This window comes from Pleurodeles waltl, chromosome 4_1 (assembly GCF_031143425.1).
Source record: "Pleurodeles waltl isolate 20211129_DDA chromosome 4_1, aPleWal1.hap1.20221129, whole genome shotgun sequence".
Classification (NCBI taxonomy): domain Eukaryota; kingdom Metazoa; phylum Chordata; class Amphibia; order Caudata; family Salamandridae; genus Pleurodeles; species Pleurodeles waltl.
In genome coordinates, this window is record NC_090442.1 from 547892155 (window position 1) to 549045587 (window position 1153433).

Below are 1153433 nucleotides of genomic sequence, written 5' to 3' on the forward strand. Positions count from 1 at the left end.
GGTAGTGGTGTTGCTGGCATTGACCATGTGTGTTCTCTGTCTTTCCCCCGTCTTGTTTTGTCACCCTGGTCTTGTGTGCGTTAGCATCATCTGGTGGAGGAGCAGAGGCACCGCATAGACAGAGGGAGCTGTATCCCACATGGCCAAGGAGGGTGAATCCACAGAGGGTGAAGGCACCAGTGGGACGGAGGTCAAGGGGTGCTCCATGACAGGGGCAAGAGGGGATACCAGTGACAGCATCTACTCCTCTGATGGAAGCTCCCTGGCGGTGGCGGACACCTCTGTGCCCAACCCAACAACAGGTACAGCCGCCACTCCACATACCAGCACCGCCCTCCCAGCAGCCCCTCAGCATGTTTCCCGTGCCCGCTCACCCAGGAGGGTGGGCATCTCCTTCGCCCCAGGCACCTCAGGCCCTGCCCCAGTCAGCCCTGCTGCCCTCAGTGAGGAGGCTATTAAACTCCTGAGATCCCTCACTGTTGGGCAGTCAACCATTCTGAATGCCATCCAGGGTGTCGAGAGGCATTTGCAACAAACAAATGCATACCTGCAGGGCATTCATTCTGGCGTGGCGGCCCAACAGAGAGCATTTCAGGCTCTGGCCTCTGCACTCATGGTAGCCATTGTCCCTGTGTCCAGCCTATCACAAGCACACCATCAGACCAGCATGCACACACATCAACACACAAAAGTGGCTCAGGAAAGCATAAGCACCACACATCCCACAGGCACACACACAAGCACCATACCCATGCACACATACCAACATCCACTTCCTCCACTGTGTCCCCCTCCTCCACGTCCTTCACCTCCCTCCCTGTCTCATATTCACTTACACCTGCATGCACTACATCATCTGCCACTGCCTCCATCACCAGCACGCCCATCACTACACACGCTCATGTGCAATCACCACCCCACTACCATTCACACGTCCCCTGTGTCCTCTCCCAGTGTGTCTGTGAGTCCTCTTCCCAAAGTACATAAACGCAGGCACACACCCACTTAACAGTCATCCACCTCACACCAGCCTCCAGCCCATGCACCTTCACCCAAACTCAGCAGACGTACACCTCCTACAACCACTACTACCTCTTCATCCACTCCCACACCCCCTCCATCTTCCCGTCCCAGTGTGTCTAAGAAACTTTTCCTAGCTAACATTAAATTGTTCTCTACACCCCCATCCTTCCCCTAGGGCCAGGATGTCTAGATCCCAGCCCAGCACCTCAGCCACTAAATCTGCATCCGCTGTGGTCCCTGCTAGTCCGGTACGATCGAAGGGGGCACCCTTCAGAGCTGCCAGTGTGCCACTGACATATAAGTGACCACCTGCAAAGGTCAAAAAGGTGCCGGCTGCCAGTAGGGCAAAGTCACACCACCCACCCAGCAAGGCCTCGCCCAAACACAGAGAGGACAGTGCCAAGGTCCCTGCAGCGACTGTCAAGATGGGGAAGGGCCACAAGCCAAAGGGCACGTTACCTCAGGGCATGATGTCTCCTGGTGAGGGGCTGGTGACCACCATATCATGAGGGATGGCAGCCACCTGCACCACAGTCACTACAGTCACCACCGCTGCTCTGACCGCCACCTGTATGCCACCTGCACCGCCGCTGCCACAACGTCAGGCTGCAGCATCCGCCCCAAGGATCAGCCATCCGAGGCTGCCAGAGGCGGTATGGTGTCTCCATCCACCACAACAGACACTTGCACCACGGCCAGCACTTGCAGCACCTCCGCCGCAGTCACCGCCACCTGCACCATCATCAGCACCGCCACGGGCACAGCGGATGCCACTCTGTCGGATGTCAGCCCCATCCCCAGTGGGCAGCCGTGAGAGTCTGCAGGTGACGTCCTGGACCCTGGACACACCACTTGAGACACCACCTCCAGCACTGACACGAACCAGCAATTGGCAGCCTGAGTTGCCACAGGATGGAGTGTGGCTCTCCCTCTATGGAGTATCATGCTACCTGTTCTAGGTACATCACGTGGCTAAGACACCAAGGTGAAAGGATGTCAACTGCCACACCCCAGGTGCAGCATCACTGGGCACAAAGCACCCTCCAGAACCAGTGGAGAAATGCATCCACTCGCCCAATCTTTGGGAGGATGAAGCACTCTAGGCACAAAGGGGGTCATTCTGACCCTGGCGGCCGGTGACCGCCAGGGTCACCGACCACGGGAGCACCGCCAACAGGCTGGTGGTGTTCCCGAGGGCATTCTGACCGCGGCGGTTCAGCCGTGGTCAGAAAGGGTAAACCGGCGGTCTCCCGCCGGTTTACCACTGCCCTACAGAATCCTCCATGGCTGCGGAGCGCGCTCCGCAGCCATGGGGATTCTGACACCCCCTACCGCCATCCTGTTCCTGGCGGGTCTCCCGCCAGGAACAGGATGGCGGTAGGGGGTGCTGCGGGGCCCCTGGGGGCCCCTGCAGTGCCCATGCCCATGGCATGGGCACTGCCGGGGCCCCCGTAAGAGAACTCCCCGCAAAGTATTTCAGTGTCTGCAAAGCAGACACTGAAATACGCGACGGGTGCAACTGCACCCGTCGCACCCCTGCAACTACGCCGGCTCAATTCTGAGCCGGCGTCCTCGTTGCAGGGGCATTTCCTCTGGGCCGGCGGGCGCTCTTTTGGAGAGCGCCCGCCGGCCCAGAGGAAATGTCTGAATGGCGGTGCGGTCATTTGGCGGCGGTACCTTGGCGGACGGCCTCCGCCGTCCGCCAATGTCATAATCAGGGCCAAAGCCTCCTCCAGAACCAGTGGAGAAATGCATCCACTCACCCAGTCCTTGGCAGGATGAAGCACTCTGGGCACAAAGCCACCTCCAGAGCTTGTGGGCAAACCACCCACTTGAAAGACTGTGGCTTTGCACTCCCCAGGACCAAGCAGTGGGCAACCCACACACTTGAGAGACTTGAGAGACTGTGGCTTTGCACTCCCCAGGACCAAGCAGTGGGCAGTGCACCCACTTGGGAGACTTGAGAGACTGTGGCTTTGCACTCCCCAGGACCAAGCAGTGGGCATGGAGCCCCCTCGAGGAGCAGCGGCATCGTACCATTATCCGGCTGAGGTGCCCGCCTCCCCTTCCCCCTGAGGTGCCTGTTTTTTTTCGACCTGATGCCCCTGCAGTGTTCTCTCCATTTTGAGGCAGGTGTCATGTGTGGGCTTCGCCCTTGCTTTTTGGGACCACTGGTCCACGGACATTTCATGGGACAGTTTACGGACTTGTTTACTTGATGTAAATATTTGTGTATACTGATTATTTGCTCTTCTCTTTATCTATCTGATTGTTCCAATATAACACTAGTTAAACTCATTTCGTTTTGTCCTTGGGTTCTTCCAGGGGGTGGAGGGGTGAATCTGTGATGTTGTTGGATATGTGTGTGTGTATGTTTTTATGGGTGGGGGTGTGGCATGTCGCGGGTTTGTATCCCTCTCTTTGCCCTCCTCCCCTCCTCTGTGTGCTAGGTGCAGTACTCACCATCGTCGCCGCCGCCTTCTTTCCACTTCATGGTGTATTAGTCGATACAGCAAGATGGATAGGATCTGCAGTTCGGGCTCCATGGCGTCCTAGTTCTTCCTTGGGTGTCGAAAGGTGAATGGTTTCCATTCAAAGTACTGTTTCTGCCATGCTTTTGATGGCGTTGATACCGCCCCGGAAAATCTGGTGGATTGGTGCCTTGTAATAGTGTGGGCGGTACATTGTCTTCCGCCTGTCTCTTGCCGGTGTTTGTTGCTGTCGCCATAGCGGTCAGAGTGTTAAAGTGGCTGTCTGTGATGGCGGTTTCCGCCATGGTCGTGATTCAATTTTTTTTAACACCGTCCTGTTGGCGGTATTACCGCTGCTTTAACACAGACCACCAGGGTTGTAATGAGGGCCTATGTTTGTCCCCCATTGAATTGAAAGGTATCTGTTTGAGAACTAAAAGTGCATCTGTTTTTAAATAGTCTAAAAATCCTCAAGTCAGGTTGTATGCAAGGTACAAAGTTTGTTTTAGTGCCTAAATTAAGGTCAAAATCTGCTTTAGTTTTCGGAATTGGTGTTGGGTTTCTTTCTAGTCGTCTCAATTACTTATCGTCCATGTTGGGGTTGTGAAATACTTTGCATATGTTCCTCTAAGTAGCTTGACTGCTCTTTGCCAGTCTACCAGGACTGAGCTAAGGTTTACTGGTGTGATCCTGAGATCCACTTCTGGGTGACGTGTTAGTATTACATGCTAAGATGCCCCTAGCCATACCACATAAAGCTGTCATCTTGCTACTTTGATGTTTCAGCAGTGCGGATCTGGAACTTGTGTTTCACTTTACCACTTAGACATAAGTATATTTTTGGGTGCACAAAAAATCCTCAATTGTCTTTAGACCCAAAAAGCATTGTTCTTTTAAATAAACAAGTTTATTTGGAATTGGTAGGATCCTGTGCTACATCTCCATTCCAATAGGTTCAAAAACATCTAAAAGTTTAAAAGTATCCAGGTAGTTAGATAAAAGTATTTTGAAACACTTTTTTATAAAAGTACCCAACTCCACAGATAAACAGTTCACAATGGAGAATATCCGGAGCCTCGATCAGCCTATTCTTTCCATCTTCCAGAACAATGATCTTAGGGCCTTGTGTAAGATTAGAGGATTAGCTTTTGAGCTACTGCTAAAAGAGAGGCCATTGTAGAGGCCCTCACCTCATTAGAGGAAAACAAGCTTAGAGAAGAGGCTTCCTCCTCAGAAGGAGAACCTGTAGAGGTGGAAGGAGAAGCCCAAAACCCAGTAAGTGAAGGGGAAGGAGGTGAGGGCCATGATTCTCCACCCTTCTACAGACTACCTTCACCAGTGGCAAATGACCAGAGTCATTCTAATAGACCCACCCACTGGAAGGATGGGTAGGACTCTGGAGACCAGGCTTCAGCAGCTCTCCCAGGAAGAGAGGAGGCTTGAAATTGAAGAGAGGAGTCTAGTCCTGAAGGAGAGAAGGGTTCTACTGGGACAAGATTCAAAGGATGGTACCAGCAATAAATAGGGAAAGTGAGGGTTCCTTTGACCCTAAAGTCCCAAAGGGGATTGTCCCCATGTACAGTGCAGAAGATGACATTAACAAATGGTTTTCAGCTTTTGAGAGGTGCTGCAGGATGAGGAAGTTAAGTCTGCAGCACTGGGGCTCTCCACTCTACTGGGAGTTATTCTCAGCTAAGGGCAGAGGTAAACATCTGACCCTTCCTGATGAAGTGGCTGAGTCCCATGCCCACATAAAAGAGACCCTCATAGAAGGGTTTGGACTCACCAGAGACAAGTACAGAGTCAAATTTAGGGATTCCTAAAAAGGTCAAGACCAGACTTGGGCAGGCTTTATTGACTCCTCTGTCAAAGCACTAAAAGGCTAGTTAAAGGGCAATAATGAAGACAACTATGAAGGGCTAAATAATATATTGAAGAAAGACCACATCTTGACCAATTGCTATACAGAGGCATTGTGACAACATGTAATGAATTCTGAGTTGTCTTCTCCCAGAGAGCTAAAGAAGATAGCTGACAAATGGGTCAGGTCCAGGGTTCCCCAGAACAAGATCAATAGTGAAGGTAACTCCAAGATGGGTGCTCAGACTTCCCAACAGGGGAAGGTGGGTAACGCTGACAAGGACAAAAAGAAAGAGTCCTCACTAGGCCTCCAAAATAACTCTAATTAAGGTGGCCCAGGACTCTTACCAGTCTAAAGGAAAGGGGTATCAGGGTAAGAACTGTGATCTCAAGACTGCAGGGACGTGCTTTGACTGTCATCAGGCAGGGGTCATGAAAGGTGATGAACTTTGGACCAAAAGTACAACACAAAGGGATAGTCTAAGGGTGATTTTAGTATTGGAATGGGATTAGAAGTATACTCTGGAGAGGCCAGAGGTCACATTGAGGATACTTTGGTTTTCCTGGGAGAGGTGGACATTGAACCCTTGGCAGTCTTACCTCCAAATATGGAGAAGTATAGACAAAGGGCAAGAATCAATGAGACTGGAGTAGAGGCTCTGAGGGATACAGGTGCCAGTGTCAGCACGGTGAGACCCAAACTGGTTTCCCCAGACTAAATGATCCCTGGGGCCAGTCACCTGATCACCAATGCTGACAACGCAACTACACTTCATCAAATGGCTTTGGTGAACTTAAAGTGGGGAAGAGTTACTGGCCCAAAGAAGGTGGTTGTGTCTCCTACCATACCAGTAGAGTGTCTGTTGGGCAATGATCTACAGACATCTGCATGGGCATAAGTAGAAAAAAGGGCTCATGCAGAGATGCAGGGTCTCCCTCGGTTGGTGGGTGTGACATCTAGGGCGCAGGCTGCACAACAGGGTAAAGGTAAGGAGCTGGAGCATGAAACTATGGCCCAGCACTTTAAGAGCTAGAGGAAGGGCAAGATGACTGCTGACCCAGCTTATAAGTCCAAAAAGGGTTAGGGGAGAACTCACCCCAGGGTGAGGCTGTCGTAGTTGGACTCTCATTCCAAGGCGAGACTGCTGGTTTAGGGATGACAGCACTTTTGTTTGTAGGTGACTAAGCCAATCCTAAAACAAATCACAACTATCGGCCCAACCCTCCTGGTCCACAAGCAGTACCTCATCAAAAACACAAACAGTAAAAGTTGATTGCTGGTCCCCTTACGCATGGACTCTAGAACGTGATATCTCAGGGGAGTCATGGTGGAATGGAGATTACCCTTTTCTCACGTCAGTAATAAGTCTCAGTCACACAAGGCAATAAAGTAGATGCAAAAAGGTTTTCAATAGGTGTATTAAAAAGGTAGCAATGTACTGTAAAATTCATGAGCTGCAATGATTAAGATAATAAATGATGCAAGAATCATAACTGTGAAGATGAGTTGTGACTACAAAGACCAACACCATCTGCAATAAACATGACATGTAAAATATCCCTAAAACACTAGCATGGAGAACCTAATCTCTAACCTAATGAGAGCTAGGTATGATAAGCCTCATCTGCCAGTACCAGGTCCATGAAATGAGCCCCCCAACCCTTGTTACCTTGGAATGAGGTCTCTAGATCAAACTCTGGGGTGACACAAAGGTTTGGGTCTGCGTCAAGGTGACGTGCAGCATAGATGGCGTTGATAGCATCTGATATGAATCCCTTTGATAATCTTGTCTGCATGAGATGCATTTATACAGATCTTGTAGGACCCCTGATGCAGGTATGTTCCCAAACAATAGATAAGGAGGCTTGCTTGAGGTGGCATTTATATAAACAATTCCCTCCAAAAGTACATTATGTTCCTGTCACACGTAAGTGGGAAAGGGACATGATGTGAATACCTACGTATCTCACTTAACTTTGACTCTGATAGCGAAGCCTTCATAGAGTGGCCCTGACAACGTTAAATTAAACATTTCACTAACCATAAACATAGCAACCATTTTGAAAGAAATAATTAAATAAATAGGCTAAGGCAGAGCAAGCTAAGTAGGTTAAATGTCACTAGGTGACGGGGGCACAGGTCTTCAAGCCTGAAGGTTAGGTTAAACTCCTGTTTCCCATTAAAACTAAATAGGATCCACTACAAGGCCCTGATGCCTGAGGAAGGAACTACAACGAAGGAGGCCTGGCTTGACCTAGCAGAACTTCTCAGTGCAGGGGAACCCTCCTGAGAAAAGCTTTGCCAAGATCAAAGAAAATGCCTAACTCTTGAGGGCTTTAGGCAGCAAGCTGCCAGGCAAGAAGACGGAGAAGTCAGTGGCACTCACAAGATTTATTGGGGGATGGCTTACTGTATACTGAGGCCAGGGACCCCAAACCAGGGGTAGCCAAGATAGTGGTAATCCCCCATCCTAACTTTCCTCTTGCTGAGCATCTGGATAGGTCAAAGCCCTGGGACCGGTTGGTGGCCCATTCCTACTTGCCCCAGATGTCTGAGAAAGTCAAGGAGTTTTGTTGTTCCTGTGTACCTGTCAGGCCAGTGGCAAGACAGGTGCACAACCAAAGGTTCCCTTAATTCTACTACCTGTGGTCGGGGCTTCCTTTGAGAGGGTAGGGGTCAACATAGTTGGTCCCCTTGACCCACCTACTGCATCTGGGAATGGATTCATCCTAGTGGTAGTGGACCATGCTGATAGATACCCAGAGGCAATCCCTCTTAGGACTACAACTGTGCCTGCAGTTGCAAAGCCCCTCCTTGGTATCTTTGCCAGAGTGGTGCTTCCTAAGGAAGTGGTTGCTGATGGAGAGACACATTTCCTGTCTGCATACCTGAAGACAATGTGGGGTGAATGTGGTGTAACGTACAAGTTTGTCACCCCCTATCACCCACAGACTAATGGCTTGGTGAAGAGTTTCAACAAGACTATTAATGGCATGATCATCGCACTCCTAGATAAACTCAGAAGGAGATGGGATGCCCTACTGCCATACCTCCTGTGTAGGGAGGTTCCGCAGAAGGGGGTTGTATTCAGCCCCTTTGAACTTCTGTTTTGGACACCCTGTAAGGGGTCCTCTTAATCTAGTGTGGGAAGAATGGAAGAAGTCTCTCAAACAACCCAAACAGGACATAGTGGACTATGTGCTTGGCCTTTGCTCATGCATGGCTGTGTATATTAAGAAAGCAAACAAGAATTTGCAGGCCAGCCAGGTGCTTGTCAAGCACTGGTATGACCAAAAGGCAGCCCTGGTTGAGCATCAATCTGGTCAGTTGGTGTGGACTGGGCCCTACCCCTTGTGGAAAGGAAAGGGGAAGTCACCTGTGTGGTAAATCTAGTCATCCCCAGGAATCCTCACAGAGTGATTCATGTAAATTGCCTAAGGTCACACCAGGACAGGGCTGATATGACCATGCTCATGGCCTTTGATGGAGGGCAGGAGGAAGAGAGTGAACCTCTCCCTGATCTCCTGTCAACCAATTCCAAAGACGATAAGTAGAGTGTGTTCAACTTTCTGACACACTCACTACACAACAGCAGGCTGACTGCAGACAGGTTTTCAGTAAGTTTGCAGAGCTCTTTTCTTTGTCCCCTAGTCAGACAACTTGGTGTACACATGATGTGGACACCAGCGACAGCCTCCCTGTCATGAATAAACTATACAGACTGTATGATCAAGTCAAAGAATACATCAAGACTGAGGTCAAGTTGATGCTAGAGATAGGGGCAATGGAAACCTCTGACAGTTCCTGGGATAGCCCAGTGGTTCTGGTCCCCAAACCTCGCTCAAAGGATGGAAACATTGAGATGAGATTTTGTGTGAATTACAGAGGGTTGAATGCAGTCACTAGGATAGATGCACACTCTACACCAAGGGTAGGTGAGTTTATTGATAAGCTTGAGGCAGCCAAGTTTCTCAGTACTTTTGATTAGACATCAGGGTACTGGCACGCTGGTCTGACAAAGGAAGCCAAGGAGAGATCTATATTTTTCACCCCAGAGGGCCACTTTCAGTTTAAGGTGATGCCCTTTGGATTAAGGAATACACCTGTCACTTTTCAAAGGTTGGTGAATAGAGTTCTGTCAGGTTTGGAAGGCTTTAGTGCAGCATATCTGGATGATATAACTGTATTTATTTCCACCTGGCAGGATCATCTGGTTCACCTAAGAGACGTTTTGCAGTCCCTGTAAAAGGCAAGCCTCACTATCAAAGCCAGTAAGTGCCAGATAGTACAGAGTTATGTGGTCTACTTGGGCTAATTGGTAGGTGGAGCACAAGTCAGACCTCAAAAACCCAAAATCCAGATTATTCTATCATTCTTCATTGGGAGCCTCCCAAGACACAGAACCAAGTCAGAGCCTTTCTAGGCCTGATAGATACTAAGGAGGTTTGTGAAAGGGCATTGTACCATTGTGGCCCCCTCACTGAGTTAATCTCAAGGAAAAAGTCAAAAAAGTTCCTTTGAACTACAGTTTGACAAAATGCCTTTGACACCTTGAAAGCACCAGACTATGGGAAACAGTTTATTGTCCAGAGAGACAGTTCTGATCATAGGATTGGACCAGTATTGTCACAAAGCAATGATGAGGGTCTGGGCCATTAGCTTATATTAGCAGGCAACTTCTACCTAGAAAAAGCATTGGAGCTCCATTGAGAGGGAAGCATTTGCTGTGGTTTGGTCCCTGAAGAAGCTGAGACCCTACCTGTCTGGGACTCACTTCAAAGTTCACAATGGCCACAGGCATCTCAGGTGGTTAATGCAGATGAGAGGAAAGAACCCCAAATTGTTGGGGTGGTCCTCTTCCCTAGAGGGGGTGGACTCTGTTGTGGAATACAGACCAGGGACTGACCATGCCAATATGGATGGCCTTTCCAGGTTCTTCTACTTAGAAGGTGAGGACCCCTCCACCCCCAGAAGGGAAGTTAGTGCTCATCCTCTTTCGTCTGGAGATGAGGGGAGGTCATGTTGTAAAGTCCCCTTTTTGGATGGCCAACACCCCTTCCTTTTTGCTGCTTGATGCTGTTGTTTTTGATGTGAAAGTGCACTAAGGCCTGCTAATCAAACCTCAGCGCCAGTGCTCTTCTCCTTAATTTGCACTATGATTTTGTAAATCCGATTGGCAAGGACTTTACCACCCCTAGTAATCCCTACTAGAAAATGGTACTAGTTGTACCCAGGGCAGGGATGGTAAAGGGGTCACAATGGCTGCAGCACTGATTGTGCCACCCTGTGTGACCCATGTAAAAGCAAAGCCTGCCAAGCTGTTATCTCAGCCTCCACAAGAAGCTTGTCTACTTGAGTTCAACTCCGCCCACACTAAGTGTATGCACAGTACCTTCACTGCCCATAGTACATGTCAGCCACCCCTAAGGCAGGCTTCCTATAGTCCAGGAAGGAGGCTGCACTGTGTTGTAAGTGTGGGCATTTTGCTCGAGCATATATGACTCAGTGATAGTATTTAAAACTAAATGTTACCACAAGTGACAGGCGGTCCAGAAGATAACATGGACTGGCACCCCGGCAAACGCCAGGTGTCCAGCTCCACGATGACCTGGTCAATTTCCCCCTTGTTTGATATCAAACACTGTGCTTTTTAACTCTCAGCACAATTCCTGTGCCTAAGACTAGCCAGAATATATCCTGGTGGCATATTTAGAGAATGCCCACCAAGTTGCCACTTTCTCTTGCCTTGGTGGTTTCCCCCGAAGCATTCGTCGCCCAGACAAGAGTCTGCCCTCCTGCTTATTGTTCTAGCACTTCCCCAGGATGGAGACAAAGGACATGGGCAGGAAGGACGTCAAACCTCCTCCCTCTCAGGATGGCTAGTGTTTACAGTAATCAAGGTGGTGAGTCTCAAAGCCTCTTGCCACCCTTGTTATGTAATCTCCTGTCACTCACTTCAGAAAAAAGACCTTCCATCCCTGTCCAGGCTGACAGGCCGGAATTTTAGCTATGCAGGAGGCGTCCACCTCCAATAGGCTAGCCACACATTTAGTGTGGGCTCAGAAGTCTGTACAACAGGGGAAGGTTCTGCTACGTTGGCAAATATTGAAATTAGAGGGATCTGGGTAGAAAAGTGATGTACTCCCACAGGAAGTCATCACCTCAAGGGCGGACTAGCCCTAGGGACCAGTAATGCCCACTAAGCTAGGATTTAACGGGCTCCCCTAGCACCGGAACCTCAATTCTGACTTTGAATCCAAGAAGAGGCACAGAGAAGATGCCGTCACTGACAACAGGACTTTGTACTCTGCCGCAGCACAAAAAGAGGACACTTAGGGCCAGATGTAGGAAGACGGCAAATTGCGACTTGCAATTTGCGAGTCCGAGCGACTCGCAAATTGCAACTCGCAATTTGCTATGCAGAACGGTGTCTCAGACACCGTCTGCGAGTCGCTATGGGGTCGCAAAGACCCACCTCATTGATATTAATGAGGTGGGTTGCAATTTGCGCCCCCATAGCGACTATGGGCACTCACGGGGATGGAGGCCTGCTGGGAACAGCAGACCTCCATGTCCGTGACTGCTTTTAAATAAAGCAGTTTTTTTTTTTCCAAGTGTAGCCCGTTTTCCTTAAAGGAAAACGAGCTGCACTTAGAAAAAAAAAAGCGAAACCTTTAGTTTCAGATTTTTTCAGGGCAGGTAGTGGTCCCTTGGACCACTGCCTGCTCTGAAAAAATATTTTTGGGTCCACTCACAAAGGGGAAGGAGTCCCATGGGGACCCCTTCCAGTTTGCGAGTGAGTTACCATCCACTTCAAGTGGATGGTAACTGCGACTCCATTTGCGACCGCGTACGCGAACACAAATGGAATTGCATACCACTGCGAGTCGCAAATAGGAAGGGAACACCCCTTCCTATTTGCGAGTCGGAAATGCATTTTGCGAGTCGGTTCCGACTCGCAAAATGCATTTCTGCATAGCAAACATATGTTTGCGACTCGCAAACGGCGATTTTCGGCGTTTGCGACTCGCAAACTGTTTGCTACATCTGGCCCTAAATTGCCCAAGGAGACCATATACTGGAATTGTGTGTTTGACGTGTGCCCATGACAAAAGCTCATTTCTCCCAGCAGGAGGGACTCCAGAAACTGAAACAGGGTTCCCTGACAGGTGGAACCAGTCACCTGCAACTTAATGCTGCATCACAAGAAGTGCAACCCGTTGGTGTTTTTTCAGATGCATCAAACCTCTTTGCGTCAATAAGATACAGAGTAGGCGTTTCTTGTCCAAAAAATGACTCAAACATCCTAGCGCCATATTTAACCACCCGGGCAAAAAAGACGCACGGGTGGGAGGCGGACCCAAAAAATGACATTAACACTGATTTGCATCAAAATTTAACGCCTGGGTCAGGGCAGGCGCTAAAATGAGGCCTCACAAGGAAAACACAAAGAAGCAACATTACAAATCCACAGGAGAAGATGGAGGTGATACTGATACATCTTGCGAAAGACAGCGCAGAGGACAGCAACAACTCCAGCAATCTCCAGCATGACAACGACAACCACAAAGGCAATGCAGAAGGCAGGAGAGGGTCTTCAGAACCAGGACAACCCTCCTTTGCCTCAGGGACCTGGACATAATTCGAACTTTTAGACTCAACCCGCAAGCCATACTACACCTGCTGCACCACATTGAGCCATAAATTGCACCCAGCCTGCAGACCCCACACAACATACCACCTATTACAAAGCTGCTCACTGTCCTGCACATGCTGGCAAGTGGCTCATTCCAAATAACGGGTGCACTGGTTGGTGGTGTCTCACAGCCATCGTTCCCTGCATTCCTGCCAAAGGTTTTAGACGCCATCATCCCCCTGGCACCCCACCACATCAGATTCCCCAACAACCAACAAAAGAAGCAGGAGAACAAACAGGGGTTCCATCAAATCCATGGCTTCCAGCATATGCTAGGTGCAATTGGCTACACATCCGCTCGTACAACCTGCAGCAACAGAGCACCTATACCGGAATCGCAAGCAGATGCATTCCATTAATGTGCAGGCCATAGTGGACCACCGCGGATTATTCATAAACATTTTGGCCAAGTATCCTGGGAGTGTCCATGACGCCAACATATGCTGGCACAGTACGATCAATGAATAATTCCAGGAGGGACAATTTGGAAATGGCCTACCTGTGGGTAAGTCTACAAATCGAGTAATGTACACACAATACCCCAACCCTGTCGGACACACAAAACATACACCACTACAGTAACATATGGCCAGGGTTACACACATGTGCAGGTGATAACACATATGCACCATGCTGCAGTACTGCACAATCAGTGCACAACACTAATACATACACCCACATGTATGTAACACACCCACAACTTGACAGGCACCCCACAGGAAGGACAGGTACAGACATGTACCCTTGAAAAACAGCAGAACTGCACAGACCACCACAAGTGCCCTCAGGTTGCCCACTACATACACATCACACACACTACACCAAACAAACAATAGCACAGACATGTCAAAGGCATAGACCATGCCCATGTAACTTAAAAATGGCACAGATGTCTCAAGTCATGCCGTGCAAATCATTCCCAGAACAAATATCACACACCACACAACTTACGCCTATATCAACTGCATCTCATCAACATACACCTAACTTACCTGTAGTGTACTGTAGACATCTTCCTGACGCATTGGCTCACACACATAGGAATACAAGATCAATACACATCACATACCATGTGCCAGATGTATGAGAAGTGGAACCATAGTTACTGTAGTGAAGCCTCACATGCAACACTCATTGACTCACAACACCATCATGTATGTACCAGATACAATAAATTGCCTAACAGGGGGCAGAGACACAGTGCAGATCATGGATGTCATAGTGGGACCCAGTAGGAGACAACAGAACATCACTGACCTCACATGCACTGTGCCAAGGGACACATTTGCTAAGTAGCTGAGCTACATCCCATAGCCTGCATTGTGCTTGTGTCAACAGTAGAAATGCACATTAATGTTTTGGAAGATATGAGAGACACTACTAGTGATGTTGATCATCCTGTCACAATGGGATGCACAACCTTGGACACCTCATGGCTGACACAAACATTAGCTGCCACTCAGGAACAGCAAGGGAACAATGTAATAGCCCACAGTTCCATAGTCATGGCCAGCAATGTATGTTAATCTTGGCAGATCACCATTTTATCATTACTTGAAGCCACATTGTAAATTGGCCACCCTCCCATGCTGTATGTAGTGTGGAAGGGGTGTGCAATGTTTCTCGCTGCAGGTCTGTCACCACAAGATACATCGCATAATGGTGCAGACTCACATGTAGCTGTCCCCTACAACCTAAGGAAGTGGGAACCACAAATACCACCCCAGGGGTGCAGTATTCAGGTTGCAAAAGGAAGTAGACTGTGCTATGAACTTGGATGAATGTGGAACAAACGGATGCTGCACACGGCTACACACACAGAAAGAGCCAACTGGTCATCAAAAAAGCATATGTCCATGGCCTGGTACCGTCCTGCACAGATACATCCACCTCCACAAGACAGATAGCCAAGTACCCTGGTGTAGTGTAGGTAGCGTTGGTGCACAGCTACACATGAGCAACTGGCGCAGGGGACAACAAGGGGTTGCCAAGTAACATGTCACACATGGGGCATTTTTGCATAGTTGAAATTGCAGGACCCTGCAGCCAATTTAGGAGCCATGTAGGGCATCCTCACTAACCAATTTCATAGGCCCTAAGCGTCACATCTCATCTGTAATGACACATGTCAAAAGGGATGGGATGTCCAGGCACTCTAGTGCTACCATGTTGCCATCACATCTGACCCCATTGTGTTGTGAGGATGTGTCATGTCCCCTCTAGTGATAGCACACTGATACAAAGGTGCAGTACACAACGCATGGTACATACATAATGACTCTCACTGTGGAATCCAAATCAAATGTTCCAGGTCCTTGACCCAAACACAAGATTGTCATGCCCAACAACCTAGTGGTGAGAAACCGTCACACAAGGATAGGAACTCACACCAAAACACAAATACATATGAGCCACAACCACTCCTAATATCAACTGCGATGCTACATGACTTACCTGTTGCAAGCCCTAACAACAAATTACTCCTGTAATCTTTTGCAATGTATCTGGGTTATGGCATACAGCCATTTCACAACCCAAGCACAGCAGCAGAGTGTGCATATAATGAGGGACATTCGAAAAGCACGGACCATTGTGGAGAGGACATTTAGCATCCTGAAGTCCAGATTCAGGTGTCTGGATATCACAGGAGGCAGTCTCCTATATGCCCCACAAATGGTCTGTAAAATCATATTGACTTGTGCTATCCTGCACAGCATACGTATACGGATGAACGTACCATTATATGAGCAGGTTGATGACCTGCCTGGTGAGGAGGAAGAGGATGTGGAGAAGAAAATGAGGGGGAAGACCACAACACAGATCCTGGGATACGGCGTAGACTGCACATTGTACAGACCCTCTTCACATAATCATCACATAACTCACCTTGTGCATTTTGTCATCAGCCCTCATCAACAATGCCTAAGCTGTGAAGGTTGTATGAAATGTGATGCTCTGTAAGACATCTACACACAGCACATAAGTGAACACAATTCACAATCTCATACCATGACTCTTGCATAGTACTGACTGCCATACATATGTAGATACACTGTTGTCACACATACAGACACATGCATGATGTGTATTCATTTGCATGCTGTTGATTCTGTAACACACACATTGGTGGAACACATTAATCACACACAAATCACATTGTACAATGGACTACCACATGTGACCATACACAAAATGTCATACTGCAGCCCAGCACATACAATGTGTATGTTGATACAGGGAGCAAACATTAACAAATGTCAAAAACACGCAATCAGGAATAGAGTAAAAAAATGACGCAAATGGCTAGAAAATATTCGCAAACACAAAGTACATGACCAATAGGACCTTAGCGTATTTTCCACCTTCGCACTCATCGCAATGCTGATTTACTGTAAATTGGACGCATAAGGGTAATGCGTCAATATAAATAGACACACGTAAATAAGGCATCTGAAATAGTCACGCAAATATCAGATCGGTCAAAAAAATACACGCATAACAGAAAATGTGACGCAAAGGCACGGGAAGTGATGTAATAGGAAATCCTGTTTCCAGCCATGGTACAGTGGGTGTACTTCTTTCTCTTTACAGTCTGTGACACTTTTGACTGTGTGGTTGTAGTTTGGAGTTGGTGGTGTCTTCTTGCTCATTATTGTATCTTGTGGTGTCCCTCCTGTTGTGTTTTCTGTTGTGTTTGATTGTTATTAGTCCCTGTGTCTGTGAATTTGTGTGTCTAGTGGATTCTACCTTGTACCTGTGCTGTGGGATGTCTGTCTGGGTTAGTTCTATAGGTGGGTTAGTTGGGTTAGTGAATATTTGGGTGTTAAGTTTCCTTTCATTATTTCTGTTTCTTAATACGACATTTTACATTTTTTTAACCTGTACCCCAGTGCAATGTCTGGCAGGGGGAGGCAGACCAGAATGGGGGAGGAGGAGCTGGGAGACTTTATTTGGCTGGTAGCCCACTACCTCCCATTTATGCTAGAATCGGGTGGCCATGTGATCCAGGGCTACCGTATGGAGGCGAGGTAGCTGCAGTGGGGAAAGGTTCTCCAACACCTCAAGAGTGTGTACCACAGCAGTCGCAACGACCATCAGCTGAAGCAATGCTGGTCTGATCTTGTGGCCAGGTAGCAGGCTCTTCTGGAGCATCTTGGTGTGGTGATTGGTGGCCCTGTTGGTGAGTACCCCATTGACCAACTAATTACTGTTCACTGCACTTGAATGGCAGGAGCAGATGGGTTGGCGTGCTGCATGCAAAGCTTGTGGACAGGTTGCATGCAACCAGAATGAAGTGTCACTGTGCCATTATAGACATGAGCTTCACATATCCTACCATTTTACCAATGCAAGTCAGATGTTAGAAGAGTCATGCACATCCATCACTAAGTCACACATTTCAGAGGCCATGGCAACATCTGTGCCCCAGCATTGTGTCATGTATGATAAGCCAAGACACAGCTAGCATGCCATTTTTAAGTGGATTGTGATAACAAAGTGCGACAATCCATGTATGGTGCAATAATGTCAGATTTGCACATACATCATCCGTGCCATTATGTTTACAAAGGGGGCATACCTGCCTTAGGGGGCACTGGCAATGGGCCATTTGATGCCATCACCCAACTGTGAAACATCAGTCATGGATTACTCAATGCATGGAAATTGCAGACTAACTATCTAGCCGCTTGTCCTCCACAAAGTGCCTCTGTGTGCCTTGCTGGACAAGCCAGAATACCTGAATCAGTTGTCTTGCAGAGCACAAGGGTCATGTCATTTATCTGTCACCCAACTCCCCCTCATTCCATGGAGTTCCATCTTCTACAGATTGGCCACACATGGTTGTTGCAGGGTGTAGCACTACATGAGTCTCAGGTGCAGTGTAAGAGTGCAGATTTATGGCTATCATTCACCAGTGTCAGTCTCATTGTGAGTTTGCAGTGGTGTGTCTGTTGCACTGTCCACAACCTGGATAATTACCTTATTCTTCTGAAATAGTACATACTGCCATATATTGTCCACTAGTAGTGACAATGATGTGATACTAACCATGGTTTTCTATCCATATATTTCAGGTGGACCTTACCCCTACACCATAGGCGAAGTGGCAAGATTTGAGGACCCAGATGTATCCAGTAAGTGTGATTTTGTCTGTCCTCTGTAGTGTTGAAGTGTTTTGTGTGAGTGAGTCATGAGTTTTGCACCCAATGCTAGAAGTGATGAGCTGTAAAATGATCAGAAATCAAAGTAGGCTGGATGGTGACACTGTGTCACATTTAAGTGGTTCCTCATGCACGTTCAGAGGGTCAAATCTTGTGAGGCTTCTGGTGCTCAATGACCAGCACTGTGTAAACAAGGTGATGACAAGCCACACGCAGCTCCATATGTGACTTGGATGGGCACCGTTGTGTATATAATGGCACTGGAACACAACGTCATTCCCACAACACAGTGATGCACCATTTTGTAGACTAATTGGTTTGTCCCTGTCTTGTAATGCACATGTAGGATTGTGTGGGCATTTGTGCCCCAGCATGGTACCACTAATTTAGTAGTCCACTTACGTAATAGGCGTGGATGCAGGTCAAGTCCAATTGTGTGCTGGCATGGTTATGGGTGTGAGGAATGGTATTGGCTGATCAGGTATTGATGGGTGTCTACACCTAGACACATGAATGTAGAAGTGATAGACCTATCGATACCAGCTTCATTTTTGTCATCACCTAACTTATGGTCCACTCCCTGATTCCATGTATGAGTGTGCATGCATTGGTGGATGATCTGGACCAGTGGTTCCCTACCTGTGGTCCGGGGACACCTGGGGGTCCGTGAAGCCTCCTCAGGGGGTACGAGACTGCTTAGAAAACTAAATAACATCAACAGATTAGGCCCTCATCTTTCAGTAATGACTCAGTAGGGGGTCCCCAGAGTCCTATAAAGATTCAGTGGGGGTCCCTAGGCTCCAGTAATGGTAAAGTGGGGGTCCACAGAAGTCAAAAGGTTGGGAACCATTGATCTGGACAGTTGAGATGTTGATCTGCATGGCCATACCCCCTGAGGCACAGGGGGTGGGAACAACAAATTTGTAAGTAGATGTGATGCTCACAGTGTAGGTGACAGTCATATTAATCAGGCTTGCATGTGTACCTATCAACACTGAACCCTTATGGTTAACAACAGCATCCCATACTCCCAATAACAGAACAAGTTTTAGGTGATGTATGTTTGAAACTTTGACACATATGAAGAGGAATAGTGATCGTGATCAATGTGAAATTGTCGCTGCCTTAGCATTGTCACACATGGTACAAAGTTTAAGCAGATCTAATTTTTATTGTTACCTAATCTTGTTGTGGGTGGCTATAGTGTAAATGAAATGGTGCTAAGCAGCATTGTCGTTTCATACATCAGGGCCAGTGTATCATCTGGATTGTGAGTAGGAGTGTATGTGTAATTCGACGTAGAGAGTAAGCCAATTCACTGTATATACTTGATACAATGCTGACACTGATGGTTGCCTGTCTCATGTCACCATGAATAACGACCAACTCCGTGCCTTTCAGAAGAGGGCAGTGTGCTATAGGCTACATATTGGCAGTGGAATCTGGGTTCAGGAGGGTGGCACGTCACTATCACTTGGAACGATCCACTGGTGAGTGGTGGGCATTCAGACAAGGGGGGGGGCACACTGCCCACACAGGCTGGACCAAGCACCACAGCTGTGCAGGGGGCCACAGCTACCAACATAAACATTGCTCCAGCTCCTGCCCCCTCTAATACCATCACACAACCAACCACATCTGCTGCCATGGACACGAGTGCCATTACAGATATACAGAGGGATGTAGAACAGGTCCTCCAAAAAGTTGGTCTCCATTGAAAAGGAGGTGGCCAAGAATACCAAGGCAAACAAGAACATTAGGAAAAGACTGAAAATGACCAATCTCTGAATGGCATTATGTCACTCTTCCCAAGTTAGCTTCCCTCCCTCCTCTTTTTTCTAGTTTTTATGTAGGTATTAGGGGGTTAGTTGTAGGTTAGAATACATTAGTGGGTTAGTAAGGATAAGTAGGTCTGGGGGTGGGTTTTCTACTTCTAATGTTTTACTTTGTGGGTGGGTTGGGGTTGATGTTGGGGCTATTATATGTTTATAAAAAAATAAAAATACAAAAAATATAAAAAAATAAAATACCCCCAAAATATATATTTGTTTAGTCATAGTTAGTAGATGTGTAGTTTAGTGTATGTTGTCCTGCATGTGTCCTGTGATATAGGGAATGCAGGGGGGAACGTTTATAGTGTGTCATTAAATGTGTTAGGTAAGTGTAGCATAGAGTAGTTAGGGTCTATTGTGGATTATGTATAGTTAGGATAGGTTAGATTAGGATAGGTTTTAATAACATTTTTTTTTCTATTTATTTCATTATCATAATGAATATTATTGGGTACTCCCTTATTTTATGTGTCATATGCTTGGGTCTCAGGGTCTTCCCACAGGTGTACAGTGCAAATTGTGTGTTATCCTGGGGACTCCGTCCTGCATCCAAATCCCTCTCTTGACATGTGCAATACATCCTTATGACTGAGCTGTCACAGTGGCAGCTACAACACATCTACTTACCTGTGCACACTCCATCGAGTGTTCCCACCACTCAAGCTGACTCTGTTGACCATGTATAGGACAGAATAGGTGTGGGAATTCAGCTGACATTGTATGGGTTTTGTTTTGGAATTTGGGCATTGTGGGACATTTTACAACAGCCTACATATCATTCCTATCCTGCTAAACTGACCAGTGGCAATAATGGATGAGTTTGAGTCCCTCTGTTTCACACCAATGTGTTCTACTGGCACTGCCAGCTGATGATATCTCACGATTACTGTTTCACACCGATTTCTTGCAGTATGTAGTGGGTGTAGCATACACGTGTTCAACATATATCACATATTCAGTGAATTGCTTGTAGTGAATGAGGACACCATCGACGTACAACACGTAGGTACCATGTGCATAGATATGTGCCCATATATTCATGCACTCTTGTACTGACTCTCTGTGACTTGAGACATGTTACACACATCACAAACACTAGGCATAAGAGAACTGTTACAACACACATAAACATGCTGGTTGTGTAGGTGGTGTTTATTTACAAGTGTAACAGTATATACAATGTCCAGGTCTGTGACCCCATTCGTGGAATCCATCCAATTGGAACACACACAAGTCCAGGGTTGAGGGACATGTCATGGGACATGTTTGGGTAAAGTGTCTTTCAGTGCAGGAGGACATAAATTGTCAAATGGAAAGCTAAAGACAATAGCAGTTCATAGCAGAAAGGTCAACAGTGTGTTGAGGAGGAGTGCATATCTGTCAGAGTGCTAACACTGGCATGATGTCAAGCACAGGACAAAGGAAAACACTGCCCATGTGGCATGGGCTGGTGCTACCTTGAACTACTACGTGTGAAGATGATCTGTCCCACATCTTCATCCTCCAATGTGTGTGGGGCTTCCTCTACCCTTGATGGTGGTAGTGGGAAGGCAGAGGGGGTCATTCACACCTCAGTGGTCGCAGATGTGGACTCCCAATTCCTGGCAGCTGCCATCTTTGGCACTACATATGGCATTACTGCAGCAAGAAGGAGCAGCTGGTTTTAAGTATAGGTGCAACATCACTGTGGTAGGCAGCCAAGTCTGTCCTGAGGGAGACCATTTCCAGGTGCATGGAGTCCTTAATGTCCTCAGGCACACTGATGCCAGTTTGGGAGGGCAGTTGTTGTGGCCTCTCCCTCATTGCAGCAGCTATGTCCCTCAGACACTCCTGGACTCCATGCATTGGAGAGTGTGTGCGTCTTTCGGCTGCAGTCTCTTCTGTTGCCGTGACCATGCACATCTGCATCCCCTCCGCACCTTCTTGGCCAGCTCACACTGGACTCCTACCACTGTCCTCTCAAAGCTGGTGCCTGGGTCCTCGGAGTCCTCTGCTGTGTCAGTGCTGGCAGGTTGTACTATTGGGGTGATAAGTGGGGCCTGTGGGTTGTCTGCTACTTCAATACTCCTCCTTGCAACTGGAGATGGTTTCTGCAGGTTCACAAGGACTTCTTGGAGAGTCTCTTGGCTGATACTTGCCAGCTGGTCATCAAGGTCATCAGGGTACTCCAGGGCAGGCAGATCCACAGGAGAGCCATCACCCTCTGCAATGAGATGGTGTGAAATCATTCTATCTGTGTTGTGGCAGTTGACAAGTCACGTCACTGACTTGATATTTGAGGCTCATTGTCATAATAGGCCCATGTTGATGTAAATGTGGAGCAGCACGGTGCTGTGCAAAAATAATCAGCGCCGCACTGCTTCACTTTGGTGACACAAGGATGCACCATATGTAAGTGAATACGGGCCACCCCTGTGTTGTCCCTTATGCTATGCTGGTGCAAGATTCAGCTACCAGCGTTATCGCAGGCATCCTTGCACCATTGTGCAAGGATGTATGCGCTGAGGGGTGTGACTGTTTATATGCGTGAAGGTGTCCCTTCCTGCACATTAAGAAGCACCAATGGTACTTTGGCACTTCTGTATGAGCTGTAGAATGCAGCACTCTCAGAAGAGCTAAATCGACATTTACATATGATTGATTATGTGCATGAAGGAACACCTTCATAAACAATAATTTCTGGCAGTTTGCTCTTCCTATGCATGCTGCAGAATGCAGCACACATTGGAAAAGCAGAAATGAAGGAGGTATTAATATGGTCCTGCTCGTTGCACCCTGCTAATGCCACCCATGGAGCTGGCGTCATAGGTTTGGCCCTACCTCAAGTTTACAATATTCCATTTATCTGATGCAGCATCTAAATTTAATGTGTGTTGCTGTGGCACGCCCACAGCAACACCAATTGTGCCACCTTCCATGCACAGTCACGATCAGGAGGCTACGTATTTACAAAGTGACATAATGCCACAAAACGTGGAGTAACGCAACATTATCAATACAGCGCAGTGCTTAGTACCACAGGAGCATTACTGAAAGTGACCCTCTAGTGTCTCTAGAGGCCTATGATGTGCCTATTAGTTCCAAAGGATTATTCCAGTACTTCATAGCTGCAGCTTACAGCCCTATGCCCCACCTGCATGTCACATGAATGGAAGCCCAGTTGCCAGTATTGGCTGTGTCATATCTTCTAAGTGTGTTGTCTATCGTTATTGTGTCATGACGCCCTCTTATCTTGGTCTACCCTCCCTTTGCATCAATTTGCATGGTCAGACCTTGCAATGGTTTTACTGTGCCCATCCCACAGCACCACACATGGCAATTTTCACCTGTCCCAGTCTTACATGTTTCACATACACCCATGCTGTGCTGAGACCTTGCACCACCCGAGGGATGGCATAGTCAGGACACTGTGCTCTTGTTGCCATTGATGTCTCCTCATGTTGTCATTAGTGTTTGTGTGCTACTTTGCATAGCACTCATGGACCTCGCAGAGTACTGTTTCAACTCCTGTCTGTGTAGGTTGTTAACTTTACTATGGTACATGAGTGCAGCATGGTGACAGTACAGCTCATGGGACAAAAGCACAGGGTTAAACCCAGGGATGGGCAATATGTGTATGTAATTTCTGCTGTGTACATCATTCTGTATGTGACAGTGTCTGATGGCAAATGTGTCTATGGACATTGCCAATCACAGGAGTTGTACTTAGGTCAGGGCCTGAGGCAAGTTCATATTTCATGTGCATCAGTCCAAGGGGCACCTGACTGCCACTGTGTAATTGTTCACCCCCTACAGCATAGGTGGTAGTGGCAACTGTTGTCAATGTGTAATGCCCCTTGGGCAAATGGCCAGGACATGGCAGGTTACCAGCAGCTTACAGACTGCCTCTGGCATCTGTCCTGTGACACCAGACCAATGATACGTTCAACACTACCCTCCAGGTATGTTCCCACATTTCCTCCAGCCTTTGTATGGCAGTTACCCCCCTTGAAATGGTTGTTGGTGGAGTGGTGTGGTGTACCTCTAGGGGCCCCTGCACTTGGCATGGACAGTGCAAGGTGTCCCATACCTTGGCCCTTTGCCCTCTCCACTGCCTGATTTGCAGGGCTGAATGCAGCATGTCCTGTTACACCCAATGCAGACCAAAACTGGCACTGACTCTATTTGATCCATCTATAATGTCTAGTAAGTGCCCCACAGAGCTACCATGTGCAAACATATTACCAGCCGCCATCCCAACGTGAGACTCATACTGCCAAGTGCAACGGGTACACTGCACTGACAGTCTTACCAACACCAGGCTTTCCCATGCACCATCCCCCACCCGTTGATGTGGAATTAACCACCAATATGTGACAGCCATACCCCATGTGTTGAAAGTGTGTGTTTATTTCCCCATTTCCACGTGTCTGATATGGTTGTGTGCAAATAGTTGCTGGCTCAGCCTGTGACTGTTGTGACCTACTGTTTGCTATCTGTCGTACATATTTTCTGTCGTGGCACATTTCAGTGCAGCATCAATATGTGTGGTTAAACACAACTTCAGTTTAGTTGGTCTGGGAAGTGGCATGTTACCAATTATACCAGTCCAACCTGCTATTCCCCCAGCACCTGTTGAGTTAATTGTTTCATGCACCCAGGGGACACCCTGACTGCGTGGTGTGGGGATGGCTGCCTCATGTGGGTGTGATGTCTAAGTGTGGTGTGGTAGTGCTACCAGCACATGCCTGGGTAGTGTTAGGACAGTTGCAATGACCAGTGTGCTGTGAGATGCAGCACACGTGAGTTCTGGGCAATGAGGCAAGGCTGTTGCAAAATGTTACATCAAGGGACACCACTATGTAGTAACCCCAGGAAATGTGTTGACTGACTACCTGGTCTCTGAGGTCATGGTCGTGTTAGTGGTGTCGATGTGACTACATGCAAAGGATATTGTGATGTCACAATCAGTGGCACAGTGATTATACATGCCATCAATCCCATGTGCTGCATTTGTACATGTACATATTTAGGACTGGTATTCTTAATATGTCCAGGTTGTGTATGTGTCAATCGTGCATGGCACTCCCAAGGCGTAGGTACATGGGTATGCCTACGATGGCATGATGCAACTTGCTTAATCTGTATTGTATCCCTCTGCGCTCCTTTGACATACATTGTGTGAGACATATGTGCCTCTCCCTTCTTGCACTTGACATTTAAGCATATATTCCCCCATGTAACTTACCCTGCATTTGTGGTGTTTCCTGGTATTCTGCACTGTCCTGTCATTGTATCTCTGTGACGATTTCCTCTGGGATGACTGCTGCAACCATCTCCCCCATCTCATCCATGTCCTCTTGCAGTGCTGGACTTCCACCTTCTGTTTGCAGTGCTGCCTTCCTGTTCAGTGCCATTTTGTACTTGGTCCTTCTCTTGCGGTCATGCCAGTGTTTCTTGCACTCAGTCACAATCAATCAATCTATCAATCAATAGACTTCTAGAGCATGACTAGTCACCAACTAGGGTCTCAAGGCACTGAGGGGGCAGCAAGTGAACAGTCATTGATGATCAGTGGGGATCAGTCGAAGAGACAGGTTTTGAGGTCTTTTCTGAATTGCAATAGAGTGGGAGATCTTCTGAGGTGGATGGGAAGAGAGTTCCAGGTCTTGGTGGCGAGGTGTGAGAAGGATCTTCCTCTGGCTATGGTCTTCTGGATGCATGGGATGGCGGCAAGGGCGAGGTTGGTGGAGTGGAGCTGTCTGGTGAGCGTGCAGAAGTTGAGTCTGCGGTTGAGGTATTCTCCTCCGGTGTTGTGAAGGGCTTTGTAGGCGTGTGTGAGAAGCTTGAATGTTATTCTCTTGTCTATTGGGAGCCAGTACAGGTCCCTCAATAGGGCAGAGGTGTGGCTGTGTCTCAGTGCATTCTTGATGAGACAGGCAAAGGCGTTCTGGATGCGTTGCAGTCTTTTCTGTACTTTGGTGGTGGTTCCGGCATAGAGTGCGTTGCTGTAAACTAGGCGACTGCTTCTGAGGGCCTAGGTGACTGTTCTTCTGGATTCGGATGGGATCCATTTGAATATCTTCCAGAGCATGCGCATGGTGTTGAAGCACGTGGAGGAGGCTGCGCTGACTTGATGGTTCATTGAGAGTGCTGAGTCCAGGATGAAGCCGAGGTTGCAGGCATGGTCGGTAGGGGCCGGAGTGCTTTCAAGGGCAGTGGCCAACCATGAGTCATCCCAGGCAGAGGGGTTGTTTCCGATGATGAGGACATCTGTTTTGTCAGGATTCAGCTTCAGGCAGGTCTCATTCATCCAGGAGGCAACTGCCTTCATTCCGTTGTGGAGGTTGGCTTTGGTTGTGCGTGGGTCATTAGTGAGAGAGATGATTAGCTGTGTAGTGTCAGGCCTTGTAGAGGTGGAAGAGAGTGGGGCTCAGAGAAGGGCCTTGCAGGATGCTGCAGTTGATATTGGTGGCCTCTGAGTAGTACTGGAGAGTCGGACCTTTTGGGTCCTGTCGGTGAGTAAGGAGGTGATCCATTCTAGTGCCCTATCGCGGAATGCCAGCGTCATGGAGGTGAACCGTAGAGTGTGGTGGGAGATGGTGTTGAAGGCAGCAGACAGGTCGAGGAAGAGGAGAGCTGCGGTCCCACCCCTGTCTAGGAGGATGCGAATGTCATCTGTGGCGGTGAGGAGGGCGGTCTCTGTGCTGTGGTTGCTCCTGAAGCCTGACTATGAAGGGTCCAGGATGTTGTTGTCTACGATGTTCTTGGTGAGTTGTCTGTTGACAGCGTTTTTGATGACCTTCGCTGGGAAGGGGAGCAGAGAGATGGGCTGGAAGTTCTAGAGGTCATCTGGGTTTGCGGTGGGTTTCTTCAGTAGGGGCTTGATTTCAGCATGTTTCCAGATTTCTGGGACGGTGGCGGTTTCGAAGGAGTGGTTGATGATGTGCCAGAGTTTGGGTGCAATGGTGCTGCCTGCTTTGTTGAAGATGTGGTGGGGGCAGGGGCTGGAGGGTGAGCCGGAGTGGATGGAGTTCATGATGTTGAGGGTTTCTTCAATGGAGATGTTGGCCCAACAGAGTAGGTGGTGGGGGTTTGAAAGAGCTTCGGTTGTGGGTATGATGGTGGTGGGAGTGGGGTGGGAGTGGGATGGTCCTGAGCCGGGAAGCTGTCGTAGATGTCTAATATCTTGCGGTGGAAGTAGATGGAGAGGTTGTTGCAGAGTTTATGGGAGGGGGGATGTCCGTGGAGTTCGCTCTGGGGTTGGTCAGTTCACTGATGATTGCGAAGAGCTCTTTGCTGTTGTGTGCATTGTTGTTGATGCGTTCCTGGTAGGCATTGCTCTTGGTGGTCCTGATGAGTTGGTGGTGTGTGTTTATGGCTTTTTTTAAGGCTTCGTGGTTGGTGGGGGTCTTGTCGGTGTGCCATTTTCTTCCGAGGCACCTGCAGTTTTGTTTGGATTCCTTGAGGGTGGGGGTAAACCAATTGGCTTTCGTTGCTGTGCCACTGTTGGAGGGTTTGTTGATGGGGGCTAAGGTGTTGGCACAGTCTGAGATAAGTTGTTGAGGTCCAGGGCAGCTGTGTTTGTGTCGAGGTCGTCTGAATTATTGAGGCTGGTGAGGAGCTGGTCACTGGTAATCTTGTTTCAGTTCCTGTGGGGGGGTCGGTGAGCGAGGTGTCGGTCGGGTGGTTTGCTGAAGGTAAAGTGGATACAGCCGTTGTTGGTCCATTGGAGTTCGGCGGTGTGGCTGACGGAAATTAGGTTGCTGGCGGTTAAGATGGGGTTGAGTCTGTGTTCCGTGGAGTGGGTGGGTGAAGTGATGAGTTGCTTGAGTCCAAGGTTGGTGAGGTTTTTGAGCAGTGTCATCGATTTTTTGTAGTTGGGGTTCTCTACGTGGAAGTTGAGGTCCCCCAGGATGATGTAGTCCTTGGAAGCGAGCGTGTGGGTGGTGGCGAGGTCGGCAATGGTGTCGCAGAACAGAGGGTGGGGGCCAGAAGGCCTGTAGATGAGGTTGCCCCGCAGTGTGTTGTTTGGGTTTGTTCCAATCTGGTAGTTGGTTTTTATTCTTATATGCCGATACCACGTAACTCCGCGCGAGGATTTGAATGCGGGTTACGTTTTACAAATTTTCTATCTGATAGGTTACTTGTATAATACTTCACTATACGTTATGGTATGATACTCTGGATACAACGAGATACTTATTTTAATACAAAGATTGGACTTACCGGCTACATAATTATTTTGAATAAGCCCTGATGAAGTCTTTAAGATTATTATCTTATTGGACGAAACACGTGTTGGCGTTTGGCTGTTGTTGATTCATGAATATTGAATCAATGAACGTTTTCATTTTCTGAAATGATCTGCTCTTCTGAAAGAATAAATTGAGTTCTATTCACTCACGTATTCCTGTCCGACAGAGAAATTCATCATATTGCTTTGGCACCAAATATTTAATATGGACCATGAAACATTTACTTTAATATTGAGAATTGATACACGAGTGCCGTGACATTTTGTTCTTACTGGTAGTGGAGGAGTTCCATGTTGGTCGTGGTGTCTTCGGTATTGGTGGAAAGGCAGGGACTCTTTGTGGATGATGGCCATGCCGCCGCCGGGGCGGTTCATGCAGTCTTTGTGGCTGATCTTGTAGCCGTCTGGGATGGTGATGTCCAGAGCTGAGGAGGGGTTTAGCCAGGTTTTTGTGAGGAAGGCAGCATCCGGAGATGTTGTGTCAATGAGGTTTCAGAGTTCGATAGAGTGCCTGTGGATGGAGCGTGTGTTGATCAGGATGCATCTGAGGTTGTATTCTGCTTTGTGGGTCCTCGGGTGGATTAGGGTTCTGGAGGCTGGTGAATCTACAGTGGCGACAGGTGAAGGGTCCCTTAGTGTCTCTTGGTGATGCCTGTGCGATGAGTGCTGCTGGCGTGTAGAGGTGGCGGGCGGGAGGTCCAGGTGTCTTGGCTCTAGTCGTGGTTGGGTCGCGGACGGGCGCAGAAGGGCTTGCCTTTGGCCCATCAGCTGGACAGCCTCCCATCTGCAGGACAGCTGGGAGGCAGGAGCAGGAAAACCCCTTGAAAAAGGGGGGTGGGACCACGGGGGCAGCAGTAGCGGGAAGGGGGAAGCGGGAAGCACGAAAAAGTGAAAAACCAGAAAAACAAGGGTGAATTGAGAATAAGGGGAGAAAAGAGGAAAAACACAGAATGGAAAAAAGAAAAGAATGCAAAAAACCGGCAGCCTCGTCGAAGAGCAAAGCTCTCCCACTCTGCACCAGGGATGATGCGCAGGCAGGAGCCTGCAGGTGGTGGAGGGCCTCAAACCGGGGTCGGAGTTCAAAACACATATGGGCTGCACTTGCTGGTGGAGCTGCACAGAGGTAGAGCAGATCACTGACCAGGTCAATGGGGTTGCTCTTCCTACCACGCAGTGTCCACCATTAAGTAGGGAGAGGGGGAGGAGATGACAGCTGGAAGGCGGGAGTGGGATAACAGCACGAAAAAGAGGGGCAGGCCGCGGGGCAACAGCGGCGGTGAGTGGGAAGCATGGAAAATGTAAAAAAACTGAAAAACGAGGGTGAAGTGAGAATAAGCGGAAAAAAGAGGAAAAGCAAAGAATGGAAAAAAGAAAAGAAGGCCAAAAAGCGGCAGCCTAGTCGAAGAGCAGAGCTCTCCCACTAGGCACCAGGGATTAGGCACACGCAGGAGCCTGTGGGTGGCGGAGGGCCTCGAACTCCTGACCGGGGTCAGAGTTCAAGACACAGATGGGCTGCACTTGCTGGTGGAGCTGCACGTAGGCAGAGGAGCTCACTGACCGGGTCAGTGGGGTTGCTTTTCCTACCGCACAGTGGCCACCATTAACAAGGGAGAGGGGGCAGGAGAGGACAGCTGGGAGGCGGCACAGAGGTGGAAGCGGGAAGCACGGAAAAAGTGAAAAAACAGAAAAACTAGGGTGAAGTGAGAATAAGCGGAATAAAGAGGAAAAACACGGAATGGAAAAAAGAAAAGAAGGCAAAAAAGCGTCAGCCTTGTCAAAGAGCAGAGCTCTCCCACTAGACACCAGGAATGAGGCACAGGCAGGAGCCTGCGGGTGGCGGAGGGCCTCGAACTCCTCACTGGGGTCAGAGTTCAAGACACAGATGGGCTGCACAGTCTGGTGAAGCTGCACGGAAGTAGAGCAGTTCACAGACCAGGTCAGTGAGGCTGCTCTTCCTACCGCGCAGCGATCGCCATTCAGTAGGGAGAGGGGGGAGGAGAGGACAGCTGGGAGGCAGGAGCGGGAAAATGGCGTGAAAAAGAAGGTGGGGTGGCGGGGACAACAGCGGTGGGAAGGGGGAAGCGGGACGTGCGGAAAAAGTGAAAAAACTGAAAAATGAGGGTGAAGTGAGACTGAGCGGAACAAAGGAAAAGCACAGAATGGAAAAAAGAAAAGAAGGCAAAAAAGCGGCAGCCTAGTCGAAGAGCAGAGCTCTCCCACTAGACACCAGGGATGAGGCGCAGGCAGTAGCCTGCAGATGGAAGAGGGCAGAATTTTTACATGTCATAAACTGGATTAGAGTAATTTTTCCTCCATTAATGTCATTTTGCCTTATGACAAGGAGCAATGGTTATGTGACCGGGTCAGCCCGATCGTAAGCGAGGCACCAGCAGGACAAGAGTTGTTTTCGCGTTCCCATGTTGCCATGGGAACGTTTTCACAGCGAGGCCGGCATTTCGAGGTTGCCTCGACAACCTCCGATGACGTGGGCACAGCGGATTGGCCAGCGGGAGGCCAAAGGCCAGGGATTCCCCAGAAGGCGGGGAGAGCGGCGAAGGAGGACGGAGGAGCGGCGAGCGAGGACGGGAGAGCGGCGAAGGAGGACGGAGGAGCGGCGAGCGAGGATGGGAGAGCGGCGAAGGAGGACGGAGGAGCGGCGAGCGAGGACGGAGGAGCGGCGAGCGAGGACGGAGGAGCGACGAGCGAGGACGAAGGAACGGCGAGTGAGGAGAAGGGCGGCGGCGGCGGTCGGAGAGGACAGCCACACAATCCGGAAGGCAACCCCGAGGACGGAGGGCAGTCCCACTGGCCGGGAACTTGTGGAGACGACGCCAGAGTGGTGCCGGAGCCCACGGGGACCAGACCAGACGACAGCGGGACCGGAGACCAACGAGAGGACCTCCACAGAGCCAGCCACGGCCCCGGAGGGTCGTGGCTCTGGAAGGTACGGTCCTTGTGGACAACCAGAGGGGCACCTTAAAGAGAGACAAGCTGGGGAAGGGAGGGAGGCGGGGTGAGGGGAGGACAGGGAGGGAGTCAGAGGGCACCAAAAAGGGGGGGGCACATAACGAGCACCAAAAATAAGTACGGTTAGGAGATAAGGCAATAGAGTCACAGCCCACAGTCCTCACTGGCACTCCCCTTCCTGAACCCATTCCCCAGTATTGCAGCTAAGTAAAAGGACGTATGTAACGGCCTTCATTCCACTCACCATCGGTATTTATACTTTTTTTTCCCCTGTATGCTACCCGGGATCATGAGGAAGATCCAAATCGCCACCTAAAAGGAAAAGAGGAAGAGAAGCACGCTAGGAAGACGAAGCTCACCACCCAAAGAAGCAATAGTCTCTAAACCACTTTACCTAATCCTATACATCCTTTATTTGAAATAACAAATAAATACTTACCTTAATAACCCAAGCTGCCTCTACCGAGTGTCTGTACTGTTGGGACTACTACAGTGGTGTCAGAAGTGGGATTTTAAACCCCTCCTCTTGGCAGTCCAAACAGTATACACAATGAGTGAAAGCCCGTCCTTAGAGACCATGGTCAAGCAGCTAGCGGAGGGGCAAAGACACTTACAGCTGGTATGGGAAGCCCAACAGCGAGAAGCTAAAGAGGATCGGGAGGCTCTACAATCTGCTCTGAAGAGTCAGGCGACCATACTGGCTAATAATCAGCTAGTCCATGAAAGCGCGATGAAAAAACTAACTGAGACTATTGCCGCGAGTAAGGTACATCCGAACGTACCTAGTTCGGTACTACAGAAATATCAGGAGGGAGAGGATCCAGAGTCCTTTTTTACCAATTTTGAAAGAGTGGCTTCCTCCGCCCTGTGGCCGGAAGATAAGTGGGGACAGTACGTTGCTCCCTTGCTCACAGGTATCCTACAATCAGCGTATCAAGCCGCCAACCCGGGTGGTGATACCCCTTATCAAGACATAAAAACTAGTATACTGGAAAGGGTGGGCCACGATGCAGAATATTACCGAGTTAAATTTCGTAAAATCAAATGGGGAGTCAATGAAGATCCTAGAACCTTTTATTTTCGAGTAAAGGATTTGGCATTGAAGTGGTTAGGCCACGTAGGAAATAGTCGGGAGGAGGTTCTCAAGACCATCATACTAGAACAATACCTAGACGGTCTGCCACCGTCTACAAAACACTGGATCAGGCAACACCCAAAAGTGGACACTGAGACGGCCATTGATCTCGCCTGTGCTTTTCATCGGTCTACCTATGTTAGGAACCCTCCGACACGAAACATCCTTAAACCGGTCCTTCCGAACCCAAAGACCTTGTTAAAAAGTCCACCCGACCACCTAGTACCACGAAGATTTCCGGAAGGCCCACCTACAATGGGACCCCAATGTTATAATTGTGGCGAATGGGGACACATCGCACGTATGTGTCCGCAAAAACAGGATACCGGGGAACCAATGGAGATAGGAATGACAAGACGGAGGGTACTATGTACAGGAAAGGGTGCTCTCAAATTTAAACTAATGATAACCGTTAATGGGAAAAGGGTGTATGCCCTGGTTGATTCTGGCTGTAGCCAATCGGTAATCAGAAAAGACGTGACGCATGACGACGCAGAAGAGAAACAATGGGTAACGATATGTTGTATACACGGAGACAAGGCCCAGTATCCTATAAAGATGCTTCCAATCGTGTGGGGACCCTATCAGGATTTTCTACCCGTAGGAATAATGCCCCAATTAATTGAGGAGTGTATCATTGGGACAGACTATATCCACTTCCAAGAGTTGTTGGACCACGTCAGAGATAACAAGGTAGTCAAAGATTGGTGGAGAGAGGCTCCTTTTGCAGAGAGTTGTATAGAGTGTCCAGCTGATCGTAGAAAATTGTCACGAAAGGAAAAACAACATGAGAGGGAGGAATATCGGAAGACTGCAGGTGAAAAATCTTGCGGAGAAATAGTGGCAGAACTTCAAGAAGCCCCTAGTAGTTTTAGTCAACAACAGAGAGAGGACCCCTCCCTTACCCACGCTTGGAGGTCAGCCGTACCAGAAGAGACTGAGGAGGTGGGTCCCTACTTTGTAGTACAAAAAAACTTATTGTATCGAGTAACTACCACACGGTTGGGTATACGTAAACACCAACTTCTAGTACCTACCGACTATCGGGATCATGTTCTTGCACTAGCACATAATCACCCAGGGGGAGGACACTTGGGGAGAGAAAAAACCGAAGAATATTTGCTCAGGAAATTTTACTGGCCTGGGGTATACGCCCACATACGAAGGTATTGCGCCCAATGTCCCCGATGTCAGTTAACCGAACCTGGTAGGCCTAGGAAGGCACCTCTTTTACCCCTTCCCATTATAGATATTCCCTTTAAAAGAATAGGGATGGACTTGGTCGGGCCCTTAACTCCTTCATCAAAAGGACACACCTACATCCTGGTCATTGTGGACTATGCCACACGATACCCAGAGGCTATTCCCCTGACGAGTATGACGACCAAGACAGTCGCCCAAGCCATGATTAATGTCTTTGCTCGACTTGGGTTTCCCCATGACATTCTTACAGACCAGGGTACCCCTTTTATGTCCACCCTAATGAAACAAGTGTGCAAAACATTGGGGGTAAGTCAGATCAGAACATCCGTTTACCATCCTCAAACAGACGGACTGGTAGAACGATATAACCGAACCATTAAAACGCTACTTAGAAAGACTATCAATGAGACAGGGAAAGATTGGGATCAAAAGTTGCCACTAGTTCTGTACGCCCTACGAACCCACGAACAAGCATCCACGGGGCATAGCCCATTTGAGTTGGTGTTTGGACGCCAACCTCGCTCCCTACTAGACATGGCGGTAGAAGCCTGGGAGGCTGAGGCGGAGGAAGGGGGGACTCCGTTATTAGAATATGCAAAAAAATTGAGAAAACACCTACACAGCTTATGGGCTGACGTGCATGCAAACATGGAAGAGGCCCAACGAACTCAGAAACTCCAATATGACAAAGGAAGCAAACTACGGGTTTTCCAACCCGAAGACCAGGTCCTAATAATGAGGCCCACCTCCGAACACAAACTCCTCGCCAAATGGCAAGGACCATATCGTATTATCAAGGCAGTTTCCCCCGTCACCTACCTTATTGAAATATCCTCCCATCCGAGAAAAACACAAATATACCATGTAAACTTGCTAAAAAAATGGGAAACACCCGAACAGCCTAACCAAACCATAGAAATGGGTCACTTCATGTGCCCCAACAAGACACTAGATATCGAGTTCTACCCCACCACCCCATCCACGGAGGTTATTTTACCCTTGGTGAACGATACTTTATCTGAGGGGCAAAAACAACAAGCACGTACAATATTGAAACAGTGGAAACCGCTGTTTTCAGAGAAGCCAGGAAAAACTTCCCTAATCCACCACAACATACGAACAAATCCCGATACAATCACTAGAGAGCGTCCATATCGCATTCCAGAAGCTAGAAAACAAATAATTGAGGAAGAAATCAAAAAGATGTTATCCTTAGGAGTCATCGAACCCTCCAATAGTCCCTGGTGTTCACCGGTGGTCCTAGTACCGAAACCTGACGGTAGTGTCAGGTTTTGTATCGATTTCCGCAAACTTAACGCAAGCTCCCTCTTTGACACTTACCCCATCCCGAGAGTAGACGACGTTCTCGAAAAACTAGGAAGAGCAAAATACATGTCCACTATCGACTTAACAAAAGGATACTGGCAGATTCCCCTAGCCGCTCAGGATAAGGAGAAAACAGCCTTTTCCACCCAGTCAGGGTTGTATCAGTTCACCGTACTACCTTTTGGGCTTCACGGGGCACCCGCAACCTTTCAGAGGTTGATGGATAGGATTTTAAAACCCTTTCCTACATTCTCTGCCGCATACCTAGACGATGTAGTCGTTTTTAGCGAATCATGGGAAGAACATTTGGTACACATACAGAAGATATTCCACGCCCTCAAATCAGCCGGCTTAACAGCCAATCCCAAGAAGTGTATCATAGGTAAGACAGACATCTCCTACCTGGGTTATCGGATTAATCAGAGTACCCTACAACCTCAAAACCCAAAAGTGGAGGCTATCTTGCATGCCCCTCTTCCACACACTAAAAAGGATTTACGTTCATTTTTAGGATTAGTGGGCTTTTATCGACGTTTCATTCCGCATTATTCCTCCATAGCAGCCCCCCTTACGGACCTCCTCGCTAAACACCATCCCAATCGGCTTTTGCCTTTTTCGGAGACGCAAAATGCGAGTTTTGAACGACTAAGGGACTCCTTAACCTCCAACCCCATCCTGCGCTGTCCGGATTTTACAAAACCCTTCCACCTTTACACCGATGCCTCGGATGTTGGGCTTGGAGGGGTTCTAACGCAACCTGATGCAGAAGGGCTTGACCACCCCGTAGTCTACATCAGCAGGAAGTTATTTCCTCGGGAGCGCAATGACCCAATTATTGAGAGGGAATGTTTGGCTATCAAATGGGCCATAGACTGTCTACAATACTACCTCCTGGGCCGACCTTTTATATTATTCACGGATCACGCTCCCCTTACGTGGTTAGCTGCACATAAGGACTCGAACTCCAGGATACTCCGCTGGTTCCTTGAACTCCAACCCTTCTCTTTTCAGGTACGCCACGTGCCCGGATCTCGCCAGGCCCCCGCGGATTATCTGTCTCGGTTTCCCCTATCTGCCACTGTCCTAGAGCAGGACAGCTCTTGGGGAAGGGTGTGTGACCGGGTCAGCCCGATCGTAAGCGAGGCACCAGCAGGACAAGAGTTGTTTTCGCGTTCCCATGTTGACATGGGAACGTTTTCACGGCGAGGCCGGCATTTCGAGGTTGCCTCGACAACCTCCGATGACGTGGGCACAGCGGATTGGCCAGCGGGAGGCCAAAGGCCAGGGATTCCCCAGAAGGCGGGGAGAGCGGCGAAGGAGGACGGAGGAGCGGCGAGCGAGGACGGGAGAGCGGCGAAGGAGGACGGAGGAGCGGCGAGCGAGGACGGGAGAGCGGCGAAGGAGGACGGAGGAGCGGCGAGCGAGGACGGAGGAGCGGCGAGCGTGGACGGAGGAGCGACGAGCGAGGACGAAGGAACGGCGAGTGAGGAGAAGGGCGGCGGCGGCGGTCGGAGAGGACAGCCACACAATCCGGAAGGCAACCCCGAGGACGGAGGGCAGTCCCACTGGCCGGGAACTTGTGGAGACGACGCCAGAGTGGTGCCGGAGCCCACGGGGACCAGACCAGACGACAGCAGGACCGGAAACCAACGAGAGGACCTCCACAGAGCCAGCCACGGCCCCGGAGGGTCGTGGCTCTGGAAGGTACGGTCCTTGTGGACAACCAGAGGGGCACCTTAAAGAGAGACAAGCTGGGGAAGGGAGGGAGGCGGGGTGAGGGGAGGACAGGGAGGGAGTCAGAGGGCACCAAAAAGGGGGGGGCACATAACGAGCACCAAAAATAAGTACGGTTAGGAGATAAGGCAATAGAGTCACAGCCCACAGTCCTCACTGGCACTCCCCTTCCTGAACCCATTCCCCAGTATTGCAGCTAAGTAAAAGGACGTATGTAACGGCCTTCATTCCACTCACCATCGGTATTTATACTTTTTTTTCCCCTGTATGCTACCCGGGATCATGAGGAAGATCCAAATCGCCACCTAAAAGGAAAAGAGGAAGAGAAGCACGCTAGGAAGACGAAGCTCACCACCCAAAGAAGCAATAGTCTCTAAACCACTTTACCTAATCCTATACATCCTTTATTTGAAATAACAAATAAATACTTACCTTAATAACCCAAGCTGCCTCTACCGAGTGTCTGTACTGTTGGGACTACTACAGGTTAATATGGGAAAAAATGACTCTAAACATTTTTAGCGTCACCCAGCGTCAAAATATAAATTTGACGCCTGAGTGGAGTGAAAAAATGGCGCTAGTCAGCGCTAACCATTTTGACACAAAACTGTGATACTGCAGTTTTTCGTCAAAAAGTATAAATCAGGGCCATATTTTGTATGTTTGCACCGCTTTTGCGTCAAACAATTACGCAAAGCGGTGCTAACTTTTCTTAAATCAGACCCTGTGTTTTTTCCCACATTGACTTCAATGGTATCTGTTTAAGAACTAAAGGTGCATCTATTTTTAAATGCTTTAAAAATCCACAACACTGGTTGTATGCATGGTACAAAGTTCCTTTTGATGTATAAACTAAGAGAAAATCTGCTTTATTTTTCTGAATTGGTGTTGGATTTCTTTCGCGTCATGTTAATTACTTATCATCCATGAGGGTGAAATGTTTTACACATGTTTCTCTAAGTAGCCTGATTGCTCTTTGCCACTCTACCAGGAGTGAACTAAGGTTAACTTGCGTGACCCCGTGGTCCACTTCTGGGCAACATGTCAGTATTACAAGGTAAGCCCCTCCCCGAGTCAGACCACACAATACTGCCACCGTGCTACACATTGCATCCACCCTTCACAGTTTTCTGCTCGGATACATTGGCCATTCTTCTTACCCTAGGTGGTATCGTCACCTCATATGAGCCAGTCTATCACCCTTCCATATTTGTTCCTGTCTCTGCATCCCACCAAAGATGATGAACATTTCCATAGGCTGGCCCCTAGTTATGCGGTCATGCTACACTGACTAGACATGACAGGGAAGAGTTAATGAATGGCTCTTTGCGTGCTTTGCTGGAGCTAAGTAGGGCAGGGTGGTGATCAAATGTACAATTTAGTATTGGGTTGTCCTTTCTATCAAGATCTTGGCCCTCATTACAACATTGGCGGTAAAAGCCGCTTACCGCCGTGCAGAAGACCGCCACCACACCGCCGCGGCCGTGGAATTCCACCACAGCTATTATGACCCACAGCTCGGAATCTGCCAAAATTCAGACACCCACACAAGTACGCCATACCAAAGGTCAGTGATAAGCTGGCGAAAACAAAACCTCCACTGTCACGCCAACAGAAATACGCCCACACTATCACGACCCACGAATCCACGTGGCGGTCTTTCAACCGCGGTATTCCATTGGCGGTACACACACCGCGCTCAAAATACACACACATCTCCAAAACACAGCCACATTAGACAATTCGAAATACACACACCTAATACACATACACACACCACTCCCTCACACTCAATACAATATAAAACACACACCCACATCACCCACAAATCAACAACACTAGCATCCACAGGCACACAACACCATCACCCACATAACTTCCACACACCTCACACAACACCCCACTACCTATCAGCACACTTATTACCCCACACACCACCCCACACATCACCTACACCACCCCATGGCACGGCAAAGACACCCCAGGTTCTCGGAGGAGGAGCTCAGGGTCATGGTGGAAGAAATCGTCCGGGTAGAGCCACAGCTATTCGGATCACAGATGCAGCACACCTCAATTGCAAGGAAGATGGAGCTATGGCGAAGAATACTGGACAGGGTCAATGCAGTGGGACAGCACCCAAGAAATCGGGAGGACATCAGGAAGAGGTGGAACGACCTACGGGGGAAGGTGCGTTCTGTGGTCTCCAGACACCACCTGGCGGTTCAGCGGACTGGTGGCGGACCCCCGCCTCCTCCCCCACAACTAACAACATGGGAGGAGCAGGTCTTGGGGATTCTGTATCCTGAGGGCCTTGCAGGAGTAGCTGGAGGAATGGACTCTGGTAAGTCAAAGCTTTACTATTACATCCCCCACCCTACCTGCATGCCATCACATACCCCCACCCTCACCCCTATCACTCCTACTCCTCACAAATGCACTGCTATCACAAACCACACATCCTAACACCAAGCCCTGCATGCAACAACAAAGCATGGACACCCATCACTATAGCATGCCCACTGCACATACCCATACACCCCCCTAAACTATCATCACACAAGGTCCCAGACAGGAATGCTAGCACTGGGGTACACGGTCACCCACCCATTGCACACCTTGACACACACAGATGCAATAATCATGCTTTTATACCCCTGCAGGACCCCTACCCAACGTCACCAGACAGGAGGGTCCACACATGTCCACACCACCAACAGAAGAGGCCAACAGTGATGAGCACCTCTGTCCAACTGGATCTAGATGACCAGCCCGGCCCATCGGGGACCTCTGGACAGTCGGTTCCCCACACCCAGTCACAGGCCACTACAGAGCTTCCCCCCTCTGGAAACACCAGCACAGCACCCACCCAGCGGGCCCATACCTCCGTCCCCAGGACACGTCAATCAGCAGTGTGTTCAGCACTACAGGGAACCCAGGCTAACCCATCACCCCAACAACAACAGGGACCTGGGGGCAGTGGTAGTGGGCACACGGTCCAGGGGACGGAGGACCACGAACACAGGGGAACTGGGAGGGCTGCTGTGTGAAAGGGGGTGGACAGGCCCAGGGAACCCACTCTCCACGAGGCCCTCTCCTCCATCATGGGAGCCTACCACCACTCCCAGGAGACAATGGCAACGGTACTGGCCAAGTTTCAGGAGACCCAGCGCCTGCAGAAGGAACAGTATATGGGCTTCAGGGAGGAACTCAGAACCATCAATTTCACCCTGGGCACCATCGTAGGGGTGGTGAAGGAAGTACTCAACACCAGGAGGGACACTGTGGTACTACAAGGGGCCCCTGACACTAGCCTGGACGATGAACTGCCCACCACCTCTGCCGGCGCTAGTGGACAGGAGGCACCGCGACAGGACCCCCACACCAGCACCCCACCCCCTGCAGATGGAGAACCACCTCGCAAACAGTCCCTGAGATCCAGGACAAAGACAGAGAACGATGCCAAGACCCCCGCCAAGAAATGAGACCACCATGTTTGTCATCCTACAGTCCCACTTTGTCACCCTGTCCATCCTTAAACTGCCCCAGCTCCACTTCCTATGCCCATTTGGGCAATGCACCTGTGAGACTAATAGACTGGACTCTGCCATGGACATTCCTCCGCAATCACCCCCTCCAATATTGAGCACTTAAATAAACACCCTTAAAGCACAAAACAATCTGGAGTATGTCTGTGATTTACGAATACTGTATTAGCAATAACTGTGGCAAAAAGCTTTTTCATTGGTAATGGCAACATACCTATGTCACATAGCTCTAGTCCATGAGGAATCAAAGCAGATGTCACACAGTGGGGCCCACATCTGTGAAATCGTAAGGGAAAGTGACAACTTAGTGACCATACACTGGGTGAAAACGACAGACAGTAGAGAGGTAGTAGTGTTTAAGTACATGTAGTAGGCAGGTTTGTATTCTTACCTGTGTCTCACTGGAAATATTGCTGGATCACTGAGTCCCTAATGTCCATGTCTTTTTCCTCTGCTTCCTCCTCTTCAGTGTCCACAGGCTCCACAGCTGCAACAACACCGCCATCTGGACCATCCTCCTGCAGAAAGGGCACCTGTCGTCGCAAAGCCAAGTTGTGAAGCATACAGGAGGCCCCGATGATCTGGCACACCTTCTTTGGTGAGTAGAATAGAGAACCACCTGTCATATGGAGGCACCTGAACCTGGCGTTCAGAAGGCATAAGGTCCGCTCGATCACCCTCCTAGTTCGCCCATGGGCCTCATTGTAGCATTCCTCTGCCCTTGTCCTGGGATTCCTCACTGGGGTTAGTAGCCATAACAGGTTGGGGGTAACCAGAGTTACCTGCAAATGGTGAGGGACAACTGTTAGACACACACTAACCTGGAGGGATATCCCCAGACCCAGACAACCATTCCCACTGACTAGCTTCCCTTTGCTCACCTAATAGCCACACACGGTGCCTCTGGAGTTGACCCATCACATAAGGGATGCTGCTATTCCGCAGGATGTAAGCGTCATGCACTGAGCCAGGGAACATGGCATTCACATGGGAGATGTACTGGTCTGCCAAACATACCATCTGTACATTCATCAAATGATAACTCTACCAGTTTCTGTACACCTGTTCACTCCTGTGGGGGGGGTACCAAAGCCACATGGGTCCCATAAATGGCACCTATGATGTTGGGGATATGTCCCAGGGCATAGAAATCACCTTTCACTCTAGGCAAATCCTCCACCTGAGGGAAAATGATGTAGCTATGCGTGTGTTTCAGCAGGGCAGACAACACTCTGGACAACACGTTGGAAAACATAGGCTGGGACATCCCTGATGCTATGGCCACTGTTGTTTGAAGTGACCCACTTGCAAGGAAATGGAGCACTGACAGCACCTGCACTTGAGAGGGGATTCCTGTGGGATGGCGGATAGCTGACATCAGATCTGGCTCCAACTGGGTACACAGTTCCTGGATTGTGGCACGGTCAAGCCTGTATGTGATTATCACATGTCTTTCCTCTATTGTCGACAGGTCCACCAACGGTCGGTACACCGGAGGATGCCGCCATCTCCTCACATGTCCCAGTGGACGGTGCCTATGAAGGACAACAGCGAGTACAGAGTCAAACAACTCAGAGGTACATACCCACAGCTTACACAGAACACCATTCATAATCAAAAAGTGGCCTGTATGTGTGTTGAGTCTAGGCCTAGGTATGTGGACACAGTTGAAAATGAAGCCATGTGGGCCCCTGAAATGGCGGCTGCCTGACCTCTAAAGTGGGACAATGGGATGTGATGTAACTGCGCTGGCGCTGTGCACCGTCACGGTAGGCAGTCGAAGACCGCGGCGCAATGCTGCATTGGTTAACATTGGACCCTATGGGTCCCAGTAGCCAATGACGATGTACGCCGGTGGTGACGGTACGCAAAGCCGTGGACATGACCGCCATTTTCTATCTGTATAATCACTCAATACCTGATCTTCGACAGGAGAGGACCTACACTGCAAGTGCTGCTGTGACCTCGGTCTGGAAGAGACAATGGCTCGAGTGTCTGGGGAAAGGGCCCTTGCCTTCACATCAGAGGAGTTGGAGAAACTTGTGGACGGGGTCCTCCCCCAGTACACGCTACTCTACGGTCCTTCAGACTAACAGGTAAGTACACTGGGAGCATGATGTATGGGCTATGCCTGTGTGGAGAGGGGTGGATGTAAGAAGGAAGGGGGGAGAGTACGGTATGCATGAAACAACGGTGAGTGCATGTGCCACATGGCAAGGGTAGGGATGGGGGCCAATCACTTTGACGGTGCAGTTGGTAATAACTTTCTCTTCCCCCTGTACAAATCATGTAGGTCAGCGCCCACCAGAAAAAACATATTTGGCGTGCCATCGTCAAGGACGTCCGGATTCTGGGGGTCTACCACAGACGGAGCACCCACTGCCGGAAAAGATGGGAGGACATTCGCCGCTGGAGCAAGAAGATGGCGGAGGCTCAGCTGGGGATGGCCTCCCAGCGTGGGAGGGGTGCCCGTTGTACCATGACCCCCCTGATGTTCAGAATCCTGGCGGTGGCGTACCCGGAGTTGGATGGGCGCTTTAGGGCATCACAGCCGCAAGAAGGGGGAGTACACTCGCATTCTGCTGACTTTGCACTCAGTGGAGGGGTCTGGGTGGGGGAGGTGTGCTGTGGGTTTCCCTAGGCCAGGGCGAGTTCCGTGGGCAAGGTCCCTCCGTAAGGCAGGCCATGTGGCACCCCAGCCCACCTCTGTAGAGTGCCAAGTACACCTAGTCATGCCCCTGTGTCATCTATGTGTGCAGATGTCGTCCATAGCCTTGTAGGCCATTTCCCAGGAATTGAACAGTGGAGCCCAAGAGCGCGGTGTAGTGCAGCGGGCTTCTGTGTCTGTCGTGTCCGCCAACGGTAGCGGTAATGCATGCACTCAACATGTCTTTCTTCTGTCATTCCCCTCCCTTTTTGTGGTCTCCCTGTTCTTGTGTGCATTAGCATCATCAGGTGGAGGAGCAGTGGCACCGGAGCACGAGGGGGCTGCATCCCACATGGCCATGGAGGGCCACACTACGGAATCAGACTTCACCAGTGGGACGGAGGGCAAGGGGAGTTCCACGGTGGGAACAGGAGCTGAGACCAGTGACACGGACTCGTCCTCTGATGGGAGCTCCCTTGTCGTGGCGGCAACATCTGTGCCCCCAATCTACAGGTACAGCCGCCACCCCCCCTTCCAGCACCGCCCTCCCAGCAGCCCCTCAGCCTTCAACCCGTGCCCGCTCACCCGGGAGGGTTGGCATCACCTTCGCCCAAGGCACCTCAGCCCCTGCCCCAGTCACCCCTGCTGCCCTCAGTGAGGAGGCCATTGACCTCCTCAGGTCCCTCACTGTTGGGCAGTCTACCATTTTGAATGCCATCCAGGTTGTAGAAAGGCAGTTGCAACAATCAAATGCATTCCTGGAGGGTATTCATTCTGGTCAGGCGGCCCTTCAGCGAGCTTTTCAGACTCTGGCCTCAGCATTGATGGCAGCCATTGTCCCTGTGTCTAGCCTCCCCCCTCCAACTTCCTCCACCCGACCCAATCCCCTGTACCTCAGCCTATCCCAAGCACACCTACAGACCAACATGCACACACGTCAACACACAAGGGAAGCTCAGGCAAACATAAGCACCACACATCCCCCAGGCACTCACGCAAGCATCACACACATGCAGACATAGCAACATCCACTGCCTCCACTGTGTCCCCCTCCTCCTCGTCTCCCTCCTCCCTCCCTGTCTCATCTACACTCACACCTGCATGCACTACCTCTACAGCCACTACGTCCCTCTCCAGCACACCCACCACCACACCCCGCTCACGTGCAGTCACCACCCCCACTACCATTCACACGTCCCCTGTGTCCTCTCCCAGTGTGTCTGTGACGCCCCCTCCGAGGATACACAAACGCAGGCACACACCCACCCAACAGCCATCCACCTCACGACAGCCTCCAGCGCATGCACCTTCACCCAAAGTCAGCAAACGAACACCTCCTACAACCACAACCTCTTCCTCCACTCCCAAACCCCCTCCAGCTACCCGTCCCAGTGTGTCCAAAAAACTTTTCCTGTCCAACCTTGACCTCTTTCCCACACCTCTCCCACCCAGTCAGTCTCATAGGTCCCAAACTAGCACCTCAGCCACAACATCTCCGGGGCCAGTGGTGCCTGTAGTCACCGGAATATGGAGTGCACCGGCCACCAGGGCAGCCAGTGTGGCATGGAGCCACAGCACAGACAGTCCCCCACCTGTGAAGCATCAGAAGTTGGCCAGTGCCCGGCGGGAGAGTGGGAAGACTCCAGCCACCAAAGCCGCTCCCAGGGGTACAGGTGGGAGTGTGGAGTCAGCTGCAACACCTTCCAAGGTGGAGAAGGGACACAAGAAGGTCAGCAAGTCTGGGAAGAGCAGCACGGCGGAGAAGACCGCCATCATCCCAGCTGCCCAGGAGGACACCACCAGCACCAGCCCAGCTACCCAGGAGGCCACCGCCAGCACCAGCCCAGCTGCCTAGGAGGCCACCGCCAGCACAAGCCCAGATGCCCAGGAGGCCACCGCCAGCACCAGCCCAGCTGCCCAGGAGGCCACCGCCAGCACCAGCCCAGCTGCCCAGGAGGCCACCGCCAGCACAAGCCCAGCTGCCCAGGAGGCCACCTCCAGCACTAGCCCAGCTGTCCAGGAGGCCACCGCCAGTACAAGCCCAGCTGCCCAGGAGGCCACCGCCAGCACCAGCCAAGCTGCCAAGGAGGCCACCGCCAGCACAAGCCCCGCTGGGCCATGAAGGACCGCCAGCAAAAGCCCCGCTGGGCCATGAAGGACTGCCAGCAAAAGCCCCGTTGGGCCATGAAGGACCGCCAGCAAAAGCCCCGCTGGGCCATGAAGGAACGCCACCAAGGACCGCCAGCAAAAGCCCTGCTGGGCCATGAAGGACCGCCAGCAAAAGCCCCGCTGGGCCACGAAGGTCCGCCAGCAGCTGAGTCACTGCAATGGAGACCGCCATCTCAAGCACCGCTGAACAGGGCACCGCCGCCTCAAGCACCGCTGAACAGGGCACCGCCGTCTCATGCACCACTGAACAGGGCACCGCCGTCTCATGCACTGCTGAACAGGGCACCGGCGTCTCAAGCACCGATGAACAGGGCACCGGCGTCTCAAGCACCTCTGAACAGGGCACCACCGTATCAAGCACCGCTGGCCCATGAGCGCCAAGGGCACTGACGCAACTGAGTCCGTCACGGGCAGAATGAAGCACTCTGGGCACCATGCCCCCTCCAGAACCAGTGGAGAGATCCATCCACTACCTCTGTCCTTAGCAGGATGAAGCACTCTGGGCACCATGCCCCTTTCAGAACCAGTGGAGAGATCCATCCACTACCTCTGTCCTTAGCAGGATGAAGCACTCTGGGCACCATGCCCCCTCCAGAACCAGTGGAGAGATCCATCCACTACCTCTGTCCTTAGCAGGATGAAGCACTCTGGGCACCATGCCCCCCCCAGAACCAGTGGAGACTGTTATCCACTTGAGAGACAGTGGCTTTGCACTCCCCAGGATGGAACAGTGGGAAAACCACCCACTGTATAGACTTGAGAGTCTGTGGCTTTGCACTCCCCAGGATGGAACAGTGGGCAAACCACCCACTGTATAGACTTGAGAGACTGTGGCTTTGCACTCCCCAGGATGGAACAGTGGGCAACCCACCCACTGTAGAGACCTGAAAGACTGTGGCTTTGCACTCCCCAGTATGGAACAGTGGGCACCCCACCCACTGTAGAGACTTGAGAGACTGTGGCTTTGCACTCCCCAGGTTGGAACAGTGGGCAAACGACTACCGTAGGGACTTGAGAGACTGTGGCTTTGCACTCCCCAGGATTGTACAGTGGGCATGTGGCCCCCTCGTGGATTTGGCATTGTGCACTCAACCGGCTGAGCTGCCCCCCTTTCCCTCCCCCTGAGGTGCCTGTTTTGTTGCTCTCTGATGCCCCTGCAGTGTTCTCTCTGTCATGGTCGGGGATCTTGTGTGGGCCTCACCCATACCGTGTGGGCCCAGTGTTCCACGGACTTAATTGGAGCACTACCTGGACTACTATGCTTGGTATACATTTTGTAAATGGTGTATTTATATATTTTTTGCCTACTTGATTTTAACATATTACAATGGTTACACTCATTTTCTATTGTCTTTGCATTCTTCCGTGGGGGTGTAACTGTTATGTATCAATATGCATTAGTGTGTGTGTTGTAGTGGGTTAGGGTGGGGGTGGGGCTGTTGCGTGTGTGTGTCCCTGTTTTTTCCCTCCCCCCTCTCCTGTGTCGTAGGTGCAGTACTCACCGTGGTCTTCGCCGCCGGCGTTTGTGCTCCTGGTAGAGGAGCAGGAAGACTATCGCAGGTAGAATTTGGAGTTCCGGGTCCATGGTGTCCTCGTGGGGTGTGTAGAGGTGAGCGTTTTCCCTTTGGAATTCCTGTTTCCGCCATGTTTTTATCCGTGGTGAATCCGCCTCGGAAAAGGTAGCAGATTGGTGGGTTATAATAGTGTGGGCGGTACATTGTCTCCCGCCTGTCTGGTGGCGGTGACCGCCGCGCTGTTTGTTTGTACCGCCGTGGCAGTCGGAGTGTTAAAGTGGCTGTCTTTGTTGGGGGTTTCCGCCACAGTCGATAGTGCAAATCTTTTACCGCCGGCCTGTTGGCGGTCTTACCGCCGCTTTAACACCATCCGCCAAGGTTGTAATGACCACCTTAGTGTGATTAGGCCAAAAAACACCTTTCTCCACTGCAGAACATCTGCTAGTCAACTACATAGTTGTAATTCCACACTTTTGACAAGCATTATCGCCGTGTTGCATGGACACAATGATGGGTACTTTTCCCAAGCTGGTTGGCATAATTTCCTTGGTTAACCAGCACTACCCAGTAACACCTCTCAGGAAGGTATACTATGTTGAGACTTATTCATAAGGTGGGTAATCTGCAGGAAGGGTTATACATTGGAAGGAAAAGTTACTTGTCTTTTGTAATTATGTTTTTAGTAGATACATAATCTTCCTGTTACCTATCTCTGTCAAGAACTAGATATTGGGTATTCCATGTGCCCTTCTACAGTGTCCAAGGAAAGTGTGACACTTCCCAGTAGACACCTTGCTGGTGTGCGGAAAATATTAGATATAAATGGCGATATGTGTCACCTTTAGAGAGTCCAAGGACATATTGTTTGAGGTCAAGGACAAGCGTTCAGGTTTATTTTTTCTTTGTGGAAAGTAGACCCAAACCCCTCCAACACAAACCATTTGGTTGCCAGTTTATAGAGAAGAAAACTGTCTGCAGTTGAGGTAATATATGTGTTTATGCATTAAGGCTGTTCAAACTTGTATTTATGGTTCCTTAATAAAAAGCCTTCATTATTATGGTGCGTGCTGTAACTAAACATTTTAAGGTCACACTGCACTACTGATAATGGTTCCAGGAAGAAAAAAAGTGTATACACATGTTTGAAAAGTTTAACAATATGAGGTTAAGTATAATACTCCCAGAATGCTCTCTGATTAGATGCAAATATTTGCAGAAGCTTGTAAGCAAGAGTGATGATTCTTTGCTTTCAAAATAAAATGTTGAGAAAAAAATGAAAGTAGGAAAAAATAACGTTTTGCTGCTATGAAATTTTAGATGCTGTTTCTTTGAAGCATCATTCAGTAAAATGTGTTGATACATGCTAATATTTACAAAAACATGTTCCTAATGGAAAATCAGTGTAACGATTTTCAACAAGGTTATGGGAAGCATGAAAATAAATAAGAACTGGCAAAGCCAACTGATCCAACATTTTTTGTGAGTCTTTTGGTTTCATCAATGCATGTCTTGTTTTGACATGGCTTTTGTAACACTTTATAGTTGTGGGAACTGCAAGGCCCTCACTATTATAACAAACACTGGCAAAAAGAAAAAAAAAAGGTTTTTGGTCTCAAAAAGCACACATTGCCACCAGTGGTGTAACTAGGTGCAGCAACCCCCCTCCATGGGGACTCCTCAGCATAGCACCTAGCCTGAGTGAATCTGGAGGGGGGCTCTCGTTGTTCTTTGCAGGGGGGCCCTCCAATTTCATTATGGCACAGATTGCCACAGTATTTCCTGGCACTGAACAAAACTAATTTGTGTGCCAATATACTCCTTGTGGAAGAGCGTGAATGTGATCAAGCGCAGTAAAGCCAGCTGATAGATGGAGAAAAAAATAGATGTTAAATAAAAACAAAAACTTGGTTAACGCCAGACCTAATTCACAAAAGTCCACCCATGGTATATGTCTTTGAATTAGTGGCTGTCATGAATTCACAAGAACTTACAGAAGTAGACCAGAAAATCATACTCCTAGAAAACATTTGTGAAATGTATTTGAGCATGAGCAAATATCCATGTGTAGATTTGCTCATGTGAAAATCTATTGAGCAGTTACAAATTAATTTTCCCTCCAACCACTTTTTCCCAACCCTGGAAGAACTTCTACTTCTGCCATTGTCAGGAGTAAATTTCAAACCTTTCTAATTATGGGAAAAGATTAGCGAAGAGCTGGTGAAAATCCTTAAAACATGCAAGTTAGTATGTTTGCAGACTCAAAGGCATTACAGCTGTTAACGCGTCGGTCCTTAATAAGTAAACTTACAAGGAGACACGCATAGGTCGATTAACCTTTTGACTCGTTTAGGATGTTCTTACCATAGTTCCAGAGCAGAAACAATAATCAATACACAATAATCAATAATCATCAGTCAAATCAAGAATCAAGAATCAATGGAGTCTGTAATCGTCACACACGATGACCTTTCAGCCATGAATAACCACACCTTTAGTAACCATTTAGCAATTTTATTTCCCTTATATTAACAATGCTAAAGTCATCTAGATTAATCTCAAAATCAGATGGAACACATATAAAAACAATACTGGTTGACTAAAGCGATGAAAGAACAGCAATCTAATCAAGGCTTGAATCACAATACATTCTAAAGCAACGGTGCAAATCAATAGCAAAGTCAGTTGTGATGAAGTAATCACATACATCGAATTCAGCAAGATAGCTCATCAAACATTTGTCCCTGCAATAAGTCAGTCGTCATGTGAATAACCTCAACTAACTCAGATTAGCATCAGCATGTGGGGCTTCATGCAAAACAATTTAGAACACAAATTTAGAAAACATCTAACTAAAGAAAGATATTAAGACAGCGCAGTTGGTACCTAGAAAGAAAAGGCACAAAAATGAAATTCAGTCACATTGTCATATCTACCTATCCATGGTATGGGTCATCAAGCAGAATCAGTCTTCGACCTCAGGTCATCAATCAATCAGCAAAACATCAGGCTCCAGGTCAGAGAGTATGAGCCCAATGACAGAATCTTAAATCTCTTCTAAGTCTCTTCTTCTCGACAGCGGTCTGCCTAAAAATCTCTTCAAATCTGAATCTGGTCTCTTCTGTCACGTTGTTATATCAAAGTCACCCAAACTATCTCCTAATTCCCAATTGGTCAATTAATCATACGCTATTACTCCGTCCAGTGAGAGTTCTATACCAAATCTATGAATTCTAATATTTCACACTTCACACGTCGTTGATTGGTCTGGTTTACTATGTTCTCACCATCCGGCTTGTCAGGTATCCAATTTGTTGCATCTTCGCCTCCAGTCAGTGTCGTCATTGTTCGCGCCCTGGGAAAGAACCTTTTGCACATATTACACACATTTTGATACATTACGAGAGACCTCATCTCCTGTCCATCGGTTCCCATAAAATGCTTCGGTTAAGCATTTTAATAAAACATTGAGCATTTCACAGTTAGTTCACTCTGTGAGCATTTTATATTAAACGCTAAGAAATACAGCTTCTGCATGAGACCTGGCAAAACTAGGCCAAGACACCCGCTAAGTTAAGCCCTACAATTAATAAGCAAGACCATAATTCATAACCCTTAATATGACATATTACTACATTAATCTAATACATTTTAAATATTTCGTGAGTATTAATCATAAATTAGTACATTTCATGAACACTGGTGGCCATTCTTCGAGGTCACATTTTCAAACGTGCACATTATTTTTTTCTACGTTATTCATTTTCTACAAAATTCACTATTCAAAACACATAAACACTCATTAATACTTTCTAATTAAGACATCTGCTTCAGCACAGTCCTGGAACTATTGCTTACTACTTTCTCCAGCTCCAGTATGTAGGTCTGCAGAAACGTGGCAAAATAAGGAAATTGCTATAGTAGGGATTGAAATTGCAAGGATTCAAGCCCTCTTATGGTAGTAACCCTGGCATAAGAAAGATTATTGTCAGAGCTCTTACATAATGACATTGCTGCCCTAATTTGTTGCAACACTACATGGCACCAAAGGGCAAGTAGATTTTCTTTTACAGGACAAGTAGATTTTTTAAGAAGCAACCTGTCCCATGGACAAGTTGATATTTTATTAAATTCCACTCCCCGGTAGTTCTTGATTTTGGATGTACATTGCATTGGGGACATACTCTCCTAGCATCAGGAAAGATTAGAGAGTAAGGCAAAACAACAGGCCCAAGGGTAGATGGTCTACTAAAAAGAAAATTCAAATTGCCTAATAAAATGTTATGAGCATTAAACAACAAGCAAAAGACAATGGTCAATGATAATTCATATTGTGATGCATAATGATTTTTCAAGCCCTGCCTACTACATGCTTGGTACAGTAACTGACCTCAGAGAAATAAACTCTGTCTCATCCTGGATTACGATATTCCCATGACTTTCAGTAGACCACCTTGGATAGGGTGTCTTGTAAGGGCAAACTCCACCCTTAATTGAGAATTTGTGACACTCATGCTTAAATGGAGAAAAAGCCCATGTTTGACATTCTGTGTTGCAGAGCACCATAGGGTATCTTGGATGCCTACCACTGTTGTCTGTGCTCCATGCCCTCCGCAACCCATAAAAGACCCTTCAGAGTCCCTGTGCATAATTAAGCTCTGGAGTGGCTCCAGCAGCCCAATAGCCACTCAATGGACATGGTGTGGAATGCAGCAGGGCTCTGTAATATAGTGCATAAGAAACCAATAATGAGTTAATCTAACAAATAAATGCTGCTTCCTCCCACCATATCATACAGTATGTTGCATGCAGTCAGCCCACTTCATTCATTGTTTCCCTTCACGTTAAGTGGCTGCCTGGGGACAATGTTCACATCTGAATAACAGTAATTTATTTTTCTTTAGTGACAAAGCTGGAGCAAATTATGCTTTCTTTCTTTTTTTTTCTTGTTTTAAAATTAAATATTGGCTCCTTATTTTCCTGCACTTCGGCTGCCCAGTTAGATAAAGGGTTATTTATTGTTTTCTTTGTTTAAACTACTGTAATAAAGCACTTAAGTGGCATAAAATTACGTCTATCTGCCATTCAAGTGCTTGGTTTGATTGTGGTTTATTCTTGTTTCTGGCACAATCAATAATAGTAAAAAGATACATGTAGCGGAGAAAAGGCTTACTATTTAAAAACATCACTACCTAAGCAGGCACATCACTGAATGCTTTTTCATATAAAAAGTATTGAAAACATATGGTGGCCGTTTTAGGTGACAGAAATTGTTTTTTTTTATTTTTGTGGATATATTCTTGCAATAAAAAAATTATAATCATCACATCAGCCTGCCAAAGCCAGATCTATCAACTTTGACAAGTGTTCATGCAATGAAGAACTACTTGAGAAATTACGGTGCTGCATGGTGCAAAGGTAGAAAAATGTCAATGTCCAGGGCCGGCTATATCGCTGATGGCACCCACTGCAACAACCCTTTTTGACACTCCCACTACCCCATGAGCCCCTCCTCGGATTCCCTCACTTCCACCCCGCAGAAGTGCCCCTCATCTTTCCAAAGCCCCTCTCTCACATACATTTCATTTGTTTTAAGGAGCTGGCAAAGGCTGGCTTTATTAATCCACTCAGCTAGTCACATAAAATACAGAGCTCTTCTTTGCAGCAGGCATATTAACCCTCTGCACTACTTTATGACCAGTCAAAGCTGCCTCTAGACAAAGCTCTGATCTCTCTCTCTAGCAGGAAAACCAGTCACAAGAGTTGTAGTGATATTTCTATTGCTTCTTGAAAGCAGGACCACTCTGCAGCAGGTGCTTTCAAATAGCAAGTTACTGCTCAACACAGAGGGCATCCACCCTGCCCCTCAGGTCAGCGCCCCACTCCAGATCAGCGCCAAATGGCTGCACGGGTCGCACTGTCCTAAAGCCAGCCTGTGGTTGTCAAATCTACAAAGATTAGTGCACAAATGGAGTCATTAATCGAACTCCTGCTAAAAATACGGGTTTAGTGCTGTGTTAATTCTTCAGCTGCAGTGCAAGAAAGGCAGCGGTTTCTTCATATAGGTTGGTCCTGCCTAAAGCAATACATTTAACACTGCAATTTCTTAAGTATAAAATCAGGCCCTCTAATTCATTTGGGAAATTGCAATTAAATCCTAAATTGCTGCAAATGACAACACGCCATCGAGCTAGTTTGCATTGTTAAAATCGTCCCATATCCTCAAATATCCTGTTATTTGTATTTGTGCCCAGTGTTGCTTACTGCAGCAAAGGACTGATAATACTCCTGTCACTGCTGTAAAATGCTGTTAAAGCAACGCTTATCTAAACCGTTCTTCCTCAGGCAGCGCCCGTATCATACATCGCAACATTACAGTTCTGTGGTGAGCTGTCTTTCTCCTTTTGAAGGGAACACAGCAAGGCATTAATATTCCACATTTTACTGTTCAATAAACTAAAGAAATTGCGCTAATCACAACATGGCACAATGTGCCTTATATGTGACGCTGTCACAAGAGAAGGGTTCCTAAAAACGGGCAATAATATTAAACATAATACTGCGCTTAATTAATTTCTGCAGTGGCGCTCATTCATAATTCACTGCGATTGCCGGAACTGATAGCCATAAATTACTTTATTTAGAAGGTCTCCACTATAAATCTAAAAGTGACTAGTAACATACATTGCACATTTTTTTCTGTGATGATTGAGTCTAAGGGCCAGATGTAGGAAGCCCGCCTCGCAAACTGCTAAAAACACAGTTTGTGAGGCGCAAATGGCTGAACGCGATGCAGAATCACATTTTGCGAGTCGGTGCCGACTCGCAAAATGTGATTCCGACTCGCAAATAGGAAGGGGTGTTCCCTTCCTATTTGCGACCGCATCGCGAAAGCGGTCCCAAACCAACTTGCAGTTTCCATCCACTTGAAGTGGATGGTAACTCATTCGCAAAAGAGAAGGGGTCCCCGTGGGACCCCTTCCCCTTTGTAAATGCTCACAAAAATATTTTTTCAGAGCAGGCAATGGTGCTATGGACCACTGCCTGCTCTGAAAAAAACGAAACAAAAAGGTTTCGGTATTTTTTCTTTTTGCAGCTCGTTTTCCTTTAAGGAAAACGGGCTGCACAGAGAAAAAAAAAAACTGCTTTATTTAAAAGCAGTCACGGACATGGTGGTCTGCTGTCTCCAGCAGGCCACCATCCCCGTGAGTGCCTAGACTCCCTATGGGGTCGCAAACTGTGACCCACCTCATAAATATTCATGAGGTGGGTCTTTGCGAGCCCATAGCGAGTCACAGAAGGTGTCTGAGACACCTTTCTGCATACCAGTTTGCGAGTTGCAATTTGCGAGTCGGAAGGACTCGCAATTTGCAAGTCACAAATTGGTTTGTACCTACATCTTACCTTAAGTGAGGGCACCTCGCCCCTTTGAAAGAGATGCATGCACGATCACTACTAAAAATTGTTATAATATGTTGTTCATATCCTGAAAGTTTTAGGTTAAATCCATTTCTACGTCTCTTCTTATATTTATATAGCTAAAGTGATGGCTAAGGGTTTATTGATTGTATGTGGAAACCCCCAACTGCTCCTCCACCTCTTTCCACCTCTTTTGTTAGAGTTAGTACCTGAGAACTGAGTCCATGTGCATGACAGCCTGAGGTGTATTTGACACACTCCCTCTTTCAAAAAGTTTTTTTTACAGAGTAGCAGACATAGGCCCTCATTCCAACCCAGGCGGTTGGTGATAAAGTGACGATAATACCGCCAACAAGCCGGCAGTAAAAAAAATGGAATTATGACCACAGCGGAAACCGCCCACACAGACAGCTACTTTAGCACACCGATCGCCACGGCGGTAGCAACAAGCACTGCAGAGGTAACTGCCAACAGGCAGGGGGAAAACAATGTACCGCCCACTGTATTACAAGAGGCCTATGCGCCACCTTTTCTGGGGCGGTACCAACGACATCAAAAGCACAGCAGAAACAGATCTCAGAAGTCAAAGGACTCACCTCTGGAGACTCAGGGAAGAACCACGCCGCCATGGAGCCTGAACTGCAGGTGTTCCCCATGCTGGTCTACCTCCTCCTACACCAGGAATACCAACGCCGGCAACGATGACCACTGTGAGTACTGCCGCCTATCACACAGGGGAGGGGGGAGGAAAAAGAGAGTGACACACACACGCAACACCCCCAACCCTACCCCCAACAGCATACACACAAACAGATGCAACAACATTACACATCCACCCGTACCCCTCAGAAATAATACAAGGACAAAAGGAAGTGATTGAAGTGAGTGTAATAAGGTAAAATACTAGAAATACGTCCTCAAAAATCAAATCAGTATTTACATATATACAAATGGAGGGACACTGCCCAGTCCATAATGTCCGTGGGCCACAGGGCCACATCACATACGTCAAGGCCCCACCTTACTCCTGCATCAACATGGAGAGAAAACTGCTGGAGCATCAGGTTGAAAATACACAGGCACCTCAGGGGGACGGGAATGGGGGGGCACCTCAGCTGGAAGATGGTACAACACCACTTGTCCTGGAGGGGGCAACATGCCCTGTGCTCGGTCCTGGGGAGTGCAAAGCCACAGTCTCTCAAATGGGTGGTTTGCCCACTGCTTGGTCCTGAGGAGTGCAAAGCCACAGTCTCTCTAGTGGGTGGTTTTCCCACTGCTTGCTCCTGGGGAGAGAAAAGCCACAGTCTCTAGTGGGTGGTTTGCCCACTGCTTGGTCCTGGGAAGTGCAAAGCCACAGTCTCTCTAGTGGGTGGTTTGCCCACTGGTTCTGGAGGGGGCTTTGTGCCCAGTGTTCTTCATCCTGGCAAGGAGGGGGTGAGTGGATGCCTTCTTCCACTGGTTCTGGAGGGGGCTTTGTGCCCAGTGTTCTTCATCCTGGCAAGGAGGGGGTGAGTAGATGCCTTCTTCCACTGGTTCTGGAGGGGGCTATGTGCCCTGTGATGCAGCCCTTGGGGAATGCAATGTCACAGTCACTCACCTGGGTGTCAGACCCACACTATTTGCAGTGGTATGGATTCATTACAGTCCATGGAGGCAGGACTACACACTGCCCGCTGTTGGTGATGGCTGCTCAGTGGTGGCAGTGCCGATGCTGGTGTCAGTGCTGCCAGTGGCGGGGGGAGGCTCCAGCCTTTCACCTGCAGCCTTGGATGGCTGCCCACTGGGGCTACTGCTTCTGGCAGTGGTGCTAGTGGCAGTGCAGGTGGCAGTGCTGGTAGCTGTGCTGGTTGTTGGTGCAGCCAGTGGTGGGAGGAGGCTCCAGCCCTTCCCCTGCAGCCTCGAACGGCTGCCCACTGGGGCTGCTGCTGCTGGCAGTGGTGCTGGCAGGGGTGCTGGTGGTGGTGCAGGTGGCGGTGCAGGTGGCGGTGCTGGTGGTGATGTCGGTGCTGCCAGTGGTGGGGGGGAGGCTCCAGACCCTCCCCTGCAGTCTCAGATGGCTGCCCACTGGGGCTGTTACTGAGGGCAATGATGCTGGTGGCGGTGCACGCAGTGGTGGGGGGAGGCTCCAGCCCTTCCCCTGCAGCCCTGAATGGCTGAAGCGCCATGGTTGGTGTTGGGGGCTCAGATTCAGTCCCAGCACCAGGCCTCCTGTCCTTCCTTCCTGCAGGGGCAAGCCCTTTGCCCTTGCCGTCTGGTGGTGCCTCTTTGCCCTTTCCATTGCCATCTGGTGGTGCCTCCTTGCCATCTGGTGGTGCCTCCTTGCCCTTGCCAGCTGGTGGTGCCTCCTTGCCCTTGACCTTGCCAGCTGGTGGTGCCTCCTTGTCCTTCCCCTTGTAAGCTGGTGGTGCCTCCTTGCCCTTGCCAGCTGGTGGCACATCCTTGCCCTTCACCTTGGCAGCTGGTGGTACATACTTGGCCTTCACCTTGGAAGCCGTTGCAGGCAACAGTTGTTGGAGGTGTCTGCTGTGTTTGGGTGCAGGTGCATGGGCTGGATGCTGTTGTGAGGTGGATGGCTGTTGGGTGTCTCAGTGCTTGTGTTTGTGTACTTTGGGAGGAGGGGGCACAGACACAGTGGAGAGGACACAGGGGACGTGTGCATGGATGTGGGGTTGGTGACTGCAAGTGAGGGGTGTGGACTGATAGGCATGATGGTGATGGAGGCAGTGGGTGTGGATGTAGTGCATGCAGGCATGAGCGGAGACGCTACTGGGAGTGAGGTGGACAACGAGGAAGAGGGAGACACAGTGGAGGCAGTGGATGTTAGTGTGTCTGCATCTGGATGGTGTTTGTGTGAGTGCCTGTGGGATGATGTGTGGTGCTTGTATTTACATGAGCATGGGAATGGGCAGAGGAAGCTGAAGGGGGAGGCTAGAGACAGGAACAATGGCTGCCATCAGGGAGGAGGCCAGAGCCTGGAATGATCTCTGTTGGGCCGCCATGCCAGAGTGAATGCCCTCCAGGAATGCATTTGTTTGTTGCAAATGACCTGCTAGCCCCTGGATGGCATTCACTATGGTTGACTGCCCAACAGAGATGGATCACAGGAGGTTAATAGCCTCCTCACTCAGGACGGCAGGGCTAACTGGGGCAGGGCCTGAGGTGCCTGGGGTGAAGGAGATGCCCACCCTCCTGGGTGAGTGAGCACATGAAACTCGCTAGGTGCTGCTGGGAGGGTGGTGCTGGTACGGGGAGTGGTGGCTGTACCTGTAGTTGTGGTGGCCACAGAGCTGTCCGCCACCACTAGTGAGCTTCCATTGGAGGAGGTATCACTTTCAGAACTATCCCCTCCTGTCTCCGCCGTGGTGCTAACCTCGCCCTCCGTCCCACTGGTGCCCTCACCTTCGGTGGATTCGGCCTCATGGGCCCTGTGGGATGGAGCTCCCTCCATCGCTGGTGCCTCTGCTTCTCCGCCAGATGATGCTAATGCACATAAGGACAGGATGACAAAACAAAAAGGGGGGGAAGATACAGAGCATACACTTGGTCAATGGCAGCAACAACACCACCGTTGGCGTACACAACACCCAGGGAACAGCGCTACGCACCAGGCAATGCACTACCAGTCACAATTCTGGTCACCATGCCATGGGCAGTAATACCTAACGCCAATTGCAACATACCTGAGACCCACAGAGCCCTGCCCAGTAGTGGATGCTCACTAGCTTGGTTGGAGGTAGAGTTCATCAGCCCCTGCTCAACATGGAACCTACCCTGCAATGTCCGGCCTGACCGAGGGGCACCAACAGGCCCACATCCCCCACCCGGAGACCAACCCACCACGCACAGGTAGTATGTTGGGAAACTGTACTCACCCCCTTGTGGCTGCTGTGATGCCCTCAACCGCCCATCCAGCTCCGGATAGACCACCGCCAGTATGCAGAAAATCAGGGGGGTCAAGGTTCGACAGGCACCCCCTTCCTCGTTGGTAGGCCATCCCCAGCAGGGCCTCCGCCGTCTTCCTTGCCCAGCGTCTCAGGTCCTCGCACCGTTTGTGACAGTGGGTGCTCCACCTGCCATAGACCCCCAGAATCCACACCTCCTTGGCGATGGCACACCATATTTCCTTCTTTTGATGGGCACTGACATGCAGAGGCAATACAGATAGGAGAACACCATTAGACAAACAGTCCAGACTGTCACACAAATGGCCCACCATGCAGGTTTGCATCACCATTGGCACACACATAGCCCAGCGCACAACATGCACACTGTCAAGAGGACATCCACCCACCCCCTTCACACACAACTCCATGCATTCATGCCACATGCATCGTGCCCACAGTGTACTCACCTGTTGGTCTGGAGGCCCATACAGCAGTCCGTACTGGGGTAGGACCCCATCCACCAGTTGCTCCAACTCCTCAGAAGTAAAGGCTGGGGCCCTTTCCCCGGTCACATGGGCCATGGTAGGTTCCAGACATAGGTCACAACAGCACATGCAGTGTAGGCCCTCACATATGGAAGGTCAGGAAATAAGCGAGGAATGTGAAATAAAAGGGCGGTCCCATCCGCAGCAGTGCATACCGGTGCCAGCATAGATCCCCATTGGTCACTGTACCCCATAGGTCCAATATTAACCAATGAGTAATGGCACGGCGGTTTACGACCGCCTACCACCACGGCGCACAACATCGGCAGCATTACCTCACTTCCACCTGTCCCTCCACACAGGACAGGCAGTTGCCATTTCGGGGGGGTGAACAGACCTATCGATAATTGCTATGTCACAGGATAAGTAGGCACATACTTTTAAATTCCACTGTCCCAAAACATGATTGCACAATGTGAACTGCTGTTGTGGTATAGTTGTTCAAATTATGACAGCCTACTAACTCTTGTGTCCCTTAGATACCTACCGCTGCGGATGAATAGGAGATGGAGACCTACCCCCATGTACAGATCCCTGGTGGACTTGGCATCGTGGAGGACAGGCCCATTATACTCACCTATAGACTTGACAGGGCCACAATCATAGAGCTGTGTGTCCTTCCAGTTTCCATGTTGGCCTGAGCCTCTGTCCCCTGAACGGTATGCCCACTGCCACTGACCCCAGGTCCCTGATTGTCTTGTGGGCAAGGTGTGACCTGGGGTCCCTGTACAGGTGGGCACACTGCTGATTGACGTGTCCTGGGGACAGAGGTGTGGGTACGCTGGGTGGGTGCTGTGGTGTTGGTTCCTGATGGGGGAGGCTCTGTGGTGGTCTGTGAGTGGGCTTGGGTGACTGGCTGTCCATTGGTCCCTGATGGGCCAGGTAGACTGTCCAGATCCAGAAGTCCAGAGTTACTGTCACCACTGTGGGCCTCTTCTGTTGGGGGACTGGATAGTGGTGGCACCTCCTCTTCACTGACATTGGCTGGGGTACCTGTGGGTATGTAAATGATGTATTATGCTTCAAGTGTATGACATTTGTACTTCTGTATCTTGCCCTCTGTGGTTGTTGTTCCCCTGCCAGCTTTTGCTTGTGTATGTTGGTGTATTGGGGCATTGTTAGGTTCCCCATGCTGTGCATGCTTTAGTGATGAGTCTCCGTGAAGGGCTGGGAGGGGTGTCCATGCATTGTTACAGCATGCAGGGCCTGGCATTGGGATTAGTGAGATGTGATGGTGGAGTGTGTGGGATGTGGTGGAGTGATCGGAGTGAGGGTGAGGGTGTGGGAGAGGAGGTGGGGGTCCACCACCAGTCCTCTGTATGGTGAGCTGGTGTCTTGCTGTTATGGGACATACCTTCCCCTGTAGGTCATTCCACCTCTTCCTTATATTGTCCCTTATTCTTGGGTGCTGTCCCACGATGATCACCCTGTCCACGATTCTCTGCCATAGCCCCATTTTCCTTGCAATAGATATTTGCTGCACCTGTGCTCCAAAGAGCTGTGGCTCTCTCCTGACGGTTTCCTCCACCATGACCCTTAACTCCTCCTCAGTGAAAGGGTGCCTTTGTGGTGCCATGGGTGTTGTCTGGTGTGTGTTGGTGAGGGTGTGTTGCGTAATGTGGTGGGGCATGTGATGTGGAGTGCTTGAGGGGTGTATGTGGTGGGGGTCTAGTTGTCTCTGTGCTTTTCTTCTCAGTCATCTGGTGGCAATAGTTGTTCGTAAAGGGTTGTGGGTAATGTGGGTGTGTGTTTTATACTGGTGTGGGTGTATGGGTGTGGTGTGTGTATGGTTGTCAGGTGTGTGTTTTTGGTATAGGCCAATGTAGTGTAATTTTGTATGTGAGTGTCCATTCTGAGCACAGCGGTATGTACCGCTAATGCTTTACTGCTGTTTATAGAGAATCCAAACTCAAAACGTTATGCAACAGAGACAATAAATGTTGCCCACTCTGGGGCTTTTCTATGTAGAAAATAAGAAGATCTTTTATTACACACCAGAACATAATGCTACACAAAATAATTTTAGTCAAACACGTGGGTCCAATATGGGTGCTAATAGCTTATAATCATACAGAATGTGACCAGATGAAATTATGGCACTGGTCCTGATTCTGTACTGTGTAAGTCAATTGAATTGTGTTCAACTACTGTGAGGGTCTTCCAGGGCTTCGGACCTCAGTTTAGGTACAGAAACACAGTCAATATTTGAGTTCACATGGTTGGTTAATTTGAAGTATCCTGCACTCCAGAAACATGAGTGGTAGTCTTGAAGACAACAAATGTGCTTGCTGTCCTGCTCACGGTTCACAGCAGTGGTGCAGGTGAGCAGTACTTCCTTATGTTGCCAGTTGCGAAACATGGTGGCTATGGCAAGGCAGAAGAACAAACTCAAGTGATCCTAAAGTCCAAACAACAAGGAGTCCTGTCACTGTTACTGGTCGCAGGTCCTACGAAGGTTGTGTGAGCTCCCTGCAGAGAGTCAGCACAAGACAATCTGTTGTTGCTGACGGGTTGCAACATTATTGCTGCTGATGGTCAGGATCTCAGCTATTGACTGTCCAGACATACAAAACTCAGCCATTAAGCTAACCGGGGGTAAGGACACCAATTCTTGGAACCAGGTCTCTGTGGCTTAAAATCCATAATTCAGTCTGCTCCTATTAGCTGTTGCACGCTCCAGTCACTGTAGCACAGATTATCCTCATGAGGTTGGTGTGTCCCTGCAAGGTCAGATACGTCTTACCCCTCACAGGAGATCAGGCAGGCTCCCATGCATCAGACAGTCCTACAGCTCTTCCAGCATGATGGTGCAATTTTCAGCTGATGTCCCCTCACTGCTAAAAAACATGTGATCAAGAGCACCAACAATGAATCTTAGTAGGTCCCCGGGCCATGGAGAAATCTGAACTGAAACCATGTCAGATACTTCATTTCCCATTCTTATAGTCATTTTCCAGACAGGGGATGATGATCTCACTGTAAGGGTTCTAGAGTCAGTTTCAAGTGGTTTTCTTTCAAAAGCATGTGTTTAGTATTAAAAATGACTTTCACATTCATCAAAATAAACAGTCCTTGTTGAAGGTGACAGCTCTCACAGCAGGTTAGCTATAGGAGATGATGCTGTCTCGAATTTGGAGCACCCAAAACATAGGGACAATGAAGTTTGACTCTGCCTCTATATATCATCAGACCTTTAGAGTAGCAATTTAGAGAGGCACAAAGGGTGAAGCCCTCTCTATAAAAGTCAGTATTCACAACAATAGATAGCTGTGTTCTCACCGATACACCCACAATCAACCTGATGGCCGTTCCTTAAAAGGATGATCACTAGGCCCTTGCTAATAAAGGTCATTGCTGCATTTCTTAATGTTAGACATGTCAGCCTTATGATGGTTTTCCCCCAATAATTTTGCCTGCTTGTCTAATATTTTTGCTGATTCTTTTTGTTGGCCTTAGGACACTGAACACTTTACCAATGCTGCCTAGCTCTACAGTGCCTGTGCTTATCCCATAAACAAGGTAACATTGGTGCATACACACTTGGCATATTTAGTTTAATTGTAAGTCCCTTGTAAAGTGCTATGCCATATGCTACACCATTTACCTGGGGTCTGTAACCTAAATGCTAATAGTGGGTCTTCAGCTGTGATTGTGCCACCCACACAAGTAGCCTTTCAAACCTACCCCACTGCAGAGCCTGTGTGTGCAGATTTTCAGCCACTTTGATGTGGCATTTAAAACCCCTTTCCAAGCCTTAAACTCACCTTTTATGACATGTATGTCATCCTTAAGGTAGGCCCTAGATAGCCCATTGGGCAGGGTGCTATTTAAGTAAAAGGGATGACATATATGTTTAAGTTTTATATGTCATGCACAAAGTCATTTTTTACTACTGTGAAGCCTACCCTTCTCATAAGCCAGCACTGGACATCTCATGATAAACTTTTAAGCTTTAATTCCTGATCAGAAAGAAGTAGCTGCATCATGTTACATATCCTTGGAATGGCAAAGATAAATCCTCTTTAGTGGTAAGCGTGGATAAGTTGACGTTTCTATGCTCTTACAGTTCTGTGTGCCTGCAACCTGCATTCAATACACATCTGGAGGGGTGACAGCCATACTTTGTGCATTCCCTTTGGACAGCTACAAATACAGGAAGGTTAGGTGTGTCAGAGCACGCATTGCATTCGTATGCATTCTGATGGCCCTTCCTGGGAAGGAAGGAGATTTACACTTGAATAGGCAGTGCCTGTCCCCACACAAAGGGCTGATTATGCCCTTCTGATAGTTTGGTGCAAGCCAGGGCTAGGAAAAAAGGACCTCTGTGTACTTCAAAGGCCATTCTTTGAAGTCACCCCCAATTGAAAGGCACAATTGGGAAAAAGTACTGGGGCTTTGGCCCTATCAAATAAGTACACTACTCTACTGGACATATGAAGAACTCTGCCAGAAGTAACGACTGCTGTGGTAGAAGGAGTGCCACTCTGCTGGACTGCTGCCCAAGAAGGTCTGCTTTCTGCTTTGACTAGTTACCCTGCTGCCTGCTGACCTCTGCCTTGCAGAGGATAAGGACTGAATACTTCACATCTGAACCCAGAGTGACACTAAGGGCTTGTTGGCTTGCCCCCTGTTCTTCTGCAGTCTCAGAGATACCAAAGACTGCCTGCAACCAGCACCTAGACTCTGTCTACTGTGAGTCCTGCTCTGCCAAGTGGTGGCAATTCAGTCTGGGGCCCTTGGAAGTGAGAATGTGTGTTGCAATCAAAGAAAACCAAAGTATTGACGATGTTGCGCCAATCGGAACAGGTGCATTTTCATTCAACACAATACATCCCCACTGCTGGGCCACAGACACTGGCCACAGACACTGCATTGCAGAGTGCGCAATGCATCATCCTCGGACTCCGACACATCTTCGACTTGGCACGGCCCGACACCAATGCATCGCTTCATGCTTGACGATGTATTGCCTCGTGCCCATCACTGTGTAATCTTCGATGATTCCTCGATGCTGCACAGCTCAGAACTGACGCATCACCTACATCTTTTTGATCAACCGCAACACATCTCCTCCTCTGCTCCACGCATCGAGTCCTCAATGTTGACATTTCTTTGATCCAAGGTACTTTTTCAGTGGGCTCTGTATAGCCAGTCAGCCCTTCATCGCGTGTGGCCTGAACTTTGGATTTACCTCAGTCTAGCGCGACCTCAAGTAACCTTTAGCTCTATTGACTTCTAAGCACTACTTTTGGTTTATTCTTTGAAAATACATAACTCGACTTCTACTTATTGGATTTTTGTCATTTTGTCTTGTTTTACACATAAAAGTATAACCTATTTTTATAACTCTGTGTGGAGTACTTTCTTTGGTGGTTTCATTGTGTTACTGTGTGTGTGTGTTGCACAAAACCTGTACACATTACCTCTTTAGATAAGCCTGACTGCTCTGTAGCAAGCGACCAGAGAGTGTGTATACTTTATCTCTAAGTGTGTATCTAGCTTACCCAGACTAAAGTGGTGGCTCCTGCTAGTACAAGGCGCATACTCTGACAAACAGAAACTCAGGTCTAAAATTGGTGATCGATGATAGAACTTGTGTTTGTGCAACATCATATAGTAACTCAGTGTTCACTACAGCTCTACACTGAGACCATTTCATTTTTTTCTTAAATTTTCCCTGATTGGCTTTTTACTTTTCTGCTAAATCATGTCTCACTCTGGAGAAGCAACACCTTCAGGAAAGGTCTAGGCCTCAGCTGAAAGATTTCTGTAACGATTTTCAGGTAGCTGAAAAGGGCTTTACCGGGAAGGTGGAGCTGCAGAAAGCCTTGAGAACCTAGGTAGAGGCCAAAGTTGCAGGGGATGACATCCCAGAAGAGGAGCAAGAAATTCCTGGGAAGGAAGGTGACCTGAATTTGGAGTCTGATGTGGCTCTGGAACTACCTGTGGAGAGGGTGACCTACTTGCCAGTTATGTGGTGGGGGAAGACAGAGGCAAATAAGTTGCAGCCTATGAAGTGGCCCTAAGAGTGTGAAAGGTCCCAGAAGAATTCTATGAGTGTAGTTTATGGAGGTGTACTCCCACAATGGGTGGGAATACACACCTTACACTACAGGTAGAGGACCAGGCATGCTATACTGCTATTAGGACCATCTTAGTCATTAGGTTTGGGCTGAAACCTGAAAGGTATGGGATCAGATTCAGGGGCAGCTACAAGATCTCATCACAAACATGCTGGGACTTCCTGGAATATGCCTACAAGGCACTGAAGGCCTGGGTGAGAGACAGCAAAGTTGGTAGTTTAGGACTGTACAACTTAATTTTAAAGGAGCACATGCTTGATATTTGTTTTCCAGAGCTGAACCAACACCTAGTTGATAGCAAGTTTGTAAGCTCACAGACCCCAGAAAGTTGGCTGAGGAGGCAGACATCTGGGCCACCACCAGAGTGTCCATGAAGGCTTCTTGGGGGGGGGCTCTCAAAAGGGTGGTCAGGGTTCCCACCAGAAGAAGGCGGGGGGCTTAAAAAGACAGAGTTCTCTAAAGGCCCCTAAGACTACTCATAGGGGAAAGGGTCTAGTTTGCATTCCCAATCTAGCCACCAGAAGAAAAACTCCAGGGATGGCTAGTGTAGTGTTGGGGGTGCAGTGTGACCCAGTTAATGGGGAGATGGTGTAGTGGGGTTACCCTAGTGTCCATGGGTGACAGTGAGATAATTCCTAAGATCTATGGGGGTGATTCCGAGACTGGCGGGCGGCGGAGGCCGCCCGCCAGTCTACCCCCGACAAAATACCGCTCCGCGGTCGCAAGACCGCGGAGGGTATTTTGAGATTTGCCCTGGGCTGGCGGGCGGCCGCCAAAAGGCCGCCCGCCAGCCCAGGGCAAATCTACCTTCCCACGAAGACGCCGGCTCCGAATGGAGCCGGCGTAGTGGGAAGGTGCGACGGGTGCTGTTGCACCCGTCGCGTATTTCAGTGTCTGCTTTGCAGACACTGAAATACTTTGTGGGGCCCCCAGGGGCCCCGCCGCACCCCCTACCGCCATCCTGTTCCTGGCGGGAGACCCGCCAGGAACAGGATAGCGGTAGGGGGTGTCAGAATCCCCATGGCTGCGGAGCACGCTCCGCAGCCATGGAGGATTCTCCCGAGCAGCGGAAAGTCGGCGGGAGACCGCCGACTTTCCGTTTCTGACCGCGGCTGAACCGCCGCGGTCAGAATGCTCGACGGGGCACCGCCAGCCTGTTGGCGGTGCCCCCGTGGTCGGTGACCCTGGCGGTCACCGGCCGCCAGGGTCAGAATGACCCCCTATGTGCCCTCAAATAAAAAAAGATACAGGCAATGGGTCACAATCAATGGGCATGGTGTTGAGTCTCTATGGGATATAGGTACCAGCATGAATATGGTAAGGAGTAAGCTGGTGTTCCCTGAGCAAGTGATTCCCAATGCATTTTACCAGGTTGTGGTGGCTGACAACAAAGAGGGTCATTATCCTTTTGGGTGAGGGGGTGGATTCATGACTTCTGAAGGTTGCTGTGAGCCTTACCATGCCTGTGGACTGTTTGCTTGGTAATGCCCTTGGGCATACTATCAGGAAGGATGTAGAGCTGAAAGCTCATGTGGAGATGTTTGGGTTATCTGATTGGATTTGTGCCATGACAAAGGCAATAGCTGCTTAGGATGGGAGCCAGAAAGGGTTGGAGCCTGGAACAATGGCCTGGACAGCCACAGAAAAGGAGGGAAAGGCAGATGATGTGGAAAGGCAGTCCCTGAATGTGCTACCAGTCAGATGGATGAGGCACTTGTGGTGGCCGTCCCAGTGTCCACTGAGGAGGACATTGCTTTTCTTGGTGACCTGCCTGCAATTGCTGGGTAGCATGTAGAAGGGGGCCCCACCAAAGAAGAGTTCTGTAGGGCTCAAAGGTAGTGACAATCCTTGAGGGCAACTCAACTTTTTGTTGTTTTGGTTTTGTTTTACTCATACAAATATCATCTATTTTTCTAACCCTCTGTGGAGTTTTCATTGTGTTACTGTGTGTGTTACTGTGTGTGTGTGTTGCACATGTACGTTACTCATTGCCTCTTTAGACAAGCCTTAACTGCACTATGCCAAGCTACCAGAGGGGGAGCACAGATTATCAGTAAATGTGTATCCAGATTACCTTGACTGGAGTAATGGTTCCAGCTTGTAAAGTGTGCATACTCTGACAACCAGAAAACCCAGGTCTAATACTAAAGCATCCCTGTCTCCAGCATCTTACACTTCAATCTCTTAACTACATTCTGAGGCTACACCTTTCCAGTCTGTGGGCATGTGGGCAATATACTATCGCTGTCTGGTGAAGCTAAACCACAAACACTATCTTGTGATTTAGTTTATCCATAATGGATTTCAAATGACTTCTGCAACTGAGCACTCACATGCTATCAGTCCTGCTATCAGTCACCATACAGAATATCACACACACTACATAGGGTCTTGGCAACATTGAAGTGGATCTTTACTTGAGCAAGGCGTTATGTACCACACTCATGCCTAACAGTTAAAAAGATCGATTTAGTATTATCAATCGGAAAAAGGTATACTGCTACCATAGCTTAATGTTTGTAGCCCCAGGCAGAAATGGTAGTACCATGTGTATTAGAGAGTGTGCTTGGTGGGCCACTCCAGAACTTAGGCCCTCATTATAAGTCTGGTGGTCTTGACATGGCATGGCAGTCTGACTGCCACGTTTTGACCATGGTTAAGCTGCCACAGTCCGACCGCCGACACCACCAGGTTGCTGCCAGCCGGCAGCCTTGTGGTCCCAGTGGTTGTAATGCACTAGGGCAGCACTGCAAGAAGCACTGCCCTCCGGATTACAAGTCCCCATACCGCCAGACTTTTCATTGCAGTTCCACCGCCATGGAAAGGCTGGTGGAATGGGAGTATTGGGGGTCTGGGGGCCCCTGCACTGCCCATGCACTTGGCATGGGCAGTGCAAGGGCCCCCATGCACAGCCACGTCACGCATTCCACTGCCCAAATTATGCCCAGTGGAATGCGCGAGGGGTGCTGCTGCACCCGCGGCACCGCCGCACAGCTGCATTGCTGCTGGCTCGATTTTAAACCAGCTGCAATGTTAAAGCCCTTTTCACCGCAGCACCAGCATGCAGAAATGCTATTTCCGCCTGCCGACCCTGCGGTGAACTCCAAATAGGGCTGGCGGTGTTTGGACCACACAGGCGGTGGATTGTTTAGATCATAAGTGCTAATTCTTATGTCAGATTTGTTTGTGATAATCAACCTTTTGGCTAAATCTGACAGGAGCAATGAAATTCATCCTCACCCTCCAGTACAGACAGTTGTCAAGTGGTAAAAACACTGATGAAATAGTGCACTCGGAGGGAATAAGGAAATCGGATGAAAAAGAAGAAACTGTGTATGGCACAGCAGCCATTTTGGCTTAGCCTTTCAACTTATGAATCAGTCTTGCATATGTGATGTATATTGCAAGTTTAACATACAGAGCAAAAGGGGGAGCAAAAGGGCTAACAGGTGACTGAACAAACCTCCATAACTTCCCCTAACTCCTATACAATTGGTAAGTATCTTATAGAATATATCATTTAACATGTTCTCTCTTTTACACATTTCTGTAGCTCCTAAACTAAAACTAACAATATTGGTTTATGTGGTATCAAGATTCTACTGAACATAAAAGTTAATTGTTAGAAATTGGGTCTCTACAGGGAGTGCAGAATTATTAGGCAAGTTGTATTTTTGAGGATTAATTTTATTATTGAACAACAACCATGTTCTCAATGAACCCAAAAAACTCAATAATATCAAAGCTGAATATTTTTGGAAGTAGTTTTTAGTTTGTTTTTAGTTTTAGCTATGTTAGGGGGATATCTGTGTGTGCAGGTGACTATTACTGTGCATAATTATTAGGCAACTTAACAAAAAACAAATATATACCCATTTCAATTATTTATTATTACCAGTGAAACCAATATAACATCTCAACATTCACAAATATACATTTCTGACATTCATAAACAAAACAAAAACAAATCAGTGACCAATATAGCCACCTTTCTTTGCAAGGACACTCAAAAGCCTGCCATCCATGGATTCTGTCAGTGTTTTGATCTGTTCACCATCAACATTGCGTGCAGCAGCAACCACAGCCTCCCAGACACTGTTCAGAGAGGTGTACTGTTTTCCCTCCTTGTAAATCTCACATTTGATGATGGACCACAGGTTCTCAATGGGGTTCAGATCAGGTGAACAAGGAGGCCATGTCATTAGATTTCCTTCTTTTATACCCTTTCTTGCCAGCCACGCTGTGGAGTACTTGGACGCGTGTGATGGAGTATTGTCCTGCATGATAATCATGTTTTTCTTGAAGGATGCAGACTTCTTCCTGTACCACTGCTTGAAGAAGGTGTCTTCCAGGAACTGGCAGTAGGACTGGGAGTTGAGCTTGACTCCATCCTCAACCCGAAAAGGCCCCACAAGCTCATCTTTGATGATACCAGCCCAAACCAGTACTCCACCTCCACCTTGCTGGCGTCTGAGTCGGACTGGAGCTCTCTGCCCTTTACCAATCCAGCCACGGGCCCATCCATCTGGCCCATCAAGACTCACTCTCATTTCATCAGTCCATAAAACCTTAGAAAAATCAGTCTTGAGATATTTCTTGGCCCAGTCTTGACGTTTCAGCTTGTGTGTCTTGTTCAGTGGTGGTCGTCTTTCAGCCTTTCTTACCTTGGCCATGTCTATGAGTATTGCACACCTTGTGCTTTTGGGCACTCCAGTGATGTTGCAGCTCTGAAATATGGCCAAACTGGTGGCAAGTGGCATCGTGGCAGCTGCACGCTTGACTTTTCTCAGTTCATGGGCAGTTATTTTGCACCTTGGTTTTTCCACACGCTTCTTGCGACCCTGTTGACTATTTTGTATGAAACGCTTGATTGTTCGATGATCACGCTTCAGAAGCTTTGCAATTTTAAGAGTGCTGCATCCCTCTGCAAGATATCTCACTCTTTTTGATTTTTCTGAGCCTGTCAAGTCCTTCTTTTGACCCATTTTGCCAAAGGAAAGGAAGTTGCCTAACAATTATGCACACCTGACATAGGGTGTTGATGTCATTAGACCACACCCCTTCTCATTACAGAGATGCACATCACCTAATATGCTTAATTGGTAGTAGGCTTTCGAGCCTATACAGCTTGGAGTAAGACAACATGCATAAAGAGGATGATGTGGTCAAAATACTCATTTGCCTAATAATTCTGCACTCCCTGTAGTTGGCAGAGGTATGCACCCTTTCCAAGTAAGGACCACAATCCTAATCAGGGTAAGTTACAAAACAACCTAAATTATCCTCTGATCACACTGTGGTCGCTTGGCACAGATCAGTCAGGCTTAACTTAGAAGGCAATGTGTAAAGTATTTGTGCAATAGCTCATACAGTAACACAGTAAAAACACCACAAAAAGTACTCCACACCAGTTTAGGAAAACAGATCCAATATGTACAATTCAAGAAATCACTTTTTTAGAGTTTTAAGTAAGTCTTAATCAAAGGGAATCAATTTCTGTAGTACAAAGTACCTGGGATGCAGCAAAAATAATGACACAGAGGGCTGCAGAGGAGTGTCACGGTTTTCACTGGGCTTACCGTCGAAGTTGATGAGGGTTGGGGAACGACCCCGGTTCCGGCAGGTTCTGCTCTGGCCGAGGTAGGGGCGACCCCTTCCGGTAGCCACGGTGCTGTTTGACAATAGCAAGCCACTACAGTCCGTGCCCTCCAGAAGGAGTCCCAGAGGAAAAACCCCAATAGGGTAAAAAACCTCCAACAGGAACTCCCTGAAACAGAAGGAGGACTCCAAGGCGTTAGAGCTGAAGATCCGAGGAAGACTGGAGACGAAGACAGGTCAGGAAATACTGGATTCACAAGAAGAAACGAGCCGGAGTGTGACTACCACCAAAGGAGTGTTGCAACGCAATGAACAAGCAGCTGAATTCCCCTTACATACCCCTAGACAGGAAGTAGGAAACCGGAAGTAGAAACACCACCATCTTGGATTGGGAAAAATAATATAATAGTGAATAAAGCACATGCATCCAAACAGAGAGAAACAATGCATGCTGGGAAGAGAGGAAGTGGGCAGCATGCTGGGAAAGGGAAAAGGCAGGCATAAAAACACCACCATGTGCAGGTATTCGGCTTTTGCCTGTAGATACTGGTAAGTGGTGAAGCAGAAGTTTATGTAAAATAGCCTGAATGTAAAGCGCACTAAATGCGCTATGCGCGGCAGGTCTGAAACCCACTCGGGGTCTCAAGTCCTGCTGCGTCTACCCTTGCGGCAGGAACGAAAGAAGGGGGCGCGGCGAGTGCCGCGACCCCTGATCAGGCTCGCGGCTTCTCCCGCGGTCTGTCTGCAAGCCGCGGCTAAACAAATGCCGCGCCACGGCGACCTGAGCCTGCGGCTGCGGCGTGACCATAGGTCCCCCCCGAGGCCCCAGGTTTGTGAGGGAAGAGTCGAAAAAAGCGACAGACCAAAAGAGGGGCATGAACTGAAGGGGCATCCTCCCAGGAGCACTCACTCATAGGGTATCCTTTCCAATGAATAAGATATTGGAGGTGCCCATGGAAAAAACGAGAGTCACAGATTTCCTGGACCTCGTACTCGGGCACATTATCAACCAACAGAGGGGGAGGACAGGAAAATTGTCTGTGAAAAGGATCAGGAAGGTAAGGTGTAAGTTGAGAGACATGGAATACAGGGTGAATCTTCCAAGTCCGGGGCAGGCGAAGACGCACAGACACTGGGTTAATCTTTTGGAGAATCAGGAAGAGACCATAAAAACGGGGTTTGAATTTGTTCTGAGTGAGTCGGAGAGGTAGGAATCTAGAGGAGAGCCAAACTTTATCATGGACCTGATATTGAGGGGCCGCACAACGTCTCCTATCTGCTATCCTTTTCATGCGGGACTTAGTGGCCACAAGGTTGGAATGGATAACATGTTGGACACCCCGTAGCTGTCGAACATAGGAGGATATGGCAGGAAGATTGGAAGTATCTTTCAGGGGAGTTGGAAAGGCCTTGGGATGGAAACCGTAGGAGCCATAAAAAGGGGAGACCTTCGAGGCGCTGTGTATGGAGTTGTTATAGGAGAATTCTGCAAGCGGTAAATAGGTAGCCCAATTACTCTGCGTAGCATTGCAGAAGCTACGTAAATATTGTTCGAGGCCTTGATTGAGTCATTCCGTCTGTCCGTTAGTTTGAGGATGGAACCCTTATGATAAGGCCACCTTGATTCCCAAGGTCTTACAGAATTGATTCCAGAATCGGGAGATGTATTGAGGACCCCTATCCGATATAATGACCTGAGGTAATCCATGAAGTCGAAAGATTTCTTGTGTAAAGATTTGACCTAAATCTTTTGCCGTTGGCAACTTTCTTAAGGCCGTAAAGTGAGCCATTTTAGTGAATTAGTCCACGGTTACCATTATTACGTGATTTCCCATGGAAGAGGGTAAGGAGCACATGAAATCTGTGGAGATGGTGTGCCATGGACCTGGGGGAACTGGTAGTGGGCGAAGTAATTCACGTTCTAGCACGGAATAGTTCTGTTCTGAGTCGGATAGGATATGGGAAAGGTAGAATACCGGGTGTTCTAAATCATCATCGTCTTGTCTTTGCAGTAAGGCAGCCCCAATGGCTCTTTCGGATGCGTCTGCGACCACAATTAATTGTTTGCTGGTGTCTGGGTGTCGTAGAATAGGGGCTTGAATAAAGTCTTTCTTTAAGTCTTGAAAGCCTAACTCTGCATCTTGTGTCCAATAAAAGCCCTTTCTTAGATGGTCTTTTTTGAGGGTTTGAGTAATATAGCTGGTTCTCTGTGCAAAGTCTGCTATAAATTGTCGATAAAAATTGGCTAATCCCAAAAAAACACTGAGGCGGTCATTCCAACCTCGGCGGTAAAAGCCGCTTACCGCCAGTCAGAAGACCTCCATAACACCGCCGCGGCCGCGGTAAACCGCCACGGTCATTCTGACCCACAACAGGCAAACCGCCAAACTTCCGACATCCACAAAAGTCCGCCACACCAAAGGTCAGCGATAAACTGGCGATGACCAAACCTCCACCGTCACGCCAACAGAAATACGCCCATGCCATTCCGACCCACAAATCCACGTGGCGGTCTTTCAACCGTGGTATTCTATTGGCGGTACACACCGCCGCAGTCGAAATACACATACTCGTACAAAACACAACCACATTGGACTATTCGAAATACACACACCTGATACACATACACACACCACTCCCACACTAAAACACACACCCACATCACCCACAAACCCCTACGACCAGAAATTCAGAGAGAAGGCGAGAGAGAGACACCACAGTCAACTACCAAGCATCCACAGGCACACAATACCAATACCCACAGAACTTCCACGCACCTCACACAACACACCACTAAATAGCACCCCACCTATCACTACACACTCCACCCCACACATCATCCACACCACCCCATGGCACCTCAAAGACACCCCAGGTTCTCAGATGCTGAACTCAGGGTCATGGTGGAGGAAATCCTACGAGTAGAGCCCCAGCTGTTCGGGACACAGGTGCAGCACACCACCATTGCCAGGAAGATGGAGCTATGGAGCAGAATAGTGGACAGGGTCAACGCTGTGGGACAGCACGCGAGAAATAGGGACGACATCAGGAAGCGGTGGAACGACCTACGGGGAAGGTGTGTTCCATGGTATCAAGGCACAACATTGCGGTACAGCGGACTGGCGGCGGACCCCCACCTCCTCCCCCAGAGTTTACAACATGGGAGGAGCAAGTCTTGAACATCCTGCATCCTGAGGGCCTCGCAGGAGTCGGTGGAGGAATGGACTCTGGTAAGTCTCATCTTCACTACTTCATCCCCCCCACCCCACCTGCATGCCAACTCATACCCCCACCCTGACCCTTACCCCCATCACAACTACCCCTTGCAAATGTCTCACCATCACAACCCACCCATCCCAACACTTAGCCCTGCATGCGGCCCCAAAGCATGGACACCCATCACCAAGGCATGCCCAATGCACATACCCATCACCCCCCCCCAAAATACCATCACAACAGCCCCCACAAAGGAATGCCAGCACTGGGGTACACGGGCACCCACCCATTGCACGCCATTGGCACACACAGAAGCAATAACCATACTTTTATACCCCTGCAGGACCCGAACGCCAGGTCACCGCGCAGGAGGGTCCACAAATGTCCCCTCCACCCCCAGAAGAGGCCCACAGTGATGACAGCAGCTCTGTCTCCCTGGATCTAGATGACCAGCCCGTTCCATTGGGGACCTTGGGACAGTTGGTTCCCCTCAGACAGGCACAGGCCACAGCAGACCTTCCCCCCTCTGGGAACACCAGCACAGCACCCACCCAGCGGGCCCATACCTCTGTCCCCAGGACACGTCAATCAGCGGTGTGTCCATCACTACAGGGAACCCAGGGTAACCCACCACCCCAACAACAACAGGGACCTGGGGGCAGTGGTAGTGGGCACACGGTCCAGGGGACGGAGGCCCAAGGAAACAGGGGAACTGGGAGGGCAGCTGTGCGACAGGGGGGAACAGGCCAAGGGAACCCACTCTCCACGAGGCCCTCTCCTCCATCATGGGAGCATACCACCACTCCCAGGAGACGATGGCGACGGTCCTGGCCAGGTTTCAGGAAATCCAGCTTCTGCAGGAACAACAGTATATGGGGTTCAGGGAGGAACTGAGAAACATCAGTACCGCCATGGGTACCATCGTAGTGGCCCTGAATGAGTTAATCTCCACATTGCGGACCACTGTGGCACCTCAAAGGGCCCCTGACACTAGCATGGACCAAGAACAGGCTACCACCTCCGCCGGCGCTAGTGGACAGGAGGCCCCGACAGAAGACCAACAGGCCACCATAACCCCAACCCCTGCAGAAGGAGAACCACCCCGCAAGTGGGCCCTGAGATCCAGGAAGAAGACAGAGTAACATGTCAAGACCCCCGCCAGCAAAGGATACCGCCCTGATTGTCATCCCACTGTCCCACATTGTCACCCTGTCCAACCTTAAACTGCCCCTGCTCCACTTCCCACAGGCATTTGGACAATGCACCTGTGAACCTGATAGTCTGGACTCTGCCATGGACAATCCTCCACCATCACCCCTCACCGATTTGCAACCACCCATCCAAATTAGAGCACTTGAATAAACACACTTATTGCACATAAACAATCTGGAGTCTGTCTGTGATTTTAACAAATGTATTAGACATGATAGTGCCAAAATTGTTATTCACATTGTGATGCCAACAAACCGCTGTCACACAGCTGTAGTCCATGGGGTAACAAAGCAGATGTCACGCAGTGGGGCCCACAGCTCTGAAAACGGAAGGGAAAGTCACAACACAGTTACCATACACTGGGGGAAAAAGTCAGACAGTAGAGAGGTAGGATTCTTTAAGCAAATGTAATATGCCGGTGTGTACTCATACCTGTGTGTCACTGAAAATATTGCTCTATTACTGTGTTCCTGTTGTCTATGTCGTCCTCTCTGGCTTCCTCTTCTTCACTCTCCACAGGCTCCACAGCTGCTACAACACCACCATCTGGACCATCCTCCTGCAGAAAAGGCACCTGGCGGCGCAAAGCCAGGTTGTGAAGCATACAGCAGGCCACGATGATCTGGCACACCTTCTTTGGTGAGTACATTAGGGATCCACCTGTCATATGGAGGCACCTGAACCTGGCCTTCAGGAGGCCAAAGGTTCGCTCGATCACCCTCCTAGTCCGCCCATGGGCCTCATTGTAGCGTTCCTCTGCCCTGGTCCTGGGATTCCTCACTGGGGTCAGTAGCCAGGACAGGTTGGGGTAACCAGAGTCCCCTAATAGCCACACCCGGTGCCTCTGGAGTTGACCCATCACAAACGGGATGCTGCTATTCCGCAGGATGTAGGCATCATGCACTGACCCAGGGAACTTGGCATTAACATGGGAGATGTACTGGTCAGCCAAACACACCATCTGTACATTCATCGAATGATAACTTTTCCTGTTCCCGTACACCTGTTCACTCCTGCTGGGGGGTACCAAAGCCACATGTGTCCCATCAATGGCACCTATGATGTTGGGGATATGTCCAAGGGCATAGAAATCACCCTTCACTGTAGGCAAAACCCCCACCTCAGGGAAAATGATGTAGCTCCTCATGTGTTTCAGCAGGGCAGACAACACTCTGGACAACACCTTGGAAAACATAGGTGGAGACATCCCTGATGATATGGCCACTGTTGTTTGAAATGACCCACTTGCTAAGAAATGGAGCACTGACAGCACCTGCACTAGAGGGGGGATCCCTGTGGGTTGGCGGATGGGTGACATCAGGTCTGCCTCCAGCTGGGCACACAGTTCCTGTATAGTGGCTCGGTCAAGCCTGTATGTCAGTATGACATGTCTTTCCTCCATTGTCGACAGGTCCACCAGCGGTCTGTACACAGGAAGATTCCTCCATCTCCTCGCATTGCCCAGCGGACGGTGCCTAGGAAGGACAACAGCGAGCAGAGAGTCAATCAACCCACAGGTACGTTCCCACAGCCTGCACACAACACGATTCACTATGCATTGAATGGTGTGTATGAGTGTTGAGGAAAGGCCTAGGTATGTGTGACGCAGTAGAAAATAAGCCATGTGGGCCCTTGAAATGGCGGCTGCCTGACCTGTGAAGTGTGACAATGGGATGTGAGGTCAATGCGCTGGCGTGGCACACCGTGGCGGTAGGCGGTCGAAGACCGCGGCGCAAAGCTGCATTGTTTAACATAGAATCCTATGGGTTACACGAGCCAATGACGATGTGCGCCGGCGGTCGCGGTACGCACCGCCGCGGTACGCACCGCCGGGGGCATGACTGCCATTTTCTATCTACTTATTCACTCGATACCTGATCTTCCACAGGAGAGGACCTACACTGCAAGTGCTGCTGTGACCTCGGTCTGGAAGAGACAATGGCTGCTGCGACTGGGGAAAGGGCACCTGCCTTCACTTCTGAATAATTGGAGAAACTCGTGGATGGGGTCCTCCCCCAGTATGCGCTACTCTACGGTCCTCCAGACCAACAGGTAAGTACACTTGGAGCATGCTTTGTGGGCAATGCCTGGGTTGAGTCGGGTGGATGAAAGATGGTGGGAAGGGGAGCAATTGAGGCATGCATCAGACGACAGATGAGAGCATGTGCCACATGGCAAGGGTGGGGATGGGGGCCACTCACATCAAGCATGCAGAAGGTGATGATTTTTTTTCTCCCCCTGTACATGTCACATAGGTCAGCGCCCACCAGAAAATCGCTATTTGGCGTGCCATCGCCAAGGACGTCCGGACCCTGGGGGTCCACAACAGACGGGGCACCCACTGCCGGAAGAGGTGGGAGGACATCCGACGCAGGAGCAGGAAGACGGCGGAGGCTCTGCTGGGGATGGCCTCCCAACGTAGGCGGGGTGCCAGTCGTCAATTGACCCCCCTGATGTCCCGGATCCTGGCGGTGGCCTACCCCGATTTGGATGGGCGCGTGAGGACATCACAGCAGACACAAGGGGGTGAGTACACTCTCATTCTGGTGACTTTGTGCGCAGTGGAGGTGTCTGGGTGGGGGAGGTGGGCTGTGGGTATCTCTAGGCCAGGGCGATTTCTGTAGGCTAGGCCCCTCCTTAAGGCATGGCCCTGTGCCCCCGCCCCCCACCTCTGTAGGGTGCCAAGTACAGCTATTCATGGCCCTGTGTCATCTATGTGTGCAGTCGTCGTCCATAGGCTTGTAGGCCATGTCCCACGGATTGCATAGTGGACCCCAAGTGCGCAGTGTAGTGCAGGGGGCTTCTGTGTCTATCCTCTCCGCCAACGGTAGCAGTAATCCATGCACTCAACATGTCTTTCTTTCTCCCCCCTCCCTTTTTTGTGGTCTTCCTGTTCATGTGTGCATTAGCATCATCAGGCGGAGGAGAAGTGGCATCGGAGCACGAGGGAGCTGCATCTCACATGGCCATGGCGGGCCATGCAACTGACTCGGATTTCACCAGTGAGACGGAGGGCGAGGGGAGCTCCACAGCGGGGACTCGTGCTGATGTCAGTGGCAGCGACTCGTCCTCTGAAGGGAGCTCCCTTGTGGTGGCGGCAACATCCGTGCCCCCCGCAACAACAGGTACAGCCGCCACCCAGCGCACCAGCACCACCCTCCCAGCAGCCCCTCAGCGTTTGCCCCGTGCCCGCTCACCCAGGAAGGTGGGCATCTCCTTCGCCCCAAGCACCTCAGGCCCTGCCCCTGTCACCCCTGCTGCCCTCAGTGAGGAGGTCATTGACCTCCTGAGGACCATCATTGTTGGGCAGTCTACCCTTTTGAATGCCATCCAGGGTGTAGAAAGGGAGGTGCACAGGAGTAATGCATACCTGGAGGGCATTCATTCGGGTCAGGCTGCCCATCAGCGATCTTTCAACGCTCTGGCCTCAGCACTGATGGCAGCAATTGTCCCTGTCTCTAGCCTCCCCACTCCAAATTCCTCCACCCAGACCCAATCCCCTGTACCTCTGCCTATCCCAGACACACCTACAGACCAGCCTACACACACCTCAACACCCAAGGGAAGCTCATCCAGACATAAGCACCACACTTCACACAAGCATTCACACAAGCAACATCCACATGCAGACACACCAACACCCACTGCCTCCACTGTGTCCCCCTCCTCCTCGTCTCCCTCCTCCCTCCCTGTGACGTCTCCACTCACACTTGCATTCACAACATCTTCAGCCACTACGTCCATCACCAGCACACCCACCAGAACACTCCGTACACGTGCAGTCACCACCCCCACTACCATTTACACGTCCCCTGTGTCCTCTCCCAGAGTGTCTGTCACCCCCTCTTCCAAACCACACAAACGCAGGCAGCCACCCACCCAACAGCCATCCACCTCACAACAGCCTCCAGCCCAAGCACCTGCACCCAAAGACACCAGACTTCACACTCCTACAACCACATCCTCTTCCTCCACTCCCATACCCACTACACCTAGCCATCCCTCTCTTTCCAAATTGATTTTCCTTTCCAAACTTGACCTCTTTCAAACAACTCCCCCACCCCGTCCATCGAATAAGACTGCAATCAGCACCTCAGCCACCACCAAACCAGGACTTATCAGGACTGTTGTCCAGGGACTGTGGAGTCCCCCACCCTCAAGGGCAACTAGTTCTGGTAGGAGCCAAGGCACGGCCAGCCCACCCCCGGAAAAACACCCAAAGATCACCAGTGCCCGGCGCGAGAGGCCAAGGACACCAGGGACCAAAATCCCTACCCTGGCTCCGCCTGGAAGTGGGGTGCCACCTGGCACACCGCCAAAGGTGCGAAAGGGCCACAGACGACCAGGGAAGGGTGGGAATGGCAGCACGCCCGACATGTCCAGCAGCAGGCCAGCTGCCCAGGAGGGCCCCACCAGCCCCATCCCAGCTGCCCAGGAGGGCCCCGCCAGCCACAGCCCAGCTGCCCAAGAGGGCCCCGCCAGCCACAGCCCAGCTGGGCAATGCAGGAGCGCCAGCCACAGCCCAGCTGGGCAATGAAGGAGCGCCAACTCAAGCAACGCTGAACAGGGCAAGGACCGCTGAACAGGGCAAGGACCGCCAAGGCAAGCACTGCTGAACTGGGCAAGCACCGCCAAGGCAAGGACCGCTGAACAGGGCAAGGACCGCCAAGGCAAGCACCGCTGAACTGGGCAAGCACCGCCAAGGCAAGCACCGCTGAACAGGGCAAGGACCGCTGAACAGGGCAAGGACCGCCAAGGCAAGCACCGCTGAACAGGGCAAGGACCGCTGAACAGGGCAAGGACTGCCAAACTGGGCAAGCACCGCCAAGACAAGCACCGCTGAACAGGGCAAGGACCGCCAAGGCAAGCACCGCTGAACTGGGCAAGCACCGCCAAGGCAAGCACCGCTGAACAGGGCAAGGACCGCCAAGGCAAGCACCGCTGAACAGGGCAAGGACCGCTGAACAGGGCAAGGACCGCCAAACTGGGCAAGCACCGCCAAGGCAAGCACCGCTGAACAGGGCAAGGACCGCTGAACAGGGCAAGGACCGCCAAGGCAAGCACCGCTGAACTGGGCAAGCACCGCCAAGGCAAGCACCGCTGAACTGGGCCCTTCATCTCAAGCACCGCTGCACTGGGCCCTTCATCTCAAGCACGGCTCCGCTGGGCCCTTCATCTCAAGCACCGCTGAACTGGGCTCTTAATCTCAAGCACCGCTCCGCTGGGCCCTTCATCTCAAGCACCGCTGCGCTGGGCCCTTCATCTCAAGCACCGCTCCGCTGGGCCCTTCATCTCAAGCACCGCTCCGCTGGGCACCGCCGTCTCAAGCACCGCTGCACTGGGCCCTTCATCTCAAGCACCGCTGCGCTGGGCCCTTCATCTCAAGCACTGCTGCACTGGGCCCTTCATCTCAAGCACCACTCCGCTGGGCCCTTCATCTCAAGCACCGCTCCGCTGGGCACCGCCGTCTCAAGCACAGCTCCGCTGGGCACCACCGTCTCAAGCACTGCTGCACTGGGCCCTTCATCTCAAGCACCGCTGCGCTGGGCCCTTCATCTCAAGCACCGCTCCGCTGGGCCCTTCATCTCAAGCACCACTCCGCTGGCACCGCCGTCTCAAGCACCGCTCCGCTGGGCACCGCCGTCTCAAGCACCGCTGCACTGGGCCCTTCATCTCAAGCACCGCTGCGCTGGGCCCTTCATCTCAAGCACCGCTGCACTGGGCCCTTCATCTCAAGCACCGCTCCGCTGGGCCCTTCATCTCAAGCACCGCTCTGCTGGGCACCGCTGTCTCAAGCACCGCTCCGCAGGGCACCGCCGTCTCTAGCACCGCTGCACTGGGCCCTTCATCTCAAGCACCTCTGCGCTGGGCCCTTCAGCTCAAGCACCGCTGCACTGGGCCCTTCATCTCAAGCACCGCTGGCCCATTGGCGGAAGGGGCAGTGCCGCATCTGTGTCGGGCAGGGCTGCACGAAGCACTCTGGGCACCAGCCCCCCTCCAGAACCAGTGGACACTGTCATCCACTTGAGAGACTGTGGCTTTGCACTCCCCAGGATGTAACAGTGGGCAAACCACCCACTGTAGAAACTTGAGAGACTGTGGCTTTGCACTCCCCAGGATGGTACAGTGGGCAAACCACCCACTGTAGAGACTTGAGAGACTGTGGCTTTGCACTCCCCAGGATGGAACAGTGGCCATGGAGGCCCCTCGTGGATCTGGCGTTGTGTACTCATGTAGCTGAGGTGCCCCCCTTCCCTTCCCCCTGAGGTGCCTGTAGTTTTTCTATCTGATACCCCTGCAGTGTTCTCTCCGTTGGTGTCAGGTATCCTGTGTGGGCCTTGCCCATGTGATTTGGGCCCAGTGGTCCACGGACAATGACAGCTAAAATTATCGGACTTTTAATATTTATGTATACATTAGTTTTAAATGTGTGATATTTTTATATGCCGATAATACAATATATTTGACTGTTTATGATCATTTCATTTTGTCTTTGCATTCTTCCGGGGGGTTTGGGGGTTGTAACAGTGATGTTGCTATGCATTGATGTGTGTGTTGTAGTGGGTGAGGGTGGTGGTGGGTGTGTAGCGTATGTGTGCCCGTAATATTTTCTCCTCCCCCCTCACCTGTGTCGTAGGTGCAGTACTCACCGTAGTCTTCTGCGCCGGCGTTCGTGCTCCTGGTAGAGGAGCAGGAAGACAATGGCTGGTAGGATGTGTAGTTCGGGTTCCATGCTGTCCAGATTCCTCGTGGGGTGTATGGAGGTGAGCGTTTTCCGTTTGAAATGTCTGTTTCCGCCATGTTTTTATCGGCGGGGCTACCGCCCCGGAAAAGGTGGCGGATTGGTGGGTTGTGATAGGGTGGGCGGTACATTGTCTCCCGCCTGTCTGTTGGCGGTGACCGCTGCGCTGTTTGTTTGTCCCGCCGTGGCGGTCGGAGTGTTAAAGCGGCGTTCTCTGTTCGCGGTTTCCGCCAGTGTCAGAATTCAATTTTTTACACCGCCAGCCTGTTGGCGGGTTAGCGGCCGCTTTAACACCGACTTCCAGGGTTGGAATGACCCCCTAAGTCTCCTTGATGGAAGAAGGAGATGGCCAATTCAATATAGCTTGCACCTTGTCTGAATCCATGGCGACTCGGGTTTGGTTAATGCAATACCCCAAGTATTTTACTTCCGTCTGATCAAACTCGCACTTTTCCGGTTTTCAGAAGAGATGGTGTTGTCTGAGTCGCTCTAGAACTTGGCGAACATGCTTAGAGTGTTCCTCTGGGTGAACAGAAAAAATTAAAATATCATCGAGATAAACCACCACTGTTTGTTGCAAAAGATCGGAAAAGATAGAATCCATGAACCTTTGAAAAATGGAAGGAGCATTGGTGAGTCCGAATGGCATTACTCGATATTCGTAGTGACCAAAAGGTGTTTTAAAAGCGGTCTTCCACTCATCACCTTCTTTAATTCTTAAAAGATGGTAGGCTCCTCTGAGATCCAGCTTGGTGAATCTTTTTGCCCCTCTGACTGCTTCTAGGATGTCGTTAATGAGGGGTAACGGGTACCGATCCTTAATAGTGATTCTGTTTAATCCTCTAAAATCAATACAGGGACGCAAATCTTTGGTCTTCTTAGGAACGAAGAAGAGAGGGGCCCCTGCAGGTGAAGAGGAGGTAACAATCAATCCGCTCTGTAGGTTCTCATCAAGGTATTCCTTAAGAATCTGCTTCTCAGGTTCTGTGAGAGAGTACATTCGCCCGAAAGGAACCACTGTATTTGGTTCTAAAGGAATGGCACAATCGTATTCTCTATGGGGTGTCAGTTCAGGCTTTTCTGGCCCCTGGAATACGTCGGCATATTCCTGGTATTGCCTGGGAACTCCCTGTAGGACGTTAATAGAGCATCCCACCTTCGGGGGTGCGTTTAGAAGACCTTTTGGGGACCAATAATCTCCTGCTAGGTAGCAGTGGTGCTGGCAAAAGTGAAAGGATAAAGAAATAGTTCTTGTTTCCCAGTTGATGTAAGGGTTGTGTCGTGTGAGCCATGGAATTCCCAGGATCATGACGTGGTGTGGTGATGAAATTAAATCAAACGAAAGGTTTTCTTGGTGTTTCCCAAACTGTAGGCAGAAAGTAGGGGTGTATATTGTACGGGTCCTGAGGCCAAGAGTGACCCATCCACCGTGTGTACTTGTTCTGGTACTTCCTTAGGTAGTTGTGCTATCTGTCGTTCTTTGGCCCATGCTTCATCTAAATAGATGCCACTGGCTCCGCAGTCTAATAAAGCCAGGGTTCTTTCTTCTCGGCCATCAGTCAAGTGAAGGATAACTGGTAAAAGAAAAAGAGCAGTTCCTTCCTCCCTGGAAGAACAAATGGAAGGTATTTCACGATATCCCGTCCTCACCCTTCTCACTGAGGACGGGAGTTGGCGTTTCCCAAAGGCTTGGTTGGACGAATGGGACAGGTGCGAATTAGGTGACCAGCTGCACCACAATATAGACAAAGTCCCTTTCTTCGTCTGTTTTCTCTTTCACTAGCTGATAAAGGTCCTTGGGCCGTATCAATTTGCATTGGCTCTTCGTCGGTGGCTCCCTTGGGTTCAGGACGAACTTCCTCGGTGCGATGAGAGAAGGTTCGAGACGTCACTGAGTGTGATGGCAAACGACTCTTCCTTTTCTCCATTCTCCGTTCATTCAAGCGATATTCTATAGTCAGAGTCTGATCCATCAATCCTTTAAGATTCTCTATCCTAGCAGAGTGCACCAGTTCGTCCTTAATGTCCTCTCTGAGACCTCTGCGGAACAGTGTCACCAAGGTACGTTCCACCCAGGATGTTTCTGCTGCTAATTGTCTGAAGCGGGTGATGTATTGTAATACATCTATATTCCCTTGTTGGATATCGCAAAGAGCTTCTTCTGCTGAAGCCTCGAGTCCAGGGCGCTCAAACATCTGTTTAAAGGTAGTGACAAAGGTGGAATAAATAGACAGGCAGGGATCATTTCTTGTCACTAAAGGAGTGGCCCAAGCCAAGGCTGGCCCTATAAGGCGCTAATCAAATACCCCACCTTGGTCTTGTCTTGCACAAATTGCGAGGGGCGAAAGGCAAAGTAAACCGTCAAGGCATCCAGGAATTCTCCGAATTTGTTAGGCTCCCCGGAGAAACGAGGTGTAGTAGCAGATACTGAGGGGACATCAGTGGTCCTGGATGCAAAGGCTTGTCGATAGACGGTATTTTCAGTACGTAGCTGTTGGATTTCTTGAGCCTGTTGTTGTATTGTCATGAGCAAGGTCTGGCTGGTTGGTTCCGGATTTGCCACTGGATTATCCATGGTTCTGGACTGCAACTGGATTTTTTGGCGTTGCAATCTGTCACGGTTTTCACTGGGCTTACCGTCGAAGTTGATGAGGGTTGGGGAACGACCCCGGTTCCGGCAGGTTCTGCTCTGGCCGAGGTAGGGGCAACCCCTTCCGGTAGCCACAGTGCTGTTTGACAATAGCAAGCCACTACAGTCCGTGCCCTCCAGAAGGAGTCCCAGAGAAAAAACCCCAATAGGGTAAAAAACCTCTAACAGGAACTCCCTGAAAAAGAAGGAGGACTCCAAGGCGTTAGAGCTGAAGATCCGAGGGTACAGGAAGACTGGAGACGAAGACAGGTCAGGAAATACTGGATTCACAAGAAGAAACGAGCCGGAGCGTGACTACCACCAAAGGAGTGTTGCAACGCAATGAACAAGCAGCTGAATTCCCCTTATATACCCCTAGACAGGAAGTAGGAAACAGGAAGTAGAAACACCACCATCTTGGATTGGGAAAAAGAGTACAATAGTGAATAAAGCACATGCGTCCAAACAGAGAGAAACAATGCATGCTGGGAAAAGAGGAAGTGGGCAGCATGCTGGGAAAGGGAAAAGGCAGGCATAAAAACACCACCATGTGCAGGTATTCAGCTTTTGCCTGTAGATACTGGTAAGTGGTGAAGCAGAAGTTTATGTAAAATAGCCTGAATGTAAAGCGCACTAAATGCGCTATGCGCGGCAGGTCTGAAACCCACTAGGGGTCTCAAGTCCTGCCGCGTCTGCCCTTGCGGCAGGAACGAAAGAAGGGGGCGCAGTGAGTGCCGCAACCCCTGATCAGGCTCGCGGCTTCTCCCACGGTCTGTCTGCAAGCCGTGGCTTCTCCCGCGGCCTGCACACAGACCGTGGTATTAAACAAATGCCGTGCCACGGCAACCTGAGCCTGCGGCCGACGCGGGAGCCGCGGCGTGACGAGGAGTTGATGTGTTGAAAAGTAACGTGATGTGCGGATTTTCCTAGGTCATGCATTGATTCTTTCCTCGCGGGCAAGGTGATGTGTTGGTTTCCGGTTGCCCAGCCTTGGTTCCTTCCTGCAGTGCAGAGATATTTTGATGCCGAGGGATGGTGATGTGTTGAAAATCCAAAATGCACTGTGAAGGATTAAATAGGTACTGTGTTGATCCGGTAGGTGCTATGGTGATTTTCCAGTCTCAGATAGGTACTGCGTCAATTCTGCAGGTGGTACGTTAATTTTTGCAGGTGTTTTCATGTATCAATTTTCTGATGCAGTGGATTTTTTCTCTCTCTGGTGAAGTCTTTGATGGCCCTGAGACTTCTTAACAGGAAGGAAGCTCAGTCCAAGCACTTGGAGATCACTTGTGGGGGAAGGCAAAGTCCTTCCAGCAGAGTCAGGGAGCAGCTGACAGCAGGGCAACAAACAGGAGAGCATTCCTTCCAGACAAGCAGTCCAGATGAGTCCTTTGGGTAGCAAAGCAATCTTTCTGACAGAATCCAGTTGTAGGCCCATAAGTGTCTGATTTGAGGGGGTCTCACACCCAGTATATACAACCAAATGTGCCTTTGAAGTGGAGGAGACTTCAAAGAGTGGTTTTGAAGTGCACCAGTTCAACTTTAAACCCAGTTCTCTCCGCGGAGGGTTATCAGTCCTTTGTGTGAGGTGAGGCCACTAGCCTTTGAAGTGTAAGTGAGAGCCACGCCACCCTTCCTCCCAGGAAGACCAATCAGTATGCAGATGCAACTGAGTGTTCTGTGTTTATGGTTGTCTGGGTGGAATGCCCAAGGGCAGCTGTCAACCAGCACAAATCAGACATCAATTGGAGACAGGCTGTAAGGCACGGAGTGCAGCAAGTGCAGAGAAATGCCTACTTTCTAAAAGTGGCATTTATAAAGTAATAATGTTAAATCCAACTTTAAAAAGGAAATCTCACTACCATTCCAACCATACCAAACATGACAATGCCACTTGTTTCGGATCAGAAATTACCATTACAAAATATATAAGGGAATTTCCAATGCTGCCCATGAGGGGAACAGGCTTCACTATAGTGAAAAATGGCTTTGGGAGTTTTTCAATACCAGGACATAGAAAGCTCACAGGAATACATCCTTCCTTTTCTTTAAATTTCACCCTGCCCTCGGCTGTGTGAAGCTTCCTAGGGTCTACCTTAGGGATGACTTATATGTAATAAAAGGGGAGTTTTAGGCTTGGCAAGTAGTTTTAAATGCCAAGTTGAAGTGGCAGTGAAACTGCACAAACAGGCCTTGCAATAGCAGGCCTGAGGCATTGTTAAGGGGCTACTTATGTGGGTGGCACAATCAGTGCTGCAGATCCACTAATAGCATTTAATTTACAGGCCCTGTCAAGACCTATATAGCGTATTTTACCAGGGACTTATAGGTAAATTAAATATGCCAAGTGGGTAGAAGCCAATGTTACCATGTTTAAGGGAGAAAGCACAAACACTTTAGCACTGGTGAACAGTAGTAGTAAAGTGTGCAGGGACCTAAAACCAGCAAAAACAAGATCAGAAACTTGGAGGGAGGCAGGCAGGAAGGCAAAGAGTTGTGGGGGAGACCACCCTAAGCCTGTCAGGTCTAACATTTATGTTTGATCTTAACACTTTATCAAAGTGATCCTAATTATTTCTTCCCAGGTCATCTTATCATTTGATGCTTGCAGTTACTAAAACGTCATTTGCAATATACCACTAGTAATTTTAGCATTACGTCTTTTGTTTGACTTTTAATGCTATATATTCTTATTGAAAACTGATCACACTAAGGCGGTCATTCTGACCCTGGCGGTTGAAAACCGCCAGGGCATAGTGCCGTGGAAGCACCGCCAACAGGCTGGCGGTGCTTCTGGGGCAATTCTGACTGCGGCGGTAAGGCCGCGGTCAGAAAAGGTTCCCGCTGCCCCAGGGAATCCTCCACGGTGGCGCTGCAAGCAGCGCCGCCATGGGGATTCCGACCCCCTTCCCGCCATCCTGTTTCTGACGGTTTTCACCGCCAGAAACAGGATGGCGGGAACGGGTGTCGTGGGGCCCCTGGGGGCCCCTGCAGTGCCCATGCCACTGGCATGGGCACTGCAGGGGCTCCCTAACAGGGCCCCATTGAGATTTTCAGTGTCTGCTTGGCAGACACTGAAAATCGCGCCGGGTGCAACTGCACCCGTCGCACACCAGCAACTCCGCCGGCTCCATTCGGAGCCGGCTTCCTCGTTGCTGGTGCTTTCCCGCTGGGCGGGCGGCCTTTTGGCGGTCACCCGCCAGCCCAGCGGGAAAGTCAGAATGACCGCCGCGGTCTTTTGACCGCGGTACGGTCTTCTGGCGGTTCCCGCCAGGCCGCCGGCTTCCGCCGCCGGCGGGGGTCAGAATGACCCCCTAAGTTTGGAGTCCATACTTTTGCTTCACAGTGCTTTTCTTTTAACATGAATGGGGACAGATTTATTCAAAATAATTAATTTACTTTAGTGAGTTAGCTTAGAGATCTCTAGCTTTAAGCTTATTGTGCTCAGTGCGCTTGCTTGAATAATAGTCGTAGTAGCCAATTACTTGTGAAGCTTCTTCATTAAATGTTTGTTTCTTTCCCAATCCTCTATGTGCTGGTTGAAATGCTAGTTACCTGTCAGCATTACTGATTAATTCCAAACTTCTCCTAGAGGTAAATATATGTTGACGTTTTCAAGTCCTGTCCTACCCTAATGCAATATAATTGTTTTGGTCTGGCCACTGTAAGTGATGCTCTGGCAAGACTTTATAATTGCTGAACTTCATGGGACAACCATTTCCCAATTTATTGCTGTCTGAGGAATATAGTTTACAGATTACGAATAGACCATGAAGGCCAAATTGGTCAGTCACTGGCCTCAAACCTGTACCGTTGAACACCAGACCTTTGATTGTCTTCTTAGGAACATCACAACTAAAGTTGTGGGGTTTCTCTGCTTAGTCATACTAACTAGAGTCTGCTTGTAATGTATTCAGTCTATGCCAACATGCTGATTAAAATTAAGGCTTGTAGTACCATTTATATCACACAAAAAATAGTAACTGAAGCTTTTAACTCAATATTGTTTTTCGGCTACAGTCTTAAAACTTGCCCTCACTTTCAGTGTATTTGCCATGTTCAGCAATTCTTAAGAGAAAGCATCAGAAGCATATTTCATTGGTTCTACGGTGTTTGCTATGTGTCTATATATGTTTGTGGCATCAATGCACTTTGTGTGTACAGCGTTGACACTCATTTTATCTAGTGGTAAAGCATTTTGGGCATGCTTTAAGCAAGGCTGGCAGGTCTTTTCACCCTAGCAAAGGGGTAGAAGACAAGAAACCATCTCACAGATCAAACAACATTTAAATTTACGGTATGACCAATTTGGCCACACAAGGAACACACAAGTCTGAAATAAAGTTAAAGGGTTTATTGCAAGGTCAAACTCAGGTTAATGTAAACAACTCTCAATACCAGACTATAAAGATACAATACTACCATTGGATATCCTAAGCATTGGAACAATCGAAGCTTGATAAACAAAATACATACTAAGCACTCAATTAAGGCTATCCAGAACAATGCGAGAAAAATCTGATGCTCAGTAAACTAACGCTTCCTAAGCATGAAGACAATCTAAAATCACCTAAGTTAGCTCATTAAGCTAAGGAAATCCATAAAAAGCCTCATGTCACTAAATGACATATGCTGGGCTACAACACATGGACAAAAAGTAAAAACAAAATGAACTACAAAAAGCATTTGAAAAAGTGACATCTGAGGCAGGCGGAAGCTAACTAAATTTGGTAAAAAGTAAGTAAAAATGGAAAGTGTCAGTATTTCAGAAGCTCGGTTAAGAACCTTCACATTGGGTAGGGGAAAAATCTAAGTCTTCTCTCAGCAGACATTAGGGAAGTGCAGGCAAAGAGGTCTGAACCTCTCACAGTCGAAGGAGAGTTCCTTATCAAAGTCCAGGTGGTGTCTGTTGAATTCCAATTGGGAACAGTAAATTAATGTCCCAAGTGTTTTGCATAATTTGGCCATTAATGGCACCATGTGAATCAAAAGATCTCCAATGTCCAATCATAGCACATCATGTGCCATGTATCTGTAACATAAGGATAAGTTCCCAAGTCCATCAATGGAAAAGGCATCCATCTTTGCTCTGCTGTACGTTTTTGCAACAAATTATAATGTCCATGTTCTCAGTTTCTTAGTGTACCAACTTCAAGATTACTTTCTCAGGCTCTCCATGAATAGCACATCTATGTACAAACTAATATGGGAATGGCACCTGAAAAGAAATGACATGTTAGCAAAAGAAAACAGCTTTCTCACATTCTGAAAGTCTGAGACCTAGCAAATCAGTTTGGCTAACTAAAGCAGAATAGAACTAAAATGTCACATTTTATTCTTGTGAAGTAAAACACATATAAACATCAAAATTGTGAATTATTCATTATTAAGTCTTGTCAATATTCATGTTGCAGTAAGTTTCAAAAGTAAAATATCTTGTTAATACACTTCCATAAGTATAATGGATAACTACGATTTTAGACTTGAGCATATGACATTTAAGACACTTCCATAAGGAAATTCACTATTGTTTCAATTAAAGCTATTTCTTAACATCACAAGGAAGCATGTGAAATCAAAATGAATGGTTATACTTAGATTAAAATATCTCTACCGCATCACATTAGATCTCAAGCCTACAGTGAATGTACCTTAATATAAGCTTTCAGTGCACCACTTTACAGTTAAAATGTTAGCATTTCACACACAACACCACATTGGACAATTTAAATTACACACACCTGACACACATACACACACAACACTCCACCCACACACACACACCAATATAAAACACACACCCACATTACCCACAACCCTTTACTAATACAAACAAGTGCCACAAGAGAGATAGCAGGACCACAGACAAGACCACAGACACACACCACCATCACCTATACACCATCCATGCACCCTACATCACACACCCCAACACAGCACCCCACACACCCTCACCCATACCACTCACAATACACCCATGGCACCTCAACAACACCCCAGGTTCTCTGAGGAGGAGCTAAGGGTGATGGTGGAGGAAATCATCAGAATAGAGCCGCAGCTATTTGGATCACAGGTGCAGCAGACGTCCATTGCTAGGAAGATGGAGATATGGCGGAGAATCGTGGACAGGGTTAACGCTGTGGGACAGCACCCCAGAACAAGGGATGACATCAGGAAGAGGTGGAACGACCTACGGGGAAGGTACGTTCCACATCAGCAAGACACCAAATAGCTGTACAGAGGACTGGTGGTGGACCCCCACCTCCTCCCCACAACTAACAAGATGGGCGGAGCAAGTCTTGGCAATCATGCATCTTGAGGACCTGGCAGGAGAAGGAGGAGGACTGGACTCTGGTAAGTCAAATCTCTATTACTATAACCCCCCTCCCTGCATGACATCAAAAACCCCCACCATTACCATCACTTCACCACCTCCCACATATCCCACCATCACAACCAGCTCATCCCAATACCAAGCCCTGCATGCAACACCAATGCTTAGACACCCCTCGCAGACCTGCATGGACACCCATCACTAAAGCATGCACATTAGAGAGAATCACCTAGCCCACAAAATCACTACCCCCACCCAAGGTCCATGGAAAGGAGGTGCCTGCAACTTCCAGTCCACCCCCAGAAGAGGCCCACAGTGATGAGAGCAGCTCTGGACGCCTGGATCTGGATGACCAACCTGGCCCATCAGGGATCTCCGGGCAGTCAGTAACCCAGCACAGTCCCATACCACTACAGAGCCTCCCCCTCAGGAAACACAGCACAGTACCCACCCAGCGGGCCCATACCTCTGTCCCCAGGACACATCAATCAGCAGTGTGTCCACCACTACAGGGACCACAGGCCACCCACAAACACAGGATGATCAGGGACCTGGGGTCAGTGGCAGTGGGCACGCAGTTCAGGGGACAGAGGCACAGGACAACAGGGAAGCTGGGAGCACTCCTGTGCGACAGGGGGAGGACAGGCCCAGGGAACCGACTCTCCAGGAGGCACTCACCAACATCCTGGGAGCATACCGCGATTCCAAGGAGAAGATGGGCCAGATACTGGACAAGTTGCAGGAGACCCAGCGGCTGCAGGAGGGACAGTACCTAGGGATCAGGGAGGACTTAAAGGACATCAACACCACTCTGGTCTCCATTGCAGGGGTGCTGGCAGACATGGCCAACACCATGAGGGAGGCAGTGGCACACCACCAGGCCCCTGACAATAGCCAAACTGATGAACAGCCTTCCACCTCCACTGCCGCTAGAGGACAGGAGGCCCCACCGCAGGAACAACAGGCCACCAGCACCCCACCCCCGGCAGAAGGAGAACCACCCTGCAAACGGTCCCTGTGACCCAGGCAAAAGCCAGAGAACATTGCCAAGACCCCCACCAGGAAATAAGACTCTCCTGAATGTCACCCGTGTGTCGCACTCTGTCACTCTGTCCACCTTGAACTGCCATTGCTCCCCTTCCTATGACCCCCTTGGACAATACACCTGTGATACAAATAGACTGAACTCTGTCCTGGACTTTCCTCCATCATCACCCTAGCCCATTGCACATCCCCCTCTAATCATTAGCACTTAAATAAACACCATTTGAATAAATACAAGTATGGAGTCTGTCAAATCAGTTTAACAAGCTTTAAACACTGCAATATAACCGTACAGTAATGTAAACATAGGAATGGCCTGTAGTTGGCTGCAGTCATTACACCAGGAGTGATAATGGGGCACAAATATCTGAAATAGAGATGCCAAAGGATACAGTAAGTGGCCATAGAAGTGGAAAACCAGCCTACCAGTGACAATGTCAAATACAAAACTGTCAATGTAAAGTGTAATTACAGTGTCTTACCTGTGTATCATTGGAAGTACTGTTGTATTATTGCACTTCTGTTGTCCTCATCCTCTGCCTCCTCATCTTCACTGTCCACGTAAGGCAAGGTTGTGCAACATACAGCATGCCACGATGATCTGGCACACCTTCTTAGGTGAGTAGTACAGAGACCCACCTGTTAGATGGAGGCAACGAAACCTGGCCTTCAGGAGGCCTATTGGCCTTTCTATTATTCTTCTTGTTTGCCCGTGTGCCTCATTGGAACGTTTCTCTGCCCTTGTATTGGGATTCCTCACAGGGGTTAGTAGCCATGAGAGGTTAGGGTAACCAGAGTCTCCTCAAAATATTGAGGGACAACTGTTAGACACACACTAACACTTAGGGTTGCGTTGGCTCTCATTATCCTAAATGAAACTACTGGATTTCTAGGTAGCAGAGTCGTTCTTGGTGTGGGGACTAAGTCTGCCCCACTAAGAAGGACCCCTGTCACCGTCAATCTGGTTTTGCTCCGGCTAACTAGCAGTGCCTCATCTCTCCCAAGGGGAAGGGATGATCAGGCAGCCGAGCGCATGACATCTTTAGAACTTCTCAGGGAAGTCGTGCTCGCTCAGATCCCAACCAGCTCTCTCATATACAGTATGATCTCATATACAAATGACAAAGGCAGAGTAAGTTTTATAGATTGATTTAATAAAACGACTGCATTTTAGATAATAAGGCACGAGCCGCAATAACCAGAAGCATACAACACAGTAGGATTGAAATAGTCACGAGGAGAGTGAGACATAAGAATAACGCTATCATAGTGTTAATAGATTACGTTCTCTCTAAGTAAGTTCTATTTCGAGCACAGCATGTTAAGCTCTAAGCTTGCCTTTCAGATTCCCTGGGAAGACATCAACCCTCCTACCTGAGCAAAGGCCTGTGATCTGGGTCAGCATCTGCAACAGGGCAGTCAGCGTCTAGTTGTGGTTCCCTGGTCGGAATCTCCATCTGCCACTATTAGGACTAGGAAGTGTTTTTATAACTAACATGTTGATGTGCTAACAAAACGTCCCTACGTAAGAATGTGTATTGTCTACAAACCAAAGACTAAACCCCTACCACGTCTATCAGCAATGTACCAGACTGTATCCTTGACTGAAGCACAGAGTGAACAAGAATGTATTATTTGAACTCCAGTGCTGAAGTAGGCTAAACAGTGTGATATCAAAAAATAAAACAGGACCGTGGAACTGGCTATTGAAAAATAACAGTACGAGGCTGAATAAAATGCATCTAGAACAAAGTGCACAGAGGCCCAATGCTTTAAGCAAACGAATAAAATGCATCTAGGGCAAAGTGCACAAAGGCCTACCGCCTGAAGCAAACGCGCAAAAGCTACATAAAAATGGCTACACTACAACACCATACCCATACACCAACAACCCCTGGGTGGGAACCAGGGCTCACCAATTAGCCACACCGGGTGCCTCTGGAGTTGAGCCATCACATATGGGATGCTGCTATTCCTCAGGATAAAGGCATCATGCACAGACCTAGGATATTTTGCATTGACATGGGAGATGTACTGGTCCGCCAGGCACACTATCTGCACATTCATGAGTGAAAGCTCTTTCGATTTCTGAACACCTGTTCTTTTCTCCGGGGGGGGTGGCAAATGCAATATGTGTACCATCAATAGCCCCAATAATGTTGGGGATATGTCCCATGACATAGAAATCAGCTTTCACTGTGGCCAAATCCTCCACCTAGGGGAAAATGATGTAGCTGAGAATGTGTTTAATCAGGACAGACAATACTACGGTCAGCACTATTGAGAACATTGGCTGAGACATTCCTGCTCCCAAGCCCACTGTCACTTGGAAGGAGCCACTTGCCAGGAAATGGAGCACATACAGGACTTGCACAATAGGGGGGATCCTGGTGGGCTGACAGCGGATATCAGGTCAGGTTCCAATTGGGCACACAGCTCTGTGATTGTGGCCCTGTCCAGTCTATAGGTGAGGATAATGTAACTGTCCTTCATTGTTGCCAAGTCCACCAGGGGCCTGTACATGGGGGATGTCTCCATCTCCTATTCATCCGCAGTGTTTCCAATCTAGGGGGCAAACGGTGAGTAGCTCGTCAGTATTCCATATTTCCAAACACTACACTGCATTGCATGTTGTGACTGCAACACAATGTTGTTGTATAGGCCCAAAGGGTGCCTATGTGTACTGTTATGCAGTTAGGTGCCATGGCCTGCCCCCCCTGAAATGGCGTCCGCCTGTCCTGTATGGAGGGACAGGTGGAAATGAGCTAATTCTGCTGACGTTGTGCGCCGTTGCGGGAGGCGGTAGAAAACTGCCGTGCAAATCCTCATTGGATTCCATTGGGCCCTATGGGTTAGAGTGGCCAATTGTGATGTACGCCGGTGGTGATGGTACGCACCGCCGTGGACGTGACCACCATTTTCTATCTGTTCACCCACTTGCTACCTGACCATCAACAGGAGAGGACCTACACTGCAAGTCCTGCTGTGACCTGTGTCTGGAACCAGCCATGGCTTGTGTCACTGGGGAAAGGGCCCTTGCTTTCACCGCTGCAGAGTTGGAGAGACTAGTGAATGGGGTCCTACCCCAGTACCGAAAGCTGTATGGGCCTCCAGACCAACAGGTGAGTACACTGTGAGCACAATGAATAGGACATGAATGCATGGAGTGCTGTGTGCGAGGGCCTTGTGTGGGGGGGCTTGGGGTAAGGGCCCTGGGCAGCATGCTGCATATATGGTAGGCAATATCTGTGCGTAAGGGGATGTGAGGGCTATGGTGGACCATGAGTGTAACAGGCAGGACGTTCTGACTGATAACTTTTCCTATGTGTATTTCTCTGCAGGTCAGCGCGTCTATCAAAAAAAGGGTAAATGGCGTGCCATCACCAAGGATGTGCAGACCCTGGGGGTCTACGGCAGGCAGAGCACCCACTGTTGCAAACGGTGGGAGGACCTGAGACGCTGGGCACAGAAGATGGTGGAGGCCCAGCTGGCAGCATACTGGTGGTGGCCGATCTGGAGCTGGCTGGGCGCTTGGGGGCATTACAGCAGCCACAAGGGGATGAGTACAGTTTCCCAATATACTACTTGCGCGTGGTAGGGTGGCATCCGGGTAGGGGATGTGGGCCTGTGGGTGCCCCAAGGCCAGGCCGGCCAGTGCAGGGTAGTGCCCATGTTTAGCAGGGTCTGATGTCAACCTTCTCCAAACAAGCTAGTAGGGCTCCACTACTGGGCAGGGGTCTGTGGGTCTCAGGTATGCTGCAATTGGCGTTAGGTATCCTTGTCCATGGGCTAGTGACTACCATTGTGACCGGTAGTGCATTGCCTAGTGTGCAGGGCTGTTCCCTGTGTGTGAGTGTGTTGTGTATGTCAACTGTGGTGTTGTTGACAAAATTGACCAAAGGTATCCTTTGTCTCGAACCCCCCTTTTTGTTTTGTCACCCTGTCCATATGTGCATTTGCACCATCTGGCGGAGGAGCAGAGGCACCAGCGACGGGGAGAGCTGCATCCCACAGGGCCCAGGAGGCCGAATTTACTGACGGTGAGTGCACCATTGGGACGAAGGGCAAGGGGAGCACCACGGCGGAGACTGGAGGGGACAGTTCTGACAGTGATACCTCCTCCGATGGAAGCTCCCTGGTGGTGGCGGACAACTCTGTGCCCACCCCAAACTACAGGTACAGCTGCCAGGCCCCATTCCAGCACTGCCCTCCCAGCAGCCCCTCAGCGTGTTTCCCGTGCCTGCTCACCCAGGAGGGTGGGCATCTCCTTCGCCCGAGGCACCTCAGGCCCTGCCCCAGTTAGCCCTGCTGCCCTGAGTGAGGGGGCTATTGACCTCCTGCGATTCATCTCTGTTGGGCAGTCAACCATTGTGAGTGCCATCCAGGGGCTGGCAGGGCATTTGCAACAAACAAATGCATTCCTGGAGGGCATTCACACTGGCATGGTGGCCCAACAGAAATCAATCCAGGCTCTGGCCTCCTCCCTGATGGCAGCTATTGTCCCTGTTTCTAGGCTCCCCCCTCCAACCTCCTCTGCCCAATCCCATTCCCCTCAACCCCAACCTATCCCAAGCACGCAGGCAGACCAGCACGCACCCAGGACAACACACAGGAGTGGTTCAGGCAAACACAGGCACCACACATCATCACACAGGCACTCACACAAACACCTTCCAGATCCAGACATACCAACATCCACTGCCTTCACTGTGTCCCCCTCCTCCTCGTTGTTCACCTCCCTCCCAGTAGCATCTACACTCACACCTGCATGCACTACATCCTCATCCACTACCACCATCACGCCTATCACTACACGGCCCTTACTGGCAGTCACCACCCCCACTTCCATGCACACGTCCTGTGTCCTTTCCCACTGTGTCTGTGCCCCCTCCTCCCAAGGTACCCAAACGCAAGCACTCAGACACCCAACAGCCACCCACCTCACAACAGCATCGTGCCCATGCAGCTGCACTCAAACACAGCACTCAGACACCTCCTACAACCACTTCCTCTTCCTCCACTCTCAAACTTTCACCCGCTTCCCATCCCAGTGTCCCTAAGAAGCTTTTCCTGTCCACCTGACCTCTTCCCTCCCCCCCCCCATACTTCACGTCAGGCCAGGGTGAAGAAAACCCAGGCAGGCACCTCAGCCACCCAGTTCAGGGGCACAGTAGTGTTGACAGCTACTGCAGGTGGGAGAGGATCCCGGGAACCAGTCAGCAACACTGACATCAAGTAAGGGCAAGAAGGCACCACCAGCTGCGACTAGGAAGGGCAAGGAGGCACCACCAGCTGCAGGTGTGAAGGGCAAGGGGCAATCACCGGCTGCTGACAGGAAGGGCAAGGGGCCTGCACCAGCAGGCAGGAAGGACAGGAGGCCTGGTGCTGGGACTCATTTGGAGCCCCCACCACCAACCATGGTGGTTCAGCTATCCAAAGCTGTAGAGGATGTGCTTAAGCCTCAACCCACCACTGCCAGCACCGCCACCAGCACCACTGCCACCAGCACTAGCTCCAGTGGGCAGCCATCCCAGGCTGCAGGGGATGGGCTGGAGCCTTCCTCCACCACTGCCAGCACCGACACCAGCCTCACCACTACCACCACTGAGCGGCCGTCACCCCCGATAGACAGTGTGTAGTCCTGCCTCCATGGACTGTTGTTCATCCTGGCCCCTGCAAATCCAGTGGGTCTGACACCCATGTGAGAGACTGTGACCTTGCACTCCCCATATCTGCATCACAGGGCACAATGCCCCCCCAGAACCAGTGGAAGAAGACATCCACTCACCCCATTCTTCCCAGGATGAACCACAAGGGGCACAATGCCCACTCCAGAACCAGTGGAGAAGCCATCCACTCACCCCATCCTTCCCAGGATGAAGCACACTGGGCATAATGCCTCCTCCAGAACCACTGGGGAAGCCACCCACTAGAGAGACTGTGGCTTTTCACTCCCCAGGACCAAGCAGTGGGCAAACCACCCACTTGAGAGACTGTGGCCTTGCACTCCCCAGGACCAAGCAGTGGACAAACCACCCACTAGAGAGACTGTGGCTTTGCACTCCCCAGGACCGTGCAGTGGGTAAATCACCCACTTGAGAGACTGTGGCTTTGCACTCCCCAGGACCAAGCAGTGGGCAAACCACCCAGTTGAGAGACTGAAGCCTTGCACTCCCCAGGACCAAACAGTGGGCAAACCACCCACTTGAGAGACTGTGGCCTTGCACTCACCAGGACCAAGCAGTGGGCAAACACCGACTTGAGAGACTGTGGCCTTGCACTCCCCAGGACCAAGCAGTGGGCAAACCACCCATTTGAGAGTCTGGCTTTGTACTCCCCAGGACCATGCAGCGGGCAAATCACCCACTTGAGAGACTGTGGCTTTGCACTCCCTAGGACCAAGCAGTGGGCAAACCACCCACTTGAGAGACTGAAGCCTTGCACTCCCCAGGACCAAACAGTGGGCAAACCACCCACTTGGGAGACTGTGGCCTTGCACTCACCAAGACCAAGCAGTGGGCAAACACTGACTTGAGAGACTGTGGTCTTGCACTCCCCAGGACCAAGCAGTGGGCAAACCACCCATTTGAAAGACTGTGGCCTTGCACTCCCCAGGACACCGCACAGGGCAGGTAGCACCCTCCAGGACCAGTGGTGTTGTATCATCTTTTGGCTGAGGTGCCCCCCCATTCCCCATCCCCCTGAGGTGCCTGTGTATTTTCTACCTGATGCCCCTGCAGTGTTCTCTCCGTGTTGTTGCAGGAGTGAGGTGGGGCCTTGGCCAATGTTTTGTGGCCCTGTGGCCCACGGACATTGAGGACTGGGCAGTGTCCCTCCATTTGTAAATATGTATATACGTTTGTAATTTAATACACTTATTCATGTTCTTTAATCGTATTACACTCACTTTCTTCCAATCATTTTGTCCTTGCATTATTCCTGAGGGGTACGGGGCCGATATGTAATGTTACTGCATCTGGTTGTGTGTATGGTGTTGGGGGTGGGACTGTTGCGTGTTGCGTGTGTGCATCACTCTCTTTTTCCTCCCCCCCTTGTGTGCTATGTGGCAGTACTCACCGTGGTTGTCTTCGCCAGCGTTGGTGTTCGTAATGCAGGAAAAGGTAGGCGAGCATGGGAAATATGTGCAACTCGGGATCCATGGCATTGTGGTTGTTCTCTGTGTCTCCAAGGTGAGTCCTTTGACTTCTGTGTTCTGTTTCCGCCGTGCTTTTGATGTCGGTGGTGCCACCCAGGAAAAGCTGGCGGATAGGTTGGTCATAATGCAGTGGGCGGTACATTGTCTTCCACCTGGCTGTTGGTGGTTACCGCCGTGGTGCTTGTTGCTACAGCCGTGGTGGTCGGTGTGTAAAAGTGGCTGTCTGTCCAAGCAGTTTTTGCCGTGGTCATAATTCCATTTTTGTTCCTGCCGGCCAGTTGGCAGTATTACCGCAGATATGTCGCTGACTGTCAGGGTTGTAATGAGGGCCATAATTTGCTACCAACAGATATCAAATTGGGCCTGGTAAACATATTTTTAGCTGTGAGAAACTAATAGTTCCAATTTAACAATCTAAATAGAGTGTTCAGTGCATTCGTAGTCTTTCAGATCCCATGGGTCTACTCAAATGATCTCTGAATAAGTTATATTTGTAGACAGACTAAGTGCATCCATGACGATCACATCCATGTTATTCTTAGCTTGGATACTATTTGATAGCCAAGAAATCAGGTCAACATTGTCTGGATAAAGTACATTAAAAAAAAATCATTATCCCCGCTGGATACGTTCTTGGCAGAGTCCATCAAACCCACTTTTACACATTAACATAAAAGGAGAAAAAAATTGTGTCCATTAACCACCTTGTCTAACTCCTCACTTGCTCTCAAGGCAGTAAATCAATCATGCACCTCCTGTAATACAAACCACTTATTATTCAATCCTGTACACCAGTGGTTCTCAACCTGTGGTCCGGGGACCCCTGGGGGTCTACGAAGCCTTCTCAGGGGGTCCGTGACTGCTTAGAAAATAAAAAATATTAACAAATATTGACAAATTAGGTCCCCAGCTTCCAGTAATGACTCAGGCGTGGTCCCCGGATTCCAATGACGATTCAGTGGGGGTCCCTGGGTTCCATTAATGTTAAAATGGGGGTCCACATAAATCAAAAGGTTGGGAACCACTGCTATACACCTTTGCTTCTGTCAATTGGCTCGTTGAAAAACTGTACTGAGGTCCATGAATCTCAGGTATATTATGTTTCACAATACTGCAGTACAGGTTAGCTATAGACCGGGCGAAAGGGGAAGGGATAGGAGAGAGCAGAAGAGACAATGAACATCTGATACCACATGGTTGCACAGGTTGATTTAGTCTGTACTGCAGGAGTGTTGATATTTAAAAACAAAGGGAATCTGTAGTATGATTATAGTGTAAATCTTAGTGTTTAGATTCATCTATAGCAGGCGATATAGGTGCTGATGTTCTTTGTATTTTTCACTCTCTATAATGAATAGAAATTTGATATTTCATGAGCTAAGAATAAGGTTGTTATTTTAACTGTAAATCACAGTCTGTGTAGGAGGCTGGCCCTCTATGTTGTGTTGAAAGCTAGGCGCACTGTGCGGGGAGCCTGGTAGCCACATGTTGGTTTACAGAGGTTAAAACTGGATCATCTAATGCTCTAATTTTTTAAGGTAGCCTGGTCGAGCGGTTAGGCCAATCTTGGAAAAGTGCAAAGCATTTGTTGTACTCACAATATCAATCTTGCCACTCACACACTTAAAGGAATACTATGAGACTAATTTATAAAAATACTTCAAGTTTTTATGTAATTTGTAAGACCAACATTATCAAAATTGGTAAAGTACTTTTTGAGATTTGGATTTTTGAAGTTTAATAAAATAGTCTTTTGTGTGTAATTACACACCACATAAATCAAAGGAAAGTCACCTTTAAAAATACATATAAAATCACACAGTTGCTTTATCAAGTTCTTCTTTTGCAGGTTGGTCGAGGTCATCGGTAGGCACACTGTGCCAGCTGGAAAATCTCGGGCAGCTCCCGGTTCTGGCAGGAGCAGCTGAGAAAGGTCTCTGGAGCTGGTGCCACTGATGGGGGCCAGTTGGAAAAGGTCTGTGCAGGGAAGTTTAGAGATGGTGCCTTGGGATCCCCTTGGAGCTTCAAGGTCACAAGGGGTGAGGGACCCTTAGGGCACAGCAGGTTCTTCAGTGCAGGGCACATGGTGGCCGGGTGCAGAATGAATCAGTGAGCTAGGAGCTGTGCGCAAAGATGCCCTTTGTCAGTGAAATGACCCTCATTAGGTTGCTAATTTCTTCTTTGTTGCAGAGTTGTACCTCCACTCTGGAGGGAGTAATTGGGCGATTGGCAAAGCATGGAGGTAGTCTGGTGTTCTTGAGGTCAGGCCAGTTGCCCAGCAGCTCTGCAGCGGCAATTGTCGAGTCTAGGGTGCAGCAGGCAGGGTTTTGCACCTTTTCTTTGTGCAGCATGTTCACAGTTCTCATGCCTTGGATCTTCTTGGTACTGGTCTTCTTTGTGTCCTTTTAATCTGATTTCTTGGTCTCGGGATGCCCACTAAATACTGAATTGAGTGGACATTTTAGGGGGAATCAGGTAGTGTCCAATAGGACACATACCTTCAGGTGGCTACACCCTCTACAGTGACCACTTCCTGTGGGAAGGGTCACTTCATGTAGGAAGTTGGCTCTGTATATACTGTTTCAAAGTAAGAAATAGTGTGCACAGAGTCCAAGGGTTCCCCTTAGAGGAAAGATAGTGGCAAAAAGAGACAATTCTAATGCTCTATTTTGTGGTAGTGTGGTCGAGCAGTAGGCTTATCAGAGGGTAGTGTTAAGCATTTGTTGTACACACACAGACAATAAATGAGGAACACACACTCAAAGACTTACTCCAGGCCAATAGGTTTTTATATAGAAAAATATATTTTCTTAGTTTATTTTAAGAACCACTGGTTCAAGATTTACAAGTAATACTTAAAATGAACGGTATTTCACTCAGGTATTCTAGGAACTTTGAATAATCACAATAGCATGTACAGTTTTGAAAAAAATGGCAATAAGTGGTCACAGTGCAAAAATCAACAGTTCCTGGGGGAGGTAAGTCATTGTTAAGTTCACAGGTAAGTAAAACACTTACAGGGTTCAAAGTTGGGTCCAAGGTAGCCCACTTTTGGGGGTTCGAGGCAACCCCAAAGTTACCACACCAGCTGCTCAGGGCGGTCAGGAGCAGAGGTCAAAGAGGTGCCCAAAACACATAGGCTTCAATAGACACAGTGGTGGCCCGGTTCCAGTCTGCCAGCAGGTACGTACCGGCGTCCTCGGAGGGTAGACCAGGGTGATTTTGTAGGACACCGGGGGGGACACAAGCAGGCGCAGAAAGTACACCCTCAGCCGCACAGGGGCGGCCGGGTGCAGAGTGTAAACAGGTGTCAGGTTTTGTGTAGAAAGCAATGGGGAGACCCGGGGTCTCTTCAACGATGCAGGCAGGCACAGGGTGGGCTCCTCGGGGTAGCCACCATGTGGGTTAGGTAGAGGGTCGCCTGGGGGTCGCTCCTGCACTGGAGTTCGGTTCCTTCCGGTTCTGGGGGCTGCCGGTGCAGTGTTGGTTCCAGGCGTCGGGTCCCTTGTTACAGGCAGTCGCGGTCAGGGGGAGCCTCTGGATTTCCTCTGCAGGTGTCGCTGTAGGGGCTCAGCAGGGTCAACTCTGGCTACTCATGGGCTCGCAGTCGCTGGGGAGTCCTCCCTGTAGTGTTAGTTTTCCGCAGGTCAAGCCGGGGGCGTTGGGTGCAGAGTAGAAAGTCTCACGCTTCCGGCGGGAAACGTAGGGTCATTAAAGTTGTTTCTTTGTTGCAGAAAGTTGCAGTTTGTTGAACAGGGCCACTGTTCTCAGGAGTTTCTTGGTCCTTTAGATGCAGGGCATTCCTCTGAGGCTTCAGAGGTCGCTGGTCCCTGTTGGATGCGTCGCTGTTGCAGTTTTCGTCGAAGTAGGGAGACAGGCCTGTGGGGCTGTGGCCAAATCATTTGTCGTCTCTGTCTTCACTGCAGGGCTTCAGGTCAGCAGTCCTTCTTCTTCTTTAGGTTGGAGGAATCTCTCTTCTTTGGATCTGGGGGCCCCTAAATACTGGATTTAGGGGTGTGTTTAGGTCTGGAAGGGCAGTAGCCAATTGCTGCTGTCCTTGAGGGTGGCTACACCCTCTTTGTGCCTCCTACCTGTGGGGAGGGGGGCACATCCCTAATCCTATTGGGGGAATCCTCCTTCTACAAGATGTAGGATTTCTAAAAGTAAGAGTCACCTCAGCTCAGGACACCTTAGGGGGCTGTCCTGACTGGTGGGTGACTTCTCCTTGTTTTTCTCATTATCTCCTCCAGCCTTGCTGCCGAAAGTGGGGGCAGTGGCCAGAGGTGCGGGCATCTCCACTAGCTGGGATGCCCTTTGGTGCTATAACAAAGGGGGAGAGCCTTTGAGGCTCACCGCCAGGTTTTACAGTTCCTGCAGGGGGAGGTGAGAAACACCTCCACCCAGTACAGGCTTTGTTCCTGGCCACAGAGTGACAAAGGCACTCTCCCCATGTGGCCAGCAACATGTTTGGTGTGTGGCAGGCTGGCAGAAACTAGTCAGCCCACACTGGAAGTTGGGTATGTTTTCAGGGGCATCTCTAAGATGCCCTCTGGGTGTATTTTACAATAAAGTGCACACTGGCATCAGTGTGAATTTATTGTGCTGAGAGGTTTGATAACAAACCTCCCAGTTTTCAGTGTAGCCATTATGGTGCTGTGGAGTTTGTGTTTGACAGACTCCCAGACCATATACTCTTATGGCTACCCTGCACTTACAATGTCTAAGGTTTTGCTTAGACACTGTAGGGGCATAGTGCGCATGCACATATGCCCTCACCTGTGGTATAGTGCACCATGCCTTAGAGCTGTAAGGCCTGCTAGAGGGGTGACTTACCTATGCCACAGGCAGTGTCAGGTTGGCATGGCACTCTCAGGGGAGTGCCATGTCGACTTAGTCATTTTCTCCCCACCAGCACACACAAGCTGGCAAGCAGTGTGTATGTGCTGAGCGAGGGGTCCCTAGGGTGGCATAAGACATGCTGCATCCCTTACAGACTTTCCCTGGCATCAGGGACCTTGGTTCCAGGGGTACCAGTTACAAGGGACTTACCTGAGTGCCAGGGTTGTGCCAATTGTGGAGACAAAGGTACAGTTTAGGGAAAAAACACTGGTGCTGGGGCCTGGTTAGCAGGGTCCCAGCACACTTTCAAATCATAACTTAGCATCAGCAAAGGCAAAAGGTCAGGAGGTAACCATGCCAAAGAGGCATTTCCTTACACCTCCCTATCCCTGACTGGCTATTTTCCTCCTATCTAAGATTGAGGAAAACGTAAGTGAGTGTCCACCTCGCAGGCAACACCTTAGGGGTGGTGCATGTTAGGTGGGACCACTCTTCCTATCCTTTATGTAGTTTCCCGCCTTTGCTCCCGCCAAAAGTGGGGGTTTGCAAAGGGGTTGTGGGTTGAGTTTTAAAGGTGGTAAGCCCTTTGAATCTCGCCACCATAGCAGTGCACATTCCTGAGGGATGGGGTGTTAGCACCTCCACCCAGGAAGGGCATTGTTCTACAAACCAGAGAGACACACCTCTCCCCCAGGGTTTGTAGATTGGGTGCCTGGAGGTAGCAGGCTGAATAAAACCAGTCAGCAACCATGGCAAGGAAGTTAGCTTTTGCAGGGGGTATCTCTAAAGTGACACACTTTGGTGTATTTAGGGAAAAATCCAATACTGGTACCAATTGAGATTTATTATTCTGAGTTGTTTGATACCAAACAAGCCAGGGTTCAGAGTGGCCATCAAGTAGCTGGGAAACTCACTTGTTGACAAGTGCCCAGCACATGTATTTAAATGGCTTCCCTGTTCACCCACTATGTCCCAGGTTTGGCAAGGATATAATGGGGGCATATTGCTCATACATCTATGCCCTAACATGCAATATGGTGCACTCTGCCTTAGGGCTGGAAAGCCTGCCAGAAGGGTGTTTTACTTCTACTGTAGTATATACAGTGTATGGTGTACAGGGCACACAGGCAGTGTGCCATGTCCAGTTTGTGTTTTAGGTTTTCACCAGTACACCCATCCTGCAATGGCAGTGCTGGGGGCATCTGGATGCATGGCCCTAGAAGGTAGCACAACCAGAGCTGCTGCCCTCAGGGGCTTACATATAGTACCCCATTCCCTGGGTCCCTGGGTACCTAAGTACATTTTACTAGGGACTTATAGTGGTAGCTAAAGGTGTATCCAATTGAGCCAATGCATCAGAACATTTTAAGTGCTCTGTCCCAGGGAACCTGGTTAGTAGGAGCCCTAGCCCCTACAATTTCTAGGCTACATCATAGATCAGGCAAAATGTTGGGGCTAACCATGTCACAAAAAGGCCTTTTTCACACTTTAGTTATATGTTGTTTGCTAAGAATAGTGCCTTCAAAATTAAGGAATGGGTTACCATAATATAACAAGCTAATAAGTAGAACATGAAGGGTATTCATTAGAATTGCATTTTATGTCTCTACCCCTGGTCATTAATATAACCATACTAGACAACAATAAGTCTATGCCAGTATGATTGCACTAAAGTTAACACCATTGATTAGTTTGTAACCTACATGGGTAACCCTTTCTGGAATAAACAAGCTCAACAGGGTTCATAATCTCAAGGGATTAGTTGATCTGAAATGATCAAGTGCAAAGAGTTCATGATCCTAATGGCTGCCTCTCTGTAACAACAAACAAGTGTTTGAGATTTTGTAATCTTAATTGATCACTCCTTGTGGAAACAAACACATACTATAGAGTTTGTCACCCTAAAGAATGATTCGTAGTGGCAACAAGCAGGTAAAATTCTACATCCTTGCGAGTGTGACACAAGTCACATCTCTGGTTCTAAAATATCTTTTAACATCTTCTCAGTAGAGCAGATATTGAGAATTCCAACAGCAAACCCTGGCTCCAGAAACTATATATCATGATTGTCTAGCAAGAATGCTATGGGCCACAAAGAACTTATACTTTAGGCATCCAAGATAGCCACCACCATTGACAGGTCTCATGCCAGTCTTGTGGACATATGAAACATGTTAGTCCTTCTTGTCTTTACTCAGATATTTCACAGGGTGTGTGCGTCTGGGAAATAAGACTTTTGTCCAAACAGTGGCCACACTCTATGCACTCTTCCATTCTCTTCTGCTCTTGAAGCATACCCACCTAAGAGACTCAGACTAGCAGACCATGTGGGACTGGGCCTTAAATAAAGGTAAGCATGCCCAGTGCCACCAGCTGACATTTTTTAAGCAGATAAAGATTAAGGCATTGGTAGATGATAAAAATGTTTTGTCTAAAGCCATACTAGATATCTGCTTGTTTTCTCTCCCCAACCTTGCACCCCATTCAGAAATACCGATCTAACCCCTTATAGGCAGAAGTCCACAACGATTCTCTGTTGCTAGATTACAGCAACTTTCATGTCAGATTTCCTGTATATGAAACAATAATCAATTTGGACCAAGAGTGTTCTGGGGCTGGGATTTCAATTGTACTGTTGAAACCTATAGTGAGCAGTGGGCCCAAAGCTGCCATATGGCTTCATAAATGCCCAGCTGGCTGCAGTCAGGTCAAAGAGATAATTTTCCTGGATTCAGTTATGGCAGTGATATCGTCTTCCATAGAGAGAGCAAAACAGGAAAATGCATGACCAGTTTAATTAATAACGGAGGCACATCGAACGCTTTGTCTGCATGTCTTACATCTGCATTCAAAATATAGACAACATCTGGGCAAATACTTCATCAAAAACTAAATTGATACATAACATAAAATCCCAATTATCTTTAATGTTATGAGAAACTGATGTAGCCTTTTTTTCAAACTCAATCCTTGCCCCAAGGGTAGGTCGCTCCCCCTGCCGCTGCAGCTCCTCCAGGTTCCTGAGTTCCTGAGACCCACCTCACAGTAAGTACCCCCCCCCCCAGCCCCTCGGTCTGCCCTGCGCTACTCACCCTCTCTCCTGCTCCTGCTTCTTTTCTTCTTTTCTTCTTCTCTGTTCTTCTGTTCTTCCTCCTCGCTCCTCGTCTGTAATCTTCTTCTGTACTCTTCTTTCCCCCGTCTTCACTCTTCTTCTCTTCTTCCTCATCTTCTTCTGTGGTCTTCTGCCCTCTGTTCTTCGTTTTCTGTATCTTCTTCTGTGTTCTTCTGTGTTCTTCCGTGTTCTTCCGGTCTTCCTTTCTTCTCTCCTTCCGGTCTTCTGATCTTCCTTTCTTCTCTCCTTCCGGTCTTCTGTTCTTCTGTTCTTCTGTTCTTCTTGTCTTCTGTTCTTCTTGTCTTCTGCCTTCGGCTCTTCTGCCTCCTCCGTCCTCTTCTCCCCGCGCCTGCCCTCCTGCCTCATCCCCCTCCCCCACTCGCATCCCCCTCTCTATCTCCCCTATCTAACCCGTTCACTATCTACCTCCCTCACTCCTCCTATCTACCTATCTCTCTATCTCTCTATCCCACTATCTAACTCCCTCACTCTCCACCTCCTCCTATCTTCCTATCTCTCTATCTATTTCCCTATCTATCGATTTCCCTATCTATCCATTTTCTCTATCTATTTCTCTATCTCTCCCCCCTCCCTCACCCCCTCTATTACCTATCTTCCTATCCTCTCACTCTACCTCTCACCCTCACCCACCTCTACAACCCCCCCCTATCTTCTCAACCCTACTCCTATCTTTCTCCCTTATCTCCTAAACCTCCTAACACTCACCCCCCTCCACCCTTAAACCCCCCTCCCCCAGCTCTTCTCACTCTACCTGTCCCCCCCTCCCTCGCGCTTTCCCGCCGAGACCTCCTGCACGCCCCCGCCCCCCAGCTCCCATTCGCCCCCACCTGACCCCTCCCCCCCTCCTACCTCATATGGCGGCCGCTGCGCGACTGCGCAGCGGGCGCGCCGCTGGCGCGCCAGAGGCAAGCCCGTCTGCGCCCATCTGCACCTGTCCCGCGCCCAGTGCCACGACCCCTGGTCCCCAGCTCTCCCAAGCCCCGCTGACCCACTACGACCCCACCACCCTCCACGCCCTCAACCCAGGACGCTCCAACACCTGCTTCCAAGCTCACCCCAAACGCACCCATGGACCCTTCGCCTGCAACTCCTGCAAACGCACCTTCCACCACGCAACAACCACGACCACAAGCCCACGCGCCATCAACTACCTCAAGTGCATCCTAGTCAACGCTCGCTCCGTCCACAAACACGCCGTTGAACTCTGGGAGCTCCTGGACTCCATAGCACCGGACGTCGCCTTCATCACGGAGACCTGGATGAAGGCCTCCTCGGCCCCTGACATCGCCACTGCCATCCCCGAAGGCTACAAGATCTCCAGAAAAGACCGCACCAACCAGGTAGGAGGAGGTATCGCCATCGTCTTCAAAGACTCCATCAGCGTCACCACCTCCACCGAAGACACCCCTCTCGCCGCTGAACACCTGCATTTTCAGATTCGCACCGATCCGAGGACCACCCTCAGAGGATCCCTCATCTACCGTCCTCCCGGGCCACGCGCCCCTTTCAGCGACGCCATCGCCGACTTCATCTCCCCGCACGCCCTCGCCTCACCGGACTACATCCTCCTAGGTGACCTCAACTTCCATCTGGAACAAAACAACGACCCCAACACCACCACCCTGCTCGACAACCTCGCCAATCTCGGCCTCAAACAACTGGTAAACACCGCCACCCACATCGCCGGACACACGCTTGACCCCATCTTCTCCGCCAGCAAACACGTCTTCTTCAGCCACGCCTCCGCCCTACACTGGACCGACCACAGCTGCGTCCACTTCACATTCCGACGCGAGACCCGCCACCTCCTCACCCAACCCATCCCTCGTCGACAGTGGAACAAGATCCCCGAAGAGCAACTCTTCTCCGCACTCGCCGCCAACCAACCCACCCTCACCACCGACCCCAACGATGCAGCCCTCAACCTCACAAACTGGATCTCCAACTGCACAGACATCCTTGCTCCCCTCAAACGCACGCATTGACAGACCAACACCAAAAAACCTCTCTGGTTCTCTGACACCCTCAAAGAATCTAAGAAAACTTGTCGCGCCCTTGAGAAATCCTGGCGCAAGGACCGCATCGCTGACAACATGACCGCCCTCAAGAACGCTACCCACGAACTCCACCACCTGATCCGCGCTGCCAAAAGGAACTTCTTCACCGACAGACTGGACAAAAACAGACACAACAGCAGAGAACTCTTCAGCATCGTCAAGGAGTTCTCCAACCCCAGCGCCAATGCCAACGCCGTCACGCCCTCACAGGATCTGTGCGAATCCCTCGCCACTTTCTTCCATCGCAAGATTAGCGACCTCCACGACAGCTTCGGACACCAGACCCAACCAAACACCACCGAACCGGCATCCACGGCCATCACCCTCAACAACTGGTCCCACATCAACACGGAAGAAACCAAATCCATCATGAACTCTATCCACTCCGGCGCCCCTTCGAACCCCTGCCCGCACTTCATCTTTAACAAAGCCGACGACATCATCGCCCCGCACCTCCAGACCGTCATCAACTCTTCTTTTTCTTCTGCTACCTTCCCCGAATGCTGGAAACACGCCGAAGTCAACGCCCTACTAAAGAAACCTACGGCTGACCCGAGCGACCTGAAAAACTTCTGCCCCATCTCTCTTCTGCCTTTCCCAGCCAAAGTACAGCTGACCACCTTCCTGGAAGACAACAACCTGCTCGACCCCTCACAAACCGGATTCCGAACCAACCACAGCACTGAAACCGCCATCATCTCAGTCACTGACGACATCAGAACCCTGATGGACAACGGTGAAACAGTCGCCCTCATTCTGCTCGACCTCTCGGCTGCCTTTGACACCGTCTGTCACCGCACCCTAATCACCCGCCTCCGCTCCACCGGAATCCAAGGCCAGGCCCTGGACTGGATCGCCTCCTTCCTCTCAAACCGTTCCCAAAGAGTTTACCTCCCTCCCTTTCGCTCAGAACCCACCGAGATCATCTGCGGCGTACCCCAAGGCTCATCACTCAGCCCGACACTCTTCAATGTCTACATGAGCCCCCTCCCCAACATCGTACGCAAGCATGACATCATCATCACCGACGACACCCAACTTATACTCTCCCTCACCAAGGACCCCGCCAGCGCCAAGACCAACCTACAAGAGGGTATGAAGGACGTCGCAGATTGGATGAGGCTCAGCCGCCTAAAGCTGAACTCTGAAAAAACTGAAGTCCTCATCCTCGGCAACACCCCGTCCGCCTGGGACGACTCCTGGTGGCCCACGGCCCTCGGCACCGCACCGACCCCCACAGACCACGCCCGCAACCTCGGCTTCATCTTGGACCCTCTTCTCACCATGACCAAGCAAGTCAACGCCGTGTCCTCCGGCTGCTTCCTCACCCTCCGCATGCTCCGCAAGATCTTCCGCTGGATCCCCGCCGACACCAGTAAAACCGTGACCCACGCCCTCGTCACGAGCCGCCTGGACTACGGCAACACCCTCTACGCCGGGACCACAGCCAAATTCCAAAATCGCCTGCAACGCATTCAAAACGCCTCGGCCCGCCTCATCCTCGACATACCCCGCAGCAGCCACATCTCCGCACACCTGAGACACCTGCATTGGCTCCCAGTCAGCAAAAGGATCACCTTCCGACTTCTCACCCACGCACACAAAGCCCTCCACGACAAGGGACCGGAATACCTCAACAAACGCCTCAGCTTCTACGTCCCCACCCGCCTCCTCCGCTCCTCTGGCCTCGCACTCGCTGCTGTCCCTCGCATCCGCCGCTCCACGGCGGGTGGGAGATCTTTCTCCTTCCTGGCGGCCAAGACCTGGAACTCCCTCCCCACCAGCCTCAGGACCACCCAGGACCACTCCGCTTTCCGGAGACTCCTAAAGACCTGGCTGTTCGAGCAGCGATAACCCCCCTTTTTCCCCTAGCGCCTTGAGACCCGCACGGGTGAGTAGCGCGCTTTATAAATGTTAATGATTTGATTTGATTTGCTGACGTAAATAGCAATGTGTACAACTCACTATCCACACACTACTAATTAAAATGACAAATAAATTGGTCTCACCAATTTCAAATAGGGAGAATAGACTTTCTGATTTTCCAAATGGAGGCTTCTAGAGAAAAATGACACACATCTCTGAACACATCACAGCACCTCAAACTTTGTCATACCATGAAGGAACCATTTTGCACCTTTCATGCTGCTGTCCAGTAGTGAATATGGAAAGTTGTGCCTTTTCAGACCAATGTTTCTACAAAATGGTAAATCCAGTTGTCAAGAAACCTTAAACATTATATGGTGAATGTGTGTGAGATTTAATGGACCACAGCATTTCTAAACATGGTTTTCAAAAAACTATAAAACTGTTCACTATATAGAATATAATGTGAACACCTCTTAAATATGCAAAAGCAGTTTTAGCATTCCTAGTTTTAAGTATTCCTTATGACTACACTCAGTTAATTTTAACTAAGTGTTTTATTATTTACCTTTTGTAATGTGTCTGCATTGCATCAGTTTTAAGTAAAATATTGCTGGAGGTGTATTTGTAACGATTTTAAACAATAATAACTACAATAAAAATGTATCATCATTAATGACTGATACCGAATTGTATATGAGACTTGTATAAACGGTTTGAACTTGTTACACCTAGTCCCTAAAGGAAAAAGCTGGGTGTTGCTATCTAAGTAAGTAGCACCTGAAGACACTTTACATCTTCCACCGCCTTCCAAAATGTTGCTGAATCATTTTGCAGGCTTGCAGTCGATATTTCTGTGAAATCTGCGAAAATCTTTCTCTGCCTTCTAAGTGCCTGTATTGTAGTGGGTGATTTAGAGCAACTTTCTAGGGCATTTCATGTTCCATAGTTTATTGATGTGTAGAGGTTAATCTACTTTATCCGAAATTTCTCTTTATACTAAGGATTTCTGTTACACATACAATCACTGGATTTCTTGGATATCAACAGAGAAACCTCAACAAATTTACCAATCTTATCAGATGACAGGACAATAGGCTCACCTGATGAGAGGTGCATGAGGCAGATCAAACATTCTCATTGGAAGAAGAAATGTCTGACTTCCCAATGATGGCAGCATTTACATTTTTCACTTTAGAAGTATTTAAATTCATCTTACAATCCCCTTGCATAGTCTACATGTAGGAAGAAAAAGACGACTCTAAATATCGACTAGCTCCATGACCAGGGAAACTGGATCATGGCCACTTTTCCTCGTTCTGTATTCCTAAAATACCTGACTCTTTTACAAAGCACAAGGAGGGACTAAGAGGTAATAAACAATAAAACATGCCACTTGGGCCTCATAAAAAGGACTCGCTGGAGCATCACTCGACAAGCCACAATTGAAGTTCACTAAGTGAAGACAGACCACGTAAAGTAAATAACATTTGTCATTGCTTGTCAGAGCAACAATCTTCTAGGATGCTTGGTTTAATAGTTCCCACTGCCACTCTATTGGTATTGAGTCCTAGGAATCAATCACAAATACTGCTTTTGGAAATGAATTCGCCAGCATGCAGCAGCAAAAAGTTAGATACCCAGTGCTGAGCAACTTATGTATAAATCAATCACCTCCTTGAACAGTGAGACAGAAAAATGTATCACAGCCACAATGTTTCTGATTCCATTGCCCTCTTCATTGTCTTCAATAATATATTAGAGTATGTCAGTGCAGTATTTATTCAAAAAGATCAAACTTCACCCCTTTGGCCTTCTCATTAAAAGTGCAAGGACACATACAGAGAATGATTTATGCTATCATGAAAAGGAGGGTTAATTGCACAAGTTTCCTGGAATAATACCAGGAAACTTTCATTAAATTAATCCAATGCTGAGCTTCAAGCAGTGACCCAAAAGGATTCTGGCTGGTAGACAAACTAGGTAATGGTTCTTCCACAGTGGCACAGAAACAGTTTTTGCCTGATACACTGAATCTGGAAAGGAAGCCTTGCAAATGAATAAGTCTGTCTCTTTGCCCCACAGAATTAAGGATTTAATGGCACTTTTGGCCAACCTAATGGCTGAGGACTTCAGCAGAGAAATATCCAAGGAAGCACATGCTTGATACTGTGTCATTAGCAATACAATAACATCTTGTAACATCTTTCTTAGATTGTGTACAGTTTTTAAAAAAAGGATAGCTAACCAAGCATATTTTGTGAGGTATAGAATTTGTCCAAAAGGAATTCATCTTGTTGAGGGTATATGTTATTCAGTGATAGAGCCACCAATGAATGTCTGTAGATCAGGACCCACGAAAGATGAATGTCTCACCATTAAAAGATACGTGAATGACAAATGTGTTTACTCAATCTTTTTATTGTAAGGAATAATGAGTTTTAGTTTTAAAAAATACCCGATATTCTCATTGCCACGCCTGTAAAACAGGCACATTAACAAGGATAATAACCAGAGGAGTGGCATTGGATTGCAAGTGCGAAAAGTACTCTTGATGGATATGCTTGAAAGATGATGATCCGGTGCCGTGATTGTGCCTGAAGATGGTCAGATATGAGGTGTGAGAGTGAGAGGTTAGGCTTAAATTACTATCAGATGTAAGATACAAGCTGGATTTCAGTGAAAAAAGTGTTTTTTCCTGGTCCTCTCAATAAACAGATCAGATTACAATTCATAGTGGGAATAGAATTTTGGTGAAATGTAATTTTTCAACTCCATACTGTCTGAACATCCTATTATGTATTATAAGCTCAATTGGTGACAATCTTTTCTGGCCTGTTTGTTCTGGAGGCAGTTGGGGAGTACCCTTGCTGTTGAGCCTTCTCCATCCCATTATCATAGTGGGTATGCAATGTGACTGAAGTGCTGCAAGCACTTCAAAAATAATTATATCTGTCAAGACATACAAATGGATTTGAAATCCTTTCCCTTATATCAAAGACAAAACTATTGGTCAAACGATACAGTACATAAAATCTAGGATTTCTCCTGAAGGCTCTGAAGAGTTGATTCATTTTGAACAGTCTAATTGTTAATGACTCTGATAGCATTTTTAAGGAAGGCTTTGATAAAGGCCATGCTCTGCTTCTTTTCATGCATGAAGAGTTGGCGGGTGGAGTAATACCTTTGGTGTTTCTCTTTTGCCAGGAAAACACTTAAACATAAAGCAACTGAGAAAATAAAACCTCCACTTACTGACCAGTTCTGCCCCCTCTCAGGCTTGGTGTTTTCTCATCCAATTCTGGGTCCTGACTGAGCCTGCACTGCAAACATAAGAAATAGGCTTTCTGTGTTTTCCTCACTCCAAGATGGAATCATGGTAGAATGTCCCATCATAGTACCAAGTGGGACCTAGTAGTTAAAGTGCAGGCTGCAAGTTTGGATGTTGTCTCCTGTAGATTTTGCTGCTCTGCTCAGCTCCTCCAGGAGCCTGAGATCTGATGAGGGGTAAATCAGTGAGGGAAAGCAGCTTGCAGAAATGAAGGACAGCATACTGGTGAAAATAGAGATAGCCCCCAGCTGCTCAGAATCCAGTGTGGGAATTATGACCCTTGCACTCTCCATAGCTGGGGTCTCTGTGTGGACCTATGTCTGTTACCAGAAGTTGTGTACTGGAAGTTGAAGTGCAGACTTGATCTCAGATACTGCCTGCAGTTCAATTCACTATTCTTTCCAGCTACCACAGCACCCCTAGAACTGAAATAAGGGTTCAACTGGTAAGGGGATATGCTCACATAACACAAGGGTAACAGATATGAGAGGATAGACATAGCACACATGTGCACAGCCAGTCTTGTGACATATAGCCCATGCACTTCCCAAGGTAGATTCAAGAGTGTGTGATTTTAGAAACAGAACCAAGCACATTCCTGAGAGCTGAAGTGATGGCTGCAGACCACAAGATGTCCCTAGCACAATTCATTGCTCTGCCCCGCTCCTGCAGTAGCCCAAAAGCTGATGATGAGATAAACATGGAGGAGGAGCGGGTCACAAAACCCAACAGATGGCCGCCGCTATGTCAAGGGGAGACTGGGGAAAGGGTAGGGGAAACAGAAAAAAAAAGAAAACCCAAGTACCAGTTCTCCGTGTCATGACCACCTCCCGCCGCACATTGCTGCCTTGCTCGTAACTCCTCTTTGTCTGGTGTCCTAGCATTCACTGAGACACCAGCACAGACTCCCCAGCAATCCTGCCACTGTTTTCATGCTAAACATATCATGAAAGCAGCATCAGGATTGGTCAGAGTGGCTTGGACTGCCCCTTACACACAAGCCTGAGGTCTATGCTGTTTCTGTTGCCCGGATGTGTACACAGCTGGGCTGGAGAAACCTAAGTGCACATGTGTGTTTGGCCAGCCTGAGATCGCTGGCTAAACACATATGCGCACTTAGTGCACTCTCCCCTCCTCCCCCCTCCCACCTCCTGTGGCCCAGCCCACTCTTCCCTGTACACGATGCTGGCTGAGCCAGAAGATTAAAAATTATGAAAAATAAAATAATGGCAAACTATCATTTTATTTTTCATCTATTGGCTCAGCCGGGGGTTTGACGCCCCTCCACCAATGCGGAGGAGCTGCCCCTGGCTAATAGACAGGTGAGAACCAGTGTAGCTCACCAAAAACATCTTCAAATTCATCAATGGTCCCTAATATGTGCAATACACTGTATGGTTCTCTGGGGTTTTTAGAACACCTAAATGAGCTTTTTTACAGACTAAACCACATTTTTCCAAGGCCTGGGTGGAGTTGATAGAGTCCGACTCTGCGGAATTTAGCGGAATTGATTAAAAACTCTGTGGAATTCTGTGGAGGTGGAGTTCTGTGACCCACAGAGTCCTGAATGCACCAGATCATGGAAGCGCTAAGCAGGGTCAGACCTGGTTAGCCAGGCCTGACCCAGCTTAGCACTTAAAAGAGGGCCGTAGGCAGTGAAAGCTGCCATTTCAGGCCTCTTGTGCACCCACCTGTCCTGTGTGCAGTGCACACAGCACAGGCCAGTGCACAAGAGGCTTGAAACAGCAGCTTTCTTCTCTGCCTACAGCAAGGCTAGGGCCTTAGGCAGCAAAAGCTGCCAGGCCTGTTGTGCACCGGCTTGCCCCATGTGCAGCTCTGCCTTTTCAATTCTTGTTTGTGTATCAGTGTACACAAACAACAAAAAAGAGACAAGGACTTACCTGAGTATTCCAGGGGGTCCTCCTATCATCTCCTCGTCAACAAGTCCAAACTCCACAGCGGCTGACTCCCTCCGGGTCCTCTGCTCCCTGTTCCGGTAAACCACTGCAGCCCAGACTGCAGACTGTCTGTGCTTGCGCTGTGCAGCCCATAACTGTGCTGCAGTGTGCACCGGGTGAGCTCTGCTCTGCTAGCGAGGCTAGAAGAGTTTTGGACTAACTCCACACTCCAAGCAGAGCGCGGAGCTCCAAAAACTCCGTTAGCTCCGCCAGCGGAGCAGAGCTCCCAGCACACCCCTAATTTTCACCTAGTTTTGAACATAAAACCCAGCTTAGCTGCTTCACTCCATTTAAAAGTCACAACAATTCCATCAGAACTTGCAATTTCCAAAATTTTGCGGAGATAATTGCTCTACTCATTGTGCACTTAGGGCTAAACTTACCTTATGGACAGTTTCTTGGACCTTGAAGAACTAATGTCTACCTTAAGTCACAAAAAACCCACACATGCACGTCTGTTTTTCCATTGGCTATCCTAACTTATTGAAATACTGTACTTCGACTTTTAAAAATATCAACAAAATTCTCCAATACCTGTGATGCCTACTAGTTTTTATAGTAGCTCAGACATATCACTAACCTCTGTGCTGGCCAATGTTGTAAAACATGCTGATGAGAACTTGAAGTCCTTTGTCATATTTTCCCTTTTGGATCTGCCTCTAGACCACAGAACAACAGATCTGTTCTTAGACTACAAAGCAATCCCCCATTAAATCTCTTCTTAAAGAATCCACTTAATCAGTGTGTGGTCTTGCCCAACACTGTTTTAAGCACTTTTGCCAGTAACACAGAGCAGAGGCTGAAAGAAAGTGAAATGTTTATAATTGACCCGCAGTAGGCTCCTCCAGCACTTTCCAAAGTTCCATCTTGCTGCTGGCTTTTAACATCTGCATATTGCCACTTATGAGCATGTTCATAGTGTCCTTTCTACGTTTGTGTTGAAGACACTATGGGGCATATTTATACTCCGTCTGCGCGTCAAAAAGTTTGACGCACATTCGGCGCAAACCTTGCCCCATAATTAAAGTTTGATGCCGAGCCAGCGGATGTCAAAATCCCGCCGTGTGCATCATTTTCTGGATGCGGGAAACCGCCTTGCATTAATGATATGCAAGGTAGGTGTTCCCGTCAAAAAAATGACACAAACACCCGTGCGTCATATTTATGCTACTGCGCAAAAATCCTGCACGGCTGGGAGGCTGAGTCGGAAAATGACGCACAGCCCGATTTGCGTAAAAAATTAAAGACAGGCGTTAAAATGGGGCAAACATCCTTGTATTTAATCAAAACACACAGAAGCAACAGCAGAGTAGCAAAAGGAAGACATGGAGGTGCTTCTCATCCAGCGTGCACGCAGACTCAGAATACAGCAACAACAACAGCAGCTTCCACAACACCAGCAGGGACCCCAAAGCCAACGCAGAAGACAGGAGATGATATTCTGCACCAGGGCAACCCTTCATGGCCTCAGGCAACATGACATCATCCAGAGGTACAGGTTGAACTGGCAAGCCATTCAGCAGCTGCTGCGCAACGTTGAGCCACAGTTGGCACCCAGCTTGCAGACACCCCGCACCATCCCACCAGAAACCAAGCTGTACTACACATGTTGGCAAGTGGCTCCTTTCAAACAACTGGCACCCTGGTTGCTGGGATCTCACAGCCATCATTCTCCGCCTTCCTGCCCAAGGTACTGGATGCCATCATCACACTCACACCCCGCCACATTTGCTTCCCAAACACACAGCAGAGGCAGCAGGAGACCAAACAGGAGTTTTACCTCATTAATGGATTCCCACACATCCTTGGTGCCATTGACTGCACACATGTACGCCTTGTGCAACCTGCTGCAACTGAACATCTATACCTCAACAGGAAGCACACACACTCTATCAATGTGCAGGCCATTGTGGATCACCAGGGATTGATCACCAACATCATGGCAAAGTATCCTGGGAGTGTACATGATTCATTCCTCTTCCGTCACTGTACCATCAATCAACACTTCCAGAATGGACGATATGGCAATGGACTACTTGTTGGTAAGTACAGAAACCTACTCATAAACATACTGCACAGCAACCCTCTAGGACAAACAACACATACACCACGACAGCGACGTGAACAGGAACACACTGAGGTTGTGACACCGCTAGGCATGTTTGATAGGTCTGCAGTGAACCTGTCACACATGTGAAATTAGTGTACCGTCAAATGTTAAGACGTCAATGATCACAACGTATGGCGAGGTTTGGCTTATTGTCACCTTGCAAAATGTAAGCGCCTCACTGATGTTTAAATTAATCCATTGCATATGTCTAAAGGTATGGGATGTCCAGGGTACATAGATGCAAACGTGTTACCACCACTGTCAAATTGAATCTGTGTATGGAACTATCATCTCACCCCCAGTGAAGACACAGGAACACCTGTATCACAAGTCACAATGCTAGGGAGTACACACTGTACTGCAACTCCCAAAACATACTGCTGACAACCGGTCAGCAGGCAAACACTCGTTCAGCCAAGGAAACAGCCCAATGCTGATGGTACATCCTAGAAGCCTAGGAATCAATACAATAACACAAAAGAGTCACATACAACACAAGACAACTACTGCCATGCAAGGTGATATTAATGGGGCAAGCTACAACAACATGATCTCAATCCTTTTCTCTTTCAGCTGATCAGGGGTATGGGATCCAGCCATGTATTATGACACGATTTGGCAACCCAAGCACTGCAGCAGAGCGTGCCTACAATGAGGCACATAGGAGGACACGCACCATAGTCGAAAGGACCTTTGGCATCCTGAAGTCGAGATTTAGGTGCCTCAACATCACTGGTGGCAGCCTCCTATACTCACCAGAAATGGTCTGCAAGATCATTTTAACATGTGCCATCCTGCACAACATTTGTGTATGAAGGAACATTCCCCTATTAGAACCAGAGCCACAAATGCCTGAAGAGGAGGAAGAGGAGGATGCTGGCCTGCAGCATGAGGGGGACCAACAAAACACACCTGCGGGATTACGTAGGCGCCAACATATTGTCAACAATTTCTTTTGAAACAACTCACCATCACCACTGTATCAACATATGTAAATAAACACCTATAATAATCACCATATCATGGTCTAGGTAATCATTTTTGCTCTCCATTATCTCTAACTATCAGAATAAGAGTGTAGCCTCATGGAGCATTGCTGATATACTGAACAGGACACAGAAATTTCCAAAGCAATTGTGATGCGTATTATACAACAGTCACATTCACACACACACTGTAAATGACATATATCCTGTACATTTCACCTTTGAAGGGCAATAGCAGAGGACCACACCTATTTCACACATTCATGTTGGCAACATGGTTCATCGCAGCATATAGCACACAACTAAGACACCATCAGTCAATAAGGGAAAAAAATGCCTCATACATGAGGCAGTGGATGTGCTATTGCATTGGTAACAGGAATGCATGACCAGACCCTTGACAGCAGTAAGTCGTACAGCACCTATCTTTGCAAGGACTATCTGTGACTAGAATTCCATATAAGCAGAACATAGAGAGCACGAGTGCCACACCTATGACAAGCATTGCGCACATAACATTCCATGTACATGTCAGATCATGTCCTAAGTTCTGCCACACCCATGTTCCTGGTCTCACCCCACCTGTCTTAAGAGGTCCCTGGAATGGTAATATGTGTACCCAGATATTCCCTCCTCTACACACACAAAGATTAACAATATTAACCCAGTGTACTTCACTCTTTAGTATGGTATGCATTGGTCGTTGTACATCTGTCTGCATGGACGTCAGGTTAAATAATGCACTGGCTTGTAGTCTCTAAGCCCTGTTCTAACCTGTAGTTTGCTTCCCATGTGAAAGGTACTGTTGGCCATGTGATCTCAAATCATACCTACAGGACTTGTGAGAAACTGATGCAGCACACACCTGTGAGCACCTCCATGCAGACCAGCCATTTGAACATGCACTGCCCTTGCAGATGCTTGGAACAGCATAGAAGCTGCCATTTTGCTGATTACACTGTTATGCATTGCTAGAAAAATAAGCTGTGTAACACAGCCCTTGGGTTTATGTGTCACCTTCCAAAACACAGGACAAGCACAGTTTTCCATGTCAACTGTCTTGTTCTTCATCCGACCAGTCTTAGTCAGACCACTGAGTATGTACCTCATGAAATTTCTGGATCCTGATTGACCCTGCATCCTGTCAGCCTGCCTGGCACCTGTCTGTGCGTTACCCTAAAGGTTCCTTGGGGCTACATATGTATCATACTTGCTTTCCCAACCCTCAGATTCCTCCGGGGGTATTTTGTCAGGTGGTTCTTCAATGCATACTCAAATAAGTTACTTAGCATAATCTGCTTATTTACCGTACCATAATTGTGAACTTGTCTCCAAATACTCAAATCATGGCTTATCCCTTGTCTGGGTCTCATGTATGCATGAGCGACAAAGTGTGACAGTGTACCATGGCCGTATGCAGGGTTTGAGTATGGTGCCTCCAGCAGAACCATCAACGTCAGATAATGTGCATGAAAAGTCCACACATGTTAGGACCATGACAGTTCACACGCTGAATAACATTGCTCACAACATATTGATGGGCTGTGCATGGTGAATAGCTGCAAGATGAATCAACACAGAGGCTATGATGTTCCCAGATGCAGTGGGAACTTTACAGGCCAACCTGTGTACAAATGTTGTAATGACACCTGCCAGTACAAGACTCCTGAGATATGATCTCACTCAGCACATCAATGTTGCCCTGTTGACAGTCTCATAACACGTCTGCAGTGACAGGGTGGGGCCATCCCCATGTAGGTTCTTATATCCTCATTGGCTTTACTTCCATTGATCTCCGAAAGATACAGGAATAGCCACCACTGACTCATGATGAGACCTGGACGTAACTGTGACAACATAGACCCATACAAATATACAGGATCAACATTGGACCACACACATGAACCAGACACCTCTGTGCAATTGATCACTGGAAATATGTGGCCACGTGCTGCTTGGTCTGCTGGTCCACCTCTGCTACAGGAGAGTTGTGGCTCAGTCATATGACCACAACTGTGGCATGATATTACAATTGTGGTTCACCTTTGGCTTTCTGTGTCAATAACATGGTACCCACTTAGTCTGTACATGTGCCTGACTCATGATGGGTTCACCAACAAGTGCCTAGGAAGCAGTATCCAAATTTCCAGGACATGTGATGGACCATAGACATGAACAAGCGTCTGCTATCTATCCGGTGCATGCTTTGTCATTTTTGGTGTTTACGTTACCCAAAAACTAGGAAGTGCACACAACAGATGTTGCTACATGTGTGACTAACACATGTCCTCTCTCATTTCCACACTGACTTGCATCTGAGGGTTGGACACATTGACTCCACATGCATACAAGCATATTTGCAATAATGCATCTTGTGATGCTAACACAGTGGGTCAACAACTATATCAGTAGCCAATGCACACACATTGAGCCATAGGCATTGAGGTATTGTACTTATGTGTGTCACCTTGATATCCTCTCCTGACGCCAAACATGCCCAATTTGTGCAATACAGATATGTAGGCCACACGTTTGGCCATCTAGTGCATCAGTCAAGAGTGAAAATCCTGTACATGAAGTGGCGGATCATGGTCCGCAGTAGTATGATGTGTCACATGTGCCCATACACCATCATGACCCAAGTGGGTGCAATCTGCCTATCTCACTATTGTCACAAGTGTAATATAACATTAAAATCGAAAAATTACCCAAACCCAGTTACTGCCTGAAATTTTGACGCATATGCGTAAAAAAAATGACGCACAAGCCTCCAAAAATTACACTTATGGCCGAAAAACGATGCATAATGCCCTGAAACAAACATTGCCCCTGAGCTGTATCTTCCACACTGTAACTCAGAAAATTGGTTAAGTGTAAAACTATTTTCAAACATATGGATACAGGCTCAGTTCTACTCCTGTGCGTCGGAAAAAATTACGCGCAGACTGTATGCGTCAATGTTTTGACGCATAACAATAAAAACGCCTGCCATTTTAGGCAGGAAGTGATGTAATAGGATATCCTGTTCACAGATTATGTACAGTGGGTGTACTTTCATTTTCACTTTGCAGTCTGTGATATTTCCTGACTGTGTGGCTGTGTTCAGAGTTTTGTCTGTTCAAATTGTGGTTTTGTCTCCTGTGTGGTCTATTTTTGTCTTTTTGTGAATAAAAACTTGTTGTAGTATCCTGTCTGAGTGTTTTTTGTGTACATTTGTGTTGTAAAGTATTGTCTTTGTTTTGTGCGGAGTCTGTTGTGGGTAGTGTTAGTTTGGGTATAGTTGGGCTGTGTTAGTTGTTTAGTTTAAGTTTTTCCTGTTCTACTTTCCCCCTCTTCTCCTTTGTTCCCCTTTATCCCCTATTTCTCTGTTGCTGCAAAGATGTTGGGTAGGCCTTGTCTTGGCAAGATGGGTAAGGAGGAGCTGGGTGGATTTATATGGCTGGTGTGCCATTTCCTCCCCCTAATGATTGAGGCAGGTGGGCGTGTGATCCAAGGGTATCACACTGAGGCACGGAGGCTCAGGCGGGCAAAGGTGTTGCATCATCTGCAACGGATTTATAGGACACCAAGAAACGACCAACAGATGAAGCATCGCTTTGCTGACCTTATCTCCAGGGAGCAAGATCTGCTGGACCACCTGGGGATTGTGATTGGTGGCCCTGTTGATGAGTACAAATCATGTAAATGTGTACATTTAAATGATCTGTAGTGACATCAGCTGATTTTTACAATATCTGGCTGCAATGTTGTTGAGTGTGTGGAATGCTACTGAAACATACAGGGTCATATATCTACTTTGTTAAGGACCACAATTGCTAGCTGTTAGGAAGCATGAGCTCCGCAAACTTACTGAATACATTTGCATTATGTAAGTTAGTGCCGCCTTTGTGTCAAACAGCAACACAAATCAGGAGCCAATTATGTATAGATATAGGCCACAGTTGCCTGTGAGGTATAGAAATTTCCAAATAATTACCATCATTTGTTGACGCAACAGCTAGACTGACTTTTGGAACACTATGGGGGTCATTCTAACCCTGGCGGTCCAAGACCGCCAGGGCTAAAATGACGGGGGCACCGCCAACAGGCTGGCGGTGTGAGGTACTGGGTTTTTCAGAACCGGTACTGATCCGGTAACCCAGCGGTGCCAGGGTACACCCAAAGACCTCGGGTACTTTCCTGATTCAGACTACAGAAACTCAGAGTCTTCTAGGTGAAGTCAAAGATCGAATTTATTGGCTGCAACCAATTGACAAGTGTCCTAGAAGTACAACAGCACGATTTGTATGTTCTCAGGAGACTGTGTGTCAATGCAAAATCAGGTTTCCTTATATGCAGTTTTTTAAGCTTCAGGCAAACATTCTTGACATTTTGGTTGGTCATTCACATGTTTTCACTACAAAGGAAAAACCAGTGTCATGATGAAACCTCATATTTCATGTCATCCAGCCCATAATAAATTACCCGGCAAGGCCTAGAATTTCACATCAGATAAGTGTGGACCCCCAATAAAAATGGGCACCTCCCCCTCGTAAAGTAAGAAGAAGAAAAGAGCAGGTGCAGGTGTGAGCAAGTTAGGCAGGGTGTGTGAGCGATAATAAGGGTTTTATGGCCTGGTGTGCCTTGATGCTATCTGATTCGGCCACTGGGAGAGGGACTGACCAAACAGGTTTGGCCTGAGGCAATGGTTCCAGCTTGCCCAGGTCAGAGAAAAGTCAATCAAGGTGTACGTGTCCTTGGAATCAAATCTGACTGTATTATAAGCCTATGTGAGGGCAACTTTTAAAATGGCTGTTGTGTATAAAATGGGAGCCACGAGTGCAGGACGAAAATGGGGATTTCGAGGTGAAAACGCTGCTGGAATTGAGCGAAAATGATCATGCTTAGTGTACTAGTCATTATCGGTCTTTTGATACTAAAATCGTACTGCTGTGGCAAAGTAAATTACATGGGTCCAGAATTTTTAGAACCACAAACCCTCCTTTTGCCCTTACATAGGCAATAAACCTATTCTCATGCTAATCTGAGTCCAGGTCTATGTTTCTAAAGTCGTTGAGATGTTGCTGTAACATCATCCTAGTTTTAGCTCGTCTCTTGGTGCAGGTTTCCTTGAACATGAAGTAGCACAAAAAGGCCACATATGGCAGGACAAAATAAGGAATACCTCTATCTGCAGTAGGTGGCATAAGATCACACACCCAACAATTAGTGATGTTCACTACTAACTAGTGTTGATGCAGAAGCTGTACAAAAGAATTGCTTACGAATTCTGATCTTCTAACCTGCTCATGTTCAGGAAAAGGGTGAAAAGAGTGCAAAGAAACAATAGTAGGAAAAGACATAGGTTGGGAAGTGGGTGCAGAAGTCAATTGAGTAGAGAAAAACAATCCTACCCATAAATGACAACGTCATGTTTAAAAGACACTAGAAAACACGTTATTAAGAACATATAGACAACAGGAGAAAGTAGTGACCACTATGAAATAATAATTTTTCACAACCCTAACCAAAAAGCAAATCCTAAAATTATCTAGTAACATTTTTAGGGCTCCTCTGCATTTCAGTAATTTTTGTATGTTCAGGTGGAACAGTGGTGACTCTCATCAATGCTCTAAGGTGAAAAGGGGGTACTCTTTCCACAGAAAATGGACTTTATTCTGCTTTTACTAAACAGAATAGTACTTTAAAACAATGGCAGCAAAACAATCAGTCTCCTAACACCTAGTCTATACAATCACACGGAAACCTCTTGTGAAACCAACTATGCCCAGAGTCCGTTCAAAAAGCCTCTCTGGCAGGCTTCTATTGTCCATCAAATTTTCTTTTGTTGTTTTCTTTCGCATGGGCCTCTCAATTCAGGCCTCTTCGTGAGAAAATACTGCTTAGTTGGAGTGCCCTCCTGGCAAACACCCACAGCTCACTCGAAAGTCTCAATGTCTTAAAGCAATGCACCAGTGTCTCTCCTCTGTGGCAGATACTACAAACAATGTGCTCTTCATTGATCAAGGGCACAAATCATCTCGTGCAGAGGCAAGCACCATTAATTGGGAAATAGCTCAAGCTCAGCAGCACTTTCAGACTCCAACACTCATTATTTAGTGTCAGAGGACGCTCAAACTGCTCTTTCATGGGCACCACAATATAGTGCCTTTTTCCAAACTTGAAATCTCCGGTGCACTGCCCTTCTTCCGTTGGAGCAAAGAAAAGGGGGTGTGTGGCCAAAACTCAGGCCAAGGGGCTCAAGGGATTGCACACTGTCAGAGGTTACCAGCACATGACAGGTAGAGAAATGAAACCTCAAAACAGCTCTGCCATCAACAACAGGAATCCTTCTCTTTAGCTCTTTTACACTGAAACCTTGGTTTTGTGATGTCCAACGCCGTCTGATGGAGCAAGTACGATACCATGCGCTGGCGATCGCTGTCCAGCTTTGCTACTTTCTGGGTGCTGAGACTGTAGGGCCTAGACGTCCGTCTTTCATCTGTAGCTGTCACTGATGGGAGTTAGGCTTAAATCAATGTCCTGCAGGTTATTATGACTTGATACCCGCAGAATCTAGTGACGTAGGAAATGTGCCACAGTTGTTAGTTTCCTTCAATTTAGTAAAAAAAAAAACAGTTCATGGTTTTTAACAAGGGGACTGCAAGCAGGTGGTCTGCAATCTTCAAAGGAGTAGCCATACACCATGGGCATAAAATACAAAGACAAAGGCAGAAGGGCAAAACATGGTCTCTAGCATCTTTAATTGGGTTATCTCCATTATTCTCTGCCATCTATAGCTACATGAGAATTCTATCTGAATGGATTTCCTCACACAGTGGCATTGTCTAATGGGGTAAACACATATTTGCCTCAATGATTAAGTCTAGGTGTTCCTCCTTACCTTAGAACATCTCAATAGAGAAATCACATGATACCGATTATCAGGGACATGTAGAAACCTTCCTTTAAAAACTGTGCATCAGGTGCACTATGCAATACACAGGCTAATAGTCAAATGTGCAAACAAAAAGACAAGAACTAGAGGGTCCTGATATTTGCATGATTAGGACACATCTGATCCCACCAAAAATTAAAGTAGCAGGAACAGAAGGGAACCGAAAACCAAATTAAAATAGACATTGAAAATTCGTCATGTTCAAAAAGGTAAACTTAAGATATCTCCTATTGAGATGGAAAACTTGTCTTACTATAATATTGAGTCAGTTAACCAGTCTATCGCTACCCTGACAGTCAGGCTGGAAAACATTGAAGCAGGCCTAAGGCAAATTCTTGAAAACCAGTCTGGTCATACCAAAGGGAATTATACATAACATGGGGGTCCCTGGTATATCACTGCAGTCTGGAAATGTGAACCTGAACAATACATCAATAATAATAAAAGGGCTGACTGGTGAAAGGAATTCGAAAAAGAGAAATGGGACTAGGACATAGCTAAAATCTCAATAACTAAGCATGATGCGACATTGGTCAGGGGAAGTAACAAAAGAAAAAAAATCTATAGGAAGAACAAAAAAAAATTATTTGGGTGATAGTCAGGCATGTGACACAACATCGAGAGTACGGGTGGTACACAAAGGCCAAAGTTACACAAATTTTAACTCTACCGTTGGCGACTACAACATATACGGTACTCCTAGCTAATGTTTCAGTTCCTTCTTCAGGAAAAAATGAAAACCTGGTTTTCTTTTAAGGAACGAAAGCCATATGCTGCTTAGGAAACACAACATCGTTAACTAATGTAATATAGAAATTAGGCCACCTTGAGTCACAGATCTATAATTTCATCCTTAGGTCCAATCAAGGATACATGAATGTAGGGCTGCCTGTTCCTTTAAGGGAAGGGGCAGTAACGTGACTAACTGCAGGTGACACACTTTGATCCTGTATATCTCTTTTTATTTTCCTTCAATACCATTATAGCCAAATAGACATTCACTGGTGAAGTGTTGTCTTTTATGTTCACAGCATGAAATATCATTATCTGTGGAATTTAGTAACCAGAACAAGTTCAACCAACTGTTGCGTAGCGATGGGCATCGTCATGACCATCCCCTCACAACACAGGGGAGCTTGTAATAGTATCAAAAGCAGCAACAAACATGCAAAAAACAAAAAATAATAAAAACGCACAAAACGTCAAGCCATCAGATATACTTGCTGTGTATCAAGCACAAAAAGCATAGACAAAACAATAGCATGTGTGAATAAGCGGTGGCACACAACACCATGTCATGTACTTTATGCACTGTAAACCTGCAGCCCAAAACCCAATATTTGGGCCTGTTTAATTTGTCAGGTTTAAAATCCTTACCCTCCTTTTGACAGTAGATCACCAGGCAATGGAAATCTGCTGTCAAATATAACTTTACTGTTTCTCTTCTAACATACAGGACCAGCAAGAACAATTCATGATAGGACCAAATACATGAAAATAAATTTCCATTACTTAACTGTTACCCTCTTGTCAGTTACTTCGCAACATCAAGCCACCTTAGTTTTACCTTTCTAAAAGTAAAAATTGTTACACTGACACTCCATATTAATTTGGCACCTACAATTTCCACTGTAAAAAAAAATCATCTCTATTTCCAGATTATTAAACTACATTTACTGTGAATAATTCACACACCTTAATAACACACATACCAGTTGTTAGAATAAATGCTTGTTGCAATCCCATGCAATGGTACATATTTCATCAACCTCGAATGAATGAACGTCTCAGTAGGCCCAGCTGAAGTTAGAACCTTCAACCTTGATATTAAAACAAGCCTTTGTACTGGCACATTGACTCATTGAATCATAAGAAGGCACAACCTGCAAATATATATCAAACCTAAATGTATGCATTTACTGAAGCCTGAGACACTTTAAAAAGTACTCTGAATGAAAGAAAATGCAGTTTAAACAGTGCTTTTGCCCAAAATCGACTTTGATATTTTAGGCATTAAAAAATCAATATCCTACAATTTTCTTGCATAATATGCATTACCAGAATGTCTATTACACAATCCATGAGTCAGCCATTGAAAATATGAACTTATACTTTATAGAAATGAGCTTGTTTGCTCCTGCGCCAAGGGAAAATTGCACATACAAATGTCATTTTAGTGGTGCAACATAACTTGAATTAAATTTTAATGTTAGGAGGTCATAGTATAGGTATTAAGCTTTATAAATATTAAAAAACGTTTTTGAAAGGCACTTATTTTTTTAAATAATTTTTCCATAATTAATCATTTTCTTTGAAAAAAAATAAAAACCCAATTATTTTTTTTGTTGTGGTGATAATTCCACATATAAAAGCAAGCTGCATCCCTTGCCTATTATTTGGGATACATTAACTCACAAGCCTAAGCGCATAAGCCTAACTTGAAATGCGTCACATTTTTGCGCCACTTTCATTTAAAAGGAAGTTTATGCAAAATTCCACCCATGTTTAACTGGGAAAGTGCTGGCTGAATTGAAAATAGATAATTTCGTTTTTTTTTTTGGGGGGGGGCCCTATTTATATCTATTGAATGTGTTTTCTAATTTATTAAGCATTTAACGGCAGTTTTGTATATGTGCACAATTGCTCATTCTATAAATTAAAGAGCAACATATAGCTATGTTAGCACATCACATGGTTCATTTCTGGATTTTTTCTAAGTTTCTACTTAATATTAATTAACCAACATTTTACTTAACAAACTGTAAACATCAAGAAGACCCACAAACACACATTGAGCTCATTTCAGATATAAACAGAAAACATTCAGTACACATAATACCGCGCGCTTTAGCCATTTTTCATAAATAGCGCCGTCGCAATTTACTTACAGAACCGTTTGCAGATCCTAGTTGTAAGTCATATTTACAAGAAAAAAAAAAGAAAACTTTTCTCAATTATTTCCAAGAATAGCGGACCCATACTTTATTAAACGTGATGGGGCCCACTCCGTGCTTCACATATAGTTCATAGGTTGGAGTTCCAATCGGAGGAACCGGACATGAGTCCTCCAACCGGGAGTCCCTTTTACAACCAAGACAAAACAAATTTCCAAGTCTGCTAAGACCAGGCATCTTCGCTCACTAGTCTAGCTTCAAACTTCAAAGGATTATCGTTTACGATAGTCTCGTGAATACACGAGTCCTTCGGCTTTGGTACTTGCAAGTTCCAAATCAAAGTGATCCCAAAGGGATACCAAACCAAATGTTCAACTAAGGACCAAACCAAGTGTCCAACTAAGGACCAAACCAAGTGTCCAACTAAGGACTGGGAGACGCTCCACTTATACTTAACTGAAAATATCAAAGACGTCACCAGAAGACTCGTCTTATCGTTTCGCTCTACCAAAAATCAAGGGTCCAAATCAGGGCGATAGCCAGGGCAGCAGTCCTTCATAGCCGTCGGGAAGCGGGGAACCTCGCAACAAAGACTTTCGGACCACGTCGACATGCAGGGGTCGATGAAGTGGCGGCCTTCCTCCAGAATTTTCACACGAAGCTCCCCACGGATCTCAGGCTTGGACCGGTACCGCTGGTATCGCCCCACGTTTGGGCGCCAACTGAGGTACTGGGTTTTTCAGAACCGGTACTGATCCGGTAACCCAGCGGTGCCAGGGTACACCCAAAGACCTCGGGAACTTTCCTGATTCAGACTACAGAAACTCAGAGTCTTCTAGGTGAAGTCAAAGATCGAATTTATTGGCTGCAACTAATTGACAAGTGTCCTAGAAGTACAACAGCACGATTTGTATGTTCTCAGGAGACTGTGTGTCAATGCAAAATCAGGTTTCCTTATATACAGTTTTTTAAGCTTCAGGCAAACATTCTTGACATTTTGGTTGGTCATTCACATGTTTTCACTACAAAGGAAAAACCAGTGTCATGATGAAACCTCATATTTCATGTCATCCAGCCCATAATAAATTACCCGGCAAGGCCTAGAATTTCACATCAGATAAGTGTGGACCCCCAATAAAAACGGGCACCTCCCCCTCGTAAAGTAAGAAGAAGAAAAGAGCAGGTGCAGGTGTGAGCAAGTTAGGCAGGGTGTGTGAGCGATAATAAGGGTTTTATGGCCTGGTGTGCCTTGATGCTATCTGATTCGGCCACTGGGAGAGGGACTGACCAAACAGGTTTGGCCTGAGGCAATGGTTCCAGCTTGCCCAGGTCAGAGAAAAGTCAATCAAGGTGTACGTGTCCTTGGAATCAAATCTGACTGTATTATAAGCCTATGTGAGGGCAACTTTTAAAATGGCTGTCGTGTATAAAATGGGAGCCACGAGTGCAGGACGAAAATGGCGATTTCGAGGTGAAAACGCTGCTGGAATTGAGCGAAAATGCTCATGCTTAGTGTACTAGTCATTATCGGTCTTTTGATACTAAAATCGTACTGCTGTGGCAAAGTAAATTACATGGGTCCAGAATTTTTAGAACCACAGGTGCCCCGCTGGGCATTCTGACCGTGGCGGTTTGACCGCGGTCAGAAGTGGAAAACCGGCGGACTCCCGCCGGTTTTCCGCTGCCCATTTGAATCCCCCATGGCGGCGCAGCTCGCTGCGCCGCCATGGGGGATTCTGACAGCCCATACCGCCATCCTGTTCCTGGCGGTTCGCACGCCAGGAACAGGATGGCGGTATGGGTTGTCGTGGGGCCCCCGTAAGAGGGCCCCACAAAGAATTTCACTGTCTGCATTGCAGACAGTGAAATTCGCGACGGGTGCCACTGCACCCGTCGCACCTTCCCACTCCGCCGGCTCCATTCGGAGCCGGCGTCCTCGTGGGAAGGTTGTTTTACACTGGGCTGGGGGATTCTGACAGCCCATACCGCCATCCTGTTCCTGGCGGTTCGCCCGCCAGGAACAGGATGGCGGTATGGGTAGTCGTGGGGCCCCCATAAGAGGGCCCCACAAAGAATTTCACTGTCTGCACTGCAGACAGTGAAATTTGCGACGGGTGCCACTGCACCCATCGCACCTTCCCACTCCGCCGGCTCCATTCGGATCCGGCGTCCTCGTGGGAAGGTTGTTTTACACCGGGCTGGCGGGCGGCCTTTTGGCGGTCGCCCGCCAGCCCAGTGTAAAACCCAGAATACCCGCAGCGGTCTAATGACCGCGGTGCGGTATTCTGGAGGGGGGAACTCTGGCGGGTGGCCTCTGCCGCCCACCAGGGTGAAAATCACCCCCTATATGAGGCTGAAAATGAGTGCAGGCTTCACGTCAATTGATGATAGCAATGTGGCCCGAACATATGCCTCATGTGTGTCTGGTGAGTGTGTAAGGAAACCGATCATGGAAAATCCAAAACTTTTAAGGGATTATTGTGTCCCTCCTTCATTTCGGATACATGTCTGATCTGGATTTGAAAACATAGGGAACAAGTTCTAGCTGCGCTCAGCTAACATTTTAGACTGGTATTTGGAGTTTGTAGTGCCACATTTCGATTAGGGATGGCTGGCCAAAAGTATGCACATGGGTTCATATCTCTATGGTTGGTGCAACTCATCATAGCTGGGCCACATCACATGAAGAAACTGTAATTGTAACAACATGAGGGCTAACAACTGTCCCTGCCCCTCCGTACATTGTACCTGTGTGTCATAAATTTGTCATGGGCACAATGGCAGGTTGACTGGTAATGCAGTCCTCAAGGAAAGTGGCTTTGGATGTCTCTCTTGGATACACATTGTAAAGAAATGGCTCCCTGTTGCAGTTACCCCCCACTTTTTGCCTGATACTGATGCTGACTTGACTAAGAAGAGTGCTGGGACCCTGCTAACCAGGCCCCAGCACCAGTGTTCCTTCACCTAAAATGTACCATTGTATCCACAATTGGCACACCCTGGCATTCAGATAAGTCCCTTGTAACTGGTACTTCTAGTACCAAGGGCCCTGATGCCAAGGAAGGTCTCTAAGGGCTGCAGCATGTCTTATGCCACCCTGGAGACCTCTCACTCAGCACAGACACACTGCTTGCCAGCTTGTGTGTGCTAGTGAGGACAAAACGAGTAAGTCGACATGGCACTCCCCTCAGGGTGCCCTGCCAGCCTCTCACTGCCTATGCAGTATAGGTAAGACACCCCTCTAGCAGGCCTTACAGCCCTAAGGCAGGGTGCACTATACCATAGGTGAGGGTACCAGTGCATGAGCATGGTACCCCTACAGTGTCTAAACAAAACCTTAGACATTGTAAGTGCAGGGTAGCCATAAGAGTATATGGTCTGGGAGTTTGTCAAACACGAACTCCACAGCACCATAATGGCTACACTGAAAACTGGGAAGTTTGGTATCAAACTTCTCAGCACAATAAATGCACACTGATGCCAGTGTACATTTTATTGTAAAATACACCCCAGAGGGCACCTTAGAGGTGCCCCCTGAAACTTAACCGACTATCTGTGTAGGCTGACTAGTTTTAGCAGCCTGCCACAAACCGAGACATGTTGCTGGCCCCATGGGGAGAGTGCCTTTGTCACTCTGAGGCCAGTAACAAAGCCTGCACTGGGTGGAGATGCTAACACCTCTCCCAGGCAGGAATTGTCACAGCTGGCGGTGAGCCTCAAAGGCTCACCTCCTTTGTGCCAACCCAGCAGGACACTCCAGCTAGTGGAGTTGCCCGCCCCCTCCGGCCAGGCCCCACTTTTGGCGGCAAGGCCGGAGAAAATAATGAGAAAAACAAGGAGGAGTCACTGGCCAGTCAGGACAGCCCCTAAGGTGTCCTGAGCTGAGGTGACTCTAACTTTTAGAAATCCTCCATCTTGCAGATGGAGGATTCCCCCAATAGGGTTAGGATTGTGTCCCCCTCCCCTTGGGAGGAGGCACAAAGAGGGTGTACCCACCCTCAGGGCTAGTAGCCATTGGCTACTAACCCCCCAGACCTAAACACGCCCTTAAATTTAGTATTTAAGGGCTACCCTGAACCCTAGAAAATTAGATTCCTGCAACTACAAGAAGAAGGACTGCCTAGCTGAAAAACCCCTGCAGAGGAAGACCAGAAGACGACAACTGCCTTGGCTCCAGAAACTCACCGGCCTGTCTCCTGCCTTCCAAAGATCCTGCTCCAGCGACGCCTTCCAAAGGGACCAGCGACCTCGACATCCTCTGAGGACTGCCCCTGCTTCGAAAAGACAAGAAACTCCCGAGGACAGCGGACCTGCTCCAAGAAAGGCTGCAACTTTGTTTCCAGCAGCCTTGAAAGAACCCTGCAAGCTCCCCGCAAGAAGCGTGAGACTTGCAACACTGCACCCGGCGACCCCGACTCGGCTGGTGGAGATCCGACACCTCAGGAGGGACCCCAGGACTACTCTGATACTGTGAGTACCAAAACCTGTCCCCCCTGAGCCCCCACAGCGCCGCCTGCAGAGGGAATCCCGAGGCTTCCCCTGACCGCGACTCTTTGAACCTAAAGTCCCGACGCCTGGGAGAGACCCTGCACCCGCAGCCCCCAGGACCTGAAGGACCGGACTTTCACTGGAGAAGTGACCCCCAGGAGTCCCTCTCCCTTGTCCAAGTGGAGGTTTCCCCGAGGAATCCCCCCCTTGCCTGCCTGCAGCGCTGAAGAGATCCCGAGATCTCTCATAGACTAACATTGAAAACCCGACGCTTGTTTCTACCCTGCACCCGGCCGCCCCCGCGCTGCTGAGGGTGAAATTTCTGTGTGGACTTGTGTCCCCCCCGGTGCCCTACAAAACCCCCCTGGTCTGCCCTCCGAAGACGCGGGTACTTACCTGCAAGCAGACCGGAACCGGGGCACCCCCTTCTCTCCATTCTAGCCTATGTGTTTTGGGCACCACTTTGAACTCTGCACCTGACCGGCCCTGAGCTGCTGGTGTGGTGACTTTGGGGTTGCTCTGAACCCCCAACGGTGGGCTACCTTGGACCAAGAACTAAGCCCTGTAAGTGTCTTACTTACCTGGTTAACCTAACAAATACTTACCTCCCCTAGGAACTGTGAAAATTGCACTGTGTCCACTTTTAAAACAGCTATTTGTGGATAACTTGAAAAGTATACATGCAATTTTGATGATTTGAAGTTCCTAAAGTACTTACCTGCAATACCTTTCGAATGAGATATTACATGTAGAATTTGAACCTGTGGTTCTTAAAATAAACTAAGAAAAGATATTTTTCTATATGAAAACCTATTGGCTGGATTTGTCTCTGAGTGTGTGTACCTCATTTATTGTCTATGTGTATGTACAACAAATGCTTAACACTACTCCTTGGATAAGCCTACTGCTCGACCACACTACCACAAAATAGAGCATTAGTATTATCTCTTTTTACCACTATTTTACCTCTAAGGGGAACCCTTGGACTCTGTGCATGCTATTCCTTACTTTGAAATAGCACATACAGAGCCAACTTCCTACATTGGTGGATCAGCGGTGGGGTACAAGACTTTGCATTTGCTGGACTACTCAGCCAATACCTGATCACACGACAAATTCCAAAATTGTCATTAGAAATTGATTTTTGCAATTTGAAAAGTTTTCTAAATTCTTAAAAGTCCTGCTAGGGCCTTGTGTGTTAAGTCCCTGTTTAGCATTTCTTTTAGAGTTTAAAAGTTTGTAAAAGTTTGAATTAGATTCTAGAACCAGTTGTAGATTCTTAAAAAGTATTCCAACTTTTAGAAGCAAAATGTCTAGCACAGATGTGACTGTGGTGGAACTCGACACCACACCTTACCTCCATCTTAAGATGAGGGAGCTAAGGTCACTCTGTAAAATAAAGAAAATAACAATGGGCCCCAAACCTACCAAAATACAGCTCCAGGAGCTTTTGGCAGAGTTTGAAAAGGCCAACCCCTCTGAGGGTGGCAACTCAGAGGAAGAGGATAGTGACTTGGAGGACAATTCCCCCCTACCAGTCCTATCTAGGGAGAACAGGGTCCCTCAAACCCTGACTCCAAAAATAATAGTCAGAGATGCTGGTTCCCTCACAGGAGAGACCAACACCTCTGAAATCACTGAGGATAACCCCAGTGAAGAGGACATCCAGTTAGCCAGGATGGCCAAAAGATTGGCTTTGGAAAGACAGATCCTAGCCATAGAGAGGGAAAGACAAGAGATGGGCCTAGGACCCATCGATGGTGGCAGCAACTTAAATAGGGTCAGAGATTCTCCTGACATCCTAAAAATCCCCAAAGGGATTGTAACAAAATATGAAGATGGTGATGACATCACCAAATGGTTCACAGCTTTTGAGAGGGCTTGTGTAACCAGAAAAGTAAACAGATCTCACTGGGGTGCTCTCCTTTGGGAAATGTTCACTGGAAAGTGTAGGGATAGACTCCTCACACTCTCTGGAAAAGATGCAGAATCTTATGACCTCATGAAGGGTACCCTGATTGAGGGCTTTGGATTCTCCACTGAGGAGTATAGAATTAGATTCAGGGGGGCTCAAAAATCCTCGAGCCAGACCTGGGTTGATTTTGTAGACTACTCAGTAAAAAGACTAGATGGTTGGTTAACTGGAAATGAAGTGTGTGACTATGTTGGGCTTTATAATTTGTTTATGAAAGAACACATTTTAAGTAACTGCTTCAATGAAAAGTTGCATCAGTATCTGGTAGACCTAGGTCCAATTTCTCCCCAAGAATTGGGAAAGAAGGCAGACCACTGGGTCAAGACTAGGGTAACCAAAACTTCCACTGGGGGTGACCAAAAGAAAGGGGTTACAAAAACTCCCCAGGAGAAAGTGGGTAACACTAGAAACAAAGAAAAAGAGTCCTCTGTAGGCCCCCAAAAACCAGAACAGGTGGGTGGGCCCCAAGACACAACCCAAAACAAAGGTGGGTACCAGGGTAAGAACTGGGATGCCACTAAGGCATGGTGCCACAACTGTAAACAGTCTGGGCACCACACCAAGGACACTTCTTGTCCCAAAAACAAACCCCAGAATAAAATTCCAGGGGTAACCAGTGTAGCCATGGGAGATGACTCCTCAGATGAGGAGGTCTTCCTAGCCTTCAACTGGAAACAGGGCCCAACAGGTGAGTTGGAGATTCCAGAGGGAAGTAGACACTTCCACCACCTACTGGTGAATGGAATCCCAACCACTGCCCTGAGAGACACTTGTGCCAGTCACACTATTGTGCATGACAGGCTGGTGCTCTCAAACCAGTACATCCCAGGTGAGACTGCCCGGGTAAGAGTTAGCCTAGACAGGGTCACTAAGAGGCCTGTGGCTTTAGTGCCCATAGAAGTGGGTGGCACTCTTAGCTGGAGAAGGGTAGTAGTCAGTACAGACCTCCCCCTTGATTGTCTCCTTGGAAATGACTACCCAGAGGTTAGTCAGAGCCCAAGAGAGGAACTGGTCCAGTGCCAGTCCTCTCCCAAGGATTCTGGAAGTCCTGCCTCTGCAGTAAATGCAAGCAGGCCCCAGAAGAAGAAGAAAAGAAAACAGAGTAGGAAGGGTGGACAACCTTTAGCCAAGGTTACAGCAAGCCAAGGAGATTCTGCTCCAGTAGGGGAGAACTCCAAAAATGGCTCTGATAAAGTCCAACCTGACCCACAAGAAGTCCTGGCTAGTCAGGCAACTGTTAAGCCTGAGTGGGTGGCTCCTCAGCTAACAGAAGAAAGAGTGGAAGAAGGGTGTTTACTACAAGATGTGGTAACCCCCCACTCCAATACAGCAGACAGGCAACCTGAACCCAAAGAAGCCTGTAACTTAGCCCCTTCCCTTTTAGGTGAAGAGCTAAAGGTGTGGTTCTGGGCACTGACAGCTGTCAGTGGCCTCTGCTGGGTGTTAGCCTTTATGGCTGCACTATCCTTAGCATGGTGGTCTGACCCCATGCCAAATAGCAAGTTAGGCCCCCTGACCCTATTGGTCATGGTGGGGTTACTCCAGCTCTGGGTAACCTCTATGGGTAAGCTAGGGGTAACCCTGGCCAAGATAAGATTAGCAGAGGTGGATACCTCTAAACCCAAAATAAAAAGAATGGGTGGAGACATTGAAGAGGCAGACAAGAGGCAATTCAGACTAGGTCCTATCACTGTGGAAGTGGGTCAGTTCCCCAAAGGGAATGACCTGAACAGAAGGATGTAAGGCAGAGTAGGCCCTGCAACTAACCAGCCTATTTCTCCTACTCTTCCTCGCCTGACAGACTAGGAAGACTCTCCCAGCTTGGGCTGAGTCTCCTGGCCTGTAGGCTGGGGGGGGCTTGTGTAAAGAAATGGCTCCCTGTTGCAGTTACCCCCCACTTTTTGCCTGATACTGATGCTGACTTGACTAAGAAGAGTGCTGGGACCCTGCTAACCAGGCCCCAGCACCAGTGTTCCTTCACCTAAAATGTACCATTGTATCCACAATTGGCACACCCTGGCATTCAGATAAGTCCCTTGTAACTGGTACTTCTAGTACCAAGGGCCCTGATGCCAAGGAAGGTCTCTAAGGGCTGCAGCATGTCTTATGCCACCCTGGAGACCTCTCACTCAGCACAGACACACTGCTTGCCAGCTTGTGTGTGCTAGTGAGGACAAAACGAGTAAGTCGACATGGCACTCCCCTCAGGGTGCCCTGCCAGCCTCTCACTGCCTATGCAGTATAGGTAAGACACCCCTCTAGCAGGCCTTACAGCCCTAAGGCAGGGTGCACTATACCATAGGTGAGGGTACCAGTGCATGAGCATGGTACCCCTACAGTGTCTAAACAAAACCTTAGACATTGTAAGTGCAGGGTAGCCATAAGAGTATATGGTCTGGGAGTTTGTCAAACACGAACTCCACAGCACCATAATGGCTACACTGAAAACTGGGAAGTTTGGTATCAAACTTCTCAGCACAATAAATGCACACTGATGCCAGTGTACATTTTATTGTAAAATACACCCCAGAGGGCACCTTAGAGGTGCCCCCTGAAACTTAACCGACTATCTGTGTAGGCTGACTAGTTTTAGCAGCCTGCCACAAACCGAGACATGTTGCTGGCCCCATGGGGAGAGTGCCTTTGTCACTCTGAGGCCAGTAACAAAGCCTGCACTGGGTGGAGATGCTAACACCTCTCCCAGGCAGGAATTGTCACAGCTGGCGGTGAGCCTCAAAGGCTCACCTCCTTTGTGCCAACCCAGCAGGACACTCCAGCTAGTGGAGTTGCCCGCCCCCTCCGGCCAGGCCCCACTTTTGGCGGCAAGGCCGGAGAAAATAATGAGAAAAACAAGGAGGAGTCACTGGCCAGTCAGGACAGCCCCTAAGGTGTCCTGAGCTGAGGTGACTCTAACTTTTAGAAATCCTCCATCTTGCAGATGGAGGATTCCCCCAATAGGGTTAGGATTGTGTCCCCCTCCCCTTGGGAGGAGGCACAAAGAGGGTGTACCCACCCTCAGGGCTAGTAGCCATTGGCTACTAACCCCCCAGACCTAAACACGCCCTTAAATTTAGTATTTAAGGGCTACCCTGAACCCTAGAAAATTAGATTCCTGCAACTACAAGAAGAAGGACTGCCTAGCTGAAAAACCCCTGCAGAGGAAGACCAGAAGACGACAACTGCCTTGGCTCCAGAAACTCACCGGCCTGTCTCCTGCCTTCCAAAGATCCTGCTCCAGCGACGCCTTCCAAAGGGACCAGCGACCTCGACATCCTCTGAGGACTGCCCCTGCTTCGAAAAGACAAGAAACTCCCGAGGACAGCGGACCTGCTCCAAGAAAGGCTGCAACTTTGTTTCCAGCAGCCTTGAAAGAACCCTGCAAGCTCCCCGCAAGAAGCGTGAGACTTGCAACACTGCACCCGGCGACCCCGACTCGGCTGGTGGAGATCCGACACCTCAGGAGGGACCCCAGGACTACTCTGATACTGTGAGTACCAAAACCTGTCCCCCCTGAGCCCCCACAGCGCCGCCTGCAGAGGGAATCCCGAGGCTTCCCCTGACCGCGACTCTTTGAACCTAAAGTCCCGACGCCTGGGAGAGACCCTGCACCCGCAGCCCCCAGGACCTGAAGGACCGGACTTTCACTGGAGAAGTGACCCCCAGGAGTCCCTCTCCCTTGTCCAAGTGGAGGTTTCCCCGAGGAATCCCCCCCTTGCCTGCCTGCAGCGCTGAAGAGATCCCGAGATCTCTCATAGACTAACATTGAAAACCCGACGCTTGTTTCTACCCTGCACCCGGCCGCCCCCGCGCTGCTGAGGGTGAAATTTCTGTGTGGACTTGTGTCCCCCCCGGTGCCCTACAAAACCCCCCTGGTCTGCCCTCCGAAGACGCGGGTACTTACCTGCAAGCAGACCGGAACCGGGGCACCCCCTTCTCTCCATTCTAGCCTATGTGTTTTGGGCACCACTTTGAACTCTGCACCTGACCGGCCCTGAGCTGCTGGTGTGGTGACTTTGGGGTTGCTCTGAACCCCCAACGGTGGGCTACCTTGGACCAAGAACTAAGCCCTGTAAGTGTCTTACTTACCTGGTTAACCTAACAAATACTTACCTCCCCTAGGAACTGTGAAAATTGCACTGTGTCCACTTTTAAAACAGCTATTTGTGAATAACTTGAAAAGTATACATGCAATTTTGATGATTTGAAGTTCCTAAAGTACTTACCTGCAATACCTTTCGAATGAGATATTACATGTAGAATTTGAACCTGTGGTTCTTAAAATAAACTAAGAAAAGATATTTTTCTATATAAAAACCTATTGGCTGGATTTGTCTCTGAGTGTGTGTACCTCATTTATTGTCTATGTGTATGTACAACAAATGCTTAACACTACTCCTTGGATAAGCCTACTGCTCGACCACACTACCACAAAATAGAGCATTAGTATTATCTCTTTTTACCACTATTTTACCTCTAAGGGGAACCCTTGGACTCTGTGCATGCTATTCCTTACTTTGAAATAGCACATACAGAGCCAACTTCCTACACACATGATGAGACGAATACATTCCATTAATATGTCTGCTCAAAAATGAAGGAGCATGTTTGCCACCACATGATAGTTAGGGCCACTGCATGTGTGCAGATATGTGTGTATCACTCACTGGAGACCCATGGTATGTGCATGTTAGCCGTGCTATATAGGATGCAGTGTCATCATGTCTGAGAGGCTTTACTTTCTGATGTAATCTTACACATAGTATTTGTCTTTGGAATTGTTGTACAGTGCACAGACATTGAGCACATTTCTCCCTTCCATGCCTTACAGGTGGACCGGCACCCTACACTGTTGGCGAGGTGGCTCGATTCGAGGACCCAGACAACTCCAGTAAGTGTTGATATGTCTGTGATGTGTTGTGTTTGCTGGTGATGTGTGATGGACTCCTGTGTGTTGGACACATAGCAAGGTGTGATGCGCTGGCCAATCTTTTGTTTTGTTCCATGAGTGGAATATCATTTTATCACCCTCTTTGAGTTGGTCAATCCTTATCCTATTGTCTTATTTAGGTATTCTAGGTCAGTCCTGTAGGCACCGCAATGTGAATAGGGATGAGTCAAGTGGATAAAACTTGAATCAGAAAGAGTCGCACTGGACCAAATTTGTGATTTAGTCAGCCAGTCAGACCCAAATTCTCACAGAATGGGGATGCCAAATGCTTACCCACAGACTTCTGCTTCCCAGTTCACTCATGTACTTATTAAACTGTAGGTTGAACTTCCTAGCAGCATGTAGCTCCACATGTAGTGCTACGAGTCTGTGGCACTTGAGTGCAATGGCCTAGGTGTCCATGCAACTCATGGCCAGGGGGGTTCTTGCATCTCTGTGTTTGTTGTAAGTCATGGCTTACTGGTAGTAAATGATGTTGACAAAGGTCTGCATTTCCAAACATAAGTGGCGCTGGGATTGGTCAAGGGTTTGCTGTCTCCTATTTGGAGATCCTCCTTACCTGTGGTGTGTGTGCTGAGCCAAACACATGTCCAGCTTTCCTTAGCTTCCTGGGTGTCCTTGTTGTTATAAATTATTAGTTCTTAGTCCACCCATCCACCCTCAAACACAGGCATGGGTTTGTGAATAGTGTACCTAGGACTCATGATACAGGTTTGGTACACAGACATGTAAATCAGTGAATCTTTTGTCTGAACCTAGTATACACACTCATGTTTCGCACATGCGTACTATACTAGCAAGTCCATTTACAACTTGCAGATCATGTGGCCCTAGATTTCCATCCCATACAATGACATTTGTAGCCCTGGCAGGGGGGGAGGATGTGCAGCATGATTGTTAGCTGACAACTGGCAGAACATAGATGCAAAAATCATGGCTGTTGTTACCCATTGTGTAGGGTTTGGATGTGCTATGTGTGATAGGACCTTTGCAGGCTGGCTTGCCATGTACTTCCTCAGGGACAATCAATGATCTGTATGATGATATGAGCTGTTACAAGTACAATAAATGTATTGTCTGATTTTCTTCTTGTGCCATTTCACACAATGCAGTACCTAATGTTAGATTTTCTATTTTTCGTCACAGCTGCAAATATGACACCCATCCAGGTCAGGGAGTTTCAACGGCGGGCAATGAGGTACCAACACATACTTCAAATCAAGTCTGGGTACCGAAAAATGGCCAGAAGATATCAGCATGAACGAGCCTCCGGAGTCTGGAGGGCATTTCCACAAGGCGGACCTTCTTTGCTCACAACCTCCACCAGCACCACCACCACTACCACCCAGGTGGCAACACCAGCAGCTGGGACCGTTGCCGGAAAGTCCACATCAACTGTTCCAGGCTCAAGCACAGCACCACCTGCAGGGCAGCCCACAGCCATGGACACTACACGGCCCCATACTTCCTCGGCTGGCACCCAGACCACCCCAGCTGCAGCCATTGACCCTGCTGCTTTTGGACAAATGCATCGAAAAATTGGACCGTGTCCTTCGGAAGATGAGTCGACTGCGGCAAGAGGTGCGACAGGTGAACTGCGGGTGCGTTCAATCAAGAGGACCCTCCGGATGGCCAACCTGTAGATGAATATACAGACATGATTCCCTTCCCTCCCTCCCCTTTCCTGGTTCTTATACTTTGTGGGTTTAGAGGGCTTAGTGTTAGATTAGTGTAGGATGTTAGTTTAGTTAGTGTTGGTGGGTGGGGGTTCCTGAATATTTCTACTGTTTATTTTTAAGTGTGTGGGTGGGTGGGTGTAGGGCAATGTTGGGGTTCTTGTGTGTTTTAAAAAAAACATTAAAACAAAAAAAACAAAATATATATATATATATATATATATATATATATATATATTTGTTCAGTATAGGATAGCATGTGTTTAGGTTAGTATCTGTTGTCCTCCATATGTCCCGTCTCATAAGGGGGGCAGGGGCGGGGGGGTTGATGTTTAAAACGTTTCATTAAATGTGATAAGTAAGTTTAGCTTAGGTTAGTTAGGGACAGTTGTGGGTAATGAGTAGTTAGAGTAGATTAGGATAGGTAAGGCTTTTCCCCGAGTTTTCACTTCTGTTTTTACTGTTTAATAAATATGTAGGTAAACCTTTATAGTATGTGTGACATGCTTGTAGATCAGGGCCTTGGCATGAGTGTACAGTGTTTCTTTTGTATTACATTATGTGTCCTATGCTGCTAACAATTCACAACTGAGCTGTAACATTGGCAGCTACCTCAAAGCTACCTTGCAAAGATTCAGCCATTCATTCCAACCACCAATCACAGTTACTATGGATCCCAAAGTGTGTTATTTTCATAATGTATGCTTTCAATGTCACATACAGTGCTTCCAGATTTAGGATTGGGGACACCGTGTTATATCTGACTGCAGTCTCATGTCCAAAGAAACCCTTATAAGGTGAGTGGTAGTAAACTCTCTTGTAGTATAGTGTACATAACTCACATAGATCATTTGTTACACTGTTCAGCATGATTACTTATTTGGATGCAAACTCATACACCTCCATTGATGCAGTTTGGTGACTGTTCGCTTATATTTGTCGGCAATGTTACATATGTTAGTTTTGCATTGAAGCAACATTTTGAAGGCACTATTTTATGGTTTAGATATCCCTTGCAGAAGTGTTGATCTGTCCAACACAGCATTATGGTGTATAGTTTCTCTTTTCCTCAGATATTACCCTCAGGAAGGGCAGAGTATGGTACAATCCAGGCCACTGTGCATAGTTATCAGCCCACATTATTTCAGGACAGTTGTATTGACAAGCTATGATATTTGACAGGAGGCAAAATTCAGTGATCTACTGCATGGTTGATGTGTCACATTACACAGAGACAAAGTGGTTGTGTAAGTGGTATTTATTGAAAAGTGCTGTAGTGCTATATGTACATTGTCCATGATTGTGAGTGCATTGTAGTGACATCTTCCATTGTGATCCTACACAAGTGCAAAAGGACATTTCAATGGACATGCTGGGGTGAAGTGTCAGACAGTGCAGAGGGACAGGACTTGCCAATGAGTTAGTGAGAGACAATCACTGGGCAGGCTGACAAGATAAACAGTGGTTTGCAGGACAGTGCTTGAGTACAGTTGTTGCAAGACTGGCATGTTACAAAGCGCAGGACCTTGGTAATAGGTGGCCATGTGGCAGGGACTAGTGCTTCTGGGTACTTTTACGTGTGAAGGGGATCTGTTCCTGGTCTTCATCTTCTGATGTGTGTGTTGCCTCCTCAGCCCTTGTTGGTGGTGCTTGTGAAGGGGCAACACACACCTCAGTGTGTGTAGACGTGGAGTCAGACATCCCGGTAGCTGCTACCTGTGGGGGTCTTAAGGGCAGTACTGCAGCAAGGAGGATCTGCTGGTTCTTCAGAATAGCAGCCACATCACGATGGTAGGCAGCCAGGTCAGCCCTGAGGGGTTCAATGTTGCATTTGTGCACGCGTTGACAGGATTGCTGTTGTAGGTGTTGGGTCAACTGTATTACAGCTGTGCTGATTTCCTTCAGCCTTTTTTCTACTTCCTGCAAGATAGTTGTTCGCCCTTGCATAGCTGCTGCCTGTTCTTCAGTTGACATCATGCACAAACGCACCCCCTCTAGGCTGGCTGCCATAGTTTGCATCCACACCAGCAACTCCTTGGCCAGCTTCCGCTGTACTCCGACTACAGTTCTCTCAAAGCTGGTGCCAGTGTCGTCAGAGTCCTCAGCTGTATTGGAGCTGGCAGGTCGTAAAATTGGGGTGGTGGGTGGATCCTCTGTGATGGCTGCTTGTTCTGTGCTTCTCCTTGTGACTAAAGGTGGGGTCTGGAGGGTTCCAAGGACCTCTTGGAGGGTCTGGTGGCTGATGTTTCTCAGCTCGTCATCCATGTCATCAGGGTAGGCCTGGACAGGCATATTCACAGGAGATCCATCGTCCTCTGCAATGAAATACGGTACAATTAGTGTGTCTGTGTTGTGGCATTTGTGATGTGACATGCCTGACTTGTGATGATTTTCACATTGTGATCTTGGTTCCTGTTCATTGTTCCTGTCTTTCAGATGGGCATTCTCCCAGGCCTATGCCGCACCTGCATGTCACATGTATTGTGGTCAGTTAGTGGACTTGTCAGCATCATCTCCTCTAGGTGTTGGTTTTGGGCAAATAGTGAATTGCCACCTTCTTGTCCTACTCAACCCTCTGTCTACTTCCATTCTCATGGTGAGACATTTCACTGGCTGTGGGTGCTCTGATGGCACTAGCAGCGCACTTAACAATCTGGACCTGCCCCAGTCTCAGATCTTTCACATCCACCTATATGTAGTTGAAATGTAGCGTATAATATGCATAGCATTGTTATGGCACGATATGGATGTCAGCATTGGTAATGTGTACAGCTGATGTTGGGGAATGTGTGGTACATTGGATTGCCCTGATAGTCGTAGCAGTGTCCTATTTCCTCCTCTGACTGTGCAGGTGTATTTCGGTGACCAGTTACATGTGTCCTCCCCCTCAATGCTGTTGTCTGAGCAGTATGACATTTGGGATGTTGCATGGTGTCATTGGAGCTATTGTGACCCAGGCACAGGGTGGACCCTGACATATGCAGCATGGCTAGGGCATTAGTGCTGTGTACCTCCTAATGTTAATGACAATGGCTGATGTTTGTATCAACTTTGGACAATCACATTTGACTGGATTGGAACATTTGTCTTGATTTCAGGGGATTGATAACGTTGTCATCCTAAACCCTCTAATTTGGGTGTGTTTGATCCATGGGAACGTTACTGCCATTGGCTACTTGACTAGCACACACAGCGGAGGTGGTAGTGGCAACTGTGTCAATGTTACATTCCAGTTCACTGTATGGCCAGAGGTTGCTAATTGGGCCCTAGTTAATGTAGAGAGTATAGTGGCTGACATGTGACGGGATGTCAGATTGATGTTGTGCCCTTCCCTCTGGCATGGGTTTACCTTTGCAACATCATTGGCATGGCAGCATACCCCCATGAAAAAGGTTGTTGGTGTTGTGTAATGATGTGCCCCAGGTTTCCTCTGAACGGGCCATGCCCCGTGCCGTGCCCCTTTACATGCATTGTGTAGTAGGTATTCCCCCCCCGGTTGCAGTTAACATTAGTGCATTTTAATTCCCCATGCGACTTACCCTGCATGTGCTTTGTCTCCTGGTAGTCTGCGCTGTCCTGTCCTTGAATCCCTGTGACGATCTCCTCAGGGATGACGGCTGCGACCATCTCCTCCATGTGGTCCAGGGCCTCCTGGTGTGCTGGACTCCCACCTCCAGTCTGCAGTGCTGCCTTCCTGTTCCTGGCCATCTTGTCCTTGGTCCTGCGCTTGCAGTCATGCCAGCGTTTCTTGCACTCGATGACTGTTCTGTGTTCTTCTGCCACACTGTTAATCTTGTCAACAATTTGTTGCCATATTGCCTCTCTCCTACTGATTGGCAACTTAGAGGTGACAATCAGTTGGTGCTGGTGTTCCATCACCTCCTTAACCAGAATTTCCTGCTCCTCTGCACTGAAGCAACACTTTTTTTTCTTCTTCAAACTGTCCTGGGTCTTGTGTGGGTCCTCCTGGCTGGTTCCTGGTCTGTTGTCATCTTCCTGGGGTCTGTACAGGCATCTGGGATCCATTTTGGCTCTCCTCTGCTGAAATGGCTGTGTTTGCGGCGAGTTTTGACGCTAATGTGTCAAAAAACACCGCATATCCGGTTTGCGGTGTTGTAAATCGGCTCACAGTCATTTCTGCTGCGTTAACGTTGTTTTCCTTTACGAGGTGACGCTGCGGTGTGCGTCAAAGAAAATTACTCACACCTGTGGTTTGCGCCGCCGTGAGTCAAAGTATAAATTTGACGCCTGCACGGCGCACAGAAATGGCGTTAGCCGGCGGTAATTTTTTTGATGCAAAACTGCATCGGCGCAGTTTTGCGTCAAAATGTATAAATATGGCCCTATGTTCATCATCATCATCAATGGCAGTAGGATTTCTGCAATGTCTCATGGTTTTACAACACCAAAAGACCAGACAGATGAATCGAACCAGTCTCCAGCTCAGAGCTACTAAAAATTAACAATTACTTTTTAGTCCCTAACACTGAACGTGACTTAGCCAAAACACCAACTTTTCATTCAACACGAAGTCTTCTATGTCAATCAAATAAATTAAAGGTTGTATAAGCGAATGAAGTTGGCCTGACTTCCACGGCACTACTGTAATGCAAACATATCCTCATGTTCAGTCCCTCGGCACCTCCAATAAATACTTTAAAACACTTTCTAAACAAACTGGCATGATTTACAAACGTCTGACACAATAGCCAAACATTTAGTTATTTCAGTGGAAGAGAAAGTGACTTCTAGAAATAAGTCCCTAAACTGCGGAACATCTTTCCATTCAGATCCTGCATCATTGTTCTTTCACACAAGGTAATCTCTAAAGAACAGTCTTTCAGCCCAACGCTAGTGACTAATGAGAAATGCACGGCACATTCAAAACAGCAAGCAATACACATACATAAAACCTACAGCTTATTAAACCAATTAATAGTGCACACAATAAAGCACTTAAGCCCTTAGTTAGAGCTGGGCAGCAGATTATTCCATCAATGCCAAGGAGTATCCTGTTTGCCAGAGCCTCAATCCATGGACTTTATGTAGAGATGGTCAGAACATAATCTATTATAGACCGAGCCCCCATCCTTCAATGGGTGGACAGAGTAGGGGATATTGGAGGCGCTGTTGGAGGAAGAAGTTAAACCACCTGCGCTATAGAGGGTGGATGGTGCAATGCCTTTTTTCTGTCCCACACATCCTAGTAAAAATTGACAGTGAGGAGTAATAAAAACATAATGATCCCCCTGCATCCTCCTCCAAGACATGCACTCCTGGGAAAAAAACTTCCTGGGTTTATGGATCATTAGTTTTTTGTTTTTAAAAAACAAACTCAGTTTGGGAGTTTATTTTTCCGTCAAAAACGATGGTGGCTGTCCATCAAACGTTTTGTACTATGAGGGAAGCCATTGTGATGGCTGTTTCTTTCAATGTACAGAGTTGACTTGGACAGTCGGTTATCTCTAAATTTGGCAGACGACACTATGTCAAACTATGAATAATGCCCTTAGTTTAAAAACTGTTTGTAGAACTTGGAGATATACTGTAGAGACTCTTGTCTAAGTACAACGAGTCACTGTCTTAGGCAAAAAGGAATGAGGTCTTCCAAAAATACAGCATGATGTTTGATTATACACGTACATGTAAACATTTTAATATCATTTTTATAATATATGTATTTTAAGATATTCTCATATACTACAATTATAGAGCATATAAATACAAAGCAAACTATAAAATAAAAATAAGAATGATGCAAAAATTGTAATTATGGGAAGAGCAGTTTGTTCAAATGGAAGATAATGCAAGAGTCATGGTGTATTTGTTAGGGCAAGATTTTAATGTTCATTGCCAGGCAGCAATAACGGAAATGTGGATGATTTAGTTTCAAAGGAAACAGTCTGGGTGTTGCACAAAGAATAGAAGTAACAGTCATAAAAGCAAATGATCTTATCAATAAATGGTGGGTTGCTCATTAAGGATAAAGCGGGAAATATAGAGGAGCAGGAGAGTCAAAAAACTTGGCCCCAGCTACAAGTTGCACATACGTGGGTGAATTTACCGCACAAAAAATCCTTGGGTACATTTAGAGGGAGGGGAATCTGCCCATTTCCCGCAATTACGAGTTATACCCCTTGGAATGCAGAATTACAATGCGGAGATGTTTTTCCAGTTGTAAAATGACACAGAATTCGCCATTCCATGTGACATTTCTGCATACACTTATAAAGTGCTCTGAACAGGAGGTAAATGTGTGTGGGGGCAGTGATTGGGGTGAGTGGTGATGGACGGGGTGTGGGAAATAGGGGAGAGAAATAAAGTTTTTTCTGGCAGGGGAAGCATGGTTGTAGCAAACGCTCGCGATTTTTCCAACGCACTTTACCGATCGAAAAACATTTAATCAGGCTCTTCAGTACCCAGAAAGAAGAACCTAACAACTAATAAACATGCGGAACAAACTTAATGCACGATATAATTATTTTTGTGCCCGAATTGTAATAGGGTCTTGACAGATTAGAAAAAGACATTGAAGTTGAAAGCAAAAAGGAGAAATGAGGCAATGGAGCCTAAGATAAGAATAGACAAATACTATGTGGAGTACTGGGGGGCATAGCTTCAGGGGGGTGTTAGGAGTGTAACATCCCCCTAATAAATGAATTTTCTGAGAAGTAGTTGGTTACAGATGTTTTCAGTCAGTAATAGTGAGATGTCTGATTTCACCAGGAATTTTTACATACATTCAGACGAAAATGCACATACACTCTCTCTTTTTCTCAGTTTTTAAAGTGGTCATTATACAAAATATTGTGTTTTACCTCACTTAGGGCCTGATGTAGGCAGCTAAAATTTTGCGAATCGGAAATAGCAACTCCATGCGAATCGCTATTTCCGACTCGCAAAATCAAATTCAAGAAATATTTGCGATACCAATTTGCGAGTTGCATAGGTGTCGCACCGCAATTTGCGACCTTCGCTTTTAGAGAGGTCGCAATTTGCGACCTCGCTGAAAGCGAGATCGCAATTTGCGAGACGGGTGTCGCAAATTGCGACTGACTCGCAAATTGCCTGCAGGTGCAGCACAACAGTTTGGAAACCCACTTCCTGGCTCTTGGTAATGACATTAGAACCAGGAAGTCATCAAATACACCTGGGAGGAGGGAGGACCACACCCATTCCAAACTGCTGTGCCACACCCAGGAGAGTGGAGCTGCAGCAACAATGGAGGAGACAGGCAGTGCTGGCAGGAGGAGGAAAGTGAAGTTTTCCAACAAAGAGCTGGAGGTGCTGACTGAAGAATGCTGCCTGCACCTCGATGAACTTTTTGGGAAGGCAGCAATGAACGTCCCAGACACTCAAAAGAAAAGGATATGGCAGCAGATCCAAGCCAAGATAAATGCCATAGGGGTGAGCCACCGCACCCTTGAGGAAATTCGGAAACGGTGGTACGACCTGCGCTCCAGGACGAAGGAAAGGGTTGCGGAGCACATGAGTGAGATGAGGGGCACCGGAGGAGGCCCATCCATCATCCCACCACCCACAGCCCTGGAAAGCATGGTTGAGGAGACCCTGGAGCCAGAGGCCGTCATTGGCATGGGAGAAGTGGACAGCTCGGCGCCAGGGACATCCAAAAGTGAGTACCATGAGATATGCTTTGACACCCACAAATGCAGTATACACACTATCCCAGTACACAGCAGCAGGCACCACCAGACTAGCTCCATTCCAGTCTAACAACCTCTAGAATAGTGCATTATGGGCAATGTAGTACAGTAGTCAGAATATAGGCAAATGTTTATTATGAAGCATAAAACAGATGTGAGAGACTGACAGTGTATCCCCTATGTCCCACAGGTCTCCCACAAGACACCCCAGCAGCGACATCAGGCAGGGAGGAGAACATGGGCCAGAGACACTGCAGGAGGCTGCTGGTGAAATTGCTGGGCCCAGCAGGACACCACCAGGGTCCATAGAGGAACAACCACAGGACATGGGGGCAGCTGAAACAACCCCAGGGCCCAGCCCCACAGAGAGGCAATGAGAGCCAGCAGCTGGACGAATACGCAGATGCCGGCACAGAGTTCAGTCGATGCCCCAGGAGGAGGTAGGGGAAGCAGTCTTCACAGGCTTGGAGGCATCCTCATCCATGGTCAGCGCCTGAAAAACAGACAATTAAGGACCATCACCAGAACCCTCAATAGAATGCAGAGCAGCATGACACATGGGCTGGCGAATGTGAACAGTCAGTTCAACACAATGAATGAACATTTGGGGGATTTAACACAGGTCATCCGACATCTGGTGACTGAACTAGTGGCAGACCGAGGACATGCAAGACGCAGGGAGCGACCACACAGCGGCACGTTTTGACCGCCTGGCTACATCAATTGGGCGTCTTGCCACCAATGCTACAGGCCTGTCAAGACGGACAGTCAGCCTACAGGTGGAACTTGGGCACTTTGCTGGCGATGTGGTGAAAGGACTTGGTCGCATCAGCCATGCGGTGGATGTTATGGAAAGTAGGCAGGCTGCAAGGGGCACAGGGGAGACCCCTCAGGACAGCGAGGAGGGGTCAACCATCAGTAGCGTGTCTGCCAGTGACTCCCATATGCTACGGAGTGGTAGTGCACGGCAGGGGTCAGGGGACCCACCAGGAATGAGCCATGGTGGCCACTCTAGAAGGAGGGTGTGAGACACCAAACAGCACTGTACATGAGGCACATGAATTATAATGTGTCTTCATTGCAATTGGACAATTACAGACTGTGACATACAGCACTATTCTCTTTCCATATAGTTTAGTAATACAAATATTTTGTTTGTTTTACTACACAACTGGGCTATGTGTGTCTGACATTAGTGAGTGTGGTCACGGTTGCCACGTACCTGCCAAAGTATTGGGTTTCAATGTGGTTCCATCTCTGTCTGCCTTCATTTGCTGTGCTTCTATACCCAGGCTGTCGGTGTGGTAGCTCTTGCTCCTCATCCTCTGTGTCTGTGTCTTCAGGGGTGAGATGTAGCCCATGTCTGGTGGCAATGTTGTGTAGGATGGCACAGGCGGCAACTATCTTGCATGCTGTTTCTGGGACATACTGGAGTGCACCTCCACTTTTGTGGAGGCACCTGAATCTTGCCTTCAACAAGCCAAAGGTCCTCTCAATGACAGTTCTGGTCCGTGAATGTGCACTGTTATATCGCCTCTTGTTCTAATTGGCAGGTGTTAGGTACGGGGTAAGTATCCATGGTCTCAGGGCATATGCACTGTCACCTGTTTGACAAAAATAAGAAATTTTAGCAGAGCATGAATGGTTTTCACAGTGACCTGTATATAAGGCTTCAGGGTGTAGTCAGCAATACCTAATAGTTATCTGTCTCCAAACTCCCCAAGTTCTAGGCGTTGGTGTATCCCACTGTGCCTGAATATGTATGAGTCATGTGTTCTCCCTGGAAATTTAGCTACAATGTCAGTAATGACATTATGTGCATCACAGACCACCTGGATGTTGAGAGAGTGAGTACATTTCCTATTACGGAACACATATTCCAAATTTGCAGGAGGGCAGATTTATACCTGTGTCCCGTCCACACACCCTATAACATGGGGGAAGTTGGCAATTCTGTAGAAGTCCAACTTGGTGCTGTTAATTTCTGCCTAATTCCTGGGTAGGTATATATATCTGGACATGTGTGTGAGTATGGCATCTAGGAATGATCTGAAGAATCATGAGAGTGAACTTTGGATACCCCACCTGCCACAGCAATCACCCCCTGATAGCTACCCAAGGCCAAGAGGTGCAGTGAGCATAGCACTTGCACATGTGTAGGGATGGTGCTGCCACGCATTGTCTGTCGTTCAAGCTGAGGATTAAGTAGTTCAATTAATTCTAAAATTGCTGCACTGCTCAGTGTATATTTGTCATAAATCTCCTCCTTAGTTTGTTGAAATAGTGTCTGCCTGGTTCGGTATATCCTCTCCTGTCTCTGCCTCCTCCTCCTCCTCTGCTGGGCAGCCTGGACTCTCCTCCTCCTTGCTATCACATACAGTTCAGCCATTTTGAGTCACCCAGATGCCTTCTGGGTCTCCTTTTAAACTTTGGTTCTGGTTACCACCTGCTCTGAATCAGTGGTAATCTGGATGTGCAAAATGGGCTTTTTGCGACTAGTTGCAATTTGCGACTGGCTTTTGCATATGGTTTGTGACTCACAATTTGAGACTTCCTATTTGCGGGTCGCAAAATCAGGTCGCAAATTTTGCGAGTCGGTAATGGCTTGCATCGCTATTTGCATTTCGGAAATGGGATTTTTGCATCCCATTTCGGATTTTGCGAGGTTGCAAATAGCGATTCGGGCCATTTGCGACTCGCAAATGTTTGCTACATCTGGCCCCTAGTACCCCTATCAATCCGCAATCCTCTCCCTTTCCACTGCCCCTTAAGCCCCTCCCACACACCCTGCTTGTTGAATAATGCATTTAAAAATGATATGCCAGCCTGATTGTTGGAAGGTCTGAAGCTCACAACCCTCCAATGTTAATGACCAAGATACGCCCTTAAACAAATTATTCAATGGAAAGACTGGTGTAGAAATGATTAGAAAGGAGCAGGTGTGGTGTTGGAAAGCGCTGCATAGCAAGACAATCAATAAATAGGACAAGCAAAAACAAGAGTTTGATGATGCAGTTTTAATGAGGTAACAGGGCTATGCTTGGCATTTGAGAGCTGGAAATAACAGGAAGAGTCTGAAGTCCAGATTCATGCATGATCATCTAAGATTTGCAAACTTGAGAAACCACTTGAGAAACCAGATTATGGATAGCACCTAAAGTTGAGATAAAGGGGCAGAGAAACTAAAATACAAGTAGTGCAATGGGATTGTTGTGGAAGGATCAAAGCGGGGGTCATAAGAACCGCTCCAAGCCTTAAAATCCATTAATGAGCACAACAGATGCATTAAAATGTGTTTGGAATGGGAAGAAATTATGAACAGTGTGCCGGTTTTACAGAATAGATTGTTCCCTATCCTACGATTCCATACAGTTTTTTTGTTTAGTGTTTGTAATTCAGTGCCTTCGGGTTATTCAATAATGCATGAATGTGCTAATGACATGCACTAATGTAGCTACATAGTGAACATTGGTAGAATATTACAGTTCTGGGCAGAGGTGTAAGTGACTGCCATCCACTTCTAACATAAATGAAAGAAGTAGATAGCTTATACATATCAGAATCTCGGACCTGTTATTATTGGAGCAGCCCACCAGCACTTTTTCTAGACATCCTGAATAAAAATTACCATTTTCAGTTTCCAAAATGGAACATGGTCTTGGCCTTAATGCACAGGCTCTTTGTCATAATCTCACGAACATAACATGAATCTAGATAAGAAAATATGAAAAATAGCTATCTTTTCATAATGCTCTAAGCTAAGTAGGGGTACAACACAGGGCTCAGCATCCGCCGCGAAGCATGGGTGGCCCTGGTGTTCTTGACTTTAAGTTTGGGGGGGACCATCACAAGGAAGCCTTCTTGTGAGGTGGGGGTGAGACCTCCATGACTATGAAAGGGGACACTCAAGGTCTGTTATGCACATCAAGCTTTGATAATAATAGCAAATGCTAACCGTTATTTAAAAGACAAAAAGAGTAAACCATGCAAAGCAGCTACAGGCAGAGCTGCAGCCGAGGATGAGGGCAGCAAAGTCTTTTTTCCCTTGATGGAGCCAGGGACCTTGGTCTATCCTGTTTTAACCTCACTATGTGCGATAGTACTGCTGGCTTTCATGATGGTGTTTTGCTATATATAAGAGGATAGTCCATGCTGTCTCTGGTAAAGGGAACTGGCAAGGCTGAAACTACTCTCTGCTTCTCTCCTACAGATGTAAGTTCCACACCCCGCTATGTCTTATAACTGTAAGAGTGATTTCAACGGTGTATCAATTCTGTGCAGCTGCGACAGAGATTTCGATGATCACCGAGTTCCGATTTTTTTTTGGTGACATTATTTCGGGAAAATTGTCCTATGCAAAGACAACAAATAAAAGCAAAATAAAGGTAAATAGATTCTTAACATACTATGTTATATCCATGGACCTTATTTAGTGACTGCAGCTTCACCCGTTGGATTGGCACTTACACCCCCTGGTACTGCCTTTGTGACCCCTGGCATGGAACATGGCAAAATCAGAGCCAAGAAAAAGGGGCAGCTTCAGTCATTTTCTGTCCCTTTTCACTATATTAAAAGTGAATGATATTCTATTATTCACTATTAATATAGTAACAAATGGTGCACACTTAACTCGAACCGGGCCTTTAGTTGTAGGCATCATAACTAAAATGGTTTCATATGTATGTTGTGTGCATGTTTGAGGGTGAGAGTGTCTTTAAGTGTGTGAGAGCATGCATGTGTGTGAGAAAGTGCATGTGTAACCGTGTGTGTGTGTGTGTGTATTTGACTGAAAGAGAGTGAGAGTCAGAAATAGGTGAGTGAGATTGTGTGCGATTGAGGCACAAGTTTACTATTCTTTGACGCAAAGCAATGCTGCACCAAAATTGCTGTGCTGCCTTGCAGCAAAAGGAAAAAGAAAAATGTGCCATATGTATTAAGATGTGATGCATTTTTGTCACCCCATGTGCTAGCACACTTTTGGTAGCCATGCAACAATGTGCAAACCTTTGTACCATAGTGCAAGGGGCATGTGTGTTCTGCACTGGAAGTGGTCTCTTCCAGTACAAAAACTACGCTTAAGGCTTTTTCCACTTTTTATATGTGCTGTACACTGCAGCACACAAGCACAGTTGGAAACACAGAGAGAAATTAAAATATTTCTCCTCTTTATGCATGTCTCAAGGAGACATAGGCCCTCATTACAAACCTGGCGGTCGGTGATAAAGCGGCGGTAACACCGCCAACAGGCCAGCGGTAAAAAACTGGAATCATGACCACGGCGGAAACCGGCAACACATACAGCCACTTTAACACTCAAACCGCCATGGCGGCAGCAACAAACACCGTGGCGGTAACTGCCAACAGCCAGGCGGAAGACAATGTACCACTCACTGCATTACAACACGCCCATCCGCCAGCTTTTCCGGGGCGGTACCAACGTCATCAAAAGCACAGCAGAAACACTACTCTGAAGGAAAACGACTCACCTCCCGACACTCAAGGAAGAACCAGGACGCCATGGAGCCCGAGCTGCAGGTTTTCCCCATGCTGGTATATCTTCTCATACACCAGGAACACCAACGCCGGCGACGATGACCACGGTGAGTACTGCATGTAGCACACAAGGGAGAGGGGAGGAAAAAGAGAGTGACACACACGCAACACCCCCACCCTCACTCACAACACTATACACACAAACACGTACAAGAACATTAAATATACACCCTGTAACCCTCTGGAATAATGCAAGGACAAAAGGAATGGAGTTAAATGAGTGTAATATTAGTAGTACTTAGAAATACGCTCAGAAAGCAAAAACAGTATGTACAATATATACCAAAGACGGGACAATGTCCACACAAAAATTGTCCGTGGCCCACTGGGCCAAAACACATAGGCCAAGCCCACACTTGACTCCTGCCTCAATATGAAGAGAACACTGCAGGGCATCAGGTCGAAAACACACAGGCACCTCAGGGGGACGGGAAATGGGGGGGCACCTCAGCCAGAAGATGGTACTACGTCACGGCTCCTGGAGGGGGCACCATGCCCACTGCTTGGTCCTGGGGAGTGCAACGCCACAGTCTCTCTAGTGGGTAGTTTGCCCACTGCTTGGTCCTAGGGAGTGCAAGGCCACAGTCTCTCAAGTGGGTGGTTTGCCCACTGCTTGGTCCTGGGGAGTGCAAAACCACAGTCTCTCAAGTGGATGCCTTCTTCCACTGGTTCTGGAGGGGGCTTTGTGCCCAGTGTGCTTCATCCGGGCAAGGAGGGGCTGAGTGGATGCCTTCTTCCACTGGTTCTGGAGGGGACTTTATGCCCAGTGTGCTTCATCCTGGATGGGGCAAGGTCAAAGTCTCTCACCTGGTGTCACACCAACAGGTGTTGCAGAGGCCAGGACACACTGCAGCCCATGTACTCACCACTACACACAGCTCACTGGCGGTGACAGCTGCTCAGTGAATCGCAGTTCCACTGCAGGTGGCGGTGCTGGCGGTTGTGGTGGTAGCCTCCAGGCCTTCACCAGCAGCCTCAGACGGCTGCCCACTGGGGCTGCTGCCAGAGGTGCTGCTTGTGGCAGAGCAGGTAGCGATGCTGCCCACGGTGCAGGTGGCGGTGCTGGCCACGGTGAAGGGGGCAATGCTGGCGGTTGAGGTGGTAGCCTCCTGGCCTTCACCAGAAGCTTCGGACAGCTGAAGTGCCATGGCTGGTGTTCTGTGCCCCTTCCTGCCCTTAGCAGATGGTGGTCCCTCCTTGCTTCTGACAGCTGGAGTCTTTGACTTGGCCTTGCTGGCTGTTTGTGACTCCTTCCCCTTGCTGGATGCTGTCCCCTTCTTGCCCTTGCCAGGTGGTGGAACCTTCTTGACCTTGGCAGGTGTTGGTGGCACACTGGCTGGGCTGACGGGTGCCTGCTTGGAGCCTCTCACAGCTGCAGAAACCACAGCGGATGTGGATTGGGTGGCTGAGGTGCTGGGCTGGGTTCTGGCCACCCTGGCCCGAGGTGAAGGACGGGGTGGGGGAGAAGTAGGGAAGAGGTCAATGTTGGTGAGGAAAAGCTTCTTAGGGACACTGGGGCGAGAAGAGGGTGAAGGTTTGGGAGTGGAGGAAGTGGGAGTGGTTGTAGGAGGTGTCAGTCTGCTGTGTTTGGGTGCAGGTGCATGAGCTGGATGCTGTTGTGAGGTGGATGGCTGTTGGGTGAGTGTGTGCCTGGGTTTGTATACTTTGGGAGGAGGGGTCAGAGGCACAGTAGGAGAGGACACAGGGGACGTGTGCATGGATGTGGGGGTGGTGAGTGCCAATGAGGGGCGTGTAATGATAGGCAAGATGGTGATGGAGGTAGTGGATGAGAATGTAGTGCATGCAGGTGTGAGTGGAGATGGAGGTAGATGACGAGGAGGAGGGGGACACAGTGGAGGCAGTGGATGTTGGTATGTCTGCATGGGGATGGTGCTTGTGTGAGTGCCTGTGAGATGAAGTGTGGTGCTTGTGTTTGCCTGAGCCACTTCCATGTGTTGATTTGGGTGATTGCTTGCCTGAAGGTGTGCATGGGATAGGCTGGGGTTGAGGGGATTGGGACTGGGTAGAGAAAGTTGGAGGGGGGAGGCTGGAGGCCGGGGCAATGGGTCCCATCAGTGCGGAGGCCAGAGCCTGAAATGCTCTCTGTTGGGCCACCACGCCAGAGTGAATGCCCTCCAGGTACGCATTTGTTTGTTGCAAATGCCTTTCGACACCCTGGATGGCATTCAGTATGGTTGACTGCCCAACAGTGAGGGACCTCAGGAAGTCAATAGCCTCCTCACTGAGGGTAGCAGGGCTGACTGGGGCAAGGCCTGAGGTGCCTGGGGCGAAAGAGATGCCCACCCTCCTGGGTGAGCGGGCACGGGAAACACACTGAGGGGCTGCTGGGAGGGCGGTGCTGGTACGGGGGTGCCGGCTGTACCTGCTGTTGGGGTGTGCACAGAGGTGTCCGCCAATGCCAGGGAGCTTCCATCGGAGGAGGAGTCGCTGTCGGTACTGTCCCCTCCTGTCTCCGTCGTGATGCTCCCCTCACCCTCCGTCCCACTGGTGCCCTCACCGTCGGTGGATTCGACCTCCAGGCCCATGTGGGATGCAGCTCCCTCTGTCGCCGGTGCCTCTGCTCCTCTGCCAGATGATGCTAATGCACACAAGGACAGGGTGACCAAACAAGAAGGGGGGGGGAGAGACAGAGGATACACTTGGTCAATGCGAGCAACAACACTACCGTTGGCGTACACAACACACAGGGAACAGCCCTATGCTCTAGGCCATGCACTACCAGTGAAAAAGCTAGTCACCTGCCCATGGGGAACATTGCCTAACGCCATTAGCTGCACACCTGAAACCCACAGGACCCTGCCCAGCAGTAGGTGCCCACTAATACTATTGGGGTTTGGAGTGCTTCAGAGCCTGACCAACAAGGGACCTACCCTGCCAGTTTGCCCTAGCCTAGGGGCACCCACAGTCCAGTTCCCCCACCCAGGTAAAACCTTAACGTGCACTAAGTCACGATTCTGAATTTGTACTCACCCCCTTGTGGATGCTGTGATGCCTTCAAGCGCCCATCCAACTCCGGGTAGGCCACTGCCAGGATGAGGAACATCAGGGGGTCAGGGTACGATGGGCACCCCTTCCTCGTTGGGAGACCAGCCCCAGCTGGGCCTTCGCCATCTTCCTTGCCCAGTGGCGCAGGTCCTCCCACGGTTTGCGGCAGTGGGTGCTCTGCCTGTAAAAGACCCCCAGGGTCCGCACCTCCTTGGCGATTACACGCCAAATACCCTTTTTCTGATAGGTGCTGACCTGCAGTAAAATATGCATAGAAAAAGGGATTAGTCACACCACCTGGACTATTACACCCATAGCCCACCACATCCCTCCCATCCCCTTATGCACAGACATTGACCACCAGACATGCAGCACTCTGCCCAGGACCCCTCAGCCCCCCCACACGAGGCTTACACACACAGCAATACATGCATTCATGCCACACACATCATGCTCACAGTGTACTCACCTGTTTGTCTGGAGGCCCATAGAATAAAGTGTACTGGGGTAGGACCCCATCCACCAGTCTCTCCAACTCCTCTGAAGTGGAGGCGGGGGCCCTGTCTCCAGACACTCGAGCCATTGTCGCTTCCAGACAGAGGTCACAGCAGCACTTGCAGTGTAGGTCCTCTCCTATTGAAGGTCAGGTAGCTATCGAGTGAACAGATAGAAAATAGCGGTCACGTCCACGGCGGTGGGTACAATCACTGCTGGCGTACATCGCCATTTGCTCCTGGAACCATGTGGACCAATGATAACCAATGAGAAGTTACGTGGAGGTCATCGACTGCCGACTGCAATAGCACACAACGCCAGCGGAATTACCTCATTTCCACTTGTCTCTCCTCGGGGGTCAGGTAGCAGCCATTTGAGGGGGGCACAGGCCATGGCAGCTAACTACATCACAGCAGACATTGGCACAACAACTGACTCTCGAATTCACATACTGTTTCTGGAACGAAGAAATGCAGATTTATCTTAACATATGTGTGAATATTTTCACCCTAGAGTTCAACCGCTGACGATGAATAGGAGATGGAGACATCCCCCGTGTACAGACCCCTGGTGCACCTGGCAACAATGGAGGTCAGGCACATTATCCTGACCTACAGACTTTATAGGGCCACAATCAAAGAACTGTGTGCCCAATTGGAGCCAGACCTGATTTCAGCTATCCTCCAGCACACAGGTATCCCCCCTCTAGTGCAGGTCCTGTCAGTGCTCCATTTCCTGGCAAGTGGTTCCTTCCAAGCGACAGTGGCCATGGCATCAGGGATGTCTCAGCCAATGTTCTCCAGCGTGCTGACCAGAGTGTTGTCTGTCCTGCTGAAACACATGGGCAGCTACATCGTATTCCCCCAGGTGGAAGATTTGGCCACAGTGCAGGCTGACTTACATGCTCTGGGACATATCCCCGACTTCATTGGTGCCTTTGATGGTACACATATAGCATTTCCCCCCCTGGAGAAGTGAACAAGTGTTCAGGAATAGAAAAAGCTTTTACTCTCTGAATGTGCAGATGGTGTGTTTGGCGGACCAGTACATCTCCCATGTGAATTCCAAGTATCCTGGCTCTGTGCATGATGCCTTTATCTTGAGAAATAGCAGCATTCCGTATGTGATGTTTCAACTCCAGAGGCACTGGGTGTGGCTAACAGGTGAGCCCATGGTCCCCACCCAGTTGATGTATGTATATGGGTGTGGGTTTGGCCCGAAGGGGGAGTGTGTGGCTAACAGGTATCCCTCGATATTTGCAGGTGACTCTGGTTACCCCAAACTCTCATGGCTACTGACCCCAGGGAGGAATGCCAGGACAAGGGCAGAGGCAGTTCAAGGTGGACAGAGTGACAGAGTGGGACACAATCGTGACAATCAGGAGAGTCTTATTTCCTGGTGGGGGTCTTGGCAATGTTCTCTGGCTTCCGCCTGGATCGCAGGGACCGTTTGCGGGGTGGTTCTCCTTCTGCAGGGGGTGGGGTGCTGGTGGCCTGTTGTTCCTGTGGTGGGGTCTCCTGTCCACTAGCGCCGGCGGAGGTGGAGGGCTGTTCTTCAGTGTGGCTAGTATCAGGGGCCAGTTGGTGTGCCACTGCCTCCCTCATGGTGTTGGCCATGTCTGCCAGCACCCCTGCAATGGTGACCAATGTGGTGTGGATATCTTTCAGGTCCTCCCTGATCCCCAGGTACTGTCCCAACTGCAGTCGCTGGGTCTCCTGCAACTTATACAGTATCTGGCCCATGTCTCCTGAGAATAGTGGAATGCTCACAGGATCCCTGCAAATAGCTTGTGGAGAGTGGGTCCCTGGGCCTGTCCTCCCCCTGTCACACAGCAGTCCTCCCAGCTTCCCTGTTGTCCTGTGCTCTGTCCCCTGAAACGTGTGCCCACTGTCACTGACCCCAGGTCTCTGAATGTATTGGGTTTGTGGGGTTGCCTGGGGTCCCTGTAGTGGTGGACACAATGCTGATTGACGTGTTCTGGGGAAAGAGGTATGGGCCCGCTGGATGGGTGCTGTGCTGTTGTTTCCTGAGGGGAAGGCTGTGTGGTGGTTTGGGATTGTGGCAGGGTAACCGACTGTCCAGAGGGACCTGATGGGCCAGGTTGGTTATCGTGATCCAGGTGTGCAGAGCTGCTGTCATCACTGTGGGGCTCTTCAGGGAGGCGACTTGATGTTGCTAGCACCTCCTCTCTGGTGACGTTGAGTGGGGGTCCTGTGGGGATGTAAATGCATTATTAATGTATCTGCATGTGCCATCTTGTGCATGGATATGTTTCCCTCTATGGTTGGTATTAGCAAGGCAGCTTTGACTTGTGTGAGTTGTGCTTGGTTTGGGTAAGTGATTGTCACTAGTGGCAATGCTGTGGTGTTGGGTGTCCATGCAGGCCTGTGATGGGTGTCCATGCATTGTTGTTGCATGCAGGGCTTGGTATTGGTACGGGTAGGTTGTGATACTGGGGTACGCGACTCTCCACCATAGCTCCATCTTCCTCCACCATGACCCTTAGCTCCTCCTCTGAGAACCTGGGGTGTCTTTGTGTTGCCATGGGTGTAGTGTGAGTGGTATGTGTGAGGGTGTGTGGGTGATGTGTTGGGGTGTGTGCTGTGAGGTACGTGGATGGTGTATGGGTGATGGTGTTATGTGGATCAGTTTTAGTGGGTGCTCCTGGCTTGTCTCTCTCTCAGCTGGCAATATTTTTTTTCGTTGTAAGGGGTTGTGGGTATTGTGGGTGTGTGTTTTATAGTGGCCTAAGTGTGTGGGTGTAGTGTGTGTATGTGTGTCAGGTGTGTGTAGTTTGAATTGTCCAATGTGGTGTAGTTTTGTTAACGTGTGTGTATTTTGAGCGCGGCGGTTTGTACCGCCTTTGGTTTACCCCGGTTGAATGTCCGCCGCAGTGATTCGTGGGTCATGATGCTTGGGAGTATTTCTGTTGGCGTAACGGTGTGGGTTTTTGTACCGCCAGTTTATCACTGACCTTTGGGCTGGCGGACTTGTGTGGGTGTCTGTATAGTGGCGTATTTCTCTGTGTGGGTCATGATACCCGTAGCGGTATACCGCCGTGGTCACGGTATGTTGGAGGCCGTCAGCACGGCGGTAGGTGGCATTTACCGCCAATGTTGTAATGAGGGCCATAATGTTTTCGTGCAAATTCCTGTCTACCAATGCGTGTAGATAGGGATTTGTATCAAACGCCATTGGTGGTTGCATGAGAACGGTGGTCGCATGAGAGCACCCATGCACTACCTATGGTACACCCCCTTAATGCAAAATAATGCAAAGAGGCAAATAGTGCAACTTTGTGTTACTTTGGGATACTATCAGGTGCAAATCCTGATTCGCATTGGATGATAAATCCCACTTTAACAGTTTGCACCAGGTTTGCAGCACAAAACATGGGCCTGAGTGCCAGTAGGTATGAGTCTGTGAGAAGGAGTATAATTAGAGTGAATGCAAGTGAGTGAGTGAGAATTAATAAGAATGAGTTTAAAGGGGTGTAAAAGAGTGTTAGAATGAATGAGTGACAGTATCAGTGAGTGAATTAGTGTGAACAAGTGAATGTGTGTGTGAGAAAGTGATGTGACGCTTATGTTTGTCACTGTCTCTGGCGCACTGAAGGCAACTATTTTCTCATTGAGATAACTGGTGCAAAATACTGATGCTGACATACTTGCAGCAATTTTTAACACAACAAACACCTGTGATAAAATACAGGCCCTGCTACACTGGGAGTAATTCTTGGCATAAAGGGTAACAATTGTAAAATACTAGCAATGGCACACTAGTGGTAATTCATGGAATATAGGTCACCTGTGGAAAAATAGTGGCAAAGTTGAGGACATTTTGGGCATGTGGACACCAGTGGCAGAATGATGGCATTAGCACAATGGGGTAATTCTTGGCATAAAGGTGAACAGCCTGCCATATGGGATGGTGGCAACAATGGCAGAATGCTAAACATGACATATGGAAGTCCTTTTTGACATAGGGGTCACTTATGGCAAATGGTGGCATACATTTCACAATTCTGGCACTGGCATATTTTATATAATTTTATATAAAGGGGACATCCCTATAATAAGGGGGCAGTCATGACAAAATGCTAGCCCGGGCACAATGGAGTTAATTGTTGACATATGAGGGCACACATTCTACACTTTGAACAAAATGAGGTTAAGTCCTAGGTATTATCAGGTTTCTTTGGCTTACCACGCCATGAAAGGATTTGCATATTTAATGAGTGCTCTTTCAGCGCGTATGGCATTTCAGCAAATGTATGTGGAAATTGTACTTTAAAATGCATGATTTGACCCAATTATTTTCAATTGTTTCTTGGGGAAAGAAACCCCCTAAAAGAAGTGTAGCATATTCGCTTTGCTTGCACATTACAATTTAGGTCTAAGTATTTTGCCCTAGAATTTTCAAAGATCAAGTCAGCACCGTAACATAGGTGATATATAAAATAGAAACTTGCCTGTGTTACACTAATCATGCAGCTATTATGGAACTTCAGTGGTGTCAATTGCTGTCCTGTTAGAGTCAAGTGACATACCTTCTTGAAAAAAATAAAGATCAAAGCTCACATGGCATCACTTCCTGTGATATCATTAAGGTCAAAGAGTATGTGATGTCATTTCTGCTACCCGTGGTATTTTGGTGAATCAAGGCCCATGGTTATATCTCTGTATTACATTCAATGAGTTAAAATAGATAAATGTTCATAATTCTTAATTAATGTCCTATTACTTACCAGTAATCGTCATTACTCCTGGTCCTGTAGTCCTTGTCCCATTTATTACAGATGGAGAGAGAACTCTCCCCATGACAAAAAAAGTACATGAGGAATATATTACATTCCCACTCTCACCCCCTTCCCACCGGGAGTACATAATACATACCTTCCCAGCATTTCACCTGAACTACCATGCCAATCATACGAAGGCCGGTCACCAAGGAGGGAGGCTGGGGCAAAATGAATGGGACGAGGACTACAGGACCAAAAATAATGAAGATTACCAGTAAGTAATATGACATTACCCCCAAGTCTGCCAGTCCTCGTCCCCATCATTACTGATAGAGAATACCCATTCCAAGAAACCAGACTGGTCTGAGCCAAGAAACACAATAAAAACGAAAAAAATCACACAGGGACACAAAAATTAAGCAGAACTCATCAGTGATTTATTAAATAACAGAAAAAAAACAGAAATTCAGGAGCAAGCTCTCCATAAAACCTCTAGTCCAAAATTTGTTTCATCCCCCCAACACATTCTAGAGGCGGTAATGGTGGACAAAAGTATTGGAAACTGTCCAACTAGCTGCCCTACAAATCTCAGCGATGGACACCCCCTTTAATTCTGCCCAAGAAGACACCATACCTCTGGTCTAATGCTCAACCCAAGGAGAAACACATGCCAATTTTATCAGTTGCCTGATCCACCAACTGATAGAAGAGCGGAAGCCTTCTCACCCCTGGAAGAAGCACCAAAGGAAAGATACACAAAGTCAGTCTTCCTGAAAGGCCTGGTCCTTTCTAAGTACACCAACAAAGCCCTCCTGACAACCAGCAATGACCACTCCAAATCCCCCTCGCCCTCAGGAGCATCCCCTAAGAAGGGTAATAGCACCTCCTGAGAACAATTACACTGGGAACCAACTTTGGGAACAAAATAGGAATCCAAACACAACACCACCCCATCTTCAGGGAAAGACAGGAAGGGCTTCTAGCCATCAATGCCCCTAACTCACCACTGCACCCGGTGGAGGTGATAGCTACCATAAACAAATTTGAAGGTTAAAACTTAAAATCCACCACTTCCAATGGCTCAAAAGGGGCAGACACGAAGGAGCTCAACACCAAAGGTAAATCCGAAAATGGAAAAAGAGATTTCACCAAAGGATGGTCCAGGGAAAAACCGCGCAGCAACCTTGACACCAGATCATCAACGTCAGACAGATTCCCCAAGGAGAATGAAAAGCTTTGATAGCAGCTCATTGTGCCCGGAAGGCTGAAGCAGACAAATGCTTCTCAAACTCTTCCCACAAAAATTGAAGCACTGTTGTCGAAGACCATTCCAAAGGAGACAACTGAAGAGGGACGCACCAACGTTGGAAATTACCATACTGCCTGGAATATGTTCTCAAGGTGGAAGGTCTATGAAACTGCTGAATGGCCACAGCTTAGTGCCTGGGAATCCCCTTGGGCTGTAAGCCCCTCCTCTCAACTTCTTAACCGACAGGTGAAGTTTCTGGAGAGACAAGGGTGGAAATGACCAAAGAGGAGAGGTGAAGCAAGGAAGGAACCAAGGACCCAGGACAGCCATCAACCGGAAAACGGTAAACCAGGACTGTTGAGGTCAAAAAGGGACCACCAGAATCACCACCCTGTCCTCGCTCATCAACCATGCCAGAAACCTGGGAATGAGGGCATTCGGAGGGAAAGCATATAACAGATGATCCGACCAGGGAGCTGACAGGGCAGCCACTCCCCAGGGCCCCACCTGCTGACTGCGAGCACAGAAATGTGGAGCCTGAGAATTGAGCCTACATGCAAACAGGTCGAGGTATGGTACACCAAACTTCTTGCATAGTCTGAGAAAAACAACATAAGTTAGAGATATTTACTGTGACGGACGGAAGCACAGGCTGAGAGCATCTGTAACCCATTTGTCCACCCCCTCACATGAATGGCAACCAGAAATTGAAGATACTGTTCTGCCCATTGGAACAACAATTGAGCCACCTTGTTGAGAGCCTTGTTAAAATCCTTTCCTAGCTGTTGAGATATGCAACTGTGACCTGGTCGTCTGAGCGAACCACCAAGTTGTGCCCCACTAGCAAATGACAAAAACCCATGACTGCCGTTAACATTGCCATGAGTTCCCTCTAAATGGAAGATCATCTCTCCTCCTGAAGTGACCAACATACCTGCAGAGACCTTTCCCCTACAGTAGCCCACCAACCAAAATCACTGGCATCTGTAGTCAGTTCTAGAGGAGGGTCCGGCTGCAACAGAACCCTCCTGGTAAGATTGGCATCCAAAGTCCACCACTGTAGATCCTGATGGACACATGAGGAGACAGGAACCAATTGGTAGTAATCCCCGATGCAAGGGTCTCAGCATGACATCTGGGGAACCCACAAAGGCCTGCAATGAAAATGGGCCCAAGGAACTGTAAAGACAGAAGCCGCCATGAAACCCATCAACTGAGACCACCAGTGCACTGGAACTGACAAAAGGGACATCACCTCCAGAGATTGTAAAGCCTGGGCCCTGATCCCTGAAAGGAACACCCTGCTGAGATCTGTTTGAAACCTGGCCCCAATAAATGTCAGATCCCATGACGGAGACAGCTGGCATTTGTTCCAGTTCACAAGGAACCCATGCTGCTGGAGCATGGAACAAACCACCTGAAGATCCTGAAGATGAAGATCCTCCGAAGGAGTATGTATTAGCCGATCATCCGGATGGGGGTGAAGATGTGTTCCCCCGAGGTAGCGAGGCGACCAGAGGGGCCACCACGTTGGTGAAGACTCTCTGGCTGACTGAAGGCAGAATGGAAGAATTCTGAACTGGTAATGAGTCCCCTGAACACAAAACCTGAGAATTTGCTGGGAGAGAGGATGGAGAGGGACATGGTAATAGGTGTCCTACAAGTCTAAGGTGCACATGAAATTACCCTGTACCATCAACAGGATAATCCGCTGCAATCTTGAAGAGGACATGAAGGATGTATTTGTTCAGGGCTTTCAAATACAAAAACAGCCGGAAGCCTCCTGCATGTTTCAGCACCAATAAAATGATTGAATACAACCTCAACCTCCAACAGATGAGAGAGGAAATACCCTGATCCAATGGCATCGTTTTGCTGGAATTGGAAGGCCAAGGAGGGGGACCGCACCCCTGAAAAAGGCAGGACCGTCCCAAACTCTATCCAATAGCCATGTGTTATGATGTCTAAAACCCAAGAGTCTGAAGTGGTCTCCAACCATGTTTGAAGAAAATGCTGCAGGCGACTGCCCACAGCCATCTCCCGCATCACCATATAATCAGGAACACGACTTGGGAGGGGAAAGGGAAGATTTGGGTTTCTTATCTCTACCCCTGCCAGCGGAAACCGCCCTTGGGAATGGACAAATTGTCTATGGGAAGGTGGGCAAAATGGAGGTATACAACTAAAAAGCTGCTTGTCCCCCAAAACTGACTTAAGAGAGGAAGAATGTTTCTTTTCTTGAACAGTTTATGGATCTTAGGGCCAGATGTAGGTACAAACCATTTTGCGACTTGCAAATTGCGAGTCCTTCCGACTCGCAATTTGCAACTCGCAAACTGGTATGCAGAAAGGTGTCTCAGACACCTTCTGCGACTCGCTATGGGGTCGCAAAGACCCACCTCATAAATATTTATGAGGTGGGTCGCAGTTTGCGACCCCATAGCGAGTCTAGGCACTCACGGGGATGGTGGCCTGCTGGAGACAGCAGACCACCATGTCCGTGACTGCTTTTAAATAAAGCAGTTGTTTTTTTCTCTTTGCAGCCCGTTTTCCTTAAAGGAAAACGAGCTGCAAATAGAAAAAATACCGAAACCTTTTTGTTTCGTTTTTTTTCAGAGTAGGCAGTGGTCGATAGGACCACTGCCTGCTCTGAAAAAATAATTTTGTGAGCATTCACAAAGTGGAAGGGGTCCCATGGGGACCCCTTCCCGTTTGCGAATGAGTTACCATCCACTTCAAATGGATGGTAACTGCGAGTTGATTTGCGACCGCTTTCGCGGTCACAAATCAACTCTACATCGCGGTGCGAATCGCAAATAGGAAGGGAACACCCCTTCCTATTTGCGAGTCGGAAACACATTTTGCAAGTCGGTACCGACTCGCAAAATGTGTTTCTGCATTGCGTAAGGGCTTTTGCGCCTCGCAAATGGTGTTTTTCGCCGTTTGCGAGGCGCAAAAGCCTTCCTACATCTGGCCCTTCTCTTCCAGCTTGGCCCCAAACAGCACATTGCCCTGAAAAGGCAGTCCAAGAGCAGATGACTTTTGGGCAGCATCCGTCTTCCAATCTCTCAATACCAGATTCCTAAGGGCTGATAACAGGCAGCCCCTGCTAGAGCAGATGCCCACACCACATCAAAAGAGACATCAGAAAGGAACTCCACTTGTCTCTCAATAAGTTCAAGCAAACCTGTGGAGTCTTCTAGACTCACCCAAAGCCTGACCCAAAGATTTGAGATCCGCAATCAGGGACTGAGCAACATATGTGCTATAGATGCCAGCCCTTAAGTCCAGCTGAGCACCAGAATAAACTTGGTTAAGGGAACCATCCACCCGCATGTCCACAACATCTTTAATAGTGCATCTTTAGCCAGCAAAGTCCTTCCCACAAAACTGGCCATAAAGGAGTCAACAGGGATGGAGTCTGGCAAAACCTGGTGCATATCCTACAAGGGGTACAATTTGGCTGTGAAGCGTTGTAGAATAATTCTATCAGGATCACAAGATTCTCTTTTTATCACTTCCTGAATGCAAGGATGTACTGGAACATCAACAGGCACAGTACTTTGAAACTGACAAAGCAAGGACCCAGAGGAGGGATCAGGCAGCTCTCCTTCAGGAAATCCATTATTGGCCTTAACTTGTTTAACCAGGTCAGGTAACAAATCTTTCAAAATACATTTTCCATTCTGTTCCTCTGGACTAGGACCTTCCTCCTCTGAGCTAGAGCAATGGGAATCCACATCAGGAACCGCTACCTGTGGTTTATGACACTCCCCCATCCGCAACAAAGTATCTCTAATAAGCCTCCACAGATGCTCCTTGTCATCCCTCCTTTTTTCCAGGAACGAGCTGGAGGGGAAGAAGAAGCAGAAGAGGATGTAGATGAGGAAGAAGAATTATCAATATGTTTACCATTATGGCTGTGCTTTCCCATCGCAAACCCACAAAACAGCAGCAAAAAACAGCACCACCACCCCAATTTCTGCCCAAAAGAAGAGAATATCTCCCGTGCCGTACTTACACTGGGGCCACCACCTTACAAATGTCAGCTGGACCGGGAAACACAAAAGAAACTGACAACAGCCCCATCCCCCAGGGGCCGGACTGACCAAAAAACTGTCATCGCAAAAACAAACATAGGCGCTGAAGAACTTCAGAAAAATCACCACTGTGACCGGGAGCATCAGTGCTTAATTTGTGCTTGTTGTTTCCAGTGCAGAGCACCGGCACATATTTCCGAGGGCCGGCGATTAGTTTTCTGTCTCAAGCATTTAGTGCGAGCGAAAGACACGTGGGAAAAATGGAGGAAGAGAAAAACGAAAAAGCGTCAGAAAGGGGAAAAGCAGGAAGCTGCAAGAGTGAGCTGAAGGGGCAGGGAGTGGCTGAATAAGCATTAAAGAGTCCTGAGATGGCCTTAGGATCACACTGCCTCAGAATTATGTGCTCACACTTTTAATGGCAGCAGCGGCATGTTTAAGAGGAGAGCTTTGAGCACCGGCACCTTTTTATTTACAAATTAAGCACTGGGGAGCATGATAACAAAGCGTGTCACCTGGCAGCAGTGGAATGCTGCTGAGCAGACACCACAAATGAGGCCCCAGAAGTAGTGTACCAGGGTCTAGAAACAATGGCCTGCCAAGCGGCTCTGTGGCTCCCCTGAAGCAATGCGCACCGCCTGCCAGCACAGCGGGGGGAACAGGCCCCAGGAAACAGAAACATCCTCACCGCCCAGCTGGAGGATGAAAAGGCATGAAGAACGAGGCTGCCCAAGTCCCGCAGGGGCAGCCACACCACTCCTCCTATCCCGATAGCTTTGGACATAAAAAAAAACAGGAGGAATGCTGGGAAGGTACGTGTTATGTACTCCTGGTGGTAAGGGACTGGGCACGTAATGCGTTCCTCCAGTTCTTTTTTCTGTCATGGGGAGAGTGCTCACTCCATCAGTAATGAAGGTGACAAGGAATGGTGGACCTGGGGGTAATGCCTTTATACACTGTATGCAATGGGTAAAGCCTTTACAGACCCCTTTTACTGTATTGCGACCAACAGCTGCTATTCTGAAAGCCCTCCTAGTCCGTCATCGTTTTGCCTTGTATCCGTCAAGGGTGTTTAAAACCTTACAAAGTGAGTATAATACAAAAGGGATGAGTCTATTTTAAATATTGAAAGACTGCTCTGTAATGGCAAAGCCCTGCAGACTTGTTGATTAGTACAGGTAAACAAACGCCTGTATAAGCTGAACAATGTAAGATATCATGCAAAACGGGTTCGACCTCACTGAGTTATGACCAAATGACTATCCTGGCTCAGACAGTGATAGAAAGCCAAGACTGCAAGATAGGTAAGCCAGCACGTAAATTCGGGACTGGAGTTGCAGTGATTCGTGATCTGTGACAAAATATACTTTGCTTAGGCACAGACTGTATTACCAACTGCTCACATCACATATAAATCTACGCTGCAGCTCATCTTGCATGGCTACAAAGAAAGCCATTTCAATGCCTACCCCCCTGTAGGCTTGCAATTAACCCAGTGCCTGCTGCTCAAAGGATGTAAGAGAATATGGCTTGAGAGACACACTTTAGCAAGTGTTCAACATGTTTGTTCTTGAGTACTACTGCAGGCTTAGCATGCCCAACCCCTTTTTAGGGTACATGGGTGCCTAGTAACCCCCAACTCTCTCAGTGAAAGGACCCCGAAGGGAAATGAATGTCCACAACTATACATACTTCTCAATACGTTAGTGGGCAACTCTGAAGCAGAATATGCGTGCCCCACTCCGGACTGAAGTGGGCTCTAGCCTGGGCCCTCCTTTGCCTCAGATGCTGTTGCAGGTCTGACACCCTTATCTCGGCTAAACCAAGGATAAATTGCACGAATTACAACATTTTAAAAGCTGTACCTGAGCTCAACGAGACTGCCACAGTGACTCTGCGGCATTACCCAAAGAGTTCTCAAAACACCCTCAGACTCTGCTTTAGAAAGCACAGAGAAAAGGTCTATGCATAGATTTAACTGTACAAGAATTCCAGGAATTGCATTAATTGGCATAATGTAAGGTGGCTGGGCACAGTTGGGGAAAGTGTCAGTGTAGGGAGAATCCCCACCAAGTAAGGCTGCCCGTGCAATTAGCTATCTGAACTCTAACCCTTACCGAATAATTAATGAATAACACAGGGGATCAAGACAAAGGCGCAAAGTGATTGGGTGAGGGCTAGCAAGTAATACATCAAAGAATGCTGGTAATTGGCCCTGTGGCTTTCATTCTTTGCCCTATTTCTTTCAATTCATTGACTCAAAATAATGGGTTCAGGTTCATTATCAACAGGTTTAGCGGCAAGAACACAACATTCAACAAAGCTGGGATTGTAGCAGCGCTGGTGGCGAACTTAAAAGTTTTATCATCCTCCCCCTCTGCGGAAAGTAAAAGTAACCGCACAGTCTTAATCCTCATATTTGTTGTACCAGTTGTACTCATAGTTGCTCTCAGTTTTCAGAGGTTTGGATTCTTTGGCGGTACGATGTTGGAATACAGCTGGTATGGGCAGGTATGTACCATTAGTAGAGAGATACTAGTATTTGTGTCTTAATCGTACTTAACAGACTCATCAATCATAGTGACGCGCGCTATATGTTATGAACTGTTGATTGAGATTGAGAAAGATACGCATGCGTCGACAGAAAGGGCATTTGATCAAAATTGTCTTTACTCCAGTTTCACCCAAACTACCTGATCTGGAAAGAAACGATACTAAATCAGCTAGATTTACAACCTTTTAGATATTTTGGTTGCTTTTTACTTAGATGTTTTATGATGCGCTGTATTGTGAACGATTTGACAACTTACTGTTGCCAAATCATTGCTCCATTTTACTAATGACTAATGAAAATCTTGTTGAAACACTGATAGGTTTATAAACGTATCTGGGACACAAGGGTAGCCAGAATGTGCCGTTTGATGCATGCAAAGCTGATTTTTAAGTGACTTTTTTGATTGTATATACTCACACACATATGCACACATTAGCAAACGTGTGCCCCGACACGGGGCCAGCTTTAAGGCGGTGCGACTAAATAACTTACTATACATTCTCGAAGTGGTTAATCAAAATAGAGTATTTCATTTCAAATAAAAAGATTCCAGGCATTTTATGACTTGAGAGCAAGTCGTTGTTGAGTGGCAAGCTATAAATAATGATAATCAGGAGAAGCATCCCCTGCAATTGTACTTGAAGTGTCTGTATTTACAGGGGTATTTTGTACCCCAAGAATAGGTAATTAATTCCACAAGTTCCTCTAGCACTCCGTTACAGAAGCTTTGCATCAGACACCATGCGATGCACTGATTTAATACACCCAGCAGCATTACCGTGTGACTTGTCCATGGAGTTCGAAAGTATACGGATGTTATACGAGTCAAGGTATTTGAAATTCCTGCATGTAGCGAGTTATGCTATATGTTGTGTTGTTTTGATTTGCAATTGCATTTATACAGTGCTTCACAGTCTTGCTGAGGCATTGACACGTACTGGCGGACGAGTAACACTGTAGTCTGGATGGTTAGAAGTGAGATGCATGGCAGTGTGGGTGATGTTGGAAGCATTTTGGTGTCATATGTGATTGACCACAGTCCTGCGCTTATCCAGTATGTGTATGTGTATGTTCTTCCATTGTTTCCTTACAAATTCGTCTGTCAATACTATGTTTCACTTTACAATTTTACAGGCCAATTTGAATAATCTAAGTGTTATCATAATGAAGTTAACTTGTTTTACAAAAAAGTTTTAGTATTCCGGATAAAATGTCTACTACTTTATCCATGAGCAGGACAAGGAGTATACTTCTGTTATGCTGGGGCAGATCTGTAACATTTGTGTGTTATGTTAGGTAAAATACCTACAATATGGGCAAATTTCAGCATTTTCTGTGTGCAATGAGAAATATATAATTGTCCCGTTTTGTTGGTGTCTCCAAGGGCCACATCTACCTTCATTGATATAGAAACATTAGTGTTTTCCTTCACGTAGGCATGCCTTGGGAATCATTCACATTTAGAATGTTTTGACCTATAGATATCTTAATGGTATTATAGTTTTCCTACTTAAGGTATTCTCTTAGCATGGCTTCTTTTCTGAATATATTGATGTCTGGATTTTGAAGGACTTCAGAACAAACAAAGGTCCTGATATGGAGTTTGGCAGATGGGAACACTCATCAGCCAAACTCCAGACAGGGTGGCCACCGCTGTAGTGGCGACCTCCCTGCCTGCCCCATTAGGACTTTCCTGCTGGGCTGACGGCTGAAACCAGGGTTTCTGCCGATCTTCCCAGTGGGAAAGTGACAGTAGTAATATCACCGGCACCAGAACCCTTGCAATTCGGGCTGTCTGCACAGCAGATAGTGCGCATTACGAAGGTGCCTGGCAGGGGACCCCCTGTGGACCTCGGCACCTGTTCTCTGCTAGCCTTTTCATGGTGGTGAAACCACCATGAAAAGCTGGTGGAGAACCAGCTTTTATTCAATGCCGCCCAGGGTGATTGCAACCTTCAATTGCCGTCACCCCATCTGGATATCCAATCCCGGCAGAGACAGCAGTAGGTTGGCGGGTCTGCCTGCCAACCTCATAATGTGGCAGTCGGACCGCCTAAACTACGGTGATCTGACAGCCACTGTGAGTGTGGCACTCTAAGGACCACCACACTCGTAATCAGGCTCATAATCTGCAGTCTACAATGGCCTGGCTCAAAACAGCTTTAGCTGACTAATCAACCTATTAACTTCCAAAACATAATGATAAGAATGCATACTTGTATACACATATTCAATGTTTTTTGACAGACCTTTGTCCTATTGGTCCATTCCAGCACCATTCACATTTTGCTTCCACCCACCACAGCATCGATCATGAGGGAGTCGGTCAGCCCACTTCATCTGTTGGCTGGCAGACACTGTGACTGGCTGTATTGTGCTGAGGCACTCTTTTTTATTTTTATATTTATGTTTTTGGCATCTTTTGTATATTGCATATGTTTGCAAAAACAACTAAACAAGGCACATTGAACTTCCTTGTTGGTTTTGCTAATACTTGTTTCATTGATGCCACCACTATGCACTTCATATGTTATTACTTTAGCTTCTCAGTAAGGTATCCTACCAGAATATTGTGTCTCTGTAAGGTATACTGCCAGAATACTGTGTTTGAAATATAAAAGAATTATGGCACATATGGCGTGTACCAAAATATTGTGAAGGTAAGTGTATACAGTAAGTGTTTATATAGAACAAGCTATGTAGCTGCTTTGTAAAGAATAGTAAATCAAGGTACTGTGCCATGCTTGCTGAAACAAATCCGTCCAATGGCAGTGAATGGAAGTAAGGCAATTAACATGTCCACTAGTCAATGCCAAGAATCCCTCTGACACATTCATTTTTCTCCTTTTGAGGAACATAATAGCAGAAGATGCACTAGACTAAACCATGTACAGTTTCTTTTTTCACTTAATTCCTCAAGCCTGCAACTTGGATATACCGCATCGATAGTAGGGCTTGAGTGAGCAAGGCAAAGGAGGTATGGACACCTGCAAAGGGTGCTCTTTGGGTAAGAATAGAGAGCTCTTGAGACTTGGAGAATATATACACTTTTATGCTGGAAAGGAGGGGCAAAAGCTGCTGGTTAGGATAAAGGGCCCAATTATGAGTTTGCTGGACAGGATAGCCTGTCTGCCAAACTCCCAATAGGGTGGACGCCACCCTAGTGGCGACCGCTCCCCCAGATCTATTAGAAGTATCCGGCTCGGCTGAGGGGCCAAAACCAAGGTTTCCGCCTGTCAGCCTAGCAGGAAACAGGCAGTAGTATTGTTTCTGGCTAGAAATCGAGTCAGTGGCAATGCTGTTGCCTGCAGAGTGCACCAGCACCCATTGCAATGTTCACTCTCTGCATAGATCTGCATAGCAGAGAGTGAACATTGCAAGGGTGCTGGGCAGAGACCCCACTGTGGCCCCCTGCACCTTTTCCCTGCCAGCCTTTTCTTGGCCATGAAAAGTCTGGCGGAGAAAGAGGCTGTAATCAGCAGAGAAAAGTTGCATGCAGCACTGTCCTGGCGGATTGCGACCTCCACCTGCCGTCAACCAGTCGGATCACAGATCCCAGCAGAGACGGCGGAACCCTAATGCTCTGACCGCTAGGGTCTTAATGTGGTGGTTGGACCACCACAGCCACGGGGGACCTGACCACCACCACGAGGTTGGCGGTCTTGAGACCGCCAGCTTCGTAATGAGGCCCAAAGTGTGGTGTGTTCAGAACTTTAGGAACGTGTACCTTTTAAGGTCACACCATTTTGCATTTGGTTATATGCGGTGCTGCACTTCAAGACAAGAAAAGCAAATCTTCTACTACCAGAATGCAACGAATAATAGGGACTGTGTGGGTAAATACACCTGATGAAGGGAGAAAGGTCCTCTTTCATCAGGTCTAACCCTGCGGTACCTTTTCTGCTCATGTTGCTGCACCTTCTAGCAGTTGCAGGCTGATTTTTATTATGAGATTGAACTTAACTACAGTTTACAGAATGGAGAATGCTGAGGACAGAAAAGAGCTAAGCAGTCTTGTATCTTCATATTTTAAGACATGAGGCTGATTGACATTTCTGTCTGAAGACAAGTTCACCTCACAAATCCATTCTGTTCACAGAATTCCAGGAAGGCCCTTTACACAACTGTGTAAACCTGTACAAAACATTATGAGCACTATATATAATATGCTGAAAGATGTAGTGAAATCACTGAAATTGTAAAATTAGAGGACATTTGAAATTAAACATAGCATTAAAGTTGCCGGCAGCTGAAAATGAATTGCCTTGTAGCACTTAAGGCCAGATTTAACAAAAAATGATGGTGCATGGCGCTGCGTCAAACTTGACAGCATCACGCACCATCATTTTCAATGCACAGGGATGCACCATATTTAAAAGAATACAGCTCACCCCTGTGTTTCCTCCTGTGCTGGAGCTGTATTTGCTGCCGTGCTCTAACGCAGCAACCCTTACACCATTGTGCATGGATGGCTGCATTGAGGGGGAGATTGTTTTTTTGCAGGAAGGAACACCTTCCTGCCCAAAAACAATCTTAAATGGCGATTTGCTCTTCCTACAGCAGACACAGAAAGAGCAAAAAACGTGGACAACTGAATGCATTTTTCCTCGTTGCGCCCTGCTAATACTACCACTGGGGTGGCCTTAGATTTTGGCGCAACCTCAGGTTTATGAAACTTGTACATTTAGGGCAGCGTCAAAATGCAATGGGTGTTGCTGTGGCACGCCCATGGCAACAGCCATTGCACGCCCCTTCCACGCAAAGTGCTGCATGTGAAGGGTCCATATTTACAAGGTGGCTTTAAGCCACAAAAAGTAATTTAACGTCACCTTGTAAATACAATGCAGTGCATAGCGCCACTGGAGCGCCACTAAAAGTGATGCTCCAGTGGCGCTAAGGGGCTCTTAAATGTGCCCCTTGGTACATAGTTGTTAGTACCAAAGTCACTGGTGCTCAAGAAAGGGATGAGATGCTTTAGTGTGATATTCCCACTTCCCAATGGACCGTGAACAGAAGGTGTCACTCATTCTCCAATAATAGTAATACATCCCTAAGTAACCCCAAAGAAAAGATATCTTTCCATAGACCTCAGTGGCATTAATATCCCGGAAAACCTGCATCGCCTTCTAACCAGCAGTTAACCTTTTTAGACTTCAGTGGTATCACCCTCCTTAACAATGGGTTGCCTTCATTGGGGGTTATTACAACTTTGGAGGAGGTGTTAATCCGGCCCAAAAGTGATGGTAAAGTGACGGATATACCACCAGCCGTATTACGAGTCCATTATATCCTATTGAACTCGTAATACGGCTGGTGGTATATCTGTCACATTTGGGATGGATTAACACCTCCTCCAAAGTTGTAATAACCCCCATTGACTTTAGAAACCATACCCTTCATTGGGACAACATAGCAATCCCAACAGTGATTCCCTCCCAGGATGTCATTTGAATCAAACACCTGCGTATCCTTCACATTACTGGATCACCCATGTTAACTTCAAAGACAAGGTAATACAGTAATGGTCCCCAACAATGATTCACCTCAATGCTATCGATCTGCACTGTTACTCAAAACATCATTTCCATTGATTTGAAGAGCATCACATTTTCACAAACTGTCATCACCATTACACCAATGGTTTACCTCATTGTCTGGGAATGTTAATTGGCCTTAGAACCTTTGATGAGTTCTTCAAATATACTGTTTTGTCTCCTGTCTCTTCATCCGCCAATATCAAGCTTAACTAATTAGCCTTGCACAATGACACTTCAACTAGTTAAACATTTTCTATTATCCATCTAACTTAATACCATCTTTGTTGATGAATTTGCTGTATTCCAGTCATTAATGTCTGCTACTCACCCTTGTAACATCTTTTTACATTTCTTTAATCTCCCTAATTCTAAACCTTTGCAATATTTGATAGAGGAACATTATAATACTTTCTTAACGTTTAGTAACAAATGAATAGTTACTTTCCCAACTCACCAGAAAAGAAGAATTTCAGAATTATTATAGCCTCCTTCTTAGCCATACCATTTAACTTTAGCCTATGATGATCGCTGGGAAAATGCGCATCTCATTTTATTCTCCATCGCTTCTCAAATGACTTTCCAAATTGGTCAACCTGAAGGGAAAATATTCCTTTCAGTAACAACAAATGTTTTCTTCTTGGGGCCTTCAATGAAAGGTAACCACAGCCTAATGTCCAACTAGGGAAACTGACACTGTTGCTATATTTTAGACTTGTCAGCTCATATTATTCTGTAAATAGCACTGCCTCATTACAAATTGTATCTTTTCATCCTAAGGAACCTTCTCAGTTGTGCTTACAAACTTTAAGAGAAAGGAAAGTTTGTGAGTACAAAAAAGGGGAGGCAGACTTTTTAAACCTCCCCTTTATCTAAAATAAAGAAGTCATTTAAACATTGCAGATGTATGATCCACATACTACTCTCACTTGATCAACTCCAAACCCATGTAATCAAATACTTTATTTGTCGTACCGCCAACAGTCTGGAGGAGAAGACCGCCAAATTATTACCATGGCGGTATTCCTAACAAAATACAGCCAAACCATCGCTGGCACAACCAGTGTGATCAGGCTGCCACGGTCGACAGTAGCAATCTGCAGGCTGGCGGAGACCATGATCCTGTAAGACATATTACCAGGCTGCATACTGCCGATGTTTCCACTGCGGTCGCACCACCACGGAAACCCTGGCAGAAACCAACAGTATAAAAGGAGACACTCACCTTACCTTCAGGAAGCCTTAGCCATCCGGAGCCGCCATGGAACCAGAACTACACATCTTCCCACTGCTCCTGCTCGGAACCAGCGTTGACAACAGAAATCGTGAGTACACACACTTACCTGCCAATCTCTGATGAAGACACAACATGTGGCTGTCCTATACAGGTGCCATTACATTTTTACATTCCATGTCCGGAGAACAGCTATGTCACTACATGCACCAAATCTTAGAGGAGTAGCTTCAGTCACTATTCGTTGATACTCTATATCACACCATAAATGCATTTACAGCTACAGTGGCCTACCTAGCACAAGGGACATCCACTGACAATCACAGAGAGCATAGGTACAACACCTAAACAAAGGACAGCCTACTAATTCCTAATAGGGCATATTAAATGCCAACTGACATGCAGATCCACATGATGTACACATGGGCCTACATGACATTCATTGCACTGACAACATATTTCACAACAACAACACCCGTGTGAGAAATAATAGGACAGCTAAACCATGACATCTTGAAAACCGAGGTGTGCCAAAACCAATTCCTGTCCAAACTGACCACATCACCTAGGCTAAGAGTAGCAATGACTGTCCCACTCAACACGATTTGCCACCAAGTAACCATTGTGAAATGATGTAGGCAGCTAATATCATATGTTGCACTATTATTGGTAGGGAATTGGCAGATATAGCATGGACACTGCACATTTTCAAAGGTTAGGACAGCCTAACCACTAACCTCCTCTAAAACAAAGGCATTGGGATAAAAGTGATTTGCCCACATTTCAATGGCATGGAAATGCATTGTAAGGGAAAATAGATAAAATCAGACACCAATAGTTGGATGTCCTTCTGTTACACACACCCCATAGTATGAATATGAAGGGGCAATGGGGACACCTCCACAAACCCATATGAACAGCCCACTACTGGCCATACCTATTGAGTGAATGAGATGCCAGCCTCACATGGAGTTTATACCTGTACCAGGAGAAAAGTTAACTAGGCCCTATACCAAATATGTCAGGCGCTATGTAGCAAATACAGGTGATCTTTAGAGATGGGAGTGATCTGACACCTTAGAGCAACATATACATATATTCAGAATAATGGACCTGGAAATAGTAGATGGGTAGGGTGATACAGCAGCTACATATGTTTATATGGCTGGGTTGAGTCACACATGTGGCACTGTCAATTGTGCATTTCCACATGCAGTCATCGATAGTCCTTGACACAGGTGATCTAAATGTACACATGCGCAACCCTAAGGCCAGATCTCCATTTTTAGTCAGGCAACTTGAGTACTATGTATTCCAAGTAGTCAACATACATGCAGCACCTACTATAGTGTCACAGCCGCTAAAGTGTGACAGCAAACACCTAACTACCAGAGTAAAGTACATGGATTCAGACAGTATTTACCCCCTTGTGGCTGCTGTGCTGCCCTCAAATGCCCATTCACCTCAAGGTAGGCCACTGTCAAAATGCGGGCCATGAGGAGGATCAGGATCAGACGGGCACCCCTCCCTTGTTGGGGGGACACCCCCAGCTGGGCCTCAGCCATCTTCCAGGCTGGGCATCTCAGGTCCTCCAACCGCTTCTTGCAATGGGTGCTCCATTGGCTGTGGAACCCCGTGGTCTGCACTTGCTTGGTGATGGGATGCCAAATCTCCTTTTGCTGATGGGCGTTCGCCTGCATGGATGACACAGACAAAAGGAGAAAGTCATGTACTCATGCTCCATACCAATAGGAGCGGTCAGTACACATCAGCCACAGCAACTAGGCACACATACCCATTGTCTCTGCACATGCATACACATTATACCATCTTCATGCATTAACACCCTCACAGGTTCACATGCCCGATGCAACTTCACACAGAACACCTATAACACATAGCTAGGACACTGGACTCATCTGTTCATCTAGTGCCCCATATAGCTGTTCATACAGGGGTAGGACCGCCTCCAGTAGCCTCTCAAGCTCTTCTGGGGTGAAGGAAGGGACTTATCACCTGAAGGACATGGCATGAAGACTCCCAGAGGCAGTACACAGCAGCTCATGTTGTGGAGGTCTTGCTGGTAACAGTGTCAGGAGTCAAATGAGCATCACCATTGGCCCAAGTCTGCCAAAGGCAGAAATGTTTACCAATGGCAAGTTATACGGCAGTTACGACTGCCTACCACCAAGATGACTTCCGCCAGCGGACTTAGATCAATCCACCCATCCAGTACAGGAGGTCAGGCACCTGCCATTTCGGGCACATATCATAGTTTGAAGTGTTTACTAATCTGCATCATTTACTTACTCCCCTAAAATGCTGTGTATCTGTATCTAGTGCCACCATGTTTGTGTACATATTGTGCAAATGTGAAGTTAAATCTGTGTTGAGTGAGTAGATATGGTGATAATTATGTATAGCTACTCAGAGGATCATAGTCCATGGGAAGATATGTATTGAATCCAAAACATATGTGTGATTAGTGCAGTACAGCTAAGTCTTACACACATCTACTCTAATATTGGATTCCTATGTACAATTCCATTGTCATAGTTGCCAATTGTCACCGAAGAGAGTGAAATCGGTGCACATCTATGGGCTGTAATCTATATGTCAAATGTGTTAGGCATTTTCTACAGATGTTAGGTGTGAGGTATTAAACAAAGTGTACATGATGTGTGCATACTGAATAACTCATAGTATTTTCACTTCTTTCAACATGGTTATCCTGCCATGAGGAGGGTGAAACAACCACCAATGTACCATCCACTAGTAGACCTGGACACCATAGAGAAAAGGCATGTCATCCAGGCATATTGTCTTAATCAACATACCATCATGGATCTTTGTACTCAGTTGGAGCCAGATCTGATGCCTGCCATTCGCAATCCCTATGGCGTACCTCCCATCATTCAAGTCTTGTAAGTGCTGCACTTCCTGGCCACAGGCATCTTTCAGAATACAGTGCCTTTAACAGCAGGGATGTCTCAGCCCATGTTCAGTCTGGTTTTGAAGGTTGTACTGTGTGCATTGTTGAGACCTCTGGACAGCTACATCAAGTTTCCCCACCAAGCGGATTTGGCCCATGTGAAGTCAGACTCTTATGAGATGGGACACATTCCTCATGTGGTAGGAGCCATTGATGGCACCCATGTAGCCTTGGTCCCTCCCAGTGCCAATGAACAGAGGTATAGGATCAGGAAAAACTACCACTCAATCAACGTTCAGGTGGTGTGTCTGGAGGGCCAGTACATCTCAGAAGTCACAGTCAAGTATCCTATATCATGTGGAACAGCAATGTCCCACATCTAATGGCACATCTCCAAACAGAGAGGGCCTGGCTGGTTGGTAAGTTTCCATTGTAGTCTGTGTTTGTGAGTTATGTCTCCAGTCATCACAATATAGCCTGTCCCACATGCATTTTTTAGTTGTTCAACCATTGTGATCACAGGTGACTCAGGCTATCCAAGCCGTCCTTGGTTGTTGACACCAGTGAGGTACGCAACCACACCAGGGGAGCTCTGTTACAATAAAGCCTATGGGATGATAAGGTACAGAGAGGGCCTGGCTGGTTGGTAAGTTTCCATTGTAGTGTGTGTTTGTGAGTTATGTCTCCAGTCATCACAATTTAGCCTGTCCCACATGCATTTGTGAGTTGTTCAACCATTGTGATCACAGGTGACTCAGGCTATCCAAGCCATCCTTGGTTGTTGACACCAGTGAGGTACGCAACCACACCAGGGGAGCTCTGTTACAAAAAGCCTATGGGATGACAAGGTGTGTAATCGAGAGAACATTTGGGCTCCTGAAGGCAAGATTCAGGTGCCTGGACCTATCCGGAGGAGCCCTCCTCTACTCGCCCCACAAGGTATGCCAAATTATTATTGCCTGCTGCATGCTTCACAATCTAGCCCTGAGACATAAGATACCATTGATAGTAGATGAGGGGGAGGCAGCTGGATGGGTGACTGGAAATGCTGATATGCAAGTGATGAAGAGCCAGGGGAAGAAGGAGCAGGTGACTCTAGGGCAGATCTCATCAATCAGTACTTCCACTGACATACAGGTATGTGAAGTGGACCTTTTGTTATGATGAATGTGCACAACTTGAAGTAGATAGAAGTGGGGGTGTCATGAGCTCCAATGCCTATGTGTGAGTTGTGGATGCAGACTGATACACTGTAATGTGTCCAGGAAAGATTGTTCTGCTTTTCAATGTATTGTAACAGGACAGATTGTTCTGCTTTTAAATGTATTGTTCCAGCCGATGCTGACATACACTTCTGGTAAAGACTTCTCAGATTTGAGGTATGTTTTGTGTAATCTCTTATCCTCTTTTCCTTTCACTCAGTGATTTAGCTATATCCTGTCTGGCTCTGCAACCTAGGCTTGAAGTAATCAGTATCAGTAGCCAATGGTAATTGCTGACAGACATGAGAGGTGTACCTGACAAATACCTGGTAAAATGAGTTTATCTTCAGTGGGGTGGTACCTTGATAGTTTCTCCTTCATACAAGTGGAGTGGTAAATGCTTAGTCTTTTTTTAACCTTTTCTTTTACCTGTGGGGTTGAGGGGGATATGAAATGGTGTATAACGTGTCAGATAAAGTTTGTGGAACATGTGTGAAGGTTGGGTCATGGCCTCTTGCTTCACAGTGTGTGGAATACTTTGTGATGGCCATGGGACCTAGCGGTGTTCTAACTTTGCTGTCCAAGGTGCATGTAACTGTATACTGACTTAGATGAGTGACAATCCTACAGGTATGGGGCCAACATTTGTATATGTATTAAGTACTGGATTCCTCTGTCATGTTCTTTGTGTGTTCCTTGGTATATGTGAATTTATACTATGGTATGGGTATGTGAGGAGCCACCACCTGGTGATATAGAGTACCTATATGTGTGCCCCTCTGCTCTGTAGGTAGTTTACCGCTATCTTCTATAACCTATATATAAGCATTGAATGACACTATGGCTTACATCGTGGTGGTACTCTCTGTCACATTCTATTTGCAGATTGGAATACTGACTATACAATTGTGTTGACCTGGATTTCAACCTCTCTGACATCTGCCCTGTGACATTTCTGTTGTAATGTGTCTCTTGCTGAGGGGGTCTCTGTCTGACAGCTATTACACTGGCTGCACGATACAGGGGGGCATGATCAGACCACAGTTGGCAAGCCTGACTTTTGTGCCTGTTTTATAACAGACATGCAGTAGAGGTGTTTCATTGGAATTTGTTGTGCATATCAAAATACTATCAGTAACAACTGAAGTGCATAAATGAAAATAAAAGTGATGAGTGATGTCATAGTTGATGTATTCATCAGGGTAGCTGCTATACCAGTTAGTTACAAAAGTCCAGAGTCTTTGTACCATGGGAAAATGGAGTTAGGTTTCGGAATAGTCAACAGGGTGTATCTGTGGCACACAAGGGTGACAAATCAGGAGAGGTTTACTTCCTGGAAGTTGGCTTGGTCTTGGCATCTGCTTGGTCTTGGTGTCTGGATGGACACCCATGTTTGTGGGGGGGTTCTTCAGCTACAGAGGGAGGGGTGTCTGAGGCATGAGGTTCCCATGGCAGGGCCTCCATTCCACTAGCTGCCTCAGAATTTGAAGGGGCAGATGTTAAATTGATAGTGGAAGGGGCCTGATGGTATGTGGAGAAACCAATCAGGGTGATATTGATGTCCCTCAGCACTCCCTGCAATGGTAGCCATGTGGGCATTTTGTGCCTGTCACTGCTGCATGATTTTCTGGTAGTGTTCTCTCTGCAGCTTTTGATTTTCCCCAACATGGTGATGATTTGGCCCATCCTGTCTTGGGAACCTTGGTAAGCTCCAAAGACTTGGGAGATGGTTTCCTTGTCAGTTGTGTCACTTTGAGGCCCTATCCTCTAGCCCACATCATCCCTCCCACGCACTCTTCCCCCATGTGCCTGTGCCCCTGGGACAGTGTGCCTGCTCACAGTAGTTAGACGTCCATCATTGTCACAGTGTCGAGGTTAGACTCAGGTCTCTGTACTGCAGGGCACACAATAGATTGAATAGTACTTGGGATACAGGTTTGGGGCAAATGGCTGCCTGTGATGTGGATGCAACCATGTTGGGAGGAGTTGATGTGGGCAGGGTGAGGCTGAGCATCATTGACTGGCCATGTGTCCCAGATGGGCCAGGTTGTTCATTGGTATCCAGACATCCAAGCGTGCTGTCCTCACTGGGGCCTTCATCCTGATGGGGACTGACAGTCTCAGGCATCCTCTCCATAGTGGCATAGCAAGATTACCTGTGGAGGGAGGGAGACACAGAGTTTTTTGGGGACTTTTTTGTCTACAAATTATAAAGCACATAGCTGACCATCGGGTTTCCTAGCACTAGCCTATATCATTGGGAAAAGCCATGTTTTCAACAACTTATGCAATTCCAAAAAGGAATTACAGTCTTTCAAATGTAACAGAAAGTTGTTCCATAATTTAGGTTCATGAATATGGAAGGAACATCCACCTTGATAGACCATCTCGACTCTAGGGACAATAGCAAGGCTCTTATAACTTAACCTGAGAGTATGTTGCAGCACATAGTAGGTGACTTCAGTACTCAGGTTGGAGAGGGAAGTGTTGTGGAGGCATTTATCCATGAAACAAAGTGCTTTAAAATGCACCTGCTTTTCCACAGGCAGCCAATTAGGAGAAATTAATAAGGTGGCAGAGCTAGTAAACTGTTCTGGGCAGAGCAGCATTCTGTACTATTTGAAGACGTTTTAGTAGGGTTTTATGCACTCCAAGATAGAGAACATTTTCCTAGTCCAGACTTGACATAACTAAGGCCTGGACAATGGTGCACTGATCTGTAAATGGAATACAGCAGATAATTTTTCTCAGCCATTTTAAGATGCCAAAACAGGTGGCGGCCACCTTTGTTATCTGTTTACTCATTGACAGCTCCTGATCCATCCACACTCCCAGACTCTTTACCGATGCGGTAGGCAGTGGATAAGCACCCAAAGATGACGCCCAGAGGTGTGGGCTCCATAATGTAATGGATTTACCGGCCAGTAGTAATGCAGTCTGGCTCCATTCAGCTTCAGAAAATTTGCAGACATCCAATCTGTCACCTGCTGAAGACAGAGTGGAAGTGCAGCCACAGTTGCCTGGTCCTTGGAAGACAGAGAGACCACACTTTGGGTATCATCCGCATAGAAAAGACAGCAAGACCAAAGCTCTCGACAGTATTAGCCAATGGCCTCACATAGAGATTAAAAAGTAAAGGGCTCAAAATAGAACCCTGCAACATTACAGATATAAGAGCACAAGGTTTAGATTTGCATTAGTCAGAAAGGATCTGAAAAAAAAACTTTTATTTTGTAATCCTTTCAAAAACAATTCTATCCTGGTGAGTGTTTTGCCCTATATACCCAGGCCATCCAGTCTCCTAAGTAGTGTATTGTGATTAACTGTGTCAAAGGCTGTGCTCAAGTCTAAAAGCAGGAGTGCAGCTGCCTCCAATCATCCAATTTATGTCTGATTAATTCAGTGACCCAAAGCAGTGCTGATTCAGTACTATAGCCTGCCCAGAAGCCTAAATGAGAGGGATGGAGTAGATCATTCAGTTCTATAAGTCGTATAAATTGCAGATTCACATGCTTTCCTAACAGTTTAGAGAAAATAGATAAAAGTGATATAGGCCTATAAGGCTTTTTCAGCACAAGAGGAGACTAAGGCTGTTTTTCAACAACTAGGAACTTCCCCACTAGATAACAACTGATTTAGTAGATGGACAATTTGCTCTAAATTTCATTGCAAGAGCTTGCTTAAGATACCAGGAGGGCAAGGATCCAAAGGGGATCCAGATTTCAAGGTTGCTAATGCAAGCCATACAAAAGAAAGATCAAAGTGAGTTATTAAAGTTCTAGGGTATCCGTAAAATCATGATTCTTTCCTGCAGATAAAAAAGTGTTCCTAATGGCCTCAATTTTATTGACCAAAACCTCAGATATCTCCTTATATACAGACTTCACCACCTTATAGAGTGTCTTCAAACTGTTTTTGATTTCTGTAATTTTTTCAATGAAATGAACGGACTTAGCTTGTCTACAATCTTTCTGAAATGCTCTTAAATCAGTTTTATGGATTAGCTTATCGCCTTGACTGTATGCTTTACGCCACTGTGTCTTTAACTTTTTACAACTTTCTTCTCCTTTTATAAGGAGTCTGTAAACCATGGAGCCAGAGGTAGGAATCTAGTGTGGTTATTACAGTTCCTGAGTGCCATCATATCCGCTGAGTCTCTGAGCCAGATTTCTATTCTATTTGCTGCACTATCTACTAAGCTATCTAAAGCATGCAGTGATTCCTCTAGCAGTGCATTCCATTTTTGAGCATCTAGATTGGCCTAACATCTCCTGTGAGACGTGGGACATTGGACCTTATCAAGTGGGTGGGAGACAATTGAGAAAGAGCACAGGATGGCAAGATGATCAGACCATGTTAGGGGCAGAAGCATATTCGATTGAATGGTACCTAAATTAGAGAAAATAAAATCCAGTAAATCCCCCACTGTATGAGTGGGAAAATTGTTAATCAGACCTAGTTCTAGAGCTAAAAAGCCCTCAATTAGGGACCGGCCAGATTAATCTGTTTTGTCCTCCAGATGGAGGTTTAGGTCTCCCAGCACCATGAAATTGGTACAACTAAGAACAATAAAGGACAATTCTAATACCTCCGAGACACAATTGCTAACTGCACCTTGGGGGGGGGGGGGGAGGGGGGGAGGGTGATAAATAGGAGCATCTGACATGGTGAACTTCTGGGTCAAAGATATAAAAAAAATCCCAGACTTCACAGTCTGAGATCTGAAGCTTCTCTGTTACACGGGTGGAACTTATCTCTTGTTAAGATCACAATCCCACCCCCTTTTCTGACCTTCTGGTCAAGATGTGAAATACAATATCCTGCCGGTAATACTGTTACAATGTCTGGGACGGAGGCTTCATTTAGCCAGGTCTATATAAGGAATATGGTGTCGGGGTTATGATCTATTAAAAAATCAAATACACCTTGGTGGTGTTATCCCAGGGGCTGACAATTTAAGCTAAAAGACTTAAAGGCTCTTCCTGGTAGTCCTTCTAAGAGGCCCTCTTTCCTAATGAAGATGTTAGAGGAGTTTCCACCTGAGCGCTCTGTTGCTATAGGTGAAGAAGAGGGAGGTAAATCCATAGTGGTACAGTGAAAAGAGCAGTAACCACAGCTCCTCCTCCACCCTGAATATTTATCGAATTCCTGCAATCTTCCTGAACATGGGGATGTAACCCAAGCAAGGTGGAGGAAGAATGAGTAAAGGTGCCTGAACTCAAGGATGCAGCCTCCCTGGCCCCTTGGTCCGTTTGGGAGCAGATGGGTGCAGAAGGGCTTGCTGAACGAGAGCCTTCACTGTGCCAGCAGCACGCCCGTTGCGCGTGTCTGCAGCACATCTGTCCAGCAGCCGCCATTAAATAGGCAGGGCGAGGTCAGGAAAACCCTTGCAGGAGGCTAAAACACTAACCACTCTATCAAAGCTAAAAGGTAAAAAAGTTATTTCCTGCACCTTTTATTCTTCCTTTTAAAATTCCCTCATTTCCTTTTTGCTCAAATTTCCCCAACTCCAATTTGCAATTACAAAATCACACATAAAAGCACCAAAATTCCCCTTATATATTTCAATAAAAAAATTGACTAAAACAATTTAAAATACACACTTCACACTTTTCACACACAGGTAAAGTGAAATTACAACAGCATCTAGTGTAACACATATGGTCCTTTAGTACCATCAGTCGCCATTAAATAGGCAGGGCAAGGTCAGGAAAAGTTATTTCCTGTCCCTTTTATTCTTCCTGTTAGACTTGAAATCCTTGGCATGGTCTCTCATACATTTTTGCCTCTGTTTCCCAGGTCATTGATGTATGCTGAACTCTGTTTTTGTTGTTTTTGCTACCTGGGGCACTTTACCACTGCTATCCATTGCTAAAGTGCAAGTGCTCCTATGTAAAATGTATATGTAATTGGCTTTCCATGATTGGCATATTTGATTTACTAGTAAGTCCCTAGTACAGTGCACTAGAGATGCCCAGGGCCTGTAAATCAAATGGTACTAGTGGACCTGCAGCACTGGTAGTGCCACCCATATTAGTAGCCCTGTAAACATGACTCAGACCTGCCACTGAAGCGTCTGTGTGTGCAGTTTCAAACTGCCAATCCGACTTGGCAAGTGTACCCACTTGCCAGTCCTAAACCTTCCCTTTTCATACATGTACGACACCCCTAAGGTAGGCCCTGGGTAGCCCCATGGGCAGGGTGCAGCGTATATTTAAGATAGGACATATACTAATGTGTTTTCTATGCCCTAACAGTGAAATACTGCCAAATTTGGTTTTCACTGTGCAAGGCCTATCTCTCTCATAGGTTAACATGGGGTATGCCTTTAAATATTATTACAGTGCAGATTCCCTTTGGGAGCAGATAGAATTATGGAATTTAGGATCTCTGAACTCACAATTTAAAAATACATCTTTCGGTAAAGGTTGGACTCAACAAGCACCACGGCGGTAACCGCCAACAGCCAATCGGAAGACAATGTACCACCCACTCTATTATGACAGACCTATTCGCCACCTTTTCCTCAGCGGAACCAATGACATCAAAAGCCTGGTGGAAACAGAACTCAGAAGTCAAAGGACTCACCTGTGGAGACTCAGGGAACAACCACAATGCCATGGAGCCTGAGTTGCAAATTTTTCCCATGATCGTCTACCTTCTGCTACATTATGAACACGAACGCCGGCGAAGGCGACCACAGTAAGTACTTCCGCCTAGCACACAAGGGAGGGGGGAGAAAAAAGAGAGTGACACACGCACGCAACACACCCACCCCTACCCCAACACCATACACACAACCAGAAGCAGCAACAGAACATATCTACCCCATACCCCCCAGGAATAATGCAAGGACAAAATGATTTGAAGAAAGTGAGTGTAATACGATAAAATACTATGAATTAGTGCATCAAAATCCAAACGTATAAACATATTTACAAATGAAGGAACACTGCCCAGTCCTCAATGTCCATGGCCCACAGGGCCACAACACATAGGCCAAGGCCCCATCTCACTCCTGCAACAACACGGAGAGAACACTGCAGGAACATCAGGTCGAAAATACACAGATACCTCAGGGGGGCGGGGAATGGGGGCACCTCAGCTGGAAGGGGCAACATGCCCTGTGCGCTGTCCTGGGGAGTGCAAGGCCACAGTCTCTCTAGTGGGTGGTTTGCCCACTGCTTGGTCCTGGGGAGTGCAAGGCCACAGTCTCTCAAGTGGGTGGTTTGCCCACTGCTTGGACCTGGGAAGTGCAAGGCCACAGCCTCTCTAGTGGGTGGTTTGCCCAGTGCTTGGTCCTGGGGAGTGCAAGGCCACAGTCTCTCTAGTGGGTGGTTTGCCCACTGCTTGGCCCTGGGGAGTGCAAGGCCACAGTCTCTTAAGTGGATGGCTTCTTCCACTGGTTCTGGAAGGGGCATTGTACCCAGTGAGCTTCATCCTGTGGAGGATGGGGTGAGTGAATGGCTTCTTCCACCAGTTCTTGAGGGGGCATTGTGCCCAGTGAGCTTCATCCTGTGGAGGATTTAGTGAGTGGATGGCTTCTTCCACTGGTTCTGGAGGGGGCATTGTGCCCAGTGAGCTTCATCCTGTGGAGGATGGGGTGAGTGGATGGCTTCTCCACTGGTTCTGGAGGGGGCATTATGCCCTGTGATGCAGATCTTGGGGAGTGCAAGGTCACAGTCTCTCACCTGGGTGTCAGACCGACAGGATGTGCAGGGGCCAGGCTACACAACAGCCCACTGATGCAGGACTACACACTGTCCGCCGATGGTGACGGCTGCTCAGGGGTGGCAGTGGTGCTGGTGGCAGTGCTGGCAGTGATGGGGGGAGGCTCCAGCACTTCCCCTGCAGGCTCAGACGGCTGCCCCCTGGGGCTGCTGCTGCTGGCAGTGGTGCTGATGGCTGTGCTGGCAGTGGTGGGGGGAGGCTCCAACCCTTCCCCTGCAGTCTCGGACGGCTGCCCACTGGGGCTGCTACTGCTGGCAGTGGTGCTGGTGGTGGTGCTGGTGGCAGTGCTCGAAGTGGTGGGGGGAAGCTCCAGCCCTTCCCCAGCAGCCTTGGATGGCTGAACCGCATGGTTGGTGGTGGGGGCTCCAAACCCCACTCCTTCCTGCCTGCTGGTGCAGGCCTCTTCCCCTTCCTGTCAGCAGCCGGGGATTGCTCCTTGACCTTCCCTGTAGCAGCTGGGGGTGCCTCCTTTCCCTTCCCTGTAGCAGCTGGGGATGGCTCCTTGCCCTTCCCTGTAGCAGCTGGGGGTGCCTCCTTGCCCTTCTTCGAAGCAGCTGAGGGTGCATCCTTGCCCTTCCTTGACACAGCTGGTGGTGCCTCCTTAGCCATCCTTGCAGCACCTTGTGCAGGAACTCTTTCAGTGTGACTGCCTGGTGCCCAGTATCCTCTTCCACCTGCAGTAGCTGTCGACACTACTGTGGCCGTGGAATGGGTGGCTGAGGTGCTTGCCTGGGTTCTGACCATCCTGGCCCGACGTGAAGGATGTGGGGGCAGTGGTAGGAAAGAGGTCAATGGTGGAGAGGAAAAGCTTCTTAGGGACATTGGGGTGGGAAGAGGGTGAAGGTTTGGGAGTGGAGGAAGAGGAAGTGGTTGTAAGAGGTGTCAGTCTGCTGTGTTTGGGTACAGATGCATGGTCTGGATGCTGTTGTGAGGTGGATGGCAGTTGGGTGTCTGAGTGCTTGCGTTTGTGTACTTTGGGAGGAGGGGGCACATACACAGTGGGAGAGGACACAGGGGACATGTGCATGGATGTAGGGGTGGTGACTGCCAGTGAGGGGCGTGCAGTGATAGGAGTGATGCTGATGGGGGCAGTGGATGAGGATGTAGTGCATGCAGGTGTGAGTGGAGACACAATTAGGAGGGAAGTGGACAACGAGAAGGAGGGGGACACAGTGGAGGCAGTGGATGTTGGTATGTCTGATTCTGGATGGTGTTTGTGTGAATGCCCATGGAATGATGTGTGGTGCTTGTGTTTGCTATGTCCACTCCTGTGTGTTTTCTTGTGTGCATGCTGGTCTGCCTGTATGCTTGGGATAGGTTGGGTTTGAGGGGAATGGGATTGGGTAGAGGAAGTTGGAGGGGGGAGGCTAGAAACAGGGACAATGGTTGCCATCAGGGAGGAGGCCAGAGCCTGGATTGATCTCTGTTGGGCCACCATACCAGAGTGAATGCTCTCCAGGAATGCATTTTTCTGTTGCATTTGGGCTGCCAGCCCCTGGATTTCATTCACAATGGTTGACTGCCCAACAGAGATGGATCACAGAAGGTCAATAGCCTCCTCACTCAGGGCAGCGGGGCTAACTGGGCAGGGCCTGAGGTGCCTGGGGTGAAGGAGATGCTCACCCTCCTGGGTGAGCAGGCACGGGAAACTTGCTGAGGGGCTGCTGGGAGTGCCGTGATGGTACAGGTGGTGGCAGCTGTGCCTGTAGTTGGGGTGGGCACAGAGGTGTCCGCCACCACCAGGGAGCTTCCATCGGAGGAGATATCACTGTCTGAACTGTCCACTCCAGTCTCCGCCATGGTGCTCCCCACGCCCTCTGTCCCACTGGTGCCCTCAACGTTGGTAGATTCGGCCTCCTGGGCCCTGTAGGATGCATCTCCCACTGTCACCAGTGCCTCTGCTCATCCGCCAGATGATGCTAATGCACACAAGGACAGGGTGACAGAACAAAACAGGGGGGAAGAGACAAAGGGAATACTTGGTCAGTGGCTGCACCAACACTACCGTTGGCGTACACATCACCCTCACACATAGGGAATAGCCCTACGCACTAAGCAATGCACTACCAGTCACAATGCTAGTAACCAGCCCATGGACATGGACACCTAACACCAATTGCAGCATACCTGAGACCCACAGACCCTTGCCCAGTAGTGGATGCCTACTAACTAGGTTTGCGGAAGTTTACATCAGACCCTGCCCAACATGGGACCTACCCTGCAATGTCCGGCCTGGCCTAGGGGCACCCACAGGCCCACATCCCCCACGTGGATACCACCCCACCAGGCGCAAGTAGTATATTGGGGCACTGTACTCACCCTCTTGTGGATGCTGTGATGCTCCCAAGCACCCATCCAGCTCCGAATAGGCCACCGCCAGTATGCGGACCATCAGGGGGGTCAGGTTTCGATGGGCACCCCTTACTCGTTGGGAGGCCATCCACAGCTGTGCCTCCGCTGTCTTCCGTGCCCAGCGTCTCAGGTCCTCCTACTGTTTCCGACAGTGGGTGCTCCGTCTGCTGTAGGCCCCCAGGGTCCGCACGTCCTTGGCGATGGCACACCATTTACCCTTTTTCTGACGAGCGCTGACCTGCAGGGAAATAGACAAAGGGAAAGGTATTAGTCCGACCGTCCTGCCTATTACACTCATGGCCCACCATAGCCCTTCACATCCCCTTATGCACAGACATGGCCACACATACATGCAGCACACTGCCCAGGGCCCTTCCACCAACCCCCCCACATGAGGCCTTCACATACAGGACTCCATGCATTCATGCCTCATGCATCGTGCTCACAGTGTACTCACCTGTTGGTCTGGAGGCCCATACAGCATTCGGTACTGGGGTAGGACTCCATCCACCAGTCTCTCCAACTCCGCCGCAGTGAAGGCAGGGGCCCTTTCCCCAAGGACACAAGCCATGGTCGATTCCAGACGCAGGTCACAGCAGCACATGCAGTGTAGGTCCTCTCCTGTTGAAGGTCAGGTAGAAAGTGAGTGAACAGATAGAAAATGGCGGTCACGTCCGCGGCGGTGCATACCTTCACTGCCAGCATACATCACCATTGGCTACTGTAACCCACAGGGCCCAGCGATAACCAATGAGGAGTTGCACGGCGGTTCTCATCAACGGAATTACCTCAATTCCACATGTCCCTCCATACAGGATAGGTGGATGCCATTTCAGGGGGGGGCAGGCCATGGCACCTAACTGTGTCACAGTACCCATAAGCACCATTTGGACCTATCCAACAATATACTGTTACAATCACAACATGCAATGAAGTGTATTGTTTGGAAACATGAGATACTGACCAGCTGCTCACCATTTTGCCTCATAGATTGCAACCGCTGTGGATGAATAGGAGATGGAGACATCCCCCCGTGTACAGACCCCTGGTGGACTTGGCAACAATGGAGGATAGGCATATCATCCTGGCCTACAGACTGGGCAGGGCCACAATCACAGAGCTGTGTGCCCATTTGGAGCCTGACCTGATATCTGCAATCTGTCACCCCACTGGGATCCCCCCCTCTCGTGCAATTGCTATCAGTGCTCCATTTCCTGGCAACTGGCTCCTTCCAAGTGACAGTGGGCTTGGCAGCAGGAATGTCACAGCCAATGTTCTCAATAGTGCTGACCAGAATGTTGCCTACCCTGATTAAACACATGCGCAGCTACATTGTTGTCCCCCAGGTGGAGGATTTGGCCACAGTGAAGGCTGATTTCTATGCAATGCGACACATCCCCAACATTATTGGTGTATTGCATTTGTCCCCCACCCCCGGAGAAATGAACAGGTGTTCTGAAATCGAAAGACATTTCACTCAATGGATGTGCAGATAGTGTGCCTGGCGGACCAATACATCTCCCATGTCAATGCAAAGTATCCTGGGCCTGTGCATGATGCCTTCATCCCGAGGAATAGCAGCGTCCTATATGTGATGGCTCAACTCCAGAGGCACTGGGTGTGGCTAATAGGTGAGCCCTGGTTCCCAGCCAGTGGATTTTGGGATATGGGTATGGTGTGGGCCCTAAGGGTTACAGTGTGGCTAACAGTTGTCCCTCGATATTTGCAGGTGACTCTGGTTACCCCAACCTCTCATGGCTACTGATCCCTGTAAGGAATCCCAGGACAAGGGCAGAGGAACGTTACAATGAGGCACTTGGGCGAACAAGAAGAATTATAGAGGGGAAATTCGGCCTCCTGAAGGCTAAGTTTCGTTGCCTCCATCTCACAGATGGTTCCCTGTGCTCCTCACCCAAGAAGGTCTGCTAGATCATCGTGGCATGCTGTATGTTGCACAACCTTGCCTTACATTGCCAGGTGCCTTTTCTGCAGGAGGATGAGGCTAGAGATGGGCGTGTGGCAGCAATGGACCCTGTGGACAGTGAAGATGAGGAGGAGGAAGATGAGGGTGAGTACAACAGAAGTAGAATAATTTGTCAATACTTCCAATGACACACAGGTAAGACAGTGTAACTTCACTTTTAATTGACAGTTTTGTGTTTGACATTGTCACTGGAAGGCTGATTTTCTCACTTCTATGGCCACTCACTGTACCATTAAGCAACTCTATTTGCAGATATTTGTGCCCCACTATCGCTCTTGGTGTGTTGACTGCAGCCAACTACAGGTTATTCCTATGCATACATTACTGTACAGTTGTATTGCAGTGTTTATACCTTTTTAAACGAATACATAGTGAAATCATTTGACATACTCCATACTAGTATTTTTTTCAAAGGGTGTTTATTTAAGTGCTAATAAGTAGAGAGGGGTGTGCAATGGGCTGGGTTGATGGTGGAGGAAAGTCCAGGATAGAGTCCAGTCTATGAGAATCACAGGTGCATTTTCCAAGGGGGCATAAGAAGGGGAGAAATGGCAGTTCAAGGTGGACAGGGTGGGACACACGGGTGACATTCACAAGAGTCTTATTTCCTGGCGGCAGTCTTGGCAATAGTCTCTGGCTTCTGCCTGGATCGCAGGGAGCATTTGAGGGGTGTTTCTCCATCTGCAGGGGAAGGGGCGCAGGTGGCCTGTTGTTCCTGTGGCAGGGCCTCCTGCCACTAGCGGCAGCAGAGATGGAGGACTGTTCATCAGTTTGGCCAGTGGTAGGGGCCCGGTGGTGTGCCACTGCCTCCCTCATAGTGTTAGCCATGTCTGCCAACACCCCTGCAATGGTGCCCAGGGCAGTGTTTATGTCCTTCAAGTCCTCCCTAATCCCCAGGTACTGTCCCTCCTGAAGCCGCTGGTTCTCCTGCATTTTGTCCAGTGTCTGGCCCATCGTCTCATGGGAATGGTGGTATGCTCCCAGGATCTTGGTGAGTGCCTCCTGGAGAGTCGGTTCCCTGGCCCTATCCTTTCCCTGTTGCACAGCAGTCCTCCCAGCTTCCCTGTTGTCCTGTGTCTCTGTCCCCTGAACTGTGTGCCCACTGACCCCAGGTCCTGGATCGTCCTGTCTTTGTGGGGTAGCACGGGATCCCTGTAGTGGTGGACACACTGTTGACTGATGTGTCCTGGGGACAGAGGTATGAGCCCGTTGGGTGGGTACTGTGCTGGTGTTTCCTGAGGGGAGAAGCTCTGTGCTGGTATGGGACTGTGCCTGGGTAACCGACTGTCCGGAGATCCCTGATGGGCCAGGTTGGCCTTCCAGATCCAGGCATCCAGAGCTGCTGTCATCACTGTGGGCCTCTTCTGGGGGGGACTGGATGTTGCTGGCACCTCCTCTCCTGTGACATTGGGTGGGGGCCCTGTGGGGATGTAAATGCAGTGTTATTGTTTCTGCGTGTGACATCTTGTGCATGTGTGTGTTGCCCTCTAAGCTTATTTTTGCCCTGGCAGCTTTGCCTTGTGTGAGTTGTTATTTGGTGGGCTATCTGTTTCCCTCTAATGTACATGCAGTGGTGATAGGTGTCCATGCAGGTCTGTGATGGGTGTCCATGCATTGGTGTTGCATGCAGGGCTTGGCATTGAGATAAGTGAGATGTGATGGTGGGGAGTGTGGGAGGTGGTGGAGTGATGGGAGTGAGGCTAAGGTTGGGGTATGTGATGGCATGCAGGTAGGGGGGTGAAAGTAGCAAGGAGTTGACTTACCAGAGTCCAGTCCTCCTCCTACTCCTGCCAGGCCCTCAGAATGCATGATTGATAAGATTTGCTCCTCCCATGTTGTTAGTTGTGGGGAAGGAGGTGGGGGTCCACCGCCAGTCCTCTGTACACCTAGTTGGTGTCTTGCTGCCACAGAACGCACCTTCAACTGTGGGTTGTTCCACTTCTTCCTGATGTCATGCTTTGATCTGGGGTGCTGTCCCACGGCATTGACCCTGTCCACGATTCTCCGCCATAGGGCCATCTTCCTTGCAATGGATGTCTGCTGCACCTGTGATCCGAATAGCTGTGGCTCTAACCAGATGATTTCCTTTACCATGACCCTTAGCTCCTCCTCTGAGAACCTGGGGTGTCATTGTGGTGCCATTGGTGTAGTGTGAGTGGTATGGGTGAGGGTGTGCAGGGTGATGTGTTGGGGTGTGTGATGGAAGGTGCGTGGATAGTGTATAGGTGATAGTGGTGTGTGGCAGTGGTCTTGTCTGTGGTCTTGCTATCCCTCTTGTGGCACTTGTTTGTATTCATAAAGGGTTGTGGGTAATGTGTGTGTGTTTTCTATAGTGGTGTGGGTATGAGGGTGTGGTGTGTGAATGGGTGTCAGGTGTGTGTAGTTTGAATTGTCCAATGTGGTGTTGTTTTGTATGTGTGTGTGTATTTTGAGCGCAGCGGTCTGTAGTGCCAATGGTTTACCGCCATTGAATGTCTGCCGTGGTGATTCGTGGGTCATAATGTTGTGGGCATAGTTCTGTTGGCGTAACGTTGTGGGTTTTGCTACCGCCAGTTTATCACCGACGTTTGGTCTGGTGGACTTGTGTGTGTGGCTGTATAGTGATGGATTGCTATGTGTGTCTCATAATATGTGTAGCGGTGATCCGCCGCGGCGGCAGTCAGTATGGTGTAAGTGGTACTTACCACCAATGTCTTAATGAGGGCCTAAGACTCTTATTCTTTTGAAAATTCACATCTTGACTTGTGTATGTTGGATTTTTGTCATTTCGGTCTTGTTTGATTTAGATATGTATTTACTATTTTTCTAAACTGTTGTGGTGTCCATTTTGAGGTGTTTTCACTGTATTACTGTGTGTGCTGGCACAAATACTTTACACACTGCTTCTGAAGTTAAGCCTGCCTGCTCGTGCCAAGCTGCCAAGGGGGTGAGCAGGGGTTAACTGAGTGTGATTCTCTTTTACCCTGACTAGAGTGAGGGTCCTTGTTTGGAAAGGGGGTAACCTGACTGCCAACCAAAGACCCCACTTCTAACATTGGTGATCAGCAGTGAGGATTTGAAATTGTATTTTTACTTGACATACAGTGATTAAGTGTGCACTACTGTTTTCAGTGCAGACCATTACATGACCACATACAGCTTGTTTTTGCTTTTTCTCTTTTGGATTTTTTCCCTACTTCCATATATTTTACTGATCTTTTATTGACTTTTTAACTTCATTGGGAACTCTTTTTTGCCTTGGAACTTTGCACTTTTGTTGATTCTTCTTCATGTCTCAATCTGGAGATGCATCACCTGGAGCTGCTTTTGACTCAGGGAAAATGGAGAGCTATACAGTTGCTCAGTTGAGGCAGTTCTGCAAAAATCTTGCCTGTCCCATTAAAGGCTCCACCAGGAAGGAGGAGCTGCAGAAGGCACTGAGGGCCTGGGTGACTGCCAAGGAAGCTGAGGTGCACACAGAGGAGGATGAGGAGGATGAGGAGGTGCAATCAATACACAATATTATAGAGGGTGGGCCTGTTATGCCAAGGGAGAAACTCTCCAGGGCAGGTAGCAGTGTGTCATCCAAGGGTCTGAGCCCTGAAGAGCTACAGAACAGACAGGAAAAGAGGACTCACCAGATGGAGTTGGAGAAGTTTAGGATGCCAAGGGAGATGGAAGAAAAGAGGATGGCCATAGAGGAGAAGAAGATACTGCTGGCTCATGAGCTCAGTTTGAGGGAGCTGGATCAGAGGAGCCAGTTAAACAGGGATGGTGGCAGCAATATCACAGTGCAGTCTGAGAGGAGGGTGCACATTCTCAAAGACCTTGTGAAGGATTACAAAAAGGAGGATGACATATGCTTGTGATTCAAAGGGTATGAGTCTGCTTTCCATATGAATCTCGTCCCTGAAGCTCATTGGGAGGTGGGTCTGTGGAAGTGCTATGGGGAAGGGATACTCTGACATCCTTAGGGGATCCTCAGGGTCTCAGTAACTCTATCATAAAGGATGCCCTACTCACAAGGCATAGTCTCACCCCTGAGCAGTATAAGGACAAGGTTAGGTCCTATAGGAAGAAGGAATCCCAAACATGGTTGGAATATGTTGATTCTTTTTGCAGGTCAATGGATGGTTGGGTGAAGGGAAGTAAGGTGACAATGTATGAAGGGCTTTACAATGTAATTGCTTAGGAGCACTGGTACAGTTTATGTTTTCCAGAGCTGTGCCAGCAACTAATTGACAGCAAGCTGACTGATCCCAGGAAGCTTGCGCAGAAAGCGTACCATTGCGAGAGTACCAGGATCCAAAGGAGGTATCGGGGAGACCACGCCAAGGGTAGGCAGGGTCCCTCTCAGAAGAAAGGGGGGTAAGGGTAAACAGAGGGAACTTTCAAAAGGGCCCAACCTAGTTCCCAGGGTAAGGATTCCGAACCCCCCAGTGAAAAGAAACCATGGTTCTCCACAGGGAAACCTGTGGACGGGAGTCCCCCCAGTAATTTTTATACATGTGACCAAGTGGGTCATGTGAGAGGGGATCCCAAATGTCCCAAGGTTACACCAGTACCCACGGGTGCTCAGTCACAGGGTTTGCCCAGTGTAGCGCTTGGGGAGGAGTTGGTTCCAGGTGGATGGGGTCCAGCTGAGATGACCCTTGTCTCACTAGGGGACAGTGACATTGCTTAGAGAACTCTAGTGCCTGAGAACACTAAAAAGTAGAGGCAGTGGGTGACCATTAATTGGCAGAGGGTGAAGGATCTGAGAGTCACAGGAGCCACTGTGACTACAGTGAGGAGTCACCTGGTGTCTAAAGAGCAGATAGATCCCTGTCTACTTCACCAAGTAGTTGCAGTGGACAACCTTAGAGCGCCTGTGCAGAGTGGCACAGGTTCCCTTTGAATGGGGGGGGGGTGTCAGGTTCCTTGAAGGTAGCTGTGAGGTCAACCTTGCCTGTGGATTGTTTGCTTGGAAATGACCTGGAGGATTTCCCTTTGAAGGAGATGGACCACAGGTCACACTTCAAGATGTTGGGTCTGCCTGGGTATGTGTATCCACCAGGTCAATGGCAGCCTGTCAGGGTGGTCAGAAGCCCCTTGAGCCTGAAACAGTACCCCAGGGGTCCGCTAAAAAAAGGAAGGACAAGGGGTGTGGGAAACCAGCCCCAGAAGTTCCCACGGTCTGGAGGAGGTGGAGCCTGAGGATGACACCCTAGAGCCTACAGGGGAACAGGTGACTTAGCTAGGGGAGGTCCCTGAGCTGTCACTGTGGCAGCAGGAAGGGGGGCCCACCAGGGAGGCATTCTGTGAGGCACAGAGGACATGCCCTACTATAGTGGGTTTGCGGCAGCAGGCTGCAGACCAGGGGATGGGCAAGGAGCCAGGATCTCACCTGATTTATTGGGAGGACGGCCTCCTGTATAATAAGCCTAAGGTTGCTGACCAAGGGTCAGCCCGTGTACTGGAGGTACCCCAGTGCTTCAGAGCCTTCCTACTGGGTCTGGCTCATGATGTTCCTTTAGCTGGACATTTGGGCAGGTCAAGATCTTTGAACGGCTTGTCACCCACTTTTACTGGCCCCTAATGTGCAGGCACTGGGATGCTCATTGTAGGTCTTGCCCAACTTATAAGGCAAGTGCTAAAAGAGGGGGAAATGTAAGGCTCCCCTCCAACTATTTCCAGTGGTTAGTACTCTCTTTGAAAGGGTCGGCATTGACATTGTGGGGCCTCTGGATCCCAAGACAGCCATGGGCAACATGTTCATCCTGGTCTTGGTGGACCATGCCACTCGGTATGTGGAAGCCATTCCTCTGAGGTCAATCACTTCCCTGTGGTGGGTTGTGCGTTGATGGAGGTTTTTACCTGCATGGGGTTCCCCAAGGAAGTGGTATCCGATAGGGGTACCAACATCATATCTACCTGTATGAAGTATCTGTGGAAGGAGTGTGGGGTAACATGTAAGTTCACCACTCCTTACCACCCCAAGTGTAAGCATTCAAATATCACAAAACAGTAATTAAATAAAACACAGGAAACAGTTTAAAAATCCAAAACCAATTTATAAAAATAGATTATATTTTTATCTTTAAAATGACACCAAAACGAATAAAATCAGATAAGGGGAACCGGAGATATGAATTTTAAAGAATTATTATTTTTTTAGCGGCTAGAAACAAAAAGCGCCTATCGGGTCATTTGGTTGCACCTCGACTGGGGCAAAGTCAAAATTTCAGGCCGACCGCGATGGAGCCCTGCTCAGCTACAGGCCGCGGGAGGCCTCGGTTAAAAGTTTACCTTCACACTTAGTCTTTTTTTCGAAGATTTTCTTCAGCGGGACGAACCTGACAGTCCAATCCGACCTCCTGGAGCCCTTCTCCGGACACGCGATGCTGGAATCCTCGGTGGAGATTTTTACCTTCGGACTTAGTTGTTTTTTCGAGGTGAAAATCCTTCGACCGGGGTAAACCTGGATCTTGATCCGACGTCCATGGAGCCCTCCTCGGATACGCTGGCTGGGAGGTCTGGGAGGTCTGGGTCAACCTTTTACCTTCGGACTTAGGGGGTCATTCTGACCCTGGCGGTCCATGACCGCCATGGCGGAGGGCGGCGGTAGCACCGCCAACAGGCTGGCGGTGCTTCCTGGGCGATTCTGACCGCAGCGGTAAAGCCGCGGTCAGAAAAGGGGAGCTGGTGGTTTCCCGCTGGCCCAGGGTATCCGCCATGGCGGCGCTGCTTGCAGCACCGCCATGGGGATTCCGACCGCCTTCCCGCCAGCCTGTTTCTGGCGGTGTCCACCGCCAGAACCAGGATGGCGGGAACGGGTGCCGTGGGGCTACTGGCATGGGCAGTGCAGGGGCCCCCTAATAGGGCCCCACAAAGATTTTCACTGTCTGCTTTGCACACTACACCCGTCGCACCCCTGCAACTCCGCCGGCTCCATTCCGAGCCGGCTTCATTGTTGAAGGGGGTTTCCCGCTGGGCCGGACGGCGGTCTTCTGGCGGTCGCCCGACGGCCCCGCGGGAAAGCCAGAATGGCCGCCACGGTCTTTTGACCGCGGAGCGGTCTTTCGGCGGGAACCGCTTGGCGGGCGGTGACCGCCGCGGTCAGAATGACCGCCTTAGTCTCTTTTTCAGAGATTTTTCTTTACCAGGACGAACCAGCAAATCAGGCCGGGTCGCGGTTGAGGCAAGCTGGCTAGAGTTGCCGCGGCGGGTCGGTCCCTCTATGGAGCTTTTTTACAAAAGTTGTCCAAACTTCTCCAAACTTCTGGGGCTTCTCCCAGATGTCCTTTTAAGGTTCTTTTGGGGTCCACAGCTCACCCCAAGGGTCCAGAAGTTCTGAGATGGTCCTTGGGGGGTGCGGACTACAACTCCCAGAATGCACCTGGCGCAAACCCCTTTTTGGCCACTGGACAGTGGTCAGCTGGTCGCTTTCTTCAGGAGTTGGTGCAGGGGACTCTGGATAGCAATTTTTCACCTGTAGCAAACAGGGAGTCCCTCCTTGAACCAGTTGAAGCCAGGCAAATTCCTTCTTGTGGCGAAGCCCAAGTGTGCAGCTGGTGCAGTCCTTCTGAGTGCAGGTTCCAGGTGCAGGCCAGGGGTCCAGCAGGGCAGTCCTTCTTCTTCTGTTGTTCTTCCTTGTTGGATGTGGTAGGGAACTACAGTGTGAGTGCAGGTCTGCCAGTTTTATCCTTGCTCCTGGGTGAAAAGCAGTAGGGTCCTGGTTCTCCAATCAGGTGCAGGGTCCTTCCCCCTGTGATGACCACTTCCTGGGAAGTGTGGCAAAAATCAATCCCAAGAGGCAACATTCTCTAAAAATCCATCATGGCTGAATCAGATTTTTGGAGGTTACATCTGGTTAACCCCCAATCCTAAACACACCCCTCTCCTGCCCTCTCCTAATCTAATCAAGGGGGCACCTAGTTGTCTGGGGTTGCAGGATGTGGGGGTGTTGCTGGTTGCTCCAAATGTCCTTCTCTGCCTTTGAAGACCAGTTTGGCAGCCCTCCCCCTTCCTGCCTCACCATCTGCTGAGGGGAGATTCCTTCCCACAGGCACATTCCTTTGTGTGAAGCCAGGCCACTTCACACCTCATCAAGGCAGCTTGGCCAAGCTGCTCAGGCTGGCCAATCAGAGCACAGCAGCAAAGACAATGCAGGGCTGAAATTGGCAACTTTTCAGGTAAAGTTTAACACTCTTTACCTGAACAAGTTATATTAAATCCCACAACTGGAAGTTGTGGGATTTATTACAACAATTAATTTGATACCAAACTCTTGGTATGCATCATTTAAGGAGACTTTAAAAATTAAAATAAAGTCTCCCCATTCTAGCCTATGAAGGCCATTTACTACAATGAGGGAAAAACGAATTTGGCTGTTTTTACCTCACCAGGGCTTATAAAACCATTTTTATAAGGTCCCTGCTTATAGTTACATGGCACCCAGCCCTAGTGGCACATAGGGCACACCTTAGGGGTGACTTATATGTAAAAATAAGGTAGTTTAAGACTTTGGAACTACTTTTAATTCCAAAGTCGAATTTGCATATAACTTTAATTTAAAAGCAGCCAGCAAGGCAGGCCTGCCTTTAAAATGACACTGGGCACCTCAGCAGTGCACCTATGGGTGCACCACCTATGTTGTGATCCCTAAACCTACATGCCCTACCATATACTAGGGACTTATAGGTAGGTTAACTTAGCCAATTATAATTAGCCTAATTTGCATATCCATTTTACACAGAGCACAGGCCCTGGGACTGGTTAGCAGTACCCAGGGCACCATCAGAGTCAGGAAAACACCAGCAAAAAGTGGTAACTCTAAGAGTCTTAGGCGGTCATTCTGACCGCGGCGGGCGGCGGTCGCCGCCTGCCATGCGGTTACCGCCGAATGACCGCCCCGCGGTCAAAAGACCGCGGCGGCCATTCCAACTTTCCTGCTGGGCCGGCGGGCGACCGCCAAAAGGCCGCCTGCCGGCCCAGCGGGAAAGCCCCTGCAACAAGGAAGCCGGCTCCGAATGGAGCCGGCGGAGTTGCAGGGGTGCGACGGGTGCAGTGGCACCCGTCGCGATTTTCACTGTCTGCAAAGCAGACAGTGAAAATCTGTATGGGGCCCTGTTAGGGGGCCCCTGCACTGCCCATGCCAGTGGCATGGGCAGTGCAGGGGCCCCCAGGGGCCCCACAACACCCGTTCCCGCCATCCTGGTTCTGGCGGTGACAACCGCCAGAAACAGGCTGGCGGGAAGGGGGTCGGAATCCCCGTGGCGGTGCTGCAAGCAGCGCCGCCATGGAGGATTCCCTGGGCCAGGGGAAAACCGGTGGGAAACCGCTGGTTCCCCTTTTCTGACCGCGGCGGTCAGAATAGCCCAGGAAGCACCGCCAGCCTGTTGGCCGTGCTTCCGCTGCCCTTCGCCCTGGTGGTCACAGACCGCCAGGGTTGGAATGAGGGCCTTATTCTTTAGAAAATTCATACTTTGACTATGTTGGATTTTTGTCGCTTTTGTCCTGTTAAGACTGTTCATGCCAAACTACCAAGGGGTGAACGGGGTTAACTGAGTGTGATTCTCCTTTACCCTGACTAGAGTGAGGGTCCTTGCTTGGAAAGAGGATAACCTGATTGCCAACCAAAGACCCCATTTCCAACACTTCTTTTTAAAATTCTTCTGTGTCATTTCATTTTTGCTAAACCATTGCCAACTCCAAGGCCAACTCCAATTTGCAATTACAAAATCACACAAAATCACACACTAAAAGAACCAAAATTCTGCTTGTATCGTTCAATACAAAATCGATGAAAACAGTATAAAATGCACAATTCACACGTTCCACATACAGGTAAAGTGAAAATAAAACAGCGTCTAGAGTAACAAATATGGTCCTTTAGTACTATAAGTCTAGTCCATCCATAGTGCCCCAGTCAGCTTGCTTTTTTGTGAGATGTATACAGTGGATTAACATGATTCCTTGCACTGACTTTGACATTTTTTAGGTGTACATATGACCCTGTGGCTTGTTTTACTTACTCCATGTTGAAAGCTGTCATACTAATTGGGTACAGGTTTTTGTACAGATGCAATCTGATTATGTCAAATATATGGCATGACTGTTCAGCTCTGTTACCTAGTGATTAGTCAGACTTGCTAGATGTTGTGCATGTACATCAACTCTGCAATCTTACTTTCCAACCAAGGTCTGTCTATTTCTGGTTTGGGATATTTGATCTTTGGCCATTGGGAATGGTCACTCAGCTGTAGCTGTGTTTTGCTTTGGTTGCTATTGTGAGTATGCCATTTGATTGCTGTCATTGCCATTTACTGGCCCTCACTAGAAAAACCTGGATGGCATAGCTTGTACATTAGTTATACATGTATGATAAGTGATTTGATGTGCACAATCCAGGTTTTCACAATGATGGGTTAGTGCATTCTGGCAGTCGTAGTGATCTGATCAGCCAGCAGTTAATGTGGTATTTCCATGGACAGTGAGGGCAACAGGCATGGCAGAGAGGTGCTTTCATGATTAGGTGAGAGATGTAGTGGCTACAATAGTTAAATAGGGTGGATTTGGATGGTGGGGAAGCATGCAAGACTAATCAATTGTGTAATGTAAATGTTGTGGGTACTTACAAGACTACAGTCCCCCAGGTATTCCTGTCAGGCGCTCAGGATACAGTATGTCCAAGAGCATCTCCTCCCATTATGTGAACTGTGTAGGAGGAGGTAGAGGCCCACCACCAGTCTTCTGCACGGCTATCTGATGCCTGGATGCCATGGAATGGGCCTTCCCCCGTACATCGTTTCACCTCTTCCTGATGTAGTTCCTTTGTACATTGATGTCTGCCTACATAATTGACTCTATCGACTATCCTTTGTCACAACTCTATTTTCCTGACAATAGATGTTTGTTGGACCTGTGGTCCAAACAGGTGCGGCTAGACCCTGACAATTTAATCTACCATGACCCTCAACTTGTCATCAGTGAAAAGTGGGTGTTTTTGAGGGGACATGGTAGTGGTTGTGTAGATGGTGTGTGGGGGTGTTGTGTGTGTAAGGGTGCAGTTTTGGGTAATTGGTGAGGTGTGGGTGCTGCAATGTGAGTTGGAGATGGTTGTTGCAGTTTGTGTGTGCAAGTAATGTGTGTATTGTGATAGTTGTGTTGATTTGGGGTGTGTGCTGAGTGAGTTGTGTATGTGTGCCAATAATGTGTAAGTGCTATATCTATATTATTAGCTTCTCTAAATGGAGTTCTGTTTGCAAAGGATTTTGGGTTGTGTAAGGGTATGTTATATATTGCAGTGAGTAGTTGTGTCGGTGTGTGGATGTGTCTCAGGTGTAGGGAATCTAATATGTTGTGGTATTCTGACTGATGTGAGTTCTGACCATCACGGTTCACACTGCCAATGGGTTTCCGCCATGGAAGAACCGCTGTGGTGATTTGTGGCTCATAATCTGGAGGGTGGATTTTTGTTGGGCTGGCAGTGCTGGTGATGAGGCCGCCTCTTTTCCATCCTCCAGTGTCCTGGCGGTTTTGGATTTTTGGCTGTTTTTTGGCAAGCTTCACAGTGAGAGTCGTAATATGTCATTCAGATTACAACCAACATGGCGGTCTTTTGGTGGCCCACACCCTGGCGTTCTTGCCAAAAGACTGTCAAACTCATAATGAGGCCCATTGTCCTGCCTTGCTCCATTGGGTGATATTGGATTTAATTTTTGTAGCTAATTGTGGAGGTTAACTTTTGGGTTAGGAAACTGCCAGGCTTGCCTACGCTCCAATATAGCCAGAATGAAAAGGCATTACAACCATTTATTCATACCCAAAGACGTCTACTGATGCTTTGTTTCTTCTTGAACCTTTTGTCTTTTAAACTTTAAAATCATATTAATGGATCTCTTTAGTCAGTTTTGACTATTTTTGTGGTATTTCACTTATTATATATTTCCTTTCTAATAAATTAGTTAGAGTTTGACTTCTTGCTTATTTGGTTCTTTTTTGGGCTGCTTATATACTTGACATCCTTTCTTTGAGATAGGCCTGCTGAGCCCGGGGATCCACACAGGAATCTCCTTTCTGCTAGCAAAGCATTACAAAGCATTACAAAGCAGTACAGTACTAATTTGGTGGGGCCTCTTCCACAAATTGATAATCCAGTCTCTATTGGTGCTTAGTGACATTTTATGATTGGGCATACTAGTACATAGCACGATTAATAATGTCAAATTAATGTATGAGTTTTCCTTAAAATAACTTTGCAAGGTGATGTGCAGATTCGGTGACTGACTAGGGAAGATAAACTACTGTCATTATCCACAAGCAAAAAATCCTTCTGTTGCTATTTTTTCTATTAAAAACGTTTTTAAAAAATCACTCAGGAGGCACATCCTTTCCATAATGTAGCAGATAGACATATGCTTCTGTTACTTGCACTCACCAACTTTACCACATGCTAGGTTAGCTCCTTTCCTTCTTTTAGCACTGAGCATCTGCCCTCCATTCATTGGACCTCTCTGGTCAAACATATGCACTGCTTTTCAGCAGCTAGCATGCAGCATGCACTCACAAGAATTCAGTACGCTGACAATCCTAAAGGCCCAGTGACTCACATTCGACTGTGGTGCCTTGGACCAGATCCAGTGGTAATGACTGACCAGTGATACAGTACACCTGGACAAATAATACTTGCTACTATGCAAGCCTGTTAATGCTAGTTACACTGTTGGGTCAATAATATGGCATTAACTCTCACCACCGCTGGGTGTGTTAGTTCTTGTTTATTTGTGGGCTATCCCTCTTGGAACATGTTAGTGCACATTCTTTCCTACTGCTGAAGATTCAGGGCCTGATTACGAGTGTGGCAGTCCACAGATCGCCACACTTGCGGTGGTTGGCGGACCACCACCATTGTGGCGGTCCGACTGCCAGATTATGAGTTAGATAATTGTCTGTTATAAAAATGTGATTTACAAAATTAAGAATATTTTTTTCTCTTACCAAAATATATTTTTCAACAGCTCTCCGTCTTTAACTTTCCCCACCCTATCAAAATATGGGTGTTTGGAATTCTTCCACACATGACCACCCAGATTTCCTCCTCTCCTTTTGACATTCAAAGTAGGGCTCAGATATCCAGCTCAACATGTTTTCTGATGTGCATTAAATTCAAAAGAGAAAGGGGGGTAACATTAAAAATTGACAACATACAGTATACACTCTCATATGAAGTGAATTATCCCCCAGCTCTACCCTTGAATAGTGGGTGTGTTCTTTGGATCTGAATATCCACTTTTTAAAACCTTTTTGATAAGCCTCATCTAGTTATATAGAATACATGAGTACATAACATGCAAGGTTTGTACAATATAATCACAAACTTAGAAACAACTACTCTATAAATCATGTTAAGTATAAAATGTTAACAAGAACAAGGTGTTGCTAATTAAATATAATTTGCTTCACTGTAAATATTTCACATTATAGTAACACACATCAATACAATTTCATGTCAAAAGAATGATTCAAGAGTCACAGATATAAATGCTGACATTATACAATATACAACATACACATCAAGGCTAAAACTATCATATCTTTTACATAATGATGACATTGTCAGAAGAAATGTGACTGTGTTTACTGCTTACACAAATAATCAATAGAGAACATGTAGAAAATAAGGACAACAATGGCCTCAAGACAGCAATGAGAATCAAAAATACCTGGTGTCTATGATACCTCAACATAAAAAGCTGATTCGAAGATTACATTACATAATATCATAATACACACTTGTCAAGGTCATTGTGGGTCACAATATTTAAATAAAATACTAATCAACATTTTAAATCTAAGGGAACATATCGTTTGGCTACAATTCCCCATACATATCCATGCTGCGCATTATGGCCAACCCATATAAACAACACACAAAAGCTATTTTTGACATCACTTGCATTATGGAAAAGATGGTTCACTAAGCGAACCAGTAAACTGATAAGCACAGCCCCCAGTGGCCAACTAAAAAGTAAAATACCACAAATTCAGCCCTTTACTTCATAGAAATCAAATCAGTTATTTTTGTTATCTGGGGTAGTGTTTGCAGTGAACAATGGGAGCCAGTTTGAAAGGGAACCAAAATAGACAACATTTTCCCTGAACATGGAAAACCAGGAAGAGAGCTATAATGTTCAGAAATTTCAGATGAAGAAGAACATTTTATAGAAATTGAAATTGATATTCTTGTTTGTTATATAGCACAATGCAGTACTCTCCAGCATGTGTGGTTTAAAGATCACCACTGTAGCACAAATGCACAACGGGCTATAAACAGTGATAGTATTAATGCCTTAGGCAGAGAGTCACAGATGGTTGAGGGAGTGAGGACAAATGGCATGATGAAAAGAAGTGTGTAAAGGAAATTATTAAAAATATAATTGGAACAACAAAGAATTGGTAGTGATTAAAAACTCAGTGAAAGTGAGCAGATTATATGTAAATTAATTTCATCATAAGACACCATTCGAGTTCCCGGTTTAGATAGAGTAGCTACTGTGCTAGGTAAGATATGACAAACAACATTATGTAACTGATAGTGGTGAAAACATAGCATTTGTAAGTATCATAATAACATTACACAATAAGTAAAGTCATCATATCTTTATGTGCAAATATCAGTCAAGATAACATGCTAACACATTTCCAGTGACATGGTAAGCACACACATATAAATGGTGCATATAAAATTTGGATTATGTGTACTTGATAACAGCATGATGGTATGGTTGCATATGTTTGACTTCATGATAGTCCTGTTTCTGTTTCATACATTGCTGTATACATAGGCAAATAAGTGTGCCAAGATTATCTAGCGTTCTTGCATCAGTAACTATTTGTTTTCTACATCACTGACTAGGGAAACAAAATATATTGTGATAGATTGAAAAATAAATAACAGTGCACCATTGCTAATTACTTAGATTGTCAAACACATTACAGTCCATAGCTGACAAACACACCTACATGTGTACTTTTCACACACCAATAAACCTAACATATTATATACTACATCAGAAATAATGAACTATAAAGGTTAGCGACAAAATGCACACAAACATATTAATTAAAAAAATCATTCACTTGTCTATGGTCACACACTCTCCTTTCTTTTTCAGAGCATGATTGAGGTAGTCAAAATATGCTTACACAATAAAGTACTTGCAGCAATGGGGCAGAGCCATCAGACTAGGGAGAATAATGTAATTTTAGAGATTTAGTTCATGTCTGATTCTGATGATGGCTCAAATGTTATAGAATTTTATAACTAACATAACCAAGTGTAACTGATCATTTGTTTCTCAGGCACAAAATCACATCAGGTACATTTATTGAGTGACCTACCTTTATCACTAGCCCATGAATGGTGGCGGATTCAGAACATAGCCCTGTTTATTATTAATTTGGTGGATTTACATATATTACAACATTAGAACAATCCGTGCATGGAAACAGTGAAGGGCATTAAAAAAATACAAATTGCTTGTACTAACTGGGCTAAGGGATTCAGACAGGAGCTTGTTGGAATTAGGTATAATATTACATTATTTGGCACAAATAAATTATAACTTTTTAAACATCTAGTTGGTACATGTGTTGAGTCAGATGTCATATTGCTTCAACACATATGTTCACAGCCAGCAGCAACACAGAGGATGGATCTTCTCTAATATTTTCCCAAACTGGGAAAGGTTGAAAATTTACTCTTGAAAAGGGAAGAAGTAAAGCTTCCTCCAGGGTTGGGGGGGAAAAATCAATCAATCAATCAATCAATAAATTTATAAAGCGCGCTATGTACCCGTTAGGGTTTCAAGGCGCTGAGGGGGGGGGGGCAGCTGCTATCGGTCAAAGAGCCATGTCTTGAGGAGTCTCCTGAAGGTGAGGAGGTCCTGGGTCTGGCGCAGGGAGGTCGGGAGTGAGTTCCAGGTCTTGGCGGCGAGGTAGGAGAAGGATCTGCCGCCGGAGGTCTTGCGTTGGATTCGGGGAACAATGGCGAGGGAGAGGTTGGCCGAGCGGAGTTGGCGGGAGGGGACGTAGAAGTTGAGTCTGTTGTTCAGGTAGGCGGGTCCGGTGTCGTGTAGTGCTTTGTGCGCGTGGGTGAGAAGTTTAAAGGTGATCCTCTTGTCCACGGGGAGCCAGTGGAGGTCCTTTAGGTGGTGGGAGATGTAGCACTGGCGGGGTATGTCGAGGATCAGGCGGGCGGATGCGTTCTGGATGCGTTGGAGTCGTTGGATGTCTTTTGCTGGGATGCCTGTGAAGAGTGCGTTGCCGTAGTCAAGTCTGCTACTGACGAGGGCTTGGGTCACCGTTTTTCTGGTTTCCGTCGGGATCCACTTGTAGATTCTACAGAGCATGCGGAGGGTGTTAAAGCATGAGGAGGAGACTGCGTTGACCTGTTTGGACATGGTGAGAGCGGGGTCGAGGATGAAGCCGAGGTTGTGTGCGTGGTTGGCTGGAGTGGGTGGGGGTCCCAGCGCGGTGGGCCACCAGGAGTCGTCCCAGGCCGAGGGGGAGCGTCCGAGGATGAGGACTTCTGTTTTATCGGAGTTTAATTTCAGGCGTCTGTTTCTCATCCATTCGGCGATGGATTTCAGTCCCTCATGGAGGTTGGCTTTGGCGGTGTGTGGGTCTTTAGTAAGGGAGAGGATGAGCTGGGTGTCGTCGGCGTAGGAGAGGATGCTGAGGTTGTGCTGACGGGCCAGTTGTGCGAGGGGTGCCATGTAGACGTTGAACAGCGTCGGGCTTAGCGAGGAGCCTTGGGGGATGCCGCAGATGAGGTTGGTGGCTTCTGAGCGGAAGGGTGAGAGCCGGACTCTCTGGGTTCTGCCGGAGAGAAAAGAGGAGATCCAGTTGAGGGCTTTGTCTTGAATTCTGGCTTTGTGGAGACGAGTTAGTAGGGTGCGGTGGCAGACCGTATCGAAGGCGGCGGATAGGTCTAGGAGGATGAGGACTGAAGTTTCGCCGTTGTCCATTTGTTGTCTGATGTCGTCTGTGGCGGCGAGGAGTGCGGTCTCGGTGCTGTGATTTAGTCTGAATCCGGATTGGGAGGGGTCCAGGATGGAGTTGTCTTCGAGGTAGTGGGTGAGCTGTGCGTTGACGATCTTCTCGATGACCTTCGCTGGGAAGGGGAGGAGGGAGATCAGGCGGAAGTTTTTGAGATCGTTGAGGTCAGCCTTGGGTTTTTTGAGGAGGGCTTGGATATCGGCGAGCTTCCAGCTGTCCGGAAAGGTTGCGGTGTCGAAGGATAGGTTGATGATCTTACGAAGTTGGGGGGCGATGGTGGAGTCAGCTTTGTTGTAGACGTGGTGTGGGCAGGGGTCTGAGGGGGATCCTGAGTGGATGGAGTTCATGGTCTTTCGGGTTTCGGCGTCATCTACGTGGGTCCAGTTGGTGAGGTGGTCGGCGTGGGAGGGGTTGTCGGGGGTGGGGTCTGGCGGAGGAGTGGTGTTGAGGCTGTCGTGGATGGTGGCGATTTTCTGGTAGAAAAAGGTGGAGAGTGCGTTGTAGAGTTTCTGGGATGGTGGGACTTCGTTGACGTTGGCGTTGGGGTTGGAGAGCTCCTTCACGATGCAGAAGAGTTCCTTGCTGTTGTGTGCGTTGTTGTTTAGGCGTTCAGTGAAGTGGGAGCGTTTGGCGAGTCAGATAAGTTGGTGGTGCTTGCGGGTGGCTTCCTTGTGGGTTGCTAGGCTGTCGGGTGTGCGCTCGAGAAGCCATTTTTTGTTGAGTTTCTGGCAGGTGCGTTTGGAGGTGATCAGTTCGTCTGTGAACCAGGCTGCTTTTTTCTTTTCTTGGTTGACGGTGGGTCTTTTGAGTGGTGCGAGGGTGTTGGCGCAGTTGAGGATCCACTGTTGGAGGTTGATGGCGGCGGAGTCTGGGTCGGTGGGGTCGGGCGGTGGGTTTTTGGAGAGGGTGCTGGTTAGTTGGTCTTCAGTGACTTTTCCCCAGCGGCGGTGTGGCGGTAGTGGGGGGCGGTGGTGTTCAGTGTTTTTCTTGAATGTGAAGTGGACGCAGTGGTGGTCAGTCCAGTGGAGTTCGGTGGTGTGGCTGAATGAGATGTGGTTACTTGCAGTGAAGAGTGGGTCTAGGGTGTGACCGGCGATGTGGGTGGGTGTGTTGACCAGTTGTCTGAGTCCGAGGTTGGAGAGGTTGGTGGTCAGTGATGCGGTGTTAGTTGAGGTCTCCAAGGAGGATGTAGTCCGTTGAGGCGAGGGCGTGGGTGCTTGCGAGGTCGGAGATGGTGTCACTGAAGGGGGCTCTTGGTCCTGGAGGTCGGTATATGAGGGTTCCTCTGAGGGTGGTGTTGGGGTCCGTGTGGATCTGGAAGTGAAGGTGTTTCCGCTGTCTTGAGGGTGTCGTCCGTGTGGGTGTGGATCTTGAGGGTGGATTTGTGGACGATGGCTATTCCTCCTCCGATTCCATTGGTGCGATCTCTTCTGGTGATCTTGTAGCCGTCAGGGATGGCGATGGCGATGTCTGGGGCCGACGAGTCGTTCCACCAGATATCAGTCAGGAAGGCTACATCTGGGGCGGTGGAGTCGAGCAGGTCCCAGAGCTCGATGGCGTGCTTTCGTGCGGAGCGTGTGTTGAGGAGGATGCAGTGCAGGTGTTTGGTGTTGGTTGTTGCAGGCTTCGTTGTTCTGTTGCAGGTGAAGTTGCAGGTGCGGCAGGAGAAAGGTCCTTTGGTGTGCTTCGGAGTGGCCTGGAAGCAGGCTGTGGAGGAGCCAGGGTTAAGGGCGAGGAGTTCGCTGGCCGAGTAGCGAAGGCTGGTGGTGCGGGGGCGTGCGGACCAGGGGGGATGGCGCTGTGCGCGGTCCAGGCGCGGACGGGCGCAGACAGACTTGCCTCTGGCGCGCCTCCAGCGCGCCATCCATTAAGAAGGGAGGGGGGAGGGGGAAGGGAGGAGCAGCTGGGAGGCGGGAGGGAGCGGCAAATGGGGGCACAAGGGGGCGGGGCCGCAGGGAGGCAGCGGCAAGGGGAGATCGGCAAGGGGGAGCGCCCAAGGGGCGAAAAACCAGAGAAAAACAGTAAGGCAAAAAGTTAAAAACAGTCACAATATACAATGAATGCACAAATACAATCGGGGTACAGCGATCAGAAGTGGCACACTGGGGGCAAGAGCGCAAGGACGCAAGGTGCTGAAAAAAATGGAAAAACACTTACAGAACGGCGAAAAAGCGGCACAACGGTCTAGTGAGGCTTACCAGGGCCTCGAACACGCTAGCAGCAGCGTGGGCGGGGGTCAAGGGCACGAGACAGCAGGATGGTGCTGCGGACGTGGGGGGCGAGCTCTAGACCTAAAACAGGTCAGAGGTCGCTCACTCGCGACGCGCAGCACCAGCCATTAAGAAGGGAGGGGGGAGGGAGGAGCAGCTGGGAGGCGGGAGGCGGGAGGCGGAAGGGAGCGGCAAATGGGGGCGCGGCGGGGGCGGGGCCGCAGGGAGGCAGCGGCAAGGGGAGATCGGCAAGGGGGAGCGCCCAAGGGGCGAGAAAACCAGTGAAAAGCAAGGCACAACAGTAAGGCAAAAAGTTAAAAACAGTCACAATATACAATGAATGCACAAATACAATTGGGGTACAGCGATCAGAAGGGGCACACTGGGGGCAAGAGCGCAAGGAGGCAAGGCGCTGAAAAAAATGGAAAAACACTTACAGAACGGCGAAAAAGCGGCACAAGGGTCTAGTGAGGCTTACCAGGGCCTCGAACACGCTAGCAGCAGCGTGGGCGGGGGTCAAGGGCACGAGACAGCAGGGTTACCAGGGCCTCGAACACGTTAGCAGCACCGTGGGTGGGGGTCAAGGGCACGAGACAGCAGGGTGGTGCTGCGGACGTGGGGGGCGAGCTCTAGACCTAAAACAGGTCAGAGGTCGCTCACTTGCGACGCGCAGCGCCAGCCATTAAGAAGGGAGGGGGAGGGAGGAGCAGCTGGGAGGTGGGAGGCAGGAGGGAGCGGCAAATGGGGGCGCGAGGGGGGCGGGGCCGCAGGGAGGCAGCGGCAAGGGGAGATCGGCAAGGGGGAGCGCCCAAGGGGCGAGAAAACCAGAGAAAAGCAAGGCACAACAGTAAGGCAAAAAGTTAAAAACTGACACAATATACAATGAATGCACAAATACAATCGGGGTACAGCGATCAGAAGGGGCACACTGGGGGCAAGAGCGCAAGGAGGCAAGGCGCTGAAAAAAAAGGAAAAACACTCACAGAATGGCGAAAAAGCGGCACAGGGGTCTAGTGAGGCTTACCAGGGCCTCGAACACGCTAGCAGCAGCGTGGGCGGGGGTCAAGGGCACGAGACAGCAGGGTGGTGCTGCGGACGTGGGGGGCGAGCTCTAGACCTAAAACAGGTCAGAGGTCGCTCACTCGCGACGCGACGCGACAGCCATTAAGAAGGGAGGCGGGAGGGAGGAGCAGCTGGGAGGCGGGAGGGAGCGGCAAATGGGGGCGCGAGGGGGGCGGGCCCGCAGGGAGGCAGCGGCAATGGGAGATCGGCAAGGGGGAGCGCCCAAGGGGCGAGAAAAGCAGAGAAAAGCAAGGCACAACAGTACGGCAAAAAGTTAAAAACAGTCACAATATACAATGAATGCACAAATTCAATCGGGGTACAGCGATCAGAAGGGGCACACTGGGGGCAAGAGCGCAAGGAGGCAAGGCGCTAAAAAAAATGGAAAAACACTTAAAGAACGGCGAAAAAGCGGCACAAGGGTCTAGTGAGGCTTACCAGGGCCTCGAACACGCTAGCAGCAGCGTGGGCGGGGGTCAAGGGCACGAGACAGCAGGGTGGTGCTGCGGACGTGGGGGGAGAGCTCTAGACCTAAAACAGGTCAGAGGTCGCTCACTCGCGACGCGCAGCGCCAGCCATTAAGAAGGGAGGGGGGAGGGAGGAGCAGCTGGGAGGCGGGAGGCGGGAGGGAGCGGCAAATGGGGGCACGAGGGGGGCGGGCCGCAGGGAGGCAGCGGCAAGGGGAGATCGGCAAGGGGGAGCGCCCCAGGGACGAGAAAAGCAGAGAAAAGCAAGGCACAACAGTACGGCAAAAAGTTTAAAACAGTCACAATATACAATGAATGCACAAATACAATCGGGGTACAGCGATCAGAAGGGGCACACTGGGGGCAAGAGCGCAAGGAGGCAAGGCGCTGAAAAAAATGGAAAAACACTTACAGAACGGCGAAAAAGCAGCACAAGGGTCTAGTGAGGCTTACCAGGGCCTCGAACATGCTAGCAGCAGTGTGGGCGGGGGTCAAGGGCACGAGACAGCAGGGTGGTGCTGCGGACGTGGGGGGCGAGCTCTAGACCTAAAACAGGTCAGAGGTCGCTCACTTGCGACGCGCAGCGCCAGCCATTAAGAAGGGAGGGCGAGGGAGGAGCAGCTGGGAGGCGGGAGGCGGGAGGGAGCGGCAAATGGGGGCGTGAGGGGGGCGGGCCGCAGGGAGGCAGCGGCAAGGGGAGATTGGGAAGGGGGAGCGCCCAAGGGGCGAGAAAACCAGAGAAAAGCAAGGCACAACAGTAAGGCAAAAAGTTAAAAACGGACACAATATACAATGAATGCACAAATACAATCGGGGTACAGCGATCAGAAGGGGCACACTGGGGGCAAGAGCGCAAGGAGGCAAGGCGCTGAAAAAAATGGAAAAACACTTACAGAACGGCGAAAAAGCGGCACAAGGGTCTAGTGAGGCTTACCAGGGCCTCGAACACGCTAGCAGCAGCGTGGGCGGGGGTCAAGGGCACGAGACAGCAGGGTGGTGCTGCGGACGTGGGGGGCGAGCTCTAGACCTAAAACAGGTCAGAGGTCGCTCAATGGTTGGAGGGAAAGTGAGCTTGTAACTGCTCAAGAGATATTTGCATGAGCAAATCTCCACCTGCATTTTTGCTCAAACTGAAATGCAGTTCACAAATATTTTATAGGAGTATGATTTCCTTGCCTACTTCTGTAAATTTTTCTGAATTCATTAAAGTTTTAAATCTGCACTCATGTAAGGATACATACCATAGGTGCACTTGTGTGACTTTCTGTGAGAAGTGTGTCCCTAATTAGGTCCGGTAATAACCAAGACCAACTTTTTAAATTCTGTCTCTCTAGCTAAGGCTGGGAGCATAATGCCATTTCACAAGGAGCATACCAGCACACAAAGTAGTTTTGTTCAGGGACTACAGTGACAATGTGTGATTTTTTAGACCAAAAAATAGTTTAGCTTTTTGCGAATGTTTGTTAAAATGGTGAGGGCCCAAAAGCTCCCACGACAATAAAGTTTTACAAAAACAATATCATAACAAGGTGCGCATTGACACAGCCAAAAGGCTTACCACCAATAGGAGACCTATTGGCTTTGCCAGTGCTTGTTTATTTTCATGTTTCCTAAAATCTTGTTGAAACTGGTGACACTGATTTTCCATTATGAATATTTCTTGTAAATACTAGCCTACATCAACACATTTTTACTAGAAATGGTATATAAAATTTCAGAGGAGTTTGTTCAGAAAAAACTTTTTTTCCTAGTTGCATTTTTTTGTGAACATTTTATTTTCAAAGCAAAGTATCATCAGACTTGCTTTTAAGCTTCTGCAAATATTTGTGCCCAATAAGAGAGCATTCTGGAAGCATCATACATAGCCTTAAAGTGGTATACTTCGCAAAACTGCTGTACATTTTTATGCTGGAACCTGTCAGTAGTGCAATCCGAGCTTACATTTCTTTAGACCATTCACCCTAATAATAAAGGCTTTGTGTAATGAACCATAAATACAAGTTTGGACAGCATGAACAAATTCACACAAATATTACCTTAATTGTAGACAATGCCCTTCTCTGATCCATAATGTGGTACTGTAAACTGGCAGTCAAAGGGTTTATGCTGCAGGGAGTTCAGCCTTCTTGTCACAAGGACAAATTAAACATGAAAACTTGTCATTGACCCCAAACAATATGTCCCAGATATTGCAATATAGGAATTCCACACCCCTGGACATGAAAGTTTGAATATACCCATGTGAGAGCACAATATTCCACCCTACCAACAGCAACTAAGTAAAACTTGTGGAAGACCATGCAAGCAGCAATCTAGCAATTATGGGTGATGATGTAAGCGCAGTACTCTGGAATGAATTTCAATATTTTAAATTACAAGTCTAAATTAAGGTTCACAAACTGATGCATGATGTACCAAATATAATTAGTATATTTTTTGTAATACAATTATTGTACCATTCATTGGCAGTGAAGATGCCTAACGTTGCAAATCCATTAAAAAAATGATGAAGGTTTAATGCAGGTATATATGACATGACTCAGTGAAAACAGCTAAATTACAAACAATATTGAGAACGTTAGTTAAAATTTGCCTTGAAAGTATCTTTCTATACCATTATATGTGATGTAGTATCCCCCCAAACACTCTTGCATTGAAATACCATCATGAAGTTATTGCAAGTACCATAGTCAACACAAACCAATAGCCAACTATTCACTCCTTTTATCCCCTCCATGCATGGTCTTTGTAATGTGAAAATGTGTCTAAGGATGTAGATTCTGTGTTTTAACCAAGACACACCAATCATCAACAGTGAACATATATGGTTGTGCTGAAGAACAGTTGTTCACATGTAGCCTCACTGAGGAAGGAGTTCAACTCTTGACTTCTGACAAACATGCCTTGATGTTCTTTTGTTCCTCACTCAGCTGGTATGAGTGGTGTCTGCTGTCATAGTTTAGAGGTAATATAAAATGTAGGTCTTTGTGCAAAGCACAGTCTCAGGAGTGATTTGAGCATGCCACAGTGTAACAAGTTGGGTTGTTGGTTGAGTGGGGTGTTAGCACTGCTCAAGCAATGGCCACTATACCTATCAGGGTGAATCACAAAAGTTACTAAATTAACAAGTGCATAACCCTCTGGTTGTTTGGCACAAAAGCAGTCAGGCTTAACTTAGGAGGCACTGTGTAAAGTATTAATACAGCACACAAACAGTATTAAAGTGAGAACACAACACATGGAAACGCCTATACCAATTAAAAAGAAATGAAAGTACACTGTAATAAATTATTTGACACCAAAACAACAAAAATCCAATTAGTATAAACTGAGTTATGAATTTTAAAGTTTAAGGCAAAAAATAGCAGCTAAAAGATCAAACACCAATTGTGGACCTCTAGCCAAGTCAGACTGGGTCAAAGTTGAAAAATATGGCAGACTGCGAGGGAGTTGGATACAAAAAGTGTATTCAGACCAGTTAGTGCTTACATTTGAACTTAGAAGAAGTTTCAACAATAAGGCCTCTTCAGAAGGTAAAGTTCAGTGGACAAGGCTGCAGGTGGTGCCTGAGGAGGTGTCATTGACAGGAAGCCACTGGCTAAAGTTGTGGTAAAGATTTCTATATTCAGACTTAGGGCCTGCTTAGATATTGGCAGATGGGTTACTCCGTCACAACGGTGACGGACATCCTATCTGCTGAAATCTAAAACCCATTATTTCATGTGGGATTAACATTTTTGCAGACAGGATATCCATCATCATTGTGACGGAGCAACCCATCTGCCAATATCTAAATAAGGCCCAGACTCTTTTGGAAGATGAAAATCTCCAGCGGGATGAGGTTGGAGGTTGTAGCCAACTAGTGTTAAACAAGACTGGAATCCTCCTTGATGAAGGACAACTAAACAAGATTTGCTGCTGTGGAGAACATAGCAGGAGCTACCACAAAGTCAGGCTGCAGCGATGCACCTTGAGTGGATAGAAAAGCAGGGTAGTCCTGGTCTCCTATCGGTTCTCAGAGCAGTCTTTAATTTAAACATTTCCAGAGTCCCAAGTTTTGGATTTCGGCTATCTGGGTACTTTTAGTACCACCACCAAAGGTCCAGGACTGGAGGGGCACCACTTGAGAAGTTAGGACTTCCTCAGGCTGAAAACAGGTGTAGGTTAAAGATCGTTGGAGTCTTTTCTATCCTTGAGGCTCTCATCCGGAGGCTAGCCTACTAGCCCTTGGAGTCACTCTGGTAGTCGTCCTGGGTTCAGCAGTAGAACAGGGCTCAAATTGCAGGACATGTCTTTGAGGGATCAAGACAGCCTTTAGGCAGCAAAGCACTCATTCTAGGTGCATCAAGGCAGTTTTCTGAAGTACAAAACAGGCCACAGCAGCAGGCAGTCCTCTGAAAGTCCTTCTGCAGGTCCAAAAAGTGAACTTAAGTGTGGGTCTGAGGGTCTGATTTACATACCTGGTGACACCTTTAAATTCGAAGATTCTGTAGAATGAACTTTCAAATGACTAAACTTTCCAGCTTTCTCTGCCCTAGCCCCAAGCTGGCTGCATGAACAATGCAGGGGTGACAAGTCCTTTGTGTAAAGGCAGAACACAGCCTATTCAGTTGTAGGTGGGCTATGCCACCCATCCTGCCAGCTAATCGGCCATTTAGGCACACCTAATCCTTCTATTGTGTGGTAGTATGGAAGGAATAAACAAAAAGCCCAATTGTTTGCTACACACAGTCATGTGACCCAGGGACAGGCCACTGACACCAAATGGTTCGAGTAGAAAAAGGCCAACTTCCTAAAGTGGCGTTTTCAATATTGTAACTTAAAATCTGACTTTACCATTAAAGAGGATTTTCAATCACAATTTCTTAGACACCAAATATGACCCCCCTACCTGTTCCCAATCAAAAGTAGGGGTGCGTGGAATGTTTCATTCCACCTGTGGAATTAGTGGAATTTGGCAACTCCACATTACTCTTGTAAATCTGAATCCCAGTCTAATTCCGCCACTCACAATGTGGTAGAGTTTTTTTTCTACGAGGCTCCATAAGTGTAAGTGTGAGCAAGATTTGGCATCCCGAAAAGCGACTTTCTAATATGAGTGGTTGCTGACAGTTGCATGCAAGCACGGTCAGAGGGCTGCTTCTGAGGTAGATTTCGACTTGAATGGCCATGCACTCTTGCACAGTCAATGGTGCAGTTCATGCTGATTTTTAAGTACTGCTCACACTAGGGGCCCTAATATGAGTCTGGCGTTCCAAAGACCGCCAGACTCGTGGTGGAGGTCACAATATGAACCTGGTGGTAGGACCACCAAAAGACCGCCATCTCCGCCAGGATCATTGATTCCGACGGGATGACGGTGGTCGTGATTGTAATCAGCACTGTACTGATTACAATCATGTTCTCGTCCACATGAAAAGGCTGGTGGAGAAAAAGTGCTGGGGGACAAAGTGAGCCCCTGCTCTGCCCTTGACACTGACAATGTCATGGGCAGTGCAGGAGCACCCGTTCCCAGCACCATCTGAATGCACACTGTCTGCTTGTCCCTCTTGCGCATCTTTATTTTGTATGGGACAGTCCAGTGATCCTGTCAAACTCTGGGCTCTACTGGTTCCATGATCTATACTTTATCACCAGGTTGAAACTCCACCAGAGTGGCCTTCTGGTCATACGAGTGTTTCATTACCTCTTGACTGGCCTCAAGGTTGCTTTTGGCCTTTCTCTAGAAGTGGGGCATCTGGTTGCTGAGGGCAAACATGTAGGTGACCATATCCTTGGGGGGTTTCCTGGGAGCTTTCTTCCACCCCTCCTTGACAATGCTTAGGGGCCCCCTGACAGGGTTAGCCATAGTGAAGCTCAAAAGAACTGAACCCTACCCCTTTCTGGGGCACCTCTCTATAAGCAAAGAGAAGGCATGGCAATAGGACGTCCCACTTAGGCTTCATGGCCTCAGGTAGGCTGCAATCATGCCTTTCAAGGTCTTATTGAATCTCACAACTAGAGTATTGGATCGAGGGTGATAGGGTGTGGTGAACTTGTAAGTTACACCACATGCATCCCACATGGACTCCATGTATGCAGACATGAAGTTAGTCCCTCTCTCAGACACTAACTCTTTGTGGAACCCCACATGGGTTAAAATCCCCATCAAAGCTCTGGTCACCACAGGTGCAGTCACCGTCCTCAGAGGGATTGCATCTGGGTAGTGTGTGGCATGGTCCACCAAGACCAGGATAAACCTGTTGCCTATGGCTGCCTTCAGGTCCACTGGATCAGGGGAGCCTTCAGATTTTTTCCTGACTTCCAACTGACCTGGCAAGTGGGACAGGACCTGCAGAATGTATCTGAGGCTGTCATCATTCGGGGCCAATAAAAGTGGGTGACAAAGGTTTTGTCTTGCCCTAAATGTTCTGCCAGCGGTATGTCATTAGCCAAACCCAGTAGGAAGGCTTGGTAACACTGAGGGACCACCAGCACATATGCTACCCAGGTACCAGAGCCTTAGGCTCACTATGTAGGAGATCATTCTCCCAGTAAATCAGGTGATTCCCAGAGGCTTCACCTGCTGAATGAGTTGAGGCCTGTCGCCTCAAGCCCTCAAGAGTGGGACTCTCTACTGCGCTTTGCAGAACTCCACCCTGAAGGGCCCAGCCTCAACTTACTAACCAGCAAGCTCAGTTAGATCACCTATGGTGGCAATATTTTCCCTGGTTGGCTCAGGGGCCTCCTCCTTAGGGACCCCATCAAACTCCACCGTGGGAACTTTGGGGGCTGGTTTCCACGCATCCTGTCCTTCTCCTTGGCAGCTGTCTGGGACATTTTGTCCAGGCTACAGACACACTTGACACCCCTCCTGGGCAGCCATGGACTGTGTGGTCATACAGGCCCACTCAGGCAATCCCATCATCTCTAAGTGATATCTGAGCTCTATCTCCCCCCAGGTATTGTGCTCTCGGTCATTGTCTAACAGACAATCTACAGGCATGGCAGGACTCATCGCTACTTCCAGAGTCAGAGCCCCCCCCACTCAAAGGGAACCAGGGCCACCGATAGATGGCTCTCAGTGACTATGACTTGGTGGAATGTGTTTGGTAGGACCTGCTGACACCAGCTGACCCTTGACAGTAGTCATGCTAACTCCTATATCACGCAGAGCCTCCACCCGTTGCCCATTAACGGTGACCCACTGCCTATACACTGCCTATACTAGAAGTAATGGCAGGCATGTGGGCTTTTGGCATCATGTCTGCATCCCCCAGGGACACCAGGGTACGTCTGTCTGCTCCCCAAAACTGTCTGGGACTACCTCCTCCCTGAGCACTGCACTAGCCAACCCAAGTATCTGCCCACCAGTGGGGGCTGTGCCATCTCTGGACATTTGGAGTCGCCCTTAGAGTGACCATACGTGGAGCACTGTGCACTTTGGAAAACTCACCTCCCTGTCTTGTGATCATATAACCCTTTCTTCTAAGGCTCAGACTGGGAGTGGTTACCACTATTCCCTTGGGACTTATTATGGGGGCCTTTGAGAACTCCTTATTTTTAAGTTTTTCTCCCCCCTCTTTCTTCTGTTGGGTACCTTGGCCATCTTTGTGGGTGATCCCCCCTCCCCCCACTACCTTTTTGGACACGAGGATGCTAGCCCAGAGGCCCGCCTCCTTAGCAAGCTTCCTGGGATCAGTCAGCTTGCTGTCAACTAGGTGCTGGTGCAACTCTGTAAAACAAGTACCGAGCATGTGTTCTCTTGGGGTTAAATTGTACAACCCAACATAATCACCAACTTTGCTGCCCCGCACCCAGCTATTCAGTGCCTTACTGGAGTAATCAGTGAAGTCTACTCAGGATTGGTGGGGGAGCTTGTTTCAGTCCCTGAATCTCTGGCGATATTTCTCAGTAGCCAGTCCAAATTTGGCAATCAAAATGTTTTTTATGGGAGTGTGCTTGTTCTGGTTCCCATCATCTAATGTCAGAAGTGTATACCTCCCAAGTGTAGACATGTGTTTACACAGACCCACCATCCAGTGCTGTTCAGAAACCCCATGTGCCCTCAGTGCAACTTCATAAGCAGAAAACCACTTGTCAATGTCATCTCCCACTACCTAACTGGGCACCAAATCCCTGGGTATACAAGCCTTCTTTTCACTAGCAGGTCCTGCACTTATGCTGCCACCATCACTGCTGGATTCAGACAGCCAAGCCTTGAGCTCCAGCTCTTTCAGACTCAGTTCATAAGCCAAGATAAGATTCTTCTCAGTTAAGACTCTTTCAGCGTCAGGGGTGTTATGCCCTACTGCTGTTGGCAGCTCCTCAGAAGAGCTCTTCTAAGGATCCCCCAACTCATCATGCTCTTGGTTACAGAACTCAGGCCCTTAGCACCTTCTGAAACTCGCCCTTCTTGGAAGCTCCAGGGGCAGGTACCCCAATATCCGTGAAGAAGCCTATCAGCTGAGTAAATGTCTACTCCTCCAGCTTAGCCAGGTCAAACTCCCTAGCTTCACTTTTGGATCCAGCCAGAGACATGATGTATAGGATCGGTTGAAAATGTAAAGCAGGGAAAGCTTGCAGAAGAAGAAGAGAAAAACAAAACAAAATTACCTTTAACTGTGGGTATGTAGTGTACTAATAGCTATTTTATGGCACTGCACAAACACATGTCCTGGCCTCAACGCTGATCACCAATGTTAAAAATAGGGTCTCTAGTTGGCAGAGATATACACCCTTTTGCAAGTAGGGCCCACAATACTAGTCTGGGTAAGTCACAACACAATCCAATTATCCTGTGCTCACCCTCTGGTAGCTTGGCACAGAGCAGGCAGGCTTAACTTGGAAGTCCATGTGAAAAGTATTTGTGCAATAACTCATACAGTAGCACAGTGAAAACACCACCACAACAATACATCACATAGATTTAGAAAAATAGATAATATTTATCTGAATAAAATAAGATAAAGAAGACAAAAATCCAGTATGCACAAGTTACGATATCATTTTTTAAAAAGTTTAAACGAGTTTCAATCCTCAAGAATCAGTGGTTGTATCTTTGTAACACACAGTACCTGGGATGCACCAAACATAACCACGCACAGGGGCTGCAGGTGAGAAGATGCGTCAAAAAATAAAATCAGATTTTCTAGCGCTGCACAGATGGTGTGTTGTTTCTTTCCACACTGCAAGGTGATGCGTCGATTTCCTGGGGCGCAGCCTTGGTGCCTCACTGCGATGCGGGGATATTTTGACTCCCAGGGATGATGAGTTGAAAATACTGAACATGCTGGTAGAAAGAAGCAGGTGCTACATCGTCCCAGTAGGCGCTGCAGTGATTTTGTTAGCCATGAGGCAGATGCTGCATTAGATTTCCATTTGAGGGTCTGGTGATGCTTCATTCCAGTGGCAGTGTGGCGATTTTCCAGTCACGATGCAAGAGATGCGGCATTTTTGCCAGGCGTTGCATCGATTTTCTGAAGCATGAGGATTTCCTGATGTGGTGAAGTTTTTGTTGGCCCCGAGACTTCCGGAAACAGAAGGCAAGCTTAATCCAAGCCCTTGGAGAGTACTTTAGGAGGAAGGCATAGTTCTTCCAGTAGAGTCAGGAGCACCAGGCAGCAGGGCAACAAGCTGGAAAGCAGTCCTTCAGCAAAGTAGTCCTGATGAGTCCTTTGAGTAGCCAGGCAGTCTATCTGACAGAGTCTTGGTGTAGGTCCAGACATGTCTGATTTGGTGGAATCAGAGACCCAATTTGTATACCGCAAAATACCTTTGAAGTGGGGGGTTCAAAGAGTCATTTTGAAGTGAACAAGTTCCCCTTTCATCCCAGTCCTGTCCGCTAGGATCCCTGTCAGTCCTTTGTGTGAGGGCAGGCCACTGTCCTTTGAAATGTAAAAGAGAGCCCCTCCTCCCTTCCTGCCCAGGGAGACCCATTCAGTATGGAGATGTGACTGAGTGTCCTGTATTTACGATTGTGTGGGTGGAATGCACTAAGGGAGCTGTCAATCACCACAGCCCATTCATGGATTTGAGACAGGCTGTAAGGCACAGATGGCACTAGGTGCAGAGAAATGCCCACTTTGTAAAAGTGGCATTTCTAAAATGGTAATATTAAATCCAATGTTATCAATAAGCAGGATTTTCCATTTCCATTCTGGCCATGCTAAGCATGACAGGTCAGAATCTACCACTTAATAGTATATGAGGGCAGTTCTAATGAGAGGAGTAAGTCATTTTAAATGCCTGGTTGAAATGGCAGTGAAGCTGCACACACAGCCCTTGCAATGGCAGGCCTGAGACATGGTTAGGGGCGACTTATGTAGGTGGCACAATCAGTGCTGCAGGCCCACTAGCAGCATTTAATTTACAGGCCCTGGGCCTCTGGATTTATATGAAATTAAGTATGCCAATTGGATAGGGACCAATGTTACCATGTTTAGGGGAGAGAGCACACGCACTTTGGCATTGGTCAGCAGGGGTACAGTGCACAGTATCCTAAAACAGGCAAAACAGGGTTTGAAAAATGGAGGGAGGCAGGCAAAAAGTTGAGGGATGACCGCCCCAAGGCTGTCAGGTCTGACACACATGCATTCATAACTAACACAAGCACATGGAGAATATGCTATCATTTAACACATCGGGTCTCAATACGAGGCTGGCAGTCTTAAGACAACCATTCCTGCGGTGGGGGTCAGGACTGCTGCTGCTGTGGTGGTCCGACCACCACATTAACACCTTGGCGGTCATATCACAAGAGTTCCTCCGTCTCTGCCAGGATTGGTGATCCCAACAAGTTGGTGGCAGGCGGAGGTTGCAATCTGGCAGGGAAGCACTGCATGCAGCGATGCCCTGCTGATTACAAACTTGTTCGCTGCCAGCCTTTTCATTGTGGTTTTACTGACATGAAAAGCTGGAGGAGAACAGGTCCAGGGGGCCACAGGGTGGCCCCGGCACTGCCCAGCAGCCTCGGAATGCTCGACAGTGAGCATTGAAAGGGTTCTCATGCAACCTGCAGGTGACACCATTGCCACAAGCTCGATATTGAGCCGGAGACAATGCTGCCGCCTGTTTCCCACTAGGCTGATGGGCAGAACGTCTGCCTAGCAGGAAACTCCTAATAGTTTTGGTGGAGTGTTTGCCACTAGGGCAGCAGCCACCCTGTTGGGAGTTTGGCGGACTGGATATCCCGTTTGCCAAACTCATAATTAGGCCCACAATGTATTAACATATGCATGCTTGTGAACTACCAGATTACAAGTGTATATTTTTTAACAATACCTTACATAGAAAATAACATAATGTTGATTTTAACATCTTTATTACTTTTAAAGAGTTAAAAATGACAAACTTACATCACAAATGTTGCCACCCAATTACTAATCTATACAACAAAATTAAAGAACAATATTTATCTTCCAAAAGTAATGCAATAGGTAATACGTAATATGCAAGGACTTTTAAGACACTTGTATTTCTTATTTATTTTGAAATTTTAATGGTGGTGTAAGTTATGCAACAATGTGCAAATTTTGCTTTCTGTTAAAACAACTTATAAAACATAGGAAATGTTTTGCAAGGTTTTTGCGAATAGCAAAGTGATGAAAAAACCACGACATTGGAGCTTTTTAATGAGGAAACTTATAAGTCATTTGTTAATTGGACTCTTTCTATCTATGTGGTGTTTTATTCCTTCATATAAACCATAATTTATGTATGAATTATATTTATGTGTACAATATATTTCTTATGATGTCTAATTATTATTACATTTTATTTACATTTAAATATTTCAATTAAGTTTTATGTTTTGTTTTCAAACATAAATTTTATATTAGGAAAAAGTTACTTTTTTTTAAAGCTAACACTAAATTAACATTGTTTAACTGGTAAAAGTATTACAATTAAATATAGGCATAACCAGTATAGTGTCATTATTGTAGGCTACAGTATGTTTATACCACAATACCACAGTTTTTACCTCTGTACCTTACTTTGTAAAATATATAAAGTCAATTTCAGCACTTCAGAGAGTGTGTGACCTTCCTGATAATTTGTTTGCTGGCTAGGTATTTGGGTATCCCTGCATGATTAGATTTGCACACTATGCAAGCTAATTTAAACAAGCTCTGATCTGGAGCAATTTGTGATTAATTAGGATTGATGACATGAGTTCTGATCTTATGGTTTCAGAAACTAATTGGGCTGCCACCTATATGGCAGTTTTTGGTAGAGCCAGGTGTACTTTCCTAATGCCCATCTGTAACGGATCTTCTAGGCATGTTTTGATAGGAAAGCGGCTACTGTTTTAAGACCTAGAGTAAGTGATTGGATTGCCTTATTTGCAAGTGAGCTTTTCTTGCATTAGCACTAATGTAATCCTGTAAATTGAATACTGAAAAAGTGCCACATGAAACAATTATAGTAAATTCCATCATTGAGAACATGGGGATTCTGTGTTTGTAAGTTATGCATACAAAGGAAATCACTATGTAGGAGGTACAATGTTTAATCTATCATTATGTTTTTCTGTAGTTTTATGCGGCCATATGTACTAATATCAATACTATAATTTACTAAATCTTAATTTGCAACTCTTAGGAAATTGTATTTTGTGATTCAGTAAGTGAAATTCTTCCAAGTAGTGATTTCTTAGGCTTCTCTTTTCCAAAATAACTAATCGCAACAAGTGATTTGGTCACATTCGCAAAATGCAACTGGTGAATAGGCAGTCATTGATGACATAAGAATCAGGACACCCATAGCTTTGGATGAGGCTATTGAAAAAACATCTTAGCTTACGTAGGTAATATCTGGACTTACAATTATAGACACATCTGAGTGTCCTCAGCCAAACCTGGTTTAGTGTAATTTAGAACAACAACAAAAAAATTGTAATCCATAAGTAAGTTTATTAGAAATATAACACCATTTTTTTCTGAAACACGTTTACATTCACAGCGGTTAAATAATACATACTTTAACTTGTAATGGAAAAGCATTATTTGTAGTCCATTACAACTCTTGCAATCTTTTTCAGGACACCATTAATTATCACTTCAAAATATGATTCAACACTAAGATCCTGTAATACTAAAAATAAGCCATTAATTTTCTATGCAATATTTATGTTAAAAAATACACCAGAAAATAGTGTTAGAAACATACACATATCATGCTAATACTTGTAATTATGTGCATATGGCATATAAGACAAGTACAGACAAGTACAATATATACTATTGCACACTTTCTCTACAGATGTAGAACCAAACATTTCAGTGGGGCTATGATGATCATGACACTACCATCGATGGTCTGCCTAGACAACTTCACTTACGTTTCCGGAAATAACAGTTGCTTCAGAAAAAAAAGAGACTACAGCTTCTAGATGTGTAAGTCTGTCTCAATGACATAGAACGCACTTTAACATCCAAAGGTTTGGGAGGTAAAAGCTTGTACCACTTCAACCTTTCTCAAAGGCAAGATGAGATAGGTACAACACCATCTGAATAAGTATCTTTACATAGAGAGGGTTACAGGTTAGAAGTTCAAAATATAAAATGGAATGCTATAAACATGATAGACACAAACAGGATATTGCTTGGGAAGGCTACTAGGGGTGGCCAGTTAACTCCACTCCACCAGCAGAGTTCGCAGAGTTTTGCCACTTCGCACTCCACTTGGAGCATGAATTTCAGCAAAAAAATCCCCTCCGCCAGCATAGCAGAGTTTACCATTGAGATCTTGCTCTTAGTTCAGCATTCACAGTCTACAAATTAAACTGGGCTGGACTGCCCAGGATTTCAGCAATCCGCTACCAATATGTCGGTGCTCACAACACCCATAGGTCAACAGCCCCTTGAATGGTGTATTGAGAATATGAAAAAGGAGAGCCAATGGTAAACACCATTTCTTAGCTCCAAGTTTACAGATAAACCAATCAGGTACAACATGGTCCATGTGACAAGTTGTTGCCTGATCCAAATGGTGACTGTCAGCTGGTGCAGAGCTCGTGCGATCTCCTGAAAAAAACATATTAGTTAGACTTTTTGGTAGGCCAGGAAGTGAATAGCTCTCGGTAGGACAATAGCTTAGGTCTACACTGCTCTGCACCCTTGTGCACTTTCATGTCTGCCATTCCTAGTGATGTTCTTGGACCAATAAAGGCAGCAAATGTTTAAGTAACCAACAGTATTGAGTCTCGTAAAACATGACTTATAATATTATTTCTTTGAACAATATTTAATTAATACTATACCACTTTATTACAGAATGCACCATTAATTTATTAGAATGACCCTTAATAAAATGAATGCCTGTATTGTGCTCTCAATTATTATGAATCATGCTGCTGAGTGTAGGGTGAATGCTCCTCTAACATGGTGATTATTTTGTATACCACAAAGAGGAACCTAAACGCTAGACCGAGTGAACGGTTTTAGCTTTAAAGGACAGCAGCCATATTGGGTGAAAAAAATAAAATCACACCCAATTTAGAAGGCATAGCTCCAGAGCAAGAGAAAAAAAGGGCTTACATCTGTCCCAAAGATATGACCAGGAACCTTTGAATTGGAAGTATGGCGGCAACTGGACCAGAGAACGAAAAGCCGGCTATGGGTGAAGATAGAACAGTAGCAGCAGCATGGGGGCAGGAAGAACCACTAGGTGCTGAGTTGAAGGGCTGGAACACAACAATAGAAGGCGAGGAGGAAGCTGTGGTAGAAGAGGATGTAGGTTAGGCACCAGAGAGGATTTGGATCAGCAACAGCTGCAAGAGGAGCAAGATCTAGATATGGGAGAAGCCTCTCTGGGGGCACACCTGTTCTCAGAAGTGGCAAAGCAGAGCAAAGACCAGGAGGGAAGTTCTCCCAGTGTTCAGAATTTAGAGGACTGGATGAGGTGAAACAAGGTAAGAGAAGAGAACTGAAAGCCTAACATATGCGCAGACATAAACAAATGCACATACGTGACTCTTAGGGGTGCAATATTTGAGCGCTGTTCTGCACGTCATCATGTGTGCCCCAAACTTGTACCACTATTAGGAGTTTGTAAATGGGTAAAGAGTGCAAAGGCATGACTATTGCCAGATGTCCCCTTGTTGCTTTGCTATCCCTGCCCGCCCACAAAACTCCACAGAATTGGGAGAGTTTATCAGTGACTCCACGGAATTCTGTGGAGTGAAGCTCCGTAAGCTCTGCCTGTATTTCAAGGCTACACCCTTATCAGAATTGCTGTAATAGATGCAAACAAGTTCTAGTGATCATGCACTCCCTACTCTAAAAACTGAGGAGGCTTCCAGCCACAAAATTATGCCTGTGTCTGATGTTATAAGATGTAGGCATATTCAAAGGCTTTTGAAAATGAAGGGGACATTTCGAGATACACATAGAAAGTCCCACCCTTTCCAAGCTAAGGAGGCCTTGAAATTATTTTGTGATACACTGTACAGAAATGTTTATTTCTTTTATTCAATTTGCATTTGTATACATGGGATGAGGAAAAGACATGGAAATGAGAACTACTTACCTAGATTGTAACTTTGAGTATTTGCTCATGATGACATTTACTATACTTACCTTAAAAAAGGTGTTTGTAATGTAAGTCTGTCTATTCCTTCCATCTGCAGTTCTAGTGGCATCAGATGATGGGTTGTTGGTGGTAAGCTCTTCCTCTGCTGAGATGTCTACCTCAGGCTTCATGGAAGTCCTTTCCTGGTTGCAATGCTGTGCAACATATCACATACTACGACTATCTTGCAGGCCACTGGTGGGGAATATTGGGGTGCCCCCCACTTTTGTGCTCACAGCAAAACATGGCTCTGAAGGAGCCAAAAATCTGTTTGATGATAGGCCTGGTTCATCTGTGCACAATATTATATTGATGTTAGGTACATGTAGTAGCACTGAGGTATGGGGTCATAATCCAAGTGTGCAGAGCATTAGCACTGTCACCTAACACTAAAATAATGATGCATTTTAAAACAGCACAAAACACTGTATTGCTAGAACTTACTGTACATCGATAAAAAAGGCATCACCAAACTCTCCTCTAGAAATGCAATTGTATAGACCGCAGTGCCTGAAGATATATGAATCATGTGTTGATCCAGAGTACTTGACAAAAAGGTCTGTAACTAAAGAGCTAGCATCATCTGCAATTTCTATGCTTAAACAGTGATGGCCCTTCTTATTGCAATATCAAGTTTATGCAGCACTTGGGGGATAAATTAACACATGTGCCATTCCCAGAGCCTGTAACCTGGGGAAACTGTGCCAAACAAAAATAAAAAACACACACATTTTGTTTGCAGCATATTTTGAGGAGTATTTTGAAATTAAGGTGCATTGCATCCAAACATTTTCTAAAAACAAATGGGTATTGAGCTTTAAGAAAGCACTTCTTCTGTGGCAACAATCCCCTGATAGCTTCCTGCAGACTTGCCTCCAGTAACCTGACTGCACAGATTTAAACTTCAAATTCGACCTGTAAAAATAACCCCTTGTGACAGGCCTAAACTCTCCTTTTAAACATTAATGAGGCACCCCTACCTACGGCAGTGTGAGCAATATTTAAAAATAGGTCATGTAAAAGTTTAATTTTAAACATGTCCTTATAGTGTCAAAGTCCTAGAAGCTATTTTCACTGCAGCATGGTTAAATGCAGTGGGATACATTACTAAAGTAAACAAAGTTATCGCTGCCTAGGAACCAGAAAAAAAAAAAACTCTCTGACTTTTTAAACTATTTAGTACAAATACAGCTAATGGTTAAAGTGGATTTATACAATATTTTCCAAAACATATTTTTAAAAATCACCTTTAATCTGGCTAAAGTCTCGAGAAACCCTTTTGCCCAAGCTTCCAACTGTCACTCAGGAGCTGAATATTTTCTTGATGATGTGTGAATTGGCTTCCAGAACTGAGAGAAAAAGTAGCTAGGTGTGGGGAGTGTTTGCTCTTCCCTCAGCAGGATGGTCTGAGGGCTATGCTTAGCCCCTTTCATATGTCTAAAGGATGCCTTCTGACTCATGGGCAGATGTAGCACACACTTGGGCTTGCCTCTATTTTGACTTCTGAGTTAGCCAGGCTCCAATCCCAGTGGGGGAGAAGCTGTCCAGGACCAGTTTTGAGTGACCAAAAATGATGGGTTACTCAGCCCCCCACCACCTCTAGGGTAGGCACAGAAGCTCTGGGCAGGGGAACAAATGTTCTGCCATGTTGGATTTAGGCAGAGAGTAACACTCTGGGATTGTATGAAGTAGGGGACAAAGGAACAGCTGCAAACATGGATAGGGCTATCCCTGGAAACCTTTTCCCTCTTGGTTAAGGAGGGGCCAGGAGTCACTGCCACAGGCTAGTGCCAGACATACATGTGGCACCGCTGGCTACCTTCTTCAAAAGACTATTGGACCGGTGAAAGACAGAAGAAGGACTGTATCTGCTGTTGAGATTTGTCAGGCGAAACAGAAGGGCTCAACCTTCTCCTTCTTGTAACCAAGAAAAAACTTACTCTAATGGTCATGAGGGTGAACATCTATGAAGCTACAGGGAAACAAAAGCTACAAGAAACCCACTTTCTTGGAGAATCCCAGATGACCAGATTCAACTGGACCTATCCTGGACCCTGCTGGTGGCTTCAGTTGGAGTGAGTCCTAACTCACAAGTACTGACTCTCAGATCCTGGACCCTTAGCTGATGTTAGAGTGTACTTTCCCTGCCTGGAGAACTGATGGAGCCTGGGATCTGTAGAATCAGCTGCTTCCAATGTTGAATCACTAGTCAGCGAGCACCCCTGAAGGAGATTCAACTTCCAGAAAAGTTTCTAAGTCCAATAGTAGTGACCTTCATCAGGGCCGACACTGAGCAGCATTGGATTGACATCAAGGCCTTGGAGGCCATGAACTTCACCAGATCAGAGGTTTTCAGCCTTAATTGATGATCAGATCAGGACCTCCTCTTGAGTAACACACAATCATCAAGACCCACTTCGGATCCACCTTCCAGCTTGCCCTGCCGACGACTCATTGATGACTACTTTTTCTCCATAAACACTTCTAAGTCAAAATGTAAACTTTCTACCAGGCTGAACCTAGCTCCTGTATCCGACAAGTGATCTAATGTGGTCAGCCTTAACTTTTGACTTTGACCCAGTTTAGCGTGATCAGTTGCCCATGGTTGCTGCTTTATGCTTTTCGGGGCTATTTTTATTTTCACATTTAACTATTTATATCTCCTTTCTCCTTGTTGGAATTTTGTTGGTTTGGTGTCATTTTGTTCAATAAATGATTCTCTATTTTTATAAATTGGAGTGAGAATTATATTGTTGTGTGTTTGTGACTGTTTTGGTACTTAATGCTTTACACTTTTTCTTAAACTAAGCCTGTGTGATCTGTGCCATAGCTACCACGGATTGAGCACAGTCTTAAATTACTGAACCCTTTTCTGGACCTAATAAGAACAGTACCATATTAATTGTGGTGGACTAATATCTGCCCCAATTAATAATTGACATTCTCAAATGGGACTGCAGCAAAACAGACAACATCCTAACACCTCAATGTACCCCATAATAACCTCTATTTCTCCAACTCTGTCTTACCTATGCAGCTCTTTAGAGAAGCTGATAAAGGTGTCACATATCTTCTCCCCATTCACCAACTCCTTAGTCACAGGCTACATACCCACCATAATCTTATTCACAATCTTCTGTGTTTTTTTGTTGCAAACAAGCACTGTGTAACATATCCTCCATTTGAACATGATTTAATCTACCCCCCCCCCCTTGGTGCAGTGGTATTCCTAGCCATCTCAGTTTTTCTCTAGTGCTGAGATTTCATTATTCAGTTCTAAAATCTCTATTTTCTTACATTTTCTGTCAAATAATTCTTGTATCTGACCATCAGATGAGGTCCAAAGTTAGGTTAGTATTTGAAAGGTGTGAGAGAGCAGGGCTGATTGCAGAGCCCCCCTAACCTTTTGTCCCCATTTTCCACTTTTTGCTAGTGTTTTTCTGACTTTGATGGTTCCCTGGGCACTGCTAACCAGTCCCAGGGCCTGTGCTCTGTGTAAAATCAGTATGCAAATTAGGCTAATTATAATTGGCTAAGTCAACCTGCCTATAAGTCCGTAGTATATGGTAGGGCATGGAGGGTTAGGGATCCCAGCATAGGTAGTGCCCCCATAGGTGCACTGCTGAGGTGCCCAGTGTCATTTTAAAGGCAGGCCTGCCTTGCTGGCTGCTTTTAAAGTAAAGTTACATGCAATTCGACTTTGGAATTAAAAGTAGTCCCAAAGTCTTAAACTACCTTATTTTTACATATAAGTCACCCCTAAGGTGTGACCTATGTGCCCCTAGGGCTGGGTGCCTTGTAACTATAAGCAGGGACCTTATAAAAAATATTTCTATAAGCCTTGGTGAGGTAAAACAGCCAAATTAGTTTTTCCCTCATTGTAGTGAATGGCCTCCATAGGCTAGAATGGGGAGACTTTATTTTAATTTTAAAAGTCCCCTTAAGTAACAAATACCAGAAGTTTGGTGTCAAAGTAATTGTTATAATAAATTCCACAACTTCCAGTTGTTGGATTTAATATAACTTGTTCAGGTATAGAGTTTTAAACTTTACCTGAAAAGTTGCCAACTTCAGCCCTGCAGTGTTTTTGCTGCTGTGCTGTGATTGGCCAGCCTCTGGCAACCCGGCCAGGCTGCCTTGATGAGGTGTGAAGTGGCCTGGCTCCACACAAAGAAATGTGCCTGGGAGAGATGATCTCCTCTCAGCAGATGGTGAAGCAGGAAGGGGGAGGGCTGCCAAACTGGTCTTCAAAGGCAGAGAAGGACATTTGGAGCAACCCAGCAACACCCTCACATCCTGAAAACCAAGACAATTAGGTGTCTCCTTGATTAGATTAGGAGAGGGCAGGAGAGGGGTGTGTTTAGGATTTGTGGCCACACCAGTGGGTGGGCTCAGCCAGATGTAACCTCCAAAAATCACTTTCAGCCATGATGGATTTTGGAGGAATGTTGCTCCCTGGGATTGATTTTTGCCACATTTCCCAGGAAGTGGTCACCACAGGGGGAAGGACCCTGCACCTGATTTGAGAACCAGGACCTCCCTGTTTTTTACCCAGGAACAGGGATGAAACTGGCAGACCTGCACCCACACCTCGAGTCCCCATCAGATTCCAACAAGGAAGAACTACAGGAGAAGAAGGACTGCCCTGCTGGACCCATGGCCTGAACCTGGACCCTGCACTCTGAAGGACTTCACCAGCTGCACACTTGGGCTTCACCACAAGAAGGACTTTGCCTGGCTTCAACTGGTTCAAGTAGGGACTCCCTGTTTGCTACAGGTGAAAACTTGCTAACCAGAGTCCCCTGCACCAACTCCTGAAGAAACCAACCAGCTGACCCCTGTCCAGTGGGCAAATAGGAGTTTGCACCAGGTGCATTCTGGGAGTTGTATTCCACACCCCCAAGGAGCAGCTCAGAGCTTCTGGAACCTTGGGGTGATCTGCAGACCCCAAAAGAACCTTAAAAGAACATCTGGAAGAAGATCCAGAAGTTTGGAGAAGTTTGGAGAACTTTTAGAAAAAAGCTCCATAGAGGGACCGACCCGCCGGGGCAACTCTAGCTGGCTTGCCTCAACCGCGACCCGGCCTGACTTGCAGGTTCGTCCCGGTGAAGAAAATCTCCAAAAAAGAGACTAAGCCGAACGTAGGAAGTTGACCGGGACCTCCCAGCCAGTGTATCCGAGGAGGGCTCCAAGGACGTCAGATCAAGACCGAGGTTTGCCCCGGTCGAAGGATTTTCACCTCGAAAAAATGTCTAAGTCTGAAGGTAAAAATCTCCACTGAGGGCTCCTGTAACCCGTATCCGAGGAAGAGTTCCAGGAGCTCGGATTGGACTGGCAGGTTCGTCCCGCTGAAGAAAATCTTCCGAAAAACAAGTAAGTCCTAAGGTAAACTTTTGACCGAGGCCTACGTGGGCTGAGCCGAGCCGGGCTCCATCGCGGTCGGCCTTAAACTTTGCTCTGGTTGAGGTGTGACCAGATGACCAGATTGGCGCTTTTTGTTTCTATGTGCTAGAAAGCAATAATTCTTTAAAAATTCATATCTCCCGTTCCCCTATCCGATTTTATTTGTTGTGGTGTCATTTTAAAGCTAAAAATATTTCTTATTTTTAGAAATTGATTTTGGATTTTTAAACTGTTTTCTGTGTTTTATTTAATTACTGTTTTGTGATATTTGAATGCTTTACACTCTGTCTCCTAAGTTAAGCCTTGTTGCTCGTTGCCAAGCTACCAAGGGTTGAGCAGGGTTTAATTTACTGAGACATAACTGGACCTAAGTGGAGGTTAGTGGCCTATTGCCAAGTGCAGGTACTTACCTGCCCTTACCAATAACCCATTTTCCAACAAAAGGATAAACAACTGTACCTCACCATACAGACGTTTGATATGCAGGATCACAACTGAGGAATGAACCCAAGGATGATCCAAGAACCAGTTGACTATTTACTCAATGGTGACTAAACCTACAAATACAAATGTATACTTATGGTTCTGGGGACCTTTTTGTACTTTTCAGACTAGGAGGTATAGCTTTTCAGTTCCTAATGTTTATTCTACCAAAATATTTATTTCACAATTTTGTAGAACAGTGCTCCTGCACTTTTAGGCTTGGCTGTCTGGTTTTGTATCACCATATGAAACATCACATATCTAGTCATGTGTTTATAATAAAGTTGAAGACTCCTGCTATTACAGGCAGTTTTCATGGGATCAGAATTTTTCTCATAGTGGCTGTAGAGTTAAATTCATCAATGCTAGGACCACCAAAACAGGATGCTATAATCTTAGATGTTCCCTCGTCTCTTAGGTTGCCACTACTCATCTTCCCAGACAGTCTAAAATATAATGTATAATTTATTATCCTATCTTTTAGCGACTAAATTCACAACCTTCAGTGTTTCAAATGTTGTGAAGATGAAAACATTTCCTTACTCTAGCTAGTCTTTAACCGCTTCAAACTTTCTCCCATAGCCCTGTGTATTTCTTGCGAAAGGATCACAGCACGTTTTTCATATCCTAACCATATTAGAATTCCCTCCTGTTTCCTTTTAACCATCAGCCAGTAAACATTTCAACACACTAATCTCAATATGACATAGCTTTTTCCTGCCTATACATATAAAATGTATTATTTATTTATGGAACAAAAATTATCTAGCTCTTACAATACTTCAGCCCTACACATACTGCTGAACATGACACCTTAGTCCTCATGTAAAACCCATCACTACTTACCACATCTTTCAACCTTAAGAAAGCTGTCAATGTGACCAGAATGCCCTTAGAAACTTCCTCTTGCTTCAAGTAAATAAAGTCCCACTATGTTTTTTTACAGTACTCCTTCAAGTAAATAAAGTCCCTCTATGTGTTTATACAGTACCACTTTTCATATTATAGCACCTCCGTCCTACCACAGTCCATATGTGATTACTTGAAGAAATTCAAGTGCTGCTCTTTGTAAAAATTGTTTTTGTTTCTGAAAGGTTACTTGAAAGGCCACTTGTAATTGTGCTACTGTCTGGGTCTCAGAGTTTCTTAATATTATTATGTAGTTACCTATATTCCACTGTTTTTCATCTCTTATCCTGCAGTATTCTTAACTAACTGTACTATTTTGGATTTCTGTATTTAGGGTGAGCATGTTCCCTTTGACACTTACTCAATATCCCGACCAAAATCTTTTGGGATTCAGCGGAATTTGCCTATATTATTTTTCTTGTGGTACTATTTTATTGTATGTTTTCACCATCTTGCATGTTGCATTTATGTTTGGAATGTATTATTTTACCCTCATCAGTTTTCTTGAATGACTAGGTTGTGCATTTGGGGAAGGGTCTTAATGCTTCCTAGACATACTCTAATAAATAAAAAAAATAGAGCATTCTACATTTTGAGGTTAGTGTGCTCTCACAGGGAAATACAAGCCAAAATATATTTTACTGTGTAGGCTTCACTTTCTCCTGAATATGCCTAGATGACTCTGGTATCTTTATATTCTATCTTTACTTGGGGAAATTGTAGAAAAATGCAAATCTCTAAATTTGTAAACCTGATTTAAATATGAAATCTGATTTTTGATGGATTTAGTGAAAAGTAAATTTGCAAAAATATATCTTAGACTGCCTGAGTCAGAACTGGCTTAAAACCAATTGTGCTACTCATCACATTTCCAGAGCTCGAATACACATCTTTGGCTAGCAATGTTAATGACTCTAGCTCAGAGTACATTGGCCTACCCCTGGCACCAAGAAGAGCAAAGTGGTGTCAACTGCTGAAAGATAAAAGGAATAGCTATTTGGTAGTAGAGAGGAACCATTTGCGATACAAAGGGCATATGTAGAACTACCTCTTTGAACTTGGAAACAGTATAAAGGCGTTTTCCTATTCATTGCTATGGCACTCACAGATAGCCTGACTCAAGTCACAAGAGAGGAGAGAAACAGTTTTGATCCAGTCATTTGGGAGGACAGCTAATCTAAATAGGGGAGTGTCTAAGAAACTGAAAACAGGCCTGTCTGGTGGCAGCTAGGTTGTGTCATCTTGAAACATTGGTGCCTTGGTAATTTTACAGTAAGGAAATAAGGAAGTGCTGAGAAAGGAGGTGGGGGACTACAAGAAAACACTTAGGAATGGGTGGTATAATTTCTCCAGTTACTAGTTAGTGCACATGATAAATCTAGTGACTCATGCACCACCAAACATTATTTGACATGGAAAGACTCATCTGAAGAAGAATAAAGCTTCTGACTCCTGATAGAAGGAGAACACTCACTCAAAGACTCAAGGACACCATACTTGCAATAGCACAACTGCAAAGACCTTTTTTTAGCTGCATCATCAATGCATAAAAACACTTCAAACTCTATAACTGCTCAAATTAACAAAGAAAAACCTTGTCCATATTCTCACCCTGCTGATTACAACCTTGTTCTCTGCCAGTCTTTTCATGACGGTTTCACAAGAGCAAGTGGAGGGGGCCACAGGGGGTCCCGGCACAGCCCAGGCCATGGCAAGTGCAGGAGTCCCCCTGCTCAGCACCCTCGAAATGCACACTGTCTGGAGACAGTGTGAATTTCAAGGGTGCTGGTACCCCCTGAGTGCAGCGGCATTGCCACAGGCTCCATTGTGTGATGGTGAAAATGCTGCTGCCACTTTCCTTGGTTTCCGTCAGCCAGCCCAGTGGTAAAGCCATAATGGGGCCAGCGGGGAGTTTGCCCAAATGGTGACGACCACCCCGTTGGTGTTCCCATCTGCCATACTCATAATCGGGCCCTAAAAGTATTTTTTACAGTATTGGTGACTTTGCAAGAAATGCAAATTCACTAAAACTAATTGTGATAATTAACAGATTTTACAGTGACTTGAAAGCATTTAGGCTTGATGAAAAATCAGGAAAATGAACTGCTGAAAGACACAGAGAGATGGAATAAATATGCATACAAATATGTACTAGATCAACATATATCACATAATTGTGCCATTCAAGCATGAAGAGGTAACTTCCCCAAAGTGGTCCCAAAGTATGGAAAACCACTGGGGATGTTCACAAAAACTTCCTGGAAGTGAATGGGCCTACAAAACACTTCTAGTCTTCTAGTAGACTAATAAAACATGTGTTACAATAGAGAAAAAGAAGATAAAGTAAACAGTAGACAGTTCAGTGATAACAAGCATTGGCAAAACCATAATTACTGCTTTGAGAAACAGGTGTGATGATTACATATTTCCTATTTTTATTGCAAGCATGTACCACAAAAATAAAAAGTAGAAAAAAAGAACTATATTACTACCTACACATGGTGCCCACCCACTTTACAAATATAATTTAATGGAGGAGCCATCATGTACATTTTTGGTAGAACAACAGACGTACTTAGAAAAGATATAGAAACACACATTAGTTTTAACATGGTTCTACGATTCATACTGGTACAAAGAAAATTTACTATTTGGGTTATATAACTGTGACTAGAAGACATAGTTCAAAGACAGAAGGATGATAAAAAAATATATATATATAAAGAATGGAAAGAAAAAAGGCACTGGCAAATTTAACTATTGCTCCACCAGCCCTGCACATTATCAGCCAAGATAGTGTCACTCATAGTACAAGAGAGGAAATGGCTGAACTGGACTGAACCATTACCCCTTGCTATCTGCCGGGGTGGGTGGGAGCAAATGTGAATGACAACTGAACAGACCTATGGCTGAAAAGGGTTGATCACAACCCCCTCTATCAATGGATATATGTATAGATATTTTTCTTAATCATGGAACTGGTGAACCAGATACATCTGTCTACAAGCAAGACCTAAAATATTTCCATATCAGCCTTCTGACACAGTGAAACATTCAATATGTTCTTCAAGGAATAACAAAAGATTGCAGGTTAAAGGATTAGAAATGAAACACCAACACCCCTTGCAGGAGTAGGCAGTTTAGTGAGCTAAGCACAGATAAGCAAGCTTTTAGCAAACATCTGGTAGTCCTGAATGTAGAGCCCTTAATCAAGTATATTGGGCAATTAGTACATTTTGTGAGCATAGAAAGGGCAATACCAGGAAAGGTTGAACAGAAACCAATGTCAGCAAATCGAGTTTCTAGGCACTGGTTTGTGGTTATTCCCTCATCAACCAGCATGCAAAAGGTGTTGAACACTCACAAACATGCATGTTTTGGGGTATTCACTAATAATTGCTGGCAAGTTGCTGGAAAATTGCCAACATTCAAAGATGTGGTTAAATGCAATTTCAGGATGATAATATTATAATTTGAAGGACGGGTTACAGGAATCGTATTCTCTCTTGCAAAAAATATAGCTGGCCATAAAGAAAAGCATAAATACCTTTTAGTAGATTCTGTGTACCGAAATCTACATTTTAATGTGTGTAAATAGTTATGGATCTGATTGCTCAGAGATATTTACAACATCGGCAGTATACATTGGTGAAATATTGGGGCTGGGATACCCCAAAAGCAAAATATCCAGTTCCATCTACTATCACTGCTTCAAATTGTATTTTTTTTCTCTGGAATCGCAAATACCTACATGGACCCGGGAAAACCAGGTAATTGTCCATGTGGTTGTCCTCAACGCCAGGAAAAACAAAGTGAATATTTTTTACTTGTGCAGAGCAGGTAGAAAACAAATCTGTCGTAAGGCTGGTGAATACCGGGGGTGGCATGAGAATAGGGCAAGATCAAGGGAGCACCGGAGGACTGTTGATTGCTCCCCTATGTTATACTGTGCGTTGGGAAGGGTTTCATGAAGCTTGGGCATTGCTAGTGGGCTAGTGCAATGTTTACTGTGCTGTGGTAAGGAGAGGAGGAGGACCTGTCTGCAATTGGCCACAGCTAATGACAGACAGGTTCAATAGTCTACAAATGTTTTTGTGCCTCTTTATACTTGGTACCCCCAGTAGTACTTCAGTGTTTGGAGAAGGACCAGGCAGTGATACAGCCGACAGCCTCCGCCCACTCCATTTGTTTCCCCAGGTGGGCATCTGCACCTGGTGAAACTGGGCCTAGAATAACTGGGGCTGGGGTTATGAGGGCCAGAGTTTGCAGCCTGGGGAATAATGAGTCTGGATGTTGCAGACCTAGTCATTTTGAACTTGGACGTACTAGAGTACTCGAGTACTCAAAATTGCCAGTTGCCACTCCAGATCCAATACCACAACTTGCAATGAGCAGGTCCTTGTGTCAGCTCTCACCTGCACTGCCTCTTCTGACCCGCAGTCCACCCTGACGTGCCACTCCCACTCCGTGTGCTCCCCTGCTGGTCTCCATTATGCCATCCTCTTTTACCAGTCTCTGTGTTGTGCACTCTGTTCCCTCTCTGTCATTCAGTTTTGTGTCTTGTGTTCCCAATTGTCATCCAGTGCATCTACTGTCTGCTGTTTGTTTACTGGCTGATCCCCCTCTTTTCTGCTTGTCACCCACTGTTTTTGACTGTGTTTTGTTTGTGCGTGATCACGTTCGTGTTTGCATTCCATGTCCGTGATGCAGCTTCTCCCATTGCACCTTCTTCCTGCCGGCCCCATGTCCCTCCATCCCCAGGACCTACCAAATGGAGGCTGCAGTGCAGCTGTGAAGCAGCTGTGTGCAGCGGGTGCACCAAAGGCAAGCCTGTCTGTGCCCATCCACACTTGGACCACAGCCAGCGCCAGGAACCCTGTCCCTCTGACCACCCACTACTACTCCTCCACTGAGCTCTGAACTCCAGATAAGACAACATCAACGGCTGCACCTCCTCACCCTGCAAAATAGGAGGACCCATCACCTACTGACTCTGCCACTTCTCGTGCAACACAGTACTGCCTGCCTACACTGGATCTCCTGGCACCCCCCAGAAAGACCACAAACACTCCAGAACTACTGCAGTGCATTCCCTCTGCAAGCACACCACTGACATCTAGGCCACCATCAACACCCTCATCCCTGACATTATGTTCATCACCAAGACATGGCTCAACCCCTCCTCAAACCCTGACATCCCCACTGCGATGCCAGACAGCTACAAGATGATACACTGAGACTGCACAAACCAACATGGGGAGGCATCACCATCATCCACAAAGAAACCATTTGATGCACCACCACCGAAGATGAGCCCACACCCATCATAGAACACCTCAACTTCTACCAACGCCAAGACCACCATCAAAGGCACCCTCACCCATCATCCCTGACCACCTTCTGCGATGCCATCTCCAACTTCATCACCCTCCTAGCCATCGGCTCCAGATACTACATTCTACTCAGCGACCTCAACTTCCACCATGATGACACCAACACCACCACCCTCTTGGAAAACATGAACAATATCAGCCTCTTCTGACTGGTCACCCACCCAACACACAAAGCAGCACACACACCTGACCCAATTTTCACATCCAGCGACAGAGTCAGATACAGCCACACAACAGAGATCACCTGGTCTGACCACACCATTGTCCACTTTACCATCTAAGGCAACAAGAACAACACCACCAAACCCCCTAAAAGTGCTTACCGAAGCTGAGGAAAAGTGACAGAGACCCAATGTACGCATACCCTCAGCACTATCCAACCAGAAGATGCATCAAACCTAGAACATGTGGTCTGGAACTTCGCCACCTGAATCCCCAAATGCACAGACAGAGTTGCCCCTTTGAGGCGAACCAACAAGACAAGCCTCTCAGGACCATCAAACTCCACTGCAAACGTCTAGAGAAACAATGGTGCACCACCAAAAACACCTCCGACTGAATCACCTTCAAAGCAGCCCTCAATAACTACCATCAACACATCAAGGAAGCTAAGAAAACAGCCCTCACAAACTGCATCAAAACAAGCACCAACCACACGAAAGAACTCTTTAACATACTCAAAGAATTTTCCAGCCTGTTAGTCATGGAAAACACCAACAGCCCCTCCAAGAACTCTGCAACACCCTAAAGGACTATTTCTTCAGCAAGATGGCCACCATCTGCAACAACTTCTACCCCCAACCCACTGTAGTTAACCTCAAAAACCTATACTCCCCCACACACACTAACCAAGCCATCACCTCCTGGACATCACTTACCATGCTGGACACCACTACCATAATGTCCTGCATCAGCTCCGGGGCATCCAGCAACCGCAGCCCCCCTCCACTTCTTCAACCTGGGAACAAAAGACATAGGCATAGAACTCACCAACATCCTGAAAACCTCCATCACAACTGTAACCTTCCTAAATGAAAGGAAACACACAGAGGTCAGATCCCTCCTAGAGAAACACTCCGCCAAACCCAGTAAACTCAAAAATGACCCCCCCATCTCTCTGCTCCCATACCCCACCAATGTCCTGGAGAAGGCCATTAATATCCAGCTCACACAATACTGGGAAGAAATGACTTGTTTGATGCCTTCCAATCTGGCTTCCACAAAACCACAGAATGGAAGCAGCCTTGATAGCGGCCCCAGATGAGACATCAGATCCCTCCTTGACTACGGGTGAGATAGCTGCCATGATCCTCCCCAACACTGTGTCCCACCACACCCTCATAAACAGGCTTAACATTATCAGCATCCAGGATAATGCCCTAAGTGGATAGCCAGCTTCCTCACAGGAAGAACACAAAGGGTCCGCCTGCCACCCTTCACCTCAGAACCTAAAGACATAATTTGCAGTGTACCTCAAGGATCCTACCTCAGCCCAAAACTATTCAACACCTACAAGACCCTGCTTGGGGACATCATCTGATCCCAAGGACTCAGCATCATATCCTATGCAGATAAAACACAGCTCACCCTCTCACCCACCGAAGAGCCCTCCACCACCAGAACAAACTTCTGTAATGCACTGACCACTGACGCCTACTGGATGAGAACCTACTGCCTCAAGCAAAACTCAGACAAAATGGAAGTGCTGATTTTTTTTTAAAACACCTCCATGTGGTGGCCATTTGAACTAGGCCCCAAATCCACCCCATCAGAACATGCTCACAACCTCAGCTTTCTCCTTGACAGCGAACTTACCATCAAGTGCCAAATTAACACAATCTCTGCATCCTGCTTCAGAAACTATGTATGATGTGCAAGATCTTTATATGGATCCTCACTGACACCATGAAGACTGTCAACCAGGTCATTACAATTTGACTTGCCTACAGCAACTCTATGCCGGGATCTCCACTGATAGCCTCAAGAGACTCCAGGTCATATAGAACTCATCCTAGACCTCCCCAAAAAATCTCACATCACTCCGACCTCAGGAACCTTAACTGGCTCCCCATCAAGAAGAGATGCCAGTTCATGATTCTCATGCATGCCTACAAAGCCTTGCACTATCAGGGCCCAACTTACATCAACCACCGCATGAACTTCCACAAACCCTCTAGACACCTGTGCTCGACCTCTCTGCCCCTTGCACACGTCCCTTGTATCTGCTGCAGCCACAGTGGAGGATGCTTCTTCTCCTATACCTCCTCCAAGACCTGGAATGACCTGTCCCTCGGCCTTCAAACATCACTCTCCCTGACCGACTTCAGGAAGAAGCTCAAGACCTGGCTCCTTGATTGAGACCCTACATCCTCAGTGCCCCAATACTCTCAGGGGTGATAGTGCTGTGCTATTTAAATAATGATTGATTGAAAGATTAATTTATTAAGAGATTCAGAGTTTTCATGACTTCTAAAAACTTCCGACATTAACATGCAGAAGTACATTCCTGCCTATTTTCCAGTAGTTTTGTGAATTATGATATTGAAAAGCTAATTAAATATACACTCCGGAACTGGAGCTCTACATTTACACCAAGTTGCTAATCACACAAACCTTTGTAGGGCAAAATCTCTGGTGTAACACAGTCATTATTTAAATGATAACCCTCTGCCAAGCATGGTCATGGAGTTGGTATCAAGGGAATTCACTAGCACAGAAAATGTAGAAATCACTTTTTGAATGCAGCCCATTTACCTTAAAACAAACAAACAAAAAAAGTTAAGTAACATTTTTAAAAGGAGTCAGTTGTCAACGGGAACACTGCCTACTCCTAAAAAATAGATTTTTCAAAATTATCAAAGAGCAAGGGGTCCCTTTGAGGACCCTTTCTTATTTTTAATGCCTTAACAATACCTTTCAGTAGACGGCAAATCATTAATGTTTTGCAAACAGATTTCTGTCACAAACATTAATACATCCCACTGTGATTCAGTATGTGGAAGAGACGCCCTAAATGCGGCCCTTAAAAATACTGAATCACCATGTAGTCACAAATCTAAATTTCACTTAAGTAACATGATACTCAATCACAATTTGGGTTTCTTACATACCAAAATTCGTTTTTGTGGTCACAAATGGTTCGACCATTTGCGAATGCAAAAAGGATTAGTACATCTGTGCCTATGAGACAGCTGACACACATCATTTCTTAAACTACTGTGAAAGAGATACGACATTGGAAGCATGTCGATATTTCTACACAAAGGTGGGACTTCCTGGGATTTGAATCTTAAACACATATAGTTAGAATAGGGGATCATCTTATCTACTAAATTTCCATTCGCAAAAAGTGGTTGGAAATTGTGCAGACTTTTTTAGAATGGAAAGAAATTTTGTAAACCAACCTAAATGCAAGTACGTACTTTCACAAAATTATAAATCGTAGTGGGTCACAAGCTGACCCACCTCATCAGTATTAATGAAGTAAGTCGTAAATTGCCACTCATTATAACTGGATACAGTTGCACGAATGGTGCCTGCTGGGCCAAGCAGACCACCATGTCTGTAATTGCATTTTATATAAAGCAAACGTTTTTGATATGTAGCCTGGTTTCCTTAAAGGAAATAGGGTTGCCTTTGTTTGTTTGGTTGAGGGTTGGAAGTGGTCTGGCTAACCACTGCATGACTCCCCTACAAACTTTTTTCTACATTCAAATTCCGATTTCGGAATGGGTTAACACCTCCTTTGAAAGGCTGGGGTAAAATTTCAGTGTTTTACTACTGGTCACAAAACATCGATATATACCTTAATGAATTGCTACATGGAAGGGAAATCCTAAACACATCCCTTCCAAATAGTGATTTGCTATTTGGAAGGGACCCTCTACACATATTCTTCTAAGTAGTGATTTGTTATGGGTTTCTAAACTGATTTTCAGGTTGGTAACCTGTGTCAAATATATAAAAAACCCAGTTTGCGGTTGCAAAGCCTGTGACTTTTCAAATCACAGGCTTTGTGACTGCCAAATTGCTCTGTACATCAGGACCTTTATGCTTTGACAAAGGGAATTTATGACATCTTCCTGAAACTCTATGCCAGTAAGATGGCGCAGAGAGTTGATGCTTGCTGCTGCCATTTGTAATGCTCTAAAGGTCAATGTAACCCTTTGCATGGCAGACAAAGGCTTCCACTTTCCTAAAGTTGGTAAATCAAATGCCATCTAATTCACTGAAGTGAATGAATGTAACATCTCTTATTTATTTATATTTCTTAAACAAGGCACACTATTGTGGTATCTAAAACAAGTTATTATTAATAAGACTTTTAAGCAGTAATTAAGAATTATTTTGTATGTGCTGTGCTGGACTATAGACTTGGGTTCGGCTGACATTTAGCATAGTCTAGTGTTTCACATCACAAAAAAAGATACTTAGCAACATTCATTTGCTTGGAGAAAAAATGCCGAGAAGCATGATTAGTATTTTTTTCTCACGTATGTAGATGTTCTAGCACGGCCAGCCTGGAGATTTTTTTTATTTTATTTTTATTGGGGGTTGATTTAGTGTGTGTGTTCCAAGTAAAATATGTTCGTGTAACTGTTTGAAGCATCGTCAATAGTCATGAAACTATCGTACTTGTAATCCGCAGGTCAAGCTATATATTTTTTCCACAAACATGAGGTGCCTTGTTCAATGCTTTGCACCTTACTCTGCCTCTGAGATGGGATTTTCTTTCCCTTTTCGGTCACCTGCTGTGATGAAAGGGTCATCTCATCTTTTAATTTCTTTTCATATATGGAATTTTGTGTCCTAGCTTTTGGAAAATGTAGACATTCTCTGATATGTAAAACATACTTCCAATTTACCGAGGATGAGCCCCGCATGGCGTGCTGGTTCTTATCTCTTTGTCATGCCTTGCACAGACATTTCACGGTTTAAAATAGCCAGCATACTCACCTAAAACTTGGCTGCAGTGTTCGTTTTGTTCTTGTGTTTCTTAAAATCGAAGGCACAATAGTTTGCAATTACAAAGGTAAAAACTGAATAATTGATTTACAACTCTGAATATTATCTGGTAAAGGCTTGTCAATAATTCCTGTTCTAAGGTTTTCTATACTTAACATATTCACTTCTCCTGCAGCCTTTCATTCAGGGTGACAGACGCAGACCCCTGGGTTCTGACCAGGACACATTCGACTGACATGCAAATAGCTGATGTTTAAAACAAACATCTAAAAAGATAACACAATTCTACATTTTGTAAAATGTGTACAATTTATTTTCATAACCAAATAATAACCATGGTTTACTCTCTATTTTATGAAAAAGGCCAATAACCACTTTCCTAATTTGAATCCTTAGCGAGTCATAAAACACGTTGATCACTAGTTTTCTTGGGTGGGCTCAAGGAACTAAACGCTTCTTGGGAAGGCTATGTCAAAGGAGAGGCAATGCCCCTTTATTTTGCCCTCATTCCTTTATCCTCTTTGAGAGTCCTATTTGTGAACAGTCCTTATACTCGTTCAATTTGGAATGTGATTATTCGTTTGCTTTGAGTTTGTATGGTGTTTCACTGCATTTTTGTGACTTGAAGTTCAATAAATATGATTCAAAGCAAATAAATCATTGTCTAAAACTTAGTGCAAATAAATCATTGTCTAAAACAGTGCAGTTCCTTTCTGGTGCTTAAGAGTGACAGTTTTCTTTTTTTAACCAAAAACACTCCCGCTACAACATTCGTGAGTGCCTTAATATATTAGTACAGGGCTCAATTATACTATATTTAGAATTCTTTTAACGGCCTCTTTCTTGCTCGAGTCTTTATAGCAGGTCTTGCAGTCCAAAATATAGGATTGTTTATCAATTGGTCTTCAGAGCACTCTAAATTTAGGTCATGTGTCACGGCTGAACTGTTAAATGTCTGTATAAATCAAATATACCCTACTGTGACCGTCGACATTAGTGACGTATTTAATTTAATATCCTGCTTACTGTTTATACACAGAACACTTGTATGCTCTAATTTCTAAACGCCATTCTTCCCTAATTCAATAAGTTCATCGGCTGTCTAAAACAGAGAAAAAACAGCTTGACAAACAGATATGCTTTTCATTTCATGAAGTTTGCTCTAAATTAATGAATCTCAGCGTACATAACCGAATTTATGTATCGTACAATGAAGTCTTGCATTGCCTTGCGGATATACGGCTCGTTGAATGTATTCTGAGTCGTACATGCAGTTTCCTCTGCCAGCCAAAAGTGATTGTTTGCAGGAGCAATATACTGCATAAACATATATGCTTCTTTCTATATGTCCATACTGATGATACTACATGCTAGTTTACACACACACGCACTTTTTAATTTATCGACTGTTACATCATTAGCAATTATATTCTCGCTGTCGATTTTAGGAATAATTTTCTAGAATCGTTCTATTAGTTGCACCACGTATTTGTCGAATACATGCTTTATCCAGATTACTATCGCTGATATATTCCCAGACTTGCATTTTTTATCTTTTGCACTTATATTTCCGCATGGTTGGCGTTATGTTTTACATATGCAGAGTCATCAGAGTGGCGTCTATTGGTAGATCACCTAGCTAAACATTACCAAGTGCCCCATTCCAAGGCAGTGCTACGTCAAGGAACGGATTCCTTTACATTTAAGACAATATTAGCCTTCCTCTTGCACTGAAGATATATGCATATCACCTATTACGTAGAGGTCATGTTTGTCTGAGGCTCTTAAGCAGACTCAGCACCACATGCTAGGTCCTGTTTAGTAGCTACATATGCTCGTTTTATCTCTGTGTGTTTTTGTTTTTTATTTGTTTGCTGTTGTTGAGAAGTGATGCGGAGACGGACTTCTTCTGCTGACTTCTTCTTTTCATATATAAAAACAAACGTGGTGGGCACTGGGCCATGCTGTGCAGGCTGGCATGCAGGAGGCCTTCTATTCCCTTAGAGTGATTATTATGATATATTGAGCATGTGGCTCCTCCAGCAGTGTTGGACGGGGGTGGTGTACCAGTTCCTGGGCTTTTCTTAGTACACATTTTTCAGTGAGTGCCAAGGGCAAGTGATTTCTTTTCTTTTTTTGCCAGCCACCGGCCATCTTCTTTCCTTTATGCTTGTTTTACTCACAAAGATTATCGCTCGTCGGGATTAGAGGGAATGATACACTTTATGGACGGCGATAGGATAAATCCCGTCCACAATGAACATGGTTTATAGTTTGTGTTTTTGTATTAATGTAAATTGGAGGGCTAACATATTGAGTATTTTCATTCTCTCTCATTCCTCACTACCATCTTGTTAGTGCTCCAAATTTGGGGCTACGAATGTTTGCGTCTGTGGTATATAATAAGGTGTTTATCTATAGCTAGACCTGCTGTATCCACAAATGGTTGACGTGTGTTGATCAACTCCTTATTGTCGGGGGTGATTGTGATATTACGCTCACAAAACAGCGGTTGACGTGCTTTACCTCAGCTGTAAAAGCTAAGATAAAGGATTGTGCATTTGGAACTGCCTCGGATTGCCATGCTCTTTTCTGAAATTTTGAAAGAGAAAAGTATCTATCTATCTATCGACACGACAGACACTTCCTTTCTTTTCTCTTTCACTCTTGGCCCTTCACTGTCGTTCAACGTTTCTCTAGTTCTTAGTTTTACTGGTGATATACTTGGTCTTCTCTTTGCACTGTGTCCACTTGATGGACCTGCGATCTCTTCTGAAGAAGTTTGAACAGTTTCGTTCTGTTCTGCCTTGTCCCCTCCTTCTGGGGAGTCAATCAGGTTTTCCTTTTCTTTTTCTGTACTGTCTGCTTCTGGGAAAGCCCTCCTCTGATCAGGCTCTCCTGCTTCTTCACCTCTTTCGAGCCCTTTGTCACCGTTACTTTCTTCAGGCTCTTTGTCACTTTCAGCTGCTTCAGGCTCTTTGTTACCTTCAGCTGCTTCGTCGCTGTCTGAGGTTTCTCCTTGGTCTTCCCCAAGTGAATCGGTTGTTTCGTCCTCAGAGAATATTTCTCTCTCCTCTATTTCTGCCTGTTCGCTTCTAGTTCTGTTTTGCTCTGTCTCAGCGCTCGGCACTTTGTTATCAGGTACTGGCAGTTTCAGCGCTTCAACTTCCTCATCTGTGGGACACAACACTTTCTTTGTATGACTGGCGTGAATCCAGTTGGGAACTCCCGCACACTTCACAGCGGTAGTGGTCATCAGGATCACTTGGAAAGGGCCTTTCCAACGGGGTTATTCAAAATATTCAAAAGCGCGTTTGCGGGAACTGCAGGAAGTCTCATGGCCCTGCCCATGAGAATTTCGTGCGGGGACAATCCAGTCTTTCTGTCAGGGGTGTTTCTCATTGACATTAACACCAAAGGCAATGCGTCAGGCCATTTCAAATTTGTCGATGCACATATTTTCGCCATTCTTGATTTCAGTGTACCATTTATTTGTTCCACCAGTCCTGAGGCTTCAGGGCAATAGCTACAATGCAGTTTTTGCTCAATGTTCAGCGCTGCGCAAAGTAACTTTATCACCTCGTTATTGAAGTGACTTCCTCTATCTGACTCTAAAGAGATCGGGAATCCGAAACGTGGTATCAACTCCCTCAACAATAGTTTTGCAACTGTAAGGCTGTCATTTCTACGTGTGGGGTATGCTTCAATCCAGTGACTAAAAATGCACACAATCACCAACACATACTTCAGACCTCCATGCACAGGCATCTCAATAAAGTCCATCTGCATTCTGCTGAACGGGCCACTCGCCCTGCCAATGTGGCTCATGTTCACAACCGTTCCCTTTCCTGGGTTCATCTGCTGACAAATGACACAACGATGGCAAACTGCTTCTGCAACTTGACGGAATCTGGGGTTAAACCAATCAGTTTTTAACAATCTTATCATGGCATCTCTCCCTAGGTGAGCCTGCCCATGATAGAACCGCGCTAGCTGCGATAAGAGACTATTTGGTAAAACAAATTTTCCTTCATTTGAAACCCATAACTCATCTGGTCTCCTTGTACATTGTGACTTAATCCAGGAAGCTCTTTCATCCTCCCTGACGCTATTCTGTAATGCTTTTAGTTCATCCATTGTATCCACGACCTTCAAGGCAAATGCTTCAACTGGTTCGAGCTCTGGCTCACTTATCAAATTCCATTCATCCCTGAGCAATATACAGTTCAAGGCACAAAATCTTGCGACTTGATCCGCATATGCATTTCCCAGGGAAACATAGTCCTGTCCTTTTGTATGAGCACTACACTTTACCACTGCAATTTCGGCTGGCATCTGAATGGCGTGTAACAATTCCCTTATTCTCTCCCCGTTTTTCACTGGGGACCCTGAAGAGGTCAGGAAACCTCTCTGTGACCATAATTGCCCAAAGTCGTGCACAATTCCAAACCCGTATTGACTGTCAGTGTAAATGGTAACCTTCATCAATGTAGACAGTTGGCATGCTCTTGTAAGGGCTACAAGCTCTGCTACTTGTGCGGAATAGACTCCTTGAAGCCAGGACGCTTCCAAGACACCTGTTACAGTACATACAGCATATCCTGCTTTCAATATTCCCAATGCATCTCTTAAACATGACCCATCAACAAAAACAATTTGGTCATTTTCATCAAGCTTAGTATCCTTAATATCAGGTCGGGGTTTTGTGCAAAATTCAGTCACCTGAAGGCAGTCGTGCTCGACGTCTTCAGCGTTCTCAATTTCAGCATTTTCACCGGGAAGCAAGGTTGCTGGATTCAACGTAGTGCACCTTTTCAGCTGCACATTCGGTGAGCCCAGAATTATTGTTTCATACCTTGTGAGTCTTGCTCCAGTCATGTGTTGCGTTCGGGAGCGGGTCAAAAGTATCTCAACTGAGTGAGGGACCATGACTGTTAATGGGTGTCCCATCACTATTCCTTCACTCTGAGTGAGGCTGATACCAACTGCTGCTATGGCGCGCAAACACCCTGGCAGTGCTGCTGCGACCGGATCCAAAGTAGCTGAAAAATACGCTACTGGTCTGTTTATGCCACCATGGGCTTGGGTCAAGACAGACAAAGAACATGCATCACGTTCATGACAAAACAATGTGAAAGGCTTTGTGTAATCAGGCATACCTAAAGCTGGAGCCCTGCACATGCATTCTTTCAATTCAATAAAAGCATCCATCTCATCTCCTTTCAGCTCAATTTCATCCAAGGCATCCTTCTGGGTCAGTTCCAGTAAAGGCTTTGCTAGAGTTGAGAAGTTGGGAATCCACTGGCGACAGTAGCTCACCATCCCCAAAAACTTCCTCACCTCCCTCCTTGTCTTTGGTGGACTCATTTGAACTACACTTGTTATTCTTTCCTTCATTATTCTCCGTGACCCTTTCTCTATTTGATGACCCAAGTATTTCACTTTCTTCTGACAGAACTGCAACTTTGAAGGAGACACCTTGTGTCCATTCCTTCCCAAATGGTTCAGTAGAGCAATGGTGTCGGCTGTGCAGCCACTTTCTGTCTTAGATGCAATCAGTAAGTCATCAATGTACTGTACTAGGGTTGACTCGAATGGCAATTCTAACGCTTCCAAGTCTTTCTTTAGAATCTGATTGAAAATTGACGGTGACTCAGAAAACCCTTGAGGAATTCGACACCAACTGTAAACTCTGTCTAAGAATTTGAAACAAAAGAGAAATTGGCTGTCCTCATGAAGAGGCACCGAAAAGAATGCTTGTGACAAGTCGATGACTGAGAACCACTCGGCATCGCAAGGGACTTGAAACATTATCACAGCTGGATTCGGTACTACAGGACAGCATTTAATTATGATGTCATTTATTTTCCTCAAGTCCTGCACGATTCGGACCTTTCCACTCGGCTTTATTAGTCCCATGATTGGTGAATTACATGGACTGCTTAACACTTCTTTCAGTACTCCCTGTTTTACAAACTCGTCAATGAGTTGGGCGACTTTCATGAGGGTGTCTTGTGCCATGTGGTATTGTGGGGTCTGGGGAAAGGTTACATTGGGTTTTACGGTCACTTTCACTGGTTCCACTCCTTTCACCAATCCCACCTCTTTTCCTGTCATATCCCACACTTCCTTTCCGACTGTTTCCCGTAATTCAGCTGGAATATCTTCTTCAGTTATCATCGGAAAAAGGTTAATCAGAGGATATTCTTCATCGACAGTTTCCATCTCATCCCCTTCTACACTGTCCTCTTCTTCCCCATCACTGCTCGTCTGAATTCTAATTCCATCGTTCGAACACATAATCGAACATCCCAATTTGCACAATAGGTCTCTCCCTAACAGTGATGTCGGGCTTGAGTCACATACCACAAATTTATGTGACCCTTGATAGTTACCAATTCTGACTTGTACTGGATCTGTGATTGGGTTCGTCATGTGCCTGTTTGCTACTCCCACTACTTGAACTGTTCTCCCTGAGAGTGGCAAATTTGGTACTTCAACGCTCCTAACAGTTGAACGTGTGGCTCCTGTGTCAACCAAGAATGAAACACGATGACCCATAACTCGTCCCTCCACATATGGACCCTTTTGATCAACTTCCAAGGATGCTGCAAGCACACAATTTCCCTCCTCATCTGAACTTTCACTCTCCCATACATTGTTTATTCCATTCTCACTGTGCAGTGGGAACTGTTGTACTGTGCCATTTGTATTCATCACCTAACCCGAGACCTGTGGAGGAACCATCACTTGCTGCTGACTCACTGGTGCCAAAGGTATTTGCATTTGCTGATTAGGTACCATGGGAAACTGCTGTTGCATTGGCTGCATTTGCGTCATCTGCATACGGGGCATCTGCATCTGCTGCGGCTGCATGGGCTGTAATCCCTGCAGCTGATTTATGGTCTGAAAATTTGGGTTTGGACCTCTCATTTTCGGTCCCCTCATTGTCTGGAATGCATTGACATCATTGTTTTGCTGACCAACACCTGCACCTTCCTGCATCACCATCGGGCACTCGCGTTTCCAATGCCCGACGATTCCGCACACGTGACACGGCATCACCCTTTTCATTGCCTGCACACCATTCGGAATCGCAACAGTGCTCAAATCCGGACCATTACTCCCAAAGCCTCCTCTGCCTCTGCCTCTCGCCTGTGGCTGAAACACCATATTTCCCTGCGGCTGCGGCTGCGGCTGCGGCTGCGGTATCTGCTGTTGGAACCCTTGCAACCCTTGCAAACCTGTCTGAGCTGCTTTAAGTTGCATCATCATCACTTTCTCTTTCAATCTTTTCTGTTTCACTTCAATTTCGTCGCTACAGTATTTCGCATAATTCAACACCTCATCAATCGGTTTCGACTGCCAACAAATCAAATGCGTCTTTATCATCTGACTTATCTCTGGTCTCAGCCCTTCCACAAATCTAAACACAAAATGGAGCATGTCCTTCGCCTCTATTGTTTCCGTGCCACTGTAGTTCTTGAACGCCTTCAACAACCTCTCATAGTAACCATGAATCGACTCTTTAGCCTCTTGGGCAGTTCGATCAATCTTCTGCCAATCCACATTTTTCGCGGCAACCTTCGTCTTCAAATGCTCAATCACCTTATAGTACAAGCTCATTACCATAGGTGATGGTGCACCCGTATCCCTGTCTCTCTCTGGTTCACTTGTCGGCCAACCTACAGCCCTTTTCCAGTCTTCCCACAAGTCTGCCGGAACCACAATCTCAAAGAGGGTGTTCAGGTCTTCCCAAAGACATTTTGCAAGCTTCACAAACCTATCAGTCTGTTGATACCATTCAATCGGTTTCTCTCTCAGTTTGGGAAAATCATCCGTAAAAGACTGAATGTCGCTTCTGTGCCACGGTACATGTATTAATTTTCCCCCTGCTGTCTCCCTCATTGGTAACATGGTTATTGCATCACTACTCTGTGACCTTTTCTCGTTGTGCTCTGGGACACTGTCTTTCCTCTTTTCCTTTTTCTTTGCCCATCTGCTCTCCCATTTGTCTAAGCACCTCCACACTTGTGCACTCTGCAGCAATTCTCTAAGGTGCATTTTCATGCCTGCTGACCTCATGTGTTCAAAGTCTGTGGTCCCGAAATCCAATCTATAGCTCCTGCTCAAGTGTTTTGTCTTGTCTATCTCAACCCCATTTTTGTCACCTATTTCTTGCAACCTTCTATGTACCTTGTTCACTTCTCTCGTAATCCTGGGACATAGATACCTCAGCTCTTCTTCCGAGTAGGACTCTAACCTATTCAAACCCATAGTCCCTTCCACCAATTCTTCTGCTTCCATGTTCAACCTGACCTTATTCAGATAGTCTTCTCCCTTCCCACTGGCTGAGCTTTGTGTGGAATTCAGACTGTTGAACCACTGTGTCAGCTGTTGCGCATTCAACCCCATCAGTGTAGCATTCACATCGACTGCCATTGATGGTTGCGGCAACTTTTCAGTGTTCGATGATAGCGGTATCATCAGTGGGGGACTCGACCTCACCACTGTTGACTGAGCACATATGGGACTAAACTCCATCAAGGACCCAGATCCAGTTGGCAGACCCGCTATCGGAGTTGTCTCTGGAGTGTTTTCTATGCACCTCCTTTCCGTCCCATTCTGCACCATTGATCCTTGACCGCTCATACCTGAGTTAGGCTGAATGTACAAAGGTACTGGTGGACCTACAGTAATGGGTAGGGATATCGCATCTGGGTTCTGTCCATTCCCCAGGTTCTGAGGCATGTTCATTCCCACACTATGGGTCATCATTGCCGGCATGCCCGTCTGACTCCCCGTCGTCTGAGCATGTGCGGTTCCCCCCTGCATCTGCTTTTGAGGCATCAAAAACTGGGTTGATTCAGCTTGTGCCAATGTTGGGTTGCGACCATTCTGTACTCCCATTACGGTTGGATCTAGAATCATTCCCGTACTGTTGTCACTGCTGTAGTACCTTGGGACCTGCGGCTGATAATTTTCTGCTGTTTTCAATATAGGCACATCTGGATATATTCTCCTAACCTGCGGTATCTGCGGGGTGAACAGTAAACTCGGGTCCTTAGATCCCGATGGCGTTTCTGAATTCGGAGTTTCATTATTCTGTACCGGTGCCGGAGGGGCAGAACTGGTACTTGGACCTTGTTCACTCTCTGCATAAGGTGGTGGACGGTCGTTCAGCAATTGCATGATGAACTCCTCATCCTCTGACTCGTCTTCTCTATCTTTGGAACACCTCCTGTTTGTCTTACAGGTAGCTTTCTTGCCTGTCGCCTCTTCTTCCTTAGCAATTGCGGGAAACAATTTTATCCCCTGCAATATATCTGACCTCCACACCGTCTGTGCATTATCCCACCTAGCGTCCGCTAGTGTCTTTTCTACCTTTCTTATCCTGGCCTCGAACTTCTTTTGCTGTTGCTGTCTAGCCATTAGTTCCCAAATCGCTAGAGCCTCAAACTGTGCTGGCCTTGGAGGTACCTTCATGTCGTACATCGCGAATCTCAAATTCTCTAGGATCCTTATATTGAATGTCCCATGGATCGGGAACGCTACGCTCCCATGTCTCTCTGTCAGCTTGTGCCATTGCTTTAGCCAAAGGCACGGAGCTACCCCCCTTTCCTCCATTACAATGTAAGCTGGTGTACCTTCGGGTGGCGTCTCCTCTCCTACGCTCGCTTTAATGTAAGACTCCCCCTTCATCGCACTCTTTAATGCTTTAAAAAATTTCATTTTCTCGTCTTTTATTTCACAAAGTTTGTAATCAATAAGTGACTTTAATTCCCGGAATACTCTTCGCTTGCCTTTCCCCTTCTAATCGAGCCCCACGGACTGCGTCCAATCCGTGCGCGACCCTTCTCTGCAACCAACCTATCCCAGCGCGGCTCCTAGTGACGTCACACTCACACACACTGCGGCTGACAAAGCCTCGCAGCTTGTCCTCCTTCACTCAGCTCCTCTCGTAACAACTTCTGGCATGTATCGCGAGCAACCAAATAATAATAAAACAGATCTGTCGGTTTACTACAGGAAGGGTAACACAATCGCTTCAGGACCTTAGGGATTTTTCACTAGCCTCGGCAGTTATTCCATCTTTCTCGGTCCCCACTTTCGCAAGCAAATTCTAACCCGCAGACTCTGCTCTCAACTTGTCAGTGATCTATTCTAGTGCACTTAGAATTTGTCAAAGCCCGAAGTCGAAGTTTTCTTTCACTCCCTTAACACACGTACCGACTCGTTGACCACGCCCGGTCAACCTATTAAACCGACCAGACCACAACATAAAACAAGTGTCTAATACACTTTTCAACATACTCCGGAGTCTCTTGACCTCGCAGGGCCCGTCTCAACAACAACAACCACGTGGACCTTTTTCTGCACAAAGCGCCACATGCACATGAAGTTCGACGACTTCCCTACTCTCACACTCGGAGTCGCACCTCCGCTATTCTCTAAAATCCTCGCAACCTTTTCAAACAATCTGCGGCAATAAGCTGTGCAAGCGCAAAATCCTGACTTCACTCATACCGTCACTAGTACCGCCAACGCCGATTTCACACCTCCATTCTCTCCATTCGCAAGCTCCGAGATCCCGGGAATGTCGCGGGGGACTTAGGGCATCATCATTCTCTCAATCTGTTTTACCCAAGAAAAATCTAATTCAACACCATATACTTCTCGAGTGGGGTCCCAAAGGGCGAAACCGTCCTCTGCTACCATCTACTGATAGAGCGTTCCGTCCTAATAAATTACCTGTATCTGGACGCTCTTGGGTCGATGAATCTTTTGACCAAGTGGGGCTCTCTTCACCCGAGATTAGTCAATTTAATCAAATCAATAATCAATAACGAACATAAGCAATGCCCTGATCAACATAACACTTCACAATTAATCCAGAAAACATTTCGGCGAACCATGACCTTTCGGCCATGAATAACCACACCAGTTCATTCAAAGTTAATGAATTTATTTCCCTATATTAACAAAGCTAGCATGATATAAATGTGTCTCAACACCAAATGATATATGTAAATGAACATTAATAGCTGTCCATAAAGGCGAAAAAGATGCAATCTATGCAGCATTTGAATAACAATGTATTCGATAATAGCAACGCAAACCACTAAAACTATAATCTGTAATGGGCTAATTGCATACATTAGTCAGCATAACAAGGTCTCAAATTGCATCGTGCAACAAATGAATCCTCATCTAACCTCAAATTAGCATCTGCATGTGGGACTTCATGCAAAAACAATTTAGCAACATTGATTTGGAAAACTCCTAACTAGGGCTCTTATCAAAAATCAGCAGTTGGTAACCTAAAAAGAAACACAATGCAATTGTACATTTTCCTTTCATATTTACCAAATTCAATCAGCATTCAAGGAAGTCTTCGTCTCACAGGTACCGGTTTCGATCAGCATGGGACGGGGGCAAAGGGGGCAGGGTGGACGGGGCAATTGCCTCACAGCGGCAAGATAAAAGGACAAAACTACTACTTTATGCAAAGGGAAAAATCAAAGTTAAAGTCTCTAGGGCGAGAATTACTTAAAGTCTCTTTCTCTCGATTAGAGAAAGCATCAAAGTCTCATTCAAAATGGCGTCGAACATCAATTGGCATCGTAGAAGATGGCAAAATGACGAGGTCGGCAAGATGGGCCATAATGGCTGCAATGTCCTGCAAATGGCGGGTAATGGCCAATGGCTATAATGTCCGGGTAATGGCTAATGGCTGCTTTCTTCTTGTGCACCAGGTTTAAATAATCAACAGTTCAAATCCAGTAGGGTCTTCCATTGGAGGGTTCATAGGTTGGCTTCAAATTGTCCAATCAAAAACAACAATTCACAAGCTTCTACCTAGGCATACATTATCCTTGGAGTCGGGAACGTAAGTTGCAACATATTTTACCAATTAACTCACTTTCAGAGCTTCCATTGTCTGCACCTGCAGATTGACCTTGGAGCAAAGAAGAAGATGCCAGGCTGGCACGAAACCTTAAAGATAAGCATGTGAACCGATCTCACTGGAAAAGTACAGCTTCAAGCAAGAATACACGTTTTATTAGCACATTAGAAAAACACGAGCATCTAAACCGTGAGACAAGGCAACTAGGCCGAAGCCTCCACTAAAGTTATGCTAAGTTAAAACATTTCAAACAAGCAAATCATGGCACACGTTTACGGTTATGTCAGATTAGTACAATTCTAATACATCACGTTATATAAAGCACGCTTATAAATGTTGGCGAACTACTCTGAGGGCACATTTGTCCCCGTACAATCTTTATTAGTTTGGTTAAAGTCACACTTGATTATTGCGGCACTACGTTTATGCGCTAATAAATGTAAAACCTTTGTTTCTGCGTCATCAAGTGCCAAGGGCAAGTGATTTCTTTTCTTTTTTTGCCAGCCACCGGCCATCTTCTTTCCTTTATGCTTGTTTTACTCACAAAGATTATCGCTCGTCGGGATTAGAGGGAATGATACACTTTATGGACGGCGATAGGATAAATCCCGTCCACAATGAACATGGTTTATAGTTTGTGTTTTTGTATTAATGTAAATTGGAGGGCTAACATATTGAGTATTTTCATTCTCCCTCATTCCTCACTACCATCTTGTTAGTGCTCCAAATTTGGGGCTACGAATGTTTGCGTCTGTGGTATATAATAAGGTGTTTATCTATAGCTAGACCTGCTGTATCCACAAATGGTTGACGTGTGTTGATCAACTCCTTATTGTTGGGGGTGATTGTGATATTACGCTCACAAAACAGCGGTTGACGTGCTTTACCTCAGCTGTAAAAGCTAAGATAAAGGATTGTGCATTTGGAACTGCCTCAGATTGCCATGCTCTTTTCTGAAATTTTGAAAGAGAAAAGTATCTATCTATCTATCTATCTATCTATCTATCTATCTATCTATCTATCTATCTATCTATCTATCTATCTATCTATCTATCTATCTATCTATCTATCTAAGTAATGTTATAGTTAGGTGAAGATGTTAGTGACAGCATTAACATTTCAAACTCAAAAATCAGAAATTCACCAGTTTTTGTTAGCAGAGCTAACTACACCATGAGTCCCTACCATGTACTGATTATGACCTCACATATTATATCAATCATGACATGTTCTATCACATCATTTATATAATCATTTATCACTGTTATAAATGTGGACATGGAAACAGATCAAAAGTATGCTCACAGCCAATGGGGGCATTTTCAAAGCTCCCTCCCGATAGGAGCAGACTTCGAGTTTGCTCCAGTATGGTGGGAGACTCAGAAATGCTCACACCAGGCAGGAGCAAACATGGGTTGTCTGTCCACGTCAGTACAGGCCGGGAAATCGCTATGTGTGGGGGTGGGCTCCCATGGACATAGCTAGTTAGCTGGCCTTGTTTGACAGGGTCCTTGTGGCTATTGAAGGCTTGAGGAGGGGGACCAGGGGGCCTGTGTAGCCCTCCTCCCAATAAAATGTAAATAGCAGCAGTAGAGGATGGAGATTTCTAGGCCTATTAAAGGATCCCCTTTTTGGAGCATTTCGGCTCTGGGGTCTAGGCTCCCTGGGGCCTTTAGTGACTTGGGGTGAGAGGAAAGACAGCTCACCCCCCTTTTTGATGATTTTGGTCCTTGGGCTGGGCTCTCCAGGGCCTATAATGGATTAGGGAGGGAGCCCTCTTTCCCTTTTTTAACACAGCCCCGGGAGGTGGGCTTCCCATGGCCTATAATGGAACAATGCAGCCCCTGTTGCCATTTTTTTTTATCCCACAGGAGTCCCCCAGGATTGTGGAAATTATTGCTGATTTTTTTGGCCTGGGAGAGGGGTGTTCCTCCTGGTCCCCTCCATGGGACCTGACCCCTTATATTTCTACCATCATGCAAGGATATCTCCATTGAGGGGTGTGATTGGTTATGTGCGGGAAAGTGTCTCTTCCTGCACATAAACAATCACTAATGGAGCTGTGGCACTTCTGTGTTTGCTGCAGAATGCAGCACACACAAGTGCTAAAGCGTCATTTTCAAATGATTGTTTATGTGCAGGAAGGGACACCTTCCCACACATAAACAATCATTTCAGGCATTTTGCCCTTTCTATGCATGCTGCAGAATGCAGTACGCATAGAAAAAGCAAAAAACGAGAAGGAATAAAAGTATTCCTCCTCATTGCTCTTGCTAATGACACCCCTGGGGGTGGTGTTAGATTTTAGCGCTGCCGCAGCATCAACATGCAATGGGTATTGCACACCCCTCTGACGCAGATAACTGCGTCAGAGGGGCCTATATTTACAAGGAGGTGTAACGCCACAAAAAATGGTGTTACACCTTCTTGTAAATATGGAGCAAAGGTTGCCACCACTGGAGAGTCACGTAAAGTGATGCTCCAGTGGCACTAGGGGCTCATAAATATGGCCCTTTGTGCTTGTAGGTGCTGTACCTAACATAACTCTTTGAAATTGCATGCACCCGCCTCTCCCAATTAGATTTTTGTCATTTCTTGTCCAATAATTTACCAGTGAACAGCCTAATTTCTCACAAGGGCATAATCCCTCTTCCAAAATGTTGAGTGAGAGGGGCAGGGTTCCAAGCGATAATCAAAGTTTCCAGAGTTTTTTTTAGGTGCATGGTAAAACAAATAAAATCCTGGTCCAAGCCCTTCACAACAGTTTGAGGGCCACAATAATCAGAAAAGCCCAACTATGAACTTCCAGGCTATGACATTTCACTGCCTGCTAAGAAGTGTTAGAAGATGTCAATGTTTTGGGACTGGATTTGCGGAAAAACTATTGAACAGGACCCAATGTATCCAGGGCCATATGGCTAATACCTGTTCGGGGGACAAATCTAGCATTTTCCAGATTTTTGCGAGTGGCTATTAACCATCATTCTCTGCACCAACAAAAATGTGCTATCAGTATAATGAGGGCCCTAATCTTGTGGTAGTACTTCAAAAATGAGAGCATTATCCATAAGTATCTTTTTAGTGCTGTTGGTCAAACAAGGTGATCGTCCAACTGTGATTTTGAAGTAGGTCCTCTGCAGTATCAGCTTAACACAGACACATCTTGTTAGTGCTGTAGGACAGTGGAGTGTGCTGTACATTGATCATCACAATGTGAGCTTTATCTAGACACAATTCTCAGTGCTCTCAGACCCCACAGTGTGAGTTTCTCACAGTGATCTTTTTCAAAGACTTCTCCAGTGTGAGCCTCATTGAGGTGTCTTGTTAGTGCTGTAGGAAATTTGCAGTGTGATCTTCTTGGATGGAGTTTGTATTAGGACTTCCAAAGTAGGAGCTCCCTCTAGAAATATCTTCTTAGTGCTATCAGACCATGCAGTGTGATCTTCTTGCAATGCTGTGGTATTAGGACCCCAGCAGTTTGAACTTCACAGACAAGCATCTTCTTATTGCAGAAAAGCCATGCTATGTGATGTAGCAGGATCATCTTAGTGTGACCTTCATCTAAAAGCATCTTCTTAGTGCTATATAACCCCACTGTATGATCTTCTCTCAGCAATCTTTTACTATGACTTCCACAGTATAAAATTCATCTTGAAACATCTTGTTAGTGCTGTTGGACCTTGCAGTGTGAACTTCAAACAATGATCTTGTAGTAAAATATTGACAGCACAAGCTTTATCCAGAAGCATTTTATAGTGCTGAAGGGGCTAGCATTCTGATCTTCCCTCAGTGGTCTTATAGTAGGACCTCAGCAGTACAGAATTCACCCAAAATCACTTTGTCAGGGTGGTAGAACCCTGCATCGTGATCTTTCCACAGGGATGTTGCAGCATGAACTTCTCAGTTTGAGCCTTATCCCGGTATATCCTGTTAAGATGTGATAATACTGGACTGACATATTAGCTTTTGTTAGAAATGGGGTCTCTAGTTGGCACCCTGTCCAAGTAAAGAACCCTCACTCTGGTCAGGGTAAGGGAGTCACACTCCTAAAATAATCCTTACTCACTCCCTTGGTAGCTTGGCACGAGCAGTCAGGCTTATCTCAGAGGCAATGTGTAAAGTATTTGTACCTATACACACAGTGACACTGTGAAAACACTACAACTGGAACCACTCCAGTTTAGAAAGATAGCCAAGATCTATCTGAGAATAACAAGACCAAAATGACAAAAATCCTACATACACAAGCAAAGGTAGGATTTTTTAAAGATTAAGGCCCTCATTATGATCATGGCTGTTCGGCCCACCATGCCGGCAGTGGTGGCTGAAGCCGCCAGCCGGCATGGCGGGCCGAACTGGCATATAATAAACATGGTTGTAACCCACCGCCAGACTCCCTCCGTCAGGCAGCCTGGCCTCCATTTCATTTCCCTCCAGCCTTTTCCTAGCAGGATGTCCCACCAGGAAAAGGCTGGCAGAGGGAGTGCCCCTGCACTGCCCATGCACTTTGCATGGGCAGTGCAGGGGCCCCGGTGCAGAGCCCCGTCGCGCAGGTCACTGCCTGATATTCGGGCAGTGATCTGTGTGACGGGTGCAACTGCACCTGCCGCACAGAGGCATTGACGGCGGCTCCATGTGGAGCCGCCGTCAATGTCCCAGCTGAGCCTTTCTGTGAGGCAGCGGGCGAAAACAAGGTTTCCGCCCACCGGCTCACAGAAAAGTTCATAATGTGGCCGGCGGGGTTCCGGGGTCGCTTGCGGTCAGTGTTTTGACCGCCAGCATGAACACAGCGGTTGTTTCCGCCATGTTCATAATGACCCCCTAAATCCCAATAAAGCACTTAGAAACACAATAGCTCCACCTGAGACTATCACAACGTCATTGACGGAGTCGTTCTCAACAATCCGGCATGACCCACAAGGGAGTATGGTGTCGGTCACAGAGTTGCACGGACCCCCACATACAATACCTTTGAAAACAATGAAACAAAGACATTGCACGGAGTCGGGGAGGTGAGGAGTCGCTGGAGCCAGTGTGGCTTCTGTACCTTACTACTATCAGAGAGGTGAGGCATCAGTTCCTTACTACAAGGCAGGGGAGGTAAGGCATTGGTTCCTTACTGTTGCAGGGGAGGTGATGCGGCATTGGTGGTGAGGTGTCAGTTCCTTACAATTCTGGAAGGTTGATGAATCCAGCGGGTCAAGATGTAAGGGGGTGACCTCTCGGGGTCACAGTCACATCACAGGGCCACAGGCACCATGGTGAAGTCAGGTGTTACGAACGTTGTGACATGGCACTCCAGACCCACGATGTTGTGGGACTTCAGTGGCATCGGGCCTGCGGGGTCAGTCACGGTCATCAGACTTCAGTGGGGAGCATGGCTTCAGTGAAGGCGGAGTTGGGCAGCAGCGCTAAATCTGGAGTCGTCTGGAGTTGGTGTGCCTGATTCTTCTTGTTTTTAGACCAGCTTTCACTCCCAAGAGCCGAGGAACTGGAATGGGCACCACCTGGTAAGTCAGGGTCCTCAGCACGAGATCCCAGAGGCTGGTAGGCGAAATCTTTGCTGTCCCTGAGACTTCTTAACAGGAGGCAAGCCCAGTTTAAGCCATTGGAGAAACTTCACAAGCAACATACACGGCAAAGTCCAGTCATTCTCATCTCCAAAGCAGAAGCAGCAACAGCAGGCCAACCCAGCAAAGCACACACAGCAAAGGGGCAGTACTCCTCCTCACAACTCTTCAGCTCTTCTCTTTGGCAGAGATTCTTCTTGATCGAGAAGTGTTCTAAAGTTGTGGGGAAATCAGTCCAATACTTATTCATTTCTGCTTTCAAAGTAGGCAAACTTCAAAGGAAAGTCTTTATAGTGCACAAGATCCTGCCTCTCCCTGTCCTGGCCCCAGGCACCAGGGGGTTCGAGATTATATTGTGTAAGGACAGGCTCAGGCCTTTTCAGGTGCAAGTGTCTGCTCCTCCGTCCACTCTAGCCCAGGAAGACTCATCAGGATATGCAGGACATACCTCAGCTCTCTTTGTGTTACTGTCTAGAGTGAAGTCACAAATAGCTCAACTGTCAGACGTGTATTCAGCAACTAGGCAGAGGCACAGAATGGTTAGGCAAGAAAATGCCACTTTCTAAAAGTATAATTTCAAGCTTACAATTTAAAAACCAACCTCACTAAAAGATGTTGTTTTAAATTGTGAGTCCAGAGGCCCCAAACTCTATAGCTCTATCTGCTCCCAATGGGAAATTACACTTAAAATGTATTTAAAGACAATCCCCGTGTTAACCTATGGGAGAGACAGGCCTTGCAATAGTGAAAACCAAATTTGGCAGTATTTCACTATCAGGGCATGTAAAAAACATCAGTATATGTCCTACCTTTTAAATACACTGCATCCTGCACATGGAGCTACCTAGGGCATAAAAAGGGAAGGTTTGGGCCTGGCAGGAGGGTGCACTTGCCATGTCGACATGGCAGTTTAAAACGCACACACAGATGCTGCAATGGCTGGTTTGAGACATGTTTACAGGGCTACTCATGTGGGTGGCACAAATCAGTGCATCAGGCCCACTAGTAGCATTTTATTTAGAGGCCCTGGGTGCACATGGTGCACTATACTAGAAACCTACTAGTGAATCAAATATGCCAATCATGCATAACTAATCATGATCACAATTGACACAGTGAGCACTTGTACTTTAGCACTGGCCAGCAGTGGTAAAGTGCCCAGAGTACCAAAACCAGCAAAAATGAAATACAGCACACAGTCAAAAATACAAAAGGCAGAGGCAAAAAAGCAAGGAGAAACCACGCCATGGATGCCAGGTCTGCAGATTCTACCAGCATTGCCAATTCAGTGAAATATCAGTGACCACTCCATGTCATTATCAACACCATTTACAGCCCTGCACGTTTCATCTGCAAATGAGTCCTATCAGTTGTCAGGTAAACAGACATAAACCAACACCACAATACCCAGAATGCATTATATTCTCCTACAAAAGCCCAGGATTAGAAATGGTTACCATAATGACATACGATGGGGTGCTCATCTTAAAGGAGGCATACTTTCAAACTACTTGGTAAAGTATTTTTCCTTTTGCTTATTATATTTCCAAGCTCTTTAATTCCTTTGCCTTTGGGTGATCATATTGATTAGCAGGCTGTAGTGGCAAGGTTGGGGTGTGTCAGTACTAATGCTTTAAGTCTACGACCCTCAGATTTTAGTGTCTGATATGTCAACACACCATTATAGATTTTCTGAACTAAGCACACAGAACATTATTTTATTATTGATGAATGTGGGTTCTTTCAGCACTCTGACAATTGGTATTCTTTTTCAAAATTAGATAGCAGAGTTTCAAGAGGTGTTAAATGGGCAAGATTATTTGCCATAGCTTTGGAGACCATTAGATTAAGGGAGTTTATACCACTTATGCTCTCTCTGCAATATACAACACACCATCTTCAACTATTTATCTTACATGAGCATGTTCTTTTGCTGTTTTGTGGCACTTTATTTTCCATCATAGTTTTACTGGTATTCATCTCAAATCATTCCTATTGTTGTTACATCCATTGGACACTGTTGAGGTGAAATGTACAAATACACACAGCGGTTTACATCTCTGCATGGATGTGATTTATCATTCACCTGCATTCCCAATAGTATATATGAAAACATGCTAAATATACATGCTTCCAGGTTGCAATTGGGAATATCATGTGAGTATTCCTCTGTTCCCCTATCCCATATTTGGAACTTCTATATAGTTTTGAAGCCCATAGGGGTGGAATGTAGCTCTCTGTGCCAACATACACTTTTTTACTCTGCAGGGAAAACATTTTTCCTTGTGTACAAAAAATAACCCATGAAGCTATAGCATATTTGAGGGAGATGCATTGCCCTTTCCATCCTGGAAGGAGAGTTCCTCTAGCCCTGGGCTGACAACTTCCGGAGTAGAAAAGGATTTGGGAGGAGTTTGGGAATGCCAATGGAAATGCGTGTTTGTGGGTGTTCCTAAATTTCCACCTATAGAGTGGGATTAATTACTGTGGATTTCTCCACACTGGTGGCAGAAATATTCACAGTAGTAAATGCATATACATCTGCCATGAGTCCCTTTGTGAAATACTGGCACTGTGGTAAACATATGATTACGGCTGAAAGTAGGCTTGGGAATACAGCCTTTATAATTCAAAGTTTGGGCCAATAACTGAGCTCCTGTGATTAGGTGTACTTCTTCCTGCCACTTCTTTTTAAAAGGTTGCCTATCCTCTGAATACTTCTATCCCTACCCAATTCTCTGTCTTAAATTTTTTAACTTCCTTGATTGCTCCCATTTGTTAACTGGTGTTAGGATTGCCTTCTTTTTCTTATGTAACAGGATCCCCAGTACATTCCTAACTAATTTTATAGGCAAGCTGTATTTGTACAAGGATAAGCTACTTTGCTCTTCACAGTAATCTAACATACTACCCTGCATGGTTGGATGCATCTTTACATGAATATATATTTCCATACTTGTGTGTGCTATAAAGTGAGCATATGACCACAGAACACTGCTTCTTTCGAAGCTTTGTGTCCATTATGGTTTTAGAACTTCAGAGGTTATTTTTTACTTTAATGTTTATTTTGCAAAAGCTCCAGGGTTTTGGTGTCTTGAAATGCCCCAGTACTCATTTCAAAGTTCCTGCCTCATTTGCAAAGAATATAAATAGTTCACCTAGTTCCTGTAATTTGAGTTGTGTTCTTAATCCTTAGAATTGGCCCCATACTAGGGATGAGACCAAAATATACACCTGTCAAGAGCACCTTTCTGCTCTGGCTTGGCTGCATTTTAAGAGTAATGCAGTAATAGATTGCAAGGAAAAGTGCCCTGGTCAGGATAGAAAGCATTTTTCATACAATAATGAGTCACCCCTAAAGTGAGCCTTGAAATCTCATAAGGCAGGGTGCCTAGTATATAAACAAAGGGGCAATTTACCCATTTGAAATAGGTGCCATCACAGTGACTGATGGTGCAACACTGCTTTTAATGTAGAGGTTATGATAGATTTTCCAAAGAGATCAGCTGGTATGGTAAACAAAATGGAAATCAAAGTCATTTTTCACAGTTTTCAAAGTCCAGTTTACTAGTTAATTTGAAAAGTAATTTTATACATTTGTACTAGAATCTGTAGTGCAACCCATACACTAACCCTTTTAATAGGTAAAAACCTCCCTTTTAAATATGAGGAAGTCAGCTCTATGTAAGCCTTCAGCTCATAAGGTAGGAGGCATTGCATATAAAAGTGGTACATGTAGAACATTTAAAATAACATGTCCCTATAATAACAAGGCTTAAAATCTATTTTTAATGTTGCAGGACTAGCTGCCCTATGTTGAAAATCAGAGTACATATTAAAATACTAATATTGTATCTCAGGTATGGAGCCAGCAAGAAGCATAATTAACTACCATTTTTTAAATAGCTATTAGATATCAAATTCAATGGTAAGTTTTGATTTTTAATAAATATTAAGGAAAATTATTTTGAAATAGGTAACTTTTCCCTGCCTGACGTTCTCGGAGGCCACTTTGGATTAACTCTCTAGCTTCTCCCACCCTGTACGTGGCCTGAACAAGGTCTGAATGAAGTATAACATTCTTCTGACGAGCTGCAAAGTAGGTCACCATGATTGACAGAATGACCTGCATGGCCAGAATGCCTCATTTGAACTTAGCAGAAGGGAGGAGGGGTTGTGCCTCTCCTGTTGAAACCACATTGTCAAATCATGCATGACATGTCTGTCTGAGGCACATGTAAAATGTCTGAGCCCTTTAAGGGAGCAAACAGAGTCCCAAGACAATTCTTGTGTATCCCCCATCTATGTCCAAGGGACTATGCTTTTGTTTTTACCAGACCTCTGCTTCTTGGTTTTCTGTAGGTAAACGGTCTGCTGCTAACTGGATCTTAGTGATAATTATTGGTGAACTCTCGTGATTTTCACATTCACTCACCTTCAGACCACTAGCCTTCAGAACCCAAATTTAGTGTGGCCGAAGATTTGGTTGTCTTAAATTTGTCCTGACACATTGCATTTTCAGCATGTTTGCAGTAAAGCACACTGGAACTCTAGAAAACAGTTGTTAGAACATGGCCTGGGAACATTTACTGCTATTTTTCAGAAAGGGACTAGGAGTGTCTTATAGGGTGCCCCATCCACTAGCTGGTGAACCCCGCAAAGCTGAACCCTCACCCAGACTTTCTCAGAACTCTTTCTGGACCTGTGGAAAACAGAAGAGACTGGACCTGCTGGCTGTTGTTTGAGAGGAGCCCTGAATGACTGGACATGCCCTTCGTTGTACCTATGACAAAGAAGTGGATTTCGAGGGTCAGTTGGATGACCTCTTTTGTAGCCACAGGGAATTAAGCTGCAAGAGGCCTTTTCCTGGAAATCCTGGTTGACAAGTGGCAACTGGAACTTGGACTGGACTATGCTGTTGGCCTCTGCCTGGAACCCTGAAAGTCTGTTAGTGACCCACAATGCCCTGAGGGCCCCAATGGCCCTGGGGGCCTTAGAAGTGTACTCCTGTGGTTGTTTGATCACTAGAAGAACATGGAAACATTTTCCTCAGACAAGTGTGACTTAGAAACCTTGTAAAAAATGTTATGACTTTCCAACTTTCACTGAGACGGATCTACTTAGTATCCTGACCAGGACTCCATCACAGTCATCCTGAAATTGCACCTTGATCTAGGTCTATCACTGGCAAATTTATTTTTGTTGATGTTTTTTCCACTTAAATCTTTAACAACTTTACATCTTTTGTTTCCCTTATTGAATTATGTTGTTTTGCTGTCATTGTGCTTATTACATTTTCTTTATTGCTATAATTACGTGGTATATTTATTGTGTTGAGGTTTAAACTTTTTAACTGTTTTGGTACTACTAAATGTTTTACATATTTTCATCAAGTTATACCGTCTGCCTAGTGCTATAACATCCAGGGGATGAGCTCAGGTTTGAATTACTGAATCTTTTAACTGGGCCTAACATGATGGTGTCTTTATAACTTTTGAACAACAATTTACTCCAATGAATAAACCACTTACATGTAGGAAACTTTCTCCAGTCACTAGCCAGTGCACAGGATAAAAATAGCCCCTTAGCACCACTTCCTCTGGGTAGACAACATTTGAAAGAAGAAGTCTCTAGCAGATTGAAATTTTTTAAGGACTCTTGATTTCCACATGAACAAGATAGCTCAGGGACTCCTTCGGGCACCCATGGACTACATATGCTCTCCAGAGGTCAAGTGATTGATGTCCTGTTCGCCCGTTCCAGGGATAAAAAAGCAGAACCCTTGACTCAAAAAAACGCCCAACTAACCACAAAGAACTGGACCCTGCAAAAGTCCCTGCTGGAGAGAGACTTGTTGCCAGAAGCCAGTCCTGATGACCTTGGGGCTGAGAAGAAAAACTTTTTCAACAGCTGGCAATAAGAAGGAATTAATAATTTGTCCTCCTTCAGGGGAATAGGACAAGGTGCTGAGTGAAACAGGTTCAGCAGGACTTTGTGTAGCAGTGTCTGGCTACATCTTTCAGCCTCAATTGGGGCATCTCCTAAACTGGACATAAATTAGGTATAAAATGCCAGAGGTTGACCCAGAGATCTATAAACTGTGTAATAGACTAAAAAACAGTAGTAGGTGCTTGTAGGTTGGTTTCACTATACAAAAAGAGTGCTGATAGGTTCAAAAGCAGTTCTGATACCGAAATATATCTGTCATAGGAGGAAGGACATTGAAAAAACAGCATAACAAGGCTTTTTCAGATTGTTCCCAAAGTAACACTAGCTGGAATCGAGCCAAGGGCTCTCCTTAAAGGAAAACAGGATGCATTTCAAAATGAAAGTATTCTTTTTATTTTTTATTTTTTTAAGAGTAGGCTCACTGCCTGCTGTTAAAAAATGTTAGCATCCACATTCATAAAGGAGAAGGGGTCCCTTGCGGACCCCATGCTGTTTGTGAATGGGTTAACATCTCCTTCACAGAGGTGGTTAAAGATGAATGTTTTGTGACCGCATTACAGTCGAAAAACATTCATATATGGCCCTGTGGCTCGCTATTGGAAAGGGATGACCTTAACATGCCCCTTCCTCATCTCAACTCGCAAAATAGGGTTGGCACATGGGAGAAGGCCATATAACGTTCGTAAATTTACCAGTTCGCTGTTTGTGAATGGCAAAAACCTTCGTACATGTGTCAGTTGTGGGTTTCGCACTATAGGCATGAGCTCTCCAGCTTCATCAGATGAGAAATTAGGACTTGGGGCAAAGTAACCCGATTTGATATGGAGGCAAACCACTACCTATTGTATAAAGGGTCTAAAACACTCTGCCAAAGTAATACAGTACATTTTTTGTCCCTTCACTCTAAGTGGTGCCAGCTTGACTCTCATGTTGTTAGATTATGTAAATTCTGAAGTCATTACACATCCAATAATAATATTTAGAAACACAAAATATTCGCTGCCATTAATACTGCCATTGATTTTGTCTGAACAGTCACAGTGTGGATGTTGGAAATACAGTGAACCTGTCCTCCCCATAGTTCACATGGTATTACACAACTGACAACATGCTAGTTTTTAGATCTGATATTAATTTTGCAGAAACCTATCAATGTATGACCTAAACTTTGAACTTTGTTAAGGGAGAAACAGCTAATGAAATTAAAGCTAACACCTTGACTGCCTTGGGTGCAACCCTCTTCAGTGCCTCCAAACACAGTCATCTCGAATGAGACACAGAAGCCTTTCCTGTGCCTATAGTGGTTCAATGACATATGTTTGGTCCAGGGCCCTCACAATCCTTACAATGTCCCTGTATAGCAAATCACATCCTGAGGGGCTCTTTAAAGCTTGCGCCCACCCTTCCTTTACCAGAATGAGAGGTTCCCGAACAAGGTGACGATACAGGAGTTCAAATGGGCTTAACTCAACTCCTTTCTTTGGTACAACCCTGTTGGCAAAAAGCAGGCATTAAGGGAGGGCGGCCCACTTCTGCCTTATGGGCTCTGGCAGGCCCATAATCATGCCATTTAGGGTCTTGTTGAACCTTTCAACAAGCCCAATGATTTGTGGATGGCAGGGTGTGCAAACTTGTAGGTTACCCCACACCTCTTCCACACATTTACTTCATGTATGCAGACATGAAGTGGGTGCCCCTGTCTGACACTACTTACTTGGGAAATCCCACTTGGGTGAAAATCACATGTGCACTCACTGTCCTCAGAGTAATGACCTCTGGGTACCTTGTACCAAAACAAGGACAAATCTGTTGCCCAATCAATATTTATATCAATGTTTGTTGGTCTGAGAATTGTAGGCAGCCAAAAAATCAGCATTGTCATAATGGTAAACAATATGAACAATTCAACTATGGTAAATGGTGCTCATATTTGCTTACTCCTATCTGTATCAAATACTAAACTAATGAGAGCATAGAGGCAGTACCATCTGCCAGATCAATTGGGATAGTCTAACCCCCATATCTTGGTCTTTGGTGTAAGGAAGCCAGTACAGGTTATCTTTCTTAGCTGGATAAAGGTCGAAGTCAGCAGGACTGCATCTTAGTCACAGGTCACAGAGGTTCTGTGATGATCCCAGTATAGAAGTGCTACTCTCACTGAGCCATTGTAAAGACGTTCTTTGTATAATAAAGTCGCATTCTTATCACACTGTGCGAGTTACGCACAGCAGCTTATTCATTTTGTCTAACTAAAATGAAGTGTCTCCTAATGAGCAAAACAATGACATTGTTTTCTAAAATGTATGGCCTTGGAACTAGCTGACTACAGGGCATTAATGTCAATCAGAAATGCAAACACAGCACATTCACGCACTAAAGTGTGGAAAAGGTTACCACGGAAAAGAGATATCAACTGAAGGAGTCGAATCTAAAATGGAGACTACATGCTAGCCACACAACAGGTCTTTCTGTCATCCAGCTCCTCTGTAACCTGACCCTGGGCAGGCACACTGCTCCCTGTCCCATCCTGGGCATCATCCAGGGGTGAGTTGTGCTCTTCTTGCAGGTCAGGACTTAGGATCTGGGCCCTCTATCTTCTGATCACTCAAGTTTGCCCCCTCCTCCTCTGGGTCACCCTCAACTGGTGTGGTCTAACACCTCTGTACCCCTTCAAAGGCACTGAGGGATACCTGGAGTTCCAGTTTGATTGTTTTCCTGGGTGGCTTCAGCCCCTTCTCTTTACAAAGCCTCAGCAGCTCAACCCTGTTGAGGGTGTCAAAGTTGATCAGATCTATCTCCACCACAAGGTTAGATACCCCTTTGGCAAAGGATCGCTGAACAGGATCTGCTGCTGCAGAAAAGGAAATAGCATGATTTGCCCCAGTCAGGCCGACTGGTGATGCACCTTGGGTGATTAGACAAGCAGGTTGATCCAGGTCTTCCCTCGATTGTCAGAGCAGTTTTTGGCCTAAAACCTTTTAAGTCCCAAGCTTAGGATTTTGGCTGTCTGGCCACCTTTAGCACAACCACCAAGTGTCTAGGACTGGAGGGGCACCAGTTGGGGGGATAAGAATCACTCAGGCTGTGTCCAGGTGCAAGTTCAACATGGAGGGAACCATTCCTGTCCCTGATGCTCTGAACAGGAGGCAAAGAAAATTATCTCTTATGAGTGAATCTGGTAGACTTGGGTGCAGGTGATGAAGCAGGGCTTATGCAGTAGGCCAGGCCTCTGAGGGGCTAAGGCAGTCTCCGGGCAGCAAACAGTCCTTCCAGATGCAGCACAGCAGTGTTGTGAAGTACACAGCAGGCCACAGCAGCAGGTAATCTTCTTAGAGTCCTTCTGCAGGTCAAGGAATTGTACTGAAGAATTTGAGGTAGGGTCCCCTTTTATACAGTGTGCCTTCTTGGAAGTAGGAGATGTTACTAGAGAATTAAATCCCTTTGAAATCCTTGAATTTTCTTGGCCCTGCTGCCCTTGCTTCAGGTTGGCTACATAAACAATCCAAGGGTGGCAAGTCCTTTGTGTGAAGGCAGAGCACAGCCTATTCATTTGCCAGTGGGGCTGTGAGCAGTTGCGCTTCCTTATCCTGGCAGTTGATGGCCCATCCATGCACACCTAATCCATCTATTGTGTGGCTGTCTGGGAAGAATAAACAAAGCCCAACTGCCAACTACACTGATTGTGTCACTCTGGGTGGGGCACAAGTAAAACAAGGCTCCCAGCCCGCCATTTGCAGGATGGAAGAGCAGTTTTAACTGCTAGCCTCACTTTTCCAATTAAAGTAATGGCAAAGCCAGAATTCCCCCTGGTATATGTGTAAGTCACCTTTATTGTAGGCCTATCGAGTCCTAAGTCAGGGCGTCACATATCCAATGGGCAGAACAAGTAATTTTACATATTCTGGTAGTAAAAACTAAAATCTGTTGTTTTAACTGTGGAAAAGCTTGGTCGTGCAATTGGTGACATGCTGACTCCTCAGCTGTGCTAACTGTGGAGTGATGTGACCAAAGTGGGTCATCCTAGGTATCACACAGCTCATTACATTGAGCCCGACTTGATGGCTAGGTCGAAATTAATGTAACAGTTCCAGTGTGCAACTTTAGCAAAGTTTCCACTTTGTTACCTTTAGTCCCCTGTGCCCCTACTGGTTGCACAGAAGGTCTTGTCTCTGAGACAGCTTTTTGCACTCCTGGGGTGACTTGCTCATGACTCCCAAGAAAGGCTACAGCAGGGGCTTGCTCTGAAAGAATTTGTCACATCTGCACATAGCCACACAAGTTTGGCTCAAAAGGTGAGCTTCAAAGAAGAAGTCACCTTTGAAGGGCAAACGGGTAACACTTGGGAGAGGGGCTGCTCCATTGTTCAGGCAGATAGGCTGGCACTAGGGACAGGAGAGGGGAAACCAGTTGTCATACTGGTTTTCCAGGGGCGTTTAGCCCCCTTGGTAGCCACACCTCTGGGTTGGACTAGGTAGATGCATATGCCAGGAGATGGGTCCTGCCATCTTAAAAGTAGGCAGAATGGCGCACCCTGGTATGCCCATATTCCACTCTTTGCAGGAAGTGGTCATCAGGTGGGAGGGAATCTGGTAGCCCACTGGCCACGAACTGCATCCTACCCTGAGGACATTTTCTGAGCCTCCCATACTCAGATCTCGACTGGACTGAAAATTTGCTGAGGAAGGACTGCCCTGCGGCAGTGTGGAACGGGAAAAGAGAGCTGCATCGGCGTGTACTGCACCTGCTGAACCTGGTAGCTCGCAAAGTACAGGGACTGTGTCCGCTGTGCCATTCTCGAGGAGAAGTTCGCTCCAGAGCTCAGCCCAAGCTTAGATACTCCAATGGTCAGTGAGCTGGCCTCCTGTTCACAGCACAGGGACATAACAGCTGAGACGTCTGCCAGGGAAAGTTGGTGGCCCAAAACCTTCAACTTGACGCCAAACGCCACTATGCAGCACCAGGGAAAAGGATCTGATGCACAAAGTTGCACCTAGTTTGCTGAGCCTGGGAGTGTCATTGTTCTGCCGCTGTGACTCCCAACGGATGAGTTATCGAATGAGGATGGATTGGTGTGTGACCGCACTACTGGGTGACCGGCAGGTCAATGGCGAATGGACTTCTGCCAGCACCAAGATGACTTCAAGGGATATTGACCCTGCAACCAAGACTGCCTCATGCCCCTTTGTGGACTGAAGAGTAATCACAGCAAGACCACCCTTGACCACATCACATCCTCAGCATCCTCTAAGCATCTTGAGTAGCCTTAATCCTTTGCGTTTAGGACCACATCCATATGAAAGCCCTGCAAAGGATAAAAGTACCTGGAACTGACTTAAGATTGCTTTCTCTGCTGAGGTAACTGTTTTTGAGGACTTTGCTGATCCTCCTTACTGGCTTCCTACTGGAGTTGTTCACCTGAAGTGACTCCAAGAGACCACATTACACCTAGCCCAAACATTTTAGTGAAATTTGTTGAATTTGCAAATGCTTATTCGCGGTTGAGTGAAATGCTTTGATTTACTACACCTTGTAAATTCTATATCTCGGGAACTGTCCTCTGGATTCTCTTTATTGTGGTGTCTAAAAATACATAAAATGCAGTTTATTGTTATAAATTGGTGTCTGATTTCATTAGTATCTTGTTGATTTTTTTCTTCAATTGTTTTGGTACTGTTTAAATGCGTTTCACTTGTTCAGAACCAAAGCTACCCAGAGTTGAGCTGAAGGTTTGACAAACAAAACCTAAGGATCCTAGAAGGGTTGGTATGTGTATTATACAATGAGGTTATACAACCACTTCACATATAACCTCCCGCTTCCCCGCACCCATAAAATTTCAGGCATCAAAAACAATGTGATGAATGGCATGCCTAAATTATTATCAGCCACTGGTGATCGCTCAAAGCCACATCCCAATCCATCATTTTTTGTCCACCATGCCACCTCAGTTTGGACCCAGCCACTTGCAAATCAGCCTTGACCCTACTCTAATGGGAACAGTCCATCTGAACTGCCAAGCCAGGCCCCACATGAACCGGGAAATAAGCAATCCAGGACCAGGGCAAGTTTTGCCCATATTGTGGACACATCAGCCAGGTATAGGTTGATTATAGTTATTATTATTATTAGGGAAAAAGGTGCATTTAAAAACATATCTTGCAAAGCAACCACAGATATTCCCCCTACTAGACCATAATTCCTTTGATTACAGCTAATGGTAGTGGATCACAATTTAAACCCTACCTGAACCCTTAATGAATAATAATGAGGTAGATCGAAGTGCAACCTCCCATGATTCTGTATTTTATGACGATCTATTTACACCTAGGTCAGTTCACAAAATACAAATTCATTTGGTAAAAGAAATTGTGCACATTGTATTTATTCCCTTTTAACAAATGCATTCTTCATACATAATTCTTGGTATTCTTCAATAGCAAATCATAACGAACTGATGTTTAAAACACTGGACTTATATTAGATAATATTTTCCGATTTCTAGTTAGTGAATCGGTATTATTCCCCATTTAGGAATCAGAAAATGTACTATTTGTACACGAGACCCTAAATCCTGCTAGCATCTCAGCCAGGTTAGTGTCAACTAGAAAAATACCTCTTTCTTCTCTCTGTTTATTCAATAACTAGCTACATTTGGATAGTTTTCAATGATTGATAATTTCAGCTCAACATACCTTAATCTGTAGTCATGTGCACTGCGATTTTGTCTACATATAATTAAATGTTAATGTACATCTCCAGATGTGATCACTATTCTTTATTTTTATTGCCAAGGCTCGACGATTGGAACAAAATCCAAGGGGTGAGTGAGTACCTTTGCTGTGTTGCCTGTGTAACGTCGATCCTCTTCGCTATATTTCCAGAAGTTAGCAGTCTGGCCCATGCTCCAGGATACATTTTTGCCAGGAATATGATAGCACCTACCAGTTAGCGGAGGGCCGCACCAGGAATAGGCGTTATGACCCACGTTCCTTGAGATCTTCAAAAGGCTCAACAAATATACAAAAAGACCCTTCCTGACAGTATGAAGGGCAGAGGGCATAGAAGTTCAAAGAAGATGCGATTAAGACAGGATCGGAAAGGGCAAGAGAGGACTTAAAACATGTGTAAATGTCACGTTTGGACTTGTCTGAGCCAGAAGCTTTGCTTGCCTGCATCTTTTTTCTCTCTCCGGACAACCGCATGTTGGCTCGGGACAGACAAATCCCAATTGTGGGCCTCGGGTAAACAGACTACTAAGAAAAGTCTCTACCTCTCTTTTTCGGGGTCAAAGTTCTCTTATAGAGCACCAGGGAAACTTTTTGGGAAGTGTCTAGAATTGCATGAGATCCCGTCAATTTAATTCCTGCATTTTTCCAAATGTTCCCTTATTATCATTCTCAGCTTTTCATTATGCATGTTCATTAGGACTTCATTCTCTATTTGGAATATACTAATTAATTCCTATGTTGAAGTGCGTAATGGCTTGTCGGTCTTAAAAGTAGGCAATATTCTAAATGTGTGCTTTATGAAGAAGAGTTGGTTGTGTGTCTATTCTCTGGCTCTCATGAAACAGAATCTGCAAAATGTATGCAATGAGACAAAACCGAAAAACCTCAAGGGTATAGAAATTACGTCCCACTAATCTCTTAAATAAAAGATGCGCTATTAAGTTTTCTGATAATAATTTCATGGTGTCTTTTCTTTGGGACTCACAACCCTCCCCCCCAAAAAAAATATTTAAAGTAAGGTTGCTAGTGGTATGAATCCGAGTAATAGCTCAACCTTTAAGTCGCACGTTTGCCCTCTGCGCTTCTATTTAAATCGGCGCAGATTATTAACACAACTAACCCGTTTTTAGTTTATAATGATCCGCTTTCAAGTATAACTTTTTGTACTGTCTTTCCACCCTTTGTTAATTATTGCTATAAAAGAAGGCTATGCTGGAGTCCTTCATGCTCCCTTTGAATTAATATGCCCTTTCTTCTTGGACAACAACCGATTCACCTTTTTAATTTCCATCTCGCAATATTTTTGGATTCAGAACTGTGTTTAGAACAACTGCTAAAAATAGGACAGTGAAATTTCTTGACCTTCTCCAGCAATTATGGCTCAAGCCGTCCCTTGCAGCACAGCTGACCCTTGTTAATTCACAGTAAGCGTGGCCTCTTTTTTTACTTTTAATTACATAACTGTAGGCTGTCTTGTCTATAGGACTTTGGTGCCTGCTGAACAGCCTTTTGTCTGGCACTTGAAAGCAAAATGATGCGACTTGACAAAGGATTCTACAAAGTAAGTTCACTGTAAATTAATAGGTCACGTGGATAGTAATTCTCTTAGAAGGCAAGTGAACCGATATACGGCATTATTTAAATTTGGTTTGGAAGGTACGCATAAAACCAATTAGACATAATACGGACACTAGAATGAGAGTGCAAGAGTCATTTTGATAGATTTGTTGTGTGAACTCAATGTTATTTCACATTCATATGCATCGAAAGCAAACAGGGCTTTATTTAATGAGGCTTCACTTTTGATCTGCCTGCGGACTTGGAGCATAAGCCTCATTGCAGCTCTAATATGATGTAGCACAAGACACACCCACTGTTCCATACCTGCACGGAACATGTGAGTTGCTGCTTCCTCCCTTTTTAGATATCTTGCCCCTCGCCTCCCTAGAAATGCTGAGACGTAGAATGCGCTGCAACCACATCTGTCTTGGGTAGGGAATGTTGAGGCATATCTCCCTAAGGGCCGTGTATAGTGAATGACGGTCTTGTGGTAGTCCAGAGGGTCATTAGCGTGTTCTAGTGCCTACTCAACTGGAAAGGTCTCCCATTATGGAACAATGTTTATGAACCCACTCCTGTGGCCCAGATGCACAAGGCAGTTTCTGTTTCAGCAATGGCGTGTATTGTAGATGAACATGCTATGAATGTTTATGTGTGAGGAAGTGTCTTCCACTTATGCAATGGATGCATACACATTCGGAGGATGATATTAGAAAGTCTGCAGGGGGCTCATAGACTAAAGTCCACAGTCAGCTTAGGAGTCAAGGTGTCCTGTCTTTTATGTTGATACGATTCTGCATGAACTGTCTTATGGCTATTTAGCCAAATAACAAATACCAATATCGCTTGTTCACCTACCCAGGGCCTTCAGCTTCAATAAATTAGAAAAAATATACCGTGTTTGCCTTGTGGTGTGCTGCTACGCCTGGGCAGCTCCAAGTTAACATGAGGCCTTTTGGAAAGAGCGGGATACTATATTTTGAGCAAATAGTTGTTGAGGGAAGATAAAATACAAGGCTAACCAAAAAGTTAAAACAACTGGAAGGCATTATAGGCAGGTGGGATGTCCTAACCCATGCAATATTTACTGTAATCTTAATTTATTTATACTGACGCTCGAGCAACATATGCCATAAAGAGAATGACACACATTCTGTAATTCATGCCAGAAATACACACTCAATACCATTCACCCTCCTATTTCCAGTAAAACGGAACAGTTCAGGTGCCAATGATTTCTAAATGAAGTGAAAATAGTTTCTCCTTTTCATGCGAGTGTATCTGGGATAGTATCCTAACAACAATGTTTTATACCCACAAACCCCATTTCGAGGGATTGTCACTTGTTAGAAATTGGGTATCTAGTTTTAAGTCAGTTTACACCCTGTCCAAGTAGGGACCCTCACTCTAGTCAGGGTAAGGGAGTTACACTCCTAAAATAACCCCTGCTCACTACCCTAGGTAGCTTGGCACAAGCAGTCAGGCTTATCTCAAGGGGAATGTGTAAAGTATTTATACATACGCCCACAGTAAAACAGTGAAAAAACACCACAAGTAGACTCCACACCAGCTTAGAATAATAGCTAATATTTATGTAAATCAAACAGGACAAAAATGACAATAATCCAGCACACACAAGTAAATATATAACTTTTTAAAATTAAAAGATTCTTAATCTATAAAAGTCAATTGTTGCATTGTTTTAGCACAAAATACGTGGTAAGCATAAAAAATGAAGCTGCAAGGGAGGTGATGCGTCAGAAAGGCAAGCAATGTGTTGATTCCTTACTCGCAAGTGAGGCAGTGAGTCGACTCTCCGCGCCGGGCAGGTGATGCATTGTTTCTTTCCCCGCAGGAGAACGATGCATTGATTTCCGGACAAACAGCCTCTGGTTCGTGCAATGAGGCTGAAAATTTGATGACCAGGAAGAATGCGTGGAAAATCCAGACGCACAACAATGATGGCTCCGCACTGAAGCAGGCAATGTGTTGATTTTGCGGCAGTGAAACAGGCGCTGCGTCAAATTTTCAGCCACGGTGCAGGCGCTGCATTGATTTTTCTGCCTCAACGGCTCCGGTGCTTGTATTTTCACTCAGTTATCAGGTTCCACTTCCAGGGGCCCAGAGACTGGATTTGGTACCACTTGGAAAGTCAGGACTCTCAGCAGAAGAGCCCAGGCTCCTCAAGCATCCGGCTCTTCTACCTGGCAGAATGTCCTCAATCCAGGAGTGTTCTAAAGTTGTGGGGTCAGCAGACCAATACTTATACTCATTTCTGTCTTTGAAGTAGGCAAACTTCAAAGGGAAGTCTTCGTAGTGCACAAGACCCTACCTCTCGTCCTGGTCCCAGACACACTCTATGGGGTTGGAGACTGCTCTGTGTAAGGACAGGCACAGCCCTATTCAGGTGCAAGTGTCAGCTCCTCTCTCCACTCTAGCCCATGAGGTCTCATCAGAATATGCAGGACACACCTCAGCTCCCTTTGTGTGACTGTCTACACTATATTTACAAACAGACCCAGACGTGTATTCAGCAGCCAGGCAGAGGCACAGAATGGTTAAGCCAGAAAATGCCCACTTTCTAAAAGTGGCATTTTCAAACTTACAATTTAAATACCAGCTTCAGCAAAAGATTTATTTTTAAATTAAGAGTTCAGATACCCCAAACTCCATATATCTGCACCCAATGGGAGACTGCACTTAAAAACATATTTGAAGGCAATCCCCATGTTATCCTATGGGAGATATAGGCCTTGCAAAAGTGAAAAACGAAGTTAGCAGCATTTCACTATCGGGACATTTAAAACACACTAGTACATGTCGTACTTTTTAAAGGCCCTGGGCACCACAGGTGCCCAGGACTTATCAGTAAATCAAGTATGCCAATCATGGATAAACCAATTACCAATACAATTTAGACAGATAGCACTTGCACTTTAGCACTGGTCAGCAGTGGTAAAGTGCCAAGAGTCCTAAAGCCAACAAAAATTGATCAGACAAACTTGGAGGAGGGAGGCAAAAAGTTTGGAGATGACCCTGCAAAAGGGGCCAGATCCAACATCATTCAACAGCAAAAGAAAATGTAGAGGAGGCTGAAAAAACATGACAGACAGCTTAGCATTCAACAGTGATTGAGGTGCCTCAGATATCTCTGCAGATGCAGTGTTAACAAAAGTATCCTTGTCATCTGATTGGGATCTCTGGTTTTGGCTGGCATTCATCTTCTGGTCCAGCAGGCTTTTTGGCTGCACCCCAAACAATGGCATGGGCAGTGCAGGGGCCCCATCACAGGGCCCCATACAGATTTTCACTGTCTGCTTAGCAGACAGTGAAAATCGCGACGGGTGCCACTGCACCCGTCGCACCCCTGCAACTCCGCCGGCTCCATTCGGAGCCGGCTTCCTCGTTGCAGGGGCTTTCCCGCTGGGCCGGCGGGCGGCCTTTTGGCGGTCACCCGCCGGCCTAGCGGAAAAGTTGGAATGACCGCCGCGGTCTTTTGACCGCAGGGCGGTCATTCGGCGGTAATCGCGGTCAGAATGACCGCCTATGTCTTTGAAAATGCCACTTTTAAAAAGTTAGCTTTTTCTTGCATAAACCATTTCTGTGACTCTGCCAGTTTGTTGATTCCCTGTCTGGGTCAGTTTGACAGTTGGGCTGGTTACACCTCTGACTAGAGAGTGACATAAGCGAGCTGGGGTGTAGTCTGCGTTTCGTGATGAGCCATCTGCGCTAGGAGGGATGGGAGGAGTGGTCACTCACACCTGAAAGGGCTGTGGCTGCCCTCACACAATGCAGTCTCCAAACTCTGGTGTGTGTTTGGGGCCTGACATGGGCAAGGCAGGATTTCACAAGCAAGAGAGACTTTCCTTTGAAGTAAGCCTACTTCAAAGGGCAAAATGGGTATAGGAAGGGCACCCAAAACCACAGACCTTAGAACACATCTGGGAACCAAGAGGCACCTCTGCCTGGAGAAGAGCTGAAGAGCTGAGAAAGAAGAGCTTCCCTGCCTGTGACTGTGCTTTGTGGAGCTATCCTGCAGTTGCTGCTTCTGCCTGTGCTAGAGACCAAAGACTGGACTTTGTGTTGCCTTCCATCTTGCGAAGATCTCCAAGGGCTTGATTTAGAGCTTGCCTCCTGTTTTTTGAAGTCTCAGGGACAGCAAAGACTTCTCTCTGCCAGCACCTGGAGTCTCTGGAGAGACTCCTACTCTGCCAAATGGTGCCTATCCAGTTTCTGGGACCCTGAAAGGAGAAGCTGGCAACCCAGGAGTGAGAAATCCACGCACAGAATGCCGTGCGGGGAAAAGATCGACGCAACTCCGATCTGCAGCTGAAAAATCGACGCATCTCCGGCTTCACTGCTGAAAATCGATGCTCGCCTGCAACGCGACCCGGAGATCGACACCCGGGGCTGGAGGAACGATGCACAGCATCGCTCACAGAGGCTGGTGAGATCGCAAACAGCGCTGCGTGGTTTTCGGATCATTTTGCGGTTGGATTTCCAATGCAAACACTGCTGGGTGTGTAAAAACAACACAAGGCCTGCCTGGACCCAAGAGTGCTGACCGGATCGACGCATCGCTCTCCTGCGGAGGGAAGAAACAACACCCGCCGACCCAATGAAAAGAGAAACAATGCAAGGTCTCGCTTGTGAGTGAAATCGACACATCACAAGCCCTTTTTGATGCACAGTCGCCCGAGCTGGGTTATGTTTGACGCACCCAAGGTACATTTTCACGCTAACAGTGTTAGTGTGTGTTTAAAATTACATGAAGACTTATTTTTGCATTTTTTATCCTGACTTGTGTATTGTGGATTTTTGTCGTTTTGGTCTTGTTTAGTTTGGATAAATATTTTCTATTTTTCTAAACCTGTGTTGTGTCATTTTTTTGTGTTTTCATTAAGTTACTGTGTGTGTTGGTACAAATACTTAACACCTAGCACTCTGAAGTTAAGCCTACTGCTCGTGCCAAGCTACCAAGGGGATAAGCAGGGGTTAGCTGAGGGTGATTCTCTTTTACGCTGACTAGAGTGAGGGTCCTTGCTTGGACAGGGAGCAACCTGACTGCCAACCAAAAACCCCATTTATAACACTGGTGATCAGCGGTTGGGACTGGACTTGTATTTGTACTTGACATACAGTGATTAAGTGTACACTACTGTTTTGAGTTCAGACCACTACGTGACCACATACTGCTTGGCTTGTGATTCTACTTTTTGTTCTCTGATGTCCTCCTGGATATGTTGTTGTTATCTTGGGACTTTGGTTTTTGGTTGTTAAGCCTTTGCAGAATGGAAGTCAACTTCTGGCACCTATTTATTTATAAAAAGTGGCAGCTTAAAGCACTCTGCATGGAAAGGGAACTGTCTGTGAATAAGAAGTCCAGAAGGGAGGATCTTTAGTCAGCCCTGTTTCAGTATGAGTTGAAACGTTGTCAGGCAACACCACTAGATGAGTCTGAGGAGGAGGACTACTCTGAGGAGGAGGGCAATGGCCCTGAGGAGGGAGAAGAAAGAGATGAATGGCTCCTAGCTCGAATCCAGAGCCTGGAAGAGCTAGATCCAGAGCTTGAGAGGGCTGAAGAGAAGAGAGCATTAGCCCGGTAAAAAGAAAGGTTGTCAGCTTAAGAGCTGAGCTGTGAAGAGCTGAAGCTGGAAGCCATGAGAGCTGAGTCCAGTTCAGATGGTGGCAGCACAAATCTTGTATCCAATACTGCTGAAGAAGTGCACATGCCCAGAGATGTGGTGCCCTACTTGAAGGACGGAGTTAACACACACCAGGATGTTCAAGGGTATGAAGTAGCTCCAGTGATGCACAGGGTCTCTGAGGTGGATTGGGGAACTGGCATGGGGAGTCATATTCATACTGGTGGGAGGGACACTCTACTGACTCTAGCTGAGAGAGACAGGAAGAGGGGTTCTCCCCAGGTAGAAGTCCTGGTTATGGGGTGTGGGTTGAGTGTCAGGGACAGTCAAGTACTGTCTCACCAGTCTCAGGAGGGTGATATGCTGTCCTTTATTAAGGCTGAGTCACTGGATGGTTGGATGAAGGGTACTTTGGTTAATGAGTGATGTAACTGCTGGAGAGCATATGTCTAGTCCTTATTTTCATTTGCTACGCAAACACCAGGTGGAGTGTGAGTTCTCTGACCCCAGGGAACCTACACTGGAGGCAGACCTCTGGGTGAGTACCAGAGAGTCTCAGAAGGCATTTGGGGGTTCTCCTGAGGGGAGTGGTCTAGGTATTTCCCCACCTGGTGAGGTAGGAAAGGATTGTAGTGTCCCAGGTAGGTCCCAGTGTAGTGGTATGGGCGAGGGACCCCATGTCCAGTCTCAGAGGAGAGGGAATGGGGATGGGCTGAGGCCCAAGGTGCCCAAGATCAAGTCCCAGGTCCTGGGGGGTTCCATGAGGGAACACCAGGAGGGGAGACTAGCCTGTACCGTAGGGCCATCTTCTGAGGGAGACCCCACAGTGTCAGGAGAACTTGGTAGGGTGGCTGTAGCCAGGTTCCCACCTGTTCTGGTGTCTGAGACTACCACTCCTAGTGAGGGGGTGCAGAAGTCCAGAGAGAAGGTAGAGAGGGGGTTGCGGACCCCAGTGGAGAAGCTGGAGGGTCAGCTCTGAGAGAAGAGCCCCCCAGGAATGACCTTGGTGAGACCATTTCTGGGTTGGGGGAATCCAGACTCTGCAGATGGGCAGGGGTCAGGAGACCTGTGCCAACCAGACTCTTATGTGGCCTTTGGGGATGGTGTGTCCCTTGTGGGAGGTAGGTATGCCCCCCAGGAAGTCCTGGTGTGCCAGGCAATGGTTCAACCCCAGGGTAGTGACTGGGTTGAATGGTTAGGTTCAGGGGTCAACTTTGACCTGATGGGGAGTAGGTGTGCTCCCAAGGAAGTCCTGGTGCGCCAGGCAATGGTTCAACTGCAGGGTGGTGACTCTGTGTTGGATGATCAGGTTCAGAGGGTAAACTCTGACCTGATTGGGGGTAGGTGTGCCCCCCAGGAAGTCCTGGTTTGCCAGGCAGTGGTCCAGTCTGAGGGTACAGACCCTGGACTGGAGGTTCAGTGCAGGGGGTAAACCCTGGCCTGAAGGAGGGGCAGTTTGCCCGATCACCCCCCCTGGTGTGATTCCAAGGGGTGCTCTCCTTGAGGGGGGTGCAGAACCCTGAGAGTAGGGGCAGGGGAGAGAGAGACTCACCCCTGACCCCAGCGCATTCTAAGGGTACATACCCTGGATTGGAAGGCCAGGTTCAGGGTGTTCCCCCCTGACCTGGAGGAAAGGGCTACTGCTAACAGTGTGCCTACAATGTTGTCTTCTGGGGGGGCACTCCTAGTTGGGGAGTGCAGGACCCCAGAAGGGAGGGCAGGGGAGGGAAGCCTCACCTCTGCCCTGGTCCAGCGTGAAGGTACAGTTGGAAGACCAGTTGCAGGTTAACATCCCTGCACTGGTAGAAGAGTTGTGCAGGACTGCTTCTACAAGAACCCTGACAATTATGAACTCTGGGGGTGCCTCTCCAGAAGGGAGGGTACAGAGCCCCAGAGGGGAGGACCAGGGTCAGGCTGTCATCCATGACCTGGAAGGGAGAGTGGTCAAAGGGTGCCAGCACCTGGGGCTACCGCCCCCCACTCTCCACAGTCACAGTGGTTGGAGAGGCCTGAGGTTTGGCTCTCATTTCTGACAGCTGTCAGTGGCCATTGTGGCTTGCTGTCCTGGTGGACATAGTTGCCCCTGGGGGAGGGGGGAAGAGAGTCACACCCGGGGATGGAGTAGGCAACACCACAATGTCGGCCCTGGTGGTACTATCTGCCCATTGGGATACAGCTGTGAGCAAAGTAAAGTTAGGTGCTGCACAGATGGTATCTGCAGATGTGGAGAAGGGTTCCCTATGGGTTAGCTTAATGGACCATGAGATTATGGACAGGGGGATCCAACTGGAGTCAGGAAGGCATAGAACTGGAACATGCCCCTGCTGTTGTGGGCCTGGGTCCCTGTTCTATCACCCTGATCAGGAAAGTACATCAAGGTATTTATTGTTCTCCCCTGGCTTTAGGCTGGTAGGGGGACGTGTCGGACATTTGTGCTTATGCCCAATCTTTTTGCTTCCTGCCTCCTATTTTTTCTGAACTGTTGCTGTTGGCTTTTGAACTCTGAGAACTTTACCACTGCTAACCAGTGCTAAAGTGCATATGCTCTCTGTGTAAATTGTATGGTTGATTGGTTTATCCATGATTGGCATATTTTATTTACTAGTAAGTCCCTAGTAAAGTGCACTAGAGGTGCCCAGGGCCTTTGAACCAAATGCTACTAGTGGGCCTCCAGCACTAGTTGTGCCACCCACATAAGTAGCCCTTTAATCATGTCTCAGGCCTGCCACTGCAGTGTCTGTGTGTGCAGTTTTGATCTGTAAATTTGACTTGGCAAGTGTATGCACTTGCCAGGCCAAATCCTTCCCTTTTCTTACATGCAAGGCAGCCCTAAGGTAGGCCCTGAGTAGCCCCAATGAGAGGGTGCACTGCATGGGTAAGGTAGGGCATGTAGTAATGTGTTTTATATGTCCTAACAGTGAAATACTGCTAAATTCAGGTTTCAATGTTGCAAGACCTATCCCTCTCATAGGTTAACATGAGGGCTACATTTAAAAATGATTAAAGTGTAGATTCCCTTTGGGAGTGGATAGACATGTGGAGTTTGGGGTCTCTGAGCTCCCAATTAAAAAATACATCTTTTAGTAAAGTTGATTTTAAGATTGTGTGTTTGAAAAAAAATGTCAATTTTAGAAAGTGGGCTTTTTCTTGCATAAACCATTTCTGTGACTCTGCCTGTTTGTGGATTCCCTGTCTGGGTCAGTTTGACAGTTGGGCTGGTTGCACCTCTCACTAGAGAGTGACACAAAGGGAGCTGGGGTGTAGTCTGCATTTCCTGATAAGCCATATGTGCTAGGAGGAGAGGAGTGGTCACTCACACCTGAAAGGGATGTGCCTGCCCTCACACAATGCAGTCTCCAACCCCCTGGTGTGTGGCTGGGGCCTGGCCTGGACAAGGCAGGATTTCACAATCAAGAGAGACTTTTCTTTGAAGTAAGCCTACTTCAAAGGGCAAAATGGGTATAAGAAGGGCGCACAAAACCCCAGACTTTAGAACACTTCTGGTAACCAAGAAGATCCTCTGTCTGGAGAAGAGCTGAAGAGCTGAGAAAGAAGAGCTGCCTTGCCTGTGACTGTGCTTTGTGAAGCTATCCTGCAGTTACTGCTTCTGCCAGTGCTAGAGGACAAAGACTGGACTTTGTGTTGCCTTCCTTCTTGTAAAGATCTCCAAGGGCTTGATTTAGAGCTTGTTTGATGTCCCAGGGACAGCAAAGAATTCTCTCTGCCAGCACCTGGAGTCTCTGGAGAGACTCCAACTCTGCCAAGTGGTGCCCATCCATTTCCTGGCACCCTGAAAGGAGAATCTGGCAGCCCAAGAGTGAGAAATCCACCCACAGACTGCCGTGCGGGGAAAAGATCGACGCAACTCCGATCTGCAGCTGAAAAATCAATGCATCGCTGGCTTTGGGGCTGATAATCGACGCTCACATGCAACACGACCTGAAGATCGGCGCCCGGGGATGGAGAAATGACACACAGCATCGTGACAGAGGCTTGTGAGATCGCAAACTGCACTGCGTAGTTTTCGGATCATTGTGCGGCTGGATTTCCAACGCAAACACCACTGGGCGTGTAAAAACAACGCAAGGCCTGCCCGGACCCGAGAGTACTGACCGGATCGACGCATCGCTCTCCTGCGGAGAGAAGAAACAACACCCGCTGACCCAACGAAAAGAGAAATGACGCACGGTCTCGCTTGTGAGTGAAATCGACACATCACAAGCCCTTTTTGGCACACACTCGCCCGAGTGGGGTTATTTTTGACACGCCCAAGGTAGATTTTCACGCTAACAGTGTTAGTGTGTGTTTAAAATTACAGGAAGACTCTTTTTGCATTTTAAGTGATAACTTGACTTGTGTATTGTGGATGTTTGTCATTTTGGTCTTGATTTGTTTAGAGAAATCTTTTCTATTTTCCTAAACCTGTGTTTTGTCATTTTGCAGTGTTATCATTAAATTACTGTGTGTCTTGGTACAAATAGTTTACACCTAGTACTCTGAAGTTAAGCATGCTGCTCGTGCCAAGCTACCAAGGGGTAAGCAAGGGTTAGCTGAGGGTGATTCTCTTTTAACCTGACTTAGGTGAGGGCCCTTGTTTGGCAGGGGGTAACCTGACTGCCAACCAAAGACCCCATTTATAACAATAAGCAATTAGTGACATATACCTGTCTTGCTGGTTTGTTATGTAGTTAAATTTGAAAGTAGATGTTGTTAGAAAAGTAATAATTTCTGTGTAGGAGAGATAGATCGGTAAAGAAAAGAGAAGAGGAGGAATGGGAAAGAGAATGAATGGGAAAGAAACGTGATGGTTAAGTTGACACTAACGTTTGCTTCAACTATGCTGCAATTTACATGCAACCCTCTTTATAAAATTTACTAATGTCTGTGGGCTATGTCCACACTATGTAGAACTAAACGCACAAATGCATACATAAAAAACATAGAGAAATGAGAATGGAGGAAAAAAATGAAGGAGAAAAGCAGGAAGGAGAAAAGGATGATGAATAGAAGTGACAGAACAGAAGAATGAATAAAACTAGGAAGAGAAATAAGAGAATGAGAAAGGGGAAGAAGGAGGAATGAGTGATAAAAAAAGTAAGACTAGCAGATAGGATTGCAGTTGTGGTGATGGTAATGAAAGAAAGAAAAAGATGCACTCAAGATGCAAGTTACTGATCATGCAAGGAAAAGGTGCCCAAAAAGTGGTGGTGGGAGAAATGCTTGCATATGTCTAACCATTGTCAATCATTTGAGGTAGCATTTCAACCCATTGTTCTTTTTGCCTATCATGCCACCTCAGACTAGACCCAGACATGTGCAAACCGGTATTGGTTCTACTCAAATAGGAACAGTCCAACCTAGCCAAAACTGCCAAGCCAGGTCCTCTATGAACCAGAAAACAAGCAATCCAAGACTAGTTTTAGCTGGATTATGCCTTTTCAGGTAGGTGTAGCTTGGTTCCAGTGGTACAGTGACTAGGGGACCCATGTCTTGGCATACCCCTGGCCACTTAAGGCATTATGTCAAACACAGAAAAGGTAATTGAGCAAATGCTTGCAATAAGTCTAACTACTAGTGTTAGAACTGTCAAGGGAGGTCCTCTCTTAACCCAAACTCACGCAAGCTAAAACTGGTTTTGGCCTGATTGTAGCATTTCAATCAGGTGTAGCTTGATTCCAGTGGCACATTGAGCAAGATACCTACGTCTGGGCATACTCCTTGCCACTTAGGGTATTACATCACAAACACACATAGGTAATGTTAGGAATGCTTGCAATACGTGTCACCACTGGCAATCACTCTGGGTAGCATTGCAACCCATCACTCTTTTGCCTGCCATGCCACCTGAGTTTAGACCAAACAATATGAAAATCACTTTTGGATCTGCTCAAACAGGACCAGTCCAGCCTAGCCAAAACTGCCAAGCCAGATCCTCTATGAACCAGAAAACAAGCAATCCAAGACTAGTTTCACCTGGATTATGCCTTTTCAGGTAGGTGTAGCTTGGTTCCAGTGGTACAGTGACTAGGGGACCCATGTCTTGGCATACCCCTGGCCACTTAAGGCATTATGTCAAACACAGAAAAGGTAATTGAGCAAATGCTTGCAATAAGTCTAACTGATGGTGTTAGATTTGGCACTCTTGGTTTGGTTTTCCCCAAAACGTTTTGCCTTCAACCATCCTGTTTTGCTGACTATTTTTTGCTGGCAATAAAAAATCTGCAGTTTGTCACTGCTAATCAGTGCTAAAGTGCTTGTGCTCTCTTCCTAAAACATGGTAGAGTTTGCTTCTAACCAATTGCAAATTCAATTTACTTCTAAGTCCTTTGTCATGTGGCACTATCTGTACCCAGTGCCTGGAAATTAAAATCTGCTAATGGGCATGTGGCATGGATTGTGCCACCCAATTAAATAGTACATGAAATATGTTCTAGGCCTGCCACTGCAGCCTGTCTGTGCAGTTTTTAAACTGCTATGTTGACCTGGCAAAACATCTATTTTGCCAGGCCCAAAACTTATTTCTTTCACCGTAGGGTAGGCCATGGACAGCCCAGAGGGCAGGGTGCAAAAGTAGGACATGTAGTTGAAAGCATATATCTATCTACCTATCTATACATATATATATATATATATATATATATATATATATATATATATATATATACCACAAAGTGTTGGCAGCCATCATGGAATTCGGCTTGAGCCGAGTCCCAGAAAAAAAAGTAAAAAGAAAAGAAAAGAGGCCAGGGTAGAGACACCCTGACCCCTTAGCACTGGTGGGGGTGATCAAAAGATTTTTTTTTTTTTGCTGCAAGTTTGTGATATTCGCAAATTAGTGACATAAAATAAATAAAAAACAAGTGCAGATTCCAGCGCTTGTTTTTTAATAGGCCCCTGGGTGGGCCAGGTCCATTCAAAATGTATTGTGGAGGGCCTCTGGGCCCCCCACAGCTCCAGGCACCACCACGTCCCCGGAACTTTGATTATTTTATATACGCAGGGCCCATGCCCCCCCGCTGCCCTGGGGAATGCCTCCTCCCCAGGGCTTCAATTTTTATGTATGGGGGCCCATGGCCCCCCGGGCACCACCAACCCTTGGGCAAAGTGTAAAAAAGGGGACCACCACCCTCTGGGGCTATGTCCTGTTGTAGGAAGCCACATGACCCCCCTGCTAACCAGTGCTAAAGTACTGTCTCCCATAAACATTGTAATGTTGTCTTATCCCGAATTGGCATATTTCATTGACGTATAAGTCCCTATTAAAGTGGTACTATGTGTACCCAGGGCCTGTAAATGAAATGCTACCAGTGGGCCTGTAACACTGATAGTGCCAATCACTCAAGTAGCCCTTAACCATATGTCAGGCCTGCCATTGCAGAGCAGGTGCATGCAGTTTTACACTGTCATGTCTGCCTGGCAAAATAACCCTTTTGCCAGACCCAAACATTCCCTTTTCATACATATAAGTCACCCCTAATGTAGGCCTTGGACAACCCAGAGCAAACACAAGCAATACTGTCAACAGGTAGGGATAAATTCAAACAATATTTTTAGAGGCCAGTGCTCAATACTGTCCTTATGGATCAATTACTTTCCATTATTTATTCCAACTAGTTTTGTACAAGGCCAGCAGTGGCTCATCAGTGAATTATATACACAATACAATTATTTACAAGACAACAACATAACCTACTTACACATACAATAACAATTTCTTTTGTCTACAACTAAGACATCCTTATAAATTAAACAAAATCTAAACACTGGAGAAAATGCCAGAAGAGGGTTGTGCCCAACACTGTTTCTTTAATGGTGGTTACCATTACAAGATTGTAATTGTAATCCACTCGGTTGTGATGATTGAAAGTTCAAATATCAGCAACTAACAAATATCTATTTATTTTTTAAGGGTATTTTGCAGTGCATATTAAGTTTTTTCTTGTCAAAATAACTTGAATTAGAGAACACAATCTCGCAAAATATGTGTCAACGCGTTTCAGCCTCTTCAGTCAGGGACTCATCAGGACTATCAAGGGGCAATGGAGCCTCTACAAAAATTAAAACAGAGATTAAAACACCACAATTAGCTAAAAATACTAAAGGTATCAATGCAACAAGAGAGCTTTACTCTGTGCGTCAGTGCCGAACTTCCACCAAAAATCCCTGTGCCCAAAATTGTCACTTCCTGTGGATCATCTGTAACTGCTACACAAGTGTGTCAGGCACCATGCCATTGACAGTGATTAAAGAAGAAAAAGTGACAGATATTAAAAATATATAGTGGTCAAAGCACTTCATGTTGTTAACGAGCATGCATTTTCAAAGCTCATCAAAAAAAGCAGCAAGTTCTGGGCAATACCTTTTTATGTTAATATCAATATTGCTCAAGAGCCACCGCGTTCTTTTCAATACTGAAAAATAGTAAATCCAGAAACAATCAACTCACTCGCATGTCTTTGCAGTGAGAATTAAAGACAATATTTTAAAGAATTTTTAGAAGAAATACAGTAATTTAAAGAAACTCAGGATGGGGCCTTACTTTGTTGTACAAGGTAACGGAATGCCTCAATACCGGATAACTCGGTGAGGCACGATTTGTTTGTGCACCATCAAGGCTGCCAAAATAAAGTAAAAGCAGGAGTGAGTTACTATCTTTCCCTTGAAATCCGGAAACCAACACTCCCTCGTTATCAGCAGGGTGTCACTTACTTGAAACGTTCACACCAACTTGTGCGCTTACAAGCGCCTGCAAATAGAGAACCTCACGCCGTCTTGGCGGTTCGAATTCCGCCTCAATAAGATGCTGACTCGCAACTCCTCGCGTCTCCACTGAACCGTTGAGTGTCATACGGTTCGTGTAGCGCGCGTGTATCTCAAAAGACTAACAACATGCCATAGACTCGACTCACAAATGTCGCGCTATGCATGGACCAAACGGGCGGCCATCTTGGGGGGAAAAACGCTCCCAGTTTACGTATATAATGTCATGCCTGCACTTCACTAAACATAGTGAATTCACAATCAAGAGTCAGTGTTATACAAAACCACAGTAAGTAAAAAATGTTACTGCATATCTCTAAAGCTGCCTCTGCTTAAATGTACATCAATGCATAATCGATCTAGACTTAGCCAGGAGCAGAATATCCAACATCAGACTTATCATCGTTATATTACAACTTTTACATTTTTCAAAAATTGGCATAGATATTCCCAATATAGGCCATCGTTGGTCTCACAGCCATCTGATGATTACATGAATCCATATTATACTATCTTTGCACCTGCAACAATGTCTATTTGTAACATCCAGAATCCAACTGCTTGAATGCTGTTTCAACATCAGCTGATCAATGTCCACACTTCATCACAATCATTCAGTCCATTCTTGGCTGTTTGATATTTTTCTATCATTCTCGCTTCTAATTTCAGAAGTTTTGCTGTTGTGGATAGTCCATCTAGTTTAGGCTGAACCACAGCCAGTACTGTCCATCGGATATCTTCAGCTTTATGTTTGCACTCCAAAAAGTGTTCCACAAGCGGGCTCCCTTTATTGCGCATTTAATCCTTGACCGATGTTGCAGAATGCGGGTTTTAACTGGTTGGGAAGTTTGCCCTATATAGACTTTGTCACAGGGACACATTATATAGTAAATGGCATTTTTTGTGTTGCAATTCGAAAAATCATTCTGTACATGTATTTTACCATTTACTCTTATTTCCTTATAGTCTTGTGTATATTGGCATGCAATACAATTACAACACCTATAGTGGCCCTGGACTGCTGGTAGTTGGAACATTGATCTCAGATTTTTCTCTTCTGTTTGTGAATGGGCTGCCTTAACCCACTGGTCTTTTAAGCTACATGCTTTCTTAAATGAAAAAAGTGTTTTCTCTATATCTAGATCTTTGGTGATTTTCCAGTTCGTTTCTATAATAGAACGTATTTTATTGGCCTTTGGACTGTATGTAATAACACATGTTAAAGGGGTTTCTTTTGTTCCCACTCTAGGAATGAGGAGTGTCTCTCTAGATGTAAACCAGGCTCTTTTGGCCGCTGTTTTCACCAATTTTTTTAGGATACCTTTAGTTTCTATGTAAGTTCATCCTCATTACAAAAGTAGTTTTTTTTGTCAGTGCAATTTCTCCAAATTCTCAGAAACTGCCTGTATGGAAGATTCTCTTTGAGTGTTCTAGGATGCCCACTGGAAAAATGTAACAATGTATTCCGGTCTGTGGGTTTTTTGTATAGGCTTACTTCTAACTTTCCATTCCTAGTCAAAATCCACAGGTCAAGTTAAGTTAATTTTACTTTTGTCTTTGTTCATGATAAACTGAAAATCAACTGTCCGTTGATTCAGCCAACTGAGGAACAGATTAAGTTCTTCTACTGTACTTTCCCAAATCATTAGAATGTCATTGAAGGGTACTTTGGTTAATGAGTGATGTAACTGCTGGAGAGCATATGTCTAGTCCTTATTTTCCTTTGCTACGCCAACACCAGGTGGAGTGTGAGTTCTCTGACCCCAGGGAACCTACACTGGAGGCAGACCTCTGGGTGAGTACCAGAGAGTCTGAAGAGGCATTTGGTGATGTGTATTTTAAAGGGATTGGATTGTGGATAAATCCACTTTTGTTCAACACAATCCATAACAAGGTTAGCAATTTCCAGAGCGAAACTGCAACCCATTGCTACTCCTTTCACTTGCCGATACAGTTTTTCCTTATATTTGAAAACGTTTTTTTTCAAGCACAAAGTGGCTAACGAGACTAAAAAGTCTGTAGGAGGATTTTTTGGCTCGGTGTCATTACTCAATTTTTTTTAATAATCTCTATTGCCTCATCTTGAAGGATATTTGTGTATAAAGATTCTATATCAAACGTAACCAATAATTGTCTCTCCTCATCAAAAGGCAATTTTTCGAACTTGTTAATGATATCCATTGAATCACGAACATAGGCAGGAGTCTTAGTCACAAAAGGTTTTAAATAGACTTCAACAAATTGGGCAAGGGGTTCCAAAATAAAGCCACAGGCAGAAACAATCGGTCTGCCTGGGTTTTTGTTTACATTCTTGTGGATCTTAGGGAGGATATAAAAACAAGGAGTCCTGCCTTCATTCTGGTTAAGAAATTCGAACTCTTTTTTACTGATCCACCTGTATTCCCTTGCTTCATATGTAATAGCTTCAATTTGGGATCTAACCTGTTTGGGAGTGTTGGCTTCAATCTCACGATAATGTGAACGGTTACTCAATTGTCTCATAACTTCTTCATTATAGTGTTCTAAATCCCAAATGACAATCCCACCTCCTTTATCGGCCGGTTTGATTATAATGTCTTTTTTTCCGCCAAATTGGCAATGGCTTCTTTTTCAATTTTAGAACAATTATCCTTAAAATAGATCTTTTTAGAGTTAAGTAAGTCCAGTTCTTTCAATACTATATCTTCAAAGACTTTAATCTCTACAGGCATATCATTTCTTTCAGGTAAGAAGGTGGATTTTGGTCTTAGCCCACTATCGTTGGTCTCCTCCTGCAGGGGCGTTGAGCTAAAAAAACCTCTTAGTCTAACTTTCTGAAGAAATTTCAAGACTTCTATTTTGCTGTCAATTGGATCTTGATTTCTAATCAAAACAAAAGATAGCCCTTTACTGAGCATGTCTTTTTCTATTTGCGAGAGAGGATATGAAGACAAATTGTAAATAGGAATACGTTCTTCTGGTTTTTTTATTGTCTCCTCTATGCTCTCCTTCTTAAACGGAAAAAGTTCTGGTCTTGAAATTGACCCTTGGGGGTTCCACCCCCTCCTGTCCCTCTCCGGCTACTTCTGCCTAAAAAAGGTTGTGCCATAGGAAATGCTTCTTGTGTTTCTAACTCGGAGTCAGAGGACGTGTCAGAAAAAGTTATGAATCTTCTACGAGATCTTGTTTGAAATTGTAAATTGAGAGTGTTCGGGTTGTTATTTTTATAAAAATCTGCTCTCAAATAGGGGTATGTTGTCATGATATTAAAAAATGTATCCCTTGCTAATTTAGTTGCTTTTTGATTTATAGTATTTACTTTAAATTCTGCTATTGTTTTGTTTACAGTATCTAGAAGTTGTTGAGCGTTCTGAATAGTATTATCTAAGGGATTTTTGGTGGAAGTTCGGCACTGACGTACAGAGTAAAGCTCTCTTGTTGCATTGATACCTTTAGTATTTTTAGCTAATTGTGGTGTTTTAATCTCTGTTTTAATTTTTGTAGAGGCTCCGTTGCCCTCTGATAGTCCTGATGAGGCCCTGACTGAAGAGGCCGAAACGCTTTGACACATATTTTGGCGAGATTGTGTTCTCTAATTCAAGTTATTTTGTAATATGCACTGCAAAATACCCTTAAAAAATAAATAGGTATTTGTTAGTTGCTGATATTTGAACATTAATTCATCGCAACCGTAGTGGATTACAATCACAATCTTGTAATGGTGACCACCATTAAAGAAACTGTGTTGGGCACAACCCTCTTCTGGCATTTTGCCAGTGTTTAGATTTTGTATAATTTATAAGGATGTCTTAGTTGTAGACAAAATAAATTGTTATTGTATGTGTAAGTAGGTTATGTTGTTGTCTTGTAAATAATTGTATTGTGTATATAATTCACTGATGAGCCACTGCTGGCCTTGTACAAAACTAGTTGGAATAAATAATGGAAAGTAGTTGATCCATAAGGACAGTATTGAGCACTGGCCTCTAAAAACATTGTTTGAATTTATCCCTACCTGTTGACCGTATTGCTTGTGTTTGTTGTAGTTTAACCCAGGTCAGGTTAGGGTTACAGGGTTCCCTCTTGTCTGTATAGTGTTGGACAACTCAGAGGGCAGGGAGCAATGTGTTTAAAAGGCAGGACATGTACTTTTCAGTCCTACATGTCCTGGTAGTGAAAAACTCCCAGGGTCATTTTCAGTTCCGCCACGCCTGTCCCTCCCACAGGATAACATTGGAATTAACTTGTTACATTTTATAAATGTAATTCCCAATTGAAAAGAGATGGACTTTTCAAGTTCGGTGTCTCTGAAGTCACAATTTAAAATCCACGCTTATGGTAAAGTCGGATTTTACACTGAAAATCTGAAAATGCCACATTTAGAAAGTTGGTATTTTCTTACATTAACCATTTGTTGCTTGTTGCCTGTATCTGATCAGTGGGTGACAGCTGAACTATGTGTATTCCCCATAGATCGCCACACAAAATGGGAGTTTAGGTGTGACTTGATGGGCCATCCTGCAGGATGGGAGAGAGGAGTTGGGCACAGCCACACTTACATCTGAATAGGCTGTGTCCTGTCTACACACAAAGGGCTGCATACCCCCTGTAGTCAGTTTGGAGCCACAGCAGGAAGGACAGGACCTCTGTGCACTTCAAAGGCCTGCCTTTGAAGTCTCTCCCACTTCAAAGGCACCACTGGTCATAAGAACTGGACCTTAGACACCACCATGTCGGTACACTTCTGGACCAGTGAATACTCTGCTAGGAATGAGGACTGCTGTGCTGTTGAAAGACTGCCACTCTGCTGACCTGCTGCTTTGGTGGACTCCTGCCTTGCTGTGCTACCCTGCTGCCTGTTCCTCTGTCTGGGTGAAAAGGTCTAGCCTTGCATCACTTGAAACGAGGGTGACTCCAAGGGTTAGATGGCTGGCCTCCTAACCTGACGTCTCTGGGACATAAAAGATCTCTAACCATCCTGCTTCTGCACCTGGACTCTACGCTCGTTGAGTCTACCCTGCCAGGGGGTGCCACCCCGTCCTGAACACTTTGAAGTGGGACAAAGTTGCTTTCCCAATGGAACCGATGCATCCTCTGCTGAGCGGCACATCCCGAGCAAAACCCATGCTTCTCCTTGGCTGAGCGGGGCATTGTCGAGCAGAACTGGCACTTCATTGCTGTTGTGTGCATGGGACCCGTGGCAACAGGCTCGGATCACCACTGCATTCTGCATCTTGGGTTCGATGCATCACTTTTGGAACCACCTCTGTGCTACGTTTTACCAGCACAAGCTCTCCTGCTGGCGGCAGCCTTAACGACACCACCAAAACTCCACATTGCAGCTTCACCACTGATCAGAACTGATGCATTGTCTTATCTATTCAATACACCCTTGACACTGGACTTCACATAGCAAGCACTGTTGCAGAAATACTTTACACATTGCCTCTAAGTTAAACCTGACTGCTCTGTGCCAAGCTACAAGAGGGTGAGCAGAGGTTAATTTAGAGTTGCTTGTGCCTTATCTTGACTATTGTGGCTGCTGCTTGGCTGGGGCTCACATCCCAGTCAACCAACAACCCAACTTCTAACAAAAAGCATTTTAGATGTGTGTAGCATTAATTATACATTGTTAGCTATACAGCAATATGAAAGCAGGCAACATATGAGTGCAGTGTTTATCCAATGAGCTTGCTAGACCCTTAAAAAAAACACAAATCGTTTTTTTCGCTTGTTTTCTCAGAATAGCAAAGAGCACTTTGCTCCCTTTGCAGAAAGAAGACACAAGTTAATCTTAGCAGATTTTAGCTTCATACTGTTTCTCTGCAAGAAAACGTATTGTGTGATTTCGGTGTTGTGCAAATACTCTTAACATTTTCCTTTTCAGATCTTAAAAATAAAAGTTAAACACATGCATTTTCGATTACAAATTTGAAGCAAAATTTGTTAGCAAAGATGCCTTTACCAAGGTGGCCATAAAAAGTGTTTCATTTATCGCTGGACACGTAGAACTCATTTTCTGATCCTTTTTTGCATTACGAAGATACATTGCTGCTGCTTTCCACCAAGGGCAGCTTTCCAATTTTGAGTTGTACAGCTTTTTGTCTTTGAAATAAATGGAAAGTTCATGCCACTAGTGTGCAATTTCTTTTGAATAATTGGTCATCATCGTTTTAGTGGAATGCTTTAGAACGAGGTACGGATGAACAAAGGGACAATCTTCTAAATCCCCCTGAGCCGCTCAAGTCTATCAGGTGCATTAAACTGAAATCTACAGATCCTGTGTCTCGTCGCTGGACTCACTGCAGAGATTAGCGCGCTGCTGATTCCTAAAGTTTCATTGATGCTTCCAGCATTTCCTGTCATATGAGCAGTAAATTATCTGTAATGCGAATAAGAATTCTGCAGGGCCAAGTTAATTTACTGGTTTTAAATTTGATTTACGTCAAGCACAGGAACTGAAGTAATTTTTAACTGAGTACAAATAACCCGTGCATAATGAAGTGCTCATAAAGTATGTTTTCGCTTCATATGGTGCACATTTTGGTGCACACTTCGGATTGCTAGTTCTTTTTAACATTTTACACCTGAATAGAACGCAGCAAAGTTTCTTACTGAAACGGAAATAGGTGTTCTGCAGTGCAATGTTTTGGGATGCTGTTTGGCACATCATGACGTTTTAGCAGACAGTTTGTTCTCCTTAGTCACACCATTAAACGATTAACAAAAAAGGCTAATTGGCCCCTAGGCATGATACAATATCTGCATTTCGTTTTCTCGGTCCTATAAAAGGTAGCTCAAAATAGAACAATCACTTCTGCAGAGACTAATGACATTTAATAGCGGCCTGAAAATTATTTTCTGAATGTCTTTTCTTAAACCCCATTAGTACTACTAGATAAGTAACTTTTGAGCAAAAAAATAACGTATTTCTATCAAAGTGTAGTCCGCTAGATATTTTTGGTGAAGGTGTTGTTAGAAACTGGGTTATTAATGTGGAAGGGTTGGCCCTTACCAGCATGAGAAATAGAATCTACTTAGGTCACAAACACTTCTGAGAGAATCACTGCTCAATCCTGGACACCTACAGAATAAGCAGCAAGCAATCCCTACAGATGTATGTGTTAAGTTCAAGCAGTACTAACAATTCTAAACTCAAGAAAACAAAATAACGTTTTCCAAACAAACCAACATTGAGAAAAAATGATGAAGCAAAAGACTCCTAGATTATTGATGAACATTGAGTGAAATCAGAGGAATTATGTTTTGAATATTTAAAGCAAAAAGTGCCTAGTAAAAGTAAAGCACTATAGAAAAATAACAGTCCGCAGTGGACCAGGATCTAAGAACAATTTCAGACCACTTGCGGTGGAGCAGAGGTTGGATACGGTGGTTCATTCTTGTCAAAGACTTTACCTTCAGACTTAAGGCTGCATTTACAGTTTGACAGACAAGGTCTTTTACTGTAAATGTGCTGGGTTACACTGTTGCCTGTCGTTCCTTGTATATCTAACTGCAGGCTCTATTTAGATTTGGGTGAACTGTAATGTTTAAGCAGCCAGTGCCCCTGATGGTTCAGCTCGTGGAACTCTTATACCCACAACCGAATGGCGGTCACAAACAGAAAAAAAGAAGATTGACCTTCGGAGAAAACTCCCAGGCTTTCAGGTTCATTAGTATTTTGTTTTACAACAATAGACTCGCACTTTAGGAGTTGTCTCTATAAAACAAAAAAGAGTTTGGTGAGCAGCCTCATGAAGATGGCAGCTATTAAGCACACTTTTGGTCCCATATTTATACTCTGAGCCGGATTTGCGTTGCATTTTCCGATGCAAATGTAACTCCATATTTATATTTAGGCACTAGACATGTCTAGCGCCAAAATATTGGAGTTAAAGTCATTTTTTTGCCTGTGGAAAACTACCTTGCGTCAATGAGATGCAAGGTAGGTGTTCCCAGGTAAAAAATGACTCTAAGGCCCTAGCGCTTATTTATCGTCCCGTGCAGAAATCACGCATGGGAGGGAGGCGGGCCTAGATAATGACGCTAAGCCTGCTAAGCGCCATTATTAATGCCTGGGTGAGGGCAGGCGTTAGGGGACCTGTGGGCCAATTTCCATGGTGGAACACTATGGAATAAGCCCACAGGTCCCCTCCCCAGGCCCCAGGGACACTCCCACCCAAACCAAAGAGACAGCGGAGGATGGGGGACCCCATCCCAGGTAAGTATAGGTAATTAGGGGTGAGTATTTTTTTTTTTTAAAGTGCCATGGGGGGGTGCTACCTTGGGCACCCCTACATGGCAATGTGCCCAATGGCCATGCCCAGGGGACTTATGTCCCCTGGGCATGGCCATTGGGCTGGGGGGCCTGACTCCTGTCTTTACTTAGACAGGAGTCATGTCCAGTGGGGTTGTGCATCTAAAAATTGCACTAGTCAGATTAGAGTCATTATTTTCACTCTAACCTGACCAGCGCCACTCTTTCATGCACAATCTCCAGTTCGCCCTATGCCTACCCTACCCAGTTAGCATCATGTATTTAGATGCAGGCCTTAGCGCTGGCTTGCACCATTTCTTAAATATAGTGCCTGGCTGGCGTCCTGGAATGGCGTTAGCCTGCGCTATACTTTTTGACGCAAACCTATGCTAATGCATAAATATGGGCCTCAGAACCTTCAGAGGAGCAACTTTGGCAGTGTCTAATTTGGTGGCAGAAACTTCTCTGCCAGACCAGCTGAAAAGATTGCTTGCACTTGGATTCAGACTGAAAGAAAAGCCCAGGACTGAGATGGCTGGAGAGTTCTGGTTGATGGCTTATACCCCTGGAGTGGAAGAAGGCATAAGTGAGAAAGGCCAGCAGAGATCTCTAAATTTGGTGAGTGGTTGTCCACCAGGGTCCAATCCTGGCATTTGATATGCTGCTCACCAACCTCTAAACGAAACCCTTAGTTTTCCTTCTGGTCCATTATGCAGCACCTAGCTCACATTGTCAGGTGTCTGGGCACTAACGCCCTCATTAAGACTTTTGTGGTCAATTCCATTGACCTCCAAAGCCGAACCTGACATAAGACCGACAGTGCTGGTGATCAGCAGACCACCATTTTACGAGTGGTGGCTGCTCACCGCCATTTTTGAGGTGGAGAGCAGCCATCATTCATTCTGGTGGTCGGTGGTGTAGAGGCTGCCCTCTCGCCGGCACCGCCACGCCAACAGATCTCCGCCCGCCGTATTATGAGCCACAATATGGCTCAGCGGTGTTCTGCTGGTGTGGTGGAGAGGACCCATCCCTTCCTGGACGTCCTCCTTGATGCAAGAGGTCAGTGGGCATCCAAAAGGGGGAATGAAAAAGGGGGTCTGTGGTGTCTTTGGATGCATGTGTGTGTTTGCGGAGGGGGTGCTGAATTTGTGCGTGTCTGTGAGTGTAGGTATGTGTGTGTGCGTGTATGGGGGTGTCTGTATGGATGAATGCAAGTGAGTGGGTGTGTCTGAGTGCATGTATGCGTATGCTGAATGGATGTGTATGTGAATGCATGCATGCGTGAAGAGGTGGGGGTGTACCTGTGAGTGTATGGATAAGGGGGTGTTGCATGGGCTCTCATTATCCTAAATGAGACTACTGGATTTCTAGGTAGCAGGGTTGTTCCTGGTGTGGGGGACTAAGTCTTACCCACTCGGAAGGACCACTGTCACCCCAAATCCGGTTTTGCTCCAGCAAACTAGCAGTGCCTCATCTCTCCCAAGGGGAAAAGATGATTGGGCAGCCAAGCGCATGACATCTTTGGAACTTCTCAGGGAAGTCGTGGTCACTCAGATCCAAACCAGCTCTTTCATTTACAGTATGATCTCATATACAAATGACAAAGGCAGTTTGAGTTTTATAAATTGTTTTAATAAAACAACTGCATTTTAGATATTAAGGCGTGAGCCGCAATAACCAGAACCATACAACACAGTAGGATTGAAATAGTCACGAGGAGAGTGAAACATAAGAATAACGCTATCATGGTGTTAATAATTTCTACTCTCTCTCAGCTAGTTCTATTTCGAGCACAGCATGTTAAGCTTCTAACTTGCCTTTCAGATTCCCTGGGAAGCCATCAACCCTCATACCTGAGCAAAGGCCTGTGATCTGGTTCAGCATCTGCAACGAGACAGTCAGCGTCTAGTTGCGGTTCCCTGGTCGGAATCTCCCTCTTGCGTGTATTAGGACAAGGAAGTGTTTTTTATAACTAACATGTCAGTGTGATCACAAAATGTCCCTATGCAAGAATGCCAAAGACTAAACTCCTACCACATCTATCAGCAATGTACCAGACTGTATCCTTGACTGAAGCACAGAGTGAACAAGAATGTGTTATTGAGAACTCCAGTGCTGAAGTAGGCTAAACAGTGTGATATAAAAAATAAAACAAGACCGTAGAACTGGTTATTTGAAAAATAACAGTACGAAGCCGAATAAAAAGCATTTAGAGCAAAGTGCACAGAGGCTCTAAGCTGCGAGCAAAGGAATAAAATACATCCAGGGGAAAGTGCACAAAGGCCAAAAGCCTGAAGCTAACGCTCAAAGGATACATAAAACTGACCACACTACACCCTCCCCTTGTTGGTAGCAAGTGGTTCTAATAATATAAAAATATGCCCCAGATACAAAAAATACACCAAATATATTTCGACAAGTCCAGAGGACAGCAAAGCAGAAAACTAATTTAAATTGGGAAGCATGTGACGTTAAAGCCAAATTTGATACAATGTCAATTTAAAAAAATCCAATTCTTAAACGGAAGCCACGGAAAGCAGGAGATCCTCCACTTCAACAGATGTCAATATCGGAAAATCCAAACCAAAAACTATCATGGAGCAGGTGTGTTCCAAAGCCCCAGAACCATCCAGGGCGGCACCCTGTGCAGGGCCTATGAATGAGACAATACCATCTTCCTCCAGGAAGGGAATCTCATAAACTGCCTCACGAAGCAAACGCAACCGTAGTGCACAAGTCTGGGAATGAGCCCTAATCGGGAACATCAACAGATCAGTATCGACCACTGGGGGGCGCTGCAGTGAGAGACAGAGAGCCAGTGCATGTTCAAACAAGCACCAAAGGCACCGAAACACGGGTTGCACACAATCCAAAACTGGTCGGAATGACAGAGACCAGTCACACTCCAACTGTCCCAGGAGTGTTGCTCCAAAATGCTGCATCATGCATTCACGACACAGCTCTGCTGACGGGATCGCCAATATGGGATCTTGTCGTGACGGGACAGCCATTGCGGAAGAACAACAGCAACAGCAAAACACCAGCCAACAAAGCCAAAGTAATCGGAAATCCCCCAAAAATGCTTCCGAAAATAGAATGAATAGCCAAAGGTATTAAACTGAATATGGAAGAGAAGGCATGAGCAAAACCAACACCAACGGCTTTGAAAAAATGAGCAATTCCAGCAGTGCTGGACGCATTAAATATACGTCCCACAAGTTCACCAAAGTGGCTCGGAAAGTTAGTATTTAATAGAGACTGTATTTCCGCTGATGACCTTGCCACCTGAAGTGCGTAGGTCTCGCTTGCAGATGTAAGGGCCACATGCTTTTGAAACAATAGAGCTTTCAGTCGACTCAACTTGTCGAAATTCACCTTGGAAGTAGCAATATGAGGCCAGATGTCCGCTACCTCCCTAATTTGAGTGGGGGGAAACAACACATTCCCGCAGCACGTAACGGCCTTGGTGACAATGACTACGTAAACTATTCCGGCACGCATGCCACAACAGGGTTCACTGTTAAGAAGGACGTAACTGCCGTTTGAAAGCACCTGGAAAGTGTTTTTAATTACCGGGACTGGAACTCCCTTAAGATAACAAGCTAAGTTAGCAATCGAGGCATTACACGCCCGTGCAAAGACAGCTGTTTTCAAACCATCGAATGGCTGACAGAAGTTTCGCATTCGCTACCGCTAAGAAAAACCTCCCTCATACCATTAAGACATCTGTATAGAAAGGGAAGCTCCCACACCTCATGTATGTAACTGTTTCCCAACTGTTCATATCTGCCCACCGGAATGTGCTTTAAACAAGAAGTAAATTGCAGAGTGGAGATAGGCAAATTAATAACCCCGTGAATCAACCACTCAGCTGACGGAATCTCAGCCACAGTAAAAGGCAACTTCTCCAACTTTTCATTATTTAACATAACATATGTTGCTTCCTTCTTAGCCATCAGCTGTTGTTGACGTGTCAAATTAAAGGAAATAAATATCTCCCTGGCACGAATGTGCTGCCAAGGAACGCGACCTGCCTTCAATGTCTGTAGAGTCCAACCCAACTGCATGATGGACCGCGTTTAACTCTGTCCATGATATAAAGAAGACATATCAGATTTAATAATGTCTATAGCAGAGGAAACAATGTTGTCAATTGTATATACACGGTCTGATAGGGTATGCATCCCATTATCCACAACAGACAAAGCTTGTATCAAATTTTCCTGATCAATTTGCCTCAACTGGGCCACTGCTTCTTGTTGTGAAAGTTTCCAAATCTCATTGTATACTTCATACAAAAAACGTTTCTTCTCTTGGTCCTGACAAAAAATCTTGCAAGTCAGTATTATTAGACAGTAACGTGAGATGTGTCTTAACTGCATCCAGCGAGGGTCTGCCCTAATAGTCCTGAACCCCCCGAAGAGGTGACAAAACGCTGATGACACCCATTAGTGTCTATGGGCCACAATAACCACCCGCCCGGACATATCAATGAAGTGTTAAGCGTACCATTCTGGACCCAGTCCGTAAGCTCACTAAACGTGGCATTGATATATTGCTGCCAATTTTTTTATTTGGAAGGGACAGGTATGCTAGGCAAATTCAAGTCTCTAACTGTTGCTAAGCCCAAACAGCTAGTCTGTTGTACAGTGTCATTTAGGAAAATCATTTGGACAGGAATAATACATGCCCTAAACAATGTGTCCCTACCCCGCATTTGCAAATTTTTCGTTCCTCAGACACTTTTCAAATCAACAGTTTGGACCAGTATTCATACCCCTCAACTGAAAGTTTGGATACAAACAAATTTGAATACAGTAATTTAGTATCTGTCAATAACATTTGCTTATTAGTATGCGGAGTAACCTTATAATAGTAAGACTTAGCACCCTGTTGATTATGCCCAGAAAAATATGCAAATTTATCAGAATAAGTTTTAGAACTCCCTTGTGGAGGAGTCGGGCAATGTTCCCATTGCATATATTCAAATATTGATTTAGGGCTACTGGCTTTATGAATAAAGTGGTGTCCATAATAATTGTAGCAAAACATGTCACTATAATTATCTCTAAATTGGTAAGATTCTTCATTTTCATAGACAGTCTAATATTGTAATTCTGTCAACATGGAATCCACTGTTTTTACATCCCAATCATCAGAAACAATGCCTGGTATAACAATATCATTCATTGACAATTTGAGAACATACGGTATCTGAATCATCTCAGTGGGACCATATATATCAAACATCACTCTATCCCACACAATCCCATCCGGAATTGGTACAGCAGAAATGTTCACAAAGGACAAGTCTCTTCGAACCATATGTGACGAAAAATGTGGTTTCAACACCGTCTCCACGTGCTCAATGTCAGATCGTTCAGGAAGAAAATTACCATGTATTACCAGAAAAAAGGTAACTACAAACCCCAGCCATAGGAAAAGAGTCATCACAGTCATAAAAAGCCACAGATAGTTCCAAGGAACAACAAAATATGTATGTTTGAGCCAACACAGCAGCTTACGTGGACCCAGGGCTGATGTTGAAGAGGACGAGGAGTCCGACACAGTATCATCAGTGGTGTTGAAGCAGCCGGAGGCAGTTCTCGCAAAAGGTGCAACCGTAAACAAAGAAGCAGATGGTGGCTCTCGCCTTGGCACGCTATAAACCACATGTTCAGCAATATCAGTAGAACTTACAGCAACTTGATCAAAAGATTCCAAATTATTCGCCGTCAGTGGAACAATCGCAAGATCAGCTTCCACCCTCCCCAAGCTCGGAGAGGAAATAGCGTTGGTGCAAATCACCTGCAGCGGAACTTCTTCCCCAGTAGTGAGAGGGTTTCTGGAACTACTGGGTGTCCCTCTTGGTCTGCTGTGCAGAATCGGCCACATGTTGTAACTTGACATTATCAATGGAAACAAAGCGATTTCCTTTGGCCCCTTGCAACGGTGGCAAAATTACAGTTCTTGTGCTGTGGATCCCTAGCACAGGGACAGGCACCCGATAGGAAGGACAAAATACTTTTTTCACTGCGACCTTTTCACGCTCAAGATCCCCAATCCTGGGAATCCAACCAGTAGGCGTTACTGGTTCATCCTTAATTCCTGTGGAGGCAGCACTGTCAGAAGAGTTACCTTCACCGAATTGTTGTAAATCCTGCACAACAGTGACACGATCATTTATGTCAAAAAGCGTATCTGCCGTCTCCACACCAGGACCATCTAGATCAGGAACATACATTCGTGGTCCAAAGAGGCACTCATATGAAGTACGACCCCCCAGGGACCTTCTAGGAAATTTATTAAGTGCTCTCTGTACTCCATACAGGTGGGCTAGCCAACTAGGACCCGTACCTGTAACTCTGGCCGTTAAGGATTGCTTTAAATCACGATTTAAACGCTCCACGACAGAATTTCCCTCGGGATGAAATGGAGACGAGAACTGGAGCTGGACCCCCAACGAAGCCATGGTGTCCCTGAATGCCTTAGAGGCAAAAGCAGGGCCATGGTCCGAATGAAAAGCTGCAACTGCATATGTATCGACAAAGATGCGCAAATCTTTAATAACAGTTCGAGCGTCAGCTGAGTGCTGTGGCCAGACCCTCACAAATCTGGAGCACGAATCTACAGCAACCAATATATATTTGTATGCACTATCTGGTGTCAGCGGACCACAATGATCCAAGTACACACACTGTAAAGGTTTATTTGATATCAGAAGGGGCGTCTGCTGAGGGCGTCTGGCCGTAGAAACTTTAATTTGTTGGCAGACATCACAACAAAGGACATACTGCTTTGTCTCCTTATAGAGACCAGGCCACCAATAACGATCCTGTAACAGTGAAATGGTGGCAGCCACGCCGGCATGTGCAGAAGCCGCCCCCTCATGTGCTGCAGTAATTAATCGAGGTCGCTGAATTTTATTGGGCATTTCACGTACACCAACGCCTGGTATTTTAACTACAGCGTTTAGCATACCACCCATACAGTAACTATATTTAGAAGAGAATCCTTTAGGAAAGGGCGTGCCATCAGCCGTAGATTTTATGGCTGCCAAAATCTCTGTGTCTGGTTTGGAATTAGAACGAGTTACTGCGGCTACAGTGGCAACTGCCACTGCCGATTTCGCGGCTTCATCAGCCAAAGTATTACCAGCAACGTGTATTCCAACGTGCTGGTGTCCAAGTGTATGCACAACATGGACTTTAGGAAGCGTTTCCTTCAGATCCGCAACCTTCCCCCACAGCAATTTGTGTTTAATGGTGTTACCTTTGGAATCTCTGAACCCATTCAACCTCCAGTAGTGTAAATATTCATTGAAAGACTGAACACAGTAATAGGAATCACAAACCAGCAATGTAAATATTGCCAGATCCGCATGTTCCAATGCTAACAATAGAGCTTTCAGCTCAGCCAACTGTGCCGTACAATCTCCCAAGGTCTGTGTATAAGTATGTTGGGGCAGAACACTTCCCCCTCCATATAGCCGCTCACCACCGCACATGCAGCAGAATACTGTTGTTTAGTCCCAACTGCTGGTTGCACAGAGCCATCGGTATACATGACCACCTGATATTGGTCAATAGGCAATGTGCCAGCGGGAACTGGGTACTCCATTTCATATTAAAGAAATTCTTGAGTCTGCAGTTTAGGGTCAAATACGTAATCTACATCAGTGGCTGTCAAAGACGTTGCCCATTGTATCCATCGCGGGTGTAAAGCTTTCGAATTAGGAACACTCGCTTTTGTAACAGCCTCTAAGGCTGGAATCGGGGAAACGACAATGATGCGTTGGCCCTGGGCAAAAGGTCGTTCTTTAATCACATCCATCTGTACAGCAGTGAGAATTTTCTCAATTTGTGCAAAACACTGTTCTGCAGCAGAATACAAGTGGGACTTGCATGCTATCGGGACTGTCTCACCCTTATTAAAGGTGACATATATAAACCCAACGGCCCCAGGTATTACCTTGATGACTGGATGCGTCTTATTGTCCCCTGTGTGTAAATGCTTTTCCTGCTAAGAGATCAGTTTGCAGATCGTGAAGAATATGTGTATGCTCATTCGTCCAAAATGTACTCGAAAAATGCGGGCAAATCAACTCGTATAATGGTTTTATACGTGTAGCGTAATCAAGAATGTAAGTTCTGCCAAAATTAAGAAACCCCAATAATGACTGGAGTTTCCGAATCGTATTAGGAGGTTGCAACTGTGCACATTTTTCCAAAAAGTGTGGCGCTAAGCTCTTGCCCTCATTTGACAACTCATATCCCAGGAAAATGACGCTGAGGAAGGCAATCTTTGATTTTTTTAAATTAAATTTGTAGCCAATTTCAGCAAATCCCACAACAATGCGCGCTACCCACCTTAAATGTTGCAGTAACTCATCGTCCATCAGATATATATCATCAACATATGATAAAGCTTCAGGGTCCAACTCGTGCAGAATTTCAGTTACACGAGCCGAAAATAGTCCTGGGCTATTCTTATACCCCTGAGGCAGACGACAAAACTTTTTTTGTGAGCCAAACGCACTAAAGCTCGTATAGTCCCTACTTTCGGGCACTATATTTTGGCAGAAGAATCCATTCGAGATATCTGGATGTTGTTTTGTATGTCTTACGCACAATATTATTCATGAGCACTGGGCTGTGTGAAGTTTGTATTGCATATATGCGTGTATGTCCATTTGAATGTCTGTAATCCACCACTATCCTATAAGAATGGTCCGGTTTAGCTACTGGAAATAAGGGATTATTCATCGGCGAGACACAGGGTTCAATTACTCCCTGGTACTCCAATTGTATAAGTATATTCCTTACCGATGCCCTCGCTTCAAATTTTATAGGATATTGCGGTTGCGGCTGAGGTTCGCCCTTTATCGGAATTACATGATAAGGTGAATCCCTATCCCACTCCACATTATTTCTATATAAGGCGGGTGCCTGTGCCAGAGCCCATGTTTTACTATAGGACTCTGCTAGTTCTCCCGGAACAAGTGGTGAGAATGAAGGTGTAATAACCTCCTCCCCAACTGGACAGTCACGAACAAAGTCAGGGGGCCAAACCTGTTCGGCCAGCAGAATGTCATACAATTTGACCACACGGTCCCAAAAGATGGCATTTATAGTGCGCTCAATATCCCCTTCTAATTGTAAAGTTACTGTATAAACTCTATCAGGATCAGAGACACGCATATCTGCTGTTTTGACTTGTATGAAGTCATCAGTTGCTTTCACCTCCAGATGCTCTAGAAGATTCCGGCGAACTATTGTGACCTCTGCCACGCTGTCTAACAGTGCTAACGCCCATGTCTTGTTCTTCAAGAGAACTCTCTTCTTGAGTGGCATGTCTAACTGAGACTGCCGCCACCTTCTTCTTTTTAAATTGCTGTTTTTGTTGGATCGGTTTCTCTTCTTTCTTGACAGAAACCTCCGTTAAGCGTTGTGATTCCTGTCTCGGTTTCACGTACTCTGTTCTCCGCTCTGACCGCCCACCTCTCTCATTTCTCTTTTCCAATGAGTCCTGAAAGGAAAGAGATTGGCGTGTATCAGCATATTGATATCTATCAGGCGTCTTCAAATTATCCCTATTCCTGAGATTATACCTAGTCTGTGGGGTCTCCGGCTGCGGAGATTGTCCCCTGTCTTTTTTAGGTGTTTGTTGTTTTTTCTACCAGCGTTTTTTAGTACCCTCAGGTTGCTGTTGTCTAGTAGTATCTTTACCACTCTTACCCTGTAACTGGGGTTTTTGCGGTCTAGCCCCTAGGCTATCACAACCGTTACTCGAATATGTTTCTGCTATTATTCTCGCCAGCTTCCGCTCTTGATTAATTTGTGGGACGTCTCGAAGATGCATACGCACCGCTAGCGCTACTGCCTCTCCTTTGAGATTACTCAAAATAATAGAAGAAACTGCGACAAAATTGCCCATCAGCTGCATCCCTAAATCTAAGGCTGGGGCAGCCCCATATTCATCTTGAATTTGTTTTAGCACTTCCGGTAGATTAGCCAATGTTGGTGTACCGTGTGCTGTAGTGTAGAGCGCGGCAAACACCGTGCCCCAAGTATTACAATGATCCACAGTAGGAAGCATTCCATATGGCAAACACATCGCCAATATTCTATGTTTATCCTGAGGTCCCGAATGGGAAAATACTGCTTCCAGCGTATTAATTTTTTGCGCCAGCCAAAATGGAGTTTCCTCACGTTTAGCCGGTACTTTACCCATAACTGAGTGTAAAATGGCCAGATTGATATCCGGAACCACCGCATGTGGGTGCGCCGGAGCAGCACACGCTGCGTTAGTATTTAAAGTCTGCATTACAAATTGAACCAGTCTTCTATATGTAGTAGCTAAGTCTATATATAAACGACGAACTTCAGCCACCGTCAAGTTAGCAACCGCAGGATATGGTGTGTATGTAGCCAATAAAGGCCAGGTAGGACCATCATTACTCAGTGGACCTAACCTAACTTGTGCTACTGTGTGCGGGAGGGCGCCATCAAGCCAATTATTGTGTTCTTGATAAGATAAAGGTATCTCTAAGTATGCATATGCCCTGTATTGTCAAGGGACATTCGCAATAGTGTAATCATGAAAAGTGTTTGTACCCCCATCTACTGCTGGAAATACGACCCAAGAATAAAAAAGCTCTGTTCTATATGCTGCATGGGCATCCACCACAAATGTGACCGGACCCCCCTGGTTCGTCAGACCATGTGCTATCAGATGTCCTGTGAGCGGTTGGCGCATATTAAGCGCTATATTCACTACATTAGGATTCGCCATTATAAAAACAACACTAGGTCAGAGAAGGCACACCAATATCGGGGTTTTCCTTTCAAAGTTCAAGCTTGAACAACCGACCACTAAGCAATAGGATGTACCTATCTCGTGGTGGCGGAAATCCTCAGCGCCACGGACGTCTCCGTTAACAGAACCGAGGAGTCAATATATATATGAGACCGAGAGAGTCAGCCGGACCCGAAAATTAGAGCCAGACCAATCGTTGGCGGCGCCATGTCGCGTGGGCTCTCATTATCCTAAATTAGACTACTGGATTTCTAGGTAGCAGGGTTGTTCCTGGTGTGAGGGACTAAGTCTTACCCACTCGGAAGGACCACTGTCACCCCAAATCCGGTTTTGCTCCGGCTAACTAGCAGTGCCTCATTTCTCCCAAGGGGAAAAGATGATTGGGCAGCCGAGCGCATGACATCTTTGGAACTTCTCAGGGAAGTCGTGGTCACTCAGATCCAAACCAGCTCTCTCATTTACAGTATGATCTCATATACAAATGACAAAGGCAGTTTGAGTTTTATAGATTGTTTTAATAAAATGACTGCATTTTAGATATTAAGGCGTGAGCCGCAATAACCAGAACCATACAACACAGTAGGATTGAAATAGTCACGAGGAGAGTGAAACATAAGAATAACGCTATCATGGTGTTAATAATTTCTACTCTCTCTCAGCTAGTTCTATTTCGAGCACAGCATGTTAAGCTTCTAACTTGCCTTTCAGATTCCCTGGGAAGATATCAACCCTCATACCTGAGCAAAGGCCTGTGATCTGGTTCAGCATCTGCAACAAGGCAGTCAGTGTCTAGTTGCGGTTCCCTGGTCGGAATCTCCCTCTTGCGTGTATTAGGACAAGGAAGTGTTTTTATAACTAACATGTCAGTGTGATCACAAAGGGGGTGATTCTAAGTCTGGCGGGCGGCGGAGGCCGCCCGCCAGACTTCCCCCTCCAAAATACCGCTCCGCGGTCGAAAGACCGCTGAGGGTATTTTGGGTTTTGCACTGGGCTGGCGGGCGACCGCCAAAAGGCCGCCCGCCAGCCCAGTGCAAAACACCCTTCCCACGAAGACGCCGGCTCAGAATTGAGCCGGCGGAGTGGGAAGGTGCGACGGGTGCAGTTGCACCCGTCGCGAATTTCAGTGTCTGCAAAGCAGACACTGAAATTCTTTTTGGGGCCCTCTTACGGGGGCCCCTGCAGTGCCCATGCCATTGGCACTGCATGGCATGGGCACTGCAGGGGCCCCCAGGGGCCCCGTGACACCCCATACCGCCATCCTGTTCCTGGCGGGAGAACCGCCAGGAACAGGATGGCGGTATGGGGTGTCAGAATCCTCCATGGCGGCGCAGCTTGCTGCGCCGCCTTGGAGGATTCATTTGGGCAGCGGAAAACCGGCGGGAGACCGCCGGTTTTCCACTTCTGACCGCGGCCGAACCGCCGCGGTCAGAATGCCCAGCGGGGCACCGCCAGCCTGTTGGCGGTGCCCCCGTCATTTTAGCCCTGGCGGTCTTGGACCGCCAGGGTTAGAATGACCCCCAAAATGTCCCTATGCAAGAATGCCAAAGACTAAGCTCCTACCACGTCTATCGCAATGTACCAGACTGTATCCTTGACTGAAGCACAGAGTGAAAAGGAATGTGTTATTGAGAACTCCAGTGCTGAAGTAGGCTAAACAGTGTGATATAAAAAATAAAACAAGACCATAGAACTGGTTATTTGAAAAATAACAGTACAAAGCTGAATAAAAAGCATTTAGAATAAAGTGCACAGAGGCTCTAAGCTGCGAGCAAAGGAATAAAATACATCCAGGGCAAAGTGCACAAAGGCCTAAAGCCTGAAGCTAACGCGCAAAGGATAGATAAAACTGACCACACTACAGGGGGATGTGTGCATGTAGGTGATGTGTGTGTGTGTCGGCAACAGGAATGAAGATTTCTGTTGCCCGGTGCGTGACCGCCAGGCTTTCTGTGGCAGGGTGCAACCTCGTAATCCGGATGGTGGCCTGAGGCCTGCTGCCGGATTGGAGAAGGTCACCGCCGGCCATGGCGGTGTAAGCGCACCGGCGGGCCAGGCGGAATTGTGGAGGTTTGGTTTTAGCCAAACCCCACAGCTCATATTATGGCGGTCTTCACCGCCGGCTCTGCAGTCGTGAGACCGCCAAGGTGAGTCTGGCGGTCTCAAGACCGCCAGACTCGTAATGAGGGCCTAGGTCTCTTTCCAACCAGGTCTCTAGCACGATCAAGTCTCTGTAGTCAAATGAGGCCTGTTGGTATCAGAAGTACTTCTGCTTTTCATTTCCATGAGGAAGGAAAACAGGAGGCCAACCATCTGGCCTTGGAGAGTCATTGAGTGAGTCCTCTTCTTCCAGCAGGTGTCAAGAGTCAGGAGATTTCTTTAAGCAGAGTCTTCTTCATATGCGTCTTTGTAGGTTCAGGGATGTTTTGAGGAGGTAGTCTTTGGGATGCCAGATTTATTTTGTGCACAATCCATTCATTTCTTCCAGTCCCCACCTCCTTTTGCAGCACTTTCCCATTGTCTAAAAGTAGACAGAAGTCCTTGTTTTAAAATGAACTCAGGTGCCACCATACAGGACAATCTGCAGCTCCATGTTCACCCCTCTATTTAGATTAGCTCTCCTACCACCTGACAGAGTAAAACTGGATCTCTCCCCTAATGTAACCAGAGCCTGGCTGTTAGAAGATTCCTAGGAATAAACAGGAAAATAACTATCTTGCATCTCCAAGTCAAGGGAGACAGTGCTACTATAGCTTCTTTTCATCCAAATATGAATGTCCACTCATAGTTAGTTGATCCCTGATAATTGGTCAGCAGGCAAAACTGATTGACTCTTGCTGAGCTAAGAGACAGGTTCTTCAGAGTTAGAGGTATTAACTCTTCCAGACAACGATGTATATTTCAGCTCAGGAGTGAAAGAAATGGATTCAATCTTTTTCATAATTGAATACAATTTCAAAGTTTTCTTTTTTTTCTTGCACATTCCCAAATGAAGATAAGAGATAAAGATTTTCATCCCATCAATGTCAGCTCAGGGAAGGGTCTAGCAAGGCCTACACATTGAACTAGATTTTGGGCTTGATTTTGCCATAAAAGCACGCTAACTCCAATATGTAGCGTGTCCTACTTTTATTCATCAGCACCCTGCCCTGTAGGCATACATGGCACACTTTAGGAGTGACTTGTGATTATTTAAAAATAAGATGTTCCTACCTGGCAAAGGCACTTTTCCCTGTCACGTGTCACTGCAAAGCACCAAAATGCAGCTCAGCACAGTACAGTACAATGGTGCTGCTGGCATACCTAGTTTTATTCTTATACTGTATAAAGGTTGTAGTGCAACCACATATACGTTATTTTCTACCTCCATGCCATAGATTAATTTTCTACGCAATCTAAAATTATGTTACTGGACTGTTTAAAGACCTTTTGAGTTAATCCATATTTTCACTACCATTTTAGGGCAAGAGCACATACAATGAGGCACTTATCATTAGTGTTCCATGGCAAAGAGTCCTAATGTCAGTTATACAGAGGCTAAGAAAATGTGAAAAATCTCAGTTGACCATGCAGAAAGAGCGAGTTTGCTACATGCATATTATATTTCCGATGGTACTGAGAACTGGTTTACTGAATGTCAAGAGCAACTTTTTAGATCTGAACAGGGAGATGAGCATCATGTGTCAACGGAAGAGCAAATTATGAGGTTCAAATGAATAAATTATGCACCAGGAAATGCAAATTTTGCAGTGGGTGTTGCGCTAAATATTCTGTGTCAGTTCTATATAGTTTGGAATTTTAAAACTTTACTAAAGGGGTCACAATGCTATACAAAATGCAAACACTTATTAAGATAAGAAAGTAGACATATTATCCAGATTAATTTTATAGTTTTATTGATTAATAAATAATGATTAAGAGAATTATTAAGAGGGGTTTTGGTGTGGGGCATCTTCCTAAGTATTAGATGCCCTGTTGGACAATCTCATGTTTCCCCTCCCCATTTAGAGGTGAGTAAACCACAGGGATTTTCTCTAATGGAGCTGTAGATGGCTCCCACAGCAGAATCACTTGACTTGGCCCATCAGCACTGGGCAACCGGATCAGATTTCTGGTCATCTTGCCTTACTGCTATCACTGCAAAATTACACAAATTACTTTTGAGGTGAAGTTTGCATTTCATTGCCAAGGCAATTTAGTACTATAGAAGGTTTTACTGCTGTTTCTATATCACGTTTTTCTAATACCTAGCGTGACAGTGGATAGTTAGTATCTAAAAAATTAAATATAGGCATCACATCCAGGGGCTGACACAAGCAAGCATGCTCTTGTACATATTGTATATTACAGAGAATGAACATGGGCAAAGAGGCCATTGATGAACATGCAATTTGTGCATTAACTCAAGGTGGGCTGTCCAGGTGAGAGAGTGAGAGTCCAATTAACCTCACATGGGTACCTACCACTGAGAGGTAAATGGCTAAACTTTGGTCCTTTTTGAAATAGAAGCTTTGGCCGCCATGTCCTGGTGGTGATAAGGCAGAAAGGGGCTCAGACAAAAAGACATCAATCATCCATTTTACCGTGCTCCCCTCCAGAGATGGGTAGCTCCAGTCTTGGCCACAGAGATAGACCTATCGTTGTCAGATGGCAAACCATTTTGCATTGTCACAAAAAGTGCATATCTTCATATCAAAATGTTTCTGAAAGGAAAGCAACATCAAGTGAGAATTTTGGGATGTTTTAGTGCTATAAAACGTTTCAAACAGCTTACATTTCTTTAATTCAGGCACTGATCTATTTGTCCAAGCAATATGAAGACACACTCATACTCAGTCTCCTGAAGAATATTTTCACTCATGTAAAAACAATACAGTATGCAGAAGCTTGGTTAACATGTGTAAATGGAGTGGCAACCATATTTCCAGATGACTGACATGATAAAATGTCTCCCTGCACACTCACACAATTGCAAAACATTGCATGCCTAAATTAGACAGAAATTCAATCATTCAAATCATTCAATTTCATCATTCAACCTTAAATCTAATCAGACCACACCTTGATCAGTTTTGAACAATTAAGCCTATTTTATTGTCCCTAACATTGTTACCAAATCAACTCAAACCCTATTCCAATAAAGCATTTGAATCAAGTAAGCATTCAAAGATTTTGTAAAATACGCAAAGCTTTACAAAACCTTGATACCTTGTACAATTCAAATACCTGTGTTAAAACCATCAATAAATGAATAAAAAATCACACAAATTTAAATTACAATGATATTGATCTTGGTCTAAAACTGAAAAGATATAATGCATAATCCGCAGGTGGGGCAACAGTAGAGATATCAATAAAATCAAATTAATCTCTTTCATGAAACATATCAGAGAGGCATCAATAAAAAAGGAAATCTGCAGCATCTAAAGATGACATATGAACCAGGACATAATTAAAATAATGAGGTTACAACAGAGCAACACATTAAGTATATTCTCTCATATATTGGGTTGAAAATCAAAATCCTCATAATCTACTGAGAGCAAACTAAAGAGCATATTACAGAGCTTTTTACCTGGTTTATCCACCTTTAAACCTATGGCAGTTGTGGATATGTCAATGCTGTCACAAAAACACAAAGTGTCTATGACACCAAATTAACATTGCATGGCAAAATGCATGAAGCATTTATTTTCAAACTGTGGCTTATATCACCAACGTGGGTAATGCTTCTCTCAAAAAGAGAAATTATCTTATCATCAAACTCCTCTTAAGGAGACCAAAGGCAGACACAGATAATCTTTTAAAATATCACTCAAATTCAAATCTATGTTAGCAATTACAAATTCCAGAAAGAGAAGTGACCAGTCAATTACACCTACAATATATTTGTAACCATTGATTTTGATTCAGACTGATAAAGCTGTTTATAGGAAATGACCATCATTTGTCTAGCCATTTTTTTCTGGCTGTAGAACTCAGTGGTAAAGTGCATCTCCTCCCACTTAAAATATGATGCAATTGATATACCTTCATTAGCATATTTAACTTACCTATACAACCCTAGTGTATGGTTTAAAGTGTACCCAGGGTCTGCAAGTTAAATATTATTAGTGGACTGCAGCACCCATTGTACCACCCACTAAACTAGCAGTGCAAACAGGTCTGCAGGAGCAACTCCTGTGGGTCACATCTAAGACTCGCAGGACTCCACGGGAAGCATTCAGAGGCCAGTACTCACTTCAATAGATGCCGACACCAAGGTCTATTTGCTAATGGTCAGCTGGGCACTCCAGGGATGAGGATCTTGTGGCTTGTTGCGTTCGTGTAGCTACACAGGAGGTCAGTCAACTGACCCTTGGAGTCCACTTCTTTGTCATGGGTACAAGGCAAAGCAGGTCCAGTCCTTTGGGGTTCCCCCACCCTCAAGTCACAAACAACAGGTCCAGTAGGTTCACAAAGTGTTCTGAAGTGGGTGCCAGGAGGTGCCACATTTATTCCTAGCACCCAGTAGCGGGTCGACGTGACTCCTAGGCAATGCCTAAGCAATGGGGTAAAAGTTCCCAGGCCAACACTGCCCACCTTTTCAGTAGTTTCTTCATACCTTACTGCAAACAGGCTAATGATGCTAGGTGTTAGGGTATTTTCAAGGTGGTGAAAGTGCTCTGCCATACCAATCTTGGGTGCTGAGAGTTTGTGGTAGTGTCATAGCAAAATCACCAGTGTCCTCCCACATATAACACCAAAATTCACCTTGAAGCAGGCCCTGTACCCACAACAAACAAAGAGACAGAAGTCTGGTAGGACAAAAGCAGGGGCATTCAGCAACCAGGCTGGGCATACACAAACATTGTATTGGCAACTTCTTCTATGCCTTTTAAGTATGCCCCAAGTGTTATATGTCATTTAACAAAACTGTCAAGCAGCATTTGTCAGTGTGATGTCACAGGATGCCCACAACCCCTACTGTGAATATTCCATGGCATTCAGAGGAGTCATCTCTAGCCAGTTTGCTCCTGGAAGGAATTACACACATACTTCACACCATATTTAGACATGAATAGGCTGGGAGAATTTGGAGATCTAATACAAATTAGCATCCAGGAACTCCAGACAGGGAAAAGGTGACTTTTGAAAGTTATTTGTCCTTAATATTTATTAAAAACTGACTTCACCATTGAATTGGATTTTCAATAGCTATTAAAAATAATTGTTCATCTATTTTTCTAGCTGCCCCCATTCCTGACCTACAGTATTAGGATTTTAATCTGTACTCTGGTTTTCTACCTAGAACAGCTAGGCCTGCAATAGAGAAGCCAGTGTTTGAGCCTTGTGACTACAGGTACATGGCAACATTAATTTTCCACATATCCAACTTTTAAATACCATACACTCTACCTCGTAGACTACAAGCCTTAGATAGGGGTTACTTACTAAAACTTGAAAGAGAGGTTTTTACCTGTCAAAAAAGGTTATTTTGGATGTTTTGCATTGCAACAGTCAGACTACAATGGTAGGTCCCACACTATGTTTTCTTTTGTCACACAAGTGGAGGCACAATAAATGCTTCAGTACATAATGACTGTTGCCTTTTCATGCCAGGGTTGTATTTTCACACCTGTGGTCTTACATAATCAGGGATTAGCAGATTTCCTATGTTTTATGATTCAGGACACATACGCTGGGTGCTAGACAGCAGTGTCCCAGTGTGCAGAGTGAAAACACTGGCAATAAAACAGAGTACAGCAAAAGGCAGATTTCCCACTGCTGTTTAGAAAACTAATAAAGCAGCCTGACATATGTAGCAAAATATTGGATTGCCCAACCAAAATTATCTTACCCCTTGGCTAACCTTCGCTTACATATTCTCTGACTTTTATCATTCCAGCTAAAACCACTACTCATGTTGTTGCTGTTTGAAAATAACAAGAGGCAGAGAAGAAAAGAAACAGAAATAGTGATATTTAGTAGTTACCTATCAATGTTATACATAGTGGCAGACTCCACAATTGGTTATGTTGCTGTTTTAACAAAAGACACATAGTTTCAGTGACATTACTGTAAGATATTGCTTGATATAACCACCTTCAGGCAGTGTTTTGACAAAGGCTCTTCTGTGGTCCATGAAGCTTGAGGAAGGAATTCAGGTGTAGTAGTAATTCTATCAGTGAATTATTTTATTCTCAGATGCAGCAGCAAAACAGGCTATGTTCTTATTCACCTCACTGATAATGTCTTCTTGCATTTCATATGTGGGATAAAAATGTAAACACTGGAATTATTTCATAAAATGTTGGTCAGAGGCTCAGAACAGAGAGGGCAAGGAGCAGCCCCGAAGATCCCCACATTGTATGTTTCCATCGAAGTTCCTGTTGATTACAAGCTCTGTGGTCAAAGTATGTGAAGTACAGATACCTGAGAAGCTGGGTGTGAAATCCAAAACTTCATGTGTATTTTAGTGTTTTTCAAAGAAATTCACAATCCATTTGGTCATATCCATAGCTTGTGTTCATATATAAAATATTACATTATTTTAATGAGGACATATACATTGTATGACATTGCCTATAAAACCTGTCAGCTCACCTGTCTGCTCATACTTCTCCAGTTGTTGAATCATTGTATTGAGTAAACACAATCTTTATAATGCTTTTCTATTCAGAATTCTGAAAGGCATAGGCATTTACAACTCACACTTAGGGCTTGATTTAGATCTTGGCAGAGGAGAATACTCCGTCACAAACATGACGGTTATCCTGTCCACCGTATTGCATTCCAATTATATCCTATGGGGATTGTAATACTGCCGATGGGATTTCCGTCATGTTTGTGACAGAATATTCCCTCCACTGAGATGTATATCAGCCCCTTAGTTTTGTCTTTTGTTAGGAATAGGAAACATTATCAGAGTCTCATTACTATATGTCTCCGGAGTTCCCTTATGTGGTTTCAAATTGATGCTAAATAAGGGCCAGCTCGCCCATACAACTGTTATATATTTATTTAATACTTCTTACAAGAGGTTTCTGATCAATGTATGAAGCGCAGGTAGATCACAGTCTTGCAGTGGGGTCTCTACTTCCACACTGCATGTCTACAGTGCCTCATAATATTAGAAGTGCTGTTGAGATATTTTTTTTTCCATTTTGTGGGATTGCCAAGCAAAGGTCCACATTTTCACACTGCTCAAATTATTGTTGCAGTGTACCATGGTGCAGTAACTCATTCCCAAAGTACAAATCATATAGCTCCAGCGGTGGGTGCTGCCCATCTAGGGCGGTGGGGTGAGGGGTTTACTGTCAGGAAGGGGGTAAAAATAATAGTAAAAAATATTTACCTCCCTGCCACTCCCCGCCGCCTCCTTTGCTCCTCGTCCTCTAGGCAGTTACTGGGGCACAGGCTCCCAATCAAGACACTGCTCCCAGGCTAAAGCAAGCATGAGAGCTGTGCCAAGACTGGCCTGAATGGGCTGGTGTCACGCTCGCACAGACACAGGAAGTCTGTGGCATTTCTCTAACCTGAATGGGTTGGAGAAATGTAAGTGCGTGTGTCAGTTTGGTAGACCTAAGGCGGCCAGCCAAACCGACATGTGCACTTTACAGTGCTCACCACTCCCCCTCCTAATGGCCGGGCCTCGCCCCACCCTAGACTTGTTGTCAAACTGTGACAAATAAAATGATAATAAAATTATTTTTATTATCATTTTATTTGTCACTACCTGACTGACTAGGGGGGGTGACGCTCCTCCACTATTACAGAGGAGCCACCCCTGTATAGCTCAACCCAAACCTGCTGCTGCTTGTCAATTGTAACAGCCTTTAAGTTTGATACTTTTGCTAATAGCATATCTCTATTTTCTCTACTATTTTCTACTTTTGTTTTTCTAATGGGTAGTATTTGAGGTAACCGGGGCAAAAACGAGGCATTAAAACATTCCCACATTATTGGCATGCTTGTGGAGCAACCATTGATGATAAAGATTTCTGCCATGCAGTACAAATATTTTCTGATCCCACTATCAGAGACAATGACTTTTTCAAATTTCCACCTGTAATTCAGCATGGCTTGAGTGCACTTCTATGAAAATAGCTGTTTCATGACAGAGCATTGTGTTTGCTGAAAACTTGTGCAAATTCTGTGGGATGGAATACCCACCACAATCATATAAGTGGTATTCTATAAACAAATCTACATCTGCCAGTCAGCAATTATTCACAGCGAACGAATTTCGGTATTTCGCCTTTGTCACGCAGTATGATGCTGAAATTCCTACCAAAATTTTCGAGGGCAAGGTTTATATTGGTGAGCGGCAAAGGATAGTCTAGGATGGAGCCATAAATGTCAGCCACAGTTAGCCATCTAATCATATTATCAATTTCCCGTTTTCGATATTTAGCTGCAAATCACCCCTCACTAGTATGGATACCTGATAAAAACATTTATTTTACATGTCGCACTCAACTACATTTCTTAAAGCTGCCAGTGAAATGTTTTGGGTGATCGGTTTCTTGCAGCATACACATGTGGTCTCTACCCTGCTGCAGCTTCTCCATAGCAAGTTACTCTCATTAACAAATATTTTTTTTAACTTGACGATTCATTTTATTGTGCTCTCATTAATATGCTTGTTCTTTTTTGTGCTTAACTTAGTGACTCTCCCCCATAAGCCTTCCTACTCCCAGTAGCCTCCTTCTCCTAGGCACTCAGTGCTCTTTGGCCCCATGGACTCCACCGAGTCATTTCGGTAAGCATGCCAAAGAGACTCTGACTTCCGCTTTCTTCCAGTGATTGCACACTTGATGTTAATATCAGTTTTATTAAACTAGCTGTTCAATAACTTATCAACGAAACCCAGCAGGTATATTGAACATTTACATTTTTTATCTTTTAAATACTTCCAAAGTGAGTCACTATTTTCCACTCCGAACGCCTTGTGTTTAGAATAATGAACAGTATTCCTGTATATTGAAGTTAACATAACGTTCATGAAAGAAACATTTTGTACTTTCACACTCCACTAAAAATCTCCTTGCCTGTTTGGACCGATTCATACTGTGGCCATATATACCAACCACCTCTATGAGGTTCATTAGGATGTTCATAGATATACATAACAGAGCAGCACAAATGTACTGCCTACTAAGCCTTATTCAACGATTGAACAATCCTGCCTGCCTCTTTTCTCCCTGTATTGAAACATCCCTTTCTTTAAACTCCTTCTTGATAGATCCAACTCCACATCAAAAATATCCCAACAATCCTTGCACCTTAAGTCACCCACTACCAAAACACTTCTACAACCCAAAATTCTACTTCTTACCCTTCTCCATAGACATTCCGGGATTTCATAGATCATAAGTCACTATCTTAATCAAGTACCCAAGAAATCACCACATTAAATCTTCTCCCAATCAACAGAAAAACCTTAGCAGTAGCACATGCCCCAAAGAGTCCATAGTGTAAAGCTATGCATGTGCAGGGATGTTCTTTAATAATTCTTGTACCTGTACCTCATGTAATTCCTTATTTTGGTGAAAGTCTCATTTGTTGAATACAAATACATTCTTGTAACAAATTAAACTATTCACAAGTATCTGAGACATTCAAATTCTCTCCATTCATTGAATATTATTAACAGGTAGCATTCTGCAAAAGTAGCACAAGCAATTGTGTTGTGCATAGCAACAACCCTTGTAGTGACTACCCTGCCATATATTGGCATTTTGCAGTGAAACACTAATCTGCTAGCCATTACATGTGATTTGTGGAGGAGGTAAGATCGCAGGCAAAACACACTGACTCTCACATACTGTGGCTAGTTGACAGCAGCCTAAGGTTTTCACAGTATGCATACATATTATCTGAGTTGGAAGATAACACATTATCCTTTAGGGTGACAGGACGTCTGCTTGGATGGTCACTGACCTGCTTATTTGATTGATCTCTCTCTGGAGCTGGCTGTGCTAGGTGGTACACGTGCTGCAACACTAGGTCTTACCTTCTTATATGGTGTGTATAAACTCGAGCTTACTGGCTGTGTGGTATTTTCTTTGTGCTCTAATGCCACATTTTTCACTTCAGATGCATACAATTCAGGAATGCCTGGTACTCAGAGTTAAATGGTGGGTGCCATAAAGTAACATGGAGTGTACCATACAGTGCAGAAATGATACCTTGCACTTCTTCACCTACATCATTCAATTATGTAGTAGGATTAATCCTGGCCATAGTGCAAGAGGCCTGCATCTTGTTGTGTGTGAAGTGTGGGAGAGGTTTGAAGATGGCCGTTTAATTTAGGGATTAGCAGGTTAAGTGAAGGAAGTGTGAGTCTGTTCTTCTGTATTGTTTTATCTTAACCATATTACATAATATTTGTGCAGCTACTTTGTGCATTGAGTGGTATGTGTTTGCTCACTATGTGATGAATAAATCCATATGCACTTGTATTGTGGCCACATGGTGTGGTTCATTGGTTGTATGGGTGGTCTTGGTGTATGCTTGACACAATGTGGATACTCGCTACTAATATGTTTATTTAAAGATAGTTGGATGGACATCTAGCTTGCCAACAGTCAGAAATGGTCTTTTCTGCAGGGGCATCCCCAGACTTTCTGCCTTCATCCTCCTCGTTTTCTGATCTTGTTTTTGTTGGCTTTAGAACTTTGTGCACTTTACCACTGCTACCTAGTGCTAAAGTACTAGTGCTCTCTTCTTAAAATGTTTTAACATTGGCTTATCCACAATTGACATATTTAATTTACTTGTAAGTCCCTAGTCAAGCGCACTATATGTGTGCAAGGCCTGTAAATTAAATGCTAGTATTGGACCTGCAGCACTGATTGTTCCACCCACTCCAATAGCTCCTTAAACATGTCTCATGCCTGCCACTGCAGATCCATTGTGGGCAGCATTAAACCCTCATTTCGACTTGGCTAGTACACCCACTTGCCAGGCCCGAACCTTCCTTTGAATTACATATGTCATCCCTACTGTAGGTCCTGGTTAGCCCTGAGGGCAAGGTACAGTGCATTTATAACATTGGACGTGTAGCTTTAAGTTTAACTTGTCCTGGTAGTGAAAAACTGCTAAATTCATTTTCCACTACTGCAAGGCCTATTTCTTCCATAGGTCAACATTGGGGATACCGTGACTCATCTTTTGTGTATAACTTCCAATTGGGAAAAGATAGAAATTTGGACTTTGGTGTGTCTGGACTCACAATTTAAAATCACGATTTATGGGATTTTAAATTGTAAGTCTGAAAATGCAATTATTAGAACGTTGGAATTTTCTTACTTAAACCATTCTATGCCTCTGTCTATCTCTGAATACACCTCTGGGGTGGATCACAGAAGGGCTGTGTGCATTCCCTCTAGAGAGTCACATGCAAGGAAACTGGTGTGTGACATTTGCATCCTGATGGCCCATCACCAGGCTGATGAGCCATTAACTGGCTTGATGGGGGTGCGGAGCTTAACACTGCCTCACATACACTTGAGTTGGCCTGTGCCTCTCCCCACACAAAGGGCTGCATAACCCTTTGTAGAGTGTCTGGAATGAGGGAAGGAAAGGCAGGGACCTTGTGATCTTCAAAGTCGTCTTTGAAGTCTCCGCCACTTTAGAGGCACATTTTGGTATAATTACTGGATCACAGACCCCACCAAATTAGTACCCTTCTGGACATATGGATACTCTGCCAGGAAGGACTGCTGTGCTACCAGGAGGGTCTGCCATTCAGCTAACTGCATTGCTGTGTTGGACTACTGCTTGCTGTGTGCTGTGTTGTAGGAGGGAGTGCCACTTTGCTACTTGCCTTGCTGTGTTGGCCTGCTGCTTCTTGCCTGGGAGTGAGAAGGTCTGGACCTGCATTTCTACAAACCAGAACCCAGAGTGACTCCAAGGGCCAGCTGACTGGCTTCCTGCTTTCTGAAGTCCCAGAGACACAAAAGCCTGCAACTGCCCTCTGCCCTCTGTGAGTCAGTGCTGCCAAGTGGTACCACCCCAGTCCTGGACTCTTGGAAGTGGTCTTAAGGTGCTCTGCTCGCTGTGGTTTTCACCGGAACTGTTGTGAAGTCTTGCAAAGCAACAATATGAAAATTGCACACCAGGATTTAAGGTATTGTGTTCAGCTGGCCTAGCTGGGTCCCTTTATCTGGCCCTGACTGTATTGCGGTCAACCTGAACTCTTGACTTTGTCCCAGTTTGGCGCAACCAGATTACCTCAGTTGGCACTTTGCACTTTTATGCACTATTTTCACCTAAATATTTAAAATTGCATAACTCAGGATGTACTTATTGGATTTTTTATGTTTTGGTCTTGTTTAATTCATATAAATATTCTCAATTGTTCTATGCTGAAGTGGAGTCTTTTTAATTTGAAGTGTGTATCTGACTTACTCTTACTAGGACTGTGGTCCCAACTTGGACAGTGTGCATACCTCTGCCAACTAGAGACCCGATTTCTAACACCAGTCCTCTAACCACCTGCCTGAGATCCACCTCCCATATCTCAATGGGATGAATCGCAATGGGATGAAAGTACATCTAATGCTGAGGCAGATCCACCGTTATCACAGTTGAATGGCAAGCATGCCACCCAAAATGAAGGTTTGTTGAGGAAAAGCAAAATAAAAATGTCCCTGATGCACAGGTAGTTGTCTTCCTGTGCATCATCCTATGTATTCCTGTGCATCTAGGACAAGTTAACATTTTCCTTCCTGGGACACAATTCCACGCATTGCAGTCGTGGAAAAGAAAAATCAGTGAAGGCAAGCCCACAAATGTGAGCTGACAGCCCTGGGATGACCAGTCTGCCATATGAAGGATTTCTAAGGGCAGAGTTGATAAAGTCCTTCTGGGTGAGTTAGATGAGACAGGAGCATCACCCAAAATATGGCAGTACTCCCACCCTGCCAAGTTTAAAATGAGCATGTAAGTCATTTCTGTGAGGTGCTTGAGGCCTATTTCACTATATTTTCTATCCCTGCATACTGTAGCATGGGAATGTGTGAACAGGTGTAGTCTACTATGTAACCCAATCCTGTTGATTGCATGACTCAGTGTCTCTTGCTATGGTAGCTTTTACGTTTGTACCATTAACTATCTGTCAGGCACGTGCTCCTAATCTACTCTTTAGAGATTTACGTGTGATACTTTACCATCTCCTTCATTGTAGTCTGTTGTTACATGCCATATGCTGCTGGCACCACCTTGTTTATATCTTGGGCAGCCAGGCATTTAGGGTAAGATGGTTGATGTGCCTTTAATTTCTCTTTGACACCATTCATTCAGATAGTGTGCTTGTGATGAACATATTCATGATGGGTGTGTTTACAGACAGTGAGCAATAAAGGAGAGCTACCTCTCTGACCAAGAGGACATGGTTCACTAACCAAAACTGAAAAAATATATTCCTAGGTTAGGTTTACTCTAACTATTTCATTCATACCACCACACGTATATCATAGTTATTTACAAAAAAAAAGATATATCATAAGAACACTGTGAAAACAACCACATAAATATTTAAAAGATTCTTATTATAAATTTATTATTACTACAAAAACTATCTGCTAATTTATTTTTCATATATATCATACACATTACAAACAACATAAAAACAGATATCAAAGTCAACTGGAAGAATATTTAAAATCTAGCAAAAAGTATTAGCCATTAAACTAATACTTATCCAACAATTGATTTCACTACAATTGTGAATTAATTGTTAATTGCTGGTGAATTATGATTGTAATCTTCGTCAACGCGTTTGAACGGAAAACAATACTTCTAGTCAACCTTTTTCAGGATTTTCAACTATATATTATTCATGTAAATTTTGTATTATATAAGATGTTATGACTAAGATGTCTAACACCATACAGTTATTAAATGAAGCTCATAAATTATCTTGTGTGCCAGATTCTATTCATCTTCTTTCTCAATATGGGCTGACTCCAAATATTTGCATGCATCCCATGAATTATATAGGGACCTCTTCATTGGTTGTACTCATGGTGTGAGATATCCCTCCTATTTTGAACTCCAGTCAACTCTGTGCACACTCCACTGATAGAGGGTAAAAAGGAAAGTGTCCCTGTCCAGGCTACTATTGTACTCTTGTTTAGTTGTCCTGCTAATCTCCCTCACATAGTAGCCTATAATCTCAATTGTTTAATCTTCAACTCACTGATAACACTAAAGAAGTCTTTAAAGATGGACATATTAAAAGTCTTTGTCTGGTTTTATGTTATACTATTGGCATTCTGCAGCACACATAGAAAGAGCAAATTGCCATTAAAGATTGTTTTTGTGCAGGAAGTTGTCCCTTCATGCACAAAAACAATCTCTCCCTCAACGCAGCCATCATTGCACCATGGTGCAAGGGTGGTTGCGTTGGCGCTCTGCAGCAAATTTAGCACTGGCACAGGGGGAAACAAAGAGGTGAACCGTATTCTATTAAATACAGCACTGCACCATATTCTATTAAATACAGCGCATCCATGTGTGGACAGAGCGCGGCACTGCCAAACATGTCGCAGAGCTGTGCTCTGTCATTTTCTAGTACATCTGGGCCTTAGCTTCAAAGAGAAAGTACTAATTCATGTGGAGTCAGCATGAAAACCAAGTTGACACCAAGTTAATAATTATTTACAAAATTTATCTTCAGGGTGGAGTGTATGTTCCTTTCCCTGATGCTTAGATAAGGGAATACCTTTGTAACGGATGGGCAGATGCAAATTAGATCAATCTATCAAAAGGAGAAAACTAAGGGAGGAATTGGGGCAAAAGTTGCTCAATCATAAATTTGTGGAACTCCGGTTCTGCCAAAGAGGCAGTTACCCTTTCCATTTAAGGCCTCATTCTGAGCTCTCTGGGGTAGCAACTGGAAATTACGCCTCCTGAAGTAACACATATCAGCAAGTTCTTTAACTCCAGATGAAAAGTTAATGGGTAATACAAGTAGGACCCTTATCCACCAGTAGACAATCATAGGCAGTAGTCTATCCACCACAGGGCCCCTACCACCAGTCAGAACTTCGGGGAGGTCTGCCCTATGTAGGTGGGTTTCCTGATGGAGACCCCTATTAGAGTTCACCATACCAGACAGAGAAAATCAGCATTGGCCAGCATATACAAAAGAAATCTCCCTGCCCAAGGAAACCATTCTGTTTTTTTTTTGTTTTGGCTTCTGGGAACAAAACTTTGATTTGGATATTTCTTTCTGAAAAACAAGAAGAATGCCAAGTGATCTGTAACACCATGACAGCCCACGTGGCATTCAGTTTTGCCAAAAGTACATCTGTTGCACCAGTGGTTGCACGTTTGTCAGAAAGATCACCAACAACAAGGAGCTCTAAATTCGATGACTGTTATCTCCTGAGCAGTGTGATGGTGCGTCTTTATTATTCTACCCGCTTATTGAATTGGGGGCAGGATACCAAACCTAGTGGTGGTTATATAATACCCTATGTTATATCACCTGCCTTTTGATAGCGCGTCAGAGCCTTGATAAGTAAACTTACAAGGAGACACGCCTAGGTCGATGAACTTTTGGAACACGTTCGGGGACTTCCCAGTACGAGATATCTTTTTTGGCATCACAAATCAATAGATCAATAACCCAATCAACATTCACGGTAACTAATCAACAGTTAATCAATAACATTTAATAAGAATCAATAAGTTGAACACACCATGACCTTTCAGTCATGACTAACCACAACAAACTAGTTAAGTGTTAGGATATTTATTTCCCTATTGGTTACAATCTAATATCATTTCTGTTAATCTTGTTAGCAATCAATCTCATTAAGAACTCATCTAATTAGCAATTAGAACGCAATTTATTCAAAACATAGCAAATAGTCATTCAGCATATAGACACATCATTAATATGAAGCAACTTAGCAAAGTCTCAGTAGTACATGATTCAACAAAGCAAGAACTTAGTCATTTTTCTATTTGCGTCAGATTATTTGTGAACACCTTAACTAACCTCGAATTAGCATCAGCATGTTGGGCTTCACGCAAAACGTTTTAGCAAACACGAATTTGGAAAACATCTAACTATGGCCTCTGTCAAAATAGCAGTTGGTACTTAGAAAGAAAAGGCAAACAGACAATTAAAATTTCTGCATCAGATAGTTACCAGTCCAACAGCTCAGCAAACAGCGTCAGTCTTCATCCTCAGGACATCAGTTGATTCATCATCAGCAGAGATAAGACAGGACAAAGTCTCAATGTAGCATAGCTAAAGAATAGGACCTTCCCTCATATGGAGGAGAAGTAAGTATAAGGTAAGTAAAGGACAAGCAAAAGAAGTGAAAAGTCTCTGTCTCTCTGCATCTCAAAAAGATGTGTCTGTCCTTGGGTCACTCCGTTAAATCAAATCTCCCTAATTAGCTCATAATTCCTCATTGGATAATACTTGGTGCATCTTTATCTTTGTCCAATAATCCTCCACACACTTTACTAGAATGTTTTCACAAACCACAGTTCTCATGTCACTGATTGGTCCATGTTATTGACGTCTTCCTCAGTGAGAATGTCAGGTAAGAAACTTTACACTTTACGCTCCAGTCAGTGGTTCCATTGTTTTCCTCTACTCCAGGCAGCCTTGCACCTGTTGAGAATTACACTGTTGCATTCGATGAGAATGTCTCCTTGAGCAAGTCGAGTCCCATGAGAAAGAATTTACTACGGCTACACACACATAACTTCTGGAAAAGTACAGCTTTGTGTCCTTCAGGAAAACAGCACATTGCACAGTAGAAAATACAGTTTAATATGAGGCCAGGCAGCTAGGCCCAGACCTTTGATAAGCTAAGGCCTAACGATTTAATAAGCAAACTCCTAATACATTACTCTAATTATGATATGCTAATACAAATTCAAAACATGAGTACATAATTAATTCATCATTAAAGTTTAATTAGACTTCGTATGCATTGGCAGCCACTCTCCATGGGCACATTTCAAACAAGTGCATTATTTCTATGTCAACACATTTTCTACGCATCTTCATTACACAATATATTGCAAGCTTTTCACGTTAATATTGCTTTTGAAAAACACACTTCAACACTTTCTAGGCAACATATTTATTCTTCTCGTTATTCATGTGGCCAAGATTCCGTTTTGCAGGTTATCCCAGGTGAACACACACTGACAAACCAGCTTCCATATTACGAGATTATGTAAACTCAACCTAGATGAAAATTGGAGGAATGGAGGAATACACTTAACTGACTAATCAATTAATCACAACATATATAGCACATTTACACCCAAAGGCTCCATGGCACTGTAACTTGATCTAAACAAGAATCAAACCCGAGGAGAGTTTAGAAAAATAAAAAACATATTAATACTTTCCTAAAGGCACATGATTGAAAAAAAAGCATTTGCTGCCATCATTGTGTGGCTGAAATCTGGAAGAGAAAATGTGCCTGCGGATGTGAATCTGGGTGTGTCCAAATTCAGTTCTTAGTCAAGAATAATAACAAGGTCTCTTCCAGAGGTTCCCTGGGTGTTGGGTATGGCCAAAGAGAGAAATCCCAGAGCTTCACTTTGTTGGCATTCACGAAAATGTTGGTTTTCAATGGATTGAGTTTGGGATAGTTTTTATTAATTCAGTAGCAGATAGTTTCTATGGTGGCCAAGAAGCCAGTAGCACTGTTAAAGTTGATGATCAGCCCTGTCATCTGCATATTAATAGGTGATGATTTAAATTGTCTTAGAAGACTCACAAGAGGTAGAGCATTAAAAATAAAAGGGAGGGGGAGAGGACAGACACTTGCGGTACATGCTAACAAGTAGCAAAAGTGGTGGAAGCAAAGTGGTGTAATTGTGGATTATCTTGTTAGTTGGGAAGGCCTTTATTCAATGGTAAACTGTATCACATTCTGCAATTGTAGCCATTAGATACCATGATTAATTATATCAAATGGTGTTGACATATTGAGGAATTGTTGCTACTTACACATTTGTCCACGTTTATTATTAGATCATCCATAGCCGAGGTTCTGATGGGCTTTGTCTCAAATCCAGGTCTGAATCTGAACTGAGAGATGTCCAAAATATTATTTTCTTTTATGAAAAAGTGAAGTTGTGTAGTGGCCACTTTTACTAATTTTTTCATACAAGAAGGAGGGTAGTGAAATGCGTTGTGGATTCACAGGATCAGCTGGATGAAGGAAGGGTTTTTTTAAGGATAGGTTTTACAAAGCCCTTCTTCAGGACTGCATGAACTATTCCAGCCACTGTAGCGGCATTGGTGATTTGAGTAACCACCGTAGCTTTGAACTGGCTAAAATTTTTAAATAAAACGACAGGTCATAACCCCGTCAGTTTGCTCAACTGGCTATTTATAAGCAATTATTTGTTTTTAAACAGTATCAGTTTAAAAAAAAAACTAAAAGAACACTGGATCTGACATTGAGTATATAAACAGAATATTCTATTGTTACTGAGCACATAGACAGGGCAAAATTCTCCAAAAACACAGCACAATACGACTATCACTCCTCTCCCAGCCACATCTTCTCATAGTCTGTATTTCTAGAGGGCTTGCAATAAATCAAATTACATAACATTTAAATAATTACTGTATTACACATTTCTCACCCATATCCATCCTAGCTTGCTCAACTTAATCTAGTGTGAATCACTAGCATGATCCAATTCTAGTCCTGCCACCAACAAGAGTGGAGAGGGAGGACTAATTTGCTATTCAGGATGCTGGTTTTTGTTGTATGCAATGAAGGAGCCCAGGTCTTTTCAAAGCGGGCAATCGGATAGCTATCGGTTTTTCACAGCGTATATATTCTTCGTCTTGCATCACCATAGCTCTAGTATTGGATGTGCTTTGACCCTCCACCTAAATGTTATAGTCAGTCTACCCTAAAAGATTAGTTGGGAATTAAGCCTCCCCGTTGAAGATGACTAAACCACCAAGAAATCTAACGATAACTGCACTCCTGTGAGCTCTTTAATTTGCAATATAATTTCTGTCGAAAAGGTTTTGGCTGTATCACAGGTCAGCTGCATATGAATGTAAGTGTATTCCTCATCCCAGCCTCGCCAGCAATTGTGTCCCCAAACATTGCTCTTTGTTGTATGGTTGTCATGTACCATTGCAACATGATCTTCTATGCAGTCTCTTAATAAGAAAGACGAGGATATGGGATCTGGGAGCTCCAGGTCTATGCCCTCTGCCCATTTTTGTAAATATGAAAACGTTTTCAGGAGACCTGTTTCTTCTAACCCTCTGTGTATTTGTGGAATGACTTTGTTTGTATCTCCTCTGTGAAACATTTCCTCCATTATAGTTAAATCTCTAGTGCAAACCAGTCTCACTTCCCATTACTGGATTGGGTGGCAAAGAGTAGGTGGTAGCTTAGTGGGATTCACTATTCCACACCAATCAGTCAGCGTATGTCTAATAGGCAACAGCAGGTCCCCACAACTGTTATTCAAGCCTGATGGTAGCCATAGCAAATCCTGTTAGGAGGTACTGCACCACCCCTTCTTCTTAGTCTAAGAGGACCAAACCAGGGCCGGGCCAGCTGCAAACACAAACCTATGGAGGGCTCATGTTATGTTCTACAAAGCAAGGCCCTTGACACTCTTGGATACCTACTATCCCAGATGAATGCCCACACTTTCTTCTGAATCAGCATTAATGTAGCTTTTAGGGAACTGTACCAGCCAAATAAGGGCCACATATAAAAGTTTCAGCAGGAAGAATATCTTTATGCTGTTAATGAAGCTTACCCTAGAGATCTCCAATTTTCCCTTTGTGTACAAATCCTTAAACTGGGTATCCAACAATGGGGGAATATTGGCCTGGTATATGTGGCTCACATATGTTGGCAAGGTGACAATCACAACTACTCAACAACTACTCACCCTCCCTCACTGTCATCACTGCGGGGTCCCATCCCCATCACTAATGGTTTGTCATAATTTACCTTGAGACAACCTGGAACTTTTTGAAAATTTGCCAGCAGTGCAGGTAAAGATTTAACCTGATTAGTTAAGAAACACAGTACATCCTCTGTAAGCAATGCTATTTTCATTTGCTGGCCTGTAACTATGAGCCCTGTAATATCTGGGTTGGCTTTTAACTTTTGGGACAGAGATTCTATTTGCATTGTAAAAATTGAAGGTGACAATGGACATCCCTGTCTTGTTCCCCAGTACAGGGATATGGCCTCAGATTGCCGAGACTGCACACGTATATGAGGGGAGGGCGCTTGAAGATTTGCTAAGAACATAGTACAAGTCTGCTCTAACTAAAGTCTTCCATGCAAATCCCTTGCTCACACTGTTGAAAGCCTTCTTCACGTCAAATGAGAGTAGGACTAATTGTGTGTGGTAATGGGCAGACTTATCAATAAGATTCAAAGACAACCTGAAATTATGCCAGGCCTGTTGACCTCAAATACAACCAGTCTGTAAAGGTGATATCACCCAAGGATGTTTGTAAATATTTTTACATCACTATTAAGTAATGATATAGGTGTATATGGACCATATAATGTGAGATCTTTTTTTGGTTTGAGGAGGAACATGAGGGTCAACTACATCATTGTGGGTCCTACCTTTCCAGTCTCACCAAAAGTAGCAAATAGATAATGAATGCCTTATAAAAAAGTATTGGTAAACTCACCTAGATCAGGGCCTTTGTTACTAGTGAGGCCTTTAAAAACTTCTTGGATTTCTTCCTCTGAGATCATCTTCTCCAACTCTTCCCAAGATTCTGGAGAAATTGGTGGAATAATATATCCCAAAGTTACTGTTACTGGAGAGAGTCCTACATCAAGGTCCTGGTAAATAAACACATTTAAAATTATGTGAAGGCCTTCATAACCTCTTCATCTGAAGTCTTTGGGGAACTCTGCTTGAATTACCACTGCCTGGATGTAATTCCTAGTGGACCTCTGGAGTAATTTGTATGGATAATTATTGTTTACTTTTTTCAATATATGGCTGAATCACACTTGTCAGAATCCTGTTCAGAGGGCCACAGAGGAAGCAGGCGTTACGGGGCCCAACCGTAGCGGTTGAGGCCTCCTACTCCCGATGTCCCGGGCCCATTCCACCATTGATCCCACTCAACTTGTTCAAGCACTCCCTTCTGTACCTAACTCTCAGTTGGGTAGTGTAGATCGAACAGTCAAGGCTTCTTCCAGGAAGCGCAGATACAGATCAGTGAACATGACTCATAACTCAACTCACAAGCAGTGCAAACAATAAATGAATGCCCAGTCCACTAGTTGCTATAATATAAAAAGAAATATTTTATTTCTAACTCGACACATGCAAAGGTAAACAACATTTAAAATCAGTAACACAATCTCCCTTGAGGTCAGGGATCTAGTAGTTATAAGACCACTCTGTGTCCTCCCCCCTCTAGTGTATCATGTTTGATGTTATTCTCCATTCACTGATGACTGCATCCAGGGAATGTAAATTATTAGACGGTATTCAAGAGTTTCTCCCCTCTGACATTTTTTTTATGTTCAGTCACTAGGGTCTATGGGGTTGCACCACCAATGGTGGTATGTCTCCCAGGGCCTCAAAGGACTAGTTCTTAGCTTACTCATCCAGGTGGTATGGAACCCTTTACTGGTGCAGCACTATCGTGTTTCAGATTGGCAAATTTGGGCTGCGTGCAGTCCCACCCGGCAGCACCCATCAAAAGCATGCTCTCTCATTTGAGCCTCGCTATCGGCAGGTTCTGGTGATCGAGGTTGCTCCTGCTCCGGTGATTGCATTGTATGTCACTTTTCCTTACATAGGGATGGAGGTGGTCTCCCTGCTCCACTGGGACTTCAGCAGTGTCCTTTTGATCCTTGGGACACCTTCAGTGCAGTTCAAAGAATGCAGGCTGGACCCGCCTTGGTCACAGCAGCAGTTTCTCAGACTCCGGTGATAACCTAGATTCTTGACCACAGTGTCTTTGATGGCCCCTCCTAGCATACAGGGTTGCTACCATGACACTTAGAAGTCCGGTCATGCTGACGTGATGTTGGCATCAATGGTGGCCTCTCCTTGGCATATGGAGTCACCGAAAAAATCTGGCACAATGCACTACCCCAACCAGTGCAAAAGTGGGATTCTCCCATCTTTCTCCTTGACTCAGTCTGGAAGAAGGAGTTGCTGAATCTGTTGCGCCACGGCCTACCACGGCGTGCTCGGAGGCACCGAGTCGGGACGCGGCTAGGGCCGCGGTGCAATTCCTCGGCAGCCGGGCATGCCGCTCCCCTTTTTTTAGGCATTTCTTCGCATGATGCCCTAGGTTTTGCATCGGGCCTCGACGAGCTCGGGTCACGGCACGGCCTTAGAATTAACGGTGGGCCCTCATTCCCCCCACTATTTCACATACCTGGTGTTTTGCCTTACTCTGTCCTTTTCTTTTCTGTTTTGTTCTTCTTTTTCTTGTCTGCCTCTTTTTTGGGTGGCGCCATGGTCTTCTTCTTCGTCCCAGCATGTCTTTCTCTTCCCTGCATGCATCAGGATCCCTTTCTAACATGGTGTCTTTATCTGTATTCCCTATGGTAGTTTTTACCAATCTAAGATGGCGTCTTTTCCCTTCCTGAATGTCACTTCCTGTTCTTGGGTATATAAGGACTGAGACTCTTGGTCTCATTGCGCTGCAACGCTTCCTTTGGTGATGATCACGCTCCGGTTTCCCAGCCTTTCTTTTGACTTTTTTCTGGTCCTTCAAGTTATATTTTTGTTATTAAAAACTTACCTTTGCCTGTGCCTTTTTTCTTGTTCAAGGGAGCTCCAGCCTTTGAGGTTTTTTCCTTTGGGTTTTGCCTCAGGGACTCCTTTTGGAGGGCACAGACTGCCTTGACGTTCCCTTGTCAGCAGCACCGTGGCTACCAGAAAGAGCCGCCCATATCATGGCCAATGCAGGACCTACAAGCGGCAAGACCATCCTGCAGATACATCTGGGCCTTCCAGTAAGCGATGAGTCAACTGTGACAGAATCAGTTTGGCACACAAGCTACAGACCGATCACTCTGGGAGTGGATTCCTCACACCTCACACAGAAAGTCCTCATGTCAGTGCTCCCCGCTGGACCTCACACTCTCCAAAGTTCTCCTCTCCCTCAAGGGGCACACCGGTCTTGGTGAGAAGGAAGGCACTGGAACTCCATGCTCCAGGGCAGGTGGTCTTGGCTTCCCTGGGTGATGTGCCCTCACCCAGCAGTGAGACTAGCAGGCTTTGGCCCCTAGTCCTGGCCACAGGCAGAAGACTTGTATAGCTTCCCCTCCTCACACAGCCCATCAGCAGATAACAACATTTTGGGGCCTTGGACTCCCCTCATTACAGTCCTTTTCCAGGCACAAAATGCAATTTAGTGTCTGGGTCATTGACGTTTTATGATGGGATTTTGCTTCTTTGAAATGGATATTTGTCACAGCAAGCAGGACTCCAAACAGAGGCAGTTCCTCCTGTAGGGCAGAGGAGCATCTTTCCACCTGCTGTGAGCGCAGAAACGGCAGCAAAGGTAAATTATATACAGTGGTGAACAGACAAGACCATTTTACAAGTGCACTGTGTATGGTCGCGCAGCGTGGCTATTCCTGCTGCAATCACTTGCCTAAAACCTAAAGTGTGCATGTCAGATTGGCCGGCTATCTGGTGACTGTGGTCCGACATGTGCACTTCAGACCTCACCTGTGTCAGCTGTTTGACAATCAGGTGGACTGCAGGCACAGGCACAGGCTCCTGGTCTGAAAATGAGCGCTATATTAGCCTGCTCTGACAAATCAAGGTGCTACTCCATTGTTGAAATTGGGAGGAGAGTAGCTCAAGGATTGGTCTGCCCTGTGAGGTGAAGAGCTCAGGAGAACGCCTGCAGTCCCCAGCAGAAGCCAAAGGTGAAAGCACTACAACTTAGGTGAGTTACGGTCCTGTTTTACTACCTAAAATTAGAAGCTGGTGATTTCTCTGTTGTGAATATCCAATTTAATAAACTAAACATGGTGTCAGACACAGACCCTCCCAATGTATGGGTTCCGCTCTCTTATGTCAACGCTTGTTTCCCTGGTCGTGCTTAATTATATTTAATTATTGCTGCGGAGTACACTTGAGCCTGACAGTTTCACTTGAGCGGGCGCCGTTTGTTTGCTCTTCTTAAGATGACAGCAGATGGGCTAGGGGTGTTTACAGGACTCGGCCGGGAACAGTGAAAAAAATCGGTAATTGTCACCGACACTAATCGTTGTGCATGATAGTGTCACTGTGTTTGAGTGTGACCACCACACGTCAGGGAACGAACGGGGCTAAGAAAATGAAGAATGCCCCCACACGCGCTGTGCTCTCCTCAGGTAAACTGACTTTATTTATTGAGGCCAGATCATGTTAGGATTTACACCACTTAGGAAAGGAAAGAAGTGAAATGTTTACAGTTAAATGAAACTGCCTGAAACCTGTTGTGACATTAGTCTGTGAAAGCCATTTAAAAAGCAGAAACCCTAGAGACCCCCTGTGCATGTGCAGATCAGTGTTTAGCAGTGCTTGGTGGGTGCATGCACGAGTATCTATCCGCTCCTGAGAAGTGCCGAAGTTTGCCAAGTGGGTTATGTTAACAAAGTACTAGCCATCTTATACTGTGTTGGAAGCTGGCTATAACTCAAAGGCTGCTGTTTCAGAGTGGAGAAGATATCCATTTACAATGCCGTTATACGCTTGGTGTCTCTTTGAATGTAACCATAATGCATGTAGTTTTTCTTCTGTATAACGTCTAAAAACCAGCAATGTATAATTCCAGGTTCTGTTAGGCTGCACTTAACGGGAGCCGGCATCCTATGTCACGGTACCACACTGAGCACCATAAGTTGGTAAATAAATCACGTGACTACCACTACTGAAGCTATATCACTATATTTAACTAATTCAACAGCACTAACACTAAAACAGGGAAATTAACAATAATGTTACCTCATTTATAGACTAAAAGGCAGTCTTGCGGCACTCACACCCATTTACAATAAACCAAAAACCACCCACTCGACAGTCCAGTTTACCGATAAAACACAATCACAGTAGCTCGCCTTGACTTGTCCCTAATCATTGAGAAATTGCATGTTATGGGGAATGCTAAAAGACCATCTAAATGGCAGAAATTTGCTACGCAATTGCTAAAACATGCGCTAAATTAGAGTGCTGAAAATACTGATTCATGGGTCAGCTGCAGAAAGGATGCGACATAGAAAGGTCTGCTAGCCTCATTCAATGAATTTTCACAGCCTCAGGGCAGTGTATGGGTAGGAAAACAAACCAGTGACTGCTGGGGCTAAAGTGGCACTAGATCCACTTCAAGGTGTGACGCTCTTGCAGGCGGAAGGATACGGAACTAGTCCAATGTTATTTATACTTCTGTATCCTTTTATGTTCTCTTTCAGCTGGAAATGTTTTGTATCAGCTCACCCACTGGGTACTTACTATTGATTCAAGCTGGCTACTGAAAAGAATGGGCACAATCACGTTAGAATTAAGATTGTGTCCTTAATGGTGCAGAGGTGAACCTGTAGACTGTACACTGAAAACGGTGGCTTAGAATTAACAAAGTTAAGCTAATAAACATATATGGAGATAGTATTGCGGACACAACACCACCCTAATATCTCTTGAAATTTGCTGTCACGCTGATTCAGTCAGTGACTGCAACCTAGAGCTGCTAGTGACATTCGAAAGTGGTAGTTACACTCCTTTGACTGGGGTACAGAGCTATTAGTCGGTTTTTCCAATTAGCTTTCTGTGAGCTCCGAGACTTGCTGCTCTTGATTTGCCCCATCACCTTGAAAAGTCACTAGCCACTCCTGATTCTGAAGCTGATTAACACACAACAAGATACATACATGGGAGTGACCAGAGCTCACACCTGAATGTCAGCCACAGTGAACTGTGCATCAAAAGGCTAATCCTTGGCCCTCAGACCTACTCTATATGATCACCTTGTCAGCTCCATCTCTCTCTTCCTGAGATGTGTCCAGGTCCCTTCCTTGTGATCTATCATTGAATCAACGAGCCCTTTGGAATGCACACAGAGAGCCTGGCTCACCCATCCTTCAGTGCATGTCCCACTAAGATAACAGGAATGCAGCAATACACAGATCCGTCTAGAGGAATCCCTCTACTTATGTTCTCACCAGGTAGGCCATGGCTTCCCAAAATGGAATTGAAAGGCCTCCTTGTAATGTACAAGAGCAGGCACAGTTACACCCAGTGTACATTCACAGCACACTTACTGAACAGGACTCTTATCCACATGTATTATGCCACCACCAGCATACCCACATGCAGCACAAGCATTGTCTGTGCACACTGTTCATTACTGCAGTCTCTCTGTACTGTAGCAGAGCGTGATAGTTTAACAACACACACTCACAGCACACACACATTTATTATGTGCAAACGGTACACTCTTTGTGTAGTGTATTTTTTGCAAGCACACATGTGCTCAGCACGTTTCCACCACGCACGCACTTCCACATCAACCTGAGTGAGTTAAGCAAACAGCAGCAGAACAGTTTTTTAAGAAGGTGAGTGAGTTTGGCCGTCACCAGATCGCCACACTGGCAGTGCCGACCACCATATTAAGACCACAGCGGTGATCCAACCGCAATGCAGCCAAGTAACCGCCAGTACAAACAGTGCCGCCGGACCGCCTACGACCGTGGTAGCCATCTCTAGGCCAGCGGGGACCAATTCACCACCTACCATATTATGAGTCAGCAGAACACCAGGATTGACGGTGCTGTGCGACCACCACAAAAGCCTGGTGGAAACAGGCAGTATAAAAGGAGACACTCACCTCCAGGTACACAGATGCGTCTGCAGCTGCCATGGAACCCAAACTAGAAGTTTTCCCACTGCTGTATATCGCCATACACCACGAGGGCCAGCGCCAACAATGAAGGCAACAACCGTAAGTACCCCCACCTCACCCACACTGGAGGGAAGGGCAGTATTACAGACCCACACACAACACACACACCCGGCATGGACAGCGACAGCCACCATACACACGGAAGCACACACCACTACCAAACAATGCCACACACAACCATAAAAACACATCACAACAAGCACCTGGCAAAAATCATCAACCCAGTGCATGCAGCAACATAGATACATCCCATAAACATACAACACAAACATCAAAGTATACAGATATAACGCAACCATGTTTAAAGAAATCCAGGACAAGTTCTCAAACTTGACATCCACATCTATGTGGGAAGATGTATTTACAAATTCAAATAAATATTTAAAAAAATGTGTACAGCGGAGGCCTACTGGCCAGTCCAAATGTCTGAAGTGCCCCAAGCACATTGGGTACAGTCACATGCCCCAACTTGACTCCTGACTGCAAATTGGCCTCCACATGGCAGGGGCATCAATGGGGCAGGCAGGCACCTCAGGGGTGAATGGGAGTGGGGAGGTCCTTGAGCTTGGAAGGGGGGTCCTTGGGTTTAGGTTTGGGAGGGGTGGGTTTAGGCTTAGATTTTGATTGTGGGGGAGAGGGGTTGAATTTTGGGATAGAAGTAGGGACCGTAGGCTTTGGAGGGGGTGGTTTCCTTGCAGGGGAGGGGCATGGGCACTATTAGGGAGGCCATGGAGGTCTGGGAGGTGGAAGGTCTGGGTTGAGGCAGGGAGACATGGAGCTTAGGGGCATGAAGGGGTGGGATAGGAGCAGGGAACAGGGAACAGGTCAACACTGGCAAGGAAAACTTTTTTAGGTACATGGGGCAGTCATGGGTAAAAGGTTTAGGAGTGGAGGTAGAGGAAGTGGCTGTAGGAGGTGTTGGTGTGCTGGATGTTTCAGATTCAGATGTGTATAATGTGTGCATGTGTGTGCTGGGTGTATGTTCAGTGGGTGAGTGGGAGGTGGAAGAGATGCAGGGAGATGGCATGCAAGATGTGTGAATGTATGTTGTTGTGGTGGCTGCAAGTAAGGTGGATGTGCTGCATGTGGTTGTGATGATTGTCGTGATGAGTGAGGCTGTGGTGTGTCGGGTGGATGTCTGCAAGTCTGCTCTTGTGGTGTCTGTGGGTATGACAGGACTGGTGGCAGGATTAGGGAGTGTTGGTGTAGTGATAGCAAGTGTGAGTAGTGATGTGACTGTGATGGAGAAGGTGGTGGGGGAAACAGTGTAGGAAGTGACTGTTGTAGTGCCTGCAGGTGTGTGGTGACTGTGTGCATGCTTGTGGTGTGTCCTGTGGTGCATGTGTTTGTCTTTGCACACCTTGTCTGTTATAGAGGGTGAATGCTGGTATGTATGTACACTCTGAATGGGTGAGGAGAGAGGCCTGTTCGATAGGTCACAGGTTGCTGGAGGGGGGACGGAAGATGAAGGGACACTGGCTGCCGTCAAAGAGGAGGCCAGAGCCTGAAACGGTCTCTGGAGGCCAGCCAAGGCACTGTGAATGCCTTCCATTTAGGCATTACATAGTTGCAGATGGGGTTCCAGTCCCTGGATGGCATTCAGGATGGTTGACTGCCCCACAGAGATGGACCTCCAGAGGTCAATAGCCTCCACATTGAGTGCAGCAGGGCTGACAGGGGGAAGGGCAGAGTTGCCTGCGGTGAAGTAGACGCCTATCCTCCTAGGTGAGTGGGCACGGGCAACTGGGTGGGGAGCTACAGTGAGGGCAGTACTGGTAAGGGGGTGGAGAGCAAGGAAGGTGTTGGGATGGAACCAGATGGGTCTGCCACTGCCAGAGAGCTTCCATCGGAGGAAGAATCTGAATATGATGTTGATGTACCGGTCTCCCCCGTGGTGCTTCCCTCTCCTTCTGTCCCACTGGTCCCCTCAGCATCGGTGGACTCTGCCTCCTGGGTCCTGTGGGCTGGAGTTTCCCCACTTACCAATGCCCCTTCTCCTTTGTCTGATGATGCTGATGCACACAAGGAAAGAAGAGGACAGGGAGAGAGGGTGGGAGAGAAAGAAAGGGAGGAAGGGGTCAATACCTACCCATCTAGTACACATACCAACAAGTAATAAACTCCTCCTCTGGCATGTCAAGGAACGGCTATGAAACATTGTCCCAAAAATTGGTCATGAAGACATAACCTAATATTCAAGCTGTTACCTCATAATTCCAACACATTGTTTTTCAAATGTCCTGGATAGGTACGTTGCATAGAAAATATAGGACAGGTTTGTAAAGGAATCATTATGTACAGAAGTCCATTGAGAATGCAATGATTTCTCAGTAGAAGTTCCCTACTTACTGGACTTATTACCAAATATCAGCCCTAACTAGATTACATTTTCTATCTAAAGCAGACTCAGGGATAGCAAATTAAGGTTTAGAAATCTAAACGTACCTGGAGAAGGAGGTATAACACCAACATATTACGGCTTGCACTGTGTTTAAAAGCTAATTAACACCACTTCTAAACAGTGGAAGTAATAGCCAGGACAATAATCTATTCTAATATTCACACACCTCATTAGTACCTACGTAATCTAACTGACACAACAGAAGCCCATACAACTGATATCAAACAGTCTGTACTCACCCCCTTGTGGCTGCTGTGCTGCCCTCAAGCTCCATCTATCTCCGGGTAGGCCATCGCCAATATGCGGGCCATTAGGGGTCGAGGTCCGACGGGAGCCCTCTCATTGAGAGGATGTCCTAGCTGGGCCTTCCTGGTTTCCGGGCCCAGCATCTCAGGTCCTCCCTCCTCTTCCTAGTGGGTGCTCCGCGCAACACCCACTGTGGGAGGATCTAAGACCCATGGTCCACACTTGCTTGGTGATAGATCTCCATAACCCCTTTTTCTGATGGGCGCTGACCTGCAAGGGAGACACAGACAAAAGGAGATATTAATTTAGAGTTACAGTACACCTACAGCAGTGGCCTATACACAGCATGCACAGCACATGCTCATACAGAGTCCACACTACGCCGTTATCATTCATACAACACAACCCCAGCAGTCAATCATACCATGTCTACATTCATGCACTTTCACCGTCAAACACCACCCTAGCTGATAAGTATACCACATTGTACTGACCTGTTTATCTGGAGCCCAATACAACTGTCCATACAGGGGTACTACCCCTTCCATCAGTTTCTTCAGTCCCTCCATGGTGAAGGCTTGGGCCCTATCTCCTGCAGGATTTGCCATTGTGGCTCTCAGATACAGAACACCACACCTTACGCAGTTGAGGTCTTGCTTGCTCGATTGTCAGGAGTCAAGTGAGCTGGGCTATAGCAAATGGTGGTCACGGCCACCGTGGTCATGCCCGTCACCGCCAGTGGTGATCATCATTGGCCCAGGCTTCCCATAGACATCAATGTTAACCAATGAAGAGTTGTGCATCTGCTCCCACCACCTCCCGCCATGATGAGTAAGGACGGTGGAATGAGGTGTGCCATTTTACATATTTTTAAGATATCTATGTCATCCTAGTGCATCATAGCATGAAGTTAATCACTAGTTGCTTGATGTACGATGTCAACTCATGTGAATTCACTAGTGAAGTGAGTGTCACCTGCCAAAATGTCTGATGTGTAATCTTTTCAATGTGTGGACTTTGATAACTGTATCCGACTTAGGGAAGAGTTTTCTATGTCTGACTTCCATCTCTGTACAGACCTCTTGTGACAAGTATAGCAATGGAATTGACAGCCAGGATGTCACAGTTGTGCAGTTTGTGAATAACTGTTTCCCTGTGGAAGGTTTCAAATACCTTACATGACTTGTCCTGTTTTCCACTTTGATGGTGTACTTTAGTAACAACAGTGTAACAGATGTCCTGAAATGTGTTCTGTCCTATGCCTAGATACCGTCCAATGGGGAGAATGAGAAATGCTCCGGTCTACTGGCCCCTAGTCGACCTTGCTACCAATGAAGAAAGACACATTATACAGATGTATCGTCTGAACCGTCAGACCATACGTAATCCACATGCCATCCCACCAACAGTACAGGTGTTATATGCCCTGCCTTGCCTCACCTCATGATCTTTTCAGGTGACAGTGGGACTGGCTGCAGGAATGTCACAGCCGATGTTCAGTTTTGTGTTACAGGATATACTGGATAACGTACTCAAGCACTTGAACAGCTACATCAGGTTCCCACAACGTGCTAATCTGTACACTGTAAAGCCTGCCATTTATGACTTTGCATACATTCCACATGTAATAGGGACCATTGATGGCACCCACATCGCTTTAGTTCCTCCTGGGGTCAATGAGCAAGTCTACAGGAATAGGAAAAATCACTATTCGATCAATGCGTAGGTGGTGTGTCTTGCTGACCAATATATATCCTATGTGACAGCAAAGTTTCCTGGATCTCTACATTATTCTTACATCTTGAGGATGTTGCGACTACAGAGAGAGAGGGCCTGGCTGATTGGTATGTGTACCACTGTCTATGTCGTACGTCTGTGCAACTTCACTTCACAGTCAGCTTTATGCCTCTCATAGTTCCCTGCTGATTTGCACCTTTGTGACACAGGTGACACCGGCTACCCCAACATGCCCTAGCTCCTGACACTACCCTACAACAGATGGGGAGGATAGTTATAATGAGGCTCACGGCCGAATGAGGTGCGTAATCGAGAGGACATTTGGGCTACTGAAAACAAGATTCAGATGTTTCCGGTGGTACCCTGCAGTACAGACCACAGAAAGTTTGCCAAATCACTGTAGCAGGTTTCATGCTACACAATCTTGCCCTGAGAAGACACATTCCACTGTTGGATGAGGTGGAGGTGGCAGCTGGACCAGTGGCTCAGGCTGATGGCTCTGGAACTGGCAAGGAGGCAAATAAAGAGGATGCAGCTGACTCTAGGACTGAGTTTATTCAGCAAATCGTCCAGTGAATGCCAGGTATGTGTGGTATAAATTTAATGGGAACTCTAACCCTGTCTGCCTAGTGACATTGTCCCTCCTTGTGTTTTGCATCGGGGATATGAGTGCACCACATCCATCCATCTGTGTTATGCATTTTGATGGAACACTGACTTACCATCAGAGGAGGTGTAATCTCTATACTGGCAAAGTCTTGTGGCACTTGCTTTTGGCATGGCAGGACTTCAGAATAGGTTTTCCATGTTGCATTGTTTCAAGACTGCAGTTTGGATGTTTATGGTCTTGCCTAAACCTATCACATGACAGTCCAGCTACCCATCCCACTGTTCCCAAAGCTGATGTCTGGCACCTACCTGTTTTAGACATTGCAAGATAGGTTTTCTGTTGGTGATGTTAGCTATGAGGAATGATTATTTTAGTCTGCATGTTTGTGACCTACAGACATACCTTGTAGATATGTGGTGACATACCCGCTGCAACACAATCACTGTTGATTGCATTATGTCCTGTATGAGTACTGGATGGGCAACATAGGAGACATCATTGAAGCTTTACCCTATCTTGTTCTGTCTTCAGGTCAGATGTGTGGTTCCACTCTGCTTTCTGACACAACTGTTGGCACACTTGCCATAGGATTACAGTACAGGAAGGATGTCATGACCTGCCTGCTGGACCTTCCTGCTACATCTGTCCATCTGTCAGACTTATTGACACCTACATGTGCATTTCAGTGTATATATTTCACATTAAATAGTGCTGGTGACAATGTAAGCTATTACTTTGCAAAAATGTGTTTATTGTGATCCAAAGTGTATTTGCTGAGGAGTGGGTTCATGGAGTATGAAAGCATCAGAGTAGGTGGCCCAACTGTTGGTTTCACAGGTCCAGTCTTCAAGGGCCAAAGGGAAATGGAGTTTGACAGTGGACGGTCAACTGGGTGTCTCAGTGGCACACAAGGGAGAATGTTCAGGAGAGCGATCACTTCCTGGCGGTGTTTTTGGTCGTGGCCTCAGGTCCTGCAGGATGCCTGGATGGATGACCTCATTTGCGCAGGAGATCCTCAGCTGCAGGGGCATAGGTGCTCATACCCTGTGTGTCCTCTGGCTGGCCCTTCATTGCAGTAGCTGTGGCAGATGTAGATGGCACAACTGTTGATTGGCTACTGGTAGGGGCCTGCTGGTGGGTTGAGGATGCACGCAGGATGCTGGTAAGTTCAGTGAGCACCCCACAAATGGAGGGCAATGTGGCATTGTGTGCCTGCCACTGCTGCAAGGCCTCCTGGTGATATTCCCTCTTCAGCCTCTAGTTCTCCTGCAAGGTTGTAAGTATTTGACCCATCCTGTCCTGGGATTGATGGTATGCTCCAAGGACTCTGGAGAAGGCCTCCTGGACAGTCGTGTCCCATTGGTGCCTCATCCCTTGACCCAAAGTTTCCCACCCACTGTCCCTTGCAAACTGTGCCTGTGACCCTGGCAAAGTGTGCCCACTCCCATTAACACCAGGACCTTCATCGTCGTGGATGTTAGTGGTAGACTCAGGTTCCTGTACTGTGGGGCACACTATATTGATCTGTCCTTGGGACACAGGTTTGGGGAGGAGAGGTTCCCTGTGCTGTAGTAGCCACAGAGGTGGGGGACTCAGATGTGCGCAGGTGAGGCTGCCAGTAGTGGACTGACCAGTCAACCCAGATGGACCAGGTGAGGCATTCCCTTCCAGACATCCAGAGTTATAGTCCTCATTCGGGCCTACATCCAGGGAATGACTGTCTGTCTCTGGCATCCTCTGCTGGGTGGCAGTAGTAGGGATACCTGTGGATGGAGATGAAGGGTGTTACATTGTTGAAATGTACTGGTTGTTTACATGGTTGTTTGCAATCATAGCCTTGACATGATTTCCAGTGATGGTAATGACAGTTGCTTGACCACTGGCAATGTTTAATGGCTGATAGATAGTGCAGTTGTGTGCTCGTATAGTAGGTTTCGGTCATCAATGCTGCCATTGCTATGTACTAGTGAGCAGTCCATGTATCCTGTAGGTGAAGGGCGTGAGATGGTTATACGTGCAGGTGTCCTAATGTGGAGTGGAATTAGCAGTTTAACAAGGGTGGGGAGTGTTGCCTTGTGGTAGTTGTAGTACTTGCTACAGTGGGAGATATCTGTGCACTTGGTGGGCCTGTGTGGGATTAGTGGTAGAGGGGAGGTGCGGCATGCAAGGGAGGGTATTGGGTTCAGGGTGGAAGGGCGCTGTGAGGGGGTGTAAAGGTAGTGGGGGTACATGCTGTGCAGGAGTATATGGTGCCCTATGAGTGTTGTTGACTTACCAGAGTACAGTCCTCCTGGTATTCCAGTCAGGCCCTCTGGGTTTAGGGTGGCCACAACCTTCTCCTCCCACGATGTTAACTCTGGGGGAGGAGGTGGGGGTCCACCGCCAGTCTTGTTGATGCTATCTGGTGTCTTGCCGCAAAGGACCGGACCCTCTTCACCTGTGAATCGTGGGTGATTCTGTCATGACATGGTGGGATGTGTTGTGGGAGTGTGCAATTTGCAGGGGTGAGGGTTGTGCTGTTTGGTGAGGTAGGGTTGTGTGGTTTGGTGTGCTTATGGTATCTGGTGTTTATGTACAATGGCGGTTGTGTGCAGTGGCAGCGTGTTTGTCATGTGCAGGGGTGCACTTGTGTAGTGTGTGCTGCACGTTTGGTGTAGTGGTGCCTATGGTATCCAAGTGCAGTGTCTTCTATTTGTGTGTTCTTTCCGTTTCTCTGTGAAAAATTCAGGATGCAAGGGGTTGTGGGTATGTGTGGGGGGGTGTTTTATAATGTAGTGATCAGATATGTGTGGTGTCTGTATGTGTGTCAGGTGTGGGATATTCGTATTGTCCAATGTGGTGTTGTGTTCTGGTGGAGTTGAGTTTTTGACTGTAGCAGTTTGGACCACAAATGGATTACCGCCTTGCAAAGACTGCTGTGCTGATTTGTGGGTTGTAATTTGGAGGGCAGGATATTGCCCGAGTGGTGGTGCTGGCGGTGGAACCACCTCTCTCCTGCCCTCAATCAGGACAACGGTGTCAGATTTTTGGCTGATTTTTGGCTGGTCTGCAGTTTGTGACTCATAATGCGGCGGTCGTAAGACTGCCGACACTGGCCGTCGTTTGACCCACGCACAGACACGGGTCTTCTGCTTAGACTGCCAAAGTCGAAATGAGCACCTGGGTCTCTTCTAGTTCATCTCTTAAGCTTTCATCTACGCTCAGTCTGGCAGTGGTCAAAGGAAATCTGCATGATCAACGAAACTGGAAAGTGATGGGAAAGGACTTTAGTCCTCATCTCATTGTCTATCCTTAAGGGCTGTTTACCAAAAACATGGGCTATCTTTGAGTAGGATCTGTGTACATTTGAGTTAAAAAGAGTAGTCTCCCTCAGTACCATCAGTCCAACACCATGTATCTAGCAAGTCCAGATCAGTCATACTGGATTCTAGTGAGGGAGGAGTTGCAGCACCACTCCAGTAGGCTGCAATCTATCCGATTCTGGGTCTAATCCAACAATGAAGTCTCCTCTGATGATCTACCTCTCAACTTCTAACATAGCAACTGCCAATATCATCTATTGAAAAAAACACTCTAGAGTTTTGTTTGGATCATATATTGAGGCTATTGATGATAATATGTTATAGAGAGTCCCTGTCCAACCCACCATTCTACCTTGTTTGTCCCTATCTGAGGAACGGGGGAGCATGGAACACCCTCTCAAAAATAATAATCACTCCTCTAACCTTAGCATCTGCCTTAGAAAGAAGCTGTAGTGGGAGATATTGTGATTAGAGGGATTTCACATCTGTATGCAACAGGTTTGTCTCATGCAATCAGCCCCCTTAAATTGGAGCCAACATAAACGTTCCTTGTGTTTAAAGAGGGGGCATAGGCCCTGAACATTCAGAGGTATACACTTCACAGTGGGCAGGTTTGTCATACTCATTAATTAAGCTACAAGACTCTCATCATGAGCCCTCCAGCCTATGGTCCTCTACCTTCTGGAGGAGTGATATTCCCTAATGCCGTTGAGATGTCACCTAATAGCTCTCATGCAATCCTACAATAGCAGTGTCAATTCAATATTAAATAAGCCCTTGAGGACAACTTCTGGTGCAACCGGCTGCATGTAAACTAGATAGAGCATCATACTGGCCTTTGTCCCCTAAAATTTCTCTTCATAATAGACTTTGTGAGGTTTGGGGGCAAGCTCCATGTGTGCTTACCACAAAGAATATAACTATCAATTTGTTAGAGGATTTTTAGCCCTGCTTGAAAAAATAACTGAAGATATGTTAACGTAAAATGTGACTTCATATTATTTATCCCACCCTCTCACTTCTGATAAGTCCTTTGGAATTTTAAAGTCATAGGTTGTGACACATGACACACTTATATTGTCACTCACTGGTGAGAAATGGTTTAAGAGTCTAACATTTGCAGCTGTCTGTGAACCTAGGAGAGTGATAAAGAAAGTGCTAACTTGCCTTGTGGACACTTTCCTAAAGTACTAACATAACTTTAGGAAAGTGATTGAAGAAAGTACGTGAATCATACCAAGTCATTTGAGGGAGAGAAGTCTGGGGTTTCAACATATGGAGGTATGCATGCTGTTGGCATCTGTATTATCTGGCAGACTGGTGACTGGAAAATGCTTATAGGGCTGTGGTAGAATAAGATGCATGTGGTAAGCCTCTACCACAAATGGCTGCCTTAAGTCCTTCCTTGCTGGTTTTTCAGAGTTACTAGCCTTTCATAAAAAATCTCTGAATGTCCTGCTGAGGCTTCCATTTGACTCTTAGTCTTTCACCTGAAGAATATCCAAGTCTTTGAATTTCTTTTGACCTATGCCCCTTCCTGGCAGGTGTGTGAATGTTTGTAATGATGTGAGCTATCACAGTCTGATCACTGCAGTTAGAGTGCAGGGTTCCTTGTGTGCTTAAGACATGTCTACTGAGGTCACAAACACAATGCATGTTTACCTTGCAGGCTGAATTTGTGTCTGCACCGAAGTTTGATCAAGACTCTTGCTTTAATTTGTGCGTCATTTTGCTCTATTTTCTGATCCCACAGCTTTCAACGAATTGCACCTGAAATAACACTCTGCACATGTGGCCAAGCTCAGGTCTCCCTTTCCTCTAGTAAGAAGATATTGTCTGCTTAAACTATAGAGCTGACAGTTCTCTCTCATCTAGCACTATGCTCTCCCTTCATCTGGCACTGATTGGGTACATTCGTGAAGAACCTGGCTTATCCACTGATGCTGGATCCAGGCATGTAGTGTTGGCCATAAATTATGTTTATTCTGGATCCTCTTTGCCCCTCCCATGCTCCCTAGACCACCAACCTCCAAAGTTGTAATTTCTCTAGAAAGCCTTATTAGTGGTATTTTAAACATTGTATGTAATGAAAATGCAGACAGAGGATATGTGATGGTCAATGCAGGCAGAGCTAATTGCTGATGTGCATAGTAAATTTTAAAAAAAACGAGTTGAAAAGTGTCCATTCAGTGTGAAAGATTCTGTACTGATTGAAATAAATCATTATTCTCAACACAAAACCTCACTTGGTTTATTGCATATGCAGGGCTTCATACCAGCAACTGTAAACAAGGTATAAGCAGCTTAACTGGGTTATTAATATTACCCCTGTCCTAGAGTGACCAGAATTTTAAAGCCAAAAACCGGGACATTTCACACAAATAGAAGAAGGACAACAAGTTTTCTTCAACCGAGCGCCGAGAATGACAGCGCTCATCACCACAGAATTACAGAAGAGGCACTAAGAACACAAATGAAATGCCATTTTTAAAGCCAGTATAATGCCTGTTAATTAAAAGAATTTCTAATAACACCTGCTTTAGAAAACAAACAAAAAAACACTTCTTACAGTTTTCAGGCGACTCTCTTTAAAAACCGAGACATGAGCTGAATTTACCGAAATCTGCTGAGACAGCTGGTGAAAAACCGGGACTGTCCTGGCAAATCTGGGACGCCTGTTCACCCTACCTTGTCCCCTTCCGACAAACATTTAACAAAACACACGCTAGGCACAACTGTGATAATCAGTGACAAAAGAAGGCTAGCGTGGGGAAAAGTGCTTTTGCAGCGAGGGGGGCACTTTATCCCTCTCGCCCGCCCGGAACACTTTTTTGCACCATGACGAATCACCCTTCTGAATCCATGCCTCCCAGCAGGTCCTACTTCCAGTGTTTTAAATGGGCCGGTACTCACAGGTACTGAGTACTGGCACTCCTTATTTTTCTCACTCTGAGTACCGGCACTTCTCTGCTGCCAAGTAGAGTACCGGTACTCATGAAAGGTAGTCTCATGAGCTGCTAGTGCTGCTGAGCACTAGCCTGTCAGAGTTGAACCTGTCTCTGACAGCTAAGGTGCTGCTTTAGCCCTGAGCCGACCCCGCTGAGCTATTCAGCAGGAATTAGCTGCCTAATGTCCGGGTATTCACTATCACGCTGTGTTTGACAGAACAGGGCGGGCCCTGTGCTGTCAATCACATTCACACTACTGTATGCATTTCTGCAAACACAGGAATGGAGGGATCCCCGCTAACAGCGACATCTAAGAAAGCCATGGGAGGAAAGAAGTTTAAAATGGCTTTAATTCCTCCTGAGTCTCTTGAACGAGGGTCTGCTTACGTCTGTGTGTGTGCCTGCTTGTATGCATGTGTTCTTCTGTGAGAGAAAAGCGAATGAAAGAGGGAGAGAATCGGGACACTTTCAGGAGGACTGTGTGGAATGCTTTGTGAGTGCGTGTCTGCTTGTTTCGTTGTGTGTGTGTGTGTTTGCTCAAGAATATATAGAATTGTGCAAAACGACAGCAAATAACAGTATGGCATTAGGAAGCTGCAAATATTACAAAACAAAACAAAATGTTAAAATATAATTGTTTTTCGCTTTCATTTTGTGTAACGAGTTAACTTGTTTTATTTAAACACATTTCTCATGTGTCTTGGTATGTGCTGCAACCGGTATATAAGTCATAACTTATCCTCATGTCTTGCTCTTAGCCCCGCCCCTTGCCCCACCCACCACACTACAAGCTCATGTTCATGCGTACCTGCACTTATTTTTTCCCATTTAAAGCACTGCCTACTTCTGGATTTGCAGTCATCCTTTGCCCCAGTCAGTTCAGTGCTACCTCTTTCCCTCTCAGACCAGCAGTTCTATGTGAAAGACACTCGCCACCCATCTCACTATGGGCTTCACAGGCGCTGCCTGAAAGAGAAACAAATACCCTTTTTTGTTTCTCTTTAGTCTTCGGCCTACACAGTCTCAGCTCCTAAATTGCCGCTCACTAGAGCTGCTTTAGAGAGACACAAGTTTACAACTCGGATTGCAACCTTTCTAGAAGTAATTTCAACATGGCCCTTTTTACTTTGTCTACGTCATTTATCAGTGCAGTGTCACCAAGGCAACTTTATAAAACACTTGAAAGTGCTTTCTTCTTATGTTTACTGTTTCAAGTATTAATAAGGAGAAAAAATAAAACCCTAGGTGAGTTTCTTCATTGTACCGGCTGGGGCATTAAATTACTGGTCATGCTGGTAAAACCCGAACAGGTGGCAAACCCTGTATACTGCACAGACAAGCTGAATAGTCCCCCTTCATCTATTGAAGATTGGGGGCCCCTCCACTGAGGGGGCAGTATGGTGTCACCTACGCTCCTGAGTCAACTGCTTTGCTGTGATCGCTGTGATCATACACTGCAGAGGAATGACCCATCACATGGTAAATGAATCTCATCCTCTTTTCTTGGCCCGCCACAAGAAGTCATTCTACCCTTTGGGGTCTTTTTTCATGACTTGGACGCGGGCAATAATATTACTTTCCTGAGTGAAGTTGTGGCACATTCTGTTTTCTTGCCTATTGCTTACACTTTTGTTGTCCCGTGCATTGTGATTTTGTTGATATATCTCTACCTATTCAAGGGCCCTGAGATTTACTGCTATTTAAATTTAAAATGTCTGGCAATTTGGTAAAGGAAATAAAATACGTAGTCAAAATGCGCTGTAAGGTTTTGCTCTTTCACTATCGTTTTTTACTGTCATAGATCTTTTGGACATTAAATTAGAATGAGAAATTGTAAAGATATCTAAAAAGGCTGGAGTGGATATTTTAGTGCCAATGTGCTTTCCATTGTAGTCCAAGCCAAACTGATTTCACACAGCACAGTACTGATCACTGGAACACATTATTTAATTGTTTGAAATGTCTAGAATTGTTTTCTTGGTATTCACTTTTCCTTGGTGTTTTGCACTATTTCGGAGGACATACAGTATGTCTTCTGGCGCAATCAAAGTAAACCAGCAAGTCACCACCAGGCAGATGTGTTCATTGGTTTTTTATAATCTAAAACAAACCCTGGTTATTTGTCTCCTTGTACAGGTGATGTCTTTTTAGGTTTCGCCTGACCGCGCACTTGCGCGCTGCTTTCAAAATCTATTGTGAATAAAAAAAATCTTAAAAGGGACTTAGATTCATTCCCTTACTTACCTGAACTTACCATTGGCTTGGTCCAGAGTCGCTCTGATTTACCTGCTTCTGATAGACCAGCTCGTCATCTGCATGTCATCCTGCTTCACTTCCTGTTGTCTTCTACATCTTCTTCACCATTCATGCCATCGAGTTGCCTCTCGATCAAGTACTCCTTCTGGTCACATGCAATGGGACGCTGGCCAGTGTCCTTCCTCTGGCTACAATGTGGAAGGTACTTCTTCTCTGTCTTCTTTCTTTGCTGCCATCTTCTTTCTCCTTCGCCGCATTCCGTCTTCTCTGTCTTTTTTATTTGCTGGCCTTCTTCTTTCTTCTTTTTTTGCTGCCGTCTTCTGTCTTGTTTCTTTGCTGCCCTTCTTTTTTTGCTGCCATCTTCTCTGTCTCCTTTTTTTGCTGCCGTCTTCTTTCTTCTTCACCACATGCTGTCTTCTTTCTTCTTCACCGCATGTCGTCTTCTGTCTTCTTTCTTCACTGCCATCTTCTTTCTTCTTCATCCCATGATTTCTTCCTTCTTCACTGCCATCTTCATTCTTCACAACATGCCGTCTTCTGCCTTCTCTCCTCACTGCAATCTTCTTTCTTCTTTACGGCATGCTGTCTTCTGTATTCACTGCCGTCTTCTATCTTCTTTACTGCATGCCGTCTTCTTTCTTTAATGTTGTTTTCTTTACTGCATGCTGTCTTCTTGCTTCACTGCTGTCTTCTTTCTTCTTTACCACGTGCTGTCTCCTGTCTTCTTTGTTCACTTCCATTTTCTTTCTTCTGTCTTCTTAGTTCACTGCCATCTTCTATCTTCACAACATGCCGTCTTCTGCCTTCTTTCATTAATACTGCCATCTTTCTTCTTCACAGCATTCCGTCTTCTGTCTTCTTTCCTCACTGCCATCTTCTTTTTCTTCTCCGCATGCTGTCTTCTGTCTTCACTGATGTCTTCTTTCCTCTTTACTACATGCCGTCTTCTGTCGTCTTTCATCAATGTTGTTTTCTTTACTGCATGCCGTGTTCTTTCTCAACTGCTGTCTTCTTTCTTCTTCCCTGCATGCCGTCATGTCAATATGTTTCGCCTTTGTTTCTTCTTTCTATCTAATTGGATTACAAATATTAGAAAAATGTTATAATAATGTTTATTTTAAATCTGATAAACCGTTAATAGTTTTTATGTTGGTTTTTATTAAATCAACATACATCACAACCTAAAAAACTATTAATGGTTTATCAACTTTAAAACAAACATTATGTTAACATTTTTCTAATATTTTAAAATCCAGTTCGAAGAAATACAAATAAGAGGCGAAACCTATAGGCGTTGCCACTGCTTGTTAGACCACTGTTTCTGTTTACTAAAAGGCAACTCTCATACGTTTACGGGCTTTACATTTTATTCCCTTGCCACTCGCGTACATCAACATTCACCTTTGAGTTTTCTTTTCCGGTATGGCTGTAACCAAATATGCAGAAAAGCTGTCTTCCTTTTTCAGTGACAACTTGCTTTCTTTGGGAAACAACTTCTCTTATAGTACAGACTACGTCCTAGGTTTATAAATTCTGATTCATGTTCACATAAAGATTGGCATCGGGATTGGAATGCAAAATTTGCAATAATTATGAAACCGCTGCATTTATCTCAAGACAGATTTTGGAAGGTCAATAATATATCCAGGGAAACAGATCAGGAAAAACGTAAAAATGTCTTGAATTTGGTGCATAAAATATAGATTCCACATGCTGTTCTTCATTCCAAATAAAATGTTTTGATAGGTATTATTTACCTCACCCGGTTATACGGTAATATATATTACCTCACAGTTCTAATTGAGGCCTTTGAGTCATTAGTTCTTGTACAGATGTCAAATACAGTCTTCCCCATCCCAGGATTCTTACTAAATTGTGTCACTAAACAGTCACAACATTGTACTAGAGTGGCATTACTAAATCTTTGCAAAATGTCAACTGTGCTGTTTGCTAAGAAAGTCTATCAGGCCCTGCTAAGAGCTGGACTTTCTTGTCTTATCTAAATGAAGAACGGCAGATTCAGCTCCGATTTATGCAAAAAGATTTTTTTGAGAAACAAGAAAGCACATCAGAAAGACACTTCAAAGACTACTGCAAATATCTTGAGCCTTTTATCCAAGAACAGGATTGAAGGAATGTATTCTTGAAACAATATGTGTAACCCGCGTGGTTCGCCCACAAATCAAATGTTTTATTAAAAGTGCCTGGATTTGTAAATTCCTTTTTTAGTTTTGATGGTCTAACTATGCTCAGACTTCAGGGCGAATCTCAAAACAGTTTAAAATGCATTTATGTTGGAGACTCAGAAAACCCACACCATATTATTACTCTTCATTCGCCTGTGTTATGCCAAATGAATGACTCCAGCAGTTGTTTAATTTTGTAAAAGTACATGGAGAAGTATAAGTATAACCTAGATCTTTAATAATGTAAGCTTTAAGTCATCTGGCTATGCCTGATGTAAAATATTATTGGCATGAAATGTTCTTAATATGTGTCATCTTGAATGGATCCAATGACACACTTGATGATAGTTCCTAATTTTAGGGTGTTGTGTATTTCACAAATATAGGTTCATATGTTTTTATTATTTGCTGTGGGTGGTGCTGTTATCTCCAGTAAGTGATTTAATTCAGGCACTTAAAAGAATTTAGAAAACTGAGAGCATTGTCGATTGTACGGATTGCACGGTTTTCATTTACTTTAGAGTTTGGAAAGTTTTAACGATGTACAGTCTTTGAGGCCAGTGCTTAATTTCTAAATAAAAAGGTGCAGGTGCCCACAGCCCTTCTCTTAAACCCACGGCTTCTGCAATTAAATGTGCGAACACGGAATACTGAGGCAGCTAATCCTGAATCCATCTCGGACCTCTTCAATCCATTTATAGCCACTCCCTGCCCCTTCAGCTCACTCTTGCAGCTTTCTACTTTCTCCCATTGTGACGCTTTTTCGTTTTTATCTTTCTCCGTCTATCCCATTTGTGTCTTTTGCTCGCAGTAAATGCTTGGGGCAGAAGAATAAGCACTGAAACAACAAGCACAAATTAAGCACTGTTTGGGGCTGATTTATATTTCGGCGGTCAGCAGTTGTTCCACCAGGGGAACGGAGTTCAGAACTCCATCTCCCTGGTGGAGAGGCCGCCTGCTGAATTTATATATACCCACCATGCTGATATTCATTTATATTTATAAGCATTGGCAGCCCCTGCAGTCACAGCAGTTCTTGTCAATGCATAACACTGTTTGGTGCAAGGTTGCTATAGCATGAAGCAACCCTGCACCTAAGAGTTTTATTTTATTACTTTAAAAAAATATGCTCTCCTTGCCATGGGATTCATCTCTGATGGTTGGGGAGCATTATTTACATTCTTCTGTTCCTCATTGCTAGGGTTTGCCTGGCAGGATTGGACAGTAAATAAATGATAACATGTTCACCCATCTAAATTGGGCAGGCAACAAAGGTCAGAAAAATAAGGAGGCAAAAAGCAAAACGTATGGGGAATGACCCTGTAAAAGGGCCAGGTCCATGAGTTTGGAGGGGAAGGATCCCTAAAATTTACAGTGGGGTACTGATGACGCAGAAATGAAGGTTTTACATTTATTAGCGCATAAAACGTAGTGCTGCAATAATCAAGTGTGACTTTAACCGAACTAATAAAGATTGTACGGGGACAAATGTGCCCTCAGAGTAGTTCGCCAACATTTATAAGCGTGCTTTATATAACGTGATGTATTAGAATTGTACTAATCTGACATAACCGTAAACGTGTGCCATGATTTGCTTGTTTGAAATGTTTTAACTTAGCATAACTTTAGTGGAGGCTTCGGCCTAGTTGCCTTGTCTCACGGTTTAGATGCTCGTGTTTTTCTAATGTGCTAATAAAACGTGTATTCTTGCTTGAAGCTGTACTTTTCCAGTGAGATCGGTTCACATGCTTATCTTTAAGGTTTCGTGCCAGCCTGGCATCTTCTTCTTTGCTCCAAGGTCAATCTGCAGGTGCAGACAATGGAAGCTCTGAAAGTGAGTTAATTGGTAAAATATGTTGCAACTTACGTTCCCGACTCCAAGGATAATGTATGCCTAGGTAGAAGCTTGTGAATTGTTGTTTTTGATTGGACAATTTGAAGCCAACCTATGAACCCTCCAATGGAAGACCCTACTGGATTTGAACTGTTGATTATTTAAATCTGGTGCACAAGAAGAAAGCAGCCATTAGCCATTACCCATTGCACCCATTGAGGACATTATTGCCCATTGCAGCCATTATGGCCCATCTTGCCGACCTCGTCATTTTGCCATCTTCTACGATGCCAATTGATGTTCGACGCCATTTTGAATGAGACTTTGATGCTTTCTCTAATCGAGAGAAAGAGACTTTAAGTAATTCTCACCCTAGAGACTTTAACTTTGATTTGCCCCTTTGCATAAAGTAGTAGTTTTGTCCTTTTATCTTGCCGCTGTGAGGCAATTGCCCCGTCCACCCTGCCCCTTTGCCCCCGTCCCATGCTGATCGAAACCGGTACCTGTGAGACGAAGACTTCCTTGAATGCTGATTGAATTTGGTAAATATGAAAGGAAAATGTACAATTGCATTGTGTTTCTTTTTAGGTAACCAACTGCTGATTTTTTATAAGAGCCCTAGTTAGGAGTTTTCCAAATCAATGTTGCTAAATTGTTTTTGCATGAAATCCCACATGCAGATGCTAATTTGAGGTTAGATGAGGATTCATTTGTTGCACGATGCAATTTGAGACCTTGTTATGCTGACTAATGTATGCAATTAGCCCATTACAGATTATAGTTTTAGTGGTTTGCGTTGCTATTATCGAATGCATTGTTATTCAAATGATGCATAGATTGCATCTTTTTCCCCGTTATGGACAGCTATTAATGTTCATTTACATATATCATTTGGTGTTGAGACACATTTATATCGTGCTAGCTTTGTTAATATAGGGAAATAAATTCATTAACTTTGAATGAACTGGTGTGGTTATTCATGGCCGAAAGGTCATGGTTCGCCGAAATGTTTTCTGGATTAATTGTGAAGTGTTATGTTGATCAGGGCATTGCTTATGTTCGTTATTGATTATTGATTTGATTAAATTGACTAATCTCGGCTGAAGAGAGCCCCACTTGGTCAAAAGATTCATCGACCCAAGAGCGTCCAAATACAGGTAATTTATTAGGACGGAACACTCTATCAGTAGATGGTAGCAGAGGACGGTTTCGCCCTTTGGGACCCCACTCGAGAGGTAAAGGTTTCGCCCCTTGGGACCCCACTCGAGAGGTATATGGTGTTGAATTGACGGTTTCGCCCTTTGGGACCCCACTCGAGAAGTATATGGTGTTGAATTAGATTTTTCTTGGGTAAAACAGATTGAGAGAATGATGATGCCCTAAGTCCCCCGCGACTTTCCCGGGATCTCGGAGCTTGCGAATGGAGAGAATGGAGGTGTGAAATCGGCGTTGGCGGTACTAGTGACGGTATGAGTGAAGTCAGGATTTTGCGCTTGCACAGCTTATTGCCGCAGATTGTTTGAAAAGGTTGCGAGGACTTTAGAGAATAGCGGAGGTGCGACTCCGAGTGTGAGAGTAGGGAAGTCGTCGAACTTCATGTGCATGTGGCGCTTTGTGCAGAAAAAGGTCCACGTGGTTGTTGTTGTTGAGACGGGCCCTGCGAGGTCAAGAGACTCCGGAGTATGTTGAAAAGTGTATGAGACACTTGTTTTATGTTGTGGTCTGGTCGGTTTAATAGGTTGACCGGGCGTGGTCAACGAGTCGGTACGTGTGTTAAGGGAGTGGAAGAAAACTTCGACTTCGGGCTTTGACAAATTCTAAGTGCACTAGAATAGATCATTGACAAGTTGAGAGCAGAGTCTGCGGGTCAGGATTTGCTTGCGAAAGTGGGGACCGAGAAAGATGGAATAACTGCTGAGGCTAGTGAAAAATCCCTAAGGTCCTGAAGCGATTGTGTTACCCTTCCTGTAGTAAACCGACAGATCTGTTTTATTATTATTTGGTTGCTCGCGATACATGCCAGAAGTTGTTACGAGAGGAGCTGAGTGAAGGAGGACAAGCCGCGAGGCTTTGTCAGCCGCAGAGTGTGTGAGTGTGACGTCACTAGGAGCCGCGCTGGGATAGGTTGGTTGCAGAGAAGGGTCGCGCACGGATTGGACGCAGTCCGTGGGGCTCGATTGAAAGGGGAAAGGCAAGCGAAGAGTATTCCGGGAATTAAAGTCACTTATTGATTACAAACTTTGTGAAATAAAAGACGAGAAAATGAAATTTTTTAAAGCATTAAAGAGTGCGATGAAGGGGGAGTCTTACATTAAAGCGAGCGTAGGAGAGGAGACGCCACCCGAAGGTACACCAGCTTACATTGTAATGGAGGAAAGGGGGGTAGCTCCGTGCCTTTGGCTAAAGCAATGGCACAAGCTGACAGAGAGACATGGGAGCGTAGCGTTCCCGATCCATGGGACATTCAATATAAGGATCCTAGAGAATTTGAGATTTGCGATGTACGACATGAAGGTACCTCCAAGGCCAGCACAGTTTGAGGCTCTAGCGATTTGGGAACTAATGGCTAGACAGCAACAGCAAAAGAAGTTCGAGACCAGGATAAGAAAGGTAGAAAAGACACTAGCGGACGCTAGGTGGGATAATGCACAGAAGGTGTGGAGGTCAGATATATTGCAGGGGATAAAATTGTTTCCCGCAATTGCTAAGGAAGAAGAGGCGACAGGTAAGAAAGCTACCTGTAAGACAAACAGGAGGTGTTCCAAAGATAGAGAGGACGAGGAAAAGTTAAGGAGAGAAGACGAGTCAGATGATGAGGAGTTCATCATGCAATTGCTGAACGACCGTCCACCACCTTATGCAGAGAGTGAACAAGGTCCAAGTACCAGTTCTGCCCCTCCGGCACCGGTACAGAATAATGAAACTCCGAATTCAGAAACGCCATCGGGATCTAAGGACCCGAGTTTACTGTTCACCCCGCAGATACCGCAGGTTAGGAGAATATATCCAGATGTGCCTATATTGAAAACAGCAGAAAATTATCAGCCGCAGGTCCCAAGGTACTACAGCAGTGACAACAGTACGGGAATGATTCTAGATCCAACCGTAATGGGAGTACAGAATGGTCGCAACCCAACATTGGCACAAGCTGAATCAACCCAGCTTTTGATGTCTCAAAAGCAGATGCAGGGGGGAACCGCACATGCTCAGATGACGGGGAGTCAGACGGGCATGCCGGCAATGATGACCCATAGTGTGGGAATGAACATGCCTCAGAACCTGGGGAATGGACAGAACCCAGATGCGATATCCCTACCCATTACTGTAGGTCCACCGGTACCTTTGTACATTCAGCCTCACTCAGGTATGATCGGTCAAGGATCAGTGGTGCAGAATGGGACGGAAAGGAGGTGCATAGAAAACACTCCAGAGACAACTCCGATAGCGGCTCTGCCAACTGGATCTGGGTCCTTGATGGAGTTTAGAACCATATGTGCTCAGTCAACAGTGGTGAGGTCGAGTCCCCCACTGATGATACCGCTATCATCGAACACTGAAAAGTTGCTGCAACCATCAATGGCAGTCGATGTGAATGCTACACTGATGGGGTTGAATGCGCAACAGCTGACACAGTGGTTCAACAGTCTGAATTCCACACAAAGCTCAGCCAGTGGGAAGGGAGAAGACTATCTGAATAGGGTAAGGTTGAACATGGAAGCAGAAGAATTGGTGGAAGGGACTATGGGTTTGAATAGGTTAGAGTCCTACTCGGAAGAAGAGCTGAGGTATCTATGTCCCAGGATTACGAGAGAAGTGAACAAGGTACATAGAAGGTTGCAAGAAATAGCTGACAAAAACGGGGTTGAGATAGACAAGACAAAACACTTGAGCAGGAGCTATAGATTGGATTTCGGGACCACAGACTTTGAACACATGAGGTCAGCAGGCATGAAAACGCACCTTAGAGAATTGCTGCAGAGTGCACAAGCGTGGAGGTGCTTAGACAAATGGGAAAGTAGATGGGCAAAGAAAAAGGAAAAGAAGAAAGATAGTGTCCCAGAGCATAAGGAGAAAAGACCACAGAGTAGTGATGCAATAACCATGTTACCAATGAGGGAGACAGCAGGGGGAAAATTAATACATGTACCGTGGCACAGAAGCGACATTCAGTCTTTTACGGATGATTTTCCCAAACTGAGAGAGAAACCGATTGAATGGTATCAACAGACTGATAGGTTTGTGAAGCTTGCAAAATGTCTTTGGGAAGACCTGAACACCCTCTTTGAGATTGTGGTTCCGGCAGATTTGTGGGAAGACTGCAAAAGGGCTGTAGGTTGGCCGACAAGTGAACCAGAGAGGGACAGGGATACGGGTGCACCATCACCTATGGTAATGAGCTTGTACTATAAGGTGATTGAGCATTTGAAGACGAAGGTTGCCGCGAAAAATGTGGATTGGCAGAAGATTGATCGAACTGCCCAAGAGGCTAAAGAGTCGATTCATGGTTACTATGAGAGGTTGTTGAAGGCGTTCAAGAACTACAGTGGCATGGAAACAATAGAGGCGAAGGACATGCTTCATTTTGTGTTTAGATTTGTGGAAGGGCTGAGACCAGAGATAAGTCAGATGATAAAGACGCATTTGATTTGTTGGCAGTCGAAACCTATTGATGAGGTGTTGAATTATGCGAAATACTGTAGCGACGAAATTGAAGTGAAACAGAAAAGGTTGAAAGAGAAGGTGATGGTGATGCAACTTAAAGCAGCTCAGACAGGTTTGCAAGGGTTGCAAGGGTTCCAACAGCAGATACCGCAGCCGCAGCCGCAGGGAAACTTGGTGTTTCAGCCACAGGCGAAAGGCAGAGGCAGAGGAGGCTTTGGGAGTAATGGTCCGGATTTGAACACTGTTGCGATTCCGAATGGTGTGCAGGCAATGAAAAGGGTGATGCCGTGTCACGTGTGCGGAATCGTCGGGCATTGGAAACGCGAGTGCCCGATGGTGGTGCAGGAAGGTGCAGGTGTTGGTCAGCAAAACAATGATGTCAATGCATTCCAGACAATGAGGGGACCGAAAATGAGAGGTCCAAACCCAAATTTTCAGACCATAAATCAGCTGCAGGGATTACAGCCCATGCAGCCGCAGCAGATGCAGATGCCCCGTATGTAGATGACGCAAATGCAGCCAATGCAACAGCAGTTTCCCATGGTACCTAATCAGCAAATGCAAATACCTTTGGCACCAGTGAGTCAGCAGCAAGTGATGGTTCCTCCACAGGTCTCGGGTCAGGTGATGAATACAAATGGCACAGTACAACAGTTCCCATTACACAGTGAGAATGGAATAAACAATGTATGGGAGAGTGAAAGTTCAGATGAGGAGGGAAATTGTGTGCTTGCAGCATCCTTGGAAGTTGATCAAAAGGGTCCATATGTGGAGGGAAGAGTTATGGGTCATCGTGTTTCATTCTTGGTTGACACAGGAGCCACACGTTCAACTGTTAGGAGCATTGAAGTACCAAATTTGCCACTCTCAGGGAGAACAGTTCAAGTAGTGGGAGTAGCAAACAGGCACCTGACGAACCCAATCACAGATCCAGTACAAGTCAGAATTGGTAACTATCAAGGGTCACATAATTTTGTGGTATGTGACTCAAGCCCAATAGCACTGTTAGGGAGAGACCTATTGTGCAAATTGGGATGTTCGATTATGTGTTCGAACGATGGAATTAGAATTCAGACGAGCAGTGATGGGGAAGAAGAGGACAGTGTAGAAGGGGATGAGATGGAAACTGTCGATGAAGAATATCCTCTGATTAACCTTTTTCCGATGATAACTGAAGAAGATATTCCAGCTGAATTACGGGAAACAGTCGGAAAGGAAGTGTGGGATATGACAGGAAAAGAGGTGGGATTGGTGAAAGGAGTGGAACCAGTGAAAGTGACCGTAAAACCCAATGTAACCTTTCCCCAGACCTCACAATACCACATGGCACAAGACACCCTCATGAAAGTCGCCCAACTCATTGACGAGTTTGTAAAACAAGGAGTATTGAAAGAAGTGTTAAGCAGTCCATGTAATTCACCAATCATGGGACTAATAAAGCCGAGTGGAAAGGTCCGAATCGTGCAGGACTTGAGGAAAATAAATGACATCATAATTAAATGCTGCCCTGTAGTACCGAATCCAGCTGTGATAATGTTTCAAGTCCCTTGCGATGCCGAGTGGTTCTCGGTCATCGACTTGTCACAAGCATTCTTTTCGGTGCCTCTTCATGAGGATAGCCAATTTCTCTTTTGTTTCAAATTCTTAGACAGAGTTTACAGTTGGTGTCGAATTCCTCAAGGGTTTTCTGAGTCACCGTCAATTTTCAATCAGATTCTAAAGAAAGACTTCGAAGCGTTAGAATTGCCATTCGAGTCAACCCTAGTACAGTACATTGATGACTTACTGATTGCATCTAAGACAGAAAGTGGCTGCACAGCCGACACCATTGCTCTACTGAACCATTTGGGAAGGAATGGACACAAGGTGTCTCCTTCAAAGTTGCAGTTCTGTCAGACGAAAGTAAAATACTTGGGTCATCAAATAGAGAAAGGGTCATGGAGAATAATGAAGGAAAGAATAACAAGTGTACTTCAAATGAGTCCACCAAAGACGAGGAGGGAGGTGAGGAAGTTTTTGGGGATGGTGAGCTACTGTCGCCAGTGGATTCCCAACTTCTCAACTCTAGCAAAGCCTTTACTGAAACTGACCCAGAAGGATGTCTTGGATGAAATTGAGCTGAAAGGAGATGAGATGGATGCTTTTATTGAATTGAAAGAATGCATGTGCAGGGCTCCAGCTTTAGGTATGCCTGATTACACAAAGCCTTTCACATTGTTTTGTCATGAACGTGATGCATGTTCTTTGTCTGTCTTGACCCAAGCCCATGGTGGCATAAACAGACCAGTAGCGTATTTTTCAGCTACTTTGGATCCGGTCGCAGCAGCACTGCCAGGGTGTTTGTGCGCCGTAGCAGCAGTTGGTATCAGCCTCACTCAGAGTGAAGGAATAGTGATGGGACACCCATTAACAGTCATGGTCCCTCACTCAGTTGAGATACTTTTGACCCGCTCCCGAACGCAACACATGACTGGAGCAAGACTCACAAGGTATGAAACAATAATTCTGGGCTCACCGAATGTGCAGCTGAAAAGGTGCACTACGTTGAATCCAGCAACCTTGCTTCCCGGTGAAAATGCTGAAATTGAGAACGCTGAAGACGTCGAGCACGACTGCCTTCAGGTGACTGAATTTTGCACAAAACCCCGACCTGATATTAGGGATACTAAGCTTGATGAAAACGACCATATTATTTTTGTTGATGGTTCATGCCTAAGAGATGGGATGGGAATTTTGAAAGCAGGATATGCTGTATGTACTGTAACAGGTGTCTTGGAAGCATCCTGGCTTCAAGGAGTCTATTCCGCACAAGTAGCAGAGCTTGTAGCCCTTACAAGAGCATGCCAACTGTCTACATTGATGAAGGTTACCATTTACACTGACAGTCAGTACGGGTTTGGAATTGTGCACGACTTTGGGCAACTATGGTCACAGAGAGGTTTCCTGACCTCTTCAGGGTCCCCAGTGAAAAACGGGGAGAGAATAAGGGAATTGTTACACGCCATTCAGATGCCAGCCGAAATTGCAGTGGTAAAGTGTAGTGCTCATACAAAAGGACAGGACTATGTTTCCCTGGGAAATGCATATGCGGATCAAGTCGCAAGATTTTGTGCCTTGAACTGTATATTGCTCAGGGATGAATGGAATTTGATAAGTGAGCCAGAGCTCGAACCAGCTGAAGCATTTGCCTTGAAGGTCGTGGATACAATGGATGAACTAAAAGCATTACAGAATAGCGTCAGGGAGGATGAAAGGGTTTCCTGGATTAAGTCACAATGTACAAGGAGACCAGATGAGTTATGGGTTTCAAATGAAGGAAAATTTGTTTTACCAAATAGTCTCTTATCGCAGCTAGCGCGGTTCTATCATGGGCAGGCTCACCTAGGGAGAGATGCCATGATAAGATTGTTCAAAACTGATTGGTTTAACCCCAGATTCCGTCAAGTTGCAGAAGCAGTTTGCCATCGTTGTGTCATTTGTCAGCAGATGAACCCAGGAAAGGGAACGGTTGTGAACATGAGCCACATTGGCAGGGCGAGTGGCCCGTTCAGCAGAATGCAGATGGACTTTATTGAGATGCCTGTGCATGGAGGTCTGAAGTATGTGTTGGTGATTGTGTGCATTTTTGGTCACTGGATTGAAGCATACCCCACACGTAGAAATGACAGCCTTACAGTTGCAAAACTATTGTTGAGGGAGTTGATACCACGTTTCGGATTCCCGATCTCTTTAGAATCGGATAGAGGAAGTCACTTCAATAACGAGGTGATAAAGTTACTTTGCGCAGCGCTGAACATTGAGCAAAAACTGCATTGTAGCTATCGCCCTGAAGCCTCAGGACTGGTGGAACAGATGAATGGTACACTGAAATCAAGAATGGCGAAAATATGTGCATCGACAAATTTGAAATGGCCTGACGCATTGCCTTTGGTGTTAATGTCAATGAGAAACACCCCTGACAGAAAGACTGGATTGTCCCCGCACGAAATTCTCATGGGCAGGGCCATGAGACTTCCTGCAGTTCCCGCAAACGCGCTTTTGAATATTACAGATGATATGGTGTTAGACTACTGCAAAGGTCTGGCTGACGTGGTTCGCTCTTTCTCTCACCAGGTGGAAGCAACCACCTTGTCACCGATCCAAGGTCCAGGACACACACTGAAAGCAGGTGACTGGGTCGTGATAAAGAAGCACGTGAGGAAGTCGTGTCTGGAACCCCGTTGGAAAGGCCCTTTCCAAGTGATCCTGACGACCACTATCGCTGTGAAGTGTGCGGGAGTTCCCAACTGGATCCACGCCAGTCATACAAAGAAAGTGTTGTGTCCCACAGATGAGGAAGTTGAAGCGCTGAAACTGCCAGTACCTGATAACAAAGTGCCGAGCGCTGAGACAGAGCAAAACAGAACTAGAAGCGAACAGGCAGAAATAGCGGAGAGAGAAATATTCTCTGAGGACAAAACAACCGATTCACTTGGGGAAGACCAAGGAGAAACCTCAGACAGCGACGAAGCAGCTGAAGGTAACAAAGAGCCTGAAGCAGCTGAAAGTGACAAAGAGCCTGAAGAAAGTAACGGTGACAAAGGGCTCGAAAGAGGTGAAGAAGTAGGAGAGCCTGATCAGAGGAGGGCTTTCCCAGAAGCAGACGGTACAGAAAAGGAAAAGGAAAACCTGATTGACTCCCCAGAAGGAGGGGACAAGGCAGAACAGAACGAAATTGTTCAACTTCCTCAGAAGAGATCGCAGGTCCATCAAGTGGACACAGTGCAAAGAGAAGACCAAGTATATCACCAGTAAAACTAAGAACTAGAGAAACGTTGAACGACAGTGAAGGGCCAAGAGTGAAAGAGAAAAGAAAGGAAGTGTCTGTCGTGGTACCAACATCAAGTGAAGAAATAGACTTGGCCAAAGAGGAAAGTACCAGTGAGGCAGAATCAAAGAGAGATGCAAAATTGAAAAGGAAAAGAATACCAAACAGGAGATATTCCGGTCCAGAATGGGCATATGTAGTCAATGACGATTGGACCGACAAATTTGTATCTCTTAGCCTCGAGAACGAAGAAGAAGAGATACCAATAGAAAAGAAAAGTTTTATGGACACTATTGACTGAAAAACTGATAAATGACATTGCTTGCTATAATATAACGTGATACAACCAGCTGAGACATTGCTAAACCGGATGAGACATTTGCTAACTTGATAAGACTTTGATAACCTGATTGACTCTTAAACCCGATTTGAGACAACGTTGCTAACTGATAAAAGACTGAGTTATTGCCGAATTGAGACAAATGCTGCTAACCGATAAGTGACTGGGCTCCTGAAGAAAACTGTGTGAACATTGCGCTCGTTCAGCCTTGTAACTAATTGCTAAATCGTTTCTTTATAAGTGCTTCTAGCTCTCTGATTCTATACAGATCATGAATAAGTACGCTACACAAAACAGTAGAGTGAAATATTGTAAATATGCGTGTATAGGCTTGATAACTGCATGTGTACTAATAATAATGGCAATAGTGCTTGCAACGCGTGGTAAGGGTGAGAATGAGAAAATTGATGCTTCTACTTCTGCTCCTGTTACTGTCACTGAACTAACCGCATTGAAAAGACTAGAATTAGATGAGAGACACTTGCATGATAAGAAGGAACTTTCGTATAATGTTTTCTATCGCCTACTAACAGAATATGTTGAGACTATGGATGCGAAAGATTATTATGTGTGTACACAGATACCGACATCGGTAACGGAAGGGGTGACTTATCACCACATGCCTCTTACATATGGGATTACATGTAGTTTAGTAACTTCTAGATTTTATGGTCAAACTAACATACAGTATTTTTATTCAAATTATGATGTTACCTTTGCATATGTTCCTATAATAACGCAACTAAGCCAGATTGCTAAAGATTGGGATGCTAAAATAATGAGGGAATTTTTCGAGCCAATGCAACCTTTTGAAACAGCTCACGCACATAGGGAAAACCTTACCTGCTCGCTCTCTGCAGTAGAAATAAGCTTTTTAGATCGCACAGATGATAGAAGGGCACAAATGAATGCGAAATTAGAAAAAGAGTTAAGTAAGAGGACTTCAGTAGATAATTATGCTTTTGCCGCAATAAAAACACAAGGAAAAATAGCTTTAGACGCTTGGCATGTAGGGAAATTTTGTATATATCGTGGTGAATCTTATTATGATAACATTTTCGTGGGAGCGAGTGAATGTAAACATACGTTTATCTTTAAGGCCAAATGGACATTCATGCTGAACGGACTTGACCCTGTCATACCTGGTGTATATTACATTTGTGGGCATAATGCCTATTATCGTCTTCCAAAGGGATGGTGGGGGAGATGTTATTTGGGTATAGTGTTCCCAAAGGTTTATCAACTGGATGACATTTCGGTGATTCCAAAGACGCCTGGATCTCATCGTATCCAGAAAAGAGAGACCGCAGCTGCTGTGGTAGGAGATATATTTGGAGCCATGATTCCTTCATTGGGAGTTGTGTTGAATTCCATCAAAATAAGAAAGTTGTCTACTATAGTGGATAACATGTTGACAAAGTTTTCAGGTGCTATAATCCTGATGGATGCTGAACTTGCAGCAGAAAGAGCTATGACTCTTCAAAACAGGCTTGCCCTAGACATTCTTTTAGCAAAGGATGGCAGCGTTTGCAAAATGCTTGGTGCGCGTCACTGTTGCACGTATATACCAGACAACAGTGTGAAGATTAAAACAATGCTTGCAAATCTAACAAAAGAGAGTGCAGACTTGAAGGAATTGAAAGAACCAGGAGTTTGGGAGAAGGTTGGAAAGGGAGTTGCTTCAGTGGGAAATTGGCTTGGTGGCATTTGGAATGGAATATTACTAAAAATAACACAGGGAATTCTAATAGTACTAATTTGCATCTTTGGGATTTGGGGAATAAAGAGGGGAATACTAATGATCATGGCAAGAATTAAGAGAAGGAAGGAAGAGAAAATGATGAAAAGAATGGCAGAAGAATACAAGGCAAGAACAAGGGGAACTAAAAGGCAAAGAGAACTGACAGAATTTTAATGGAATAAAATTTGTGGGAATAGTTTTGTGTGATGACAAGTAGTCATCAGAGGAGGGATTGATGACGCAGAAATGAAGGTTTTACATTTATTAGCGCATAAAACGTAGTGCTGCAATAATCAAGTGTGACTTTAACCGAACTAATAAAGATTGTACGGGGACAAATGTGCCCTCATAGTAGTTCGCCAACATTTATAAGCGTGCTTTATATAACGTGATGTATTAGAATTGTACTAATCTGACATAACCGTAAACGTGTGCCATGATTTGCTTGTTTGAAATGTTTTAACTTAGCATAACTTTAGTGGAGGCTTCGGCCTAGTTGCCTTGTCTCACGGTTTAGATGCTCGTGTTTTTCTAATGTGCTAATAAAACGTGTATTCTTGCTTGAAGCTGTACTTTTCCAGTGAGATCGGTTCACATGCTTATCTTTAAGGTTTCGTGCCAGCCTGGCATCTTCTTCTTTGCTCCAAGGTCAATCTGCAGGTGCAGACAATGGAAGCTCTGAAAGTGAGTTAATTGGTAAAATATGTTGCAACTTACATTCCCGACTCCAAGGATAATGTATGCCTAGGTAGAAGCTTGTGAATTGTTGTTTTTGATTGGACAATTTGAAGCCAACCTATGAACCCTCCAATGGAAGACCCTACTGGATTTGAACTGTTGATTATTTAAACCTGGTGCACAAGAAGAAAGCAGCCATTAGCCATTACCCATTGCACCCATTGAGGACATTATTGCCCATTGCAGCCATTATGGCCCATCTTGCCGACCTCGTCATTTTGCCATCTTCTACGATGCCAATTGATGTTCGACGCCATTTTGAATGAGACTTTGATGCTTTCTCTAATCGAGAGAAAGAGACTTTAAGTAATTCTCACCCTAGAGACTTTAACTTTGATTTGCCCCTTTGCATAAAGTAGTAGTTTTGTCCTTTTATCTTGCCGCTGTGAGGCAATTGCCCCGTCCACCCTGCCCCTTTGCCCCCGTCCCATGCTGATCGAAACCGGTACCTGTGAGACGAAGACTTCCTTGAATGCTGATTGAATTTGGTAAATATGAAAGGAAAATGTACAATTGCATTGTGTTTCTTTTTAGGTAACCAACTGCTGATTTTTTATAAGAGCCCTAGTTAGGAGTTTTCCAAATCAATGTTGCTAAATTGTTTTTGCATGAAATCCCACATGCAGATGCTAATTTGAGGTTAGATGAGGATTCATTTGTTGCACGATGCAATTTGAGACCTTGTTATGCTGACTAATGTATGCAATTAGCCCATTACAGATTATAGTTTTAGTGGTTTGCGTTGCTATTATCAAATGCATTGTTATTCAAATGATGCATAGATTGCATCTTTTTCGCCGTTATAGACAGCTATTAATGTTCATTTACATATATCATTTGGTGTTGAGACACATTTATATTGTGCTAGCTTTGTTAATATAGGGAAATAAATTCATTAACTTTGAATGAACTGGTGTGGTTATTCATGGCCGAAAGGTCATGGTTCGCCGAAATGTTTTCTGGATTAATTGTGAAGTGTTATGTTGATCAGGGCATTGCTTATGTTCGTTATTGATTATTGATTTGATTAAATTGACTAATCTCGGGTGAAGAGAGCCCCACTTGGTCAAAAGATTCATCGGCCCAAGAGCGTCCAAATACAGGTAATTTATTAGGACGGAACGCTCTATCAGTACCCACCCCATTAACCTCTAAATGGCTCCACTTGTATGTCACATTCAAGAGAACTGTTTCATGCATAAATTCCAGTCATTCTTTCTTTCGCTGCTTGACCAAGATCTATTGATATCACATGGGACTGTATTCCCATAGTTGGAATACTAATATACTTGTTTTGCTATCATCATTATTGGATTATTTCATGATATGCAGCCACTTTCTTGTATGGGTGAGCTAATCATTTGTTTATAATACAAATAAATCAGTAGTGTTCCCTACTATGTCCAATTCACCTAAACATCTGTAGGCTTTCCTCTTTACGCTGCAGCACTGACCATAAACTCTCTGCATGTAATATTAAGAAATTTAACCCAATCATTTATCCCAATTAGCACATAAAGGGAGACCCTGAATCTGCCATCGACCTAATGCAATGCTCAAGACCACTCAGACTCTGAGATAACATCCTGGGTGATGCAGTTCAAAGCACCACTACTAAATAATCCTCAATACATTTTACAATCATAGGGTCATATTCTAATGGTAGCCTAGACAGTCACCCATAATGTTTCTCACAACTGGTGTGTATGGCCCTGCAGTTCTCTGTAAAAACTTCTGAATTAGTGTCTTGGCAGTGTGAAGTTCACCAGTCAGGTGCACAGTTCATTTCTAACTGCCAAATCTTCCATTAACCTTTCCAACTTCTTAATCTTTAACACGCAGCTGATCATCTGACATTTCACAACCAATTTGAAACCTATTTGTTATCCATTTATTAGATGTGCAACTCTCGGTTGTACACACCAGCTCCATCACAAAACCCTCAGGATACAGTTCGATTCTATGAATGATGCCCAAAAAATGACATCGGAGGCATAGGACTTTAGAAATTTGTTTACCAGTGGTATCCTCTAGATGAGATTTATTTGGATCAATAGCTGCAATCTTATTTAAAAATAAAATATTGTTAGTGGCACTAATAGCCATGAATTAGTGACACAAGATACGGATTCCGCTTTAAGGAAAATGTAGCACCATATGCAAAACTGAACAACAAATAAATTAAGACATTTATGTTCATGTTTGTTTGAACAGTGCACAGTGGACAATATAGTTTAATCTAAGCATCTAAGCGGGCAATAAAAAAGTTAAATACATTAGTAACATCCTGGTGGGCAGAAATCACCATTCACATTAGATGCAAGAGTAAGATACAACATATTTACACATGATATGAGATCTGCATATATTAAAGGTGGTGCAGTAAACTACATGAATCTCAGGCACCAGAACCGAGGTAGTCCTAAAATTGTAAAAGGTGTGTTTTATGTCTGTGGCTGATAGTCTAATGCCTGAAGGAATGCAATTCTAGAGGTATGTTCCTGCATTGAAAATTTCCTGTTGCCTCTTCTCTTGCTTCTAGGGTGTCAAAGACACAGGGCTCGATTATGACTTTAGCAGTCTAAGGACTGCCAAACTTCTAGTCAGACCGCCGGACTCCTGGTGGTCCGACCGCCAGATTATGATCCTGGTAGTTGAACTGCCAAGACACCACCAACTCTGCTGGGATCAGGGATCCTGACAGGTTGGAGGCGGTCAGAGTAGTGGTCAGCCACAGCGGTGCTGAGTTTGGCACCCCCATGCAGATCACAACTTCATTTTCTGCCAGCCTTTCCATGGCAGTTGCACCACCATGAAAAGGATGGCAGCAAGCCAGTGCTGGGGGCCCCATAATAGCACCCTCAGAATGTGCATTCGAAGGGTGCCTGTGTGCGACCGCATTGGCCAATGCTACAGAAATGTCGTAATATGTTTCCACCGGTCAGCCCAGTGGAAACATCGTAATATGACAGGGGTCAGGCTGCCGCCTTGACAGCAACCTCACCCCTGCCATATTCGAGGTCTCAACAGCAATGCCATCAAGATTGTAATCAGTCCCACATTCTTTGCCACTTTTTTGGCCAGACTGATGTAATAAGTAGTTGAAAAGCTAGAGCAGCATTATATTACCATTTTATAGAGTGGTAAATGGTTGCCTGCAGTCATGTGCTGCTTATGTTTTTATCTGTAAATATAACTGCATTTGTTATTATATATAAAGCAAACAATAGAATATAATGAAATAATATACATACAGTAACATGAAACAAAATAATTACACAATGAACCCCGTGTCTGCTAAGTCTTTCCCCCCTAGAATGATAAGTCCTTTTTCGCTATTTGGGGTAGTTCATGCTTAGGCGTCCATAACTTTTTTCCACATAAGTTATCCATGCCAAATTGGCATTCTTTTTTTCCCAGCATCATGGGGATTCTAAAGGTACCAAGGGTTTGTGAATTCCCCTAAAAGAGACTGTGAAAGTATGCAAAATATGGATTTTTGTAATTGGAGAAAAATAGGAAAAAAAGGTGCTGGACACTAGGCCAAAGTGAGGGAGCATTTTTATCAAGATAAGTGGGGGAATACTCAGTGGTAGGAATTTTGTGGGAAAGTCCTCCTTTGTGCTAGGTCACGCCCAAACATTTTGGACAGATACTGGTGGTTATCGATTCTTGACTGTGCCCTGGGTACTGCTAACCAGTCCCAGGGCTAGTGATCTGTGTAAAATGGATACGCATGTAGGTTTAGGGACCCCACCATAGGAAGTGGACCCACTGGTGCATTGCTGTGATGCCCAGTGTCATTTTCATTGTTAGCTGCTTTTAAATTAAAGTTAACATCCAATTTGACTTTGGAATTTAAAGTATTTCAAGAGTCTTAAATGACCTTAATTTTACATATATGTCACCCCTAAGGTGTGCCCTAAGTGCCCCTAAGGCTGGGTGCTATGTACCTATAAGGAAGGACTTTATAAAAGATGTTTTATAAGCCCTTGTGATGGACAAGTAGCAAAACTTTGTTTATCCCTCACTGTAGTTCCTGGGTTCCATAGGCTAACATAGGGAGACTTTATTTTTAAATAATAAAGTCTCAGAAGGAGCTAAATATTTCATGTTTGGTATCAACCTTATTGTTATAATAAATCCAACAATTTGCCATGGAAAGAGTTTTAGAACTCTACCTGAAACTTGCCAACTTTAACCCTGTAGTGCCCTTCTCTGATTGGCCAGCTTCTAGCAGTCTGACCAGGCTGCCTTGTTGAGGTGTGAAGTGGCCTGGGCTCAGGACAAAGGAAGTGCCTGGGGAGGAGAACTACCTCAGCAGATGGTGGCACAGGATGGGGGGGGGGCAGACAAACTGTATTTCAGAGGAGGGAAAGACATTTGGTTCAACAAATGGACCTCCCCCATTTCCTGCAAAACTAGACAGCCATGTGCCCCCTGATTAGATTAAAAAAGGGCTGGAAAGGGGCATGTTAAGGGAAACTTAGCCACACCAGTGGGTTGGCTCAGCCAGACCTAACTTCTGAGATTGAATTTCTGCCATTTTGGATTTTTTGCTTCCTGGGATTGATTTTTGCCACACTTCCTAGGAAGTGGTCATCCAAGAGGCTGGTGGCCTGCCTGTGATTGGACAGTAGCCCCCCTGCTTTCCATTCCAGGAGCAAGGATAAATATGGTAGAGTTGCACCCACACTTCAGATCCCTACATGGATCAAGACAAAGAAGAAGAAGGACTGCCCTGCTAGACCTCTGACCTGCATCTGGTCACTGCTTCTGAGGGAATGCACTTGGGCTTCATCACTAAAAGGACTTTGCCTGTCATCAACTGCTTTGAGGAGAGCTCCCTGTTTGCTACAGGTAGAAAATAGCTGACCGGAGTCCCCTACATCAAGCCCTGAAGAAATTGACCAGCTGATCAGTGGCTAGTGAATATTTTTGGATCTGAACCATATGCATTCTGGAAGTTTAAGTCCTAACCATCAAGGAGAAATTTAGAGTTTCTGGAACATTGGGGTGAGTTGTGTACTACTAAAGAACCTTCAGGAAGAATATCCAGAATTTCTGAGAAGATTGGAGACCTTTTGGGAAAAAGCTCCATAAGTGAACCAACCCGATGTCGTGAGTCAAGCTGACTTACGTTGACCACGACCCAGCATGACTGGCAGTTTCGTCCTGCGGAAAAACCCTGGAGCCCCAGACTTCCAGGATTTCACCAGGGGCTTGTGGAAAGGCAATCAGATGACATCAACCAGAAATCGGGTTGTTGTGTAGGGCTCCAGGGAGGTTGGATTTTCAAGTTTGGCCCAGAGAAATATTTCCATCATGTCCGGAGGTAGAAATCTTCACCGAGGTGTACTGCAGTGCGCATCCGAAGAGGGTTCCAGGGAGGTCAGATCAGACTTGTGACTTCGTTGCGGTGAAATAACTCGTCCAGAAAAAAAGACTAAGTCACAAGGTAAATCTTTGACCAAGGCTCATTGTAGCCAAGTAGGGTTCCATCGAGGTTGGCCTCAAATTTTGACTTTCCCCAGTCGAGTGCAACCAGATGTCCAGATTGGTGCTTTTAATTTCTATGCACTAAAAACATTTATTCTTCAAAAAATCATATCCCTGGTTTCCCTTATCCAATTTTATTTGTTGTGGTGTCAAAATTAAAGAATTAAAGCTAAAAATAAAATCTATTTAAACTGTTTCCAGTGTTTTATTTTATTACTGTTTTGTGATTTTTGAATGCTTTACACACATTGGCCCTCATTACGACCCTGACGGTTGTTGATAAAGTGGCGGTAATACTGCCAACAGGCCGGCGATAATAAATATGAAATTATGACAACGGCAGAAACCGCTCAGACAGACAGCCACTTTAACACACCGACCGCCGGGGCGAAACCAACAGGCACTACGGAGGTAACCGCCTACAGCCATGCGGAAGACAATGTTCTGTCCACTGTATTATGAGACACCAATCTGCCACCTTTTCCAGGGCGGTACCAACGACATCAAAAGCCTGGTGGAAACACTGCACAGAAGGGAAACGACTCACCTCTGGAGACTCAGGGAAGAACCACGCCGCCATGGAGCCCGAGTTGCATGTGTTCTCCATGCTCTTTTACCTTCTGCTCCATTACGAACACCAATGCCGGCGAAGACGACCACAGTGAGTACTGCCGCCTAGCACACAGGGGAGGGGGAGGAAAAAGAGAGTGACACAAACAAGCAACATCCCCCCCAACATCATACACATAACCAAATGCAGTAACATTACATATGCACCCCGTACTCCTCAGGAATAATGCAAGGACAAAAGGAATTGATTAAAGTGAGTGTAATAAGATAAGATAGTATAAATACGTGCTTCAAAATCAAAAAGTATATACATATTTACAAATGTAGGGACACTGCCCAGTCCTCAATGTCCATGGGCCACATCACATAGTCCAAGGCCCCACCTTACTCCTGCAACAACACAGAGAGAACACTGCAGGGGCATCAGGTTGAAAATAGACAGGAACCTCAGGGGGACGGGGAATGGGGGGGCACCTCAGCTGGAAGATGGTACAATGCCAGACGTCCTGGAGGGGCCAACATGCCCTGTACTTGGTTCTGGGGAGTGCAAGGCCACAGTCTTTCAAGTGGGTGATTTGCCCCCTGCTTGGTCCTGGGGAGTGCAAGGCTACAGTCTCTCAAGTGGGGGACTTGCCCACTGCTTGGTCCTGGGAGTGTAAGGCCACAGTCTCTCAAGTGGGTGATTTGCCTACTGCTTGGTCCTGGGGAGTGCAAGGCCACAGTCTTTCAAGTGGGTGATGTGCCCACTGCTTGGTCCTGGGGAGTGCAAGGCCACAGTCTCTAAAGTGGGTGACTTGCCCACTGGCTCTGGAGGTAGCTACATGCCCTGTGCTTGATCCTGGGGAGTGCAAGGCCACAGTCTCTCAAGTGGGTGACTTCTACCATTGGTTCTGGAGGGGGCATTGTGCCCAGTGAGCTTCATCCTGTGGAGGGATGGAGGTGAGTGGATGGCTTCTCCACTGGTTCTGAAGGGGGCATTGTGCCCTGTGATACAGATCTTGGGGAGTGCAAGGTCACAGTCTCTCACCTGGGTGTCAGACCTACAGGATTTGCTGGGGCCAGGCCGCACAACAGCCCATGGACGCAGGGCTACACACTGTCTGCCAGTGGTGATGGCTGCTCAGTGGTGGCAGTGGTGGTGCTGCTGGTGGAGCTGGCAGTGGTGGGGGAGGCTCCAGCACTTCCCCTGCAGCCTCAGACGGCTGCCCTCTGGGGCTCTTGCTGCTGGCAGCGGTGCTGGTGGCGGCACTGGTGGTGGTGCTGTGGCGGTGCTGGTGGTGATGCTGGCAGTAGTGGGGGGAGGCTCCAGCCCTTCCCCTGCAGCCTCGATGGCTGCCCACTGGGGCTGCTGCTGCTGGCAGTGGTGCTGGTGGAGGTGCTGGTGGCGGTGCTGGTGGCAGTGCTGGCAGTGGTGGGGGGAGGCTCCAGCCCTTCCCCTGCAGCCTCTGACTGCCGCCCACTGGGGCTGCTGCTGCTGACAGCAGTGCTGGTGGCGGCCCTGGTAGCGGTGCTGGCAGTGGTGGGGGGAGGCTCCAGCCCATCCCCTGCAGCCTCAGATGGCTGAACCACCATGGTTGGTGGTGGGGGCTCCGACTGAGTCCCAGCACCAGGCCTTTTGTCCTTTCTGCCTGCTGGTCCAGGCCCCTTGCCCTTCCTGCCAGCAGCTGGGGATGGCTCCTTGCTCCTTTATGCATCAGCTGGGGATTGCTCCTTGCCCTTCCTTTTAGCAGCTGGGGGTGCCTCCTTGCCCTTCCCTGCAGCAGTTGGGGGTGCCTTCTTTCCCTTCCTTGCAGCAGCTGGGGGTGCCTCCTTGCCCTTCCTTGAAGCAGCTGGGGGTGCCTCCTTGCCCTTCCTTTCAGCACTTGGTGCAGGCAGCCTTTCAGTGTGTCTGCCTGGTGCCCGGGATCCTCTCCCACCTGGAGTAGTTGTGGACACTACTGTGCCTGTGGATTGGGTGTCTGAGGAGCTTGCCTGGGTTTTGACTGCCCTAGCCTGACGTGAGGGATAGGGGGGAGAGGTAGGGAAGAGGTCAATGGGGGAGAGGAAAAGCTTCTTAGGGACATTGGGGAGGGAAGAGGAAGATGGTTTTGGAGTAGAGGAATAGGAAGTAGGGGTGGGAGGTGTCTGCCTGTTTTGTTTGGGTGCAGGTGCATGGGCTAGATGCTGTTGTGAGGTGGATGGCTGTTGGGTGTCTGAGTGCTTGCGTTTGTGTACTTTGGGAGGAGGGGGCACAGACACAGTGGGAGAGGACATAGGGGACGTGTGCATGGAAGTTGGGGTGGTGACTGCCAGTGAGGGGCGTGTGCTGATAGGTGTGCTGGTGATGGGGATAGTGGATGAGGATGTAGTGCATGCAGGGGTGAGTGGAGACAAAACTGGGAGGGAGGAGAACGAGGAGGAGGGGACCACAGTGGAGGCAGTGGATGTTGGTATGTCTGTTTCTGGATCGTGTTTGGGTGAGTGCCTGTGGGATGAAGTGTGGTGCTTGTGTTTGCCATGTCTGCTCTTGTGTGTTGTCCTGGGTGCATGCTCATCTGACTGTGTGCTTGGGATAGGCTGGGGTTGAGGGGAATGGGATTGGGTAGAGGAAGTTGGAGGGGGGAGGCTAGAAACAGGGACAATGGCTGCCATCAGAGAGGAGGCCAGAGCCTGGATTGATCAATGTTGGGCTGCCATGCCAATGTTAATGCCCTCCAGGAATGCAATTGTATTTTGCATTTGGGCTGTCTGCCCCTTGATGGCATTCACAATTGTTCACTGCCCAACAGAGATGGATCGCAGGAGGTCAATAGCCTCCTCACTCAGGGCAGCAGGGCTAGCTGGGGCAGGGCCTTAGGTGCCTGGGGCAAAGGAGATGCCCACCCTCTTGGGTGAGCGAGCATGGGAAACTCGCTGAGGGGCTGCTGGGAGGGTGGTGCTGGTACAGGGGATGGCAGCTGTACCTGTAGCTGGGGTGGGCACAGAGGTGTCCGCACCACCAGGGAGTTTCCATCAGAGTAGAAATCTGTGTCTGAACTGTCCCCTCCATTCTCCGCCGTGGTGCTCCCCTTGCCCTCCGTCCCACTGGTGCCCTCACCGTCGGTGGATTCGGCCTCCTGGGTCGTATGGGATGCAGCTCTCTCCGTTGCTGGTGCCTCTGCTCCTCAGCCAGATGTTGCTAATGCACATAAGGACAGGGTGACAAAACAAAAAGGGGGAGAGACACAAACGATACACTTGTCAATGGCGCCAACAACACCACCGTTGGTGTACACGACCCACTCACACACAGGGAACAGCCCTACGCACTAGGCAATGCACTACCAGTCACAATGCTAGTCACCAGGCCATGGATAGGGACACCTACCGCCAATTGCAGCTTCACTGGGACCCACAGACCCCTGCCCAGTAGTGGATGCCTACTAGCTTGGTTGAAGGTATTTTACATAAGAACCCTTCCCAACATGGGACCTTTTCTGCAGTGTCAGGCCTGGCCTAGGGGCCTCCACAGACCCACACCCCCCACCCGGATACCACCCCACCAGGGGTACTGTACTCAACCTCTTGTGGCTGCTGTGATGCCCCCAAGCGCCATCCAGCTCCAGATAGGCCACCCCCAGTATGCGGGCCATCAGGGGTTCAGGGTTCGACGGGCACCCCTTCCTCGTTGGGAGGCCATCTCTAGCTGGGCCTCCGCGGTCTTCCGTGCCCAGTGTCTCAGGTCCTCCCACCGTTTGCGACAGTGGGTGCTCCACCTGCCGTAGACCCCCAGGGTCCGCACGTCCTTGGCGATGGCACACGATATACCCTTCTTTTGATGGGTGCTGACCTGCAGGGAAATGGACCGAGGGAAAGATATTATTTCTACCGTCCTGCCTGTTACACTCATGGCCCACTATGCCGCTTCCCATCCCCATAAGCACAGACATGGCCCCCCATGCATGCTGCACGCTGCCCAGGGCCCATCCACCACCCACCCCCTACATGAGCCCTTCACACACAACACTCCATGCATTCACACACCATGCATCGTACTCAAGGTGTACTGACCTGTTGGTCTGGAGGCCCATACAACATTCGGGACTGGGGTAGGACCCCATCCACCAGTCTCTCCAACTCCACCGAGGTGAAGGCAGGGGTCCTTTCCCCAGTCACATGCGCCATGGTAGGTTCCAGACACAGGTCACAGCAGCACATGCAGTGTAGGTCCCCTCCTGTTGAAGGTCAGGTAGAAAGGTAGTGAGGGTGTGTGGGGTGATGTGTTGGGGTGTGTGATGTAAGGTGAATGGATGGTGTATAGGTGATGGTGATATGTGGCTTCAGTTGTGTGGGTGCTCTTGCTGTATCTCTCTCTGGTGGCAATTATTTCTAGTCGTGAAGAAATTTGGGTATTGTGGGTGTGCTTTTATAGTGGTGTGGGTGTGGTGTGTGTATTTGTGTCAGGTGTGTGTAGTTTGAATTGTCCAATTTGGTGTAGTTTTGTTTGAGTGTGTGTATTTTGAGCGCAGCAGAATGTACAGCCAATGGTTTACCGCCATTGAATGTCCACCGCAGTGATTAGTGGGTCATAATGTGATGGGAGTAGTTCTGTTGGTGTAACGGTGTGGGTTTTGCTACCACCAGTTTATCACTGAGCGTTGGGCTAGCGGGCTTGTGTGTGTGGCTGTATAGTGACTGATTGGTATGTGTGTGTCATAATATGCTTGGTGGTTATCCGCCGCGACGGCGTTGTGTTGGCGGCACTTGGCATGGCAGTAAGTGGGATTTACTGCCAATGTCATAATGAGGGCCATTGTCTCCTCAGTTAAGCCTAACTGCTCGTTGCCAAGCTACCAAGGGTTGAGCCGGGATTAACCCCTCCACCTGCCAGGACTTTTTGCCTCCTGTGCTGAGCCTTTTTTTGGCTATTTGGGGCAGTTCGCACATAGGCCCGCATAACTTTTTCTCCACATAAGCTACCCATGCTAAATTTGCGTCCTTTTTTTCCAACATCCTAGGGATTCTAGAGGTACCCAGACTTTGTGGGTTCCCCTGAAGGAGACCAAGAAATTATCCAAAATACAGCAACATTTTTGTTTTTTAATTGGAAAAAAGGGTTGCAGAAGATCACTAGTGGGGCTCTGACCAGGTTCTGTTATCCAAAATCCTTTGTAAACCTCAAAATTTGGCTAAAAAAACACTTTTTCCTCACATTTCGGTGAGAGAAAGTTCTGGAATCTGAGATGAGCCACAAATTTCCTTCCACAAAGCATTCCCCCTAGTCTCCCGATAAAAATGGTACCTCACATTTGTTGGTAGGAATACTGCCCGCGAAAGGAAATGCCCAAAAACACTATGTGAACACATCTAAATGATCAAATACAAAACTACCTGTTTTTGCGGGGGGCACCTGCATTTTTGGTCCTGGGCTCAGCAGCCACCTAGGGAAACCTACCATGCCCAGACATTTCTTAAAACTAGACCCCTGAGGGAGTCCAGTGAGGTGTGACTTGAGTGGATCCCCCAAAGTTTTCTTACCCAGAATCCTCAGCAAACCTCAAATTTAGCTAAAAAATCAAATTGTTCCCACATTTCTGTGTGGGATCACCGCACCGGGACACAGTTCCTACCACCCAACGTTCCCCTCAGTCTTCCGGTAAAAATGATACCTCACTTGTGTAGGTGTGCCAAGTGCTTGTGACAGGGAAGAGCCAAAAACATGTCGAAATTGAGGGGCAACCAAAGCGGATCCAAACATTTTTAGGCTGACAAGTGCAGCAGAATTTTTATCAGTATAGATGAGACAATGCTGGGTGGTAGGAATTTTGTGGATTCTTTCAGATTCCGGAAGGTTCCATCACAAAAATATGGGAAAAATGTGTGATTTCTAGCAAGTTGTAGGTTTGCAGGGCATTGTGGGTAAGAAAATGGTGCAGGGTGCATGTGAAGCACACTACTCTGGAATTACTCAGATGTTTAGTTTTCAGATGTGTCTAGGTCTTGTGGATTTTTCAACATGGCAGTGTCCCAAAGTCCATAAAGTGCAGCCCTCACCATTCCAAGTGGGACGATTTTGAGAATTAGGCAAGCTCTCATGGCCCAAAAGTAAAACCAAAACCCAAAATAATCAAATGTCCTCTTGCTTGCCATGGGATAAGATGTTTTAGTGTGCGGGGAGAGCTGAAAGACTGTAACCCCCTTCTGCCCACTGGTGGGCAGAATAACTTTGGCCCCATTTATTTGGGGTGGGGGTATGGCCATACCCCCACCTTCTTATTTTGGAAAAAAAAATCTTCCCTGGTCTCTGGTGGGCTTTGGGGGCAGATGGGCCTTGCAAAAATAGGCATGGCCAACAGTAATGTGCCCCATGGAGAGCGACCCTTACCCAAGGGGCTGCCCCCCAAACAAATCACACACATACACACACACCAATCCCTGGTGCCTAAGTGGTTTCTGTCCCCCACCCCCCGGGGGCAGATCGGCCTAATAGAAACACCCTTGCCTAAGGGGTTGCTCCCCTTACGTGAAATTGATGCAAAAAAAATTAAGATCCCTGGTGTCTAGTGGTTGGCCTAACAAAAATATCATAATTAGGCCGATCTGCTCCCAAGGGGGGCAGAAATGGTCTAAATACAATTTGCCCCCCCAGGGGAGCAACCCTTGTCTAAGGGTCGCTCCCCATATATAAAAAAACAAAAGTAAACATAAACAGAAATATATCCCCGGTATCTAGGGGTTTCAGCCCCCCTTAGGGGCACATCGGCCTAATTATGATAAGCCGATCTGCCCCTAGGGGGGACAGAAAAGGCCTAAAAATATTTTGCCCCCCTGGGGAGCGGCTCTCGCCCTAGGGGTCGCTCCCCTTATGCTAATTTCTGTTTATGAATAAATCCCTGGTGTCTAGTGTGTATTGCTGTCGCCAGATCTCTTCACGATCTGGTTTCTGAAATGCTCTGGGAGACTTCAAAGGGAAGGAAATTCCTTTCCTTCACTTTGAAGCATCCCAGGCCCCCATCACATGATCAGAAGAGAAATGCTTTGCATTTCTCTTCCGATAGCTTCCAGCGGGATGGGGAGTTGGCCTCTGATGAGGTCAGCACGCGATCGCACGTTGATGTCATCAGATGTCACTGGGGGGGCCAGGGGACCAGGGGTAGAAGGAGAAGGGTTTCCCCTTCTATCCCTGCCTTGGGCGGGTGGGAGGGTAGCCCACAGAGGGAGCGCTAGCCCTCCCTCCGAGCTCATGTGCGAGGACGTAATGGTTACGTCCTCAGCACAGGAGCACTGTGCTGGTGAACGTAACCATTACGTCCCCAGCACAGAAGCGGTTAATTTATTGAGACCTAACTGGACCTAGTGGGGGTTTGTGGCCTGTGGGTAGGTGTAGTTACTCACCTGCCCTTACCAATAATCCACTTTCCAGTAGGATTAGTTCTGATTCAGGAAGAATACGTCACAGAAATGCAAGGAAAAATTGAAATTTTAGCCATATTTTGAGTTTTCCAGGGCATGGTGGGTAAGAAAACTTTGTGGGATCCATGAGTGTCATGCCACCCTGCCCTCCTCTGGTTGACTAGTTTTCCGAAATGTCTACATTTCCCTGGGTGGCAGCCACGCCACAGGCCTAAAAATGGCAACTACCCCTTTTGTTATACTGGAGAATACATGGGCACTGTCTGTTTCTGGTCATATTAGGCATTGAGTCCATCTGAATCACTTTTGTAGCTGGCATTAGCTGATTCACAACTGGGGATGTACTTTGCTGTGCTGTACTAACAACTGGAACTGCTGGATAAATTGCGGGCAGCTGCATCACTGAACGTATAGAGGTACTCGGGAATGCCTGAACTGGACTCTGTGAGATTAGAGCTGTGGGTAGAGTTGGTACTGCGTTCTAAACTACTCTTTCAACTGTATGATATGGTGGGGCTGATTCATTAAAAGGTGATTTATAAACTCGTCTTCTGAGTCTGCCATCTGCAGCTGTCCTTTTACTCTCATCTGCTGTCTGCTCTATCTTATGTAACTGCTTCCTTTTTGCTTTAGGCTTTGTACTACCATCCCTTTTTTCTGTTATAGCTGGTACATTTTTACTCCATCCAGCGTATCTGATCTCCAAATGTTCTGTTCTTCAACCCATCTAATTTCTGCTGGTGTCTTTTCTGCCCTCCTCGTTCTATTCTCAAATTGCAGCATTTCTATTTGTCTTGCAACTAGTTTCCAAATAGCAAGCACTTCAAAATTTTTTAGAATCCTCAAATGAAAAGTTCTATAACATCAAAAAGTAATAAACTCTCCTTTGGAATTTTACACCATTGTTGAACCCTCCTTCTCTGTAATTTTACACCATTGTTTAATCCAAATGAATGACGAAACTCCTCTCACTTCTATCACCTCATATGTTGGTGTTCCCTCAGGAGGTGTTGGTTCACAATGGAATCAACACATCTCCTCTCAGCACACTTCGAAAAGATTTGAAACTTTTCATTTTGACACAATTTCGATCCACAAATACAAATTGTAAAGAAACACAGAAGTCATTTCAATCCCACAATCCATTTTTCAAGCTGTCCCCAACCAATAATAATACAGTATTGTACACCAATATGTGCACAGCTTTCTCACTAATGGACCAATCCCAGTGTGGATCAAATGATGTCACACTCACTTCACTCAAAAGCTGCAAGTCACTTCACAACAGTCCCCGACACAACTCACACATACACTAAATTCAAAACATTGTGAGCATTATAAAAACAAAAACCTGTCTGCTCACTATGGGTAGGGCCCAATAGCTTTGAAAGCTGTACGGCTTACACATCTAACCATAGCTTTTAGAGTAACAAAAATAAGACTTGACCAGCAAATCCCACTCTCATTGATATGGATCCTCTACGTGCCTTCAGGTTTCACCTAACATCAATCAACAACTCACACAAAGAAAACTACTGGTATTGTCAATGGTGGCTCATGACCAATACCTCACTGCAGACAATTAATTAACCAAGTGTCTCCATAGAATTGTGGGTTACCCATGGGTCTTAGACCACTAGGGACCCGTCAACAACATCAACCGTGGACACTTTTCAGCACAAAGTGCCACAATCACTTTAAGTACAATTTCTCCACAACCACCTGACAACATCACGCTTCACCTCAATTTTAGCAAAAGAGCAGCAAGCGCAAAACTCTACTCACACGTATACTGTAACATTTGTAACAGAACACTAAAACTTCATCAACCTCTCAACGGACCATAAAACAACTCACAATGTGGACAAGATTTTGAAACAATCAATCAAGATTCCAACAACAGAGTTATCAATCTTAATGCTGAACAAAATCATTGTCACCCCTCTCAAGGGACATAACTGTCACTCTGTTATCAAAAATTTGATAATACGCTTTCTCCTCCTGGTGAGGATTCGAAAACGCTTTTCAATGCAACAACAAAATTTAAACACCATGACCAATGTGGCTATGGAAACAAAACTACAATCTGTGGAAAGTTTAAAAGCTTTCTAAATAACCCCAGAGAAAAATAATGTAAATTGTGCACAAGATTAAGTTATACAAATAAAGGGAAACCATAGACTGACCAAATCTATGAAACAAATTTAGGGCCAGATTTAAGAAAAGTGGTGCTGCACCTAGTGCAGTGTCACTTTTATTGCGCCCGTTGGCCATAGTTAGGGAACTATTGTCAAAATCTTTGATGCTAGTTCAGAACTTTGCAGGATTAGCATAAAACATTATGAAGTTAATCCTACAAAGCCCATTGAGGCCCATTGTAAACAATGGGGTGTCTCCTTTTAATGCCTGCTCTGAACAAGTGTTAAAAGTGCTGAAAAAAAAATGCCACAAAGAAATCTCTTAGTTTTTTGCCCCATTTTTTCACCTCCCCCTAACCGAAAAATACCCCCTTTGCATACATTATGCCTGACGTAGGCATAATGTAGCTCAAAGGATTACAAAGTGGCGCAATGCAGCCATTGCGCCACCTTATAAATTTGACTTAGTGATTTTAGCCTCGTTGGGAAACATTTGTTTAAAATAAATTACACTAATGTGGCGCAATGAGGCGCTACGAGCTCTTAAATCTGTCCCTTAATCTGCTCAACATCAACACCATTACGCATTCCAAAGGTCACACTTAGTAGCAAAGAAACATGTTGTGCAACAGAAACAGATTTCAAATCATTTGTTGATGACATTAGTCAAGTCAATTTCACACATCAATATATCAAATTAGATGGACAGGGTGAAGGGCAACCTATTACTATCGCAAATCAGGACAAGCATGTGTGAGGCTAACACATGCAGGCAAAAAGAAAAGGTAGACAAAACATTTTGGAAAAGTCAACTATCTCGGGCTAAGTTAATCTAACTAAAAAAATAGACAGGTGTCAACATACTAACTCAATTAAAACAGAAGAAGGGGGACAATTAGCATTTCAACTGAGTATACCTTTCCTGGGATCAGCAGACAATTCAAGTTCATCAACAAAACAGTGAACCTTCAGCAAAGTCCATTAGAAGCACCATCAGGGGGAAAGTACAGAACACGGGCTGCACATGGAAATCAGGAAAGGTCTAAGGGGAGAAACCAACAATTCAAGAGCAAAGTGGGAATAACACTGGACGAGAATAAAAAGAGGAATGAAAGAAATTTATAATGTCCGTCCCCATTCTAAAGTATGCAAAACAATTATATTGGTTAATTTGATGAGTCCATGTTACGAAAAAAAGGGCAATATCCAATGAAAATGAAAACACAAGATGAATTTGCAACAACAATGAAGATTTCCAGGTCTGGGTGAAGTCATCTCTCCTTCGGTGCGAATCCGGCAATAACTAGCAACGCTGTATATATCTTGATACATTCCAACATCTTCCTATGGTTCACAACAGTTCCAACAGTTCTCATTAGACAAGATGATTAAACAATAGGCTCTGTCTTAATTCCAAATCTCCAGCTGTCGATGTACCACATTCAAGGTCAGTGGGGGAAAAACGTACACATAATACAATAGTACTCTTTACTTTTCACATGAAACAACCTAGTGGAAAAATTTATGTTAGGAAAAAAAAGGTGACTTGACATTTTATGTTACTGCAATATGAAAAGTCCAGGCCTAGTTAACCTAACACAAGAAATTAAATGTACTAATATCTTCATTATTAAAATACATAGAATATGCAATTTATGAATTCAGCATCAATATTATATTATTAGAATATGTAAAAGCATTTCAATATTGATTGCAATCTTTGGTAACGCATTACATTAGCTATGACGAGATGGGCATTTATGTTTCTGCACACTTGTAACTTTAAACTAATAAATCAACATAAATCATATTAATTTCTACTCTTAATAATTAAAATTATTCAACATTGTTAAATCGTGGCACAACATCTGCCATGGTAGGCACAATGTCCACCACGAATTAAAACGTGTACATCTTAAAATACACGTTCATGCAGCTGTCTAAATTGAGCTTTTAAATTTAAATATAAAAGTCCCCTAGTGCTGACATCTGTGCCATTAAAGAATTACTAAAACATACGTTCCAAAACACATACAAAACCATTCACAATGCCAGCTGTGGGCCCAGCACATTACAACATTCACATCAACAAACAGTGCCATTTAAGGGCCCATCACTTTCAAATGCCCACAGAACTAACACAGCAATCACATTGTCTGGCAACTGGTGGAATATGTGGACTGGTGCTTGGTTACCGGTTAGTGTGTAGTGACCAGCAGCAAATCACACCGCCAGCCAAATGCCAGTTCACACATACAACCAGCAAGATGCCATCCACAAACACCACCAACCAGGTGCCAGTCAGACACAGCAATCACACTGCCTAGCAGCTGATGGAATGTGTGGACTAGCATTTCAGTGATGGTATGTGTGTAGTGGCTTGCTGCTGGTAACTAAATACACACTGGCAGCCAGTGCAAACACACTAAGAGACAGATGCCAGCCACACATACTGCCAGCCAAATGCTACTCAGATATCACCACAAAGCTCCTCACCACTTTCATTTCTAAAACACTCCCACAATGAACAGATTACAAACACAAAGCACATATAGGAAATAATAAAACATCCAACTAAAAAGAGCACATTTTTTTTCAAAAAGAAAGAACCAATATATTGTTAGGATATGAACTATGAATATCACTGCATACACAACAGGTGTAACTAAGCACATCAAACTACTGGCAATCAGCCATCTAAACAGATAATATATTGCAATACTGACCGCAGTCAGTTCCCTTTTACTGTCATGGTTGCTCTCAATACTTGAGTTGTGTATGGTACAATTTAAAACACATGGACACACAGAGGCCAAGATAAGAAGGACACTCAAGGCAGAACATATTACTCTCCTCTTTGGACACAGACTGTACATCTCAGACAAGTGAAGTCTTTTTTGGATGTTGGGGGAATGTATTCAGGAAAACGGTGATCTTTCAATCTAGCCACATCCTCCACCACTCTGACTCTAGGAACACTTGCCTGCTCAACTGCACTAAGGCTGCCTATTACAGAATGCTGAAAGTGTACAAAAGTCATCTTGGATTCTGGAGAATGATCTTTGAAAACAAAATAAGCAGTGAAGCATGTCAAATGAAACAAATGTACAGTCAACCTCTTCTACCTTGTATAGGGCTTTCAAGCAGCATTGTAAGGCTCCAACGTTTGATATACTCTAGCTACACCTCCCATGTGCTTGTTGTAGTTTAGAATGCACATTGGTTTGCACACTTCTGCAACCTGGCCCCCTAATAGTCACAGACACTGTACCTTTATCATGAATAGTTGTCAGCATCTGGGCATTTCTTCTGTCTTCTGTTTTCTGTCACAGCAAGGAGTTCATTACTACGCAACGTATTGCTCTGCCCCTTTCAAGTTTTTTGCACACAGGGGTAACCTTTATGGTTAGAGCGGATTGTACCACATGCCACAGAGCCCACTCTAAACAATTCTTTAAATAATTGCACACCTGTGTGGAAATTGTCCACATATAAATGGTGACCCTTGTGGAAAAGTGATCTGGCAAGTTCCCACATAATTTTCTTGCTGACTTCAAAAGTGGAAGGACACCCAAGGTGGTCAATTGAAGAATCCCCACCAGGGTACTTTCTGAAAGTATACGCATATCTAGTGGCATTTTCACACAGCTTATACAGTTTAATATCAATCCCATCAGCATAGTTAAACCCCAGAACTGCTTAATCTAATGAAGTTTTGGGGGTAACTCTGGAGTAAGTGTATACTCTGGTGTGCTGTCCCCCAAATGCTGTTCTGCACGCAAATTAGTTTGCTCAACAATATAATTCATAAACATATCATCAATTACCAGCTGTAAGAAATTAATAAGTAAAATGTTCTCTGTATTATCTCTGCATCCTGAAAGACCACTAAAGACAGGCAAAACAGACTGCGCCATGTTAGGGGCGACTCAGGGTTCAACATTTCCAATGCGAAGACTCTAGGGTTACAGGCACCTGGTCGCAGTCCAGTTTTCTCCTGCTGCACTACCGTCATATCACTGTCCTCCTCTAAAAGAGACACTTCATCAGCACTAATAGTGAATCCATCATCATTCCCCTGGAACAGAAAATTCCCTGCCAGAATCTTCATCTTGGTCCTGTGCCTCAAATGCTAAGTCAGTCTTAGAGCCATGTTCAGAGGCAGATTCAAAAAGCAAACCTACAACATGCTGGAAGGTCAGGTTATGGGAAGACATAATGCAGCACTAAACAATGTTGTGTCAAATTAGAACTCAACAAACTCAGCTGTATCAAAGAGTAAATATAACGGTTGACATATAATGAACTTCAAAAAACTCTCAATACAATGCACACAATAAAGTGGATCCTCTAAAATGATACTGCTCACTTTCCACAGACAGCTAGGCTGAGGTACAACTTCAACTACTCTGCATAGACACAGCAATCACCAACAATATCCCACTAGAAAGGAAAAACAAAAAAAACAAAAAAACACACAGAATAACACAATGTAAACAAAAATTAAAAAAATATAAGCTAAATATGCTAAAATTATTTCAAGCATTAAAAAGTAAAACATTCAAGCAGGGCAACAATACACAATTGAAGTAAATATTACAAAAGCGTTTCCTTACCAAACACATGCAGCTAAAGCCGGCAGGTCTAACAGTGTCAAAACCACAAGCAGGAGTCACCACCAAGGAACACCAGTTTACACACACCACCACCTCCCAGCCACACACATCCCCAGCCAGAAGCCATCCCACGCACACACCATCAAAATCCCCAGTTCAAAGATACCATCAGTCAAACACCAGCCACTCACCTGTCTACACAAACCACTAGCCAAACTGCAGTACACACACACACAGTCAGCCAAATGCTAGTATATGCAGACCACCAGCCAAACACCAGTTATTGCAGACTAACAGCCAAACTCTAATTCACACCCACAGAGAAAAGTATTACCTGATATCTAGTTGCTTTATGCCCCCGGCACAGAACATGATCTGCTCCCTGGAGGGAGGAGTAGGGGGCATAGGAAACGTCCAAAACATATGCCCAAAAACATTCACAAATGTTACATTCCCAGGTGTCTAGTGGTTTTCTGCCCACTTGGAGGCAGATCAACCTAAAAATGGCTGATCGGTCCCCCGGGGGTGAGAAACAGCCACAACCTGTAGTGACATTTGGGATTGATTTTTGTCCAAAGGGCCACTCCTTGACATGTATCTATAATGATCCTCAGTGTCCAGTTGTTTTTTACCTCCCTTGGGGGAAGATCAGACTGAAATAGTGGGGCAGAAAATGGCCAAAATTTGTGACAACTAATGGGAAGTGACTCTTGCCTGTGGTGCAGGTCCCCGACATGTATGTATAACAATCCCAGGTTTCTAGTGTTTTTCTGCCCCCCCATGAGATTAGATAAGGTTAAAAACATGGCAGGTATGCCCACAGATGGGGCAAAAAAATCGCAAAATATTTGTCAAATAATGGGCGTCGCTCCCAGTAACAACAGAAAATCCCTGGTGTCTAGTGCGTGTGGTCCCACTCACGTTCCCATAAAAGGAATGCACTGCAAAGGGAAAGGAAAATCTCTTTCCTTTCCGCTGTGCACCTCTTTGTCCTTCTGATCCTTTCATGGATGAAAAAAACGTACCTCCATCCTCACGCGCTGGAAGCAAATGGTCGGTGCACTGTGCGCATGCTGATGTCAAGAGATCACGGGGGTGGGGTCAGGGGTAGCAGCAGAAGCACTTTTGTTCTCATCCCTGTTGGGGGCATGAGGCACGGAGGCCAACAGGGAGAGTTCCAGCTTTTCTCCTTTGGCAGGTGCTAGGACTTGCTGGACACATCCTTAATAGCTGAGCAGCAGTGCTGAGGACACGTCCAGCACGTCCTTAGCACCCAAAGGGTTAACTGAGCATATAACAACAAAACTGTCAAAACAGAGTGCAACACAACAACTGAAGTACAGTACAACAGATATCATATTGGAATAATGTAGCACAAAAACACAGCAATGCAGTATGCAACAGGACACATTGTCACTACAATAAAACGCCACAAAACAAATGTACACAAATGTTCTTTTCACACATCACCACCTGCAGGTTCCTGTTTTCATAATACTGTGGCAAAATGTGTTTGTGGTAAGGACTGCTTTAACATATTGCCAACGACACAAAATAGCAAGAGACAAAAATATTTTGTGAGCTGCAGAGTGGAATGATTGGTGTGTCATTTTGGTATATTAAAATGTATATGTGGATCCTTCAAAGCACTTATAAATAATGCTGCAAATCTTGAAATCATTTCTCTTCAGTGCTGGATGCCTCTGGGTGCCTTTTAGTCAGGCTACCACAAATTAGCAATTTTTTAATACAAATTTATAGCTACATTTTTATTTTTGCATATTAATTTTGTATGCCAAATGATGGGCACATAAGTCATTACCATAACTAAGACAAGAGTTACCAGTGTACATACACATTTTCTGGTGTTTTGCATGGGATGTATTTTGAAATGTTTTGCTTCAAAACAGGGTTTAAACTACAGATCCAAAGGCAAACTGAGGCTACAGTCAGGTCCCAGATGAATCCCAGTATTCTTGCTTTAGTCTTAGATGATGGTTGAATAGCATGCCATTGGTTCGGTGGATGAAAGAATCCAGGGAAGGGTCAGGGAAATTCTAATGCTAGCATTTCTGGTGTGATAACCAGGACTTTTCAGGACTATGGGTCTAATTACGAGCTCATAATTGAGTCACGGCAATGCTGCTGCCCGCAGGGGGCACCAGCACTCTTGTAACTCGTACTGTTTGCATAGCAGACATTACTAGGGTGGTGGGCAGGGGGACCCCTACACTGCCCAAGGCCTGGGCATGGGCAGTGCAGGGGCCCCGGCACCTCTTCTCCACCAGCCTTTTCATGGCATTAAAGTTGTAATCAGCAGGGCGGCGCTGCATACAAATCATATTTTTTAAATTAATAATATTTAAAATTAAATTCAACTAAATACATTTTTAAAATGAAAATTTTGCATTTTTTATTTTTTATGAAAAATATCCTAATTAGAATATTTAAATAGTTCATTGAAAAATATCATTTTAAAAATATATCTTTATTTTTTATTTTTGGATTATTGTTACTTTGTTATGATTTAAAGTTTAAATAATTTAACAAATGTATTATTAATAGTGATAAAATATTTGTATATGTTATTGTTTAAATATGAATATACAGGTTTGTAGTTTGGTTAGTGTGCTTTAAATCAAATTTCAGTTTATTCTATAGATCACCAATTGTGTGTAAGTATGGAGTAATGATTATATATGTAGAATGTTTAGTCTGCAGCACCTTGTATAAAATAAAATAGATTGCAGTGGAAATATTAAATTTCACTCATTAAGGACCTCATAACGAGTGAGGTGGTCTTCAGACCACCACCCTTGCGGTGGCACCGCCGCACTCCTGGCAGTCTCACCACCACATTTTGACTCAATCAGGAATGTGGTTCCGGAAGGTTAGACGCCAGTCAGAGTTGTGGTCAACCACAGCGGCACTGAACTCAGTGCCGCCATATTGATTACAATTCAGCTTTCTGCCAGCCTTTCCATGGCGTTCAACCCCCCTGGAGAGCCTGGTGGAAAGCCAGTCCTGGAGGCCACAGGAGAGCCTGTTCTCTGCCCATGGCATAAGCAGTGCAGGGGGCCCTCTGTCCATCACCCTGGGAATGTGCACTTTCTGCTTTGCAGACGGTGCACATTCTGAGTGTGATGGTGTGCTGTACCGTAGCATTGTTCTCACCAGTCAACTCGGCTGGGAATGTCATAATACAATGTTCCCGGCAGTCAACCCAATGGGATTATTGTAATACGACTTGGGTGGATGCCATCAGCATGGCGGTGGCATCCTCTGCACGGCATTGCAGTCCTGTGGTGGGGCCACCAATGTCATAATGAAGGCCTTAGTGTTGCACACCTTCCCAAAATTGGCATAGATTGAAGTGGGATTATTAAATGTCACCCCTTAAGTGCCCCTAAATTGGTATAGATTGAAGTGGGAATAGTATTGTCACCACTTTACTGTCAAACACCTTCAACAAATTGTTTTAGATCAGATTTTGAATAATAAATGTCACCCTTTTAGTGTCCAACACCTTCCCCAAAATGGTTTAGATTGGACAGTGAATAGTAAATGTAACACCTTTGGCATCCACCACCTTCTCCAAATTGGTGTAGATTGGGGTGGGGATAGTAAATGCCACCCTATTAGTGTCTGACACCTTTCCCAAATTAGCATAGATTGGAGTGGGAAGAGTAAATGTCAGCCTTTTAGTGTCCAACACCTTCCCCAAATGTTCTTAGATTGGAGTGGAAATAATAAAAGTCACCCCGTTAGTGTTCAACATCTTCCCCCAATTGGGTTAGATTGGAGTGGGATTAATAAATGTCATCCCTTTAGCGCCCACTAGCTTTACCAAATTTGTATGGATTGGAATGGGAATACCAGATGTCACCCATTTAGTTTCCAACACCTTCCCCATTGGGGTTAGGTTGGAGTGAGAATAGTAAAGGGCACCTCTTTGGTGTCCAATACCTTCCCCCAAATTGATGTAGATTGAAATAGGAATAGTATATGTCACCCCTTTAGTGCCCAACAGTTTCTTAAAAAAGGGTACTTTGGAGTGTGATTTAATGTTATAATTCTATTGTGGACTCATTTGTTTAAATGTATGTAGTAGAAACAGTTTGTGTTGTTGGTGATCAGTCATGTCATAAAATAGTTTGTTGTATGTTGGAAATAAATAATATTATTATTCACATAATTTCATAGACTAAAGACATGTGACACATTTTTTTAATTGTATTTGTTCTCAACGTTATTTAATGTACATTTTTACACATAAATATTGCACCTTCAAAAACAATATTTATCTATAAATTAATAAATGAAACAGTGTTTATTTTTTTTAAGTATTAAACAAAAATGTAAATAATATTCAAGTAACATTGTATGTTGTAATTTCCACTGTTATCCATTGTTTCCCTTTTTAACATTTCTTCAATTGCTTTGTATACATATTTTCAACATCATTATACCATACATTTACTCAATATATGCTAAATATTTTTATACATTTCATACTCATATTTCATTTGTGCTTTACAAATGTTTAACATTTTTACAACATTTTTGACATGTTGTACATGTTTAGTAATTTGTAACATTTTAAATGCATTTATTCAACATTTCAAAATTATTTTCTTTTCATTTGTATGGGGATATTGTTTATTCTTGTTTTATTTAGCTGCCACTCTTTTATTGCTACTTTCTATTTTGTAGTCTATGTGTTTCAGTTTTAGGCTATTTTCCTAGATCCATGTTGTGGTAAGGTGCTGCTGTTTTTCAGAACAGGTAAGTCCCTTGTTAAGGTTTTTTTATGGATTTTGAGGGTAATAAGGGTGTGGGGGTAGGTCTAGAAGGTACAGTGTTGTTTCTGTGGTTTTGTGGATTTAGCTATATTATTAGAAGTATTTTTTACTAATTTGTAGCTTTGGGTTTTCATACTCTGTTTTAGTAATGTATCATTCTGTTATGTTACACTGTTTTATGTAAGTTAATTCATGATTAAGTAAGATGTATATGTTTTTTTGGGAAAGTAAAGTATTTTGTGGGTGGGTTTTCTTGTTTACAGTTTTTTGTCTACAAATGTGTGCTTTGGACATTGGGATTTACCCTTTTTCCTTTTTTAAGGGAATGATGTTTGGTTTATAATAAACCAATGTTTTTTACTTTGATTTTTTTAATTGGGTTTCCATGTCTTTTACACTTTTTAAAAATGTACTTTTTTTGGTTTGTTTGCTGCGTTAGTAGCCATTTGGCTAACAGAGTGTCCCCTTTCAAAGCTGTCAGTAATGTTGCTCTTTATGTAATGCTTCTATAAATTTATAAAGTGTAAGTTCGGTTTCTGCTTAATGTGGATTTGAAGGTTCTGTGCCATCCTTCCACTGTGTTGTCTGTTTTGGCTTCCTGTGCCAAGGTGGTGTCATAGACATTCCACCATGCTGTTTGGAATTTGGCTTGGTGTCTGTGTCCAGAGAGATGCATTCTGCCAACCCAAGTATGCTTGAAATAATCCATTAGGGGGCTTAGTTTCTTTCCATTTTGTTGGTAGAACGGGCTTTTTATTAGTACATTGTAGTAGTTGGCTAGCTCTGTGACAGGGGCATAAGCAAGGCTATATTTTGTTTGATTTCAAATAATCATGGATTGCTCAAAGTCTATGATCAGGTTGTGTGAACTTCTGGGAGCTAGTGTTCACCTCTTTTATATCCTTCAATACCTCCCTTACTTCTATTTCTGTCACATTTGGGGTAGTGGTTTTGTTCTCTCACATGAACTACAACATCTTGGGATGTTGTCCATCCCATAGCATGTATTGGAATAATATTTGGTACATTTCCAACTTACATTTTCTGTTGAGGGTCCTTCTTGGTTGTAGGCGTGGCCCATGTGACTTAGTAACTGCTTTCCTTTCTGGGATGTCATATATTTGTCTGTCCCTGTTATTGTATCTGAAAGTAGTGTACTAGTGTAAATGTATAAAATATTTAAAGGTTTATTTGTTTGTTATTTACATAAAAAAATATATAACTACTTCTGTTCCTAGTACTTACGTGTGTTCTATTAGGATGTTTCACACTCTTTCCAGACTTTCCTGTGGGGGTGTTTTAATGTGGAGCAAGTGCTTTAATTTCTGTTGGAAGAAAAAATGCCATTTGCATTTAAAAGGTTCATTTGTTGGTAGTTTGTAGAGGCTGAGGTTGGTATTTTAATTTTTATTAGCTATTTGGGTGAGTTTATATTTTTTAATAATTTATGTATACTTAACAATATCTTTTTGCTGGTTTGTGATACTAGTGATTTCTCTGGCAGCCTATCCCTTTTCAAAGTCAAAGTGTTTTCTTTTAGGAAGTACAGGTAAAGAGGTAGAAACTGGAGAGTGTTATTTGCTATTTTATATTTTAAAGTTTGTTTACCAGTAAGAGCCTTATTATGAGTCTGGCGGTCCAAGGACTGCCAGACTAGCGATGGCGGTTGGACTGCCGCACTCCAGGTGGTACAATCAACACATTATGACCCTGGCAGTTGGAGAATAACGTAAGATATATAGTTTGATAGTTTTGAATATAATTGTATTTGTGTATCTATCTATCTATCTATCTATCTATCTATCTATCTATCTATCTATCTATCTATCTATCTATCTATCTATCTATCTATCTATCTATCTATCTATCTATCTATCTAATATATTTGGGTTGAATGGTAAATATTTTTGGTGATGTAATATAGTTTGTTTTTTATTTAAATATGTTTAAAATGCTTTAGGTTGTTTTTAAATAATTGTTTTAGGTAAAAAAAAGTGTTTATAAAAATGTATTAATAATGCAATGATTTGGTAAAATAGTCGGTATTGTGTGAATTTACATTTTTGACATAGTATATATTTTTTTAAAGGCTACATTTGTTTCCCGATATTTCTGCTTTTGATGTAAGTGAAAATCAATAGGCCAAGCTTGCGGGGGTGGTCGGCCTACCGCACTCCTGGTGGTCAAAGTCGTGGTTAGCCACGGCAGCGCTGAGTTCAGCACCACCGTGCTGATCATGACTTCCCTTTCCGCCAGCCTTTTCATGGCACGGTCCCTGCCATGAAAAGGCTGGTGGAAAGGCAGTGCTGGGGGCCACAGGGTGGCCCCTGCACTGCCCATGACCATGTGGTAGGCCATACAGGGGCCTCAAGGCCCTGCACCCTCCATGTGACGGCATTGGCCTCAACTCCCTGAGGAGCAGAGGCCAATGGCCCCACACTGTTTCCACCAGGCTGACTGGCAGAAACCTCCTAATACAGAGGTTTTCACCCGTCAGCACAGTGGAAACATTGTAACAGTCCTGGGGGGGAAACTTCTAGCTTTGTAGTGGTCTCCTCCCTACAGGTATGGCGGGCCAACGGTTGGCCCATCAAACTCGTAATGAGCCCCAATATTTTTAACATTGATATTTGTGGTTTTTCACTTAAGTATATGAAGTCAACATTATGCCAGTGATCAGGGCCTGAAGCACTTAGGGCCTGATTTATGGAACGTTAGTGCCGCCTTTGCATAATTTTGTGACACAGAAGCGGTGTAAACTTACAAAATATATTTTTCTTTTGTAAGTTTATGCTTAAGTGGTCCTTTAAATAATTCATGCAGGTGTATTTTAACATCACCCTTTCTATATCACAATAACCTACATGGAGTCATTCTTCAGTGCAGTACACACAATCAGCTACCCCGTTAGTGGTCAATGTCTAAACAGTTGGCATAATGATTTCAAACAGATAATATAGGTTTATGTGGTTTGTTAGTTTTCATCATACCATATCTCAGACTAATAAAACATGTCTTCAAAGCCAGATTCTTCCATCAATCCATGTTCAACCTCTTCATAGTTTAAGAAAGATTGCTTGTGTCTATGTTGCATTATTATGTGAACCATGGGGCCTATTGTGTATATAACACTCTTAAGTATTCACATGTGATTGCTTTCCCATACAAGTTATGTCTCAGGTCATATATATGTCAAATGAATACGATGTAGTTTTCAAATATTAAATACCAAAGACAATATCTGGTAGAGTAAGGGAGTTTAACATAATAAAAGATTGGATATCACTCTAGGCAGATGACTTATAAGCGTGACGTAATAGATATATATTTAAGTAAACAGATATATTTACCATATTACTTCTTCCTACTTAGTAATTGTTTGTAATTGTGCATCTGACTGGATAAGTGTGAATTGATGCAACAAAGAAATTTATTTTGAACTCTCCTCTCCCTTAAAATCCAAAAAGTAGCATGTTTATCAATGCTGTGTCCAACTTTCAAATTCTGTAAATATGAATTATAAATGTAAAAAGTTTGAGACTTACCATTACACCTATACTATTACACACAATAACAATCATTATGCAATTACCTATTGTACAACCAGCTCGCAGAACAGAAAGTTCTGAAACCACACCTCCAGTTTCGACCACTGTTCAAATTTGTGCAGAAGACTTCAGTGAGGACCCAACGCTTACTGGTACTGTTCTGGATGAGGAGCAGCCTAGTCCATTAGATCTGTCTAACAGGGTGCTAGAGTGAATCTCACTGTGCCTGTCACAACATATAACAGCCTTATAATGTCTCCTCCTCTACAACAGCCAGTAGTTGTCACTTCTCCCTGTGGCCCAAAATCACAATCTACACCTACAGTGCGCACCCCAGTTTTGGCTCCTGTTTTGGCAATTGAAACTCCTACAACATCTGCAGGTGAACCAGGACCCAGTGTGATGGAGCCAACCATGCCAAAGCAATAGGGCATTGTGGCCAGGGGGAAGCCACTATTTGAACAGCAGAGTGAGGCTACTGATGCTCATGGTTTTAGGGAACTATGGACTACAACATCATTGGTGCAGCCTCCTGGCATGAAGTACAGAGGGGCTAGATCATAGAGCTCTTCAGAGACAACAACGAGCTCATGAGTGACATTAAGCAGTTGTAGAAGGAGCACAATGACCTCACTAAAAGGCAAATATCTGTCCAGAGCTCATTGTCTGGGGTGGTGCAAGAGGGGTTTAGGGACATATGCAGGGCTATTTGTGAGCCATCTATCACGTTCTGTGGACCCACAACATCAGCGGAACTTACAACAGCCTCTTCCACAGAGAAGGAGACCCTGCAACCCCAGGAACCACCTGCCATCACCTCTAGGTCTGCAACTGTTCAGTCAACAGTCCTGAGGAGGAGGCTAATCATCAGGACCAGTGGGAAAGGATCTCACCAAAACCATCACCAAGAGGTGCAAATAATTTTCTCCTGTGAATCTGCAACACTGACTTTTGGGACAATTCTTTAAAGTACACTTGCATTCTGAGGATTATATTTAGTTTGGGCATGCTTTCTAAATATTTTTGATTGGACGCGTAAAGATCTCATCAATCATGATGGTCTATTTTGTTTTTGATAGTTAACTTGTTATTTTTGAGAACTTGGACATTTTTTCCTGGTTTTCTATTCCCAACTTAATCATTATACATGTCGATTTCAAAATATTTAATATTTTTCAATACATTTAAATAGTTTGTTGTGCTACTCTTCTAATTCTGCTGGTTTTGTCAAATGTGTTTTTAAAGGTTCATTTATTTTCAACTTTTCAAATAAAACCCACATATATCATTTTACAATATTCATGGCTCAGTAGACATATTAAAACAAAAGTTCATGGGTTATCTGCAAAATGATGCACATTTTGGTGTTTTCCAGAATAAAAAATGATTCATTATATTTAATAAAATTATCCAGTTCTGCTCTTCATGTTTTACTATATATGCAGATTTCACATTTTAGGAATTTACCTTTACCATCACATTACATACGTATATATGCATATAAATAAATATATATAACACCAGAGTATTAGCCATTCATAAAAATACATACTGCAAAGATGCCAGCAGTGAAAAAATATTAAAATGTTAGAACAAAACAAAGTACCACAACAGGAACACTTTTACAAGATGTTACATCTGTATAGCACAAATAAGGGAACGTGCCCATTCAATAAATCAACGCTTCTTTTATGCTACTGATGACCAATGTAAATACTTGTGTGGTAAAGACTTGCATGGTAAACGTAAGTGTGATATAAAAATAATTCAGGGTAATAACTTCATGGTAAGGGCTGTTTCCCATTGTCATCTTGGATAAATGGAATGTTACACCACAGGGCAATGTTAAGGAGCATATAACAGACCACTGCACTGTTATCTTGCACACTTTCTCATGTGAGTAGAGGAGGGCTCCACCAGACTTATCCAGACAATGGAATCTAGCTTTCAGGAGCTCAAAAAAACGCTTCACAGGTCTACATGTTTTACCATGCACCTCATTGAAGCAGATTCCCCAGGAATTTTTGGATTTCTCAGTGGTGGTAACAACCAAAGTCTATTTGGATATGCTCAGTCTCCAACAAAACATAAAATATGAACATAATGTAATTTTTAGAAAATTTAGCAAGGGTGACATATCAAAATTATGGGATTATCACATATAATCACAGAGAGCCCTTACCAACAAGCCAGGCTCTCACATTTCCAAGCTGTACCTTTTGCTGTTGTATACTGCTATTGTGTTGCACGAAAGAATCATGGATGGATCCAGGGAATCACATACACACGCTGGCAATGTACAGATCACGTAGGCAAACCATTGCACCTTTACCAAATTGTTTCTTGTTGCAGGGCACTTATTACCTCTTGTGTAGTGGTACCATGGCAATGTGTGTTCCATCAATGGCACCTATGGAATGTGAAATGAACCCAATTCACACAATTACGCTTTCACATTATTAAAGTGATCAGCACTACTTGGCAAATCAGGTGAAGCTGTTCCTGTCAGCATCACTGCCATGAATTCCTGCAGTACACCGATAAATGTTGCTTAGGACATGCTATTGCATTCTCCTACAGGTGCAGTTGTTGTAGGATTTAGGTTCAGACATAGAAGTTGTGGCTCAAGCTGATTGCATCAATCCAAGATAGTTTGGTGGTTCATGGTGAATTTCCTGATAATTTCACATTCCTGCATGGTGGAAATGTCAAGAAAAGGGCACAACATTATAGGATGCTGTCTATGCACTCTGGCAGGTTTGGTCTGTGGAGGTTGGAGGATGTCTCTGAAATACAATATTTAAAACGATGAGTATACTTATACATTAAATAACATAACTCATTTTCTTTACTATTTTCTCTACTATGGAATACAAAAACATTATGAAGTTATTGATTATTACTCTCACCTCACTACACATACATATGAATTACATTTTCCCCTAAATGTGTTTACCTTCGGCAAAAAAAGGGGTTTAATTACACATTTTGCAATGTATACTTTACAAAACTGAAAGGGAAAATAAAAAAGAATGAACACTCACAGAAGGTCATATATTATTTAAATCTGTAAAATCATATCAGGAATGGAGAAGATTACCTTTTCACTATGTATGATTTTTCCTGTTTATTTTTTAGGTTAAATTTAAAAATTTGTCAGTGGAGGTTGGAACAGTACTGCCTATAATATAGATATACAGTTCACTTCTACCATTGTACACAAAGAATGTTAGCCTTCAACAAGAGCACATTTTTGTGATTAATGGTGTTTTGCCACATAAGCCACCAGTTTAGGTGTTGTTAGGGATTTTCCTAATATTTTTCAAGCATTCCTTCTGTAAATGACGAGTGCCTGACCTCTTTGTCATGACAGACGGAAATAGAATATCTCATAACCTCTGGCAATGTAGTATACACCAATAGTTTAGCATAGGATGATCACTTTACCAATATCCAAATGTTTTGTAATATATCCATTGATGCATGTGTACATCACAGTGGTGTTCACCTTTGATTTTCACTTGCATCCAAACTTTGGTACTGTTCAAACTCCAATGAGTTTTCTTCTCCACCTCAAATGTTAGCAACCATGGCCGAAACTACTGGTGAAAAGGCCCCTAACTTCACTCCAGATGAGTTAGAGATATTAACTAATGAGGTCCTGTCCCAGTACACCTGACTGTCTTGGATGCCACAGCAACAGGTAAGGACATTATTTCTAATAGTTTTCTGCTGTCAACACAATTTTCTTTTTTTTCACAGATAGCCCTAAATTGTGTCAATTAAACAATATTGAGATGTGACATGTTAAATTAACTTTAGATGAACAAGATGGGCTCTGAGTTATATGAAAGTAGCTATTCATATTTTGTTCACATTTACATTGCTTAAGTGCATTTCTGTCACTGCTGCATGTTCAATGTGCTCACATGGTGGTATGACATACTTGAGTATTTTTACCTTTTATAGTTTTATAGTTTTATATACATTAAAATTGGAACATTACAAGGCAGACGTGCTTATTCTGTAAGAACAAATTTGCTTGATCTTCTAAATGTTCATATAGTGTACACAGTGGCAGAGATTAAGAGCCACACAGCGATTGTGGCCTTAAAGTACATATACAAAGGTTAGGGATAAATATGTACACTTTTCCTATTTATAAGGCTACAAATGAAAAACATACATATCTAGAGGTTGTAGTTAGCAACTCATAGTTACAATTTATTTTATGTGTTATACGATAAACTATTATATATACAGAGTTGGTATTCTGATGAACAGTTCATTTGAGAATTGCATATAATTCAGAAACCCCCCAAAAAGTGATTTAGGATGTATATTTGTATTCTGTCCTGAATTATATGTGTACATATTTATGTTACACACACATATGTATAAATAAGTGTACACACTAAAATTAGGTGAATTAAACTAAGGTAGCTGAGTATGCCCTACTCATTTGTAGGCAAAACACTTAAAAGTGTTTTCTCTTAAATTGTCGTCAACAAACATTGGTTGTTTGGAAGTTATAAATATAAATCTGGTGAGACCTCTAACACTTGTTCTACATTTTGTTTTTTTCATATCATAGGTCAGCCATCATTACCAGAAGGGCATGAAGAGCATCTGGAGGGCCATTGCAGCAAAATTGCAGACTTTTCAGTCCATGGGTGCCGAAGCCTACATTGCTGTAAGGGATCGGGGGAGCGGCACTGCTGGACCAAGATGGTGTCGAGATGAGGAAGTCCTCCCTCAGCAGCAGCAAGTATGGCACACCCTGACCCCCCCAATGGCCCACATATTGCCAATGGCCTATCCACTGATTGATGGGAAGCTGAGGGCCAGAGAGCAACAAAAAGTTGGTAACTCAGATGTTCTGTGTGTGGATTGTTGAATGAATAAACTTTTTATTTTGTAGACCAACTATATTAGTAGGAGTATATGTTGTAGCAGTGCAACATTGAAAACGCATTTACATTCTGTTGTAAGTATGTAATATGCAAGTACTTAGAATTGGTATACCTATTTTATTATATTCACCCATACTAATGTGATTTCCGTAGTCAGATGAGGCTGTGTCACATGGAAAAAACAGATATGTACATGCAACAAATGTGTCTACAAAAACAGATTTAGAGTTTCACAATCTATATGTAGGTTGGTTTCTCTAGCTAACTTTTATTACATCAATTAAAAACTGTATATTAATTAAAAGTTCAGAGGGAAAATTGAGACTCCTATCTGTGCAACGTTGTGCAACGTGTGTGATATACTGAAGGTTCTGAAATACACGTTACATTAAATACATTTTATAAATAAAATGGTTGTTCTCAAAATCTGAAAAGTGTACAACATCTACAATCAACCCATGTTTTTGGTAAATATGTAGTCATTTTTCCTACTAACTTATTACATTAGTGTGGGAACAGCACAATATAAGCAGATATCCTTTTTAAGGGACTGATTCACAGAGGAAACCTTATACTTTAGTGTGTTTAGGTTCCTTTGGTATGCGCAAACTAATTTTACGGGTAATATCTTCACATATGTGGAGCCTCTGCACTCGTAGAAGAAACTATGCACATAAAAGGTCAGACATGCCTATCATTTTAAGTAATGAGTCCCCACCATGAATACAGAGATTCCTAAGTCTTATAGATACTACTAATAAAATGAGTTTGTGCATTTTGAAGAACCTAAACTTATACTAAAGTGTAAGTTTACCTTTGTGAATCAGACCCTGACTGCATAAGATCACCAAATGTAAAAGGTATTGTGCCCTGGCAAACTAACCGACTCACACAGCCATGCTTAGCGTACCACAACCTTTAAGAAGATTATAAAGCAGTTTCAGATATCCAATTGTTGTGAGTCAGCTGCTAGAGGACAAAATGTGCAGGTAATGAATATGTCTATGTTCTGTATATGGTAGTTATACCCATGACCATTTATTACGTGTGAAATCAAGCTCTACATTAAAGTGGTTGGTATATTTTCAGAAATATTCACATGTTTCACCCTGGATTGTGACCTGCATATAAGACCAATCAGGGGATATTTATGGTAGACATTGTAGACAATGAAGGATTGGATAAACAATACATTTTCTAATAGGAGTACATATTGAAAATATCCACTAAGCCAGGGCCATGTAGGCCTAAACTATTGATACAGATTATACTACGGGTGTCCCATCTGAGATAGTAAAGACGCAGTAGTCACATGAAGTCACAGATTGTGGACATACATATGTATTGACTTCATTTTGAATTTTTTATTATCAGCATCCTCAAATACAAGCAAGGGAATGTTGGCCATAAAGGTGAGGGAGCAGGTGTCTGCGGAGAATTTGAAGGACCAAGCAGCATGGAGGGTGATGGGACTGGAGAGGAGGACTCAACCTCATTGGACTTGGAGGCCTCCACAGGAAAGCAGCCCCAAATGGTGGTGGGCCCAACACCACCTCATGGACTTACAACATTGTCCACCACCACCGGGAAGCTCAGCACCATTCCTACTGTTCCCCCAATCTTGGCCAACACCCAGCCCCTAAAAGAGCTGGTGTCTCCTTCATCCCAGGTACATCTGTTCCTGTCACCGTCCATCCAGTAGTAATGTCTGAGGAAGTTCCGGATGTGGAGCGCAACATTTCTGTTGGCCAGACTGCACTGTTGCTTGCACTTACTGGCATAGCAGGATGGCATCCACAGTGCAGTGAACGCTATATGAAGGGGACTGACACATCTATAACCCCCGCCCCCTGACATCACAGCCTTAGTGCCTAAGAGAATTGAAAGTAATATGGAGGGAAGTCCTACAAGGTATAGATGAATTGAGCTTCATGCCTTGGCACAGAATTCAAAAGGGATTCAGATATAATTTCCTGTTTTCCAAAGTGCCTTGAATGAATATTTTCAAACTTAAAAGGGATTGTTCGCCATTTATGACTTTCAGTTTCTCACCTAGAGATTAGGTCAATTTAGCTTGAAGACTGATATGTGCAATTTTTGCATCCTTTAAGATGCATATTGCATCAATAAAGAGATATTAAAGAGGGATCAAAATGCATTTAGGTGGTCAAAGCTCAAAGTAGCTGAGTACAAGAGTAGCTTTAAAGTGGGTAGATGGATCTTAGATCAGTCAGTAAGAAGGGCATCCACATAGTTTAATCTAGAAAGAACCATGACTTGCTCTATTGACTTGATGCTGGCCTAATGGATGATGGGTTAGATGTACAAAGGCTTTTACTGGTCGGAAACGGCCCATCCAGCTGTTTGCGACAGGTAATATGCTTTTGGCATGTACAATCCCCATTTTCTGACTCGCTATAGAAGGGGTGTGCCAAGGGCGTTTCTTCCTAATTGCGACTTGCAGGGAGATGTAAGAATGATTTATGACTGGGAATGCAGTCGCGAAACATTCACAGTTACCATCACCTTCAGGTTGGTGGTAACCCATCTGCAAACGGGAACGAGTCCCTTCCTCTTTATGAGCAGAGGGCAAACATTTTTAAGAGCAGGCAGAGGTCCCATGGACGACTGCCTACTCTTAAAAACGTTTTTGTTTTTGAAACGCATCCTGGTTTTCCTTTAAAGAAAATTGGCTGCATTAAAGAAAAAATGCTTTATTTAAAAAGCAGTCACAGACATAGTAGTCTGATGACTTCAGCGGGCCACCATCCGTGTTAGTGTGGCCATTCCCAAATGGGTTGCAATTTGCAACCTGCCTCATGGATATTAATGATGCAGGTCCCTTGAGACCCATTTGGGAATAGCTAACAGTGTAGAGGACACTGTTTTAAATTTTGTATTAAGGCTCACAATTTGCGATTCACAGGAATTCACAAACTGCTAGTCGCAATACAAAATGGTATTACATCTGGCCTGACATCTTTGGGCCCATATTTATACTTTTTGACGCAAAACTGCGCTAACGCAGTTTTGCGTCAAAAAAATTTGCGCCGTCTAACGCCATTTGGATGCGCCGTGCGGGCGTCAAATTTATACTTTGACGTACGGCGGCGCAACCAACAGGTGGGCGTCAGGATATTGGGACGCACACAGCGGCGTCAAGTCGTAAGGAAAAACCACGTAAAGGCGACGCACATCACCGTGGGCCGATTTACGACAGCGCAATCGTGAAAGCGCTGGTTTTTCTCACGCAATTGCGTCAAATTCTAGCGCGAAAACTGCAGTGTTACCAGAGAGCCAACATGGATCCCAGTGGACACAACAGAGCCCAGGATGATGACAGCAGACCAGGAACCAGCCAAGAGGTCCCACAAACAAACCAGGATAACCAAAAAAAGAAAAGAAAGTGTCGCTTCAGTGAAGAGGAGCAGGAAATCCTGGTGAGAGAGGTGACGGAACACCAGCACCAACTTTTCATAACATCCAAATTGCCACTCAGTAGGAGAGAGGCCATATGGAAGCAAATAGTGGACAAGATCAACAGTGTGGCTGAAGAACGCCGCACAGTCACTGAGTGTAAGAAACGCTGGCATGACTGTAAACGCAGGACCAAAGAGAAAATGGCCAGGAACAGGAAGGCAGCAATGCAGACTGGAGGTGGGAGTCCAGCACAACAGGAGGCCCTGGACCACATGGAGGAGATGGTTGCAGCCGTCATCCCCGAGGAGATCGTCACAGGGATTCAAGGGCAGGACAGTGCAGACTACCAAGACACAATGCACATGCAGGGTAAGTCGCATGGGGAATTATAATGCACTAATGTTAACTGCAACCAGGGGGGGAATACCTACTACACAATGCATGTAAGTCAGCATATACATAGAGTGGCATGGGTAAAGGAGCACAGTAGGGGGGCATGCCTAGCACACACTGAAGCTGGGGCACCACCAAACACAGCAACAAGTACAGCCCCATGGGGACATCCTGTAAGTACAACAATAGAGCCAAGGGAAAGCAGCGACAGGTAGGAAGGCCACTACAGCAAACTCACATCCAGGCACTTGTTTTGTAAAATCTATCCTACAGCAACTAGGTCCCTATCAGTAACCCAGTAGACAAAGCAACAACTGCAATGTAACTGCCACAACACCTTACAATAACGCCTCTCATCTCTGTGCAGCTACAGTACCAAATGGCAGCAACCTCCCCATGGAATATACATACACAAATTAGGGGGTGACATTGACATCCGCAACAAGTCAGTGTAAAAATACAAACGCTCCAGTACACTCAAATGCCCAATGTCCATACCTGACACATACATAAGCCAAAGTAAACAGCAATAGGACCCACACAGCACCAACCACACACACATGCTGCATACGTCAGGGTCCCTCACATGCCTGGATAACAAGGCTACATCACTAATGTCATACTGCTCAGACAACACCTGAGGAGGAGACATAGGCAACTGGTCACTCCAACACACCTGCAAAGTCTGACAAACAAATCGGACCTTCATACGATAAACAGGCTTATACAATCAAACACACATGACCCACCTTCATCTTCAAACATCAACAATGTTTACATCCACACCACATCCAAACATGAACATGCATAGGAAATGGCACGGAACATGTACACTGCATGCAATGTGAATCAAAAGTGAATGGGGCAGGTCCTGAGAGGCAAGTGTGTTGGCAGGGCACTCACAACACCCACAGTCAGTCAATGTGTATTCTGGCAAGTGTAATGTATACTTTGCGCATTAGCCTCAGGCTGTAGGCCTTTCTGCACCTTACCCTGAATGTACTCTTACGCATATGCTCACATCTAAGAGCCTCTGAGCACTTTGCACTACATGCTTCTCATTGGCCTTCCTATCAGGAAATATACCAAATACCCAGTCCTAGGGTGTTGTTAATAAGTCCAATCACACTGTTTTGCCTACATCTGCACTGGAGTGTGCCAGAACAGATACACTCTGTGCCCCAGTCAAGGATACAGTCTGGTACTTTGCGGATAGATGGGGTAGGGGTTCTGATTTGCCATTCCTGCGTAGGGAAACTATCTCATCACCATGACTTATGACTTATAAAATCACTTCCTTGTCCCAAGACACACAAGAGGGAGTCTCCAAACAGAGAAACACCAGACGCTGCCTGCCTTGCTGCAGATGCAAAACCAGATCACAGGCCATTGCTCAGATATGACGGATGAAGTCTCCCCAGTGATTCAGACAGGCAGGCTAGAAGCTTAACATGCTGTGCTATAAATAGAACAAGCAGAGGGAGAGTACAAACTGTTAGGCACCATGATAGCTTTCGACCAATGTCTTACTCTCCTGCTGACTATTTCAAGTCTACCATGTTGAAGTATTTGGGTTATTGTGGCTCACACCTAAATATAGACAAGTCAGTTGTTCAAAGAGATCATCATATGAAACAAATACTGTCTTTGACTTTTGTGTATGAGTTCATACTGGAAAAGAGTGAAGATGTTGGGATCTGAGTGACCACAACTTCCCTGAAAAGTTCCAAAGATGTCATGCGCTCGGATGTATAATCATTCCTTTGCTGTGGGAGACATGAGCCAATGCTAGTTAGCTAGAGCAAAATGAAAGAATCAGGGTGACAGAGTCAATTAAAAGTGGGTCAGACTCAGTCCATCACACCATTAGCTATCCTGCTGCCTCGTAAGCAAGTCAGCTCAGGTCGGATAATGAGAACACACCCTCGAAAATGTCTCTACATAAGAATAGTTAATCACGGAGGGACTAGTAGGACACAAAGATGCCTATTCACAAAATGTTACAAAGCAACACCTAGCGGCAATTAGGCAGACAAGTCTGGTAGCTCCACATCACACATGTGACACACAGGTGGGCCATAGGCCTACAACAATGCCCATATGAAGGACAGCAGATACCCAGAAAAAAACAGACACCAAAGATAAGGCATCCAAACGCCTGTAACTGTTTGCAAACTTGTTACAACACAGACACACTAATTGTACCCTGTTTCATTGCAGAGGAACATGGATCTCCTGCCGATATGCCTGACCCTGATTTCCCTGATGACATCGATGACGACCCCATCAACCTCTCCCCACAAACCCTCAACATGGTCTTAGGAAGCCTCCAAACCCCACCTTCAGTCCCAAGGAGGAGCCCAGAAGAAGCAGCCACCCCAGTAGACCCACCTGCCACCCCAAATGTAATACCTGCCAGCTCCAACACAGCTGAGGACTCCGACGACACTGGAACCAGCTTTGAAAGAACCGTCGTTGGGGTCCAGCGGGAGCTGGCCAAGGAGGTGCGGGTGGGGATGCAAACTATGGCAGCCAGCCTTGAGAGGGTGCGTTCGTGCATGATCCCTCCTGCTGATCAGACAGCTGTGATGCAAGCACTAACATCGCACATGCAGGAACTTGTAGAAACTCAAAAGCAAATCGCCACAGCTGTCATCCAGTTGACGGAACAACTAAGAATGCAAGCCAGTCAACGGGTGCACGAATGCAACATCGAACCCCTCAGGGCTGACCTGGCTGCCTACCATCGGGATGTGGCTGCCATTCTGAGAAACCAGCAGGCCCTCCTTGCTGCAGTATTGCCCTTCCTAAGTCCACAGGGACTAGCCCCCGGGATGTCTGCGTCCATGTCTTCTAACACTGAGGTGTGTGTTGCCCCTTCACAACCAACAACAACAAGGACAGAGGAGGCAACACACACATCAGAAGAAGAAGACGTGGAACAGATAACCTTCACACGGAGGAGTACCCGGAAGCCCTAGTCCCTGCACCATGGCCTACTCTGACCAAGGTCCTGCGTTTAGTCAAAGCCCAGTTTCTGAACACCTACACTCAATGACTGTTTGGCAATCCACTGTTTGACTTGTCCACATTGCCAGTGAATGTCTCTCTCCTACAATTTGGTAATCCTGTCCCTCTGCACTGACACCTTCTATAGGCTCACCAAGAAATGATGCCCCAGAACGGACTCTGCCAAAATGTTGAATGGACAATTTGCACTACAACACCTGTAAATAAATCGCACTTGCTCACCTATTGTGTCTCTGTGTCATTTCACACTTCAACTGTGCAGTACCTAACTCCAAAGTGGCTGTGTGGCAACCCTGTTGAATCTCTATACTACTGTCCTGATGTCATATATTCAGATCCATCTGTGCATTGGCCAGGATTGCATCATAGCCCTACCATACTGAGGGAAATAACTGAGGAAGGAACTAAGCACACACAATCATGCTGTGTTGGTCAGAATGATGCACCATCTATCGCTATTCCAGAGAGCAAATGGTGTCTGGGAAATGTAGGCTCCATGCAAGACTTAAATAAGAATGGATGCCGCTTAATGTAATGAATCGTGTACAAATCACACTGCATTAACTTCCCTTACAGAGTAGGCTTCCATGAAGGAAATTCATGCTGCTTCAGTACACACATGATGTAGCTCAGCAATGAAAGCAGCAATACATGAGTGTGAACAACTCCTCATCTACAAAGATCTCCCTGAGCTTCACACTGCTGTCCGACCTAACAATTAACCCACATTGACATGTAATGAAGCACTCTTTGTGAAGTTGGACACATATCATAACAAAAGCTTGGTGTACAATGCACACTACCAATGGGGAGTCTCCCAATTTGAGGATACTTAACAAGTGAGCACACGGGTAGATGGGATGTTAAACATCCATTCCCAGGGGATGCTGAGCATTGGACACAAATGTCACACTAAATCATTCTGCAACATGGATGTCAAGGCCATGATAAAGTAGCACCTAACGCATCAAGTAAAGGGTTAACAAAATATTTATTTATATCTAGTACTACAAGAGGCAACTAAGGGAAAGGTACACCTACACTAATCTAACCTGACTACTAATAACCCACAACTGTCCCTATCTAACCTAAGCTAAACTTACTCTACACATGTAACGAAACGATCTAAACATCAACCCCCCACCCACCATTATGAGACAGGACACATGCAGGACAAAACATACTAACCTACACACATACTACACTATCCTAAACAAGCAGATAATTTTTTTTATTTTTTTGTTTTACATTTTTTTTGTTTTTTTGTTTTATTAAACATGAATCCCAACATTGCCCCCCACCCACCCACCCACACACAAATATTTGAGAAAAATAACAAGGACCCCCCACCCTCTTCCCTAACACTAACTAAGCTACATACCTATCCTAATCCTAATACTAATCCCCAAAGCCCAACTAACAGGAGAAAAAAAGGAAAGAGGTGAGAGGGGAGGGATAAAAGTTTAAGAGGGCAAACGAACTAGACGTTTGCACTCCTTAGTGTGCGCCTGATGTCGCGGACCCGGGTCTTTACATAGTTCATGTCATCAGTCAGGTTGTCCACCTTCCTCAAAAGTTTGTCCACTTTCTGGGACAATGCCTGGAAGGCTGCAGGGTCCACGGGAGGGTCTGTGGGGAGGGTTTGTGTGCCAGCAGAGGTCGAGCTAGTGGCAGCTGTTGGTGGGACATGTGACTGTCCTGCTGCCAGCACACGGCTGGGTCCAGGTCGTGCTGCATGCAGCGGGTCCATGGCAGCCGAAGTAGATGGGACCACTGGGCCAGACCTGGTGGCTGTGTCGTTGGTGGCTGTAGGTGGCACACTTGTTGGAGGCTGTGGTGTGGCCCACCACGCCCCGGAGGCCCTTTCGGAGTGATACCTGCGGCCCATCCGCCGATACCCAGACTGCACCTGCAGGATGTGCCTGTAACGGATGGCACGCCGCTCAAAATGGATGCGATCGGCCGCCCTCATGTTAGCAGCTGTGAAGAGAAAAGGCAGATATTTACCTTTGGCTTTGCATTGGGTGGGATAGCACAATGGGTTATTTGTACATTACTAGAAATGTATAGGTTGCAGCAATTGTCACAACATAGTTCACAGAAGGGCTCAGAGGAAGTACATGTGAAGCATGCATACATAAGGGCATATCACACCTAGAATATCCAGGTCTCTACATGATGGATGACATCACCCTACACTACTCATCCTAATCATCCCTACGGTTTTGTACATCATGGCTGCACCTCTTCCGCATACTTACTTCACTACATATGTCACTATATGTGATAACTATCACACTCCTCACTCTAAGCCATCTGGAATTGGTTGTGTGCTAAGATTGAACCAATGGGCTATAACCCAATGTCTACACTAGGGACCAGATGTAGGAAGATGGGAAATGGGACGAACAATCTGCAATGCAGAATGGGGTATCTGACACCGTCTGTGAGTTGCTATGGGGTTGCTAAGAGCCACCTCATTTACATCAATGATGTGGGTTGCAAGTTGCTCCACCTTTGCAACTATGGGCACTCACGGGGATGGAGGCCTGCTGGGAACAGCAGACCTCCATGTCCGTGACCGCTTGGAAATAACGCAGAACATGTTCCCCAAGTGTAGGCCGTTTACCTCAACGGGAAATGAGCAGCACTTAGAAATAAATTACGACAATTTCAATATTGAATAATTTAAGGCACTTAGGCCCGTATTTATATTTGTTGTTGCGCCGCATTTGCGTCACTTGTTGACGCAAAAGCCGCGCAAAATTGCAAATTCCAATTGTAATTTGTAAGTTTGCGCCGTTTTGGCGTCAAAAAGCTGGGCAAATGTGGTGCAAAAAAATTATAAATACGGGCCGCAGTGGTCCCAAGGACCACTGCCTGTTTTGTACAGGATTATTTTGGTACACTCGGAAAGGTGATGGGTTACAATGGGGACCCCTTACTGCTAGCAAGTGGGTTACCATCCACTTAAAGTGGATGATAACTGCGACTCACTTAGCAACCACAAACTCCATTGCAAATGGACTTGCATACCACTGTCAGTTGCAAATAGGACTGGAAAAAGCCTTCATATTTAGGATTAGGAATAAAATCTCCCATATATTTTCATGATCACCTAATACATTTCGGAATAGGAAACAGATGTTTGCAACTCACACACAATAATTATGAGTTTATCAACTTGTACACAGTTTGGCACATCTGGCCCTAGGTTCTGACTCACGACACAAAAGGTGTCAAGTAAGTGTGAGATACTGGTTGCTACAGTCCAAGGTAGCCTGTTTCACATTAACATCCCAGTCGTTGAGGGTGGTGTGGGAAGAACAACCACCAATCCCATGTGAAATGCACACCCAGGAGTGTATTGAACGTTCACCAAGTATGTGCCTTCACACACAAGACCTATGAATGGCTAGCAACACGTTGGACTTAGGCAAACATTGTGACATCCATGGACCACACATGTCACAATGATATGACTTTTGCCAACATGACATACTATCAGTGAGGCATGTTTTACTACACACACAGAGGAGGTGGAACACCCATTCTCATGATTCAACAGAACACATAGGCCATTGCACTCAAGTCACACACACTCCTAGTTCAGCTTGTGTAAGTACATGCCCCCGGAAGATCCAACCTACAGTGTGCACAGTCCATCCTCAACTAGGAAGATGCACTTTTCATCACAGCCATGTGCCTAAGCTATATGGGAGACTGTCAGTCTGATATGCAGACTCAGTTCATGTCAAGTCCCCGACCAAGTCTTACTTTGACCAGTGTATTCTAAGTAACTCATCCCATTCCCCATTGCGGCCCAACTGGAATGTCCTACAGCCCCTCAATCTCAGAGATGGCTAGGTGTTGCTTAACAGAAACATAAGTCCAATTTGATATCACACTAACACGACAATGGCAATGAACGGCCAGCGCATCACATCATGATTTCTCTTGAACACACAGTAGTCCATTTTGCGTCATTGCCAAATAAATATATCAAATAGCACTCAGGCAACACTCACTGTAGGTATCGGGGTCGTCGAAGTGTGCCACCTCTCCCACGGTGTAAGGCTCTGGTCCACCTGTAAAGCATGACAGGAAGAATGTACTCAGACTGGGTGGACTGACAAAATAATTCTGTTACAATGACACTGTGAGAATATGACATGGTAATGATACACTTTCACACATGCTCATACTGCATGGATGAGTTTGTATTCAACATTAACATTGGATGATTCTCCTGCTACAGTTACACACCCTACTACACACATGCAGTGGCCAGGACAGTCAGGTGTCGTCCAAGTTTACTCACAATAATTATACCCCGCCAATATTGTTATCCAAACATCTCAGCATGTGCATTCCAGAGAGACATCCAGACACTTGTTCCATGAGGACTGCATGACCACTCACAGTCAAACAGCCTATGTGGACATGTTCAACACACAGCAACCACACACACATGTGACATATCTGTGGAAAACATATCTGACTTCATGTGACGTGTATAAAACACACATGTATATCATCATCATGGGATTCAAATCAGATTTCGAGCGATGGGGTCTACATATGTAGGTATGTTGTTTCGACATGACTTACTCATTGCCCATTATGACATGTAGAGTACAAATAGAGCCATTAACGTGTTGCTTGTCTGACACAAATGCTACACTACATTACATACAGCTACAGCCATCTGGTATGTGTAGAACAACTGAGCCATCTGACTGCTAGCATAGGTCTTCATACACATTGTGCAACACGTACACATTAGGGCACATATGTAAACATTAGTAAGGCAGCATTTGCATCATTGCATCACGCAGAGATGGGCCACACCTGCCAAATACAGATATATGTATTAAGTTTCTGCTGTTTGAGGGAGAAAAAGTGTAGCCAATTTGGGGATATCAATATATATTGACAAGGGCCTAGGTTTCCCTAGCATTACACATAGGCAGCTCCTTATCTAGCAGATTGGGTAACATTCATCACATGTTCACACACAGATTACTATCATGTCCATGTAATTGATTGCTACTCACCAACAGGGCCACCAATCCTGACTCCCAGGTGGTCCAGCAGGTCCTGTTCCCTCGTGATCAGATCGGCCCAGCGGTGTTTCAACTGATGGACATTCCGCATGGTCCCATGGACCCGGACCATGTGATGGCGCACCTTCTCCCAGCGAATTTTCCGGGCCTCCGTGTGATACCCCTGTATCACACGGCCCCCAGCCTCCAGCATCAGCGGGAGGAAATGGCACACTAGCCAGATAAATCCCCCCAATTCATCTTCGCCCATCCTGGACAGGCGAGGCCTCCCTGACATTATGACTGATGACTAACAGAAAAAATAAAGTAGGAAATGGGGAAAGGTAGAGGTGTGAAGTTAAGAAAAGGAGAAAATAGCCCAACTAACCCCAATAACTACCCTAGCCACAACAGACTCCCACAGACAATACAAACAAATACAGGAATGGACAAAACTAGACTTAACAGACTGAGACAATGATACACAACAATATTAGACTGAACAAAGTACAAAAGACAAGCTACACAGGACAACAAAGCAGTAATTCACAGGACAACACTCTTCACTGAACCACACAGTCTAGAAAAATCTGAGACTGAAAAGTGAAAGTGAAAGTCAACTTCCAATACAGATTTGGCAAACAGGATATCCTATTACATCACTTCCTGCATAAAATGGCCGCCGTTTTTTAATCGCGGTTTGCGTCGTATTTTCACGCATACATAATTTCGCGTCATTTTTTATGACGCATAATATTGCACATGCTGCTGAGTGTAAAAATATGATATGAATATTACTATTTATTTACTGTACGAGATGTCCAAAAATATGTGCATGGTGCGTCATTTTTTCCGACGCATACATGATGGGCGTCATATTTTATCCACCTACAGGAGTGCTAATGCTGCTGAGTGAAAAAATATGATATGAATATTAATATTCATTTACTGTACGAGATGTCCGAAAATATGTGCATGTTGCGTCATTTTTTCCGACGCATACATGATGGGCGTCATATTTTATCCACCTACAGGAGTGCTAATGCTGCTGAGTGAAAAAATATGATATGAATATTAATATTCATTTACTGTACGAGATGTCCGAAAATATGTGCATGTTGCGTCATTTTTTCCGACGCATACATGATGGGCGTCATATTTTATCCACCTACAGGAGTGCTAATGCTGCTGAGTGAAAAAATATGATATGAATATTGTGAGAAGGTAGCCTCTTTCTAGCCTTGTTACCCCCACTTTTGGCCTGTTTGTGAGTGTATGTCAGGGTGTTTGTCACTGTTTTCACTGTCTCACTGGGATCCTGATAGCCAGGCCTCAGTGCTTATAGTGAAAACACCATGTTTTCAGTATGGTTGTTATGTGTCACTGGGATCCTGCTAGTCAGGACCCCAGTGCTCATAGGTTTGTGGCCTATATGTATGTGTCACTGGGACCCTGTCACACAGGGCCCCAGTGCTCATAGGTGTGCATGTATATGTTCCCTGTGTGGTGCCTAACTGTCTCACTGAGGCTCTGCTAACCAGAACCTCAGTGGTTATGCTCTCTCATTACTTTTAAATTGTCACTAACAGGCTAGTGACCATTTTTACCAATTTACATTGGCTTACTGGAACACCCTTATAATTCCCTAGTATATGGTACTGAGGTACCCAGGGTATTGGGGTTCCAGGAGATCCCTATGGGCTGCAGCATTTCTTTTGCCACCCATAGGGAGCTCTGACAATTCTTACACAGGCCTGCCACTGCAGCCTGAGTGAAATAACGTCCACGTTATTTCACAGCCATTTTACACTGCACTTAAGTAACTTATAAGTCACCTATATGTCTAACCTTTACCTGGTAAAGGTTAGGTGCCAAGTTACTTAGTGTGAGGGCACCCTGGCACTAGCCAAGGTGCCCCCACATTGTTCAGAGCCAATTCACTGAACTTTGTGAGTGCGGGGACACCATTACACGCGTGCACTACATATAGGTCACTACCTATATGTAGCTTCACCATGGTAACTCCGAATATGGCCATGTAACATGTCTATGATCATGGAATTGCCCCCTCTATACCATCCTGGCATAGTTGGCACAATCCCATGATCCCTGTGGTCTGTAGCACAGACCCTGGTACTGCCAAACTGCCCTTCCTGGGGTTTCACTGCAGCTGCTGCTGCTGCCAACCCCTCAGACAGGCAGCTGCCCTCCTGGGGTCCAGCCAGGCCTGGCCCAGGATGGCAGAACAAAGAACTTCCTCTGAGAGAGGGTGTGATACCCTCTCCCTTTGGAAAATGGTGTGAAGGCAGGGGAGGAGTAGCCTCCCCCAGCCTCTGGAAATGCTTTGTTGGGCACAGATGTCCCCAATTCTGCATAAGCCAGTCTACACCGGTTCAGGGACCCCTTAGCCCCTGCTCTGGTGCGAAACTGGACAAATGAAAGGGGAGTGACCACTCCCCTGACCTGCACCTCCCCTGGGAGGTGTCCAGAGCTCCTCCAGTGTGCTCCAGACCTCTGCCATCTTGGAAACAGAGGTGCTGCTGGCACACTGGACTGCTCTGAGTGGCCAGTGCCACCAGGTGACGTCAGAGACTCCTTGTGATAGGCTCCTTCAGGTGTTAGTAGCCTTTCCTCTCTCCTAGGTAGCCAAACCCTCTTTTCTGGCTATTTAGGGTCTCTGTCTCTGGGGAAACTTTAGATAACGAATGCATGAGCTCAGCCGAGTTCCTCTGCATCTCCCTCTTCACCTTCTGATAAGGAATCGACCGCTGACCGCGCTGGAAGCCTGCAAACCTGCAACATAGTAGCAAAGACGACTACTGCAACTCTGTAACGCTGATCCTGCCGCCTTCTCGACTGTTTTCCTGCTTGTGCATGCTGTGGGGGTAGTCTGCCTCCTCTCTGCACCAGAAGCTCCGAAGAAATCTCCCGTGGGTCGACGGAATCTTCCCCCTGCAACCGCAGGCACCAAAAAGCTGCATCTCCGGTCCCTTGGGTCTCCTCTCAGCACGACGAGCGAGGTCCCTCGAATCCAGCGACACCGTCCAAGTGACCCCCACAGTCCAGTGACTCTTCAGCCCAAGTTTGGTGGAGGTAAGTCCTTGCCTCACCTCGCTGGGCTGCATTGCTGGGAACCGCGACTTTGCAAGCTTCTCCGGCCCCTGTGCACTTCCGGCGGAAATCCTGTGTGCACAGCCAAGCCTGGGTCCACGGCACTCTAACCTGCATTGCACGACTTTCTAAGTTGGTCTCCGGCGACGTGGGACTCCTTTGTGCAACTTCGGCGAGCAACGTTTCACGCATCCTCGTAGTGCCTGTTTCTGGCACTTCTCCGGGTGCTACCTGCTTCAGTGAGGGCTCTTTGTCTTGCTCGACGTCCCCTCTCTCTGCAGGTCCAATTTGCGACCTCCTGGTCCCTCCTGGGCCCCAGCAGCGTCCAAAAATGCCAAACGCACGATTTGTGTGTAGCAAGGCTTGTTGGCGTCCATCCGGCGGGAAAACACTTCTGCACGACTCTCCAAGGCGTGGGGGATCCATCCTCCAAAGGGGAAGTCTCTAGCCCTTGTCGTTCCTGCAGTATTCACAGTTCTTCAGCCTAGTAAGAGCTTCTTTGCACCAACCGCTGGCATTTCTTGGGCATCTGCCCATCTCCGAGCTGCTTGTGACTTTTGGACTTGGTCCCCTTGCTCCACAGGTACCTTCAGACAGGAATCCATCGTTGTTGCATTGCTGATTTGTGTTTTCCTTGCATTCTCCCTCTAACACGACTATTTTGTCCTTAGGGGAACTTTGGTGCACTTTGCACTCACTTTTCAGGGTCTTGGGGAGGGTTATTTTTCTAACTCTCACTATTTTCTAATAGTCCCAGCGACCCTCTACAAGGTCACATAGGTTTGGGGTCCATTCGTGGTTCGCATTCCACTTCTGGAGTATATGGTTTGTGTTGCCCCTATTCCTATGTTTCCCCATTGCATCCTATTGTAACTATACATTGTTTGCACTGTTTTCTAAGACGATACTGCATATTTTTGCTATTGTGTATATATATCTTGTGTATATTTCCTATCCTCTCACTGAGGGTACACTCTAAGATACTTTGGCATATTGTCATAAAAATAAAGTACCTTTATTTTTAGTATAACTGTGTATGGTGTTTTCTTATGATATTGTGCATATGACACTAAGTGGTACTGTAGTAGCTTCACACGTCTCCTAGTTCAGCCTAAGCTGCTCTGCTAAGCTACCATTATCTATCAGCCTAAGCTGCTAGACACCCTATACACTAATAAGGGATAACTGGGCCTGGTGCAAGGTGCAAGTACCCCTTGGTACTCACTACAAGCCAGTCCAGCCTCCTACAAATATTAATATTCATTTACTGTACGAGATGTACGAAAATATGTGCATGTTGCGTCATTTTTTCCTACGCATACATGATGGGCGTCATATTTTTGAAACGTACAGGAATGCACATGCTGCTGAGTCAAATCTGAAATATGATGTAACTTATATTTTGCTGTCTAAATCTGTGAAATTTTTGTATACATTCAGATTTGACTCTGCATTCTGTGCACTCATGTACGTGACCAAAATATGACACCCATGCTGTATGCGTAGAATTATGATCAAATCTTTTTGTTACGTCTTCATGTTTTTAACTTGGGGAAGGTGATTTGTCAGGGTCAAACGGGGCAATGTGATACACATTTGTGTTTGGATATGCCACATGTCCATTGTTGTATGTATGGCAGGCATTCACACAGTAATGGTGTGGATACGTTACATAATGTCTTTTCCATATTTGTCAACATATTTGTGGCAATTGCTGATGGCTGTTTGGAAATGATGGATGGGATACCATGATGTATTCCTTCTCCAAATTTGGTCCACACTTATGATGGTGATGCTTTTATCTGGAGTCCTAACAGGGAGTGCAATGGTCACTTACAGTTATTATGGGGCTAACCATGTCCTAGCCTCATTTTGTGTTTGTGCTTTGTGTTCTACTCTTGACATGTAGGCCACACATGTACCTTATGCATGTGTTTGGCTCACAAGTACAGGATTTGTGTATGTTTGTGGGACCGTAGAAGTGGACTTAGGCCCCCAGCACCCTAGGATTTGACCATCCTGATTAGTTACAGTATCCATGGCTTGGCTTAATATTTTATGGGAAACCTGCAGCAGCAGGCTAATGTAAGGCCATATGGTATGTATGACTGTTGACCATTCATTCATCTCATTAGCCCATTAGAAGTTTGCAGTAATGATGATTTTGAGCTGACATGCCTACCATTTCCCAATGACTATGTTTGGAAGACTCTGAGCGTTCCTGATGTTCTGGGGAATATTCTTTAGTGGGTGTCTGTGTCCCTTTCTGCATTAACTGGTTAAGTGGCATGTCACATTCTTCCTGCTAGGTTCAAACTGGGACCCGACTGTGATGGTCTACTTTCAATAATTTGGTTGATTGTATGACATATGTGTACATGTGTGTTGGTATGTGGATCCACTATCACCTGTCTGGGTGTATGTTGTCACTGTGACATCCAGGTCTCCTCCTGAGTTAGTGGCAGCTAATGTTGTCCCAATTGTGTTTTGCTCATATCACCCACTGGAGAGAAGCCATTGATGACATGGTGACGTACACATGGATGGTCCCACCCTGTCTCTGACCACATGTGATGTGACTTTCACATGATCTACTTTTTTTGTCTGGGTGCAAGACTGTCTCAGGTGTTTTGATGTAGCATGTGGATTTGCCACATTTGTACTCATGTGGGCCTCTGTGTATGGCAATGTATCATGTCACATCCTACCCTCTGTGCATACAATTGAAATGTTCTTTTTTGTTGTGATGATTGTTATGGCATTGTTGGTCAAGGAGACCACATTCTTCGTCAGCATTTTATAAGTAAAGGTGCTCAGTAATGCATGGACCAAAGCATGATGTGGTGTTTGATATCTGTGTTTATTTACAATAGTGTAATACAGGTGATTATTATACATTAAGCAAAAAAATTATTTACAAGCTGCTGGCGCCTACGCTGTCCTGCTGCCGTGTTGGGTTGTCCCCCCTCCTGTTGCGGCCCAGCATCCTCCTCTTCGTCATCCTCAGGCATGCCTGGGTCCAGTTCAAGGAGGGGAATGTTCCTCTGGACACATATATTGTGCAATATGGCACAAGTGAGGATGATTTTGCACACCATCTCTGGGGAATAGAGTAGGCTCCCGCCAGTGATGTCAAGGCAGCGGAACCTAGACTTTAGGATCCCAAAGGTCCTCTCCACAATGCTGCGGGTCCTCTTGTGGGCGTCATTGTATGCCCGCTCTGCAGCAGTGATTGGGTTCCCGAATGGTGTCATCACCCAAGGCTGGATGCCATACCCCTGATCAGCTGAAAGAGAAAGAGAATGGATTGAATTAGATGTAGGAGGCAGTGTTGTACGGATCTTTGATGGCTGTAGTTGTCTTGTGTTGTCTGTGACTCTTTTGTGTACTAATGTTCCAACCTATGGTTGTTATTGAAAACTTTGCTTTGATATATTTTCCCTTGGCTGAGCAAGTGTTTGTTGGCTAACCGTTTGTCAGAAGGACTGTTTTTGTTGTTGCAGTAGAGTGTTCCCTCCCTAGCATTGTGACTAGTGATACAGTTGTCTGTGTGTCCTCACTGGGGGTGTGATGTTAGTTCCATGCCGAGTTAAAACGTGAAAGTGTATTTGACACCTTCATGTGTATGAGCCCAGGCCATCCCATACCTTTTGACTTATGCATTGTATTAGTGTACAGGTTATTTTGAGACTTCCAATCTGTAAAGTGACATTTGGCCAACCACACTCATTGATGTCTTCACATTAGGCTGTGGATTAAATTCCAATGTGTGACAGGTTAAATGTTGACTTCTGACACATGGCTAGTGATGTGAGTACCTCAGTGTGTTCCTGGCTAGGTGTTGCTATTGTGGTGTATGTGTTGTTTGTCCTAGAGGGTTTGTGTGCGGTGTGTGTATGGGTTTGTTTTTTGTCCTTACCAACAAGTAGTCCATTGCCATAGCGTCCATCCTGGAAGTGTTGGTTGATGGTGGAGTGACGGAAGATGAATGCGTCATGTACACTCCCAGGATATTTGGCCACGATGTTGGTGATCAGTCCTTGGTGATCGACTATGGCCTGCACGTTGATTGAATGTGTGTGCTTCCTGTTGCGGTAGAGGTGTTCTGAATCAGCAGGTGGCACAAGGCGTACGTGTGTGCAGTCGATTGCACCAAGGACGTGCGGGAAGCCACTGATGGCGTAGAACCCCTGTTTAATTTCCTGCTGCTTCTGCAGTGTGTTAGGGAAGCAGATATGGCGGGGTGTCAGGCGAATGATGGCATCCAGGACTTTAGGCAGGAATGCAGAGAATGATGGTTGGGATATTCCACCAACCAGGGCACCAGTTGTCTGAAAGGAGCCACTTGCCAGCAGGTGTAGTACGGCAAGCAGCTTTGTTTCAGTTGGGATAGTGCGGGGTGTCACTAAAGTGGGGGCCAACTGTTGTTCGATATTTGCCAGCAGCTGCTGAATGGCCTGCCAGTTCAACCGGTACCTCTGGATGATGTCCCGTTCCCTGAGGCCATGCAGGGTTGTTCTTGGGCGGAATATCCTGTCCTGCCTTCTGCGCTGTCTTTGGGGTCCCTGCTGTTGTTGTTGTAGCTGCTGTTGTTGCTGCAGGGCTCTGCGTCTACGTGCACGTTGAAGAAAAAGCACCTCCATAGCTCCCTGTTGCTGCTCTGCTGCTCTGTTGTTTGTTCTGTGTGTTCTGCTTAAGTACAGGTGTGTTTGCCCCATTTTAACGCCTGCCCTGACCCAGGCGTTAAAATTTAACGCTATTCGTGCTTTGCGTCATTTTTTTGCGCCGCCTACGGCCCGGGAGACATTTTTGCCCGGAAGCATAAATACGACGCACCGCTGTATGCGTGGGTTTTTGGACGGGAACACCTACCCTGCATGTCATTAACGCAGGGCGGGGTGCCGCTTCCAAAAACTCACGCACATAGCGCCATTCCCCTTGTGCGCCGCATCGGGCGTCAGGGTATAAATATGGGGCATCGTTTGCGCTGAATGTGCGTCAAAATTTTTGACGCACATTCGGCGCAACCGGAGTATAAATATGGCCCTTGATGTCCTGTTTTTACCAGTCTGAACATACATCAGGCATTTGTAGCAGGGTGCTTAACATCAAAAGTATAAAGTCTCATCAAGAATAAAACCTAATTTTTTTGCACTATCATCAATAGAGGCTGTTTTCCAAAAGCTGCAAGTGCAGATAACCAGTTGCTAAGTGGCAGGAAACATACAGATCCCAAAACTGCTTTTTTAGAAAATGCTGTCCATCCCAGAACTTAGATCATTCAAAGAGTTATATTGGGCTGAAATTATTAACTTTGAGAAGTAAAACGGCTGATGATAGGCTGGGAAGAACTGCAAATTCACAGAATTGGGCCATTTGAGACAGCAAAAATGCCTTTTGATATACGGAAGCCAAATAGAGAATAAGTAACTTGTTACAGAATCACAATTTGGGTTTGTGATTCGTTATTTGGAAGGGGCATACTTAAGACATCCCTTTGAAATGCAGCTGTCCACTGGTATGTATTAATGTTTTGCAATCGAATTCTGGTCACAAAATAATTATATTTTACTGACACCTCGAAGGAGGTTGTAACCCATGCGCAAAACCACAAAGACCCCTTACCGTTTAAGAATGTAAAAAAAAATATTTGTTAGGAGCAAGCGGGGGTCTCATAGGCCACTAGCTGCTCCTAAAAAATTAAACTTCAAGGTTTCATTTTTTTACCTGCATTCTGTTTTCCTTTAAAAAAGTATTTGCTTCATTAAAAAGCCATCACGCGCATGGTGCTCTGCAGACCCCAGCAGGCCACTATCCCCGCGATTGCTGTGATTCCTAGTTGGTCACAAATTGAGACCTACTTTATTATTATTAATGAGGTAAGTCGATTTGTGACCCCACTAAGGATCGCTATTTTAAAAATAATTGTTTAGTACATTAGGAATTGAGATTTTCAAATTGAGATTTGGTAAGAATTGCAATTTGGAAATTGCAGTTTCTAATGTCAGTACACCTGGTTATTACTTAGCTCTTACTCTCTGCCTTTGATTTGAATTTGGAAACCAGTTGATTAACCAGATCTTGTGATCATGATATCTAAGGCTATGTTACATAAAGTGAGCATTGGAAGTGCTCAGTTTGGACGCAGTCTCCGCTAGAGTTGTGGGCTGACTGATGTCTTAAGTAGTCGAGGTGCTGGAGCAGCTCTATTTTACAATTACATACAGTGGTAAATGTTTACATTTCACAGGAACTTTCAAAGCATGGACTTCTTCTAAGTGGAATTCTAGCAATATTTGTTTCCATTCCGAAAGCAGAGCATAGCAAAAAGACATACATGAACCAAAATAAAAACACAAGTAAAACATTACAGGGCACAACAAATTAAACAAAACAGAAAACAGCACAATAACTACTGAACAACACAAAATATTCTCATTGTACTAATGCAACACAAATGCACAGCAACACAGAAAATAAGCGAACACATCACCAACAACATAAAATGCCATGGAACAGATATGCAAAAGTCTTCTTCCTACGCATTACCACCTCCAGAATCCTATTTTCATATTATGGTAGCAAAAGGTGTTTGAAGCCTGGGCAGCCCTACTTACCACCAAGAACATGAAATAGCACCAGCCAGAACTGTTTTTGTGATCTGGCCCTGGTGTAGAACTTCATGCCTTATGGGCATGGGTCAGCAGCTTGAATTTGTATCTCTTCTATACGGGGAGCCAGTGGAGTTGCCGGGGCGTGATGTGTGTTCATCGGGGAAGGCCAAGGATGAGTCTGGCTGCAGCGTTCTGTATGGTCTGAAGTCTCTGTAGGAGGTGTGTGGCGATTCCTATGTAGAGGTGTAGTAGTAGCCAATTGAGGGTCTTTCGAGCATGCGCAAAGTGAGGAAGCAGGCGGAGGAGACCGCGTGGATCTGTGATTTAATAGTGAGCTTGTTATCAATGATGATTCCAAGGTTTCATATGTGGTTAGAGAGAGTGGGTGTGGGTCATAGGTGTGATGGCCACCAGGTGTTGTTCCATGTGTTGCTGCTGTTGCCAAAGTTCAGTTCTTTTGTCTTGTCTGTGTTCAGCTGCAGGCAGTTGTTCTTAATCCAGTTAGTAACACTCGTCCTGCTTCTGTGGTAGTTGGTTCGGTGGGTGGAGGGGTAATTGGTGAGTCAGAGGATGAGCCAGGTGTCATCTGCATAGGAAATTATTTTGAGTCTGTGGGATTTGATGATGGTGACAAGCAGGGTCATGTATGCGTTGAAGAATGTGGTGCTGAGGGATAAGTCCTGGGGGACACCGCAGGTGATCTACTTGGATTTGAAGGTGAAAGATGGGAGATGGATCCTCTGGGTTCTTCTGGTGAGGAAGGAGATGATCCATCTGAGCGTGTCCCCCTGGATGCCTAAGTAGAGGCTTTTGATTAGCATGTGGTGGAATACCGTGTCAAAGGCTACCGAGAGATCAAGGAGGATCAAAGCTGCTGTTTCTCCTCAGTAGAGGAGGGTTCGAATGCCATCATTGGCTGCAATCAGGGCAGTTTCAGTGCTGTGATTGCGGCAGAATCCAGATTAGGAGGCACAGAGTAGCTGGTTCTGCTCCAGGTATGTCATGAGTTGTTTTTGGAACTTTTCCAGTACCTTCGCTGGGAATGGGAGCAAGAAGATTGGCCATAGTTTTGGGGTTTGCTGAGGTCAGCAGAGACTTTCTTGAGTATTGGTCTGGCTTTGGTGTGTTTCCAGGCATCGGGAAATGTTGAGGTGATGATAGAGGTGTTGAGCAGGGTGGTGAGTTCCTGGCCGATCCTTTGGTTTCCAAGGTTGAAGATGTGGTGCGGGCATGGGTCTGTGGGAGCTCCTGAGTGGATGGATTTCATGGTGGAGGTGATGTCCTGGGTGTAGAGGATATTCTAGGAGGCCAGTGTGTGGTTCCTATCGGTTATTGTGGTGGCACATCTATCGAGAAAGTCCATAGGTGATGGTTGGGATTTGAAGTGTCTGTGTATGGCTGCAAACTTGTCATGGAAGAAGTGGGCAAGGTTGTCGCACAGCTTCTGTGAGGGTGTAATGTTGTTTTTGCTGGCAGCCGGGTTGGAGAATTCTGTAACAATGTTGAAACATCCTCTGGTATTGTTGGTGCTGGTTTCAATGCGTGTGGCAAGGGCTGTCTCTTTTGTTGCACTCAGCAGGTGGTGATAGAGGTTGAGGGAAGTCTTGAAGACTGCTCTGTCAGAGGTGTCTTTGCTGGTGCGCCTTCTCCTCTCCAGCTGTTTGCAGTCTTGTTTTGCTGTTCTGAGTTCTTGGGTGTACCAGCTGGCCTTTTTGGAGGATTTTCTCTGGATGTTGCTCCTGATGGGATGATGCTGTTGGTGCAATTGGTGATCCCGGTGTTGAAGTTTTTCACTTCCTGTTCGAGTTTAGTGGCGGTAGCGGGGTTGAAGGTGTTGAGGGCATCCGCCCAGCTGGTCTCTGGGATTTTGTTCCACCTCTGGTTGGGGGTGCTAGTCATCTTGGGGGTGGAGGTGCGGGGGCTGGAGATGCTGAAGTGGACGATGAAGTGATCTGTTCATGTGAGTTCTGTGACATGGCTGTATTTGACGCAGTTGTTGGAGGTGAAAATGAGGTCCAGCATGTTTCCTGCGGGGTGTGCAGGGTCATGGATGATCTGGGTCAATCCAAGGCTGCTCATACTGTTGAGGAGGTGTGCAGTGTTGTTGTCATTGGAGTTGTTCATGTGGAAATTTAGGAGGCCGAGGAGGATGTAGTCCTTGGACTCTAAGGCTAGGGGAACAATGCAATGGTGTTGCAGAAGCTGGAGAGCAGACCTGGGGGTCGGGATGCAAAGTTGCCTCTGATGGTTCTTCTGTCATCCGTGTGAAGGTTGAAGATGAGACATTCCATGGGGGAGGGGTGTTGTCGGTGGTGGTGAACTGTATGGTCTCTGTGGATGATGGCTGTTCCTCCTCCCGGCTTGTTGGTGCGGTCCTGGTGAGTGATTTTATATCTGCAGGGATTGCTGTGGGTAAATGTGGGATTAATCCAGGTCTCGATGTCAAAGACAATGTTGGTGTGAGGGTGGCAATGAAGTCCCATAATTCGGTGGAATGCTTCATAGTGAGCATGTGTTGAGAAGTGTGCATGCGAGGTGGTATTTTTGTTCAGGTGGTGTCTGTGGTGTTTTCAGGATGGGGCTGATCTGTGGACTGGCATGTGTGCTGTAGCAGGTGAAATGGCAGTGGGTGCAGGTAAAAGGTCCTAACTTGGAGCGTGGGTCAGCACAGTGGTAGTGTTTGTGGAACCGCCCAGGGTCATGGGTGTACAGCTCAGTGATGGTGTATCTGCGAGAGGAGGAAGGGCCAAGGGTTGTGACAGTGGGCGTGGCCGAGTTGAGGCATGCCCTTATGTGAGCGTCCACTGCGCTGTTGTGATGCGGCCTGCATTAAGTAGGTCCTGGCGTGGGCGAGCCTTATGTTGGCTCGAAGAAGGGGGAGTAGGAAAACCCAGTCGGGAAAACCTGGCGGGAAAGCCCAGGCTATGGGTGCAACCTTTGCACCAGATGTAGCGATTCTATATACGGACAAATTTGAACAACACTATATTTTTGACAGAACATTACCATTTTTTACCCAGATAACCGTATGGAAATGATATATTGATGATGTGATAATGATTTGGACAGGTACCCAAGATGACCTGTTGAAGTTCCATAAATGGTTAAATGACAGATCAGGTGGTATTCAATTTACTATGCAGTTTAGTTCCCCTAAGATCAATTTCTTGGATATAACTACAGTATTAAGGTACAAGATAACCGGTTATACACCACTCTCTATAGGAAGGAGAGTGAGAGGAACTCTATGTTACAATACACGAGCCATCATCCCCGTAACCTGAAAGATAATTTACCCTATGGCCAATTCCTTCGTCTCCGAAGGAATTGTTCTCGTAAACAGGATTATTTTGAAGAATCTGAAGATCTGCTGAACCGTTTAATAAAACAAGGCTATCCCAAAGGTGTAGTCAGAAAGGCACGTAAGAGAGCTTGGTTCTGTCACCGGGAAAATCTACTTGAACTAAGGGTACATACAGACAGTGACAGTAATAGGATGATGAGTGTCATGACATACTGTACTAGAAGTACAGAAATTAGAAAGATCATTAACAAACATTGGAGTTTGATTACAGATGAACTGGAAATACATGAACCTCCGATGTAAGCGTTCAAGAGGGGTAAGAACATTAAAGATTGGGTGGCGAGCTATTTGTTAGCTGAACCTCTGAAACCCTCCCTTCTATTGATGTTGAATCTACCGTAACTTTTGGGACATTTTAAATGTGTGTCATGTAAAGCCTGTATACAAAGTCTGGAGATGAAAATATTTAAGTACACACATGTGTCTGTGACATTTCAAGAACATACTAATTGTAATAGTACGAATGTAATCTATAAGAATAAATGTCCTTGTGATTTGATATATCTTGATATATTTTGGTCAGACCAAACAGAAAGTGAAGGTATGGATTTTACAACATTGTAGTCGTATCAGATGTAAAATACAGGGTGCACCGTTGGTGGATCATTTTACTGCAACAAATCATTCAGTAGAATTTCTAAGATGGGTGATGATTGATAAGATCATTGTTAACCAACGAGTGGGTAATGTGACGAATATATTGAATTTACGTGAATGTAAATGGATTAATCTCTTTGACTCTGTTTCTCAGGGCCTAAATGAATATGAGGAAATAGCTAGACAAACAGCTAGTTTATCTAATGGTTAACAGAGATCAATGTTAGATCTTTTTTGTCCCTGTTGGGGTTTAGATCAGGAATCCAGAGAGGTAATTTTTGGTGGATGTATTAAGAATGTTAGGGCCCCTGCTTTTGGGGTAGTGACCAATGATTTTGAAAAATTAGTTGGAGGGATCCAATTGCTGGAGCTATAATAACTGTCTTAGATCTGCAGACGGTATGACAATCGTCATCTGTTAAGTGGTCTGTTTGAATATTAAGGAAATAGATTAAATATATCTACGTCTAATTCATAAGGAACTTTTTGAGCCTGGTATGATTACTAGATGAGGGCAGTAGAATGCTTTATGAAGATTGAATGTAGAATTTATTGATATCAAAGCTCTGCCTTATATATCGGTGAGGTAGGATTATGAACTGTCAAGATTGATTGATATAATGTCAATGGTTGTTTTATGGATGAAATATGAAGGTCTCTGGTTAATCATGCAATAGTTGTCGATGGTTAAACAGTCTGGAATATTAATATATGACTGACCAATTGAATTTTGGGAAAGTGCAGGAATGGGATGAATTGCGGTGTATAAGATGCTTGACCTCTTATTGTTGTTGTATACATAGGCTCTGTGGGAATACTGGATGGGTGAAGTGGTTAACTTGTAATGATTTACGTATGTTTCTTTGCCCACCAAGTGCACAAGAGACTTTGGGGGACTTTAAGAGTAAGGTAGGTTCATCGCTGTTCCCATGATGAATGTGAGGTGAATATGACCGAATGTGGCGTCCTGGTATGTCTTCCATCCGCGTCGATAGATGAGGGAGTGGTGAGAATTGAGGGGAGGTAATGTGTGAATGCTCCTGGCGCATTTTCAGACGCCGTATGCTTGTTTATTGAGGGACGCTGTGTTTGACACGTACGAATCGACAAGGAACAACTTTTGAATATTCCGTATATTGTGGCGCCGTTTGGATAATGAACGCAGCGTGTGAATATCTTAATGGAATGTTGTTCCATGTTACCCGTGTAAGTTTCGAGACGTGTTAGCCACGTGCCGTGAGTAACATGCTGATCTTCAGATGTCGGGCGGGTGTGTACTGAAGTAAAGTGTAATAACGGGGCGGACCGAAAGGAACACTATTGAGGCATTCCTCGCATACTTTCAATTGCCGGAAGCTCATATACTGAAGGAAGCTATAAAAACGGGGTATTTTGCCTGCTGTGTCTGTTACTGATATTGAAGGCCGTGAGAGACAGACAAACTAGCTGCTGGGGGACAAAAGGTATTTGACAGCCTTGACAAGCTATATTATGAACTCTTCTGGGAGTATTTAGCTAGGTTTGGCGGTATTATCTTTGGACAATTTGGCCATGCGAGACAGATTGGATTCTGTAGAATTAAAGAATAATTTAAGTAAGGGTGAAGGAAGCGAGATTTATGTTGTTCCTTGGAAGGGAATAAATAAATAATGAGTTGAAGTACTCATATAATGCAGAGTGTTTGTAAGTTGGAGAATTTACAGGTTAAAATTTATATGAATATACAAATGAGGTTCTGATTTTCTTTAAGGAAAAAATTAAATTTGAAGATCTGACCCATGGAATGGAATTGGTGAAAATATAACTGAAGGAGGATATTCCCATATGGTTCGGGTAAGAGTGTGCTGTTGGAAGAGTTTGATTGTAATAACTGAGGGGTTATGTGAGTTGATTAATAGAGAGAGTCTGTTATATGATTTTATTTTGTAGATTTGAGGTGAGGTGATATTGGAGAAGACTGTTGCCTCAAGAGAGACGTTGAATTAAGCTTGAGTACTGATGTTGATAGTTTTGCAGTAGTTGAGTTTTCACAAAAGAGAGGTTCAAGTAGATTGATTAATTGTTTTGGATTATTTTATAGCTCCCCTATCTTTTTAGTCCTGAAGAAGACCCGTGTGTGAGCCCGGAATTAGCCCGAGAGCGAGAGGGGGTCGAAACGTCAACAATGGTGGTTGAGCCTGGATGTGATCTTTTTCCGTACAATGAATGAAGGACTGAAAGGGGGATTTAATACTGTTGAAATCATAGAATGATTCAATGCGGAAGAGGATTAACCCACAGACAGTCTGTTTAAGTTTATGTTTTTGAATGGATAGATGTGAGATTTATGCTCTTCTTCTATTCACTTTATCACGAGCACTTGATCTTTCTGCACTCTTCTTTGTCCTTCTTTTTAGTGTTTTGATAGGGGATTCTATTGATTTTTTATATGAGTATAGAATATATTTTTGTATATAGAATAAAGAATGTTTTCCAAATAAGAATGGACCTATGCTGCATGTGAACTATATGGGATGGATGTGTTGTTTGATTTGTCTCCCTAGTGGGCAATGTAGTTTTGTAATAAAGTGGCAGTGTCAGTGGACCAGTCTGGAACAAACAGGAACTGGGAGCCACAGGCAAGTGTCAGGCTAGGTGTCCAGGTGCCTACTGATGTGTTCGCACTGCGGCCTGCATTAAATAGGTCCTGGTGTGGGTGGGGTTTCTGGTGTCGGGAAGAATGTTGAGTGGGAAAACCAAGGCAGCTGCGGTGTCACTGGATCAGTCTGGAACAAGCAGGAACTGGAAGCCACAGGCAAATGGCAGGCTAAGTGCCCAGGCGCCTAGCATAACACACAGTAGAGCTAAGCATTACTATGCAGCAAGGGTACATTCCATGTGGTTGTACATGGGCATTCCCATGCAGCCATCCATAGTTTTTGGGAAAAGTCTTATTTATTTGAAAAAGGTAGACCGGAACTTGTGCCAAAAATGTCCACCTCTTTGTGACAGACCTAAAGAATGAGTAAAGTTTTCTTCTCTCTAAAATTTTGAAACTTTACGTATGTACAGCACTTTACAGCATATATACAGTGGTAAAAATATTGAACTATGTTAAAGCATAGTTTTTGAACAGATGGACAGAACAGTTCCCTTCCACTCCAAAAGCCTATGCTTGACATCATAAACACACACCCATGGACTAATGTACATGGCTGTGTGCATTGGCACAAGTCTGCCAAATGTGGTACACGCAGAGAAACACATAACCGGTGTCATATTTTAGTTGATATGGTGCTAGTCTACTCTCTCCCATTAATGCAGGAAAGCAACTTTGGTTACTCTGCTACATTGTATCTAATGTTGCAAATTTGCCCCCAAACATTTAAATGCTTACAATGTTGTCAAAAATGTTTTTAGAACAACATATTCAGACTGTACTTAGCGCAACCTTTCCATGACTGTTAACAAGAGTGCCTTTGAAAAAAGAATAACTCTGACACAAGAAAGCTTCAAATGATGCTATGAATTAAAGCTTGACTCCATAAAAGACCTTAGAATTGCTTATTAACTAAGCATCAACCACGCTCATCTCGTTCTGGATATTTCACTAGACTAAATTTCTGTGAGCATCTCAGAAGCTGGTACCACATTTCTCATTGTTTCAAGCATCTCATGATGTGGGCTATTCTTTGTCTCACACAACAATATTTATGAATTTGCATTTGTATGACTAAAGAAACACACACTGCATCTTGTTTTTGCAAACACGTTACACACACAACATCCACCCCCACACACATACTACATCTTGTTTTTGAAGACATATCACATACTTACCTTATGTATCTGTTTCTTTCACATCAGGCTTTTCACATTTGTAAAGAATCTCTCTCCAAAACACAAGCATCTCATACAGAAGGCATATTTCATGCCATGTTTATCTGCAGCTATTCATTTTGTGAGCACTCTACAATCATGGCATCCACGTGCTGTAATTCTTCCCTCAGATTAGACCACAAAAGTGTTGAAGTGTTGTATATTTTGTGTTGTGTTGAGGGTATACAGTGCTTCGGTATCCACTTTCCAGCCACAGGAGAGCAAGCAATACACTTTAACTGTATGTAATAGTATCCCCCATTCCCTCCCCCCCTCGCCCTGTGCAATGTTAAAGCAAAAGGCAGCAGAATTATATAATGAAAATATAATTGACCACGGGCACACAGTTTTTTAAAAGGGAGGCTGTGAATAATAATCATTTTTCCTGGTCCTACATTGCCCGCAGCACTGCAGGTATGGTGGGGTGGGTTCAGATACAAATGCCCAGAGATTGCCTTCATGGAAAATGGCACTGTTGGGAGCTCTGAGCAGATCTTAACGAAGAAGCTGGGATTAATAAATGTAATAGTTTTTTTTACTAAAACGTACACACTGCCCCACCGTTAGGGGAAGGGTGCTATTTGTTACTCCAGTTAATTGTCAGCTGGGGGTCTGGTCAAGGATTTTCTAATAGTATTGTTTCTAAGCACTCTCATTCTTGACAAGCCGATTGTTAAGCCTCTTCTAGAGACCCAGGGCAGTAGGTGGCTACTGAATGAAGGATACTGTAAAAAAAAAAAAATTGGGATTGAGTGTGGTAAAAACCCTTCTCAAGCAACAACCACAATTTTGGTGAACCACAAAGTTACTATATTAGCCTGTGTTAACCCTCTGATGGCCTGGCATGGCAGTCAGGAGTAACTTAGAAGCAATGTGTTAAATATTTATGCAGCACACAAACAGTAATATAGTGACAACTCAACATAAGAAAACCCCCCACACCAATTTAGAAAATAGAGTAATCTTAAATAAAATGAGACCAAAATGGCAAAACTACAATCAATAGTATCAGCGATATGCTATTTTAAAAGTTTAAGTAAAATAGCACCAAGTACATCTGGTCACTAGACCAGGACAAAGTCACGAGTTCAGGCTGACCACAATGGAATCCAGGCCAGATACAGGGACTAGGTTAGTCCATCTGAAAAGATTACCTTCTCAAAGACCTACATACAAAGTTCAAAGCTTCAGGATTTCACTGGGGGATCCTAATGCCAACCAGGGGTCCAGGGCCTGGGGATGCACCTCTTGGGGATTAGGAATTCACTCCAGCAAAGGCCAGCAGGGCTTAGGCAGGTCCAATTATAGGTCTGGGCATGTCCAATTGCAGCAGGTCAACTGAACAGTTGGAGGAAGATCTCTGAAGCTTGTTGTGTCACTGTAGCTCAGAACAGGAGGTCAGCTACCTGACCATTAGAGTCACTCTGGTAGTCCTGGGTTCAAGGAGATAGTCCTCTCTCTTTAAGCAGAAAGGTATGCCTCAAAAGGCAGGGCAGTCCTCCAAAGAACAGGCCAAGCCTTAAGCAACAGGGCTGACCTCTCCAGAACAAGACAGGCCTCAAGCAGCTGGGCAGTTCTCTAGTAGAAGCAGGCAGGCCTCTGAGAAACAAGACAAGTCTGAAGGAGCAGGATAGTCCTCTAAGAAACAAGGTAAGCCTCAAGCAGCAGGGCAGTTCACTGGAGTACAAGGCAGTCCTTCTGTAGTCTTCCACAGGTCCACGGTGTTCAGAAGAGTTGGGCTGACGGTCCAATATTTATACCTGGTGCCAGCCTTTGGAGTCAGAGAAACAACTACACTTCCCCCACTTCTGGAATTTCCTACCTTCCCCGAATAAGGTTTCAGGGGTTCTGGGGTCACAATAGACTGGTGTCAAGTTTATTGTGAATGTGTTGGGACAGACCTTTTGAAATGTAATTGGGCAGTTAAAGACCTCTGCTCCTTCAATCCTGTCGACACCGAATCTACGTTTCCTTCAGAGTCTGAGGGGAATACACAAAGACCAACTGCCAACTACATCCTGTCCTGTGACCCAGGACACATACTCTAGGCACCAAATGGTTAAGACAAGAATATGGCAGCTTTCTAAAAGTGGGATTTTCAGAATCCAGACTTAAAATCCAACTTTACTACTAAAGATGGGTTCAAAGTACAATTCTTTAAACACCAAACCTGACCTTCCTACCTATTCCCATTCAAACGTTATCACTTATTACATGCAATAGGATAACTCAATATTATCCTATGGGAGAGGCAGGCCTTGCAGTAGTGAAAAATACATTTTAAGAGTTTTTCACTACCAGGACATGTAAACCTTGAATGCACATGGCTAACTTTTTAAATACAATGCATCATGCCTGATTGGCCTTTTAGCACCTACCGTAGGGGTGACTTATGTGCTTTAAAAATAAAGGTTTAGGCTTGGCAAAAGGTTTATTTTGCCAGGTTGAAATGGCAGGTTAAAACTGCACTACAGGCTTGCATGACAGGTGTGAGACATGTTTTAAAAACCTGCTTAAGTTGACGACACAAGTGCTGCAGGCCCAATAGTAGCATTTAATTTACAGGCCCTGGGGACATGTAGTCCTACTTTTCTAAGGACATATAAATAAATTAAATGTGCCAATTCAAAGTAAGCCAATTTTACCGTACACTAAGGAAAGAGTATAAGCCTTTTGCCACTGGCTAGCTCTTTCTTTACCACCCTTGTTTGCTTGGTGCATGACAATGCAAGGTTCCTGTTTTTCACATATTTTCTAATTACTTTCCAGAATGTAATTAACAACAAAGCATAATTAGAGTCTGTGACAACATGCCATCCTTTCTTGCTTTTTTACTTCAGAACTATGCCACGGTATGCATTTAGTGAAGCATGTGTCTCTCAGACGATGAGCACTGCCTGTAGGGTCAATGAAAAGTATAAAAGGCTGTCCGAGTCCCCCCAGAAATGTAATGTCTCCTGCACACCTGCTTTAGACAGATAAAAGCTAGAATTGTTCTGCATGGTTCTACTCCTTTCGAACTACAACAGCCTTTCTTTAAAACTGATTTGTATTTAATTTTTTCTAATATCTATTTGCAACAAATATTTGACAGGTTTTTGATGTGTTTCATTTTGCAGTAGAGATTTTTTCCTTATCCTTCATGTTTGCAAACATGCTTGCTCTTTCATATAAAAGAGCCATGCACCAAAGTTTTTGTTTGTGGGAAAGTTAATGGTGTGACCATGTATTATTTGGGTTATAGTACCCTCAGACCTACATGATGAGGATATTGCAAGACACCTCGCAGTTCCATAACCTTATGAAGGAAGTTGGCCTTTGGCCACGTTCCTCTATATGGTCGTAGAACTCCTTTGTGACTTGCGATATTCTTATAATGTATGGCGGGGGTAATTTATCCCTTACTCATTCTGGTAGCATCTGACATAGGTTGGGCTACATAGACTAAGAGAGGTCCTTATTTCCCTTCCTGATTTTATGTTTGAAACTGTTACTTGTAAGAATGTATTGTTTCCTATTGAACCATGTACATCATGTACTTTTTGTGTTTCTCTTTTATGCTTGCTTCTGGGATGTTTCTGGATGATCCTCTGAATTTTAAATGCTGTGTTTTTTTTGTGGGTCTGGCAGATAAATGGTGTTTGGGCGTCACCCAAAGGCCTACTGATTAACTTGTTGTTAGACCTGACAGTCTTAGGGTCGTCACCTTTCAACTGTTTGCTTGCCTCCCTCCACTTTTTGACACTGTTATTGCTGGTATTAGGACTCTGCACACTTTACTACAGCCAACCAGTGCTAAAGAGCATATGCTGTCTCCCTTAAACATGGTAACATTGGTTCTTACCCAATTGGCATATTTGATCTACTTGTAAGTCCCTAGTAAAGTGCATTACAGGTGCCCAGAGCCTTTAGATTGAATGCTACTAGCGGGCCTGTAGCACTGGTTGTTCCACCCACATAAGAAGCCCCTTAACCATGTCTCAGGCCTGCCATTGCAGGGCCTGTGTGTGCGGTTACACTGCCACTTTGACTAGACATTTAAAAGTGTTTACCAAGCCTTAAACTCCCCTTTTTCTAAATATAGGTCAACGCTAAGGTAGGACCTAGGTAACCCAAAGGGCAGGGTGCTGTGTAGGTAAAAGGCAGGATATATACCTATGAGTTTTATATGTCCTGGTAGTGGAAAACTCCTAAATTCGTTTTCCACTGCTGTGGGGCCTGCTCCTTTCATAGGCTAACATTAGGGCTACCCTCATATATTGTTTGAGAGGTAGATTCTAATCAGAAAGGAGTAGACAGGTCATATTTAGTATGGACAGAATGATAATACCAAATCCTGCTGACTGGAGAGGCTGAATTTTATATTACTATTTTAGAAATGGCACTTTTAAAAAGTGAGTATTTCTCTGCACTTAAAATCCTTCTGTACCTTAAAGCCTGTCTCCAATCCATGTCTGGGCTGGGCTGGTTGACAGCTCCCTTGTGCATTTCACCCCGACAACTACAAACACTGGATGCTCAGTCACACCTGCACACATCTGCATACTGAAAGAGTCTTCCTGGGCTGAAAGGGTGGAGGGCCTGATACTTACATGTCAAAGGACAGTGGCCTGCCCTCACACAATGGACTGCCAAACTCCCTACTGGGGCCCTGGACCTTGTGCACTGCAGAACAACTCTTTGAAGTTTCCCCCACTTCAAAGGCACTTTTGGGTATATAAACTTGATCCCTTACCCTACCATTTTAGACACTTCTTGGGACAGCCGCTCTGCACCAGAACCTGCAACCTGCCAGGAGAAGTTGCCTGGCTGCCCAAAGTACTCACTTGGACTGCTTTGCTGTAAAGGACTACCTCCTTGCTGTTGTCCTGCTGCCTTGCTGGCCTCTGGCTCTGCTGAGAAGTGCTCTCCAAGGCCAGGGCTTGGATTGAGCTTCTCTCCTGTTTCCTGAATCTCAGGGCCAAAAAGACTTCATCTCTGCAAAGAAACTCCTTGTGTGGCAAAATTGATGACTAGCCTGCTGGAATCGACACACAGCCTGCCTAGGGGTGAAATAATCACTGCATCGCCGAACTGGAACGACGCAGCCTGGCTCCTTGAGTGGAGATTGAGGCAGACCCAGCATTGCGACTGGAACTTCGATGTGCAGCCCACTGGATTGACACATCGGCGAGCTGGAACGACACACCCTGATTTCCAGTGAGAAGAATTGACCCAGGGTCTGCCGTGCAACAGAAATGTTGACACATTGCCCTCCATATCGACGCAGCACCTGTGACTTCGCCCTGCACGCCCAGGATTTCCCTTCATCATCCCTGGGCCTCAAAAGATCCCACATCACAAAGACTGTTTTCTTAATCTCAGGGTCAAAAAGACTTAATCTCTGCAAAGAAACTCCTTGTGTGGCGAAAATCGCTGACCAGCCTCCTGGAATCTGCGCACAGCCTGCCTAGCGGTGAAGTAATCACTGCATCGCTGAACCGGAATGACGCAGCCTGGCTCCTCCAGTAGAGATCGGCGCCAGCATTGCAACAAGAACTTCAACGCACAGCCCACTGGATCGACACTTTGCCGAGCAAGAACAATGCAGCCTGACTTGCTGTGAGAAAATCAATGCAGCGCCTGCAATGCGCCAGAAATTTTGATGCATCGCCCACCAGATCGACGCAGCACCTGTCGTCCAGGATTTGCCTGCATCGCCTCTGGGCATCAATAGACCCTGCATTGCAAAGAGGATTCAAGCCTGCGTGCTGGAATTGGGCGCAAAGCCCATACCACGTGGAAAAGAATCAACGCATCGTATCTGTGTGCACCCAGAAATCCAGCACACACCGACCTTTTTCCACGCATCTCCTCCTTTGCAGTCCTCGTGCGTGTAATTTTGACACAAACCAGATACTTTGTGCTTGCCAAAGGCAATTGTTACTTTTAAGAACTAAAGACTCTACTTATCATTACAAAAGTGGTATTTCAACTTGTGATTATCAAATTTTGATTGTTTTGACCTTAATTTAATCAGATAAATATCCTATATTTTTCTAAAAACTGCGTGGTGTATTTTTGTGGTGTCTTTACTGTGTTATTGCATGATTTATTGAACAAATATTTTACACATTGCCTTCTGAGTTAAGCTTGACTGTTCAGTGCCAAGCTACCAGAGGGTGGGCACAGGATAATTTGGATTGTGTGTGACTTACCCTGACTAGGATTGTGATCCCTATTTGGACAAGGGTGTATACCTATGCCAACAAGAGACACCATTTCTAACATTTGTTATCTGCATTTTGGTGTTTTGTTAATTAGTTTCTTAAATATGTTGTACTGTACACCTGTGTTTGTGAGTTCATAGAGCGTGGTACATCAGAGGTTATATATTATTGTTTTCTGTTCACCTTCAGTAGTATGGAAAAAAACGTATTTTAACTCGCTGGGTTTAGTATTTTACAAAAATTGTGCTTATCATGATAGTGTTAGAGCAATCAATTTTGGACAGGGTCAGTGTTTTTCTTTTGTATTCAGAACATAATGATGGGATGACTTCTAGAGATGTCAGGCATTTTCTACACCTTCTGCTTTCTACAGAAATGACAACCAGAGGTAAGAAAATTAAAGGTCCCTGCTACCTAGTAACACAGGCACTTGAAAAGATGGCCTCTTAAGAGTCCGTATCACTTTGGGTTAAACGAATGAGTACTCAAGGCCTGGCTCAAGGGAAGTGGCATAGGGTGCAACACAATTATCACAGTTGCACAGTATCGCAGTTGCAATAAAGATATGAACATCCAGCTAAAGTACTGACCACTTTCACAATATGATAACACTGCAATGTCAGATGACAGTATGCACAACACATTAAAATAAAAAAAATAATGCAGGACGATGCAGAGACAGATGATGGTGAGAATGTACAATGCATAGTATTTAAAATCACTAAATGATCATAATCCTGAAAGTAAAAAGCACAATACCTCAACATACTTATGTCACTGTTGGAATAGTTAACCAATGTTCCCAAACAAGTATTGATCGTAATGGCCAAAATCGATATCCTTTATCAACAGTTAGAGACACTGTTCACATCCTTAATGCTGGTGCACACTTGAAAAGAAGAAGAAGCAATGCAAATATGAATGCAAACGACTATACAATGTACCTCGTAATTTGTTAACATGGGACCTGTCTCAGCGCTCAAACATGTGTTTACTGGGTGCAGTGAGGTAACATATATCACCGGTTTAGGACAAGTGCTGTCAGTCACTTAAAGTCTGGATACCCTGCTACAAGTGGGGTCATAACGTTATTGAGTCATTGGCTTCTCAATCATGGGAGATGTTAGGCCTGGCATCCTTGGCTTGGTCTCCTCTAACTTTTTGAATCTGCTTCCCAGGTTGTTGATTGTGTGCTTCTCTCTGTTTTTGTTGTTTTCGTTACTCTGGGCACTTTACCACTGCTGACCAGTGCAAAAGTGCAAGTTCTCCCTATGTGAAATTGTATTGGTGATTGGTTTATCCCTGATTGGCATATTTGATCTACTAATAAGTCCCTAGTAGAGTGCACTAGAGGTGCCTAGGGCCTGTAAATCAAATGCTACTAGTGGGCCTGCAGCACTGGTTGTGCCACCCACATAAGTAGCCCTGTAAACATGGCTCAGACCTGCTACTGCAGAGTCTGTATGTGCAGTTTTAAACTGCCAATTCGACCTGGCAACTGTACCCACTTGCCAGGCCCACACCTTCCCTTTTCATACATGTAAGGCACCCCTAAGGTATGCCCTAGGTAGCCCCATAGGCAGGGCGCAGTGTATGTTAAAGGTGGGACATGTACTGATGTGCTTTATATGTCCTAACAGTGAAATACTGCCACATTCGTTTTTCACTGTTGCAAGGCATATCCCTCTCATAGGTTAACATGGGGGCTGTCTTTAAATATTCTTAAAGTGCAATTTCCCTTTATGAGCAGATAGAAATATCGAGTTTGGGGTCTCTGAACTCACAATTTAAAAATACATCTGTTAGTAAAGTTAGTTTTTAGATTGTTAGTTTGAAAACACCACATTTAGAAAGTAGGCATTTTCTTGCTTTAACAATTCTGTGACTCTGCCTATTTGTGGATTCCCAGTCTGGGTGTAACTGACAGTTTTGCTGTTTGCGACTCTCCTCTATACAGTGGCACAAATGGAGCTGAGGTGTAGCCTGCATATTCTGATGAGCCATCTGGGCTAGAGTGGCAGGAGAGTGGTCACTTACACCTGAATGGGCTGTGCCTGCCCTCACAATGCAGTATCCAACCCCCTGATGTGTGTTTGGGGCCCTGCCTGGGCAAGGCAGGATCCTGTATACAACGGAGACTTTCCTTTGAAGTTTGCCTACTTCCGAGGGAGAAAGGGGTATAAGTAGTGAGCTCAAAACCCAGACTTTTGATCACTTCTGGAACCAAGAGGAACCTCTGCCAAGGAGAAGAGCTGAAGAGCTGAGAAGTGTTTGCCCCTGCCTGTGAGTGTGCTTTGTTGGTCTATCCTGCAGTTGCTGCTTCTGCCTGTGAAAGGGGACAAAGACAGGACTTTGTTGTGCATTTCTGCTTGAGAAGAATCTCCAAGGGCATGAACTGAGCTTGCCGTCTGTTTTGAAGTCTCAGGGCAGTCAAAGACTTCCTCTGCCAGCACCTGGGCTCTCTGCTGAGACTCCTGCTCTTCCAAGTGGTGCCCTATCCAGTCCCTGGGCCCTTGAAAGGTTAAGTTGGCAGAACATGGACTGAAATCCACACATAGAACACTGTGCGGGGAAATTTTCGACACACCATCTGCAACGCGGCTGATAAACAACGTGTCACCCACTTTGTGGCTAAAATCGACACTCCACCTGCTCCGCAGGTGGGAGATCGACGCATCGCAACTGGAGAAATGATGGAACACCCACTTGCGGCTGTTGATAATGATGCAAACCCCATGCAGCGCGGTTATCTAACACTGTGCAACCAGATTTGTCATGCATCGGCGCTGGGCATCAAAGTCATGAGCCTGCACGGATCCGAGGAACCCTGTCCGGAAATTGACACGTCGTTCTCTTGTGAGGGAGGGAAACAGCACATTGACGACCCGACCGGAGAAAAAAATGACGCACGCCCTCACTTGCGAGTAAGGAAACAACGCATTGCTGACTTTTCCGAAGCAACGCTCACCAGTGCAGCTTTATTTTTGACGCATACCAGGTACTCTCTGTAAAATCAACATTTGCATTGTTTTCTATGGAGTAAGACTCTTATTCTTTTGAAAATTCATATTTTGACTTGTGTATGTTGGCTTTTTGTCATTTTGGTTTGTTTGATTTAGATAAATATTGCTTATTTTTCTAAACTGGTGTGATGTCCATTTTGTACTGCCTTCACTGAATTACTGTGTGTGTTGGTACAAATACTTTACACATTGCTTCTGGGTTAAGCCTTTCTGCTCATGCCAAGCTACCAATGGGGTGAGTGGGGGTTAACCAGGTGTGTTTCTCCTTTGCCCTGAATAGAGTGAGGGTACTTGCTTGGACAGGGGGTAACTTGACTGCCAACCAAAGAGCCTATTTCTAACAGTAGAGCAAACCCACGGGAAATAAAGAGCCTGCTCCAAATGACACGGGCATGCAAGCCAGGTCGGTGCTTGAACCCTCCAAAAGCACCAAGGAATAATGAAGAAGTTCAAAAAACATGAACGTTGGTGGAGAGAGGTGGTGTGGTCACACACGGAGTCACTACTCTGCTAACCTTCACTTCTGTTATTGTCTATTATTATTGCGATTTAGAGAGAGGTGCCTCAAATCTTTTTTTACACCAAGTTTTGGTTAATACCACTAGAAGCAACATATGTTCTGTGATTTACTTCTGAACGTAATCAGTGAGTTTTGAAATCATGCCATCTAATCGGGTAGCTTCAAATTGGAGAAACAATTTTCAAAAAGCAGTCCTCTCAATACAAAAGATTGTGCAGAGTTAAGCAGACATCGTTTGGAATTGCAGTAAGGCAAGTGTTGGCTTCGAGGTATCCACTTAAAGTAACAAAGAGGCGAACTTAGAATTTTACATTTTTAAATGTCTTATTCACATCAAAATGTGCACTTCTTGCAGCTATTACGCGTTTTCATTGTGCTTCTCAAGAATTATAATTTCAATATCTCTCCACCTGAGGGTTCACTATCTTGTAGCAAGGAAGCCATGATGGGGAAAGTGCAAGGAATACATCTAGGACTGTGTTGCTTTCTGATTATATTGTCAGTCCTGGGTGGGTGGTGACCTTTAATTGAAGATAAGATTCACTGGAATAAAGGCAGAGTGAGAACTACAAGGCATGGGCAGTTTACAACAGGTACTACAATGATAGCAAAGTGCAGGCTTGTGGTCTACATGGATAAAGCAGCCACGTGTCCTTCGCAATAACCCTGTCTTGCTAGGTTGAAGAGAAGGTAAGCAATTAATAACAATTTGAATAACTCGCTTTTTGCAGGAAGTTGCAGTTAGTTGTCTATCGTACACAGTACTATTGTATTGGCAACACTGATCACCGCGTCCACAGTGTCGCCTTTGTGAGTTCGAGGCATGCACTGACATATCTAGTAAGGTGGTCTCAGGAGTTGAGCCAGGCACCTAGGCAGTCAGCGCTATGGCCAAGCATCTAATGTCACTTCTGCCCCGGGGGTTGTGGTAAAAGCGAGTCCGATGCTTTTCTCTTCCACTACAACTTGCCACATGAAAGTAGGGCAGGTAAAGCAAGAAAGCAAAGTATCCCAGATCAGAAAGTGGTGTAAGAAAAATCCATTGAACCAGGAATATGTCCTTAGCCACCTCTCACATGCAACACGTTCTTATGGGATGATGTGTGCTAACCAGTGGAGGCAATAACAGCAAAGTAGTAGCACTTCACCAGGAATTAATGTGTCGTAGCAACGTGAATGCTATTTTGGGAAATACGTTACTTTGGAGGGGCAGCCTAAACCAACAGAGTCCAAGTTGTGAGCCACACAGCCTTGAAAGATAAGGCGAGTGGCATTTAAGAGGGTTCATAAACCTGGAAACAGCACACATAGCAATCTTGCAAGGGATAGGCTTCACTTAAGCAAACCACTGACAACAGACAGTGCAGCGACTTGCTCTCGCATCTCAGTGCGTCATTTTCACAAGAAAAAATAAAACTGAAGTAACAGCTTTTCATATAAAAGCAAAGAAATTACACAGTATACATTCTAGCATGCCCTTTTCAAATAAAGCAAATGCGCCCCCAATTCAAAACTTAATCTGAGCACTGCAGTTAAAAAATGAGGGTGTTTTTTCTGTGGTGATATTGTTATGTAACTATTGCAAAATTAATGCGTTTCGTGAACCTTATGGATCATTGCATGGCAGGAAGGGCTCTTTGCTCGCGGAGTTTGACACAGTTTGCCTGCCTCATTTCTTATTCTCCACAATGGGTGGATTTACCTTTTTGGACTCGGGCTTGGAACTCTCCCGGTAGAGATGAGAAGGACCTCTGATGCACCTGCTTTCAGAAAGGCATTAAAAGGAGGGGTGATTAAAGACGCATTTGCAGTTTCTGTATGCCGGGCGTCTCAGGCACTGGGAGGATGGCAGGGTCAGACCTTGTCTGTCTTTATTTGAGTATCCTTTTTGAAGCTAATGTAGCCATGCGCCATATCAAGTACATCATTATATTACATTACATATGTAGGGAGGGGTAGTGCAGTGCAGAACGTTCAATGCCATTTGGGGAATTTCAACAGACTCTAAAACCCGTTGTGGAGCCACTGAGCCTTCGCAAAAGAAAAATGGCTGTAATGTATGCACGGATTACAACAAAGCACTAAGGGGTTTTAAGTTTATAGTGGGGAAAATAAGAAAGGTCACAGGCAGCTGTTTTTTTTATTTTGAAGGAGGTATGGGAGAGTGTTCAAAAAGAAACCCGGAGACGTCGGGTGCGGTAAACTAAGTGTTACACTTTCCCCCAATATTTTCAATGTTCCTATTGTTTGGCAAATGTTGCTAATGCATTTGGGATGGTTTCTTCCTTTTATTTTCCTTTACCTATGTATGGCTGCTTTGCTGCATCTTCTCGGCTGATTGTGTTTCTGATGTCAAGATATTATTTTGTACAACAGTACACTTGAGTGTATGTTTAATCTAAACCATTCATAGTCGGAAACAGCATATTAGGTTAACCTACTTGCGAAGCCTCGCCGCCGAAAATTCAATGTCTTGAAAGGTAGGCAGAGGGCTTTTTTACGCCGGTGTGAGAATCGCAATGGAGTTGCGTAATTTACTCTAGTTCAAGCAGAGGGCAAAACCACATAAGCACTGAAGGTGATCCTAGGGTCCCTTCACACTCCAGCGGTTTTATGGTATTACCCCACATAAATTACCTGGGATAAAATGCTCTGATAGGGACACTGTCAAACACAGCTGCTTATTTTGTGATAGGGGTAGCCCAGCACAACCCTGTGCACTTATCAACAGCACAAGCTTATTTGTGTTATTTTTCAGAAATGGTACAATTATTTGCCAAATAGACATTAATGTTTCATTTTCTTTAGCTACTGATGTGCCCAATATTATAAGTGTGTGTTCTGAATATTATGAAGAGAATATCATTGTCCTTTAATATTGTATCCAAAATGTCGAGGACGAAAATATGGACGTGTAAGAATGTATAGATTTTCTATAACTAACTCCACATATATGTACTTTGACTATGTAAGTAATCTGTACTTCCCTGTTTGCATTTATCTTTCAATATTTTTGTCCTCAATATTATGACTAGAATATCAAGGCATAACTCAATATTCCAGAATACAACCATATTTTATGGTGTACCAACGATGATATGGGGCCCATCTTAAAACACTATACCCCAACAGTTCAAGAGCATTGTCAACTTCTTATTGCCTTGAACTTTAACAACATATGTTGCTATTGCAACCGGTGCAACAATTAATTCAGAATTTGCCTTGAATTATTATACACAGGAAAATATACACATATCTTTATGGAGAACAAACAGACCAAAGTACATACATAGAAACACCACAATATCCCTAATAGTTGGTAGATGAGTTATGTTTCACAATGATCTTGCATTCTTTTGTATTACAAATGCTCATCATCTCTGACAAGGTGTTTAAGTACTTTATGGTGGGTAGCATACTATTCCGCAGCATAAAGTGGTTAATATAATCAAGACATTTCCTCTTGAGCAATATATATATATATAGATATACACACCACTTACATTCAAACTAATTACCAGCCACAATCAATGGACCACACCTTGCACACTAATTGTGTACCACATGAATTTGTAGAAATACACAAAGGTTTATTATAATAACACAAGCGCAGCCAGAATACATATCCATATATTTTCATTTGTCAATCGCTGCACAAGCTTTTAGAAATGAATTTAAAACTTTCAACCACAACATTAAAACCACCACCATCATACCATAATAGAAAACCAAAAAGAATTTAAAAGAGAAAAATGAGAAATAGAGAGATCAGAAAGACGCTGCTATTAATCTATTGTAATACTGCAAGTCCACTCAGGTATCAACGGGGACCCGTGAGACACACAACATCTCAGTTACTGTTTCCCAGAGTATAGCAGATTCTGCATCTATGTGCGTCAGCGGGGTTTGGTGGAAATGTTTAAATAGCAACCACCTTCTTCTGGACAGTAGAACTGATTCAGTCGTCCTCGAAATTTTACGTGCAAAATGTCAGAGGGGCCAAATAGCTTATTTCCTTAGTCTAGGTTCCAATTAAACAGAACAAAGGAATCTTCTCCTGCTCCAAAGAATAACATTAGGCATGTGACTCTATCTGACTCACTCTCCTTTATGTCAATATCCCATCTTTGGGATCTTCATTATACCATCCCGTATATACAAATGGAATGGGTGTCTTAAGACAAAATAATCCTTCCTACTTATATAGGAACTCCCTTGTTCATATTGGCATGTTTTGTTTAAATCAGGGCTACTCGAGATCAGCTGAATACTATTTATAAAGCTTTCACAGTATTCACTACCTTATAAATCTTCATTATTGGTCTGAAGTCTACCTTAATTACACAGTGGTTAATCCAGTGGTTGTTAGCTATTGTTATAGATTTGTTGGTTAATGGGTCAGTCTTGTGCTCTAAGGAACCTGAGGAAATTCCTCCACTTTCAAGTGGTGTTCTATTAAGTTAGTTGGAGTTTAGTGTAATTATTAGAATAAAATAATGTAAGTAAAAAAGAAAGGCAAGTAAATAGGGCAGAGGTTAGATATTTTGAGATAGCGAGGAAAGGTTGGAACATGATAAGAAGTTGTGATTTGTGAGATCATGAACAATAGATAGATTAAGTTATGATACACTATAAATTCTGAAAATAAAGACAACTCAAATTCAAATGTTTTCCTTGTAAGTGTCTAAAACAGGATCAAATTCACAAAGAAAAAATAAACACTTTAAGATTTTTTTACAATATTTCTCTCTATTTTTCATTCAGGTTAGGTTGTATAGGGTGCAGGTGAGAACTTGTCTAGGCATATGTTGAACATCAGCCTTAAATATTCTCTCTCTCTCCCTCACACACACAAACACACATATGCACGCACACACACACACACGCACAAACTATTAAGAAACACATTGAGAAGACATCTGAAATGTAAACAAAAAATAACAACATGGTATCATGCTAATAGCAGGAAACTATGTTTTTTCCGAAGCAAAGATAAACCTCTTAAATAAAAATAAAAAAATCAGAGAGAAATATTAAACGCATACAGGAAAGGATGCTAACGCAATTCAAAAATTTAAGAAAAATACCAAAAAGTTATTGTTTCACATTTCAGAAAATAAACTGCTGACTAGTATCAGCAGAAGGGTCTCAAGTGCAGTTTAGATGACAATGATCCCACATGATGTACAAAAAATTGTTGCCTGCCCCATTCAATTTCTTTTGGTTTCCCTGCCTCATAGAGAGGGGAGGACCCTCGAGTTTCTGACCGTGGAACCTCAACTTCCTCTTGCATCAGAAACACCATCCGGAATGGCCAGCTTCAAGGTGCCAGAAAACTCACCCTATTTAGGGCAGGGCTGTGTTATCTTCTCCCTGGTAATACTATGCATGTGATGGAGGTCATGGACAAGAACCCTTCTTTGCTATTAATCACTAATTGCAGAATTGTTTTAAATATGTGTAATGTTTTTAAAAAGGTTTAATTCTTTTGCTGAAACGTTGGGCCTCTAGAAGATATGCAGGTGCGTAGATGACACCTACTCCATATTTACAGCTAGGAGCACACTGAAAGTGTACAATCGCTGTTTGAAGTTCAAAAGTTTCAATACTTCAGCAGATATTTAAGCATAATGCTGCCCTTCAAGAGTGAATGGGAAGTTGAGGTCATGTTCACTAAACAAAGGAAACTAATTAAATAGCAGATTATAATTTGTGGTTCACTCGGTTGACATTAATACAATTTATTTTTCAACAAGGCTCCCTCGTCGCCCATGTACATGCAGGTACTCCAGACCAGTGCTTAATTTGAGCCAGTGGTTTCCAGTGCGGGGCACCAGAACTTATTTTTGAGGGTCAGCACTTGTTTTTCTACCTCAAGCACTTTCTGCGAGCAAAATGACACAAATGGAGAAAACAGAAAACTGCAAGAGTGAGCTGAAGGGGCAGGGAGTGACTGTAAATGGATTTTAAAAAAACGAGATGGCTTTATCTGTCTCAATATTCCCTGCTCGCACATTTAATTGTAGCAGCCGCGTGTTTCAGAGGAGAGCTTTGTCCACCGGCACGTTTTAATTTACAAATAAGCACTGCCCCAGAAATACTGAGAATCCCTCTTTCTCCTTGGCTAGCAGCATTTTCCGCATATTTATTGCATCACAGCTGTTTTTGATAGTAGGTAATGTGTGCCAAGTGGTTATCCTGCTCACATTTTATATAAATAGGACATTATGCTCCAAATTTCGATTATGGAATACATGTTTTGGAATTACATTTTTTTGTAAACTCAATTGCGACACGGAATGAAAAGTGAGCGAAACGAACATATCTACGTTTAACTCACAGGAAATATGCTCTTCCTGAAGAACAACATACAGTCCTCGTCAACAGATTTTGCGTCTCAGGAAGTGCAAATGACTAAGCAAATATTTAGGAAAACAATTAGCATTCCCATGTTTCAGCATTCTGAGTGTTTGATAGACCCCTGCTCGGTTTTGCTTGCTCAGGTTTTAACTGATAAAGAAAGGAAGCGGTTGCCTTGAATGTGCTGTCTCATCTCTTCTTCAACCGAAATTTAGCCGGGCTTAGGAAGTACACTAAAGAACCACTTCTCTTTTCTCTCAGCTGCCTTATCTTACATTGTATTATGCACAAAGACATGCCACGCGTTGTTCACCCAAAACACGTGCTGCTGTGTGCTTCTTCACCATGCTTTCCAGTGAGCAGGCTCTGTCCGGGCGATAGGGAATATGAGTGGTCGCCATCTTGTAGAGGTGATAACACTGATTGAGATCCAATCAGTGCAGGTATGTACCTAGAGTAGAAACTATTCTCGCAGTGTCTACGTTCAGCGTAGGGCAACTTGGCAAATTAAATTTGAATGATCAAGACAAATGCATTTTGCATTCCGAGACCACTTTGCAATTACTGTTGTGAAATATTCTTATCTTAATGATGTTGTTTCACACAATCGTTGTAATTATTTTCACAAACATACAGATTTAGACAAATTTAAATAAACGTTGACTCGTAATGGTTTATACTATTTCTTTAAATTGATGGATTTATGTTCGTCGCGTTTGCATGCTTTATGTGTAACGGCTTAATTTGTGATTTGCTAAGTATCTCTTTGTAGAGTTATGTACAGGCAATTTATTTTTCAGCACGTGCAATCCAAATCAAATGTATAGCTAGTTCGTTAGTTTGTATGTGCTGCGCAATTCACTTGTTGTGTATGTCATGCATAAGGAGGAAAAATGATTTTGTTTTCATAGGTTGGCGCAGTCTGATTTGCACCTCAATTTAGTATTTAAAATAATCAAATGTTTCAGGAAACTGAGGGAAAAACTGTAGGAGTGACAAACTGTGCCGTAAATTAAAATATGGGTGCAAATCCTATTTCTGTCTGACAAGTATGTGCCTGATATAGGATTACATTGTGCCTGCAAATTTCAAATTTGCTCACACCACGGCTTTTAGCCTGCAAACTCTTGTCTGTTAAAACCTAGCGAAAACAGTGCCGGCAAATATCTCAAAAACAGGTTTACAGCTTCCAAAGTGGATACAAATCTGCAAACTGTGTAACTGGTAGCGTCCACATTCTGTGCAATCTGTATTTGCCGAGAGCACAGTTTGCATCTAAGAGTTCACCCTGATTATACTCGGATAGAAAAGTTACAGTATGTCTGGTAGGCGCAGAGAACGTCAGAGAAACAGTTCTTCCCATTGTTAACGCGCCTGTTGACTGTCTGCATTTGCACATTCGTTCATGCGTGAAATAAATGTACAACTAAACAACCAACCACAACGTTTTTTAATGCTTGTGGGTTTGTGTCTGATTTGTACGACAGTAGACACCCGAATTATTTTAGAATTTCTTTATAATTTCCTGGTCAGCACAAATTCATCTCTCCTTTTGAAAGCGGGGTATGTTAAGATTGTTCACTTTTTAAATGGGAAATGTAAAATTGAAAATGTCTACATCTTACTATTTTAGCAAAGTATGACTTACGCAACAAGACATGTAACTCTTTCTCATAGTTCGTACATGATGTAAAACAAGTTATCTCAAAACTAAAATGAAAATGCGTGTCTATATATGCATGTAAACTGGCATGGTGTGGTCCACATAGTGAATTTCTACATTTCATAGAAGCCTGGAAACAAAGTTAGCTAATCAAATATGTGATGGAAACAATGAAGTATTGATTGGTCTGTTAGGATGACATTTTACACTGATAAAAATAAATATTTGAATTAAATGATAGTATAGTGAAAGCAAGTAGTATACTTTATCAAGACTTTTTATGTCGCGAAGATGGCTTTTGATTACTTTTGCGTGTATATTTTGGTTTCTTAGAAGCATATTCTCATGAGAAGGATACCAATGGCTGCTTTCGATGTTCCTGGAAGGCCCCAGGGGCTAGGGAGCATGGGCAGCATGAGAAAGGGGGACTACTACAAGTTTTGAATCACCTAGTTTCACATTCATCCTGTCTTCTTACACCTTCGCTCGCCACCATGCTACACATTTGACATGTACTGTTTTATTATGGTGAGCTGCTGGAAGAGGCAAGGGTGTGGATTCTGCAACCAGCTTGGTGGAATCCCTGGTACCACCTTTCAGCTGGGTGACTGCGCATTGAATATGTCTATTTCATCCTTTAGTTTCGGCAAAAAAGTTGGTTGGATGGTTTTTAATGTTTAGTGCGGTGCACAGCTTTCAAGATATGGGACAAAATGTACATGGTATCATTTTCTTCCAGTTTTTCAATAATCGTATCTGACACTTTACGAAAACTGTCTTCATTTTCAGAGAATATCTTCACACTCATCTGTATTAATTTGCTTCTCGAAAAGTAGCATAAAGCGTCTCAGGATGGCTAGCTGCCAGAAATTACCATTCTGGAATTTTTTTACTGCTCAGTGGTGATAGACAGACAAGCGAAAAACATTGTGCTAGCCTTGAATTGTATTCACAGTCCCATGCCTCTTTTCACCTTTTTACAAACTTGAGTGTCTTAAGGGTTCCTTTGGCCTGCTGCAAGACATACTGCCTCTTTGAATCTCCCAGGTGTTGAAAACGTTGAGGGAGAAAATAGTTTGCTGAGTGGTTAAAATATAAAGGGAGCAAGTATTGAGGCAATAATGGAAATAAAGTGATGCTCATAAAGTTCCTAAGGTTTCCTAGATATGCCTAAAATGTATGATTTCCTAAGATTTATTAAGTTCAAGGCCCGCTCCCATCAGTTTTCATGAAGATACATTGAAATGATGTAGCCGAAGGGTGTTTCCACTTGATTTCTGAATGTCGTATCTGGGTCTCTTTCACATGTGACACAGTTCTTGTTATGTTCAAGAGAGGTTAATCAACACATAGGGCCTTATTTAGCGATTAGGGGACTGGGTAGTCACCCAAAACATAACAAAAATCCTGTCCACCCTATTACAATTATAGGCAAAAATGTATTTGGAATATGGCAGACAGGACATTCACCATGTTTGTGACAAGAGTATCCCACCTGCTAAACTCTAGATAAGGGCCAGAACCAATTGTGGGAACTTCCGTATTGATTCCCAGCAGACTCAGTTAATAGTTAGCATAAGTCACATGTTGAAAAAACACAGCTGCTGCATATTTATTTGGTTAAAGGTATTAGTGTTAAAAATTGGGTTTCTGGTTGGCTAGGATATGTACCTAATCCAGGCGGAACCCACCATTCTAGTCAGGGCAAGTAAGTTATACACCAAAGGTAACCTGTGCTCACCCCCTGGTAGCTTGGTGTAGAGCAGTCAGGCTTATCCTCAGAGTCAATGTGTAAAGCGTTTGCACAACACACTCACACCAGTGACAGAATACATACACCACAAAAGAGACTCCACACCTGATTATATATGAAAATATGTCTCTTATTTTATAATAAATATATATAGATATATCATAAATCAAATGCCAAAGGTCATAATTATTGGGCACATCATATCAGGACTGAAATGGACTCTATTACAATGATAAGGTGATAACCAACATAATGTGCAACCTACCATTAGTGTGTTTCTGAGGCATGAATTGCAACAGACCAAAGTATCTAAACAGCCACAATAATGTACGTAATATTTCTGGGCTGTGAAGTACACAAATGACCATGGATATATACAGGGTGATAGGGTACCTGCTTGCCTATTAATAAAATGAGGAAAGTTCTGTGGTGCAAGGCCCCTGAGCCCGGCAAGGCAATGTTCAGTACATCCCAGTTGCCCACCGGTGCACTCCTGCACACTGTAGCAAAGGGCGGGAAGGCCTCTCCCAGTCTCCCCACAGGTAGGGTCTCAGGTCAGCTGCCTGTGTGCGCACGGTGCAGCTTCTGAGCTCTGTGCAGCCGAGTCTCCTTCACCACAGTCGGTAGGCTGGTGCCCATCAGGAACAACGCTAGGCCTCGCTTGGGGCGAGGTAGACTTCTGCTGTCTCTCAGTGCTGGTAAAGGGCCACGCTGAAGGCGGTCTCCACAGAGTGGACTTCAGGAGTCATGCTGCTCCGGCAAGCAAGGACCCTCTGAGGGGGGCTCTGACAGTGCAGCAGTCTTGGCGTTCCTCTGAGTTGGAGGCACTGTGCCACACCCCTGGCATGGTGGCTCACTCTTCTGTTCTCAGGGTACGCTGGAGGGTTGCTACGATGACAGCAAGGCGTAAATCCCACCATAATGTCAGCCTCTCCAACAAAGGGCCAGCAAAAGTGGTCACCAGGCACTGGACCTCAGCGCTGACCATGCGCTGTGCAAGGGGGACAAGATAGCTTGCAATCCATGTGCTGGTTTGGCAGAAAACTCTCACTCACTAGCCGAAGGTCCCCAGAGAGTAACAAAGTGAAATCAAGAAGCACTCCACATGTGCCGATAATAGTAATAGTGCACTCCCACGCTAAGCAAGACCAATGCACTTACCAAGCACTAGTCAAAAATAACTCCACTTGCGCTGAAAGATCAAAGAGTACTCAACACATGCCAGGTGGCTAGAAAACGGAAGAGGAAATGCTCTTTAGGCTCTGGTGGCAGAAGCTAGGAGCACAACCAATACTCTCCACACGTTGGGCTCTTGAGAGGAAACTTGGGGGGACCTGAGCACACAGTAGTTAGTATGCAGACCAACACACAAAATCAGGGATTCCAGTGGTGATCTTCCCTAGCCGCACTGCAGAACCCTAGGGGAAACAAAGTCAGGGAGCAGCTGACAGCAGGGTAACAAACAGAAAGGTAATCCTACCTTTTACATGCACAGCACCCGGCGCATAAGGCTACCATGGGCCTACCATACTAAAAGGGGAGTTTAGGCCATGGCAAGTACTTTGAAATGGCAAGTCATTGTGGCAGTAAACTGCACATGCTGGCACTGCAGTAGCAGGCCTGAGACAGGTTTGAAAGGGTACTTCTGTGCATGGCACAATCTGCGCTGCAGGCCCACTAGTAGTATTTAATTTACAGGCCCTAAGTATATGTTATACCACTTTACAAGGAACTTACAGGTAAATTAAACAAGCCAAAAAGGTGTAAGCCAAACATACCAAGTTTTAGGATAGAGAGCACATGCACTTTAGCACTGATTAGCAGTGGTAAAGTGTCCAGAATCCTAAAGCCAACAAAAAGACGGTCAGAACCATAGGAGGAGGAAGGCAAACAGTTTGGGGATAACCCTGCATAAAGGGCCATTTCCAACAATTAGTATTTAGATGGTAGCCTGAAGTCATTATGAGCAGATCATTAATTCCAATGTGCCTGGAAAAAAGTTACCGGGTTCATCAGAAAAATAAGTTAATCTGGAGCATCACTGCTCAGTTGTATTCCACTGAGAGATTTTATCTTATTTAAGCAGTCACACTCTCTGGAAAGAATAGTGGGGACAACTTATGGAAATAGGTACAATAATTCTGATTCTCACAAGGCTCGTTACAAAAGCTCCTAATCACCATTAGTTCCCGCTCTGAAACTACTGGTACCCTAAGTAACTTTTTATTTCTGTGGGGTGATAAAAGGGTTTTCTTATCAGAGTGGGCCACTCCTAAGGAGGATCTTCATTTTAAGTCTTTTAATCAGGGTATCTTTTTAGTTTTGTAGCCTGACTACTATAGAGCACCTGGCCTGCCACTCAATGTGAGGCAAGGTGGATCATCCTGTACAAGAAATCTTTCTACCCTCAAAAGGATAGCAATGTGGCTCCTCTCAGAGGGAGATTTAGTTTCCAAAAGGAGAAGATTTGCATTTTATCCAATGATATGTGGTTGCTGCTCTCAAATAATGGTCTTAACTATGCTATCAATCCTGTCTCAAGAACACCCATTTCTATCCCTTGGGTGATTTATTTAGCCTTCAGAAGAAGAGGAAGCAACTGACAGGCCCCAAAAGACCTAGGGTGTTTTCTATTAATCTTTCCTCGTGACATCTTTGTCTCACACAGAGATTTTAGAGAGCCTGAATTTCACATTTTCCAGGTGTAACAACCTCAAAGACATCATAGAATTTTAAGTGAGAACCATGCTACATATTCTTAATTGGAGCATGTGTTTTGCATTTTTAATTATGCAAGTGGGAAAACTGATCTTTCTAGATGTTTTATACATAAGAATTCTCACTTTAATTTTCTCTGAATCAATGAGGATGCAGCTCCATTAAATTCTGTTGAATCAGCACTTTTTGTTCTCATTCATGTTTGCATTTGAATCTAATAGCAAACATGCAGTTTCCTTTAAATAAGTCTTTATTCATTTGAGTCTTTAAAAAGTCCAGTTCCTTTATGTCTGTAATCACTCTCTCTTATACTGTATGATTCATATTTTACCTGTTAACTGTGCTGTCTTCATGACAATCTTTGAATCATAACCCAACAAGTATGAACATATTTCATACATTATAGTGTGATGTCAGATGTCTAGTCTGAGTAAACACAACAATGCTTCAGTGATGTACTTACGAGTTCTATCAGAGATGCACTTCACTCCAAATCTCGTTCAGTGCAACATTACATAATATACGGCTCTCTCATGTGGGCCAAAATATTTGGAGTGAGTTTTCAGACCACAATTCACCACTCTTCACATGTCTTTGCTGTGCCATAAAACTGATTGATTATGATGATAGTTGCAGCACAAACAGAAAAGGCTCAGATCTCAACTTAAAATTGTGCACCAAGAGTCACTTCAAACTATTCTTAAAGAAAGAGAACTCTTCCTGTGACATCCAGAGAATAGAAGAATGCAACATGGTCTTAGAGCAGCCACCAGTGTCATTCCTCTGTGTGTAGTGTGTATTTACAACACCCACATATATAACAAAATGAAGTAGTTGTCAGGTGCACCACTGTGCTCTAACTGGGCTGCAGTTTAAAGACACTATTATAAAACATGGCAAGGAAACCTGCTCTTGTCCTGTAAAGAAACCGATTTTTACATATATATTAAAACGCCCATTCTAATGTGTCCTTTATGAGAAGCACAGCAAGATGATTCATATATTACGCAGTGGCACACAAAATATTTAAAAAATGTACCACATTCTAACTTAAGACCTAAAAGCTATTATCACCGGGGGAGGTTCAGCTGCTGCGTTAAGTCAGGCCTGTTTGTGATCAAAATAACAAATGTTCTATCTCTCTATGCTAGAGAAATAATTTACTGTTATTTCCCACTTAATTTTCAAAATCTGATTTAATGGTGCAAACAGATTTATGATCATGTTAGCAGAAAGTACGTTTATAAAAACACACTTTAGGCTATCTTAGATACAGCTGTCTTTAAACCAATTCTACTTTCTGCTTTGGTTGGCAATCAGGTTACCCCCTGTCCAAGCAAAGACCCTCACACTAGTCAGGGTAAAAGGGAATCACCATCAGCTAACCCCTACTTGCCCTCTTGGTAGCTTGGCACGAGCAGTAGGCTTAACTTCAGAGTGCTAGGTGTAAAGTATTGGTACCAACACACACAGTAACTTGATGAGAACACTACAAAATGACACAACACAGGTTAAAAAAATAGAGAATATTTATCTAAACAAAACAAGACCAAAATGACAAAAATCCACACTACACAAGGCAAGTTATCAATTAAAAAGCAAAAAGAGTTTTCATATAGTTCTAAACACACACTAACACTGTTAGGGTGAAAATGTACCTTGGGTGCGTCAAAAATAACCCCACACGGGTGAGTGTGCGTCAAAAAGGGCTTGCAATGTGTCAATTTCACTCTCGAGCAAGACCTTGCGTTGTTTCTCCTTTCGTCGGGTCGGGTCAGGGCATGTTGTTTCTTCTCTCTGCAGGAGAGCGATGCGTCAGTCCGGTCAGCACTCTCGGGTCCGCGCAGGCCTTGTGTTGTTTTTACATGCCAAGCAGTACTTGTGTTGAAAATCCAGCCGCACGATGATCCGAAAACTACGCAGCGCAGGTTGCGATCTCACAAGTCTCCATCAGCGATGCTGCACATCGTTTCTCCAGCTCCGTGCGTCAATTCTTTGGTCGCATTACAGGTGAGTGTTTCAGCCGCGAAGCCGGCGGAGCGTCAATTTCCCAGCCCCACATCAGAGTTGTGTCAATCTTTTCCACACGCAGCGTTCTGTGCGTGGATGTTTTTCTCTTAGGCTGCCAGCTTCTCCTTTCAGGGTCCCAGGAACTGGATGGGCACCACAGGGCAGAGTAGGATTCTCTCCAGAGACTCTGCTGGCAGAGAGAAGTCTTTGCTGTCCCTGAGACTTCAAACAACAGAAGGCAAGCTCTAAATCAAGTCCTTGAAGATCTTCTCAAGATGGAAGGCACACAAAGTCCAGTTTTTGCCCTCTTACTCTGGCAGAAGCAGCAACTGCAGGATAGCTCCACAAAGCACAGTCACAGGCAGGGCAGCTCTTCTTCCTCAGCTCTTCAGCTTTTCTCCAGGAAGCAGGAAGAGGTTCCTATTGATTTCCAGAAGTGTTCTAAAGTCTGTGGTTTTGGGTGCCCTTCTTATACCCATTTTGCCCTTTGAAGTAGGCTTACTTCAAAGGAAAGTCTCTCTTGATTGTGAAATCCTGCCTTTCCCAGGCCAGGTCCCAGACAGACACCAGGGGCTTGGAAATTGCATTGTGTGAGTGCAGGCACGGCCCTTTCAGGTGTGAGTGACCACTCCTCCCCTCCCTCCTAGAACAGATGGCTCATCCTGAAATGCAGACTACAGCCCAGCTCCCTGTGTATCACTGTCTAGTGTGAGGTGCAACCAGCCCAATTGTCAAACTGACCCAGACAGGGAATCCACAAACAGGCAGAGTCACAGAAATGGTTTAAGCAAGAAAATGCTCACTTTCTTAAAGTGTCATTTTCAAACATACAATCCTAAAATCAACTTTACTGAAAGATGTATTTTTAAATTGTGAGCTCAGAGACCCCAAACTCAACATGTCCATCCGCTCCCAAAGGGAATCTACACTTTAATCAGATTTAAAGGTAGCCTCCATGTTAAGCTATGAGAGGGACAGGACTTGCAACAGTGAAAAACAAATTTAGCAATATTTCACTGTCAGAACATATAAAACACATTACTATATGTCCTACCTAAACCATACACTGCACTCTGCCCTGGGGGCTACCTAGGGCCTACCTTAGGGCTGCCTTACATGTAAGAAAAGGGAATGTTTAGGCCTGGCAAGTAAGTACACTTGCCAAGTCGAATTTTCAGGTAAAACTGCACACCCAGACACTGCAGTGGCAGGTCTGAGATATGATTACAGAGCTACTTATGTGGGTGGCACAACCAGTGCTGCAGGCCCACTAATAGCATTTGATTTACAGGCCCTGGGCACCCCTAGTGCACTGTACTAGGGAATTACTAATAAATCAAATATGCCAATCATGGATAAGCCAATTACATACACATTTTGTAAAGGAACACTTGCACTTTTGCACTGGTTAGCAGTGGTAAAGTGCCCAGAGTAACAAAAACAACAAAATCATGGTCCAGCACACATCAACAACCTGGGAAACAGAGGCAAAAAGTTAAGGGAGACCACGCCAAGGATGAAAAGCCTAACACGTGTGTGTCCCAAATGAAAGTGGGGAGCAACTACCCACCCTCTTGGGAGTACTCATCACTAAGGCGGAAGAACCTGGACAGACCATCAGCATTGGCGTGCTCTGTACCAGGACGGTGTCCCACTGTAAATTCCATCCCCTGTAGGGAAATGGACCACCTCAACAGTTTTGGATTCTCACCCCTCATCTGCATGAACCATCTGAGGGGCCTATGGTTGGTCTGAACTTGGAAGTGAGTCCATAACAAGTACTTAGCTTCTTCGGCACACAGACCTCAGCAAACGCTTCAAGTTCAATGGCACTCCACCTACGTTCCCTGGAAAGTAACCTCCTGCTAATATAGGCTAGATGTTGATCTAGGCCCTCTTCATTAAGCTGTGAGTGTACTGCTCCAATACCATGCGCTGAGGCATCTGTTGCACAACAAACTCCTTGGAGTAGTCAGGTGCCTTCAGCACAGGTGCTGTGCACATGGCAGCCTTCAGGGCATCAAAAGCATTCTGGCAAGCCTCTGTCCTGATCACTTTTCTAGGTTGCCTCTTCGAAGTCAACTCAGTTAAGGGGGTTACAATAGTACCATATACCTTAGAAAACCTCCTGGTGTTTGGATGAAAAGTCTAACATCTTCTTTTTCTTCATTGTAGGAAAGTAGCCTCTTTCTAGCTTGGTTACCCCCACTTTTGGCCTGTTTGTCAGTGTGTTTGACTGTGTCTACTGGGATCCTGGCAATCAGGACCCCAGTAGTTGTGCTTACTCCCTTAAATTATGGTTGTTGCATACTATTAACTCAGTATTTCACACACACAATTGGCATACTGGTGCCCCCTTATAAGTCCCTATTATATGGTACTTAGGTACCCAGGGCATTGGGGTTCCAGGGGATCCCGATGGGCTGCAGCATATCTTTTGACACCCATAGGGAGCCCCTGCAAAGGATTCTGCAGGACTGCCATTGCAGCCTGCGTGAAAAGGTGCATGCACCCTTTCACTGCCATTTACACTGCACCAGGTCACTTATAAGTCACCCCTATAGCACGCCCTCCAGCCCCGTGGGCAGGGTGCAGAGTACCTGTGTGTGAGTGCACTCCCAAACTAGCAGAGGTGCCCCCACAACCTCCAGGACTATTTTCCCTTGCTTTGTGAGTGCAGGGACACCATTTTACGTGTGTACTGGACATAGGTCACTACCTATGTCCAGCTACATAATGGTAACTCCAAACATAGACGTGTTTGGTATCAAACATGTTGGAAACATTTCCAAGGCTTTTGCAAGCATTGGTTGTATGATTCCATGCACTCTTGGTGCTCCTTAGTGGAGCCCCAGGATTGCCATTCCAGCCTTCTAAGGGTTTTCAGGCAGCCCCAGCTGCTGCCACCTCTCAGACAGGTTTCTGCCCTCCTGTTGCTTGAAGCTTCTCAAGCCCAGAACAAAGGATTTCCTTTGGGAGGGAGATGTTACACCCTCTCCCTTTGGAAATAGGTGTTACAGGCTTGAGAGGGGTAGCCTCTCTAAGCCACTTTAAATGCTTTGAAGGGCACATTTGGTGCCCTCCTTGCATAAGCCAGTGTACACCTGTTCAGAGACCCCCAATCCCTGCTCTGGCGCGAAACTGGACAAAGTAAAGGGGAGTGACCACTTTCCTGTCCATCACCACCCCGGGGTAGTGCTCAGAACTCCTCCAGGGGGTCCCTGGGTTATCCCATCTTGGATTCCAAGTTGGCAGGGAACTCTGGGAGAATCTGAGTGGCCAGTGCCAGCTGGTGATGGTCAGAGCCCTCCCATGATAGGTGCTTACCTGTTGAGCTCACCAAATCCCCACTCAGGGCTACTAAGGGTCTCTCTCTTGGTGATTCTTCAGATTTGAATTGCAAGACTCCAGAAGGAATCCTCTGCATCCTACACTTCAACTTCCCACTGAAGAAACTGCATTTGGACCCTCCAGGAATTCTATAAACTGCAACAACGAAACAAAGATGACTTCTGCAACATTGTATCTTCAGCTCCTGCCAGCAACTGCAACTGTTTCCCGGTCCTGCATCCTCAGAGGACAGCCTGCTTTCAGCTTGCACCAGAATAGCAAAAGATTCTCCCTTGGGGTGAATGAGTCACTGGCTGCGTGGATCCCCTCTCCTGATGAGCTGCATGGTTCCTGTGGTAGACTGAAATGGTCCCGATTTTCATGACATCCTACTGTCCAACTTTGGTAGAGGTAAGAGCTTGCCTGCCCATGCAAGACAGTACTCCTGTGCACCATGTGTTTTGCAGTTGCCAAGGCTTGTTTGCATCCTTACATAAAGTTCTTTGTGCACTGTGCAGCTCCAGCCCCCAGCACTCTATCCTGTGACGTACAACTTCCTGAGTGGTTCTCCAGCGATGTGGGAGCCTTTGTCTTAGTGCTGTGTTGGCCTCCTTTTGCACCTCGTTTGTCCCCAAGCTGCGGGACTCCTGTGAACGCTGCCTGGTATTCTGTGGGATCCCTGAGTTGCTAAGAGCGCCCTCTGTCTCTTCCTCCTGGGTGGAGTCCACCTGGTCCTTCCTGGTCTCGGGCAGCGCCATTTTCTGCTAATCGCAAGCTTTGTGTGTGCCAAGGCTTGTTGGTGGACTCCAGCGACGTAAACCAGACTGTAATCCTCCATCCGGCGTGGGACTTCACTTGCACCAGTTAGGAACCTGAATCCGTCTTCTTGGGTGCAATACTGACTGTTCTTCTTCACCAGTGGTTCTTTTTTGTACCTTCATCCGGTTTTGCAGGGGCTCCTGTTCCCCCTGGACTCTTCTGTGCTTCTTGGACTTGGTCCCCTTCTTCGACAGGTCATCAGGTGCAGGAATACACTGTTGGTGTCTTGCAGTCTCTTCTGGTTCTTGCATAATCTTCTTTCTTGTGTGTCTGTGTGTTCTGGGAAAGTTACTGTGTTCTACTCCTGCTTTCTTGGGCACTTGGGTGGGTTCTAGTACTTATCTTTGGTGTTTTCTAGTACTCCCAGTGCCGCTCTACACACTGCACTTGCCTAGGTGGGAAACTGGCATTCGCATTCCACTTTCTTAGTATATGGTTTGTGTTCCCCCAGGCCCATTTCTAACTATTGTGATTTTCAGTAATTGCACTGTTTTCTAACTATGTTTATGCCTATTTCTGTATACTATTATATATAATTTGTGCATTACTTACCTCCTAAAGGAGTATAGTCTCTAAGGTATTTTTGAGTTTTTGCGTCACCAAAATAAAGTCCCTTTATTTTTGTAACACTGAGTATTTTCTTTCATGTGTGTGAGTTCTGTGTGACTACAGTGGTATTGGATGAGCCTTGCATATCTCCTACATAAGCCTTGGCTGCTCAGATACAGCTACCGCTAGAGAGCCTGGCTTCTAGACACTGCCTATATTTCACTAATAAGGGATAACTGGACCTGGTATAAGGTGTAAGTACCATATGTACCCACTGCAAACCAGGTCAGCGTCTTACATTCATCACTGCCTAGTGCACTGGATAACTGGCTGGAAAGACTACACCTTAAGAAGAAGACTTTGCAGGTTTCCTGATGGAGAATTCTAAAATTCAAGGACTCCAGACTACTGATGGCAGCCAGGGTCTGGAATTGCTCTCCTAGGATCCAGTGGATGGGGTTTTGTTTGTCTGGTCCAGGAATAAAAATTTAAAAAACAGAACAACTAAGTCCAAAAGGTAAACCTTGGGCCATAGCGAGGCTTCAAATCTATCTGACCCACAAAGCAAGTTGAGCAGCTATGTAAATCTGTCTTTATTCCAGACGGGGCTTTTAGTAGCAAAACCAACTCCTTCAGTGGGAGTTTGACAATAATATATCCATAGGTGGCTGCCGCAATTAAAAGCAGCAGGATGGATGGAGGGGACAGGAAAGGGAGGGGTAAAATAAAAAGATAAACATTAAAAAAACATACCTTTCTGATGCCAGCTGTCTCGCTCCTGTTCCCTCTCAATGGTGTTGGTGTCCCAGCAGTCCCTGGGACACCAGCACAGGCTTCCTATGCAGTCCTGGTGCTGCTCTCATGCTAAACCTAGCATGAGAGCAGCACCAGGATTGATCTGAGTGGCTTGGTCTGCCGCTCAGACACTGCATGGAAGTCTGTGAAGTTTCTCCAACCCGGCTTTGTAACACAGCTGGGTTGGAAAAACCCAAGTGCGCATCTGTGCACTATGCTCCTCTTCCCCTCTCCCCCCACCTCCCATGGCCTAGCCCACCCCTCTGTGCACATGCTGCTGGCTGAGCCAGCACCTGAAGAATAAAATTATGGTAAACTGTTGGTTTATTTTTCAGCTGCTGGCTTAGCCAGGGGTGCAACGCTCCTTCGCCATTGCGAAGGAGCCATCCCTGAATATATATTGACTTTGAAATAGTCTTGTCTGCGACAGTCTTGGACTGAGTCAGAAGGTAAAATCTTTAACTGGGATGAACTGATTGTTTTATCTGACCTCTATTCATGGAGGTCTGAATTCATGCCTAGGTCCCCATCAACTGATGTATTTCAATGGCGCTTGTTTTTTAAAAAAATGCATGTCTTTTATTTCTCTTTTCCAACTCATTAAAATATATAAAAATTTATATTTTCTATTATTTTCCAGTTAAATAAATAAGTAATAACATGCTTGTTTAGCACCATACGCGTAGTCTAGCGCATTATTCAAAATCATATGGAAACATGTAAGAGACTATACGTAAATATGCAGTTCAATTATCCTTAGTTTTTCTTTAGCTATTGCCAGTAAGATCATCAGCATGCATCCTATAGCAGTATTCCCTTGGAGGTCAAACAGTTTCAGGGAACATAAGAAAACAGTAGCTCATGAGCCATGATCAGTTACACATGCATTGTTATAGTACATATTATGGTCATAAATAACCCACTGATATTATTAACAAAAACAATACTAATTCCAAAATAAAATTAAACTGATAGAAAAAAGAATGAAAGAATAGAAATGACATCGCTCCATCTAAAACTTGGGACTGATATGAGGCATCTCAAACTTCTTGTATTCCAATGATGTGAATAGTCATCACCTTCACAGCTGTGTGCAGGGCCACTCATCCTTCGCAGTTGAGGGACTCCCCAGAGAAAGTTCAGTGCCTCAACAACCCCAAGGTACTATCTAATGCATATGTGATGGCTAACTATGATAAAGTTATTCAGATACAGTATCTACTTTCTTGACCAAGTTCTCTGAAGATCTAAGGTTACAGAGACCCAAGGCCTGGATGTGCTATGGATGAAGACCCAGGCCCAATCTGTTTCTACCCTGTTTTTCCATAAATGTGCAAATTGGAGCTCATGTTTTGTCAAATTTGGAAACTCAAGTTTGGAAACACGATCTTTCACTTTGCTGGTAATTTTTTCCATTGTGTACAGAGACCGTTCTGTGGACCACCACATTTGAATAGTAGGAGGTGTCTGAGCTTGCCACTGCTGGGCACTCGTCAGTTGCATGGAAAGGAGTAGGTGAGTGAAAAGTTGTCCCCCAGGAGTTGTGAGTGGGTAGTCTAGGAGTTTGCCTGTGACAAGGGGTGCATATGTATAGCAACATTTATTATATTCTTTACTTGCAGTAGTACTTTTTTCCAGACTATATATTCTCGATTACAGAACCACCACACATAAGACATTGTCTCATGGGCATTCTGACAGTATTTTGAATCAGAGTATTTGTAAAGTGCTCTACTCACCTGTGAGGGTCTCAAGAGTGAGTAGTACAAACAGTTCGGGTTGGAGCCATAGGTGACGGCCAGGTAAACTGGGGTTATGTACCCACTGCAAGAGTATTTTGTAACTATGGGCCATATGTACGAACACTTTTTCCCATAGACACAGAATGGGGAAAAACCTTTGCTACATCTGGCCCTATATTCTTTATAGGTGGTGCAAATCGAGGAAGATTTAGCCCTTGTCCAAAAATGCAACAGGGAGGTGTCATCCAGTGTAATTTTAGATTCCTCCTCCCACTTAAGAGTATATGAAAGCTTATCTTGAGTTTTGGTTTAAAGGATACAAGAGAAAAAAGTGATACCTTTCCTAGTTGCGTGGTCTCTCATATATGTTTCACTAGACATGAGAGTCTGTTGGACTTGAGGGCAGGTAGAGAATAAGAACGCACAGTGTAACAGATGTAGCATATACAGTGGATGGTTTGCATCTATTGTAAATTGGCGTGCCAGGGCACTGGATGAAGGAGGTTTGTCTGTGGAGTAAAAATCAGCTAGCATGGCTGACTTAGATCTAAATCATCTACGGAATCCTGCTTTAAACTTCCACAAAGGGAAATCCAGATTATATAAAACAAGGGACATCAGTAAAGGATAAGAATGAAGGGGATAATTATGAACACTTGAGGCTCAGTGGGTTAGTGTGGTTTGCGTCCTATGTAAAAAGGAGGATTGATGACAGAGATGCTTCAGAAAAAAAGGCAATATATGTATTGGGCCAATTACACAGTGTGTTTCAACTCGCCCCCCGTAATTTCCCAAAGTGAGGATTATTAAAGTCAAGGAAAGGGTGAAGTTTTGCTTCTCTGATGTATAGCTCTATCTGAGGGAATCCCAAGCCACTTTCTGACGCAGGCCTACAAGTTGTTTTATAGTACTTCCCTGGAGTTTTCCCTCCCCAAGTGAAGAGGTTAATATGAATTAGGTGGATTGTGTGCTGCAGTATCTGGAGGGAAAGAGATTGAACTGCATATAGAAGACAAGAATGGAAATTTATTTTGATACTTAAGGTTCTACTGGATCAAAGACATTTCTTGTCCTGCCCACTTTTAAAGTTCAGTGAAATAAATATCTAAAAGAGGGGGTATGTTAGCCACAAAGAGATCTTCATTATGGGTCATGATGGTAATGCCCAGATGTTCGAGAGAAAAGGAGGAATGACTTATACCAAGTGGCATCAAAGAGGCACAGCTGAGGCGGATCGTCATGAGAGATCCACGGCAGCAAATTTTGAGAGATTGCTTATAACCGCAGAGATTTGGGAAAATGAATCAAGATCTGCTCTCTGAGCTGGGAGCAAAGTTTCTGGGTTGGTAAAGAAGAAGAGGATATTGATGCAAATAATACCATGTTAATGATATGGAGTACTCTGAGGGATACTCATGAGGCTGGATTACAGTTGCCATATTCTTGATAAATAAGGCCTAAGTGGTGAAACAAAGTAAATCATTCCTTCAGACAATGTACTTACACCCTCACAGCAACAAGAAGGGGATATGCCATTTGGCCACTGTGATTGCTCTAATAAATCATTATATTTAACTTTGCCCCCTCACAACTACATATGTAGCATCTATCATAGGAAGGAATGTTGCTTCATGATGCCTAGCCTGCTGACATGGTCACGCAAGTTTATCTGATTCTGATATTTGGCTACCCGCCTATCCACTGGAACATGAATGGATCACAAAGGGGCTGATTTAACAAAAGTGGTGCTGCACTACGTGCAGCACCACTTTTCTTGCACCCCTTAGCATCCCCTAACGACACCATATGTGCACTGTATCTAAGATATGGCGCACCATGGCGGTAGTTAGGGAACTTGCGTCAAAATATTTTGCACTAGTGCGGAGCTTTGCAGGTTTAGCATCAAAACTTGTGACGCTAATCCTGCAAAACCTATTGAGGCCCATTGTAAACAATGGTGTGCCTCCTTTTAATGCCTGCTCTGAGCAGGCGTTAAAAGTGCAGAAAAAAACTGAGGCAAAGAATTCTCTTAGATTTCTTTACACCATTTTTCGGCCCCCCCTAACAGGGGAACGCCTCCTTTGCATACATTATGCCTGGCGTAGGCATAATGTAGCGCAAAGGGTTACAAAGAGGCACAATGGATGCATTGTGCCACTTCGCAAATTTGGCTCATAAATTTTGGCCTTGTTGGGCCACATTAGCATAAAAAAGTATGCTAATGTGGCACAAGGGCGCGCTGGGGACTCTTAAATCTGTCCTATAGTATTTTCAATAGCATGAAGGTCTGATCATGCCTTTAGTCATTCACACTGTACTAATTATGGTAGCAAGGATAAACCTCTTCTGCATGTACAGGCATAGTATGATGTGAAACCACAATAGTAGAAGTATAATACTTAAAAAGATGTTCACTGTGTAGAGTAACCCATAAACATGTAATGTTGACAATCGGTAATGTTGTCATGAATACGTGTTACACTCCAACACCACCTGTGTCATGCTCAAACTTGGACTTCCGTAAACGTACTATGTCATGAAGATATCAGCCTATCTCATGCCATGTTTCTGCCACATATTTTGGGCCAATATTTTTGATGTTTTTTCCATGGTATGGGTGCTAGGCAATTGAACGTTTGGCCATCTATAGTTATCGGGGCTGTTGATGGTACATGTGCAATAAGCATCCAAACCATGCCTGCCAAACATTACCACAGCAGATAATGTGCGATCAATCATGTAAACCTGTGCACATTGCCCATACATGCACATTTACTTTGTGCTACTTCATTTGTGATTCGACATGTACAGAAAATTGGTTACAAATGAATGACGCTACCCCTTACACATCACAATGTTACTAATATCATAGATAACACACAATCATTACAGAGCTGAACAAACATTCAGGTGACTCTCACTGGTAACATCGGCAACCTGGAAGGACTCCACTGCGGTCCGGGGGTATGGTGCAGGTCTACCTACAAGACAAAAAACTGGTACGTTGCTCTGTGAATATTGAACATGTACAGTGTGTACATATGAAGACTGTACAATGACTTCATAAATGTCTGGTATTGTCTGAACGTTGGGCATGTAGCATGTGGCAAAGCTGACATGGTGTAATTAGGGACAGATGTATGCCATGTTGAAGTGTTTAAGGATAAGATAAAAAAAAAAATCATGTCTCTGGTGCACAGAGTGCAGACTGTGCGCAAAACACACTTCCTTGCTACATGGTGCAAGGGTGCATGGCTTTGATGGCTATGTGAACAGACAAATTTGCCAGACCACGCTCTGCAAGGTATTATTTTGTCTGGGCATGCGCAAATCTTTACGTGTTCTGAACAATACAAATTCAGACAGTCAACATGGTAGTTTTTTTTCTTTACTTAGCTCCTTACATGGTACAGGTGCAGGGTATTTCAACATTAAACATTCCTGCTCTGTACAGACTAATTTGTGAACTGAGAGCATACATACAAATACATGTGTGTGAATTTATTTCTGTAAACCAATCTCCCTGTCCTGCGGCATGATGAAATGTGAGTGCCCCCCCACAATGTACATGGCAGGTGGCCCCCATGTTCTTGAGCCAGTTATGAGCTTGCAGGCCAGGTGCCAACATTCCCAGTACAGTGCCTGAGGGGGCCTCCAGGGCCTCTGGGCCTCCACTGCACTGCGTGATCTGCTGGGGCTATTGTTAGGCCACTATGAACAGGCCCATGGGGCATGGTGTCAGCATATTACAGAGTTAGCCTGCACAATGGCATACTACCTCTAGATAAATAAGTTCCATAATTTGGCAAAAGACAAACAACTACATGCATATGGAAAATATGTGCTTACCAGCAGGGTAACCAACTTCCACTCCAAGATGATCAAGCAGATCAGCCTCCCGCTTCACCATAACCACCAGTGCTTCAAATGGTGGCCAGTTCGCTCAACCCCAAACACCTGGCTCATATGCCAGCAGAACGTCTCCCACCACTCCTTGCACTTCTTTGTTGAGTAGCCTTGACTGACCTTACAGCAGCCAAAGCAGGTCCCCAAACTCTCCCTTGGACAGGTTCTTCGCTCTGCCCATCCCCATCATGGCCCTACCTACTCTATTCACTCTTTCAGTACCTAAACAAAAACTTACCATTACCCCACCCCAAAAACTACAAAACCCCTAAAGAGACTTACACCCAACAATACAGTGACAGACCCAATACGAATGACAAATACAACACACAATTAACACATTTTACGCACAATAGGGACAGCATAGACACCAACAAAACCAAACTTTGCAATACACACCAGTCGCAATCACCAAACACCTCCAACAGCCAGCACAGACAAAAAGACTGTAAGTGAAAGTAACTTCACACTTCCTAGTTTGCAGCATTTCCGGAACCATTGCATAATTTCCTGGGTGTATCCTACTCGTTTCCTACAAATGTGTAATTTTTTAACCATGCATCGGTAGTGATATAACCAATTCGTGATTAACGCACAACGCATGTCAATGCACAATACATTGTTTTTTGATGCATTGGCTTTGATGCATGGCTTCCATCCGATGCTCTGGGTGCAATGCTTCATGCTAATGGCCAATTTATGTGTTTTGAGTGAAACACAAATAGCCTATTGTGTGTGATACAGTGTAGTGAATCATGCAATGCAGATAAACACTCTCAGAGCTTACTTTTCTTGCTCATCTTTTCTTACCTGACATGCTTGAAGACTTGGGATGTCTTGCATGCCTATGTTAAAAGTGTTCATATGTGTGAGTCATTGCGCTCATGGTGCATACATTATGACTGACAATATATTTATGTACAAAACACATACATATTGTGAACTGTAGAGACATTTAATAAATTTTGATGTATTACAGTCTGCATTATGCTTGGGTGAACGTTGGTAGCTGTGTAGTCGTCAATATTTCTTTCACACATATTGTAGTCCTATGCAAATGAAATATATATTGTTATACATGATCATGCACAGAGTCAAAATCATACTATCTGTCTGCATTCCATAGGATGTGTTACAGATGCAATACATACTCAGTGAACTACATACACTGTCTGCTTCAGCCAGTCTACAATATATATGTCATCCAGCTCAAAATTGGCTGTATAGATATTTAAGGTTTGGGGTTAGGCCAATGGGACAAATGTTATTGTGGGGCAGACATCATTTACCAGACTAAAATACTCAACAACCACCATATAATGCTGTGGTACAGACACATCTACTGTCTGAGCTTGGTGTCTGGCACAATATGTGTGGCACATGCACAATAAACCTGTGAAAAAGTGTTTGCTAAACAGACACGTGTGATGAATACCAAGTGGCACTTTGTTTCACACTTTCCTGCATCACATTATTCTTCACTAGAGAGGGGTTACGTGAACTTAGAATGTGGGTAGCCTTTCACACTAGATGGTCATATGTGCATTTACTGACAGATTACATCAATCTAAACTGGAATGCTTCAATGTGTGCTACCTTGATATGAGTGATATTCTGTGTAGTTAGACCATGACATCTTATTTTTCCTTTGATTTCCTTTGTGTCCTGTTTTCAGCAGCACACATAGATGGAGCAATAGGACTCACAGCATTGTTTAACAGTAAGACACACCAACATGGTCACATCCATTCCAGCATGCAACAGTTGCATCCTTGCCTAACAGGGCAAGTGTGCCTGCTTTGGGCCTAGATAGCCAATTCAGCACCAGAACCAGCACAGCTCATGAGTTAACATTTATGTGTGTTAGGTAAGATACCATATTTATTTTGGTATGTGCTTGCAATCATTGATACAGCATAGGGAAAATATCTTGACTGCGCTGTGTTCATGTACACATTATATGGCCCTCTGTTAACACTCAGTGACCTGGGTAGAGGCAGAGGGTTTCTTGCTTATTACATTGTAGCGGCACACATAATCTCTGCATGTGCAGACATTTACATTTTGCTATATTTTGTTTGTGAACGTGGTGTTGTCATGACCACATATATTATGAAACACGATGTAGATCTGGGCTGATGGTGTCACACAGCACCAGACCTTGAGAATAGGTGAGTTAGCCATCAATCACCCCTACATGCTGCAATAGGCCATTATACCTCTGATGTCAGCCAATCAACTGATGCAATTCCCACATGATGTGCATCTTACTCCTGTCAATGTTAATAACACTACATAGACTCGGAGGGCAGGGCTTTGTATGTGCCTCCTGGTCCAAGGAGACTACATTCCCTGACACAAGATGTGTAATGGGACACACTCAACTTACATTTCACCTTTGGGTGGATACAAGATTTGTGAGCCGTAGTATTGTGCACTTGTACACTCAGAACAGAGGTACCCAACTCTTGCCGTGCACAGCACAGTTCATAGCAAAATCCAACCATCTAACAATGTGCAATGAGTGCATGTGTATGCACATACAGTTGTGTCTGCCTTTGGATCTAAGTGTAATCTCACTATTGGCATCTCGGTATTCTTCAAATGTTCAGATGTTTACATATCACCTATCCAGTGTCCTACTATTCTGCCTTGTTACCGACTGTACAATGTAATTTGCTCACGTTTTAATTTTACATGTCTTTGTTCCTCATTGCATTGCTGTGCAATGCATGAGAAACGTGCCCTTTATCTACTGTAGGTTGATGTGGGATATGTGAGAATGTGCCAGCAAAATGTTTACATGTGCTGTGTTTTGTGGAAACCTACACATGCATCTATGTGTTTATTACAAGTGACAGCTTTTATGTTTGCATGACACCATGCCTTAGTTCATGACAACTGTCACTCATTACTACTGATGGTAGCAGCACCAACATTAGTTCCAGCAAGAGATTGTAACTCTGCACGCTCACCCATTTGTGAGACACACCACATTGTGAGGTTATTCTCTGGTATGGAAGTTTTTGGGTTGTGTTCAACACTTCTCTGAGTGTCATCTGTTGTACACTTTGCTGCTGCACAACACAGCAAGACTGCTAGTTGTGCAGCTCTACACTGCTCAAGTGCAAGGGGATAGTGTAATCAGTTTTGATTTTGTAATGTTGCATAGATGACTTGTTCCTTAAATGCATTAGACTGCTTCACATTGCATTTCTGTTTATGTGCAATTGGTAGATGTGGGGCATGGCCCCATGTTGCTCAACAGGTCTGATGACACGATTGTTACATTTTGAGGCCAACTTCTAATAGACAAGATGTGGATGCATTTATGTTTTCTGTGACATAAACACAAAGAGAAATGAAGGTTTCAAACATTTATTTGCTTGTCAAACCTTGCAATTATGTGTGGGCATGGTCCATCACAGAACATGTTGTTCATGAAAAGAAATGTTGCACGATGTGTGTGTCACCTATTACCAGCCATTGTATTGGAAGGTGGATTATTGGTAAGGGCAGATAAGTACCTACACTGACCAAAAGGCCACAAACCCCACTATGTCTAGACAAGGTCTCAGTAAAGTAATCTTGGTAGCTTGGCCCATGAACAGATAGGTTTAACTTAGGAGACAGGCGTGTAAAGCATTTAATGTCAGCAATACAATAAATAAGTAAACAAAATAAAAATCCAACACCAATTTATAGAAATAGAAAATATTTTTATCTTTAAAATGGCACTAAAATGAAAAAATCCAATGTAGGGAACCAGCACTATGAATTTTTAAGATTAAATCAAAAAATTGCTTTCTAGTGCCTAAAAACCAAAAGCACCAACCAGGGACATCTGCTCGCACTCGACCAGGGCAAAGTCAAACGTTGAAAGCAACACTGAGCAGGAGGCCTCAGTCGAAGTGTTACCTTCAAACACTTAGAAACTTTCCTGGAGCTTTTCTTGCTCGACGTTGTGCGGTCCTCCTCAGCAAGCCGATTTCAGTGCAACATATATGGATTGCTTTTCCGTGAGCCCTCGGTCAAATCCTGTAAGTCTGGAGCTCTAGAGCTTTCAGTGGGACGAACCTGAAATTCAGGCTGGGTCACGGTTGAAGGTTGCCAGCTTAACTCTCGATGTTGGGTCAGGCCACTTGTGGAGCTTTTATTCAAAGTTGCTCCAAACTTCTGGATTTTCTTCTAGGAGTCCTTTTTGGGTCCTTGAAGTGTCCACAAACTTGATCCAAGGTTCCAGAAGCTTTGAGTTGCTTCTTGGAAGTTGGGACTACAGTTCCCTGAATGCACCTGGTCAGATTCCTGAAAGGCCTACTGGACACTGGTCAGCTCGGCTATCCTTGCAGGACTTGATGGGAGGGGACTCTAGCAGCTCCTTTGTACCTGTAGCTTACAAGAGTCCACTCCTGCAGTTGCAGAAGCAAGGCAAAGTCCTTTTCTTGTTGAAACCCAAAGTGTGCAGCTGGTGCAGTCCTTGTGAGTGCAGTGTTCAGATGCAGGCCAGGGGTCCAGCAGGGCAGTCCTTCTTCTCTAGTATCTTCTTCCAGCGGGCATCTGAATTGTGGGGCAGCTCTGCCGTATGTATCCTTGCTCCTAGGGTGGGAAGCAGCGGGGTGGCCCTGTCCTGTAGGGTGTGGGCCACCACCCTCTGAGGTGACTACTTCCTATTAAGTGTGGCAAAAATCAATCCCAGAAAGCAACATTCTCTAAAAATCCAAGATGGCAAAAATTCAGCCTTAGAGGTTAGATCTGGCTGAGTCCTCCCACTGGTTTGGCCAAGTCTCCCTTAACATACCCCTTCTAGCACCTCTCCTCATCTAATCAGTGGAGCTCCCATCTGTCTGGGAAAGCAGGAAATGGGGGAGGTCCAGTTTCTGTCCCAAGTGGCTTTCCCTCCTTTGAAGACCAGTTTGGCTTTTCTGCCATCCACTGCAGAAGTTCTCCACCCACCAGATGCTTCCTTTGTTTCAGCCCAGGCCACTTTACACCTCATTAAGTTATCCTGGGCCAGGCTGACAGAGGCTGACCAATTAGGAAAGAACATTACAAGGCTGAATTTGGTAACTTTCAGAGGGAGTTCTAAAACTCTTTCACTGTGCTAGTTGTTGGATTTATTATAACATTTATTTGGTACCAAATGTGATATATTTAGCACATCTCTATTGAAAATAAGACTATTATTTTAAAATAAAGTCTCCCAATGTTAGCTGATTGAGCCTATTGACTACAATGGGGAAACACACATTTGGCTGTTTTCCCTCTCCAGGGCTTATAGAATATCGTTTATAAGGTATTTGCTTATATTTGCACTGCACTCAATCCTGGGGGCACCCTGGGCAGACCTTAGTGGTGACATGTGCAAAAGTAAGGTAGTTTGAGACTTTGGAAGTACTTTTAATTCCAAAGTCAAATTTGGGGTTAATTTTAACTTAAAAGCAGCCAGCAAATAAGGCCTGCCTTTATAATGACACCAGGGACCACAGCAGTGCACCCAGGGGTGCCCTATCCTCCCTTGGTACCTAAACCTACATGCCCTACCATGTACCAGGGACTTATAGGTAGGTTGTCAGAGCCAATTATAATTAGGTCTAATTTGCATATACCATTTTACACAAAGTACTGGTCCTGTGATTGGTTAGCTGCGCCCACGGCACAGTCAAAGTCAGTAACCACCAGTGTCAGTCAAAAAGTTTGGGGGTGATCAGGGCAAACAGGATGACTTTCCCATATATTGTATTCTGGATTTTGGCACCTTCATCCTCCTCATCCTAGATTTGGGTCCCACTCTTGGTGATCCTCATCCCACAGGGTACTTGTCCTGACACAGATATTGTGCAGGATAGTGCACACTAGTATTATTTTATGGACATAAGGGGGCTAGTAGAGCAATCTGCCCCCTGACATGTCCAAACACCTAAAGCAGGACTTCAACATGTTGAATGCCCTCTCCACAATGTTGCATGCCTTGATAAGTGCATTATTGTAATTTCTCTCTGGCTCAGTCTGAGGATGTGTTTTTAGTGTCAGGACCCATGGCTGGTGACCAAATCCTTGGTCAGCTGGAAGTGAAAGAGAAATGACAACTGTCAATGCCTTTGATCTCTGTTAAAGCTATGTTCCTGTCTATGTGTGTGATGTATACTCAAATAAACATACACTGTTCTTACAGTATATCACAATATGTGTTACCTATACAGTGGACCATAGGTTTACACATCTCTTCAATGTTCTCTAGGTAATAGCAAATGATGGTCCTGGCCCTTTACATTTTACAATTCTACATCCTGACTTTCATGGTAATCCACTAGTTTTCTGTACTGGCTATTTGTAGATGTTCCTGACCACTCTATTTTATGTGCACCTACCACATGTGTGAAGTGACAGATGAAACACTTAGGGACGTGACAGACCTTCCAGACCTACAGACATGGGAAGCCAGGGCATCTTGAAATGAAAAAAGAGCCACAAGGTGTGAACCTGCTTTGCGACTCTGCCATTCCTGTTGGCTGTTCATAGATTTACACTACACTTGCACTCGCCATCACCCACACCAGTAGAGGCCTGGAGGAGTGCCCTGTGCAAATGGAGTGCAGCTAAAGAGAAGGCACTCTGCACCTAGGAATTGCGTGGCTTTCTGAGACACCCCATATCAAGTCATTGGGCTATGATCCTCACCTGTTTCTGACACCACATAGGGGCTAGCACCTTGCCATCCTAAATAACTGCACAGTGCACAACTAACACCTTGACCACCCACCCTTCTCTGCAATGTCAGACCCTACCATAATTAGTAATTGCTCTGCCCCACCCACATGGAACCCTTTCCCTTGTCCCTCTATGACTTGTTACTATTCCTGGGACCCGCTGACTACAACATTTGCGTTGTACCAGCTTACTGTTAAACCTAGTGGTGGAGCAGCCCTTGGTCCCCTCCCTGACTGTGTCCCTTTTGTCATACTCAAGCACTGCGACTTCTTCAAACAACTGGAAAGCCCGGACTGCACCCCTGACCAAAAGACTATTTTCCATCCCAGATATGTCTTGCTTTAGTCTCCCCATAGCAGACTGTTTGTTTACACACCAACGTTGCTGTCCAGATGACAGCTTCCAAATTCTAGTTGAGTGCAAGATATGCCATAATGCAACAGAAACGTACCAACAGTACCTTATGTAATGATTTAGTATATGTGATAATGTGTTTTCCACTGAATGAAGGATACTATTATGTATTCTGATTGCAATGTATGTCTGCATCTTTTTTTTCTTTCTCTTCTCAAGAAAATAAAAATATTAATAAAAAAATGTTGTCAAGTGACAGATTGATGGTCCGAAAATTTGGCCTATTGGTCCTCCCTAGGTACATAGTCACATAGCCAACATGTATAACACTTGCACACACATAGGTTCATGGTAAACCACAGATGTTGTTGTATTACCTACATGAGCTTGGCACATCCTTTTCAAAGTACACTTACGTGTCCATTTGATTTCATAGCATACATGGAGTGCAATTCACACAAGTTGCATGAATCTTTATGCTGTTCAATGTCAGGCTCGAACTATCGTTTTTGGCGGAAAAGGTGTAATGGTGCACCTAAATTAGCGCTTATGTATTATAATGTGAGCTATCTTCATGTGGGACACAGTGATGTTGTTACAAGAGCTGGGTACCACAAAAGTAGATGCAATGCAATCATTTATAACATACATGTATATGTGTCTAACTTGCGGGGGACTGTGTACTTCTGTAGCCTGTTGTGGCAAATGAGTGTTGAGACTGGTGTCCTGCGTTGGCTTGTTCAGGTTATATATTAAGAAATGTTGCTGACTGATGTATGCCATGGTTGCCAGCATTATGTTAGGCTTTGTGATTTTCACATTGCTGTATTCATATGCTTTTTATGTGGGTAACATACAGAGTAGGTGAAGGATCACATTGGTTACATCCATCACTGTGGCTGACTGCTTATATATGTGTGTGTGTGCATAGACTGTACTGTTGGTGTCCCAATAATATCCAGGATTGACATTTACATTATTCTTGGCCCTACACCAACCTGACATGCCACACATTGGCTTTGCACATACTTCTTCCTGTGTTGCTCCTACAACTTTGGTCAAGATAGGCGTATACGGCTGTGTGTAGCATACTTGCTGATTTCCACAGTGCTTCTTTACACACCACCAAGCTTGTTGACCTGTGACTGGTATCAAGAGTTTGTACATCCTGGAGGGGACACTCACCTTAGACTTTCGTTTGGTGTTGCGTTTGTACTCATAATTGACTTGTCTGTAATGCCACATGATTTAATAGATGATTCCTTACCCAGTGCAGTTGATGTGGTTCCATCCATACACAGAGAGTGAAATGACACATTGATGCACATTGACAATCAGCCACTATTGCCTTTGACAGATTAGGGAGTGCATGTAAACATGGCACATCATCTTTTACACATTGCAGTACATTCATCTCAATATGTGCACAGGACTCATGGGCCCAGATATTTGGGTAAGTTGCACTGTGCATTGCTGCTCAACATGTGTCTACTCAGCGCTGCAGCTCAGAGAAAAGGCATTAGTACACAGTATTTTGCACATACATGACCTCCCTGTGCTCTATCCCCTACACTGGCATTTGACGGGGCATGTTTATGAGTGGCTTGCCCTGCCCTGCCATGACGTAACTTTTTTTGGGGCTCCAGGAGCTCAAGCCTCCCAACTATATCTATGAAGCCATGCAAAGCCTCTAATATTTTGTGTCACACTATAATTGTGAGGCCATGGCTTTGCCTTACTCTGAACAAGGGAGGTGCTCAATGTGCAACACACATAGATTTTTATCTAGCCCAAGGTTGACTTAAACACATAAACCTGGGGCAGTGCCAAACACTTCCTCCTCCCCAGAGCAGGCATAACATTGAGACTGTTTTTCCTTTTTTTCCTTTTTTCATCTTTCCATGTGTACTGCATTGTGCAGCACACATTGCAGTAGGAATATGCCTTAGTGGAATTTTTTTTGCAGGAAGGTGTCCCTTCATGTACAAATATATTCCTCTTGTAATGCAGGCACACTGGTGCAAAGAAGCCTGTGTTGGCACTAGGCCAGTTGTGTGCCAGCACACGGGGAAAGTAGAGGCATGCACCATATTTCAATGATTCAATGCATTCCTGCCTTTTCACATTGGTGTAGGACAGCGCTGCAAGAAGACTTGATGCACTGTCCTACACCAATTCCCCACATATATGGAACAATGTGCTGTCTAGCACAGACTCAGACACACTTGCACCACAATACTTGGGTGCCTGCAGGGCATGTGAGATTATCATTGTGCAGGTGGAGGCACCTTCCTGAACATGATGTACCCTCAGAGCCATGACCATCTGTGTATGTTTGCCCCTGGCTGCAGCATCCAGAGTAAGTGCTAGTGTCTTGGTTGACTTCAGTTCAGTTTCCTTGATTCACATCACCTGAGGGACCCAATGATTTGTCACATTCCAAAGTTGACCTAGACTAGGAAACATGGCATGCCTCATTAACCAGGGGAGTTGCATGCAGACACCCCCAGAGCACACGTGGAACCCTTCCCTTGCACACAGGGATAATTCACTGCATTTGGTCAGCGTCGCAGTGCTCTGTACCTTTACAGCATTCAAAGGCACAGAAAGTGACTTTGTGTGTCTTAACCTGTGTGACTTGGGGGTTTGCATTACACGTGTACCATGATGCATGGTGCATGTATGAGGCACAGCCATCAGGCGTATGCCCCTATGTTCACCGGCAGAAACATGGGTATTATGTGATACATTTGTTACTGTTAGTTGATCTGTAATGTACTTCAGTTTTGCTTACCAACAGGTAGACTATTCCCATATTGCCCATTCTGGAGCTGGTCTTTTATGATGGAGTGCCGGAAGATGTATGCATAATGCACATTTTCCTGGATATCTTGCCAGCACATTGTGAAGATCCCCTGATGGTCCACGATGGCCTGCACATTGATTGAGTATGTTTGCTTCCCGTTCTTGTACAGATGTGATGTTACAGCAGAGGACACCATTTGCACTTGAGTGCAGTCCATTGTCCCAAGACATGTGGAAAGCCAGCAAGGGCATAAAAGCCTTGCTTAGTGTCCAGCTGTTGTTGCTGTGTTTTGGGGAACAGGAAGTACAGGGGTGTGAGGCTAATAATTGCATGCAGGACAGAGGGGAGGAATGCAGAGAATGGTTGCTGGGATATTCCTACCACTCTGGCTACTGTGGTCTTTGTGGTCTTGAATGAACCAGAAACCAGCATGTAGAGAACTGCCATCAGCTTGACCTGCAGAGGGATGTTGGTTGACCTGTAAGATGTTGGCTGTAGCCCTGGTGCAATGTGGTTCGGCAGGCGTATGATGGACTCCTTCCGGAGCTTAAAATAGGTGAAGATGTCATCCTCCCTGAGGTCAATGAGTGTAATCCTCTGGAAGTAGGCATACTTCCTTTTCCTGCGCTGCTTATGTGGTGGTATTGGTGGTGGTGGGGGAGGCTGTAGTTTCCTCACTACGCTTAGCTGAATAATTAGCACCGCCATGGAGTAGTTAAGCTTGCCAAAGTGATTTGTGTGTGTTCTGTTCATATACTAGAACGAATGTGTCATTTCTTATGCCTGGTTTGCTGATTCACAGAACTGTTTATGCAGTTCATGTTCTGTGTGCTGCTTGCTGAGGATGTGTCACTTTTACCAAAACTCATAAATATCACTGTGTCACTTTTACGTTAGTATTTACAAGGTAAAACCTACCTTGCATATTTTAAGGTCTGCGTGGTACAGCTTGATCAAGTGCAGGTATTTTCTGATGCAGGCCTCCAAAAACTGCTGCATTGCTCTACATGTGTGGCTTTGTAATCATGGTGTACTTACTGCGCCTCTGGTAAGTAAAAAATGACACAACAGCAGCTCAAGCCACTTATAAATATGCCCCTTAGAACTCAGCAACACAATATAAAACACATAACTCGATCATAAGTCAGTACTTTTTCTGCAAAATATTACACAAAAATTAACAAACATATACAAAATAAAGGGTGGAGAAGACTCACAACCAGCAGAGGGGAGAACACTAAAGAAACGTCACACAGGTCTATTAGCCCCCTAGATTTCTCTAGCCCCCCTGTGCCTGAGGAACTGTAAACTCATGCACTGCAAGAATTGGTTTATGATCTTCTCCCCATCAGCAGATGCAAAATGATAAGTTTGGGCCATAACATTGCACTCTATTCAACTTGAAGTTCTCAGGAAAGCAATTATTTAAAGAAATACCCACATAATCAGAGCAAAATGGATGTCAAAGCTTTCATCATCTACCAAACCCACACAAGAGGCTCCAATCATATGTCTACCCTGGGAACCATTTCATTTCACTCCATTATCATCAAGTTTATTGCTTTTGACAAAATGAAAATAGTTACATTGTGTAGTGTTAGAGTATGTGGCAAGAGTACTGTGAAAAGTAAGGCATCTGTCTCTGAGACCTAGGTGGAGATATCAGCATTAAATGCCAGGAGCACACTGTTCCATTCAATGGTGTTCAAATGAAAAATAATCAGTGCTATAACACACCTTTGTTGGGACTCCATTTATGGTCCCAAATTCCTTATTTAGGACTCCCTTCTGCCTTAGTGGATGGATGCATCTCGGCCTTCAATTACATCAGAAGGTGTAGGAGGCCCTCTTCTATTTTCTTGTCCAGACTTGCCTTCCATAAATTAGTCTATCTGCACTATCTAATCTGGTAAATTAATCCATAAAGGCAGCATATATTTAGCTTTTTATGTCTTTTACATATTTCTCCATTAGAAGAAGAGATTTAATACCGTTTCATTTAATTCCAGTGTATTGCCTGGCAGTTTGTTTCCAAATCTTCTAGTAAACCATGCTAGACATTAGTAATGACCCCTGACTCTTCTACCAACGATCCAATTCGCCTGCGGGCAATCATGCCCATTACCATCACTGAGTGTTCGAAAGCGAATATTTTTCCAGTAATTTCAATACGAAACTTTGGAAATGATGTATATATTGGTGCTATCTTTAATCCGTCAGACCTGCAATGGAGTACACATATCGCCAACATGAACGTCTACCAACCCAATTTAAATGTGGACAGAAATTCACTTTGGCAGCAGCATACACGAATCTGTCTTTTTTGGGGCCAAACTTCTCTGATGGGTCTGGGGAGTAAGGGCCGTCAGAGAAGTGGCTGCATCTCCACCTGCCCAATTTATATGGGCCGGCATGCCATAATTTTTTACTGTTTCTTACTACGAGGTAAAACCTGCCGACAAGGAACAATAATAGCAGTTTAAGGATCCATCCCCCACCATGGAAGAAGACTCCTATGGCAAGAGGAGCATTATAGTTTTTCTTTACATAAAGAAAATCCTGTTTCAGAGTTTTATTCTTGTAAAGAAAAACTTTCTGTATGCTACAGGGCTGAATCCTGATGGTTCAGCCTCATAGCACAAGGCTTTTATAAATGATCCCCTGCTTGGCAGTCATTTATAAAGTGTGCAGGCAGCCTCTCCACCATGTGGACGAAGTAAATTACTCCATCCTCATGGTGGTACAAATGGTGGTCGACCCAGCTATAAATCCACCAATACTCCCAGAATAGATAGAACTAGAACCATATCCCTTCTCGTACATACTAACTACTATCATACAGAACACATTTCATGTTGCTATGTCCCCTTTGACATATAAGTGGGGCAGGAAACATCTCCTCCTCCAGCAGTCTTGGTATGATGGCCTATCCTGCCTACAGCCAGTCCACTTTGTCCCACTGTCTGGTCAAATACACAAACCCCAACAGCAGAGACATTCACAGTCATGTGACCCAGCACACTGGCAGCAGGCACCAAATGGTTAGGGCAAGATAATGTCAACCTTCTAAAAGTGGCATTTTCTGAATTGTGACTTGTAATCTGACTTTACCAATAAATAGAATTTTAGATTGTAATTCACTTAAATCCAAACATGATCTTTCTACCTGAAGAAGCTAGCACTTATTAAATGTGATAAGTTAATCCATGTTATCCAATGGAAAAGATAGGCCTTGCAGTAGTAAAAAAACAAATTTAGGAGTTTTCCACTACCGTGGCATGTAAAACATAAATCCAAATGTCCTATTTTTTAAATACAATGCACCATGCCCTATGGGCCTTCAGGGCCTACTTTATGGGTGACTTATATGTATTAAAAAGGAAGTTTGGGCCTGGCAAAAGGTTTATTTTGTCAGTATGAAATGGCAGTCTGAAACTGCACTATAGTCTGCAGTGGCAGGTCTGAGACTCATTTTAAAGTGCTACTTTTAGTAAGTGGCACAATCAGTGCTGCAAGCCCACAGTTAGCATTTAATACATATGCCTTGGTTACAATATAGTACTATGTACTACGGACTTACAAGTAAACTAACTATGCCAGTTAAGAGTAGGACAATTGTACTATGATTTAGGGAGAGAACGCTAGTAAAGGTTAGCAGGTCTAATGCTAATAAAAGCAAATTCAGAAAACAGGACGGGCGAAGACAAATGTTTGTGGGTGCCCTGCAGAGAAAGCCAAGTCCAACACCTGGTAATTCTTGTGGGTAAATCTTCCTGGTCACTTCTTTAACTTTCAACACTTTGCATCCTTTCTGCTCACCAAATAAAGATTTAGATGCCGTTATATGAAGTGGTGACTGTCAGGAGCCTTTTCCATAGTTATCGAGAAACATTGCGCACAATGACTAGGATTTTCCTGTGCTTGCGTCCTCGCCATGCACAGTGTTGTTATCAATGATGTAATTTCGGATTCAATGCAGTTATAGAAGATATCATGAGTGATGTAAAGCAGGGGAAGAAGCAATGCATGGAGAGGCTGCTACTTCAGGGTACAAGTTACACTTACTTAAGATAACTATAACAGGGAAATTTCAGTGTTTTTGTTATTTTGAAGCGTTATGTTTTAACTGACATTTCCATCTAATTATAATGTCCCTCTAACCCAGTGGTGTCCAAACTTTTAATGCCGTGCCCCACTAGTTGAAAAATAAAAATTATTGCCCCCCCTCAGAAATTTGTACAATTATTTTATAAAGATGGCAATGTTTAAATATGTCTGGACTTATTTAAATATTGCAGTTAAGTACTGTTACCTTTTTAAAAATGGAATAACATGCTTCTGCTTAAAACAAAGGCCTGTTATCTGTAAAATGCTTGTTTTGGCCAGAGTCTGGCGCCCCCCGTGGGATTACTTGAGGCCCCCCTAAGGGGGCCCACCCCCCAGTTTGAAGACCTCTGGAGTCTAACCTTTGTTTTTTTTAGTGCATTTCAAAGGTTTATTTTAATTTGCAATCAGCTATTATTACAAAATGTAACTATAATGCACTTTAATTTTTGTTGTTTTTTGGGAAATTTCTATTTTTTAACGAAAAGTAAGTTGTCCATCACTGTGTGTGGGCACCCAACCACCCCACCTTCTCTTGTGGGCATCATGGACTTCAGTTCATGGTATGTGGAGTGCTGGAGATCTGTGGATCCACTGTGATTCTCCAGCGATGTCATGCTGAGTGTCTCTGTGGATCTGTGGTATATTTAAAACCCCCCAAAACTTATTTTAAAATGTGACCATGGGGGTCCGAGGGATCCGCAAAGACGTCTTAGAGAGGCAGAAAACACATACCCTGCCCCCTTATGTCCTATTGTGTTTTATTTTTTAGAACTTAGGGATTTCGCCTAAAAGACAAAGAGTGTAGTACTGGTTGCAAGTCTGATACAGTATGGGAAAAGTTACTTAGTGCTCATTTTAACTAGGACTAAACATTTAGGAGCAAACGGTACTTCATTTAAACTGGACTTTGAGAGCAACTAGCGTGAGTTGCAGGCATTCATTAGAATTAGGTAGTTGCGTAAATCAAAGTCTTGTTGTCACAGTATGTGAGTAAAAGTAAAGTCTATTGTTACAGTACATTATTACTCTGTGGATATCTGTGCACATGCTGACATTAAGTAGTTGTCATGTAGTGCTATCTACAAGTTTTATATAAACTGGAGATTTATAAGGTGCAAATATTTATCTTCAAAAGTTCAAAGAAAATTCTCAGACAATATATATTGTTGAGGTATGTATAATGTATCGGTGACTGACTTGCAAATGGTTCAAATTGCAGTATTCTATTTATTTCAGGAATATGTGTAAGCTATTTCACAAACTACAGAGGGGTGTGTATGGGACCTTGTTGTAAATGCCTTATCAGTGGTTAATGTTTACATGTGAAGCAATTCTTTGTCAGATGAGGTACTTAACAGGCTCATCTTATTAAGGTAAATAAATAATCATCAAACACTCTTTTGAATGGTATTCAAGGTTTAATAAAATGCCGATCATATTAATGTCTACAGAGACATTACGTTTCTTACGCATCTAAATAACAGTAGAAAAAAAGAACAACATATTAAATGTGGGTGATTTTGCAGAAATGCTTAATGTTTTTCATGTTGTGAAAGGTTATACCCTTTAGTACTACAGAGATTATAGAAGATTGGGTCTAAATGTACTTCACGGAATACCTTTCAATATGAAAAGTGTATATGGAAGAAATTGGGACACTGGTTGGGGGAGAAATGGAACTTTAAAGCTTTAAGGTAAGTTTAATGCATTAGAGCACAAAGTGCCTCTCGAAGCTATCTGGTCATTCAAGACTGGTTGAAAGTTGCAAGTTGAGGCCAATCACGATGAAGCGCGGGCCAGATTCAGGGACCAAGTTAGTCCTGCTGAAAAAGTTACCTTATAAATTCCAGAGCAAAGAGTACTGTTTGTGGTGATGGAGAAAGCGAGGCACAGGGAAAATTTCACTGATGGTTGTCTCTGTAGCACGAAGATCCTATTGGGCATCGCAGGCAGTTATTGCTGGAGCTTTGCCCCTGGCAGTCGCTGTGGGCTGTCAATGCTGCAGCATGAAGTGCAGATCTTGTGTTGTTTGTCATCTCTGGCAGTCGCTGTTGTGCAAAGAGTTGGGTTCACCAGAGTAGAGCCTCTCATTGGTGGTTGGCGTTGGTCGTTCACAGGTGTACAGAGCCCAAAAGTTCAGGATTTCTTCTTTTCTTCAAGAAGGAGCTTAACTGATGCCACATCAAGGGTCCAGGGCCCGAGAGGCACCTTTTTGAGATAAGGAATTCACTTCCATAGGCAAATGTATAGAACATATACCTATTGGGAGCTTTGCTGGGTGTAGGTTTGAATCTATATTCCATTGTCAATAGGGCTTCCTCAGAAATATCAATATCACCTTGACTGTCATGTTGTATAATTTGTGGAAGAATTTGGAACTCAAATTGGCATTCCGATCCCAAACGATGTGAGAAAATGGTCTTATTCCTCACGGTAGGCATTCTATTGCGCTCAATTGCTTTCATATAGTAAAGGAACTCCTCTTCCCATCTTTTCTAGGAAAGTGGAGGATTATCTTTACTTTACAGAAATGTTCCTGGGGGCTCAAATTGCATGCTGAATAATGATCAGTTAATAAAGTCAACAAACAATTGCAATTATAAACACAAATGTGTTATCCAGATTAGTTTTCCACCATATGAATATCTTTCAGGGGGATGATGGAGAAACTCAAATGATGCCACACCAAGAGTCCAGGACCTAGGAGGCACCTCTTGGGGATCAAGAATTCACCTCCACAGGCAAAAGTATTGCATTGAAACCTATTAGGAGGTATGCTGGATGTAGATTTGAATCTATACTCCATTCTCAATAGAGTATCATCAAAGACACCATTATCACCTTGAATGTCATGTGCCACAATTTGTGGAAGAATTTGAAACTCATATTACCCTTCCGATCTCAAACAATGTAAGAAAATGTTCTTATTCCATTCATGAGGAATTCTATCTCCCTCAATAGCTTTCATATAGTAAAATAACTCTTTCCATCTTGTTCAGGGAAGGATTAACTTTACTTTGCAGATGTTTTCCTGGAGAAAATAGCATGCTGAATACAGATTCAATTAACAAGTCAACATAAAAAAACATTCCAGTTATCAACACAGATTTGTTATCCAGACTAGTTTCTCACCATATTAATAATCATCAATGGAATGAAGAGAATTATGCCAGTCACTATCAGTACACATACTCACAAGAGTAACTCATCAACACAATGAGGCAAAATGACCTTGAAGTTTGTGTTGTAGCACTTAATACGTTTATGTATAAACAATAAGTGCACATGTTTCTGATATCGCCCATAGCAAAATGGCACTGGACTTTGTGACATAACACTCTAATTTGTACGTGGAGATGTGAAAGCACCAAAACAATGTCACATGATACACTGCATTACACAAACTTACCATGCCATCAACGATCTGAGAGATGCAAGGCTAGCGACAGAAGGTAATGCACAAGGTAACAAAATGTAAATATAAACATATTTGTCAGCAGTGTCAGAACTAAATTTACCAACATCTCCTTGCTAAACTCCTGTAATATAATGCATCCTTGCAGAAATTGCAAATTGTAGAATGTTCACATCATAGGTCCAGATATGGGAAATATACTACTCTTGTGCCACAAGTTTAAAAAGTACCTTCATCCTTGTCACCACATGATAAGTTCAATCTCCGGATGAATACTGTTAGAAATGGGGTCTTTGGTTGACAGTCAGGTTACCCCCTATTCAAGCAAGGACCCTCACTCTAGTCAGGGTAAAAGAGAATCACCCTCAGCTAACCCCTGCTTACCCCCTTGGTAGCTTGGCAGAGCAGTAGGCTTAACTTCAGAGCGCTAGGTGTAAAGTATTTGTACCAACACACACAGTAACTTCATGAAAACACTACAAAATGACACAACACCGGTTTAGAAAAATAGGAAATATTTATCTAAACAAAACAAGACCAAACCTACAAATATCCGACATACACAAGTCAAGTTATGAATTTTTAGAGATTAAACTCAAAAATAGCGCTTAGAAACAAAAATGCTTCGATGAGATGTTAACACGGCGTCGTGACGGAGTCAATCCCAACAAGCCAACACTAGCGGCGCCAGACACGGAGTCGTGTAGACCCCCAAGTACAGTACCTTTGGTGAAGAGTGAAAACAAGCCGATGCGTGAAGTAGGGGATCGCGGCGTCTGTGCGAAACGTTGAATCTGTGCACTTCGAGCGGCGTCGGTCACGACGTGGTGTGGTGACTTCCACGGAGTCGCGGACTTCAGCGGGGCTGCAGCGGCGTCGGGCCTGCGAAGAGCGTCGCGTTCCAGCGAAGGTCACGGCGTCAGGTGCAGGCGGCATTACTGGATTCAGCAGCGGCGGCGGTCCGGAGTCGTCCGAAGTCGATTTCCTTGGATTCCACCAGCTTTCCTTTCAAGGGCCCAGGGACTGGATAGGGCACTACTTGTCGGGGCAGGAGTCTCTCCAGAGACTCCAGGTGCTGGCAGAGAGAAGTCTTTGCTGTCCCTGAGACTTCAAACAACAGGAGGCAAGCTCTAACTCAAGCCCTTGGAGATTTCTTCACAAGATGGAAGGCACACAAAGTCCAGTCTTTGCCCTCTTACTCTGGCAGAAGCAGCACTGCAGGAAAGCTCCACAAAGCACAGTCACAGGCAGGGCAGCACTTCTTCCTCAGCTATCAGCTCTTCTCCAGGCAGAGGTTCCTCTTGGTTCCAGAAGTGTTTTTCTAGTCTGTAGATTTGGGTGCCCTTCTTATACCCATTTTAGTCTTTGAAGTCACCTTTCTTCAAAGGGGACTCACACCTACTTGTGAAATCCTGCCTTGCCCAGGCAAGGCATCAGACACACAGCAGGGGGTTGGAGCCGGCATTGTCAGAGGCAGGCACAGTCCTTTCAGATGAGAGTGACCACTCCACCCCTCCCTCCTAGCAGAGATGGCTAATCAGGAAATGCAGGTTACACCCCAGCCCCCTTTGTGTCACTGTCTAGTGCGAGGTGAAAAACAACCCAACTGTCAAACTGACCCAGACAGGGAATCCACAAACAAGGCAGAGTCACAGAATGGTTTAAGCAAGAAAATGCTCACTTTCTAAAAGTGGCATTTTCAAACGCACAATCTTAAAATCAACTTTACTAAAAGATGTATTTTTAAATTGTGAGTTCAGGGACCCCAAACTCCACATGTCCATCTACTCTCTAGGGGAATCTACACTTTAATCATATTTAAAGGTAGCCCCCATGTTATCCTATGAGAGAGACAGGCCTTGCAACAGTGAAAAACGAAGTTGGTAGTATTTCACTGTCAGGACATATAAATCACATTACTATATGTCCTACCTTATCCATACACTGCACCCTGCCCTTGGAGCTACCTAGGGCCTACCTTAGGGGTGCCTTACATGTAAGAAAAGGGAAGGTTTAGGCCTGGCAAGTGGGTACACTTGCCAAGTCGAATTTACAGTGTAAAAATACACACACAGACACTGTGGTGGCAGGTCTGAGACATGATTACAGAGCTACTTATGTGGGTGGCACAACCAGTGCTGCAGGCCCACTAGTAGCATTTGATTTACAGGCCCTGGCACCTCTAGTGCACCTTACTAGGGACTTACTAGTAAATCAAATAGGCCAATCATGGATAAACCAATTACATACAATTTACACGGAGAGCATATGCACTTTAGCACTGGTTAGCAGTGGTAAAGTGCTCAGAGTTGAAAAGCCAACAGCAACAGGTCAGAACAAAATAGGAGGCAGGAGGCAAAAAGACTGGGGATGACCCTGCATAAGCAAAAGTCCAAGAAATACATATTAAAATACATTTTTTTCATGCAGCACAGTTACAGTCCTTCAGCATTTCTTCGGATCTGGTACCAAACTGACTTCCTGCAGATCTACATTCTAATACCTAGATACTAGCACATGCAAAGAATGTAAATAAAAACAATAACAATCTACGCAACACATGCACAAAGAGTATGACACAGAAGGGATTTATCAAGCGTATTGGGGAAACTGAGTTTCAGACTTCTGCTGCTGCTGGGAGTGCATGTTTTACCATAATATCAAATCGTATTCTCACATGGCTGAGGGACATAGTGTAAATTACAGAAAATGTTCTTCCATTTTAGTTTGTGAAGCACCTTCCAAAACCTCTTTGGGAAAATCTTGAGAGAAAACAGTTTTCTCTCACACATGGCTCAACAAATTTCAGCCGCAGGTCAGCAATTGTAGCATGGTAAAATCACCTGAGAACAAACCAGAATCTCTAAAATGAATATGACACCACCAACAAATGATTTATATTGTGACTAAAGTTTGTTATCACCCTTTCATGTGCTCCTTTTAATGGACCTCAAAACCTAGCATTCAATACAAGGCATTTCAGTGATGACCATGACACAAAGTACTGTAATGGCTGCCAAACAAGTAGGGGTGGGCAAAATATACCATTCCACCCACGGGATTGGTGGAATTTTGGTGACTCTGAATTACTCTTGTAATGTGAAGGTCCAGTCAATCTCTGCCAATCAATGCAGTGTGGATTTTTTTCTTGTGCCCAGTTCCAAACCAGTAAATTGGGGAGCATGAGCGAGATTTGCCATCCCCTAGCAGGATTTTCAGTCACTACTTGATGACATCCATGAGATATTTCTAATGCGGGGTGTCACAGGGGCGGTCCCGGCAGCCCCCAACCATTTGCAGTCTAAAGGCTGCTGCTCAAGTAGAAAATTTACTCAAGCGGCAGCAAAATCAACTCAAGTAGCTGTGCCCTCTTACTCACTGAGCAGTTGCCATTTGCTCCTATTTTTCTTTGTAGAGCACACTAATGGGGCTAAATCACAGAGCCATCATTGCAACATTGCTGTTTCCAACCATTGGTGGAACTCTGCGGAATTTCGCTTAGTTTTTATGCTACTCCGCAGAATTCTGTGGAGTTAAATTCCGTGAGTTCTGCCCACCACTAAAAACAAGTTGTCCATGTTGTAGCCAGCCAATCTAGCGGGATGCCTCTGGGACATACCACAAATTCCTCTGGGTCAGGGTGTGCTCACAATTCTAACTTCTTTCCAAATTTGGTGTAATTTCATTCAGCTGTTTTTTAAACTTATGCAACAGAAGTTGCTTATCCAAATTAACATGCTAAAACAAAGTTTTGGGCCCCTAACTTGTTCTTGGACTCCCTTTTGACAACTCAGCGTGAACATTTCCATGAAGGAGCAGAGGTGGAAGAACTTTTTATTTTAAAGTATCATGCATATTGTCAAATGGCACAAAAGTAATTAGCAAAACAAATTCCTATTGAAATTTTCAGATAACTACAATGACACAATGGTGATTCCCACTGTGTAATACATATATTTATAAAAATATTTATAGGACTTAAAAAAATTGGTGTAATACATTTCAGAGATGGCAGGGATAGTAACAGGTTTTTAAGACTAAACATAGGGTAGGGTTAATGGGTAATATGTTTTTTTAGGATACAGGGATCAGTAGGAATAAGGGGTAGAAAGGGTTTTTGAGATTCATGGACTGGTAGACATAAGAGGTAATATGGGGTTTTTATGAGTCACTGTTTTTTCTGGTGTGACTGTTGTGCCTCGAGCAGCAGATCTGCACACGGACTCCTTGGCTCGACCTGTGTAATATACTATGGCGCCACACCTCCAGTGCAGCTGCAGGACTGCAGGAGAGCTTTGTTGTGATGCTTTGACTGACAGGAGCATTTTCACATGCTTGTCCTTGTGTTCTGCATACTAAGGACAGTATCATTGCGAGGGTGCTGGTGCACCCTGCAGGCAACAGCATTGCTGCTGGCTCGATTAAGAGCCGGAGACTATGCTGCTGCCTATTTCCCGCAAGGATGATGGGCGGAAACCTCGATTTCTGCCCGTCAGCCTAGTTGGAAAAACGTAATAGGTACGACGGGGTGGTCGCCACTATGGCGCCAGCCGCCCTGTCGGGAGTTTGGTGGACAATCTTTTCCGTTCGCCAAACTCAAAATGAGGCCCGAAGTGTGCGCAATTCAGTGCGGATGGAGCTGCAGCAAAAAATGCTGAGTGGATCATCAAATACAACAATGGGCTGGTGCAATAGTGCTGGTTTATTATCACACGCCACTTTCCTCCCTATGCCAGCTGTGATTTAAATGTGTCTGACATGAGCCCTTCCAGCAAGCTCAGAACAGAAAGAAGAAAGACGAAGCATGGAAGAGAAAGTTAGGAAGACTGAATAATTTAGTTTTAGAATCTGCTAACTTGGTATTTTATCATTTGGAGCAAACTTAGATAACATCCCTCCACATAGCAGCTGTAACTTCATAAACAACAAACATTTTCCTAAAATTTAGACCAAATTGCTTGGATGAAATAACTCTTTTTTTATGGTTAAACAACCTAGTGCCACTCACTAATTATTTTTTTGTTTATTTCAGTGGGATGAAAAGGGGGTGAGGTGGGTCTCTAACATAAACATGCCCATAGAAATGTAACTAAGATTGCTTTCTTATGTCATTATGGTCATGGCTTAAAACATGTAACCCAAAAGCCTGTGCTTCACACAGCATGCCATCTAACAAATTTATAGGTGTATCTTTGTGAGTTTTCTGTTATTGCATCCAGTCCTATAGTTCACATCAAAGGGCAGTCCAGACCTATTAGCTTTCCTTTTAGCAGTATCAGATAAACTGACAGCAATGATTTTGTTCCGAATAAGTAGAATAAAAATGTGAGACTTTGAATTAGTGATTACCAACATCCTCTGGGAACCATAGTGGTCTATAGAGTGCCTCATTAATTCATTAGTAATAGCCTTTTTCTCATACCAATACTTACGACTATGAGGAGGTATTTATTTTTATCTTCCCCACTTCACCATCTCTACCTCATATATAAACCACCTAATCTCCTGTGAAGACTACAGTTTGTTTTCTCTTGGTGCTTTCAATATTTTCACAGTGGGCCAGCCTTTCACTCACTTTACCATAGAATGACAAATACAGTTCTTACACATTTGACCATTGCTGTGCACACTTTACAGAGAGGCCAAAGATTGGATGTGCATGCAGTCTGCACACCTCCACGATGTACTGACAGCCACCGGGAGAAATTCACACTGCTTGCAGCTTCAGCAGAAACATCCACCCGCAACCTGAAAGCGGTGAGACACCTAGGGTTGACTCATTCCACAGTACGCACTATGCAACAGATATGTAGTATGTGATAAAAAAACTGCACATGAAACACATCTAGAAAAACTAAATACTCTTAACGAATGTAACATGACAATTGTAAACAGGAACTGTATTGCAGATATAAATTACCTTAGGGTTTTCACAGTCTTTATCGAGAAAATCAATCAATGTTTCTGCCTGTAAAGTTAAGGACATCAGTATGCAGCCCAAAAGAGACCTGTTTCAAAGTCCGTGTTTAATTAGTGCCAGGTCTATAATCCTACAGGGTCCTAATTTTAATGTCGGTGAGCTGAGGGGGAGCATTGTTGGCCAACTGAAATTTGAGTACAAGGCTTGTATCAAAGACCCCTCTGCAAGTATAACTATTCTCACATTCAGAAGCACCTTTTAGAAAGTATTTACAGTTATGTACATATATTGTGCTCAAAAGAGGTGTCATCCCAACACAAGAACACTACTACCAAGTCCACAATACAATACCAGAAAACAGACTAGGCTTTTAAATCCTAGCTGCAGACATGAATGTCATTTATGCTGAGTGTCTCTCCTTTGCTTTGTTTAGTCTCAGTGTACAGCTAACTGTCTGGGAACTGGGTTTGTCAGATGTACTACATTTAAAACTTCCGTTGTTTGTGGAGTGGAGGATGATTGGACAAGACATGCCATGGACACAATAGCACAGTTGCTGATCCTCCTATCGTGGTCTTGTGTCCACATCAGTTTGATTGTTCATAACCGCCAGGGGGGCCATATTATTAGTCCAGGCTTTGCCAAATTCTTTCTGAGACTTGTAGTTTATGTGTTGCCATTCTAAATATTGCTTTTGAAGCCTCAAATGCAAATAAAAGACAAAGGGCCGCATATACAAAATCAGGATTTGCGACTCACAAATTGCAAGTCTTAGCGATTTCTGAATCGCAAAACCTGATGTACAACAGTGTCAATGACACTGTTTGCGATTCCCAGTGGGGTCTCAAATGACCTACCTCATAAATATTCATGTGGTAGGTCGCAATTTCCAACCCCATTGGGAATGGCCTCACTCACAGGGATGGTGGCCTGTGACTGCTTTCAAATAAACAGTGTTTTTTTTAGTGCAGCTTATTTTCCTTAGAAGAAAACTTGATGCATTTAAAAAAAATAATGAAAAGTTTTCTTTTCATTTTTTCAGAGCAGGCAGTGGTCGTGGGTTCACTGCCTGCACTGAAAAAATATTTTCGCATCCATTCACAAAGGGGAAGGGGACCCTTTCCCATTTGCGAATGGGTTAGCACCAATTTGAAATTGGTGCCAAATGCAGTTGTTTTCTGACTGCATTCACGGTCACAAAACAATCATTCATTGACCTGTGACTTGCAATTGGGAGAGAAACGCCCCTTCCTAATTGCGATTCGCAAACCCTTTAAGTGATTCGGTAAATAGATTACCGATTTGCAAAATTGGGTCTGTGCATCGCAAAATGCTTTTTCTTTTTGCAAATGGCCCGATTCTGTGAATCGTGCCGTGTGCGACAAGAAAAAAGCTTTGAACATCTGTCCCTAGGACTGGCTGTAGGTATAGCATATTCATTGGGGCCAAGTTGTGTTTGTGGCCTGATATTAACTATTGCAGTCTTTGCTCAATTTATTTTGTTGTTGGATGTCGACATCAAATTTTTGGTTGCTGATGATTTTGTGAAAGGTCACCACAGTTTCGATTCTTATTCTTGTGCGTGCCCTAGGCCACAGACAGTTTTAATAATAAAAGTGATTGCTAATTTGTGTCTTAATTTTGATGCTTAATTTTGTTACTGCAGGTTTATTAGGTTCTGCAAAATATAATGCTTTTTAATACTTTTGTACTGTGATGTAACCTCTGTCTCTAAATAAGTGTCATTGTGGGGAGAACAGCTTCTGAATCTATCCATAGTGTTGAGAACCTACAGACAGCAACATCTTAAAAAAAATAGTTTGAAATATATAACATTTGAAACTTTGAAATCTTTTAGTTTAAGAACATAAAAGTAAAAAAAAGACTGAGGCCCTCATGTTGACCCTGGTGGTCTAATGACCCCCAGGGCCGCGGGGGCTTTCTCACCGCCAACCGGCCGGCGGTGAAGACTGCCACATTGCGAGTGTAGAGGTTGGGCCTCTGTCAAACTGCTACAATCCCGCCGGTACTGCCAGGATGGTAGGACAGCCGACCGGAGTACAGCACCTCCAGGCCGGCGGTCCCCTGAACACTGCTGGCAGTATGCCCACCAGGGTTTCTGCGGCAGTTGCACCTCCACGAAAACCCTGGCTGAAAGGCTTCCGGAGACAAGAAATTCCTTTCCTGTTGCCGGCAGATGATTCCCTCCAAACTCCATTCCACGACAGTACCCTTCGCCCCGCTCCAAGACAGTACCCCATCTCCCCACCTCCTTTCCAATACAGTACCCCCCTCCTCCCACCCCACAGTCCCCGTATACATGCACACACACCCCCACATTCACCCCGCGCACTTGAATTCAACAACACACATACATACATGCATTCACCAACATGCATACATACACGCACTCACCCTTACCAACAGACACACATTAACACAAACATACCAACACACACTTCAACAATCACACGCATACACAGATGCATGCACACATGCATACACACACTCAAACACATACGCATGCACACTTACATTCACACACACAGACATACACCCGCTTACACATGCACACACAACACCCCTCCCCTCATACCCCCCTCCCCTGTCAGACAGTCGACTTACCTTGTCTGGAGAGGAGGTCATCAGCCAGAGAAGGGGAACAGGCGCTTCCACCGCTGGCAGAGCCCCACCATCAGGACACCGCCACACCGTATTACTGCTCGTAGAACCCCCTCTGCGCCGCGGACCGCCAGCACGATTGTTGAAGGATTTTCACCCAAATTGTGGCAGAAATCCCTCAGTACAAAATGAACGCCTGAGTGTAAAAAAGCTAGCATGTTAATTCAGATTATTAATATGATATCACAAGTGGTCGAGAATAAAGAGAAATAAGCACTGTTCATTCTACTGCTTCAGGCACTCAGTCATCAGGATTTCACAATTGATTGCGGCTGGGTATGCTTCACTGATGGGAACACTTTGCCCTGTTTCTCCTTACTCCACCATACAAGAAGATGCTTGTTATCCCTGCATCATCTTGCCTCCTATTGAATGAGTCTCTTCAAATCTGAATAACACCGGTTCTTGTGAACTGGAATGAGACTGCCCATTGGCTCTGCACAATGGCATGATGAAGACCCTACTTAAGTGGTTGTGTCAGGTTCAAAATTTGTATTGATGACCATTAATGTTTTTGGACTGCTTTTTCGCATCATTATTCATTCAGAAAAGTAGGCTCCATGTGGAAACAAACATGTTTTGGTGTCTGATCTTAAGCCTAAAAACATTATATCAAAATTACTCTTGAAATTTTTGTTGGTTCACATGAATTAGTTTCATCTTTCACATGCACTAATACTGAGCTCTACACCCTCACTATTGTGTATTTACTGTAGCACTTCTATTGTTGTTTGGAAAAAATTGTATTGAAAAGCACATTGTCTTTACTCATAATCAGCAATAATTTTCTACAAGTAGTTGTGTTGTGCTGTGGATCACCCCCTGGCATACCCTATTTACTTTTCAGTATGTGTGTGTCGAATGCACTATATAATTAATTGGATTCGTTCTAAATATAGACCAAAGAAGCCATTTTTCTGCATACCCCTGTTTGCTCAGGTTATTAGGTTTAATGGTCTGCCTCTCGTTTCACTACTAGAATAAAACGCAAAGACAAACAAACAGGTTAGAAGGGTGCTACATTATCTTTCATTTATTTTTCTTGCTTTTCTACTATTTAAAGGTGCATCAGAATGAAGGATGGCATGTAAGGTCAGAGTGGACTGTAAGGGGAGTTTTATAACTTTAATATTTGTGTTTTTTCAAAAGTTAGGATTACTACAGACGTGGAAGACAGTACTCCCATTAGCATCTGCCGTATCAAATATAAGGGACATAATGAAAACCACAGATTCAAGAGTGGTCTCTTGTGCAGAGGCAGTTCCAAGAGAGCATGAAGGTATTACTCTATGGTAGAGTACAGACATCAACTGACTTCACAATTAAAAAAATTGTAAAATAGATGAACTTCATGCCTTCAACTAAAACCACAAATCCATAGTTTCATTCATTTTTAGGTAAAATGTTAGTTTTCAATCTTAGAATCATAATTTGTTCTTTTCATATATTGAAGTATGTTTCTGGAAATAGGAACACAGGTAATGAGTTGAATTTAGCTGACCATCTTCAGCAGCCAGTAGAAAAATCCCTTCACAGATTTACCAAACCAGTGCATATCAGCAGTGTGCAGTCATGCAGCGGTCTGTAGAACTTTCGCACAACTAAAAGATGTTCACAGTATCAGCATATTTTCCTGTCTATACTTTGTCACATTGTAAGGCCTCATATTTAAGAATACATATTTCTGAGTGCTACCATCTGTGACAATCATTACAGTTAAGTGAACGGAGACTAAGGATCATAACATGGTTACTCAAAGGCAGAATACATCAATGCCCCATTGTATCTTAATGCTGGGTACCTGAAGAGTCTATCTATGACAATGCTGTATACACCTCAAACCCCTTTGTACTTCAATACAAAGTATTAAAAGGCTCTGTACATTATCAATACAGATTATGACAAAGCACTTTCCTATCACAATAGTATATCCCAAGTCTCAATAGTATTTTAAGACAAAGAGGCCTGATTTAGAGTTTGTCGGAGGGGTTACTCTGTCACAAATGTGTCAGATATCCCGTCGGGTGTGTTACAAGTTCCATAGGCTATAATATAATTGTAATACAGGATACAGGATATCTGTCACGTTTGTGACAGAGTAACCCCCTCTTCCAAACTCTAAATAAGGCTCAGAGTACCGGAAGCATATATTTACCGCAGTACAAAATGCTCAAATACTTTGCCCAAGACACTTTCCTATTTCCGGGTAGAGAACCCCAAGACTCTTTTGTATCTCATGAGAGAGCTTAAAGTTCAGTTAAATAAAGATAGGGAGTGGTACAGGGACTGCCCTATCCTAGCACTGTATGGAATACTCAGCAGTTGTAGCCTGTCACCACACTTGATAGCTCAAAGTTCTATTCCATCACTGTTGTAAATGGCCCTCTATGCAGGGTCACCCCAAATCTTTTGCCTGCCTTGCCTCACCGTTGCTGAATTTGTTTTGTTGGCCTTAGGGCTTTGTGCACTTTACCACTGCTAACCAGTGCTTAAGTGCATTTGCTGACTCCCCTAACGCATGGTAACATTGGCGTATACACAATTGGCACAGCTAATGCACTTATAAGTCCCTTGTAAAGTGTACTTTATGTGCCCTGGGCCTGTAAATTAAATACTATCAGTGGAAGGGTACTATATGTGTCCTGGGCCTGTAAATTAAGTGGGCCTGCAGCACAAATTGTACAAACCACTGAAGTAGCTCTTTAAACATATCTCAGGCCTGCCAGGGCACAGCCCGTATGTGCAGTTTCACTGCCATGTCGACTTGACATTTAAAACCCTTTGCCAAGCCTTAAACTCCCCCTTTTATTACATATACGTCAACCCCTAATGGGTGCCCATAGGGCAGGATGCTGTGTAAATAAAAGGCAGGACATGTACTTTCAGGTTGTAGATGTCCTGGTAGTCAAAAACTCCCAAATTCATTTTTTACTACTGTGAGGCATACCACTCTCATAGGTTAACATTGGAGATTCCTTAATATATTTATTAAGTGTAATTCCTGATTGAGAAAATGTAGGACAATCATGTTTGGTACCTATGGACTTGTAATAATAAATCCTCTTTAATGGTCAACTTTAAAAATCCCACTTTTGAAAGTTGTCATTTTTTTGCTCTTAAACCCTGTGTGCCTGGTGCCTGCCTCTTATAATCACCTGGGTTGGGTGTCAGCTGGGTTTTGTGCATTCCCTCACGACAGTCACACTGAAAGGAAGCTGAGGTGTGTAATTTACATCCTGATGGCCAATCACCAGGCTGATGGGTCTTCCTGAGCTAGATGGGAGGGAGGAGCTGACTCTTGCACTGTTTAGAGATGTGTCTGTCCACACACAAAGAGCTGCATACTCCTCTGTAGTGTGTCTGCAGTGACGGCAGGAAAAGAAGGATCTATGTTCACTTCAAAGTCCCTCTTTAAAGCCACTCCCACTTCAAAGGCATCATTGGGTATAAGAACCGGACCTCTGACCCTACCAAATCAGTGCACCCCTGGACCTGAGGATACTTTGCCAGGAAGAAGGACTGCTGTGATGCTGAAGGGTTGCCATTCTGCTGGAATTCTGTTGGTTTTTGCTGGGCTCCTACTTTGCTGTGCCTACCCTACTGCCTGCTGCCTCTTAGCCTGGGAGTGGGAAGTACTGGACCTGAATATCTATATCCCCTGATCCAAGTGATTCCAATGGTTTGCTGGCTTGCCTCCTGTTCTGCAGTCTCAGGACATCAAAGACTACCTGCAACTCTCCCACACCACCTGCACTCTGCCACCTGTGAGTCCTTCTAGGAGGCTGGCCTGGCTTATAGTGGGTACCTTGTGGTACTTACACCCTGTGCCAGGTCCAGTTATCCCTTATTAGTAGAATAGGGGTGTTTCTAGCAGCTTAGGCTGATAGAAGGTAGCTATGGCAAAGCAGCTAAGGCTGAACTAGGAGACATGCAAAGCTCCTACTATACCACTTATATCATATAGCACAATATCATAAGAAAACACAATACTCAGAGTTACTAAAAAATAAAGGTACTTTATTTTAGTGACAATATGCCAAAAGTATTTCAGAGAATACCCTCACTTAGGAGGTGAGTAATATACACAAGTTATATGTACACAAACCCAAAACAGGTAAGTAACAATAAGAAAAGTAGTGCAAACAATGTAGAATCACAATAGGATGTAATAGGTGAACATAGGTCTAGGGGCAACACAAACCATATACTCCAAAAGTGGAATGCGAATCATGAATGGACCCCAGGCCTATGGGAGCTTGTAGAGGGTCGCTGGGACTGTAAGAAAACAGTCAGGGTGTCCAGATCCCCACCCCAAGACCCTGGAAAGTAGGAGTAAAGTTACCCTACTACCCCAGAAAGACACAATAGTTGTGATAGGGGGATTCTGCAAAAACCACAAGCACCAGCAAAACACTGAAGACGGATTCCTGGACGTGATGACCTGCAAGGCAAGGGGACCAAGTCCAAGAGTTGTGATAATGTCCGGGGGGGCAGGAGCCCAGGAAACCCCGGATGAAGGTGCAAAAGGGCTGCCTCCGGGTGGAAGAAGCCGAAGATTCTGCAACAACGAAAAGGGCTAGGAACTTCTCCTTTGGATGGAAGATGTCCCACGGCGTGCTGGATGTTGCAGAAATGTTTCCACGCGGAAATACCGCAAAGAAGCCTTGCTAGCTGCAAGGATCGCGGTAGAGGTTTTTGGGTCCTGCTGGGGACCAGGAAGGACCAGAATGTCGCCCCTTGGAGGAGGAGACAGAGGGGGCACTCAGCAACTCAGAGTGCCCCACAGAAGCAGGCAGCACCCGCAGAAGTACCAGAGCAGGCACTTAGAAGATTTGTGAAACCGAAGTCACAAAAGGAGGGTTCCACGACGTCAGAGTCCAACTCAGAGGGTTGAGCACTGCAGGACGGAGTGCTGGGGACCCAGGCTAGGCTGTGCACAACGGAATCCTTGGAGAAGTGCACAGAAGCCGGAGTAGCTGCAAATCACGCAGTACACAGGTTTGCTGTCTGGTGTGGGGAGGCAAGGACTTACCTCCACCAAACTTGGACTGAAGGATCACTGGACTGTGGGGGTTCGCGCTCCTGTGTTCCAGGGACCACGCTCATCAGGATGAGAGGGGACCCAGAGGATTGGTGATGCAGTCTTTTGGTGCCTTTGTTAGCAGGGGGAAGATTCCGTCAACCCACGGGAGATTTCTTGCTGGCTTCCAGTGCAGGGTGAAGGCAGACAGCCCCCAGAGCATGCACCACCAGGAAACAGTCGAGAAAGCCAGTAGGATGAGGCGCTACAATGTTGCTGGTAGCCGTCTTGCCACTTTGTTGCGGTTTTCAGGCGTCATGGAGCAGTCAACGGTTGATCCTTGGCAGAAGTCGAAGAGGGAAGTGCAGAGGAACTCTGGTGAGCTCTTGCATTTGTTATCTGACGAATACCCCAGAGGAGAGACCCTAAATAACCAGAAAAGGAGGTTTGGCTACCAAGAGAGGTAAGAACCTATCAGAAGGGGTCTCTGACGTCACCTGCTGGCACTGGCCACTCCGAGCAGTCCAGTGTGCCCCCAACACCTCTGAATCCAAGATGGCAGAGGTCTGGGACACACTGGAGGAGCTCTGGGCACCTCCCCTGGGAGGTACTGGTCAGGGGAGTGGTCACTTCCCTTTCCTTTGTCCAGTTTCGCGCCAGAGCAGGGCTGGGGGGATCCCTGAACCGGTGTAGACTGGCTTATGCAGAGATGGGCACCATCTGTGCCCATCAAAGCATTTCCAGAGGCTGGGGGAAGCTACCCCTCCCCAGCCCTTCACACATATTTTCAAAGGGAGAGGGTGTAACACACTCTCTCAGAGGAAATCCTTTGTCCTGCCTTCCTGGGCCGGGGCTGCCCAGACCCCAGGAGGGCAGAATCCTGTCTGAGGGGTTGGCAGCAGCAGCAGCTGCAGTGGAAACCCCGGAAGGGCAATTTGGCAGTACCCAGGTTCTGTGCTAGAGACCAGGGGGATCATGGAATTGTCCCCCCAAAACCAGAGTGGTATTGGGGTGACAATTCCCTGATCTTAGACATGTTACATGGCCATGTTCGGAGTTACCATTGAGACGCTACACATAGGTAGTGACCTATGTGCAATGCACGCGTGTAATGGTGTCCCTGCACTCACAAAGTTCGGGGAAATTGCCCTGAACGATGTGGGGGCACCTTGGCTAGTGCCAGGGTGCCCACACACTAATTAACTTGGCACCCAACCTTCACCAAGTGAGGGTTAGACATATAGGTGACTTATAAGTTACTTATGTGCAGTGAAAAATGGCTGTGAAATAACGTGGACATTATATCACTCAGGCTGCAGTGGTAGGCCTGTGTAAGAATTGTCTGAGCTCCCTATGGGTGCCAAAAGAAATGCTGCAGCCCATAGGGATCTCCTGGAACCCCAATACCCTAGGTACCTAAGTACCATATACAAGGGAATTATATGGGTGTACCAGTGTGCCAATGAGAATTGGTAAAATTAGTCACCAGCCTGCAGTGACAAATTTAGAAAGCAGAGAGAGCATAAACACTGAGGTTCTGGTTAGCAGAGCCTCAGTGATACACTTAGGCACCCATATTAGGAACACATATAGGCCACAAACATATCAGCACTGGGGTCCTGGCTAGCAGGATCCCAGTGACACATATCAAACACACAGACAACATAGGGTGTTCACTATCAGCACTGGGCCCTGGCTAGCAGGATCCCAGTGAGACAGTAAAAGCACCCTGACACATACTCATAAACAGGCCAAAAGTGGGGGTAACAAGGCTAGAAAGAGGCTACCTTCCTACAGTCCTACCCTGCCAACTGGTGCCAGTCTAGTTCTGGGCCCTTGGAAGTGGGTTCTTCAAACATCCTTGAATCACTGTCACTGCATTGATCGGAACTGCTGCATCTCCCCTCGGCACTGACGCACTACTGCTATAGACGAGGACTTCACATCACCGAGTGTACTACTTGGGCCTCAGCTTGAAGCATCACACAATGAGCCTATGTTTGTGCAAAACCCCCATTCCCTGCCATTTATGGAGTTTCACAACCACCACACTCTCAGTTCGGGATTTGAGCCTGCACTTATTTTTTAGGGTCTGCATATATTTGTTTGCCTCAAGCATTTACTGCGAGCAAAAAACACATATGGAAGAGACAGAGGAAGAAAAAATGAAAAAAGCCACAAACAGATACAGCAAAAAGCTGCAAGAGTGAGCTGAAGGAGCAGGGAGTGGCTGGAAATGGATTATAGAGGCCAGAGAAGGTTTCAGAATTAAGCTGCCTCAGTATTCCGTACTCACACATTTAATTGCAGCATCCACGTATTTCAGAGGAGAGCTTTGGGTACCAGCACACATTTATTTATAAATTAAGCACTGCACGCTATCAATTTTTGTACATTTGGTAACCTGCATGGTCAGGGGTGTCAAATGTAATGCAAAATCTACTTGTCCATGGGACCGGCCACTTCATAAATCTACTTGTCCTTTTAAAAAATCTACAAATTATGGCAACAATCTCATTATATAAGAGCACTGATAATATCCCCTCTGATTATGCCAGGACTAATACTATAGTATTGTTGAATACTAGTAATGTCCTTATTTTGGTACCTTTTTGCATATCTACATACTGGAGCTGGAAGAAATAGTAAGCAATAGTTCCAGTGATGGAATGCCTTTGAGTCTGTGCAAACCGACTAAATTGTTAACTCTACCAGCTCTTCTCTAATCGTTTCCCATAAAGACATGGGCAGAATTAGAAGTTCTTCCAAGATTGGGAAAAAGTGGTTGGAGGGAAAGTGAGCTTGTAAACGCTCAATAGATTTTCACATGAGAAAATCTACACATGTATATTTGCTCGTGCTAAAATACAGTTCACAAATATTTTCCATGAGTAGGATTTCCTGGTCTACTTCTGTAAATTCTTGTGAATTAATGAAACCAATAATTCTGCACTAATGCAAAGACATATACCATGGGTGCACTTTTGTGAGTTTATTAAATGATTGGGCCCCTAATTACATTGGTGTTAACCAATACCTTTTTCCTTTATTTAAATTCTGTTTCTCTCTCTGTCAATATATCAGCTGGCTTTACTGTGAGTGATAGCATTCTGCTCTTTCATAGTAGTAGTTGCTTTTTACCAATGTTTGTTACAATGGGGAGGGACTGGCAGCTCCCCCAACAATAAAGATTCACAAAAGCCATATCAAAACACAACATGCATTGACAAAGCCAAAGACTGAAGAATTGGTTGGCTTTGCCAATGCTTATTAATTTTCATGTTTTCCATGATGTTGTTGAAACAGTTTACATTGATTTTCCTTTATGATTTTTTTTTAGAAATATTAACATGCATCAACACCTTTTTCTAAATGATGCTTCAAAGAAATGGTACCTAAAATTTCACAGTGATTTAGCAAAACATTTTTTTTCTGAACATTTCATTGTGAAAGCAAGGAATCCTCAATCTTGCTAAAAAGCTTCTGCAAACATTTGCATCTAATCAGAGATTATTCTGGGAGCATTACACGTAGCCTCATATTAAACATTTCATACATGGGTGTAAGAGATCTGTGGCAAATTCCGTGGCACTATTCTCGCCAGGCAGCTTGGCGCATACCTCGTATTTTAATGTTCCCGCTGGTCAGCCCATCAGGAACATTGTAATACAGTCAGGGGTGACACCACCGCCATGGCAATGTCATCCACACCGTGGGTTTGTTGGTCGGCTTGTCCGGCCATCAAATTCATAATGAGGCACTTAGATTTTTCTGTGTTGATGAGTTTGCCAAAAATGGCCTCTTGCAGATTGGTTCCTAGTTAGTAGCTTCTGCTAGATTGAGGTTTTGTTTGTGATTGGAGTGATGTAGGTGGCCAGGAAGCCATTGGGATAGACGTATGCTCATGGTGTCAGCATAAGAATGTGATACAATCTTCTACAGATTCAATAGCAAGAATTTACCACGTGCAACTGAAAAATCAAGCCAGCAAAATCCATATTCTAATTCAAAGGGGGTCATTCTGACCTCGGCGGTAAAAGGCGCTGACCGCCATAACACCGCCGTGGTCGCGGTAAACCGCCACGGTCATTCTGACCCGCAACTGGCAAACCGCCAAAAACCCGACATCAACAAAAGTCCGCCACACCAAAGGTCAGCGGGAAACTGGCTATGACCAAACCTCCACCGTCACGCCGACAGAAATACGCCCATACCATTCCGACCCACAAATCCCCGCAGCGGTCTTTCAACCGCGGTATTCCATTGGCGGTACACACCGCCGCGCTCAAAATACACACACCTTTACAAAACACTACCACATTGGACAAATCAAAATACACACACCTGAGACACATACACACACCACTCCCACACACCCAATTAAATATAAAACACACACCCACATCACCCACAAACCCTTACGACCACAATTGCGAATGAAGGACAGAGAGAGAGAGCACAGCATAGAGTAGACCATCACACAGAGGCAAATCACGACATCACCCACACAATTTCCACGCACAAAACACCATACACCACCACCCTCACCACACTCTAAAACACATACACCACCCCTCACCTCATCCACACCACCCCATGGCACCCCAAAGACACCCCAGGTTCACTGACGCAGAACTCAGGGTCATGGTGGAGGAAATAGTTTGTGTAGAGCCCCAGCTCTTCGGGGCACAGGTGCAGCACACCACCATTGCCAGGAAGATGGAGCTATGGCAAAGAATAGTGGACAGGGTCAACGCTGTGGGACAGCATCCACTCATTCGGGACGACATCAGGAAGCGGTGGAACGACCTACGGGGGAAGGTGCGTTCCATGGTATCAAGGCACAATATCGCGGTGAAGAAGACTGGCGGCGGACCCCCACCTACTCCCCCAGAATTCACAGCATGGGAGGAGGAAGTCTTGCACATCCTGCATCCTGAGGGCCTCGCAGGAGTAGGGGGAGGAATGGACTCTGGTAAGTCAAAGCTCCACTACTTCATTCCCCCCACCCCACCTGCATGCCAAATCATACCCCCACCCTCACCCCCACCCCCATCACACCAACACCTTGCAAATGGCTCACCATCACATCCCACCCATCCCAAAACCTAGCCCTGCATGCGTCCCCAAAGCATGGACACCCATCCCCAAAGCATGCCCACTGCACACACCCATCACCCCCACAAGCCACCGTCACAAAAGCCCCCACAAGGGAATGCCAGCACTGGGGGACACGGCCACCCACCCATTACACGAAATGCCACACACAGAAGCAATAACCATACTCTTAAACCCCTGCAGGACCTGAATGCCACCACACCGCCACGGAGGGTCCAGAGATGTCCATCCCACCCCCAGAAGAGGCCCCCAGTGATGACAGCAGCTCTGTCTCCCTGGACCCAGATGACCAGCCCGGCCCATTGGGGACCTTGGGACAGTCGGTTCCCCACAGACAGCCACAGGCTACACCAGACCCAACCCCCTCTGGGAACACCAGCACAGCTCCCACCCTGCGGGCAAATGCCTCTGTCTCCAGGACACGTCAATCAGCGGTGTGTCCACCACTAGAGGGCACCCAGGTTGACCCACCACCCCAATAACAACAGGGACCTGGGGGCAGTGGTAGTGGGCACACCGTCCAGGGGACAGAGGCCCAGGGAAACAGGGGAACTGGGAGGGCTGCTGTGCGACAGGGGGGGGACAGGCCCAGGGCACCGACTCTCCAAGAGGCCCTCTCCTCCATCATGGGAGCATACCACCGCTCCCAGGAGACGATGGCTACGGTACTGGCCAGGTTCCAGGAGATCCGGGTACTGCAGGAGGAACAGTACATGGGGTTCAGAGAGGAACTGAGGAACATTAGTTCCACAATGGGGACCATCGTCGTGGCCCTTAACCAGATAGTCACCACATTGCGGGACCATGTGGCACCACAAAGGGCCCCTGTCACTAGCCTGGACCAGGAACAGCCTACCACCTCCGCCGTTGCTAGTGGACAGGAGGCCCCCACACAACGACAGGCCACCAGAACCCCACCTCCTGCAGAAGAAGAACCACCCCGCAAGCGGAACCTGAGATCTCACAAGAAGACAGAGTAGGATGCCAAGACCCCCGCCAGCAAACGATACCCCCTGATGTCATCCCACTGTCCCACATTGTCACCCTGTCCAACCTTGAACTGCCCCTGCTCCATCCTTCCACAGGCATATGGACAATGCACCTGTGAGACTGAGAACTGGACTCTGCCATGGACATTACTCCACCATCACCCATCACCATTTTACAATCATGTTCCTAAATGTAGCACTTCAATTAAATCACTTATTGCACTTAAAAAATCTGGAGTCTGCTTGTATTTTGAACAAATGTATTAGACATAACGGTGCAGAAATGTTCAGTTACATTGTGATGACAACATACCACTGTCACACAGCTGTAGTCCATGGGCAAACAAAGCAAAGGTCACGCAGTGGGGCCCACAGCTCTGAAAACGGAAGGGAAAGTCACAACTCAGTTAACAGGAACTGGGGGGGAACTCAGACAGTAGAGAGGCAGGAGACTTTAAGTAAATGTACAATGGCGTGGTTGATTCGTACCTGTGTGCTACTGAAAATACTGTTGTATCACTGTGTCCCTGTTGTCTGTGTCGTCCCCGTCGTCTTCCTCCTCTTCACCCTCCACAGGCTCCACAGCTGCTACAACACCACCATCTGGACCATCCTCCTGCAGGAAAGGCACCTGGCGTCGCAAAGCCAGGTTGTGAAGCATACAGCAGGCCACGATGATATGGCACACCTTCTTTGGTGAGTACATTAGGGATCCACCTGTCATATGCAGGCACCTAAACCTGGCCTTCAGGAGGCCAAAGGTTCTTTCTATAATCCTCCTAGTTCGCCCATGGGCCTCATTGTACCGTTCCTCTGCCCTTGTCCTGGGATTCCTCACTGGGGTAAGTAGCCACGACAGGTTGGGGTAACCAGAGTCACCTAGTAGCCACACACGGTGTCTCTGTAGCTGTTCCATCACATAAGGGATGCTGCTATTTCGCATGATGTACGCGTCATGCACTGACACAGGGAACTTGGCATTTACATGGGAGATGTACTGGTCAGCCAAACAGACCACTTGGACATTCATCGAATGATAACTTTTTCTGTTCCTGTACACCTGCTCACTTCCACTGGGGGGAACCAAAGCCACATGGGTACCATCAATGGCACCAATGATGATGGGGATATGTCCAAGGGCATACAAATCACCCTTCACTGTAGCCAAATCGCCCACCTCAGGGAAAACAATGTAGCTCCGCATGTATTTCATCAGGGCAGACAACACTCTGGACAAAACCTTAGAAAACATAGGCTGAGACATCCCTGATGATATGGCCACTGTTGTTTGGAATGATCCACTTGCCAAAAAATGGAGTACTGACAGAACCTGCACCAGAGGGGGAATCCCTGTGGGTTGGCGGATGGGGGACATCAGGTCTGGCTCCAGCTGGGCACACAGTTCCTGTATAGTGGCTCGGTCAGGTCTGTATGTCAGTATGACATGTCTTTCTACCATTGTCGACAGGTCCACCAACGGTCTGTACACGGGAGGATTCCTCCATCTCCTCGCAAGTCCCAGCGGACGGTGCCTAGGAAGGACAACATGGAGCACAGAGTCAAGCAACCCACAGGTACGTAACCACAGCTTGCACAGAACACGATTCGCTATGCATTGAATGGCTTGTATGAGTGGCAATGCAAGGCCTAGGCCTGTGTGACGCAGTAGAAATTAAGCCATGTGGGGCCTTGAAATGGCAGCTGCCTGACCTGTGAAGTGTGACAATGGGATGTGAGGTCAATGCGCTGGCGTGGCACACCGTGGCGGGAGGCGGTCGAAGACCACGGCGCAAAGCAGCATTGGTTAACATTGAACCCTATGGGTCTCAGGAGCCAATGACGATGTGCGCCGGCGGTCGCGGTATGCACCGCCGCGGTACGCACCGCCGCGGGCGTGACCGCCATTTTCTAACTGCTTAATCACTCGAGACCTGATCATCCACAGGAGAGGACCTATACTGCAAGTGCTGCTGTGACCTCGGTCTGGAAGATACAATGGCTGCTGCGACTGGGGAAAGGGCCCCTGCCTTCACTTCTGAGGAATTGGAGAAACTTGTTGATGGGGTCCTCCCCCAGTATGCGCTACTCTACGGTCCTCCAGACCAACAGGTAAGTACACAGGGAGCACGTAGTATGGGCTATGCCTGTGTTGAGTGTGGTGGATGTAAGATGGTGGGGAGGGGAGCGAATGAGGAGTGCAACGCACAACAGATGAGAGCATGTACCACATGGCAAGGTTGGGGAGGGGGGCCCACTCACATCGACCATGCAGAAAAGTGATGATATTTATTTTTCCACCCTGTACATGTCACATAGGTCAGCGCCCATCAGAAGATCGACATTTGGCGTCCGGGCCCTGGGGGTCCACAACAGACGGGGCACCCACTGCCGCAAGAGGTGGGAGGACATCCGCCGCAGGAGCAGAAAGACCGCCGAGGCTCTGCTGGGGATGGCCTCCCAACGTAGGAGGGGTGCCAGTCGTCAATTGACCCCCCTGATGTCCCGGATCCTGGCGGTGGCCTACCCCGATTTGGATGGGCGCGTGAGGACATCACAGCAGACACAAGGGGGTGAGTATCAGCACATTCTGCTATATTAGCGCACAGTTAAGGTGTCTGGGTGGGGGAGGAGGGCTGTGGCTATCTCTAGGCCAGGGCGGTTTCTGTAGGCTAGGCCCCTCCGTTAGGCATGGTCCTGTGCCCCCGCCCCCCACCTCTGTAGGGTGCTAAGTACAGCTAGCCATGGTCTGGGCTCACCTATGTGTGCATTTGTCATCCATAGACTTGTAGGCCAAGTCACAATAATTGAGTAGTGAACCCCGAGTGCGCGGCGTAGTGCAGGGGGCTTCTGTGTCTGTCCTCTCCGCCAACGGTGCCGCCAATGAATGCACTCAACATGTCTTTCTTTCTTCTCCCCCCCCCTTTTTTCTGGTTTTCCTGTTCATGTGTGCATTAGCATCATCAGGCGGAGGAGAAGTGGCATCGGCGCACGAGGGAGCTGCATCTCACATGGCCCCGGAGGGCCCTGCAACCGACTCTGACTTAACCAGTGAGACGGAGGGCGAGGGGAGCTCCACAACGGGGACCCGTGGAGACGTCAGCAACACCGACACGTCCTCGGAAGGGAGCTCCCTTGTGGTGGCGGCAACATCCGTGCCCACCGCAACAACAGGTACAGCCGCCACCCAGTGCACCAGCTCTGCCCTCCCAGCAGCCCCTCAGGTTTCGCCCCGTGCCCGCTCGGCCAGGAAGCCGGCCATCTCCTTTGCCCCAGGCACCTCAGGTCCTGCCCCAGTTACGCCTGCTGCCCTCAGTGCGGAGATCATTGACCTCCTCCAGACGCTCATTGTTGGGCAGTCTACCCTTTTGAATGCCATCCAGGGGGTAGAAAGGGAGGTGCATCGGAGCAATGCATACCTGGAGGGCATTCATTCGGGTCAGGCTGCCCATCAGCGATCGTTCAATGCTCTGGCCTCAGCAATGACTGCAGCAATTGTCCCTGTGACTAGCCTCCCCCCTCCAACTTCCTCAACCCAGTCCCACTCCCCTGTTCCTCTGCCTATCCCAGACACACCTACAGACCTGCACACACCTCAACACCCAAGGGCAGCTCATCCAGACATGAGCACCACAAATCACACAAGCATTCACACAAGCAACATCCACATGCAGACATGCCAACAGCCACTGCCTACTCTGTGTCCCCCTCCTCCTCGTCTCCCTCCTCCCTCCCTGTGACGTCTCCACTCACACCTGCATGCACACCACCATCAGCCAGTACGTCCATCACCACCACACCCACCAGAACAGTCCGCACACGTGCAGTCACCACCCCCACTACCATTTACAAGTCCCCTGTGTCCTCTCCCAGTGTGTCTGTCACCCCCTCTTCCAAACCACACAAACGCAGCCAGCCACCCACCCAACAGCCATCCACCTCATGACAGCCTCCAGCCCAAGCACCTGCACCCAAAGACAGCACACTTGACTCTCCTACAACCACATCCTCTTCCTCCACTCCCATACCCACTGCACCTACCCTTCCCATTGCTCCTAAAAAGTTGTTCCTCTCCAAAATTAACCTCTTTGCATCACCTGACCCACCCCCTCCATCTCGTAAGAGTCCAAACAGCACCTCAGCCACCACAAGCCCTGCACCTACTAGGACCATCGTTCAGGGCTATTGGACTCCACCAGCTCCTAGGGCAGGAACATCGCCCAACACCAAGGGGACAGCCATCCCACCCCCTGGGAAAAGATCCAAAAAAGGGAAGGGCCGGCGCGACAGGCCTGAGACGGCTGCCCCCAAGGACACCAGCCTTGCACCGTCACCTGGCCCATCCACAAAGGGAGGCAAGGGCCCCAGAGATTCTGCCAAGGAGGGCAAGGGCAGCAGGCCGAAGAAGTCCGGCAGCAGGCGAGCTGCCCAGGAGGGCCCCACCAGCCCCATTTGGGGTGTGACGGAGGTCACCCACGGGCCCAGGACTCCAGCACAGGAGGGCCCCGCAAGCGAAAGGTCGGATTGCGACTGAGCGGAAATTATTGGCCAGATCGGGTTCCCTAGGAATAGTTGACAAGCACCGCTGAACAGGGCCCGCCGTGAGAAGCACCGCTGAACAGGGCCCCGCCGTGAGAAGCACCGCTGAACAGGGCCCTGCCGTGAGAAGCACCGCTGAACAGGGCCCCGCCGTGAGAAGCACCGCTGAACAGGGCCCCGCCAAGACAAGCACCGCTGAACAGGGCCCCGCCAGGACAAGCACCGCTGAACAGGGCCCTTCCTGTCAAGCACCACTCCGCTGGGCCCTTCCTGTCAAGCACCGCTCCGCTGGGCCCTTCCTGTCAAGCACCGCTCTGCTGGGCCCTTCCTGTCAAGCACCGCTCCGCTGGGCCCTTCCTGTCAAGCACCGCTCCGCTGGGCCCTTCAACTCAAGCACCGCTCCGCTGGGCCCTTCAACTTAAGCACCGCTCCGCTGGGCCCTTCCTGTCAAGCACCGCTCCGCTGGGCCCTTCCTGTCAAGCACCGCTCCGCTGGGCCCTTCCTGTCAATCAACGCTCCGCTGGGCCCTTCCTGTCAAGCACCACTCCGCTGGGCCCTTCAACTCAAGCACCGCTCCGCTGGGCCCTTCAACTCAAGCACCGCTCCGCTGGGCCCTTCAACTCAAGCACCGCACCGCTGGGCCCTTCAACTCAAGCACCGCTCCGCTGGGCACCGCCGTTTCGGAACTGCTCCGCTGGGCCCTTCATCTCAAGCACCGCTCTGCTGGGCCCTTCATCTCAAGCACCGCTGGCCCATTGGCAGGGTCGGATCTGTGTCGGGCAGGGCTTCACGACGCACTCTGGCCAAAATGCCTCCTCCATAACCAGTGGAGTCTGTAATCCACCTGATGGACTGTGGCTTTGCACTCCCCAGGATGGTACAGTGGGCAATCCACCCACTGTAGAGACTTGAGAGACTGTGGCTTTGCACTCCCCAGGATGGTACAGTGGGCATGGAGGCCCATCGTGGATCTGGCGTCGTGGACTCATGTGGCTGAGGTGCCCCCCCTTCCCTTCCCCCTGAGGTGCCTGTCGTTTTATTATCTGATGCCCCAGCAGTGTTCTCTCCAATGGAATCGGGTCTCGTGTATGGGCTTTGCCTATGTGTTTATGCACATTGGCCCACGAACAATGGAATGTTGCCAATATGTGCCGGACTTTTGGACTATGTATATATTGTTCATTTTGTAATATATTTATTTTATAGATTTCATATTTCACTTAACTTCAAATATGCTATAATATACTTCAATTTTAATGGTCTTTTTATTTTGTCTTTGCATTATTCCGGGGGGGTTGGGGGGTGTCACTCTGACTTGTTGCTCTGCATTGATGTGTAGGGATTTGGGGGGGGGAGGGGGTTCGCGTATGTGTGTGCCCGTAACCTTTTCTCCTCCCCCCTCCCCTGTGTCGTAGGTGCAGTACTCACTGTTGTCTCCTGCGGCGGCGTTCGTGCTCCTGGTAGAGGAGCAGGTAGACAATAGCTGGTAGGATGTTTAATTCGGGTTCCATGCTGTCCAGATTCCTCGAGGAGTGTATAGAGGTGAGCGTTTTCCCGTTCGTGCTCTGTTTCCGCCATGTTTTTATCGGCGGGGCTCCCGCCCCGGAAAAGGTGGCGGATTGGTGGGTCGTGATAGGGTGGGCGGTACATTGTCTGCTGCCTGTCTGTTGGCGGTGACAGGCGCGCTGTTTGTTTGTCCTGCCGTGGCGGTCGGAGTGTTAAAGTGGCGGGCTGTGTTGGCAGTTCCCGCCAGGGTCAGAATTCCATTTTCTTTAACGCCTGCCTGTTGGCGGGTTGGCCGCCGCTTTAACACCGACCGCCAGGGTTGGAATGACCCCCAAAGTGTTTTAACAGACAGTGAATATATGTAGTATTCATTCTGATATATCTGTCTGAAGGACTTATTCCCTCAATTTAGGGAAGAATTTTTTTCTATTGTTTATAATACTTTTTTCCTACAGTTGAATAGGCATATGTATTGTGCATATATTCAGACATACAGACAGTATGCCAGCATATTCTTGGATGGAAGATATATATAGCCACTCTCTCATATTTACACAGGTGCAGGCATCTGATATGCACATAATATGGAAACCTCAGGTGCACAACAGTATAAATGCCTCTGATACATGGGCAGTGATCATGGGTTGAATGTATAGTAATATTTGATGTTGTTTCAAACACTATTTTCAAAGAACCATCTTGCTATAAATAACATGTGCCCCTATTACCCACCTTATTGGTAGTCACTTGATTGACCTAGGCAGGATGGGAGATGGACTTCGCCTTTGTCACCTGCAGATCACAACAGATGTCAGCCAAGAGCGTTAACACACTACGCCGTTTTATTCAATATATGTATAACATGCAGATACAATCTGAGGGATGAATAACACATTTATCAGACAACTGATACATATTAGAGGGCTGCATAGTGTTTATTGGCCGGAGGTCATGCTACCTTTCCAAATATCAGAGACCTGAGGAATACATTGGACATACATTATAAGCTGTAAACAGTGTGTTTGCCAGAGACTATACATACTTGCATAAATCTGAGGCAGGTATGCCGCTCATGCACAAGAGGCCTTGTTGCACACTATGCATATCTGACTGTGTAGCGTGCAGATTGATGGAGTTATTATGTGATACTTATCCAGTGACAGTAAGGCTCTCACTTATATGCCCAGATTGGCCTTGGGCTGTCTTAACATGTAAATGACCAAACATTTAGCAGACAAAATGTATGCCATTCTGGAAAGTTCAAGTGTGAGAATCTGAGTGAGAAAGGGTGAGAACTGTATTTGTTCAGTAAGTTCCATTGAGGTCAAGGAGAATTGAAGAGGGGGCTAATAAAAATAAATATCATTTTTTAGGTATTTGATGGAGACCATACATAGTTGTGGAAAGCAGTAGAGGGCTTTGCAATGAAGATGTTTTTTATGTAGGAAGTCACTCTCAAACGTAGGTCCTGTACATACAACAATGTTGTACTGTGGTTCAAGGTGAGACCAGATTATAGACACCAGAAGAGGGAGGGCATTGCGATTTGAACAGTACCAAGAGCAACTCCAATTTTCACATTTTTAATTATCCAGTTCCTTATATTAACAATTGAAGTCAATGGAAGAAAAAGTGATTCTCCCAGAAACAAACATCCTGCTGGTTAAGCTGAGAATCAAGAAACCCAAATCCACCTCAACTTAGCTGTGTCTTTAATATGCATTACATTCATATTTGACAAATGTGCTGAAAATGCAACAATTTGCATGCGTTTACAAAAATATATGAGGGGGAGAAAATAACCAAATCTATAAATACAATAGAAAATAATTTGCCACAATGTCCACATATGTTTAAGAAAACTCCACATGAGAATAATACCACAAGTAAAATATACAATTGAAAATGAAATGCTTGGCAGTATATCTAAAAAACATCTGTATGTCCCCATACCTATTCAATGTAGCTCCTAATCCTTTGTTTACTTCTGTTATGTTGTTTTCATCATGGGGTCCAGGCCCCCCAAAACCTATGCACCTGACTACGGCCCTGGTTTGGGTTTCAGTGGTCAGGGTTGAGTAGGTGTGAGAGTAAGGGTTTTTTAAGGTTTATGAATAGGTAGGGGTAAGGGTAATAAGGATTTTTTTGTAGAGCTGTGAAAAGTGGTTAACATCAATATAACATGTTTCTGTGTGTGTGTGTAAGTGTGTATTCTTTAGTGAACTAACTACGGGATGCACCTGTTGGACTTGGCCCTTTCAACAGAGTCACCCCCAAATATTTTTCCCTCACCCCTCCTATTTTTGTAGAAATTGCTTTTGTTCACCCTAGGGCGTGGGCACGTTGCCAAGCTAACCAGTGCTAAAGTGTTTGTGTTCACTCCCTAAAACATGTTACAATCGGCATACACCTGAGTGGCATATCTAATTTACTTATAGGCCCCTTGTACATTAGTATACCCTATACCCAGGACCTATAAATTAAATGCAACTAGTGGGCCTTTAGAACTTATTGTGCCACCCACTGATGTTTCCCTTAAAAAATGTACCAGGTCTGCCATTTCAGCCTAAATGTAGTTTTAAACTGCCCATTTGATTTGATTTGGCAATAGAACCCTGCTGCCAAGACTTAGCCTACAGGGCAAGGAACACTGCAATTTAAAAGTTGGCCATGCACTTTCAAGTTTTACATGTCATGGGAGTGAAAATTGAACTCCTAAATTTGTCTTTGCCTACCCTGAGGCCTCCCTCTCCCATAGGATAGCATTATTTGCATTATTACATTCAATAAGGGCTAACATTTGATTGGGAACAGGTGAGCATTTGACGTTTGGTGTCTGAGAAATTGTACTTAAAAGTCCTCTTTAATGGCAATGCCGGATTTTAAGTTATAAGTTTGAAAATGCCACTTTTAGAAAGTTGGCATTTTCCTGCACTAAATTATTTGGTTCACACAAAAGGTGTTGGGAGGAATGCTTGCAATTTGTCTACCCACTGGCAATCGCTCAGGGTTGGATCCCAACCCATTGTTCTTTTGTTCACCACACCATCTCAATTTGGACCCAGCCATATGCAAATTAGTTTTGACTCTGCTCATGGGAACAGTCCAGCCCAAACTGCCAATCAAGATCCTCCTTGACCTGGAAGACAAGCAACTCACGATCATTTTCACCGTAGTTATCTATTTGGTGTCTGCTGCCTATCCTGAGTCACTTGACGAGGAGTAGGTAACCATTGGACTTTGTTTATTCCTCCCAGACAGCCACAAAATACAGGGATTAGGTGTGCCTGAATGGGCAATCAACTGGAATAATGGGGGGTGGAGCTGGTCATAGCCCACTTACAAATGAATAGGAAGTGCTCGACCCTTGTTACCCCTACATTGTTCATTCAGCCAGCTTTATGCCAGGGCAGAGGAGTCAGAAAACTTCAAGCACTTCAAAGGGAATTCTCTAGAACCTACTCCTGCTTCAAAAGAGGCACCATGTGTAAAAAGGGGACCCCCCAGACGCTCTCTTCAGTTCACTTTCTGGAACTGCGGATAGACTCTCAGAGGACTGCCTGTAGCTGTAGCCTTGTGTTTACTCCACAAGACTGCTTTGCTGCACCTGGAAGGATTGCTTTGCTGCCTGGAGACTGTCTTGAACCATCTGAAGCCTACCCTGCTGCTTGAGCCCTGTTCCTTACTTGAACGCAGGACTATCACAGTGCTTCCTATGGCTAGTTGCCTGACCTCCCGATCAGAGCTTTGGGATCAGAAAAGGCTCCAACCATCTTGAACACACACCTGGATCCAGTCTGAGTGAGTCCTAACACCCAAAGCATTGCCCTTCCAGTACGGGACCCATGGCGGTGGTGCTAAAGGTGCCCAGATAGCCGAAATTCAAAACTTGAGACTTGGAACAATGCTAAACCAGGCCATAAGTCAGAACATAGAAATCGTCACTGCAACTTCGGTCAGCTGCTCCTTGATGACAACGTCTTCCTTTGGCACTGCCTGCAGCCTTGCTCCACTGAACTTTACCTTCTCCGAACATTTTTCTCAAAATGTCTTCAAAGTCCGAAGGTGAGCACTTACTAGGCTGAATCCTCTCTTTGTAGGCGACTCAAGCTCCATCACAGTCAGCCATATTTTTTTCTAAGACCCGGTCTTGTGTGACCAGATATCCCTGGTTGCACTTTGATCATTTAGGAGCTAGTTTTTACCCTTAAACTTTAAAAATTCCTAACTCCGTTTCTACTGATTGGATTTTTGTCATTTTGGCGTCAAATATTTTATTAAAATGCACTCTTTTTTCTAATATGGTGTAGGATTATTTTTGTGGAGTGTTTTCACTTTATTACTGTTTGTGTGTTGCATAAATACTTTACACATTGCCTATAACTTAAGTCTGACTGCTTTTGTACCAAACTACCAGAGGGTTAATTTAGGACTTACGTTTTTTTATTCTGACATCCTGATGTGAATTGTGGCTTGACTAGGGGTCATCGCCCTCCCCTTCAGCCAACAATTACATTTCTCACAAGAGCTCATCATGCACTGTTTGTGGACTCACATATTACATATGTGACCTTAGGCCATGGGCTGTGGGGGATTGATCTATTCCAAACTCTCCATAGCTGCCCAACCACATACGGGTGCCCAACCTCCAGCCAGGCTCTGATCCTCTCTCCCCACGGACATCCATTTGCCTCTGCAAATGGGCTTCGATCATGAGCAACAGGGGGTCCAACCCCCTACAGCGCAAGACATATACTTGTGTGCAGCAAAAGTTTAGGCACAGGGCTAGGCATTCACCCACCCTCCTGTGGGTGCCCAACAACTCACAGGTACTCAGATCTCCCATTGCGTACATACAGGTTTCATAAACAGTGTGTAGAAGTATGTTGGCTCTGCACCCGACCTACTGTAGGAGGCCAACTTCTACATAGGGTCAGCTCTATGGTTATCTATTACTAACTTTAATAGGACAGGATTTTTGTAAAAATATATTTAGGACATATTTACGTCAAAGAATATTTTGACTTTGATATTCTTTTACCAGTTTACATTGTTTATTAGGAACATGTCATTGCTGCCATTCGTGCCTTTGAGAGTCTCCTGTGACAGGTTGCATAACTCGTGATGACGTTGTGCTCTGCTTTGAACATGTAGGCTGTGCGATGACCACTGCTCAGATGTCCATGAATATTTAGAGGCATTCGCTATAAACCATTGTTGGACTTTTTCCATTATGCAGGGTCATCCCCAATCTTTTTCCCTCCTTCTTCCTATTTCTTCTGACCTGTTGTTGTTGGCTTTAGAACTCTGAGCACCTTACCACTGCTAACCAGTGTTAAAGTGCATATGCTCTCTGTATAAATTGTATTGTTGATTGGATTTCCATGTTTGGCATATTTGATTTACTGGTAAGTCCCTAGTACAGTTTACTAGAGGTGCACAGGGCCTGTAAATCAAATGCTTCTAGTGGGCCTGCAGCACTGGTTGTGCCACCCACATTAGTAGCCCTGTATACATGGCTCAGACCTGCCACTGCAGTGTCTGTGTGTGCTGTTTTAAAGTGCCAATTCGACTTGGCAAGTGTACCCACTTGCCAGGCCTAAACCTTCCCTTTTCTTACATGCAAGGCATCCCTAAGGTAGGCCCTAGGTAGCCCCGTGGGCAGGGTGCACTGTATGTTTTAGGTAGGACATATACTAATATGTTTTATATGACCTGACAGTGAAATACTGCCAAATTCGGTTTTCACTGTTGCAAGGCCTATCTCTCTCATAGGTTAACATTGGGGCTACCTTTAAATATGATTAAAGTGTAAATTCCCTTTGGGAGCAGATAGACATGTGGAGTTTGGGGTATCTAAGCTCACAATTTAAAAATACATCTTTTAGTAAAGTTGGTTTTAAGAATGTGTGTTTGAAAATGCCACTTTTAAAAAGTGAGCATTTTCTTGCTTAAACCATTCTGCGACTCTGCCTGTTTGTGGATTCCCTGTCTGGGTCAGTTAGAAAGTTGGACTGTTTGCACCTCTCTCTAGACAATGACACAAAGGGAGCTGGGGTGTAGCCTGCATATCCTGATGAGCCATCTGTGCTAGGAGGGAGGGGAGGAGTGGTTACTTAAATCTGAAAGGGCTGTGCCTGCCCTCACACAATGCATTCTCCAACCCTCTGGTGTGTGCCTGGAGCCTGGCCTGGGCAAGGCAGGATTTCATAAACAAGAGAGACTTTCCTTTGAAGTAGGCCTACTTCAAAGGCAGAACTGGGTATAAGAAGGGCACCCAAACCCCTGAACATTAGATCACTTCTGGACATCAAGAGGAACCTATGCCTAGAGAATAGCTGAGGAGAAGTGTTGCCCTTCCTGTGATTGTGCCTTGTGGAGCTATCCTGCAGTTGCTGCTTCTGCCTGGTGAAACGGTACAAAGACTGGACTTTGTTGTCTATTCCTGCTTGTGAAGAAATCTCCATGGGCTTGTCCTGAGCTTGCCTCCTGTTGTTGAAGTCTCAGGGCCATCAAAGACTTCCCCTGCCAGCACCTGGACTCTCTGCTGAGACTCTTTCCCTGCCAAGTGTTGCCCTATCCAGTTCTTGGGGCCTGGACAGGTGAAACTGGCAGACCAAGCTTGAAAATCCATGCACAGACCGCCATGCGGGGAAATTTCCAAAGCAACCTCCGGGAGCGGCTGAAAAAACTCTGAGCCGCGGGCTCCGCAGCTGAAATCACGGCAACGCTTGCAGCGCGGCTGGAAGATCAACGCTCGCAGCTGGAGAAACGATGTGCTGCATCGTTGACGGAGGCTGGTAACGTCGCAACCCACATTGCATGGTTTTTATATCACGGTGTGGCTGGATTTTCAATTCAAACCGTGCTGGGTGCGGAAAAATTACGCAACACCTGCCCGGACCTGAGTGCTGCCCGAATCGACGCATCGCTCCCCTGAGGGTAGGAAAAATGACGCATGCTGACCCTACTGGAGAAGGAGAAATGACGCACGGTCTTGCTTGCGGGTGAGAATTTTTCTAGACCTGTGTTGTGTCATTTTGTAGTGTTTTCACTGAGTTACTGTGTGTGTTGGTACAAATACTTTACACCTAGAGCTCTGAAGGTAAGACTGCCTGCTTGTGCCAAGCTACCAAGGGGGTGAGTGGGGGTTAACTGAGGGTGATTCTCCTTTACCCTAACTAGAGTGAGGGTCTTTGCTTGGATGGGGGTAACCTGACTGCCAACCAAAGACCCCATTTCTAACAACCGTCTTCTGGAAAGCATTATCGAAGCAATATCAGCTTCTACAAATTTGTGAGCAAAATTGTCATTTTTTTATTCTAAGCAGTGATCAGCTCTTAAGATTAGGTCAACTTTTGTTCAATAAAGACATAATGTAAAGAGTTCAATGATATTTGTTCAACATTATGAAATCAGCAGACAGCTTCCAGATCTTTACCGCATATGCCCAACCTCTCTCATATGAGTTAGATACAACACTAGAATATGATTGCTATTTTGAAGCCACCAATGCACTATCAGACACTGATAGGGCAAACAGCTAACAAATCAAATAAATGGTTACATTTACTAAACAGAACAGTGCAGAGCAGTACAACAACCAAAGTTGATGTGCTTATTTGCGCTGTACAAGAGAGCACCTCACAGCCATATTTCGAAAATGTAGAGTGCGGCTTTCTCTTCCCATGCGCTGATTCACAACCAAGCAGCCTGCCTGCACGCATATATATTTGCACAATAGTGTAGACGTGCGTATGCGCTGTTTATAGTAATGTTTTGTTTAGTAAGGGTACCCTTTGACTACGAACTCCTATGCTTAGACTATTTTTTAACCGTTCTTTCGATGGATGCGTTCTGTAAAGCGCAGCACGCAATTATTGCAATTTTTTGTGCCTTTGTACCATGATAACATGTGATGACCTTGTTGACGGCTGGCTCCGTTCTTTGCTGCAGTTTTAAGCCCGGTGCAGTGATGCTGATGGTCAATATCCTGCTAGTGGCTGCTACTTGCACTGCAGGACACACTATTCCGCATCTATTGGCCAGTCGGAGAAACTATAGTCTTAAGAAAGAGAAACGCATCCTTGGCAGAGCAATTAATAACATCGCTCCAAATCGTAATTTCCTTTCGAGATGATGTCTCAATGCAGGCACAATAACCGTGAAGGAAGAATTGGTAACAATTTATTGAACTGAAACTTTTTTACTTAACTGAACTGAATGTATTGTACTTAAGAAATAGATTGCGGCTTAGTGATATTTCAAGAACTGAAACTGTGTTCAGTTCCAGGATGCTTAAGCAATCCTTTGAGCAATTATTGCACAGTATTGCCCACTCATAGAGGAACCTATACAGACACAGCACCTTTCAGTTATATAGCGTCCGCGTGAAAAGCGTTTATGTTAACAACTTCTATCTAGTACAGCACGTGTTTAAACAGCTATTTCTGAATACTTCCCCATGTCTCGACGCGGTAAATACTACGGGTTTATACTCAATGCTACTAAATGTATCAGCCTCACGAGGATGAAATGCTAAATCGTTCAGGCTAATTCATACCTGCGACCTGCAGGCAGGTGAGACACAATGTCATGATGAATACTCAACTTACTGAGTCAAAGTGATGACATGTCACTCTCCACCTTTGCACACATTTCAATACATGCTGCATGAACTCGTAACTATAAAGGCACTGTGCAGGAAGGGAACTAGGTAAGTAGAAATGCCTTTTATGATAAATCTGGATATCTGTAAGATGTGCTTCCTGGGTTTACTTTTGAAAATAACATTTTTTAACCAAATTCAGTATGCATTCATCTTCCATTAGGTTTCTATTGACATGTTAGATTCACGGACTAGAACAGAAAAATAATACTTCAATGGGTTGTAATTCTAAAACCATTGACACAAGCTTTGCACCTGAAATATAATACTTCAGTCTATTTTTATTTTCACAAATGAATTACAATCCATTTTCCAATTCATTTTTTTACAAGGGTACGTGTTTTTATCAACACAGTTCTTAACAATGCATTTCGTACTTTAACATTGCAAGTATTTCTTCATTGCTCTCGAGTTAATTCCTAATCACAATCCCCTGCCATTTTCAGAACTATTCAGTTGCTCATCCATACAGTAGTATCACTGAAGATGTGAGTTAAGTTGTGATTGCTAAACTTTTTCGACAGCTTACATCATCATCAACAATACTTTATTTGATTGTATCTCACAATCATAAAAGCAGATAAAATATACAAAGTAACACCAGTCGACAACCACATAAGATAGATAAAATCAAATAAGTCAAGACGTACAGCAGTTGATACCATGTGATAAAATTTGCTACAAAAACTGAATCCAGTTACTCTTCTAAGAAACAGTATAAAATCAATAAAACCAAGTATTTAAAAGGCAAGGAACTGTTGCCCTGGCTAAAAACATTTAAAGATGGAAGGCCTCCATAATTTGCCTAAAAATATAATCTGGCCTTATTTACTGCACATAAATATAGAGCTAGACCATTACATATTTTGATTGATGGAAGAGACAGCAAGTAAATAAAAGCTGGACGGCACTGTTTAAAATGCATAGAGTTTAACCGGTTCTGTGCCGAGGACGTAATGGTTACGTCCTGCGGCACAGTGCTGCTGTGCCCAGGACGTAACCATTACGTCCTGGGCTCCCAGCCCAGTGGGGTTCCCCCAACACCCCCAAGTCAGGGATGGAAGGGGAAGCCATTCCCCTTCCACCCCCGACCCCCCCATCCCGCCTGTGACGTCAGCGCGCGAGCGCGAGCTGACAATCACAATGCCTCCTCCTTCGCGCTGGAAGCTCAGCTTCCAGCGCGATGATCGGAAGAGAAATGCAAAGCATTTCTCTTCCGATCACGGTGAGGAGGCAGGGAGGCTTCAAAGGGAAGGAAATGTATTTCCTTCCCTTTGAAGTCTCTCTCTGCGTTTTGGCAGCCGGATTGTAAAGCGTCTGTCAAAACGCCCACTAGACACCAGGGATGTCTTTTTTATAAATGAAACTGGCAGGAGGGAGCGACCCCTTGGGCAAGGGTCGCCCCCAGGGGGGGCATTTTTTTTGATGGCCTTTTCTGCCCCCCCTGGGGGCAGATCGGCCTATTATTAGAAACCTCTAGGCACCAGGGATATTTTTTTTTGTTTGTTTTTTTTGTTTAGTTTTTGTTTTTTGAGGTGGGGAGCGACCCCTTAGGCTAGGGTCGCTCCCCTAGGGGGCAAATTATATTTAGGCCATTTCTGCCCCCCTTGGGGGCAGATTGGCCTATTTTTATGAGGCCAATCTGCCCCCAAGGGGGGCAGAAACCACTAGATACCAGGGAGTTTTTTTGTTTGTTTGTTTTTCACGTAAGGGGAGCGACCCCTTAGGCAAGGGTCGTTCCCCTGGGGGGAAAATTTATTTTAGGCCATTTCTGCCCCCCCTGGGGGCAGATCGCCCTATTGTTATTAGGCCGATCTTCCCCCAAGGCGGACAGAAACCTCTAGGCGCCAGGGCAATTTTTTTGGGTTTTTTGTTTGTTTGTTTGTTTTTTTAGAGATGGGGAGCGACCCCTTAGGCAAGGGTCGCTCCCCTGGAGGGGCAAATTGTATTTAGGCCTTTTCTGCCCACTTTGGGGGCAGATCGGACGATTTTAGGTCCCAGGGATCTTTTTTTGTGTGCCGTCACAGAAGGTGAGCAACCTTGTAGGCAAGGGTCGCTCCCCTATGGGGTGGTGGGGCAAATTTATTTTAGGCCATTTCTGCCCCCCCTGGGGGCCGATCTGCCCCCAGGGGGGTAGAAACCTCTAGGCACCAGGGCAAAAAAATGTTTGTAGGCAAGGGTCGCTCCCAGAGGGGTGGGGGGACAAATTTATTTTAGGCCATTTCTGCCCCCCCTGGGGCAGATCGGCCTATTGGTATTAGGCCGATCTGCCCCTGAGGGGGCAGAAACCTCTAGACGCCAGGGCACATTTTTTTTGTGTGTTTTTTTTTGTTTGTTTGTTTTTTTAGAGATGGGGAGCGACCCATTAGGCAAGGTGCGCTCCCCTGGGGGGCAAATTGTATTTAGACCATTTCTGCCCCCCTTGGGGGCAGATTGGCCTATTTTATGTCAATCTTCCCCCAAGGGGGCAGAAACCACTAGGCACCAGGGATTTTTTTTTTGGCGCCAATGTCACGCAGGGGGAGCGACCCCGTAGGCAAGGGTCGCTCCGGGGGGGGGGGGGGGGTTGGGGAGGATCAAATTTATTTTAGGCCATTTCTGCCCCCCCTGGGGCCGGCTGAGCTAGAGGCCAAAATCCACAGGTAGACACTGTTTTCTATGAAAAAATGTGATGTGTCCACGTTGTGTTTTGGGCCATTTCCTGTCGCGGGCGCTAGGCCTACCCACACAAGTGAGGTACCATTTTTATCGGGAGACTTGGGGGAACGCTGGGTGGAAGGAAATTTGTGGCTCCTCTCAGATTCCAGAACTTTCTGTCACCAAAATGTGAGGAAAACGTGTTTTTTTAGCCAAATTTTGAGGTTTGCAAAGGATTCTGGGTAACAGTTGCTGTATACCCGGTATAGAATGAAAACGCACTGCAGGGTGCAGCTCATTTATTGGCTCTGGGTACCTAGGGTTCTTGATGAACCTACAAGCCCTATATATCCCCACAACCAGAGGAGTCCAGCAGATGTAACGGTATATTGCTTTCGAAAATCTGACATTGCAGGAAAAAGTTACAGAGTAAAACGTAGAGAAAAATTGATGTTTTATTACCTCAATTTCAATATTTTTCTTTTTCTGTTGTTATTTTCTGTAGGAAACCCTTGTAGGATTTACACAAATTACCCCTTGCTGAATTCAGAATTCAGCAGGAGATTCCTCCTTACACTAGATTTCTTTGACTCAGTAGCCCACCTCGAGTCAGCCAGATAAGTAAGACAGATGTTTTTCAGATCTTTCCTGGAAAGTGTTTCCATTTTTTCTGGGGTAAAGTAAAATTCAGGAATGCCCAGGTCCGTAAGAAAGTTCTTTATATAATCCAGCCATGGAATTTGCAGTGAATGACTTAATGATTGAGCATTTTCTATAATGGCCCTATTCAAGCTAGCAAAGTCAGAGGTCCATACTTTATGCCAAAGTAAAATTGGTTGCATGCTTATGAGGTCTGTGATGCATGTTACCCCCATTTCTGAATGGCACGCCAAGGTTGAGGTAGATTTTGGCACACTTAGGATGGACTTTAACAAATCGTTTTCAGCTAGCTGTAGGGCGTTGCGTTTCCTATATCCCCATAGACCTGCCCCATACAGTGCAACAGAGACACATATTGCCTTATAAATTGTCATCATGTCTTTGGGAGTGGCCCTACCAACCTTTTTAGATTTTTTTTTTACAGCCATGATAGTTTTTCGTGAAAAGTAATTTCCTAGACCTAATGGCTTGCAGCCAGGTGCCTTTGTTATCAAACATAATACCAAGATATGAAAAGGTTTCTATGTCGTCTAATTTGACACCCTTTAAAATGACTTGGAATTTTTTTGCAGATTTTATACTACATCGTAAATGTTTTAGAGTGATTTATTTTAAGGCTTAGGTCTTCCATATAATTGTCAAAAGTTGTTAATAGTCGCTGCAAAGCTACTGGGGTACGTGCCATCAAAACAGCATCATCTGCATACATAAGTGCTGGAATCTTTCGAAAGCCAACTTGTGGAAGATCTCTGCAAGCAGTAGACAGAACTGCCTCTAATATATGAATGTACAGAGCAAACAATAGGGGAGCTAAAACACAGCCTTGGCGTACCCCCCGCTTTGCAGGAAAGATGGAGGTACACTTCCCCCTGAGACCCATAACGCACCCTAACTTTAGCTCCAGAGTATAGTTCCCTAACAAAGTGGACTATTGTAATATCTACCCCCATATGCAGCAAAATGGGCCAAAGTTTGCTGTGAATTACACAGTCAAATGCCAAAGTCAAGTCCACAAATACAAGGTGTAGAGCTCCTGTCTTAGCCTTCATATATTTGCCAATTAGAATATCTAAATTGAGGGCCTGTTCCACAGTCCCTATCCCATCCCTGAAGCCGTATTGTAGGTCCATTAGTGTATTAGCTTCAGTCCATTCCCGCAACCTATTTAGGACAATACGTCCTGCAATCTTTGCGAGGGTGTCGAGCAGTGAAATTGGCCTGTAACATGCTGGGTTTTGGCTGTCTCCTTTTTTAAATATTGGAACGATAATGGACTCTGCCCAGGTTGGGATAAAGGCTGTGGCGCACAGGCTCGTAAGACATGTGTCAATAAAGGGCCCCAGAGTGAAACATTAGACTTATACATATCAATTGGTACTCCATTTGGGCCTGGTGCTTTCCCACTCTTGCTGGCGTTGATGGCATCAATGACCTCATTTAAACTGAATGGTGGAGTAATAAGCTGACAGTCCACTCTATGGGCGTTTGTATCTGGGACTAAGTTTTTTGAGGAGTATATTTTGGTAAAATAGGTAACCCACTCCTCTTCCGTGATGGCTATTTCGATACTTGGTGGCGTTCCATCACAACTTACATAATACATTAATATACTACACATGTTAAATATCTCACAGAGTAAATACAATAGTGACGTCACGCAGTTGATAAACTACTACAAAACGTGGTTAGTGCACACCTTTTAATATACACATTACATTAAATGACCGTTAAGGGCAATATTGTGAGAAACATTAGTCATTACACAAAAATTAAGAATAAATGTACACCAGTAAATAATAAAAGTTTGGGCAATGGTATCATCAGTACACTATACATGGTTACACTGCCTAAAAGAAAATACATAGAGCGTTTTACTTAAATTTACCAGGGAACCAACAGAGAGCTCACAAAGAATTTCACATTTTTCCAGTTTCATTTGGTTTTATAAATGGTGACAAATTTCCTTATGTGCGCCAGTGCATGTTTGCCCCATGTTGGAGTGCACATTCATGGAGCTGGGATACATGCCAATGAGCTACCCCATAGGACTGATGGCAAAGGTTTACATGGGGGTGAGGTGTGCAATTGGTAGATCAGATAATTGGTCTTTTGACAAATGGATTTTCAGGTGAATCCAGTCACAAGAATGCGAGTATGATGATCACACCAATCACTCGCAACGAGTAAGAGACGTTTACAATTGGCGCTCCACCCTACCCCAACACCAGCACACTCCCCCATAATGTGGTGGGTTCATTTAACCTCACAGACATCAGCAGGCCTCCATCACTGTGCATCAGCTCAATCCCTGTGCATCAGCTCACTGTGCACACCATCATGGTTTTGCTGCGTGATACATTTACAAGATGGATTTTTTATTGCGTTTAATATCAGGTTTCGTGACATTTAGGACAGATTGCCACTTAAAATAACAAAATTGATTAGTAAAATGGCAACTGGCACACTCTTGGTTCGCTACACGTTGGACTGACTGCGGTTTTAAGACACATGACAAAGTGGATTCAAATGTTCCTGACTTTTTTCAAGCCAACGTTAAAATCACCAGTGCTTAAAGCAAGGCAAGCTTAAATGTCACATGAAGTCATATTGATGGAAAATTATGTGGCAAGAAATACGATAGTCCAGCTATAGTTCAGAAGAAGGTTTGTAGAATCAGATAACATGGGTGCTGTACCCTGTAACAGGCTGCTGTGGGTCTAAGGGGGAACAAGACCTCATTAATAAACATAAGAAGACAGTGAGGTCAGGGACAGAATTGCTTCACACATGGAATGGCATTAGTCGTGGGGGAAGAGGATGCCTGTGAAATAATTATTTGCTGGCAGAAAAGTGCTGCACAGAGGCAGCATTGGTGGCAAGTATAACATGGCAAAGCTGGAAGGGGACAGTTTGGAGGTTGGTATCTAGTAAGGCAAAACTTGGTCCAGCAGGGATCTAACATGAGTTGCCAAGCTGCACCAAACAACCTATTGTCCCTTGAAGACCTGCACTGCAGTGGGAACATTTTTCAACCTAAGGTTTCCACAAAGACTTTTAAGTTTCAATAGATGTAACCTTGACTCCACAATGGTAACTTGGCCTGGGCAGCAAAACTGCACTGATTGAGTTGTTGTCTATAACAAATCATTCAAAAATGTACTTCACAATATCAACAACAACAAAAAAAAAACGTAAAGCTCAAGACCAACTTAAAAAAAAAGAATAATATGAAAACAATTAAAAGAATGAAGAACATTTGGGACTGAAAGTTAGGGAAAATGTTAAAATGCCCGTGCTGAAAAGAAATGAAGAAGTCAATAGAGAGCAGAACAATAGCTAAACATGTTGAAATGTATTATGGAAATCAGATCAGGATGCAGGCACCTCATGCGGCAAACTAATAAAAGCAAATGTTTGGATTGCAGTCTGTGATTGGGCTTTGTAAAACTTTGCACCTCCATTGTTAGAAAGTTTTAAAGCAAGAAATCATCAACTGGGACATTCTTACTGTTGTACAGAGTCAGGGATTCAGGATGGGTGCTTATATAATGCTGTAGTCCAAGTTACACAGTGGTCACCAGGCTGAAAGAGATTTCTGTGATCGGCTTCCCTCCATAATGTGGATGACTCTTGATATGTGATTCCCATTTTGGTTATAGGTAAGCATGTTTAGGATGGAAACACCACTGAGCATGGAAGACTGAGAGGAGCCTGCGCTGTTTGGTAGCTGTCAGCCTAACTCCTGATTAGCTTACAGTGCCTAATCCAAACCTCCAAACCTGTCAGGGTAAAAGGTGATTACAGCAACCTCAATATGACACTCTGACTTCTCAGGGAAGTCGTGGAAACAGATCGTACCCCTGTCACTCAATTTCTCATGCACGCCAAGGTGAAACACAAGATGTAAAATGGATTTCAATATATTTATTGCAATAATCGCATTCTTGTATAAAAAGCATGTGCTGTGATAATTAGGCAGATGAAACACAGCACAATAACCAACATTACAGCCAGAGTGAAGAAGATCAACAACTCTACCATGATGTGTGCTTCTGGAGAGTCTAAAGGTTACTACCAAAACCCTAGGTCTAGATCTGAGAGCATAGTGGTGGTAATTCCCTGCCTTGTCTGAGTAATGTAAATTGCATAAAAACAATGTTTTTCAATGTGTAACTTCTAGTGGACAGTGTGTTCTTACCATTATCAATAACAGATAATGCTTTCTCTAAGCTTTCCATATTTATTTGCCTTAAACGAGCAACAGCCTCCATTTGAAAAAAGCTTCCATGTTTTGTTGTATATTACATATGAAATTCTCTTAGAGTGTGGTTTTCTAGGACCAAGCAAGAAATCTTGCAAGTCAATGTCTTCAAAAAGGAGAGGTGTTCTTTAACAGTTACTACTCGTAGTCAGTGAATCGCTCTCCAATCATACATCAAAAAGATCGCTCAATAGAGGAGCTAAAACATATAATATACAAACATTTTCTTTTTATTATATGTAGCTAAATCAAAATAGTAATACCAAATAATACACAATAATTCAATACAAATATATTCAAAACAGTAGCCCCCTCCTCAAAAATAACACATAAAACACAAAGACAACAAAACCAAGGATAACTACTTCAACAAACGTACAACATACATTAAAAATCTTTTTTTCATGGCTTGGCTTATGTAATTAAATGCCGTTTTGAAAAAGAGTTCTATTTGGAGGCTTATGTGATTATACGCTGCTCTGAAAAAAAGAGTTTAATTTGGAAACTGCAATAGTTACCATCATAGTGGAGGACAAATTTTGTGGCTTATGCGGTATTATTTGGTTCTGAAAGACAACATCACAGTAAAAGACAAACTTGGTGATATATTGATGTATGAAACATCATGCTGAAGAGAGACTCTGACTGAGCTAATTCTTGATGTCTTTTTACGGATCATTTTGTTCTATAGAGCTATATACTCTGTTTTTTGCTATCATTCTTTATGGATTATGTATATATATATAGATAAACATATGTGATGTTAGTGTACATTGTTTTGTTGTCTTAATGTATGTTATACGTTTGTTAAAGTAGTTGTCCTTGGTTTTGTTGTCTTTGTGTTTTATGTGTTATTGTTGGGTAGGGGGTTACTGTTTTGAATATATTTTTATTGAATTATAGTGTATTATTTCTTATTACTATTTTGATTTAGCTGCATATAATAATAAGAAAATGTTTGTATATTATATAGTTTGGCTCCTCTATTGAGCGATCTTTTTGATGTATGATTGGAGAGCGATTCACTGACTACAAGTAGTACTTATTCCCTGCGAATTTCTCTCCTCATTCATGTCAGGGTCCCTGTGTTCTACATGGTGTTCTTTAACAGTTATCCATTGCTGACATAATTTGCACATGCTGTAAGTGGTGACTATACCTTTGTGTTGTGTGGTGAAGTAATAATGGTCTGGTCTCCTAGTTTTAAAACCCAGTGAAGAGTTAATGAAACATGGATGACAACCATTCATGTCCACTGGCCACAATAACTACCCATTGGGACCTTAAAGCGTTGAATTAAGTGTACTGTTCTTAACTATACCATTGAGCTGATGTACTGTAAAATGTACAACATTCTGCCAATTGTCAAACCTTGCTTTTGAAGGTATGCTGGTGCTGAATAGTTTCATTCAAAACAATATTTTGTAATAGAATCAGATGCCCTGAATAAGTCATCCATGCCTTGTACTTGCCAATCATGTGTTCCCCAAACTGTTTTTAAACCAACTGTCTTTTTCCAATATTCATGACCTTGTATGGCTAAACAAATAAATAGAATAATCAGTTCGGTGTAGATAAGCAGGGTTGTCATAGCTTTAACTGGTTTTAATTTGAAATAAAACGACTAGAGTTAGTAGCATCATGACCAGAAAAATATGTGAATTTATCTACATATGTTTTAGAAGTCCCCACCAGTGGAGTAGGTCAATGCCCCCATTGTGTGTAGTTAAGAACTATACCTGGGGTTCTAGCTCTGTGAAGGTAACATTGTTCATAACAATGGCAACAGAACATTTCACCATAATTAGCTGAATTCATCTACATATCTTCACTTTCAAGTACAGTATAGTATTCAAGGTCAGAAGGCATAGAATCAACTGTTTTAATGTCCCAGCCATCTGATACAATGCAGGCTGTGATAACATTTTTCATAGAAATTTAAAAAAAACATAAGGAATTTGTATCAGTTCAGTATGACCAAATATATCATATGGAACCTTATTCCAAACAATCCCATCAGGAAATGGAACAGCAGAAATGTTCACTAGGGACAAGTCTCTCTGCACTTTTTGGGGAGACAAGTAAGGCTTTAAAACCTCATCCACCATTTCAACAGCAAAGGTTACAGGGACATAATGACCAGGTGAAAGCAGAAAAAAACCAATAACAAATTCAGTCCAAAAAAGAAAAGCAAGAAAGGCGAATATAATCCATAAGTAGTGCCATGGACAATCAATTAAGTGTGTTTAAGCCAATTAAAAAATGTACGTGTACCATGCACTGAAGCAGTAGCTGAAGTTAAAGAAAATAGTCTATGTCCGCAAAATAACCAGGTGCTGTTTGCGCAAAGACTTGAGCCAGTGGTGGTGAAAATTGACTACTAGATGTATCCAATGGTGGTTCATCATAAACAATCCAATTTGTGTGGCATTAATGAACTGCAAATTGACATTTTGGACATTTCTTGTGCTTACAGCGGTAACTGGAATCAACAAGAGTTGACACAATATCTGCATTGTTTAATGTTTGAAGAGGTCTCTCCTGTAGGGTAGTGAGAGGGGAAAGGCAACTACTTAGGAATCCTCATAGTCTACTGTGCAGGATCGATCACATGATGCAATTGTATGTGATCAATAGAGACAAATGATTGTCATTAGGCCAGATTGCGGTGGTAGAATCACTGTTCTACTGCCCTGTGTCCCTAGAACAGGGACTGGTGCTCTGTGAGATGGAAGAAACTCCCTCTTCACATTAATCTTCTCACAAAAAGATCCCCAACTTTTGGAATTCAGCCTGTGGAAGTTGTTGAATCCTTCATTCCCAAAGTAGCAGTGTGTGTTGTGGAGCTGTAATCTCATATCTGTTGTAATTCCTGTAAAACAGTGACACATTCATTCATATTGAACATAGAGGTGCAAAACAGGACTTCAGATGGGGTACGGCCACCCAAAGATCTTTGAGGTAGATTATTTAATGCTCTCTGGATCCAACAACGACCTGAACCTTATGCTCTAGCTGTTAAGGATTGCTTTAAGTCACTTTTTTTTCTTTCCACTATCGAATTTCCCTCTGGATGATAAGAAGAATAATGCATAGCTACACCCAGTGTTCTCATGCCATCCGTGTAACCCGAAGAGGCAAAAACAGGATGAAATGCAGCAACTGCATGTGTCCAGATAAAGACTTGCAAATCTTCAGTTACAGTGTGAGCATCAACTGATCATTGTAGCCATAACCAGAGGAATCTGGAGCAAGTATCTATAGCCAGTAGCATGTATTTGTATGCACCATCAGAATTTAAGGGACCACAATGGTCCAGGTACACACACTGCATTAACTTTTTTGACACTGAGAGTGGTGTAAAGCCTTTGATCTGTTGACAGATGTCACAACTAATGACATACTGTCTGGTCTGTTTGTAAAGGCTGTCCCACCAGTAACATTTTTGTAACAATGACATAGTAGCTGCCACACTAGCATGGGCAGAAGCAACACCCCCATGAACTGCTTTTTTGTATTCATTCTGGCCATCGATCTTGGTTGGAGATCACAAGATCACCCACCCCTGTATTGTTACATAAGGAACGTTTCGGGCACGCAAGTGGTAATAGTATTTTGTTAGGTATGCTTTTGATAAAGGCTTGATATCAGCTGAAGTGTTTAGAGCAGCCACAATGTCATCATCCACCCCTCTATGGGAACAAGTTATTGCAGGAACAGTTGCCATAACAACTGCAGACTTGGCCACATCATTAGCCAAATCCCTACAACGTGTATTCCAAAACTTTGGTGGCACAATATATGTATTACATGAGCCTGTGGCAGTTTGCCCTTGAGCCCAGCCACCTTCCCCAGAGCAGTCCATGCTTTATTGTGTCCCCTTTAGAATCTCTGACTCCATTTAGGTGCCATAATGTAGATTTTCATTAAAGAACTGGACACAATAATACAAATCACACACAATAAGTGTGGGGAATTCAGGATTCATATTTTCCAGAGCCAAAATCAGCGATTTGAGCTCAGAAAGCTGTGCAATCCCCAATGGACTGTGTGAAAGTTTGTTAAGGGTGAAACTTGCCATCTGTCATTTCTCCAATAACACCTGCGCAAGCCTTGGAGAATTGGTGTTTTGTGCTTACAGCAGGTTGAGCTGAACCATCAGAATAGATGATGTATTTATAATGATCTAGAGGCATGACATTAGTGGGCATGGGGTACTCAAGTTCATATTGGAAAAGTTCTTGGGTCTGCAGTTTTGGATCAAAAATATGATCAACATCAGTGGTGGTCAATGAGGTAGCTCACTGTATCCATCGTGGATGCAATGCTTTTGCATTTGGAATGCTGGCTTTAGTAACAGCCTCAAGGACTAGGACTGAGGAAACAATAATTATGTGTTTGCTCTGAGCTAATGGTCTCTCCTTAGTGACAGCCATCTAAACTGCAGTCAGTATTTTTTCGGTGGATGCAAAATGCATTTCTGCATTCGAGTACCTGTGTGATTTATATGCAATCAGTACTGTGTCAAAGTCATTGAACGTCATATATGTGAACCCAATGGCACCCGGGAATATCCAGATGAACAAATTTGTTTTGTTTTCATGTGTATGTAAGTGTTTTGTTTCATGCATATCTGTCTGCAACAACCCGAGTATCTGTGTTTGTTGTGGTGTCCAATGTTTACTTGAAAAATCTAGACATATCAAATAATAAAGTGGTTTAATGTGCTGTGCATAATCTGGTATACATGTTCAACCAAAATTGAAAAATCTTAACAGTGATTACAATATATGATGGCCTTTGTTGATTGTAGTTGTGCACACTTCTCTAGAAAGTGTGGTGCAACACTCTTCCCCTGATTTGAAAGCTCACATCCCAATAATAGAACATTGAGAAAAGCAATTTTTGATTTCTTTAAGTTAATTATGTAGCCTTGTTCTGCAAAACCCAATACAATGCAACCTTCCCTTGCCAAATGTGTATTGAGGTCCTCATCTGTAAGATAAATGTCATCTACATAAGGCAACACCTCAGGATCAATATTGTTTAATACTGATGTTGCACAGGCGGCGAAAAATCCAGGACTGTCCTAATACACTTGTGGGAGTCGACAAAACCTGTGTTGTGAGCCAAGTGCTGAAAAGGCAGTTAGATCCCTTCTTTTAGGTGCTATGTTTTGGCTTAAAGAACCGTTGGAACTATTCAAGGTTGTTTTGTAGTTTTTTACAGACAATGTTGCCCATTAAAGCTGTACTATGTGAGTTTTGTATTCCAAATGTGCATGTGTGGCTATTTAAATGTCTGTTATCTAAGACTATTCTATACGAACGATCTAGCTTAGCTATGGGAAACAAAGGGTTGTTCATTGGAGATAAAAAGGGTTCAATTACTCCCAGTTACTCAAGTTGTGAGAGGATTTCGCTCACAGGGGATTTTCCATCATATTTTATAGGGTACTGAGGTTGTATATGTGAGCCAGATTGTATAGGTATGACATTGTACAGGGTGTCCCTATTCCAATGGTTGCAGTACAATGCTGGAGCATGTGCCAGAGCCCAATCTGCAGCACAGGCTTCTTTTTACTGGATCTGGAAGGAGGACTTGGAAAGATAGCAAAATGACATATGTCTCTTGTGGGAGCTTTCTAACAAACTCTGGTGGTCAACTCCTTTCTGCCAAGAGAATGTCATACTTAAGTGTAAATCTTTACCAAAAAATTACTTTAATTTTGCACATTATGTCTCCCTCAATTTGAATATTCAATTCATAGACAGGGTCTGGAGGGATGACATGCCTGTCAGGGATTTTGACTTCAATGTAGTCATTAGTTGCTCTCACATCCAGAAACTCTTGAAGATTCTGGTGAACCATTGTGACCTCTGCCAAGCTGTCTATCAGAGTGACTGCCCACGTCCTGCTATTCAGTAATATCCTCACTATGGCCCATATTTATACTTTTTGACGCAAACCTACACCAGCGTAGGTTTGCGTTGAAAAGTTTAATGTCGGCTACCGCCATCCCAACACGCCCGCCAGGCTTCATATTTAAAAGATGACTTTAGCGGCACTGCAGCCTGGTTAGCGTCAAAATAAATTACTCTAACCGGGCAGCGGAGGTGTAGGGAAGACTGGGGGTTGTGCATTAAAGAATGGTGCAAGTCAGGTTAGAGTAAAAAAAAATGACTCTAACCTGACGAGCGTCATTATTTGATGCACAACCCCTATGGAAATGACTCCTGTCTTAGCAAACACAGGAGTCATGCCCCTCTGCCCAATGGCCATGCCCAGGGGACTCCTGTCCCCTGGGCATGGCCATTGGGCAGTGTGGCATATAGGGGGGCCCAAGTTAGGCCCCCTATGCCACTTAAAATAAATTCAAAAAAATATTTACCTGCAGTTACCTGCACTTACTATGGATGGGTATACTCCAGGGGTGGGCTAGGGTGGCAGGGGGTGTCCCTGGGTGCAGGGAAGGACACCTGTGGACTGCTTCCATGGTCTCCCACCATGGAAAAGAGCCCACAGGACCCTTAACGCCTGTGTCATGCTTTTGAAGCACAACAGAATTTATGTCATTTTCCGGCTCCGCCTCCCAGCCGTGCACCATTTTTGCCCAGTTGGATAAATATGGCGCACGGGTGTTTAAGTCATTTTTTGGCCGTGAACACCGAGCTTGCATGTAATCAACGCAAGGCGGTTTCACGCATCCAGAAAATGACGCACACTGAGAAATTTTGACGTTCGCGGGGTTGGGCGTCAAAGTATAAATATGGTCTTAGTTTTGCGCCGAATTTGCGTAAAAAAAAGACGCAAATCTGGCGCAAGCAGAGTATAAATATGCAGCTATGTATGTTATACTTAACCGAACTCTCTGCAAACTTCTTTTTAAACTCTTCCTTTTTTATTGTGATGTCAGATGAGTGCCGTGAGTCCTTTTACAGTTTCACATACTCCTCCTTTCTATGTTCTGACCACCCATCTCTCTCAATCTGTTTGTTGGATGAGTCCTCAAAGGAATGAGAAGGGCTTGTATCATTAACTGATAACTGTCAGGTTGTTTCAAATTGTTACAATTCTCAAATGATATTGTTTCTCTGAAGTCTCTGAATGTGGACATTCTGCTCATTGTTTTACTTTCTCTTTATTATATTTTGGTTTGTCCCAGCACTTTTTAGAAGACTCCTGTGCTTGCTTGATACTATCCTACTTGGAGTTCCCCTTAAGTTGTGGTCTATTTGGTCTAGCCCCCAAATAATCTCAACCTATACCAGCATAAGTCTCTGGTAGCTTGCATTCATGGTCTATTTGTGGAACTTGTGTGAGCCGTTAGCATACTGCCAATGCTGCTGCTTCCCCTTTAATATTTCCTAAAATAATTGAGGAGACTGTGGCAAAATTGCTCACCCCCAAATCCAGGGCAGGGGCAAGCCCATGCTCATTTGAATGTGTTTCAAAACCTCCAGAAGAAACAAAAGATATGGTGTACAGTGTGCTATGGTATAAACTGTTGCAAAAACTGTGCCCCATATAGCACAATCATCAACGAAGGGTAGTATCCCAAATGGCAAGCATATTGTGAGAGTTCTGTGTTTATCATGGGGTCCCGTATGAGGGAACACTGCTTCCAACTGATTTGTTTTTTGTGCAACCCTCTTTGTGCCTGATGGGAACTTTACCCATAATTGCATTGATAGTTACCAGGTTTATTCCTGGTGTAGCCAATTGGTGTCGAACAGTTGAAGCAATCCTTGCTGGGGAAGATTTTACAAATTGTATTAGTTGTCTGTATATTTTTACTAAATTACTATATAATGGGCGTAGATCTGCTCCCTGTAAATTTTGTATATTCTTGAAAGGGGTATTAGTAAACAAAACTGTCCATGTGGCCACATTTTTACTGAGGGGACCCAGTCTAATGTATTCAACTATGTGTGGAAGGGCATCTTGGAACCAATTTTGATGTTCGTGGTATGTTTATGCTATTTCTAAATAATTGTATGCTCGGTATTGTGCTGGTTGGTTGCCCACTGTGTATTTGTGAAATGCATTTGTATTAGCATTAACTGGAGGAAAATTAACCCACAAGTAAAATGCTTCAGTTCTGTACGCATTGTGTGCCTCAACCACGAATGTCACATCTCCAACCCATTAGCAGGTAAATGTTGTGTGACAACAATTTACTGGAATACTGGTTGTGTCATTGTTAAACAGACTTCAGAGGTAGAAACATCAAACAGGGTACACTTTTAAGGTTGAAGCTTGAACATCCTACTGACTAATATAGGTGCTACCTGAGGAGGATTTTCCCTAACACCACGGATGTCTCTGTATTAAAGGTGAATAGGGCACCTTTGGCATACAAGAGAGAACTTCTCAGGACATCTGTTAAATAAGTACCTGACCACGATACATTGGTGGCACCATGTTATGTGGTTCGTATTTTGGTAATAGGACTGGGTGTTTAGAACGGCAGCACCACCAAGCGCTGAAGACCGTCGGCCTAACTCCTAACTAGCACGCATTGCATCACACAAACCTCCAAACCTGTTGGGGTAAAAGGTGATTACGGCAACCCCAACATGACACTGACTTCTCAGGGAAGTCATGGAAACAGATCGTACCCCTTTCGTTCAATTACTCATGCACAACCAGGGCAAAACCAAGATGCAAAATTGATTTCAATGCATTTATTGAATTAATCACATTCTGGTATAAAAAGCACGTGCTGTGATAATTAGGCAGATGAAACAAAGCACCATAACCAATATTATAGCCAGAGTGAAGAAGATGAGCAACCCCACCATAGTATGTGTTTCTAGAGAGACTGGAGGTTTCTACCAAAACTCTATACCTAGATCTGAGAGCATAGTGGTTATAACCCTATGTCGTGTCTGTCCTTAGGGCTTAGCCCCAGCCCCAATCCTGACTACAATAGCAGGGGCTTGCCTGTTGTGCGGATGGCAATTCTCTTGCAAAGCTGAGAAATCAGCGTCAGAATAGCTGTTTGCAGTGAGGTATGCGTCACAGGATGGTCATGACCAGAATCCCCTCTACCCCCATTGGGCTTAAGTGTAGTTTATATAATGAACCATGGATTGTTTAGACAGCACTTCTGATGTAATAATGTGTCTCAGAGATAGGAGCTGGGTCCTGGGCTGACAACACGAGTTAGCATATCATGTACTGTGCGTACTATCCTTGGACGAGGAGTAAAAATTACATATTGTACAATGCTGATTAAATGTGCAGCATGAACTTTGTCTTCCTAGGAGAAGCAGCTGATAAAATATGTAAAAATGAATGCAAAAAGCAGGCTTGCTAAAATATGAATAAAATGCAGAATAATGTTAAATAAGGCACAAACCGTGAAACTAAGCCAAGAAAAAGGTGCCCCATCCAAGTCCTAAAAAGGCTTCATGACACACTCAACCTCACATACATCAGCAGTCCTACATCACTGTGCATCAGCTCACTTCCTGGCAACCTAGAAAACTTGTAGAAACCAGAGCAAGATCCTTATGTTACTTGTATTATTAATCACCAAAGTCTCACATATGCTTTCAAGGTTAAAATTGGTATGTGCTGATAGTCCTTATGCTGTGTCTGGCATGGAAAAAAAACGCCCTGGCCTGAAGGTCTATTGAGGTTTAGACTGGATAGTGAAATTCATACATAGTAAGTAATTTAGTGATACTTGTCATAGTGAATTGAGTTTAATCTCTCTGGTGACCATTAAGCCGATGTGCTCTTGGCTATTTGATAAAGCAGACATGGGGCCTGATTTAGATCCTGGTGGTGGGAATACTCCATCGCAAACGTGACAGATACCCCATACACGGTATTACAATCTCCATAGGATACTATAGGATTGTAAATCAGCAGACGGGATATCTGTCACATTTGTGATGGAGTAATCCCCTCCGTCAGGATCTAAATCAGGCCCATAGTGTTTTAAATATTAATTTGGCTTGTCTGTCTTGAGTCTTTGGGTTCCTCCATGATTATATAAAGTGTCAACTGCCATATCAAAGCTTTATTTCCTAAAAAACTATAATAGAGGTATCATGTATTGAGGGAATGCAAGGGTGGATCACTGTTTCTACAAAACCAACACAAGTTGCAACGTTTTCCTCCTGCAGACCTGGCAAGAAAACAAACATGTATAACATCCTTACTATGCAATTATGCAAAGAACAAAAGAGCATTGCAATCACCATAATAAGTAGACCTGTGTATCTTGAGGTCAGTATCAAACACCAACAAAACGGATACCTTATGGAAATTTAGACAGTACCAAAAGCAAATGAATGACAATTAGGAGTTTACTTAATAAGTGGGTAAAGTGAAAGATTGTAATGCAATTGTAGGAATACAGTCAGATTGTATTTGAATCACCAGAAAAACAACAATGCAAATCTAGCACTGAAAGCACTGCATAGCTCCAGTAGAGATGAGAATCTGTATTGTCAATTTCCTGGGTTTTCAATGGTGGAAGGAGGGTGTATTCAACGTACCTGATATGAGATTAGCAGCATGAATGAGACAAATTAACAGGAAAGTATTAAGGCTAGCACTTGACGATCATGCTAGAATTTCCATGTAATACCTGTCACCTTAGGCAACTAGAGCAGGGTCAGCATAAGAATCCAGCTCCATTCTTGGGTGATATCTGGCTTTCCTCTCATGTGCTTCTTTACACCCATTGTGGCATCCCGTACAATTAATGTTATGTTCCTTCCTCAGTTTCTCCTTGGGCAGGTTCCTTGTATGCTCTTTTCCCTCTGGGCAGTCTTTAGCGTCCTGTGACCTACAAGATGGAGACCTTGTCTCCTGGTATGCCTTGCCACTACTCACAGACACATCTCCAACCATCTGGGTAAACTCCCTTTTGCACTGGTTCTCTTACCTTCCCACTATTATCTATATACACCCTGATTAAGTTCTTTATTTCTGTATCATTCCTCTAAATAGAGGTCCATGTTGTAGCATTCTCTTAACATCTCATCTCCCTTGGGGTAAATCCACCCTTCTAATACTGGTGGCCACCTATACATAATTTGTGTGTATTTCTCTCTCCACTTTCCTTTTTGCCTTCACAAGTCATTTCAGAATCTGTAACTGTGACCGGAGGGTAGTTGACCTCAGCAAAGGAATGAGGTGGATTAACTTTGGATTCCATCTGCTACTCTTGCATGATGAATATAAATCTTGGCCCCATCTACAATCCTAATGGAAGTGATAATCTAGGAAACATGTAATAATAACATGGCACCCTCTATGTTCCAGGCAGAGATATTTTGTCAGTTATTTTCATGAAAATATGAAGCCAGAACACTTAGAGGAAAATTTGCTAATTTTTGACACAACGCAATGTTCTGTCAAAGGGCAAGAGAAAAATAGTGTCCTATCTAGATAATATCAAGATATGGTGCAGTTTTTCTTCCCCTACTGCTAGTACACTTTAAGCTGCCATGCACCAACACACACACTCTTTAAAAGTACAAGGGTGTGTGTGTTCTGTTAAGCATGGATTTGGTTAATTGAAGGACATCTTTGCAGTACAAAAACTATGCTTTAATACTTTTCACACTTTGCATGTGTGCTCTGCAGTGCAGCACACATGCAAAATTGAAAAAATGAGGAAACCTTTTATATTTTCTCCACTATTAAGCCTTTTCTGAGGTGGTGTCATTTATTTGCACAAGTCACTGCCTAAAATAGGTAGTACATAGGGAATGACGCACAATCTGGAGCGGCTCGTGTTGCTAAAGAGGGGCGGTGGCGCGCTCAAGGGTGTAGGGTGGGGCTTTGGGGGGAAATAATAATTTTTTTTGTAAACTTACCTGAATTGTTGCCGCCACTGTCACCACTGCGCTACTCCTCTACTGCACAGACAGGCTGCAGACACAGGCTCCTAGCCTGCCCTGTGGCTAATTCTGATGCTGCACAGAGCAGCGCGCCCAGCCAGAGTGCTCCCAGGCAGACTGGGAGCCTGTATCTGCTCTATCCAGCCCTGCAACACAGTATCGAGCTGGCGAGAGCCTACTGTGCATGTGTTTGTCTGGCCGGCCCGAGACAGCCAGCCAAAAATAAATGTGCAGTGAGGGGGAGTGCTCATCACAGTCTTTGTCCCCGCCCCTTTTACAAAAAAAACACTAATAACACATATAAACATAGTTTATAATCATTTTTTGGTAAAAGGTTTGCAGCTGCTGCAGCTGGTGTGGGGGGGGCGACACTCCGCCACCCTAGCTGAGGAGCCACGCCTGCACACAACCCACTGGTAATTGCATGGGCGCATCCATGTACCATGGACGGAAAACCCTCTTATTGCAAAGTACCACATTGTGTTATTTTGGGCAACTTTCCAAATCAAATCATTGTTTGCATTGGGAACTAAATCATAACACAACCCTTTGTGCTGGGTTTTAATCATGTTTTCCATATTAACCCAGCTCAAAGTGTTCATAAATTTTGCCCTCAACGTTTGAGACTCAACCATTTAGAAATCTCCTCACACAATTACCTATCCTTCAGAATACTCCCATCCGGGAGTATTCTGCTTTGCATTGCATTGTCTGCTCAGCTGTCATGTACGTTTTGCTTCAATCTACCACAGTGATAGAAATATTGCCTCTAGTTGGCAGAGGTATGCAACTTGTCCAAGTAGGGGCCACAATCCTAGACAGGGTAAGTCAGATACACACTTTAAATTAACTTGTGTTCAACCTCTCACAGCAGGCACTTTACGTAAGAGGCAATGTATAAAGTATTTGTGCAGCACTTCAAACAGTAAAACATTGAGAACAGCACACAAAAAAATACCAAACCTGGTTAGAAACAAGGAACATAGTTTATTGAACAAAACAAGACCAGAATGACAAAAATCCAATAAGAAGTTGGGATATGAATTTTTAAAGAATATCGGCAAATACAGTGCTTAGAAACATAAAGCAGCAACTGGGGTTATCTGGTCACGCTTGACCCTGTCAAATCTGAAAGTTCGGGTCGACCGTGATGGAGCGTGGGTCAAATACAGGGACCAAATTTGTCCCACTGAAAAAGTACCTTTGGATGGAGGATGCATCACTTTCGAAGACCCGATGCAGAGGAGGCAGGGCATTGGTGTTTATCCCTTTGGATGCAGACAATGCGTCAGTTCTGATCTGCGCTGTCAGTGATGTGTAGTGATAAGTAGTCGGCGAACTCTTTGCGATGAAGGTGATGCATTGTTGGAGAGCCGTGAAGCCGGTGATGCAATTTCGGCAGGTGAAGCACATTTTACCTACTTCCAAGGGCCCAAGACTGGATTGGCACCACTTGGCAGGACAAAACTTTGAGCAAGCAAGCAAGACCAGGTGCTGTAGTTGATAATGGGTTAAAGTCTTTTGTGTCCATGAGACTTCAGAAGAAAAGGAGGCATGGCAGCAAGCCCTTGGTGTCACAATGGGTCCAAGTGAGATGGGTCTGGTACTTCCTCAGCAGGGCAGAAAGCAGCAGGGCAGCACAGCACAGCAGAAAAACAGTTCTTCCAGAGCAGCAGTCCAGAGTGTCAGCCCTTGTAGTAGCACAGCAGTCCTTCTTACTGGCAGGGGGTCTTCACAGGTCAAGAAGTGTACTGATTTGGCAGGGTCAGAGGTCCATTACTTATACCCAGTTTTGTCTTTGAAATAGGGGTGACTTCAAAGAGGGGTCGTTGAAGTGCAATGAGGTCCTGGCTTCCTGTCCTGGCTCCAGACTCACTACAGGGGGTTAAGCAGTCCTTTGTGTGTGAGCTGGACACTGTCTATTCAGGTGTAAGTGTCTGCTCCTTCTTCCCATCCTGCCCAGGAAGACCCAACAACATGCAGATGGCCATTGACTCACACCTACCCTTCCTTTGTTTGAGGCTGTCTAGAGGGAATGCTGGATACCAGCTGTCACCCCAACCCAGACGTATATTGGAGACAGCCTGTAGGCACACAGGTCCGTTTTCATTGTGACATTGTCAAAATTGTATTAGGAAATCCAACTTTACCAGTGAAGTGGATTTATCATTGCAATTCCATAGGTACTAAACATGACAGGTCTACTCATTCTCTATCAGGAATTAACATTATTAAATTTAATAAATAATCGCCAATGTTGTACTATGAGCGGGGTAGACCTCACAGTAGCAAAAAATGAATATGAGAGTTATTCAATGCTAGGACATGTAAAACTTATAAGTATATGTCCTGCCTTCTAATTACATAACACCCTGCCCTACGGGCTACCTAGGGCCCACCAACCTTAGGGGTGATACATGTGCAATAAAAGGGGAGTCTAAAGCTTAGCAGGGGGTTTTAAACATTGAGTCGACATGGCAGTCAAATTACACACACAGGCTCTACAGTGGCAGGCCTGAGACATGTTTAAGGGGCTACTTAAGTGGGTGGCACAATCAGTGCTGCGGACCCCCAGTAGCATTTAATATTCAGGCCCATGGCACATATAGTGCACTTTACTAGGGGATTATAAGTAACTGATATGTAATTTAAATATGCCAATTGTGGATACACCAATGTTACCATGTTTTATGGGAGTGGACACATGCATTTTAGGACTAGTTAGCAGTGGTTGAGCGCCCTGAGTCCCTAGGCCAACAAGAACAGATCAGCAAAAGTGGGGCAAAGCAGGCAAAACATTTGGTGGAAGACCACCCTAAGGTCTAACACATAGCATACCACATGGGGCAATGGTTCATGTCACTTCAGCTGTTGATTCCGTTCTCTGCTAGTGATGTCCATAGGGAAGGTCGCCCCTATTATTGTCATGGACTTATACACCATTGTTTGTTTTTCTTTTTTTATATTTTATTTTACTTTTAAAAAATATCTTAAAGTTTGACAGCTTCTGGCAGCTTCACAGACCCCGCTAATAAGCTTTCCCCACCACTTGAAGTGTATTGCATAACTTTTGCGCTCTGCTTGTGATCATCATTTTGGAATTCGGATTTCAACACTTTTGAAGGTGGCTACCTTTTCACAATGATGATTTTTTCATATTTCTTTTGGAAAAAAATGTTAGGACAACTTTTAAAGATAGCCACATGGGCCTTCATTTGAATGCATGCACACATATTGCCATCATTGTTTCATCTGTTGGCAAAAAAGAGTTAAAAAAAAACTTTAAAGCAATGTCAAAGCCATTAGGCTGGTAGCCATCTAACCATCTATTGGGTTTGCCAGTGCTTGTTTTATTATGTGAGTGGGAATAGAAATCACGTTATTATGTTGTTTTGTTAAGCCAACTTATAATAGTAATATTTTGCAGCATCACACAGTGACAATGGCTGACTCCTAATTAACGTACAATTGGCTACTTCTTAGCACAGGTACTACTGATACAGATAAATCCTTTCCATGTTAATTATATTCAGAAATAATTTTATCCACTATAGAAAATACTCATTTAAAAATATTGAACATATATTTCTACTGTGCCATATGTGTAATTTTAAACTGATGATTTTGAACTTTAACTTTTAAGTTTTACATCTTATACCTGATGCATTCATCGTTTACATACTGCATTAAAATATAACAAGTGAGTAACCAGTTCAAGGTGCATCATAAATATTCATAAAGCAATCAAATAATCTGGCTACATTTGCCTCTGCGACATATTTTACCAAAATCATTATTAATTCAAAAAACCACAATCTTCCAGAACTAAGATTAAAATGTTGTTTTCAGTACTGCTGAAAATTAGTTCACACAAACACTTCGGATAGGTTTGCAACAACTGTCCATCATTCATTATCTATTGCTGGGTAACTAGAATTCCCCATGAACAAATCAGTGGGTGATACCTCTTTCATGGAAAGTTTTTGGTGAAATATTATCTGAAAATTGGTAGTTTGTAATGGTTTGAACACATGGGGTGTTCAATTTCAGCTGCACCACAGATGGTTCTTGTTCAGGGCATCTATGAGAGAAAACATATTCTCAATTAAAGTTTAAAGGGAACTGAATCGCCTTCAAGTTCTGAAGGCAAATCTACATACAGAGTAAAACCTTAGTCTATTTCAACCTAGGTGTTAGACTTTTCATCCTTGGTGTGGTCTCCCTTAACTTTTTGCCTCTGTTTTCCCCGGTTGTTGATGTGTGCTGGACTCTGCTTTTGCTGTTTTTGTTGCCCTGGGCACTATACCACTGCTAACCAGGGCTAAAGTACAAGTGCTCCTATACAAAATGTGTATGTAATTGGTTCATCCACGATTGGCATATTTGATTTACTAGTAAGTCCCTAGTACAGTGTAGTAGAGGTGCCCAGGGCCTGTAAATCAAATGTTACTAGTGGGCCTGCAGCACTGGCTGTGCCACCCACATTACTAACTCTGTAAACATGGCTCAGGCCTACCACTGCAGTGTCAGTGTGTGCAGTTTTAAACTGTAAATTCGACTTTGCAAGTTTACCCACTTGCCAGGCCTAAACCTTCCCTTTTCTTACATGTAAGACATCCCTAAGGTAGGCCCTAGGTATCCCCAAGGGCAGGGTGCAGTGTATGGTTAAGGTAGGGCATTTAGTAATTTGTTTTATATGTCCTGACAGTGAAATACTGCTAAATTCGTTTTTCACTGTTGCAAGGCCTGTCTCTCTCCAAGGTTAATATGGGTGCTACCTTTAAATATGATTAAAGTGTAAATTCCCTTTGGGAGTGGATAGACATGTAGAGTTTGGGGTCTCTGAGCTCACAATTTAAAAATACATTTTTTTGTGAAGTTGATTTTGAGATTGTGTGTTTGAAAATGCCCCTTTTAAAAAGTGAGCATTTTCTTGCTTAAACCATTCTGTGACTGTTTGTGGATTCCCTGTCTGGGTCAGTTTGACAGTTGGGTTGTTTTTCACCTCGCACTAGACAGTGATACAAAGGGAGCTGGGATGTAGCCTGCATATCCTGATGAGCCATCTGTGCTGGGGGGGCGAGGAGTGGTCACTCAAACCTGAAAGGGCTGTGCCTGCCCTCACACAATGCAGTCTCCAATACCCTGGTGTGTGTCTGGGGCCTGGCCTGGGCAAGGCAGGATTTCACAAACAAGATAGACTTTTCTTTGAAGTAAGCCTACTTCAAAGAGCAAAATGGGTATAAGAAGGGCACCCAAAACCACAGTCTGCAGATCACTTTTGGAAACCAGGAGGAACCTCAGCCTGGAGAAGAGCTGAAGAGCTGAGGAAGGAGAGCTGACCTGCCTGTGACTGTGCTTTGTGGAGCTACCCTGCAGTTGCTGCTTCTGCCTGTGCAAGAGGACAAAGACTGGACTTTGTGTGCCCTCCTGCTTGTGAAGAACTCTCCGAGGGCTTGAAATAGATCTTGCCTCCTGTTGTTGAAGTCTCAGGGAAAGCAAAGACTTCTCTCTGCCAGCACCCGGAGCCTCTACTGAGACTCCAACCTTGCCAAGTGGTGCCCATCCAGTTCCAGTGACTCTGAAAGGAGAAGTTGGCAGAACAAGAGTAAGAAATCCACGTTCAGACCGCCGTGCGGGGAAAAGATTGACGCAACTCCTTGACGGGGCTGAAAAATCAATGCGCCTACGGCTTCATGGCTGAAATCGATGCTCGCCTGCAGCGCGGCTGGAAGATCGACGCACGTGGCTGGAGAAATGATGCGCAGCATCGCTGATGGAGGCTGGTGAGATCGCAACCTGCGCTGCGTGGTTCTCGAATCATCGTGCAGCAGGATTTCCGACGCAAACATCGCTGGGCGTGTAAAAACAATGCAAGGCCTGTCCGGATCTGAGAGTGCTGTTCGAATCAGCGCATCCCTCTCCTGCGGAGAGAAGAAACGATGCACGCTGACCTGACCGAAGGAGAAACGATGCACGGTCTCGCTCGTGAGTGATATCGTCGCATCGCAGGCCCCTTTTGACACACACTCACCCGTGCGGGGTTATTTTTGAAGCACCCAGGTAAGTTTCCATGCTAACAGCGTTAGCGTTGTGTTTAAAATTACATAAGGATAACTTGTCTTGTGTATAGTGGATTTTTGTCGCTTTGGTCTTGTTTTGTGTTATGATAAATATTTTCTATTTTTCTAAACCTGTGCTGTGTCATTTTGTAGTGTTTTCGTTAAGTTACTGTGTGTACTGGTTCAAATACTTTACACCTAGCACTCTGAAGTTAAGCCTGCCTGCTCATGCCAAGCTATCCTGGGGGTCAGAAGGGGTTACCTGAGGGTGATTCTCCTTTACCCTGACTAGAGTGAGGGTCCTTGCTTTGACACGGGGTAACCTGACTCCCAACCAAATACCCCATTTCTAACACTCGGTTTTAGAGTAAAACTCTAGGCTGAAATTCCTCCACCTTAGGGATAATATTGTGATTATTCCACTACAGCAATGCCTTCCATTGTCAGAAAAAACTGTACTGACATGACGCGTTTGAGATATGTAAAAATTCGAATACCCGGTGTTTGAATTCAGCAAGGTAGTTGTAGCCTTCCATCTTCCTTAGGTGGTTATGTTCACTGCATCTAGAAATTACAGGAGTGCAGTATGAATTATTATATAAAAAAACAAGGGATTCTTCTTCCTCATCTTCTTCTTTTTATTATTATTATAATAATTGTTATCATCATCATCATTATTATGAAAACTGTAGAAGGGACAAGTGTAAAATGCAGGAGGATTTTTGGTGCTTGGATGTAGGAAGCTGGCCTGGTGTGTGGTGGGTACCTAGGGTACATACACCTTATACAAAGCCCAGGTATCCCTTATTAGTGTAATGTAGGCAGTGTCTTGAAGCCAGGCTCTCTAGAGGTAGCTGTGGATGAGCAGCCACGGCTTATCTAGGAGACATGCAAAGCTTGTGCAGTATCCCTGTAGACACACAGCACTTACACACATGAAAGAAACCACAGAGTGTTACAAAAATAACTGTACTTTATTATGGTAACACAGCATCAAGAATTCTATAGAGGCAATACGCCCTTAGGATGTAAGCAATACACAAGATATATACATTAATAGTCAGAAATAGGCATAAGAACAGTTAGAAAACAATGTAAAACACAATAGTGACCCCAGGGGGAGAACAAACCATATACTAAAAAAATGGAATGCAAGAGTTGCACACCCACCTAGGTAAGTGAAGTGCCTATAGGGGTGTTGGGGGATACCAGAAAAGCACAAAGGTAAGTACCACAACATCCCCAGCGACCAGGAAGGTATGAGTAAAGCACTAGAATTTTCCCCAAAACACCCACTAAGAAGAAAAGAAGAGAATTGCAAAACCCAGAGATGAATTCAAGAAACCTGAAGAGGAAGACATGTGAAAAGAGGGGACCATGTCCAGAAGATACAGCAGAGTTCAGTTGGGGCAGGAGCCACTACCCACCAGGCTGAGGATGCAGAATTTGCTTGACGGTGAGGAAGGAAAGTCAGCACTGCAACCCTGGAGTCAGAGTTGATTTACTGGAGAATGCTGGTGATGTCCCACGCTGAAGGGAAGATTGCAGTCGGGGTTGCGTGTTCGGATTCCACCAAAAAGTCTTGGCACAGGCAAAACTTGCAGTTGGCGGAAGGCAGCAGGGCCCAGGAGGACTCAACCCAGAAGGGGAGCCAAAGGGGGCCCTCAGCATCACAGAGATGCTAGCGCTCCCCCATGTGCTCCCCACCCACCCCCCCAAGGCAGGGATGGAAGGGGAAGCCCTTCCCCTTCAACCCCTGGCTCCCCCACCTCCCCTGTGACGTCAGCGAGCATCGCGCGCTGACAATCACAGAGGGCCTCCTCCCATCCCAGCGCGATCGAAAGGGAAATGCAAAGCATTTCTCTTTCGATCACGTGGGGGAGGCCCAGAGAGGCTTCAAAGGGAAGGAAAGGAATTTCCTTCCCTTTGAAGTCTCTCTGAGCATTTCCAAATCTGGATTGCAAAGCAATCCGGCTTTTGAAACGCCCACTAGACACCAGGGATTTTTTTTTTTTTTTTAAATTGGTATAAGGGCGCGACCCCTTGGGCAAGGGTTGCTCCCAGGGGGGGCATTTTTTGGAAGGCCTCTTCTGGCCCCCCTGGGGGCAGAAACCTCTAGGCACCAGGGATCGTTTTTTTTTTGTTTTTGTTTTACAGATGGGGAGGGACCCCTTGGACAAGGGTCGCTCCCCTGGAGGGGAACATTGTATTTAGGCCATTTCTGCCCCCTTTGGGGGCAGATCGGCAGATTTTTGCTACACCAAAACCACTATGCACCGGGGATTTATTTTTTTTGCGCCAATGTCACGGAGGGGGAGCGACCCCGTAGGCAAGGGTCACTCCGGGGGGGGGGGGGGTTGGGGGGGCAAATTTATTTTAGGCCATTTCTGCCCCCCCTCGGGGGCAGATCAGCCTATTGTTATTAGGCCGATCTGCCCCCCGGGGGAACAGAAACCTCTAGGCGCCAGGGCAATTTTTTTGTTGTTGTTTTTTTTTGTTTGTTTTATTAGAGATGGGGAGCAACCCATTAGGCAAGGGTCGCTCCCCTGTAAAATTGTATTTAGACCATTTCTGCCCCCCTTGTGGGCAGATCGGATGATTTTAGGTAAATCTGCCCCCAACAGGGCAGAAACCACTAGGCACCGGGCATTTATTTTTTTCCGCCAATGTCAGGGAGGGGGACTGACCCCTTAGGTAAGGGTTGCTTCCCGGGGGGGGGGGGCTGGGGGGCAAATTTATTTTAGGCCATTTCTGCCCCCAGGGGAGGCAGAAACCTCTAGGCACCAGGGCAATTTTTTTTTTTGTTTGTTTGTTTTTTTAGAGATGGGGCGCGACCCATTAGGCAAGGGTTGCTCCCCTGGGGGGCAAATTGTATTTAGACCATTTCTGCCCCCCTTGAGGGCAGATCAGCCTATTTTAGGTCAATCTGCCCCCAAGAGGGCAGAACCACTAGGCACCGGGGATTTTATTTTTTGCGCCAATGTCACGCAAGGGGAGCGACCCCGTAAGCAAGGGTCGCTCCTGGGGGAGGGGGTGGGGGAAATTTATTTTAGGCCATTTCTGCCCCCTCTGGGGCCAGCTGAGCTAGAGGCCAAAATCCACAGGTAGGCACTTTGCAAAAAACACCTCTGTTTTCTGTGAAAAAATGTGATGTGTCCACGTTGTGTTTTGGGCCACTTCCTTTTGTGGGCGCTAGGCCTACCCACACAAGTGAGGTACCATTTTTATTGGGAGCCTTGTGGGAACGCTGGGTGGAAGGAAATTTGTGGCTCCTATCAGATTCCAGAACTTTCTGTCACCGAAATGAGAGGAAAAAGTGTTGTTTGGCCACATTTTGAGGTCTGCAAAGGATTCTGGGTAACAGAACCTGGTCAGAGACCCACAAGTCACCCCATCTTGGATTCCCCTAGGTTTCTAGTTTTCAAAAATGTGCTGGTGTGCTAGGTTTCCCTAGGTGCCGGCTGAGCTAAAGGCCAAAATCCACAGGTAGGCACTGTTTCCTGTGAAAAAATTTGATGTGTCCCCACGTTGTGTTTTGGGTCATTTCGTTTCGTGGGCGCTAGGCCTACCCACACAAGTGAGGTACCATTTTTATCGGGAGCCTTGGGGAAAGCTGGCTGGAAGGAAATTTGTGGCTCCTCTCAGATTCCAGAACTTTCTGTCACCGAAATGAGTGGAAAACGTGTTTCTTTAGCCAAATTTTCAGGTTTGCAAAGGATTCTGGTTAACAGAACGTGGTCAGAGCCCCACAAGTCACCCCATCTTGGATTCCCCTAGGTCTCTAGTTTTCAAAAATGCACAGGTTTGGTAGGTTTCCCTAGGTGCCGGCTGAGCTAGAGGCCAAAATCTACAGGTAGGCCCTTTGCAAAAAACACCTCTGTTTTCTGTCAAAAATTGTGATGTGTCCACATTGTGTTTTGGGGCATTTCCTATCGCGGGCGCTAGGCCTACCCACACAAGTGAGGTATCATTTTTATTGGGAGACTTGGGGTAACGCTGGGTGGAAGGAAATTTGTGGCTCCTCTCAGATTCCAGAACTTTCTGTCACCGAAATGTGAGGAAAATGTGTTTTTTTAGCCACATTTTGAGGTTTGCAAAGGATTCTGAGTAACAGAACCTGGGCAGAGCCCCACAAGTCACCCCATCTTGAATTCCCCTAGGTCTCTAGTTTTCAAAAATGCACAGGTATTGTAGGTTTCCCTAGGCGCCGGCTGAGCTAGAGGCCAAAATCTACAGGTAGGCACTTTGCAAAAAACACCTCTGTTTTCTGTCAAAAAATGTGATGTGTCCACGTTGTGTTTTGGGGCATTTCCTGTCACGGGCGCTAGGCCTACCCACACAAGTGAGGTACAATTTTTATCGGGAGACTTGGGGAAACGCTAGGTGGAAGGAAATTTGTGGCTCCTCTCAGATTCCAGAACTTTCTGGCACCGAAATGTGAGGAAGATGTGTTTTTTTAGCCACATTTTTAGGTTTGCAAAGGATTCTGGTAACAGAACCTGGTCAGAGCCCCACAAGTCACCCTATCTTGGATTCCCCTAGGTCTCTAGTTTTTAAAACTGCACAGGTTTGGTAGGTTTCCCTAGGTGCCGGCTGAGCTAGAGGCCAAAATCTACAGGTAGGCACTTTTCAAAAAACACCTCTGTTTTCTTTAAAAAAATGTGATGTGTCCACGTTGTGCTTTGGGGCACTTCCTGTCACGGGCGCTAGGCCTACCCACACAAGTGAGGTATAATTTGTATTGGTAGACCTGGGGGAACGCTGGGTGGAAGGAAATTTGTGGCTCCTCTCAGATTCCAGAACTTTCTGTCACCGAAATGTAAGGAAAACGTGTTTTTTTAGCCACATTTTGAGGTTTGCAAAGGATTCTGGGTAACAGAAACTGGTCAGAGCCCCACAAGTCACCCCATCTTGGATTCCCCTAGGTCTCTAGTTTGCAAAAATGCACAGGTTTGGTAGGTTTCCCTAGGTGCCGGTTGAGCTAGAGGGCAAAATCTACAGGTAGGCACTTTGCAAAAAACACCTCTGTTTTCTGTCAAAAAATGTGATGTGTCCACGGTGAGTTTTGGGGCATTTCCTGTCACGGGCACTAGGCCTACCCACACAAGTGAGGTATAATTTCTATCGGAAGACTTGGGGGAACATAGAATAGCAAAACAAGTGTTATTGCCCCTTGTCTTTCCCTACATTTTTTCCTTCCAAATATAAGAGAGTGTGTAAAAAATAAGTCTATTTGAGAAATGCCCTGTAATTCACATGCTAGTATGGTCACCCCGGAATTCAGAGATGTGCAAATAATCACTGCTCCTCAACCTTATCTTGTGTCCATTTTGGAAATACAAAGGTTTTCTTGAGCTATTTTTCACTCTTTATATTTCAGCAAATGAATTGCTGTATACCCGGTATAGAATGAAAACCCACTGCAGGGTGCAGCTCATTTATTGGCTCTGGGTACCTAGGGTTCTTGATAAACCTACAAGCCCTATATATCCCCGCAACCAGAGGAGTCCAGCAGACATAACAGTATATTGCTTTCAAAAATCTGACATTGCAGGAAAAAGTTACAGAGTAAAACGTAGAGAAAAATTGCTGTTTTTTAACCTCAATTTCAATATTTTTCTTTTTCAGTTGTCATTTTCTGTAGGAAAGCCTTGTAGGATCTACACAAATTACCCCTTGCTGCATTCAAACTTTTGTCTACGTTTCAGAAATGTTTAGGTTTCTGGGATCCAGCATTGGTTTCACACCCATTTCTGTCACTGACTGGAAGGAGGCTGAAAGCACAATAAATCGTAAAAATCGGGTATGTCCCAGTAAAATGCCAAATTAGTGTTAAAAATTGGGTTTTCTGATTTAAGTCTGCCTGTTACTGAAAGCTGGGAAGCTGGTGATTGTAGCACCGTAAATCCTTTGTTGATGCCATTTTCAGGGAAAAAACCACAAGCCTTCTTCTGCAGCCACTTTTTCCCATTTAAAAAAAAAAAAAACGAAATTTTCACTGTATTTTGGTAATTTCTTGGCCTCCTACAGGGGAACCCACAAAGTCTGGGTACCTCTAGAATCCCTAGGATGTTGGAAAAAAAGGATGCAAATTTGGCTTGGCTAGCCTATGTGGACAAAAAGTTATGAGGGCCTAAGCGCGAACTGCCCCAAATAGCCAAAAAAAGGCCTGGCACAGGAGGGGGAAAAGGCCTGGCAGCCAAGGTGTTAAACCTCCTGCTAGGATGATTCAGTCTTTACAAGCGATGATACACCATTTCATTTGGGAAGACGGGTGCCCACAACTGAACTCAGAGCAGAGCTACCAGCGTCCAGCTGAGGGGGGCCTGGGGATCCCAAATCTCATACTCTCCTATCAAGTGGTCCAACTCCGCTACATGGTGGAATGTTCGTGGGTAGAATCAGGGAAACATTGGCTCTTCATGGACTGTGCAATCACGGGCATCAACTTGTGGAAGGTTCCCTTTCTGAAACAGCCACAACAGGCGTGGAACCTCTACTCTTCCTCGGTCACCAGATTGGTGTTGAAGGTATGGGACAGTGTAGCAACATGTAAAGGTTTAACTACATTCCCTTCCCCTCTGATTCCAATAGTGGGCAATACAAAGTTCTTGCTGAGCCTTTTTCAAACTGAGTTTCACCTGTGACAGAAGGACGGTTGTTGATCCATAGGCCACTTGTTTGACGAAAAAGACTTTCTCCCATTTGACCGCTTGTTAGAGGATTTTGCACTCCTGGGAATGGAACAACTATGTTCCCTGCGGGTCAAGCACTGGCTCACGTGCCGTACGATGCGAGTCAGAGCACAGTGCCCCCTGGCATTTGAGACATGACTGGTGACAAAAAACACAGACAAATGCATGGTCAAGGACCTATATAGCGCTGTAATGCACTCATTTGCCTAAACCCCCACAGCAGAAATACTGGGAACTTGAATTAGGCAGACAGCTAACTCCAGAAGAGTGGCTAAGGGCCATATGTAAAAAGGGTTTTGCGAATCGCAAACGGCGGAAAACGCCGTTTGGGAGGCGCAAAAGCCTCTCCGGTATGCAGAAATGCATTTTGCGAGTCGGATCCGACTCGCAAAATGCATTTCCGACTCGCAAATAGGAAGAGGTGTTCCCTTCCTATTTGCGACTTGCAATGCTATGCAATTTCATTTGCGACCGCAAAAGCGGTCGCAAATGAAATCGCAGTTACCATCCACTTGAAGTGGATGGTAACCCAGTCGCAAACAGGAAGGGGTCCCCATGGGACCCCTTCCCCTTTGTGAATGGAAACAAAAATAATTTTTCAGAGCAGGCAGTGGTCCTATGGGCCACTGCCTGCTCTGAAAAATACCGAAACAAAAGGTTTCGGTTTATTTTCTAAGTGCAGCTCGTTTTCCTTTAAGGAAAACGGGCTGCAGATAGAAAAAAAAAAAATGCTTTATTAAAAAGCAGTCAGGCCACCATCCCTGTGAGTGCCCATACTCGCAATGGGGTCGCAAACTGCGACCCACCTCATTAATATTAATGAGGTGGGTCTTTGCGACCCCATTGCGAGTTGCAGAAGGTGTCTGAGACACCTTTCTGCATAGCAAATTGCAAGTCGCAATTTTCTTTTTTGCTACATCTGGCCCTAAAGGTGTATCATAGAGCTCACAAGCTGCTAGTGTTGAGATGACCACCACTTTTATCACTTACTGGTGTCTTAATCTTCCTTGTTTACACAAGGGTAACGTAACCCAGCATTTAGCACTGACTTTCTTTGGCACGGTGGGTCACCCAGGACTCTACTCTACATTCTCGAAGGAGTGCCATAAGGTTGCACAATTTTGGGATGCGGTCCCTCCATATGCACATTTAGGCATGCAACTGCCTCGCTTTCCTGCATACACGATCCTGGGGCTTCCCAACATGCTCACCTTCTGGCTCAAGTCCAGCAAAGGCCGTCACATTGGCCTGGCATTAGGAGTGACCCACCAGACTATTCTTGCACATTAGGGTACCCCCACACACCCAATGCACTTGGGTTGGCTCCACCGCTTATGGCATATCTTGGGCATGGAGAAGCTTGCTTTAGTACTGACATCCCAGGAGGGCTCCTACAAGGAACTTTGGTGATCATACATCACTCTCCTGTGTACAGAATTCTGAGAACGGATGTTCCCCAAATACTTGCATTTGATACGCTTAACTGACATAGCTTCTCCTTCATCGACTGGACAGACCGGTGAGACAGAATCCGCACCTGATAGCTAAGACCCCTGATAAATTTTAAGCTAGTGAGTACGGGGGAGAGGGGGGGAAGGGGATTAATTACATTTGTTGCACTGTGTTTTCATAACCCTTCTCATAAGTGCTGCAACGCTTGTTGTTGGATTGCTGTTTTTATATTGTCATGTGACAATAAAAACAGAATTGAACCATAAATTGATTTTCATGCAAGTGCAACTGCATCTTGACAATTCTTCCCAACCCACTACAAGATGCAGAAGTTCAGTACCAGACAAGTAACACGCTACAGCCTGAGGGAGTACTCGGGTGGAAGAGTGTTGCACTTGGTGTTGGCCTGTGTACTAGAGTTTTCATGTTGTGAATAACTGAGTTACCAGAGTGGGGCTTTTATCACGTGTTGGGTCACAGAATGTAATGATGTGATGGAGGAAGGCTGAGTGAGAGAAAAGTTGTGCTCAAATTATGTAAGCTAGTTCATGTAAGTCAGTATGTAGATCCGATTTTGAGTTAACGGTGATTACCAAAAATGTTCACTCACACTCCTCTGCTGGATACATCAATTATGATGTCTACTCTGTAAATCTTTTGCCTGGGGAGAGGCTATAGGACACAGTGCACTTAATTTGATAAAAGTAGCAAAACTGCTTCTTGTTTACTAATTCTGGTCATTTTAAACATGTATCTTGAATATATCTTCTGTTAACATTTATATCCCCAATTTAGGAAAGTAGCCTCTTTCTAGTTTGGTTACCCCCACTTTTTAGCCTCCTTGTAGCTTGGTTACCCCCACTTTTTGGCCTGTGTGTCAGTGTGTTTGACTATGTTCACTAGAATCCTGCTAACCAGGACCTCAATAATTATTCTCTTTCCTTTAAACTGGGTTGCTGGAACCTTTTTCTCCCCACAATTGGCATACTGGTCCCCCCATGTAAGTCCCTAGTATATGGTACCTAGGTACCCAGGGCATTGGGGCTCTAGGGGATCCCTATGGGCTGCAGCAGTTATTCTGCCACCCAGAGGGAGCCCAGGCAAAGGGTTCTGCAGGCCTGCCATTGCAGCCTGGCTGAAAAGGTGCATGCACCCTTTCACTACCAGGTCACTGCACCAGGTCACTGTAAGTCACCCCTATGGCAGGCCCTCCTAACCCAGAGGGCAGGGTGCAAGATCCTGTGTGTGATGGCACCCCTGCACTAGTAGAGGTGCCCCCACAAACTCCAGTTCCATTTTCCTGGACTTCATGAGTGCAGGGACGCCATTTTATACATGGACTGGACATAGGTCACTACCTATGTCCAGCTACATAATGGTAACTCCGAACATAGGCATGTTTGGTATCACACATGTTGGAATCATACCCCCAGCGTTGCTCCGACAGCCTTCTGAGGTTTTCCAGGCAGCCCAAGCTACTGCCACCTCACAGACAGGTTTCTGCCCTCCTGTTGCTTGAGCAGCTCAGGAGGCAGAACAAAGGATTTCCTTTGGGAGAAGGGTGTTACACCCTCTCCCTTTGAAAATAGGTGTTACTGGGAGGGGTAGCCTCCCCAAGCCAATGGTATGCTTTGAAGGGCACATTTGGTGCCCTCCATGCATAAACCTGGTAGGGCCAATGGACACAGTCGAATGCCTTCTCAGCATCTATGGCCAGAAGCATTGGTTCAAGTTTAAAACGCTTAGCTTTGTCAATGTTATGTAGAATTCTGTTGGTGTTATCGCAACATTGTTGGTGCGGGACAAATCCTGCCTGATCTGGGACTATCAGGCGCAGCATGAGCGGATTTAGGCGGGCAGCTTAGACGCTCGTAAAGAGCTTAGCATCTATGTTAAGGAGGGAAATGGGTCAAAAAGACCCACACTGTCTTTTGTCCTTCCCGGGCTTAGGGAGGACAACTATAGATGCTTCCATCATTGATGGCGGAACCGTAGAGGGGCCTGTGATTAAATTGCAGTGCCAGGTCAGTATCAAGGCCAGTGTGGTGCAGAAGGACATATAAAACAATGCCAGGAAACCATCTGGTCTGACTTTCTCTAAACAAATGGGGTAATCTAACCCATTTGTTTTCTTTTCTGTGAGCTGTTGTGTGCTTGAACCCTGGAGGTAGAGGTCTGGGTTATTGAGGGATAGAGAATGGACCGAGTAGAGGTCCTTGTAAAAGCTCTGGAAGTGGGAGGCTTTGAGGCTGTCTCACATGATTTCTGAGCCAACTCCTATTATTAAGGACTCAACCGTTGCAGCCTGTCACTGAGCTTGCAGCCTATTAGCTAGTAGTCACCCTCATATATTCCCCCTACATGAAAGGAATGTTTAAGAAGGGGAACGGACTATCTAGCTTTGTGAAGATCCAACCCTGCAAGTTGTTTCCTAGATGACTCCAGTTGTCGCCACACCCTAGGGGGCACCAGTCCTGTGGTGTATGCACTCCAGTTCTCATACCTGCTGCTGTAATTGTTCCTGGTTTACCCAGTGTGATTTGTTGTCCACTGCTGATATCACAATGACTTCTCCCTTAATCACTGCTTTTAGAGTCTCCCACAAAAGTGAGACTAAAGTGTTTGGTGTATCATAGATAAGCAAAAAATTATTAATAGCCAGTGTGACCTGCTTGACTTCCTTTGGATCTGTGAAGAAAGGTTTCAAATAAGCACAAATGCTGGCATGTACGTCTTGTCGGGGGGAGTGCGAGATCTAGAGTCACTGCAGCTTCATCGGAGAGTGAACGTGGTTCAATTTCTATTGAGGTGACCAGCCCTTGCAGTTCTTTAATCCCCAGGAAGTGGTCAAGGCGGGCGTATCTCTTATGAGCATAGGAATAAAAGGCATAATCTTCGGACTGTGAGTGGCACTCCCTATACAGATCCTGCAGTCCCATCTCTTGGAGCCAGTGGACGCCCTCCTTAGACACCCCCTATGTCTATTTTCAGAGCAGTCAAGGTCATTGTGGAATTTCAGTTTCAGGTCTTCCCCCAGCAGGACCAACCTATCTCTGGAGGGCATGACTTGTGCCACTGACCAGCAGCGGAATAATTCCTGGCCCTTGTTTGGGGCATTCAAGGAGCCAAGAACAAAGGAATAGTCCCCAACTTGCATGTGGTATGCCAGCAGGTGGGCCCTAATTTTGGTAAGTTTAGTACCTACTGTCCCTCGAAAGGATCTAGAGATCAGAATGGCTAACCCCACCGTCTTGGTCACTGCAGAAGAAAATAATTGCTGTGGGAAGGCTCAGACTTGAGTCTATGCTAATTGCTAGATACCAAGCAAGTCTCCTGTAGGTGGCAGATATCTGCTCCTGATTGCTCCAAGTACAATAGGATGGCTTGTATCTTAACCAGTTTGTTACGCCCCTTCACACAAGTGTAATGATCAGTAGGGTATTTTGTGATGTAGGAGTGTAGTGCAGATGCTCTTGTGTTCCCTCTAACTAAAAGGTCTCTGCATTCCCTTTGTTAGCTGCTCACCCTCGTCTTGACTGCTCGTGGATTATTGTCTTGAGTTCGATGTACCCCTAGGAAGTGTGGGTACCCCCTCAAAACACCCCATATGAACAATAACAAACACAATGTCCCTGGTAGGATAAGAATTCTATCCTGATCCTGCGCCATCCCAGGAGTCTGTGGCAAAATTCAGTCTCTCAACCATGTTGCCTCAGCCCCCCCTGGCAGACACTCCCATAATCAACTAAAGCAACCAATGGGCCCACATCGACTTCAGGTTGCCTCTTACTTATCGGAGTCACCATACAGTATCTCCTGAACTGCCCTGCTGTCCCTGGGCTATGGTTTTGAGGTCAGATCAGAGGCCTCTAGCCGTGGTCGAGCTCCCCTGTCATCTGGAATACTTCATGGCCCTCCGACCCTTGGGACTTGGCTGAGCTGCAGTGTCAGTGTCCCTCTCAACCCCCATAACTTCACATGCGGCTGTCAAAGAGCAGATTTGGTGAAACTTCCCATCACAGCTGAAGAAGATGCGAAATGGGTACCCCAGGAGTAGGGGACACATTTCTCTCGCAGGCAGTTAGTAATTGGGTGTAAGTCTTGTCTCGTTTAAAGTGTTAGTGCTGAAAGATCCTGGTTAAGCATCAGCGTATGGCCTCTAAACTGCAGGGGATGCACCTCTCTCACTTTACGGAGTATCTGCTCTTTCAGTGGGAAATTGTGGACACATACCAGGATGTCAGCCAGGCGGGAGTTCTCTCGGTGGGAGAGGACCCACTCTGTGTGCCCGGTCCAGCTGTATGTTTGTTTCCGAGGAAATTTCCAAGATTTGGGCAAAGAGGGCCTTCACATAGGATTCAATGTACTCTCCCCCTGCAGCAGTTGGGGCCCCTCTTATCCGTAACTTGATGCATCTAGACCTGTTTTCTAGCTCTTTCGTCTGTGCTTGTAAATCAGTCTGTTGGTCCCTGAGGTGGATGGCCTCCTTCTGGAGTTGCACAATCTCTTCATCGCAGCTGATCACGTCATCCCCCAGGTTGGAAACTCTCTCCCATCTCAGCCAGGTCTCTCTGTACTGTCTTGACCATTTGGCGATCGTCTCTGGGAGAAACAAAGAGGGCCTCTAGGAAGGAGTGAGTCACCAGGCCCTCCCTCTCCCCACCATCTGTCTGCAGATCCTGGCTAGTGGGACTGGATCAGTCAGTGGCCAAGCCCTGTGTGGGTTTCGAGAGCATCTCTTTAAAGAAAGGTATTTTTGAGCAAGTGCTGTCCACATGTCAATGACAGCAGCGATGGCCTCCGCCATAGAAGAAATCACAGATAGAGGGCAGCACTGGACCCTGCACGGGACCGAGTACCACAGGAATTGTAGCATCAGAGCAAGCCCCTACCGGCGACTCATACCTGGTTGCCTTCTATATGCAGTGCTGTTTCCTGCCAGGGGCCCCCCACTGTGTATTCAGCCACCACCCGGGGTTCCTCCGACTGCTATGTTGAGTGCCTTCCCTCTGTGTCACTGAGGCCCTCAAAACGTTGCCCTTATTTATCTGTCCAGCACCTGTTGCTGCCACAGAATAGTGGGCCAGGCTCTCCCCTTGATCCGCAGGCCCCTGATGGTGCCAAACAGTTATTTAGCACAGTCCTGGGAGGCCTCTGGTGTCAGTTATGTGTGCAGTCTGTGTAATCCCTTGTGGAATCGTGTAGTGCGGCCCAGAAATTGGCTCCGCAAGCAGGGCCCCAGGGGAATTCTGCACCCAGTTGCAGTGTGCTGTAGGGATACAGCTGGGGGCGGGAGCTATCACAGTATCCAAGAGCAACAGCCACCTAGGTCCAGGAGCGGTGTTTTGCCTCAGCAGGCACACACAGATCTAATTGCGGCCACCGTCTGCCCCTTACAACGTGCAGGTGGCACGCTGACATCTCATTTGGGGCCTGGTGCACTATAGGAAGGCTGTGACTGATGAGGAGGGCTGGTGTCAGTATTCCCAGTGCACCAGAGGAGGTAAGGCCGCAACCTGTGCAGTGCGTGACCCACAGCATTTGTGAGGGGTGACATTCTTGTTCCAAGATGTGCAGGCTATTCACATCTAAATATGATGCTGGTGCAAGGTTCATCTGACTCACGGCCTGTAGCACATCCCCAGGAAGTGAGCGCTGAGCTGCATTTGTTTCTCTAGAGGTTAGTGGCTAGGGATGAGAGAAGGCAATGCTGCTATGGCCCACCTCTAGGGACCACAGGTCCAATCTCTTCATCTGCTGGGCCACCACCACCTCTGTCTGAGAGAGGTGGTTCACAGCCAGCCTTGTGGAGTAGCAGGGCAAGCAAGACTAAGGGCCTGATTACAACTTTGGAGGAAGGTGTTAATCCATCTCAAAAGTGACGGATATACCACCAGCCGTATAACGAGTCCATTATATCCGATGGAACTCGTAATACGGCTGGTGGTATATCCGTCCCATTTGGGACGGATTAACACCTCCTCCAAAGTTGTAGTCAGGCCCTCAGTGTCTTCAGGGACTCTCCTTCAGGGGCCACTGGTGAGTTGGGCAGCAGAGCCTGGTCAAGTTGCCTCAGGACCCCTGCAGAGTTTCTTCAGGCAGTCGATTCTATTGAGGCCCAGGTTGCGTCCACGACCCCGCAGCACCCCCATCTTGTTTCCTGCAAAGTGGTGTGCCACCAATTCAGTCTTAGCTGGCTAACACAGTCTGCTTCACCTCTCTCTGCTGTGATGGGGGCCCCGAGGGTACCGTGTGGGCCCAGTTTCAGAGTCACATAGGGGAACAAAGTGGGGTAGGTCGGCAGTGGGTGTGGAGGGACAGGAAAACATGTCCTACCCGTTTGCCATCCGGGCGACACACCTCCATGCAAAACAATTTAAAATGTGCCCCATTGAGGTATGACTGCAGTTTCGCTCTGTAGATTGTGTGTGATCAGTTCTGAAGAATGGTTTATTTATGTTCCTGTGTTTTTTTTTAAGCGTAAGGCATCAAGCAATAGCTTTTGGCTGAAATTGCACCAGTTCTTCCTTCATCCCCAAAGCAAAAAAGTCTGTCTTTATAATTCCCTACTATGACAGTCAAGAACCGGTAATGGGGCAGTAAATGTAAGGTCAAAATTCAAATGGGCAGGGGAAACAGTTTTCTTTTCTCATAAGTGTTCAGAACCTCCTGCTTTATTGTCACTTTTATCCGGCCTCGAGCACATTTTTTTTGTTTTTCCATTGGTTGTGTCCCTTGTCACTGCAAACCACTTCAGACTACCAGTAGTCTGCTGCATAAACAATCCTCTTTCAAATAACCGTAAACTCCTCAATGTTTCAATGATTATTGACCAGAGCTTTCAGTGCTTTTGCTTAAACAACAGTAAACCTACAGTACTTAGACTTGTTAGAATTAGCATATTACAATTATTTCCTTTTTTCAGATAGTTTTGCAATAATACCATCTTAAGAAAGCAACAACAGCCAGTAAACGTTACATTTACTGTGCGTGGTTATGCTTTGAGTGAAACTGTCAGTGTGAGGCAGATGGGAAGAAACGATTTATTGAAAGTGTGAATGGTAGCTAGATCGGAAATTGTGCAAGTAGGATAACATTTCTCCATCTTGGCACCAGCAGAGATAAAAGAACCTCGTGAAATGTAACTGCGGAGCTCGTATGGGTAACTAATAGACCATACAGGTGTATTCCAGTTAAGCGATAGGCCACTTGGGGTTCATTATTATATAAAAAGACTCGAGTGAACCTATCTCTTCTGTAATAAGACGTGTCTAAAAATGTAGAACAGAAATGACAAAAAATGTGCACTTTAAAGGCGCCTAATGCACTTCTAACACGTTTTTACAAATCGCTACAAGGGATCTGAATGAGAGGTCCCTGGAACTGTAAAAGCAAAAGCGCAGCCTCTATGGCTCAACATTTGAACCAATTTGAATTCAAGGGAAAAAAAACATTAAAAGCCCAGACTCTAAACTTTCTCAGACATTTTAACTCATGATTAGCTGTAGTTTGGTGCCGTGTTTTAAGCTCAGATAGCCTCTTACCAGCCTTCCCCTTTACCTGTTCTTTAATGTGTACTGTGGAGTGGATTTTCACACTTTAAATACACGTACAACTGTTTTTCAAATATTCCTAAGTACGCAAAAATCACGAGTGAACTGTGGGTTGAATGTATTATGGGCAGAGAGCTACAGCACAACCCATTTTCGGAGTGTGCGCATTCAAAGGTGCACTATGTGTATATTTTTTCTGGAAATGTTGGCATTTCATGATTTGAAACCAAACTCGGCTCAGTAATATTTTGTATAAGTAAAGAAAAATAGAAAGGAATTACAATATTACCTTCATTTTCAGTGTGTTTGACGTGAACAGATACAGATAGAATATATGTTCTAGAAGATACATGGCAACGTTTAGAACATCCCAACATATAGAGAGTCGGCTTAGTTGAACTACCATCATCTCTCATGATGAGAAACACGTTGCGTGAAACAATTTGCAGAATGATTGAGGGCGCATTTCTTTCTGAAAAATAATTGAAACTTGAGCATAATGTTCTTTCATTGTTTAAAAGGGCTGTTTACGACGGGAACTCATCTCTCAATTCCCTCAAATTGTGCAAGCATCTAGCTACATTCGGTATTCCACTGCAGTGCTATATAAGCCGCATCCATGACAGGGAAGACTATTCTTTTATGAAGGAAAGCCAGAACCTTAAAATACACGTATCTGGAGCTTTCCACACTTTACGAAAGTTTGCTTCACAATCGCGGCCATATTGTTGTTCGTCTTTACATAAAAAATGACCGCAAATGAGAGCGGATTTGCCTTTATTTCCATAAAGAGTAATAATAATAATAATAATAATAATAATAATAATAATAATAATTGGTTATTATTATTACAGAAGTAGTTTTGTAATAATAATATGCAACAATAATATTAATAACAAGAAAAAGAATAAAGAAATTAATAAAGGTAATCACAATGATATTAGTAATAATATTATTGTTGCCAGTGTTATCATCAACGTCGTTATTATTTTGTGCTCAAAATATGAGCAAATTCTATAACAACAGAAAACCTTTCTGAGCATTTCAACATATTGGGCATTTCAAAAACATTTCCAAATTAAGACAAGAAAAATTACAAATGGTTCTTTGATAAAAAACATACATACATACATACATCGATCTTTATAAATTATGTGTGTCATAAATTATGCATGTAAGTGCATGGTATTTACAAACATTGATGACATATGCCTGTGTATCCCTGCTTTGCTGGCATGTGCACACTACATGTATTACACAAATCAAAGTAGCATTACCTTAGAAGATGTTTGGAACATTGCATTTTTATTAATTTTACTATTAAAAAAATATTAAAATGTAGTTTCTTTTAGCTCAGTTTATGTAGATAAATGGGACACATTGGTACATTTCCCCACACTTTCTGCACCAACTAGACAGGGACCTATTAGGTGTCCCAACTAAATTTTCAGAGGCTCATATAGAACAGGCACTTTACTGGAAGTTTGACAAAAATGACAGATGTCCAGTTCCCACAGCAATCAGTTCTCCCCCTCTGAGAGAAGTGGGGAAGCTTTTTAAGCTGTTTAATCCCTTGGGTGCCCTGGACGCAACAGTCAAGTCCTGGGCAGCACCGCTCGGGTGCCCCGGACGTAACTGTTACATCCAGACAGGGGCCCACTGGGGAAGCGCTAGCGCTCCCCCTGGGGGCCTGACACCCCCCTCCCCTGGGGAGGGATAGAAGGGGAATCGCTTCCTCTTCCACCCCCACTTCCCCCTGATCCCCTGTGGCGTCTGATGACATCAGCTCGCGATCGCATGCTGACCTCATCAAAGGCTGCCCGAGCTTACAGCGCGGATCGGAGGAGAAATGCAAAAGCATTTCTCCTCCGATCACGTGGAGGGGGCAAGAGAGGCATGAAAGGAGAGGAAAGGCATTTCCTCTCCTTTCATGTCTCTCTCTGCATTTCTGCTGCCGGACTGCGATGCGATCGGGCAGCAGAAATGCCACTAGACACCAGGGAATGTTTTTTTTTTTTTTTTTTTATTGAATAAGGGAGCGGCCCCTTGGGCAAGGGCGCCTCCCCATGGGGACAATTTATTTTTAGGCCATTTCTGCCCCCCCGGGGTCAGAAACCGCTAGACACCAGGGCAAATCTTTTTTTGTTTTTTTTTGTTTTATGTGTGTGGGGAGTGACCCTTTAGGCAAGGGTCGCTCCCCAGGGGGGCAAATTTACTTTTAGGTAATTTCTGTCCCCTTGGGGGCAGATCAGCCTATTTTTATTAGGCTGGGCAGAAACCACTAGACACCAGGGAGTTTGTTTTTTTATTTCTGTTTGCACATAAAGGTAGTGGCCACTTGGGCAAGGAATACTCCCCAGGGGGGCAAAATATTTTTTGGCCCTTTCTGCCCCCTTGGGGGCAGATAAGCCTATTATAATTAGGCCAACCTGCCCCCAGGGGGGGAAGAAACCCATAGACATCAGGGATATATATTTTTTATGTTTATGTTTTTTTATATATATATATATGGGAAGCGACCCCTTAGGGAAGGGAGCAACCCCTTAGGCCAGGGTCGCTCCCCTGGGGGGCAAACTGTATTTAGGCCATTTCTGCCCGCCTCTTGAGGGCAGAACGGCCTATTTTTTTAGGCCAATCTGCCCCAAGGGGGCAGAAACCACTAGAAATCAGGGATTTTTTTTTGTCAGTTTCACGTGAAGGGAGCGACCCTTTAGGCAAGGGTCACTCCCCTGGGGGGCAAATTTGTTGTAGGCCATTTTTGCCCCTGTTAGAAATGGGGTCTTTGGTTGACAGTCAGGTTACCCCCTGTTCAAGCAAGGACCCTCACTCTAGTCAGGGTAAAAGAGAATCACCCTCAGCTAACCCCTGCTTACCCCCTTGGTAGCTTGGCAGAGCAGTAGGCTTAACTTCAGAGCGCTAGGTGTAAAGTATTTGTACCAACACACACAGTAACTTAATGAAAACACTACAAAATGACACAACACCGGTTTAGAAACATAGGAAATATTTATCTAAACAAAACAAGACCAAAACGACAAAAATCCGACATCGACAAGTCAAGTTATGAATTTTTAAAGATTAAACTCAAAAATAGCGCTTTGAAGCAAAAATGCTTTGATGAGATGTTAACACGGCGTCGTGACGGACTCGTTCCCAACAAGCCGACACCAGCGGCGCCGGACACGGAGTCGTGTAGACCCCCAAGTACAGTACCTTTGGTGAAGAGTGAAAACAAGCCGATGCGCGAAGTCGGGAATCGCGGCGTCTGTGCGAAACGTTGAATCCGTGCACTTCGAGCGGCGTCGGTCACGACGTGGTGCAGCGACTTCCACGGAGTCGCGGACTTCAGCGGGGCTGCTGCAGCGTCGGGGCTGCGAAGAGCGTCACGTTCCAGCGAAGGTCACGGCGTCAGGTGTGGGCGGCGTTACCGGATTCAGCAGCGGCGTCGGTCCGAAGTCGTCCGAAGTCGATTTCCTTGGATTCCACCAGCTTTCCTTTCAAGGGCCCAGGGACTGGATAGGGCACCACTTGTCGGGGCAGGAGTCTCTCCAGAGACTCCAGGTGCTGGCAGAGAGAAGTCTTTGCTGTCCCTAAGACTTCAAACAACAGGAGGCAAGCTCTAACTCAAGCCCTTGGAGATTTCTTCACAAGATGGAAGGCACACAAAGTCCAGTCTTTGCCCTCTTACTCTGGCAGAAGCAGCACTGCAGGAAAGCTCCACAAAGCACAGTCACAGGCAGGGCAGCACTTCTTCCTCAGCTATCAGCTCCTCTCCAGGCAGAGGTTCCTCTTGGTTCCAGAAGTGTTTCTAAAGTCTGTAGATTTGGGTGTCCTTCTTATACCCATTTTAGTCTTTGAAGTCACCTTTCTTCAAAGGGGACTCACACCTACTTGTGAAATCCTGCCTTGCCCAGGCAAGGCATCAGACACACAGCAGGGGGTTGGAGCCGGCATTGTCAGAGGCAGGCACAGTCCTTTCAGGTGAGAGTGACCACTCCACCCCTCCCTCCTAGCAGAGATGGTTAATCAGGAAATGCAGGTTACACCCCAGCCCCCTTTGTATCACTGTCTAGTGCGAGGTGAAAAACAACCCAACTGTCAAACTGACCCAGACAGGGAATCCACAAACAAGGCAGAGTCACAGAATGGTTTAAGCAAGAAAATGCTCACTTTCTAAAAGTGGCATTTTCAAACGCACAATCTTAAAATCAACTTTACTAAAATATGTGTTTTTAAATTGTGAGTTCAGGGACCCCAAACTCCACATGTCCATCTACTCTCTAGGGGAATCTACACTTTAATCATAATTAAAGGTAGCCCCTATGTTATCCTATGAGAGAGACATGCCTTGCAACAGTGAAAAACGAAGTTGGCAGTATTTCACTGTCAGGACATATAAACCACATTACTATATGTCCTACCTTATCCATACACTGCACCGTGCCCTTGGGGCTACCTAGGGCCTACCTTAGGGGTGCCTTACATGTAAGAAAAGGGAAGGTTTAGGCCTGGCAAGTGGGTACACTTGCCAAGTCGAATTTACAGTGTAAAAATACACACACAGACACTGCAGTGGCAGGTCTGAGACATGATTACAGAGCTACTTATGTGGGTGGCACAACCAGTGTTGCAGGCCCACTAGTAGCATTTGATTTACAGGCCCTGGCACCTCTAGTGCACCTTACTAGGGACTTACTAGTAAATCAAATAGGCCAATCATGGATAAACCAATTATATACAATTTACACAGAGAGCATATGCACTTTAGCACTGGTTAGCAGTGGGAAAGTGCTCAGAGTTCAAAAGCCAACAGCGACAGGTCAGAAAAAAATAGGAGGCAGGAGGCAAAAAGATTCAGGATGACCCTGCATAAGCAAAAGTCCAACAGCCCCCCTTGGGGGCAGATCGGCCTATTATAATTAGGTTGATCTTCCCCCAGGGGGGTGGGGGGGGCAGAAAACCCTAGACAACAGGGATTTTTATTTTTATTTTTTTGGGGTGCAAATTGACTTTAGGACATTTCTGCCCCCCTTGGGGGCAGATCGGCCAATGTTTCTTGGGCCCATCTGCCCCTAAGGGGGGCAGAAACCAGTAGACACAGGGGATTTTTTTTGGTGCCAATTTCACGTAAGGGGAGCGACCCCTTAGGCAAGGGTCGCTCCCCTGGGGGGGACAAATTTATTTTAGGCCATTTCTGCTCCCCTTGGGGGCAGATTGGCCTATTTCTATCAGGCCGATCTGCCCCCGGGAGAGGCAGAAACCACTTAGGCACCAGGGATTGGTGTGTGTTTATGTGTGTGTTTTGTTTGGGGCGGGCAGCCCCATGGGCAAGAGTCACTCCCCATGGGGGGCACATTACTGTTGGCCATACATGCCTCCCCTGGGGGCAGATCGGCCTATTTTTGGAAGGCCCATCTGCCCCCGGGGGGCAGAAAGCCCACCAGAGCCCAGGGATTTTTATTTTCCAAAATAGGAGGTTGGGGGTATGGCCATACCCCCACACCCACCTCCACCCCAAATAAATGTGGCCAAAGTTGTTCTGTCCACCGGTGGGCAGATGGGGCAATTACCCCAGATCCACTCCCCGAGGGGCGGCATAAAGCATACTAGATGCCAGGGAATTAAAAAAAAAACGTAGTGGGTGGTGGCTACCAACCAGTATGGGCCTAGTTATGCCCCACCCCAACTGAAGGGGTTAACAGTCTTTCAGCTCTCCCCCGCACACTAAAACATCTTATCTCATGGCAAGCAAGAGGCCATTTGATTATTTTGGGTTTTGGTTTTACATTTGGGCCATGAGAGCTTGGCTAACTCTCAAAATCGTCCCACTTGGACTGGTGAGGGCTGCACTTTTTGGACTTTGGGACACTGCCATGTAGAAAAATGCACAAGACCTAGACACATCTGAAAACTAAACATCTGGGTGATTCCAGGGTGGTGTGCTTCACATACACCCCGCACCATTTTCTTACCCACAATGCCCTGCAAACCTCCAACTTTGCTGGAAGTCACACTTTTTCTACATTTTTGTGATGGAACATTCCCGAATCTGCAGGAATCCACAAAATTCCTATCACCCAGCATTGTCTCATCTATACCGATAAAAATTCTGCGACACTTTTCAGCCTAAAAATGTTTTTTTTCAAACTGCCCTTTTGGACCTGCTTTGGTTCCCCCTCAATTTTGACAGGTTTTTGGCTATTTCCTGTCACAGGCACTTAGCCCACCTACACAAGTGAGGTACCATTTTTACCGGGAGACTGATGTGAACATTGGGTGGTAGGAAATGTGTCCCGGTGTGGTGATCCCACACAGAAATGAGGGGAAAATTTGATTTTTTAGCTAAATTTGAGGTTTGCTGAAGATTCTGGGTAAGAAAACATTGGGGGATCCACGCAAGTCACACCTCCCTGGACTCCCTCGGGTGTCTTGTTTTCAGAAATGTCTGGGTTTGGTAGGTTTCCCTAGATGGCTGCTGAGCCCAGGACCAAAAATGCAGGTGCCCCCCCCCCCTGCACAAACAGGTAGTTTTGTATTTGATAATTTTGATGTGTCCAGATAGTGTTTTGGGGCATTTCCTTTGATGGGCACTAGGCCTACCCACACAAGTGAGGTACCATTTTTATAAGGAGACTTGGGGGAAGGCTGAGTGGAAGGAAATTTGTGGCTCCTCTCAGATTCCAGATCTTTGTGTCACTGAAATGTGAGGAGAAAGTGTTTTTCTAGCTAAATTTTGAGGTTTGCAAAGGATTCTGGGTAACAGCCCCAAAAGTCACCCCATCTTGGATTCCCCTAGGTGTCTAGTTTTTAAAAATGTGCAAGTTTGGTAGGTTTCCTTCGGTGCCGACTGAGCTAGTGGCCAAAATCCACAGCTAGGCACTTTGATAAAACAGCTCTGTTTTCTTTGGGAAAATGTGATGTGTCCATGTTGTGTTTTGGGGCATTCACTGTTGCGGGCGCTAGGCCTACCCACCCAAGTAAGGTACCATTTTTATCAGAAGACTTAAGGGAATGCTGGGTGGAAGGACATTTGTGGCTCCTCTCAGATTACTAAACTTTCAATCACCAAAATGTGAGGATCCCCACAAGTCACCCCATATTAGATGCCCCTAGGTGTCTAGCTTTCACAAATATGCAGGTTTGGTAGGTTTCCCTAGGTGCCGGCTGAGCTAGAGGCCAATGTCTACAGCTAGCGACTTTGCACGTCAAATTTCAATGTGAAAATGTGATGTGTCCATGTTGCGTTTCCTATCGTGAGCATTAGGCCAACCCATGCAAGTGAGGTACCATTTTATCGGGAGACTTGGGGTAATACAGAATAGCAAAATAAGTGTTATTGCCCCTTGTCTTTTCTACATTTTTTCTCATTCCAAATGTAAGATAGTGTGTTAAAAAAACATATTTTTGAGAAATGCCCTGTTTTTCACATGCTAGTATTCAGAGATGTGCAAATAACCACTGCTTCTCAACACCTTATCTTATGCCCATTTTGGAAATACAAAGGTTTTCTAGATACCTATTTTTCACTCTTTATATTTCAGCAAATTAATTGTTGTATACCCGGTATAGAATGAAAACCCATTAAAAGGTGCAGCTCATTTATTGGCTCTGGGTACCTAGGGTTCTTGATGAACCTACAAGCCCTATATATCCCCGCACCCAGAAGAGTCCAGCAGATGTAACGGTATATTGCTTTAAAAAAATCTGACATTGCAGAAAAAAGTTACAGAGTAAAAAGTTGAGAAAGATTGCTTTTTTTTCACCTCAATTCAATATTTTTTTAATTCAGCTGTTATTTTCTGTAGGAAAACCTTGTAGGATCTACACATATTACCCCTTGCTGAATTCAGAATGTTGTCTACTATGTAGACATGTTTAGCTTTCTGGGATCCAGCATTGGTTTCACACCTTTTTCTGTCACTAACTGGAAGGAGGCTGAAAGCACAAAATATAGTAAAAATGGGGTATGTCCCAGTAAAATGCCAAAATTGTGTTGAAAAATTGTGTTTTCTGATTCAAGTCTGCCTGTTCCTGAAAGCTGGGAATCTGGTGATTTTAGCACCATAACCCTTTGTTGATGCCATTTTCAGGGAAAAAAACACAAACATTCTTCTGCAGCCCTTTTTTCACATTTCTTTTTAAAAAAACTAAATTTTCACTGTATTTTGGCTACTTTCTTAATCTCCTTCAGGAGAACCCACAAAGTCTGGTTACCTCTGGAATCCTTAGGATGTTGGAAAAAAAGGACGCAAATTTGGCATGGGTAGCTTATGTGGACAAAAAGTTATGAGGGTCTAAGCACGAACTGCCCCAAATAGGGAAAAAAAGACCTGGCACCTGAGGGGAAAAGGCCTGTCAGCAAAGGGGTTAAAATATGTGAAAGATGGGATCGCAATCCTTGACTCGAGCACAGTGAAGAATCACATTTAAAACTCAGATTCTGTAAAAACAATGCCATTGTAGGCATGTTCCCGGTTCTTTGGTCAAAGCGGTACCAGCATGAGTTGGAAGAGTTGAGTTTTAACTTATTGGTCACCATCCATTAATTTACATCCTGCATACAATACTGAATTGTTACAATAATGTAATAATATCTATATATGTTAACTTCAAGCATACTGGAATGAAATAATGTGCATAGTGTGTACTGTGTCTGTGTGGGTTGCAATATATGGATTGGTGAAAACCTATATAAGCAACTATAAAGCTGCATAAAAATGAAAACTGAATCACCTGAAACCGGAGTGTCACATAAAAGAATGACATGAATGTACATATAAATGAATGCACTGGTATACTGAAAAAAACAGAAAACATGGTGAACAATATATCAATTAGGAACAGTTTACTTTTTGCAACCAATAAACAAGAAGTACTCACTGAATCCAGGGTTGAAACCACTGGAATAATTATTTCATTAATTATTGTGCACCATGGCAGAGGTGCACAGTTCATAACAGCTAGTTGGGATTAGCTGAATTATATTTGTGTGAAAACGCGTAACCTCACAGTATGCTTCTTTTCTAAGCAAAATAATCCAGTGGTGAAGGGCAGCAAACTGATCTCTGGAGTTTATTTGTGTCCAATATGGATCAATAATTTCTGCAGGATCCTGTGCGTGCAGAATTCACTATTCATTTATATTGAGAGAGAAGTCTTTATCTCAGATCTATACAAAGGGAATACTGTGTACCTTTTTAAAAACCATCAAGAAATGACAACCTTTTGCCTGGTGCACCCCTAGATTTTTGCCCTATCAGTTTTTGCAAGCTTTAGAACTCTGTGCAGTTTTTCCCCTACTAACCAATAGTAGTGAATTTGTGCTCCTTCTTGTAACATGGTTCAATTGATACTTCAAGTGAACTTCAACACAATGATAGTGCCGTTTACTAGAGTAGCACTGTCAACATAAATCGAAGACTACCATTGTAGCCAGACATTGGCAGTATAAAAACAACAATTCAAGCTATCAAAATAAGCTCCTTTGATAGGTCAAAATCTTCCTTTCTAATACTGATACAGCACCCCCATGCGGGCCTTAATGCCCAAAGGGCAGGGTGCATAATATTTAAAAGTCAATGATGAATATGTCCTCACAGTGACTAGGACTTATGCTCACTATAGCAAGGCAGGTTTCTCCATAGGGAAACACTTGAATGCACTAATACATTTAATAATGTTACATTTGGCTAGGAAACCCCTAGAAACATCCTTTTAAGACTCTGTGATATTTATAAAAAAAAACAATTTAATGGTGAAATCACATTTCTAATACAAATTAAGGAAAAGGTACTTTTAGAAAGTTGCATTTTTCCTACCTAAAGCCTCTGGAGGCTAATTTACATTAGCCTCCAGCTACATCCCCTTGACTGCTGAAGCCGTGTATGAGGTGTGAAAACTGCTTTTAGACAGAGACAAAGGCCAATGTGTTGGGGGATGTTTTCTGATCCTTTGTCAGGATGACCATATGGGCAGTTCCCAGAAACTTTACATCAAAGTGTCTCCCTTGTCACTAGAAGATGTTAGATGACACATTCTGTAAAGAAATGGCTCCCTGTTGCAGTTACCCCCCACTTTTTGCCTGATACTGATGCTGACTTGACTGAGAAGAGTGCTGGGACCCTGCTAACCAGGCCCCAGCACCAGTGTTCCTTCACCTAAAATGTACCATTGTATCCACAATTGGCACACCCTGGCATTCAGATAAGTCCCTTGTAACTGGTACTTCTAGTACCAAGGGCCCTGATGCCAAGGAAGGTCTCTAAGGGCTGCAGCATGTCTTATGCCACCCTAGAGACCCCTCACTCAGCACAGACACACTGCTTACAAGCCTGTGTGTGCTAGTGAGAACAAAATGAGTAAGTCGACATGGCACTCCCCTCAGGGTGCCATGCCAGCCTCTCACTGCCTATGCAGTATAGGTAAGACACCCCTCTAGCAGGCCTTACAGCCCTAAGGCAGGGTGCACTATACCATAGGTGAGGGTACCAGTGCATGAGCATGGTACCCCTACAGTGTCTAAACAAAACCTTAGACATTGTAAGTGCAGGGTAGCCATAAGAGTATATGGTCTGGGAGTCTGTCAAACACGAACTCCACAGCACCATGATGGCTACACTGAAAACTGGGAAGTTTGGTATCAAACTTCTCAGCACAATAAATGCACACTGATGCCAGTGTACATTTTATTGTAAACTACACCCCAGAGGGCACCTTAGAGGTGCCCCCTGAAACTTAACCGACTATCTGTGTAGGCTGACTAGTTTTAGCAGCCTGCCACAAACCGAGACATGTTGCTGGCCCCATGGGGAGAGTGCCTTTGTCACTCTGAGGCCAGTAACAAAGCCTGCACTGGGTGGAGATGCTAACACCTCTCCCAGGCAGGAATTGTCACACCTGGCGGTGAGCCTCAAAGGCTCACCTCCTTTGTGCCAACCCAGCAGGACACTCCAGCTAGTGGAGTTGCCCGCCCCCTCCGGCCAGGCCCCACTTTTGGCGGCAAGGCCGGAGAAAATAATGAGAAAAACAAGGAGGAGTCACTGGCCAGTCAGGACAGCCCCTAAGGTGTCCTGAGCTGAAGTGACTCTAACTTTTAGAAATCCTCCATCTTGCAGATGGAGGATTCCCCCAATAGGGTTAGGATTGTGACCCCCTCCCCTTGGGAGGTGGCACAAAGAGGGTGTACCCACCCTCAGGGCTAGTAGCCATTGGCTACTAAACCCCCAGACCTAAACACGCCCTTAAATTTAGTATTTAAGGGCTACCCTGAACCCTAGAAAATTAGATTCCTGCAACTACAAGAAGAAGGACTGCCCAGCTGAAAACCCCTGCAGAGGAAGACCAGAAGACGACAACTGCCTTGGCTCCAGAAACTCACCGGCCTGTCTCCTGCCTTCCAAAGATCCTGCTCCAGCGACGCCTTCCAAAGGGACCAGCGACCTCGACATCCTCTGAGGACTGCCCCTGCTTCGAAAAGACAAGAAACTCCCGAGGACAGCGGACCTGCTCCAAGAAAGGCTGCAACTTTGTTTCCAGCAGCTTTGAAAGAACCCTGCAAGCTCCCCGCAAGAAGCGTGAGACTTGCAACACTGCACCCGGCGACCCCGACTCGGCTGGTGGAGATCCAACACCTCAGGAGGGACCCCAGGACTACTCGGATACTGTGAGTACCAAAACCTGTCCCCCCTGAGCCCCCACAGCGCCGCCTGCAGAGGGAATCTCGAGGCTTCCCCTGACCGCGACTCTTTGAACCTAAAGTCCCGACGCCTGGGAGAGACCCTGCACCCGCAGCCCCCAGGACCTGAAGGACCGGACTTTCACTGGAGAAGTGACCCCCAGGAGTCCCTCTCCCTTGTCCAAGTGGAGGTTTCCCCGAGGAACCCCCCCCTTGCCTGCCTGCAGCGCTGAAGAGATCCCGAGATCTCTCATAGACTAACATTGCGAACCCGACGCCTGTTTCTACACTGCACCCGGCCGCCCCCGCGCTGCTGAGGGTGAAATTTCTGTGTGGGCTTGTGTCCCCCCCGGTGCCCTACAAAACCCCCCTGGTCTGCCCTCCGAAGACGCGGGTACTTACCTGCAAGCAGACCGGAACCGGGGCACCCCCTTCTCTCCATTCTAGCCTATGTGTTTTGGGCACCACTTTGAACTCTGCACCTGACCGGCCCTGAGCTGCTGGTGTGGTGACTTTGGGGTTGCTCTGAACCCCCAACGGTGGGCTACCTTGGACCAAGAACTGAACCCTGTAAGTGTCTTACTTACCTGGTAAAACTAACCAAAACTTACCTCCCCTAGGAACTGTGAAAATTGCACTAAGTGTCCACTTTTAAAACAGCTATTTGTCAACAACTTGAAAAGTATACATGCAATTTTGATGATTTGAAGTTCCTAAAGTACTTACCTGCAATACCTTTCGAATGAGATATTACATGTAGAATTTGAACCTGTGGTTCTTAAAATAAACTAAGAAAAGATATTTTTCTATATAAAAACCTATTGGCTGGATTTGTCTCTGAGTGTGTGTACCTCATTTATTGTCTATGTGTATGTACAACAAATGCTTAACACTACTCCTTGGATAAGCCTACTGCTCGACCACACTACCACAAAATAGAGCATTAGTATTATCTATTTTTACCACTATTTTACCTCTAAGGGGAACCCTTGGACTCTGTGCATGCTATTCCTTACTTTGAAATAGCACATGCAGAGCCAACTTCCTACATTGGTGGATCAGCGGTGGGGTACAAGACTTTGCATTTGCTGGACTACTCAGCCAATACCTGATCACACGACAAATTCCAAAATTGTCATTAGAAATTGATTTTTGCAATTTGAAAAGTTTTCTAAATTCTTAAAAGACCTGCTAGGGCCTTGTGTTAGATCCTGTTTAGCATTTCTTTTAGAGTTTAAAAGTTTGTAAAAGTTTGAATTAGATTCTAGAACCAGTTGTAGATTCTTAAAAAGTATTCCAACTTTTAGAAGCAAAATGTCTAGCACAGATGTGACTGTGGTGGAACTCGACACCACACCTTACCTCCATCTTAAGATGAGGGAGCTAAGGTCACTCTGTAAAATAAAGAAAATAACAATGGGCCCCAAACCTACCAAAATACAGCTCCAGGAGCTTTTGGCAGAGTTTGAAAAGGCCAACCCCTCTGAGGGTGGCAACTCAGAGGAAGAGGATAGTGACTTGGAGGAAAATTCCCCCCTACCAGTCCTATCTAGGGAGAACAGGGTCCCTCAAACCCTGACTCCAAAAATAATAGTCAGAGATGCTGGTTCCCTCACAGGAGAGACCAACACCTCTGAAATCACTGAGGATAACTCCAGTGAAGATGACCCCCTGTTAGCCAGGATGGTCAAAAGATTGGCTTTGGAAAAGCAGCTCCTAGCCATAGAAAGGGAAAGAAAAGAGATGGGCCTAGGTCCCATCGATGGTGGCAGCAACTTAAATAGGGTCAGAGATTCTCCTGATATCCTAAAAATCCCCAAAGGGATTGTAACAAAATATGAAGATGGTGATGACATCACCAAATGGTTCACAGCTTTTGAGAGGGCTTGTGTAACCAGAAAAGTAAACAGATCTCACTGGGGGGCTCTCCTTTGGGAAATGTTCACTGGAAAGTGTAGGGATAGACTCCTCACACTCTCTGGAAAAGATGCAGAATCTTATGACCTCATGAAGGGTACCCTGATTGAGGGCTTTGGATTCTCCACTGAGGAGTATAGAATTAGATTCAGGGGGGCTCAAAAATCCTCGAGCCAGACCTGGGTTGATTTTGTAGACTACTCAGTAAAAACACTAGATGGTTAGTTAACTGGAAATGAAGTGTGTGACTATGTTGGGCTTTATAATTTGTTTATGAAAGAACACATTTTAAGTAACTGCTTCAATGAAAAGTTGCATCAGTATCTGGTAGACCTAGGTCCAATTTCTCCCCAAGAATTGGGAAAGAAGGCAGACCACTGGGTCAAGACTAGGGTAACCAAAACTTCCACTGGGGGTGACCAAAAGAAAGGGGTTACAAAAACTCCCCAGGAGAAAGTGGGTGACACTAGAAACAAAGAAAAAGAGTCCTCTGTAGGCCCCCAAAAACCAGAACAGGTGGGTGGGCCCCAAGACACAACCCAAAACAAAGGTGGGTACCAGGGTAAGAACTGGGATACCACTAAGGCATGGTGCCACAACTGTAAACAGTCTGGGCACCACACCAAGGACACTTCTTGTCCCAAAAACAAACCCCAGAACAAAATTCCAGGGGTAACCAGTGTAGCCATGGGAGATGACTCCTCAGATGAGGAGGTCTTCATAGCCTTCAACTGGAAACAGGGCCCAACAGGTGAGTTGGAGATTCCAGAGGGAAGTAGACACTTCCACCACCTACTGGTGAATGGAATCCCAACCACTGCCCTGAGAGACACTTGTGCCAGTCACACTATTGTGCATGACAGGCTGGTGCTCTCAAACCAGTACATCCCAGGTGAGACTGCCAGGGTAAGAGTTAGCCTAGACAGGGTCACTAAGAGGCCTGTGGCTTTAGTGCCCATAGAAGTGGGTGGCACTCTTAGCTGGAGAAGGGTAGTAGTCAGTACAGACCTCCCCCTTGATTGTCTCCTTGGAAATGACTACCCAGAGGTTAGTCAGAGCCCAAGAGAGGAACTGGTCCAGTGCCAGTCCTCTCCCAAGGATTCTGGAAGTCCTGCCTCTGCAGTAAATGCAAGCAGGCCCCAGAAGAAGAAGAAAAGAAAACAGAGTAGGAAAGGTGGACAACCTTTAGCCAAGGTTACAGCAAGCCAAGGAGATTCTGCTCCAGTAGGGGAGAACTCCAAAAATGGCCCTGATAAAGTCCAACCTGACCCACAAGAAGTCCTGGCTAGTCAGGCAACTGTTAAACCTGAGTGGGTGGCTCCTCAGCTAACAGAAGAAAGAGTGGAAGAAGGGTGTTTACTACAAGATGTGGTAACCCCCCACTCTAATACAGCAGACAGGCAACCTGAACCCAAAGAAGCCTGTAACTTAGCCCCTTCCCTTTTAGGTGAAGAGCTAAAGGTGTGGTTCTGGGCACTGACAGCTGTCAGTGGCCTCTGCTGGGTGTTAGCCTTTATGGCTGCACTATCCTTAGCATGGTGGTCTGACCCCATGCCAAATAGCAAGTTAGGCCCCCTGACCCTATTGGTCATGGTGGGGTTACTCCAGCTCTGGGTAACCTCTCTGGGTAAGCTAGGGGTAACCCTGGCCAAGATAAGGTTAGCAGAGGTGGATACCTCTAAGACCAAAATAGGAAGAATGGGTGGAGACATTGAAGAGGCAGACAAGAGGCAATTCAGACTAGGTCCTATCACTGTGGAAGTAGGTCAGTTCCCCAAAGGGAATGACCTGAACAGAAGGATGTAAGGCAGAGTAGGCCCTGCAACTAACCAGCCTATTTCTCCTACTCTTCCTCGCCTGACAGACTAGGAAGACTCTCCCAGCTTGGGCTGAGTCTCCTGGCCTGTGGGCTGGGGGGGGCTTGTGTAAAGAAATGGCTCCCTGTTGCAGTTACCCCCCACTTTTTGCCTGATACTGATGCTGACTTGACTGAGAAGAGTGCTGGGACCCTGCTAACCAGGCCCCAGCACCAGTGTTCCTTCACCTAAAATGTACCATTGTATCCACAATTGGCACACCCTGGCATTCAGATAAGTCCCTTGTAACTGGTACTTCTAGTACCAAGGGCCCTGATGCCAAGGAAGGTCTCTAAGGGCTGCAGCATGTCTTATGCCACCCTAGAGACCCCTCACTCAGCACAGACACACTGCTTACAAGCCTGTGTGTGCTAGTGAGAACAAAATGAGTAAGTCGACATGGCACTCCCCTCAGGGTGCCATGCCAGCCTCTCACTGCCTATGCAGTATAGGTAAGACACCCCTCTAGCAGGCCTTACAGCCCTAAGGCAGGGTGCACTATACCATAGGTGAGGGTACCAGTGCATGAGCATGGTACCCCTACAGTGTCTAAACAAAACCTTAGACATTGTAAGTGCAGGGTAGCCATAAGAGTATATGGTCTGGGAGTCTGTCAAACACGAACTCCACAGCACCATGATGGCTACACTGAAAACTGGGAAGTTTGGTATCAAACTTCTCAGCACAATAAATGCACACTGATGCCAGTGTACATTTTATTGTAAACTACACCCCAGAGGGCACCTTAGAGGTGCCCCCTGAAACTTAACCGACTATCTGTGTAGGCTGACTAGTTTTAGCAGCCTGCCACAAACCGAGACATGTTGCTGGCCCCATGGGGAGAGTGCCTTTGTCACTCTGAGGCCAGTAACAAAGCCTGCACTGGGTGGAGATGCTAACACCTCTCCCAGGCAGGAATTGTCACACCTGGCGGTGAGCCTCAAAGGCTCACCTCCTTTGTGCCAACCCAGCAGGACACTCCAGCTAGTGGAGTTGCCCGCCCCCTCCGGCCAGGCCCCACTTTTGGCGGCAAGGCCGGAGAAAATAATGAGAAAAACAAGGAGGAGTCACTGGCCAGTCAGGACAGCCCCTAAGGTGTCCTGAGCTGAAGTGACTCTAACTTTTAGAAATCCTCCATCTTGCAGATGGAGGATTCCCCCAATAGGGTTAGGATTGTGACCCCCTCCCCTTGGGAGGTGGCACAAAGAGGGTGTACCCACCCTCAGGGCTAGTAGCCATTGGCTACTAACCCCCCAGACCTAAACACGCCCTTAAATTTAGTATTTAAGGGCTACCCTGAACCCTAGAAAATTAGATTCCTGCAACTACAAGAAGAAGGACTGCCCAGCTGAAAACCCCTGCAGAGGAAGACCAGAAGACGACAACTGCCTTGGCTCCAGAAACTCACCGGCCTGTCTCCTGCCTTCCAAAGATCCTGCTCCAGCGACGCCTTCCAAAGGGACCAGCGACCTCGACATCCTCTGAGGACTGCCCCTGCTTCGAAAAGACAAGAAACTCCCGAGGACAGCGGACCTGCTCCAAGAAAGGCTGCAACTTTGTTTCCAGCAGCTTTGAAAGAACCCTGCAAGCTCCCCGCAAGAAGCGTGAGACTTGCAACACTGCACCCGGCGACCCCGACTCGGCTGGTGGAGATCCAACACCTCAGGAGGGACCCCAGGACTACTTGGATACTGTGAGTACCAAAACCTGTCCTCCCTGAACCCCCACAGCGCCGCCTGCAGAGGGAATCTCGAGGCTTCCCCTGACCGCGACTCTTTGAACCTAAAGTCCCGACGCCTGGGAGAGACCCTGCACCCGCAGCCCCCAGGACCTGAAGGACCGGACTTTCACTGGAGAAGTGACCCCCAGGAGTCCCTCTCCCTTGTCCAAGTGGAGGTTTCCCCGAGGAACCCCCCCCTTGCCTGCCTGCAGCGCTGAAGAGATCCCGAGATCTCTCATAGACTAACATTGCGAACCCGACGCCTGTTTCTACACTGCACCCGGCCGTCCCCGCGCTGCTGAGGGTGAAATTTCTGTCTGGGCTTGTGTCCCCCCCGGTGCCCTACAAAACCCCCCTGGTCTGCCCTCCGAAGACGCGGGTACTTACCTGCAAGCAGACCGGAACCGGGGCACCCCCTTCTCTCCATTCTAGCCTATGTGTTTTGGGCACCACTTTGAACTCTGCACCTGACCGGCCCTGAGCTGCTGGTGTGGTGACTTTGGGGTTGCTCTGAACCCCCAACGATGGGCTACCTTGGACCAAGAACTGAACCCTGTAAGTGTCTTACTTACCTGGTAAAACTAACCAAAACTTACCTCCCCTAGGAACTGTGAAAATTGCACTGTGTCCACTTTTAAAACAGCTATTTGTCAACAACTTGAAAAGTATACATGCAATTTTGATGATTTGAAGTTCCTAAAGTACTTACCTGCAATACCTTTCGAATGAGATATTACATGTAGAATTTGAACCTGTGGTTCTTAAAATAAACTAAGAAAAGATATTTTTCTATATAAAAACCTATTGGCTGGATTTGTCTCTGAGTGTGTGTACCTCATTTATTGTCTATGTGTATGTACAACAAATGCTTAACACTACTCCTTGGATAAGCCTACTGCTCGACCACACTACCACAAAATAGAGCATTAGTATTATCTATTTTTACCACTATTTTACCTCTAAGGGGAACCCTTGGACTCTGTGCATGCTATTCCTTACTTTGAAATAGCACATACAGAGCCAACTTCCTACACATTCCCAATACTATATTTCCCCCAGCCAGTCAGGCAATCCCACTGGGGAGGGAGCAGCCCACAGAACTGGGTTGGAGTGACCACAGATGTGTGGTTCCTCATTTCCCTGGCACTCCTCTGGGCTGCACACACAGACTCTACACAAGGGGAGAAAGGTTTCACCTATTTGACTAAGGTAGAAAGGGGCAATGTGGGATTGGTTGCACTAGAGCACACAGGAAATGCTGCAAAAGTGAGTAGGGTAACCACTGGGAACTTTTTTCCCATTGGTTAGGAAGGAGCGGTGAGTCACCTTATCCACACGCTGGTGCCAGGTATACATTTGGCATCCCAGTGCCCTTTTCAGAACAGTACTGAACCTAAAGAAGATCAGAGAAGGATTGCACGTGATGTCTTTGACCTGAGAAGAGACTGTAGGACTGGACCTGCTCCCTCATGTACTCAGGAAAAAGAAGTGGACTTTAAGGACCATAATACTGACCTATTATTCAATCTAGAGAAACACAACACGCTACAAAAGGGCTTTCCTGAACATTCCCAGCAAACCAGTTCCAACCAGGCCTGTCCTGGACCGTGCTGGTGGTCTCTACTGGAGTGAGTTCTGAGCCTCACATGCTGTTCCTGAGGTCCTGTAACTGTTGGCGGTGTCTAAATGGATCCATGCTACTGCCCCAAAAACTTTAGTTTTAGGAAGTGTTTGGCTCCAAAGAACGTTTAGAGGACCTGGACAAGTCCTCCAAGAGTTCCAGTAGAGTGACTAAGTGCGTATGAAGAAATCTTAAGGTGAAGGCACCAGAAAAATCAGGCCAGCGGGGGACAGGACTTGAGCACAAAATTTAAATTTCTTCTGTCCTGAACTTTTCCACCAAAAACCAACAGCTTCACCACGACCTTGCCTAATGGCTAACTTCCCTTGTGGAGCTCTCCTCGACTACAGCCTGCCAATCTTGCCCTGCAGAAGATTTTGGACTTCCAGTTTTGAGACTAAATCCCAAGGTAAAACTTTCAACTGGGTCAGCGTCAATAAAGGAAAACTGGATGCATTTAAAAAAAAAAAAAAAATTATTTTTAGCTGAATGCTGTGGTCAGATTCCTCGTTTGCAAAAGATGCCCTGAACATGCTCCTTCTGAATTGTGATTCTATTTTTGGTCACAAACCCACAATGCAATTCAATAGAATCCCAGTTTGGTGTTTCTACATTTGAAAAATTATTTTTTTCTTTCGTAAATCACCTGATTCTGCTAATTACGCCATTTGTGACCGAACAAATGATTTGTACATCTGGCCCTTAGGGCCTAGTTTATGAGTTGGTGGAGAGGGAATCTCTGCCAGCCACTTGCGGTTTGTAGGTCTGAAAATTCTTTCACATTTTTCCTGCAATTAAATTGTTCTCTTGTTGTTTAAACTTGGTTTGGACCTTATGGTTTCTGTTTTGTAACTCTATTGTTATTTGGGAAGCTTAAAAGATCAAAGACCTCATGTGTTTTCTATCGAGAGAGATTTGTTTGTTACATATTTTAGCTTAAGGTGTAAGTTATTATATTTCAATACCAAACTGGACTCTCTAGTAATAATGAAAAGATAAGAAGTAAATACCACAGCACCACAAAAAATGGAAGATTTAAATGATACAATTCTTTGTACTGCAGACCCATTACGAGTCAAGTGAAAACTCTTTTAACATGAATCGACTATTAAACATAGCCAATGTTATATAATTAAGAAATTACCGGCAGCCCATGCAATGCCTTCAAAGGACTAACAGACAAAATGTGCCAACTCTTTAGTTCAGCTCCAACCTTTGCACTAACAAGAACTACTTATACTCAATGAAAATCATCCTGAGCTACCAATAGTATCAATGTTCTACACATTAGACAAGATGACATTAGTAGCCACCCTATTCAAGATTACCAGTCATGATCATCAGTGCACAATTGCCAGCCATAATGTAAAAAAGGCTTAGTCAATGTGGAATGCCTTTACAAGAGTAATACATAACAGCTGCAATGCCCCCTGGCAGCAAAGTACTGCATGGTGTATCATTCAGATATCAGATTTAAATATATTAAGTAAATGATTGATTCTGAAAATACAGATTTTCACTTCAAATATACACCTTTCAATTTTGGTATACATATATTAATTCAATCAAACAAAAGCTTCTTGTTTAGTAGGCTGGGCTGCACACAGGAGAACTACTCACAGGTAGCTAGGGAGCTACTAGAAGCTCATGAGCTATTCGTTGGAGAAGCCTGGTTAAGTTGCTTGTGCAATTAAAATAACAAATGTATCTACAGGCTAAAATAAGCATTACATGATTAGATATTTGATTGTTTCAAAATTATAAAAATAAAACGATTAACTTGCAATATATTACTCAAATGGCAAACAAATAATGTTTTTCATGAATGCAATAAAAACATTTGATCTGTTGGGCAGGTTTCTAGAAAGATGAATTGCTCCGAAATATGAGAATCATCTCAATGTTTTTAATTCTCTTTTAGACTTGATGGCAATATTCTCTAGTCACAGAGAACACAGTCAACATATGACACAAACTAGAAATAATAAGTTACATGTGGTCTATGGGTAAATAATATCTATACTTTGAGGTGTGTGATATCATATTATGGAATATCGATTATATTTGAAGTAGCAGATATACTCTTTTATTTTTAAACTGGAATGTTTAGGTACTTTAATTTTTATTGAAAATTTTACCCAACTCCTTTATCCCCTTTCTTCATGTTCCCACTTTTTTACTTTTTCTATATTGCAGGCCTGAGATGTACTGTTTTTTGGCAGTGACTTATTCTACTCAATTTTACATTTTTATATCAGCTAATTATCATTAATTAATAGTGCATATTTAATGATCTCGCATTATTATGCACTTCTGAATGCAGTGGTGGGTAATAGATCTCACAACTACCTTTGATGAGGGTGACTGAGGGACGTAGTTGGAGAAGCGTGTTTGGAGCATGGCGAGTTTGAAGAATAGTTACATCAAGATTCTTCAATGCTGGCAGTGGTCCCCAGTGAAACTTCAGGTGGCCAAAATGTAACAGGGAAGTGGGCAATATCATACAGCTTTGGGAATGTGCAGGGGTACAGGTTTACTTGAGGCTGCTCTGGGAGGAACTAGACATGACACTAGACATCAGTGCTAAAATTGCTCTCTTAAATGACTTTTCTACAGTTCCTGACCAGACATTTCATGTGATGCACTGGTTGTCCAAGCATCGACGACAGAGAAGGTAGAAATCTTAAGATTTAGAGAATCTACCAGGGTTCCAACTTACAGACATGGATAAAGAATAAACATGATACTGCTAGTCTTGAACAACTGATTTAAGAACTCAATGACATTTTGCCTAAATTTGAGGAAATCAGAGGGGGCTTTCTGAAGTAACGTCTAGGCATGCATAGTGGGGTTTGCTTGTTTTAATTATTTTGTAACTCATATTCATGCCTTTTTACATCCTCCCGTTTTTCATATAATGGATTGAACTGTGAAGGTATTGCAGTGGGGTGATGGTGCTATTGACTGCCACTGCTGTATTAACACTGGAGTAGTGAAGAGGGGCAATGATTATTGTTACTGTGTTTTCTTTGTCACATACTTTTTGAAATGTGAGGGGTGGCTATATTTATTTTCTTTCCCTGTTATTGTGGAAGTGAAATGTACTGAGCTTATTTAAACACGTAATTAAATTGCGATAAAAAATAAAATCAATCTTTATAGTAACTATGCTATCAAAAAAGAAAATCCACCTTTATATTAACCGCTTAGGTGCGGGCGTCGGCCACTGGCCGACGCCCACACACCCTCCCTGGTGCGGGTCACGACCAGTGGCCGACACCAGGAAGGGCATTAATAAATCCTCGGGTGCGTCGCACCCGAGGATTTATTTTTTATTTTTTTTCCCCCCCCGGGAGACACGGAAGCTACCGTGTCTCCCCCCGCCCCCCACCCGCCCCTTTGTGACGTCAGCGCGCCGCGAGGCGCGCTGACGTTGCAAAGGTGTTTTCCCCATGAAAGCAGGAAGCAGCCTTGCGGCCGCTTCCTGCTTTCATGGGGAAAACGGCCTTTTTCACGTTCGGGAAGGCCTCGTAAGAAAGGGGAGAGTCTCCCCTTTCTTACGAGGCCTTCCTGAAAGTGTTTCCTGGCCCCTGATCGCAGCACAGCTGCGATCGGGGGCCAGGAAACACTTTCTGGAAGGCCTCGTAAGAAAGGGGAGACACTCCCCTTTCTTACGAGGCCTTCCTGAAAGTGTTTCCTGGCCCCCGGTCGCAGCTGTGCTGCGATCGGGGGCCAGGAAACACTTTCAGGTTTCCTGGCTCCCCCGATCGCAGCACAGCTGCGATCGGGGGGGTCAGGAAACATTTTGAAAAGGCCTCGTAAGAAAGGGGAGACTCTCCCCTTTCTTACGAGGCCTTCTGAAACTGTTTCTGGCCCCCGATCGCAGCTGTGCTGCGATCGGGGGCCAGAAACAGTTTCAGAAGGCCTCGTAAGAAAGGGGAGAGTCTCCCCTTTCTTATGAGGCCTTCTGAAACGGTTTCCTGGCCCCCGATCGCAGCACAGCTGCGATCGGGGGCCAGGAAACCCCACTAGACACCAGGGATTTCACTTTTGGGGGGCAGCCCCCCCCCGGAAAACGGGCCGCCCCCCCCGGATAATTTTCCTAAAAAAATAAAAAGGTAGGTGCCCCCTGGGGAGGGGGGGGCGCGATCGCACCCCCCCCCCCCAGGGGATTTAAAAAATAAATAAATAAATAAATAATAATAATAAAAAAAATGAAATGACAGGGGGTCGCCCGTGGGCAGGGTGACCCCCTGTGGGGGCAATTTTTTTTTTAGATGTTGTAGGGTTTCCCTGGGGGCCATTTTGGCCCCCAAGGAAACCATACAACAACAACAAAAAAAATATATGTATATATCTATATATATATATCTATGTAGATAGATATATCTAGGTACATGGATATATCTATAGATATATCTATGTAGATATATATTTATATATATATATATAGGTAGATCTGTATCAAAGAGATTTATAAAGCGCGCTACTCACCTGTGAGGGTCTCAAGGCGCTGGGGGGGGGACGGGGGGGAGGGAAAGGGGCTAGGAGGTTCACTGTTCAAAAAGCCAGGTTTTGAGGCCCTTCCTGAAAAGAAGTAGGTTTTGGGTCTTGCGAATGTGGGTTGTGAGTGCGTTCCATGTTTTGGGTGCAATGTAGGAGAAGGATCTGCCCCCGGTGGTGGTGTGTTTGATGCGGGGGTCAGAGGCGAGAGAGAGGTCAGCTGAACGGATGTTTCGTGTGGGGGTGTGGAAGGTGACTCTCGTTGAGGTAGGCAGGGCCTGTGTTGTGGAGTGATTTGTGTGTGAGGATGAGGATCTTGAAGGTGATCCTTTTGTCAATGGGGAGCCAGTGGAGGGATTTGAGGTGTGAAGAGATGTGTTCGTGTCGGTGGAGGTCGAGGATGAGTCGTGCTGCTGAGTTCTGGATGCGTGTAGTTTGCACTTGAGTTTTAGAGTGGTGCCGGCGTAGAGGGCGTTTCTGTAATCAAGCCTGCTGCTGATGAGTGCGTGAGTGACAGTTTTTCTGGTCTCTGTGGGGATCCATTTTAATGTTTTTCAGTATACGGAGTTTGTTGAAGCATGAGGAGGTAAGAGCGTTGATTTGTTGGGTCATAGAGAGGGAGGAGTCTAGGATGATGCTGAGGTTGCGTGCGTAGTTGGCGGGGGTGGGTGCAGGGCCTAGCGTGGTGGGCCACCATGGGGGGTCCCAGGTTTTTTTGGTGAGGGCCAAAGAGGATTATTTCGGTTTTGCTTGAGTTGAGTTTCAGGTGGTTGGCTGTCATATATACATCACTTTTGTCAATATGTGTGTGGTTTCCCTGGGGGGAAAAGGGTCTGACTTGTCTAGTGGCAGTTTTAGTGCCATAAAGAAGCGCAGAAGGTTTATATGCCTACTGCAAAGAGCACATCTGTATTTTATGTAAATAGCTGAGTACATTAGTAAAGTCTATGGAGAGATGAAGGGCACTTTTGCTGGGTGGTAATGAGGGAATCCGAGGAGGAGGGAGTGGGAGCACCAATAATGATTGTTGGACTGGGCGCAGGAGGTGCTAAAGACTGTGACGAATGGTATGTGACAAGGTGTTTTTTGAGTGTCTTGAAAGTACGTGCTGATTGAGGGAAGAAGCGCAGGTAAGGTGGCCTCTACTGTTGCACGTATCTCACACACACCATCGATTTTGTGACTGTCTACGTAGGCTAGTGTTTTAGAGCAACAGTTTAGCCAATAGCAGAGATGGCATCTTGATGGATGACTGCTGCCTGCACTCGGGTTATAGAGGACCGCTCTGACATAGGATCAGAGACTGAGACATCAGATACTGAGACAGCATCTGAGGGATAGGACAATGGCGCAGACTCTGGGAGTGATTTTTCAGTCAGAGGAGTCCCATTCGAAAACTCCTCTTCCAGTACATTATGAGGGAGGTGATGAGGACAGTCCTGCTGTCCCTTCGCAAGCTGTTCGTGCAACTGGGTAATAGTGGGTTAGGCCAACCCAGAGAGCAGGTGAATGCGGCGGCAAGCAGAGAGAGAGTGCTCTCTTGGGAGCTCACCAATTTAGTTCAGCCCCAAATTCCACCACCCAAATCATATTGTGGAGACATCAAAATTGTCTATGGCAAAACAAACTGGTTTTGTAAGACAGGCACCTGTGTTTTTGGTCCTGGATTCGGCGGCCATATAGAGAAACACACTAAACCCAAACATTTCTGGAAACTAGACATTCGGGGGAGTCCACAGAGGTGTGACTTGTGTGGATTCCCCAAAGTTTTCTTACCCAGAATACCCTGCAAAGCTGAAATGTTGAGAAAAAACTCTATTTTTCTCGCATTTCTGTCACACAAACTACAGGAATATGCTGGGATCCACAACATTCCTACCACCCAGTGACTCCTCACCTGTCCTGATAAAAACACTACCCCACTTGAGTGCCTACACCTAGTGCCTGTGTCAGGAATGGATCACCCCAGGGTCAACAGCTGCCTCACGTAAGGACCAACATTGACCGTTGTGTGATCTATTCCTGTCGCAGGCACCAGGCCTAACCACACAAGTGAGGTATCATATTTATCGGGAGACTTGGGGGAACACTGGGTGGAAGGAAATTTGTGGCTCCCCTCAGATTCCAGAACTTTCTGTCACCGAAATGTGTGGAAAACGTGGTATTTTAGCCACATTTTGAGGTTTGCAAAGGATTCTGGGTAACAGAACCTGGTCCGAGCCCCACAAGTCACCTCATCTTGGATTCCCCTGGGTTTCTAGTTTACAAAAATGTGCTGGTTTGCTAGGTTTCCCCAGGTGCCGGCTGAGCTAGAGGCCAAAATCCACAGGTAGGCACTGTTTTCTATGAAAAAATGTGATGTGTCCACGTTCTGTTTTGGGGCATTTCCTGTCGCGGGCGCTAGGCCTACCCACACAAGTGAGGTATCATTTTTATCGGGAGACTTAGGGGAACGCCGGGTGGAAGGAAATTTGTGGCTCCTCTCAGATTCCAGAACTTTCTGTCACCGAAATGTGAGGAAAACTTGTTTTTTAGCCACTTTTTGAGGTTTGCAAAGGATTGTGGGTAACAGAACCTGGTCCGAGCCCCGCGAGTCACCCCTCCTTGTATTGCCCTAGGTCTCTAGTTTTCAGAAATGCACAGGTTTGGTAGGTTTCCCTAGGTGCCGGCTGAGCTAGAGGCCAAAATCTAAGGTAGGCACTTCTCAAAAAACACCTCTGTTTTCTTCCCAAAATTTTGATGTGTCCACGTTGCGCTTTGGGGCGTTTCCTGTCGCGGGCGCTAGGCCTACCCACACAAGTGAGGTATCATTTTTATCGGGAGACTTGACGGAACGCCGGGTGGAAGGAAATTTGTGGCTCCTCTCAGATTCCAGAACTTTCTGTCACCGAAACCTGAGGAAAACTTGTTTTTTTAGCCACTTTTTGAGGTTTGCAAAGGATTCTGGGTAACAGAACCTGGTCCGAGTCACCCCTCCTTGGATTGCCCTAGGTCTCTAGTTTTCAGAAATGCACAGGTTTGGTAGGTTTCCCTTAGGTGCCGGCTGAGCTACAGGCCAAAATCTACAGGTAGGCACTTCTCAAAAAACACCTCTGTTTTCTTCCAAAAATTTTGATGTGTCCACGTTGCGCTTTGGGGCGTTTCCTGTCGCGGGCGCTAGGCCTACCCACACAAGTGAGGTATCATTTTTATCGGGAGACTTGGGGGAACGCCGGGTGGAAGGAAATTTGTGGCTCCTCTCAGATTCCAGAACTTTCTGTCACCGAAATATGAGGAAAACTTGTTTTTTTAGCCACTTTTTGAGGTTTGCAAAGGATTCTGGGTAACAGAACCTGGTCCGAGCCCCGCGAGTCACCCCTCCTTGGATTGCCCTAGGTCTCTAGTTTTCAGAAATGCACAGGTTTGGTAGGTTTCCCTAGGTGCCGGCTGAGCTAGAGGCCAAAATCTACAGGTAGGCACTTCTCAAAAAACACCTCTGTTTTCTTCCAAAAATTTTGATGTGTCCACGTTGCGCTTTGGGGCGTTTCCTGTCGCGGGCGCTAGGCCTACCCACACAAGTGAGGTATCATTTTTATCGGGAGACTTGGGGGAACGCCGGGTGGAAGGAAATTTGTGGCTCCTCTCAGATTCCAGAACTTTCTGTCACCGAAATGTGAGGAAAACTTGTTTTTTTAGCCACTTTTTGAGGTTTGCAAAGGATTGTGGGTAACAGAACCTGGTCCGAGCCCCGCGAGTCACCCCTCCTTGTATTGCCCTAGGTCTCTAGTTTTCAGAAATGCACAGGTTTGGTAGGTTTCCCTAGGTGCCGGCTGAGCTAGAGGCCAAAATCTACAGGTAGGCACTTCTCAAAAAACACCTCTGTTTTCTTCCAAAAATTTTGATGTGTCCACGTTGCGCTTTGGGGCGTTTCCTGTCGCGGGCGCTAGGCCTACCCACACAAGTGAGGTATCATTTTTATCGGGAGACTTGGGGGAACGCCGGGTGGAAGGAAATTTGTGGCTCCTCTCAGATTCCAGAACTTTCTGTCACCGAAATCTGAGGAAAACTTGTTTTTTTAGCCACTTTTTGAGGTTTGCAAAGGATTCTGGGTAACAGAACCTGGTCCGAGTCACCCCTCCTTGGATTGCCCTAGGTCTCTAGTTTTCAGAAATGCACAGGTTTGGCAGGTTTCCCTTAGGTGCCGGCTGAGCTACAGGCCAAAATCTACAGGTAGGCACTTCTCAAAAAACACCTCTGTTTTCTTCCAAAAATTTTGATGTGTCCACGTTGCGCTTTGGGGCGTTTCCTGTCGCGGGCGCTAGGCCTACCCACACAAGTGAGGTATCATTTTTATCGGGAGACTTGGGGGAACGCCGGGTGGAAGGAAATTTGTGGCTCCTCTCAGATTCCAGAACTTTCTGTCACCGAAATGTGAGGAAAACTTGTTTTTTTAGCCACTTTTTGAGGTTTGCAAAGGATTCTGGGTAACAGAACCTTGTCCGAGCCCCGCGAGTCACCCCTCCTTGGATTGCCCTAGGTCTCTAGTTTTCAGAAATGCACAGGTTTGGTAGGTTTCCCTAGGTGCCGGCTGAGCTAGAGGCCAAAATCTACAGGTAGGCACTTCTCAAAAAACACCTCTGTTTTCTTCCAAAAATTTTGATGTGTCCACGTTGCGCTTTGGGGCGTTTCCTGTCGCGAACACTAGGCCTACCCACACAAGTGAGGTATCATTTTTATCGGGAGACTTGGGGGAACGCCGGGTGGAAGGAAATTTGTGGCTCCTCTCAGATTCCAGAACTTTCTGTCACCGAAATGTGAGGAAAACTTGTTTTTTTAGCCACTTTTTGAGGTTTGCAAAGGATTCTGGGTAACAGAACCTGGTCCGAGCCCCGCGAGTCACCCCTCCTTGGATTGCCCTAGGTCTCTAGTTTTCAGAAATGCACAGGTTTGGTAGGTTTCCCTAGGTGCCGGCTGAGCTAGAGGCCAAAATCTACAGGTAGGCACTTCTCAAAAAACACCTCTGTTTTCTTCCAAAAATTTTGATGTGTCCACGTTGCGCTTTGGGGCGTTTCCTGTCGCGGGCGCTAGGCCTACCCACACAAGTGAGGTATCATTTTTATCGGGAGACTTGGGGGAACGCCGGGTGGAAGGAAATTTGTGGCTCCTCTCAGATTCCAGAACTTTCTGTCACCGAAATGTGAGGAAAACTTGTTTTTTTAGCCACTTTTTGAGGTTTGCAAAGGATTCTGGGTAACAGAACCTGGTCCGAGCCCCGCGAGTCACCCCTCCTTGGATTGCCCTAGGTCTCTAGTTTTCAGAAATGCACAGGTTTGGTAGGTTTCCCTAGGTGCCGGCTGAGCTAGAGGCCAAAATCTACAGGTAGGCACTTCTCAAAAAACACCTCTGTTTTCTTCCAAAACTTTTGATGTGTCCACGTTGCGCTTTGGGGCGTTTCCTGTCGCGGGCGCTAGGCCTACCCACACAAGTGAGGTATCATTTTTATCGGGAGACTTGGGGAAACGCCGGGTGGAAGGAAATTTGTGGCTCCTCTCAGATTCCAGAACTTTCTGTCACCGAAATGTGAGGAAAACTTGTTTTTTTAGCCACTTTTTGAGGTTTGCAAAGGATTCTGGGTAACAGAACCTGGTCCGAGCCCCGCAAGTCACCCCTCCTTGGATTCCCCTAGGTCTCTAGTTTTCAGAAATGCACAGGTTTGGTAGGTTTCCCTATGTGCCGGCTGAGCTAGAGGCCAAAATCTACAGGTAGGCACTTTGGAAAAAACAGCTGTGTTTTCTATAAAAAAAATAGGATGTGTCCATGTTGTGTTTTGGGGCATTTCCTGTCGCGGGCACTAGGCCTACCCACACAAGTGAGGTATCATTTTTATCGGGAGACTTGGGGGAACACAGAATAGCAAAACAAGTGTTATTGCCCCTTATCTTTCTCTACATTTTTTCCTTCCAAATATAAGAGAGTGTGTAAAAAAGACGTCTATTTGAGAAATGCCCTGCAATTCACATGCTAGTATGGGCACCTCGGAATTCAGCGATGTGCAAATAACCACTGCTCCTCAAAACCTTATCTTGATCCCATTTTGGAAATGCAAAGGTTTTCTTGATACCTCTTTTTCACTCTTCATATTTCAGCAAATGAATTGCTGTATACCCAGTATAGAATGAAAACCAACTGCAGGGTGCAGCTTATTTATTGGCTCTGGGTACCTAGGGTTCTTGATGAACCTACAAGCCCTTTATATCCCCGCAACCAGAAGAGTCCAGCAGACAAAACGGTATATTGCTTTCAGAAATCTGACATCACAGGAAAAAGTTACAGAGTAAAACATAAAGAAAAATGGCTGTTGTTTTCAGCTCAATTTCAATATTTTTTTATTTCAGCTGTTATTTTCTGTAGGAAAACCTTGTAGGATCTACACAAATGACCCCTTGCTGAATTCAGAATTTTGTCTAGTTTTCAGAAATGTTTAGCATTCCGGGATCCAGCATTGGTTTCACACCCATTCCTGTCACTAACTGGAAGGAGGCTGAAAGCACCAAATATAGTAGAAATGGGGTATGTCCCAGTAAAATGCCAAATTTGTGTTGAAAAATTCGGTTTTCTGATTCAAGTCTGCCCGTTCCTGAAAGGTGGGAAGATAGTGATTTCAGCACCAGAAACCCTTGGTTGATGGCATTTTCAGGGAAAAAACCACAAGCCTTCTTCGGCAGCCCTTTTTTCCCATTTTTTTGGAAAAAACAAAATTTTCACTGTATTTTGGCTATTTTCTTGGTCTCCTCCAGGGTAAACCACAAACTCTGGGTACCATTAGAATCCCTAGGATGTTGGAAAAAAAGGACGCAAATTTGGCGTGGTTAGCTTATGTGGACAAAAAGTTATGAAGCCCTAAGCGTGAACTACCCCAAATAGCCAAAAAAGGGCTCAGCACTGGGGGGGGAAAAGGCCCAGCAGCTAAGGGGTTAACTGTGATACTGTGTGTATAACCAAGCCTTATCTATGCTCATGTACATTGCAATAGAATGTATGCTAGTAATGAGGTAAGAATTGCAAACTCTTTACATGTATTTATATGTTTAATATTTTAGGAGTATAGTAAAGCCCTAACATTCCATTATAAGCCTGTTTAATTTGCTTGGGTTTCTGAGTTGAACAAAGATTTCTCCAATGATCTGTAGACTACAGGGGATATCCAAGAGACATACCTGTGGTAAATTCTTGTGCAATGAAGAGTTTGGAACTTTAGACGATTGAAGGCCAATTTCCTTTTACTGGGGTTGTGTGGGAGGTTCCCTAGTTTTGGGCAAAGGCCTCTTGAAAAGGTTCGTCTTCTTTGCACATTTTGAGGCTAGAATTCTGAAATTGTCTATAAAGCGATGGTTGAGATGCAGAAAGATAAACTCCACACTATGATAGTTTTTCCTCCATATTTTCTAAGGTTGAGGAGAGGGATATTATGTTTGTCTTCCTGGATGTGAGTTTTCGACATGCAATGTAATGAAAGACCACCCTTTATCAAACTTTTTGGCCTGTAACACTGAGGTGTTTAATTTAATTTTGTGATTCAGGCAAAATGTTCCTTAAGTCTAGAATGTGTATTAAAGTTTAAATAGCTAGTCAAGTCTTGAGTAGAACACGCCAGTTAGCTTTAAGAGACTGCTTGCTGAAACTAAGCAGAAACACAATTTTACAATGTCCTCCTGTTACATAGGGCTGTGGCAGATACGCAAGTTTCTCCAATAATTCTATAAAATATAATGAATCACTTTTGATATGTCCATTAAAATAAGGCACTGCATTCTGTACGATAGTGCCCATCTGCAATATTTATTTATATTTTGTTCATCCTTAATTTCTCACTAAGATTTTCTAATTAATATTTCAACATACCTAACTTTGTAACTCATGTTGATATTCACTCATCACTACTTCATGGTTAATTTACGACTCTAATATCCTGTTTAAATGCATATTATTCTATCACTCATGATATATGCATTCATATCTGTAGGATCTCTGATTGCCTACATTACAGTCTTCCATTTTCCATAATTGTAACTGTTAGGAGCCGAGAAACCTTTTTAATTGTCGCTCCAATTATAGCACATCATTTTAATCTCCTCCTATCGTCCACACTACCCCTTACTGTGGTATGCTTGCAAAGTGGGAATTCTGATTTATAACACTTTTTATTGAAAATATTTGTATGCTCAAATATAATACAGTACAGTACTATTTATAAAACACATGGCTACCTCACTGGGGCTTCCCAGAGCTAACGGTTCAAAAACAGATTCACAATTATTGCCTAGCAGGGACAGGTCTAAAATATCTTCCTAAATTGACGAAAGGCGTTACAGAGGCAGAGAGTAGGAGGCAGAGAGTTACATAACGTGGACCCCAATAAGAAAAAAGTCAACCCACCCTGTCTTGCTAGATTCACTCTGAGATTAGTGGTTTAATTTGCAGATAATGGACGCAGTTTATACATCGGAATGTAAAGATGGATTAGAGAACAGATCTACAAAGAACCGGCCTGCAGCGCTGCTTTAAACATAAAGCAAAGCACCTCAATCTTAATTCGCCTGGCTACGCAAAGCCAATGCATCACATGTAGAGATTGGGAGGTAGGAGTGCTTTGAGAAATGGTGCCGAGAAAGCGAGCAGCTGCATTCAGACTTGTAGTCACTTTATACCTAGCACAGTGGCACCCATGAAGAGAATGTTGCCCGAGTCCAGTCTAGAAAGTATAAGTGCCTAAGCAACAGTCGTTTGCATCTCTGGATCTTTCTTAAGCATGTAAGCAAACCAAAGGAGCAATATGCTATCTTGGTGAGCCATAGCCAATTTATCATCCAATAGAAAGCCTAGATCCTTGCCTTGGAGTATGGCGGTTGCCTAGTTCCATTGGCCAGCAACGAGGGCTCCAGAGTTAAGGGTGGTTGCCTAAGAGTGAGATTTTCATCTTACTTCCATTTAGTTCTGGTCTATCCAGCAAGTCAGATCAGAGAAAGTGCCACTGTCCATATCAGAGAGTAATATTACAATTTGCGTGCCGTCTGTGTAGGAGTAAATAGAGAATTACTTTAACTTACAAAAGTTTTCATTTTTGAAAGTTCTGGCTTTTGCTTATTTTTACCACTTTCATATTTCACAGCAGCATTTCACCATCCACAACATTAAAAACATATTTAATGTAAACCTTATTTCAATTTCCAATTTTGCTGAATATTCAACACTGTCTATGTTTTTTATCTTGAAAAAAGCTGTCAATAAATATCCGTACTAATATTTCGCTGTATTTAAATCGGAACACTTTAACCTGTGGGGTTTTGTGGACTGCTGTATGAAATGATTGATGTATGTCTTAGCTTTATATTATTTACCACCAAGTAAAATGCACATAACCAATGCATTACTTCTAGTGTTTACAAATCATGCAATACAAAAACTTACAAAAAAGAGAGCGATATGGCAATTGTTATGGACTCGCTGCATTAGAGACTCACAGAAACGTTTTCAGTTGAAATATTGGTTGTTTTTTTAACAAGTGCTCCATGCAGTGATGGTGATCTAAAAAAATTTATTTGACGTCTGAAGTAGAAGACAAAATCCCCTTTGGTGAGTGCATGCATAGTCAAAAATGTTCCTTCCACACACTTGATTAGAAAGATAGGAGAGTCTTCAATTTGTATCAAGTTCATGACAAAAAATACTTTGTAAAATAATTTAATATATAATGCGCCGAATATAATTTTGAGCATTACTGTTTTGGTGGCGAAGATTAAAAGCGTTTCTTAGAAAACAGGTTGCGTTGTGTCTTCTCACAGAGCACATTGGTCTCACTACAGTTTTCCATATCGTTATCATATGCTGTGCAATTTATTGACATTAGGAAACCAATCCTTTTACATTTTCAATGAAATGTATTCACTGTCAGTCGCTTTCATAAACGGACGTGTGTAGCAGAAATTTGGAAAACCCGTAGACGGAGGTTTGAATTTTCTCTAGTCAATGGGCACAGATGTACTATACAAATGAATGTAAACATTAGTTACTCGAAATAATGAAAATGCTTATGCAGTGTTATGGTTGGCCTAGCCAGCACCAGGTGCAGTTCACACGTACCTGGCAAGACAAGTTTGTTATTTATAAATCAATTACACTATCAGTAAATACAGTGCAATGCGTTCCCTGTACACAGACTTTAGAGAAAAAAGGGGATAAGTCCACCTGAGACTAATCATGTTACTTCTTATGCAAACAGTCCAAATATGATCGTTTACTGTAGCATAACAGGAGATATTTCCGCAAAGGCACCAAGAAGCCAATGCCTCAGTGCTACTAGAGGACACGCATGGTATAATGGCTATCGGTCAGGACCTTGTATGGTATGGTTCCAGAGGTGGCAGGAATATGGTCACACTTGCAGCTCCCACAGCTGAATATCTCACATTGTCTAGAGTCGTTGAAACAAGTTAAGAACAGTGGATGGAACTACTGCCGCATCCCAAGTAGCATTTGAGGCATGTATAACGAACGTATCGTTGTCCCTACATGAGAGAAATGGAATTACATAGCCGAATAATTTAACACTATTAGAGCTGTCGGCCTTACGGTGGTCTTCCTCCCTAACATTTTGGTCACTCTCCTACGTTGCTGAATTTGTTTTTTTTTTAGCTTTGGTACTCTGTGCCCCTTACTACAACTGATCAGTGCTAAAATGCTTGTACTTACAATCTAAAACATAGATTGGCATATTTAATTTAGGTATAAGTCCCTAGTAAAGTGGTACTACATGTGTCCAGGGCCTATAAATTAAATGCTACTAGTGGGCCTGCATCACTTATTTTGCCACCCACTTGAGTAGTCCCTTGAAACATGTCCCAGGACTGACACTGCAGCCTACATGCAGTTTTAAACTGCCAATTTGAAGTAGGAATATAACCCCATTTCCAAGCCTTACGCTTTCCTTTTATTGTATATAAGCATGGCCACTGGAATTATGCGATTGTGCAGCCACGGCGTTTTTCACATAGGTATTGATTTGCTGCATTTGGTACATAATTCATCATCTGCTGGATAATCTGCAGATTTTAACAAAATAAAATTGCCTCTAGCTCAAACAGTTCAAAAGTTTCAAAAAATGCGGCAGCGTGGTTGCCTGCAACCAATGCCCAGACAATGTTTAATGTAAAAATGACAAAATAATGAACTAATACAATCATAAAATGTGCCACATTACGCCATATAATTTGCCTTTTCTTGCCGCATAATTTACTTAACACTGCTGCATAATTTGTCCCTCCCCTGCCGCACAGTTTTAGTGGTCATGCATAGAAGTTAACCCTATGGTAAGCACTAGGTAGCTCATAGGGCAGGGTGAATTGTAATTAAAAGAGTGGACATGTACTTTTCAGTTTTACATGTTTCTCTTAGTGAAAAACTCCCAATTTTTTGAGGCGAGCCTCCCCTATAGAATAGCATGTTGTTGCCTTATTGCATTTAATGAGTGCTAACGCTTAATGGGAACATGCGAGTACTTCATGTTTGGTGCCTGAGAAATTGTATTTGGAAATCCTCTTTAATGAACTTTGGATTTTAAGTTACAATTTTGAAAATGCCACTTTTAGAAAGTTGGCATTTTCCTGCCCTACCCATGTGGCATGCAGCATGTTCACATGACTTGTTGTAGTTCGTCTTTGTTTATTCCTTTCAGATATCCCCACAGTAGATGGTATTAAGTGTGCTTGGATGGGTCATCAACTGTCAGAATAGTAGGTGTTGGAGCTGGACACAGCCCCACTTGTAACTAAATAGGTTGTGCTCTGCCTTCACACAAAGGACATGTCGCCCTTGCATTGTTCATGCAGGCAGCTTGCAGCTAGGGCAGGGGATGCAGAAAACGTCAAGCATTTCCAAGGTAATTCTCTAGAACTGTCTCCTACTTCATAGGAGGAACCAGGTAGAAAAATAGGACCCTCAAACCCAAGCTTTAGTTTCCGTAGAAGGACTGTCAGATGACTGTCTGCTGCTGTGCCCTGCTGCATAATTCAGATGACTGCTTTACTGCACCTGGAAGAAATGCCCGAAGCCTGGCTTGAATCCTTAGAGGCCTGCCCTGATTGCTGTTCTACTGCTAAACCCAGAACTACTGGAGTGACTTGCACTGTTAGTTGGCTGGTCTCCTAAAGAGAGTCTCAGGGACAGAAATGTCTCCAACCATCTTGAACCTGCACCAACACCAAGCTTGAGTGAGTCCTAACCCCTAAGTGGTTCTTCTCCTGTCTTTGACCCTTGGTGGTAGTGCTAAATGTGTCCAGTTAGCCAAAATATAAAACATGGGGCTTATAAAATGTTTGGCAAAGAACTTTTGTGAACCAAGAGAATAGGACCAACCTGCTTGTCTATCTATCCAAGGTGCATTGCTGGCTGTCTTGACTTCTCAGCAGCTCTCACTAGTTTTCTCTGCAACAGCAAATCCTGTTCAGAGGTCCTTCGACAAAGAGTTATCAGACCGCATGGAACTTCATCTGCTACAGCCTCGGCCTGCTGGAAATTTTCAACTTCCAAAAAAGAGACTAAATCCAAATGTAGAAATGTTTACTGCACAAAAATAGAGGGGATTTAGGAGGGATTATGGTCCAGTGTATATCCTCCCAGTGGAAATGTCAAGAAATATGTAATACACTGTTCCAACCAAGGAAGAAAGAAAACAAATGGCGGGGGTCCTAAATTTTAGGAGCAAGAAACCTCACACATCCATAGGATGTCATGCTTCATCATCGGTACTGCTCCTCGTCAGACCGGCGCTGCAATGTCTGACGGGCACCACCCCTAATGGGGGGGCTCTTTGCCGGAGATCTTTTGCAATGATGGTGCCGTGACCCCAGAAGTAAATGTGTGAAAAAGGAGATCAGAAAAAAAAATCGTGGTTAAAATTGGCTCACAAAACTGCCACTGGGTCGATAGTTTTATTGGACCAGATGGACGGTCAGGGCCAAGATTAAAAGATATATATAGTCAAAACGAGTGAACCAGAGGTAATGCTCAATCACTCTGTATGAGATAGTGAAGGGGGGAATTGGGGATTTTCCAAAACCTACCCTATCATGGGTCAACATGTTTCGCATCCTGGTGGTCCATACGGATCCAGTGATGCTTCATCAGGACCTAGATGACTACGTGAATCTCCAATTTATATGGGCCACATATGTTTCCTAATACGAGTGTACCGTCAACGGAGGCCAGAGATTATCTGGAAAAATAACCGTCACTTACATAAACATGGAACCACTTATTCCTATTTGTCGCCCTGTAAATCAAAATACACAGGTTAATCAAAGGTCAGGGCGAGTCAAAACCAAATTAATAGAGGTCAATAGACCTCTCATGCATATAAAGGGAAATGAGGGCAAAAAGTGCTATGCGGTGAGAGTGTAAAAAAACCGTGAAAGAAGCACACGCATGCATATGTACAAAATGCAGGCTTACCGTCCTACATTAGAGAACGAGCATCCTAGGAACACAAAGACCTATAATCCAGCGTAATTAACGTCTATGGGAAGAAAACGTGAGAAAAATTAAACAGCGGGGGTGGAATACCAAATAGGTATCCAAATTAGTAAAGAGTACGGTAGCGTGGAAATATAGGTATTCTTAGAAATCCCTACAAGGAGGTACATTGTGTGGTTGATACCAACCAGTGTATAAATAGAGATAACAATGCGGAGTGGGGAAGTTAACTCTATCAAACTTCCCTAATTTGGCTGGCAATCAGTCAATATAACAAGCTCAGACCGTTACATGTACCCAATCTAACTCCAAGGTAGGTAACAGACCAGGGGGAAGTATAAGGGATAATATACAGCCGGGGGGGTCACTAAGTAGTGAAAACAACAGGGCTGGAAATAGAAAAAACACATGTGCATTCCATGAGCGTCGGGCCACTATAAGGGATGGTGTAGGTCCCGGTGGTATACGAAGATTCACTATATTGGCAGGTATGTGCGTTCATGGTAAGGTTGTACCCAAAAGTATACACTGGTAGCGGGGGATAAAAAACGGGTGCCCGAGATTATCGGCAAGTCGCGTCTAGTGATATAGCAGGGACCTCGGACCTGGGTAGGTTCTCCGCCCACCAGCACCTTATCTACCAAGTAAGTGTTTGACTGCCCGCACATTAGATAGTTTAGGCTCCCGATTTCGGGACCCACCGCGGAATACAGGACTGTCTCTGCTATATCACTAGACGCAACTTGCCGATAATCTCGGGCACCCGTTTTTTGTACCCTCCCCGTAATGAAGAATCGACTTCACTCAAGATATACCTTCCCTTATCCCCCGCTACCAGTGTATACTTTTGGGTACAACCTTACCATGAACGCACATACCTGCCAATATAGTGAATCTTCGTATACCACCGGGACCTACACCATCCCTTATAGGGGCCCGACGCTCATGGAATGCACATGTGTTTTTTCTATTTCCGGCCCTGTTGTTTTCACTACTTAGTGACCCCCCCCGGCTGTATATTATCCCTTATACTTCCCCCTGGTCTGTTACCTACCTTGGAGTTAGATTGGGTACACGTAACGGTCTGAGCTTGTTCTATTGACTGATTGCCAGCCAAATTAGGGAAGTTTGATAGAGTTAACTTCCCCACTCCACATTGTTATCTCTATTTATACACTGGTTGGTATCAACCACACAATGTACCTCCTTGTAGGGGCTTCTAAGAATACCTATATTTCCACGCTACCGTACTCTTTACTAATTTGGATACCTATTTGGTATTCCACCCCCGCTGTTTAATTTTTCTCACGTTTTCTTCCCATAGACGTTAATTACGCTGGATTATAGGTCTTTGTGTTCCTAGGATGCTCGTTCTCTAATGTAGGACGGTAAGCCTGCATTTTGTACATATGCATGCATGTGCTTCTTTCATGGTTTTTTTACACTCTCACCGCATAGCACTTTTTGCCCTCATTTCCCTTTATATGCATGAGAGGTCTATTGACCTCTATTAATTTGGTTTTGACTCGCCCTGACCTTTGATTAACCTGTGTATTTTGATTTACAGGGCGACAAATAGGAATAAGTGGTTCCATGTTTATGTAAGTGACGGTTATTTTTCCAGATAATCTCTGGCCTCCGTTGACGGTACACTCGTATTAGGAAACATATGTGGCCCATATAAATTGGAGATTCACGTAGTCATCTAGGTCCTGATGAAGCATCACTGGATCCGTATGGACCACCAGGATGCGAAACATGTTGACCCATGATAGGGTAGGTTTTGGAAAATCCCCAATTCCCCCCTTCACTATCTCATACAGAGTGATTGAGCATTACCTCTGGTTCACTCGTTTTGACTATATATATCTTTTAATCTTGGCCCTGACCGTCCATCTGGTCCAATAAAACTATCGACCCAGTGGCAGTTTTGTGAGCCAATTTTAACCACGATTTTTTTTTCGATCTCCTTTTTCACACATTTACTTCTGGGGTCACGGCACCATCATTGCAAAAGATCTCCGGCAAAGAGCCCCCCCATTAGGGGTGGTGCCCGTCAGACATTGCAGCGCCGGTCTGACGAGGAGCAGTACCGATGATGAAGCATGACATCCTATGGATGTGTGAGGTTTCTTGCTCCTAAAATTTAGGACCCCCGCCATTTGTTTTCTTTCTTCCTTGGTTGGAACAGTGTATTACATATTTCTTGAAATGTTTACTGCGACTTCACCCAGCAGCTCCCTGACCATTGGGAATAGAGCTGTCAGGTAAGTAGGACGTAAAGGCCCGCCATAATTCCCCTGTGTTGCCCCCATTTATGTAGGTAGGCCACCACGGGTGAGGGTTGGGACCCCCTTCGGATAGTATCGGTCTCTTGTTGCAGGCAATGCTTGAGTTGCAGGTATCTCCACTCTTGGCTCGGCTGGAGATCAAATTCTTCCCTCAGCCTAAGGAAAGGTTTAAGCGTGTCGTTTTCTAGGATCTGAGAAAGTGTATGAATGCCGGCCCTCTTCCATTGCGGCCAGTTGAGCACATCTCCTGCCTCTTCCTTGAGCATGACCTACAGCTTTGCCCTGCTGAACATTACCTTCTCCAAACCTTTTTGATGAAAGTCCAAAGATAAGCGCCGACCGGACTGAATCTATTCTTTGTATCCACTCCATTGTGGTTGGCCATATTTTTTTACTTTACCCCGGTCTCCGTGGATGACGCTTTGATTTTTTAGGCACTACTTTTTACCTTAAACTTTAAAAATTCATAACTCGGGTTCTAATAATTGGATTTTTATCATTTTTATGTTATGTTATATTGATTTGGGTAGTGCACTAGACACCTGAGAGGGTATCCAGGTGCTTTGGCAGGTATGTAGGTGTGTGTTCCCGAAGGTTCTTAAACGAAAAGCCAGGTCTTCAACTTCTTGTGGAACTCAAGTAGTGAGGAGGAGGCCTAGAGGTGTTGAAGGGGGTCTTTCCATGTCTTGCATGCAATGTAGGAGAATGGGCGACCTTCTGTTTTGCTTTTGTGGATGCAGGGAATGTGTGCAAGTGAAAGTGAGACTGCATAGGTCTCTGTTGGGTTGGTGAAAGTGTATGCTGCTGTTTAGGCATTCTGGTCCTGTGTTGTGTAGGACTTTGTATATGTGTGTGAGAAGTTTGAATTGGCTGTATTTGTGAATGGAGAGCCAGTGGAGCTTCTTGATGTGCTGTGTGATGTGTGTGTGGCATGGGAGGTCAAGTATGAGTCTTGCAGCAGTGATCGGGATGGTCTGGAGTCTATGTAGCTGTTGTCTAAAGATTCTGACATAGAGAGTATTGCCGTAGTTCAGCCTGCTGGTGATGATTGCTTGTGTGACGGTCCACCTGGTATTCTCAGGCAACCATTTGAAGATTTTTCCTAGCATGTTTAGGTTGTGGAAGTAGGAAGTGCACATTGCATTGACTTAAACCATCTTATTGAGCTTGTCCTCTATGATGATCCTTAGATTTCTTGCGTGATCTGTGGGTGTTGGTCCTAGCTCTGACGGCCACCAGGTGGAGTCTCATGGGGAGGACTTGTTGTCGAAGACCAGTACTGCTATCTTCTCAGAGTTGAGCTTCAGGCACTTGGTTTGCATCTACCATGGTTATGCAGTTGCTGAAGTTGGATGTGGTGGTGGTTGTCTTGTCCATCAGGGAGAGGATGGTTTGAGTGTCATTTGCTTGGGAGATGACAATGATGTCTTATGATCAGTTGATGTTGGTGAGCAATGTCATTTATATGTTGAAAAGATTGGGAATGAGGGATGGTCCCTGTGGCTCTCTGCATATCAATTTCTTGGTCTTTGATGTGAAAGGTAGCAGCCTGACCCTTTGGGTTATGCCCGTGAGGAAAGAGCAGATCCATTTCAGAGTGTATTCTTGTTTGCAAATCTTGTGGAGTCTTCTGATGAGGGTGTTATTGGAGACAGTGTCAAAGGCCAAGGCCACGAAGAGGTCGAGCAGGATGAGGGCTGATGTTTCTCCTCGATCCAGGATCATTTGAATGTTGCAGGTGGCCACAATGAGTGCTGTTGCAGTGCTGTGGTTCTTTCTGAATCCTGATTAAGGGCCTCATTCTGACTTTGGCGGGCGGCGGAGGCCGCCCGCCAAAGTACCGCCGTCAGAATACTGCTGCGCGGTCAAAAGACCGCCGCGGTAATTCTGAGTTTCCCGCTGGGCTGGCGGGCGACCGCCAGTAGGCCGCCCGCCAGCCCAGCGGGAAACCCCCTTCCACGAGGATGTCGGCTCCGAATGGAGCCGGCGGAGTGGAAAGGGTGCGACGGGTGCATTTGGTGGGGCCCTGTTAGGGGGCCCCTGCAGTGCCCATGCCATTGGCATGGGCACTGCAGGGGCCCCCAGGGGCCCCACGACACCCATTACCGCCAACCAGGTCCTGGCGGTCAAAACCGCCAGAACCAGGCTGGCGGTAAGGGGGTCGGAATCCCCATGGCGGCGCTGCCTGCAGCACCGCCATGGAGGATTCCTCAGGCCAGGGGAAAACCGGCGGGAAACCGCCGGTTTCCCTTTTCTGACCGCGGCTTTACCGCCGCGGTCAGAATAGGCCTGGATGCACCGCCAGCCTGTTGGCGGTGCATCCGCGGTCCCCGGCCCTGGCGGTCCATGACCACCAGGGTCGTAATGACCCCCTAAGTGTTATATAGAAGATGGTGAAGTTTGACGTGGGTTGTGAGTCAAATAATTTTGTTAAATAATGTATTAAAATGTACTGTATTTTTTAATCACAGTTTTTCTTGAGTTGTGTTTTCAATGTAATATTTTTTGTGTGCTGCTTAAGTATTTTACACATTTCCTCTAAGTTAAGCCTGACTGCTTTGTGTGCCAAACTACCAGAGGATTAAGCATAGGTTAATTTAGTTACTTTTGTGGTTCACCCTGACAAGAATTGTGGCTGTTGCTTGATCAAGGTTAACATCCCACACAATTAACAACCCGATTTCTCACAAACAGCAAATGCTTTCAGCTTAAATTCAGAAAGAACTTGGAAATGGTCAGCTGTCTTCACAGGACAGGATTTACAGTGAGTCCCAAAGATAATGTCTTAAGCCTTAGCAGTATTGGGCTGGAGTGAACTGTTTTCATTCATTTTTCAATGCTATCAAGAGAGATAAAAGATCTGGATATCACCGACAGAAGAATGGTAACTCAGATAAATTTGAGCTAAAAATTTGAACACTGAATTAAGGTGATAGTTGAGAACAACAGGGATGGAGACTAAAGAGGACCAAAAATAATAGGTTACTTGGTAATAAAAATGTGAAGGATCCGTGGGTGGACAATAAGAGGTTCAAGCCTGGGTTTAGCATTCTAGGCCTGTGATATAGCAGCCTTGAACAAATGTGGATAGACATCTAGGACTGGCAGCATGTCTACTTAGCCACATTCTACAATTTGCGGCCGATCATTCCACAGTACCAAAATAGCTTGCTCGATTACAGAGCCTAGTCTAAACCCCGACTGAACAGTGTCTGCAGTTTTACTTATCCGTAGGTGCCTTGAATGCTTAACACAATTATTTCCTTTATGAAAATAGCATATTTTTATATATTTGTCAATACGGGACGTTTCCAATTTCTTGTTACTGTAAATACCAAGTTTTATTGTAAGCCAATTGAATGGCATCATATGCATCAATCTCTGAATGAGGTTGGAGTTGGCATTGCAGAAATATGAGCTTGTGATCTGCACGTCATTTCGATGACAACAGTGGCCACTTAATTCACGCGCTGACTTTTAAGAAATGCTGTCCAAGTGCAGTGACCCAATATCCACGGCCTTCACATCAATAGAGACAGATCCCTTCATAAGAAGCAGTTGTCAATTCTCTGGAAATGAGTGAAAAAATAATTTGCAATGTTTCCCACACTTACCAGGTTGACATGTTTTTAGATTTACCGAAAAAAAGCCCCAAAGCGAGTGTTTATTTGATGTAATGGTAGTTAGCTTCCAGGAAGTGAGGGACATTGTATTTTGTGCCAATTGGACTACTGTGACTTGCATGGGGGTCATGTGCAGGAAAAAAATTCAGAGCCTGCCCTATTTAGGAACACCTTCTGAAACCATTAGTCTGGTGGTCCTGTAGAGACGATGACCATCCACAAAGAGCTTTCTGGCAGAGGGGTTATGAAAGCCTCTGCAATCAGAAACAATGAAATTATACCACCTCTAAATGGTGGTAGTCAGGGGGACAGAGAGATGGGGAGAGAAGACATTCACTCATATTCTCCTCTAAAATTTTCCCTTAGATTTCTAGCTCTATTTGTCCCTATATTGTAATAGGTGTAATGATAAAAAGTAACAAACACATTTTCAGCCCTGCATGCAGGTGTAAATGAGGCTAGAAGCCTCTCCCCCTTCTCTCTGGTTTCTTCTAAAAAACAATCAACTGTCTTTCAAATGTCACAGCTTGTCACAGCTTTTAATCACAATCTTTAGTTCGTCATTAGGAAATGTGGAGGTAAAGCGGACTATCAAACGTTCACGGTCCCTCTGCTTTTTGTTTGCTTATTTCTGTGATCATTATTTTTTTAAATCACGAAACAGAATAACATTTTCTATCTAAAAAAACTCCTCACTTAAACATTCGCAGCCTCTAACAATATAACTTATATCATTAGGTTCCAGTATCTCCATTACATTTGACTTGAATTTCTATTATTTCATTGTAATGAAGCAAGAGGATCTATACTTTTAAGTATATTGTATGTCCTAGAACATTTGGATCATTGAATTAATTTTACTTTCGTTACATTTTTTTAACTAGCAAGCATTTAAAATATTTAGTAGATAATTTTCTTGCTACAGAACTTTGCAAATCTCTTCATATTGTTTTATTAGAGAAATATAACGGAATCAGACTGCAGTTCATTAATCTGGAGAGCAGCAAGAAAATGACTAGCGCAACGAAGGCATACAATTGTTCAACAGTGTAAAAAGTGAACATGAAGAAGTAGCCCCATATCTTGTGGACCAAATATAGATTCCCTTAATCTTAAAGTAGTCTTTCAGAAAAGTGTAATGGCAAAGCTAAAATCCGTTTTACATGAATATAAATTAAGGATCCTAGTATATAAATATGTGCCTAATAATATAACTAATTCAACCGTAATGGAGCCGCTAAAATACATTTTTATTATCGTTTTAATACCAGCTGACAGGCATGATTGGTAATGCAAAACTTCTTATAACAGAAGGGCACTTATGGGCTTCTCCTGGAGTACTCTGAGGTCATTGATTTACTAAAATACAGACGACAGTGTTGATTTTTGAAGACATGATATCAACCGTGACTATCACAAAGTAAATGGAGATACTGCTTCTTTGGTCCCCAAAAAGACCATCAGAAAAATATAAAGGATATGATGTCACATTTGTGCATTTTGCACTCACGTGACAGTCACCTTTTATGTACCTGCCGAAAAAGGAGCATTGAACATCTTCAGCTTTGTCTTGACTAGCTGTGTCGAGATTTACACATTTTCCTATCCTCAAAGTTATTTTCCCAAGCACGACAGGCCTACACAGGCAGATTCATAAGAGCAAATACAACTTTTTATAATCAGGGAAGGTCTTCATGTTGAACTGATTTACTCGTGCAAAGGTTTCAGTTGGAGAAAATATACTCTATTGGGTAAGTGGGAGGACGAGCCTTGGATGTGTCAAAAGCTTACACATTTGGGGTTATAACCATACTCATTTTTCATCTTCATCCTAGCCTAGAAATTGCTGAAGATTTATTCCACTCATAGCTAGTAATAAATCCCTTAAACAGATGCACCCACAATAGTCTAGGTTAAGTATAAGGCTAGCATGCCATTTAACCCTTTGAGCCTCCTTTGGTCCCTTCAGATATTCCTGTGCTTAAAAAATGAAAATAAGAATAAAACAATTATCATTAGATATAAGAAACTCATGCGATATCTCACTATATATATATATATATATATATATATATATATATATATATTTTTTATATATATATATATATAAATCACATATTATATACATATATATATATATATATATATATGTACATATATAAATATTTTTGTAAGCAAGAGATAAATGCCACGCACTCCGTTCAGCTCCTCAAAAATAAATCAAGTTTATTCGATGCAAAAAGAGAAAACCAACGTGGTTTCGACTTTACAGTCTTCTTCCTGCTTACAAAATTAATTGAGGGTTCAGCCACACTCTTTGCCTCGCACCAGCGGAGTGTGCGTCGTTTTTTCTCTTGGCGTGCTTTGTTTTGAATATATAAATATTTATATATAAATATTTTTTTTCTTACACTTAAAAAAAACAAAGGTTACAGGGACATTATAGTTAGACTTAAATTTTGGGCGTTCAAAACCATAGAAATTCAGCAGTTATAGTCAGAGTTATTTAAAGTAACTATAACTCGTGCCCTAGGTAACTATAATTGACACCCTTGCCATGCATAGTTTGTTTCTCAAAAATGTTACTGCAGATATGACAGTGATATTATCAATAAAGTTATCAAGATATCATGAGTGTTGCAATATGTGGGGTAATTGGCAGTGCATGGTGAGGGTGGGAGTTATCGTTACCTTAGGACACGAGTTACGGGCCTTGCAAACAACTCCCTATAACCACACAGGGAGTTTCTCTAGACTTTAATGTATGATATACATAGAAAGATATATTTTAGGACAAATTGAAAAAGAAAAAAGTATTTGTCAAGTAAAAAGAGTGTGTTCACATTTCGGAATATACCTTAAATATGAAAATGAATTAAAGCAGGAATGTGACTACTGACACTCCTAGACTGGAACCCTCAGTCTTCAGGGTGAAAGCCTGAGACCATAAGCTCTGAGCTACAGGTGACTCATTGATGCTAGGTTTCCTGACATGGATATGATACTCAACCCAATGATTTTGATGGCAAGAAGAAGTAAATGTCAAAACACTAGTAAATAAACAGGTACACTGCCATGAGATACCAGGATTTGGTCTTTCAACCTACTGAAAGACTGTCCAAGAGCTTTACCACTATGCCAGACATGAGTCTGGTCTGCTGTGCATCAAAACGTAACTATAACATTCGAACCAAACATCTTGCTTGTGTGCCCCTTTAAGTTATTCTATAGAGAGGCTATTGTTATTGCAATGCTCTCTCCATAGAATGACTTAAAAGTGGCACAGAATTAAGATGCTTGGTGCCATGAGAGAACTGCGGGGGGAACCTGAAGGCCCTTGCAGACCGAGCTGGCTCCCCAATCCTGCAGGAGGCGGAACTGCTCCTGCCAGCAGGGAGCTGCTTTAAATAGCAGCTCCCTGCTTGCGGGACCAATGTTTTAATCACTTTCCTAGCTCCCGCTTGCAGAAAACGCTTGAAGAAAACTGAGTTATGTTTGCTTTTGCTTGGTGGGAGCAAACAGCTACTTTTCAAGGGTGGGCACTTTGTGAGGTGGCAGGAGTTGGTCCTGTCGGGTGGCGGTCCCCAGAACCATAAATGGCTCCACGAGGGGTGCACTGAAACAGATCAAAACATTATTCCCACAAGCAGAGAGTTGCTATGTAAAGCAGCTCCCTGCTTGTGGGAGCAGTGCCGGCTCCCGCAGGATTCAGGGAGCCCGCTAGGACTACAGGGGCATTGAGGTTCTCCCCAAGGTCCTGTCACACGGTCTCTCTCTCTCTTCCATCCCATAATGGGATGTAAAAGAAAGAGAGAGAAAGAGATTGTCACTGCAATGGTCACTCCATGCAATGACTTCTAAGCGTCAATCTAGCAAGATGTTTGGTTCAGATGTTACACTAACGTTTGAAGCACTGCATTACAAAGGCATTTGTGACCTACTGGTAAAGCTCTTGGACTGTCAGACAGTAGGCTGAATGTTGAAATCCTGGTATCTCATGGCAGTATGCCTGTTTATTTCCTTGTGTTTTGAATGCTTAACATTTGTAGTGATGGAACAATTACTGCTTTTTGCCATCAAAATCTGTGGGTTGAATGTCACAGTTACATCTAGGCATTGCAAATAAAAAGTCACCTGTGGCCTACTAGCTAAGGTATCTGATTATGACACTGAAGGCTGTGGGCTCCAGTCAAGGTGTGATAGTAGTTATTTCCTACTTCGATTACTGTTCAACTTGAAATTTTTATGGTACATAGTGAAAGGTGATATCACTCTTTTTAATTGATAAATACATTTTTCATTTCAGTTTGTCAAGAAATATCTCATTAGAAGTATATTATTCATCAAAGTATACTAAAATCCCACTAACTCTCTCCCTCCCACTCTCTTTCCCTCTCTCTCTCAATTTCTCTCTTTCAATCTCTGTCTCCCACTCACACACCCACTCAGACTCCCACGCACTCACTCACAGACCCACTCAGACCCTCATGCACTGACTCAGAGACCCACTTAGACACTCATGCACCCACTCACAAACCCACTCAGACCATCATGCACCCACTCACAGACCCACCCAAAGACTGATGCACCTACACGCAGACCGACTCAGACACTGACACACCCACTCACACACTCACTCAGAAAGTCACACATCCACTCACAGAACCACTCAGACCCTCACACACACCCTCTCATACCCAGACAGCACTCACACCCAGAGACACCTCACACACCCCCTCTCATACCCAGACAGCACTCACACCCAGAGACACCCTCTCACACCTATTCTCAAACCCATAGGGACAGACCCTTCTGCCGTTCTCAGTACTGCATTGGGTAGGTATGGGGGGTTGGACGCAGGGCCTGGCTGTAGGCCGACCATGCACAGTGGTGTTTGGATTAACGTATAATGATTAAAACTACTTTATGTTAAATAGAAATTCAATGAAAAAAACAAAGGTTACAGTGATGTTATAGCTAGGTTCTGAATTTACTTATACAAAAACATAGAAATTCAGCAGTTATAGAGTTATTTCAAGTAACTATAACTTGCGCCCTAATGTAACTATAATTCGTGCCCGCCATGCACTTCTAATTACCCCAGATATTACAGCACTCACAGCAACTTCTATAATGTTATTAAAAATATAAATGAAACATTACCACTCAAAGTACGAAGAAAAAACTGTGCATGGTGGGGGCACGAGTTATTGTTACCATAGGACAAGGGTTATAGTTACTTAAATTAACTCACAAACCCACTCAGGCCATCATGCACCCACTTACAGACCCACTCAAAGACTGATGCACCTACTCACAGACACACTCAGACACTGACACACCCACTCACACACCCACTCAGAAAGTCACACATCCACTCACATAACCACTCAGGTCCTCACACACCCACTCTCATACCCAGACAGCACTCACACCCAGAGACACCCTCTCACACCTATTCTCACACCCAAAGGGACAGACCCTTCTGCCGTGCGCAGTACAGCATTGGGTAGTTATAGGGGGTTGGACGCAGGGCCTGGCTGCAGGCCGACCATGCACAGTGGTGTTTGGATTAACGTACAATGATTAAAACTACATTCTGTTAAAAAAAACTTAGAAATTCAATGAAAAAGACAAAGGTTACTGCAATGTTATAGCTAGGTTCTGAATTTACTTATACAAAAACATAGAAATTCAGCAGTTATAGAGCTATTTCAAGTAACTATAACTTGCGCCCTAATGTAACTATAATTCGTGCCCGCCATGCACTGCTAATTACCCCAGATATTACAGCACTCACAGCAACTTCTATACTGTTATTAAAAATATAAATGAAACATTACCATTCAAAGTATGAAGAAAAAACATGTGCATGATGGGGGCACGAGTTATTGTTACCATAGGACAAGGGTTATAGTTACTTAAATTAACTGTAACTATAAAAGCGGAATTTCTATGGTTTTGTATGAGTAAATTCAGAACCTTATTATAATGTCCATATATAAAGTGTATATATTTATGTACATAATTTGGTCATCAGTGATGTCATATCAAATGTTCCAGTGATCATTTCAATCATGTCATAGAACATGTCACAAGTGATATAATATCTGAGGTAATTAGAAGTGCAAACCATCCCATCGGGCAATTTGCGACTGCTCAAATGCTTTTTTGGCATGTACCAGCCATATTTTGCGAGTCTGTAACCTCTTACCGACTCGTAAAATAGGGTTTGCAAGTCGCTATTAGGAAGGGGCGTGCGAAGGGGATCCCCTTCTAATAGTGAGTTGTACTGCTATGTAGGAATGTTTTGCGACCACAAATGCAGTAGCAGAACATTTGCAGATTACCACTAACTTCAAGTTGGTGGTAACCATTCGCAAACAGGAAGGAGTCCCTTTGCAAATGTGTGTGCAAACAGTTTTTTAAGAGCTGGCAGTGGTCCCACAGACCATTGCCTTCTCTTAATAAATGAAAAGAAAACTTTTAATTTTTCTATTTGTAATGCATCCCATTTTCCTTTAAGGGAAAAAAGGCTGCATTACAAAAAAAAGATTGCTTTATTGAAAAAGCAGTCACAAACATGGAGGTCTCCTGTGCTTAGCAGGTCACCATCCCTGTGATTGTAACCATCCACAACAGTTTGCAAATTGAGATCTGCCTCATGAATATTGATGAGATAGGTAAATTTGCAACCCACTGCGGATCTCTAACAGTGTCAAACACACTGTTGTATCACAGATTGTGATTTCCTATTAGCGAATCGCTAAAGTTTGCAATTAGGAAATCACAAACATGCGATTTCGTACATCTGGCCCAGAGCACAAGCTAGAAATATTTAGCTGATATACTTTAGATAACTATACCTGATGAATTTCAGTGGATTTGTTCACTTAAAAGGGTATGTTTAACTGATATATTCTCCTAACTATAACATCCCTTTAACCATTATTTTATTGTGAATTTTGGAGGTTTATTAATGCAAAGTTACATATTATAATCAATCCTTACTATAAAATCACTTTAACTTTTGTTTTTTTCAGTAAATTTCTAGATTTTTTTTTTAATATCATGGGGCATATTTAAGAGCCCCTAGCACCATTCAAATGCCACATTAACGTCATTGTTTTACGCTAATGGGGCATTAGAAGGCCAAAAACGCTGCACTATTTTTACAGAGTGGTGCAATGCATGCATTGCGCGACTTTGTAACCCTTTGTGCTACATCATGCCTGCACCACGCATAATGTATGAAAAGGGGGCATTCCCCCATTAGGGGTACTTTAAATGGAGTTCCTTGCACCATTTTTTTTACACTTTTAATGCCTGCTCAGAGGAGGTGTTAAAAGGAAGCTTCCATTTGCTACCATGGGCCCCTGGGTGCTTTGCAGGATTAGCGTCAGACTTTTTTACGCTAATCCTACAAAGAGCCGGACTAGCATAAAAAAACTCTGACCCTACTCCCCTAACTACCGCCATGGTACGCCATGTTTTAAACATGGCTATACATGGTTGTATTAGGGGGGTGCTAAGGGGCATAATTGCAGCACCACTTTTTATAAATATGCCCGAAATATTTTATTACCACACAGAACAGCAATCCGCCTGCAGATATGATTAGCCAATCACCCGTGGCTAGCCCACCCTTCTCTGCATACAAGCCATGGAGAGTGGGGAGTTGGGCACAGGGCCTGGTGACCAAACATCCACATATGCTCAGGGCTAAATCTAAAGGCTGTCATTTGAAGTAAGGCATTCCTCCTAACTTTGTCAAATGGGTGAGAACTCCAGAATTTAAAAATGGGCGGGGTCTGGATATCAACATAAATAAAGCACATTTATTGTTTGTTTCATAAAATCACAAATACTTATAATAAAATGTATATTTCAATATTTTACACAGTGGTTTAAAAAAGTAATTGTCATTAAAAAGTGCAATAACTTTGAGTGGGACCTAAGTGCGATTTAAGGCTGAATACGAAGGGACGTAACAGAAATCAGGTTTGATTCAGTTGGAAGTTTTATCTTCTGAGTTTTTGACATGAATGTCAAAAATCTTCATCAGGCAAGGCATGAGGCTGTAATGTAGAATGGCTCCATGAGGCTGGATGGCTGTTGGACGAGGTCGTGGTGGAGCAGTGGACTTCTGTCTGCAAAGCTCTGAGCACGGCAAATTTAAAATTCACAGTAAAAGACAATCCCTTGCCGGTCTGATACTTTTGTGCCTTCGATCAGTGAAGCGTTCTACATTCAGACTGAGTCACTATTTTTGGAGCTTAGATGCCTCCAGCAGTGTAAAGCTGCAAGCTGTGGTTGAATAAGTCTCCATGGTTCAGGATACCTTCTCCCCAACAGATTTGCTGATGTAAAGCTCAGAGATGGAGCAACCTGAGTATTTAATCAGGTGGCAACACACCTTCATTAGATTGACTTTTTGTCCCGGTCCTCAGGAGGTCTTTGGAGTCAAAACGTTTCTAAGTCTCAAGTTTCTCAGGATGTTAGGAGGAGTTCACCTTGACACAGCCAGCACTCCCAGTACCTCAGGAACAGCACTTGGGAGTCAAGACACACACCACCAGAAGCCACCACAAGGATCCAGGGGCTGTTCAGTTAGAATTGGTGAGATTGGCTTTTCAGAGAAAAGGGCTTCTTGCAGCTTGTTGTGTTCCTGTAGTGTAACTGAAGGTCAGCCAACTGAGCTTTGGAGTCCACTTCTTTGTCCTGGGTACAAGTGAAAGCTGGTCCAGCCCTTCAGATCTCCTCACAGGCCTCAAACAGCAAGTGCAATCCTTCTTCAGCAAGTTATTCCACAGGTCGAGAGTGCTCTGAAGATGGTACCCAGGGACGTGACATTTGTTGTTGATAGTAGCCTGTGGGTATTCCCGGGCCCTCCCTAACCAATAGGGAAAATGTTCACAGGAGTAACTCTACTCACGTTTGCAGCAGTACCTTTGTGCCCTACTGCAAACAATTCCACAGTGCCTCTCTCTGCCTAAATACAATGTTGCAGAATCTTTCTTCCTCTGTGCAGAGCCCCAGAAATGTGCAACACCTCCCCCGTAGTCACTTCAGACCAGTAGTGGTCCAGCTCCTCTAGCACTGGGATTGGTAGTGGCCTGCATGGGAGAAAAAAAAAGAGCTCTGCCCAGCTATTAGCTAATATTTGCCTGTGACTGGGTAGACCTCTTAAGTTAATCAAGTTCCTGGGCACAAACCAATGGGTAATCCTGCCAATGGAACAGAAACACTTCCTCACACCCAAGCCTTTATACTGCTCTGTGAGTAGTTTTACACCTCAACAAGGGGTCTAATCAGCTGCCAGGTGACAGCTGAAGCACATGTAAATGGGCCTTTCAAAAGTACCTTTTCCAAAATGGTTATTACAAATCTGTCTTCACCCGTGAATTGGGCTTATAATCAATATTTCAAAAAGTCTGAGAATACATTTGTAAGTTTTCCCTAGCCAGAGATAACATTATAAAATGTAATATTATATCCCAATATTTTCTTAAGGAAACACCAGTCCTGATACAGTCAAAATAACACTTGAGGCCTTTTCATTGTAAGGACATATTTAAATTTAAGCTTTTCCATGTCCTACCTTTAAACACCATGCATCCTGTCTTATCAACAGTAAGGCCTACTTAGGGATGACTTATTAATTTGTAAATGAAATGTTTACACCTGTCAAATGAGGTTGTATTGAAAGATTGGATTCACAGTTTAAAACAGTGCAGGCTTGCAGTCATGTTTGCACTGTCACTGTCACTGAAGAGGGTGGCATAATTGTTGTTGTTGTTTATTAGTGACATTTAACTTACAGGCCCTGGGGACACCTTGCATCAATTACTAGGGATGCATAGGCAAGTCAAATCTGTCATTTAGCAGTATGGGCCATTTTAACATGTTTTAGGGTTATAGTACATGCACTAGGGCCCGGTTAGTAAAATCCCAGTGCAGAGAGTGCAAAATCTAGTGGAATCAGTCAACAAAATGGAGGTGATCATGCAAAAAGAGGCATTTTCCTACATTCCCCCCGTCCCCTAGATGAGATGTGAGGAGTGACTCAGCCATTCCCATGGTAGTTCTCATCATCTAAGAACCTGGAAAGGCCATCTTTACTTGCATAGTCAAACCCAGATTCTGTTCCACTGTAAAGTCCTTACCCTGTAGGGAGATGGACAACCAAAACAGTGTGAGCTTTTCTCCTTTCGTCTACATGGGCCATCTGGGAGTCCTATGGTCAGTTTGAGCCCTGAAGCAAGTCCCAAATAAGTAATGTGTCAACCTTTTCAGTGACCAAAGTACAGCAAAGGTGTCCCTCTCTTTGGCACTCCTACACTGATCTCTGAGGAATGTTCACCTCTGATAATGCATCTGGTGGATCCTGATCCGCATCAATTAGCTATGATGACTCAGCTGCAATCCTATGTTCTGAAGCATCTTTTGGGATCACTAACTCCATACTGAAATCAGAGGCACGAGTACAGGTTCTGCACAAAGTTCCTCCTTCCACAGTGCAAAGGTCTTCCTATACATCACAGTCTATATGACGTTCCTCAGCTGCTTCCTTTAAGACAGTTAGTTCTCTCAAGGGAGCCACATACCCCTTGACAAATCATCTGAAATAACCTGTCAGAATCAGGAAAGCTCTGATTTTTTCGGGAGTCACCCAAGCAGTGATTGTCTGGATTTTGGGCTGGACAGGCTGCTCATGTCCCACCCCCCAACTAGGTAATTAGATCCTTGACAGGTTTCTATCACCTTTCCCAGACAAGACTTAATGGACTTCTAACAGGGAGCCCATGGAAAATGGGCTGGAACCCACTCCCTTTTATCATGCTCACTGTAGGCAAGATAAAGACATGAAAGAAGGACATCCCACTTCCTACGGAGTTTCTCAGACAATCCCATAATCATATCTTTTAGGGTCTTTTTGAATCTCTACACAAGCCCATTGATTTGGAAGTGACAAGGGCTGGTGAACTTATAAGTACTCCACAGCCATATAACTTTCAGTTATGCAGAAAGTTAGTTTGTGTCCCTAGCTGAGATTACCTCTTTGGGAAACCCCACTAAATAGAAGACAACAAGCAGGCTCTGGCTACCACATGTGCAGCTATCATCTTCAGAGTTATTGCTTTCGGTTGCCTTCTGGCATGGTCGAACACCTCCAAGATGAACCTATTCCGTGAAGCTGTTTTAGGTTCTAAGGGTCCATCAGTGTCAATTCTCACCCTCTGAATAGGCATTCCCACAACAGGTTGTGGAATCAAGAGAGCCTGGGGTTGCCCTCCTGCCTTTCCAATGGTTGACAGAAGGGGCAATAGTACTTCAACACCGTCCAAGACATCTGGGGTTAATAAAAGTGGTTGACAAACCTGTCAAGGTCTTGGTCTTCCCCAAATGCCAAGGCCAGGGGAAATCATGGGTTAGCTTTAAGAGCTATGACCTGTACTGCCACTACTCTGCTGGTTGCTCCAGGTTTGGGTCTCTAGCATTAATGTACAAGACACCCTCTTCCAAATAGTTCCTGTGGATTCCACTGGTATCCCTCTGCTCAGGGACTTTGGCCTGGTGCTGAAGGCCTTTAAGGGTCAGACTCTCTCTCTGCACTCGACAAGACTTCCTCCTTGGTGGGTCTGTCTGCCCCATTCATTTAAAAGATTTCGGGCAGGTCTCTCAGGGTAGGCTCTTCTTCCACTCTAGGCCCTCTTTCTGGGGTTGGATTCCTTCTGGCCCATGGAAATCTGGTTTCCCATGTCTCTAGTCCTTCTTCTTGGTTGTGGGATTCAGGGCCATTTTTCCAGACTCCAGGGTTCCTCGACTTCCCTGACCCTTGTGGCCACACACAACTTCAAAGTCACATTCAACAGTTCATCACGGTTTCTACTTTCTACCTCTGCCCAAACAGAGGTTCATATGTCATTCTCCAACATAGACTCCACTGGAATGGCAGGGCTCACAGGTACCTTCTTTGGGCCAGTAACTCCAAACGGTGACCACTGCATGGGAATGTAATTGCACTTCATTGTTAGCATTGTTAGCTTTGACTAGTCCATGGGGAAGGTCTGGGATAATCTGCTCTGGGGAAACACAGTTGTCCACCACTGTGAGCATGCTCACTCATGTATCTCTTCAAGCTTTTCCATTGGTCTCATTGATGGTTGGCCCTTGAATATACTTCATGCTAGGAATTAAGGTGGCATGGCCTTCATTATCTTCATTATCCTCCCCATCTATGGAGACTGAGGTGGTTTCGGTTCAGCTCCTGGTTTCTCCTGCGTAAACTTCCATCCCTATTCCTACACCTGCAGTCCCTTGGGAATGCCCACGAGGGTGTTCCTTGAAATGTCCTAACTTATAACATACCAGGCTTAATCCTGCCTTCACAGGGTTCAAAGGGTCCTTCCCTTTGTATACTTCCCACTAGGGTTTAGAAAAGAGACTGAACTCCCCCTCCTGAGCAGGCATTTGGGGCACTTGTGATAACTCTTTCCTTTTTTGAATTGTTCCTCTCTTTTCCCTGAGGGGAGAGGAACCCTCTTTATTGAGACCCTCTGCTTGGGGTTAGACAAATTAAAGTCTGCTAAATCCTGGTGTAACTCTCAATGACAGTTACTCAAGATATGCTTCTTCCTGATCAGATTATATAGCCCCTCTTAAGCAGTGACTGTATTGCAGTTCAGACAAGGCAATGTTTTTACTGAGACATCTACAATGTTGTGTGGCTTTGAGTGTGTCGTAGAACTTCTTCTAGTACTCCTCAAGTGGAAGTCCAAACGTCTGCACAAAGGGATCCTTCATTTGGGCGGATGAGTCAGCCACCATCCTGTTAGAGCCAGGAGTGTATCCCTCATCAGTGGTGGTCCTACTCCTGCAGTAGGGCTCCCTAGTGCTGTTGACCTACCCTGCATATTTCCTATGCTCTTTAAAGGAGGCAAACCAGTTGTCAATGTCGTCCCCCACTACAAAGCTTGGTACAGTACACTTGGGCAAGTGAGGGGTGAGTGGCCCCTCCACAGAAACCTTGCCATTGCTGCTACTATCTTCTTCAGTCCTCAAGAATCCTAATCTGGCCTTCTTCTCCTCCAAGGTTAGACTTATTTCTTACAGTTTCTTCTCCTCCAGTGCTAAAGCTGCCAGTTTGGCGTGCAGCCCCTTTGCTAGTTGCTTGTTACTGAGCTCCTAATGGCTGATGGCCAGTTGAGAATAGCTTATGCTGACAGAGTGTATGCCACTCCCAAGCCCTGGATGGTATGCCAGAAAGTCCATCTTGTGATAAGTAGTTAGTTGCCTATCCTCTGGGGCTGCATCAATTGCTTCATCCTCAGATGCGACGTGTGCTTGGCTTTCTTCTTCCCATGCCTCAAGGACCCTTTCATAATCCGCCTTCCTGGCATTCTAGCCCAACTTCAATTGCCTTTCTCTGCATAGGGCTTTCATCACCACTGTGAGAGTTTTCGGGGTAGCCAGATCCAACTCCATGCTCTTTTAAACATACAAAAGGTGCAAAAATTGGAATCAAATGCAATTTGAAAAAATTAAAAATGATTCAGTCAAAAGCCAGATGTCAATTAGAAATAAAAAATCAATTGTTTCTTTTAGTTCAATCAATGGATTTTTTTATTTCCAACTTGATAGCTGAGTGGTAGTAGGGACACAAATTCCGGATCCCCGCCATTGAAGACTGATGGTGGATGGGAGTCCACCAAGAGTAATAATAATCTTGTCTTGTTGGGGTCAGGACAGGTTTCAATAACTTAAACCTTAGCTGAAACCCTCTTAGCTATGGTACAGAACCCACAAGCATAACTCAAAAGAATATGTAAAGTATTTAGAATTTGCAGTTAAAAATTAAAACCACAACACATAAAAATCCCACTTCAATCTTTAAAAAATAGAGATTATTTAATTAACAAAATGAGCACGAATTGGCAAAAATCCACTAAAGGAAAACAGAGATATGAATTTTTAAATTTTAAATGTAAAAATAGTGCCAAAAAGCGTGGTTGTGCCTGACAAAAGATGAGGAAACAGTACAGAGCAGCTGGAGTCAATAAATAGACTCAGAAAGCCTCAAAACAAAAAACAAAACTACATAAGAAAAGGACACTGTCTTACAACTTCGAGATTATGCCATCAGGAGAAATGAAAATCAATTACCATCTGTTTTGAAGGTTCCAGCTTTACCCAGTAAGCCAGACCTTTAGAAAAGAGCCAACATTTCAGCGTGCTCGCTTTCTGTTTCTACATACATTTTTATTAAGGCATATCACACATGTAACTTTATATTTAAATTTACAAGTTCAAGTGTGAGTGATGCAGCAAGTGTTTGCAATTGCACCAAATTGTGTACAAAGTGAAGAGTAAGCGTAGAAGCGGGAGGCATTTAAATTTAAAAAATAAAGAAAACAGGAAGTGTACAGTTTACTTATTGCATAGGAACACACTTAGGATCTGATTACAGCCAGCCAATTAAATTGCTGTCCTTGTACAAATACTTGTTTGTTTTTGAAGGAATAACAATTTTAAGTGGTAATCACCAAGTCTGATATAAATTGCAACCTTTATCACATTTTGGCAGGCCAACCCTACTGGACTCTGACAAAAAGACGACATTACCAGGGCATGTGGATTTAGTTGCTGTAAACCAGAATAGAAGACAATGATTGCATAAATAAATAACAAAGAACTCAGTATTGAATAGTATGTGATGCGATGACTATCAAATCCGATATAGTTCACTTCTAATCAGACAAATAGGTTTAGAAAAGCAACTTTAAGTCAGTGTTTTATGGCAATTCCATGCACATACATCTGTAAGTTATAACATGCCTAATTTGTGCATGTGTAAATTAAAAATGGGGTGAATTAATCAAGCATGCGTACCTATTGTCCATATCTGTCTCTGTTAGCACTATGCCCATAACTAAATGTACAGAAATAGACACATAAACCAGACTAGTTATTATTCCCATAAATTAGACTAGCAGTCAACCAAAGTTGAATTTAGAGGGCACATAATTCAGATGTAAGTTTAAACTACTTTTCATGTAGGCATTTTGGAGTACGTAAAGAAGTACTCTTGAGGTATTATTTTATGCACTCTTTGATTCCTCTGTGAATTGGCCACAAAACACTAAAAACAGAAATAAAATGAGAGATTTCTGGGGGTAGTCACATACAATTATCACAAATAGTAAGGACTGTGACCTCTTTGGATTTTTACTATTCAAGAGTTTGACCCTTGAAGAGAAGGAGATTGCTTTGACGAAGCAAGGTCCAGTGTGGGGTCTGTTGGACCTAGTCCTTTCTACAAGGACACCTCCAATATTTTTGCCTTCCTCCTCCTCTTTTTGTGACATTGTTTGTGTTGTCTTTAGAACTATGTGCACTTTATCACTGCTAACCGTTGCGTGTGCTCGCTCCTTAAAATGTGGTAACATTGGCTTATTCACATCTGGCATATTTAATGTACTTATAAGTCCTTAGTAAAGTGCACAGTGTGTGCCCAGACCCTGTAAATTAAATGCTACTAGTTGGCCTGCCACACTGATCGTGCTACCCACTTAAGTAGCCCTTTAAATATATCTCAGGCCTGCCACCGCAGAACCTGTGTGTAAAGTTTGACTGCCACTTCGACTTGGCACTTAAAACCCCTTGCCAAGCCATGAACTCCCCTTTTATTTCATATAAGTAACCCCCAAAGTATGCCCTAGGTAGCCCATGGGCAGAGGGCTATGTAACTAAAAGGTAAGACATGTACTTTTAAGTTTTACCTGTCCTGGTGGTGAAAATCTTCCAAAGTTGTTTTTCACTATTGTGAAGCCTACTCCTCTCATAGGTTAACATTGGGAATTCCTTATTACACTTTTAAATTGTAATTCCTGTTTGAGAAGGAGTCGTTACATCATGTTTCATATGTTTGAAATGGTAATGATAAATCCTCTTTACTGGTGAAGTCAGATTTAACATTACTACTTTAGAAGTGCCAGTTTTAGAAAGTGGGTAGTTTTATGCCTTTGCACCTATGTGTGCCTCTAGCCTACTCCAGTACATGTCTTGGGTGGGCAACAGCTACATTTTGTGCATTCCCTGTAGACAGCCACAAACACAGGAAGGTTAGATGTGTCTGAGCGCTCATCTGCACTCATCTGCATTCTGATGGTTTTTCATAGGCCGGAAGGGAGGTAGGGGCTTACACAGCTGCATCAAGCGACGTAATCGCCCGCCTGCTGGAGGTGGCATCTGATGCATGAACCTTGACATAGTCATAAAACCACTGCATTGCTGCTATCTCTGAAGGACGAACAACACATCTCTTCAAGAGTGTGGAGAAGCTCAGCTGGCTTTGGAATCAACTCATCACAGCTTTGATGCTCGTCTTCAGAAACAAATGCATCACCAACAATGCATGGGAAAAATCAACGCATCTATGAACTGCGGGAGTGACTGCCACTTCTACCTATGCGTCCTCCCTGTATCTTGTGTGTAAGACCAGGATCAAGGCACACTGTTCTTCGGGCCTGTATGGCTTCTGTACCCAGCCCGCGCAACACCATGGTTGGCTTGAACTGTTGAGTTTGCCATGGTCCAGGGGTCAAGTAACTCCTATTTGCTACAACTTTTTTATTCTTCTAAAATTCATATCTTAATTTCTACTTAATCGACTTTTTGTCATTTTGGTCTTAAATTATTTGTAAAATCATAATATATTTCCTAACCTAATATGGAGGTATTTTTGGTGTTTTCATGGTGTTATTGTGTGTGGGTTGTGCAAATACTTTACATATTGCCTCTTTAGATAAGCCGGACTTCTCTGTGCCAATCTACCAGATGGTGAGCACAGGATTATCTTTTAGTGTGTATGTGACTTACCCTGACTAGAGTGGTGGTCCCTACTTGGACTGGGTGCATACCCCAGTCAACTTGAGACCCCATTTCTAACGTGGTCCTACCAAGATGATTCTAGGAGTGGAGTTTGAGATTCTGGTCAGTCAAGGACAGCGAGCCAGTTGGGTCATCTACCCTTGTGCATTGTGCAAACCCTGATGCTAGGAGGGGGCCCATACTGAGGGAAAGGGTCGCTGTTATGGTGCCATACTGTCATAAATGGAAAGTCATTGCCCTTGGTAATGCTAGGTCCCGAAGAGGGCTATTTCCTTACCTCAGTGATCCCCACATTCCAGGAGGGAATTTCAAAGAAGGTTAAGGGCTGTTGCCTTTTGTGTACTGTGAAGACTCCTGAGGAGAGTATGCAGTTGTAATCACCTAGCGGATTGTGGCCTATAGAGTTAGAACGAAATTTCATCTACTGAGGAAAGGTGCAATGAAGACTCGCCCCCAGATGAAGAAGACTTACTGCTGTATCAGAAGAGAGCTGTGGACATATGCTGCTGCAGCCTTAGACTCCAGAATTCTGCTCGCCCCCGGGCCACAAACACGCCCACTGATAATTTCCCCTAGAAGCCTTGAACTGTTTGAACCAAACTGCCATTGAGAGTGAGATGCTGACGGGGTTCTTGGCCCAGTTGCTCAGAGCCCACACTAGGCCTGGCCCAGAGACATCCAGAATTAAAGGCCTCAACTACCACGGTTGAGCCCAGTAGGTCCTGAAAGGGGTTCTAACTATGTATTTACTGTAGGAGGCTGGCCTGGTTTGTAGTGGTACCAAGGGGTACTTACACTCTGCACCAGGTCAGTTATCCCTTATTAGTGTAGAAGAGGTGTCTAGCAGCTTAGGCTGATAGAAAAGGTAGCTTAGCAGAGCAGCTTAGGCTGAACTAGGAGACGTGTAAAGCTCCTACTATACCACTGGTGTCATATGCACAATATCATAAGAAAACACAATACACAGATATACTAAAAATAAAGGTACTTTATTTTTATGACAATATGCCAAAAGTATCTCAGTGAGTACCCTCAGTATGAGGGTAGCAAATATACACAAGATATATGTACACAATACCAAAAATATGCAGTAATAGCAATAGAAAGCAATGCAAGCAATGTACAGTCACAATAGATTGCAATGAGAGCACATAGGTATAGGGGCAACACAAACCATATACTCCAAAAGTGGAATGCGAATAATGTATGGACCCCAAACCTATGTGACCTTGTAGAGGGTCGCTGGGACTGTAAGAAAACAGTGAGGGTTAGAAAAATAGCCCACCCCAAGACCCTGAAAAGTGGGTGCAAAGTGCACCTTAGTTCCCCAGAGAGCACAGAAGTCGTGATAGGGGAATTCTGCAAGGAAGACCAACACCAGCAATGCAACAACAATGGATTTCCAGACGAGAGAACCTGTGGAACAAGGGGACCAAGTCCAAGAGTCACACTCAAATCGTGAGTGGGTAGATGCCCAAGAAATGCCAGCTGAGGGTGCAAAGAAGCTGCCACCAGATGGTAGAAGCTGTGGATTCTGCAAGAACGAAGAGGACTGGGAACTTCTCCTTTGGAGGATGGATGTCCCACGTCGTGGAGAAGCTTGCAGAGGTGTTTTCGTGCAGAAAGACCGCAAACAAGCCTTGCTAGCTGCAAGGGTCACGGGCAGGGTTTTTGGATGCTGCTGTGGCCCAGGAGGGACCAGGATGTCGCCAATTGCGTGAGGAGACAGAGGAGGCGCCCAGCAAGACAAGGAGCCTACTCAGAAGCAAGCAGCACCCGCAGAAGTGTGGGAACAGGCACTACAAAGAAGAGTGAACTGGAGCTCACCCGAAGTCACAAAGGAAGGTCCCACGACGCCGGAGGACAACTCAGGAGGTCGTGCACTGCAGGTTAGAGTGTCGGGGACCAAGGCTTGACTGTGCACAAAGGAAATCCTGGAAGAGTGCACAGGAGCCGGAGCAGCTGCAAATCACGCGGTACCAAGCAATGCAGTCTAGCGTGGTGAGGCAAGGACTTACCTCCACCAAACTTGGACTGAAGAGTCACTGGACTGTGGGAGTCACTTGAACAGAGTTGCTGAGTTCCAGGGACCATGCTCGTCGTGCTGAGAGGGGACCCAGAGGACCGGTGATGCAGTCTTTTGGTGCCTGCGGTTGCAGGGGGAAGATTCCGTCAACCCACAGGAGATTTCTTCGGAGCTTCTAGTGCAGAAAGGAGGCAGACTACCCCCACAGCATGCACCACCAGGAAAGCAGTCGAGAAGGCGGCTGGATCAGCGATACAAGGTTGCAGTAGTCGTCTTTGCTACTTTGTTGCGGTTTTGCAGGCGTCTAGAGCAGTCAGCGGTCGATTCCTTGGCAGAAGGTGAAGAGAGAGATGCAGAGGAACTCTGATGAGCTCTTGCATTCGTTATCTAAAGAATTCCCCAAAGCAGAGACCCTAAATAGCCTGAAAAGGAGGTTTGGCTACTTAGGAAGGAGGATAGGCTAGCAACACAGGTAAGAGCCTATCAGAAGGAGTCTCTGACGTCACCTGCTGGCCCTGGCCACTCAGAGCAGTCCAGTGTGCCAGCAGCACCTCTGTTTCCAAGATGGCAGAGGTCTGGAGCACACTGGAGGAGCTCTGGGCACCTCCCAGGGGAGGTGCAGGTCAGGGGAGTGGTCACTCCCCTTTCCTTTGTCCAGTTTCACGCCAGAGCAGGGCTGGGGTATCCTTGAACCGGAGTAGACTGGCTTTTGCAGAGATGGCCACCATCTGTGCCCATCAAAGCATTTCCAGAGGCTGGGGGAGGCTACTCCTCCCCAGCCCTGACAACTTTTTCCAAAGGGAGAGGGTGTAACGCCCTCTCTCTGAGGAAGTCCTTTGTTCTGCCTTCCTGGGCCAAGCCTGGCTGGACCCCAGGAGGGCAGAAACCTGTCTGAGGGGTTGGCAGCAGCAGCAGCTGCAGTGAAACCCCGGGAAAGGTAGTTTGGCAGTACCCGGGTCTGTGCTAGAGACCCGGGGGATCATGGGATTGTCTCACCAATGCCAGGATGGCATTGGGGGGGCAATTCCATGATCTTAGACATGTTACATGGCCATATTCGGAGTTACCATTGTGAAGCTATACATAGGTAGTGACCTATGTATAGTGCACGCGTTTAATGGTGTCCCTGCACTCACAAAGTCCGGGGAATTTGCCCTGAACAATGTGGGGGCACCTTGGCTAGTGCCAGGGTGCCCACACACTAAGTAACTTAGCACCCAACCTTTACCAGGTAAAGGTTAGAAATATAGATGACTTATAAGTTAATTAAGTGCAGTGGTAAATGGTTGTGAAATACCGTGGACGTTATTTCACTCAGGCTGCAGTGGCAGGCCTGTGTAAGAATTGTCAGAGCTCCCTATGGGTGGCAAAATAAATGCTGCAGCCCATAGGAATCTCCTGGAACCCCAATAGCCTGGGTACCTCAGTACCATATACTAGGGAATTATAAGGGTGTTCCAGTATGCCAATGTAAATTGGTGAAATTGGTCACTAGCCTGTTAGTGACAATTTGGAAAGAAATGAGAGAGCATAACCACTAAGGTTCTGGTTAGCAGAGCCTCAGTGAGACAGTTAGTCATCACACAGGGAACACATACAGGGCACACTTATGTGCACTGGGTCCCAGTGACACATACAACTAAAACAACATATATACAGTGAAAATATGGGGGTAACATGCCAGGCAAGATGGTACTTTCCTACATTTACCACGTGTTTTAATACGTTTCAGATCTTTGTTATTATGTTAAATGTGTATCCAAAGGATGTAAAGACACTTTAACCTGAGTTTGAACTGTTTTTTGTTATTATGTTAAATGTGTATTCAAAGGATGTAAAGATACTTTAACCTGAGTTTGAACTGTTTTTAGAATGCAGTGTACATCAGAATTAGCTGCAAAATTGAAAGTTGACTTCTGTCAGTTAAGAGTGCCAATGTCTGCATATAATGTGTGGTAGAGTAGGTAAGATGCAGTATGATCAAGTGTACTGTTTATTAAGTTTTTGTATGATAAAAAATGCAGACAAACAAAAAATTTGAATGTGGAAAAATGTATTGAGGCTGTTAACATGTATGCTGGGTATAAAGAAATATCAATCGTTAATTATAATAAGGCATGATCAATTAGTACAGTTGATAATCAGTGTCCAACTAATGATTTTGCATATGTAAGCATACATACTCCAGAAATGGGCGCAACACAGCACAGCAACCAAAGTTGTTGTGTTTCATAGGTCTAGAGGTAGAGAGCATCATAGAGCCATATCTGCTAAGATATGTCACTGCTGTTCACATCCCTAAAGCTGGTGCTCAATTGGGCTGTCTAGTGGAACACACATCCTTTTGCAAGCGTGTGTGTCTGTCTGTATGTGAGATTTATACCATACATTTTGCATTGGGAGGGCACTTGTCCACTGAAAAATACTCTGCCTAGTCAAAGGACCTGATTTATGGTTTGATGAACTGTACTCCATCCATTAGGGTGAGAGAAGACATACCTCTACCATCCAGCAAAATTCATAGATGACTGCCAGCCGAGTGGTTGTCTCTGTACATTGAAGTGAACGGCCATCACGGTGGTTTCTTTCAATGTGCAAAAAGTTTAGTGCACACCCATTTACCAAACATTTGAAAAATGTTTTTGTTTTTCTATAACAAACTCCGAAAGTGGGAGTTGATGTAACAAAAAAGATAAAGGTGAATGACCCCCATATCCTGGGTTTTTCTCCCAGGGTGTGGGGTCGTTATGTTTTTCTGTCCCTCGCCCCCGGGTTATACCTGGCAATGGAGGATAGGAAAAAAAAGACATCACAGCGTTCACCTACTCCGTTGTACTGTTGGAGGACGTTTCCCATTGACAGAGCAAACAGGTGCTCCCTGATTGGAAACGTAAGGTCTGTCCATGTATGAATGAGGTGGGCAGACTGAGGGTTTGGCGGGCAGGGCACTATGGTGGTCATTCGCCGCCCGCCATGCGGTTACCGCCGAAAGACCGCACCGCAGTCAAAAGACCACGGCGGCCATTCTGGCTTTCCCGCTGGGCCGGCGGGCGACCGCCAAAAGGCCGCCTGCCGGCCCAGCGGGAAAGCCCCAGCAACGATGAAGCTGGCTCCGAATGGAGCCGGCGTAGTTGCTGGTGTGCGATGGGTGCAGTGGCACCCGTCGCGATTTTCAGTGTCTGCTTTGCAGACACTGAAAATCATTATGGGGCCCTGTGAGGGGGGCCCCTGCACTGCCCATGCCAGTGGCATGGGCAGTGCAGGGGCCCCCAGGGGCCCCACGACACCCGTTCCCGCCATCCTGTTCCTGGCGGTATTTACCGCCAGGACCAGGATGGCGGGAAGGGGGTCGGAATCCCCATGGCGGTGCTGCAAGCAGCGCCGCCATGGCGGATTCCTTGGGCCAGGGGTAAACCGGCGGGAAACCGCCGGTTGCCCTTTTCTGACCGCGGCTTTACTGCCGCGGTCAGAATGGCCCTGGAAGCACTGCCAGCCTGTTGGCGGTGCTTCCGCGGTCCCCGGCGGAATGACCCCCTATGTCATATTTGTGATGTAATAAAATGTCTGCCAAGCTCCAAATTGTGCGCAAAGTTTACAAGTATTTTCATTTTGGATGCGTGCTGTACAGTTCAACACGTGCAATATTAATATAATATTTCTCCATTGTCATTCTTGCTTGGAGTAAGCATTATTCTTTGGCATAGCATTGCCCAACAATGTTAATAGATATGGCGTTGCATCAAATACCAGGAGTGGTAGTGTGAGAACACCCTCCACAAGAGAAAGTAGCACAACAGAACACAAAACACAATATGCATGGATTTACCGGCTATTTTCAAGAGCAAACATCTTTTTGCACTGGATGTAAATAGTTTATCAACACTTTACACCGGCTTGTGTCACTTTTTATGTGATGTGGCATCGTTGCAAAGTGCTGAAAACACTGCCCCATGGTGTGTTTGACTGTAAAGAAATCATTGTGCTGTCACGGTGATAATACCCTGCTTATTGACATAATCAGAGAGCCTTTGGTGAAACGGACGACAGGGACTTTTCAACCAAGTTCAGATCTGAGTGGAGACCAACAATGCTGCATTTATAATGCGGACGCATTATTCCTGTTGTGGCTAAATCGAAGGAACGTGACGTGTGTGGATTGAGGCTATTTGAGGTAACTGCCCATCTCTGCAATGAAAGGGTAGCCTCGATGTAGCAAATTAGATCTTTTAGCATGCCCACTTAGATTATAAAGTCCCACTGAGTTCAAAAAGTGTCAGTCGTGAGACGTCTTCAGACAGTTCGGATGCCCCCCTTCTGAGACCATTCCTTGGGCCGTGCTGAAGACAGCTTTTGTTGAAAAGGAAATAATTATGCCTCATCAAACAGAGTGTTCTTATTACGAGGTAAGTTTTTACTACAAAGGACAATTATTATAAAGATAATGGTTTTGCAAGATGGCGGATTATTTCCAAATACACTGAAAATGTAACTATATACATTTTGGAGCAAATTGTTTGTAGATTCTGTCGACTGCAAATGTTGCCGAATTATTTGTTCTAACGACAATACGTCAAAGAGTTGTGACTTTTAACCGGGCGTTTACGGCTTTAAAGCAATAATTGCCTTTTATGAAAAGAGAAGATGGCATTTATAAACTGTGCTGTAATCGACGACGTGTCTTCAAAGGCGCAATATTCTCATTTATGCCGTGACTTGGTTGTTTATATAATAGCACTGACTAAACAACGGTGAGTGTCACAACTAAGTTTATACGCATTCACTTAGACAGCAAAGAGCAGAGGCATCCAATTTTGTTACTTCATGCCTGCACATTGCAGTCTGTAGTGGAAAAGCTGAGATAGTCATTTCTAATTCCTTCACACTTCCAGGCACTTTGATCTTCTGCTTTACACAGGTGACACAGCACAGTCCAGTAGTGTTTGAATTATCTTAGAATTATAGTGGGCTTTGCAAGGGAGTCTGATGACTGAAAGTGTCGGCCGGCCCCGACCTATATGCCGGCCTTCCAACTCTGTATGGCGTTATAGTTAAAGAGGAAGAGGGGGTGTTTGCATCATTCTGCGCATTTCAGTACACTGAACTTAGTTACCTGCACCGCTGGACAATGTTAAAGTTGGCAATGATCGCCTAAGAAGGAGGAGCCTGCCCTTCCTGAATATGGAAAGGCAGATGATCTGATGCAAATCACCAGTGTTGGTCCTGTTAAAAAGACAGTTCGTTTTGGGAATGTATGGGTGTATGATGGATGCTCACGACTGTCTAACCCCATGCTGACAGGCTGTCAGTGTTTTAGAATGGGTGCCTTGGGACAGGTTTGAAAGATCTATAAAAAGATGTATACATTTTCTGGTTTGTGTTGATTTAGCTGTGCTCTATTTTAAGCACAGGGAGAGATGAATGTACGCATTCATCGACTCTGCCACGCTTCCATTGTAAGCACAGCAGAAGATTGGAACGGCCGAGGCATTGCCTTGAGCAATGGACTGAGATGAGTAGAAGGCTGTTCTATTATGTTGTATTTGTCGAGCCTCTATTTGAGGTACGGCAGCTAAATAGATATAGTACTACATGCTGGACCCAGTCTGGTCAAACACATGAGACAACATGGCTGCTCATTCCTCTCGCTCTGCTTGAGACGCTGCCTGGCGATGGAAAGATGAATAATTAGTACTCACTAAGTAATCTAACTCGTAGTTAGTACAATGGACTATTACGTACGGATGAGCGCGTTGGGACACATTGCTTTATCCATTTCTTGTTCAGGACTGCACTAATTTCTCAAGCCTCCCTTGAAAATGATGCTACCAGGATTATAGGATGCTACTGTGCTCTTTGATTTAGCTAGCCTCATTTTAAAACGCCACCTCAAAGAAGGCACGCAAATTATGTTTCTTTTTGCTCATGTCTAAAAAGCCCTCAGTTACACTGGATGAATGATCTCTCTGGTAGTTGTTTTTTGTGTTGCTGTCTGTATGTTCATAACAACATATGGCTACATAAATGTTCTCGGTCCCATTACAGGGTGCGGTCTCCTTTCTAATCACTGGCTTGAGGCAAGTAGTAAGGTGTGCTGGTATTCAGTTTTCGAGTATTTTATTTTGTTGAATAGATAACTACACTGATACAAATTGCCTTTTCAAGCCTACGTGTAAAACAATGGTGTAAATTTGATAAATGGATATTCGGATGCTACTTGCCACCTGTAAGCTCTGATTAACGCATTGTAGCTACTTGAAATAGTCTGGCCAACAGTCTTGAGGAGGATTAAATGGACCAATACTCAGCCAGTCTTTGCTGTAACTATGCACTACTTGTAGCTCTGCAGCAAGATGAAGGGGGAAATCTGAGTCTAGCCACATCTTAAAGCACTAAAGAAAGGTGTTGGAAAGAACAAACTCTCTGGCTGTCTTTTTAATCAGCTCATTTTTAAGCACTTCATCAAGTAGAGAATTTAGATCCGCATATTTGATGATCTGGCACTTTTGGGTGGTATCTCCAGTTTAAAATCCCACAGGTGCATGTTCAGACACCATTTGCTTTAGACCTGCTGAGGTCACCTTGAGTAACATAGGTTTTAAGATGGTATTTTAGCCTATATCCAGATTCTTATGCTCACCCCCGATCGCGTTGTGTGACACTTAGCAAAATGCGTTTTCTCAAAGGGATCGAATTATGAAGAGTTTTTTTCCTGTAATTAAGTTTCTAATATTCATGGAAATTCTGGAACGTTTTACATGCAATTGAAAGTAAGGCAACAGTAAACAGAGGATTGTGTTCAGATTGCTGAAGCTACACTGTGTTGTAAACATGATTTCAAGATGGAAAATTGGCATATTATCCAACGCATTATGCAGCATCAGTGCTACGCATTGCAGTAAAATAGATTTCCTACGTCCGCCTGCTTACCTATCACAGATGATAGATCCTTAGTCTGGAACTGTGCTTGTTTATCCTCTACTTCAAGCACTGCACAAACTTGTGTTGCTCTAGTTATCAGTTACTTCTCCATTCTCCACTTGACGCAGCATAATGGTGCAGTGACATCGATCGGGATCTGAGATTCTAATTCTGGACAACCACTAACTTCTTCACCATAGGCTCATGTTCTGGTATTCACTGCCATTTCTATTGTTAAAGGAGCAGCACTGATAGAAATTCAGACACATATTGCTTTATCTTGTTCATTTTGGGAGCACTGCCTTATGTGTTTAGAGGTTGATTTGTACTTGAAGTTTGGCTGTTGTAGACTTGAGATTAAAGGGTGGTACACCATCTTAAAGCTTAAAGGACTGTTTAAAGTAGACACTATGAAAGGGGCATAATTGATTACCACACTCTTTAATTAAATAAGCCAAGATAGTATCTGAAGGATATTCCGCATTTGTACAAATATTATTAACTAGAAGGGATGTGGACCTTTTCTGAAATTAAATTACTTAACTCAATTAGGCAGCAAGGAAGTAGAATTCATGGTTGAAAACTATGTAGGATGTGAAAGAGATTTATCATCAATTGGTGCTGCATCTGAATTGAAATCCTGCTTTTAACTCAAATATAGTCAAACCCTTATGTTTTCAATGCTTTTATGAAAAAGAACAGTTTTTGTTTACAAAAAATAAGATCTGGTGATATTTGACGAAAATGATGGAGAGAAGCAAATGAGGGTCAAGATGTTTTTGATTGCTGCCACCGGTTTGTGACACCTGGTTGCCTTCTAATTGTGCTATTTGAAAATGTTATTATTTAATAGGTGTCTCTTCTGCCAATTGCCTTCAACATACAATTCTAGTTTTTAGGGCTCACACTGGTGTCTTCTGTAAATTTCAGGTATTGTAAAGTTTGTTATCTACAGATAGTAAATAAGGTAATTATATGAAGGGACGGTTTAACAAACTGGTTACATCTTGTCATAATTCTTTATAAAGAAAGATCACACAGAATGTGACTCTGGTTCACTGGTAAGATGTATCTAATACCATTCAGGTGTGCAACTTTTTTATTTCTTCGGTGGATATTCGTGGTGCCATCTTTGATATGGTAGTCATTTCTGAGGTATAACATTGATTATAATTTGGACAGACCAAGACGTAGGTTAGGAAGGAATCTGTAATTTGGCTGAAAAGTGTGTTTGTGTGTGTGTGTGCACGTGCACACACAGACATAGGTATTTCTTGGATTTCAGGGAGCTCTGCATTATTTTATAATACTTAATCGTTTGAGAACAACCGGAAAAATGCTTTTTCATCTCATTTGAATTGTAATTTAAAATTCCCTTCAGTGGTGAAGTCGAATTTTACTTTACTGTTTTGAAAATTACACTTTCATAAAAGTGGCATTTTTCTGCCTACACCAATTGTGCCTTACTGCTTACTGTGGCTACCCAGAGTCACATACCTATGAAGTGGTTCTCCTGTGGTGTGTTGTGTACGCCTTCGAGACATAGAGATAAGAGGGGCCTGGGTGTAGAGGGAGTGGTGTTTGTGACAGGATGGCTGGGGTGAGTTGTGCCCTGCTCTGGTTACACTTCAAAAGATCCTGCCTGCAGCACACACAAAGCAACCTGACACAAGGTCTTCCCTTTGTTGCCTTAGACATTTTGGGGTCAAACCCAGAGGAAGGGAAAAAAACTGACTAGAGCCTTTTTGGTGGCAATGCCTGGCATTGCCCCACACAAAGGCTGGCACTAGGTATAACTTTGGCAACTTCGGAATCTCTCATCAGAACACTCTTGCACCTGTGAAAGATTTAGAGGAAGAACTGCCCTGCTGTCTGAAATAGGAAGATTGGACTTTGTTGTCTTGATTAAAGGATACCTGGAAGTGTCTTCAAGGGTCAGTTGACTGACCTCCCATTCCATATACAGTGACAGAGCAACATTCCAGTGGCCTCCCTGCAACTTCCCAGCTGATCAGCACCACCAGGACCTGACTGAGCCCTGCTGAGTCTCTGCGGGAGTGAGTCTTGATCCCCATGGGCTGCCCTCCATATCCTGGACACATGGCTGGAATCAGAGTGTACTCCTCCTGCCTGAAAACAGAACTCCAAGGGAAAATCCAGAAGTTTTTAACTCCTTGCAATCGTGAGTGGATTCTTTGTACCAAGAAACAACTGTCTGCGATACCCGACAACCCGAAGTTTGAGCAACGACCTACTCTTCACATAAGCCACGACCGTCCATGTCAGTAACCATCACTACATTTGCCACCAACACAAATATCCAGTAACAACGTACTCTTTACAGCACACAAAGACCACACCGATCAACCACCACTGCAAAGATTCAGCAGTGACCTGCTTCTCGCGGCCTCTACCAACCCGAGGCTCCAGCTGAGGCTCCCTGCATGGGCTAGGACTGTGAGAAGTTCGAACTGTTCACTGGACAAGCCTTACTAGAGAAACCAAAAAAATCTACCAAGGTTTGGTTGGGGAGTTTGGTACTGTCCCTGAACCTTTGGCCGTACTTTTCAGGGGTCAGTCCAAATTTGGAAGTCAAAATGGCTTTCATAGGGGCATACTTGGTCAGATCCCCAACCTTTAGTGTAAGAAGTGTCCCCCCCCCAAGTATTGGCATGTGTTTCCACAAGCCCTCCCCCCCATTACTCTTCAGGAACCCCATGAGCCCTTAGTGCAACTTCATATGCAGTAAACCACTTATCAATGTAATCTCCCACCACATAACTTGGCACCACATTCTTGGTATACATATCTTTTTGTCTCCAGCGGGTCCTGTATGTAGTCTGCCACCATCACTGCTGGACTCAGACTGCCTAGACTTGACCTCCGTCTTTTTCAGACTTAGTTCGTGAGCCAAGATCAATGCAAGACACAGATGGTTTTAAAATGCAGACAAATGCTCACTTTCGAAAAGTGGCATTTCTAAAATAGTAATATAAAATCCAACCTCACCAATAAGCAGGATTTGCTATACCATTCTGGTCATACCGAATGTGACCTGGTTACCCCATTCAGATCAGAATCTACCACTCAAAAAGTATAGACGGGCAATCCTAATGTTAGCCTATGAGAGGAGCAGGCCTCACTGTAGTGGAAAACAAATGTAGGCGTTTTTCACTACCAGGACATACAAAACACTTATGTACATGTCCTGCCTTTTACCTACATAGCACCCTGCCCTATGAGTCACCTAGGGCCTACCTTAGGGGTGACCTATATGTAGAAAAAGGGAAGTTTAAGATTTGGCAAGTACATTTGAATGCCAAGTTGAAGTGGAAGTGAAACTGCACACAGGCCTTGCAATGGCAGGCCTGAAACATGGTTAAGGGGCTACTTATGTGGGTGGCACAATCAGTGCTGCAGGCCCACTAGTAGCTTTTAATTTACAGGCCCTGGGCACATGTAGTACACTTTACTAGGAACTTATACGTAAATCAAATATGCCAATTGGGAGTGAACCAATTTTACCATGTTTAAGGGCGAGAGCATATGCACTTTAGCACTGGTTAGCAGTGGTAAGGTGAGCAGAGGCCTAAAACCAGCGAAAATAGTGTCAGAAAAGTGGAGGGAGGCAGGCAAAAAGTTGGGGGATGACCACCCTAAGGCTGTCAGGTCTAACACCTGCGTTATCCTACAAGTTTCTATCATCTGAGCCCTGTGACTCTGCACCGCGGACCTGTTGCAGCACCCTGGGAGCCTTCAGGCAAAATCTGGAGCCATTCTGTCTTCCTTTTTGTGAGGGAGCCTTGCTGCTGAGTGCCACCACCGCATGGTTCTTCAGAGGTCCAATGGAATTGTGGAGACCTGCTGGAGCCCCCATATGAGAAATGCTGCTTGATACTCCGGGGGGGTACCAGTGTTGACCTCTGCTCAGGGTGGAGTGGACGAGGGCCTCCCAGAAAACCCAACATGAATGGAGCACGGCCTGCTACACAGCGTAACTGAAAGACCCAAGGTGCTGGTTGGCACCTCAGAAGACTGAAAGTAAGACATCAGTTTCCTCCCTGCCCTGCCCCGTCTATCTATCGTTACCCCTGGACCCGTCGAGCTCAGCTTTGATCCTGGGACTGTGCTCTGATGAAACTAAAGATGAGCATGAAGGACCCCGTACTGGGGAGGAGACTGCTAAATTTGGGCCTGCCACAGCCTACTCTCCCTCAGATTGAACGCATGTGCAGCAGACCTGGGTGGCCCCGGTATAAACAACCTACCTGATGGCTCCGGCGCTTTAACATTTTTCCACAGCTGCATACTTTGCCGGCACTAGTGACTCAGCACCTTGTTGGGACTGCTCCTTGTGCTGTTGTGCCCGGGCGGCTGCTCCCTGGGCATGAAACCATCCCTTGAATATGTAGAGGGAGACCTAGGGGGCCCTGGCTAGCACAACTTGCCTGATGCATTCAACGTTTTAATTTGCTGACACAGCAGCATACTCGGAAGACACGAGTGGCCCTGTCCTTGCTGGAACTACTCCATTTGCTGTTGCACCCAGATGGCCCCTCTCTGGACATGAGATTGCCCCATGGATATGTGGAGGGTGCCCAGGGGGACAGTACGGGACAAACAGCCAGCAACCTCTCTGGAGCTGTCCCACCCTTATGGCTCAGTGACTCCTACTGCTAGCCATAGTCAGGACTAAAGATCATTGAATGCATTGAATCACAAAAGGTAACTGACTTCCTCTTTGTCCCTTTTCCCCCCACCTACTTTTTCTAGGAGGACTAGATGGGAATACCATTACTAGAGCGCAGAGGTCACACACCATCCAAGCTGACCCATCAGGTCGGAGACCACGTCTTCCCATGAGGTGCTCCCCTATCGGGGACACAGTGAAATTCCCTGAGCTGAGGAGCAACCCAGCACATAGCCAGGATGAGTGCAGCATTGCACCATTGGGAAGGACAAGAATGCAAAGGCACCCCAGACAAATAAAGTCTTGAATTACACGCAGCCACCCCCTAAAGGATCCCAGTTATGTGACGAGACTCATCAGACCTGTGCAGGACCACAGTCAGGAGGGAGGCCCTCTTTGTCAGACCTCAAGACAGCAATCCAGACATCCCATGAAGAACTGGCACATAAGATTGACTAATTTTCCATAGATGTCAACTGACTGAGGGCTGACCTACATAAAGTGACTGAACAAATGGCCAACACCAAACCGTATGTCAACCCCTTACAGCAAGAGATAAGTTCCATTAGAGACACTGTAAGTCAATGGCAAAAACAGACCATGCACCTAGACCATTGGTTGGAGAATTCTGAGGGGCGGTCCCATCGAAATAATTTACGCTTTGTGGGTTTCCAAGACAAAGCGGAGGAAGAGTCCACTGAATTGCTCATGAGGATTGGATCACTACAGTGCTTCTCCCTCAAAGATTGTCAAAGTTCTTTACATCTCAAGAGAGCACACAAAGCACTAGCCCCACCTTCAAGACCTGGGCCACTACCTCTGATGATGATCACCCGTCTATTGAACTTTCACGACAGGGAAGCTATCCTGCAGAATGTCAGCACGAGGGACCACTTGATATTGGAGGGCCATCCTATCTCTATCTACCTGTACTATACAGTCCAGGAACGAAGGAAGACTTTTGTGTCAATCAAGGAATGGTTGTGAAGCTTAAACTTGAAATATAGCCTTATGTTCCAAACAAAACTGAGGGTGCAGTATGAAGGGAAGGCTCTTTTCTTCTTCAGGGGACGCCCATGCTTGGCTGGACTCCAAGGGAAGAAGATCCACACAGGACCTGTCACAAGAAAAGACATCTTGACTGACTGCAGGAGACCAATCAAGACAGCCTAGGTGGCGCCAATGCCACTGGAGGAGTGTAGATGAGTGCAGAAAAACAGAGAAAATTGTTGCCGGGCCCGATGGTACTCTGAGTTCTGTGGAGGTGGTGCCAGACTTCAGAGTATTTACAGGGAGACTAGACACTTGAAAATAATGAGTCTCCTCAGACCTGACCTATGCCTCCAAGGAGACATGCTACATCTTGAGGTAGGCAGCGACCTGCCTGTGTCCACAGATGCCCCTCCTCTGCCCCCTGTGGGGATGGGGACAATTTGACCTCAGTGGGGACATGAAACGACCAAGAGAGTCATGCAATATAATTTTAGTTACTGATGTTGACCTACCTTGTAGATGGGATGATATGTTGAATTTTCTTATTTTTTTTTGCCAAAATTTAATATGCTGGTGGTGCTGCTGCAATTTAGAGGTTGAGAACGTGGGGAGGGGGCTTGAGTACCTTGGCCTCTCACCTTTCCTGATGACCTAGCCTCTTGCGGAGCACAAGATGCACAAATGAGTGGGTGGGTGTGTTTTGTTCTGTTATGTTTTCTCACCTAATTGAAGTTGTGGTATGGGGCGGGACCTGTTGACTCCCATGTTGTCTATGCCAGGGATGGGAGGGTGGGTGGTGCTGCCTGAGAGGGGCAATTTACGGGGAGTTTTGTTGAGGAACTGTTTGGTAAACTGGTACTGCTTTAGTCTGCAGCACCCCTGGAACGGGTTGCTGGAGTCTGTGTGCTAGAGGCTTGGCTGTGGGCAGTTGTGGGGGATTGAGTGGAATGTTAATGACCTAAACAGAGTATGGCTGCTAATATGAGGAAAGTGATTACTGGAATGTCGAAGGAGTATCCCAGTTTGAGAAAAGAAGTAGAGTGTTTGCTTACCTGAGATGCTGTTACTATTTGAGTGCCAAATGCATACTTTACACATCGCCTCCAAGTTAAGCATGACTGCTTTTGTGCCAAGCTAGCAGAGAGTTAAGCACAGATATATTTATTGAATTGTTGTGGTTTACCCTCACAAGGATTGTGCTTATTACTTGAGTGGGGCTTTCACCCCTCCCAAATAATATCCTAATTTCTTACAATGAATAAGCAAAATAAATGTGCTTCTACTTGCACAGATGGTATTGCTTTTAATTTTATTTGTTTTCTTAACTTTCATAATCAAATACTAGCTCTAAAAAAACAGACACAAAGAATAATTGCACCAAAACGCAGCAGTGTTAACATTTGTTGTATACTTAATGATCTTCATGATTTATTTATTGCCTGCTAATTGTGTGAATTTGTTGTTCAGTTGTAAGTCTGTTTGTTTGCATCAGGGCCTCTTAATTACTCCATACATTCCACTCTTGGATAGACTTTGTTCTACTGGATAGAAACATATCTCAGTTTGCAGGAATTCATTAATAATATTGATATTGCATGACATAATGGAGTTGAGTAGATAGGTTCCGAACTTGTCTCATCAATTTAAGGACTTTCACATTAAGACATAAGGGATAAAAACAAAACTGTAAAGAAAAGTTGTGTTTAGATTTTTTTCTGCATATATAGGTTGTTTGTTCTGTATGCAACTCTCTGGAGTCCTCAGCGTATTGTATGAGATGTATTCCTGGAGTAGGGTCAAAGATAGAGGATGTGGTTTGGTTGCTATAAATTAGCTCAAACAAAGGTCCCAGATTTATAGAGTTTTGAAACAAAAGGGAAAAGTTATGATCTGATTAGATAGACTGAGAAGAGAAAGTCCATTTGAAATAAACAAATGTAGTCACAGGCAGGCAAAATGGTTCTGTACAGAACTAATCAAAAGTATTATGAGGGGTTAAGAAGAATGGCAAATTAGTGGATTTTAGATTGAACCAAATTGAGAAATGTGAAGCTGTAAGAGGTTCTGAAGGTTTGATGTGAGTGGATAATGGCCAGGGCCTCTGGTAGGATGAAAGCAAGTGACAGCAACGTGTTATATTATATGTATTTGTAAAGTGCACTATCACCTGTGTGGGTACCCTGACACTGAGCAGGTGTGTGTGCGAAGTCCTGCTCATGGTAGCGTAGTTATTTGAAATGCCAGGTATTCAGCTTCTTTCAGCTTTCAAGAAGGGAGAAGGAGGATCTCATGTGGAGTGGAAGGCTGTTCCTTGCCTTAGAATTGATTTAGGCAATGCAACCAAATCCTCCTCCTAATCTGGTTCTCTGCACGTATGGGATGTGTGCAAGTAGGAGTCCTGCAAAGCAGAGGTGTCTGGGTGGTTGGTGGAAGGAGATGCAACTGTTCTGGTAGGTGAGGACTAGGTTGGTTGAGCCTTTAATGTGTGTGTGTGTGAGGATTTGAAATGAGTGTGTTTGTGCATCGGCAGCAAGCGGAGCTCCCTGAGGTGGGGTGTGATGTGAGTTCAGTGTGGAATGTTGCGGATAAATCTGGCTGCTGACTTCTGGATGTTTTGTAATCTTCTGAGAACTTGCTGCAATGGTATAGTGAGGGGTGATGTTGTTGGAGGTGACTGGAGGTGCAGTGAAATCTTTGATGATGAGGAAGTTTTCCTTGCTGCTTGTAGTGCTGGCATTGGTATGATCTACAAGAGGTGTTAACTTGGTGTTCCTTATATGGTGGTGGTAGTGTCTTAGGGCTGATTTGAAGATGCCTTTACTTGTAGTGTCTCAGCTTGTTCTCCATTTGCGCTTGAGTTACTTGTAGTGGCGTCTTGTCAGACCACGTTCCTCTGTGTACCAACCGGCCTGTTGCTGTTGTATTGTGCTTGAGAGGACCCAGGATGTTGGCACATGCGGTGATCCAGCTGGTGAGGTTCCTGATGGCTTTTGGCAAGTTGCTGGTGTGCTTGGGAAGGTGCATGGAGAAGGTGGAATCCCACTCCTCTTCTTTGATGCTTTTTCAGCTGCAGCAGGTGATTCCAGTGCTGGTAGGTCTGTGGAGGTGCGGGGTGGGTATGCTGAAAGTAATGAGGGCATAATCTGTCCATGCCACAAATGCTTAATTGTCAACTGTGATGTTGCTGGTTGAGGAGCAAATTGGATCCAATAGGTGTCCAGCAGTGTGCTTTGTAGCATGATGCGTGAGGCAGAGGTTTGCAAAGTTTTCTAGAGGGGTCATAGAGTTTGGGTCAGTGGGTCTTTTAGTTGAAAGTGAACATCTCAGAGGTGGATGAAGATGCTAGCTTTGATGGTGCAACAAAGTCTGCAATGTCCCCGTTGAAATCGGTGGGGTCCTTTTGGTCTGTATACAAGTGTTCTGCCCTGGTAAATGTTGTCTGTTATGTGTATCTTGATTGTGAAGTATTCTATGTAGCTGGTGAGGTGTTCATGCTGGTAGTGCAGCTGATGGTATCTTTGAATATGATGGCAACTCTACCTCAGTGTCTGTGCTGACAGACTTGCCCGGCAATCTCTAAGTGTGAGCAAGTGGGGTGCTGGGCACTGTTGGCATGGGAGTGGTGGGCCTGTGGTGTGGAAGAGTGCATGAGACCTTACAGGAGGCACATGTGAATGTTCTATACATGTTTCGTAAGTTGGTGTGGCAGCAGGGCAGTGGCATGGGGCTAGGGTTGAAAGCGCAGAGGAGTGGGGCAGGGTAGCATGGGTGGGGGGAGAACTAGGATGGTAAATAAAGTCCTCTTGCTTGGTTTCTTCTTTTAAAGATGGTTTAACAGGAAATCAATGATGTCACTTCCTGCATTCACATTGCAACTGCAATATAGTATGTCCTGGGAAACGGGGAGGAGCGCTGGATCACCGGGGCAGGATACCCAGGTGTCACTTTCTGTGCAGATGGATGATGATAAATCTAGTGATGTCACTTCTTGTGCTGATGGGTAATGGGGAATGAAGTTCTCTTGCCTGGCTTCTTCTTTTAAAGATGGTTTTATTAGGAAAACCTTTCTAAATTATGTAGAAAAATACAATTTGAAGCAAGAAAATATATTTTAGCAGTATACTAGAAACACAAAGTAAAAATATGTAATGCATACTCTAGCATTATTTAACCTATTTAGAAAATTTAAGACACAGTTTGAAAAGCGATCAGCCCTACAGCAATACATATGTTTTCCAATAATAATAACTATACACATTTAGCAGATCCTATTCAAAATGTAATTCAACAATTAAAAATGTTGTCTTGTAAGAAGGGAAAGGAACACCCATTTTAATGCCATTTCCGTTGCACAGAGTAAAGCCGACTGTGTAAAACATATACAATATTATACTCAGCAGAATACCTCTGTATTGCCTTTACAAACATGTGTCTGAACCAGTCTTGCAGATACAATAAAATACACCATGGTGGAAAGAGAAAAGTAAGAATATTTATCCAACCTATCAGACATAATTATTTTAGACAACAGGATTATTGAGCAACACCAAATTATCATGTGTCATGGCATGGTTTCTCACAGGGCCAACTTAGTACCCAACACCTTGATATTAAACTTGTTAAGAACTCAACCTGATAACTGGAGCCCGGGATATAAATTTACATGGATCACATCCTGTAAGATACAACTGTCTAAATAGGAATTCCAGCTCAATTGTGTTTGTTTTTGGGGTCCCGTGACAAGAAGTGTAGTGTAGAGGATCTTGAGTCTGACAAAATGGAGATGGTGGGCAAAGCTTATACATTTTCCACACAGCACAGTACAGCAACTGACATAGCAAGTTATTTACTAAGATATGGCGCTGCATATCTATCTTCCACTTAATTGGTGCATTTTAGGCTGCTTTGCACCACACCTACACCTTTGATCAATAGTGCAAGGGTGTGTGTGTGATATCTAGCATAGGTTTTGTACTGGAAACATGGAACCAGAACAAATTACTACGCTTAGACATAGTTTAAAACTTTACCCACTTAGAATATGTGCTGTACATTACACCACAGATACAAAGTTTGGAAATGTTTGAGCAAAAACTCCAACGTTATGCCTGCTTCTAGCTTTGCACATTTTTGGTGCAAAGCCCTGTCTACTTTTTTTTTTTTTTAGTAGATGTATCCTTGCATCAGAAAACATGGGTGATTGCAAGGGAATGTCAATATAGCACCCATTGTGTAACCCTTGAAACAAAGTAGTGCATAACACAATTGTGCTTTACTTTAGTGCTGCTTTCTAGCACAAACAAGTTGTAGTCTGTACAACAAATCCTAATTCAGTACCTTGCACCAGTTTATATCACTTTTGTGACAGAAACCCAACATAAAGTGTTCTCTGTGCCAGTGTTTAGTTAATAAATTCAGAGGTAGATGCATTGGGGATTTGCATCTTGGATGACAAATAACCTACGTGACAAACATTCAGTCCATTTAGCTAGATCCCTTTGTGTTGAGCCAATTTATCAGGAGAAGGAAATGGATTCCACAAGGTAATCAAGTTCACTGAGGCCTCTTGAATTCAACTGGTGTATGTAAACCTCATCGGGACACATACATAGTAGGAAGTAGTCATATGTGATACTATTAAAAGAAAAATCAGCCACACATGCCCTTAAGTGTATTTCAACACCATGCCACTGCTACTGTTTGAATATCCGGGCAGGGAACTATGGTAACTCCATCAGGTTAGCCGTGTTGGGGCAACACCATATTGTCATCATATTTACAACATTCTCAGTGGAGCTCCAAAATTCATGCTTCCTCAGACATTCAAGACACTCCCATAATGAACAGTACAGAGCCACCAATGTAGACCTACCATTAACTGACATTCTTTATGTCAAAATTCACCAGACTGTACAGGTTGTAAAGGAAGAACCATTAGAACAATAAGGGGCACATTTACAAAACGTGGCACATCATAGATAATGCTCCACCTTTTTTGTGCAACCCCTACCGGCACCTAACAACACCATGGAAGTGCCGTATTTAGGATACCGCACACTATGGCAGTCATAAGACCAATAGCATTAGACTTTTTGATGTTATTGTGGCGCTCTGCTGCACTAGCATCAACATTTTTGAAGCTAGTGCAGGAAAGTGCAGGGAGACCCATGGATCACTATGGGTGGATCATTTTGATGCCTGCTTTGAGCAGGTGTTAAAAATGATGTAAAAAATGGAGCAGTAAAATCTTGTAAATTTGAATTGCACCATTATTGCTGGCCTCATAGCACCGAAGCGCCCCCATTGCACACATTATGCCTGGGGCAGGCATAATGTGGCGCAAGGGGTTACAAAGTGGCACAATGCATGCATTGCGCCACTTTGTAAATATGGCACAGCAAAAATGCCTCCTTAACGCCACATTAGCGTTAAAAATGACACTAATGTGGCACAGTTTGGCACTAGGGGCTTGTAAATATGACCCTATATGTTCAACACGGCTTTAATGGGAGAGATCATAAATAGCATAAATAACACATTTTATTATAATGCTTTTTGCAGATCGAATTATGATTATATGTTGCTTCACTTTACAGGTTCAATCACACCTCGAAAATCCAAACAAGTATCTTATACAGCAAACCCAAAGACAGCAAGTGAAGCAGTGCCTGACTCTGGGAGCCAAGCTGTCGAACCAAGACCTCCCCTTTCCCTCTTCACATACATCCCAGTCTCCAGGAGTGACACCAGTCATCAGAAACGGACACATGCCTCCTATCCTTGATAACTGCATTGCTGACAGTTCGGTTACCAAGTTGCTGGTGCTTGAATGCAGTCATGAAAATGAGGTATAACTTATTTAAGATTTTTGCACATTCTCTTTTTAAAAGACATATTAATTGCAAAGGGGGTGTCCAAACGGCTTTCACTAGTAGAAATGATTTAGATTTCGTAATACAAAACCTAAATAAGTGTGACATGATCGCCGACTGAATCTCTACAAGTGATTTAGTCTCTGATAACTAGTTGAACAGTACTGGTGAGATGCAAGTCACACCAGTGTACACTGGCTCTGCATGTTAACATTTCACGAGTACTATACAGTTACAGGCACGCACCCACCCGCAACCACCCCGCCCCAGAAAAGAGGAATGAACATTCTGACCCAGTTTTACCATGTCAGATTCTATATGGTATTTCCTGTGTACCCCAAATTAACAATGTCATTTATCCCAGTTTAACACATGGTAAATGGGAACAAGGGCACGGGGGAGGTGAATGTTCGAGAGGGAATCAGTGGGCACGAGATGCTGGTCCGAAGTGAGGGGGGTTTTGTGTCCTGTTGTGCCAAAGGATAGGTGCAGGACCAAGACCAGGATACACATGCACTTGTAATCGCATGCAATTTTACCAGCTGCAGTTTCTTGCCAGTAAAATTTGGTCGCTGTTCCAGCATCCAGGAAATCTTTTTGTGCTATTATATAACTGGAAAGTTGAGGAGGAGGTGATGAATGCTAAGAATTCTGTACCTGAGACATGTCCTTTGCTCATGCTGAGATGCATATATCAGAAATCATTCTTCACCAGTGTGACAATGCTTCAATGGGATTATTTTCTTGAAGGCTACTAGACCACTTTAGGGGCTAGAATCACGAGGGAAGCGGGGGACTGGAGACCAAGAATTACTGCAATGAAACAGGTAAAAAGGGCACTTTCAGTGTGACTGGAAGTTATTCCCCATTTATTTTTTATAATGGTAAAGGAGACAATCCAGACTCATGTCATTTTCAAACCTTTAGGAAACTGCCTGCAGATTTCCAACTAACTGTAAGTAAGCCTATCAGTAGTATCTCTCACCTCTGAGTTAATGCCGCTTAGTGTCTACAACCCTCCTACCTGATTTGTTCACTGAAATGAAGAAGCAGGCATGGAAGCACAGGGAAAGAGGAGCAGATAGAGTATTTTGGGTTGAGGACTGTGATGGTGCAACTTTTTGAGGTGCAGTCTACCACTTAAGCAACCTATACTGGGAAAGATATTTGTAAGTGTTGAGGGGTGATAAGTGTTGAGGGGTGATAGCACCCAGTTGTAATTATAGAGGACACTGAATTTACAGCCACATGTTTAGGGTGGGCACAATTCAGAGCGACTGATTTGAATGCTAAGTGCTTCCACCATGCCCGGATTGGTAGTAAATGTGATGTACGGAAGTAAAATGAAATTGGTAGTGTAAGCACTAAAATATGTCTTCTTGTTACATCTATACTGAGAGCAGTCTTCAGGAACTTATCCAAGACTGTTTATGTTCAACAAGGGAAGAAACACGTTTCGTATTGCCAGACAGCATTTTTAAGGATAGTGCACTCAGTATATGGCTGTACATTCACACTGTCCAGATCGCTGTGACATATGCGCACTCAAGATCATGCAGAGGGTGTTCCACGAGTTGCATGAAGCACCACGCTTAAAGGGCAGTGGTGGGACTCTGAAATCTAAAGCGAAACAAAGGATATTACACTTCTTTGTTTATCAAACGAGCAGCAGCACTTGTTTGGAATGGCATGTGGAAAAGCCAAACAACCAGTTCTACCCAAGATCGTGATCTATTGGTAGGTTTACATTTGAATTTTCCAATGTCAGATGAAGTAGAGTCTTTTTCTATGATGTCAGCTCCTATCTGAATCATATATAAGGAAGGCAATCACAGGAGAAAAAGTCTTGTTTCTATTTCATATATGCCTTTCTTGGCAGGGTTTCTCTGTGGTTACGGGGAGGAGTCATCATTTCGTTGGGCAATGCTCTGGATTTTTCACAGGACCTGTCAAAGGAATTATAACAATTGCATCTTGAGAATTTGATGCTAAAGCTGAGTCTGGTGCCACAGCATACCAATATTCCAACAGTCCACTCAAGTTCTCCACATTTTTCTGGCAATCTAGTGAAGATAACAGAATTTGTTAAGCTTTTTATGTTGTTTTTTGCTTTTCATCCTGTACAGTTTATTGAAGATCAAGTCAAAGCTGGTTACTTGATTAGTTCCCCAGCTAGGTCAACATTGACTTTGGCAACTCCCTTAGTTACCAGTTTGAATTATTGTTTACATTTTATGATGCCTTCTTGTTAGCTTTTAGAAAGATGTTTTGTAAGAACTTGGGGCCTAATTTAGATCTCAGCAAAGAGAATAATCTGTCACAAAGTGACAGATATCCCACCCACTGTATTACGATTCCCATAGGATATAATGGGATCATAATACGGCAGGCAGGATATCCGCCATGTTTTTGGCAGAGTATTCCTCTCCACTGAGATCTAAATCAGGCCCTTGGTTTGTTAGTTGAGAGGGTCTAAGCCCAATGAAAATAATAAACAAAATCCTTGTCAGGGTGAACCACAATAATCACTAAATAAACCTATGCTTAACCCTCTGGTAGCTTGGTCCAGAAGCAGTCAGACTTAGAGGCAATGTGTAAAGTGATTGTACAGCCCGCAAACATTAATAAAGTGAAAACAAAGCACAAGAAAAATCCCAACATAAAATTTAAAAAATCAACTGACTCCAAAACAACAACAATCCAGTAAGTGTCACAGGAGATGAATATGATATATTATGAATTATTATAGATAAAGGTGAAAATAATGCCAAGAAGCACAAACAGCCATCCACGAGTATCTGCCTGTGCTGCACCAGGTCAAATTCACAAGTTGAGATCGACCACAATGGAGTGTGGGTCAGATGCAGGGACCAGGTTTTTTTTTTCCTCTTTCTTTCGCTACACGGCTACTCGGGGTGTTTTGTTGGGAAGATGCGGCGTTCTCCACACTATGCAGGCCGTTCTGCAGCCAGGGCTCCTAGAGAAACACGTACAGTCAAACAGAAACGCCCTGCGCCTTCAGATAATCATTTGCACAAGGCCCCGGCTTCCGTGCCTCCCCTACCTTCCGCTATAGATTTAGGGGGTCATTCTGACCCTGGCGGTCAGTGTTAAAGCGGCGGCCAACCCGCCAACAGACAGGCGGCAGACAATGTACCGCCCACCCTATCACAACTCACCAATCCGCCACCTTTTCCGGGGCAGGAGCCCCGCCGATAAAAACACGGCGGAAACAGACATTTCCAATGGAAAACGCTCACCTCGACACACTCCACGCGGAATCGGGACAGCATGGAACCGGAACTCCACATCCTCCCAGCCATTGCCTTCCTGCTCTTCTTCCAGGATCACGAACGTCGCCGCAGACGACAATGGTAAGTACTGCACCTACGACACAGGGGAGGGGGGAGGAGGAAAGGTTACGGGCACACACACACGCCACACACCCACCCCCACCCTCACCCCCACCGAAATACCTACACACCAATGCAGATTGAAAAGTCAGAGTGACACCCCCAAACCCCCAAAACAAAAATGCAAAGACAAAAGGCAATGATTGTAAAAATAGAACTATATTACATCAATAATTAAGTATAGCGAACTTACCAATATATAAAGAATTAATACACATCTAGAACTATATATATACAAGTAGCAAAAGTCCGGCACAGTTTTGCAAAGTCCAAATGTCCGTGGGCCAATGTGCACCAACACATGGGCAAAGCCCACACACGAGATCGAGTCCATTGGAGAGAACACTGCTGGGGCATCACAAAAATAAAAAATTGGCACCTCAGGGGGAAGGGAAGGGGGGGCACCTCAGCCACATGAGTCCACGACGCCAGATCCACGAAGGGCCTCCATGCCCACTGTGCCATCCTGGGGAGTGCAAAGCCACAGTCTCTCAAGTCTCTACAGTGGGTGGATTGCCCACTGTGCCATCCTGGGGGGTGCAAAGCCACAGTCCATCAGGTGGATTACAGCGGAGCGGTGCTTGAGATGAGGGCCCAGCGGAGCAGTGCTTGACAGGAGGGCCCAGCGGAGCGGTGCTTGAGATGAGGGCCCAGCGGAGCAGTGCTTGACAGGAGGGCCCAGCGGAGCGGTGCTTGACAGGAGGGCCCAGCGGAGCGGTGCTTGAGATGAGGGCCCAGAGGAGCGATGCTTGACAGGAGGGCCCAGCGGAGCGGTGCTTGACAGGAGGGCCCAGCGGAGCGGTGCTTGAGATGAGGGCCCAGCGGAGCGGTGCTTGACAGGAGGGCCCAGCGGAGCGGTGCTTGACAGGAGGGCCCAGCGGAGCGGTGCTTGAGATGAGGGCCCAGCGGAGCGGTGCTTGACAGGAGGGCCCAGCGGAGCGGTGCTTGACGGGAGGGCCCAGCGGAGCGGTGCTTGACAGGAGGGCCCAGCAGAGCGGTGCTTGAGATGAGGGCCCAGCGGAGCGGTGCTTGACAGGAGGGCCCAGCGGAGCGGTGCTTGACAGGATGGCCCAGCGGAGCGGTGCTTGACAGGAGGGCCCTGTTCAGCGGTGCCTGTCTTGGCGGGGCCCTGTTCAGCGGTGCTTCTCACGGCGGGGCCCTGTTCAGCGGTGCTCTTCACGGCGGGGCCCTGTTCAGCGGTGCCTGTCTTGGCAGGGCCCTGTTCAGCGGTGCTTCTCACGGCGGGGCCCTGTTCAGCGGTGCTCTTCACGGCGGGGCCCTATTCAGCGGTGCCCTTCACGGCGGGGCCCTGTTCAGCGGTGCCTGTCTTGGCGGGGCCCTGTTCAGCGGTGCTTCTCACGGCGCGGCCCTGTTCAGCGGTGCTCTTCACGCGGGGCCCTGTTCAGCAGTGCCTGTCTTGGCGGGGCCCTGTTCAGCGGTGCTTCTCACCGCGGGGCCCTGTTCAGCGGTGCCCTTCACGGCGGGGCCCTGTTCAGCGGTGCCCTTCACGGCGGGGCCCTGTTCAGCGGTGCCCTTCACGGCGGGGCCCTGTTCTGCTGTGCCTGTCTTGGCGGGGTCCTGTTCAGCGGTGCTTCTCACGGCTGGCCCTGTTCAGCGGTGCCCTTCACGGCGGGGCCCTGTTCAGCGGTGCCTGTCTTGGCGGGGCCCTGTTCAGCGGTGCTTCTCACGGCGGGGCCCTGTTCAGCGGTGCCTGTCTTGGCGGGGCCCTGTTCAGCAGTGCTTCTCACGGCGGGGCCCTGTTCAGCGGTGCTCCTCACGGCGGGGCCCTGTTCAGCGGTGCCTGTCTTGTGTTTCGAGTGAACCACACCTGGCCAATACTTCCTGCTCAGTCAGCATCGGACCTTTCCGTTGCGGGGCCCTCCTGTGATGGAGTCCTGGGGCCCTGGGTCTCCTCCCATACCCCCGGAATGGGGCTGGTGGGGCCCTCATGGCCAGGTCGGCTGCTCCCTGCCTTTAGCGCTTTGCTGCCCTTGCCCTCCTTGGCAAACTCTCCGTGGCACTTGGCTCCCTTACCCGATGTGGCAGGTGACGGTGCAAGGCTACCCTCCTTGGGGGCAGGCGTATCAGGCCTGTCGCGCCTGCCCTTCAGTTTTTTGCTCCTCTTCCCGGGGGGGGGCTGGCTGTGCCTTTGCTGCTGGCCGATGTCCCTGCACAAGGAAAGGGCGGACTCCAAAAACCAGCCACGACGTTCTTGGGAGTTGCTGGGCTGGTGGTGGCTAAGGTGTTTTTGGAACTCTTACGAGATGGAGGGGGTGGGTCAGGTGAGGAAAAGAGGTCCAGTTTATAGAGGATTAGTTTTTTAGGAGCCATGGGTAGGGTAGCTGGAGTGGGTATGGGAGTGGAGGAAGAGGATGTGGTTGTAGGAAAGTCAAGTCTGGTGTCTTTGGGTGCAGGTGCTTGGGCTGGAGGCTGACGTGAGGTGGATGGCTGTTGGTTGGGTGCCTGCCTGCGTTTGTGTGGTTTGGAAGCGGGGGTGACAGACACACTGGGAGAGGACACAGGGGACGTGTACATGGCAGTGGGGGTGGTGACTGCACGTGTGCGGACTGGTGTGGAGGGTGTGCTGGTGATGGGTGTACTGGCTGATGGTGGTGTGCATGCAGGTGTGAGTGTAGACGTCACAGGGAGGGAGGAGGGAGACGAGGAGGTGGGGGACACAGAGGAGGTAGTGGCTGTTGGCATGTCTGCATCTGTATGTTGCTTGTGTGAATGCTTGTGTGTTCTGTGGTGCTTATGTCTGGATGAGCTTCCCTTGGGTGTTGAGGTGTGTGCAGGCTGGTCTGTAGGTGTGGATGGGATAGGCAGAGGAACAGGGGAGTGGGACTGGGTGGAGGGAGTTAGAAGAGGGAGGCTGGAGACAGGTACAATCGCTGCCGTCAGTGCTGAGGCCAGAGCGTTGAACGATCGCTGATGGGCAGCCTGACCCGAATGAAGGCCCTCCAGGTATGCATTGCTTTGATGCACCTCCCTCTCCACACCCTGGATGGCATTCAAAAGGGTAGACTGCCCAACAATGATGGTCCTCAGGAGGTCAATGACCTCCTCACTGAGGGCAGCAGGGGTGACTGGGGCAGGGCCTGAGGTGCCTGGGGCGAAGGAGATGGCCGCCTTCCTGGCCGTGCGGGCACGGGCCGAAGGCCGAGGGGCTGCTGGGAGGGCGGAGCTGGTGCGCTGGGTGGCGGCTGTACCTGTAGTATCGGTGGGCACAAATGTTGCCGCCACCGCAAGGGAGCTCACATCCGAGGACGTGTCGGTGTCACTGACGTCTGCACGGGTCCCCGTAGTGGAGCCCCCCTCGCCCTCTGTCTCACTGGTCATGTCGGAGTCCGTTGCATGGCCCTCCGGGGCCATGTGAGATGCAGCTCCCTCTTGCGCCGATGCCACTTCTCCTCCGCCTGATGATGCTAATGCACAGATTCACTGAAAAACAAAGAAATTGGGGGCGGGGGGATGGAGAAATAAAGACAAGTTGAGTGCATGCATTGGGGACACTGTTGGCGGAGAGGACAGACACAGAAGCCCCCTGCACTACTTGGGGTACACTACTCATTCCCTGGGACATGCCCTATAAGCCTATGGGCGACAACTGCCCACACAGAATACACAGGTCCATGAATAGCATTACTGGGCACCCTACAGAGGTGGGGGGTGGGGCACAGGACCATACCTCACGGAGGGGCCTAGCCTACAGAAATCGCCCTGGCCTAGGGATACCCACAGCCCTCCTCCCCCACCCAGGCACCTCCACTGCGCGCAAATTTAGCTGAATGTGCTGTTACTCACCCCCTTGTGTCTGCTGTGATGTCCTCAAGCGCCCATCTAAATCGGGGTAGGCCACCGCCACTATCCGGGACATCAGGGGGGGCCAAGGTACGACTGGCACCCCTCCTAGGTTGGGAGGCCATCCCCAGCAGAGCCTTGGCGGTCTTCCTGCTCCCGCGGCGGATGTCCTCACACCTCTTGCGGCAGTGGGTGCCCCGTCTGTTGTGGACCCCCAGGGCCCAGACGTCCTTGGCGATGGCACGCCAAATATCGATCTTTTGATGGGCGCTGACCTATGTGACATCTACAGGGGGGGAAAAGAAACATCATCACTTTTCTGCATGCTCGATGTGAGTGGCCCCCCCTCCCCAAACTTGCCCTGTGGCACATGCTCTCATCTGTCGTGCCATGCATTCGTAATTCGCTCCCCTCCCCTCCATCGTACATCCACCCCACTCATCACAGGCATTGCCCACTATGCATTGGCCCCCGTGTACTCACCTGTTGGTCTGGAGGACCGTAGAGTAGCGCATACTGGGGGAGGACCCCGTCCACGAGCTTCTCCAACTCTTCAGAACTGAAGGCGGGGGCCCTTTCCCCAGTCGCAGCAGCCATTGTCACTTCCAGACCACGGTCACAGCAGCACTTGCAGTATAGGTCCTCTCTTTTGGATGGTCAGGTCTCGTGTGATTAAGCAGAGAGAAAATGATGGTCACGCCCGCGTCGGTGCGTACCGCGGCAGGGCGTACCGCCTACGCACATCGTCATTGGCTCCTGAAACCCATAGGGTTCAATGTTAACCAATGCTGCTTTGCGCCGCGGTCTTCGACCGCCTCCCGCCACGGCGTGCCACGCCAGCGCAATGACCTCACTTCACATTGTCACACTTCACAGGTCAGGCAGCCGCCATTTCAAGGGCCCACATGGCTTAATTCCCACTGCGTCACACATGGCTAGGCCTTGCATCGACACTCATACAAGCTATTCAATCCAGAGAGATTCGTGTACTGTGCAGGCTGTGGGAACTTACCTGTGGGTTGATTGACTCTGTGCTCCATGTTGTCCTTCCTAGGCACCGTCCGCTGGGACTTGCGAGGAGACGGAGGAATGTTCCCGTGTACAGACCGCTGGTGGACCTGTCGACAATGGAAGAACGACATGTCATACTCACCTACAGACTCAACACTGCCACTATACAGGAACTGTGTGCCCAGCTGGAGCCAGACCTGATGTCACCCATCCGCCAACCCACAGGGATTCCGCCTCTAGTGCAGGTGCTGTCAGTACTCAATTTTTTGGCTAGTGGATCATTTCAAACTACAGTGGCCATTTCATCTGGGATGTCTCAGCCTATGTTTTCAAAGGTATTGTCCAGAGTGTTGTCTGCCCTGATGAAATACATGCGGAGCTACATCATATTTCCTGATGTGGGTGACTTGCCTACAGTGAAGGGTGATTTCTATGCCCTTGGACACATTCCCAATATCATTGGTGCCATTGATGGTACCCATGTGGCTTTGGTCCCCCCCAAAGACAATGAGCAGGTGTACAGGAACCGAAAAAGTTATCATTCGATGAATGTCCAGGTGGTCTGTTTGGCTGACCAGTACATCTCCCATTTAAATGCCAAGTTCCCAGGGTCAGTGCATGACGCGTACATCATGCGAAATAGCAGCATCCCTTATGTGATGGAACAGCTACAGAGACAGCGTGTGTGGCTAATTGGTGACTCTGGTTACCCCAACCTGCCTTGGCTATTGACCCCAGTGAGGAATCCCAGGACAAGGGCAGAGGAATGGTACAATGAGGCCCATGGGCGTACTAGGAGGGTGATCGAGCGGACCTTCGGCCTCCTGAAGGCCAGGTTTAGGTGCCTGCATATGACAGGTGGATCCCTAATGTACTCACCAAAGAAGGTGTGTCATATCATCGTGGCCTGCTGCATGCTTCACAACCTGGGTTTGCGACGCCAGGTGCCTTTCCTGCAGGAGGATGGTCCAGATGGTGGTGTTGTGGCCGCTGTGGAGCCTGCGGAGAGTGAAGAGGAGGAAGACGAAGAGGACGACACAGACAACAGGGACAGAGTGATACTGCAGTATTTCCAGTAACACACAGGTAAGAATCTACTCCTGCATTTTATTATATCTGTAACAGTACTGGCTCTCTACTGTCTGACCTTTCACCCCAATGTATGGTAACTTAGTTGTGATTTTGCCTTCCTATTTCAGTGATGTGGTCCCCACGGAGTGCCCTCTGGTTCATTTCCCCATGGACTACCGCTGTGTGACACTGGTATGTTGTCATCACAATGTATTTGGACATTTTTGGTTGGTTATATCGAATACATTTGGTTTAAAAAAATAAATAGCAGACTCCTGATGGTTTTTGTGCAATAATTGTGTTTATTGAAGTGCAAAAATTGGTGTATAGTTCAAAAAGGGTGATGGGTGATGGTGGAGGCATGTCCATGGCAGAGTCCAGACTCACGTTCGCACAGGTGCATTGTCCATATGCCTGTGGAAGGTGGAGCAGGGGCAGTTCAAGGTTGGACAGGGTGAACAAGTGGGACAGTGGGATGACATCCGGGGGGATCCGTGCATGGCGGGGTTCTTGACATCCTACTCTGTCTTCTTCCTCGATCTCAGGCCTTTCTTGCGGGGGGGTTCATGTTCTGCAGGGGGTGGGGTCCGGGTGGGCCGTTGCTGTTGTGTCGGGGCCTCCTGACCACTAGCGCCGGCGGAGGTGGTGGGCTGTTCTTCCTCCATGCTAGTGGCAGGGGCCCTTTGGGGGGCCACATGGTCCCGCAATGTGGTGACAATCTGGTTGAGTGCCACCACGATTGTACCCATTGTGGAACTGATGGTGCGCAGTTCTTCCCGGAACCCCATGTACTGGCCCTCCTGCATGGCCTGGATCTCCTGGAACCTGGCCAGGACCGTCGCCATCGTCTCTTGGGAGTGGTGGTACGCTCCCATGATGGTGGTGAGGGCCTCTTGGACAGTGGGTTCCCTAGGCCTGTCCTCCCTCTGTCGCACAGCGGCCCTCCCAGTTCCCCTTTGTTCCTGGGCCTCTGTCCCCTGGATGGTGTGCCCACTACCACTGCCCCCAGGTCCCTGTTGTTGTTGGGGTGGTGGGTTGCCCTGGGTGCCCTGTAGTGGTAGACACACCGCTGCTTGACCTGTCCTGGAGACAGAGGCATGGGCCCGCTGAGTGGGGGCTGTGCTGGGGTTTCCAGAGGGGGTAGGTCTGCTGTGGCCTGTGGCTGCCTGAGGGGAACCGACTGTCTAGAGGTCCCCGATGGGCCGGGCTGGTCATCAGGTTCTATGTCGACAGAGCTGCTGTCATCACTGGGGGCCTGTTCTGGGGGTGGGATGGACATTTCTGGACCCTCCGGGCCGGTGTGTTGGCGTTTGGGCCCTGCAGGGGTAAAAGAGTATGGTTATTGCTTCTGTGTGTGCCATGGCGTGCGAATTGTGGGTGCCCTTGTCCCCCAGTGCTGGCATTCCCTTGTGGGAGTAGTTGTGAGGGTGGTTTGGGGGGGGATGGGTATGTGCAGTGGTCATGCTTAGGTGATGGGTGTCCATGGTTTGTGTTGGCATTCAGGGGTTGGTGTTGGTTTGGGTGGGTTGTGCTGGTGAGACATTAGCAGGGAGGATATGTGCTGGGGGGTTGGGGGTGAGGGTGGGGGTGGGGGTTGGCATGCTGGTGGTTGGAGGGGGGGAAGTAGTTGAGATTAGACCATTCCTCTGCCTACTCCAGCGAGGCCCTCAGGATGCAGGATGTTCAAGACCTCCTGCTCCCATGCTGTGAATTCGGGTGGAGTGGGTGGGGGTCCGCCGCCAGTCTTCTGCACAGCGATGTTGTGTCTTGACACCATCGCCCGCACCTTCCCCCGTAGGTCGTTCCAGCGCTTTCGGATGTCTTCCCGATTTCTGGGATGCTGTCCCACAGCGTTGACCCTGTCGACGATCCTTTGCCATAGCTCCGCCTTCCTGGCTATTGTGGTGTGCTGCACCTGTGTGCTGAAGAGCTGGGGCTCTACCCTGATTATTTCCTCCACCATGACCCTGGGTTCTTGGTCCGAGAACCTGGGGTGTCTTTGGGGTGCCATGGGGTGGTGTGGATGAGGTGTGGGGTGGTGTTTGTGGTGATGAGTGTAGTGGTGTGTGGTGTTTTGTGCGTAGATGTAGTGTGGGGGATGATGTTGGGTTCCTGTGTGTGTTGTGGTTTGCGTTCCCTGTGCTCTCTCTCTCTGTGTATTGCGCCTTGTCTCTGAATTTCGATTTGTGGGGGTTTGTGGGTGATGTGGGTGTGTCTTTTATATCGTATTGATTGTGTGGGAGTGGTGTTTGTATGTGTATCAGATGTGTGTATTTTGAATTATCCAATGTGGCTGTGTTTTGTAAAGGTGTGTGTATTTTGAGCGCGGCGGTGTGTACCGCCAATGGGATACCGCGGTTGAAAGACCGCTGCGTGGATTGGTGGGTCGTAATGGCATGGGCGTATTTCTGTTGGCCTGACGGTGGAGGTTTGGTCATCTCCAGTTTATCGCTGACCGCTGATGTGGCGTCCTTCAGTGGAGGTCAGATTTTTGGCGGTTTGGCAGCTGTGGGTTAGAATGACCCTGGCGGGTTACCGCGGCCGCGGCAGTGTTATGGCGGTCTTCTGACCGGCGGTAACTGCCTTTTACCGCCAGGGTCAGAATGACCCCCTTAGTGTCTAACCTTCTTTCACCTCTACCTCTCAATCTACCGTCCTCAGGAACTAATTTGTCAAGCTCTCCTCTCAGCTTGGACTGCCCATCCGATGAATCAAGGGCTCTGCCACCTGATTCAGATCCTAGCCCGGGGTCTCTCAAAGGCTCTCTGTTGCTCACTCAGATGACCCCCGACTGGAGCTTTGAGACTTCTTGTGATCAGACGACGGGCATGGAATTTTCTTCCAGACCCCTTTATCCCTTGTTTGGGGGAGGAAAAAAACCATAGGAAAGGTACCCCTGTACCAATTGTCAGCTGCACTCCTGCCCCTCAGGTAGACAGCTCTGCCTCTGTACTAGCGCACGAGCTAATCAGCAGGGTTGGGGCAGGCACAGCAGCTGAATCTTCTGCCCACATTTCTACTTCTGCTATGTCTTCCGGATCTAATGGCCAAAGTGGGGCTCTCTCTCAGGGGCCGAAAGATATGGTAGGCAGTAGCGCTCACCCGGAAAACGTACTTCTACAGATATTAAGCGAGTTAAAAATGCTGAAAGCTTCCCAAGATGACACAAATCAGAGAACAGAATCACAATTGAACCTGATTTGTAGTAACATCCAGCAACTTAACTCACGAATCACGGTTATCGAGCAGTGTGTCTCCAATCTCGAGGATATCCGGGTAATGGTAGAACTATCTCTGGCAAAATGCCAAGCTGATCTCCTAGATCTACAGATTCGACTTGACGACACTGAAAATCAATCACGTAGATCCAATCTGCGATTCACGGGAGTCCCTGAAGGACGTGAAAGCGGCCGGACATTCACAGATTTGGTAACTGATCTTATTAAAAGTCATGTTTTAACAGGACTAATGGACAAGCATCCAGATCTCACAATTATGCGGGCCCATAGGGTCCCTGCAGTCCAGCCGCCAAACTCCAAATATCCTCGCAATATTCTAGTGAATTTTGGTGACTTCCGTAATAAAAAGAACAGATTTTCCAGAAAGCAATTAAAACTAAAATCTTCCAGATCCGTGGCGACTATGCATTTAAGATTTTCTCGGACATGTCAGTGGCGGCATGTGGCAGCGCATCGGAGAAGAGAACTGAAAAAGATGATTCCAGCATTTAAAAAAGCAGGGGCACAGGCTGGTCTTGTGCAACAATCCAAACTTAAAGTGTTTTTTCAGGGTCGCTCGAATTTTATTCACACAATTGATGCTTCTAAATCCTTGCTGCATGTAATTCAGAACTCTGAGCAGCTGGGACGAGTAAAGAGTGGTGGGGCGGGGTGGGGCGGAGAAAACTTAATAAAAGACTACAAGGTGATTAACTGGGCTATGAGGACACTGAGAATGAGGATAATGATACTGTAAGTGAATACGGGCCCCACCCATTTTTTTAATGTTTTGGTCAGGCTATTCTATTTTTTTCTCTCTCTCTCTAGTCTATGGCCTAGGGTGCTATGACAAGGCACCACGCTAGGGAAGAATGGGGTCAGGGGGTAGGGGAAGGATGTGGCCCCGGGCTGTCCGGGCAGGAGGGCTCCAGGTGTGGGCCACTGAGGGTGAGGGATGGGGGGAGGAAGGTTGGGAGGAGAAGGGGGAGAGGTATGGACATGAGGATCCGTTTTTGTATCTTTAGAGGATTGCTATGTCTGGATAGTGTATTTTACTCCAGATTAGGGGGGGACCATATGCAGATTAACTCAAGGTATAAATAAATGACAAAATCTTCTTTTCCATTAAGAATATTATCCTGGAATGTTAATGGATTAAATAACCATAGGAAAAAGTCCGCTATTGAGAAAAGGGTTTCTGCTTTCAGTCCTTCAGTTATATTTTTTCAGGAGACCCATATTCCACTGAATAAAGTTTCGGGCTTTCGCATGTTTAAAAAAATGGCTGATTTTAAAGCAGTTGTTGCGGCTTCAGCGGCTCATAGAGTGGTGGCAGTCTTTCTAGCCAAATCCCTTAATGCACAACCATTGGACTTTCTTTCTGACCCTGATGGGCGTTGGTGCTGGGTTCAGTGTTTAGTCGCTAAGGAGAGATTTATTTTTGTTAGTTTTTATGCTCCTCTGATAGACGATCCAGCCCCTTATATAGGCCTGTTTCACTCCCTTTTGCAATTGACAGGAAAAATTATTATTGGAGGGGACTTCAATTTTCTCCAGGACCCAGTTTTAGACACTACGGTAAAAGGTAAGAAACAGCACAAACCTAAAGTAACAAAGATCTTCCGAGATTATGTTAAGCTTTTTGGCATTGGGTGATCCCTGGAGAACGAACACTCCAGATGCGAGGGAATATACTTGCATTTCCTCTCAGTTTAAAAGCTCCTCGCGTATAGATTATTTTCTGATTTCAGAAACACTGTGCTATCGATCTCAGTCGATCCAGCACTCTGGTCTCTCAGATCATGCCTCTCTGCTGCTGGAAGTTTCTCTCTATTCTACAGTTTGTATACCCCAGAACAAAAGGTGGATTTTTAATTTCCAGCTTTTTTCGGATGAGGGGTGGATACAGACTTCACAGGCCGAAATAAGGGATTTTTTTAAACGCAATCAGGGGTCCTCTACTCCAGCGGTAGTCTGGGATACATTTAAGGCCTTTCTTAGGGGCTGGGTGATTGCCAAAGAGGTAGCTGATAAACGGTTTCTGAGACAACAAATTGCGGTATTGGAAGATGCAGTTAAAAAATGTCTAACTACCTATTTATATGCCCCCTCGGACACTAATAGGCAGGCCTTCGGAGCTGCCAAGAAAGTGCTGGTGGATTTTTTTTTTTAAGAAGGTCGATATAGAATATCGGACCTATAATAGGCCCCTTGAATAGGTGAGAATTCTACTCCTGCCGAACCCTAAAAGCTGAAAAGTTTTCAAGTACTTTTGCCTGGGGAACCACTAGGAGACCAGTACCAACCTGTCAGGTCAATCTGAGGTATATGAGTTGCCGCTAGGCCAAAGATTCGTGCTGCTTACATTCTGAACTTTTGCGCAGCAGCAAATATATTTCAGCTGGATGTTGTGGATAAGGTATCTGACTTTGTGGGCCTCTATTTGGCTACAGCTTTCAGCATTACCTACTGGAGAAATCTGTGCTCCAAAAAAGTAACTTAGTCCAAAGCTAGAAATCTTCACCGGGCAAAGGCATCAAAAGTATACTGAGCCTTCCTTGGGCCCCAATTTCAAATTTCTCCTGCTCTGTGCTTTCCTGCCAAAAGTCAGCACCATCACTGGGACTTACTCAGATGCTTAACAGCCTTGTGGAACCCATTTCTGCCACAGCCCTACATTTCCCCGCTGAGTATTTTTTACTTCTTTTTCAAAGACTAAGTAAGAAGGTAAAACGTCAAACCAGATTGATCGTGGTCTCTGTATGTATCGCAGTCAGCCTTAACTTTTAACTTTGACCCAACCCAACATGACCATTTGCCTGCAGTTCACACTTTGTGCTTTTTGGTACTAAAACATAATTCAAACTTTAAAAATTCATATCTCCAATTTCCTTGACCTGATTTTTCTAGTTTTATTTTTATAAATTGGTGTGGACTTACATTATATTTGGTTTTCTTCATTTTAAATGTTTTGGTACTGAAAATATGTTTTATATATTCCTTCTAAGTTAAGCCTCTCTAATCAGATGCCAAGGGTTGAGCTTGTGTTAACTATTGAGACCTAACTGGGCCTAGTACACAATTGTGACATTTTCACTTGGTGAGGGCTCACATCCCCACCAACTAATAATTCACATTCCCATATGCAGTATCCTACTCTTTCTCCAGTTTTTGCTAAATCTAAACTTTGTTCACATTCTCCTACTGGGAATGTGATTGCACAATACCAATCAAATGATATTTTTGGACATATTTATAACTAGACTGAGAGAGACCAGGAGATACTGAATGCTTATTTACAGATGAATTTGCAGAATGGTTTAATTGTACTATCTTCATTATCTGCTGGAACAGTTTATTTCTGTACACAATAAAGATCGGAAACTCCAAACTGCATTGTATAAAGTCTTAAATCAGATTATGATTAAGGTTCTTTGCCTCCTATGAAAGGCATTTTGGGGATAGTCGATGAAGCATATGTTTTTGGTAACCTTAGCAATTGCTTATCACCTGCTGAGAGAAAAGGGGGGTGATGAGTGGGAAATGGCTTCCCACAAATCCATTTGGGAATTTTAATTAATGAGTTATGCATTGCTCATCCTCATGTACATCATTTTTCTTGGTAAGCTGAGAAGTGTGAATTTTAGAATGGTGACATTGTGTATCTTGGGTTGCATGCTTTTGGCCGTTCTATGGCTCCTAAGAAGGTCTTCACCATTTTTGATTGGACCTCACCTAAGGAGTTTCCTTGGTTTCACAAATTTAATCATCAATTTACCAATAATTTTCCTCAAATAATCAATTACATTACTTTTGCTTTGAAAAAGGAGAATATAAAGATAGTTTTTTGCTTGGGTAACCAAAATTAAAATATTTTAAATATGTATACACAAATGTTTACTCAAATGCCATTATTATGTGATCCTGATACATCTTTTAAAATCTTTTTTGTGGGAACAGATGCCTCTGAACAAGCAGTTGGGGCAGTTCTGTAATAAGAAGATGATGGACAAGACCATCCTGCCTATTATTTACTTGAAAGAGAACTCATAGCCATGAATATTGCTTGTATGGAGAAGAGACATCCATTGATGGGGACTAGACAATTGACAAAGGAATTTCTAGAGTTTTTCAGTGATTTCTGTGCAAAAATATGTCAAACCATGGGGCATTTTCCTTTGCAAAGTATACATTCAGTATTACTTATAGTCTTGGTTCAAAGAGTGTGCTGGCAGAAACATTCCGCCATCGTTTTTTAGGATCATCCACTTACTTACAATCAATTGCCTATAATTCATTCTCTGCAAATGGTGAAATAGTTCAGTTGTGCTTAGACAAAGTTAAGATGTGTCACAAACTGATAGATCTGAAGGCAATAGGATATCTTTGTTCAACTAAATTAATTGCATTTCAGGTAACAAGATATCTTTGTCTCAACTAAAGAATGACTACCTGATACTTCAACACAAATCCTTATATTCTAGGTTTATGTATATTTGTAGACATTACAAGTAGCTCATGAAACTTATCATTTGATTTCTTCCACATTCAGAATGATGTTTTGTGATAATGATTACCTTTCAAAAATTTCACGAAGAAATAGTTGATGTATTTGAATGATATTTTTCTTCTTCATGGTTTACCTATTAGTATAATTTCTAATAGAGGTACTCAATTCTTTTCTTCCTTTTTAAGAGCTTTTTGTCAGGCTTTGGAAGTTGAACGAGCTAAGTCCCAAGGTAGACATTTTGACTGGGTGATGGCACCAAAACTCTTTGACTGACTCAATGACAGCTCTGGAAACAAAAGAGGAGATTTATGAAAAGTGGCACTGCACATAGGGCAGCACCACTTGACTTGTGCCTCTTAGCACTCCACTAGCGCCACCATGTGTGCGCCGTACTTGAAATATGGCATGACATGGCAGTAGTCAGCCATGCTAGCGTCATAATTTTTAACGCTAGTCTGGCGCTTTGCAGGATTAGCATAAAAAATGTAGACGCTAATCCTGCAAAGCTCCCAGAGGCCCATTGAAAACAATGGGAGCCTCCTTTAAACGCTTGCTCTTAGCAGATGTGCAAAGCTTTTACACACCAGAAACCTTTTATTAAGTTTTTGAATTTTGCCTTTAACCAAGATTAGAAAGATTGTTAATTCACCTTAATGGAACACAGTGTTTTTCTTCATTGAAGTTTACTTTTCACCTCACAACAAGATACTTTTCATATTAATTGACCCTGCGCATGGTGGAAAATGTAAACAGAGTTGTTCTCTACGATTTTATTTATTGCAACGTTTTTCTGTGGGCAAGGCCAAATCTTGCCAGAAAAAAAAGCGTTTTATGAGGTGCATCTCATGCAGAAGGAACGGTTACTTTTAAATAGGGATATTAGTGAAATAATTTGTTGCTAAAGCCAGAATTGTCATGTAGAAGAGTATTAAAGAACAAGGACAGGCTACCGTTTTCCTCCCAAAGCAAGTAAAAATTACAAGTGACCAGAACTAAACCAAATGTTGCACGTATTCATACAATACTTCAGAGTAACCATTTTCAAAAATCTTGAAATTCGTCAGGCACAGTGATCTGCAGAAATAGTTAAACCAAACTTTGTCAAACGCAGCTTACATTGGTTATGAACGACGCCTGCGCATTCCCTCTCATGAAAAACACACCTGTTCTTTTTAGGAGAGGGTTTGATGTTTACCACGGCATTATCAGAAATGTTTAATCCTGCATGTAAATTATATTTGAAGTGCACAACTACTCTAAGTCAATCACACACAAACATGACGTAAAATAACATAAGTGCCTCCTTGCGCCACATTAGTGTCCTGTTTTTCTGACGCTAATGGGGACCAAAGAGCCCAAAATCGCTGCGCCATATTTACAAAGTGGCTGGTAACCTTGTGCCGTATTATGGCTGAGCCAGGCATAATGTATGCAAGGGGGGCATTCCCCCATTACAGGGACCGCAAAAATGGCGCAGTGGAATCTAAAAGATTCCACTGCGTCGTTTTTTGCAGCTACTTTTAATGCATGCACAGAGCAGGTGTTGAAAAGGGAACACCATTGCTTTCAATGTGCCCCTATGTACTGTGCAGGATTAGCATCAAACATTTTGACGCTATTGCCCCTACCCTGCGTCATGATGCGCCGTATATTACATATGGCACACACATGGTGGCGGTAGAGGGGCGCTAAGAGGAGCAAGAAAAGTGGCTTTGCATTGGATGCAGCACCACTTTTCTTCAATCAGGCCTGATGTCTTTCATTCTCAGCGTTATGTGTTAAGGTCTTGGTTTCTGAAAATAAATAGCATTATATGTATCAAGATTAAAAAAAAAAAAAAAAATTGTGAGCAGTTAATTCTAGGTTAAAAGCAGGATTAGGCATAGGATGTTCTTATTTACTGCAAGCCTCCATATTGTGGGGACAACACTATTCAAATTCAGTCCCTTCTACGCTCTGTTCAACCATGAAGTCTCTTTTAAAGTAAGACAAATAAACTCAGCACCATGGAGTCAATAATTTAGCAACTCTCTCTTCTAGAATAGTCTTTAATATTAAGCTCAGCCTGCAGATGTCATTATGTTTTTGCAGTAATTTTTATGACACTTCGGTACTTAAATTTCCTTTTCTAATTTTAAATCACGAAGGCTAGAAGTTAACTCTTTCATTAATAATGATAATACATTATTCTGAAACTAATTTCTTTTATTAGATGGAGGACGTTATTGATGACATAATCAGTCTGGAGACATGCTTTAACGATGAAGGATTAGTTTGTGCGGGGTCTGCACTCCTGATGCCCAGTAATGTGAGTATTTCTTCGGAGTTTGCTTCTGAACAGCCAAAATGCAGGACAATGTAGAAGAGTATATAGTAAATAAAATTATCTTATTTATTAGTACCTTTACACAGTCTGTTAATGAGTAATGAGAGCAGCTTGAAAGAGGTTAAGTCATTTGGTTGTTTTATGTACGATTATGAAAGTGCTGAATCGTGGGCCAATTCAGTAGGTCTGCAAGAGGAAGTCGCACATAGTTTTTTTGTTGTACCTCCGTTATTGACTGTGCCACACGTGTTCGAATCAGACTCGCAGGGTTTTTAAGCTCTCTGTATAACAAGAAAATTAAACTTAATCAATATGAGTAAAATACATTTTAAAATCACGTGCTACCGAAAATGGAACAACTTAATTGGCTGAAAACATATATTAATACTTTTGGCTAAGGAATACATTTTCTTTGATGTATCATGCACCTTAGAATGACAGTTGGACGTGCTGAAATATTATTACAGTGAATGTTTTATCTCCAGATTTCAGAAGTGTGCTACGATTTGTTTGCACTATCACAAGTAAATGCTTTGTAAGTAGGCAGTTCTTTCGAAATTATTTAAATGAATTGAAGTACACGTGTGAATGCATGTTTTGAAGGGTAACAACTTGTAACCAGCCCAAGTTGAATCCCCAGGGCTAACAAATTCACTTACACATCTAATGAATGAAGCTGAAACTACCAGTTTCTCTAGATGGCTTATTTGTCGGAATCAATCTATCAAGCTGTATTTGTAGAGCCCGGGTATCCTCAAACGTATCCAGGCGCTAGGTTGCTGGGCTTTTAGTTGAAGAGACAGGTCTTGAGTTTCTTCCTAAAGTCCGTCAGCAAGGGTGATGATTAGAGGTGGAGAGGGAGAGCATTCCAGGACTTGGCGGTGAGGTGGGAGAAGGAGCGGCCTCCGCTGTGACTACAGCAGATGTGCAATATACGGACTGAGGTGAGGGAGGCGGAGCAAAGGTTTCTGGCTGGTTGGTGGAAGTTCAGGCGGTGGTTCAAGTATGCTGGTCGTAGGCCTTTGAGGGCTTTGTAGGCATGTGTCAGTAGTTTGAATTTGCATCTTTTCTGGACCGGGAGCCAGTTGAGGTCCCTCAGGTGCTGGGTGATGTGGGTCCATTTGGGCAGGTTGAGGATCAGTCTGGTCGCTGCGTCCTGTATTGCCTGGAGTCTTCTTATGAGTTTGGTGGTAGTTTCTACATACAGAGCATTGCCATAGTCTAGCTGGTTGGAGATTAGGGCTTGTGTGGCTATTTTCTTGTGCTTACGGGGAGACATTTAAAGATTGTTCAGAGCATATGGAGAGTGTGGAAACAGGTGGATGATACCTAGTTGATTTGTCATTACATGGTAAGTTTGCTGTCCAGGATGATGCAGAGATTGTGGTTGTTGTCTTTTGGTGAGGGGGTGGGTCTGAGTTCTGCAGGCATTCTGGTGTAGTTCCAGGGGGAGGTGTGGGTGCCAAAGTTAAGCACTTTGGTCTTGGCCGTGTTGAGATTCAGACAGTTGTCTTTCATTCAGGCTGTGATATTCTTCATGCACTTGTGGAAGTTGGTCTTGGTTGTGGTGGGGTCTGTGGGAAGCAAGAGGATGAGCTGGATGTCATGGGCGTAGGATATGATGTTGATATTGTGGGTTCTGACAAGCAGGGGTCATGTAGGATAAGTATGAAGATTTATATTTAAAGTAGTCTGGTGAAAAGAGATAATGTATTTACCCAAGGGTTGTAAAAAGTCATGATGCACACAGAGGATGAAACACTTTTGTTTGTCTAAAGTTTGGCAATTGAAAAAAAAAGATTTGTAAAATGTATCCATGAAATAAATGTATGTATCATATCAGACATGACTGACACTAGAAACAGGGATGTTCTTACAAGGGACAATATGAACAAAATGTGATATGTTAAAATTAGGGGTGTGCAAAACTGTGTTAATTTTTTCACAAGATTTCAAAAACGTCCATTAAATTTTTATGGAATTAGATTTATCTTGATAAATTTTTTAAGCTTTGCATAAAAAATTCTTATGACATACTGGCTTGGGTCTGGTTCTAGCACAAAATGTTTCCCAGTGAAACATTTTTTGTGTGAATGTCTCTTATGCAGAAATTCTTCAAAACTGAGTAAGGTAAAATATAGAGAAATATTGTCAATAATCTGGAACACGAAATTTGAGAATTTTGCCAGCATACTTAAAATTTGTCAAGGCCTCCGTAAAAGAGACGTAGTTCAAAACCTTAATGACACAAACTCAAATTTAAGATTTTATTATGAAACTTACCTTAGGGCCCTTTTAAGAGACAAGGGACCACAAACAGACACTTTACTCTAGTGTAAAGAACCAAGGCAAATGTATTTACACAGTTTGTGCAGGTTTTGTTTCCAGATGAAATGATCAAACACTGTGGGGTTTTAATTAATCAGACTGTGACTATCCCTGCCACCTTTTGGCTACTGCTGATTTAAAAGTTTTTTTTGCCAAGTACTGTTCAAGGCCTTTCATGTGCCTCTCTTCCACACCCACCACACGCCTCTGTTTTTATCTTCCCAAACTGCCTTTGGCTGTGTATCACTAGATGCCCTGTGTACGCCATTTTTCTGCAGTTTTTACAGCAAGAGCTTGCTCCAAATATGTCAGAGACCTTTACATGGACAATTACATTAGTCAAGGTCAGATATTTTTTGCTTTTTCAGTTTAAGACTTGTTTTGTATATTCAGAGCAGATACATACAAGAAATACAGTACATAGTATTATTATTCTCAGAACATACATCACACAAGACAATAATAGAAATACCTATTCACTAAATTAAAATGCAAAGTAAGATCTAATAGCGTTGCCACTACTTGTTTGCATAGACCAATAATTAGGTCAACACTTTTTGTTTGTTGGAGTAAAACAGAAAACTGCATACTGAAATAAATGTAACATTTTGTAACACAAAATATTAAGATAATGACTATCGACAAGGATGTATTTTAAAAGGCTCTAGGCAATGCTTTGAATGTTAGAGATGTTACTCATCGGCAGTAGTTTCCAGAAAGGAAAGAGGGGCAAAAGTGCAGTATAGAATTCTGGAGTTTAATCAAAACATTTGAATTCGTTTTCAGACCTCCTCAAAGGGTGGAGTTATCTTAACCTCATAGGTTAACCTCATAGGTTTCTGGAACTTACCAGAGGCTTGGAATGCTCACTCTGCACAGTAATGATAAAGACAATTATTTTCCATTGTAGTCCCATTCTTCTAATTTAGCAAGAATTACCCTGCTTCGAATCTTAACCTTGCTATCTATAAAGGAGGTTGGCCAGTAGCTGTGGGGCAAGTTCTTATATCCCTTTTTAAAAACTGGGACAATGTTGGCCTACTGCCATGTCTTATCAAGAAGTAAAACAATTACAGATCTTATAACATTTGCGATCAATGAGCCCCAAAATTGAGGTAGAGATTTATATAAGTCTGACGGGAATCTGTTTGGGTCTGGTGCTTTATCTAGAGGGCTGCTTTCTGTAACTAAAATTACCTCTGACACCTCACTTAATCTGCTGTGAGCTGTGGCAGCGTCCTGATCATGAGATGCTTCTTTACCCAGTACCACATTGACAGTTAGATCACCAGGCCCAAACATTTTAAAAAAGTGATCTACCCTTTTGTTGTCCGACATACTATCTCCTCCTTTGGTATATTTTCTCCTCACAGATTAAGGGAATTACAAACCTTTCAGAAGGCTTGGGATTCCTTCAGGGCACTTGCTGCCTTGAGATCTTCCCAGATGCTCGCCCGTATTTTGATCTTCCTGGTGGCAATCACTTGTATGTATACTTTCCTTGCCAAAACCACCCCTGCCTAGTCTCACGGTTGGTTGCCAAGGGTTAATTTAAGGGATTTATGAGACTGGGTGCCAGCATAGTTAAACCATCTGGGGCTATTACTGATCTTTGTGGCACTTTTGGTTAGTTTTACTGCTATATAGGTATTCCAAATGGAATATGTCTTTATGATGTCTGTGGGAATACTATCATCCGACAGAACAGTAGCGATTTACTAAGAGATCTTTGATAAAACCATCTTCATTGATTTTTGCCCACTTGATGTTCAGGCCCTTATTTTTGCTATATTCAACCCTGTACTGCAGAACATCATGCATTTGTTTACCCAGGTCAAGTTTTGTCTTGGTCATTTAAGCTGCTAATCAAAACTGTGTGATTATTAAAAATTGTGATCAGTTCATTTAAGACTGATAAATAACCAATATTATACCTTGAATCTGGCCCTATTTACATTGGTACTTGCTTCTGGTCTCTACTAAAAAGGTCTTGTACAAATATCAGATAAATGGCAACAGTTGCTCTGTTTAATGTTTTCCCATACAGGGTGTGCCTCAAGTGTGTGATGGGTTGGTCCATTTTGTCACAATTGCCACATCACAACTTTGGGATCACAAGTATGGATATTAAAGTTTCCCACCCAGATGATTAAAAGTTATCCCCTGTGATTATTCTGGACCATATACAGGTATTCCTCCAAGTCATTCACCACCTTGGTTACTGTTGAATCAAATATGTAATAATACAAATTAATCAATATCAAGTAAATAGACTTCTGTAATTTCAATAAAAGCATATGAAAATATGTTAAAGCAATGACTTCCAGCACAGTCATTCCAACAGGAGCTGAAGAAACAAAGGTAGCGAGACCCACTTTTGTCCTTCCTGACTTGGATGGAGTGGCTGGAATATGGTGGGTTACTGACCTATGTATACGAAGGAGGTCTAGAGCTCAAAGGCCTCATTATGAGCTTGGCGGTGGGACCGTCAGACCGTAATGCTGCCAGTCCTAAAAAGACCACCATGTTGGTGGTCTTCCAGATCTCCCTACTTACAAGTTACACAGGCAGGCCCACTGACCGCAAATCAAAAAAAGCGGACTGGCAGCAGCACGGAGGCAAGGAACTAGGTGGTCTGACCTCCAGTGCCTACAGCACCGTGACCAACCACTGTCCATATTAAAAGTCCAAAGTTACAGTGGCAGACACCCATGGCAGTTAGCCAATGGCAGTCTGAACCACGACGGTTCAGAGTCACCAAAGTAATACACAACAGCATAATGGATTGATTTGACAGCTGACACACATTGCCACACTGGACACACCTGCAAAGGACACTATAAAACACACTCCATCACACACCACAATCCTTGGCATTTACACTGAACAACACTAAAGCCAGAGCAAATTATTCACCACACAGCACAGATACTAGGCACCACTTTTTTTTATCACCATCTCTCTTCGCACCCAGCATACACTAATGTCAAGTCACATCCTTTTGCACCTCCTCTTTAAAGTAAGTCACTGTCACTCTTTTTTTTTCTTTTCTACCATGTCATGTTCTAAAAATCATTTTTCTGAGGATGAGTTGAGAGTCATGGTGGATTAAATCATAAGAGTAGAGTCACAATCGTTTGGAGTACAAGTCCAGCACACTCCTGTCAGTAGGAAAATGGAAATGTGGGACAGGATAGTCGACAGAGGCAATGCTGTAGGCACCATCCTGCACACAAGGGAGGCCATTAGGAAGAGGTGGAACAACCTCAGGGGCAAGGCATGTTTCCTGGTCTCCAGGCACAGCTGCAGGCCAAGAAGATTGTCCGTGGGCCTTCCACTTCCCACTACATCTCTTTCCCAGGGAGGCAGAGGTCCTGGCGATCCTGCATCCTGAGAGCTTGACAGGAATACTTGGGGAGGTGGAGTCTGGTAAGTCACAACACTAACAATGTCACCAAAGTGCTATGTTATGCATGCCCATAGATCACCTTTTGCATCATTTACTGTTACTCCACTCACCATCTCACTGTTCACCTGTCCAAAGACCCCTGTTTGGCAACTCACAATTGAATAGTACTCATCTGGGGGGATATCATTTTTATAGTGTGTGTAGTTTAGGGGCTGACATGACTACAATTACCAGCAGGAACTGTCACTATTACCCAAACCACCAGCTCATTGTTTCCTTCATCAAATACCCTGGTTTGTTAACTCCCAATTGAAGTGTACTCACCTGGGAGGATAACATTTGTCAAGTGCGTGTAGTACAGTGACTAACATGACTACAGCACCCAGGAACCACTGTTATAATAACTCCAACCATCAGCACAGTGTCCTCTTCTCTAAATACTCCTGTTTGTGAACTCCCAATTGTAGTGTACTCACATGGGAGAGTACCATGGGCTAACTGTTGGGAAGTAGAGGGAATGACAACTGTAAAGCCTAATAGCTCCTGTTTCTCCAAAAGAAAACAACAGCCCAGTGTCCACTTGTCTAAATACACCTGTTAGTGAACTCTCAAATGACGGTTACACACCTGTGAGTATACAATTTGTATAGTGTGTGTAGTTGAGAGAGTGACATGACTACAAATCCCAGGAGGCACTATTTCCATAACCCCAAACACAAGCATAGTGTTCCCTTGTCCAAATTCCCTTGTTTCACAACTCACAAATGATGTTTTTTCACCTGAAGGGATGACATATGCATATTGTGTGTAGTAGAGGGATGAGCATGACTGCAAATCCCAGGAGACACTGTTTCCTTAATCCCTAACACCAGCATTGTGTTCCCTTGTCCAAATACCCCTGTTTCTCAACTCACAAATGTTTACTCACCAGGGGGGGTGACATTGGTCAAGTGTGTAAATAAGATAGAATAACATGACTGCAACTCATAGGAGGCACTGTTTCTCTGACTCCAAACACCAAAACAGTGTACATTCAATCAAAGGGCCCAGTTTGGGAAATCACAACATAAGTTTAATCAGATGTGATGATACCATTTGTAAAGTGAGTGTAGTAGAGGGAGTTACCTGAGTGCTAAGGCCAGGAGGCTCTTTGTCACGCTCACTCCAGACACAAGCCCAGGGTCCATATGCCCAAATAGCCATGTCTGTGAAATCTCAATTGAAGTTCACTCCCCTGGGAGGATACCATATGAAAAATAGTGAGAAATAGAGGGAGCGACCAGAATGCAAATCCCAATTAGCTCTGTTTACCTAACTCCAACAACAAAACCTGTTCCACTTGCCCAAATCCATCTAGTAGAGAGCTCTCAAATGAACTCCACACACCTGGGAGGAGGAAAATTGTCAAGTGTGTGCAGTAGAGACAGTGACATTACTGTAACTCCCAGGAGGCACTGTTTCCCAAACTCGAAACACCACACCAGTGGTCACTTGATCAAATACCCTTGCCTGATAAGTCATATTTGAGGTTTACTCATCTGAGAGCGACAATGATACAGATCATGCCTAACTCTGAGATGTCTCTGGCTACCGAACTCCATCTTGGTTGCTTAACCCAAGATGTAACTATTTAGGACATGAAGGACACCTAACCCAGTGTGCAAACCAGTGATCCCAAAGGCCAAAAGATGGTTTTAGCAGCAGGCATATTCGCAATGCTCTGACCACATGATGATTCCTGTCACCTATACATCAAAAAGCTGGGTCTGCCTGCATCACCTTTGACTAGGCCTCAAAATTGGCCAAAAACCTAGCTTGCCTAGCCACTGTTTAGCCTGCACTGGTGGCAAGATGGCATTCTCAGGCCATCTCCCCAATGGACAATGTTTTGCACATCTCAGCAGATGTTTCAGGCAAGGAGATCTGGCATGCTCCACTAATCTTGTGTCAATACAACCAAAAACATATGTAGCTGTCATAATAGGATTACCCACAAATCAAAAATGTACGAAGTCTTTGTGAAATGACACTGTAAAGTTTTGGAGGTAGATGTCACACCATAACCAGTGACAGTGTGTCTTTCACATCAACAGGTTGAGCTGCTACTGGCCACTTAGAGGCCACTGGAGAGACTGCCACTATCCCTGTGGAGGAAGCCCTCAGTGATGAAGACACTCCTGGACATCTGGACATGGAGGGCGGTTCTGGCCCATCTGGGAAACCTGGTCAGACACCAGCAGTGAGCCTCACTGTGGTCACATAAACACCTCCCAGCCTGATTGCCTCTACATCACGGGCAACCATGCACTCCCCAACCTGTGTCCCTACTGCAGTGTCAACTATCTCGTGCCCCCAGACCAGGATCCTGAGTCACAACACAACACCACTGACGATGGTCTAGGGGCTAAAGGGAGAGGGCACCCTGTGGCAAGGGGACAGGGCCATGGAGGGTAGGGTGTGCAGGAGGGATGTTGTGGGCCAGCGGGTTGAGGCCACTGGGGCTGCTCCTGGCCAGGACACCATCAGCCACGTCTTGGAGGTCTGTTAGGTGTCCCAAGGAGTTATGATCCAGGTACTCTCAGAACTCCGGTAAATGAAGCAGCTGCAGAGGGACTTCCATTGGGAAATGTGCTAACAGTGAGAGGCTTACAATACCAGCATGGCCTCCCTAAGAGGGGGTTCTGAGGGACATTAATACCACCGTGAGCAGGGATCGACAACAACACTCTACCCCTTTGGCACAGCTGCACCAGACCCTTCATCGATGCCAGCTGCTGGAAGGGAGATCTTCTCAGGGGAAGAACCAGCCAGAGACACCCCTACCCTGTGTAGCAGCAGATCCCCCTTCCACACAAGCAGAGCCATCCAGCTAAAAACTCAGGAGGTACGGATGGCAAGACACCCACCACTACCAGCAAGTGACCTCTTCCAAAATGACTACCTTTGTGTGCCACATATTCACTCAATTAAACCACCTTCCATTTCCAATGGGAGAGTACACTGAACTTTGAACTTTCAGGGGTGTGGCATCTGTTCTAATGATTTCAACCACCATGACTGCTCCCTTCACTTTTCTGTTTCATCATGCCCCAATTTTATTTTCTGCACAAAATTAAAATAAATTAACCTCTGAAAAAGTAATTGTCTGCTTGCTTCTGTCCTACATTTTGCTGTGTAGACATGTAAGACCATGTGAAACAAATGAGGAAGATATACAATGCATATGCAAGGAGGGATGTCTTACAGGTACAGTGCCCCCCTCAGGATTACTACCAACACAAACAAACACATTGCTTCAAGTGTCTGGACACATCAAACATTTTATTCCACTGTACAGCACTGTTGAGATGTCTGGACTGTAATAGCCAAGAATGGCTGACTCATATTGAGTCAAGGTAAACCTATCAAGGTACATGATATGCCCTGTATCAGTAGCACAGACGTTATCACTGGGAATATTTAGGAAGGGTAAATTTAAAATTCTGTTTACATTTTTAATGTGTGCTAGACAGGATGAAGCAATGCTTTTAAAGAAATGATATCTAAAAATGAACCATATTTATGAATACCGGTATCAATCTATGTGTATGCTAGAAAGGAATTATATGCAGATGTAGAACAATGCCAGATTGGGACACATTATCAGCCCCACATTACAATTAGAGAGTGGGCTACCTCCTGAGCAAATCATTTTATAGGTACTTCTGAAGTGGAATTTGTTAATTACTTTAGTGTCTGCTGCTGTCCCTACATGCAATATTTCTGTGTAACAGCAAACAAATGTATATGAGTAAAATACAATAGAAAAATAATATTTTTGCAAGTTAGTTTTTGGAGGTTGCAGTTCCCACAAGACTCAGAAGTTGCCATTTTGGTTGTGTGACTTGTACTCCATCCCTCCATTTTTTGTACATTACTGAGGTGAATGCAGGGTAACAAGAAGCGGCTTTAGAGGGTTAGTCACCCATACCGTTGTTATCATCATGGCCACACCTGCCTGTCCAGTGTAGTCTCTGGCTACTCAAAGCCAATCTTAGAGTATCACTTTCATGCCATCACAGTGGCGGGTACAACAATCAGACAACCAGACTTGTGGCAAGATAAGGTGCATGAGGATACAGCTCCTAGAATGAAGTGCAGGCTGTTAGGTTTTGGATGAGGGAGGGATAGAAATTAAATGAGAAGCTTAACATCTACCTGTTCTGGCTGTAGCTACCTCATCTTTTCTGCTTGCTACATCTCTGCTTGCCTGTTTTCCTTCACTCCGGTATGCTTAACCCCTCCACTGTAAGTTCTCCTGCTGAGCATATTCAGTTGCATGTATACTTGTTTGACATGTATCTGTGTGCATTTTGGTTTAAAAAAAAAAACAGAGACACAATGTCTGAAGTATTCATATGCACAAATGGCCCACTTTTGCTCTTATGATCTTAGTTGGTGGTTTACAAAATCCTTGTTTGCATGATGCCTCCAGACAGTGCTCCTGGCACTCCAAGCCAGAGGCAGTAAATCTTTCCTGATCTGTTCTGTACCTGCATTCTTTTTCCAACCTGAATGGACATTTCAAAGAATTTGTGTAAGAAATTGGAGAATATGCTGAGGTGGGTGTGAGAGACCTGTTTGAATAATAATCAAAATCCTTGTTACTAAATAAGCCTGTGCTTAATCCTTTGGTAGCTTGGCACAAAGCAATGAGGCTTCACCTACAAGCAATGTGTAAAGTATGTATGGAGCACTCATAGGGTAAACACAACACAAGAAAAATCGCAAGCCAATTCAGAAAACTAGAGTAAATTTTAATAAATAAAATTACACCAAAAACAACAAAAATCCAACACATAGAGGCAGGGATATGATATTTTGAAGTTTGGATTAAAAATAGGTCCAAAAAGCAGAAAGCGCCAAGTGTGCTTATCTAGTTGTAATACATCAGGTAAAATTCGAAAGTTAAGGATGATCGTAATGGAGAGTGGGTCAGATACAGTGACCAGATTCGCCGCAAGGAGAAAAAGTGGTCATTGGTGATTTGTCAGTGGGATATGCCGCAAACTGGATCCAAAGGGGGCTCGATGATGGCAGGTTGCTGAAGTGCAGGGTACCGGTGCAGTCGTTGAATAAGGTGGGAATGCTGCAAGCAGGAGATGCCATGAGCCCAGGAAATATCTTAATGATGGTATTATTGAAGCTTGGTTTCTGTCAGTTCTCAAAGCTCAAAGTTGGCTAAACGTTTCTAAGTTCCAGCTATGGTAGTTTGGGAACAAGAGGAGTAAACTTTAGCACCAGTCAAGAATGCAAGACCTGACCTGACCTTGGGGGTGCCACTTGAGGGTTATAACTCACTCTAAAAGAGGCTGGCAGCAAGGTCCCGGACATTTCTTAGTGGTACTGAGCAGCTGGACATTTAAAGGGAAAGGTCTAATGGAAACTTGTCATGTGCCTGAATTTCAAACAGAAGTCAGCCAATGGATGCTTGAAGTCACATCTGGGTGCCTGGGATTCAATGTATGCAAGTCCAGTCTTCCTTCAGGGTTCAGAGAGCAGGACCGTTCTTGTTCTGATCTTCACAGATCCAGATGTTTTCTCAGGAAAGTTCTGGTGGGTTCATGTTAACGCCCCACAATAGTCTGTGAGTGGAGGGCAAGCCTTTGCCAATCCCCTAAATTACTTCTGGTCAGTTCCTCTTCCACACTGGGTGGGGAATCCTGCTCCTCACTCAAATGGCTATTTGACCACTTTGAAGAAGCAAAAAATATCTCAACACAGAAGAGCCATGAAGGGTCAGGAACAGCTGGACACTGGCACAAAAGTCTTTTGATTTTATGCAAGAAAGTAACAACTTTTTAAATGCCATTTCATAAAAAGTAATGTAAAGTCGGCCTTGACCATTAAGTTGTAATATTAATATGAGCCCTGGAGGCATTTTCTAGTTACTTCAAAGCTAAATTTCAGCACGTATTAGATATAGGTGTGTAAACTAATATCAGCCTATTAAAAATGCCTTTTTTCACTGCCAGGACATGTACAATAATTAGTATTCATGCACTACTTTTAAACTCAGCTCTTTTAGAAATTATAGCCTATCATAGGGGTGACTTACAAGTATTAGAAAGGAGGAGGTAAGCCTGTTAAATATGTTTTGCAAGATCAAATGGTGGCTTCAGCAGCACACCAAGGCTGCAATGACAAGCATGGAGACTTGTTTTACAGTGCTAATGTAGTGGGTGGCACAATGAGTGCTGCAATCTATTAACATTTAGTTTACTGGCCCTGGAAACAGGTAGTACCAAATGCTAGGGACCTATACGTAAATTAACGGTGCCAATCTGGAGTATACCAATTTGTACATGTTTGAAAGAGAGGGATAAACATTTTACCACTGGCTATAGGGGGATAACGTGAACAGAGTCCTATGACCAATAAAACTGGGTTCAACAACAGAAGGCAAACATTTACGGTGAGCGTGTAGAAAGGGCAAATTGACAACAAATGGTTAAGGTTTAGATGATACACTGTGAGCTTACTCAGAATGGTGTAGAGGTAATGTCTCAATCTATAGGTTACCCCTGCCTTTGGTCTGCATCAATCCCATGGAAGGCCTGCCTGCCCAACATATGGCCTGTCTTTAGAGCAGATATCTCAGCCTTTGAAAGATCATTAGGGTCCTTGCGCTGACCAGCTGTTTTCTCAAAATGTAAATTGAGCTATACATCACTGAGGCTATATTCTGATCCACTCATTTGTGATCCTCAGAGATATTTCCCATCTCTGAGCCTAAGTGCAAATTTGAATCTTTTGGAGCCACCTCCGGCCCTACTTAATATCCCTCCCATTATATAAAACTGCCTTAACTGGTCATCATTTGAACCTGTGTGCCAGCTCCTCCTTGAGCCTGGGTTTTTCTACCTACTTTTGTCATAGTTTGTTATCTGGCCCTTCACCAAACCCACATTATGTGCCCACCAAAAATGTTTGAGTAACCCATATAAATGATTATTTTGTTGGTACAGAATGGATGTACTCAAATCTTCTCAATGGATTATATTGAACATACAAGCCAAGTGTCATGTTTGGAAACTGTTGGCTTCATTTACTTAACTATTTCCCCAAGGGACAATGTTTTGCACATCTCAGCAGATGTTTCAGGCAAGGAGATCTGGCATGCTCCACTAATCTCATGTCAATACAACCAATAACATATGTAGCTGTCACAATAGGATTACCCACAAATCAAAAATGTACGAGGTCTTTGTGGAATGACACTGTAAAGTTTTGGAGGTAGATGTCACACCATAACCAGTGACATTGTGTCTTTCACATCAACAGGTTGAGCTGCTACTGGCCACTTAGAGGCCACTGGAGAGACTGCCACTATCCCTGTGGAGGAAGCCCTCAGTGATGAATTTTAAATATTATTTTGTGCTTACTTTTCCCATTACTTGTTTCCCTTTCCTTTATACGAAATGTTCCAGTAAGTTGAATATTTTTATTGAATCAAATTAAATCAGTTGAATTAAATCAGTGTGGTAAGGTGGTTGTATTGTGCATATTGATTGCATTATACTGATATCACAAGCACAAAATCCTAACACATAAAACACCTATCAAAGTTTCCAAGTTACCCCTGTATGTAAAGCATCCATTGCAAAACACAAACGCTGTGGTATAGCGTAACTGGATGGACGGAATGCGGAACCAATCAAACATTCACCCCCAGTCACAGATCTGGGTTTAATCCATCCATTGTTTTGCTCACCATGCCACCCCAGTTTGAACCCAGCCATATGCAAATCAATCTTGACCCTGTTCCACATGGGAACAGTCCAGCCCGAACTGCCAGGCCAGGTTCTCCCTGGACCGGAAACAAGCATCCTGGGACCGGTTTCGGGGTTTCACCCCTCCTCAGCCAGGCTAGCTTGAATCCAGTGGCACAGTGAGCCCGGGACCCACGTCTGGGCATACCCGGCGCACTTAGGGCGGCAAAAGCAAAGCAAAACACAAACGCTGTGGGATAGCGTAACTGGATGGACGGAATGCGGAACCAATCAAACATTCACCCCCAGTCACAGATCTGGGTTTAATCCATCCATTATTTTGCTCACCATGCCACCCCAGTTTGAACCCAGCCATATGCAAATCAGTCTTGACCCTGTTCCACATGGGAACAGTCCAGCCCGAACTGCCAGGCCAGGTTCTCCCTGGACCGGAAACAAGCATCCTGGGACCGGTTTCGGGGTTTCACCCCTCCTCAGCCAGGCTAGCTTGAATCCAGTGGCACAGTGAGCCCGGGACCCACGTCTGGGCATACCCGGCGCACTTAGGGCGGCAAAAGCAAAGCAAAACACAAATGCTGTGGGATAGCGTAACTGGATGGACGGAATGCGGAACCAATCAAACATTCACCCCAGTCACAGATCTGGGTTTAATCCATCCATTATTTTGCTCACCATGCCACCCCAGTTTGAACCCAGCCATATGCAAATCAGTCTTGACCCTGTTCCACATGGGAACAGTCCAGCCTGAACTGCCAGGCCAGGTTCTCCCTGGACCGGAAACAAGCATCCTGGGACCGGTTTCGGGGTTTCACCCCTCCTCAGCCAAGCTAGCTTGAATCCAGTGGCACAGTGAGCCCGGGACCCACGTCTGGGCATACCCGGCGCACTTAGGGCGGCAAAAGCAAAGCAAAACACAAACGCTGTGGGATAGCGTAACTGGATGGACGGAATGCGGAACCAATCAAACAATCACCCCCAGTCACAGATCTGGGTTTAATCCATCCATTATTTTGCTCACCATGCCACCCCACTTTGAACCCAGCCATATGCAAATCAGTCTTGACCCTGTTCCACATGGGAACAGTCCAGCCCGAATTGCCAGGCCAGGTTCTCCCTGGACCGGAAACAAGCATCCTGGGACCGGTTTCGGGGTTTCACCCCTCCTCAGCCAGGCTAGCTTGAATCCAGTGGCACAGTGAGCCCGGGACCCACGTCTGGGCATACCCGGCGCACTTAGGGCGGCAAAAGCAAAGCAAAACACCAACGCTGTGGGATAGCGTAACTGGATGGACGGAATGCGGAACCAATCAAACATTCACCCCCAGTCACAGACCTGGGTTTAATCCATCCATTATTTTGCTCACCATGCCACCCCAGTTTGAACCCAGCCATATGCAAATCAGTCTTGACCCTGTTCCACATGGGAACAGTCCAGCCCGAACTGCCAGGCCAGGCCCTCCCTGGACCGGAAACAAGCATCCTGGGACCGGTTTCGGGGTTTCACCCCTCCTCAGCCAGGCTAGCTTGAATCCAGTGGCACAGTGAGCCCGAGACCCACGTCTGGGCATACCCGGCGCACTTAGGGCGGCAAAAGCAAAGCAAAACACAAATGCTGTGGGATAGCGTAACTGGATGGACGGAATGCGGAACCAATCAAACATTCACCCCCAGTCACAGATCTGGGTTTAATCCATCCATTATTTTGCTCACCATGCCACCCCAGTTTGAACCCAGCCATATGCAAATCAGTCTTGACCATGTTCCACATGGGAACAGTCCAGCCCGAACTGCCAGGCCAGGTTCTCCCTGAACCGGAAACAAGCATCCTGGGACCGGTTTCGGGGTTTCACCCCTCCTCAGCCAGGCTAGCTTGAATCCAGTGGCACAGTGAGCCCGGGACCCACGTCTGGGCATACCCGGCGCACTTAGGGCGGCAAAAGCAAAGCAAAACACAAACGCTGTGGGATAGCGTAACTGGATGGACGGAATGCGGAACCAATCAAACATTCACCCCCAGTCACAGATCTGGGTTTAATCCATCCATTATTTTGCTCACCATGCCACCCCAGTTTGAACCCAGCCATATGCAAATCAGTCTTGACCCTGTTCCACATGGGAACAGTCCAGCCCGAACTGCCAGGCCAGGTTCTCCCTGGACCGGAAACAAGCATCCTGGGACCGGTTTCGGGGTTTCACCCCTCCTCAGCCAAGCTAGCTTGAATCCAGTGGCACAGTGAGCCCGGGACCCACGTCTGGGCATACCCGGCGCACTTAGGGCGGCAAAAGCAAAGCAAAACACAAACGCTGTGGGATAGCGTAACTGGATGGACGGAATGCGGAACCAATCAAACAATCACCCCCAGTCACAGATCTGGGTTTAATCCATCCATTATTTTGCTCACCATGCCACCCCACTTTGAACCCAGCCATATGCAAATCAGTCTTGACCCTGTTCCACATGGGAACAGTCCAGCCCGAATTGCCAGGCCAGGTTCTCCCTGGACCGGAAACAAGCAACCTGGGACCGGTTTCGGGGTTTCACCCCTCCTCAGCCAGGCTAGCTTGAATCCAGTGGCACAGTGAGCCCGGGACCCACGTCTGGGCATACCCGGCGCACTTAGGGCGGCAAAAGCAAAGCAAAACACCAACGCTGTGGGATAGCGTAACTGGATGGACGGAATGCGGAACCAATCAAACATTCACCCCCAGTCACAGACCTGGGTTTAATCCATCCATTATTTTGCTCACCATGCCACCCCAGTTTGAACCCAGCCATATGCAAATCAGTCTTGACCCTGTTCCACATGGGAACAGTCCAGCCCGAACTGCCAGGCCAGGCCCTTCCTGGACCGGAAACAAGCATCCTGGGACCGGTTTCGGGGTTTCACCCCTCCTCAGCCAGGCTAGCTTGAATCCAGTGGCACAGTGAGCCCGAGACCCACGTCTGGGCATACCCGGCGCACTTAGGGCGGCAAAAGCAAAGCAAAACACAAATGCTGTGGGATAGCGTAACTGGATGGACGGAATGCGGAACCAATCAAACATTCACCCCCAGTCACAGATCTGGGTTTAATCCATCCATTATTTTGCTCACCATGCCACCCCAGTTTGAACCCAGCCATATGCAAATCAGTCTTGACCCTGTTCCACATGGGAACAGTCCAGCCCGAACTGCCAGGCCAGGTTCTCCCTGAACCGGAAACAAGCATCCTGGGACCGGTTTCGGGGTTTCACCCCTCCTCAGCCAGGCTAGCTTGAATCCAGTGGCACAGTGAGCCCGGGACCCACGTCTGGGCATACCCGGCGCACTTAGGGCGGCAAAAGCAAAGCAAAACACAAACGCTGTGGGATAGCGTAACTGGATGGACGGAATGCGGAACCAATCAAACATTCACCCCCAGTCACAGATCTGGGTTTAATCCATCCATTATTTTGCTCACCATGCCACCCCAGTTTGAACCCAGCCATATGCAAATCAGTCTTGACCCTGTTCCACATGGGAACAGTCCAGCCCGAACTGCCAGGCCAGGTTCTCCCTGGACCGGAAACAAGCGTCCTGGGACCGGTTTCGGGGTTTCACCCCTCCTCAGCCAAGCTAGCTTGAATCCAGTGGCACAGTGAGCCCGGGACCCACGTCTGGGCATACCCGGCGCACTTAGGATTCTGTCCATCACTTGTTGTTTTTGCTTTGTCGCCCTAAGTGGGAAGGGTATGCCCAGACATGGGTCCCGTGCTTCCCATGCCACTGGATTCAAGCTAGCCTGGCTGATGATGGGTGAAACCCAGAAACCGGTCCCAGGATGCTTGTTTCCGGTCCAGTGAGGACCTGGCTTGGCAGTTCGGTCTGGACTGTTCCCATGAGGAACAGGGTCAAGACTGATTTGCATATGGCTGGGTCCAAACTGGGGTGGCATGGTGAGCAAAAGAACGATGGATTAAACCCAGATCTATGACTGGGGGTTAGTGTTTGAGAATGTTCAGCATTCCGTCCATCACTTGTTGTTTTTGCTTTGTCGCCCTAAGTGGGAAGGGTATGCCCAGACGTGGGTCCCGTGCTTCCCATGCCACTGGATTCAAGCTAGCCTGGCTGATGAGGGGTGAAACCCCGAAACCGGTCCCAGGATGCTTGCTTCCGGTCCAGTGAGGACCTGGCTTGGCAGTTCGGTCTGGACTGTTCCCATGAGGAACAGGGTCAAGACTGATTTGCTTATGGCTGGGTCCAAACTGGGGTGGCATGGTGAGCAAAAGAACGATGGATTAAACCCAGATCTATGACTGGGGGTGAGTGTTTGACAATGTTCAGCATTCCGTCCATCACTTGTTGTTTTTGCTTTGTCGCCCTAAGTGGGAAGGTTATGCCCAGACGTGGGTCCTGTGCTTCCCATGCCACTGGATTCAAGCTAGCCTGGCTGATGAGGTGTGAAACCCCGAAACCGGTCCCAGGATGCTTGTTTCCGGTCCAGTGAGGACCTGGCTTGGCAGTTCGGTCTGGACTGTTCCCATGAGGAACAGGGTCAAGACTGATTTGCATATGGCTGGGTCCAAACTGGGGTGGCATGGTGAGCAAAAGAACGATGGATTAAACCCAGATCTATGACTGGGGGTGAGTGTTTGACAATGTTCAGCATTCCGTCCATCACTTGTTGTTTTTGCTTTGTTGCCCTAAGTGGGAAGGGTATGCCCAGACGTGGGTCCTGTGCTTCCCATGCCACTGGATTCAAGCTAGCCTGGCTGATGAGGGGTGAAACCCCGAAACCGGTCCCAGGATGCTTGTTTCCGGTCCAGTGAGGACCTGGCTTGGCAGTTCGGTCTGGACTGTTCCCATGAGGAAGAGGGTCAAGACTGATTTGCAAATGGCTGGGTCCAAGCTGGGGTGGCATGATGAGCAAAAGAACGATGGATTAAACCCAGATCTATGACTGGGGGTGAGTGTTTGACAATGTTCAGCATTCCGTCCATCACTTGTTGTTTTTGCTTTGTCGCCCTAAGTGGGAAGGGTATGCCCAGACGTGGGTCCCGTGCTTCCCATGCCACTGGATTCAAGCTAGCCTGGATGATGAGGGGTGAAACCCCAAAACCGGTCCCAGGATGCTTGTTTCCGGTCCAGTGAGGACCTGGCTTGGCAGTTCGGTCTGGACTGTTCACATGAGGAACAGGGTCAAGACTGATTTGCATATGGCTGGGTCCAAACTGGGGTGGCATGGTGAGCAAAAGAACGATGGATTAAACCCAGATCTATGACTGGGGGTGAGTGTTTGACAATGTTCAGCATTCCGTCCATCACTTGTTGTTTTTGCTTTGTCGCCCTAAGTGGGAAGGGTATGCCCAGACGTGGGTCCCGTGCTTCCCATGCCACTGGATTCAAGCTAGCCTGGCTGATGAGGGGTGAAACCCCGAAACCGGTCCCAGGATGCTTGTTTCCGGTCCAGTGAGGACCTGGCTTGGCAGTTCGGTCTGGACTGTTCCCATGAGGAACAGGGTCAAGACTGATTTGCATATGGCTGGGTCCAAACTGGGGTGGCATGGTGAGCAAAAGAACGAAGGATTAAACCCAGATCTATGACTGGGGGTGATTGTTTGACAATGTTCAGCATTCCGTCCATCACTTGTTGTTTTTGTAAAGCATACATTGCCATGGCAATGTCCAAAATGCTTCTGAATTTTATTTTGGCATGAAATTACCTGCAATAACTTAACATGTAAGGCAAAAATTGCCTTCACAGTTTTGATGATTCTCTGTCAGTAAAGTATATATTGCCTTGGTGGTTTTCTTAATGAGTTTGTATATGTGAATCAGTCTTACCATGAGAAGCTCCACATTGCATATGCATGAAAAAGCAGATTTTGCCAGGACCATTTACACAATGCTCTGCATGCAAACAAAACCAATCGATTGGCTATTTCCCCAATAAACCTGCATTTTACGCAGGCATTGTTATGGTAGTTATCACAATATTTCCATGTGAAAAGCATACATTATGATGAATTTCCCTGCTGTCTCTGTCAGGGTCTACACAATAGTCCTCAATACAAAACGGAAATTAATATGGTAAATTCACAGTGCCCCTATAAGGAAAACATACACTGACAAGACAGCTGCCTGTGTGAAACCATGCATTGTTATGATAGTTTCCACAAGGTGCCTTAGTATAAAGCATTACCAGTTGAGGTAGTTACCACAATATTTGAGTATGAAGAGTATACATCTCAATCACAGTTTCCACAATTGTATATACAGTGCAGATATGACTAGCTCAGTTTGAGTAATGCCCCTAATGTGTCTGTGTATGAAGCATACATTGCTATGACACCTTCCACAATGACTCTGTACTTAGATCATGTTTCTATATTGCCTTGTGAGTAAACCATTTAATTCTAGGCCTATTCCCCATATGAACATGCTGGTTGTATGTCACAATTTTGATCACAAAATATTTATGGCATAATCATGTCAACTTTACATGTGTATATTTTAAAGTACAAATATAATGGGGTAATAAACATCAATTGTAAAATAATAAAGTGAATATGAAAATATTTATTATACAAAGTATAGCCCTCATTACAACCCTGGCGGTCGGTGGTAAAGCGGCGGTAAAACCACCAACAGGCCGGCGGAAAAAAATGGTATTATGACCATGGCGGAAACCGCCAACATAGACAGCCACTTTAACATTCCGAACGCCACAGCGGTACAAACAATCAGCATGGCGGTCACCGCCAACAGACAGGCGGAAGACAATGTACCGCCCACACTATTACGACAGGCCAATCCGCCACCTTTTCCGGGGCGGATTCAATGCGAACAAAAACACGGCGGAAACAGGACTTGGAAGGGAAAACACTCACCTCTACACACCCTAGGAGGAACCCGGACACCATGGAGCCTGAACTCCAAATACTCCCTGCGATAGTCTTCCTGCTCCTCTACCAGGAGTACGACCGACGGCGGCGACGACAACGGTGAGTACTGCATCTACAACACAGGGGAGGGGTAGGGAAAAGAGAGTGACACACACCTGCAACACGCAACACCCCCACCCTCACCCACAACAACACACACACCAATACATGCTGAAACATTACATTTACACCCCCCAACACCACCTGGAAGAACACAATGACAGAAGGAAATGATTTGAACGATTGTAATCATGTAAAATCCATTAGTCAAAATCTTTGTATACACTATAAACAAATATGTACAACAAGAATTCAAGTCCAGGTACTGCACCTATATAGTCGGTGGACCACTGGGCCCAAAATGCATGGGCGAGGCCCACACTCGATACCCGATTGAAACTGAGAGAACACTGCATGGGCATCAGATCAAAATAAAACAGGCACCTCAGGGGGAAGGGAAAGTGGGGCACCTCATCCGGATGAGTGCACGACGCCAGCACCACGAGGGGGCTCCATATCCATTGATGTATCCTGGGGAGTGCAAAGCCACAGTCTCTCAAGTCTCTCCAGTGGGTGGTTTGCCCACTGCTTTATCCTGGGGAGTTCTCTCAAGTCTCTCCAGTGGGTGGCTTGCCCACTGCTTTATCCTGGGGAGTGCAAAGCCACAGTCTCTCAAGTCTCTCCAGTGGGAGGGTTGCCCACTGCTTCATCCTGGGAAGTGCAAAGCCACAGTCTCTCCCGTCTCTACAGTGGGTGGTTTGCCCACTGCTTCATCCTGGGGAGTGCAAAGTTGGAGGGGGGAGACTGAACACAGGGACAATGGCTGCCATCAGTGCAGAGGCCAGAGCCTGAAATGCTCGCTGTTGGGCTGCCTGGCCAGAATGAATGCCCTCCAGGTATGCATTTTTCTGTTGCAACTGCCTCTCTACACCCTGGATGGCATTCAGAATGGTAGACTGCCCAACAGTGAGGGATCTCAGGAGTTCAATAGCCTCCTCAATGAGGGCAGCAGGGCTGACTGGGGCAGGGCCTGAGGTGCCTGGGGCAAAGGAGATGCCCACCCTCCTGGGTGAGCGGCCACAGGACACATGCTGAGAGGCTGCTGGGAGGGCAGTGCTGGTAGGTGGGTGGCAGCTGTACCTGTACATGCGGTGGGCACAGAGGGACCCACCACCGCAAGGGAGCTCCCATCAGAGGAAGAGTCAGTGTTGCTGGTCTCAGCTCCTGTCCCCGCCGTGGAGCTCCCCTCACCCTCCGTCCCACTGGTGAATTCAGACTCCGTTGTCTGGCCCTCCAGGGCCATGTGGGATGCAGCTCCCTCCTGCTCCGGTGGCACAGCTCCTCCGCCTGATGATGCTAATGCACACAAGAACAGGGAGACCACAAAAAGAGGGGTGGAAGAAAGAAGAAAGACATGTTCAGTGCATACAATACCGCTACCGTCGGCAGACACTACAGACACAGCAGCCCTCTGCACTACGCCATGCACTTAGAGTTCCCTAATTAATCAAAGGGACATGGGGTACATGGCCTATGCCAGATTGCTGCACACATGGAAGTCACAGGAGCCTGACTAGGTGTAGATGGCTCTTACCACTGGTGGGGATGGGGGCTGTTGGGAGGGCGGTGCTGGTAGGGGGGGTGGCAGCTGTACCTATAGGTTTGGTGGGCACAGAGGGACCCGCCACCGCAAGGGAGCTCCCATCAGAGGAAGAGTCGGTGTCGCTGGTCTCAGCTCATGTCCCCGCCGTGGAGCTCCCCTCGCCCTCCGTCCCACTGGTGAATTCAGACTCCGTTGTCTGGCCCTCCAGGGCCATGTGGGATGCAGCTCCCTCCTGCTCCGGTGGCACAGCTCCTCCGCCTGATGATGCTAATGCACACAAGAACAGGGAGACCACAAAAAGGGGGGTGGAAGAAAGAAGAAAGACATGTTCAGTGCATACAATACCGCTACAGTCGGCGGACACTACAGACACAACAGCCCTCTGCACTACGCCATGCACTTAGAGTTCCCTAATTAATCACAGGGACATGGGGTACATGGCCTATGCCCGATTGCTGCACACATGGATGTCACAGGAGCCTGACTAGGTGTAGATGGCTCTTACCACTGGTGGGGATGGGGTGCCACTTAGCCTGCCTCACAAAGGGTCCTTGCCTACAAAGCTCGCCCTAGCCTAGGGGAACCCACTGCCCACCTCCCCCACCCAGACACCTCCAATGCGCGCAGAGTCAGCTGAATGAGAGTGTACTCACCCCCTTGTGGCTGCTGTGATGCCCTCAAGCGCCCATCCAACTCCGGATACGCCAGCGCCAGGATCCGGAACATCAGGGGGGGTCATGGTGCGACGGGCACCCCTCCCACGTTGGGAGGCCATCCCCTGCTGGGCCTCCGCCGTCTTCTTGCTCCAGCGGCGAAGGTCCTCCCATCTTTTACGGCAGTGGGTGCTCCATCTGTGGTGGACCCCCATGGTCCGGACGTCCTTGGCGATGGCACACCAAATATCCTTCTTCTGGTGGGCGCTGATCTAGAGGAATAGTACAGGGGAAAATTTTAAACTTTTACCGTCCGGACCGTCACAGTCATTGTCCACGTTCCCAACCTTGCCCTGACGCACATACACTCACTGTCCGATCATGCAGGCCTCATCTCCCCCCGTATCTTCCATCCACACCACTCCAAACAGGCATTGCCCATACAGCATGCTCACAGTGTACTCACGTGTTTGTCTGGAGGACCGTAGAGTAGCGTGTACTGGGGAGAACCCCATCCACTAGTTTATCCAACTCCTCCGATGTGAAGGCAGGGGCCCTTTCCCCAGACACATGAGCCATCGTTGCTTCCAGACTGAGGTCACAGCAGCACTTGCAGTGTAGGTCCTCTCCTGTCGAAGATCAGGTATCAAGTGAGTGAACAGACAGAAAATGGCGGTCATGTCCGTGGCAGTGCGTACCGTCACCACCGGCGTATATCGTCACTGGCTCCTGGAACCCATAGGGCCTATTGCTAACCAATGCAGGATTGCGCTGCGGTCTTCGACCGCCTACTGCGACGGTGTACAACGCCAGCGCAGTTACCTCATATCCTCTTGTCCCACATTACAGGTCAGGCAACCGCCATTTCAAGGGGCCACATGGCATACATTTTTAATGCGAGATACATATATAGGCCTTGCATATACACAGAGACAGGACCATAGCGTATTGACAAATGTGGGCAATAAAATTATTTTTTTACTACCTCAGTGTTGTCTGACTCTGTGCTCGCTGTGCTCATCCATAGGGCAAGTCCGCTGGGGCAGGTGAGGAGATGGCTGCATCCTCCGGTGTACAGACCGCTGGTGGACCTGTCGACAATGGAAGAGAGACATGTAATAGTCACCTACAGACTTGATCATGCCACAATCCAGGAACTGTGTGCCAGTTGGAGCCAGACCTGATGTCAGCTATCCGCCATCCCACAGGAATCCCCCCTCTAGTGCAGGTCCTGACAGTACTCCATTTCCTGGCAAGTGGGTCTTTTCAACCAACAGTGGCCACAGCATCAGTGATGTCCCAGACTATGTTCTCCAACGTGTTGTCCAGAGTGTTATCTGCCCTGCTGAAACACATGCACAGCTACATCGTGTTCCCTCAGGTGGAGGATTTGCCTACAGTGAAAGGTGACTTCTATGCCCTGGGACATATTCCCAACATCATAGGTGCCATTGATGGGACACATGTGGCCTGGGTCCCCCCACAGGAGTGAACAGGTGTACAGAAACCAGAAGAGCTACCATTCAATGAATGTGCAGATGGTGTGTTTGGCCGACCAGTACATCTCCCATGTGAATGCCAAGTTTCCTGGCTCAGTGCATGATGCTTACATTCTGAGGAATAGCAGCATCCCTTACGTGATGGGGCAAGTCCAGAGGCACCATGTGTGGCTAATAGGTGAGGACAAGGACCCTATAGCCTGTGAATAGTGGTCCGGGTCTTGGGTTGTCCCTAAGAGTTAGTGTATGTCTAACAGATTTCCCTCGACATTTGCAGGTGACTCTGGTTACCCCAACCTGTCATGCCTACTGACCCCAGTGAGAAATCCCAGGACCAGGGCAGAGGAACGCTACAATGAGGCACATGGGCGAACTAGGAGAGTGATAGAAAGGACGTTCGGCCTCCTGAAGTCCAGGTTCCGGTGCCTCCATATGACAGGTGGTACCCTATACTACTCACCAAAGAAGGTGTGCCAGATCATCGTGGCCTGCTGTTTGCTGCACAACTTGGCTTTGCGATAACAGGTGCCTTTTCTGCAAGAAGATGGTCCAGAAAGAGGTCTTGTGGCAGCTGTGGAGCCTGTGGACAGTGAAGAAGAGGAGGCAGAAGAAGAGGACATAGACAACAGAAACAACATGATCCAGCAATACTTCCAGTGAGACACAGGTAAGAAGACATCACTGCCTCCTACATCTGATAAATTTGTTAGACCTATCATCTGTCTGTCACTTTCACCCAGTGTATGGACCCTGAATTGTCACTTTGCCTTTCCATTTCACAGATGTGGCTCCCACTGTGTGACCTCTGCTATGTTACCTCATGGACTAGAGCTGTGTGACATAGGTATGTTGACAATAGAATGGACATTGCTATTTTCCTCAGTTATTGCAAATATACATTTGTTAAACCACAGACTGACTACAGATTGTTTTGTGATTCAAGGGTGTTTATTTAAGTGCTAAATAGTGGAGGGGGTTGTTAAAATGGTCAGGGGTGATGGTGGAGGAATGTCCATGGCAGAGTCTAGTTATTAGTCTCACAGGTGCATTGGCCAAAGGAGCATAGGAAGTGAAGCAAGGGCAGTTTAAGGATGGATAGGGTGACAAAGTGGGACAGAAGGATGACATTCAGGGTGGTCTCATTAATTGGCGGGGGTCTTGGCATTGTTCTCTGTCTTTGTCCTGGATCTCAGGGAGCACTTGCGGGGTGGTTCTCCATCTGCAGAGGGTGGGGTGCTGGTGTCGTGGTCCTGTGGCGGTGCCTCCTGTCCACTAGCGCCGGCGGAGGTGATGGGCAGTTCATCGTCCAGGCTAGTGTCAGGGGCCCCTTGTTGTGCCACAGTGTCCCTCCTGGTGTTCACAAGGTCCTTCAGCACCCCTACAATGGTGCTCAGGGTGGTAATGATGGACTTGAATTCCTCCCTGAACCCCAAATACTGTCCCTCCTGCAGCCGCTGGGTCTCCTGAAACTTGGCCAGTTCCTTTGCCATCGTCTCCTGGGAATGATGGTACGCTCCCATGATGATGGAGAGGGCCTCGTGGAGAGTGGGTTCCCTGTGCCTGTCCTCCCCCTGTCGCACAGCAGACCTTCGAGTTCCCTGGTTTTTCTGGGCCTCTGTCCCCTGAACCGTGTGCCCACTGTCACTGCCCCCAGGTTCCTGCTGTTCTTGGGTTTGTGGGTTTGCCTGGGTTCCCTGTAGTGGTGAACACACTGCTGCTTGACGTGTCCTGGGGACAGAGGTATGGGCCCGCTGGGTAGGTGCTGTGCTGGTGTTTCCTGAGGGAGGAGGCTCTGTGGTGGCCTGTGACTGTGTCAGGGGAACCAACAGTCCTGAGGTCCCAGATGGGCTGGGCTGCTCATCTAGATCCAGTGGGACAGAGCTGCTGTCATCACTTTGGGCCTCTTCTGTGGGGGGGGGTGGACATGTCTGGAACCTCCTCTCCGGTGACATTGGGTAGGGGTCCTGCAGGGGTGTAAAGGCATGATTATTGCATCTGTGTGTGCCATGGTGTGCAATGGGTGGGTGACCCTGTACTCCAGTGCTTACATTGTTGTGTAGTACCTTGTGTGATAATTGTTTTGGGGTCTGTGTGGGTATGTGTAGTGGACATGCTTTGGTGATGGGTGTCCATGCTTTGTTGTTGCATGCAGGGCTTGGTGTTGGGATGTGTGGTTTGTGATAATAGGATATATGTGAGGAGGTGGAGTGATGGGGATGAGGGCGAGGGTGGGGGTATGTATTGGCATGCAGGTAGGGTGGGGGATATGGTAGTTAAAGATTTGACTTACCAGAGCCCATTCCTCCAGCTACTCCTGCGAGGCCCTCAGGATGCAGTATAGCCAAGACCTGCTCCTCCCATGTTATTAGTTGTTGGGGAGGAGGTGGAGGTCCGCCGCCAGTCCTTTGAACTGTAATGTGGTGTCTTGAGACCACGGAACGCACCTTCCTCCGTAGGTCGTTCCACCTCTTCCTGATGTCATCCTGTGTTCTTGGATGCTGTCCCACTGAGTTGACCCTGTCTGCGCCATAGCTCCATCTTCCTAGCTATGGAGGTGTGCTGCACCTGTGATCGAATAGCTGTGGCTCTACCCAGATGATTTCCTCCACCATGACCCTGAGCTCCTCCTCAGAAAACCTGGGGTGTCTTTGCGGTGCCATGGGGTGGTGTGGGTGATGTGTGAGGTGGTGTGTGTTGTGATGTGTGAGGGGATGTGTTTTTGTGTGTTGTGTGAGGTGCGTGGATGTTGAGTGGGTGATGGTGTTCAGTGCCTGTGGATGCTAGTTTGTTGATGGTGGTGTCTCTCTCCGGCCTTCTGTCGCAATTCTGGTCATAAGGGATTGTGGGTGATGTGGGTGTGTGTTTTATATTGTATTGGGTGTGTGGGAGTGGTGTGTGTATGCGGATCAGGTGTGTGTATTTCGAATTGTCCAATGTGGTTGTGTTTTGTAAATGTGTGTGTATTTTGAGCACGGCGGTGTGTACCGCCAATGGTTTACCGCGGTTGAAAGACCACCACGTGGATTCGTGGGTCGTGATAGTGTGGGCGTATTCCTGTTGGCATGATGGTGGAGGTTTTGTTATCGCCAGTTTATCACTGACCTTTGGTGTGACGGACTTGCGTAGGTGTCTAGATTTTGGCGGATTCCGAGCTATGGGTCGTAATAGCTGTAGCGGAATTCCGCAGCGGTGAGTTGGCGGTCTTCTGCACGGCGGTAAGCAGGATTTACCGCCAATGTTGTAATGAGGGCCTATATGTTTAAACATAACATTTATATACTAAAATATCAACTTAACAAATATTTTCCAAAAAATCTAAAAGGTATTTAAACCAATTAAAATATTATTCTTAAATAATTATATATACAATACCTAGGTAATTATTGTTTGAATATGAAAAACAAACATAATCCTAATTTCTGTAATGCAAACATTGGAACAACTGCATATTTAGACTGGTGTAAATTATTTTTCAAATCTTTCATCTTACTAGCAAAAAGGTAAGCACAGATGGGGAGTGGTAACTATAGCTTAAAACCTGCAGAGTTTATAATTAAATATATATCAAGTAAATGTAAATGAATATCAATTATCCTAACTATTTAATTTTGGTTTAATATAAAAGAAAACTATTGAAATATTTTATTGAATAATAAAATGTATATGTATTTTAAATTATATTTAATTACATTATATAAAAATGTTATACTAACCCATCTTTAATTAAGACATTCACAATTGTAAAAACTATTGTAAAAATAGATTAATACCAATTAAATTGCCTCACATGCATAGAACGTGTTCTTCCTAATAATAGTATAATATGCACCATCCCTCAATAAGTTATGAAACCTGCTTTGTTCTTTGTTAAAGTTTATTAGGTGCACCTAAATGCACTAATATTCTATTTTTCATTTGTTTAAGCATGATCATAACAATTTAACTAATTTTCAATATTGTAAAATTCCTAATGTCATATAAATAATATATCATTAAAATAAAACTCTATCCACCTAATCTTCACATAAACCCTGCAATCTGAAACATTAATACAAATTAAAAAATAATACATCATAAAGCAATAAAACACCTAATAATACTTTAAATTAATAATATAGTTAGACTAAAATTAGACATAAAATAATACTTTCAAATCAAATGCTACCCATCCAATCCACCAATGAACCCAACAACCTACAAAGCGATATATGTAAAACAATTATAAAATAACCAACATTATTTTAACATGTACTTATATATACAATTTACTAAGAAACAAATAATAATGCTCACAAAAATATTAAATACCTTGATATATTAGTACTATATTTTAAACATTAATATTATCGACATTGATATTGTTATTGAAAATATTTTGGCCACAGTAAGATTGTTATATCATATTTTGTAGTAGATATACAGGTTTAAAACAGAGTCTGCACTCCTTCCCTCTCCCCTTTCTAGCCCTACCGTTAGACATATTGGGTTGGTTTCATCAAGGCATTGAGGAGTACCCAAAAGAGTACTTCTACAGTACTCTTTAACATACTCGTCCATGACTTTGTGGCTTGGTCCCAAAACATCTAAACTGGAAATAAAAATATCAAGGGAATGTTCAGTACAAATAGAAAGGAGTGTCCTTTCTTTGCACTTTCACTAATAGGGAGTTGGAAGTTTTCAAGTTGATTTACCAAGTGATGTAAGAGTATTTAAAACAGTACTCCTGTAATAGTACCCCTCATACTCATAAATGTTTTTTTAATTGTCTTCATGTTCAAGTGGGCTGCATGTTGTGGTCTAACTGACTGAGGCTGAGAGGAGAAAGATCCAATTGCATAATCACAGGTCTTGGCAGTATGACAGTGTTGCAGGTGCTCAAATGCTGGCTCCTCAGCACTTGTGGTATTCTCTCATACAGGGGTGTGGTGACAATGTACCTTGGGGCATATTTATGAGATGCTTGTGCCGGTTATGTGTCACTTTGTTGACGCTCTGGCAGCACAAGCATCTCAACTGTATTTATGAGGCCACGCAAAGCCACTTTGCGTGGCTTTGAATGGACTCATAGATATGGAGTAAGACAAAGTACTGCAAGTCACTGTGTTGCCTTACTCTGTGCCAGGGAGGCGCTCCATGGGCATTGCTGTGGATTTTCCCAAGCAACACCCATGGATTTTGATGCTGCCCCAGATTTACTTAATAATGTAAACCTGGGGCATCCCCAAAATCGTATGCCACCCCCCAGAACTGGTGTAACGTGGAGAAACATTTTAATTTCTCCTTGTTTTTTCCTCTTTCCATGTGTGCTGCATTATGAGAAAAACACCCCTCAGGATTGTTTTTGTGTAGGAAAGTGCCCCTTCAATGCAACACAGACACCTTTGTTCCATGGTGAAAGCATGCATTGGCACTAGGCAGCTAATTGTGCACCAGTGCAGGCAGAAAGGACAGGAATGAACCGTATTGCTTAAATAAATACTGTGCATTCCTGCTCTTTCATGTTGGCGTAGGGCAGCACTGCAAGAAGACTGTGGCGCTGCCCTCTGCCAATTCCTTATAAATAAGGCCCCTTTTTGATAATTATGTTTTGCCATAAAAAGAGTTCTGTCCTGTAAACTGGATCCCTGATTAGTTGAATTTTTGCCATCCTTTTTGGTTTGGCCTAGAAACAGGTTTACTGTCATGAAGATTCCCACAACTCAGTAATGCTTGCAGTGACAAAATATCAACATTCTTCACATCTTGAAGGCACTCTTGACAACGTGGAGCTCACCCCCGATGCAATGCTAGCACTGTCATCATATGAATTATTAGCATTTTTGTACGATTAAAGGTTTTGATTTGTGAGGCATCAGCCTGAAATATTACTTTACCTTGTCAGCATCCAATAATTAATACACTCATCCATCCATGCGGTAACTTGTTAACAAATTCATTAGGGCACACCCCAATTCATTAATTGTTCCATGCACTCTCTCACCTTTTAATTATCCATGCACAAGGCCACTCACTCATTCACCCCTCTAGTAGTCACTAATCCATCCAACCTTGACGTTTTCTCTCAGTTATTCACTCATGCGCCCACACTTCCACACACACATACTTCAATCAACAAATAAAAGCCAAACCTCGTCTTTCTGAGGCTTGTTGCAGTTGCCATTTTAAACGTTTTAAATATGTGTGTTTATGTAATGCACCACATTATATTTTCAAGCACTATGTTCATGCAACATAAAATAACCCAGTCTCAAAATGGAGAGTAAATAATTTATATGTCGTGTTTTTGGTGTGACAATCATAGTTTGGCATTTCAAATGAAGAAAGTGGAACTATTGGTAAAATCCAGTGTGCCAATGGATTGATTGTGGTTCTTGAGATCATTTGCAAATGGCAATCCTTAAGGCAAAGGGGGTGGGTTCCTTTGCTTTCCTCGCCCACATAGATGTTAACATGAACACATTTCACTACACAGCAATGCCTTGTGTGGCCAATGTCTCAACAACGCCTGAGAATACAAAAATATTGTAGTCTCCACAGAGATATTTGCGGGATCGGTAGAGGATGATGGGCATGTAGGGGGTTTTATTGCTTATCTGGTTAATTAATTGTACTTAGTTTTCTGTGCCATGAGACAGTTCTGCAGCAGGCATCTCACTCTGCGAAGGGACGATAGTTGAGAGAGCTATTTTTAAAATTCGAATACTTGAAAGCAATTCAGTCTTTCCATCATTTACCACACATACGTATTTTCCCAATGCATACTTCTATTCAGTGAGTAACAACCTATAAACTTCTGCAAGAACACACTTTTGAAATTACTGGAAATGTGCTTCTAGAGCTAGGTCAGACATAGTATTAGGAACACATGGCTAATTTTCTAGCTTGTGGGAAATATTATATTTAAGTACAGTGTTTCCGAAGCAAATTTTTTTCCTTCTTTCAACATTATTGTGTCTTATGCGTTTGGCCAAAGTGGTTCCAGTCGAGCTCCTGTTCAGGTGCGTCATAGCTTTTGAGGGAAAAGATTGTGTTTATCATATTCATGTGGATTACATGCTGGCCTTGCTTTGAATCGTTTTGATATAATGAGAAGCATTTTCACAGACATTTTCAAGAAGCCCAATATGATATTTCTAGAATATTACATGGTTTAACCACAAATGATAACTTGCCCTGGAAACATTGGTTTTGACAGAACGTGTGTGTGTGTCTCCCTGTCTGTTTATTTGGGTGCGTCTCTGTGTCTGTGAACTTAAGAATGCACATCAGCCAAGGCTTCTACCTCCCATAATATTCTTTATTGTACGTCTATGATCAAAGTTACATAAAATTAAAAATGCTTGCCCAAACCCTAAGCATTGAAATGAATGAATGATGCATTGTTGCCTTGTTCATGGCACAATCTGGTTATAAATAGTTCATTGAATAAATAGCTTCAGCAAAGAGCCTCATTTTAAATGCTCCGACAAAAGCAGCTCCTGCAAAAATAGACCAGTTCTAAAACAGTGGCTGGAAAAAAATGTTCCGAAGAATGAGGAAGCTAAAATTAGTTTTACATCAAATCCCTAACCTGTGCCTACAAAGACCCTCTACATTAATGTGACAGACATATTTAGGCAGCTCTTTCTCTGAACTATATTTGTCTAACTAGCCCCTTGACCTTAGATCCCAACAGTAATCCCTTGTTTATGTGTTGCTAAATGGAATCCCAAAGACTAAAATCAAGCACTTGTTTGAGTGACTCTTTTATAAGCACTGCTGTAAGAAATTGTATTAATATTTGGGGTGGATGAGTGAGGGCCTGCTGCAAGGAAGAATCACAACCCTTGTCAGGGTGAACTCTTCAAGTCATTAGTCACAATATTAACCTGAACTCCACCCTCTAGTATCATTGGCATGGAGCAGACAGTTTAACATAGAGCAATGTGTAAAGTGTTTGTGAGGTACCAATACAATAATAATATCAAAATGCCCAATAATAAAAATCTCAAACCAAATTTGAAAAATAGAGTGAAATGTAATAAATACAATGACGTAAAGATGACGAAAATCCAATAAGGGGAATCTGAGAACTTTCTGATCTTCAAATCATTTAAGCTTGTGAGAAATTGGGTTGCTGGTTAACTGGATCAAGCTGCAACCACAATCCTTTTCAGAATGAGATGCAAGCCAATCCTAAATCCAACCATGAAGTGAAGGAGAAGCTTCTAGAGGTTTCCTTTTGAAGTTCCCAGGCAACCTGTTTTCCCTGCCCTTGCTCCAGACTAACTACAGGGGGTATGCAGCCCTCTGTGTGAAGGCATGACCCAGCCTATTCAGGTGTAAGTGGGCTGTGCCCAGCTCCTCTGTCCGATAGTGCCAGTTATGGCACATCCAGGCACACCTAAGCTCTCTATTGTGTGGGGCTGACAAAGAGGAATGCATAAAGCTCAACTGTCATCTACACCCAGTCATGTAACCAGAGACAGGTTCTGGGCACTAAGGGACACATGTACGTACGTTAGAAATTGTGATTTCCTAATTTCAATTCATTGCAAATCACAATTAGGAAATCTCAATTTCAAATCTATGAAACTCCATTGAGTTTCTTTTGCGATTCCCAGTGGGTTGCAAATAGACCTACCTCATAAATAATAGTGAGGTAGGTTGCAATTTGCGACCCATTGGGAATCGCAAATATCACAGGAATGGTGGGTGGGCTGCTTGGGTCAGCAGACCACCATGTCTGTGATTGCTTTTAAACAAAGCAATCTTTTTTTTTTAAATACACCCTGTTTTCCTTGAAGGGAAATGGTATGGGTTTAAAAATAAAAAAATAAAATGTTTATGTTTCATTTTTCAAGAGAAGGCAGGAGTCCGTCGAACCACTTCCTGCTCTTAAAAAATATTTTTCCAACCATTCACAAAGGGGAAGGAGTCCCCTGGTGACCCGTTCCCATTAGTAAATAGGTTACCACCAACTTCTCATTGGTGGTAAATTATGAATGCTTTGCACCCGCATTTTGGTCGCAAATCATTTGTAGAAACCCTTCCAATTTGGTATTAGGAAGGGGTGCCTTCAACACGCCCCTGCCCAATACCGAATCGCAAACCCAAATTGCGATTCGGAAATAAGTCACTGAGTCGCAATTTGGGTTTGTACATCTCGAATTGCATTTTCCAGTCTCAAATGTGGCGATTCTGCTAATCCGCCTGTTTGCGACTGGAAAAAAGCGTCATACATGTGGCCCTAAATGGCTAAGGCGAGGAAATGTCAACTTTCTAAAAATAGCATTTTTAGAATTGCAATTGAAAATCAGACTTCACCATAAGGTAGGGTTTTAAATTGAAATTCCAGAGTCACCAAACAGGAACTGGTGTCTCTTCCCATTTGAAAATTACACTTACAGAATGTAACAAGGCAACTTTAAGGTGAGCCTATGTGAGAGGTAGGCGTTGCAGTAGTGAAAACAAATTTGATATTTTTTCACTACCAAGATACATAAAATTTAAAAGTACACGTCAACATTTTTAGACACATTTCTACCTGACCTGTGGGCTGTGCAGGGCCTACCCTAATAGTGACATATGTCTTAAAAAGGAAAGTCTGGGTCTGGCAAGAGGTTTAATTTGCCAGGTCGTAAAAGCAGTTTAAAGCTGCACACAGAGATTCTGCAATGGCAGGCTTGAGACAAGTTTAAAAGGATACTTACTTGGGTGGCACAATCAGTGTTGTAGGCTCACAGGTAGCATTTCATTTAGCAGCCCTGGAGAGAGATAGTGGCACTTTACTAGAGACCTACTAGTTAACTGAATATGTCAATTGGGTATAAGCCAATCTAACATGTTTTAAAGAGAGAACACAAGCACTTTAGCACTGGTTAGCAGTGGTAAATTGTGAGTCCTAGGGCCAGCAAATAAAGGCCAGCAAAAACAGGAGGCCTCAAGGCAAACATTAGAGGAAAAGCAAGCCAAGTATACCAGGTTTCATAAAACTATACATACAGAAGGAATCATAGTGGCACATATATCACCTACTACTTGTGAAGCACTACGCTTCGCTCATTCATGTGTCACTGTCACTTTATAAGCTATGTCATCTACACTTTAGAAACAATAAAGTTAGGTAGCAACTACCATTTCAGTTTGTTGGAAGCTGGAAACTAGCATTTCGTCCACACAGATAATAGACTTCTGTAAAAACAGTTTTTTTCCCCAAAAATGTGAACCCCTCTAAGTTGGAAACTTTGTAGACAATCATTACAACCCACTATCTGTGGTCTCAGCACCTGCTCTTTCCGTCTAAAAAACACAATTTTCCCTTCATCTGTAAATCCAAATTTAGCTTTGGATGTATTCCAGGCTCGTTATCATTTCTTCTTCCTTGTCCAGACCCACATTTAGTCCTTTCTTTAACCTTTTCTTAGTCTCAGCCCTTCTTTTGTCTAGTTCCTATATAAAATCCTGCAAAGCACTTTTCAATTTACCTGACGTTTAAGCTCTAAGCAGGTTAGTTACATCAATTGGTGTGATATACGTTAAATATTGTTTCATCATCTCCACTGACTTAGCTCCAGCTATAAGGTTTAAAGACTTGAATGTAGACACATCATCTAAAAGCAAGTAAAAATTAGAAAAATAAAACTCATAGTGAACCCATTGATAAAACAGACTCATCAGTATACTAAAAGCCACTGAATATTTACGGGGAAAGTGATGGTTATGTCACACCAGCTGCAGTTGACACTGGTAAATATGTGCACACCTAGCAATTTCTTGCCTTCATAACTTTGTAATACTCATGTAACATAATCTCATGGGGCAAGAGTCCGTTCCTCAGATCTTGAGTGCTTTATTTGGCCATTTTAGTGAAGCAGATGCACATACCTTGGGCAATTGAGATTTTAAAGTGCCATCAACCTGTTCCACAACACATGATGCTTCTGGTCTTCAACTACAGTGAAATCACTTCACTATCCATAGTGCTAGACACAATTTCATTATCTTGTGTTTTAAATTGGGTCCCACGATTTGATTCTAGAAAAACCAGTTGCACAAATCTGGGAATAAATTCCCTTTTTAATAATTTGACCACAGTAAGGGTATCACAATGTCTGGTCAGGTATGCTGCAACCCAATGTGAGAAAAAACAGACTACCACCAGGATATAGAAGAGGCCATGCAGATGGGTGTCTATATGAAGTCAACTGCATATGGATAAAGGAACCACCTGATCTTCTTATATGACTAATGGTCATGACTGTCCTCATGCCTGCATTTAACTGCTGGGAAGTAACATACCTGTGATACAAACTATGATTCCTTACATATCCAGACCTCACCCACTTTTCTTTTTAGGTTTCTTAAGCCATGGTCTTCAAGTCTTTTAGGGGCATATTTATGAAATGTGGCGCTGCACCAGGCGCAGCACCACTTTTCTTGTTCTCCTTAGCGCCCCCTAACGCCACCATGGTAGCACTGTACTTATAATACGGCGCACCATGTCAGTAGTTAGGGTGACAGCGTCATAAGTTTTGGCGCTAGTCTGGTGCTTTACAGGATTAGCGGAAAAAATTGTGACGTTAATCCTGCAAAGCACCCAGAGGCACATTGTATTCAAGTGGAGCCTCTGTTTAATGCCTGGACTTAGCAGGCATTAAAACATTCCGATAAAAGTGGCGAAAAGAATTTCATAGATTCCTTTGCGCCATTTTTACGGCCCCCCTGGCACCGGATTGACCCCTTGCATACATTGTACCTGGTGCAGGCATAATGTGGGGCGAGGGGTTACAAAGTGGCGCAATGCAAGCATAGCGCCACTTTGTAAATATGGCGTGGCATTTTTGGCCTTGCTGGCCCACATTTGTGTACAAAAATAATTACGCAAATGTAGCACAAGGAGGTGCTAGGAGCTCTTAAATATGCTTCTTAGTTCTTTCCAAGAATCTGTTGTGTTCATCAACGTGTTTGTCAATTTCAGATTCAAATGAGTCTTCCTGATTGAATGTAGAGGACTCAAAAAGCTCAGTACCTGGCCACTTCAATAGCATGGCAGTTTTTATTCGCTCCTGCATGCTTCACAGTTTACAACAGATAGTTCTGTGGGCAGCTACAACGCTTCCAACAAGTCCATGACATACTTTTCTTTTCACAATGGGGAAACAGAAGGACTCAAGAAACCCCTATGTGCCTCTCTGAAATTGTTGACCATGATAAAACCATATTAATTATCAGCATAAATTATCACGCTGAGACCACTGGAAATGCAACATGCTCAGGTAAGGACAATCAATTCAGCCACATGTGCTGAAGTTACACTGCCCAATGAGAGGCTTCCACAACATCTTCTAGCATGCACACAGCATAAGTTGCTCTCAGAATATCTCTACCATCTGTTAAACAAGAGCCATCTACAAACAAAGTAAAAACAAAATGTGTCACCAAGGGTCTGTTTCAAAACAGACAACACTTAGCTTTCACGCTCACAACACTATAATAAAAATCCCTTAATCAAACATTCCTAGGGCTGGTGCACAGAATTTCTTTCTGATCTCCCCGAAGGCACTCATACATTAGTTGCCCCAATGTAACGGATTAGACTCATCAATGTGGACTAGCCTATGTAGAGACTTGGGGCTACATGTATCAAACTTTGGTTTTGCGACTCGCAAATTGCGAGTCAGAGTGACTTGCAATTTGCGAGTCGCAAAACCGTATGTTGCATAGTGTCAATGACACTATTTGCGACTCACAAGGGGGTTGCAAATGCCCACCTCATGACCCCCTTGGGAATGGCGGCCCTCACAGGGATGGTGGCCTGCTGGAGACAGCAGACCACCATGTCTGCGACTGCTTTTAAATAAAGCAGGTTTTTTTTTTTTTAAATGCAGCCCGCTTTCCTTAAAGGAAAACGAGATGCATTTCAAAAACAAAAAATGAAATGTTTTCATTTCATTTTTTCAGAGCAGGCAGTGGTCCGTAGGACCACTACCTGCTCTGAAAAAATGTTTTTACTGACATTCACAAAGGGGAAGGGGTCCCATAGGGACCCCTTTCCATTTGCGAATGGGTTAGCACCAGTGTGACACAAAACAAACATACATGGGACTGTGAGTCGCAATTAGGCAGGGAACACCCCTTCCTAATTGCGACCCGCAATCCCTTTTTGCGATTCGGTAAATAGTTTACCGAATCACAAAAATGGTTTGGTACATGTCAAAGTGCATTTTGCACGTCACAAAATGACCCGATTCGCCATTTGCGATGTGCAAAATGGTACGTACATGTGGCCCTTGGCCTCTAGGGAAAGGTTGGGAATCCACTGATGACAACAAACCACCATTCCCAGGAAAATTCTGACATCTCTCTTCATCATAGGAGGATTTATTCTCAAGATTGTAGAGAGTTATTTTTGGGACACTTTCTTAACTCCTTTCTCAATGTGATGTCCCAGATACAGTATTGCAGTATTATAGGCTTTGCGTCAGTTCCCTGCCAAGTTATTTAGTAAAGAAATGGTGTCCTGTTTGCAAGCTTCTTGTGTTGCTGATGCCAATAGTAGGTTGTCAATGTAATGGATCAAAATTGAGTTCCATGATAACTGTAGGGTTTTCAGATTCTTCTTCAGTATCTGAGTAAAGATTAAAGGTCTCTCCGTATACCCTTGTGAAAGTCAGCACATGCCAGACTGGTCCCTAAAAATCACAATGCTGAAAGAAACTGACTATCCTCATGTAGGGGAAAAGAAAAGAATGCTTGACACAGCTCAGTGACACAGGACCAATTGGTATCATATTGAATTTGGAAAAATATCAAAGAAAGATTCAGTACCATGGGACAACATGGAATTACAATTTGATTCACCAATGTTATGCCATGGACTAGCTTCTACTTCTTGTTTGATTTCTGCAAACTCATTGAAGGTGAGTTGCAGGGACTTCCTAATATATCTTTTAAGATGCCTTTAGCATGGATTTAATAACTGGTGTAACTCTAGTCTCTGCCTGAGGCGTGAGGGTGTACTGGGGCATTTGGGATTCTCTGCATCAGGTTTCACTGTGATCCTCAATGGATTGTCTTTTGTAATCAGACTAATGTCTTTGCTTGTAAAATCCCAGACTTCCTATTTCAACTCACACCTTAAGTCAGAAGGTAAGTCTTCCCCAGTTAGAACTGGAAACAACCTAACTGCTGATTCTCATGATTTTAATTTAAAGTCTACATTCTCATTGTGTGTCTTGAGTCACATATTGCAAACTGATCGCACTCTTTGAGAGGCCCTATTTTTACAGGGGCTCTTGCTGAAACTGGGTATTTACTTACCTGATTTAAAATACCTACTTGGTTCTGTTTCCCCAAGAGTGGTAGGTTGGGGACATCCACTGTTTATGCAGTTGAGCCAGTAGCTACAGAGTTGATTGAAAATGATATGGGGTGGCCGTTTACCTCTATATCTACATATGGCCCTCTCTGGCCTACCTCTAGAATTTTGTCAAGTACACAATCATACTCCACTTTCTGGCACCATCATTGTGTTTGATCAGGGTCCAGTCCAGAGGGACTGTCAAAAAATGGAAACTGTTGGAAATTATCAGCAGACATGAAAGGGTTCTGTTGAACCTTTGAGTTTGGAATCACACAGTATCTTCGATTAACATGGCTATGCTGGAACATTGCGACTTGTGACATTATGTATTATGTGAAGTTTGAACCTGCATATTCTGCATTGGCATCACACTTCTATTTGTATTTGAACATAATTTTGCATTTCATTTGGGTTCAATCTACATTTTCGTTTCCATTGGCTCGCCTTATTACAAATATGACAAGTGGTGGTTTTCTTCAACATGTTTCTGTGCATCCCTGCAATCTGATCAACAGCCTTCCCATGGTCTCTGCCTTTCAGACCAAACATCCCAGTATGAACTATTATGCCAACATGAACTTCTCCTTAATCTTCTTATGATTTGCTTGCATATTGTCACTGTATTATTTTGCATAACGGATAATCTGATCCAGAGACTTTGACCGCCAACAAATCATGTTGTGCTGTGTAAGAGAGCTAATTCCTGGGGCAAACTAAAGATGAACCCTGACAAAAACCCAATTAGATTCTCTCCTTCAGGGCTTTTGACACCACTGTGCTGCCTGAAAGCTTTCATCCACCTCTTATGATAAGCATGCACAGACTCTTTGGACTATTGGGTAGTTGTGGGTATTTTAAGACAATCAACCTCTTGATGCAGAACCTCTGTTTCCAAAAAAGTAATCACCTGGTTATACTTGTCCCTAACGTAAGGGAAGGCACATTTGCTCTGGCATTTCAGCAGCTGGCAAATCTACAGCTACCTTGCATTCTGCCCACTAATCTTTATGGACCATAACATCAAAGAAAGTATTCAAGTCCTCCTAAAGCACTTTCAAAATCTTCACGATTCTATCCACCACAGTACATCATTGGATGTGATTCTCCCACAACTTTAGAAAGTGATTCACGGATGTGAAAAGATCACCATTACACCAGGGTACATGGACATACCAACTTCAATGCAACTCTCAAAGGGTAGTCTCTAACATCAGTATCCCTTACACTGGTTTCCCTTTCTGCTCCCCCTGCATCATCCCTCATTTTCTACTTTTTTTAATGGGCCTTATATTTCTGTGTATCCTCCCACTCTCTAATGCATTCTCTTTGACACGTAATTTCAAACTTGGTGTTCTCATGTTCTTTGCTCCATTATCAGTCATGAACATTCTAAAGTTCTTTATAACTTCTAGCTTTTATTCAAATCTACCCCACGTTCAGAGGTCAACTCTTTCAATTTCTTATATGTCACACAAGCATATTTCCAAGTGTCTCTTCTCAAGAGTGTAAACTCAGCTTCATTGTTTGCATCAATGAAATCCAACTCTATATTTATCTTTGTAAGCTCCTCCGATTCTGCTTTTTAATTTTCCCACATTCTTTTCCTGAGTTTGTGACTCAGAATCTGCATGGATAACAACAATGGGTGTAATTCTGGGGGGTATCCCTTCTGTACAAGGCCGTGCTCTCAAACCTAGCGGAGTACCAGTAGCAAATAATTTAGGAGTTGTGGAGATAACAGGCACACCAGGGACAGTAACAAATACAGAAGTACTAGTGTCACAATGGATCTGGAGTGGTGAGATGTAAAGCTCCCTCTGGGGAATCCTAGTCAACAGGCACAGTTGCACTCACTCCCAGATTTGTTCCCCCTCCCATAGTAACCATTGGTACAGTTTGTTTCCTGCAAGCTGACAAACAACACTGCATGGAGGTGGTTAGCATATCATCCAAAAATTCATCATCCATTTAACTATCACTATCACCTTCATCTTATTAGTCCCACCTCACTCTTGTGCCTTCTTCTCTTATGTTCCCTCATTGGTTCACATAGCATACATACTTATACCTTCAACTACATTTTCTCTCCACTTTTTCTATCTTGTATTCCACCTCACCCCCATCAAACTACAGACTTTATTTCTCGTTTAGTTTTTATATTTCTCTTTCTCTTGCACAGCATGTTATCCAACATTCAACACTTTAAATTGTGCAGGTTTTTACTGGGGATTCATCTCATACATCACACATTTCAAATTCTCAAATGTGCCATATGGGAGAAATTGCGAGCATGCATCATTCACTGTGACCTTCAGATGCAAGAGTGTAATCCTACCTTAATAGCCATGTCATGTGTGGAAGTGCCCTCTGGAGTAGCCCCCTCACTCTCACTCTCACTGACAGGTATGCTAACATTATTTCTCAACAGAACCCTTATTTAGGAATGTAATCTTTTTTATGCAAAACAACATATGACTTGTAAACCTCAAATTGAAATAACCAGGGGTACCCAGCAAATCACAATGCAATACTCAAACTTCTAGCTTGACACCACTAAACGGACCCCTGCACTGTGCCATCTGAAGACATAACAATCAATCCCTGGAGCAGCACACAAACTGAACAAGCAATCTCAGTGTGACACCTGATGATGTAGCACTCAGCACCACACAGCAACTCTTATATTTCTCCGATCAGGTTTGAATAAGCTAAAATATCAGAAAAAAAAACCCAACTCTTATCTGTTTACCTGAAGAAAGAAGAATCAACAATTGCTCAATGCATGTAGGGAATAGTACCCTTTTGGTACACACAGTAAGTTCTCTACCAACCGGAACCCACTTTAACTAGTGTGGTCCACTCTTGTGCATAAAGAATAAACTGACACTTATCCCAGTTAATATAATCTTACAATAGAAATGTATTGAGTGGCCGTAGTCCCTCATTGTCCAACGCCTCATTCTTAACAAACAAGTCAAATACCTCTTAATATATCTATAATTATCTGGGGGCCTTGGATTATGATGAATCCAATGACCAAACTTCAAATCTTAGCACTAAGCACATTCATCTCCATAAGCTCAAGAGATGTGATTGAAAAAGCACTTCAGATTTTCCACTTCAACACAAACCCTTTTGGTAATTGACACCAATACTCGAAGCATGGCAAATAAAAAAAAACCTGCAAAAACTTGTGCAACTCACAATCAAAGCCACATGGTTTACTCATACATCCAGAATGCTGCAATCCTTTCAGGAATGCTGGAACACCGTTGATAATCCCAATGGGACCATGGAATTGGGAACACAGATTGAATCAGGGCAAACTTTGAATTCGGGGGAGAATTTTAAATCCTCCTAGTCTCAGTAGAAACCATTCTCTGCTGCCAATTTTGTTATCACCTTTCTCTGTCCAAATGTAGGGCCCATAGAATCAAAGCAATATAGGCTGGTCAAAAAATCAATACATTCAAATAACAGGAAGGGCATTAGGCTCTACAAAAAAGACATATTGTAGTTAAATTTTCAAACCATAAAGGTTTATTAAAGGGTAAAAGTTTACAGAAGAGAAAGGGGGTCATTCCGACCCTGGCGGTCAAAGACCGCCAGGGCCGCAAATGACGGAAGCACCGCCAACAGGCTGGCGGTCCTTCCCTACCCATTCTGACCGCAGCGGTAAAGCCGCGGTCAGAAAACCGGGTCCGGCGGTTTCCCGCCAGATTTCCCCCGGCTGGGCGAATCCGCCATGGCGGCGCTGCAAGCAGAGCCGCCATGGGGATTCTGACCCCCTTACCGCCAGCCTGTTTCTGGCGGTTTACACCGCCAGGAAGAGGCTGGCGGTAACGGGTGTCTAGGGGCCCCTGTGGGCCCCAGTCTGCATTTCACTGTCTGCCTAGCAGACAGTGAAATGCGCGACGGGTGCAACTGCACCCGTCGCACACCTGTAACAGACTTCAGTGTTGCAGGCCCCCTTCCCGCTGGGCTGGCGGGTGCTAACAATGTTAGCACCCGCCGGCCCAGCGGGAAGGTTGGAATGGCTGCAGCGGTCTTTTGACCGCGGAGCGGCCAAATGGCGGTTCCCGCCAGGCGGGCGCCGACCGCCGCCCGCCGGGGTCAGAATGACCCCCAAAATCATCAACATAGTGTCAATCAATAATTAATATATGAATGCATTAGTTATTATGAAGTCAAAATTAAATAAAGTTGTATAAGTAAGAGTATGAACTACAATAAAGTCTCCTCAAATGGAACAGTTAAATAAATCAGTTGTTCTATAAAGAGGGTGTGCTATTCTCCTGCTGTGCCCTCCTCAGTAAGCAATCTGTAATCATTCTGTACTGTAACCCACTTTTGACTGGGTTAAATCACACAGTTCTAACATTTGCTACACTTAAGGTTAATTCCCATAAAATGATCCAATCAGCTTACAATAAAAAGATACAACCTTGAGTTCATTAGTTTCTCAGGTTTCTCCACAATACACCTTCTATCAGCGTCCTTCAAATTTACATTTATCTGCAACACAAGAGACATGCACCAGTCTGAATCTGCAGGTGTTCTGCTGCTACCAATTTATGACATTCTATGATGATCATGCAAAATAAAACATTTCACATGAGAAAGAAAGCAAAGGAGTATTGTGTTTGTTAATTTGGACTTCAGCTTTGCATAGAACTACAATGTACTATGACAAAGTAAGATGGGAACAAATCTTAGCGATTTTAAACGTTGGCCTGCATGAGCGATAATTAATCGAACATGAATAATACAGAGTTCATAACATTTGCTTGCTTACATGTTAATGTCAATATAATGCAATAACATTTACTATGAAATGCCTTTCAGGGCTTTAGCACTTAAAATGAATACCGGTCATGCTAATTTAAGACATGGCTTCTGCACAGATGTATTGCTGACAGGCTGTCTTAAAAAGATTATGAGCTTGAACAGCAGTATTTTACCACTTTCAATAGTGGATATTGTCTCACAATGCAACATACACATTTTACAACATAAAGCAGCTTAAACAACTCAACCCAACCACAGTACATTGCAACAACAACACAATGGAATAATATCGCACGAAAGCACAATAGCAGATGACCCCACTAATACAAGAAAATGCATAATAACAAACATGCACAAATCTACAGTGGTAAAAAGGTGTTTGCATTACTTGCCATTATGGACCTGAAATAGCACCAGTCCAATAAATTCTTAAAACAAGATAGCCATCGAATTGCATCTATTTAGCTGGATTCGGGCGAAGTACACTTATGAATCAGGGCAGTTAATAAAATATTTTAGCACCAACTGTATTTCTTGTTTAAAAACTGCAGAGATGCGTGTGCTTCAGTGAACTTAGTCAATGTAAAACCCTCTCAGAGAACAACCTAAGCAAATATTAACATCAAGTTTCTCAGCTCTTGGGCTGAACAACACCAGCAGTAACTCTTTCGATTAGCATATTTTTACGCAGGGTCCCAAGTCCAACGAAGCGACAAAGTTCAGCAAATGATGCTCCATAAACCCAAGTACACTTCCTTATGTATCTGTCTGCAACTTCAGAGAGGGTGGAAGAATAAGGAAAACAAGAAACGTATACGTTGGAAGTTTAACAACTCAAACTCTGGTGAGCAACACCCTTTTTCCTTCCTTCATCAGAGGTGCGAAATACTAACCATAGATGTAGGTTGCCTGACGCGCCTTAGTCTGGGACACTGAATTAAATTGAAAAGTTATTTAGACTCTAATAGGATTACTCGAAAGCAATGTAAACCCATCTTTACTTATTTTAAAGTTCGCATCTACACACTTGCACGCTTCTTTAAATTACAGATAAGGCTGATTTAAAATGGCGGAATGCATTAGCTTTCACATGATGCACTAGAGTCTTCATTCAGACGTTTTATGCGTGAAAGCACATCTTGTCACTGTCACACAATTGACTTGCGTTTTAATACTAACGAACAGACAGGAAGGCCCTCGTGCAGGAGTGATTAGCTCGTATGCCAGCGCTGCCTGTTAATAGTGCCCGTGGTGAATGCTAGCACACTTTCTTTCAATAACCTCCCACTACTTGAGTCTCCTTTCTTATTCTGTGTTGTAGTTAAGTAACACAAAGCGCACTCACCAAACAAGCACCCACTGCAATCCATTCCAGGACAGACGTACAACTGAATGTGGGATCACACATTGCTGCTTCCATCGTTTAGTTTCAACATCTACGTTGATTTAAAAAGAGCGCACATTTCCCTTGCGCTGTTTTCACTAAGAGGAAGACTGAATGCTGTCATTGAACCTGAGTGGGCGTGCTTGGGCACTTTAAATCTGCGATTTCTAAACACGACCCAACCTCCGTTTACTTCACTTCTTTCATCTCTCTTTCCTTCTTTGAGAGCTACTGAATGAAAGGTGTAGGTAATTAAATTCACCAAGAAAAATCGAGAGCACCATTGTGAATATGGAACCACTATTTCGTATTCAAACATGAAATCCTCGAAAGGAGACACAGGGGGTTATTACAACTTTGGAGGAGGTGTTAATCCGTCCCAAAAGTGACGGTAAAGTGAAGGATATACCACCAGCCGTATTACGAGTCCATTGTACCCTATGGAACTCGTAATACGGCTGGTGGTATATCCGTCACATTTGGGACGGATTAACACCTCCTCCAAAGTTGTAATAACCCCCACAGTATCTTTGTATATAGCAGGTTAGATCACTCTATAATGGTAATTTGTAGAGTTATTTCTTACTGTTTTCTAAATAGCTTTTACCACCTGCACTGTTACGTAAGCAATACAGTCTTAAAAACAAAATGTTGCGTGAACAGGACGGTATAGCTGCATACCATCGAAGGGGGCATATTAAATGCTCTTGTCTACAAAAACGAATCCGTTTTAAACTGTCATTTCATAGGATGGGGTGTGGTGTTTTAAAAAACTTTGAATGTGTATGTGGGAAAACTGGGCTGATAAGGTTTGACCTAGCTGTCAATATAAGCAGGGACTTAATAAAAAATGTTATATAAACCCTTGTGAGGGAAAAACATCCACATTTGTTTCCCCCATTCTAGACAATGGGCTCCATAGGCTAACATTAGGAGACTTTATTTTAAAATAATAAAGTATTTTTTTCAATAGGGATGAGCGAAACATATCAAGTTTGGTACCAAATGCAACGTTATAATAAATCCAACAACTTGTCAATGTTGAATTTAATATATAACTAGCACAGGGAAAGATGTTAGAACTCTTTCTGAAAGTTACCAAATTCAGCCCTGTAGTGTCCTTTCCTGGTTGGTCATCCTCTGGCAACCTGAGCCAAGCTACCTTAATGAGGTGTGAAGTGGCCTGGGCTGAGACAAAGGTAGCATCTGGTGGGCTGAGAACTGCTGCAGCAGATGGCAGAGCAGGATGGGGGAGGAGTAGCCAAATGGGTCTTCAAAGAAGGGAAAGCCACTTGGGACAGAAACTGCAGGCCCCCACCCCCCATTTCCTGCTTCTGTAGACAGATGGGAGCCCCATTGGTTAGATTAGGGGAAGGGCTGGAAGGGGTGTGTTGAGGGAGACGTAGCCACAGCAGTGGATGGATTCTGTCAGATCTAACTTCCAAGGATATATTTTCTCCATAATAGATTTTTGGAGAATGTTGCTTTCTGGGATTGATTTTTGCCACACTTCACAGGAAGTGGTCACCCCCATGATGGTGTCGCCCTGCACCCCATTGGACAGGAGCATCCCCGGGATTCCCAACCCAGCAGCAAGGATAAATATGGCAGATCTACCCCACAATTCATATCCCTGCTGGAAGAAGATACCGGAGAAGAAGGACGGCCCTTTTGGACCCCAAGCCTGCACCTGAAGAACTGCACTCACAAGGACTGCATCAGCTGCACACTTTGGGCTTCTCCAGAAAAAGGGCTTTGTCTTGCTTCTACTGCTCCAGTAGTGGTCTCCCTGTAAGTTACAGGTACAAAGGAGCTAACCAGAGCCCCCTGAATCACGTCCTACAAAAAGAGCGCAGCTGACCAGCGGCCAGTGACCATTGAGGATTCTGACTAGGTGCATTCTGGGAATTGTAGTCCCAACTCTCAAGGAGCAACTCAGAGCTTCTGGAACCTTGGATCAGGTTTGTGGACACTTCAAGGACCTAAAAAGGACACCTGGAAGAAGGCCCAGAAGTTTGGAGACGTTTGGAGCAACTGATGTAAAATGCTCCATAGGTTGCAGAGGTGCATTGTGGGAGTTGTGGTCCTAGACTCCAAGAGCAAACAAGACCCTCTGAACCCTTGGCTGGTGATGTGGACCACTTGCCTGAATCAAGAAACACTTCTGAAGGTAAGTGTAACAGTGTTACATCATGGGTGGCCTGAACTCTGGACTTTGTCCTTTTCCAGTGCAACCTTGTTTAACCCTTTGAGCGCTACTTGCTTCTAAACGCTAGTTTCACTTTTAATCTCTAAAAGATCACATAGACGGTTCCCTACATTAGATTTTTGTCGTTTCAGTGTCATTTTAAAGATAACAATATTTCCTATTTTTTTATAAATTAGTCCTGGATTTTTATTTGCGTTGTTTATTACTTATTTACTGTTTTGTGGATAATAAATGCTTTACACACCTGTCTCCTAGGTTAAACCTAACTGCTTTGGGCCAAGCTACCAAGGGTTGAGCAAGGTTTAATTTACTGAGACCTTGACTGGACATAGTAGGGGTTTGTGGCCTATTGCTAAGTGTAGGCACCTCACTGTTCTTACCATTAACCCACTTTTGAACAATGTACTTTTTATTTTGATACGTCCTGCTAGTGAAAAACTCTTAAATTTGTTTTTCATTATTGCAAGGCCTGCCTCTCACAATTCAAGTTTATTGGTTCTCTCTCTATGTCTGTTGTTTTTCTTTTGGTGCCCAAATCTCTTTGAATCTAGAAGTGAGGCTTTCTTTGTTTACATAGGGCAGGTCAACATTTCTCTAATTTTAATATCTCTTACTTCTAGTCTCCTGGTTTGAGTCTCCTGAAAGTGGTCACATTTCTAACTCTGAGGGGATTTGGAAGAAATATGGGTACTTACTCAGTGACTTTAAGTATAGTTCCACACAGAAAGAATGAAGAATGGAACCCTTTGGGATATATTACATGATATTCTGAGAAGTATGCGTGGAAACCTGCACCTGGTACAGCTTTCCAGAAGTACTAGTGGGACTGTGCGTGAATAGAAAAAAACTCATGCAAGTATGCTCCAGTTCAAATGTAATTCTCAATGGGTGCATTTACAGGTTTTTATTGTGAATAGAACCATGAAGCCATATTGGTTGGGCTGTATGTTTCATGTAACTTTATAATTTCATAAAGATACTGGAATGTTTCCAATATGGGGACAGAAATGCTGAGGTTTTTCAGTTGAATGCAAGGACTGCAACAAGCTGCTAGATGGGCTGACATCAACATTATAAACTAGATACAGTTTATGAATAGTTACTCATCTGAAGGTCTACTCTATAATAAAGCCTGCACAAAATTAGAGTAATCTGGTAGGTTAGAAGAAATGTAAGACTGAAAGACAGGAAAATTACTCATTTAAGCGTGCTAAAATTCTCTATCGTCGTTTATATATAATGACGTTCCTTATTATTTAATGGAACAGTAAATAGCATATTATGAAATATTAGCCCAATAATGTTTAGCAAAGTACTTTAATCTGCTCTTCTTATTAAAAATGTTCTCCCGGCGGCTGTAACTGACAGTGACAAGCTTGAATAACAAATTACCCGGTTCAGTTAATTATTAGATCCTAATAAGGTTGCTTTTATAGACAATATATCCTGTGCTTTTAAATTCTGTTTCTTTGCAATTGGAAAAAACTTTATTTTTTTTATTTCATTATGGGAGTAGGAAATATAACTCTGAGAATGCCTTGAAATATATAAAAGCATGCTCATCTTCATGCTCAAATAGACTTAGCCTTCGGGGTTGTCTTGTTATGTAGCCTTATGACATTACACATATAAAAATCTCCTTTTCTTAAATATACCTGTGACTCTTGTTAGTGATGGTTTTAATTGTGTAATGGCAATGTTTGTGTACAGTGTTTGAACCTGACTAAAGATTCGAAAATCCTTGACATTTGTATGGAATTATTCGAGGTGATCTTTTAGCTGTGCAAAAGAACAGCAACTATTTTTACGAGTCTTGTTAATATAATGACTACTGGTTATGGTTTTTAGAGAGTAACTTTGAACCCGTAGTCCCCCACTGGAGGGTTAAGTTTCTACGGATTGGAACACAAGAATATTTAGAAACATAGAAAGAACTGATAAAGAAATGTGGAGTGAATTATCCGTATCTGTTAGTTTTTAAATCGATGTACTTGTCTTTGTAAGTGTACAACAGAAAACTAGTCTAAAATTTCAGTCTATACGGGTGTATGGATCATAGGTGCAGGTGCGGACGTCCTTTAGGGCGGAGGGGCCACGCCCCCCCACTTCTTGCCCCTCATGAAGAGTGTCTGTCAGGCTGAACAAAGGTCAGCCTGACAGACACTCTTCATTTTCAGCTCAGACAGCCAGGAGTGAGACATGCGCAATTTGCGCAGACTCCTGGCTGCCTGAGCTGAACTTTGCATGGCTGAGGAGGTCACAGCTCCTATGGGCGTGACCTCCTTGGCTCAGCAAAGGTGACTCGAGGCCATCCCCTGGGTGACAAGGAAAGCGTCACCCATTGACACTCGCCCTGGGCGCTTCAGGTTTAAGCCCTGAAACGCCCAGGGCGTGTCAATCAGTGAGACTTTGTCACAGAGTGGGGTGGGGTCAGCAGTCTCAGTGACCCCATCCCACTCTGTGACGAGGCTAGGACTGCTGCCTTCCCTCATTGGCTGACCTTCAGCCAATGAGGCAAGGCAGCAGTCCCAACCCTCCTGGGACCTCGAGGCTCAAGGTAAGTGTGTGTGTGATGTTTTAAAATGAATGTTTGGTGCGTGCGTGCATGTTTGAATGTTAGGAGTGTTAATGGATGTGCGTGCGTGTGTGAAAGAATGAGTGTTTGTGTCATGTTTTAAAATGAATGTTTGGTGCATGCGTGCATGTTTCAATGGTAAGAGTGTTGTTAATGGATGTGCATGCATGCATGCGTGTGTGTGAAAGAATGAGTGTTTGTGTGATGTTTTAAAATGAATGTTTGGTGCGTGAGTGTATGTTTGAATGTTATGAGTGTAGGTAATGGATGTGCATGTTTGCGTGAGTGTCTGTGTGTGAAAGAATGAGTGTGTGTGTGTGTGCTTCCTGCCCGCTCCCTTCCTCCTAAAGCTGCCGGCCGCTACTGCATAGGTGTGTAAGTGTTTTTTCTTAGTCTGGGAGTTAAAGCATTCCAGAATCTAGACCCCTAGAAACCCACAGATCTTCCTCCATGTTTCTATCTGTTGAAGGGCCATTCGCTGAAAATGTGTAAGTTGGTTGAATGATGAGTCTTGGCTGGTGTATGTATTTAGAGACTTCTAATAGGATTTTGTGGTATTTTCAGGGACATAATGGACACCCCGCTGGCCCCATAACGCAGGAAATCATGCCTCATAATCTTCAGGGGGGCCCTCAGCTTTGGCTTCTGTTTGTTTTGCTGTTCTACGCTATCTTTTTAACAGTCTGTGCGCTTCACACCTTTGTGCAGCTGCTTGAAGCTTTAAAAAACATGTTGCAAAAAATTCATAAAAGGCCCCTTCAGTTAGTGAATGGGACCCCGTGTCCTAAGAACAACAGATTCCTCCAAGGAGTTTATGTCTATAGCATACCCTGAATTTGTTTTCTTTTTATGAGTGAGCGCAAAGCACTCCGTCCATAAAGTAATCTCTCTTTGGGCTTCAAACCACGCCCAGGTCAAGTCAGTCTCTTTCATTGGTTCCTGGGCTTGCTCTTTAAAATCTGCTTGCTTTCATTTGTGAAAGGCATGCCTTTTCCGGTGTTTAGCCCGCCTACACAGCACTGGTAAACTACTAGAAACACATCGAGCTCGATGTTTTGAGCCTGGTTTCTGGACTACTTTATCTGTTAATTTTCCCTGCAGTGGTTTACACAGCGCAATCGCGCTCCGTTTTTTCTTTTCAATTTCAGCGCAATCACACTGCATTTTACATTGCGCGATCGCGCTCTGTTTTTTTTCTTTTAATTTGTGTGGCAAGAAAAGTTAGGTTAGGAGTTTACAACACAAATAGCTCAAACTCGAGCAAATGCGAGCCCCGTTGCATTGAAAATGCTTGTTTTTTCTGCTGTTGTATATTGCACAAACATGACCCAAAGGTATTGGAGCGCTTTCAATGAACACAAGTTATACTACACAAGTTCACATTCACTTTTTAGACACCTGGAGAGTAAGTTAATTGCCCAGAATCAGAGGATGTTCAGGGGCATAACACAGCCCTGCGCAGCCCATGGGGAACACGGGGGGAAAACAGCCCTACAGAGTCAGCCAAAACCTTTAGAGAGGCCCTATTCCACCCAAAGCCAATGAATATCTGTGACGTATTGGAGACTCTGGGGCTGTTTTTCACTGTCTGCAGGGGGGCACCATCATTTTACATTGTACTACTGTGTGCTTTGAAATTTACCCTGCTACCACAAGGGCCCAGTGAAGAGCTTTCAGGACCAGCTTCAAATAATTGTGTTTTCAAGGTTTCTGGTAGAGTTTGACCACACAAATTTGCAGCTTCTTTTTTTTGCAGAGATTTTTATGGAGCCTTGAGTAGAATATTTTGCAGAAGTCTAGTCACCACATCACACACACCTTTGTCATCTCCACCCAGTACTTGAATTGCATAAAAGGGAGGCATTTTCTATGGATAGACATTTGTAGGATTACATCTATAGTTGCAGCATTGATTTGTGAAGTCATTAAAAGACCCAAGTAAAAAAATATATTCTGATTTCTTAGTTTGTATGTAGCCGTGGCTGCTGAGTAATTCTTGTTGTGCTTTTATTTTCCCTTAAAGGATTTTCTTTTTTGACCCACTAAGGCAGAGTACGTTTTCCTTCACAAACTAGATTGCATACTGTTTGTGTGACTCCTCAAATCTTTCAGTGTATTTTATTCTTATCAGAGTACATTCGGAGATGTACTTGATGAAACTCTGGCATTTTCCCGATGAACTGTAGTCTTGAGGGGTGATTTCAAAGCTGTATGTGCTGCTACCATAAAACTATGCCCCTATGACCCAATGCAAGCTCCCTTGCATTTTGGGGACTTGTTTAACCATTTTTGACAGCGCTGATTTTGCTTTCCTGTCCAGACCTGTTGACACTTCAATTTGTATGCAAGTGGAAAGTTCTTGTTAATGTCTAAAGCTAGTCATGTCCTGGCCATCAAAAGGAGTTAGGGAATGTCAATGACAGCCACCATTTAATCAGGGGTTGTCTAACCAGGATACATACCTATATGGAAGATGTGTGCATAAACATGAATGCCAAAGGATTCTGTGCATTCTGTGCATCTCACTTGATCCCACCAGGTCGTTTAGATCGAGAAATGTATGTATGTACTTAAAAGGTATTTTTCTCGTGCGAACCTAGCGAAATGTCAGTGGAGCACTACACAGGGTCACACACAAGCATGAAGTCTAGGATCGTGTAACAGTGTAAAAATCAGAAACAAATTATTATGCACCCATTGTTTTCACTGCCACCTAAGAGTTGATGAACGCAAAGGCGTGCCTATTGGTAATCTACCTACAAAAACTGTGTGCCGGTAGTGATAGCGAGCACAAAACTGGTGCAAATGTTATTATAAGTAACTTATTTCATAGTTTTTAGCACCATTCAAATTATGGCACGGAAAAATGCACCCCAAAGTCACTGAATAGTATTGTACAATTGTGATTCGCAAACTGAATACACCCTTAAGTTTGAATTTGACTTCTGTGTTAGTTTCCTAAATTGCCTTTGGAGGTAGTCTATTTCAGCAGTATGTTTGTTACAAAATTAGCCTGAAAAGTCAAAGGTCAGATTAGCAAAAAAAATGTTGTCATAAGAAATAGTTTAAATTCCAAAGCTTTGTTCGTTTATGATATAAAACAGGGCAAAGCTCCAATTTAATGATTTGTTTGTATTCTTTCATATATGTTTCATTAACTTTCTATTTTGAATTTGCAGCTGCCGATACCCAATGAACTTATAGATGTGTATAATACTGATCAAGGAATGCCCGTTGCAGACATGGGTCTTACAAGTGCATCGTGCCCGTCCAGTCTTGGTGTGAAAAGGGAAGTTGGAGGTAATGCGGTTTTGTAGAATTTTTTTACCTCGTGCCACTTTCTGTTTTTAACAAGCCCTTTGCCAGAGTTATCTTCATTTTGGGAAAAGAAATTGAGCTAATATTAGTTGAGGAATTCAGACAGTCTGGGCAAGTAGAACCCCAAGCAGATCTTGTTCGGCCTTCTACCTGCACCACTGCCTGTGGTCCCTGCCCAGTGCCCTCCCACACACTGCTAAGGGCACCCGGATGAACGATGCCATGTCCGTGGTTGCTATCCTTCTTGGCATCTAGAGATGATCGCGAGAGTGTGCTGACAGCTCCTCTGCAATTCTCCAGTATGTTTCTGGGCAGGACATCCTGGAGAAGGAACTATTCATGAAGGGGTAGGTCAGTATTTTTTTTAGTATTCCACCAACAGTTGGGTAAAATCAGAAAACTTTGGCCCAGATTTACAAGAATCTGATGCAACACTACTGATGCATGGGATTTCTTGCACACTGCCACCTAACAACACCATGGATGTGCCGTATTTAAAAGATGGCGCACCATGACATATTTTACGCCAATAGCGTCTAAATTATGGCGCATTGATGAACTAACATCAAATATTTTTTTGTTGTTGTCCTCATTCACCACGGCCTCTGAACCACCTCTCTTCCAAAACACTGTTCTCGTCCTCTCAACAAGAGAATGGTCCGTGTCACGGGACTCCATTTAACTCTCATACAATCTTCCGCTGAAATGGGAGAGACCACTGTCAGACAGGAGATCCTAGAGAGAGGTGTATAATCATTGGACAGCCGAAAGAAAAATTGTCATTAAATACCTACTAAATACTTACTACCCACCCATTCAAACAAACTTCAAATAGATTCTCTCTAATCTAGAAAAGGGGCCCAAAAGTTCACCCTTGTCCTCCTAGTATTTCGTAAATTCAAGTCCAGTTCTGAGGTATGTAACACAGCATTAAGCCACTCCAAGTGTGTCGGAGGGGAAACAGACATCCATTTCTTACATATTTCTCTTCTGCCCAACAGAATCACATAAAACAAAAGTTTAAGCCTTTCATTACTTCCCCTTCTGCTCAATAATTCCTCTTCCTGTGGTTGCCCAAATATTATCAAAGGGAGAGATGCTATAATATCCCAACCTAACATGCTCGAGGCCACCCTACATACTTTCTCCCAAAATAAACAAATGTCCGGGCATTCCCAGAACATATGAATATCTGTTGCCACTTCAAGACCGCATTTTAAACATTTAACCACCTGTCCCTTTTTAATTTTAGACATCTTATCCGGTGAAATATAGGCTCTATGTATAGTGTAAAGGTGATTCTTCCTTAATGAGGCTGGTTTTACTACCTCAAACAAAAGTGCCAAAGACTTCTTCCACCACCTATGAACCCGCTCCTTAGGAATAAAATCGCCCCAAAGATCTATAGGCAATTTTAAAACCCCATCTAATCCTTCTAAAATTTCCCAATACCAAACCGCAACCTTTCTTGAAGCTGGGGAGAATAACGGGAGAGAGCCTTCCAAAGCGTTAACAACACCCACACCCCCTTTAACTCCCTGTGACCATTCCTTTATCTGCAAAAACTTCAGAGTTTAGGAACTCCGAAATCTTAGCAATATTTGAGGAGGATGATGAGGGAACTGGGCTTGTGCGACATATGGAGAAAGAGAGCTGGGAACAAAAGTTTTTTTTCTTTTTTTAACAATATAGGCATGCCTCCTGTATAGATTATTTCTTGCTAGATATGCAGTTGAGAGAGGGGGTGGAGGATGTAGTATACCTGCCGTCTCATCTATCTGATCATGCAGCGGTGTTGTTGGATATTGTTCTGTCTCAGAGAACAACTAGTAATAGATGGACATTAGGCCGCTCATTATTATTAGACGATGAGGTTGTATTTCAATTACATAAGGAAACAGAGGTTTGTTTTAGTATCAACGTAGGGTCAGCTTCACCATCAGTTGTGTGGGGCACCTTTAAGGCAGTTATAAGAGGGAGGATTATGAGTATTTCGAGTTAAAAACATAAGTTGTTTAGGAATTAAATAAAATCTCTGGAACAGGAAATGTTAAGGAAAAGGGACAAGCTGGTGGGGCGGGGGGAACGGGCGAGATAGAGGCTTTGAGGATGAAATTAGATGAATTGAGACAACAGTTGGAAAATGTATTACAAGGGAGAATTATAAAAAGGTGGGAGGCAAGTAAACTGGCGCATTTCGAGTATGGTGAAAACGCGGGGAAGTTACCAGCTTGGAAGAGCAAATTAGATAAAGTAAGAAATTACATCAAGGAAATTGAAGTAGATCAGTTATGGGAGAGAGTGACAAATAGTAAGGATATTGAGTTCGTCTTCCAGAATTTTTGTGCTAAACTTTATACAGAGGAATTAGAGGTGGGAGAGGATATGGTTGATGATTGGTTGGGTCCTGATATACTTCCTGGTATTTCACAACAGGAGCAGGAATTACTTAATGGTCCAATAACAGCAGAAGAAATAAGGAGGGTTTTGATTGGGAGTAAGGGTGGGAAGGCCCCAGGGCTGGATGGTATCCCAGTGGAATTATATAAGACATTAGGGGACACTCTTATTCCAGCTTTAACTGAATTATTTGGCGAGATTTTTGAAAATGGAATTGGTATTCCAAGTTCGTGGAATGAGGCGATTATTACACTAATTTTGAAACCAGATAAAAACTCTGCAAAATGTGCATCATATAGGCATATATTGTTGTTGAACAGTGAATATAAATTATTTGCTAAAATATTAGCTGATAGGCTGAATAGGGTAGTGAATAATTTGGTACACCCTGATCAGAAAGGGTTTTCTAGGGGAAGATATTTGCATGAGTTGACTTTCAATTTGATTGGGGCTACAGATTTGGCCACTTCCCTTGAGACACCCCAGGCGATTATTATTATCGATGCAATGAAAGCTTTTGATCAGGTGAATTGAAGTTATTTAAAATCAATTCTAAGATGGGTTAATTTGGGGACAAGTTGTGTGGGATTATTGATCAGATTTATAGGGCCCCTCCGGCTAAAGTTTTGGTTAATGGGAACCTTACAGGATCTATTGCAATTTCAAGAGGCACTAGACAGGGATGTCCACTGCCTCCTGTACTGTTTAATTTGTATATTGAGCCATTAGCTAGGAAGATCAGGCAGAGTTTGTCAATCTCTCCTTTTAGCTGTAAAGGTTGGGAAAATAAAGTAGCTCTATATGCAGGTGATCTCCTTGTATTCACTGATAATTTATCAACAGCTCTAAAATTGGCTGATGGATTTTGTAGTATATCAGGATATAGGGTGAATGTTGAAAAAACAGATACTATGGCGGTCATTCTGACCGCGGCGGGCGGCGGTAGCCGCCCGCCATGCGGTCACCGCCATTTGCCCGCTCCGCTATGCAGACAGTGAAAATCATGCTGGGGCCCTGTGAGGGGGCCCCTGCACTGCCCGTGCCAGTGGCATGGGCAGTGCAGGGGCCCCCAGGGGCCCCATGACACCCGTTCCCACCATCCTGTTCCTGGCGGTAAAAACCACCAGAAACAGGGTGGCGGGAAGGGGGTCGGAATCTCCATGGCGGCGCTGCTTGCAGCGTCGCCATGGAGATTCAGCCCAGCCAGGGGAAATCCGGCGGGAAACCGCCGGATCCCCTTTTCTGACCGCAGCTTTACCGCCGCGGTCAGAATGGGCACTGAAGCACCGCCAGCCTGTTGGCGGTGCATCCGTTGCCCGTGGCCCTGGCGGTTTAGGACCGCCAGGGTCAGAATGAGGCCCAATGTGTTGGAATATGGAGGAAGGCTCAATATATTGTAAGAAGGAAGCAAGGTATCTAGGTATATTGGTGACTCATGATCTTAAACAGCTAGTAGAAAAGAATTAACAAAAATTGTTAGCAGAATGTAAAGGTATAATGCAAAGATGGGCACACCTTCCATTGACAATACTTGGGAGAGTCAGTTTGGTTAAAATGTCCATCCTGCCGAAGTGTAATTTTTTGTTTTTTAGCTATTCCTCTTCTTATGCATAAAGGATATTTGGATAAGAGGCATCAGGTTATAAATGATTTCATATGAGGGTCAAAGGGGCCAAGAATATCTTGGAAAAAATTGCGTAGAGGGAAGGAAAAGGGAGGCCTGGCATTACCAGATTTGAGGTATTATTCTTGGGTTTTTTTACTTAATAATTCAAAGATGTTATTTTTTTGTCCAGACACTACAGCAACGGGTATGATGTTTAAGGCCATGGTTTCAACTATTAAGGGAGCTTCAAGACACTTTTTGTTTAAATTTGGAGACCCTAAGTTTTTCAAAAAGGTTAAGTTGAAAACATTGCGGGGTCTTGCGAAGTGTTGGTATCAGTTAAGATCAGCAGCAAAGGCAACCTATTATAGTTGTAATGCGCCCATTTGGGACTCTCCGGGCACACCAGATTGTTTTAAAGATGTTCTGGCTTTATTAATTAAAAAGGCGGGGATGGAAGTTTGGGGAGATCTCTTTCATGAGGGTATTTTGCTTTCATGGGAAGATTTGAAGAAAGAAACTAGAGGATCCCTGTCTAGACTGAAGTTTTTGCAGATAAAGGAATGGTCAGCAGCAAATATTTTGACGCTTGTGGATCAAAGTGCAAGAAGGCCTATTGACTTCAATGGGTGCATCCATTTAATGCCTGCTTTGAGCAGGCGTTAAAAATGACACCAGAAAGGACCCAATGAAATCTTGCAGATTTCATTGTGCCATATTTGCGGGCCTCCTAATGCCGGAACGCCCCCCTTGCATACATTATGCCTGATGCATGCATAATGGTGTGCAAAGGGTCGCAAAGTGTTGCAATGCATGCATTGCAACACTTTGTAAATATGGTGGGGCTATTTCTGCCTTGTTGAGCCACATTAACATAAAAAAATGAAGCTAGTGTGGTGCAAGGAGGTGCAAAGGCCTCGTAAATCTGGCCCTTTGTTTCATACTCTAGGTGGAAATGATTGCCCACCAACCCGGATGGAATTAAAAAATATGATAACTTCTATTTAGTACTTCACACACAGTCATATTCTTGTTATAAGAGCATGCTTCTGTTGTGGCATAGTTGATTTAGGAACATCTGCAGAACAGCAGATTCCTATACATGCTGGCTTGCTCTCTACCACATATATACATCACCACTCTTTTCCATGGTGCCCTAAAAGAAAGAATGTATTTCAATAAACCCATTGATGGTGAACCCATACTAATGGATTAGCAGTTCAAAAAGTTACATTCAATTATTCTGAACAAGGCTAATAGTAATCTTCAGATGTACACTTCCCAGTCAAAGAGAAGAAAGAGTCCCATTTACAGGCAGTTCTTCAAACATTTGTGTATCAATGCCATAAAATGGATTTGCCATAGCTAATTCTGGGCCATTTTATTGTAAGCAAAATACAGAGAACACAGCAAACACAGCAAAGTTGTTTGCTGCCTCTACAACATGTTTCGGCAGACACCATTGCTTGTTGCAGCGCCATATAATGTGCCCTGTACTTGCACACTGCAGCAAAATCTCAGGTACCTGAAATTAAATTGATGGTTTTGTCGTGCAGTAAGATTTGCCAGCAATGCAGTGCATCGTAAATAGACTAGGTAGTGTGCTAAATCAAAAAAACATGTAATCAAAATGTATCCGTGTGTTTAATAATCAATGGCTGACTCGAGTATAAATAGGTTAATTTGATTTCCTTTTCCATCCGAAGGAGACACGCGGGCAATGGTGAAAGAAAGACAGAAGAAGGACAATCACAATCTCAGTAAGTAAATATTCAAATTGGCACGATTATGTGAAGACATAGGCTCTTTTTGTGTGCATATTGGCAGCATATGTTTTGTATTACAAGGTTGAGTCCTTTCAGAGTTAACATAGCGATAAGGTGTTTCCCACTTGAGACATAGGGCCACATGTTCAAAGCATTTTTCTAGTCACAAACGGGCCGATTCGCAAAAGCGGCCCGTTTGCGACTCGAGAAATGCTTTTTGAGATGTACAAAGCCCAAGCTGCAAGTCGGTAGCTTGTTACCAGATCGCAATTTGGGTTTCGCAATTCGGGGTTAGGAAGGGGCATTTTCAGGGTGTCTCTTCCTAATACCGAATCTAAATGGTATATATGATTGTTTTGTGACAGTCAAAGCGGTCACAAATCAATTGCAGTTAGCACCAATTTCAAATTGGTGCGAACCCATTTGCAAAGGAGAAGGGGTCACCAAAGGACCCCTTCCCCTTTGTGAATGCATGCAAAAACGTTTTTAAGAGCAGGCAGTGGTCCCAGGGACCACTGCCTACTCTTAGATTAATGAAAATGAAACATTGAAATTCTTTCTTTTTAAATGGAGCCTATTTCTTTAAGAAAAACAGGCTGCATTAAAAAAAATAGATTGCTTTATTTAACAGCAATCACAGACACGGTGGTCTGCTGACACCAGCAGGCCACCATCCCTCAAATTTTTGCGATTCCCAGTGGGTCGCAAATTGCAACCTACCACATTAATATTATTGAGGTAAGTTTATTTGCAACTCACCGGAAAAAGTAAAAGAAAGTCAATAGAGTTTCTTACATTTGGAATTGCGATTTCCTAATTGTGATTCGCATGGAATCGAAATTAGGAAATCGCAATTCCATATGTTCATACATGTGACCCTTAGTGAAGTAAGTTTCTTTTCTGTCAAAATGATATTTTGGTATGCCCTTAATTATTCATAGAATAAAATAGCAGCTTGACCACAAAGCATTCTTTTTAGAATTGCTAGCACTGTCATAATTAATCATCACCTCTAGCCTAAGATAGTACTGGTTGGGAGTGTTTATGGGCTTTGGCTGTAATATCTGCTTATCACGTTGGTATCGAGACACAATTGAAAAGTAGCATCTTCTGTCACCATTAAATTTCCTGTGTTTATGAGACCCACAGGATGTATATCTTGGGTTCTGATGATGCAAATTACATACTCTTAAGAATGTCAGTGTTCATGAGGCAAGCACTCAAGCAAGATCCCTTGCTTCAGTTTGAAAGCAGGACAAGACGTTTTCACAAAAGTATTAGTTTCAGTTACAGCATTTTCCTCCTCCCATTGGTAAGTTAATCAATCAATCAAACATTTATAGAGCGAGGTAAATCACCTGTGAGGCTCTTAAGGTGTTGGACCTCTGTGCTGATGCTTGGAGGTATGATCATTCGAACATCCAGGTTTTTAGTTCTCTTCTCAATTGCTGGAGTGACGTTGCAGTCCTGATGCTCAGGGGGAGATCGTTCCAAGCCTTGGCTGCCAGTGTCCTCCGCTGTTGGCTTGATGGATCCGTGGAGTGTCTGCAAGGGAGAGGGAAGCTGATTTGAGGTGTCTAGTCAGTTGGTGGAAGGTTAGAATTTGTTGATGCATGCTGGTCTTTCGTTTTGCGGGTACTTGTAGGGCTGGGTCAGCGACTTAAACTGGCATCTCTTCTGAATCGGGAGCCAGTGTAGTTTTTTGAGATGGGATGTTATGTGGCTCCTTCTAGGGGGCTGAGTACCAGTCTTGCCGCTGAGTTCTGTATTGTCTGGAGTCTCTTCAGGAGGCGTGCTGTGATTCCTACATAGAGCATGTTTCTGTAGTCTAGTCTGCTGGTGATGAGGGCCTGTGCGACAGTCCTTTTAGTGTCTATTCGGAGCCACCTTAAGATATTGGGGAGCATTTGAAGGGTTTGGAAACAGGCGGATGAGACTGTGTCGACTTGTTTCTTAATTGATAACTTGCTATCCAGGATGATGCAGAGGTTGCAGGTGTGGTCTGTTAGGGCAGGGAGTGTGCCGAGCACTGTGGCCCACCATGTGTCTTTCCATGGTGAGGTGTTATTCACAAATATGAGGACTTCCGTTTTTTCGGTGTTGAGTTTGAATAAGTTGTCCTTCATCCATTCCGCTATGTTCATCATGCATCTGTGGAAGTTACACAGTAAGAGGATGAGCTGTGTATTGTCAGCGTAGGATATTATGTTGAGTCTGTATCATCTGATGGTGATGGCCGGAGAGTCCTGTAGGTGTTGAAGAGGGTCAGGCTGAAGGACGATTCTTTGGGGACTCCAAAGATGATCTTCTTGGGCTCTGAGGTGCATGGAGGGATCCTGATCCTTTGGGGTCTGCCGGTGAGGTACAAGGTGATCCATCTAAGGGCATTTCCTTGAATCCTGATGTGGTGGAGTCTGTTGATTGGGATGTGGTGGGAGATGGTGTCAAATGCGGCGGACAGGTCCAGGAGGATGAGGGCTGCTGTTTCCTTATGGTCCAGGATGGCTCTGATGTTATCTGTGGCTGCAATCAAGGCTGTCTCAGTTCAGTGATTAGCTCGAAATCCAGATTGGGAGAGTCCCAGGATGTTGTTGTCTTCTAGGTGTTGGATGAGTTGCTGGTTGCTCAGTTTCTCAAGGACTCTTGCTGGATAGGGGACCAGAGAGATGGGCCGGTAGTTTTTGCATTTCAGATGGGTGGGTGGATGTTTTTTTATGGTGGGGCCTCACTTCAGAGTGTTTCCAGACCTCTGAAAAGGAAGCTGCAGTGATGGAGCTATTCAGGACCTTCCTGAGCTCATTGCTGATTGTTATGTTTCTGAGGTTGAAGACATGGTGGGTACAAGCGTCTATGGGTGCTCCTGAGTGTATGGAGGTCATGATAGAGATAGTGTCTTGACTGAGAAGGTGTTTAGGGTTCATATTTGTGCTTGTGAGCTGGTTGATGTTGTCTGCAGTTTGCATTCAAAGTTTTTGTAGATAGCCGAGATCTTGGTGTGGAAGAAGTCCATGAGGTTGTTGCATAGTTTCTGGGAGGAAGTGATGTCATTCTCTGAGCTGCAGGATTGGTGAACTCCTACACAATGGTGAAGAGTTATTTGCGGTGGTTTGTGCTGGCATTGATGTGGTCTGCTAGTGCATTATTTTGCCATTTTCAGGAACAATGTCACAAATTTAGGCTCTCGTTTGTTATATGCTTCTCTCACCTACATTACAAAAATGCAACTTCTCACTGAAAGTATTAATGTCTTACTGCTTTTTATCCATCCCCCTGAATCTTTATAACACTTTGCAATCTGGTAAATAACTCTGTAACTCTGATTTTGCCGTCTTGACGAGCTGTATGTATTCGATAATGAATACAGTAAGTCACATATTAACTCTTTCAATCCTCTTACCGACATTTGACACTTACTGGTACGTTGTGAGAAAATAACTTAATTAGGTGTGAAGATTGTTTGTTCCAGATGTGCCAAAATTGGACAGGCAAAAGAAGTGAAAAAGACGACAATTTTGCAAAAAGTCAGTCACTGAAACTTGACCATGGGATCATGAATTCAAGACGTTCTCCTTCATTCTTACCTCTACAAGTCAGAATCAAATGATAAAATATCACCAGGGAAAAACTGTTACGTTATGGTATTGGTATTTCTCCAGGCAGTATTGCAATATGGTAATTTCTCAAAACTGAGAATGTGACCCTAAGATCTAATTTCTCCTTCTGGTAGGCTAAATCAAATCTACTGCTCCACTGAAAATGGCACTCATAGATGCAATTCCAAATTCACATTTGGCATGCCTTTTTTTCTTTAAGTATTATTATATTTCTCAAAGTTAGGAAATTAAATGTGCATGGTGGGTTCAAAGGCTTGTTAGAATCAATGTGTCAAGTAATAAAGCAGCAGCTCATGCAAGGAAACTGCTTCAGGCAGTTTTCTTGTTTGACAGCTGTTCACCATCATTGGTTTTAAATTTAAATGAGCATCCCACTGCAATAACTTGGAGATTTGTGGTCATTGGCCACAGGAGCCCAATTAGTTAGGCACAGAACATCTGGGACCTCATTATATAAAGGGCATACTGTCACTCTTTGTGCTGTTGTGAACCATGAACTATGTGCGCTATGTCCAAGCAGGGACAGGGCACTGTATTACAGACATTGTTTACCCTCCGGGGAAGATACAAACTTGTAGATGCCTTGGGGGAAGCTAGTTGAAACAGCTGCTTCTTCTTTCTCAGTCCAGGCAGCCCCTAGCATACTACTTCAAAGTAAGATAAAGATCCCCCCTGCAGGTAGGTGCAGTGAATGATTGCACCAACCTGCAGGGGACTGTCAGGAGAGTCTATGGGATCCTCTGTCCCTCACTCTAGGCATTTTCCCCCAGGGGGTGTACTTAATGTTCACCACCTCTTGGTGTGGCGTATACTAATTGTGCCATCTAATGATCACTTTTCCTCTGCACCTGGATCTATAATGCAAGACTGGTACTGAAGTGTATTGGTTCCTTCATTTGCATGGGGCCATTCTTTAATGTCGCTTTTGTTGGAAGTCTAAATCTTCCAGTGGGGCAAGCTTGGAAGATGTATTCAACTAAGTCCTCTCAAAACCATACCTTTGCTGCAAGGTTCTAATGAAGCTCCAGAGTTCTTAAGAGTCCAAAAAATATTTATAAAACTTTATGAACAGTTCCTCTTGGTCTCCTCTAAGACTACAAAGAACTGAGGGATAGAACTTAGGGTACAGCGCTCACTCTAACAGAGGTCACCAGCAGAATCCAGATCAGGTTCAGTTGCTACTGGTCAGCAAGTAATTTCAGAAAAATGTGCTTGTTGTGTACTGGCAACCACAGAGGAGATGATTCAACTGATCTCTAGACTCCACTTTCAGTCCTGGGAACAATTAGGAGGCAGGTCCTGACAATGTGGCCTCCACACAGGTCACAGAAAACAAGTACAGTCCTCTTCTGTTTATCCACAGGTCCAGATGTGTTTTCATGACTTGGGGTTGAGGTGACACTTCAGTAGGATTCACTAGCCAGTGGAAGAGGGTGACTCCTGGAAAACTCTTAACCAATGAGAAACAAGTACCTAAGGTCAACCTTTCCCACTTATGCAGCACACTTTTCAGAGTGAAATCCAGCATGTCAGAACCCTTCTTCCCCTTGAGCAGATGGGTGAATGAGACAAGAATTTGTAAAAAGTGTTTTATAGGTAATGGTGCTCACAGAGTCACACCTAATATGTAAACATACAGGTCTGTACAATGGTGCTTCTAGTAGGGGAGATCCCTTCAACTCCCCCAACAACCCTTAGAAAAGGGTGCAACAAATTTAAATAATAGTCCAAGGCACACGTTCCAAGTTCAAATAAAGTCTATGTCAGTCTTTTTTGTATTCTCCAATCCCATCTTGCTGTAATTCTTGCTTGTAGAGTTCTCTTCTGATCAATACAATCCCAGTTCCTCACAGTTTGAGCCACCGTTTCAGCCACAAGAATTTGCCTATGGAAATAAGCAGACCTCAGACATCTGTCTAGGTAAATAAGTATGTCTCTTTTCCTCAACCACAAGAAACTGGTTCTGGGACCAGCTCCCACTTTAACTGGGTTGGTTTCAAGCTGGCTACACCCTGGGATGAAAGGGCTTCTCTTCAGCAGGTCTAATTATATGCTTAACTAATAATGAACTGGCTCCAACCTGGTCCCTTTGAAGTTAATGACGTTTCTGAACTTTCCCTAACAGCCCTTTCTGAGATGAGAGGAATCACAATCCAGACATGCAGGTATACCTGTCAAAAGGACTAAGCTATTGTCCCTGCTCTGAGAGTACTTGTCATACCTTATTAAGAGTAACACACTGATAGAGGCTAACATTTGGTAGGCAAATGCTAATTAGACTACTATTTTATGGCTTTACTTGAAAGCTAAATATGGCAGTTAGGAATTAGGCAATTTTGTCATATTTTGGGAGTCAGAGAACAGACACAAGGGACTGGACAGCAGAGATTGAAGCGTTCCTATGGAAAATGTTTCTCATTTGCAAATCAAATACCATCCCATCTCACATGCTGTTGTTCTGATCCTTGGTTAGTAAACACTAATGGGGTCATAAATTATTGATACATCTCACTGCACTCACAATTAGGAGGGGAACCATTTTCACACACCCTCTTTATCGTCATTCTTAATGAGCCACAAAACCTCTATTGTGAGGCAGGAAGTGATTTCTGACTTTTACATTGTGCTTAGCACGCAGGTCATCACCTTTCTGTGGTGGCAATTCTGTGATTTTGAAAATACCAGGTATTGGGCCCCCAAATTGGTTTAGTACATCTGACTTTTAGCTCATTAAGAAGTAACATTTATTCAAATTAATCTCTTCTTTTTTAAGTAAAAGTGAATTATGCTTTGTTAAGTGACAATAGCGTGCCAATAAATTCAATAAAGTCGATGTTACAAATTATCAATAGTGTCAGTCCTACCAGTTGATTTTAGCAGGAAATCGCTAAATGCTTCTGTAATAGACACAACACAAGAATGTTACTATTTTTTGAGAGAGGGAAATACAATGACTATTATTACTGGGATGAGGCTTGAGACAGCATGCATCCAGCCATGTATCCCCCCCATAGTGAGTTTAAAATGTTTTTTATTTTTTTGCTTCAGAACACACAACAATCATGTGGGTGTGCTGAACAACCACTGTGACATGGAATGCGACATCAAGAGGGCTTTTGTGCACCCTCCTTTATTAAGCATGCTTTTTACATACTTACTATTCTGTGGAGAATCAACAGTCATAGCATCAAACATATTAATAGTAGGAGGGCAGATCTTTTTACCTTCTGCCTAACATGGAGATATTTCTTGCTTCATTTACATGATACATAGATGTCTCATGTATTATTGAGTCTGTATGCAAAGTTGGATGTACATGGAGTGCATGTCTTTTGCTTGCCTGATGCCAATCAATAATTCATTTTGCTTTGCTGTACAGGTGTGATACCTAAAATGGAGTGTTGAGAGAGCCTTTCAAACAGTAAGATGAATTTCAGAGCTTCTCCAAAGGATATCAGAGGCCCTTTGTAGTTGAGCAGGCTCCAGGATGTGGATAACATAAGACTGAGAGTCTCTTGTTAGTTCAGGGACAGTCCTTTACCTCTTCCTGAGCCATTCTTCACCAGACATGATATCCTCAATAGGTTAAACAGTAAACAGGTGAGGAAGCCTTTCCCCCTTTTCCACATTTATTTGGGTCTTCCCTGACAGGGACTCCATGCCCCATCCCTACATGACAAAAACTGTGGTTTGACCAGTCTAGGAGGAATATTCAAAAGTAATGAAATGCCTGAAAATGCCTGAAACCAGTCTCAGAGCCAAACCTGTGGAATGTACAATATATGGCTGTCAACTTGGTATACGTTTGTGGAGGAAACCATTATTTTTGTGCTACAATTTCTCAGTGACATGAGGGTTCCACACTATCTTTTACAGATCTTTGTGGTTCAGGGTTGAGGATCACTGATTGCCAGCTCCCCTTTTCAATGTTCAAAAACAGGAAGCTGGAGCTCTGCATTCTGCCAAGAAGAGCTACATGAGACTGCCTTGAAAGAAGGAGCTCACTGACTTCAGAAGAGGGCTTTTGAAGGTGCCCTCGAATGAGGAGAAGGATGCTTAAAGAAAGAGGGCTATAAGGAGCTGCGCAAAGAGAATTACAGTTGGCCTGCTATAATCCAGGAACTCACTGCACCACCAGTTAATGTTGTGAAGCCTAGAGACTCTGGTTTGCCTGTGGTATGCCCTCAAGCAAGATAACACTAACCCCAATTTGTGCTTGCATCTATGATTTAAGGAATTTGTCTTCCTGGTTTACTGAACCAGGCAGAAGCGATCAGCGGTGGTGAATATACCCCTATAGAGAGAGCTGTTACAAGTAACAAGGAGAAGTATTGGCACTACAGAAGACTGACTTTGCAAAAGCATTTTATAAAGCAGCATCTGTGATAACTTGGCACTACAGCAATTCATAACCATACTCAGCAGTTCAGCAACTCAGGGATAGCTTCTCACTTATGTGGGTAGTGAATTTGAATATTGGGCCCAATGAAGATTCAATGAAGAAGAATTTCCTCCCACTCAGTGGGCATGAGTGATTGTCACTCTTGTAACCTGTACCTGTGCTTCCTCTTCTCATCCAACACAGGGCTACATACTAGTGCACGACCACACTGATGATTGACAATGAAGAGACCCCTGCTGCAGTAAGAAAAGTGTGTGACTGTGCATACAACCACAAGGAGCAACCCCCTACTTTCAATACATCCCAGAAAATGCTTTCACATCACACAAACAACAAATAAGGTTCTGTGCACAGCCAAGACTGCAGAGTATAAACAAAGCCTTTTATATATTGGGGTAAAAATTACTGTGTTGTGGCCACTGCCTAGCCTATAGTCCATGCCTGGAGGAAGTGAAAGGGAAATATCCCCCCAAGCCTTAAGGTTTAATATTGATGAGGATCCTGGGTAATAATCAGCATGCATTAAGCCATCAGGGTACTACAACACACATTAGTTTTGCCATTGTATTGCATGTTTAGTAGTTAACTGTGCACCTTGATTAAATTACTTCTTAAGTAGAAGCTCTCTTCAACAGATGGACCATGAGGTGATCCCTATGATATGTTTCATTGAATTCTGAGTTTTGATCCCACACCACCTTCCTGAAAAAGTCTTGAATTGCTTGACTTTGTTACCATTAGGATCAAGTGCTAAAAGGGCAGACTTGGTAGTAAGTGTTTGGTACAAAAGTATGTTACATTACTATATTCTAAAATGTCCAGAACTGGGGGACAGGAGTACTGCTCCAGATCTAATTCACATGAAAGATTAAAATAAATCAGGCAGACATGCTTGTAAGGCAAACATAGTCAGAAAATAGTGGGGACATACACATTTCATTCACCTGAGCTGCGATTAAAGTGCTGGCACCTCAAACCATGTATGGTTTTGAGTTTGGTATTGTGCAAGCTATGGTTTCAAGGCAGCAGAGCCAGTTACATGCTGTTGTGCATAAGTGCAGGTGCCAGATTTTCTGAAAGAAGTTTCTGCTCACACGTCAAGGAAGTGAAAGGTCCAGCTGGCTAAGATTGGGAGATAATCCATGATAGTTGTGATGGAGAGAGATTTGTTTAGAGTTCAACGAAACATGAAATCACCAGACCATATACCAAAAATACCTCTATGAGAGAGAGAGAACCCTAAAAAAAAAGGACTCTATTTGATTCCATCTGCAATCACAAACGATAAATTACACATGTTTTTCAGTGGCCCTGAAAAGAAATAATGAGTACTCTTTTGTCTTTATAGTTGAACGAAGAAGAAGATATAATATCAACTACAGAATCAAGGAACTAGGCACACTTATTCCGAGGTCCAATGATCCGTGAGTAATAATGCCTTTATACTTTTTATTTGTGTTACTTAATCTCAGATTCTCAATAACTAACTTTCTTGGTCATGCAATGTGAGATTAGTCAACAGCCTCTTTCTCTTCTCCTGAGAAGTACTGTTAAAGTAAAATAACAGAACTTAACTTGCATCTGCAAAAGGAGCAAATTACCTGTAAGTATTTTAGAGCTGTAATTTAGATGTGTATTGTTACTCATCTCAATGATATTGACTATAACAATATCAGGATGAAAACAGGCTGAGTAGACCTGCTGGGAATCTATGCTGTGACAATGTGGTCAGACACACTTCCCTGAAGTAGATGTAATAGTCCACTGAGTAACCTGGCCTGGATGAGTTTTGTATCATACTAAGCATGTCACTTCTTGCCTTTCACGTTTTTTTTTGACGATATCTCAGGTTATGAAAATGTAATTTTATTGGGTATGGAAATTGGTGTTAATTTGGATCTTTGGCAGGGGCGGCTCCTCTGCTAAGGCGGAGGAGCATTGCAAGTGCATCTGACTCTATTGGTTTCTTTGTGTTAGTTGATAAAGGGACGCGTTTAAGGGTCGATGGACCTTTTAACTCATTTATGATGTTCACACCTTAAGTCCATACATATCATAAATATCATCAAACAAACAATACAAAAATCTTTGGAGTCAGTAACTTTCACGCACCATAACCCATTAGATCACGAAAACCCACACGTTTAGTGTCAGTTAGAAATATTTTTTTTCCTAGATTAACAATGCTAGTATCATGTAAATGACTCTCAAAATCACCTGATATACGTATATAAACAACACTTATTGACCATGAGATATGTGTTGATGAATGTGTGAATCTTCTAAAGAATCTCAACTTAACTAAAGTATTAATAACTAATCCCTCTAAAGCCAAAGTACAAATCAACAATAAGAGTAATTCCACAATGGGAATAACGTACATTTGAATTCAGCAATTGAGTAACATCAACTAGCAATTTAGTTGAGTGGAGAACATCTCTCTAACATCAGATATCCATCAGCATGTTTGGGCTTCATGCTAAAAGATTTAGCCAACATAAATTTGGAAAACATCTATCTATGGCTCTACCCAAAAGCAGCAGTTGGTACCTAGAAACAAAAGAAAAATCAACAATAAAGACATTAGCAATTTGATACACCTTTCCTTATGGCTCAGCAAGCTGTGATAATCTTCGTCAGGCGGACATCAGTTCAAGCAGCATCAGCAACAGGACATGAAAGGGGTATTTGGTTCAAAATCGGGGACTCTCAGCTCTCTGAACAAATAGAAAGAAGTGTCTAGGTTAGGCAGCATTTAGCATCATAAGTCTATGCACATTAAAGTTAAAGATCAGAATTCTGTAAGTAAGAGAATTATCAAAGGTGCAGCGAGCTCTGAGCATTGAATGCAAAGGTGAGCACCAGTATTACGCATGGAGAACAAAAATAAGTGAGAGTGGGGATTAGAAGTCTGAGTGCAGTGCAGTTAAATTAAAATCGGCCCACATTGTCATTGATTAAAGAATCATGAAATAGCCATTAGTCCAATCAAATTATTATTTCAAATCAAAGACATAACTAAACAGTCTTTCACACGGTGATGATTGGCTACTCTTCTTCATTCGACTCATCAAGAATCAACTTTAACATCCTTCCATCGTTCTTTCAGTACATCCATTGTTAGCTCCTGGGAACATCGCTTTCTCACACGCTTCAAATTAACATTTGTAACAGTTTAGAACATTCAGGTTTCTACACACATTTTCTCACGAGAAAACAATTTGCTACTACTATGATTTTGTCAACCTTCAGTTATCACAATAAATCTTTATTATTCAGCAACCATGAGATCATATTTTATTCTGACATTGCATTTTTGACATGAGGAAGTGCATTACTATGGCCCCGACCTCGCTAACTTGAGGCCTAAAGTTAATTTAAGCAAATACATTGTATTTAATCGTAAGTATAACATACTACTGCGAATTTTACATTCATATAAGTTCTGAATAAACAATAATACGCTTTTAATAAAACATTACATTATAGGTGGTGGCCATTCAAGTGGACATATTTTTGAGTTGCACATAATTTTCTGTGTTAATTCATTTTCTATGCAGATTCAAAATACAGACTATATTAAAAATGTATTAGTAATAATTTCAGCGCTCACAGCATCGCCCGCTGGATTTTCAAAATAGGAAAAATAAATTGATAATAACATTTGCTACGTTATTATCATTTTATTTTTCCTTGCAGTAAAGGGTGGGGCCAGCTGAGCTGGAAGGAGGGGGCCGGAGGAAGGCTATGCACCAAATGTGTGGGCCAGCCAAACAGACATGTGCACTTTGCTTGTTCTCTCCCTGTCTACATTGAACAGCCGAGTGGAGAACATGCCCAGGCTTCCACTCCCAGTCTGAGCGGCGAAGCAGACCACTTAGACCAATCGCGACGCTGCTGTCATGCTACTGATAACTGTGTCGTGATTGGCTGGGAGCCTGTATGCACCTGGGAACAAGAAGAGGACGGAGGGGAGACGAACACGTCTTCCCTTGAAGCTAAGTGTTTTTTCTTTTCATTTTTTTTAACCCCCCATCCCATTGTGCCCTTTCCCACCCCACCACCCCGTTCAGTGGCAGCCGACATTGATCCTTGGTCAATATATTTATTGTATTAATCCAAGTTGATTAATTTAGAAATGGATGCACACACAAAGTATACATTATTCTATCAGAGGTTAATGTTAGGACAGTAAAAAAAAGTATCCTGAATGTTAAAAGTGGGGGCATGGCACACACTCATCACTTTTCAATTTTGACTACAAACATGAGTAGTATAATATACTACATCTAAAGCGTCATGAATCCACCGTTAATGACTAGCGTTAATGACTAGCCATTTGCATTGAAACATGTGATCCTTCACTCTAAAATATGCAATGTTTACATCAAGCTAATCGTAAAGGAACACAACAATACCTTATCAAGATAATGTTGTTATATATGAGTGTCCTCAAGTGCGGTACAATGTGCAGCTGCACAGTCAGCATTGGTATATTGGTACACCATACTGTTTATTTGTGATGTAATGTTTGAGTGCAGATTTCGTCCCATGCCCCCTGTTGCAACAACAGGCAACATAGCAGTTCAAGCACTTCGTCTTCCTGATGTAGGACGTACGTCTTAGGTACTCTGCGAATATTAAGCAAAGATTCTCCTTAATTAGACCATATAAGAAAAAAAGCTGAAACCTATTTTCAAGCATCTTTAGGTACTGACCCAAAACTGTGATTATCTCGCCATCCAGAACTGTGCCTGACACTAGATTGCCTCTTCTTCAGCCGTCCAAGGTGAACTTTTCAAAACTTGCCCACTACATATTTGAGGTTGGCTACCTCAAATTCAGTATGACTAGTACATCACATATATTATATACATGCAGCTGAATGTAGTTAAAAGGCACTGCAGTCATGGTTGAAATAAAGTAATTTCCAACGTGTGTTTCCTCACAAAGTGTGTGCTGCCAAAGTCACTTTTAAAATTCAAGAGTCTTGATAGAAATGGTTTCAACGTATGGGACATGTATTTCTACATCCCTTATTCCATATACACCCACTGTATGGTCCTACACCCTAATAACCAGAATAACCCATCATCTACCTGCATCAAGATAACCCAAGACTCATAACGCAGGCTTGTTTTCTGTAAGGAAGAAGTTTGTCCTTCTTTTCTTGTATTTGGGAAAAATGTGAAACAATGAAAAAAAAAAAAAATGGTCTTAATGATAATACACATTCATTAGAGCTGCATTATAATTGCTTAAAATGTTTTTGTAGCGTTTTATTGTTTTAAACAAAATAAATACGAATAGAATAACTTACATTGGATTGGATTTCTGTTTTGTCTACTAGAGCCAGTAGATTACTCAACAATCCCATGAAACTCATTAATCAATCACAATGAATTGGTTCAGTCCCTATATTATGTAAAAACTGTAGCCACTCCTTTACAGAAAAACCTTCAGACCACCTAACCCCTCCAACTATCATCCTACCCCTGCCCTGCCCCAATAGTAAGAACTCTTCAACAACTTGTATTCAACAAGCTCACTTTTTTACAATAGTATCCACATCCTACTTCACCCCTGTAAAATGGATTATATTGTCTCTAGTATAAAGAAAACGCTTTATCCAAGTCTCCAACTTTCTCACTGTTGCTCATCAGAACTGTCAGAAAGTAGATTATCTATTGGGGTTGATAGCAGTCCACCACAAGGAATAAGACCAAGCTTAGTTCCCTGGTAGCTATAGCACAGAGCAGACATGTTTAGCTTAGCAAAATGTGTAAAGTATTTAGCAGTAAAAACAGTAAAATAGTCAAAAGGCAGCACAATGAAAATAACACAGCCATTTTATAAAATGGAGATATGAATTCCTTATTATCTGGTATCTACTCTTTCTAGTGTGTTCTACTTTTAAATACCATGTACCCTGACATGTAGATTACAAAGCCTACATAGGAAATGCATATTAATATTCAGAAGGCGATTTTTAATTTGTCAAAAAGGTTTATTTTGATGGGTCGAATTGCACAGGGAGTCCAACACACAGTCAAAACATGGGAAGCAGAGGCAAAAAAGAACTGGCATCCTTGGCATGGTCTCCCCTGTCTTTTTTGCCTCTGCTTCCCATGTTTTCACTGTGTGTTGGACTCCCTGTGTAAATTGTATGTGTAATTGACTTTTCCATGATTGGCATATTTGTTTTACTAGCAAGTCCCTAGTAAAGTGCACTAGAGGTGCCCAGGGCCTGTAAATCACATGCTACTAATGTGCCTGCAGCGCTGGTTGTGCCACCCACATGAGTAGCCCTGTAAACATGGCTTAGACCTGCCACTGCAGTGTCTGTGTGTGAAGTGTTAACCTGCCAATCTGACCTGGCAAATGTATGTACTTCCCAGGCCCAAACCTTCACTTTTTATACATGTTACGCACCCCCCTATGGTAGGCTCTAGGTAGCCCCATGGACAGGGTGCAGTGTAAGTTAAAGGTGGGACATGTACTGGTGTGTTTTACAAGTGCTAACAATGAAATACTGCTAAATTCATTTTTCACTGTTGCAAGGCCTATCTCTCTCTTTTAAGTGTAGTTTCCCTTTGGGAGCAGATTGAGATTTGGAGTTTGGGGTCTCTGAACTCAAAATTTTAAAATACATCATTTGGTAAAGTTGTTTTTTAGATTGTCAGTTTCAAAATGCCACTTTTAGAAAGTGGGCATTTTCTTGCTTAAACCATTCTGTGACTCTGCCTGCTTGTGTATTCCCTGTCTGGGTCAGACTGACAGATGGGATGTTTGTGATTCCCTTATAGACAGTGACACAAAGGGAGCTGGGGTGTAGCCTGCATATCCTGATGGGCCATCTAGGCTAGAGTAGAGGGAGGGGTGCTCACTTACACCTGAATGGGTTGTGCCTGCTCTCACACAATGCAGTCTCCAACCCCCTGGTGTGAGTCTGGAACCAGGCCTGGGCAAGGCAGTATGTTGTGAACAACAGAGACTTTCCTTTGAAGTTTGCCTACTTCAAAGGCAGAAAGGGGTATGAGTAGTGGACCTAGAACCCCAGATTTTCAGATTACTTCTGGAACCAAGAGGGACTTCTGCCAAGGAGAAAAGCTGGAGGAAGAGTCCTGCCCCTCTGCCTGTGACTGTGCTTTGCCGGGTTGGCCTGCAGGTGCTGCTTCTGCCTGAAAGAGGACAAAGACTGGACTTTGTGGTATATTCCTGCTTGTGAAGAATCTCCAAGGGCTTGGACTGAGCTTGCCTCCTGTTTTGAAGTCTCAGGGCCATCAAAGACTTCATCCGCCAGCACTTGGACTCTCTGTTGAAGCTCTTGCCCTGCCAACTGGGGCCCTCTCCAGTCCAAGGGCCCTTGAAAGGTGAAACTGGTAGAACAAGTATTGAAATCCATGCACAGGAAGCCATGCGCGGAAACTTTTGATGCACCACCTGCAACGCGGCTATAAAAATGATGCAGCACCAGCCTCGCGGCTTAAATCGATGCCTCATCTCCATCATGGCTGCAGAAATGATGCAACACTCACTTGCGGCTGCTGAAAATAGCGCAAAACCCATGCAGCACGGTTTTCCATCACTGTGAAGCCGGATATCTCAGGCATCGCTGCTGGGCATCAAAGTCATCGTAAACCTGCACGGATCCGAGGTGCCCCGTCTGGAAATCAACGCATCGCTCACTTGCGGGAGAGAAAAACAACACATTGCCTACCCGACCAGAGAAGAAACGACTCACGACCTCACTTGCGAGGAAGGAATCAACGCATCACTGACTTTTCCAATGCCAGCTCACCTGTGCGGCTTTACTTTTGACGCAAACCAGGTACTTTGTGTAAAAACAACATTGCCATTGTTTTCTATGGAGTAAGTCTCTTTTCACTTTAAAAACTTATAACTTGACTTGTGTGTGTTGGATTTTTGTCATTTTGGTCTTGTTTGACTTAGATAAATATTGCCTATTTGTCCAAACTGGGTTGGTGTCCATTTTGTAGTGTTTTCACTGTATTACTTTGTGTGTTGGTAAAAATACTTTACACCTTTCCTTTGAGATAAGCCTGACTGCTTGTGCCAAGGAGTTGAGCAGGGGTTATCTAAGTATGTATCACCATTGCCCTGACTAGAGTGAGGGTCCCTGCTTGGACAGAGTGCAAACTGGCTGTCAACTAGAGACCACATTTCTAACAACAGGGCATCTATGATCTAGTGTTTAAAGGCAAGAGTAAGAGCCTTGAATCGGACTCACTTGGTAATTGGCAGCCAGTACAGCTGTTGTAAATGGGGTGCTACTGATTGAAATGCTGGAATTCCCAAAATCAGGTGAGCTGCAGCATTTTGCCCAATCTGCAAATGCAGGAATAACTGGGCAGGTAGGCCTGTCTTTAAACATCGATAAAGAGTGAACCATTGTCTTACAAGTGTCCCTCAGCAGAAAATGTACCATTCTCCTTAGGGATTTAAGAGTTGCAGAACCGCTGGCCCATACAGCTTTCACTTGGGGGACAAAAGAGAGTCCTGAATCTAATATAATCCCCAAGTTCCTGGCATTTGAGGCAAGAGGAGGAGGAGTACCCAGCTCCGAATGCCACCAATTACATGAATTAGGGTAATGTTGAAATGGGGTATTATTTAGCACTAAAAAAGAGGACCCCATTTTAACAGAGAGAAACAATTCTTTGCTCATCCAATTGCCCAATGCATTTAAACACAGTTTAAAAGAGTTGACGGGCAGGAAGCCCTTCTTGTGGAAGGCTAAAAGCAGCTGGGCATCATCAGCATTGAAAATCACCTTGAGAGCACAAGTTTCAACCAGGCTCGCTACGGCTCCAGATATATATTAAAAAGAGTGGGGCTCAGTTCTGAACCCTGTGGCACTCTGCACCTTAAATGTTTTGCAGAGGAGGAAAAAGGCAAAAACAAAACCGATTATATCCTGTCCTCCAGAAAAGAGTCAAGATAGGGCTTGACCTGTATCACCAATTTCCTGAGTCTGCTCAGGAGAATCTCATGAGAGACTGTGACAAAAGATTAAGATAAATCAAGAAGCACCACCAATGACACAGAGTTTTGATCTAGAGTTTCCTTAATAAACTCTGATATTTCCAGCACAGCTGATTCGGTGCTATATCCAGACCTAAAACAAGATTAAGAATAATTTAAAAGATGGTTTAAGTCAAGAAAATTAGACAATTGTTTGTTCACTAGTTTCTCCAGCATCTTAGCCCCTGAAGGCAGATAAGAGATGGGTCTGTACATTGGGTTTCTTAAGTGAGGGAAGTAGGAGAGCTTGTTTCCAGCATTTAGGAACATGGGCTGAATCAAAGGTGGAATTTATCAGTTTATTCAAAATTGGGTTCACTATAGAAGATACCATTTTTAAAATATAAGATGGACATTGGTAAGGAGGGGACTTTGACCTGCATTTGGCCAGTTCTGCTAGGGAGTCTTCCAAGGATATAGGATTAAAATGAAAAAGTAGGGATCCAGACAATAAATTAGACTCCACAACAGATGAAACTGCAGTGTTTTTAGGAAACTGGTTGTAAATAGCATGTTAAAAATGGAGTCTCTAGTTGGCCGAGGTATGCACGCTTGTCTAAGTAGAGACCATAATCCTAGTCAGGATAAGTCACAACACAATCCAAACTATCCTGTGCCCACCCTCTCGTAGCTTGGCACTGAGCAGTCAGGCTTAACTTAGAAGGCAATGTGTTAAGTATTTTTTGCAATAAATCATACAGTAACACAGTGAAAACACCGCAAAACAAATACCATACAGGTTTAGAAAAATAGATAATATTTATGTGAATAAAATAAGATCAAAATGACAAAGATCCTATCAGCACAAGTTGAAATATTATTTTTAAATGGTTTAAAAGAGTCTCAATCCTTAGAAGTTAACAGTTGTTTTTTTGTTACACACAGTACCAGTAATGAGTAAAAAATAATGCACGGAGACCGCAGAGGAGAAGGTGCGTGGAAAACTAAGGTGTTGCATTGGATTTACCATTGTTGGCACAGACAATGCATTGTTTCTTTCCACTCTGCAAGGGTTTGTGTCATTTTTCAGTGCACAGTCTTGGTTCTCCACTGCGATGCAGGGATATTTTGATTCCCAGGGATGATGATTTGACATGCTGGAAGAAGGAACAGGCACTGTGTCGATCCAGTAGGCAATGCATCGAATTTTCCTTTCCAAGGCGGACACTGCATCAAATGCATTTCTCAGCCCCGATGCTGGCTTTGTGTCGATTTCTGCGGGTGTTGTATCAACTTTTGGCACACAAAGGAGTTCCTTGAAGAGGTAAATTCTTTGTTGGCCCTTAGACTTCAGAAACAGGAGGCAAACTCAATCCACGCCCTAGGAGAGCACATTTGGGTAAGGCAGAGTCCTTCCAGCAGAGTCAGAGGCCAGCAGGGCAACAGGGCAACAGCAGGGCAGCAGTCCTTCTCAGCAAAGCAGTCCAGATAAGTCCTTTTGGCACCCAGGCAGCTCCTCTGACAGAGTTCAGGTGTAAATCCAGAAGTGTCTGATTTGGTGGGGTCAGAGACCCAGTTTAAATACCCAAAAATGCCTTTCGAAGTGGGGGAGACTTCAAAGAGTGGTTTTGAAGTGCACAGATTCCCCTTTCAGTACAGTCCTGTCTGCCAGGGTCCCTGTGGGTGGTTATCAGTCCTTTGTGTGAGGGTAGGTTACTGGCCTTTGAAATGTAAGTGTCAGGCCCTCCACCCTTCCAGCCCAGGAAGACCTATTCAGTATTCAGATGAATGCAGATGTGACCGAGTGTCCTGTGTTTTTGGTGGTCTGGGTGAAGTGCACAAGGGAGCTGTCAACCAGCACAGACCAGACATTGAATGGAGACGGGCTGTAAGGCACTGATGGTTTTAAGAGCAGAGAAATGCTCACTTTCTAGAAGTGGCATTTCTAAAATAGTAATATAAAATCCAACCTCACCAACCAGCAGCATTTTCTATTACCATTCTGGCCATACTAAGGCCCATATTTATACTTTTTTTGCACCACATTTTGTCATTTTTTTACCCAAAGCAGTGCAAACGTACAAAATATAATAAGTTTGCGCCGATTGTGCGTAAAATAAATGAGACAAATGATGCACTAAAAAAGTATAAATAGGGGCCTAAATATGACCATGTTCTCCCTTTCAGATCAGAATCTACCAGTCAAAAAGTATATGAGGGCAGTCCTAGTGGTAGTCTATGAAAGAAGCAGGCCTCACAGTAGTGGAAAACAAATGTAGGAGTTTTTCACTACCAGGACATATAGAACACATATGCACATGTCCTGCCTTTTACCTACATAGCATCCTGCCCTGTTGGTTACTAGTGCCTACCTTAGGGGCGACTTACATGTAGAAAAAGGGGAGTTTAAGGCTTGGCAAGTACTTTTAAATGCCAAGTCGAAGTGGTATTGAAACTGCACACACAGGCCTTACAATGGCAGGCCTGAGACATAGTTAAGGGGCTACTTATGTGGGTGGCACACAAGCAGTGCTGCACTAGTAGCATTTATTTTACAGGCCCTGGGCACATGTAGTGCACTTTATTAGGGAGTTTTAAGTAAATAAAATATGCCAATTGGAGATGAACCGATGTTACATGTTTTAAGAGAGCATATGCACTTTAGCACTGGTTAGCAGTGGTAATGTGTCCGGTGTCATAAAACTAGCCCAAAAAGTGTAAGAAAAATAAAGGGAGGCAGGCAAAAAGTTGGGGGATGACTACCCTAAAGCTGTCAGGTCTAACACAGTGCAAATCTTATTATGAAAGCTCTCAGAAAGTTCTTCACATACGTTTTCAGGTGGAGTTGGCTTGCTCTGAAGAGCACTTGGAGAAAGAAGGAAATTACCATTTTAAAAAGCTCCCGTGGTCTGTTGGCCGCAGCAGCAATGGAGGAAGAGATTTACTCCTTGTGGGCTCTGCAGATGGATTTGTGATAGTTGTTTAGAGCTCTATCTGTATGCAGTTTTAACCTCTGCATCATAAGATTTCCTTTGTTAATGTTCTAATCATTTACATAGAGTCTTTTTCTTTTCAAGTACAACCAGAACCATGGCGTAGATGACATAGATCTTCTACTAACAAAGGTTTTTTAGGAGCAATAAGATCAAATGCCTCTGCAAGCCATCCATTGTAGCGTTTTATGTTCACTTCAGTGGTGCCTAATAGTTTCAATTGAATAGATTGAAGTGTCTACTTTTAAGTGGATTCAGGAATGTTATGCCGTGATCTAGATGTTTCATAAACAGTGTTTTGCTGCTTACACACCAAGGAAGTAGGATCATAAAAAAAAAAAAAAAAATGATCAGACTGGATTAACTGCAAAGCTGGACTGACTGAAAGATTTAAAAGGTTAGAAAAGCTAAGATCCAGGGTATGCCTGGCACTGTGTGTTCCTCCACAAGCTGCTCTAAGTTAAAACCATCTAGGAAAGTCAAAATCTGAAAAGTTATAAGGCAATTGGTCTTGTAAGCATGTAAATTGAAGTCACTAAGAACTATGAATTTGGAACACAATAAGGATAATTGGCCCAACAGACCTGAGAGTTGATGATCAATACAGCAGGACCCTCAGGAGGTTTGTAAATTAAAGCACCTGAAAGTGTGAAAAAGGTACAAAGGCAATGGAAAACAATAGTCTTCAATGGAGCCTATGTTCACCAATTTAGAAATTGCGCAATAAAAAGTCGATCGAGGAGTAACAGCGTCACCTCTCCAGTTCAGTCTGCACGATTATTATGTTGAATTAAAAAGCAAGGGGGGATAGCTAAGGCCAAATCTGGATCACAAGAGTTCAGAAGAGTACCATTTGGTAGGGATTTATAAGAAAGTTAAATATGCCAATTAGTAATATGCAAAGTGAACTAACAACAATCATTTTACTAATGGTTAGCAGAAGTAAAGTGTAGAGAGTTTTGAAACCAGCAAAATTATAGGGTGCAGCAAATATTGAAAACTCCGGGATGACCATGCAGAAAAAGGGGTATTCCCACACCAAACACACAGACTAATTAGCACAGTCATGCACACATATTCCTGAGTGTGCATTCCCCTTCTAAATGTCAACACCTGGACATTTATGTTTGTTCTTAGCTTTTTCATTCACTGTTCTTTACCCCATCACATTATTAAACACTTTCTCTTTGTATTTTATTCTCTCACCGATATTTTGTTATGTGTCTCCAGCCTTCAATAAAAGTTCATGGTTAAATTTGAGTTCCTGTGCAAACACAAGTTTACACAGGGATCAGAACTGTAAAATTGATAATGATTATCATACCCTCACAATTTTCACAGATACTTTCAGAAGGGTCGATATTCAGAGAGGGGCATAATAGAAAAAGGTAAAGCATGAGAAAGTCATGTGTTAAATATCAATTGTGCATGTTATGTCTTATTTCCAAGTTGAAAACTCAGATTAGGAGGTAGTTACTAATACCTCAACCTAGAGGACTGGTGTTTACAAAGTGTGTTAATTTTCTATTGTATTCTGGAAATGTATAATCAGTTCTTTAAACTTTAAATTTAGATTTGTACAACCCAGTCCTGGTCGGTGTAGTTGGTACCAAGTTTGAAGAAACATGCCTGGGTTCACAAACGGAGACCAAGTACTGTGTAGATAACCCACATCCACATAAGAGGAACTAGATGTATATAAGCAGGCCTGTATCAGTCCCTGTATACATGGATCCAGGTTCAGTTGTTTAGAAGTAGGTCTGTGTATGTGGATGCAGGAACAAGCAGGCAGACTTGGGTTTACAGAGTCAAATTCAGGTCTGCATAGGTTGACCTGTGGAAGTCAAGGCTTGCATATGTACTTCTTGTCCTCATTAATGGACCAGTACATATATGGTGTGTGTGGGTGTTTATATGCAGATCCTGGTCAAAACAAACTGAATAATATTCATGTAGATTACACCATCATAATCTATGTGAACATATGACTTTATAGCTAGACTGCTGAAGCTATCAAGCTTCTATTGTGCAGGAATAATGCTGCCTATGGAATTCAACTCTGGTCTCTTTTCTCCATAGGGTTAAGGTGGGCCTTTTATGATAAAAGTCACATTATCAGGTAGTGATTAGGCATGTGCGGGAGCTCCTCTCTGCTGGCAGTTCGAACAAAGTTTTTTTAATTCCGTGCTCCGCTTGGAGCGTGGAGTTATCCAAAAAACTCCTCTAGCCTCCACCAGTGGAGCGGAGCTCACCTGGTGCGTGCTGCAGCCCAGTTTGGGATGCACAGCGCAAGCTCAGACAGTCTACGATTCCTCTGTTCAGCCCTCAACTGGGTGGCAGCTTGCACCGGAGCACAGAGGGAGGTAACCACTGTGGAGAGAGACTCGTTGTTGTCGGACGACGAGGAGAGAAGGACCCTCGGGAAGACCCAGGTAAGTCCTCATCTCTTATTCTCTTTTGTAGTTGTTTGGGCACACTCATGCACAAACAAGGACTAAAACAGCAGTTTTCACTGCCTATGGCCCTGGCCTGAATTCAGACACCTACCTCTCACTAAGCTCAATACCAGAGCGTTGCACCATCGTCCACATGATATGAAGCATGAATTCAGGCGAGGGCTGTAGGCAGTAAAAGCTGTCATTTCAGGCCTCTTGTGCACCGGACTGTCCCTTGTGCAGGGCGGTGCACAAGAACCGTGAAATAGAAGCTTTCACTGCCTATGGCCTCCTGAATGCACCCGATCTTGGAAGCACTAAGCAGGGCCGGGCCTGGCTGACCAGGCCTGACCCTGCTTAACGCTTCTGAGATGGGAGCATTCAGGAGGACTCCGCAGGTCACGGAAATCCTCTTCTGCGGAATTCCACAGAGTTTTTTGTCAGCTCTGCACAATTCCGTGGAGCGGGACTCTGTTTACTCCACTCAGGCTTAGTGGTGATAATGCTTACATAACAGGACCCAGGTCCACACTGGCAATCTTGAATATGCGTAAATATTATTTTGTCTCTTTCATGAACTCAGATCTTTATTTTTTTCAAATCTCTTGATTAATCGCAGCAGAGATTTGCAGAGCAGATGCTCACATAGATGAATAAACAAGTTTCACATTCAAAGAGACATGCATTATAATAAACATGTAAAGATACCATTAAAACCGCAACAATTAACTATGCCACTTAATAAAATTGGTGATGTTATATTATATATGGGAGGGGGGCGTTAGTGTCCAAACCAAAGGGTACGAGTACATGGCTACAGAGCGATCAGTAACTACCAGTTGTGCACGTCTATTTATGCCAGACAATAGTATCAGGAGGGGGCAGCCTTTGTTACAACATGACCGGCCAGGTGTGGACAGGAACTCTCCCACCTAGTATCTACCGCGTGAATAGGAACCGTAGTAGCATAATGGTGCGTGTCGTGGAAGTCAAGAAGGAAATAAGAGACCCAAGAACAGTAAAAAGCTATGTGTCTGTCTAATGCCGTGCTATATATGGAGGGTTCAAGGTGAGTGTATGTAGTTCTTAGCTTCAATGCTTACAATGAAGGTGTCCCATATTTCAATGCCTCCTTGAGCCAACCCTCTATACTGTAGCTGACGCAGAGTTTGAGCCTCTGCATAAGACCATTGTAGCAGGTCGTGTAGCCAACTGGTATAACCTGGGGCATGTGGGGCCTTCCAATGGGTTGCTATCAGACGCTTAAACACTATGAAGGCCAGGTCAATAAATCGGTGTACCTGTTTGTCCCTTTTGGCGTGACGGCGCAGTCCCAGCAGCCAGGACTCAGGATCTGTTTTGAAGGCATGATCGGTAATGTCAGCTTCTGTGTCGGTAATGCGTTGCCAAGCTATGGCCAACGGGGGGCACTTCCACACCATGTGGTAGAAATCTGCTAGTGGCTTTGCGCATCTATGGCATACTGGGTCCGTCGCGGGGAACATTCGTTTTATGAGAGAAGGGGATAAATAGGAGTGGTGCACATAATTGAATTGGGTGTAGTGGAGTCTGGGGTTACGAGAGACATTCTTGACAGTAGACAATGCCGCCGCCCAGGCCGCCCGAGACAAGGGGGTAGGGAGTACCTCATCCCAGCGGGATTTTGCACGTACTAGTTCTGAGCAGACCCCCACAAATAGCGCTGAGTATAGTCTTGCTATTGTACCCCGTGTGCCTCCAGGTGATAACATCAATGTGAGTAACTGCCTCCCCCCACGTGGCACGTAGTAAGTGCTGTATTGCGTAATATGATAAGAAGGCGCCAGGTTGTATCCCTGTGTTCTCCAGAAGCTCGTCAGAGGACCTCAGTGTGGAGCCCAAATAAAACTTCCCAGTATTCACTAGGCCCGATTTGCGCCATGGGGACATGTTGTGGTGCCCTGTCAGGGCTCGGGCCCTAGGCAACTGTGTCAGAGGAATCAAAGGAGAGTACGGTGTTGGAGATCCCTTACCATGAACATATCGCAGCCAACAGGACTTCTAACAAAACGGAGCCGCGTAGGGTGGGGCAGGACCCGTCCAACAGCCTGGCCAGCACCGGGCACGGCGCTAGTGTTTCCAACATCACTTTGGTTCCACTGTGTGGGTCTCCCCCCACCAAGTTGCCGGCCACTGCAACTGGGCAGCCGCATAGTACAGTTCAAAATTGGGCATGCCCAAACCCCCCTCCCTCATTGGATATTGTGTTGTGGACAGCGCTACTCTACGTCTGCCCCTACCCCATAGTAGGTCAGTCACTATTGACTGTAGGGACTTGAAGAATGAATGAGGTAGGTCAATCGGGATCGCTGTGAAATAATATAGGAACCTCAGGAGGATGAGCATTTTGGCAATAGCCACTCTGCCCATAGATGACAAGGGAAGAGCTACCCAGAAGGGTAGTGAACCAAGGACTGAGCGAAGGACTCTGTCTATATTGCTATCTCTTATATATTCTATGGAATGATATACCGGTATACCCAGGTACTTAAAGGTGGAGTGGCACCACAGTAGGTGGTAGTTTGGTAGGACTGAGTGGAGCTCCAATGGCACAGGTGACAGGGGGAAAATACAAGATTTGGACCAATTGACATGCAAGCCAGAGATGGCTGCAAAGGTGTCGAGTATATCCATCACCCCTGTCATTGAGACATCATGATCTCGCAAATATATCAGAGCATCATCTGCGTACGGAGAAATAACGTGATGCGTGTTGAGTTCCGGGATGCCCCACAGATGTGCTTGTGTGCGTAACCTGATGGCCAATGACTCCATAGCTATGGCAAACAGCAGGGGAGATAACGGGCAACCATGCCTGGTGCCCCTGCTTATTGAGAAGGATTCTGAAACAACTTGTCCCGTTTTGATGCAGGCCGTAGGATTGGAGTATAATGTCATAATCCATTATATGTATCTGCGCCAAATCCCATTGCGCCTAGCTTTCTAATAAGGAAGTCCCAGCTCAGCGTATCAAACGCCTTCTCGACATCTAATGACAAGGCCACTGCACAAAGGGAAGACTCTGGGTTTTTATTGTGTATTATAAGAAGTAGTCTCCTGATGTTTAGGAAGGTGTTTCTACCTGGTATAAACCCCAACTGATCCTCATGGATCAGTTGTGGTAGAAATGGAAGGAGTCTATTGGCTAAAATTTTCCCCAACACCTTGCAGTCCGAGTTATGGAAAGAGAGAGGGCAATATGATCTAATGTCGAGAGGATCATGGCCAGGCTTTGGGAGCACCACTATGAGGGTCTTGCACATCGAGTGCCGCAATTACACCTGGTCGTATGCTTCAGTGAACACCGGAAGCAAGGGTTGTAGAAGGTGATTTTCCTAAGATGTAAAGTACTCCACCAGGATGCCATCTGATCCAGGTGCCTTGTTGCGGGCCATCTGAGACAGCGCTAGGCGCATTTCCTCCAAACAGATTGGACCATCCAGCGCGTCCGCCTGCTCAGGTTGTAGGCATCGTTGCCGGGCAGAGGCCAAGAAGCCAACCACTCGCTCCGCCGGAGGAGGAGGAGGGGGTATCAAAGGCCCCATTTATTGCCACTTGAGAGTTGACTTATCATCCCCGAATCCAAACGGATTGCCCCTGTTGGCGAGGGATGAGAGTCCTGTTGCACAAGCCAGGCCAGTAAGCGGCCCGATCTATCCCCTTCAGCGTCCTGACGTGTCATCTAGGGCCATATTTATACTTTTTGACGCAAAACTGCGCTATCGCAGTTTTGCGCCAAAAAGATTAGCGCCGGCTAATGCCATTCTGAAGCGCCATGCGGGCGCCGTATTTATTGAATGGCGTTAGCCGGCGCTAGCAGACCGGCGCTGCCTGGTGTGCGTGGAAAAAAAACACGTACACCAGGCAGCGCCGGCGTTGGGGAAAATGGCGTTAGGGCGTCTTAAAATGGGGCAAGTCAGGTTGAGGCAAAAAAATCGCCTCCACCCGATTTGCGCCATTTTTAACGACGCCCAGACGCCATTTACATGACTCCTGTCTTAGTAAAGACAGGAGTCATGCCCCCTTGCCCAATGGCCATGCCTAGGGGACTTCTGTCCCCTGGGCATGGTCATTGGGCATTGTGGCATGTAGGGGGGCACAAATCAGGCCCCCCTATGCCAAAAAAAAATAGAAAAAAAAAAATAATTATACTTACCTGAACTTACCTGAATGTCCCTGGGATGGGTCCCTCCATCCTTGGGTGTCCTCCTGGGGTGGGCAAGGGTGGCAGGGGGGGTCCCTGGGGGAATGGGAGGGCAGCTGTGGGCTCATTTTGAGCCCACAGGTCCCTTAACGCCTGCCCTGACCCAGGCGTTAAAAAGAGGCGCAAATGCGGGGTTTTTTGCCCCGCCCACTCCTGGGCGTGATTTTTGCCCGGGAGTATAAATATGACGCATTTGCGTCGCAGTCATTTTTTTAGACGGGAACGCCTACCTTGCATCTCATTAACGCAAGGAAGGCGTTCACGCAAAAAAATGACGTTCTTTCCTCATACTTTGGCGCTAGACGCGTCTAACGCCAAAGTATAAATATGGCGTTAGTTTTGCGCCGAATTTGCGTCGAAAAAAACAACGCAAATTCGGCGCAAACGGAGTATAAATATGCCCCATAGTGTCTATAGTCATGTTTGCTCAATCTGGTAACAGCCTCTCTGTGACTGGCTCTCAGGGAACTTAGCTCTCCACCGACATCTCATTCCCAGCCACTGCAATCTCTGCCTCCCGCAACCCAGACTCCAGCTCCGCTAGCTCCCTAACCAGGGCCCTTCGAGCCCCCATTGAGGCGGCCATGCAGTGTCCCGCACTACCACCTTATGGGCATTCCACTCAGTCGCATGATGTGTCGTAGAGTTAGCATTATGTGAGAAATAAGTGGACAAGCACTGAGCAAGCTCAGCACAGAAGGGGGGGTCAGACAGTGCTTCCACCTGCAGACGCCACATAGGAATCCATGCACGTGGGCAGCCACAGCCTAAAACCACACGAAGCGGGCTGTGATCCGACATGGTGCGAGCCAAGTAATCAGATGCATGCATCCTGTGTACTACTGCTGGTGAAGTAAGGATCATGTCTATCCTGGTGTGCAGGTTGTGGACAGATGAATAGAAGGAGTATTCACATTTGATCGGGTGCCCCAATCACCAGATGTCACACAAGCCGTTGTTCAACGTCCAGGCCACTAGCTCATGCAAGATCCTACTGCTCGGGGCGGACGGTAGTGGGGGGAAGGATCTATCCATGTGGACATCTAAGACACAGTTAAAATCACCACCCCAAATGCTATCCTGAGACGGATCCCGAAGCAGCTCGGTTGTCAGTGTGTGCAGGAAACCTTTTTGATTAGTGTTAGATGTATACAGTGCCACGAGGGACAGTGGTGTACCATCAAGGCTGCCCTCGGATACCACGTATCGGCCATCAGGCGACCACATAGGGCACCCCTGGGGCATCCAGATCGCTACTCCTCGAGCAAAGGATGAAGATATAGTGCCAAACATTTGCCCCCTCCAGTTTGCACGTGTTTTTTCTAGGGTGGCGTCCGATAAGTGTGTTTCCTGTAACATAGCAAAATGCACTAGGTGGCATTTCAGATATGCATGTATGAGCTGTCACCTACGCGGTGTAGCCATACCTCTTACGTTCCATGTGATCACATTATACTGTGGAGTGTGTACCTGCGTTTGTGTAGTCATGGATATATGGTGATATTAGACGTCGGGGGAGCTCGAGAGACCTGATCCACAGTTCTCCCAGGGGTTCCGGCCACGCCCCACCCTCAGGTACAGTCGCCCCACGGAGTCTAGAGGGCACCTCACGCCTCCCGTATTGGATGTGATGTGTGGCAGTAACGGAACAAACCCATGAAAGAACAATGGGAAAACCCCATGTGAGAATAATAAAAAAACAACAATATAAAACATTGACAATATATATGAGAGAACAGAACAGAGCCTGCAAGCAGGCATGAGGGTGGACTAGTCCATATAAAATAGGGCACGGAGGATGTGGGCCAGATAATGAAGTCTGAGCTCCCAGCCATTCGGATAGACCCATCACTGCCCATCCATCGGTCCCACAAGGGCCTTCACGCCCAGCCGCGTTGAAAACCGAGGGCATTAACACATCCAGTTATCCCTAGATACTAATATGAATAGTTTGGATCAAATTATATACATATGACCACAGCACACAGCGCATGTAGAGTTAGTGAAGTACAAAATGTAGAATTAGGTGATAGAGAGATGTTTAATTGAATCAAGAGTTGTGTACCAATATGTACAGCCAGATAAGCACAGCCAGCACGTGCTTCGTCACACAGTGACTTTTTCAAGGAGATACTTTCAATAGAGAAACCAAGTGTCAACCAGATGAGACAAAGTAAATTCTCAGGCTGTGAGTGAATCCTAATAAACAGTAGAGCAGGTACGCGCTTCCGGGGTCCCAAGAAGAGAGTGTCAAATACAACAAAAGTAGCAAAACCCTATGTTAGCGAAGAATCCAGGTGAACCATGGTAAGTTCAATATGTAGAGTAGCGGCGTGTGTGTCTCTTAAGTCAAGTCATGATCCAAGCTTGGATCAAATATCATAGGCGGAACATGGAGTGAGCAGCGGGCCCAGGGGTGAGTCCTCAGAGTCAGAGTCTCCTGTTCAGCCTCAGTGTCCACGTGATCCAACAAAGTTGAGAAGGGATCAACCACAAACCGTGTGGTCTCACGTAGCAGACGAGAACGCTCTTCCACTACCTGCGTCCGGCGTTTGCGCTTCACCTTGGGGGACGACCACCCCTCCTCTGTATCCTCCGGCTGCGCGGACTGGGCGAGACCCTTGGCATGGAGCCATGTCCATGCATCTTTCGGAGAGGCAAAGATATGTACTTTAGGACCACCCTGTATACAAAGTTTAGCAGGGAACAGAAGAGCGTATTTAATATTATGTTCACAAAGGCGCTTCTTCACCTGGTAGAAGGAGCCGCGTTTCTTCTAAACCTCCGCAGTGAAGTCCGGATAGGCCGTTATCAATGTGTTTTCAAATTTCAGAGGGCCTTCTTTACGAAACAACTGTAGAACTAGATCCCTGTCCTGGTAATTAAGTAATCCCGGGAATATGTGGGCGCGCTCAATCGAGAAGAACTTCGGAATTCTGTCCCGCAAGACTGTGTCTGTAACCCACTTTTCTATGAACAATTCAGTGTTGGGTCCTTCTATCCTCTCCGGAAAGCCCACCAGTCGGATAATGTTCAGTTTCGATCTCCCCTCTGCATCTTCTGCCCTGCGCCTCAGCCCATCCACCTCTGTTGACAAGTGGAGCATCTTCTCCTGAAGCGCTCTTACAGTGGGATTTAGTTCAACCACATCCTTTTCCACATCTGTGACCCGGTTGGCCAATGCGCAATGGTCAGTTCAGAGTAGGTTAACATCTAATATTACTACTGCATCAATTTACGATCCCAGGGTGGTCTTGGTGTCCATTATAGCCTGTAGCACCCTTTCAAATTGTGAAGTGTGGTTGTGTAGAGTACCTTCCATTTGTCGCAGTGCCTGGAAGGTCGTTTCCTGCTCCTTAGTCAGGGTATCAGATGCGTCCATGGTCCCTGCAGGCATTCTAGTTGCATTTGATTTGCCCATTCGACCTCTGATGATTTGGGGAAGGCCCCAGGGGGGCTACCCGCCCGGATCGAAGCCAAGCAGGCCGACACAGGTGACGGACGCAGAGGGGAGGGCAGCAGTCATCGTACCAAGTGTCTCTCTGGGGCACGTGAAGGCCCTGTCACCATGCGGCATGGGCCCCATCCCACTGGGCCGTCATCGCACGAGTAACGTCCAAAATAGAGCCGGCGAGATGGTCCACATTGTCAGATGAGGCGTTGTATATGTGATTTCCATCAGCTCTCTCCCTGATCACCACCTATATAGGGGGCCAGCTTGGGCGAGCCCCAACCCTGGGTGAGCACTATGCCCCACTGGTCAGGGCCGAGTGGACCAGGGGTGTGAATCAGCCCGTCTCTTCAACAGGGCGCAAGCAATGGAGCATCAGCTCTCAAGGCTGCTTCACGATTTCACGCTGCTTCAGCTCAAATCCGCTGTTCAGCGCAGATGGTTGCTTCATCTGACATGAGTCGTGACCAAAAACCTCGACCCCAAAGCGCAGGTCGTCCAGGCCAAACAGAGCGCGGCTCGGTATGTGCCGCCGATATGCTGTGCCTAGCTTGTGGGGATTATGCTCGATCGAGCGGAACTCCGCGTATCGCCCAATCCACCACAGGCTCTGGAGCGCAACCCCCTCCGAATGTCGAAGGATGGCACGAGTTAGCGGGGTAGTGCCAATGCTTCCGCTGCGATGTCAGATCCAGACACTGGGGGCGGCGCTCGATTCTGCCGCAGGCCTCGCTGCCTCAGCGCACAAATCTATGCTGGCACGTCGCCCTCTCAATTCCTGGCTCCGTTCCTGCTCGGTGGGGGCCGGAGCCCCACAGGTGGATCCCGGGGCAACAGGGCATACGGTGATCTGCCTGAGAGGTCCAGGATCGCCTATGACCAGGAAATTTTAGCTGGCCGGGAGCGGAGCCACAGATTATGCTGCCACTCTGGTCGCCATCTTGGCCATGCCTGAACTCAGATCTTTATAAGCACACCCAGGTCCAAACATGTATTTGTAAATCTAAGACAAATGTATTTTTGTATTCTATTTATATTTTGCAAACATGCACAAGAATGTGTGTTGGTCTATAAAGGTTGTCCAGGGTGTGGATAACTTAATTGGGGTGTAAGAGAACCATCATTGAATCCTTCTAGTGTGACATTACAAAAATCACTGAATTATACTGAATGATCTTTAGGCCTCAACACCATGATTCAAATGGTTAGCAGCAGTAACGTGTAGAGAGTTTTAAAACCAGCAAAATTATAGGGTGCAGCAAATTTCGAAAACTCTGGAGTGACCATGCAGAAAAAGGGGTATTCCCACACCAAACACACAGGCTGATTAGCACAGTAATGCACACATATTCCCGAGTGTGCATTTCCCTTCTAAATGTCAACACCTGGACATTTATGCTTGTTCTTAGCTTTTTCACTCACTGTTCTTTACCCCATCACATTAATATACCCTTCTCTATGTATTTTATTCTCTCACTGATATTTTGTTATTTGTCTCTAGCCTTCAATAAAAGTTCATGGTTGAATTTGAGTTCCTGTACAAACACAAGTAATAATTATAATATTCTCACAGTTTTAACAGATACATTCAGAAGGGTCGATATTCAATTGTGCATGTTATGCCTTAGTTCCAAGTTGACTGGTGTTTGTGTTTACAAAGTGTGGTAGCACACTTAAAATTTTTGAAATTCTGTTCCTATAACAAGGAAATAAATGAAATTCTCTAACCATGTTTACTTAAAGGGAAAGGTAAGCAACACTGAAAAAACCTCAAGAACATCAAAATGTTTTAATCATGATAGTATTCTCCAAGCATACTGATCTGACTGGATATGTGACATCTGAAGTGATATCTTTAGTATCACCACAAATCACATAGAAACCTTTACCCTGATCACCACCTGGGTGCTCAGAAAGTCGATCAAATGTCCTTAATGTAGTTAAATATTAATATATTTAGCATTATAATAACTTAAAACGAAATAACCTTATTTTAGACTTATTGTTTTGGTACTGGGTCAGTCTGGATAACCCATATCCTGGACAAATAGAAGTATGTGAGAAGATGGACCCTCATGTACCTTTTAATTCTAGTAAAACCAGTGCTTAGATGCTATGTGATATATTGAAGTTCATATACATTCTAGTATGGATTATTTCCACATTAAAATAATATTGAAGAAAATATGTTGATGTGCCATATAGAAATTCTATTTCACCAAAATTTGAATTGTTCCATTCAATACTATGCAATGATGTTGTATATGAATTGTTGAGCAGCTGAATCATGTTTTTCCCCGCTCTGCTTAACGGCCCAGAACTTTCTCATGGCAGTGAAAGTATTAACAATGAGCCAACATTCAGAATTAAATTAATACAAAAATGTTTGTGACCATGGCACAGTCCACATGTGAACATGACAAAAGCTCTGCTGGTTGGATGCAAGGCCTGGTGAAAGCCATGCCTAGCCAGTGATATGTATTCTGACCTGTAATCATTTATTGCATTTGCAATTGCATCTGTTACACTGTATTTGGAAACAAGTTATGGTTTGAATGGTTGTTGTTGTGGGAATTATGGATTGAAGAGCTAAACAGACCTGTATCATGATGGGCTTTGCTGGGTCAGCGCAGAGTCCTTCAGCATATAACAAACATTTACAGATTACTTGGCTTTCTACTTAGCCTAGGCAGGCCTGTAACTGTCTTTTTTTTATTTAATATGAATTTGGTAACAGCTAAGAATTATTAATGTGTCCATAAATGCGTTTTGTTTTTTGATGTGGTTGATTGAGGTTATGTGAGTACAATAATAGATTGGTTTGGTAACAGCGGTGGCTCCTCCGCTATGTTTATTAGCGTTTTATTGTAAAAGGGGCAGGGCCATTGGGCGTGACAGGGATGGAGGGCGAGTGCACATTTATGTTCGGCCGGCTTTCTGGGGCCCATGCACACTGGGCTCTCTCTTACCTGCCACTGTGTAGCTGGGTTTGAGACAGCAGGCAGAGGCTCATACTCTGCCTTGGAGCTCCAAGCAGCTTTGGGATTGGCCGCAAGGCAGGCTGGGAGCCTGTGCCTGCTGTGAGGACCGAGGATTGGCGCGGCGGAGGAGGCGAGGAAGGTAATTTTTTTTTTTATTATTATTTTTTTGTTTGGCCTTTCTCCCACCATGTGCCACCCCGCTCCTTCCCCCCAGGCCCTCCCCACCACGAGCCGCGACTTTTTATTAGTTATAGACTACTAAGCAGTTAATAAGACAGTTGAAGATAGTGGTCTAATGAAGAGTAGCTTGGCTTCTCGCGATATGATCTAAATGTTTTTTCTTTGCATTGACGTGATATTTTCTTTTATCAGTCACTTGTGTGCTAAAAGTTATGAAAGGTTGCCCTATATAAAACGCGCTGCTACAATGTTCTGTAACATTTCCAACATTGAACCAGAATTCATTTGTTATTGAATGTTCATTGCGATGGGAACAACTGTTTCATTGAATAGCAAATAGAACAGAGCTGTGTTTAAGACCGGAACTTGTGAAAGCTATTTCAATAACTGAATTATTCAATAAAATGTACGCACAGAAGGGGTGTTATCACCCAGTGCTCTCCGTGGGGTGTTCTGCAGGCGACTCTAAAAATATCAATTATTTTCACATGATTAACTAGACAAAATTGAAAGAACGTAGACGCAGAACCCAAAATACGATTTGCAACAGTTTATTAAATGCCATGGGAGTGAAAATTGGAATAGCAGAAATGGACAGCGAACACATCTGAAACAAGCTTCGGCAATGCCAATAGGTCTGGTTTATGAACGAAAGGGCCTCTTCAATCATCATTCGGTTAGGCACTCGATATTTCACCACACATGCACTCTGACACTCATCTTTGCACTCGTGCATCCTTTCATCTACTCACTGACACATTCTTGCATTCACCCACCTACACAACCACAAAAAGCGAACAATCAAATTCAACATCTGTAAAATGAACTAAATAAATATGTGGAAAAGAAACAATTCTGCTTGCTAAACATGGTTGACCTATGGATTGCAACAACTAATACAAATAAAAATAACATGTGGTAGCTGTCTGCCATAGTACTTAAATATTGTATCATTGCTCTAAACATTTTACATGGCTGTCACCTTTAGAACCAATAAGTTCGATATCTAAGATTGGTAAAACAATGTTATATCATGGACACTACCATTCCATGATGGTCACCTGATTTACAGGCAGTGGTAACACATGTGTCTGTGCATTGCAGATGGAATGTCAACTAAACAGCCCCTTTCTGGGAAGTCATTCAATAAATTAAAATAGAAAAAAAGAAAGAAAGAAATGCAATAGGACCAATGTGAACTTGAAAGCCTGGTCCAAAATTAAAATAGAAAGAAAAGAAGGAAATAAATGAGATAGGACCTAGGTGAACTTGAATGCCTGGTCCAAAAGTCCTGGCTATAAAGCACACTCCTTTCCCGTCTCCGAACACAGAAACAAATACTCAAAGTGGTATGCCTGATCAACTTATCCAGGCTAAAAAAAAAGCAGTATGTACAGAGCAACAAACTCCTTCCAAACGTCTGTAAGACTGGGACAGGCGATTATTACTGAACATATAGGAAAGATGCAGTACCTGTAATGCTGGGTTTTTCTTCTTTGAATTGCCATTAAGTACAGTCTGTCTAATTGAGAATAGTACAAAGGGGCAGATTTAAGAGCCCCTAGCGCCTCCTTGTGGTGCATTAGCATCATTTTTTTTACTCTATTGTGTCCCAATGAGGCAAAATCCCTGCGCCAAATTGACAATTGTAATCCTTTACGCCAAAATTTGGCCGCTAATTCTGCAAGGCTCCGAACTAGCATCAAAAATTTTGATGTGAGTTCCCTAACTACAGCCATGGTGTGCCGTATTTTAGATACAGTGCGCACATGGTGGTGTCGAGGGTCACTAAGGGGTGCAGGAAAAGTGGCGCTGCACTGGGTGCAGCACCACTTTTCTTAAATCTGGCCCAAAGACTTTATTATGCCTTTAATGCGGGCTTTAGAATATCCATAGGCAGGATTTCTATGGCTTGATCAAAATACGTGGTTGATTCATTATTATATTTGTATTTGCTAAGTGGTAGTTGTATTGAGACCCCTTTTCAAGGAAACTATTAAATTATTGTACAAACAAAAATGTAGAGGAGGTAAAGATATTCAAGAGAGAGGTCCTACCTTTTGTTGGAATTAAGAATGCTGTTTTGAATCTTTGAGTAAACATCAGGATCTAATGCCTTTCTTGATGCAGTGGAATCGACCTCTGCCTCATAATCCTGTGCCTTACCCATCAAAAGGGATAATTTAAAACAACAATAGAATTGCACACATTGCCATTCTCTGATTATATTCCGATTATCACCCACTTGTATTATTAGCTGCAAAAAGAGCAAACGTGAGAAATGAGAATGGATGTGGCATTATTTTCAGAAATCAAACTGCTATCGACCATGGAATAACTAATTAAATATTTCAAGACGTTCAGTATGGGTACAACACACATTTTAAATTAGTAGGAGATGTTTAACACATAGGTACAGGGCCGTCTAGCAACATTTTCATAGGTAAAAGGAATGAGCAATGAAATAAATTAAATACTTTTCCAATACAGTTATAGTATAAAATAGGTTACATGGAAATGTGCCATTTGTCCCACAATTATGAGTGTACTTGGATAAAGTGTACCATAGATATATTTCTACTTAGAGAAATTAATAAAGTGAGGTTGTGCAACTATGAACCAAGCAACCAAGATTAAAAAGAAACGATCTTTTACGAAATATGGCCATGAACCAGGATCACTTATCAACATGGTAAAAATTATAACAGGTATTTCTAAAGTGCATTCACCTTTGGGTTTTTTGGAACTGAAAACCCGATGTTTAATGTTACTAAACATAATGGTATTCTCTTGAGTAACCACGAAAGGAGGACTGAACAAATCCACCAGGATGTAAACCATTGAACTTCGAGTCAAATAAGATATCTGCAGTAGTGGTGTTAGCCAACTGAGCTCTGAACTACACAGGGATCACTACATTTATCAACCTAAAGAATATGATCGTTTTGAAAACAATTATATTAATTTAAAACTACTATATATGCAATGTACCACAAACTGATGGTTTGGAATAAGCATTGACATCTTGTTACAGACGAATCAAATTGAGTAAATGAAAAAGTGTTAGACTGCACTTCCCATTGAAATACCAAGGAACTTTAGCAAGACGTTGCAAGGCGAAAAATTGAAATGCATGCTGGGCTTATTTCCCCAAACAACAAAGCAAATGGAACAGAATAATTCTGATTTCGAAAATGTTATTTTGTCCGACACACTGTCCATTATATTCAAGGAAAAGAATAGATTTTTACAGAAAAATACAGTTCAGCTGACAAATATTTTTACCACAATGAGAAATGTAGCTTGCCACGAGGAAGTCTTTAATAATAATTGTACCCTAGCTATGTTTCTAACTAAAGGTACCAGACTAGAGGTGTCTATTTTAATTCAAAATGGCTAGCTCACATCATGACTGCTTTGCAGACAGTATGCTACCATCTAATTAAATAGTTGAGCAATTAAGCCTCTATGGCTAGGTGACAAGACACTCAATGGCTTTATCTCTGGTACCTATTCCAGGTCTTCCAATCCTTCTAAGCAGGCAGCTCACTTAGAATGCCATTTCAGAACTGTTAGAAATGGGGTCTCAAGTTGGCAGTCGGTTTACACCCTGTCCATGTAGAGACCCTTACTCCAGTCAGGATAATGGAGATACCCAGGTCAGAAAACCCCTGCTCACCCCTTGAGTAGCTTGGCATGAGCAGTCAGGCTTATCTCAGAAACAATGTGTGAAGCATTTTCACATAACACTAAGTAATACAGTGAAAACACTACAAAAGTACACCACTACAGTTTTAGAAACATAGCCAATATTTATCTATGTAATACAAGACCAAAACGAGAAAAGTAATAAAGATATGATTTTTTCAAAGATTAACTTAAAAATACAGTTCCTTCAAGTCGCTAGCTCTGTCTGGGGCTATCACAGCATCGTGAACAACAGATCCAACAGTTCAGGCCGGCCATGGCATTGCAAGCCATCTACAGTGTTGGGAAGACCCGCACACAGTACCTTTGAAAAGCAGGGCATTGTCATCCTTGCAATGAGATCAGAAGCACTGGCGTCAATAGTGTCGGGGCTGAGGTGTGAAGTGGGACAATGTGACATGCAGTGCCCACGTACGGTGCCGGCAGTGGCTTCTCCTGTGGCGTCTGTGAGACCAGGGCTGTGATGTGAAGCGGTGCGGTGCGACATGTGGTGTCTCAAGGTCATGGTACAGGTAGTGATGTCTTCATTGCTGAAGCGTTGTCGTCGGTAGGCCCAAGGTGGCAGTACGACATGGGACGGGTTCCGTGTAGCGCCCACGGGTCATGGTGCAGACAGGGGCCTATGTTGACGATGCTGGAGTCAATGGCGCTGGCGTCAGTGGACCGGGGTTGCAGTGCAGGACAGGACAGTGTGTCATGTACCTCATGAACGGTGTCCTCAGGCCAGAGATTCAGTTAGGCTCTCTGAAAAGAGTACCTTAGTTCCTGGTTTGCAGGGCATTGTGAGGATCTGCATCAGAGATGCATGGCACTTCCAAATCAATGCGACGGTTCCTGTTAGAAATGGGGTCTTTGGTTGGCAGTCAGTTTGCACCCTGTCTAAGCAGAGACCCTCACTCTTGTCAGGGCAATGGAGACACACACTTACATAACCACTGCTCACCCCCTTGGTAGCTTGGCACAAGCAGTCAGACTTATCTCAGAAGCAATGTGAAAGGATTTGTACCAACACACAGTAATACAGTGAAAACACTACAAAATGGACACCACACCAGCTTAGAAAAAATAGACTCGAACAAAACAGAAGTCCTCATCCTCGGCTCCACACCCTCCGCCTGGGACGAGCCCCAGTGGCCCACCGCCCTCGGAAATGCCCCACTGACCACACCCGCAACCTCAGCGTCATCTTAGACTCATCACTGTCAATGGACCAACAGGTGAGTGCAGTCTCATCGAGTTGCTTCCACACCCTGCGCATGCTTCTAAAAATCTACAAGTGGATCCCCACGGAAGCCAGAAGGACAGTCATCCAGGCCTTTGTCAGCAGCCGCTTCGACTACGTCAATGCACTCTATGCCGAAACCACTTCCAAGACCCGGAAAAGACTACAACACATCCAGAACGCCTCTGCCCGTCTCCTCAAGAACACCCCATGACACAGCCACACCTCTGCCCTTCTAAGAGACCTACACTGGCTGCCTATCACCAAGAGAATCACCTTCAAGCTCCTGACCCACGCCTATAAGGCCCTACACAATGTCCGGACCAGCCTACCTCAACCACAGACTCTCCTTCTACACTCCCGCCAGACAAATCCGCTCTGCCAACAAGGCCCTCGCCAAAGTCCCCTGCATCCGGAAAAGCACAGCCGGAGGAAGATCCTTCTCCCACATCGCCGCCAAGACCTGGAACACCCTCCCCATCCACCTCAGGCAATCTCCCACCCTGTCACAGTTCAGGAAGGACCTCAAGACCTGGCTCTTTGACTGATCCTCAGCACCCCCTTCCTCACCTCCTGGCTCTTTGACTGATCCTCAGCACCCCCTTCCTCACCTCCCCAGTGCCTTGAGACCCTCACGGGTGAGTAGCCGTGCTTTACAAATCCCTGATTGATTGCTTGATTGATCTGAAGCAGGGATGCACAACAAAGTCGAGTGTTCGTCCCCTTTCGCAGGCAGAAGCAGCAACTGCAGGATAGCCCAACAAAGCACAGTCATAGGCAAGGGCAGTACTTCTCCTCAGTTCTTCTCCTTGGAAGAGGTTCCTCTTGGTTCCAGAACCGATCTAAAGTATGGGGTTTTGGGTCCACTACTTATACACCTTTCTGCCTTTGAAGTAGACAAACCTCAAAGGAAAGTCTCTGTTGTTCACAAGATCCTGCCTTGCCCAGGCCAGGCCCAGGCACACACCAGGGGGTTGGAGACTGTTTTGTGTGAGGACAGGCACAGCCCATTCAGGTGTAAGTGACCACTCCTTGCTCCCCTCTAGCCCAGATCGCTCATCAGGATATGCAAGCTACACCCGAGCTCCCTTTCTGTCTCTGTCTAGAGAAGATTCACAAACAGCCCAACTGTCAGTCTGACCCAGAGACGAATCCACAAACAGTCAGAGTCGGAGAATGGTTTAAGAAAGAAAATGCCTACTTTCTAAAAGTGGCATTTTCAAACTAACAATCCAAAAAACAACTTCACTAAAACATGTATTTTTAAATTGTGAGTTCTGCGAATCCAAACTCAATATTTCTACCTGCTCCCAAAGGAAAACTACACTTTAATAATATTTAAAGGCAGCCCTCATGTTAACCTATGAGAGAGATAGGCCTTGCAATAGTGAAAAATGACTTTGGCAGCACTTCACTGTTAGGACATGTAAAACACATCAGTACATGTCCCACCTTTAACATAACTGCACCCTGCCTATGGGGCAACCCAGGGCCTGCATTAGGGGGTGCCTTACATGTATAAAAAAGGGAAGGTTTAGGCCTGGCAAGTGGGTACACTTGCCAGGTCGAATCTGCAGTTTAAAACTGCACACACAGACACTGCAGTGGCAGGTCTGAGCCATGTTTATAAGGCTACTAATGTGGGTGGCACAACCAGTTCTGCAGGCCGACTAGTAGCATTTGATTTAGAGGCCCTGGGCAGATCTAGTGCACTTTACTAGGGACTTACTAGTAAATAAAATATGCCAATCATTGAAAAGCCCATTACACATACACTTTACACAGGAACACTTGCACTTTAGCACTGGTCAGCAGTGGTAAAGTGCCCAGAATAAAAAAAACAGCAAAAACAGAATCCAGCACACAGTCAAAACATGAGAAGCAAAGGAAAAAAAGACAGAGTAGACCACACCAAGGATGCCAGGTCTGAAAGTTCCAAGATGTGGCGAGGCTGCAATGCGAGAGCCTGTATCATCATCAAGGATCATGTTGATAGGGCTTGTGATTTGAAGTCCAAGTAGAGGATGCAGCGTGCAGTCAATGTGATGCATTAGTTCTGAAGAGCTGCAAAGCATTGTTGTTGAGCTTGCTGTCAATGAGGGATGCGAGGGCCTGTGGCGAGGATGCATCATGCAGTGGCAGTTCTGATGGACTGCAGTGGTGATACTGTTCTTTATGATGACTCCAATCCATGCAGCAGCAGTGATATGTCAGTTCTGCCCTGGTGTGCCAAGCAGCAGAAGAGATGCATTGGACCTACTGGGTTCACAGAGGCTACAGAGCACCTTAAGCCCACTTCCAAGGGTCTAGGACTGGGGTGGCACCACTTGGCAGGGTAGGCTCACAGAAGGCAGTGTCCAGGAGCAGGTGCAATGTATTTTAAGTCTAATGTGTCCCTAAAGCTTCAGATCAGGAAGCCAACCAACTAGCCATTGGAGTAACTTTGGGTTCTGGGTTCAAGAGATGCAGATCCAGTCCTTTTCACCCAGGCAAGAGTGCAGCAGGTCAGCACAGCAGGGCAGCAGTTCCTTCACAGCAGCAGTTCAGCAGAATGACAGTCCTTGTAGCAGTACAGCAGTCCTTCCTTTGTGCAAAGTATCCACAGGTCCAGAAGTGTACGGAAGTGGTGGTATCTGACATTCAGTTTATAAACCCAGTTGTGTCTTTGAAGTGGGAAGAAGCTTCTAGAGGCCTGCCTCTGAAGTGCACAAGTGCCCTGCCTTCCAGGCCCTAGACTAACTATGCGTGGTAGGCAGGCCTGTGTGTGGAGAAAAGGTACAGCCTATTTATGTATGAATGGGGCTGGGACCAGCTCCTCCCTCCCATCCTGCCAATGAAGGCCCATCAATTCACACCTACATTTCTTATTTTGTGTGGCTGTCTAGGAGGAATGAACAAAGCCCAAATGTCAGCCACACCCAGACAGCAAATCAATCAACCAATCAAGCAATCAGGATTTATAAAGCATTGCAGATCACACGTGAGGCTCTCAAAGCGCTGGAGTTGCTAGCTGTTTCAGGGTGCTCTGTCCATTCGAACAAACTTGTCTTGAGTCCTTTTCTGAATTATCTGAGTGATGCGGCGTTCCTGAGTTGCAGGGGAAGGTCGTTCCAGGCTTTGGCCACCTGGTGAGAGAAGGAGCGTCCTCTGCTGTTGGATCAGTGGATCCAGCTGGTGTCTGCAAGGAAGAGGGAAGTGTATCAAAGGTGTCTGGTTGGTTGGTGGAAGGTCATTTGTTTGTTGATGTATGCTGGTCCTTCATTGTGCAGGGCTTTGTATGTGTGTGTCAGCATCTTAAATTGGCATCTCTTCTGGATCTGGAGCCATTGTAGCTTCTTGAGATGCGGGGTGATGTGAGTCTATCAAGGGAAGTCAAGGATGAGTCTTGCTGCTGAGTTTTGTATTGTCTGTAGTCTCTTCAAGAGGCATGCAGTGATTCCTATGTAAAGAGTGTTACTGTAGTCCAGCCTGCGGGTGACAAGGACTTGAGGGATGGTGCTTCTGGTGTTGATTGGGAGCACCCTGAAGGTCTTACAGACCATGCATAGAGTGTGGAAGCAGACAGAAAATACTGTGTTTACCTGTTTCTGCATAGATAACTTGCTGTCCAAGATGATGGCAAGGTTGCTGGTATGGCCTGTCGGGGCAGGGGAAGGACCGAACTCAGCAGGCCGCCAATTGTTGTTACATGGCTAGGTTTTGTTCTCAAAGATGGGGACTTCCCTCTAGTTTATGTTGAGCTTGAGACAGTTGACCTTTATCTGGCCGGTGACATTCATCATACATCTGTGGAAGTTGGTTCTGGTGATGATGGAGACAGCAAAATGATGAGCTAGGTGTCGTTGGCATAGGAAATGATGTTGAGTCCATGCTATTTGATAGTGTTGGCCAGGGGGCTCATGTACGTGTTGAAGAAGGTGGGGCTGAGGGAAGATCCTCGTGGGATGTTGCAGATGGTCTTCTTGGGTTCCGATGTGAAAGGTAGGAGACAGATTCTCTGGGTTCTTCCATTGAGGTATGAGGCAATCCATTTGAGGATGTCTCCCTGAATTCTGATTTGGTGAAGTCTTTTGATCAAGCATCTTGCTAATGAGGTTGAAGATGTGGTGGGGACATGGATCTGTGGGTCCTCCCAAGTGTAGGGAGTTCATGATGGAGATTGTGGCTTGAGTTGTGAGAGTGTCACAATGGGTGAGCAGGTGTTTGAAGTTTTTGTTCTTGAGATTGAGTAAGCTGATGGTGTTGGCGGTGGGGGGTTGAGGTTTGAAGTTTGCATATATGGCTGAGATCTTGTTGTGGAAGACATCCACCCGGGTGCCACACAGTTCTTGGGAGAGGTGATATTGTTCCCGGTGGCTGGAGGGGTGGATTCACAAGGGCAAAGAGCTACTTGCTGTGGTTTGTATTGGATTCTATGCAATCTACTAGAGCGTTCTTCTTTGTTTCTCTCAGGAGGCAGTGGTATTGGTTGAGTGCTGTTTTGAAGGTAGTATGATCTTCTGTCTTGTTGCTAGTACACCACTTCCTTTCTAGTTGCTGGTACTTTACGTTTGGAGGATTTCAGCTCCACAGTGAACCATCTGTCTCTTCTGGCCAGGACTTTTGGTTTGGCTGGCTTGACGGGCACAATTGTGTTGGCGCAATCCATGGTCCACTGGGAGAAGTTTGTGCCAGCTTGTTTGGGGTAGGGTGTCTGGGAGGTGGAAGTTGACAGATTATTACACTGTTTTTTTATGCCTTTTTTCAGTTTCTGTGTGTGGAGCTGGGTGGTGTGGTGCCAGTGTTGGTAGATCCTGAGATGGTGAAGTGGATGCTGTAGTAGTTGATTCATGTGAGTTGTGAGACGTGGTTGTACTTGACTTTGTTGCTGGACGTAAAAATGGAGTCTAGTGGGTGTTCTGCGATGTGAGTTGTTAGAGGTAGATTTTGCTCATGCTTTCCAGAAGGTTGGTTGTGTTTGTTTTGTCAGGGTCATCGAGGTGGAAATTAAGATCTCTCAGGAAGATGTAGTGCTTGGAGTCAATGGTAATCTGGGTAAAGAGGTCAGGAATGGCATTGCAGAAGCTGGGGCATGGTCCTGGGGGTCTGTATGCAAGGGTGCCCTATGATGGTGCTTTTTCTGTCTGTGTGAAGTTGTAAATTGAGATGCTCCATTATCAGGGTTGGTTCATCTGAGGAGGTTATGCAGCGGATGGTGTCCTTGCAAATGATGGCAATTCCATCTCTCTGTTTGTTAATTCGGTCCTGGTGTTTTATCTTGTAGCCTGGTGTTTTATCTTGTAGCCTTGGGGTAGAGGCAGGGTTTCGCCAGGTCTCTTTGAGGAAGATAAAGTCTGGGATGAGGGATGAGATTGTGTCCCAGATCTCCGTGGTGTGTTTGCCGAGTGGTCATGCGTTAAGCAGAATGCCATGGAGATTTTCTGTGTCGGTCTTGGTTGGCCTGGTGGGCAAAGTCATGTTTGCGGTGTCTTCAATGTTGTAGGTTACTTCGATAATGCAGGTGAAGTGCCAGTGGTGGTAGGAGAACAGTCCTCTGGTGGTGCATGAAGATTGCAGCAGCAGTTGCTGTTGATGTGTCTGGGGTCCTGGGATTGGAGGTCTGTGGCAGTGCAGCTGCATGGGGTGGAAGAACCAGGTGCCCGGCGTGGTTCAGTAGTGCACATGCACATACGGTCTTGCCTTTGTTGCACCGACAGTGCACCCTCTTTGCGCATCCGCTATGTGCCTGCTCTGGGGTATCTGTTCGAAAGTCCCAGGAAGAGAGAGGGGTGCTGGGAGATGGTGGGCGGGGCTGGGCGGGAGTGGGATAATGGGTGGCAGGCGGGAGCAGCAAATGAGGGAAAAACAAGGAGAAGCAGTAAAAGCGGGGAAGAGCAAGGAGCAAGCAGTGAACAATGAAGGGTGAACAAGAGAAAGTTCTCAGGAAACAGTGGGAAAAGAAGGAGCAGGCAGTGAAAAATGAGGGAAAAGCAGGAGAAAGCACTCAGAAAACGGTGAAGAAGCAGAGCGGTGCAGCAGCACATGAGAGCTGGGACTGGGAGCAACTGACTAAGGCAAGAAAATGCCAATTTATAAAAGTAGCAGTTTCAGAATTGCAGTTTAAAATCTGACTTCACCATAAGTCATGATTTTAAATTGTTATTCCAGAGACAGCACACATGAACGGGGTACCTATCACTTCTGGAATTGTCTCCCACCTTTTTCTGTCACCCACTTTTCTTCTCATTCTCTCCATAGATTTCTAACTGTGACAATCTCGAATTATTTTATCACCGCCCAATCTCTTTCCCTTCTACCACGTTTTCCCTGGTTACAGATATTGGCAACTTGCTAATATTTTATCTTTATAGCAAGCTTTATAATGTTAGCAAGTCACAGTGTTTGATTCCTCACTATGTAAAAGGATTACACTCATAAATAAATACTCAAAAATGATGCGTTTCTCAGGTCTTGGATACAGGAAACAAGTATCCCAGTTTAGCAGGTGCTCTTCATTTTCATGTCATTGGGAGACAGAGGTCCACTCAATTCAAGTGCGTGTTGACATGATGAAATCCGTTGAAGTAGGTTCAAGTAGGATCCAATCTTCAATAAATCATATTATTCCTCACCATAAAGAGAGGTTTAATTACACCGTTCTTCTGTAAAATCGTTTGTGCTACGGTAAGAACATTTTTACTTTTAAAAACACGTCAATATAACGGTTCGTAATATCCTTAAGTGATAACACAGAGCTCGCTCTAATCAACCTCATACGTGTCGGAGTTATCAGATACTAGGGATGTCTACTAATCTTTCTGGGGTTGTCGAGTGCGATACACGGGAGTTGCCGGATGACATAGATGTTAAAAAAGGGGGCACTAAATAACGGACAGGTTGCTCATTTAACGTCACATTTCTCCTCGTGCTGTCCTTGAGCAACAACATCATGAACATTTGAGACCGATATTGGCACATTCAGTAACGGTCAACACAAAAATGTCCAGTGCAAACAATATGCTGTCATAGACGCTGGGCGATTGGCCTTAATCCTAGTTGAACACGTACCTTCAACAGGCAGTTCATCATCACACAAGATCTCACATTTACACAGATTGAGCTTGCATGATGTAACCCTTCAAGCTTTATGGCAATCTCATATTTGAATCAGTACTTCAGTTCCTGCTACTATGGCCAAAACTCTTGATTGTGTGGTCTCTGGTTCCGTTTAGTATTTGCCACCTGTAGCTTTTGTAGGCAAGTTTTCACTGGGCGGCCACCTACCTACCGCCTTTAATGTTCGTCTTAATGTAAACGTCTGATCTTAAACGTAATAGGTAAGTGCTACATACAGATGACCAACTATTAGCATAATCATTTTAGTTCAGCAACCTTGCAGTATAAAAGAAATTGTTGGGGAAAAGTGTTTCAGGTGAACTTCACACAATTAAGAAAAGCTTTTAGAAAAAGTACTTTCCCAGGTTCATTAATGTAGAAATATGGAGCATAGATTCTAATCTGAGAGTTAATAATAAAAGCAATTTTTACTAAAAATATAAAAAAACCTGTAATGATAGAATCATGCTTCTGCGCTGAGCTTCCCACAAAAAGTCACTTTATTACTTTCTTTTGACACTTATTTCCATTCCGGGATTAATTTTTCTCTATAAGGGCTTCTTAACTATTCTATTACATTTTCTATTCAGAAGCAATAATATCTAAGAGTGAATAATAGCCATATTAATCATTATTTCAGTTTAATGTACTCGATCGTGTAAGTTCTTAGGAATTTTGCTGATATCCCAAATCGTGAAAATGTTATCTCTACATTTTACAGTGATATGAGATGGAACAAAGGAACGATATTGAAAGCATCAGTGGAATACATCAAGTGGCTACAAAAAGAACAACAGCGGTCCCGAGAGTTGGAACACAGACAGAAGAAATTAGAGCAGGCCAATAGACGGCTTCTGCTTCGAATTCAGGTTGGTCATAAAATCATTGTGTCAGATTAAAAAGACTTACCCATTGTCACAATCAATTATCTTCTTTTCTTTTCTAAACTTCATCTGTGTGCTCTTGCTGGATTACTTTGGAAGGCTGCGGCTCATTGCCCTTTTAAGAATAATATGACAGCCCAGGATCCTAACTAAACAAACTGGTGTACCATACTAGGATTTAGGAGGCTGAAATGCACATTGTAAGATATGTACTCATACCAAGGTGGCTTTTATTCTTATGATGTGTCGTCTGCCACCTACTCATACATTTAAGGATTGTCTAAGTATATTGTGCAAGCTGCTTTTGGACCTAGATTATTAAACACAAATCTACCAGGCTGTGCATGCATGGCTGACCTATAGTCATTTATGTGATTCCTAATCACAGACCCTCAAAAAGGGGAACCATCTTCAGTAATAACACAACTAATGTCCCCTAAACGCCGGGAATTACTTCTTAATGTGCAGGGGGCATTTAAACATGTTTTCTGTCCAGAACCATCATTGTTACAATGATGGCTCTTAACAGATGTTACAATGATTGCTCCTAACAGAAAAAAACCCGCTCAAAATGTCATTAGAGTGGCTTCCCTGAAGTGTGAAATCTCAAAATGTCAATACTGCTGCTGACCACAGGCACACCTCCCTGCCAGTCAGTGACCTTTCACACAGCAGCTTGCAAGTGGGGCAACTCCATATATAAATAACACCTCTCAAATGTGATAATCATTGTTAGGCATGTCTACCCTAGGGTGGTCTTCCCCCAAACCTTTTGCTTGTTTACCTCCTCTTTTTGCTGATTCTTCCTTTCAGCCTTAGAACTTTAAGCACCTTATCACTGCTGAGCAGTTCTAAAGTGCACATGGTCTGCCATAAAACATGGTAACATTGGTTCATTCACAATCGGGATATTTAATTTATATGCAAGTCTATAGTAGAGAGCACTACCTATGCCCAGAGCCTGTAAATGAAATGTTACTGGCGGACCTGCAGCACTGATTGTAGCACCCATGGAAGTAGCCCTTTAAATGTATCTCAGGTCTGACACTGCAGGGCCTGTGTGTTTGGTTTCACTACCATGTCCACTCAATATTTAAAACCTCTTTCAAGCCTTAAACCCCCTCTTTTATTACATATAGGTCACCCCAAGGTAGGTCCTAGGTAGCATATAGGGCAGGGTGCTGTGTAATTAAAAGGTAGGACATGTACTCACTTTTAAGGTTTGCATGTCCTGGTAGTGAAAGACACCTAAATTCACTTTTCACTACTATAAGGCCTGCTCCCCTCACAGGATAACATCAGGGATTCCTTATTGCACTTGTTAGAAATTGGGTTTTTGGTTGGCAGTCAGGTTACCCTCTCTCCAAGCAAGAACCCTCACTCTAGTCAGGGTAAGTCACACACAATCCAAAATTATCCTGTGCCCACTCTCTGGTAGCTTGGCACGAGCAGTCAGGCTTAATTTAGAAGGCAATGTGTAAAGTATTTGTGCAATAAATCATACAATAACACAATATAGCACCACAAAAATACACCACACAGTGTTTCGAAAAATATATAATATTTATCAGGATAATTGTAGGTCAAAACGAATAAAGATGCAATGTGAAATTGTAGAGATATCACTGAAAAGTGATATAAAGGGGGTGATTCTAACTCTGGCGGGCGGCGGAGGCCGCCCGCCAGAGTTCACCCTCCAGAATACCGCTCTGCGGTCGGAAGACCACTGCGGTGATTCTGGGTTTTACACTGGGCTGGCGGGCGACCGCCAAAAGGCCGCCCGCCAGCCCAGTGTAAAACAACCTTCCCACGAGGACGCTGGCTCCGAATGGAGCCGGCGGAGTGGGAAGGTGCGACGGGTGCAGTGGCACCCGTCGCAAATTTCACTGTCCGCAATGCAGACAGTGAAATTCTTTGTGGGGCCCTCTTATGGGGGCCTCTGCAGTGCCCATGCCACAGGCATGTGCACTGCAGGGGCCCCCAGGGGCCCCACGACACCCCATACCACCATCCTGTTCCTGGCGGGCGAACCGCCAGGAACAGGATGGCGGTATGGGGTGTGTGAATCCCCATGGCGGCGCAGCGAGCTGCGCCGCCATGGAGGATTCAAAAGGGCAGCGGAAAACCGGCGGGAGACCGCCGGTTTTCCACTTCTGACCGAGGCCGAACCGCCGCGGTTAGAATGCCCTGCGGGGCACCGCCAGCCTGTTGGAGGTGCCCCCGTCATTTTAGCCCTGGCGGTCGACGACCGCCAGGGTTAGAATAACCCCCAAAGTGTCTTAAGTCTTTAAAAAAAGCAAACAAAGTCTCTTTCAAGCACAAAGTACCTGGTTTCAAGTGGAAAATCTCCGCAAAGGGCCGCAGAAGAAGAGATATGTGGAAAAATGGTATGTGCGTTGATTTCTCCCCTGCACACACAGACTTGCGTCGTTATTTTTCACTTGGGTAAGTCGTGCGTCGTTTTCCTGTGCGCAGACAGTCTCTTTCTTTGGGTCGTGGGATTACCAGATGTCCTGGGGTCTGTGCGTGGATTCTTCTGCTTGTTTTCCGGCTGCGCGTTGTACCGGGAGGCTGTGCGTGAAATTCCCCTTCTCACAGCAGGCGTCGTGTCGGTTTCCCCTCTGGAAGTCGGGCGGCCTTGTCCTTGCGAGGCCGTTCGTCGAAGTTACGGTCGCCCCGAAGGTGTCGCGTCGATCAGCGTCGGTGTGCAGCAATTTTCTCGCCACGGAGCAATCTGTGCGTCGAAATATTCGGCGCACGAAGAGTCCAAATGAAAAAGAGAAGTCTTTTTGGTCCTGAGACTTCAGGGAACAGGAGGCAAGCTCTATCCAAGCCCTTGGAGAGCACTTTTACAGCCAGACAAGAGTTCAGCAAGGCAGCAGGGCAACAGCAAGGCAGCAATCCTTTGTAGAAAGCAGTCAGGTGAGTCCTTTAGGCAGCCAGGCAGTTCTTCTTGGCAGGATGCAGGTTCTGGTTCAGGTTTCTTCTCCAGCAAGTGTCTGATGAGGTAGGGCAGAGGCCCTGTTTTATACCCAAATGTGCCTTTGAAGTGGGGGAGACTTCAAAGAGTGGCTAAGAAGTGCACCAGGTCCCCTTTCAGTTCAATCCTGTCTGCCAGGGTCCCAGTAGGGGGGGTGGCAGTCCTTTGTGTGAGAGCAGGCCCTCCACCCTCCCAGCCCAGGAAGACCCATTCAAAATGCAGATGTATGCAAGTGAGGCTGAGTACGCTGTGTTTGGGGTGTGTCTGAGTGAATGCACAAGGAGCTGTCAGCTAAGCCCAGCCAGACGTGGATTGTAAGGCACAGAAAGATTGTACGCTGTGTTTGGGGTGTGTCTGAGTGAATGCACAAGGAGCTGTCAGCTAAGCCCAGCCAGACGTGGATTGTAAGGCACAGAAAGATTTAAGTGGAAAGAAATGCTCACTTTCTAAAAGTGGCATTTCTAGAATAGTAATATTAAATCCAACTTCACCAGTCAGCAGGATTTGGTATTACCATTCTGGCCATACTAAATATGACCTTCCTTCTCCTTTCAGATCAGCAGCTACCACTTCAATACTGTATGAGGGCAGCCCCAATGTTAGCCTATGAAGGGAGCAGGCCTCACAGTAGTGTAAAAACGAATTATAGGAGTTTTACACTACCAGGACATGTAAACTACACAGGTACATGTCCTGCCTTTCACCCACACAGCACCCTGCTCAAGGGGTTGCCTAGGGGACACATTAGAGGTGACTTATATGTGGAGAAAGGGGATGTTTAGGCTTGGCAGGTACTTTTAAATGCCACGTCGAGGTGACAGTGAAACTGCACACACAGGCCTTGCAACGGCAGGCCTGAGACAAGTTAAAGGGGCTACTTAAGTGGGTGGCACAACCAGTGCTGCAGGCCCACTAGTAGCATTTAATCTACAGACCCTAGGCACCTATAGTGCACATTACTAGGGACTTATAAGTAAATTAAATAGTCCAATCAGGTATGATCCAAGGTTACCATGTTTAAAGGGAGAGAGCATATGAACTTTAGCACTGGTTAGCAGTGATATAGTGCGCAGAGTCTAAAAGCCAGCAAAAACAGTGTCCAAATAGTGGATGGAGGCAGGCAAAAATTTAGGGGTGACCACCCTAAGGCTGTCAGGTCTAACAGCACTCTTAAGCTGTAACTCATGATTGAGAAGGAATAGCTCTGGGATGTTTCATATCATTGGAATAGTAATGATAAATCCTCTTTGCTGGCAAAGTTGGATTTAACATTACTATTTTAGAAATACCACTTTTACAAAGTTGGTATTTCTCTGCTACGCCTGTAGCATGTCTCTAATACACATCTGGGTAGGCGACAGCTTGACTTTGTGCATTTCTGCTAGACAGCCACACACAAAGGAAGGGTAAGAGTGCTTGAGTACCAGTCTGCATCCTGGTGACTTATCCTGAGCAGGATGGGAAGGAGGAGCTGACACACCTGAAAGAGCACTGTTCTGTCCTCATACAAAGGGCTGAGCTAGGTCTAGGAAGAAAGGACCTCTATGCACTTTAAAGACCCTTCTTTGAAGTCACCCCCAATCCAAAGGCAGAACTAGGTATAACTTCTGGGTCTCTGACTCCATCCAATAAGACTCTTCTTTAGCTATAAAGAACCTCTGTCAGAAGGACTGCTGTGCTGCTATAAGGACGGTAACACTGCAGAAATGCTGGCCTGGAAGTACTGTTTTTCTGCTGTACTGCCCTGCTGCTGTCTGACCCCAATGAAAGGTAGCTGGATGCTGCTTGGAACCCATAGTGATCTCCTGTTGCTTGAGACTCAGGGATATCAAAGTCTCACCAGCTACCCCCCTTGCCTGCCTCATTCGAAGTGGATCCAGGTAGTTACTCCAGTCAAACTGACGCACCTCCTGTCTGCTGGAAGCAGAACTGACGCATCATCACTCGGTGGGAGCTGAATTGTCGCATCACAATCGGCATCAGTGCTTCGCCTGAAGAACTGTCAAATCTGAACCATTGTATTTTCACCGTTGAAGTGTGGGAAGATCGAAGCATCCACTCCAATGTTTGAGAAAGTGGGTGTATCATCTACGGAACCACCACTTTTTGGCTCTGAGAATCATCTTTGGAACCAATACATCGCTGACACTCCATTAAGAAAATCAGTGCATCACCTCAAATACAGGATCTACACCAATGCGTTGCTTGGCTGCACCCCGCATCTCGCTCTTGCGACCAGGATTAAGGTGCTATGTTCAGCGGTCCTGCATGGCTCCTGTATTCAGCCCAAGCTCTTTTGCAGTCAGTCTGAACTCTTGCCTTTGCACCGGTCCATTGTGGATAGATAACCCCCACTGGCGAGTATTGCTTCTAAGTGCCACAGACACTTTTGTTCTTAAACTTTATCTCTCAACTTCTACTCATTCGATTTTTGTCACTTTGGTCCTGATTTATTCATAAAATCATTATCTATTTTTCTAATGTGGTGTGGAGTCTTTTTGTGATGTTTTCACTGTTTTACTGTGTGTTGCACAAATACTTTACATATTGCCTCTTGAGTTGAGCCTGACTAATCTGTGCCAAGCTACCAGAGGGTGAGCACATATTAACTTTTAGTGTGTATCTAATTGACCCTGACTGGGATTGTGGTTCCTACTTGGACAGGGTGCATACCTCTGCCAATGAGAAACCCAGGCCCATATTTATAGGCTTTGTGGTGCAGGGCAGTGCAGCAAGTCACCTTGGTGCATGTGCTCTGCGTTACAGGGAAAGGGCAGGAATGCATGGTATTCAAAAGAATGCTGCACATTTCTGTCTTTTCCCCTATGCTGGCACACTTTAGGCACTCTCCTTCACTGAAACTAAAGTCAGGTTTCTAAATTCCTGGCTAAAATGTAATTTGGGATCACACCACTCTTATCTGGGCTTCTCTTTTCACTAAACTATAATATTACCATTCTTCCCTGCTCCTTTTTCATTTAGTAGTGTTCCTGGAACCCATGTAACTGCACTTTGAGTTAAGCTGTGTCACATTCTTGATTCTTCACCAAGCCATCCTGCCAGGCCCAATCCATTGTTTCATACATCACCAAAGTAGCAATGATAGGCCGATTGCGGGCAGGCTAATGCTATTTAACCTTTAGGTGCTTTATGCAGGGAAAGTATAACATTTTAAAAGTCACTAACCCGGATATTTATCACAAGTCTGACCTTACCATTGAATTGAGCTTTTAATAAATATTAAAAGCAGCGGTTGAACATTCTCCGTAGTTTGTTTTAAGCCAAAGGTACAGAATAAGCTCATTAACTGTACCTTTGCTTTTTCAGTAACAAGAGCTTTGCGGGGCTAGTCTCTGAAGGAACATGCAGACATTCAATTATTATGTTTCCCTTTTAAATTCCAGGGACCCTACTTTGTGAAGTACAAGGCCTACTGAGGGGTGACCAGTTTATTTATTTGAGAGTAGGGCTCATTCCTATCAAAATACATTATTTTGGCAGGTTTTCAGGCAGGCTTAAACACGGCATCTTTAAGCTATTCATGTAGGCCTGAAGCTGTTTTCCTTGTCAGTCTAGGGTATGGCACAATAAGTGTTGCAGTCCACAGACATTTCTTCCTGTACCATAACTATGGCCTTACAAGAAATTTCAATATGCCAGTTGGGGATTATTCAACATTACCATATTTTAGGGTATTGGAGAGGATTACCCAAGTGTATATAGTTGGAAAACCAGCAGCATTAGTCCACGAAAAATCGTGCTGACCTTGCAATAACAGGCACTTTCTCACAAGCCATATGTAACTAGTTAATTGAATGCTATATTTACCTTGGGTTAGTATCTCTGGTTTAAGCATAGTCGGACAATATATTCCCATTCTCTCCACAGACACTTGTGAAAAGGCTGTTCTTGAATCATCTTTTCCTAAGCAAGTATTAAAAAAATTGAATGGTCCATTCATAGACATAGTCAGATAAATCCCCTATCATCTTCTATCTCTCGAACATGTTCTATAGACCTTTGTCCCACAATAATAGTATGCCACCCAATAAGGACTCAGCAGCTTACCACCTGCAACTCAATATCATGCTGAAAACGCCATCTGGTACTGTGGCATTTTTTCAAGCATCTTGTAAATATAGCTTAGATTGACTTTCACAGCTCTGGCAAGCAAAGGCACAAACCAACTAAGAAACACAAGCAGAAAAACATACAGATTGTGATCCTCGCACCTGCCACAACTCACTGAAAAATAATATACATTTGATAGTGAACATTCCTGTTGGAGACTAAAGTATTATATATAAGAAATGCACCTTATGTATTGTTAAAAGGCTTTATTACATTTTAATGTCTGGTTCTAGACTACACGAATGAACGCTATTGCTGCAATTAAAATAGCAATGAAAAATAAAACTGTGATATATGTAAACAAAAGAGAAAATGTCAACATCCTGAATGGTGATCTTCAAATTAAATTATTGATGAAATCAATCTGCATTGGAATTCCTCCCTTCCCAGCCACACTTTTCAGCCATAGAGCCAGATTTACTAAAAAGTGACCCAGCTCGGTGCTGCACCAAAATTTGCAGCACCGTGCTGCATCACTTTAGAAATGTAGGGATGAGCTGTCTTTACTAAAATATGGTGCACCCCTGTGTTTCCCCCTGTGCCTGCACTAAATTTAGCTGCCAGCGCCATAGTGCAAGGGTGTCTGCATTGAGAGGTTTAATTGTTTATGTGCAAGAAGGCATCCCTTCCTGCACACAAACAATCTACAATGGCGATTTGGCACTTCTATGTGTGGTGCAGAATTGTCATTTTGAAAGATTGTTTATGTGCAGAAAGGGACAGAACATTAATTGATGGCCTTTTGCTCTTTCTATGTGTGCTGCAGAATGCAGCACACATGGAAAAAGCAAAAACAAGGAGAAATAAAAGATTTCCTTCTCGTGCCATGCTAACGCCACCCCTGGACAGCGTCAAAAGCAATGGGTGTTGCAGTGGAACACCCATAGCAATCCCCATTGCATTCCTCTCTGACTGAAAACTGCCAACCATGGAATTCTTCTAGATGTGGTGCACTGACCTATTTCATGGATGACTTTCAGTTTTAATTGAACATATAGGCAAATATGCTCTCACCCCTCTCTATGTCCGGCTTCTCTCCCCTCATCTACCTTCCCATCCCCACCCAAATTTTACCCTTCCCATCAAGATTAGCAAAACTGCAACGAAGGTCCTTTTAAAAGTAAATGTTCACTGCGATAAAAAAAAAAGAAAGAATACTACTCAATGTAATTGTAAACTGATGAATTTTATTAATAAACAATTACAAAACAAACAAGAAATAGTGATGCTTGGGTGGCGCTAGGGTCTTGCAAATCTGGCCCATAGTGTTTCTGAGACTGCAGTGGTAGATTTCTGTTTTTGTTTTCTCATGTTTCGCTTGAGAAGTAAACAGATAGCACAAGCTTTCCCAGTATGTGACCCTGAAGCAGACTTCTTGCAGTTTCGACGACAACCTGAAAATCCTCTCTGTCAAGGTGCTTGTGCATCCGATTTATATACAGTTTCTCAGCATTATTACGAGAGAAACAGGTCTTGTAATTTGTGATGTAAGGTGTGAAAAAAAGTTTCTGATTTTTTCCTTTCTTCTGCACATTTACCTAAGCGTACATTACATTTTACATTACACAATTGAATATGTAACATATGACCTACTGATGCAGATACTTACTTTAAAGCATCACGCTACATAATAATGAATATAAGCAAGAACAATGGTGAGCAAAAACACACATTTATAACGAATCATTAAAAAAAATTAATACCATGAGGGGCTCAGAAGTAGAAAAGGCTAAAACATACGACAATACCAGAATATAGCTAAAATATCAACCGACAAGAATATTTTGTCCTGAACGTTATCTATGAAAATAATGCTACACTGAGATTAATAATACAACATTTACTCTTGATGGTAATTAAGGCACGATATTTTTGCCCAGATGATATTTCTTCTAACATTCTGACATGCAACCAATAGTTATTTACTAAAATGCCACCGATCCCTTAGAGAAGCTGGCTCCCACCAAATTGAGAAAGAAAAATTGAGCCCCAAAACAAATAAATGATTTGGTGAAGAATTTGGAAAAATAAAATGAGGATGTCACCAAGTACAACATCACTGGTAGGAAATCGTTAGTGAGGAGGATAAAATATTTTGTTAAATAGACAAAAAGCTACAAAAGCGCCAAAGGGGCATACTTTACTAAGAGAATCAGCAAAGACCCAAACTGAAAAAAATACATATTTAGAGGCATATTTACAAGAAAGTGGCGCATCGGTCCTGATGCATCACTTTTCTTGCGTTGCCCCTGCCCCACCGAACAATATCATGTTTGCGATGTATTTTCAATACGGCACCCCATTGCTGTTGTTAGGACAATAGATTGAAAATTTTTGATGCCCTTGTGGCACAAGTGTTGACGCTAGTGCAGCAAAGCACAGGTAGCCCTATTGGTTAAAATGGGTGCTTCATTTTAACTCTTGCTTTGAGTAGGCATTACAAATAGCAGAGAAATGGTGCAGTGAAATGTTTTAAATTTCACTGTGCCATTTTTCGGAATGACCCCCCCCCTTGAAACGTTATGCCTGGTGCAGGCATAATTCGGCATAAGGCTTTACAAAGTGGAACAATGAAAGCATTGCACCACTTTGTCAATACGTCATGAGAGAAAGGCCTCCTTAATGTGGAATTAGTGTGAAAAAAATGGTGCAAGCTGGCGCAAGGGGCTTGTAAAAATGCCCCTTAATACCTATAAGGAAATGACAATCCCAGCGGCTCTAAAGAGAACACAACACACTTTCCAATAACAGAATGATGATCTCATTAATATTTTTTAAACAACATTTGCTAAAGTCTCTAATTCTATTTCAATGTGCCCCATTTATCCTCTACCCATTATGGTACCTTGCTTGCATTCAATTTGAAAAAGGAAGCCCAGGTACTCACACTAGTGCATGAAATTCTAGCACCTAACAATTAAGCAAAACCATTGTCTTGCGGCCCGCATTAAGCAATTCCTCTTAATACTAGTTGCCAATATCATGAATGTATTAGATGGTGCCTTGTTCATTTGAATCATCACGAGCCACTTGAAACATCATGAATGCACTTCTCCTGAATACTACTATAGTAAACTCACAAGCCACCTCCAGCTACGGCCAGTCTTCAACTTGTGCTTCTAAACCAAAAGATGAGAGAAGGATTTAGTAAGAAAGTCATAAGAGCAAAATTGACTTTTGCACCACTGGGCAATGCTCAAGAGTGTAATAGATTAAAAATGTAAGATTATTACTTCTCATTTTACTGTTACCTGAAAGTATTTCTCATTAATACAGGTGTAATTGGCAATTTGCGTATTAAATTCGGCAAATCAAAAAGATGTTTTGTGCAGTTTTGTCTTTTACTCTGGAACTGTGTCCTATGCTGTAGATGATATTTGGTTTTCATGCTGTTAACTAATATTTATGAAACATTTAGTAACTCCTCCACTTTCTCCATCAAACCTTAAATATATGCCTTGTAAGAATCTTTCCATTGAGTGTGCTGGTTTGGGAGAAGACCAACTATCTTTTTATTCAACCATATTACATTCAACACCACAGCTATTAGAAGAAACCCTTTCAATGAGCTCAAAAGATGTAGGATGTTGACCCAGTCTTCTCAGATCTGCAAAGGTTACAGAGTGTCCTACCTACACCACGCAGCAGCGTTCTCGAAGAGTGACTTGAGTTCTACGTCAAGGATGCATCATGCAGCTGTGGTTTTAATAAGTTGGAAGTGCTGCGGTGCAGACTTCTGTTGAGGCTGCATTGCATAGCATTGGTTCTGCTTCGAGGCCCACGTTGACAATGCGTTGTGAAGCAGTGGTTCAGATAAACTGCAAGGGCTGTGATGTGGGCATGTGTTGTGGCTGTATCATGCTACCTCGATTCCTGTGAGGCACTGTGAAGAGCTGCATCGGGTTTGCCACAGCTAGGGTGGCAGAGCACTTTTAGCCCCACTTCTAAGGGTTCAGGACTGGAAGGTGCTAGGTAGGTAGAATCTACATGCAGTGGTCAAGATGGTTCGAGCCCTTTATGTTCCTAAGACTCAAATCAGGACTCCTGCAAACTAGCCCTTGGAGTCACTCTTGTGGTCCTAGGTTCAAGATGCAGGTCCAGTTCTTCTCACTCAGGTAGCAGGGCAGTGCGTCTTGCAGCAGCACAGCATTCCTTCTTCGGAGTGTTCCACTGGTCCAGAGGTGTACTGAAGAGTGGGTTTTAGGGTCAACTTTTTATTGCTGGTGCCCAATTTGAAGTGGGAGAAGCTTCTGGAGTTTCCCACTACTGAAGTGTCTCAAATTCCCTACCTTTGGCCATAGTCCCAGGCTGTCTTGGGGACAATAGGCTAGTGTGAAGTCCTTTGTGTGTTTCCTAAGGCAAGCCCAAGTGTGGGAGGTGACAGCACCTCCTTCTCATCCTACTAGAGATGGCCCATCCTGCCAACACCCACTCTCCCTATTGTGTAGATGTCTAGGAGTAATACACAAAGGTCTATAGCCAACTACACATAGTCATGTGACCCAGGAACAGGCTGCAGGCACTAAATGGCGTGGACAAGAAAATACCATCTTTCTAAAAATGGCATTTTCAGAATTTTGACTTAAAATCCAACTTTGCCAAAAATAGTGGTCTAAATGACATTTCATCAGGCACCAAACATGAATTTCCTAGCTGCTCCCAATAAAAAGTTATCATATATTGAAGGTAAAGAAATAACCCAATGATATCCTATAGGAGAGGTAGGGTTTGCAGCAGAGAAAAAAAAGTTAGGAGTTTTTCACTACCAGGGCATACAAACTTAAAAGCAAATGCCCAACTTTGTACATACAATATACTCTTCCCTGTGGGTCATTTAAGGCATAACTTACAGGTAACATATATATTAAAAAGGACGTTTTTGGTTGGCAGAAGTTTTATTTTCCTGTGTCGAAATGTCAGTTTAAAACTGCACAGACAGGCTGCAATGGCAGGCCTGAGACATGTTTGATAAGGATATTAAAATGGCTGGCACAATAAGTGCTACAGGCACACTAGTAAGATTAAATTTACAGGCCCTGGGTACATGTAGTACCACTTTATTAGGGTATCTCAAGTAAACTAAATGTGCAGATTGAGTTGAAGCCATTTTACCATGTTAAAAAGACAGGGCAAAAGCAGTTAGCACTGGTAGCAGTGGTAAAGTGCACAGAGCCCTAAAAGCCAACAAAAATGAGTTCAGAAAACAGAAGGGTTAAGGCAAAAGGTTTGTGGGTGACCTGGCAGATAGGGTCAAGTCCAACCCTATCTGCCTACACTTTTCCAGTCATAGGGGAGCAGTATGGAAACATGGGTTCCCAATTGGGTCACAAGGCACTAAGGTAATCATGAATTACTGCATCTCTCTCTTCTTACTCAACTTAAAGTGTGTGAATGGGTTTTAGAGGCACATACAGAGTGTACCATTGTAAAACCATAAAATGTTTTGAATAGTGGCTATTCAAAAATCTAGTCCTAATTTCTGAATAATTGAGTAACTGAATGCAGTGACACTTGCCATGATGCATCAATTAAAATGCATTGTTCCGATATGCGCACTATGTTATCTTGGCTGGTATTCCCAAGGGTTATCATCAAATTTTAAACATGATATTCAAGAACATGGTGGCCACAAGCTAATAATCACAAACTTGAACACAGAACACTAGCTCAGAATGAAATGTGTGTGTGCTGAGACTCCCAAACATAAGTCCTGGAAGCTGCTTGCAAAGGGAAGAGGACATAGAAATACTGCCAGCTAGGGACTCTTACACACACCTTTACCAAACATGGCTCGAAAACATGGTTTCAAAAGTCCTAGAATGAGAATGCTTTAATTTGATTCCATAAACTTGGGCAAGGTGCCCTCAAACATCTGTAAACATGAAGTCTGAAAAAGCTCTCAATCATGCACCAAATTCTGGAAAATCCTCTAATCTGTGTTATGTGTTCTAGGAACAAAATCTCAAACAGAAAACAAGCCAGTTGATAATGAGTTCATCCTTTTATGACTACATTGAATTACATTTCTAGATTATGGTATTGGCATTTGAAAAACTCAGAATTGAAATACTGCTGTTTTATCATTTCATAGTGTTTGAAGATAATTAGACCTGCAAGCCAATATTATTTTTAACTGTATCCTGCACCCTGACTTCCATTCCTTCTTCAATGCACTGTAAATTGTGCATGTGTAAAGTGCCCCATTCATGTGTATTTATGTTTACATATATACCTAACAAATATACGGGGCATAAAACATATCCACCTGCTTGTTGAAATCAAATAAAGTGTTAACTCACAAGTATTATGTTAGTTGTCTGTCACACATATGCTCATAAACAGAACTGTGCCATGGCTATGTCCTTTATAAGCTGGTTACTTCCTCTTCCTTTCATTGTGGTATACCTGTAGATAGTTGCATCAAAGAGGCTATGCACTATCATCACTGAGCTTGTTGTGATACCTTACGACATTCGATCTGAATGTCATTTGGGATTGCAGCTAATCTTGCCTGTTGGTAATGTGTGCAAGTCTACTGCACCCATTGCATGGATGCAAGCCATGTCACATTGGTTCTGAATGCAAGGTAGTGTTTGGACCAGTGTAGCTGTATGCCATGCAATGTGAGTATTGCAGAAAAGGATATTTCACAGTGGACATGTTCACAGGCTTTTCAATGTGCATGGCGCACCCAGTTAACAACTGTAGTCTTTGTGACCTGTGTGAAGCTTAGAGAGGGCTCATCCAAAGTATAGCATTGTAAAGGCCAGCAAAAGTCTAGGAAAAAACTTTGGTGATGATGACTCTTATTTACTACTATCATTACATAGTAATGCACATTAAAAAACGTTAAAATTCCCCAAAAATGAAATTCAGTTAAAGGGAAATTAAAGTCATGTTCCAAGTCCTCATGTCTTCTAACATTTGCAAGGTATGGAAGCCATGCAACACTAACCTAGCCTAAAACGTGGATCATGATCTCACTCATGACATCACAATTTTCACTGTTAATGAAATTGCTCATTAATATCACATATGACATCTATACTACCATCACCAACAATATAGCCAATGCAACATCTGTCCATGTCCCTTCCACTGTCCATCAAGTTATACAAGAGGCTTTTTCTATGATCCTCCATGTAATTCCACTTGTATCTTCTACATATGGGTTATGACTAGAGACGGTGCCTTGAAAACCATATGGCCCTATTTGTAGCAGGCAAAAGTACATGGCCTGAATAGTATTATTTCCCAAAGAAACAACTACCATTCCCTATAAAGGGAACCCTCTTTGAGTTTAGGAAAGTCATAGGTTTGGCTACATCAAGTGGGACAAAAATAACAAGTTAACAGAGTTAAATGTGTAAGTAGATAATCACTTCCCCGTATGCATAGAATAACACAAATCTATCTCAATATTTGCTAAGAATTGTATGTTAATTTTAGTTGGTAATATTTTGATTTATAATGCTATCAATGTATGAACATTTGAACTTTTCTGATCTCTCTTTTGACATTCTTTCCTTTATACACAGGAACTGGAAATACAAGCTCGGGTCCATGGTTTGCCAATGGCCTCCACCAGTCCTGCAGACCTTGCTACCCAGGCCTTGAAGCAACATCACTTCCAAGATGAAGACTCCTCAGACTTTTCTCATCAACTCACATTGGTGCATGGACCCAGCACTAATCACTGTGATGTCTCTGGTGGCTTTTCAGATCCACTTTCGCACTTCACAGATTTGTCATTTAGTGCTGCTTTGAAGGAACAAATGTTAGAAGAAATGTCTCCCTTGGGAGCAGACCCCTTTCTGTCCATGACATCGCCCACTGCATCAAAAGGGAGCAGCAACAGAAGTAGTTTCAGCTCGGATGAGTGTGATGACTTATAAACAAGGAATCCCTTTTTTTTAAAAACTAAACAGTACAATAGCAGCATGTGTAGACTTCGTAAGACTGTTTTGCAAGTATATACATGGAATTTGGATCATCAGTTTAGAGACACATACACTTACAAATCATTGAATATATAAAAGGGCTTAAACATATTCAAATGATGAGTAAGATTGAGCAGCTGTGATACATTCAGAACAGAAGATGATCATTAGTCTTGAGGAACACATTGTCTATCATTGTTCTCAGATACTTTATGGGCAATTCAGAAACTCTCATAGTTAATGGTATCATTTATGCCCATGTACTAAAACTGACCTGGCAGTATGAGGAAGTAAAGGTTTTTTGCTTCGGACACCCATAAGTCGCTGGGGGGATTGGGGGCAGATTTGTGCACCTCACCTCAAACGTGTTCCTAGAAGGAAATTATCCATTACTGTTTGAAAGGTATATATTCCAGCAAAAAAAAAAATACTTTAGAAACGAAATGTGATGTCTCACACACATATCATAATGTCATGTATATTTTACAATTTATTGAAACTGTAGGTTAGTAGGAAATAGAGACAGAATTTTCTACATAAAAATTGAAAACTTTATAAAAAAGGAAAGGTTTTATACAAATTATGAATTGCATTTGACTCAAATAAAAATGGTGAGATTGTTTATATATTTCTGTTTCTTACACATTTTTTGTGATACACTATAAAATTATACTTTGTGGATTATTGCAAGAAAATATTTTTAAACCTAGTGAAAATTTTAGATTTTAATATAATCTGCTCAGTAGTTAGGCTTTTAAATAAATATTATTTTCTCATCAAGAAGCAGGTAAGTTGTTGAAAAATAGCTAGTAAAGTATGTTCCACAAAATAAAACACAATTTGATATGATGTGCCCCATCGAGCTGTATGATTCCCAATATCATAATCTATGAACGTTTGTGCAACTTAGCCATTAAATAAATTATTTGTTTTTAGATGTTGGTTTCATTTCCATAATGCATTTCTATCAATCTTGAACACAACTGACTGAACAATAAAATCAGTTTTAAATGTTCTTACATATTCAATCTTGCTTTAAATCACTCTAATTTTAACAACATCATAATATAAATGCTTTGGGGAAATAATAATAGAAAAATCAAAGATTGCAGAATGACAGTTTTTAATGATGTTGTTTAGCAGCATGAAAATATTAAAAAAACAAATGAGGGCAAACAAAGTGGGCAACATATGAAGGTAACTTATTCAGTTATATGACAGTATTCTGTATATAGTAAACATGCGGTGATACTCTCTAAAAGGTAGGAAAGAACCATAGTTAGGTATTAATGATTTAGAAATAAGCATGCTATTCCTGAGATGATAAGGTCATTTAACATATTCAGCCACTATTGTACTTAATAGTATTTGTGAGAAGGTGTCTCTAATTAGCTAACACCCATTTGGCATATTTCACTTCCCAGTAAGACCACAGTGTGTGGTGGAGGAAATATACCAATTGCATGGACTAGTTAAATTTCAATTGTGGACTGCAGCACATTTTGTACCATCCACTAGGATGACAAATAAAACGTGCATTCAGACGTACCGCTGCAGCCTGACACCTGCAGCTTTCACACCTGTGGGTAAACCTGTCAAAATAACCTTTTTAGAAGGAAATAGCCCTACTTTTAAATATTGAATAAATACCTCTAAGTCTTATAGACAACAAGGTAGGGTGCCTAATATTTAAAAGTGCAACAAGTATGAATTTAGTGATGACATATACCTACAAGTGACTATCCCCCAAAGGCAATGTTCACTGTGAAAGGGCAGCAGCTGTCCTATGAAGAAAACTAAAGTTCAAAATAAAATCATAACTCTGCTCTTTTTGATTTGGGTCAAGCAACTGGGATAACCCTAACACTATTGCCAACTTTCATCAAAAATCCAATTCAGTGATGAAGTCTGATTGTTGATAAATATTTAGGGAAAGTGACTTTTAGAAAGTTAGACTTTATCTGCCTGAACTTCAGTAAATGAATTAGCATTAGCCAGCCACAAGCTAGCCACGTCATTAATTAGACAGGAAAATGTTCCCAGAGCAGAAACAATAGCTTAGCCCTTTTGGCAGAAAGACCTAGGCATGAAGCATATGTGTCTTATTAACTCAGGAAGGACCGCTCTGGAGGGTTCAGGAACTTCGTTACCTTGACAGGGATCCGACCAACCCTGCTCATTCATAGTTAAGGGTAAAGAGAAACCTGGGTAAGAGAAGCCTTTGTTCTCTTTAGCCAGCTAGTGTTGGAAAATAGGTTATTGGTAAGGGAAGGTAAGTACCTACACTTAGCAATAGGCCACTAACCTCCACTTAGGTCCAGTTAGGTCTCAATAAATTAAACCCAGCCCAACCCTTGGTAGCTTGGCAACGAGCGACAAGGCTTAATTTAGAAGACATATGTGTAAACCGTTTAAAAATCACAAAACAGTAAATAAGTAAAACACAAAACACAATAAAAGTTCAACAGCGCTTTATAAAAATAGATTATTTTTTTATCTTTAAAATGACACCGAAACGATTACAATCGGTAAAGGGGAACCAGAGGTATACATTTTTAAAGAATTAATGCTTTTTAGTGCTTGGAAACCAATAGAGCCAATCTGGTCATCTGGTCGCACCTCGACGGGGCAAAGTCAAAGTTTGAGGCTGACCGCGATGGAGCCCTGCTCTGCTTCAGGTTGCGGGAGGCCTCGGCCAAAAGTTTACCTTCGGACTTAGTAATTTTTCTGGAGATTTTCTTCAGCTGGACCATGTCGCCAGTCCAATCCGACCTCCTGGAACTCTTCCTTGGATACGTTTTACAGTAGCCCTTGGTGAAGATTTTTACCTTCGGACTTAGTCGTTTCTTCGAAATGAAAATCCTTCGACCGGGGCAAACCTGAATCTTAATCCGACGTCCCTGGAGCCCTCTGCGGATACACTCCCTGGTAGGTCCTGGTCAACCTCCTACGTTCAGACTTAGTCACTTTTTCAGAGATTTTGTTCACCGGGACGAACCTGCAAGCCAGGCCGTGTCGCGGTTGGGACAAGCCAGCTAGTGTTGCCGCGGTGGGTCGGTCCCTTTATGGAGCTTTTTTTCCAAAAGTTCTCCAAACTTCTCCAAACATCTGGATCTTCTTCTAGATGTTCCTCTAAGGTTCTTTTGAGGTCCACAGCTCAACCCAAGGTACCAGAAGCTCTGAGATGCTCCTTGAGGGGTGCGGACTACAACTCCCAGAATGCACCTGACGCAAACTCCTTTTTGGCCACTGGACAATGATCAGCTGGTCAGTTTCTTCAGGAGTTGAGGCAGGGGACTCTGGTTAGCAATTTTTCACCTGTAGCAAACAGAGAGTCCCTCCTTAAACCAGGTGAAGCCAGGCAAAGTCCTTCTTGTGGCAAAGCCCAAGCTGGTGCAGTCCTCCAGAGAGCAGTGTCCAGTTGCAGGTCAGGGGTCCAGCAGGGCAGTCCTCCTTTTTCTGTAGGTGCTCCTGGTAGGGATCTGATCTGTGGGTGCAGTTCTGCCACATTTATCCTTGCTCCTGGGTGAAAAGCAGGGGGGTCCTGGATCTCCAATCAGATGCAGGGTCCTTCCCCCTGTGATGACCACTTCCTGGGAAGTGTGGCAAAAATCAATCTCAGGGAGCAACAGTCCTCAAAAATCCATCATGACTAAAACTGATTTTTGGAGGTTACATCTGGCTGAGCTCACCCACTGGTGTGGCTAAAAATCTTAAACACATCCTTCTCCTGCCCTCTCCTAATCTAATCAGGGGGGCACCTAATTGTCTGGGTTTGCAGGGTGTGCGGGAGGTGCTGGGTTGCTCCAAATGTCCTTCCCTGCCTTTAGAGACCAGTTTGGCAGCCCTCCCCCTTCCTGCCTCTCCATCTGCTGAGGGAAGATCGCCTCTCCCAGGCACATCTCTTTGTGTTGAGCCAGGCCACTTCACACCTCATCAAGGCAGCCTGGCCAGGTTGCCAGAGGCTGGCCAATCAGAGCAAAGCAGCAAAAACACTGCAGGGCTGAAGTTGGCAACTTTTCAGGTAAAGTTTGAAACTCTTTACCTGAACAAGTTATATTAAATCCCACAACTGGAAATTGTGGGATTTAATATAACAATTAATTTGATACCAAACTTGCGGTATCTTTTACTTAAGGGAACCTTTAAAATTAAAATAAAGTCTCCCCATTCTAGCCTATGGAGGCCATTCATTTCAATGAGGGTAAAACGAATTTGGCTGTTTTACCTCACCAGGGATTATAAAACTATTTTTATAAGGTCCCTGCTTATAGTTATGCTAGCGCGCCTGGTCCTTAGTAAGTAAACTTACAAGGGGACGCGTATAGGTCGATGAACCTTTTGGATCGCATGGAGTATTCTAGCTATGTGGTAGACTACTGAACCATCAACAACACTAAAATCAAATTCAAACATTAATGAAACCCTATCTAATAAGAAATACCATCACTCTCAAGAAGGTTAATTGTTTTTATTCCCTATTGGTTATAATTCTAATCAGACACCTTATTCGACTTTATCATTAATCAAGCTTTATTAGTCATCACAGAAATGTTATTCACCACATTAAAGCAACATTAAACAAATGCTCTCTCAACACATTATATAATAATTCAGCAAAGCAATTTTCGTCAGTCAATTGTCACTGTCAATGTCACCCTTGTCAGCCTACCTAACCAAGATTAGCATCAGCATGTGGGTCTTCATGCGAAAAACAATTTGGAAAAACATTAATTTGAAAAAAAATCTATCTAAATGAGAAAAGACTTTAAAACAGCGCAGTTGGTACCTAGAAGAAAAAGCACAAATTAATTCAGTTGCATTATTATAGCTACCTATCCAAGATGGGTCAGCAACGAGCCAGTCTTCATCTCCAGGTCATCAGTCATCAGCAAAGTATCAGGCTCACAGAGGGTAAGCCCAATTATCAGCTTCGGACGTCATCTCCTGACGTCATCAACTTTCTCCTCTGTGCTCTGATTTTTCTCCTCTTGTCATGACTTTTTATTAGGGTCCCTCAGTCCATCCCACTAATTGCTAATTGGTCAACCTTATCAGAAGTTATGACTCTAACCTATAGTTTTTGTTTACTGCATCTACACGTTTACTTAGGATTCAAGTTCCATTAGTTTGATTGGTTCTTCTGTTGATGAGAACATCATCCAGCTCTTCAGGTAACGAAATTGTTGCACACAGTCTTTTGCTCAGAGCTTCCATTGTTCAAGTCCTGGGAAAGTGCGTTTAGCCTACACTACACATAATTGTATCAAATTGTCTTCATCATCTCCTGTCTGCTGGTACTTTGCAGAATGTTCTAGCAGAGCCATGTGAACTCTGCACAGTTCAAGGTCCTTCTCTCCAGTGCCAGTCCTTGCAAGCCTTGTTGCGTCTTTACATTAGAGCAGGCAAGGCCCAGTGAAACCAGGCCTTTAATCTGGCTAAATTAAGAATGCGAATTAACACAAAACATAGGTTACACATCCAAGTATGACATATTACTACAATTCACATGAATATTCTTCATTATTTAGCATCTTCTTAATACACATGGTGACCACTCCCCGTGGGCACATTTTGCTTACACGTGTTATTTTCAGATATTAGTTTCTTTATCAAATTTTCTCATTAATAAACACACACAAATCATTAGAAATTTCTTATATTAGCATATCTGTTCCATCAATTATATGGCACCCAGCCCTAGGGGCACATGGGGCACACCTTAGGGGTGACTTCTATGTAAAAATAAGATAGTTTAAGACTTTGGAACTACTTTTCATTCCAAAGTCGAATTTGCATGTAACTTTAATTTAAAAGCAGCCAGCAAGGCAGGCCTGCCTTTAAAATGACACTGGGCACCTCAGCAGTGAACCTATGGGGGCACCACCTATGCTGGAGTCCCTACACCTATATACCCTACCATATACTAGGGACTTATAGGTAGGTTGACTTGGCCAATTATAATTACCCCAATCTGCACACTCAATTTATACAGAGCACAGGCGCTGGGACTGGTTAGCAGTACCTATGGCACCCGCAAGGAAAACACCAGCAAAAAGTGAAAAATTGGGACAATCAGCCCTGTTTTCCCACAGCTAGGCAGCACCCTAGTGGGAGGAGGAGCTAGTCCTAGAACCACTTTGGTGTAGTTAAGGAGAAGGGGACTGCTCCTTTTCCTAAACACCCATAGCTTGAACAACAGCATCCTCTGAGGGCAAAACAGTGCTGCCATCTTGGAATTTGCACAGAATAGTGTCCTGTGAGGTTGTTTGTAGTAAGATAAACAGAATGCCTTTGAAACGTGGGAAGGGGTGTATCTGGGAACTAATATTGGTTCCAGGTTGTCCAGGGGTCACCTACACCGACTGGCTACTAAATCCTACAAATGTGGCACCTTACCCACAGCTAATCTGAACAGTCTCTGGACCTGTGGATGAAGAGCTGGGTCTGCTCCCACTAGTACTCAGGACTATGAAGAAGACTCACAGGGCCAGTTGGCTGAGTTTTTCTGTGGCTACAGGGACACAATAAGCTGCAACAGGCCATTTCTTGAAGTATTAGCTGACTAGTTGCATCTGGAACAGACCTGAATCCTGATGGTGGCCTCTGCTAGAGTGAGTCCTGGACACTGAATACTGTTCCAGAGGCCCTGGGGACCTTATCAGTGGCAAAGAGCAGATGCTCCAAAAAGTCTGAACAGTTGGGTTTTAGAATGTTTCTGGACTTCCCAGACCTTGGAAGCATTAGCAGGACCTTGCAGCAAAGGTGTCCAGTTTTGAGTGGACTTTATTAGGTTCAGCTTCAGGGTTGTCCTGCTGGAGGATTTTGAGCTCCATAGACAGGAGAAAGTTTGAAGGTAGAAATTTTGACCAGGTTAAAGTGCCAAAAGTGTCGGTCTGACATGAGGACTTTGGCAGCAACAAAATATGAATTTCTACCACTCTGATGTTTTTCCTTCAAAACGAGCAGCAAAGCAGGACCTCATCCAATGATTATCTAATGACTATGCTGCTTTGATAGGACTTTGTTGAATATACTCTGAAGCCTTGTGTTGCTGTCCATTTCACAGACTAAGTAAAAAGGTAAGATCTTTGACAGGGATGACAGTGTTTACCTTCACTCCATCATGGCTGGCCTGAAATCTCGTCTAGGTCCTGTCCTTGTCAACTGTGACTAGTGACTTCTAATTGGTTCTTTACCTTTTCTTGGTGTTTTCTGCAATAAATCTTTCAAAATGCGTATCTCTGGTTCCCATTATCGGATTTTTGTGACGTTTGAGTAATTTTGCTCATTACATTTTGCTCTCATTTTTTTGATTAGCTGGACATTTTTTTGTGTGCTAGGATGACTTTTCAAATGGTTTGTTACTGCTGCATATTTTACACATTTTCATAAGTTAAGTGTGACCAAGAGGTTGAGCCCAGGTTGAAATTATTGAAACTGTGTTTTAGTCTGAGAAGTTTGTGGCAATATTCCTTGTGGGGAACTCACATTCACCTCCATTACTAACCCACTGTTTTATACTACTTATTAGTTTGTGTTGCTGTTGTATACTAAGGCCCTGATTCCAACTCTGGCGGGTGGCAGTCGCCGCCCGCCAGGCGGGAACCGCCATTCAGCCGCCAAGCGGTCAAAAGACCGCTGGTGGCATTCCGACCTTCCCGCTGGGCCAGCGGGCGCTAACAATGTTAGCGCCCGCCGGCCCAGCGGGAAGGGGGCCTGCAACACTGAAGCCGGCTCCGAATGGAGCCGGTGGTGTTGCAGGTGTGCGACGGGTGCAGTTGCACCCGTCGCGCTTTTCACTGTCTGCTAGGCAGACAGTGAGCAGCAGGCTGGGGCCCTGTTAGGGGGCCCCTGCACTGCCCATGCCAGTGGCATGGACAGTGCAGGGGCTCCCAGGGGCCCCAGGACACCAGTTCCCGCCAGCCTCTTCCTGGCAGTGAAAACCACCAGAAACAGGCTGGCGGGAAGGGGGTCAGAATCCCCAAGGCAGCGCTGCTGGCAGCGCTGCCCTGGCGGATTCGCCCAGCCGGGGTTAAACCGGCGGGAAACCGCTGGCCCCGGTTTTCTGACCGCAGCTTTACCGCCGCGGTCAGAATGGGCATGGAAGCACCGCCAGCCTGTTGGCGGTGCTTCCATCATTCGCGGCCCGTCGGAATGACCCCCTAAGTAATTTATGCCTTTCCTAGATAGAGCATTTGTTGTAGTTGTCATAGTGTATGTATTGTTGTTGAAAAAAGAAAACAAATGACTAAACCTCCACACAGCAATAGACAGACAACCTACGCTGTTTATGCAGGAAAGGCAAATACATCCTTAAGTAAAGACCACTATAAACAGAGAACCCAGATCTCCTGCATGTAAAATGACAACACATGTTTTAATCAATGAAAATCATGACCCATGTTTGGGGTATGGATTACTACTAGCATAATAATCTCCTCCTTTGCTTTGTGATGGGTTTGTGAAATGAAGTAAGTGAAATTACATTTTTTCAGAAGAAAAGGTTATGCCAATTGGTAATATCATTAATATTTGATTTAAAGTACTGCCTTTTACTCAGAAAATAGCTTTAAGTTTGAATAAGGTTATTAAGTGAAAGAAAATATATTGCTATTTGTCTTGAAATCCACCCTCTCTTCTCTACATTTTAAGACTGATTTGTAACTGGGGGATGGTAGATATTTGTTTGCAAACATATTTTGCTAGCTGCAGATCAGATGTATTAGGTGGTGTACCGCGTCAACCCTTCTGATTCACAAAATCACAGACTTTGCAAACGTGAAATCCCTTTTTTAGTTAATGGAACCATGCTACGAGTAAGTAACGTGCTAAGCAATCTTAAAATGGATTTACAAATGGTTATTGATTCATAATTTGGAAAAGTCAAGTTGTGGGTGTTCCTTTCAAATTACAAAACAATACCATATGTGTCAATGATTTATGAATGTAATTCCAGTCACACGCCATTGACCAGTTACCAACTCCCAAGTTGGGGTATTAACTGGTTCACAAAAAGGAAGGGGTCCACTTCAGACTCCTTGTTCGTTGAGACTCGGAGTGGCAGACAGTGATCTAGGGGGGCACTGCAATATCTCCTAGCAGTTTTTCAAAATTGAAACCTTTTTACTAAAGTGGCCCCATTTTGTTTAACCCCTTCTGTGCCAAGGACGTAATGGTTACGTCCTGAGGCACAGTGCTGCTGTGCCCAGGACGTAACCATTACGTCCTGTGCACAGAGCCCAGAGTTAGCGCTAGCGGTCCCTCTGTGGGGTTCCCCCCCCACCCTCCCAAGTAAGGGATGGAAGGGAAAGCCCTTCCCATCCCACCCCCCGACCCCCCCCCAACCCCCCCCTGTGACGTCAGCGCGCGAGCGCGCGCTGATTAGTCACAGGGTCTCCCCCATCGCGCTGGAAGCAGAGCTTCCAGCGCGATTGAAAGAGAAATGCTTTTGCATTTCTCTTTTAATCCCATGAGGGAGGCCCTGAGAGGCTTCAAAGGGAAGGAAATGTATTTCCTTCCCTTTGAAGTCTCTCACAGGTTTAAAAAGACGGATTGCTTGCAATCCGGCTTTTGAAACCCCACTAGACACCAGGGATTTTTTTTTTTTTCAATGAAATTGTCAAAAGGGAGTGACCCCTTGGGCAAGGGTCGCTCCCAGGGGGGGCATTTTTTTAGGAAGGCCTTTTCTGCCCCCCCTGGGGGCACATTGGCCTATTATTAGGCCGATTTGCCCCCAGGGGGGCAGAAACCTATAGGCACCAGGGACCTTTTTTTTGTTTTTTTTTGTTTTTGTGATGTTTTCTTTTTTTTTAGGTGGGGGAGCGATCCCTTAGGCAAGGGTCGCTCCCCTACAGGGCAATATATATTTAGGCCATTTCTGCCCCCCTTGGGGGCAGATTGGCCTATTTTGATGAGGCCAATCTGCCCCCAAGGGGGGGCAGAAACCATTAGACACCAGGGAGTTTTTTTTTTTGTTCAAATTTCACGCAACGGGAGCGACCCCTTGGGCAAGGGTCTCTCCCAGGGGGGCATTTTTTTGGGAAGGCCTTTTCTGCCCCCCCTGGGGGCAGATTGGCCTATTATTAGGCCGATCTGCCCCCAGGGCGGGGGCAGAAACCTCTAGGCACCAGGGATCATTTCTTTTTTTTTGTCTTTTTGTTATGTTTTCTTTTTTTTTTTAGGTGGGGAGCGACCCCTTAGGCAAGGGTCGCTCCCCTAGGGGGCAAATTATATTTAGGCCATTTCTGCCCCCCTTGGGGGCAGATTGGCCTATTTTGATGTGGCCAATCTGCCCCCAAGGGGGGCAGAAACCATTAGACACCAGGGAGTTTTTTTTTTACGTGAATTTCACGCAAGGGGAGCGACCACTTAGGCAAGGGTCACTCCCTGGGGGGAGGGGGGATTATTTTAGGGCCATTTCTGCCCCCCTGGGGGTAGATCAGCCTATGTTGATTCGACTGATCTGCCCCCAAGGGGGGCAGAAACCACTAGGCACCAGGGATTTTTTTGTTTTTCTGTTTTACAGATGGGGAGCGACCCCTTGGACAAGGGTCGCCTCCCCCTGGAGGGGCAGAATGTATTTAGGCCATTCCTGCCAGCTTTGGGGGCAGATCGGCCGATTTTAGGTCAATCTGCCCCCAAGGGGGGCAGAAACCACTAGGCACCAGGGATCTTTTTTTTGCGCCGTCACGCAAGGGGAGCGACCTTGTAGTCAAGGGTCGCTCCCCGGGGGGGGGGGTGGGGGAGGGAATTTTTTTTAGGCCATCTCTGTCCCCCCTGGGGGCAGATCGGCCTATAGGTATTAGGCCGATCTGCCCCCAGGGGGGGCAGAAACCTGTAGGCCGCCCAGGGCAAATTTTTTTTTGTGTTTTTTTTTTTGTTTGTTTGTTTTTTTAGATATGGGGGAGCGACCCATCAGACAAGGGTCGCTCCCCTGGGGGGCAAATTGTATTTAGACCATTTTCTGCCCCCCTTGGGGGCAGATTGGTCGATTTTAGGTCAAACTGCCCCAAGGGGGCAGAAACCACTAGGCACCGGGGATTTGTTTTTGGCGCCAATGTCACGCAGGGGGAGCGACCCCGTAGGCAAGGGTCGTCTCTCGGGGGGGCGTGGGGGGTGGGGGTTCGGGGGGCAAATTTATTTTAGGCCATTTCTGCCCCCCCTGGGGGGCAAGATCGGCCTATTATTAGGCCGATCTGCCCCCAGGGGTGGGGGGGCAGAAACCTCTTGTTGCCAGGGCATTTTTTTTTTGTGTATTTTTTTTTTGTTTCTTTGGTTTTTTTTACAGATGGGGAGCGACCCATCAGGCAAGGGTCGCTCCCCTGGGGGGCAAATTGTATTTAGAACCGTTTCTGCCCCCTTGGGGGCAGATTGGTCGATTTTAGGTCAATCTGCCCCAAGGGGGCAGAAACCACTAGGCACCCGGGGATTTGTTTTTCGGCGCCAATGTCACGCAGGGGGAGCGACCCCGTAGGCAAGGGTCGCTCCCGGGGGTGGGGGGTGGGGGTTCGGGGGACAAATTTATTTTAGGCCATTTCTGCCCCCCCTGGGGGCAGAAACCTGTAGGTGACAGGGCAAATATTTTGTTGATGTTTTTTTTTTTTTTTTTTGTTTTTTTAGAGATGGGGAGCGACCCATCAGACAAGGGTCGCTCCCCTGGGGGGCAAACTGTGTTTAGACCATTTCTGTCCCCCTTGGGGGCAGATTGGTCGATTTTAGGTCAATCTGCCCCCAAGGGGGCAGAAACAACTAGGCACCGGGGATTTGTTTTTTTGGCGCCAATGTCACGCAGGGGGAGCGACCCTGTAGGCAAGGGTCGCTCCCAGGGGGGGGGGGGGCTTGGGCGGGCAAATTTATTTTAGGCCATTTCTGCCCCCCCTGGGGGCAGATCCGACTATTATTAGGCCGATCTGCCCTCAGGGGGGGGCAGAAACTTCTTGTTGCCAGGGTAAAAAAAAAAATTGTGTTTTTTTTTTTTGTTTGTTTGTTTTTTTAGAGATGGGAGCGACCCATCAGACAAGGGTCGCTCCCCTGGGGGGCAAACTGTGTTTAGGACCATTTCTGCCCCCCTTGGGGGCAGATTGGTCGATTTTAGGTCAATCTGCCCCCAAGGGGGCAGAAACCACTAGGCACTGGGGATTTGTTTTTTGGCGCCAATGTCACGCAGGGGGAGCGACCCCGTAGGCAAGGGTCCGCTCCGAGGGGGGGGGTGGGGGTTGGTGGGGGCAAATTTATTTTAGGCCATTTCTGCCCCCAGGGGGGGCAGAAACCTCTAGGCGCCAGGGCAATTTTTTTTTTTTTTCTTTGTTTGTTTTTTTAGAGATGGGGAGTGACCCATCAGACAAGGGTCGCTCCCCTGGGGGGCAAACTGTATAGGTCAATCTGCCCCCAAGGGGGCAGAAACCACTAGGCACCGGGGATTCGTTTTTTGGCGCCAATGTCACGCAGGGGGAGCGACCCCGTAGGCAAGGGTCCGCTCCTGGGCAGGGAGGGTTTGGGGGGGGTGGGGGTTTCAAATTTATTTTAGAGCATTTTTCCCCCCCCCTGGGGCCGTCTGAGCTAGAGGCCAAAATCACAGGTAGGCACTTTGCAAAAAACACCTCTGTTTTCTGTGAAAAAATATGTTGTGTCCATGTTGTGTTTTGGGCCATTTCCTTTTGTCGGCGCTAGACCTACCCACACAAGTGAGGTACCATTTTTATGGAGAGACTTAGGGGAACGCTGGGTGGAAGGAAATTTGTGGCTCCTCTCAGATTCCAGAACTTTTCTGTCACCGAAATGAGAGGAAAAAAGTGTTTTTTGGCCAGATTTTGATGTTTGCAAAGGATTCTGGGTAACAGAACCTGGTCAGAGCCCCGGAAATCACCCCATCTTGGATTCCCCTAGGTCTCTAGTTTTCAAAAATTCTCTGGTTTGCTAGGTTTCCCCAGGTGCCCGGCTGAGCTAGAGGCCAAAATCCACACGTAGGCACTGTTTTCTATGAAAAAATGTGATGTGTCCACGTTGTGTTTTGGGCCATTTTCCTGTCGCGAGCGCTAGGCCTACCCACACAAGTGAGGTATCATTTTTATCGGGAGACGTGGGGGAACACTGGGTGGAAGGAATTTGTGGCTCCTCTCCGATTCCAGAACTTTCTGCCACTGAAATGTGAGGAACATGTGTTTTTTTAGCCAAATTTTGAGGTTTGCAAAGAATTCTGGGTAACAGAACCTGGTCCGAGCCACACAAGTCACCCCATCTTGGATTCCCCTAGGTCTCTAGTTTTCAGAAATGCACAGGTTTGGTAGGTTTCCCTAGGTGGCGGCTGAGCTACAGGCCAAAATCTACAGGTAGGCACTTTGCAAAAACACCTCTGTTTTCCTTCAAAAATTTGGCTGTGTCCACGTTGCGCTTTGGGGCGTTTCCTGTCGCGGGCGCTAGGCCTACCCACACAAGTGAGGTATCATTTTTATCGGGAGACCGTAGGGGAACGCTGGGTGGAAGGACATTTGTGGCTCCTCTCAGATTCCAGAACTTTCTGCCACAGAAATGTGAGGAACATGTGTTTTTTTTAGCCAAATTTTGAGGTTTGCAAAGGATTCTGGGTAACAGAACCTGGTCCGAGCCACACAAGTCACCCCATCTTGGATTCCCCTAGGTCTCTAGCTTTCAGAAATGCACAAGTTTGGTAGGTTTCCCTAGGTGGCGGCTGAGCTACAGGCCAAAATCTACAGGTAGGCACTTTGCAAAAAACACCTCTGTTTTCTTTAAAAAATTTGGCTGTGTCCACGTTGCGCTTTGGGGCGTTTCCTGTCGCGGGCGCTAGGCCTACCCACACAAGTGAGGTATCATTTTTATCGGGAGACGTGGGGGAACGCTGGGTGGAAGGAAATTTGTGGCTCCTCTCAGATTCCAGAACTTTCTGCCACAGAAATGTGAGGAACATGTGTTTTTTAAGCCAAATTTTGAGGTTTGCGAAGGATTCTGGGTAACAGAACCTGGTCCGAGCCACACAAGTCACCCATCTTGGATTCCCCTAGGTCTCTAGTTTTCAGAAATGCACATGTTTGGTAGGTTTCCCTTAGGTGGCGGCTGAGCTACAGGCCAAAATCTACAGGTAGGCACTTTGCAAAAAACACCTCTGTTTTCCTTCAAAATTTGGATGTGTCCATGTTGCGCTTAGGGCGTTTCCTGTCGCGGGCGCTAGACCTACCCCACACAAGTGAGGTATCATTTTTATCGGGAGACGTGGCGGAACGCTGGGTGGAAGGAAATTTGTGGCTCCTCTCAGATTCCAGAACCTTCTGCCACTGAAATGTGAGGAAGATGTGTTTTTTTAGCCTAAATTTTGAGGTTTGCAAAGGATTCTGGGTAACAGAACCTGGTCCGAGCCACACAAGTCACCCCATCTTGGATTCCCCTAGGTCTCTAGTTTTCAGAAATGCACAGGTTTGGTAGGTTTCCCTAGGTGGCGGCTGAGCTACAGGCCAAAATCTACAGGTAGGCACTTTGCCAAAAAACACCTCTGTTTTCCTTCAAAAATGTGTCTGTGTCCACGTTGCGCTTTGGGGCGTTTCCTGTCGCGGGCGCTAGGCCTACCCACACAAGTGAGGTATCGTTTTTATTGGGAGACATGGGGGAACGCTGGGTGGAAGGAAATTTGTGGCTCCTGTCAGATTCCAGAACTTTCTGCCACAGAAATGTGAGGAACATGTGTTTTTTTAGCCAAATTTTGAGGTTTGCAAAGGACTCTGGGTAACAGAACCTGGTCCGAGCCACACAAGTCACCCCCATCTTGGATTCCCCTAGGTCTCTAGTTTTCAGAAATGTACAGGTTTGGTAGGTTTCCCTAGGTGGCGGCTGAGCTACAGGCCACAATCTACAGGTAGGCACTTTGCAAAAAAACACCTCTGTTTTCCTTCAAATATTTGGCTGTGTCCACGTTGCGCTTTGGGGCGTTTCCTGTCGCGGGCGCTAGGCCTACCCACACAAGTGAGGTATCATTTTTATCGGGAGACGTGGGGGAACGCTGGGCGGAAGGAAATTTGTGGCTCCTCTCAGATTCCAGAATTTTCTGCCACAGAAATGTGAGGAACATGTGTTTTTTAGCCAAATTTGAGATTTGCAAAGGATTCTGGGTAACAGAACCTGGTCCGAGCCACACAAGTCACCCCATCTTGGATTCCCCTAGGTCTCTAGTTTTCAGAAATGGACAGGTTTGGTAGGTTTCCCTAGGTGGCGGCTGAGCTACAGGCCAAAATCTACAGATAGGCACTTTGCAAAAAACCCCTCTGTTTTCCTTCAAAAATGTGTCTGTGTCCACGCTGCGCTTTGGGCGTTTCCTGTCGCGAGCGCTAGGCCTACCCACACAAGTGAGGTATCGTTTTTATTGGGAGACGTGGGGGAACGCTGGGTGGAAGGAAATTTGTGGCTCCTCTCAGATTCCAGAACCTTCTGCCACTGAAATGTGAGGAACATGTGTTTTTTTAGCCAAATTTTGAGGTTTGCAAAGGATTCTGGGTAACAGAACCTGGTCCGAGCCACACAAGTCACCCCATCTTGGATTCCCCTAGGTCTCTAGTTTTCAGAAATGCACAGGTTTGGTAGGTTTCCCTAGGTGGCGGCTGAGCTACAGGCCAAAATCTACAGGTAGGGCACTTTGCCAAAAACACCTCTGTTTTCCTTCAAAAATGTGTCTGTGTCCACGTTGCGCTTTGGGGCGTTTCCTGTCGCGGGCGCTAGGCCTACCCACACAAGTGAGGTATCGTTTTTATTGGGAGACATGGGGGAACGCTGGGTGGAAGGAAATTTGTGGCTCCTGTCAGATTCCAGAACTTTCTGCCACAGAAATGTGAGGAACATGTGTTTTTTTAGCCAAATTTTGAGGTTTGCAAAGGACTCTGGGTAACAGAACCTGGTCCGAGCCACACAAGTCACCCCATCTTGGATTCCCCTAGGTCTCTAGTTTTCAGAAATGTACAGGTTTGGTAGGTTTCCCTAGGTGGCGGCTGAGCTACAGGCCACAATCTACAGGTAGGCACTTTGCAAAAAACACCTCTGTTTTCCTTCAAATATTTGGCTGTGTCCACGTTGCGCTTTGGGGCGTTTCCTGTCGCGGGCGCTAGGCCTACCCACACAAGTGAGGTATCATTTTTATCGGGAGACGTGGGGGAACGCTGGGTGGAAGGAAATTTGTGGCTCCTCTCAGATTCCAGAACTTTCTGCCACAGAAATGTGAGGAACATGTGTTTTTTAAGCCAAATTTTGAGGTTTGCGAAGGATTCTGGGTAACAGAACCTGGTCCGAGCCACACAAGTCACCCCCATCTTGGATTCCCCTGGGTCTCTAGTTTTCAGAAATGCACATGTTTGGCAGGTTTCCCTTAGGTGGCGGCTGAGCTACAGGCCAAAATCTACAGGTAGGCACTTTGCAAAAAACACCTCTGTTTTCCTTCAAAAATTTGGATGTGTCCACGTTGCGCTTTGGGGCGTTTCCTGTCGCGGGCGCTAGACCTACCCACACAAGTGAGGTATCATTTTTATCGGGAGACGTGGGGGAACGCTGGGTGGAAGGAAATTTGTGGCTCCTCTCAGATTCCAGAACTTTCTGCCACTGAAATGTGAGGGAACATGTGTTTTTTTAGCCAAATTTTGAGGTTTGCAAAGGATTCTGGGTAACAGAACCTGGTCCGAGCCACACAAGTCACCCCATCTTGGATTCCCCTAGGTCTCTAGTTTTCAGAAATGCACAGGTTTGGTAGGTTTCCCTAGGTGGCGGCTGAGCTACAGGCCAAAATCTACAGGTAGGCACTTTGCCAAAAAACACCTCTGTTTTCCTTCAAAAATGTGTCTGTGTCCACGTTGCGCTTTGGGGCGTTTCCTGTCGCGGGCGCTAGGCCTACCCACACAAGTGAGGTATCGTTTTTTATTGGGAGACATGGGGGAACGCTGGGTGGAAGGAAATTTGTGGCTCCTGTCAGATTCCAGAACTTTCTGCCACAGAAATGTGAGGAACATGTGTTTTTTTAGCCAAATTTTGAGGTTTGCAAAGGATTCTGGGTAACAGAACCTGGTCCGAGCCACACAAGTCACCCCATCTTGGATTCCCCTAGGTCTCTAGTTTTCAGAAATGTACAGTTTTGGAAGGTTTCCCTAGGTGGCGGCTGAGCTACAGGCCAAAATCTACAGGTAGGCACTTTGCAAAAAACACCTCTGTTTTCCTTCAAAAATTTGGATGTGTCCACGTTGCGCTTTGGGGCGTTTCCTTTCACGGGCGCTAGGCCTACCCACACAAGTGAGGTATAATTTTTATCGGGAGACGTGGGGGAACGCTGGGTGGAAGGAAATTTGTGGCTCCTCTCAGATTCCAGAATTTTCTGCCACAGAAATGTGAGGAACATGTTTTTTTTAGCCAAATTTTGAGGTTTGCAAAGGATTCTGGGTAACAGAACCTGGTCCGAGCCACACAAGTCACCCCATCTTGGATTCCCCTAGGTCTCTAGTTTTCAGAAATGCACAGGTTTGGTAGGTTTCCCTAGGTGGCGGCTGAGCTACAGGCCAAAATCTACAGATAGGCACTTTGCAAAAAACACCTCTGTTTTCCTTCAAAAATTTGTCTGTGTCCACGCTGCGCTTTGGGGCGTTTCCTGTCGCGGGCGCTAGACCTACCCACACAAGTGAGGTATCATTTTTATCGGGAGACGTGGGGGAACGCTGGGTGGAAGGACATTTGTGGCTCCTCTCAGATTCCAGAACTTTCTGCCACTGAAATGTGAGGAACATGTGTTTTTTTAGCCAAATTTTGAGGTTTGCAAAGGATTCTGGGTAACAGAACCTGGTCCGAGCCACACAAGTCACCCCATCTTGGATTCCCCTAGGTCTCTAGTTTTCAGAAATGCACAGGTTTGGTAGGTTTCCCTAGGTGGGGGCTGAGCTACAGGCCAAAATCTACAGGTAGACACTTTGCAAAAAACACCTCTGTTTTCCTTCAAAAATTTGGATGTGTCCACGTTGCGCTTTGGGGCATTTCCTGTCGCGGGCGCTAGGCCTACCTACACAAGTGAGGTATCATTTTTATCGGGAGACGTGGGGGAATGCTGGGTGGAAGGAAATGTGTGGCTCCTCTCAGATTCCAGAACTTTCTGCCACTGAAATGTGAGGAACATGTGTTTTTTTTAGCCAAATTTTGAGGTTTGCAAAGGATTCTGGGTAACAGAACCTGGTCCGAGCCACACAAGTCACCCCATCTTGGATTCCCCTAGGTCTCTAGTTTTCAGAAATGCACAGGTTTGGTAGGTTTCCCTAGGTGGCGGTTGAGCTACAGGCCAAAATCTACAGATAGGCACTTTGCAAAAAACACCTCTGTTTTCCTTCAAAAATTTGGCTGTGTCCATGTTGCGCTTTGGGGCGTTTCCTGTTGTGGGCGCTAGGTCTACCCACACAAGTGAGGTATCACTTTTATCGGGAGACGTGGGGGAACGCTGGGTGGAAGGAAATTTGTGGCTCCTCTCAGATTCCAGAACTTTCTGCCACAGAAATGTGAGGAACATGTGTTTTTTTAGCCAAATTTTGAGGTTTGCAAAGGATTCTGGGTAACAGAACCTGGTGCGAGTCACACAAGTCACCTCATCTTGGATTCCCCTAGGTCTCTAGTTTTCAGAAATGCACAGGTTTGGTAGGTTTCTCTAAGTGGCGGCTGAGCTACAGGCCAAAATCTACAGGTAGGCACTTTGCAAAAAACACCTCTGTTTTCCTTCAAAAATTTGAATGTGTCCACGTTGCGCTTTGGGGCGTTTCCTGTTGCGGGCGCTAGGCCTACCCACACAAGTGAGGTATCATTTTTATCGGGAGACGTGGGGGAACGCTGGGTGGAAGGAAATTTGTGGCTCCTCTCAGATTCCAGAACTTTATGCCACAGAAATGTGAGGAACATGCGTTTTTTTAGCCAAATTTTGAGGTTTGCAAAGGATTCTGGGTAACAGAACCTGGTCCGAGCCACACAAGTCACCCCATCTTGGATTCCCCTAGGTCTCTAGTTTTCAGAAATGCACAGGTTTGGTAGGTTTCCCTAGGTGGCGGCTGAGCTAGAGGCCAAAATCTACAGGTAGGCACTTTGCTAAAAAACAGCTCTGTTTTCTGTGATGTGTCCACGTTGTGTTTTGGGGCATATCCTGTCGCGGGCGCTAGGCCTACCCACACAAGTGAGGTATCATTTTTATCGGGAGACTTGGGGGAACATAGAATAGCAAAACAAGTGTTATTGCCCCTTGTTTTTCTGTACATTTTTCCCTTCCAAATGTAAGACAGTGTGTAAAAAAGACGTCTATTTGAGTAATGCCCTATAATTCACATGCTAGTATGGGCACCCCGGAATTCAGAGATGTGCAAATAACCACTGCTTCTCAACACCTTATCTTGTGCCCATTTTGGAAATACAAAGGTTTTCTTGATAGCTATTTTTTGCTCTTTATATTTCAGCAAATGAATTGCTGTATACCCGGCAAAGAATGAAAACCCACTGCAGGGTGCAGGTCATTTATTGGCTCTGGGTACCTAGAGTTCTTGATGAACCTACAAGCCCTATATATCCCCGCAACCAGAAGAGTCCAGCAGACGTAACAGTATACTGCTTTCGAAAATCTGACATTGCAGGAAAAAGTTACAGAGTAAAATGTAGAGAAAAATTGATGTTTTTTTCACCTCAATTTCAATATTTGTCTTTTTCAGTTGTTATTTTCTGTAGGAAACCCTTGTAGGATCTACACAAATTACCCCTTGCTGAATTCAGAATTTTGTCTACTTTTCAGAAATGTTGCGGTTTTTGGGATCCAGCAGTGGTTTCATGCCCATTTCTGTCACTGACTGGAAGGAGGCTGAAAGCACAAAAAATCATAAAAATGGGGTATGTCCCAGTAAAATGCCAAAATTGTTTTGAAAAATTGGGTTTTCTGATTCAAGTCTGCCTGTTCCTGAAAGCTGGGAAGCTGGTGATTTTAGCACCGCAAACCCTTTGTTGATGCCCTTTTCAAGGGAAAAACCACAAGCCTTCTTCTGCAGCCCATTTTTCCCATTTTTTTGAAAAAAACGAAATTTTCACTGTTTTTTGGCTAATTTCTTGGCCTCCTTCTGTGGAACCCACAAAGTCTGGGTACCTCTAGAATCCCTAGGATGTTGGAAAAAAGGACGCAAATTTGGCGTGGGTAGCTTATGTGAACAAAAAGTTATGAGGGCCTAAGCGCGAACTGCTCCAAATAGCCAAAAAAAGGCTCGGCACAGGACGGGGAAAAGGCCTGGCAGCGAAAGGGTTAAGGGAATTGCTGCTCTAAAAAAAAAAGGAAGTTTGAAATGCTGTCATAGGGATGGTGATCTGATGTCCTGATTTCCTTTGCTGCCCACCATCCCTGGCGATTGCAGCCAATTGTAGAGGTATTGATTAATTAGGGTATTTAATCAAGCATAAGTGATATTCATTAGTCAGTTCATTCTGCAACGACCCTCTATGATTCCTCATGTTGTGAACATGATTCTGAATTTCTAAAGCATTTCAAGGCATATATAGTATCTTCTGAGCTGGCAGCATAACTAGTAGTGAATATTTCACACGTTACGTGCAGCTTCTAAGTGCTGTATTGGATTCAAAACCTGTTTATTTCTTTTGGTCGTCTGATGCAATTACATTGAAAAACAAATTATTTTTCACGATTCTTACATCCGAGCAGTAACAAAACTGTATCTGAGACTGGATCTGGTTTGGGTAAATTGGGATGGACCGGAAGAGGGGCAGGCAGGGTGAGTATTAGTTGAGGAAAGTTGAGGAAAGGACATGGGAAAGTAAATATGCAGACAGGGAGAGGATGAGGTTAGGAGATGCCCAGGCTTGGAATGGTGCAACCAAGAAAGATACAGGCAGAGGTAGGAGGATGCTCGCAGACTGGCAGAGTTGTGTGCAGCAGAAAGAGCGCACATGGAAAGCTACTCGTAGGAAGAGGTACAAGTAAGCAGAGGTGTGAGCAGGCAGAAGTAAGGCTAGGGAGATGCATAGACAAAACAGTTAGCAAAGTGTTTTTAGTCTATTATTTCGGGTTACCTATGATGCTGCAACATTTTTTTTATAAAAGTATGTTTTTATTTATCTTCCTTCAATGTGTAGAAGAAACAGAAAAAGTTATGAATACCATGTGTTGCTTGACGTGTTTAATTATGGTAATCTCCTCATGTAAGAAAAGAAGAAAGAATGTGACAGGCATAGAATCAGGGTAATCCTAGAACTTTTTATGTTACATCTTCATGGGACCTAGATATTTGTACTATGTATTTAAACTGTCAAACCAACTCGTGGTATTATCATGAAAGCAAAGTAAAACAGGCAGATCGTTACTTAGCAGTGTATAGTGCTACTAATTAGGTTGCAAGTGCTGTCTAATAAAATGACTGTCTATCCTCATCGACAGAAACCTATTGAGAACACAATGTGGCAATGTCAACATCTTTCAAACACCTTAACCTTGACAGACACTCGCCGTCCACCGCACTGCAAAACATGGAAAACACATGCGAGCCAAAGCCTGAAAAACGCTGACTCAAAGCCCATCACTTCTCTGTTCCTTTACTTTTCTTAAAAAACGATCGGCAGGAGTTCTCCCAGCAGATGAAACTGTCTGTAATTGATCCAAAGGAAACGAAGAACACAGGTAAACAAAGTATACCCTAATTCTTTGAAACACCTACTTATGTAATTCAGAAAATATGATGACATAAAAAGGCTCACCAAAAGGAGTGCGCATTCACTGCTTGGTAGACTATTTAACATATGTTTTAAAACTAAAGCGAAGCCAATTATTTTCAACAGTGTAAAAATGTTGGCTCATGTATGACAATAAAAGTTATTCTTAGGCTCTGGTGAGGTACTGGTTTCTAGGCCTTGGGAAAAGTATTCTTATTTCGATAAAATCTTATGTAGTTGTCTGTTATGGTGTTACAGAGCAAACGGTGAACATGGTCCCAATTTTTAGAATTTCACAAAAGTTTTACTTGAGTAGAACATATCTCACCAAATGAAATTAGCATTAGTTTGAATCTTGCACTGCTTTCTGTGAGATGTTCACCCTCTAAGGGAAACGTTACTCAAGATACCAGAAAAATCGGGTTAGTGTAGTATGTGTCATTTTGTGAAAATGACATGAATTTTGCGCAAAAAGATCACAACTTTCGCCCTCCCTTAATTATATGTCCATTTCATAAAAAGTACCCACTCAAAAGCATGAGGAAAGTGTATACTAAAGTACTAATGTTCCTTTTTAAGAAAAAATCCTTGTTAGTTATTATACACTATTAATCATTTTTTAAACTGATCTCCAACAGGTAGGTAAAATTATGAAAGTGCGTTCTTACCCCCGTTTTGTAGCCTAACGCAGGCTGGGCTGATATGCTCCAGTAATAAGGCAAAGTGACAGTTGTTTTCACTAATTGGAAAATCTATGGGTTCATATCCTCACCTTTCCTGCAAATACAGTGGGTGCGATGTATACAAAACTTCCAATATCTATATTAAATTTAGTTCTGTAAATGAAATAAGGTAATCTGCAGATAAATTATGGATACCAAACATATTAAGGAATGCTAAGAAAAGTTAGCTAAATGTGGAAACATGTCAAGTAAGTGCTCACAAATTGAACTGGAGGAATCATTTGACAGCAACTTAATATTGAAAATTCGCATGTGTGCAAACACTGAATATGTGCAATGGAAATCTTGGAGGGATTTATTTTCCAATTTAGTAAATCGTATGATGATTGAAGCACTCCTTTCATGGTTGACTTTGGGTGAACAGGTATCGTTTTTAGAAAGACGTACCATTGAATTAGAGACGGAACTCGAGTGCTGAAGTCCTCTATTCACTGCAGAAAGCAAATCATATAAATCAGTAAGGGTGGTTAAAAACTGAATTGCACAAATAAACTATCAGTATATTAGCCAACAATATCAACTGAAAATAGCGCTTATTAATGTGTCAAAGGTCTATCCCTAAAAGGATAAATCCAATAGAAATAATCAAAATGACCAGGAACTTTCATAATTGTTATTGACACACGAAAAGACGGTCTACAGAGGTTCAATCGATTTTACAATAATGCGCACGTTAAATTGTACAGGCTATATCACTCTTTTAACGTGTGATGTGCGTGTAAGAATTGTATGACCTTCATATTGTACCTGCTCCTGGAACTACTCATGGTGGACGGTTCTGATTCTGATTTCAGAAATCCTACATAATATATTTGAATTAAGTTGAAAGTGTGGTCATAATTCCCTGGTTGACTAACTGATGTAGTTCACTATTTTGTCATTTTTACAAACATCAGTAGTACCAATAGCAAATGTTACAACTAATTAGTACCAGTATGACACCTAAAAGTAATAATCAGAAACTAAAACGTGACCACTATAATTTACAAAGGGTCTTCCCCTATGAAGCACTAAGTGTTGAACTTTTTGTTTAATACATTTTGATGCACTTGAGATAAAAAGAAAAAAAAATGATGACATTTGTATATTATGCGGCAGTTGGTGGATTATGGGGCCAATGATTAATTATGGAAACGTCACAGGCACAAAATAACATGTCTAATAACACTGTTGATATTTGACTTATTGCGCGAGTTATTTTTTCACATGGGCTCATATTTCAACCTGCTGGATATTAAAAAGTATAAGCTAGCATGAGTACAGTATTCATACATCCCAGAGCTGATTTAAAATATAGATTATGTCATCTCTCGGTTAGCTTTAATTTATTTCGTGTGTCTGCTCTCTGTAGTGGACCCAGAGCACGGTGCAAAATAACTCTCATTTGTGAGAAGCAAGTAAATATATGGACAAAGCTCAGCTAGGTGTAGGGCCGTAGCCAGGGGTATATGCTTTGGGGGGCCTGGCCCTAAAGGATAACTATAGCATAAAAGTGGTCTCGGTGGACACGGATGTGGCTCTCTCTATAATAGTTTTCAAAACACAATACTGAGATTTTAAAGAACACAATATGTTTGGCAGCATGTTTTTAAAGTATTATATCTTGACCGCTATATGTGATAGGTAATAGGAATTGATGCCCTTAACAGCACAGTGAGAGCATTTCACTAATGTGCATCAAATATTTTGAAGGTACTGCTAAACAATACAATTAAAACTAAGTAGAATAGGAATGCAAGTATACCTGGGGTGTATTTTCCATGAAGGCACCTTTGGGGGAAATGTGCAGCAAATGCTGCATTTGCAGGTTTTTAAAGGTAGTTCTAAATACATTGTCACACATATGAGTACACATACATAAATCATACAAAATATAATTTCACTGTCAGACAGTACTCTGCCAACTGCATATGGCTCTTGCAGGAGAGACCTCAATGAAATAAAGAGCAGAACATCAAGGCAAGGTAGGAATTGAGTGTTGGGAACATGGGCACAGCTCAGCAAGTGAATGTGGCAGTGTGCCCACTTACCCTAGTCAAAAGGAGCTAGAACCAGCTAGGTAGATGGCAAGCCATCATTCCAGATCACCCGGCCAGTGCTCCAGTGCTTTATTTGTGTGGATGATTCAAGGTGATGTACACCCAAACGGATTTTTTGGGCACTGGGCTGAATTGTCATTGTCAGACTTTTACCTATACAAAAATATAGGAAAGGATCATGAAGGTGAAAGAGAAATATAGCAAAACAGTGACAAAACAGTGTTGTAAATTGTAAAGGTTTGTTCCAGGAATGTACATTGGCTGAGGCAGAGTTCTGGTTAATTGTGGAAGGGCTGGGGAATTATTTTATTTGGACAATAATAGGCTGCTTTATTGTTTCAACAATGACACTTAGGGGATATATTTACAAAGAACTGGTGCAGTGCTCCTCCAAAATTGGCAGCAAAGCGCTGCGTCAGTTCTGAAATGCAGAGATGTGCTGTAGTTACAACAATACGGCGCATCCCTATGTTTCCCCTGCACCGGTGCCAAATTAGTTGTCTTTCTCCAATGCAGCCACCCCTGCGCCATGGTGCAAGGATTGCTGGGTTGCAGGGAAGATTGTTTTTGTGCAGAAAGGAATACCTTCCTGCACAAAAACATTCTTCAATGTCGATTTGTTCTTTTTTATGTATGCCGCAGAATGCAGCACACATAGAAAGAGCTAAAAACAAAGAGAAATACAGCATTTCTCCTTGTTGCGCCATGTGGTATTAGATTTTGGTGCTGCCACAGATTTACAAATTATTGTACATCTTGGGCAGTGTAATAATGCAATACGTGTTGCTGTGGGACACAAACAGCAACACCCCTTGCATGACCCTTCCACACAAAGGGCTGCATGTGAAGGGGCCATATTTACAAGGTGGCATTAAGCCACAAAAAGTGGCTCAACACTGCCTTGTAAATACAGTGCAGTGCACAGCGCCATCTGAGGGTCACAAAAAGTGATGCCTCGGTGGCACTGGGGGCTTGTAAACTTGCCCCTTAGTGTGATGAAAGCAGTTCATTAAATGTTGTGTGTGGTTCTGCATCCTTGCCATGTAATAAACTCACTCACCGTTCCTGGGTCCAGTCAGGCTCCTTTGCAAAACCTTAGCTAAACCCTGGGTAGCTGTGATTTTGAGCAGTCAGGCTTTGTCAGAGGAACAAATGCAGAGCATTTAGAAGTAGCATAAGAGCCACATGAGCAAAAAGTCACAAAGGATATCCACATTAGTTTATAAAAATAGGTCTTATCTTTAAGGATGTTTAGACACCAGAATGGTCAAAACACACCAGAGGGTTCCTGGGTTATAAACGAATAAGCACATAACCATTAATTTTAATTCAAATAGAAAATAAGCATTGTCAGATACTGCATTTGGCTGTTACTGTGAAAATGTTTGTAAAATTGTAGACTACTATTTCGGCCCATTTTGGGCAACAACCTCCAGCAGGGAGCAAGTCACAGGGGCCAATGAGACTTGGTTGGTCAGTTACCTCACAGTCTGCAGTCCAGTACCAGGTTCTGTTAGAGCCATAGATTTCAATTGAGTGGTCCTGATGCAAGAGATACAGGATGCTGAAGATGCTGAATGATATTGAGAATGCTGATTTGGTAGCAGGGGTCTTCCTAGGGATACTCCTGGATCCATGGTCACAGTGGCATTGGCCACTGGGCCACTGGTTTACTGGTCTTCAGATACAGTGAAACCAGTGGTTCCCTTTAACTGATGAAAAAACCTGAGTTAGGTCACCAAGCTGCACTCCGATGACTCTCCTGGACCTAGCAGACTCGGGTGCAATGTTTGAGGGTTTTGACTAGATCTCTGAGGCTGCACTTAATTGATCAGGCCATCTTGGCTACTGACTCACTATGGCAAGCTTCTTCAGATTTTGTAGCCCTGCAGCTGTGACAGTAAGTCAGCCAACTAACTCTTGGATTCACTTCCTCTGTTTGAGGCCTGGGACAACATTTCCTTGAGCCCAGCACTACAAGTACACTCCTCTCTTTAGTAGTCCAAGGAGCAGCAGGATCAGTCCAGTCTTGGTGCAGCCTCTGTTTGCTGGGGTCCAGGGAACATCAGGGCAGGCCTTCTTCAGTCTACTCTTCAGTAAAGATGTGAGCTGAGGTCTTAGTGCCAAGGGGGCCACTTTTATGCCCAGAACCTACCCTTGGTGGATGCAGTGATTACTAGCCAAATGGTTATCAGGTCCCCTCCTGCCTGATAATGACGTCTTGCAAAGTACGGCATTTTGTTTTTCCAGAATGCAACATTCTGCCCACTCCCAAGATGGCCCCTCTCTTGATGTGTGGAGCTTGGTAGCCCACCAAATGGGAAAACTGGTTTCTACCAGTTTGGTAGACAGGTTGTCCCCGAAACCAACCTGTCTACCAGAACAAATCAGCAACTCCTCTAGTGTGTCTGTCATTTGCCCTTCAAAAGCAGCTTCCCCTTTCAAACTTTCCTTTGGGCTCACACCCTGTTTGACTGTCCAGCCAGGGAGAGAGAACACCTCTTCCAATGGCAGGCCCTTTGTGAGAGTCATTCACACCTCCTCCCAGGAGGGCAGAAGGTTGTCTTGTGGCCAGCAACCGTAACCTGTAACTGGAAATCTTTGGGCAAAAGAGTGGCAACTTTCTAAAACTGCCATTTACTCAAGAATTACATTACAATTGACTTGAATATCAGGTCAAGTTTAATGCAACAATTCTTTTGATATCTCAAAGTACCAATTTTAATAGTCCCATTCAGAAGATAGCCCATGTGAGTGGTCAGCATGTAACCCCATACTTGTCAATGGGGCTACTAGTTTTTATACAGTAAAAATAACAATTTGAGTTTTTACTGTGAGAACACGTAAATTACAAATTCCACTTGTTAATATATAGCACCCCACCTTGGGGCTCTATAAACGTGGTTTAGGATTGACTTAAATATATTAAAAAGGAAGGTCTAGACGTTGCCATTATTGTAAATGCAAAGTTGAGTTAGCAGTTGGAAAACTGCTCAGCCAGCCATCAATGTACGGCTGGGAGTCATGCTTCACTTTATCACACTCATGATGGCACAATAAGTGCAGAGGCATAACTTGGTCAGTATGATTAGGGGGTGTGAGCTTTATATTTCCCAACATTCATGCTGGCTAAAATACATAATATTGAAAGTAGGGTAGGAGCAGGGCTTACAGAGCAGTAAAATTGGAGAGGAACACGGGTTGGGAGGGCTATTTAAAACTCGAACATTTTTCAGATAACCATTGTCTAAGACCATTAAGACAGAGACGAAAGAGTGTGTTTGTGTGTGTGTTTTGTCTGCTGGACCAAGTGATACCAAGTGATGCCAATCAAAGCATTCAAACCTAGAGGGGCTAAACCTTCAGCTATATGGTAAACTAAAGAACAGAAAACACAAAATAAAGACTGGAAAAAACTCATAAGTTTATGGCAGAAATACTTTGAACTACATTTGAAGGAAATACACTCTGCCCACTTACATTCCTAATATAAAAATATCAGGAAATAAAATGCAAAGTTCTTTCAAAAAACACATTTTAAAAGCTAAAAACTCCACAAGGGAAGTTTTTAAACTCTTTTTAACAATCGTACCCACGTAGAAGCATCTGTCTGACCCTACAGCCAGAGTATGATGGAGTTGAGGACTCTCCCCTAATCCTCTGCCCCGCCAAGTCTCTCTGGGACACTTTTAACCCATCAATGAATCAAAATCATCAAAACATTTCAACAAAATTGCCTCTTCCTCCCTTATAGATGCTTGTCCAGTACAACAACATAAGAAAGTCAGCTCTACCATCCTTCCATATCTTAATACTGCAATACTTCATTAGTCTCCAGTATAGTACTTCTTAGACCTGGCATCCTTGGCTTGGTTTCCTCTAACGTTTTGCCTTCTGGCCTCCTGTTTTGCTGACTTAATTTTTGCCAGCCTTAGGTTTCTGTGCACTTTATCACTGCTGACCAGTGCTAAAGTGCAGGTGCTCTGTACTCTAAAACATGGTAAAACTGGACTATCCGCAACTGGCATATTGTTTTTACTAGTAAGTTGCTAGTAAAGTGCACTAGATGTGCCCACGGCCTATAAATTAAATGCTACTAGTAGGCCTGCAGCACTGATCATGCCACCCACTACAGTAGCCCTGTAATCATGTTTAAGGCCTACCATTGCACAGCCAGTGAGTGCAGTTTAGGAGTCTAAAAAATATTATGTTCTTTCATTCCAGCATCAGCTTCTTCAGTCTTTAATTTTCTTGAGGATGGATTTTTGTAATTCCCTGTTAGTGGCATAACCAAAACACCTGTTACATAAAGCCCAGATATTGGAAAATATCCATTTATTCCTGGGCCTCAAGACATCTGCCCCATATCCTCCCTTTTGCTAAATGTGTACATTCAAGGCCTTATGTTTATGACACTAATCTATACAATATAGAACAAGGCTCATACATTTTCTACTATAGTCACCTGGTACCGGTCATCTCACTATCCTGGGTCACGAAAGGCCTTTCTGGGTATGGCACCCACTTTCAGAAAATCTAGAACACTGGGTGCTCTCCAGTGCTGATTACATCTAAAGCAGAGAATAGTTTACTGTGCAACCTATGCACCCAAGAAGATCTAACTTTTTTCAGATTCCAATTAAAAAGATTCCTTTTTTCTAACTAATCCTCCAACCTGCTCCGAATCTAGTAGGTTGACAAAATGTATCTTTTACTCCATACATGGGCTAGTTTGATAGCAGTGAAATACTTCCTTCTGGAAATGACTGCACTTTGGAAAATCTGTAATAAATAAATCAATCAATCATGTAACTTTAACTATTCCAGTGTCTCAGAATATCTGGGATTACATGCCAGTGGGAGCAAATAACATTTACATGTACATGCTAGTATTTCAGTATTAATATTGATAACCCTGTCTTCTGCGTCAATGTGTCACCATCAGTGCTCTTGTTTCGGTGTCCCACTGTCAGTTTCCCTTTGACAGTGCTCCCCAACAGTTCAATTGTTTGTGGCCCAATGAATGTCTTCCCTGATAGTTTCCCTGTGTCAGTTTAGGTGCTGTAGTGCCAGCAGACACAATACTGGGTACCTTCATGCTGGTGCCCAGCATTGTGTAAGTATCCCTGTGTTGTGGCATCCTGCGTTAATGTCTTAGTGCTGGTGTCCTTTTATCAGTGTCTCAGCGTTAGTATTTTGTGGACTTCTCAGTGTGCCTGGGAAAGTGTCCCAATGTCAGTGCTGGTACATATGAGCCAGTACCCCTCTGTTTATTTCCCCCTGCTAGTGTTCCAGTGTCAAGGCCAGTTCCCTTATTTCTCCATCTACCCAGTGTCAGTGACCCAGAATCAGTATCCCAGGATAAATGCCCCTATGCCAGTTCTTTTGCAACATTGTACATGTACTAATGACAGCATCCCAATGTCAGTGTATCTGTTCCAGTATCCTCTTTAACTTTAATGTCTGTGTTCCCAGGCAGTGGAACTAACCATTGACAGTGTTACAGTGCCTTATGTCCATGTCCCAGTGTCTGAATGAATGCTAGAGTTCCCACAATACTGTCCTTGTGTCAGTATCCTTGTGCCAGTGTCCCATTGTCAGTGACTGTAGGAAAGTCTTGTCATGGGTAACCCCTTTTTCTGCCTGATGTCAGTGTGTTTTACTGTGTTCACTGGCAGCCTGCTAACCAGGACCCCGGTGATTATGCTCCCTCTCCCAAAACTCTGTATTTCATCCACAATTGTCACACTGGTGGTATATGGTACCCAGGTACCCAGGGCATTGGGGTCCCAGGGCATCCCTATGGGTTGCAGCGCATATTTTGCCACCAATAGGCAGCCCAAGCAAAGACTTCTGCAGGACTGCCATTGCAGCCTGCATGAAAAGGTGCAAGCACCCTTTCACTCCCATTGTCCACTACACCAGGTTACTTATAAGTCACACCTATGGCAGGCCATCTAGCCTACAAGGCAGGGTACAAAGTACTGGGTGCGAGGGCACCCCGCACTAGCAGAGGTGCCCCCACGAGCTCCAGGTCTATTTTCCCGGTCTTCGTGAGTGTGGAGACACCATTTTACATGTGTACTGGACATAGGTCAATAGCTATGTCCAGCTACATAATGGTAACTCCGAACATAGGCATGTTTGGTATCAAATATGTTGGAATCATACCCAAGGGCTTTTTCAAGCATTGGTTACATGATTCCATGCACTCTGGGGGCTCCTTAGAGGACCCCCAGTACTGCCATTTCAGTCTTCTGAGGGTTTCTGGGCAGTCTAAGTTGATGCCACCTCCCAGACATGTTTCTGCCCTCCTGTTGCTTGAACAGCTCAAGCCCAGGAGGGAAGAACAAAGGATTTCCTTTGATGGAGGGGTGTTACACCCGCTCCCTTTGGAAATAGGTGTTACAGGCTTGGGAGGGGTAGCCTCCCCCAAGCCACTGGAAATGCTTTTAAGGGCACATTTGGTGCCCTCCTTGCATAAACCAGTCTACACTGGTTCAGGGACACCCAGTCCCTGCTTCTGGCGTGAAACTGGACAAAGGAAAGGGGAGTGATCACTCCCCTGCCCATCACCACCCCAGGGGTGGTGCTCAGAGCTCCTCCAGAGGGTCCCTGGGTTTTGCCATCTTGTATTCAAGGTTGGCAGGGAACTCTGGGAGCATCTGAGTGGCCATTGCCAGCAGGTTATGTCAGAGCCCCCTCCTGATAGGCAGGCACCCAGCTAGGTGACCAATCCCCCTTTCAGGGCTATTTAGGGTCTCTCTCTTGTGGTTCCTTAGATTCGGATTGCAAGACTCCAGCAGGAATCCTCTGCAACCTCCACTTCAACTTCTGACTGAAGAAACGGCATCTGGACTTTTCAGGACCCTACAAGCTGCAACAAAGAAGCAAGACGCCTCCTGCAACATTGTATCTCCGACTCCTTCCAGCCACTGCAACATTTCCTCTGTGGTTCATCCTCTGAGGACAGCCTGTCTTCAGCATGCATCAGAAGGAAGAAGGAATCTCCCTTGGGGTGAAGGAGTCACTCCCTAGCTTCTACAGACACCAACTCCGATGACGAGCGGATGCGTGGATCTCTCTCCTGCTAAGCTGCATGGATTCTGCATCACAGGTGGTGGACTGAAGTGGTCCCTATGGTCCTCGCTTACAACTGTCCAACTTGGGTGGAGGTAACCCCATGCCTGTCCATGCAGGACAGTACCCCCATGCACCCCAACCTTTGCAACTGCTGGTGTCCTTTCTCCGAGATCTTCAGGCACCTTGAAGCTCCAGCCCCCAGCACTCCTTCCTTTGATGCATAGCTGCCTGAGTGGTTCTCCGGCTGCGTGGGAGCCTTTCTCGTAGAGCTACATGGACCTCTTCTGCGACTCTCCTGTCCCCATCCTGTGGGGCTCCAATGGGTGCTGCTTGGGCTTCTGTGGGCTCTCTGTGTTGCTGAGGGCACCCTTTGACTCCCCATCCTGGGTACAGTCCACCTGGTCCTTCCTGGTCCCTGGCAGCTCCACTTTCTGGTAATGTGAGTTTTGCGTGTGCCAAGGCTTGTTGGCAGAACCCGAAAATGCAAACCTGACTGCAATCCTCCCTCCAGCGTGGGAAATCACCTGCATCCTCCAGGAATCCGATTTCGTCTTCTTGGGTGTAGTGCTGACAGGTCTTTTTCAGTGGTGGTTCACCTTTTGCACCTTCATCCTCGTGGGTAGGGGCTCCTGCCCTTCCTGGACTCTGAAGTGCTTCTTGGACTTGCCCCCCTTCGTCCACAGGTCTTCTTGTCCAGGAATCCACTGTTGGTGTCTTGGAGTCTCTTCTGGGCTTTGCATAATCATTCTTCTCTTCTTTGTGTGTGATCAGGGGAATTTACAGTGATTTGCTCCTGCTTTGCTGGTCGCTGGGGTGGGGCGTGGTACTTACCTTTGCATTGCAGCCAGTTCACCACATGTACCGCCATGGGGGTAGGAACGTCTGGCAGAAGGTAGTTCACCTTTGACCCAGCAGTCCAGCTAACACCGCCCATGGTCTTTTGAGTATCCTTGCCACCAGGGATTCTGCAGCCCCACCATGAAATCCCTGGCTGTAAGGATACTGGCAACAGGAATACTCAACACTGGCGGTCATGAGGCAGGCGCATGAGAAAAAGACCACCAAAGTCATAATGAGGGCCTTAGTGTTTTCTTTCATGTGTGTAAGTATTTAGTGTGACTACAGTGGTATTGCATGAGCTTTGCATGTCTCCTAGATAAGCCTTGACTGCTCATCAACAGCTACCTCTAGAGAGCCTGGCTTCTAGACGCTGTCTACACTACACTAATAAGGGATACATGGACTTGGTATAAGGTGTAAGTACCATAGGTACTCATCACACACCCGGCCAGCCTCCTACATTGGTGGTGCAGCGGTGGGATAAGTACTTGCAATTACCTTATCACTCTGTCATCTGGTGCGTTCCACAGGAAAAAACACTCCTTACCTAGAGACATACTTAGTACCTAGTGTAGGAAACTCATCTCTAACCTTTAGGCAAGCTAGGGTATATGCACAACCCTTGCTCTAAATTTCTTTCTAACAGACTAGGGGTTAGGAACACTATCTTAACAAACACTATGTCTGCAGATGGACATACCTCTGAGGTCATGGACTCTCCTTATGAGAACCTGACCTTCAAGGAACTGAAGGTGCTGTGTGCAGAGAGGAAACTGGACATGGGGAGTTGTAGAAATGGGGTCTTTGGTTGGCAGTCAGGTTACCCCCTGTCCAAGCAAGGACCCTCACTCTAGTCAGGGTAAAAGAGAATCACCCTCCTGCGTTATCTGTCAGCATCCCCAGGGATTAAGGTTAAATCATATCTCTATTCTTGGTTAAACCTTCATGTTTCTAAGTAAACATAATGTGCTGTGTTACACAATTGGTTTTTATCAATGCTTGTTTTACCAATGCTTATTTGCTAATGTGAGAAGGTGTAGACATGTTCTTCTAATTGGGCGTGGTGTAGACATGTGCTTCTAAATGGGTGTGGTGACTCATCCACATGTGGAAACTCAAACGGCTTTCCTGATTGGCTATAAATAGCAGAGTGAAGCATGCTTCCCTGCTTGGCTGTGTTTTGCTTCCTGATCTCAGCATCTGATTTGGCAGTCCAGTCCCTGCTGTCATTCTCGTATTCAGGACTTTTGAGGCAATTCTGTACCAGCTGACACCAGGCATTCCTCCAGCACTCCGGAAAAGACTGTATCTAAGTGACTAGTATTCTCCAGGGAGTTTGTTCTTTGAGCACTGCGCTTTCCTAGAACAGCTGGTGTATTTCAGACTTTGTATTTTGGCAGCGTACTTATCTTGAAGAGACAAATGCATTTCTGAACATTCTACATTATTATTGTAGTTACTTGCCTAAATGTTCTTCAGAAAATCTGCTTGACCTCAAGTACTACAAAAAGTGACCATGCAATTTTAAAAGAGCATTTACGTGACTTTTCTTTCTCTAATAGCATAACTCTTGGATTTAAATTGTGTCATTCATGCCTGGGTTCACGGTTTGAGGAATTTGCTTTTGAAGGGTTTTCCACACACACAGTAAAACCAAACCAAACTGTCCCACCCTAACTGTTTAAACCCAGAGGGGCATTTGTATTTCTTGGATTGTTTTTGTTCCTTTTAGTTTAACCCTATGCATGCAGGAAAGTTATATGTGATTTAATTAATGCCCTTGTTTGTCTTTCTTGTGCATGATAGGTGCAACCACAGTTCTAATTGTTGTGTTCAACAGTGAATGTCTGTGAAGCCTGCCCTAGTGTTGCAGTACTTATTGTTATGGTACTCAGTTTGGGTTTTTGGTAATGCAGTGTTAGTAATTGTGCCAACAGTTATTATTAACTGTGCTGGAGCATCACGGTGTTCTTCTACCGCTCCTGTGCCCATATCAGAAAGAGAGATTCAGTTTCAAGGAGTTTGAGTGCACTAACACTACTATCACTCTGTCGACAACGACCTGTCCTCCGAAAATACAGGGTGCCTGGCTGGACCGGCAAGACGTGGCAGTGTTTTGTCTCTTGCTCTTCCGCTCCCCCTTTCCTTTTGGGACACCTGCCGGGGTTTCTGTGTCCAGCAGGAAGTGCCGAGAGGTGTTCCAGTAGGTCAGGGGCATACCATCGCCCCTGCAGACATCCTGCTTTTCAGGTGAGTGGCCCCGTCGCACCACCTATGGCAGGCCATCTAGCCTAGAGGGTAGGGTGCAAAGTACCTGCGTGTGAGGGCACCCCTACACTAGCAGAGATGCCCCCATTAGCTCCAGGCCCATTTTCCTGGGCTTCATGAGTGCGGGGACACTATTTTACACATGTACTGGTCATATGAGGATCCCAAGTACTGCCATTTCAGCCTTCTGAGGGTTTCTGGGCAGCCCAAGATGCTGCCATCTCCCAGACAAGTTTCTGCCCTCCTGTTGCTTGAACTGCTCAAGCCCAGGAAGGCAGAACAAAGGATTTCCTTTAGGAGAGGGGTGTTGCACCCTCCCCCTTTGGAAATAGGTGTTCATAGGGCCTCCCCAAGCCATGAGAAATTCTTTCAAGGGCACATTTGGTGCCCTCCTCACATAAACTAGTCTACACCAGTTCAGGGACTCCGCAGTCCCTGCTCTGGCATGAAACTGGACAAAGAAAAGGGGACACTCCCCTGTCCATCTCACCCCAGAAGTGGTGCTCAGAGCTCCTCCAGAGGGTCCCTGGATTTTGCCATCTTGGATTAAAGGTTGGCAGGGGACTCTGAGAGCATCTGAGTGGCCAGTGCCAGCAGGTGACATCATAGCCCCCTCCTGATAGGTGGGCATCCAGCTACGTGACCAATCCCCCTTCCAGGGCTATTTAGGGTCTCTCTCTCGTGGTTGGTTCCACAGATTCAGATTGCAGGACTCCAGCAGGAATCTCCTGCAACCTCTACTTCAACTTTTGACCAAAGAAACTGCATCTGGACTCTTCAAGACCCTACAAACTGCAACAAAGAAGCAATACGCCTCCTGCAACATTGTATCTCCGACTCCTTCCAGCAACTGCAACATTTCCCTGGTTGTTCATCCTCTGAGGACAGCCTGTCTTAAGCCTGCATCAGAAGAAGCAGGAATCTCCCTTGGGGTGAAGGAGTCACTCCCCTGCTTCTGCAGGCATCAACTGTGACGATGACCAGTTGCGTGGATCCCCTCTCCTGCTGAACTGTGTGGATCCTGCATCACAGGTGGTGGACTGAAGTGGTCCCGATGGTCCTCTCTTCCAACTATCTAACTTGGGTGGAGGTAAGCCCTTGACTGCCCATGCAGGACAGTACCCCCGTGCACCATGTCATTTGCAGCTGCCAAGGCTTGTTGGAGTCCTTTCACCAAGATCTTCAGGCATCTTGAATCTACAGCCCCCAGCACTCCTTCCTGTGATGCATAGCTCCCTGATTGGTTCTTCGACGGCGTGAGAACCTGTCTCGTAGTGCTGCATGGGCCTCTTCTGCGACTCTCCTGTCTCCGTCCTCTGTGACTCCTATGAGGGCTGGATGGGTTTCTATGGGCTCTCTGTGTTTCTGAGGGCCCCCTCTGGCTCCCTTTCCTGGGTCGAGTCCACCTGCTCCTTCCTGGTCCCAGGCAGCTCCACTTTCCGCTAACTGCGAGTTTTGCGTGTGCCACGGGTTGTTGGCAAAACCTGAAGACACAAACCTGACTGCAATCCTCCTTCTGACAAGGGACATCACCTGCATTATCCAGGAACCCAACTTCATTTTCTTGGGAGCAGTTCTGACTCTTCTTCTTCACCGATGGTCCACCTTTTGCACCTTCTTCCTGGTGGGTAGGAGCTCCTGCCCTTCCTGGACTCTGCTGTGCTTCTTGGACTTGTTCCCCATCTTCCACAAGTCTTCTTGTCCAGGAATCCACTGTTGGTGTCTTGCAGTCTCTTCTGGGCTTTTCAAAATTTTCTTCTTCTCTTCTTTGTGTGTGATCAGGGGAATTTACAGTGATTTACTACTGCTTTGCTGGTCGCTGGGATAGGTTGTGGTACTTACCTTTGGGCTTTCCAAGTACTCCCAGCTCCCTCTACACACTACACTTTCCTAGGTGGGGGACCGACTTTTGCATTTAACTTTCTTGGTATATGGTTTTGCTTCCCCAGGTCTATTTCTAATTATTGTGATTTTCACTAATTACACTGTTTTCTAACTGGTTTGTGCCTATTTCTGCATATTAGTGTATATAATTTGTGTATTACTTACCTCCTAAGGGAGAATAATCTCTATGGTATTTTTTGGTATTTGTGTCACCAAAGTAAAGTACCTTTATTTTTGTAACACTGAGGCCCTTATTTATACTTTTTGGTGCAAAACTACACTAACTCAGTTTTGCACCAAAAAGTTTTGCACCGGCTTGCACCATTTGTTACCACCAGCTGGGCACCATATTTATGGAATGGTGCAAGCCAGGGCAAAGGGTGGGCTAGCGTAAAAATAAATGACGTTAGGCAGGTTGGAGGCAAAATAAAAGACTCTAACCAGATTAGCGTCATTTTTTAACGTTAAAGGGGAATATTTATACTCTGTTTGCACCAAATTAGCATCATTTATTTTTACTCTAATTTGATGAAAAACTAACTCCATATTTATACTTTGGTGCTAGACCCATCTAGCGCAAATGTTTTGGAGTTAAAGTCATTTTTTGGAAGTGGAAACCTACCTTGCCTTAATGAGATGCAAGGTAGGTGTTCCCGTGCAAAAACATCATCAGCAGGCTGTGCTCCTTGTTGTGCTGGCGCTGCAATGCCCAATAGAACCTAAAAGGGGCTCAATGCCGGAGATATTCTTCACAGAAGGTTGTTACCCCTCAAGCAATATTAGGGTCTGTACATTCATGAGTTTCCAAGAGATCCTTTTCTTAAGGGGATCTGAGTTTTACATGACAGTAATGGTAGTCTCCTGAATAGGGGTGACAACCTATAGGCTTGAGGGGCAACACCATACAGGTATATTACAGATTTTGTAAATTTTAACATACCAGTTATCTAAATGTCCTTCACGTTCTGAATCTAAAAATCTTTCATGTAGATTAGTGCATACAATTTGGTCCTGAGGAATTGCCATTGATCTTTTTGGGGACTGCATAAAGCAGGAAACTTTTTGACAAGTCAGACCATCAGGAACACTGACAACCCCTGAGGTAAAATCATGTTTTTAACCTTAACAAAGACTCTGCAGATTAAAGAAATCTTTTCAGGGTGTCTTGAGTTAATTTTTATTTTTTTCACTTTTCTATCAGTTCTTTGTCCAGTTTACTCTACAACAACATTAGAGCCATACAGACTTGCCCTCCTTGACTTCTGTGAAATAGATCTCTGACAAAGAGCCCTTTCGTGGGGTCCATTAGTCCAGTGTGAAGCACAACCTGATGATCAGTCATGCCACGATTAGGTAGGTGAGGGCTTCGCTTTGCAACTAGGTTGCCTATGATAACCACATTGTTGGAAAGTCGATTATTGGCAATGGCAGGTAAATACCTACAATTAGCAACAGGTTACAACTTCCCCTCTGATGTCCATTCAGGGTCTCAATAAATTAATCCTGGCTCAACCCTTGGTAGCTTGGCAATGTGCTACAAGGCTTAACTTAGGAGACATGGGGCCTCGAGTTTGGCCACCTGACAGTAAGATCACTGCAGTGGCGACTGCCAAAAGACCGCCATGTTGACTGCCAAAAAAACACCAAAATGCCGACACCACCAGGACTCTGGAGGGCAGGAAAGTGGCGGTTCCACCACCAGCACTGCCAGCCTTCCAAAAATTCTCCAAAATAATTTCGACCCTCAAATCATGATAGCGGTTCTCCCATGGCGGTACACCAATGGTGGCCTGATCTGTGGGGGTCGGCGGTCTAAACAGTAATACACTACACCACATTTGATAGTCTGAAATCCACACACCTGAGACACTCACACACCCGACACACCTACAAACTGCACTATAACTCACACCCCTGCACACTCCACAATCTTTTTCAACCAGAACGCCACACACAGAAGACAAAACACCATTTAAAATACACAACTATAGAAGGGGCACCTCTCACCACTCCAAATACTGTCATCCCATACATGCACATCATACATATTACACAATATTTCCTCCACACATCAGACACCACCAGTCACCCACCCACAACACAGCACCCACACCTCATCACCCAATTTTGTTTACCTTTACGTGTTGTCCACCGCTACCATGTCCCCACAAAAACATCCCCGCTTCACAGACGATGAGTTGAGGGTCATGGTGGACGAAATCATCAAGGCAGAGCACACCTTTTTGCAGCCCAAGTCCAACAAACCTTAATTGCCAGGAAAGGGGTTATGCAGCAAAACATAGTCAACAGGGTGAATGCTGTAGGTAGCTATCCATGCACAAGGGAAGACATCAGGAAGAGGTGGAATGACCGCAGGGGAAGGTATGTTTCATGGCCACCAGGCACCAGCTGGCAGTCCATAATACTTGCGGTGAGCCCCCACCTCCTCCCCCAAACATTCACATCATGGGAGGAGAGTCGTGTAAGTCACAACACTGGAAGTGTCACCCTAAGGTTCTGTCTTGGATGCTCATTGATCACCTTTTGGCATTTTAACAGCCAACACACTCACCACCCCTGTGTCCATCTGTCCAAATACCCCTCCCTGCCATACCACATGTCAATTAATCTCACCTGGGGGCACAGTGTATGCATATGGTGTAGGTAGTACAGGGACTGACAGCACCACAACCCCTAGCAGGCATTGTTCCTCCATTAAGAAAACCAGAACAGTGTACCTCAATGAAAATATCCCTACATGTCAACTACACAATTTACTCAACCCACCTGAATGACCCATATTTATACAGTCTAGGGCAATGATAGCAATGCTATGGGCATCTGCCAGTACAATACCAACAACACACAGCTACTGCTGTGTCCTCTGCTAAAATGGCACTCTTACCTCCTATCATCCATTGATAGACACTCACCTGGGGGATACACACATATCTGCAGTGTGCTGTACCAGGTGTAACCTGATATATATGGGCAGGCAGAAAGGTTACTCCTAAGCTGATGGACAGGTCAGTGTCCACTTTACATTCTGCAGCTGTCTGGTGACTCAATACTTAACTACTGCTAACTGGGAGGTACCATGAACAACATCAAGCTACACAGCTGCCAAAACATGCATCTATCCACAGGCCTCCAACTGCCAAGTTAATCTGATATCATGTAGCAAGGTGTATGACATAGGAAGCCCCTGTATCTCACACAGCTTTTCCCTGGATTTGAAAGCAGATGTCACTGTCATATAAGGGGATCAGGTAAAGCCTTCCTGTACAGGGCTCAAAGCATATGCTTCTGTCAAACTATGATACCACATGTTGCATGACAATTTGTCTGTTCCACTTCTCCAACAGGTCACCTACCCATTGTGCACATGGAGAGGACACCTGAGGCAACCACTTCCCCCCTGGATGAAGCCCTCAGTGAGGACAACACTCCTGGATGTGAGGACAATGAGGACGACTCTGGCCCATCTGGGATACATGGTCAGTCTACACCTGTGAGCTTAACCCTGCCCACAACTACTCCCCCAGCCCTGTTCCTTTGACATCCCAGGCAACCATTTGCCCCCCAAACCTGCGATCTAAGGACAATTGATGCCATCATGTGCCCCCACAGTGCAGGTACCGGAGTCACCACTAGAGAACCCAGATAATGAAGGACCTGGCCCCAGTGGGAGTGGGCAAACTGTGCCAAGGGCAGAGGCACTTGTGGGTAGGGGGCATGGGAGGGTTGCAGTGAGCCAGCGGACTCAGGCTGCAAGGGATACAACTGGCTAGGACAACATCCCACAAGTCTTGGGAGCCTACTAACAGACCTAAGGCATGATGGGCCAGGTACTTGCCATGATGAGGGAGATCAAGCAGCTGCAGAGGAACAACCACCAGGAAGTCATGCAAAAGTGGGAGGCCCACCATGCCAACATATCCTCTCTAACAGGTGTGCTGAGAGACATTAACACCACCCTGAGTAGGATATCTCAACCATAGCAGACCCCTTGCATTGGCCATGTAACCTCAGGCCCCTCTACATCTATGGCATCCAGTGGAATGGAGGCTCTGCAAGGGGAAGGACATGCCTCAGACACCCCTGCCTCTGTAGCAAGAGAACCCCCCTGCAAACGTGGATGTCTACCTAAACATCCAGGAGGAGAAGATGCCAAGACCTCAACCACTGCCATGAAGTGATCCTCTACACATTATTTCCCCTTGTGTGTGACAGGTATACCCTGTTGACTGTTTTACCACCACTCTCCATTTTCCAAAGGCACAAGGACACTGGACTTGAGTCTCCAAATGTTGCACCAGTTACACTGACGATTACATCCACCATGACTCAACCCTTCACTGTTTGCACTAATGATTTCATCCCATTCCTTACACCTACCTGTGCACATGTAAATAATGTAAATAAACACAACTAAACCACATTTCTTGGTTGAGAGTCATTTCTTTGCTATATTGAATAGTAAACTGTGAATAATGTTGTATACACATGATATTCACACATGCTCCTATTCTCCAAAGTCCCAGCACACATGTACGGTTAAATCGGGGTCTGAGACATGTAAAATTGTACAAGTGGGACACACTCCCTTTCCCATTTAGTGCACTTACCAGCACATAGGTGGACAACATGCTAAATATCACCCAGTGCAGTATAGCCACACAATGGCCCTCATTTTGACTTTGGGGGTCTTTTGCCAAGACTACCAAAGCCTCAGGAGCCAGATGACCGCCCACCAGATCACGAGTAATGAAGGATTTCTGCCACATTTTGAGCAGAAATCCTCCAGTAGTCGTGCTGGTGGTCAGAGGTGCATGGGCGGTTCCACCACCGGCGCTGCCCCGGCAAAAGGACTCCACCAGCCATATTAAGAGCAGTAACACAACCTGGCGGTGTCCTGATGGTGGGGCACTGCCGGCAGCAGAAGTGCCTGTTCCCTGCCAAGCTACGTCCTCGCCGGACAAGGTGAGTCGGGCATCCGACAGGGGAGGGGGGGAAGGTGTTGTGTGTGCTTGTGTGAGTGGGTGTTGTCTGCGTGTGTGAATGTAAGTGTTTATGCATGTGTGTATGAGTGTTATGAATGCATGTTTGAATGCATGTGTGAAATGTGTGTATGAATGATTGAGTGCGTGTATGAATGTTGAGGTGAGTGTGTGTATGAATGTTGAGGTGAGTGCATGTATGTGTGCTTATGAGTGTATATGTGTATGGATGCTTGTGAGTGAATGTGTATATGTCAGTGCTGGTGTATGAGTGTATGCGTGGTACGCGAAAGAGTGTATGGGGGTGCGTATGTCTGTGTGCGTACATGCGGGATGGGGTGGGGGAGGGGGATCTGTACTAGAAGGGTTGGCGAGAGGTGGGGAAGGGGGTGGGGGTGCTGCACTAGAAGGGAGGGTGGGGATGGGAAGGTGTTGGGCTTGTGGGGAGGGGTGGGGGAATCATCTGCGGATTACAGGAAAGAAATTTCCTGACACCAGTAGCCTTCACGCCAGGGTTTTCATGGCAGTGCTATCACCGCAGAAACACTGGTGGAAAGCTGGCTCCTAATACCGCCGGTAGTCTTCAGTGGACCGCCGGGCTGGAGATGCTAATCTCCAGCCCGGTGGGTCCCACCCCCCCTGGCGGTACAGGCGGGGATGTGGGGGGTTGGCAGAGGCCAACCTGCCACACTCATAATGTGGCGGTCTTCACCGCCAACCTGTCGGCGGTGAAACCACCACCGTGGCACTTGTGGTCAGAAGACCACCAGGGTCATAATGAGGGCCAATGTAATGCTTCTGCATATGTGTAAACAACAAGAACCCCACAGACTACTGAAGTTAGGGACATGTCAGTGTTTGGCTATCAAAATAGACAACCCAATTGTTTCATTGATTCATCAGCTAAAGCCTTATCGCATTCCCATACCATACCTCCCAAATAACCATACCCATACAACTGTCCCCACTCATGGAACCTTCCGCTTACCATGGTCAGGTATCTGTAGCCATGCTACTCACCTATGTCAGTCTTGACACACATGCACAAGGCCTGCAATGAGGAAACACAGTGACAGCTATATACAAGTTAAATAGTATCATTGTCAAACCAATGAGAAGGTTACAGTGATGGAGTACACAGGATGACATGTGTCAGAGACACAAGGCCACACATATGACACCATTGGACCCAGACAACATGGCTTGCAGGTCTAGTCTGTGGAACAGTACACTACCATCCCACTGTCCTGACAGTCTGGACATGGTACTCAGACACCACCAATTTGATGCCATACAGAACCTGGATCTATCCATGTTCACTTCACATGTCAGACCTGCAAATCCCACGAGCCTGTGACACTATTAAGATTCAAGCACATGAGGATTACCTCTTGAAGAATTCTGCAAAGTAAAAATGTAAGACAAAAGGTATAGGCAGATAATGGCAATGAAGGACCATAAAGACATTCCAAATAGAACTGTCACACTGACTGTGCAGTGTCACAAACAATAACAAATTAGATCATCAGGATAGCACAAATCCATTTACAACTTTGCATGCACACCTGAGCTATGCACTGCTAAGCAACTATTAAGCTGTCTGATGGTCCTACTAAGACCCTTCACAAACATCTCTAAGCTCCCCTAATACCCACTGAGTGAAGATCTGCACAACTGTCTCCACCTTCATCCTCATCACTGTCATCCTCACTTGGCATACCTGCATTCTCACACGCTGGAACTGCTAGCTCCCCCTCATCTGGTATATATGGCATATGATGTCTCAGGGTAAGGTTGTAGAGCATGGAGCAGGCAACCATGATTTTGCAGACTTTTTCGGGTGAGTAGAGGATGGCTCCAATTGACTTGTCAATGCAATGAAATCTGGCCTTTAGGAGCCCAAAAGTCCATTCCACAACAAGATTGTCCTTCCTTGGGCCTCATTGAAGCGAACTTCCCCTGGCGTGGTTGGGTACCTCTCTGGTGTCAACAACCAGGAATGGTTTGGCTAGCCAGAATCCTCTGTAAGGAACCATTACATGTGTGCAGACATTAATATTGGACATCCTTACATTTGGCAGCAGACATCAGATACTCACACTTACCAGCCAACCAGGCCCTCTCTGTGTACTGTTGTGTCATCATCTGTGGGATATTGCTGTTCTGCATTATGAAGGCATCATGAACTGAACCTGTGTACTTTGCAGATACTTGGGAAATATAGCGGTCCGCCAAGCAGACAACTTGGACATTTATGGAGTACAAGTTCTTCCTGCTCCGATACACATGTTCATTGCCACTTGGGGGATCCAAGGCTACAAGCGTTCCATCAATGGCTCCCACGACATGTGGGATGTGTGCTAAAGCATACAAATCTGCCTTCACATTGGCCAAATTCTCACATTGTGGAAATCTGATGTAGCTGTTAACAATGTGGAGAGTACATCTTTCAAGCCCAGACTCAACATAGGCTTAGACATGCCTGCAGTTAGGGCCATGGTGTTCTAAACAGACCCTGTGGCTAGGAAATGCAGCATTGACATGACTTGGGCAATGGGTGGTATGCTATTTGGATGACAAATGACAGGCATCAAATCTGGCTCCAACTGACAAAACAGATCCATGATTGTCTGCCTATCCTATGGTAGATCTGGATGATGTGTCAATCCTCCATGGTCTGCAGGTCTGCTAGTGGATGGTACATGAAAGGTTGTCTTACCCTTCTCATTCCAGGGTAACTGGATGAAGAAATACAAGAAGGAATGTCGATCAGTCATTGTGCCTATTCTAAGTGTGAATGCACATGTCACGCATATATGACATAGTTAAACATGGTACACAGGACATACCCTGGTAAATGAAGGCCTAGTGCTGCAATGTCAACCCTTTACCTCGATAATGACTAGTAAATGGATATGCATGTCACTGAAAGTCTCAGGGATAATGACATTCATATCATGTTTCACACATGATAAGACACTAATGCCATCTATCTAATTGGCATAATGGTACAGAGCATGCCACTAATGCTACATGACTCACATATCATGTATCTCACTACATATATATTTAATCGGATGTTAAATACATTATTACTCGCAGCCAGCACTGAATATTATGGTGTAGATATGTTTGTGACCTTGTGACGCACCTTTACTAGGATTTTTCCGCCTGTTAGACCTGGCATCTTTGGTGTGGTCTCCCCTGTCTTTTTTGCCTCTGCCTCCTATGTTTTGACTGTGTGCTGGACTCGCTGTTTTTGGTACGCTGGGCACTTAACCACTGCTGATCACTGCTAAAGTGGAAGTGCTCCTTGTGTAAAATGTATGTGTAATTGGCTTTTCAATGATTGGCACATTTGATTTACTAGTAAGTCCGTAGTAGAGTGCACCAGAGGTGTGTAAATCAAATGTTGCCAGCAATGATTGTGCCACCCACATGAGTAGCCCTGTAAACATGCTTCAAACCTGCCACAGTAGTGTCTGTGTGTTCAGTTTAAAACTTCCAATTTGGGTACATTTGCCAGGCCCAAACCTTCCCTTTTTATACATGTAAGTCACCCCTAATGTAGGCCCTATGTCACCCCATGGGCAGGGTGCATAGTATGTTAAAGGTGGGACATGTACTGATATATTTCACATGTCCTAACAGTGAAATACTGCCGAAATAGGCTTTCTCTGTTGCAAGGCCCATTTCTCTCATCGGTTAACATCGGAGCTGCCTTTAAATATATTTTAAGTGTAGTTTCCCTTTGAGAGCAGATCGAAATTTGGAGTTTGGTGTCTCTGAACTCACAATTTTAAAATACATCTTTTTGTAAAGGTGGTTATTAAATTGTCAGTTTGAAAATGCCACTTTTAGAAAGTGGGCAGTTTCTTGCTTAAACCATTCTGTGACTCTGCCTGCTTGTGTGTTCACTGTCTGAGTCAGTGACAGGTGGGCTGTTTTGAATCCCCTCTAGACAGTGACACAAAGGGAGCTGGTCTGTAGCCTGCATATCCTGATGGGCCATCTGAGCTAGAGTGGAGAGAGGAATGGTCACTTACACATGAATGGGCTGTGCCTGCCCTCACACAATTCAGTCTCTAACCCCCTAAGTCTTGAGCCAGGCCTGGGCAAAGCAAGATCTTGTGAACAACAGAGACTTTCCTTTGAAGTTTGCCAACTTCAAAGGCATAAAGAGGTATAAGTAGTGGACCCAAAACCCCAGATTTTTAGATTATGTTTGGATTCAAGAAGAACCTCTGCCAAGAAGAAGAACTGAAGAGCTGGAGGAGGAGCACTGCCCCTTTGCCTGTGATTGTGCTTTGCTGGTTGGCCTGCAGTTGCTGCTTCTGCCTGAGAGAGAACAAAGACTGGACTTTGTGATATATTCCTGCTTCTGAAGAATCTCCAAGGGCTTGGATTGAGCTTGCCTCCTGTTTTGCAGTCTCAGGGCCATCAAAGACTTCCTCTGCTTGCTCCTGGACTCTGCTGAGACACCTGCCCTGCCAAGTGGTGCCTATTAAGTCCCAAGGCTCCTGAAAGGGGAAGCTGGAAGAACAAGGACTGAAATCCACCCACATAACGCAGTGTGGGAAAATTTTGTGGCACCACCTGCAACGCTGCTGAAAAACGATGCACTACCTGCTTCGTGGCTAAAATCGATGCTTCACCTGCATCGCAGCTGGGAGATTGATACATTGCGGCTGGAGAAATGACACAACACCCATTTGCGGCTGCTGATAATGTGGCAAACCATATGCAGCTTGGTTTTCCAACACTATGCAACTGGATTTCTCAGGCATCATCGCTGGGCATCAAAAGTCAATGCAGGCTTGCGCAGATCCGAAGTGCCCATCCGGAAATCAATGCATTGCTCTCTTGCGGGAGAGAAAAAAGATACATCGCCAACCCGACTGAAGAAAAAATGATGCACAGCCTAAATTGCGAGTAAGGAATCAACACATTGCTGACTTTTCTGATGCACACTCGCCCGTGCAGCTCTATTTTTTATGCAAACCAGGTACTTTGTGTAAAATACACGTTTCCATTGTTTCCTATGGAGTAAGACTCTTATTCTTTTGAAAATTCATATCTTGACTTGTGTATGTTGGATTTTTGTTGTTTTGGTCTTGTTTGATTTAGATAAATATTGCCTATTTTTCTAAACTGGTTTGGTGTCCATTTTGTAGTGCTTTCACTGTATTTCTGTGTGTGTTGGTGCAAATGCTTTACACATTGCCTTTGAGCTAAGCCTGACTGCTTGTGCCAAGCTTCAAAGGGGGTGAACAGGGGTTATCTTGAGTGTGTATCTCCATTGCCCTGACTAGAGTGAGGGTTCCTGCTTGGACAGAGTGCAAACTGACTGCCAACCAGAGACCACATTTCTAACACCAACCATCTAAGGACCTTAAAATGGCAGCTGCCTGAACTACTATACTGGATATTAGGAAATTAACCACGTCCACCGGCGGAAGTCATCATGGCAGTACGTGGATACTACTACAGTGGGAATTGCCATTGGAACACATTGCTGCCTTTGGCAGTCTTGGGCCAATGGCGATGTCCGCCGGCAGTGACAGTGTCCTACATGGTAGACATTACCACCTTTTGATACTTCATCTCTCACTTGATTCCTGATATTGCTGCCAGCAAGACCTCCATGACTTCAGCTGCTGTGTACTGCCTCTGGGAGCAATCATGCCATGTCCTGCATGTGATAGGGCCCCTACCTTCTCACCTGAGGAGATGGAGAAGCCGGTGGAGGAGGTCCTACCCCTGTATATACAGCTCTAGGGTGCACCAGAGGAACAGGTAAGGGGACCATGTGCATAAATATTTCCTTAGCCCAAGTACACCTTGTGAAATTAAGCGAAGACTGATGGGCAACGTTTCTGAATCTGTGCTTAATGTCTGTGGGGTGCCAAAGCTGTGATAGAATGGAAAGAGTACTTTACCATGTAGTGTTGGTTGGTGACAGATTGTGAGTCCTGACATGTTGTGAAGAGTCTTTGATGTATGTTCCCTGACCCCCTTGTAACTGTTGCACAAGGGTAGTGGAGTTGGCATACCAGACTCCTCCTGATATTGCATATTTACAATTGTGTTTGTTGTCTGTTCATATGTGATGCCATGACGGCTGGTACTGGAGATGCATGTTGTCTGCCTGTTTCCATTACACATCTGACCTGACTGCACATGCTCATCTATTAGTGTAGGGGATGTAAATAACAGTCTGTGTTTGGCTTGTTGTATCAACTAGTTATACCCATATATGTTGTAGTATGGTACATGTGGACATGACATGCTTTCTTATCCATGTCATCCATGCAGGTCAATGCCCATCAGAAAAAGGGGGCTTGTCGTGCCATCACCAACTAATTGCGGACCTTGAGGGTTCACAGCTGATGGAGCGTCCACTGTTGGAAGAAGTGGGAGGACCTGAGGAGCTGGACCCCGAAGACTGCCACGGCCCCGGTGGGGAAGTCCTCCCAATGAGGACGGGTTGCCCATCAGACACTGATCACCCCCCAGTGGCCCGCATTTTGGCGATGGCCTACCCTGAGTTGGATGCCTGTTTGAAGGCAGCACAGCAGCAGTAAATACAGACCTCGGTCATGTCTGTCCCTCTACCAGGTGATTCAGTGAGGGAACTGTATGTTGGCTCTGACAATATGGTAAGTGCAAAGTGTCACAAATTTCCTCTGTACACATTGATGTACCGTAGTCATATATGGCAATGTATTTAGAGGTACGTTACTCAACTATGTTGTTCCCTCAGTACAATTGTATAAAATGGTGCACTCATGACTGTGTTACACATGGGCAATGGTAGCCTATTCACATGTACATATTTGATAGATATGTATTAACATCATGTATCATTGGAAAGGTTCAGGGAATAATCAACATTGAACTTTGTTATGTATACTTGCATTTTCTATGAATGAAGTGGCAAATGAGTCCTGGCTGTTTGGGAGACTAATGTTGACATGGATAACTATGTGGTGCTGGTATGGTAGTTCACATACACATGTGAGTAGTGAGTGTATCTGGGCTTGGGGCTTGCATCATGGTAATAACACGTGTGCTTTGGCCCACAGAATACTCCACAGACAGCTGTAAGGATTGCATGCCTGATGTGTGTAGTGATGTACCTACTCAGACAGTGTAATAATTGCATGATGAGGTAGGTCTGACTGTCATCCTTTAGCACAGTTCAGTTGTCCGTATTTCTGGTACACTTTGATTGACATCTTGTAGTAGTGTGTGGGACATAGGTCAGAGGCAACTTGCCCTTTACTTGACAGATAATATTAGTTGTTTAAAGACCAATGACCTAGATGACTTATAGCACTATGTTTGTCAATCCATGATACAGCTTTAGTGGTGCATGTGTGTGTGTGACATGTGTTCTGACTCTTTTAGCTTAACTAGCAATGTATGGCAATATGAGTTCTTACTGGTTTGCATAGGTCCATTGTGTATGTTTATAAGTATGTGAAATGAAGTAGGTTTGGCTTGTCTACACCAGGCTTGCTTGCCTTTACTTTCCAACATGTGTCATAGCCTGGTACATGACATCAGGTTAAAAGTATTTGTATGTGTTGAGTATGTGTTCATAATCAGTCTTGAGCAGTTTCACTTTCCTAAAGTATTGCTTCATTGGTGCTTGACCATGTCGTTGAGGATAGGAAACCTGTAAAATGTTGCAAAGCCATCTTGTAACAGTATGGTTAGTGTGACTGGTATATTTCATTAATGATATTATAGGTGTAAGTTAAGTAGCTTAGCTGGTGTTTGACAGTATTCATATTGAGGGACATGCATCAGAATTTGTTGTGACATGGTGTTGGCACTTTACTGGCACTACCTGGGGGTATTGGTGTCCAGAATGTAATGTGACTTTTGTGTACTGTATGATGCAAGTCTTATCTTTTGAATGTGATTACCATACCTCACTTTCTGTTTTTTAGCATTAGCCCCAGCAGGCAAAGGAGACAGGGCACAGTTGAGGGGAAGCTTCTGGCAACAGGACCTCTGGTCACAAGAACTCTGACTGCGACACCAGTGGCTTGGAGGGCATGGGGACTGCCACGGGGGACACCAGATCCAGTACATCATCTTCGGAATACTCCTCTAGTGGCCACTCCCTAGTGGTGGTGGGCCCATCGGGTGCCACCCCAGTACCATCTCTGTCTACCACCCCATACTCTATCACTGCCCTCTCTGTAGCTCCCCACCCAGTTGACCGTCAGGCAGTCACCCTTTGTCTACCACCCCCCCTCCACCTTCCTCTTTCTAGTCCGAATCCCCCTCGGAATCTCCCCTTCCCTGACCCAGCCAAAGCACACAAATAGACAGGCATGCATCCACCTCAACATCCAAGGGTAGCCCATATACACATAAGTACCACAAGACACACCACTGACACGCACACAGACAACATCCACCTGCAGACACAACAACAGTCACGGCCTGCCCTGACACCCCCACCACCCCAGCATCACAGACAAAACACCTGGCACACCTGCAGTCAACATGCCAACATTCAGTGATCCAGCCACCACACCTATCCTACCCGCAGACATCACCCCAGCAAACCCTCAGACATCCACCCCAGTCACCACACTCTCAGACACCACAGCCACTGACATGACTACATGCAGCACATCCACCATACCTGCAGTCACCACCCCAACAGACAGCCACCCACACACCACAGCATCCCCCAGCACCTCCACCCCCTCAGCCCAAGGAAGATAAACAACCATACTCACCCACCCAACATGCACCCAAAACATCCACACCGACACATCATACAACCACTCCCTTGCCCTCCTCACCCAAACCCCTTCAGATGACCATCCTTGTGTGCCCAAAAAAGCTTTCCTTTCAGAGTTTGATCTTTTCCCTACTCCTTCTCCCCCTTGACACCGCTAAAAGGTCTGTTTCCCTCCCCAAGTCCATTCCTTCCACCTCCAAGGCCTCCCCTACTCCTGGCAAGTTCCCATGCCCCTCCTCCACCAAGAAGATGTCCATCCCTCCCAAAGAGATCCATCCCCCTCCCATGTTCAAGCCTAAACACCCCCAAGCCTAAGCCCAAACCCAACCCCGCCATCCCCCTACAATACCTGTTTGCTCCGTTGATGCCCCTACCTGTGGAGGTTAGTTGGAAGTCAGGAGTCAAGTAAGGCACCATGTAGTGCCTTTGGAGCTGTTTGCAGCAGCTATGTACTGGTCTATGGCCTTGGACATTGTTTTTAATTACCATATTCCACATAAAGGTTAAACCAACCAGTTGTTGGTTTTAACGTTCCATCTATGTCCAGCCTTTCCTTTCCTAGGTTGGAGTTGTTCATGGCTGACATTGGTTGTGTGGCAGTATTTGTGTGTGTGAGTGAGTGTGTGTGCTGCTTGATGGTTCAGGAATTGTTTGAGCAGTCTGTGACGTTGTGTGCAGTGCTTTTATCCCCCAGGGACTGTGTGTTTTGTGTGATGGGTATATGTATATATCTGATTTGTCGTTGTCATGGTGGTGTGTTGTGTTAGTGTTAACATATGTTTGTTGTTGTGCTGTGTGGCTTTGTGTGCTTGCCCTGTTTTAGTCTGTGTGTATTGTGCATGGTATAATGGTGTTGGTGTACTGTGTGTGTATGTGTCTGTGATGTGTATGTCGATTGCTAGGTTTTATAATGGTTTAATTGTGTGTGTTAAATCATAGATAGTTGTATATTGTGTTGTATGTGTGTGTAGTTCCTGACCAGTGTCACTTGTGAGTGTTTGACATGTGTACATATTTGTTGTGGTGGTGTTTTTGCTAGTTTGTTTGCTGTATGTCAGTTGGTGGGGCTGGCCCTTTGCTGTGTTGCCGTGCATAAGTGTGTGTCCTTGGCTTGTGGTGTATTTGTGCTGGCTGCAGTGTGTGTGTTCTGTTTGTGTGGATGGGTTTTTTGCTGTATGTGTGTGGCTGTCACTACTGTTACGTTGAGTACAGCCCTCGCACCTCCCTCTCTATTGTATGTTATGTAACAGTTTTAATTCATACATTTTACAAATGTAACAGGTGAGTATGTGTACTCACGGTTGTTGTCTTCCTCATTGGCGATGATTCTGTTGTCTTTTGGTCAGCAGGAGCAGCAGGATGATGTCTTGTTGTGGTTCCATGGCGGCTCCAGACGAGTATGGCTTGCTGGAGGTGAGTGTCTCCTTTCATTCTGTTCGTTTCCACCTGGTGTTCGTGGTGAGCTGACCACGGCAGTTATGTTGGTGGTGTGCAACATCATAATGAGTGAGATGGAAACATGGTCTCTGCTGGACTGATGGTGGCTATCCTCGACTGCAGTGGTGTGGCCGCACTGATGGTGCTGGCAGTGCTTTGGCGGTATCCTGTGTGCATCACCACCAGTGCCTTAATTTGGAGGTCTTCTTCCTCAGCTTGTTGGCAGCCGGATCACCACTGCCAACACAGCTGTCCTAGGCCTGCCAAACTAGTATTGAGGCCCAAAGTGTGTAAACCATAAAAAATCACATAATAGTAATGAAATAACACACAAGAAACAGTTTAAAAATGCAAAACCAATTTCTTCAAATAAATTGTATACTTAGCCCAGATTTATGGTGGCCTAGCACCATTCTAACGCCACATTAGCATAATTTTTTTACACTAATGTGGTGTTGGAAGGGCAAAAACGCCACGCCATAATTACAAAGTGATGCAATGCTTGCATTGCACCACTTTGTAACCCGTTTCAACAAAATGGTGGTCATTCCAACCTCGGCGGTAAAAGGTGCTTACCGCCGTTCAGAAGACCGCCATAACACCGCCGCGGCCGCGGTAAACCGCCACGCTCATTCTGACCCACAACAGGCAAACCGCCAAAATACAGACATCCACAAAAGTCCGCCACACCAAAGGGCAGCGAGAAACTGACGATGACCAAACATCCACCGTCACGCCAACAGAAATACGCCCACACTATCACGACACACGAATCCACGCGGCGGTCTTTCAACCGCGGTATTCCATTGGCGGTACACACCGCTGCGCTCAAAATACACACACACTTACAAAATACAACCACATTGGACAATTCAAAATACACACACCTGAGACACATACACACACCACTCCCACACACCCAATTAAATATAAAATACACACCCACATCACCCACAAACCTCCATTCCTAGAGATTCGTGAACACGCACCGAGAAAAGACATCCGAGCACCCAGACGCCCAATTCACTGTCACCCAGCAATATTTGCACGCACTTCACACAACACAACAATACACATCACCACACTTAGCACCACACAATCCACCCTACACATCACCCACACCACCCCATGGCACCGCAAAGACACCCCAGGTTCTCTGATGATGAACTCAGGGTCATGGTGGAGGAAATTGTACGAGTAGAGCCACAGCTGTTCAGGGCACAGGTGCAGCACACCACCATTGCCAGGAAGATGGAGCTATGGAGCAGAATAGTGGACAGGGTCAACGCTGTGGGACAGCACCCAAGAAATCGGGACGACATCAGGAAGGGGTGGAACGACCTACGGGGGAAGGTGCGTTCCATGTTATCCAGGCATAACATCGCGGTGCAGAAGAGTGGCGGCAGACCCCCACCTCCTCCCCCAGAATTTACAACATGGGAGGAGCAAGTCTTGAACATCCTGCATCCTGAGGGCCTCGCAGGAGTAGGCGGAGGAATGGACTCTCGTAAGGCAAATCTTAACTACTTCTTCCCCCCACCCCACCTGCATGCCAACTCATACCCCCACCCTCACCCCCATCACATCCTACTCCTTGCAACTGTCTCACCATCACAACCCACCCATCCCAACACCTAGCCCTGCATGCGTCCACAAAGCATGGACACCCATCACTTAAGCATGCCCACTGCACATACACATACAACCCCCCCCAACCACCGTCACAACAGCCCCCACAAAGGAATGCCAGCACTGGGGTACACGGGCACCCACCCATTGCACTCTATGAGACACACAGAAGCAATAACCATACTTTTATACCCCTGCAGGACCCGAACGCCACGTCACCGCGCAGGAGGGTCCACAAATGTCCACTCCACCCCCAGAAGAGGCCCACAGTGAGGACAGCAGCTCTGTCTCCCTGGATCTAGATGACCAGCCCGGTCCATCAGGGACCTCGGGACAGTCGGTTCCCCTCACACAGCCACAGGCCACAGTAGACCTTCCCCCCTCTGGGAACACCAGCACAGCACCCACCCAGCAGGCCCATACATCTGTCCCCAGGACACGTCAATCAGTGGTGTGTCCACCACTACAGGGAACCCAGGCTAACCCACCACCCCAACAACAACAGGGACCTGGGGGCAGTGGTAGTGGGCACACGGTCCAGCGGACAGAGGCCCAGGGAAACAGGGGAACTGGGAGGGCTGCTGTGCGACAGGGGGGGGACATGCCCAGGGAACCCACTCTCCACGAGGCCCTCTCCTCCATCATGGGAGCATACCACCGCTCTCAGGAGACAATGGCGACGTTCCTGGCCAGGTTTCAGGAGATCCAGCTTCTGCAGGAGCAACAGTATATGGGGTTCAGGGAGGAACTAAGAAACATCAGTTCCGCCATGGGCACCATCGTAGTGGCCCTGAATGAGGTAGTCACAACATTGCGGGACACTGTGGCACCTCAAAGGGCCCCTGACACTAGCATGCACCAAGAACTGCCTACCACCTCCGCCGGCGCTAGTGGACAGGAGGCCCGACACAAGACCAACAGGCCACCAGAACCCCACCCCTGCAGAAGGAGAACCATCCCGCAAGCGGGCCCTGAGATCCAGGAAGAAGACAGAGTAAGATGTCAAGACCCCCGCCAGCATAGGATACCGCCCTGATTGTCATCCCACTGTCCCACATTGTCACCCTGTCCAACCTTAAACTGCCCCTGCTCCACTTCCCACAGGCATTTGGACAATGCACCTGTGAAACTGATAGTCTGGATTCTGCCATGGACAATCCTCCACCATCACCCCTCACCGATTTGCAACCACCCATCCAATTTAGAGCACTTGAATAAAAACACTTATTGCACAAAACAATCTGGAGTCTGGCTGTGATTTAGTGCCAAAATGTTCATTCACATTGTGATGCTAACAAACCGCTGTCACACAGCTGTAGTCCATGGGGAAACAAAGCAGATGTCATGCAGTGGGGCCCACATCTCTGAAAACGGAAGGGAAAATCACAACACAGTTACCATACACTGGGGGAAAAAGTCAGACAGTAGAGAGGTCGGAGTCATTAAGTAAATGTAATATGCCGGTGTCTACTCTTACCTGTGTGTCACTGAAAATACTGCTGTATTATTGTGTTCCTGTTCTCTATGTCGTCCTCTTCGGCTTCCTCCTCTTCACTCTCCACAGGCTCCACAGCTGCTACAACACCACCATCTGGACCATCCTCCTGCAGAAAAGGCACCTGCCGGCGCAAAGCCAGGTTGTGAAGCATACAGCAGGCCACGATGATCTGGCACACCTTCTTTGGTGAGTACATTAGGGATCCACCTCTCATATGGAGGCACCTGAACCTGGCCTTCAGGAGGCCAAAGGTTCACTCGATCACCCTCCTAGTCCGCCCATGGGCCTCATTGTACCGTTCCTCTGCCCTTGTCCTGGGATTCCTCACTGGGGTCAGTAGCCAGGACAGGTTGGGGTAACCAGAGTCCCCTAATAGCCACACCCGGTGCCTCTGGGGTTGACCCATCACATACGGGATGCTGCTATTCCGCAGGATGTAGGCGTCATGCACTGACCCAGGGAACTTGGCATTAACATGGGAGATGTACTGGTCAGCCAAACACACCATCTGTACATTCATGGAATGATAACTCTTCCGGTTCCTGTACACCTGTTCACTCCTGGGGGGGGGACCAAAGCAACATGTGTCCCATCAATGGCACCTATGATGTTGGGGATATGTCCAAGGGCATAGAAATCACCCTTCACTGTCGGCAAATCCCCCACCTCAGGGAAAACGATGTAGCTCCGCATGTGTTTCAGCAGGGCAGACAACACTCTGGACCACACCTTGGAAAACATAGGCTGGGACATTCCTGATGATATGGCCACTGTTGTTTGAAATGTCCCACTTGCTACGAAATGGAGTACTGACAGCACCTGCACTAGAGGGGGGATCCCTGTGGGTTGGCGGATGGGTGACATCAGGTCTGGCTCCAGCTGGGCACACAGTTCCTGTATAGTGGCTCGGTCAAGCCTGTATGTCAGTATGACATGTCGTTCCTCCATTGTCGACAGGTCAACCAGCGGTCTGTACACGGGAAGATTCCTCCATCTCCTCGCATGTCCCAGCGGACGGTGCCTATGAAGGACAACAGCGAGCACAGAGTCAAGCAACCCACAGGTACGTAACCACAGCTTGCACATAACACGATTCCCAATACATTGAATGGCTTGTATGAGTGTTGGTGCATGGCCTAGGTATGTGTGACGCAGTTGGTAATTAGGCCATGTGGGCCCTTAAAATGGCGGCTGCCTGACCTGTGAAGTGCGACAGTGGGATATGAGGTCAATGCGCTGGCGTGGCACACCACGGCGGTATCACTCGATACCTGATCTTCGACAGGAGAGGACCTACACTGCAAGTGCTGCTGTGACCTCGGTCTGGAAGAGACAATGGCTCATGCGACTGGGGAAAGGGCCCCTGCCTTCACTGTGGAGGAGTTGGAGAAACTTGTGGATGGGGTCCTCCCCCAGTATGCGCTACTCTACAGTCCTCCAGACCAACAGGTAAGTACACTGGGACCATGCTTAGTGGGCAATGCCTGGGTTGTGTGGGGTGGATGAAAGATGGTGGGGAGGGGAGCGATTGAGGCATGCATCAAACGACAGATGAGAGCATGTGCCACATGGCAAGGGTGGGGATGGGGGGCCACTCACATCGAGCATGCAGAAGGTGATGACAATTTTTCTCTCCCTGTACATGTCACATAGGTCAGCGCCCACCAGAAAGTCGCGATTTGGCGTGCCATCGCCAAGGACGTCCGGACCCTGGGGGTCCACAACAGACAGGGCACCCAGTGCCGGAAGAGGTGGGAGGACATCCGAGGCTGGAGCAGGAAGACGGCGGAGGCTCAGCTGGGGATGACCTCCCAACGTAGGAGGGGTGCCAGTCGTCATTTGACCCCTCTGATGTCCCGGATCCTGGCGATGGCCTACCCCGATTTGGATGGGCACGTGAGGACATCACAGCAGACACAAGGGGTTGAGTACAAATACATTCTGCTGACTTTGCGCGCAGTGGAGGTGTCTGGGTGGGGGAGGAGGGCTGTGGGTATCCCTAGGCCAGGGCGATTTCTGTAGGCTAGGCCCCTCCATAAGGCATGGCCCTGTGCCCCTGCCCCCCACCTCTGTAGGGTGCCAAGTACAGGTATCCATGGCCCTGTGTCATCTATGTGTGCAGTTGTCGTCCATAGGCTTGTAGGCCATGTCCAACGGATTGCGTAGTGGACCCCAAGTGCGCGGCGTAGTGCAGGGGGCTTGTGTGTCTGTCTTGTCCGCCGACGGTAGCGGTAATCCATGCACTCAACATGTCTTTATTTCTCCTCCCCCCTTTTTTTGTGGTCTTCCTGTTCATGTGTGCATTAGCATCATCAGGCGGAGGAGAAGTGGCATCGGAGCACGAGGGAGCTGCATCTCACATGGCCATGGCGGGCCATGCAACTGACTCGGATTTCACCAGTGAGACGGAGGGCGAGGGGAGCTCCACAGCAGGGACTCGTGGGGATGTCAGTGACAGCGACTCGTCCTCTGAAGGGAGCTCCCTTGTGGTGGCGGCAACATCCGTGCCCCCCGCAACAACAGGTAAAGCCGCCACCCAGCTCACCAGCACCGCCCTCCCAGCAGCCCCTCAGTGTTTTCCCCGTGCCCGCTCACCCAGGAAGGTGGGCATCTCCTTCGCCCCAGGCACCTCAGGCCCTGCCCCTGTCGCCCCTGCTGCCCTCAGTGAGGAGGTCATTGACCTCCTGAGGACCATCATTGTTGGGCAGTCTACCCTTTTGAATGCCATCCAGGGTTTACAAAGGGAGGTGCACCAGAGTAATGCATACCTGGAGGGCATTCATTCGGGTCAGGCTGCCCATCAGCGATCGTTCAATGCTCTGGCCTCAGCACTGACGGCAGCAATTGTCCCTGTCTCTAGCCTCCCCCCTCCAACTCCCTCCACCCAGACCCAATCCCCTGTACCTCTGCCTATCCCAGACACACCATCAGACCAGCCTGCACACACCTCAACTCCCAAGGGAAGCTCATCCAGACATAAGCACCACACATCACACAAGCATTCACACAAGCAACATCCACATGCAGACATACCAACAGCCACTGCCTCCACTGTGTCCCCCTCCTCCTCGTCTCCCTCCTCCCTCCCTGTCACGTCTCCACTCACACTTGCATGCACAACATCTTCAGCCACTACGTCCATCTCCAGCACACCCACCAGAACACTCCGCACACGTGCAGTCACCACCCCCACTACCATTTACACGTCCCCTGTGTTCTCTCCCAGTGTGTCTGTCACCCCCTCTTCCAAACTACACAAAGGCAGGCAGCCACCCACCCACCCAACAGCCATCCACCTCACGACAGCCTCCAGCCCAAGCACCTGCACCCAAAGACACCAGACTTCACACTCCTACAACCACATCCTCTTCCTCCACTCCCATACCCACTACACCTACCCGTCCCTCTCTTTCCAAATTGCTTTTCCTTGCCAACCTTAACCTCTTTCCAACAACTCCCCACCCCGTCCATCTCATAAGACTCCAATCAGCACCTCAGCCACCACAAAACCGGGACCTGTGAAGACTGTTGTTCATGGACTGTGGAGTCCCCCACCCTCAAGGGCATCCAGTTCAGCTAGGAGCCAAGGCACGGCCAGACCACCACCGGAAAAGCATCCTAAGATTGCCAGTGCCCCGCACGAGCGACCAAAGACCCCAGGGACAAAAATCCCTACATTGGCTCCGTCAGGAAGTGGGGTGCCACCTGGCACACCGCCAAAGGTGGGAAAGGGCCACAAGTGTGCAGGGAAGGGTGGGAAGGGCAGCACGCCCGACAAGTCCGGCAGCAGGCCAACTGGCCAGGAGGGCCCCACCAGCCCCATCCCAGGTGTGCAGGAGGACACACACAGGCCCGGTACTGCAGCCCAGGAGGGCCCCCCAAACCACGTCCCAGGTGGGCAGGAGGACACCCACAGGCCGAGAACTGCAGCCCAGGAGGGCCCCGCAAGCCACCAGACAGATGGGCAGGAAGGCCCCGCCAGCCACATGTCAGGTGGCGAGTGACATCCATGCCTGGGACGGATCCGCTGACCAGGACACTCATCTCAAGCACCGCTGAACTGGGCCCTTCATCTCAAGCACCGCTGAACAGGGCACCGCGTCTCGAGAACCGCTGAACTGGGCCCTTCATCTCAAGCACCACTGAACTGGGCCCTTCATCTCAAGCACCGCTGAACAGGGCACCGCCGTCTCAGGAACCGCTGAACTGGGCCCTTCATCTCAAGCACCGCTGAACAGGGCACTGCCGTCTCAAGCACCGCTGAACAGGGCACCGCCGTCTCAAGCACCGCTGAACAGGGCACCGCCGTCTCAGGAATCTCTGAACAGGGCACCGCCGTCTCAAGCACCGCTGAACAGGGCACCGCCGTCTCAAGCACCGCTGAACTGGGCCCTTCATCTCAAGCACCGCTGAACAGGGCACCGCCATCTCAGGAACCGCTGAACTGGGCCCTTCATCTCAAGCACCGCTGAACAGGGCACCGCCGTCTCAAGCACCGCTGAACAGGGCACCGCCGTCTCAAGCACCGCTGAACAGGGCACCGCCGTCTCAAGCACCGCTGAACTGAGCCCTTCATCTCAAGCACCGCTGAACGGGGCACCGCCGTCTCAGGAACCGCTGAACTGGGCCCTTCATCTCAAGCACCGCTGAACAGGGCACCGCCGTCTCAAGCACCGCTGAACAGGGCACTGCCGTCTCAAGCACCGCTGAACAGGGCACCGCCGTCTCAAGCACCGCTGAACTGGGCCCTTCATCTCAAGCACCGCTGAACAGGGCACCGCCGTCTCAGGAACCGCTGAACTGGGCCCTTCATCTCAAGCACCGCTGAACAGGGCACCCCCGTCTCAAGCACCGCTGAACAGGGCCCTTCATGTCAAGCACCGCTCCGCTGGGCCCTTCATCTCAAGCATTGCTCCGCTGGGCACCGCCATTTCAAGCACCGCTGAACTGGGCCCTTCATCTCAAGCACCGCTGAACTGGGCCCTTCATCTCAAGCACCGCTGGCACATTGGCGGAAGGGACAGGCCCGCATCTGTGTCAGGCAGGGCTGCACGAAGCACTCTGGGCACTAGTCCCCCTCCAGTACCAGTGGAGACTGTTATCCACTTGAGAGACTGTGGCTTTGCACTCCCCAGGATGGCACAGTGGGCAACCCACCCACTGTAGAGACTTGAGAGACTGTGGCTTTGCACTCCCCAGGATATGGCAGTGGGCAAGCCACCCACTGTACAGACTTGAGAGACTGTGGCTTTGCACTCCCCAGGATGGCACAGTGGGCACCACACCCACTGTCGAGACTTGAGAGACTGTGGCTTTGCACTCCCCAGGATGGCACAGTGGGCAACCCACCCACTGTAGAGACTTGTGAGACTGTGGCTTTGCACTCCCCAGGATGGCACAGTGTCCATGGAGGCCCCTCGTGGATCTGGCGTTGTGGACTCATCTGGCTGACGTGCCCCCCCTTCCCTTCCCCCTGAGGTGCCTGTAGTTTTCCTATCTGATGCCCCTGCAGTGTTCTCTCCGTTGGAGGCAGGTATCCTGTGTGGGCTTTGCCCATGTGTTTTGGCCCAGTGGCCCACGAACAATAGCTGATAGACATTTCGGACTGGACAATTTATGTATATAAAGTTATAGATGTGTGATATATTTTATACTCAGTCTTACAATATAATTCTATATTTATAATCATTTCCTTTTGCCTTTGCATTCTTCCGGGGGGTTTGGGGGTGTAACTGTGATGTGTTGCCATGCATTGATGTGTGTGTTGTAGTGGTTGAGGGTGAGGGTGGGTGTTTCGCATATGTGTGTCCCCGTAATTTTTTGCCTCCCCCTCCCATGTGTCGTAGGTGCAGTACTCACCGTTGTCTTCTGCGCCGACGTTCGTGCTCCTGGTAGAGGAGCAGGAAGACAATGGCTGGTAGGATGTGTAGTTCGGGTTCCATGCTGTCCAGATTCCTCGTGGGGTGTATGGAGGTGAGCGTTTTCCGTTTGAAATGGCTGTTTCCGCCGTGTTTTTAGCGGCGGGGCTACCACCCCGGAAAAGGTGGCGGATTGGTGGGTTGTGATAGGGTGGGCGGTACATTGTCTCCCGCCTGTCTGTTGGCGGTGACCACCGCGCTGTTTGTTTGTCCCGCCGTGGCGGGCAGTGTGTTAAGGTGGCGGTCTCTGTTGGCGGTTTCCGCCAGGGTCGGAATTGCATTTTTTTTAACGCCAGCCTGTTGGCGGTTTGACCGCCGCTTTAACACCGACCGCCAGGGTTGGAATGACCCCCAATATGCCTGCGCCAGGCACAATGTATGCAAGGAGGCATTGTGGCACTAGGGAAGCTGTCAAAATGGCACAGAGGAAACTACGAGATCCTTTGCGCCATTTTTATTGGCATTTTTTTATGCGTGTTAAGTGCAGGAGTGAAAAAGAGGCCCCCGTTTGTGTTAAATTTTCATAAATCTGGGCCTAAATGTTTTTTTAGAGCATAGAAACTAAAAGTGCAAATCTGGACATCTGATCCCACTCAACCAGGGCAAAGGCAAAATTTGAGGCCGACTGCGATGGAGCTCTGCTCGGCTACAGTGATCAGGAAGCCTCAGTCAAAGTTTTACTTTCTGACTTAGGTGGTCATTGTGACCCTGGAGGTCTTCTGACCATCAGGGTTATTGTGGCATTATCACCGCCAACAGGCTGGCGGTAATGACCTCCAAATTATGACCATGGCGGTGATCCCTCCTGTAGGCAGGCAATGTACCATACCAACTGCCAGCGCGGTATGAACACCGAACATGTTGGTAGCCACCTATAGGCAGGCGGAAGACAAGGATCCGCCCACCATATTATGACATAGCACACCACCACAATTTCCGGGGTGTTAGCAACAACACCAAAAGACTGGCAGAAACACATCATTTAAAAAGAGACACTCACCCAGAGGGACACACAGGAGTCTGCTGCTGCCATGCAACCTGAACTGCAAGTATTCCCGATGCTGAACCACTCCATGGTCGTCCTAGAGCACCGGAGTGACACACAAACACACAACACACACCATACACCTAGAAACTCATGCATAGGAATAAACAGTAACCGAACCCCGGAGTAAGTAAAAGCAGGGCACATACACAGTTCCAATCACTGTATTCCTTTTGTATGACTATGTGAAATGCGGAAACATGCACAACTGTGGAAATACATAAATGCAGGCCCAAAGGCCAGTCCAAAGTCACTAATGCCCACAGGGCAAAGTCCAATCCCCAACTTGACTCCTGACAACATCGGGACTCCACTGAGGGGCATCATGTTGGAAATGGGCAGACACCTCAGGGGGCAGAGGGCGGGGTGGGTGGTTATTGCAACTCAATTACAAGGGGGCTCCTAGCCCACTGGTTCTGGAGGGGTCTTCCTGCCCACAGGATAAGGAGAGGGCTGGCTACCCACTGGTTCTGGAGGGGGCTTCCTGCCCAAGGAATTAGGAGGGGGCGTCTCACCCACAGGATGAGGAGGGGGCTGGCTGCCCACTAGTTCTGAAGTGCGCTGGCTGCCCAATGGTTCTTGATGGGGCTTCCTGCCTCAGGATGAGGAGGGCGCCTGCTGCCCACTGGTTCTGGAGGGGGCTTCCTGCCCACGGGATGAGGAGGGCGCTTGCTGCCCACATGCTCAGGAGGAGGCTGGTTGCCCACTGGTTCTGGAGGGGGCTTCCTGCCCATAGGATGAGGAGGGGGGATGGTGGCATCCTGCCTACTGGTTATTTATGGTGCCTCCTGGCCTCTGGTTCGGGATGGTGTTCCTTGGCCTCTGGTTACAGATGCTGCTCCATGGCCACTATATTGTGAACCTCCTGGTCTAATGATTTCTGGGGGGGGAGGCTCCTTGTCCAGGGATTTCTGGGGGGCCTCCTCATCCAGGGATTTTTCTGGGGCCACCTTATACAGGGATTTCTGAGGTGTCTTCTTGTCTGGGGATTTCTGGGGGGCCTCCTGGTACAGGGATTTCTGTGGGGCCTCCTTGGACTTTGATTTCTGGGGGGCCTCCTTGGCCTTGGATGTTTGGGGACCCCCTTGGCCTGGACGTCTGGGGGGCCTCCTTGGCCTATGATTTTTGGAGGGCCTCCTGGGGCAGGGACTTTGTTGGGGTCTCCTTGGCCTTGGGTTTTGGTAGTGGTCCCATGGTCTTGCCAGTCTGTTGGGAAGGGGCGGCACTTTAGCCCTCTATTTGGGGAGGTGGAGTGTCCATGTTGTGGGGGTCCGGCTTTTCACTCATGTGCACCTTAGTGGCAGCTTGGGACTTTGGGGGTGGAGCTGTGTTAGACTTGGGGCTTGAGGGACTTGCCTGGGGTGGTGGGACCTTCCTCTCATGCGCAGGAGGGGAGAGGAGGAGGGAAGAGGTCAAGGTAGGCAATGAAAAGCTTCTTAGGGACAATGGAGCAGGATGGGGAGGAGGGATGGGAGTGGGGGTAGAGGGAGTGGTTGTAGGAGGAGGAGGTGTGCTGGACTTGGGCGCAGGTGCATGGACAGTGTGTGTGTGAGTGTGTGTGTGAGGTGGATGGCTGTTGGGGGTCTGGGTGCGAGCGTGTGTGTGTTACTGAACGGGGCAGACAGGGTGCGGAAGGACAAACATGATGTGTGGATGAATGTTGTGGTGGTGTCTGCAGGTGACGTGGTTGTGCTGCATGTGGTGGTGGTGATTGTGCATATGGTGTGTGGGTTGCATGTATGTGGCTCTGCTGTTGTGGTGACTGTGAGCAAGGCTGTGCAGGTGGCAGGATCTGGTACTGTTGATGCAGTGCATGCAGGTCTGAGTGAGTATGTGACTATAGAAAGGAGGAGAAGGGGGAGACAGTGGAGGCAGTGGATGATGTTGTGTGTATTTGTGTGTTGGCTGTGTGAGTGCTTGTCGACTGAAGTGTGCTGCTTGTGTTTGTCTGTGTGAGTCTTGTGTGTTGTTTTGGGTGCATGCTTGTCTGAATGTGTGAGTGAGATGGGTTGGGGATGAGGAGACTGGGACTGGGTAGTGGTAGGTGGAGAGGGGACGGATGAAACAGGGACACTGGCTGCCGTCATTGAAGAGGCCAGAGCCGGAAACCAATCTCTGTAGGGCCGCCAACCCACCGTGGATGCCCTCCTGAAAGGCATTGCATTGCTGCATCTGGGATGCCAGCCCCTGGATGGCATTCACAATGGTTGACTTCCCTACAGAGATGGATTGCAGAATGTCAATAACTTCCTCACTGAGGGCAGCAGGGCTGGCTGGGTTGGGGCCTGGGATGCCTGGGGCGATGGAGATGCTCACCCTCCTGGGTGAGCGGGCACGGGCAACTCGGTGGGGGGCTACTGGGAGGGTGGTGCTGGTATGGTGGTGTTGGTAGAACCTGTAGCTGGAGCGGTCCCAGAGGTGTCCACCACCACCAGGGAGCTCCCATTAGAGGACGAATCAGAGTCAGTGGTATCACATCCTGTCCCTGCCATGGTGCTCCCCACTCCCTCCGTCCCACTGGTTCCCTCTGTGTTGGTGGACTCTGCCTCTTGGGTTCCATGGGATGCAGCTCCCTCACTCGCTGGTGCCCCTACTCCTTCGCCAGATGATGCTAATGCACATCTGGACAGGATGACAAAAGGAGAGAGAGAGCACAGATAGCAGACACATCATTGTCACACACTGATACTGAGAATGGGCAGTATGGACCACACTGGCATTACATTGGCTAAGTACCACAGCAGGTATGATCCAAACACTGCCAGGTACACACCAAATGGGACCAGCTAAGCCCTGACACCTACCTAGCTAACTAATGCATGCTTTAACCCTATTATCCTGTGCTGGACCATGCAGCTGTATCTGAACTGGCATATCAGGGCATCCACTGACTAGTACTCTGCACCCAAATCCCATGCCAGGCAACAGAGATGGTTGACATACACACTGAACTCAATGATGCCAACATGAGCGGTGTGAGGTCACTTCCACCTGTCCCTTAATACAGGACAGGCGGGTGCCATTTTCTAATGCTGGTACAGATGTACAGATTAATAAGTGCGTCATTGTAGTCTAATGTACCAGTGTCCAACATACAAACATAATCTGTGTACACTGCTGTACTGTGTTCATGGTTCCTGTTGGCACTCCTTTTCTATTTTTGGGTCCCTGAGGTACCAACCACTGTGGAGGAATAGGAGGAAAACACTTGTGTACAGACCCCTTGTGGACTTGGCTACACTGGAGGACCGCATATCATACTCACCTATTATCTGGACAGGGCCACAGTCATAGAGCTGTGTGAACAATTGGAGTCTGATCTGTTACCTGCTCTCCGTAGCACCACAGCAATCCCCCCTCTTGTGCAGGAACTATCAGTGCTCCATTTCCTGGCAACAGGCTCTTTCCAGGTGGCAATAGCTTGGCTGCAGAGATGTCACAGCCAATGTTCTAGATTGTGCTTGCAAGGGTTTTGTCTGCCTTGCTCAAACACATGTGCAGCTACATCGCATTCCCCCAGGTAGATGATTTACCCACTGCTGGATTCTATGCAATAGGACATATAACTCATGTTATTGGGGCCATCAACAGGACCCATATTGCCTTGGTTCCCCCCAGGGCCAATGAACAAGTGTACAGGAATCGGAAGAGTTTCCACTCACTCAATGTCCAGATGGTGTGCCTGGCTGACCAGTACACCTCCCACGTCACTGCCAAGTATCCAGGGTTGGTGCATGATGCTTTTTTCCTGAGGAATAGCAGTGTCCCAAAGCTGATGGCACAACTACAGAGTGTGGCTAGTAGGTGATCCTGTATCCCCACCCAATGTTTGTGAGTGTATGCCTTCAGGAATCATGGCACATGCCATTGTGCAGGGCTAATCTGTGTCCCTTACTTCTTGCAGGTGATTCCGGCCACCCAAACCTGTCCTGGCTCATGACCCCTGTTAGGAATCCTAGAACGGGGGCTGAAAATAGATACAATGATACCCATGGGCATACCAGGAGGATTGTAGAAAGAACCTTCGGTCTCCTGAAGGCTAGGTTGAGGTGCCTCCATCTGACAGGTGGATCCCTATGCTACTCCCCTAAGAAGGTCTGCAGAATCATTGTTGTGTGCTGCATGTTGCACAATTGGCCCTCAGACGTCATGTACCCTATCTGCAGGAGCAGGGGGGTGACAATGCAGCTGTGGCAGCAGTGGACATTGAGGACAGTGAGGAAGAGGAAGATGAGGAGGATATGGACAACAGGTCACATTTGATCCAGCAGTACTTCCAATGACACTCAGGTACGACTATTGACCTAACCAATACATTTTAGTGTTATACTGTGTGACTGCAGCATGATGTCAGTCATTCCCTTTGCATCCCACCTGACTGTCACCTATATTTTCCCTTATAGCAGATGTTGGTTTTGTTGTAACAGTGTACCGCTGTGATGTGTACAGACTGCTGAGACATATTTGTTGGATGGGTCAACATGTTACTGGACATTTACACAGGATCATGCAGTTCATTACAGTTGGTTACATTGTACATTACCTGTAGATAGAGCACTTTTACTCAAGTTGTGTCCAAGGGTGTTTATTGAAAATTGTTCTACAATGGGAAGTGCAAAAGAGTGGGGTGATGGTTGGGAATAGTCTAGGGTAGTGGTCTAGTTTGTTTCTAGCTCAAGTCCAGTGTCCAAGGGGCCATAAGAAGAGGAGAAATGGCAGTTCAAAGTGGACAAGATGACAAAGTGAAACACAAGGAGGACATTCAGGAGGGTCTCTTTTCCTGGCAGTGGTCTTTGTCTTGGCAAGTGTCTCTGGTGTCTGTCTGGGTCACATGGAATGTTTGTTGGGTAGTTCACCTTCTGCAGGGGGAGGGGTGCTGTTGGCCTGTGGGTCCTGTGGCAGGGCCACCTGTCCACTAGCTGCAGGCAGATGTGGAGGGCTGGTCAGTTGAGTGGATAGTGGAAGGGGCCCGCTGGTGTGATGTGTACTCCCTCGTGATGTTGGCCATATCACCCAGCACCCCTGGTATGGAGACCATGGTGGTGTTCAGGGCCTGCAATTCTTTCTTGATCTACTGGTGGTGTTCCTCCTGCAGCCGCTTGTTCTCCTGCATGATGTCTATCACCTGACTCATCTTGTCCTGGGATTGTTTGTATGCCCCAGGACATTAGTGAGTGCCTCCTGGACAGTCGGTTCCCTGGGCCTGTCCTCCCCCTGGCGCACAGCTGTCCTCTGAGTGTCCCTGGCCCCCTGTGCTTGTGTCCCTTGAATGGTGTGTCCACTGCCACTGACCCCAGGACCTCATTGTCTTGCCTGTGGGGTGTGTGCTCGGGTCCCTGTACAGGTGGGCACACTGCTAATTGACTTGTCCTGGGGAAAGAGGTCTGGGGACGATTAGTGACTGCTTTGGTGCTGGATAATGAAGGGGGAGGCTCTATGATGGGCTGGGTGTGGGCTGGGGTATGTGAATGACCAGTGGTCCCTGATGGGCCAGGGAGCTCATCCAGATCCAGAGCTCCAGAGTTGCTGTCATCACTGGGGAAATCTTCTGGTGGGGGACTGGGTAGCCGTGGCACCTCCTCGCTGCTGAGATTGGCTGGGGCACCTGTGGGGATGTAAGTGATTTATTATGCTACATGTCTGTGGCATATTCTGCATCCTTAGCTTTCCCTATATTGTTGCTGTTGCCCTGCCACCTTTGTTTGTTTATGGTGTTGTATTGCGGGATTGTTAGTTCTCCATGCTGTGCATGCATTGGTGGTGGGTGTACATGCAGGGCTGGAATGGATGTGCATGCAGTGGGTATGGCATGCAGGGCTTGGCAGTTGAGTTAGGTAATTGTGGTGGTGCACTGTGTGGGATATAGTGTAGTGATGGGTTTCAGGTTTAGGGTGGTGGTAGCATGCAGGTATGGGGGATAGATAGTAAAATTAACTCACCTGTGTCCAGTCTTCCAGCAACTCCAGTGAGTCCCTCAGGATGCAGGATTGCCAAGACTTGCTCCTCCCATGCTGTCAGGTGTGGGGGAGCAGAAGGGGGTCCACCACCAGTCGTCTGGATGGCTAGCTGTTGCCTTGCTGCTATGGAATGTACCTTTCCCCGTAGGTCGTTCCACCTCTTCCTGATGCCATCCTTTGTTAGTGGATGCTGTCCCACGGCGTTCACCCAGTCCATGCTTCTCCGCCATAGGTCTATCTTCCTGGCAATGGAGATCTGCTGGATCTGTGCTCCAAACAGCAGTTGCTCTACCCTGACTATTTGCTCAACCGTGACCTGAAACTCCTCGTCAGTGAAACAGGGGTGCCTTTGTGGGGCTATGTGTGTTGTGTGGTATGTGTTGTGCAAAGGGACCTGAGTAATGTGGTGAGGTGTGTGGTGCGTGACGGTTGAATGGGTGGTTGTGGTATGGGTGAAGTTGTCTCAGTGATTTGCTTGGCTAGCTATTGCGGTCTTTTCATTTTAGTAAAGGATGGTGGGTGATGTGGGTGTGTGTTTTATAATGCTGTTGGTGGGTGGGTGTAATTGTGTCAGGTGTGGGTTTTTTGTACTGGCCAATGTTGTCTTATTTTGTCTTTGGGTGGCCTTATCCGCCACGGATATGTTCACCGCCAATGGTTTACCATCGTTGAATGTCCACTGTGGTGATTTGTGGGTCATTATTTGAAGGGCATAGTGTTGGTGGCATAACAGTATGGGTGGTAGTACTGACAGTTTATCACGATCAGTAGGTCTGGCGGATTTGTGGTTGTGGCTGTTTTCTTTTGAATTTGTATGTCTGTGTCATAATGTGGTGGACGGATGTCCACCTCCGCAGCGGTATTCTGGCAGCAGTCAGCACAGCTGTATTTGTTATTTACGGCCAAGGTCATAATGACGCCCTTAGTCTTTTTTTCGGGACGAGTTTCTTCACCAGGAAGAAGTCGCAAGTTGGCTCTGACCTCTCTGGAGCCCTCTTCAGATACTCATCACAGGAAACCTCTGTGAATAATTCTACCTTTGGACTTAGATGATTTTTTGTGAGACTGAAATCTTTGTCCGGGCTGAACTTGAAATTGAATCCAACCTCCATGGAGCCCTCTTTGGATACGCTGAGCGTGAAGCCATGGTCAACTTTTTAATTTTGGACTGTCACTTTTTTGGAGCTTTTTCTCTCCAATGTTGAACAACCCTCCAAAGCTAGCCGATTTCGAATCAACATCACTGGACTTCCTTTCCAGAAGCCCCTGGTGAAATCCTGGAAGCCTGGGGCTCCAGAGCTTTTCAGTGGGACGAACCTGCATGTCAGGCCAGCTTGGGGTTGATGTAAGCTGGCTTGACTCACGACGTCGGGTCAGTCCACTTATGAAGCTTCTTTCCAAGAGTTTCCCAATCTTCTCCAAACTTCTGGATCTTCTTTCAGAAAGTCTTTGAAGGTTCCTGACACTCTGAGTTGCTCTTTGAGGGTTAGAACCGCAACTCCCAGAATGCAATTGGTTAAAATCCAAAAATGACCACAAGCCACTGGTCAGCTGCTCAGTTCCTTCAGGGCTTGATGCAGCTATTTTCTACCTGTAGCAAACAGGGAGTCCCAACTTGAAGCTGTAGAACACAGGCAAAGTACGTTTAGTGGTGAAGCCCAAGTATGCAGCTGGGGCATTCCTTCAGAGTGCAGTGTCCAGGTGCATGTCAGGGTTCCAGCAGGGCAGTCCCCATTCTTCTTGTCTTGTTCCTTGTAGGGATTTGAAGTGGGGATGCATCTCTGCTATATTTATCCTTGCTCTGTGGGTGGAAAGCGGGGGGGCAACTGTCCAATCACAGGAAGGGCACCACCCTCCTGGATGATCACTTCCTGGAAGGGTGGAAAAAAACAATCCCAGGGAGCAACATTACTCAAAAATCCAAAATGGCAGAAACTCAATCTCAGAGGTTAGGTTTGGCTGAGCCCACCACTGGCGTGGCTAAGTTTCCCTTAACACACCCCTTTCCAGCCCTCTCCCAATCTATTCAGGGGCACCTGGCTGTCTGGTTTTGCAGGAAATGGGGGAGGTCCACTTGCCGGATGAAATGTCCTTCCCTCCTTTGAAGTACAGTTTCGCTGCTCCTCCCCATCCTGTCTCACCATGTGCTGAGGCAGTTCTCCTCCCAGAGGCACTTCCTTTGTGTTCAGCCCAGGCCACTTCATACCTCATCAAGGCAGCCTGGCCAAGGCTGCCAGAGGCAGGCCAATCAGAGAAAGGCACTACAGGGCTGAAGGTGGCAACTTTCAGGTAGAGTTCTAAAACTCTTTCCCTAAGTTAGTCATATTAAATTCAACAATGGCAAGTTGTTGGATTTAATAGAGCAATATGTTTGATACCAAACCTGGCATATCTAGCTCCTTTTGAGACTTTATTAATTAAAAATAAAGTCTTACAATGTTAGCCAATGGAGCCCATTCACTACAATGGGGAATTATTTTTTAGCTATTTTTCCCTCACCAGGGCTTATAAAATATATTTTATAAAGTACCTGCTTATTGTTACACAGCACCCAACTCTGGGGGCACTTAGAGCACACCTCAGAGATGACATATGTAAAAATAAGGTAGCTTAAGACTTTGGAAGTACTTTTATTTCCAAGGTCGATTTTGGGGTTAACTTTAATATAAAAACAGCTAACAAGGCAGGCCTGCCTTTAAACTGACACTGGGCCCCTCAGAAGTGCACCTATGCTGGGGTACCTAAACCTGCATGCCCTACCATATACTAGGGACTTATAGGTAGCTTAATACAACCAATTATAATTAACCTGATTTTCATAATCCATTTTACACAGAGCACTGGCCATGGGACTGGTTAGTAGTACCCTGGGCACTGTCAGGAGTCCATAACCACCAGTATCTGTCTAAAACATTTGGGGTGACCAGGGCAAAAAGGAGGACTTTCCCATACCCGCCAGGAAGTACCTGCCGGCCCTCATCAGCTAAATGGGAAAACCTGGAAAGGCCACCTGCATTGGTATGGGCAGTCCCAGGTCTATGCTCCACTATAAAGTCCACCCCCTGTAGGAAAATGGACCACCTCAACCGGTTTGTTTTCCTCCCTCATCTGCATGAACCATCTGAGAGGTCTGTGGTTGGTTTGAACACAGAAATGAGTGGCAAACAGTTATGGCCTCATCTTCTTCAGTGACCAGACAACAGCAAAAGCCTCCCTCTCAATGCCACTCCAGCTTTGCTCTCTGGAGAATAGTCGCCTGCTGATGAAGGCAAATGCCTGATCCTGGCCCTCTTCATTAACTTGCGCTAACACTGCCCCAATTCCTGTCTCTGAAGCATCTGCTTGCACTATAAACTCTTTGTTGTAGTCAGGGGCCAGTAGTACTGGTGCTAAACACATAACCTTCTTCAGAGTGTCAAAGGCTTTCTGACACTCTGGGGTCCAAATAATCTTTTTGGGCTGCTTCTTTGCGATGAGTTCTGATCCATAATTCTGATCAAACCTCCTGTAATACCCAGTCAGGCCAAGAAAGGCTCTGACCTGAGTCTGGGTTTTAGGAGCCTCCCAATTGAGGATGGTTTGGATCTTGGGCTACAAGGTGGCCCAAGTACACCACTGAACTCTGCCCTATCTGCCATTTGCTTGTCTTGATAGTCAGGCCTACCTGGAGCAGGGCCTGAAGCACTTCCTTCAGGTAGACCAGGAGATCCTCCCAGGTGGAATGAATACAGCTATAGCATCCAGATAAGATGCACTAAATGACTCCAGCTATTACAAGACTCTGTTCACCAACCTTGGTTTGGAAGGTGAAACGGACATTTTTGCAAACACAAGGGCATCGTCTTGAACTGAAAGTGGCCCTCTGGGGTGAAAAATGCTGGTCTCTCCTTAGTTCCTGGGCTTAAGGAAATTTACCAGTATCCTGAGGTCAAATCAAAGGGAACTCCGGAACTTGGCAACTCCCAATCTATCAACGAGCTCATCAGCTCCAAGTACGGGGTGAGCGTCAGTCTTAGTGACTGTAATTAAACCTCTGTAGTCTACACAAAATCTTAGCTCTTTTTTCCCACCTTGGGAATTAGGTTTGGGTACCAGTTCCACTGGCCTGGCCCAAGGACTGTCAGAGGGCTCAGTTACCTTCAATTCCAACATCTTAGCTACTTCAGCTTTGATGTTGGCTTTGACCTGGTCTGACAACATGTACAACTTATTTTTGGCAAGTAAGGTGTCTCTAGTGTCAATGTCATGGACACACCAATTGGTGAGTCCAGGAGTAAGAGAGGACAGTCCAATAAACTGCTCCAGTACTTGTTTGCAGTCTTTTCTGCTGCTTGGCTGTCAACTTGGGAGAGAGTATCACTCCCTCCACTGACCCATCTGGTGCATTTTTGGAGAGGAGGTCCGGCAGAGGCTCACTCTCCTTCTTTCCCTCATCTGTGACCATCAGCATGGAGCTGTCAGCGAGGGTCTAAGTGTCCAGCACTTCCCTTTTGTGCTGCCTCTGACCTGGTTACAGCACACACCCATTCAGGGAGGTCCAGCATATGTACATGGACCCTGCTTTCTGCCGCTAACCACTCAGATGCGTCCAGATCATTTCCCAGCAGATACTCTACTGGGAGGGCAGGTGCTACAATTATCTTTTTAGAGCCAGTCACACCTCCTGTCTGCATCTGTCACCTGGTGGAATACACAAGGAAAAACCTGCTCTAGAGAAACCATTTTTTCAGTGGCCATAGTCGCACCGGCTCCTGTATCTCTCAGAATCTGCACCTCAGTTCCATTGACTTTAGGCCTCTGCCTATACCTTTCTATGCTGGGGGGTAAAGTGCCATAGCTGCAATGTCCATCCCCACCCACGGACACTAAAGTGACCTCTGTGTACCCTGATCCCAACCCTGGGCCAACTTCCACCCCCACACCTCCACTAGCAATAGAATGGGACTGCCCACCAGTGGGGGGCTTCTTTGAGCAGACAGCATCCCCCCCTTTTGTGTCCAGGCTAGTGACACTCAAAACACTTGCCAGCCTTGGTAGGTTCTTGGAACTTTCCTGACTTAACAGGATCATAGTTTTTCCCTTGGTACTACTTCCTCTTAGAAGTGGCATGGCTCGGGGTACTTGGGGACTTTTGCGAGGACTTTCATCTTCTCTCCTTTGGTTCTTCCCATGGAAAGAACCCTGTCCTCCCTTTTTCTGAAACACCCCCTGGGGGTTTCTGGTTTACTATGGTTCTCAACCGCTCATCTACAGCCTCCCCCAGCTCTCTGGGCTTGATCAACTTAGAGTCAACTAGATGCTGGTGCAACCTCTCCTGGACACAATTAGTTAGAAGGTGCTCCCTCATAATCAAATTGTATATCCCCTCACAGGTACTTAGGGCCATATACGAAAACATTTTCCCATAGACATAGAATGGGTAAAACCCTTTGATACATCTGGCCCTTACTGTGTTGCCCTGTACCCAGCCCTCTAGTGCCTTTTCTAAGATGTCCACAAAATCAACCCAGGACTGGGTAGCTACCTTCTGGATGCTCCTGAACTTGAGCCTGTTTTGCTCTGGGGTGAGGCCAAACTACCTGGATAAGAACGTCTTCATGCTGAGATAAGAATCTATTTCCTCTTCCCCTAGGGTCAGGAGCCAATCCCTCCTAGATATTGGGATCAACTCCCATAGGAGTGAGCCCCAATATTGGGGCTTAACCCTTCTCATCTTGAGAGCCCTTTCAAAGTATGTTAACCCTTTGTCTATATCACCCCCTCTTGACTCACAGGGACCACCCCCTTGGGTAACCTGGGACAAAACCCACCACCCTTGGACATGTCTATTTATTCTTCGCTGCCATCATCTCCTTGTTCTGCTCTGGCCCAATTTTTCATCTGTAGGGCCAACTTCTCTCCCTCCAAAGCAGTGTAGGCCAGCTGGCCTTCCAACTCTCTCTCCCTGAGGGACAGGTTCTCTCCTTCTGAAGGGATTCCCTTCTCCCAACAAGCTTTGGGAATGGTCGTGGTAACTGTGTGTAGTGGGGACCTGTCTTCCTCCTCCTCACTGAGTTGTGTCTGTCCACCCTCCTCTGAGAGGTTGGACCTAGTGCCCTCTCCCTCATATCCCATTGGAGCTTCCGCTGTGCCTACTTCTTGGGCCTCAGCCCAGGCTGTCAGGTATTTGATCAACACATTCTTTCTGAGATAAGGGGCTGCAGGCAACCCCCTCTCAGTACACAACCCCCTAAGCTGGACTACTGTTAATGTTGGTAGGTTAAACAGATCAAGTTCCATGGTTCCCTAGTTTTGTCTCACACAAAAACATCTTTGCAAAAATTAGAATCAGGAATTTTGAACAATCACAAAAATACAGTAATTGAAATTAGTTCAAATTAAAAATCAAAAACAATATTTGCACTAAGACGATTTAGAGGGTTTTTAATTTGTTTTACCTAAAACTGAAATGTGATACCAAACACAAGTACTGGATCCCACTACTGCACACCAAAAATTTTGGAAAGTGGATTATTGGCAAGGGCAGGTAGGCCAGAACTCCCCTGCTGAGGCCCAGTCAGGGTCTTAATAAATTAATCCTGGCTCAACCCATGGTAGCTTGGCAACGAGCAACAAGGCCAACAAGCTGGCGGTACATACCGCCACATTATGGCATTTGCGGGGTGGCTGAATATACCACTCCGACAGCCATAGCGGTAGCAGCCGCCGCCGGCCGCTATTGTACCGCCTCAAGCATTTTGCCCCTGACTACCGCCATGGTTTTCGTGGCATTTGTAACACCACGAAAACCATGGCGGTAGACTCTATCAGTGACAGGGAATTCCTTCCCTGTCACTGATAGGAGGCCCCCTTCCCCCCAAAAACTCCCCAGATGCCCCCACCCCGCCTCCATCCACGTTCCCCCCTTCCAATCCCCCACCACCCCCCCACACACACACACAGATATGCACCACGCATACACACACCCACTCACACAGGCATACACGCATGCATCCATTCATTCATGCAAAAATCTGCACCACATTCACTCTGACATGCACACATGCATTCACATATTCGTACTAACACACATTCTCACACATGCAGACATGTGAAACAACACTACACATACTTTCTCATTCACACACACACTCACACACTCATGCACACCCCCTCATACACACACACACAACACCCCCACCCCCTCCCCTGTCAGAAACCCGACTCACCTGAATCCAGGGGTCTTCTGGCAGGGGACAGGACGGGGCACTGCTACCGACACCAGCAGCCACTAGCAGAACACCACCAGGCCGTATTATTTCTCATAACACAGCTAGCGGCGGGCTACTGGCGTGGTCTGCTGGTGGTAGCAGCTCCAACTTAGAACCGTCCGCCGGCATGACCACAGCTGGATTTCCACCCTTCTTGTGGCGGAAATCCAGCTGTGGTCATATTATGGCAGACAGATGTTAGCCGCGGCGACGGTCTTTTGGTAGGTGGCTTTTACTGCCAAAGACATAATGAGGGCCAAAGTGTGTAACACATTCAAAATTCACAAAACAGTAATAAAATAAAACACAGGAAACTGTTTAAAAAACCAAAACCAATTTATAAAAATAGATTATATGTTTAGATTAAATTTGACATCAAAATGAACAAAATAGGATAAGGGAAACCAGAGATATGAATTTTTAAAGATTTAGGGCCTCATTACGAGACTGGCTGTGAGTGATAAAGTGGCAGTAATACCGCCAACAGGCTGGCGGTAAGTATCGCCAAATTATGACCATGGCGGTGATAACTTCCATAGCCAGCCAATGTACTACACCAACTGCCAGGGGGGAAACAACACTCAACCCCAGCGTTAGCCGGAAACAGCCAAGCGGAAGACAAAGTACCGCCCACCATATTAAGACACATCAATCCGCCACCATTTCCAGGGCGGTACCAACGCCATCAAACCCAGGCGGAAACGCAGTACAGAAGAGAAAGGACTCACCATCGGAGACACAGGGAAGAACAATGCCGTCATTTAACCCGAACTGCAAGTATTTCGGATGATCTTCTACGTAATGCTCCACCTGGAACACCAACGCCGACGAAGACGACGATGGTGAGTACAGCCACCTAGCACACAAGGGAGGGTGGAGGAAAACGAGAGTGACAGACACACACACAAAACACACACCGGACTCACACACACACACATCCAGCTGCACACAGAAAACTATTTGTCCCCGAAAAATGCCAGAATAATGCAAGGACAACAGGAATGGCCGAAAGTGATTTTAATCGGTTTAACAATTAAATAACTAATTCAATTTGTCAATGAAACAGGTATGTACACATGTACACAAAGGGACACTGCCCAGTCCAATGTTCAAAGGGCCCACATGGCCACAGAGCACAGTGTAAGGCCCAAATCAAATCCTGACCACATCCGGATAGTACCCTGCAGGGACAACAGTTTGCAAATAGGCAGGCACCTTGTCCGGGCACCTCAGCCGATGCAGGAACAATCCCACTGGTTCTGGAGGGGGCTCCATGCCCATTGCTCAGTCCTGGGGAGTGCAAGGCCACGGTCTCTCAGGTGGGTGACTTGTTCACTAGTTCTCGATGGGGCAACTTGCCCATTACTCTGTCCTGGGGAGTGCAAGGCCACAGTCTCTCAGGTGGGTGACGTGCCCACTGGTTCGGGATGGGGCAACTTGCCCTTTGCTCTGTCCTGGGGACTGCAAGTCCACAGTCTCTCAGGTGGGTGACTTGCCCACTGGTTCTGGAGGGGGCAACTTGCCCATTGCTCTGTCCTGGTGAGTACAAGGCCACAGTCTTTCAGATGGGTGACTTGCCCACAGGTTATGAAGAGGCCATCCCGTACAGCAGCCCCTGGAGTGTGGCCTACATGGCATCCACTGGTGGTGACGGCTGCAGTGTGGTGGTGGATGGAGGAGCCTCCAGGGCCGCTGCTGCACTTTCAGATGGCTGCAGTGTGGTGGTGGATGGAGGAGCCTCCTGGGCTGCCTCTGCACTTTCTGCGGGCTGCAATTCATCAGCTGGTGGTGGGGCACCGTGACGGCTGGTGGTGGTGGAGGTGTCACCCTGATGGCCTCCGCTGCAGTAGATGGCTTCATCTCCTCCAGTAAATGGGGCGTGGATCCCTTACCGTTCCTGGCAGGGATGGATGGGCTCTTCCCCTTCCTACCTGGTGGTGCAGGCTCCTTTCCCTTCTTGCCTTTTGGTGCAGCCTCCTTCCGCTTCATGCCTGGTGGTGCAGGCTCCTTCCCCTTCTTGCCTGGTGGTGCATGCTCCTTCCCCTTCTTCGATGGAGGTGTGGTATCCTTACCACCACGAGTAGGTGTTGCTACCACTGTCCCCGTGGACTGTATGGCTAAGGACTGGGCTGTGTCCTTGGTACCCTGCTCATACGGGCAGGAAGGGAGGAGGACATCCAGGAAGGCATTGCATTGCTGCATCTAGGATGCCAGCCCCTGGATGGCATTCACAATGGTTGACTGCCCTACACAGATGGATCTCAGGAGGTCAATAGCCTCCTCACTCAGGGCAGCAGGGCTCAGTCGGGCAGGTCCTGAGGTGCCTGGGGCGAAGGAGATGCCTACCATCCTGGGTGAGCGGGCACAGGAAACTTGCTGAGGGACTGCTGGGAGGACGGTACTGGTACAGGGGTGGCGGCTGTACCTGCAGCTGGGGTGGTCACAGAGGTGTCCTCCACCGCCAGGGAACTTCCATCGGAGGAGGTATCTGAGTCTGTGTTGTCTCCTCCAGTCTCCACCGTGGTGCTCCCCTCGCCCTCCGTCGCACTGGTTCCTTCGGCGTCAGTGGACTCTGCCTCCTGGGTCATATGGGATGCAGCTCCCTTTGTCGCTGGTGCCCCTGCTCCTCCGTCAGATGATGCCAATGCACACAAGGACAGGATGACAAAACAAGAAAGTGGGGATAGAGACAAAGGATACACTGGGTCAATGACTGCACCAACACCACCTTTGGCATATACATCACCATCACATACAGGGAATGGACTTAAGCACAATGCATTGCACTACCAGTGATATGGCTAGTCACTAAGGCAAGATGAGGACCCCACACCGCCAACTGCAGCAATCTGGGACCCATGATGCCCTGGCTGAAATGGACTGCTAACAAGATAGGTCACCTGTATTTGCCATACAACCTTTACCCTTGAAATGACCCACGCTGCAGTGTCTGGCCTGGCCTCAGGGGCACCCACTAACACATCCACCAGGATACCACCCCACCAACTAAAATATGCATTGATACCCACTGTACTCATCCCTTTGTGGCTGCTGTGATGCCCTCAAGTGGCCATCCAGCACAGGGTAGGCCATCGCCAGTAAGCGGGCCATCAGGGGGGCCAGGGTCCAACGGGCACCCCTTTCTCGTTGGGAGGCCATCCCCAGCTGGGCCTCCGCGGTCTTCCGTGCCAAGCTTCTCAGGTCCTTCTACCGTTTCCAAAAGTGGGTGCTCCACCTGCCATAGACCCCCAGGGTCCGCACGTCCTTGGCGATGGCATGCCATGTTCCCTTCCTTTGATGGGCGCTGACCTGCAGAGGCAATACAGACAGGAGACCGCCATTAAACAAACAGTCCAGCCTGTCACACAAATGGCCCACCATACCTATTTCCATTACCACTGGCACACACATAGCCCAGCGCACAACATGTACACTGCCAACAGACAATCCCCCTAACCCCCCTGACACGATGCTTGCACGCACATCTCCATGCATCCCTGCCACGTGCATTGTGGCCAGAGTGCACTCTCCTGTTGGTCTGGAGGTCCATACAGCCATTCATACTGGGGTAGGACCCCATCCACCAGTCTCTCCAACTCCTCCGAAGTGAATGCAGGGGCCCTTTTCCCGGTCACACAAGCCACGGTAGGTTCCAAACACAGGTCACAGCAGCACACGCAGTGTAGATGTTCTCCTGTAGAAGGTCAGGAAACAAGTGAGGATTGAGATAGAAAATGGTGGTCACATCCGCGGTGGGGCACACCGTCACCTCCAGCGTGCATCCCCATTGGCCACTGTACTCCATAGAGCCCCATTTTATCCAATGAGGAATTGCACGGGGGTGCAAGACCGCCTTCTGCCACAACGCACAAAGCTGGTGGAGTTACCTCACTTCCACCTGTCCCTACATACAGGACAGGCGGTTGCCATTTCGGGGGTGACAGGTATATCGACAATTACTGCGTCACAGATGATATTGGCACATACTCCGCCATCAACACTGACCCAATACATAAGTGCACCATGTGGACTGCTGTTGTCGTTTTGTTGTTCAAATTGTGACAGCCTATTCAGTCTTGTGTCCCTTAGATACCTAACGCTGCAGATGAATAGGAGGTGGAGACATTCCCCGTGTACAGACCCCTGGTGGACTTAGCTACACTGGAGGACAGGCACATTACACTCACCTATAGACTGGACAGGGCCACAATCACAGTGCTGTTTGCCCAGTTGGAGCCAGACCTGATCTCATCTATTCTTCATCCGACTGGGATCCCCCCTCTTGTGCAAGTGCTATCAGTGGTCCGTTTCCTGGTGACAAGTTCTTTCCAAGTGACAGTGGGCTTGGCAGCAGGAATGTCAAAGCCAATGTTCTCAATCGTGCTGGCAAGAGTGTTGTCTGCCCTGATAAAACACATGTGCAGCTACATTGCTTTCCCCCAGGTGGAAGATTTAGCCACTTTGAAGTCAGGATTCTATGCAATGGGACTTATCCCTAATATTATTGGGGTGATTGACGTGATACATATTGCGTTTGTTACTCCACGCCAGAATGAACAGTCATACAGGAGTCATAAGAGTTTCCACTCACTGAATGTGCAGATGGTGTGCCTGGCGGACCAGTACATCTCCCATGTCAATGCTAAGTATCCTGGGTTGGTGCATGATGCCTTTGTCCTGAGGAATAGCAGCATCCCAAATGTGATGGCCCAACTACGGAGGCACAGGGTGTGGCTAATAGGCGAGCTCTGGTCCCCAGCCACTGTATGTTAGTGTATGCCTCTGCTGTTGACCTCATAGGATTGTGTCTGGCTAAATGTTGTCCCTCAATGCCTGCAGGTGCCTCTGGCTACCCGATCCTAACGTGGCTGCTGACCCCTGTGAGGAATGCAAGGGCAAGGGCTGAAGAACGTTATAATAAGGCACATGGCCGAACCAGATGGATCATCGAAAGGACCTTCGGCCTCCTGAAGGCCAGGTTCAGGTGCCTCATTCCGACAGGTGGATCCCTGTGCTACTCACCTGAGAAGGTCTGCCAGATAGTAGTAGCATGCTGCATGTTGCACAACCTGGCCCTCAGACGCCATGTACCATTTCTGCAGGAGGAAGAGACAGGAGATGGCCCTGTGGCAGCAGTAGACCCTGATGACAGTGAGGATGAAGAGGCTGAGGATGAGGACAACAGAACATCAGTTATCCGTCAGTACTTCCAATAACACACAGGTGAGACAGTGCAACTTCATATTTCTATGACTATTGGTGTATTCTGTGTGGCTGTGGCATGATGGCATTAACTTCTTTTTACCTCTACTTAGTGTCACCTATGGTTTATCATTTTGCAGATGTTGGGGCTATGACAACTGTGTACTGATGTGCTGACAATAGCCAGCTACAGGTCATTATTTCTATGCTCTCACAGTGTACAGTTCATTTGCAATGGATGTTACTGTTTCCATAAATACACATTATCAACACATGACATACAAGTAGTTGAGTTGTGTTCAAGGGTGTTTATTTTAGTGCTAACAAATTTAGGGAAAAGTGCAATTGAATGGGGTGATGATGGAGGAAAGTCCAAGGTATTGTTCCAGTCTGTTTGTAGCACAGGTCCAGTGTCCAATGGGCCATAGGAAGGGGAGCAACAGCAGTTCAAGGTGGACAAGGTGACTGAATGGGACACAAGTGGGACAATCAGGAGAGTCCCAGTTCCTGGTGGTGGTCTTGGCAAGTGTCTCTGGCTTCTGTCTGGGTTGCAGGGAACGTTTGCGGGGTGGTTCACCTTCTGCAGGGGGAGGGATGCTGGTGGCCTGTGGGTCCTCTAGGGGGGCCTCCTGCCCACTAGCGGCAGCGGAAGTGGAGGGATGGTCAATGGACTGGCTAGTGTAAGTGGTGTGTGTCTAGTTGTCGCAGTGGTCTTGATGTCAGTCTGGTGGCTATGATTTGTAATCTTAAAGGGTTGTGAGAAATGTGGGTGGGTGTTTTATAGTGGTATGGGTGTGGTGTGTGTATGGGTGTCAGGTGTCTGTTTTTGGTATTGGCCAATGTGGTGTTGTTTTTATATGTGGGTGTCCATTCTGAGTGTAGCGGTATATCCTGCCAATGGTTTACCAACCCTGAATGTTCGCCATGGTGATTCGTGGGTCATAATGTGGTAGGCATTGTTCTGTTGGCGTAATGGTATGGGTGTTGGTACCACCACTTTATCACTGACCTTTGGGCTGGCGGATTTGTGTATGTGGCAGTATTCTGTCGGATTGGTGTGTGTGTCTCATAATATGGCGAACGGATATTCGCCACCAGGGCGGTATGTTGGCGGCCGTCAGCGTGGCAGTATTTACCGCCAATATCATAATGAGGGCCTAAATGTTTTTTAGTGTAGAGAAACTAAAAGCGCCAATCTGGTTGCTCGCAACCGGGGCAACATAAAAACTTGAGGCCAACCAAGATGGAGCCCTGCTCGGCTACAGTGAGCGAGGGGCCTCTGTTAAAGTTTTATCTTCTGACTTAATCTTTTTTTCAGGATGAGTTTCTACACCAGGACAAAGTTGCAAGTTGGTTCAAACTCCCTAGAGCCCTCTTTGGATATGTGTTGCAGGAGACCTCAGTGAAGATTTCTACTTAGATGATTTCTTGTGACGGAAATCTTCATACAGGCCGAACTTGAAATTGGATCTGACCTTCCTCTGGAGCCTCAGTCAACTACTTACGTTCGGTCACTTTTTTGGAGCTTTTTCTTGCTAACGCTGCACGACCCTGCAAAGCAACCCAATTTTGAGTTGACGTCACCGGATTGCCTTTTCAGGGCCCTGGTGAAATCCTGAAAGTCTGGGGCTTGGAGATTTTCAGTGGGACAAACCTGCAAGTCAGACCAGGTCACGGTCGACGTAAGCCAGCTTGACTCACGATGTCGGGTCGGTCCATTTATGTAGCTTTTTCCAAAAGTTCCCTAGTCTTCTCCAAACTTCTGGAACTTCTTCCAGAAGGTCTTTGAAGGTCCTTTAGGAGTCCATAACTCACCCCAAGGTTCCAGAAGCTCAGAGTTGCTCCTTTGGGGTTAGGACTCCAACTCCCAGAATGCACCTGGTTCAGATCCAAAAATGACCACTAGCCACTGGTCAGCTGATTGGTTTCATCAAGACTTGAGGCAGAGGACTCTGTTCAGCTATTTTCTAACTGTAGTAAACACAGAGTCCCTTCTTGAAGCTGTAGAAGACAGGCAAAGTTATTTTAGTGGTGAAGCCCAAGTGTGCAGCTAGTACAGTCCTTCAGAGTGCAGTGTCAAGGTGCAGGTCAGGGGTGCAGTAGGACAGTCCTTCTTCTTCTTGTCTTGTTCTTTGCAGAGATCTGAAGTGGGGTGCAGCTCTGCCATATTTATTCTTGCTACAGGGGTATTTAGCAGGCAGGGCCAACTGTCCAATCACAGGCAGGCCACCACCCTCTTGGATGACCACTTCCTGGGAAGTGAGGCAAAAATCAATCCCAGGAAGCAGCATTCCTCAAAAATCCAAAATGGTAGAAATTCAATCTCAGAGGTTAGGTCTGGCTGAGCCCACCCACTGGTGTAGCTATGATTCCTTTAACACACCCTTTCCAGCCCTCTCCTAACATAATGAGGGGCACCTGACTGTCTGGCTTTGCAGGAAATGGGGGACGGGCAACTTTTTGGCCCAAATGTCCTTCCCTCCTTTGAACTAGTGTTTTGCTGCTCTCCCCCACCCTATTTCATCATCTGCTGTGGCAGTTCGCCTCTCGCCGGCACTTCCTTTGTGTTCAGCCCAGTCAACTTCACACCTCATCAAGGCAGCCTGGCCAGGCTGCGGAGGCTGGCCAATCAGAGAAGGGCACTACAGGGCTGAAATTGTCAACTTTCAGGTAGAGTTCTAAAACTCTTTCCCTCAGTTAGTAATATTAAATGCAACCGTGGCAGGTTGTTGGATTTATTATAACAATAAGTTTGACATCAAACTCAGCATATCTAGCTCCTTTTGATACTTTTTTAAAATTAAAAATAAAGTCTCCCAATGTTAGCCTATGGAGCCAATTCACTACAATGGAGGAAAATTAATTTAGCTATTTTCCCCTCAGCAGGGCTTATAAAACATCTATTATATAGTCCCTCCTTATAGTTACACTGCACGCAACCCTGGAGGCAACTAAGGCACACCTTAGTGGTGACTTATATGTACGAGACATCTATATAAGACTTTGGAAGTACTTTTAATTCCAAAGTCAAATTTGGGTAACTTTAATATAAAAACAGCCAGAAAGGCAGGCCTGCCTTTAAACTGACACGGGGCACCTCAGCAGTGCACCTATAAGTGCACTACCCATGCTGCGGTTCCTAAACCTACATGCGCTACCATAAACTAGGGACTTATAGGTAGGTTGGTACAGCCAAGTATGATTAGCCTAATCTGGATAATTCACTTTATAGAGAGCACTGGCCCTGGGACTGGTTATCAGTACCCAGGGCACAACCAAGAGTCAATAACCACCAGTATTTGTCCAAAAGGTTTGGGGGCGACCAGGGCAAAAAGCAGGACTTTCCCACACACATAATGATATGCACTGTTATACTTAGGATGAGTTGAACGTCTCCTCTTGGAACAGCACACTTTGGGCCTCATTCTGACTTTGGCGGGCGGCGGAAGCCGCCCGCCAAAGTACCGCCGTCAGAATACCGCTGCGCTGTCAAAAGACCGCCGCAGTAATTCTGAGTTTCCGGCTGGGCTGGCGGGCGACCGCCAGAAGGCCGCCCGCCAGCCCAGCGGGAAACGCCCTTCCATGAGGATGCCGGCTCCGAATGGAGCCGGCGGAGTGGAAGGGGTGCGACGGGTGCAGTTGCACCCGTCGCGATTTTCAGTGTCTGCTTGGCAGACACTGAAAATCTTGGTGGGGCCCTGTTAGGGGGCCCCTGCAGTGGCATGGGCACTGCAGGGGCCCCCAGGGGCCCCGCGACACCCGTTACCGCCAGCCAAGTTCTGGTGGTCAAAACCGCCAGAGCCAGGCTGGCGGTAAGGGGGTCGGAATCCCCATGGCGGCGCTGCCTGCAGCGCCGCCATGGAGGATTCCCCAGGGCAGCGGGAAACCGGCGGGAAACCGGCGGGACACCGCCGGTTTTCCGTTTCTGACCGCGGCGGTACCGCCGCGGTCAGAATGCCCATGGATGCACCGCCAGCCTGTTGGCGGTGCATCCGCGGTCGTTGGCCTGGCGGTAGTCTACCGCCAGGGTCAGAATGACCCCCTTTATCTATATTATATACATATGGGAGTGTAGTGTGGTCAGTTTTACGTATTCATTGCACTTTAGCTTCAGGCTTTAGGCCTTTGTGCACTTTGCCCTGAATATATTTTATTCATTTGCTGACAGCTTAGAGCCTCTGTGCACTTTGCTCTACATGCTTTTTATTAGGCTTCGTACTGGTATTTTTCAAATAGCCAGTTCTACGGTGTTGTTTTTTTATTCATATCACACTGTTTTGCCTACTTCAGCACTGGAGTTCTCCATAACATATTTACTCTGTGCTTCAGTCAAGGATACAGTCTGGTACATTGCCGATAGACGTGGTAGGAGTTTAGACTTGGCATTCCTGCGTAGGGACATTTTGTGATCACGATGACATGTTAGTTATAAAATCACTTCCTTGTCCCAATACACGCAAGAGGGAGATTCCGACCAGGGAACAACAACTAGACGCTGACTGCCTCGTTGCAGATGCTGAACCAAGATCACAGGTCTTTGCTCAGGTATGAGGGCTGATGTCTCCACAGTGATTCTGACAGGCAAGCTAGAAGCTTAACATGCTGTGCTCTAAATAGAACAAGCAGAGGGAGAGTAGAAACTGTTAGACAATATGATAGCTTTGTTCTTATGTTTTACTCTCCTGGTTACTATTTCAATCCTACTGTGTTGTATCCTTCTGGTTATTGCGGCTCACGCCAAAATATCTAAAATACAGTTGTTTTATTAAAACATTATATAAAACTTATACTGTCTTTGTCATTTGTATATGAGATCATATTGGAAATAAGAGAGTTGGTTTGGATCTGAGTGACCACGACTTCCCTGAGAAAGTTCCAAAGATGTCATGCGCTCGGCTGCCAAATCATTCCTTCCTCATGGGAGAAATGAGGCACTGCTAGTTAGCCGGAGCAAAAACCAGATTTAGGGTGACAGAGTTCGTTACACGTGGGTCAGACTCAGTCCCCCTCACCGTTATCGATCCTGCTGCCTAGAAATCCAGTAGTCTCATTTAGAATAATGAGAGCCCACGCGACATGGCGCCTCCAACGTTTGGTCTGGCTCTAATGTTTAGGTCCGACTGACTCTCTTGGTCTCATATATATTTTGACTCCACGGTTACGTATATGGAGACGTCCGTGGGGCTGAGGGTTTCCGCCGCCACGGGATAGGTGCTTCCTATTGCTTAGTGGTTGGTTGTTCAAGCTTGAACTTTGAAAGGAAAACCCCGATATTGGTGTGCCTTCTCTGACCTGGAGCTATTTTTTGTAAATGGCGAATCCTAATGTAGTGAATATAGCAATTAATAAGCATCAACAGCTCACAGGACATCTGTTGGCACATGGACTGACGGTCCAGGGGGGTCCAGTCACTTTTGTGGTGGACGCCCATGCAGCCTATAGAACAGAACTTTTTTATTCTTGGGTCGGATTTCCAGCAGTGGATGGGGGTACAAATACTTTTCACGAATACACTGTTGCGAATGTCCCTGGACAATACAGGGCTTACGCTTACTTAGAAATACCTCTATCTTATCAAGAACACCATAATTGGCTTGATGGCGCCCTCCCAAACACAGTTGCACAGGTTAGGTTAGGTCCACTGAGTAATGATGGTCCTACCTGGCCTTTATTGGCTACGTATACACCTCATCCTGCGGTTGCTCAATTGGCAGTGGTTGAAGTTCGTTGTTTATATACAGACTTAACGGCTACATATAGACGATAAGTTCAGTTTGTCATGCAGACACTAAATACAAACGCAGCGCGTGCTGCTCCGGCGCACCCACAGGCAGTGGTTCCGGGTATTAATCCGGCCACTGTACACTCAGTTATGGGTAAGGTACCGGCTAAACGAAAGGAGACTCCATTTTGGCTGGCGCAGAAAATTAATACGCTGGAAGCAGTATTTCCCCATACGGGACCTCAGGATAAACATAGAATTTTGACGATGTGTTTGCCTTATGGGATGGTTCCTCCAGTGGACCTTTGTAATACCTGGGGCACGGTATTTGCCGCGCTCTACACTACGGCACACGGTACACCGACATTAGCTAATTTACCGGACGTGCTTAAACAAATTCAAGATGAATATGGGGCTGCCCCTGCCTTAGATTTGGGCATGCAGTTGCTGGCCAATTTTGCCACAGTTTCTTCTATTATTTTGAGTAATCTCAAAGGAGAGGCAGTAGCACTAGCAGTGCGAATGCGTCTTCGGGATGTTCCGCTGCTTAATCAGGAGCGGGAACTTCCGAGGATAATAGCAGAAACATATTCTAGTATTGGTCGAGATAGCCTAGGTGCTAGACCACATAAACCCCAGTTACAGGGTAAAAATAATAAAGATAATGCTAAACAGCAACAACCTGAGGGTTCAAAAAGCGCTGGGAAAAGAAACAGCAAACACCTAAAAAAGATGGTGGGCAGTCTCCGCAACCGGAGACCCCACAGAATAAGTATAATCTCAGGAATAGGGATACTTTAAAGACGCCTGATAAATATCAATATACTGATACACGCCAATCTCGTTCCTTTCAGGACTCCTCGGAAAAGAGAAGTGAGAGAGGTGGGCGGTCAGAGCGGAGGACGGAGTACGTGAAACCGAGACAGGATTCACAACGCTCGGCGGAGGTTTCTATTAAACAAGAAGAGAAACCGCTGCAACAAAAACAGCAATTTAAAAATAAGAAAGTGGCAGCAGTCTCAGTTAGACATGCCGCTCAAGAAGAGAGTTCTCTTGATGAACAAGACATGGGCGTTAGCACTGTTAGACAGCGCGGCAGAGGTCACAATAGTTCGCCGGAGTCTTCTAGAGCATCTGGAGGTGAAAGCAACTGATGAGTTCATACAAGTCGAGACGGCGGATATGCGAGTCTCTGATCCTGATAGAGTATATCAAGTGACTCTGCGATTGGAAGGGGACATTGACCGTATTGTAAACGCCATTTTTTGGGACCATGTGGTAAAATCATATGATGTTCTGCTGGCCGAACAGGATTGGCCACCTGACTTTGTTCGCGACTGTCCGGTTGGGGAGGAAGTTATTACACCTTCCTTCTCACCTCTTGTTCCGAGAGAACTAGCGGAGTCCTATAGTACATCATGGGCTCTAGCACAGGCTCCCGCCCTGTATAGAAATAACGTGGGGTGGGATAGACAATCACCTTATCATGTAATTCCGATAAAGGGCGAACCTCAGCCACAACCGCAGTATCCTATCAAGTTTGAGGCAAGGGCATCGGTTAGGAAAATTCTTACACAATTGGAGTACCAGGGTGTAATTGAGCCCTGTGTCTTGCCGATGAATAATCCCTTATTTCCTGTTGCTAAACCGGACCATTCATATAGGATAGTGGTGGATTACAGACATTTGAATAGTCATACACGCACATATACAAAACAAAATTCACATAGCGCAGCGCTTATGAATAATATAGTGCGTAAAAAAATACAAAACAACGTTGGATATCTCGAATGGATTTTTCTGCCAGAATATAGCGCCCGAAAGTCGTGACTATACCAGTTTCAGTGCGTTTGGCTCTCAGAAAAAAAATTGTCGTTTGCTTCAGGGGTATAAGAATAGCCCAGGACTGTTTTTGGCTTGTGTAACTGAAATGCTGCATGAGTTCGACCCTGAAGCGTTATCATATGTTGATGACATATATCTGACAGACGATGAGATTCTGCAACATCTAAGGCGTGTATCGCGCATTGTTGTGGGGTTTGCTGATATTGGCTATAAGTTTAATTTTAAGAAATCAAAGATTGCCTTCCTCAGCGTCATTTTCCTGGGATATGAGTTGTCGAGTGAGGGCAAGAGCTTGGCGCCACATTTTTGGGAGAAATGTGCTTTATTGCAGCCTACTAATACGGTTCGGAAGCTCCAGTCATTGTTGGGGTTCCTGAATTTAGGCAGAACTTACATTCCTGAGTATGCCACGCGTATAAAACCCTTATACGAATTGATTCGCCTGAATTTTTCGAGTAGATTTTGGACGATTGAGCATACACACATACTACAAGAGTTACAGACTGATCTTTTAGCAGTTAAACACTTACACACAAGGGACAATAAGACACATTTAGTCATCAGGGTGATACCTGGGGCTGTTGGGTTTACGTATGTCACCTTTAATGAGGGGTAGACAGTCCCGATTGCATTGAAGTCTCACTTGTATTCTGCTGCAGAACAACGATTTGCACAGACTGAGAAAATACTCACTGCAGTACAGATGGCTGTTATTAAAGAAAGACCGCTTGCCCAGGGTCAACGCATCATTGTCGTTTCCCCGATTCCGGCCTTAGAGGCAGTTACAAAAGCGAGTGTTCCAAATTCGAAAGCTTTACACCTGTGATGGATACAATGGGCTACGTCTTTGACGGCCACTGATGTAGATTACATATTTGACCCTAAACTGCAGACTCAAGAATTTCTTCAATATGAGATGGAATACCCTGTTCCTGCTGGTACGTTGCCTATTGACCAATATCAAGTGGTCATGTATACCGATGGCTCTGCGCAACCAGCGGTTGGGACTAAACAACAGTATTCTGCTGCATGTGCGGTGGTGAGCGGCACTATGGAGGGGGAAGTGTTCTGCCCCGACATACTTATACTAAAACCTTGGGAGATTGCACGGCACAGCTGGCTGAGCTCAAAGCTCTATTGATAGCGTTGGAGCATGCGGATCCGGCGATTTTGACCTTGCTGGTCTGTGACTCCTACTACTGTGTACAGTCTTTCAATGAATATCTACACTATTGGAAGATGAATGGGTTCAGAGATTCTAAAGGCAACACCATTAAACATAAAGGGGGTCATTCCGACCCCGGCGGTCAAGGACCGCCGGGGCCGGGTTCGGCGGGAGCACCGCCAACAGGCTGGCGGTGCCCCGCAGGGCATTCTGACCGCGGCGGTTTGGCCACGGTCAGAACAGGAAAACCAGCGGTGTCCTGCCGGTTTTCCGCTGCCCTGGGAATCCCCCATGGCGGTGCAGCTTGCTGCGCCGCCATGGGGGATTCCGACCCCCTCACCGCCATCCTGTTCCTGGCAGTTCCGACCGCCAGGAACAGGATGGCGGTGAGGGGTGTTGTGGGGCCCCTGGGGCCCCTGCAGTGCCCATGCCAATGGCATGGGCACTGCAGGGGCCCCCGTAAGAGGGCCCCACTTTGAATTTCAGTGTCTGCTTTGCAGACACTGAAATTTGCGACGGGTGCCACTGCACCCGTCGCACACCTTCCACTCCGCCGGCTCCATTCGGCCGATGACCTCCAAAATGACCCCCAAAATGTTGTGGGGTAAGGTTGCGGATCTGAAGGAGACGCTTCCTAACGTCCATGTTGTGCATACACTTGGACACCAGCGCATTGGAATACACGTTGCTGGGAATACTTTGGCTGATGAAGCCGCGAAATCGGCAGTGGCTGTCGCCACTGTGGCCGCAGTGACTCGTTCGAGTTCCAAACCAGACACAGAAATTTCGGCTGCCATAACGGCTACGGCTGATGGCACGCCCTTTCCTAAAGGATTTCCTTCTAAATATAGTTACTGCTTGAATGGTGCGCTGAATGCTACTGTTACAATTCCAGGCATTGGTGTTCGTGAAATTCCCAATAAAATTGAGAGACCTCGATTAATTTCTGCAGCACATGAGGGGGTGGCTTCTGCACATGCTGGGGTGGCTGCCACGATTTCATTTTTACAGGCTCGTTACTGGTGGCCTGGTCTCTATAAAGAGACAAAGCAATATGTCCTTTGTTGTGACGTTTGTCAACAAATTAAAGCGTCGTCGGCTAGACGCCCACAGCAGCAGACGCCCCTTCTGATTTGAAATAAACCATTACAGTGTGTGTACTTGGATCATTGTGGTCCGCTGACACCAGATAGTGCATACAAATATATATTGGTTGCTGTAGATTCGTGCTCCAGATTTGTGTGGGTATGGCCACAACACTCGGCTGACGCTCGAACTGTTATTAAAGATTTGCGCATCTTTGTCGATACATTTGCAGTTGCGGCTTTTCATTCGGACCAGGGCCCTGCTTTTGCCTCTAAGGCATTCAGGGACACCATGGCTTCGTTGGGGGTCCAACTCCAATTCTCGTCTCCATTTCATTCCGAGGGAAATTCTGTTGTGGAGCGTTTAAATCGTGATTTCAAGCAATCCTTAATGGCCAGGGTTATAGGTACGGGTCGTGGTTGGCTAGCCCACCTATATGGAGTACAGAGAGCACTTAACTTGCCTAGAAGGTCACTGGGAGGTCGTACTTCATATGAGTGCCTGTTTGGAACACATATGTATGTTCCTGATCTAGATGGTCCTGGTGTGGAGGCGGCAGATGCGCCCTTTGACATAAATTATCGTGTCACTGTTTTGCAGGATTTACAACAATTCTGTGAAGATAACTCTTCTGCCAGGGCTGCCTCCTCAGGAATTAAGGATGAGCCAGTAACACCTACTGGTTGGATACCCAGGATTGGGGATCTAGTGTGGGAAAAAGGTCGCAGTTAAAAAAGAATTTGGTCCTTCTTATCGAGCACCTGTCCCTGTGTTGGGGGTGAGCGGCACGAGAACTGTGATTTTACCGCCGCTGCGAGGGGCCAAAGGAAATCGCTTTGTTTCCATTGATAATGTCAAGTTACAACATGTGGCCGATTCTGCACAGCAGACCAAGAGGGACACCCAGTAGTTCCGGAATCCCTCTCACTACTGGGGAAGAAGTCCCACTGCAGGTGATTTTCACCGACACTGTTTCCTCTCCGAGCTTGGGGAGGGTGGATGATGATCTTGCGATTGTTCCACCGACGACGATTAATATGGAATCTTTTGATCAACTTGCTGTACGTTCTACTGATGTTTCTGAACATGTGGTTTATAGCGTGCCAAGGCGAGAGCCTCCATCTGCTTCTTTGTTCACAGTTGCACCTTTTGCTAGAACTGCCTCTGGCTGCTTCAACAACGCTGATAATGATGTGTCCGGCTCCTCGTCCTCAATGTCTTCTGTCCACGGTCCACGTCGGATGCTGGATTGGCTTAAACGCACATATTTTGTTTTTCCTTGGAACTATTTGTGGCTGTTTTTGGCCGTGATGACTCTTTTATTATGGTTGGGATTTGTGGTTACTTTTTTTCTGATAATACATGGTCATTTTCTTCCTGATCGATCTGACATTGAGCACGTGGAGACTGTGTTAAAACCACATTTTTCGTCTCATATGGTTCGAAGAGACTTGTCCACAGTAAACATTTCTGCAATACCAATTCCGGATGGGATTGTGTGGGATAAAGTAATGTTTGATATATATGGTCCCACTGAATTATTTCAAATACCGTATGTCCTCAAGTTATCAATGAATGATATTGTTATACGTGGCATTGTTTCTGATGATTGGGATGTGAAGACAGTAGATTCTATGCTAACAGATTTACAATATTATACTGTCTATGACGATGAAGATGCTTACCAATTTAGAGATAATCATGGTGACATGTTTTGCTACAACTATTATGGACACCACTTTATTCATAAAGCTAGTAGCCCTAAGTCCATATTTAATTATGTGCAATGGGAACATTGCTCGACTCCTCCACAAGGGAGTTCGAAAACGTATTATGATAAATTTGCATATTTTTCTGGGCATGATCAACGGAATGCTAAGTCTTACTATTTTAAAGTTGCACCGTATTCTAATAAGCAAATGTTATTGACCGATACTAAATTACTGTATTCAAATTTGTTTGTATCTAAACTTTCGGTCGAGGGGTATGAATACTGGTTTAAAACTGTTGACTTGAAAAGTGTTTGGGGTTCGAAAAATTGGCAGATGCAAGGCAGGGACACGTTATTTAGAGCATGTATTATCCCTGTGCAGATGATTTTCCTCAATGACACAGTACAACAGACTAGCTGTTTGGGCTTAGCGAAAAATTAGGGAGTTGAATTTGCCTAGTATACCTGTCCCTTCTAAATTAAAAAATTGGCAGCACTATGTGAATGCTACTTTTAGTGAATTTACACATTGGGTCCAGAATGGTACGCTTAACATTTCATCGTTGCATCCAGGCGGGTGGTTATTATGGCCTGTAGACACTAATAAGTGTCATCAACGTTTTGTCACCTCTTCAGGGGGGTTCAGGACTAGTAGGGCAGACCCTCGTTATATTTCACCAGAACATGCTGATATTATAACTACATACAGCGTGGGGAAGCTTTGTCAGCAATGGTTGAAGTCATCCACGCTGGATGCAGTTAAGTCACATCTCAAGTTACTGTCTAATGATACTGATTTATAAGATTTTTTGTCAGGTCCCAAAGTACCACGGAAGAAACGGTTCTTATATGAAGTTTATAATGAGATTTGGAAGCTTTCACAACAAGAGGCTGCAGCCCCGTTGAGGCAGATTGATCAGGAAAACCTGATGCAGACTTTGTCTGTTGTTGATAATGGCATGCATACCCTTTCTGACCGTGTTTACACGATTAACAGCATTGTTTCCTCTGCCATTGACATTATTATATCGGACATGTCTTCTTTATATCATGGGCAGAGTCAGACGCGATCCATCATGCAGCTGGGTTGGACTCTTCAGACCTTGAAGGCGGGTCGCGTTCCATGGCAGCACGTTCGTGCCAGAGAGATCTTTATCTCCTTTAATTTGACTCGTCAGCAACAACTGATGGCTAAAAAGGAAGCGACATATGTTATGTTGAATATTGAGAAATTGGAGAAACTGCCTTTCACGGTGGCTGAGATTCCGTCAGCTGAGTGGTTGATTCATGGGGTTATTAATTTGCCTATCTCCACTCTGCAATTTACTTCTTGTTTTAAGCACATTCCGGTGGGTAGATATGAACTATTGGGAGACAGTTACATACACAAGGTGTGGGAGCTTCCCTTTCAGTACAGATGTGTTAATGGTTTGAGGGAGGTTTTTCTTAGCGGCAGCGAATGCGAAGCTTCTGTCAGCCATTCAATGGTTTGTAAACAGCTGTCCTTGCACAGGGCGTGTAACGCTTCGATTGCTAACTTAGCTTGTTATCTGAAGTGAGTTCCAGTCCCGGGCTTTAAAAACACTTTCCAGGTGCTTTCTAATGGAAGTTACATTGTTCTTAACAGCGAACGCTGCTGTGGCATGCGTGCCGGAATAGTTTACATTGTCGTTGTCAACAAGGCCGTTACGTGCGGCGGGAATGTGTTGTTTCCCCCACTCAAATTAGGGAGGTAGCGGACATCTGGCCTCATATTGCTACTTCCAAGGTTGATTTCGACAAGTTGAGTCGGCTAAAAGCTTTATTGTTTCAAAAGCATGTGGCCCTTACATCTGCTAGCGAGACCTAGGCACTTTAGATGGCAAGGTCATCGGCGGAGATACAGTCCCTTTTGAATACTAACTTTCCAAGTCACTTCGGTGAACTTGTGGGACGTACAGTATATTTAATGCATCCAGCACTGCTGGTATTGCAAATTTTTTCAAAGCCGTTGGTGTTGGTTTTACTCACACCTTCTCTTCCATATTCGGTTTGATACCTTCGGCTATACATTCTATTTTCGGAAGCATTTTTGGGGGTTTCCCGATTACTTTGGCTTTATTGGCTGGAGTCTTGCTGTTGTTGCTATTTTTTCGCAATGGCTGTCCCGTCACGACGAGATCCTGTATTGCTGCTCCCGTCAGCGCAGCTGTGTCGTGAACGCATGATGCAGCATTTTGGAGCAACACTCCTGGGACATTTGGAGTGTGACTGGTCTCTGTCATTCAGACCGGTTTTGGATTGTGTGCAACCCGTGTTTCGATGCCTTTGGTGCTCGTTTGAACATGCACTGGCTCTCTGTCTCTCACTGCAGTGCCCTCCAATGGTCGATAGTGATCTGTTGATGTTCCCGATTAGGGCTCATTCCCAGACTTGTGCACTACGGATGCGCTTGCTTCATGAGGCGGTTTATGAGATTCCCTTCCTGGAGGAAGATGGTATTGTCTCTTTCATGGGCCCTGCACGGGATGCCGCCCTGAATGGTTTTGGGGCTTTGGACCACACCTGCTCCATGGTACTTTGTGGCGTGGATCTTCCGGTATTGACATATATCGAAGTGAAGGAACTCCTGCGTTCTGTTGCTTCTGTTTGACGATTGGATTTATTTTTTCCTTTTACGAAATTGACACAATATTGAATTTGGTTTTATCGTCACATGTTTCCTAAATTTATGACTTTGTTGTCTTCTCACCTTGTCGAAATATATGATTTTATATATTGTTTATGTTTGGGGCATCCTTTTATATTATTGGAACCACTTGCTACTGACAAGGGGAGGGTGTAGTGTGGTCAGTTTTACGTATTCATTGCGCTTTAGCTTCAGGCTTTTGGCCTTTGTGCACTTTGCCCTGAATATATTTTATTCATTTGCTGACAGCTTAGAGCCTCTGTGCACTTTGCTCTACATGCTTTTTATTAGGCTTCGTACTGTTATTTTTCAAATAGCCAGTTCTACGGTGTTGTTTTTTTATTCATATCACACTGTTTTGCCTACTTCAGCACTGGAGTTCTCCATAACATATTTACTCTGTGCTTCAGTCAAGGATACAGTCTGGTACATTGCCGATAGACGTGGTAGGAGTTTAGACTTGGCATTCCTGCGTAGGGACATTTTGTGATCACAATGACATGTTAGTTATAAAATCACTTCCTTGTCCCAATACACGCAAGGGAGAGATTCTGACCAGGGAACCACAACTAGACGCTGACTGCCTCGTTGCAGATGCTGAACCAAGATCACAGGTCTTTGCTCAGGTATGAGGGCTGATGTCTCCACAGTGATTCTGACAGGCAAGCTAGAAGCTTAACATGCTGTGCTCTAAATAGAACAAGCAGAGGGAGAGTAGAAACTGTTAGACAATATGATAGCTTTGTTCTTATGTTTTACTCTCCTGGTGACTATTTCAATCCTACTGTGTTGTATCCTTCTGGTTATTGCAGCTCACGCCTTAATATCTAAAATACAGTTGTTTTATTAAAACATTATATAAAACTTATACTGTCTTTGTCATTTGTATATGAGATCATATTGGAAATAAGAGAGTTGGTTTGGATCTGAGTGACCACGACTTCCCTGAGAAAGTTCCAAAGATGTCATGCGCTCGGCTGCCAAATCATTCCTTCCTCATGGGAGAAATGAGGCACTGCTAGTTAGCCGGAGCAAAAACCGGATTTAGGGTGACAGAGTTCGTTACACGTGGGTCAGACTCAGTCCCCCCCACCGTTATCGATCCTGCTGCCTAGAAATTCAGTAGTCTCATTTAGAATAATGAGAGCCCACGCGACATGGCGCCGCCAACGTTTGGTCTGGCTCTAATGTTTAGGTCTGACTGACTCTCTTGGTCTCATATATATTTTGACTCCTCGGTTCCGTATACGGAGACGTCTGTGGGGCTGAGGGTTTCCGCCGCCACGGGATAGGTGCTTCCTATTGCTTAGTGGTTGGTTGTTCAAGCTTGAACTTTGAAAGGAAATCCTAATGTAGAGAATATAGCAATTAATATGCGTCAACCACTCACAGGACATCTGTTGGCACATGGACTGACGGTCCGGAGGGGTCCAGTCACTTTTGTGGTGGACGCCCATGCAGCCTATAGAACGGAACTTTTTTATTCTTGGGTCGGATTTCCAGCAGTGGATGGGGATACAAATACTTTTCACAAATACACTGTTGCGAATGTCCCTGGACAATACAGGGCTTACGCTTACTTAGAAATACCTCTATCTTATCAAGAACACCATAATTGGCTTGATGGCACCCGCCGACACACAGTTGCACAAGTTAGGTTAGGTCCGAGATGTCGTCAGGATTATGCGGCCTCAGTATTCCCTGCTCACACATTTAATTGCAGCAGCCGCGTGTTTAAGAGGAGGGATTGGGCACTGGCACGTCTTTATTTACAAATTAAACACTGCATGCAGTCTTCCACCCTGTGGTTTATGAAGTCACCAAAACCACTTCTCAACAATATTGAACGTTTAGCCCATTTGATGGGAAAATCCTTTTTTTTACTACCCCTGTCCAGGTGTCCTAACATTCCCCATTAAGTTAGATACTTGTGGTTTTCTGTGATCGGATAAACGCAAGCATGATGTGTAAAAGATAGTCGTGGGCGAAAAAAAAAAAAAGATAGTGGTGGCCGGTAAACTGAGCTCTACTTGCACCGTTCTCGGAGTTTTGCAAACTCTGGGCTCCTCTTGGAATGCAGAGTTAGGCAAAACTCCACCTACCGCCGCGTGATGGAGTTTATCGGTGACAATAGCCATACCTTGCAGCAGCAGTAACAGCACGTGCCCCCTGCAGTGACCCAGATGCGGAAACCAAGGTGTTTACTGCATAATTAACTGTAGGGCAGAAGCTCGCATAGGCCAGGGACGCAAGTAGGCACAGATTTGTGGCAAAAACAGACAGTAACTCCGTACTCCGTTGCTGAACTGAATGAAAAACTGAGTCAAGGAGGAAAGGGGACGATACAAACTACTCTAGTACGTTCTTTTTCTCGAGTGTTTGGGAGTCAGATAAATGCAAACACCACCTGTGGCACAGAGTTCTACCACCAAGCGGGGTTGGGGTACACATTTACAGGTGCATCATAAGAACGATGAACATAATTATATTTACCGCCATCATGCTCGTAACTGCAGTTATCAACAATATTTTGTATATGCTCAATATGAATATCCGTCGGAACAATGCCTGCTGGAACAACGCATGCCTGAACAACGAGGTCGGAACAACGACCTTGTTGTTACCACTAATGCCTTTACCACGAATGCCTTAGCAATTATTTTTTGTTGTAAAGGCATTCCTGGTAAAGGTATTAGTGAATGGCATGCATGGTTCCAGCATGAATCTCCCTCCCCCCCACTTTACCCCTAAAACCACCCCAACCCCCACCCCTATAATTACCACAACCCCCCACCCCACCCCTAAAACCACCCCAACCCCTCAACCATAAAATTACCGCAACCCCTCACCCCACCCCTAAACCCTAAAACCACCCCACCCGCCCCTAAAACCTAAAGCACCCCAACCCCCACCCCACTCCTAAAACCTAAACCACCCCAACACCCACCCCCAAATACTAAAAATACCCTGACCCCCACCCCGCCCCTAATACTAAAAATGCCCGACTCCCCCTCCCCCCACCCCACCCCTAAAACCACCCCAACCCCTCAACCATAAAATTACCGCAACACTTCACCCCACCCCTAAACCCTAAAACCACCCCACCCCGCCCCTAAAACCTAAAGCACCCCAACCCCCACCCCACTCCTAAAACCTAAACCCCCCCAACACCCACCCCCAAATACTAAAAATACCCTGACCCCAGCCCCGCCCCTAAAAATAGCTCGACCCCCCACCCCTGCAACTAAAAATACCCCTCCCTCAAACCTAAACCGCCCCAACCCCCATTCCTAAAACTAAAAATACCACGACCCCCTTTCTTGCGCCCCTAAACCTAAACCACCCCTAAAACTAAAAATAACCTGACCCACCTCCCCTAAACCACCCTGACCCCCAAAACTAAAAATACCCCCACCCCCCACCCTGCCCCTAAAACCTAAACTACCCCAACCCCCACTCCCAAAAAGTAAAAATACCCCGACCCCCCACTCCGCCCCTATAACCAAAACTACCCCAACCCCCACTCCCAAAAAGTAAAAATACTCTGACCCCCACCCCACCCGCCCCTAAAACCTAAACCACCCCAACCCCCACCCCCAAATACTAAAAATACCCTGACCCCCCCACCCCGCCCCTAAAACTAAAAATATCCATGACCCCACCCCACAAACCTAAACCAACCCAACCCCCCACCCCAAATACAAAAAATACCCAACCCCCCACCCCACCCCTAAAACTAAAAATGCCCCGACTCCCCCTCCCCAAACCTAAATCACCCGACCCCCACCCCTAAAACTAAAAATACCTCGACCCCCCACCCCCCAAAACTAAAAATACCCCTCCCCAAACCTAAACCGCCCCAACCCCATTCCTAAAACTAAAAATACCACCACCCCCCTTCTTGCGCCCCTAAACCTAAACTGCCCCTAAAACTAAAAATAACCTGACCCACCTCCCCTAAACCACCCTGACCCCCAAAACTAAAAATACCCCTACCCTCCAACCCGCCACTAAAACCTAAACTACCCCAACCCCCACTCCCAAAAAGTAAAAATACTCCGACCCCCCACCCCGCCCCTAAAACCTAAACTACCCCAACACCCACTCCCAAAAGGTAAAAATACCCCGATCCCCCACCCCCTTCCCTAAAACCTAAACTACCCCAATCCCCCACTCCCAAAAAGTAAAAATACCCCGGACCCCCCACCCCGCCCTAAAACTAAAAATGCCCTGGTCTCCCCTCCCCTAAACCTAAACATCCCCAACCCCACCCCCAAAAACTAAAACTACCCCAACCCCCCACCCTCGCCCCTAAAACTAAAAATGCCCTGACCCCCCTTCCCCGCCCCTAAACCTTAATCAACCTGAGCCCCGCATCCCACCCCACCCTCAAAAACTTAAAAATAGCCCAACCCCCCACCTTGCCCCTAAAACTAAAAATGCCCGACCCCACCTCCCCTGCCCCTAAACCACCCCCACCCCCTAAAACTAAAAATACCCTAACCCCCACTGACCTCCTCCTTGATTGCGTCGTCTTCCTCAGCCGACTCCCTTCTTCTGTGCCTTAACCACGCATGTGCGTGGTTCAGCACATGCGTGGTTAAGGCCCATAACAATTAAGTTCCCAAATTCAGCGCATAAAAGTAACACCATATTTATACTTTGACGCTAGACTCTGCTAATGTCAAAATATCTCAGTGTGCGTCATTTTCTGGATGCGTGAAACCGCCTTGCGTTAATGACATGCAAGGTAGGCATTCCTGTCCAAAAAATGACTTAAACACCCACACGCCATATTTATCCAACCGTGCAAAAATCCTGCACGGGAGGAGGAGGCGGAAAATGGCGCACATCCTGATTTGCATCAAAAATTAATGCCTGGGTCAGGGCAGGCGTGAAAATGGGGCAAACACACCAGTACTTAAGGAGAACACACAGATGCAACATCAAAGCTCAAAAAGGAAGACTTGGAGGTGCTATTCATCCAGCATGCACGAAGACGCAGAGCACAGGACCAACAGCAGCAGCTTCCACCATACCAGCAGGGACCCCAAAGGCTACGCAGAAGACAGGAGAGGATATTCAGGACCAGGACAACCCTTCAGGGCCTCAGGGAACATGACACCATCCAGAGGTACAGACTAAACTGGCAAGCCATACAGCAGCTGCTGCGCCACATTGAGCCACAGTTGGCACCCAGCTTGCAGACACACCACATCATTCCACCAGAGACCACGCTGCTAGCTGTCCTCCACATGTTGGCTAGTGGCTCTTTCCAAACCACTGGTACCCTGGATGCTGGGATCTCACAGTCCTCATTCTCTGCCTTCCTACCCAAGGTACTGGACGCCATCATCTCCCTCACACCCCTCCAAATCAGCTTCCCCAACACACAGCTGAAGCAGCAGGAGACCAAAAAGGGCTTCTACCAAATCAATGGTGTCCCACACATGATTGGTGCCTTTGACTGCACACATGTACCGATTGTGCCACCTGCTGCAACCGGGCATCTATACCACAACAGGAAGCACACACACTCCATCAATGTGCAGGCCATTGTGGATCACCGGGGATTGATCACCAACATCATGGCAAAGTATCTTGGGAGTGTACATGATTTATTCATCTTCTGCCACTGCACCATCAATCAACACTTCCAGGATGGATGATATGGAAATGGTCTACTTGTTGGTAAGTACAGAAACCTAGTTATAGACACACAGCGCAGCAAACCAGTAAGAGACACAACACATACACCACTACATTGACACGTGGCCAGGAAGACACTGAGGTTGTGACACTGCTAGTCATGTTTGATATCCTGACCCAATGGGCTACACACCTATGGACAAATGACAGATGCAAATAACAACAGATGCCACTCCAGAGCCACAAGGGATCAATTTAAAACCACACAGTGACAATGACATGGCCTTAACTGGCAATACAACTTGGAAGATGAATCTTACAATATCACATCAACAACACTCAATCACACACCCTTCCAAGCACTACGTACTGTATAAGGGGTGTGTAATGTGTTTCGCTGCAGATCAAACACCATGAGACACATAGCATGATGATAATGACTCGAATGAAGGTGACATGGAATCATTGAGGCAGTACCAACATCTCACATCACTCCTGGGGTGACATTGCCCGCTATCAATAAGGAAGTGGACTGTGCTAAGAACACATATTGATGTGACAATACAATGCACTTTGCTACACATACGGATTGAGAAAATTACACATGTACACAACAGATGTACCGGCATTTGGACCTTCACCCCCACAATCAAGTTAGCCAGCTTACCTGGACAAGGTTCAGTAGTGTAGGTACACGTTTGCACATGAGCCAGCTCGGTGAGGGCACAAAAATAGGATTGCATAGAACGTGTCACACATGGGATATTTGGGCATTGTCAATTGTGAACACTTCAGTGCTGCAAACGTATGAAGATGTGTTGTACATTGTCAGCTAGCCAAATCAAAGGGCCTCACTGTTGTTTTTCACATGCTATTACATATGTTGAACTGGATGGGATGTTCAGGCCACATAGTGCAACCGTGTTACCACCACAGTGGAATCGATTCTGTGTCTGGAATTACATAATGCATGGAAGATGAACTGCAAGTTTAGCAATATACCGCTGATATCCGGTCAATCAGCCAAACACCAGTTTAGATAAATAAACAACCCAATGCTGAAAGAACATCCTAGAAGCCTAGGATCCCACACAATAACACAAACACAGATGGGTCACAGACGACACAAGATAACAACTGCCATGCAAAGTGATAATCAAGGAGCAAGCAACATCCAAATATTTACGCTCATTTTCTCTTCCAGCTGATCAGGGCTATGGGATCCAGCCATGGATCATGACCCCATTTGCAAACCCAAGTACAGCAGCAGAGCGTGCCTCTAATGAGGCACATCGGAGGACACGCACCATAGTAGAGAGGACTTTTGGCTTCCTGAAGTCAAGATTCAGGTGCATCGACATCACCGGAGGCAGCCTCTTATATTCACCTGAAATGGTCTGCAAGATCGTTTTGACCTGTGCCATCCTGCACAACATTTGTGTAAGGAGGAACATTCCCCTCTTTGAACCAGACCCACAAATGCCTGAAGAGGAGGAAGAGGAGGATGTGTTTGTCAACATGAGGGGGACCATCCAAACACTGCTGCAGGATTGCGTTGGAGACAACACATTGTACAAAACCTCTTTTAACTATAGTCACATCACCACTTTCTTACCATATGTCATTAAACACCTCACTTCATCACTCCATCATGGTCTGGGTAATTATTTATGCATCACATGATCCCTAGGAATCATAATCAGAGTTTAGCCTCATGAAGCATTGCAGAAATACAGATCAGGATACTGAAAAAGCCACATCACATTTGATGGGTATGAATGTACAGCCAACATCACACACAGTGGAAATGACATATGTCCTGTCTATTTCACATGTGAAGGGCAAAATCAGAGGACCACAGCTATGACACACATCCATGTTGCCAACATGGTTCATTGCAGCACATGACACAACTAAGACACGATCAATCATAAGGTAAAAAAGAAGTTTCATACATGAGGCAGTGGATGTGCTATTGCATTGGTAACAGGAATGTATGACCAGACCCTTGACAGCAGTAAGTGTGACATCAGCTATCCTTGCAAGGAGCATGTGTGACAATTAGTCCAACTACGCTGAAAATGGATGGCACGAGTGCCCCAGGTATGACAAGCATTGCTCACAAGACATGCCCTGCGCAGTCCATCCCAGGTAATAAGTACTGCCATGTTTTAAGTCTCTCTCCACCCTTCTCTAGGGGGCCCTGTAAATTGACAATCTGTACCCTGATAACCCTCATCTACACACACCCAGACTTCCATTCTGACTCCTGTGTGCTTCCCTCTTCAGTATGGCATGTCATAGCCATAGTTCATCATAGACTTCAGGTCCAATAAGGCACTGCCTGGTATTGGTAGGACCTGTAATCATTGTGAATTTGCCTTGTTGATGTTTGTTCCTGACAGAGCCTGCATCCTGTTAGCCTGACTGGTTCCTGTCTTTGTGTTAACCATAGAGGTTCCCTGTGGCTACATTTGTCTCATAGTTGCTTTCCATGCCCTCTCTTTCCTCCTGGGGTATTGTGTCTGGTAGGTCTACAATGAATCCTCAAATGTATAGTATAGTTTAATCAGTTTACTTATCGTATTATGGTCTGGGGCATGTATTCAAATTGCCTAATCCAGCCCCCATCCCTTGTCTGGGTTTCATGTATTCATGAGTGCCAAACAGTGACAGTGCACTATGGCTGTATGCATGGATATGTTACAGTGCCTCCATCACAACAAACAAGGTTTGCTAATGTGTATGAAATGACAAAACATGTTTGTGCCCTGATTGTCCACACACAGATTCACATCAGCCCCAACCTATTGATGGGGCTTGCGTGCTGACTAGCTGCGAGATTATTCAGCACCGAGGCACTGATGTTCCCTGTTGCAGTGGGAATTTTAGAGGCCACCCTGTGTACAAATGTTGTGATGAAACCTACTGGTTTCCTATTACTGATCCAGAAATGTTTTGAGCACACCAAGGTTGCCCTGTTGTCAGCCTTATACAAGTTCTGAAGTGCCATAGCTGGACTATCCCCATGTGTGTCGTCAATTTATCTTTGGTTTTAGGTCAATTCTGCTTTGAAGGATGCTCTGTTAATGCATGGAATGGCTCCACAGACTCATGACTAGACCTGCACATAACTGTGACAACATGGAGGCCAATACTGACACAGGGTGCACATCTCCACACACTTGAACTTGATACCTTTGTGCAATGAACTGATGGAAATATGTGAACACATGCAGCATGGTCTGCTGGTCCCTCCAATGCCACAGGAGAAACATAGGTCATTTATATAACTCAAACTGTGGTGTACCATAACTTTTTGGATTGGCGTTGTCACAAACACTGTACCTACCTAGCATGTTCAAATGCCTGACTCATGGGTAGTATACAAAGAAGTGACTAGGTAGTGGTATCCAACATTTCAGTACATGTGATGGCTTACCCTTGTAACATTGTTTTTATCATCCGTCCTCTATCTTTCCTGTGCATAGTTTGTCATGGGAGATGTTTTGTTCCCAAAGTCAGGGACGCTCACACAGCATGAGACGCTACGGGTATGACAAACACATATCCTGACTGATGTACCTCAATGAATGGCATCTGATGGTTATCCACATTTACAACACATGCATACAAGCACATTATGCAAAACACGTCTTGTGACGTTCACACAGAGGCACAACAATAATTGAAATAGCCAATACACAGACATAAACGCACAGGCCATGAGTGAATGTATTATGTTGCGTGGCCTTGCTATCCTCTATTGACGCACCACCTGCTCAAACTAGGGAATACCAATTTTTATTCCAAATGTTTGGGTTGCTGTTGCATCAGTTAAGAGTGCTAATTCGGCACAACAACATGAGTATTATGGTCCGCAGTAGTGTGGTCTGCCACATGTGCCCAAACACTGGAAAACACACAGCGGGCCCTAACAGCCTATCTCTGTATAGTTACAGCTTTCATGTACGTTAAAAATGAGAAACACGACACAAACACAGTTAAAGACAGATATTTTGACGCAAACGCGTCAAAAAAGACGCATATGCGTCAAAATATGCTGCATATGCATTGAAAAATGACACTCACAGCCATTATACATCCATTGGTCTCTAGCGGTAATTCCAACACTGCACCCCATGAAATTGGTTATCCATAAAAAATATATTGATCTTTGAATGCGGGGTAATTTTTAAGCATATGCGTAAATAAATATTGACGCAAAGCCCGTAAGCATCATAACATTTTCACGCATTATAATATAAAAGTACCGCATTTGAGACAGGAAGTGATGTAATAGGATATCCTGTTTACAGAAATGGTACAGTGGGTGTACTCTCACTTTCACTTTGCAGTCTGTGATTCTTCTGGACTGTGTGGCTGTGTTGAGAATTGCGTCTGTCCAAATTGTGCTTTTGTCTCCTGTGTGCCATTCTAATTGTCATCTGTTGTTTTTGTAATTGTCTCAGTAAATAAGTGTACATGTGTTTTGTCATTTTTGGTGTCTAATTTTGTCTTTGTACTGTTGGGAGTGTGTAGTGGGTATTGTTAGTTGGGGTATTGTTGGGCTATTTGTGGGCTCTTTAAGTTTTCATTTTCCTACCTTCTTTCCTTGTTTTTTCCTATTTTCCCTTTCCTATCCCTATTATTTTTGTCATGTTGGGAAGGCCACGTCTGGAGAGAATGGGTGAGGAGGAGCTGGGGGCTTTCATTTGGCTTGTGTGCCACTTCCTCCCCCTGATGTTAGAGGCTTGTGGCAGGGTGATACAGGGGTATCACACCGAGGCGAGGAGGCTTAGGTGGTCCAAGGTGCTGTTCCATCTGAAGAGAGTATTCAACAGCCAGCGCAACAACCACCAACTCAAACATCACTGGGCTGACCTTGTGGGTAGAGAGCAAGACCTGCTGGACCACCTGGGTGAGGTGATTGGTAGCCCTGTTGGTAAGTACAAATCAGACTAATGTGCACATTTCAATGCTCTGTAGTGACAGTAGCAGATTTGTTGGCATGCTGCATGCAATGTTTGTGGACATGTGGAAAGCAAGTTAAATATACAGTGGCCCTGATTTATACAATATTTGCTACACATTACCATCATTTGTTGATGCAAAAGCTGCACAGACTTACAAAACACAACTTGATCTTGTAAATTAATGCAGCTTTGGCATCAATAGATGATGGTAATGTGGTTCAAACATATGTTTGATTCATGGCCTGTGAGTGTATCAGGATTGAGATGTATTTCACATGCTAAATCAAGGAATGAATATAGTCCCCAATTATTTAGAATACATGTCTGAACTGTATTCATGGCCATACGTACAAAGTTCCTCCTAACCTCTGGTAATATCCTAGGCTGATACTTTGACTTGGTTTGTGCATTATTTAAATTAATTATGGATGCCTAAGTAATGCACACTGGATAATATCTAAATGTTTGGTGCCGCTTTCCATAGCTGTAGCATAAAAACATGAAGCAAATGCTACACATTAAAAAAAAGAATATCTGGCCCTATGTTCATAATTACTGTGTGTTTTAATTTGCCTTGGGCACAATTGCTGGTACAGAGCTGATGCATTTGCCATCTCTGTCACTTTATAGCCAAGCACATTTAATAAGTTAATGGGTCATCATGGGATCCCTGAACTTGGTGAATGCATGGTCCCAAATTATTTATTTGCATGATGTTGTGCAAGGGACCCCTGACTGCTTCCATCATTCATTTAAAGTGAGCAAATAGTTTGCTAGTTTACATTTGGTACACCCCTGCTGATCTAGTGCAGCATATGTACAATTGTTAACTTCTCAGTATGAGGGCTATTACAGACATAGGTTTATGTTAAGATTAGCAGACCAGCATTCCTGTGACTGCTGCCATTCCCAAGGTGCATACAAATTGAGACCTAACTCATCAAGATTGCCACAGTAGGACATTTGCTAAACCACGTTTCAATTAGGGGACAGTGTCAGTTCGTTGTATAACCACAGATCACCCAACTTGGCAAATGTAAGATGATGAATGTGGCTAACTGTGATTTACAATACCTGATATAGGTACACAGGTCCCTGAGTAACACATTTCAGGTGCAATGACTACACCTGTGCCCATGCATTCTGTCACGGATGATCAAATTAGACACTGTCAGCATGTATTACTTTGTTGTTTTGATGTAGATAAATGGCCAATCCATGTTTAGGGTAACATTGTCATCAAGTAACACACAGGATCCATGCCATCATGGTGTCATAGGGGGCATATGCAGCTCTGGGTACACTGGCAATGTGGCATATGTAACCTACAGACAACACAGGCACACATATAAGGGACCATAGAAAGCACAATAATTCATGAGCTAAACTCAACCCACATGAGCATCACACATTAACTGATTGTCCCTTGATGCACAAGCCACAATACATGAGTGACTGTTATTGCAGTGCACCAGGAATGTGGCTTTGCATGTCTCTCATAACAACAAATGAAGAAATAGAGTATCCTTGGGAAAGAATTTTGCACAAAATTGAGTAATCATGTTTGTCATGATGTTAGGGCCAGTGCATGTGTGCATATGTGTGTCCATCACTCACTGGAGTGACAGGGTCAATGCATGCTTGCAGTAGTATGTCTGTTGGGATGTGTACATGCCTGAGGTGCTGCTCTATCATATCAAATGTCACACACAGTAATTTGTTGTTCCAAGTTTTGTACAATGAGCAGACATTGAGCCCATATCACCTTTCCATGTTTTACAGGTGGGTCAGCCTCCTACGCAATTGGAGAAGTGGCTCGATTTGCGGATCCAGACATATCCAGTAAGTGTTGATATGTTAGCTCTGTGTTGTGTTTGCAGCTGTTGTGTGATTGACTCCTGTGTGTTGGAAACATAGCAAAGAATGATGTGCTGCCACATGATCTCTATGTGACTTGACTGGACTTTGACATTTTGTTCCATTTTTTATGTGGACCATCAGTGACGGAGAGTCATATTTAGGGATTCTAGTGCTGCGCTGTAGGCATGGGCAAGTGAACAGGCTGATATTTGTTGCTACATTTATGCCAATGAAACATTTGGAGGTAGCCATGTTCATGATTTAGTCAGCGAGTCATACCCTGATTTACACAGACCAGTGGTGCCGAAGTATTACCCACAGACTTGAGCCTCCCTGTGAACTAATGAACATGTAGGACTGGGTGTTTGACTTCCTAGCAACATCTAGCTCCACATGTTGTGCTACGTTTATGTGGGACTTGAGTAGAATGTCATAGGTGAGCATGCAGCTCAAGCCCAGAGGGCTGCTTGCATCTATGTGCTTGTTTTTGGAAAGGTATTAGTGAGATCAAATGATGTTGAAAATTGTCAACAGTTAGGAACATAAATGTGGATGTGATTGTCCAATGTTTGACTCTATCCTAGTTGGCAGCCCTCCTTACCTGTGGTGGACTGACTAAACCCATGGACAGCTGTCCAAAGCTTGCTGACTGCCCTTGATGTTTGAACGTATGAGTTGCATGTCCATCACCCCCTGAGGCACAGGGTTAGGATTATGAAATATGTGTACCTAGGTGTGAGGATCCCAGTGTAGAAGACAGACATGTAATTCCAACATTCATTTGTTCCAACCTAGGATACCCCCTCATGATTAGCAACTGCATACCGTCCTGGCAATTCCATTTACAAATCAGAGATTTTGTGGGCCTTGATTGTCATCCAGAAGATAGTCATTAGTTGGCCTGTCACATGTGGAGTACTTGCAGCATTTGTTATGTGACTAATGGCAGAACAATGATGCACAGATCATTTAAGTAAGTACACACCTTTTTGAGCATTGCTGTGCTGTTAGATAGGAGATGTGTAGGCTGCGTTGGCATGTAATACCTCAGGGACAATCTATGATCTGTACTGTGATTTGGACTATGTAAGCTAATTTTGAGGAAGTGTTAGAATATCATCATTAGATGTATCACACAATGATGTCACTAATGTTTGGCTTTCTCTATTTTGACAGCGGCCAACATGAATGCCAATCAGATCAGAGAATTTCATTGGTGGGCGATGCGTTACCGCCACATTCTAGATGTTGAGTCTGGGTTCTGTAACATGGCATGGCGTTATCGCCATGAGAGAGCCACAGGGGTCTGGAGGGCATTTGCCCAAAGGGGGCCATCTTTGCCGACAACAGCCAGCACCACCAGCACAACGGCTCCAACAACAGTCACACAAAGGATGACAGCCACTGCTGCAGGTCCCTCTACATCATCAGCTCCAGGACCACAGACAGCAGCTCCTGCACCTCCCCTTCCAAGCATGGCACCGGCACCAGCACAACCATCCACTAGTGGCACACAGACAACCCCTGCTGCAGTCATAGACAATGCCGAATTTATGAACATGAGAAGTGACATTCAACGGATGTTGCTCAGGATGGACAGGATGCAGCAGGAGGTGTCCCGCAATAGCAGGAGACTGTGGGGGATAAAGAAGATCCTGCGAAGGGCAAACTTGTGACTTTGTGGCCCTCAGCCATGATTCCCTCCCCTCCCTCCTCTTTCCTGGTTTTTATATTTAGTGGGTTTAGAGGGCTTAGTGTTAGGTTAGAATAGGCTTTTAGTTTAGTTAGTATAAGTGGGTTGGGGTGGAGGGGATTATATTTTAACATGTGTTTTTTTTGTGGGTGGGTGGGGGATGATGTTGGGGTTTATGTGTATAAAAATACACAAAATACAAAACAAATTTATAAAAAAAATATTTATATATATATATATATATATATATATATTTGTTTAGGATAAGTTAATATGTGTTTAGGTTAGCATATGTTGTCCTACATGTGTTCCGTCATATAAGGGGGGTGAGGGTTGATGTTTAGAATGTTTAGTTAAATGTGATAAGTAAGTTTAGATGAGGGTAGTTGGGGTCATTTGTGGGTAATGTGTGGTTAGGATAGGTTAGGTTAATTAAGGTGTTTCCCCTAGTTTTATTATCCTTTTTTTTACTGTTAAATAAATATTTAGGTACTCCTTTACAGTATGTGTCATATGCATGGGGATCAGGGCCTTGGCATGGGTGAACAATGTCAATTTAGTATTTGCATTTGTGTTCCATCCTGCATCCAAATCCCATTATTGACATGGTTATTTCCAATTCCAATTGAGCTGTCACATTGGCAGCTACACCAAAGCTACTTCTCTATGCATCTGCCATTCATTGCACCCACCACTCAAGGTTACTATGGTTATCAATGTGTTGTTAATTTTGGATGTGTGTTTACAACCTGTCATCGTTTGAGACCAGATTTGGAATCTTGAGCACTGTGGTACATCTGCCTGCAGCCTGATGTTCATGTGAACCCTGACAAGGTGAATGATGGTATAATCTTATGTAGCATTGTATACATAACTCACACCTATCATTTCTTACAATATACTCCCATGTTACATCTTAGTCCATACACTCGTACACATCCATTCCTGCTGTATGGTGTGTGTGTGTGATGAACGTTTATAGTCAGATGTCACATACATAAAGATTGTCTAGAAGGAAATTTTGAACACATTGATTTTCTGCTTAAACATCCCTTGAAGCTGACTTTTTCAGTCCAACACAGCCTTATACTGTTAGTTTTCTATTTACTTCAGAAATAACCCTCAGGAAGCGCAGATGATGATACAATCCAGACCCCATTGCATAGTTATCAGCCCACAATCTTTCAAGGCAGTTGTATTGACATTCTATGGCCATTGACATGTGACATACATCACTAATCTCCTAAACAGTTGATGTGTCACATTACACAGAGACAAAATGGTTGTTTAATTGCTATTTATTTTAAAGTGCTGTAGCGCAAAATTTACATAGTCCAGGATTGTGAGTCCATTAGTGTGACGCATTCTGTTGTGATACTACACAAGTGCAAAGGGACATGTCATTGGACATGCTGGGGTGAAGTGTAATACAGTGCAGAGGAACATGAATTGCCAATGAGATAGTGAGAGACAATCACAGAGCATAGTGTCAAGGTAAACAGTGGGCTGGAGAACAGTGCATGTGAGCAGCTGTTGCAAGACTGGCATGTTAACAAGCACAGGACCTAGGATATAAGTGCCCATTTGGCATGGACTTGTGCTACCGGGTACTCTTACGGGTGAAGGTGATCTGTTCCACGTCTTCATCTTCTGATGTGTGTGTCGTCTCCTCTGCCCTTGGTGGTGGTGGCTTTGAAGGGGAAACACACACTTCAGTGTTTGAAGACGTGTAGTCAGAGATCCTGGTAGCTTCCAACTGTGGGGCTATTAAGGGCAGTACTGCAGCAAGGAGGAGCTGCTGGTTCTTAAGTGTAGCAGCTACATCACTGTGGTAGGCAGCCAGGTCGGCCCTGAGAGGTTCATGATTGCATTTGTGCATGCAGTGAAAGGTTTGGTGTGCGAGGTGTTGTGGCAACTCCCTTACTGCAGTGCTGATATCATTTACACTTTGTTGAAGTCCTTGCAGGATAGATGTTCGCGCTTGCATGGCTACTGCCTGTTCTGCAGATGACATCATGCATGAACGCATCCCCTCAAGGCTAGCTGCCATATTTTGCATCCCCACCCGCACCTCCTTGGCCAGCTCCCGCTGTACTCCAACTGCAGTCCTCTCAAAGCTGGTGCCAGTGTCCTCAGAGTCCTCAGCTGGGTTGGAGCTGGCAGGTCGTACAATTGGGGTGGTTGGTGGGTCCTCTGTGATGGCTGCTACTTCTGTGCTCCTCCTTGTGACTGAAGGTGGGGTCTGGAGGGTTCCAAGGACATCTTGGAGGGTCTGCTGGCTGATGTTTGTCAGCTCATCATCCATGTCATCAGGGAAGTTCAAGACAGGCATATCCCCAGGAGAGCCATCATCCTCTGCAATGAGATATTGTACAATTAGTGTGTCTGTGTTGTGGCATTTGTAATGTCAAGTGCCTGAATTCCTATTAGTTGCACATTGTCATCTTGGTTCCTGTTCATTGTTCCTGTCATTAATATAGGCATTCTCCCAGGCCTATGCCCCACCTGACTGTCACATTTAGTGTGGGCAGTTTGGGAAATGTCTGCTTCACATCCTCTAGGTGTAGGTTCTGCTCAAATTGTATGTTGCCCCCTTATTGTCCTATTAAACCCTCCTTCTACTTCCATTATCATGGTGTGGCCTTGCACTGGCTATGGGTGTTCTGATGGGACTTGCACCACACTTAACAATCTGGAACTGACCCAGTCTCTGATATTTCACATCCACTTATATGTTGCTGAGACTTAGCATATACTATGTATAGAATTGGCATGGCACAATACAGGTGTCAGCATTGGTAGTGTGTACTGCTGATGTTTGCGAATGTGTGCTACATTGGATTGCACTGATGGTCCTAGCAGTGTTCCATTTTCTCTTATGACTGTGCGGGTGTGTTCCACTGGCTGCAAACATATGTCCTCCCCCTCAATGCTGTTGTCTTTGCACTATGACACTGGAGATGTTGCATGGTGGCATTGCAGCTATTGTGACACAGGCACAGGGTAGACCCTGACATGTGCAGCATGGGTATGACATTACTGCTGTGTACCTCATGATGTTAATTACAATACATGATGTTTGTAGTGCCTATAGACAAGAGTATTTGACAGGATTTGCACATTTTTATTAATTACAGGGGATTGATAACGTTGTCATCCTGAACCCTCTAATTTGGGTGTGTTTGATCCATGGGCACATAACTGCCATTAGGTACTTGACCTGCACACACAGCAGAGGTGGTAGTGGCAACTGTTGTCATTGGTAAATACCACTTGCGGATATAGTCTGAGACTGGAAATTGAGCCCTAGTTCATGTAGCAACAATACCAGCTGTTGTGTGACAGCACTCCAGTTTTACGTTGTACCCTACCCTCCAGGACTGGCTTTGCTTTTCCAACATCATTGGCATGGCAGAGTACCACTATGCAAAGGTTGTTGGTGTAGTGTTGTGCTGTGCCCCAGGTTTGCCCTGCACAGCCCATGCCCCCAGGTCATGCCCCTTAGCTCTTTCCACTACCTGATTATCATGGCTGATATGCATTGTGTAGTAGGTCTGTCCCCCCCTGCTTGCAGTTAACAATTACGCATTTTTTTTCCCCATGCCACTTACCCTGCATCTGTGTTGTATCCTGGTAGTCTGCGCTGTCCTGTCCTTGAATCCCTGTGACGATCTCCTCAGGGATGAAGGCTGCCACCATCTCGTCCATGTGGTCCAGGGCCCCCGGCAGTGCTGGACTCCCACCTCCAGTGTGCAGTGCTGCCTTCCACTTCCTTGCCATTTTTTCCTTGGTCCTGCACTTGCAGTCATGCCAGTGTTTCTTGCACTCAGTGACTGTTCTCCGTACTTCTGCCACACTGTTGATCTTATCGACAATTTGTTGCCAAATTGTCTCTCTCCTCCCAATTGGCAATTTAGAGGTGACAAAAGTTGATGCTGGTGTTCCGTCACCTATTTCACCAGTATTTCATGCTCCTCTGCACTGAACCGACACTTCCTTTTCTTCTTCTCCCTCTCCTGGGTCTTGTGTGGGTCCTCCTGGCTGGTTTCTCGTCGGTTGTCATTTTCCTGGGTCTCTCATGGCTTCTTGGATCCATTTTGGGGCTTTTTTGCACATTTTGCTGTATTTGCGCCGCTTTTTGACGCTATTGCGGCGAAAAATGGCACGTATCCGGTTTGCGATGTCGTAAACCGGATTAAAGTCATTTTCGCCACGTTAACGTAGTTTTTCTTTACGACATGGTGCATTGGTTTGAGTAAAAAAAAATTACTCTCACCAGTGGTTTTGGCCGCCGAGCGTCAAAGTATAAATTTGACGCCCGGGTGGCGCAAGGAAATGGCGTTAAACTTTTTGACGCAAAACTGCATCAGTGCAGTTTTGTGTCAAAAAGTATAAATATGGCCCTAAGTTCTCAGAAAACCTTGGCGCTTCACAAAATACAACCATATGGCAGTGGAAGCTTCTCAAAAGACAGGTAATGGATGCAAAGTGGCACCGTGCATTGCGGCGCAAGTTGTGAAAAAAAATTAGGAGACACCAGGGAACAAAAGGGACAGTGAAATTAGACTGTACAGTCGATGCACAGGGAGGCACAGTTGTTTGCCGTAAACAGTGGATATTTTTCAATTGTGTTGTGTGTTGAAACAGGCATTCAAACCCAGGTCTCTAACATGTTTTACTATTCTAGGCCACATCTCCATATGCTGACACGTTGCAAGATCCCAAGCTGAATCCATTCCTCATGTCATTGTGGTTGTTCTGAGTGGGGACAGTGTGTTAATGGCTTTTGGCCACGGGCACTGTTTGGTTATTTCCAGGGTGGAGGTATTCTTGGCAATATTAGTAGAGCTGTTGGTTGGTATCCTGTGGCTATCATTTCTTTTACAGAATGAGCGGTAAGCCACTGCCCTCCCTACTGAGGTTTGACAGCCATCTAAGGCACGTGCCTTCCCAGGGCATAGTGGAGTTAGTTGGAGAAGTGTGTGCAGAAAGACAGCATGATTTCTACTGCAGTCTCCAAGATGGAGCCCGCTTGGTTTATTTTTCCGCTGCTCATTGTTGTTTGCATTTATTGTTTGAATTTTTAAAATGTCACAAACTTGCAGTCATTCACTGACATACACATCACAGTCAGAAAAATATGGGGTCCGTGCTTGGGTCGTATGGGGCTTCAAGAAGTGCACACTTTCAATGCACTGATGGGGAGACCATCACAGTACTGCAGCATCAGCAAGCTATCCTATAGACACCATCCACATGCCAGTGCACAGAGATAACAAAAAGCCTCCTTCACGCAGCAACAACAAAAATCATAGGAACAAATATGTGCAGCATGTGCCAACGGGAGCAAGGATATCTCTCGAACAGATAAATTGTGGTAAACGCTGGACTTATTTTACCGTACAGGTAGATCAAGAGAGCCAGCTGGTTTACCCCGAACTCTGGGAATCGAGACCCACCTGTCACCGCCTTCAGAAAATCTGGAGACACATAAAATCCCCAGAAGCCCACAGCAACTTCAGAGCCGCCACCAGGGCACACCACCAACTCATCAGAAACACCAGAAAGAAGGCTATCCAAGACAGGATCTCCTCACAAGCACACAACAGGAAGGAACTCTTCAGCATCATCAAGGAGTTTGCCCAACCCAACAGTGAAACAACGGACCTATGCAACAGACTCAACACCTACTTCCACCACAAAATCAAGACCATCTACGACAGTTTCAACAAGGACAACCCACGTGCAGAGCCCCCCCCCCTTTTAAACCCTGACACCAACAAACCTACTATCTCCACCTGGACACCCGCACCAAAGATACATTGAAAACCATAAAGTCCATACACTCCGCGGCCCCCACGAACCCATGCCCCATCACGTCTTCAACAGAGCTGCAGACACCATCGCCCCCAAGCTCTGCCTCACCATCAACTGCTCATTAGCTGCCGCCACCTTACCCGATGACTGGAAACACGCCGAGATCAACCTCCTCCAAAAGAAACCCTCCGCTGACCCCACCGACCTCAAAAACCTTAGGCCCATCTCCCTGCTTCCATTTCCTGTGAAAGTAATTGAAAAATCAGTCAACAGCCAACTCACCATGTTTTTAGAAAACCACAACATCCTCGTCATCTCCCAATTCGGATTCAGGTCAAACCACAGCACTGAAACAGCCCTCCTGTCCTCAACAGACGACATCTGCTCCCTACTGGACAAGGGAGAGATGGCAGCACTCATCCTCCTTGACCTCTCTGCAGCTTTCGACACAGTCTCCCATCACACCATGATAAGAAGGCTTCAAGAAGTCGGTATCAGAGACAAGGCCCGCGACTGGATCCAATCCTTCCTCTCTGGCAGAACGTAATGCGTGAGACTCGCCCCCCTCCTTGCAGAACCCACAACCACCACCTGCAAAGTGCTCCAAGGATCCTGCCTTAGCCCCACGCTGTTCAACGTCTACATGGCCCCTCTAGCCACCATTGTCAGATGTTACGGAATAAACATCATCTCCTACGCTGATGACACCCAACTCATCCTCTCCCTCTCCCTCTCCAACGAACCAGACAAGAACAGACACAACTTCCACGAAGGCATGAAAGCAGTTGCCAACTGGATAAGAGACAGATGCTTTCAACTCAACGCAAACAAGACCGAAGTACTCATCCTGGGCCCTCAACCCAATGCATGGAGTGACTCCTGGTGGCCACCCACCTTCCGAATAGCCCGCCCACCCACGCCAGCCAAGCCCGCAACCTCGGAATCATCCTGGATCCCGACCTCAGCATGAACCATCAGATCAGCTCAGTCCCCTCCACCTTCTTCCGCACCCTCCGCCTCCTACGCAAGACCTTCAAATGAATCCCCCTCGAACATAGAAAGACCATCACACATGCCCTCATCACCAGCAGACTGGACTACGGCAATGCACTCTACGCCGGAATAAAAAAAAAAACTCACCCTCAAATTGCCAAACATCCAGAACGCCATGGCCAGACTGATCCTCAGACTACCCTGACACTGCCACATCTCGCAACACCTACGTACACTGCACTGGCTCCCCATAGAGAAAAGAATAATTTTCAAGAAACTCACCTATGCACAAAGCCTTCCACAACACCGGACCAGCCTACGCTAACCAGCGACTCAACTTCCACGTACCCTACAGGGCCCTATGCTCAGCCCAGCTCTTTCTCGCAGAAGTACCCCACATCAGGAAAACCAGAACAGGAGGAGGCTCCTTCTTCTACCTTGCAGCCACCTCCAGGAATGCCATACCCATCCACATCAGACAAACCACCTCCCTACCAAGATTCACAAAGGAACTGAAGACATAGCTTTTTTAATCCACCTTCTGGTACATGCTACACTCCCACCCCTGACCCTTGAGACCCTAACGGGTGAGTAGCTGTGCTTTATAAACACTGATTGATTGATTGATCACATTTCACACTATCAAGGAACTCCAAGGTGACCCCAGTAATGTTTGTTACGTGCTGATTGGTGAGTGAAATGCTGCGCTTTACATGGGCATTCCAGAAATGTCATAGTGTGTGTTTGGTGACAGTATTTTCTGCCATGTACATCCCTTTGTGGCCTTTATTTGAGAAATATAAGAACTGTAGTACAAGAAAACACACGTCACAATCCCACATGGTTTGTACACAGCAGTTATTTATTTAACAAAAGCTCGTATTATGCAGTAAGGACTAGTCATTGTCAAGCATCTGGCATCACCGCGCACTACTCCTTCCTCAGGGGAATGGACATAGTTATTGCCTATGTACACTTTGCTCCTTTGCATTTCTATGGTTTTGTGCCACCGCCTATCCATCAGCCTGGAAATAAAGTTATCTGTGAACTCAGCTGCCCGAGATTGGTAGTGAATAGCGAGTACATTTTTAAAAGGCTTCCACATGTGTGCCCTTTGATGAAGCAGAAAAAGAAAAACTAACAAACATTCATATATCATGTAACAAAATCGTATAAAAAAATGTGATTTTATCAGAGAAAAATAATGTATGTAGAAAATGTGCCCACGAAGTAGTTCGCCATTATTATAAACGAGCTTAATTAATCATGAAGAAGCGGCAATGTAGTAATCCGTCATAATTGCAGATGTTTTCTATGATTTTCTTGTTGAAAACTGCTATATGCTTAGCTTAAATTTAGTAGAGGCTTTGGCCTAGTCGCCTGGTCTCAAATTGTAACTGCGTGGTTTTCACTTGTATTAACAAAAACGCATTTTAACTTTAAAGGCTGTATTTTTCCAGTAGAATGACTAATACACTTATCTCAAGGTTTCGTGCTAGGCAAGTTTCATCCCCTTTGAAGCAAGGTCAGTTTCTGCAGGTGCAGACAATAAAGACACTGATACAGAAATAATTGGCAAACTTTGTTGCTACTTGTGTTCCAAAGCTCCAAGGATACCTTATGCATAAATGAGTACTAAGAGAAAGACACTATTCATTGGTCAAAGAGAAGCCACCCTATGAACCCTCCAATGGAAGACCCTGAAGAATTTGGATCGTTTCTTACTTAAACCCACCGGGCAAAGAGAAGTCAGCCATTTTCTTTTATGCCATTTTGAAGCCAGATTCAAGACGCCATTTTAAATGACACTTTGATGCCTTTTCTCTATCCCAGAGAAAGAGACTTTGAAGAATTCTCACCCTAGAGACTTTAACTTTGATTTTACCCCGTCTTGCCCATGCAATAACTTTTGCCCCATTTTCCTTGCTGCCGCAAGGAAAACTTGCTTTAACTTTGCCCCCTTGAAATCTGCCCCATGCTGATCGAACTGGTACCTGAAGGACAAAGACTTACCTGGAGTGCTGATTTTATTTGGTAATTATGAAAGGATAAATGTGTTTTTCATTGTATTTTCCTTCTTAGGTACCAACTGCTTATTTTGACAGAGCCCAAGCTAGAAGTTTTTTAAATTCATGCTAATTAAATTCTTTTGCATGACGCCCCACATGCCAATTCTAATCAGAGGATAGTTGAGGTATTCACTTGATGCACCATGCTGAATTGAAATCTTGTTATGCTGACCAATGTATGAAATTAGTCAAATTCAGTTACTCTTATTAGTGATTTGCATTGACATAACCGAGTGCATTATAATCCAGATTTTGCGTAGATTGCGTTTCTTCCGTCGCTATGGACAGCTAGTAATGTTCGTATATGTATACCATTTGATTTTGAGACTTACTTATATTGTGCTAGCTTTGTTATTATAGGGAAATAAACATATTAACTTTTAATAAACAGGTGTGGTTATTCATGACTGAAAGGTCATGGTGTGTCAAATTACTGATTATTATTGATTCCTAATGTGTTGTTTGATTACTAAATGAGTATTGGTTATTGATTATAAAGGATTATTAGTTATTGATTTGAGTGATCCGACTATTTTTGGATGAGGAGAACTCAACTCGGTCACAAGGTTCACTGACCTCCAGCGTGTCCAAGTTTGAGTAATTTATAAGGATTGGACGCGTTATCAGTAGATGGTAGCAGAGATTGATGGTTTCGCCCTTTGGAACCCCATCCGAACAATAGACGGATTCGAGTTAGAATTGTCTTTAATAAAACAAGTTGAAGAGATGATGATGCCCTAAACCCCCAATGACTTTCCCGGAATCTGGGAGCTTGCGTATGGAGGAAATGGAGGTGTGAGAATATTTTTGGCGTTTCTAGTGACGGTATGAGTGAAGTTAGGGTTTTTGCGCTTGCATAACTTATGCTGCAGATGAATTGTGAAGTTTGTGAGGATTTTTAGGGGGTTACGAACTACAATCAAAATTTTAGAGGAGTGATACTCCAAAGTGTGAGAGTAGGGAAGTCGTCGAACGTCATATGAGTTTAGCGCTTTGTGCAGGAAAAATTATCCACGTGGTTGTTGATGTTTAGATGGGCAGTGCAAGGTCAAGAGACTCCGGAGTATGTTGAAAAGTGTATGAGACACTTGATTGATGTTGTAATTTGTTCGGTTTAATAGGTTGATCGGGCGTGGTCAACATGTCAGTACGAATGTTGAGGAATAAAAGAAAATTTTCGACCTTGAGATTTGACGAATTCTAAAGTGCACTAGAATAGTTCATTGATCAGTTGAGAGTAAAATTTGCAGGTCAAATTTTGCTTGCGAAAGTGGGAAACCGAGAAAGATGGAATAACTGCCGAGGCTAGTGAAAAATCCCTAAGGTTTCTGAAGCGATTGTATTACCTTTCCTGTAGTAAACCGACAGATTTGTTTTCTTCTTTTGGATTAGCGCTCGCGATATATTGCAGAAAATAGTTTTGAGTGAAGTTGACTGAAGGAGGACAAGCCGCGAGACTTTGTCAGCCGCAGTGTGTGAGTGTGACGTCACTAGGAGCCGCGCTGGGATAGGTTGGTTGGTGAGAAGGGTCGCGCACGGATTGGACGCAGTCCGTGAAGCGCAATTGGTGGGGAAAGGCAAGCGAAGAGTATTCCGGGAATTAAAGTCACTTATTGATTACATTTTGAGAAAAATAAAAGACGAAAGATTAAATTTTTCAAAGCACTTAAGAGTGCCTTGAGGGGAGATGTGTATATTAAAGCAAATGTAGGAGAAGAAACACCGCCTGAGGGTACACCAGCTTACATTGTGATTGAAGAAAAGGGTGTCACACCATGTCTTTGGTTAAAGCAATGGTGTAAATTAACAGAAAAACATGGAAGTGTAGCGTTTCCCATCCATGGGACATTTAACCTAAGAGTCTTGGAGAACTTGAGGTTTGCGCTATACGACATGAAAGTACCTCCAAGACCAGCACAGTTTGAAGCATTAGCAATTTTGGAACAAATGGCTAGAAGGCAATTACAAAAGAAATTTGAGTCAAGAGTGAGAAAAGTAGAAAAGACACTAGCGGACGCTGAATGGGATAGCACCCAAAATGTTTGGAGATCAGATATATTGCAGGGAATTAAATTGTTTCCAGCAATTACTGACAAAGCAGAGACGGAAGGAAGGAAAGCTACTCACAAGACAAACAGGAGTCAGTCCAGAGATAGAGAAAACAGAGCAACTCGAAAAGGTCAGACGAATCAGATGATGAGGAGTTTATTCTGCAATTGCTAAATGACCGTCCACCACCATATGTGGAAAACGAAAATGGCCCGAGCACTAGTACTGCCCCTCCAGAACCAATACAGGGTACTGTAACCCCGAATTTGAGAACATTGCAGGGACAAAGTAGTCCTGTTATGCCTTTTACACCAGAAATACCACAAGTTCAGAGAATATATCCTGACATGACTGAACTGAAACATGTTAATGATTATCAGCCACAGGTCCAAAGACGCTACTATGATGAGCATAATTTGGAAATGACCTCAAATTTAATGGTGCAGGAAGGACAGAATTACCAAAGACCGACTTTGATTCAAACAGAATCAACACAAATTTTTATGCCTCAAAAGCAGATGCAAGAAGTGCCAAAATACATTCAAACAGCAGAAAACCAGTCAGACATGCCAACAATGATGAACCATAATGTGGGAATTAACATGCCACAGAATTTGGGTAATAGACAGAATCCGGATGCAATATCTATGCCTATCACTGTAGGTCCGCCAGTACCAATATATATACAGGCAAAGCCAAATGTATGCGATCAAGGTGTAATGACGCAGAATGAGACAGGAAGAAGATACATAGAAAATACCCAAGAAACGACTCCTATAGGAACACTGTCAAACAGATCTGGGTCTTTGTTGGAATTTAGCCCAATTCCAATTTGTGCTCCGTTAACTGTGGTACGGTCAAGTCCACCACTAATAGTACCGCTAACTTCAAAAACAGAAATGTTACAGAAACCATCAGTAGCAGTAGACGTAAATGCCACATTATTGGGACTAAACGCACAACAGTTAACACAATGGTTGAACAGCCTGAACTCCCCACAGAGTACACCCAGCGGGAAAGGAGAAGAATATTTGAATAAAATAAGATTGGGCATGGAAGCAGATGAACTAGTAGAGGGAACGATGGGTCTGAACAGGCTAGAATCATAAACAGAAGAAGAGCTGAGATACATTTGCCCTAGAGTTACAAGAGAAGTAAGCAGCGTACATGAGAAGTTACAAGAAATTGCAGACAGACACAAAATAGACATAAATAAAACAAAGCACTTGAGCAGAAGTTACAGGCTGGACTTTGAGACAAAAGATTTTGAACACATGAGATCTACAGGAATGAAAACACACCTTAAAGAAATACTGCAAAGCGCCCAGGTTTGGAGATGTTTAGACAAGTGGGAGAGTAGGTGGGTTAAGAAAAAGGATAAGAAGAAAGAAAGTACCCCAGATCAGAGCGAAAAAGTACAAGAGAATGATGATCTGATAACCATGTTACCAATGAGAGAGACAGCAGGGGGAAAACTTATCCATGTACTATGGCACAGGTGTGACATTCAATCCTTTACGGATGATTTCCCTAAGTTAAGAGAGAAACCGATCGAATGGTATCAACAGACAGATAGATTCGTGAAACTCGCAAAATGTCTTTGGGAAGACCTGAATACTTTATTTGAAATAGTAGTTCTGGCAGATTTGTGGGAAGATTGTAAAAGGGCTATAGGTTGGCCAACAAGTGAACCAGAAAGAGATAGGGACACAGGTGCACCATCGCCTACGGTAATGAGTTTATACCATAAGGTGATTGAGCATTTGAAAACCAAAGTTACGTCGAAAAATGTAGATTGGCAGAGAATTGACAGAACAGCACAAGAAGTTAAAGAGTCGATACATGCATACTATGAGAGATTGTTGAAAGCATTTAAAAATTACAGTGGCACGGAAACGATTGAGGCAAAGGAATGCTCCATTTTGCATTCAGATTTGTGGAAGGATTGAGACCCGAAATTAGCCAGATGATTAAAATGCATTTGATTTGTTGGCAGTCAAAATCGATCGATGAAGTGTTGAACTATGCAAAATACTGCAGTGATGAGATTGAGACAAAGCAGAAAAGGTTGAAAGAGAAAGTGATGGTGATGCAGATTAGAGCAGCCCAGACAAGTTTGCAAGGTTTGCAAGGTTTCCAACAACAGTTGCAGCAGAAGCAACAGCAGGGAAATGCTATGTTTCAGCCACAGATGAGAGGCAGAAGCCGAGGAGGTTTTGTGAATAACGGTCCTGACTTGAATACTGTTGTGATTCCTAATGGTATACAGGCAATGAAGAAGGTAATGCCATGTCACATGTGCGGAATCGTCGGACATTGGAAACGGGAGTGCCCAATGTTGGTGCAGGAAGGTGTAGGTCAGCAGAACAATGATGTCAATACCTTTCAGAATGTGAGAGGACCAAAATTGAGAGGTCCAAATCCAAATTTCCAAAATAATGTAAATCAGATGCATGGTCTACAACCCATACAACAACAGCAAATTCCCCGTGTACAAATGGCACAGTTGCAGCCAATGCAACAGCAGTTTCCTATGGTACCTAATCAGAAAATGCAAGTACCTTTAGCACCAATGAATCAGCAACAAGTAATGCTTCCTCACCAGGTCACAGGTCAAGGAATGAATCAAAGTGACACAGTACACCAATTCCCGTTACACAGTGAGAGTGGAATAAACAATGTATGGGAGAGTGAAAGTTCAGATGAGGAGGGAAATTGTATGCTTGCAGCATCTTTGGAAGTTGATCAAAAGGGACCATATGTGGAAGGAAGAGTTATGGGTCATAGCGTTTCATTCTTGGTTGACACAGGAGCTACACGCTCTACAGTCAGAAGTATTGAAGTACCAAATTTGCCGCTCTCAGGGAGAACAGTTCAAGTAGTGGGGGTAGCAAATAGGCATCTGACAAACCTAATTACAGATCCAGTGCAAGTCAGAATTGGTAACTTTCAAGGGTTACATAAATTTGTGGTGTGTGATTCAAGTCCGATATCCCTATTAGGGAGAGATTTATTGTGCAAATTGGGATGCTCGATTATGTGCTCAAATAGATGAAAAGTATCCCCTGATTACTCTTTATCCTATGCTCACTGAAGCAGATATTCCAGGTGAGTTGCAGGAAACAGTTGAAAAAGAAGTGTGGGATATGACAGGGAAAGAAGTAGGATTGGTCAAAGGAGCAGAACCAGTGAAAGTGACTGTAAAACCTAATGTAAATTTTCCCCAGACTCCGCAATACCATATGTCACAAGACACTCTCATGAAAGTCGCCCAGCTCATTGCCGAATTTGTGAAACAGGGAGTACTGAATGAAGTACTAAGTAGTCCATGTAATTCACCAATCATGGGACTAATAAAACCAAGTGGAAAGGTCCGAATTGTTCAAGATTTGAGAAAAATAAATGACATAATAGTCAAATGTTGTCCCGTAGTACCAAATCCAGCTGTAATAATGTTTCAAATTCCCTGTGATGCAGAGTGGTTTTCAGTCATCGATTTGTCACAAGCATTCCTTTCTGTGCCTCTTCACGACGACAGCCAATTTCTCTTTTGTTTTAAATTCCTGGACAGAGTCTACAGTTGGTGTTGAATTCCTCAAGGTTTTTCGGAGTCACCATCAATTTTCAATCAGGTTCTAAAGAAAGATTTGGAATCATTGGAATTACCTTTTGAATCAACCTTAGTACAGTATATTGACGATTTACTGATCGCATCCAAGACAGAAAATGACTATACAATTGACACTATTGCTCTACTGAACCATTTGGGAAGGAATGGACACAAGGTGTCTCCTTCGAAATTGCAATTCTGCCAAAAAGAGAGTGAAATATTTGCGTCAACAAATAGAAAAAGGGTCGAGAAGAATAATGAAAGAAAGAATAACGAGTGTACTTCAAATGAGTCCACCCAAAACAAGAAAAGAGGTGAGAAAGTTATTGGGAATGGTGAGCTACTGTCGCCAATGGATTCCCAGTTTCCAACTCTAGCCAAACCTTTACTGAAACTGACCCAGAAAGATGCACAGGATGAAATAGTGTTGAAAAGAGATGAAATGGATGCCTTTATTGAATTAAAGGAATGCATGTGCAGAGCTCCAGCTTTAGGTATGCCTGATTACACAAAGCCTTTCACATTGTTTTGTCATGAACGTGATGCATGTACCTTGTCTGTCTTGTCTCAAGCCCATGGTGGCGTAAACAGACCAGTAGCATATTTTTCAGCTACTTTGGATCCAGTCGCAGCAGCCTTACCAGGATGCTTGCGTGCTGTAGCAGCAGTTGGTATAAGCCTAAATCAGAGTGAAGGAATAGTGATGGGGCATCCTTTAACAGTTATGGTCCCTCACTCAGTCGAAATACTTTTGACACGTTCCCGAACACAGCACATGACTGGTGCTAGGCTTACAAGGTACGAGACAATAATTTTGGGATCACCTAATGTGCACCTGAAAAGGTGCACTACGTTGAATCCAGCAACTTTGTTTCCCAGTGAAAATGTTGAAACTGAGAACACCGAAGACATCGAGCACAACTGTCTTCAGGTGACTGAATTTTGTACTAAACCAAGACCTGATATCAAAGATACTCGATTGGAAGAAAATGATCAAATTATTTTTGTTGATGGTTCATGTCTAAGAGATGCACTAGGAATATTGAAAGCAGGATATGCTGTATGCACAATAAATGGTGTCCTAGAAGCATTTTGGCTTCAGGGAGTTTACTCTGCACAAGTAGCGGAACTAGTAGCCCTTACTAGAGCTTGCCAACTTTCCGCATTAATGAAAGTCACCATTTACACTGACAGTCAGTACGGATTTGGAATAGTGCATGATTTTGGACAATTGTGGTCACAAAGAGGCTTTATGACCTCTTCAGGATCACCAGTGAAAAATGGTGAAAGAATCAGAGAATTGTTACATGTTATCCAGTTACCAGGAGAAGTAGCAATGGTAAAATGCAGTGCACACTTGAAATCACAAGACTTAGTTTCTTTGGGAAACGGATATGCAGATCAAGTCGCAAGGTTTTGCGCATTGAACTGTATATTGCTCAGAGACGAATGGAACTTGATAAATGAGCCAGAACTTGAACCAAGTGAAGCCTTTGCTCTAAAAGTCGTAGACACGATCGAAGAATTGAAATTCCTACAAAATAATGTCAGTAAGGATGAAAAACTCGCATGGAGCAAATTACAATGAGTAAAGAAACCAGATGATTTGTGGATTTCAAGTGAAGGGAGATTAGTTTTGCCAGACAGCCTCTTATCCCAATTAGCCAGGTTATACCATGGACAAGCAGACCTTGGAAGGGATGCCATGATTAGATTATTCAAAATTGATTGGTTTAATCCCAAATTTCGCCAAGTTTCTGAAGCAGTTTGCCATCGTTGCATCATTTGCCAACAAATGAACGCAGGGAAGGGAACCGTAGTAAATTTGAGCCACATTGGAAGAGCAGGTGGGCCATTCAGCAGGATGTAAATGGATTTCATCGAGATGCCTATGCATGCAGGCTTGAAATATGTGTTGGTGGTTGTGTGTATTTTTAATCACTGGATTGAAGCATACCCTACACGCAGAAATGACAGTCTCACGGTTGCAAAACTACTCTTGAGAGAACTAATACCACGTTTCGGATTCCCGATCTCTTTAGAATCAGATAGGGGAAGTCACTTCAATAACGAAGTAATCAAACTACTATGTGCAGCATTGAACATTGAGCAGAAATTGCACTGTAGCTATCGCCCTGAAGCATCAGGACTAGTGGAACAAATGAATGGCACGCTAAAATCAAGAATGGCGAAAATATGCGCATCCACAAATTTGAAATGGCCTGACGCATTGCCTTTGGTGTTAATGTCAATGACAAACACACCTGATAGAAAAACTGGACTATCGCCGCATGAAATACTCATGGGCAAAGCCATGAGACTCCCAGCAGTTCCTGCAAATGCTCTTGTAAATATTACAGATGATATGGTATTGGACTACTGCAAAGGTCTGGCTGATGTGGTCCGCTCTTTTTCTCAATAGGTGGAGGCAACCACCTTGCCACCGATCCAAGGTCTAGGACACGCCCTGAAGGCAGGTGACTGGGTGGTGATAAAGAAGCACGTGAGGAAGTCGTGCTTGGAACCCCGTTGGAAAGGACCTTTTCAAGTGATTCTGACAACTACCACTGCTGTGAAGTGTGCGGGGATTCCCAACTGGATTCACGTCAGTCACACGAAAAGGGTGACATGTCCCACAGAAGAGGAAATTGAAGCACTGAAAGTACCCACAACTGACAGGAAAGTACCAGGCACTGAGACAGAACAAAAGGAGCCTGAAAGCGAACAAGAAGAAATTGAAACAGAAGAAATATTCTCTGAAGAAGACGAAGTCGATCCTTTTGAGGATAGAAGAGGAGAAGCCTCAGGAGGTGACAAAGCTTCTGGAGGTGACAAAGATCGAATCACGGGTGAAGAAGCAGGAGAGCCTAATAAAAGGAGGGCTTTCCCAGAAGCAGACGATACGGGAAAAGAAGGAGAAAACCTGATTGACCTCCTCGAGGAAGGAAACAAGACAGAGCAAAGCGAAATTGTTTCAAATCTTCCAGAACCGGTTGCAGGTCCATCAGGTGAAAACAACGCGAAACGGAGACAAAGCATATCGCCAGTGAAATCAAAGACCAAAAAAACATTAAATGAGAATGAAGGGCCAAAGATGAAGGAGAAAGGAAAGGAAGTATCTTTCATAACAGCATTGAACGAAGAAAAAGACATAGCCAAAGAACAAAACATAAGCGAAAGGGAATCAAAAGGAGATGCAAAATTGAAAAGGAAAAGAATACAGAGCAGAAGGTACTCTGGTCCCGAATGGGCATATACCGCCACTAATGATTGGTCAGATGAATTTCTATCTCTAAGTCTTGAAAACGAAGAAGCAGAACGACACTTTGGTACTTAAAAGGTGAAATTCCATGAACATTACCGATTAAGACATTGATAACCTGATTGACTTCTGAACCGATTAAGACATTGATAACCTGATTGACTTTTGATAACCTGATTTGAGACAAAGCTGCTAAACCAATAAGAGACTAAGCTGCTAAAGGAAACCTTGTAAACTTTGACCCCGTTTATCCTTTATATATCTATATCTGCACATTTGATTCGACAACGTGTCTTCAGCTTTCTGATTCTATATAGATCATGGCAGGCAGTACTACACAAGGACATAAAATGAAATATTGTAAATATATGTGTATAGGTCTAATAACTGCATGTGTGCTAATAATTATGGCAATAATTCTTGGAATGCATGTAGGGAATGAAAGAGAGGCGAATGATGCTTCTACTTTTAAAACTACTAATGAATTAACTCTTTTGCAGAAACTCGAAGAAGACAAAAAATATTTACACAACAAGAAAGAGCTTTCTTCTAACGTCTTTTATCGCTTCCTGAATGAGTATGTTGAGACAATGGATTCGAAAGATTGTTATGTGTGTACACAAATACCTATCTCAGTAATAGAAGGAGTGACATATCATAGCATGCCTCTTACAGATGGGATACCATGTAGTTTGTAATTAACCAGATTTTATGGCCAGGAGTGTATTCAATACTTCTATTCCAATCATGATGTCATGTTTCCATATGTCCCCATAATAGAGTACTTGAGTAAAGTAGCAAGAGATTATTATGTAAAAATAGTTAGGGGTTTCTTTGAACCACTATCACCTTTTTCCGCAGCTCAAGCTCATAGAGAAAACCTTACATGCTTGCTTTCACCGGTAGAGAAAAGCTTTTTAGATCACACTGAAGATAGAAGGAAATTGGTGAAGGAAAAATTAGAAAAAGAATTACACAAAAGGACATCTGTAGATAACTATGCTTTTGCCGCAATAAAGACACAAGGGAGACTAGCTTTAGACGCAATACATATAGGGAAGCTTTGTATATATAGACCTAAATCATATTATGACACAGTCTTTGTAGGAATGAGTGAATGTAAACATGTGTTTTTGTTTCAGAGTAAATGGACGTTCATGTTAAATGGCCTAGATCCAGCTACTCCAGGAGTATATTATATTTGTGGACTCAACGCCTATTATCATCTTCCAAAGGGATGGTATGGGAGATGTCATTTGGGAATAGTATTTCCAAAGATTTATCAACTAGAAGACTTAAAGATATTTTCACAGCTGTCTGAATTACATCGTATTCAGAAAGGGGAGACAGCTTCTGGTGTGATAGGAGATATATTTGGAGCAATGATTCCTTCAGTAGGAGTCATATTGAATTCAATCAAAATACGAAAGTTGTCTACTATTGTGGATAACATGCTGACAAAATTCTCAGGAGCAATGATCCTGATTGATACTGAACTTGCTGCAGAAAGAGCTATGACTTTTCAAAATCGGCTTGCTTTAGACATTCTTTTAGCAAAGAATGGCGGCGTTTGCAAAATGCTTAGTGCACGTCACTGTTGTTCATACATACCAGACAACAGTGGGAAAATTAGAAAAATGCTTACAAATTTAACTAACGATAGTGCAGATTTGAAAGAATTGAAAGAACCAGGAGTATGGGAAAAGGTTGGAAAGGGATTTACTTCCGTGGGAAATTGGCTCAGCAACATTTGGAACGGGATATTACTGAAAATAGTAAAAGGAATATTAATAATATTAATTTGCTTAATAGGTATTTGGGGAATATGGAAAGCTATTAAAATATTGAAATCAAGAAGCAAAAGGAGAAGAGAAGAGAAAGAACAAAATAAAATAGTAGAAATATACAGGGAAAAATCAAAGGGAACAAACAGAAAGAGGGAATTGACTGAAATGCCAAATTACTAAAACAGAATTTTTATGAAATAAAATTTGTGATGGAAGATTTAATGTGATGACATAATTAGACATCAGAGGAGGGATTGATGAAGCAGAAAAAGAAAAACTAACAAACATTCATTTATCATGTAACAAAATCGTATAAGAAAATGTGATTTTAGCAGAGAAAAATAATGTATGTAGAAAATGTGCCCACAAAGTAGTTTGCCATTATTATACACTAGCTTAATTAATCATGAAGAAGCGACAATGTAGTAATCCGTCATAATTGCAGATGTATTCTATGATTTTCTTGTTGAAAACTGTTATATGCTTAGCTTAAATTTAGTAGAGGCTTTGGCCTAGTCGCCTGGTCTCAAATTTTAACTGCGTGGTTTTCACTTGTATTAACAAAAACGCATTTTAACTTTAAAGGCTGTATTTTTCCAGTAGAATGACTAATACACTCATCTCAAGGTTTTGTGCTAGGCAAGTTTCATCCCCTTTGAAGCAAGGTCAGTTTCTGCAGGTGCAGACAATAAAGACACTGATACAGAAATAATTGGCAAACTTTGTTGCTACTTGTGTTCCAAAGCTCCAAGGACACCTTATGCATAAATGAGTACTAAGAAAAAGACACTATTCATTGGTCAAAGAGAAGCCACCCTATGAACCCTCCAATGGAAGACCCTGAAGAATTTGGATAGTTTCTTACTTAAACTCACCGGACAAAGAGAAGTCAGCCATTTTCTTTTATGCCATTTTGAAGCCAGATTCAAGACACCATTTTAAATGACACTTTGATGCCTTTTCTCTATCCCAGAGAAAGAGACTTTGAGGAATTCTCACCCTAGAGACTTTAACTTTGATTTTACCCCGTCTTGCGCATGCAATAACTTTTGCCCCATTTTCCTTGCTGCCGCAAGGAAAACTTGCTTTATCTTTTCCCGTTTGAAATCTGCCCCATGCTGATCGAACCGGAACCTGAAGGACGAAGACTTATCTTGAGTGCTGATTGTATTTGGTAATTATGAAATGATAAATGTGTTATTCATTGTATTTTCCTTCTTAGGTACCAACTGCTTATTTTGACAGAGCCCAAGCTAGAAGTTTTCTAAATTCATGCTAATTAAATTCTTTTGCATGAAGCCCCACATGCCAATGCTAATCAGAGGATAGTTGAGGTATTCACTTGATGCACCATGCTGAATTGAAATCTTGTTATGCTGACCAATGCATGAAATTAGTCAAATTCAGTTACTCTTATTAGGGATTTGCATTGCTATAACCGAGTGCATTATAATCCAGATTTTGCGTAGATTGCGTTTCTTCCGTCGCTATGGACAGCTAGTAATGTTTGTATATGTATACCATTTGATTTTGAGACTTACTTATATTGTGCTAGCTTTGTTAATATAGGGAAATAAACATATTAACTTTTAATAAACAGGTGTGGTTATTCATGACTGAAAGGTCATGGTGTGTCAAATTACTGATTATTATTGATTCCTAATGTGTTGTTTGATTACTAAATGAGTATTGGTTATTGATTATAAAGGATTATTAGTTATTGATTTGAGGGATCCGACTATTTTTGGATGAGGAGAACTCAACTCGGTCAAAAGGTTCACCGACCTCCAGGGGGTCCAAGTATGAGTAATTTATAAGGATTGGACGCGTTATCACCTTCACAGAAAGTTATCGCCGCGCAAGCCAAGTGAGCAGAACTTTCTGGAATCTCAGAGTTTTTATCGAACTCCACAGAACTTAGTGGAGTAAAACTCGCATTTCCCCCATCCCTAGTAAAATATTACTCATCCTCACACCTTTAGCAGACCCAACATAGCAAGCATTGTACGAGGTCAGGTAACTATTTATCACAGCCCAGCCTAGTTTCATAGGTCTAGGTGTGAATACCTGCTTCATTCTAGTTTATTGTCTCTTGCATTCTGTTACTTCTCGTGTTGCTTATTTCATTATAAAGCCAGGACTACATGAAGAGAAAAAATGATGTGGAAAACCACAACCATGGACCTGGAAACACAGGGGCTATTCTATCAGCGGAGCTGCTGCCTTATCTTACCACTGATACAAGAGTAGGGGTACAAACAGAGCTTATCAAACGTTTCTTGTGCCGTTTTAAGTAATCCCATTGCAATGATGTTTCTGCCTTATGACATGCTCACCGGTTAGGAGAGTACTGGTAAAAATGGCTAACTGTGAGTACACAACAAGCAATATCAGATCTTATATTGTTACAGGCTCAGCAGATCCACATACCCCAGCTTCACTTAGAGCCCTATATGTGTTGAAATTAGCAATTTTTCACCGAGTACATTTCCATCGAATGTTTACTGCTTGGTCACAACAAAAATAAGTCTACATATCAATGTGTCAGGAGCAATGAGATACCGTAGTGCTGTTATTGACCCATTTTCACATTCCGGTGCTAACACTTACTCCCTGTCCTGGTCGCCTTACAATTAGCAGAATTATAATGTGGTCTTCAAGTGACATGTGAACATCTAACAGTGAAGCAACTTCTCCCTCACATAGTGAATAGGTGTGATCCAAATAATATCTGATAATTTATGTTGTTACAATTTTGTAGCTCAGTTGTACATCCTACATAATGCCATCTGAGCCCTTTGGAGAATGTATTAATTTAACAAACAGCAGAATAAGCCATGGTGGGACTGGACTTGGTTAACCAACTTGGTACACTACTTCCTGTTATAGTGGTGAGAAAGATGGAGACAAAGACAGAACAACCCCGACATGAGCACCTACAAATCTGCCCTCACATGCTACATTTGCAAATTAGAGCCGCCAAATGCTCTGCACTCACTGACCACATTGAAAGCAGCACTAACAGCGCCAAGAAGAGCTTTGCCATAGTGAAAGACTTCACCTCTCCGGCAGCAAGCTCCACCAGTGAAACACCCTCTCAAGACTTCAGCACCCAACTGCTCCTATTCCTCAGCAGCAAGATCACTAGCATAAATGAAAACCTTGAACACCAACCAGAACCTTCCACCCTTGCAGCCGTCTTGCCTATTTCTCCCAACACCCAGAGGACCACTCTGACCACCTGGCACATCATTACCACACAAGAAACTCCTCCACAGTTCTTTAAATTTGCAAGAAACTGAAGACCTGGCTCTTTAGGTAGCCCCGACCCTGGTTTGGCCCATACAGCTCCTGCTTCAGCACCAGGAAACTGCACCAACCATGCAGTCTGAACACTTTGAAACTCTTTTGGACCCCTTCCTTCACCTTGTCTTCATTAGAGGACTGAACCCCATAAGCACAGACCTCTCACTGTTCCTGAATGGCTCAATAATCACATCCACTGCCCAAACACCTGGAAACATGCCACAGTACTCATCCTCCTTACCAAACCTGAAGATGCTAGCCAACTACCAGCATGTCTCCCTGCTACAGGACCCAGCAAAATTGATGAAAGACGACAAACAAGTGCCTAGCCACCCACCTCAATGACGATGACTTTCTCGAAACCACTCAATCTAAATTTAGGCCTGATCACAGCACAGAGACTGCCCTGATCACCACCATGGATGATATCTGGATGATCATGGGCAGACAAGACACTGTAGCCCTCATTCTACTGGATCTTTCCTCAGCCTTCAACACTGTCTCCTTCCCCATCCTTATACAACAATTGCACGAAGCTGACACCTAAGGTCCTGCACTTCACTGGATTTGCTCCTTTTGGACCAGCCACACACATTCAGTCAGCGTGGACCCCTTCACCTCAATTGCTGTTAACCTCAACTGTGGACTTTCAGAGGATCTTCACTTGGCCCTACTCTGTCAGTCCCCTCCATGATATCATTCACCACTATCATCTGCACCCATGTAAGCAACATATCCCATGCTAAAAACAGTCAACACATCCTTTCTTTTTCTGACAAGACACAAAACCTCCTGAACCATTTTCACTGCCTTCATGACCGAAGTCAACCGATGGAAGCAAACCAACTGCCTAAAGCTCAACATAGATAAAACAGAAGTGGAAATCTGCAACGACAGCTCTCTCTGAGACTCCAACTGGTGGCCTGCCAAACTTAGACCCACTCCACTCCCAGCAAACGACACAATGAAACTTGAAATAGCAATCGCCAACCAACTCAACATGACCAGCCAAGTAAACTCACACTCCATCTCCTGCTTACCCCCACAATCAAGATGCTGAAGAAGGCCATTCAAATGGCTCCCCGCCAACACTTGCAGAACCTTCACCCAGGCCCTCATCACCAGTGAACTTGAAGACAGAAGTGCACTCTAATCTGAAATAAATGCTCAACTGACTAGAAGACTCCAGGCAATCCAAAACTCAGCAGCCATGCTCACCATCAAGCTCCCACCCTGCACCCACATCCCCCATGCCTCAAACAGCTCTACTGGCCCAAAATCCACAAACAAGTTTTCTTCAAACTCCTCACACATACATACAAAGCCTTAGGCAACATTGTCCCCATGCCCATAAACCTCAACAAATGTATAAACTTCCAGAAACCCAGCTGGCACCTCTGCTCAGCCAGACTCTTACTCACACACACCTCCTGCATAAATAGAACCAGATCTTAAGGTTGTGCCTGCTCCTGCCCCACTCCGAAACTCTGCAACAACCTGCCCATGGACATCAGAGTCTCCTCCACAGTTCTTAAAGTTAGCAAGAAACTGTAGACTTGCCTTTTCATCTAGCCCTGACCCTTGTTCTGCCCATACAGCTCCTGCTTCAGCACCAGGGTACCCTTCTGGGTGAGTTGTGCACTACAACAATACACATTATATAACATAACTGAAAGTAGAGGTTGGTGAGCCACTGAAGCCAGATGTCTTCCTCAACTCAATGTGTTCTTGGCCTCTTCAGGTCAAATCAATGCAACTTTAATATGGCTTCAGTGGGAAAACAGGGCTGATTGCAGAGGCCCCATAACTTTTTGCCCCCATTTTCCACTTTTTGCTGGTGTTTTCCTGACTCTGATGGTGCCCTGGGTACTGCTAACCAGTCCCAGGGCCTGTGCTCTGTGTAAAATGGATATGCAAATTAGGCTAATTATAATTGGCTAAGTTAACCTACCTATAAGTCCCTAGTATATGGTAGGGCATGTAGGTTTAGGGACCACAGCATAGGTGGTGCACACATAAGTGCACTGCTGAGGTGCCCAGTGTCATTTTAAAGGCAAGCCTGCCTTGCTGGCTGCTTTTAAATTAAAGTTATATGCAAATTCGACTTTGGAATTAAAAGTACTTCCAAAGTCTTAAACTACCTTATTTTTACATATAAGTCACCCCTAAGGTGTGCCCTATGTGCCCCTAGGGCTGGGTGCCATGTAACTATAAGCAGGGACATTATAAAAATAGATTTATAAGCCCTGGTGAGGTAAAAACAGCCAAATTCGTTTTTCCCTCATTGAAGTAAATGGCCTTCATAGGCTAGAATGGGCAGACTTTATCTTAAATTTTAAAGTCTCCTTAAATGTTACATACCAAGAATTTGGTATCAAATTGATTGTTATAATAAATCCCACAACTTCCAGTTGTTGGATTTAATATAACTAGTTCAGGTAAAAAGTTTAGACTTTACCTAAAAAGTTGCCAATTTCAGCTCTGCATTGTTTTTGCTGCTGTGCTCTGATTGGCCAGCCTGCAGCAGCTTCTGCCAGGCTACTTTAATGAGGTGTGAAGTGGCCTGGCTTCACACAAAGGAATGTGCTTGGGGGAGAGAATCTCCCCTCAGCAGATGGTGAGGCAGGAAGGGGGAGGGCTGCCAAACTGGTCTTCAAAGGCAGAGAAGGACATCTGGAGCACCCAGCAACACCCCCACATCCTGCAACCCCAGACAGCTAGGTGCCCCCTTGATTAGATTAGGAGAGGGCAGGAGAGGGGTGTGTTTATGATTTTTAGCCACACCAGTGGGTGGGCTCAGCCAGATCTAACCTCCAAAAATCAGATTCAGCCATGTTGGATTTTTAGAGACTGTTGCCTTCTGGGATGGATTTTTGCCACACTTCCCAGGAAGTGGTCATCACAGGGGGACGACCCTGTACCTGATTGGAGAACCAGGACCCCCCTGCTTTTCACCCAGGAGCAAGGATAAAACTGGCAGACCAGCACCCACACCTCAGATCCCTACCAGATTTCAACAAGAAAGGAACTTAAGGAGAAGAAGGACTGCCCTGCTGGACCCCTGGCCTGCACCTGGACCCTGCACTCAGAAAGACTGCACCAGCTACACACTTGGGCTTCACCACAAGAAGGACTTTGCCTGGCTTCCACTGGTTCAAGGAGGGACTCCCTGTTTGCTACAGGTGAAAAATTGCTAAACCAGAGTCCCCTGCACCAACTCCTGAAAAAGTGACCAGCTGACCACTGTCCAGTGGCCAAAAAGGAGTTTGCGCCAGGTGTATTCTGGGAGTTGAAGTCCGCACTTCCCAAGGACCATCACAGAACTTCTGGACCCTTGGGGTGAGCTGTGGACCCCAAAAGAACCTTAAAAGAACATCTGGGTGAAGCCCCAGAAGTTTGGAAAAGATTGGAGAATTTTTGAAAAAAAGCTCCATAAAGTGACCGACCCGACGCGGAAATTCTAGCCGGCTTGCCTCAACCGCGACCCGGCCTGACTTCGTGGTTCGTCCCGGTAAAGAAAAACATCCAAAAAAGAGACTAAGTCCGAACGTAAAAAGTTGACCGGGACCTTCCAGCCATCGTATCCGAGAAGGGCTCCACGGACGTCGGATCAAGATCCAGGTTTACCCCGGTCGAAGGATTTTCATCTCGAAAAAACGACTAAGTCCGAAGGTAAAAATCACCACCGAGGAAACCGACTTCGCGTATCCGGACAAGGGCTCCAGGAGGTCGGATTCAACTGTCAGGTTCGTCCCGGTGGAAAAAAAACTTCAAAATAAAGACTAAGGCCCTCATTCTGACCCTGGCGGTCTTTGACCGCCAGGGCGGAGGACCGCGGGAGCACCGCCGACAAGCCGGCGGTGCTCCAATGGGGATTCCGACCGCGGCGGTAAAGCCGCGGTCGGACCGGCACCACTGGCGGGGTCCCGCCAGTGTACCGCGGCCCCATTGAATCCTCCGCGGCGGCGCAGCTTGCTGCACCGCCGCGGGGATTCCGACCCCCCCTACCGCCATCCAGATCCCGGCGGTCGGACCGCCGAGATCCGGATGGCGGTAGGGGGGGTCGCGGGGCCCCTGGGGGCCCCTGCAGTGCCCATGCCACTGGCATGGGCATTGCAGGGGCCCCCGTAAGAGGGCCCCTACATGTATTTCACTGTCTGCTGCGCAGACAGTGAAATCCGCGACGGGTGCAACTGCACCCGTCGCACAGCTTCCACTCCGCCGGCTCGATTCAGAGCCGGCTTCATCGTGGAAGCCTCTTTCCCGCTGGGCTGGCTGGCGGTCTGAAGGAGACCGCCCGCCAGCCCAGCGGGAAAGTCAGAATTACCGCTGCGGTCTTTCGACCGCGGAACGGTAACCTGACGGCGGGACTTTGGCGGGCGGCCTCCGCCGCCCGCCAAGGTCAGAATGAGGGCCTAAGTCAGAAGGTAACTTTTTAACCGAGGCCTCCCGCGACTTGTAGCCGAGCAGGGCTCCATCGCGGTCGGCCTGAAAGTTTGACTTTGCCCCGGTCCTGGTGCAACCAGATGACCCGATTGGCGCTTTTTGTTTCTAAGCGCTAGAAAATAATAATACTTTAAAAATTCATATCTCCGGTTCTCCTGAACCGATTTTAATCGTTTTTGTGTCATTTTAAAGATAAAAATATATGCTATTTTTATAAATTGGTTTTGGATTTTTAAACTGTTTCCTGTGTTTTATTTAATTACTGTTTTGTGATATTTGAATGCTTTACACTTTGTCTCCTAAGTTAAGCCTTGACGCTCGATGCCAAGCTACCAAGGGTAGAGCTGGGATTAATTTACTGAGACCTAACTGTACTTATGTGGAGGTTTGTGGCTTGTTGCTAGGTGTAGGTACCTACCTGCCCTACCAATAACCCATTTTCCAACATAATTGGAAGCAGCGACGGGATCCTGTACTTGTGTTCAATATCACGTTACAGTTTTAGGTAAAACAAATTAAAAATCCTTTAAGTTGTCCTAGTGTAAAAATTGTTTTTAATTTTTAATTTTAATTTTTTTTTATTAATTTGGATTAATTTCAATTATTGAATTTTTGTAATTTTTCTAAAAAGTTGTTTCCAATTTTTGCAAAAAGTTTTTGTTGACACAAAACAAGGGAACCATGGAGCTTGATCTGGCTAGCCTACCCACACTGACAGTAGTCCAGCTTAGGGGGTTGTGTCTTGAAAGAGGGTTGCCTGCAACCACTGATCTCAGGAAGCAAATCCTGATTAAATCCCTGACAGCATGGGCTGAGGCCCAAGAGCTAGGCACAGAGAAAGCTCCAGAGGGAGAAGAAAAAGGGGAGGATGCTGGATCTACCCATTCAGGGGAGGAAAGGCATCTGAGCCCAGATGAGGATGAGGATGACCGGTCCTCAGTAAACACAGTCACTAGGGGTAGACCCAAAGCTAGTGGTGGGAGAAGGGTCCCTTCAGGAGGAGAGAACCCATCCATCAGAGAAAGAGAGCTGGAGGCCCAGTTAGCATACCTAGCTTTGGAGGCAGAGAAGCTGGCCCTAGAAAAGAAAAAGTGGGCATACAAAGAGAAAAGAGATGGAAGCAGCGATAAAGAAGCTGAGGTGTCCATGGGTGGGGGAGTTTGCCCCAGATTACCCAAGGGGGTAGTTCCTGCTTATGTAGAGGGGGATGACATAGATAAGTGGCTGGGGGCCTTTGAGAGGGCACTCCAAATGAGAAGGGTTAGGCCTCAATACTGGGGTTCCCTTTTGTGGGAGTTGGTCCCCAACTCAGGGAGGGATAGGCTTCTGACCTTAAGGGGGGAGGAGGCAGATTCAGACCCTAGTATGAAGAGGTGCTTAGCCAAGAAGTTTGGTCTGACCCCAGAGCAATATACAATGAAGTTCAGGGACACCCAGAAGGTCAGTACCCAGTCTTGGGTTGACTTTGTGGACATTTCACTAAAGGCACTAGAGGGCTGGATTATTGGCAACAAAGTAAATACTTATGAGGGGTTATACAATCTAATCATGAGAGAGCACATCTTGACCAATTGTATCCAAGAAAGGTTACGCCAGCATCTAGTGGACTCTAAGCAGACCAACCCTAGAGAGCTAGGGGAGGCAGCTGATGAGTGGTTGAGAACCAGGGTGGTTGTCAAGTCCCAGGGGGGAGACTCCAAGAAGGGGGGGATAGGTCCCCAAAAACCTAAGGAGGGAGGTGGTAAGCCCACCACAGAGACTCCCTCTGTACCCCAGAACCCTAAGAAGGAGGAGAGTAAATCCCACTCCCACTCTGACAAGCAGAGACAGGGAGACCCAGGGTTAAAAAAGCTCTTGGACAGTAGGGCTTGCTTTGACTGTCAGCAGACAGGTCACTTCAGAGGAGATGCAGCCTGTCCAAAGAAGGTGGTTAGCACTGGGCTGTCCAGTGTAGCCATAGAGGAGGATTCCTCAGATGATGAAGTCCTCCTAGCATTGTGCTGGGAGACAGGACCAGATGGTAAGCTGGTGATCCCTGAGGGTGGGAGTAGGCACTTCCACCACATTCAAGTGAATGGGATCCCTACCACTGGCCTGAGAGACACCGGTGCCAGTCACACTATAGTGAGTGACCGGTTAGTGACCCCAGACATGTATGTCCCAGGAAAGACAAAGAAAGTCAGGATAGCCACAGGGGAGGTCACCTCCAAACCTGTAGCCATAGTGCCCCTAGAGAGGGAGGGTATCCTTGACTGGATTAGGGTGGTAGTCAGTGCTGACCTTCCCCTAGATTGTATCCTGGGCAATGACCTCCCAGAGGTGAGTCTGGTCACAGATGGGGTGGTCGCCCAAGGCTCCCCCCCAACCCAAAGTCCTGGGGAGTCAGTCCCTACAGTTAGGAGACAGGGGTCCCCAAGAAAAGGAAAGAAGAAAAGGAAGGGTAGGCCACTCTTAAAGAGAGTTCCAGGGAGCCAAAGGCCTTCTGCCCCAGTAGGGGGGGAGCCCAGAGTTGGCACTGGTGAGGCCTCACCTGACCCCAAGGAAGTCCTGAGTAGTCAGGCAGCTGTCCAGATGCAAGGTGTTGCCCCTGCACTGACAGAAGGGAGAGTGGAAGGAGGGTGTCTGCCACAGGAGGTGGTAGCCTCCCACTCTAGACAGCAAGAGGGGTGCCAGGACCCCAAAGTTGCCCCTAAAGCAGCTCAGCCACCTGTCAGTGGAGAGCTTAGGGTGTGGTTCTTGGTACTGACAGCTGTCAGTAGCCTCTGCTGGGTGCTAGCCTTCCTGGCAGCACTGTACTTGGCCTGGGAGTCAGACCCCAGGGCGAATAGCAAAGTAGGCCCCCTGACCCTATTGGTCATGGTGGGGTTGCTCAAGTGTTGGGTAACCTCTTTGGGTAAGCTAGGTGTTGCCCTAGCAAAGTTAGGAGTAGGGGAGGTGGGCACCTCACTACCCAAGTTGGCAGAGAGAGAGAGGAGGAAGACCCCCCTAGAGGGAAGTTTCAGTTTGAGTTGGGTCCTTTTACTGTTGGGATGGCTTCACTACCCAGAGGGAGTGACCCTGACAGGAGGATGTAAGGCAGAGTAGGCCCTGCAAAGGGACAGCCAGTTTTCTTCACTGTCTTCCTCGCCTAACAAGCCAGGAAGACTCTCCCAGGGTTGGGCTGAGTCTCCTGGGCGTGTGGGCTGGGGGGGGGTTGTGTGGGAAAACAGGGCTGATTGCAGAGGCCCCATAACTTTTTGCCCCCATTTTCCACTTTTTGATGGTGTTTTCCTGACTCTGATGGTGCCCTGGGTACTGCTAACCAGTCCCAGGGCCTGTGCTCTGTGTAAAATGGATATGCAAATTAGGCTAATTATAATTGGCTAAGTTAACCTACCTATAAGTCCCTAGTATATGGTAGGGCATGTAGGTTTAGGGACCACAGCATAGGTGGTGCACACATAAGTGCACTGCTGAGGTGCCCAGTGTCATTTTAAAGGCAAGCCTGCCTTGCTGGCTGCTTTTAAATTAAAGTTATATGCAAATTCGACTTTGGAATTAAAAGTACTTCCAAAGTCTTAAACTACCTTATTTTTACATATAAGTCACCCCTAAGGTGTGCCCTATGTGCCCCTAGGGCTGGGTGCCATGTAACTATAAGCAGGGACATTATAAAAATAGATTTATAAGCCCTGGTGAGGTAAAAACAGCCAAATTCGTTTTTCCCTCATTGAAGTAAATGGCCTTCATAGGCTAGAATGGGCAGACTTTATCTTAAATTTTAAAGTCTCCTTAAATGTTACATACCAAGAATTTGGTATCAAATTGATTGTTATAATAAATCCCACAACTTCCAGTTGTTGGATTTAATATAACTAGTTCAGGTAAAAAGTTTAGACTTTACCTAAAAAGTTGCCAATTTCAGCTCTGCATTGTTTTTGCTGCTGTGCTCTGATTGGCCAGCCTGCAGCAGCTTCTGCCAGGCTACTTTAATGAGGTGTGAAGTGGCCTGGCTTCACACAAAGGAATGTGCTTGGGGGAGAGAATCTCCCCTCAGCAGATGGTGAGGCAGGAAGGGGGAGGGCTGCCAAACTGGTCTTCAAAGGCAGAGAAGGACATCTGGAGCACCCAGCAACACCCCCACATCCTGCAACCCCAGACAGCTAGGTGCCCCCTTGATTAGATTAGGAGAGGGCAGGAGAGGGGTGTGTTTATGATTTTTAGCCACACCAGTGGGTGGGCTCAGCCAGATCTAACCTCCAAAAATCAGATTCAGCCATGTTGGATTTTTAGAGACTGTTGCCTTCTGGGATGGATTTTTGCCACACTTCCCAGGAAGTGGTCATCACAGGGGGACGACCCTGTACCTGATTGGAGAACCAGGACCCCCCTGCTTTTCACCCAGGAGCAAGGATAAAACTGGCAGACCAGCACCCACACCTCAGATCCCTACCAGATTTCAACAAGAAAGGAACTTAAGGAGAAGAAGGACTGCCCTGCTGGACCCCTGGCCTGCACCTGGACCCTGCACTCAGAAAGACTGCACCAGCTGCACACTTGGGCTTCACCACAAGAAGGACTTTGCCTGGCTTCCACTGGTTCAAGGAGGGACTCCCTGTTTGTTACAGTTGAAAAATTGCTAAACCAGAGTCCCCTGCACCAACTCCTGAAAAAGTGACCAGCTGACCACTGTCCAGTGGCCAAAAAGGAGTTTGCGCCAGGTGTATTCTGGGAGTTGAAGTCCGCACTTCCCAAGGACCATCACAGAACTTCTGGACCCTTGGGGTGAGCTGTGGACCCCAAAAGAACCTTAAAAGAACATCTGGGTGAAGCCCCAGAAGTTTGGAAAAGATTGGAGAATTTTTGAAAAAAAGCTCCATAAAGTGACCGACCCGACGCGGAAATTCTAGCCGGCTTGCCTCAACCGCGACCCGGCCTGACTTCGTGGTTCGTCCCGGTAAAGAAAAACATCCAAAAAAGAGACTAAGTCCGAACGTAAAAAGTTGACCGGGACCTTCCAGCCATCGTATCCGAGAAGGGCTCCACGGACGTCGGATCAAGATCCAGGTTTACCCCGGTCGAAGGATTTTCATCTCGAAAAAACGACTAAGTCCGAAGGTAAAAATCACCACAGAGGAAACCGACTTCGCGTATCCGGACAAGGGCTCCAGGAGGTCGGATTCAACTGGCAGGTTCGTCCCGGTGAAGAAAAACTTCAAAATAAAGACTAAGTCAGAAGGTAACTTTTTAACCGAGGCCTCCCGCGACTTGTAGCCGAGCAGGGCTCCATCGCGGTCGGCCTGAAAGTTTGACTTTGCCCCGGTCCTGGTGCAACCAGATGACCCGATTGGCGCTTTTTGTTTCTAAGCGCTAGAAAATAATAATACTTTAAAAATTCATATCTCCGGTTCTCCTGAACCGATTTTAATCGTTTTTGTGTCATTTTAAAGATAAAAATATAAGCTATTTTTATAAATTGGTTTTGGATTTTTAAACTGTTTCCTGTGTTTTATTTAATTACTGTTTTGTGATATTTGAATGCTTTACACTTTGTCTCCTAAGTTAAGCCTTGACGCTCGATGCCAAGCTACCAAGGGTAGAGCTGGGATTAATTTACTGAGACCTAACTGTACTTATGTGGAGGTTTGTGGCTTGTTGCTAGGTGTAGGTACCTACCTGCCCTACCAATAACCCATTTTCCAACAGCTTCTGCCTGCCAGTTATGCTTTAGGCTCATTCACAAAAAAATAAAGTGAATTCATTAATCTTTGATGTAAAACAGTTGTGAAAGGGATTCCCAGCTAGTGGTTAAATTGTGAAGTTATAAAACATGAGATTTATCCAGTTTTTAGTAGCTTATCTAATTGTGTGTTTCCTAGACAAATGTCTTATTTCATCATACTGTTGTTTTCTCTATTAATGCACAAAAAACACATTCAAATATGTGTTTAGGTTGTGCACCAAATAAAAGCAAAAGCCTCTTGTGTTTTGATTTAATAGGCTATAGGTTTGTAAGCAATGTTAATGTAGGGCATATAATACAAATTACTTGTCTCTTTGGGGCATATTCATGAAGAGTGGCACTGCATCTAGTCCAGCGCCACTTTTCTTGCGCCCCTTATTGCCCCCCCTAATGCCACCATGTGTGCATCTTATATAATATATGGTGCACTATGGCAATAGTTAGAGAACAGAGCATCAGAGTTTTTGACACTAGTTCAGCGTTTTGCAGGATTAGGGTAAAAAAAAAAACGCTTATCCTGCAAAGAACCCAGAGGCCTATTGTAACCAATGGGAACCTCCCTTTAACACCTGCTCAGAGCAGGCATGAAAAGTGCCAAAAAAATGATGCACAGAAATCTCTTAGATTTCTTTGTGCCATTGTTTCGACCACCGGCAAACTGGGGAATGCCCCCTTTGCACACATAATGCCTGGTGCAGGCATAATGTAGAGCAAAGGGTTACAAAGTGGGGCAATGCATGCATTGCACCACTTTGTAAATATCACGTGGTGTTTTTGGCCATCTAACACCACATTAGCGTCATAAAATTATGCTAATGTGTCATTAGAATGGCGCTAGGCCCTCTTAAATCTGAGCCTTAGTGGGCTGGGCGGGGGCAGAGATCCGCAGAGATGTTTCTAAGTTTCAGTTTAGAAGCTATCAATTTCACTATACATGCCTCTCAAATCAGTGACAGAATCTGATATTTGAATGTGAAACGCAGGTTTTTGAATCTGAGGAGATTTGTTTTACACAATGTTTGCGGCCTGATTTATTTAACAAATATTTTTATGTCTCTATGTTTGTGCATGCCAAGCCAAACCCTTAGCCTGGCTCTAGTCAGGCACACCTTCTTCCTTTGTTTGGCTCGCCCACCTCTTATGAGAAAGGAGTCATTTCTCGACTGCTTTTATATACATGAATACTTGCAGAGGAGCAGATGATGAACTTTGTTCACCCACCTCTCCCTAAGGGCTTCTGATTCCTTGTTTGGGCTGGTGAATAGCACTAATAACCTCGCTGCCTGCCCATATCTGGCCTGGTCACTGCTGCTGCTGTAAGTGTGTAGGTCCAGAGTGGAGTGTGGCAGTCTGCAGATAGTATGGCTGATGGGGACTGCTGCACCACTGAGGGCACAAGCTGCAGGGAAAGAAGCTCTGGCACGCAGGTGTAATGCTGCAAATGTGGGCTAGCTGTTGGCTGCACGTGCGTTAAAAGCAACAGCAACACCATGGGATCCTGCGCTGGCTGTCATTGTGGTACTGTCTGCTGGGCTGGGAAAGGAACAGAAGCTATTCCCTGAGCTGTGCAGTGACTGATGATTTTATTCATGCAGAAAGCAGGGTATAGCACAGGAACGCACTCACCACAGCCACTCCTCTGGCTGTGTTGTCATTTTATTACCTGTTTTTGCTGCAAAAGAGAAATGTCCATATTGCAGACTGCCCCACTCTCCTGTGTGAGATCTGTTCCCACCCAGCCAAAGCCCCTAGCAAAGATAAGAGAACAATGAGCAGGGCCCATGCAAATTAAAATAATAATGCAACAAAAAAAGCAGTCTGTATTGTTCAGGTGGAGCCACACAAGAATATAGAGTGGCCCGACCCCCCTCGGCCTCCTGCGGCTACGGCCAGGGCTAGTTGAAGGGAGAATAAGGACGCGAAATAAACTTTCTTCAAGTGCTAATGCCTTCTCGATCTCATTATAAGCACTCAGTGTTCACTGTTAGTGCCATTGACCTCATGCAGACCCGGTGCCTACAACCACAACTCCACTACCGCGGAGAGCATTAATTCTGGAAATCGCCCACTGAGTCAAAAATACCAATACTTTACAATTGCTCAGGCTTTTTGCAGTTGCTTACCGAGTGCGAAGTTTATCAATTCTTTTGTATGTCTATTTTAGTTAGTACACACAACAATAATGAATTCCAGCAAGCAGAAATTTATAAAGCAAAAGGTTTGTGGGATAGCTACACTAAAGGCTGTCAAGTATAGCAGCAATTATAAGTCTATAAAATACAATACCATTTGAATAATGTGGGTGGATAGTGAGAAAACGGCTTGACTGCGTGGACAGGGCTTTTATCTCAAAAGTTGTCTGGAGTTTGTTTTTAAAACATGACTACTTGCGGGCTATTTAGAGCAATGGCAAAAGAGTGAAGCTGTCAGATCTGGTTTTGATATCAAGAGACACTCACAAGTGGTTGTCTCTGTTCACCTTTATTCAATTACCACCAACATGGACAATCTCAGACAATGCATCCAGCATAGGTATACCACTGACAATGTGTTTGTTAGAGGTAGAAATTGGGTTGTTGGTTGACTGAAGTGTGAGCCCTGGTCAAGCGACACCACAAAAAGTCACTAAATTAACCTGTGCTTAACCCTGGGTAGCTTGGCACAAAAAGCAGTCAGGCATAACTTAGAGGCAATATGTACATTACTTGTGCAGCACACAAACAGTAGTAAAGTGAAAACACAGCACAAGAAAGATCCCAAAGAATTTAGAAAAATGGAGTACATTTTATTGAATTATTTGACACCAGAATGATAAGAATCCTGTCAGTAGAACCAGAGTTATGATTTGTTTTTAACATTATAGTGAAAATAGCACCAAAAAACACAAAGCACCAACTATGGATATCTTGTCGCACAGGACCGGGGCAAAGTCACAAGTTCAGGCCAACTGCAATGAAGCACAGGTCGGCTACAGTCACCAGATTAGTCCTGTGGAAAGTTTACCTTCTCAAATCAGTGCCAAGAGTACTCCTCATGGTGGAGGTGGCAATGAGGAGCACAGAGAGCCTCACAGGAGGATGCTGGAGTAGCGCAAAGAGCAGGCCAGGCGTCACAGAGAGGCGCAGCTGGGTCTTTGTTTTGGAGGCCCTTGCGAGCTATTTATGGTGTAGCATGAAGATGCAGCTGCCTGAGCTTCGCGTTGAATGCTGGCATGGGTGGCGAGGTTTTGGGTGTGAATGGGGTAATTTGTGGTTGCAAAGACCCCAAAAACTTCAATATAGCTCTCTGAGTCCACACCAAGGGTCTAGGACACAACGGAAATCAGTTGGAGGTCTAGATTTCACTTCAGCTTGGTCCAGTGCTAGTGCAAGGTGTTGGGGAGCCTTTTATGACTCTGAGGCTCAGATCAGGAGGCCAGCAGACAAACCCATGGAGTCCATCTTTGTTTCCCTGAGTTCAAGATGAAGTAGCAGGTCCAAGGGGGTCATTCCGACCCCGGCGGTCAAGGACCGCCGGGGTCGGCGGGAGCACCGCTAACAGGCTGGCGGTGCCCCGCAGGGCATTCTGACCGCGGCGGTTTGGCCGCGGTCAAAACAGGAAAACCGGCGGTCTCCTGCCGGTTTTCCGCTGCCCTCAGGAATCCTCCATGGCGGCGCAGCTTGCTGCGCCGCCATGGGGATTCCGACACCCCATACCGCCATCCTGTTCCTGGCGGTTCGCCCGCCAGGAACAGGATGGCGGTATGGCGTGTCGTGGGGCCCCTGGGGGCACCCTGCAGTGCCCATGCCAATGGCATGGGCACTGCAGGGGCCCCCGTAAGAGTGCCCCACAAAGAATTTCAGTGTCTGCTTAGCAGACACTGAAATTCGCGACGGGTGCAACTGCACCCGTCGCACCTTCCCACTCCGCCGGCTCCATTCGGAGCCGGCTTCCTAATGGGAAGGAGTTTCCCGCTGGGCTGGCGGGCGGCCTTCTGGCGGTCGCCCGCCAGCCCAGCGGGAAACACAGAATCACCTCGGCGGTCTTCAGACCGCGGAGCGGTGTTCTGTCGGGGGAACTCTGGCGGGCGGCCTCTGCCACCCGCCAGAGTTAGAATGACCCCCCAAGTCTCCTATCCCAGGCAGGGGGCAGCAGGACAGCAGTGCAGCTAAACAACATGGCAGCAGTTACAGCAGAGTAGCAGTCCTTTCAGCAGCACAGAAGTCCTTCTTCTTGGCAGAGTCCACAGGTCCAGGATTGTATTGAAAAGTTGGTGTCTGGGGGGGCCTTTTTGTACTTTGGTGCCCTCCTTCTGGAAGGTGGGAGAAGCTTCTGAACTGTGGCTTTCAAGTGCATGGAATGTCTTGACTCCCCTGCCTGGCTCCAAGCTGGCTACAGGGACAAAGAGTTAGGTCAATGGGTAGGTGTGAGGGCGGAGCACTCCCTCTTCTGTTGCAAGTAGGGCTGTGCTCACCCCGTCATGTCAGCAGATGGCCCATTAATGCACACCTATTCTCTCTATTGTGTGATTGACTGGAAATAATTTACAAATTCCGTCAGTTACAGAGTCAAGTGGCCCATGGCAGGCTATATTCACAAAAGAACTAAGGGCATTAAAATGTAATTTTCTAAAAGTGTCATTTTCAAAATAGTAATCAAAAACCCAACTTTACCATTACATTGGGATTCCAGTACAATTCCAAAGACACCAAACATGACATAGCTATCTACTCCCAAATGGAAATTAGCATATTAAACATAATATGGAATCGGCAATGTTATCTTATCAGAGTAGTAAGTCTAACAGTAGTGAAAAAAAAATTAGGAGTTTTTCACTTCCAAGCCATGTAAAGCTTAAAAGTACTTATTCAACAGTTTAATTACACAGCACTCTACCCAAATGGCTACCTAGGGCCTACCTTAGCAGGGACTTATATGTAATAAAAGAGGAGGTTAAGGCTTACTAAGGGGGTTTTAATGCCAATTTACCATAGTCACCATGGCAGCTTAAAACTGAATTTGGCTGCAATGGCAGACCTCAGACATGTTTAAAGTTCTCCTTAAGTGGTACTTAAGTGGGTGCCATAATAAGTGCTGCAGCTCCATAGGCCGTGGGCACAGATAATCCCACTTTACTAGAGACTTACAAGTAAATTACATGTGCCAATTGGGTATAAGCATATTTTATCATGTTTTAAGGAAAGAACACTTTAGCACTGCTTAGCGGTGGTAAAGTGTGCAAATTCCTAAAGCCAACAGAAACAAATATGCTCAACCCTAGGATTGAAGATGATGGAATAGGTGGCACAGATATATTTGGTAGTTCCAAAATTTGCTTCCTCCTGGAGAAGATGCTGATGTAAACTAATTCACAGGTGATAGGTAGACACACTATTACCAATGTTTCCCTAAGGATAGCACCTCTGCAGCAGAAAGTTACTTCTATTTTTTCTCTCTCACAAACGCCACAGGTAGAAGATCACTTTCATTCCGTCTCCAACTAAACCAATCAATTGCAACCCAGATATCACACTAGCATTGCATGATATGGGGTACGGCACTTGGAAAAACAAGAACTGTTTGAAGATTGGGGACCTCTATGAAATATGAGGCATTCAATCTTCTGAAAGTATTAAGTATATTAAGAGGGGATTCGAATTATCAGAGTTTAACCAGTTTTGCTATTAGAGAGCTTACTCTTATTAATCCCAGAGCACTTAATAGCAATGCAACATTAGTGGCAGTTACTTACAGCCTTTTGATGCACAACAGAAAATATCAATAGTTTTAGGAAAAAAGAGGTCAGCACAACATTAGCTCCGGAGAATGGGGTAGGGGTTTTGAAAATGATGTACAAAATAACAAAATATAATAGTGGAGGAAAATCTTTGTCCAAAAGGATATTTTGCTGGCACTCTACTCAGTCAATAAACAACAAGCAAGAAAGGTCAAGGTCTGAATAATGCTAGCAGGAGTGTGATAAAATGATACCTTGCTGCGTCTTCTAGAGATATGAACCATTTTTATTAGCATTTTCTGCAATAAGACAATTACATTCGTCATATTCAATTACACAGATGAACTCACAATCAGCAGATATAATATTGCACTTTGAAGAAGATAATTGGAGACACAGGAGCTTAAGGTTTCAGTTTAAGCAAACTTTAACATTATCTAACTACAATTAACTAGTCTTGCAATGCCTATTGCTAATGTGGATGAAGTGTCATCAATATAATCCCTCCCTTCCGAGTAGAGTCTGTTTAGAGTCTAATGGGGTGCACTCTTTCTCCTAAGCGCTGCTGAGAGCCAGTATAGTATGATTTTATATGAGTGGGGCAATAGTTCATGATGGTCATTTGTGCGGTCAGCCACCTTCTCACTCTTGATCCATTTGTAGATCTAGGAGCAACACCTCACAGTCCACTGCTATTCAATATTTTTGCAGGCTGCACGCTACTTCCCATCTCAATGCCACTGCCTCTGCCCGTTCCCATTTAAGTGTCTCTGCACACCATTGTGCTATTCCGGGTGCGGTCGCAGCTTTTTAATACATAGCAATTAGTCTACTGGTTATCAATAGTGCCAAACCAATGTAAGCGGCTCCTGGCTTTTGCTGCCTTCGAGCATTGGAAGAGACCTAGCAGTGCCCCTTCCTTTGTTCACACATCTGCCAGGTTGGTCACTGTCTCCAGTGCAGCGGACAATGCGGCCTAAAGATCTGTGGCGTCAGTGCACTCCCAGAACATATGTATCATGTTTGCCCCTGACTGTTGGCATATAGCACATTCCAACGATGACCCAAACATGCAGGAGAGGGAATCAGGTGTGAGATAGGCCCTATGTACGATGTTAATTTGATATATTGGAACTTCACATTCCGGGAGACTTTTCCTGATGCATAAGAGTGCAGTTTTCCACTCTTTGCTGGTTAGGTCCCTGCCCAAGTCCCTTCATCACTCTCTGCGGAACGTGACTAAGGGATCTTGTACAGTGTGTGCGAGCGCAAACCAGGTAATGAGTTTCTGCCCACCCCTCATAATATCTAGTGTATAGATCAGGGGATGTTGATCTGGTTCGGTGTCTGTCCCCAGTTTGATCCAAAGATATAAAATGTGTTTTGTTCCCTTTGGAGTGGGTGCTCATCTACAGTAAAATATTGTTGAGGGCAATCCGGGCTTAATGGGTACCGGCATGACTTAACCCTGTTCACGTCAAGACCAGATGTTCCCCTGAATTCTTGCGAAATGGCCTGGATTTGTGCAATGCCACCCAGTATGTCCCGGATATAAATCAGCACATTGTCTGCATAAAGCAAGACTGTGTGCATTTCCGCTACTATGGGGTGCCTCACTCTCACCTTTCTTGTTGCAGCCTCTAAGCTAAAGGCTACATAGCTAGGGCAAATAATAACAAGGACAGGGGGAGGTTTTGCCCCATCCCCCTGCTCACCCAGAAAGGAGGGGAGACACACTGGCTGATCTTTTTTCTTGCTGTTGGTTCAGTATATAAAAGACATATTAATTCTTGTAGTTGCCCCACAGTGCCAAAAGTGTTCAGGATAGTGAAAAAAATATTCCCAACTGACCATGTCAAACGCTGAAACTGAGAGAGCTCCATCACCCTATGAAGGTTATATTTAATGTGGTAGACCTCCGGCGTATAAACCTGTTGTGGTCGGGGTGCACCAGACGTGTCTTATGTTATTCGTATATTCGACCCACCAGAATTTTACTCAATATCTTATAGTCTGAACCCAGCATAGATAATGGTCTGTAGGAGGTGAGCTCCATGGGGTCCTTCCCTGGCTTAAGAAGTGAGATAAACAAGGATCTGCGGAGAGACGGATGGAGTCAGCCCTCCTCGTGCTCTACTCGGTATAGATCAAATAGTTTAGGTGCTATATGCCATAAATAAGCTTTATAAAATTCGATAGGGAGTCAATCCATCACCGATGTTCTTTGAGTAGCTGCACCTCTCATGACTCCTCGGATTTCCTGTCTGGTGAGAGGTATATTAAGGTCCTCCTTTTCCAAGGGGGTGAATGTTGGAAGTTCCACCAAAGTCAGGAAACAGCTGATGTAATCTTGCAAGTCCTCAAATAGAGAGTCATATAAGGCGCAATAGTGTGTCATGAACGTTGCATGTATGTCCATCTGGTGCAGAGCCACGACTGTTGGGTAGACCCCAACTCAAGTGATAGGCATTGGTGGGTTTGCGCTATGCAGAAGCCAAGCTAATGATCGCCCAGACCTGTCCCCTTCAGCATGCATTTTGGCCTGGTATGTGGCAAAATCTAAACAGTGTAATTAGTCGATCAGCTGTGTATGACTACTGCATTCAGAGCTGAATGTGTGGTAGTGTCACTTATAACCGCAGTCTCTAATGCACTTAAGGAAGCCTTGACTTGGACAAGTCTCTTTGTAGGGCCACCCTCACACCCACTACCACACAAATGCAATGTCCCTTTAGCTCAACTTTCATAGCTTCCCAGTCTATTAGCTTAGATGTTGAAGTGTCCCATTTGTCTGATAGGCAGTGTGTGAGAGTCTCCTCTGTTGCCCCACAAAAAGCCTGGTCTTTCAGTAAGGAAGGTTGGAGCCACCATGTGGGGACCAGAGGTCCTGGGGCTCCCCACCCTAACTGCAACTGTAGGGGCTATGATCTGCAAAAGTCTTCCCAAAGTACTCTGCGTCTAAAGCAAGAAATCTAGTGAGAGGGTCACACAATATTCGATCTAGGCGGACATATAAGTCATGCGAAAGGGAGTAATATGAGAACTCTGTGATTAAGGGATACAATGATCTCCAACAGTCCAAAAGGGACCAATGTTAGAGCCAAAAGTGTGCAGCTGTGATTATTACCAATTGGTTTGGAGGGGCAGGTGTTATCTATCTAAGTTTGGATCAATCACATAATTAAAGTCACCACCAAGTATCCATGGTATGTGGGCTCATTTCATTAAAACTGTAGACAATTGTGAGAAAAAGGCTGGCTACTTTTGAAAAACTGTGTACAAAAACTATATTCTTCACATACAAAGCAAGTGCTCCTGGAGTCTCACATATCTACCTTGAGTACTACATTCCAGCTCTTGCTCTCAGGTGATTAAGTGCTGCGCTGTTGCTAAGTGTTACCAACAGCGTAACAACGGTGTCAGTTTTTGTTAGTGCCATTCTAAATAGAACTCATTTGCCTGCTTGCCCATCTGCTAGTTGACAAGTGCAAGTGCAGTTTGTTTGTAACCTTCATGTGCTCAATCATTCATTACACATACATCGTGAAAGTTAATTACTCCATGCACTCCGTTCAGAGTGTAACTAAATCGTATTTTCAATGACGTCTCAAACAAACAGTGTACATCAGTGTTCAACCATGCATTACACGTGTGTCATGAAAGTTAAAGCCTCCATGCATTCACCGCTGTGGTTTACTGTGTCACTTCATCATATTCCTAAAAGCATTTCAAACAGTCACCGTGATGTTACTGGTTAAAATACGATATTAATCAAAACAGAAAACAGGAGATTTGTGCTGGCCAAGATGCTGTTAAGTGCATGCCTTGTTGAAAGGGAGATATCATGAATTAATAGAACCAGGTTGTACAGCCCAATACCTGTGAAACAGTTAATGATTCAACATGCTAGTTATTAATGTATCCCAATGTCCGTACGTATCACAAACAGTACAATAACAATTGTGTGTTCATGCCAGAACAATCGATCCAGAACTCAAACTCTAGATTTAATTTAGAAATAGCTGATGTCCTTACTTGCTAACAACAGTTAATGAGACTCTGCGGCACTGTACGGATAAGTTGTAGGCAGTGAATATCAACCCTCTAGGGTTAACGTGGTGTAGTGGAGTGGACACCCTAGCAGCCTGTACTATGGCTTCTTTGTCTCTGTAGTTCATCACCCGAGCCACCACAGACCTGGGAGGAGCGCCCTCTGGTGGGTGCCCCGCCGGAACCTGATAAGCACACTCCAGCAGAAAATGGGCAGATAGCTGCTTTGACGCCACTATCTGCGACAGCCAAGTCTCAAAGAACTGAACAGGATCAGACCCCTACACCCACTCTGGGAAACCGACAATACCGAGATTATTGTGTTGCAATCACCCTTCAGAGCCTTGGCTCTGGCTTCCAGGTTCCGGACCTTGGCAGTGAGTGAGCGCACCTGCCCTTTCAAATCCTGGATATTCAGATGGATTTGCTTGATTTCACGCTCTGTATTTGTAACCCTGTCCGCCAACTTCAGCTGCTCTGCTCATAGTGACCCCAGTTCAACTGGCACAGCATCATCCCTGATGCTCAAATCTTGCTTGGTGTCAGCTACGGCTTCAAGAAGTCTATTGAGCTTAAGCTCCATGGCAGTTGCTGGTATGGTGTTCAAGGGTGCCTGGTTCTGCCTTGGATGACTCATGACATCCTCATTGCATTGCCTTGACAGAAGAGGACCTTTGACTCCTTTGCACCCCATGATTCAGAAGTCCTCTCCAGGCAATGAGGAGCCCACTCCTCACTTCAGAAGTTGGTGGCATAGACCCGCCTGATCCCCAGCTCCCCGCAGTACCTACAAGGGGGTAGCACGAGCAGTCTCACTTAGAGCAATGTTTACTGTCACCATAAGCACCCCACTCTGTGATTAACAGAGGCGCAGAAGGTATCGGGCGGGATACCATTGACAAGCCAGCATGCCCTGTGCATGTTCACATTGAACCAAGTGCGCTGTGGTCACCACTGGCCTACAGGTCTAAGGGCTTGGAGCGCAGATCAAAGGACCCGCCTCACCCCTACCAACACTAGGTATGGGGGGGCCCGAGCAGTCCTTTCGGCTGACCAGTTGTCCTTACTCCTTCTCCGGCGCATTTGTGGGGGAGAATGGAGAAGCTTTCGGTGCACTACTCAGTTCCATTCAGTTATGGCCATGTAGTGTCCCTCAGCAGTGTACATGCCCAGTAGTCACAGTCTCAATTAGTTCATTCACTCCTCCTAGGCAACTGCCCCACTGCTCCAGGTGCCAGGTAGGGAAAGAGTCACACAAGCAAGTCCCAAGTCCAGTGGCCAATGTAGTGCCAAACAAGGCAGCAGTGAGCATCCCCCTCTCTCTATGTAGAGGAGGGGGTCCTCCAGGTTACAATCGGCGGCCTGCAGGGTGGTCAGGACACACCTCAAATGTCCACTGAGAGGGAATTTAAGAGGGGGGAAGGAGGGGATGTAAGTAGGCAGAAGAACTGGGTCTCTGGTGGTGCAGCTCCCAAGCAGCAATGCGTGGCACTCCTCCCCTGCACAAGTGCACTCACCGCAGGACTCTCATTGTGGCACCTTCACTGCTTTGCCATCACCACAAGGCTCATCCTGGATGCACCTGTGTCATGGCTCCTCACTAGCATAGGTGCCAGTAAATGCAGTGGCCCATGAGCAAACCTGCTGCATGCCAATGCAGCCCAATGGCCTGGGGTCCAGCTGCCAACTCCGTGACCTTTCCCATCCATCACCTAATGGGACGGTCTCTCAGCTGGTGTCAGTGTTTCCTGCCCTCCTGTCAGGCCCCCAAGGATCTGGTTTTGTGTTCGGAACCCCAAGCCTGAGGGCAGCCAAAAATGGCACCATTGCCTCTTGATGGCAGGGCAGCCGTTAGGCAGTCTTCTCGGATGGTGATGTTGGTGAAAAAGAATGGATCCTGGGCTTCCAGTCGGAGTAAGTTCAGAATCCACCCGGCCATGCCCCGCATCTTTTAAAGATAGCTTATGATGATATCATACTGCAAAGAAGGTGTGGGTCCCATATTTAACATTACTATAGACTCTATTTCAGAATTGTTATTTATTGTCTTTTCTGCTATCTAGAAATAGCCCTCCAGTGACAGCTTTGAAGTAAGCCAATTAGATCTTACTGGTCACCAAACAGGACACAGTATTCCTCTGGGGAAAGGTGAAAGTGACAACATAAAACTCCTGCATGGGGCACATCTGGTGGTTACTAGCAAGGGAGGAGGTAACAAATGAAGAGGAGTTACCTTTGAGAGAATTTGACCAACTTTGAACTTACCTACAGGACTATCAAAAGGTTGCGAGAACTCTCACACAATACATTCAAATCCAAATGTGTCTCGGCAGCGATTTATGGGGGAGGCCTCTGGGGATATACCAGTTCAAGTATATTACAACGGGCAGAGAACAAAGTTCTCCACCGGCTACTTATGGTACCCAAGAATGTAGCGAATATTATATGCCATGAGGAGTTGGGAATCCGCTACATTACAGATTTGATAGATATTGCCCCCCTTTTGTTATGGATCAAAGTATGGTCAAATCCGGCTGCTACTTCAACACATGATTGTGTAAAAGACTGTATTTTGTTAGCAAACCACAACAAAATTCCATGGTTAAATTTTGTTCATAACTGTTTTCGAAATTTGGATTTGGAGTTTATGTATTCTAAACCAGAGCTCTTGCCCGCCCATGCAAAGGAAATTGTTAAATTCCGATGTAAAGAGTACGCTACGAATCTTAGATACCAAGTGGCAGAGAAACTGAGTTCTTTTTATTTATATGTACAAATTTCATCATCAAATTCGATAGAACCTTATTTTGCTTGGTTTCCGATCCCTTCCCTATACTCTTTACTTGTACTTTTTAGATTTAATATGATTCACTGTAGAGTGGCGTTTCCAACAAAATGCGTGTGGGGGAAAAAACATTACCGCCATGCCCTTGTGACAATTTTTCGAAACAAAGTACTTGTCACTTTATTTTATTTTGTACACTCTATTCAGTTCCTAGGGAAACCTTTTTATTACCTATTTTGCGTAATTTGCACACTCTTTCTTATAAAGAAGGATTGATTGGCATTCAAAGCCTTTCATCCAAACAAATGTGCAGCTCTATTTTAAGTTTTATCAAATCCGCTATCATCGTTAGGAATCAATATGAATTAGTGATGTGATTATTTATTAATGGAATTCAAATACTGTTTTATTGTTGTATACGATTTTATAAGTATTTATTATTATATACTGACTTAGTAGGCTTAAGTGGTACGCTTAGATTTTATAGACTTGCAGATCGAAGAGTCTTGCTTTTTGAATTATGTAATAAGTACTGCATTTTATGATGATTTATATGTACGTATGTGTACTTTTATGGCAATACGCTGAATAAACTTATTTTGACTGACTGACTGACATTCAAAGTCACATTAGAGTGAACAAAATTGTCATCCTCAATGTGCGAGTCGGCTGAAAGGAACCTGGGATTCCTTGCTTCACGATTTGATATTCAACAACTAGTGTACAAGATCTCAGGGGTATCCTTTGAAACCTCATGCATAATTTTGTTTAGGCTGGCATAATCTTGCATAAATTCTGGCATTTCAGTTTAAGATTGACACGCGAAATGCTAGAGATTACACCACATCACATAAAAAAAATGTTGTTCGAGTAAAAATCTTATTATAGGAACAATGCAAATGAACCAAATTTGAGTTGCTAAAGTTTGTGTTGCATGCAGTTTTGAGCACCTTTTACTGTGAAATGCATCCTCACGTCCATTTTGGACGTAAGTTATCAGACCAGTATTTATTAAGATTTCACTTGGGTAAAAAGCCTATCACGGGAATAACGTTAGCAAGCTGGGCGGGAAGAGCTATTGTTTTTATCACATTAAATATCATTCTATTTTTTAGCAGACCAGCAATTTTGTGTAATTTTATTTAATTTATGACATTTTCATTAATTTACACAACAGAAATTCTGCGACTTTCTCTTGAGCTTAGTTTTGTGTTGATCTTAACTTTGAAATGGCATTGGGGAGGAAATAGTAGGTGGTGTTGTGGAGGATCTGTAAGGAATACGAATCAGTGAAAGGGGGTGGTTAAATCGAATCTCAAGGGGAAAATGTGCTTCGGCACTCTATGTTACCATTTTCTTCTTGCATTCTTATTAGGGGTGTGGAAAATGTGCTTTATTACGTTTGCGTATTTACATGAAATTCAAATTTTAGCAAAATTGTGCATAAATACACAATTGCATAACTCACATCTGGAGTTGTGTTTTAGCTCAAAATGTGTGCTTACATCCACTTTGGACAAGAGGATGCATTTAGTGATAAAAAAAAAATGTGTGCAAAAAAACAAAAGCATTGCAAACAGCTGCTAATACACTGTTGTTTATGCTGGTCCAGTGCGCTTACAGTACTGTGAAGGGCACGTAATTGCACAATGTGGCCTGATAGCATTTGTATAACAAGGATAAAGTGAAATTATTCTATTACACTCATTATGTGGGTATAACACAAATTCCGTCTAGGTCTAATTCTTATGTATTTAAAAATCTAAATAGACTTTGGTCAAGCATGGAGCAGGGACCACTGCTAAGATTTGCATTAGGAAACAGGGTGTTATCTTTATGGGCGGGTCAGACCTTATTTGCTTTAATATTATTATGATAAGGTGACAGGTATAGGTAAGTCAGGTATTACCCTGAGAGGTCGATTCGGACCTTTTGACTCAGACAGGAGTGTATAATCATTCAACCACACTATATGAACCAATAATCTTCAAATATTACATCAAATAATCAACATACTCAATTGGAGTCAGTAATTTAAACACACCATGACCTATGTGGCCATGAATCACCACATCAGTTTAGTAAAGTTTAAACATGTATTGCCCTTTAGATTAACAATGCCAAGATCAGATAAAAAATGTGCAAGACCAAATGATAAACACACAGAAAAATCACAGGCTTTCCAAAATGCCTAAAAAATCTCAATCTAAGTAAGAAATTTAACATTTGACATTCCAAAAGAACAATGCATAGTAGCAACAGAATCAAGTGAAATAGAGAAACAGCATACATTTAGTTTGTGCAGTTAGAACAAACAGCAACAATTAAATAAACAGTCAAATTTAGACATTAGGTCAGGCATCCCTAACTAGCACTCTAATTAGACAAGCATATGGGGGTTTCACGCAAAAAGAAGAATAAGACAAACGTTTTTTGGGAAAACATCTAACTATGGTGCTAACCAAAATATGCTGTTGAATTTTCCAAAGAGAAAACACACATGCACATTGGCTATACCTATCCTAAATGGATCAGCAAGCAGCAGAATCTTCTTCAGCAGAGCACAGGAACATCAGGTCTTCAGAGAATAGCATCAAAGGTGGTTTCTCTTTTATGGCTGGGGGCTGCGCCCCTCTGAAATTCCTACACATTCATATAAAAATATTAAATACATCAATTTGCATAGAAATACGATCGTATCTCTAAACAAATCAATGCATTTAAGTCTGTGCCATCTGTCCCAGGCTGCCTGTCCCACCTTGTTTTGAAGCATAAAACAGAAGCCAGGCAGTAAATCAACTTTCTACACTGTGATTCACAATGCAGGGCTGACTGCTCTAAAGCCCTTCTTTTCCATTGGGGTCTATGGCAGTATCCACTATAGGCCAGTGATGCTTTTAGCATCATGATTTTGGGCGTCGGAGTCTTCGTTCTTGCGTGAGGGCAGCCATCTGTCATTAACAGGCATAGATCCCAACCTTTCCCCATTCGTCCCGCAGTAGAAGTGGATGCAAGCACGTGTGATTTAGAGCCTTATCTTTGGTAACAGTAAGTGTTATAATGCTAATCTTGTGTTAGTTTTATTATACTGGGACCCCTTGTCACGCTAACCTCCCCCATGTGACACTCCTGGCCCTGGCTACAGTTTGTTGGCTCCTTTACAAATGGGGCTGCTGTGTTTGTTCCTCGTGAAACTTTTCCAAAAGACTCCGTTGCCATGCAAAATGACCCCCTTGCCAGGCAAAATGGATCCAAATATACAAGTCAAGCGCAAGGGGAGAACTACGTGCTTACAGTAAAAGTAACTATTTGCTGTATGGTATTAAAACTGGCCCTATCTTCATGCCCTTAACGTTAATGCCACAAACATGGATTGATGTGCCAACAATGAATGTCAAAATATGTGTAATGTGCATCAGCCATTGAGTTTCCCTTATTTCACATGTTTTACTTAATGCTGCATTCCCAAGAAAGTCAGCTATTTTAGCATGCTCTGTTTCTGTGCATTGTATTACTCTTGCAAAGTGCATACTTTGACTCATGCCAGCTGTTCATGAGGGGCTTTGATTGAGAGCACTGGTGCTGAGGCTGAAGGCAAAGCAAAGTGCCTGACAGTGGGTTGGTCTCTCTGCAGAGCACACAAACCAATGGTCATGTATTCCAGTTGCAAATAAAATTCAGAATAAATTTGTGTGAAGGGATGCGTAGAGGTCGAAAATTTTAGAAGGCAAAATGAAATAAAGTGCTTAAAAGTGAATGAGTGCAGTGTATGTTTGGGGTGGTAAGATGAGGGAGTGCATTCAAGGGAGAGGGAAGAGAGGGTGCTGAAGAGGAAAGAAAGGAGTGTGAAAATGGGCAGATGGATGAGATGTAAAGAGAAAAAGGGCATACATATCCAACGTAAAGCACACATAACTGAAGGTATACTCCTTTCATAGGCCTCAATAGTATTTAATTCACAGTCTCATAATTTCAGAATTGAAGCATTTCCAATGTTAATTATTTATAACTAATAATTGTTGTTACTCATTTATCTTAAGTGGCTAACAACCACTGACAACGCCAACAGTACTGACAGGTTTTATGTGAATGTCAGTTGTTGTGTTTTATTTCTGGATGCAGTAACGTCTCAGAGAGAAACCAAAATACAGGCCTGGTGGCACACTATGGGAATCACAGAAATTTATATTACATGTTCCATTTGAGCGAGCCCCCATTTTTTTCATCCCAATTAAAGATCTGTCTTCACATCTTTCTGTATGATTGATTGCAGCCATCAGCTGTGGATGCTTCCTGATGCCTGGTTGGAGCATTTTCTTCAAAAGTTGATGCTGCAAGCAGCACAAGACACTGGACAAGCACACACTTTAAAGGTCCTGAAGTTGTCGCTCTGTACAATTTGCACATTAAAGCAACGGTTAAGCATATTAATGCAGTAAGATATGGGGCAGTATTTAATGTGTCAAGACTATGCAGTCCCACTGCTTTATAAACCTTGATTCGTCACTAAATGCATTTGCTTTCAAATGCATCAGTTGTCAATCTTTTTCAATTTTTTCTCACCTTGGACCCCATGTTTGTCCATTAAGCTTACTCGCTTCATTCACTACATATCAATCAAGCAAACAATAAGAGTTTGTAAAGCGCAACTACTCACCGGTAAGGGTCTCAAGGCGATAAGGGGCTTTGTCCTCTAAGCTTCAGTTGAAGATCCAGCTTTTAAGGTCCTTCTGAATTGGGCTACCGATGGTGACTGCCTGTGGTGCAGGGGCAGGGTGTTCCAGCTGTTTGCTGCGAGGTAGGCGAAGGATCTCCCACCAGCAGTGGTCTTCTGTATGCAGGGTGCGGTGGCTAGTTCTTGTTGAGCCAAACTGAGAGGTCTGATGGAGGAGTAGAAGGTGATGCATTGGTTGAGGTAGGTGGGTCCTAGTTTGTGGAAGGCCTTGTAAGCATGGATGAGGCTCTTCAAGTTAATTCTGTACTTCATAGGGAGTCAGTGGATATGTTCATGGCGGGAAATGTCCAGGGCATTATGGATGTGCTTTAATTCTAGAGTTTCTTTTGGGTGGTACCGGCGTAGAGGGCGGTGCCATAGTCGAGCCTGCTGGTAACCAGAGCATGGGTTACAGTTTTGCGGCAGTCCTTTGAGATCCATTTGTACATCTACCGGAGACGTCAGAGTGTGTGAAAGAAGGAGGATGAGACTGAGTTGACTTGGCGGTTCATGGTGAGCATTGAGTACAGGATGACGCCGAGGTTGCGTGTGTGGTTTGTTGGAGTGGGTGGGTGCCGAGGGTCAAGGTCCCGAGGGTCGATGGCAGCCAGGAGTTGTCCCAGGCTGATATGGATGGTCCCAGGATGAGGACCTCGGTCTTGTCAGAGTTGAGCTTCGGGCAGCTGTCCTTCATCCAGTCTGAGACGGCTTCCATCCTGCTGTGGAAGTTCTTCTTGTCAGTAGTGGGGTTTTCCATCAGTGAGATGATTAGCTGGGTATCATCGGCGTAGGAGATGATGTTCAGTCCATGGTCCCTGATAACGGATGCGAGCAGGCCATGTAGACTTTGAAGAGTGTGGGGCTCAGGGAGGTGCCCTGTGGAACTCCACAGCTGATCTCTGTAGGTTCTTGCAGGTAAGGCGGGAGTCTGACTCTCTGTGTTCATCCAGACAGGAAGGAGTGTATCCATTGTAGTGCTTTTCCGCAGATGCTCACTGCATGGAGCTTGGAGCAGAGGGTGAGGTGTGAGACCGTGTCAAAGGTGTCCGTATCCATGTCAAAGGTCCAGTAAGATGTGGGCCTCTGTATGGCCACGGTTGAGGAGTGAGTGGATGTCACCTGTGGCTGCAAGGAGGGAGGTCTCTATGCTATGAGTGCTCCTGAAGCCTGATTGGGAGGTGTCCAGGATGCTGTTGTCCTCTATGTGCTTACAGAGCTGAGCGCTGTTGGCCTTTTAACCCGTTCTGTGCCCAGGACGTAATGGTTACGTCCTGAGGCACAGTGCTGCTGTGCCCAGGACGTAACCATTACGTCCTGGTCACAGAGCCCAGAGGGAGCGCTAGCGCTCGCTCTGAGGGGTTCCCCCCCACCCCTCCAAGTCAGGGATGGAAGGGGAAGCCCTTCCCCTTCCACCCCTGACCCCCCAACCCCCACTGTGACGTCAGCGCGCAAGCTTCCAGCGCGATTGAAAGAGAAATGCAAAGCATTTCTCTTTCAATCCCATGGGGGAGGCCCGGAGAGGCTTCAAAGGGAAGGAAATGTATTTCCTTCCCTTTGAAGTCTCTCCCAGGGTTTCAAAAGCCGGATTGCTTGCAATCCGGCTTTTGAAACCCCACTAGACACCAGGGTTTTTTTTTTTTTGTCTGAAACTGACAAAAGGGAGCCACCCCTTGGGCAAGGGTCGCTCCCAGGGGGGGCATTTTTTGGGAAGGCCTTTTCTGCCCCCCTGGGGGCAGATCGGCCTATTATTAGGCCAATCTGCCCCCAGGGGGGGGGCAGAAACCTCTAGGCACCAGGCATCATTTTTTTGTTTTTTTTGTTATGTTTTCTTTTTTTTTTAGGTGGGGAGCGACCCCTTAGGCATGGGTCGCTCCCCTAGGGGGCACATTATATTTAGGCCATTTCTGCCCCCCCTGGGGGCAGATTGGCCTATTTTGATGAGGCCAATCTGCCCCCAAGGGGGGCAGAAACCATTAGACACCAGGGAGTTTTTTCTTTTGCGTGAATTTCACGCAAGGGGAGTGACCCCTTGGGCAAGGGTCGCTCCCAGGGGGGGCATTTTTTTGGGAAGGCTTTTTCTGCCCCCAGGGGGGGCAGAAACCTCTAGGCACCAGGGATCATTTTTTTTTTTTTTCTTTTTGTTATGTTTTCTTTTTTTTTTAGGTGGAGAGCGACCCCTTAGGCAAGGGGAAATTATATATAGGCCATTTCTGCCCCCCTTGGAGGCAGATTGGCCTATTTTGATGAGGCCAATCTGCCCCCAAGGGGGCAGAAACCATTAGACACCAGGGATTTTTTTTTTTTTGCGTGAATTTCACGCAAGGGGAGAGACCCCTTAGGCAAGGTTCTCTCCCTGGGGGGGGAATTATTTTAGGCCATTTCTGCCCCCCTGGGGGGTAGATCAGCCTATTTTGATTAGTCTGATCTGCCCCCAAGGGGGGCAGAAACCACTAGGCACTAGGGATTTTTTTTTTTTTTTTTTTACAGATGGGGAGCGACCCCTTGGACAAGGGTCGCTCCCCTGGAGGGGCAAATTGTATTTAGGCCATTTCTGCCCGCTTTGGGGGCAGATCGGCCGATTTTAGGTCAATCTGCCCCCAAGGGGGGCAGAAACCACTAGGCACCAGGGATCTTTTTTTTGCGCCGTCACGCAAGGGGAGCGACCTTGTAGGCAAGGGTCGCTCCCCGGGGGGGTGGGGGTGCAAATTTATTTTAGGCCATTTCTGCCCCCGATGGGGGGAAATCGGCCTATTGTTATTAGGCCGATCTGCCCCCAGGGGGGTCAGAAACCTCTAGGCACCAGGGCAATTTTGTTTTTTGTTTTTTTTAGAGATGGGGAGCCACCCCTTTGGCAAGGGTCGCTCCCCTGGAGGGGCGAATTGTATTTAGGCCATTTCTGCCCGCTTTGGGGGCAGATCGGCCGATTTTAGGTCAATCTGCCCCCAAGGGGGCAGAAGCCACTAGGCACCGGGGATTTTTTGGACAAATTTATTTTAGGCCATTTCTGCCCCTGGGGGCAGATCGGCCTATTATTATTAGGCCGATCTGCCCCCAGGGGGGGCAGAAACCTCTAGGCGCCAGGGCAAATAGTTTTTTTGTGTTTTTGTTTGTTTGTTTTATTAGAGATGTGGAGCGACCCATTAGGCAAGGGTCGCTCCCCTGGGGGGGAAATTGTATTTAGACCATTTCTGCCCCCCTTGGGGGCAGATTGGCTGATTTTAGGTCAATCTGCCCCCAAGGGGGCAGAAACCACTAGGCACCGGGGATTGCTTTTTGGGCGCCAATGTCACGCAGGGGGAGCGACCCCGTAGGCAAGGGTCGCTCCCGGGGACAAATTTATTTTAGGCCATTTCGGCTTCCCCTGGGGCTGGGGCTGGCTTAGCTAGAGGCCAAAATCCACAGGTAGGCACTGTTTTCTATTAAAAAATTTGATGTGTCCACGTTGTGTTTTGGGGCATATCCTGTTGCGGGCGCTAGGCCTACCCACACAAGTGAGGTACCATTTTTATCGGGATACTTGGGGGAACGCTGGGTGGAAGGAAATTTGTGGCTCCTCTCAGATTCCAGAACTTTCTGTCACTGAAATGTGAGGAAAATATATTTTTTCAGCCAAATTTTGAGGTTTGCAAAGGATTCTGGGTAACAGAACCTGGTCAGAGCCCCACAAGTCACCCCATCTTGGATTCCCCTAGGTCTCTAGTTTTCAAAAATGCACAGGTTTGGTAGGTTTCCCTAGGTGAGCTAGAGGCCAAAATCTACAGGTAGGCACTTTGCAAAAAACAGCTCTGTTTTCTGTCAAAAAATGGAATGTGCCCACTTTGTGTTTTGGGACATTCCCTGTCGTGGGCGCTAGGACTACCCACACAAGTGAGGTACAATTTTTATCGGGAGACTTGAGGGAACGCTGGGTGGAAGGAAATTTGTGGCTCCTCTTAGATTCCAGAACTTTCTGTCACCAAAATGTGAGGAAAATGTGTTTTTTTAGCCAAATATTGAGGTTTGCAAAGGATTCTGGGTAACAGAACCTGGTCAGAGCCCCACAAGTCACCCCATCTTGGATTCCCCTAGGTCTCTAGTTTTTAAAAATGCACAGGTTTGGTAGGTTTCCCTAGGTGCCGGCTGAGCATGAGGCCAAAATCTACAGGTAGGCACTTTCCAAAAAACAGCTCTGTTTTCTGTGATGTGTCCACGTTGTGTTTTGGGGCATATCCTGTCCGGGGCGCTAGGTCTACCCACACAAATGAGGTATCATTTTTATCTTTCTCTACATTTTACCCTTCCAAATGGAAGACAGTGTGTAAAAAAGACGTCTATTTGAGAAATGCCCTGTAATTCACATGCTAGTATGAGCACCCCGGAATTCAGAGATGTGCAAATAACCACTGCTTCTCAACACCTTATCTTGTGCCCATTTTGTAAATACAAAGGCTATTTTTTACTCTTTATATTTCAGCAAATTAATTGCTGTATACCCGGTATAGAATGAAAACTTACTGAAGGGTGCAGGTCATTTATTGTCTCTGGGTACCTAGAGTTCTTGATGAACCTACAAGCCCTATATATCCCCGCAACCAGAAGAGTCCAGCAGACGTAACGGTATATTGCTTTCGAAAATCTGACATTGCAGGAAAAAGTTACAGAGTAAAACATAGAGAAAAATTTATGTTTTTTTACCTCAATTTCAATATTTTTCTTTTTCAGTTGTTATTTTCTGTAGGAAACCCTTGTAGGATCTACACAAATTACCCCTTGCTGAATTCAGAATTTTGTCTACTTTTCAGAAATGTTGCGGTTTCTGGGATCCAGCATTGGTTTCATGCCCATTTCTGTCACTGATTGGAAGGAGGCTGAAAGCACAAAAAAATCATAAAAATGGGGTATGTCCCAGTAAAATGCCAATTTTGTGTTGAAAACTTGGGTTTTCTGATTCAAGTCTGCCTGTTCCTGAAAGCTAGGAAGCTGGTGATTTTAGAACCGCAAACCCTTTGTTGATGCCCTTTTCAGGGGAAAAACCACAAGCCTTCTTCTGCAGCACCTTTTTCCAATTTTTGAAAAAAATGAAATTTTCACTGTATTTTGGCTAATTTCTTGGCCTCCTTCTGGGGAACCCACAAAGTCTGGTTACCTCTAGAATTCCGAGGATGTTGGAAAAAAAGGACGCAAATTTGGCGTGGGTAGCTTATGTGAACAAAAAGTTATGAGGGCCTAAGCGCGAACTGCCCCAAATAGCTAAAAAAAGGCTCGGCACAGGAGGGGGAAAAGGCCTGGCAGCGAGGGGTTAAATGATCTTGGCTGGGAAATGCAGTAGAGAGATGGGGCGGTAATTCTTGAGGTCCCAATTTTTACACCCCACCACTTTCAAATGTCACCAGCCCCCACTGATAACTACATTAGAGGGAAACAGTTCAGCAAAGTTGGGCCTAATATAACTCAACCATTAGAATAGGTAAGAGTTAAACAGCATCTGAACAGAATTGAGGCAAAATGAAAAACTGACTTATATCGCCCTAAAACATTGCTATATTAAAGTCCCGAAGTTACTACCTAAGCTTCAATTGAAAAGAGTATGGGGTGGTTTTAGTATGCAGCCAATCATCCTTTTCTGCACATCAGATGTAAATCTTCATTATTTCTGCATCAATGATTGGATTACACTGTCACTTCTCTCTCCTCTCCTGACATTAGCTTCTGTACAGAAAGTTATATTTAAAACTATGTGAAAACATTACATGAGCTTCCTGCCAAAATGAAAGTAAAGCAGGACAAATATGTTACATGAAAAACATGACATTGAGCACTGAGGCCCTTTGTTTAACTAACATTTTTTATCTCAAGAAGATATGCAACACAAGCAATGACAACGATACAGAAATTCCAGGATATCTGAATAAACATTATTTTGCAGAGTTACCATTCCTTTTAGACATCCTGCTCCCGGAAAATTACTAAAACGCGAGGCCTTTAAACTAGCTAAGAATGAAAAATAAAGCATTTAATCTAAAATGTAAACCATAAATCTTTCAGTACAGGTTAATAATAATCTCATCAGTATACCTAATTCTGTTTAAATAAAATACATTTTCATTAGTCATTATTTAATTTTATATCAAACTTCATTGTGGCTGACACGAGAGCAATTGTATTTCAAAGCACACGTTTTCAGATAGGCCTTTAAATGTATGTTATTTCACATCAGGTTTAAATGACATAATTTTACACGGTTCACACTCCAACATCTTCAGATCTATTTTTGTAAAACAAAAATTATCCAGTACAGAATTATAAAAACTAAATGTGATATATTGACAGCTTGAGCTCTTGTTACAAATTTGGCCAGCGGCATCACTCTCATGCATGTCTAATCCCTGCTCAACTTCTCACTTGCCAGGCATCTGCCACAGACCCAAACAGTGTGTCCTCTAAACTACAAGTGTGGATTGTCCATAGTGGGGTACCAAATTATTCTGCTGGATATAAAATTTGGTTGACTTCACACATTTCACAATCTCTATCCTCATCTAATAAACTGAAACCTCATTTCTATGGTCTATTCTGTATTATCAAATGCATCAATTCTTTTGCCTTTAACCCTTCTCTGCCTATGAATTGAAAGATTCAGTTTGTGCCAACTCAAATCTTTCAAGACAGATTCATTTCACTGCATCTTTTCGAGAACCAGTTCTATACCAAGTCTAAATGTAACAAAAGTTTTTTCACAGATATTCTGTGGCTTGGATACGCTCCATGCAAGTGTTCCTGAGAAGATGTGTCCTATGTTAATCCATCACTTTTTTAGACTATTTCCAAACAAGTCAAGAACTTGGAAGCGTGGTATACTATTGTCCTTCGAGGGTGTTAAAAAAAGCCAAACCTTTTCCTCTAAATACCTAAATCAAAGCAAGCAACTTCTTAGGTGGAAAATATGTTTGGAAAACATTATTTATTTAAGGAAGCAATTTACTTACCTTCTGGAATCCTACATGCTGCCTTCTCTGTTCCAGTGTTTCACAAGAAGGGCTGAGCTGGATTATATCATCATTCCCAATCCAACATGATGGATGGACTATATTCCTATTGCTCCTTCCAAGTTCAAGATGTATTCTGTACTTCCTCATATGTCACTACCTGTTTTCTGGAATATGTATTGTCCCATAGTTCTCCAGGGAGAGGCAGAACTGGATTGTATCATCATTTTCAATCCAACATGGTGGCTGCAGTGGATTTTGATGACTCCTCACCATTCCAAGGTGGCTTATATACTTTCTGTAATGTCACTTCCTCTTTTCTGGAATCTTACATTCATAGCTCTCATGAAGAGATGCAACTGAACTGTATGTTTTTCCCAACACAAGATGGTGAGCACAGTGGACTCCTATGTCTGTTTCTCTGCCAAAAATGTCGAGGAGTGATGCTAACATCAGGCAACATTAAGGTCAATATAGAAGCAACAATCTAGTCTGAAACCTGACAGGTTCTGTCATAAAATAAAGGATATGGTTCAATGAGTATTGCCCAGTACTGAACGTATTCTCTTTATGTGAACAGATCATAACCAAATGTTTAAAAAAAACAGACAAATTCAATTATAAAATGTGGATAAAGCTTATGTTACTTGTCTTTACTCTTATCACAAAATAATCTTTACGATAAAATGTATACCAGCATAACAAATACAAAAGGTAAAAATTGACCTAAAAAGCTTTGCTTCAAGGGAATGGATGGTTCAAAACAGAAATATAACAGTTATACTAAGCCACAAAACATAATACCTCATTTTAGGACCTGACAGCACAATTTGTAGCCTACCTCCACTTTTATTACCTAATGTGTGCTGGCTTTAGGACTATGAGCAACATGCCACTGCTAAACATTGCTAAACTACTTGTGCTCTCTCCTTAAACATGGCAATATTGGTTTATCCACAATTGGCATACTTTATTCACTTATAACTCCCTGGTAAAGTACACTACTTATGCCCAGGGTCTGTAATTTAAATGTTATTTGTGAACCTACAGCATTGATTGAGCCAAACACTTAAACAGCCCTTTAACCATGACTCAGGCTTGCCATTGCAGAGCCTGTTTGTACAGTTTTACACGCTGCCATGTCGCAGGAGCAAAATCACCATTTTGCCACGTGCAAACCTTTCTTATTTATACATATATGTCAATCCTAAAGCAGGCCCTCAATAACCTAGAGGGCAGGGTGCAATGTATTTAAAAGGGAGGATGTACTTTTAAGTTTTACATGAACTGGTAGTGAAAAACTCCTAAAGTCATTTTTTCTACAACTAGGCCTTATAGGGATTACCTTATTACATCTTATAGGTGTAATTCACAGTCTGGAAGCAATAGGTTTTTTGAGTTTAGTGTCTCTGGAATCACAATTTAAAATCACAACGTATGGTGAAGTTGGATTTTAAATTGTAATTCTGAAAATGAAACTTTGGAAAGTTGTAATTTTCTTACTTTTGCCATTTGGTGCCACTGCTTGTGTCTGATCACTTGTCTGGAGTGGGTGATTGCTGGGCTTTGTGCATTCCATATAGACAGGCACACACAATGGTAGCTTATGTGTGACTTGATGGGCCTCGATGGGCCATCCAGGCAGGATGCGAAGGAGGAGCTGACCACAACCTCACTTACACCTAAACGGGTTGTGTCTTGTCCCTACAGAAAGGCCTGCATAACCCCCTGCAGTGAGTCTAGAGATAGGGCATTTCTAAAGCCTGTCTTTGAAGTCTCCTCCACTTCAAAGACCCAACTGTGTATAAGTACTGGACATCTGAAACCACAAACTCCATCCACTTCTGGGTCTCTGACTGCTCTGCCTTGAAGAAGGACTGCAGAACTGCTGAACGATTGCCACTCGCTGGGCTGCTGCTTTGCTGGATTGCTAATTGCTGGACTTCTGCGTTGCTGTGCTTCCCTGCTGCTTGCTGTTCCACTGCCTGGGTGAGAAGGACTGGACCTGCATCACCTAAACCTAGAGTGATTCCAAGGGCCAGGGACATAAAAGATTTCCAACCAACCTAACTCTGCACCTGGACTCTGCTAGCTGTGAGTTAGCCCTGCCAAGTGGTGGCACCCCAGTCTAGGACCTTTGGAAGTGGCCCTAAAGTGCTTTCTCCAGCAGAACTCATGCATTCTGTGTCAATCCGATACATCCCGACTCATGCATTGATCAGAACTGGCACATGGATCCTGTTGCCTGGATTTGAACAGGTGCATCACTCACAAAGGTTTGGGGGTGACCATGCAGAGAGGGCCTGGTCCAGCACTCATTTACCACTACTGAACTCACATATAGCAGCACAAAATTCATCACTAATAAAATTAGTGATAATTTCACAAATTATGAGGCATATATATAAACTGACAAATGCCCTATCATTTGACATTGCATGAGGCTAATGTAGAGGCTAATGCAGAGGCCCCAAAACAGTTCTCAAATCGTCCCTCGCCAAACCGTCATAGACAAACTGCCAGGGTCTACGAATAGGTGGAATGGGTCTAATAAGTGCTGAATTGCAGTAAAACATGGTTTTGAAATACATATGATTAAAGATCACATAGATCACATTAGGGGTAACAGAACCATGGTTTGCATTATATGCAGGTACCATATTCAACACCCTGTTACAATCACAGTCATTTTCTGTTTTACAAAGAATCAATTCATAAAGCAGTCTATTCACAAGAGACAGAGGCGTGACTCTCAGACACCATGATCTGCTGACATGTTCTGAAGGATAGAGAATGAACTATATTTCCTTCTAATAGTTATTAGCATGAATATTCAAATATTCAGTCCAATCTTGGCCATGGGAGCTCAAGGCCTTATACTTCAGTGCTCCTCGATGACTTCAATCTGTGGGTATGCTCACCAAACAATAAACAGTTCTCCAAAATGGTTAAAAACTTGGAGGCAGATTCACAAGCCTCTTCTGCTGTAGGTGTGTCATTTTTGTAATGCAGTGGTGGTGTAAAACTTGAAATCATATCTCTGAGGCCACATAAACCCAATTTGCATGGCTTTGAATGGCCTTATAGATATGCAGTAAGGCAAGGAAGCACAAATCACTGTGTTGCCTTACTCTGAGCAAGGGAGACATTCCTGGGCATTGCAGTGGGTGTTCGCACAAAACACACATCCCCAAATTTACAACATCTTGTAAACCTGAGGATGCACTAAGACCTAAGGCACACAAGGGGAGGCGCAACATGGAAAAATATATTTTTTTCTCATTTTTTCCCTCTTGTGCAGCACACTTAGACAGAGGAAAAAGCCTCCTGGGATTGTTTTTGTGCAGGAAGGTGCCCCTTACAGTGCAGACACCCTTCCACCATGGTCATGGTGCTAGGCTGCCAAAATGGCACAGGACAGTGGGAAAGGACAGGAATGCCCCGTATGCCATAAATACAGTGCATTCCTGCCTTTTCCCTTTGGCGCATGGCAGCGCAGCAAAGTGAATTGCTGTGCTGCCCTGACCAAAAGCTCTTAAAAATGGACCTTAGGGTCTCTGGGATTCACTTACTATTCTCAGGACCTATGCACTGGGAGAGGAATCCATTGGACTTTGTTTGTATAAGTGAAATTAACTTCTCAGTCACGAATGTTAAGCCCAAATAATGGACAATCAATCTCTAATCAGATTCAGAGCAAGTTCCGATTTCAGTCATACTAGAGTCATACTAGGACAAAATCAAGTGAGACAGATAAACCAACTCAAAGTTAGAAAGGTCTTGAGGCAAAGGTTCCATGTAATGCTGATGCTCTAGAACCCTTTGACACCAAAGATGTCATAGTTCATACTGTCCATAATACAATCAGAAGAACGCTAAATAAAATGGTGCCACAACTGTGCAAAAAAAGGTATCCACAGTTCAGTTCAAGTTTATCTGTTCGATATCTTGCCAATTTGGCAAAACAAACATTGTAATCAACATATACAATTTGAACACAATCTGTTTTTAGGTTAGGTAAATAAAGCAGAACAACAATAATAAAGAATAACTAATCAAGCTCATTCTTTAAGAACACATAAATAACAGACTTCAGAATGCCTGCTCACCCTTTTATAACATTTCATCTATTGGTTACAACAAAGAGGCCTCTGTGATACAATTTATATCAGACACTCTCTCAATAGAGGTCGTTCTGCAATCCTTCTTCTTTTAAGGTCAACAAAAGCAAAAAGAACTGATGATGGACAGAATGCTGAACAATGCAAACATGTTGCCCCGGTCTCAAAGATCTAGGTTTAAAACACAGTTTTTTGCATACCATGCCACCCCAGTTTGGACCCAGTCACATGCAAATCCGTCTTGAGCATGATCCCCATTGGAACAGTCCTCCCTGAACTGCCAAGACAGGTTCTCCCGGGACTGGAACCAAGCATCCTGGCACCGGTTTTGGGGTATCACCGCTTATCAGCCAGACTAGCTTGAATACAGTGGAGTAGTGAGCATGGGACCCACATTTGGGCATACCCTTCCACCAGTAACAAAGATCTAGGTTTAATCATTGTTTTTTGCCCACCACGCCACCCCAGTTTGGACCCAGCCATATGGAAATCAGTCTTGACCCTGCCCTCCATGGGAACAATCCAGCCTGAACTGCCGATTGCTGATGAGGGTTGATCCCTGGAAACTGGTCCAGAATGCTTGTTTAAAGTCCAGGGAGGTCCTGGCCTAGCAGTTCAGGCTTGACTGTTCCCGTGATATATTTAGTAATATCAAAATGAGACCTCTAGTTTATATGAAAGCACAGTCCATCCTCCTTTTTCAAATGTATGCAGGTGCATTCAATTACAGTTAAGAGTGTGTATACCAATAGATCAGAGCAATAGCATAAACACTTGCCTAACACATGAGGACTGTTTAACGAAGGACAGCAACCTGTGCCCGAATGACTTGAAGTCTGAGCTTCAGAAAGCAGGTGGCCTCTTATCGAACAGCCTCCCTCTGGGCACTGCCACAAGTCCCACACCAGCAAAAACGAGTTAGGTTCCTGAGTTGAGAAGGTTATCTATTTTTATCAACAAAGTTCAATAGTGATGAAAAATGCAAACTTCATGGGAGATTTACTAACATTTTGCAACGGGTAGCTATGCAAAAGTGATGCGATGTGTTTTTCCTAATTAGCTTTCCAGCACAAAACTTGTTTTGAACTGGAAAGTACCCTAAAAGTTACACAAAGCAGCACAAAGCACTGCTTTGTGCTACTTAGCGTAGGGGTGGTGTTACATGTGTGGTACATGGACGTTCCCATGCATTCACCCATGCCTTTTGATGCAAAACTGCATCTAAAAACAATAGTAGACAAGAGCCAAAAGTTAATGCCGTTTGAAAGCATGAGTTAAAAGGAGATATTATTTCATTTCTCCTTTCTTTTTTGGCTTTGGATGCATGCTGCACTGAGCAAGTGTGTCCAAGCATAACATTTTGTACTGGAAGGGTACTCTTCCAGTACAAAACCTATGCTAGACTCTCACACACACACCCTTGCACTATGGGACAAAGGTGTGTGTGTGGCACGCAGCAGCTGAAATCAGCTCCAGCGCAAGGGAGATGGGAGGAGAGTGCCATTTCCTTGTTGACATGGCACTCTCCTAGTCCCTCCCAATTATACAATGCAGTACAGCCTTTTTGGCTGCTGCGCTGCTTTGTCTGGCAGTTTTATAAATCTGGGCCTTCATCTCATACTTCTGAAGTGTATCTATCTGTTGTTTCAGGTTCCACGCCTCTTTGTACAGACAAAGGCGCTGATGTTATTGAGACCCAATTGCTGTCAAATGTTCAACATCAACCTGCCCAAGAAAGTGTCTGCAAAATTCTAGACTAGTTAAAGTTCCAAACTTTGGTCATATTTAGGTCTTGGCGAAGGAAATGACTCTATCACAAATGTGACGGATATCATGTCCTCCATATTACGATCTCATTACTTCCTATGGGGATTGTAATACAGTGGATGGGATATCTGTCACGTTGTGACAGAGTAGTCTCTCTGCCAAAACCCAAATCATGCCCTTTATTTGGTTTCTAGCAAATAAACCATAAAAACATCACACCAATACATCACAAAATACATTCAAATCATCCCTTTCACGGCGGAACACCAGATGATAAAGTTCCATAAAAACAAGTTTAAATATAAAATTGTTAAAATAAGTCTATAAAACCGGCTATTTCACTTAAAACATTGCAGATCATAATACATTGAGGCTAGCAAACTCCAAATCGCATAAAAACGCTTAAGGAACTTAAACAAATTCATTTAATTTTCTATATCACTCAGTGAGCCTCTAATATAGAACACCTTGGAAAGAAACATAGCAACCCTGTAACATACTGTCACATCATTTAGGTCATACAAATACTTAAAAGCCTCATAATGGTGGATAATTCTTTGTTTTAAAAAGAGTGTTTGAGATAGAATTTCGTAGGTGTTGAGTAGAATCTACAAAAAAGTGCTATATGCTGAGTTGGCTGCTGTTATGATCTATGGTCACAGGGGCATTTCTGGGTAATGACCCCCCACCCTTCTTTCCTTGGGAATGATGTCGCGGAATGAAAAATAAGAAGACGAAAACCTATGATAAGTATTGTGGGTTAGCGTAAGATACAGTTCACAACCCAAATGATCATTCAGTGCAGTGTAAAGACCCACTAATACCTTGTGAAAATCTGACTGAGCCTTTTTCTCTTAACATACCTTGAAAACATGCTCCTTAAGATCCCTTTTAGAGTAGTCAGTGATATCCTTTGGGTACGTCCAGAGATCCCCCTCTGTCTTCCCCAGGCCTCTTAGTGATTGTTTTATATGCCGTAGCCAAGGAATTTTGTTAGCCTGGTCCAGACAAATACAGTCTTTAGTGATTGATCTATTAAATGGGCCTACATTTTGGACTGGATAGAGCGAAATAATAAAAGTGGTTTACTTTCTAAAATATGTGGTAAAAATCCATATTGCCCCATACCCCAAATTCCCATGCTATATGTCACTGCAGAAATTGATTTGGTATTATATAGGGTTAACAGCTCTCCAATTGGTTTAGTGCCTAACTTGGAGGCAAACCTAACCAGGGCTTCATTGTTTCTGATCATGTTAGATGCACAGGTTTTCCTGTGAGACTTCTGATCAAATGTAGAGGAGATCTGAACTCCTACATAATTGAAGGTATTAGTGTTTTGTATTACAAGATATTGCAGTTTATCCATGAATTTTCAAAGTCTGCTTTGATTGACCTAATCGAATGTGCAGTTTAGTTCTAAAAGCATACATGTAATGACACTTATTTGGACAAGATGTACTTCCCTATCAAAATGTTCAGGTTGAGTGGCTGCTCAACTATCCTCAAAACTTTCCGGATCCCGTATTGGGCTTTTGTTAGGATTTTAATTTCTTCTAATCATAGTTCTAATCTCTCTAACAAAAGCCTTCCTAATAATTTGGTGGAAGAAGCAGAGAGATAAAGCCAGTAACATTTTGAGCAATTCCTTGATCCTTTCTTGAAGATAGGTATAATGAGTGAATTAGACCAAGATGGAGGTACATATCCAGCTCCTGCTGAGTTAAGGACCATAGTCAAACACGGAGCCCAGAAGTCTGGTTCTGACTTTTAGGTGTCCATTGGGATTCCATCCGAGCCAGGAGCCTTCCCCTTTGGACTTTTATTTAGTGCCCTCACCACCTCTTCTAATGAAAAAAAAAAACATTTTGGTTGAGAGATTTGCTGCTGGGGAATAGGAGGCTCCCTTGTCTTAACTGGGAAAACAAAAAAAAAATACCAAAATGGTCCAACCGCTGTGCAGGGGGGATTGAAGATTCCAAACCAGGGCCCAACCCCTTTATAAACAGTGGAACATTAACTGTTCTCCCAAACACTATACTATCCTTGGTTTATGCAGCCCACAAAAGATGCACCCAGGCTTCCATTTGCGGTTCTTTCTTTTTTTTTTTTTTTTTAATGCATTGTTTTAATTAAATCTGCCTTCCTGGACTGCCAAGACATCCCTGGGGTGTTATGTATTATTTTAATCAATTCACTCTGTGCCTTTGAGCATTTACGGTTTAACCAGTCCCTTGTGTCACTACTTTGACCCCGATGTCTCACCGTCAGTAATTGGATAATGGAACTTAATATTTGGATATGGACATCCCGCATATCATTATAGTTGATATCTCATGCTAGACCTATCATAAATAGGTCCTGATTACTAACTAATAAATCTTTTCAGAAACTAGTGTGACCAGCACCAGCCTGCTTTATTTTGATGCCATTCAAGCCAGTGGGAGTGATGTTGTCAATTTTCCCTGAATCAGGAATTTTAGGTAGAATGAGATTCCATTTTTGTACCTGTGGATTATGATCACTTATGGTGTCAGTTCCCACCTGTAAATGCAGGCTGGTAACTCTGTCATTATTTGAAGTAAGAAAATGTTTGATATTACTACTACAGCCTCTCCCTATGAATGTGGGTGGCTACTAAATCTACAATGTTCAACTAGTTTCAAATTACATTTCATTATAAGGCCACTGAGTGTTAATCCATATAAACTATGGCCCATATTTATACTTTTTTAATGCCGCATTTGCGTCATTTTTTGTACGCAAAATTGGCACAAACTTACAAAATACAACTGTATTTTGTAAATTTGCACCAAAAAATGATGCAAATGCGGCCCTAAAAAAGTATAGATATGGGCCTATGTTTAAAATGGGCAAGAATATTACAGCCGAAATCACTATACCCACAAATCAATTTGCACACAATAAGATATCCCTTAATATTAAAATCACCAGCGCAGATTAAATAATAATCCTTGCAGGACTGGTCATTAAAAGGACCAAATTTGTATCAAGAGTTTTGACAAAATCTACCCCGTTAGACCAAAAACACTGTTGTAAAAATGTATAACAATGATGTCCAAACTATTTACTAAACCAAGCCAAATAAATTGGTAATGAGGGGAAGGTAAAAAACGTTTCTTAATTTGTGGGGTGATACTAGTGGAAACAAACATAACCAAACCCCCCTTGGCCCTGCCTGTATAGATGGGATACCAGCAGAATTAAATGATGCAAACCCATCTAAATCTATTGGATTGGCCACCCATTTTTCTTGTATGCATACAATGTGTGCAATTTTAACGTATTTTGCCCAATCCTCTGTATCGTTTTTTTGGCGAGGCCAACAATATTACAAGAGGTGACAATTGTCCAACTATTCTCATTAGCTGAGGCAGGGCAGGACTTATGCGTTGTGACGCGACAGTCTGCAGATGAGGGTGGACTAGAGAAAGAAGTTTGTTCATTGAGTCAATTCAGATGTTCCATTTGCTTAAGTGGAGAAAAACTTTTTGAAGTGGGCACCAGGTAAGAGCAGAGTACAGGGACGGGTAGCGTTTGCCTCTAAACTGTTAAAAAAACACAATTATAGTGCTTCGCTTGGCCAGGGTGGTCACGTGGAGAAAATGGAATGTAGTCTAAATGTCCTTTGTGACTGCTTTGTCTCTTAAACTAATGGAAAAGCACTCATTATTATCCAATTTTACAGATTGGCCCACTTAACTGTTGTGAGGTTATTTTAGCATTTACATGGTACATTATTTAGTTCTGGGCCTGAGCCTGGTGGCCTTTAAACTAGTTACATGTTGCTTTTATTCCTTTTATTATTTTAGCAAAGCTTAGGTTTTAGTGGAGATTTTGTTTATTTTTTTATCAGTTGCCCTTCCAAGCAGAATTTGTTATTCGATTCTTTGCACGACATTTTCATCCCGTTCTTAACCCAAGGCTGTACACAATATTAACCGAGTATTGCCGGTCCAAAAAGTACATTGTCTACCCTAAACAGAAAAATATATGTTGTCACATCAGGGCAGTTCTTAGAATAACAAATATGTTATTATAAAATAACACATTGCCCACACCAGGGTAGAGGGGCATTCCAGCCAGCTTGCCATCTCATGCTGCATGACGTTGCAGATTCTGCAGAAACTTTTTGGTTCCTCTTCATCTACATGGGAGGACTCCCAACAAAGTAACAGACCCTTTCATCACCTCCTAATGCAGGTATCAGGGTTGGACTTCCTTCCCAGGACCAGAAGGGTGGATTAGGGCTACCGCTGTCATTAGCTCTCATGTAGTAGTGTACTAGGTGTACTAGGGACACTATTGTGACAATATGGTGGGACTCATCTTATGTTTCACTTTCCTGATCACTGCTGTGATAACACTGTATGTCATTATCCTCATAATTGCAATTCATGCCTTTTTACGAATAACGCAGTTGCTTCAATAAAAAATATATTGACCCAAGATCCTGCTTCTGTTTGTCCTTGTGTGTATGAGACTTGTATAACTGAGAGAAAGGGGTATGATCTGTTCCACCACGACTTCCATGAGGAGTCTGAGTGTCATGGGATATGCTGCCACAAATCACTCGTACCTTTGGTATTGGTGAGGTGCTGCTAGATAGCCAGAAGGATTAGGCCGACGGCTGTCACACTGTGTGGGATCAGACTCAGTTCCCCATACTTGGTGGTGCTGCACCCAAAATCCAGCAGTCTTGTTACTACAATGGGAGTCTACGACACAACCAAGTCTCTGGACAAGATTACCATGATTATTCAGACGCTGATCATTACCTTCCCTCACATCTTGCCTTATAGCACCAACACAGAGGGAGTGACTTGAGGCGAGAGTTGCAGTGTTGGAATCCTCCAGACTCTAAGGGATGACTGGTGATGTTTAACAAACCATAGGGTCACTGTGTAGGAACCTCAGGGGCATTATTGTCATTTGGTAGTCTTTGAGAACAGTTATTTTATGTAATCTGTACCCCATCTGCAGTATGAATTATCCTCCTAGAGGCCCTATTGACAGATGCTAGAGAGGTTGTGATCACCTTGGTAGCAGCAGATTTGGGACTCGCCCTACCAAACTGTGTGTTAGTCTTGTTCATAAATTGTCCTGGGCCATACTTGCATGATGGTAAACCAAAACATTGTCGTTTAGATTTTGACCCTCCCCCTGCTCCTTTCCTTTTCCCTCCTTTGGGCTTTATTTTTTTCTGTGCCGCAAGGATCTTGATCCAGGGACTGCACTACTTCCTCCGGGTCAACAAGGGCTAAGTCAGAGGTGGTAGATGGGTCAACAGGGCATCCTGAATCTTACCAGTTGGGCCATTGCTTAACATCAAAATGTTATTTGAATCAGATAAGGCACATGCAATGGATGGAGATGACAGGGATAAATGCATTTCGGCCAGCTCGATTTCTTCACTTATGATGACCGCTACTCATTGAAGAAAAATGTCCAACGGTGTTCCATTTGTGGGGGCCAGGAAATGTGCTTTACGCTTTCCCATGGCAAAGCTGCTAATGTTTTCTCATACAAAATGAAAACCAGTTACCTTGAAACCTGGATGTTAGGGGAGACCAAAATGTGGACAGGAAAACTAGTTTTTAAAGCTCCGGCGCTGAGGGACTCCTTCGGCACTTTAGTAGTGCGTTGACAAGTCATGGCCCCTCCCACACTAACAACAGTCTGGGGGATGAAGTCTCACCCCACTGAGGTCTTTGGCAAGCTTTAGAGACCAGATGAGGGCAGGAAAACTGCATTTTAAAGCTCCCACACTGCGGGACTCCTCCGGTGCTTTAGTAGCATGTTGATAAGTCCTGGCCACTCCTGCACAAAGAGCAGGCTGGGGGATGAAGTTTCACTCCATTGAGGGCCTTTGCAAGCAGTGAAGATCTAAATGCGGCAGGGAAATTGGTTTGTAAAGTTCCAGACTATATAAAGCTAAGCAGCATGACTATTTCTCAACTTAATGGAATCAGAAAACGTATTCATGCCCTTAATAAAGTCCACCAGCTTTTTGTAATGCAAAGAACAAAATTCATGTGCACCACCACTTGTGCACCACCTTCAAAGCTTGGTGAGGCCAGGGTCATACATTCCTTCAGGAGCATTTCATAACTTGCAAATCCCACTGTTAGACCTGACATCCTTGGTGTGGTAAAACCTTTGGCTTAACCCCTTCTGTTTTCTGTATTAGTTTTTGTTGGCTTTAGTACTCTGTCCACTCTGCTAACCAGCACTAATGTGCATGTCCCCTCTTCCTAAATCATGGTAAAAATGAGTTATATCTGATGGGCATGCTCAATTTACTTGTAAGAGCCTCATAAATGGTACCTCATGTGTCCATGGACTGAAAATGTAATGCTACTAGTGGGCCTGCAGCACTCCTTTTGCTACCAACTGAAGTAGCCTTTTAAAACATGTCTCAGGCCTGCCTATGAAGTCTATAGTGCAATTCTAAACTGCTATTTCAAACTGGCAAATTAAACCTTTTGCCAGACTTAAACTTTCCTTTTTACATATGTCACCTCTAAGGCTGGCACTAAGGCTCATAGAACAGTACAGTGTAGATTGTATTTAAAGAGGAGAACATGGTACATTAATTTTTACATGTCCTGGCAGAGAAAACTTCCTAAAGCCATGTTGCATTATTATAAGGCCTTCTCCCACTGACTAGCACTGGATTTTCTTATTACATTTAAGAAGTAATAACTTCTGATCAGGAGGAGATAGAGACATGGTGCTTACACGCAAATACATTGAAATTGTAATAAAGGGGGTATAGGTCTGGTTGGAATGGGCAATGCTGGCAGGATGACTTGGAGGAAATACACCAAGCCCTACTTGCACTTCAAAGGACTCTGCCTCGCACACACACAAAGGAATCTGTCATCAGGCCTGCCCTGTCTTTTGTCACCCCTGACTACTTGGAGCTTTTACAAGGAAAGGGAAAGGAAGAACTTTACCGAAACAGATTTGGGGTAATATAGGGAATGTCCCCTTTAAAGGCTGGCACCAGGTATCAATATTGGACATCTGGAGCCACTCATCACTACACTCCTGGACCTGTGGACATTACAGAAGAAGGACTGCCCTGCCACCGGTGGACTACCCTGCTGCTACTAGAAGATTGCCTTGCTGCTTGAGGGCTGCCTTGCTTTCTGAGGAGGAATGCTGAACCTGTTCCCTTCATCCCAGGTGAAACTGAGTGACATTTAGGGTCAGTTGGCAGACCTCGTGTATGAACAACAGGGACATACCAAGCTCCAGACACCACCCAACAATTGCCAAGCCAATCTGCTGCACTGACCCTGCCTGGCGCTGTGACTGGACCTGCCCGAACCCTGTTGGCCTCTCCTAGAATGCCTAAGAGGTGCTTCCCCAGGTCCTGGCACTTTGTTTGGCATTGATTGTTCTCCCCCTAAGAAGAAAGATGGAATTCTAATGTTTTGGGCTCTTCCTGACAGTGAACAGGGCCATTTGTGCTGAGATTCTGCTGCCTGAGACTACCACCAACATAAGCTCTGGTGAACCTGACTCCTTTCCCTACAATGACCACCAGCAACGACCGGCAAAATAAAATCTGTACTTTGCACTAAAGCAAAGACAGCCCCCGATGACCACCAACTGTAAGCGCCAGTGTAGGAAGTTGGCTCTGTATGTACTATTTCAAAGTAAGAAATAGCATGCACAGAGTCCAAGGATTCCCCTTAGAGGTAAGATAGTGGCAAAAAGAGATAATTCTAATGCTCTATTTTGTGGTAGTGTGGTCGAGCAGTAGGCTTATCAGAGGGTAGTGTTAAGCATTTGTTGTTCACACACAGACAATAAATGAGGAACACACACTCAAAGACAATTCCAGGTCAATAGGTTTTTATATAGAAAAATCAATTTTCTTAGTTTATTTTGAGAACCACAGGTTCAAGATTTACAATCAATACTTTAAATGAAAGGTATTTCACGAAGGTATCATAGGAACTTTGAATCAGCAAAATAAAATGGCAATAAGCTATTTTAAAACTAGACAGTGCAAATTTCAATAGTTCCTGGGGGAGGTAAGTATTTGTTAGTTTTGAAGGTAAGTAAACCACCTACAGGGTTCAAAGTTGGGTCCAAGGTAGCCCACGGTTGGGGGTTCAGGGCAACCCCAAAGTTACCACACCAGCAGCTCAGGGCTGGTCAGGTGCAGAGGTCAAAGTGGTGCCCAAAACATATAGGCTTCAATGGAGAAGGGGGTGCCCCGGTTCCAGTCTGCCAGCAGGTAAGTACCCGCGACTTCAGAGGGCAGACCAGTGGGGGTTTTGTAGGGCACCGGGGGGGAACACAAGTCAGCACAGAAAGTACACCCTCAGCGGCATGGGGGCGGCCGGGTGCAGTGTGCATAAAGACGTCGGGTTCGCAATAGGTTTCAATGGGAGACCCAGGGGTCTCTTCAGCAAAGCAGGCAGGCAAGGGGGGGCTCCTCTGGGTAGCCACCACCTGGGCAAGGGAGAGGGCCACCTGGGGGTCGCTTCTGCACTGGAGGTCGGATCCTTCAGGTCCTGGGGGCTGCGGGTGCAGGGTCTTTACCAGGCGTCGGGTTCTTTGAAGCAGGCAGTCAGGGGGAGCCTCTGGATTCCCTCTGCAGGCGTCGCTGTGTGGGCTCAGGGGGGTCAACTCTGGCTACTCACAGGGTCGCAGTCGCCGGGGAGTCCTCCCTGTAGTGTTGGTTCTCTGCAGGTCGAGCCGGGGGCGTCGGGTGCAGAGTGGAAAGTCTCACGCTTCCGGCGGGAAACGTGTGGTCTTTAAAAGTTGCTTCTTTGTTGCAAAGTTGCAGTCTTTGTGGAACAGGGCCGCTGTCCTCGGGAGTTCTTGGTCCTTTTAGATCAGGGTAGTCCTCTGAGGCTTCAGAGGTCGCTGGACCCTGGGGGACGCGCCGCTGTTGCAGTTTTTCTTGAAGTGGGGAGACAGGCCGGTAGGGCTGGGGCCAAAGGAGTTGGTGTCTCAGTCTTCTCTGCAGGGCTTCAGGTCAGCAGTCCTTCTTCATCTTCAGGTTGCAGGAATCTATTTTCCTAGGTTCTGGGGGCCCCTAAATACTCAATTTAGCAGTGTGTTTAGGTCTGGGGGGTTAGTAGCCAATGGCTACTAGCCCTGAGGGTGGCTACACCCTCTTTGTGCCTCCTCTCTGAGGGAAGGGGGACACATCCCTAATCCTATTTGGGGAATCCTCCATCTGCAAGATGGAGGATTTCTAAAAGTCAGAGCCACCTCAGCTCAGGACACCTTAGGGGTTTGTCCTGACTGGTCAGGGACTCCTCCTTGTTTTTCTCATTATCTCCTCCAGCCTTCCCGCAAAAAGTGGGGCCGTGGCCGGAGGGGGCGGGCATCTCCACTAGCTGGAATGCCCTGTGGGGCTGTAACAAAGGGGGTGAGCCTTTGAGGCTCACCGCCAGGTGTTACAGCTCCTGCAGGGGGAGGTGAGACACACCTCCACCCAGTACAGGCTGTTACTAGCCACAGAGTGACAAAGGCACTCTCCCCATGTGGCCAGCAACATGTCTGGTGTGTGGCAGGCTGGCAAAACTAATCAGCCCACACTGGAAGTCGGTTATGTTTTCAGGGGGCATCTCTAAGATGCCCTCTGGGGTGTATTTCACAATAAAATGTACAATGGCATCAGTGTGCATTTATTGTGCTGAGAAGTTTGATACCAAACTTCCCAGTTTTCAGTGTAGCCATTATGGTGCTGTGGATTTCGTGTTTGACAGACTCCCAGACCAAATACTCTTATGGCTACCCTGCACTTACAATGTCTAAGGTTTTGCTTGGACACTGTAGGGGCATAGTGCTCATGCACTTAGGCCTTCACCTATGGTATAGTGCACTCTGCCTTAGGGCTGTAAGGCTTGCTAGAGGGTGACTTATCTATGCCATGGGCAGTGTGAGGTTGGCATGGCACCCTGAGGGGAGTGCCATGGCGACTTAGTCATTTTCTCCCCACCAGCACACACAAGCTGGCAAGCAGTGTGTCTGTGCTGAGTGAGGGGTCCCCAGAGTGGCATAAGTCATGCTGCAGCCCTTAGAGATCTTCCCTGGCATCAGGGCCCTTGGTACCAAGGGTACCAGTTACAAGGGACTTACCTGGATGCCAGGGTGTGCCAATTGTGGAGACAAAGGTACAGGTTAGGGAAAGAACACTGGTGCTGGGGCCTGGTTAGCAGGCCTAAGCACACTTTCAAATCATAACTTGGCATCAGCAAAGGCAAAAAGTCAGGGGGTAACCATGCCAAGGAGGCATTTCCTTACAGCCAGTAACAACCATCTCTAATGCCTGACTGGATATTTGTGCTACAGCAACAGCCACCTGCGATGATGGGCCTGCTGTTTATGATACAGTGATGACCATCAGCAATGTGCTTTCTGCTCCTCATGGCCTCCTTCACCACAAACAGAACTCTATGATCTACAAATTGAGAAGGTAACTTTTACATTGGGATTAACCTGGTCCCTCTATGACAAACCTGCTCCATCATGGTCAGCCTGAACATGTGATGTTTCCTTAATCTTGCATGACCATATGACTGTGAGTGGCACTTTGTACTTTTAGGCTTTATATTTGCTTAAAACTTAAAATTTAAATATCTCTGATTCTACTGATTGAATTTATGTCATGCTGGTGTGTAATGTCATGTAAGGTGGATTTGTGGAGCATTGCTTGTCACCCATGCTTGTCACCCATGAGGGTATCAAGGGGTGAGTAGGTGGGTGTTGGCATGCGGTGGAGCTGGGCCTGAATACAGGCAGTCTCAATGGCCTTGCAAGAAGACTGGTTGAATAGCTAGATCTTCAGCTTCTTGCAAAATTCACGAAAGTGAGGGAGAAGGCCCTGGTGTGTTGGAGGAGGTCATTCTAGGATTTGGCAGCATAGCAGTGGGATGATCATCCTCCTGGTCTTCTTCTGTGGATGTGGGAGTGTGTGTGAGTGAAAGTGATACTGAGAGAAGTTGTCTGGTGGGTTGGTGGAAGTGAAACCAGTGATTGAGGTATGAGGGTCCCACGTCGTGTATTGACTTGAATGCGAAATGTGAGAAGTTTAAACTGGCATTCCTTCTGGATGGGGAGCCAGTGGAGATCTCTTACGAGTGGTGTGGTGTGGGTTCAGAGCGGGAGATCAGGGACTAGTCTGGCAGCAGTGTTTTGGATGGCATGAAGTCTGTGAAAGAGATGGATTAGGATGCCAATGTGCTAGTGTACAGTGAATTGCAGTAGTCTACTCTGCTTGTGATTAGATCCTGCATGTTGGTATGTCTGGTATCCATTAGGAGCCACTTGAAGATATTAGATAAAATGTGGAGCATGTGGAAGCATGAGGAGTTGATGGTGCTGACCTTGGACTTCATGGTGAGTTCTTGTCCAAGATGCGACCTAGGTTCCTAGTGTCACCGTTTGGGTGGGTGTAGGTCCAGGATTAGTGGGCCACCAGGTGGAGTCACAAAGTGAGCTCCTATTCAGGATGATCAGCACTTCAGTTTTGTCTGTGTTGAGCTTGAGGTAGTTTTCTCTTATCTAATTGGCCATGCTGGTCATGCATTATTAGAAGTTGGTCTTGTTGGTGACAGTGTCCTCTAAGAGGGAAAACATTAACTGGGTGTCATGGGCATAGGAGAAGATGTTGAGTTTGTGGGATCTGATGATGTTTACCAGAAGAGTTATGAATATGTTGAAAAGTGTAGGGCTGATTGATGATCCCTGTGGGACTCTGCAGTTGAGATCCTTAGTTGAGCGAGAGTCTGACTCGTTGTGTTCTTCTGGAGAGGAAGGAAGCTATCCATTTGAGTTCTAGTCTTTATTTCCCCAGTGTGTCTGTTCTGGTGATGAGTGTGTGGTGGGAGATGATGTCAAAAGCGGCAGAGAGAATGAAGAGGATGAGGGCAGTGGTCTGTCCATGATTAAGGATGGTGTGTATGTCATCTCTGGCAATGATGAGGGCTGTTTCGGTGCAGTGTTTGTTTTGGAATCCTTATTATTAGTCATCTAGTGGTTTGTGGCATTCTAGGTCATCTGAGAGTTGTCTTTTGATGATCTTCTTGATGACTTTGACTGGTAAGGGAAGTAGCGAGCTCTGTCGGTAGTTGCTTTGCACTTTTGGGTCAGCTGAGAATTTTTTAAGGAGAACAGTGATTTTGGACTTTTCCAGCTATCTGGGCAGGTGACTATTTTAGGGGAGGTGTTGATGGAAGTGAGTGCAGTGCTGATCGTGGCTCCTCCTAGGTCAAAGATATGATAGGGGCAGGTGTCTGTGAGAGCCCTTGAGTGGACTGTCTTCATTATTGCTGCAGTGTCCTCGATGGATAGAGGGTTTCATGCTATCAGTTGGAACTTTTTGGATGCAGGCTAAGAAGGTCAATGTGGGGTGGCCAGGGTTTGAAATTGTTGTAGATCTTGGTGTTTTTAATGGAAGAAGTCAGAGATGTTGTTGCAGAGTGCTTGTGTGAAGGTGATGGTTTGGGTTGCAGCTGTTGGGTAGGTGAGCTCCTTTACAGTATCTAAGAGTTCCTTGCAGTTGTTGAAGCTATATTCCATTGACAGAGTCAGGGCCTTTTTCTTTGTCTCTTTAACTTGATGGTGATATTGTCTTTGTGCGACCTTGTAGGTGTTTCTTGTGGTGATTCCTCTGGTGGTTTTCCATTTCCTTTCAAGTTGTTTGCAAACTCTCTTGGATTCCAGCATTGAACCGCCTAGCTTGTTTGTTAGATTATTGATCCAGTTGTTGAATTTGTGCCATTGATGAGTTTTTTGGCGGAGTTTGGGTAGTTTAGTTGGAGGGAGTTGAGCCATTTTGTTTTTTGTGAATTGCCTCTAGCAATGTCTGGAGATGATGTGTGGTTGAGCCAGGTTTCGGTGCAGAAGAGGAGGCCCCAAATCTCAGTGGAGTATTTGCTGGCTAATTGTGTGTTGAAGGGTACGCATAAGAGTGAATGAAGGGGGGGTGTATAGTGGGTGTCTTGAGTTTTGTCTTTTTAAAGAGTGCATTGTGTGTGGGTGGTGGGATCCGGTGTGTGGAGGCATGTGAAGTGGCAATGCGAGCAGTCAAAGGGCCAACTGTGGGCTGAGGTGCAGCTCAGCAGCAACGTTCATGGTGGAGTCGAGGGTTGAGCATGTGGTGTTGGCCAGAAGTGTAGCTATGGGAGGCATTTGGGCCAGGGTTCCTGGCACTGGGAATGCTCTAGGTACAGCCAGGCACCGATGGGCTTGCATTTTGTGCACCAACAGCATGGCCATGCTGCAGGCTTCATTAAGTAGAGCCTTGGAGAGTGGGAGGAGCAGGAAAGCAGTGGACAGGCTCAGCAAGGGCAGAAAGTCCAGTAGATACAGCGGAAAAGTCCAGCCTACATCATGTCACAACAAGATACTTCCAACATTCCCATATGACCACAGTCTCACCCACAACATAAGCCAACCATCTAACCACTACATCACCATCTCATCAATTCAGCTGTAGCTCAAAAGCATCATGCATAAGATGGATTGGCTACATCTAAAATCTATCCCCATACAGATCATCACTGTGCATCATCAAATCAGTCTAAGGAAATGCAGTTGACTGAAAACACAATATAATGCACCCCCCTACTCCACACCTGCCCAGTCCATCGCCAGTAGTCATGTTCCATGAAAGTAAACTCATCTTACTTCAAATATGACACAGCATGTTGCTTTCCAATCACATGCCTAATTTATAATTCTGTACACAACTTACACAATGGCAAACACCTTAGATGGAGACACTACATATCTCATACAGATACAGTGTGCATCACAAAATGACATAGCATGCTATTGAAACATCTATCTAAATATTGGAAAAACATTTATTAGGAGTATCTGGATCCACGTATCCAATTAATTGCCACATTGACAAAAATTCTATGGAGTGCAATATGGGCCTACTTAGCACACATGATACATCCACAGACAACTACAAGGAGAATAGTAACACCAACAATCCAATGGGCACCAAACAATATGCATGAAGGGGTCATAGCATTCCACCATACATGCTGATTAGAAACCTCTACATGACAACATCTGAACACCTATATCACTAGCAACTGTCCGGACATGTGATTCCTACTACCTTACTCCAAAACTAATACTCATGCAACTGATTACTAATGTACCCATGCATGACACATACACCTAGAGTTGAGTAAATTGAATTATAACATATCCCACAACACCAACATGTGTATGTGAAATGGAACACCTGCCACACCGTTATGTCAGACAGAAATGGGCAGAGCCATTACCAAAAGTGTCCAATCAGCCTCACATTTGCTAAGGAAAGTCTGGCAAAAAATAGGTGTCAACATCAAATCAGGCCCATAATATCAACTGACATATGATGTAGGCAGCAAATAGCAGATGATGCACTCATATAAGTTCGGTATTGCCCTAGGTAGCATGGACAACATACACGGGCTAAGGGATCAGCAGCCTAGCCACTTACCTTCTCAATACCAAATACATTAGAAGAAAAGGTATTTTTATACATGTCAGTGTGATGCTATTAAATTTCAATGTTTTATTGTGACCGTGAATTTCACATTGTGGGAGGTCCACCCTGATCAAACTTCTCATTTACCCTTGTATGAATCGGTTATGACAATTGGGACACCTCCTAAAAAATCATAGGGAGTGTAATAAGTTGGCCAGACCAAAAGCCTGATTGGGGTGACAGCCTCACATGAAGTGTCCAACTATTTCAGGACACAGGATTACTTGGCCCTGTTACTCACCTGTCAGACTGAATGTTGCACGTAGAGCAGATCCAGTGGAATAGGAGTGGTCAGAGATCAAAGAGCTATTCAACTTACCATTTGGGTAAATGGACTCGGGAACACTAAGTGGGAAGAATGACACAGCAGGTTACACATATGTATGGCTGAGGAGAGTCACACATTGGACACAGTCACATGTGCATCTCCACACGCAGGCATACTATTTGGTAGGAAAAGGTGATTAACATGTTCCCATGCACAATACAATGGCCACATCTGTGATTGTATGTTGGCAACTGTAGTACCATGTCTTCATAGTAGTCAACATACCTATAGCACTTACCACATTGTCACAGCTGCAATACTTAGACATCATACACTGGACTTTCAGAGGTAAGTACATGGGTTCTGTCAGTACTTACCCCCTTGTGGCTGCTGTGCTGCCTTCAAACACCCATCCACCTCAGGGTAGACCACTGCCAAAATGCAGGCGATTGGGGCGGGATCAAGGTCCGACGGGCACCGCTCCCTCGTTGAGAGAACATCCCCAGCAGGGCCACTGCGGTCTTCAGGGCCCAGCGTCTCAGGTCCTCCCACCACGTCCTACAGTGATTCCTCTGCTGGCTGTGGACCCCCAGGGTCTGCACTTGCTTGGTGATGGCACACCAAATTCCCTTCTTCTGATAGGCGTTGACCTGCATGGATGACACAGACAAAAGGAAAAAGTCATGTCCACATGCACCATACCAATAGTAATGGAGAGTGCACTTCAGTGACAGTAAGGAGGCAAACATTCCCATTCTCTCAACTTACACTCATTAACAAATTGTCATTGTTAGACCTGACAGCCTTAGGGTGGTCATCCCCTAACTTTTTGGCTGCCTCCCTCAACTTTTCTGAAACTTTGTTTGCTGGTTTTAGGACTCTGCGTGCTTTACCACCTCTAACCAGTGCATATGTTCTCTACCTTAAACATGGTAACATTGGTTCATTCCCAATTGGCATATTTGATTTACTTGTAAGTCCCTAGTAAAGTACACTACAAGTGCCCAGGGCCTATATATTGAATGCTACTAGTAGGCCTGCAGCCCTGATTTTGCCACCCACGTATGTAGCCCCTTAACCATGTCTCAGGCTTGCCATTGCAAGGCCTGTGTGTGCAGTTTCACTGCCACTTTGACTTGACATTTAAAAGCCTTAAGCTCCCCCTTTTCTACATACACGTCACCCCTAACATAGGCCCTAGGTAACCCATAGGGCAGGGTGTTATATAGGTAAAAGGCACGACATGTACATATCTGTTTTATACGTCCTGGTAGTGGAAAACTCCTAAATTTGTTTTCCACTACTATGAGACCCGCTCCTTTCGTAGGATAGCATTAGGTCTCCCCTCATATACTGTTTGAGTGGTAGATTCTGATCAGAAAGGGGTATTCAGGTAATATTTAGCATGGCCAGAAGAGTAATATAAAATCCTCCTTATTGGTGAGGTTGGATTTTATATTACTATTTTAGAAATGCCACTTTCAGAAAGTCAGCCTTTCTCTGCATCAGTCCTTGTGTGCCTTACAGCCTGTCTCCAATCCACGCCTAGGCTGGGCTGGTAGATAGCTCCCTTGTGCATTTCACCCAGACAACCACAAATACAGGACACTCAGTCACATCTGCATTCATCTGCATACTGAATGGGTCCTCCTGGGCCGCAAGGGTGGAGTGCCTGACACATTCCGAAAGCTAGTGGCCTGCCCTCACACAACGGACTGCCAAACCCCCTATTGGGACCCTGGCAGACAGACCTGTACTGAAAGGGGAACATGTGCACTTCAAAACCACTCTTTGAAGTCTCTGGGTCTCTAACCCCACCAACTCAGACACTTCTGGACCTGAACCTGCAAACTGTCTAGAGGGACTGCCTCACTGCCAAAGGGACTCATCTGGACTGCTTTGCTGAGAAGGACTGTTGCCCTGCTGCTGCCCTCAGACTTTGCTGATAAGTGCTCTGCAAGGGCTTGAATTGAGCTTGCCTCCTGTTTTCTGAAGTATCAGGGCAAAAAGACTTTACCTCTTCAGGAAACTCTTTGTGTGGTAAAAAATCAACACACAGTTTGCTGGAAACGATGCACAGCCCTTTTGTGACTGAGACGCAGCCTGACTTCCCTAGTTAAGATTCGATGTAGCGCCTGCCTTGAGATTGGAAATTCGACGCACAGCTCTACCGGATCGACGCACAGCCGAACCGGAACGATGCAGCTGAGTCCCTAAGTGGAAAATCGATGCAGCGACTGCTGTGCAACAGAAATTTAGACGCATCACCACACCGGATCACCGCAACTCCTGTGACTTCTTCCCGCACACCAAGGATTTAACAGCATCATCCCTGGGTGTCAAAAAGATCCCTGCATTGCAGTGAGTAACCAAGACTGCATGCCAAAAAACAACTCAAAGCCCCTTGCAGCATGGAAAGAAACAATGCATGGTGTGTGCGCGCCCGAAAATCCGACGCACACCCTATTTTTCCATGCATCGCCACCTCTGCAGTCTCCGTGCATGTTATTTTTGATGCAAACCAGGTACTTTGCGTAATCAGGAGACAACTGTTGATTTCTTAGATTTAAGACTCTTTTTAATCTTGCAAAAGTGATTTTTCAACTTGGGCTTTTTGAATCTTTATCCTTTTGACCTTAATTAACCAGATAAATATCCTTTATTTTTCTAAACCTGTGCGGTGTATTTTTGTGGTGTTTTCACTGTGTTACTGTGTAATTTATTACACAAATACTTTACACAGTGCCTTCTAAGTTAAGCCTGACTGCTCAGTGCCAAGCTACCAGACGGTGGGCAAAGGATAATTTGGATTTTGTGTGACTTACCCTTACTAGGATTGTGGTCCCTACTTGGACAAAGGTGTATATCTCTGCCAACTAGAGACCCCATTACTAACAGACTCTTGCATGCATCACCACCTTCACTACTTTACATTTCAGGTACACCTTCTTACATCACACCTATCACACATTGGTGTTGTATTGGACTCATCTGCTCCTCTGCTGCATCATATAGCTGTCCATACAGGGATGGGACCTCTTCCACGAGCTTATCCAGATCTTCAGTGGTGAAGGCTGGGGCCCTATCGCCTGCAGGACGTGGCATGAGAGCTCCCAGAGGAAGGACACAGCAGCTCAGGTAGTGGAGGTCTTGCTGGCAGTAGTGAGCAATACTGCAGAAGATGGCGGTCACATCCACCACGTAAATGACCATCACCAACGGTGAACATTGCAATTGGCCCAAGTCTGCCAAAGGCAGCAATGTCTTTCAATGGCAATTTCCACTGCGGTTGTGACCGCCTAATGCCATGACAACTTCCGCCGGCAGAGAAGGTCACATGTATATGTCCAGTACAGTAGGTCAGGTGGCTTCCATTTTAAGCACATTTCATGTATGGAGGAGATCTCATCAGTTAGTACTTCAACTGACTAAAAGGTATGTGAAGTAGACGTAGTGTTGTGGTTAAAATTTGCAACCTGAAGTAGATGGGTAGCATGCAACCTCCTTTCTTGCATCATCTGTGAGGTTGTAGATAGAGACAATGCTTATGAGTGAGTAGTGGATGCAAACTGAAAATATATATTGTGTACAGAACAGAGTGGTCTACGGTATAATGTATTGTTATAGTAGATGCAAAGTTACACTTGTGGACATGACTTCTCTGAGTTGAAGAGTGTATTCTGATATGCCCCATCCCTCTTCTTGTGCGATCAAGGATTTGCCTAGATCCTGCTTGGCTCATCCATCATCCTTGGCAAACGACAGGCAGTGTCAGAAGCAGATGGGAATTGCAGACAGACATGAGAAGTGGATATGGCTGATACCAGGTACTATGAGTCTTGATTATGTGCAGTGTGACTAACATTGTTAGACTGTCAGGACACTGAGGTGGAAACGTGTTTTTCTGTTAAGGTCACCTGTAGGGTACAGGAGGTTGTCAAATGCTGTCATTTGTGTTGGGATTGTGTTTGGCTCATGTGTAAACATAGAACCATAGCCTCCCCCTTCACAATTGTAACAGTTGTATGTATTCTACCTTGAATCTACCCGTGATTGTGGTCCTGCTTTGCAGACCAATGTGCATGTCATTGTGGACTGACATAGGTGAATGACAAGCCTACAGGTGGGTGTCCAATGTAAGTGAAAGGTTCCACGAATGGGTAGATCAGTATTGATCTCTGTCTGTGTCATGGGATTTGTATATTTGAAAGCTACTGTATGGGTATGTGATGAAGCTTTACCAGGTGATACAAAGAACCAATCTGTGTGCCTCCTGCCTTGTTGGTAGAGTTACATGACCCTAACGTCTGTATTGTGTAGTTTAGTATTGTGTTACACCTTAGCAGATTCCCTGGTGCAACTCTCAGACATGCTCTTTGTGCTTTTAGCATATCTATCACTGACTGCATGTAGTTGTAGTTTACGACCTATTTGTAATCTGTCCTGTTACTATCTTATTGTAATGAGTGTCCTGTTGATGGAGTCCACATATGAGGTCCATAACAATGGGTGTACAATACAGAGGGACATGATCAGATTAGAGTTGGCATACATAACTATTGTAGATGGATGATAAATGAGACATACACAGGACCTGTGTTTCAGTGTAATTTGTTGTGGAAGTACAAAAAACATATGTGACTATTAATGTAAAACACACACACAAAAATAGTTATTAGTTTAGTCATGGTGGAAGACATCATCAGAGTAGCTGCTACACCATTTGGGAGCACAAGTCCAGTGTCTTTCCACCATAGGAAAATGGAGAAGTGTTACTGTTAGAAATGATGTCTTTGATTGGTACTCAGGTTACCCCCTGTCCAAGCAAGGACCCTCACTCTAGTCAGGGTAAAGGAGAATCACCCTTAGTTAACCCACGCTAACCTCCTTGGTAGCTTGACACAAGCAGGTAGGCTTAACTTCAGAATCTAGGTGTAAAGTATTTGTACCAACACACACAGTAACTCAGTGAAAACACTACAAAATGACACAACACAGGTTTAGAAAAATAGAAAATATTTATCTAAACACAACAAGACCAAAATGACAAAAACCCAACATACACAATTCAATTTATTACTTTTAAAAGCAAAAGAGTCTTAAATCGTTGAGAAGACAGTAAAAACATTGTTACAATTGAAAAGTACCTGGGTAGCGTCAAAATAACAAGCACAGGTGAGTGTGCGTCGGAAAAAGCTAGCAATGCATTGATTTCTCAGCCGCAAGCGAGACTGAGCGTTGTTCTCCTCCTCCGGTTGGGTCGGCGTGTGTTGTTTTCACTCTCCACAGGAGAGTGATGTGTCAATCCGGGCAAGCACTGGGGTCTGTGCATGCTTTGCATCATTTTTCCATGCCTAGCAATCTTTGCATCAAAAACCCTGCTGCACGGTATCAGCAAAACCTCGATATGTGGGTTGCGACATTATCAGCCTCCGTCAGCGGGTGTTGCGTCTTGTTTCTGCAGCTGCATGTGTCGATCTTCCAGCTGTGATGCCGGTGGAACATCGATTTCTGCCGCGAAGCTGGCGGCGCATCATTTTTCAGCCGCGTCTCAGAAGGTGCGTCAATATTTTCCCCACACGGCGGTTTGTGCATGGTCTGCCAGCTTCACCTGTCAAGGCCCCAGGAACTGGATAGGGCAGCACTTGGTAGGGCAGGAGTCTCAGCAGAGAGTCCAGGTCCTGGCAGGAGAAGTCTTTGATGGCCGTGAGACTTCCACACCAGGAGGCAAGCTCAGGGCAAGCCCTTGGAGATTTCGTCACCAGCAGGAATGCACAAAAAGTCCAATCTATGTCCCCTTGCACAGGCAGAAGCAGCAACTGCAGGATAGCTCCACAAAGCACAGTAACAAGCAGGGAAGCACTTCTCCTCAGCTCTTTAGCTCTTCTCCAGGCAGAGGTTCCTCTTGATGTCCAGAGGTGATCTAATTTTCAAGGGTTTGGATGCCCTTCTTCTACCCAGTTCTGCCTTTGAAGAAGGTCTACTTCAAAGGAAAGTTTCTCTTGTTTATGAAATCCTGCCTTGCGCAGGACAGGCCCCATACTCACAGCAGGGGGTTGGAGACTGCATTGTGTGAGGGCAGGCACAGCCCTTTCAGGTGTAAGTGACCACTCCTTCCCTCCCTCCTAGCACAAATGGCTCAGGATATGCAGGCTACACCCCAGCTCCCTTTGTGTCACTGTATAGAGAGAGGTGCAAACAGCTCAACTGTCAAACTGACCCAGATAGGGAATCCACAAACAGGCAGAGTCACTGAATGGTTTCAGCAAGAAAATGCCTACTTTCTAAAAGTGGCATGTTCAAACACACAATCTCAAAACCATCTTCAATAAAAAATGTATTTTTAAATTGTGCGTTCCGAGACCTCAAACTCCACATGTCTATCTGCTCCCAAAGGAAATCTATGCTTTAATCATATTTAAAGGCAGCTCCCATGTTAACCTATGAGAGAGAGAGAGGCCTTGCAACAGTGAAAAACAACCAAATTTGGCAGTATTTCACTGTCAGGACTTATAAAACACATTAGGATATGTCCTACCGTAACCATGCACTGCACCCTGCCCATGGGGCTACCTAGGGCCTACCTTATGGTGTCTTACATATAAGAAAAGGGAAGGTTTAGGCATGACAAGTGGGAACACTTGCCAAGTCGAATTGGAAGTTTAAAACTGCACACACAGACACTGCAGTGGCAGGTCTGAGACATGATTACAGGGCTACTTATGTGGGTGGCACAACCAGTGCTGCAGGCCCACTAGTAGCATTTGATTTACAGGCCCTTGGCACCTCTAGTGCACTGTACTAGGGACTTACCAGTAAATCATATATGCCAATCATGGATAAACCAATCAACAATACAACTTACACAGAGAGCATATGCACTTTAGCACTGGTTAGCAGCCAACAACAACAGGTCAGACGAAATAGGAGGTGGGAGGCAAAAAGATTGGAGATGACCCTGTAGAAGGAAAAAAGTCCATCAGTTACAGAACAGTCAGCACATATCTGTGGTACACAAGGTGAACAGTTCAGGAGAGGTTTACTTCCTGGCACTGGGTATGCTCTTGGCATCTGTTCCTGCTGGATGTCTGGGTGGACGTCCATGTAGGCTCGGGGGTTCTTCAGCTACAGAGAGTGGGGTGTCTGAGGTGTATCATTCTCTTGGCAAAGCCTTCATTTCACTAGCAGCCACAGATGTAGAAGGGCCTGATGTATCATTGCTAGTGGAAGGAGCCAGATTTTGGGTACAAAACCTACTCAGTGTGCTATTTATGTCTCTCAGCACCTCTGCAATGGAAGCAAAGTGGGCATTTTGTGCCTGCCACTGCTGAATGACTTCCTGGTGCTTGCCCCTCTGCAGCTTTTGGATTTCCCACAACATGGTTATGACTTGGCCATCACGCCGGACTTGGGTAGGCTCCCAAGACTTGGAAGATGGTTTCCTGGACAGTAGTGCCCCTTTGAGACCCCATCCTCCGGCCCACAGCATCCCTTCCACTCACCCTTCCCCCATGTGCCTCTGCCCCTGTCACATTGTGCCTACTCCAGTTGTGGCAGATCCATTGTTGCCAGGGGTGGCAAGGTGAGACTCAAGTATCTGTACTTTGGGGCACACAATGGATGGAACAGTCCTTGGGACACAGGTTGGGGGACGAATGGTTGACTGTGAAGTAGATGCAACAGGGCTGGGAGGAGTTGATGTGGGCTGGGTGAGGCAGTGTGAGGCTGACAGCTGACCTGGGACTGATGAGGTGTCCCAGATCGGCCAGGTTCTTCGTCATTGTCCAGACATCCAGGGGGTGTTGTCCTCACTGGGCCCTTTATCCAGAGGGATAGTGACAATCTCAGGCATCCTCTCTATGGTGACAATGGCAAGGTTACCTGTGGAGATAGTGGAACACAGAGTTCAGGCTACAATGGGGGTATTGTAACAGTTGTGTGAGATGCTGACAGTGACTTAACATGATTCCTAGCAATGACATTGATAGCTGCTGCACTGTGTAACGTGGTACAAAATGAAACTTTGTAACTTCAATTCCATACATCATCATGTTTTATGCTGGTAATCTATGTTGGTAGCGATTGTACTGCTGATGGCATCTGATTTTGTCTGATAATTGACATAGCTGTTCACCTCTATTACCTAGTGAACTGTCAGGCATGAGAGCTGGCACAAATAAGAGCTGTACAATGCACATTGGTGTCCTTCTAGAAACACAGTATATGAGTTTACAAAGGACATTGACCTGCATCTGGATGTATTGCCTCTGCATCCACTCAGCCATCTGACTTTCCAAACCAGGCAAGTATTTTTCTAATTTGGGATCTTTGATCTGTGGCCATTACATATGTGCACTCAGTTATAGCTGTGTTTTGCTTGGGATGTTAGTTTGAGTGAGCCATTGCACTGCTATTTTGTTCTGTTCCACACTAGAACAATCAAGATGGATTAGATAGGATATTGGTTTGACATGCATGACAAGTTATATTTGGTGCAGTGTACTGGTGTTAAAAATGTTAGAATATTTCATTCTGGGAGTTGTAGTGCTATAATTAGCCAGTACTTCACGTGTCATTTCCAAGGGTTGTGTGGCTAGATGAGTTTAGTGGACATATGGCATGCCACGGATGAGAATTAGGTAAATAGGAGAGAGTTGTAGTGGGTGGTGTGTAAATTGGGGTGGGTAGAGGTGGTGAGGGAGCTTGCAGGGCAAGACAATTGTGTGGCATGAATTCTGTTGGTACTTACCCGACTCCACTCCCTCTGGTATTCCTGTCAGACCTTCAGGATGCAGGATGTTCAAGACATTTTTCTCCCAAGATGCGAATATAGGGGAGGAGGTGGGAGCCCACCACCAGTCTTCATTACCACTAACTGGTGCCTGGATGCCATGGACCGTCCCTTCCCCCTGAGGTAGTTCCACCTCTTCCTGACGTCCTCCCTTCTGCGTGGATAACTGCCTACAGAATTGACCCTGTTGACTATCCTTTGCCACAACTCAATTTTCCTGGCAGTAGATGTTTGCTGGACCTGTGATCCGAACAGATGTGTCTCTACCCATACAATTTTATCCACCATGACCCTCAACTCCTCATCAGTAAAATGTGGGTGTTTTTGTGGGGACAAAGTAGTGGTTGTGAAGATGGTGTGGTTGTGTTCAAAGTAAATGGGTGCAGTGTTAAATAAATTGTGAGGTGTGGGTGCTGTGATGTGAGTGGGTGACAGATGTTGGGATTGTGTGTGGTACTAATGTGTGTGTTTTGTATGTTGTGCAGGTGTGTGACGTGTACATAGTGAAGTGTAAATGGGTGCCTATTCTTGCTATGTTGAACTAAATGGGATGTTGGTTGTCTGTAGTTGTGTGTGGTGTTTTGATTGCAAAGGATTGTGGCTTGTGTTGTGGGGTGTTATGTAGTGCAGTGAGTAGGTGTGTCAGGTGTGTGGATGTGTATCAGGTGTGAGGTATTCAAACGTTCCAATGTGGTGTGATGTTCTGACAGAAGTGAGTTGAGACAGCCGCGGTTCACACCGCCAATGGTTTTCCACCATGGAAGAACCGCTGCCATGATTTGTGGATTGTAATCTGATGGGAGGTTTTTTGTCAGGCTGGTGGTGGGACTGCCTCTTTTCCGTTCTCCAGCATTCTGCCGGTTTCAGAAATGTTGCTGTTATTTGGCAGACTTCACAGTGTGACTGTTAATACGGCGGTTGGATTGCCACCAACATGGCAGTCTTTTGTCAGCCACCACCGCGGCAGTCTTGCCAAAAGACAGCCAAATCCGTAATGATTTTCTCAATGTTTTTAGTCCCTAGAAACAAAAAGTACCACTCTGGACATCTGGTCGCACTCAACTGGGGCAAAGTCAAAAGTCAAAAGTCGAGGCCAAACGCGACAGAGCCCTGCTCAGTTACACTAAGCGGGAGGCCTCAGTTAAAATTTTACCATCACATATAAAATATTTCTTGAAGATTTTTCTCTGACACAAGTTGAGGATGACAACGCTGTAGCCCTCTTCGGATATACTGCATGCGAGGCCTCAAGTTTTCTACGTTTGGACTTAGAAACTTTTTTGGGAAGATTTCCTCCAACGAGGACCAAGTAGAAGGTTGAGGCCGACTACAATGGAGCCCTACTTGGATACACTGCATGGGAGGCCTTGGTCAAACTTTTATGTTTGTACTTAGAAACTTTTTTTGGAGCTTTTCTTCCACAACATCAGGTGGTTCTCCTAAACAAGCCGATTTCGATGCAACAAAGTCGGACTGCTTTTCCGTGAGCTCCTGATCAAATTCTGGAAGTCTGGGGCTCTGGAACTTTTCAGCACATCACGGTCAACGTTGGCCGGATTAACTCTTGACGTCCGTTTGGTCCACTTGCGTAGTCCTTCTTGAATGACCACATGAAGACACTCTTTAGTGACCACTTCCTGGGAAGTGTGGCAAAAATCAATCCCAGGGAGAAACATTCCTCCAAAATCCAAGATGGCAAAAATTAAATTTTAGAATTTAGATCTGGCTGAGTCCTCCAACTGGTGTGGCTAAGTTTCCCATTAACACACCTCTTTAGAGCCCTCTCTTAGTCTAATCATGGGGCACCTGACACCTGGCTGTTGCTGTCGAAAATGTTCTTCCCTCCTTTGAAGTCCAGTTTGGCTGCTCTCCCCCAATCCTGTTCTACCATCTGCTGACGCTGATCTCCCCCCACCAGATGCTTCCTGTATTTTCAGCCCAAGCCACATCACAATTCATCAAGGCAGCCTGGCTTGACACTAAAACCTGAAGTTGGTAACTTTTAGCAAGAGTTCTAAAACACTTTCCCTGTTCAGGTTTTATTAAATTCAACAGTGGCAGGTTGTTGGATTTCTTATAACTTTCTATATTTATCTCCTTCTCCTTCCTATGGAAAATAAGAATTTATTATTCTAAAATAAAGCCTATCCATGTCTGCCTATGGAGCCCATTCTCTACAATGGAAAAATGAATTTGGCTATTTTGCCCTCACCATGGCTTATAAAACATTATTTAGAATGTCCCTGATTATAGTTACATTGCACCCAACCTTGGGAGCACTCAGGGCAGAGCTTAGGGGTGACTTATATGTATGAATAAGGTAGGTTAGGACTTTGGAAGCACTTTCAATTCCAAAGTCGAATTTGGGGGTAACTTTAATTTAAAGGAAGTCAGCAAGGCATGCCTTTAAAATGACACTAGGTACCACAGCAGTGCGCCTAGAGGTGTACTACCTATGCTGGAACCCCTAACCCTACCTGCCCTTCTATATACTAGGGACTTATAGGTCGGTTGGTACAGCAAACAATAATTAGCCTAATTTGTATATACCATTTTATTCAGAGCAAAGGCTCTGGGACTGTTTAGCATTTCCCAGTGCACCATCAGAGTCAAGAAAACACTGGGGGCAAAAGGTGAGGGGGCTCTGTATATATTTGTATATAAGGTAAAGGTCTGTCTATATCTGGTGTGATGACATTTTGGCCCTGTGTTGGATGTTAGGGTCAAGCCAAGGACCTCATAGGAGTATAAGGTGGGGGAAAATAAAATAAATAAATAAATTATCCATATTGGTTGCACAGGAGCGCATGGCCTGTGTGTAGGCCCACCTAAATTGCCACAAAATGGGTCCCAATGGGTGACCAATAAAGGTTTGTGCATTTCCTCTAGACAGCCACACACAAATGGGGGCGTAGGTCTGACTGATAAGCCATCAACTTTCTGATGGGCCATCCCAGGGACGATGGGTGGGAGGGGCTGGCACACCTTAAAGGTCAGTGTCCTGCCACACATAAAGAGCTGCATACTCCCCTGTAATGAGTCTGGAGCCAGAGCAGGAAGGGAGGGCCATGGTGCACTTCAAAGACCCTTCTTTGAAATCTCCTCCACTTCAAAGGTACAACTGGTTAAAAGTACTGGACCCCAGATACCAGTAACTCAATTCAATTCTGGACCTGTGGACACTCTGCCAGGAAGAAAGACTGCTGTGCTGCCACAAGGAGTGCTACTCCGCTGAGCTGCTACTCTAATGGACTCCTGCTTTGCTGAGCTGGCCTGCTGTCCTCCTGGCTATGGGTGAGAAAGACTGGACCTACATTTCTCCATCCCAGAACCAAAGTGACTCAAAGGGCTTGCTGACTTGCCTCCTGTACTAAAGTCTCAGGGACATGAAAGACTTCCCTTCCATCCACAAACCGCACCCGAACTTTATTTACTATAAGTCCTGCTCTGCCAAATCGTTTAAACCCAGTCCTGAGCCCTTGGAAGTGAATGTAAAGTTCTATAACTGCCAGAACCTGAGAATCACCACTGTTACACCGATTGGACTTGATGCATCGCCAGTTGCAAGCATGATGCATCACTGCTTCAAGGACCAGACAGGCGTATTGCTCTTGGAATCCACGCATCACTCCGGAACCACTACTTCAGAACCAATGCATTGTTGCCACTGTCTGGAGAAGATCTATGCATTTCCCCTCCAGCATGGACTGACCCGGCACATTGCATTTGGGACTGCTGCACCCAGAACCAGTGCAACTCATACATACCTGACACATTGCCGCTGTTGCATGGAGAATTCTGGTACAAAACCCTATCTTTGTGGGGATCACCAATGCACCTCGTAGTTTGTATCTGACAAACCCTGAATAGGATTGTGATTCATACCTAGACAAGATGCATACCTCTGCCAACCAGAAACCCAATTTCTAACAGGTTCCATTGAAAAGAACATGCAATGGAAAGTCTGACTTTGAGGATGGGTTGCAGAGTTGAGGCTATGAGTCAATTCTGAGGACCTGCGAGGCTGGGATGCGGAGTCTGGCACCATTGTCAAGGCTGCTGCCAATAAGAGATGAGAGGGCCAGTACAGCAGTCCATCTTCCTAACAGCGTATCCACAGGCCCAGATGTATACTGAAGAGTTGGTGTCTGAGGTCCACTATTTATATACAGTTATGCCTTTGAAGTGGGGGAGAAGGTGTAGGGGTTTCCCTCGGAAGTCCCCAGGCATCCTTCCTTCTCTTTCCTGGGTCTAGACACGCTCCAGCTGGTATGCAGCCTTTTGTGTGGAAGTAGGACACAGCCTATTCAAGTGTAGGTGGGGATGGGCCCAGCTTCTCCTTTCCATACTGCCAGTCACAGCCCCTCTAGGCACACCTAAGCTCCCTTTTGTGTGTGGCTATCTAGGAGAAATATGCAAATCCCAACGATCAACTACACCCTGTCATGTGGCCCAGAGACAGGCTGCAGGCAGTAATTGGCTAAGGCAGGAAAATGCCAACTTTCTACCAGTGGCATTTTCAAAACTGTAATGTAAAATATGACTTTGACATAAGGTAGAATCTTTCATTACAAATCCACATAAATCAAATATGAACTGGTTACCTATTCCCATTTGGAAATTACAGCTTATTAAATGTAATAAGGTAACTCCAATGTTATCCTATAGAAGGTAGCCCTTACACTATTTTTTATCAGGACATATAAACTTAAAATTATATGTCTTACTTTTTATAGACACTGTAGCCTGCCCTCTGGGCTGTCTAGGCCTTACCCTGGGGGTGACCTTTGTATATTATAAATGAAGTATTTTTCCTTACAAATAGTCTATTTTGCCAGGTCAAATTGCCAATTCAAACTGCACACACATACTGCAATGGCAGATGTGAAACATGTTTAAATGGTTACTTAACTGGGTTCCACTATCAGAGCTACAGGCCCGCTAGTAAGTGCACTTCATTTACTAGGGACATACACGTAAATTACATATGCCAATTGGGTATACGCCAATTCTACCATGTTTGGAGGCGAGAGCACATGCACTTTAGCACAGGTTAGCAGTGGTAAAGTGTGCAGAGCCGTAATGCCAACTAAAAGGTATTCAGGAAAAATGAGGGAGTAAAGGTAAAAGAAAATGGGGATGACCATGCAGAAAGGGCCAAGTCCAATAGTGGACCTGAGGAATGAGCCTTGAATTATTCCACAGATGAGTTTTCGGGCTTCTAAGAAGTAAGGTGTTGGTGCATTTTGTGATCCAGCTATTGCAATTCTTGGTGGCTTTTGGCAAAATGCTGATGGCTCAGGCCTGTGTGCAGAGAAGTGTACACCCAGACTTCTGTGATGTTTTTCTAGCTTCAATTGGTGCAAGTCTGGTGGTGGTGGGTTTGTGTTGGTACAGGATTGGAATTTTAAAACTGAGGAGGGTGTACTCTGTCCAAATTAAAGATGATTGCTTCAATAATATTGTATGAGGGACTGGGAGATTAAATGGTCCAGTGTGCAGTCTCCCTAACAGTCAAGATAAATAAAATAAATATACACTGTTCCAAAAGGACGTCAAAAAACCACTAGGCACTTCTATGTTTAGAAGCAGAGGCCCTCACACATCAATTAGATGTCATGCTTCATCGTAGGACTAGCTCCTCGTCAGACCGGCGCTGCAATGTCTGATGGGCCCCTCAAGGGGGCTCTTTGCCAGAGATCTTTACTAATAATTTGTGCCACGGTTTAGAGAGAGTAGGAATAGGTTTAGACCTACAGGCAAAAAAAGGGTGGGGGAGCTGGAGAGAAAAAAGAGAATTTAAAATTGACTCAGGCGCCTCGAAAAACCTACTATTAAGGCAGGTTCTATTGATTAAGGCAGGGTCTGGTCAAGGTTAAAAACATTATAGAATGAAAAGGAAATAATGTTCCCATACTCTACCAAAAAAGTGGAGGAAGGGACTGTATTCGACCACTAACCAAGGTCAACATGTTTTGCGCCTCACACAGTCCCAACGGATCAATTGGCGCTTCTTCAGGACCATATACCAAAAACTACTCCTAAGCTAAAGTGAAAACTGCATTGAGTTTTTGTAAAAAGCTTTGTGTGTGCAAAAAACAAACAAATGACATGAGTAAACTTACTCAGAGTAATCACACATCTAATAGACGACATAAGAAGAAGACCTGTGGAAGAAATACAAAATATATGGACCACACAGTTTTTAGGTCAATCAACAAAGACAAAAATACATTGAATGTGTTTGAAAAGCATAAAAAGTGACGTGGTACTCGTGATGATGTGATGCCATGGAAAGAGGGTGCCATTAGGCTGTCATCATCTTTACATAAGTACAGTAAGAATATAGGGTGATACTGTAGAAAAAACATATACTCAAAAACACTTAAATCAGTAGTGTTCTAATCATACGTCCACTGATGTAATCTACTGGGTACACATTGTTAAAATATGGTAAGTTAGGCAACTCGCTGTATTGGCCCCAAATTTTATATCTACCATCAAAGTACTATAGGTGTTCAGATTGTGCCAGCTTACATACAAACATGAAACAAATACAAACAAAGACTGATCTTAGTATGGCTTTTTACTTGGGAATATATCTCTGAGAAGAATCTGTCAAAATTGTGGCTGGGAAACCAGTGACCCAGTAAAAGATGTTTCTATAATATGAGAAACGTAGAAAATGCAAAATGCCTCGGAGGACCGGAGCATTCCATCCTCTACCTTTGTGCGTTCAAAGAAAAGTCTAAATAGACAACTTACAGTTGGTATCAGCAGTAAACAAAATGGAGGAGAGCGCCCCGTGGGAGCAGTATTACTCACATCTCGATAGACAGTAAAAAATTTGTCCTTAATAGAATTGAAAATTCTTGAAGCGATAGCTAGAATTTTTTTTCTTCTATGTCAGGACCGGAGGCTTCGGATTATGCTAGTTCAAAGCATTAACAACATTTGACACCACATCAACAATTGGTTTATGATAAAAGACTTTAAATGTAGAATCCGATGACCAATCAGCCGTCCTCATAATATCCTCTAAACGAGAACCAAACAAGAATGACTTAGAGGCCATCGCACCTTGAACCGAATGTGCTCTAAAACTAGAAATATCTATACCCACTTCTTGAAGGATCCAGCTAACCCAACGTGCTAGCGTTGCTGCCGAAACAGGACCAAAAGGTTTTTGTAAAGAAATCAACAATTGTCCTTGATTATTCGTGCGTACCTCTCTAGTACATTCCTCATACGCCTTTAAACATTTAACAATACATAGCTTTTGATGATGAGGAAAAGCTGGATATGAAACACATCTGGAAGATGTCTTAGTACAGTTGGTGATAGAAAAAGAGACTCCAGAAGGATTAAATACTCTACCTGCCAAATCCAGTGCACGAACATCCGATACTCTCCGACATGATAATAGACATAATAAAATAGTCAATTTAGCTGAAAGTTGCTTACGAGAGACATCCTCGTTGCCTGGCCATGATTTTAAAAACTTTAAAACAATATCAACATCCCAAAGCGAGGAATATTTAGGTTGAGGTGGTGCGGTCATGTTGATTCCCTGAAGAAGCTTACAAACCAGTGTATGTTCACCCATCGGTTTCCCCTCTAAATGGAGATGACCTGCTGGAATTGCTGATCTAAAGTTATTATTGGTTCTATAGGCTAAACCCTGAAAAGCTAAATCAGAAAGAAAATTGATAATCATAACAATGGAGGACCCCACGGGATCAACACCTCATTCATTGTACCAAAACACCCACCTTTTGCAGGCAGATTGATGTCGTTTGTGAGTGGATGGAGCCCAGGATAGGGACAAGAAAAACATTGCGTTGTCCGAAACTCCAGGCACTTGCCAGCGTCTCCTGAAATTCTCCACGCCATGAGGGGCAATTGTCCCCTCCAAATCAGAGGATGAGGGGATCCGACAGGATCTAGCAACAGAAGAGGATCCTGCGGAATAGTCATGCGCCCCTGACATCCACATCGCCAATGGGAACCAAGGTTGCGCTTTCCAAATGGGTGTCACTAAAACTAATTCCGCTCTCTATCTCCTCACCTGAGAGAGTACTCTATGAATCATGATGAAAGGGGGGAACGCATAAACCATTCCTGATTCCCAAGACTGGAGAAACGCATCGGTCCCGGCCGCCAAAGTGTCCGGTCTCCAGCTGAAGAAGCGAGTCAGTTGATTGTTGAGTCTTGAGGCAAACAGGTCTATCCTGCAAGGACCCCAATGCACATTCAGCTTGCTGAATATTAAAGGGCTCAGCTTCCAGTCACTGCCGTCCCTCAGGAAACGCGAGTTCAAGTCTACAATCAGATTGGATCGGCCCGGAATATATTCCGCTGTCACCGATATGTGATGGAAAAGACAGAACTGCTAAAACTCCTTCGCAATCTCCGCTAAAACACGGGACCTGGTCCCCCCAAGACGGTTGATATACTGGACTGCTGAAATGTTGTCCATCCGAAGAAGAATACAACATTTCGCTTGCCGAGGGGATAGAGAGAGAATAGCAAAGGCTCCTGCTAATAACTCTAGGCAATTGATGTGAAGGGCCAGTTCTTCCTGGGACGATCGGCCACCTGTCTGAACTGGACCACAGCGAGCCCCCCAACCCCACCGGCTGGCATCCGATTCTATAAATATTTCCGGACTCAAAGAAAAAATGTCTCTGCCGTTCCAGGCATCCATGTGTGCTAGCCACCAATTGATCTCCGACCTGGCCTCGTCTGACAATACAATCTGTTCCGCATATGACAAACCCCAGCGAAGATGAAAAATCTTCAGGCGTTGTAAAGCACAATAATGAAGAGGCCCTGGAAATATTGCTTGTGTTGAAGAAGCCAACAGGCCCACAAGGCGAGCCAGCATCTTCAATGATATAGTCTGACAAGCAAGGGCTCTCCTCGATTCCTTCTTGATAGCTCTCCTCTTTGTCAGAGGTAACAGTAACCTAACTGAGCTTTGATGGAATCTACCTGGAAAACTAAGAATTCTACAACTCTGGATGGAGTCAGCACTGATTTGTCGAGGTTGATGAGGAATCCTAGTTCCTGTAGAAGATGGATCATCCAGGACAGGTGAAGGAGGACTGACTCCTCTGATTGGGCCATAATCAAAATGTCGTCCAAATAGATAATGAGACGAACCCCTCTTTCTCTGAGAATCTGGACGACAGGTCTTAACAGCTTGGTGAAACACCAAGGAGCGGATGACAGACGGAAAGGAAGACGGAGAATTCGTACCAAATCCCTCGCCAACAGAATTGGAGGAAACGGCGGTGGGGCTCGAATATGGGAACCGTAAGGTAAGCATCCTTTAGATCTAACCTCACCAAAAAATCTCCTTCTAAGAGCAGGTCTCTTAGTAAATGGATGCCCTCCATCTTGAAATGGCGATAGACCACCCAAGAATTGAACTCCTTGAGGTTGAGGACTAATCTCGACCGCCTCCTTTTTTCTGAACCAGAAAAATCGAACTTACAAATCCGTTCGGATGAGGGTCAGAACGGCAAGTGGCGTGTTTCTGAAGCAGACGCGCTACTTCGTCATCTATGAAAGAACCTTCTGTCTGGGAAAAAGTGTGGGGGCGAGGAAACTTCGTTTGACGAGGAGGGGCATAAAACTCTATCCTGTACCCTTGTACAGTCTGAAGGATCCAGGGATCCTGTGACACACGTTCCCACACTACTACATGGTCTCTCAATCTGCCCCATAGAAAGACTTCTGAAAACTGAATAATTCTCACCTATGGAGGACCCCTCAGCGGAGGTGATGCTACCTCTGTTACGGTAACCACGTCCTCTACCTCTGCGGGCTCGAGAGGGACAGAACCCTGATCTGGAATAATAGACTTGCTGATTGTAGTTTATGGGGGCCTGATTGAAACCATGGCCCGACGCCCGGCCTCGGAAGCAAAAAGGCTTCTGTTAAACATTTTCCTCATAGAGGATTGTGCCTTGTCCAAGGCCGAGAAGGTGGCCACGTACTTTCCTAAGTCCTTTAGAAACCTATCGCCAAATAGTAAGCCATTGGCTGCAGGACCCGCATCATTGGGAGCCAGTTTCCCTAACTTGGGGTCAATCCTCATAAGGAAGGAGCGTCTACGTTCAGTAGACATGGCACCGTTTGCATTGCCCAGTAGGCATATAGCCCATTGGGCCCGCTCCAAGATTGTCTGAGGATCCAGAGAAGACTCAGACCCCTTAGTCTGGACGGCTAACTCGAGGATCTTTGTGATGGGACCAGAAATATCGAGGAGCCTGTCCTGGCAGTTCTTCCAGGCATGATCTAGTCCTTTTTTGGGATCTTTGGAGAACTTTCGCATGAACATGACCATGTTTGGGTCCAGATCTGGGTTCTCCGCTACTTTACCCAGAAGAGAAGGACGAGGACATTCTGAGCGCAGAGTGTTCTGCACGTCGCGGTCAAACCCTTTTCGGATGTGATCTTGTACGTATTGGGCAACCTCCTCACAAGGAAGCCACTCTGAAGATCTGGGGTGAATGATACTTTCAGGGTCAAAGGAAAGGTTGCGGAGAGAAGAGCTGCGCTCCTCAGTATTATGGGATTTGTGCTTACGTTTCCCCATTGGTTTGGGGTCCTCATGATCCTGGTCCAAGCCGGAGGAAGGAGAAGAGGAAGAAAGACCCTCGGGCCTAAAAGAGGCCTTTCTGCCTGTATCAGACGTGTCCAAAGAAGAGTATACATCATAGCCATGATCCTGCATCACTGAGGCTGCCATATTCGCCACTATATCAGCAGAGGATAAGGGTCTTTTTAAGGCTCCCTGGGATGAACCCAGAACAGAAAGCTGGTCGGGTTGCGAACCAGCATCAAACAAGGGGCAACCCCTCAATTCTCGCTGCCCAAAACGTCTCAAGGGCTGAGCAAAGGGTTTGAGTGCGTTAATTAGAGCCTGGTTCACGGAGTCCTGGACATGGTAGCCCAGGGCTTCCACTAGTCTTTCCTCCATATGGTCATCCATAGTGTCAGGGTGGTCCTGGTAATAGTCATCCTCGCCAGCGTAGTACGCCATATTCAAGGAGATGGAGGAGATCGCAACGCGTGTCGAGCCCGCTCCCGCTCCATGCTGTGTCTAGCATACACCATAAAATCTGTACAATAAAGAAACTGAAGAAATGACTTACCTCTTGGCTGCAGCAGCAAAGAAAGGACTGTGGAGATAGAGACTGATATACAGATGGATGTACTATGATTGGTGGACTCAATCTACTGGGTTTCATGGGAAATGTAGTTTCTTGTTTTGTTGAAGTTTTATTGGCTGCTGAGTTTTTGCAGTAAAGAGAGAGAAAGCATAATCCGAAGCCTCCGGTCCAGACATAGAATCTGTACCCAGAGACCTACCCCGGGCTGCGTTCCTGAAAAGCGAAAGGAGAACGCGGCTCTTGGGTCAAAGAGTAAGGTCAAGGCGTGGAAAACTAATCACTGGAGGGGCTCGTCAGTAAAAAAGCAGCAATTCCCGAGTGCCGGAAAGAGAAAGAGTACTGTGTATCTCAATAGAAATAAAGGAAACAAACGACGGACTATCGTCATTTGCATAAAGTCAAATGAAAAAAGGAAAACAACTTGTTTGAGGATCAGAGTGCGATGTAGAAAATAATGTACATCGGAGGCATATATTTGTATGAGTATTCTAAAGTGTGTATGGAAGTCGGACAATTTTTTTTAAAATAAAACGTTTGTAGATCATCAACTGACACAATAACTGCGTGGAAGTCATGTAGGAAGTGCATAATAATGTGCATCAAGGGCACATTTGTTTTAATGCTCTGAAGTGTATATATAAGTTGGACACAGTTAAAAATGTAAAAAAAAAAATGTTTACAATCCACTGCCAAAATAGCTATGTGGAAGTCATGTAGGGAAAACTTCAAAAAGTTTGAAATGGCCTAGATAGGTAATCGTTAGATAGCTCAACCAGCTAGAATGCACAGGTAACATACTATAGGTGATGGCTTGTCAACTGTAATGTTTCTCAGGGAGGTAAAATCAGGTAAAGTTGGTGTCTGGTGGTGTGGGGGTCCGCCGTCATGCAGAGAGAGGCTGAGGTTTTTTAGGTTTTCTAGGATGTCTGTCAACTTTGGGTTGTTATGTTCTTCCAGGTGAAAGTTCAGCTCTCTGAGGAGAATGAAGTTACCAGTCTCGATGATGAGGGATGCAATAAAGTCTTTGATGTCACTGGTGAAGTTGGTATGGGGCCTTGGAGGTCTGTAAACAAGGGATCTCCACAGTGAGAAGTATTCTCTAACACATTTCTTGAACATTAGGTATTCTATGCAGTTGCTGCGGGTACCTTTGGAGCCGGTGCAGATGATGGTGTCTTTGAAAATGATGACAACTCCTAGTCTGGGTTTCTCCTGCTCCGTGCCTGGGAAAGGGAGAGAGGGGCACGGTCAGTGGGTGAATGGGAGAGCAGGAAGGCAGCATAGCAGAAGGCTGGAGGCATGAAAAAAAGTAAGGAGTGCTGGTGGAGTGGGAAACAATGGCACACTAGAGCAGAAAGAGGCACAAAAGGGAGCAAAAAAAGACACATAAAAAAGAGAGCAAAAAGACAGAAAGCAAAGGGCAGAACACTACAAGAGGCACAAAAGAGAACACAATAAGAGACAACAATAAGGGTAAATGAGACAGAAAACAAAGGGCAGAACAGAAGTGGCACAAAAGAGAGCAATAATTTTAAAAGTGAGAGAGAGAGCTTGAGGACGAGAGAAGATAGTGAGAAAGAGAGTGGACATGAGTGGATCAAGGCTGAAGCTTCAGGCACGGGAGCTGGGTCGTAAAAGACATAGGGGGTCATTTTGACCCTGGCGGTCTTTTGACTGCCAGCATAAATGTGATGGTCCCACCACCAACAGGCTGGCCGTGCCGATCACCACATTATGAGTGTGGCAGATTGGCTTCTGCCAACCTGCCACATCTCCACTCATACCGCCATGCTGGTTGGAATCGCCAAGCTGGATATGATCATCTTCAACCCGGTGTTCCACAGAAGACCACTAGCGGTATTAGGAACCGGCCTTCCCTCATGGTTTCCGCGGCGGTAGTGCTTCAACGAAAACCATTGCGGAAAGGCTACTGGTGATATGGAATTCCTTCCCTGTCATCAGTAGACGGCTCTCCCACTCCCCTCAGCAAGCACTAGGACCCCCACTATGCCCCCCCACCTCCCCTTCCGCCTCATCACCCCCTCCCCCACCCCACCTTCAGCCACATCGCCCCCAACCCCCTTTGCCCCTCCCCGCATACATACCCACAGACACGTACCACACATACACCCATTCACCGACACTTGCATACATGCATCCACTCACACAAATCCATACACACATTCACAACATCCATAGACGCATTCACAACTACTTTCATACACGTATTCAAGCATGCCTACTCACACCCATCCAAACACACATACTCACACCCATCCAAACATGCATACTCACACGCATACACACTTACATGCAGACACGCACTCACTTCAACATTCAGACATGAATACAACCATGCATTCACACATTCATGCACCTACGCAGACACCACACACTCATACATGCACACACAACACCACCACACTCCCACCCCATCACCTGTCAGATTATCACCTTACCTGTTCCAGGGAGAAGGTCGCCTGGTAGGGAACAGGAAAGGGCACTTCCACTGCCGGCAGCGCTCCACCAGCAGGACACTGCCAGGCCAAATTATGGCCCAAAATATGACAGGCGGTGTCCTGCTGGCAGGGCCAGTGATAGAACCGCCAGGGTGCCTCCGCCCACCAGCATGACTACTGCTGGGTTGATGCCTAAGTGTTGCAGAAATCTGGCAGTATCTGTAATATGGTGGGTGGGAGACCACAGCTGTGGCATCAATGCGTCGATCCTTCCCATGCAGTAGTAATGATGGGTCAATTTTCTCCACACCACAGCAGCAATGAGTTGGGCCCGGGATGCAGTGGTTCTGAAAGCAATGCTCCACGGTCGATCCGCGCTGGAGAGGCGATGCATCAACTCCGATCCACATAAGGAGGCAATGCTTTGGCTCCGATCCATGCAAAAGGGGTGATGTATCAGCTCCGATCTGCACAGTGGCGGCAAAGCATAATTTAAGCTATACCGAGCACCTTGGAAGGGAAGACTCACAGATGGCAGATTCCAAGTGTAGATGTAGGTGGGTTGGAAGTCTTCAATCAGGAGACCAGTCAGCTGGCCCTTGGAGTCACTCCGGGTTCTTGGTTGGAGACATACAGGTAAAGTCCTTCTCACTCCCAAGCAAGAGAGCAGGAGGCAGCAGGTTAGCACAGCAAACAAGGAGTACAACAGAGGAGTAGTTCAGTGGAGTGGCAGTACTTGTACCAGCACAGCACTCCTTCTTCGTGGCAGAGTATACACAGGTCCAGAAGTATACTGAGTTGGTAGTGTCAGAGGTCCAGTACTTCAACCCAGTTTGGGCTTTGAAGTGGGGGAGACTTCAAGGAAAGTCCTTTGAAGTGCACAGAGGTCCTGCCCTTCTTGCCTGGCTCCATGCTCACTTCAGGTGGTTATGCAGGCTGTTACATGTGAGGATGTGCCAGCTCACCCTCCCATCCTCCCCAAGGTGGTCTATCAGGATGTTGAGAGCCCATCAGGTCACACTTAATGTCCCATGGCGTGAGGCTATCTAGGAGGAATACATAATACCCAGCTGTCATCCCACATCAGCCATGTGATCAGATCTATGCAGCAGCACCAAACGGTTAAAGCAAGAAAATCCCAACTTTCTAAATTGGGCTTTTTCAGAATTACAATTTGAAATCTGCCTTCATCATAAGTTGTGATTTTAAATTTTGATTCCAGATACACCAAACTCAAAAAACTTATCTCTTCCAGGTTGTGAATTACAGTTAAAAGATGTAATAACATAATCCCATTGTTATCCTAAGGGAGAGATAGGGCTTGCTGTAGTGAAAAACGACTTTGACAGTTTTTCACTACCAGGACATGAAGAAATATAAGGGTACATGTCCTGCCTATTAAATACATTGCACCCTACCCTCTGGGTTGCCCAGGGCCTACCATAGTGGTGACATATGTATAAAAAGAGAAGGTTTGGGCATTGCAACAGGGTTATTTTGGCAGGTCAATATGGTAATGTATTATTTCATACACATGCTCTGCAATGTCAGGCCTGAGACATTGTTAAAGGGCTACTTAAGTGGATGACACAATCGGTTGTGTAGGCCCACAAGCAGCATTTCATTTTCAGGCCCTGGGCGCATTAGTGCACTTTACGTATTTGTAAATTAAATGTGCTAGTTAGGGATAAGGCAATATTACTATGTGTAGGGGAGAGAGCACAATCACTTTAGCACTGGTTAGCAGTGGTAAAGTGCGAAGAGTCTAAAAACCAGCAAAAATGAGGTCAGTAAAAGAGAAGGAGGAAGGCAAAAAGTCTGGGGATAACCCTGCAGAAGGGCCATTTCCAACACTAAGCAACAAACTCGATTGACAGTATGGACATAATATTGCTCCCATTTTTGTTTATTGCTAAACGCAAGTCCTAAAACCAGCACAAACAAGGTAAGAAACATGGAGGAGGTAGGAAAAAAGTTGGGGGGAAGGCCACCCTAAGGCTGTCACGTCTAACACTGTTCCTAGATTATGGTTGAATTAGGAATGAGCTGTCAATGCCACATTTAAGGCCCCAATCCACACCAATTTGGTGTTGATGGGCAAATCAAGATTTCTCATACTTCTGCAAGCACAATTAAGAATTTATTTGTACAAATTTGCTTGAAGAAGGACTCCAACTCTAGCATATAGGTTACCCTGGGGCACGAGCTATAGTTACTTCAGTTAACCATAAGAATAACTGCTGAAATCTATGGTTTTGTGTGAGTAAATTCAGAACCTAACTATAATGTGCTTTAACCTTTGTTTTTTCAAAGAATTTCTATGTTTTTTATCGTCAAGTAATTTTAATTACTTTATGTTAATCTAACTGCCATGCACGGCCTTCCGGCATATGTGGCAGAGGTTAGTTGCAGGACCCCCTTCAGCTAACCCCCTACAAGCAATAAATCTCACTCCATGCACGGCCTTCAGCAGTGTGCATCGCAGTTTGGCTGAAGGTCGGGCCCTTCGGTCAACCCATTTTAAGCTCCAAACCCCATGCCCCACATGACCTTCATCCATGCATGGCGGTTGTCTGCAGGCTTTCTTCTGTGGCCAGGCCCGGAGGCCTAGCTCCTATAAGCATCCAAACCCATGCCATGCAGGCCATGCATGGCTGAGGTTGGAGCCAAGGCTTGGCCTCCAGCCGAGCCCTGGGCCCAACCTCTTAAAAGCACTAAATGCTGCACCATGCTCGCCCTTCACCAAACTCAAAAATAAAGAAAATGAGTCTTTGTAAATAAAGAAAATGGTGCATAGTACAAATACCCCAACACCCTTGCCTTGGTCCTGTGGTCCCCGTGGAATGCCCCCAGTGCCCAAAAGCTTTCTAAAAACATTTTTTGGCAAAATTCATGGGTGAATCTGCAGATTTTGGTGGACATTTTTTTTAAAGTGCAGTCTTTCGCACTTCTTTATTCATTTTGCCCCCGGGTGGGCCAGGTCCTTGAGGCATGACCAATATAATAAATGAGGAGTGGAGTGAATGGAGCCCCGCTTCTAGGGCTCTTACCTCCTCACAGCTATAGTTAATAAATATATGGCTGGCCGCACAGATCCCCCCCATGGACCAGGGGACCACCACCTCCTTGAATAAATATACAGTGGGCCACACAGATCCTCCCGGGCCCCAGGAACTACCACCTCCCTGGGGCTACATTTAATAAATATACAGGAGAGCGGCACAGACCTGTCCATGGTTTTGTCCAAAAAAAAGTATTTTGCCAAGGGCTATAGCCAGTTAGTGGACAGCACATGTTACACACTTCGTACAAAATTTGGCATTAACATGGCCAACAGAGGTTTTTTTAGATAGACTTATGGATTGGATAGATCAAGGGATATTAGAAGGGAAGGAATGACAATTCCTCTGACCAAACATCCTAAAATGCTGATACTATACCTATTACCCAAGATGCAAAAAGACTCCATAAACCTGCCAGGGTGGCCCATTGTGTCATCTCTGAATTGCCTTTTAGAAAATAAGTCTAGGTATGTTGATTACTTTTCACAGCCACTGGTTAAGGCACTCCCATCTTATGTGAGAGACAGTGGGTATTTTCTTATAACCATCGATGGGATTGCTTGGGACCCATATTACATTTTGATGGTCATAGATGTCAGTAGCCTACACACATGTATCCCACATTAATTGGGCAGTGAGGCATGTGACCATTTTTTGAGAGCTAGATCATTATCATACTTTTTGCATAATGAAATGATTTGGGATATGATCAGTTTTTTCTTGAGAACATTTTTTTTATGCTTGATGCTCAGTATTACCATCAAACCTAGGGAACTGCGATGTGGATCTGCTTCGCCCCCAGTTATGCATCTCTGTACGTGGGCTGGTGGGAGGAGTGGCTCCTGTCTAATCTCTATCTGTATGACAACCACATGGTGGTTTAGGCCCGGTACATTAATTACACATTTGTCATCTGGAAGAGGTCACATCATCTTACTGAGGAGTTTGTCAAAGAGCTCAATAACAACACATTAAATGTAAGCTTGACCAGTAAGATTGATAGAGTTTCATTAAAATTCCTGGATCTTAAATTGGAAATTAGCTTTTCCCAAATAGCAACCAGACTGCTCTGCAAAGTTACCACTGGTAACAGTTTGTTACGTGACACTAGTAGTCATACCAGCAGTTTAATTCACAGTATACCTTATGGGTAGCTCATCATAACTAGACACAACTGCAGTAGTGATGCTGCTCTTGAAACAGAGAAGGAGGTGATGTTGCATAGATTCAGGCAGAGAGGGTTTGATAGCAAAACTCTATTAGCTGCAGTCAAGAAGGTGGATTTGGTAAGGAGGGAAAATCTGATAGCTCCCAAGAAGGTCCCCGATGAGCAAGATTCAGATCAGGTTCATCATCAACTACAGGAGACAGGCCAACAACAACAGGGGCATCCTTAGAAAACACAGGCATGTGCTCCATACAGAAGACACTTTATCACAATATGTGTCCATTCAACCCAGCATTACATGTAGACAATCTAGGAATTTGAAGGATATGCTTTGTGAACTATGATCCTTCAAACACAAACAACAGTGGTTACGATACGTACCCCCGGTTTTGCACCCTGCAGAAACTGTAAGACATGTAAGTACAGTGTCAAGGTGCAGTCTTTTACTATATCTGCCACTAAACACAAGTTTAAAATATAAAAAGGGCTGTCTTGCACTCTGATTTTTGTGTGTATGTGCTCATGTCCCTGCAATTTGTATTACTTAGTTAGCACCGTATGTAGTGCTAGAAAACGTGTTCTGGAGCATATGAGAGCTAAAACCCAACAAGACAGGCAATACTCAGTTGTGAGACATTGTAAGAAACATCACTCAAGCAATAGCAGCCTTTTACAATTTTTTTGAATTGACCAGGTCCCTCACAATATGCATGGAGAGTATTGTCCCTACATATACTGGAGTCCAAATTCATTATCAGATTCAATACCTTCTACCCTCTGGGATTGAACACTGATGAAGAACTGGCCGTACGTTTGGACTAATATGTAATATGCATGAATTTGTTTGTCTATTATCTCCCTAAATTTCAGAAACTGCTGATTTTACCTCCTCAACACTACCTGTTAGCTGTTGGAGGCAGACAAGAGGAGTCAATCAGAGAGCAGTCGATCAGAGAGCAGTCGTGCTCAATCTGGAACCGAGTGTTCTCTAGGAGGCACGTCCAGGCATCGGGACTCAGAGTCCGGGAGTCCGGAGCCCGGGCGGCTGCTGGCGTTTGGCAACGGAGATCCGCCAAGAGTGGGGAGTGCTGGGCTGGAGCTGAGGGGGACGGGGGGACACCGAGGAGAGAGACTGCGGGCTGCGGGGCTACTGGGGGCAGTTGGGTTGGGTTGGGCATGGTCGAGTTTGGGTCAGGTTGAGGATCAAGGTCGGGGTGGTTGGGGTGGAGGAGTTGTGGTGAGCAGCGAGGAGCGCGTGAGTGCGAGCACAGGACCATTTGCGTTACTTACTGTCCCTTTCTCCTTGCCTCATCTCTGCCGTAGACGTTGCCCTTCGCAGCCCCAGCCCCGGTTCTTGCCCCCCAACTCCCCTTCCCATCCACTCCGCCCACTCTGCCCATTCCACTCACTTGCCCCCCCTCACTGCTGCTGCCACCGCTCTCCGGCTGCCATCTGCTGGCTTCGGCTACCCCCGGATTCACCCCAACACTCCCCTCCTATGGATATTCGCTAGCCACTACTAGCCCCTCCCAGTCCTAGCTTCTCTCTTCATCATGCTTCTCCTCGCTGTGTCCTGCTCTGCCCCTGGAAGATTCCTAGGACAACACTGCTGTATCGCCAGGAGGTCTACGATCGCGGTGGCCGGAGCAGGCGATCATTGAATGTGCGCTATGGGGTATTCGCAGAAGCGGCCCAGCTAGGCTAGGAGACCCCAATGAGACCCACTTGTAGCCCGTCCTCCTCAATCACCGTTGCCCAGCTGACGGCCCACGCCATCATCCTGCATCATCATCTCAAGGCCCTCCTCAGGGCATACGCTAAGGAAAAGAGGAGGTTGCTGGGAACCAAGCTGCCACCTGTCATCACCCTGTGTCAAGACTAAAAGTGCAACAAGAGCACAGTAAGAGTGCAGCAGGAGTGTAGCAGGAGTGTAGGAGGAGAACAAGAGAGCGAGAGAGCTGCAGTACCAAAAAGCGCTATGGAGAACTAGGCCTCCCCCTACCTCCAGGCAAAGAACGAAGCCAAGCAGAAGAGGGAGGACTGACACATCCAAGACTCTGGTCAGTGTCACAGACACTACTGATACAATTGATCAATCACTACCTCTACAGAACAGCAGCTCTAACTTGATCAGCTCAGTTGACCAGACAGTGTCCCATGGCAAAATTAGTTTAAGAGGCTCAAGGACTGTGCAACACACACTTACAGCTGCAAAGTGCCAGCCCAAAACCGATACGAAATTTCTCATTCTTAAGGACCCGGCTTCAGCTATCTACTTGGCAAATCCAAGTATTCCAGGGTTACCATCCCCCTTGTAACCAATTATTATCTGCCAAGTAGCAGCTCTTGGTTTAGCTCAAAACTCAGTGGCCACCACCAAAATTCCCAAAACTTTTGAGCAGCCAACTACTCCACCAGTCTCCCTGCCTCTGGGGTCATCCTCCTTAAAAATGAAGGCTAAACCCCTCACAGTGGCTCAGGTCCACTCGCATGGCACTGGGATGGAGTCTCCATCTGCAGACGAAATTGCCATCTGCAATGGCTGCACAGACAAACTTAACTTAGAGGAATCCAACCATTTCCACCCACACCTCCTCTGCTGGCACTGCCACTACAGCAGCTTAGTTCAGTCATGCCCTTTGGACTAATCAGGGTTAAGCCCGAACTATCTACCAAAAGCCTGTTCCTGTGACAGTCTCTCCAGCACAGTGCAAGCAGACCCTAATTTGGGCCTTGACTTATTAAAGCACCCAAAGCACCCGATGGACGGACCCTGCCTCGACCTACCCCTCAGCAGCTCTGTTCTCCGGGATAAACCAGCAAGCTGCTTACAGCAGAATTTGTCATCACTTACCTCTCTGGAATGGGAGGCAATGGTGGCAGTATACGGAGATGGAGACGGCGTGTTGGGGCAAAGTCAATCTTGCTCTACCCTGCGTTCATCTGCAGGGATTTGCCTTAACACTAGCCCCCAATTGGAGGCCGATATGCCTTTTGAGATTGTCACAGCCCCAGACATACCGAGTCTTGAACATCATACAGACCACCCTTCAGCTCACAGCTGAAGCCTTAAACCTTTAGTCTGATTTAAGGCCAGTTTTCACTCTACATGCTGCACAGCTCCTCCTGTCTGCCTCCATGCCCCCGGCCCCACCCTCGCTGCTGCTGCAAGTTTGAGGCCCTCCGCCACCAGCAGGCACCCTCCTGCGCCTCATCCCTGATGTCTAGTGGTTGCCGTAAGTATTGTGTGTCTGTCCTGTAATTTGTCTGTGTGTTATTTGTGCTGTTTTTCCTCTTTTTGTCCCTTTTCTGTTCTCTGACTCTGTTATTTGTGCTTTTTCTGTTCTCTGACTCCGTTTTGTGACTTTCAGCGTCTTTTTGCCTTTCCTCGTCTTTTTGCCCATTTTAGCCGATTTTACTGTTTTAGGCTCTTCCCGCTCTCCCCGTTCCTGCCGCTGCATCCCCTATGGCCCGCCCCCCTTGAGCCCCCATTTACCTACTGCTCCCCGCCTCCCAGCTGCTCCTCCCTCCCACCTCCCCTTCTTAATGGTGGCCACCGCTGGCGTGCCGGAGGTGCACCAGAGGCAAGCCCATCTGCAACCGTCCACGCCAGGACCACGCCGAGTCTCCCTGTCTCATGCACCCTCCACGCTGCCAGATGCCGTTACATTGCCAAAGAACTCCACACACTCAACCCTGGCCACCCCACCGCCTGCATCCAGACCTCCCCAAGGCACACCCATGGACCTTTCTCCTGCCGGATGTGCAACTTCACCTGCACCCAATCCACCAAGCACCACAACAACTCCACCCATAACAACCACCTCAGCTGCATCCTCCTCAGCACCCTCTCCGTCCACAAGTGCACCGTTGAACTCTGGGACCTGCTCACCTCAACCTCCTCAGACATCGCCTTCCTCACCGAAACCTGGAAGAACCCCTTCTCAGAACCCGACATCAGCATAGCCATCCCTGAAGGCTACAAAATCACCCAAAGAGACTGCACCAACAAACCGGGATTAGGATTCACCATAGTTCACAGGAGCTCCATCAGGATCTTAACCAGCACCCAGGACACCATTGAGGCTGCTAAACACCTGAACTTCCAGATCTACGTCAACGCCATCACCTCCCTGAGAGGAACCCTTGTCTACAGACTCCCATGCCCATGCCCCTGCCCACACCATCGCCAACACAATCAGGTCCCAAGCCCTCGCCTCCACGTACTACATGCTCCTCAGCGACCTGACTTTTCACCTGGAGAACACTAACGTCAGCAACTCTTCAGCCCTGCTTGACAACCTCGCCAACCTCGGACTCAAACAACCCATCACAACTCCCACCCACTCAGCCGGCCACACACTCAACCCCATCTTCTCCACCAGCAGCCACATCACCTTCACCCATACCACCAAACTCCACTGGACCGACAACTGCTGTGTCCACTTCTCCTTCCAGAAACCCACCACTCACAACCACCAGCAACGGACCCCTCACCGCAGCTGGAACAAGATCTCAAAGGACCAACTGATCTCCACCCTCTCCCAAGCCCCGCCACCCAAGACCAGCGACCCCAATACTGCCGCCCTCAACCTCAAACAATGGCTAGACGACTGCGCCAACACCCTCGCTCCACTTAGGAAATCTACCAACACCCGCACCAGCAAGAAAGCACCCTGGTTCTTCGCTGACCTTCAGGCCTCAAAGCGGGAGTGCCGGAAAATGAGAAGATCTGGTGCCAAGAACAAACAGAGAGAAACCACACCGCCCTCAAGACTGGCATCCGCAAGCAACACCATCTTATCCAGACCACCAAAAGATCATTTTACAAAGAACAAATCGACAACAACGCACACGACAGCAAGGAGCTCTTCAGCATCATCAAAGAACTCACCAACCCCAAGTCCTGCTCCGCCAATCCCCCAGCTCGCAAGACCTCTGCGACTCCCTTGCCACCTTTTTTCACCGAGAGATCACAGACCCCCATGCCAGCTTCGCCTCCCCGATCACCACGACCACCGCTGCCTACGCCAACCCCAACGTACCCAACCACACCAACCTCCTGAGCAACAGGACCCACACCAACGACGAGGACACCACCAAGACCATGAGCACCATCCACTCCGGATCTCCTGCCGACTCCTGCCCTCACCATGTCTTCAATAAAGCCAACAAAATCATCGCCTCTCCAGCTCCGTACCATCATCAACAGCACCTTCGAGACCGTCACCTTCCCGGGGAGCTGGAAACACGCCAAAGTCAACGCCCTGCTCAAAGTACCCAAGGCAGACCCCGAAGACCTAAAAAATTATCAAACCATTTCCCCACTCCCCTTCCCATTGAAGGTCATCGAGAAGATAGTCAACAGCCAGCTATCATGCTTCCGAAGGACAACAGCCTGCTCAACATCTCCCAATCTGGCTTCCGCAAGAACCATAGCACCGAGACCTCTCTCATCGCCGCTACCGACGACATCAGGATCATGCTCGACAAAGGTGGAACTGTGGCCCTCATTCTCCTTGACCTCTCGGCAGCCTTCGACACCGTCTGTGACCACACACTTTGCACATGCCTCCACAATGCTGGAATCCGCCACAAGGCCCTGGACTGGATCACATCCTTCCTCTCCGGCAGAACTCAGAGCGTCGGGCTCCCTCTGTTCCTGTCGAAAGCCAGCAAGACCATCTGCGGAGTACTCCAAGGATCCTCCCTCAGCCCCACCCTTTTCAACGTCTACATGGCACCGCTCGCCAACATCGTCCGATCCCACAGCCTTAACATTGTCTCCTACGCGGATGACACACAACTGATCCTCTCACTCATGAAGGACCCTGCCACTGCCAAAACCAAACTCCACAACGGACTGCACGCCATCGCCAACTAGATGGACGTAAGCCACCTCAAACTGAACTCGGATAAGACCGAGATCGTCATCCTCGGTTCCAACAAGTCAGCATGGGCCCACTCCTGGTGGCCTGCTACTCTAGGAGCTGCTCCAATTCCCACCACCCACGCTCGCAACCTCGGCTTCATACTACACTCATCGCTCACTATGACCCAGCAGGTCATCGCTATCTCATCCTCATGTTTCAACACCCTCGGCATGCTTCGCAAGACCTTCAGATGGATCCCCATTGAAACCAGAAGAACGGTCACCCACGCCCTCGTCAGCAGTAGACTGGACTACGGTGACGCACTCTATGCGGGAACAACGGCCAAGCTCCAGAAGAAACTTCAGCGCATTCAGAATGTCTCAGCCCAACTTATCCTTAACCTCCCTCACCACAAACACATCTCAGCTCACCTCAGAGACCTTCACTGGCTCCCCATCAACTAAAGGATCATTTTCAAACTCCTAGTCCATGGTCACAAGGCTCTCCACGACTCCAGCCCTGCCTACCTCAATGAGTGTCTCAACTTCCACGTCCCGACATGCCATCTCCGCTCCGCCAACCTCACCCTCGCCACCGTCCCCCGCATCCACCGTACCACAACCAGTAGCAGCTTCTTCTCCCACCTCGCTGCCAAGACCTAGAACTCCCTTACCATCAACCTACGTCTGACCCAGGACCTCCTGACCTGCAGGAACCATCTCAAGACCTGGCTATTCGAGCACCTCCCCCACCCCCCTTCGAGCACGTCCCCCCAAACCCCTTTGCCTTGAGACCCTATTGGGTGAGTAGCGCACTTAAAAAATGATTGATTGATTAAGTCCACCAAAATGGACACTCAAATTAAATTGCTAGCTACATTAGCAGTCTTCACTTCAGGATTTGACTCAAAAATTGCAGATCTCAATAATTTCATAGTCAGAGCCCAGAACTTTGCAGATTCCTGGTTACCTACCTGTCCTTGTATGTGCTCTTCAATCTTGGATAAACTAAGTTCTTTACCAGGAGCTTTAAGAAGCCTCTTTGAGCACTTGAAAAGAGCACTGGCTCAAAATGAGGCGGTTCCTCCCAGACTCGCCTCTAACCCCATGAGCGACAGCCCCCTGCAGCCTTCAATAACGCGTCTGCAGGATACATCCTTGGAACCTTCCAAGTCCTATTTACAGGAACCCACACATGGACATTGAATGCCAACGAACAATCAAGCAGCATGGCTCCCCGGAACTTCCTTGCAAAACCTAGACTCACTGAACAGCCTTCCTGGGAATCAGAACTTGGGACCTCCTCCCTGCCTTGGGGCCCCTCTTCCTCCTGCCACAATTGGCACCCCAGCTAAAAATCATTTGCCACCCCCACTTCGGAAGAAATGCCAATGGAAAGGGAGGAAGCACAGGCCAGGAACACCCTATAAGAAGAATATTACTTCATTCTTTTAAGGCAGGGGGTCCCCAAATATCGTCCTGCTGTCCTTTAGGGCTCCAGATTCAAGTACATACATCTTCATGGGAAACTAAGGGTGGGTCCTCTAGCGTTCTCAAACCGGTGACCCACCCCAGCCCCGCCTCCCCACCAAGCCAATCTCGAGAATGCACCTCCATTGGTGATTCTAGTAGTAACAAAATTGCCAAAGGAGACATGTCCTGGACTATCTCTCTGGGAAGTGTCAAATGCACTGACAAATGCACTTGATCAAATACGCCCATTATTGTTACAACAAACTTTGACAAAAGATCTCACCAGGTCCAACTGTCCCAGAACTTAGAAAGTCAAGAAAGGCTCAGGGAGAGGGCACAGGAGAGCAAGTTGACATTGACAGTGCCAACAACTTTCGAGGCTACCAGACCTCAAGGCAGGACCAGCCATATGACACTCCAGCCGCAAGTATCCCCGCCGAGCCCTCTATTGATCCTGCTCAACAGTGATCCCAGCTCTACAGTTACTTTGCTGCACCCAGAATACAAATCAAGAGGCCGAACCGCAGGAACATTCTATGGTTGTTAGGACAGCTTCCCAAAACCGCAAATCTTACCTCAGAGGATATGGCCTCAGTGGCATTTATCCCACCCTTGGCACCCCAGACTAATGAAGTAACCAAAGTGACCTGGAGCTCAGCAGACGTAGCAGAGCAAGTGCTTACAGTAGGTACTACGCTCAGGAGCTGGGGGATGCATAAAACCCCGCAATACACCCTGCTTAGCCACATCCTCTATTAAATCGACAGGGTGGTGAGAGTCTCAATCATCACCCAGTGCTTCCAACAAGACCTTAAGGAATTCAAGGAACTCTCACGGCATGGCCTAGTAGAGCACCTCTGCCCCGTTTATGGGCATTATCCTTCTGTAACGACTGGAGCTGGTTACCCAACATACTGCGCATAGGATCAAGGAAATCATGAAGGGACAGGTCAAATACCAGCAACAGAAGACAAGTCTAATTTTTCAATTTGTTCCTGGAATATTAACGGGCTACTGGACAAACTGGAGGATAAGTGCCTACTCAGCTTTCTAAAGTCATTCCAGATAATAATGTTGCCAGAGACTTGCACAAAATCCTCACCTACAATCGCAGGATTTGTGAGATATCATGCCCTGGCAACAGGAAGGGCTCGTTTTGGGCGTTTGAGTGGTGGACTCATCACATATCTCAGTTCAACAGTGAAGTGGCACCACCACACGTCACCAGTTACGTGCAGAAATCTGTTGACAGTTCTTCTTACTGCGACACAAGGCCCCTCCACCCTCAACCTAGCCCTAATGAACATCTATAGCCCACCAGGAAAAACTTGCAAACTAGAAGCTGCACGACTGCTGAAAGTGAATATTGAAGAACTAGTCAACAACGTTCCATGCCCCTAACTGATCCTAAGCGGCGATTTCAACATGAACCTACTAGGATATGAGCTTTCTGACGAAGCCAGTTCAGCGCAGAACTTTCTCTGGCAGATACTCGACCAAGTTCTATCTGGAACTTGCAAGGGGGACAAAATGGGGAAACAACTCATAAAAGATCTTGAAGCAATTGGACTCTGATCTGCCAATGGCTGGTACAGTACAGATCAACCCCCCGCATTTACGGTTTTTAATCAAAAGGCACGATCGATAATAGACTGCACAATCTTATCCCTATCCCTGTTCTGCTGAATTCTGAAATGTCAGGTAACAAGAAAAGGGTAGAGCAACAGTTTACCACAAGAGCCGCATTTTACTCACCCAATTGAACATCATGAACCTTCGGATGCGTTGCAACGAGCCACATACATAACTAACGGGGGGCGAATTAAGTGGTCCTCCAAGACCACTCCTGCATTGGCAGAGACAGCCAAGCGAACATGGTCCCTTAAATTGAACCTCGCAGACCCTGAGCAAACGCCACAAACAGCCTGGGACGAGTTTGTAGTAGAGCTTCTGGCATCCTACTAGCAGCAGCTTCAAGGAACAAGGCCCCACAGCTTACAAAGCCCTTCATCCAGAAGGTATACAAAGACACTTAAAAGGAACTTAAATTCCACCCTTCGCTGTCTTCAGAAAGAACCTAGAAATGAGGCACTGGGAACGCTGGTATCTACTTCCAGACTGGCCTATAGAGGCCACCTATGGACACATCAAAGAGACAAGGCAGCCGAGCTAGCAGCAAAACACCTGCACGCATCAAAGACAAATCGGCATGCACAGTTTTGGAGGCTTATAAACAGCCTAAGCTCTGCAACACACACCTCCCCCATGATCAATATCTCTGAGTCCATCTGGTATCAGTATCTCTCATGTCATTTTGGCCTTTCAACTAAGAGCCCTGTAGGTGAGGGAGCCCACCCCCAGGCAAAAGCATCAGCCTGGACCTCCACTGGCTCTCCAAAACAACAATGTAGCTGCTTTTTGGTTCCCTCAGAAACAGCGAGGATGAGAATTATTAAGTGCCGGAATGAGGGAGCACCGGGACCCAATGGTATCCCTGCCACCCTGTACAAAGAGGACCCAGATTTTTGGGCAAAAAATCTCTCGACACTCTACAATTGCATTCTTACTACCAACATCATCCCGCAAGCATGGAGAGGCTCAACCATCACCATTATCGACTAACGACCCAGCAAATTACCTATTAATTGCACTTTTAGATGTTGAATCAAAAATCTTTGCAGGGATTCTCTTGGAGGAGCTTGAAACCTGGGCTAATGTCAATAACCTGATCCCGTTTCATCAAACTGGATTCTCAAAAGGGGTGAACACGACCGCCAATCTTATGGACGTCGCACTATTATTTTACCAATGCCAGCGTGCCAAGAACTCCCCCTTTCTTTTATTTATAGGCTACAAAGCTGCATTTGATCGAGTAGAAAGAGGGAAACTCTAGTTTAAACTCAGAAGTTGGGGTATCCCCATCCAGTTGCTGAAAGCAAGCGTCCTCCTCCACACAGATACCTGAGTGAGGGTCAAATTGGGTGGTGGGACGCACCTCTCCAGGAAAATTCCCACTTTTCAGGGTCTGTGCCATGGATGTGTACTTGCACCCCTTCTTTTTAATCTATTTTTGGCTGACTTACCGCCAGAACTGGACAAGGTGAACTCGCATCCACCAAGGTTGGGGCAAACTGCCATGACAAGCTTGATGTAAGTTGATGATCTCATCCTTTTCAGTCATATTAGAATAGGCCTGCAGAGGCTAATTAATGCAACAGCTGAATTCTCTGAAAAAAATGCTCTCCTCATTAATTTGAATAAATAAAAAATGATGCCCTTTAAGATGACTGGGCGGCTGCGATACCAGTGGTACTTGGGTAACAACAAGGTTGAAACTGTGCATAAATATAAATACGTAGGGGTTCTTCTTGACAGCAATGGCTCCTTCAAACCCCATCTAGTGTCCCTTAGTCAGAAATCCATCTTACTTGCATTCGCATTCAACAGTGTTAAAAAAAGAACTGTTTTTTCAACCTATCTGCCACTATTAAAGGTCATCCAAGCCAAATTAATACCAACAATTGCATATGACAGCGACGTTCTAAGAGGACGTAGTGACCAGCACTTTGACAAAATGATCACCAAGTTTTTCAATAGGTTGTTTGGCTTCCCAAATTATGTTTCACCGGCCCAAGTCCGCCTAGAATTTGGTCTGGTTAGGCAGTCTCTAGCAAGGAAAGGGGCATTTATCAATCTAAGCCATAAACTTAAGAAAGCAAGAGAAGGCTCCCTAAGTTCTCTTATTTGGGCGGAAATGACTTTGGACCCAACCTCCGACTTCCGTCTCTACCTAAAGTCCTCTCTTAGAACATTGGGCCTGGTAGATCAACTACCCCAACTCAGGTCACACCAGCTTGTCAAAAGTGTAATGAAAGTAAGCGTCAAGTCTCTCTCACATCTTCAGGATAAAGAAGCTTTATCGACACAAATCCATGCCTGGCTGGTTCTGTCATCATACGGCTCTCTAACCCCACAACTCTACCTGGGAGCAGGAGTTAATCCGTGTATTAAAGCAGACTTTATAAAATACCGAATGGGCTGCCTTCCAAAATATGCCCTCCTCCCTAGGTGGAAGAGAGTCAATACGACGGACACCTGTCGACTATGTGGGCTGGCTTTGGAAATGCTGATCCATCAGATATGCCTATGCAAGAGCACTACAGCAGATCGTAATAGGCTCCTACTACCAGTTTGGCCTCAAAAGGGGCTGCTCAGGTGCAGACTGGCGATATTGGCAGGCTTTAAAGGGGACGACATGCAGCTCAGCTGCAGACTGGCTAAATTAATGTGCAAATTAGCCATGAGGGCCTTTGAGCTCCTCCCATGGCCCCAACGGTGTGTGTTACACGTTCTCCAGGTAGGCACCGGGGCCCCCACAAAAGGTACCGGGAATGGGGTGCTCAGACCCATTGAGGCTCGAGGAGGGTGGCTGCATGCCCCTCTGCCCAATAAATACAAAAAAAGAGTATTAGTCACTGCTCTTTAAAGTATGCCTTATCATGCCCTGTAAGGGCCTTTTTGTTAATCTCTTTTTGAGTTTCTTGGTGTCCCTAGAACAGGGCGGGAGGAGAAGAAAGTATTTTTGTATGTTGTTTGGGGTCAGCAGGGTGTCTATCAGACCCACAGCAACATTTTTTTTTTTTAATCTCCTGGGTTATTAAATCCATGACCTTAAGAGAACTTACCATATTTTTTAAAGCACTCCTATGTTGAGGTCTATACTCTTCAGCTAGAATGCAAGCCTCTCTTGAGTTGTTTTCGTAATTGTATTTTCTGGACTGAAAAATGTGAAAAGAAGGCTCAGTCATATGTTGGTTTTATTTTTTTCAAAAACAAAAAAATATGTCTCTGATTGTTTTATCATTTTCCAACCATAACATGTAATAATTAAAACTATGTCAAAAGAAAGACTCAAAGAGCTGTTCTTAATACAACTTTATTAAACATTTTATGATAATTAATGTTAATGGTTTTGTGTGAATCACTGAAGTAATGCTTAGATTAAAATTATTGGTGATTCTTGGAGAAGGATGATAGATCTGCTTTACATATATATTGATATGATGACCCCTTGCTAAAGCCAATAGGGTCACTTTTTATATTTTTGTGTTGTGACTCTTTAACACAGTCAGAGAGTCTGCATTAGTGTAGCCAGGACCTGTGAGACCAGCAACATGTTGTGCATACCAAAAGCTGTGCATGGTGTAGGGCTGGCTGCTTGCAGGCCAGGCTCCATAGCCAACTCCACACTGCACATAACTATGTGCATAGCAGGGGATTGGCTGATCACAGAATGTTGGTTGCATGTCCTACCTGCAGGCTCTATGTTCAAACCCCTGATGTGCATTGCAAAAAGCTGTGCACAGCAGGGGTTGGCTGCTCATGAAAGGCCCAGCGGTTGTAGACTTTACGCATGGTAATATAATATGTTACGTGAAAACAAATCCAGAAATTTACAGAAAAATCCAAAGGTTAAAGTGATGTTATAGTTCAGGGAAAATTTCAATGACATTATAACATTTTAAACTCCCACTGAAATTCACCAGTTATAATTGACTATAACTCATGACCTAAGGTACTTATGACTCAACCCTTGCCAAGCATAACTAATTCCTAGGGGTAAATGAAATATTCCCTTCCACCAGCAGGATTGGAAGAAATTTGCTGATTCTGCATTACGCTTGTAATGCTGAGTTCCGGTAAAATTCTGCCAGTAGCCATGTGGTGGAATTTTGTTCTCTCCTGCCGCTCTAAAGCAGTAAGTTGGCAAGCACTAGTGAGAAATTTCCACTCCCTAGGGCATTGTTTGGTTGCTAGGAGGACAACTGGTGTGATTTTTCCAATGCTGGCAGTCACGACCGTTCATGGGTAGAAGGCTTCTGCTCAAGTAGAAAATCTACTAGAGCAGCAGTAAAATCAACTCAAGTAGTTGAGCCCTCTGCCACGCCCCATGGTGGCATTTTTGCTGATTTGTCAGTGTGGAACGAGCTACAGGTGCTGAATCACAGCTTGAGCGGAGCAACATGCCTATTTCCTCCCATTGGAGGAGCTCAGTGGAACCGTGGAGTGTTTTTGTAACTCCATGGAATTTTGCATAGTCAAATTCCACTGCTAATTATTACTCCACATAAAACGTCACTTATAACATGTTCTGCAACATCATTGATAACATGGCTTGAACATTTGAAATTACATCATTAGGGAGAAATCTGTGTATGGCGGGGGAGTGAGTTATAGTTACATTAAGGCCTGATTTATAGTTACTTTGGATACTTTTAACTGGAGAATTTCATTGTTTATCTATCTATCTATATGTATTCGCTCAAAAAATCAAAGGTCACAGGGACATTATAGTTAGGTTCTGAATTTGCTTGTACAAAACCTTCAAAATTCAGGGACATATGATGGAACAACGCATGCGTACATCAAGGATGCCTTTATAAGGCGATCTCTACAACAACTGTGTCACCGGGTACGTCAGTGACGACACAAAGGCAGTGGGGTATGAGCTCAGGTGAGTTTTTATTCTTTCTTTTTCTTATTGTGATTTAGTATACTATTTACATCTGCTATACAGTTCAGTCTTCTTTGGCTTCTATTGGACTTCAATGCTCTTTCCTTTTCTCTCCTTCTTCCAGGGCTCCCAGGAGGCGCATGTGGGGAAAAACAAGATAAAGCATTGGTGATTTCCTTTCCTTTTTCTCTGGTTCTTTCCTGTACTCTGTCTTACTCCTTTTCCCTATTTTCTATCTCTGTTGTCTGGTGGGTTTTCTTTGTTTTTCTGTCCCCTCTGCTTTTCCTGGTTTCTTTTTCTTATCTGGTTTTTTTGTTGCCGGTTCCTGGGATACCTGTTTGTCTTTCTATCTCTCTCTTCCCAACTCCCTGCTGTACTGGCTTGTTATTTTCCTTGGACCTCTTGGACTGTCTTTCTTCTTTATCGTTATTAGTCTCTGGGGTCTCTCTAATCCTGACCTCTTTTCTTTGCTTGCTGTCTCTCGTATATTCTTCCTCGTGTTGATTGGTTTCTTGTCCTCTTTTCCTGTTAACCCTTTCCTATGTTTGTGCCCCCCCTCGTTTGTTCTCTCCCACCCTCCCCCTCTCTATCCTTCCCGGTTGTCCCCCTTCCACCCACCTTTATATTCCCTTAATCCACACTATGGATGCACCTGGGTTAGCCACGCTTCTCCAGAAGCGTGGCTAGAAACTTCGTAGTGCACCTCCTGTGCCGCTGCCAGGGCTGTGGATCCCTCCGGGGCACTTCCCATCCATTTCCAGCCGCCGCTTGACTTCGGGATTCGCACCGGTCGCTGATGTCGCCGTCCGTCCTCTTCTTCCATCACTCCTCCTTCCCTCACGTGCTCTCCGGCCAGGGTTTTTCCTTCTTCAAGGATCCCGGGCGCAAGAAACGCTTGCCGCTGCTCCGTCTGCCCCGGAAGTGCACGGGGATTGGATGCTCTGTTTTCTGTTTCCGGGTTGGAGGCAGCAGCGTCAGCCCATTCCTCCTCCTCGGACGGGCCTGACAGCGCTGGCCCATCACAGACTGCTTCTTTATCATGCATGCATTTATAACAAAATTTTGTTGTAAAGGCATGTTTTGTAAAGGAACATGCGTGGTAAATTCTCCCCCGCTCTGCACCCTAGTCTTGACACCAAACTCCACCCTCACAAGCCCTTAAAACTGCCCTTCCACCCCCTGCCCGGAGCCCTAAGCCCTGTCCTAAAACCTACCCCAACCTGTTCTAAAAACTGCCCGACACCCCACCTCACCCTAAACCCTAAAACCTACCCTGCCCTCCATTAAAAACTACTCGAACCCCGATCCCACCCTAAACCCTAAAAGCTACCTTGCACCGTCCTAAATCTTACCCCGCCCTGTCCTAAAAACTACCCCGAACCCAACTGCCCTAAACTGTAAAACCTACCTGTCCTAAAAACTACCCTCCCTGTCATAAAATCTACCCGGCCCCTGCCCTGAACGATTAAACATACCCCACCCTGTCCTAAAAACGACCCTAACCCCCACCCTAAACCCTAAAAACGAACCTGCTCTAAAACCGATCCCACCCTGTCCTAAAAATTACCCCATCCTCACTTCGCTCTAACCTCAACCCCAGCCCTAAACTCCAAAACCTACCCTAACTTAAAAATTACCCTACCCTGTCCTAAAAACTACACTAACCCCTATCCGCACCCTAAACCCTAAAACCTACCCCACCCTGCCCTAAAAACTACCCCGAACGCTATCTTCCCCCTAAAACCTAAAAGCTACCCTGCCCTGTATATACAACCTACCCTGGCCTGTCCTAAATACTACCCCACACCCCTTCCCTAAACCCTAAAAACTACTCTGTCCTAAAACCTACCCAACCCTGTCTGAAAAAGGTACCCCAACCCTTGCCATAAAAGCTACCCTGACCTGTCCTAAAAACTACCTGGCTCTGACTTGACCCCCCACCCGACTCTAAACCCTAAAACCTACCCTGTCCTAAAAACTACCCCACCCTGTCCTAAAACTAGCCCGGCCCCCCACCTTAAACCATAATAGCTACTCTGTCCTGTCCTAAAACCTACCTCACCCTGTCTTAAAAACTACCCAACCCCCTTACCCTAAACCATTTAACCTAACCTGTCCTAAAAACTTCACCTTCCTGTCTTAAAACCTACCCCAACCCCCACCCTGAAACCTAAAACCTACCCCACCCTGTCCTAAAAACTACCCGATCCCCCACCGTAACCCCTAAAAGCGACTCTGCCCTTCCTAAAATATACCCCGCCGTGTCCTAAAACCTACTACCCTGACCTCCCGCCCTCAACCCTAAAAGGTACTCTGTCCTGTCCTAAAGACTACCCCACCCCTGCCCTAAACCCTAAAACCTACCCTGCCCTGTCCTAAAAACTACCCTACTCTAATCCCTAAAAGATATCCTGCCTTGTCCTAAAACCTACCCCACCCTGTCCTAAAAACTACCCGACCTCCTGCCCTCAACCCGAAAAGCTACCCTGCCCTGTCCTAAAACCTACCCTGTGCTCTCCTAAAAACTACCCTGACCCCGGCCCTAAACCCTAACACCTACCCTGTTCTAAAAACTACCCCACCCTGTCATAAAAACTACCCTGACCCTGCACTAAACCCTAAAATCTACCTTGTCCTAAAACCTACCTGGCCCTGTCCTAAAAACTACCCGAGCCCCTGTCCTAAACCCTAAAACCTACCCTGCCCTAAAACTACCCCAAGCCCTCCCTAAACCCTAAAACCTACCCTGCCCTAAACCCTGCCTCACTCTGCCCGAAAAACTACCCCGCCCCAACCCCCTGCCCCCACCCTAAATCCTTAAAGCTACCCTGCCCTAAAACCTACCCCACCCTGTCCTAAAAACTATCCGACCCCTACACTAAACCCTAAAACGTACCCTAGCCTAAAAACTATCCCACCCTGCCCTCAAAATTGCCCCAACCCTGACTCATAAAACCTACCCTGCCCTGTCCTAAAAACGACCCAGACAACCCACCTTCACCCTTAACCCTCAAAGCTACCCTACCCTAAAACCGACCGCCATGTCCTAAATACTACCCTTACCCCTCCCTAAACCCTAAAAACCTACCATGTCCTGTCCTAAAAACTATCCCCATGCCTTGCCCCCACCCTAAATCCTAAAAGCTGCCCTTCCCTTTCCTAAAACCTAACCTGCCCAATCCTAAAAACTACCCTGACGCCCGCCCTAAACCTTACCCTATCCTAAAAACTATCCCACCCTGTCCTAAAAGCTACTCCAATACCCCACCCCCACCCTAAATCCTAAAAGCTACTCCAATACCCCACCCCCACCCTAAATCCTAAAACCTACCAATCCCTGTCCTAAAAACTACCCGGACAACCCGCCTTCACCCTAAACCCTCAAAGCTGTCCTGTCCTGCCCTGTCCTAAAACCTATGCCACCCTGTCCTAAAAACTATCCCAACCCCCTGCCCTAAACCCTATAACCTACCCTGTCCTGAAATCTACAACACCCTGTCCTAAAAATGACCCCACCCTAAAGCCTATCTGGTACTAAAACTACCCGTCCCCTCCTCTAAACTTAAAAGCTACCATGCCCTGTCCTAAAACCTACCCCCTGTCCTAAATACTACCCCGACCACCGACCCCACCCTAAACCCTAAAATCTACCCTGTAATAAAAACAACCCCACTCGGTCCTAAAAACTACCCTGACCTCCTGCCCTAAACCCTACCTTGTCCTAAAACCTACCCCACCATGTCCTAAAAACTACTCCGCCCCCACAATAAATCCTAAAACCTACCCAGCTCTGTCCTACAAAATTTCCCCACCCTAAGACCTAAAAGCTATCCTTCTCTGTCCTAAAACCTACCCCGTCCTATCATAAACACTACCCCCAGCCCCCACCCAGCCCTGAACCCTAAAAGCTACCCTGCCGTAAAAACTAACCTGTTGACCCTGAGCCCTAAAATCATCCCTACCCTCTTCTTAAAACTATCCCGACCCCCTGATCCTGTCTTAAAAACTACCCTAATTCCCCATCCCCACAAACCCGGCCCCACTTACCCTTCTCTCCTCTGGCCGCTACTCCTTCCTGTTTTGCCCAAACTGCTCTCTCTGCCTTTACCACACATATGTGTGCTAAAGACATGCGTGCTAAATGCATACATAGAAGATGCATATGTGTAGTAATGGCAGCGTGGTCAATGCTAGTGATGTTTTCCAAATTCAACAGTTAGAGTTATTTCAAGTAACTATAACTCGCACCCTAAGGTAATTATAACTCATGCCCCTGTGGCCGGGCCCTGCAGCCAATCTCCTATAACCACCCTACCCTGCACTGTCAGCCATGCATGGTGGAGGTGGGTCACAGGGCCTGGCCAACTCCCTGTAACCACCCAACTCCACGTCATGCAAGGCTGAAGGGTCCGTCTCTCTGGGTGTGAGAATAGGTGTGACAGGGTGTCTCTGGGTGTGAGAGTGTCTGTCTGGGTGTTAGAGTGGGTACCTGAGGGTCTGAGTGGTTCTGTGAGTGGATGTGTGATGGTCTGAGTGGGTCTGTGGATGGGTGCCATAGTGCTTGAGTAGTTCTGTGAGTGGGTGCATGAAGGTCTGAGTAGGTCTGTGAGTGGCTGCATGAGTGTCTGAGTGGGTCTCTGAGTGGGTGCATGAGTGTCTGAGTGGGTCTGTGAGTGGCTGCATGAGTGTCTGAGTGGGTCTGTGAGTGGCTGCATGAGGGTTGGAGTGGGTATGTGAGTGGGTGTGTGAGTGGGTTTGTGAGTGGGTACATGAGTGTCTGAGTGGGTCTGTGGGTGGGAGCCGTAGGGCGTTAGGGGGTCTGTGAGTAGGTGTATGAGGGTCTGAGTGGGTTGGTGAGTAGGTGCATATGTGTCTGAGTGGGTCTGTGAGTGGGAGCATGAGGACCTGAGTGGGTCTGTGAGTGGAGGTCTGAAAGGGTCTTTGAGTGGGTGCATCAGTGTATAAGTGGGTTAGTGAGTGAGGGTGCATCAGTGTCTGAGTGGGTCAGTGAGTGGGTATGTCAGAGTCTTAGTGGGTCTGTGAGTGGGTGAAAAAGGGTTTGAGTAAGTGTGTTAGTGGGAGAAAGAGATTGAAAGACAGAAATTGAGAGTGAGAGAGGAAGAAAGTGATAGGGATAGAGATAGAGAGATTTTTAGGATTTGATGACTGATAAACTTAGAGTTAAATATCTTTCTGGACAAATTGAAAAGAAAACAATCATTTGTCAATTAGAAAGAGTAACATTATCTTTCAATAGGTACCTTAAACATATTAAGTTGAAAGAAACTAGGGTGAGGAAATGACCACAGACTCACCTAGACTCAAACCTTAACCACTAGGTTGAAAGTGACTGATAACTGTGTTTTCTCCAGACGTCCCTATGATAGTCAATCCACAGATTTTAATGGGAAAAAGACTTCAAAGTTACATTACTAGAAATGTTTAACAGTCAAAATACTCAAAAACAAACAGACACGCTACATACCAGGATTTGAATCTTCAACCTACTGAGTGACAACCCAAGAGCTTTACCAGCAGGCCAGAAGTGACAATGAACTGCTATAGACTGAAACTTAACTATAACATTCAAATCAAACATCTTGCAAGTGTGATATTTTCAAGTCTTTGTATGAAGAGACAATTACAATATCAATGTCTCTCTCTCTCTCTCTTTTTCTCTCTCTCTCTCTCTCTTACATCCCTTTATGGGGTGGAAAAGAAAGAGAGAGACACATAGAAAGTGAGAGATTGAGAGAGAGGGAGCAAAATTAAGAGAAAGAGATTGACAGAGAGAACTTCAGAGGGAGACAGAGGGAGAGCAGTTTTTTAGGCTTTGATGAATGATATATGTAGAATGACAAATTAAAAAGAAAGGTGTATTTGTCATTTAAAACAAGGTAGCTCACCTTTCAGTGTGAACGTTAGATGTTTGAAGTTTAAAGGAAATTTAAGAAGGAAAGGAAAACTCCTTACTGTGAGGCTTCCAGACATACCGATGACAGTCAACCCATGCATGTGATTAGAAAGAAACGTGAATGTTTCATCACTAGGAGGGCTTAACATTCCAAATACCAGTAAATCAACAAATGCAAAAATTGCAATACCGGGATTTGAACCTTCAGTTTCCTGAGTGACAGCACAATTCCTTGACCATTAGGGCAGAAGTAAGTCAGTTTTGATCTCCATCCAAAAGTAAATATAACATTTGTACCAAACAGTTTGCTAGTCTGACTATTTGTGTGCTGGGAAACAGATGAATACTTTTTGAAAGCTCCTGCTTGCAGAAAGTGGAGTTATATTTGCTTTTGCTTATTTGAAGCTGTCAGCTTCCACCAAGCAAAAACAGACAGCTGTGTCCTGGGGTGGGCACCCCATGACATAGCAGGAGCCAGCTCTGTGTAGGGGTGGTTCCCAGGGCCATGTATTGCTCCAAGAGGGGGTCGGTGTGGCCTCCAACCTACATTCCATTTGCCCCAGGGAGGTGATAGGCTCCGGGGCTAGGGGTCTGCAAAAGACCCCCTTTATTCTTTTACTGTAGCCCCGGGGAAGTGGTGGTCACTTGGGTTGTGGGGAGGCAGTGGCCGCATGCAATTGAATCATTGCCCTGGGGAGGAAGCAGTCCCCGGGGCTGCAGGGGGGCCATGCGGCCTCCACACATGCAAATGAATTTTTGCCATCAGGGTGTGGCAATCCCTAGGGCTGGGGGGGGCTACATGGCCCCCACATACAATTCAATAATTGCCCCAAGGAGGTGGCAATTCCTGGGGCTGCGGGCCATTTACAAATGAAACTTTGCCAGAGGATGTGGCGGTATCCAGGTCTGTGGGGGGGGCGTGCAGCCACCCGCATGCAATTGAACCTTTGCCCCAGCATATTGGTGGTCCCTGGGGCTGTGGGGTAGGCCACAGGGCCTTCCCTATATTAAAACATTATTTTGCCCTGGGGAGGTGGCAATGCCGGGGATGTGGAGGGGTTGTGTGACCCCACCTGCATTCAATGGAATGATTGTATTTTTTTGACCCCTCCCTTGTTTCTCAGCCCCCAAATTGGCCCCGAATCTTCCCATGTGCAACATTCATGGGAGCACTTTTTTGGGAAAATGTTCTGAAGATTCGCCAAACAGTGCCAAAGATATAGGCAAGTTAAAAGATGCCTTTTCAATGGAAGAATGCAGCACACATAGAAAGAGAAAACAATGGGGAGAAATAAAGATATTTCTCCCCGTTGTGTCACTTCCATGCCACCTCTGAGGTGGCGTAGGAATGTGATGTATTCCCAGACTTGTAAATCTGAAAATGCATCAAATTCCTTAGCGTTTCATGGGTTGCGTGGGAACACAGCAACACCAATGGAAGGTCCCTTTCATGCAGTTTTATACGTGAAAGGAGCCCATATTTACAAGGCAATGAAAAGCCACTCATGGTGGCTTTGCGTGGCCTTGTAAATATTGGATGGCACACTGCACTACCCGAGCGTAAAAACAAATTACGCTCCGGTGGCACAGTGTGCCCACAGGGCCCCGTAACTGAGGCCCTATATCTTGTGGCCTAAAGTTACATTACTGCACGAGTTGTAGTTTCTTCAAATAAGTAAACTATAAGAATAACACTGACTGCTAAATTTCTATGATTTGTATGCTTAAAACATTAACCTAACTATAACGTCCCTTTAACCTTTGGTTTTCTCAGTCAATTGCTATGGTTTTTTTTAACGTATAGTAATATGTGATTACCATAAGTTAATGCAGCCATCACTGCTCACAGCCTTTGGCTATGTGCAGCCAACCCCTCCTCATGTCCCTAACCCCATGCTTCACACGGCCTTTGTCCGTGCGCTGCAGGTGTTTCTTGTGTGAATTGTTGTATTTTTTTAGTCTGCATAGGATCTACAAAGCCTTTGTGATTTTACACAGGTGTTGTGCTGAGTGCCACTATGGATCTGCAGATCAGCCAAAAAAAGCTAATAGTTTTTTGCCCACAGGAGATCCCTGAGGGTGCCACCACCTCATCCAGTTGAGGCAGCCATCGTAGGACTTGAGACTCGCTCCAGAGTTCTAAAACAATGAAAAAAAAGACACAAAAGGGCAGGGTAGGAATACCGTAACCCACTATGTCTGGTAGTAGGGTCCCAAAGTGAAACTGCCTGGACTCAAAAAGGTTTTTTTAAAGAATGTACCTGTGAGATCCACGAAATAGCAACAATTTAAAAAAAAAATACAAGCACAGTTGCCCACACTTGTTTTCTTTTAAACCCTCCGGGTGGGCCTGGTCCCCAGGGAAAAATGTATATATTTTGGGTGCGTGGGTGCCCATGGCCCCCCTCACTAGTCCACTTCCAGCCTGAGGAACCCCTCCCTAGGGACCCAGCTGTATTTGTAAAGGGAGAGGAGGCATGTGACTCCCCTTTCTGAGCCAATAATAGCACTTGGGACACCATCCCTCAGGGCAGGTTCCAGTGCTATATCCTGAGGTTCCCTGCCCCTGGGTCATAGCAGTTTCCCTGCCCGCACTCGTGCGGGCAGGGAATCCTGTGTTTGTTCACGATTGGCAGAAGCATTTTTAACTCTCCCACCAAGTAGGAGCAAACACCAAGTATGCTACCAGCAGTCAGGAGCTTGAGAAATACTCTCATTCCGTGGGAGCAGACTTGAAGTCTGTTTCCCTGCCCGTAGTGAAGTAGGAAGGGAAACAGAGCTAAATATTGCTCCGGCCTAGAGTGAGCAGCATTACTAGCGGCTTCCTCTGTGCAGGAGCAATTGGGATCCTGCTGGATGCGGGGCGTAGGCAGAGGCAGTGGGGTCCTTGGGGTTCCATCTGCGTCCTCCAAAAATACTGTACCAGGCTATGGGGGATGGGATCCCTAGGTTGCAATCACCCAGGGTATGGGGGGCTATATATCCCCCTCTGCCACATTTTGGTACTGGGCCTTGGGGATGAGGTCCCCAAGGTCAAAGTCAGCCTGGGGAGGGTGGCCATGTCTCCCCTTTACAATGTATCCGGGTCCCAGAGGATTGGCTCATCTGGAACAAAAATAGCCCAGGGAGGTGGGGTGTTTTTGGGGGGGTTTGGCCTCATATATGTATATTTTACCATGTTAATACATCTATCCATTAGCTAATGATTGCATGCACTATGCCATCTGTGTGTGTTATACAGGTGCACAATGCATTGACATCTAAAGTTACCAAATGATAGGATGCTTCCCATTCTATGTTCTAAATTTTAGAAATTAAATATTACTTTCAGTTTTCAATGAAGAGAGATTTTGAACATACGGGAACAGGAAATTTTCTACATATATGAACGTGTTCTGTTGTAGACAATTTTTTTATTAGAAGTTGGGATGGCCTGGGGGCTTGAATGGATCTTTACGCATCTTTGATAATAGATTTAAGGGAGGATTATAGGCGTTTCATACTTGAGAAATTGAAATGCATCCTATTTAATGATGGTTTGATTGTACCAACCATTGAGCTTGTCAATAAGCATACAATATAGGAGCAAAAAATCCAGCTTGTTTACTTATTCATAGCAGTCACGTGTATGCCATTGTTTCATTCATTCCGTAATAGATTGTTTCCTAGACAATACTATGACATCCCCCCTTATCATAGAGATGTATTACCATATCACCATCACTACTGTATAAGGGCTTCTTCTTGTTCAAAAGACAAATCATATTTGTCATTAGTTTTATAATTCTTGTTATACGTATTTATTAAAATTCTGAGTCAAAGCACTACAACATCAATATTATTCTTACTTGCCAGAGGGACAAATGTAGATTCAAGTTTGAATTTTGTGAATACAGAAGAGTCAATCCAAATTCCAAATTCTTTTGGAATTTAGTTAAATTAATGGAATCAAAAGGCTCTAAATCATCTACTGCATCACAATTATTGCTCAAGGTATACAAACTATCAAGCATTTCATTGTATCAACAAAATGCAAAGACACACTAAGACAAAATACAGTCCCAGACTTACAAGGTTGGCTTCAGTTGTATTTAAAACTCTAGAGAAGATACTGTTTACAGCTAGACAATGTTTTTCATCTATTATTATTTCATCTTTGACCCTTGTCCCCAAGGCTTATTTCTTCTCCCCCTGTTCTTTTGGATTTGTTCCCTTTTCCACATCTTTTCATTAGGTTTCTGGTGTTCTCTTAAGCAGTCTGTATGTGCCTCTAAAAAAGTAAGTTTGTTCCTTTGACAGGTCTTTCAATGTCATTCGAATTTACCTCAGAACTCAAGTCTGAATGGAGATCATTGATTCATTTATCCACAGTTTTCAATGTTTTTTTCTTCAGCATTTGTGAGTGTGTGCTGTCATAGTTTCTTGCAAACTTAAGCATGCACCCAAATTTGGAATCATACTTATACCTCTGAAATCTGTGTTGTTTATGCATCACATCTTCCTCCATTGCCTTTAAGGCATCCGTTTGAGGTGGAGTAATTTACTATTGTTTCGGATTGCGTTTTATTGAAGAAACTTTAGAAGTGCAAATCAACTTGTGAATAACAATGGGCTTACTCTTTTTTGGGTGGGTACGTGATCCTTCCCAAACTCCTCCCAACTCCCCCCAAACACCAACTTACACAGTTTTATACCCTTCCTATTATGCATTAATTATACTGCTTTTTTCCAGCCACTCCCTCTGGTCCCTCCCACATTTACTATTAAGTAGTAAACTTACACGTGTGAGGGTATTTACAGTTGTAAGGTTGTGAATAGTATTGTGTAGAATTGTAGTACTACTTAACATACTACAAAATGCTGTTTGTGATTAGGCCTTAGAGTATACCACATATTTATTCTGCAGAACTAAATATATTTCAAAACCTTACATTACTGTTACATTGTGATTGTAGCATTTTTATTTTGTGGGAATTTTCAATTATTTTAAATTAACTTATTTGTCAATTCTAAGTACACGCCCAGGGCATTTCTGTGTGCAGGACCATCTGCAGGACCAAATCCAAAATGGGAATAAGGCAAAACAAGTCTATTTCATAAATCTATCACATTTGCTAAATATTATTTCAGTGTACAACAGTTCAATAAATGATACTTAGATCTCTGTTCTAAAAATGCAGTACTATTACCAAGACAGCCACCTCCATTTTGAGAGCCTCAGCATCTTCCCTGTCTCCTAATACAGACCAGTGTTCAAGGATTACTAAAAGACATTGGTAAGGAGCCCCCAGACTTTTCTGGGTAAATAGTATTATTTGTTCAAAAGTGTTTATTTCAGCTACCTGTGTCTGTTTTACTGTGGACTCTCTGTGTTTCAGGCTGCTTGGCCTTTTAAAGTGGTGTTTTTTTTTTTTTATTTCGTTTTTGCCGTGACTGTGTGAATTACCTTGCTAGTTTGTGGCACATGACTTCATAAGCCCCCCAGCCCTACTCTTTTCTAAGTAAAAAGGCTACATACATCTTGCAGAGTGTGTTTTAGGAGACTGTTTTAATCTGTTTCTGTGATTTAAATTGTGTTTAGAAACTGTCTGCTCCACCTGTTTATTGCCTTAAAAAAGGGCGCATTTCTGAGTACGCAACCTGCAGTATTCCAGTGTTTGCTTTTTAACAATCTCTCCCTTACCTGGAAAGTTGACTCTGCTAGCTTGGAAGTTTGGATTCAGCCTGTCTGTATCCAAGAAGGTTCTGAATAGAGAAGCAGCTGCCTCCTCCGTGGCCACAGGGACTGGACTTAGCTGATTGTCTTTCTGAGTCCCTGGCAACCTGAGCCCTCCCCCCCCACACCTGCTCTGGCCCCTTAAGTTTGTGGAGGGAAGTCCAAGACAGCCACCTCCATTTTGAGAGCCTCAGCATCTTCCCTGTGTCCTAATACCGCCCAGCGTTCAAGGATTGCTAAAAGACCTAGGTAAGGAGCCCCCAGACTTTTCTGGGTAAATAGTATTATTTGTTCAAAAGTGTTTATTTCAGCTACCTGTGCCTGTTTTACTGTGGACTCTCTGTGTTTCATGCAGCTTGGCCTTTTAAAGTGGTGTTCTTTTTAAATTTCGTTTTTGCCGTGACTGTGTGAATTACATTGCTAGTTTGTGGCAAATTACTTCATAACCCCCCCAGCCACCCTCTCTCTTTTCTAAGAAAAATGGCTTCATACATCTTGGAGAGGGTGTTTTAGGAGACTATTTTAATCTGTTTCTTTGATTTAAATTGTGTTTAGAAACTTTCTGCTCGCCCTGTTAATTGCCTTAAACAAATCCACGTTTCTGAGCGTGTGACCAGCAGTATTCCAGTGTTTGTTTTTAAACAATCTCTCCCTTACCTGGAAAGTAGACTCTGCTAGCTTGGAAGTGTGGATGCAGCCTGTCTGTATCCAAGGAGATTCTTAATATAGCAGCAGCTGCCTCCTCCCTGGCCACAGGGACTGGACTTCAGTTAACTTGCTTCTTATATAAGTTCCTATTGGTTTTTGCATATGTTGTTGTGATAGGTTGTTGGGAGCTGGTTTTTCCATTGGTTGCTGGCTACAGGGCTGAGGCTGTGATTGGTGGATAGGGCTGAGAATCTGATTGGCCGTTGGTTCTAGGGCTGTGATTGGTGGATAGGACTGAGATTCTGATTGGCTGTTGGTTCTAGGGCTGTGATTGGTGGATAGGGCTGAGATTCTGATTGGCTGTTGGTTCTAGGGCTGTGATTGGTGGATAGGGCTGAGAATCTGCTTGGCTGTTGGTTCTAGGGCTGTGATTGGTGGATAGGGCTGAGAATCTGATTGGCTGTTGGTTCTAGGGCTGTGAATGGTGGATATGGCTGGGAATCTGATTGGTTGCTGGTTCTAGGTCTGGGGCTGTGATTGGTGGTCAGGATTAGGGGTATGCTTGGTGATTAGGGCTGGGTCTCCCATTAGGTGTTTGAATCAAGGTTAGAAATCTGATTGGTTAGGGTTAGGACCAGGTTCCTATTGGCCAGTAGGGCTATTTAAGCCTAGGACTCAGGGTGTCTCAGCCCAGGCGTCGAGGCAAAGGGCAGAGAGGGCAAGGGCAGTTTCCTGTTTGGGCCTGTTCGGGACTGGTAGGGCATAGGGCCATAAATGCTGCCCAATTCTCAATTGACCAGGATTGATTTCAGTCCCTACACATCCATCAACATGCAAACACATTATCTGCAAAGACATTCAACTCATGCATCACAAACTGACCGGTGACAGATTGCAATGTCCCATCACCCAACACAATACCCATTATACAACACATATACTCATATCCTCCACAATTACAACAGTCAAACACCTGCATTCTCACAACAAACACTACTCTGTCTACTCCCACTAACACAACCTGCCATCACCCACACAACACAAAAACACACTATACATTTGTCTCAGTCTCAGCCTTCCAGATACACACTCCCTGTTCATACAGACCATCAACACTATCCTCTGTTTGCTCCACACAGACCACCTTTCATCATTACAATGCCCAAACCAGCCTTCTAACACACCATCTACAAACACCCTTCCTCTCTCTTCACCAATTACACATGACCATACAATCCCCACACTTCACTCCACCACACATATTACCTCTTCCAGTCATCACAACTAACACTAAATCCCCTGACACACATCCATCGCCTCTTACACACCTCGCACATTCATCTCCAAAACACATCAACACCCCATCTAACACTCTAATTCCACTCACCAGCACTATCTCACATACAAACCCTTCACCAAAAACAACAACATCAATATCCCCTCTCACTACTCCACAAAAACAATACAGACCACAGACATCAGCACATCAAATCAACACAAACTTTCATTACACTTCTCATCACACCAACTCCCACCCTCAGGACTACACAAATAATACAAGTCCCGTCCTATCTTTACCCCTACTTTCTCACTCTTCACAAACACCTACCACAAGCACCCCAACCCAGCAACTTTCATTCACTCGCCTCTCCTCCATTGCACAATTTAGAGCCTTACATCGCGATCCACATGCTCCTCCATCACCCCTAACCCATATGCCATCCATACTAAACAGACGCAGACAAAATAAACAACATGTCACTCTGAACAACCTTGCATCCCCTTGTCTATTACATAATAAGACTAGCCTACAAAAAACAGTACACTCTTCATGTCTCTCTCTGCCACCATGTCCACCACCCACACACACAGACCCAACAAAATGCCTCCTTAACCTGCTGGAAGAGGAACACTATGTTGAAAAGCAAGACTATGGTGAGCCTCACACAGTTATCACATCTAACAACACTCCTGCTTCAAGCTCATATTATACTACTTACCCTTCTCCTAAACAAAACAACACTACTACTAACACACCTTTTCTAAACTGCCAACTCATAAATGCTCGATCACTCTAAAAAAACAAGCACCACATCTACGACCTGCTCACAGACACACAACCTGACTCACTATTCATAAGTGAATCCTGGTTGGGAGATGACATGGCCCCATTGTTGCACGAAGCCCTTCCTCCGGGCTATCAACCCATCACACAAAAACGTATAGGCAAGAGAGGAGGTGGACTAGCTATTATATTCAAACAGGCAATAAACCTCAGTAAAACAGACAACATTTCCATAAAAGGTTGTGAAGCCCTCCTCACCATATGCCACCCTACCCCAATTTCCTCCTGTAACTTTCTCCTCCTTTACAGACCTCTACCTAACAACTCCACATTCCCAGATGCTTTTCTAGATACATGCTCAAACCTTATTACACTTTACTCTAATCTATGCATTCTTGGGGATCTAAACATTTGGTTTGACAAACCCAATATGCCCCATCCAAAAGCTATCACCACTGGCCTAGTCGCATTGAACCTTCATCAGATTGTACACAATCCCACACACATCGCTGGACACATCCTAGATGCCATTTTTGCTAGCCTGAACTAGTTACCGTTCATAGCATCACGCCAATCACTTGGTCAGACCACCATTTGATAACTTTCCGACATAAAACTCCACAAATCAACACACCCCACAACTACTTACATACATGCACCTATCGACCATGGAGCAAACTCAATTTTGATGACTTAGAAACACAACTAACAGCCAACACAGATCTAGATACAATTAATTCTGTGCCAAAACTTTATGAGTGGCTACAGGAAGCTTTTGATATCCTAATACCACTCAGAAAAACTAAACACGACAAAAGAAAATCAACACCTTGGAGAAACACAGAACTTAAAAAAATAAAGCAACAAATCAGAAAGTTGCAGCGGACCTGGCTCAAAACAAACAACAATCAAGACAAATTGCAGCTACACAAACTTAACAAAATATACAAATCATCAATCAAAAAAGCTAAAGAAAAAGGTACTACTCAGACAGAATTCAAAATGCTAAACCTACAACCAAGGAATTTGTATAAAATTCTCAATGAATTTCGAAAACCTACATGCATGGAAGGAAGTCATCCCACTTCTCAAAATCTCACAAACAAATTGGCAACTCACTACACAACCAAGGCAGACACATTGGACTCCTATTTAAAACAGAAGAAAACCATCAGCACCAACCCCTTTCCTAAAATACCGTCTAAGAATAAACCAACCCAGCCTCTACAGTCCTTCCAACAAACATCCCAAGGTGAATTTATGGATTTGGTAAAGGCAAGCAGGCCTTTTGGTTGCCCTTCTGACCCTTGTCCACCACAAATCTTCAAGAACATTCTTCTACCTACTTCTGCTGCCACACCTGTAAGAAGAATCATCAACAACTCTTTAACTACAGGAACTTTTCCTGTAGACTTGAAAAAGGCATACATACAACCGTTATTAAAGAAAACAAACCTAGACCCGCAAGACCCCAACAATTACAGACCAATCACAAATGGACCCTTCCTGGGCAAATTGATAGAAAGAGCAGCATTTGCCCAGATGTCACAATTCATTGAAGACAATTCTATACTTTCAGACTTCCAAACTGGATTCCGCCCAGGAAGAGGCACTGAATCGGCACTCATAGCAATCTGGGATGATCTTGAAAACACAGTCGACCGCAATGGAGTTGCTGCACTACTTCTCTTGGACCTCTCGGCTGCCTTTGATACGGTTGACCATGACACCCTAATTCAAAGACTCCTCGAAGCCAGCATACAAGGGACTGCTCTCGACTGGAGTACTTCCTATCTTCAAAAGAGATCTAATATCATCTACTCACCCCCCTTCTCATCCAAACCGTACCTCTCAAAAGCAGGGGTCCCCCAAGGATCAATCATCTCACCTTTGCTTTTCAACATCTACATGATATCATTACCAGAACTGATCAATGATTTTCATCTCACATGCTACAACTATGCAGATGACACACAAACACAAAAACATTGAAAACTCAGAAATCTTCAGTTGCCTCAGAGACGTTGATCAGTGGATGACCTGGAGCCATCTCAAACTAAATACCTCCAAAACAGAAATACTCATATGTGGTGACTGGAAAAGTTATGACCCTCTGTGCGTCTGGCCTGATGATGTCGGACCACCTCCTCAATGATCCAAAGAAGTTAAAAACCTTGGAATCATCATGGATTCCAAGTTAACTCTGAATTCCCAAGTGGACAAATTAGCACGAACAAGCTTCATCACCTTGAAGACTCTACGACGCATCTTCCCCCACCTCGGATTTCCACACAAGGTGCAAGCTACTATCTTGCTTGTACTATCCAAACTGGATTATGCTAATGGCTTCTACCATGGATCATCTCTATCTATTATGAAAAAACTACAACGTATTCAGAACTCCGCAGCCAGGCTACCATTACATGTGAAGCCGCAAGCCCACATCTCCTCTGCCGTGAGAGGACTACACTGGTTTCATGGGCAGAGATTACTTTTCTGAACTCGGATATTCAGAACGGGGTGTGTAGGCATCCTGTGACACTACAGTGTAAAAATCAGCTTGACAGGTCTGCTGAGCAAAATTTAACTCTAGAGGCACACTTGAATGGGAGAGAACAGAATGCCAAGGCAGTTCTCGTGTATCGCCTGGGTGGCTGCTGAATGGCTCTACTTTTGTCTTACTAGACAGCTGTCTCTGGGTTTGTTGTGGATACAGTGCCTGCTTCAAACTAGATTTTAGGGTTAGCTGCGGATGAACATTAGGGAAGACCATAGTCCACTTCCCTATACAACACTAGGCCAAGTTTGGTGTGGTGCAAGACTTTTAGCAATCTTGAAAATGCTTTAGCAAATTGCATTTTGGAACTGTTTGCAGTAAAGCAAACCAGAATTACCGCACAAGAAGGTAGGTGAGGAAATAGAAACCTAAGTTTATTGGACAGAGAAGAAATTGGAATGTCTTAGGATGTCTCCCACTCACAAGCTGGTGAATTCTACAAAGTTGGACCCTCAACCAGCCCTGTTCAGAACACTGCTGGACTTGTAAAAAGGATCCCAGGTGGACTGATCTTGCTGCACATAGCATCTGTGATCTGTTAGAAGAACATCATGATGTTGGGTCCCCTTCCACTTGAAATCTGAGGACGGAAAGACCTCTAACAACCAAAAGGCTAATTTCTTTGGCAGCTCCAGGAACATAAAATAAGTGAATATGACATTTTTACGAATAATCTGTTAAAAATATAGTCTTTGGTTGCAGTCAGGTTACCCCCGGTCCAAGCAAGGACCCTCACTCTAGTCAGGGCAAAGGAGAAAAACACACCTGGTCAACCCCCACTCACTCTCTTGGTATCTTGGCAAGACCAAAATGGCCCATCAGGATATGCAGGCTCCATCCCAGCTCTATTTGTGTCACTGTCTGGAGGAGATTCACATACAGCTCAACTGTCAGCCTAACCCAGGCATTGAATCCACAAATAGGCAGAACGGTTTAAACAAGAAAATGCCTACTTTCTAAAAGTGGCATTTTCAAATGAATAATCTAAAAACCAACTTCCATAACAGATGTCTTTCTAAATTGTTAGTTCAGAGACCCCAAACTCGACATTTCCATCTGCTCTTAAAGGGAAATTGCATATTAAGGATATTCGAGACGCCGCTAAACAGGATAGCTCTGCGGAGAACATTGCGGGAGTTGCCACAAAGACTGGACGACTGATGGTGCACTTTGGGTGTACGACACTCAGGTAGGCCCTGACCTGTTCTCAGAACACTTTTTGATCAAAACTTTTTTAGGTCCCAAGTTTTGGATCTAGCTATCTGGGCGCCGTAAACACTACTTCCAAGGGTCCAGGACTAGGAAGGCACTACTTGGAGGGTCAGGACTCACTCAGGCAAGGTCCAGTTGCCTGTTAAAGATGGTTGGGGTCTTTTCTATCTATGAGGTGCTGATCAGAAGGCCAGTCAACCAGCCCTTGAAGTCAATCTGGAAGTCCTAGTTTCAACTAAAAGAGCAGGGCTCATGCACCATGGCAAACCTCTGGGGGGCTCAAAGTTGGGTTCAGACAGTGGAGAAGGCCTTCATGGTGCAGCAATGCAGTTTTCTGAAGTACACAGCATGCCACAGTAGCAGAAAGTCCTCCGAGAGTCCCTCCACAGGTTCACGAGTGAACTGAAAAGTGATCTTGTGGCTCACTTTTTCTACCTGGTACCCACCTTGAAGCTGAAGAAACTTCTAGAGACTTCTTCCACAGACGTGTCTGGAATTTACTGCCCCACCCTGGTTCCAGTCTGTCTGCAGACACAGTAGGCAAGTGTGAAGTTATTTGAAGTTATTTGTGTTTATGTGAGGCAGGGTCTTTTGAAGTACAAATGGAGGTGCTTACTGTGCCGCCCCCCCACCTTGTCTGTGATGACCCATTCAGGCACACCTAGTCCCTTGATTTTGTGGCTGTCTAGGAGGAATGAACAAAAGCCAACTACCACTCAAACCCAGTCATGTTCCCCACGAACAGGCTTCAGGCATGAAATGGTTGTTACAATAAAATGGAAACTTTCTAAAAGTGTAATTTTGAGATTTGGTACTTAAATTTTGACTTAATGATTAAAGAGGATTTTAAAGTTCAGTTCTTTAGACACCAAATATGACTTTCCTGCCTGCTCCCAATCAAACGTTACCACTTATTGAATGTAACAAGGTAACCAAATTGTGTCCTATGGAAGAAGTAGACCTCACAGAAGTGAAAAACAAATTTGTAAGGTTTTTCATTACCAGGACATCTAAAACTTAAGATTACATGTAAACATTTTTAAATACATTGCCCATTGCCCTGTTAGTTGCTTAGTGCCTACATTATGAGGACTTATGTGTAGGAAAAAGGAATTTTAGGCTTGGTAAATGGATTATTTCATCAAGGCAATTTGGCTGTTTAAAGCTGCTGGCAGGCTGCAATGGCAGGCATAAGACATGTTTTAAAGGGCTTCTTAAGTGGGTGGCATGTTAAGTTCTGCAGGCCCACAACTAGCATTTAGTTTACAGGCCCTGGGTTTATGGTATATCACTTTACCTGTGACTTATATTTAAATTAAATATGTCAATTAGGTGTAAGCCAGTTTTATCATGTTTTAGGTAGAGAACATAAGCACTTTAGCACCGGTTATCAGTAGTAAAGTTAACAGAAACCTAAGACAAACAAAAATTAAGAGCAAGAGAGGGTCATGCACGGTGTACGCTGGTTTCTGAGGATACATTTTCAGGACCATAGCCAGCCCAAGATACCAAACACCAAACATGGCCTTGTTACCTAAACATGTCCTTGATATCATACTCAAAGGAACCATTGACAAAGATGGGCAGTGGGAGTGGCCAAGCTTTATCTGAGGAGTGCTTCAACAGGGAAGTATGGAACACTGGATGTACTTACATGGTACCTGGAAGCTGTAGGTGAAAGCTGACCAGGTTGATCCATTGGGCGATGGTGAAAGGTCCAATAAAAGCTAGGGGAAAATGTTGTTGTTGCTTAAACTTTAGAGTCTGTTTGGATAGCCACATCTTGTCACCAACTTGATACTCCTGTCTGAGTTGTCTGTGTCTATCAACTAAGAGTTTATATTTGGTCTTGGTGGACTTGTAAGTGAGCGCCTTTCATCTGTTCACTGTCCCAAGGTCCAGAAGACTTCCCAGTGTTCGATTAATACATAAGAAACAAAAACTTTCAAAAGGTTGTATATTTGTCCTACCAGATTCCATGACGTGTTTGCCACTCTCCAATGACTCTGCTCTCACCTGTCCTTCTTGCCATCAGGATGCATGCCTGAAGGGACAAGCACAACTTTTATAGTGACTGAACTAAGATGGCTGCTTTGAGTTTTTGAAAGCTCGCATGCAGTTGACCGTTGCAGTCATCTCAGAATGAGCACATGTTACCAGGAGGTGGTCAACCAGTATATGGTTGCTGTGAGCAGCACCACCACCTGCAGCCAGGGGACAAGTGAAGCTTTCCACAGCGCTCTGACAAGTGAAGCTTTCCACAGCGCTCTGAAACTCCCTGACAAAGTTCCCCCACCAATGCCACCAGCTAAGAGTGAGGGCCCATTTGCAGTGTGAGATGGGCAAGTCACCTGCAGGCCATGACAACCTCATATGACACAAGGTAGGTGCCAAACAGAGTTGTAGTGGAAACCTAGGGAAGAATTTATAATTCCGTTTGGAATAGAAAGGAAGAACATTGAACTATGCACCATTCCTTTTTATAATGGTGGGCGAAAAATTATCCTTATCCAATATAACTAAATACATACGTATAGCAAACTGGGGTTCCAGTGTCATTCCTCAGCAGTTCTGAAAAGAAGAGTGGGTGTGATATCAGAAATGGTTTGAAGGAAACATAACTGATCCATTTTTACAAATGACAAAGCATAAAGGAAAGACCTCAAGGTAGACAATATTGTTTGCAGTGATTGCATTGCGTTTGTGTCATCCACTTAGGCATGCACACACACTGGAAATGTATGATATATGATGCCAAGAGTAGCCCATTTTATCATACCAACATTAACAATGTTTAGGGAATCCACAAGTCACCAGCCTTAGTGTGGAGAGAATGGTATATACTTTAAACCCATAAGAGGACTTTGAGAGAAAGCTCTTAAGTCAATCTAATATTTTGTTTAAATTATATTGAGTTTTAGGAGCTTCTCCAACAGAGTGCTATAAACATCCCAGAAAATAGACAGGGTGAGGATGTTTTTGGCTGCTTGCCCTTCTCTTTGGTAGGGTCCATTTTCAATTGCAAATTGCATATCAAGAGAAATCCACATGGAGATTCAACAAATAATAAGCTAAAAGGCACAGTGTTTCAGAACTACATAAACAAAACACTTTGATATCATTGCACCACAAAATTAAATGATGGCTTGCAGCTATAAGGTATAATGTATTATTAAGGGAAACGGGTGACGTGCAAACCTATCTCAAGTATCATTAATATGGCAGTGAATAATGATATTCAGAATTGAGCATCCCATAGATAGCAGATGTGTTTGCCAAATACACCATATTATATTTGCTGAAAGTCTAGTATACACAGTTGTCAGGTGACCACAGATAGATCTTGGTTGACTGAACTGTTATAACTCACAGAATTCTTAATCAATGCCTACTGCCCATCAATTATGCACTCCCTGTTTTGGGGATAAACTTTTCTCAGACTAGAAAGTAACTCAAACAAGAGAGTGGTGTCATTATCAGGTTTAAAAGAATTACCAAAATGAAAAACTCCCAACAACTTCAAAAATTTGCAAAACGGGGAAAGTGCAAGAAAGTGTAAGAAAGTTGGCTATTAATTAGGGTGGTGTGAGATCACCACAAGGAATAAGACTAAAATCTTGTCAGGGTAACAACAGTTGCAATAATTGAAACCTGGGCTTAACCCAAGGGTAGCTATGGCACAGAGCAGACAGACTTAACATAGAAAAATAGGTACAGAATTTACCAGTAACAAAACTGTTAAAAAGTCAACATAATAAAACTCCCACAACCACTTTACAATAATGGAGAAAAAGTAATAAATAAGATGACTCTAAAATGACAAAAAATCAATGAGGGGAGCTGAAGATATACATGTTTCAAGATGTAAGGCAAAACGTACCAATCGTGGCTGACTTGGACATAAGCATAATTTCAGGGTGACTGTGCTGGACTATGGGTCTGATAAACCAAGAGGGTTCATCACAGTCATAAACATTCCCTTTTGACTTACTCTTTGAAATGGAAATCTAAATTCTCCATCTGGGCAAGGTTGTAGTCTTTTTCTGCCAAAGTACTCTGGAAGCAGGATAACTGTTTACGCCGTTGGTTTTGGTGGGAAAAGCTCAGAGTATAAAAAATTCAAATTTCTTGACAGACAAGGGACATCATTGTGACATTGGCGGCAAATGCTGCCTACCGCCACGGTGACGGCCGTCAACATACCGTCGCCGTGGCTACCAGCCGCCAACCGCATTATGACCATAGACAGAATTCCACCAGAAGGCTGGCGGAATTCCGTAGACAGTCATGGCAGCGGACGGCGGTACTGAGGCACTGCTGCCAGCAGAAGCGCCACCCCAGCAAGACACCGCCTACCGTATCAAGTTCCATGATACGGCCTGGCGGTGTTTTGCTGGTAGACCGTCCCATCTCCTGACAGAGGACCCCCTGCAAGCAGGTAAGTCGGGTTCTCTGACAGGAGCGGGGGGTGTTGTGTGAGTGTGTGGGGGTGTTGTGTGGGGGTGTGTGTGCCTGTTTTTGTATGCGTGCATGCGGCTGTGAGTCGCGTGGAATGCGTGTGTGAATGACTGAATGTGAGTGTACGTGTATGCTGTGTGTTGTGAATGCGTGTGTGTGACAATGTCTGTTAGTGTGTGTTGCGGTGTGCGGGTATGCATGTGTGCATGTGTGGGTGGATGTGGGTATTCGTGTATGTATGAGTGTGTATGTGTGCGCGTGTGGATGTGTTGATGTCGGGGGGGTCAGAAAGGGTAGGATGGGGGAGGTCTCTGGTGAGGGGGAGGGGGCAGGAGAGACCCCTATCAGTGCCAGGGGAGGAATTCCCTGGCACTGGTAGTGCCTACCGCCATGGTTTTCATGGTGGTGAGATTGCCACAAAAACCATGGCGGTAGGTGGGGTCATAATCCCGAGGGTGGGATTGTGACGGCCGCCTGGCTGGAGACCAAAGTCCCCAGCCGGGCGGCTGTTACCACCCTGGCGTACGGAGTGGTAAATTAGCTGTTTGGCTTGAGCCAAACTGCCAATGTCATAATTTGGGGAAAGGTACCGCCAGTCTGTTGGCAGTACCTTCCCCAAAATTACTGCCATCCTCAAATTGATACATTTCCCCCCTTTGCCAGGTGAAGATTATTACATTCTAAGTCTTCATTATGGAGTTCAAGCTCCTCCTTTGAGGCAATCCTGAAGCTCTTCTCTGGCATAGTTGCATTAAAATCAAACACTTTTGCAGCAAAGTCCTGCTGATGACTTGGAGGCCTTGGAAGTCCAAATGACCCAACTTTTCACTTTCTGGAGCAGCATCTCATGGCCATTTCTAAGGCTTCCAGGACCTCAGGGACGGACAAAATGATCTCCAGCAGAGGCCACGATCAGGGTTGAATTCTAGTTTCAGTTGGTACTGGTCAGCTGGGCACTTCAGGAAAATCTCATCTTGCTGCTTGTTGTGTCACCATTCCTACACAGGAAAAAGGACTCTTGCAGTTTGCTGTGTCCCTGTAGCTATACATGAGATTCGTGAACTGGCCCTTGCAGTTCACTTCATAGTCCTGGGTACAAATCAGACCAGGTACAGCCTTTCAGATCTCAAATAGCAGTTTTAGTCCTCTTCTGTTCTTCAGCAACACAAAAGGATGATGGCTGGAGTGCTGACGCTTTTCAAACACTCACCCCAGTCACAGATCTGAGTTTAATCCATTGTTCTTTTGCCCACCATGCCACCCCAGTTTGGACCCAGCCATATGCAAATCAGTCTTGACCCTGTTCCCCATGGGAACAGTCCAGCCTGAACTGCCAGGCCAGGGCCTCCCTGGACTGGAAACATGCATCCTGGGATCAGTTTTAAGGTATCACCCTTTACCAGCCACTGTAGCTTGGATCCAGAGGCACAGTGAGCATGCAACCCACATCTGGGCAATCAACATCACAAAACAAAATAAAATGAAATAAAATAAAATGAATGGATTCAGGCTGACTTGGCTGATGAATGGTGATACCCTTAAACCGCTCCCAGAATGCTTGTTTCCAGTTCAGGGAGGACCTGGCCTGGCAGTGGGGTGAAGTGGGGAGCAAAATAATGATGGATTAAACCCAGAACTGTGACTTGGGGTGAGTGTTTGGAAAGTTTCAACTCTCCGTCCATCATTTTATTTTGTTTTGTGATGTGGCACTCATGTTCTTCCTCAGGTCTAGAACGTGTTTTTATGAGCTGCGGGTGAGGTGCCACTTTTGTAAGATTAACTAGCCACTGGATGGGAGCGACTTTTAGATACTCCTTAGCCAATTAGGAAAATGTTCCTTAGGGCAAAACATCCTGATTATCTTAATGCAATCTATACCACAGTACTTTATTCTAAGAAAAATCGAAGAAGGCACAGCCTTTCTACCCTTAGAAGTGGCTTGTGTGCCAGCCATTCATGTGTTTAGGGAAATGAGCAGTCCACTTCTCTCCAGGTACACAAAACTGGTTTTGGGACCACCTCCTGCTCACACTGGGTTGGTGCCAAGCTGGCTGCAGAGGGCCTATGAAACAAAAGGCGTCTCTTTCCCTGGTCTCCCTTTGCACTTAACTTTGAATGGTCTGCCTTCTCCCTAGTCCTTTACAAGCAAATTAAGTTCCTGGACCCTCCAAAGCCGTCCTTCCCTGTGACCAAGGGGATTGGCAGCCATTTACACTAAGTTATGCTAAAATAACTAAAGATGTGTGAAATAATGAAAATGTGAAAGAATAATGTAGTAATATGTTATATTGAAATGTATAACCTATGTTTTGTATTAACTTGAAGAAGTTAACTTAGCCGGAGTTAAGGCCTAGCTTTTCCAGGCCTTGCACAAGGAGATGATATTCTAACGCACTGCAGAGAAGCTAATGCATGACCTGTCCTTGAGCCACCCGATGTTAAAGTTGCTTAGCTAGAATTTTCTGCAATATACCGACGGACAGGAGATGATGAAGTCAAATTGATACAGTTATGTGTAGAATAGGCTAAATGTACTTTCCCAGGACTTAAAATATGAGAGCACTGACCGAAGAGGAACATGCAACATTTTCAATACCTAAAGAGGCGGATGATGAGGACATCGTACAGTGGACCAGTCCATGTGCTGAGAAAGGACTAATGTTAAAATTCATAGATTTGAAAAATTAATAATATAGGTTAAAGTCATATCTGCTGACTGACTGACCAATCGGAAATCAGGGGGATGAACTGGGAGACCATAATAAAAAGTCATGACAAGGAGCTAAAACTTGAGATGCAGGAGAATGAGAGTGAGACGTTGATGACGTCAGGAACCGCGGTTCGAGATTCTGTCATTGGGCTCATACTCTGAGAGCCTGATGCGTTGTTGATCTATTAATGACCAGAAGATGAAGACTGACTTTGTTGCTGATTCATTCCGTGGATAGGTAGCTATGACAATGCGACTGATTAACTTGTGCCTTTTCTTGTAGGTACCAACTGTGCTGTTTTATAGTTTTTCTCGTAGTGAGATGTTTTTCCAAATTGTGTTTTCTAAATTGTTTTGCATGAAGCCCCACATGCTACTGCTAATCTGGGTCAGGTAGGGTTTCTAGGGGCGACGTGTGAGAGTGACAAATGAATGACAAACTACTTGCTGAACTCTGCTATTACTGTCATTGTATTCATTTTTATTGGCTTATGTTGAAGTATTCTAGTATGTGTTTCCCCAGTTTCTGATGAGTTTATGGTATTGATGGTGATTAGTGAACTAATTCTCTGTGGATTAAATAAAGTTTGAGCTAACTTGATGACTTAGTATTGTAACTAATACGGAAATAAAATTTGTTAAAACATTTTATGGAATTGTGGTTCATTCAAGTATTGATGGTTATAGTTTGTTTGATTTTAACATTATTAAATGGTTATGCTGATTGATGATGCCATTGGTCACTACATAATTAGGATATTCCATGCGATCCAAAAGATTTGTCGGCCTATACGCGTCCCCTTCTAAGTTTACACTAACAGAGTGAACCACTAGCGCGCGCTAACAGAGTGAACCACCAGCGCACCAGTGTCTGAGAATCCTGACTTTGGTAGCCCTCACAGAGATTATTAAGGGGCTAGTTTGATTCTTGTTCTGAAATGATGGGCACATCTCTTGGATTGCGGGAGGTTGTCTAGGAGGCACTGGACTATTCTGGAATTAAAGCTAGAAGTGGGCACAGTTCTGCTCTCAGAATTGGCAGATTTGGTAACTCTACATTACTCTTGTAATGCAGCGTTTAGGCCAAATATTGCCAATTGCTGTATGGCGGAATTTTTCCCCACGAGTTTTCAGAAATGCAAGCCAGATTGGGCACGCCTGGTGCCATTTTCTAATGTTTCTTCATGATAGGAGGACTGATTCTAGAGAAGATTTGCTGCCGCACAAGTAAAATTTCTACTCAAAGGACAGCAAAATCAACTCAAATAGCCACAAGTTCTTGCACACTACGAGCAGCACAATATGCATATTTCCGCCTATTGGCAGAATCTTGAAGTTTTTATTTAACTCCGTAGAATTTCGCAGAGTGAAACTCCATGAGTTCTGCCCACCCAAATCTAGGCCATAGGACGTCACTGACAGTTTCCTTTTGCTGGACAACCTATATATCTACAATTATCTAAATTGCTACTTAGTACATTTGCACAAAGCGTTTCTCTAGAGCTCCTTTCATCTAATTTAAAAAAACAAAAAACTGTTGACTCAATTGACTTGAATGCGCAGCACTGTGAATTTATGAATGCTCTCAGTCATCCATGCTCTTCTTTGCAGCCCTGCATCCAAATTTACTATGAATATCAGAGTCAGCTGTTTTGTCACTCTTTTCAATTATTTCAAATTGCAAAATATAATAGCCATATATAGAAAGCCGCAAATAGTTAAAATAATATTTCTATTTTAATTGACACAAACTACTGAATGGCGTCTAAAACTGACACTAATCACTTCCAAAATCAAAATCCTAATAGCCCTTCGAGTGAGGTAATAAGGTCTGTTATTTCTCTTGGCTAAATCACTGATACCCACCAATTAAACATTTCAGTATAATACAGCGGCAGCCAAAAATCATAAGCACTATATTAGAAGAGCAGGATGGTGGTAAAAAAGTGGTTCGTGTAGGACGCGTCAGCTGCCTCGAGGCTATTGTTCCTAGCAGGGATTAGAATTTACATAATGCTTCTCCTTTTGCCAAAATGTCTGCTGCTTGAAAATGTTAACATGTCTTAAAAAGTTACACAAGCTAGACAAGCAGATGGACATATTACAGACGGACCACTCTCCATCATAATTTAACAAGAATATGTCAGAATTGAGCAGACAGCCGAAAGCAATATGTCTGAGCCAATGTTTGCGTTTGATTAGAACCACTGAACTTTTTACACACTAGGTGAAGAGTGCAGGAGCGGCTTTAGCACTGGTGGCACCTGGTGCAACAGTCTCTTTTGATGCCCCCCACCTCCTTCTCCATGATTTCCCTCACTACCACTCTCCATAGCCTATCTCTGCCATACATTTCATTTTTTATAGCGCTACTCATAGTTCACTCACACTTATGTGATCGTGTGGTACACGTTGTTTGCAGCAGACACATTAACCCTCAATGCTACTTTTTGATGAGTCAAAATTTCCACTAAACAAAATTTTATCGCTCACCAGTAGGAACGTTAATCACCAGAGCTATCTTGAAATTTTTACTGTTGCCTGAAAACTACTGGACGCACAAGAAGGTTCTATGCCTTTAAACAACATTTATTTTTAAACACAGTGCCCCACACCAAAGTCAGCGCTAGGAGCTGCTGCACCAGTCTACAGCCCTAAAGCCATCCCTGGAAGAGTGTTTCTACAGAGATATAGTCATTGATAATTGTAATAAAGTATTATGAAAGAAAGACTCATGAAAGAATTTCCAAAATCGTGCTCACTCTCAAAATACCATTGGAATTGTAGTCCCTTCCTTTCTTGGTTTCAACATGACAATCAATGATACCATTTGTAAGCTTTTTTAGGGTCAAGCCTGCGTAGCATGTGCTTGCGCATGCGTATCGCTTGCGAGATGCTGTAGTAGTTAGAAAAGGGCTCGGAGCCCCGTCCATGTCACGTCAGTGTCTTTCATTGGTTCATGGGATTGTCTTTTAAAATCTGCTTGCCTTCATTAGTGGAAGGCATGCATACGTAATGCCTTTTCCGGTGGTTAGCCCTCCTCAAGCTCAGCGATGAAGTACAGAAAACACACGAGTCTCGCTGTTTTCTGTCCAGTTTGTGGACTACTTTTTCTCTTTTTTCACAGCACAATCTCCCTTGTTTAGCAGTGTGCTCGTTTTTTTTTTTCATTTAATGAGGCAAGAAAAGTACGGTTGGGAGTTTACAACTGCTAATAGCTCTAACTCGGAGAAATGCAAGACCTGTTGCATTGCAAATGCTTGTTAAGATGAGTGCTCACACTGTCATTTAGAATCCGAGAAGACAGGAACCAATCACCGTTCTGTGGAAGACCATCGCTGGGATACAGCCAATAAACTTTGTCTTTTCCTCACCTAGTACAGATCTGGAAACCCTTGTTTGTATTTTATATGCCACAGTGAAACCCTTATTGAAAGCATTTTATGATACTCTGCTCTTATTGCCTTGTAAATAAAATTTTACGTTGTTTTGTAATATGGTCTATACAATTGAGTTCTTTGCAGTTTTCAGCATTTTATCATATTTAAAATATGGTACATTGGAGCAAATTGTGTTTTCTTTTTAAAAATGCTTTTCAGCATTTTATCATATTTAAAAAATATGGTACATTGGAGCAAATTGTGTTTTCTTTTTGAAAATGACATGTGAATATTGAAAAGCCACTGACTGCGCAAAGTTTCCAAAGCAGATTAAGGGGGATATGCAAGCATATTTGAAATAGCAATCGTCCAGGTCACATATAAGATCGCCCCACATACAGTTACTTTTAGGTTACTCTGCACATTAAGCTAGTGCTTAATTGACTAAACATTAGGCCAGTTCAAGTGTTAATTACACTGCTAATATTCGCGAAACCCCACTTTTTGCAAGCTATTAAGGGCAAAATTAGTGAAACTTTCTTGAAATTTCACATTCATGTGTCTTTTACTAGCGAGAGTACACGCCGCCTAAAAAGAATCTTGCGATCTACTTACATAGCAAGTTGTGTGCTTTCTCAAAAAAGTCATGCAAGGTAACCGGAAAGCTCATTTCGCTATCAAAGCATAAATTCAGGTTATTTTAGAAAAATATCATGGAATTATAAAACGTTTTGAGAAAAAATCTTACTTAATTTCACACAATGATGCAAAACCTCTCCTCGTGAAGATGTGCAGAGGCCCACAACCTTTATAGGCGATTCATGTGTTTTCTTTATATCGCAATTCTAGATTGTACAATTCCTAAACAGACTTCTCAAAGGTATGCAAGGGTTCTCAGATCTCTCCAATAGAAGGGAGAACTAGGAGACCTACCACGGCAGGAGAGATACATTAGAACTTGACCTCGGTGAAATTTTAATTATGCCAGGGTTATTGGAGTAATTTTAATAATTTTATGCTACTCTTTTAACAGAAAATTACCTAAAAGTACATAATTATGACTGTTTGCTTAATTATGAGTAAATTAGTGCAAAAATCATATTACTGAGACACAGGAACAACAAGCTTTGCAAGTCTGATCATTTAGCAGTATTTTCTTATCGCAAAATGCATCCATGCATCCAGAAAATTGCAATTAATGTTGGGTAACGCTCTTAGCATAATTCATTACAATCTCACATAATTTAGCTGTAATATAAAGTAATTACGCTACAGCAAATTACCCAAGTTGTGCACACCTCTAATTAGAACCCTTATGCCCTTTGAACGAACCTTTGTAAAAGATGAGGTGTTCTCATTCCTGTTTAAGGTGTGTTTTGCAAGCACAGCCACCTTTTCAGAAACGCTTACTGACTGGAACGATTTCTTAATTTGAAAGCTATATAACAAGCAATGGAAAGTCACTTTAGATAAAGTTACTTGCCCCTCATTTGCAGGGTAATACATGGATTGCATGTTCAAATAATGTCATAGATGTTTCTGTAGCACAGAGAACCGGTCGAGAATTGTATCTCATACATCCGATCACTGTTCCATTTCATTTGAGCATAAAGTTAAATATTTACCTATCTGGTGGCTACTCCCCAAGATGCAGGTATGATGGAATAAGTGACATTTCTTCCCCCTAAGCAACGCACTTTGTATCAATGAATGACATGGAAAATGGAACTTGTCATAGTGTAAAACTGACCTCAGGAAGGTATTAGGTGCTGAATTTCAATAGGGGACAAAACGGCTCAGTTATTTGGAATTATTATGAAACAGTGGACCCTGGCTAGAAAAGGTAACATAATATGCTAAACAATATATGTAAATCAAAACAATGTTTTCAATATACAATAATCCATCCATAAATGAAATTCCAAAACCAGTTACTGCAGCGTGCAGAGAACAAAGAGATGTGAATAGATGGAGGGAAGTGCTCAGGCAAAAGTACAATACATGTGAGAAGAAAATACACTGTGTGATAATTGCACTTGCAGAGATTCAGCTCATAAAACATACAATAAATTGTGCAAGCTGGGTCTCTATATATTGTCAACAGCGTTTCAATCCTCATCCGAATAGCACCATAATTTCAGGACAGATAAAAGTAGGCCTCAGTATTTGTGACAGTATGATACATATAGAAACATACAGAAAGAAAACACAGATGAACATGAAAAGAAATGTAAAATAGTAAATAAAAAAAGGTACACAATAAAATATGCTCATACGTAATTACGGTCCTCCATTATTTAAAACCATTAATACATGTAAGAATACCAAGAAATATAGTAGGGGTAGCTAAAAGGTAAGATAGTAGCTATAATTGTGAGGCCCAATTACAGACGATATGCCAAAAGCAACTTTTACCAACTTAAAATACATGTAAGTTAAATCAAATGTACTGGCAGGGATGGCATTCCAAGAAGCATATCAGAGAGGAACTAGAAACTCATATGTCAAATTTTTGTAGCCAGGCAAAAAAAGGTAGATACTCATTGCATTATATCAGATGTAATCAAGTCAAGTTACCTAAATGGGTTCACAGGAGGCAAAGAATCATCAACATTTTTAGAGGGAAAGGACAGGACTCTCATTAGCTAAATCCTGAATATGTTAGGGGAATGAGCAGGAATTAAAGAGTGAGCACAAGGTTACCTTAATGAGGAGCTGGAGGTATCGCAAGTTAGAGGGCAGTTCAGGAGCTAAGCGAAGGCTCCAGCAATGACGTGGAACTGCTGAGGATCATTTTAAATACATCAGCAAGCCATCTCTTGCAAAAGGCAGTACACGCGCTTCCAAGGATAGTGGTGTGTGTGCCCTCTACTGAGAGCGTGAGGGCATGGGGGGTGGAAACCATTGAAATAGACTTGCTCTCTTGTGAGTGAACTGTTCATTGGTTGCCTGCTGGAGTGCAGAAATAATGGAATGACTAATATAGAAAAGGCCATGAAAGAGGTGAAAATTTGACTAGTTATTCAGCCAAGGGGAATGATCACATGTTTGTAACTATAAGAGAATATACACATGTGAATTGTAAGTCCCATAGACATTTTCAAAACTTGAACGTTTAAAGAAAAAAGCAGCGGCATGTAAGAAGCTGCTGTAGACTGCTTGCCTGTAGGAGTGCAAAATAAAGGACTCATATGACAGGGGCAATGAAGGAGGAGATAAGACTAGTAATTTGGCTGACATCTTGGTGGTGTTATGGACATAAATATGTAATGGCTATATTATAATAAATATGTTCGTAACTGTAGGAGAATAAGCACATTTGTAAATGTAAATCCTATAGATATTTTCATCAGCTAAAGATTTGCCAAAAACACATATGTTATTATTATGCATATAGTCTCAGTTAACAGCATTGACTTCTAAAGAAGACAAGTAATGATATTATATCACAGAAGTTCAATCTTCCATTCTGTGAGGCCTGAGTTTAGACTATCTACTCCCAGGATCCATTTCAATTCCTCTTTATTTAGTCGCAATGAAATGTTGCAGCTTCTACTTGGTGGAGTTATGACTGAGACGGCATGCCTTTGGAGATCATTTTCGCCATGATAATTCTGTGAGAAATGCTGTACCAGGGGAGCTGACATGACCTTGCACTTGGGATGGCCTGTGTTGACAAACTCCATTGTGGAACATTTTGAGTGGTCTGGCCAATAGACCACAGGGACAAGTTATGGCATATATTACGTTAGTAGCGATGCAATTTCAGAAGCGATTTAATAAGTGTGGACCACATTGCCATGTCTGAATTCTTTGGAATCAATGGTGAAGTTACAAATGCTGCATTAGCGACATTTATAATCCCCAATAATTGATAGGAGTCCCCATAGATCATTAATGTTTCTCTCAGAATTACAGTGTGGTAATGCTGCTTGAAATAGATGGTCTTTTAGGTTATTTTCTTTTCAGAATGTAAAAAATGGCCTTTCAAGTTCAATATCATCAGCATTCAACACATTGCAGTTTCATAAAAAGTTTTGAAATGGATAAGAATGTGGTTTCACAGAACAGTTTGTCATCTTTGTCTTCCTTTTTCAGTGTTAACAAAGCTTCTCTGGGCAAAACCATGTTCTTTTTAAAGCTCATTTTACTTGACGTCTTGTGTAGCCTCTTTCCATCAGTTTCTGACAAAGTGTTTCTGTTTCCTTGAAGAAATCTTGTTTATATTCCTTGTGATTCTGAGAAATCGGTGAAATGTGAGTGTTATATGGTTCCCACAAATTAAGTAAGACTGTTTATCTGAATAACATGAACTTAAAACTATGGAGACTTATTTAACCCATATCGTCAGAAAATGTTGGCCCAATTACTTGCTAGCTCATAATGCCCAATCTGCATCCCTAACCTTACCAGGTTAGCAGATAGTATCAGCAACCTCAAACAAAGAAACTGTGGAAACCTATCTACTCTTTAGTTGGTATTTTGCATGCCAAAGGTACACACAACAGTATAAAAATAGCTTTTCAAGCATTTGTTGAAAAAACATATTCTTGTATAAAAAGAGTGAGCTGCAATTTGTTGGCAGATGAAACAACGCATTATAACCAGCATTATGAAAATGGTGAATAAGATAAACAGTCAACCAAGATGATGTGATGTGATTATACTCCTATCTAAAACTACCAACACCATTGAGAGCATAGTGGGAGTACCCACCACCAGATCCACTGGGATAGCCTACCCACCCATGTCTATGATGTGTCAGGATGCTGATATGGTGTAGAGCAAGTTATCACCCTTAGCAGGATAGAGGTCAGAGTCAGCAGGACTGCAACTCAGTCACAGTGCACTGCATTTCCAGATAATCCCAGCAGAAGAGCTTCTCTGCCAAATGAGGCACAGAGGCTGTTTATAATAAAAGCTCATGCGTAATGTTTGAATGCAAGAGAGTATTTCTTTTTATCAGTTTGCAGTATAAATTTGTATGCAGTTCAACTTTTATTGCTCTACCTGAAAGGTCAAGAAATTATATGTCTGACCTACTACATTAAAATATGAAATGCAGTCCTTTGCATTTTGTGTTTAGCCATTTGCTTATCTCAGACAGCTAGTTTTCATCTCCCTGCCATATTGAATAAAGTCATGAATGTAACATTTTCACAAAAGTTTGTGGCCGTTGAAAGGATTGGTATCAATATGATGGTCTTGGATCCTGTGTTGTCCATAAAATGAATCGTAAAGTTGGGAGCGAAAACTGCACCCATTGATGTCCCTTTCATCTGTTGGTAATAGTGATTGTCAAAAAGAAAACAAATAGTTAGCGTCAACTGGAGTAACTCTATGATGAACAATGTGGGGACCTGGTGAGGACTAGATCTCATATGTAATATTTTTCTATCATTATGATACCCTCAATCTGGGGGAGGTTGGTGTTTAGAGGTTCAATACCCAGGGTTGCTCAGGTGGAATCGGATTGTCAAAAGAGTAGTTTTCTAACATCTTGATAAAATCCATACTACCGCACACATAGCAAGTGGTATTCTGCACAAAGTCCTTTATAAAAAGGTCAAAGTACCTTCCAATGTGTTAAAAAATCGACAAACAATTGGGGATTATAGACTGGGCAAGTGGAATTCTCTTTGTGTGCTTTAAGAAGTGCACATATCACTGGGGTTCAGGGATTTATTTTCCGCCTCAAGAAACCTTCTGTCTTTCTTCTTTTAGTGATGGCCAGGTTGGTTTCTTGCAGTTCTTTAGTGGAATCAAAATTTAAGTGGTATAATGCTCAGTGTTATTCAATTGCCACATTCTTTCACTCTTGTAGCCATCCCTTCCTGAAGACCTATCCTTCCACCTTTGTCTGCAGGCTTGATAATCTGGGAGTCAATATTTTTAAGTGTCTGTAGGCATTCCTTTACTCAAGAGAATTGTTAAAAGGAATTAACATGCATTGTTGTTTCATTTTAGAGAATTATTTCAAAATAAGTTTCTTAAAGGTGGTGATCTCAGAAGAGAGAGTATTGCTAGGTGGGGAAAAAGTAGGTAGAGGGTGCAAACTTGTCCTAGTTGTCCTGAAATTATGTGAGTGTTCTGAATAAAATGCTCACAGACAAATCTCCCTAAAAAATCAAACCATAGCTGTCTCAAGTTTGAAAACAGTTATATGTTCCATTGGTACACTGGAAAAAAGAAAGACAAATGAAAAAACAGATTTTGTAAGCACCTTATCATCCATTTATAACAAGGTCTAACAATGTATTTTGAGGCACTCAAATGTAATGAATGCACTTGAAAGGACTATCTTTTCGTTCTGTAAAGGAAGAAAACCTAGAAGACCCTCTAGTTCGAGCAGCATTACTACACCATAATCCTGAGAAAACCTATCAATGACCTATAGGGACCCCCGCCAATGACCAGGCATTTTAAATGTGGCCAATGTAGCATTTGTAGCTTCACCACTGAGTCCAAGTAATTCAGACATGGCAATTTGTTCCACACTTATAAAATCTGTTCTGAAATTGCAACACCATTTACATATAAAATGCCATAACTTGCCAATGTGGTACTGTGTATATTGGCCAGACAACTCAGAAGCATCACAATACGATTTGCTAACACAGGAGACGTCTCAGGTGCAGGGTCATGTCAGCACCACTGGTAGAGCATTTCTCACAGAATCATTATACTGAAAATGATCTCCGATTGCAAGTTGTGTCAGTTATAACTCCATGTAGCAGGAGCAGCAACATTTCATTGCTACTAAATAAACAGGAATTGAGATAGATCCTGTGAGAGGGCAGTTTAAACTCAGGCCTTGACAGTATGGAATATAGGACTTCTTTCATATAATATCACTATTTGCTTTCTGTATAAGTCACTGCTGTTAACTGAGACACTATGCATATTATTAACATATGTGTATTTTGTGAATCTATGTTTATTAAATACATCTATGGGATTTACATTTACAAAGATGTTTATTCAACTGTACCATTACATATTCATATTTGTAATACCATTAGGATGCAGCCAAATTACTAGTCCTATCCCCTCCTTCAAGGTACCTGTCACCTGAGTCCTTTCTTTATTTTTGTAATTTTACATTCAACCAATGCGCAGCAGCTTCTGTATATGCTGCTGCTGTTAACTGAGACAATATGCATAATAATTATGTGTTTTTCTGTAAATCTCTGATCATTGAAAATTTATGAGACTCACAAATCAAACATGTGTTCATTTTCTTATAATTGCAAACGTGTGACCATTCTCCTTCATGATGGTGGCTGAATTACTAGTTCTATTTTCACCACTTTTATTGCCTTTGCGACAATAGTCTTTTCTTTATGTCCACACTCCAACAGGCAACCAATGAGCAGATTGGTCACAACAGTAAAAAACAATTTCAGTGATTTTTCACCTGTGCCCACGCTATCCCAGTAGAGGATGCCAACATTGCTATCCTTGGAAATGTGTGTGTGGCCTTTTGCAATAGACAGAGTGCTGATTATCGTGATCCTCAGCAGTTCCGCATCACAGCATAAGTTCTCACTTATCTCCCAAATGCCCCCCTTACTTTTAATGCCTGACATGGTTCGAAGATTCTCCGGTCTGTGGTGACACATTTTCATTACCTTCAGCTCCTCATTTAGGCAACCTTGCTCTTACTCTGTAATTCCCACCCATCCACTTCCCACATTCCTTTTTTAGTGAATAAGAGTCTTTTCCCTCTACAGATTTTGATGTGTCCTTGCCTTCTGTGAATCCATTTAAGTAACTTGACTTAACTACTACTTTCGTCATGCACTGTGCATCTGACATATGTTCCCTTTTTACAAGAATTATACATAAATGAATTTCTAGTTCCTCGTAAATATGCTTCTCAGCATGCCATGCATGGCAGTACAGTTAGCTTAACTTACAAGCATCATAATTTTGTTGAAGTTGATTTTGGCATGTAATAGACTATTAGCTACTATTTTACTTCTAAAATACACATAATATACCTCTAGGGATGCCATTCTTGCATGTATCAATGGTATCAATGGTTTCAAATAATGGAAGACTGTAATCATGTATGAGCATATTGTATTTTGTCCAGTTTTTCATTTACTATTTTACTTTTCATGTTTGTCCCTTTTGTCTTTCTTTATGTTTCTATATGTATTGTAGTGTTCCAATTATTCTAGTCTGAATTTTATCTTTCCTGATGATGATCCTGCTATTCAGATAAGGACTGAAACACTGTCTGCAATACATATAGACCCAGGTTACACTGGTTTATTGTATATTTATGAGCTGTATTTCTGCAAATGTAATTGTGAAGCAAACAGTGTACATTTTTTGCCACACGTATTACACCTTTGCCTGAGCACTTCTTTCCCTTTGCATATATTGTTTATCATTTTGTGTCTCTTTTTCTACCTCAGGTTCACTGTTGTCAAATAATATAAACTACCCCAGTTCTCTTGGATTCCTAGGGACACTCTTTTTTCTTTCAAATCATTTATTAAGAAAAAAACGTGTTTTTAGGACTTTTCAAAAATTAAATTGAGGGAATATGTTTTGAGTATGAGGGTGAGGAATTCCACAGCCTAAGTGCAAGCAGCCTGAAGATTCTACCATTCAGATGAATATTTTGGGACTTGGGACATAAAAGAGAGGCTATTGGACTGCTGAAGATGCAGAAGACATTTTTATCTTTACTAGAATCCATTTAGTCCCTTTTTCTGTCCTGTGATAGTTAGTGATGACAAGGCCTGCAAGACATGCCTGAGGTCGAACGACCTCAAATAAAATAGTGTACTCTTCTGAGTAGTTTGTAGTGATAGGCTTGCACACAAAGACATCTCACATGCAAAGCATTGCTTCACTTGCCCAGAAACAGCAATTGCTAGACATGTCTATAACCATATATAGCCGAAGACCTAAGGACCAACATCTGATTGAGTAGGAATTGTGCAAAATAATCGAATTTGGGGTATGGCCAAGATGGCAGCACAGTGGGGCGCTCTGTGAAGAGCTCCGCTGCAGACTCCAAATGAATTCTGCATCAGCATGTAAACATGATAGCGAGTGGAGCTGTATTCCCCACTACAAAGTGATGCACTGCAGGCGGATAATCGATGAGAAAAGCCCTGATCCCACATCAACTCCGCCTGGGAGAGGAGCAACTGATGAGAGAGCAGCCTGCCGTGAGGTGAAAGCGACTTTCTGACTGCGGCCTGTGCCTGCCTTCCATTTAGGAGATCGGCAATGATTGGGGAGAGAAGCAACTCGGTGTCAGGCTACCATTGGGGCACCACCATGTCACACGAGTCCTTGACTCCCATAGGGCCCAACCTGCAGACCTGCCAGCCCTGTGTCTCCAAGAGGCGGTATGGTGTGGTGAGCAGTACTGCAAATGGAAAAGCCTTCCCTGACGTGCCCCGACTCTAGGCCTGCATCGGAGGCCCAATGAATATAGAGCCACAGACAGCTGGACTCGAAGGGAAAGGAGGTGCACTGGGAAGTGGAAGGGTGGCAGAGAAGACCTACACTGGGTGCCCAGGAGAAGAATGACAGGTACAGGTGCCCTGACCTCCCTGGGTGCTCACATCTAAAAGGCTCCAGGAAGTGTGGGGCACGGAGGGATTGAGGGGGGCACTGAGCGAGTGGATAATGCAGGCTCTGGTCCAAAAGGATGGAGGAATCAGCCCAAGCGCACAGGAAGAGAAGCTGGCCCATGTGCCCCCTTGCCCTCCAAGGACACACATAGCCTGCTGATGGGTGAATCTCCTGTCTCGGGGACCCCCTCACCTATTCGGCCTGACATCTAGCTGCACGAAAGGTGCAAGAGAAGACTACAAAGACAGTGGACACTGGGCTGAAAGGGACCTTTAGAGGAACACGAATAACGGACGGGGGAGGTTGGGCCGCTGACAATGGGACATGCATCCCGACAGAGAAGGGAAGGGGCAGTACCGGCCAGGACCACAGGTTTGCATACAGGGGAGACCCCCACAACATTGCCTAGTGCAATTACATAGTCCTCATTCTACTGTCTTCAGGCCCACAGGGAGGGACAGGGACCAGACACCTTGTGGAAGACTGACGTTTAAAGCAGACCACATCACAGTGGTAGATGAACAGTGGAATGGACTGTGATTGCTCACATGTTCCTCTCAAGACCCCACAACATCACCCAGTGCGACAAAGCATTTCTCACCCTAGTGCCTACAGTCCCACAAGTAGGAACAGAGACCAGACACCCAGTGGAATACTGACATCTAAAGCTATGGGACATCAAGCCCAGCGCCAATCATGAACAGAAATGAAAGACCAAGGCGTGAGGCCTTATAGTTACTCGAGGCATAACACCTGATCATCTTCACTGAGATCAAGATAATGAGAACCTGCTGTCCTGACCAGATCATCCAAGATTTTACAACTGGATGGAGAGAAGAGTGGCCTGAATAAACACAACATCATAAATGTACCTGCATAGACAGAGTCGCCCTTTGAGCATTTCCTGAATACTCAGTAGCCATGACAAAAGACAAGGAACAATGCCCGCCACCAGGAATGCTGGACAAATATCCTCAGTTGCAGGTGAAAATTGACAGACATCTGTGCAGAGTGGCCTGGATAATGCTGCACTGATGTAGGCCATACAGTCCTCACGGGCGGCCCTGGAAAGTGGGATCGGCAAGGTCAGAATGGAAGACTCCCTCCTGAGATCTGAGAAATGTTGCTGAAAAGTGACAACAGCATAAACAATGGGCTTTGAGAACACAGTTCGCACCCTCAGAAAAGAGGTCACGTGACTGGTTGCATCAGGGACCTGGATTTCTGATGTCTGGAAGACCTACGTCATCTGGTAGAGTTATGTTCCTTATTTTGGAGTGGTTGCTATGTTCCATGGTATATAGCTCTCCTGTGAGCTAGTGGGGAGTCCGCCTTCCTCCTTGTGTCACTTCTCGTCACCCGGGGTCTCTCCTAGGGCCACCCACAGGCTTCTTTTGGGGTTTTGAAGAAGTGAGCTTTTCCCTGGAAAAGGACATTCAGTTTGGCTGGGAAGAGGAGCATGTATTGTGGTTGGAGGGAGCATAGTGTTTCTTTCACCGTGTCGAAAGAGCACTGTTTGCGAAAGGGGTCCCTTCTCACCATTGCTGCTCATCCTCACAATTGAACCCCTAGCCTGTGTTATTTGTTCACATCCAGGTATTTTGGGTTTCTACGCACAAGAGGGAGTGGGGGACAGTGAAAAGATCTCACTATATGCGGACAACATCCTCCTTTATGACACCCACCGAAGAACAACCCTACCCCAGACTTTAGCCATGTTTGGAGAATATGGGACCTACTCAGGCTATATAATTAAGTGGGCCAAGTGAAGTCTCTACCAATTGGGAGGCTCCCTTGAACAGCTAGAACCCCCAGACAACTTACAAAATAGATAGGGAAGGTTTCACTTATCTGGGGATCTATGTGTCACTAGATCAAGATAGGTGTTAAGAACAAAATGTCCTGAGGGTCTTGGTAGAGCTCCACAGGGACACAGAACGATGGGGGAAACTCCCCTTTATTTTGTAGAACAGTGATTTACAACATGATTTCCCTTCTGAAATTATTATACTCCCTCCAGAACACCTTTTACGATTATCTGAGGACGTCTTCAATAACATAGATCTGAAAGTCCACACATGTCTATGGTGCGGGAAACATCCCAGGATATCCATGCAAAGGCTTTAGTATAATCCTTAAATTGGGGGAATCGCACTGCCTGATATTAGAGCCTACTACTGGGCAGCGCACCATATCAAGATCAAGGACTGGGACCACATGCTCAGGGGCCATCTTACATACCTATCATAGAGGAGTCAATTTGCGCTCCAATCAAACATACATTTCCTTTATGGCGGACAAGGGACACAGTCAATCCTGCTGCCCACACAACTGGCTATGTAGGCATGGGACAGAGCAGTGAGAAATATAGATTGACACGCGAAGCTCACACGAGAAACCCCAGTGTGGGAGGAAGCCTACCTGAGAGAATTGGTGAACTCTGGAGATTTAAGGGATGGGACACAATAGTCATCTCTAAATTAGGGGACCTCATTAGAGAAGGGAAATTTAAGATCTTCACCACCCTATGCGAGGAATATTGTCTTTCATATGTGCAACAATACCACTACACCCGGCTAGTACACGCCTGGCAGGCAGAAAATCTAGACATAACAAACCTCCCGGAATAGGCCCAGCTGGAAGAAAGACTCCTTATGGGTCAAATTGAAGAGAAAGCATTATCATGGACATACAAAACTCTGAACAATACAATGCCTGAAACGCGACAGCACTTGAGAGTGAGGTGTGAGGAAGACTTGGGATCCCTAGACACTTACTGGGAGGCTGCCCTCCTGCACCCACGTGAAGTGGCCATATGCACTGGCTTCATGGAGAAGTGTGGCACAATGGTTAGAGCAGCAGACCATGCTGCAGAGATCCGGCCCAGGACCAGGGTTCAATTCCTGCCTCTGTGGGTCTTGGGCTCAATTCCCTTGGACCAGATAATTCTCACCTCTGTACCTAATCTAATTATTGGGTCCCACTCTGTAACTCTGGGCAATAGCTTGTTTAATCTCCACAACGGCCCCGACAGCGCTTGGATGCCTGGCTTCACCCTGGGGTTTTTTCCCAGGAGTGGGCGCCTCACAGGGAAAAGCCAGGAGGGGTTCAACAGTGGTATGCATACAGTGCTTTGAGACCCTAATGGGTGAGTAGTGCCCTAGACAAGTGCGAAGTTTACAGTTTTACAGCTAATACAATTTAAAAACCTGCATAGAATTTACTATGACAGGACGAGACTTCATAGAATTGGCCCCATCACCGACTTGCTTACGATGAGAAACAGGCATGGGCACTTTCATGCATACTTTGTGGATATCCCTTCATATTCAAATGCACTGGCCTAGCATTCTGGGAGAATTTGGGGAGCTGCTCAAAGCTCAGATACCAGTTGGGTTTGGTGGCTAAGAAGGATGTGGCAAAACACTGGGGTGCTCTTGAGACACCCACACTGGCAGAATGGAGGGCAGGTATAGATCTTTACATGATGGCATAGAAAGTGACTTACCAAGCCTATGGTTGCCCAAGGAAATTTATCAAGGAATGGGGTCCCTGGAGGACATATCACAGCCTGCAAGACATGCAAGACTGAAATGGCAGAAGCACATCATACAAGTACTGGTAAGTTGAGTGGTTGTGACAATGGACATGATCGCCACAGTAAGGCAACCCCCAGTTTACATGACAAACGACTGAGCCATAACTATACGACCTTCCTCTGTATTGATTGGATATGTCATCATTCTTACTGTCTGCTAGCCCAATGGGGCATGTTGATATGTTTGTAAAAATGCAAATACAGGTGGGGGGTGGGTGGTCAGACCCGGCATACCGGTTGGAACTTCAGACCATGGGCTACCCTCGGATCTTTAGCACCCTCTATGGGGGTCCGATTTCCCAGGACGTCCCGGATGTAACTAGGGTGGTTTTACAGGGATGGCAGACTGCTCAAAGGTTGACGGGGTGGCGGGGGCGTCTCACCCAGCAAACTCCGTTATGGCATGGGAGACACTTGGCGCAGGTGGCGGGCCTGGAGGGTTTTCGAAACTGGGATAACATAGGTATCTCCACTCTGGGTGACGTCTGGAGAGGGTCGTACATGCGATCCTTCGAGGATCTCCAGAAAATTTTCTCATTGAATAAGACACAGTTCCACAGATACCTCAAGCTCCGCCACGCCCTACTAGTACATGTCCGAGTGGGAGAAGCCATACCCGAGCATAGTCCTATGGAGGCCAAGGTGCTGATGGGGGGCCTGGGTAGGGGAGGTGTTTCTCAGATATACCGTGCCCTCGTCACTGGCACCCCGGGTCCCCTGGAGGGGCTCCGCCTGAAGTGGGAGGGATGGATGGGCCCCATGGAGGAGATGGACTTGGACGAAGCACTGATGGCCCCGCGCGCCCTAGCTATGGCTACACGCCTTCGATTGATACAAATCTATTATCTTCACACAGCCTATCTTACACCCGTCAAACTACACAGAGCGGGCTTACGCCCCACAGAGGAATGCCCTCGCTGCAGACGCCCTACAGCTGACTTTTTCCACATGGTGTGGACCTGCCCAGCCATGGTGATATATTGGGAGGCTGTTTTGCAGGAAATCTCTGAGGTCCTACAGGAAGATATAGAGAGGAAACCTCTGCCTCTCCTTCTGGGGATCATGGGCGACACTGGGTTGAGGAGACCAGATCGAGCTTTCTTTGGGGTAGCGTGCCTAGTGGCCAAGAGGGATATAGTGGCGGGCTGGAAGGCTAAAAGTGCCCCAACACTGACTAAATGGAGAAGAGGGGTAGACTGGTGTGCGCAGAGTGAAAAACTTGTATACAAGGCCAGAGGCTGTCCAAATAAATATAATAAGATTTGGGGGAAGTGGGAGGCCGCAGCAGGTCCCTAAATTAAACAAAGTATAGCCGCCAATTATATTGTACTGTCTGGGATTATGGGTTCGACCGTTGTTAGATGCCCGTTGGCATCCTGTTAAATGTATGTATCATTGTTTTCACTTTTTTGCAAAATAATAAAAAGTCTTTATCAAAAAAATAAAAAAATTCAAATACAATTATTTATAAAAAACAAAATAATCAAATTTACTCATTTACAAGGCCCCCACTGTGGGGCATGCAAAGCTATTCTGTATCACGCTTCAATCAATAGTTATCATTTCATTTTGATTGGCTGGATATTTAATAATTGTGTAATTTCTGTACTTTTAGATCAACATCATGCCATGTCTTTGGTTATATTGCTGAATCATTACTTCTGCATCATCATTGGATGTACTTTTTCACACCTTTTGTGGTTTTCATGACTGAAAGATCAAATGGAAGTTCCTCAAATTGAACATGCAGCTACCAGCTCCTGTCCCATAAATTCATGTATAAAACTTTGCCTATAACACATGACAGTTCCACATTTGGTGAGAGTGCAGTCCTCAGCTATTGATGGTGAGACTATGGCCATTCTCTGCTACCACCTTCACTCTGGATTGGTGGACTGAAGATGCCTCCTGCTCTCATCTCTCTCTCTGACCCTGCGGCCTAACGTCTTGTCTCTACACTTCTCAACTGAAAACGTGTGTGTGCCCTCTCCACCCCATCCTTGACTACATCCCACTCCTTACACTTGACTTTGAGTGTACTTGTTGACTTTTCATACGCAAAGGTATCTAAGGATATCCTGTCTGTCCTCATCCCGACTGCCTTTTTGATGCCTTTGATTTTTCATGCATGATAGCACAGGGTTGAGAGTGCTCCACGGTATCAGTTCACTGGGGGTCCCCTCTGTCTACCTTCTAAATTACTAAGCACTGAGGATGTGCCTCACGATTAAGTGTAAGCAGCTTCCGGACTCCTATGGGGTCTGCCTGGGTACAAGAGGATAGCGGCTAGGGATTTGCATTGGGTGATCTTAAGCTCACTGCATGCCTTTGGATGGTTTTACATGACCTGTTGAGGTCACTGGATCCCAGGTTATAACACCTGATGGTTAAGTGTCTCACATACTGAGGGGTTAACCTGACAGTTGGATGTTTCACCGCTTACCTTGCATAAATTATATCATGTGTTTACAAATCTTTTGGTACCGCTCACTATCTTAGTTGCTGATCTAACTTGCATTATCACATACGTTGTAGTCTTTGAAAGTGCTTGTCAGCCCCCGCTATTGCGATAAAGCCTTTATTGTTGCATTGGGTTATTCTCCTTGCATCAATTGCATTTGTTGACAAGGCTGATTTACATTTTGTTGTTCATTATGATTTCCTCACATGTTAGATACCATGTAGCTTTAAGCATTTTCAGTATCGTCACATGGTACATGGGGAGCATATTTACATGTCCCTAGCACCACTGGAGCATCACTTTTAGCGATACTCCAGTGGCTCTGTGCATTGCACTTTATTTGCAAGGCGGTGCTAAGCCCCATTTTGTGGCTTAATGCTGTCTTGTAAATATGGGCCCCTCCAACTCAGTTTTCGGCAGCAGAGGGGCGTGCTATGGGTGTTGCTGTGGGCATTCCACCGTTACACCCATTGCTTTTGATGCTGCCCCGGATTTACAAGGAATCACAAATCTGAGGCAGTGCCAAAAACAAATGCAAACCCAAGGGTGGTGTTAGCATGACGGAACCAGGAGAAATACTTTTATGTTTTTGCTTTTTGATGTGTGCTGCATTCCGCAGCACACATATAAAGAGCAAAGGGCCATTAATGATTGTTTATGTACATAAACAATCATTCAGTAATGACGATTTGCTAACTCTATGTGTGCTGCATTCACTCTGAGATCGTATGCTCTCATCCTTCTGGAGGTAAATAAGATTTGTATGTATATATATGACACACCCACAGTTTATCGCTTAGTTCCGGTTGCTTAAACGCGGCGAGCCCGCAGTAGGGTAGCGAACCCTTAATAAATCCAACACATAATGTCACTTTGGTGCAAACAATAAAACTCCTCGTGGACAACGAACTGCGGCTCAAATCAAACAGCATAGTTATTTTGATAACGGCAGCATAACAGCAACAGCAAAATTAACCCAACGGGTTTTGGAGCCCTCGATCCTTGCTCACCGGTTCGGGTGATCCCGATGCATTCCACCTTCATGATTTTTATATATACATATGTACAAATCATGAATCATGTGTGTATATATATATATATATATATATATATAATTAAAAGTTATCTTTCCTGTGACAATGCAGCTTGAAAACAAGTTAGAATTTTTAGAAAACAAAAATATAATTAACTCACTGGAACCTGCAACCTTAACACCCTGCAGGGGCTGGATCTCGTTTCAATAAATAAATTATAGATGTTTTCTCAGAGAGCGTGTGCTTTCATCCTTCTTGAGAAATAATTAGTTGTTTAGATTAGTAGGAGCTGCGTTGGATTGCACACTGTTAAACGTGGCATCCTTGGCGCGGTCTCCCCTAACCTTTTGCCTCTGTTTCCCAGGTTGTTGATGTGTGCTGGACTATGTTTTTGCAGTTTTTGATACTCTGTGCACTTTACCACTGCTATCCAGTGCTAAAGTGCAAGTGCTCCATTGTAAAATGTATGTGTAATTGGCTTTCCATGATTGGTATATTTGATTTACTAGTAAGTCCCTAGTACAGTGAACTAGAGGTGCCCAGGGCCTGTAAATCAATGCTACTAGTGGGTCTGCACCACTGATTGTGCCACCAACATAAGTAGCCCTGTAAGCTTGTCTCAGACCTGCCACTGCAGTGTCTGTGTGTATTGTCTTGCACTGCAAATTCAACTTGGCAAGTGTACCTACTTGCCAGGCCTAAACCTTACCTTCGTATACATGTAAGGCACCCCTAAGATAGGCCCCAGGTAGCCCCATGGGATGGGTCAATGTATGTTAAAGGTGGCACATGTACTTATGTGTTTTACATGTCCTGACAGTGAAATACTGCCAAATGTGTTTTTTCACTGTTGCAAGGACTATCTTTCCCATAGATTAACATGGGGGCTGACTTTAAATGTTATTAAAGCTCAGATTCCCTTTGGAAGCAGATAGAAATATGGAGATTAGGGTCTCTGAACTCACAATTTAAAAGTATATATTTTATTGAAGTTGGTTTTTAGATTGTGTGTTTGAAAATGGCACTTTTAGAAAGTAGGACATTTCTTGCTTAAACCATTCTGTTACTCTGCCTGTTTGTGGATTCCCTGTCTGTGTCAGTTTGACAGATGGGCTCTTTGCACCTCTCTCTCTCAGTGACACAAAGGGAGTTGGGGTGTAGCCTACATATCCTGATGAGCCACCTGTGCTGGAAGGGAGGGAAGGAATGGTCACTCACACCTGAATATGCTGTGCCTGCCATTATACAATCCAGACTCCAACCTCCAGGTGTGTGAATGCGGCCTGGCCTAACAAGAAAGGCTCAAGACACTTGAGACTTTACTTTGAAGTTTGCCAAGTTCAAAGGCAGAAAGGGGTATAAGTATTGGACCCAAATCGTCAGACTTGAGATTACTTCAAGGATTCAAGAGGAACCTCTGCCTGGAGAAGAGCCGAAGAGCTCAGGAGAAGTGCTGCCCTGGCCCATGACTATGCTGTGTTGGTCTATCCTGCAGTTGCTGCTTCTGCCTGTGCAAGAGGACACAGACTGGATTTTGTTGCATTCCTGCTAGAGAAGTGACTCCAAGGGCTTGGAGTAGAGCTTGCCTCCTGTTTAGAAGCCTCAGGGACAGCAAAGGTTTCACCAACCAGACCTGAGTCTACTTGCTGTGGACTCTAGCTTGCCAGAGGATGCCATTCTGCTTCCTGGAGAAAAAACAGTCTAATGACGCCAGACGACGCAGTGCAACCTTGCAAAGGATGGCGCTGCCTGGAACCCCGACACCACTTGCCCGAGGCCGTGGACCTCGCTGAATGCGATGAATCTGATGACCCTGTAAGCTGACGCTGCTACCCCAGAACCGCAATGCTGCCTGCCCGAGGCTGTGGACCTCGTAGAAGTCCAAATACCCTGTAGGCTTTGCGTCACTGCAGCCGCTGAGCATCCCCGACTTCGCTGTCATTAAAGTGTCGTAAGTCCAACGTCCATGGCGACCCAAAGCCATCAAAGTTCCTGCGGCACTCTGGTGTCATCGCGACCCTGTGAGGTTTCCCCGCAGCATTGTAACTCCACCAGACTTTGCATCTGCCGGAAACAAGGGACCAACTTCACATTTGACGCCGCTTCTCCTCCACATCCCTGTCATGAGGACCCAATGCCGCTGTCCTTCAGCCCTGTGGCACCAGAACCGACACTGCATCGGACCCAGCGAAGCCGCTCTTCCCGACTCCATGCACTGGACTGTTTTCTACTTGTTTCTTAAGGTACTGTCCCTGCGGGTCGAACCACTCCGGAAATGGCGCCATTGCCGTCGCATTGTAGGAAACGACTCCATCACGACGACGCATAATACCAACTTGCAGTATTTGTGCCTCAAGGCACGGTTTTCTTACTTTTAAGTGCTAAATTTGTATTTTTAACTGTATATTGTGGATTATTATCATATTTGGTCTTGTTTATTTAGATAAAATAATGTCTATTTTTCTAAGACTGTGTTGTGTCATTTTGTAGTGGTTCACTGTATTACTCTGTATGTTTGTACAAGTACTTAACACATTGTCTCTGAGTTAAGCCTGCCTGCTCGTGCCAAGCTACCAAGGAGGTGAGCGGGGGTTAACTGCGTTTGTTTCTCCTTTACCCTGACTAGAGTGAGGGTCCTTACTTGGACAGGGGGTAACCTGACTGCCATCTAAAGACCCCATTTCTAAAACACACGCCACTTTCAGCAGGGAAGTCGGGCACCAGCGGTATTGGTGATTTTGGAGATATATATATAAATATAAACACTCCTTTGGCATAGTCACTCCGCCCCCGAACGCTGGTGGTGCCTAATATCTGAAGCGTGCCACTGCGTCTATGTATCCACACTCTCCTCCTTCTGAAGAGAAGATCGGCACTCCATAAGCGCATAGTGTTTATTTGTATTTGACAAGTGCCACAGGAATGTGTTTCGGCATCTCTGCCTTTATCAACCTGTTAAGCGCCATGTTTGTTTGATTTATATATCACATAATCACAGTGGCAAAATATTCACAATCGAACAACACATAAATTTTTGTTAAAAACAGTGACATTTCATTAAATATCTAACTCTAAATATAAACTTCATATCATTTGCAATTTTACTTTCATTATAGAAATCCTCGCTCATGAAAATGTCCAAAGACATAATGACAAGGATATATACACAACTTAGCCTATTATAAATTCTTAAACTAATCTGTGCGAGTCAATTCTACTTGTTCTGCCCCAGTGGGCTCATTCTTTTGTCAATGAATGATTGCACTTGCCAGACTGACTAAAATAAGGTTCAAATATAATTATTTTTCTTTCATTATAGAAATCCTCACTCATAAAAATGTCCAAAAACATAATGACAGGGATAGATATACAATTTAGCCTTTTGTAAATTCTTACATTATTTAACTAACCTGTGTGAGTCAATTCTTCAGCTAATCAATCTCTATTTATTCTGCCCCAGTGGGCTCACTTTTTTGTCACCGAATGATTGCACTGGCCAGACTGACTAAAATGGGGTTAGAATATTATCATTATTTATTGTATCTCTTTCATGGTAAAGGGCATATTACTAGAGATAAGTTTGAACATTTAAGGTATATATGTAGTTCTTCACTCCTATTAAGCCCATTCGGTTCCTTAGTGTCAAGGGCTATTATATACCTCGACTCAAAAATCCTCAACTTCTTCTCTCTGTCTCCTCCTCTAATATCCTATGATATTCCATCAATCACACTGTATTTGAGATCATTGGCATTCCCACCATGTATCTCATGGATATGCTTTGCAACCGGATAGGTGTCATCTCTGCTCTGAACAGCTCGTAGGTGTTATAAAATACGTTTGTGAACTTGTAACTTATTGCTTCCTATGTATATTTTTGGGCAACTACATTTCAAGATATATGTTGCATATTCACTTTTACAGGTATATAGTCCCCTGATCTTATGAACCATTTCAAACAATTACAAAAACTATGGTGGTCATTACAACCTCAGCGGTCTTATTACAAGACCGCTGAGGGACCGCCATGCGGAAGACCGCCAGTAGTGGCTGTTTGCCACTCGGCGTATTATGACTGTTGGCTGCTCTCCGTCCTTTTTCCGCCGGAGAGCCGCCAACAGCCATACTGGCGGGCGGCGGGGAAGTGGAGGTTGCTCCACCTTCACCGCCACGCCAACAGAACACCGCCCACCGAATCATGTCCTGTGATTCGGCGTGGCGGTGTTCTGTTGGTGGTGTGGTTTCGGCGGAGCAGCCCCCATGGCTCCCGTCCCCTCCCGGAGGATCGACGGAACAGGTAAGTCGATCGTCCGTTAGGGGAGGGGGGTGTTGTGTGTTGTGTGGGTGCATGGGGGTGTGCGTCTGTATATGTAGAGGGGGTGTGTGAGTGCGTGTATGCTTGCGGGGTGTTGCGTGTATTGGGAATGAGTGCGTGTATGTCTGTGGGTATGTCTGTATGGATGTGTGCGTGTATGTTTGTATGTGGGTGTGCGTGTCTGACTGTGTGTGTGGATGTAGGCATGTATGTCAGTGTGTGTGTGTGTGTGTTGGTGGTGCCTGCGTGCGTGTCGTGTGTGTGTGAGTTCTGTGATGTTGGGGGTCGGGTTGGGGAGGGGGGCCCTGCCACCTTTGGGGGGTGGCAGGGGTGGTGGGGGGTGTAGGCGCAGGAGTCGGGGTGGGGGAGGAGGGTGGGAGAGACCCCTATCTGTGCCAGGGAAGGAATTCCCTGGCACTGATAGTGCTTACCGCCATGGATTTCATGGCGGTTCCAACCGCAGGAAATCCACGGTGGTAAGCCGGGTCAAAATACTGCCGGCGGTATAGTGACGGCCGCCGGGCTGGAGACCCAGGTCTCCAGCCCCGCGGTCATCTCCCCCCTGGCGGGCGGAACAGAGAACCGGCGGATGACCATGGCGGTAAACGCCATGGTCATAATACAAAACAAAAAAATACCGCCAGCCTGTTGGCGGTCTTACCGCCGCTTCTCCGCCTTCCGCCAGGGTCATAATGACCCCCTATGTCTCTGATTTAAACAGGTCTTACTCTTATCACTCTATCTAATGTCACCAATACATCTCTCATAGATTTCCCTCTACGATAAATGAGGTGTGGGTTTTTCCTTATAACTCCTCCTATGATAGGGTCACTCTTCGGCATTTGCCAATGTTTCTGCAATATCATTCTCACCTGTGTGTGTGTGCAGTATTATAAGTGGTTATAAACTGATGTTTTGCTGTTTCCCTAGTTTTCTCTTCTTATTTTCTTGTGTGTTAAACAGTATACTATCTCTAGAGCGGTGGTCTACCTTCCTGCTTGCATCAGCTAATATCGTACTGTAGTACCTTCGCTCTCTTAGTCTTGTGGTCCTCTCATTTTGAACCTCTTCAAAATTACTCTCTGTGCTACAAATTCTCTCGTAATAGCTCCCCATATGGAATACTCTCTTTCAATGGTTTAGGATGGAAACTAGCCGCATGCAATAAACTATTCTCTGCTGTGGGCTTCCTATATACCATGGTCTGCAATCAATCATTTTCTATTCTAATCTTGACATCCAAGAACTCAATTTCTTGTTTACTAGTGTTGCCATAAATTTCAAGTTTAGATCATTATCATTAATATTATCTATAACATTTTCAGCACTCTCCACATTTCCTCTCCAAATGACAAAGATGCTGTCTATGTATCACAGCCACATTTCAATATGATCATTCCAAATATCTAACGGTGGACTGTTGAGAACCTGCTCCTCCCACCAGCCCATATGCAAATGTACATAACTGGGAGCAACGGCATGATTGTCAACTCATCATGTCAGTCACTCTTACAATGGTAATATATCAGGGGTGTTGTATAACTTGCATTCTTCATTTTGACTTTATGTAGCTCATAGTCCCATTCTCCCGGATGTACATTGCAGAAAGGGGGACCGACTTGACTCATTAAAAGGTGGTGCAGAATCAAAGATCATTCTTTAGAATGCATGAGTTCAAAATGCTATTGTTTTAGATTTAGGATTATGAAACAATGAGCAGACTATTTGATTTAACAACTACACGGGGAGCAGTTGAGAGGTCCCTTGCAGTCCCAGATAGCAAATAAACTGCAAAAAAAAGAAGAAACAAAAAGAAAACCCATAGCACAGAGTGAAGGTCATAGACGTTCACACTGAGCATTGAGGGTTCGAGTTCAGCTGGACTCTTATTTTTTTTCTTTTTAAACAAATTATTTTTTAAATAAATTAAAAATACATTTTTAATTTTTAACTGTACACAAATATCTAATTCTAAGTATATCAGGCACTTTCTTTCTCTCTCCCACTCACAGACTCACTCAGACACTCCTGCACCACCTCACAGACCCACTCAGACACTCAAGCAGCCACTCCCAGACCCACTCAGACTGTTACACACCCACTCATAGACCCACTGACACGCTAATGCACACACTTACAGACCTGGGCATGCAGGATGCTGGCCTGGTTTGTACTGGGTACCTATGGTACTTTCACCTTATACCATGGCCATTTATTCCTTATTAGTGAAATGTAGGCAGTGTCTAGAAGCCAGGCTCTCTCTTATCTAGGAGACATGAAAGCTCATGCAATACCACTGTAGTCACACAGTACTAACACACATGAAAGAAAATACTCAGTGTTACAAAATTAAAGGTACTTTATTTTGGTGACATAAATGCCAAAAATACAACAGAGACTTTACTCCCTTAGGAGGTAAGTGATACACAAATTATATACAATATTATGCAGATATATGCATAGAAACAGTTAGAAAACATTGCAATCAGTGAAAATCACAATAGTTAGAAATGTGCCTAGGACGAGCACAAATCATATACTAAGAAAGTGGAAACTGAAAGTCGGTCTTCCACTTGGGCAACTGTACTGTGTAGAGGGTACCTGGGAATACTAAAAAACACTAAAGGTAAGTAATAGAACCCACCCCAGTGACCAGGAAAGCAGGAGTGAAACACAGTAACTTTCCCAGAACACACACAGAAATGAGAAGAAGAATTATGCAAAACCCAGAAGAGACTGCAAGACACCAACACTGGATTACTGGACAAGAAGACCTGTGGAAGAAAGGGACCATGTTCAAGAAGCACAGAAGAGTTCAGGAAGAGCAGGAGCCCCTGCTAACCCAGATAAAGGTGCAAAAGAGGAACCACCGGTGAAGAAGAACAGTCAGTACTGCACCCAAGAAGATAAAGTTGGGTTCCTGGTTGGTGCAAGTGATGTCCCACGCCAGATGGAGGATTGCAGTTGAGTTTGCATCATCAGAGTCTGCAAACAAGGGTGCTGCCCGGGACAAGGAAGGACCAGGTGGACTCTACCAAGGAGGGGGAATCAGAGGGAGCTGTTAGCAACTCAGATAGCCCACAGAAGACCAAGCAGCATGCACAGGAGTCCCACATCATGAGGACAAAGAAGGGGTAAAAGAGGCCCACACAGCACTACGACAAAGACTCCCAAGTCACCGGAGAACCACTCAGAAAGCAGGATAGAGTGCTAGGGGTTGGGGTTTCAAGTTGCACAAAGAATTTGGTGGAAGGATACCAGCAAGCCTTGGTAGGTGCAAAACACGCAATTCACGGGGGTACTGTCTTGCGTGGGAGGCAAGCTCTTACCTCTACCAAAGTTAGACAGTTGGACGTGAGGACCATTGGGACCACTTCAGACTACCACCCAGGATGCAGAATCCACGCAGCTCAGCAGGAGAAGGGATCCACGAAGCCGGTCTTCATTGCAGTTGGTGCCTGAAGAAGCAGGGGAGTGACTCCTTCACCCCAAGGGAGATTCCTTCGCTCTTCTGAGAATTAAAAAGATATAGAAATTCAATGAAAAAAACAAAGGTTAGAGGGGAGTTATCGTTAGGCTCACATTTTAAATGTACAAAATCTTAGAAATTTGAATTTATAGTTTGAGTTATCTCAAGTAGCTATAACTCGTTCCTTAAGGTAATTATAACTCATGCCCTCGCCATGCACTGCTAATAACTCACAAATGATGACATTCATTACATCTTTGATAACATCATTGATAATATCAATGTAACATTTGCAGTAAAACAATGTATGAAAAAACTGTGCATAGCGATGGCGCAAGTTATAGTTACCTTAACCTCATACAGTTGAGAAAGATAGTGTGAATTTACAGAAAATATACTCTCATTTTAGCTTCTGGATCACTTTCCCTAACCTCTATGGGAATGTAATAAGAAAACATTATTATTTTGAAACTGGAGTCATGAAATCCCAGCAGAAGGTTTTTCATGGGGAGTGGGGAGGAATCACCTTAGAACACACCACAACTCCTAAAATTAGTATGGTACATCAACAAATGATTTATATGAGTGGTTCCGTACCTGGGGTCCACAAAGCCTCCTCAGGCAGTCCGCGACTACTTAGAACTTTACATAATATTAAAATAATAATATAGTGTATATAAATAATAAATTAAGAAGCTGAATGTACAATTTAAAACTTACATACTATAAATGTGAAGGAATTAGAAATTAGAGGTGAAAAGCGCAAAGTAGTGTCCTCAGATTGATACATGGCAGCAGGTGCATCCAACAGAATATAGAATGGTTAATGAGTGGCCTCATTTGAATTTAGAAAAGCTCCAACCTTTCTATTAAAAACATATATATATATATATATATATATATATATATATATATATATATATATATTCCTTAAAATGCATTTTTACACTACATTTCAACTTTAGTTCTAATTTTCCTCTCTGTAGATCATTTAGAAGGTGCTATCATGTTTATTGGTCCCCGGATGGCTGCCAGTACTTCCTGGTTGAAGTGCTAGCAGCCAATTAGATCTCACCATGAGATATGCGCTTAGGCTTCACCCAGATATCTATATTTCTTTTTTCTTTAATTACTCGATAACTACTACACAAATTTACACCAAATAACAAAAAGGGCTTTTTCTGAACCAACAGCTACCTTTTAACCAAAGTTGTTGTAATTACAGCCAGTAGTTTGACCTGTGTCTGGTTAAAAATCCTTATGGGAAATTGCATGGGGAAAAAGTGTTTTGGGCCCTACCTTTATCTTGGCCCTTGCTCGATGAATCACCCAAACATTTTAACACAGAAGCTGAACTGACGTGAAGATTCAGTAAATGGTGCCAAAGTTATGCGCACAACAAAAAACACTTTTCCTATGGAAACTAGGTCCTAACTATAACTACCTACAGGATATATATACACCCCTTGCCATACAGTTTTTTTTATGTATAATTTTACAGCAAATGTCATAGTAATATTATCAATGATGTTATAAAAGATATAACATGCCCCCAGCCTAACAATTTTAAATTAGAGCCCCAGGGAGGTGGTGGTCCCTGGGGAACGGGGACTGCATGCCTCCCACATATTTATGAGATAAATCCTTGGGGAGGTGGTGGTTCCTAGGGCCCGGGGGGGAGGGGACCTGGAGCTCTTAATAATTTTATTTTCTAGGCCGAGGAGGTGGATATCCCCAGGCCTCATGGGGATTTATGCAGACCTCCCTGCAGTTTTGTATAAGCCTGTACCCCCCTGGAACCTGGCCCACCTGGGGATAAAATCGAAAGCAAGTGTGGAAGACCATGCTTGCTTTTTTTTAAACTCAAGGCAAAATTCACGAATATTCACAAATTTCGCAGTGAATTTTTTACCAAATTTTTGCCCTGCCAGGGTACCAGTGGGACTCCTGTCGTGGAGCTAGAGGCTTAGGGTAAGCGTGCCCTGCCCCCTTTTCTTTTTTTTATATCTGTTCTCCAGACTAGGCTGAAGTCAATTCTAAAATGGCTGCGAACATTTCCTGGTTGAAGTGTTGGCTTTCAACCAGATCTGTGAATGAGATCAGAAGTATTTGCTAAGTCATCACAACCTTATATATACAAATCTGGATTTCCTTTAATTTCTCTTAAACTTCAGCTGAGTCCCAGAAAAAAATGTAAAAAATAAGAAAAGGGGGCCTGGTAGGGACACCTTGATCCCTTAGCTCTGGTGGTGGGGTCCCAGAGGGACTCCAATAGGGTAAAAACACATTTAAAAAAAATAATTGGCAGACATCCTGCCAGATTTGCTGAGCTGCCAAAATAATAATTAAAAAAAACGCAGACTCCTGTGCTTGTTTTTTAATAACCCCCGGGGGCCAGGCCCAGGGGGCATTATTATTTTAATGTGTGGGGCAGCCTGGCCCGCCCTGCCCCAAGGACCACCACCTCCCCAAAGCTTTAATGAAATTTAATACAGGGCCCTGGTCCCCCACTGCCCCCGGGGACCACCATCTCCCCAAAGCCCATCACAAATATGATGTGGAGGGTCATGTGCCCCTGCTGCCCAGAAACCGCCACCTTCCCATGGCATTAAACAAATATGAAGGGGAAGCTGCACAGCCCCCACGCTGCTCCAGGGACCCTCCACTTCCTGGGTCTTAAAATAAATATGATGGGGAGCCATGTGCCTCCCCCGCTGCCCTGGGGACCTCTACCTCCCCGGGGCTATACTAAAACAGTGAAGGGGTTCAGTTTCAGGCACCCAACAGCCCTGGAGACCACCACCTCCTTGGGGCTATGTTTATTGGGGGGCGCACACTGCCCTCCTTGAGTGGCCACTGATGGTCCTAGGGATTGCCACCCCTCCAGGGCCAACTCATGCTATGTCCTGGAGATGTTACCACCACAAAAAGGCTGGCGGAGAATGAGATCATAATCCGCAATGCTGCCCTGGTGGATTAGGATCTCCGCCACTGCCAGATCGCCAGGATCAAAGATCCTGGCAGAGCTGGCAGTTCCCTGCTGGTCGGACCACCAGGGTTGTTATGTGGTGGTTGGACCACTGCATAGGCGGCGGTCTAGACTGCCACCGTGAGTGTGGCAGTTGTAAAACTGCCACACTCGTAATGGCGCCCTAAGTACTCCAGAAATGTTTGTGCTGAGAATGTTCAACTTCTTAGTTTTTGTAAATAACACATACAGAAATATTCATAGCATACTTTTCAAAGTCTTTGTATATATCTTTACACAAACTTCATATTTATATTTCTAAAAGACACTTAGCAGTTTTTCCTACACTGTGAGCTATGTGTTTTCACTATTGTTAAGGTGTATGATCACTTTAGCAAGAGGCTCTCAGGATCGCAGAGTTATCCATTTTATTCTAATATGTTATGCAGAGTTCTTCTTCACCAGGTTGGTTGTTATTGAATGCTAATGTTTAACAATAAAGTTAGTACAGTATGTATATTGTATTGAATATTTGGTTTACAAACTTCCAGCTCTTGCAAGAGGATCAGGTAACCAAACACACAATGTCTGCATGCACTACAATGGGGCTATACTTCCTATCCATCTCTTGTGATCGGCTCCAGAGATCATATATTTAGAATTAGGTTCATAACATCATAACGTCATTGTGAAGAAAGTAAGACATAAGAAGTGACATTAGGAGCACAAAAACGGTTGATGTATAATTGCATTTGAGATGTTCACAATGTTCTCCGTATTTTACAATTGTGCAGCCCTCTCACGAGATACCTGCAAGATGCCCAGGAAAGGAAAGACATCCCAAGGAAAGATTGTGATTGGTTCATACGGATGTATTTTTTAACAAAGAAAGATTCCTTCCTTGTTGCATCATTTGCCTATTGTTTTTTTTCTCTATTACACCTTTTTGGCTCTGACATTTTTTTAAGATGAGGTAGGGTGTCAATAAGTGTCTGCCAAATAGGTAATTTGTAGCATATGCCAAATAAAGTTCAGCAGTGGGAAATAGAACTATCAAGGTTGCATGAGTAACATTCAAATGTGGCAACATTTGAGAGCTATGCAGCCTGTGCTGCAGACCTTGATAACTCCTCAGGAACGTTCACATCTTTCCAACCCGATGACAGTGTGTCTACCCAGGTACTCACCTGGCAAGCAAAAAACAACCTAGCATACCTGAAAAAAGCCCTTTTTTGCTGTTAATACAAGAAGATAATTTTTTCTTCTGAAACAAGTAGGGGAGCAGGGGACAGGCTTGTCCAGAATCATACATGCCCACCTAGACAGTAGTTTTATACAACATATTTTGCTACATTTTTCTCCTCTTTGTTTTTAAGGAGATGTTGTTTTTTTCTCCCAGTTTTTTGTTTTGTTCTATCCCATTTTGAAAAAAAAACAAAAATGTTTAAAATGTTAAAAAATACAGTTGTTGAAAATGTTACTTGTTACTTGAAAAAGCTATTTTCAGAGCGAACCTATATTTTCATTATGTATATTGTTTGTACTTTGTATCCCCTTTTTACTTCTTCATGACTCTGACAAGACACTCGTGAGAACCACAATGTTTCATATGCACCACTAACTACATGTTCCTTTCTCTTAAAAAATTCCACAGCCTCATGCACTGCATTGTCTAATCCACAATTATAACAGTTATAACATGCCTTCAAAAATGGTTTTGCAACAATTTTTAAAGTAACACATTCCTCTTTGCACATTTTTCCTAAGAGTGAGCACAGCGTTGTACTCTAGAAATGGCAATATCTCCACTCAAACATCGCATAGGGGTAAAATATGTGGACAACAAGTTTCATAAAAAAACTAGGCCTTGTATTAACCGATTTCATATACTTTGTTTTATAATTTTCATAAACACTGCTTCTTTTACTTACAAGTACATTCAGATTGAACATTTCATTTTTTAACACAACATACAATACTTGGTGAGATCTCGCCACAAACTAAAGTCTACCTCTTAAATCCTATATTAATAAACATGCCCATATACAAACACATTTTTATTCACTAAACTTTATATATTAAACAATACCAGATGTAGTGCACTTACAGACACTTCTCAACAAAGGTAATAAGGTAAATTTCTAATTACCTGAGTTTCATATATATAGTTGCAAACAGTAGTCTGTCTCAGTACCAAATTCAGTCACTTCTGCTGAACAGAACTCGAGCAGGCTTCTTTCTCCTCCAAATGACCCAGAAAAATCGGAACTCTCTCTCGCTCTGCACCCAATCACATCACAGCATTTCTTCAACTATGCAATAAGAATGGTAACTATTTTTTACTTCCTCCATTCGATCTCACAAAGTTCTCATGGGATCATTAAACACCACGGACCAGTATTTTTCGATGCAGGTCTTGCAAGAGGCTTGCAGGATCATAAAACACCTTGTGGCAGGCTCACTAATTTCCCATAAGATCTTGTGAGCCTCTTGCGAGATCACACAATTCCATGCAGCAAGCTTCACTCCCTGAAGCTTGTGAGTTACTTTGGAAAGAGTCTTGCAAAATTGCAACAAAATTGTCGGCAAATAGTAGTTCGTCGGATGGAGTATTCTCTCCAATGATACATATCTCTTAGAAGACGTGTGTAGTAGGTTGTGGAAGAGACTCGCCTCTCCACACAGACCTCTGTCTCAGCTGACATATGTACACAGTAGTCGCCTCCAGGGATACCCCTCTCTTGGATTATGGGTATACATTGTAGGGTGTGAAGAGAGACTGGCCTCATCCCTCAGACATCTCTCTTACATTACAGGTATGTGTAGAAGTGTGTCTGCATAGACTAAACTCTCTTTCTGCACCTGTTTCTCAGACAATGGGAGTGTGTAGTAAGGTGTGTACATGGACTCCCCTCTCCTTTCAGACCTCTCTCTCAGATGACGAGTGTGCATAATAGGGCATGCGGGGAGAGACTGGTCTCTCAGTTGAAGCCTCTCTGTCAGATGACAAATGTAAGTAGTACTGAATAGAGATCAACTGTTCCTGCTAACCCCACTCTCTCTGATAACTTGTGTGCAGAGTAGGGTGTGGGAAGAGACTATACGCTACACATAACTCCTACATTGCTGAGGGGTATAAACAGTACACTCTGACAAACACCATCTCCATTAATACTGCTTCCTACAGTAGCAAGTGTGCATACTACAATCTATTCAAAGATCACCTATACCTTTCTACTGTTCACAATCCTGTGAGAGCCTCAAAAGATGATAACTTTTTTTATAAAATAGGAATGAACCATCTATTCATCACAGTACTTATCTCTTTCACACTTCCTTTCAAACACAATGACCCCAATATGCATTCCTACTAATGGAGTGTAATCAGAACTCATCTACCCTGTTTTACTTTTCACGATCTTGCAAGAGTCCCGCAGGATCGTAAAAATGAGTGAAAAACAATATACATTTATTTTCTTCACAGTAGTTATCCCTTAGACATGTCCTCTCTAACTCTATGTGAATAACATGTTTTACTGATGCCCCCATATAGCTTTTTTATTTCATTTTTACAACACTACAAGTTTTTCACAGTAAACAGTAACAGCAGCAGTTTCATTTCTAACAATCCAACAAACAGCCAATCAAAGCACTGACCTCCAGCCACCTCACACTCCCATCTGAGCATAAAGACTCACAGGAAATACATGCCTCTCAAAGAATCACAGGGATCCATTTTTAAATTTGTGCTCCTGTAGGGCCCTACAGGACTCTCACAAGGCCTACTGTCCAAATATAGAATAATTTTTTACCCTTACTTTCTCAGAAAAACTACTGAATGGATTTACACCAACTCAAAAAACCACCTGCAGACCAAGATATAGCCTCCTGCCAAAATCAGAGATTTGGTATAATTCTGTTCAACAGCTTTTGCTATAGCTGTGTCTAATGAAGTCCATGGAAAATGCATGAGAAATTTACATTTTGAGACCACCCTCTTTTCTCAGCTCTCACTTGACATATCATCCCAAAACCTTCCAAGAAGGAGCAGAGGTGGATGAACATTTCTTTTGGAACATTTTGTGACAATTCTTCAAATTGAGACAAAATGATTTGCAAATTTTAAATGCTCCATCTATGGAAAAGCAGACCTAACTATAACTACCTACTGGCAATCGCCAATAGGTAAAATATATACATATATATATATATATATATATATATATATATATATATATATATATATATATGGTGGGTCTAGAGGAAGAGGGGGCACAGTCCTAAAGTTCCTTGGGACACCAGCCAGGTCCACCACCATCTTGGCCATGCCAACACTGTTATCATCTACACAGTTGGGGTGCACTGCCTCCCATACTACCCCCAGCCTCCACAGAGTTCAAGTTTTATCACATACTGAGACAAGACCATCATGACAAAAAACTAATTAAAAATAAAAACTAGCAATAGTAACTTCTAAGCTATTCGGAGTATAATTTGTAAAAAAAAAAAGCTAAAAGCTAATTTACAAAAACCTTAAGTGTTGCATAGATTTTGTAAAATACACAGGGAAGTCTTGATTCAGAAAGGTAATGTCACATTTTTGGTTTTAGACTATTGGCTCTTGCATTTCAAGTTTGTGACTAGTAACTTTTCCATCAGTAACTTTACAGGTATTAACTTTGGAAGTAGTGAGTAATCCCTATCACTTTAAAATGAGTTACTACTACAAGTCACTACTAATAAACATAAAGTTCTACTAGTTCAGTTCAACTATAAGAGTGAACTGACACCAAAAGTGCAACTTTACCTTTGTGAATCATGCTAGATTGTGCACACTAATACTACCTATCAATGAACAGACCTTGTTCTGCCTCTACACTATGGTAATGCTATCCCTTTCAAGCCTGGGTGGGTAAGTGGGGCTGACACGTGCTGTTGTTTAGGTAAGAAGATCCCACAGTGAGTTGGTATTGCTCTCACCACACTCAACCTAACAAGTATGTGATTGACATGTGGTGTAAATTTGTAAGTCACACCTCAATATACCACACACACTGGGGTAAGAAATTAGGGGTTTGATGAATAGATCGGAATGAGGAGTTAGGGAAATGTGTAACAAAGACAAATACTATGCGACAACAATATTCAGCAGGCTGTTGAGTAGCACATCATCATCATCATCAAACCTGTTGTGGAAGGAAGGGAAGAAATGACACAGTTCAGTTAAATCCATTGCAAACAGCCCTTCAGTCCCAGACATCCAGGTTACTATGTAATTTTTCCGTAATCTAGGTCTGAAAAATACAAATTAGGAAGGAATTAACCCACACAGTTCTAACAATTATAATTTTTAAGAGAGAAATGATACTGTATATAAATATTGTATAGTCAAGGAGAAGGTAAACTTCATGAGGACCAAGGAGTAGAACAAGACCATAGGCTGCTGCAGTCATCATGACTCATGTCTGATTTACTGGGAAATGAGAACAATTTTACAATCATTCCCAGGTAAGTAGCTGCATGAACCTGGCTGATCAGTCTCACAACTGCCATAACATTCAGCTAAGTGCGTCCATCATGTGACATGTCTGTCTCCAGTTACAGCCCCCTTCTGACCACAACCACTTAACTAGAGGAGTTTGATATTTGAGCCATGCCGGAAAGTGAGTTATTAGTAGCTGCAGGTAGGTACTTAGAGTTAGTAATAACACCACAGTCACAAAAAAAGGTCCTGTCAAAGTCTCAATAATTGAATCCTTCCTCAACCTTTGGTAGCTTGGTTGATGAGCAGTCACGTTTAACTTAAGAGACAGATGTTTAAAACATTTAGGGGGTCATTCTGACCTCGGCGGTAAAAGGCCCTTACCGCCGGTCAGAAGTCCGCCACGGTCATTCTGACCACCAACTGTGAAACCGCCAACAATCCGACATCCAAGGAAGGCCGCCTCATCAGCGGGCCGCGGAAAACTGGAGATGACCAAACCTCCACCGTCACGCCAACACAAACACGCCCATGCCATTCTGACCCATGAATCCACGCGGCGGTCTTTCAACCGCGGTATTCCATTGGCGGTACACACCGCCGCGCTCAAAATACACACACAGCTCCAAAACACAGCCACATTGGACAATTTGAAATACGCACACCTGAGACACATACAAACAACACTCCCACACATCGAATCAACTATAAAACACACACCCACATCACCCACAAACCCCCACTAGTTGGAAATCGGAGCGAAGGCGATAGAGATAGAGATAGAGAGAGCGAGCACAGCAATAGAAAACCCCAACACACACAGGAACCCAACTTCATCACCCACACCACATCTACGCACACATCACCACATATCACCACGCACATCACCACAAACACCACCCCACACCTCATCCACACCACCCCATGGCACCCCAAAGACACCCAATGTTTTCGGACCAAGAACTCCGGGTCATGGTGGAGGAAATTATGAGGGTTGAGCCCCAGCTCTTCGGCACACAGGTGCAGCACACCACCATAGCAAGGAAGGCTGAGTTATGGCAAAGGATCGTAGACAGGGTCAACGCTGTGGGACAGCATCCCAGAAATCGGGAAGATATCAGAAAGCGATGGAACGACCTACGGGGGAAGGTGTGCTCGATGATCTCCAGGCACAACATCGCTGTGCAGAAGACTGGCGGCGGACCCCCACCCACTCCACCCCAATTCACAGCATGGGAGCAAGAGGTGGTAAACATCCTGCATCCTGATGGCCTCGCTGGAGTACACGGAGGAATGGACTCTGGTAAGTTGAATCTTAACTACTTCACCCCCCCCAACCACCAGCATGCCAACCCCCCCCTCACCCCCAATCTCAACCCCCCAGCACACAACCTCCCTGCCAATGTCTCACCAGCACAACCCACCCTAAACAACGCCAACCCCTGAATGCCAACACAAACCATAGACAGCCACCACCAAAGCATGACCATTGCACATACCCATACACCCCCCCCCCCACCACCCTCACAACACCTCCCACAAGGGAATGCCAGCACTGGGGGACAAGGGCACTCAAAATGCACGCCATGGCACACACAGAAACAATAACCATACTCCTTTACCCCTGCAGGGCCCGAACGCCAACACACCGCCACGGAGGGTCCAGATTTGTCCATCCCACCCCCAGAACAGGCCCCCAGCGAGGACAGCAGCTCTGTCGACCTAGAACCTGATGACCAGCCCGGACCATCGGGGACCTCTGGACAGTCGGTTCCCCACACACAGACACAGGCCACAGCAGACCCAAACCCCTCTGGGAACACCAGCACAGCTCCCACCCAGCGGGCCCATGCCTCTGTCTCGCGGACGTGTCAATCAGCGGTGTGTCCGCCACTACAGGGCACCCAGGCTGACCCAACACCCCAACAACAACAGGGACCTGGGGGCAGTGGTAGTGGGCACACCGTCCAGGGGACAGAGGCCCGGGGAAACAGGGCAACTGGGAGGGCTGCTGAGCGACAGGGGGGGAGGACAGGCCCAGGGAACCGACTCTCCAAGAGGCCCTCACCACCATCATGGGAGCATACCATCACTCCCAGGAGACGATGGCGACGGTACTGGCCAGGTTCACCGAGATCCAGGCACAGCAGGAGGAACGGTACATGGGGTTCAGCAATGAACTCAGGAACATTGCTACCGCTATGGGGACCATAGTCCAGGCCCTCAACCGGATAGAAAACACATTGCGGGACCATGTGGCACCGCAAAGGGCCCCTGTCACTAGCCAGGAACAGCCTACCACCTGCGCCGGCGCTAGTGGTCAGGAGGCCCCCACAGAACGACGGGCCACCAGAACCCCACCTCCTGCTGAAGAACAACCACCCCGCAAGAGGAACCTGAGATCTCAAAGGAAGACAGAGTAGGATGCCAAGACCCCCACCAGCCTAATATCCCCCCGGATGTCATTCCACTGTCCCACAGTGTCACCCTGTCCAACCTTGAACTGCCCCTGCTCCATCCTTCCACAGGCATATGGACAATGCACCTGTGCGACCGAGAACTGGACTCTGCCATGGACATAACTCCACCCTCACCCATCACCGTTTTAATATCATGTACCAATATCTAGCACTACAAATAAATCACTCATTGCACTGAAATCATTCAGGAGTCAGCCTGTATTATTTACAAATGTATAACACATTACTGATCAATAATGTTCTGTTATTTTTGTGATGACAACATACCAGTGTCAATAAGCATTAGTCCATGGGCTAACCAAGCAGAAGTCACGCAGTGGGTCATACAGCACTGAAAAGGGAAGGGAAAATCAAACATCAGTTTAAAGGAACTGGGGGGAAATACACAAAGTAAAGATGCAGGGGGCTTTCAGTAAATGTTAAATGGCGTGGGTGATTCTTACCTGTGTGCTACTGAAAATACTGTTGGATAACTCTGTCCCTGTTGTCTGGGTCGTCCTCTTCGTCTTCCTCCTCTTCTCTCTCCGCAGGCTCCACAGCTGCTTCAACACCACCATCTGGACCATCCTCCTGCAGGAAAGGCACCTGACGTCGCAATGCCAGATTGTGAAGCATACAGCAGGCCACGATGATCTGGCACACCTTCTTTGGTGAGTACATCAGGGATCCCCCTGTCATATGCAGGCACCTAAACCTGGCCTTCAGGAGGCCAAAGGTTCTTTCTATGATCCTCCTAGTTCGCCCATGGGCCTCATTGTACCGTTCCTCTGCCCTGGTCCGGGGATTCCTCACTGGGGTCAATAGCCAAGGCAGGTTGGGGTAACCAGAGTCACCAATTAGCCACACACGGTGTCTCTGTAGCTGTTCCATCACATAAGGGATGCTGCTATTTCGCATCACATACGCGTCATGCACTGACCCAGGGAACTTGGCATTCACATGGGAGATGTACTGGTCAGCCAAACAGACCACCTGGACGTTCATAGAATGGTAACTTTTCCTGGTTCTGTACACCTGCTCATCGTCTTTTGGGGGTACTAAAGCCACATGGGTCCCATCAATGGCACCAATTATGTTGGGGATATGTCCAAGGGCATAAAAATCACCCTTCACAGTGGCCAAATCAACCTCCTCAGGGAATACAATGTAGCTCCGCATGTGTTTCGTCAGGGCAGATAACACTCTAGACAAGATTTTTTAAAACATAGGCTGAGACATTCCAGATGACATGGCCACTGTTGTCTGGAATGAGCCACTTGCCAAAAAATGGAGGACTGACAGAACCTGCACTAGAGGGGGAATTCCTGTGGGTTGGCGGATGGGGGACATCAGGGCTGGCTCCAGCTGGGCACACAGTTCATGTATAGTGGCTCGGTCAAGTCGGTATCGTAGTATGATATGGCGTTCTTCCATTGTCGACAGGTCCACCAGCGGTCGGTACACGCGAGGATTCATCCGTCTCCTCGCAAGTCCCAGCGGACGGTGCCTAGGAAGGACAACATGGAGCACAGAGTCAAGCAAATCACAGGTACGTTCACCACAGCATGCATAGCACACGATTATCTATGTATTGAAAGGCGGGTATGTGTGGCAATGCAAGGCCTAGGCCTGTGTGACGCAGTACAAATTATGCAATGTGGGCCCTTGAAATGGCGGCTGCCTGACCTGTGAAGTGGGACAATGGGATGTGAGGTCAATGCGCTGGCGTGGCACACCGTGGCGGTAGGCGGTCGAAGACCGCTATACGAAGCCGCATTGGCTAACATTGAAGCCTATGGGTTTCAGGAGCCAATGACGAGGTGCGCCAGCGGTCACGGTACGCACTGCCGCGGTACGCACCGCCGCGGGCGTGACCGCCATTTTCTATCTGCTTAATCACTAGAGACCTGATCATCCACTGGAGAGGACCTATACTGCAAGTGCTGCTGTGACCTCGGTCTGGAAGTGACAATGGCTGCTGCGACTGGGGAAAGGGCCCCTGCCTTCACGTCTGAGGAGTTGGAGAAACTTGTGGATGGGGTCCTCCCCCAGTATGCATTACTCTACGGTCCTCCAGACCAACAGGTAAGTACACTGGGTGCACATTGAATGGGCTATGCCTGTGTGGAGTGGGGTGGATGTAAGTTGGTGGGGTGGGGGGCGAATGAGGAGTGCAACGCACGACAGATGAGAGCATGTGCCATATGGCAAGGTTGGGGAGGGGGGGCCAATCACATCTAACATGCAGAAAATTGATGATTTTTTCCTTCCCACCCTGTACATGTCAAATAGGTCAGCGCCCATCAGAAAGTGGACATTTGGCGTGCCATCGCCAAGGAAGTCCGGGCCCTGGGGGTCCACACAAGACGGGGCACCCACTGCCGCAAGAGGTGGGAGGACATCCGCCGCGGGACCAGGAAGACCGCCGAGTCACTGCTGGGGATGGCCTCCCAACCTAGGAGGGGTGCCAGTCGTACCCTGACCCCCCTGATGTCCCGGATCCTCGCGGTGGCCTACCCTGATTTGGATGGGCGCTTGAGGACATCACAGCAGACACAAGGGGGTGAGTATCAGCACATTCTGCTATCTCTCTGTGCAGTGGAGGCGTCTGGGTGGGGGAGGAGGGTTGTGGGTGACATTAGGCCAGGGCGCTTTCTGTAGTGTAGTCCTCTCCTTTAGGCATGGCCCTGTGTTCCCGGCCCCCACCTCTGTAGGGTGACAAGTACAGCTATCGATGGTCCAGCATCACACATGTGCGCGTTTGTCGTCTCTAGACCTGTTGTCCTAGTCAGAAGTACTGAGTAGTGTACCCCGAATGCGCGGCTTAGTGCATGAGGCTCCTGTGTCTGTCCTCTCCGCCAACGGTGTTGACATTGCATGCACTCAACCTGGTCTTCGTTTTTCTCCCCCCACCCTTCTTCTTCATCTTCTTGTGCATGTGTGCATTAGCATCATCAGGCGGAGGAGAATTGGCATCGGAGCACGAGGGAGCTGCAAGTCACAAGGCCCCGGTGGGACCAGGAACAGACACCGAGGGCACCAGTGATCCGGAGGGCGAGGGGAGCACCACAACGGGGACCGGTGGTGACACCAGCGACAGCGACACGTCCTCGGATGTGAGCTCCCTAGCGGTGGCGGCAACATCCGGGCCCCCCGCCTCTACAGGTACAGCCGCCACCCAGCGCACCAGCCCCGCCCTCCCAGCAGCCCCTTAGCCTACGCTCCGTGCCCGCTCGCCCAGGAAGGCGGGCGTCTCCTTCGCCCCAGGCACCTCAGCCCCTGCCCCTGTTACCCCTGCTGCCCTCAGTGAGGAGGTAATTGACCTCCTTCAGACCATCATTGTTGGGCAGACTACCCTTTTGAATGCCATCCAGGGGGTAGAAAGGGAGGTGCATCGGAGCAATGCCTACCTGGAGGGCATTCATTCGGGTCAGGCTGCCCATCAACGATCGTTCAATGCTCTGGCCTCAGCACTGACGGCAGCCATTGTCCCTGTTTCCAGCCTCCCTCTTCTGACTGCCTCCACCCTGTCTCTGTCTCCTGTTCCTCAGCCTATCCCATCCACACCATCAGACCAGCCTGCACACACCTCAACACCCAAGGGCAGCTCATCCAGACACAAGCACCACAGAACCCACAAGCATTCACGCAAGCAACACCCAGATGCAGACATTCCAACAGTCACTACCACCTCTGTGTCCCCCTCCTCCTCGTCTCCCTCCTCCATCCCTGTGACGTCTACACTCACACCTGCATGCACACCACCATCAGCCAGTGCTTCCATCACCAGCAAACCCTCCAGTCCAGTCCGCACACGTGCAGTCACCACCCCCACTGCCATTTACACGTCCCCTGTGTCCTCTCCCACTGTGTCTGTCACTCCCTCTTCCAAGACACACAAACGCAGGCAGACACCCACCCAACAGCCATCCACCTCACGACAGCCTCCATCACAAGCACCTGCACCCAAAGACAGCACACCTGACTCTCCTACAACCACATCCTCTTCCTCCACTCCCATCACCACTTCTCCTACCTTTTACCTTGGTCCTAAGAAAGTTTTCCTCGCTAATCTTGACCTCTTTCCCTCCACTGACCCACCCCCTCCATCTGCAAAGAGTCCAAAGAGCACCTCAGCCACCACCAGCCCAGCTTCGAGTGTCACTGTGGTGCATGGGTTCTGGAGTCCACCCTTTGCCAGCAGTGACACTTCAATCAGCAGCAAGGGGACAGCCAGCCCCCCCACCAGGCAAGAGGACCAGGAAGCTGAAGGGCCGCCGTGAGAGGACTGACACGGCTGCCCCCAAGGAGCAAAGTTCGCCCACTTCACCAGCCACAACATCTAGGGGAGGCAAGGGCCCGAGAGCCCCATCTAAGGAGCGAAAGGGCAGCAGGGCGGAGAAGTCAGCCAGCAGGAGCGCGGAGCAGGAGGGGCCCACAAGCCCCATCCCGGGTGTTAGGAAGAACACCAAAGGGCCCAGGACTCCGTCACCGAAGGGTCCAGCAACAGCACGGTCGGAGGGCGACTGAGCAGGGAGCCCAGGCCAGGTCTGGCTCCCTTGACCTACTGGACGAGCACCGCTGAACAGGGCCCCGCCATGTAGAAGAGCACTGCTGAACAGGGCCCCGCCGTGCAGAAGAGCACCGCTGAACAGGGCCCCGCCGTGCAGAAGAGCACCGCTGAACAGGGCCCCGCCGTGCAGAAGAGCACCGCTGAACAGGGCCCCGCCATGCAGAAGAGCACCGCTCCGCTGGGCCCTTCCTGTCAAGCACCGCTCTGCTGGGCCCTGCCGTCTCAAGCACAGCTCCGCTGGGCCCGCCGTCTCAAGCACCGCTCCGCTGGGCCCTTCCTGTCAAGCACCGCTCCGCTGGGCCCCGCCGTCTCAAGCACCGCTCCTCTGGGCCCTTCCTGTCAAGCACCGCTCCGCTGGGCCCCGCCGTCTCAAGCACCGCTCCGCTGGGCCCCGCCGTCTCAAGCACTTCTCCGTCTGGCCCTTCCTGTCAAGCACCGCTCCGCTGGGCCCCGCCGTCTCAAGCACCGCTCCGCTGGGCCCTTCCTGTCAAGCACCGCTCCGCTGGGCCCCGCCGTCTCAAGCACCGCTCCGCTGGGCCCTTCCTGTCAAGCACCGCTCCGCTGGGCCCCGTCGTCTCAAGCACCGCTCCGCTGGGCCCCGCCGTCTCAAGCACCGCTCCGCTGGGCCCTTCCTGTCAAGCACCGCTCCTCTGGGCCCTGCCGTCTCAAGCACCGCTCCGCTGGGCCCCGCCGTCTCAAGCACCGCTCCGCTGGGCCCCGCCGTCTCAAGCACCGCTCCGCTGGGCCCTTCCTGTCAAGCACCGCTCCGCTGGGCCCCGCCGTCTCAAGCACCGCTCCGCTGGGCCCTTCCTGTCAAGCACCGCTCCGCTGGGCCCCGCCGTCTCAAGCACCGCTCCGCTGGGCCCCGCCGTCTCAAGCACCGCTCCGCTGGGCCCTTCCTGTCAAGCACCGCTCCGCTGGGCCCCGCCGTCTCAAGCACCGCTCCGCTGGGCCCGCCGTCTCAAGCACCGCTCCGCTGGGCCCTTCCTGTCAAGCACCGCTCCGCTGGGCCCCGCCGTCTCAAGCACCGCTCCGCTGGGCCCTTCCTGTCAAGCACCGCTCCGCTGGGCCCAACCGTCTCAAGCACCGCTCCGCTGGGCCCCGCCGTCTCAAGCACCGCTCCGCTGGGCCCCGCCGTCTCAAGCACCGCTCCGCTGGGCCCTTCCTGTCAAGCACCGCTCCGCTGGGCCCCGCCGTCTCAAGCACCGCTCCGCTGGGCCCCGCCGTCTCAAGCACCGCTCCGCTGGGCCCTTCCTGTCAAGCACCGCTCCGCTGGGCCCCGCCGTCTCAAGCACCGCTCCGCTGGGCCCCGCCGTCTCAAGCACCGCTCTGCTGGGCCCTTCCTGTCAAGCACCGCTCCACTGGGCCCCGCCGTCTCAAGCACCGCTCCGCTGGGCCCTTCCTGTCAAGCACCGCTCCGCTGGGCCCCGCCGTCTCAAGCACCGCTCCGCTGGGCCCCGCTGTCTCAAGCACCGCTCCGCTGGGCCCTTCCTGTCAAGCACCGCTCCGCTGGGCCCCGCCGTCTCAAGCACCGCTCCGCTGGGCCCTTCCTGTCAAGCACCGCTCTGCTGGGCCCTTCCTGTTAAGCACCGCTCCGCTGGGCCCTTCCTTTCAAGCACCGCTCCGCTGGGCCCCGCCGTCTCAAGCACCGCTCCGCTGGGCCCCGCCATCTCAAGCACCGCTCCGCTGGGCCCTTCCTGTCAAGCACCGCTCCGCTGGGCCCCGCCGTCTCATGCACCACTGGCACAATGACAGTGCCGGATCTGTCTCGAGCTACTGTTCACGGTTCACTGTGCCCACCATGCCTCCTCCTTGACCGGTGGAGACTGTTATCCACCTGATGGACTGTGGCTTTGCACTCCCCAGGATGGCAGAGTGGCCAAGCCACCCACTGTAGAGACTTGAGAGACTGTGGCTTTGCACTCCCCAGGATGGCACAGTGGGCAAGCCACCCACTGTAGAGACTTGAGAGACTGTGGCTTTGCACTCCCCAGGATGGCAGAGTGGGCAAGCCACCCACTGTAGAGACTTGAGAGACTGTGGCTTTGCACTCCCCAGGATGGCACAGTGGGCAAGCCACCCAATGTAGAGACTTGAGAGACTGTAGCTTTGCACTCCCCAGGATGGCACAGTGGGCATGGTGGCCCCTTCGTGGATCTGGCGTCGTGGACTCATGTGGCTGTGGTGCCCCCCGCTTCCCTTCCCCCTGAGGTGCCTGTAGTTTTTTCATCAGATGCCCCTGCAGTGTTCTCTCCAAAGGACTCAGGTCTCCTGTGTGGGCTTTGCCCTTGTGTTGATACACTTTGGCCCACGGACATTTGGAATTTCGTTAGATGTGCAGGACTTATTGCCTCGGTTTATCGTATGCACTGAATATTGAATTGATTTATTTGAATTGTTATTGCTATTTGACCGTGAATTATCAGTGGTTTTTATTTCCCATAAATTTCGATTCACAATTTAATTATGTCCTTGCTTTTTTCACGGGGGTTTGGGTGGTGTCACTGTGACTTGTTGCTCTGCATTGGTGTGTACATGGTTTGGGGGGGTGGGTGTATCGCGTATGTGTGTGCACGTAACCTTTCGTCCTCCCCTGTGTCGTAGGTGCAGTACTCACCGTTGTCATCTGCACCGGCGTTCGTACTCGTGGTAGATGAGCAGGTAGACGAGAGCAGGTAGGATGTTTAATTCGGGTTCCATGCTGTCCTCCTTCCTCGTGGAGTGCGTAGAGGTGCGCGTTTTCCCGTTCGTAGTCTGTTTCCGCCGTGTTTTTATCGGCGGTGCTCCCGCCCCGGAAAAGGTGGCGGATTGGCCGGTCATAATAGTGTGGGCGGAACATTGTCTGCCGCCTGTCTGTTGGCGGTGACCGCCGCGCTGTTTGTTTGTACCGCCGTGGCGGTCGGAGTGTTAATGTGGCGGGCTGTGTTGGCGGTTCCCGCCAGGGTCAGAATTCCATTTTTTGGACCGCCGGCCTGTTGGCGGGTTGGCCGCCGCTTTATCACCGACCGCCAGGGTCAGAATCACCCCCTTAATCTAAATAAAATAGTAAATAAGACAAAATGCACAAAGCAAATCTAACACCAGTTTCTAAAGATAGAGAATAATTTTATCTCTAAAATGACATAAAATGACAATATCTAATTTAGGGAACCAAAGAGATGATTTTTTAAAGACTAAGGCCCTCATTATGACATTGGCGGTAAGTACCGCTTAACACCATGCTGACTGCCTCCAACATACCGCTGCCGCATTGGATTACTGCTACCCATATTATGACACAAACATAGCAATTCGTCACTATACAGCCACACACACAAGTCCACCAAGCCCAAAGGTCAATCATAAACTGGCGGTAGCAAAACCCATACTGTCACGCCAACAGAACGATGCCCACAATATTATGATCCACGAATCACTGGGGTGGACATTCAATAGCGGCAAACCATTGGCGCCACATACTGCCGCGCTCGAAATACACACACACCTACAAAACAATACCACATTGGACAGTTCAAATAACACATATCTGACACCCATACACACACACCACACCCCCTCCACTATAAAACACACACACACATTACCCACAACCCTTTTCGAATACAAACAAGTGCCACAAGAGAGATAGCAAGACCACAGACAAGATCACAGCCACACACCACCATCACCTATACACCATCCACGCACCTTACATCACACACCCCAACACATCACCCCACACACCCTCACCCACACCACTCACACTACACCCATGGCACCACAATGACACCCCAGGGTCTCTGAGGAGGAGCTAAGGGTCATGGTGGAGGAAATCATCCAGGTAGAGCCACAGCTATTCGGATTAGAGGTGCAGCAGACATCCAGTGCTAGGAAGATAGAGCTATGACAGAGAATCGTGGACAGGGTCAATGCGGTGGGACAGCACCCAAGAACAAGGGATTACATCAGGAAGAGGTGGAACGACCTACGGGGGAAGGTGCGTTCCGTGGCAGCAAGACACCAAATAGCTGTACAGAGGACTGGTGGTAGACCAGCTATCCCACCAAATAACTACTCACACAAGGCAAAGCTGCCAGGGCAATAACAACCATAGAGGGCAACACACCCATGCACAAGGTGTCGCACACAGAAACAATAACACTGCATTTACATCCCCACAGGACTCCCAGCCAACGTCACCGGAGAGCAGGTGCGAGCAACATCCAGTCTCCCCCAGAAGAGACCCACAGTGGTGACAGCAGCTCTGGACGCCTGGATCTGGTTGACCAACCTGGCCCATCAGGGATCTCCGGACAGTCGGTAACCCTGGCTCAGTCCCATACCACCACAGATCCTCCCCCCTCAGGAAACACCAGCACAGTACCCACCCAGCGGGCCCATACTTCTGTCCCCAGGACACGTCAATCAGCAGTGTGTCCACCACTACAGGGACCCCACGCCACCCCACAAACACAGGACAGTCAGGGACCTGGAGTCAGTGGCAGTGGTCACACGGTTCAGGGGACAGAGGCACCGGACAACAGGGAATCTGGGAGGATTCTGTGCGACAGGGGGAGGACAGGCCCAGGAGCCGACTCTCCAGGAGGCACTCACCAAGATCCTGGGATCATACCACCATTCCCAAGAGATGATGGGCCAGATACTGGACAAGATGCTGGAAAACCAGCGGCTGCAGGAGGGACAGTACCTGGGGATCAGGGAGGACTTGAAGGACATCAACACCACCCTGGTCACCATTGCAGGGGTGCTGGCAGACATGGCCAACACTATGAGGGAGGCAGTGGCACACCACGGGCCCATAACACTAGCCACACCGATGAACAGCCCTCCACCTCCTCTGCCGCTAGTGGACAGGAGGCCCCGCCACAGGACCAACAGGCCACCAGCACCCTTCCCCCTGCAGAAGGAGAACCACCCCGCAAATGGTCCCTGCAATCCAGGCAGAAGCCAGAGACTATTGCCAAGACCCCTGCCAGGAAATAAGACACTCCTGATTGTCACCCTTGTGTCCCACTCTGTCAACCTGTCCACCTTGAACTGTCATTGCTCCCCTTCCTATGTCCTCTTGGGCACTGTGCCTGTGATACAAATAGAGTGGACTCTAACCCGGACTTTCCTCCATCATCACCCTAGCCCATTGTACCACCCCCTCTTCTTCAGAGCACTGCACTAAACACACTTTGATAAATTACAACTATGGTGTATGTCAAATTATTTAAGTATGTATTCATTTAACAAGATTTAAACATTGCAATTCCTGTTCATTAATGTACACATAGGAAAGACCTGTAGTTGGCTGCAGCAACACACCAGGAGCAATAGTGGGGCACAACTATCTGCAAATAGAGATGCCAAAGAGTACAGTAAGTGGCCATAGAAGTGGGAAAAACAGCCTGCCAGTGACAATGTCAAACACAAAACTGTCAATTAAAAGTGAAGTTACACTGTCTTCCCTGTGTGTCATTGGAAGTATTGTCGAATTATTGCAGTTCTGTTGTCCTCATCCTCATCCTCTGCCTCCTCATCTTCACTGTCCGCAGGTTCCACTCCTGCCACACGTCCATCTCTAGCCTCATCCTCCTGCAGAAAAGGCACATGGTGACGTAAGGCAAGGTTGTGCAACATACAGCATGCCATGAAGATCTGGCAGACCTTCTTGGGTGAGTAGCACAGGGATCCACCTGTTAGATGAAGGTAACGAAACCTGGCCTTCAGGAGGCCAAAGGTCCGCTCTATGATTCTTCTTGTTCACCCATGTACCTCATTGTAGCATTCCTCAGCCCTTGTCCTTGGTTTCCTCACAGGGGTCAGTAGCCATGAGAGGTTGGGGTAATCAGAGTCACCTGCAAATATCAAGGGACAACTGTTAGCCACACACTAACCCTTAGGGCCCACACGATACCCATACACCAACATCCACTGGGTGGGAGCCAGGGCTCACCTATTAGCCACACCCAGTGCCTCTGGAGTTGAGCCATCACATATGGGATGCTGCTCTTGCTCAGGATAAGGGCATAATGCACAGACCCAGGATACTTTGCATTGACATGGGAGATGTACTGGTCCACCAGGCACACTATCTGCGCATTCATGGAGTGAAAGCTCTTTCGATTTCTGAACACGTGTACATTTCCCTGGGGGGGGGGAATGCAATATGTGTACCATAAATAGCCCCAATAATGTTGGAAATGTGTCCCATTACATAGAAATCAGCTTTCACTGTGGCCAAATCTTCCACCTGAGAGAAAACGATGTAGCTGCACATGTGTTTAATCAGGGCAGACATCACTCTGATCAGCACTATTGAGAACATTGGCTGTGACATTCCTGCCAAGCCCACTGTCACTTGGAAGGAGCCAGTTGCCAGGAAATGGAGCACAGATACGACTTGCACAAGAGCTGGGATCCCGGTGGGATGACTGATAGCAGATTTCAGGTTAGGCTCCAATTGGGCACAAAGCTCTGTGACTGTGGCCCTGTCCAGTCTATAGGTGAGGATAATGTGCCTGTCCTCCATTGTTACCAAGTCCACCAGGGGTCTGTACATGGGGGATGTCTCCATCTCCTATTCATCCGCAGCAGTTGCATTCTAGGGGGCAAAACGGTGAGCAGCTGGTCAGTATCCCATCTTTCCAAACACTACAATTCATTGCATGTTGTGACTGTAACAGTATATTGTTGGATAGGCCCAAATGATGCTTATGTGTACTGTGACGCAGTTAGGTGCCATGGCCTGCCCACTCCTCGAAATGGCATCTGCCTGTTCTGTTATGAGGGACATGTGGAAATGAGGTAATTCCGCTGATGTGCACTGTTGTGGGAGGCGGTCGAGAACCGCCGTGCAACTCCTCATTGGTTACCATTGGGCCCTACTGGTTACAGTGGCCAATGTTGATGTACGCCAGGGGTGACGGTACGCACCGCCACGGACATGACCGCCATTTATTATCTGTTCACTCCCTTGCTACCAGACCTTCAACAGGAGAGGTCCTACACTGAAAGTGCTGCTGTGACCTGTGTCTGGAACCGACCATGGCTCGTTTCACTGTGGATAGGGCTCCTGCCTTCACTGCTGTGGAGTTGGAGAGACTGGTGGATGGGGTCCTACCCTAGTACCGAATGCTGTATGGGCCTCCAGACCAACAGGGGTGTACACTGTGAGCACGATGCATGGGGCATGAATGCATGGAGTGCTGTGTGTGAGGGCCTCGTGTAGGGGGGGTTGGTGGAAGGGCCCTGTACAGCGTGCTGCATGTGTGGTGGGCCATGTCTGTGCGTAAGGGGATGTGAAGGCTATGGTGGGCCATGAGTGTAAGAGTCAGGGCGGTCAGACTGATACCTTTCCTATGTGTATTTCTCTGCAGGTCAGCACCCATCAGAAAAAGGGTATATGGCGTGCCATTGCCAAGGACGTGCGGATCTTGGGGGTCTATGGCAGGCGGAGAACCCACTGTCCCCAAGCCGACCCGGAGATCCTATCCAACTACCGCCCCATCTCCCTCCTTCCGTTCCCCGCCAAGGTTGCAGAGAAATTAGTCAACACTCGCCTATCCCACTTTATCGAAGAAACCAACACCCTTGACCCCTCACAATCTGGGTTCCGCAAGAACCACAGCACAGAAACCGCCCTCATCGCATGCACTGACGACATCAGGACCAAAGTCGACAAAGGTGAGACCATCGCACTCATCCTCCTAGACCTCTCCGCAGCTTTTGACACCGTCTGCCACCACACACTCCGCACACGCCTCCACAACATAGGAATCCACCACAAAGCCTTAGACTGGCTCTCCTCCTTCCTCACCGACCGAACCCAGAGAGTCCGCCTCCCGCCCTTCCACTCCAACACTACCAAGATCACCTGCGGAGTCCCCCAAGGGTCCTCTCTCAGCCCCACACTCTTCAACATCTACATGATCCCCCTAGCCAACATTCTCCGAGCACACGGAATCACCATCCTCTCATATGCAGATGACATCCAACTCATGCTCTCCCTCACCCGCAACCCCACCACCGCCAAAACCAACCTACATGCCGCTCTCCTAGACACCGCCAACTGGATGACCACTAACCATCTCAAGCTCAACTCAAACAAAACCAAAGTCATCATCTTCGGCCCCAACAAAACCACATGGGACGCCTCAGCATCATCCTCGACCCCACCCTCTCCATGACACAGCAAATCAATGCTCTAACCTCCTCCTGCTTGCACACACTCCGCACCCTAAAAAAATCCTTCAAATGGATCCCCCAGAGACCAGAAAGACAGTCACCCACGCACTCATCAGCAGCAGACTGGACTACGGCAATGCCCTCTACGCCGGCACCACACTCAAACGCAAACTCCAAAGAATCCAGAACACAGCCGCGCACCTCGTCCTTGGCCTCCCCCGACACGAACGAATCTCACCACACCTAAAATCCCTACACTGGCTCCCCATAGACAAGAGAATCACATTCAAGATCCTCATCCACGCACACAAATCCCTCCACAACACCTGCCCAACCTACCTCAATGAAAGAGTAAACTTCCACACTCCTTCACGCAACCTCCGATCAGCCGACCTCGCCCTAGCCACAGTCCCCCGCATCCAGCACACCACCACAGGAGGGAGGTCTTTCTCCTACCTCGCCCCCAAAACCTGGAACTCCCTCCCCACCGACCTTCGCAAAACCAAAGACCGACTGGTCTTCAGAAAGAACCTCAAGACTTGGCTGTTTGACCAGTGACCCTCCCTGGTCCGCCCCCCCCCAGTCCCCACCCCCAGCACCTTGAGACCCTCACGGGTGAGTAGCGCGCTCTACAAATCTCTTTGATTGATTGAATGTCGGAAACCGTGAGAGGACTTGAGATGCTGGGCATGGAAGATGGCAGAGGCCCAGCTGGGGATGGCCTCCAACCGATGAAGTGGTGCCTGTCAAACCATGACCCCCCTGATGACCTGAATACTGGCGGTGGCCTATCCGGAGCTGGATGGGCAATTGGGGGCATCACAGCAGCCACAAGGGGGTGAGTACAGTGCCCCAATATACTACCTGTGCGTGGTGGGGTGCCATCCGGTTGGGGGATGTGGGCCTGTGGGTGCCCCAGGACAGCCCGTACATTGCAGGGTGGGTCCCATGTTGGGCAGGGTCTGACATAAACTGTCCCAAACCAAGCTAGTAGGCATCCGTTATTGGGCAGGGGTCTGTGGGTCTCAGGTATGCTTCAATTGATGCTGGGTATCCCTGTTCAAGGGCTGGTGACTAGCATTGTGACTGTTAGTGCATTGGCTAGAGCGTAGGGCTGTTCCCTCTGTTTGTGTGTCATGTACGCCAACGCTGGTGGTGTTGCCTCCATTGACCAAGTGTATCTTTTGTCTCTCCCCCCTTTTTGTTTTTGTAGGAAAGTACCATCTTGCCTGGCATCTTACCCCCATTTTTACTTGTACGTATGTTTGTTTTTGTCTATGTCACTGGGATCCTGCTAGCCAGGACCCCAGTGCTCATAAAGTGTGCCCTGTATGTGTTTCCTGCGTGTGCCTAACTGTATCACTGAGGCTCTGCTAACCAGATCCTCAGTGTTTATGCTCTCTCTGCTTTTAAAATTGTCACTGCAGGCTAGTGAATATTTTCACCAATTCTGATTGGCACACTGGAACACCCTTATAATTCTCTAGTATATAGTACCTAGGTACCCAGGGTATTTGGTTCCAGGAGATCCCTATGGGCAGCAGCATTTCTTTTGCCACCCATAAGGAGCTCAGACAATTCTTACACAGGACTGCCACTGCAGCCTGAGTGAAATAACATCCACGTTATTTCACAGCCATTTTACACTGCACTTAAGTAACTTATAAGTCACCTATATGTCTAACCCACACTAAGTGAATGTTGGGTGCAAAGTTACTTAGTGTGAGGGCACCCTGGCACTAGCCAAGGTGCCCCCACATTGTTCAGGGCAAATTCCCTGGACTTTGTGAGTGCGGGGACATCATTACACGCGTGAACTACATATAAGTCAATACCTATGTGTAGCTTCACAATGGTAACTCTGAACATGGCCATGTAACATGTCTAGGATCATGGCATTGTCCCCCAATACCATTCAGGCTCTTACCTGGTTAGGTAGCCAATCCTCCTCTGAGGGCTATTTAAGGTCTCTCCTGTGGCTTTCTCGTCAGATAACGAATGCAAGAGCTCACCAGAGTTCCTCTGCACTTCTCTCTTCGACTTCTGCCAAGGATCGACCGCAACAAAGTAGCAAGAAGACTACCAGCAACATTGTAGCAGCTCATCCTGCCGGCTTTCTCAACTGTTTCCTGGTGGTGCATGCTCTGAGGGCTGTCTACCTTCACCCTGCACTGAAAGCCAAGACGAAATCTCCCGTGGGTCGACGGAATCTTCCCCCTGCCAACGCAGGCACCAAATTTCTGCATCATCGGTCCTTTGGGTCCCCTCTCATCTTGACAAGCGTGGTCCCTGGAACACAGGAGCTGGATCCAAGTGACCACGACAGTCCAGTGGTCCTTCTGTCCATATTTGGTGGAGGTAAGTCCTTGCCTCCCCACGCCAGACAGTAATCCTGTGTACTGCGTGATCTGCAGCTGCTAGGGCTTCTGTGCACTTTTGCAAGACTTCCTTTGTGCACAGCACAGCCCATGTCCCCAGCACTCCGTCTTGCATTGCCGAACTCGCTGAGTTGACCTCCGACTTTGTGGGATCCTCTTTTGTTGTGCTGAGATGACCGCCATGCTCAGATTTTCCTGAATGCCTGTTCAGGTGCTTCTGCGTGTGATGCCTGCTTCTGCATGTGCTCTCTCTATTGCTGAGCGCCCCCTCTGTCTCCTCCTCCAAGGGGCGACCTCCTGGTCCTTCCTAGGCCCTGGCAGCACCCAAAATCTTCAACCGCGACTCTTGCAGCTAGCAAGGCATGCCGTGGGAGATCTTCTGACCAAAGGAGACGTTCCTGGCACCTTCCTTTGTTGCAGAATCTTTGGCTTCTTCCACCTGGAGGCAGCCCTTTTGCACCTTCATCTGGGGGTTTAGTGGGCTCCTGCCCCCCTGGACACTTGCATGACTCTGGACTTTGTCCCCTTCCTTTACAGGTCCTCAAGTCCAGGAATCCATCTTCAGTGCTTGGCAGTCAGTTGTTGTCTTTGCAGAATCCCCTATTTCGACTTTACTGTCTTTCTGGGGTAGTAGGGTAACTTTACTCCTACTTTTCAGGGTCTTGGGTGGGATATCTTGGGCACCCTTAGTGTTTTCTTACACTCCCAGCAACCCTCTACACACTACACTAGGCCTGAGGTCCATTCGTGGTATGCATTCCACTTTTGGAGCATATGGTTTGTGTTGCCCCTAGGCCTATTTTCTCCTATTGCATTCTATTGTGTTCTACAGTGTTTGCACTACTTTTCTAAGTGTTTTACTTTCCTGATTTTGGCTTGTGTGTATATTTTGTGTATATTACTACCCTCCTAAGGGAGTATATCCTCTGAGATACTTTTGGCATATTGTCACTAAAATAAAGTACCTTTATTTTTAGTAACTCTGAGAATTGCGTTTTCTTATGATATAGTGCTATATGATATAAATGGTATAGTAGGAGCTTTGCATGTCTCCTAGTTCAGCCTAAGCTGCTCTGCTATAGCTACCTCTATCAGCCTAAGCTGCTAGAACACTACTAATCTACTAATAAGGGATAACTGGACCTGGCACAAGGTGTAAGTACCACAAGGTACCCACTATAAGCCAGGCCAGCCTCCTAAATTGGTGGCAGTGGTGGGATAAGTACTTGTAACTGCTTTACCACTTTGTGATTGGTGTTTTTCATAAGAAAAACATATACCAAATACTTCAGAAACAGATTTCTAGTTTTCCTTCTCTAAAACTTTCTAAAATGTTTCTGAAAAGTTTCTGAAAACTTGTAAAAGTTTTCAAAAGTTTTCAAAACTTTTTCTCTGTTCTTTAAAAAGTCCCCAAAACTTTGTTTTCTCTCTCTGTCCTAAACCTTTTCTATCATGTCTGCAGTAGAGCTTTGGCCCACAGTTGTCCAGGCAACATATGGAAATCTAAACTTTAAAAGTCTGAGGGCTCTCTGCATAGAAAGAGGTTTAGCAATTGGTAAGAATCCTAAGAAAGATCTTCTCCTTAGCCTTCTCCTAGAAAGTGACCAGAACCAGTCTGGCCCATCCCAGGATCAGGAGGTAGAGGAGGGCGGTACCCAGCCAGACTCAGTAGAGTCCCCTGAGGATGCTGGGGAGGGTTCTTCCAAGGACCTGTCAGCTAACAGGCCACCTAGTGACACTGGTAGTGGGAGAGGGTCATATATTAGTAGGGCACCTTTTACTCATAAAGGGCAGGTTACTAGAGTCCAGTCAGTTAGGGACAGGTCCAACTCTGCCAATTCCCACATTTCTTCTGTGTTTCACAATTCCCAAGCCTCCCACCCTGAGGATAACTTAATGGAAAGGGAACTCAGAAAGCTAAGGTTGGAAGAGGCCAGGCTGAAGCTCAAACAGCAGCAGCTGGCCTTAGACAGGGAATCTCTGGATGTGGAAAGGGAAAGGCAGAGGTTGGGGTTAGTTCCCCATGGTGGCAGCAGCAGTGTTTTTTATAGCAATCCTGTTAGAGAGCAAGATCCCAGAAACCTGCATAAGATAGTCCCCCCTTACAAGTAGGGGGATGACATTAACAAGTGGTTTGCTGCACTTGAGAGGGCCTGTATGGTTCAGTTGGTACCTCAAAGGCAATGGGCTGCAATTTTGTGGCTATCTTTCACTGGTAAGAGTAAGGATAGGCTCTCCTTACTGTCAGAGAAAGTGATTCTAACAATTACAAAGTTTTGAAGGATGCACTCTTGGATAGATTTGTCTTAACCACTGAACAATACAGGATTAAGTTCAGAGACACCAGAAAAGAGTCCTCTCAAGACTGGACACACTTTGTAGACTGTTCAGTGAAGGCCTTGGAGGGTTGGTTACATGGCAGTAAGGTGACTGACTATGAAATTGTGTATAATCTAATCCTAGGAGAGCATATTTTGAATAATTGTGTGTCTGATTTGTTGCACCAGTACTTGGTAGACTCAGATCTGACCTCTCCCCAAGAAATGAGAAAGAAGGCAGACAAATGGGAAAGAACAAGAGTGAACAGAAAAGTTCATACAGGGGGTGACAAGGATGGCAAGAAGAAGGATGGTAAGTCTTCTGACAAGGGTGGGGACAAAGATTAAAATAATCTGAGTCTTCATCAGGCCCACAAAAATCCTCTGGGGGTGGTGGGTCCAAATCCTCTTCTCACAATCAGAAACAGCCATGGTGTTATTTATGTAAAGTAAAAGGTCATTGGGCAAGTGATGCCACTTGTCCAAAGAATAACACCAAGGCTCCGACTACCACAACCCCAACTGCAACCTCTAGTGCCCCTAGTAATAGCAGTGGTGGTGGTAAGTCTACTACAAATAGCCAATCCAAGGGTGTAGCTGGGCTCACTATTGGCAATGTAGTTGGGGTTGGTCTTGTTAGAGAGACCACAGAGGCTGTTTTAGTCTCTGATGGTGGCATTGACTTTGCCACCTTGGTTGCGTGTCCCCTTAATATGGGTAAGTACAAGCAACTACCCCTAATTAATGGTGTTGAGGTTGAGGCCTACTGGGACACAGGAGCCAGTGTAACTATGGTTATGAAGAAACTGGTTCACCCTGATCAACACCTACTTGGTCAGTCGTACCAAGTGACTGATGCTCACAATAACACACTTAGCCACCTCATGGCTGTTGTGAATCTCAATTGGGGGGGGGTTACTAGTCCAAAGAAGGTTGTGGTAGCCACTGAATTACCTGTAGATTGCTTACTAGGCAATGATTTGGAGACATCAGCTTGGGCTGAAGTTGGAGGCTCATGCAGCAATGCTGGGCATTCCTGGGCATATTTTGCTTTGACAAGGGCTCAGGCCAAAAAGCAAAAAGGACAGGGAAACTTGGATCCTGGAACAATGGACCAAGTGCTCCCAAAAGCTCGGGGTAGGAAGGGTAAATCCTTGCCCACTATCCCTCCCTCACCAGAAGATTCCCCTTTTGAGGAAGAAGAATCCTCTCCCTGTGCAGAACCTACACCAGATGAGCTGGCAGCAGACACTGCTGAGCTTTTGGGTGCAGGGGGGCCTGCTAGGGAAGAGCTGGGTGTGGTACAGCATACCTGTCCCACACTAGAGGGTTTGAGACAGCAAATTGTCAAACAGAAGAATGGGGATGTCAGTGATAGCCATAAGGTGTATTGGGAAGACAACCTCCTGTATACTGAATCAAGGGACCCTAACCCTGGAGCTGCCAGGAGATTGGTCATCCCTTTGTTTCTTCTTACCTTGGCACATGACACTCCTTTGGCTGGGCATTTGGGCCAAAGTAAAACGTGGGACAGGCCTGTTCCCCTGTTTCACTGGCCTCATATGTCAGAGGACACCAAAGAGTTTTGTCGCTCTTGTGTGACCTGGCAAGACTGGTGGCACTCCAAAGGCCCCCTTAATTCCACTTCCTGTGGTTGGGGTGCCCTTTGAAAGGGTAGGGGTTGACATAGTTGCCCCCCTTGACCCTCCAACAGCTTCAGGCAATAGGTTTATCCTAGTGGTAGTGGACCATGTCACTAGGTACCCTGAAGCAATTCCCTTTAGGACTACTATAGCTCCTGCAGTGGCAAAGGCCCTCCTGGAAATCTTTTCAGCAGTGGGCTTCCCTAAGGAAGTGGTATCAGACAGAGGTAGTAACTTCATGTCTGCATACCTCAAGGCAATGTGGAAGGAGTGTGGTGTAACATACAAGTTCACTACTCCTTATCATCCACAAACAAATGGTCTGGTTGAGAAGTTTAATAAAACTCTCAAGGGTATGATAATGGGACTCCCTGAAAAACTCAGAAGGAGATGGGATGTCCTGTTACCTTGCCTCCTTTTTGCTTACAGGGAGGTACCCCAAAAAGGAGTGGGCTTTAGCCCCTTTGAACTCCTCTTTGGATACCGTGTGAGAGGTCCCCTTGCACTTGTTAAGGAGGATTGGAAACAACCTTTAAAAGCTCCTAAACAAGACATTGTGGATTATGTACTTGGCCTAAGATCAAGAATGGCTGAGTACATGAAAAAGGCCAGTAAAAACCTTCAGGCCAGCCAGGAGCTGCAAAAGCAATGGCATGACCAGAAGGCTGTTCTGACCCAGTACCACCCAGGACAGAAGGTGTGGGTATTGGAGCCTGTGGCCCCAAGAGCACTCCAGGACAAATGGAGTGGACCCCATCTAATTGTTGAGAAAAAGTGTGAGGTTACCTACTTGGTAAACCTGGATGCCAGGAGTCCCATTAGGGTGCTCCATGTCAACCGCCTAAAACCCTACTATGTCAGGGCTGATGGCACCCTGCTCATGGCAACAGATGAGGGACAGGAAGAAGAGAGTGACCCTCTCCCGGATCTCTTCTCCACCACTGAAGCTGATGGCATAGTGGAGGGAGTAGTACTTGCAGATTGCCTTACTACTGAGCAGAAGGACAACTGTATAAATCTCTTAAGTCAGTTTTCTGAACTCTTCCTACTGATACCAGGTACCACTACCTGGTGTGAGCATACAATCAATGCTGGAGACAGTTTACCTGTCAAAAGTAAGATGTATTGGCAGCCTAACCATGTCAGGGACTGCATTAAACAAGAGGTTCAGAAAATGTTAGACTTAGGAGTGATTGAGCCTTCAGAAAGCCCATGGGCTAGCCCAGTGGTGCTTGTCCCAAAACCTCACAGTAAGGATGGTAAAAGAGAGATGAGGTTTTGTGTTGACCATAGAGGGCTCAACCAGGTAACCAAGACAGATGCTCACCCTATACCCAGGGCAGATGAACTGATAGATACACTGGCTTCTGCCAAGTATCTAAGCACTTTTGATTTAACTGCAGGGTATTGGCAGATTAAATTATCAGAAGATGCTAAATCCAAAACTGCATTTTCAACCATTGGAGGGCACTATCAATTCACTGTGATGCCCTTTGGTCTGAAGAATGCACCTGCCGCTTTTCAAAGGTCGGTGAACACAGTCCTACAAGGGTTGGATGGTTTTAGTGCAGCATATTTGGATGATATAGCTGTCTTTAGCTCCACCTGGGATGATCACCTGGTCCACCTGTGGAAAGTTTAGGAGGCCCTGCAAAAGGAAGACCTCACTATCAAGGCCTCAAAGTGCCAGATAGGGCAGGGGAAAGTGGTTTATCTGGGCCACCTGGTAGGTGGGGAACAGATTGCACCACTGCAGGGGAAGATTCAGACCATTATGGAATGGGCTCCCCCTACAACTCAAACCCAGGTGAGAGCCTTTCTAGGCCTCACAGGGTACTATAGGAGGTTTATTAAGAATTATGGCTCCATTGCAGCTCCTCTTAATGACCTCACTAGTAAAATGATGCCTAAAAAGGTATTGTGGACAGGTAGCTGTCAAAAAGCTTGTGATGAACTAAAACAGGTCATGTGCTCTGCACCTGTCCTAAAAAGTGCTTGCTACTCCAAAAACTTCATAGTCCAGACTGATGCTTCTGAATTAGGGGATGGGGCAGTGCTATCACAGCTTAATACTGAGGGCCAGGATCAACCTGTGCTTTCATCAGCAGGAGGTTGACCCCTAGAGAAAAGAGTTGGGGCCAGATGTATCAAACGAAATTGCATTTGCAAACGGTGCGAATCGCTAAATTTGGCCGTTTGCAAATGCAAAAACGTGGTCTGCGATGCATGAAAGGCATTTGCAGACCAAAAATAAGGAATCGCAAAAACAGCGATTTTTTGCGTTGCAACCTGGTTTTGCGTCTCACATTTTGCGTCTCGCAATTTGCGACATGAAATACCAAATCGCAATTAGCGATTCGGTATTTCAAGTAGGAAATTGTGAGATGCAAAATGCGACTCACAAAACCAAGTCGCAATTCGATGCATCAAAAAAACACAAATTGCGATTTTTCGCAGAATGGCCTTTTGCACATGCAAAATACCACTAAGTGAAACCAGGTGGTAACCAGGTGCAACCTATATAAAGAGGCCCAGAATGCCTCAGACTCTTTTCCAGAATGGCTGCTCTCTACGTCATGGCGAGGAGAATGAGGATCCTGGCAGGTTTGTGGAGAGGGAGGAAGAGGCAGGAGTGCATTTTCAGAGTGTGCATTACCCTTTTTAAAGAGACTGAGGAGGAAATATATGAGAAGTACAGGTTGAACTCAGCCATGATACTTGACCTGATAGCTGAGCTACAACCCATACTGCAGCACACAACACATAGGACTCATAGCATACCCACCCATGTGCAGGTATTATGCTCCCTGCACCTACTCGCCTCAGGGAGCTATCAAGGGGTCATAGCAGCAGCTGGAGGAGTATCACAGAGTGCCCTCTCTAGATTTTTCAGTGCATTTATCAACGCCATGCTGAGTAGGATACACCAGTACATCAGATTCCCCCACACGCCACAGGAAATACAGCAGACAAACATAGATTTCTACCAGATAGCACAGTTCCCCCACGTCCCAGGTGCCATAGATGGGACACATGTTGCAATCTGTCCACCATCGGCCACAGAGTATGTGTACCGCAACCGTAAATACCAACATTCAATGAATATACAGGTGATATGCAATGCCGCCTACATCATAACTGATCTCGTGGCCAGGTACCCAGGGAGCACACATGATTCATACATCTTTCGCCATAGCGGCATTCACACAAGACTGCTAGCTGGGGAGTTTGGTGAAGGATACCTACTAGGTATTGTCCCTCTGTACACTGGCTCATTGATGCCGTTGTGACATCAGATGGCTCACTTACTCATTATACCCTCTGTTCCTTCCAGGAGACAGTGCCTACACAGTGCGCACCTACATGATGATGCCCTACCTCAATCCTACAGCACCAGCAGAACGGAGATACAATGCAGCACACAGGGCAACCCGCAATGTGGTGGTGCGCACCTTTGGCCTGCTGAAGAGTCGCTTCAGGTTCATCCACAAAAGTGGAGGTGCACTACAGTACAGCCCGGAGACAACATGTAGAATAGTGGCAACATGTGCGATCTTGCACAATATAGCTACCACCAGGGGCATACCTGTGGAAATATCTGATTCAGACTCTGATGAGGATGATGATCCCATACACCCCTACAGCCAGCAGACAGGACCAGTCCAGCAGAGGGCAGGCAAAGGCCTGCTGACATCACGCACAACCATTTCAGATGTAAGTAATGACAACACACCTTCACTGACATGTGTACTGGTAGTTAGAATATTTATTACCTTAACATCAGGTAACATATGTTTCACTAGCAGAAAAATGAAATAACACGTGTCTTAAAAAAAAGCAGATAACAGTATCTCACTATTGAATCATAGTTTACTGTATCAGACAATAAGAAAACAGTCCCCTGTGGCCATTACTGTCACTTTCTACGGCCACGCAAGCCACTCGAGTGCGCAGTGGCCTCACTGGCACCTCTGTTGTCGGCCTCAGTGGCAGTGCTGTGCCTGGCACTGCGAAGCCTAGCATCAGTGGTGGGCACTGCTAAGCTGCTGAGGCTAGATGTGTCCTTTGTGTCCCCTAGTCCCAGTTCACTGGGTGTAGCAGAGCGGTTATCCAGCATATTGTCCAGTACAGTAGTGATCTGCACCAGTCCCTGTGCCACATCCCTACTGCTGTGCCTTGCCTCCACCTGTGCGGCCACAGCACGCCGCGATATGAGGGCTGTTGAAGTAGCGAGGCGATTGACCGAGCGACAGAAACCACCAAACATGCCCATAAAATGCCTCTCCTGCCTGCGGTGGCTGACTCTGTTGTGCCGCAGCTCTGTGCACAGTTCCCTCACTGTAATTGTCAGCTCCCTGGTGTTCTCAGAAGCTTGGCTCTGTCCCTCATGCAGTTTAGTGAGGTTGGAATTTAGGCACTCCAACTGCCGATGCAGCTCCCCCATGTTGGCATTGTGTGCCTGCATCTGCCTTTGTAAAGCTGATATTTTCCTGTTTTGCAGGTGTTGCTGTTTCAACATAGCAGATTCCAGGCCACCGAAGACTGATGGCTCCTCTCCTGCTTCCATATGCTGTGCACCTGCATACGAAGGCCTCCTGCGGGGTGTTGTGCTATGCTGGGGCTGGGCATCTGCCATCTGGGGAAGGTGTGTGGCCGTCATCCCGCATGTCGTCAGAGTCCTGGCTCAATTCGGATAGCGGTACAGCCCTAGCCCTGTATCGGATAGGCGCTATATTCTGTGACTCACTGGTGTTTGAGTCAGATGCAGGGTGGGTTTCACTATCCCCCACAATGGCACTTGCAGATACTGCTGGGCCTGGGCCACCTGCAACGACAATGTGCAGCATGTCAGTTATGTATGTATCACCAAAGGTTACACAATGGTAATAAATGTACTGTTACATCATATCACTATGTTGTGGGTGTTGTGTTCTTCTGGGTGTCGCTCTACTTAATTACATTCTATGTGCTACTTTCAGCTCTGGGTTGTGGACTACCACTCCCATAAGGCATTGTTGTGCCGCTTCTAAGATGTGGAATGGACTACTTATCACAATGCTTTGCACTATTTGCTAATTCCTAAGGGGTATTTGTAAACACACATATAGGGTTACATTTCAATATTGCACTTACCTTTACTGGTGCTTGGTGTGCCGGATGTGTCGATGTCAGTGACCCCACTGACAGCTTCTGGGAGGAGTGTCGACTCCACCAGGTCTTCCATTGGGGTGGAGGGCGTCTCCTGTGCTCCTTGCCTCCTAAAGTCTTCTTGCCACCCTCTCCTTGGCACGGGAACGCAGGTCGTAACACCTCTTCTTGATCTCCTCCACAGAGCGCTGCGCAACTCCCACAGTGCAGATTTTTGTTTGAATGTCTGCCCAGAGTCTGCGCTTTTCACTCTCAGGGACCTGGAGTAAGCTCTTTCCAAACAGACGGTCATGGCTCCTCACCACCTCCTATGTGAGCACCTCCAATTCCTGCTCACTAAACTTGAGTTTCCTTTTCCTCTCTCCCTTCTCCTTTCCCTTTGCAGAGGTGTCCATGGTGATGTGCAGTCCTGCCTTGTTCACAGACTTGCTCACTGTGGCTGAGCTGTGTCTCTCACAGTGCTCCTTTGGGTGTGGCACCTGCAAACTGCCTTGGGATGACTCACTTCCTGCTTGTGATGTCATAAGGCTCTGCCAGGTGTGCGTTCTTGCAATTTGCGATTTTCAATTACCGAATCGCAAATTGCGTTCTCGCAAATTGCAATTCGGTATTTGGGCCTCGCAAAACACAAATAGCGATTTTTAAGAAATCGCTAATTCCGAATTGCAAATACGTTACATAGCACATTGCAACTCGGAAATAGCGATTTCTTAAAAATCGCAATTTGCGATTAGCAGACGGCTTTCTTGATACATCTGGCCCTTAGTGTGCCATAGAGAGCGAGGCCTTTGCTGTGGTCTGGGCACTGAAAAAGTTGAGACCATACCTGTTTGGTACTCACTTTATTGTTCACACAGACCACAAACCTCTACTGTGGCTAAAACAAATGAAAGGTGAAAACCCTAAATTGTTGAGGTGGTCCATATCCCTACAGGGAATGGACTATACAGTGGAGCATAGACCTGGGAGTACCCACTCCAATGCAGATGGACTCTCCAGATATTTCCACTTAGACAACGAAGACTTATCTGGGCAAGGTTTGCCTTATTGTCCCTCGTTTGGGTTGGGGTTGTGTAGGAAAGTACCATCTTGCCTGGCATTTTACCCCCATTTTTACTTGTATGTATGTTTGTTTTTGCCTATGTCACTGGGATCCTGCTAGCCAGAACCCCAGTGCTCATAAAGTGTGCCCTGTATGTGTTCCCTGTGTGATGCCTAACTGTATCACTGAGGCTCTGCTAACCAGAACCTCAGTGTTTATGCTCTCTCTGCTTTTAAAATTGCCACTGCAGGCTAGTGAATAATTTCACCAATTCTGATTGGCACACTGGAACACCCTTATAATTCCCTAGTATATAGTACCTAGGTACCCAGGGTATTGGGGTTCAAGGAGATTCCTGAGGGCAGCAGCATTTCTTTTGCCACCCATGAGGAGCTCAGACAATTCTTACACAGGACTGCCACTGCAGCCTGAGTGAAATAACGTCCACGTTATTTCACAGCCATTTTACACTGCACTTAAGTAACTTATAAGTCACCTATATGTCTAACCCTCACTAAGTGAAGGTTAGGTGCAAAGTTACTTAGTGTGAGGGCACCCTGGCACTAGCCAAGGTGCCCCCACATTGTTCTGGGCAAATTCCCCGGACTTTGTGAGTGCGGGGACACCATTACACGTGTGAACTACATATAGGTCAATACCTATGTGTAGCTTCACAATGGTAACTCCGAACATGGCCATGTAACATGTCTAGGATCATGGAATTGTCACCCCAATACCATTCTGGTATTGTCACCCCAATACCATTCTGGTATTGGGGGACAATTCCATGCATCCCCGGGGCTCCAGCATGGACCCCGGGTACTGCCAAACTAGCTCTCTGGGTTTTTCTCTGCAGCTACCGCTGCTGCCAACCCTCAAACAGGTTCCTGCCCACCTGGGGTCTGGGCAGCCCAGTCCCAGGAAGGCAGAACAAAGGATTTCCTCTGAGAGAGGGTGTTACACCCTCTTCCTTTGGAAATAGGTGTTAAGGGCTGGGGAGGAGTAGCCTCCCCCAGCCTCTGGAAATGCTTTGAAGGGTACTGATGGTCCCCTCCTTGCATAAGCCAGTCGACACCGGTTCAGGGAGCCCCCAGCCCCTGCTCTGGCGTGAAACTGGACATAGGAAAGGGGAGTGAACACTCTCCTGTCCATCACCACCCCAGGGGTGGTGCCCAGAGCTCCTCCAGTGTGTCCCTGACCTCTGCTATCTTGAATGCAGAGGTGTGAGGGCACAATGGAGACCTCTGAGTGGCCAGTGCCAGCAGGTGACGTCAGAGACTCCTCCTGATAGGCTCTTACCTGGTTAGGTAGCCAATCCTCCTCTGAGGACTATTTAGGGTCTCTCCTGTGGGTTTCTCATCAGATAACGAATGCAAGAGCTCACCAGAGTTCCTCTGCACTTCTCTCTTTGACTTCTGCCAAGAATCGACTGCTGACTGCTCCAGGACGCCTGCAAAACCGCAACAAAGTAGCAAGAAGACTACCAGCAACATTGTAGTGCCTCATTCTGCCGGCTTTCTCGACTGTTTTCTAGTGGTGCATGCTCTAAGGGCTGTCTGCCTTCACCCTGCACTGGAAGCCAAGAAGAAATCTCCCTTGGGTCGGCAGAATCTTCCCCCTGCCAATGCAGGCACCAAATTTCTGCATCACCGGTCCTCCGGGTCCCCTCTCATCTTGATGAGCGTGGTCCCTGGAACCCAGGAGCTGGATCCAAGTGACCCCGACAGTCCAGTGGTCCTTCTGTCCAAATTTGTTGGAGGTAAGTCCTTGCCTCCCCACGCCAGACAGCAATCCTGTGTACTGCATGAACTGCAGCTGCTAGGGCTTCTGTGCACTTTTGCAAGACTTCCTTCATGCACAGCACAGCCCAGGTCCCCAGCACTCTGCCCTGCATTGCCCAACTCGCTGAGTTGACCTCCAACTTCGTGGGACCCTCTTTTGTTGTGCTGAGATGACTGCCGTGCTCAGAGTTTCCTGAATGCCTGTTCAGGTGCTTCTGCGGGAGCTGCCTGCTTCTGCATGGGTTCTCTCTGTTGTGTCTCCTCCACCAATGGGCGACCTCCTGGTCCTTCCTGGGCCCTGGCAGCACCCAAAATCTTCAACCATGACTCTTGCAGCTAGCAAGGCTTGTTTGTGGTCTTTCTGCTTGGAAATAACTCTGCATCCTCCAGCACGCTGTGGGACATCTTCTGACCAAAGGAGAAGTTCCTGGCACCTTCCGTTGTTGTAGAATCTTCAGCTTCTTCCACTCGGAGGCAGCCCTTTTGCACCTTCATCCGGGGTTTAGTGGGCTCCTGCCCCCCTGGACAGTTGCAAGACTCTTGGACTTGGTCCCCTTCCTTTACAGGTCCTCAGGTCCAGGAATCCGTCTTCAGTGATTTGCAGTCAGTTGTTCTCTTTGCAGAATCCCCTATCTCGACTTTACTGTCTTTCTGGGGAAGTAGGGTAACTTTACTCCTACTTTTCAGGGTCTTGGGGTGGGGTATCTAGGACACCCTTAGTGTTTTCTTACACTCTCAGCGGCCCTCTACACACTACTCTAGGCCTGGGGTCCATTCATGGTTCGCATTCCACTTTTTTGAGTATATGGTTTGTGTTGACCCTAGGCCTATTTTCTCCTAATACATTCTATTGTGTTCTACAGTGTTTGCACTACTTATCTAAGGGGGTTATTACAACTTTGGAGGAGGTGTTAATCCGTCCCAAAAGTGACGGTAAAGTGACGGATATACCACCAGCCGTATTACGAGTCCATTATATCCTATGGAACTCGTAAGACGGCTGGTGGTAAATCCGTCACTTTACCGTCACTTTTGGGACGGATTAACACCTCCTCCAAAGTTGTAATAACCCCCTAAGTGTTTTACTTACCTGATTTTGGTTTGTGTGTATATTTTGTGTATATTACTTCCCTCCTAAGGAAGTATATATTCTGAGATACTTTTGGCATATTATCACTAAAATAAAATATTTTTAGTAACTCTGAGTATTGTATTTTCTTATGATATAGTCCTATATGATTTAAGTGGTATGTAGGAGCTTTGCATGTCTCCTAGTTCAGCCTAAGCTGCTCTGCTATAGCTACCTCTATCAGCCTAAGCTTCTAGAACACTACTAAACTACTAATAAGGGATAACTGGACCTGGCACAAGGTGTAAGCGCCACAAGGTACTCACTATAAGCCAGGCCAGCCTCCTACTTTTTTGTCACTCTGTCCTTATGTGCATTAGCATCATCTGGCGAAGGAGCAGAGGCACCGGCGACGGGGAGAGCTGCATCCTACAGGGCGCAGGAGGCCGAATCCACCGACGGTGGGGGCACCAGTGGGACGGAGGGCGAGGGGAGCACCACGCAGATACTGGAGAGGACAGATCTGACAGTGATACCTCCTCGGATGGAAGCTTCCTGGTGGTGGAGGACACCTTTGTGCCCACCCCAACTACAGGTACAGCCGCCACCCCCATACCAGCACCACCCCCCTAGCAGCCCCTCAACGTGTTTCCTGTGCTCGCTCACCCAGGAGGGTGGGCATCTCCTTCGCCCCAGGTACCTCAGGCCCTGCCCCAGTTAGCCCTGCTGCCCTCAGTGAGGAGGCTATTCACCTCCTGCGATCCATCTCTGTTGGGCCGTCAACCATTGTGAATACCATCCAGGGGCTGGCAGTCCATTTGCAACAGACAAATGCATTCCTGGAGGGCATTCACTCTGGCATGGCGGCCCAACAGAGATCAATCCAGGCTATGGCCTCCTCCTTGATGGCAGCCATTGTCCCTGTTTCTAGCCTCCCCCCTCCAATTTCCTCTACCAGTGCCATTCCCCTTAACCCCAACCTATCCCAAGCACACAGGCAGACCAGCATGCACACAGGACAACACACAGGAGTGGTTCAGGCAAACACAAGTACCACACATCATCCCACAGGCACTCACACAAACACCATTCAGCTGCAGACATACCAACATCCACTGCCTCCACTGTGTCCCCCTCCTCCTCCACGTCCACCTCCCTCCCAGTAGCGTCTACACTCACACCTGCATGCACTACATCCTCATCCACTACCACCATTACGCCTATCACTATTCTCCCCTCATTGGCAGTCACCACCCCCCAATCCATGTACACATCCCCTGTATCCTCTCCCACAGTGTCTGTGCCCTCTCCTCCCAAAGTACACAAACACAAGCACTCAGATACCCAACAACCATCCATTGCACAACAGCATCCAGCCCATGCACCCAAAAACAGCAGACAGACACCTCCTACAACCACTTCCTCTTCCTCCACTCCCAAGCCTTCACCTTCTTCCTGTCCATTGTCCCTAGGAAGCTTTTCCTCTCCACTGTTGTCCTCTTTCCTAACACTCCCACCCCGTCCTTCATGTCAGGCCAGGGTGGTCAGAACCCAGGCGAGCACCTCAGCCACCCAGTCCACGGTCACGGTAGTGTTGACAGGTACTGCAGGTGGAAGAGGATTTCCGGGCACCAGGCAGCCACACTGAAAGGGTCACTGCACCAGGTGCTTCAAGGAAGGGAATAGAGTCACAACGAGCAGCGTCTAGGAAGGGCAAGGAGACACCACTAGCTGCTATGGGGAAGGGCAAGGAGGCAACACCAGCTGCATCTAGATAGGTCAAGGAGGCACCCCCAGCTGCTACAGGGAAGTACAAGGCTCAAACCCTGGCTGCAGACAGGAAGGACAGGAGGCATGGTGCTGGGACTCATTCAGAGCCCCCACCACCAACCATGGTGGTTCAGCTGTCCAAGGCTGCAAGGGATGGGCTGGAGACTTCCCCCACCACTGCCACACTGCCACCAGCACCGCCACCAGCACCACTGCCAGCAGCAGCAGCCCCTGTGGGCAGTTGTTCGGGGCTGCATGGGAAGGGCTGGAGCCTCCCCCCACCACTGCCAGCACCGCCACCAGCACCGCCACCAGCACCACTGCCAACAGCAGCAGCCCCATTGGGCAGCTGTCCGAGGCTGCAGGGGAAGGGCTGGAGCCTCCCCCACCATTGTCAGCACCGACACAAGCACCACTGCCAGCAGCAGTCCCAGTGGGCAGCCGTCCAAGGCTGCATGGGAAGGGCTGGTGCCTCCCCCCACCACTGCCAGCACCCACGCCAGCACCGCTACGGCCACTACTGAGCAGTTATCACCGCTGGCGGAAAGTGTGTAGTCCTGCATCCATGGGCTGTTGTGCGTCCTGGCCCCTGCAAATCCTGTGGGTCTGACACCCAGGTGAGAGACTGTGACCTTGCATTCCCCAAGATCTGCAACACAGGGCACAATGCCCCCTCCAGAACCAGTAGAAGAAACCATCCACTCACCCCATCCTTCCCTGAATGAAGCACACTGGGCACTATGCCCCCTCCAGAACCAGTGGATAAGCCATCCACTCACCGCATCCTTCCCAGGATGAAGCACACTTGGCACTGTGCCCCCTCCAGAATCAGTGGAGAAGCCATCCACTCACCGCATCCTTCCCAGGATGAAGCACACTGGGCACAGTGCCCCCTCCAGAACCAGTGGAGAAGCCATCCACTCCCCCCATCCTTCCTAGGATGAAGCACACTGGGCACAGTGCCCCCTCCAGAACCAGAGGAAGTAGCCATCCACTTGAGTGACTGTGGCCTTGCACTCCCCAGGACCAAGCAGTGGGTAAACCACCCACTTGAGAGACTGTGGCCTTGCTCTCCCCAGGACACACACAGGGCATGTTGCCCCCTCCAGGACCAGTGGTGTTGTACCATCTTCCGGCTGAGGTGCCCCCCCATTCCATGTCCCCCTGAGGTGCCTGTGTATTTTCGACCTGATGCCCCTGCAGTGTTCTCTCTGTGTTGTTGCAGGACTGAGGTGGGGCCTTGGTCTGCGTGTTGTGGCCCTGTGGCCCCCGGACATTAAGAACTGGGCAGTGTCCCAACATTTGTAAATAAGTATATACGTTTGTATTTTGATGCACTTATTCATAGTATTTTATAGTATTACACTCACATTCTTCAATTCATTTTGTCCTTGCTTTATTCCTGAGGGGTACGGGATGAATATGTAATGTTTGTTCATCTGGTTGTGTTTATGGTGTTGGGGGTGGCGTTGTTGCATGTGTGTGTCACTCTCTTTTTCCTCCACCCTCCCTTGTGTGCTAGGCGGCAGTACTCACCATGGTCGTCTTCGCCGGCGTTGATGTTCATAATGCAGCAGAAGGTAGAAGAGCATTGGAAATATTTGCAGCTCGGGCTCCATGGCATCGTGTTTGTTCCCAGAGTCTCCATAGGTGAGTCCTTTGACTTCTGTACAGTGTTTCCGCCTGGCTTTTGATGTTGTTGGTACCGCCCCGGAAAATGTGGCTGATAGGCCTGTCATAATAGAGTGGGTGGTACATTGTCTTCCGCCTGGGTGTTGGTGGTTACTGCCATGGTGCTTTTTGATTTTGCCATGGTGGTCGGTGTGTTAAAGTGGCTGTCCGTCTGAGCGGTTTCCGCCGTGGTCATAATTCCATTTTGGTTACCGCCGGCCTGTTGGCAGTATTACTGCCGCTTTATCACCGACCGCCAGGGTTGTAATGGGGGCCTAAATGTAAAAATGTACTTTCTAGCACCAAAAAGTGAAAAGTGCTAATCACAGCTATCTGGTGGCACCCGACCAGGGCAAAGTCAAACTTTAAGGCTGACCACAATGGAGCGCAGGTTGGCTACACTAAGCGGTAGGCCTCAACCAAAATGTTACCTTCGCACTTAATCACTTTTTTTTGGTTCTTTTGCTCCTAACATTGAGAAAGTCTTCTTGGCAGGCCGGCTTGTGCTTGGACAATTGCAGCTTGCTTCAGTGCGAAGCCTCGCTGATTACCTAAGGTTTTTGTTCTTCTCGTCGACTCTAAAAAGCTCCAGAAATTCAGCAGGGCAAACCTGAACTTCAGGCTGAGTTGCGGTTCAACATCACTGGCTTTTACCTTGATGATCGGTCAGTCAACTTATGGAGCTTTTTACTAAAAATTCTCCAAATTATTACAAACTTCTGGAGCGTCTTCCAGAAGGTCATTTTGGGGTCTTGAAGGGTCCACAACATCAGCCAAGGATCCAGGAGCTCTGAGTTGTTCCTCAGAGATTTGGACTTACAATTTACACAATTCACATCGTCAAATCCTTAAAAGTCAGCTTGACGTTGGTCAGCTGGGATCTTCTTGCAGGAGTTGTTGCAGGTGAATTTTGGTAGCTCTTTTATATCTGCTGCTTTCAGGGAGTCCACTTTTGAAACCAGGTAAAGCCCTCTTTTGTGAAGCCCAAAGAGTGCAGCATGTGCAGTCCTCCTGAGTGCAGTCCAGGGGTTCATCAGGGCAGTCCCTCTTCTCTTGATGTTTCCAGGCAGGGACTGAGTTGCTGAGCAGCTCTCCCACATTTACTCCGGTTTCTGGGCTGGCAAGTAAGGGGCACCCCTGACCAATGGGGTACAAGATGCCACCCTCTGTATTGACAACTTCCTTAGAAGTGTTGTATATATCTGTGCAAGAATGCCCTGTTTAACAAAAATCCAAAAAGGAAATATTCTCTCCTGCAGGTTCAGGTCTGGCGAACCTAACCCACAGGTATAGCTAAATTTTCCCCACACTCCCATTCCAGCCCCTCTAGCAATCTAATTAAAGACACTCCCATATAACTGGGGTCAGAAAGTGCGGTGGGCCTGTGTCCTGCACTATCTGTCCTTCTCCCTTTGAAGACCAGTTTGGCTACCCAGACTCCTTCATTTCCTGCCATCTGCAGAAGAAAATCAGCCCCCACCAGGTGGCCCCTTCGTCCCAGCCCAGGCCACTTCACACCTCATCAGAGCAGCTTGGCTCAGCCTGTCAAAGACTGACCAATCAGAAGAGGCTGTTACAAGGCTGATTTTAGGTAACTTTAGGAAAGCAGTTCTAAAACTACTTTCCTGCAATAGCTATAATAAATCTGATGTTAGCAAGTTGTCTGATTTATTGTTACTATTAACTTAATACTTTGAACTACTGTTCTAGCTCACTCCTGCCAAACGTTAAACTTTATTAAAGTTTACTAAAGCCTCCCCATGGGCAAAACAACATTAGCAGTTTCCCCCTAACCAGGTGATATAAAACATTTTTTATAATATTCCTGCTTATTATTCCAATGCACCCTACCATTGGGGCACCTAGGATAGACTTTAGGAGTGACATATATGTATAAATAAGGTAGGTTAAGACTTTGGAGGAACTTTTAATTACAAAGTCAAATTTTGGACATAGTTTTATTTTAAAGCAGCCTGTAAGGCAGGGCCAGCTTTTAAAACAACAGTAGGCAACACAGCAGCACACACTTAAGTGCATTAAATCTACTGGGCCTCAAAAACTGCATGCCCTATCATATACTAGGGACTTACAGGTAGGTTGGCAGTACCAATTCTAATTATACCTAACTATGATGTACCTCTTTAAAAAGATCACTGGCCCTGGGCATGGTTAGCAGAGCCAAAGGCACAATCAGAGTAAGAAAACCATTATCAGTCAGAAACTGAGCAAAACTGTTGGGGGGCATTGCAAAGTGCCCTGTTTTCTCACAAGCCAGCACACTACTCAGCTTTTCCCAAACCAACACACCTCTCTCCATTTCACAGGGCTGAGGAGGCCTCTTTGAATCATGCTGGTTTCCCTTTGAAGTAGATAGGCATTGTTCAACATAGCATCCATCACCTGGCTGTTGAGGTAGTCCCAATTTCCGTCTTGAGACCTAACTGCGCGTCCCGACTCCGTCCTGACCAAAATCAGATAGTGCACCGTTGTTGATAAACAAGAAGAGCAAAAGAATTTGAGCTTTTTGTGTAGATTTGAAGAACCCAAAAAAAGTACAGCAAGAAATGGACTGTGCAAGTAAATCTAAATAGGTGTGAAAGGAGCAATCACATTCAAGCAGATTCACCCATTAGTCTCAAATACTGAACATCTTTGAAATCAAGATTACAAATTAGTTGAACAACATCCTCACTGTCTGCCACTACACAAATCATCATCACTCACACCCAGTCAATATAAACCACTCATTGGTGCAACAGTTACCTGTTCCAAGCATGGTGGTACCATGGTGGTCTACTCATTGTAGCTCCTATTTTCTGATGAAAGCAAAAAAACATGGCGGTCTTGTAAATGAATGATCTTTACAGAGGCAACCTAGCTAGTGAATGAAACAAAAGCATAGGCATGGTATGCATGAGAGGCATTGTATTCATGTCCTTTAAGCAAATGAGGAGGCATCTGCTGCACATCCAATCCAGTCCATACATGTGAATAAATGGCAGGGCTGCATAAGTCAGACACCAAATATATATATGTTCTATTTATTTTTTTTGCAAAGCAGTTTGACTAAACTGTGAAAGTTCTATTGTGACCAATTTATTCAGGGAAGTAGAATTAGTCCTCAAACTCAAGGGGCTCACACAGAAGTCAGTTCATTTTAATCATGGTCAAGTTCTCCATGTTTTGAGGTGAGAGACTGGTCCTTCTGAGTGTATCAACTGTACCAGCTGCACTGAACATATGCTCAGCAGACACACTGGCTACCGGGCAAGCCAGATACTTTGCTGCCTGCTGAGATCTGTACATTGGCACATCTTCCATACCAATAGACCAATGGGTTTTGATCCAGGTAGACTTCTTTTGGGTCATGCAGATAATCTTGGACCATGCTCTGACTAGTCATTGGTGCTGCCACTTGCTCGACCACTGTTGCCTTTGCCTCTGTACTTGACTTAAGCCCTGCCACTTGAAACCAAGCCATTTCACAGATGGGATGACATTCTTCTGTTGCTAGTGTTGCTGCTGGTGTTGTTGCTAGTTTTCCTGGTGTTGGCTGCTGTGAAACAACAACACTGTCCTCTCTAGAGGCTGAAGGCTGCATATAAGAACTTATGCTTGGGACTCTAACTTCAGGTGCTCATCTTCCTGGTCTCTCGCTTAATCAACAATCCACGTACTATATTGTGAAGCATCCTATTCTGAAAAAGAAATTAAAGTGACCATTATCTTTTTATAGCATTGATCAGGTATTGTGGCACAGATGTACTCTTTGGAGGACATGATCTTTCTTTGTAGCCTTGTATTTAACGTCAAACAAAGGATTAGGTTCTGAACCAATTGATACACTTCTTTGTTCACAGTGGCAAACCTTTGTAGCTCCTTTTTTAACTGGTCCTGTAGTTGATGCAACTACGGGATTTCCTGGATCATTGTACTGTCCTCCTTGCTGACTTCCCATGTGAAAACTTCAAAAGGAAGTAACATTTGTGTCAGGTATTTGATTACCCCCACTTGTCTATCTCCGTGGTCATGCTTTTCCAGTTGCATGCCTTCCTCTTTGAAGGATTTAGTCAAAAAGATCAGTCTGTACTTCTCAAATAGATGTACAATATAGCAGCATTAGCATTCTGAATGGTCCTAAACTGCTTCTCGGATTTAAAAGAATGACTGAAATGATTTGAGATTCTTCTGCAATTCTTCTGCAGCTGACTAGTATGCTGCTCACTATGGCCCTCATTATGACATTGGCGGTAAAAGCCGCTTACCGCCGTGCAGAAGACCGCCAATACACCGCCGCGGCCGCGGAATTCCGCCACAGCTATCATGACCCACATCTCGGATTCCGCCGAAATCCAGACACCCACACAAGTCCGCCACACCAAAGGTCAGTGATAAACTGGCGAAAACAAAACCTCCACCGTCACGCCAACAGAAACACGCCCATGCTATCAAGACCCACGAATCCACGCGGCGGTCTTTCAACCGCGGTATTCCATTAGGGGTACACACCACCGCGCTCAAAATACACACACATCTCCAAAACACCGCCGCATTGAACAATTCAAAATGCACACACCTGATACACATACAAACACCACTCCCACACACCCAACACATTATAAAACACACACCCACATCACCCACAAACCCCTACGACCAAAAACTATAGACGAAGGCGACAGACAGAGAGCACAGCAATAGACAACCCCACCACACAGAGGCACACAACACCATCACCCATACAACATCCACGCACAAAACACCCCACACCACCACACATCACCACACTCATCAACACATACACCACCCCACGCATCACCTACACCACCCCATGTCACGCCAAAGACACCCCAGGTTTTCCGAGGAGGAGCTCAGGGTCATGGTGGAGGAAATCGTACGGGTAGAGCCACAGCTATTTGGATCACAGGTGCAGCACACCTCCATAGCCAGGAAGATGGAGCTATGGCGAAGAATCGTCGACAGGCTCAACGCTGTGGGACAGCATCCAAGAAATCGGGAGGACATTAAGAAGAGGTGGAACGACCTACGGGGGAAGGTGCGTTCAGTGGTCTCCAGGCACAACATCGCGATTCAGCGTACTGGCGGCGGACCCCCACCTCCTCCCCCACAACTAACAACATGGGAGGAGCAGGTCTTGACCATCATGCATCCAGAGGGCCTCGGAGGAGTCAGTGGAGGAATGGACACTGGTAAGTCAAATCTTAACTATCAGATCCCCCATCCTATCTGCATGCTATCACACAACCCCACCCTCACCCCCTCCCCTATCACTCCAACTCCTCACTAATGTACTAATAACACAAACCACCCATCCCAACAACAAGCCCTGCAGGACACAACTAAGCATGGACACCCATCACTAAAGCATGCTCACTGCACATACCCATAACACCCCCCCAACCATCATCACACAAGCCCCCACACAGGAATGCTTGCACTGGGGTACACGCACACCCACCCAGTGCACACCATGACACACACACATGCAATAATCATGCTCTTATACCCCTGCAGGACCACTATGTAACGTCACCAGACAGGAGGGTCCAGACATCTCCACCCACAGAAGAGGCCCACAGTGACGACAGCAGCTCTGGCCACTACTGAGCAGTTATCACCGCTGGCGGAAAGTGTGTAGTCCTGCATCCATGGGCTGTTGTGCGTCCTGGCCCCTGCAAATCCTGTGGGTCTGACACCCAGGTGAGAGACTGTGACCTTGCATTCCCCAAGATCTGCAACACAGGGCACAATGCCCCCTCCAGAACCAGTAGAAGAAACCATCCACTCACCCCATCCTTCCCTGAATGAAGCACACTGGGCACTGTGCCCCCCTCCAGAATCAGTGGAGAAGCCATCCACTCACCGCATCCTTCCCAGGATGAAGCACACTGGGCACAGTGCCCCCTCCAGAACCAGTGGAGAAGCCATCCACTCCCCCCATCCTTCCTAGGATGAAGCACACTGGGCACAGTGCCCCCTCCAGAACCAGAGGAAGTAGCCATCCACTTGAGTGACTGTGGCCTTGCACTCCCCAGGACCAAGCAGTGGGTAAACCACCCACTTGAGAGACTGTGGCCTTGCTCTCCCCAGGACACACACAGGGCATGTTGCCCCCTCCAGGACCAGTGGTGTTGTACCATCTTCCGGCTGAGGTGCCCCCCCATTCCATGTCCCCCTGAGGTGCCTGTGTATTTTCGACCTGATGCCCCTGCAGTGTTCTCTCTGTGTTGTTGCAGGACTGAGGTGGGGCCTTGGTCTGTGTGTTGTGGCCCTGTGGCCCCCGGACATTAAGAACTGGGCAGTGTCCCAACATTTGTAAATAAGTATATACGTTTGTATTTTGATGCACTTATTCATAGTATTTTATAGTATTACACTCACATTCTTCAATTCATTTTGTCCTTGCTTTATTCCTGAGGGGTACGGGATGAATATGTAATGTTTGTTCATCTGGTTGTGTTTATGGTGTTGGGGGTGGGGTTGTTGCGTGTGTGTGTCACTCTCTTTTTCCTCCACCCTCCCTTGTGTGCTAGGCGGCAGTACTCACCGTGGTCGTCTTCGCCGGCGTTGATGTTCATAATGCAGCAGAAGGTAGAAGAGCATTGGAAATATTTGCAGCTCGGGCTCCATGGCATCGTGTTTGTTCCCAGAGTCTCCATAGGTGAGTCCTTTGACTTCTGTACAGTGTTTCCGCCTGGCTTTTGATGTTGTTGGTACCGCCCCGGAAAATGTGGCTGATAGGCCTGTCATAATAGAGTGGGTGGTACATTGTCTTCCGCCTGGGTGTTGGTGGTTACTGCCATGGTGCTTTTTGATTTTGCCATGGTGGTCGGTGTGTTAAAGTGGCTGTCCGTCTGAGCGGTTTCCGCCGTGGTCATAATTCCATTTTGGTTACCGCCGGCCTGTTGGCGGTATTACTGCCGCTTTATCACCGACCGCCAGGGTTGTAATGGGGGCCTAAATGTAAAAATGTACTTTCTAGCACCAAAAAGTGAAAAGTGCTAACCACAGCTATCTGGTGGCACCCGACCAGGGCAAAGTCAAACTTTAAGGCTGACCACAATGGAGCGCAGGTTGGCTACACTAAGCGGTAGGCCTCAACCAAAATGTTACCTTCGCACTTAATCACTTTTTTTTGGTTCTTTTGCTCCTGACATTGAGAAAGTCTTCTTGGCAGGCCGGCTTGTGCTTGGACAATTGCAGCTTGCTTCAGTGCGAAGCCTCGCTGATTACCTAAGGTTTTTGTTCTTCTCGTCGACTCTAAAAAGCTCCAGAAATTCAGCAGGGCAAACCTGAACTTCAGGCTGAGTTGCGGTTCAACATCACTGGCTTTTACCTTGATGATCGGTCAGTCAACTTATGGAGCTTTTTACTAAAAATTCTCCAAATTATTACAAACTTCTGGAGCGTCTTCCAGAAGGTCATTTTGGGGTCTTGAAGGGTCCACAACATCAGCCAAGGTTCCAGGAGCTCTGAGTTGTTCCTCAGAGATTTGGACTTACAATTTACACAATTCACATCGTCAAATCCTTAAAAGTCAGCTTGACGTTGGTCAGCTGGGATCTTCTTGCAGGAGTTGTTGCAGGTGAATTTTGGTAGCTCTTTTATATCTGCTGCTTTCAGGGAGTCCACTTTTGAAACCAGGTAAAGCCCTCTTTTGTGAAGCCCAAAGAGTGCAGCATGTGCAGTCCTCCTGAGTGCAGTCCAGGGGTTCATCAGGGCAGTCCCTCTTCTCTTGATGTTTCCAGGCAGGGACTGAGTTGCTGAGCAGCTCTCCCACATTTACTCCGGTTTCTGGGCTGGCAAGTAAGGGGCACCCCTGACCAATGGGGTACAAGATGCCACCCTCTGTATTGACAACTTCCTTAGAAGTGTTGTATATATCTGTGCAAGAATGCCCTGTTTAACAAAAATCCAAAAAGGAAATATTCTCTCCTGCAGGTTCAGGTCTGGCGAACCTAACCCACAGGTGTAGCTAAATTTTCCCCACACTCCCATTCCAGCCCCTCTAGCAATCTAATTAAAGACACTCCCATATAACTGGGGTCAGAAAGTGCGGTGGGCCTGTGTCCTGCACTATCTGTCCTTCTCCCTTTGAAGACCAGTTTGGCTACCCAGACTCCTTTATGTCCTGCCATCTGCAGAAGAAAATCAGCCCCCACCAGGTGGCCCCTTCGTCCCAGCCCAGGCCACTTCACACCTCATCAGAGCAGCTTGGCTCAGCCTGTCAAAGACTGACCAATCAGAAGAGGCTGTTACAAGGCTGATTTTAGGTAACTTTAGGAAAGCAGTTCTAAAACTACTTTCCTGCAATAGCTATAATAAATCTGATGTTAGCAAGTTGTCTGATTTATTGTTACTATTAACTTAATACTTTGAACTACTGTTCTAGCTCACTCCTGCCAAACGTTAAACTTTATTAAAGTTTACTAAAGCCTCCCCATGGGCAAAACAACATTAGCAGTTTCCCCCTAACCAGGTGATATAAAACATTTTTTATAATATTCCTGCTTATTATTCCAATGCACCCTACCATTGGGGCACCTAGGATAGACTTTAGGAGTGACGTATATGTATAAATAAGGTAGGTTAAGACTTTGGAGGAACTTTTAATTACAAAGTCAAATTTTGGACATAGTTTTATTTTAAAGCAGCCTGTAAGGCAGGGCCAGCTTTTAAAACAACAGTAGGCAACACAGCAGCACACACTTAAGTGCATTAAATCTACTGGGCCTCAAAAACTGCATGCCCTATCATATACTAGGGACTTACAGGTAGGTTGGCAGTACCAATTCTAATTATACCTAACTATGATGTACCTCTTTAAAAAGATCACTGGCCCTGGGCATGGTTAGCAGAGCCAAAGGCACAATCAGAGTAAGAAAACCATTATCAGTCAGAAACTGAGCAAAACTGTTGGGGGGCATTGCAAAGTGCCCTGTTTTCTCACAAGCCAGCAAACTACTCAGCTTTTCCCAAACCAACACACCTCTCTCCAATTCACAGGGCTGAGGAGGCCTCTTTGAATCATGCTGGTTTCCCTTTGAAGTAGATAGGCATTGTTCAACATAGCATCCATCACCTGGCTGTTGAGGTAGTCCCAATTTCCGTCTTGAGACCTAACTGCGCGTCCCGACTCCGTCCTGATCAAAATCAGATAGTGCACCGCTGTTGATAAACAAGAAGAGCAAAAGAATTTGAGCTTTTTGTGTAGATTTGAAGAACCCAAAAAAAGTACAGCAAGAAATGGACTGTGCAAGTAAATCTAAATAGGTGTGAAAGGAGCAATCACATTCAAGCAGATTCACCCATTAGTCTCAAATACTGAACATCATTGAAATCAAGATTACAAATTAGTTGAACAACATCCTCACTGTCTGCCACTACACAAATCATCATCACTCACACCCAGTCAATAAAAACCACTCATTGGTGCAACAGTTACCTGTTCCAAGCATGGTGGTACCATGGTGGTCTACTCATTGTAGCTCCTATTTTCTGATGAAAGCAAAAAAACATGGCGGTCTTGTAAATGAATGATCTTTACAGAGGCAACCTAGCTAGTGAATGAAACAAAAGCATAGGCATGGTATGCATGAGAGGCATTGTATTCATGTCCTTTAAGCAAATGAGGAGGCATCTGCTGCACATCCAATCCAGTCCATACATGTGAATAAATGGCAGGGCTGCATAAGTCAGACACCAAATATATATATGTTCTATTTATTTTTTTTGCAAAGCAGTTTGACTAAACTGTGAAAGTTCTATTGTGACCAATTTATTCAGGGAAGTAGAATTAGTCCTCAAACTCAAGGGGCTCACACAGAAGTCAGTTCATTTTAATCATGGTCAAGTTCTCCATGTTTTGAGGTGAGAGACTGGTCCTTCTGAGTGTATCAACTGTACCAGCTGCACTGAACATATGCTCAGCAGACACACTGGCTACCGGGCAAGCCAGATACTTTGCTGCCTGCTGAGATCTGTACATTGGCACATCTTCCATACCAATAGACCAATGGGTTTTGATCCAGGTAGACTTCTTTTGGGTCATGCAGATAATCTTGGACCATGCTCTGACTAGTCATTGGTGCTGCCACTTGCTCGACCACTGTTGCCTTTGCCTCTGTACTTGACTTAAGCCCTGCCACTTGAAACCAAGCCATTTCACAGATGGGATGACATTCTTCTGTTGCTAGTGTTGCTGCTGGTGTTGTTGCTAGTTTTCCTGGTGTTGGCTGCTGTGAAACAACAACACTGTCCTCTCTAGAGGCTGAAGGCTGCATATAAGAACTTATGCTTGGGACTCTAACTTCAGGTGCTCATCTTCCTGGTCTCTCGCTTAATCAACAATCCACGTACTATATTGTGAAGCATCCTCTTCTGAAAAAGAAATTAAAGTGACCATTATCTTTTTATAGCATTGATCAGGTATTGTGGCACAGATGTACTCTTTGAAGGACATGATCTTTCTTTGTAGCCTTGTATTTAACGTCAAACAAAGGATTAGGTTCTGAACCAATTGATACACTTCTTTGTTCACAGTGGCAAACCTTTGTAGCTCCTTTTTTAACTGGTCCTGTAGTTGATGCAACTACGGGATTTCCTGGATCATTGTACTGTCCTCCTTGCTGACTTCCCATGTGAAAACTTCAAAAGGAAGTAACATTTGTGTCAGGTATTTGATTACCCCCACTTGTCTATCTCCGTGGTCATGCTTTTCCAGTTGCATGCCTTCCTCTTTGAAGGATTTAGTCAAAAAGATCAGTCTGTACTTCTCAAATAGATGTACAATATAGCAGCATTAGCATTCTGAATGGTCCTAAACTGCTTCTCGGATTTAAAAGAATGACTGAAATGATTTGAGATTCTTCTGCAATTCATCTGCAGCTGACTAGTATGCTGCTCACTATGGCCCTCATTATGACATTGGCGGTAAAAGCCGCTTACCGCCGTGCAGAAGACCGCCAATACACCGCTGCGGCCGCGGAATTCCGCCACAGCTATCATGACCCACATCTCGGATTCCGCCGAAATCCAGACACCCACACAAGTCCGCCTCACCAAAGGTCAGTGATAAACTGGCGAAAACAAAACCTCCACCGTCACGCCAACAGAAACACGCCCATGCTATCAAGACCCACGAATCCACGCGGCGGTCTTTCAACCGCGGTATTCCATTAGGGGTACACACCACCGCGCTCAAAATACACACACATCTCCAAAACACCGCCGCATTGAACAATTCAAAATGCACACACCTGATACACATACAAACACCACTCCCACACACCCAACACATTATAAAACACACACCCACATCACCCACAAACCCCTACGACCAAAAACTATAGACGAAGGCGACAGACAGAGAGCACAGCAATAGACAACCCCACCACACAGAGGCACACAACACCATCACCCATACAACATCCACGCACAAAACACCCCACACCACCACACATCACCACACTCATCAACACATACACCACCCCACGCATCACCTACACCACCCCATGTCACGCCAAAGACACCCCAGGTTTTCCGAGGAGGAGCTCAGGGTCATGGTGGAGGAAATCGTACGGGTAGAGCCACAGCTATTTGGATCACAGGTGCAGCACACCTCCATAGCCAGGAAGATGGAGCTATGGCGAAGAATCGTCGACAGGCTCAACGCTGTGGGACAGCATCCAAGAAATCGGGAGGACATCAAGAAGAGGTGGAACGACCTACGGGGGAAGGTGCGTTCAGTGGTCTCCAGGCACAACATCGCGATTCAGCGTACTGGCGGCGGACCCCCACCTCCTCCCCCACAACTAACAACATGGGAGGAGCAGGTCTTGACCATCATGCATCCAGAGGGCCTCGGAGGAGTCAGTGGAGGAATGGACACTGGTAAGTCAAATCTTAACTATCAGATCCCCCATCCTATCTGCATGCTATCACACAACCCCACCCTCACCCCCTCCCCTATCACTCCAACTCCTCACTAATGTACTAATAACACAAACCACCCATCCCAACAACAAGCCCTGCAGGACACAACTAAGCATGGACACCCATCACTAAAGCATGCTCACTGCACATACCCATAACACCCCCCCAACCATCATCACACAAGCTCCCACACAGGAATGCTTGCACTGGGGTACACGCACACCCACCCAGTGCACACCATGACACACACACATGCAATAATCATGCTCTTATACCCCTGCAGGACCACTACGTAACGTCACCAGACAGGAGGGTCCAGACATCTCCACCCACAGAAGAGGCCCACAGTGACGACAGCAGCTCTGGCCAACTGGATCCAGATGACCAGCCCGGACCATCGTGGGCCTCGGGACAGTCGGTTCCCCTTGCACAGGCACAGCCCAACACTGACCTTCCACCCTCTGGTAACACCAGCACAGCACCCACCCAGTGGGCCCATACCTCCGTACCCAGGACACGTCAATCAGCTGTGTGTCCACCACTACAGGGAACCCAGGATAACCCACCACCCCAACAACAACAGGGACCTGGGGGCAGTGGCAGTGGGCACACGGTCCAGGGGACGGAGGCACAGGAACACAGGAGAACTGGGAGGGCTGCTGTGCGACAGGGGGCCGACAGTCCAAGGGAACCCTTTCTCCACGAGGCCCTCTCCTCCATCATGGGAGCATACCACCCCTCCCAGGAGACGATGGCTACGGTCCTGGCCAAGTTTCAGGAGACCCAGCGCCTGCAGGACGAACAGTATTTGGGCTTCAGGGAGGAGCTCAGAACCATCAGCTCCGCCCTGGGCACCATCGTAGCGGTGCTGAAGGACATACAAAAGACCATGAGGGACACCGTGGCACTCCAAGGGGCCCCTGACACTAGCCTGGCCGATGAACTGCGCACCACCTCTGCCGGCGCTAGTGGACAGGACGCCCCGCCACAGGACCACCACACCAGCACCCCACCCCCTGCAGACAGAGAACCAACCCGCAAGCGGTCCCTGAGATCCAGGAACAGGACAGAGCAAGATGGCAAGACCCCCGCCAGGAAATGAGACCACCCTGATTGTCATCCCACTGTCCCACTTTGTTACCCTGTCCAGATTGGAACTGCCCCAGCTCCACTTCCTATGCCCATATGGGCAGTGCACCTGTGAGACTAATAGACTGGACTCTGCCATGGACATTCCTCCACCATCACCCATCACCATTTTGCCACCCCCTCCAATAATTAGCACTTCAATAAACACCCTTGAACCACAAAACAATCTGGAGTCAATCTGTGATTTTGAAAATGTGTATTAGCTATGACAGTGACAAAATCCGTTCTCAATAGTAATGTCAACATACCTATGTCACACATCACAAGTCCATGAAGGATGCAAGCAGATGACACACGTTGGTAACCACACCTGTGAAACCGTAATGGAAATGTACAACTCAGTTACCAAATACTGCTTCAAATTGACAGACAGGATAGAGGTAGAAGTGTGAAAGTGAATGTAATATTAAAAAAATTGTTCTCACCTATGTGTCACTGGAAATATTGCTGTGTGACTGTCTCCCTGTTGTCTATGTCTTCTTCCTCAGCTTCCTCCTCATCACTGTCCACAGGCTCCACAGCTGCCACAACACCGTCATCTGGACCATCCTCCTGCAGAAAAGGCACCTGGCGTCGCAAAGCAAGATTGTGAAGCATCGAGCAGGCGATGATGATCTGGCACACCTTCCTTGGTGAGTAGAATAGGGAACCACCTGTCATATGGAGGCACCTGAACCTGGCCTTCAGGAGGCCGAAGGTGCTTTCGATCACCCTCCTAGTCCGCCCATGGGCCTCATTGTAGGGTTCCTCTGCCCTGATCCTGGGATTCCTCACTGGGGTCAATAGCCATGACAGGTTGGGGTAACCAGAGTCCCCTAATAGCCACACACGGTGCCTCTGGAGTTGACATATCACATACGGGATGCTGCTATTCCGCAGGATGTAGGCGTCATGCACTGAGCCAGGGAACATAGCATTTACCTGGAAGATGTACTGGTCTGCCAAACATACCACCTGTACATTCATCTAATGATAACTCTTCCAGTTCCTGTACACCTGTTCACTCCTGCGGGGGGACCAGAGCTACATGGGTGCCATCAATAGCACCTATGATGTTGGGGATATATCCCAGGGCATAGAAGTCACCTTTAACTGTAGCCAAATCCTCCACCTGAGGGAAAACGATGTAGCTCCTCACGTGTTTCAGCAGGGCAGACAACACTCTGGACAACACGTTGGAAAACATAGGCTGGGAAATCCCTGATGCCATGGCCACTGTTGTTTGAAATGACCCACTTGCAAGGAAATGGAGCACTGATAGCACCTGCACTTCAGGGGGTATTCCTGTGGGATGGCGGATTGGTGAGATCAGTTCTGGCTCCAACTGGGTACACAGTTCCTGGATTGTGGCACGGTCAAACCTGTAGGTGATGATCAAATGTCGCTCCTCCATTGTTAACAGGTCCACCAGCGGTCGGTACACCAGAGGATTCCGCCATCTCCTCAAATGTCCCAGCTGACGGTGCCTAAGAAGGACAACAGCGACCACAGAGTCAACAAATTCTCAGGTATGTACCCACAGCTACACAGAACACGACACCAAATACAAAACTCTTCCTGTATTTGTGTTGAGTGTAGGCCTAGGTATGTGTGACGCAATAGTAAATGAAGCCATGTGGGCCCCTGAAATGGCGGCTGCCTGACCTCTAAACTGGGACAATGGGAGGTGAGGTAACTGTGCTGGCGCTGTACACCGTCGCGGTAGGCGGTCGTAGAGCGCAGCGCAATGCTGCATTGGTTAACATTGGACCCTATGGGTCCGAGGAGCCAATGATGAAGTGCGCCGGCGGTGATGATACGCACCGCCGCAGACGTCACCGCCGCGGACGTGACCGCCATTTTCTATCTGTTAAATCACTCGATACCTGATCTTCGACAGGAGAGGACCTACACTGCATGTGCTGCTGTGACCTCGGATTGGAAGAGACAATGGCTGCTGCGTCTAGGGAAAGGGCCCCTGCTTTCACTGCTCAGGAGTTGGAGAAGCTCATGTACGGGGTCCTCCCCCAGTACACGCTACTCTACGGTCCTCCAGACCAACAGGTAAGTACACAGGGAGCACGTTGTATGGGCTATGCTGGGTGGAGAGGGCTGGATGTCAGTAGGAAGGGGGCAGAGTTCTGCGACCATGAAGGAGTGTGAATGGATGTGCCACATGGCAAGGGTAGGGAAGGGGGCCACTCACTTCGACGGTGCAGTTGGTAATGACTTCTCTTCTTCCCCTGTACATGTCATGTAGGTCAGCGCCCACCAGAAGAAGGACATTTGGCGTGCCATCGCCAAGGACGTCCGGACCCTGGGGGTCCACCAGAGACGGGGCACCCACTGCCATAAAAGATGGGAGGCCATTCGCCGCTGGAGCAAGAAGATGGTGGAGGCTCAGCTGGGGATGGCCTCCCAACATGGGAGGGGTGCCCGTCGCACCATGACCCCCCTGATGTTCCGGATCTTGGCGGTGGCCTACCCTGAGTTGGATGGGCGCTTGAGGGCATCACAGCAGACACAAGGGGGTGAGTACACTCTCATTCTGCGGACTTTGCGCGCAGTGGAGGGGTCTGGGTGGGGGAGGAGGGCTGTGGGTTTCCCTAGGCCAGGGCGAGTTACGTAGGCTAGGCCCCTTCGTAAGGCATGGCCCTGTGGCCCCCCACCCCACCTCTGTAGAGTGCCAAGTACAGGTATACATGCCCCTGTGTCATCTATGTGGACAGATGACACTCATAGCCATGTAGGCCATATCCCAGGAATTGCGTCTGTAGAGGCCAAGAGCACCCCTACCAGCACCGCCCTCCCAGCAGCCCCTCAGCCTTCGCTCCGTGCCCGCTCACCCAGGAGGGTGGGCATCACCTTTGCCCCAGGCACCTCAGCCCCTGCCCCTGTCACCCCTGCTGCCCTCAGTGAGGAGGCCATTGACCTCCTCAGGTCACTCACTGTTGGGCAGTCTACCATTGTGAATGCCATCCAGGGTGTAGAAAGGGAGTTGCAACACACTAATGCATTCCTGGAGGGTATTCATTCTGGTCAGGCTGCCCATCATCGAACCCTGCAATCTCTGGCCTCAGCACTGATGGCAGCCATTGTCCCTGTGTCGAGTCTCCCCCTCCAACTTCCTCCACCCAGACCCAATCCCCTGTACCCCAGCCTATCCCAACCACACCATCAGACAAGCATGCACACACCTCAACACCCAAAAGTAGCTCAGGCAAACATAGGCACCACACATCCCACAGGCACTCACACAAGCATCACCCACATACAGACACAGCAACATTCACTGCCTCCACTGTGTCCCCCTCGTCGTCGTCTCCCTCCTCCGTCCCAGTGTCGTCTACACTCTCACTGGCATGCACTACATCTACAGGCACTAGGACTCGCACCAGAACACCTAGCACCACACCCCGCTCACCTGCACTCACCACCCCCACTACCATTTACACGTCCCCTGTGTCCACTCCCAGTGTGTCTGTGACGCCCCCTCCCAAAGTACACAAACGCGGGCACCCACACACCCAACATCCATCCACCTCACGACAGCCTCCAGTACCTGCACCTGCACCCAAATCACCTAAAGTTACACCTCCTACAACCACCTCCTCTTCCTACACTCCCAGACCCCCTCCAGCTACCCATCCCAGTGTTCGTCAGAAACTCTTCCTGAGCAACGTTGACCTCTTTCCCACCACCTCCACCCCTCCAATTCATAGGTCCCATAGTAGCACCTCAGCCAAAAAAAGTCCGGTACCAGTGGTGCGTGTTAAAGGTCTGTGGAGTGCACCGGCCACCAGGGCAGCCAGTGTGACACGGAGCCAAAGCACTGCCAGTCCACCCCCTGTAAAGCACCTTAAGTTGGAAAGTGCCCGACGGGAGAGGGTGAAGACTCCTGCCGGCAAAACAGCTCACAAGGGTCCCGGGGGGAGTGCCGAGTCAGCTGTGACTCCTCCTAAGGTGGTGAAGGGGCAGAAGAAGTCTCCAAAGTCTGGTAAGAGCAGTACTGCGGAGAAGGCCGCCATCCTCCCCACCGACCGGGACGCCACCGCCAGCACTATCGTCACTGGTCCGAAGACCACTGCCAGAGTCAGTGCCCTGGAGGGCAGCACTATCGTCACTGGTCCGGAGACCACCACCAGAGTCAGTGCCCTGGAGGGCAGCACTATCGTCACTGGTCCGGAGACCACCGCCAGAGTCAGTGCCCTGGAGGGCAGCACTATCATCACTGGTCCAGAGACCACCGCCAGCGTCAGTGCCCTGGAGGGCCCCAGCAGCCACAGCCCCGCTGGGTACTGAGGGACCGTCATGCCACACACCGCTGCACAGGTCAGAGACAGCAAAGGCAAGCACCGCTGAACAGGGCAAAGACCGCCATGGTGAAGACCGCTGAACAGGGAAAAGCACCGCTGGACAGGGCAAAGACCGCCATGGTGAAGACCGGTGAACAGGGCAAAGCACCGCTGAACAGGGCAAAGACTGCCATGGTGAAGACCGCTGAACAGGTCAGAGACAGTAAAGGCACGCACCGCTGAACAGGGCAAAGATCGCCATGGTGAAGACCGCTGAACAGGGCAAAGCACCGCTGAACAGGGCAAAGACTGCCATGGTGAAGACCGCTGAACAGGGAAAAGCACCGCTGAACAGGGCAGAGACCGCCATGGTGAAGACCGCTGAACAGGGCAAAGACCGCCAAATCAAGCATCGTTAGCCCATCTGCAGCTGGGACAGTGACGGAACTGGGACCGTCTTGGGGAGCGTGATGCACTCTGGGCACCATTCCCCCTCCAGAACCAGTGGAGACATGCATCCACTCCGTCTGTCCTGCACAGGATGAAGCGCTCTGGGCACCAGTCCCCCTCCAGAGCCAGTGGAGACTGTTATCCACTTGAAAGACTGTGGCTTTGCACTCCCCAGGATGGTACAGTGGGCAACCCACCCACTGTAGAGACTTGAGAGACTGTGGCTTTGCACTCCCCAGGATGGTACAGTGGGCAACCCACCCACTGTAGAGACTTGAGAGACTGTGGCTTTACGCTCCCCAGGATACAGCAGTGGGCAAACCACCCACTTGTGAGACTTGAGAGACTGTGGCTTTGCACTCCCCAGGATACAGCAGTGGGCAAACCACCCACTTGTGAGACTTGAGAGACTGTGGCTTTGCACTCCCCAGGATACATCAATGGGCATGGAGCCCCCTCGTGGATCTGGCGTGGTGCTCTAATCCGGCTGAGGTGCCCACCCCTTCCCTTGCCCCTGAGGTGCCTATTGTATTTCTATCTGATGCCCCTGCAGTGTTCTCTCCGTTTGTGGACAGGTATCTAGTGTGGGCCTCGCCCATGCATTGTGGGACCAGTGGTCCATGGACATTGATATGTGCATACCTGCAGTACTAATCGTGATGTATGATTTTTAAAATGTTTATATATATCTGTATATATTTGGTTACTGTATTTTGATACATTACAAAGTTTGAACTGATTTCCTTTTGTGTTTGAATTCTTCCGGGGGGGTTGTGGGTTGTTACTGTGCTGTTTGGAAATGCATTGGTGTGTGTGTTGTAGTGGGTGAAGGTCGGGGTGGGGGTGAAGGTGTTGCGTGCGTGTGTCCGTGACTTTTGCCTCCCCCCTCCCCTATGTCGTAGGTGCAGTACTCACCGGTGTCTTCGGCGCCTACGTTGCTGGTGTTCGTACAGGAGCAGGAACACAAGCGCAGGGAGTATTTGTAGTTCTGGCTCCATGGTGGACTCCTTCCTCGTGGAGTGTGTTGAGGTGAGCGTTTTCCCATTGTAAGAGCTGTTTCTGCCGTGTTTTTATCCACGGTGAATCCGCCCCGGAAAAGGTGGCGGATTGGCGGGTTGTGATACTGTGGGCGGTACATTGTCTTCCGCCTGTCTGTTGGCGGTGACCGCAGCGCTGCTTGTCTGTACCGCCGTGGCGGTCGGAGTGTTAAAGTGGCTGTCTATGTTGGCGGTTTCCGCCACGGTCATAATTCCCTTTTTTTGTCCGCCGGCCTGTTTGCGGTATTACCGCAGCTTTAACACCGTCCGCCAGGGTTGTAATGACCACCCTAGTTTGCTGTGATACAAATGTAATCCATTGCTTGACAAGTGGTCCACATCAGGTGGATAGTGTGAACAGTACTCTGCTGTAAAGTTTGTCCTACCAAATGCAGGCACATCATGATGGAGCACTGGAACAACAACTCTGGCAAAATAGGCCCAGCTTGGAGCCTTCCATTTTGGGTAGATGATTGCCCACACTGCTTCTGCAAAAGAAAAAGGGAGGGGAATCAGCACTAATATTTTAGCCAGCTTTCTGTTTACAAATGTGCCGTTAGGTGATTGCATTCGTAAGGCCCCTCCTACCTAAACATGCCCATACTAGTACATTGGATTTTTTTCTGTTGTGGTGTGTTAGAAATGGGGTCTCTAGTTGGCAGAGGTATACAACCTTGTCTAGGTAGGGACCACAATCCTAGTCAGGGTAAGTCACATACAATCCAAATTATCATGTGCCCACCCTCTGGTAGCTTGACACTGAGCCTTAAGTCTTGAAGAATCAACAAATGTCTATTGTGTGCACAAAGTACTTGGCATGCATCAAAATTACACGCACAAAGGCTGCAGAGGAGGAGATGCGTAGAAAAAGGAAGGTGTGCGTCAGATTTCCTGATGCGCACAGCCGATGCATCGATTCTTCCCACGCTGTAACGGCTTTACGTCAATTTCCGGCACGCAGTCTTGGATCCTCCCTGCGATTCAGGTTTTTTTTGACACCCAGGGACGATGCTTGGAAATCCTGGGCATGCAGGATTAAATCACAGATGCTACGATGATCCGATGTGGCGATGTGTCACAATTTCTGTCGCGTGAAGACGCTGCACCGATTCCTCAGGAAGTCGGGCTACGTTGTGGAAAACTTATTTAGGAGTTTTCCACTATCAGGACATAAAAACATACCAATATATATCCTGCCTTTTACCTACACAGACGTGGGCCCCGTGCTCACTATGCCACTAGATTCAAGCTAGCCTGGCTGAAGAGGGGTGATACCCCGAAACTGGTCCCAGGATGCTTGTTTCTGGTCCAGGGAGGACCTGGTCTGGCAGATTGGGCTGGACTGTTCCCATGGGGAACAGGGTCAAGACTGATTTGCATATGACTGGCTCCAAACTGGAATGGCATGGTGAGCAAAAAAACTGATGGATAAACCCAGATCTGTGACTGGAGGTGAATGTTTGATTTGTTCTACATTCTGTCCATCACCTGTTCTTTTTGCGTTTGTCATCCCAAGTGGGAAGGGTATTCCCAGACGTGGGTCCCATGCTCACTATGCCACCAGATTCAAGCTAGCTTGGCTGAAGAGGGGTGATACCACTAAACTGGTCCCAGGATGCTTGTTTCTGTTCCAGGGAGGACTTGGTCTGGCAGTTCGGGCTGGACTGTTCCTATGGGGAACAGGGTCAAGACTGATTTGCATATGACTGGGTCCAAACTGGAATGGCATGGTGAGCAAAAAAACTGATGGATTAAACCCAGATCTGTGACTGGGTGTGAATGTTTGATTTGTTCCACATTCTGTCCATCAACTGTTCTTTTTGCGTTTGTCACCCCGAGTGGGAAGGGTATGCCCAGATATGGGTTCTGTGCTCACTATGCCACCAGATTCAAGCTAGCCTGGCTGAAGAGGGGTGATAGCCTGAAACTGGTCCCAGGATGCTTGTTTCTGGTCCAGGGAGGACCTGATCTGGCAGTTCGGGATGGACTGAACAGGGTCAAGACTGATTTGCATATGACTGGGTCCAAACTGGAATGGCATGGTGAGCAAAAACAACTGATGGATTAAATCCAGATCTGTGGCTTGGGGTGAATGTTTGTTTTGTTCTACAATCCGTCCATCAACTGTTCTTTTTGTGTTTTACCTACTCTACCTTAGGGTTGACTTATGTGTAGAAAAAGGGGAGTTTAGGGCTTGGCAAGTACTTTTAAATGCCAAGTCAAAGTGGCAGTGAACCTGTACACACAGGCCTTGCAATGGCAGTCCTGAGACATGGTTAAGGGGCTACTTATGTGCGTGGAAAAACCAGTACTGCAGGTCCACTAGTAGCATTCAATCTAAAGGCCCTGGGCATATGTAATGCACTTGACTAGGGACTTACAAGTAAATTAAATAAGCCATTTGGGTATGAGCCAATGTCACCATGTATGAAGGAAAGAGCGTATGCACTTTAGCACTGATTAGCAGTGGTAAAGTGTGCAGAGTCCTAAAGCCAGCACAAATGAGGACAGAAAAAGAGAAGGAGGAAGGCAAAAGGTTTGGGGTTTGTGCTCCTCTTGATGCAGTTGATCAGAGCGTCCTTTTTTTTAACTTCCGTGAGGTGGTGGTGGTATATGTTAAGGGCGGCCTTGAAGGTGGCACTACCGCTTTATTTTTACTGAATTGCCTATTGTCTTTCCATCCATTTGCATTCTCTCTTCAGGGGTTGGAGCTCAGGTATGAACCATCCGGAGGTCATGTGGGCCCTTCTGGTGTTGATGTTTCATGTGGTTGGAGTTTCTTGTGGGGGCAATTTCCTCTGCACAGCTGAGGATCCAGTGGGTGTCTTGCTACAAAATGCCAGTGGGGTTGGGACTTTTGCTGTTGAGAGCGGCTGTCCATTGGGTCTCACGATTATTCCCATCTTCGGTGAGGGGGACGGGAGGTGTGGGCAAGGGTTCTGGCGTGCTTGTTATGGTGAAGTGTATGATGTGGTGGTCAGTTCACGTAAGCTCCTTCATGTGGGAGAATTTTATGTTGTTGCTGGTGGTGAAGATGGAGTCCAGGATGTGTCCTGTGTTGTGGGTGGGGCTGGTGACTAGTAGCTTGAGTCTGATGTTTTCAGGAGGAGCACCTTTCTTTTGGGCCAACTCAAGCTCTGTCAGTTGGCACAAGTGGAAATAGGTAGAGGAGGACTCAGGTGATGTGCTGTCACTTGTGCTGGCTTTCTGCCTGGCAGTACTGTGGATGATGTCTCTTGTGCACCTACGTGAACAAACTAGAACATTATTCAGTGAAAAATGGCATTTTTGCAGTTTGAAATATTCATACAGACAATATAATTTTGTCAAGTTATCCCAAACAATGCATTAAATTTATGCACAGCAATAGTGTATCCATTCCACTCCAAACCATAACATAATATTTGAATTAGGATAACAACAATATAAAGATTTAAAAGTTTGTTTCAAGTGCCTATAATGTGAGAGAAAAATAGAATAATCCTTTGAAAATAATGCTGGTGTGTGCTTAAAGTTCTAGGGGGTAGAGGAAAGATAGAATAATTCTTAAAAGTGACTGCCAGTGTGCACCTCAGGCCTCAGAGTCCTCTGGCAACAGGCAGGTGTAAGGAAAAATTTAATAATAATAATCCTTCAAAAAATGAATGCTGATTTGTGCCTAAGGTGGGCAGGAGCTGCAGGGGGAAATCAAATAATCCTTAAAAAATTAATACAGATCTGTGCCTATGGCCTAAGAGACCTATGGCAGGCAGAAGGTGCAGGGAAAAATCAAATAATACAAAAAAAGTAATTGCTTGTGTCACATTAGGAACTGTGAGAAATCACGTGGGAGCCAAAGAGGTGAGGGGAAAATAGAAATAATGCAGATATTATTAAATAAAGACTGTGAATACATACTACAATGATCTTTAAGCACATTAAACTGATTTCTGGGAAAAAAGTGAAAAAAATGAGCAAAAACCAAAATGGCATAGCCCTCTTGTATCTATGTCCCTAGAAAATGGCTTTTAAAATGGGGAAAAAGTATTTATCACATGATTTCTACCCAAAATGGCCGCTGGCCACATGTTCAAACAACATCAAGCAAGGAGGCAGGAACAACAAAGAACACATACAGGCCCATGGCAAAAGCACACTCACTGGCTACACAAAATGGCCACCAGCTGCATGTTCAAGCAACAACAAGCAAGAAGACATGGACAGCAAAGAACACATGCAGACCTATGGACACTTGCTACACAAAATGGTCACCGGCCACATGGCATTGAGAACAAAGACAACAGGGTGGCCTATCGTGAACACACAAACACATACTAGCCAGACAAAAAGAGGCATAGTAGCAATTAAGAAAACACTACCATTAATTCAGCAATGCCAAAACAAAGAATGTCAGCTATAAAAAAAAGCCCACACATTTTCCCAAAGCATCAAAATATTTTTACCCCACTAAAATACACTTTTTGCAGAAAAAAGTGAAATACAAAAAAAAAAAAATACATTTCACATTCAATCCCGTGCCATCCCTGGCCTAAATCATATTTTAAAACAACATTGTAACGGGGCTGCTGCGGTGAAGCACGACGGTGAGGGAGCCTTTGGTTATTGATGAACTGCTTTCTCTTCCCCCCCTGGGGGACTACGGACAGGCTGTTACTCTGAAGTCTATAGGACTTCCTTGTTACAGGAGGCAGTATTGGTGGATACTGAGAAAAGGAGAGGAGAGAGGACGCCAGGAGACGGAGGAGAAAAACACAATGGCAGGAGCACAACCAGCAGACAGTGGAGACAAGAATGTGACATTCATAAAAGGGACAGAGGGGAAGAGGACCGGCACGGAACGAAGGAACGCGAGGGACAGAGAGATGCGAAGCATTCCGAAGAGAAAGAGGTGGACAAAAGATTCATGCTCGGGCCAAGTTCCAGGAGGGACGTGGCTGACCAAGGTTTGGCCCATATTTGGGAAAGGCCATCTGGCAAAATCCACAGATATGCCATGAGAGAGAGAGAGGAGAGGAAGGAGAGCAAAAATAAGGGAGGCTGCAGAAAAGGGCACCGAGATACTTCATATCACCCTAAATGGAATTAGTTATTGGGGAGCACAAAAGAGACAAAATTAAACACGGGTGAACACTCCTCACCTTCCTTCTTCCCTCAGGAGCACTATAACCCTCCCTTATCCTAACCCAAAACCCAAAGGTGGCCCCAAAACCACCAGCAGCTCTACCTGGAAAGACAGAAGGCAAGACCCATAAAGGGGATGGGAAGCAGAGAAGACTCCATATAACTATAACACTTATGAACATAATTTCTGATTAAAAATAAAAGTAAAAGAGCAACAAATAAAGACGAGAGTGACCCTTAAACCCATACGCCTCATCATTCTTCTTGAAGATAAAACAGATGATCACTATTCAGCCGTTCACAAACATATAGCACAGAAACAGTTGTTTCATGTACCCCAATGTCTAGAACTAACTTTATGGCCCATGGGCAGACTAGGCCACATGGCAAAATAAATTAAAAATGCTAATTTCAAAAAGATGTGGAAAATGTACTTAACTGTCCAACCTGCTTCCCTTAAAAAGCCAAAAAATAGAATGCAAAAAAGAGGCCTCTACTGCAAATCCAGACCACCCACCACAATCAAATTTAAAAAGTTGAATAAAAGGTACAAATATAAACTGAGGCACACCCTTTATCAAACAACACACTTGTCCAAATGATTTTTAACTTACCTACTGTGATGTCATAAAAAACAAAGGGCCTCATTTAAAGTTTGGCAGATGTGTTATTCTGTCACAAATGTGACAAATAGCGTGTTCGTTGAAATCCGATTCCCATAGGATATAATGGATCATAATATAGCGGATGGGATATCAGTCACATTTGTGACAGAGTAACCCCATACACCAAACTCTATATCAGGCCCAAAGTCCTTAAAATCCAATGTTATAAATCCAGAAGGATTTGTAGACAGAGAGGGTGATCCTTTCACCCTAAAATTCAAGTAAAAAGTGACCAATAGACAGACAAAGCACTTGGAAGAGCCTTCTGGACAGTAGGAGGAAGTTTGAGTCTCTGTGGCACTTCCTTCCTGTTGAAAAAAAGTCAAATAAAAACTGCTTTTCACACTAAAATAATACCTGTTCAGACCAGGCATTAAAATGACGCACATCCATAAGTATATAAGGAACACTCACAGAAGGCACTCTGGCAAACAACAGGACAACATGTACCTGTTACTGCTACAGTTCAGCATCTGCAGGTGATGACTGCGATGATGCCATGTACCACCAACACCACCACAGCGCCCTCAACTACCACAACAGCAGCCAAATAGGCAGTGCTGAAGAAGAGAGCAAGTATTTCACCAATAGACAGCCATCCTTGGCCTCAGGGAACAAAACGTCATCCAACACTACCATCCTAAGCAGGAGTCCTTAGTACGCCTTCTCCACCACATTGCTCCTGACATCACGGCAAGATTGGAAAGTCCACCCATGACCAAGCTCCTGGCTGTGCTCCACATGCTGGCCTCTAGCTCATTTCAGACCACTGCAGCATGAGTGGGTGATATCTCTCAATCATCCATTTCTGCCTTTCTACCTACGGTACTGGAAGCCATCATCCCCCTCACTCCCCACTACATCCTGTTCCCCCACACCCAGCAACTGCCCTAAGAGACAAAACAAGGATCCTACAAGATTGCTGGGTTTCTTCATGTGCTGGGTGCTATGGATTGTACATGTGTCAAACCTGTTCCTCCAGCTGCAACTGAACACCTTTATAGGAACAGGAAACACACACATTCCAGTGCAGTGCAGGGGCTCTCCTATGGCTCCCTGCACCCATTCTCTACCAGCTTTTTCATGGTGGTGGTAGCGTCACTGAACTGTTTTTGGAGAATGAGGTCATAATCCCCAGACTAGGACTTGTGCTACCTTCAACCGCTGTGATCCAAGATCCTGGCGGAGCCGACAGTAATGTGATGGCCAGAACGGGAAACATCCTGAAAAACTAGGTCTAAACCACTACTTGCCTGAACCACTACTGCTAAACAACTAAAAAGTCTCTACAACTAAGTACTGAACAACTACTGTCTAAACAACAATTGTGTCTGAATAACAATTGCCTGAACAACTACTTTTAAGGTAAGGTTTTCTTTTTGTTTTTTATGGTTTATTAGTTGTTTAGAATATATATATATATATATATATATATATATATATATATATTAGTTGTTCAGGCAATTTTTATTCAGGCACAATAGTTGTTTAGACAGTAGTTGTTCAGTACTCAGTTGTAGAGACTTTTTAGTTGTTTAGCAGTAGTGGTTTAGGCTATAGTTGTTTAGAACCTAGTTGTTCTGTCACATATTCGCCCAGAACGCCTCATTGGCAGCAGTTCAGATTGCCACCACGAGTGTGGCGGTCTATAGACCGCCACACTCAGAGTGACTTTACATTTTGCCACTGCCCCACATTTACGACAATCTGCAAACCTGAGGCAGCACAACAAATAATGCCACCCAGGCGGTGGCAATGCCATTTTCTATTAAGACAAATACTTGATACTCTCATTGTGTATACTTCTCTCATCTGCATGGTGCATACTGCAGCACACATAGAAAGAGAACATTGCCATCATTGGTTGCTCATGTGCAGGAAAGGAAACCTTACTGCACAAAAACAATCAATCCTGTAAAACAGGCATCTTTATACTATGATGCAAGGGTGCCTACATTGGAGCTTGGCAGCTGATTTTCTGCCAGCGCATTGGTAGAGGCCTAAAATGCACCATGTCTAGGAGATATGGCACATTGCTGGCCTCTACTGGTGGTGCAGAGCAGTGTAGCAAAACACCTCAGGTCCTGCCTGTGCTACAGGGATGTGTAAAGTAGTCACACACATGGTAATACATCTCAGGCTACTATGCCACGCTTTGCATGATGTCTACATACACACATGCATACTAGTCAGGAAATATCGATAACAGCTCTTTGTGCAAGGGAGGTGTACCATGTCAAAGGTGGGGGGGGGGGGGTTTACACAGCACACAGGGCACACTACCTGTTTCATGGCACACACCACACAAAATAGGTTCTAACTCACACTACATGGCACTTTTGCAAGTCATAAATTATAGGACAAATGTACAATAATCTGCAAATCACCCATATCGCGCATGGGTGAACTGTCATGCTACACAAAGCATACAATCACCATGCCCCTGAGGCTGTACCCTTGACTGAAAAGTGCACAACCACACACCAATACAATCATGCATACAACCAGGAACCCATGTAATGTCAGATTCAAGCCTGATTCTCTACTCCATTTACAAATACTGTGCCAGGCCAATGAGAAAGAAACACTAGCGCAAGTCTGACACTGTCTCTTCTCTTCCATTGCAGTGGACCAAGGTTCAGGCATACAGCCATAGGTCATAACCACATATGGAAACCCACATACTGTTGCTGAGAAGGCTTACAATGACGCACACCAAAGGCCCAGAAATGTGGTGGAGAGGGCATTCGGCATCCTAAATCCAGGTTCAGGTGCCTTGATGTATCTGGAGGAAGACTATTATATGCACCACTCCCTGTGTGCAAAATAATATTAGTCCGTTCAATTTTGCACAACATCTGTGTTCACACCAATGTCCCCTGGGAGGAACAGGTGGAGGTCCGCAGGATGGAGGATGAGGACAATGATGCACAACATGAAGATGGGAAAGCACAAAACTCTGCTGTTCATACATTCTTCACTTAGAGACTGTACTTTATTCATCATTGACCACATGTTTTTAAATAACTAATCTGAACACAGTTTTGTCTTGGAGTACTTTTGTCACATTTACATGCCTTATCAACTCACCCACATCTTGGAAAACACACAGTTAGAAACCAAATAGGAACACACTCAGGAAGACCAAACAACTGCACAAAATGCACAAATACACGAATGTGTGGGTGTAATTCATGCATTGCCTGTTGAACATATATTTTACATAGCAACACACATATCACCCAAATCTTTCTGGTTGAATTTTGACAGCAGCCAAAATGAAAAAACAAGTGATGACTGTTCTTCAGATGTCTGGCCTAGGTAAGACACGAGTTGTCAGTACCTACAACAGTAGGTCAGTGTCTGCTATGTAACAACTTAATGTCTGAATGCCACAATCACAGGTGACAACTTACAACATACCCTTCAGTGGCACTCACATGTATGACTAATAGTGAGTTTCATATAGAAGACAATGCAGCTGTATGTCGCGGTCTGTCAGACTCAAATTAGGTGTAATCCTACATGCATGTCAAGCAATGTCATAGCAAGTCATAAACCCTTGGCAAACTGTATGTGTGAATAAGGACACAGACATTTAGAAACATGCATTTTCTACTGATAGCTGTCAGGACTATTCACACAATCCAGCCACACTTACAGTGCATGGGACAAAGGAAGGTGTATGCAGATGTGTGTGATTGCTCATGTCAAACAACCAAATATGGAAGGACAGCTGAGACAGTCCTCTACTTAATTCTGGCAGCCAATTATTAGAGGTGACTCAAAGACTACACAAGTGTTGTGACTGGATATGAGAGATGTGTGTGTGTCAGTCACTCATCTTGCAAACAATGGAAATGGTATGGCAAACATTCCTTAGACTGTAGAAGAAGCAATGTCTTTTGGTAAATTTCACATGTATGAAATACTAGGAGGTGCATGAAGGACTGGAGAGTAAGGACAAAGAAGATGAGGAACAAAGACAATTTGCACAAATTGTTCCAGCAATGTTGCCCTAGAAACCTACAGTACACAACCTGGCTTCAATGTGTGGGAATGATTACACATTGTCAAAAACACACTTCACAAAACAACATTGTAGCCATGTAAGTCCAAACACATAATTACACACATTGTGTAGGACAGTAAACATCCCAGTCACATTGTCAGCAACTCCCCCTGTGTGCTTGGCCAGCACAAACAGTATGAGTGAAGCAAGTTGAAACTGGCACTATCTGTACCTTGGGTCTGGGGACATGTCCCTGTTCCACTATCTACCAACAATTTAACAATCCATAAGAGGAACAAATATCAATTAAAAGCACATAGCCATGTACATCTGAAGTATATGATAAGACAAGTCTGACATAACCAACCTGTAAGTCCATAGAACATAATAGGGCAAGGCTGACATCAACAACCTGTAAGTCCCTAGTACATAATAGGGAAGGGGAGTTCAGTTGTGCAGTTGGATTCCTACACTTGACTTTGAACTGCAGTGGCGTAACAAAGCTTTAGGATGGCCTCCGCACAATCTCCTGAGGGGGCTCCATCCACATGTACACAGTCAGGGGCCTGCCGCCTATGCACAATGTACTGAGCTGAGGGGATCCGCTTGAGCTCGGGCCACACCAGCACCAAGTGGCCTGTTGGGTGTTTATTATGCCAATGGTGCACTGATGTGTAGCATGCCATCCCTGTCTGTCAGCAGCCCTGCCATGCAATGTGTGCTAAAAGGGAAGTCAGTGCAAAACTACGTAGTGAGGAATTGTACAGTCAAAGTGTATGTACAGACAAAATTGACACAAAACGCAATGTTCATGCAGTGGTTAAATTGGGCAGGATCAGAGGGGCATGACGTGCCCCTCCTTTTTTGATTTATTCAAAACCGTTCCCCTACTTTTTGTAAAACGACAACTGTCCCGGGACTGTTAATTCTGATACTTCAAATGCGCTCCAGCTGAAACATCGTGCATTGAGTCTCCTGTGCGGTGAAATAAAAGCTGTGCTGATAGTTGAACAAGCCTTCCTGCCAGGGTACTTGCTTCCCTGAAAGAAACGCAAATGTGCACAACGAGTTAATTTGCAAACGTAAAAAACTCTTGGGAGCTGCTACTGGCTTTAATTGATCTAATGATTCAAAGCTTTGGATGACAAAGATTTCTTTTTGAGTGGCAGTGCAAAGAGTTAGTAAATGAGTTGTGAAGTGCCTGCTTTTAATTAAAACTGTATTTATATAGTGCTTACTAACCCTGAAGAGGTGTTGAAGGGACAGTTATATCAAAAAAATTGCATTACTTATATTCTGGGTATTACTAAAATCCATATTTTGAAAGCACCATTTTCTCTTAAACCTTTTTGTAAATTTTTTAGCAGTCTATCTTATACTGCGTGTAATGCAAGTTTCAATTAATAACTTACATATTCATACCGGCTCTGACCTTGTAGCCCTATGCAAAAGTCACTATTCTCCACTGCACAAACCAAGATTTAATTCTGTGATTCTCTGGTTACACTTAGACCTCTGCAGTGCATTAACTAATAGAAGTTCCTTAATGCACGATAGTGCATTTCCCGCTGAGTAGCATCTTTGTTAAATGTATTTTTTATTTAAGGTGCATGGTATTTTACAGGTAGGTACCTGACTGTGAAAGACCAAATAAACGTACAGAAGATTTTGCTTGTTTGTCCACATCTTTGACTCCACCCCTCTCTCACTGACCCCACCCCATTTCATGCAGCATCACATTTTCCATACTTTTTTTAAATTCACTTTGACCACTGCCTTCATGTACCTACTAGGTGCCCCATCGTCTGTGTGGCCTGTAACTTCACGCATGAACAGATGAAAAGTTGCAACATATGTCATGGTGTTTGTGAAAAACCACCTCTGAACATTTAGATACAGTAAAGATACACTAATATGAGCAAATATTTTACTCTGAAGGTGCTCAATTACCAATGATGGATTCAAAATATTGTAGAAGTGACATCCCTAAACACACCACTGTAGTAAGCGGAACAGATCACACATGAAGAACACATACCACTTAATAGCATGTCAAGCAAAAAAAATCCATGACATATCCAAAAGCATGCATGCACAGGGAACTGTAATTTACACATGCTGCTTTACATTACAATGTCTGCCGCTTGGGACACACCATAGATTGTCACACACATGCACTGTCATAGGTATGGGTTAGCAGATCACATATATGGCAAAGTCACCAGCATACCTGGGTATACAGTCGTCAAGGGTATCATGTGTATGAACGTGTTTCACACATGGGCCAGCTACCCTAATCTGTGTGGCTAAACAAAGAGAAGAAATGTTCCATCTGTGTAGTGTGTTACCGCTAATGCATGTTCCCTCACATATATACACTCACAGTACACTCGTACACATGTGAAGACAGGAATGTGGGAAATAGAACCATATACATGCACACTTGCAATCCACATCACTCCTCCCATGCATCCCACAAAGGACCATACATTAAGACACATTTCACAATTTGCGTAAAAAGAGATGCATACAGTCATTTTCAGCCATCATAGATTCATAAAAAATTACGCATTGTACTTGGTGTCAAAATTAATACAGTGTACCCTGTCAGTTGTCCATGAAAAATACATGCATTGCCATCATGCGTAAAAAAAAAAAAGAAAGACTCATTATATCAAAATGTGATGCATATGCCCAGGAAGTGATGCAATTGTACTTCCTTGCTGCAAACCAGGAAATGTGAAGTTACTTAAACTCTCCTTTCACAGTCTTTTAGTCTGTGCTTGTGAGAGGCTGTGTGTTGCTTGTGCTGGTGTAAGTATTGGTGTTACTGAGCCTTTTGAGCTGTCTGCGGTATGCTTTTTGTCCCTAAAGCATTTATTCTAGTGTTTTTTGTCATATTGTGCTGTATTTAAGTGTTATTGTCGGGTATCTGTCTCTTGTGTAGATTAGTTTGTTGGGGTAGTTTGGGGTTTTATTCTTAGGTTTTGGGGTGCAATGGATTTTGGGAGGGATATGTTGGGGAAGGGAAGGGAATGTTGCATGACTTCTGATGAGCTGGGAGGTTTTATATGGCTCATTAGACACTACCCGCCTAGTATAGTGGGCTACAAAACTGAGGCACTGAAATGGTGGGGCAAGGTCCTTTTCCAAATCACCAGTGTATTCAATGTCCAGCATACCGACCACCAGCTGAAGCACCGGTGGACAGACATCATTGCCCGGGAATAGGACGACCTGGACTACCTGGGAACTGAGGTCGGCGGAACTGTGGGTGAGTACACCATATATATGTGCCTAATACCTGCTTTGCATTTGCATGTCTGTTTACCATAGGGCTTATTTTGCCGTGTCATGACAAAGGCCAGGGCTGCCAGTAGTGTGTCTGCGCTGACCTGCTTCCATGCCAAGGGCAGCAATGCACCGTCAGCCAGACAGATGGCATATTTCTGTCTTTGTTCCCTGTGCTTGGCCACAAGATTTTGATGTGCACCAATGCCAACACATGTCATGGTGCAAGGGTACATAGTTACCAGGGACAACTACAACTATCCAGGGACAACTGTCCATGTCCATCAAGGGCCTGACCATTGTAGTATGTTGCATGGTCATAAACATGTGATGACAAAAGTGACACAGGAGTATAGGGAGTCGTGGATGAGTGTGTTCCATGAGTCATATATGTGCAGAGTGCAACTACAATGTTCTATGCTTGTAAAAGAGACATGTATGTATGGTTCCAGCACATATCTGTATAGGTTAGCCTGGCCTACCAATGGCTGTCATAGAGACATGTTGAATGTCTCAATTTAGTATTCCCTAACCTAAGTCTTCTATGTCCATCAGCAAATCATGTGCAATCTGTAAAGGTTGTTCAAAGTGTTCATTGTTTAACATTAATAGTGCTGTATCTCATGTTATGTCTTGCAGGTGGGCCCACCCCCTCCACCATTGGAGAAGTGGCAAGCTTTTCAGCCCCCGATGTTACCAATAAGTGACATCCTATATGTCTAATGTGTAGTGCAAGGGTTGTGTGTGATGTTGTATGATGCGTGCACTGCCTTGGAAAAAGTGCATGTATGGCAATTTGGACACCATTTTCCATCCTTGGGTATGGACAGTATGCCAAACGTTATGTCCAGGATGTGGATTACAGTCAAATAATGCACTGGTAGCAATGGGTGCTGCAAGGGTCTTGTGATTGTTGGACATCGTGTATGAGGTCAAACACAGTGATGACAGTCTAGATATGTGCCAGAATTACGGGGTCCTACACAGGTATGCAGGGTGGCAATATGTTGGTCACAGTACATGTTACTGCTCTGTGTGTCACACATAGTACAGAATAACTCAGGGCATGTTAGGATTAAGGACTGTGCAAATAAGTCACTAAGGGGCTTTTTATTAAGCCCCTTGCTCTGCCAGTGCGTCACTTTTTCACATATAAAAAGTGACACACCAGAGGCACACGTGGTGTGTGACAAAGCAGCTCAGCTTGTTAGGACAGTCCTCAACATACCACACGTGAACACTGCATATGAATTTTATCCCAATTTTGTGTTCTACCACATTCTCTATGTAGGATGTCGCAACATTGCCAAACCATGTCATCCTCACAGATCTTGTCATGTGTATGACATGAGGCATGTCCAAACAACATTGTCAAATGGCATGGCGCTATTCAGTACATCTTCAGACAGTTCTGGTCGTGATAGTGTCCATGAAGTCATGCACAGCTTCACACAATGAGCGGTATTGGCCAGTGCTGTTGCTGGATCACAATGCAGATATGATGTGATGCATACATGCACTCACATATGAGATGATGTTGTTTGCTGTTGTGTATCACGCTGACTTGAGCTTATTGACAGGCCTTGTTCTGATGAGTGAGGTACATGTCAACTCTTTTAGGGGCAATGGCGTATGCTGAGGGACATTCATGAGCTATCCAACATGATGAGCGTGACCTACTATGAGCATGGTGAATGGTGACCTGGTACTTGGAAGATGTTACAAGCTTGTGCACTGGTATTGTGCAACATTTGTTAGCCATGACACCTTGGACATGAGCAATACATTAAAGATGGTTGTTGTGCAGATGTGTGTTAACCTTGGCCTTGCAGATGTCATTGTGAGATTTGGTTGCCAGCTTATGAGATCTGTAGATGGTATTTGCATTGCATGCTTGTTCTTCATCTGCCCAATGCACATTTTGATGACCCGTCAATCATGTTTCAGCAGCCAACATGACATCAGCACAGAAGCTTGCTTTCTCAAAGCGTGACGAATGCCACTGCTACATCCGTGCTGTCGAGAAAGGATTCTGGAGAATGGTCTGGTGTTACATGCACGAGAAATTAGAGGGGTCTTGGCTGACATTTTTCCCAAGGAGGACCAACCAATCACCCAGACACCACCAGCACTCACATACCAGGGAAGTCAAGTGTTTAAAAGGGGATTATTGGCAAGGGCGGGTAAGTACCTACACTTAGCAATAGGCCACAAACCCCCCATTAGGTAGAGTCAGGGTCTCGATAAATTAATCCCAGCTCAATCCTTGCTATCTTGGCAACAAGCAGTTAGGTTTAATTTAGGAGACAGGTGTGTAAAGCATTTAAAAATCACAAAACAGTAAATAAGTAATAAGTAAAACACTATTAAAATCCAACAACAATTTATAAAAATAGATTATGTTTTTATCTTAAAAATGAAATTTAAATGAAAATAAATCCAAAAAAGGTAACCAGAGATATGAATTTTTAAAGAATAAATGTTTTCTAGCGCTAAGAAATCAAAAGAGCCAATCTGGATATCTGGTTGCACTTGACCGGGCCAAAGTCGAAATTTTAGGCCAACCACAATAGAGCCCTGCTCGGCTACAGTGAGCAGGAGGCCTCGGTTAAAGTTTTACCTTCAGACTTAGGGCCTATTTAAGAAAAGTAGCACTGCATCCAATGCAGCGCCACTTTTCTTTCCCCCCTCAATGCCACCATGTGAGCGCTGTATTAATGATATGGCGCAACATGGTAGTATTAGGAACAATAACATATATTTTTTTGCGTCAATAATAAGAATAATTTTGATGCTAGTGGAGCAAAGTGCAAGCAGGCCCATTGATTACAATGGTTGTGTCCTTTTAATGTCTGCATTCAGCATCATGTTGCGCAGAGGGTTAGAAAGTGGTGCAATGCACGCATTGTGCCACTTTGTAAATCTGATGCAAGGAAAAGGCCACCTTAGCACCATCTTTGCATCAAAAGAATGGCACTAAGGTGGCACAAGGGGCTCTTAAATCTGCTCCTTAGTCTTTTTCTTGAATATTTTCTGGACCGGCACAAAGTCACCTGTTGAAGCCGTCCTCCCTGGAGCCCTCTTCGAACACGTGTCGCAGGAGGCCTCGGTGAAGGATTCTACATTTGGATGTAGACAATTTTTCGGGATGGAAATCTTCATTCAAGTTGAAATTGAAGCTGATTTCCCTGGAGCCCTCCTCGGATCCACTGTGCGGGAAGCCTCAATCAACTTTTTACATACGGACTTAGAAACTTTTTGGGAGTTTTTTATCTCTCCGACATTGGACGACCCTCCACAGCAAGCCGACTTTGATTCAACACAATCAAATTGCCTTTTCATGAGCCCCTAGTGAGATCCTGGAAGTCTTGGGCTCTGGAGCTTTCCAGTGGGATGAACCTGCAAGTTGGCCGGCTTGACACACAACATTAGGTTGGCCCACTTATGAAGCTTTTTTACAAAATTGTGTGGCAAAGTCAATCCCAGGGAGCAACATTCTCCAAAAATCCAAGATGGCAAAAATTCAATCTCAGAGGTTACGTCTGGCTGAGCCCACCCCCTGGTGTGGCTAAGTTTCCCTTGGCACACCCCTTTCCAGATGTAATCTAATCAGTGGGTACCTGGATGTCTGGGTTTGTAGGAAAAAGGGAGTTACAGTTGCTGTCCTGAATGTCCTTCCCTCCTTTGAAGCACTCATCCTTGCAACACAGGTCTCCTTGCAGCAAGGGTGCAAGGATGCCCACATTTCAGGGCTAAGTGTTGTGCAGAAAGAGAGACCTTCCTGTGTGAACACATACATAAGATGTGGTTGATCCTTACAATGGGTGGTGCAGGATGCAGGACACATGACTCAAGTTGACAAGGAGGATACGTGTGGACATCTCACCCCCTCCCATCCCTCTGACAACACACATGGTTGACATGAGGACCTAGCACATTTCCCCACTTGTGCATATGTGGATGCACCAGGTTGAAACACCCCCCTCAGGGGAGGCATTGTAATACTGCTACAAAGGACTGGCACTATTGTGGGCCTAGCTTTTGCATATTTTATTATGTGTTGCAATCATCAACAGTCATTGTAAGTGGCAGACAGCATTCCTGTTAGTTGATGTTGAAGGAGTATCCCTTCTTGCACATGTGCATTTGGACCTGCAACAGAGGCACACCTACACCATACTATAGGTGTGCCTGTGTTGGTGTTGGGCTGAATTTATTGGCCCATCATCAAGGGTAGTACAGAGATGCCTTGCATCTCAGTGACAACTACATGTCCCTGCACATTTGCAATGGTGCAGCACAGTACAGAAAGCTTGGCTGCTATACTGCACTGCATCATTTAATCATACATGGGTAACTTTGTGCCACATTTCACAGACACTGACATTATAGTTCCCCACCAGTGCATATTTCTTCATGACACTTCAGTGGTGCAGTGTAGTAGCTCATATTTACCATGACAAGGAAAGGCGCCTTTCATGCCTTATCATGGCCTGGGAATGATGTGCCCCTTTCATTCCTGACACTGCATGTAGTTGCCATTCCATGTGTACTGCTGGGGTATTCCCATGCAATACATGAGTGACCAACCCAGCTTCTGATGCCTTTCTAAATTCTCACATCTGGGTTTGCTTCAGTTTTGTCCAACAACTCAGGGGTGGTGTAGAAATGACAAGAGGGTGTGCAAGATCTTTGTATGTCCCTGAAATGTAATGTTTCTATGTGTGTTGCATTGTGCATCACGCATAGGGCCCTATTTACAAGACAATGGTGCATCAGTACTGATGCACCACTTTTCTTGAACACACCTTGCTCCACCCAACAATACCATGGTAGCACCATATTTACAATAGGGTGCACCTTGGCAGTAATTTCCACAATAGCCTCAAAATGTATGCCAGTATTGTGGTGCTTTGCTGCATTAGTGCCATAAATTATTGCGCTAGTGCAGCAAAACACAGGGAGGTAGGTTTTAAAAATTACGTAAAAAGATGAAGAATTTAAATCTTGTAGATATCAATACACAATTTTTGCTGACCTCCCTGTAGGGGAATGCCCACTTTGCATACATTAGGGCTGTCACAGGCATATTGGCCCTCATTACGAGCCTGGCGGTCTGTGACCGCCAGGCTCGCGGTTGGCGGGAGCACCGCCGACAGCCTGGCGGTGCCCCTTAGGGCATTCTGACCGCGGCGCTTTGGCCGCGGTCAGTGCAGGAAAACCGGCGGTCTCCCGCCGGTTTTCCGCTGCCCGTCAGAATCCTCCAAGGCGGCGCAGCATGCTGCGCCGCCTTGGGGATTCTGACACCCCCTACCGCCATCCTGTTCCTGCCGGTTCGCCCGCCAGGAACAGGATGGCGGTAGGGGGGTGTCGCGGGGCCCCTGGGGGCCCCTGCAGTGCCCATGCCAATGGCATGGGCACTGCAGGGGCCCCCGTAAGAGGGCCCCGCTTGTATTTCACTGTCTGCATAGCAGACAGTGAAATACGCGACGGGTGCAGTAGCACCCGTCGCACCTTCCCACTCCGCCGGCTCGATTCCGAGCCGGCGTCCTCGTGGGAAGGTTGTTTCCCGCTGGGCTGGCGGGCGGCCTTAAGGCGGCCGCCCGCCTGCCCAGCGGGAAACTCAGAATGCCGGCCGCGGTCTTCAGACCGCGGTGCGGTATTCCTGCGGCGCAACTTTGGCGGGCGGCCTCCGCCGCCCGTCAAAGTTGTAATGAGGGCCATTGTGGCAGAAGGGTTTACAATGTGGACCAATGCATGCATTGCACCCCTTTGTTAATATAGCAAAGAGGAATGGTCATCTTAAGGCTACATTAGCATCAAACAAATGATGCTAAGGCCTTGAAAATATGGCCCGTAGTGAGACAACAAGACCACTTGTAGCTGATGGTATGCAGGGAGGTGTCCCTTTGTGTACCATCCCCACGACACAAGCACCCTTGCAGAATGGGCACATCGCAGCAGCGAAGATGGTAATAGCAGACATGCCCCATATGTTGTGTGTGCATTACATTTGTGCCTATTCCCAATGGTGCAGGGAGGCATATCCCAGTTCTAGCTGCCCCACCCTGCACAACAGGTCTTGTACATGATGTCTAATGAGAGTTACAACTGGGCAGATGGTACAGTTGCCACAGTGAAGGGAATAATGTGAGGGTTGAGAAATGGTGCATATGGGGGAGTCAGTGCACAGTACATGTTTTTACCCATTATTACCCCCATGCAACCCTTTCACATGCATACAGTCGGTCCTATGCTCCTCCTCCTTCTGCCATTTTTTACTTACAACATTGCCCCCCACTGCAACTTACCCTGCATTTGTTTTTGTTCGTGATACTCTGCACTTTCCAGTCCTGGAACTCCTGTCACCAACTCCTCTGGGATGACCACTGCCAGCATCTGATCCAGCTGCTTTTGGGGTGTTGAACTTCCACCAACAGTCTGCAGTGCTGCCTTTTGGTTGCTGGCCAGTTTCTCTTTTGTGCTGGGCTTGCAATTATGCCAGTGCTTTTTACAATCGGTCACAGCCCTCTTGACCTCGGCCACACAGTTGACTTTATCAACTATGGTCTGCCATATGGCCTCCTTCCTACCAATTGGCTATTTAGAGGTGACACAGAGCTTGTGTTGGTGCTCTGTCACCTCTGTCATCAAGATGTTGTACTCCCTCTCACTGAAGTGACACTTCGTCTTCCTTTTCCCCTTCTCCTGTGATTCTGTCTGTCCATCCTGGCTGGTACTAGCCTCATTGGGGTCTTTCTGGGGTCTCTCTTGTCCTGCATTTTCCATCTTGGGTCCTCCTGGCTTGTGTTTGGTGTTTTTGCTGGTTTTATATGGCTCAAACTTGATAAGCGTCAAAACCTGTGCTGCAAATCATGCTGGTGCCACTTTTCCAGCATTACCGTTGTTATTCCTTTACCTGTTGCAAAGGTTAGCGTCTTTCTTTTTTATGCTAGCCTTTTCATAACGCCAGGGTGCGTCATTTTATTAATGTGGTGCACACGACGCCAAGGGAGTTCGTTATGCAGCATTAAAAAATTGGACGGACAATTATGCTAGTGCAGCTGTGTGTCATTTTTCATGAATATAGGCCTAAATACAATGCAGTCATTGCCCACCTTAAGACCAGGGTTTGCCAAAAGGAACTGCATTGGCCCAAGATACTCTGAACATCCCAAGAGCTGAAATAATCTGTGCATGCATACTTTGAGTGGTTAGTGCAGGTGTACAGGGAGCACAGTGGTCTGAATGATCCACTTGGAAACAATATGTAGGGTTTCTCTCCTCCTTTGTGCAAGGCTGCGACCTGAGACTTCCAATCGGATCATGTAAGGTGCTTTCTGCTAGCAAAGCAAAACTGTAGGTAAAATTTTGCAGTATGTAAAATATTGTAGCAACATGTTGGTTGCTAAGTGAAGAGGGCTGAGAAATTCATTGTTCCATAGACCTAGCTAGAGATGAATGGGGCTATGAGAGGGTTACAATTGCACAGTCCAGGACTAGATATTGACCGCAGTGTAGGAATAAATATACTGGGAGACTCCATATCATACAGAGGAAATACCCAAAGAATGGGGAGATGTCGGTGAGGTATGCCAGGAAACCGGATAAGTGCTTTAAAAAGTTTACCCTCTGTCACCCTGGTAACAAGGTCGGTCATTGGAAGATGGAATGTCTCTACAAACTTGATTGAGCAATAATTGACTCCTAAGCTATAACTTTTGTGATGTAGGCCGAGCTTCCACTGTTACCCAGATTCCCAGCCACTCCAAAGATCCTGAAATAAAGTTTGTCATAGGATCCCCTTGTGTACATGCAGTTGCATGGAGGGAATCTCCATTTCCTGCCCAGCTACAGAGTTCTACACAACCCAATTGCATCTCAGGCTGCCCAAATACCCACCGTGTTTGGGAGCTCCAACAAGTTTGAATAGACCCAATGACAGTGCCTGATGGGGAGGAGGAGTGTATGATTGGCGCAGTCCTAGAAGTGGATAAGAGATGCAAATATTTGGATGGAGAAGTTAATGAACACCTTGTGTCCTATCTGATAGAGAAAGGAGCCATTTGTTTAACTGTTAGAAAAATTGAGGTTGCAAACCTACCCCTAGGAAAAGGAGGTCCAAGTTGTTGGCTTCGCCAATCAGCAACCTACAAATCAAGTTATTGCCCCAAAGCCAGTGTAAATAGGGGAATCACCAGTTTGTAATATGTGATACGACCTCTGTAAATTCTTTGGGAAAGACCTGCTCTATAAATTTAATTGTGTCATAACCTTCACCTGAGTTTGAGAGGTCTTGGAAATCCAAGCAGCAGGCACTGAGTTCAAATTGCAGGCACTGGAATCTGTATTCAGATTATACCCAGTCTTTACCAAAGAAGACATACATATCAATTTAAAAGAGTGAGTCATGGGAGACGTATGGGATGTTACAGGAAAGGAGATTGGGTTGGTTGAGGGTGCCAAACCTCTAAAAAACCCTTCAGTCAGATGCCATGTTTCCTCTAAGATGTCCTTACAAGATGCACCCAGAAGCCATTGAAGGAGTAGAACCTGTCGTTGAAAGCATGTTAGAAAGGGACATTTTGAAATAAGTATTCTGGAGTCAATGCAAGCTTCCTATTATGGCTTTGCAAAAAGCAAATAAAATTGGAGGATAACCTAGGATTTAGAAAAAGCAAACACAATAGTTGTTTCATGCTATCCCATGGTACCAAACCATGCCATAATCCTATTTCAAATTCCCCCAGAAGGAGAGTGGTTCACGGACGTTGACCTATGTCATCTTAGTTCCCCTTCATGAAGCCCATTTTTCCTTGCGTTTCAATTCCAACAGAAAACTCTTGTGTGGTGTTGTGCTCCTCAGGGGTACTCAAACAAACGTAGAGACCTTGCTGTTGCCAGGCAGTCTGACCCTATTTCTTTACATTGATGATCCACTCATTGCATCAATGACAAAAGAAACTTGTAGGAAAGACACCATTGCCCTGCTCAACCCTGTAGATGAGAACGGGCATAAGGTTTCCACTGAAAAGTTGCAGTATAACCAAAGAGAAGTATCTGGAACATCGACTTGAGAAAGGAGTCAGAAGAATATCGGATGAGGGTATTGAAACTGTCATTAAGATGACATTTCCAACCACACAGAGAGAAGTACAAATGCTTTTGGGAATGGTTGGCTGCTGTCGGCTATATATCCTAAACTTATCCTTTGTGGCAAACCCTTTGTTGAGGCTGACACACACTGATGTCACTTACTTTGTGGTACACCTGCTATTGGAATGCCAGACTACACCAAAAAGTTCATATTCTTTTGCCATGAGTGAGATGGGTATACTTTATCTGTGTTAACACAGGTGCATGTAGAGATCAAATGCCTAATTGGTTATTTCGCAGCAATGCTGCTGCCACAGGACAAAGGGTTGCTGAGGAGTAACCAATTAGACATTTGATCTCTACATGCATCTGTGTCAACACAGATAAAGGATTGCAGAATTGTCTCAAAGCAGTTGACGAAGATGATAACGGTGGGTATAACCGCTTAGCACACAAGGGAGGGAGGGGAGAGTGACAAACACATGTACAACACACACCATACACACAGAATCATCTGCAGAGTTAACTGACAGTAACAGAACCCAGGAGCAAAGAAAGCCAGTACAAATACCTCTGTTCCAGCCACTGTAATCCTGTTGGATGAAAACCCCAAATACAAAAATGTGTCCATCAATGCATATTCACATGCAGGGCCAGTGGCCAGTTTAAAGTCAGAATAGGCCTACAGGGAAAAGTCCAAGCCCCCAACATGACTCCTGACAACATCGGGACTCCACTGTGCAGAGGCATCATGTTGGACATAGTCAGGCACCTCAGGGGGTAGAGGGGCTGTGGAGGGTGTAGGGTGGCTTCTTTTTGTGAGGGTCTCCTTGGGTTTTAGTTTTGGACGGGGCTCCTTGGGTTTGGCCTTGGGAGGGGTCTCCTTGGGTTTGGCTTTTGGTTTGGGAAGGGGCAGCACTTTACCCTTCTGTTTTTGGGGCTTGGGGCAGGGGGCTGGATTCATACTCATGTGCCCCTTAGTGGCAGCCGAAGCCTTTGGGGGTGGAACAGGGTCAGACTTGGTGTTGGAGGTCCTGGGCTGGGGGGACCTTTCTCTTACGGGCAGGATGGGGTGATGGGGAGGGGGAAGGAAGAGGTCAAGGCGGGAAAGAAAAGCTTCTTAGGGTCAATGGAGCTGGTTGTGGAAGGAGGGATGCAAGTGGAGGTAAAGGGAGTGGTTGTAGGAGGAGGGGGTATGCTGGACTTGGGTGCAGGTGCATGGACAGTGTGCGTGTGTGAGGTAGATGGCTGATGGGTGTCTGAGTGCGAGCATTAGTGTATCTTTGGAAGGGGAAGACATGGTGGGGGAGGTCAAACAGGACGTGTGCGAAGAAGACACCCACCCATCTGGGTGAGCAGGCACGGGCAACTCGTGGGGGGTTACTGGGTGGACGGTGCTGGTATGAGGGGTGACAGTTGAACCTGTAGGCGGGGTGGTCCTAGAGGTGTCCACCACCACCAGGGAGCTCCCATTGGAGGAGGTATCAGAGTCAGTTGAATCAGCTCCTGTCCCCCCGTGCAGCTCCCCTTGTCCTCCGTCCCACTGGTCCCCACGGCGTCAGTGGACTCTGTCTCCTGGGTCCCGTGGGCTGCAGATCCCTCACTCGCTGGTGTCCCTGCTCCTTCACCAGATGATGCTAATGCACACATGGACAGGATGGCAAAAGGAGAGAGGGGGAGAAAGAAAGGGAGCACAGGGTCAATCACAGCAACAGCAGCACAGATGGCATACAAATCACCATCACACACAGGGACTAAGAATGGGCAGTATGGACCACACTGGCATACCATTGGCTAGGTACCACAGCAGGTAGGAGACATACACTGCCATTTGCATATCAATTTGTACCAACTAAGCCCTGTCTGACATGGAAAGCCTGCTACCTAGCCATATAAAATATGCATTACACCCCAAATACCTTAGCTGGACCACACTGAAATGTCTAAGCTGGCATTTTGGTGCATCCACCGACTAAAACCCAGCACCAAAATCCCATGCCATGCAACATAGATGGTCGTCACACACACTGTACTCACCCTCTTGTGGCTGCTTTAATGCCCTCAAGAGCCCATCCAGCTCTGGGTAGGCCATCTCCAGTATGAAGGCCATCAGGGGGGTCAGATTCCAATGGGCACCCATCCCTCACTGGGAGGCCATCCCCAGCTGGGCCTCCGCGGTCTTCTGGGCCCAGCGTATCAGGTCCTCCAACTGCTTCCTGCAGTGGGTGCTCTGCTGGCTATGGACCCCCCAGGGTCCACATGTCCTTGGCGATGACACGCCACAACGCCTTCTTCTGATGGGCGCTGACCTGCATAGGAAACAAAGACAGAAAGACAACATTAACCATACAAACCAGCCCGTCAAAGAAAATGGCTCACATGCTGCATTTGCCCATCATCAAGCACACACATGACCCGTACCTCTGCACAAATACTGCCACTAGCCATACCTCCCAAGATTACACACTGCCAGCACACACACACATCTCCATGCAGCCATGTTGCATGCAATGTACCCATAGTATTCTCACCTACAAAAGGAACTGCATTGGCCCATACAACTGCCCATACAGGGGTAGGACCCCATCCACAAGCCTCTCCAACTCCTCCGATGTGAAGGCTAGGGCTCTTTCCCCTGTTGCATGGGCCATCGCAGGTTCCAGACATAGGTCACAGTAGCACACACAGTGGAGATGTCGTCCTGTGTAAAGTCAGGAATCAAGTGAGGTGGGAGAAAGAAAATGGCGGTCACGGCCACTGAGGTGAACACCGTCACAGCTGGCGTTGATCATCATTGGTTCCTGTACTCCATAGGGGCCTATGTAAGCCAATGAGGAATTGCACGGCGGTGCAGACCGCCTCCGCCATGAAACCTAACGCCGGAGGAGTGAGGGCACTTCCACCTATCCCTGCATACAGGACAGGCAGTTGCCATTTTCTACTGCTAGTACACATGTACTGATTTAAAAGTGCATCATTGTATTCAAATGTACACACCTAGACAATTCAAGTGTCCAAAATACAAACACACTCTGTGTACACTGATGTAGTGTGTCCATAGTTCCTGTTGTCACACCCTTCTTACTTTTGGGTCTCTTAGGTACCAACCACTGTGGAGGAACAGGAAGAGGAGGCAAGCACCCGTGTACAGACACCTTGAGGACTTGGCTACACTGGAGGACAAGCACATCGTACTCACCTATTGTCTAGACAGGGCCACAATCATAACGCTGTGGACACAAGTGGAGCCTGATCTGCTACCTGCTATTCGTTGCTCAACAGTAATCTCCCATTTTGTGCAGGTACTATCAGTGCTCCATTTCCAGACAACTGGCTCTTTCCAGGTGACAGTGGGCTTGGCTGCAGGAATGTCACAGCCAATGTTCTCTGGTGTGCTTGCAAGGGTTTTGGCAGCTGTAGCAGGTCGAACGGTATAAAGACCACGGAGAGTAATTGCGATGATCAAGTAAGTGGTTTATTTAAATATTATGGGTTTGTCTCAATTGTCCTTCTTTTGTTTACTATGTTTTAGGTCTTAAGTCGCTGTCTGTTATTCTTCTTATTGGATTTCTCTTCTTCTCTTCGTTCTCTTTTAGGTGGACGTTCCCTCTGGCTTTTCAGTGGCCTCAAATGGTGTGGTACCGGGAAAAAAGGAAAAACGCTACGGTAAGTGGGGTATTAAATAAGGTTTATGTTTTATTTCACTAAAGGGGAAGAGGTAACAAAGGTGGGGTGGTGTTGGTGGTGAGTTAGGGCAAAAAGTGAATAAACTCCTTATAGTGCACTTATATGTGGCTCACTCGTGGTGTTTTCTTGTGCTCTCTAAGCTCCCTCCCAGTCCTCCCCTTACTCCTTCTTAGCCCCCTTCCCCAGTGCCCTCTTAACCGTGGTACTCTCTCTGTTGTCCCACAAGGACCGTACCTTAGCAAGCCACGACCCTCCTGGGTCGTGGCTGGCGCTGGGGTGTTCCTTCGGTGGAGGATCCTGTAAACTGCTCTCCTTCTTCCACTCCTTGTCGGCACTCCGTGTTGTCCCGGTCCTTCCTCCGTCTCCCGTCTCTCTTCTGCTGTTCGCTGTCTCTCCTTCGCTGTTCGCCGTCTCCTCTGCGCTGTTCGCCGTCTCCTCTGCGCTATTCGCCGTCTCCTTCCCCCATCGTCCGTCGTCACTCTCCTTAAAACGGAGATCATCCTGCCTCGTCATTGCCGCGGCCCGGAAACCCTCCTGGGTTGCCACGGCAACACTTGGACGCCAACCTCCGTCCGCGAGCGTTCCCATGGCAACTTGGGAACGCGGAAATGACGTGTCGGAACTATCCGACACGTCCGTACCGGCTGGCATCGGGAATGTGTTCGGGACCGCCCGTTCACACACCCCTTCCCAAGAACGGTCCTGCTCTAGGACCGAAGAGGAGTAAGGAAAACGAGACAAATAGTCAGCAGGATCCTGTTGCGACCCCGGGACGTGTCGAACCTGAAAGGAAAAAGGCTGTAGTTCAAGGAACCATCGCAAAATCAGAGAATTAGAATCTTTATGAGCAGCCATCCAGGTGAGGGGAGCGTGGTCCGTATAAAGAATGAAAGGGCGGCCCAACAGATAATACTGTAAACTGTCTACTGCCCATTTAATGGCTAGACACTCCCTTTCGATGATAGGATAATGACGTTCCCGAGGAAACAGTTTTCTGCTAATAAATAGTATAGGGAGATCTCGGCCCTCCCCGTCAGGCTGAGCCAGAACTGCCCCTAGTCCCACATCGGAGGCATCTGTATACAGATGAAACAATTTGGAGAAGTCTGGGCATTGTAATATCGGTTCCCTGGTCAGATAGGATTTTAGTCTCTCAAAGCTATTCGTCTGAAGGTCAGAAAAGGGTAACAACTGGTTAGGGTGGGATTTGGACAAGAGGTCTGTGAGAGGGGCAGCAAGGGTGGAATACTCAGGTATGAACCTACGATAATAGCCTACTAGACCCAGGAAAGAGCGTAAGTCCTTCTTTGTTTTAGGGGTAGGAGCATTTTTTATGGCTTCTACTTTTTTTGTCTGGGGTTGTAGCATGCCCTGGCTAATATTGTATCCGAGGTATGAGATGTCGGTTTTCCCTATGACACATTTCTTGGGGTTGGCTGTTAATCCTGCTTTTGTCAGGATATGGAAAATTTTCTGAAGATGGTCTAGATGAGCCCCCATGTCTCGCTAAAAATGACTACATCGTCCAAATAAACCGCTGAGAATGTGTGGAAGGGTTTTAGTAACTTATCCATTAACTTTTGGAAGGTAGCCGGAGCTCCATGTAATCCAAAAGGTAACACTGTGAAGTGATAAAGCCCAGATTGGGTAGAGAAGGCTGTTTTTTCTTTATCTTCTGGCGCCAAAGGAATCTGCCAGTACCCTTTAGTTAGGTCTACTGTGGACATATATTTAGCTTTGCCTAATTTTTCAAGGACGTCGTCTACTCTAGGAATTGGATAGGTGTCAAACATAGATATTTCATTAAGTTTCCGAAAATCGATACAGAATCTTACGGTCCCATCAGGCTTTGGTACTAGGACTACCGGGGAGCACCAGGGACTATTCGAGGATTCCACCACTCCGAGAGCTAACATTTTCTGGATCTCGTCCTCTATGATTTTTTTTCTGGCTTCCGGAATGCGATAAGGACGCAATCTGACTATTTTACCTGGGGTTGTTCGTATTTGATGGCAAATCAAAGAGGTTTTTCCGGGGGTCTCTGAAAAAAACTGTTGGAAGCGATTCAATATGAGAGATAACTGCCCTTTCTCGGAATTTGTCAATGAACTATTGATAGAGGGTAAGTTGTTATTCTCGTCCTGGCCTTTAGGGTAGAACTCAATGTTTAACTCTTTACTTGGAGATAGGAACCTGCCCATTTCTACTACATTGTCTGCGTTCTCTGACACTTCCCATTTCTTTAAGAGGTTCACATGATAAATTTGTGTCTTTTTGGGATTGGCCATTAGTTCAATAAGGTAAGTAACAGGGGAAACTGCTCGGATCACTCGATAAGGACCTTGCCATCTCGCGAGGAGCTTCTGCTCCGACGTGGGACGCATTATGAGTACCTGGTCTTCTGGCTGGAAAACCCTCAACTTACTCCCTTTGTCATAATAGTGTTTTTGTGTTGTTTGTGCCTGTTCCATATTTTCTCGTACCTCCTCCCATAGCCCTTGTAAATGGGACTTCAAGTTGTGGGCGTATTCCAGCAATGGTCTTCCCCCTTCCTCGGCTTCTTCCTCCCATGTTTCTATGGCCATGTCTAAAAGGGAACGTGGTTGCCTCCCGAACACTAATTCAAATGGGCTATGTCCTGTTGAGGCCTGTTCATGAGTTCTGATAGCGTACAAAACTAGAGGTAATTTTTTATCCCAATCCCTCCCTGAATCTGTGACTATTTTTCTTAGTAGGGTTTTGATGGTCCGATTGTAGCGTTCCACCAATCCATCTGTCTGCGGATGATAAACGGAGGTTTTTATTTGGGAAATCCCCAATGTCTTACAAACTTGTTTCATGAGATTAGACATGAACGGGGTCCCTTGGTCTGTAAGTATTTCGCGGGGAAACCCTATTCGAGCGAAGACTGTTATCATTGCTTGTGCGACAGTTTTTGTGGTCATACTGGTCAGGGGGATGGCCTCAGGGTATCGGGTGGCATAGTCCACGATGACCAATATATATGTGTGACCTTTAGAGGAAGGCACTGAGGGTCCAATTAAATCCATCCCCACCCTGCTAAATGGTATGTCTATGATGGGAAGGGGCAAAAGCGGTGCTTTTCTGGGCCTACCAGGTTCTGTCAACTGACACTGGGGACACTGGGAACAATATCTCCTAA

The 1153433-nt window shown here is 45.5% G+C and overlaps 1 protein-coding gene across 6 annotated transcripts; it reads left to right on the forward strand.

Moving 5' to 3' along the window:
- The first annotated feature begins 170594 nt into the window (after positions 1-170594).
- On the forward strand, positions 170595-783390 carry TFEC (transcription factor EC). 6 transcript variants are annotated; one of them, XM_069228932.1, is made up of 10 exons: positions 170595-170834; positions 403335-403453; positions 404345-404611; positions 643336-643587; positions 662848-662943; positions 715608-715728; positions 721459-721512; positions 730883-730958; positions 767549-767696; positions 782361-783390. In XM_069228932.1, exons 2-10 carry the CDS (start codon positions 403439-403441, stop codon positions 782715-782717), a joined length of 1386 nt encoding a protein of 461 aa, XP_069085033.1. In that variant the 5' UTR covers positions 170595-170834; positions 403335-403438; the 3' UTR covers positions 782718-783390. The 6 variants fall into 6 exon arrangements, with proteins under 6 accessions (XP_069085033.1, XP_069085032.1, XP_069085037.1 ...); XM_069228931.1 differs by lacking the exon at positions 403335-403453; XM_069228936.1 differs by lacking the exons at positions 403335-403453; positions 404345-404611 and adding an exon at positions 431988-432070 and having other exon boundaries at positions 170600-170834.
- Positions 783391-1153433: the final 370043 nt, after the last annotated feature.

Coding starts and splice junctions, on each gene's coding strand:
- TFEC (XM_069228931.1), top strand. CDS start 170,808: ATGTTGGAATACAGCTGGTATGGGCAG. Junction 170,835..404,344: donor AATACAGCTGGTATGGGCAG/GTATGTACCATT, acceptor TTCATATCATAG/GTCAGCCATCATTACCAGAA. Junction 730,959..767,548: donor ATTCCGAGGTCCAATGATCC/GTGAGTAATAAT, acceptor TACATTTTACAG/TGATATGAGATGGAACAAAG.